This window comes from Lissotriton helveticus, chromosome 7 (genome assembly GCF_964261635.1).
Source record: "Lissotriton helveticus chromosome 7, aLisHel1.1, whole genome shotgun sequence".
Classification (NCBI taxonomy): Eukaryota; Metazoa; Chordata; class Amphibia; order Caudata; family Salamandridae; genus Lissotriton; species Lissotriton helveticus.
In genome coordinates this window covers 1,920,037,527-1,921,190,959 of record NC_136068.1, presented here as the reverse complement: position 1 = coordinate 1,921,190,959, position 1,153,433 = coordinate 1,920,037,527, and the positions used below count along the sequence as shown (strand labels likewise).

General features: G+C 47.1%; 4 protein-coding genes and 1 long non-coding RNA gene across 5 annotated transcripts; 2 read left to right on the top strand and 3 right to left on the bottom strand.

The window, feature by feature from the left end:
- Positions 1-87,687: 87,687 nt before the first annotated feature.
- Positions 87,688-88,078, bottom strand: LOC144767871 (uncharacterized). The gene is made up of 3 exons (XR_013598367.1): positions 87,983-88,078; positions 87,847-87,881; positions 87,688-87,740 (listed from the first exon to the last, which is right to left on the bottom strand). It is a non-coding gene; the product is annotated as an uncharacterized LOC144767871 (long non-coding RNA).
- A 2,104-nt stretch (positions 88,079-90,182) lies between these two features.
- LOC144769974 (butyrophilin subfamily 1 member A1-like) lies at positions 90,183-233,964 on the top strand. The gene is made up of 5 exons (XM_078654169.1): positions 90,183-90,327; positions 105,095-105,190; positions 179,906-180,037; positions 182,047-182,190; positions 233,447-233,964. Exons 1-5 carry the CDS (start codon positions 90,183-90,185, stop codon positions 233,962-233,964), a joined length of 1,035 nt encoding a protein of 344 aa, XP_078510295.1.
- Positions 233,965-235,327: 1,363 nt separating this feature from the next.
- On the top strand, positions 235,328-237,181 carry LOC144767870 (uncharacterized). The gene is made up of 2 exons (XM_078651228.1): positions 235,328-235,797; positions 236,072-237,181. Exons 1-2 carry the CDS (start codon positions 235,377-235,379, stop codon positions 237,052-237,054), a joined length of 1,404 nt encoding a protein of 467 aa, XP_078507354.1. The 5' UTR covers positions 235,328-235,376; the 3' UTR covers positions 237,055-237,181.
- Positions 237,182-309,619: 72,438 nt separating this feature from the next.
- LOC144769973 (endogenous retrovirus group 3 member 1 Env polyprotein-like) lies at positions 309,620-311,131 on the bottom strand. The gene has a single exon (XM_078654168.1). It carries the CDS (start codon positions 311,129-311,131, stop codon positions 309,620-309,622), a length of 1,512 nt encoding a protein of 503 aa, XP_078510294.1.
- Positions 311,132-631,376: 320,245 nt separating this feature from the next.
- Positions 631,377-1,120,768, bottom strand: LOC144769972 (protein FAM118A-like). Its single transcript, XM_078654167.1, has 10 exons — positions 1,120,711-1,120,768; positions 1,118,662-1,118,827; positions 986,470-986,722; positions 950,865-951,086; positions 916,788-916,916; positions 802,664-802,949; positions 789,647-789,673; positions 786,243-786,329; positions 635,597-635,659; positions 631,377-631,510 (listed from the first exon to the last, which is right to left on the bottom strand). Exons 1-10 carry the CDS (start codon positions 1,120,766-1,120,768, stop codon positions 631,377-631,379), a joined length of 1,425 nt encoding a protein of 474 aa, XP_078510293.1.
- Positions 1,120,769-1,153,433: the final 32,665 nt, after the last annotated feature.

Sequence of the window (1,153,433 nt, the reverse complement as noted above, 5' to 3'; positions counted from 1 at the left end):
GGAATCCAGGAAAACAGAAGCCCAGGAAGATCCTGATAAATATCCACACATACACTGTTAAGGAGACCATTTTACCAACTGCACTAAAGGAGGGAACACTGACATCTAATACCCTCTCTAACTCCTTTTCATTTAATATCAGGTCTGACATATGCCATAGTACAGCACAGAAGCAGTGGGAGATGGGCAAACGAATGGCGAAATTAAATAAACTAGGGGCTAGAGCTCAATTGAAGTTCCCTGCTTCTCTTCGTATTATGTGGAATAATCACACGTACTCTTTTCGCTCGGTAGAGGAGGCAGATGATCTTATTGAAAAAATCACGAAAGGAGAAGATGTGTGAGGGTGGTTTAAATCTGAAAATAAGAGAGACCCCAACAATCAGAGGGATCAGGGAAGGAAAAGGGGTAATGATCTTTTTGATGTTTGACCCGAGGGCCCGATGCTGATTAGGCTCATAGCCTAGATAGCAGGGAGGGTTCCCCTCAGGGTGGGTGGGATACTGGGGGGTTGGGAGGTTGGGAGGAGGGTGGGAGCACGGGTGGGGGAGCAGTGGGAAACAATTAAAAAAATTCCTCTATCTCAATCGCAATATCAGGTGGTCTGCTCTTGGTCATTGGTATCAGGTGTAGATAGTCCTCAATGGACACCTTTAATAGCTGAGTCCTTGCAGTGGGAGTCGGAGATCTAAAATTCCTTCCGTGGAATATAAATGGTTTGCGATGCCCCCGTAGACAGAAGTTAGCGATGATGAAATATCTAGTTAAGAGTCCAGCCCAAATATGTTTAATTCAGAAGACCCACTTGAGCCATACAGAGAGTCGCATATCGTTTGCTAGGTATCCATGGATAAAACACTTCTGTACCTCAGAACAGATAGTTCATTTTAAGGGAGTGGCTATTTTGATGAACCGGGGGCAGGCTGTACTATTAAATCATTTAAAACTGATCAAACTGGAAGATGGGTAATGGCTAAATTGGATTTCGGAAGATCAGCACTGATGGAATACTTTTAATGGGGGAGAAGCTGCACTTTTCAGCACTGGTGCAATACTTTTAATGGAATAAGGAGCAGTGGCCAGGGTCAGACTTAAGTTAGGATTTTTTCTTAAGTTTGTCTTAAGTCTGTCTTAAGTCTGTCTTAAGTCTGTCTTAAGTCTGTCTTAAGTCTGTCTTAAGTCTGTCTTAGGTCTGTCTTACGTCTGTCTTAAGTTTGCCTTAAGTCAAACTTAAGACAAAATCCTAACTTTACTACTACTAAATACCTTCTGTGAATACCAAAAGTATTAAGTTTAGGATTTTGTCTTAAGTTAATTCTGTGAATCGACCCCCTAAAGAAGAATCATTTCCTTGTTATTTACCGGCTATATTACAAATCAAATAAGGCTTTATTTCGATTGCAATATTACAATCATAAAAGCATAATTAAAATACAAAGATAATACATGTTTTTTCATCAGAAATTTAAGTGCAAAATCCATTAAAAGACTTTTCAGCACTTCAGGTATATTAAAAAAACGTCTAAAATTAGCCACCTCCTGAATCCTCAATTACTTTTTTTTTTTTGAAATTTTTTTTTATTGACAAACTGATAAGGAAGACATATCAATGTACATATAGTAAGAAAGCCATTGTTTACAAAATAAATGCAGCTCGCTCCCTAACGGAGACTTGTTTCAGTTCCCACTTGGAACACATTACAGCGTAATTCATTTAGTTCATACATAAAGCGAAAACAGTAAAAATAATATAGTTGTCTGCAGCAACAAAGTACCTATCCAACAGAAAAAGTTAAATAGCCACAGAGCTTTCAATAAAATTACCCCAAATTTTCTCAAATTTTTTTAGTGAACGATCTCCTCTAAGTTTTGCAAGCCCAAACTCCATGGAGTGAATTTCGTTGATTAGTGACCACCATTCCCAGATGTTAGGGGGTTTGGGGCAGATCCAAGCTCTAGCCAATATAAGTTTAGCACAAGATATGAGAATCATTATCAGAGCAGATTGGGGGAGGGAGACAGGATGTATATCAAGTAGTACTATTGGTACAGTAAGAGAGGGTAGAAAGATCTTCTTGATTTCCAAAGCTTTGAGTATTTCCCCCCAGAAATCCTTTAGAGTTGGGTAGGAGAACAACATATGTCCCAAATCTGCGGCGTAAGCGAGGCATTTGGGACATTTGGTACGATCGCCTTGGGTGTTATTAAGGGACCACTTGGAAATCTTTTCTGGTGTATAATATAACATACATGTTGTTCGAAACTGCTGCAACCTTAAGCTAGATGATCGTACAGAATTATTAATGTTAGATAGAGAGCATGATATTTGTTTGGGAGTTATATTTAGGCCGATTTTGCTACTTCATTTTTCGGCTAATTTTTGACAATCATCAATTTTGAAAGCGCCCAAGTATTTGTAAGCCTCACTTATCACTGATTTATTTTTTGTAGAATATAAACAATTCCAGATATCACAATCCAGTATGTTGTATATTTGATTCTTCCTTATTAGAAAGTCATGTATTTGTAAGTATTTAAATCTCATTGTTTCCGACAAATTATACAGAGTTTGGAGTGTGTGAAAATCTAAAAACCCTTGTGCGCCATATAGGTCTCCCAAAACATTAATTCCCTGAGCAGACCATCTAAGAACCATCCCATCGTTGAAAATCCCCGGGAGACCCGGGTTGCCCCATAACTGCAATTTCGGATGATAAAAGGAAGTATTGCAGTAGGCTAGAATATTAACCCATATCCTAACTATATCTTTGGCGGTCTTAAATTTCACCCTCTTGTAGTAGTTAGGGTCGTTAGCTTGGAGTAAAAACATGTTTGAATCAGATTTTAACATAAAAAAATGGGAAACAAAGTATCTTCATTATGTAACAAAGACCGGAGGCGCCTAATAAATGAAGACCAAAAGTACAGCTTAACATCGGGGAAGTTTCGACTGCCATTGTCTGAGCTATTTTTAAGGAGTTTCAGCGATTTTCTAGCTTTTTTATACCCCCAGATAAAGCTGCTAAATATTCCATCTAGCTGCTTAAAAAAAGAATTGTTTAGTGCTAGTGGAATGGAGCGAAAAAGGTATAAAAATGTAGGTAGTACCTTCATTTTAATGAGATTGATTCTACCAATTAAATTCAAAGGCAATCTGTGCCACTTGTTTAGCAATACGGTAGTATTGTAGTAGTAGTAGTAGATTTAATTAATTTGTTATAGTTAAGATTATTTATTTCTCGTATTTTAGATGTAATTTTGATACCTAGGTAGGTAGCGATTTTGCAGATCTCAGGGACTTTTACCGCTGGTGTATGATTAGCTATTATTTGTGTTTTGTTTATGTTTAACTTGTAGCCTGATACTTTGCCGAATTTACAAGCCTCAATGTTGATCCCTTGTAATGCCTTAATAATGTCAGGAGAATAAATGGCAATATCGTCGGCATATGTCGTAATTTTCAATACCTGTTCATTAGACTTGAAGGGAACAATTCTGCGTTGTGCTTGAAGAGAATGTAAAAATGGTTCTAGTGAGAGGGCTAGTAATGCACACGATGCCTGTGTCGCTGCTTGATTGTTCTCAAAGACAGTAAATCTGCTACCGATCTCATCTTTAAGTGCTAGAAGAATATATCAGCCACTGACCCTGGGCTAGAAGTAGAGGGATGTTGGAGTATTATTGCTTGTTGCGTTGGCTCCAAACAGAGACCCGGCTCACCATCCTGTGCCTCTAGGACACCAAAACGGTTTGATACAGAAACTGCAGAATGAACCAAGATCGGGGGCCACAAGAATCCTCAGGTAGTGCCACCGCTAAACTATCAGAAGCTGGGAGAATAGGGGCAGGTTGCATTACTGCCAGTGGTGATTTATTTTGAGATTGCTTCAATTCCATCCTTACAGTAGTATCAGTACAGGAGCCTTCCCTGCTGGGGATACAGACGGCCGGGGCGGTGAGCACTTCATAATATGACTTCAAAGAAGGTGGTATCTTTATCTTGGGGACCCTTAGTTTCTTCACTCGACCTCTGCCTCTACCCCCACCTTTTACAGACTCTGAAGAATGTGTTCTTCCTCCCTTCTTCTCTACCCTTTTTCCTTTACCTCCTTCACCTCCTCTCTTCTTTTGTGTGGTTGGCAGGGTTACAATTGTAGGAGGGGAAGTGTCTTGGGTATAGAAACCAATATCCGAGGGGAGCTGGGCAGTCCTAGTTCTAAGAGTGTATCTGCACATGTGTAATACAGATACACCTTCTGCTTGCAAGCCTTCTCCCCTCTCCATATAAAATGGAGCTCCCCTCCCTCCTCCTTTCCATGCAGCAGCAACAGTCTCTCTCTGCTGGTTTTGGAATCCACAGGGAAGGAGTCCATAAACAGCCTTACCTTCCCTTTCAGCTGTACCTACGGCATCTAGGACCAGTCCGCGCCCTCTACGCCCTACCTGGGGGGGTTTCTCCCCCTCTGTGTGCCGCCTGTTTACTAGAGCCACTGTCACATATTCTCCGGTGCTTGTTCTGCCTCCGGAACCGAACCAGGAAACAAGCGGTCCGATGCCACTCTCGGGCCACGCCATTCCAGCGGGAGCTCCAAGCACAAGCGGGTCTCCCCAGAGCCATGCACCAGATCTATGCGGTCTGACGTGATGAAATGGGAGCCTCCAAGGGACAGCGCAGGAAAGCGCAGTTTCAGATCGAGGAGGGGGTGGAGAGGAAAATAATCACATCATAATCATTGCCGGGGACCCCTCAGAGAGATCGGGAGCGCACCCGAGGACCGTCTGCCAGCAGCTGCTTAGCTGACGGCCACCATGTTCCCCAAACATAGACCTGAAACAAGAAATACAACGTGTGCATTGTGATCCTTATAAAAGGAATCCAGGAAAACAGAAGCCCAGGAAGATCCTGATAAATATCCACACATACACTGTTAAGGAGACCATTTTACCAACTGCACTAAAGGAGGGAACACTGACATCTAATACCCTCTCTAACTCCTTTTCATTTAATATCAGGTCTGACATATGCCATAGTACAGCACAGAAGCAGTGGGAGATGGGCAAACGAATGGCGAAATTAAATAAACTAGGGGCTAGAGCTCAATTGAAGTTCCCTGCTTCTCTTCGTATTATGTGGAATAATCACACGTACTCTTTTCGCTCGGTAGAGGAGGCAGATGATCTTATTGAAAAAAATCACGAAAGGAGAAGAGGTGTGAGGGTGGTTTAAATCTGAAAATAAGAGAGACCCCAACAATCAGAGGGATCAGGGAAGGAAAAGGGGTAATGATCTTTTTTTTTAATCTTTTTTTATGTTTGACCCGATGACGATTAGGCTCATAGCCTAGATAGCAGGGAGGGTTCCCCTGAGGGTGGGTGGGGTACTGGGGGGTTGGGAGGTTGGGAGGAGGGTGGGAGCACGGGTGGGGGAGCAGTGGGAAACAATTAAAAAATTCCTCTATCTCAATCGCAATATCAGGTGGTCTGCTCTTGGTCATTGGTATCAGGTGTAGATAGAACTCAATGGCCACCTTTAATAGCTGAGTCCTTGCAGTGGGAGTCGGAGATCTAAAATTCCTTCCGTGGAATATAAATGGTTTGAGATGCCCCCATAGAAAGAGGTTAGCGATGATGAAATATCTAGTTAAGACAGTCCCGCCCAAATATGTTTAATTCAGGAGACCCACTTGAGCCACACAGAGAGTCGCATAACGTTTGCTAGGTATCCATGTATAAAACACTTTTGTACCTCAGAACAGATAGTTCATTGTAAGGGAGTCGCTATTTTGATGAACCACGGGGCAGGCTGTACTATTAAATCATTTAAAACTGATCAAACTGGAAGATGGGTAATGGCTAGATTGGATTTCGGAGGATCAGCACTGATGGAATACTTTTAATGGGGGAGAAGCTGCACTTTTCAGCACTGGTGCAATCCTTTTAATGGAATAAGGAGCAGTGGCCAGGGTCAGACTTAAGTTAGGATTTTTTCTTAAGTTTGTCTTAAGTCTGTCTTAAGTCTGTCTTAAGTCTGTCTTAAGATTGTCTTAAGTCTGTCTTAAGTCTGTCTTAAGTTTGCCTTAAGTCAAACTTAAGTCGAAATCCTAACTTTATTACTACTAAATGCCTTCTGTGAATACCAAAATTAGTAAATTTAGGATTTTTTCTTAAGTTAGTTCTGTGAATCGACCCCCTAAAGAAGAATCATTTCCTTGTTATTTACCGGCTATATTACAAAATCAAATCAAATAAGGCTTTATTTCTATTGCAATATTACAATCATAAAAGCATTATTAAAATACAAAGATAATACATGTTTTTTCATCATAAATTTAAGTGCAAAATCCATTAAAAAACTTTTCAGCACTTCAGGTATATTAAAAATAATGAGGATAAAAAAATCAAGACGTCCAAAATTAGCCACCTCCTGAGTCCTCAATTACAATACTCTTTCTCTGATGGAGGACTTTTTTTTAAAAACATAGATATCCTCCACGCTACATGTTCGTTTTCTAAAAACTGGAGCTTAATAAAAGCCGGGCGACATTGTCTCAGACCCCAATTTTTTAAAATTGGAATTATCCGGATCTTCCTTAGCGCCATATAAAATTTACAAAATAAAGCTAAATGAAGTGAGGATTGAGTTGATTGCTTATCACATGGGCATGGGTGCAACTCACTTGCCCAGTCATTCATGTCAGGAAATGAGACAAGTCTATAAATAGTCCCTAATCTGAATCTTATTAATAAAAACTGTCAAAAACACCAGGAACAAATATTAAATATGGCTGCAAGCTAAAAGTGGTAAGAACCATCTGATGTTGCTGGACGCTGGGCTTAATAATTTCCAGGTGGAAAAGAGCATCTTTTCTAGGGCTTTTCCTGGAAATCAGAGTAATCGTACTCGAGTTGGTGAAATATTCAGGGTGGCCTAGGTCTTTTGAAAAATCTCTAACGAACTTGATCCATGGGATTTTTTGCGCACCATCCAGTGTCAAACTATCCTGTAATAAATCCCTTTTTAGGTGGGTCTCCTCCCTTGACCAAATCCTGTGCCAAAGAATGATTGGCTCTACTTTTATGAGATCTGATATATATGGGAGTCCAAACTTTGCATGACAAACATAGAAGGAGGTGCTCGAAGATGCAGACAGAATGTATTTTAAAAAAGTGTTCTCCACCAATTTAATTGAATGTGTGTCAGCAAAACCCCAGATCCCAGCTCCATAAGTAACAGTTGAGACACATTTCGCTATATTTATATATTTTCATAAGTTCCATTGGCGGTTTCCGTCCCAGTTTTTTTGCAAAGCTGGCAAGAGCAGACCGAGTTTAGATTTTTAGCAGCTACTGCTTGAGCCCAGGTGTCATTATGGCTAATAAGACACCTAGATATGATAAACTATTATTCAAGGCTAAAGGATTGCCCTCTACATATATATCCCTACACCTCTGTTTCCCACGGCCACATCTCATTATGAAGGTCTTTGAAATGTTAATTCTAAGATCTAGGTCCTTCATAAAGTTAAAGAAATTATTTACGGTCTTTTGAAGGCCAATCTTGGTATGGGACATTATCACGGCGTTGTCCGCGTATAAAAGGGTGGGATTGGACGATTACCTATTTGAGGGAAATCTTGAGTGTCCTTAAGGAGTGCCTGCCCTAACCCGTTAATATAAAGATTAAAAAGTAAGGGGTCCAGAACACAGCCTTGCCTGACCCCCCTCCTAATGGGAAAGGTGGCAGTCCGCTCCCCACCCAGGCCAAAACGAACCCATGACTTTTCTCCGTTGCAAAGGCGTTTAATAAAATTGATAATATTCATGTCAACCCCGATTGATTCTAAAATCTCCCAGAGCTTTGCATGCCTCACACAGTCAAAGGCAGCCGTAAAAACAACAAAAGCTTAAAACAGCTTGCCCTTTTTAGCCTTAATGTACTTCCCCATAAACATAGCTAAAATTAAGCTCTGCTCTACAGTCCCTAATCCTCACGGAATCCGTATTGAATGTCGGATAAAATGTGGGTATCCTCTGCCCAAAGCTGTGGACGTTCCAATTTTGTTTTTTAAATTTAAACTTTATTGTTTAGTTAATTAAAACCATAACAATTTGATGTATTTCGCGCACACATTATAAAAGTTTATAAATTATCATTTAAAAATGATTAAAAAAAACATTTTATAAGAACAAGAATTAAGAGTCAATGTTTATCCAGATTATTAACAGTTGGGATCTTTGTATTGTTTAAGATGTTTCTCAAATGCTTGCAAGAACTTCACCAACTTGCAATGCATTCGAGGGGCAGTTATATCCAAGCTTCCAATAATAGCAGATCTACATGTTCGTAGCTTCTTGATCTGAAAACTATGCTTTAAAAGGTATGAACGTTCCTTAGACAACTTCTTACAATGGCAAATTATGTGTATTAGATCTTCTTTGGGGCTACCACACAATCGACATGTTACAGCTACATGCTGTTTCCAAGCTGGTTCCTCTGCTAATGTCGGGAATTTGCCAAATCTCAATAACATCAGCTTTCTTTTAATGAAAATGGAATATGTTGTTTCCAGGTACACTGCTGGGGTTAGTGTTTTATAGCCGTTTATCACAGCCTAGGAGTGCGAGCGATGGGAAAAAATCTCTTTGTCCAATACCAATGAATGGAGTTTGGCCACTTTATTTAATGCCTGTTTTAGTGCAGCAAATGACAGATTTTTTTATCCCATAGGGTTTTTGAACAAGTCACCTCCAAAGCGTACGTGAGGAATTGATTTGCTTTGGATTTTTGGGGGGATTTGAGCTCTTGCCATAGGTATGTATTAAGGTTATTATTAGTTGCTTTTTGCTTGATCTGGTACCATATATAATCTGCCCAGAGTTTCGTTTATTATGCCAAATTCTAGTCGCATTTGGGCTGGCGACGCCATCTTGGGTAATCGTAAGAACTTCTTGTAAATGTTTGTTGTTAAGCTGTTAAGTAGGTCCATGTCCTTTCCATGCATTGCCTCACTTGCATAGGACAGTGTTGGAAGAACTTTGTTGGCCATCACAATTATTAAAGGTTTAAGTGATGGGCCTTCAAGTTTTTTTGTCAAAGTGCTTAGTCCAAATATCAGGGCACCCGCTCTTTGCGTCAGGTATTTCTTCTGTTCTTTAAAATCAAGCTTATCATCCCGATGGAAAACCAAATACTTGTATGCTGAGACTCTCTCTAGTGGTTTTCCTTTTAGCCAGATATTGCAATTAGACCCACGGCGATTGGTTATCAACATGGATTTGGTTTTTGAAACATTTAAAGCCAACTTATTTGCCAACAGGAATGTTGAGAGTTCTGTTACTAGTCTGGTTAAACCAACTTTCGTTAGGCTCATGAGTACTATATCATCGGCGTAGGCCAAGTGGGTCAGCTGTAGGTCGCCTAGTTTGGGTGGGTGCGTGTTATGATAAATAAACCAAGTAGATCTGGTAATATTTCCAAGTGGATTTATTCTTCAAAGGAAGACCTGAACATCTTCATGCCAGACACAGCTGGACCAACTGCTCACTGAAGCCACAGGCATGACATCATCTTAGAACCATCTAAGGCATCATGAGGATGCAACATTCTAATGAGAAAAACATTTGAGTAATGATAAAGTGATGAACCACATAACAATAATTATAACACATCTCCCCCCTTTATCAACACAACGAATATAAAAATAGCATGTATTAATCAAAGCATGAAACATAACAAATAAAGAAAAGAAAAATCAAGAAACATAAACATTCCAATAAGCAGGTAACCTTCTCTCACTTCCATCCCTCAAAATGCGTGAAGCACCAGTCCCATCTCCCTGCCTTGCAGGCATGGCATCACTAACAGATGCAATTGCCTCATCACAAAGCAAAGACTCTCCACCTTGTTTATTCGAAAATTTCCCATCCTTCATCAGCATCCATGGTGAACACTGTTCATTATCATACCTACCCTCCATTTTTCTCCATTTATCTTTTTGTACTACACCACCCTCCTCAATTCCACACTTGCCCATTGGTCAATCTAACCCAATTACCTCCAACAGCTTTCACTTTAAACGGTCCTCTGAACTTATTTACCAAATTGCAATAACCACCAGGTTTTACTTTTACCCAATCTCCAATTTGATAAAAACACTTCTCAATCACAGACTGTTTGTCACACGTTGAATCACCCTTTACAGATTGCTTACGCATCCATAAGGGAAACAGTTATGTGCCTGCCTCATACTTACCACCCCAAAACTCACCACCGTAGGGCACTAACCACCCTAAATACATCACGCTGGAGCACTTACTTCCCTAAAACAAACTGCACGGGATACTCACCACCCCAAAAACTGACCAGCATAGGGCACTCACCACCCTAAAACAAACTGCACGGGGTACTCACCACCCCCAAACTCACCACCGTAGGGTACTAACCACCCTAAATACACCGCACTGGGCACTACCTACCCTCAAACAAACTGCACGGGATACTCACCATCCGTAAAACACACCAGCATAGGGCACTCACCACCCTAAAACAAACTGCACAGGGTTCTCACCACCCCAAAACTCACCACCGTAGGGCACTAACCACCCTAAATACACCGCACTGGGGCACTAACTGCCCTAAAACAAACTCCACGGGATACTCACCACCCCAAAAACTCACCAGCATAGGGCACACACCACCCTAAAACAAACTGCACAGGGTACTCACCACCCCAAAACTCACCACCATAGGGCACTAACCTCCCTAAATACACCGCACTGGGGCACTTGCTACCCCACAAAATTATCACCATTCCCAAAACTAAACATAAACTGCACTGGGGCACTCACCAGCCCACAAACGTTTCCCTTTTCTTAATAGCTCCCTCAAACATTCTGTTTTTTGTGTCTTGGTTCAAATACACCACTAAACCTATCCAACACATCATCCAGATTGTCAGCATAACTTGCATTCACACTCATGACTGGACATTCCGCTGTGGGGTCTACTTTAATTCCCAAGTCAAATTGGTGCGGCCACCCTAAAATTGGTGGTCCTTCTTGTGCCACATAAACTTTCCCATGAGTTTCTCTTCCTTCAAACCTTATCTTTGCTTCCGTGCACCCTACCACGTTAATATCATTCCCTTGAATGTTCAGTTTCCTGGTGAGATCCGAGATGAAGAGATTAAATAGATGCGGGGCAAGGACACACCCCTGTTTAAGTCCAATTGATGTGAAGACTTTTCTCGACAACCGTGTGCCATCCCCTATTTTTACTTGCGACCAAGTACTGGAATAAAATAACAGCAAACCCCTTAAAATACTCTCCAGTATTGCCCACGCTCTCAATTTCGACCACAATAAGTTACGGTCCACACTGTCAAATGCGGCCTGAAGATCAATAAAACACAGGTTCAGGTCTCGTTTGCTGGTAATACACTTCTCCGCGATCATAGTGATGCACAGGATATTTGCCGTTGTACCTATCCCCTTCCTGAACCCTGTCTGATTAATGGGTATCAGATCTTTTTCACTTGACCAAGTGGGAAAGGTGGCAGTCCGCTCCCCACCCAGGCCAACACGAACCTGTGACTTTTCTCCGTGGCAAAGGCATTTAATAAAATGGATAATATTCATGTCAACCCCCATTGATTCTAAAATCTCCCAGAGCTTTGCATGCCTCACACAGTCAAAGGCAGCCGTAAAAACAACAAAAGCTTAAAACAGCTTTCCCCATTTTAGCCTTAGGGTACTTCCCCATAAACATAGCTAAAATTAGGCTCTGCTCTACAGTCCCTAATCCTCATGGAATCCGTATTGAATGTCGGATAAAATGTGGTTATCCTCTGCCCAAAGCTGTAGACGTTCCAATTTTTTGGGGAAATTTAAACTTTATTGTTTAGTTAATTAAAACCATAACAATTTGATGTATTTCACGCACACATTATAAAAGTTTATAAATTATCATTTAAAAATGATTAAAAAAACATTTTATAAGAACAAGAATTAAGAGTCAATGACCAAGTGACCAAATCATTTAAGAGAAGCGTTGCAAAGTATTTTGCCTCAACGTCCTGCAATGCTATTAGGCGATAGTTATTTGGATTTTATCTTTCACCACCTTTGTAGATTGGCGTAAATATGGATCCTTGCCAGATTTCGGGTACTCTGTTCCAGTTTTGCACATCCAAAAAACAGATGCGCCAGACAGGGTCCCCAAAATTCCGGAGCATGTTTGTAAGCTGCTTGCGGGATGCCATTCGGGCCTGGCGCCCCATTTGGTTTAGCTTTTTTGATCAGTTTAATGATCTCTTCCGCCGTATATTGTTTATTCCGAGGAACAGTGGTAGATACGTTACAGGGATTACTAGTCAAAGGTTGTCTCCCTTGTTCTTCTGTAGGGCACGTTTTATTTTGACTGTTTAGACAAAGAGCGTTACTCTGAGTTTTTGTCGAGATATCTGTAAATTTTGTAGCAAGAAACGATACCCACTCAGATTCCTGCACATTTGATGTGAGGGCGTTACAGGGTCTTGTTAGCTAGTTTATGGTTTGCCAAAATATATTAGTATTCTGGAGTTTTGAACAGAAAATTAATTTGGACCAAAAACTCTCATTAGTTGACCTTTTATGTTCCCAGACCTTATTTTTATATTCTTTTCTTTGTGTACGAAAGCTGGCCCATTGACTAGTACCACGGTCAGCCAGCTTTATCTTCCTTTGAGTTTTCTGAAGTTGTCTACGCAGGTCTTGTAGCTCTTTCGGATGTTTTTTTTGTGGTTCTTCTATACTGGATTTCATAACTGGCAACTTCATTTTTTGTTTTAGTTTTTGCAGAAAATGGGACCATGCTTGAATCGCATCTGTTGATGCATTCCCGATCTCGCTCAATGTGTCCTTCATTATAGTGAACCACTTGTGATCATTGGTGTTGGACCAATTTATGCGTTTCTGGTTAACAGAACTTAGCTGACCTTCTAACATGTATGACGGTTGCAGTCTTTCCTTATTGAGGTTGATTTTAGTGTGTTGCATTGCATGGTCACTCAACAGAGTAAACTCAATTTGAAAGCTGGTCACGAAGGGGATTATTGAAAGACTGACCATTGTAAAGTCCCAGGTGGATTGAGAGTGTGGACCATAGTATGTTTTACTGGGGGGTTGATCTTCAGGAAACCTCCCATTCAGTGCACGCAACCCAAGGAACTCCAGTTCAGTCACTAATTCGGTTGCTAGTCGATCCTTCCGTATTCCAAGACCACCTTGCATCTGTTGGGGAACACCCCAGTAGATGTTATCAGCTGATAATGTATCATCCTCTTCCGGTGTAGACGTTCCAAGATACTTCGACCCACAACCTTGGCCCTCAAATCCAATAATGAGATGGGCCTGTAGCAGGTGGGATCTTGGCGGTCCCCCTTCTTGAATATAGGAACAATAGTGGATTCCACCCAAGTTGGGGGAAACACGATCTGACAACTCGCATTAAATATTGGTGTAATTATGGGTGCTCACAAAGTAATATTGGACTTATGTAGGTCCACAGGAATCCCATTGGATCCCGAGGTTTTGCCACCTGCGCTTAAGAGTGCCCTGTTTACTTCGTCGATGGTAAAATGTAAAACCAGCGGATAGTTAATAATTCAGGGGATTTCACTATCATGGCCATTTGGCGTACATTGCCCATTATATATCCCTGAGAAGTGTTCAATCCACTGGTCCTCTGTAATAGCTACTTCGATGGTTGGACCCCGCCCGAAGACAAAAAAGCTTTTTTAACTGCTTTCCAAAAAGCTGAACTGTCATTCCTTTGGGAGGCTGTAACAAGCAGCTCCCAAGCTTATTTTCTTAAAGCATTCTTTCTTTCAGTGAGGGCCAGTTTATAGTTCTTTCTAGCCTGCCTGATTTTAGTGATATTCCTTGGAGTATTATGCAACTCCTATTTCAGGGTGGAATAGGCTCGAGAACAATTGGAATCAAACCACCTCTGGGGGGCAGTCTTTTTTCCACCTGGTTTGAGCGATATATCCCGTACCATACCTGCTATATCTTGGAATGAGGATAAAACAGTTTTGGGAGATGCCAGCTCATTCAGGTAGGTGTTAAAGGCTGATCTACACCTTGTAATTAGTTGTTTGTTTACTGTGTCAGGATCCAACAGTTTTCAGCGTAGGGTATCCATTAGCTTTATCAAGTTTTAGGCCAGCTCGATCCACGGCTACCACATGTTCATCCCTTCCCTGTCTTCTATCGGGGAGTTTTACCGATATGCATAAAGGAAAATGATCACTCAGTGAATTGGTGTCAACAGCAAAAGTGAGCAATCTTGATGCATACGCATTTGATAAAAATATGTAGTCTATTGTGGAGCAGAGGCCTCTGCCATTAAAGGTCTGTAGCATGGAGATAGGTCTAGGACATATTTCATTAGCAAGCCCTAGATCTAAATTAAACACAATTTCATTAAAGAGTTCCCCTGTATTTGAATGGCAAAAGTAGGTAAACATCGTTTAGAACGCGGTGTTTACACCGCAGTGCCTTTTTAACGCTGCCATTACAATGCAAGTCGTTACTACGACTTGCGCTGGATGGCGCTGTTGGGCAAGGAATGTTGTAATTTTATATTCCAACACCTTCCCTACTAGTTACGTGGACTGGTGTTGGAATATAAAATTATAAGATGCCAAAATCCGCGCCCTCCAACGCAAGTTGTTGTAACGACTTGCGTTGTAATGCCCGCGTTGTCAAGTACCACGATCTTTTAGATCACGTTGTACTGACATACATCCGCAAAAGTATGTATTACTTATGCGCTCTTCCACATTAAAACCGCAACCATATAATACTCATGGGTGCACAGGTTACAGTTAAAATCCCCACACATAATAAGCATTTTATCAGTACCATTTCCTTTACAAATAGTTCTTAGTTCATTACACAATGTTTTCACCATGTTAGAGACACTACCAAATGGAATATTAATATAAAAATTAACCACTATCGTGCAGAGTGAGGCAGTTGAATGCAATATTAACAATTGATAATAAGGGGACTCAGGGTAGGACTCATTTTTAACAAAGTTTAACTTATTTGATGAGTATATACAGAGCCCACCTTTGGCTCTGCTGTATGATCCCCCTATAGCATGAGTGTTAAATGTTCTAAAGCCATTCATATGTATTGGGTTCTGGAGCCACGTTTCCTGGAGGCAAATGATTTCATGTTTTGATATATAGGTAGACCATTGGGGGTTGCCAATCTTCGAACGTAGACCTGATAGATTCCAGGATACAAGGCCGCACCCGGCACTCGCATTAGCAGAGGGGGAATTTACTGTCACCAAATCAGGAGAATCATAGTGTTTGTGGAATGTCTGTTGCTCGACTGTGTGCTGTGAAACGGGGATTTCTGGTGGCAGGGTATGGGCCACATGGTGGAACCGGTATCCCCGGGCTAATCCCCGCGGATCTGGGGAGTGAGAGAAACCGAGGAAGAAGTCTAATCCCGAGGTAAACCCTCCTAAACCAGTAGTTCTTCCACTACACGTGCCATCGGGGTGTGGATTTTTGCTGCTCTGGTGGGATTTGGGGTCTACATACTTGCCTTGACATCCTATCTCCAAGATGCCCTACTTGCCTGTCTCAAGGTCTTGTACAGTTTCTCTCATGGGCCAGTCAGTCAATATCTTCCAGTGAGTTAAAAATGTCAAAATGATTACTAGTTGGAACTGCATATCTTGACTGATTGCCATGAGTGAACCCCTTCTCCTTGGGAGTATGCCGTGAGTATGCGCATGGTGGATAAAAGAACCCAAGGGTAGAATGGCGATCTTGTCTGGTCTGACAGGCCCTTTAACCGCCCTATCTAATATTAGCTGTACCAAATCCGTAGACCTAAATGTTAACACAACGCAATCCCCTTCGAGATGCTTTCTGGACTGGCCAACCCAACCTATTCCACGCGCCATCTTAAATTCTGAGCATAAGGGGCTGATATTGATCCCGGTCCTTACACTGAGAAAGTGGAGGGATTTATTCCTTAGAGATGACCAGAGTTCATTATAACTGGATGACACAGTAGGGATATTTGCCAACACCACGGTATACGGTGTTACTTCTGGGGGTAGATGTAAATTTATGGCTAACTTCTTGGGCGCCCTATGCACAAGAGACTGTCTCCTCGTGGAGGTTGATGGCTGGCCTCTCCCAGGTTGGATATCATTTTCACTGCCTACTGTATCCCTAGTCAGTCCCTGTGTGGATGCGACGTGTCGCTGTCTAGCACCACCCATATCTAAAGGTAACTCTCCGCTTCCTTCTCCACATTTCTCAATCCAGTCACCGAAAAATTGTGCCTAAGGGGAAAGCCGGGATTGAGATTAGGCTGACCCTTGTTGGTTCCACGACTCCCCGAATGATTACTTGTTAGTAAATCTTCACCCCCTCCCCCACCAGAATTATCTGATACAATTTTGGGGGGAGCCAGGATATTTTTTTCAAGGCTGGCTAGCCTGTCTTTGGTTTGGATACATTTTTGCATTAAGGGGTCTAATAAGGCGGAAAACATTGATTTTAATTCACATAAAAGATCCTCATTGATCGGGGTTTGTGATGACTCCCCCGTGGTCCCCTTTATCTGTACTGATATATTTCCTTGAGTCTGCTTGCTGTTAGATTGACAGACTTTTCAACCTGTATGTTTTGGTATGGGCTGAGTTTGTTTGTGACTACCCTGCCCTTTCCTTTTCTTGGTTGGTGGTGCAAGGGTGTGGGCATGCACTATCTTGGCCTTCCGACCTCTAGTTGAGACAGGTAACCTGTGCGTTGTCTCACTGCTCTCCGATTTCATCAATACCACTGACCCTAGGCCCGGGGCATCGAGTCGGTTTTAGGGATGGGAATTTTCCTCACCATTAGGTGATTGCAACATAACAAGGGGGGCATTGCGTGTCAGTGAGCACTGTGGATCGAGAGATAATACTTTTCTGTTAGTTCAAGTTCGTGGATTAAAACAGATTCAACCCTTAAAAGGAAAGCATCCAGGGTCCCCGCAACCCCCTGTCCTGTGGCAGCGTTAGACTTACTCATACCAGTGTCACGTGATTCAAAGTCCCCAAGTGGGTCAATGCAATATTTGTTACAGAACCTTGTCAATAAGACCCAACAGTAATTCTCCAGTCAGAATGAGGTACTGGGTTTTTAAGAACCGGCACAGAACCGGCAACCCAGCGGTGTCAGGGTACACCCAGAGACCTCGGGTTCTTCCTGATTCAGACCACAGAAACTCAGAGTCTTCTAGGTGAAGTCAAGGATCGATTTTATTGGCTGCAACCAAGGTAACAAGTGTCCTAGAAGTACAACACACGGGGAAGTATATTCTCAGGAGACTGCTCGAATTTACAAAGTCAGGCTTCTCTTCTTATACAGAATTTTAAGCTTCAGGCAAACATTCTTGGTTTTACAATAAATCATTAACATATTTAAATACAAAGAAAAAGCAGAGTCATGATGACATGTCCATATTTCACTTCGTTCTGCCTACAACAAATCACCCGGCAAGGCCCAACATTTCATCAGATATCGGTGGACCCCCAATAAAAACGGGCACCTCCCCACCCTAAAGCCAGTGAAGCAAAAGAGTAGAGACAGATGCGAGCAAGATACGGCAGGTGTGGGTGCGCTGAAATGGTTTTATGGCTTGTTGAGCCTTGATGCTATCTTGTTCGGCCACTGGGAGGGGAACTGACCTAACGAGCTCGGCCTGGTGCAATGGTTCCAACTTGCACAGGTCATAGGGAAGTCGATTAAGGTGTACGTGTCCTTGTGGAATCAAATTCAGCTGGATTAAGGCCTATGTAAAGGACAACACACAAGATGGCTGCCGTATATAAAATGGAAGCCAAGGGTTCTGAACGATAATGAAATCGTCACTCGAATACGCTGAAAATGCTTGTACGTGGTGTACTCGTCATTCTCGGTCTTTTGATACCAAATTCGTCATGTTTCGACGAAGTTTTATTTCTCGAGTCCAGAATGATTATTCGAGTCCAGAATTTTCAGAACTACAAGAATGATTTATTTATTTATTTATTTAAGTTTTGTATAGCGCTAGCTAGACCCGAAGGTATCAGAGCGCTTCACATCGAATACAAATAAGCATCAACAAGACAGGTAGGTCAAAGCAGGGTAGGGAGAACATGGGGAAGTAAAAGTCTATACAATATCAGCATGAGGGCACAACATGGCGGAGATCAAGGGAGAGTCATCTGGTTCTCTCTAGGACCATAGAGATAGTGAACTATCAAAGTCAGACGAGGGATTCTCGTTACGATCCAGCGCGCTCAAGAAAGAAGGCTTTGAGTAGTATCTTGAATTTCGGGAAGGAGGCGGTCATCCTGATGTGGGGGGGATGAAGTTCCATATCTTTGGAGCATTACCCGCAAAGGACCTGTTAGATGTTTTACGTTTCTGTGATTTCAGAGGAATGAGTAGTAGCGTGTTGGAGCTTCTGATGTTCCTAGACTGACCGGCTCTATTGAGTTTATTGGCCAGATATTCCGGTTTTCCTGTATGCAGAGCTTTGTGTGTGAGGCAAGCTGTGCAGAAGTTGGCTCGTAGGTTAATAGCAAGACATTTCAGATCCTTGAGAGCCGGGGTGATGTGCTCATATTTCTTAGTTCCCGTGACCATTCTTGCTGCTGCATTAAGGGTAGCAGTCAAAGGACCTAGATGGGATTTGGCTGTTCCAGTCAGAGAAGCAATGCCATAGTCAATCCTGGAGAGTACCAGTGCCTGAGTGGCCTGTTTCAGGTCTTTCAAGGGGAGGAAGGGTTTGAGTTTGTAGAGAAGTTTCAAGTTAACACCTTGGCTGCTGAGTTTTGATATTTATCATTATACATGACGAGTTCACCTTGTCATTAGCATCCAAGTGGTTAAGGAGAGCACTTTTGGCAGTTTTAGAGATGTGTTCTTTCATGTCCAGTTTTGGGTCCAGAGTGATCCCCAGTGATTTGGCGGAGGTTGTAGGAACAAGAGGAACATTGAGGGCGTTTAAGGCTTTGAGCCATTCAATTATTTGGGGATTTTCACTTTTGTTTGAGATGAGGAGCACTTCTGTCTTTTCTTCATTAAGTTTGAGGTGGTTGGATGAGAGCCAGTGTTAGACCTCTGTGAGTGTGTCATTATGGGCCTCATTATGATTGCGGATAATCCGCATACTCTGGGCCGGCGGAAGCCACCGCCGGCCCGGAGTATGCGGATTATCCGCCGCAGTGAAATAGAAGACCCACCGCCAGATCAGGATGGCGGTGGGAGTGCGGTTGGACCAGCGGCGGACGGCAGGTCCGTCCGCCGCTGATCCGCGGTGTGAGGAGGGCTATTTGGTGACGGTGTCTGCAAGACACCGTCAGCCAAATTAGGAATTGCACGAACACATGCTTTTCCGAGGCGGCTTTTCCGCTGTGGAAAAGCATGTGGACTTTGGCTTTTGGGGGCCCGTAGCGGGCCCCCAGGGTGTCGGGGGGTGGGGGGTGCACATGGGGGGTACCTATGGTACCCCCCAACATTTACATGCACAAAGCGGCAGGCACCACGCGGTGCCTGCCGCTTCGTGCATGTAAATGTAACACATGCAGTTTTAACATTGCGGCGGGTGCGGCTTCAAGCAGCACCCGCCGCAATGTTAAAACATACAGGATGTGACCACCAGGGTGGCGGTCACATCCTAATTTGCACGGAGGGACCGCCGCTGCCCCTGCGGACGGTCCCTCCACCTCTGGGGTGGCGGACGGACGCAAGTCCGTCCGCCATCCTAATCGGCCCCTTAGTCTGTGTATGTCTCCGATCGAAGTGGTTTCCAGGTAGAGTTGTGTGTCGTCCGCATAGAGGTGAAAGGGGATGTTGGAGGTCCTTAGAATTGTAGTGAGGGGCTCCATGTAGATGTTGAAAAGTTGTGGAGAGAGTACTGACCCCTGTGGGACTCCTCTAGTAATGGGGAGGGGGTCCGATTTGAAGCTTTTAATTTTGATTATTTGTGCGCTGTTGTTGAGAAAGGAGGCGAACCATTTGAGAACTGTCTTTTCCAAACCCGCTCTCTTCTGGAGGACATTGAGTAGTAGGTTGTGATCCACTGTGTCAAACGCTGCCGAGAGGTCTAAGAGGATAAGGAGGCTACATCGGTTGGAGTCGAGAGACATGTGTAGGTCATCCATCACATTGAGGATTGCGGTTTCTGTGCTGCAGCCCTTTCTGAACCCAGATTGGTGTGGGTCAAGAAGATTCAAGATCTCTAGGTGATGGGTTAGCTGAGACAGCACACATTTTTCCCAAATTTTCGATAAGAGCGGAAGGTTTGAAACTGGTCTGAAGTTGTTCATGACCATAGGGTCGAGGCCGTTTTTTTTTAGGAGTGGCGTGACTTGACCTAGTTTCAGGCAGTCAGGAATGGAGCCATCGCTCAAAGAGCTGTAGATGATCTTGGCCCAGGCTAGAGTAAGTTTCAGGTCTTTGGTCACTCTCGAGGGTAGCTGATCAAGGGAGTATGACGAGGGATTAGTGGTGGCAATGAGATCACTTATCGCTTCAATTTGGATGGGTTGAAAGGAAGACCAGCGAGTGGCTGCGGCTGTAGGTCTTGAGTGGGTAGAAGCAGTGGGGAGCAACTCTGTGAGGGCGGAGGGCATGTCGCTGAAAGATCGGTCAATTGTGGCAATTTTTTCGTTGAAGAAATTAGCAAAGTCATCGCACTGGGATTTGGACGCTGTTAAGTTGTCTGTCATAGGCATGGAAGTTTGGTTCCTGATGATATTGAAGAGTTCTTTGGAGTGGTTTTTAGCCTTGTCTAGAGCAGAGCAGAAGAAGGATGACTTTTTGTTCTTGATATGATTAAGGTAGGTTTTGTGAGCTGCCTTGAGTTGGTCCCGGTTGAGGGCATTGGGGTTGTTCCTCCATGATCTTTCCATGGAGTGGTGTGGCTCACTGGTTAGAGGCGGCAGACCCGAGAGCAGAGAACGGGCTGGGACCAGGGTTCGATTCCCGATGTGGCAGGGTCTTGGACCAGGATCAGCGGACTCGATAATTCTCGCCTCAGTGCCTACTCTATCCAGGGACCACACTCGGTAACTCTGGGCATTAAGCTTGCCTCATCTCCACAACGGCCCCTCACAAACGCCAGGGATGCCTGGTTTCACCTTGGAGACTCCCAGGAGGAACTATCTCACAGGGAAAGCCAGGATGGGTTCCCCAGCGGTCTATAGCGCTACGAGGCCTGCGGTGCGGGTAGCAGTGCGCTTTACAAGACACACTTTCATTTTCATTTCATTTCATTTCATGGCTCTTAGGAGTCTACGCTCATCGTTGATGTCAGTGGAGAACCAAGACCTGGAGGGAATGCTTCTGTTTTATTTTAGTTTTCTAGGTGCCAGCTGATCGGGGACGCACTCCAGGTTGGAATGATAGAGCGAGGTGAGTTCCGTGGTCGAGAGGAGCTCCGTCGAGATCGGGAGGAGTGAGCTAAGAGCATCTTCTAGCTTGTCAGGGGGGACTTTCGATATATTTCTGACCCACTTGGGGGAGGTTTGGGTGGGTGGGACGTAAAGAGCCGAGTGGTTGATATGAAAGAGGATGGCGTGGTGGTCAGACCAGTCCACTGGGATGATGTGGTCAATTGAAATTGTCTTTTTGTCCGCAATGATTGCATCCAAGATCACACCTCTATGGTGTGTTTCTTCTGAGCAGTGTTGGATCATATCGTGGTCTTGTAGAAGGGAGGTGAGAGATAGGATGAGCGGGTTATTGGTTTCATTCCATCTTAGGTTGAGGTCGCCCAGAATAATTCTGGAGTCACTGTTGAGAGCGGTTTGAGTGATCAGATCCGAAAGCTGATCGCCAAATTCAATAGCGTTGCCTGGAGGGTGGTAAAGGAGAAGGCATTGAAGTGGGCTGTGGTGGGGCGAATTGATGTTGACCGAAAGGCATTCAAAGGAGTTATAAAGGGAGGAGGGGGATTCAGTAATGGAGAGGTCACTTTTGTGGATAATTGCTATTCCGCCTCCTTTGTGTATGGGCCTGTCTTTGTGGATAAGTGAGAAGTTGGGAGGCACCAGCGTGTCCAAGATGGGAGGGGATAAGGTGTTCAGCCTGATTGATCAATAATGTAGCCATGCCCAGCCTCCTAGGGTCTCTGACGGGCTCGGACGGGCCCGACCTTTGCCCGGTTTTCCCCTGGGCACGACCCGGGCATGCCCGCGTGTGTCTCGCGCTCCGGGAGCCCTTGCGGTGCTTTGTGCGCCTCATGGCACATCTGGGGACCATCAATGGCGTGCGCGCCGCTGAGGCTGTCAGTAGTTGGAGTCCCCCCATCCGCTCGTCACTCAGCGGCATGTGCGGCAGGAGAGTATGAGATGTGTGGCAGTTGGACGTCCCAGCATGGCAGGCAACTGGCAAGTGGTTTTCCAGTTTGAGCTCCCGTGCTGCGGGAGACATTGGGGTGGTTTGAGCGCCTCCTTGCGCGTCTGAGGACCATCGAGGCATGCACGCCGCTAAGGCTGCCGGTAGTCCCAGTGAAGAAAGGAAGATCCCTTAGGGTAGATAATATCGTAGAGTAACCTCAATGGTCACACATCATACGTTAATACATACTTTGTCTAATATTCCACCCATCAGGCACATGCATCAAGCGATTTTGAAGTCGCTAAAATAGCGAATCGCAAAAAAAATCGCAATTGCAATCGCAATTTCAAGTGTTGAAATGCATCAACCTTAAATTTGCGAAAAAGTGTACATTTTCGCAAAATTAAGGAATCGCAAAAATATTCTGCGAAAACCATTGCGATTTCTAATTTGCGATTCTCAAATAAAGAATCGCAAATAAGGAATCGCAATAGAAATGCATGAAAAATCGCAATTAGCGATTTTCTTAAAAATCGCAAAATTGCAATCGCAATTTAAGAAGGGACACAACCAGGTGGTAAAAATGAGTGCAAATCAGAAACAGCTGAAGACCAACAGAAACTGATATAAACACACCCACAATGAGGTCCAGATTTCAAAATGGCTAGTCTGTACCTGATGACGAGGAGGATGAGGCTGCAAGCTGCTCAACAGAGAGGGAGGCAAATTAATGAGCGCATCTTCAGAGTCCGCATAACTTTGCTTGGACAGGAGGAGGACGAAATATATGATAAGTATAGGCTGAATGGCCAAATGATGCATGATTTAATCAATGAATTGGACCCCATCCTGCAACGACAGACTCATAGGACCAATGCAATTCCAACGCATGTCCAGATTTTATGTTGCCTACATCTACTGGCTTCAGGCACTTTTCAGGGAGTCATTGCAGTAGCAGGAGGTGTGTCGCAAAGTTTAATGTCACGAATATTGGCAGCTTTCCTTGATGCCATGATGGTCCGGATACACACACATAAGTTTCCCTACCACAGCCCATGAAATTGCTAAGACCAAGCAGGAGTTTTACCAAATTGCTGGCTTCCCCCAAGTACTGGGTTGTATTGATTGCACCCATGTGGCGATATGTCCCCCTGCAGCTCAGGAATATATGTATCGGAATAGGAAAAGTTATCTATCATTCCCTGAATATTCAGGATGTGTGTAATGCAAAAAACAACATAACGGACATTGTGTCACAATTTCCTGGCAGTGCACATGATTCCTATATCTTCAGGCAAAGTGGCATTCAGACCCGTCTAGCAAGGGGAGAGTTTGGAGAAGGACATTTGCTAGGTAATTATGTGCAATACATCATTCCATTCCTTGTACAAATGATAAAGTGAAACAACCACTGACAGCCTTTCATCCCTCACATGTAGGTGACAGCGCATACGCCTTGCGAAATTACCTGATGACACCATATCTCAATCCAGCCACTGCCGCACAAAGGAGATACAATGCAGCACATATCTCTACAAGAAACGTGATAGAGCGAACATTTGGGCCGATTTAGATGCCTTCATAAGACTGGAGGAACAATGAAATACAGTCCCGTCAAATGCTGCCAGATAGTGGCAGCATGTGCCATGCTGCACAACATAGCGACAAAGGGAGGTTTGGAAATGGAGCTGTCTGACAATGACTCGGAGGATGGAAACCAACAAGTGCAACACCACCATGCCCTACAAGGCACAGGCGCAGCAGAAGGGCGCAGGCGCAGATTGTTGATTACACAGAATTACTTCTGAGGTGAGTAATGATGACACAAACACATTACATGCAATGCAAAGTATACTTTATGTAAATGAATTGTGACCAGGGAACAGAAGCAAACTGCCAAAGTGACTAATGTCACAAGACTCATTGGAATAAAATAAATAAGTCCAAAAGTAAAATGAAATGTACTTGCGAGTCAGTGATTAGGTCACAGCGTGTCAATGGTTAAGTCACCATTTAAAGCAAAATTTCTGGATGGGAGACTAGCGTTTTTTCCCTCGAACACCCAGACGTCTGTCTGCGGCAGCATCTTCTTGCCTTTTGTTGGTAGTGGATGGGGGGGCGCTGCGAGTAGTGCGTCTCACTGCACTTGCAACAGGCACTGTTGTACTGCTAAGGCTTGAGGCACACTCACTACTTTCATCCTGTGCAGTCATGTTCACTCGGCTACCAGATGCATTCATCATCTCTATTGCATTTGTCACTTGATGTAGTGCTTTGGCAACATCTCCGCTCCAATGACACATTTCCGTCTGCATAGTCACTGATCTACGCGCCAGCAGTGTTGTGACCGTGGCCAGCCTATTGTTTGACTTTCCTTGATGTTTGAGCTGCTGCATCAGTTGGCGGTGCTGTCTGTTGCGCGATGCATGCCCCTCCTGCATGACCTTTGTCAGTTCCTGGACACTACTGGCCAGTACTGCAATGTTGCCTGGCATCTTAGCTATTTCCTCCTTCACTAACCGAGTGTTCTTGCCCTGCAGGCGATGTGAACGGAGCATCTGTCCCTCCAAGCCACCCCAGACCGGATTTGTCACCTCCACCTGCAGTGGTCTGCGTGCTCTGCGTCTTCTCCGTAGCGATCTACAATTGCCTCTCCGGATCTGTGTTGGTGTGGGATGTTGCGCTGAATCTTTGCCGTACGCTGACTGCAGGTGCAGTACTGACCTCATCATTGGACGCCATGGGACGCAGTGTTGGGACAGGTGACCTACGGGAATGAGGCACACGTGACTGGGTAGTTGGCAGAGCTGGTGTGTCCTCATGTTCTGATGCGCTGCTGTGGTGCATTTCCAGACCATCACTGTCCCCGGCCTCATTACGTTCTGCATCTGTGAGGTTAAACAGTGCAAAACTGCATCAATGTATGCTTGTGAGGTTATGTCACAGTTCACAAATAATAAATTTCATGTTCTTTTGGACATCTGCTACACTATTTCAAACCGTTTTTGGCATGTCTGTGTGGGTGTGTCATTGTAAGTACTTGGCCTGACTACAACTCCCATGATGCACTTCCATTAGTAATGTAATAGTAGTACATGCTTTACAGTGTGCGCTTACGCTGTGCTGAGCTGACATCCTGACTTCTGTACTTGGGGCAATTTAAACATGCATTCCTCTTACCTTCAGACGTCTGTGCAGCTACGGAGGTGTCCAGCTGCGTGACTCCAACAACAGCTTCAGGCTGGATGGTTGACTCCACCAATTCCTCCATGGGAGTGTTTCCAGTGTCTGGTGGTGTGACCCCTCCTGTCTTATGTGCCTCCTTCAAACGGTCTGCAATGCGCGCCTTGGCACGACTGCGCAAATCGTACCATCTCTTTTTCAGTTCCTCTGTGGTACGGTGAGTCACCCCAATGGCATTTACTCGATTCTGAATCCTGATCCATATCTTCCATTTTTCCTGCTCAGGTACCTTCAGTGAGGCTTTTCCAAACAGCTTGTCATTGCTGTGCACTACACCCTCAATTAGAGTTTCTAATTATTTTTCAGTGAATTAAATGTTTCTCTTCCTTGAACTTTGGCTGTCCTCTGCTTGATTTTCAGGTTCCATTTTGCAGTTCTTTGCAGGTGTACTCAGTCTCTCTCCCTCTCACTCTCCTCTGCTCCAAGAGCCAGCTCCCTCCTCCCCCTGAGCCTCAGCAATGAAAAGGAGGCTTGGACAGCACACTTCCTGGTTCTGATGTCATCAACATGCATCAATGTGCGACCTCGCAATTTGCGAATTCGCAAACACAAGAAATCGCAATATATTCTGCGAATTTTACCGATTTCTTAAAAAGTCACAAATTTCATGATGCATAGCGTTTTACGATTCCTTATTTGCGATTCCTTAAAAATCGCAAATAAGGAATCGCAAACTCATTCAATGATGCATGTACCTGATACTCTAATTGGACCATATATAATAGGGAAAGCTGCATAGACACTTTATATATAAAAACATATATCACATATATTTATTGTTTGTTTGTGCACAAAATATCACATTTATAAAAACAAATCAATTAATACTGTTTATGACACAAAAAATATTCCTAAAATTACAACCCATTAAAAAAGTTAATCACAATAAGCATGAAAACATCAAGAGTGAAACACCAAAAGTTAGACTGAAAGAAATTGGTCTTAACATTTTACACCTCCGTCATGACAGAATTGTACAAGCATGGAAATATGCCATATAAAATTAGCCTGCTTTCACCAATGCTCAATAACAGGATTGTGTATCAAAATGTAGCGTCGACGCGTTTCGATGTTTTTTTTTCTTATAAGTCCATCTTTATCAAGACCTCTATTGTGTGCACTCTGTTTTATATCGGACGATTTCATATAATCCCCTGCTTAAATAAACAAGCTCTCCCTGATAGCACCATATATCATCTGTTCGTAGGGAGAACCGCAAGGATCCCAGACTTGATAGGAGACCCCAGACTTGATGGGAGAACCGTTATATTAAAACTTGTCTTTTTAAAAATCACGGAAACCTCGATGGGGATAATCCAATCTTCAGGAAGGGATATCGCTATCCTATTATAGAGAGTCTATCTTAAACTCCAGACCTATACTTGTCATTCGCTCACGATCTAGGCACTTGTTAAAACCATCTGGGGCGCTTGGCGATTACTTGGAGTGCAGTATTTACTCTCAAAAGTCCCTTTTATAATTAGTATAAATAAAGTTCTCCCTGAGCACATCAATTATTACATACATCTGAGTACAAAAGTTTGTTGAGATTCCAAAATAAGTAAGTGCAAAGCAGTCCAATAATCTTCCTATCTTCAAAATGATTTCTTGTCTCACAGTAACTCTCCTTGAACATAAGAGTACAAATGTCAAATTTTTCATCCAAAAAGTAATCTATTCAATTCAAAGAAATGTTCTTCACAGTCTTTATTCAGTTCAAAGACAAATTCTTCACAGCCAACACGTGTTTCGTCTCGCACTGTATATATGCATCATTGACTTCGTCAGGGCTATTCTAGCACGATGTGTTCTAACCAGATCATGGTCTGTTGGTGGTCCTCTTCGTGGGAAACCTCCTTCAAAAACGCATTCCAGATATCAAAACCTGCAGGTCTGGAAGAGAGGGCAGGTGGTCGACCTCCCATTGTTGCTTTATAATAGGACAGCGCTCCTGGGATACTGTGCAAACCAAACACCGTCTCAAATTACCAGCAGACAGCCTTCGGATATAATTAGGGTCCGATATCCGCAATACTTTGACTGAACCGTCCGCACCCTCGGGTCCGCACCCTTGGGTAAAATTCCATCTCGGTGGTTGGAGCCCCCCCTCCGCCCGTCACTCAGCGGTATGTGAGGCAGGAGAGTATGAGGTGTGTGGCCGTTGGACGTCCAAGTGTGGCAGGCAAAAGGCAAGGGGTTTTCCAGTTTGAGCTCCCCCGCCAGGATAGCAAAGTTTGTCCCTCTCTCCAATCTCAAATGCCCAAGATGTGACCTTATATATGCTAACGATTTCCACATCTTCTATGAGTGTCCCAGACTCTTCGCCTTTTGGAAGGGAGTTGGGGAAGCCCTATATGGTATCTTCGGAGAAAAATATGTTTGAAGTGGAAAGATCCGTTGCCCCCCAAGTTCCAGGACTGGGTCAAAGCTGCCTCTATAATAGCTATAATATAATCGATAATGACAACTGTCTGAATATCTGGCAGGTCTTTATTGTGTGGGGTAAAGGTCTGGGTCTTGTGTAACACCTCATGGTCCTATGATTACACCAAGCCACCAATAAAGGGGCTGGTCTGGTTCTGGGTACTAGACTAAAAGAGAATGCAGTAGCCGTGGGGCGGATATCCAAGAATTACAGAAGCTTACTTGGTGAGATGAGGACAAAACAAAAAAAATAAAAAATGGAATGGGCTGAAAGGTAAATATTTATCTACTACTAGCGTGGCTAAAGGTCGTAGGTTTTAGCGACAATTCTAGATCGGTTTGCAGAGCTTTTAAAATAATCCAAATTTTCAACATATTCCAGCACCTCCACTAGAATTATAACTCTGCGACACAACATTCTGTTATGTATTTGTAAAGTGCCAAAAGCTGTGCTGGTGCATGGCAGGTGCATGGTAGCTGCATGGCAGGTGCATTGAAGGTGCCAGGCAGGTGCATGTAAGGTGCATGGCAGGTGCATGGAAGGTGCATGACAGCTGTATGGCAGGTGCATGTAAGGTGCATGGCAGGTGCATGGAAGGTGCATGACAGCTGTATGGCAGGTGCATGTAAGGTGCATGGCAGGTGCAAAGTAGGTGCATGGTAGGTGCATGGTAGGTGTATGGCAGGTGCATGTAAGGTGCATGGCAGGTGCATGGTAGGTGCATTGAAGGTGCATGGTAGGTGCATGGCTGGTGCACGGCGGGTGCATGGATGGTTCATGGCAGGTGCATGTCAGGTGCATGGTAGGTGCATTGAAGGTGCATGGCAGGTGCATGGTAGGTGCATGGTAGGTGCATGGTAGATGCATGGCAGGTGCATGGCAGGTGCATGGTAGGTGCATTAAAGGTGCATGGTAGGTGCATGTAAGGTGCATGGCAGGTGCATGGTAGGTGCATTGAAGGTGCATGGTAGGTGCATGGCCGGTGCACGGCGGGTGCATGGATGGTACATGGCAGGTGCATGTAAAGTGCATGGTAGGTGCACAGTAGGTGCAAGGTAGGTGCATGGCAGGTGCATGTCAGGTGCATGGTAGGTGCATGTAAGGTGCATGGCAGGTGCATGGTAGGTGCATTGAAGGTGCATGGTAGGTGCATGGCTGGTGCACGGTGGGTGCATGGATGGTTCATGGCAGGTGCATGTAAAGTGCATGGTAGGTGCACAGTAGGTGCAAGGTAGGTGCATGGCAGGTGCATGTCAGGTGCATGGTAGGTGCATGGCAGGTGCATGGTAGGTGCATTGAAGGTGCATGGTAGGTGCATGGCTGGTGCACGGCGGGTGCATGGATGGTTCATGGCAGGTGCATGGAAGGTGCATACAGGTGCATGGTAGGTGCAGTGTAGGTGCATAGAAGGTGATTGGTAGATGCATGGTATGCACATGATATGCTGCATGGTAGGTGCATGGTATTTGCATGACAGGTGCATGGAATTTGCATGACAGGTGCATGGTAATTGCATGGATGGTGTATGGTAGATGCATGGCAGGTGCATAGAAAATGCATAGAGTTACATGGTAGCTGCATGGAAGACGCATGTAGGTGCATGGTAGGAGCATGGCAAGTGCATGTAGGTGCATGATAGGTGCATGGCAAGTGCATGGCAAACGCATGGCGGGTGCATGGTAGGTGCATGGCAGGTGCATGGCAAGTGCATGGTAGGTGCACAGTAGGTGCATGGTAGGTGCATGGAAGGTGGAAGGCAGGTGCACGGAAGGTGCAAGGAAGGTGCAAGGCAGGCGCACGGAAGGTGCATGGCAGCTGCATGTAGGTGCATGAGGCTTTCACGTCAGGTGCAATACAGGTGCATGGTAGGTGCATGGCAGATGCAAGGCAGGTGCATGGCAAGTGCATGGTAGGTGCACGGCAGGTGCACGGAAGGCGCAAGGAAGGTGCAAGGCAGGCGCATGGAAGGTGCATGGCAGCTGCATGTAGGTGCATGATGCTTTCACGTCAGGTGCAATACAGGCGCATGGTAGGTGCTGGCCGGTGCATGGCAGATGCATGGCAGGTGGATGGTAGGAGCATGATAGGTGCCTAGTAGAACCTGTCAGTGGCCCAGGATTAATCAAGATAGTCCGAGAAATGAAAATGAAACCGTGTTTTATATCATCCATCATATTAGGAGATGTAGGGCCTCATTTACAAGAAATTAACCGAACACGGTGCCACAAGCCGGAAAGCACACTTCGTGCGTGTAGACTTGCTGCATTTCTTTTGTTAATAGAGCGCAGCTGCGGGGCAGATCATGTGTGCCTTTGTGAAATCGCCGTGCCCTTTTAACAAATGAAATGCAGCAAGTGGAGGATGCTGAACCTCCCTGCCGCTGAGCGCGCTTCACCCATCACACTGCACTCTCGAGGTGAGACAGATGCACGCGCATGCGCGCACCTTACAGGGCACAATGGTCACCACCCAACTCCTGTTCATATCTAGCATATTTAGCATTTAAAGCTGAAACCTTCGTTTCCGGAAAAGGGGGTTTGCATGGAGGAGGTCTCTCCTCCTTCTTTATCTTCACGTCAGACGATCTCTCTGTTTCCCATTTCGGCTGCATATACTCTCCTTGTCTGCGATCACACCGACCTCCTCTCCCATATTGTTGGTCAGACGAGTCCTGAGAGGAATAAGGAGAACCAGGATCAGGAATCTGATAGCTGTCAGATGTTTTTGTGCGATCACGAACATCATATCTCCCCTCAGAGGATTCTGGGGGCGGAGTACCTCTGTGCTGTCTCGGTTTTTGTTGCTATTTAGATTTGTTCCATGGTTTCTCAGGAAACTCACAGGCAGGTCTGGCATCCTTGTCAGAGTTAGGCTTGCCATGCGGTGGTACTGAAGGTCTGGTTCCCAAACTATTACATCCTAAAGACGTATATACATTACCAATAACGACAGGCAACTCACGTCCGTGGTCTGCTACTGCCACTGCAGCAAGTCGCTGGTGAATTGCCAAGGATGCTGCTTCACCTTTAACATTAGAAAGAATAATTTCGGAGATTACAGAAAAATTTCCCACTCGTTTCATCTCTAAATGGATGGCAGGACCTGCCCATTCTCATTCTGTATCTGTTTAAGGATGTTCGGTAGAATGGCCATTGAGGGTGTGCCATGACAAAGAGTGTACACTGTGGCAAATATAGTCCCTCAGGTGTTGCAGTCTGCTAGAGGGCGAACCAGGCCATTGGGTAAACATATGGTCAGCATACTGTGCCTGTCTTGTGGCCCCTTAAGTTGAAAAACAACTTCAAGTTGATCTATTGTTTGGGCAATCCAAAAGGGTATTATTTCACAATTTGCAGGCCCATAACTGAATTAACAATTACGGGACTGATGACATGACCGGCAGGCACCTGTGTTTGTCCCTGAAGGACAACCCTAGGGGCCCGATGTAGGTCGCCAATTACCGGTCGGTAATGGCCGATTTCGGCCGTTACTGACCGGTATTTGGGATTTGACATGTAGGTAGGCTTAATTTACAGAATATGTATATATACCGATTCGGTAAATACAGATGTAGGTGGCACTGAAAAAAGTGCCACAGGCCATTACCTATTCGTTATCTAGCCCTAGATGGTCTGTCCAGCAAGGCTTGTGAAATAAATTGTGTCATGCATCTATATGGATCAACAAGATCATTATATAAAGCATGAGATGCAATAAATTGATATGAATTAATTCCGGATTCGGGGTTTAACCCGCTCGTGCCGACCAGGTGGCCTCTTCAAGGGGCCATTTGATCAGTAGAGGAGTAACCCCTCGTGGGTAGAGAGAAATAACTCTCTAACAATGAGCACAAATGCTCTGGTCAGCACATTTTGCCCCAACCTGTTGCTGGATAATGCATATCCTTATAGAAGACCCCTCACTCACCAACCTGGTTGGTGACATGCTTCATCATCGGGGTCCCACCCCATAGGCCGAGTGCCTACAGGGTGTGCTGCGACACCTGATTACAGTGGAGCTGGTTTCGTTTTTTATGTGTTCAAGACTATCAAAATTGTGTTTAAACAGGGCCAACACTACTCACTTCAAGTATTTTATTCTTGAGTGCTTGAACCCTTAGTAAAATTAAAGTGTGGCACCTTTGCCTAATTAGGAAGGCTTTGGTGTCAAAAGTCGTATTAAAATATATAAAAATAGCGAAAGTGTGCTATGTGAATGTGAATATACAAAACTATTGTTTAAAAAGGTCTACATGTTTCAACCCATACATGGATTCAAGGGTTTTCGTCAGGACCGTGGTGATTTGAACTGGGTGGTCCGCCCACGCTAAGGAGCGTCCTGCCCTAGTTCAATTTAGAGACCATAAATAGTGATCTCGTGAAAAAAGGTGCGTTTTTCTCTTTTGAAAAAAACCTGTGAAAAGACAGGGAAACAAAGAACAGGAAGGGGTCACACACTGGGGTAGACAAATTGGATTATACCACATATAACACATATGTTCATGGTCAGTAGCACAATCGTAACATCCACGTGTGGAATCATGCCAGCATATCAATATCGTGAGTAGAACATATCTATTGCGTGGGTGGCAACAGAACTACAGTGATAAGTTGGCGGGTAGTGCCTTTCAATCGAAGGGCAGGCGCCAAAATGAGGGGTGTCGATATGGTTTTGGCGTCTGGAATATGTGAAAATCAGGGGTCGGTAAACGGGAGAGTGACCTATTAGCGTGCTGCGATGTGAACGGCTGCCAAACATTTGTGAGCAGTCGTGCAAAAAACCGTCTCAATTGCATGGAGGCGGCTAGTTTTTTAGTGCTTACGCTAAGAAGCGGAACTATCGCTTCATGGGCACCAGCGTTACCAAGTTGACAGGATTCCGTCTCCTGTAGGTAGAAAAACATGTATCTAGTGTCAGCTCTGTGGTCATTGAGCGCTGACAATCGAGTATTGCCTCAAGAGAAAATGCGGTCAATCATTACCGCATTACGATCCATCAAGTGTACTTACTTGTCGCTTCTGTTCATCAGACCGAAAAACCTACTTGGTTCTTGCTCGGCGTGCCCCGTGGAGTGTCTCCGGTACCTGAATGCTGCCGGTAATGTGAGCACTTCCTAGTTGGGCGTGGCCGAGTCACGTGTGTTGAGCACGTGATCTAGTGATAGCCACTCACGATGTTTTGGTAAACACTGTGAAAGGACTTGCCCAAATGAGTCATTGTGTACATCGCTATGGTAACGATGTGTTGAGATCTCGGGCGAACAGCGCTCATTTTGCTGAGGCATAATTCTAGGGTTTCTTTAGCGTTTGTGGGGTCACAAACACAGATTCAGATTGGGACATATTTACAAGGTATTATTTTACAGAGAATACTGAGAATACTATCAGGACAGAGAAAAGCGGGCAGGATTACCGCTTTTTTGAAAATGAATTAGATTAAATAAAACAGAAACGGGCACATAGTGATTCCGTGTGGTGGAGTCTGGATTCTGATGAACCCTCTTATGTCAACACATTATTCCACGGTATATTGTCGTTTAAACCGGTTTTATGCGTGGAAAGTCTGTAGACCCACCTCTGTTCCTTTTTAAATAAACGTTTGTTCAAGTTTGTACCAGGTTGCACTTGTTCAATTATTGTCCATTTAATGTCATCGGCAGTGTGACCTATGGACAAAAAATGTTCAGTGAGCTTTGTATTTGTCTTCCTGCACCTGATGGTGCTCCTGTGCTCTCCGATGCGTAGTTTTATCTTCCTACTGGTCATTCCTACATAATGTAGGTCACAGGGGCATGTCAATCTATAGATGACGTTCTCGCTATTGCAATTGGTCTGCCCTCTGATTGTCCACACTTTATTTGGTTCCAGCAGTAGTGTTTTTGTATTTGTGGTAAAGGGGCAAACACTGCAACTTCCGCATTTGTAGTGGCCAGTTACCTTCGGTAGACCCCATAGGTTTGTTTGTGTTTCTTTCCTTGGGTGTACCGCTAGGGGTCTGGTATTGACCACTGCATCCTTTATGCTTCGTGCCCTTTTAAAAGAAAATAAGGGTTTGTTCCATCTGAGGTTGCCTGTATTCAGAATGTTCCAGTGCTTTTTTATTATCCTTGACACATCATTGGATATTGTGTTATATGTTGTAACACACGTCAGGGGAATCTCTTCCGGTACCCTTTCTTTCGGTTCCAAAAGCGCTGTGCGAGGTTGATTACGAGCTCGCTTCTGGCTTTTCTGGAGGATTCTGTTTGGGTAACCTCGGTTTTGAAGTTTTTGAGAGAGATCATTGGTTTGTCTCTTGTAGTCTTCTAGTTCACTACAGTTCCTACGGATTCTAAGGTATTGCCCGTATGGTAAATTTTCGCGTAGGTGTCTGGGGTGGAAGCTTTCAAAACGGAGGAGGTTGTTTTTCGCAGTCGGTTTGTAATGGGTAATAGTAGTCAATTTCCCATCTTTTTTTGTGATTTTTACGTCTAGGAAGACCAGAGTGTCACTGTTTTTTTCATATGTGAACTTTAGATGATTGTCTCGGGTGTTTATCCAGTTGAAGAAAGAGGTTAGTGATTCCTCTGAGCCTTTCCAAATGGTTAGCACATCGTCGATGTACCTACGCCATATTAGGAGATTGGAGCTATAGGGGTTTGTATCACTGAGAATGTATTTCTCTTCAAAATCAAATACATACAAACCCGCTATGCTTGGAGCAAAAGAACTGCCCATGGATGTCCCACCCGTCTGTAGGAATATTTGGTCTTCAAACTCAAAATAATTCCTTTTCAGTGCTAGCCTCGCACACTCGAGGACAACATTTTTTGGTGTTCTTGATGTCCATGTTTCTTTCTCTAGAGCTCTTTCTAGTACTTCCAGTGTTGCATCCTGGGGGATGCTGGTGTACAAGCTCTCAATGTCAAAACTCACCAGGATGGTGTCATTATCCACGGTAAGTTGATCTAGAATTTGTAAAAGGCTCTTTGTGTCCTGTAGGTATGTGCTAGTTCTTTGCACCATGGCTTTGAAAAACACGTCGCAAAATTGCGACAGCGGTTCGAGGACTGATCCCAGACCAGAGACAATTGGCCTACCTGGCGGTGGTGTCCTGTTTTTATGTATTTTGGGGAGGGTATAGAAGTAGGGGATTTTCCCTTCACTGTTGCAAAGGAAATTTGCCTCCTGTTTAGATATAAAACCCTCGGTTTCTCCGTATTCCACTAGCGATGTTATCTCGCTTTTCAGATCTTCTGTTGGATCCACCGGTAATCTGCGATAGCTGTTGTCATCTGCTAGAAGTCGAAGACATTCGTTTTGATAAGCTGTGCGATCTTGCACAACAATTCCTCCACCTTTATCCGCAGGTTTTATCACAATGGTTTCACAATTCCGCAGAGTTTCGAGGGCGACCCTTTCCTGGTTGGTCAGATTCATGAATTGTTTCTTTGGTTTTGTATTCTCAATTTCATTGAATACCGCCTGCTCGAATGTGGAAATTTCCACAGGTATCAGGTGTGGCGGAGGGGTGAAAGTGGCTTTGTTCCTCAGACCTGTTTCATTAGGGTCTGGGTTCTCCTCAGTGATTGGTCTTTTTTCGAAGAAAGCTTTTAACCTGAGTTTTCTAAAGAAAGACGAGAGTTCGCAGTGAAGTCTGAATTTGTCCAGATTCGCTGTCGGTACAAATCCTAAGCCTTTATTCAGGACTGATTCTTTGTCTGTGCTCAGTGGTCTAGTTGCGAGGTTGGTTATCAGGTTCTCCGGTTGCTCGGTCCTGCCTGTTGTGGTCTGGGCTTGCTCTGGTTCGCACTCGGATCTTCCGGTGCCCAGTGTACATGAGCTCCCTGATTTTGATTTCTTCTTTTTCCCTTTCCCCTTCCGCCCCGGTATAAAAAAGGCGGTGTGTAGGGGTTTGGTTGGAAAAATGGCTGCTGAAATGGTGGTTGCCAGCCATACATTGGCATATTTTGTGGGTGGTAGTATGGATCAGGTGGTCCTTGCATTGGTACTGGTGCGTAGTGTGACCAATTCCCTTGACCTCTACCCCGTCCTCTCCCTCTTGGTTTGGAGTTGCTTCCTCCAGAATTCATACTTGAATTAGAGGTATTGCTTGAGGCATTACTGGAGGCATCTGAGTTGTCTTCTCCTTTAGATTGAGGGGTAAACTCTGAATCAGAGTATGGGTATGCCTTAGTATAGGAGAATTTCTTTAGATCTTTCTGGAACTTTTGCACTTTCTGCTGAGTCAAATTGTCTTTGTAGTCTGTCATTTCCTTGTTTAATTCATCAAGCTTTTTCTTAAAGCCTGTAATCGTAGTTTTCATATGACTTTCTGTCACCTGGATCTCTACTTGGATTTTTTCTGACAGTCTTAAGGCTGTCTTTAATATCAGTACTATCCAATCGTGCGTGCAGTGCCATGCTATGGCTGCCCAGTCTTTTCGAAAAGCTTCGTCTTCAAGGAAAATGCGGGGCGCGTTTGAAACCAATAGCCCTTTTGGTGCCATACTGTTACTCAAATATTCTTTTAGAATTGTCCCATGCAGGATAGTCCTGATTCTGTTTCTCTTCATCTCTGTAAGATTTTCCCAATCTTTTGTTGTTGAAATACTTTGTGCTATATTTGCATCTGCGAACGCAGATAGGTCACTCATGATCTCATCGACCTCTGCAGAGGTATATGATAGACCCTGGTTTTCGGCCATGTTGCCAAAGGGTTTGACCAATGTTGTGTGGTGTCTTATGTGTTTTATACAACTCTCGCAGCTGTGCGCTGCCTAAATCTTCGCAACAATGGAGAGAGAGAGGGATAATAATAATGACAGGCACTATGTGAGGTGGGAACTCCTGGTCCCCCAATTAATATGAAAAAACAATAGAGGAGTAACCCCTCGTGGGTAGAGAGAAATAACTCTCTAACAATGAGCACAAATGCTCTGGTCAGCACATTTTGCCCCAACCTGTTGCTGGATAATGCATATCCTTATAGAAGACCCCTCACTCACCAACCTGGTTGGTGACATGCTTCATCATCGGGGTCCCATCCCATAGGCCGAGTGCCTACAGGGTGTGCTGCGACACCTGATTACAGTGGAGCTGGTTTCGTTTTTTATGTGTTCAAGACTATCAAAATTGTGTTTAAAAAGGGCCAACACTACTCACTTCAAGTATTTTATTCTTGGGTGCTTGAACCCTTAGTAAAATTAAAGTGTGGCACCTTTGCCTAATTAGGAAGGCTTTGGTGTCAAAAGTCGTATTAAAATATATAAAAATAGCGAAAGTGTGCTATGTGAATGTGAATATACAAAACTATTGTTTAAAAAGGTCTACATGTTTCAACCCATACATGGATTCAAGGGTTTTCGTCAGGACCGTGGTGATTTGAACTGGGTGGTCCGCCCACGCTAAGGAGCGTCCTGCCCTAGTTCAATTTAGAGACCATAAATAGTGATCTCGTGAAAAAAGGTGCGTTTTTCTCTTTTGAAAAAAAACTGTGAAAAGACAGGGAAACAAAGAACAGGAAGGGGTCACACACTGGGGTAGACAAATTAGATTATACCACATATAACACATATGTTCATGGTCAGTAGCACAATCGTAACATCCACGTGTGGAATCATGCCAGCATATCAATATCGTGAGTAGAACATATCTATTGCGTGGGTGGCAACAGAACTACAGTTCAAATCGGATGTATGACGTTATAACGCATACTATTACTCCGCAGACCATTACAACGCGACTTTTACTCCGCATACCGTTACAACGCATAGCGCCTTGGGGCGCTGGATAGTGGTAAGTATAATTTTCTATTCCAACACCAGTCCCCGTGGACACTAGGGAAGGTGTTGGATAGAAAATTAAACTTATTCCCTATCCTACAGCGCCCCCCAGCGCAATGCGTTGTAACGGTATGCGGAGTAAAAGTCGCGTTGTAATGGTAGTGCGGAGTAAAAAATGCGTTGTAACAGGTGTATACCGTTCAAATCACCACGGTCCTGACGAAAACCCTTGAATCCATGTATGGGTTGAAACATGTAGACCTTTTTAAACAATAGTTTTGTATATTCACATTCACATAGCACACTTTCGCTATTTTTATATATTTTAATACGACTTTTGACAGCAAAGCCTTCCTAATTAGGCATGTATGGGTTGAAACATGTAGACCTTTTTAAACAATAGTTTTGTATATTCACATTCACATAGCACACTTTCGCTATTTTTATATATTTTATTACGACTTTTGACACCAAAGCCTTCCTAATTAGGCAAAGGTGCCACACTTTAATTTTACTAAGGGTTCAAGCACTCAAGAATAAAATACTTGAAGTGAGTAGTGTTGGCCCTTTTTAAACACAATTTTGATAGTCTTGAACACATAAAAAACGAAACCAGCTCCACTGTAATCAGGTGTCGCAGCACACCCTGTAGGCACTCGGCCTATGGGGTGGGACCCCGATGATGAAGCATGTCACCAACCAGGTTGGTGAGTGAGGGGTCTTCTATAAGGATATGCATTATCCAGCAACAGGTTGGGGCAAAATGTGCTGACCAGAGCATTTGTGCTCATTGTTAGAGAGCTATTTCTCTCTACCCACGAGGGGTTACTCCTCTATTGTTTTTTCATATTAATTGGGGGACCAGGAGTTCCCACCTCACATAGTGCCTGTCATTATTATTATCCCTCTCTCTCTCCATTGTTGCGAAGATTTAGGCAGCGCACAGCTGCGAGAGTTGTATAAAACACATAAGACACCACACAACATTGGTCAAACCCTTTGGCAACATGGCCGAAAACCAGGGTCTATCATATACCTCTGCAGAGGTCGATGAGATCATGAGTGACCTATCTGCGTTCGCAGATGCAAATATAGCACAAAGTATTTCAACAACAAAAGATTGGGAAAATCTTACAGAAATGAAGAGAAACAGAATCAGGACTATCCTGCATGGGACAATTCTAAAAGAATATTTGAGTAACAGTATGGCACCAAAAGGGCTATTGGTTTCAAACGCGCCCCGCATTTTCCTTGAAGACGAAGCTTTTCGAAAAGACTGGGCAGCCATAGCATGGCACTGCACGCACGATTGGATAGTACTGATATTAAAGACAGCCTTAAGACTGTCAGAAAAAATCCAAGTAGAGATCCAGGTGACAGAAAGTCATATGAAAACTACGATTACAGGCTTTAAGAAAAAGCTTGATGAATTAAACAAGGAAATGACAGACTACAAAGACAATTTGACTCAGCAGAAAGTGCAAAAGTTCCAGAAAGATCTAAAGAAATTCTCCTATACTAAGGCATACCCATACTCTGATTCAGAGTTTACCCCTCAATCTAAAGGAGAAGACAACTCAGATGCCTCCAGTAATGCCTCAAGCAATACCTCTAATTCAAGTATGAATTCTGGAGGAAGCAACTCCAAACCAAGAGGGAGAGGACGGGGTAGAGGTCAAGGGAATTGGTCACACTACGCACCAGTACCAATGCAAGGACCACCTGATCCATACTACCACCCACAAAATATGCCAATGTATGGCTGGCAACCACCATTTCAGCAGCCATTTTTCCAACCAAACCCCTACACACCGCCTTTTTTATACCGGGGCGGAAGGGGAAAGGGAAAAAGAAGAAATCAAAATCTGGGAGCTCATGTACACTGGGCACCGGAAGATCCGAGTGCGAACCAGAGCAAGCCCAGACCACAACAGGCAGGACCGAGCAACCGGAGAACCTGATAACCAACCTCGCAACTAGACCACTGAGCACAGACGAAGAATCAGTCCTGAATAAAGGCTTAGGATTTGTACCGACAGCGAATCTGGACAAATTCAGACTTCACTGCGAACTCTCGTCTTTCTTTAGAAAACTCAGGTTAAAAGCTTTCTTCGAAAAAAGACCAATCACTGAGGAGAACCCAGACCCTAATGAAACAGGTCTGAGGAACAAAGCCACTTTCACCCCTCCGCCACACCTGATACCTGTGGAAATTTCCACATTCGAGCAGGCGGTATTCAATGAAATTGAGAATACAAAACCAAAGAAACAATTCATGAATCTGACCAACCAGGAAAGGGTCGCCCTCGAAACTCTGCGGAATTGTGAAACCATTGTGATAAAACCTGCGGATAAAGGTGGAGGAATTGTTGTGCAAGATCGCACAGCTTATCAAAACGAATGTCTTCGACTTCTAGCAGATGACAACAGCTATCGCAGATTACCGGTGGATCCAACAGAAGATCTGAAAAGCGAGATAACATCGCTAGTGGAATACGGAGAAACCGAGGGTTTTATATCTAAACAGGAGGCAAATTTCCTTTGCAACAGTGAAGGGAAAATCCCCTACTTCTATACCCTCCCCAAAATACATAAAAACAGGACACCACCGCCAGGTAGGCCAATTGTCTCTGGTCTGGGATCAGTCCTCGAACCGCTGTCGCAATTTTGCGACGTGTTTTTCAAAGCCATGGTGCAAAGAACTAGCACATACCTACAGGACACAAAGAGCCTTTTACAAATTCTAGATCAACTTACCGTGGATAATGACACCATCCTGGTGAGTTTTGACATTGAGAGCTTGTACACCAGCATCCCCCAGGATGCAACACTGGAAGTACTAGAAAGAGCTCTAGAGAAAGAAACATGGACATCAAGAACACCAAAAAATGTTGTCCTCGAGTGTGCGAGGCTAGCACTGAAAAGGAATTATTTTGAGTTTGAAGGCCAAATATTCCTACAGACGGGTGGGACATCCATGGGCAGTTCTTTTGCTCCAAGCATAGCGGGTTTGTATGTATTTGATTTTGAAGAGAAATACATTCTCAGTGATCCAAACCCCTATAGCTCCAATCTCCTAATATGGCGTAGGTACATCGACGATGTGCTAACCATTTGGAAAGGCTCAGAGGAATCACTAACCTCTTTCTTCAACTGGATAAACACCCGAGACAATCATCTAAAGTTCACATATGAAAAAAACAGTGACACTCTGGTCTTCCTAGACGTAAAAATCACAAAAAAAGATGGGAAATTGACTACTATTACCCATTACAAACCGACTGCGAAAAACAACCTCCTCCGTTTTGAAAGCTTCCACCCCAGACCCCTACGCGAAAATTTACCATACGGGCAATACCTTAGAATCCGTAGGAACTGTAGTGAACTAGAAGACTACAAGAGACAAGCCAATGATCTCTCTCAAAAACTTCAAAACCGAGGCTACCCAAACAGAATCCTCCAGAAAAGCCAGAAGCGAGCTCGTAATCAACCTCGCACAGCGCTTTTGGAACCGAAAGAAAGGGTACCGGAAGAGATTCCCCTGACGTGTGTTACAACATATAACACAATATCCAATGATGTGTCAAGGATAATAAAAAAGCACTGGAACATTCTGAATACAGGCAACCTCAGATGGAACAAACCCTTATTTTCTTTTAAAAGGGCACGAAGCATAAAGGATGCAGTGGTCAATACCAGACCCCTAGCGGTACACCCAAGGAAAGAAACACAAACAAACCTATGGGGTCTACCGAAGGTAACTGGCCACTACAAATGCGGAAGTTGCAGTGTTTGCCCCTTTACCACAAATACAAAAACACTACTGCTGGAACCAAATAAAGTATGGACAATCAGAGGGCAGACCAATTGCAATAGCGAGAACGTCATCTATAGATTGACATGCCCCTGTGACCTACATTATGTAGGAATGACCAGTAGGAAGATAAAACTACGCATCGGAGAGCACAGGAGCACCATCAGGTGCAGGAAGACAAATACAAAGCTCACTGAACATTTTTTGTCCATAGGTCACACTGCCGATGACATTAAATGGACAATAATTGAACAAGTGCAACCTGGTACAAACTTGAACAAACGTTTATTTGAAAAGGAACAGAGGTGGGTCTACAGACTTTCCACGCATAAAACCGGTTTAAACGACAATATACCGTGGAATAATGTGTTGACATAAGAGGGTTCATCAGAATCCAGACTCCACCACACGGAATCACTATGTGCCCGTTTCTGTTTTATTTCATCTAATTCATTTTCAAAAAAGCGGTAATCCTGCCCGCTTTTCTCTGTCCTGATAGTATTCTCTGTAAAATAATACCTTGTAAATATGTCCCAATCTGAATCCGTGTTTGTGACCCCACAAACGCTAAAGAAACCCTAGAATTATGCCTCAGCAAAACGAGCGCTGTTCGCCCGAGATCTCAACACATCGTTACCATAGCGATGTACACAATGACTCATTTGGGCAAGTCCTTTCACAGTGTTTACCAAAACATTGTGAGTGGCTATCACTAGATCACGTGCTCAACACAAGTGACCCGGCCACGCCCAACTAGGAAGTGCTCACATTACCGGCAGCATTCAGGTACCGGAGACACTCCACGGGGCACGCCGAGCAAGAACCAAGTAGGTTTTTCGGTCTGATGAACAGAAGCGACAAGTAAGTACACTTGATGGATCGTAATGCGGTAATGATTGACCGCATTTTCTCTTGAGGCAATACTCGATTGTCAGCGCTCAATGACCACAGAGCTGACAATAGATACATGTTTTTCTACCTACAGGAGACGGCATCCTGTCAACTTGGTAACGCTGGTGCCCATGAAGCGATAGTTCCGCTTCTAAGCGTAAGCACTAAAAAACTAGCCGCCTCCATGCAATTGAGACGGTTTTTTGCACGACTGCTCACAAATGTTTGGCAGCCGTTCACATCGCAGCACGCTAATAGGTCACTCTCCCGTTTACCGACCCCTGATTTTCACATATTCCAGACGCCAAAACCATATCGACACCCCTCATTTTGGCGCCTGCCCTTCGATTGAAAGGCACTACCCGGCAACTTATCACTGTAGTTCTGTTGCCACCCACGCAATAGATATGTTCTACTCACGATATTGATATGCTGGCATGATTCCACACGTGGATGTTACGATTGTGCTACTGACCATGAACATATGTGTTATATGTGGTATAATCCAATTTGTCTACCCCAGTGTGTGACCCCTTCCTGTTCTTTGTTTCCCTGTCTTTTCACAGGTTTTTTTCAAAAGAGAAAAACGCACCTTTTTTCACGAGATCACTATTTATGGTCTCTAAATTGAACTAGGGCAGGACGCTCCTTAGCGTGGGCGGACCACCCAGTTCAAATCACCACGGTCCTGACGAAAACCCTTGAATCCATGTATGGGTTGAAACATGTAGACCTTTTTAAACAATAGTTTTGTATATTCACATTCACATAGCACACTTTCGCTATTTTTATATATTTTAATACGACTTTTGACACCAAAGCCTTCCTAATTAGGCAAAGGTGCCACACTAAGGGTTCAAGCACTCAAGAATAAAATACTTGAAGTGAGTAGTGTTGGCCCTTTTTAAACACAATTTTGATAGTCTTGAACACATAAAAAACGAAACCAGCTCCACTGTAATCAGGTGTCGCAGCACACCCTGTAGGCACTCGGCCTATGGGGTGGGACCCCGATGATGAAGCATGTCACCCACCAGGTTGGTGAGTGAGGGGTCTTCTATAAGGATATGCATTATCCAGCAACAGGTTGGGGCAAAATGTGCTGACCAGAGCATTTGTGCTCATTGTTAGAGAGTTATTTCTCTCTACCCACGAGGGGTTACTCCTCTATTGTTTTTTCATATTAATTGGGGGACCAGGAGTTCCCACCTCACATAGTGCCTGTCATTATTATTATTATCCCTCTCTCTCTCCATTGTTGCGAAGCCATTTGATCAGTACCAAGCACATGGAGAAGGGCACCATTAAACCAAGTCTGGTACTCCCATACCATAAGGGGAATCTCAGTAAGAGGTTACAGTCTTTATGCAGCCGGAGCTGGTGCTATTGTATATTCATAGAAAGTGTTATCATTAGCATCCACAGCTGGGAAAGTGACCCATGAATAAAAATCTTGACATAAATGTTGAGTCACCACTGGGTGTCAATTAACAGAAATAACTACAGGTTGAGACATAGTTAACAGAGAAAGGATTCACAGCGAAGCACTGCCAGGTTTTAAAAACCTTTCAATATTCAAGCTTTAAAAACTACCATAACTCAGTGCTACCTAATCGCTGTGGAGGTGAAATACCCAGCACCACGGACATCTCCGGGAAAAGGTCCTGGGGTATTGTGGGCAAGCAAAAGCACTACTCAGGGTTTCCGCAAGTAAGTACCAGACCAAATGTTGGCGGTGCCATGTTGCAGGGATTCTGCTCTGGAACATTACTATGCTTGCGACCATAGAACATTAGCATGTTGGGACTGAGTCACCATACTACCTCAGTGTTTCTGAGCCTGAGTCCGACTAGCTATAGTGCCTCACTTGCCCTCCTAACCTTACCAGAGAAACAAGGTAATTGCACCCTTAGAACACAACACTCTCGACTCTCTCAGGGATCACGGAAACAGGGCACACCCTTTCAATCTCTCACTCATACTCACCAACAATAAGATAGCAAGAAGAAACGAAGGAAGTTTAGAATATTTATTTAAACTATTGTGCTCTGAAATCCAGTATATATGACACAGTCAGTAAACAAATGCATACTAAAAATACTGTTAGCATAATAATCTAAATCATGAAAAGCACGGTCATTTTAGAGGACCGAGTAACCTAAAACCCCTCCCCTGCTAATGAAGCTAACAATCTCTGGGAGGACAGGCAGACCCAAGACCTTAGCATTCACAGATGGACGTTCTGCATCTCAGCAGATGCAGTGATCTTGTCTTGGAACTCCCTCTCCATGTGTTTTGTGGACTCCTGTGCTCATCTCTATGACAAGACATGTGTGTACATAAACAACAGCTGCATTCTCGTGTTATGACTAGGTGCCAGTGCCTGACCAGAGAGAATAACAAGGGACATCATTGTTTGATCTTATCTATGGTGTTCAGACTAAATCCCAGGAAAAGAACAGAATGCAAAAAGATATGCAGGTTCCATGCGAAAGGACAATGGGGCACAAAAGCAAGTTTGTTTACATAGTAACGTGTGCAAAGGAAAATGATGCCTACAACGTGCAGAGTTACGCTAACATAGGGAACACTACAGCATAATAAAACCTTATGTCTGGATGAGGAGTGATAAAACCCAATGTCTGGATGAGGAGTGACAAAAGCCCTTGTAATAACTGTACATATAATAATAAGAATGTCAGTAAATCTGATATCAATACCCACCATGTTACACGTGCACACACTCACAAACTTGTATCATTGCTGTCCGATTCATCTGAGATGTCCTCCCCATCAACTCTGAGTCAGAGATACGTGGTCAGACAGACCCGGTGACCCAAACCCAAGCCTACCCATTGCCAGGTCACAGGTGGGGTTACACTTAACCTGAAGACAAACGTGCACCCAGGGAAAACCCTGATTGATCCCACATATAGGTAGTCACACCACAAACAGGACCGAGGAGACTGACCCCAATAAAACCCGTTTGGCCAAAGGCTCGCGTTCCCAAAATACCACAAAGTTAGATGCCACATGTAGTCAAGAATACTCAGTCAATCAGGACACGACATGTACACTGCATGATCACGCGCTCACCACACCGGACATCTGGACACACACACACACTGGCCCACACTAGCTCTACCCAAAGCCGAGAGACATCTGTGCCCCCTTATCAGATGGTGTACTTGTTGTTTATGACTAAGAAGAATATAAGATTGTTTAATTTCACTCACAAAATATATATATATGTGCGACCAACACTTCTGTACTTCGAAATTGTCTTCAGACACGCCACTGTTGATACTCTCTCCTGCACCTGGGTTCAATTAAACCTTCATGTTCCTGTTTTGCCAAACGCCTCTTATCTTTTCATTTATTCTAAGTAAATCCATATCTAAGTAATATTTGACCATGTGTCTGTATTAATGAGATATATGTATATGGGTGACTGGGAGCCTGTGTCATATGTACATAAAATCATTTTTTTTTTTTGATGGGAGAAATTTAAAGTGCACAAAAAATGTTCTGCGTAAACGTTCAAAGGAATGGATAATTTTTCTGCACTTTAAATTTCTCCCACATATAACAAAATTTACAGTATTTTTTAGTTATACATATGACATAGGGCCCGATTCACAGAACTAACTTAGGACAAAATCCTAAACTTACTTCTTTTGGTATTCACAGAATGCACTTACTACTTTTGGTATTCACAGAATGCATTTACGACTACTAACTTTACGTCCTCACTCGGGCCGGAGCTTCCGGCCTAGAGGCGGAGCTTCCGGCCCGGAGGCGGAGCTTCCGGCCCAGAGGTGGGGATTCCGGCCAGTGGCAGAGATTTAGCCATGACCGAAATCTCCACCTCTGGGCCGGTAGCTCCACCTCTGGGCCAGAAGCTCCACCCCTGGGCAGGAAGCTCCGCCTCTGGGCCGGAATCTCCGGCCCGAGTGCAGACATAAAGTTAGTAGTCGTAAATCCATTCTGTGAATACCAAAAGTAGTAAGTGCATTCTGTGAATACCAAAAGTAGTAAGTGCATTCTGTGAATACCAAAAGTAGTAAGTGCATTCTGTGAATACCAAAAGTAGTAGGTGCATTCTGTGAATATCAAAAGTAGTAAGTTTAGGATTTTGTCTTAAGTTAATTCTGTGAATCTGGCCCAGTGTTCCTACTGGCTATTGGGGGCAAGAGGCCTGCTGTTTGCAAATGCAACACTTTGAAATGGGAGAACATATGAATGAAGAGTTAACTTAATCTTTAAGGTAACTTTTCATTTTCATTTACTCCAAGTTAAAAGCATTGAGAAACATCATTTTGTTCACACACTCCAATATTGAGTTGTCAAGAACTTTTATCTAAGAGTTAATTACCTCACTGCTTCAGTCTTCATTCCTGTGCCCCTCCCGGGGGCATGAATCTGAATGAGCTCTGCTCATGATCAGGCCCGGTTATCACTCCTGGTGGTAATAATGCAAAATAAACACAGCCTTCCTTTATCTTTAAATAAAAAATGTGACCCTGTGCGTATTTAAAAGTGAACTCAAGGCTGTGAGCTACTCTGAAAGCGTCCGGAGCTACTGGTCGCTCACCATCGACTGGTTGGAGACCCTTGAAATTGGTAGTGTCCACCAGATGACCAGATGCCTCTGGAATAAGAGGAAAGAGCTGGTCACCGGACAGTTTTATCAACATCCCTCATCCGTTCCCTAAATACAATGCAAAAAATCTGACTTTGGAATACTCTGCATTAACCCATTTATGTTGTGGCCGAAAAGACCACCTGAACAGTTGAAGACCAGCCCAAGAGAAGCCCCTTAATGTGGAAATAAATTGCATCTCAGAATGACATTTAGTTTTATGAGCTGCAACAATTCAAGATGAAAGGTAAGTTTATATTGTGCTGCAGCTTCAAGTGGATATGAATGAGTATACAAGATAAGAACAGGTGAGATAAACCAATTTAGATTAAAACAAGAAGCAGCCTCTGCTCAGACTAGACTAAATATCTGAGTAGCTGGTGGGGCCTGAGTCTGACAGAAGTGATTACACAGACACCTCACATCGCAGGTCTGCACACAGCATCGAAAGAGAAACTCAGAACTGCTCCCTCAATGGACCAGGAATCAATACAGACCCTCAAACTGATCTAGAAGGACAAAGAGCAAAGATTCAACACATCAATTTAGAAATGTGAGGTGCCAGGGCCCGATTCACAGAACTAACTTAAGACAAAAATCATAAACTTATTACCATTTTGGTATTCACAGAAGGCACTTACTCATTTCGGTATTCGCAGAAGTTAGGAGTCCTAACTTTAGGACTCCAAAATGCCTTCTGTGAATAGCGAAAGTCCTAAAGTTAGGATTTTTCTCGGTTTAGGAGTAGTAAAGTTAGGACTCCTAACTTTAGGACTCCTAAATACCATCTGTGAATAGGGAAAGTCTTAAAGTTAGGAGTTTTCTCAATTTAGGAGTCCTAAAGATAGGAGTCCTAACTTTACTACTACTAAACTAAGAAAAATCCTAACTTTAAGACTTTTAGTATTCACAGAAGGCATTTAGGAGTCCTAAAGTTGGGACTACAAACTTCTGTGAATACTAAAATGAGTAAGTGCCTTCTGTGAATACGAAAATGGTAGTGAGTTTAGGATTTTGTCTTAAGTTAGTTCTATGAATCGGGCCCTCAGAAACGAAAGGAACTGAATCAGATTTATGAAGTAAAAATGTAAAAGTACTTAATCAAGTCATTATTGTCAGTAATGAGCACAAGGGGACATGGGAGTGACTGACAGGTACAGAGGGCTGACTAACTTTAAGACTTCTAGGGCCAGATGTAGGTGGCCATTTACCGGCCGGTAACGGCCGATTTCGGCAGTTACCGACCGGTAAATGGGTTTTTGGGAGGTAGGGGGCCAATTGTACCGATTCTGTAAATTTACCGAATCGGTAAATTTACCGAATCAGTAAAATACCGATTCAGTATTTTTACCGATTCGGTAACTTCTAGATGTAGGTGGGACTCTTATGAGTCCCAAAGGCCTTTCAGATCCGGTATTTTACCACCCAATCCAATTGGGTGGTAAAATACCGAATCCAGGTGTGCTTGCACATGTGTGCATGCACACCTATGCCATGTGACAGACAGACATGCTCTTAGGGCATGTCTGTGTGCCACATGGCGCACATGCCTGTATTTGGGGTGCTCGAGGGTGTCAAAGTGACACCCCCTGCACCCTTGCTGGAATCGGTATTTACCGAATCTGTAAATACCGATTCGGTAATGCCCATTATATCCTATGGGCTTCAAGGCCCATAGGAATCAACGGGCATTACCGAATCGGTATTTACAGAATCGGTAAATACCGAATCTTAATGATTCATTATTTACCGAATCTGTAATACCTACATCCCCCCCCCCCTCTATTTTACCACTTCTTAAATACCGAATCGGTAAAATTCGGTATTTAAGAAGTGGTAAAATAAAATTACCTACATCTAGGCCCTAGTATTCACAGAAGGCATTTAGGAGTCCTAAAGTTAGGACTCCAAACTTCTGTGAATACTAAAATGAGTAAGTGCCTTCTGTGAATACCAAAATGAGTAAGGGCCAGATGTAGGAAAAGCCTATTTACCGATTCATAAGAAGGTATGAGATGTAGGAAGATTCGGTAATTGAATTACCGAATCTGTAAAAATCGGTATTTACCGAATCGGTAAATACCGATTCAGTATTCCCCATTAATTCCTATGGGCCTTGAAGCCCATAGGAATCAATGGGCAATACCGAATCGGTATTTACCGATTCGGTAAATACCGATTCGGTAAATACCGATTTTTGCAAGGGTGCAGGGGGTGTCACTTTGACACCCTCTGGCACCCCACAAATAGGCATGTACGCCATGTGGCACACAGACATGCCCTAAGGGCATGTCTGTCTGTCACATGGCTAGGTGTGCATGCACACATGTGCATTCACACCTGAATTCGGTATTTTACCACCCAATTGGATTGGGTGGTAAAATACCGAATTTGTAGGGCCTTTGGGACTCAGTAGAGTCCCACCTACAGCTGGGATTTACCGAATCGGTAAAAATACAGATTCGGTATTTTACAGAATCGGTAAATTTACAGCGTCGGTAAATTTACTGATTCTGTAAAATTATGCCCCTACATGCCAATTCTTAAATACCGGTCGGTAACGGCCGAAATCGGCCGTTACCGACGGTTATTTGGCTCCTACATCTGGCCCTGAGTGCCTTCTGTGAATACTAAAATGAGTAAGTGCCTTCTGTGAATACCAAAATGGTAATAAGTTTCGGATTTTGTCTTAAGTTAGTTCTGTGAATCGGGCCCTCAGAAACGAAAGGAACTGATCAGATTTATGAAGTAAAAATGTAAAAGTACTTAATCAAGTGATTATTGTCAGTAATGAGCACAAGGGGACATGGGAGTGACTGACATGTACAGAGGGCTGATGCAAGCCTGGGACAGGGGCAACCGACAGACGTGCTGCACCCGTGGGAAGACAGTGTGAGAATGCTTCACCCCAGATTATCGCAGCCCAGAGGCCGTGAACCTTGTCTGTGGGTGGGAAGTCTCTTATCAGAGGGCTGCTCACTGGAAGAGACGCCTCAGCATCAGAGCAGATAACCCTCGGCTCTCGAGAGTAGCACCGGATGCAATGAGCAGAGAGTTACTCCAAGCACAAGACAGCACATCTGATGGGAGGGATGAACTTTAGATCTCTTTGGCTGCCCCCCCCCCCCCGCCTCCAAGATGGTAAACAATAGTGAAAATTATTCTAATGTAGTTAGAAAGGAAAAAGCATGATTTAGGCTAGAGTAATGTAAGTATTCTTCACTGGTGGCAATTCATGAGGGGAAAATATAATTTTACTCCAAGACAGGAGGCTTTGTTATGTAGTCTCCCTTCTTACTACTTTAATGCAGCTGCACATATGTTCTAAGACACACTACATTTGCTACAATCCTGCTCCACTAGGCAAGGCGTGGACACAAAGAAAGGACAACATCAACTATGTATAGGAGCTGTCACCTATAGATTCCTCCTTTCTTGCTGCTTTTTGTGTGTTATGCGCTTTGTGTTAGTGTCTGTTGTGTTTTTTCTGACCCTGTGAAAGAGAATGCGAGTGTCTTCTCACTGTATTTGCATTAATTTCCTCCTTCTGTGATCAGAGACTTTGCATCCCTTGCCGGGGGCGTCTTTAAGGCGTCTTTAAGGCGTCTCTGATGCTGGGCGTCCACTCCAGACGCCTCTTTGCCTTGTAGATTCGTTTCTTCTTGGGTACATTGTACCCATGCGGCTGGAGGTCTTGCTACCTTGTTTCTCTCTCTCCTGAGCGCCCAGTTATGACCCCTTGTATCCAACACCTTGGTTGAGGCCCCTTTATCTGCTGTAGATGGTGGGACCTCAGCCCTCATCTTAGACCTTGCTGCTGCCCTGTCAATGGGGTCCTGAATATGGAATACGCGGCCATCTTCCCTGGTCCCCTGTATTATTCAGCTCTCAGAAGATAAAAGATAAAAACAACTACAAAGAGGTTTACCTCATTCAATGAAGATTCCTGTAGATCGGGAGGGTCGGCGTGAAGTGAGTGGGTGGGTGTCCCAAGCAGACTCCTGGAGCAGGTAAGATGTGTGTCCTAAATTTCCACATCTGGGTTTAGAATCCAGTGCAAGTCTCCGAGGATGGGGGACCAGTGAGACATCTTCTCGACTGGAGGAAGAGTCTCAAAGAAAGAGTCATCAATTGACTTAACCGCATGCGCGCTAGCGGTTTTCCCGCTGCGCGCTGCGATTTTGAAAATCCCGCGGTACGTGACAAGGTCAGCTCGTCATCCGCGTAGCGCAGGTTACGCCCATGACGAGCTGACCTTGTCATGAGCGCAGAAGGGGTTAAATAGAAGACAGGATAAAGTGTGCAGGTGTGGTAGAAATGGACAATCCTACTGAGGGGTCATGATAAACGCCTCCGGAGGAGTTCTGTCTCCCAAGAATATCTGCATATCGGTAATTCAGTAGGAACCACCCCTAGGGAGAGAGCCCTTTTCCTGATGCACGTTCACTAGCATATGAACATTTGAAATGGTGGTGTTAATATCAAAAGAAGCATCTTATACACGCCTCATGTGAGGAATTATACGCACTATATGAGGTTCATGTCTGGCAAATGTAAGTCTCCTTTTAGCCTTGTCTGTGCCTCATGTGACACTCCTATGAGTATCCTGGTGAACTCATGTGATCCTGTCGTGGACCTCATGTAATCCTCTTCTGCACCTCACGCTAGCCTCAAGTGAGTCTCATATTCACGACTTGTGAGCCGATGAAGCCCAGGATGGGTTGTGAACTTCCTGTGAACCTCATGTGAGCTGGGAGTGAGCATCATGAATGAAGCCCAGGATGAGTCGTGATCTTCCTGTGAACCTCATTTCAGCTGGGAGTGAGCCTCGTGAATGAAGCCCAGGATGAGTCGCGATCTTCCTGTGAACCTCATGAGACCTGGGAGTGAGCCTTGTGAATGAAGCCCAGGATGAGTCGTGATCTTCCTGTGAACCTCATTTCAGCTGGGAGTGAGCCTCATGAATGAAGCCCAGGATGAGTCGTGAACTTCCTGTGAGTTGGGAGTGAGCCTAATGATCAAAGCCCAGGATGAGTCATTAACTTGCTGTGAGCCTCATGTCAGCTGGGAGTGAGCATATGAATGAAGCCCAGGATGGGTCAAGAACTTGCTCTGAGCCTTATCGGAGCTGAGAGTGAGACTCATAAATGAAGATGAGGATGAGTCATGAACTTCCTGTGAGCCTCATGTTGCGTCCTTGGTCCCCTCATTAGAATTGCTTCTTGGCCTTACTTGAGCCTCATTAACACCTTCGATGAGCTCTGTGCACCCGCTGTTTGATCCTTGTGTGGGCCTCAAATGAGCTTTTTACAGAGCTCACATGTGCGGACCTCACTTGAGTCAGAGCGGAACTCATGTTAACTTTATGTGTGCTTTGTGTACACCTCATGTGAGCCTCGTGTATATGTCATGTGAGCCTTGTGTATACCTCATGGGAGCCTCGTGTATATGTTATGTGAGCCTCTTGTACACCTCAAGTGAGCCTCATGTATACGTCATGTGAGCCTCGTGCACACCTCATGCGAGCCTGGTGCATACGTCATATGAGCCTCGTGTACACCATACGTCATGTGAGCCTCGTGCATACGTCATGTGAGCCTCGTGTACACCTCATGTGAGCCTCATGAATGAATCCCAGGATGAGTTGTGAACTTGCTGTGAGCCTTATGCGAGCTGGAGTGAGCCTCATGAATGAAGCTTAGGATGAGTCATGAACTTGCTGTGAGCCTCATGTGAACCTCATGAATGAATCCAAGTATGAGTCATGAACTTCATGTGGGCCTCATGTGAGATGGGAGTGAGCCTCATGAATCAAGCCCAGGGTGAGTCTTGTACTTGCTGTGAGCCTCATAAGAGCTGGGAGTGAGCCTCATGAATGAAGTCCAGGATCAGTCGTGGACTTGCTGTGCGCTTCATATGAGATGGTAGTGAGTCTCTTGAATGAAGCCCAGGATAAGTTGTGAACTTCCTGTGAGCCTCATGTCAGCTGATAGTGAGCCTCATGAATGAAGCTCAGGATAGGTCGCAAACTTCCTGCGAGCCTAATGTCAGCTTGGAGTGAGCCTCATAAATGAAGCCCAGGACGAGTCGTAAACTTGCTCTGAGCCTCATGTGAGCTAGGAGTGAGACTCATGAATGAAGCCAAGGATGAGTTGTGAACTTCCTGGGAGCCTTCTGTGGCCTCCTTGGTCGCATCATAAGAATTGCTTCTTGGCCTTACTTGAGCCTGATTGGCACCTTAGATGAGCTCTGTGCACCCGCTGTTTGATCCTTGTGTGGACTTCAAATGAGCTTTTTACAGAGCTCACATGTGTGGACCTCACTTGAGTCAGAGCGGAACTCATGTTAACTTTGTGTGAGCCTTGTGTACACCTCATGTGAGCCTCATGTATACGTTTAACACAAATAGGGCCGCTCCCAGTATAGTGACCAAGGTTCTCAAGGGTTAAATTGTGAGTATGGGCATCTTACAAAATGTGAAGGACTGGTCTCACACACCACCAGGTGTCTTGCTTCATCATTGACCAGTCCTCGACCTCTAGAAGCTTGGTTTGATGGAGGGCGGGCATGCACCTGACGACAGGGATGCTCTTCTAAACTAAGTGGGGGCCCATGAAAGAGTGGGTGAAATAAAAAATGGATTAAGCCCCCCCGAGTGCCTTCCTCCTTTGAAATTTGGAGCCCCCCTTGAGCGTTTCCGGAGTGATGTGAAACACTGGCATAATCTGCCCCTGACCCTTTTGGGCAAGGCGGCCCTTTATAAAATCACGACACTCCCCTGACTGTTGTACATATTGGAGAATACTCCGTTTCCTGTCCCTCTAAAATATTTTAAGATGATAGATGCGTTAGTTTCGGGCCTGCTCTGGGGTAATAAGCGAGCGCGCATATCACGTAGCAAGTTAATTAGGAGTATGACGGGGGTGTCGCCCTTCCAGTTATCCAGCTGTATACTGGGCTGCCCACTTAAAAGTAATAAATCAATGGTTACACGCACCCCAAACGGAACCGGCATTCCAAGCAGACAGGTTTGAGTTGGGAGAAGCAGGAGTTATCTCCGCACTGTATGATAAAAGAAGCACCTCATCCCTCCTTGGTCCGACGGCACATACAGTGGGCCTTTGGTTTGAAGCGCAAGCCCGTCTTAAATGCAAGGACACTATTACTCAAATGACTCCGCTTTGGTCCACACGACGACTGGGCAGACTTCGCAATAGCCAGGGTTTCAGAGAGTGGGACCTGATAGGTATCTCCACGGTGGGGGACCTATGGAAAGGAGGAGCTGTAATAGTATTCGACCAGCTTCAAATCCAGTACGATTTAGCACCCACCGAGTAATTCAGGTATTTGCAAATTAGTCATGCCCTAGGGTCGGTCATCCCACCAGGTACGGCAGTACCTGAATCCACCCCTTTGGAAGACAGACTACTTACTGAACACATGCCCAAAAAGCGACCTCCCTCACATATCGCAAACTAGTTAATAATTTACTGGACCCAACACTGAAACTAAAGAGCAGTTGGTCTACTGATTTGGGAGATTTAGATGAGGCGGACTGGCAAACAGCACTATCCTCCCCGAGGGAAGTGGCTATACCCTCCAGACTCCGCCTCGTACAGCTGAAGATACTCCATCGAGTGTATTACAATAGGATCACCTTGCACACTATAGGGAGGGCCACACACTGTCTGTGCCTGAGAGGTTGTGGGGAGAAGGGAACATTCTTTCACACCATATGGCAATGCCCCCAGGTGGCAGCATATTGGGCCAAGGTCATGAGAACAATGTCGCAGGTGGTGAAGGAATCTGTAGTCCCAGAGCCAAGGCGCGGTCTACTGAACATCTGGGAGCCAAACGATCTTACCCAACCTGTCCAGGATTGGGTGACATTGGGTATAATGTACGCCAAACGAAATATATCCAAATATTGGTGATCTGGGGAGGTACCAGCACTTGTAGACTGGTGCAGAGATCTTGACGCAGCAATGTTGGCAGAGAGAGTGGTGTACCTGCGCCGGGGGTGTCCTCAGAAATGGGACGAAATTTGTGGTGCCTGGAATGAATAAAGAGGGTATCTGTGCGATCCACCAACGACAGATGGAGAGAGTGATTCGGATTAGGAGACGGGAAAGACTTGGAGGCTCGAGAGTTGTACCAACGGAAACAGATTTAGGCCATTTTTGTCTATTGCAAAATGTACTGACAATGTTATATAGAATGCTCTGCCATACCCAGTGTATGTACCCTTTATCTGTCTTGAGCCCTGCTATTGTTATTTATACCAATACAAATATTATTAAAAAAAACAAAAAAAATGGATTAAGCCCTAGGACAAAGACCTACATGCCCTTAGATACACCTAGATGTGCTCTCCTTTCCTCCCCGGTGGGGAGGAAAGGAGAGCACATCTAGGTGCACATCTAGGTGTATCTAAGGGCATGTAGGTCTTTGTCCTAGGGCTTAATCCATGTGCCATTCTACAGTGGAGTGTCACATAGGTCACCCCACAAAGTGGTATCTTCTAACCAAAAAGTCGGTAAGATTGGAGCCCCCTATATTCTAGGTCCTGATGAATGCCATGGACCCAACTGGGCCACACGGCAGAAACATGTCGACCTTATTCACCATGATGGGGGGGACAATCGAATCCCTATCACACCGTTCACCTGCTTTTAATACCATATAGCTGCCAGCCACATTAAAATTGACAATTGGTAACTATAATGGTTTTTAATTTCACCCACTCTTTCACAGGCCCCACTTAGTTTAAAAGTGCATCCCTGTCGTCAGGTATATGCCCGCCCTCTACCAAACCAAGTTTCTAGAGGGTGAGGACTGACCAATGAGGAAGCATGACACCTGGTGGTATGTGAGACCAGTCCTTCACATTTTGTGAGATGCCCACACTCACAATTTAACCCTTGAGCACCTTGGTCACTATACTGAGAGCGGCCCTATTTGTGTTAAACATTTGATGTTGAAGGCTGCCTGCTCCTAGCGCCCCGCGCATCTTGTTCCCTCCCCCTGGATTCTCCTGGAGGAGAATAAGCGTCGTATCTAAGTCATGTGAGCCTCGTGTACACCTCATGTGAGCCTTGTCTGCACCTCATTTGAGTTTTACGTACACCTCATATGAGTTTTGTGTACAACTCATGTGAGCCTTGTGTATACCTCATGTGAGTCTCATGTATACTTCATGTGAGCCTCGTGCATACCTCATGCGAGCCTCGTGTATACCTCAGGTGAGCCATGTGTGCACCTCATGTGAGCCTTGTGTATACCTCAAATGAGCCTTGTTTATAAGCCATTGAGCATCATGTACACCTCATGTGAGCCTTATGGATACCTCATATATTTGAACCTTGTGTACACCTTATGTGAGCCTTGTGTGCACCTCATGTGAGCCTCGTGCATAGCTCATGTGAGCCTCATGTACACCTCATGTGAGCCGCAAGTATACCTCGTGTGAGCCCCGTCTACACCGCATGTGAGAATCATGTACACCTCATGTGAGCCTCTTGTATACCTCATGTGAGCCTCGAGAACACCTCATATGAGACTCATGTACACCTCACGTGATCCTCGTGTACAGCTCATGTGAGCCTCATGTACATCTCATGTGAGCCACGTATACACCTCGTGAGCCTTGTGTAAGCTCATGTGAGCCTCATGTATACATCATTTGAGCCTTGTCTACACCTCATATGAACCTCAGGTACACCTCATGTGAGACTGTTGTACACATCATGTGAGCCTCGTATACACCTCATGTGAGCCTCATATATATGTATGCTATCCTGTTTTAGGTTGAAACCTATAATAACTGATAAAACCCCACAATCAGGGAAATAGCTAACCACCAGTGAAAACATATAAACACTGAAAAAACACCAGCACAACCACAAACTAAATGCCATTCAAAGAAAGCAAAATATCTGGTTTCATAAGAATTGTTCCCAATATGTACCATCACATTTACCCACAGAGAATGGGTAAAAAAAGCCTCTGATACATCAGCCCCCTTTTCTAGTGAGTCAGTGTTGATAGTAGGTGAATTGCCAAACATGCCCAGGCTTTAAACATTCATTGCAAAGTGTAGAGACAGGTATATGTGAAAAGAGTGCTGTCACCAAGCATGTGGAATAGTGATGTAAACATGACACCAGACGTTTGGAAAACATGGAATGCAGTGTCGCTTTGAATGCTGCTGCAAAAGTTCAATAAAGATTGGAGTGATATTGTTTGTATTTATTTGCAGTGATTCAGCAACATATATGAAAAGGTTATGTGATGACCTGTAAAAATCGATACCTGAGATGAAGTGCTTCCCTGTATGAGATCATTGCCACTTGCTAGATGGTATGCTGAAAGCATTTGCTTTCATCTGCTCCTGCTTCCACACCCTCCGCCTCCAACGTAAGATCTTCAAATGGATCCCCCTCGATCACAGAAAGACCGTCACTCACACCCTGGTGACCAGCAGACTTAACTATGGCAACGCACTCAATGCCAAAATAAACAAAAACCTCACACGCAAGCTACAGAACATCCAGAACGCTGCCGCAAGACTGGTCCTCAACCAGCCAGGACACTGCCACATCTCCCAGCACCTGCGCACACTCCACTGGCTCCTCATCGAAGCTAGAGTCACCTTCAAGATGCTCGCCCACACTCACAAGGCCCTCCACGACACCGGACCAGCATACCTGAACAGCCGACTCAAATTCCACGCAACCCAAAGGACCCTAGGATCAGCCCAGCTCTCCTACGCCGTGGTCCCCCGCACCAAAAAGACCAGATTAGGCAGCCGCTTCTTCTCCTTCCTCACAGCCAGAGCCTAGAACGCCCTCCTGCTCCACCTCAGACAGACAACATCTCTCTCCATCTTCACAAGTAACCTCAAAACCTGGTTCTTTGACAGACCCCCTCCTTGATGGACTGGAACCTGCGAAACTCCCCTCCCCCAGCGCCTTGAGACCCTTATGGGTGAGTAGTAGCACTTAACAAACGTGTCCTCATGTAACGTAACTGGTGCTATGTAAAGCGCTCTGATACCTGATTCAGTTCGGGTTTAATTCGCGCTATATAAAACTCTGCAAAAAAAAAAACGTGTGATTGATTTACAATCTTCAGAGTTACTGAAGAATGCTATTGACTTTTTAGTCCATGCAGGGGCACTGTTTTAAGATGCACCGGAACTAAAAACGCATATATTTCTCATTTTGGGCTTTGTGTGGCATCAAAGAGTCATCCCAACTGTGTAATTTAGCTGGTGGTTCTCAGTCCTAGAGGCTGTGAATGCCACATTATCCATGTGGCAACCATTTACAGAAATTTTGCTGAGCGATGATGCCAAATGCAAGAAATGAGAGGATCTTTGGTCACATATTGATAGTGATTTAAAAAAAATAGTACACTTTACTGCATTCTTAGATTTTTACAGGAATACTTGACTGCTGTAATGGACATCATAAAAAAAGCTAGACTCTGAAAACACCCTTGTGTACCAAATGCAGCATAATTGGTGTAGATGTGAAACATCTCCTTAAGAGTAGGCTGGGCAACAACTTTAGTGATTTTGTCACAGCAACATGCTCCATGTTAGCGTGCTTGCCACTTGGAATGCAAATAAATGTTGAGAAGCAATTCATGATATTTTATTTTACAATGTATGAGAAACGGCTTGCAATGATGCATAGACATGTCCCTTCCCCAATCATGGCATTTGAAGCCAATGAGCCGAACTGTGTTACTCTGCACAATTCTAAATCCTTTCTGTTGGACCCGGTCCTTTGGGCAGGTTCACCCCGTGACTTTTTGCTTTTTCCTAGCCTGTTTTTGGAACCTGGGTTGGTGATTTTTAGGCCTCTGCGCACTTTTGCACTGTGGTACAGTGTAAAGTGCGTGTGCTCTCTGGGTATGGATGGTGAGCGCCCTGCCCTCCCATAGGAATGAATGGGGAATATGTATGCCCATGGTAGATTCCTGATGCGGGGGGAGTGCAGGGGCGAGTTTGATATGTGTGAACTCGTGAGAGTGAATGCGGCATAATGGTATATGCGGCATGGCTGTATCTAGTCCAGAAGCGCCACTTTTAGAAGTTGGCATAATTGTGTAGTGAGTCTGCTAGCACGTGATTGGCTGATGGGCCTGGCCCTGGATGCCTGGGCCTGCTGGTAGATGGACTGTCTGGAGGAGGTGGGTCTGAGTCAGCCGTAGATGAAAGGCCCCCATCTGCTGTTAGGGAAGGGAGGAAAGAGCGTCTGGTGGAACCAGGCTGTGCCTGGCGGCCCACCCCTGATGGCTCCCCCTCCTGATAACCCACTGTCACCTCTGACCTGAGGCTGACAGGAGAGGGAAACCAGATACACCCAGGGCTTAGGGCTCGCTTACACAAAGACTTCAAAAGACTTCAAAGCCTTTTCTGTGTATAAGAAGGGGCTGTGTTCCCTTCCAATTTGTTCTTGTTTTCTGACTTGAATCTGCCAGGGGCGTGCTGCTGCTTGGGCTCAAGGGAATCCCTGAGTCCTGCCCAGCCCCTGGCCTCCTGATGGACTTTCCTGGATTCCTGGGGGACCCCTCTGCCGTGCCTGGGCTGATGGGGAGACTTAGCTTTGCCCCCCTGGGAAGCTCTGGGGCTTTGGCAGCATGAAGGAGCTGCATTTTTCTGTGGATAGCGCTGGAACCGTATTTCTAGCGCCTGGAGGCGCTGAGCTTCCCCCTGAGCGCTCTGCCTGTTTGCTAGCGCTATGGAGCGCTTGATTTCCCCCTAGCGCGTAGGAGCGCTTTATCCTTGGCCATAGCGCTTAGGAGCGCTTTATTGTGTTCTAGCGCTGGGGGGGCGCTTGGTGGGCTTTGGCCGGTGCCCCCCCGGCATTTGCCTCCCAGTCACCGCCGCCGCCCAGGCTTGGAAGCGCCTGCAGAACCGAAGGCGCCGCGCTCTCATTGGCTGAGAGAGCCGAGCCCCCTCACCAATGCCGCGACGGGATAGGCCCGTGCCGCGCAGCGTCATGGCCCCTGTCGGGCCGTGATTGGAGGAGGAGAGGAGACTCGTCATCGGGGCCGCGACGGGATTGGCCGGTCGAGGCGGCCCCGGGAAGCTGAGGAAGGCTGCGGAGCCGCGTGTGAGGAGAAGATGGCGGCCGTTGCGGGGCTCCCGTGGCCGAGAGGGAGCCCCGAGAGAAGGGGAAAGCCTGACTGCCTCATCGCCGGTCTCCCGTGGGGAGAGGGAGACCGGACTTGCTAGGAGGTGGCGAGAGTGAGCCGCCGCCCAGCAGAGAAGCCGCCGCCCGGAGGAGCCTGCCCAAGAAAGCCCGGTGAGTCGGGAGGGCTGGGGAGGGCTCCGTGCAGCTGCTGTTGGTGCCGGAGAGTGGCACCTGGGCGGGAGTGGAGGTAGGGCGGCCCCTTGTGTGGAGTCTCTTTTGTGGTGTACCTAGTATGTTGTCGCTGTTGTGCGCTGACGCAAATGCTTTACACATCGCCTCCGAGTTTAGCCTAGACTGCTCGTGCCAAGCTACCTAGAGGGTGAGCAGGGGTTATCTTGCCCTGACTGGAAGGGTGGTTTCGGCCTGGCTTTGGCGTCAGCCTTAGCCTACCTGAAATAGCCGGTTTCCAACACTTTCCGTAAAGGGGAATTTTTTCCGGACTTTCAAATATGCTGCTTCATTTTTGACCTGTTCAATAACTCTGAGGCCATATGCACCCAGTTCATTGCATTTGTTGCTGAACCTGTCCAAGAGAAGAACAATCTTCAGGTGCCAGTATTGGCATGGAAACTTATGTCAGTGGCCAGAGTTATCAAACTGTATACTGGGTGTAGGAAGGTGGAATCTGACTGCCTAGTTACTCCCACTTTTTTACTGGTGTTTTGCTGGCTTTTGACTAGTCTGACTGGGATCCTTCTATCAGGACCCCAGTTTATCTTCTTTCTCCCTAAATTGATTGCATTTACTTTAGGTGCACTCCAGATTGGATTCTGGGGTACCCTTATAAGTCCCTAGTATACGGTATCCTATGTACCCAGGGCATAGGTACCCCAGAGTCCTCACAGGGGCTGCAGCATGTATTGTGCCATCCCTGAGAGACCACTCAAACTGACACCACAGGTCTGCTACTGCAGCCTGTGTAAGGTGGTGCATGCACCCTTCACTTAGATCTAGGTTCACTATATCTACCTTATATCACTGCATATATAAACCTATCAATCACCCCTATGGCAGGCGTTATCAATCCTTAAGGCCAGGTGCTGGGTTATGTGTGAGAGGGTGCCCATGCATGAGCAGAGCCTCTCTGCAGCCTTCGTAATCTATCCTCCAGGGTTGTTAGTGATGCAGCCAAACCATATATACTTAAGTGCATTATAACCTTGCGGTAAATGCTAACTTTAAAACGGCTGCATGGAAACATGTCTTGTTTGGTGTCAAATACCTTGGAATTAAACCTCCACACCAGTAACTACTTCGCTCCTAGAGGGAGAAATATGACAACACTGGTACACCCGGGACGAGCTTTATAGAACCTGGCATCACAAATGGATGCTGCCAGCCACAGACACGAGTCTGCCCTCCTGCTGCTGAGTGGTGCTCGAACAGGGGAAGACTTGACAAATGGCTCCCTGCCACAGGGAGGTGTAACCACCTACCAGACAGGCTTTAGTGTATTGGGGCTGGGTGGGTGCACTCTGAGAGTGCTTTGATGTGTGCACTGGGGGCACATTTGGTGTCCCTGTGCATAGTCCAGTTCAAAACCGGTTGCAGGAGCCATTGGCTCCTGCTCTGGCGTGAAACTGGACAAAGGACATGGGTGTAACCACCACTCTGTCCTCACCCTCCCATAGGTGGGTCCCCAGAGTGTGTCCCACCCCTTGTTGGGTATAAAGTAGGAACCCCTGACTACAGGACTTTAGATTTACCTGGATGAAACTCTGCTACAGAAACCAAGTACTTCAACGATCTACACTACGCTGGATGACTGAAGATTCTCCCTTGGAGTAAAGGAGTTACTCCCTTGCAAAGCAGGCACCTTAAACGCATCTGACCGGTTTGCTTCTTCCAAGCTCCTGAGGACTCCAAAGATTTCTGCAACGCAGGAGGTGGGTTCCCAAGTGTCCCCGAGGTTGACTAGTGCTTCCAGCAATCCTGAGATCCGCAGCCCTCGTGGGGACCGTGCAACCCGTACCCCTGGGCACCGTGTCTATTTGCAGCAGCATATGCTTTTTGGCAATCCATGAGGCTGTACTTTGGACTACTTGTAGTCCTGACCCCGAACAGTAATTCCGCTAAAAATCTCTGGCCTACACTCTACGAGTGTTCCGTGGGCTGGTATTTTGTGATTCAGCTCGAGGTCCCTTCGCGTTCCCTGGTCTGTTGGCCTGTGGGTCCCTGTGAAGGCAACTTTAACTTTCAGTGGGCTTTCCTGGTTGCTCCAGACGTGCTCTGACTCTCCATCACTTGGAGAGTCTCTAGGACCTTGCTGGTCTTCACCGAAGCATCTTCCTCTGTCCATGTGGGATGCAGTTGCCAAGGTTTGTTGGTGTTCAATCCGAACACTAACCCCCCATCACTCAACTTCCTTCGTGGGACAGCTCACCTCCTGAATTTGGTCATCCTTGACGGCTCCTGGTCCCCTTGGCTGCAGAGTAAAGCTTCCCCTCTTCTCACCTGAAACACCCGACATCGGTGGGCATTCATCTATTGTGCCCCTGGCCACTGTGAAGTGACCCAGACTCTGTCCCCTCTGCTTTCAGGTTCTTCTCACCTCTGATCCAGGCTTGGATCACACCGGACACTTTTCATCTTCTCGGCAGCAGCACTTCTTCGCATCACACCATTGAAATTAACAAGCGTTTCCGACACCATTTGACACCTATGCACCCGGCTTCCTGGGTGAGGTAACATGAGTACTCCGGTGCTCACATGGGTGCTGGCCTTACAACCTTCTATGTTCCAAAGGGTTTGCTTGAAGTCCTCTCCTAAGTGTCCTTAATCTTTAAAATTCCAACTGCAACTTTCCCATAGGATTGTACGGATCTTGTGCATGTATTCTCACACTGCACACATCCTCCGTGGGTCCCCTGTGTCACTACCTTGGGTGGTTCCTTGGGGTCCCAGCAATTCTACGTGCTCTAGGCACTGTGTCTAGTCAATTCCTGGTTGTTATAAAACTTTCTTAGTATATGGTTTGGTCTCCCCCTGGGGCCCACTGTGTATTGTGCTATTTATTGTCGTTCTAGTGATTTAATATTGTGTACTTTGTGCTCTAATCTCATAAAGAGATTAGTAGAGTATGTTTAGTGATAAATACATATTTTTATAATAACACTTAGTGCTCTTGAGGGCGAGAATATCACTGGTGCCCCGCTGCTGTTCGCGCTGGTCGCGCACTATTTCCGCCTAGCTTATTTTTAAATAACTCCCGTTTTTTGGATTTCTGTTCGTTTTATTTTTTGCATTCTCCCCTGATTTTAAAGCGCTCCTGGCCCCTACCTTGCACTGTAATTCAGGAACAACCACCGCTGTTTGGCGGGTCCGGGCTACCGGGAGGCTGTGGGTTTCAGCGCCATCTTGGTTTGGGAGGAAGCGCGAGCGCCATCTTTGAGCGTCCAGGTCACCTGGGACGCCGAGACGACGCTATTTAGGGCGAGCTGACGGGAAGGTGAGCCTGCTTAGTGCTCTTGAGGGCGAGAATATCACTGGTGCCCCGCTGCTGTTCGCGCTGGTCGCGCACTATTTCCGCCTAGCTTATTTTTAAATAACTCCCGTTTTTTGGATTTCTGTTCGTTTTATTTTTTGCATTCTCCCCTGATTTTAAAGCGCTCCTGGCCCCTACCTTGCACTGTAATTCAGGAACAACCACCACTGTTTGGCGGGTCCGGGCTACCGGGAGGCTGTGGGTTTCAGCGCCATCTTGGTTTGGGAGGAAGCGCGAGCGCCATCTTGGAGCGTCCAGGTCACCTGGGACGCCGAGACGACGCTATTTAGGGTGAGCTGACGGGAAGGTGAGCCTGCTTAGTGCTCTTGAGGGCGAGAATATCACTGGTGCCCCGCTGCTGTTCGCGCTGGTCGCGCACTATTTCCGCCTAGCTTATTTTTAAATAACTCCAGTTTTTTGGATTTCTGTTCGTTTTATTTTTTGCATTCTCCCCTGATTTTAAAGCGCTCCTGGCCCCTACCTTGCACTGTAATTCAGGAACAACCACCGCTGTTTGGCGGGTCCGGGCTACCGGGAGGCTGTGGGTTTCAGCGCCATCTTGGTTTGGGAGGAAGCGCGAGCGCCATCTTTGAGCGTCCAGGTCACCTGGGACGCCGAGACGACGCTATTTAGGGCGAGCTGACGCGAAGGTGAGCCTGCTTAGTGCTCTTGAGGGCGAGAATATCACTGGTGCCCCGCTGCTGTTCGCGCTGGTCGCGCACTATTTCCGCCTAGCTTATTTTTAAATAACTCCCGTTTTTTGGATTTCTGTTCGTTTTATTTTTTGCATTCTCCCCTGATTTTAAAGCGCTCCTGGCCCCTACCTTGCACTGTAATTCAGGAACAACCACCGCTGTTTGGCGGGTCCGGGCTACCGGGAGGCTGTGGGTTTCAGCGCCATCTTGGTTTGGGAGGAAGCGCGAGCGCCATCTTTGAGCGTCCAGGTCACCTGGGACGCCGAGACGACGCTATTTAATGCTCGCTGGTCGAGCGCAGCTGTAACGCGCAGCGGAGCGCCCTCCCTGCGCCGGAGTCGCGCCAGAGTCCTGCCCGTCTGCGCTCGTCCGCGTTTCGGAGGCGGACGAGGCCGGACTCTGGCTCTTGGCTCCTACTGCCTGCTTGCTTAGAGGTCGTCTTCCTGTAGCTCTATGATGATTACGTATAGCGCTACTACCTTGTTTGCTTTGCGTCCCCCTCGCTCTGGCTGTCTGTCTCTTTTCCCCGGCGGTCGTCGACTAGGCAAGGGTTGCCTCGTGTGCAACTGGCACCCTTCATTATCATCTACACGGGTTCCATCTACCCCTCCTCAGTATTGTCACAGTGCGTTGCTTAACACTAGGTCCCTCCCTCGCCATACCTCGGACATATGGGATCTTCTCGCACATTCCAAGCTCTCTTGTTTATTTTTAACTGAGACTTGGTTGGGAGTGGGATCGGAACCCGACATTGCCAGCGCTGTTCCACCTAATTATTCCATCTTAAGGAGGGATAGAACGGAGGGAAGAGGCGGTGGGGTGGCTCTGATAGTGGACAAGGCCTTTGATTGCTCCTCCTTTGCAGTGGACAACATTGCCGGTTGTGAAGCCCTAGGTTTTACGCTCCACCTATCGGCTTCCCAGACCTGTACCGGAATTCTCCTCTATAGACCCCCTGGACCCATTCGGTCCTTTTTTGAGGATCTACAGTCGGCCTTATCAGTACCATGTATGCGTTCTGCGCATTGCTTGCTATTAGGCGATTTAAATTTGCACATGGACTGTTTAACTGATGCTGAAGCTGCCAAACTCCGTGATATCACGGCGATGTTAGGGCTAGCCCCTTTTATCCACAGCCCCACTCATGTGAAAGGCCACACATTAGATGTGATCTTTTCCTCCATGCCTATTGAGGTGTCCCCTCCACTCCCGATCCTCTGGTCAGATCATTATCTGATAAACTTTGCCTTAATGCTTGAATCTAGGCCTAGCCAAAGGGCTTTGAAGGAAGGGTCCCGGCAATCTAGAGCCTTCCACTTAGTGACAGCAGATATGCTCTCCGATGCTCTTGGCCAATTCCCGTGTCAATTGACAGGGGTTCTAGAGGCCGATTTAATCATGGTCCAGAATTGGATGCAGGCTAGATTCGAGGAGCTGGCACCATTGAGGTCTGCTAGAACAGCTCCTCATCTTAATTCTGCTCCTTGGTTCTCCTCCACTCTACGCACTATGCGACAAAACTGCAAACAGCTGGAAAGGCGTTGGCGGCGCAAGTATGATCCCGTGGAAAAAACGAAATACCGTGATGCGATAAAGTCTTACTTTAAACAGATTGCCATAGCTAAAAAGAACTATCTTGAGCAGAGAATTGACAAAGCCGATAATACGAGTCGGGAACTCTTTAGGATTGTGAAGGAGTTTGTCAATCCTGTTGTAGGTACTCCTGTCCACTCACACACAGAAGAATGGATTAAACAGCTTGCCGTCTTCTTTGTAGCCAAAATCGTAAAGATTCAGGACACTTTTCCATCTGTGGATTCCCGAACGGCTGACGCTGCTTCAGGGGGTAGGGCGACTTATTTAGCTCCCTCACAGGCTGATTCGGGGCCCTTACTCTCTGTCTTTCCCCAGCTGTCTTGTGAGACATCGCTTGAGCTGTTATCCCGGCTGCATTCTGGCTCGCCTCTGGATGCTTGTCCGGCGAAATGCTTGGGCAGGGTGGCCTCAGCGTTGAACAGCTTGCTGAACCCCCTGCTTAATCTATCATTGAGCTCAGGGGTGGTTCCACGACAATGGAAACACGCACTCATTCTGCCGCTGATTAAGAAGCCTCTGCTCGACCCCCTGCAATGGGCTAACTACAGACCGATCTCCCTCCTCCCTGCTCTGGCGAAGGTGTTGGAGAAACATGTTCAGCAGACTCTGACCACCTTTATTGAGAACAACAAACTGCTGCATGACTCCCAGTCTGGCTTTCGTGCGAATTACAGCACGGAGACAGCGCTGGTAGAGGTAACCGACGCCATCAGGGAGACGCTCGATCATGGGGGAAAGGCTATGTTGGTCATGTTGGACCTATCGGCGGCGTTCGACACCGTCCCACACGCAGGTCTCCTTTCAAGACTCTGGGAGATTGGGCTGCGTGGGACGGTGCTGGACTGGTTTCAATCTTTTCTTGCCGACCGCCGTCAGGTGATCTGGGCTCCGCCGTTCTCGGCCGAAATGCCTTCGCTGGAGGTGGGGGTGCCTCAAGGTTCTATCCTGAGCCCCACCATTTTTAATATATATATGGCCCCTCTAGCGGAGGTAGCGGAGGCATTTGGGGCCCGGGTCATCTCATACGCTGATGACACCCAGCTTTTGTTCACCTGCAGGAAGGGAGAGGTCTTCAACGGCGGCAGAATTAAGGACTGTCTGAGTGCAGTCTTCGCGTGGTTTCAGCGGCACAGCCTGAAATGCAACTCAGACAAGTCTGAGCTGCTTTTTTCGGCTGTGCCCCCGACCCGGGCTGGAAGACATGGTGGCCCCAGGACATGTTCCCCCCAGAGAAACCATCTTCTCAGGTAAAAAATCTTGGAGTGGTGGTTGACGAGGATCTTTCTTTCCGTCCACACATTCTGGGATTAACAGGGAAATGTTTCAGCATCCTCAAGATGCTTAGGAAATTCCTTCCTCTGCTTTCACTGCAGTATCATAGGAATGTAGTCCAGGCGCTTGTGGGATCCCGCCTGGACTATGCAAATGCACTTTTTGCAGGCCTACCTAAGTATCTGCTATCTAGACTGCAGATTGTCCAGAATTCGGCGGCCAGAGCCATTTATGGCCTGCCCAGGAGAGCCAGTGCTTCTGTGCTCCTGGCTAAGCTGCACTGGCTGCCAATCTCTGGGAGAATTAGATTTAAACTCCTCACTTTGGCGTTTAAAGCCCTTCATGCGACGGGACCTAACTATTTGAGGAAGCGAATTGCTTTCTATGTGCCACGGAGGTCGCTGCGGTCGGCGGACCTGGCCAAAATGGAGGTGCCTGTGGTCAAACGTGTCCGGATGGGAGGCCGTTCCTTTCAACACGTGACAGCATGTTTCTGGAACGAGCTCCCACTCTCTCTCCGGAAAGCGAATAACCTCCTGGCTTTCAGGAAGGAGTTGAAGACTTTGCTCTTCACCAAATAATCCGCTGTGACTGTAGTGTGTATGCCTGTGGTTTCTTGTTTCTCTGGGCATCTTTGCTAAAGCGCCGGGACACCCTTTTGGGGTAGCCGTGCGCTCAAAAAGTGCGGCCTAACATAACATAACACATTGTTTGTAGGAGAGTAGGGTCTGCTTCCTATGGTCACCCACACTTTTTGCAGTGATTCTCTGTTTTTTTTACTTTAATGTGGCTGTGGGCCTGCTAATCAGACCCACATCCCAGCTGTTCTCTCTCTAAATTGATACCATGCACTTTAGGTGCATACCCGATTGGTTACTGGGTCACCCTTGTGAACCCCTGTATAGTGTACCATAGGTACCCAGGCCATAGGTGCACCCTAGGCCTACCAGGGGCTGCAGCATGTATTGTGCCACCCCTGGTTTGCCTTCCAAACTGACACCACAGGTCTGTTCACACAGCTGGGTAAGGTGGTGTAATCACCCCTTACTTAGATATAGTATACCTATATCTACCTTTACATATAGACACATATACACCTATAAGCCACTCCTATGGTAGGCCTCGACAATCCTGGAGGCAGAGTGCTTGGTTTTATGGGAGAGGATGCCCTAGCATGATTTGAGCCCCTCTGCAGCTTTCGGAACCATCTCCTTATAGCTGTTCTATGATATAGCCATACCATATACTCCTAAGTGCATTATAATCCTCGCGGTTAATGTTAACTTTGGTTTGGCTTTATCAAAACATGTCGTGTAAGGTGTCAAACACTTTGGAATACTACCCCCCCCCCCCCCACCAATTCTGGCGGCGGGGGTAGCATTCCACCCTTCTAGAGGGTCAAGACATGTAAGTTACTGCTTTACCCGGTTAAAGTTAAACAGAGCTAAGCATCACAAAATGGATGCTGCTGCCACAGACACGAGTCTGACCTCCTGTTGCTGGGGGAAACTCCAGCAACGGTGGCCTGGACAATAGGTTTCCTGTCCAGGGAGGTGCCAGCACCTCCCCAGACAGGGGTTATGTGTATTGGGGCAGGGAGGGCTGCATTCAGTGAATGCATCTAGACACTGCCTGGGGCACACAAGGTGCTCCATGCATAGCCCTGTTCAAACCAGTTGCTGGGGCACTCCAGCCTCAGCTCTGGCGCGAACCTGGACAAAGGGAAAGGGGTGTAACCACCCCCTTCTCAGGTCCACCCATAGGAGGGACCTAGTCAGGTAGTCCAGCCCCCATCCTTAGTATAAGTATAGGAGCTGTGTCCCTGCGACTTTAGTTTATCCTGGAACAAAACTTTGATACAGAACTCTTGGACCTTCGACCTTCTATTCTGACTAGAAGACGGAAGACATCTCCCTTGTGGTCAAGGAGTGACCACCCTGTTTAAACAGGCACCAACAGCAACTTTGCCGGTCTGCAACCTTGAGGCTCCCGCCGGATCCCGAAGAGGCTTTGACTCAAGAACTGGACTTCCAGACTTCTCTGACCCCGACCCACATCCACAGCAAAGCTGAGACCCTTGGCGGACATGAGAGATTTGGGACTGGACATATTGGACCTCCTGTATTTTGCTACCTGCACTCCTTTTCTGAAGCCTCAGTAAGTTGTGCATTGGGATACGAGAAGCCCCAGCCCCGTTTAACCTGAAGCCCAGACCCAACACTCCGCGAGTGTCCCGTGGGCCCCGCCTTCACTTTTGTGCTCGATGCATCTTCCTGGCTACTGGCCCGCTGGCTAGTGAGTCCCCTGTCATCTTGAAACTACTTTGCTTTCCTGGTTGCTCCAGGCTTGCTTTAGCTTCCCTCCAAAGGAGAAGTGCCACAGACCTTGCTGGTCTGCAACAGAGCCAATCTTGACATCCTGCGTGGGATGCGGTTACCGAGGCTTGTTGGGTCCAATCTGGATACCGACGCTGCAGTCATCTAGATCCATAGTGGGACAGCTCAAATCCAGCTCCTGGTCATTGTCGATGCCTCCTGGACCTCGTGGCTGAAGAGACAAACTCACCCTACTTCACCTTAAAGCACCCGACATCGCCTGGTTCCTTCCTGGTTCCTTCCTGTTCACTAGCTGGTGACCCAGACTCTGTCCCCTCTGCTTTCAGGTACTTCACATCTCCGATCTACCCTTGGATCCTCCCGGACACTTTTCCTCTGATCGCCTGCAGCACTTCTTTGCAGCTCTCTATAGAAAACGACGACGAAACCCGACACGAAAAGACACCTGTGCACCCGGCTTTCCTGGGTGAGGTAACTTGAGTACTTCGGTGCTCCCGTGGGTATTGACTCTTCAAGTGTCCTAGTTTAAAAGTGTTCCATCCAAGTCCATCCGGAAGTGTCCTTAATCTTTAACTTTGTAACTTTTACGAACACCATAGAAAGTCAATGGGAACCCGCGCCTGTGTTTAGACACTGCATGCGGCTCCCGTGGGTCTCCTACTTCCTGACAACTGGTAGTTTAGTGTAGCCCCAGTGATTCTACAGGCCCTAGGCCGGCTTTCTAACTCTCACGTGGTACTTATACCACTTTCTTAATATATGGTTTGTGAGGCCCCAGGGCATAAAGTATACTGTGCAACTTACCGTATATCAACTGTGTGACTTGTATTGTATTTTTTTCTCTGACCTCATAAAGAGTGCAGAGGGGTTGTGTTTAGATTAAATACATATATATTTGATATATATCTTGTGTTGTGTCCTTTCATTTGGTATTCAAGGGATTATATATGGTAAAACAACTTGCTTAACTCACCTACAGAAGTCTTAGCCTAAGACTGCTGGTCCGTGCTACCACTAGGCGAGCTTTCTATAAGGTTGACTTTACAACCATCATCAATAAGGGTTAGATAGACTGGTGCAAGGTGCCCACTAGAACTAGTGGACATCATATGTCAGGCTAACTTCTCACATTGTTCTTCTTTCATTTGCTCATTCAGGAGGTTCTGATCTGGGAAAACAAGCTGCTTTACATTCCATCGAGACTTAGCCTGAAGGCTGCTCTCCATAGCTACAACTAGGATAGCTTTCAATAAAGGTTGTCTTTAACCTAATCATCAATAAGGGTTGTTTGGACTGGTGCAAGGTTCTCCCCAGAACTAGTGGACAGCATATTCCAGGATAACCCCTCACACTGGCTGTTTTGGCATCGCCCGTCTCAAGTGCCAATTTTGAGGGCCTTATCACAGAATAATTTTTACATGGAAAGAAAGAGAGTGTGCGCATGACCAAAGACTTACTGAAGAATTATTGTATGGTATACGACAAAAAGTTTGATTTGTAAAAATGTATTTGGACATTATATACACTGTATGTACACTGTCTATATACCATGCACTATCAGTGCAGAAATCAATGATAAAACAAAGCATTCTATAAACACTGTTTCTGTTGTTTTTAAAGGTGCAAAAATGTGTAACCACTGATAACCATTATTTTCTCAAGGTATTGAAATCACTTGAAAATACTGAAAAAACCCCATCAGAATGTACCAGAAATAGAAACTAAAAACAGGAAAGCCTATGTATATGTACCGCACCTACACACCTCTAGGTATTAGTTCGCTTTACAAATCCCAATTTCATTTCATTTCATTATGTCATGTGTACACCTCATGTGAGTCTCATGTATAGCTCATGTGAGCCTCATGTACACCTCACGTGAGCCTCGTATATACCTAATGTGAACCTTGAGTATACCTCATGTGAACCTTGTGTATACCTCATGTGAGACTTGTGTACTCCTCCTTTGAGTCTCAAGTACACCTCAAATGAGCTTTGTGTACACCTCATGTGAGCCTTGTGTATACCTCATGTGAGCCTCGTGGATACCTCATGTGAACCTTGTGTACACCTCATGTGAGCCTCGTATATACCTCAGGTGAGCCTCGTGTATACCTCATGTGAGCCTCGTGGATACCTCATGTGAGCCTCGTGTACACCTCATGTGAGCCTCGTGTATACCTCAGGTGAGCCTTGTGTATACCGCAAGTGAACCTCGTGTACACCTCATGTGAGCCTTGTGTATACTACATGTGAGCCTCGTGGATACCTCATGTGAGCCGTGTGTACACCTCATGTGAGCCTTGTGTATACCTCAGGTGAGCCTTGTGTATACCTCAGGTGAGCCTTGTGTACACCTCATGTGAGCCTCGTGTACACCTCATGTGAGCCTCGTGTACACCTCATGTGAGCATCGTGTACACCTCATGTGAGCATCGTGTATACCTCAGGTGAGCCTTGTGTATACCTCATGTGAACCTCGTGTACAGCTCATGTGAGCCTTGTGTATACCTCATGTGAGCCTCGTGGATACCTCATGTGAGCCTCGTGTACACCTCATGTGAGCCTCGTGTACACCTCATGTGAGCCTTGTGTATACCTCAGGTGAGCCTTGTGTATACCTCATGTGAACCTCGTGTACACCTCATGTGATCCTTGTGTAAACCTCATGTGAGCCTCGTGTACACCTCATGTGAGCCTTGTGTACACCTCATGTGAGCCTCGTGTACACCTCATGTGAGCCTCGTGTACACCTCAGGTGAGCCTCGTGTATACCTCAGGTGAGCCTCGTGGATACCTCATGTGAGCCTCGTGTACACCTAAGTGAGCCTCGTGTACACCTCATGTGAGCCTCGTGGATACCTCATGGGAGCCTCGTGGATACCTCATGTGAGCCTCGTGTATACCTCATGTGAACCTCGTGTACACCTCATGTGATCCTTGTGTATACAGTAACAATGAGCGGTAGGTGCACAGCACTAGTTAATTAGCGGTTGATAAAAAGTTTGATAAAAAGTTTATACAGGAGAGGGTGCACTCGAGGGTAGTGTGGCCGTGACACACCTTGAAATATCAGTGAGATAGTGTAAGCACAAGAATTGCATTTACATCCCCTCGTGGAGGCACTCCGAAACGTTCATAGAAATGACTCTGTGATTTTCCAAAAACTTAAGTTTATTCCAAAACTTGTTTTAAACACTTAGGAGTGAATTTTCTCCATTTTGTTAGTTAGTAGATATTCATATCATATCAATACGATGAACAACCATATTTCTCCAATGCATTTCGGGCTGCACGCCCTTTGTCAAGGAGAGGCTAAAAAGAAGGAAAAATAAGCCCGAATCAGGATGAGGGAATATAACGAAAAAATCATCATGGGCCGCTTAACATTTACTCTGTGCCGATCAAAAGGTGAAATGACGTGATGATCAGAAATAGCGTGATACAAAATGACCAGAGACGTGCATACTAAATGTGCATTGTTTTCCTGTCCAAACGCGACGAGCGCGTGTGAAAATTAACTATCAGATAAGGTCGTGATGGAGATGTGAACTCCCCTAACAGTTTCAAAGTGAGTTAACTACTTACTTGGTGATAGACGCCGTGGCGGTCAATACAGATAACGCGACGGTCTGAAGATGCAGTAAGATGCATCACGGGCTGAATACATAAGAGTGAACAACGAAAACGGACTAAAAAATTAAAAGGTGGTGGCCATCTTGGAGAGGGAAAAGAACGAAAGAAACTAAAAAGAGACTAAAGACGGGAAAAAAGGTATAATAACACAAAATTACACAATGAAATAGAGAGCAAGGCATAACAGTGAGTAATGGTGGATTACAGGTAACAACTGTATTCTACACGATCGTTAAGACCATGAGGCTTAAGGGTCTGAAGACGAAAAGTCCATTCAAGTTCTTTCTGTAAAAGTAGTTTACGATTGTCAACACCTTCTTTTCGTGGGACACATTCAAGAACAATGAACTGTAATTGTGCGATGGTGTGGTGGAATTCTTGAAAGTGTGTGGCAACATTAGATTTTTCCTGTTTGGTGCGTATGTTGGACTTATGTTCGTTGATGCGAACCTTGACTTTTCTTTCAGTCTTGCCAACATACAGTTTACCGCATGGGCATTTTAGGGCATAAATGAGATTTGTGGAGTCACAAGTTGCGTTTACTCGTAATCTGATAGAGGTCCCTTTCATCGGATGGTTAATTTGGTTCCCTCTTATTACGCAATTACAATTGTTACAGTTGTGGCATGGTTGAGTCCCCTTTGTATTTTTGTGGAGCTGTAGGTGGTGAGGAGAGGATTTCTTTGATATTCTTACCTCGTGTGTAGGCAAACAGTGGGAGGCTATCAAAAATGTTCCGGAAATCTGGTTCCAGTTGAAGAATGGGCCAATGATTTAAAATGATTTTTTTGAAACTGTTGGTGGCTGTTGAAAATTTGGAAACTAGAACCATGCGTTGAGTAGGAGGTTTAATGTTTTTTACTAGACTTTGCGGTCTAGTGACGTTGGTAACTCGTGTTTCAGCTTCATTGATGATTGTTTGGGGATATCCTCTATCAACAAAACGTTGGTGCATTTCCTTAATCCGATGAGTGTAGGGTTCTTGTTCTGAGACAATGCGTTTAATACGCAACATTTGTGAGTAGGGCAGGTGTTTTTTAAGAGACCCTTGGTGGAAACTTTGAAAATGGAGTGTATTATTGCGATCGGTAATTTTTTCGATGCAGATCAGTGATGATGGATTGGTTACAGATTTTAACCTGAACGTCCAGGAAAGGGATTTCTGTGCTACTTGTTGCCCATGAAAGGAAGATTCGTGGATCCTTGGTGTTGAGATCCGTAAGAGCTACAGTAAGTTCTTCTTCAGTGCTTGACCATATGAAAAAAAGGTCGTCTATGTATCTTACATACATTTTCAAATTGCCTTGAAATTTGGGATTATCATATATGTAGTTTTTTTCAAAGTTCTCCATATAGATGTTCGCGTACGTTGGAGCCGCGCAGTTCCCCATGGCCATTCCTGTGAGTTGAAGGAACCATTTGTCTTTGTCTTGAAAATAACTGTGGTAAAGTGTGTAGATCATCAGCTCCATTAAGAAAGTTTGCATTTGAGGGTTAATGTCGCTTTTGAGCAAGGCTTGTTCCACTGCTTCAATACCTCCCTGGTGGGGTATGGAGGTGTATAATGATCTGACGTCTGCAGTACATAAGATCAGTGATTCATCGTCCATGATTTCGACTAGAGAAAGCTTATTCAAAAATTCTGTGGTATCCTTTATGTAACTTTGAGCTTTGATGACTAAAGGTTGCAAATATCTGTCAAGATATTTTCCTGTTGTTTCATGAATGGATCCTTTAGTGGAAACGATTGGCCGAAAAGGTGGGTCATGGAGGTTTTTGTGAATTTTTGGACTCATGAAGATTTTAGGACATCTCGGGAATTCAGTGATAAGATATTGCTTGGTACGATCTTCAATTATCCCTGATTGGTGTGCCACATTAATGATATTTAATAATGAGTCTTGGAACTCTTTGGTTGGATTATTCTGCAGTTCCATGTAGGTGTCTGGATCTTGAATATGTTCGCTTAGACGTTGTTCGTACAAGGTTGAGTTCATTATCACGAGTGCTCCGCCCTTGTCGGCTTTTGCACAACGGATGTTAGGATTGTTGGCTAAAGTCTTTAAGGTGTCCAAGTCTTTCTGTGAGGTGTTCCGACGTTTCCTGAATTTATTGAAATTCATTTTAGTGAGGTCATTTTTGACAAGCTTCTCAAACAAATCAATGCTTTTGTGACTTTGAGGGGCTAAGTAGTTGCTAGATGGGCGTAGACCCCTAAGTTGATCACTTCTGGTGTCGATAGTGGGGGGTACAAAATTCTCGAAAAAGTGCCGTAACCTTAGTTTCCTGGTGAGCTTAAAGGTACTTACTTCCAGTTCGAGTAAGTTTGTGTGAGTGACTGGGACAAAAGAAGTGCCTTTCTCAAGGAGGTTCATTTGATGTTCAGAAACATGGGTGTCAGAGATGTTAATCACTAAGTTGGTTTTTTGGGCTTCGGATCTTTCTTTGTGACAGTGCTTCGTGTGTTCGGAGGGCTTCTTTCCAACTCTTTTCTTCTTGCTCCTCCGGGGTCTGTGATTGTGTCTGGGCCTAATCCTAAAAAATGAACAGCATTGGGTTGTTCTGTTTCAATGGTAGAAGAGGATGCCTGGTCATGAGAGGGTGGACGAGCCGTAGATGTCGTAGTGGATCTTTGTTGTGGTGGACGCTGCGATGTATCACTCCCTGAAGAGGAAGTATCTGTTTGAGTGTTATAAGGTTTGTTCCTTCTGCGTTGGGCGTATACATCGGCCCAAGTGTATACTTCATCCAGCTTGTAATCAAGCGTGTCCCTTCGGTACTTACGGATCTTACGTTCGTTGATCTCTCGGTGATGTTTGTCTAATATCGTTTTTATATCTTCCAATGTCGAGGTCAATTCTTCTGGTGTGGATAGGTCTCTTAGTTGACTATCGGTTTCTTTGATTTCTTGTTCAAGATCTTTCAAGATGCCGGCCAACTCCTCAACGATCAATAAGATTAGGTCAAGACTACATTTGTTTAATATTCCATTCCACTTGTCTTTGAAGTCCTTTGAATTTTTACAAAGTGACGGCTTGAGAGCTATACGGAGGCCACGTGGGATTCTGAGGGCTCTGTGGTACTTCAGTAACGTACTTGCATGTAGCTTTTGGTTAATATGGCGTTTTGATAAGTATATAAGTTGTCTCAGGCATTGCTCTCTATTACGGGAGGGTGTACTCGGGCTGATGTCTTCTTCAATCAAACCATAGATACGTTGGCGTTCATTGTCATCGTAAGCGAGGGTGTGAGCCCTTGCTTCGGTACTTCGTGAGATTTCTTCAAATTGCATGGTGTTAATGGGCGTGCTCCCTGCCAGTTAGCGGATAGTCGTGATTCACAGTAACAATGAGCGGTAGGTGCACAGCACTGGTTAATTAGCGGTTGATAAAAAGTTTATACAGGAGAGGGTGCACTCGAGGGTAGTGTGGCCGTCACACACCTTGAAATATCAGTGAGATAGTGTAAGCACAAGAATTGCATTTACATCCCCTCGTGGAGGCACTCTGAAATGTTCATAGAAATGACTCTGTGGTTTTCCAAAAACTTAAGTTTATTCCAAAACTTGTTTTAAACACTTAGGAGTGAATTTTCTCCATTTTGTTGGTTAGTAGATATTCATATCATATCAATACGATGAACAACCATATTTCTCCAATGCATTTCGGGCTGCACGCCCTTTGTCAAAGAGAGGCTAAAAAGAAGGAAAAATAAGCCCGAATCAGGATGAGGGAATATAACGAAAAAATCATCATGGGCCGCTTAACATTTACTCTGTGCCGATCAAAAGGTGAAATGACGTGATGATCAGAAATAGCGTGATACAAAATGACCAGAGACGTGCATACTAAATGTGCATTGTTTTCCTGTGCAAACGCGACGAGCGCGTGTGAAAATTAACTATCAGATAAGGTCGTGATGGAGATGTGAACTCCCCTAACAGTTTCAAAGTGAGTTAACTACTTACTTGGTGATAGACGGCGTGGCGGTCAATACAGATAACGCGACGGTCTGAAGATGCAGTAAGATGCATCACGGGCTGAATACATAAGAGTGAACAACGAAAACGGACTAAAAAATTAAAAGGTGGTGGCCATCTTGGAGAGGGAAAAGAACGAAAGAAACTAAAAAGAGACTAAAGACGGGAAAAAAGGTATAACAACACAAAATTACACAATGAAATAGAGAGCAAGGCATAACAGTGAGTAATGGTGGATTACAGGTAACAACTGTATTCTACACGATCGTTAAGACCATGAGGCTTAAGGGTCTGAAGACGAAAAGTCCATTCAAGTTCTTTCTGTAAAAGTAGTTTACGATTGTCAACACCTTTTTTTCGTGGGACACATTCAAGAACAATGAACTGTAGTTGTGCGATGGTGTGGTGGAATTCTTGAAAGTGTGTGGCAACATTAGATTTTTCCTGTTTGGTGCGTATGTTGGACTTATGTTCGTTGATGCGAACCTTGACTTTTCTTTCAGTCTTGCCAACATACAGTTTACCGCATGGGCATTTTAGGGCATAAATGAGATTTGTGGAGTCACAAGTTGCGTTTACTCGTAATCTGATAGAGGTCCCTTTCATCGGATGGTTTATTTGGTTCCCTCTTATTACGCAATTACAATTGTTACAGTTGTGGCATGGTTGAGTTCCTTTGTATTTTTGTGGAGCTGTAGGTGGTGAGGAGAGGATTTCTTTGATATTCTTACCTCGTGTGTAGGCAAACAGTGGGAGGCTATCAAAAATGTTCTGGAAATCTGGTTCCAGTTGAAGAATGGGCCAATGATTTTAAATGATTTTTTTGAAACTGTTGGTGGCTGTTGAAAATTTGGAAACTAGAACCATGCGTTGAGTAGGAGGTTTAATGTTTTTTACTAGACTTTGCGGTCTAGTGACGTTGGTAACTCGTGTTTCAGCTTCATTGATGATTGTTTGGGGATATCCTCTATCAAGAAAACGTTGGTGCATTTCCTTAATCCGATGAGTGTAGGTGTCTTGTTCTGAGACAATGCGTTTAATACGCAACATTTGTGAGTAGGGCAGGTGTTTTTTAAGAGACCCTTGGTGGAAACTTTGAAAATGGAGTGTATTATTGCGATCGGTAATTTTTCGATGCAGATCAGTGATGATGGATTGGTTACAGATTTTAACCTGAACGTCCAGGAAAGGGATTTCTGTGCTACTTGTTGCCCATGAAAGGAAGATTCGTGGATCCTTGGTGTTGAGATCCGTAAGAGCTACAGTAAGTTCTTCTTCAGTGCTTGACCATATGAAAAAAAGGTCGTCTAAGTATCTTACATACATTTTCAAATTGCCTTGAAATTTGGGATTATCATATATGTAGTTTTTTTCAAAGTTCTCCATATAGATGTTCGCGTACGTTGGAGCCGTGCAGTTCCCCATGGCCATTCCTGTGAGTTGAAGGAACCATTTGTCTTTGTCTTGAAAATAACTGTGGTAAAGTGTGTAGATCATCAGCTCCATTAAGAAAGTTTGCATTTGAGGGTTAATGTCGCTTTTGAGCAAGGCTTGTTCCACTGCTTCAATACCTCCCTGGTGGGGTATGGAGGTGTATAATGATCTGACGTCTGCAGTACATAAGATCAGTGATTCATCGTCCATGATTTCGACTAGAGAAAGCTTATTCAAAAATTCTGTGGTATCCTTTATGTAACTTTGAGCTTTGATGACTAAAGGTTGCAAATATCTGTCAAGATATTTTCCTGTTGTTTCATGAATGGATCCTTTAGTGGAAACATTTGGCCGAAAAGGTGGGTCATGGAGGTTTTTGTGAATTTTTGGACTCATGAAGATTTTAGGACATCTCGGGAATTCAGTGATAAGATATTTCTTGGTACGATCTTCAATTATCCCTGATTGGTGTGCCACATTAATGATATTTAATAATGAGTCTTGGAACTCTTTGGTTGGATTATTCTGCAGTTCCATGTAGGAGTCTGGATCTTGAATATGTTCGCTTAGACGTTGTTCGTACAAGGTTGAGTTCATTATCACGAGTGCTCCGCCCTTGTCGGCTTTTGCACAACGGATGTTAGGATTGTTGGCTAAAGTCTTTAAGGTGTCCAAGTCTTTCTGTGAGGTGTTCCGACGTTTCCTGAATTTATTGAAATTCATTTTAGTGAGGTCATTTTTGACAAGCTTCTCAAACAAATCAATGCTTTTGTGACTTTGAGGGGCTAAGTAGTTGCTAGATGGGCGTAGACCCCTAAGTTGATCACTTCTGGTGTCGATAGTGGGGGGTACAATATTCTCGAAAAAGTGCCGTAACCTTAGTTTCCTGGTGAGCTTAATGGTACTTACTTCCAGTTCGAGTAAGTTTGTGTGAGTGACTGGGACAAAAGAAGTGCCTTTCTCAAGGAGGTTCATTTGATGTTCAGAAACATGGGTGTCAGAGATGTTAATCACTAAGTTGGTTTTTTGGGCTTCGGATCTTTCTTTGTGACAGTGCTTCGTGTGTTCGGAGGGCTTCTTTCCAACTCTTTTCTTCTTGCTCCTCCGGGGTCTGTGATTGTGTCTGGGCCTAATCCTAAAAAATGAACAGCATTGGGTTGTTCTGTTTCAATGGTAGAAGAGGATGCCTGGTCATGAGAGGGTGGACGAGCCGTAGATGTCGTAGTGGATCTTTGTTGTGGTGGACGCTGCGATGTATCACTCCCTGAAGAGGAAGTATCTGTTTGAGTGTTATAAGGTTTGTTCCTTCTGCGTTGGGCGTATACATCGGCCCAAGTGTATACTTCATCCAGCTTGTAATCAAGCGTGTCCCTTCGGTACTTACGGATCTTACGTTCGTTGATCTCTCGGTGATGTTTGTCTAATATCGTTTTTATATCTTCCAATGTCGAGGTCAATTCTTCTGGTGTGGATAGGTCTCTTAGTTGACTATCGGTTTCTTTGATTTCTTGTTCAAGATCTTTCAAGATGCCGGCCAACTCCTCAACGATCAATAAGATTAGGTCAAGACTACATTTGTTTAATATTCCATTCCACTTGTCTTTGAAGTCCTTAGCCTCTCCTTGACAAAGGGCGTGCAGCCCGTAATGCATTGGAGAAATATGGTTGTTCATCGTATTGATATGATATGAATATCTACTAACTAACAAAATGGAGAAAATTCACTCCTAAGTGTTTAAAACAAGTTTTGGAATAAACTTAAGTTTTTGGAAAACCACAGAGTCATTTCTATGAACGTTTCGGAGTGCCTCCACGAGGGGATGTAAATGCAATTCTTGTGCTTACACTATCTCACTGATCCTTGTGTATACCTCATGTGAGCCTCGTGGACACCGCATGTGAACCTCGTGTACACCTCATGTGAGCCTTGTGGATACCTCATGTGAGCCTCGTGGATACCTCATGTGAGCCTCGTGTACACCTCATGTGAGCCTCGTGTACACCTCATGTGAGCCTCGTGGATACCTCAGGTGAGCCTCGTGTATACCTCAGGTGAGCCTTGTGTATACCTCATGTGAACCTCGTGTACACCTCATGCAAGCCTTGTGTATACCTCATGTGAGCCTCATGGATACCTCATGTGAGCCTCGTGTACACCTCATGTGAGCCTCGTGTACACCTCATGTGAGCCTCGTGTACACCTCATGTGAGCCTCGTGTACACCTCATGTGAGCCTCGTGTACACCTCATGTTAGCTTCATGTATACCTCAGGTGAGCCTCGTGTATACCTCAGGTGAGCCTCGTGTATACCTCAGGTGAGCCTCGTGGATACCTCATGTGAGCCTCGTGTATACCTCTTTACACATTATACAGAGACAATGAATCATACAAATATGTAAATCAGTCTACAGGGAATGTCACATAAGCCAATGAGGATTACAAGGTGTAGGAATCCCATGTCATCCATACTGGTGGGTGGGATATTTTAAGAAGGTTTGTCTAGGGAAACACAACCTTAAGATTTAACCCTATCAGTGCTGCTGTGGGCCGCTGAACGTTCGGAGCACTACCTGGCTGGTGCTGTGAACGTTCAACGGCTGACGCGGCCCCGCCCACTATCTAGAACGCCCGCACTGCGCCGAAATAAGTGCCGCAGTAAACGGGTTAAAGAGTATTCCATGGGGGTCCGCTTTACTGATAAAAATGTATATCTGACCAAACATACACATTTTACCAATATTAGAATAATGAAAGACTGAGGAAGTTCTAATCATATCACAAAACAGAAAACGCGAAGCTCTAACTATAACATTCATGTTTGAATGTAGCTCGCTGTCCTATGCTAGGATTGTAACTTCTGAACTGCAAGTAACACAAACATCTCTGTGACAAAGGCAGTAACTCACCGAGCTTCCACATAAAATCCAGTTTATCTGCATTTAAAAACTACTAACATACAAATGATTGCCTCCAGCAGGATCATTAATCACCAGCGTTATCTGGGCATTTTGTATTGTCTTATTGTTGTCCTGCATCAGCCATGATAATGATAAAAAAAACTGTTTAAATGAAGCGCACAAAGTATGTGTCCTGCTGGGGCGCTGCAGATTTTAAAAAGAAAAACAAATAGTAACACATTCTCTTACCTACTACTCCATTAGTCAAACTTTGTGTCACAGGCAGCCAGATGTGATAAGCAGCTGCAGGGGTCAGGAAAAGTGAATAGGAATAAACAAACTTATTTTCTCCTGTGCTGCACAGAAAAAGAAATATCCACACAGTAGCACTGTAGGCAAAGGTGACCGTTAACAAAGGAAGGATTTGTCGCCTTTGCCATGTGGAGATGAAGGGGTGAAAAAATAAACAAAGCCTTGTTAACTTTTAATGGTCTTTAACCCCTTAGCTGTGGCGGCTATTCTGCCGCAGCGCTAAGGGGGAGGCGGGGCCGCGCGGCGCTCCCGTACTCATGACGGAACCGCTCCGTCACGGCCCTCGGGTGAGCTGTGCTTGTGACGGAACGGTTCCGTCACGGCCCGCCCGCTCTTTAGAATGCTCAGCGCAGGCGCGGAATTTGTGCCGCGCAGGCGCGGAGAGCGGGCCGTGACGGAACCGTTCTGTCACCAGCACAGCCCACCTGAGGCTCTTGACGGAACGGTTCCGTCACGAGCACGCAAAGGGTTAAAGACCTGTGAAGTACTCGGGTGCGGCTGCGATAATCTCTAAAACTGTCTGTGTGTGTGCGCCCGGGAAGCTGTCTCAGCCCGGGCGCCTGCCTTCAAGCCCTCACTGTGGGGGCCAAGGCTCATGTTTAGGCCCACCCGCTAGAACCGGGCCTGATGATCATGAGGAGGATGCAGATCAACGTCCAATGGGATGAGGCATGAGGGTCGGGAAGGCATTGATGATAATGCGGAGGAGGATGCGGACCAATGCCAAAATCAACCCACAGTAGTGGGGGCACGCAGAAGAACTAACATTGTCCAGAAATTCACAGATGCAGGGGCGGCTCTAGGTTCATGGCGGCCCTGGGCAGGGGGCGTAGGCAGGGGGCCCCGGAAGAAGGGGTCCGGGTGGGGCGGACCGCGGAGGCCAGTGAAGAGGGGGGGGTCAGGGTGTTTGGAAGTGGAACAGAGTCGGATGCTGCCAAATGCTTGCATGGGGCCACCACACAAATATGTATCCATCCTCAGAGAATTATTATATTAAGGATATATATTGGCGTGGTGGCCCCTGGGGTTTGGTGGCCCTGTGCAGGTGCACAGCTTGCACATGCCTAAGGCCGCCCCTGACAGATGTATGAAAAAGCTTGATGGACACTGACATAATGTTTTTACTGAAGACTGTTAAAGAATGTAAACAAATTATTTCTCATTGCCTTTGTGGAAGCAATCTCAACTCACTGTCACTGTAAACATCAAGACGCACGTCTCACTTAAGAGTTTTTGGCCATCACAAAGGTATGTAGGTAGGTGTTGCAAACACCGCAGGACCCCTGTATGTGTGCATGACATCTACATGTGACATATGCATGTTTCTTGGAGCTACGTACATCAAACACAGCGAGCATTGTGGCACAGTGTGCACATGAAGTGAGTATGTGTCATGCTCAGTGTACAGACCATCATCTCATCTTACCACAATCTAAAGTGGTTGGCAATGTAAGGAGTGTGCAATGATGAAGTGTGTGTAGTACATCTAGCCATTTGTACTGCCTCGCACTCTGGAGGCCATTATAGTGAACTTATGTTCGATGAAGGTGGCAAGAGGCACATATGATGTGCATAGCCACACTTTGCAACCCATATAGTTACCACATGCTGCATCAATTTGTGTAAGCACAGAGAAAAATGAATGTGCCATCTAACAAAGCACATATAAATGTGGATTCCTTAACTGTGCTGGTACCGGATTGTTTACCTAGGCCAATGCCGGCACACTTGCCCCACTAGGCAAGGATGCAGATGTAAGCTGCATGGATGTATGTGACTGTTTTGATGTGTCTCAATCAGATGCAAACAATGCTGCCACTCATACAGTTCCATCTATGTGTGTTGTGCAGACACAAAGCCCAGCCAGCAGATGTGTGTGTCCCACATGAGATGGTGTATTTTGGGTACTTCTGTATTGTAAATGTTGTATTGTATATATTCGGCCTTGGCAAAGTTCACACAGTTCAAACTCTACGTAGTGACCAAAAAACTCTGCAGGGCTATGTGTGTAGGAGAGTAGGATCTGCTACTATGGTTACCCCCACTGTTTTCTGGTGTTTCACTGTTTTGCGACTTTAGTCTGACTGGGGCCCTGCTAACCAGGACCCCGGCCAACTGCTTCCTCTCTAAATTGATTGCATGTACTTTAGGTACACTCCAGATTGGTTACTGGGTTACCCTTGTGAGTCCCTAGTATATGGTACCTTAGGTACTAAGGGCATAGGTACCCCAGAGGCCTACCAGGGGCTGTAGCATGTGTTATGCCACCCCTGGGAAGCCTTCCAACCACGGGTCTGCTACTGCATCCTGGGTAAGGTGGTGTAAGCACCCCTTACTAAGATTTAGGTTACCTATATCTACCTTTAATCACTGACACACATAAACCTATAAGTCACTCCTATGGCAGGCCTTATCAATCCTGAAGGCAGAGTGCTTGTTTTTCTGTAAGAGGGTGCCCATGCAATAGCAGGACCCCTCTGCAGCTTTCGGAATCTATTGTCTGATGCTGTTCTGTGATGCAGCCAGACCATATTCTCTTAAGGGCATTATATCCTCGAAGTAAATGCTAACTTTGGAATGGCTGCATGGAAACATGTTGTGTTTGGTGTCAAACACCTCGGAATTCTACCCCCTCCCCCGCCAGTCCTGGCGGCAGGAGTAGAATTCCACCCTTCTAGAGGGAGAAGACATGTACACACTTACCTAACCGATAATAGTTAAAAGAGCCCTGGCATCACAAAATGGATGCCACAGCCACAGACACGGGTCTGACCTCCTGCTGCTGGACGAAACTCCAGCAGGGGAAGCCTGGACAATAGGTTTCCTGTCACAGGAAGGTGTAACCACCTCCCAGATAGGCTTTAGTGTATTGGGGTGGGTGGGTGCATTCATAGAATGCTTTTCAGACACTGCTGGGAGCACACCTGGTGTCCCTGTGCATACCCCAGTTCAAATTGGTTGCAGGGGCACTCAGGCCCTTCTCTGGTGCGAAACTGGACAAAGGGAAAGGGGTGCAACCACCCCCTCTCTGGAATCTCCAACAGGTGGGTCCCTAGAGTATGTCCAACCCCCTAACTTAGTATGAGTATGGGATCCCAGTCCTTAGGACTTCAGATTACACCCAGGACGAAACTCTGCAACATATATCCTGGAACTTCGACATTCTATTTCGACTAGAAGACGGAAGAATCTCCCTTGGGGTCAAGGAGTGACTCCTCATTTCAAACAGGCACCAAGAAGCATCTTGCCGGTCTGCATTTCCAAGGCTCCCGCCGGATCCCGACGGATTTGAGACTCAGGACACAGACTTCCAGACTTCTCAGAGGCCGACATGAGATCCCAGCAAAGCTGAGACCCGCTGCCCTTACGAGTGATGTGGAACCGGAACTCCTGGACACTGTGCACATTTGCAAGTTCACCCACTTCCCAAGCTTTCTTAAAGTTGTGCATTAGGCTACTTGTAATCCAAGCCCGAGCACCAATTGCACCAAAGATTGTGGGCCTACACTCCACCAGTGTCCCGTGGGCCCTCTTCTAGCATTTCTGCTTGAGGGTCCTTCGCAATCCCTGGTCCAATGACTGGTGGGTCCCCACGAAGGTAATTCTTCTGTTTCTTGGACTTTCCTGATTACTCCAGACGTGCCTTGACTCTCCTCGAAAGGGTGAGTCCCTCAGACCTTGCTGGTCTGCACCGAAGCCAATCTTTGCTTTCTGCGTGGGTTGCTGTTGCCAAGGCTTGTTGGGTCCAAATCAGATACGGACACCGCAGCACTCGACATCCTCTGTGGGACAACTCGAATCCAGCTCCTGGTTGTGGTCGATGCCTCCTGGTCCTCGTGACGGAGGAGTCAAGCTTTACCTCCTCAACTGAAATCACCCGACATCGGTGAGCATCTTCTCATCGCCTCCTTGCTCACTGGTTAGTAACCCAGACTCTGTGCCCTCTGCTTTCAGGTTCTTCACATCTCCGACCAACCCTTGAATCTACCCGAACACTTTCCACTTGGACGCCAGCAGCAGTTTGCTCCAAGTCCTCTTCTAAGTGTCCTTAATCTTTAAAATTCCAACTGTGACTTTCCCCATAGAAGTTAATGGTGATTCGCGGCTGTGTTTAGAATCTACCTTGAGTTGTTACTGGTGACCCCAGCAGTTCTAGGCCTTATATCTATGTCAGTCGTGGTTCTTATACCACTTTCTTAATATATGGTTTGGTACGCCCCTAGGGCTCAACGTATATTGTGCTAATTTACTGTGTGCTAAATAAGTTTACTTAAAGACACTAGAATGTTGGGCAGGGTTAATGTGTCCATGCATGATGTGTTCTTCCATTCTATGTTTGTGCTTTGTATGGGACTTGTGGTTCTGGTGAGCCATGTTCCTCTTTTCACTACAATTGCCTGTATACAAAGGTGACCCTGGACTGGTGCTGCATTTCACACATGGAAGGGAGAAATGTGAGGGATCTGGACTGAGCTGTGCCACTGTAACTTGGCAGCGTGACTTACACTTATGTGATGTTTAATGGTACATGACGCAGATTCCTACCTGTTGTCCTACACACAGTGCAGTGAAGTGCAGGGACATAGCCTCCAATGATTTGAGGGAGCGGATTCCAATTAATATAAACATCACAGGGTCAAAGTTTGTTGATTCCCAAATTTTCACTTTATTCAAGTATCAGTCACAAAATGACGACAGCTTCCATATTCAATTTAAAAATTTCAAGTAAATCCAGACTAATCAAAACATCAGACAGCCGACGCGTTTCGTCCGCTGACGGACATCATCAGGGCTGTTGGAAAGTAAATCAAAAAAGGAAAATATATTACATTATTGTGACCACAATCCACTTAATCACATTAATGACAATGTTCCATGGAAACTCTAATCAGTTAGACAAGTATTCAATTCCACCTGCCTACTTAACAATCTAATGTTTGTCAAAAAATACATTTAAATAAACATCAAAAGCACATTCACAGTACTCACAGAGTTTTCCAAAGTTATAATGCACCTAGCTTACAAAAGCTATTAACATATACAAATTTCTTTCCCAGTATAGATCAAAACCAAAATTATCAAACGCCTACCTTTCAATAACTATTTACAGATTCAGTTTTCTTTCCCAGTGCATATCAAACCAAATAGCGACAATACTCGAGATCTGTAATGAAATCATATTGATAAATATGGTACGTGTCACAAATTCTTATGATAGATTCAATCAATCTCCCAAAACCTCTTGTTTTTGTAGTTGTGATATTAAACCTTACTATAACTCATTACATTCCTTAGTGCATTCCACAAAAAGGGAAACTGTTAAATGCAAATAAATGTGCAAATGAAGCACCTATATTCTGATGAGATATTTATTTATTCCAGCTAAGAACCTGCACATTCTGATTGTTGTTAAAGCATCTATCTATTCCTTACCGCTCCATATGATCAACATGTAAGTCCCTGTACAACTCAATATTAGTCAAAAAGAATCTCACCTATATTATTAATTCAGTTCATGGTAGGACCTCAACTTCCCTTCCCTCCTTCAATGCATCTTATTCTGTTTTCTGGAAAAATACAGTTAGTAACTATTAACATTAACATTCTCATGTGCCAGGTACCTCAAGGTGTAACCACCCACAACTGCTTACCACTAAAACTATCCAAAGTTCCAATCAAGGCTTAACGTCTCTTCAGGTAACTCAAATCTTTCTCATGGTTTCTGTATCTGTAAAGAGGTATACAGACAAAAATATATTAAGTGTTCAGTGTCTTGAAGACATGCTCGTAATTTCACTGTTGCCATCGTGTTCAGACAGATTCCATAACCTCACCTGATCTCAACACATTCAACTCTTCCAAACAGGTTCTGTTGCAAACCAAAAAATATAAAAACATCTCAATTACTATCCATTCATTAAAGAAACTATCAAAACAATAGGTAAAAAATACAAATATGTCTTCCTTTACCTGAATCAAATATCTTCAAATATTTATGGCGGGAAGTCTCAGTCTGCAGCGACGGCCGGTCCTCTAGCCTACGTGCAATTCCTTCTCTCGAGTTCCCATTATTTAAACTGTATTTCGGCCAATCCCCAACTATTCCCTTTTCGCGCTCAATATTAAGTGAGGTTCCCGCTCTGGTTCGTGCCGACTTACTTCCGTTAAAAGTGCATACTCGCCGCCCATTCTTCTCAAGTGTTTCCGGTTCCCTATCTCAAACGTGTTCAAGCCAATCACCATCATTCTCCTTTCCCGCTCATACCAAAGCGCAGCGCCCTCTCTGGTCCGAGCCTGGTTGCTGAACGCTGAACGCGCGTTCTCGCCGCCTTTCCTGCTCTAGTATTTCCGGTTTCCTATCTGACCAATCAAATTGAGGGGCACGAGTTTCAATAGGTTGCCACACTAATCCGCCTCCTACAATTATTGCTCTGAATTTTCCTCATCGTGTACTCATATAGTATATCCGGTTAATCCAAAAACCTCATCGTATGCTTATCTAGTATATCCGGTTGGGTCAACCACCAATACAGACACTGATATACATTGATACTATCATAACGTATTCTATTTACCCGTGCCATAATTGTATTGCTATATTAGAGACTTTCCCGCTGACAACAATTATGTTCTCTCAAAAAAATTCAACAAAACCCGTTACCTCTCCTAAATTGTTCATTAAGTCCGCCATATTACATCAGCAGAAACTAAATAATTAAAGTGCAGTGATTCGAGGAATTCCCTATGGGGAGATGGTGAGGACCAGGAGAAACTGTAGCAAGGACACTGATTTTTTGTTGGAACTGGATGCCTTACAGAATAGGTTAACTCAGAGAGGGTATAATAAGCAAGATCTAAGTAGAGCATTGGGAGTAAATAGGAAATTGACGCTGACTCAGAAAACTAGAAATAAAGTATCTATGAGTCGTGTAGCCTTTGTTACCAAGTTTTGTGAGAACAGAGTAGATATATACAAGGCACTTAATAAAAACTGGAATCTTCTTAAGAGTGTCCCACAATTAGCATCATCGTTGGGGGAGCGGCCTGAAGTAATTTACAGGAGAAGCCCCACAGTGAAACAAATGATCACCAGCAGCTATTTAGACCCCATTAAGAAAACACAAGCGGATTGGCTATCTCAGACTCCTGCGGGTTTTTACACTTGCGGCTCTTGTAATATATGTGGATTAGGCATGAATAAGACTAAGAAATTCAGTTTTAATACTGATCAAGTGCACACAATCAAGGAATTTATTAACTGCAATAGTGAGGGTGTTGTATACGCCATTCTATGTGAATGTAACAAAGTATACATCGGGAGCACTCAAAGAAAACTCAAATTGAGAATACAGGAACATGTCAGATCAATACAGAACCTCTATTTTCCTGGCGAGGGTATAAGATGCTTTGACCACCCTGAAGAAGCCCATGTTTGGGCGAAACAAATTGGCTGTGTTCCTTTGAACCATCCAGCATTCTTAGAATAAAGACACACCAATGGCTACTAACAACAACGTGGACTCTTTTGTTATTCACTGGCACTTCTTTTTCTACTGTATATACTTGTTGCCTCTCATACCCCCTGTTTGAATGTTTTACTTTATGGTCATATGGCAGCTGGCCATTTGAGGTGGGCAACACTTTAAGGAATAGTGTCTAGACTAGGCGGTGCAATCCTACTTAAAACCCGGCTGCCTTCTCCATTAATACATGCATACATATGTAATGTAATGTATGTATACTTGTAAAGCGCACTGTTACCTCGTTATGTGGTGTCCTGGCGCTGTATACCGCTGGGGAACCCGTCCTGGCTTTCCCTGTGAGAGGGCACCCCCAAGGTGAAGCCAGGCATACCCGGCGCTGCTAGGGCCATTGTGGAGATTAAGCAAGCTATTGCCCAGAGTTGCAGAGTGGGAGCCATGGTTAGCGTAGGCACCTAGGCGAGAATTATCGAGTCCGCGGACATTGACCCAAGACCCTGCCGCGTCGGGAATTGAACCCTGGTCCCGGGCTGACCTCTGCTTCAGGGTCTGCCGCTTCTAACCAGTGAGCCACACTTCTCCATATATATATATACACACATACAAATATAAATACATAAATGTGATAAAGGTATTAAATAGATGAGGTTTCACACTTCACGCAATGAAAAATATAGTTTTCTACGGAAATGAAAAGTCAGCATGTTGTTTCCTCAAATGAGACTGATCAGCAGAAAAGGAATCAACAGCACAGATCTCCTGATGACAATCACCCTGGAAACACCCAGCAGCTTCAGCACATCTCACCGAGGGGGATCTCCGACTGTGACTGTGGTTAAAGAGGATCAATAGCTCACAAGAGCACCAGGTCACATGAGGCACGAGTGTGGATGATATGAGGCCAACAAGAGGCTGACATGAGGCCAACAAGAGGCTGACATGAGGCCAACAAGAGGCTGACATGAGGCCAACAAGAGGCTGACAAGAGGTTACCAAGAGGCTGAGATGAGACTCACACAGGGTCCATAGCAGCTGACACGAGGCCAACAAGATCCTGACATAAGCCTCACATGAGCCCCAGTGAGGATGATATGAGGCAAAAAAAGCTGATATGAACCTCACACGCTAGTATGAGGCGGACACAAGGCTGTAATGAGGCTTAAACAATGCTCCAGAGAGGCTAACATGGGACTCACATGAGGCATTAGTGAGGCTGACATGAAACTGGCATGAGGTTCACTCAAGCTTCCAGTGAGGTTGACATGAGGCTTTAATGTGACTGATGATGAGGCGGACACGAGGCTCTGGTGCCGTGGACATGAGGCTCACACGTGGCTGACAAGAGGCGTTCATGTGTTTAACAGAGGCCCACGTGACCTCACATGCAGCTCACTTGGGGCGTGTGGGACCTTTTTTCTGGGCCTTTGGCAGTTTGTCTTTTATTGGCAGTTTCTAGGATGCGTTCTCCATTGGTAACAGGATTGAGTAGCCAAGACTAGATAAGTTGCAGGTAGAGACAGAGGGTTTGGAAGTCACCTACAGTTACAACTTGGTTATGAACTTAATAAACTCACTGTCCAGACACAGCTGTACCTTAACAATCAGTCTTTTATTTACATCCAGTGAAGGTTCACACCTAAAACAAGGCAGATGTTAAAAGGCAGGCGATCCTGTCACCTTCAGATGCTGGGTATGACCATACATGTATTTATAGCGCTTTCACAGTAAAGCTCTGGATTGAACTAACATTAAGCACTACGGTCAGTGTCAGCCCCCCACCCCGGACTTGGGGATGTATGGGGTACAGCACCATTCTGCTGTTCTTGATTCTTGAAACAGGCTCCATTGTATTTTAACATTAATATAGTGTTTATTACCCTAAAGCGCTTGCCTACATGGGCAGCACAGGACACCATGTAGGGAGTGTGGATGGAAGGTGTTAGCTTCGTTTTGATGCTCTACAGGAAGTGTTTTCATGCAATGAGGGATGAACATTCAGGTGTGGTTATCATGTAAAGGGACACAGCCATTAGCAGCGTGATGGATGAAGAAGTGTGAGAGAGAGGCGCGCAGTCCATGAAGTGTGAGAGAGAGGCGCGCAGTCGATGAAGTGTGAGAGAGAGGCGCACAGTCGATGAAGTGTAAGAGAGAGGCACGCAGTCCATGAAGTGTAAGAGAGAGGCGTGCTGTCTATGAAGTGTGAGAGAGAGGCACGCAGTCGATGAAGTGTGAGAGAGAGGCGCCCAGTCGGTGAAGTGTGAGAGAGAGGCGCGCAGTCGATGAAGTGTAAGAGAGAGGCGCGCAGTCGGTGAAGTGTAAGAGAGAGGCACGCAGTCCATGAAGTGTAAGAGAGAGGCACGCAGTCCATGAAGTGTGAGAGAGAGGCGCGCAGTCCATGAAGTGTAAGAGAGAGGCGTGCTGTCTATGAAGTGTGAGAGAGAGGCGCGCAGTCCATGAAGTGTGAGAGAGAGGCGCGCAGTCGATGAAGTGTGAGAGAGAGGCGCACAGTCGATGAAGTGTAAGAGAGAGGCACGCAGTCCATGAAGTGTAAGAGAGAGGCGTGCTGTCTATGAAGTGTGAGAGAGAGGCACGCAGTCGATGAAGTGTGAGAGAGAGGCGCCCAGTCGGTGAAGTGTGAGAGAGAGGCGCGCAGTCGATGAAGTGTAAGAGAGAGGCGCGCAGTCGGTGAAGTGTAAGAGAGAGGCACGTAGTCCATGAAGTGTAAGAGAGAGGCACGCAGTCCATGAAGTGTGAGAGAGAGGCGCGCAGTCCATGAAGTGTAAGAGAGAGGCGTGCTGTCTATGAAGTGTGAGAGAGAGGCGCGCAGTCCATGAAGTGTAAGAGAGAGGCGCGCAGTCGATGAAGAGTGAGAGAGAGGCGCCCAGTCGGTGAAGTGTGAGAGAGAGGCGCGCAGTCGATGAAGTGTAAGAGAGAGGCACGCAGTCCATGAAGTGTAAGAGAGAGGCACGCAGTCCATGAAGTGTGAGAGAGAGGCGCGCAGTCCATGAAGTGTGAGAGAGAGGCGCTCAGTCGATGAAGTGTGAGAGAAAGGCGCACAGTCGATGAAGTGTGAGAGAGAGGCGCTCAGTCAATGAAGTGTAAGAGACAGGCGCGCAGTCAATGAAGTGTGAGAGAGAAGTGCTCAGTCGATGAAGTTTTAGAGAGAGGCACTCAGTCGATGAAGTGTGAGAGAGAGGCGCGCAGTCGATGAAGTGTGAGAGAGAGGAGCTCAGTCGATGAAGTGTGAGAGAGAGGCGCGCAGTCGATGAAGTGTGAGAGAGAGGCGCGCAGTCGATGAAGTGTAAGAGAGAGGCACGCAGTCGATGAAGTGTCACAGCATAGAGTTAGCTTGGACCTGCAGTGTTAGATTACGTTATAGTTCTCTGGTGGGCGGCGGCGTGTGGCAGATCTCTTCATTTATTTCTTGCCTGTTGAGTTGGTGAAGGGTGGTTTGTTGCTGTGCACTGGTACAGTACTGGGTGATTGACATGACCTGCAGTGGTTCTGTTTTAAGTAGTTTAGGAGGGTTGTGGACACAAGAGACTCATTATGCTGCAGGACCGCTGAGTGTTATAGGCCAAGTATTAGTGAGGGCCAGGAGGGGTATGACTATGTATGAATTTACTTCATAATATAATACACAGGTTAGACACAGGTCAACCCTTCACAGCTCACCAGGCATAGAATCCTATTTGAGGGTTTGTGTTCATCAGGAGAGTGGGCCGGTAGTGTTGTTGCACATCTGTGGACTGTAGTTGTAGTCGAAGGAGTGATTACTGTTTCAGATTCTATCTCGGGCTATGGAGCGGTGTAGATACCTTGGAAACCATGTGTTCACCTCTCTTCTGAACTGTGAATGCTCTGATGCTGCACATCTTACCTGGTAGTGAGCTGCGGAGCCTGGCAGCGTGTACTTGCCTTCTATGGATTTCTTATCGCAGACATTTATGATGATCCAGAATGCAACACTTAAGTACAGTTTGGAACTTTTGATTGTATTACTTGTAGTTTATTTCTGGGTGTAGTAAATCTTGGGAGGCTAAGATGATGATGTACATACAGTGCCTTGAACATTACTTTTCAAGCGCTATGCAGCCAGTGGAGTGCTTGCAAACTGATGTCATGTTTCCTTGGGTGAAGGTGGAGAAGGGGTCTTGAGGCCGCATTTTGGATTAGGTGTCATGTGTATTATGAAAGCGCGCTATCACCCGTGAGGGTATCCTGGTGCTGAGCAGGTGTGTGTGTCTAGCCCCGCCAATGGCAGGTTGTTTAATCTCCTGTGAGCATATCCTGGTGCTGAGCAGGTGTGTGTGCCTAGCTCTGCCTACAGTAGGTTGGTTAATCACCCGTGAGGGTATCCTGGTGCTGAGCAGGTGTGTGTGCCTAGCTCTGCCTACAGTAGGTTGGTTAATCACCCGTGAGGGTATCCTGGTGTTGAGCAGGTGTGTGTGCCTAGCTCTGCCTACAGTAGGTTGGTTAATCACCCGTGAGGGTATCCTGGTGCAGAGCAGGTGTGTGTGCCTAGCTCTGCCTACAGTAGGTTGGTTAATCACCCATGAGGGTATCCTGGTGCTGAGCAGGTGTGTGTGCCTAGCTCTTCCTACCGTAGGTTGGTTAATCACCCGTGAGGGTATCCTGGTGCTGAGCAGGTGTGTGTGCCTAGCTCTGCCTACAGTAGGTTGGTTAATCACCTGCGAGGGTATCCTGGCGCCGAGCAGGTGTGTGTGCCTAGATCTGCCTACAGTAGGTTGGTTGATCACCCGCGAGGGTATCCTGGTGCCGAGCAGGTGTGTGTGCCTAGCTCTGCCTACAGTAGGTTGGTTAATCACCCGTGAGGGTATCCTGGTGCCGAGCAGGTGTGTGTGCCTAGATCTGCCTACAGTAGGTTGGTTAATCACCCGTTAGGGTATCCTGGTGCTGAACAGGTGTGTGTGCTTAGATCGGCTTACAGTAGGTTGGTTAATCACCCGTGAGGGTATCCTGGTGCTGAGCAGGTGTGTGTGCCTAGCTCTGCCAACAGTAGGTTGGTTAATTACCCGCGAGGGTATACTGGTGCTGAGCAGGTGTCTGTGCCTAGATCTGCTTACAGTAGGTTGGTTAATCACCGGCAAGGGTATCCTGGTGCTGAGCAGGTGTGTGTGCCTAGCTCTGCCTACCGTAGGTTGGTTAATCAACAACCGGCAAGGGTATCCTGGTGCTGAGCAGGTGTGTGTGCCTAGCTCTGCCTACCGTAGGTTGGTTAATCACCTGTGAGGGTATCCTGGTGCTGAGCAGGTGTGCGTGCCTAGCCATGCCTAGAGTAGGTTGGTTAATCACCGGCAAGGGTATCCTGGTGCTGAGCAGGTGTGTGTGCCTAGCTCTGCCTACCGTAGGTTGGTTAATCACCGGCAAGGGTATCCTGGTGCTGAGCAGGTGTGTGTGCCTAGCTCTGCCTACCGTAGGTTTGTTAATCACCTGTGAGGGTATCCTGGTGCTGAGCAGTTGTGTGTGCCTAGCTCTGCCTACCGTAGGTTGGTTAATCACCTGTGAGGGTATCCTGGTGCTGTGCAGGTGTGTGTGTGCCTAGCTCTGCCTACAGTCGGTTGGTTAAATACCCGTGAGGGTATCCTGGTGCTGAGCAGGTGTGTGTGCCTAGCTCTGCCTACCGTAGGTTGGTTAATCACCTGTGAGTGTATCCTGGTGCTGAGCAGGTGTGTGTGCCTAGCCCTGCCTACCGTAGGTTGGTTAATCACCCATAAGGGTAACCTGGTCCTGAGCAAGTGAGTGTGCCTAGCTCTGCCTACCGTAGGTTGGTTAATCACCTGTGAGGGTATCCTGGTGCTGAGCAGGTGTGTGTGCCTAGCTCTGCCTACAGTCGGACGGTTAATCACCCATGAGGGTATCCTGGTGCTGAGCAGCTGTGTGTGCCTAGCTCTGCCTACCGTAGGTTGGGTAATCACCTGTGAGGGTATCCTGGCGCTGAGCAGGTGTGCGTGCCTAGCACTGCCTAGAGTAGGTTGGTTAATCACCCGTGAGGGTATCATGGTGCTGAGCAGGTGTGTGTGCCTAGCACTGCCTACCGTAGGTTGGTTAATCACCTGTGAGGGTATCCTGGTGCTCAGCAGGTGTGTGTGTCTAGCTCTGCCTACAGTAGTCTGGTTAATCACCCGTGAGGGTATCCTTGTGCTGAGCAGGTGTGTGTGCCTAGCTCTGCCTACAGCAGGTTGGTTAATCACCCATGAGGGTATCCTGGTGCTGAGCAGGTGTGTGTGCCTAGCTCTGCCTACAGTCGGTTGGTTAATCACCCGTGAGGGTATCCTGGTGCTGAGCAGGTGTGTGTGCCCACCTCTGCCTAGAGTAGGTTGGTTAATCACCCGCGAGGGTATCCTGGTGCTGAGCAGATGTGTGTGCCTAGCTCTGCCTACAGCGTTGTTTAAATGAAAAGTCAGGTCTTCAGCTTCTAGCAGAACTCAAGAAGCTAGGAGGAGGCTATGATGTGGAGTGGGAGGCTGTTCCACGCTTTAGGAGCGATATAAGAGGACACACATCCCCCTGTTCTACTTATGTGTATGTGTGGGATGTGTGTGAGTAGCAGTCCTAATGAGAGCAAGTCTGTGTGGATGGTGGAAAGAGATGTGATGGTTTAGGTGGTGGGTCATACGTTGTGCAGTGTCTTGAATGTATGAGTGAGGAGTTGGAAAAGTATTTATTGTATGATTGTGTTGGGTTGGAATGTTAAATGTCTGCTGTCCCTTCTCTGCTGCCTTAGATGTGGAACATTGGCATGAGACTATGATGTCAAATAGAACGCATGGAGCAGAGGATGGAGAGAACTGACAAGGCTGGTTATATGTTTCCTGCTGGGATCTATATACTGCAATAAACGTCCTGTGTACTACAAACTCGCGTGGACTCACTCACTACAAAATATGTCAACATGGGAGGGATTGGGCATGCTAAGTCAAGTTTGGGCATTTGGGCACTCTCAGAGTCAGACTCACAGGACACAGACACTGAAGACACTAACATGTGTGTCCTTAGCGTGGAGTGTGAATTGGACTCCGCAGTTTTGGGAGTACATGGTACAAGGAAGAAACCTAAATGTGAAATTAACATTGGTAGTATTTTATTCACTATTAGTGTTGATTCTGGTTCCTCGTATACTATAATTAATGAATCAGTATAGGATGAGAAATTTAAAACAGTGTGAGGTGAAAATCTGGAAGTTCCGGACATTTCTCCCAAGAGCTTCACAGGTGAATCGATTTCTTTAGTTGGTTACAGGGAATTGATGTTTCAGTTTAAGGATCGTAAAGCAGAATGCAAATTGTACGTTGCCAAGTCTGGTCCATCGGTATTAGGGCGGTGGGACCAGGGGGAATTAGGCATAATCTTCGATCCTAATACTCCGGATCCGGTACTTATAGCACAGAAGGAAAATGAAGGAGTTAGATGGAATTCTCAAGGAGTTTCAATCTGTCTTCTCTGTTGGGATGGAGAAACTTAAAGGTTTCCAACATCGCATTATTCTGAAAGAGAATGCCGTTCCATGCATTCACAGAGCTAGGAATATAACTATTTCCATCAGAGAGGATGTTTCAAAAAAATGTATACTTTGTTGGAGGCTGGGATCATAGAACCGATGGAATCCTCTGAATGGATTGCGCCTTTATGGTTATCTCAAGACTAGCCAATACAACACTTAGGATCGGCATAGATTTAAGAGATTTAAATACAAATATTCTCATTGACCAGTTCCCCTTACCGAGGATCAACAAACTACTTGCTTCTACCAAAGGTGCTCCGTGGTTATCTACTATTGGTCTTACATCGGCCTACCACCAAGTACCTTTACGTCCTGAAAGTAGAAGATTGACAGCCTTGACCACTCCTTTTGGATGTTTCCTGTTTGGAAGGATACCATTTGGGTTGGCGTCCGCCGCTGCGAGGTTTCAGAGGCTGATGTTCAAGATCTTTGGGAACCAGAAGAAAGTTGTGTTTTTCCAGGGTGACATTTTAATTATGGGGAAATCCAAGGAGGAACACAATATTATCCAGAGGAAAGTTTTGGATTTATTACAAGAGAATGGATTAACAGTGCAACTGACTAAGTGTAACTTTGCTAGTAATCCAGTCACATATTTGGGATATGAAGTGAGTGAAAGGGGTATGGAACTTAAAACATCATTAGTGGACGCGATCATGAATGCCCCCTTACACTCTAATAAAGATAAGGTGAGAGTTTTTGGGGGGATGGCAAAATATTATGCTAAGTATGTCATGCATTTCTCAAGCAAAGCATTCCGGTTGAGACAATTCCTTAAAGTCAAGTCAGAACTTATATGGTCTGAAGAGTGTAAAACTGCATGTCAGTTATTCAAGGATTGTATTTGCACTACCCCAGCCCTTTAGGGTTTTGATCCAACTTTAAGGAGCATAGTGACTAACGATGCCAGCTGCAAGGGTTTAGGTGCAGTTCTTACCCAGGTTGATGCTAAAGGAAATTAATTGGTCATTGAATTTGCTTCCTTTGCAATTACCCCAATGGAAGAAAGGTACTCAGTTATAGAAAAAGAGGTCCTTGCTTGCGTTTGGAACACTAACGAGCTTTCATTTGGGGTTCTAGGTTCACATTAAGAAGTGAACACAAGCCACTTATGAAAGTCTTAACCACAAAGGGATTTTTGAGAGCTTCCCCCAGGTTGGCACGTATATCAATAGGGTTATTAGATTTCAACTATGACATATGTTACGTAGCAGGGGTCAGTGTATGTGAAAACTAGGGCAACATCCACATCACTGCGTGCGAGATGGAATATTATCATCTCACCAGTCTCTGACTGATCGTCTACTTCTTCCTTTAGATGGTCCTAAATGCACATGGCCTATCTAAAATGTAGCGATTAAAATTAGATAAAAACACAACTATATCATAAATTGCCCTTGTTTTCACATACACTGGGTGTATTGGTTGTTTATTTGGGATCTTGAGCAGGTCTATAGTGAATGTTTTATATTTATATTTACAGATTATGGACCAGACTGCAGCTGGTTCCCTGGCTCTACATACATATTAAGTATCGTAATTTTATCATTTTGTTCACATTGGCAGCAGAGTGACATGATGTACGTCCTGACGAATGCCACAAAACTTTGGTCATCAAGGCAGAAACATGTTGACCTAGTCATATTGGGAATATCCATATCCCTATTTCTCACACTGTTGTTTAGTTCTATCCGCCTGGGACAAACAATAAATTCATTTGTCCTTTGAGGAGATAGTTTTAACTCACTATTTTGATTTTCTTTTGCACTCGGCCCCTCACTCATCTTAAAACACTGGATGAAAAAAACACCTCACGCTCCTCTCCTGTGAGAGAGTTGTAGCCCACACTGTGTACCTTGCGATCGCAGTGTGCAAGAAGGAACCCAATGATGAATCATGTCACCTCGGGTGAGTGAGGGTTCTCGTCTTTAAAAAAATAATTGCCGTTCCAATTTTCAACCTTTCTTATCATTTCTCATCTTACATTTAGGTATAGTTGGCACACCATCCGGGCATTTCTTGTGAGTATTATAGTTTAGCAGCGGTATCATGGATGACCTTATTGTGAGATTAAAGATATTTATCTTGCCAGGTCGAAATGGCAGTTTAACCCCTTCGCCGCCGGGCTAATTCCCCTCCTGTGCGGGGTGAGAGGGGCCGCGTGCGGCGACGCGGTGCTCGTGACGAACTCAGCTCGTCATGCTGCACAGCGGATCTGTGCTCATGACAAGCTCAGCTCGTCACAACTCCGCCCACTTAATGGAATGCCCCTCACAGGAGGGGAATTTTCCCTGCGTGGGCCGTCCGCGGCGGTTATGACGTGCTCAGCTCGTCATGAGCACAGCTCCACTGTGCCCCAGAGCTGAAGGAGTTAATCTGTACACATGGGCTTTTCAACGGCAATCCTGAGACATGGTTAGAATGCTACTTAAGTGGGGGGGCACAGGCAATGCTGCAGGCCCACTTGTGGCGTTTAATTTACAGTCCCTGGGCACCAGTAGTGCACTTTACTAGGGACGTTTAACTAAATTAAATATGATAATTGGGTATGAGCCAATATTACTATGTTTTGAGGAGAGAGCACATACACTTTAGCACTGGTTAGCGGTGGTAAAGTGCTCAGAGTCCTAAGGCCAACAAGAATGAAATCGGAACAAGTGGAGGAAGGAAAAGTTTTGGATTTATTACAAGAGAATGGATTAACAGTGCTACTGACTAAGTGTAACTTTGCTTGTAATCCAGTCACATATTTGGGATATGAAGTGAGTGAAAGGGGTATGGAACTTAAAACATCATTAGTGGACGCGATCATGAATGCCTCCTTACACTCTAATAAAGATAAGGTGAGAGTTTTTGGGGGGATGGCAAAAAAAAAAAAAAAAAAAAAAGTGGAGGAAGGCAAAAAGTAAGGGGTGACCCTGCAGAGAAGGCCATTTTCAAACAGGATAAGTTCAACCTGCTCAATAATGAAGATTTACCGAGAACCCTTGATGGGCTCAGCTATCACTGTCTGTTGTGGTTATTTACATAATACTCCCATACAATTTTCCAAATTAAGGGTAATGTTTATAAGAGTTTATCACCACAGGAAAGTCACTTTTCATAATGTTCCTATTGTGATAAATTCTTTGCCTTGTTTATAAGGCGGTGATAAGCCACTTAACGTGGCCTAATGTGTCCTTGTGAATAAGGCCCCCTTTCACGCAGCAAATAGCGGGAAAGGGCAATGGATGTTGTGTTGGGCGCTCCGTCAGGTGAGATGCTGTAATTCTTCCTATTCACTCTGGAGTTGAGGACAGTGTACCCTCGGGTGAGACACACCACACTGACACTCAATAGCAGCCAATTTACAAGTCCAATATTTTAAAACATGGTTCAGTTTGGTTATAACTCCTGGGAAAACAGGGCAGAGGGCACGAGATGGCCACAACGCCAGGTGTTTGGGATAGATTTGGTACATATGTTAGCAGACTGATCAGTACTTGGGAGATCAGTGATTATTTAGATTAAAAAATTAAATTGGGTGATATAATTGAGGTACCCTTCAGCTTATGCTACTAAAGCCAGAATCTGCAAAGCACACAGCTACCTCCGACAGAGGTCTCCAGGCTCTGGGGGCCGTCGGGAAGATTAAGCAAGCTATTGCCCAGAGTCACATGGTGCTGAGCTGATCTGCCGAACCGTGAAACCTGTGGTCCAGAGTCAGGCACCCTGGCCGCTACGCCACACCTCTACCACTACTAGGGGATCATAATGAAGTTGTGCCCTCTTATGCACAAGCATTTAAGTTTTTGGCAATGGCTGTACTGAAGCTGTGTTTAACAAGACCTTGGTTGGACCTTCCTCGCCCCTCATTTCAGCAATGGTTGGCACGAGTTCTAATGGTATATAACATGGAAACTGCAGTGTATGCGCGAAAAGGTAAAACAGCTCGAAAAAAAGGGCTGAGGGCATGGGCTCCTTTGAGGGGTTGGATTCTTTTGAGATCAGGAGGGGATTGGTTTTGCAATCGGGGATTGTATATGATGCTATGTTTTAGAGCTTGTATCTATTGTACTGTATTAATTGGTGAAATTCACGAGACACGTTCTGGATTAATAGCTTAACGTGTTTTAGTCCATCAGTAAGTATTGTTGTAAGGCACATGTCACTTTATGTCTTAATATGTATAGTATCTTTTATAATTGAGTCATATATGAATAAAGTATTTATTTATTTCATTATTTGCTGCTTTATGAAATTATGTATTTGTGTACTGTCTGCTTGTGTTTTAATTTTTTTTTAAATGTGTATTTTTTTAGAGCTTTTTAACATAAAATAAATGTATTTATATTTTTAACTATTTCAAATAATGTAGTGTAAATGTAGTTTATTCGGTCCCACCACTATATTCCATGGGAGGGAGTGTGTTCTGCACTCTCATCATTTCCCCCTCACACACAGATTTCACAAATGCCACCATCAGCTCTTTTTAAGTGCAGTTTCATGTGTCTGTGCCTGTTTTATAGATCCCTCTTAGAGGCTGCTCATCAGATGCGGCTCAGATCAGAGGACCTCTCACTGCCTCCAGCCCCTCTGAGGATCCTGAGCACTAGTGGAGGCTCCAAAGGCACCGAGGACGGATCACAGAATGGATCAAACTTCATCTACAGGTAATTCTGATGCAGTCTCAGGGAAGAGGTGAGTAAACCTAATATGAGGGCAATGGTTACTGATATGCAGTCTGGGCAGGGGAGCTGAAGCCCCCTCTCTTATCTAGTAGTGTTTCTCATGCAGTCTGGCCAGAGTAAATGAATTATATTCTACACAGGGTCATTGTAGGTCAATTTATGGATTCACACCTAATAGCAGCACACAACGCAGCAGACAAATGTGTTGCACTCTGTAGCACAGGGGGGAGTGAACAGCAGTGCAGGGTCATATGAGCTAAGATTGCCCTGCTGTTGTTGCACCTGAACTGGTGCTCTAATTAGGATGCCTTACACAACGCACAGCCTAGCACCATGGTGCAGGGGTGAGTTTGTGTTGTATATTGTAGGGTTTGTACAGGAAGCAGACCCTTCCAGTACAAATTCCTGTGCCTACACAAACTCTGAGGGATGGCACACATTGAACTAGTTCTGTGTCCTGCTACTCAAATGCAACCTGTAGCAGTTTTTGCAGAAATAAAAACATTTCCCCTTGTTAATGCTTGCTTCTAGGGAGCGTTAGTTTTATCCGCAAACACAAAATTGCGGGTGTTTGTGTTGATCCACCAAAGGAACACTCCGAGAACCCCCACTTGGTGCAAAGCGACACAAAATACATTTGGCACTGAGAAAAAGCTGTGCATGGTTGCACTTTGCATGGCTCTGCGTTGTTTAGTAAATGCAAAGTAACGCACGAAGGGTCTTGTGCTGCCTGGTGTTACTTTGCTTCATGTTGGAGTTACATGGGCTGAGCATGGGCGCTCCTGTGCATCCATCCATCCATGTATTTTGATGCAAATCCAGATGTACAAAGACTTGTAACCCTGGCTTTATACCAGAATGGTAAGCCTACTTGACAGAGGCATAACAGCTAAATATATCTTTATTTCTCATTGTTATTTCCTCTTTCTAAGTGTGCAACATCCTGCAGCACACATAGTAATATGAATATGCCTCTAAGGGTTGTTTTGTATCTGGGAGGTGTCCCTTGCGGCCCACATATGGTGTCTGTGCTGATGCTGAGAAGCACAGGGTGCACCAGCGTCAGAAGAGAGCAGAAATGCACCATATCCTTGTGAATGTTGAGCATATCTGCCCTTTCCCGCAATGAAAGTTGTGCTGCGTCAACAAATAGTAAATGTGCTCCATAGTTTTTAGTAGTGATCTGCACAAGTATCAATTCTACAATATTGTCTAACAAAATATTGACAATGTAGGCAGATGAGGGGTTAAAACAATAAATATATATTTCTTTATGCATGCTTCCCGTGATAATATGTTGGTAGCTGATGTCTTGTAGTAGATATATGTGCCGACCGATATCTCTGGACTCAATATTTTCATATAAACCACTGACAATCAGTGACTACACTTGACACTCAATGAGACACATTAAGTGCACATTGAGAGGCAATGTTCTGCACTGACACACACCGAGAGGCTATGGTCAGCACTGACACACACCGAGAGGCAATGGTCATCACTGACACACACCGAGAGGCAATGGTCAGCACTGACACATACTGAGAGGCAATGGTCAGCACTGACACATACCGAGAGGCTATGGTCAGCACTGACACACACCGAGAGGCAATGGTCAGCACTGACACATACCGAGAGGCTATGGTCAGCACTGACACACACCGAGAGGCAATGGTCAGCACTGACACACACCGAGAGGCAATGGTCAGCACTGACACATACTGAGAGGCAATGGTCAGCACTGACACATACCGAGAGGCTATGGTCAGCACTGACACACACCGAGAGGCAATGGTCAGCACTGACACATACCGAGAGGCTATGGTCAGCACTGACACACACCGAGAGGCAATGGTCAGCACTGACACACACCGAGAGGCAATGGTCAGCACTGACACACTGAGAGGCTATGGTCAGCACTGACACACACCAAGACTCTATGGTCAGCACTGACACACACCAAGACTCTATGGTCAGCACTGACACACACCGAGAGGCTCTGGTATGCACTGACTAACACCGAGAGGCTATGGGCAGCACTGACAGACACTGAGAGGCTAGGGTCAACGCTGACACACACCGTATGGTCTATGGTCAGCAGTGACACTGACCCGGATGCTGTGGTCAGCACTGACACACAACCAGAGGCTGTGGTCAGCAGACACACACCGAGATACTATGGTCAGCAGTGGCACACACCCAGAGGCTGTGGTCTGCACTACAACACACCCAGAGGCTATGGTCATCCCTTACATACACCGAGAGGTTATGGTCAGCATTGACACACACTGAGAGGCTATGGTCAGCACTGACACACACAGAGAGGCTATGGTCAGCACTGACACACACAGAGAGGCTATGATCAGCACTGACACACACTCAGAAGCTACGGTTAGCACTGACACACACCAATAGGCTGTGGTCAGCATTGACACACACCGAGAGTCTATGGTCCACACCAACATACACCCAAAAGCAATGGTCAGCAGTGACACAAACTGAGAGGCTATTGTGGGTAGTGACACAAACCGAGAGGCTATAGTCAGTACTGACGCACACCCAGAGGCTATGATCTGCAATGAAACACACCGAGAGGCTATAGTCAGCACTTTCATACACACAGAGGCTATGGTCAGCACTGACACACACCCAGAGGCTATGGCCAGCGCTGACACACACCCAGAGGCTATGGTCAGCACTTTCAACACACACAGAGGCTATGGTCAGCACTGACACACACCCAGAGGCTATGGTCAGCACTGACACACACCCAGAGGTTATGGTCAGTATTTACACACAGATATAAACAAACATTGTCCAACTTTGAAAAGTACCAAAATCTGTGGTCAGCCTCTGCACCAACTGAGATTCAGTGGAAAGACTTTGAACACATTCATAGACACAGTCTAGCTTTGCCAAAGCTTTGGTACACACACTGAGCCCGAGTCCACAAATGGTACATACAGTGAGTCGTGAAGGAGTCTCCACACTCTGGGCGGAATCTCCGTAATGAGAATTCTCATCGCAGAAATTCCACCCCAAGTGCAGAGACTCCTGCATGACCGCAGGGTCTCCGCTATGAATGCACTGTCCCTTTGTGAATCAGGCCTTTAGTGACCTTTCTTGGCACACACTGAGACTAAGTGACTAGGTTTGGCACATACTGAGACTTAGTGACCAGAGGCTCAATGACCCATCTTGGGACACACTGAGACTCAGTGACCAGTCTTGGCACACACAGAGACTAAGTGATCAGTCTTGGCAAACACATATAGTCATTGGAGTGACTCGGCACACATTAACTGAGGATATTACAAGTCGCCCTGTGATTTTGTAGTCCAGCTACAGGCAGGAGATCCACTCCCACATGTTAAGTTAACACAGGATTCTGTGATTTCCTCTCCAGGTGGCAGGGAGATCCCTCGTCTACGGAGGCAGGCGATAACACTGGGAGTGATGGTTGCAGTCAACGTATTCATAAACATCGTGCTCTACCGTCTGGGTAAGTAGTGTTGAGTTGACTTTCAGACACCATAAGACCCCCTCCCCCCGTGGCACGTGAAAGGGCCTCTCTGCCTCAGACATGATTGGAAAAACTACAGATGAAAAGAAATAGAGGCTCCTGATTTGATATTGTAACCACAGAATTACAGTGAGGAGGTGGTCGTCGGCCTCAGCCGTAATGTCTGATTCAAACTTGTGCCTTTAACACTCTTTAATATGTACATTTTGCTGGATGATGAAGATGGAGATGGTGATGATGATGAAGATGATGATAATTAAGTGTTTCAAGTGCTAACAGTTAGTGATGGATAATGATGATGATGCTGTTGATGGAGAGGATATTGATGGTAATTATGATGATGATGATGGTGTTGATGGAGATGATATTGACGGTGATTATGATGATGATGCTGATGATGGAGATAATGTTGATGGTGATTATGATGCTGATGATGATGCTGATGATGGGGATTTTATTGATGATGATTATGATGATGGTTATTATTATTATTATTAAGTGTTCTTAGTGTTGAGAGTGACATAAGGCTCCTGAAGGGGGTGCCCTGGTTAGTGATGGATGATAATATGTTAGAAAGTGTTACTGTGAAGAGCTGTTGCTGATGAAATGTGAAAGTGCTGAAAATACCTCCACTGACTCCAACTGACTGAAATAAGTGCAGTCGTTCATTAAATAATTCAACCAAGAAAACATTCTTTCAACTAAATTTGCTAAACAGCCAAAGGTTATGAAGTGTCACTCACGAAGTAGGGAAATACTTTTGTTGTGTGTCAAACAAGCCTGACCCACGCCCAGGAGGTTTGGGGTTCACTAACCCCAAGAAAACTTTGAGAAAACAACAACAAACTATTAATTACTCATCGTTAATACTGGAACTGCTGAGGGTACAGGTTTTTCACGGAGGTGAGGGCAAGAGTAAGCGAATAGGGTTTCAAAACTACAGATCAGGCACGTAGAATTAAGTGGGAGAAGATAATACTGGATGCTTTTCTTAGATAAGTTATATGTAGAAGGCGCGGAAGACATCGAACATTGTCTTGATAATTGCTCACAGGACAGCATGGTATTAGATCCCTACAGATCTAGTAAAGAGGATTGCCGACAATCTATTGGCCAATGGCAGAGCAGGAGATACTAAGGGGGAACAATGGTTTGACAGTGCATTCTCCAAGGCAGATAAATCCCTCGTGACCGCTTTGAAACAAAAACCCTCAGATGTGGGAAAGGTGAAAGCATGTAGGAGAGCCTATAAATTAGCAATCAAGCAAAGGAAAGAAGCTATAAGGGATCAGGCATGGGATGATTTAAGTCAGGCCAGTATATTGTTCAATAGATCCAAATTTGGGGAAGTTGTCAATAGTCCTTTCTTTGCAGACCAGCACTCCTTAAGAGTGGATTACACCATCCCCCTGATAAATGGGTCAATCACTTTGAAAAGATTTATAGAGAGGTGGATGTAAGAAATGAAATGAAATGATTCGTACTTGTAAAGCACACTTATACTCATGAGTGTCTTGGCGCTATACGCATACCGCTGTGGAACCCTTCCTGGCTTTTCCCTGTGAAATGCCCACTCCTGGACACCCCCAAGGTGAAGCCAGGCATTATTCGCGTTGTTGGTGCCGTTGTGGAGATTAAGCAAGCTATTGCCCAGAGTCGCAGTGTGGGACCCATGGTTAGAATAGGCACCGAGGCGAGAATGATCAGGTCCGAGGAAATTGACCCCAAGACCCGCCGAGGTGGGAATAGAACCCTGGTCCCAGGCCAGGCCTCAGCATCAGGGTCTGCCGCTCTAACCATTGAGCCACACTTCTCCACTGTAAGAGTGAAAGTTAATTCTTGGGAGCCTAGCGTAAATATGCGACCATTGATCTTTAGCGTAGACGAGGTTCTAAAAACCATTGTGGTCACAGCCAGGAGGAAAGCGCGAGGTCCTGATGGGGTTCCATTGGATCTTTATAAAGCCAATCTGGTGAGGTGGACCAAGATCCTGACCCGGGTTTTTAATGAAGCAGCTGTGAGGGGCTTGTTGCTCTCATGGTCCACTGCGGCCATCTTAGCAATTTTCAAAAAGGGAGCGAGGGACGACCCAGCCTGTTATAACACAAACTCCCTACTTGATTCATCTGCAAAATTTATGGGAAAGTTGATTTTGGAACCCCTAACATTATGGCTAGAAGGCTCTATTGTCAGTTCAGAACTGCAATATGGCTTTAGGAAAGGGAGAGGAACCCTAGACCAATGCATCAATTTGCTCTTGGCGATTGGTAAATATACAATAGCCAAAAGGGGACATTTGCACATGGCTTTTTTGGACTTGACGCCCGCATTTTACTGTGTAAATAGGTCCAAACTATGGCCTGTGCTACTAGATACGGGTTTGAACGCTGATCTGGTGGCTTACTTGCACTGGTCACACTCAAATCTGATTCAGAGATATAATGAAAATGGCTCACTTTCAGGATCCTGGGAGGTCAGGCGGGGGTAAAACAGGGATGCATCTTAGTCCCAGTTCTGTTCACCCTATACATTAATAACCTTGGGATGATCTCTCAACTGTGTAAAGATATACCCAGAGCAGGTCCCACACTTATCCCAGCTCTGCTACATGCTGACGATGCAGTGTTACTTTCCAGAAAGGCTGTGGGGCTACAAAGTATTTTAAATACTTGACCGGACTTTATGGTTTTACTTGATTTTTCTATTAATTTTTAGAAGTCACATACATATAATGGCGACAGGCAATACAAAGCTCGCCAAACGTAGGCTTTTTTGTAGGGAGGGAGAACTGACCAAGGTCTCCACATTCCCTTATTTGGGCATTCTGTTTGATGATAGGGGGTCTTGGGTGGCTCAAAGAGCCTTCAAAAAATATCTTGGCTAGTGCAGCAGGAGCCACTATGAATTTTGCTAGGAGATTGGGGGCCAAACCGTTACCCGCGCTATTGAAGGTTTATAGTGGTAAATGCATACCCATGGCCACATACGGCAGTGATGTTTGGGGCTATAAAGATGTTAGTGAACTTCAAGACTTTGAGAACAAATTCCTGTGCAGACTCCTGGCCTTACCGTAGGTCTATGGGTTTTGTGGACAAAAAAGAACACCTGTCCTCTACATGCCGTAATCTCCAATAATATTCCAGGGATTTTCTCTAGACTTACTTACCCCCTTGTACCCCGTCCTTCATGGTACATGAGTAACTTGGGCAGGGTTACATCTCTCATCTTATTGCTATGGCCCCAGTAACGCAATGGTTGAAAATTTGGTCCAACCCCAATAATACGTTGAATCAGTTTGTCCTAGAGGACTGTATGAAGCTTGATGGGGCTCTTGATATTCCATGGTCGGGTTACGTCTTAGAGCAGTTAACCCCTCCCAGGCTTATGACGGAACCGCTCCGTCATGCCCCTCGGGTGGGCTGTGCTGGTGACGGAGCGGTTCCGTCATGGCCATGACGGAACCGCTCCGTCTCAAGCACAGCCCACCCGAGGGCCATGACGGAGCAGTTCCGTCATAAGCGTCGGAGCGCCGCGTGGCCGCCCAACCCCCTTAGCGCTGCGGCGGAATTGCCGCCGCAGCGAAAGGGTTAAAGATTCGAGGGCGTTCCGAGATGTTTACACATCATAGGCTGATGCGCCCCAGGGAGCTGAGAGATAAAAAATCACTGTTCTTGGCCAGGAGGATGGCAGAAATGTAAACCAGGAAACTCACTAGGCCCACAATAAGGCAATATCTAATATTGAGTCCAGGGACTTTAAGACAGCCTCATTGGATGTATATGAAAAACCTGCATCATTACTTTCTTCTAACTAGGTTTAGGTTTAATTTTATTCTCTGGTGTTTATCTGCCCCTTGGGGTTTCTCTACGTCAGGTATTTTAAAGCCTTGTTCTTGTGATCATTTCTTGGAATAAGAGCCTAAACATTTTATCTTTATTTGTGACTTTTGCCGTAACTTGTGAAAAAATATATTCTTCCACTGTAATTTTGGTCCAGTGAAGCCAGCACTGATATACTTGCAAATGCTGTCTTCGCCTCTGATTTGCTTTGGAGTTTACAGTTTTTTAACAGACAAAGGAAAAAAACTTCCCAAAGCATTAATGTGCTACTTTTTCTTTCTGCTCTTTGATGATATTCATGGCCTTTTAAGAACAAGGGGCCCGATGTAGGTCGGTCGGTAACGGCCGAAAATCGGTATTTTCGGCCGTTACCGATCGGTATCGAGCCATCGGGATGTAGCAGTCCCAAAACCGGCCGAATCGTTGAATAAACCGAATCGGAAAAATTACCGATTCGGCAGAATACCGAATCGGAAATTACCCCGATTCGGCAAATATACCGATTCGGTAACAAACCGAATCGGTAAAAAATTGGGAATCAGAAAATCGCCGATTCGGTAGAATACCGAATCGGAAAAACACAGAATCGGAAAAAAAAACGAATCGGTGAATTGATCGATTCGGGAAAATTACCGATTCGGTATAAAACCGATTCTGTGTGAAAAACTGAAGATTGAGATGTAGGAAAGCTCTGCAATACCGATTTAGCATCAATTTCGGTTTTTAAGAATCGGTATTTACCATAGATTGGAATCAGGTGGTAACCAGGTGCAACCTATAAAAAAGGACCCAAAATGCATTTCTGCTTGCATCATGGCAGCTTTTTATGTCATAGCAAGACGGCTACGGCTACAGCAGGATGGAGAGAGGGAATGGCTGAGACAGGAGCAGGTGTATAGACAGCGGATCACCCTGGTCATGCTCACAGATGCAGAGATCCTACAGAGGTACAGGCTGGACCCAGAGACCATCTTAGAGCTCATTAGGGACCTCAAACCCCTGTTGCAGCACCCCACCCCAAGGCACACGCAATCCCAGTGCACGTGCACGTGCTATGCAGCCTACACCTGCTTGCGTCTGGCAGCTATCAAAGTGCAGTAGCTGCGGTAGGAGGGGTGAGCCAGAGCTGCCTGTCCCGGTTCTTCCACAAGTTCCTAGACGCCATGATACAAAGGATGGACCAATACATTTCCTTCCCTGCAACCCATGCAGAACTGGTACAGACAAAAGCAGACTTCTACCAGATGGCAAGATTCCCCCACATCATTGGCTGCATAGATGGCACACACATTCCGATTTGTCCCCCTGCTGACACGGAATACATATACCGTAATCGGAAGTCAACGCACACCATAAATGTGCAGGTGATTTGTAATGCCAAGTGTGTCATCACTGACCTGGTAGCAAAATTCCCAGGGAGTACCCATGACTCCTACATCTTTCAAAATAGCGGAATTTATGCACGGCTGACGGCAGGGTAATTCGGTGAAGGATACCTCCTAGGTAAGACACAGTGTCAGACCCCCATAACCTAAATAGCAGTGTGAAGTACATGTATGCATGTGAGTAATGTTACCCCTTTTTCTTCTAGGCGACAGTGCATATGCCCTCCGCTCATTCATTCTCACCCCCTACCTCAACCCCCCAACACCCAGCCAAAGGAGGTATAACCGTGCACACAAAAGCACAAGGAATGTAGTAGAACGGACCTTCGGCATCTGGAAAAGCAGGTTCAGATGCCTGCACAAGAGTGGAGGTGCTAGACAATATACCCCCATCACCTGCTGCAAGATGATTGCTGTCTGTGCAATGTTGCACAACCTTGCGGTCAAGAAGGGCACAGAGGTAGAGTTGTCTGACTACGAGGACCCCGACGATGACATTGCTGTGCCATTTACACAACCTGCTGGAGTGTCTACACCAAATGATGGCAGGTACAGACGTGAGGAGATAACAGACAACTATTTCTGAGTGAGTACAGATGCACAGACACGTTGTGTATGTCAAGAAATGCAAATTTTTATTTTCTGTATAACGTGACAGCACTGATGTGCAACAATAGAAATAATAACAACAAAATGTGGTCAGGAAATGTGCCGGGTTGCCTCACCCACAATGGCAGTCTCATTTCTTGCTGCGTTTTGCAGACCCACTGGGATGCGCCTCCCCCCCTTCTGCATATCCGGCTGCCTCTGCCGAGCGCCTGGTGCTCCGGCGCGGCTCGGACACTGCGCTGGCAGGACTGCTGCGGCTGCTGCTGTCCCCAGCCTCTGCCACGTCCAGGGCAGGATTCACAACAGTGTTAGAAATAATTAGTGCCTCCATGGCACTGGTGATGCGGGCCATGCCCCTGGTCACCTCAGCAGTGTTATTAGTGAGGCACTCCTCCATATTTGCCCCTCGGCGGCATAGCAGGGCTGTTGATGCTGCAAGCCTGTTAATGGCCCGGTTCTGTACTCGGGCATCCCTGCGCCGTATGTGCTCATGTTGGTCTAACTTTGCACACAGCTGTGTCATGGCAGTTGTCATTCTGCCCATACCTGTGGCTATTTCCCGGTTGGTTGCAACTAAGTCAACAATCCCCTTTGTCAACTCCCCCATCTGCAGGTTGTGCTGTCGCAATTGGCGGTGACAAGCAAGGATGGATTTGGCCTGCATCCGCTGTATCCGGACCATGCACCCCTCTAGCCCTTGGAAGACGCTGCCCTCCCGTGATGGAATAGCACTGCCACTGCTGGAAGTGCGTGGACGGCGGCGTTCGGTGTTGGTCTGCTGTATGGGCTGCTGTGCCACAGGTGTGACAGGTGTGGGATCTGGTGCCTGACCCGCAGCTCCCTCCATGATGGACAATGGGGCCACATTAATCCTCCTGGCTATAGCTGTGGCAGGTGCTGGCTGGGACCGTGTGGGTGTGTCCTCTGGGGAGAACTGGAGTGTTGGGGATTGCGACAATTGGGGGGAGTGGGGGAAAAAAGAGGGAATGTCCTGAGTCATCCTCAATTGCAGTCTCGCTGCTGTCCTCCACCTCCTGCGACTCAGCCATGCTGCTTGGCCCTGCCACCGCACTGTCTGCTGTTGCTGGTGCTGAGGCTTGTGCAGCTGCTGCTCCACTACCTGATGGTGGCCCTAGGAATAAAGTAGCATTTGTCAACTGAGTGGAAATGTCTTCCTGTCACTACAATAAATGCATTGCACATGTCAATTTCATTACTCAGATTATTTCTTAAGGTGCATTGCAGAGTCATGTGCACTGTAAAATGTTCCTACATTATCTGGCTACATTTCCCATCATGAATTGCACATTTATATTGCTAGCAGTACTGCACTGGGTTTTGGCTGTACATGGGGGCCAATGGGGAGGTGTCTGGTAGGGTGTGTCATGCTGTGCATGCTTCTTACCTTTAGCTTTGGCTCTGGCTGAGCTGTCCAGGCCCCCAACTCCGACCACACTCTCCCTCGCGATAGTTGTCGATACCAGTTCCTCCAGTTCAGTGAGGGGGGTCGCGGGGTTCCTGCCGCCACCAAAAATGGCCACTAAAGCGGCGAAAATTGCCTATTGATAATATGCCCCTTAGTCTGCTTGCCATTCTCTTATTGTTGGGAGCGGGCCCCCAGCCCGTCTAATTGCCACCAGGGGCTTGGCAAGAAGTAGACCAATGGCCAATAAGGGGCGCACTGCTTTCTCCACTTTCAGATCCCAACACAACAACGCCATCTTAGGGTCAGGCGCCAGGTCTTCGCTGATAATGATCCCTTGTTCCTGGAACACTGCACTCCAGAATGATTGAATCCCAGGATACTGCCAAGCTAGGTGCCAAAAGCCCCCTCATCCTTCCCACATCTTTGACAATTGGAATTCTCCGATAACCGTATTGAACCTGACGCTCAGGGGTACAGTAGGCTCTGTGCAGTAATTTAAAGTGGATGAACCTATGCCGTTAGGGGAGACGGACTGAGTGCGGGAGCAGCAGTATTGCCACTCTTTGTCGCTTAGTGGTGCCCCCAAGTCACGTTGCCATTCACTCCTGACTTTCAACACTTCCGTCCGACGGGTTTCCTGCAGACTAGTGTAGAAACTGGTGATCAATTTAGAGGGTTCACTATCTTTGATGAGAGTGGTAAGCATGCCCATGGCCTGCGGTTCCATCATATCAGTGCCCAAGAGGGCCTGCCAAGTGTGCCTAGTCTAGAAAAAATGAAACAGCGCTGTGCCTTGTCGCAGGGTTTCTGTTCTCACACAGAACTGTGCACAGAGGAGTGGACCTCGGCAAATTAGCGTGTCCCAAAACTTACCTTAGCAACCAACTCACCCCTTACCGAGCTAGCTACAGTGTCTCATTGGACATATCAAACTCCCAATGTTTAGACAAACCAGAACATGAACTTACAGTACCTCAGGGTACGTGGAACTCATGAACACTCTTTTGTTATATTATCATTACAAACCAGAACATGGAGTAAAGAAGACACATGTGCATTTGAAATGTTTATTTACTAATGCCGTCTTCTCAGGCGCAGTATCTTAGATAATACAAGTATACTTATTATCAGTATCAAAATTATCAGCATAGTTACTAAGACATAAAAAGCGAATGGTGACAGCATGTTAACATGCTGTAATGAATAAGAGTTAACAACACTTATATCTCACCCTCCCTAACACATATATTATATTATTAGCTAAGAAGGTCTCTTTGGGTTGTTTTAGGGCGGGCCCATACCTTAGTGTCCTAGCATGAAGGAATCACATCAGCATACACCAGCTCTCTCTGCATGTGCACCGCATCAAGTGTGTTCTATGTGCCTCGTGCAAAGCAATATCAATCCCGCCTGAAGCCAGAGTTGGCAACGGCCGCACTTGTGTTATGACTATGAAGGCGTGGAGATCAGACCTCATAACAATTCCATATCGTGTTGTCCCTGAAACTTCAGCACTCTTCGTGCAGACATAGTTTATTAAGCAAAGCTGATATCAGAGCAATAACATATTATTCTCACATAAACCACGGCAAACTACTAGGTTGAAAGCTAAGTCAACAATTAAGTGTCGTGTGCAGAAGTTGCAAGAAAGAAAAATGGCGTTTAAACCTCAAATGTACCTATGCTAACTTAACACGATATAAGGATATACAGGAGCTATATGACACCCCCCCATGATCCGAGAACGGACTAAATATGATAACAGAAGTGCCATCACATGAGAGCAGAACTCAACAGTAAACGAGCATGAGTCGAAACCAAACTTTAAAAAGTAATGCTAAAAAATAGCCCAAAAATATAACGTGGCTCAAGCCAATAGGCAAACGAAAACAAAAAGTTCTTGACAAATAAGTCAATAAAATCAATGAAATGCTATTAATCAGCACGTTAATCCGAAGCAGTGTCTATGACAAAACTGTATATGAAAAGTAAGTAGCAACAGCCTCCAATAGGAAGTCACTGTCCTCATCCGAAAACAGTTCAGCCATCCAATTTAAAAGATGAAAGGAACATACGTGTTCTTCCAGCACCGGATCCTCTATAACCATCAGAGGACAGCTCGGTGGGTTTTCAAGAAAACTCAGTTCCAAGAAATTCCGTGCTGCCGACAACACATCCCAGGGACCAATTAGTCCATGCGCCACTGCTAAGGCCATAATCCTCTCGTCAGAACAAACCAACTCGTGAGCAATGATAGGACTCATCAGTTGATTAAAATCGACGTCAGGAGAAACCGGTCCGCAGAGACACAAATCAATGGCCCACTGGAAATCACAGGTCAGGCAGTGAAAAACAGGTTGGACACAGGTGAAATAGGAGAATCGAAAAGATAATCCAAATGCCGTGCTCAAAGTCGCCAACGGCAGTGTGCCATAATATTCAAGCATGCGATTGCGGAACCGCGTCAGCAGCAGTTGCGCGTGGTCTTGCACAGGATGGGCATCCATATTTAAAAAGACAGAAAACCACCAGAGCGCCAGCCGCTAGTGCAAGTAAAAACGGGAACCCTCCAAACAAGGATGAAAAGATTGAATGGAAGAAAGCAGGGATGACTCCAAAAATTTTCTCAAAGGAAGTCACGAGACCACTGCTAACAACTTTAAAAAAATGTGATAGGCCCTTTGTGGAGGATGCGTTAAAGATAGTACGAACCATTGCTCCGAAATGCAAAGGCAAATCAGTATTTAATAGAGCCTGAACTTCTGTACGTGTGTTAGCAATGTGAAGCACGAAAGTTTCACGGGCCGAGCTCAAGGCCACCTCTTTCTGGGACAAAAGAGCTCTTATTCTTGCCATGCCGCTGAATTCTGCTCCCAAGGTTGGTATTCTTGGCCAGATGGAAGAATCTCTATGTTCATGTGTGGGAGGGTAAAGCACATTTCTACAGCAAATAACCCGCTCACTTACTGTAACTATGAAAGGGATACCTTTAATTAACCCACAACAGTCTTCATTATTGAGCATTAAATAACTTCCATTCCCTAATAATTTAAACGTGGGGATGATAGCAGGAACAGGCGTGCCCTGTAAAACGCAAGCCATATTCGGACTGTCCTTGTTGCATGAACCGTGTAACTGTATGTGTCGACACATTAAAGAATGATCTGGCGTCTCAGTACACTCCTCCCCATTCAGATAAACCTCCTGTTCATCCTTAAAACATCTGTACGTGTATGGGAGTGACCAGACTTCATGAAGGAAACCGCTACCCAAAGGTTCATAACGACCTATTGGCACATATTTCATACAATTTGAAAATTTATATAAAGCAAAAGGCAGTGTTATTAAACCGTGGATAAGCCACGTTGCAGCAGAGGCTTCAGCCACGGAAAAAGGCAAAGATTCCAACCTCTCAATATGTAACATAGAAAAGGAAGCATCACGCATTGAAAGCAAGCGTTGTTTCTCAGTCAAATTAAAAGGGGCAAATAAAGAAGAAACGTTCATGTAACCCCAGGGTACTTTACCCATTTTCAGAGTTTGAAGGGTCCACGCAAACTGCATGATTGACCGTAATTGATTCTGACCATGGTATAACACAGATATTTCATCATGCACAATATCGACAACTGACGACACAATATTATCCAATGTGTAAATTCTAGAGGAAAGCACATTAATGCTATTGTCAACAACTGCAAGCACTTTCTCAAGATTTGCCTGATCAATAGCCCTAAGGCGTGTAGCAGCCTCAATCTGTGATAGCTTCCAAATTTCATTGTAAACCCCATATAACCACCGTTTCGACCTGCCACTAGCCGGGCCTTTAATGAAATCATTCAAATCCACTTCTGCATTCAATTTGGAAAGGTGATTCTTTACCGCAGGTAAAGTTGAATGCTTCAGCCAATTGTGACACAACTTGCCTACGGAATACGAGGTGACAGTATGACCTAAGTCAAATCGGGGATCAGATCTAACAGTCTTAAAACCGTCAGTTAAATTTAAAAATCTACTTTGACAAGAATCTGCACTACGGTGCCAAAGCAGCCAACCCTTAGGATTCATACTGGAAATGTTAAAGGAGGAATTGAGAAGCAGAGTCTGTAATTCTCTAATTGACAATTGAGTAAAATTACTCCAACCATCATATTCCTCCAACTCCGGGAAAGACGGAGTGTTTAACCTTTTAGATGTAGCCAATCCAAAGCATGTGGTCTGGGAAATTGTTTCATTTAAAAACAACATATGATTCGGGATGAGACATGCACGGTGCAAAGCCTCAGTGCCTTGTACCTGCCAGGCCCTTGAACCCCAAACCGATTTAAGGTCTATTGTTTCCTTCCATAGGTCATAGCCTCCAGTAACCAATTGATCTAGAAAGGCCTTTGAATACAACAATTTAGTATCGGTAAGTCTAACCTTGGACAGTGGCTGTTTGTGAAATTTAAAATAAAAGGACTCGGGATTGGACTGGTTAAAGTCAGTGAAATAAGTATACTTTTTCAGAAATGTTTCTGAACTCCCTTGTTTAGGTGCTGGGCAATGTTCCCACTGAGTGAAATTAACAGTTTCCCTTCGGGATGACGTTTTGTGTAAGAAGTGATTGCCATAATGTTGGTAACAGAACAATTCACCATAATTAGCAGATTCTAAATATAAATCCTCAGCATCAAAAGCAGCATAGTATTTCAAATCAGAAAACAAACTTTCCACATCATTAACATCCCAATCATCAGAACGAATGTTTTGTTTCACCACATCCCCCATATTCACTCTAAGTACATTAGGAACATTAACGACTTCCGTTGGGCCATGAATCTGAAACCGAACTGCATCCCACACGATTCCATCCAGAACAGGCCATGCTGTGATGTTAACCAAAGTCAAGTCTCTTTTTAATCTGTGTGTAGAATGTGAAGAGGAAAGTGGGGCCAAAGTTCCATTCAAATGAGTAATGCATGTTCTTTCCTCGACATAATGTCCATTGATGATTCGAAAAAAATAAAACACAAAACCAACTGACATAAAAAGGTAAATCGAAACAAGGACTAGCCAAATGTAAGTCCAAGGTGGTATTAAAAAATGTTTTTTAAACAGGCTTGCATAAACTGCAACACGAGAGGGTTCCTTTGAGGTAAGAGAAACAGAGTCAAAAGAAAATCTGGATTCTGTGGCTAAACGTGCTTGCAGGTCAGGTATGGACAAATCAGTGGGATAGGCATAGTCTGTCTCATCAATGTTAGTTCCCGGTAAATTATTTAATAAAGGACTGGAAACAGCAGGTAATTCGATGGCCACTTCAGGTTCAATATTAGAAGCAGTGGGCATAATTGAATTTCTCACAATGGAAGGACAGGAAACAGCTGGTGTCATGCTAAGAAGAATCGGCCACTCTGTGTATCTTGACATTGTCAATAGAAATAAACCTGTTTTCTTTACGACCTGGAAGTGGTGGTAATATGACTGTTCTTGTGCCCTTCACTCCAAGCACTGGGACTGGAGCTCGATAGGAGGGACCAAACTCTTTCTTGTTGTCGATCTTCTCTCGAACCAGTTCTCCAACCTGGGGTAGCCAGCCAACTACCGGGATCTGCAACGCATCATCCGATGTGGAGGGCAAATGTTCCTTTGCAAGACTGTCTCTGGTCTTTTGTAGATTCTGTAAAACATTGCAATGTTCATCTGCGTCAAAGGAAGTGGCGCGAACCACTGAGTCTAGACCGTCAAGGTCAGGGACGTACATTTTGATGCCAAAGAGCATTTCGTATGGGGTCCGCCCACCCAGAGACCTTCTAGGGAGATTATTAAGAGCACGCTGCACGCCATAGAGATGAGCCAGCCAGTTTCTGCCAGTGCCTATAACTCGGGCTGTCAAAGATTGCTTTAAATCACGGTTCATTCGTTCTACTACACTATTACCCTCAGGTCTGTAGGGTGACGAAAACTTGACTTGGACCCCCATTGAAGTCATGGCATCCTTATACGCCTTAGAGGCGAAAGCCGGACCCTGATCCGAATGGAAGGTACCACAGGCAAAAATCCCTATAAAGATACGCAAATCTCTAATGACAGTCCGTGAATCAGCGCTGCGATGTGGCCATACCCACACAAAGCGTGTGCATGAGTCAACTGCTACTAAGATGTACTTATACGCAGTATCAGATGAAAAAGGACCGCAGTGATCTAAATAAACACAGCCTAGCGGTTTATTAGAAATGTACAACTGAGTCTGTGGCGGATGCGTAGCAGTTGAAGGTTTAATCTGCTGGCATATGTCACAAAGAAGGACATAATCACGCGTCTGTTTGTACAGTCCCCGCCACCAGAAACGTTGTTGTAATTGCGTTACAGTGGCCGAGACGCCCGCATGCGCAGACGCCACACCTTCATGAGCCGCTGTAATCAAGTCTGCTCTGCGATCCGAGTTGGGAATCAGCCGTTCCCCAACATCAGGAATTGTCACAAAAGGAACCTTTTCGGGACTTAAGTGGTATTTATACTTCGAAGGGAATCCCGCAGGATGTTTACTTCCCTTCTCAGAGCCAGCAATCGCTGCCAAGATGTCGCTATCAATCTTGGTTTTAGACCTAGTAACCGCTGCAACTAAGTATGTAGATACTGCTGATTTCGCTGCTTCATCAGCAAGCGAGTTGCCAACAGCGTGAACTCCTACGCGCTGATGACCGAGAGTATGAATAACAAAAACGAGTGGCAACTTAGCCTTAAGCTCTGCCACTCGAACCCAGATCATTTTATGTTTTATTGTGCTACCCTTTGAATCATGAAAATCATTTTGAATCCAAAAGAACAAGTTTTCATTGTAAGACTGGACACAGTAGTAAGAATCACTTACAATCAGAGTAGTAACACTTGGATCCGCGTACTCTAACGCTAGTAATAGAGCACGAAGCTCTGCCAATTGTGCGGTGCAATCGCCCAGGGGCATCGTGTGCACCTCCCTGGAAATGAACTCATCATTCAACATAGCACCGACCACAATGGCGCATGCGGAAACGTAGGCATGTTTAGAGCCATGCGCAACCTGCGCCGACCCATCAGTGTAAATGATGCAATGGAAGTCCTCCAAAGGTCGCATAGCCAGAGGAGCAGGATGAACGAATTCATACTGCAAGTACTCTTGCGACCGTAAGGAGGCGTCAAAAATAAACATGACATCCGTGGATGACAATGACGCAGCCCACTGAATCCACCGAGGGTGCAAAGCTTTCGAATTTGGTACACTGGCTTTCGTGACTGCCTCCAAATGAGGACAGGGTGTTACCACTAACATGCGTTTCCCCTGCGACAGTGCTCGTTCCTTAAGAATTGCCATCTGTACAGCAGTTAAAACCTTTTCCACTGTGGGAAACCGCAACTCAGCCGAAGTGTACAAGTGTGACTTGTAAGCAATAGGTACTGTGTCACCTTCATTAAAAGTGAGGTATGTGAAACCCACCGTCCCAGGAATTATTCTTATTACCAGGTTGGTGTGGTTATCACGAGTCAGTAAATATTTAGAAGCGAGCAGATCAGCCTGCAAGGATTGCAAAATGGCTGAATGCTCAGGCAGCCAGCATGATTTTGAGAAAGTTGGTTGTATCAAAGCATACAAAGGCTTGATACGCTGGGCATATTCCGGAATGTAAGTTCTGCCGAAATTCAAAAAGCCCAGCAAAGACTGTAATTTTTTCAGTGTTGTAGGAGCGCGCAATTGTGCGCATTTCTCCAAGAAGTGAGGAGCCAAACCTCTACCTTCATTGTTCAGCTCATAGCCGAGGAACAACACCGTGTGTTCTGCAATGTGCGATTTTGCAAAATTAAATTTGTAACCCATATCAGCAAAGGTACAAATGATGGAATTCACTCGACACAGATGCATCCAAATCTCTTCGTCTGTGAGATAAATGTCATCCACATAAGAACATGCATCGGGATCGATACCCTCCAATAGAGTGACTATTCTGGAGGTGAACACTCCAGGATTATTTTTGTAGCCCATAGGGAGTCGCCGGAAGCATTTTTGCACACCAGCGGACGTAAAACTTGTCCATTGGGAGCTAAAGCCATCCAGTCTGTGGGCATAAAAACCATTGGAAATGTCAAGCGTTGTCTTGAAACGCTTACGCACTAGACTATCCACTAACGCAGAGCCGTGAGTATTCTGTACTGCACAGTTACGGCAATGCGAGTTCAAATGCCGGTAATCCAATACCAAACGATATGATCCGTCAGGTTTGGTCACAGTAAAAAGGGGATTATTCATCGGTGACACACACGTTTCAATAACTCCCTGATATTCCAATTGTTCAAGGATTTCTGCGACGGCAGCTTTAGCTTCACGCCGTAGGGGATATTGAGGCTGAGGCTGTGGCTCAGACCGCAAAGGAATCTCGTGGCACGGGGACAATTTGTCCCAACCACATTGGTTGCGGTAGAGAGCCGGTGCAAGAGCCCGAGCCCACTCTTCTGCAAAATGCTGCGCATGCTCAGTCGAGACAGTGTGCGCGAAACTGGGTAGGATCACCTCCTCCCCTCGCGGCGCTGCGAGCACAAAAGGTGGGGGCCAGTCAGCCTCGGAAAGCAAAATGTCGTACGTAGACGAAAGGTTCTCCCAAAATACCCCTCTGACAGTACGCTGTATGTCACCTTCAATTAACAGGACAATTTCAAAAAGTCTTTCAGGGGGAGCTAATCTCGTATCGGCTGTTTCTATGACAACAAACACTTCAGTCGCTGTCACCTTCAGTAGTGGACGGAGCGCCTCTCTGACTATGGTAATCTCCGCCGCGCTGTCCAGCAAGGTCAGAGCCCACGTCAGATTCCGAAGCCGCGTTCTCACTATCTGTGGCATATCTATGCGCTGTTAAGGCTGCGACTTTCTTTTTCGCAAACTGCGGACGCTTAGGCGTAGAATCCTCCTGCTTCACTGCGCCGTCCGTCTGGCGGGACTGACCACGTCCTTGTTGGCCACCACGTCCACGTCCACCCCCTCCTCCAGTGGTCTTCGGGACCGATGTTTCCTGAAAGGAACGAGGAGAGCGTTGATCAGAACCCTGAAATCGATCAGGTGATTTAATCATCGCGCGATCGCGCAAATCATAAACTTTTTCTGTCGGCGCAGGTGCTTGTACTGCAGGAAAAGAATCCTGAGTCTGTGTATTCTGCTTCCCCTGTGTCTGTTTCTTAGGCCAATTTTGTTTTTTGGACTTGGGCTGGACATCTGTCACTGCAGATTGTCCCTGAGGTTGTTTTTTCTCCTTTACTGGAAAATATTTCAGACCTCTACTTGTGCGGCCAATTGTCTTATAAGCGGCCACCACAATCTTTGCCAACCGGCGGGGTTTGTCGGCATCGGGCAGAGCAGCCAAAGCATTCGACACCTGAAAGTTAACTGCATCTCCTTTAACATTGGAGAGAATGAGATCACATACAATCTCAAAAGAACCACACAGGCGCATACCCAATTCAACCGCTGCCTCAGGACCGTGATCATTCTGAACACGTCTAATGATGTCAGGCAGGGCAGTCATAGACGGGGTGCCGAAGCACCTTGTATAAACTGCCGCAAATGTTTTTCCCCAGCTTTCACAGTCAACAAGTTCAGGAGTTAAATCCTTCGGTAGAGTAATCGTTAACATTCTATGTTTATCAGCAGGAGTAGAATTCGGAAAAACCGCCTCCAGTTGATCAAACTTCTCTGCTAGCCAGAACGGGAAGTCATCGTTGTCAACCGGACGAGCACCAAAAACCGAATTAACCATCACCGGATTGAGACGCATCCCGCCTCGATCGCTGGGAACGGCCGCACCCACCTGGGGACCACCAGGCAGGTGGCGACCGATGTATTGCACTAATGCACGAATCACGGAAATGGAAACAACATGCAGCCTACGAATTTCCTGCAGGGTACAAGCGCCGTGATTCGGGTGCGGGGTAAAGCCACCCAACGCAGGCCAATTTGTACCTGGAATTGAGAGTGGACCTAACCTCGCTGCGGACAAAGAGTGGGGGAGGGCGCCATCAAACCAAACTCGATGCTGCCAATGATCAATAGGTATTTCCAATGCCCTGTACGGCGTATACTCAGCCGGGACATCCGAGGCGGTGTAGGAGTGGAACAAACCAGAAATAGCGTCCACAGCCGGAAACGTAACCCAAGAGTAAAACAACTCGTAAGGAAACGCCGGATCTGCACATACCACGAAAATCACAGCCATCCCATCTACTGGGACCTGGTACGTCTGAAGATGGTTGCGTACCGCTACGCGACTATGCTGCGCAATAGCCACCGCCGCCATGACAACACTGGAAACAAGAAAACACAAAGAATACTTTGTAGCACAACTGGGTAGTAATTCAAAGAAACCGTTTAAGAAAATATCAAGCTTGAATAAAACCTATTTCAAAAAATAGGTAGGTTTCACCGACACCCCGCTTTCCGGAAACGGAGGTGAAGGGGTTAAGGTATGAACGATAAACTACTCGAGTGTCATGATATAAGACCACCGAAAACGTTGGGCGCCATGTCGCAGGGTTTCTGTTCTCACACAGAACTGTGCACAGAGGAGTGGAACCTCGGCAAATTAGGGTGTCCCAAAACTTACCTTAGCAACCAACTCACCCCTTACCGAGCTAGCTACAGTGTCTCATTGGACATATCAAACTCCCAATGTTTAGACAAACCAGAACATGAACTTACAGTACCTCAGGGTACGTGGAACTCATGAACACTCTTTTGTTATATTATCATTACAAACCAGAACATGGAGTAAAGAAGACACATGTGCATTTGAAATGTTTATTTACTAATGCCGTCTTCTCAGGCGCAGTATCTTAGATAATACAAGTATACTTATTATCAGTATCAAAATTATCAGCATAGTTACTAAGACATAAAAAGCGAATGGTGACAGCATGTTAACATGCTGTAATGAATAAGAGTTAACAACACTTATATCTCACCCTCCCTAACACATATATTATATTATTAGCTAAGAAGGTCTCTTTGGGTTGTTTTAGGGCGGGCCCATACCTTAGTGTCCTAGCATGAAGGAATCACATCAGCATACACCAGCTCTCTCTGCATGTGCACCGCATCAAGTGTGTTCTATGTGCCTCGTGCAAAGCAATATCAATCCCGCCTGAAGCCAGAGTTGGCAAAGGCCGCACTTGTGTTATGACTATGAAGGCGTGGAGATCAGACCTCATAACAATTCCATATCGTGTTGTCCCTGAAACTTCAGCACTCTTCGTGCAGACATAGTTTATTAAGCAAAGCTGATATCAGAGCAATAACATATTATTCTCACATAAACCACGGCAAACTACTAGGTTGAAAGCTAAGTCAACAATTAAGTGTCGTGTGCAGAAGTTGCAAGAAAGAAAAATGGCGTTTAAACCTCAAATGTACCTATGCTAACTTAACACGATATAAGGATATACAGGAGCTATATGACAGCCTGATGGCTGCACGTCTGGGTTTTGTAGAGCCTCCCAGCTAACCAAAGTCCCATCCTTAAAGAAATCTCCCATTTTTGGATGCCTACAGTCCGCAGCGCCTGCCATGCCCCCCCATCTTGCCCCAGTGGGAACCCCAGGCACCCGTTTAATGGGAGCTCTGGTGAATACAGAAAAGCCTCTGCCTGCATGTGTAGCAATGTCTGCCATGCCTGGGCTGTGATGGCTAATGAATCAAAGATTTGTAGTCGCCCAGAGGCTTGTTGGAATAGCGTCTGTGGCAGGGTAAGTGGTTCAGCCGTGTTCCTCTCCCGGTACAAAAAGGGCGCGTCATGCGAGCCGTGCACCCAATAATGACTGAATATACTTTTTGCAGCTCTATAATGCTACTCCAGATCTGGGACACCCAACTCATAGGGCAAAGTGATGGAGTCCCACCGTATCCGGGGCTGTTTCCCCACCCAGGCTAGTTGGATTAGCTGTGTACGCAATTGCTTAAATACGGCGCGTGGCAGAAAAATTGGAATGTTTTGAAATAGAAAGAGAAAACACGGCAGGACCACCATTTTCATTATAGCTATTCTCCCAATTAACGACAGTGGGAGCCTAATCCATCTATCTACATCATCTATGAGTTTCTGTGCGGCCGTTCCGTATTCTTCCCGGATTACAACCACAGGGTCTGTGTGAAACTGGATACATAAATACTGCACTGCCTCAGTGGTCCATCACAATGGGAACTCCAAAGTCGGCTCTGCCATGGCAGTCGTGAGTGGGAAATATGAATGATTTGTTCCAGTTCATACACAACCCTGAATGCCCGTCGAATTGGACCATCTCGCGTAATATGGGGGACAGGTTTACTTCTGGATTGTGGATGTACAGCAGGGTGTCGTCCGCATAAGCAGATATGCCCAGCGTGTACCCTGGGAACCCCAACCCTCTATGAGCATGATATTTGCAGATAGCACAGGCCAATGACTCAGATACGTGGGAACAACGGGCATCCTTGCCTAGTGCCCTGCGTGATGTTAAATGAGTGTGAGACAGCATCTCCAGTCCTTACTCTGGCAGTGAGCGATGAGTATAACACCTACACTAGGAATATGAATATCTCCTTGACGCCAATCCTACGCAGCCCTGCGAACATGAACCACCACTCCACGGAGTCAAAAGCTTTCCCAGCATCGAGAAACACTGCCGCAGCCTTGATCTCTGTGTTCAATCTTTTCACCACTCCAAATAATGTCCTTAGATCTATGTTAAATTTCGGCTGGGGACAAAACCTGCTCATTCCAGGCGAATAACACCTGGCAATAACGGTGCCAGCATGTTGGCCAAAATTTGTGCATAGATTTTGGCATCTACATTAAGGAGAGATAACGGTCCATACGAGGAGCAGTGCTTAGGTTGTTTACCTGCCTTTAATAGCATGACAATAACAGCCTTGTGTAAGGAGAGGGGCATGAATCCTGATTCTGCCATCTCCTCATAAAGCAGTTTAAGATAGGGGATCAGTAGATCTTGAAACCTTTTGTAAAAAGTCACTGATAGCCCTTCTACCCCTGGAGCCTTCCCCGCCCCCATACTGTGCAGTGCATCCCTGATCTCATCTGATTCAAGGGGGGCCATCAGATGCTCCCTATTGTCCGTCACTCGCCACAGCCTTTTGATATAAGACAAGTATTCATCAAGGGCAACATCATCCGTCAGGATTTGTGATGTGTATAGTGCCTAATATTAGGAACAAAAATGGGCCCGATTTCCTCAGTTGTGTGTAGGGAGTGCCCGTCATTGTCCATCATGGCTACCATTTTGTCCAATTCTCTCTTGGGTCTCAATATCCCTGCTAATGTGGCTCCAGGTCTCTCCCGCTCCCCATAACAGTGTGCAGTTGTGTACTTCCGCACATGTTTGATGTCATTGTTTGCAGCGTCTTGAAATTCTGCCAGTTTTTGCTAAGATTGGGGGCAGTCTGAGTTCCGCCAGCCCCTGAGAGTGCCCTTTCTGTGTGTCCAATTTCCTTTTCCAAGGTCGCTAACCAGCCCCGAATAGAGCGCAGCACTCCTGTAAGCGAGGAAATCACCACCCCCCTTATGTACACTTTAAAAGTTTCCAAACCGTAGCAGATGTTGGGACCGAGTCTAAATTATTTGCAAAAAAGTCTTCTATTGCGGTAGTCAAACCTGCCTTAAAGACACTGTCTAATAAGGAATAGGACAGGAAACTCCAGGATATTCCCTATGTTGGACGACTGCCACCCCCAATATGCGGATGTTATTCCGCCTCAACCTCTTTTCAAGGTTTTCTGCCTTGGATTGAAGTGCTCGCTGAATGTTGTCTCTTTCTTTGTCTGTCCTTGAATCCGCTCTTACACTGTCCTCCATATCTGATATTCTTTGCTCCGCCGCGTTAAGCCTGTCACCATCTGTGTCGAGGCGCTCGGATATCCTGTCCATGCAGAATGACAATGCCTCGATGATGCGGTCTATTTTTGATAGTCTTTGTTGGATGGTGCGCACTGTTTGCTTGGGATCGGTGTCTGCTGCAGCGTCCTGGTCATCAGATGTGGCTTCGTGTTCAGTAGGGGTAGGTTCTCGCGATCTCGGGGTTTTGCGGAGTTTGAACTGGGATTTCGATTGGAGCTTGTCTGATTTCCCCATCGCTCCGTGGGCAGGTGCGTCGGGATCTAGCTCCGTAGTCCTCTGCGTCAGCGCAGCGCTTGCAGGGGACAAATGGAGCCAACGTGGCAGGATCCCAATGTGACCCAGGGGCGCCTGCACCACTAGCACTCCAACTCACGTCGCCCAGTCAAGTGTGTCCCACCGCGCAAGAAGCGCAAGTCAGCCCCCGGGGACCTGTGTGGCACTATTATGCGTCCTTGCTCAGGTCCAGAACTGTTCCACCGATGTGTGATTAGGCGCGAGAGGCTCTAAACCTCACTAACTTGTGCAGTGGTGATGTTATTGCTCCGTCGCTGCCGCACTAGGCCTTAGTCACTGGGTACCACCGGGACACTAGGGGCCACTAGTTTTATTTTGTCCACCCACTCCTGTCCTTGGCAGTCACATTCGTGAGGGTTCAATTCCTTTTCGTAACCGACCCGTCAGAGTACATTATTAGCGTCCCCCTTTCACTCTCCTCACCTTACTGGGCAGGCTGTTCTTGGCCGTGCACTTAGTGCCAACAGCGGCCCATACCCCAGCCTGCTCACAACAATTCCCCATAATAACAGACACCACACAATGTTTTGTTGGAGAAAGTTGTTGCAGCTTTATTATGCCAACATGTTGGGTTATCTTACGGGCGATCCAGGGTCAGGCCACCTCTCGCCACCTGCCCACCTGATGAGCCATAAACCCCTTGTGGTGTTAACCGTCATGTGGCACTAAGGGTGGCCGCCCTCTTAGGGGCCCCCTTCGGTGGCCCGGGGCAGCCTGGCAATCTCGGGACCTTTAGCTTAAGCGATTCCGCAGGCACAGCCACCCCAGGCCACATCTTCAGCTGGTTGAGATTTTGGAGGAGGGGTAGGCCACTTATGGGTCGGCAAGGCACCTCCGCTTACCGGCCTGTCTCTGTCCCTCCGGGAGGGAACCATGGCGCAAGCTCCACCTGGCTCCACCAATCGACGGATCAGGGCACACCATGCCTCCTGTGTCTCGGTGCACCTCTGCTTTCCCTGGTGCGATGGTGCGTCTTGATTCTCAGTGCCAGAGAGTCAAGTTGCGCACCTCGAACTTTCTCGGTCGACGTCTGGTGTACTTTCACGGCTACGCAGTGTAAAGGCCTCAAGCTCCTGCACTCCGCCTCGGTAGTCGCTTTTGAGAATGACTTCTAGACAGCTTCAATTACGGAGCCGCTGGGCTCCCCAGGCAGCCCCGTCGACAGTGAGTCAGCAACCCCACAGAAGAGGGCTGTAGGCGAAATTTATGCCGGGATTATGCCGGATCGTTGGTGGCGAACGGGAGAACTACCTCAACTCTCTGCCATCTTTGAGTCAGGCGAGCTCCACCCCCCAATTTCAACAACAGCTACTAGCATTTAATTACTATCCACATAATAAAAACAAACACCATACCACATATTTCCACTACACAACTTCACACCACACAATTCCACAACAAACAATTCCAATGCAACCCATCTCTACATCACACTTCCACCAAACTTATCATCTCTCTCCCACACACCCACCACCCCATCTCATGTCACAATTACACTACCCCCTCCCATCACTCACCCAAACTTCCTCTCTCCTCTTTATACTCCCTACTCACACATGCTATCTTCTTGTACCTCCTCATGCTGTGCATGAGTTCACCTCTCGCCTCCCTGTCCCATTGCTCCTCCGACTCGTCCTTCTCTCTCACACCTCTCTCTCTCTCTCTCTCTTTCTCTCTCTCTCTCTAATGCACTCTTCTTGCCTCTCTCGTATTGGTTCACTTTAGGTCTTCAAGCACACTTTCTTACCGTTGCTTTTTCAACATTTACATCCCTCAAACCCATACTCTATGTGTCTGTGGCCTGTTCTCCCCTTCTTTCTCCCTTTCTCACACACACTTTCGGCTCCTCTGTCTGGAGTTTATTCACCACTTTGTACACAAACTACCTATCCCTCTCTGTCTTCCTTTCTGTCTATTCTGTGCAGCTCTCACCCCTATCTATTCACCATGATACACAATTCCACTACAAAAATACACTCCACCCCCTTAATTGCACAACCAACAATTCCACAACTAACAATTCCACTCCAAACCACATACATCCACTCCACTCCACATGGAAAAAACATTTTCATTTACAATGCCAAAAGCTCTAACTCTCGCATATCCAAGACGTATTGCATTGCAAATACTTGTTTTATGTGTTATCACTTTGGCGGCCCACCTTTTTACCAACACTGTGTGTTTAATCATGGTGGCTCAGTGAACTAAAGCAGCGACTGCAGAGGCCGGTGTTTGACCTCATGGTCACAGGTTCAAATCCTGGTTGGTCCACTCAGCCTTTCATCCACCTGAGGTCGATAAAATGAGTACCATTGAGTTGGGTAACAATAAACATCTGTTATTCAGCGCCAGGACACCTACGGGTAATCGTGCGCTTTACAAGTACAGATGTTATGTTCTTTGTAAATACTCTTGTAAATCTTCAATCCTTATTTTAAATGTGGTATAAATGCATACCTTCTTTTGCAATTGTTCATGTTGTTTTCTTTTACGTTCATGTTTTGGTTTTTACATCTGCTATTTCACAGATACAGTCTCGATTTCTGACTAATTTTATTAAGTTTGCATTGTAATTAAAACCTGTTTTGGATACTCTTGCTACCAATTACCAAACAAACATAGAGCCAGTACCAGCAGAGTCCCTGGCTGCCTGACTCCCCAACGGGGAGTAACAATCCCCAAACTCCTCTCTTCTCACTTCCGGTGTGGATATATTCCTCGCTCTCTTCTCACTTCCGGTTTGATATATGCTGCTCTCTTCTCACTTCTGGTTTGGGTATATGCCCCGTTCTCTTATTACTTTCAGTTTGGGTATATGCCCCGTTCTCTTATTACTTTCAGTTTGGGTATATGCCCACTCTTTTCTCACTTCCGGCATGGGTGTAGGCCCACTCAGTGTTCACTTCCGGTTTGGGTATACGCCCGCTCTCTTCGCACTTCCGGTTTGGGTGTAGCCCCGCTCTCTCCCCTGTCAGGATGATTTAATTTCCTGAGGTACAGACTTTCAGTGTCCTACTTGTCTGAAGCTCAGAGACATCGGCCTGCCTGTACTTTACCCTCCAGTTGTGCATAAAATATGCACTGCTTTGGTTGGGGAATACGGGGAGTAGCACAGACCACTGACACCAGAATAGTGTGAAACGGGCTGATTTTATTGGAACAGGTGCACATCACAAGTAAAAGCCCTTGGCCTCATGCCGTACAAAACTATAACCTCACTGTACTAGATGTTACCTATGCTAAACTACCCGCACACCTAAGGTTCCCCTACACAACATTTTAAACCTGCATTTCAGTACCCCCTATGGTGACCTTTTAACATTTTAAACCTGCTTTCAGTACCCCCTACGGTGACCTTTTAACATTTTAAACCTGCATTTCAGTACCCCCTACTGTGACCTTTTAACCTTTCGCCTTTGAACATTAACCTTTCGACGGTTCACTTTTGAACTTTACCCTTTCACCTTTGACCTTCAAACTTTAACCTTTAAGACTATTAACCCGTATCTAAACTAACTTCCTAATGCACCTTAAAGATCCCACCTCGTGAACTTGTCTACCCGTTCCCTTTCATCCTGGATTGCCTCTGTCAACAACGAATAAACTTAGCTAACACATGCTAACTTGACTGCCAACCACCACCCAGAAAAAGAGGTAACTACCCCATTTTCTGCCCCCCAAAAAACCTATGGTACCTTCGGAGCCTTTGCAAGGGGAACCTGAACCTGACACAAATACGACTTCATGCAAAAAAAGAAAAAGCCAACCTCCTAAAGATTCCTCTGTGTCAAATTTTAAAGCCAACCCCATTGACTCTTTAAAAAGACGTCCTGTCTCCATTGATCCTTTCCCTGCTTTCCTATTGCCTCCATCCTCACAGCGCCACGCCACTCCCTGCGGAGCATAAACTCATTCCACCGAGCAAGCTGCTTGACCATTGGCGTAACTCGCCTGCAGGTCCTCCTACATTGATATCGACCGCTCTGGTTCTTGGTCATATACCAGTGTCTTGTCTGCATGTAGGGAGACCACATGCCGGGTCTCCCCAAGTTGTACCCCCCACGGATCCATCCGCCCTCGGAAGTTGGTCACCAAAGGTTCCATGGTGGCCGCAAAAAAGAGCGGGGAGAGGTGGCAACCCTGAGTGGTTCCTCGAGTCAGCTGCAATGATTTAGAGATTAGTCCCTCAGACCATACACGAGCGGTAGGGATAATACAGATCAACTGTACCCATTTGATCCAGAACCGCCGTAGAACCGACCACATATAGGACCAGTTAACAGAATCAAAGGCTTGCTCTATGTTGAGCAGTGCCATGACATAGTTGTACTCAAGGAGGCACAGAGCATGCCAGATATGTGCCAGGCGTTGCAGGTTATGAGTTGTGTTACGTATCAGTATATTCAGTGTGCATCAGGTGGGGCATATATGGCAGGAGACGAGCCACCAAGCGTCCTCTAAGTATTTACATGTCGAGGTTCACGAGTGAGATCGGTCTATACGAACTGGGTAACATGGGATCGCTGTCTGGTTTCTGGATCATAACTACTAATACCTCTGTCATGGAGACTGGAAGGGTCTGAGCTTTCCATGCTTCAGCATAGACCTACAAAAGGCAATCCACCAATTGGGGAGCAAACCATTGGTAGAACTAGGTCGGGAGGCCATCACTCCTAGGGTTCCTTACTGGTTTATGACACCTAATGGCCAACAACACCTCCTCCTTGGTAATCGGGGCTGTTGCCACCTTTAGGTCTAGCTGAAGGAGATCCAGAAGAAGTACTGGACCATTTCTGGTGACAGGGATGATTGTTTCCTGTATACCTTGGCCAAATACTTTGCCAAGCCCTCCACAATTGCCTGTTGTGTATATACCGGTTCCCCATTATAATCTTGTCTCTTCAATATGGGTGCTATGGCTGTTTCCAGCTTTACTAAATGGACAAGGAGAGCTCCGGTCTTATCTCCCTCCATATGTAGGCGCTGGCGGTAGGCCTTGTAGGTACATTTTTCCAGCCTCCTTCAGTTCTAAAAGAGAGCCTTACGGGCTGCACACCAATACGCCATGGCCTGAGTGCTCGTATGTAGCCTGGTCTCGAATCTACCTAACTCCTGTTCTCGGGTCTTAATGTCCTGTTCTAGTTTCAGTTTCACCCTGTAGGTTGTGTTAATACAGACTCCCAGAAGGACGACCTTCATGGCCTCCCATTCTATTGCTTGGTTTGAAGCCGACCCTCAATTCTCCTCAAAATAGTGTTTCAGCACCTCTGAGACTGCAGCCGCAAAAGAGGGTTCTAATAGCACCTCACAACTTAGGCACCATTAGGGCCATGCTGGGTGGTCTGGCATTCCTCTGAGACATAGTAGGACAGGGGAATGATATAATATGTACCTGGGCAGGAATATTATCCCCTCCACTTCCAGGGTGAATTCTGACGAGAGAAAGAAGTAGTCCAGTTGACTATTGGTGCCCATCGCCGGGGTCTGACATGAAAATGTTCCATGGGCAGGGTAACAATGCCTCTGCACGTCCCTTAAATGCATGCCATGCAAGAGGTCTTTCAGAGTTTCCGTAATTCAGGGCTTGGTACCTGCGTGCGGGGGATCTCGATCCAGGACTCGTCCATCACACAGTTCACATCACCCATCATGATGACTGCTGCACCCAAATAGGGTGCCACCGCTGCTAACAAGTCTAGGAAGAATGAGGGGCAGTCACTGTTGGGGGTGTACACATTAAGTATGCATAGTTCTCTTCCATCTAGTGTACCATGCAGTATAACATACCTCCTCTCCAGATCTAAATCATGATGTAAATATTTGAAGTGGGCCCCTGGTGCCACCCATATGAGTGCCCCTCATGCACAACCTGAATAAGAGTTGGTGTACAGCTGTCCCCTCCATCTCCTACGGATACAGGGCAGGGAATCCCCCCGATATGGGTCTCCAGCAAGCATGCTATTGCTATCCCATAGCCCCTCAAATAGGCCAACACACGTCTGCGTTTGTCAAATTGTGCTTTACCCCTGACATTCCATGAGATTAATTTTGTTACAGAGGAAGCCATGGATCAGAGCACTCCCCCGTGCCTTCATGCCCTCCCATCCTAACCTTGGCCCGTATGTCATACAATGGAAATCCCCCAGCAATGCCCTCTGAACAAGTCGACATGGGAGAAACTGAAACCAAGAAAACCTTCCCAAAACCAATATCTACTGAACAGTGCCAACATCCCCCCTCCCCCTGGGCAGGTTCACCAACCCCTTCATCTGCCAAGCACAGAGACCAAAGAATCGCATCCACCGACCCATTACCCTCACATCCCAAAATACAGCAACCATCCACATTTCCATAATCATCTAGTATACAGGTATGTGGTTCAACAACAAAAAAATGGTGTAAACCAGGTGCTGCTCTAGTGATTGGCCATCTGGTGGGGTGCCCAAGGCCTCTAGCGTCACACACGGTAACCAAATATTGTGAGGGAGACCCCTGCCAACAAGTGTAGGTGTGTGTGAGTGAGGACTCCCAGACGATTTGTAGTGAAGGATGAGCAGGAATCCAGGTGGTTGAAGAAGTATATGTATTCAAAGTAAGAAGGTACAAGATAGTAGTACATTCATTAAGTAAAGGAAATAAAAACCCCACCAGGAGCAGGATGGTACCAGCTCAGCCCTAACTCTCAACTGAAATCCTAGATCTCTGTAGCATTCTATTACATCATCATGATGTCAACATTCTACAGGGCTAGGCAGGAGACTATGGGGAAGGAAGTATGAAGTGCAGACACTACACGATCATTTTCAGAACAATGCCTTTCCCATGGATTTCAGGGAATTAACCATACAATATTCCATCCCAATGTTTACTTATCTGTCCCATTCAAGTGCGTTTGTGTAGTTCCTCCTTAGCCTTCCGACCCCCCAGGGAAACTTGTAGGCACCACCTGATCCGGTGTGGCCTCATCTGAGTCCGGGACCGTATCCGAAGCCCTGAACGTCCCATCCGTGCAGACTCGGATTCGTCCCGGACCCCCTCCACTGTTCCTGGGTCTCTGTCTTTATTGCCTCTTCCAACCATATCGGAGCCAGGAGGGTCCGTAGGTTGTTGGGATTCCTTTGAGGAAACAAAGCATGCGCCCGACCATCCCAGGGAGTCCGCCCTGTCCCTCACTTCTGTCACAGAGCCTTCCATTTATGTTCAGTTCACAGTTCGGCCGGGAAAAGGACCAGTCTCTTGACAGGTAAGAACGAGTTCCATTGATCTTGAACGAGTGTATAATCTGGAAATATTGAAATGGGGTTCACCCTCCAATCGCAACAGCCCCTTTGCGCGGGTGGCTTGTAGGATGGCATCGCGGTCACGGTGGGGACCAGCGGCCAGTGTGCTTTTTCAACGTTAAAAATATTAGACAACCTCCTGGGGGCCAGTACCTTTACAATCCAGTCCTTCAGGAAGAGCCCTGCTGAGGGACCTTCTGCTCTCTCTCTGGAAAGTCTGCAAATCGTAAATTGTTCCTGCGCGATCTAGCTTCAGAGTCCTTATCCCTGTCTTCAAGGTGCACTACCGTTTTGTGGAAAAGTAAATTTTGCCATGTTCTGTGTCCCTACGTGTCCCCCATCTTATGTTATGTGTGCATGATCAATATGCATATGTATTCCCCATGATCGATTAAAGACGCAATTACAGTTGTGTCCATCTCTAGTATGCCAGTTTCCAGTTCTCGTGAAAGCTACGAGTATTAGGCCTATGTAAAGCTACGTTGCCACGTTTCTCAGTGTGCACGTTATTTCATTGTAAAGTCCCCGTTTCTAGGCCTCAAAAGGGCCCGGACTCAGATTCAGCTCCTGTCTCCTGAACCCTCGCTGAGGAGCGATACAGCCCCCACCTGTATCCCTGACCCTTCACTTACTTCCTGCCTCACAGTGCCCGGCTCGGCCTGGCTCTGCCTGCCAGTCTGCCAAGAGTATGTTATGATTCCAGTTATCAGTCCAGCTCTCCTTCTCTGCATTCCTAAGCTACTGAATCGCATCAATAGTTTCCGTCATGGTCTAGCCTTTACGTCTCCATGAAAGAGAAATACTGTATTAATGGTCATTTAATATTCCTCAACATGCACTACATGTAGAATAATGCATGCACCAGTCTTAGAGTCTGTTAGCCTTTACCCTGATTACCAAAAAAGGGGACACTGTTCCTAATGCAGGGTGCAAAAAGTCACCATTGCATAAGGGTGCTAATGTCACCCATATATGAAAAAAAGGAAAGAAAAGGGGAGAAGAAACAGAATCCCTAGGTAAGGGGACCCACAGAAAACAGGGAAAACATTTTGTGTCCTCTGTTGCCCTCACACACCTCGAAAGGTGTCATGCTTCATCATCGGGCAGTTGCTCCTCGTAGGGCCGGCGCTGCAATCCCCTACGGGTCCCCCCGAAGGGTCTCTTTATCGGAGATCTTTTGTAGGACTGCCGGATGGTGCATGCGGGTGTGCGGGGAGGGTTGTGTGTGGTGGGTCAATAGGGTAATAAAATGCGTGCTAGTGTGAAGTGAAATTTATAATGGGTAACAATGCAGCAATTGTTCTAGTCATGTACCCTGAGCAGACTTAACTGCTAAATAAAATCTAGCCCCAGTGGCATACTATGCCTGGGTATAGAGACATAGGTCAACATGTTTCGCGCCTGCGTCGCCTTAAGGGTCGTTGGCGCTTCGTCAGGACCAGAATTAAAAGTTGTAAAGTGCACGTGATAAATGGATTAAAAATACCCTCATAATCGATCAGGGCGGGCAGTAACCTGTATGCCCAACATCTGGCTACAGCTGCATGTTTGTAACCGCTCCTGGTCAGTACCTAGGAAAGAACAAGATAGAATATACATTTAAATTAAATTTGAATTCAAATCAAATCCAAATTTGAGCACCAGGAACACCTTGATGCCACATCATGTGCCACCACTGTGTGCACATGCAAACATGAAATGATCAAAGATAACAGGCGCATGAGACACAAATTCACACCAGGAAAATATTGGGGTGTGGGGATGTTGTAGGACCCACTTGTAACCCTATATTCTGTAACAAGGTATCTCAAACACTCTATGTCATAGTGCTCTGCAAATCTTATCAAGGAGTCAGTGCCCTAGAGATGTATTGCCTTGAAACAAGCTCACCTCGTTATATTGAGGGGAACGAGCCGTTGGCGCCAGGCAATGGATTCACCCACAAAACCGGGCTGTGGAAATAACCAACCAACGGGAGTTAACAAACAGACACGGGACGCCCAATATCGAGCGCTCAAAAAGTCACGGTACCAGAGTCCCTATAAATGGATTTACTCACATCTTAGTATGGGTGCTGCCTCCTCCTCACCTACCCCATCATTGCGTCGGCCAGGGAAAGTCGTGGCGCTCCCTAGTAACCTTATAACCAGATCACAAGGGTCAGGTGTGCTGGGCGTCTACCCTATCCGGGACATCCTATTCGGTAAATTACGTCATTGCGCAAGCTTGGAAGCTCCAACGTACCGCGCATGTGCACAAACTCGAGTTAACTAATCCCCCACGCATGTGCAGTTTATATGCTCTTTTTGGTCGTGTACTCTTTCAAAAATACTTAAGCAAGCCGTACACTCAAATAATGTGGAAGCTCAACCCGGTAATCACAAACCAATGGTTCCATATAAAAATTAACTTAAAATGTTACTCGTGTTAAAAACCAAAGGTGCAATAGTAAGAGCTGCTCAAATGGGTGTGAGTCCCGCTTTACTGTGCGTCTACTCCGTGAGTGTGGTGGGCGTCCCAATTGTTAATGCTTGTAAAAAGGAATAAGAAAATTAATACTATACACTACATCGTGTCAAAGTAATCGGGTACAAAGGGCTAGAGTGGAAATGTCACTCACGGTGCAATTGTATCTCCTGCCTCACCCATATAATTTGGAAATCAAATACCCAAAAGGGTTGCCAAATGAACACAGATACGGTTTAAATTGGCAATCCATACTGGCTAAAAATTGGGTGTGTCCCATGCGCCTGTAGAAAGGAAAAACTAGACAAAGGGGATAGAATGGTCCCTCGGCCCGAAAGCCGTGCTTAAATTACTATACAAAAGGGAGAGGTGGGGGACCAAGGAGCTATTATAAGGTCCAGTGTCCATGCTCCTATTTTAAACTGATTACCAAAAAAGGGGACACTGTTCCTAATGCAGGGTGCAAAAAGTCTCCATTGCATAAGGGTGCTAATGTCACCCATATATGAAAAAAAGGAAAGAAAAGGGGAGAAGAAACAGAATCCCTAGGTAAGGGGACCCACAGAAAACAGGGAAAACATTTTGTGTCCTCTGTTGCCCTCACACACCTCGAAAGGTGTCATGCTTCATCATCGGGCAGTTGCTCCTCGTAGGGCCGGCGCTGCAATCCCCTACGGGTCCCCCCGAAGGGTCTCTTTATCGGAGATCTTTTGTAGGACTGCCGGATGGTGCATGCGGGTGTGCGGGGAGGGTTGTGTGTGGTGGGTCAATAGGGTAATAAAATGCGTGCTAGTGTGAAGTGAAATTTATAATGGGTAACAATGCAGCAATTGTTCTAGTCATGTACCCTGAGCAGACTTAACTGCTAAATAAAATCTAGCCCCAGTGGCATACTATGCCTGGGTATAGAGACATAGGTCAACATGTTTCGCGCCTGCGTCACCTTAAGGGTCGTTGGCGCTTCGTCAGGACCAGAATTAAAAGTTGTAAAGTGCACGTGATAAATGGATTAAAAATACCCTCATAATCGATCAGGGCGGGCAGTAACCTGTATGCCCAACATCTGGCTACAGCTGCATGTTTGTAACCGCTCCTGGTCAGTACCTAGGAAGACAAGCATGGTCTTCCCCACAGAACAGGGTTAGATCTAGAAAATGAAGTTTATAATTTGGGTAATTATTCTTCGAATTTCATGGTCCTGAATGTTCAGTCTGATCCTACTCCAGACTTACCTGCTATTTCAGTACTACCAGTCAAAGGCGAATTATGTGTCAGAAATAATGGTTCCGTACATGTAGGACACAGTGATTGTACTACTATTGTCAAGTATAGTGAAAGTGGGAAATCTATTTTCAAAGCTTCACGTCATTCTTATTTTGTTTGTGGTCAGACCGCATATGTTCGTCTGCCCCTCGATTGGGAGGGAACCTGTTACATTGCCTTCCTACTGCCACCAGTTTTTCTAGCCCCATCCGATTATCACAGAAATACACATCTAGTACATATTAGACATAGAAGGGAGATCGAGTCCCCGATTGTCGATCAAACTGAAACTGCTCTAGAACAGTATACAGATTTCAATAAAGGATTCTTCTTCTTCATAGGACCTGTCCAGAATAGTAAGTTAATACGTAGATTAACCAGAACCCTTGAAGCAGTAGTGAATGAGACTGCCTCTGCTCTAGGTAACTTAACCGAAGAGCAATCTGCTATGAGATTTGTCGTGCTCCAGAATCGTCTCGTTCTTGACGTCATACTGGCCGATAGAGGAGGAGCATGTAGAGTCATCGGATCTAGTTGCTGCATTTTCATTCCTAATAACGCGCCGTCTGTTTACTCAGCTATAACCAGACTTCATAAAATTGCCCATCAGTTACACCAGAATCCAGGCACCTGGACATGGTCCGGTTGGTTTTGGAGTATAATTTCTGCCTGGGGATGGAAAGTATTGTCCTTTCTAGGTATTGCAGTAGCGATCATATTCAGTTGCTGCCTCTGTATACAATGTGGCCCTGCGATTTGCGGCATTTGTGCTACCTCTTGTATTCCTAGTCCCAAGTCCCGTCCTAAATCCCGTTCCAAGAAAATTCGAGACGAGCAAATGATACTGTATGAAATGATAGATGGTATCATGAATATTGATGTTTCCTGATGGAAACGTAGTGACAAGGAGGGAATGTGGAAAAGTAAATTTTGCCATGTTCTGTGTCCCTACGTGTCCCCCATCTTATGTTATGTGTGCATGATCAATATGCATATGTATTCCCCATGATCGATTAAAGACGCAATTACAGTTGTGTCCATCTCTAGTATGCCAGTTTCCAGTTCTCGTGAAAGCTACGAGTATTAGGCCTATGTAAAGCTACGTTGCCACGTTTCTCAGTGTGCACGTTATTTCATTGTAAAGTCCCCGTTTCTAGGCCTCAAAAGGGCCCGGACTCAGATTCAGCTCCTGTCTCCTGAACCCTCGCTGAGGAGCGATACAGCCCCCACCTGTATCCCTGACCCTTCACTTACTTCCTGCCTCACAGTGCCCGGCTCGGCCTGGCTCTGCCTGCCAGTCTGCCAAGGGTATGTTATGATTCCAGTTATCAGTCCAGCTCTCCTTCTCTGCATTCCTAAGCTACTGAATCGCATCAATAGTTTCCGTCATGGTCTAGCCTTTACGTCTCCATGAAAGAGAAATACTGTATTAATGGTCATTTAATATTCCTCAACATGCACTACATGTAGAATAATGCATGCACCAGTCTTAGAGTCTGTTAGCCTTTACCCTGATAACTTTTGGATTCTATCAATTCTATCAACATGTTCTCCAAACATCAGATACTAGATAGTGTTTAGGTACATGTCGCTCTGACTCTCCAGACTTCAGTCTCTCCTTCTAGCGCAGAAGTCATAGCCCCCAGCTTCTCCTAGTAACACGTCATTTCCAGCTTACGCGCACCACTAGGTTAGAGGTCCCGGCTCCTTAGGTAGCCCCCTCCATGTTTCCGCCCCATTTATGACATATTCTGTTACGTTTACATCACATGTCTATGTATACGCCCTGTTCACGCCTCTTGTTACACCTACTTTCTTCCTTATCTTTCGCGACTGCTACAGGCCCTGGCCACTGCTACGCCTATTGTATTGAACATCATGTATTTTTGTTTAACTATATATGCTTGTGCACTGTTATTAAAAGTTGCTAGCCATCCCAGATCTTGCCCGTGCAGGTTGTCCTGTTCCTGTCCTTTATGCTGTATTAAACCTGCAGACTCCGACTACCTCGAATCTTGACTCTTATTTATTGAGCTATCTGTTATTATATATCCAGTCAAAAATAGAGGTATTATTTATTTATTTACCACATAATGGCGCCCGAACAGGGACTTGCCCTTTCCCCACGCGCCGGTGAAGCCACGCAAGCCCCCTGATCCTCTGCAGCCGTGACGGAACCATACCGTGCACGTGCAGATATTTCTGCTTCAAGTATCCCTCAGGCCCACGGAGGAGACGGAGGTTGCGGTCCAGCGTCCAGACAAGGCGGTGGAGGAACGCGGCGAGTCCCGACCAGAGCCCAAGCCGAGAGTCCAAGGTTCGAAGTATCCGGAGGCCCACCCGTAACAGAAGTCCGTCCGGCGTCGTAGCAGTCCAGTCCAGTCCGAGGCCTTCTGTTCTTGCTGCCCGGTGAGTACCGTTGCTGGGGTAGTATCTAGACAGGGTCAATTAATTTGTCTCTGGTCCGTGGGTTTGGGGTACACAGATCCAACACGAAGTGTCCACTTAGGTGGATGCGGGTCCTGACGTGTCTCTTTATGAGACCGGTAAGTTTCGTACTGTTTTAGCAGTGCATATAGTTTCTGTTCTAGTCTGTTCTGTTCTCGAGAAATTCATGTATTCTGTTTTCAGTATTCCAGGTAGTATTTTGTCAGAACTGTTATTTTAAATGTCATTCATGTATTTCAGTGTCGTGGTATGAAAGTGGTGTATCTTCAGTAATTATCGTGTTCATTGCGTATTGTATTGTGTCTAGACTCCAGCCCAGTCATGCCTTTGTTTTCCAAATTACGTCAGTTAAAAACTAGAAAAGGTCTGTTAGAAGAAGCAGTTCCTGTCCCGCCTAGGGACAGTCCAGGTCATTTTATGTATCAAAAGCATGGCATAAGTGCCATATTATATCTAGATTTATGGGTGGAGTACACCAAACAGTTAGAAGAAAAGTACAGATGGCCCGTATCGGGTACATGGGATGCCGAGTGCATCATGCGAGTAGAAGAAGTATTATGGAAAAAGAAAGCCAGACAGTCACAGAAAGATGCCATCGAGTTATGGCGCAAAGAATCTCATAAAAGAACCGAAAAAGAAATCAGAAAGTCAGAATTAAGTAGAGAATCCTCAGAAAGAGCCCAAGAAAGGGAATTAATCGAAATAGGTGAACGAGTTAAAACCGAACAGTCAGACAGACAGAGGAATGCCCTCATTAAGGGTATGTATCCTCTTCTTGCCGAGGGTTTGCCAAAAGCAACCCCGGAAGCATCCAGTAATTTTCCGCCACCCTTAGTTCCGACCAAGCTACGTCACAAACCGACCGCAGCTGGTGTTTTTCTCTCGTCCTATTTGGACGACACAGTCCCAGAATATGCAAATCCTGTTCAACCAGCTCCTGTAAATAATGTAATTCATGGTCTTCCAGCCACCGGGGCACCTGTTGCAGTACCTGTTACGGTACCCCCGGTCCAGCCCTTAGTACAGATTCCCGCCACATCAGTCACTCTGCCAGCACGAAGAGTATCAGTCGACGATTCCAGTATAGGGGCCGCGGGAGGAGGTCCTCCTGGTACCCCGCCGCCAAGTAGACTTCTAGGAGCAGTCGAGTTACATGAACGTGCGTTACAGCGTACGCCCAAATATCAGTCCATTGCAGAAATCAGACGAGTTCTTACTGAATGCTGTTATGATCCAGTCCCAGGCGAGGATAGTATATTCTATACTCCGTGCGTATAAGACAGGTGTCCGAGTATTTGGTCACCCTACCGAATATGAAAGAAGATCTAGACAGAATGTATCGATTCATTCGTACAGGACAAGATCCAGAAAGTATTGCTGAAGTCATGTCTCTCAGGAAATCCGAGATCCAGTTTATGCTATTAAAGTTTCTGATCAATTGTTTAATACGGGAACAAGATTCCCCGACTAAAGATCCGGTCGAAATGAAAGTTCTGACAAGGTGGAGTGATAATATAGCCGAGGGCAAGCACAAGACACTCAATAGTATAGAGAGTATGTACAAGAAAATTCGTAAAGAAATAATAAGGTTACACGAACAACGCAAAGAAGCTCTAGGAAGCGAGAAAGAAAATGACTCTTCTACTGAAGAGGTAGAGGACGAGAATACCGCCAGAATAGCGTATGTAGGTAAATCTAGATTTCCAGACTGACATTTACGCCTAGAACACAAGAAAGTCTTTCATCTTCCAGCACCGGAACAAGGTTCTCTAGAACAAGTATTTCAAGTTACCGATCGAATTCTGAAATCACGAATCGGTTATAGTGAATTAAGTACCATGCATGAACAAGAACTAGCCCGATCAGCAGTCCGATGGACTACTGATTCTACCACTTTTGCAGACGAAATAGTGGCACAAATGTTTCTGAAATTGCCCCCAGCCGAGCAGCGACTGGTGGGTATGTATATGATCCAACACCTCATTACACTGTATGAGGGTCAACATTCTGATCCAGGTCCGTTACATGATATCCTGAACGAGTTACTCCAGTATAGATGGAAAGGTTTAGGTACCGATTTAATTAGTGTCATTCTAGAACAGCGCCACAAATATAGAACGTTTCTGAACCCGCATTTTGTTCATGTCTCACCTCCAGAAAGTAAACCGTTTTACATAGATAGACAGCATCCGTTACGAGAAGTACACCCAGTTAGGACACAAGATGGTGAAATGCAACGAGTATTTGTTTACACCCCAGTTACCAAGATGGAACTCTTAGAGATGAAGAAATTAATTCCCTGTCACGACAAAGATCCAGCAGGGTTCCATCGAGAATTAAAAGACATGCTCCGTATGGGAGAATACACGTATCCAGATATTATTAAAATGCTAAAAGTCCTGTTGCCTGCGGGCATATATGAGAAACTCAAGGAAAAAGATTGGGAGGTGGGAGAGAAAAAGATCGATTGGACAGCTCTAGAAGCTGAAGATAAGATACGAGTACCAGGTACCGGTCTTGGAGATAAATGTAAAGAATTACCTGAACTGTTAATACAAGTTTTGCCTAGATTATTAGCCACTAAAAAGGAAGACTGGGATGCAATCTCAGCCTGTAAACAGAAACAAGACGAAGACACTAGTGATTTTTATTCTAGATTTGAGAAATGTTTTATAATAAACAGTGGTTTGAAGACGAGTAGCGAGTCATACCCTCATCTTTTTGTTACTAAACTAGTCGAGAATTCAAGTCCACAAGTTAAGAATAGAGTTTTGAAAGTCGAAAGTACATGGCAAGCTAGTACCCCGTCCCAGATGTTACAGATGCTCCAGTATCACCAGAATAGAATCAGAGAAGAGCAAGAACACGAGAGAAGACGTATGAAAGACACGAAAATGAAAGTACTAGTTGCACAATCTGTTCCTCAAGACAGTCAGAAGAGGGGTCCGAATCAAGCCAGTCATCCTGCAGCTCCCGTCAAAGGGACATGCAATTATTGTAAACAGCCAGGTCATTTTATAAACGAGTGTGCAGTTCTGAAACACAATATAGCCACTGGTAAAACTAAAGAAAGACCACGTCCGCCTAGACAAGAACAAGTTTCACAGACTTCTCAGCCACAGAATGCACAACAGACAGTTCCAGCACCGCAGCCTATCGCTGCAACACAGCATGTTACACAGCAGATGTACCAGTATGCCCAGACAGAGTATCCAGAGTATCAAGCGTATTCATGAAACAGCCTAGAGAGGGAGGTAGGCTTGCCTCTCATCGAGATTCCTGTAGATCAAGAAGGTCCCTATGTCCATAGTCAAGTATTAGGGAAAGACAGAAAGTTTCTGATTGATACAGGGGCAAGTAGGACTACTATTAGTCACGACGAGGTTCCAGGGGCTCCGCTCTCAGGCTCTAGAAATGTTTCCCTTGGATTTTCAGGAAAGCCTATTGTAAACGAGATATCAAAGCCAGTTACTCTAGAAGTAGGTCCATTGTCCCGAACTACTGATCTATTGCTTACGAAGTCATGTCCAGAAAATTTGTTAGGTATTAAGACACTGAAAGAAATAGGTGCAGTTATTTGCTGTTCCCCAGAGGGGATACGTTTGTTTTTACGTGACTTCAAGGGTCACTATGTATTACGAGATTTTGATCCGAGATTGTCTAATGTTCCGCAGCATCTATGGGCGCAAGGTCCAACTGATGTTGGTTTCATGCAAATCACACCTCATCGTGTGACTCTCAAGCAAGGTATAGTCTTGCCACGAATCAGACAGTACAGATTGCCACCTGAGGCTGTAGCAGCCTTATCCAAAATTATTGACGAGCTTATGGCTCAAGGAGTAGTTGTAGAAACTGACTCTAATGTATGTAATTCTCCTATCATTCCAGTCATGAAACGTACTGATCCAAATGCACCCCCGGTATATCGATTAGTGATTGACCTTCGAGAACTCAATAAATGTATTATCCCCCAGTATCCGGTTGTTCCAGATATCTCATCTCTATTGACAGCCATTGATTCTGAGGCAATATTTTTTACAGTAATCGACCTCAAGAATGCATTTTTCAGTGTCCCCATTCATCCAGACAGCCAGTACCTTTTCGGTTTTTGTTTAAATGGAAGGAGCTATAAATTCACACGAGCTCCTCAAGGTTTCACAGAAAGTCCTAGTATTTACAGTCAAGCACTTAAGAGACAACTAGACAATATTCACATGCCAGCTGACACTGCCCTGCTCCAGTATGTCGATGATCTACTGATCACTGCCCGTTCTGAACGTGCTTGCGAGCGAGCGTCACTTACAGTTCTGTATTTCCTAGCCGAGATGGGGCACAAGGTGTCCCCTTCAAAACTTCAATTCTGTGTCCAGCAAGTGATCTACTTAGGCCACTTACTGTCCAAGTGGGGTAGGCAGTTGACACCCGATCGTATCCAGTTAATAGCGAGTCTTCCTCAGCCCAAGACACAGAAAGAGGTACGTGCTTTTATCGGCCTTACTTCTTATTGCAGACAATGGATTCCTCAGTATGCATTTCTAGCCAAGCCACTGATACAGTTAACGACACAGGAGGCAGCTGTATCGACTGTCCTCCCTTGGACATCTGAACATACACTTAGTTTCAATGAGTTAAAGAAAGCTTTATGCCAAGCTCCTGTTCTAGCTACACCGAACTACAGTAAGCCTTTTACACTTTTTGTCACAGAACGTGATGGTACAGCATTATCTGTTCTCACACAAGATCAAGCAGGACAATACAAGCCCTGTGCTTATTTTTCGAGTACACTAGATCCTGTAGCCCAGGCTCTGCCTGCGTGCCTCAAGTCAGTTGCAGCCACAGCTCTAGCTATCAGACAAAGTGATTCCATAGTATTAGGACACTCCCTGACAGTACAAGTTCCACACTCTGTGGAAGTTCTTTTAAACCGAACACAGACTCAGCACTTGACAATTGCACGTTTGACAGGTTATGAACTGACACTGTTCCAGCCACACATAGAAATCAGACGCTGCAACGTTCTAAATCCTGCTACACTGTTACCGTCAGTTACTTTAAATCCTGCCACACATGACTGTGTGGAAGTTGTTAACACTATGACAAAGCCAAGACAAGACCTGACAGATATTCCATTACCAGATCCCGACCTGACACTTTATGTGGATGGTTCATGTATGAGAACCAGTACAGGAGAACTAGTAGCCGCGTATGCAGTGACTACTGACACTGAAGTTATTGAAACACACCGTATTGACACCCTGTCTGCTCAAGCAGCAGAGCTAGTCGCTCTGACACAAGCCTGCATACATGCCAAGAACCTGAAAGTTAATATTTACACAGATTCACGCTACGCATTCGGAGTTGTACACGACTTCGGAGTGCTCTGGCAGGAGAGAGGTTTCATGACTTCTCATGGAACCAAGATTCAGCATGGTCTCCTTATTCAAGCTCTGTTAGATGCAATACATTTACCGACATCTATCGCTATCATGAAATGCAAAGCACATACGAAAGTTACAGACATTATTTCTCAAGGAAATGATCTAGCAGATCGAACAGCCAAGCTTACAGCACAGACTCCAGACATACCAGTTAACAAGACACCGACATCCACTCCAGATCAGACTACTTGTATGACAGTTAAGGACCCTACTCAAGATGTCATAGATATCCAGTTACATGCTACTCCTGAAGAAATCAAGAAATGGTCCGAACAAGGAGGGGTCCAGACAGATCAGGGATGGTTGACGAAGGGTAGAGCCACATGGTTTCTCCCCGACTCAATGGTTCAAGTCATTATCAATACCGCACATAGTCCAGCACACTTAGGAGAAAAAGCCATGTTAGACAGTATCCAGAACATTTGGTTTAACAAGCATTTACGAGCTGCAGCCCAGCAGAAAGTCCGTACCTGTATGATATGTTGCCAGTTCAATCCAGGTAAAAGTGTCCCGGTGGAACAAGGTGGATTCCAGCCCCCTGACCACCCTTTTGAAGTCCTCCAGATGGATTATATTCAGATGGAGCGATGTCGAGGTTTCAAGTATGTCCTTGTAGTTGTATGCGCTTTGTCCAGGTGGACAGAAGCATATCCAGTCCCAGATTACACAGCCGCGACCACTGCCAAGCAGTTGGTTCGTGAATATTTCCCCCGTTATGGACTCCCTAGGGTCGTGTATTCTGATAACGGCCAGCCATTCTCATCCGAACTAATGAAGCACGTGTCCCTGTTGTCAGGGTACCAGTGGAAGTTCCATTGTGTACGCCACCCAGAAGCAGCCGGTCTCGTAGAGAGACATAATCAAACCTTGAAAATCCGCATTGCCAAAATCTGTCAAGAAAAAGGTGTAGACTGGTTAGTTGCCTTGCCAGTCGCTTTATTTTATATGCGCATGGTCGCACATTCCAGATCAGGTCTTTCCCCTTATGAGGTCGTATTCGGCCGCCCCACGAACGTGTGGGGTACACCCAGACCCCGAAGTATTACAGATGTTTCCAGTAATATGCTGACAGATTACCTAGCTTCCTTGATGTCTGCCCTACACTCTTGTCGTTCACAGGTTGCCGCTGCATTTCCCGACAATACTGAAGTCAAGCCACACGAGATCCTTCCCGGCACCTTGGTCCTCGTCCGCAATTTTGATCGTTCAAGTCCGCTGGAGCCTCGCTGGAAGGAGCCGAAGTTAGTCCTTCTAACCACCCGCACAGCCGTGAAGTTGGAAGGCAGGAAAGGCTGGGTGCATCTGTCGCATGTTAAGAGATTTCACGGACTAAGACCTAAACAGCTCAAAGACACTTCTATAGACACTTTCAAGTCTGAACATTTGCCTATTATCAAGGACTGTCCCGCAATTGACTTTGCCTCAAATCCTCCCCTGTTAGAGAAAACTCCGCAACAGGAGTATAAGCAGAAGCTCCGGTCTAGTAAAATAAGTCAGCCAGTTTAATTGTCTAAGTCCTCCCCTAGGTGAAACGGTTAGACAGGTATCTGACATGTATGAAATAGACCCCCATAGTGAGAGAGTTAGTCAAAACTCAATCCGATGTATCGTTTTTCTAAGTTTTATATTGTTTTTAAGCTTAATGGTTACCTGCACGAGTTATGCATTTCATTTATGTTTTCCAATTTCTCATGTAAATAAGTTTTCTAATGCTACAGTAGAGCACACGTTTAGTGATCTGCCTCCTCACGAACTATCCTATCGTCTTGCTATGCGCAACAATACCTTTATCCGTATGTTACATTATTCACACCAGACCAGCAATGCCACTAATTGTTGGGTGTGTGGTCGACTCCCCCCTTTCCAGACACCGAAGGGAGTTCTGCCACTCTTTCCTTATCCGTTTTCACATAATGGCTCATGTGGAGCCTGGTCCATGTTAACATCATCTTCAAATGATATGTCCCTTTTGAATAGTACATGTTTTCCAGACAAGCAAGGTCTTCCCCACAGAACAGGGTTAGATCTAGAAAATGAAGTTTATAATTTGGGTAATTATTCTTCGAATTTCATGGTCCTGAATGTTCAGTCTGATCCTACTCCAGACTTACCTGCTATTTCAGTACTACCAGTCAAAGGCGAATTATGTGTCAGAAATAATGGTTCCGTACATGTAGGACACAGTGATTGTACTACTATTGTCAAGTATAGTGAAAGTGGGAAATCTATTTTCAAAGCTTCACGTCATTCTTATTTTGTTTGTGGTCAGACCGCATATGTTCGTCTGCCCCTCGATTGGGAGGGAACCTGTTACATTGCCTTCCTACTGCCACCAGTTTTTCTAGCCCCATCCGATTATCACAGAAATACACATCTAGTACATATTAGACATAGAAGGGAGATCGAGTCCCCGATTGTCGATCAAACTGAAACTGCTCTAGAACAGTATACAGATTTCAATAAAGGATTCTTCTTCTTCATAGGACCTGTCCAGAATAGTAAGTTAATACGTAGATTAACCAGAACCCTTGAAGCAGTAGTGAATGAGACTGCCTCTGCTCTAGGTAACTTAACCGAAGAGCAATCTGCTATGAGATTTGTCGTGCTCCAGAATCGTCTCGTTCTTGACGTCATACTGGCCGATAGAGGAGGAGCATGTAGAGTCATCGGATCTAGTTGCTGCATTTTCATTCCTAATAACGCGCCGTCTGTTTACTCAGCTATAACCAGACTTCATAAAATTGCCCATCAGTTACACCAGAATCCAGGCACCTGGACATGGTCCGGTTGGTTTTGGAGTATAATTTCTGCCTGGGGATGGAAAGTATTGTCCTTTCTAGGTATTGCAGTAGCGATCATATTCAGTTGCTGCCTCTGTATACAATGTGGCCCTGCGATTTGCGGCATTTGTGCTACCTCTTGTATTCCTAGTCCCAAGTCCCGTCCTAAATCCCGTTCCAAGAAAATTCGAGACGAGCAAATGATACTGTATGAAATGATAGATGGTATCATGAATATTGATGTTTCCTGATGGAAACGTAGTGACAAGGAGGGAATGTGGAAAAGTAAATTTTGCCATGTTCTGTGTCCCTACGTGTCCCCCATCTTATGTTATGTGTGCATGATCAATATGCATATGTATTCCCCATGATCGATTAAAGACGCAATTACAGTTGTGTCCATCTCTAGTATGCCAGTTTCCAGTTCTCGTGAAAGCTACGAGTATTAGGCCTATGTAAAGCTACGTTGCCACGTTTCTCAGTGTGCACGTTATTTCATTGTAAAGTCCCCGTTTCTAGGCCTCAAAAGGGCCCGGACTCAGATTCAGCTCCTGTCTCCTGAACCCTCGCTGAGGAGCGATACAGCCCCCACCTGTATCCCTGACCCTTCACTTACTTCCTGCCTCACAGTGCCCGGCTCGGCCTGGCTCTGCCTGCCAGTCTGCCAAGGGTATGTTATGATTCCAGTTATCAGTCCAGCTCTCCTTCTCTGCATTCCTAAGCTACTGAATCGCATCAATAGTTTCCGTCATGGTCTAGCCTTTACGTCTCCATGAAAGAGAAATACTGTATTAATGGTCATTTAATATTCCTCAACATGCACTACATGTAGAATAATGCATGCACCAGTCTTAGAGTCTGTTAGCCTTTACCCTGATAACTTTTGGATTCTATCAATTCTATCAACATGTTCTCCAAACATCAGATACTAGATAGTGTTTAGGTACATGTCGCTCTGACTCTCCAGACTTCAGTCTCTCCTTCTAGCGCAGAAGTCATAGCCCCCAGCTTCTCCTAGTAACACGTCATTTCCAGCTTACGCGCACCACTAGGTTAGAGGTCCCGGCTCCTTAGGTAGCCCCCTCCATGTTTCCGCCCCATTTATGACATATTCTGTTACGTTTACATCACATGTCTATGTATACGCCCTGTTCACGCCTCTTGTTACACCTACTTTCTTCCTTATCTTTCGCGACTGCTACAGGCCCTGCCCACTGCTACGCCTATTGTATTGAACATCATGTATTTTTGTTTAACTATATATGCTTGTGCACTGTTATTAAAAGTTGCTAGCCATCCCAGATCTTGCCCGTGCAGGTTGTCCTGTTCCTGTCCTTTATGCTGTATTAAACCTGCAGACTCCGACTACCTCGAATCTTGACTCTTATTTATTGAGCTATCTGTTATTATATATCCAGTCAAAAATAGAGGTATTATTTATTTATTTACCACAGTTTTCTTGAAGCGCAAGGACAGTGTCTCGGAGTGGGTGACTCTCAGTCTGCAGCGTATCCACACTGTGCTCAGTGGAGGTCACCCTCTCGGAGACCTTACAGAGGTCACATTTTCACAGATTGACCAGTTCGGGTACGGAGTCTATCCTGTGCACCATGTCTTCTCGGGTATTCTGGATCGCCGCCAGTATGTCTTGTAGTGGGGGGGGGGCTGCCGATGTGGCCCCTGTCTCCCCCCCATCTTGGTCCTTCAGCGTGGTCTTCGAAGGCCCAGGATCTGGGGTAGGGGTTGTGCATAATTCAGGATTTTATTGATTTATTCTGGCCTACCCCCTTTGTTCTTCACTATTTAGTTCCTTCAGCCAGGGCCTGGTCCCGGACACCATAGCACACAAGAGACACCGCTACCCCAAGCAGGGTCCACTCAGGTTAGGTCCCGTATCTCCTCCTTGCATGTGAACCTCTAAGGTCCATAGGCCTCAGCCGTGTTGGTTTTTGTTCTCAAGCTCGTCAGCTGGTAACAGTCGCGTCCCTGTTCAGATGAGCACCTCCTCCCTCACAAAGGCCCTTCCAAAGGCAGTCGTGGCATGCTATTCCTTCAGGGCCCACTGCAACACACCAGTCGTAGCACTCCAGTCATACTCATTATCGGGGGTGGTAGGCCGCTCCGCTGGGCTACAGCCCTCTTGGTGGTGCGGGCCACTGATTCCCGCCCCAGGATCCTGTCTCATGTCGGGTCTTTAGGAGGCCCACCCCTCCATCCACTTTACTCGCATAGGGCCTCCACCAGTTTAAGATTGCTTATTTTCCTGTTCGTCTGGCTATGGACCCTTGTGCAACCCACCAACAGCCGTTTGGAGGGTCAGGCCCGCTCGCTTCTGCTCCTGGCTACACAATGCCCCTCCAGTCCGGCTCTCATAGGGCTGGGAACACTATCTGTCCCCTAATCTAGGGTGCCCGGAATTAGCTCACAGCGAGCCTGGTCTCACCAGTTCAACGTAGCTGATCCAGGTCTTCCTGATTGGAGAGCCCGCCGAACAGCGCACTACTCGTGACATCTCCTCACACCAAACGTTGGCCGTCAGCCCCCCTCTGGTGTGTAATGGAACCAAGATTCCTGCAGGAACATCTACATCGGGTGTTCGGGTCCTCCTTTAGTCCTCAGCTGGAACATCAAGGCGGAAGAGCACTGTCAGTCTGCCCTCTTCTCTGCAGCTACCCCAGCGCCAGTAGCTGGCCCCCAGCTGTTTCTCAGCTCACTGTTGCCCCAGGACACCTCGCAGGAGTACCCCAATCGGGCTTTTAGAGTTATATACGTCTCAGGGCTTCCTCAAGCAGTCCCCTTTGCGGCTACCAAGAGTGCGCAGCCACTTCACCGGGCCTCGATTGCTTCGGCTCATCGCATGTGTTTGGGTGATCGGTTTCAGTATCATAGAGCACAGGACAAGCCCACATGAAATCTAGGCAGTATTACCTCAGTTTTGGGGTATTATCGCCTCTTGGGGCTTCAGGATGTTGCCACATTGAGGGCTTGTATGTGGGAGCGCTGGCAGACGAGTCTTCACGGCCAGGTTGCTAGGCTACGCCGCCCAGGAGGTTTGGTAGGTGTGGTAGATATCTAGGATAGGTCAGGTGTTCTAGGTTAGGTATCATGGATATGGAAGGATAGGTATTGTAGGTTGGGTGTGGTAGATTTCTAGGGTAGGTCAGGTGTTCTAGGTTAGGTATCATGGATATGGAAGGATAGGTATTGTAGGTTGGGTGTGGTACATATCTAGGGTAGGTCAGGTGTTCTAGGTTAGGTATCATGGATATGGAAGGATAGGTATTGTAGGTTGGGTGTGGTAGATATCTAGGATAGGTCAGGTGTTCTAGGTTAGGTATCATGGATATGGAAGGATAGGTATTGTAGGTTGGGTGTGGTAGATATCTAGGGTAGGTCAGGTGTTCTAGGTTAGGTATCATGGATATGGAAGGATAGGTATTGTAGGTTGGGTGTGGTAGATATCTAGGGTAGGTCAGGTGTTCTAGGTTAGGTATCATGGATATGGAAGGATAGGTATTGTAGGTTGGGTGTGGTAGATATCTAGGGTAGGTCAGGTGTTCTAGGTTAGGTATCATGGATATGGAAGGATAGGTATTGTGGGTTGGGTGTGGTAGATATCTAGGGTAGGTCAGGTGTTCTAGGTTAGGTATCATGGATATGGAAGGATAGGTATTGTAGGTTGGGTATGGTAGCTATCTAGGGTAGGTCAGGTGTTCTAGGTTAGGTATCATGGATATGGAAGGATAGGTATTGTAGGTTGGGTGTGGTAGATATCTAGGGTAGGTCAGGTGTTCTAGGTTAGGTATCATGGATATGGAAGGATAGGTATTGTAGGTTGGGTGTGGTAGATATCTAGGGTAGGTCAGGTGTTCTAGGTTAGGTATCATGGATATGGAAGGATAGGTATTGTAGGTTGGGTGTGGTAGGTAGGTGGGTGGGTGTGGTGGTACTGTTGATCTGCATCTGGAGAGGGTTAGCTTTAAGGCATGGTAGTGAGGAGGTCTGATGGCTTTAGAAAGTTGGTTGATTAGATGGGGGAGATTATGCTTGCCAAATGAGCCAATGGTTAAAAGGGTTGACCCAAAACCTTTCTGAAGATGATGTGTTCTGTTGGGTGTGTTGGGTTTTTTCTATGAGGTGCAGTCTGTGGTGGTGATGCGAGGTCTTGCTGAACAGCTAAAGATGCATGGAGAGCAAGATGTGCCTTCAAAGAAGAGTGTTATAAAAAGGAAAAAGAACATGAAGTTGTGAGTGGTGGAAAAGCACAGTCGAACCTTTGACATAGGGCAAGTATTTCAGTGAATTATTTTCGCGGAGGGATGTATTTATGGGGATTGGCCCGTTCTGCAGTGCAAAAAGTCACATTGATGTGCTCCACCGAGTGACAGGGAAAGGGAAGGAATGCGCTGAATGTAAAAGAATACGGCATATTCCTGCCTTCTCCCCTGTGGTGGTGCCATTTTGGCTGCCTAGCTCCATTCAGGGATCCTTGCACAATGGTGCAAGTGTGCCTGTGCCGCATTTAGGACTGTTTGTTGTACAGGACGGGGCACCTATCTGCACAAAAACAATCCTGAGAGGCGTATTACTCTATCTATGTAGTATCGAAGAGAAATAAGGATATTTCTTCTTGTAGTGATGCTCCTGGCAGGTGTATATTTTTGGCGTTGTCTGACGTTTACCAGTTATGGTAAATCTTGGAATGTGTCAAAAACCACGAGAGTGGCGTGGGAACATCCCTCAACCCCCATGGAAAGCCTTTCCAGGGCAGAGTAACGCAACACAGCAATTTGCCCTGCATTACTTTATGCGTGGCTTCATAAACATGACTTAAAGTTTGCGTTGTGTATGTACCAAGTTGTGTGATGCCGGCACAATGCAAACTGGGTCATAAATATGGCCCTGAATTTTAAAGAAAGCCTATCTGGTCACGTTTTTAACATGTAAACAAAAGAGTCATAAATCCAACAACAGCAAAGTAACACAAATCAATGTGCAAGGACGATTACTGCGGTGTCATAATGACAGGCAAACAGATTCAAACGTCAAGCACCTAAGAAGGGTAAATTCAATCCTGGTTTGTGGACCGATGTTTTAGGAAATTCCATTTGCGCAGACAACCGCGAGATACCTTTTATGTGCAGCCTATGAGCAGATTGTGGCTGATGCAAGCCTTGGAAGCCTGAACCTCTCTTAGCGATGATCAGTTGTTTTTCACTGTGGCCACGAGAACCCTTTTATTTTCCATCACTTAGATGTTCATCAGGGGCCGTGTTACAGTTACTGCCCTTTGCAAAGCAAATTCTAGACCTATTACTGACAGCAGCAGGGAAAATGGTCATAGCGAATGTAGGAAGGTGGATAGCTGACTATATGGTTACCCCAACTTTTTGCCTAGTGTTTTGCTGGTTTTCGACTTAGTTGGCCTGGGATCCTGCTATTCAGGGCCCCAGGCTATCTGCTTTCTCTATAAAATGGACTCCATGTACTTTAGGTACATACCAAATTGAGTATTGGGTCACCTCTGTGAGCCCCTGTATAGTGTACCATAGGTACCCAGGGCATAGGTGCATCCAAGGCCTACCAGGGGCTGCAGCATGTATTATGCCACCCCTGGCTGGCCATCCAAACTGACACCACAGGCTGATCACTCAGCTTGGGTAAGGTGGTGTAATCACCCCTTACTTAGATATAGTATATCTATATCTACCATATATACAGACACATATGCACCTATAAGTCACTCCTATGGTAGGCCTCGACAATCCTGGAGTGCTTGGTTTTATGTGAGAGGGTGCTCTAGCATGAGCTGAGCCCCTCTGCAGCTTTCGGAACCATCTCCTTCTAGATGTTCTATGATATAGCCATACCATATACCCTTAAGTGCATTATAATCCTCGCAGTTAATGCTAACTTTGGTTTGGCTTTATCGAAACATGTCGTGTAAGGTGTCAAACACTTTGGAATACTACCCCCTTACCAGTTCTGGGGGCGGGGTAGCATTACACCCTTCTAGAGGGAGAAGACATGTAGTTACTGCTTTACCCGGTTATGGTTAAACAGAGCCCCAGCATCACAAAATGGATGCTGCTGCCACAGACACAAGTCTGCACGAAACTCCGGCAGGGGAGGCCTGGACAAAAGGTTTCCTGTCCAGGGAGGTGCCAGCACCTCCCCAGACAGGCAGATGTGTATTGGGACAGGGAGGGCTGCAGCAACAGATGCTGTTTGAGACACTGCCTGGGGCACACAAGGTGCTCCATGCATAGCCCGGTTCAAACCAGTTGCTGGGGCACTCCAGCCCCGGCTCTGGCGCGAAACTGGACAAAGGGAAAGGGGTGTAACCACTCCCTTTCCAGGTCCACCCAAAGGAGGGACCTAGCAGGTAATCCAGCCCCTTTTCTTAGTATACGTATAGGAGCTGTGTCCCTAGGACTTTAGATTATCCTGGAACGAAACTCTGATACAGAACTCTTGGACCTTCAACATTCAATTTCGACTAGAAGATGGAAGACATCTCCCTTGTGGTCAAGCAGTGACCACCCTGTGCAAACAGGCACCATCAGTAACTTGCCAGTCTGCTTTGTCGACGCTCCCGATGGAACCCAAAGACTCAGCAACACAGGAACTGGACTTCCCCACTTCTGAGATTTTGACCCACATCCACAGCAAAGCTGAGACCCGTGGCGGACACGAGGGACGTGGGACTGGACACCCTGGACATCCTGCATTTTGCTAACAGCATCTACTCCTGAGGTAACTCAAAGTTGTGCATTGGAGTACAAGAAGTCCCAGACCCGAGGACCATTTGCACTGAAGCTCAGCCCTCCACACTCCACGAGTGCTGCATGGAGCCTGCTCTTGCATTTCAGCTCAACGCATCTTCCTGGTTGCTAGCCCGTTGGCTAGTTGGCCCAATGAAGACTTTCTTTTGAATTTACACTGCTGGCCCAATTGCTCCAGGCTTGCTCCAGCTTCTCTCCAAGGGAGAAGCACCCCAGACCTTGCTGGTCTGACTCAAAGCCAATCTTCACTTCCTGCGTGTGTTGCATTTGCCAAGGCTTGTTGGGTCCCATCCGGATACCGACACCGCAGTCAACTAGATCCTTTGTGGGACAGCTCGAATCCAGCTCCTGGTCATTGTCGACACCTCCTGGTCCTCGTGGCTGCAGAGACAAGCTTCACCTCTTCACCTGAGATCATCGCGACATAGCCTGGTTCCTTCCTGGTACCTTCCTGGTCACTGGCTAGTGACCCAGACTCTGTCCCCTCTGCTTTCAGGTTCTTCAGTTTTTCTATCCACCTTTGGATCCATGCGATCACTCTTCCTCAGCACTTCTTTGCAGATCTCCACTGAAAGCATTGACGAAACCCGACCCCAAAAGACACCTGTGCACCCGGCTTCCCTGGGTGAGGTAACACGAGTACTCCGGTGCTCCCGTGGGTATTGACACTCCAAGTGTCCTAGTCTAAAGGGGTTTGTAGTAGTTCATCCGGAAGTGCCCTTTATCAGTAACTTTGTGACTTTTACGTTCTCCATTGTAAGTCAATGGTAACTCGCGACTGTGTTCACACACTGCACGCGTCTCCCGTAGGCCTCCTACTTCCTAACCTTTGTTGTTTAGTGTAGCCCCAGCGATTCCCTAGGCCCTAGGCCTACTTACTATGTCTGTTGTGGTTCTTATACCACTTTCTTAGTATATGGTTTGTGAGGCCCCTAGGGAAAAACTGTATTTGTGCAACTTATCGTGTGCTAATTGAGTAACTTGTGATGTACTTCGACCTCTGACCTCATAAAGAGTGCAGAGGGCTTGTTTTAGAAATAAATACATATATATTTGATATATACCTTGTGTGGTGTCCTTTCATTTGGTTCTCAAGGGATTATAATTGGTAAAACAACTGGGCTCACATGGATGTATGACGTTATAACGCATACTATTACTCCGCAGACCATTACAACGCGACTTTTACTCCGCATACCGTTACAACGCATAGCGCCTTGGGGCGCTGGATAGTGGTAAGTATAATTTACTATTCTAACTCCAGTCCCCGTGGACCCTAGGGAAGGTGTTGGATAGTAAATTATACTTATTCCCTATCCTAGAGCGCCCCCCAGCGCAATGCGTTGTAATGGTATGCGGAGTAAAAGTCGCGTTGTAATGGTAGTGCGGAGTAAAAGATGCGTTGTAACGGGTGTATACCGGCTCACATGCTTTCTGAAGTTTTAGCCTAAGACAGCTGGTCCATGCTACCACTAAGATAGCTTGTCTATAAGGTTGACTTTACAACCACCATCAATAAGGGTCGTTTAGACTGGTGCAAGGTGCCCACTAGAATACTGGATATCATATGCCAGGCTAACTTCTCACATTGGTGTGCAGCGGATGGGATAAGAGCTTGCTGTTGTTTTACCATATAATCTTAAGATATCATTTGAAAGATCACATTAAGGTACCTGTAGGTACATATAAATCAAGTTCTTATAATACTTTAAGTTCTACTGAACTTAGTTGTTGTAGAAGAAAGGGCTTAGCACACCCTGACTACAACTCTAGAGAGGTTCTAGTAGATAACATTTAGTGTAGGTAGGTGCACACACCACACCTCACTAGAAGATGTCCTTGGATGCAGGGCTTAGTGGGCCTCTGCCAGAAGCTGACCCTCTCAGGGGACCTTCTAAATATGGCACATTTACTTTTCATGAGTTGAGAAGTTTGTGTTCAGTCAGAAGACTGAGACAAGGACAAAGCCCAACCTCTAAGAACCTGATAGATATATTAGTGGAATGTGATGTAGATAAGGCATCCAACCCAGATCCATCAGACAGTACAGAGGAGGACCATCCCTCAACAGATGATCCCATTGATGAAAATCAAGGGGATGCTGATGATGATGTGGATGCTAACCAGGTAGAAGTCAGGGAACTGAACCAGGTTAACCTAGACCTGCATGGGGCTGAGCATGGAAGAATCCAAGCCAGACCCCCAAGTAGGTCTAACACTGAGCACAGAAGAAGGAGATCACTCTCCAGTGGCTCTGAACACTCTGATGACTCAGTAGGGTCCCATGCCTCAGCTCTGGCAGGAATGTCTTCACCCCAGAGAAGAGAGCATAAGGCTAGGATGAGGGAATCCAAGCCTTGAATCAAGAGGCACGAAGTTGCCCTTGCAAAAGAGACCCTGGCTCTTGAAAGAGAGACAAAATTGTGTGGACTAGAGTCCACTGGTGGCAGCATAATTCCTAAAGATAGGAAAAGGTCTTATGACCATAGAAACCTAAGTAAGATTGTCTGTCCCTACAAGAGTGGGGATGACATCCACAAGTGGATAACTGCTTTGGAGAGGGCCTGCAAAGTACAGCAGGTACCCCAGAGTCAGTGGGCAGCAATCTTATGGCTCTCCTTTTCAGATAAAGGGAGAGACAAGCTCCTCACAGTTAGTGATGAGGATGCTGACAACTACACTGTCCTGAAAAGTTCTCTAATAGATGGGTTTGGTGTAACCACTGAGCAGTATAGGTTGCTGTTCAGAGACACCCAGAAGACACAGACTCAGGACTGGACTGATTTTGTAGATTGTGCTACTAAGGCTGTGGAGGGCTGGTTACTGGGCAGCAAAGTACATGACTATGCAGGATTGTATAATTTGATTATGAGGGAGCAGATCCTTAATAATTGTCAAAAACAGCTTCTACACCAGCACCTGGTGGACTCTGATCTGACCTCTCTCCAAGAATTGGGTAAGAAGGCAGACAAATGGGTCAGAACCAAAGTTAGGCCTAAAAATCAGGGAGGTGACCAGAAGAAAGATTCTACCAAACCTCAAGAGAAAGGTGGGGATAAATCTAAAGAGAAATCCAAAACAGGGCCCCAAAAATCCTCTGAGGGGGATGGGTCCCAAACTCCTTCCTCTACTGTCAAGAAACCTTACTGCCATATATGTAAGGTACCTGGCCACTGGAAAACTGACAGCAGTTGCCCAAAAGCCAGCAATAAGGAAAATATTCCTCCAAGTACTACTCCAACACCTCCTGTTACTACTAGCAGTAAACCCCCAGGTGGTGGGCATGTATGTGCGCCACATGTACACCCATGCATATTTCAGGGGTGCAACAGGGTGTCCTTCGGACACCCCTGCACCCTTGAAATTATTCTCAATTTGCGATTAGCAAATTGCGAATCGCAAATTGAGAATAACTTCTCATTCATTGCTATGGGCCTCCTGGCCCATAGAAATGACTGGGAAAGTATTCCTTAATTGCGAATTCGCAATTTGCGAATTTGCAATTAAGGAATATCAAGAAATCGCTAAAAAATAGCAATTTTCTTGATACATACCAATTAGCGATTCTGAAATAGCGATTTCTTAAAAATCGCTATTACAGAATCGGTAATTGGTACCTTGATACATATGGCGCTAGGTGAGGGTCAGTCTCCTCAGGGAACTGACCCTACCCCTTGTGAAGGAACTGCCACAGAGGTAGCCAGGCCTGGCCTAACAGAGCCCCTGATGTCAGTGGACCCTTACAAGGTGGAACCCAGTCTGGAGCAGGTAACCTGCCCCTCTCTACCCTGCCTCAGTCAGCCCAGGTCTGTAGAGGTCAAGGAGACCAATGGACCCCAAAGGGCCCCCTGTCCAGAGGAACCCCCCCATCAGCAGATTAGGGGCACCCAGTCTAGCAGCCCTAGCCAGGTGATAATTCCTCAACCCTCTGAGGGTTCTCCCTTACCCTTGGGTAGGACTAGGAACCTCCCCCAGATGGACTCTGTTGGGCACAGGCAAACCTGGGACCCAGTGGCCCCAAACCTGACCTGTCCCTCCAGTGGTCCAACCAGAGGGACTCATCCTGCAGCTGTAGGCAGCCAGAGGTTGACCCTGAGAGCACAGTGCAACTCAGTCATGGAAAGAAAGGCATACATGGTGGCTAGTGATTGGAGGAAGCTGAGCCCAACATTAGTGGAGCCTCACTTCAGTACTCCATCCCAACACCAGCCTTTTACTTTGCCAAAACACACCACAGGTAGAGATGCCCTTTGGTGGAGACACTCCGACACCCTTAGGGTGAGGGATTGCTTAGTGGACCATGAGACAGGGGGTAACCATGCTAGTGCAGGTACTTCCTTATATGGTCACTTAGGCAAACTAGGCTTACCTGGACAAGGATAGCCTTATCTCCTTTCGTTTGGGGGGGGGGGGGTTGTGTAGGAAGGTGGATATCTGACTATATGGGTATCCCAACTTTTTGCCTAGTGTTTTGCTGGCTTTTGACTTAGTTGGCCTGGGATCCTGCTATTCAGGGGCCCAGGCTATCTGCTTTCTCTATAAAATGGACTCCATGTACTTTAGGTACATACCAAAGTGGGTATTGGGTCACCTCTGTGAGCCCCTGTATAGTGTACCATAGGTACCCAGGGCATAGGTGCATCCAAGGCCTACCAGGGGCTGCAGCATGTATTATGCCACCCCTGTCTGGCCATCCAAACTGACACCATGGGCTGATCACTCAGCTTGCGTAAGGTGGTGTAATCACCCCTTACTTAGATATAGTATATCTATATCTACTATATATATAGACACATATGCACCTATAAGTCACTCCTATGGTAGGCCTCGACAATCCTGGAGGCAGAGTGCTTGGTTTTATGTGAGAGGGTGCCCTAGCATGAGTTGAGCCCCTCTGCAGCTTTCGGAACCATATCCTTATAGCTGTTCTATTATATAGCCATACCATATACTCTTAAGTGCATTATAATCCTCGCGGTTAATGCTAACTTTGGTTTAGCTTTATCGAAACATGTCGTGTAAGGTGTCAAACACTTTGGAATACTACCCCTCCCCCCCCCCCGTTCTGGTGGCAGGGGTAGCATTCCACCCTTCTAGAGGGAGAAGACATGTAGTTACTGCTTTACCCGGTTAAAATTAAACAGAGCCCCAGCATCACAAAATGGATGCTGCTGCCACAGACACAAGTCTGACCTCCTGCTGCTGGACGAAACTCTGGCAGGGGAGGCCTGGACAAAAGGTTTCCTATCTGGGGAGGTGCCAGCACCTCCCCAGACAGGCAGATGTGTATAGGGACAGGGAGTGCTGCAGCAACAGATGCTGTTTGAGACACTGCCTGGGGCACACAAGGTGCTCCATACATAGCCTGGTTCAAACCAGTTGCTGGGGCACTCCATCCCCGGTCTGGCGCGAAACTGGACAAAGGGAAAGGGGTGTAACCACCCCCTTTCCAGGTCCACCCATAGGAGGGACCTAGCAGGTAATCCAACCCCTTTTATAAGTATAGGAGCTGTGTCCCTAGTACTTTAGATTATCCTGGAACGAAACTCTGATACAGAACTCTTGGACCTTCAACATTCTATTTCGACTAGAAGACGGAAGACATCTCCCTTGTGGTCAAGGAGTACAAACAGGCACCATCCAATCGAATCCAATCCTCAAGGCCATAAAAGATGCAGTAAAAACATACAGACATGAAATCATTTCATTTGCAGGAGATATGTACATGGACATTAAAACACTAATTACATTATAAAATAAAACATGTATTTACAGTATGATTTGTAGTACTGATGCATCCCTCTATTTCAATATTCAGGTTTTAATAGGTAGTAATTTCCGCCTGATTGTCCACATGGCTAGTAGGTACTTAGAAACTGCAAATACAATAAAACTTAACGTGCTGGTCTTTAAAATTCTAAAAGAATATAAACAACTTTTAAAACCAAGGTTTCTACAGAGTGGTGCCAACCAATACTTCCTAGGTCTGCTATAAGCGGGGCAGAAGAAAAGCACATGCATTTCATTCTCCTCAGAACTCCCGCTGCAACCTGGGCACAATTTATCCTCTGTAGCAGACCATTTACTTGTAAAAACTTTTAAGGGCAGGGTACCATACCTCCACTGAATAAAAAGTTTTCTTGCACTGATAGGAAAGACAATGTCCATAAAGTCCTCAAACATATAAGAACTTTTGCAAATCAGAAATTGTTCAGTTAGGGCACTCACAGCCGTACTTAAGCTTTTATCCTTAAAAACCCTTGTTAGTGTTTTACGTGAAATCTCGGAACAGGCCCTTTCTGGATCCTCCCACATATCAGCCAGGCCCACTCTCAAAAATTCACGTTTAACAAAGGCCAACCAAGGTATTTTATGCTAATTGGCAAGGCTCAATACTTGCTTCAATTCTTGCCTATAATACGACAGTTCCTCGGTTGACCACAGCCTGTGCCAAAACCTGAGTGGCTTCAGCTTTAGCTTGTCTCCTATAGATAAAAGTCTCAGATCTAATCTTAGGAGGAGAAGAGGGGTGCCTTGTGGTAACGCTAACAACCGTCTAAGAAAGTTTGTTTCCACTTTAGTGAATTCAATTCTGCCGCTATGCCCCCACAACTCTCCACCATATAGAGCTGCTGCTCTGGCTTGGGTTTTGTACATTTCCAGTGCTGGACTAACTGGCTTAAAGGTTGAGGAGTTTGAGACCTTCAGAATGCCTCCCACCAGTTGCGTAAGCTTCATGTGGGCTTTTACTTGCTGCGTCTCCCAGGAAAGATTTTCATGTAAGGTTACTCCCAGGTATTGGAACGTCATGACCCTTTCCAGCCTTGCCGACCCTAGAGTTGGATTTGGTCGGGTAGATGCCGAGGGGTTAAGTATCATAAACGTTGTTTTGTCGGCACTTATCTCAAGGCCATGATTTCTACAGAATTCCCAAAACCCATCCAATGTCCGTTGGATCCCCATTGGGGATTTGGAGAGCAGAAGGGTATCATCGGCAAACATAATTGCCGGGACCCTTCTGCCTGCCAACCTTGGGGCATCATTATTTGGGACACTGTCAAGATGTGAAATAACACAGTTGACAAAGAGGCAAAACAGGGTCGGCGCTAAGACACAACCCTGACTCACCCCCCTGCCAACGGGAAACCTGGAGGACAATGCCCCATCCCTTCCACATCTGACCTGGGCAAAGTTGCCATCGTGGAGCCTCATCAGTATATCTAGTATTTGGGGCGGCACACCCAATTCCTTGAGAACCCCCCATAATTTCTTCCGCGGCAGCAGATCGAAAGCGGACTTGAGGTCCACAAACACCATGTAGAGGCTGCCACCCTCAATCTTTGCCGTCTTCCAATAAAGGAGGATAAGGCGAAATATCTGGTCCATGGTGGATGTGTTCCTTCTGAATCCTGCCTGGAAGGGACTTAGGATCTCGTGGTCCTCCATCCAACCCTGGAGGTGATCCAGCACAAGGCGAGCAAAGAGTTTCTGGGGGACATCAATTAAACTGATCGGCCTGTAGTTGACTGGGAGCAGGGGAGAACCTTTCTTGAAAATCTGCACTATCTCTGCTCCCAGCCAAGTACAGGGGATCTCCATGCCCGCTAAGATCGCATTAAATATAATTAGCAGGTAGGGGGCCCAGATCTCAGGTTGGTGCCTAAATAGGTCGCCAGGGAGTTTGTCAAGGCCAGGGGCCTTCCCCAAAGCAAGTCGCCCTGTTGCATTTAGTACTCCCCCAGCGTAAACTCCAGTGGGTCATGTTGTTCGACTGGAGTTAGGAAACCCGCCTCAATAGATACAATTGGTCCGTCACTATATAGTGCTTTGAAGTGGGCTTCCCATACTGAGGCAGCAATATTTGGTTCCACGGCCTCTCTCAGGTCCCCCGTGCCTGTTGTTACTAGGCACCAAAACCTGCATGCATCTCTGGCATCCAGGGCTGATGATAAATTGTGCCATCTATCCCAGTCCCATTCGCTCCTTGCATGGACCATTGTTTCTTTATACTGCCTCCTAAGCTCATGCATTTTGTGTTTATTGGAGCCAGACTTAACCGCTGAGATCAACTCAGCCTTGGCCTTTCTACAGGCAGAGTTATACCAGGCTGTCGTTAGTGTCCTTTTTTTCCTAGGCTTAGACACCGGGTTAAAAACATCTCCCAATCCGCGGAGTAAGTCTGCATGAATGTGCCCTAGTTTCTCATTAAAATCTCATGGTTTGGATTGGTTAATTAAAATGTCCACCTCGATGAGTCGGGGGAGGGCCAAATCGTAGATTTTCGCTATAATATCTGGGGAGTTCACTAATTTCCCCCATTTTACCCTTCGCCTATTATTTGATAGTAATAACGTCCCCGTGGCCAAGTCATTCGATTCTGGGGAGACACTTTCCGATGGCCCCGGGAAGACTATTTCTAAATGAAGGGCATTATGGTCACTATCAGCCCTTGTAATTACACTGAAATCAAGAACCTTGGGCCACATACTTGTCTCCACAAAAACATAATCTAAGCGTGATTCCTGACCCTTTTTATTGAAAGTGCACCTCGAAGGGCTGTCGGACGGTGTCCGCCCGTTGTAGGCCCTCAGTCCATTGTACAGGGTAAGAGACATGATCTGAATCGCCAAGGGAGACCATGATTTTGGGCTGGGCGATTGGCACGGTGGAATCCCCCAAAAGTCATCCTCTCCCATGAGAGCACCCTCCTTTGGTCCCAGAAGCGGCTCGAAGCGGCAAATAACATCTCCGGCCACTATAAGCTTGCAGTCACCTGGCAATGACCTTAAAAAGTGAGATAATTCATCTATGGTGGGGGATTCTAAGGTCAGGCTAACTGGGCATGAATATACGTTTACACCGCCAATTTGTAGGCATTGGGCCACTTCAGCAGTATGCACTGTACATCATCCGAGTACGTAAGAATATTCTCTGCGATACAGCCCAAATGGGTTGCCACCCAAATTGCAAGGCCGCCAGATAGCCGTCCCTTCCCCCCCCACCTGGCCGAGACATAAAAGGTATCAAAGCCCTCCTGTGGTATTCCCCCCTGGCCCAAGTCTCTTGGAAAAGACAGATGTCATGGTTATCCACAAGGGAACTCCACTCTAGGCAGTTAATTTTATTTGCTAAACCTGCAACATTCCAAGATAATAAAGTCATCCTCTTTAGGACTTGAGTGACCATAACCCCCTTATGTGCTTCCTCTTTATGATTTAACTTGGTGGAGAGCACCCCTTCTGGAGGGACTGGTCCAGCCTGATCCTCCAGATCCCGTACCTGGACAGGTCCTGCGGTGTCTACATTAGGGTCGATCTGAGCACTAGAGGAACCATTCTGCACCATCTCTATGGCCCTACCTTCTCCCACTTCATTGCCAGATTGAATCACCTTTTCTTCGCCCTTCCCAATGCGGTGCAGTCAATCTACCGCATCTAAACCTGTGAACCTATTCTGCAGCGTTGGGTAGCTCTGCCCAAACATATGATCGCACCTAGCCCTTTCTGGTCTGAACCCCCGTTGGTTTTTCACTAGGGACCATCCACCTGTCCTTTCTTGATAATTAGCTGGTGGATAGAAAAATGATAAAGGATAGGGCCGGATTGTTGAACTAGTGCTGTTATTACTCCAGTTACAAATATGCTCCACAGTACGTGGATCTCTGAAATTGTCCAGGATGCAGTCTCCTGCAATAGTCTTAGGGCTACGTCCCACCCATGGGGCCCTACGCACCATCATTAGTTCACTAGTAACATGGGAGGGTAGGGGTCTATTTGTATTTAGCCAGTGAGAGACTTTACTTTTTAGGGACCGATATGATTCCTTTTCCGTGTTGTTTAGCTCAGGAATACCAGTCAGAACCACCAGGTATGGACTGGATTCCGGAGGTAGATCAATATTTGGAACCGCCCTAAGTGCTCTAGGTGCTTCCAATGATAAAGACTGCCCACTCTCCATTTGGTTAACCACTCCAGAGGGACTACATTTACTTGGGTTTGCATGAGTGTTGGCGCCAGGGACTGAGTTTTGAACCAAGGGTACATTATTAGTATTGCTAACATTATCAGTCTCGGTTGGCGTGAGCGATTTATGCACCGAAACCCCCCAAGCACCTGGTGCTTGCTGCTACATTTCCCGGATCTGGTATCTTAGCTTTACTTTTTGACATAGAACCCCTTGAGGCCTGTTCAATTTGGGTAAGCCTCTGCTCAATACACCCTAGCCTAACTTCTAAAGGTCCAAGTAGGGTTTTGAGTAAATCTCCTATTTTAGTTATTACACAGTCATCAGCCACCTTGGTGCCCACAACAATCTGGTCCGCAGCCCGAGAACATTGCTCCGCATCTGGTTGATTCAGTAAGTCAACTCCCTGGACAGTCGGGACAGCCCCGGCACAGCCCCCGCTGTCCACGGGTAATATAACTCTATCAGACACAGGTTTAGCTCGCTTTGATTTCCTTCTGCCGGCCAGAGATGTAACTGCGCGCTTCCTTTTCGAGGTAGCCCCCTTCTTACTACGACCCCGCACATAGGTGGGAGATTTTTCAGGGAGGTCGGCCAAGTCTGAAATATCCACGGACCCAGAAGTATCCAAAGCTAGAGAAGTGTTCAAAGGTTGCAGAGGGGAAGATGACAAGGAATGTTCCTCCACAAGGAGCACCGGCAGGGTGTGGATAACAGCCATGACTAACGCTCCCGGTAATTGTTCGCGATCTGGAGTGCGAGCATTAGCAAATTCGCCCATGGAGGAGCGTTTCGCCATGGCAAAATCTTGCGATACACGCCGCTCCATCAAGATTATCCCTTGGTCGATCACCGAGTTTGCCCTTGTTATAAAGTTATCCAGGGTACCTGTGATATTGCCCCTAGCAGCCATGGTTTTATTCCTCAAATCCCGTCCCGCCATACTTTATCTAAGCAGCACACAGTCCAGCACCCAGGTAGATTCCCACAAAGGAGCACAGTTCAAGATGTTTCTCATTCAGATGCTCACCTGGAATTGTAGGCGAAGGAGGGATGGCCTGGCCCGGTCTCAAGCGGTCTTGAACGGTCTGCAACGGGCCCGCCCTTGGCCCAGGCTTCGCCCAGCGCGCGCCCGCGCGCGTTCCGCGTAGCAGAGGGTATGCGTAGAAGAGGGGGCGGGAAGAGCACACACCGTTGCACCCACGGGCTGCTGGCCCTCGCAGTCCCGCAGTCCTCGCAGTCCCGCTAGGTGTTGAGTGAGCCCCTTGTCCTTCTGCCGAGCGGCTTTCTTAAACACCAAGACCTCCACGGACCCCCTTCTCAGGGTTTTCTCTCATAGCTCCACACTGTTCTCCGCTCCCTGGTCCCCACTGCCGCTGTGACACGAACTGCCTCTGCCGCCGCGGCCGTTTTTTTTCTTCCTCTTTTGTGCAAACTCCGCAGCCTAGCTCTCCAGCTCTTCAACCTCTGACTCCTGTTTTACTTTGAGGGCAGGCGCTACAGGGAAGAGGTGTGGCGCCGCGGCCAGGGTGACCGACTCCGGAATCTGGGGATCACGGTTCGATCCCCGGCACCGGCATCAGATTAGCCCAGCACCATGTGACTCTGGGCAATAGCTTGCTTAATCTTCCCGACGGCCCCCAGCGCCTAGAGACCCTTACGGGTGATTGTGCGCTTTACAAATGTGGATTATTATTATTATTATTACAGGGGGGGAGCTGCAGGCGGGTTGAATTGCAACTTAGATTAACCTTGTTTAGCTAGATTAGGTTGGTATTCCTTTTAGTGGCAGTCAAGGGCCGCAGTCAAGGGCGGCGAGGGATGACAAAAGAGCGCAAAAATGCACTCTCTCCGGTTTTTCCAACTCACCGACTTGCTAGCAGCTTGGATTCGCTCATAGCAAAGATGCCGTGAGGTGGGGGAAGGCGGGGCTGTGGGCAAGTGAATCATGGACAGACTCACTCCTCCGGCCCACCTCGCTCTCGCTCACGCTGCTTGCAGCCGCGGTGCGTCCATTGGGGCGTAGGGGCGTAGCTCCACCAGCCCGCTTGGACCCGTGGCTGACGTAAAATAATTAAAATAAATGTTTTTACTCACTGTGTGTATTTTTAAATAAATTAGCATGACAGAAACGGGAGTGCGCAGGGGGGGGGGGCGGGCTGGTGTGGTGTGGTGATTGGCAGTGAGTCGACGAGTCTCCAAGTTGTTTTCTCGCATGTATGCTTCGGGCAGCAACTTGCCCGAGCATGCGCATGAAAGTCCCCAGGGCCTCACATAATCCATTAGCTAGTAAGGGGGGTGCAGGTTTATTCGTGCGGCAGCCCCTGGCAGCAATAGGGCGACAGGGCGAGCAGTTAGTGTGCCCTCTAAGCCAATCCTGGCGCTGAATGCAGCGCCAGGATTGGCCGGTCACCGCGCAGCACAGCAGGGGCAATCCATATTGGATGCCGAGCGTGGGTGGCTCAGCCGCCCTGCACAATGGCCAATCACTGTCTCTGACTTAATGTAGTCATGCAGTGATTGGCCATTTGCGGCGCTCGGCGCTGCAGTGTCGTTGGATCCGGTTCACTCGCCTCGTGGTGTGTGGAGTGGAGACAGTGCCTTTGATTGCCTGACGCCGCCGCCTGTTGCCTTTCTTTCTGGAGTCTGGACCCGACTCGTGACAGTCACCATACTTCTTCTTCTATAGTGTGTGAGTACAGCTCTCTGCCTTCCTTTTGTCTCCTATCCTGTACGGACACAGTTCATTTGTCTATTTTGTAAAATAACTACCTCCGAGTTCACCCCCACGTGAATGGATTTTATTTGTCTTTTGGGCGAGTTTCCTAAAGTCAGACTTCCCTACGTGGGCCAGACCTCGGATTATCAGGAAACCCCACAATTTAACTCGAACACTTCACATACTTCTGGCTTCAGCAGCTCCCCCAGCCAAGCCATCCCCATGCACAACGCCGACAGCTGATATATGATAGTAATTGTATACATTTGACGTAGTTAAAAATAAAACCAAATACTGTAATTAGTTTTGTCGGTGGCTCTCCTGCTGTGTGCCGCGTGCGTTAACTCGAGGCTCTCCCGGAAAGACTGGCTCCCTGTGCTGGGGGTGGCTGGGGAAGCAAGCAAGGGAGACCAGGCCTCGCTGCACACCCAGCTCTACTCGAGCATTCCGCCGGACCTGCAGTGTTGGTGAGCGTGAGGATGTGCCTGGCGGTGTCTGGGGGAATCTGGCACTATGTAGAGGTGCCTCGGGACACTCAGGTGAGTGAGGGAGAGCCCGGGGAAAGGCTAGAGTTACATTTACAGAGTGAGAAATGGAGCAAAGAAGATTGCCAGCTAATATTTAGATCAGCTGTCGATGCAAAAAGGTAATCACTAGCGTATACAACGCGGGAAATCACTAGCTATTTTGGTGTTATGAAATGGTTGTCCAATGCAGCGTTTTTTATCACCACTCATCCGCATAAGGGGACTTTTGCTTCTTGGATGTAGTCCCAAGTATGGCAGACTCCATGTTTTTTTTTTTTTTGCAGGTTTATATATCGCAAACTCGACCCGAAAGTATTGGAGCGCTTTACATGAGCACCAGTTACGTTACACAAGGACACATTAATTATTTGGTAGGTGCTCTTAGCCTCTTTAGTGCAGTCATGGGTCTTGTTAATCTAGCAGGAAATCTAGTTCCTATTTTAGAGTTGGAGCCTTCATTGCTTCAGCTCCCTCATGGGTATGTTGGTTGTTCTTAGACCAGTATAGTGTCATATAGAACAGCATCATGAAAGGAAGCCTGACTCTCCCGGCATGCCCGCTACTCTAGGGGAGGCAGCCAGCTCTACCACACTTCAGAAGATGGAGCTGGGCGCCTCCAGTGAGGGCCCGCAGTCCTGAAGCTGGACTGCTTGCATGACATATTCTAGTCTCTGTTGCACACTCTCAGCATCCTTCCGATGTTATTATATGAGCCAGAGAAGGCAACGATGGAGTGAGAAACCCCACTTTGTGTCGCAAAGGCTTACTCCACAACAGAAAAGTCTGGCTCAGACTACGGGAGTCCCTAGAACACTGCTCAGCCCCAGCGCAGTGGAAAGATCACCCTATGATGTCATGGGTACAATGGCAGGGACCAGGCAATTTGGAGGCACTACAACCCAGATGTACTTGATAGAATGTAGGCCCAGCTCCAAGGAGCAGTGGCCTGCTTTACACAGAACATTAAATTGAAGCAGGCGCATCTTAAGCATGAGGTGGTGTACGCAGGAGGGCAGTGTGTGTCTGAGTGATCCCAGAATACAGAAAAAGAAAGTTCTGTGTAAGAGGATTGGAAATGGACATCAGTTTTTTCTCTGCCAGAAGCAGGTCACATTCATTTGCTGCATCTATAGAAAGACGCACACTTTAACTCTTCCGGTTATTTACATACTGAAGAGAGTTGGCTGTCTATTAAACATCCTACCATTCCTCTCACTTATTCCCAACAAACGGAATTCCTCACCCTTGACAAATATTTACTTAAAACACAGACACCCACTGCACCTCTGTAATTTTGTACACTGGAGGGCAATCAACAAGACAAGATTGTATCAACGAGTCGTAGAGTGTCCTCCCTACAGACGTTAGAGAGCATCCCTCAAATCATACTCAATTATTTGCCCACAAAAAAAATTAAGGATTCTTACTATACAGGATGTACCCACAATCCCGCTCCACGTTAATCCACTTAGGCAAAATATCTACGCATCCACACTTCCAGTATTCAGACACGTGCTCACTCAGATAGCTCTATTCTGAAATCAAACCAAAATTACATCCACGGATCTCTCTCCTACAAAATGCCACTCAAACAAATCTACAGGTGGGCCAATAGCTACAGATGTTCTCACAGAAATCCTCATACACATGCACACTGATGGCCCTGTGCACTTGGTCCTATCTCACTCCGTCACTCGCTATAAGGCTATTTGTGTATTATCGTATGAAGAGCATATTTTCAAATGTCATATTGTAGAAAGTTGAATGCTAAATATTAAGTCAAATTTTGTGCCAGTGGAATTTGGCCCTGTCATCCTCTTAGACCTCATGCTAATCCACTCTGTCCTGCACTGCTCCCCCTCTTCTTTGTTCCACAAATATGTTCTTCATCAACCTCACCCCTCATTCAAGCCTTTTTTTATAAAATTTTTTGTAGAGTTTTATATAGCGCGAACTAGACTCAAGCCATCAGATATCAGAGCGCTTTACATTAGCACCAGTTTTGTTAAAGATGGACACATTCATTCTTTTGTTAGACACGGGGAGATTAAGTGATTTGCCCAGAATCACAGGATGTTGAGTGTCGTGGCCAAGACTCGAACTTGGTTCCCTAGGTCCGAGGTCGGCTGCTCTAGCCTCAAGGCTACATCCTCTCCCCAGCCTGCCTTATTTTGCAGAATTAAAATTCTAAGAGTGCACCTTTGTGATGTTGCAGTGTTTAAGTTTGCCAGCATGCAAAGATTATTGACTACTGAAACCTATGGCTTGTTTGGTTTTTCTCTTAATAAATTGTGCTTTTCACTGCATCTCTTTTCATCCTGGCCAACTTTATGAAACTGATGATGTTTTAAAAGAATCATTCCAGAAGCGGCATAAATGAAGTTGAACAACTTTGAACAATTGAGCACCTTCTGGGGGTTGGAGATTTTTCTGTGCCCAGGATAGTCCTATCAAATTCTCTGCCTCACCACTTTGAAGACTTATATATATATATACATATATATATATATGGCACTCCCCTAAGCATTCTGGTATGCTGGATCAGAAAGTAGTTTTGATGGCTTTGGATACGGTCTTAATGTTGGAATCTGTGTTCAGAGATGTGGTGCACCATATAGGTTACTCTGTAGGAACTTTGTCATAGGTACTGACTTACAGTCCTTCCTAATGTTTTTAGAACTGTGCGTTGAGCTACATTTGCACTTACAAACTATGCCTTTAGACCCGCATAGGGCTCGCATGATCTTCATTGACACCCTGTCTGTGTGTCCTTCAAGCATGAACGTCTGACCATGTCTAGGTGATTGGGTGCTCCAGGCCCTGAAACTGCAGCTGGCTCAGCTTAGCATCCTGACAGTTTTGGAAACTTTCTACAACCTGTTTGTTTGTAGGCAACTCAAGCAGACACCACTTCATTTGAGTTTGCATTGAACACTAACCAGGGTGTGGCGTCCCATCCTCCACTGAGGATGCAAGCCATCAAAAAAAGGTGGTGCTCACAGGCCCACTTCAGGGTCATGGTGTGAAAAGCACTGAGGCTAATGATCTTATGGAGTTTCCACTTAATAGGTTCAAAAAGAGATGCTGATCAGCCCCTCACAGTCTTCGTCGTTCAGTGAGGTGAGCCTCGGAGATGGGTATTTGCTGAGAGCCCATGCAGAACCCATAGTGACTCCTTGTGTGAGGAAAAAAGATAGCAATGCTTGAGCTTTAGTCTTTATTTTAATCTGCCATTAAATACCTATAATTGTTTGCAGATAATCTTGGTGAAAATACAAGCTATTGTTTAACTGACTTGAGAGGCAGCATTATTGTCTTCACTCTGTCATCTTGGGACAGGGGTTTGGGACAGACCTTTGCACCAAGTAATTTTGTTTGTTGACCATCTTTTGCCAGAAAGTGAACATTAAGGTGCATAGAAGCAGCCAACTCTGTCCAGAGCCACAAATGTCATTGTGGATTTTAAAGACACATTTTAAGCTCCAAGAGGCAGTATGGTTCGTGCATTTAACAAGCGGGGACCATGGCAATAGGAGGCGAACAATGGCATATAGCTGAACATTTTTACATATCCCGGTCATTACCCAAAGATGTCAGAGTGCTTTATGATAAAGTAGGTTTCATTACAAGTGAAATAAAGTTACAATAATTATAACTGTGCCATTGAATGTCTTGCCTGGTTTCATCTGATTTCTGGTTTTCACGTTCCTGACAATGTTGGGCCACATTACCCCGGCATGGATTTTAAGCTTTATTCTAATGTTTATTTAGGCAATAATGGTGATGTTACAAAACTGGTGCTCATGTATAAGCAGCTACCTATGTTATGCCATCTATTAATGTAATAACTGCACTTTCACAATTGCTTAATTAACCTTCCTGCTTTCTCAAATTTGCTTGAAAATGCACGATTTTTCTTCTTTTTTTCAAAATTTTCTTGGGGGGGGTAACCCCCCCATACCCCCCTTTTGGGGTTCGGGCTCGCTCGCTGCGCGAGCTCGCTACGGTGCGGTATGCTAATTACTTTGCGCCCCACCACTTTAAAATCTCACCCACCGCCCCAGGCTGCTTGCTCCTCTAGCCGCTCCTCGCAGGGCACCCGAGCCATCAGACACCAGGTGCCAGGTGTCAGGTGCTGGGTGCCGCTCTGGTTAGTGCTCGGAGCTCGGGGCTCGGATTCTTTGTCTTGGCTCAGGCCGCACTGAAAGCAATGACACCCCCGAAGCCCACAAGTCAGGAAAGCAGCAAAGCAGTAGAGGGAATGAAATACATCCAGGGTCCCAAGCCGTTACTCAAATTTTCCGGGACCGGCAGCAACCAAACAGAAGCAGAAGCCGGAGCTAAAAACAAAGTCACTAATGCCACCAGTAACGCTGAAACCATTGAGGAATTCGAGTCCTCAACGCTCCCCATTAATCAGCCAAAAATGCTGAAAAAAAAGGCTGGAGCGAGAAGGGAGCAGCCTGCCACGCGGAGCTTCAGCGTCTCCACACCTAATTCTATTCTCCACGACTATGGAAGTGCCTTCACAGGCACCATCAGTAACTTGCCGGTCTGCTTTGTCGACGCTCCCGACGGAACCCGAAGACTCAGCAACACAGGAACTGGACTTCCAGACTTCTCTGACTCCGACCCACATCCACAGCAAAGCAGAGACCTGTGGCGGACAGGAGAGACGTGGGACCGGACACCCTGGACATCCTGCATTTTGCTAACAGCATCAACTCCTGAGGTAACTCAAAGTTGTGCATTGGGGTACGAAAAGCCCCAGACCTGAGCACCATTTGCACCGAAGCTCAGCCCTCCACACTCAATGATTGCCACGTGGGGCCTGCTCTTGCATTTCAGCTTGACGCGTCTTCCCGGTTGCTAGCCGGTTGGCTAGTTGGCCCTCTGAAGACTTTCTTTTGAATTTACACTGCTGGCCTGGTTGCTCCAGGCATGCTCCAGCTCCTCTTCACTTCCTGCATGGGTTGCGTTTGCCAAGGCTTGCTGGGTCCAATCCGGATACCGATGCCGCAATCAACTACATCCTTTGTGGGACAGCTCGAATCCAGCTCCTGGTCATCGTCGACACCTCCTGGTCCTCGTGGCTGCAGAGACAAGCTTTACCTCTTCACCTGAGATCATCGCGACATCGCCTGGTTCCTTCCTGGTCACTGGCTAGTGACCCAGACTCTGTCCCCTCTGCTTTCAGGTTCTTCAGTTCTTTGATCCACCTTTGGATCCATGCGATCACTCTTCCTCTGGTCGCCTGCAGCACTTCGTTGCAGGTCTCCATTGAATGCATCGACGAAACCCGACCCCAAAAGACACCTATGCACCCGGCTTCCCTGGGTGAGGTAACACGAGTACTCCGGTGCTCCCGTGGGTATTGACACTCCAAGTGTCCTAGTCTAAAGGGGTTTGTTGTAGTCCATCTGGAAGTGCACTTTATCAGTAACTTTGTGACTTTTACGTTCTCCACTGTAAGTCAATGGTAACTCGCAACTGTGTTCACACACTGCACGCGTCTCCCATGGGCTTCCTACTTCCTAACCTTTGGTTGTTTAGTATAGCCCCAGCGATTCCCTGGGCCCTAGGCCTACTTACTATTTCTGTCGTGGTTCTTAAACCAGTTTCTTAGTATATGGTTTGTGAGGCCCCTAGGGCAAAACTGTATTTGTGCAACTTATCGTATGCTAATTGAGTAACTTGTGATGTACTTCAATCTCTGACCTCATAAAGAGTCCAGAGGGGTTGTGTTAGAAATACATACATATATATTTGATATATACCTTGTGTGGTGTCCTTTCATTTGGTATTCAAGGGATTATAATTGGTAAAACAACTGGCTTCACATGTTCTCTGAAGTTTTAGCCTAAGACTGCTGGTCATGCTACCACTAGGATAGCTGATCTACAAGGTTGACTTTACAACCACCATCATAAGGGTCGTTTAGACTGGTGCAAGGTGCCCACTAGAATAGTGGACATCATATGCCAGGCTAACTTCTCACAGTGAACTGGAAGGACACAAGTAAGACAGCTTACAAAGGCTGGATCAACTGAATCACGCAACTTAGAGGAGCGGACAACATTGCACTACAGAGCTCGACAATGGAAACCGGCCTCCAGAGGGATGTGGAGACCTAGACTCTTATGAACCTCCATGAAACTGCTAGGCCACCAAGACAACTGTATCTACTTGGGCCCAAACAGTTGCATCCAATTGTAGCCCTGTCGGGCCTGCATGCGAGCTCAAACATCTTCACAGAATGTCAGATGTAATTAATAAGGAATGTATCTCTCTCAGTGCCTGTCCCCTAGCTCTTTTTTCACCCCTTGCTTTTCTGCCCTTTCCTGCCTGCCTTTCTCTCGTTTCTCAAAAATAATGCCATGTGGGGAAAGCTATATAAACACCGATGTATAAACGGCAATTATTCAACCTATGCTAACCCTGTAACAGCTGTTGCAAATGTTTTCTGTATAAAATATAAAATAAAAAAAATAAAAAAAGTTAGTGCCCTTTGGGCACAATGGGTGGCTAAAGGCACTCAATTCCTGCACATGTGGGTTACTTTGGTATTATAGAAGGGGCCATAGATACCTGTGTGGCAAAGCATATTCTATGCCAGCGTCATCCCTAGGGGGCGTGCCCTCATTTCCATGGAGGTGTGTTCCAATGCAAAGGTGGAAACACCGCAGGGACTACTCACAAAGGTAAGATAGAATTTCAGTAATTCACACATGTAATTGATTCTTACACTTTTTAGTAACTGCACTTGGATTTTGAGAATAGCAAAAAGTAGTAAAGCTATTAAAAAGTGTAAGAGTAAATATATGTGTAAGTAACTCAAAAGTGCAAGTTACCTTTGTGAATAGCACCTGGAGACACTAGGCTGTTAGCAGTGACGAAAGGCTTGTGTTGTGCTATGAAACCCCTGTTGCTACCCCACACAATCATATAATATTCACTGATGTCAGGTTTCAATCTCAGTTGAACCTAAAGCTTGAAAAGTATACAATATGAACGTACAGGGCTATTCACGAAGGAAACTTACACTTTTGAGTAATTTATATGTGGAATTTACTCTTACATATTTTTATGCTTTAGAATTTTTGGCTAGTCACAAAATCCGAGTGTAAGTCACTCAAGCGTGAAAGTAAAGTAGACTTGTAAATTACTCAAAAGTGTTAAATATTTTTGTGAATAGCCCCTTTCGTGTCAGTGCGCGTGCCATATTGCAGATGTGGTTGCGGAGGCAAAGGAGCCGTCAGACGGCACGCTGAATGTGAGTCACAAAGAGGTGATGCGCAGTCAGCAACCCCTGAAACGCGGAATGGGAATTCTAGGACATCCCCTCAGGGTCGCCACCCGCCCAATGAATGGCGGGCAAGCGGCTATAGGAAAGGCCTGCCCTGGGAGCAGCACGGGGCATATTACCAAGCAGTAGCGATAATTATCGCTATTGCTTGGTTAGAGACAAAAATTTACCGCTGAGGTGCGGCGATTTTTATCGCAGATAAACCTTGGTATTACCAAGGTTTATCGCAAATGCAATAAAAAACGGCCACAATGCATGAATATCGCTGAAAAGTCAGCGATATTCATGCATTACCGAGCTAATGCTCTTAGCCATGTTATCCACCTCCCATTGGATAGCATGGCTAACAACTGCTCAGGGCAGGTGTTAGCTTTTGGAGATATTCGCGCTTAGCGCGAATATCTCCAAAAGTTGGTAATAGGAGATAGCGATGTTAGCGACTGTTTCCAGTCGCTAACATCTTGGCACGCCCACTTTGCATGTCATTAGTGATAAATATCACTGACATGCAAAGTGGGGCCCAAGATGGTCGCTATCTCCTACTAGCTGTCGCTAACTGGTATTAGCGACAGCTAGGTAATAGGGAGATAATTTTATCTCTGCTTTCTTGGCTTTTAAAGCCAAAAAAGCGGAGATAAACCCCCTTGATAATATGCCCCCACACCTTCTATAATAGGACGCACACGGGCACAGTGCACCCTACATTTAATACGAGCCCAGAATGTCAATGAGCCCAGTTGTTTTTTAGACACTTCTGATCTTCAGGAAAGAGGGTTACACATTTCACAAATTCACAAAGGTTTCCAAGTGTACTCCTAGAAAATGTTTTGTCAATTTTGGATTCTGACCATGGAAAGGCAGTTCACCTTGACGGACAGGGCAATCACGTCAGCACCACATAGGACGGGTGGTGTAATGCCTTTCCTCTGGAAACATCCTTAACAATGCAACTTTTACTCCGCACTACCATTACGACGCAGCTATTACAACGCAAGTCGTTACAACGACTTGAGCTGGAGGGCGCTGTAGGATAGGGAATAGTTTAATTTTCTATCCAACACCTTCCTACTATCCACGGGGACTGGAGTTGGAATAGAAAATTAAACTATTCCACTATCCAGCGCCCCCCAACGCAAGTCGTTGTAACGACTTGCGTTGTAAAAACTGCGTTGTAATGGCATGCGGAGTAAAAGCATGCGTTGTGATGACATACAACCCCTTTCCTCCAACAGCCCCTGCTCTGTTGGGCCTTCAGAGGAACTTTTTGTCAATGGAGCCAAGAGGAAACTTTACAGTCCACCTGTCTCTAAATGAGTCTGGCGTACTGAGGGCCATGTTTATGACTCCCGTTGAATCACGCTTGTACCACGCAACGTGATACATACACGCTGCAACTGAAAAATGAGTTTAACCCCTTTGCTGCGGGGGTTATTCCCCCGCTGTGCTGGGGGGGAGGGGGGCGCGCACGGCGCCCGCATGCTCATGACGAGCTGAGCTCGTCACAGGTGCATTACCTGCCGTGGAGCGCTCAGTACAGCTCTCCCCGCATGCGAGCGTTCCACATGACGAGCTGAGCTCGTCATGAGCCTGGGAGGGGTTAATGAAGTTATTCAAGGCTGCTTCGCGTGGCCCTGAGTGGCTTCCTAAATCTCGACTAAAGCAAAGCAGCGCAAATCACAGTGTTGCCTTACTCTGCGCTAGCGAGGCGTTATGCGGGTCCTCTGCGCAACTCCCATGGTTTTTACTCCAGGAGTGGAGTGAAGGGGAGAAATATCTGTATTTCTCCTCATTACTTCCTCTTTCTATGTGTGCGGCATTCTGCAGCTCACATAGATAGAGCTCTATGCCTCCCAGGATTGTTTTTGTGCAGGAAGGTGCCCCTTCCTGCACAAACACAATCCTGCATGCAACTCAGGCACCCTGGCACCATGGTGCAAGGTTGCCCGGGTTGGCGCTAGAGCAGGGACAAAGGCAGGAATGCGCTGCATTCTTTTAAATACGGGGCATTCCTGCCCTTTCACTGTCGCGCAGCACAGTGCCTCGCCGCGCCTCACTGCGTGACAAATCTCGTAAATATGCCCCTGAGTGTTCGACAGACAGGCTCTTCCCTCATGTTTGCGACAAGGTCCACTGTCCACAAACTCTACCCCAGGCCCTGTGTGCGTTGGAGCCGGACTTTGCTCCCTGAACTCAACACCAACAAACACTTTACACCTCACTGAGGAGCAGAGAAAGGAGCTACATTCAGAGATGCATTGAAGGGTCTGGTAATGAATAAGAAAGACTCGGTATTGATCGCGCATTGAAGCTAAACATGTCTAACACCTTCTACTGCACTACTCGAGGGTGGAAAGGGCTGAAGTACTTCTTGGTTATTGTCAGTGAAATAAATCAAAGCCCTGCAATTTGTACTGAAAAATAAATTCACCTCTCTCTCTCTCTTTCCCACTGTCTCTCTCCCTCACCCTTATAATCTCCCTCTCCCTCCCTCTCTTCCTCTCTCTCTCCCTCTCTCTCTCTCCCCCTCACTCTCTCCCTCTCCCTCATTCTCTTCCTCTCTCCTCCTCTTTCTCTCTCTCTCTCCCTCTCTCTCTCTCCCTCACTCCCTCTCTCTCTCCCTCTCTCCTTCCCTCTCTCTCTTCCTCCCTCCCTCCCTCTCTCTTCCTCTCCCTCTCTCTCTCTCTCTCCCGCTCTCTCTCCTGCTCCCTCTCTATCTCTCCCTCACTCCCTCTCTCCCTCTCTCTCTCCCTCTCTCCTTCCCTCTCTCTCTTCCTCTCTCCCTCCCTCTCTCTTCCTCTCTTCCTCTCCCTCTCTCTCTCTCTCTCTCCCGCTCTCTCTCCCTCTCTCTCCCTCACCCTCTCCCACTCCGTCATTTTCTTCCTCTTTCTCTCCCTCTCTCACTCTCCCGCTCCCTCTCTCTACCTCTCCCTCATTCTCTTCCTCATCCTCTCTCCTCTTTCTCTCTATCCTCGCTCTCCCTCTCCCTCTCCTGCTCTCTCTCTCTCCCTCCCCCTCTCTCCCTCTCTGTCTCCTTTTCTCTCTCCCCCTCCCGCTCTCTCCTCACCATCTCTCCACCTCTCCCTCCATCTTCCTTCCCCTCTCCATTACCACTTTCTCTCTCTTTCCCTCCCCTTACTTTCCCTCTATCTCTCTCTCTCACCTTCCTACCCCTCTCCTTCCCTCTCCATCTCTCTCCCTCCCTCTCTCCCTCCCTTTCTCTCTCTCTCTCCCTCTCCCTTTCTCTCTCCCTCTTCCTCGTTCTCTTCATCTTCCTCTCATTACCTCTCTCTCCCACTCCCTCCCCTCTCTCTCCCTTTCTCCTTCCCTCTCTCTCTCCCTCTCCTTCTCCCTCGTTCTCGTCCTCTCTCTATCTCTCTCTCTCTCTTTCTCACTCGCTTGGTCTCTCTCTCTCTCCCTCCTCCTTTACCATCTCCTCTCCTTCTCTTTTCCCACTCTCTCCCTCTCTCTCTCTTCCTCCCGCTTTCCCTCTCCCCACACCCCTCCTCCCTCTACCTCCCACTCTCTCCCTCTCTCTCCCTCCTCCTTTCCCTCTCCCCCTCTCTCTTCCTCTCTATCTCTCTCCCTCTCCCTAACCTCCCCCTCCCTCTCCCTGATTCTCCCTCTCTCCCTCCGCTCTCTCTCCCCTTCTATCTCTCCCTCTAACCCTCTCTCTCACCTCCTCTCTCTCCCTCTTTCTTCCTCTCCCTCCCCTTTCACTCACTCTCTCCCTCCTCCTCTCATTCTCCCACTCTTCTTCTCTCTCTCCTCTCCCTCTCCTTCTCCCAATCCCTCCCTCCTCCATCTCTCTCCTCTCTACCTCCCTATCTCTCTCTCTTCCTCTCTCCCCTCTCCATCCCCTCTGTCTCCCCTCTCCCTCTCTCCCCCTCTCTCTCCCCCCTCTTTCTCTCTCTCTTCCTCTCCCTCTTTCTCCCTCTCTCCCTCTCTCTCTCTTTCTCTCTCTCTCTCTTCCTCTCCATCTCTCTCCCTCTTCCTCCCTCTCTCTCTCCCCCTCCCCCTCTCTCCCTCTCACTCTCTCTCCCCCTCCCCCCCTCTCTCTCCCCCCCTCTCTTTCTCTCTCTCCCTCAATCCTCTCTCTCTTCCTCAATCTTCCTCTCCCTCTTTATCTCTCCCCCTCATTCTCTCTCTCTCTCTCTCCCTCTCCCCCTCTCTCTCCCCCCTCTTTCTCGCTCCCTCTCCCTCTTTCTCTCTCCCCCTCTATCGCTCACTCTCTCCCCTTCTCCCTCCCTCTCCTCTCTCTCCTGCCCCCCCTGCAGTGGAGAGAGCAGTCTTCTACAGCCCCAGGGTGCAGAGCTCTGCTGGTCTCCAAGACGAGGCTGGAGAATGTCCAGGGTCTTCCCAGAATCCTCCGCGCTCTCTTCTGAAAACCTCTCTGTGCCTCCGTCCAGGTAAACACCCTTTCGTCTCTTTTTTCAGCATGTTGAGGTACATGGCTTCATGTCAGATGTGCATAGTACCAGCATGGCCTGGACTGGCCTCCATGTGTGTGAGGGTTCAGCCATGTTGGTGACGTCACTCGGGGACAGGAGATGCTGAAAGTGAGAGCCGGGGTTGTAGACGCAGGGATGACGCAGTCTGGGGTAGTAGTGGTAAATGCAAGCTTCTTACTACTACCGAGTGCTTCTACTTGAACATATCTGCCTCACACCTGTGGTGTAGCAAGGATGCCAAGAGCTCTGAAGCAGCTACAGTTGTAGTGCAGAGGGCCCCTCACAGCCCTGGGCCCCAGTGCCACTGCACCTGCTTCTCGCTTGGTCAATCAATCACTCATCCATTTGTTTAGCCCACTACTCACCCATGAGGGTCTCAAGGCGCTGAAGGTGAGGGTGGAGGGGCATTGGGGTGGGGGGCAGAGGGGGGTAACAGCTACTGCTCGAACAGCCAGGTCTTGAGATGTCTCCTGAGGGTCAGCGGATCCTGGGTCTGACGCAGATGGGTGGGGCGGGTGTTCCACGTCTTGGCGGCGAGGTAGGAAAAGGATCTGCTGACAGTGGTAGTTCTGTGTATGTGTGGGACGGAGGCGAGGGCGAGGTTAGCGGAGCGTTGCTGGCGATTCGGGGTGTAGAAGGTGAGACGCTTGTTGAGGTATGCTGGTCCGGCGTTGTGGAGTGCTTTGTGAGCGTGTGTGAGGAGCTTGAAGGTGATCCTCTTGTAGGTTCGCCCCTGCCTCACACCCTTCCACCTCTCACTCTGACATGTAAATATGTTCCTAATGGATGTATGACGATACGACTCGTTGTATTCCAGCGTGGGATGTTACATTGCGGTCTTGACAACGAAAGTCGTTACATCGACTTGCACTGGAGGGCGCTGGGCTTAGGGACAGTGTGAATTACTATTCCAACTCCAGTCTACGTACAGTAGGAAAGGTGTTGGAAACAGTAATTTACACTATTCCTTAGTCTAGAGCGCCTTCCAGTGCAAGTTGATGTAACGACTTGCGTAGTCAAAACCACGATGTAACATACCGCGTTGTAATGGATGCTTGGTAAAGGATGTTTCCCGCATGTCATGTTGTAGTGTACTACACTCTTCAGGCTCACATCACTCACAGTTCGGGGCCTTGGTGCCACCGCACCTGCTGCACCCTTGGTAGGTACGCCCCTGCCTCACACCCTTCCACCTCACACTCTCACATGTAAACATGTTCCTAGCATGTCATGTTGTGTTGTACTAGACTGCTCACATCCCTCACAGTGCTTCATCCCCTCGTCTGTGGTACCGCCACCGCTGCTAATGCTCTTGTGTTACTGTGGTCAGTACTTCTATCTACAGCTGTGCAAAGACACAAAACACAGAGAGGGTTGTGTGTCAGCGTGTCATTGACAAAAATAATGTCTGACTTTAAAATTCTCTTCCTCTTCTTTACTCATTTCTCTATCTCCCTCTCTTTCTCTCTCCTCTCATCTTTGTTTCTCTATTACTTTTTTCCTTTCTGTTTCTCCTTCCTCCCTCCCTCCATCCCTCTGTACCCGTCTCTCCCTCCTTCTCTGTATACCTGTCTTTCCCTCCTCTTTTGATTTCTCTGTACCTGGCTCTCCCTTGTCCCTCCCTCCATCTCTCTGCTCCTTCCTGACTCCATCTCTCTGTACCTGTCTCTCCCTCCTCCCACCCTCCTCCCTCCCTCCATCTCTCTGTACTTGTCTCTCCCTCCTTTCTGACTCTATCTTTCTGTACCTGTCTCTCCCTCCTTCCTGACTCTATCTCTCTGTACTTGTCTCTCCCTCCTCCCACCCTCCTCCCTCCCTCCATCTCTCTGTACCTGTCTCTCCCTCCTTTCTGACTCTATCTCTCTGTACCTGTCTCTCCCTCCTTTCTGACTCTATCTCTCTGTACCTGTCTCTCCCTCCTTTCTGACTCTATCTTTCTGTACCTGTCTCTCCCTCCTCTGTCCCAGTTTCCCAGGACAATCTTCATGACAGACAAGGTCGTCTCCCTGGACAGAGCTGCCCCAGGGTGAGGAATGAGCCTGGAACAGAAGATTCCTCTTCAAGGAGAGATTTACAGCCTCATCTGAGAGAGACTCTGTGTCTCCACAGAGGTGGGAACATTTTACTCTGTACTTTTATATACCCCCATTTGATTTTTTAATCCAAATACATATGGTTCTGGACATTTACAATTTAATTACAAGACTTGTACAGAGCAGTGTGTGTTATGAATGTGTGTTTTGCAGGGCACTACTTCACATATATTGAAAAACTCCTATGCTCTTGAACAGATCAGAATAAAAACTCTGAAAATAATTAAAGTTTTCTAGTGCAAACTCCATTTGAGAGAATGCAGCCTTGTTATTCCAAGGAGACAGTGAAAGGGGGAGGCAGAGCACAGGGAGGGGGTGTGAGATGCAGTGGAGAGAGGGGGTGGGTTTACCTGGTGCTTTGACAATAGAAATATGGCCCTAACTATAACTGCCCAGTGACTACTGGGATATACATCTATATAAAATAAAATTATTTATATTTGGGAAAAAAACAAAGGTTAAAATGTAATTATAGTCAGGTGAACATTTCAGTGTCAACATAACATTTTGAACTGAGATTCACCAGTTACAGTAGAGCGAACTATAGCTTGCACCCCTGCCCTGCTCTGCTTATGGCCTCACATATGACATCACTCATGACATGTTCTATGACATCACTTATGACATCTCAAATGACATAAACAATTATGGCATTATATCTATGAAAGTAAGTGCAAAATACCTCAAAATAATATGCAGAATCATTAATGCCATCATACAAACAATCCCTACGGGCGAAGCTTTTGTTATTTGCAACATTAACCCCATTCCATACACTTCATGGGTAGCCGAGTTCATGTTGAGTATGAGCCCCAGATAAAAGGGTAACGTATCATGCACACGGTGTTCAATCTGTGTACAACTGTTTAGGGAAAACTAAGTTCCTGCACATAATTTGATTTGTACATTTGTAAAGCGCACGATTGCCCTGGGGCGTCTTGACACTACAGACAGGTGGGTCAAGTAAGGTTGCCAGAATGGTGTGCAGATCCTATTAGTTGGAAAAGAGCCAGGTTTTCAGCGCCTTTCTGAAAGATAGAGTGGGGCTGCTCTTTATGGTGACCAGGAGTAGGTTCCAAGTCTTGATTGCCCCTAATAGGAAGCTTCTTCCGCTCCAGCGTGCTTTCTTAAACCTTGGTGTTTGCAGAAGTTTGCTGTGTGCAGATTTTAGATTTCTAGACAGTGCATGCTATTTCAGATGAGTCCTGAGGCCCGGCGCCCTGTAGTGCTTTACAGGCAAGGGATTTAAACGTAATCCTCTCGTACACTGGGAGCCAGTAGAAGGCTCTTAATCTTGGGGAAACTGGCTCAAACCTGGGGATATCCAATACTAATCTGGCTGCCGCATTTTGCAGGCTCTGCAACCTTTATAGACGCTGAGATTGGATCCCCATGTACAGGGCGTTGCCGTAGTCCAACCTGGACAAGGCTAGTGCTGTAACCAGAGTTTTTAGGGATTCAGGTGGGATGAATGGCCGAATTTTCCTGATCATTTTTAGGATGAACCAAATGGTTGAGGAAAGGCTATTGATCTGACTGTTGAATGTCAGTTTAACATCGAAGATGAATCCTAGATTTTTTAACTTAGGCACTGAGACTAGGCTGTTGCCCAAACTGTCAGGCCACCATCTCGAAGACCAAAAAGAAGAATCAGAGCCCAGCAGCAAGACCTCAGACTTTCAGCCGTTCAATTTTAGACAGTTAAACTGCATCCACAGGTTAACCTGTGTCATGTGGCTATTGAAACGGTCCGCTGTCTCATCCAAGTTCCTTGAGACTGACACCACCAACTGGGTGTCATCAGCGTAAGAGACCACTGAGAACCCAAACTCCCTGATGATTTCCGCCATAGGGGTCACGTATACATTGAAAAGTGTGGAGCTTAACGAGGAACCCTGTGGCACACCACGGGGAAGTTTGAAAGGCTCGGAAGCAAAGACTCCGGTTTCCACTGAGAAAATCCTATTGGCAAGAAAGGATTACAGTAGCTTGAGGGCGGTGCCTCTGATACCCAACTCAGAAATCCTACTGGCTAATATATCATGGTTCACAGTGTTGAAGGCTGCAGATAGATCTAATAAAATCAAGACGCCTTACCCCCTGTGTCTATTATTGCTCTTAGTTCCTCTGCAGCCATGACCAGAGCTGTCTCACTCCAAACCCATATTGGCTGTCCATATAGATAGTTACTCGAACTCCATCTGCGATGGTACAGGCATGTGTCAGAGCAATAATTTCAGCCACCTGAGCAGTATATACTCTGTTCAAACAGGCAGCTTCAGCCACTCCCAAAATGGTACATACAGCAAAAGCTGCTCTCAGATACCCTTTATTGTCTCTTAGGCACGAACCGTCAACAAAAAGGATCAAATCAGATTCAGGTAACGGTTCATCGACAATGTCAGATCTGGGTTTTGTAGATAGTTCAGTAACATCCAGACAGTCATGCTCTTCACAATCTTCTCCTTCCTCTTGTGGAAGAGGCAACAATGTAGTGGGATTTAAGGTAGTACAGCATTTTAGAGTAACATTTTCAGAAGCCAATATAACTTGCTCATACTTTGTAAGTCTGTTATTCGTTAAATGCTGTGTCTTTGTTCTTGTCATTAACTGTTCTACTGAATGTGGTACATACACCACAAGCGGGTGACCCATTACTATGCTTTCACATCTCTCAATGCTGACACCTGTTGCAGCAACTGATTTGAGACATCCGGGCAACGCAGAAGCTACCTAATGTAGTGGAAAAATAAGCCACTGGTTTACGGGCACCTTCATGTGTCTGTACAAGGACCGCTAATGCACATCTTTCTCTCTCACAGCAGAAGAGCGAAAACGCTTTATTGTAATCTGGAATTCCCAGATCTGGAGCGGGACAATAGGCTCTCTCTCAGCACAAGGAAGGCTCTCAAGTAGTCATCATCCCATGGTACCAGATCACTAATGTCCTTTCAAGTCAACCTCAAAAGTGGCTTTGCTTGCAAGGAAAAGTTTGGGATCCACTGTCGAGAATAGCCGACCATTCCCCAAAACATGCGGACTTATTTCCGTGTTTTCTTGAGCTTCCATTTGTAGAATTGTCTCTATGCGATCATGTGACACCCTCTGTTTTCCCTTTCCAATTCGGTGACCCACATACTGCACTTGTTTGGAGACACCTTGTGTCCATTCTCTGCTAAATGGTTCAGCAAAGACACTGTGTCAATCCTGCAAGCATCCTCAGTCTCTGACGTGAACAAAAGGTTGTCGATATATTGAACCAGGACTGAGCTTTGGGGCATTACCAGCCCGTCAAGATTCTTTTTCAAACATTGGCTAAATATATAGGGACTTTCTGTATACCCTTGAAGGATCCTACACCATGTTAATACACGGTCGTCCATTCTAAACGCAAAAATATATTGGCTATCTTCAGGCAATGGTATGGAGAAAAACGCCTGACACAAATCGATGACTGTAAACAATTCGGCCTCACATGGTATCTGAAATAGTACAACAGCTGGTTTCGGTATCAGAGGACAACATTGGATCACGATTTCATTGACCCTGCGCAAATCCTGCACTATTCTGATCTTGCTGCTAGGCTTCTGTAGTCCCATTATAGGTGAATTACAGGGACCTTGTGCAATCATGGACTCAATTACAGGTCTTATCCCAGGCATAGTTTCTGGAGTCAATATATACTGCGAGGTTCGTGGGAATGCAGCATATGGTTTGACCTGTATCTTAACAGGTTCAACCCCACAAATCAATCCAATCTCCTCACCCGTGAAATCCCACACCTTCGGAGTAACTGAATCTCTCAAGTCATATGGTAGATCTTCTATTGTGAGAACCACAAACAGTTCTGCACAGAAGCTCATTTTGGCCATTTTAAAATTAGCATCGTCATCATAAGTTTGTAACTCCACACCCCTCGGAGTGCAAGATATGGTACAGTTTAGCTTACACAAAAGATATCGTCCCAATAGACAGACTGGGCTGGAATCACACACCACAAATTGGTGTTTATCCTGGAAGGGTTTGATTCTCACAGGTCACTCATTTGTTAACGGATTTGTTATTTTCAAATTGGTTACTACCTCCACTTGGATCGATTTTCCTGACAGGGATAAATCTGGGACCACTTTTATTCTTACTGTGGAGCGCGCAGCTCCAGTGTCTAACAAGAATCTACTAAAGGGCCACTTTGATCCACTTCCAGGGCAGCACCCAAAGTGCACTCTCCCTGCACCCCCCTCAGGCACTCCTGAGGACCTTGTATTTCATCTAATCTGTCTTTTATCACAAAGTAAGGCATCTGACGATATGTCTGATTACTCATGGGTGTTCTCGGAGGCTGTGGTATCTGCATTTGGGACTCACAACCCCCATACATGGATCTGGGTCTTGTCACAGTATTCACACCTTCTGACATTTGTCCCTCTCCTTCATATTACAATTGATTTGCTGGATTCAATTGACGCTCGCGCATCCAGTGCCCTATTTTGTGACAATAGTGGCAGGCTGTGACACGTTTTAGATTTGTCACCTACTCAGCTCCCTTTCCGGCATCTGCACCCCTTCCACTGCCCTGTCCAGGTTGAAATACAGTATGTTGGTTCATTCCTCTACCACTTCCTCTTCTTAGACCCATCGCTCCTCCAACCCCTTGCACCCAGTCAAGCATTTTGGCATTTCTCAACTGTACCAACATTCATTTTTCCTTTATTTTCTTTTGTGCTGCCTCTACCTGTTCACTGCAGTATTTTGCATAACGCAAAATTTCATTGACAGATTTATTCTGCCAACATATCAAGTGGTGCTGTATCATCAAACTGATATCAGATCTCAATCCTAACACAAATTTAGAAATACACTGTCCCATATCATTTGGCTCAATGGTATCCAATCCACTATGTTGTTTAAATGCAACTAAAAGTCTCTCATAATATTCATGTACTGATTCCTTAGGATCTTGAGTAGTATGATCAATTTTAAGTCAATCGACAGTCTGCGGGGCCACTTTAGACTGCAACTATGTAATCGCTTGTTCATATTTCTTCATCACCTCAGCTGAAGGACCATTAGTCACAGCATCTCTAGCCGGTTCCACAGTAGGCCTAACAACGGAAACCTTACATGCCGTCCATAAATCGTCTGGAACCACTATATTGCACAAGGTATTCAAATCAATCCATAACACCTTCGAAATCTTAACAAACCGATCAATCTGTTTATACCAGTTGGTAGGCTTCTCCCTCAGCTGAGAAAAATCATTAGTGAATGCTGCCAAATCACCCCTGCTCCATGGCACATGTAGATACCCCCATTCTGTACTTCTCTCAGAGGATAATTTCCTGCTGCTCCCATCCCTCCACTTGGAGGTGGAGTATCTCCTATCATTTTCTTGGCACTTTTGGACTATCTTTCTTCCCATTTATCTAATTCTCTCTATGGTCGCATTGTTATGATCAAATCTCTAATTTGTGCCTTTAATCCTGTTGTTCGCTTTTCCTCTAAATCTTGATCAGTATAATTCAATCTGCAGATCCCCTGCATCAATTTCGTCTTGGTCCAATCCATCTCATACCGTCTTGCCAACTGTACCAATGCTTCATGAGCTCGCTTTGCCTTTTTAGTGACATCCTTAGCTACTAATAGCAACTCGCTTGGATCATATGTTTCAATCCTGTCCAATGGCAGATTCCCTTCTATCACTTCATCTATTTCAACTTTCAATGTGACCACATCTAACAATGGTGCTTTCATTTCCACTTGTATGGTTCTTTGACCCTTCTCACTTCCTGTTTCTTCCCTGTCGCAACTTTGTGCCCTCCTTGGACCTGCACTCTCCTCCATTCTCAACGCTGGACGACTTTCTCTCTGACAACTTCAACTTCTCCAATGGTTACCTTCACATAAATCCTGTGATTCAAATAGTACTCTAGGTGTGTCTCTCGTTTCATCTCCAGTTCTTCCTTTGACATCATTGACTCACTCACTGGTGGAACCCACATTCTAATGTCTGACCTAGAATTTGCCAAAGCTCCTGTTCGTATTCGTTCTGATCCACTGTCCATCCTTGATGGATCAGCAGTGGCTGGCAATGGAGTACTAGCTTCCACTTGCATCTGAGCCATACCTGTTCCACTCACTGTAAGACTGCCTCCTGACATAGTCTCTTCCCCTTCTCTGGTCTGCTGTTGACTTTCACTTGCTCTCTCATTTGGGTTATAGATCGAGACCACAGGTCCAATTGTAACTGGTTCAGTAGAGAGTCTGGTAACTGCATGGAGCATGCACTTCCATTGTGCTCAGGATCTGCATATCCTTGCCCTCCAGACCCCCCTTTAATTCTTAGTCCCACTGTCATTCTCCCTCTTACTCCTGTTGTCTGCTCCTCTGAACCCATTCGACTCACTCCTAAAGCTTCTCCAGGTTGCTGCGTTCTCTCCAGCTCCGATCTGGAGTCATATGGTGGAGTACGTTCTGCTAACAATCTCTCTAGAAAGCTATCATCTGTATCACTGTCCTCCCCCGTCTTACTCTGTCCTTCAGACCTCCTTTTAACAACCTGAATGGATTTAAGCATTCTCCCTCTATGATGTCTACTCTCCACTTCTTCAATTGTGCATCCCACCTGGAATCCTGATATGCCTTCATTGCCGTTTTCTTCTTACCTGTGAAGCTACTCTTCTTTTTGCCATTGCTGCTCTCATCCATGCATCTAATGCTTCAAATTGCATTGGTCTAGGCGGAGGTTTCAGAGAAGACATTACTCCTCTCAGCTGGTACAGCACATCCATTCGAAAAGACCCATAAAGAGGGAAAGCCAAATCTCCCTCCTTCTCTGTGCTTTTATGTCAATTTTGCAGCCACACTATAGTATTTAGTCCTACATTAGTTGCCATGTAATGTGCCGGGGCATCCGCCGGTGGAGCGTCTTCTCCCACCCGAGTTACCAACCCTGTGTCGCCTCTACACAAATCATGCAACACCTTAAAACATCTCATTGTGAAAATCAATTATTTGCAATCCAGAATTCAATATTCAACTTCGGACTAGTCCCAGAACTCCCTCCTTGCAGCGGCTCACCCTCCTTTACAATTTCACTTCGTACACAGGCTCACACATTCGTACACAAGTAACTGTATAACCCAAAGTTACTAACCAAGTAACTGCTTCCTACTACAGCCACAATAACTTACAGTCACATACACAAGTAATTGTCCGTCCACTAAAAGATCGATAGAACACTCTTACAAGAACATCCACTGTGACCCCGACCTGCGTTGGTCACCCACTCGCCGTAGCCCAACCCCGGTACCTGAGGCATTCCACCGCGATGTTACCCCTACATTCACATGTTCCCTATCACAAGTGGATCGCTGATAGCGCTTCATGACACCCACAATATTTGATCAGACAATCACATATACAAACTTATCCCGGGATCTTGGAATTCTCTTGAGTCCGCTCACCAAACTTCTTGATCTGCACATGTCCAGACGAGTAAACCAATTAACCGACAATCACTCGACTTTCATTCCAACTTCGCAAGACATCACACAATGAATTCATCACCGCAATCTAGCACACCACACAGTTTCATACTCAAGCTTCCACTGTTTCCGCTGCACCATCAGCATCCGCTCTCCTCCATCAATCTTCTTTTTCCGCCGTCGTCTTCTCCATGTCCAGAGCCCAATTTTCCTCCGTTTTTACTCGAAAACCCTCATTCTCCCCTCAATGTAGAGGCTAATCATCCTCTGCTACCATTTCATTACGCCAAATGTAGTCTGTTAGAAATGGGATTTCTGGTTGGCTAAGACTTGCATCAAAGCCGGGCAGAAACCACCACTCTAGTCAGGGCAAGGAAGTCACCCGCCAAAGATAACCCCTGCTCACCCCCTTGGTAGCTTGGCACGAGCAGTCAGGCTTATCCCGGAGGCAATGTGTAAAGCATTTGCGCACGCACCCAGCAGCAACACCCAAGGCCCACCACAAAGGAAACTCCACACAAGGTTATATATAAAAATAGCCTTTGTATTACACCAAACACATTAGATAATAAACACACAATTTACACTGTGCCACTGGCACGGGCGGAATTTACAGGGGGTTATGTACATAGGACAGGGCCACATGGACCCCTGTCAGGAATAAGCACTTGGTAGAACTAGCACTTTGTAGGAATAGCACTTAGAACATAGGATAATTGTAGCATCAAATAGCAAATGTAGCACACAACCAGTAACCACTGGTAGAAGGTAAGTACATCCTACGCAATCCTAACCACCTTAGGCATATATCACGCAGGGAACCAGGAACTCTCTAGCATAACTATACTAGGTAAAACAACCTCCTTGGCATAAACCATATCTAGAGTCCTCAAGACAGGGTGCGCAAAACATACCACACACAGTACATTTCCTAACACCCAAAAGAATCAGAACATAAAACAGCATAGCACATAAATCACATTAGGGTCCAAAATCACAACGAGGTCCAGGTTGCGCCACTGCGCCAAAACCTAAACTAGCAGCTGCCCACTACTTGCTGGGCAGCTGAGGACAAGAACAGGGCCTAAACGCTGAAGCTGGCACTAAGTGCTGAGCAGCTGGGGAAGGCCAAGGTAGGGATGAAGGAGTGCGACTCACTCCTAGATGCAAAGTACATGTCCCTAGAAAGAAGAACCTAAACGTAGCAGTTGCCCACTACTTGCTGGGCAGCTGGAGACAAACTGCGGCATGGGCTCTCACTGGCCCTAGGACAAAGGCTGTGCCAAATGCTGGAGCCATCTGGCCCTGGAACCAACTGTACACCTTGGAGCCTTCTAGCCTCTGGGGAAAATAATGTGCATTTTGGAGCCCTCCAGGCTCTAAACAATGATGGGGGAGTGGGAGCCACCTAGGCTCTAGAAGAAAACATGCCCCCTGTCGTTGGAGCCACGGGGCTCAGCACGGGCTCCTTTGGCCCTTTAAATCAATAATGTGCCCCGGGAGCCATCTAGGCTCTTAAAATAATGAGGGCTTCGTGGGGCCTTCGGGATCGGTAAAGGACTAGTAGAACGTTGGGGCGGCCTACTGCCATCCGGGGCCGCCCTAAATGCCCCCTGCCACTGTGCACACTGTTGGAGCGGACCGCTCAGCACACAGGGCCTCTCGGACTCTGAAAACGGACATTGCCCCCCATCGAGGAGCGGTGTGGGGTGAAATGCGGCCATGTCCACGGGGTCCCTCCGGACCCTTTAACCAATTGTGGGCCCCTTCGTTGGAGCGGCCCCCTATCAGGCGGGGGCCGCTCAAAAACTAATGCGGCCGTGCTCCTCCCATGCCCAGCCCTCACTTAACGGGCTCCTGCATCGGGGGGGGCTTCTCTCCTCGCTGTCCCCGCTTCACTCGCGGCACCGAGGCTCACTTTTCACTACGGGAACCCCGGAGGGTACAAAGAGAAGGTGCTGCCTCCACCGGCCGCCTCCATTCACCCGGGCGGCTTCTCCTTCTCGGGCAGGCGGCGGGCAGCCTCTTTGGTCTCCCTCTCCACACGGGAGACCGGCAAGGCACACAAAGGCTTTCCCCAGGCAGGGGGAAGCGGAACAAAGGGTCACCAGGCCCCGCCCACCTCCACTACTTCTGGGTCGCGGTAGGCAGCGGCCTGGCAACGTTTCAACAAGCAGCTCGGGGCTGCGGCGGTGATTCCTCGGCGGCAAGAGGGGTAGGCTCCCTCGCAATAAAAAGTAAATAGCGGGGTGGGCACCCATACAATAAATAAATAAGTTCCAAGAGCGCAAATGAGGGGTAGGCTCCCTCCGAATTGGTCGATAAAGCAGGGTGGGCTCCTGCTATTGAAAATATAAAAACACTAGCAGGACAGAGAGCAGCTTCAAGCTGCAAAGCTCAAATAAAGCTCTCCCAGAGGGGGACAAAGCGCAGGGAGAGCTAGGGGCGTTGATAATACAAAGCCAGCACACCCAAGGTGCTGGGGCAGCCCCCAGAAACTCTTCAAGGTCCTGGAAATACTCCAGCAAGGCAGAAGGGTCCAAAATAAATCCTCCAGTATCCAGGGCATCCAGGGGCTGGGCAGGGCCCAGGGAGGCAAGCCTTTCCCTGTGCCCCAGAAGCAGCATGCCCCTGGTAGATTCAAGTAGGAACACAAGAACATTTAACATGAGGTCACAGCCTTTTTATACACCAAATCCCTGTGTCTCTAGGGTGCAGGGTGGGGGAAAACCAGACGCAGCTGGTTCTGGAGCACTTTGTTTTGCTCAGCCCCTCTCCCTATTCACAGGACAGGCTGGGGTCATCAATCGCACCACAGGGGGCGGAGCCAGCATTGTGGAGGGAAAGCCCAGCCCTATTCAGGTCCCAGGTGCACTCCTCCCACCCATCTGGCTGTCAATCTCTCTATTCACCACCGGGGCAGACCATCCTGACTTCTGGTGCCAGGCACAACAGCCAGCTCCAGCCAATCACAAGCCAGACAGTGAATTCACATTTACTGAACAGGCAGGCCAACTTCTAGAAGTGGCACTTCCACACTAGACACATGAATGCCGCACACATCACTGTGCAGCATTCAATCTCACGAGTTCGCACATACCAAACTCGAGCCTGCACTCCCCATACATCAGGAACTACCATAGACACACATATCCCCCATGCATTTCTATGGGAGGGCTGGCCAATCTCACACACGCACTCAGAGAGCACACGCACTTTACACTGCGCCACAGTGCTAAAGTGCGCAAAGACCAGAAATCACTATAATGGTGTAACATTAAAAGGCAAAAAGTTCAGGGGTGAACCTGCCAGAAGGGCCAAGTCCAACATAGTCTTTGCCTTCCCTTCCAAATTTAGCACTGATGGTCTTTTATTTGCCTGCTAAAAGTGGTTAAGGGGAGTAAACACTTCAAATTATACTTACAATTTAGTCATGGTTCAAAGACCACAGACTCCGAATTCCAATTTATGGATTTTATTATAGGGCCACAAATAATTGGATGTAAACACATTTGAGAATCAGCGAATATAGGTACATAGAAACCAATACAGAGCCAAACCTACGAATATAATTAATTCGGCATAGAAGGCATAATGTAAAATGCTCCAAAATCAAAATGCAACACAGAATTGAGGCACAATCTAAATCTTTTTCATTAGGAAGGAAAGCATAGGTTATCTTTCCCTACATTACTTTCATTGAGGTTCCTGGCTATTTCCACTATATCATTTCCCAAAGGATTTCAGCACCTGTAGACTTCCTAAGAAGTACTCACGTCGAATGGGTCAAAATAGCTTAAGGCTATGGAGCTCGCTCTTAAGATGCTTCTTCTCCTCCAAAAATGTAGAAGTCTGATTTTCTGTCCCTGCGCATCTTACAAAAAGGCCAAATTCAGCCCCCCCTAAATGTATCACATGACAAATTGTTCCACTTGCAATATTCCCCAGTAGCTTTCCATGGACTCTTTATTACGTTTTTCTTGTCTTTCAGTGGCCTTGAGGTGCAGATGGGTCAGGCATGGAAGGCATCCTCCCTTCTCGCCTCTCAGTTTCTTCAAATACATTCCGGTAATCTCCTTAAACTAAGAATAACGAAATTCTTACACCTGCTGTGGGATGAGAACATACTGCTGTGGCACACAAAAGGAATTAATTTAATTATTTCTATAGCAACTAAGGATTTTAAACCGACAACAACCTGCAGTTCTGAACCTACAATGCAGGTAACTTAAACAACATATAGGTCGACCGTGTGAGGGACGTGGGAATCTCGGGCCTTGCCTTAAGCTGGATTAGCTCCTCTCTGGAAAACCGCTCTCAGGCGGTCTGCACTGCCCAGTTTACTGCCCCTAGAGTTAAAACCTCATGTGGAGTCCCCCAGGGCTCTTCTCTTTCTTCCCTGTTGTTCAATCTTTACCTCCTCCCTCTTGTCCGAGCCTTGAAGGAGCGCAAAGTCTGCACCTTCAATTATGCAGACGACTTCCAACTCATTTTTTCCATCAGTAACTCCCAGGAATCAATTTATGCTTTTCAATCCACCATGCTGTTCATCAGTGAATGGATGAACAAGAATCACCTAAAACTTAACCCGGACAAGACAGAGTTAGTCTAAACAGGTGGTAATGCTAGGGGACCCCACTTTTGGCCTAGGGAGCTGGGCCAGCCCCCTGTCTCTTCTAGCTCGGCTAAAAGTCTTGGAGTGGGCATTAGTCAGGACCTCACTTTGAAATCCCAGATCAACTCGGTGATTTCCACCTGTTTTTTTCAACTTCGTAAAATAAAAAAGATTTGTAGATTCCTCCCCATGATGCCCGTATTTAGGGGATCATCGCCATGGTCATGTCCCATGTCGATTATGCCAACTCATTATACTTCTGCAACCCTCTTTTTCTTTCCAAACATTTGCAAATAATACAAAATCAGGCTGCTCGCCTGATTGTTCATCTTCCCAGGCGTCAGCACATCACCCCTCTTCTGAAGAGTTTACATTTGCTTCCGGTTGCTCAGCGGTGTGCTTTTAAGATTGGATGCCTTATCTCCAAGTCACGTCATGGCAGGAGTCCGACATTTGTTAACAACATGCTCATCAAATATGTTCCTACTCGGAATCTCCGCTCAGCCCATACAAATGTATTACTTACCACTCATTTCAGATTAAAGCGCACTGGTGGTGCCAGGTTTTCTACCCTGGCTCCCACTTTCTGGAATTCTCTCCCTTCTGAAATCCGCTTTTGCACTAATCTTCTTGGCTTTAGAAGTCTCTTAAAGACTGGGCTCTTCCGACAGACCCTCTGAACCATTTTCTAGAGCTTGGATTTTAATCAGATTAGCGCCATGAAACCTCCCCGGTGTATGTGCGTTTTTAAAATTCTTTTTAACATAACATAACATTGATATGAATATAATGTCATCCTACACATTATATATACAGGAATGATAGTGTCTCTAACACATATTAATCCTACTTAAAGGCGCTCATTATTATTCTAAGCTTAGAATGTTGAATAAATGCATTTGATAAACATAATTCACTGCAAACGATAAAAAGACATGTGAGTGCGTTGAATCATGAGTATAATGCACCCATACAATTTAGAGTGCTGTAAGCGCTCTATCATCACCATGAGAGACAGCTCCATGCTCTGAAAGAACCCCAGCAGCTCCCTCTGCTGTGATGTTATAATGCAGTGACGTCACCTCGCGAGCTGCCTTCATTCCAGTAACTATTCAATCTTCTTGGGGCTTCACGGCAGAAGCTGCTCTTTTGAAGAGATACCACACTGAGCCCTCCTCTCTGGAGTGGCACCGACAGGAGCTGCCTTCACTCTACACTTCTGTGTTGGAACAGAACCCTTCGTGCAGATGCGCACTTACCCAAACTGTGTGACCCTCGGCATAACTTGGAACCCAGCCAGCGTATCAGCAAAAGCTGGGCGTGTTTGGAAAGAGTCCTTCCCAGTAATAAATGCTATGATAATATATGGGTATACATAGACAAATACTCTATTTTCTTATATATGACCTGAACAATATTATCCTGTCCCTTCTGATTAAGACAGATATCTCTTGAAAAGTCGAATTTCTTTCCAGGGAGCGATATTATTAATATTTCGACAGAGCATTAACTTTAAAGCAGGAGACACTGCTGTGCTGTTAATTTATTGCATAACTGCCGTGTTTCTGTAAAGTGGAAAGGCTCCTGCCTTTCATGAAGCTTGAAATGGGAAAGTCTAGGAAATATATGCAGTTTAATTCCATTTTCTTGCTGTTTTGATATCAGCTGTTCAGAACTTCACTTAACTGCTGGACGTGTTACACCTGAGACTTGTGGTTGTTTTAAATCCCAAAAGTCCTAAAACACCCGGGAGCGTCGGAAAGGTTGTGTTTGCTGAAAGCGAGTCTGCTTCCTCTGGGGTTACAAGTGCTGGTTGTACGGGGGAGGGGAGTTGCCCCCTCCTTCCAGGTCACAAGCAGTTACAGAATAAACACTCGGCCTCGCAAAGTCATTTGCATATCACTATGACCATTCTGTACAAGGCCTCTTAGCTCCAGTGATAGTGATGTAACAGAGAGAGACACTGGAGGAAAGACTACTCTCAGGAGTCAAAAGTCCTGTACAAAGAGTCAGTGGCCTCATACAAATATCTCATTATAGAAGCCAAGAAAATGTATTATTGTCACAAAATTGAATCTGCACAAAATTCCAACAAATGTCTATACGAAACCACCAAACAGCTTGCCGGCTCTTCTGTTGATCTTACTCCCCCCCCCGTCTCAAATGATCTGTGATGCTTTATCTAAGTTTTTCTTTAGCAAGGTTGACGACATCTCTCGAATCTTTGCAAATACTACCATTAGCTCCCACGACGCCTTTGTTCAGCTAGATGGACCTGCTTTTCACCAGTTCAGTGACGTTACAGGCCCACAGGTACTAGACACTATATCCTCCATTAAATCAGGGTCGGCTTTGGACCCGTGCCCGTTGAAGGTTATGCGGCCCATCATGGATGTAGTTTTTACATCCATAACAGAGATTTGTAATTCCATGTTCTCTACGGGTATCTTTCCGGATATCCTCAAGAGAACAATTATAAAACCTCTCCTTAAGAAACCCACCCTAGATAAAGAAGAACTTAAAAGTTATCGGCCTATTGCCAGCTTGCCACTACTGGCGAAAATAGTGGAAAAAACCATGAATACCCAACTCTCCTTCTTTATCGAGGAGAATAAAAAGCTGGATGACTCGCAGTTTGGCTTTCGCCGATATCATGGAACTGAGACCGCTCTGGTCAAAGCGGCAGATGATATTAGATCCATCCGGGATGCAGGAGGTTCGGCCATCCTGATCCTACTGGACCTATCGGCAGCCTTCGACACGGTCGACCATGTTATCCTGGTCGACCGTGTCGAGAAAATGGGCATCCGAGGCAATGCCAAAAATCTTATTGCCTCTTTCCTGGCTAATAGGACCCAGATTGTCACCGTGGGACCTTTTGAATCCTCTCCCTTGTCATTACCTTGTGGAGTTCCTCAGGGCTCATCCCTCAGTCCGACACTCTTTAATATTTATGTGTCGGACCTTGCCAAAGTCATCAGGGCACATGGGATGAGCCTGACGTCCTACGCTGATGATACCCAATTGGTCCTAGCGGTCAAGAACGATGGGCCACAAAGAGCCAACATGCTTACTCAGGGCATGCAGGCAATTAGCAGTTGGATGGCCCACAACTGCTTGAAACTAAATTCTGAGAAATCTGAAGTGGTAGTTTTCGGCAATCTCTCCCCAGAGTGGTCCTCTTCATGGTGGCCCTCGTCTATGGGCCAGCCTCCAGACCCGGTTGACAAGGTCAGGAACCTGGGTGTCATGTTTGACAACCGTTTGAATTTCTTACCTCATGCCAACCAGATCTCTTCCTCTGCCTTTTACAAACTTCGGCTCATTAAGAAAATTAAGCCCTTTCTGCCTGAACATCTTGCTAAAACCTTGGTGAGCGCTCTGGTCCTCTCCACCCTAGATTATTGTAACGCCTTGTTTCTAGGTGCTCAGGAGAGAGTGCTTGCCAAAATGCAGGCTATTCAGAACGCAGCGGCAAGGCTACTAGGGCGTATTCCGAAATTTCAACCGGTCTCACCAACCATAAGACAACTTCACTGGCTCCCGGTGAAAAACAGGATAAAGTTTAAGGCATTGTGCTTGATATACAAGGCCTTACATAACGCTGGACCAGCGTTCTTCACCCAGAACTTAATCCCCTACTGTCCGTCTAGAACACTGCGATCCTCTAGCTCCCTTGATCTGGTGGTCCCCCGCACTAGAACTGTTGTAGGAGAGTAGGGTCTGCAATCCTATGATCACCCAGATTTTTTGCTTTTTGCTGCACTGGTTTACGACTTTCCCTGGCTGTGGGCCTGCTAATCAGACCCACAGCCTAGCTGTTCTCTCTATCCAAATTGTACTCAGGTACTGAATTGGCACTGGGCCCTCTCCAAGTCCCTGTACCCAGGGCTGAGGTGCACCCAGAAGTCTCCCAGGGGCTGAAGCATGTATTGTGCCACCCCTGGATTGACTAACTAAAACTGACACAACTGGCTGCACGACAGCTGGGGCAAGGTGGTGTACTCACCCTTTGCTTTAGATATAGTATACCTATATCTAACCCTAAAATGGACACACAGATCTCCTATCAGTCACTCCTATGGCAGGCCTTAACAATCCTGAAGGCAGAGTGCTTGGAATCGTGTGAGATGGTGCTCTAGCATGAGCTGAGCCTGTCTGCGGCTTTCGGGATCCATCCCTTAGCCGTTTCCATGATATCGCATACCATATACTCTTAAGTGCATTATAATCCTCGCGGTTATGTGCCAACTCTGGTATCGCTTTATCAAAACATGTCGAGTGAGGTGTCATACGAATTGGAATACTAACCCCTCGCCAATTCTGGCGACGGGGTTAGCATTCCACCCTTCTAGAGGGACACGACATGCCTGTAACCTATAACCCGGTTAAAAGTCAGACAGAGCCTTAGCATCCACAAAATGGATGCTGCCACCGAGACACAAGTCTGCCCTCCTGCTGCTGGGAGTCCTCCCAGAGCAGGAGATAAGGACAAAGGGTTTCCTGCCAGGGGCGGTGCCAGCACCGTCCCAGACAGGGTTTTGTGTATTGTAGGTAGGCAGGGCTTTAGAGGAAGGTGACTGCACGTGGCACCCCGGTGCTCACTGTGCATAGGCTGGCTGGAACCAGTTCCAGGGTCACTCCAGACCCTGTGCTGGGGAAAAGCCCGCCAAGGAAGTGGGTGTAACCACCCCCCTCCTGGTCCCACCCATAGGGCAGGACCTAGTCGCGTGCCAGCCCCCTTTTCCCAGATAAAGGTAGAGACTGGCCCCCTTCCAAATCAGATCATCTTTGGAATCAAGATACCACTTTCCACGAAAGGACTTCACGATTTCTTCCTCAAGATTCTCCCTTGTGGCTAAGGAGTAGTCACCCTGCATCCGCAGGCACCATCTAAGAACACTGCGGTCTGCTGCACGTCCTTCCTCCGGAATCCGACTGCCCAGCTCGACGAGACCCGGCTTCCCTGGCACCTCTGACCTCTACCCACCTCTACAGCACAGCTGAGAACCGTGGGTGCGACGAGACCTCGAGGGACCGGCCATCGCCAAGACTGCACGACTTCTGCACAGCAAGCCCACCGAGTAATTTCCTGGTGAGTGCTTTGGGGTCCGAGAAGCCCCCACCCTGAGCAGCTCCAGCACCGAAGAGCAGCCCCCCAGCATCTCCACGATCTGCGTGGGGCCCTTCTGCTTTTTACTGCTCACCGCGTTGTTTGGCTACTAGCCCGCTGGCTTGTGGCCTTCCTGACGACGCCCGACGACATTTCTGCTGCTGGTCTGGTTGCTCCAGACTGGCCCTTGCCCCCTCCCAGAAGAGGAGCACCCTGGACCCTCCTGGTCCACTCAAGACGCCATTTTGAGTCCACCGCGTGGGCTTGAATTAGCCAAGGCTTGTTGCCCAATCCTGGGTAACTTCGACGCCAACGACTTCATCCTTCGTGGGACAGCTCGCACCTCCATCCTGGTCGCCGACAACGCCTCCTGGTCCGAGAGACTGCAGAGCCCAGCAGCGCCCACTCACCTGACTGCGGTGACTTCGCCCGGTGCCATCCTGGTGCCCACTTAATCACTGGCTAGTGATTCAAGAACTTGGTCCCCTCTGCTTTCAGGTTTTCTTCTTCCTTGATCCAGGCTTGGATCCATCGAACTTTCCTTCACTGGTCGCCTGCCAGCAACTTCTTCCTTCCAGGCTCCTGGTCCGGCAACGAGATCCCCGACGTCTTTTCAGACCTATGCAGCTGCAGCCCCTGGGCTAGGTAACTTCGGCACTCCGGTGTCCCAGCATAGCCTCACTATCCAAGGGTCAGGATCCACTGTCGTTTTCTCCCTACCAGGTCGGGTTCGCCCGTGAACACTAACTTTGTGAATTCTAGCTTCCATAGACTTTGTCCCGCATCCCGCGTGAGAGTGCACACTCTGCACCCGAGTCCCCTGGGCCTCCTAGTAATAATCTAACGATTCCCTAGTCCAGTCCTAGCGATTCCAAAGCCTATTAGAACTGTTACTTACCTGCTAGTAATTCGCATTCCACTTTTAGTGTATATGGTTTTTCGTGCCCCTCGGGCATTTGTGTAACGTGCTAACTTAAAAGTATTTTCATAAGAGTTTTGTTGTGTGCCTAGCACCCTGTCCTCATAAAGAGTACAGGGTTGTTGTGATTCTAATAAATACACTGTTTATTTTCATAACACTGGTGTGGTGTCCTTTCACTGGGTGTTCAAGGGGTAATGTGATGGTAAAACAGCTGGCTTAACACGCCCTCTAGAGTCTTAGCCTTAGACTGCTCGTATCCATGCTACTAGGATAGCTGGTCTATAAGGTTGACTTACAACCAATCATCAATAAGGGTTGTTTGGACTGATATATAGTGATCACTAGAATAGTGAACACTGCACATCAGGCCAACTTCTCACAACTGTCAACTGGGGTGACAGACGATTTCTGGTGGCTGCACCAAGACTGTGGAACACACTCCCTCAATCGATAAGGACCAGCTCCTCCCTCTGGTCTTTCCGAAAAAGCGTTAAAACCTGGCTTTTTAACATCTGATGTCCCCTTGCAGTTTTTTAGCGTCTTTATGGGAAAAACATATCAGTTATCTAGCGCCGAGATGCCTAAGGGCCTTTGTTTCGCGCTTTACAAGTGTTATAATAAATAAATAAATAAATATTGCACTCCTGGGAGTTTCCAAATCCATCCTCTCTCTCCCAGGGTAATCCTCCATGCTGCGGCCACTTCAGCCCACTAGGAAAAGAACTGCCCTGTGTTACTCACACCCACTGCTCCTTGTGCAGCTGTCACTCACACACTCCCTGCTCCTCACACAGATGTCACTCACACACTCACTGCTCCTTGTGCAGCTGTCACTCACACACTCACTGCTCCTCGCACAGGTGTCACTCACACACTCACTGCTCCTCGCACAGGTGTCACTCACACACTCACTGCTCCTCGCACAGCTGTCACTCACACACTCACTGCTCTTCGTACAGCTGTCACTCACACACTCACTGCTCTTCGTACAGCTGTCACTCACACACCCACTGCTCCTCGTGCAGCTGTCACTCACACAGTCACTTCTCCTCACACAGGTGTCACTCACACACTCACTGCTCCTCGCACAGCTGTCACTCACACACTCACTGCTCCTCGCACAGCTGTCACTCACACACCTGTCACTCACACACTCACTGCTCTTCGTACAGCTGTCACTCACACACTCACTGCTCCTCGTGCAGGTGTCACTCACACACTCACTGCTCCTCGCACAGGTGTCACTCACACACTCACTGCTCCTCGCGCAGGTGTCACTCACACACTCACTGCTCTTCGTACAGCTGTCACTCACACACTCACTGCTCTTCGTACAGCTGTCACTCACACACCCACTGCTCCTCGTGCAGCTGTCACTCACACAGTCACTTCTCCTCACACAGGTGTCACTCACACACTCACTGCTCTTCACACAGGTGTCACTCATACCCAGTGCTCCTCATGAAGCTGTCACTCACACACTCACTGCTCCTCACACAGATGTCACTCACACACTCACTGCTCCTTGTGCAGGACTCACTCACACACTCACTGCTACTTGTGCAGGACTCACTCACACACTCACTGCTCCTTGTGCAGGACTCACTCACACACCCACTGCTCCTTGTGCAGGACTCACTCACACACCCACTGCTCCTTGTGCAGTGTCACTCACACACTCCCTGCTCCTTGTGCAGGACTTAATCACACACCCACTGCTCCTCATACAGTGTCACTCACACACTCACTGCTCCTTAAGCAGGAGTCACTTACACACTCACTGCTGCTCATGCAGGTGTCACTCACACACTCACTGCTCCTTGTGCAGGACTCACTCACACACCCACTGCTCCTTGTGCAGCTGTCATTCACACACCCACTGATCCTTGTACAGGTGTCACTCACACACCCACTACTCCTCTTGCAGGAGTCACTCACTGCTCCTCGAGCAAGTGTTACTGACACACTCACTGCTCCTCATGCAGGTGTCACTCACACAACCACTGCTCCTTGTGCAGGTGACACTCACACACCCACTGCTCCTCATATAGTGTAACTCACACAACCACTGCTCCTCGTGCAGGTGTCACTTACACACCCACTGCTCCTCGTACAGTGTCACTCACACACTCACTGCTCCTTGAGCAGGATTCACTTACACACTCACTGCTCCTCATGTAGGTGTCACTTACACACGCACTGCTCCTCGTGCAGCTGTCACTCACACACTCACTTCTCCTCACACAGGTGTCACTCACACACTCACTGCTCCTCACACAGGTGTCACTCATACCCAGTGCTCCTCGTGAAGTTGTCACTCACACACTCACTGCTCCTCACACAGGTGTCACTCACACACTCACTGCTCCTTGTGCAGGACTCACTCACACACCCACTGATCCTTTTACAGGTGTCACTCACACACCCGCTACTCCTCGTGCAGGAGTCACTCACTGCTCCTCGAGCAGGTGTTACTGACACACTCACTGCTCCTCATGCAGGTGTCACTCACACACCTACTGCTCCTTGTGCAGGTGTCACTCACACACTCACTGCTCCTCATGCAGGTGTCACTTACACACCCAATGCACCTCATGCAGGTTTCACTCACACATCCACTGCAGCTCGTGCAGGTGTCACTCACACACCCACTGCTCCTCATGTAGTGTAACTCACACACCCACTGCTACTCATGCAAGTGTCACTCACACACCCACTGCTCCTTGTGCAGGTGTCACTCACACACTCACTGCTCCTCATGCAGGTGTCACTTACACACCCACTGCACCTCATGCAGGTGTCACTCACACATCCGCTGCAGCTCGTGCAGGTGTCACTCACACACCCACAGCTCCTCATGTAGTGTAACTCACACACCCACTGCTACTCATGCAAGTATCACTCACACACCCACTGCTCCTTGTGCAGGTGTCACTCACACACTCACGGCTCCTCATGCAGGTGTCACTTACACACCCACTGCTCCTCATGCAGGTGTCACTCACACACCCACTGCTCCTCATGTAGTGTAACTCACACACCCACTGCTCCTCATGCAAGTCGTCTCACTCACACACCCACTGCAGCTCGTTCAGGTGTCACTCACACACCCACTGCTCCTCATGCAGGTGTTACTCACACACCCACTGCTCCTCACGCAGTCACCCACACCCACTGCTCCTCATGCGGGTGTCCCTCACAAACCCACTGCTCCTCATGCAGTCACCCACACCCACTGCTCCTCATGCAGGGTGTCACTCACACCCACTGCTCCTCGTGCAAGTGTTACTCACACACCCACTGCTCCTCATGCAGTGTCACTTACACCCACTGCTCCTTGTGCAAGTGTTAATCACACTCCAACTGCTCCTTTGCAGTGTCACTCACACACCCACTGCTCCATGTTCAGTGTCACCCACACCCATTGCTCCTCATGCAAGTGTTACTCAACTCACACGCCCACTGCTCCTTGTGCAGTTTCACTCACGCCCACTGCTCTTCATGCAGATGTCACTCACACCCACTGTTCCTCATGCAGGTGTTACTCACACCCACTACTCCTCATACAGGTGTCACTAACACACCCACTGATCCTCATGCAGGTGTCACTAACACACCTTAGGTGGGGAGGGCATTAGCACCTTAGGTGGAGAGAGCATCAGTACCTTAGGTGGAGAGAGCATCTGCACCTTAGGTAGAGAGAGCATCAGCATCAGGGGTGGAGAGAGCATCCGCACCTGGGATGGAGGGAGCATCAGCACCAGGGGTGGAGGGAGCATCAGTACCTTAGGTGGAGAGAACATCAGCACCTGGGATGGAGGGAGCATCAGCACCAGGGTTGGAGGGAGCATCATCACCTTAGGTGAAGGTAGCATCCGTACCTGGGGTGGAGGGAGCATTAGCGCCGGGGATGTAGGGAGCATCATCACCTTAGGTGGAGGTAGCATCAGCACCTGGGGCGGAGGGAGCATCAGCACCTGGGGTGGAGGGAGCATCAGCACCTGGGATGGAGGGAGCATCAGCACCTTAGGTGGAGGGAGCATCATCTCCTGGGGTGGAGGTAGCATCAGCACCTAGGATGGAGGGAGCATCAGCACCTGGGATGGAGGGAGCATCAGCACCTGGGGTGGAGGGAGCATCAGCACCTGGGATGGAGGAAGCATGATCACCTTAGGTGGGGAGAGCATCAGCACCTGGGATGGAGAGAGCATCAGCACCTGGGATGGAGGGAGCATCAGCACCTGGGATGGAGAGAGCATCAGCACCTGGGATGGAGGTAGCATCAGCATCAGGGGTGGAGGGAGCATCATCTCCTGGGGTGGATGGAGCATCAGCACCTGGGATGGATGGAGCATGATCACCTTAGGTGGAGGGAGCATCAGCACCTTAGGTGGAGGGAGCATCATCTCCTGGGGTGGAGGAAGCATGATCACCTTAGGTGGGGAGAGCATCCGCACCTTAGGTGGAGAGAGCATCAGTACCTTAGGTGGAGAGAGCTTCCACACCTGTGATGGAGGGAGCATCAACACCAGGAGTGGAGAGAGCATCAGCACCTGGGATGGAGGTAGCATCAGCACCAGGGTTGGAGGGAGCATCAGCACCAGGGGTGGAGAGAGCATCAGCACCTGGGATGGAGGGAGCATCAGCACCAGGGGTGAATCAGAAGATTCAGAGGGGGAAGGAATCATCCACTCCTTGGCTAGAGGGCCCAGTAGCAGCTGTGGTGGAGAGTACATCAGCTTCTTTAGTGGTGGGAATACCCACAACCAGGGTGACGAGTGATTGAAGGCCAGGGGTGGAGAGAATTTAACCATAGAGTAGAATGTGTAGCAACATGTCTGAAGCGGGGACCATCAGCATATCTTCAGCCCTCAGGGTGGAGGGCTCATCCATGCCAGGGTTCGGTGGCACATCAGTGTCAAGGTCTGAGGGCTCACCAGGGCCAGATACAGAGGTCACATCAAGACGTGGGATGGAGGGGACATTGCTTCCAGGGATGGAGGGTGAACCAGTAGAAGGGTTGGAGGGCACATCAGTGCATTCTTGTGATTGTGGGTGGGGCAGTGACTTCTGTGATGTCACAAAGTGTGTCATTATCTCCCTCTCTCTGCAGTGGTGGGGGCTCTGAGGAGAACAGTGACTTGTCTAAGGTCATACAGTGTGTCATTACCTCTGCTCTCTGCAGTGCGGGGGTCTGAGGGTGGACAGTGACTTGTGTGAGATCACACAGTGTGTCATTACCTCTGCTCTCTGCAGTGCGGGGGTCTGAGGGTGGACAGTGACTTGTGTGAGATCACACAGTGTGATCTCACACAGTCTGACTGTGACTTGTCTGAGGTCACACAGTGTGTCAGTAACTATCTCTCCTCTCTGCAGCGCTGGAGTCTCTGGGCGGGACAGTGACTTGTCTGAGGTCACACAGTGTGTCATTACCTCTCCTCTCTCTGCAGTGCTGGGGTCTGAGGGTGGACAGTGATAGTCTGAGGTCACACAGTGTGTCATTACCTCTCCTCTCTGCAGTGCTGGGGTCTGAGGGTGGACAGTGACTTGTCTGAGGTCACACAGTGTGTCATTACCTCTCCTCTCTGCAGTGCTGGGGTCTGAGGGTGGACAGTGACTTGTCTGAGGTCACACAGTGTGCCATTAACTCTCTCCTCTCGCTGCAGTGCGGGGGTCTCTGTATGGAAAGTACTAAGCAAAAATGCTGGGACCCCCTCTAAAGCGATTACTTTCAGGTCAGGGAGAAGAGGGGAAAGAACAGCAAACACTATGGAACAACTCCCTTGTGACCTACTTATTTTCTTTCGGGATTTAACCTCTAATTATAGACATGGGCACAACCAAACTACATTGACAAAATCATTTAACTTTCTCATTATTTTTTTATTTAAATTATTTTTTCATTTAGCATTTCTTTTCATATAATTATTTTCAGCTTACAAATGTCATCAAAAATGACATTATTGTCATCAGTGAATCAAAATACAAAATTCATTATTCACATGCTAATACATTTGTTACCAGGTAGAGAACTAATACAAACACACCACTCACTCACTCATACCTCATACACATTCACAACTTAGTATATCTGTGCAATTTAACATGTTTTGTTGATTTTCTGTCTACTGCCCAATACAAAGGCACTACAGTCAGTGGGATTTTACAAGGACTGGGTCTCTGTATGGGACAGTACTTGTCTGACGTCACACAGTGTGTCAGTAACTCTCTCTCCTCTTTCTGCAGTGCTGGGGTCTGAGGGTAGACAGTGATAGGCTGAAATCACACAGTGTGTCAGTAACTCTCTCTCCTCTCTGCAGTGAGGGGCGGCTCTAGGCTCATGGTGGTCCTGGGTAGGGAATGTAGGTACGGAGCCCCAGAAGAGGGGGTCAGGGCGGGGCGGAGCACGGAGGCCAGTGAAGAGGGGGGGGGTCAGGGTGTTTGGAAGGATTAGTTACTTACCTGTAATCCTAGTTCTCTTCCAGGGGATACTCATTAAAGTCATAAGCACTGAATTATCTCCGCCCATGAGTGGGAACCCGGAACACATAAACAATATACATATATATGTGTAAATATATCAAAAAGTACAAAGTACTAAACTATTTATACACATATACATGTATAATAACCATAATATGCAGCCTATACATAGGCTAATAAAGCCAAACTTACACACGTTCTGAAGCATGAAAATATGCTGTATATAAATGCAATAAACAGGCATGAGCCTAAAATGCATTTCATTTTTTTTTAAAATCTTTTTTATTATTAGCAAGTACATAGAGCATTAACATGCATACATGTCCACATATGTTAGCTTGTCATGGATCCAGATGATACATGCATGCATTGGCTCAGACCATATAAAGAAACATAGCGAAATCGTTTTTTAATTTTTACCAAACCGACAAACCCAGTTCACAACCGATCCCACCCCCCACCCTCATGAAATCCCACCCGACACTCTCTCAATTAGCACAGAAATGAAATATCGAGAAAAAAGGGGGGGTCAATCCCAGTATAGTAATACACAGTATAAGTCGAACGCACAGATATGGTAGAGTAATATGAGTGATGGGCCGGGGTCCCCCGTACCCCATCGTAGTGTACCGTAGACTGTGTCCGTGCATGGGAGCGTGCAGCAGGGCCTAGCAATGCCAGAAGTGTTTATTCACTCGCATCACCCTCATCCTCGCCATTTCCAGTCTCAAATGCCCCCAACATGGCAGACCAATCCAGTGAAATCGGAGTTTTCCGGAGACCCTTCCGCTCCTCCCTCTGAAGTGCTTCACCCTCCGCCTTGCCCCAGCGTACTACCTCCGCCCGCCACAGGTCAGGGTTAGGTGGTTTGGACGACTTCCATCTGATCGTGATAGCGCGCTTTGCCAGCAACAAGGCCAGATCCGAGAAGTGCGCTGCCACGGTCCTAGCGCGTGTTGATGGCCCCAGCCCAAGCAGTGTACGTTCCAGTGTAGGGGGTCCGTGCAGAATACCAGCCTGTTCTAGGGAGTCATGGACAGTGGCCCAGAAATGGCCTAGTTTAGGGCACTGCCACAGCATATGTACCAGTGATGCGTCGTCTGCATCACATCGGGGGCAGTCGCTCTTGGTTGCAGGGAACATCACATGGAGGCGGTGTGGTGTCAGGTAGGCTCTATGAAGTAACATCAGTTGAATGAACTTGTATTTGGGGTTCCTAGCTACCTTTTTTGGGAACTGAAGTATGCGGTTCCACTCTGTGTCCCTCAGTGGCCTCCCCACGTCCGCCTCCCATGCCGCCCGCAGTGGTGTCAGTGTAAGTGCCCTCCCTGTTCTTATGCCAGCCGTGAGCCATCTGGTCAGATGACCACCCGTTCCCATGAGGTAGAGCATGGCGACGAGAGGGTTCGTAACCGGCTCCCGCCCTTCCGGCGACCATATGCGTGTAATATAATGGCGGAGACCGGCGTGTAGGAGAAAGGAGCCGTTGGGGACGCCCTGCTTAGTCCTGAAATCCTCGAAGGATAACAAGTGCCCCTCTGCAAACAGGTCACCCACTTGTGTGACACCTGCGTCACGCCAGGGCTCCAGTAAGGACGCCGTGAGTGTGCCCAAGCCCAGAGGTATGCCCATCAGAGGGACTGTGGGGGCATAAGGTGTCCCGGGGGACGTGTACTTTAACGCCTTCCGCCAGTACGTTATTGCCAGCTTGAGCAGCGGTGGGGCGTTTCTAGGTAGGTCCGAGCCAGGCAGGAGCAAGATGTGCACTTTCCCCTTAGCATGGTCGTCCTGTGAAGCATTAATCTCATGTAGATTACGGCCCGCCACCCAGTAAGCGAGCCATTGCAGCTGACACGCATAATTATACGCTCTGAAGTCCGGCAAGCCCATGCCTCCGGAGTCGGAGGGGAGCTGTAACTTGGCCAGGCCTATGCGCCTGCAGCCAGGACCCCACACAAGTTCGGTAAGGAGGGAGTCGAGGGTCCTAAACGTCACCGCCGGGATCTGGAATGGCAGATTGGTGAAGTAGTAGATGAGACGGGGGAGCATCACCATCTTTGATATAGCCACCCTGCCAGGTATCGAGAGCGGTAATGTTAGCCAGAACTGAATTTGCGATTTCAGCGTTCTGATGGCCCTCCCCAGATTGCCGTCCACCATCATGCTCGCTTCTCTGTATATCTGTATCCCAAGGTATCGGAAGGTGGTTACCGCCATCTGGAATGTATGAGGGGCAAAAAACAGGGGGGCCGACCCGTCCGTTGCCGCAAAGGTGAACCCATAGGACTTAGATTCACTGATAGTGAGGCCAGAGATCTCTCTGAAATCCTCAAAGATCCTGGAAACTGGACTCAAGTCGCCTCTTATGTCGCGAAAAAATAATATAATATCATCCGCATCCGCAGATACAATGTGTTCTGTACCGTGCCGTCGTATGCCATAGTTGGGGGCCAGCAACCTAAGTCTACAGAGCAACGGTTCCAGGGCAAGGACGAAGAGGAGAGGGGAGAGCGGGCAGCCCTGCCTGGTGCCTCTTGCTATGGCTATGGGGCCTGAAATTTGGTGGGAGGTGCGCACTCTGGCCGTGGGGATGGTATACAGTAATCTGACCCAAGCGATAAATTCAGATGGTATCCCGAAGTTCGATAGGGTGGTGAACATATAGTCCCACCGCAGTGAATCGAACGCTTGTTTTAAGTCCAGAGATATGCAACCTTCGGAGGCCATGTCCACATTACCTCTGAGCATGAGCTGGGTTAAGCGCCTGAGGTTCATGGCCGTATTACGGCCCGTTACAAAACCACATTGATCGGGGTGGACCAGTTGTGGGACATATTGAACGAGCCTCGACGCTAGCACCTTGCTTAATATTTTTGAATCAGTATTGAGAAGGGACAGTGGTCTGTAATCGGCCATCTGCAGACCATCTTTGGCCGGTTTCAGGAGGGACGTGATCAACGCTTGCATGGATGATTGTGGTAGAGAGGATGTACGTAGGGCCTCTAAATAGACAGTGTGTAACCGTGGTGCCAGGACGTCTATATATGTCGCATAGAATTCGGCTGGCAGGCCATCTGTGCCGGGGGTCTTTCCCTTTGGAAGGGCTCGTATCGCCTGTCTAATTTCCGCCACTGAAATAGTACGCTTCAAGTCTTTGCTCTGGCTGGCAGTAAGTTGCGGGAGGTCCAGACCCCCTATGAAGGCCGTAAGTGCTGGTTCCGATAAGGGCTGTGGGGGACCGTACAGCAAGGAGTAATAATCCTTGAAAGCCGTGTTAATCCCGATTTGGGTGATAGCCGGGTGACCAGAGTGGTCCAGGACCCTCAGAATGGGATGGCTTATCGGAGAGTCCCGTAGGAGGCGGGCTAGTAGTGTACCGGCTCGGTCTGCCTGTGTATGTTGCCTATTCGTGTACTCCCTATAGTCTATAAGCCGCAGATCTTCCAGGTGTTCCGCGTGTCTAATATGTGCCTCTTGTAGTGGTGTAAAGGGAGCATTGGTGCCTGCTGCCTCATTCTCTAGGGACGCGAGTGTGCCCTCCACCTCTGTCAGTTGGCTGATCACCTCCCGTCTCCTCCCCACCCTATTGGTCATAGCAGCCCCCCTAAGACAGACTTTGAAAGTGTCCCATTCTATCTGCCTGGAGCTGGCCGTGTTCTCATTCGTGGCGAAGTAGGTGTCAATAGTGTCGGACAGGGAGGAGCGGAAGACCGAATCCTCGAGGAGATCAGGAGATAGTCTCCAGGTCGGGATGGGAGCCAGCCTCCTACCCCACTGCCATGTAATTTCCACGGGATTGTGGTCCGACAGAGTTTTCCCCATGTGCTGTGTCCGGACAATCAGTGCCAGAAGGGAACGGGAGCAGAAAACATGGTCAATTCTGGTGTGTAGCTGATGGGGGGGGAGAAAAAGGTGTATTCCCTTTCCAGGGGGTGTATGCTGCGCCATACGTCTGCCAACTCCCAACCCTCAGCCCAACTCGCAAGCGCATCTGTCTGTTTCCTGCTCTCATTAGCCTGTAAGGGGGGATGTGATCTATCGAGCCGAACATCAAGTACAGCATTGAAATCGCCCCCAATGATCCAGCGAAGATCAGCCCAACCCGCCAGTACCTCGTTGACAGTTAACAAAAATTCCGACTGGTTTACATTAGGTGAGTACACACATCCAATGACAACCGCCTCCCCATCCAACAGTCCCTGGACAAACACATAGCGACCCTCCTTATCAATCCGTTGTTCCAGCATCTGAAAGGGAAGAGAGCCACGGAGCCAAATCGCAGCCCCCCGTGAGAATGCAGAATAAGAGGTAGAAAAAAACTGCCCTCTCCATTTCTTGCGCAGTTTCACCGCTTCAGCAGCGTTTAAATGTGTCTCTTGCAAGCAAGCAATCTGTGTTCCCCTGCGGTTGAGCTGCGCAAGGATTCGGTGTCGCTTGTATACTGATCCCATGCCACGCACGTTCCAGGTACACAACTGGTAATCGTTAAGATGTCCCACTACCATTTGTGCGGAGCGGCAAAGTGAATCTACTGGGTGGCCCCACACGACCTGTCATGCTAGTAAATGAGAGTGTCTCGTAAACATGTAACCCCTGAACAAAAGGGTCCCTGAGCCAACGTACCCAGGAGCCAAACCATGGTGCCCAACGTGGGCACAAGTCAGTCAAGTTCGTGTGCATACCGGGGGTGGTAAGCCTCCGTCGGAGTTCACTGAACGGACTGCGTGGGTTCGGTAGCCCACAATATAATGGGCCCCCACACATACAACCCACCATATGTGAATGAGGGGATTAGCCATACTTTACCACCCATAGAGGATCAGTCGTGTCGTGGCTCAAAATTCCGCAGCCATCTGGGCCGTGATCTTCGGGAAGAGCTGCAAGCTATCAACTGAGCCAGAAACCTCAGTGCGGGTGTCGGTGGTATCGGTGAGTCTGTCTCAGGGTGCTCCCGCGTCGTGGGCGGCCAGCGCCTCCTCAGTGAGGCGTTGTTGCGGGGATGTCGATGAGTGGTCCACTGTTTGGTGACCAAGGGGATGCACCGCAGTCGATGTCCCGTGGGAGGAATGGTGACCGGGGCTGCGAGCATCGTCTCGTCGGCCTGGCGAGTTCCTGTGGTTGTCACTGCGGTGGTCTGCGAGAGGGTCCTGTGATGCTGGCGGGGTCAGAGTGACCTCCATCCACTCCGCTGCCTCCTCAGGCGAGTCGAAAAAGTGGGACCTGTTGTTATGTAGGATTTTGAGCCGAGCAGGGAACAAAAGTGCATATTTCATGTTTCTGTCCCGCAAATTGCGTTTCACCCCCAGGAAGGTGGACCTGGCCCTCTGCACAGTGGGAGTGAAGTCAGGGTAGACCGATATGTTCTTATCCTCGAAGCGTATTGGTGTTTCCTCCCTGGCCGCTCGTAGGACCGTGTCTCGGTCTCGGAAATGGAGGAGACGAGCGATCAGGGGGCGAGGGGGTGCCCCTGGTTGCGGGGGCGTCGCTGGCACTCTGTGGGCTCGCTCCACACTGTAGAGGGCGGTGAGTTCCCTTTGGCCCACCAGCTTCCGCAGCCAATCCTCCACGAACCGCGTGGGGTCCCTCCCTTCGCTTCTCTCCGGAATGCCCAGGATGCGGACGTTGTTGCGGCGGGCCCGCACTTCAGCATCATCCACTCGATCCCATAGTCGCTTCAGCTGTTTCTCCACGTTTTCCAATTTCGAGGAGTGTTCCGTCTGCTGCGGGATTAGGTCATCCAGCGCGATTTTTTGCTCCGCCACTCGGTCCGCCAGTTTGTTATGGTCAGCCTTTAGTAGAGACAGTCCCGTCGCCATGGTGTCCATGCGCGATTCCAGCGCTTCTCGCGTTGCGCGAATTTCATTTAGGATCAGATCCAGCTTAGCGTCTTGCGACCCCTTACCGGTCGGCGGGATAATGTCCATGTTGGAGGAGGCCAGTGGGTCGTCAGAGCCCGTGGACTGCGCGTCCGTCTGAGCGCCCTGGGCCCGGGGTTTGTCCCTGTGTTTGTCCATGGATCTCGTTAGCAGGGTGGCGCTGTAGTGGGTGCAGCTGTCCGCTGCAGTCCCTCCGAGCTTGCGGCGGTGATTGCGGGAGGACCACCACGTGTTGGGCTGAAGCAGTACAGGTCACAGCGTTGTAGTAACGCAGGATGGGTCTGTGTACCTCCGGCGTCTTCTCAGGCGGGTCTGATCCCGGGCCCTCAGAGTCAGTGGCGAGGAAGAGGTGGTGGGGTCCAGGCCAATGCAGAGCTCGCCTTATCTGCTGGGTGCGCGGCCAAGGTCGGGGCTGCAGCGCTGCGAAATGGCGCCAAAGCGCGGTGTGTACTCCCTCACCTTAGACCCCTATGTCCGAGGGCCGTGTGTCGCCTGTGCGTGTGTCCCTGCTCAATGTATTCAGGTCCTCCAGCCGGTGACTCGGGGGGAGGCAGGACGAGAGTGCCTGGTCTCGAAGGTCTCGCTCAAGCCCTCGGGCGATGGCAAGATGGCGCCAGGATGCCTGTAACAGTCCGTGCAGGACGAGGCCAGGCTCTTGGCAGAGGCAGCAGACTGCATACACTGCCCACTCCTTGATTCTTGTCCCCGCAGCGGTATGCCTGAGTCCCGCCAGCTCCGCGGGCGGGCAGGGGGGACAGCCCGGTAACGGTCCCGTGCTCCGCAAGTCCCCGCAGCAGGGCGGCCGGCCAGTGGTGGATCAGCCGGTCGGGAAGGCAGCAGTATCCCGGTCAGGGTGGGGCACTACACGCGCACCGCCGTACCGGTCGGCGATTCAGTGGAAATCGAAGCCCGGGTCCCGACCGGACCGCGAAGGAGGTATGGGGTAGGCCGGCTTGGCCAAGCACTCGAGGCCGGGGTTCCACTCCGGTCCACAGGCCGCAACAGGCTCCGTCGTCGGATCTCGGCGATGGAGCGGGCCAAAAGGGAGCAAGGCGCACCGCTGCACGCCGCTCGCCCCCGGAGACAATCTGAGCAGAAATCAGGTGGGGTGCAGGCAGGGAGATGCAGGATAATTAGCTTATATGTAGGGCTCAGGACGGAGCTGGGGAACTACACGTCCACCATCGACGGCTCCAGGCCACGCCCCCAGCCTAAAATGCATTTCATAACCATGAAAACCTTTTATTTTCATCAAAGAACCTGTTGTAAACAGTTATTAGCCTAAAAGGCTGCATATGAAAAACTATCTGTGTACAGAAAATCAGACTGGCACCCTGCCTTTAAGGCCCCAGAGAATCTGCACACTTTGCCTTTAAGGCCTCCAGGAGAACTCTGTTCCCATCATGCACCACAGGTGACAGTTAGGTCACTGAGATGGTACTAGTTCTATGGCTTTCTTCTTCAGAAGGATGTTCGCTTCCTGTTGTAAACGCTTTACATTCCACTGTAACATCTTTAGAGGACGCATGACAGGGGGTGGCTTCTTGAATCTCAAAAGGTACCCGTTCTGAATAATACCCACCACCCATCTGTCCTTTGTGATCTGTTTCCACTCGTCCAGAAAACACACAATACTTCCTCCAACCGGAGTGGCACACGGCTGTGGAGGAAGCCTCCGTTCATTGTTTTTGAGGCTGTTTGGTAGCCGATGACTGCTGCCTATTTCCATTGCCTCTGCCTCGCCCAGGTCGCCGCTGTTGGAATTGCGACCTCTGTTGGTTCTGGCCTTGGTTTTGCGAGGACCAATTCGTTTGTTGGCTCCTCTGCTGGAAAGATCGCTTGTCAAAGGGGGCCGAAAATTACCCCGACGTTTAAATTCTTTCTTCTTTTCAAGACCCACGGCCTTAAGAGTGTCCAACTCCACTTTCATCTTGGACATGTCATCGTGAGATCCAAACAGAGTCGAACGATTAAAGGGTAAATTCACTATTTTCCTCTGGGCCTCAGGCTTCAGCCCAGTAAGGCGAAGCCAAGCTGAACACCTAACACAAACACCATGTGCATAGCCATGCGCTGACAGACCCGCCGAATCAGCAGCTGCGCTAATGCTCTGGTTAGTCACCAGTCTGCCTTCTTCCACAATTTCCAGGAAATCTTTTTGATCTTCCTTAGGGAGTCTATCTGTAAAACGAGACACCGAGTCCCAGAGCAGACGATCATAGCGGCACAGTAAGGCTGCCGCACTGGCCACTCTCATTACTGACCCCGAGGTGTTACACATTCTTCGTCCCAAGGAATCCATACTCTTGCTATCCTTTTCAGGTGGAGCAGAAGAGGTAGATGCTGCAGAATGCGCTTTTCTGACTGCCGCCACAATAAGAGAGCCTGGAGGTGGGTCAGAGCGCAAAAATAGTGGATCTTCTTCTGGAGCCTTGTACTTTTTTGCAATCCTAGACGGGCCTGAACCCACCGTGGCCGGAGTCAAGAATGTTCTTATTGCTTGTTCTATCAAACCGGGCACTAGAGGCAGAAGAGGCCTGCCAGTCGTCTTGTGATGCAGGGTTTCAAAGATGACTGACGTTGCCACTTGGGGAACTGCCATCTTGATGTTGAACTTATTCGCCCCACGACATAGTACATCATTAAATGTGCTCAAATCATCTACAGGAGACACTCTGGAAGGCGGAGTAGATGATATAGTGGGAGAATAGTCTCTATATGAAGATCTTGAAGAAGATGAAGATGACGTAGAAGATGGTGAAGGGGTTCTACGCCGTCTCTGAGGAGTTGCCGATCGCTGCCTCCTACGCTCCCTTGAACGTAATCTCTCTCTCACTAGGAATTTCGAGCATGATCTTCTATGCAGCTCCGTCTGAGGGACCGGAGCCCTCATCCCTATCAAGCCTGCATCTGGACGCATCTTCCAATGTCTCAGGCTTTCTAGCCACCTTGGTGACATGTTAAGAGGCCGTTCTGCACGCTCAGGAGAAGCCTCAGGTGAAACCTGCACAACATGCAGCCCTGCCGAGGACTTGGAGGCTCTGGAGACTACACTGTGCTCAGGGTTCGATGAGCCAGATGGAGTCCGTTGTCTGGGCACCAATTGTCTGTCATCTGACACCTGCCCTGAGGTAGAGCCAGAATGCGCCACCACAGATGAGTCCTGGTGCACTGTCTCTTGACCCGCCGCAGACCTGTCGTCTTGCTGACTCTGCGGTGAGGAAGCCACTAAAAGTTGTGGGCTTATTTCTGACCTCGACAAAGACCTAAGTGAGGTCCAAGAGGCTGGTCTTGATAGTTTTGAAACCGACCTTTCATCAGGTGGGGGAGACCTAGACTCTGCTCCATGCTTCGAGCCCGAAGCAAATTTCGACGTCGACCTACGTCGCGATGGAGACCTAGACCTTCTCACTTTAGGTCTCGACGTCGAATCTTTCTTCGACGCCGATCTTCCTCTCGACGTCGACCTTTTCCTCGACGACGACGTACGTCTCTCCTTCGACGTCGATCGATAACTCTCTCTCAACGTCGACACTGGATCCTTCGATGTCGACACTCGCTCCTTCGACATCGGACGTCTCTCTTCCCTCGACATCGATCTCTTACAATCATTCGACGTCGAACCTTGCGCCCCCGCGTCGTCCTTACTGCAATCCACACCAGATGTCTCGACGTCGAGAAAGATTTCGACGGTGACTGTCGAGACGCTGAACCTTGCCTCACCGGCGAAGTCCTCGACATCGATGGAGCCCTCTTCGACGCCGACAATGGTGACGGCGATCTGGATTTCGACGTTGAGCGCACCTTTTTTGACGGCGACGCTCCCTGGAGTCGATTTTTCTTAGTTCTACCTTCAGCAGAAGCTGTTCTTCGACGTTTGTGTTGAGAAGATGGCTTAGCAGATGATAACAAACTCTTGGACCCCTCTCACCACGGCTTTCTCTCTCCAGAAGGCCCAGCAACCTCATTTTCTCCCTTTCTCGCAAAGTCCTACTAGAAAGGTTGAGGCAGTGATAACAATCTTCTACCTTATGAGAAGCTGGAAGACAAACCACACAAACAGAGTGTGGGTCCGTCTTTGACATCTTCTTCCCACAGGAAGGACATTTGTAAAATAAAGGTGGCATTCTGACTAAAAAATCACCAACAGTTTAGTCAGAAACAGGTATAAAAACACCACCACAGTAGTAAATTGTCAAAAAAGACAAGAAAAAACCAACTTCTGACAGAAAAACTGCCAAAATTAGCAGAGCTCAAGTTCCAGGTTCCTCACAGAACAAGCCGGAAAAAAGAACTGACCTAACTGTCACCTGTGGTGCATGATGGGAACAGAGTTCTCCTGGAGGCCTTAAAGGCAAAGTGTGCAGATTCTCTGGGGCCTTAAAGGGAGGGTGCCAGTCTGATGTTCTGTACACAGATAGTTTTTCATATGCAGCCTTTTAGGCTAATAACTGTTTACAACAGGTTCTTTGATGAAAATAAAAGGTTTTCATGGTTATGAAATGCATTTTAGGCTCATGCCTGTTTATTGCATTTATATACAGCATATTTTCATGCTTCAGAACGTGTGTAAGTTTGGCTTTATTAGCCTATGTATATATGTTAGGCTGCATATTATGGTTATTATACATGTATATGTGTATAATTAGTTTAGTACTTTGTACTTTTTGATATATTTACACATATATATATGTATATTGTTTATGTGTTCCGGGTTACCGCTCATGGGCGGAGATAATTCAGTGCTTATGACTATTAATGAGTATCCCCTGGAAGAGAAGTGGAGGCTACCAAATCCCTGCCAGGGGCCGCCACCCAAATATGTATCCATCCTCAGAGGATTATCATATTAAGGATATATAGTGGCGTGGTGGCCCCTGGGGTTTGGTGGCCCTGTGCAGGTGCACAGCTTGCACATGCCTATGGCCGCCCCTGCTGCAGTGCTGGGGTCTCTGTGCGGGATAGTGACTTGTCTGATATCACACAGTGTGTCATTTACTCTCTCTGCAGTACTGAGGTCTGAGGGTGGACAGTGATAGTCTGAGATCACACAGTGTGTCAGTAACTCTCTCTCCTCTCTGCAGTGCTGGGGTCTCAGTGCGAGACAGTGACTTATCTGAGATCACACAGTGTGTCAGTAACTCTCTCTCTTCTCTCTGCAGTGCTGGGGTCTCTGGGCAGGACAGTGAATTGTCTGAGGTCACACAGTGTGTCATTAACTCTCTCTCCTCTGTCTGCAGTGCTGGGGTCTCTGGGTAGGACAGTGACTTGTCTGAGGTCACACAGTGTGTCAGTAACTCTCTCTCCTCTCTCTGCAGTGCTGGGGTCTCTGCGCGGGACGGGGACTTGTCTGAGGTCACACAGTGTGTATTTAACTCTCTCCTCTGTCTGCAGTGCTGGGGTCTCTGGGTAGGACAGTGACTTGTCTGAGGTCACACAGTGTGTCATTAACTCTCTCTTCTCTCTGCAGCGCTGGGTGGGACAGGGATTTGTCTGTGGTCACACAGTGTGTCATTAACTCTCTTCTCTCTGCAGTGCTGGGGTCTCTGGGTGGGACGGTGACTTGTCTGAGGTCTCACAGTGTGTCATTAACTCTCCTCTCTCTGCAGTGCTGGGGTCTCTGGGTAGGAAAGTGACGTGTCTGAGGTCACACAGTGTGCCATTAACTCTCCTCTCTCTGCAGCCCTGGGGTCTCTGGGTGGGACAGTGTCTTGTCTGAAGTCACACAGTGTGTCATTAACTCTCTCTCTGCTCTCTGCAGTGCTGGGGTCTGTGGGTGGGACAGTGACTTGTCTGAGGTCAAACAGTGTGTCATTAACTCTCTTTCCTCTCTGCAGTGCTGGGGTCTCTGGGTGGGACAGTGACTTGTCTGAGATCACACAGTGTGTCATTAACTCTCTCTCCTCTCTCTGCAGTGCTGGGGTCTCTGGGTGGGACAGTGACTTGTCTGAGGTCACACAGTGTGTCATTAACTCTCTCTCCACTCTCTGCAGTGCTGGGGTCTGTGGGTGGGACAGTGACTTGTCTGAGGTCACACAGTGTGTCATTAACTCTCTCTCCTCTCTCTGCAGTGCTGGGGTCTCTGGGTGGGACAGTGACTTGTCTGAGGTCACACAGTGTGTCATTAGCTCTCTCTCTCTCTCTTCAGCGCTGGGGTCTCTGGCTGGGACAGTGACTTGTCTGAGGTCACACAGTGTGTCATTAACTCTCTCTCTCTCTCTCTGCAGGGCTGGGGTCTCTGGGTGGGACAGTGACTTGTCTGAGGTCACACAGTGTGTCATTAACTCTCTCTCCTCTCTCTGCAGTGCTGGGGTCTCTGGGTGGGACAGTGACTTGTCTGAGGTCCCACAGTGTGTCATCAACTCTCTCTTCTCTCTCTGCAGCGCTGGGTTCTGTGGGTGGGACAGTGACTTGCCTGAGGTCACAAAGTGTGTCATTAACTCTCTCTCCTCTCTCTGCAGTGCTGGGGTCTCTGGGCGGGACAGTGACTTGTCTGAGGTCACACAGTGTGTCATCAACTCTCTCTTCTCTCTCTGCAGCGCTGGGTTCTGTGGGTGGGACAGTGACTTGCCTGAGGTCACACAGTGTGTCATCAACTCTCTCTTCTCTCTCTGCAGCGCTGGGTTCTGTGGGTGGGACAGTGACTTGCCTGAGGTCACACAGTGTGTCATTAACTCTCTTCTCTCTGCAGTGCTGGGGTCTGTGGGCTGGGCAGTGATATGCCTGAGGTCACAGAGTGTGTCATTAACTCTCTCTCCTCTCTCTGCAGTACTGGGGTCTCTGGGTAGGACAGTGACTTGTCTGAGGTCACACAGTGTGTCATTAACTCTCTCTCCGCTCTCTGCAGTGCTGGGGCCTCTGGGTAGGACAGTGACTTGTCTGAGGTCACACAGTGTGTCATTAACTCTCTCTCCTCTCCTCTGCAGTGCTGGGGTCTCTGGGTGGGAGAGTGACTTGTCTGAGGTCACACAGTGTGTTATTAACTCTCTCTCCTCTCCTCTGCAGGGCTGGGGTCTCTGGGTGGGACGGTGACTTGTCTGAGGTCACACAGTGTGTCATTAACTCTCTCTCCTCTCCCTGCAGTGCTGGGGTCTCTGGGTGGGACAGTGACTTGTCGGAGGTCACACAGTGTGTCATTAACTCTCTCTCCTCTCTCTGCAGTGCTGGGGTCTCTGGGTAGGACAGTGACTTGTCTGAGGTCACACAGTGTGTCATTAACTCTCTCTCCTCTCCTCTGCAGGGCTGGGGTCTCTGGGTGGGACAGTGACTTGTCTGAAGTCACACAGTGTGTCATTAACTCTCTCTTTTCTCTGCAGTGCTGGGGTCTGTGGGTGGGAGAGTGACTTGTCGGAGGTCACACAGTGTGTCATTAACTCTCTCTCCTCTCTCTGCAGCGATGGGGTCTCTGGGTGGGACAGTGACTTGTCTGAGGTCATACAGTGTGTCATTAACTCTCTCTCCTCTCCTCTGCAGGGCTGGGGTCTCTGGGTGGGACAGTGACTTGTCGGAGGTCACACAGTGTGTCATTAACTCTCTCTCCTCTCTCTGCAGCGATGGGGTCTCTGGGTGGGACAGTGACTTGTCTGAGGTCATACAGTGTGTCATTAACTCTCTCTCCTCTTTCTGCAGTGCTGGGGTCTCTGGGTGGGACAGTGACTTGTCGGAGGTCACACAGTGTGTCATTAACTCTCTCTCCTCTCTCTGCAGTGCTGGGGTCTCTGGGTGGGACAGTGACTTGTCTGAGGTCACACATTGTGTCATTAACTCTCTCTCCTCTCTCTGCAGTGCTGGGGCCTCTGAGTGGGACAGTGACTTGTCTGAGGTCACACAGTGTGTCATTAGCTCTCTCTCTCTCTCTTCAGCGCTGGGGTCTCTGGCTGGGACAGTGACTTGTCTGAGGTCACACAGTGTGTCATTAACTCTCTCTCCTCTCTCTGCAGGGCTGGGGTCTCTGGCTGGGACAGTGACTTGTCTGAGGTCACACAGTGTGTCATTAACTCTCTCTCTCTCTCTCTGCAGGGCTGGGGTCTCTGGCTGGGACAGTGACTTGTCTGAGGTCAAACAGTGTGTCATTAACTCTCTTTCCTCTCTGCAGTGCTGGGGTCTCTGGGTGGGACAGTGACTTGTCTGAGGTCAAACAGTGTGTCATTAACTCTCTTTCCTCTCTGCAGTGCTGGGGTCTCTGGGTGGGACAGTGACTTGTCTGAGGTCAAACAGTGTGTCATTAACTCTCTTTCCTCTCTGCAGTGCTGGGGTCTCTGGGTGGGACAGTGACTTGTCTGAGGTCAAACAGTGTGTGTTGGACTTTGGCCCTTAGGGCAGGTTCACCCCTAGACTTTTTGCGTGAAATGGTGACCTGGCAATGGTGATTTTTGGGATTCTGCGCACTTTCACTGTGTCCCAGTGGAAAGTGCGTGCGCACTCTGAGTGCATGTGCTGAGCTAGGCCTGCCCGCCCATAGGAATGCATGGGGAATGTATGTGTCCCTGGTAGTTCCTGATGCGTGGGGTGTACAGGCTTGAGTCTGGTATGTGTGAACTCGTGTGAGTGAATGCTGCGCAACGGTGTATGCAGCATGTATGTGTCTAGTAGAGAAGCGCCATTTCTAGACATGGCTGTACGTGTGCTGTGAGGGTGCTGGCGTGTGATTGGCTGGAGCTGGCTGGCATGCCAGGCTCCAGGAAGTCTGGATGGGTCTGCCCGGTGGTGAGTGGGAGATCTGCATGAGTAATGTGTGGGAGGAGTGTACCTGTGTCCTGGATGGGCTGGGTTTTCCCCACACAATGCTGGCTCCGCCCCCCTGTGGAGAGTCTAATGACCCAAGCCCTGCCAGTGAATAGAATGGGTGGTTGGGCCATCAGAGTACTCAAGAACCAGCTGCGACTGGTTCCGCCCCCACTCTGCACCCTCAGACAAAGGGAAATGGTGTATAAAAATGGGGCTGTGTCCCCACAGAAGTTGTTCTCTTCCAGGATCCTGAGGGGGCTGTTGCTGCTGTCGCTGGGCCAGAGGACCGCCACTTGGGGTGTCTCCCTGCCTGGAGACCCAGTGAGCTGGCTCTGGGCCCAGCCTTGCCCCCCTGCCTTGCTGAAGGACTCTGCTGGACCTTTATTTTACTTATAGCGCCTGGGAGCGCTCTATTTTGGTCCTCTAGCGCTTGGGAGCGCTTGATGTTGTTCTAGCGCTTGAGAGCGCTGTATTTTGCATCTAGCGCAGGGAGCGCTTTAAATTGCCTTTTAGCGCTGAGGAGCGCTTTGTCCGCCCAAGCGAGTGCCACCTCGCTTTTATTTGTGAATTCCCGGGAGGCTACCCCGGATTGCGGCAAAAAGAAGTTCCCCTCGGCCTCAGCAGCGCGACCAGGAGCCTGGGGGGCTCGTCTGCAGGGCCGCGCTGCCATTGGCTGTCTCGCCAGCCTATCAAGCTTTAGCCTGGCCGGAGTGTTGCCCGGCAACGAGAGAAGCGTCCTCGAGGACGTCGGGGAAAATGGCGGCCTAATCGCGGCTGGGGCGCCGGCCGCACGTACTGCCCAGGAGGAAGAAGGAGCCCAGCGTCTTGTCCTCGGCGAGGCTCTCGAGGGTGAGAGAGCCCCGCCCGCGGCCCGGTAAGGAGGAGAGCCAAGCTCCGGACGAGGAAGGAGACTGCCAGCGTCCCCGCAGCCTACGCAGAGAGTGAGCCGGTGAGTGATTCGAGGGAGAGGGGGCGTCGGTGCCCGCCCCTCCCCTCCAGCGCGGGATGCCTGGGTGTAGAGAGGCCCGCGGGGCCTCTCCAGATACTGAGTCCCCCGAGAGGGGCTCCCCGACCCTGCCCCAGTAGGAAGGAGCCGGAGAGGCTCCAGAGACAGCCCCCTTTGGCTTGCAGAGCCCAGAGAGGCTCCTGGGCCAAAGTGAATCTCGAGTCCCCAGGGAGGGGACTCCGACGCTCCGAGGGCATAATTTGTTCATTTGAGCCCTGAGAGGCTCCAAGTGCCCACATTGGGTTGCGAGCCCAGAGAGGCTCGTGGGGGCATTTCGTTGTGCAGAGCCCCGAGGCTCAGTGGCAGCCCACAGTGTTTTGTTGAGAGCCCTGTGAGAGGCTCTAGGCGCGCCAAGTGTTCCTGGGTCCCCCGTGAGAGACCCCACAGCCCAGTGGGGCTGCACCTTTGCTTTGAGAGCCCAGAGAGGCTCTAGGGGGGCACATCTTTGTCCTGGGGCACCGAGGCTCCCACGTGTGTTTTGCCCCGCCATCTTCACAGCTGCCCAGCACTTTGTGGGCAGCTGCCACGTATAGGCCCTGACGTTGGGACACATGGACAGTCACAGGTGGTGACTTGTGAGATTGGCGCAATTCATATTGTTTTTACACCTCTGAATGAATGTCATGCATTGCATCATGTGTATGTTCTTACACCCCTACAGGTATTGTGATACATAGGTGGTTGTTTTCTCCCTAGTACAGGTGGTGCTAGTGAGGTCCTGTTACCAGTAGATACTGGTTGTGTGCTATTTTGTGCTAAAGTACATTTATATTTTACCTTCTAAGTGCTATTTCTGAAAGTGCTACTTCTGATTCCTGACAGTGGTCCAGGCGGCCCTGTCTTGTACATATCCCCTGTAAATTCTGCCCGTGCCTCTGGCACATTGTAAAGTGTGTGTTTTATCTAATGTGTTTTGGTGTAATACAAAGGCTATTTTTTATATAACCTTGTGTGGAGTTTCCTTTGTGGTGGGCCTTTGGTTGTTGTTGCTGGGGTGCGTGCGCAAATACTTAGCCTACATCGCCTCCAAGTTTAGCCTTGCTGCTCGCGCCACGTTACCTAGAGGGTGAGTAGGGGTTATCTTGGCGTGTAACTCCCTTGCCCTGACTTGGGTGTGGTGGTCTCTGACTGACTTTGGCGAAAGCCCTGGCCAGCCGGGGATCCCATTTCCAACATTGGCGGCAAGCGGTGGGATAAGGATTTGTGTTTGCGTTGTACCTTGGTAGCAGCTGGCTGCACCACAAAACTCTGCATTTTAGATGACCACATTTTAGGGGATTGTTGTTTTTGGAAGTTTCATATTTTCTTCTCCTGAAGGTATCATTGTGCAATTGTGTCCAGTACATTTGTCCCCCTACCCTGCGCCCAGAGTCGGTACCTGTGTCACTTGTGGTCAGGTTGAGGAATCAGGGGTGGTAGAAACTGCCTTACCAGTCCGAGGGGAGGGTTGTGTGTGGATGAATGGTGTGTGGCACTAGGCAAGTGAGTGTGAGTTCTCTGGGGTAGAGAGCTTGCTGATACCTTTGTGAATTGTGTACTCCTGTGTTAGCTCAGACCCCTAGGTTCCCTGTGTGATCTCTTCTCTAGAACGTCTGCCAGAATGGAGCAGGTTTTTGATTTCAATGATCTAGCCACATACGGTGTGTGGGAGCTGAGAAAGTTCTGTGAAGAGAGAGGCATAGGGGCGGATCAGTCAGGATGGTATGCACTTAGGAGATGCATGGTCAAATGGCAAGAGGATCAATGGGATCTTGAGCGCAGTGAGGAAAGGGCCCGGGCCCCACACCAGGAGGGTGGTGGGTCTGTGGGGAGCCCTGAAGATTCAGAAGAGGAGGAAGAAGATGACAGCACCTGGATGCCAGTAGAGAGTGAGGACCCCATAGATAGGGAGTCCCTTGCTGGGTCCAGTGTAGGAGGCAGCGCCTCATCCCTTTCCCTGTCCCCAGAGGAGCTGGAAGATAGAAGGAGAGAAAGGGAGCACCAGCTGGCTTTAGAGAGGCTCAGGTTGGAGCATGCCCAGGCTATGGCGCAGCTGGAGCTTAGGAAGCAACAGCTAGAGACTGAGATGGTCTTAGCGCAGGAAAGGATAGAGGAGGCTGAGAGGGCCTCCACCAGAGGCAAAGTAGCTCTGGAGGATAGACTATCCCCTGCGCGCAGTTTTAATTTTCTGGATTCCCCAGGGAGGGCTGAGTCCAGTGGTGGCAGCTGTTTAGACTTCAGTGCAGAAAGTCCCCTACCCCGTGCCCAACGTATGGTCCCTTGTTCCCAAGAGGAGGAGTTAAGGTTAAAGTTCAGGGGCAGTAGGAAACCGCCTCAACAGAAGTGGGTTTTTTTTGTGGATGACTGTTCTGATGCAATGTGGGATTGGCTGGAGGCTAGCTCGGATGATGAGAGAGACGGAGTACTGAATATGTTTCTCAAAGAGCAGTTGCTCAATGTTGTTTGTCCAGAGTTGCGCCAGCACCTGTTGAAGTCTGAATCCCTTAGTCCAAGTGAGCTTGCAGATGAAGCAGACCGCTGGGAGAGTGCTAAAGGTTCTCTAGAGTCATTAGGGAGTGACTCCAAAAGTAGTGGTTCAGGTATCTTCCAGCCCAGCGTGGTGGAGGAGGCTCAGTGTAGCCCAGCTAGGTCCCAGGATAGCGAGGAGGGTGTAGGGGCTCACTGCCTGGCTCAGTGGAGCAGGAGTGAGGGGGAGACCGAGGTTCCCCGGACGCCCGAAGCCCTGCCTCAGGACTTGGATGGTTTCTGTAGGGAACACCAGGTTGGGGACCTAGGCTGTCCTGTTAGTCCACTTGAGGAAGATCTCCTAGTGAGTAGAGGACCTGGAGCGTCTGTAACCAGAGCTCCTATGGTTCTAGAGTCTGGCAGTACCGCTCCGGTAGGGAGGGTACAGGAGTCCAGAGTGAGGAGTGATTGGGGGAGTTCCCCAGTGGAAGGACCAGTGGGTCAGGGACTACCCAGTTGGGCTAGGTTCCCGTGTAGTGACCATGGTAACACCACTTCTGGTCTGGGGGATCGTCACGCACTGTCAGGTGGACAGAGGGCGGGAGATCTGCGCCAGACAGACAGTCACACAACATATGTCTCATTTGTTAGCCTCAGGGGGATGGAGTGTAAGTCCCCAGAAGTCCTGGAGTGCCAGGCAATTGTTCCACCGAAGGTTTTAGACCAGAGGTTGGAAGGCCAGGTTCAGGATCAGCCTGACCTGAAGGGTAGGATGACTGTAACCAGTGTCCTGACCGGTTCTTCTTCCAGAGGAACTTCTCCTGGTGGGAGAGGGCAGACCTCTGGAAGGGGGTGCAGAGGGTGGGAGAGCCCCCCTCTGACCCCGGTGCAACCTGAGTGGATAAGCCCTGGGTTGGAATGGCGTTCTAGGTGTACCCCTCGCCGGAGGAGGAGGAACCCTAGGAGAAGAGGTAAGGGGAGGAGAGCCTTCCCTGAGACTCCTGGTCCGCCTGAGGTTGTAGGCCCTAGGCTGGAGAACCAGTGGCAGTCTAGTCCTGTCTTGCAGACAGGAAGAGTGGAAAATGGCCGTTATGTGCCAGGGGTTACTGCCCCCCGCTCTGCGAATTGGCAAGGACCAGTGGCACCTGGGTGGCCCAGGGCCTGGTCCTGGCCGCGGACAACTTGGGAGTACCAGTGGGGTAGCCCAGTTGGTCCAGACAGTGTGTTGAGAAGGAATCCCATGGGTTCACCGTGGCGTAGAACAGGAGGGTGTCCCTGCAGTTGCGGGCCTGCGTCCGTGTTCTATCGCCCCAAGCAGGGAAGTCCATCACGGTGGTGATTGGTCTCCCCTGCGTTTTGGCTGGAAGGGGGTTATGTTGGACTTTGGCCCTTAGGGCAGGTTCACCCCTAGACTTTTTGCGTGAAATGGTGACCTGGCAATGGTGATTTTTGGGATTCTGCGCACTTTCACTGTGTCCCAGTGGAAAGTGCGTGCGCACTCTGAGTGCATGTGCTGAGCTAGGCCTGCCCGCCCATAGGAATGCATGGGGAATGTATGTGTCCCTGGTAGTTCCTGATGCGTGGGGTGTACAGGCTTGAGTCTGGTATGTGTGAACTCGTGTGAGTGAATGCTGCGCAACGGTGTATGCAGCATGTATGTGTCTAGTAGAGAAGCGCCATTTCTAGACATGGCTGTACGTGTGCTGTGAGGGTGCTGGCGTGTGATTGGCTGGAGCTGGCTGGCATGCCAGGCTCCAGGAAGTCTGGATGGGTCTGCCCGGTGGTGAGTGGGAGATCTGCATGAGTAATGTGTGGGAGGAGTGTACCTGTGTCCTGGATGGGCTGGGTTTTCCCCACACAATGCTGGCTCCGCCCCCCTGTGGAGAGTCTAATGACCCAAGCCCTGCCAGTGAATAGAATGGGTGGTTGGGCCATCAGAGTACTCAAGAACCAGCTGCGACTGGTTCCGCCCCCACTCTGCACCCTCAGACAAAGGGAAATGGTGTATAAAAATGGGGCTGTGTCCCCACAGAAGTTGTTCTCTTCCAGGATCCTGAGGGGGCTGTTGCTGCTGTCGCTGGGCCAGAGGACCGCCACTTGGGGTGTCTCCCTGCCTGGAGACCCAGTGAGCTGGCTCTGGGCCCAGCCTTGCCCCCCTGCCTTGCTGAAGGACTCTGCTGGACCTTTATTTTACTTATAGCGCCTGGGAGCGCTCTATTTTGGTCCTCTAGCGCTTGGGAGCGCTTGATGTTGTTCTAGCGCTTGAGAGCGCTGTATTTTGCATCTAGCGCAGGGAGCGCTTTAAATTGCCTTTTAGCGCTGAGGAGCGCTTTGTCCGCCCAAGCGAGTGCCAGCTCGCTTTTATTTGTGAATTCCCGGGAGGCTACCCCGGATTGCGGCAAAAAGAAGTTCCCCTCGGCCTCAGCAGCGCGACCAGGAGCCTGGGGGGCTCGTCTGCAGGGCCGCGCTGCCATTGGCTGTCTCGCCAGCCTATCAAGCTTTAGCCTGGCCGGAGTGTTGCCCGGCAACGAGAGAAGCGTCCTCGAGGACGTCGGGGAAAATGGCGGCCTAATCGCGGCTGGGGCGCCGGCCGCACGTACTGCCCAGGAGGAAGAAGGAGCCCAGCGTCTTGTCCTCGGCGAGGCTCTCGAGGGTGAGAGAGCCCCGCCCGCGGCCCGGTAAGGAGGAGAGCCAAGCTCCGGACGAGGAAGGAGACTGCCAGCGTCCCCGCAGCCTACGGAGAGACTGAGCCGGTGAGTGATTCGAGGGAGAGGGGGTGTCGGTGCCCGCCCCTCCCCTCCAGCGCGGGGTGCCTGGGTGTAGAGAGGCCCGCGGGGCCTCTCCAGATACTGAGTCCCCCGAGAGGGGCTCCCCGACCCTGCCCCAGTAGGAAGGAGCCGGAGAGGCTCCAGAGACAGCCCCCTTTGGCTTGCAGAGCCCAGAGAGGCTCCTGGGCCAAAGTGAATCTCGAGTCCCCAGGGAGGGGACTCCGACGCTCCGAGGGCATAATTTGTTCATTTGAGCCCTGAGAGGCTCCAAGTGCCCACATTGGGTTGCGAGCCCAGAGAGGCTCGTGGGGGCATTTCGTTGTGCAGAGCCCCGAGGCTCAGTGGCAGCCCACAGTGTTTTGTTGAGAGCCCTGTGAGAGGCTCTAGGTGCGCCAAGTGTTCCTGGGTCCCCCGTGAGAGACCCCACAGCCCAGTGGGGCTGCACCTTTGCTTTGAGAGCCCAGAGAGGCTCTAGGGGGGCACATCTTTGTCCTGGGGCACCGAGGCTCCCACGTGTGTTTTGCCCCGCCATCTTCACAGCTGCCCAGCACTTTGTGGGCAGCTGCCACGTTTAGGCCCTGACGTTGGGACACATGGACAGTCACAGGTGGTGACTTGTGAGATTGGCGCAATTGATATTGTTTTTACACCTCTGAATGAATGTCATGCATTGCATCATGTGTATGTTCTTACACCCCTACAGGTATTGTGATACATAGGTGGTTGTTTTCTCCCTAGTACAGGTGGTGCTAGTGAGGTCCTGTTACCAGTAGATACTGGTTGTGTGCTATTTTGTGCTAAAGTACATTTATATTTTACCTTCTAAGTGCTATTTCTGAAAGTGCTACTTCTGATTCCTGACAGTGGTCCAGGCGGCCCTGTCTTGTACATATCCCCTGTAAATTCTGCCCGTGCCTCTGGCACATTGTAAAGTGTGTGTTTTATCTAATGTGTTTTGGTGTAATACAAAGGCTATTTTTTATATAACCTTGTGTGGAGTTTCCTTTGTGGTGGGCCTTTGGTTGTTGTTGCTGGGGTGCGTGCGCAAATACTTAGCCTACATCGCCTCCAAGTTTAGCCTTGCTGCTCGCGCCACGTTACCTAGAGGGTGAGTAGGGGTTATCTTGGCGTGTAACTCCCTTGCCCTGACTTGGGTGTGGTGGTCTCTGACTGACTTTGGCGAAAGCCCTGGCCAGCCGGGGATCCCATTTCCAACAGTGTGTCATTAACTCTCTTTCCTCTCTGCAGTGCTGGGGTCTCTGGGTGGGACAGTGACTTGTCTGAGATCACACAGTGTGTCATTAACTCTCTCTCCTCTCTCTGCAGTGCTGGGGTCTCTGGGTGGGACAGTGACTTGTCTGAGGTCACACAGTGTGTCATTAACTCTCTCTCCGCTCTCTGCAGTGCTGGGGTCTGTGGGTGGGACAGTGACTTGTCTGAGGTCACACAGTGTGTCATTAACTCTCTCTCCTCTCTCTGCAGTGCTGGGGTCTCTGGGTGGGACAGTGACTTGTCTGAGGTCACACAGTGTGTCATTAGCTCTCTCTCTCTCTCTTCAGCGCTGGGGTCTCTGGCTGGGACAGTGACTTGTCTGAGGTCACACAGTGTGTCATTAACTCTCTCTCTCTCTCTCTGCAGGGCTGGGGTCTCTGGGTGGGACAGTGACTTGTCTGAGGTCACACAGTGTGTCATTAACTCTCTCTCCTCTCTCTGCAGTGCTGGGGTCTCTGGGTGGGACAGTGACTTGTCTGAGGTCACACAGTGTGTCATCAACTCTCTCTTCTCTCTCTGCAGCGCTGGGTTCTGTGGGTGGGACAGTGACTTGCCTGAGGTCACAAAGTGTGTCATTAACTCTCTCTCCTCTCTCTGCAGTGATGGGGTCTCTGGGCGGGACAGTGACTTGTCTGAGGTCACACAGTGTGTCATCAACTCTCTCTTCTCTCTCTGCAGCGCTGGGTTCTGTGGGTGGGACAGTGACTTGCCTGAGGTCACACAGTGTGTCATCAACTCTCTCTTCTCTCTCTGCAGCGCTGGGTTCTGTGGGTGGGACAGTGACTTGCCTGAGGTCACACAGTGTGTCATTAACTCTCTTCTCTCTGCAGTGCTGGGGTCTGTGGGCTGGGCAGTGATATGCCTGAGGTCACAGAGTGTGTCATTAACTCTCTCTCCTCTCTCTGCAGTGCTGGGGTCTCTGGGTAGGACAGTGACTTGTCTGAGGTCACACAGTGTGTCATTAACTCTCTCTCCGCTCTCTGCAGTGCTGGGGCCTCTGGGTAGGACAGTGACTTGTCTGAGGTCACACAGTGTGTCATTAACTCTCTCTCCTCTCCTCTGCAGTGCTGGGGTCTCTGGGTGGGAGAGTGACTTGTCTGAGGTCACACAGTGTGTTATTAACTCTCTCTCCTCTCCTCTGCAGGGCTGGGGTCTCTGGGTGGGACGGTGACTTGTCTGAGGTCACACAGTGTGTCATTAACTCTCTCTCCTCTCCCTGCAGTGCTGGGGTCTCTGGGTGGGACAGTGACTTGTCGGAGGTCACACAGTGTGTCATTAACTCTCTCTCCTCTCTCTGCAGTGCTGGGGTCTCTGGGTAGGACAGTGACTTGTCTGAGGTCACACAGTGTGTCATTAACTCTCTCTCCTCTCCTCTGCAGGGCTGGGGTCTCTGGGTGGGACAGTGACTTGTCTGAAGTCACACAGTGTGTCATTAACTCTCTCTTTTCTCTGCAGTGCTGGGGTCTGTGGGTGGGAGAGTGACTTGTCGGAGGTCACACAGTGTGTCATTAACTCTCTCTCCTCTCTCTGCAGCGATGGGGTCTCTGGGTGGGACAGTGACTTGTCTGAGGTCATACAGTGTGTCATTAACTCTCTCTCCTCTCCTCTGCAGGGCTGGGGTCTCTGGGTGGGACAGTGACTTGTCGGAGGTCACACAGTGTGTCATTAACTCTCTCTCCTCTCTCTGCAGCGATGGGGTCTCTGGGTGGGACAGTGACTTGTCTGAGGTCATACAGTGTGTCATTAACTCTCTCTCCTCTTTCTGCAGTGCTGGGGTCTCTGGGTGGGACAGTGACTTGTCGGAGGTCACACAGTGTGTCATTAACTCTCTCTCCTCTCTCTGCAGTGCTGGGGTCTCTGGGTGGGACAGTGACTTGTCTGAGGTCACACAGTGTGTCATTAACTCTCTCTCCTCTCTCTGCAGTGCTGGGGCCTCTGAGTGGGACAGTGACTTGTCTGAGGTCACACAGTGTGTCATTAGCTCTCTCTCTCTCTCTTCAGCGCTGGGGTCTCTGGCTGGGACAGTGACTTGTCTGAGGTCACACAGTGTGTCATTAACTCTCTCTCCTCTCTCTGCAGGGCTGGGGTCTCTGGCTGGGACAGTGACTTGTCTGAGGTCACACAGTGTGTCATTAACTCTCTCTCTCTCTCTCTGCAGGGCTGGGGTCTCTGGCTGGGACAGTGACTTGTCTGAGGTCAAACAGTGTGTCATTAACTCTCTTTCCTCTCTGCAGTGCTGGGGTCTCTGGGTGGGACAGTGACTTGTCTGAGGTCAAACAGTGTGTCATTAACTCTCTTTCCTCTCTGCAGTGCTGGGGTCTCTGGGTGGGACAGTGACTTGTCTGAGGTCAAACAGTGTGTCATTAACTCTCTTTCCTCTCTGCAGTGCTGGGGTCTCTGGGTGGGACAGTGACTTGTCTGAGGTCAAACAGTGTGTCATTAACTCTCTTTCCTCTCTGCAGTGCTGGGGTCTCTGGGTGGGACAGTGACTTGTCTGAGATCACACAGTGTGTCATTAACTCTCTCTCCTCTCTCTGCAGTGCTGGGGTCTCTGGGTGGGACAGTGACTTGTCTGAGGTCACACAGTGTGTCATTAGCTCTCTCTCTCTCTCTTCAGCGCTGGGGTCTCTGGCTGGGACAGTGACTTGTCTGAGGTCACACAGTGTGTCATTAACTCTCTCTCTCTCTCTCTGCAGGGCTGGGGTCTCTGGGTGGGACAGTGACTTGTCTGAGGTCACACAGTGTGTCATTAACTCTCTCTCCTCTCTCTGCAGTGCTGGGGTCTCTGGGTGGGACAGTGACTTGTCTGAGGTCACACAGTGTGTCATTAACTCTCTCTCCTCTCTCTGCAGTGCTGGGGTCTCTGGGTGGGACAGTGACTTGTCTGAGGTCACACAGTGTGTCATCAACTCTCTCTTCTCTCTCTGCAGCGCTGGGTTCTGTGGGTGGGACAGTGACTTGCCTGAGGTCACACAGTGTGTCATTAACTCTCTCTCCTCTCTCTGCAGTGCTGGGGTCTCTGGGCGGGACAGTGACTTGTCTGAGGTCACACAGTGTGTCATCAACTCTCTCTTCTCTCTCTGCAGCGCTGGGTTCTGTGGGTGGGACAGTGACTTGCCTGAGGTCACACAGTGTGTCATCAACTCTCTCTTCTCTCTCTGCAGCGCTGGGTTCTGTGGGTGGGACAGTGACTTGCCTGAGGTCACACAGTGTGTCATTAACTCTCTTCTCTCTGCAGTGCTGGGGTCTGTGGGCTGGGCAGTGATATGCCTGAGGTCACAGAGTGTGTCATTAACTCTCTCTCCTCTCTCTGCAGTGCTGGGGTCTCTGGGTAGGACAGTGACTTGTCTGAGGTCACACAGTGTGTCATTAACTCTCTCTCCTCTCCTCTGCAGGGCTGGGGTCTCTGGGTGGGACGGTGACTTGTCTGAGGTCACACAGTGTGTCATTAACTCTCTCTCCTCTCCCTGCAGTGCTGGGGTCTCTGGGTGGGACAGTGACTTGTCGGAGGTCACACAGTGTGTCATTAACTCTCTCTCCTCTCTCTGCAGTGCTGGGGTCTCTGGGTAGGACAGTGACTTGTATGAGGTCACACAGTGTGTCATTAACTCTCTCTCCTCTCCTCTGCAGGGCTGGGGTCTCTGGGTGGGACAGTGACTTGTCTGAGGTCACACAGTGTGTCATTAACTCTCTCTTTTCTCTGCAGTGCTGGGGTCTGTGGGTGGGAGAGTGACTTGTCGGAGGTCACACAGTGTGTCATTAACTCTCTCTCCTCTCTCTGCAGCGATGGGGTCTCTGGGTGGGACAGTGACTTGTCTGAGGTCATACAGTGTGTCATTAACTCTCTCTCCTCTCCTCTGCAGGGCTGGGGTCTCTGGGTGGGACAGTGCCTTGTCTGAGGTCACACAGTGTGTCATTAACTCTCTCTCCTCTCTCTGCAGTGCTGGGGTCTCTGGGTGGGACAGTGACTTGTCTGAGGTCACACAGTGTGTCATTAACTCTCTCTCCTCTCTCTGCAGTGCTGGGGCCTCTGAGTGGGACAGTAACTTGTCTGAGGTCACACAGTGTGTCATTAGCTCTCTCTCTCTCTCTTCAGCGCTGGGGTCTCTGGCTGGGACAGTGACTTGTCTGAGGTCACACAGTGTGTCATTAACTCTCTCTCCTCTCTCTGCAGTGCTGGGGCCTCTGAGTGGGACAGTGACTTGTCTGAGGTCACACAGTGTGTCATTAGCTCTCTCTCTCTCTCTTCAGCGCTGGGGTCTCTGGCTGGGACAGTGACTTGTCTGAGATCACACAGTGTGTCATTAACTCTCTCTCCTCTCTCTGCAGTGCTTGGGTCTCTGGCTGGGACAGTGACTTGTCTGAGGTCAAACAGTGTGTCATTAACTCTCTCTCCTCTCTCTGCAGCGATGGGGTCTCTGGCTGGGACAGTGACTTGTCTGAGATCACACAGTGTGTCATTAACTCTCTCTCCTCTCTCTGCAGTGCTTGGGTCTCTGGCTGGGACAGTGACTTGTCTGAGGTCACACAGTGTGTCATTAACTCTCTCTGCTCTCTCTGCAGCGCTGGTGACTCTGGATCCAGACACAGTTCATCAAGACCTGATCCTGTCTGAGGACGGAAGACGTGTGACAGGGACAGACAAACCGCAGCGCCGGCCGTATACCTCCAAGAGATTCCATTTCTCTAGCTGTGTGCTGGGGCGGGAGAGGTTTACCTCAGGGAGGCATTACTGGGAGGTGCAGCTGCTGGAGGGGGGGGAGGGGTGGTGGGGTTATGTGGGGCTCGCAGGAGAGCTTCTGGAAGGGGGGGTGGGTGCCGGAGAGCTCCCTGGGGGCAGGGGGTGGTCTCTGCTGCTGAAAGATGGTGGTCGGGACTGGACTCTCTTCTTCTGTCCAACCCTCCTGTCCCCCGGTCCACCCCCCAAGAACCTGGGGGTGTACCTGGACTACGAGGGGGGTTGGCTGTCCTTCTACAACGCAGACACCTGGGAGCAACTCTGCACCTGCAATGGAACCTTCGTCGGGGGGCTGCACCCCTACTTCTGGGTCGGGCCAGGGATAGACCTGCGTCTGGTGTAAGAGAGCAGCTCCCAGACCCCGCACCCCAACCAGGGCAATAACAGGGCAGCGAGAGACACCCCCTCCCCCCACCACCCCAACTCTTCGATTCCCTGCGTCTCCTGGTATCGAATCCCCTCTGGACTGGGGGCTGCACCCCAATTTCATCCACTGGCCATAGACAGACCTGTCCCTCCCCCGTCCCCCGGGGCCTCCGCCCCTCCTTCCCTCCACTGATAGACCTCCTGGGGAGGGGGTGGGGGGGTGTAACGCCGCACTGTTATTCGACAACACCCTGTAGATGCCCGAGGGATGGAGGGCAGGAGATGTCCCCGAGGGAGGGGGGAGAGGGAGATGTCCCTGAGAGGGAGCGGACGATGTCCCTAAGGGAGGGGGGGAGGGCGATGTCCAAGGGGCGGGGGAGCGGGTGATGTCCCTAAGGGAGGGGCGAGAGGGAGTTGTCCAAGGGGGGGGGGAGCAGGAGATGTCCCTAAGGGAGGGGGGAGAGGGAGATGTCCGAGTGGAGTGGGGAGCAGGAGATGTCCCTGAGGGAGGGGGGAGAGTGAATGAATGAATGAGGGATGACTTGTAATGGGCAGACTTAACCCAAGGGCATCGAGGCGCAGGCAACATACAGACATATATTAACAGGCAGCTTATACCACAGAATTTAGTAAACCTGGGAGAAAAGCCAGGTCTTCAGAAGTTTACAGAAGATCGCAAGAGATGGTTGGCTGGAAAGTTCAAGGGGGAGCGAGTTCCATAATTTAGGTGCCAGGGTGGAGAAGGCTTTTCCTCCCCATCTCGCCCTTCTGAATCTAGGGACAGTGAGCAAATTTCTGGAGGACGAGCGAAGCGTTCTGTTGGGGGTATAGAGGCTAATTAGGGACTTGGGGCCCGATGTAGGTAAAACGCATTTACCGATTTTAAAATACCGATCCGTACCGAATCGGTATTTCAAAATCGGAAAATGATATGTAGGAAATAATCATCGGAAAAATACCGAATCGGTAGCATTCGGTATCGAGAGTCGATACGTACCGATTCGCCAACTACCGAATCGGTATAGGCCGGGTCGGACAAGTCCGAATCGGAAAAAAAAAAATGCGGAACCAACCGAATCGGTAAACGCCGATTCGGAATAATAAATACGCCCCATGGGCCGAAAGGCCAATAGGAAGGCATTATACATTCCGAATCGGTATTTACCGAACACATTCGGAAAATACCGAATCGGAAAATACCGATTCGGAGAATGCCGTTTTGCCGAGCTGGTTGAGTGACACTGAAGACATCAGCCAATGAGCTGTAAGCACCCTCCCCCACAGGGTGTGGCAACCCAGGCAGGTGCAACTCATTAGAACATTCTGGAAAGCTGCATGAGTTGAGCAGACACAGAGAGAGCAGCATTGTGAGCAGGATCCCTGAGAGACATGGACACCAGCACAGAGAGCCAGAAGGCAGGGCGGAAGCGCAATCCTAAATTCAGCACCATGGAGCTACAAACTTTGGTGGAGGAGGTGGTGAGGGTGCACACCCAGCTATATGGCAGGCAGTCCCTGACTGTCCCGGAGAGCACCAAGAGGAGGCTGTGGCTCGACATCGGGGAGAAAGTCAATGCAGTTGGTGTCACCCACAGGAGCCTAGACGACCTCAAGAAGAGGTTTTATGACATCCGTGGCGTGACCAAGCGCAAACTGGCCGACCTGCACAAGCAGGCTGGACTCACTGGAGGAGGAACAAACCGTGCGCCACCCCTCACTCAGCTGGAGGAACTAGTGGCGACGACCATCGAGAGGGCCAGTGTCGTGGGCATTGGGGACCTGGATAGCTCATCCCGAGCTACAGCTACAGGTAAGAAGCATGCGCAACTTGACACACCATACCAGACACCTCCCCTACAGACCCAATGCACAGCCAAACCCCAGGCCAGTACAGCTAGCAACAGACATGAGCAATGCATCGTGCTAAATGTACTCAGCAAAAGTTACCAATAATGCCACAGCAGAAGCATGAGATAAATAACTGTAATACAGCATCAACGTGTTTGTAATGAGATGTGCAATGCTTTAATAGTTGTGACTGGAACACATTAGCACCCACTTGACAAATGCTTCTTTGTACCTAGGGGCACCATCAGGCGGGGGAGCAGCATCAGCTCCAGCACCAACAGCCAGTGCGGCAGTGGCAAGCACCAGTGCAGCAGCACAGGAGGAGGAGGACAACAGCTGTGCCCTGGCAAATGAGGAGGACACAGGACATTCCCTCACAACTCCACACTCCCCCCGACTGTCTCAGTCTCAGTCGCCCTCATTGGTATTCTCCCCGGACAACACACCACCACAGAGCCACCCTGCACCTGCCACTTCCCCGGCCCGGAGGAGAATAGTGGCTCCATTAGTCATCATGGAGGGGGCAGCGGGTCAGGCTCCTGCACAAGACCCCGTGACACCAGCGACACCAGAGCACACACAGCAGGGCAGCAGGATTCCACGTAGGCCACGTGCTACCAGCAGCCCAATACCAGCACCGGGAGGCAGCGTCTTCGCAGGGCTGGAGACCAGCATGGTCACAATTCAGAGGATGCAGGCGAAATCCATCCTGGCCTGCCATCGCCAGTTGCGCCTGCACAACCTGCAGATGGGTGAGATGACACAGGGCTTCAAGACCTTCGTTGACAGCAACAAGGACATAGCAACATCAATTGGCCGAATGACCACTGCCATCACCCAGCTCTGCACCAGGTTGGATGACCATGAGCTGAGTCGTCGCAGGGATGCAAGAGTCACGAACAGGTCACTCACCCGCCTTGCGGCTGCGACTGCCCAGTCATGCCAACGTGGGGCAAACATGGAGGCCAGCCTCACACAGTCCATGTCCGAGGTCACTAGGGGCATGGGCCGTATAACAACAGCCATGGAGACACTACTCATCTCCAACACCGCAGTGAATCCCGTCCTGGGCGAGGCTGGGGACAGCAGCAGCCGCAGCAGCCCGGCCAGCACTGCGTCAGAGCCGCGCCGGAGCACCAGACGCTCAGCTGAGGCTGCAGGGCATTCTGAAGGGGGTGAGGTTCATCCCAGTGGGCCTGCTAAGCGCAGCAAAAAATAGGACTGCCACTGCGGGTGAGGCAACCCGGACATTGGACATTCCTACCCCTTGTTGTTTAACTTTTCTTTTGTTGCACATCAGTGCAGTAACGTTGATGCAACATTATTAAATTTAATTTCTGAACACATACATTGACCTGTTTGTGCATCTGTACTCACTCAGAAATAGTTGTCTGTGATCTCCTGACGCCTGTATCTGCCGTCAGATGGTGCAGAGACTCCAGCAGGTAGTGGTAGTGGGACAGCATTGTCATCATCAGGGTCCTCGTAGTCGGATAACTCTACCTCAGTGCCTTTCCTGACTGCAAGGTTGTGCAACATTGCACACACAGCAATAATCTTGCAGCAGGTGATGGGGGTGTATTGTCTTGCACCTCCGCTCTTGTGCAGACATCTGAACCTGCTCTTCCAGATGCCAAAGGTCCTTTCCACTACGTTCCTCGTGCTTTTGTGTGCACGGTTGTACCTCCTTTGGCTGGGTGTTGAGGGGTTGAGGTAAGGTGTGAGAATGAACGAGCGTAGGGCATATGCACTGTCGCCTGGAAGGAGAAGGGGTAACATTACTCACATGCATACATGTATTACACACTGCAATTTTGGTAATGGGGGTCTGACACTGTGTCTTACCTAGGAGGTATCCTTCGCCAAATTCCCCTGCCATCAGCCGTGCATAAATCCCGCTACTCTGGAAGATATAGGAGTCATGGGTACTCCCCGGAAACTTTGCAACCAGGTCAGTGATCACACACTTGGCATTGCATATCACTTGCACATTTATGGTGTGCCGTGACTTCCGATTGCGGTATACGTATTCGGTGTCAGCAGGGGGGCAAATCGGTATGTGTGTGCCATCTATGCAGCCAATGATGTGGGGGAATCTTGCCATCTGATAGAATTCAGCTTTTGTCTGTGCCAGTTCTGCATGGGTGGAAGGGAAGGAGATGTAGTGGGCCATCCTCTGGATCATGGCATCAAGGAACTTGTGGAAGAACCTTGACAGGCTGCTCTGGGTCACCCCTCCTGCCACAGCAACTACACTTTGATAGCTGCCAGACGCCAGAAGATGTAGGCAGCATAGCACCTGCACCTGCACAGGGATTGCATGTGCCCTTGGGGTGGGGTGCTGCAACAGGGGTTGGAGGTCCCTGATGAGGTCTCTGATGGTGTCTGCCTCCAGCCTGTACCTCTGTAGGATCTCTGGATCTGTCAGCATGCACAGGGTCACCCTCTGCCTGTACACCTGCTCCTGTCTCAGCCATTCCCTCTCACCTTCCTGCTGTAGCCGTAGCCGTCTAGCTATGACATAGAAAGCTGCCATGTTGCAAGTAGAACTGCATTTTGGGTCTTTTTTTATAGGTTGCACCTGGTTACCACCTGATTCAAATCCATGGTAATTTCCGAGTCAGAAATACCGATTTTAGAGCAAAATCGGTATTTCTGTGCTTACCTACATCTCAATCTTAGGGTTTTCGCATGGAATCGGATTTTCACCGATTCGGAATATATACCAAATCGGCGATTTTACCGATTCGGAAAGTCACCGAGTCGGTCGGATTCCGAATCGGGAAAAATTAGTAATCGGAATAAATCTCCGATTCGGTAGATTACCTAATCGGAGATTTTTTCCGATTCCTACATTTTTCCGATTCGGAATCCGACCGACTCGGTGATTTTCCGAATCGGTAAAATCGCCGATTTCGCAGGATTTCGGCCTCCTACATCCCGTTGTCTGTATTCCGATCGGTAACGGCCGAAAATACCGATTTTCGGCCGTTACCGACCGACCTACATCGGGCCCCTAATCCCTTCAGGGCCAGATCCAAAGACTGCCCTGTGAGCCAGACAGAGAAGTTTAAAAGAAATCCTGGCCTGAATCGGCAGCCAGTGGAGATCTTTCCTGGCCTTTGTTGCCGACGAACGCCTAGGGAGGTTTAAGACCATCCTGGCTGCAGCATTCTAAACTACCTGGAGGCGCTGCAGTGATTTCTTGTTTATGCCCGCGTATAACACGTTACAATAATCAAGCCTGGAGACGACCAGGGCAACAGTTGATTGTCTGTGGGCATCAGGTGACAGATAAGGGGCAATCTTTTTTAACGTCCTAATGATAGCACAACATGTGGACACTGTTCTGTTGACCTGAAGGTCAAATGAGAGGGCTGGGTCTATAAGTACTCCCAGATTCCTGGCCGAGAAGGTTGGCTGGGGGCAGTCCCGTAAGGAAGCAGGCCACCAGTCCCCAGACCACAAGTCATGGCTCCCTCCAAAGACCAAGACTTCCGTCTTTTCTCCGTTCAACTTGAGGTAGTTGCGAATCATCCATTGCGCAACTGCCTCCATGCAGGTTCGAAATTTGAGGGCGGAGTCCTTTATTGACCCGGTGGTGGAGACGATGATCTGGGTATCGTCGGCATACGACAAAACCTGGTAACCAAAAGATCGTACAATTTCGGCAAGTGGGGTCACGTAGATGTTAAACAATAGCGGGCTCAAAGCAGAGCCCTGCGGGACCCCACATTGCACGGCCTGAGATGGTGACAAAAATTTGCCCAGAGAGGAAGATGTCCCTGAGGGAGGAGGGAGAGGGAGATGGCCTTGAGGGAGGGGGGAAAGGGAGATGTCCGAGGGGAGGGAGGTGAGGGAGATGTCCCAGGGGAGGGGGAGCAGGAGATGTCCCCGAGGGGTAACAGGAGATGTCCCTAAGGGAGAGGGGAGTGGGAGATGTCCCTGAGGGAGGGGGGAAGGGAGATGTGCCCAAGGGAAGGGGGAGCGGGAGACGTCCCTGAGGGAGGGGGGGAGGGAGATGTTCCCGAGGGAGGGGGGAGAGGGAGATGTCCCCAAGGGAGGGGGGAGTGGGAGATGTCCCTGAGGGAGGAGGGAGTGGGAGATGTCCTTAGGGAGGAGGGAGTGGGAGATGTCCCCGAGGGAGGGGGGGGTGGGAGATGTCCCTGAGGGAGGGGAGAAGGGAGATGTTCCCGAGGGAGGGGGGAGAGGGAGATGTCCCTGAGGGAGGGGGGAGAGGGAGATGTCCCTGAGGGAGGGGGGAAGGGAGATGTTCCCGAGGGAGGGGGGAGAGGGAGATGTCCCCGAGGGAGGGGGGAGAGGGAGATGTCCCCGAGGGAGGGGGGAGTGGGAGATGTCCCAGGGGAGGGAGAGATGCCCCCGGGGGCATCAGTCTGTGAATAAAAGACATCACGAAGCTGAATTATTCATTGAATAGACTGAGTCGTCTCTTTATTGCTGCTCATGAGCACTCTACAGATGGAAGCTGCAGCCCCCCCAGAACAGGCGCCCCCTTTCTTCAGCATCAGGGAGATCCCGACCTGCTCTTAGCATGGAGGGGTAGGTGGGCATTTGGCAGAGGGTGGGTTGGTGTTTGGGGAGGGTGGGTTGGCGGCGGAGTGAAGTTGGTTTACATGAGGAGTGAATGGGGTGGGGGTAGTGGGACGGCCAGCACAGAAACACCAGAATACAAACAAGCATTGGCAAAGCGATTAGGTTTCCGCCAAGTTTCCTGGGTTTGTCAATATTTTTTTTAATTTATTTTTTTACACATTGCTGATGCTGTGCAAGATTAGGAAAAAGCTTTGGCAAAGTTGATAGGTTTGGTCTGGAGGGGTGGGAGGCAGGATGGCTTGACTTTGCCAATGCTTTTCTTTAGATAGCGCTTACTGTTTGGTGTCGCTTTAAACAACATATGTCACGGCCACCCAGCACCTAACTCAGTTGTACTTATTTTCCAATCTCTGCATCCGCCTGAGAGAGTGAGTCTAAACAAGCATCTTCGCTGCCCTCATTAATGGGACTGATCACCTTTCGTGGGGTGTTTACCACAACTGACGCCGGCGGACATGTGACAACCACCCGTGATGATGGGCGATGTAGAGACAGTGCTAGGTGTTGAAGCGAGCTGGTAGATTAGCGTTTCAAACAAAAAACCAACATCCTTGAGACGCTGCAAAGCAGAACGTCTTGCTCACAGAACGTCATACGAAATAAGGCTGCACTGTCCGCGTTATTTTAATGAATGATAATGTGGTGATGGGGACTACCGCATTAAACTGCGTAAATCTTACGCCTGATGCGTGGTACTTGGCAGGGCTTCGTGTCCTTCAGTGGAATCATTTCAAGGACTTTCCTAAGCCTTTCTCATAGCTGCTTTCTAATATTTACATTTCATAACTGTTTGTATGGTTTGTACTAACCCAGAAGAAACACAAACCCAATGGAGCATAGGGGCGAATATACAGCTCACACTATGAGGGCAGATCTCAACAACGCGCAGCTAACCCACCAAGCTATCTGACCACGAAAGAAAATAAACTAAGATTTGGCCCCTGAAAAAAGTCAGAGGCGCCCCCTATCGCCGCTTGGTACGTGCGCTTATGGCATGTCGTTACCATAGAGCTCCTTACAGCGCGAATACAAGCACGCGATACCCGTTTCACTGCAGTTTGGCAGCCCTTAATTAAGTATCTCTGTAAGGTGGAGCACGCCCGATACCTGTCTGCCAAGCTTAGAGCACTGCGCCTTTTTAAAGATGCTATCCTTCCGACTGACCCTGGCAAGATGCTCCTGCAATAGGCCCAACCCAGCGCGCGCTCTTCGTGTATGGAGTATAACGTCCCTCACTGCCTGGATCAATGGCCCCGGCTATCCCCCCCTCCTCCTGCCCACCCACAAGATCTCCTTAGCTTATACTATTTAAGTGCTGATGTTCACTCGCTGTCTGTCTTCCTTCTCTTTCTTTCGTTCGTTTCCTTCCTCTCTGGGCCTCGCGCCCTTGTTGCAGTATTAATGGGTTTGTCTTTCAAGGGTCCTGTGAAGCACCAGAGCTCATCAGTATTGCCTGTTAATGTTTACCACGCGGCCGGCCCGTCACGGGTTGTAGGCGACATGCTGTGTTTAAACTCCTACATTATCGCTCCTTTTTAATGATGTGTTACGCGGCCGGCCCTACATAGGGTTGTGGGCACAACGCTGTGTGCTTCTGACCTGATGTTCTGTTCTTACCACAAAAACAAACAGATTTGAAGTTAAAAGATTTGGCTCCTCACAACAGACAACAAAGTGGTCTTAAAAAAAAAAACATGTAATGTGCACCTCCAAAAACATTCAGATGCAACAGTATTTTAACACTTAAGGTTTGTGGGAAGCACAAATCAGATTGTTTTTAGGTCTCGCCTAGGCAGACCGCGTGCACTGTCTCTTCAAGACATGCTGTATTCAGGATATTGTATTGTATAGTAATTGCCTTTATATAGCGCTTACTACCCCTGACGAGGCATCGAATCGCATTTTCGGTGAGTAGCACGCTACTCCGGAACCCAAGAAGGTTTACTGTTGAATTAGCATAGTGCAATATGAAAGTAATTTGAGTGATGGATAGGTTAGTCTCTTATTTGGATTCAGAAGGATAGAGGAGGGATAGAAGAGGGAAAAATGTTTGCATTTATATAACGCTTGTTACCCCTGATTGGGTGTTGAAGAACTTTTTTAGGTCTCGCGACCTATCGATGCGCGCATGCGCATCGAGCGGAGCGAGAATTCAAGTGGCGAAAACATCATGAAACCACCAGCTTTTTGCTGGCGTTTTCATGAAGTTCATGTGAACCACGTGTTCAAACATGAAAGCGCATAAGCCTCCTTCCATTTGCCGCACAGCACATCAAAGGGCTTCGCCCAGCGTGCGCTCTGCGGCTTCTCGGCTTCTCCTCCCCTAATTACGCCCACAGCCTTCCTTGCATTTCTCCTCCCCCTCCCCAGCAAGCTTCCCCCAGGCCGTGCTTGTTATTACCGCCTCCAAGCACCATTTTCTTAAACTGCTTTCTCCTGCAAGCTGTTGCAGGCAGGACACTTTTCCCCCAAGCTTGTATTTTTTTTTCATGCACGGCACACTCAGCTGAAATAATGGCGGCAGCGCCTTCGTTTATTTTATTTGTGGCTCGCTGAAATCAGCCACACGTCTTTATTTTTTCATACGTCTTTACTTTCAGCAGTAACAATGGTGGCTGCGCAGCTTGCCAAACTCTTTGCCGCTCCCTCAAGTGAAGCCTGCTTTATGGATGTCACGATACAACTTTTTAATATGCTCCGTTCCTTCCCATAACCCCTCCCCCATCGTCCGCGCTTCATAGTTCGTGAAGCACAGCCAAGCAGCCCGGCACTGATGAGATGATGGCAGGAGATAGCAATGAGGGGGATTTCAGGTGTAACTTTAATGTCAATTGCAGAAGCTCGTACCAGCCCTGCGTCGATGAATTTTAGTTATTGAATCATGGGAGTGAAAAAAATTAAGAAGGTTCACAGAAACTTTTATTTTTAAACACAACCAAAAATATTTTACCCACATATGCACTGATGCAGATACTCCATTTTAATTTCGTATTATTCATGTCATATTTATTTTTTCAGTTACTGCACTTCACCCATTTTGATCGCTGATTATATTTTTATTATTACAATATGGACACATGCATTAAATGTTGTTACTGTCATTATTCTAACGCATGGGTGGAAAGGAAATTTAATGCAATCTTTCATTGGTGTGAATAACACGTGTGCAGTATTTTCAGGCACTTATGATGGCGCTGCACGTCACCGAGGGACTGAAACGACTTGAGGTGGATTTTCCTGCTTAAATAACAAGCATTGGCATTGCCAATAGGTCTCGCTTGTGGGACCTTATAAGTATTTAGTTTTGCAGCACAATATCCGATTATGCAACAAGGATATTGTGCTGCAAAACGAAATACTTATAAGGTCCCACAAGCGAGACCTATTGGCAATGCCAATGCTTGTTTTACGAGTAGCACGCTACCCCGGAACCCATAAAGGATTAGTGGTGAATTAGTATAGTGAAATATGAAAGTAATTTGAGTGGTGTATATTAGTCAGTTATTTGGATTGAGAATGATAGCGGAGGGATAGAAGAGGGAAAACAAGGTTTGCATTTATATGGTGCTTGTTTACACCTAATGGGGTGTTGAACCACTTTCTTGGTGAGTAGCACGCTACTCTGGAACCCATAAGGATTAGTGTTCAATTAGTATAGTGAAATATGAAAGTAATTTGAGTTGTGGATGAAATGTTAGTCGGTTATTTGGATTAAGAAGCACCACGAGACAACAACTGACAATTTTATCATCGGGTGGACATGGCACGTCTGCAAGGCTGAAGACCTAGAGATGAACTTTGTAGTATCCTAGTATCCTGTCTATGTTTATGTATGCCATTTTCCACCACATGCTCAGCCAGTGGAATGTTACTGTGATGATGTATTACAGAATGTTGAGAGTCTGTGAAGAAAAGCCACAGTTGAGAATGGGCTGAGCAGCATGCTTGCTGCTCCTGGTGGGGCTAGTTCAGGACCTGTACTGGACTTATCTATTTGATCTACATATCCTGTAACCAACTTCAATTAATCATCCTGAACTACATCAACCTGTCTGGACTTGATTACCACAACTTTATGGCGACGAGAATGGGATGCAAACACACACGTGCATAGTACAATGGATATTTTTTAGGTCTCGCGACCTATCAATGCGCATGCGCATTGAGCGGAGCGCGAATTCAAGTGCTCAAAATACTCGTGAAACCACGGGGTTTTCCATGCGGTTTTCTTCGAGTTCACGTGGACACAGGCACGCGCTTTTGGGCCATAAACGTTCCCCCTCCCCAGCCAGCTTCCCCCAGGCCGTAGCAGCACTCCTCCCACACCTTTGAAGTGAAGCTTAGCTTCACTTCATAGGCCCCTGCTGCTTCACACCCTCATCCCGCTCGGCCCCCTCCCCTGCCCGCCGTGTCGCATTTCTTGTTAGAGCACGTAGGCTATCAAGCTGTTTACGTTTCTCGGGATGGCGTCCGTTCCCCTTGTAAATTGTCGTCAGAGATTTCGGACGTCAGCAGCTGCTCCTTTAAAACATAGGTTCACTTGTAAACCTCTCATGGATCCTTGATCAGTTTATCTTGGACCCACAGCTAAAGGCTTTCCATTTTGGCGCGCAATTGCTCAACAGCTAGCCTCCTTACAGCTAGCTGCATTTAAACTGCCTGCCGGCCAAACTTCTTTTTGGGAATATCCCGTACAGTAATCGCCGCTCTCCCGTAGCATTTACCCAAACAAATACAACAAGGCTTCATCATATTTAAGGTGGAAACTGGCTCATTCAGCCCATTGGAAGTATGACGGAGCGTGTCTACAAACATAAAACGTGTTGCCGCGTTGGCCTGCTTTGGTGTTAATCTCCCACCCCCCTCCTCTCCATCCCTCCACCCCACCCCCCGCATTTGATTCTCTCTCTGTTGCCACACGCATTAGTAGGCAGCCCACCCCCCCCCCCTCCCTCTCCCTCTCCATAACAACAATTGGTTCAAATATGCTCTCTCAATGTTTCAAGCTTTATTACAAATGTCACAAAAAGATGTTAATATTTCACTTCTGTTCATGGATTTTCGTCACAATAAAATACACTGAACATAATCTTCACAAAAGTCATTTACAAAAGTTTAAGCTATTGCCATTATAAATTACAATCACTTTTATTTAAGTATTATTTAAAAAAAATAAAAGCCATTGTTATTTGTAATATCAATACATCTAAGTCACGTAAATACAACACATATTGCAGTACAAATGCTATAGGTGTCACATTTGCGAAAGTTAAAACTATTGCCATTGTCAATGACAAAGCTATTAATTTCGCTATTTTCAAAAACCAACACATTAATAAAAAAATTGCCATTTATAAGACCAATAGCTCAAACTTTCCTAATGCGAGACCTATTGCATTGCAAATGCTTGTTTTTGTGGCTGCTTATGCATATGTAATTAACTAGTCTTTGTTCATAAGCTCCCATTTCTAATTTACTGTGTCTGGGGCTGTTTATAAGTTCATATATGACTGAGATTGTTTTAGCCTGTTGGTTGCAAATGTTCTACTTTTGAACTTATGTGTCAAGCTTACTATTCTCAGTACTTTTATGGTTACACATCTACATTTAATGTTACATCCTTTACACGTGGGACTGTGTCACGGGTTTAGATGCCCATTTATTTAGTAAGCATAGTTATCTTGTTAGTGGACTTGCTTACGTTGTAAAACTACAAAGATACCACAATGTGTGGCATTTTTCCTAAGTTTATTACAGGTTTTCTTGTGATTCTCGGGTGAAAATTCGCTCACCGGGGATGTTATAGAAAGTTTCAGTTTTTCTCCATTTTTAAACTTCATAGGATTGTATAGTGGTTTTGTTGGGCTCAACATTGTACGTGCATGGACTCTAGGCACACACCGCTAAGAGTTACTTATTTTTGTTTACATACGCATTCTACATTTTATTCTTTTTTACATAGATGTAACAATGGGTTCTAGACCCATTTGTTGACATATGTACATGGACTCTAGGTACACGCCATCAAGAGTTCATTATTTCTGTTTTACGGCGACCCTAGGTACACACCGTCAAGATCATTATTTCAGTTTATATGCATGCAATCTTCATGTTAGTCATCCCTACATAGGGATAGCAATGGGTTCTAGTTCCATTTGCTCACAATACACTTGATCTTTTTTTTCTTTACGGTTTCAGGGCATTAATGCATGGGTGTTAGTCCCTCTGCATTATTTAACCATCTCTATCCTTAGGGACTGGTTAAGGGTTACTACCCATTTGAAGTTGTTTTTACAAGGGCTGTTATTTCATGGGTTTTAGTCCCGTTCGTAATAGTTTTGACACCTTTTCCTCTTGGTAGGGGTTGTTCTTGGGTTATAGTCCTCCCATTTTCACATACGTTGGGTACGTCTTTACTCTTATTTAGAGTGTGTCTCATGGGTTCCAGTCCCATTTGACTCAACGTTATGTATTTTATTCTTATTACATTATCAATTTTGGATTGCAATGCTATGTTTATGTTATATTATCCCAGTTGACAGAGGAGGAGGAGTAGGTTTCACATCTGCGTGATGGTTACAAATATAGTGTAGTTTTGTTGACCCCGTGATCACTTAGTTGAGGTACACAAAGCAAAGCAGTAAGCGCCCACACCACCACACATGTCCGGGGGGGTGGGATCCGGGGGGGGGGGAGAGCTGGAGAGTACGACAGAGAAGTATTGTTAATGATGTCTCCAGGGTTAGTTCTAGTTTGTTTGATGGGATTTTGGGAGGAGAAAAGAAAAGCGGATGCAGGAATCCTTTTGTTAACCAGATAAGGTTTTATTACTGTGAAACATGCACTCATGCTGGGACTTTGGAAATTGCCGCCCGACCCTTGGGTTGTGGGCTGAATGGCTGTGTAATTCAACTAGAACTGTCTCACAGATATCAAACTCTGATTACAAAGTTGTTGACTGGTATAAATGTGTAACAGTATATCTGCAATAAAAATATATTTAAAAAAAAATGTTTGTTATATTACAATGTTCATTTTATAATAGGGAAGTATGAGTGATCTTATTGTATTTTCATCTCATCTCTGTTTTCTCGCTTTTTCTGCTCTCCTTGTAGTCTTTCCTCTTTTTCATCCGTGTATTCTTGTTTCTTGTTGTTCGTTTGTTTTTCTGTCTTCTCCGTCTTTCCATTATCGGTGTGCGTCTTTTGGGTTTTTTCTTCTTCTTCTGGTTGCTCTTCCTTCACCACGTTGTGTCTGTCTGGATGTAGTCAAATGTTTTGTTGTGTTGTGCTATGCTTTGCCTCCTCGCATGTCTGCCTGGCCAGCAGGTCTGTTTTGGGGTAGTGATTGATGCTTTCACATCTATTCTTTTTCTCTTTGTTTTCTTTCACTGTGTATTTTCATCCTTTTCTGTTTTATTTATATAAGGGAGGATAGGTTGCATTTATCTGTTTCTTCATCTATTGCTTCTGTTTACTCCTTGTTGTTCTTTTCTTTGCATCTTTAATTCCTATTCTCCTTTTCTCTTTCATGGTAATAATTGTTCTGTCATTTTTCAAAGCTACTAATTATATATATGGACATAGCTATTTGAATGTACTCAGGGTACTGTCTTGCATGCAATGCATTATAGGTAGGGTTGTTTTACCATCTTCAAAGTTTATAATGCTCACTAGGGACATCAGTACTGCACTTAGACATACAATGCTGGTTCCTGGCTCACTACGCAACCATTAGTAGAGCACTAGGTCTCGCATTACAGAAAGTATGAGATATTGGTGTTGTATTATTATTTGCAACACCAATACCTCAAACTATCAGTAATGTGAGGCCTATTGCATTGCAAATGCTTGTTAAATGTTATGACCTTTTTCTATTTTCTTGTGATGTCACATGCAAATTGAAGGGGCCTCACATCTTCCCATTTGCCCAGGTCCCCAAAAATCATATGACTGGCCCTGGTCACAGATCAATAGAGTAAAGTTCTTCACACTGAGCTGCGCCCCCTGCTGGCTCCTCCTGGAACAGTCACAAGACATGAAGTAAGTGACCCGATTAGGGTCACCCGGGTCACTCTCGTCCTCCTCTAGCCTTCCAAGAATGAAGAGTCGATGACGCAGTAGAGAATACAAGCAAACTAGTTTATTCACAAAATGCACTGCAGTGGAGTCCAATCAGATGATGGTTGATGAATGACTCACTTTTACTAGCATAAAGTTACATTATATATGTTGCAGAGTCCACAAAAACCCGCCTACCATGGAAAAACACTGGTAGGTGTCGTAATACAATGAGGGTACAGAACATAAGTCTCGATTCTGCAGCCTGGTACAAGCAATCTACATTTCAAGGTTGTCTGGCCTATCATCCCCTCTAGACAGGTGGGAGAAGGCCTTGATCTAAGAGGAAAGACATGCGCTAACAAGCTTACATGGGCTTTGAAGAAACAAAACTTACTAAGGACCATTACTCATAAATGAGCGAGATACAGTTTCAAGTATGCAAGTAACAGTTTTGATTGCATCAGAACATGGCGTAGTCTCTAACTAAAATGGCGGCATAGATGTCAACCTAACTGGCGTGACATCTGTATCACCTCATTACATCTTACACACAATACATAAATATAATGTATTAGCCATATAAATGCTAACATAATATGAAGTAAAACACGAGTGAAAAGTAAAACTATGTGTCAATTCTATCAGACTCTCCTTTTAGCATTTATTAGCTAAATCATCTTTATTTGTGCTATCAGGTAAGGGTCTTTACAATTCTAATAACTAAGAGAAACTTTATTGGATAAACAATAATGTGGTCAAATATTATTACGTATAGTAATAAAGCTCACTGAAAAAGAGTTGTGGTAGTAATCATCAGCAACACGAGTAACATAAGAAACAGAATCGGCAAGGGAAGTACTTGATCCAAAAACTCCCTCTCCCAACTGCATGATGGTAGCACGCTCTTGTTGAAGCTTTATTTTAGTATTGGTATCATGAATCAAACTTGTCTGGGGTGTAAGATAGGTGGCACAATATGAACAACATAAAGGAAGACACTGTATCGGGGCACAGCAGCAAATTAGGATAACAACGAAATATATCACTTTCTCTAAGATCCAGCCCCAACCACCAAACAAGGACCAACTCCAGTTGCCGCTCTCCATACCCTTAACGTTCTCCAAAATGTCTAAAATATGTTGGGTAATATTTTTTCCATATTCGTGATGCCAACCACACACTGATCCCCTATGATTGCGCATGCTCCACCATTCTTAGCTAGAATAAAATCAACAGCATACCTTGTTAGTTCGGAGTATATGCGCATACTTTCTAACTGAGTGGACATATCTCACAAAGCTGCTACTGTCGAATTGGATACAATCTGTAATATACACCCAAAGTACTCTCCAACACGTTCACCTCTAACTATAGCAGTACCACCAAATGTGCTAATGGAAAAAAGGATGTACCCAAAAGTAATACACTGCTATAATTATTAACTTCCAAATCTGTAACTCCTTTGCAGAATTCCTTGGTCAATGTTCTTTTTACCCATCTTACATTTAGTTTACTATGCCTGCAAGATAACCTAGGAGGGTAACACCATTCCCAAAGCTATGTCCTCCATACCATTGTACATATTAGAATATGTGCCATTGGATAAAAAACAGAAACCGGGGTGTGCATAGAGTGGACCTTGGTAATCCAATGGAGCATCTTCAGTGCTCATTCCTTTTATAAAAGGGTCATACTTTTTGCCTAAATGTAGGACATTTTTTTATACTAATTCTCCAGAACAGTTAAGATACAAATAAGAATCAGTACTATTTAATTCAGGACAACACACAGGATATTCCTGCCTGTTGAGTGACAGTCACATCTTGGTAATGCGAACCTGTCAGTGTGTTATTCCCTAAACTAAAGTATAGATCACCACCATACATTTCGGGATATCCTGTACCGCTTGTTTTTCTATAATATAGACAAGGTCCAGGGTATCCCAAACCAAATTCACATTTTAGCTCTACAAAGGTGGGGGAGGAACATATGTGTAATTTACTAGTGATAGGGGATAAGCTGTCCATAAACTTGTAAAAGAATCAGTAGGATAACAAGCTTTGTTATCCCCAAAGAATTTTCAGTGGGTATCCAGAAAAACATGCGAACAGCTGAACCCGCATTCACGCCCGGACGGACCGGCATTACTGCGAGCCAGAAATCGGTATCCCTGAGAGCTTTCAAATCAACAAATCCCTGGCGTCTTGTTTATGCCGGTCACCTACTTTCCGAGGTCTGTTAACAGCCTACATCCATCGAGACTACAGCATTTTCGATCTACTTGTGTCTTCAAGAGGGCTGACCTTTTAAAAGTTTATCCTGCCTAGAGACTTTGCCCACGAAGCTGCGTTCTGTTTATATCATCTGATGCAGACAAAGCCACATTGCCTGGGGCGTGTTTATGAAGATTCCTGCTTTATTGAGCACCTCCACCTAGAAGAACGCAATCCTTACTAACATCGTTGTCTAAAGTGTGTCAGCCTATTCAGTGTCACCCCCTTATATGAGAGTGGCTGCTGTTCCGATTTCTTGTCGCCCCTGCCTGTTTCCCATCGTATACATGCCCTGATGAAGGTGCGGCCGTAGATCGGGCCTAGCACTGAAACGCGCGTTGGCGTGGTTACATTCTGCCCTGCCATTACCATCGCTTTCCTCCCCAGCTAGTCGCTGAGTGGACGTTGCAGGGCAACTTCAGTGTATTAGTGTACGATGTGTACTGAAGTACTGTGGAATGTATGAATAGAATATGAATGTTGGAATGTGTGATGAGAGTGTAGTAGAATGTGTTTGTGATGAAGAATGAAAAATGAATGGGAGATTTGGGGCGTCCTATTTAATTCTATGTAATTGAATTATTGTTATTTATGTATAATTATGTTTGTGTGTACCATTTGAGAAAAATGCATATAAATATAAAATAAAATGATATATTTTTGTACCTTGTGTCCGAATCACAGTGAGTGGCCCTGATCGATAGTGAGCTCAAAGTTGTGTTTATTGAACAATATTTTTGGACTCTACAAGAGCCTTTAATCTAAATATATAGGGCAGACTTACGTCTCTTGATTTCTGATACCCTTTCCCCTGCTGGTCTGCCCTACATCTGATTCAGGGGGCCCCTACTTATATTAGGTATCCAGAAAAACATTACTGTGCATAGTGCGCTTCTGACGATCTGAGTGAACCACTTGATACAAGACACATGATGATGTAACCCCAGAGCACTCCATTACCCAGAACAGCCCCCTCCCCACAAAAGGAACAGTAACATAACTACAACCCAAAAGTTCTTTTCCTGAGCAACCATTCAAAACCAACCTGCCTGGGCGTAGAACAACAAGACCTTGTTCATCTGCTGCAAGAGGGCGACCAAAAAGATACATTTTTCTATGATTATATTCACAGATTAAAGTGTCAAAGAAAAGAAATGACTTAAGATGGAGCAATGCGTGGGGAAGGGCACAAAAACAGAAACATTAGGAGAAGAGACACCAAAAAAAGGGTCAAGAATAAGGGTCCGTTCTAAGCTTCCCTGGCAGGTTTCTATCGTCCAATCCTCGGTGGTGCTATTGACCACGCATCGGTGGAGCCACACCCTTGCAGTTCGTCGACAATTGTTCACTTTTCTCAGGATAGGGCACTCTCCCTCCTTGGAAGATACCCTCAACTTATCCTGTCCTGCATCACAGGCAGTGCACCAATCTTCTGATCCCTAATCTAGCAGGAAGATGCAAAAACAAGGGACCTTTTAACTTGTCTTATGCAATGAAGTCCATCCTTAACTACACTCACTTTTCTTTTGGCGCACTACCTTTCCGTCGAGGACACAAATTCTACCTGTCCTTTTCAGGCACTATCTCATGTCGAAGTAGAATCTGAAATTCAGGAGACGTTGAGGACTGGAACTCAGGTTCTGGGGATCAGATAAGATGGAACCCTGGGCAGCCCTTATTTCCAAGGGAACTGCTTCATTTAACACAGCACCATTTTCTGCCTCTGTTGCATCCAAACCAATTGTGCATCCGAGAACAAAAGGAATTGCGGAACTCTTTCAGTTTTGTGGTCTCCGATGCCCTCTCTCACCCAGGCGTCTTAGGGCACGGGCAGAGGCACTCTCTTACAGTGAGAGGCATGCACCCAGTTCTTCCGACCTTCCACTCTCACCACCGTCCAAATGGTGATGAGGACCAAGTAAGGGCCCTTCCATCTTGGCTCCAAGCCGTCCTTTCTTTGAAAGCTTCAAATTAGTGTATAGTCACCATGCTGAATCGTGTGCACAGACCCCTCAGGTACTGGAGGTAGCGCCTTGTGTATCTGTTGGTGAATAGAATGCAAGCTTTTAGTAAGTTCATATAAATAGTCAACCAGCAAAGGGTACTCAATATCCGAATATCTCCTTGGTCTAGGGACACCCCACAAATTCGCCGGACGACCAAAAACTACCTGATAAGGAGATAATCCGGTCCTGGAATGGGCAGTCATTCTAGTGCACAGCAAAGCAAGGGGTAATGCATCTGGCCATTGCAACCCAGTACTCTCCTTCACCTTTGCCAACTTTAACTTAAGAGTACCATGTTACTTATCAACTACCTGCTGACTGAGGGTGATTAGCTGCATGAACCCTTTGCCGATTATGCAAACCATTGCATATCAGCTGGATCAATTTGGCGTTGAAGTGACTTCCATTGTCACTCCATATCAAGCAGGGGAAAGCCGTAACGGGAAAAACTCCATAATAAGGGCCTTTGCCTTTGCAATGCCGGTGTTTTCTTTTGTGGGGTAAGCCTCAATCCACTCGCTAAGAGCACAAACTACCACTAGCACGTATTTCAAATTGTTAACCTGTGGCAAATCTATATAGTCTATTTGGAGTACTTCAAAGGGGAAGGAGGGAAGTGCAAAATTACCAGAGGGTGTAGGGGTACCCTTCTCAGGTTTGTGTCTAAGACAGATCATACAGTATTTCACTGTGAGTAGCAACCTTTGGAATATTGTAATTGTCCCACACACGATCTAGCAGTTTGCAAATACCCTTAGCACTAATATGAGCTGGACCATGTGCCATAGTAACCACGGGAAGTACATATGCATTTTGTAACATCCAGCTCTGTTTCTCGGACTGGACATTCCAACAACCCTCATCATCTAGACGCCCTGTTTTCTCCTACCATACTGCCAACTCCTCCACTGTTGCTTCACTCTGAATCTCCTTGACATTGGCTAGTGTGTCCTCAAACACCCCCTTCTTGGGCACCCACCTAGCTAGGCCCTCCAAAAACATTTTGGTATGGCTGTCTCCTTAGCTATCTGATCTGCAAATGCATTTCCTTTTCCAACATCATCAGTAATTGTTTTATGGGCACTGCAGTTTACTATTGCCAATCGTTTGGGAAGAGTCAAAGCTGTCAGAAGCCTCTCTATCGAAGCACCGTGTTGAATTTTGGTCCTGTGTGATCTCAAGAATCCTCTCTCTGCCCATAGACGTCCAAAATTATGGGCCACCCCGAAGGCATCCTGGCAGTCAGTGTAAATATTGACAGTCAGTCCGTCACATAACTCACATGCCTGCAAAAGGGCCACCAGCTCCGCAGCATGTGCTGATTGATAAGGAACACATGGCATCTCAAATACAGTGCGCAGCGTGGTAATAGCATACCCGGCTGTAGTAGTGCCATCTGACAATTTAAAACAAGAGCCATCGACATATAGTTCGCCTTGTGGATAAGATGATGGAACATCAGTCAGGTCTACCCGTCCCTTCGTCAGTGCAAAACAAACAATCAAGGAGGTCCGTGACCCCTTCTTCCGAGGGGAGGGGTAGTAAAATGGCTGTATTCAGTGTGGCATATCTTTTGATAGTAATATGAGGTGAAAACAGGGTCAGTTCATATCCAGACAGACAAGCACTGGTAAGGTGCTGTGTCTTTGTTTTATTCAAAAGTACATCCACAGCATGCAGTACCATTACTGTGAGATCATGATTGAGAACATGCCCTGCCGATTGTCGAATAGAGACCGCCGCAGCTGCCATGGCTCTTAAACAGCTCCGGAGGGCTCTGGCGACAGGGTCAACTATAGCAGAAAAATAAGCACACGGCCTCTGCCTACCTCCAAAGGCTTGTGTTTACACAGAGAGTGCACATCCAGCCACTTCGTTGTCATTGTACCTCGTCACACAGACTGCTTAGCCATGCAGCGAACACACATCCTACGTGCTCCGCTGATTCTATCGGTTACCAAGGAATCATTTATCCATACCCCTAGCGGACATCACCTCCGCGACTGGCCCGCTTCCTCATCTGTTACGATCAGTGACCTTTTTCCGAGTTCCGCGTTTGACCTTGCTCTTCCATTGCTCATTGCATCGACATTGCGAGTTCTTCCCTCACAGAGAACCTGGCTGGGTCTCTGTTAGATTTGGGGGTCTCTGGTTGGCACAGGTAGGTACTTGTGACAAGCAGGGATCCTCTCCTCTAGTCAGGGAAAGGGGGCTTACACTTCTCAAATAACCCCTGCTCACCCTCAAGGTAGCGTGGCGAGAGCAGCCAAGGCCTTACTTCAGAGGTGTTGTAAGTTAAGCAGTTGTGACCACGTACAGTAACCCAGTGACAACACTACAAATGGACACCACACAGGTTTTATATAAAAAATAAGTAGACTTTATATAGAGTTACCACAAGACCATAAACGACAAAAATACACACTATGATTACTTTAAGATGGTAGATTTAAGCTTAGTTCAGTTCATTTCTTAAATGCGACACTCTGCGTCAATGTACCTTAAGTTGCGTTGCGCTTCCACGACAAGCAACGTCGCAGCGATGGGAAATGCGGCAAAGTTCAGGTGCAAAGAAATAAAGACGTGAAGATCTTCCAGATAAGGCACGCTTCTCTGGTGTGGAAAAGTAAATTTTGCCATGTTGTATGTGCCTACGTGTTCCCCACCTTATGTTATATGTGCATGATCGATATGCATGTATTCCCCTCTGATCGATTAAAGATGCAATTATAGTTGTGTCCATCTCTAGTATGCCAGTTTCTAGTCTTCGTGAAAGCAACGAATATCAGGCCTATGTAAACCTACGTTGCCACATTTTACAGTATGCACGTTAATTCATTGAATTGTCCCCGTTTCTAGGCCTCAAAAGGGCCCGGCCTCAGATTCAGCTCCTGTCTCCTGAACCCTCTCCGAGGAGCGATACAGCCCCCACCTGCATCCCTGACCCTTCACTTACTTCATGCCACGCAGTGCCCGGCCCGGCCTGGCTCTGCCTCCCAGTCTGTCAAGAGTATGTTATGTTTCTAGTTATCAGTCCAACCCTCCTTCTCTGCATTCCTAAGCTACTGAATCGCATCAGTAGTTTCCGTCATGGTCTAGCCTTTATGTCTCCATGTAAGAGAAATACTGTATTAATATTCATAGAATATTCCTCGCACACACAATACATGTAGAATTATGCATGCACCAGTCTTAGAGTCTATTAGCCTTTGCCCTGATAACTTTTGGATTCTATCAACATGTACTATAAACACCAGATACTAGATATGCCTAGGTACATGTCGCTCTGACACTCCAGACTTTAGTCTCCTCTTCTAGCGCAGAAGCCATAGCCCCCAGTTCTCCCTGGTAACACGTCATTGCCAGTTTGCGCGCACTACTAGGTTAGAGGTCCCAGCTGCTCAGGTAGCCCCCTCCATGTTTCCGCCCCATTTATGACATATTCTGTTACGTTTACATCACATGTCTATGTATACGCCCTGTACACGCCTTCTTGTTAAATCATTTTGCCCTTATCTTTCGCGACTGCTACGAACCCCGCCTACTGCTACGCCTACTGTATTGCATGTAATGTATTTGTTTAACTATAAATATTGTGCACTGTTATTAAAAGTTATCCCTTATCCCTTATGCTCCCAGATCCTGCCCCCGGCAGCTGCCATCCCATTCCCATGCAGGCTGTCCTGTTCCTGTCCTTTATGTCTGATTAAAGCCTGTAGACTCCAGCTACCTCGAATCTTGACTCTTATTTATTGAGCTACCTGTTTATTGATTAATTCCGAAAAATAGATCCGGTAATAATTTATTTATTTACCACATAATGGTGCCCGAATAGGGACTTGCCCTTTCCCCACGCGCCGGAGAAGCCACGCAGGCCCCCTGACCCTCTGCAGCCGTGACGGAACCATACCGTGCACGTGCAGATATTTCTGCTTCAAGTATCCCTCAGGCCCACGGAGGAGACGGAGGTTGCGGTCCAGCATCCAGACGAGGCGGTGGAGGAACGCGGCGAGTCCCGACCAGAGCCCAAGCCGAGAGTCCAAGGTCCGAGGTATCCGGAGGCCCACCTGTAACTGAAGTCCGAAGTTCGTCCGTCCGTCGTCGTAGCAGTCCAGTCCAGTCCGAGGCCTTCCGTTCTTGCTGCCCGGTGAGTACCGTTGCTGGGGTAGTATCTAGACAGGGTCAATTAATTTGTCTCTGGTCCGTGGGTTTGGGTACGCAAATCCAACACGAAGTGTTCACTTAGGTGGACGCGGGTCCTGACGTGTCTCTTTATGGGACCGGTAAGTTTCGTGCTGTTTTAGCAGTACATCTAGTCATTCTAGTAAGTTCCGTTCTCGAGAAATTCATGTGTTCTGATTTCAGTATTTCAGGTAGTATTCTGTCCGAACTGTTATTTTAAATGTTATTTCAATGTGTTTTCAATGTCGTGGTATGAATGATTTGTTTTTTCAGTTATTATTGTGTTTATCGTGTAGTGTATTGTGTCCAAACTCCAGCCTAAGTTATGCCTCTGTTCTCGAAGTTACGTCAGTTAAAAACTAGAAAAGGTCTGCTAGAGGAAGCAGTTCCTGTCCCGCCTAGGGACAGTCCAGGTCATTTTATGTATCATAAGCATGGCATAAGTGCCATATTGTATCTTGACTTATGGGTGGAGTACACCAAAGAATTAGAAGAAAAGTATAGATGGCCCGTATCAAGTACGTGGGATGCCGAGTGCATCATGCGAGTAGAAGAAGCATTATGGAAAAAGAAAGCCAGACAGTCCCAGAAAGATGCCCTCGAGTTATGGCGCAAAGAATCTCATAGAAGAACTGAAAAAGAAATCAGAAAATCAGAATTGAGTAGAGAATCCTCAGAAAGAGCCCAAGAAAGGGAGTTAATCGAAGTAGGTGAACGAGTTAAAGCCGAACAGTCAGACAGACAGAGAAATGCCCTTATTAAGGGTATGTATCCTCTTCTTGCCGAGGGCTTGCCAAAAGCAACCCCGGAAGTACCATGTAATTTTCCGCCGCCATTAGTTCCGATTAAGCTACGTCACAAACCGACCGCAGCTGATATTTTTCTCTCGTCCTACTTGGACGACACAGTCCCGGAATATGCAAATCCTGCTCCGCCAGCTCCTGTAAATAATGTAATTCCTGTTCTTCCAGCCACCGGGGCACCTGTTACAGCACCTGTTACCGTACCCCCGGTCCAGCCCACAGTACAAGTACCCGCTACATCAGTCACTCTGCCAGCCCGTACGATACCCGTCGACGATTCCAGTTTAGGAGCCGCGGGGGGGGGGAAGTCCTCCTTGTACCCCGCCGCAACACAAACGTCCGTCATTTCTCGAGTTACATGAACGTGCGTTACAGCGTACGCCCAAACCCCAGTCCGTTGCAGATATCAAGCGAACTCTTACCGAATGCCGTTATGATCCAGTCCCAGGTGATAATGATATGGTCATATATTCATTACGTGACCGAATATTTGGACACCCTACCGAATATGAAAGAAGATCTAGACAGAATATATCGTTTCATCCGTACAGGAGACGATCCAGAAAGTATTGGCGAAGTCATGTCTCAAAGGAAAGCTGAGACCCAGCTCATGCTATTAAAGTTTCTAATTAATTGTTTAATAAGGGAACAAGATTATCCGACTAAAGATCCGACCGAAATGAGAGTTCTGACAAAGTGGAGTGATCATATAGCCGAGGGAAGACACAAGACACTAAGTAGTATAGAGAGTATGTACAAGAAAATTCGTAAGGAAATAATAAGGTTACACGAGAAACGCAAAGCAGCACAAGTAAGCGAGAAAGAAGACGCCTCTGATACTGAAGAGGTAGACGACGAGAATACCGCCAGAATAGCGTATGTAGGTAGAACTAGACTTCCCGACCGACATTCACGTCTAGAACACAACAAAGTTCTCTCTCTTCCAGCACCAGAACAAGGTTCTCTAGAGCAAGTATTTCAAGCTACCGATCACATTCTGAAATCACGAATCGGTTATAGTGAACTTAGTACCATGCATGAACAAGAACTAGCCCGATCAGCGGTCCGATGGACTACTGATTCTACCATTTTTCCAGACGAAATAGTGGCACAAATGTTTCTGAAATTGCCCCCAGCCGAGCAGCGACTGGTGGGTATGTATATGATCCAGCACCTCATTACACTGTATGAGGGTCAGCATTCTGATCCAGGTCCGTTACATGATGTTCTGAACGAGTTACTGCAGTATAAATGGAGAGGTTTAGGTACCGATTTAATTAGTATCATTCTAGAACAGCGCCACACATATAGAACATTTCTGAATCCGCATTTTGTTCATGTCTCACCCCCAGAAAGTAAATCATTCTACATAGATAGACAGCATCCGTTACGAGAAGTACACCCAGTTAGGACAGCGGGTGGTGAAATGCAACGAGTATTTGTTTACACTCCTATCACTCTTAGAGATGAAGAAATTAATTCCCTGTCACGACAAAGATCCAGCAGGGTTCCATAGAGAATTAAAAGACATGCTCCGTATGGGAGAATACACGTATCCAGATATAATTAAAATGCTAAAATGCTAAAGGTCCTGTTGCCCGCAGGGGTATATGAAAAACTCAAGGAAAAAGAATGGGAGGTGGGAGAGAAAAAGATTGATTGGACAGCTCTCGAAGCTGAAGATAAAATACGAGTACCAGGTACCGGTCTTGGGGACAAATGCAAAGAATTGCCCGAGTTATTGATACAAGTTTTGCCAAGGTTACTAGCCACGAAAAAGGAAGATTGGGATGCAATCTCAGCATGTAAACAGAAACAGGATGAAGACACTAGTGATTTTTATTCTAGATTTGAAAAATGTTTTATTATCAACAGTGGTCTGAAGACAAGTAGCGAGTCGTACCCTCATCTTTTTGTTACTAAACTAGCCGAGAATTCAAGTCCACAAGTTAAAAATCGAGTTTTGAAAGTCGAAAGTACCTGGCAAGCTAGTACCCCGTCACAAATGCTCCAGATGCTCCAGTATCACCAGAACAGAATCAGGGAAGAGCAAGAACACGAAAGGAGACGTATGAAAGACACGAAAATGAAAGTATTAGTTGCACAATCTGTTCCACAAGACAGTCAGAAGAGGGGTCCGAATCAAGCCAGTCATCCTGCAGCTCCCGTTAAAGGGACATGCAATTATTGTAAACAGCCAGGTCATTTTATAAACGAGTGTGCAGTTCTGAAACACAACATAGCAACTGGTAAGACTAAAGAAAGACCACGTCCGCCTAGACAAGAACAAGTTTCACAGACTTCTCAGTCACCACAGAATGCACAACAGACAGTTCCAGCACCGCATCCTATAGCTGCAACACAGCATGTTACACAACAGATGTACCAGTATGCCCAGTCAGAGTATCCAGAGTATCAACAGTATTCATGAAACAGCCTAGAGAGGGAGGTAGGCTTGCCTCTCATCGAGATACCTGTAGATCAAGAGGGTCCCTATGTACACAGTCAAGTATTAGGGAAAGACAGAAAGTTTCTGATTGATACAGGGGCAAGTAGGACTACTATCAGTCATGACGAGGTTCCAGGGGCTCCGCTCTCAGGCTCTAGAAATGTTTCCCTTGGATTTTCAGGAAAGCCGATTGTTAACGAGATTTCAAAACCAGTTTCCCTAGAAGTTGGTCCATTGTCCCGAACTACTGATTTGTTACTTACGAAATCATGTCCAGAAAATTTGTTAGGCATTAAAACACTGAAAGAATTAGGTGCAGTTATTTGCTGCTCCCCAGAAGGAATCCGATTGTTTTTGCGTGACTTTAAAGGTCACTATGTATTACGTGATTTTGATCCAAGATTACTGAATGTTCCGCAGCATTTATGGGCGCAAGGTCCAACTGATGTTGGTTATATGCAAATCACACCCCATCGTGTGACTCTCAAACAAGGTATAGTTTTGCCACGAATCAGACAGTACAGATTGCCACCTGAGGCTGTAGCAGCCTTATCCAAAATTATTGACGAGCTCATTGCTCAAGGAGTGGTTGTAGAAACTGACTCCAATGTATGTAATTCTCCTATCATTCCAGTCATGAAACGTACTGATCCAAATGCACCTCCAGTATATCGATTAGTGATTGACCTTCGAGAACTTAATAAATGTATCATACCCCAGTATCCAGTAGTCCCAGATATTTCATCCCTCTTGACAGCCATTGATTCTGAAGCTACGTTTTTCACCGTTATCGACCTCAAGAATGCATTTTTCAGTGTCCCCATTCATCCAGACAGCCAGTACCTTTTCGGTTTTTGTTTAAATGGAAGGAGCTATAAATTCACACAAGCTCCTCAAGGTTTCACAGAAAGTCCTAGTATTTACAGTCAAGCACTTAAAAGACAACTAGACAATATTCACATGCCAACTGATACTGCCCTGCTCCAGTATGTCGATGATCTACTGATCACAGCCCGTTCTGAAAGTGACTGCGAGCGAGCGTCACTTACAGTTCTGTATTTCCTAGCCGAGATGGGGCACAAGGTGTCCCCTTCGAAGCTTCAATTCTGTGTCCAGCAAGTGATCGACTTAGGCCACTTACTGTCCAAGTGGGGTAGGCAGTTGACACCAGACCGTATCCAGTTAATAGCGAGTCTTCCTCAGCCCAAGACACAGAAGGAGGTACGAGCTTTTATTGGCCTCACTTCTTATTGCAGACAATGGATTCCTCAGTATGCATTTCTAGCCAAGCCACTGATACAGTTAACGACACAGGAGGCAGCCGTATCGACTGTTCTCCCTTGGACCCAGGAACATACACTTGTTTTTAATGAATTAAAGAAAGCCTTATGCCAAGCACCTGTTCTAGCTACACCGAACTACAGTAAGCCTTTTACACTTTTTGTCACAGAACGTGATGGTACTGCATTATCTGTTCACACACAAGATCAAGCAGGACAGTACAAGCCCTGTGCTTATTTTTCGAGCACATTAGATCCAGTAGCCCAGGCTTTGCCTGCGTGCCTCAAGTCAGTTGCAGCCACAGCTCTAGCTATCAGACAAAGTGATTCCATAGTATTAGGACACTCCCTAACAGTACAAGTTCCACACTCCGTGGAAGTTCTTTTAAACCGAACACAGACTCAGCACTTGACAATTGCACGTTTAACAGGTTATGAACTGACACTGTTCCAGCCACACATAGAAATCAGACGCTGCAACATTCTAAATCCTGCTACACTGTTACCGTCAGTTACTTCAAATCCTGCCACACATGACTGTGTGGAAGTTATTAACACCATGACAAAGCCAAGACAAGACCTGACAGACATTCCATTACCTAATCCCGACCTGACACTTTATGTGGATGGTTCATGTATGAGAACTAGTACAGGAGAACTAGTAGCCGCATATGCAGTGACTACTGACACCGAAGTTATAGAAACACACCGTATTGACACCCTGTCTGCTCAAGCAGCAGAGCTAGTTGCTCTGACCCAAGCCTGCATACGTGCTAAAAACCTGAAAGTAAACATATATACAGATTCACGTTATGCATTCGGAGTTGTACACGACTTCGGAGTGCTCTGGCAGGAGAGAGGTTTCATGACTTCTCATGGAACCAAGATTCAGCATGGTCTCCTCATTCAAGCTCTGTTAGATGCAATACATTTACCGACAGCTATCGCTATCATGAAGTGCAAGGCACATACGAAAGTTACTGACATCATTTCCCAAGGTAACGATCTAGCAGATCGAACAGCCAAGCTTACAGCTCAGACTCCAGACATTCCAGTTAACACGACACAGACATTCACTCCAGATCAGACTACTTGTATGACAGTTAAGGACCCTACACAAGATGTCATAGATATACAGTTACATGCTACTCCCGAAGAAATCAAGAAATGGTCCGAACAAGGAGGGGTCCAGACAGATCAAGGATGGGTGACGAAGGGAAAAGCCACATGGTTTCTCCCCGACTCTATGGTTCAAGTCATTATTAATACCGCACATAGTCCTGCACATCTAGGAGAAAAAGCCATGTTAGACAGTATTCAAAACCTTTGGTTCAACAAGCATTTACGAGCTGCAGCCAAGCAGAAAGTCCGTACTTGTATGATATGTTGCCAGTTCAATCCAGGTAAAAGTGTCCCGGTGGAACAAGGTGGATTCCAACCTCCTGACCACCCTTTTGAAGTCCTCCAGATGGATTATATTCTGATGGAGCGATGTCGAGGTTTCAAGTATGTCCTCGTAGTTGTATGCGCTTTGTCCAGGTGGACAGAAGCATATCCAGTTCCAGATTACACAGCCGCGACCACTGCCAGGCAGTTGGTTCGTGAATTCTTTCCCCGCTATGGACTCCCTAGGGTCGTGTATTCTGATAACGGCCAGCCATTCTCATCTGAGTTAATGAAACATGTTTCCCTTTTGTTAGGGTACCAGTGGAAGTTCCATTGTGTGCGCCATCCTGAAGCAGCCGGTCTCGTAGAGAGACATAATCAGACCCTGAAAATCCGTATTGCCAAGACATGTAAAGAGAAAGGTGTAGACTGGCTAGTTGCCCTGCCAGTTGCATTATTTTATATGCGAATGGTTGCACATTCCAGATCAGGTCTGTCCCCTTATGAGGTCGTATTCGGCCGCCCCCCCAAACATGTGGGGTACACCTAGACCCCGCAGTATTACAGATGTTTCCAGTAATATGCTGACAGATTACCTAGCTTCCTTGATGTCTGCCCTACACTCTTGTCGTTCACAGGTTGCCGCTGCATTTCCAGACAATACTGAAGTGAAACCGCATGAGGTCATTCCAGGCGACCTAGTCCTCGTCAGGAACTTTGATCGTTCAAGTCCGCTGGAGCCCCGTTGGAAGGAGCCACGACTAGTCCTTCTGACCACCCGCACGGCCGTGAAGTTGGAGGGCCGCAAGGGGTGGGTCCATCTGTCCCACATCAAGAAATTCCATGGAATTCGTAAAAAGAACATTTTTAAAGACTGCCTGAAACCAGACTCTGAAATTGATTCGGAACTGAAAGTTCCTCTGTTAGAGAAAACTCGGCAGCAGGAGTATAAAGCAAAGTTGAGGTCTAGCAAAATAAGTCAGCCAGTTTAATTGTCTAAGTCCCTCTCGGGTGAAACGGTTAGACAGGTTTCTGACATGTATGAGATAGACCCCCATAGTGAGAGAGTTAGTCAAAACTCTATGCGATGTATCATCATTCTAAGTTTCTTATTGTTTCTAAGTTTAATGGTTACCTGCACAAGTTATGCATTACATTTATGTTTCCCAATTTCTCATGTAAATAAGTTTTCTAATACTACAGTAGAGCACACATTTAGTGATCTGCCTCCTCACGAGCTATCCTATCGTCTTGCTATGAGAAATAATACATTTATAAGAATGTTACACTATTCACACCAGACCAGCAATGCCACTAATTGTTGGGTGTGTGGTCGACTCCCCCCTTTCCAGACACCGAAGGGAGTTCTGCCACTCTTTCCTTATCCGTTTTCACATAATGGTTCGTGTGGAGCATGGTCCACGTTAACGTCATCCTCCAATGATATATCCCTTCTGAATAGAACATGTTTTCCAGACAAGCAAGGTCTCCCCCATAGAACAGGGTTAGATCTAGAAAATGAAGTATATGATTTAGGTAATTATTCTTCGAATTTTATGGTCCTGAATGTTCAGTCCGATACTACTCCAGACTTACCTGCTATTTCAGTACTACCAGTCAAAGGCGAATTATGTGTCCGAAAGAATGGTTCCGCACATGTAGGACATAGTGATTGTACTACTACTGTCGAGTATAGTGACAGTGGGAAATCTATTTTCAAAGCTTCACGTCATTCTTATTTTGTTTGTGGTCAGACCGCATATGTTCGTCTGCCCCTCGATTGGGATGGAACATGTTACATTGCCTTCCTACTGCCACCAGTTTTTCTAGCCCCATCAGATTATCACAGAAACACACATCTAGTACACGTCAGACCTAGAAGGGAGATCGAGTCCCCAATTGTCGATCAAACTGAAACTACTCTAGAACAGTATCAAGACTTTAATAAAGGTTTCTTCTTCTTTATAGGACCTGTCCAGAATAGTAAGTTAATCCGTAGGCTAACCAGAACCCTTGAAGCAGTAGTGAATGAGACTACTTCTGCTCTAGGTAACTTAACTGAATCTGCAATCTGCTATGAGGTTTGTCGTGCTCCAAAATCGTCTCGTTCTTGACGTCATACTGGCCGATAGAGGAGGAGCATGTAGAGTCATCGGATCTAGTTGCTGCATTTTCATTCCTAATAACGCGCCGTCTGTTTATTCAGCTATAACCAGACTTCATAAAATTGCCCATCAGTTACACCAGAATCCAGGCACCTGGACATGGTCCGGTTGGCTCTGGAGTATCATATCTGCCTGGGGATGGAAAGTATTGTCATTTCTAGGTATTGCAGTAACGATCATATTCAGTTGCTGCCTCTGTATACAATGTGGCCCTGCGATTTGCGGCATGTGTGCTACCTCTTGTATTCCTAGTCCAAAATCCCGTTCCAAGACAATTCGAGACGAGCAAATGATACTATATGAAATGATAGATGGTATCATGAATATTGATGTTTCCTGATGGAAACGTAGGGCACAAGGAGGGAATGTGGAAAAGTAAATTTTTCCATGTTGTATGTGCCTACGTGTTCCCCACCTTATGTTATATGTGCATGATCGATATGCATGTATTCCCCTCTGATCGATTAAAGATGCAATTATAGTTGTGTCCATCTCTAGTATGCCAGTTTCTAGTCTTCGTGAAAGCAACGAATATCAGGCCTATGTAAACCTACGTTGCCACATTTTACAGTATGCACGTTAATTCATCGAATTGTCCCCGTTTCTAGGCCTCAAAAGGGCCCGGACTCAGATTCAGCTCCTGTCTCCTGAACCCTCTCCGAGGAGCGATACAGCCCCCACCTGCATCCCTGACCCTTCACTTACTTCATGCCACGCAGTGCCCGGCCCGGCCTGGCTCTGCCTCCCAGTCTGTCAAGAGTATGTTATGTTTCTAGTTATCAGTCCAACCCTCCTTCTCTGCATTCCTAAGCTACTGAATCGCATCAGTAGTTTCCGTCATGGTCTAGCCTTTATGTCTCCATGTAAGAGAAATACTGTATTAATATTCATAGAATATTCCTCGCACACACAATACATGTAGAATTATGCATGCACCAGTCTTAGAGTCTATTAGCCTTTGCCCTGATAACTTTTGGATTCTATCAACATGTACTATAAACACCAGATACTAGATATGCCTAGGTACATGTCGCTCTGACACTCCAGACTTTAGTCTCCTCTTCTAGCGCAGAAGCCATAGCCCCCAGTTCTCCCTGGTAACACGTCATTGCCAGTTTGCGCGCACCACTAGGTTAGAGGTCCCAGCTGCTCAGGTAGCCCCCTCCATGTTTCCGCCCCATTTATGACATATTCTGTTACGTTTACATCACATGTCTATGTATACGCCCTGTACACGCCTTCTTGTTACATCATTTTGCCCTTATCTTTCGCGACTGCTACGAACCCCGCCTACTGCTACGCCTACTGTATTGCATGTAATGTATTTGTTTAACTATAAATATTGTGCACTGTTATTAAAAGTTATCCCTTATCCCTTATGCTCCCAGATCCTGCCCCCGGCAGCTGCCATCCCATTCCCATGCAGGCTGTCCTGTTCCTGTCCTTTATGTCTGATTAAAGCCTGTAGACTCCAGCTACCTCGAATCTTGACTCTTATTTATTGAGCTACCTGTTTATTGATTAATTCCGAAAAATAGATCCGGTAATAATTTATTTATTTACCACACTGGGATGCAAGAAACTCTCGGTTTGATGCGTGGACGGCAGCGGCGACACCCTTACGATGCGACGGCAACAGCTCCAGCGGCGACGCTCTTCTCCACGATGCTTGAAGCTTCCGCTCAATGCAACAACTACAGTGATGACATCCAAGATGCGACGGCAGCAGCTCCGACGGCGGCGCGCTTCTCGCGGATGCGAGGTGCTCTTGGTCGATGCGGTGCAATGCGACAGTTCCAGCGGCGATACCCTCCTTCTTCGGAGTTGCGACGGCAGGCACAGCGACGGCGACGCGCTCTGACCTCGTTGCGAGATTCTTCTCCGGATGCGGTGCAGTGCGACAAACACAGCGGCGACACCCTTCTTCTTCGGAGTTGCGACGGCAGCAGTTCTGAAGCACTCTGTTTACCAGACTTCTCCCTTCCTTTCATAGTGCAGGGCAGAAACATCAGACGCCCCACAGGAGGTGGAGCCAGCATTGTGGAAGGCAAGTACAGTGTTGGAGCACTGTGTTGACAGTACTCTTTCTCTTCTTTCAGTGTGCAGGGCAGAGACATCAGCCGCTCCCCATGGGGGGGAGCCAGCATTGTGGAAGGCAGGCACAGCCCTATTCAGAGTTCAGGTGCACTCCTCCCTCCCATCAAGATGCAGATCTCTCTATTCACCACTGGGTGACTCAGCCTGTCTCCTGGAATTCCCCAGCCCTGTCACTCAGAGAAACCAGACATAGAAATACACAAACTAGCAGAGGCAGGTTTGAATGGTTAGACAAGCAAAGACCTACTTTCTAAAAGTGGTAGAAAGAGGTTCAAATTTTCATTTTCTTTATTTGTAGATCCATAAAATCAGAGTTGGTAAGAAACAGCCGACACGTGTTTCATCAGTACTAACAATCAGTACTATGACTTTTCCAAGGCTATAAAAAGAAATTGGCTCGGCGCATGTACCCTGGAGTCATTGAATACGACAGAAACAGTAGGACTCAGGAATCATAAATAGCAATCGAACAGTCCATATGATCCTATAGAGTGACTCCGTATACTGTAGTGTGGGAATAGGCAAAATAAAATACCATCTCAAGCTCAGACGACAGTAAAAGAAACCCGTCAAAAATGAGAGGTGTGTCCAAAACAATATTTGTTTGATCCTCCCTGTGTGGGGTTTATGGATAATAATCCACACTCTATCAAGTAGAAGAATCCTGAGTCAGGGTAGTATAGGCCAATAAAGCACAATGCACACGTAACTGCAGGCCGGCCTTGTTATCATGTGAGGCTATCCGTGACAATATCGCCTCTATACTTCTTCCAGGCAAGGCTGCAGCAGCCTGTAGTTACGTGTGCATTGTGCTTTATTAGCCTATACTACCCTGACTCAGGATTCTCCTACTTGATAGAGTGTGGATTATTATCCAGAAACCCCACACAGGGAGGATCAAACAAATATTGTTTTGGACACACCTCTCATTTTTGACGGGTTTCTTTTACTGTCGTCTGAGCTTGAGATGGTATTTTAATTTGCCTATTCCCACACTACAGTATACGGAGTCACTCTATAGGATCATATGGACTGTTCGATTGCTATTTATGATTCCTGAGTCCTACTGTTTCTGTCATATTCAATGACACCAGGGTACATGCACCGAGCCAATTTCTTTTTATAGCCTTGAAAAAGTCATAGTACTGATTGTTAGTACTGACGAAACACGTGTCGGCTGTTTCTTACCAACTCTGATTTTATGGATCTACGAATAAAGAAAATGAAAATTTGAACCTCTTTCTGCTCCTTTGTCTTGTCCAAAGATTGAAACCATAGGATACATACAGCTCAAATATTGTGGACACTACAAGACCTATTAGTCTTTTTTTGTATATGAGCTCCAGGATTGTGCTCTCTTTGACCTTCTCTCTTTAATTGTACATTTGTCAATCTTTTGATTGTCAGCGGTCCCTCTTGGTAGTGGGGGATAGTGGTCTATGTAGCACTCCGTCTTTATAAACTAAAGATTTTTGACTTATCCAGTATTGTTGTTCATCCCACTATTGCTTGTGTATGTGCGGTCTTTTCCAATTTGGATACACCACTACTGTTCTCTTTATTTCTTTCTAAAAGTGGTATTTGCAAACACAGAATATTAAAATAAACTTCACTAAAAGATGTATTTTATTATTCTGAGTTCAGGCATATTTAACTCGAATTTCTACCATGTTCTCTGAGCCTGTTAGGATTATAAAATGTAACAATTCTAACAGCCCATTCTGGCCTTTGGAGAACAGGTAGCCTTGCAATAGTGAAAAACGAAAATGGCTGTATTTCACTATTAGGACATGCCACACACATCAGGGCTTGTCCTACCTTATACTTACAATGCACCCTGCCCGTGGGCCTATCATAGGGGTGACTGATATGAAGAAAAGGGAAGGTTTAGGGACTGGGAAGTGGGTGCACTTGCCCAGTCAGCATGACAGTACCAGACTGCACGCCGGCTCTGCAATGGCAGACCTTAGACACACTTTACAAGGCTGCTTCTGTGGGTGGCACAACCAGTGCTGCAGGCCCACCGGCAGCATTTGGATTACACGCCCTGGCACACTCAGTGCACTAGACTAGGGTCTGACAAGTAAACCAAATATCTAAACATGGAACCACTGATTCATACATCAATTTACAATAGGGAGCACTTGCACTGTGGCACTGAATAGCAGTGTCACAGTGATCAAAGCATCTTAACACCAGCAAAAACACATGAGGCAACAGCAAAAATGGAAGGGAGACCCACGCCAATAGTGCCAGGTCTAACAGTCTCTCTGTGAATATTGTTTCCCTTACCCTACATGTGGTTGGCACCTTCTCACTTGAACTACGCGGTTAAGATAACAGAGTCTCCAAGCATCATAGGTCCTGATGAGACCCCACATCCAATAAGAGGGTCGAAACGTCGTTGACAACTTTTGATGAAAACAAAGCATTGTTACAGCTTTTATTACTGTGAAAATTACTGCTTACTTTGAAGAAATCATTCTAATGGTCGTTTTTAGTGAAAAACATACATGAAACCTTGTAAATAATGTCACATTTTGTCACTTAAATTGCTGGGTTCATGATACACTTGGGACACTTCTATCTAAAGGCAATTTTTGTATATAATAGTTGATATACTGTGTGAATAATACATATGCTTATAACAAAATCTTCATTGTAATTGGTCTCCCTTTCTTTGACATCTACGCTAACCCTATTTATCCTGACTGCGCACTAGTATATGTATTGACATATGTTACTAGCCCACAGGAACCACTGTTTTCTGTTACACTTCATGTACACACAGCACAAAAAGCTTCTTGTAATCCGGCGTGCCAAGCACAGGTGTAGAGCAAAGCACAACTTTTAATTGTTCAAAAGCATGCTGACATTCATGCGTCCAGGGCAAGGGTTCATACACATCTTTAGTGGTTAGATAAAGCAAATGCTGTATTAGTAAACAGTAAGCAGGTATCCAGTGCAGACAATACGAGATGATGCCTATGAACGCACGCACATCCCTTTGAGTCTCAGGAATGGGCATCTTAACAATAGCAGCAACTCGTTCAGGTGTTAGCCTCCGACCCTCCTTCAAAAGCAGGTGACCTAAATTGGTGACCTGCTGTAATATTGCAATTTAGAAAGGGACATTTTTCTGTCCATTTCTCACTAAAAGTATTAACATATTTACAGTGGCATCCCGACAACCCTCTTCGATGTCAGAGGCTATCAAAACGTCCTCTACATATTGCAATAATACATTACCTGGGGGGCGAGAGAGAGAGACTCCTAGTGACCTTTCAAAGCCTGAATATATATACTAGGACTTTCTGAATACCACTGAGGAAGCTTTTTCCCGCTAACGCAAAACTGAATAGATATCGGCTATCAGGGTGGACAAGAATGCTAAAGAAAGCATTTTTCAAATCGATCACAGAGAAATATTTTGCTGAAGAAGGGATCATTGTGAGAAGGACTGTTATATCAGGAACCACCAGAAACTGGGGAATGACTATTTTACTAACTTCCCGTAAATCAATTACTAACCGATAAACATCAGAGTGTGCATCAGAGGGATCCACAAGAGCCTTTTTAAAGCTAGGAAGAATGGGGCTATTACACACATTCGCTACTGTCTCCACTACCACCCCAAACTTAATCAAATGCTGTATAATCCGCATTAGAGCCTGTTCCCCAGCTTGCAATATTTTGTATTGAGAAATACAAGGAAGCACAGCCCTATCCTTGATCTTGAAAGAAACGGGTGGCTTCTGTAACATCCCAACATCAATGTCCCCTGTCGCCCACAAAGAAGATGGGACATCCTGAAACTCAACAGGAAGTGGAGCGTCCTTTGCAAAACACTGTCTCGCGCCTTCCACATTAGGTCCAAAAGTCATATAAACACTGTCTAGGGAGCAATAGTAGCACATAACTTCTTTAACAAATACAATTCTAATACATTTTCACCACAATTTAATGTCAACAAAAACGGAGAATCTACCGTAAAAGGACCAACAGTCAAAGCTAAAGGTTTGGAGATGGGGCTCACAACCAGTACACCTGACAGAGATATTATTGCGGCCAGACAGGGCGGCCCCAGGGACCAGTGAATGAGAGACAGAACAACTATTCATTGCACCTGTATCCACCAAACATTTCTGCATCGAACCATGTAGGTCTGCTGATCTACAGGAATCTGGACTGGTCCCTTACCCTGTCCCTTGCTGTCCTAGGTATAGGACATCCCTGTAACTTCATCAATATCATAATCATCATGGTAATACTGTCTTCCTCGGGGATCGTCAAAATAATTCTGATCAGACCGACCCCTTGAGGTTGCATCCCCTTGAGCCTCATTTCAGCTACCGGCACCACAACCCCTTCCATTCTCACCCCTTCCTCTCGCTGCTGCAACCTTCTATAACAATTCTGGGCACTCACTTCGCCAATGCCCCTCCTTTTTACAATACGCACACTGATTCAGCCCAAGGGCACACAATCTCCACTGGCACCTCATGACCTCTGAGCCGGACCAGTACCCAAACCCCTTCTAGATCCCCCTGCAACCTGCTGTAACAACACCTTCGTCTTTCAAATCCTTACTCTTTTTCTCCACTTTGTCCTTCTCCTCATTTTCTCAATGTTCATAATATTGGGCCATGCTCAATATCACTATAGGGGAGGAAGTGGTCCATGTACTCTCAGAGGTTGCAGCCGCTGCAATCTCAGGAAGTACATTTGTAACAAACCTGTTAACAAAGAAACACACCACACCTTTCACTGACAAATCCTGTCCACTAAAATCCCCAAACACCGCTTCAAACCGAGTAAATAAAATCAGACACGCTCTCTTCTTTCTTCTGGCGACATGCCATCAACTTATCCCAATCTACTCACTGAGTGGAATAGGAGAATGCATGTAAGTAATAATACGATTTGGTAAAGTCAATTTTTCAGTACTAGGTTTATCGCCAGGCTTCCGTTCCTTATCCCACACCTTAATCCCGTCCTATGTAACACCCAATTCCACTCTGTGATCCTGTGTATGCACCTGTCTCCATATATCTACCAGCCCTAACAGCCTAAAAAATATCTGCAAGCGTCATAACTGACGAGGAGGCAGCCTCTGTTAATTCTTCATAGTATGCAGTAGGATTTTTCCGGGATCCGGTAAATGACTCTTAAGGGCAAGTACCTCACTTCTCTTCCACGGGGTATAAACCCACTGCTCCTGGAAGTGAGCCTCTAATCGCTGCTGAGTAACAACATTTTCTGCAGTACGCTGCTCTGGAATTTCAGGGTGGTAAATGGGATGCACTTCCCTCATTGGGAACTGGGATACTGGAATCGGAGTGCTATGATATAATTTTGCCTAATAACTGAGTAATGTCCCAACGTTACTGTGAACTTCCGCAGGAGCCATATCAGCAGAACATACACGATCTCGAATATCATAAACAATTTGCAGAGCTTTACCTCCAATACACGGTTCCCACAGACCAATCAATGAATTCAGCATGTGCTGAAGGGCATGTTGTTGCACAAACGGATCAAAATCCTTCTTCACGCTCCATATATCCTCCAAACCATAAATCACATTCTGAGCCCACTGTGCTGCCTGAATTGCAACCATCCTTTTCTCTTCTTCACCCACATCAGATCGAATCATTGTCCGCTCTAATTGCTCCCGAGTACTGCCCAATTTCCTCCATCCGACCCTTGCCCTGGCGGCCAACACTACTCAATACTGTGAGTGACATGGTCAGGGGGAACGTAACAGATGCAGACGCAGGTGACAGTGTCAACAATGGCTGTGTGGTAGGTGTAAAAGAAGGAGGCGAAACGGAAACAGAAGCAGCTGACACTATGGGGGTACCCGTAGTCACTGTACTCATAATGTGCGAAACCAAGGGAAAAACAGATAAGGCCGGAGCCGAAGCTGTTGAGGCTGCAGAGGGATCAGGGGAAGACGAGGGAACAGTGGCAGACTGAGACGGCGGAACAACAGGATATATTCTCTGTGGGGCATAGGGGTGGGGGGCGAGTTTCCAACAAGTCCTCCACGAAAGGATCCTCTTCTTCTCGAACAACATAGGACCTATCACACTGTAATCGAAATTTCCTATCTGCACACTCAATATCCTTCCCTTTTCTTTCCTTATCATAAGCTACCGCTTTCTGCACCAACGTTTGCATTGCCTTCTTCCTAGACTCCTTTTCAGCACGTATACACCTCTGCTTAGCTTCCTTTTGCCATGCCTGCAAAGTATCAAACATCGACTGCCGACTTCTTCTAACAAATAGTTTATCCTGTAAGTAATGACATTTTTGTTCATCAAAGGTACCATCCCGTGGTCAATACTAAAGCTCAGAATTGTCCCTCGTATACTTGTGCCACAATGTGGAAAATTGCATGGGGAAAACAAGTTTTGGGCCCCCCTTTTTTCTCAGCACCCGCTTTACGAATCACCCCACGACTTTCAGGATAGGAGCGGAGCGGAAGGCCCCACCAGTTTTGAAAATTTTGCGAAGATTTGTCAACCGGCGCCAAAGTTATTCCAAATAGAATGTTGCGGATTTCCTATTGAAATTGCGTCCTAACTATAACTACCTACTGGCGACCGCCAGTAAGTAATATATATATATATATTTTTTTTTCAGAACAAGATTTTATTGTTTTTGGAGTAAGATTGCATGACAACCACAGTACTCCGAACACCGGAGGAACTGTGAGCAGAAGATCAAAATCAGTCGAATTGAACAGTATTATTAGAAAACACCCACCCCTCCTGCCCCGTAAGAACTACCCCCAACCGGATCCCACCCTAGCCCTGTTCACGATGTCCACACAAGTACAAGCAAAACAGACATTTTGGAAGTGGTGATGCACTCTACCCCTCACCCACATTTACCCGGTTCTCAAAACTATTGTTCATCAGCGACATCCCGCTGTATTGGCGGCTCCAGCCACAGTCCCCTGTACTCCGCCCATCTCTTCCATATTTTGTAGTGCTTTCTGGGGCAGCCTCGGGCCTCATACACTGGACGTTCCAACCCCATACAATAATCTAATCCCTGCTTCCATACCTCTATCGGCGGAGCCCTAGGGTCCTTCCAGGCGCGGGCCACATCCCTCTTGTCTACCGTAAGGCCTAGAAGTAGTAAGTGTCGTTTGTAGATGTTACCACCCACTTGTTCCAAGACATGGAGAAGGCCCAGCTGCGATGTACGGGGGAGCCTCCATCCCAACACTTCATCCAAGCAGTCCCACACACGCGTCCAGAACCTCTCCAATGCCCCACAGGACCATACCGTATGTAGGAATGTGCCCACCTCCCGACCACATCTCAGACAGTCGGGGGAGGCAATCAAACCAGCCCGCCACAATCTCTCTCTAGTGTAATAAGCTCTGTGTAAGTATTTAAATTGGATGAAGCACAATCGTATAGCGATGGCCGCCTCTCTCGGGGCAGCGAGGGCCTCCCTCCAACCCTCTTCATCTAAGTCTCCCACGTCTCTCTCCCAGATGGTCCGCAGTTTGTCCAGAGAGGGGGAGCAGTGGGTGACCAGTGATTGGTAAATGCGGGATATCTTCTTATCCTCCAGTTCCCCCATAAATAGCTTAGCTTCCAGTGGACTGAACTCCGGTAGGGAGTCTAGGCCCTCCAACGCAGGGGAAATGGCATGTCGGAACTGCAAGTATTTGAAAAATAGAGTTTGAGGCATGTCATATTCGTATCTCAGGTCCTGAAATGATTTAAGGGTCGTGCCCTTCATAACATGGCCCAGCGCCGAGATCCCTATCATGTCCCAGCCGCGGAACCCCTGCAAGTCAGCCAAAGCCGGCAAGCGGCCATTGCGCCACAACAAGGTCTCCTCAGTTAGCCTGTTCCACCATCCAATGCGGCTAATCGCTCGTCGCCAGATGTGAAAGACCACTTGGGTAACCACTGGGAGCCTCTTCCTCTTCCTGCCGAATACAATAATGTGTGTATGGTGTCTGGTTCCATCAAAAATCTCTCTAGGGCATATGCCGGGTCGCCCCGATCTCCATACCACCACTCATTTAATACTAACAAGTGAGATGCTTGATAATAGGATAACGCTAGGCCGCCGCAATATGTAGAGAGGAAACAGGTGCGGAGTGCCACACGTACAGTGCCCCCCGCCCAAAGGAAGCGGCCAAGTGCCGAATTAACCTGGCGAAACCACTGTGGCGAGATAGGGTAGGGGTGGTTCTGCAGCTGATAGAGCAGGCGAGGGAGGGCCACCATTTTGAAAATGGCCGAGCGGCCATATATGTTCAAGGGCATACGGGACCATGTTTTCATGTCAGACCGGACTCAGTCCCAGACCGGAACGACGTTGCGTTCCCACGAGACTCCAGGCATGTCTGTCATGAATACCCCGAGGTACTTAAGACCCCCGGTCGCCCCCTGCAGAGCCGATGCCCAGCCACCTAGTTCCGTACTTCTCCCCAGGGTCCAACAAGTGGATTTCCGCTGTAGGAAGGGGGAGTCTCTGGTTGGCGCAGTGCAGCACTGGCGACAAACAGGGCCTCTCTCTTCCTCGTCAGGGCTGAGGGTTACCTCTAAGAACAACCTCTGCTTACCCTCTAGGTAGTGTGGCGCAAGCAGTCTAGGCTAATCTCTGGGGCACATAGGGTTAAACATTTGCAATATCATACCACCACAACCAACCCACCACACAATGACACCAAACTGTTTTGTAGTAAAAAATATATTCTCTTTATATATTTTTAAAATCAGGCTTGTAAATACAGTTTGTTACTTTAAAGGATTGCGAGGTTCCAGTTACTCTTATTTATGTTGCCACAGTTCTTTTTAGTAATGTACAAGTCTTTATATGCACTTCTGAATGTTTTCTCACTTCCTTGTAGTTCAAAAATGGAGATTTCTCTGTTAAGGCGCTTTTGTTATAAATCTCCTAATTTCACAGTTCTCTCAGTGTTCTTTCCTTTCAAAGAGAAAGCCTCTCTCTGTTCTGGGGCTTTGGGACCCTCCTCGGCCTTCGGAGCGCCTTGCAGCGCCTCTCCTGCCTTTAAGGGTGAAACTGACTCGGCCCCTACCAACTCTCACGCATCTCGCGGTAGGCTTGGAATGGACACCAGAGAGGGCCTCGAAGAAACCCTGGGCCTTTTCCAGAGGTGGGGGCTGAGCTGCGGAGCAGAGCAGCAAGCAGGCGATGAGAGGAGCCTCTGGGGCCAAGGCACCTTCAGGAATGCTTTCTTTCAGGACTTGTCAGTGCAGAGGGGTCCCTTCTGACAGCGGAGGATCTCCGGGAGGCAAGGCACCCTTCACAGTGCGGTGCGGCCTCTCCTGGGGGGGCAGAGCAAGGCAGGGCATACAATTGGGAGCACACAGCGCGGGCTAATATGCTGCTTGCTTAGCACACAATACCTTCGTGTCCTTTTCAGCTTCGGTGCGGCCGATGCCAGGCAGACGTCCCTGTTGTGGTGCCTTCCAGGAGGGTGACATGGCACGGAGACCACAGGAGCACTAACCTCGAGGTTGGCGGTGTTCAGGGGACACAGGCTTACAGGCAGGGGCTGCGTCTTGGGTTCGCCTGGAGAGGGGTGCAGCGGATTGCGAGGGTCTCTGCAGGGCTCTTTCCTCCCGATGGGCACACGTACTGAAGTCCGTCTCCTCTTCACTTTCCACAGCGCGGGGGCAGCAGAAGGTGGTGATCGGACCGGACAGGTCCTCTGCTTTGCGTTGTCTCTTCCGGTCGGGGAGGCAGTCACGGGGCTTTGCGCGCTGCGACGGCAGGAAATTACGGTGCTTGGCAGGACAGGGGTTAGCACAGGTCCTTTAGGGCGGTGATGCAGAGTCGACAATACACAGCAGCTGTTCCTCTTCCAGACGGGGGTAGCGCCCACTGTTCCTGGGGCGCTGGTCAGGGGGCAAGTTCAGCAGCAAGCCCTTGGAGATCTTTCAGCAGAGTTTGGCACAAGTTGAATAAAAGCAAAGTCTTTCCGTCTTTCTTCTCCTGCTCTCCTTCAGCAGCAAGGCACCCACCACAGGCCAGTCTCTTGGGGTCAGAGTCAGTACTTCTCCATGCAGCTTCCAGGGTCCTTCTCTTCAGGCAGAGCTTCTTCTTTGCGCAAACTGGATCTAATTTACAAGGAGCAGGGCTCCTTCTTTTATACCCAGTTTCTTTTGTTCTAGCAAGCCAGGGGGGCCTCTGCATAACTGCTCCAGTCTCTGAGTACTTGTTGTGGGTACTTCTGGCTTCTGTATTCAGTGTGAGTGCAGGCACATCAGCCGCTCCCCAGGGGGGCGGAGCCGGCATTGTGAGGGCAGGAGTGGCCTGAGCACTTTGTTGACAAGCTTCGGTCCTTCCTGGGCCAGGTGCAGGCTGAGTCATCAGTCGCTCCCCAGGAGGGCGGAGCCAGCATTGTGGAGGCAGAGCACAGCCTGATGCATCATTCAGGGGAAACTCCCACCACCCACTAAGGTGTCATCTGGCTATTCACTACCTGTCAACTCCCAGCCCTGTCACTCACACACACCAGACAGTCAGATCCACATCCAAGCAGAGGCGGGCTGAAATGGTTAGGCAAGCAAATGCTAACTTTCTAAAAGTAGCATTTGCAAACACAGGATATTAAAATAAACTTTACTAAAAGAAGTATTTTATTATTCTGAGTTCAGGCATACTAAACATGAATTTCTACCATGTTCCTTGAGCCTGCTGGGATTATAGAGTGTAATAATTCCAGCAGCCCATCTGGCCTAGAAGGGAACAGGTAGCCTTACAATAGTGAAAAACGACTTTGGTAGTAATTCACTATTAGAACATGCCACACACATCAGGGCATGTTCTACCTTACACTACAATGCACCCTGCCCTCAGGCCTACCATAGGGGTGACTAATATGAAGTTAAGGGAAGGTTCAGGGGCTGGCAAGTGTGTGCACTTGCCCAGCTAGCATGACAGTACCAGACTGCACGCAGGTTCTGCAATGGCAGACCCTAGACACATTTTAAGGCTGCTTCTGTGGGTGGCGCAACCAGCGCTGCAGGCCCACTAGCAGTATTGGCATTCACAAGCCCTGGCACTCCTGGTGCACTTTACTAGGGACTAACAGTAAATCCAATGAACCAATCATGGACATCAATCACATGTACACTTTACAACAGGGAGAGCATATGCACTTTAGCACTGGTCAGCAGTGGCAAAGTGCCCAGAGTCATTAAACCAACAAAAACAGGTCAGAGAGAGTATTGGAGGAAGGCAAAAAGTTTAGGGATGACCCTGCTAAGAGGCCCAGGTCCAACATCCGCACATTAAGATGGAGCCCCGAGACCTCTCCAAATACCCGCATAATTTCAAGGACTCTCGGTCCCGACCTATTAAGGTCCGTGAGAAAGAAAAGCACATCATCTGCAAAGAGCGCGATCCTGTCAGATGGCCCCGCCTCCCATTCAAAGCCCTTCATCTGTGCATCTATGCGTACCCACGCCGCTAAAGGTTCCATGGCAAGGGCGAACAAGTACGGTGAGAGGGGGCACCCCTGTCGGGTGCCCCGTCCAATAGGAAAGGTGTCCTGACGCTTTCAGCAGCGGTCACTCCCCAGGCTCCCTGCTCTGATCCTGGCATCGCTTGGCTCCCTGACAGACTCCTGACATCGCTAGACTGCTAATTTGATAAGTAGTGCCTTGTTGAGTGCTGTGCACGTGCGCGCTATTGTGCGACTAGCCCTGCCAAGTTGCATATTTAGTAATATCAGCTGCGCTCGCCGTGTTGCGCATAGACATCAGTGTGTGACTTTTAATTAGTATTTGAAGCGCTTGTGAGAACTGTGATTTGAAGATTTGCAGCGCTTTACATTGTAGTTGCAGAAGCTGCTTGATTGTTGCCCAGCCTCTCTGCAGTCTCGTTCCTGGGACTGCTACGGCCATTTTGCTGTTGTTTTTGCCCTGCAGACCCTCCCCTTCACCTCGCACCCGCCTCCCAGCTGACCCTCCCTCGCCCCTCCCCCTCCATTTCCACTTATGACAGATGCACTTTCGCGCAGCGGCCGCGCCGAAGGTGCGCCAAAGGTAAGCCCGTCTGCGCCCGTCCGCGCCAGGACCGCGCCCAGCGCCAGACCCCCTGGTCCCCGCCGCTCCCAACCCTCTAGAGCCACATATAATGCCGCTACCCTCCTCGCCCTTAACCCCGGACGCACCCCACGATGCTGCGAAGCTTCCCCAGGACGTACCCACGGCCCATTCGCCTGCCTCTCCTGCAAGTTCAACTGCTTCAGGAACCTCACCAAACCCACTTCATCCACACACAGCCCCGAACTCAACAGCCTGAAATGCATCCTACTGAACACGCGCTCGGTCCACAGACATGCAACAGAACTCTGGGACCTAATCGACACTGCGTCACCTGACATCGCCTTCCTTACTGAAACATGGATGAACGCATCCTCTGCCCCCGACATCGCCATAGCCATACCGGACAATTACAAGATCATTCGAAAAGACCGCACCAATAAAAAAACTGGAGGAGGCATCGCCATCGTCCACAGAAACACCATCAAAATCACAACCAGCTCTGACGACAATCTTGCAACCGCCGAACATCTCCACTTTCAGATCCACACCGACCCCAGGTCCACCCTTAGAGGCACCCTCATTTACAGGCCTCCTGGCACCCGTTCTCAATTCAGCGACGACATCACAGACTTCGTCAGCCCACACGCCCTCGCCTCCGAGAACTACATTCTTCTAGGAGACCTCAACTACCACCTTGAAAACATACTCGACAACAACACCACCACCCTTCTGGACAACCTGTCCAACCTCGGACTCAAACAACTTGTTGACACCCCCACTCACACAGCCGGACACACGCTCGACCCTATCTTCCCCTCCAGCAAGCACATCTCCTTCGATCGCACTACAGCTCTCCACTGGACGGATCACAGCTGTGTCCACTTCAGCTACAAAACCACCCTATCCCACAACCGTCCACAACCCATTCCCCGGAGAAAATGGAATAAAATCACCACCGACCAACTCCTCACATCACTCAACCAAAACCCTCCCACCCTAACAATGGACCCAGACCAAGCGGCCACCAACCTCAGGCAATGGATTACCCACAGTGCGAACGAACTAGCACCCCTGAAAAAGCACCAGTTGAAATCATCCAGCTAAAAGGCTCCCTGGTTCAATGATGACCTTAAAATATCCAAGAAAACATGCCGCACCCTGGAGAAGAATTGGAGAAAAGAACCAACCCCAGACAACATGGCCTCCCTCAAAACAGCCACCCGCAAACACCACCAACTGATTCGATCCGCCAAGAAATCAGCATTCAAGGACCGTCTCGACAACAATTCTCATAACAGCAAGGAACTCTTCAATATCGTCAAAGAATTCACTAACCCCTCCGCAGCATCCAACGACATCACTAACTCCCAAGACCTCTGCGATGCGCTATCCACCTTCTTCTACAACAAAATTGCCGACATCCACAACAGCTTCAAGAATACTCCCAGTGACCACCCCGCCCCACCCCCTTCAGACCCCCCCCCCTCCAACTAACAACCTCAGCTCCTGGAACCCAATCACCACTGAAGACACCATTCGCCTCATGAACTCAATCCACTCTGGCTCGCCTTCGGACCCCTGTCCCCACTACATCTTCAACAAAGCTGACTCCATCATCGCTCCCCAACTCCGCGATGTCATCAACTGCTCTTTCAACTCTGCCACCTTTCCAGTAATCTGGAAACACGCCGAACTCAGCGCCCTTCTGAAAAAACCCACAGCAGACCCCTCTGAACTGAAAAACTACCGACCCATATCCCTCCTCCCTTTCCCGGCCAAAGTCATCGAGAAGGCCGTCAACAGCCAACTCGCCGCCTTCCTTGAAGCCAACAACTCCCTGGATCCCTCACAGAACGGCTTTCGAGCCAAACACAGCACCGAAACCGCCCTCATTGCGGCGACCGACGACATCCGAGCACTCCTAGACAACGGAGAAACTGTGGCCCTCATTCTACTCGACCTCTCCGCCGCCTGCGAACACTGTCTGTCACAGCACCCTCATACAACGCCTCAACAACATCGGCATACAAGGAAAAGCCTTGGACTGGATCATCTCTTTCCTAGCTGGGAGAACCCAGAAAGTCCGACTCCCCCCATTCTACTCAAAGCCCACCGAAGTCATCTGCGGCGTACCTCAAGGTTCCTCACTCAGTCCCACCCTCTTCAACGTCTACATGAGTCCTCTCGCCTCCATCGCACGTCAACACAACCTCAACATCATCTCCTACGCCGACGACACCCAGCTAATCCTTTCCCTCACCAAAGACCCCAACACCGCCAAAACCAATCTTCACGAAGGTATGAAAGAAGTAGCCGAATGGATGAAACAAAGCCGCCTAAAACTCAACTCAGACAAAACGGAGGTGCTCATCCTAGGATCCTCCCCCTCAGCTTGGGACGACTCTTGGTGGCCTTACGCTTTGGGATCAGCACCCACACCCACAGACCACGCACGTAACCTTGGCTTCATTCTAGACTCCTCTCTCTCAATGTCCAGACAAGTCAACGCCGTTTCGTCCTCCTGCTTCAACGTCCTTCGCATTCTCAAAAAGATCTTCCGCTGCATCCCCCTCGAGACAAGAAAGACTGTCACCCATGCACTGGTCACGAGCCGACTAGACTATGGCAACACACTTTACGCCGGAATCACAACAAAACTGCAGAAAAAGCTCCAGCGTATCCAAAACGCATCAGCGAGACTCATATTAGACATCCCGCGCCAAGAGCACATCACCGGACACCTAAAAAACCTCCACTGGCTTCCCGTCAATAAGAGAATTACCTTCCGCCTTCTTACCCACGCACACAAGGCCCTTTACAATCTGGGACCCGAATGCCTCAACACCCGACTATCCTTCTACATTCCCACCCGCCAACTAAGATCATCCAACCAAGCCCTCGCCGCAGTCCCGCGCATCCGAAAAACCACCATGGGTGGCAGATCATTCTCCTTCCTGGCTGCCAAGACCTGGAACTCACTCCCCACCCACCTCCGCCTCACTCAGAACCACATCTCCTTCAGAAAAGAACTGAAAACCTGGCTATTCGACAAATAGTGAACCCCTCCCTCTAGCGCCTTGAGACCCTCTGGGTGAGTAGTGCGCTATATAAATGCACGAACTTGAACTTGTCCGAGACCGCGCCGGCCACTCTCACAGACGCCGTCAAGTCCGTATACAGCAGCCGTATATAGGAGAGGAAGTGGGGTCCAAGATTCAGGCGAGGCAGAAGAGCGTGTAGGTAAACCCAGCTCAGCGAGTCAAAGGCTCTATCTATATCAGCCAATAAAAGCGCCGGCGGAGTCCCGGTGGCTCGCATCATTTCTAATGCCACTTGGGCCCGTCTAATGTTGTGCCTTGTAGCTCTGTGTGGCATAAAACCGGCCTGGTCCGAATGGACCAGGGTAGTGATGAGCGGGAGGAGACGATTGGCGAGGGCCTTGGCCAGTATCTTCGCTTCGATATTTAGGAGTGAGATAGGGCGATACGATTCATGACGTTCGGGGGGTCTCCCTGGCTTGCAGAGACCACTATCTCAGCGTGCCTCCAGTCCCTCGGGAGATGACCCGACTCCCTTGCAGCGTCCAACGCCTTCTTATAATGTGCCCCTAACTGGAGATGGTATTTCCGAAAAAAACTCGCACGGGAACCCGTTGGGCCCTTGGGCCTTCCCTACGTTCAATTCTCCAAGGGCCTTCCCTAATTCTTCCGCGGACAGTGGAAGCTCGAGACGACTGCGCTCCTCATCGGAGATCCCCCGTGGCGGGAGATCCGCAAGAAATTTATCTATGGCATCCACTGGGAGGGATTCCTTAGGGACATATTGCGCCGCATAATAGCGCGCAAAGCTGTCTGCGATGACCCCTGGATCCGACAAAGAATCTCCGGCCTCATCTCTGAGCGCCGGCAGCGTCTGTGCTTGAAATGTGCCCTGGCAGAGTCTGTACAACGTCGTGCTGGACTTATCCCCCCATTGGTAGATTCTGCTCTGTGTAGCAAGCCACATCTGACGTGACTCATCTAGGTGGAGGGATGCAGAGTCCCGCTGTGCCTGCAGCAGCCGTCGTACATCCTCCTCCTCACCCGTCTCCGTGCATTGTTCCTCCAGAGCGCGGACCCGATCCGCCACCCTCTCCAGGCCCTCTCTACGGGCCTTCGCGCACCAGGCTATATCCACTCCTCGGAGTGTGGGCTTCAGAGCCTCCCAGAGGGTCACGTCATCCAACCCCGACCTCTCGTTATCATTCCAGTAGTGAGCTATGGCCTCCCGCATATGGGACTGGTAGTCGTTCTGTTGCAGGTGCCAAGTAGAGAGGCGCCATCGAAATGGCTGCCGCCTCTTATCCAGAAGTAAATTAAGTACAATGGGGGAATGGTCAGAGAGCCCGCGCGATAGTATAGCCGTAGATTCCACCCTCCCTATCCTGGTGCAGGGAACGAACAGGTAATCTAATCTGGAGAAGGATTTATATACCGCGGAAACATAAGTGTATTCCCGACTATGCGTATGTTGATAACGCCATGCGTCCGTCCAGCCCATGCCCCTCACCATAGCATTCCACCTTGTAGGGGTAGTAACCGTCAGTCCACCACCCGGTCTGTAGCGATCTATGTTGCCGTCCATAACATCGTTCCAGTCACCCCCAATCACAGCCAGCACGTCCGGTATCTCGGCCCAGACGGTGAACAGTTTCTCCACAAGTGGCCCTTGCAGCGGGGGAGGAGCATACACACTTCCAAAGACCACTGGCTCACCACCAATCATTCCCCTAACAAACACATACCTACCCTGGGCATCTACCCATTGAGTGGAGTGGACATAAGACACCCTGCGGTGAATCAGTACTGCCACTCCTCGGGATCACCTGACAAAACCGGCGTGAAACACCTGCTGATATCCATTGCGATGCAAACTAAGGGTCTTGGTACCTAGGAGGTGAGTCTCTTGCAACAGCAGGACATCTGCCTTCTCTCTTTTCCCCTGTCGCAGTACAGCGCCCCTTTTAATTTTGTCCAACATGCCCCTGACATTCCAGCTCACTATTCGCAGCGCTGCCCTGGGGAGCTCCAAAGCATGACCTCTAGCCGCCATCAACCGGGTAGAATTCTAGTCGCCTGGGTGTAGGGAACTGCATCTGTATATGTATCCTTAATAGAACCTGATGGACCATCGTGCTGTAAAGAGCTACCCCTGTGTTCCCCAAACTCTGGTGCCCCCCCGCCCCCCGGCCCCAAACCAATCCCCAACCCAAGTCCCAAAGTTCTGACCTCCCCCCTCCCCTATACCTCAGCAACGTTGAAGTATCTTTCGCGGTGCAGGAGCGCTCCAACCCCCAACGGGAGGTCGGAGGCCACCCACTCCAATGGATCCCCATAAACCACTCCCTCAACCCCCAACTAACCCCCTAGGGGGGCAAGCAACGCCTGCGGAAAACCGAGCCGCTGTTACCCTGAGGCAGATGTCCGCCTTGCAGTCGGCCCCCCCCACCCTTCCCCATCCCGCATCACATGAGTAATAGTCTAAGCCTGTAGCACAGTATTATGGTGCTCCTACAAAGCTGTCGTCGTTGCCGGCGGGGCAGCTGGTATCCGCCCGCAGTTCCACACCGCTGCATAATTCCAAAGAGGTAGCCCATCGCCATTCACGGATCCACTGTCTGAGTGTCCGGAGGGTCGACCTCCTCTGCATCTCCCTTCTTGGCGGGGGACCTTCTGGTGGAGCGGGACCTCCAGTTGCTCCTACTACGAGAGCGTCGGTGGGTCCGCCACGGCGCCGTCGACGAGGACGAATCAGAGTACCGAGCCGGCGTGGTGTGCGGCCGAGCTCTTACTGTCTCATCAGTCCATGCAAAGACTTCCTCCGGAGAATTAAAGAACAGAGTACGTGACTGATACACCACCCGCAGACGGGCCGGATAAAGTAAGGCATACTGGATTTTGAGGCTCCTCAGGCGAGCCTTGGCCGCTGTGAAGGATTGCCGCTGTCGCTGCACCAGCCTTGTATAATCCGGAAATATCAGAATCCGCTGATTATCACACATGAGGGGTTCCTTCAGACAGGCTTGTCGCAGGATGGTGTCCCGATCATGGTAATTAAGCAGTTTGGCTATCACCGGTCGTGGGCGCTCCCCAAACCGGCGGCTTTGGAGCAAGCGCTCTGTGTGCCCGCTCGATGACAAAACAGCGAGAGAGGGACGCCGGTGACAGCCAGCCCTCCAGCCACTGAGTGAGAAAGGCCTCCATATTCCTCTTTTCGCAATCCTCCGGAAATCCAACGAACCGTAGGTTATTGTGCCAAGCCCGCCCTTCGTCGTCTTCTGCCCGGAGCGCCAGGCCCTTCTGAATCCCTTCCATGCTAGCCACTTTCTTTTTTAGTATTGCAACATCGTCCTCCACTCCGGTGATCCTCGCCTCGGCCTCAGTTATGCGGGCTACTGTGTTTCGCAAGTCTTGGCGCAATAGAGTAACATCCGCCCCAACGGCCCCTATCTTGGCGTCTAAGGTATCTCTAGACTGGATGATCGCCGCCAGGAGCGCTGCATTGTCGGGTCCCTGGGGCGGAGGACCCCCAGAGGCCCCGGCCGTCCCACCCGAGCCGGTGAATTTGTCAAGGGTGCCCTGTTTCGAGGCACCGCCGCCACTCCCGCCTCTGGTCATGATCCGTATCTGGTGGGGTCCCTCTTGTGGGGAGTCCCGCTAGTGGACCCCGGGGCTCTACTACCTCGACCCCGGGGGGCCGCCCTCGTCAGCCGTCCACCCGTGGGCCCACCAGCTACTCCCCCTGCAGGTCACCGGGCCCAAACTGCCAGACGGTCGACAACACGCGCCTCGTGGCGTGTCAGACTGAGCAGCCGCCCTCAGTGTCCGTTCCGTGGACCTTGACGCTTCCCTAGTGTGCGCCAAAGAAGCATGCAGCTCCACCAACCTCTGGGCAGGATATGGCCACGCAGTCCCTGGGCCCCTGGGTCACCCCAAGTGCCCGGTGCAGTTTGTCTATGGCCGAAGAGGGGGTCGAAAGGGGGTCACTCGTCCTGTAGCCTGCACTTAACGGCGTTCCCAACGCCCAAGGATCACTGCGCCACTGCCAGGGGCCCCCCCCCCGGAGCTCACCGCGGCCCGATCCAACCGCCGAGTCCCAGGCGCCTCCAAGCCAAAATGGACGCCGACCGGTGCCCCTCACCTCACAAGCAGCCCACTCGCACCCAGGAGAGCCTGTCCGCCGCGGTCCGAGCCAACCGCCGGGTTCTCAACGTCGGCCCCTCTGCACCACCGCCTCACAGGGCCGCCACCGTGCACCCCAGCGCACACTCACCGCCGGGGTCGCGTCGCCGGGATCAGGGGTCCTTCAGGATCTCCAGCCGATCAGTGCCCCGCCGGTCATGGCCAGTCAGCGGCCTCCCCGGCCTCTCGGCGCAGCGTCGGGGCCGACGAGCCGCCCCGCCAGGGCTCCTCCACCAGTGTCACCACCCCGTGCTGGGCGGGCGGCTCCCGCTGCTGCGCCAGTCCGCCTGGCGTCGGCCGCCACGCTCCTTCGGGTGCCTCCAAACTCGAGGTACCGGTGCCACTCCTCGATTTAGGCCGCTCCGCCTCCGGGAGCGATTTTGCACAATCGGTGCATCCGATGCGGCGCAAAGGGATGTATGACGTTACAACGCACACTTTTACAACGCATACCTTTACAACGCATTTTTTAAACCGCAAGATCCATTACAACGCATACCATTACAACGCATACCATTACAACGAATTCTTAGAAACTACCTTTACAACGCATTCCACTACAACGCATACTACATTTACAACGCATACCATTACAACGCATTACATTACATTGCATATAAGGTAAGTGTTGGATAGTGTAGGGGTTAAAATTACTATTCTAACTCCAGGGGGTGCAACAGTAGGGAAAGTGTTGGACAGTGTAGGGGTTAAAATTACTATTCTAACTCCAGGGGGTGCAACAGTAGGGTAAGTGTTGGATAGTAAGTTTTGCGTTGTAATAGTATGCGTTGTAATGACTGCGTTGTAATGGTATGCGTTGTAGTGTCATGCGTTGTAATGACTGCGTTGTAAATACATGCGTTGTAATAGATTTTGCGTTGTAAAAGTTTCGTTGTAATGGTAGTGCGTTGTAAAAATTGCGTTGTAAACGTTGTATACCGGCGCAAAATCGCCCTGCAGCTGCCGGACACCTTCCGCTACTCCCCCCTGCTGCGGGACATGCACGGGTGAGGGGGAGGCAGGATAATCTGACGGAAAATGAAGCGGTGGGACGGAGCTCTCTCAAGCCGCGTCCGCCATGATGGCTGCCTTAGCCACGCCCTCCATATATATTTTAATGTGGTTTATTTCGACTTCTGGGAAAACCTTTCTGTTAGAGAACATGCATATATAAAATGTCAGAGGGATGGGCGGAAATAGAAACGAGGAGGCCGTATGGAGGAAATATTGTGACTTTATTACAGGAAAGTATAAATCCCTAGGCAGCAAAAGAGTGGTGTTCTTCTGTCACACCAGCACAATAATCCCAACACAGGATTGACCGGTTCCAAAGAAGGCCACGTAAGTCTGTTAGTCACAGGGGTTCTCGTCACTTCGGCCATTCTCTGGTCAGGTCCCAAGTTTATCTCCAAAAAAAAGAAAACAAGAAAGCAAAAAGCAGCGGTCAGTGTTCAGGCTCTACTTGATATACAGAGCTTCCACCACACCTCATGAGGGACTGGCCAATGGGTTGAGTGCAAAGAACGAGATCAGAAAAAGAGAGGGGGAAAAAACTTACAATGGAAGTAAGGACACCTGGCTGATACTCCCAACAATTTTACAGGGACGTCCCCCACTTTATACTGCATCAGTCTGGTGTGCATAGGATTGCTTTTGGCCACACAATTGGGGCATCAAGGGGGGCTCTGGGAAGTTATCAGACAAAAGATCCTCATTTTCTGACCCTCTCCCTCCTGTGTTCCCTCTGCCCAGGCTACGTACCGCCTTCTGCCGCAACTCTCCGGAGTTGCAGCGGCTCACGCGTGTCCTCTGGGATCCACCAGTCTTTGGTCCACTCCTCGGGATTATCCGGGTCTCTGTCAGCCTCTTCGCCGACTTTGTGTCCTCGAGGTCTTCCGGTACGCTGGTGCTGCCTCTTCTCTCTCCGTCATCCCGGCACAGAGGATCTTGACACGGCTTCCTCCTCTCTTATCGCCCAATCCCCAGTGTTCTCTCGTGCTCCTGATTGGTCGTTCTGGATTTCCGTTCCGCCCCTCCTCGGAGGGCGTGCTACCAGGTCGATTTCACCTTGCTGTGTAGGGTAGGTAAAGTCCTTTGTTACTGTTGGTGACTCCTCCCTAGGTTCACTGTCTTCGTCCTGTCTATGACAGTAAGGGACCAATAAGGGGGGGGCAGAGGTGATAACGGGAGTGGCGCTGGCTTCCAGGGGTACCTCCTCACATAAAACCCCAAGCCTTATTCTAAAAAGAGAGTATTTGCATTTTGTAAAGTGAAACCCTTTTCTAGGTATTGTTGTGTTTTATGTCTCCTGCTCCGCTGTGTTTGAGCCACCGTGTGAAACCATAAATGGGGCCGGTGCTTCAGCCGACAAAGGATCCAGGACTGTAAGGAACATCCAAAACAAACCACGATTGGGACATCGGCTTCACCTGGCGATGGCTCCAGGACTGTAAGGAACATATAGAACAAAGATGAATGGGACCGTGGCTTCAGGTGACAGTGGCTCCAGGGCTGTAAGAAGCATCCACAGCAACCCATAAATGGGACCGTAACTTCACCCGATGATGGCTCCAGGACTGTAAAGAGCATCCACAGCAAACAAAGAATGGGACAGCAGCTTCACCTGACAAAGGCTCAAGGACTATAAGAAGCATCCACCACAAACAATGAATGGGACAGTGGCTTCAACCAACAATGACTCTAGAACTGTAAGGAGCATTCACAACAAACCATGAATGAGACAGCGCCAATAACCAACAATATCTCTACAACTGTAAGAAGCATTGACAGGAAAGCATGAATGGTCAACAATGGCTACAGGACTGTAAGGAACATCCCCAGCAAATCATGAATGAGACCAGGGCTCAGCCGACAATTGCTCCAGGACTGTAAGGAACATCTACAGCAAACATAAATGGGACTGCAGCTTCCGCTGACAATGTTTTCAGGACTGTAAAGAACATCCACAACAAACCTTGACTGGGACAGCGGCTTCAGCCAACAATTACTTGAGGACTGTAAGGAGTGTCCATAGCAAACCATGAAAAGGACAGTGGCTTCAGGACTGTAAGGAGCATCCACAGCAAACCATGAATGGGACTGTAACTTCACCTGACAAAGGCTCATGGACTATAAGAAGCATCCACCACAAACCATGAATGGGACGGTGGCTTCAGCCGACAATGGTTTGCAGACAGTAAGGAGCATCCACAGCAAACCATGACTAGGAAAGTGGCTTCAGTTGGCAATGCCTCCAGGACTGTAAGTAGTGTCCACATGAAACCCCGAATGGAACAGCGGCTTCAGCCGACAGTGGCTCCAGGGCTGTATGGAGCTTCCATAGTAAACCATTAATGGGACTGCAGCTTCAGCCGACAGTGGCTCCAGGACTCTAAGTTGCATCCACAGCAAACCATGATTGGGTCCGCAGCTTCAGTCCACAATTGTTCCAGGACTGCAAGGAGCTTCCAAAGCAAACCATAAAGGGGCTGCACTTTCAGCCGACAAAGGATCCAGGACTGTAGGGAACATCCAAAACAAACCATGATTAGGACATCGGCTTCACCGGGCGATGGTTCCAGGACTGTAAGGAGCATCCACAGCAAACCATGAATGGGACAGCCGCTTCACCTGACAAAGGCTTGAGGACTATGAGGAGCATCCACAACAAACAATGAATGGGACATTGGCTTCAGCCAACAATGGCTCCAGGACTGTAAGGAGCATTCTCAACAAACCATGAATGAGACAGCACCAATAACCAACAATGGCCCTACAACTGTAAGGAGCATCAACAGGAAAGCATGAATGGTTGGCAATGGATGCAGGACTGTAAGGAGCATCCACAGGAATCCATGAATGTGACAGCCACTTCAGCCCTAAATGGCTCCAGGACTGTAAGGAGCATCGACAGCAAACCATGAATGGGACTGTGCCTTCAGCCAACAATGGCTTCAGGATTGTAAGGAGCATCCAAAAAAACATGAATGGGACCTTGGCTTCAGCAGGCAATTGCTCCAGGACTGCAAGGAACATACATAGGAACATAAATGGTACAGCAGCTTCAGCTGACAATGGCTCAAGGACTGTAAGGAGCATCCACAGCAAACCATTAAAGTGACCCTAGCTTCACCTGACAATGGCTCGAGAACTGTAAGGAGTGTCCACTGCAAACCATGAATGGGACGGCAGCTTTAGTTGACAATGCTTCTATGATTTTAAGGAGCATCCACAGGAATCCATGAATGGGACTGCGGCTTCAGCCGAAAATGTCTCTAGGTCTTTGATCTTCTGATAAAGACACCAAAACCCTACTATCAGATTTAGAGTCGTTGGGACTCACTCCACTGGTCTCTAAGAGCACCCATGAAGCAGGCCACACCCTTGATGGGGTGTTTTCCAACGTTAAAAACATCGAGATAAAAGAAGTCTTACCCCTTGTTTGGTCAGACCATCACGCAGTAGGATTTGAAATCCCCCTCGATTGTCCACCACTTGCAACCACCGCGACACACGCCACAACCATGTTTAAATCATGGAAAAATCTCGATAGTCAACAGCTCATGGAACTCTTGTCCTACTCACAATTTGGGGTTCCAGAGGATCCTAACATAGCCTCTAAAGCATACACCCACTGGCTGTCTAACACCACAACTAAGCTACTCCTGAGGCTTGAGCCGGGAGGATCGTTTTTTAAACCCACAGTACCTTTGGTTTTTAATCTTTTTCCCTGTGTGTCCTTTCCCTCCCCCCAGCACTGAGCTAATAGCACATAGACTGGTATCCCAGTAGTGATTTTAATAATAGCGCATTGTTTACCTACTCAGCGCCGTCCTAGGCAAAGACGAATGTTCTTTTAATTCAATTGAATCTCAGTGGAGAGACACTTACTCGCCTGCTCTGGGGGTGTGGTCAGTTCTATGACCGGCATCAGTGGGGTCTAGGCAAGTATTGAAGTCAGGCAGTGGCCATCTTAGTGAGGGCTCGCGCTGCACGTCGCACTACCGAGGGCATTTATTCATACGTCCATGGCTCCGCGCAGCGGACGCGCATTGCGAGAGCGCCGTTCGCGCGCCGGAGTCAAGCCAGAGTCCTGCCCGTCTGCGCCCGTCCGTGACCAGACGGGGCACGGGGCAGGACATCATGGCCCTACTGATCTACATCGGTTTACTGATAGGATGATTGATCAGCCAAGAACTCATTACTTGAGAACTACCCTTCTAGAACTGGGTAAGACCTCTACTAAATCTTGTCAACATACTATTGACCCTATGATGATCCCATCTAATTGCAAGTTATGTGACTATTCATTTCCCACTTTTCCCACTTGTGATACCCCCGAGCCCAAACTAAAAATGATGCTGCTTAACTGTAGATCCATGATTAAACACAAAACGGAAATACGAGATCTACTGCACAAACAAGATTTTGATGTAATGTTTCTTACTGAAACATGGTTAGAAGAATCTTCATCCCCCGATATCTTAGAGATAATACCCCCTAACTACAGTTTGCTTAGAATTGATAGGTCTAAACAACGCGGTGGAGGACTTGCATTAATTTGCAAAAAGGAATTGGAATGCACTCTCACGAACAAAGCCATCATTCATAGTGAATGTGGGACTTTCTCCATAAAACTGACCCCGACGATGACCGTTACTGGTCTGCTTATATATCGTCCTCCTGGCAATGCAACCCTTTTTTCCGGCCAACTAATAGAAATAGCCACTCAGCTAGCTATAAAGCATAATAACTTTATGATTCTAGGGGACCTGAATCTTCATTTTGAAGATAATAACGTTAAAGAGGCCAAAATACTCAAAACAGCATTGCATGCGTTGGGAATAACATTGCTATCAAGCAACCCCACACATCAACATGGCCACTTACTCGATCCTGTGTTTGCCACCTGGGAAGGAATTGAAATATCCCCCCCGGTCCCTATAATCTGGTCAGACCATTACATAATCACTTTTAACATCCCAATTAACATCACTAAGATTGCTCCTAATAAACTTTTGTTTTCTAAGCGCCGTAACTGGAAAGACTACACCCCTGAACGCTTGATCAGCGAATTAAAAAAACACCCTCCGCCCTCAGGACATTCCCTGCGAGACGCTTGGAACAACTATGAATTATGGTTGAGCAAGGCATTAGATGAAATTGCCCCGTGGACCTCGAAGCCCCCAGTTAGGAGAACTAAGTCAGAACCTTGGTACACGGAAAAACTTAAAATCGCTAAGTCACACTGCAAAGCGACAGAACGCAAGTGGAGAAAAAGCTACTCTCCTGAATTTAAGGAAATTTATAAAGTGGAACTAAAATCTTATCAGAAATTGCTAAGAGAGGAAAAAAGTGCTTTTTTTCAAATTAGAATTGAAGAGGCCACCAATCCTACAAAAGAATTATTCCGCATTTATAAGGAACTCACAGATACAACATGTCTTGATACTCAGGATACTTACTCCAATGACATATGCGAAGAAATAGCTGACTTCTTTGTCGAAAAGGTGGAGAAAATTCACGCTACCTTTCCCAAATCCTCTACATCAGGTAAAGAGACAAGGTCTAGAAACCCCCCCACTCAAAAGACTACCCTTACTAAATTTACCACACCTGACAATAAAGATCTGGCCATTATCATCAATAGTATCCACTCAGGTTCCCCCAATGATGTGTGTCCTCTAGCAAAAAGTAAAGACATTATGGAAAAGTGTCTTATTGACCAATTAAGAAACATGATAAGCCTTTCCTTTAAAGAATGTTATGTTCCTGAGGCTTGGAAAACAGCACAAGTTATTCCTCTAAAAAAAAAAACGAATATCTCTGTTATCCAATTCCAAAATCTCAGGCCTATCTCCCTCCTGCCACAATGTGCCAAGATTATTGAAAAAATAGTCAATAAACAACTTATGGCTTTTTTAGAATCAGTAGATGTTCTCCACCCGACACAATCAGGTTTTAGACCTGGCAATTCCACGGAATCAGCTGTTTTATATTCCACGGAATGCATTCGCAAGATGGTGGACGAGGGAGAGACAGCAGCGTTGGTCATGTTAGACTTAAGCGCAGCTTTTGACACTGTGCTACATGCCACGCTGCTGTCCCGACTTTCGGATATAGGAGTGAAGGAACATGCTCTGGCTTGGTTCAAGTCTTTCCTCACCAAAAGATCGTTCCGGATACATTGCCCACCCTTCAAATCATCCTCTCGGGACGTGAGCTATGGGGTTCCACAGGGCTCTAGTTTGAGCCCTACCTTATTCAACATCTATATGGAGCCCCTGGCTCGCGTCATAGAGGACTTTGGGGTGGGCATTGTTAGTTACGCGGACGACACCCAGCTTATGTTTAAGCTTACCCCAGACAGTGAGAAATCTGCCATCAATTTCTCTGGCTGCATGGCTGCCGTCGCCACATGGATGGATAACAACTGCCTCCGTTTAAATGGAGACAAAACGGAGGTGTTGGTGGTTGGGAACAAAACCTCAATATGGTCCCAGGCATGGTGGCCGGCAGCTTTGGGTGACTTTCCCCGCCCCGTAGAGAAGGTTAAAAATCTAGGGATTATGATTGACTCTGATCTTTCAGGAAAATCTCAAGTTAACAAAACAATAGGTAAATGCATTGGCACGCTAAAAATCCTGAGAAAAATTATTGATCTCATCCCGACAGAAACAAGAAAAACGATTGTACACGCGCTTATAACGCCTCATTTGGACTACGGAAACGTTCTCCTATTAGGCGTGAACCAAAAGCAGTTACATCAGTTACAATGTATTCAAAATGCTGCCGCCCGCATGGTACTGGGTCTTCCTAAAAGAACGTCTTCCAAAGCGGTACTGGCCAAACTTCACTGGCTCCCTGTTAGGGAAAGAATTAGATTTAAAAGCCTTTGCTATGCCCACAAGATTGCCCATAACAAGGGACCCATCTATCTAAGAAAGCTTCTCACCATCCATTGTCCGATCAGAGATCTTAGATCCTCAGGAATGACACAATTCATGCTCCCTCGTATTCACAGAGCCAAAATGGGGGGTCGCTCCTTCCGATACCTTGGAGTAAAACACTGGAATGCCCTCCCCGTCCATTTGCGCATGGAACCCTCAGAAACCCTTTTCAGAGCCAGATTAAAAACCTATCTTTTCCCTCAATAATTCTGCCCTTCCCCTTTTCCGTCCTTTCCCTCTGTTAGTTTAGTCTGCAGACAGCGCGGGGATACACTGTTTGTGCAGCCAGGCGCTTTAGAAATGTTTTTATTATTATTATTATTATTAGTGCCCACCAAATCACTATCGAAAAATCGAAGTTCCCCATCAGCCCCCTAGTTTACCAGTGCTCTCAGAGATCAAAAGCAGAAATGTAGAAACCAGGAAAGACAATGGAGAAAGACATACTCCACCGAAGAGAAACTGCTTTATAAAAATGAACTTATGAAATACAAAACCATGATTATCCAAGAAAAGAGCCTATACTATTCTACCCAGATAGAACGGGCTAAAAACTCTAATAACCAACTTTTTCAAGTTGTGACCAAACTTTCACAACAACCATCACAAACTATCCCCTTACCCTCGCAAGCTTTTTGCAATAAACTAGCTAACTATTTTTATGATAAAGTCAACAATATCTATATTAACTTCTCGCATCACAGAAATGAGCTTCCCACCTTTCAACACAATGACGACACTGAGCCCATTTTCATGCAGTTTCAAAAGGTCAATGCACCCCAAGTCACGAATATCATGGCCACTATTAAATCAGGCTCAGCGAATGACCCTTGCCCACCCGCGATCCTTACCCCAGTCGCCAAAATCATAGCCCCCGTACTTACAGAAATATATAACTCAATGTTTTGCACTGGTATCTATCCTACCATTTGGAAAAACACCCTTCTTAAACCCCTCCTAAAAAAACTTTATTTGGACCCTAAGGACACCAACAATTACAGACCCATCGCCAGTCTGCCTTTTGCGGCCAAAATAGCAGAAAAACTAATGAACACCCAAATTTCCCAGTATATTGAAGATCACTACTTACTAGATGACACCCAATTTGGCTTTCGCAAGAGCCATAGCACCGAGACAGCCCTGATCAAGGCTTCAGATGAAATAGGAACCATCATTGACCAAGGAGGGACGGCAGTTCTCCTTCTGCTGGATTTATCAGCCGCATTTGACACGGTCGATCATAACATCCTGATCGACCGTGCCACCACTATGGGCATCCAGGACAAAGCTAGAGACATGCTGCTCTCCTTTCTCTCCAACTGTACCCAGACGGTCATGTTGGGCCACTTCCACTCTGCCCAAATTACGTCACTATGCGGCGTCCCTCAGGGCTCATCCCTAAGTCTGATGCTTTTTAATATCTATGTATCGGACTTAGACAGAGTCATCAAGTCGCATGGGATGAGCCTAACATCTTATGCAGACGATACCCAGCTGGTACTGGCGATAAAAAACAATGGAGAGAGGATAGCAGCCAACTTCCAGCGCAGCATGTTGGCCATCAGTAATTGGATGGCCAATAACTGCCTTAAACTTAACTCCGACAAAATGGAGGTGAGGATCTTTGGCAAGCTCGACACGACTTGGTCAAACTCTTGGTGGCCCTCAGATCTTGGTCCCCTACCCAACCCTGTTATCAAGGTTAGAAACCTTGGAATTATTTATGACGATAAACTGACATTCGCTTCTCATGCGAACACAATCGTTTCTGCCTCCTTCTACAAACTCAAAACCATCAAAAAAATTCTCCCGTATCTCCCCCCCCCAATTCAGGAAGAACGCTGGTCACTGCTTTTGTGATGTCATCTCTGGACTATTGCAATGGGCTCTTTATTAATGCTCAACAAAAAGTTATTCGGAAACTGCAATCCGTGCAGAACGCCGCTGCCAGAATGCTGTCAGGAACCCCGAAGTTCAAACCGATTGCTCAAGTAATCAAAGGCTACCACTGGCTCGCGGTGAAGGACCGAATACAGTTTAAGGCACTGTGCATTGCCTATAAAGCCTTTTGTAATCAAGGACCACACTTTCTCCTAAACTCTCTAGCCTTTCATGTCCCAAACAGACCACTACACTCTTCTAATGCATATCTGCTGTCCGTGACAAGGACCAAAACCGCCTCCTGGGGCGATTGTCGTTTTGTTGTCTCCACATCCAAGCTATGGAACTCTCTCGATATGGAGATCAGATCCTGCCAAACCCTGGGGGCTTTCAGAAGAAAAATAAAAACTTGGCTGTTCAATCAATAAACTCTCTCCTCCACTGCCACGTCCACAGCGCCGAGACGCCCCTGGGCATTTGCGCGCATTACAAGTTCATAAATAAATAACTAAATAAATAAATAAATAAGGAGCATCCACAGCAAACCCTGAATGAGACCGGGGCTCAGTCGACAACTGCTCCAGGACTGTAAGGAATGTCCACCGCAAACATGAATGGGACAGCAGCTTCAGCCAACAATTACTCGAGGACTCTAAGGAGCGTCCACGGCAAACCATGAATGTGACAGCGAGTTCAGTAAACAATCACTACAGGACTCTAGGAAGCATCCACAGAAAACCTTGAATGGGACCTTGGCTTCGGCCAACAATGGCTACAAGACTCTAAGGAGCATCCACTGCAAACAATGAATAGGATAGGTACTTCAGAAGACAAGGGCTCCAGGACTGTAAGGAGCATCAAGAGCAAACCAAGAAGGACAGCTGCTTCAGTCGACATTGGCTCCAAGACTGTAAGGAGCATCAACAACAAACCATAATTGGGACTACAGCTTCAGCTGACAATGGCTCCAGGACTGTAAGGAGCATCCACAGCAAACCATGAATGAGACCCTGGCTACACCTGACAATGGCTCTAGGAATGTAAGGAGCATCCACAACAAGCAATGATTAGGACGGCAGCTTCAGCCAACAAAAGCTTGTGGACTGTAAGGAGCATCAACAGGAAACGTTGAATGGGTCTGCGGCTTCAGTTGATAATGGCTCCAGAATTGTCAGACACATCCACAACAAACCATGAATATGACGGCAGCTCCACCCTAAGATGGCTCCTGGACTTTAAGAAGCATCCACATCAAACCATGATTGTGACAGAGGGTTCACCCAACAATGGCTCCAGGACTGTAGGAAGCATCCACAGAAAACCATGAATGTAACAGCGGCTGTAAGAGAGTAGGATCTGCTTCTTATAGTTACCCCCACTTTTTTCCGATGTTTTACTGTTTTTCGACTTTAGTCTGGCTGGGACCCTCCTATCCAGGGCCCCAGCCTAGCAGCTTCCTATCTAAAATGATTGCATGTACTTTAGGTACACCACAGATTGGATTCAGGGGGTACCCTTATGTAAGTCCCTAGTATATGGTATCCTATATACCCAGAGCATAGGCACCCTATAAGCTCTCATGAGCTGGAGCATGTATTATGCCACCACTGAGAGACTACTCAAAATGACATCACAGGTCTGCTACAGCAGCCTGTGTAAGGTGGTGTTGTCAGGACTGAGCAGGTTTGCCCTCAACACACACACCAGGTTCCCATCTTTAGATTCAGAAAAGGCTATTCAGTGTTACATTCTCCGTGGGGTTGGACACAGAGGCTTGCCAGGTCCTTTTGCCGACATTTCCCATCAGAGTAGGACACTCAACTCTTCTTCCCTGTTGCCATGTTTTGCCTGTAGTTAGCGTTCTAGCCTTTTCCTGTTCCCCAGCTGACAGCGGTTTGGGGGTGCGCGAGCAATTTGAAGGCTTTGCACTTCAACCGTCGCGCTGACTGAGAAGCAGCCTTTTCTTCAGTCTGCGTCCCTATTTAGTTTAGCCGTCCCTTCGCTCGCTATTCAGCATTTCTAGCGAGGAAGGTTCCGGACCAGTTTCCTGCATCCTGTGTGCTTCGGCGTGTCTGTCCGAAGTTGTTTGACACTTCCCTCGCATTCTTGAGTCTTTAGTGAGGAAGTCTCCGACCCAGGAAAAGGTAGCAGTTAACCTTCTCCTCTCTCTTTTTTCCAGTCAGCGAGAGAGTCTGGGTAAGAGCTGAATTTTCATTTATTATTCTCCAGAGACTGAAGCCTCCTTGTATGTCAGTTATTCATGACATAAGCGTAATTTTTGTTCCTGGTGTTCTGGGTTCAGGACGTCATTACTAAAGACATTTCATTGCTCACAATAAGCAAGTTACCAGTTTACCTTCACCGCCTTGAGTAACTATAGAACTTTAGGTGAAGTGGGCAGTATTCTTCACCAGTTGCCAGCATTTGAATAAAGAACAAGTAAATATAAATATATATATATATCTGTGCTTACCACCACATGTGAATTCATCCTTCATCTTGGCTATTTATAAGGAGCAACAGTGAGCAGAGGAGTCTACCTTTTTTCATTTCCAAATTCTCTCTGCTACAAGTTCTTTATTCAACTTTAGAGAGAGGCTAACTCCCGCACACATTCAGGTAGGAAAAGGTCTTGGGGAGTTTAAGGTAGAAACAGTCTTAGGATAGTTTTCTTATTGTTGCCTTGCTTTACAGGAAGTCTACTACAAGAAGGAAGCCGAAGACTCCAGTGTGTGGGCAGTCTCTCTTGTTTGTCGTCCCATTCCCCTTTGCCCCGTGTCTCAGTGTCCAGCCTTGACTGGGTCCTAGGGTTTAGGGGAATTGGGAGCTAGCATCTCATCTCCTTTGCTGTATCGTTCCTGCGGAGCCTCAATTCAGGTACTGCTTCTGACAGGTGTATGCACCCCTTACCTAGATATAGGTTCCCTATATTTACCTTCTATCACTACACATATAAACCTATCAGTCACCCCTATGGCAGGCCTTATCAATCCTGAAGGCAGGGTGCTGGGTTTTGTGTGAGAGGGTGCCCATTCATGAGCAGGGCCCCTCTGCAGCCTTCGGAATCTATTCTCCGGGGTTGTTCTGATGCAGCAAACCATATACTCTGAAGTGCATTATAACCTTGCGGTAAATGCTATCTTTGAGATGGCTGCAAGGAAACATGTCGTGTTTGGTATACAACACCTTGGAATCATACCTCCCTGCCAGTCCTGGCGGGGGAGGTATGATTCCACCCTCCTAGAGGGAGAAATATGACTACACCGGTACACCCGGTACCAACTTAACAGAACCCTGGCATCACAAAATGGATGCTGCCAGCCATAGACACGTCTGCCCTCCTGCTGCTGGACTATACTCCAGCAGGGGAGGCTGGACAATAGGTTTCCTGTCACAGGGAGGTGTAACCACCTCCCAGACAGACTTTAGTGTATTGGGACTGGGTGGGTGCACACCAAGAGTGCTTTGATGTCTGCAATGGGGGCACATTTGGTGTCTCTGTGCATAGTCCAGCTCAAACTGGTTGCAGGGGCACTCAGCCCCTGCTCTGGTGCGAAACTGGACAAAGGACATGTATGTAGCCACCCCTCTGTCCTGACCCTCTCATAGGTGGGTCCCCAGATTTTGTCACACCCCTTCCTTGGGTATAAAGAAGGAACCCCTGATTACAGGACTTTAGATTTACCTGGACAAAACTCTGCTACAGAATCCCAGAACTTCAACTATCTACACTTCATTGGATGACCAAAGAACAGGGCAGGCACCAAAGAGGCATCTGTGCGGTTTGCAACTAAGCAGCCCCTGAAGGACTCCGAAGACTTTGCAACACAGGAGGTGGGTTTCCAAGCTTCCCCAAGGCCGATCCGTGCTCTCAGCAAACCCGAGATCCAAAGCCCTCGTGGGGTCATACAACCCGAACACCTGGACACCGTGCACATTTGCAGCAGCATATGCTTCTTGGCGATCCCGGAGGCTGTGCTTTGGCCTACTTGTAGTCCAGACCCCGGGCAGTGATTCCACTGAAGATTACTGGCCTACTCTCCACGAGTGACCCGTGGGCTGGTATTTAGTGATTCCTCTCGAAGTCCCTTCGCAATGCCTTGTCCGTCGACTTGTGGGTCCCTGAGAAGGGTACTGTAACTTTAAATGGGCTTACCTGGTTGCTCCAGACTTGCCCTGACTCTCCATTGCTTGGGGAGTAACCAGGGCCTTGCTGGTCCACACCAAAGCCTTTTTACTCTCACCAAGTGGGTTGCTGTTGCCAAGGCTTGTTGGTTTCCGATCCTGACACGGACCCCCCAGCACTCGACATACTTCGTGGTACAGCTCGCCTGCGGACTCTGGTCTTCCTCGACTTCTCCTGGTCCCAGTGGCAGCAGAGTCAAGCTTCACCTCATCGCACCTGAAACACCCGACATTGGTGGGCATTGGTCTACCGTGCCCCTGGTCACCATGAAGTGACCCAGACTCTGTCTCCTCTGCTTTCAGGTTCTTCGCAGCTCCGATTCAGGCTTGAATCACACCGGACACTTTTCCTTTCCACGGCAGCAGCACTTTGCAGCAACTTGCCACTGAAGACAGAGACGATTCCGGACATCATTTGACACCTGTGCACCTGGCTTCCCTGGGTGAGGTTACACGAGTACTTCGGTGCTCACATGGGTGCTGGCCTTAGAACCTTTTAAGTCTAAAAAGGTTTGCTCTTAGTCCTCTCCTAAGTGACACTAATCTTTAAAATTCTAAACGCGATGTTCCCATAGGATTATACAGAGCTCGCGGCTGTCTTCTCACACTGCACCCGTCCCCCGTGGGTCCTGTGTCACTACCGTGGGCGGTTCCTTGGGGTCCCAGCGATTCTACGTGCTCTAGGCATTGTGTCTAGTCAAGTCGTGGTTCTTATGCCACTTTCTTAATACATAGTTTGGTCTCCCCCTGGGGCCCATTTTATATTGTGCTATTTTCTTGTGTTCTAGTGTGTTGATATTGTGGATCTTGCTCTCTAATCTCATAAAGAGGTCAGCAGAGGGTGTTTAGTAATAAATACATATATTTTATATATACCTTGTGTGGCTCTCCTTTCATTTGATCATTCAAGAGGTGATAATCTGGTTAACCAAGCTGCTTTACACTCCTTCAAGGCTTAGCCTGAAGGCTGCTCTCCATCGCTACCACTAGGATAGATTTCAATAAAGGTTGTCTTAATCCTATTCATCAATAAGGGTTGTTTGGACTGGTGCAAGGTACCCACTATAACTAGTGGGCAGCATATACCAGGGCAACTTCTCACAGACAGTTTAAGCACATTTTTTATTAAGTTAGAGCATTTTCAACTATCTCCATTGGCTCCACCTCCCCGGCTTAATGCACATGTTACTAAACTTCGGTAACGATATATCTGTAAGAAACATTAGTAGTGATGGATTCCTTATTTTAAAATTACCCCCAGGCGTCAGACTGGATCCGGAAAGTTTTTCGTCTGCAGTAACCCTGCACGTTATTGGCGCCGGGATAACGTCGCCGGAGCTACTTAGATGCACCCACACGCGCTGACGTCAGTTCTGTACACGACTTTCCGCGCTAGGAACGCAGAGCCATGCAAGAAACTTACCACTGGTGCCATGAATCTAGGGCCCTGAAATGTATAACCTTAACCCTAGAAATTGGTTCGCAGAACAGGGAGGATGTGTGTGGCGGTAAGGAATTAATCACTACTAATGTTTCTTACAGATATATCAATACCAAAGGTAAGTAACTTGTGCATCTGAAAGAAACACGTAGTGATAGATTCTTTACCTTAGAATAGATACCCCAGCAATGCCTACTACAGTGGTGGGTCTGTGAACCAAGATCACACCAGAAAGTCCTGGAGAACAGAACGGCCAAAGAAGCCATCTCTCCGGACTTGGCTGTCCAGGCAGAAGTGATTGGGAAACGTGTGCAGCGAGACCCACGTTGCTGCCTGACATATGTCATGCAAGGGAACTACCCATCCCAGAGCCGTAGTGGCTGCCGTCACCCTGGTAGAGTGGGTGCGCAACCCCACCGGAGGCTCCTTTTTAGCCAAGGAGTAACAAGCCTTTACGCACAGAACGACTCACCAAGAGATGGTCCGCTTGTGCAGAGCCCAACCTTTCTTGGCGCACACTTAGCCAACAAAGAGCTGGTCATACACCCGGAACTGTATGACACGTAGCCAACATAGAGCTGGTCATACACTCGGAACTGTTGTGTGCGGTCCAGGTAGAAAGAGAGCACACGTTTTGGGTCCAGGCGGTGGAGCCTTTTCCTCTTTTGAGGGATGTGGAGGCGGAAAGAAGGTGGGCAAAGTGATGGTCTGCCCGATGTGAAAGGCAGTGACAACCTTTGTCCGGATGGACAGAGAGAAAAGGAGGCTTAGAAGAGAGAGCCTGGAGCTCACTCACCCTTCTGGCAGAGGTGATGAAACCAGGAAAGCAGTCTTTAGAGGGAGGAGACGAAGAGGGCAATTGTGAAGTGGCTCAAAGGGAGCACACATCAGAAAAGTAAAAACTAGATTCAAGTGCCACTGAGGCATCACGAAAGGAACAGGAGGAAACGTGCGTGATGCCTTTCAAGAATCTATTTACAACAACAGACTTGAAAAGGGAAGGCTGATCTGGAAACCTTCTAAAGGCGGAAATGGCCGAAAGATAGCCCTTGATAGTGACCAGAGCAGAGCCCTACTGAGCCAAAGAGAAAAGAAAAAGAACCTCTGAAAGAGGGGCAGAAAGGGGATCCACAGCCTTTGCTGTGCACCATGCCACAAACGTATTCCACCTGCAGGCGTATACCGTCTTAGTGGAGGGACGCCTGCCTGCCAAGATAACATTACAGACTTCGGGAGGCAGGTAGAAAGACGTCAACTGCCACCACTCAATCTCCACGCAAGGAGGTGGAGACTGGACAGGTTTGGGTGGAAGACCGTCCCCTGCTGCTGAGACAGAAGATCCTCCCGAAGAGGCAGACGAATCGGAGGATCGATGCTCATACTGAGTAGCTCGGGATACCATACTCTTCGAGCCAAGTCCGGAGCCACAAGGATGACTTGGGCCCGGTCTCGCCTGATCTTCTTCAGCACTCTGGGCAGAAGTGGTATAGGCGGAAAGGCATATAACAGACCGCAACTCCACTTGCGACGAAAAGCGTCGCCGAGCGAGTGCCGCCTTGGATATTCCAACGCGCAGAAGTGAAGGCATTGCGCGTTCTCTTCGGTAGCGAATAGATCTAACCAAGGCTCTCCCCATTGCTGAAAGAGACCTTGTGCCAAGTCCGAGTTCAGATGCCATCCGAGAACCTGCCAGGTGTTGAACCACCAGGGACATGCCCTGATGTTCCAGCCAAGCCCAGAGGCGCAGATCCTCTTGGAAAAGGGGTCACGACCCCACCCGCCCTGTTTGTTGCACTACCACATGGCGGTGGTGTTGTCGGTGAACACCTACACTACTCTCCCCATGACAGTAGGAAGGAATGCCTTCAGTGCAAGTCGGATTGCCCGAAGCTCCTGAAGGTTGATGTGGAGCTTGGACTACGCCGGAGACCAGAGGCCTCTGATCTCCGCCTCCCCCATGTGGCCGCCCCATCCCAGAAGGGACGCTTCCGTCACAACTGTATGTTCTCGTTGGGGAAGGGAGAGGGATCTGCCACTGACCCAATTGCGATTTGTGAGCCACCACTGTAATTGCTGTGCACTGCCCTCCGATGATCAGACAGGTTGCCCTGGTGCTGTGCCCACTGGAACTTCAGTTGCCACTGCAGAGCCCGCATATTCCATCTGGCATGATCTACCAGCAGGATGCAGGAGGCCATCAGACCCTGTAGTCGAAGGGTCATCCTGACCGAAACCCGGGACAGAGGCTGAAAGATCGGAATCATAGCCTGAATGTCCCGGACTCGCTGCTCCGGAGGATAAACCCGAAACTGCGCCTAGTTCAGAACCGCTCCGATAAAAAGGAGCTTCTGTGAGGGAATCGGGTGCGACTTCGGCACGTTGATGGAGAACCCCAGAAAATGCAGGAGGTCAGCCGTAGTCTGGAGGTGGGAGACAACTGCCTGGGGTGAGCTCCCCTTCAACAGCCAGTCGTCAAGATAGGGAAAGACTGTAACCCCTGATCTGCGCAGATGAGCTGCGACTACCGCCATCACTTTCGTGAACACCCGAGGGGCGCTGGTAAGGCCAAAGGGGAGCATGGTGAACTGAAAATGCTTGTGGCCTACCGTGAATCGCAGATAGAGCCTTTGGGCAGGCAGGACGGGAATATGGAAATAGGCGTCCTGCAAGTCCAACACCACCATCCAGTCTTGCGGGTCTACGGCAGACAAGACCTGAGCAAGTGCGAGCATCTTGAACTTCTACTTTTGGAGGAAGCGATTGACGTTTTGAAGGTCTAAGATAGGACGCAGGCCCTTGTCCTTCTTTGGAACCAGAAAGTAGTGGGAATAACAACCACAACCTATTTCTGGCGTAGGAACGCGCTTCATGTCCAATTGGCCAAGAGGGCCGCAACTTCCTGCTGGAGAAGCGCCAAGTGATCCCCCGACATACGGTGGTACTAAGTTGGCAAGGCTGGAGGGGTTGTCTCGAAGGGGAGGGAGGAGCCCCTTTGGACAATTTGCAGCACCCACTTGTCCGAAGTGATGTTGCGCCAGTGGTGGAGATGATGGCATATTTGCCCACCCACTGGTGTCAGATGGGCCTGAAAGGTCGGACTAGGAAGGCTTTGAAATGGATGCTGAGGTTGTGGAAGTGCACTGAGTGAGAAGTTGGCCTGGTATATGATGTTCACTATTCTAGTGAACACCTTGCACCAGTCCAATCAACCCTTATGGTGATGGTTGTCAAGTCAAGTCAAGTCAAGTCAAGAGATTTATATAGCGTGCTACATACCCAGAGGGTCTCAAGGCGCTTGAAGAAGGGTGGGGAATTACTTGTCGAATATCCACGTTTTAAGTTGCTTTCTGAATGCTAGGTGGTTCTGAGTAAGACGAAGGTGAGTGGGAAGTGAGTTCCAGGTTTTAGCTGCCAGGTAGGAGAAGGATCTACCTCCCATGGTGGTTTTGTTGATGCGAGGTACAGTGGCAAGGGCTTGGTTGGAGGATCGTAGCTGGCGGGAGGGGGTGTAGAAGGACAGTCGTGTGTTGAGGCATTCGGGTCCAATTTCGTAAAGTGCTTTGTGTGCGTGGGTTAGGAGGCGGAAAGTGATCCTCTTATTGACGGGGAGCCAGTGGAGGTTTTTCAGGTGACCAGAGATGTGTTCTTTACGCGGGATGTCTAATATGAGCCTGGCTGAAGCGTTCTGGATGCGTTGGAGTTTTTTCTGTAGTTTTGCGGTGGTACCGGCGTATAGGGTGTTTCCGTAGTCCAGGCGGCTCGTGACCAGTGCGTGGGTGACCGTTTTTCTAGTTTCGGTGGGGATCCAGCGAAATGTTTTTTTGAGCATACGAAGAATGTTGAAGCGAGATGAAGAAACGGCGTTGACTTGTCTGTTCATGGAGAGAGAGGAGTCCAGGATGACGCCCAGGTTCCGTGCGTGGTCCGTCGGGATGGGTGCTTTTCCAAGGGCCTCTGGCCACCAAGAGTCATCCCAGGCGGAGGGGGAGGTGCCTAGGATGAGGACTTCTGTTTTGTCTGAGTTCAGTTTCAGACGGCTGTGCTTCATCCATTCGGCTACTTCTTTCATTCCTTCATGCAGGTTGGTTTTGGCAGTGTTAGGGTCTCTGGTGAGTGATAGGATCAGTTGAGTGTCATCGGCGTAGGAGATGATGTTGAGGTTGTGTTGGCGTGCGATGACGTCGAGGGGGCTCATGTATACGTTGAAGAGGGTGGGGCTGAGTGAAGAACCATGTGGTACGCCGCAGATGACTTCAGTGGCCTCTGACTTGAATGGTGGAAGGCGGACTCTCTGGGTTCTTCCGGTGAGGAACGAGGTGATCCATTCCAGTGCTTTTCCTTGGATTCTGATGTTTCTGAGGCGCTGTAAAAGGGTGCTATGACAGACTGTGTCGAAGGCTGCGGAGAGGTCGAGGAGGATGAGGGCGACTGTGTCTCCATTGTCCAGTAGAGTTCGAATGTCGTCTGTTGCTGCGATGAGGGCGGTTTCAGTGCTGTGTTTGGCTCGGAAGCCGGACTGTGAGGAGTCGAGGGATTTGTTGGTTTCGAGGAAGGCAGCGAGCTGGTTGTTGACCGCTTTCTCGATGACTTTGGCCGGGAATGGAAGGAGCGAGATAGGGTGGTAATTTTTGAGTTCGGTGGGGTCAGCTGTGGGTTTCTTCAGGAGGGCGCTGAGTTCGGCATGTTTCCAACTTTCCGGGAAGGTTGCGGAGTTGAGGGAGCAGTTGATGACGTCTCGGAGGTGCGGTGCTATAATGGAGTCTGCTTTGTTAAAGATGTGGTGAGGGCATGGGTCTGTGGGGGATCCTGAGTGGATAGAGTTCATCAGACGGATGGTGTCCTCAGTGGAGATTGGGTTCCAGTCATTGAGGATGTTCAAGGGGGGTGGGGGTCCTGCAGAGGGTTGGGTGGGTTGGTCTTCGGGTCGGCTGTCGAAGCTGTTGTGGATTTCTGCAATTTTGTTGTGGAAGAATGAGGCTAGTGAGTCGCAGAGGGCTTGAGAGGGGGAGATGTCGTTGGAGTTGGCTGAGGGGTTGGTAAACTCTTTGACGATGTTGAATAATTCCTTGCTGTTGTGGGCGTTGTTATCTAGTCGGTCTTTGAATGCGGCTTTCTTGGCAGACCGGATAAGTTGGTGGTGTATGCGGGTGGCGTTTTTGAAGGCGTCCTTGGTGCTGGTGTTTGGGTCTTTTTTCCAGGCTTTCTCAAGGGAGCGACAGAGTTTCTTGGATTTCTTAAGATCATCGTTGAACCAGGAGGCCTTCTTGCTGCCTAGTTTGATATGTCGTTTTTTCAGTGGTGCTAGGATGTCGGCGCTGTTGGATAACCATTGGGTGAGGTTAGTGGCTGCTTGGTCGGGGTTTGAGGAGTGGGTAGGGGGGTAGGGGGGTTTTAAAGAAGCGATGAGGAGATCTGGTCGATGGTGATGGTGATTTTGTTCCAGTTTCTACGCAGAGTGGGTTGAGGATGGTTGTTGGTAGGGGTCTTGTTGTAGGTAAAGTGAACGCAGCTGTGGTCCGTCCAATGGAGAGTTGTGGTGTGGCTGAAGGAGACATGTTTGCTGGGGGATGTCCAGAGTGAGTCGGGCGGAGGCGTTTTGGATGCGTTGGAGTCTTTTCTGTAGCTTGGCTGTGGTGCCGGCAGTGAGGGTGTTTCCGTAGTCCAGTTGGCTGGTGACGAGTGCCTGGGTGACCGTCTTCCTGGTTTCGGTCGGGATCCATCGGAAGATCTTGCAGAGCATGCGTAGGGTGAGAAAGCATGATGAGGAGACGGCGTTGACTTGTCTGGTCATCGAGAGGGAGGAGTCCAGGTTGAAGCCCAGGTTGCGTGCGTGGTCTGTTGGCTTGGGGGTGGTGCCCAGGGCGGGGGGCCACCAGGAGTCGTCCCAGGCGGAGGGCGATGGTCCCAGGATGAGGACTTCTGTCTTGTCCGAGTTCAGTTTCAGGTGGCTGTTCTTCAGACGTCTCTCATCCCATTCGTGTAGGCTGGTTCTGGCGGTGTCGGGGTCTCTGGTGAGGGAGAGGATCAGCTGGGAGTCGTCCGCGTAGGAGATGATGTTGAGGTTGTGTTGGCGTGCGATGGCTGCAAGAGGTCTCATGTAGACGTTGAAGAGGGTGGGGCTGAGTGATGATCCTTGCGGTACGCCGCAGATGACTTCGGTGGCCTCGGATCGAAACGGGGGGAGGCGGACTCTCTGTGTTCTTCCGGCGAGGAACGAGATGATCCACTCCAGTGCCTTCTCTTGGATGCCGATGTTGCTGAGGCGTTGAACTAGGGTGCGGTGGCAGACAGTGTCGAACGCTGCAGAGAGGTCCAGGAGGATGAGTGCCACTGTTTCCCGTTGTCGATCAGGGCTCGGATGTCGTCGGTGGCTGCGATGAGGGCGGTCTCGGTGCGGTGGTGGGCTCTGGAACCGGACTGCGAGGGGTCGAGGGATCCGTTCGTCTCGAGGAAGGCGACTGAAGTACAGGGTTTTTCGGAACCCAGCGGTGCTAGCGAGAACACCCTAAGACTTCGAGTTCTTCCTGTTTCAGACTACAGAAACACAGAGTCTTCTAGGTGAAGTCAAATATCGAATTTATTGGCTGCAGCCAGTAACAGGTATCCTAGAAGTACAACACGGTGTATATTCTCAGGAGACTGCTCAAACTTACAAAGCCAGCCTTCTCTTTTATACAAAATATTATGCTTTAGGTCAACATTCCTTATTTTACAGTTGATCATTCACATATTTTCACTACAAAGAAAAAGCAGAGTCATGATGACAAGCCCATATTTCAGTTTGTCCAGCCCACAATCAATTACCCAATGTTATACACAAAGGGTTAAACCCAATATAGTCAAGGGACCTGGGTATTTTAGTGGTATATAAGGAAGGGGTCCCGGACAAAACAACAAAATTCACAATTTTAAATAACTCTTTTCAACAAGACAGATAAATCAATGCAAAAAGATTTATTTCAAATTTTGCATTTTAACCACTCATTGGTTGCGTTTCCTCAATAACACAATACAAAAAATTTTTTCTTATCTATGTGCTCACATACAGAACAGGGCTCCCGGACAAAACAACAAAATTCACAATTTTAAATAACTCTTTTCAACAAGACAGATAAATCAATGCAAAAAGATTTATTTCAAATTTTGCATTTTAACCACTCATTGGTCACAATCAATTACCCGGCAAGGCCCAGTATTTTCATCAGATATCGACGGACCCCCAATAAAAACGGGCACCTCCTCCTCGTAAAGCAGGTCATAAAGAAAGAAACAGGGACAGGTGTGTGTTAGATTAGGCATGGTTCGTGTGCGATGAAAGGTTTATGATATGTTGTGCCTTGATACTAGTCTCATTCGGCCACTGGGAGAGGAACTGACTGAACAGGTTTGGCTTCAGGCAGTGGAGTCAGCTTGTCCAGGTCACACAGAAGTCAGCAAAGGTGTACGTGTCCTTCAGACTCGTTTTTGGCTTTAGTCACTAGCCTATGTGAGGGCAACTCACAAAATGGCTGCCGTACACAAAATGGAACCCGAGGGTTCAGGACGGAATCTCGGTTTTCAGGGTGGTCTCGTGACTCGAATACGACGAAAATACTTGTGCATAGTATACTCGTCATTCTCGGTCTATTGATACTAAAATCGTCAAGATACGACGATGTCTATGACACGGGTCAGAATTTTCAGTACCACAGACTCTCCTTTTGCCCTTACATAGGCAATTAACCTATACTCATGCTAGTCTGAGTCCAGGTCTATATTCGTAAAGTCATTGAGATGTTGCTGTAGCATCATCCTATTACTTAGTTCATCCCTTGATACAGGTTTCCTTACACATGGTGTAGCACAGAGGCCACATAATACAGGAGAACACTGTACGCACAGACAGAACAGGAAAAGAATGGCTAGGATCATACCAATGATCATCAGAATTTTCCATCCCCAGGCGGATATCAGTTCCCAGAACCACCCCATCAATGACCAATCTCCTTTATCCACGTGAATAGAGTCGGAGATCTTGTGCAGTTTGGAAAGGGCCTGGTACACGGTTGGAGCGTTATCTGGAATGAAAACACAGCAACTCGATTGGATCACTTTACATACCCCACCTCGGTCTGCAAGTATGACGTCTAACGCAACCCTGTTCTGAAGGGTCATAAGGCGATCCGACAGGAGCTCAGCAGTCAAGTTACTAAGGGCACCGGCAGTTCCAACTACGGTGGATTCAACCACCCTCCTCAATTGTCTAATGTTCCTGCTGTTAACCATGGGTCCCCAGAACGGCAGAAAACCCTTCACAAAATCTCCAAATTCTTGTCCTGCAGTGTCTTCTTTACTGAGGACACCTCTAACTATCCTTTTCTTATGGTAATCTGCCGCAGCTGTGTAGGTGGGAGGCAACAGGAACGAAACAAAACATGTGCCCGAAAAGTCAGGGGGCAACCATGTATATGCTCTATCATGGCAGATGAAATAGGTACCCTTAGCTGCTAGGAACGAAGGGGAAGTCTGTGACGCAAAAACATACATTTCAGTGCAGGTACTCTTCCCTAACTGAGCTCTGGGATTCTTGCCATTACCTTGCAGACATAGGTGACCCTGATGGGGTACAATCCAAATCGGGGAGGATCTCTTAGCTTGCTGTTTTTCATTCAGAGTAACTCCATATCCGGTCACGTTCCATCCAATGTATGCTAGTGTCTCATCTCTCGGGATAGTCTCATAGGAAGTATCTTCCCTAATCATATCTACTATACCCTTAACTAGAGCACTATTTTTAGGATTATCTTTCACAGAACGTAGGGGGTAGACTTCATGTGCGTAAATGAACATTGTCCTGTATGCCCACATAGAACCATTATGGCTAAAAGGCAGGACCAGATAGGGGATACCTTTGTCCGTTGTATGAGGCATAAGACCACACACCCAACAGTTAGTTGTGTTCATTACTAATTGGTGTTGGTGCAAAAGCTGAACGAAGAAGTTATTAATATACTCTAATCTCCTAACAGACTCATGTTCAGAAAAAGGGTGGAAAGAATGCGAGGAAACAGTAGGAGGAGGTATGGGCTGTGTAGTGGGTGCAAATGTCACTCGAAAAGAATATAAAACATATCCTATTAAAAACATCATTACACTGAACAACATAAAAATGCACAATATCAAAAAACGTTTCTTGGTCATCATTCCGCAAATTTTAGCCTTAAAGTTCATCTGTTTGGCAGGTCTCTCCATCTCGAAAAACTCCATCCTCTCTAATTGCTGCTCACGGTGGTAGGGTGTTCTATGCTAAGGAATTCTTCTGTCGGTCCAGGGCAACTCCCTTAGACCAACCAGAACCGTCAACCTAACGTCTTCGGCTGCACCCCAAAGACTTGGGCAACCGCGACCCTACAGCTGAACCCGGATGGCGGTTCGAAAAAAACAAAAATAAGAAAGTTTCTCAGATGAGAGAGCTGCACTTTTCGAGAATAGCAAGGGAAAGAAAAAATATTTTATTAGTCCATAGTTCTCGGCCTCAAATTATAACGGCTTTTTCCAGGTACTGTCTGGTTCTGGAATAAGAGTTCAGGTTCGGTAGTGTCCAATCGATATGACGGTGGCACAGCTTCTTGCAGAAGATTGTCACTTTCTTGTTCAGAAATTGTTCCTTTTACACGTGCATCGCTAAAAGGCAGAAAACGAGGCACAGTTTCAGTCTCTGAGTCAGCGACACCCTCCTGGACCCACCGGTCGTACGGCAGATCCAGTTCTTTTTCCCTTCCACTCGAACGGCTGATCTTGTTGAGAGAAGGACTGGATGGGGGCCGGTCCAGCGGGGCTGGTCATTCTTTGTTCGCTGGAAATTCTTGACCAGCACCCAGGATCGATCGGATGTCCTGGAGCTTCAGAGACCTGAGGCAGAGTATCGTGAACCTGTTGGTGTAAAACACGCAATTTAGCCGTCAATTCGTACAAATAATCAAGCAGTACAGGGTGTTCGATCTCACTGAATTTTGTCGGCCTTGGCACTCCCCATATGTTGGCCGGACGGCCGAACACGATTTCATACGGACTAAGTTCCACTTGCGAATGCACAGTCATTCTTGTTGATAGGAGTGCTAAAGGCAGAGCGTCAGGCCATTTAAGACCAGAGCTTGCTTGAATTTTGGCCAATTTTAGTTTCAATGTGCCATTGTAACATTCTACTAGTCCAGCTGATTGGGGGTGATTTGCAGCGTGGAATTTCTGTTGGATGCCTAGCCCTTCACATACTTTCTTCATCACTCGACCCACAAATTCATTCCCATTGTCACTCCAGACCATTCTTGGCAAACCAAATCTAGGGAAGAATTCTTTGACAAGGGCTTTAGCTGTGGATAAGGCAGTGTTGTCTTTCAGGGGATATGCTTCTACCCATCTCGAAAAGGCACAAACAACAACGAGTACGTATTTCAAATTGTTGCACCTTTCCATGTGGATAAAAACTAGCTGCAAAACCTCGAACGGATACGTAGGAGGCGTAAAATGACCAGCTGGAGTTGGGGTTCCCCTACCAAGATTGTATTTCAGACACACCATGCAATTCTTGACCACATTTTCTGCACACTTAGGAATTCCAGCATTTTGCCATACTGGAGCCAACAACTTACAAATCCCTTTCACATTGATATGAGCCATTCCATGAGCTATTGTAACCACTGCAAGCACATATGCATCGGGTAGCAACCATCGCTGATGCTCTGACAATTCAACCCAACAACCATTCGCATCCAATTTACCCTTACTTTCTCTCCACACACTCAACTCTTTCTCTGTAGCTTCAGCTTGAATAGACTTCACACTCTCTATCGTATCTTCACATATTCCAACATCACCAACCCATCTTGCAGGGCCTGCAACATACATTCGACTCATCACATCCCTTGCTGTTTCTTTTGCGACTTCGTCAGCAAATGCATTGCCACGACCAACATCATCTATAACCTTCTTGTCTGCACTACATTTCACAATCGGAACTTGCAACGGCAGGGTAAGTGACTCAAGAAGCTCATTCACCAACTGACCATGCTGTATCTTAGCTCCATGCAAAGTCAGAAAACCACGTTCTTTCCACAATCGTCCAAAACTGTGAGCCACACCAAATGCATACTGGCTGTCGGTATATATGGTCACTTTCATTCCTTTCGACAACACACACGCTCTCGTAAGTGCAATCAACTCTGTTGCTTGAGCTGAATTATGTGGGATACGTGCAGCTTCAACAATCGTATGCAAAGTCGTAACAGCATATGCCGCAGTCGTATCTCCATTCGGAAGCTTGAAGCATGAACCATCCATCCATAAGGTACCATCACACTTCGCAAGAGGAGTGTCTTTTAGGTCTACTCTCCCTTTCGTTTCTTCCTCTGTCCTTAGAAAACAATCATGCTGTTCAGAAGCATCTGTCTCTGCTACAATCGGCAACAACGTAGCTGGATTCAACGTGTTGCATCTCTTTATGTGCACATGACTTGCTAACAGTGTCAACTCGTAATCTGACAATCGAGCACTAGTTAAGTGCTGTGTCTTGGTCCTGTTTAACAACGTGTCTACTTCATGTGGAACCATCACAATCAATGTACTATTCATCACTAAACCAGCAGACTGTCGAATGGAAACAGCTGCTGCGGCTCTCAGACAACTCGGCAATGCTTTAGCTACCGGATCCAAAGTCGACGAAAAATACGTGCATGGACGCTGCTTGTCTCCAAACAACTGTGTCAACACTGACAATGCACAACCTTCTTTCTCATGGACATACAATGTAAAGGGCTTACTGTAGTCGGGGGTACCCAACACAGGAGCCGAACATAATGCATCACGCAATTCAGAAAAACTTTTCTGACACTCTTCAGACCAGGGAACGGGATTTGGTGTATCTTTACAAGTTAATGCCACCAAAGGTTTGGCCAACAAAGAAAAATTCGGTATCCATTGTCTGCATATGATGTAATACCTAGGAAAGCACGTACTTCTCTCTGTGTCCTTGGCGCACTCAATTTCGCAATTGCCTGAATTCTTTCTGGGGTCAGTTTCCTTCCCTCCTTCGATAAGAGATGACCTAAGTAGGTCACTTCTTGTCGACAATATTGCAATTTTGAAAGAGACACTTTGTGGTGCAAATCAGACAAATGACGCAACAACGACAACGTGGCTTCTTTACAAATCTCCTCAGTATCTGCAGCAACTGGCAAATCGTCAACGTACTGAATAAGTGTAGCGCCATCAGGTAAAACAATCGTATCAAGCTGTGTCTTTAAAGCTTGACTATATATCGATGGGCTTTCACAGTAGCCCTGGGGAGCGCGTTTGAAGCGGAAACTTCGGCCTCCTAAACTGAAGCCGAAAATATCCCTACTCTCCTCGGCAATCGGGATGCTGAAGAAAGCATTCTTCAAGTCAATCACCGAAAACCAAGTGGCAGAAGCTGGAATCATAGTCAATAGGGCAGTGATATCAGGAACGACTGGAAATTGTGGCACAACAATCTTGTTCACCTCTCTAAGATCAATTACAAATCTGTAAACAGGTGGCTGAGAAGGATCAGTACGCTTCAGAACAGGCAGAACAAGACTATTGCAAACGTTACCTCTTGTCTCTTCGATTACATCTTTTTCAATCAAGTCGTAAATGATCGCTAATAACGCCTTTTCGCCTTCACTAGAAATCTTGTATTGGGGCATGCGTGACATTTTAACATTGGCTTTCAATGTCACAACATATGGCGGTATTTCCAAAAGACCCACATCATTAGGACCAGTAGCCCAAAGAATATCAGGAAGAAATGTCAATTCTGTCGGAAGTTTATCCTTCGACAAATACATTGGGGAGACCACTTTCTTACCCAGTGTAAGTTGTACTCCGGAAGGAGAACAGTACAAAGTCGCATACAATCTTTTCAACAGATCCAATCCCAACAGGTTTTCACCACAACCTGTTGTCAGAATAAGGGGTGCTTCGAATTCAAAAGGTCCAACAGAAAGGGACATAGGACTAGAAATCGGATTCCTAACCGGGGCGCCAAAAAAACCTACTGAAACATTCATTTCGCCAGACAAAGGTGCGCCAGTGAGTTTGGAGTGCATAATAGAACTCTTTGTAGCACCAGTATCCAACAGAAAAGGCTCTGACACACCTGATGTAATCACCTCAACATAAGGTCCATTCTGATCTACTGGAACTGAAACAACTCCCTCTCTTTGTCTATGGCTGTCCTACCAATCATTACCTTCCATATTTTCATCTTCTGCATAGTAGTCATCAGCATAGTACTGAGCCGTCCTACCAGATGCATTATGCTGCTGATCAAAGCTATTCATTGAATTTTGAGGCGGAAAGGAACGCGCGTTCTGGGGGAAATTTCCACGTCCTCTACCTCTAGGAGCTTGTGAGACACCTTGACCTCTTGCACCGGAGGCACCATTCATACGCTGTAACAAAATAGGACAATTATACTTGAAATTACCCTCTTCTTTACAATATGAACACTGATTGGGACCTACAGGGACACTTGGTTGAGAAAACTCGACCCTTTGCAAGTTTCTCTGATACTGTAGGGGTTGCTGATAGTTATTCTGGCCACCACATGGTGGATACGCCTGCTGTAAAAGGACCTTCGTCTTTAACTCTTTAGTTTTCTTGTCCGCCCTATCCTTCTCATCTTTATCTCGATTTTCATAATACTGTGCAGTAGCCAATATCTGTGCTGAAGAGGAAACGGCCCAAGAACTTTCTGAATCCTTTAACTTCTTACACAACTCGGGAAGCAAATTGTGCACAAATTTGTCAACGAACAACCGTTGACCACCTTCTGTACTCATATCTTGACCACTGTGGTCGACAAACGTCTCTTCAAACCTAGTGAAGAAGTCAGACACTGTTTCATCTTTCTTCTGCTTACACGCAGACAATTTGTCCCAATTCACACGCATAGCAGGCATTAAAGTCTTCATGTAATTAATAATCCTACCAGGGAGGTCTGCTACTAATGGCTCGGGTTTAGCACCACCAACTTGTCGGTCATCTGCAGCACTAATATTAGCCCATGTGTCACCTAACTCCTGATCATGATCTGCATGACGAATCTTTCCCCATAAAGGCTGTGGAACAACATTTCCAAACAACATGTCTATATCAGCTAAATTCATAATGCAAGAGCCTGCGGTCTGTGACAATTCCTTGTAATACCCTGCAGGATTTTTACGGGGATCAGGCAATGTCTGTTTAAGAGCCAAAACTTCGGCTTGCTTCCATGGAACATGTACCCAAACACGCTGAAAATGTGGCGGAATGGCTGGATTAGCAGTTGGGTCCCCTTCTCTCCATTGTGGGGGAACTTCTCTCATGGGATATTGTCTCACCTTCTTTCTAACAGAAAAATCAGGCTCGAACAACTGCTGGGAAATAGCTTCGCTCCTAAACGATAACAATGTCGCAACCGCTTTCTCAAAATCAGAACCTACAATCGTGCCCTTCGCAAACTCGAACCGTACACGGCACAACTCAGGCGGGTTGGATTCCAAATCATTGTCCTCCAATTCCTCACAAAGAAAAACACACATTTTCTCAAAAACATATCTCTGTTTCGGTGCTTCCCATTGTCGGAAGACATCCATAACAGACTCTAACTCATACCTTGTGGCATCAGTAACCCATTTACGCGCCATGCGGTCAAACATTTCTCTTTCTCGAGAGTCAGGCAGTTGACTACGCAATTGTTTACGCTCCGATTCAGGGGTCACGCCAGATGACCCAAAGAGAGGAAATATAAGACTAGCAACGGTGTCAGTCATTCTCTGTCGAACAGAAGAAGTCGACAAGACGGGAGATAAAGCAGACTGAGAAACGGTCCACGTAGGAACAGTAGCAGAGGTAGTAAGAACAGGTGGAGAAGTTACAGAAGCTGAAGGCGGAACAGGTAGCGGAGCAGGTAGCATAGTTAGTGGCCCTTGAGAAGGCTGGGCCAGAGCAGTAGGAGCCAACTGAAGAGGTGCTGGTGGTTGTGGGGGAGCAGGAGGCACAACAACCGGGGGTTGCACAACTAGCGGTTGCGGAGGTGCTGTAGCACTCTGCGCAGAAGGGGGTGGCAAATGAGACATTAAAGGATCTTTCTCAAGTTCTTTTGCTGCATCTTGCTGAAGAAGCAGCAAAGCAGGGTAGCATTTATCGATTACCATTTTACGCTGCCTGTGCAACTGCTCACTCATCTGTTCTTCGTTATCTTTAAACTGTATAGCAGCTTGCATTATCGAGATACCCTTTTCTCTCTTATTTTTCTTCGCTAATTTAATTTCCTTCTGTTTGGCTTCCTTTCGCCATAGGCAGAAAGAGTCAAACATCGCCGGCCGGGCTTTCTTCTTAAAAAGTTTAACCTCTAGATTATCCAGAACTTCCGTGTCAAAGCTACCATATTGGGGCCATTTTAAAACACCATCCTTTCTGGTGTATCGGATCCATACTTCATTGTATGTGATGGGGCCTACTCCATGTTTCACATACAATTCATAGGTTGGAGTTCCAATCGGAGGAATCGGACACGAGTCCTCCAATCGGGAATCCCTATTACAACCAAGACAAAACAAATTTCCAAGTCTGCTAAGACCAGGCATCTTCGCTCTCTAGTCTAGCCTCAAACTTCAAAGGATTATCGAATACTATATTCTCGTGAATACACGAGTCCCTCGGCTTTGGTACTTGCAAGTTCCAAATCAAAGATCCCAAGGGGATACCCAAACTAAGAACCAAACTAAGGACTGGGAGACGCTCCACTTATACTTAACTGAGGTATCGATGACGTCACCAGAAGACTCGTCTATCGTTTCGCTCTACCAATCATCAAGGGTCCAAAACAGGGCGATAGTCAGGGCAGCAGTCCTTCGTAGCCGTCGGGAAGCGGGGAACCTCGCAGCAAAGACTTTCGGACCACGTCGACATACAGGGGTCGATGAAGTGGTTGGCCTTCCTCCAGAATTTCACACGAAGGTCCTCACGAACCTCTGGCTTGGACCGGTACCGCTGAAATCGCTCCACGTTGGGCGCCAACTGAAGTACTGGGTTTTTCGGAACCCAGCGGTGCCAGGGAGAACACCCTAAGACTTCGAGTTCTTCCTGTTTCAGACTACAGAAACACAGAGTCTTCTAGGTGAAGTCAAAGATCGAATTTATTGGCTGCAGCCAGTAACAGGTATCCTAGAAGTACAACACGGTGTATATTTTCAGGAGACTGCTCAAACTTACAAAGCCAGCCTTCTCTTTTATACAAAATATTATGCTTTAGGCCAACATTCCTTATTTTACAGTTGATCATTCACATATTTTCACTACAAAGAAAAAGCAGAGTCATGATGACAAGCCCATATTTCAGTTTGTCCAGCCCACAATCAATTACCCGGCAAGGCCCAGTATTTTCATCAGATATCGACGGACCCCCAATAAAAACGGGCACCTCCTCCTCGTAAAGCAGGTCATAAAGAAAGAAACAGGGACAGGTGTGTGTTAGATTAGGCATGGTTCGTGTGCGATGAAAAGTTTATGATATGTTGTGCCTTGATACTAATCTCATTCGGCCACTGGGAGAGGAACTGACCGAACAGGTTTGGCTTCAGGCAGTGGAGTCAGCTTGTCCAGGTCACACAGAAGTCAACAAAGGTGTACGTGTCCTTCAGACTCGTTTTTGCCTTTAGTCACTAGCCTATGTGAGGGCAACTCACAAAATGGCTGCCGTACACAAAATGGAACCCGAGGGTTCAGGGCGGAATCTCGGTTTTCAGGGTGGTCTCGTGACTCGAATACGACGAAAATACTCGTGCATAGTATACTCGTCATTCTCGGTCTATTGATACTAAAATCGTCAAGATAAGACGATGTCTATGACACGGGTCAGAATTTTCAGTACCACACGGCAAGCTGTCTGTTGACGATCTTCTCGATGACTTTAGCAGGAAAAGGGAGGAGCGAGATGGGGCGGAAGTTCTTGAGGTCGGTGGGGTCCGCTGTTGGTTTCTTCAGTAGGGCGCTGAGCTCGGCGTGCTTCCAGCTCTCCGGGAAGGTGGCGGTGTTGAAGGAGGTGTTGATGATGTTCCGGAGTTGGGGTGCGACGGTGGAGTCGGGTTTGTTGAAGACGTGGTGGGGGCAAGGGTCGGTTGGAGATCCGGAGTGGATGGTGTTCATCGTGCGGGCTGTGTCTTCGGTGGTCACCGTGGTCCAGGTGCGGAGGGTGGCGGTGGTTCGACGGTTGGGTGCGTGGATGGCGCGCCAAAGCTGTTGTGGATGTCGGCGATCTTGCGGTGGAAGAACGAGGCGAGGGAGTCGCAGAGATCTTGTGAAGGAGTGATGTCGTTGTTGCCGGTGCTGGGGTTGGAGAACTCCTTGACGATGCTGAAGAGTTCCTTGCTGTCGTGGGCGTTGTAGTGGCTGAAGGTGATGTGCTTGCTGGATGAGAAGACGGGATCAAGCATGTGGCCGGCGTAGTGGGTGGGAGTGTTGACCAGTTGCTTGAGTCCGAGGTTGGTGAGGTTGTCCAGCAGGGCGGCGGTGTTGCGGTCCTTGTTGTTCTCCAGGTGGAAGTTGAGGTCCCCTAGGAGGATGTAGTCGGCGGAGGGGAGGGCGTGCGGGCTGATGAAGTCTGTGATGTCTTCGCTGAATTGTGTGCGTGGTCCCGGGGGTCTGTAGACGAGGGTGCCTCTGAGGGTCGTCTTTGGGTCGGTGTGTATCTGGAAGTGGAGGTGCTCGGCGGCGGCGAAGGTGTCGTTGGAGTCGGTCGTGATGCGGATGGTGTTCTTGTGGACGATGGCGATGCCTCCTCCGGTCTGGTTGACGCGGTCCCTCCTGATGATCTTGTACCCGTCCGGGATGGCGATGTCGGGGGCTGAGGAGACGTTCATCCAGGTTTCCGTGAGGAAGGCGATGTCTGGTGATGTTGTGTCGAGGAGGTTCCAGAGTTCCACGGCGTGTCTGTGGACGGAGCGGGTGTTGAGCAGGATGCATTTGAGGTGGTTGCTGCTGGTGCTTGGCTTGGAGGGTGAGGTGCCGGTTCGGAGGCAGGTGAACTTGCAGGTTTTGCAGGTGAAGGGTCCGTGGGTGCGTTTCGGGGTGGCCCGGCAGCAAGCGGGGTTCTGGCCGGCATTGAGTGCCTTGAGGGCGGCGGCGTCGTAGGTCCTTCGGGTCGTCTTGCATCGGCGGGGGCCAGGGGTCCTGGCACTGGGCTTGCCTTTGGCGCACCTTCGGCGCACAATCGGCGCGCCCGCTGCGCGTGGGCTTCATAAGTAAGGAGCCTGGAGGGCGGGTCAGCTGGGTGGCGGGAGCGGGGCGGCTAATGGGCTGGCGGGGGGCGGACCGCAGGGAGGCAGCGGCGGGAAAGTCTTGTGCAGGCGGGCGGCTCAGCGGCGGCAGGCAGGCAGTCAGGCAGGCAGAAGCAGGCAGTGGTCGCTCTCCAGTGGTGTCCGCGGTCCCCTTAAGTAAGGAGCCGGGAGGGCGGGTCAGCTGGGTGGCGGGAGTGGGGCGGCGAATGGGCTGGCGGGGGGCGGGGCCGCAGGGAGGCAGCGGCGGGAAAGTCTTGTGCAGGCGGGCGGCTCAGCGGCGGCTGGGTCGCTCGGGAGGCGGCAGGCAGTCAGGCAGGCAGGCAGGAGCAGGCTGAAGCGGCGTCAGCAGGAACAGGAGGGGGTGACCAGGCCTTGTCACAGGCGCAGTGGTCGCGGCAGCAGCATCCATTTTGTGATGCTGGGGCTCTGGTTAATTTTAACCGGGTACAGTAGTTTCAACATGTCTTCTCCCTCTAGAAGGGTGGAATGCTACCCCAGTTGCCAGAATTGGCGAGGGGGTAGTATTCCAAAGCGTATGACACCTTACACGACATGTTTGGATAAAGCCAAACCAAAGTTAGCATTAACCGCGAAGATTATAATGCACTTAAGAGTATATGGTAGGCAATATCATAGAACAGTTATATGGACATGGTTGAGAAAGCTGCAGACAGGCTCAGCTAATGCTAGAGCACCATCTCACACATAACCAAGCACTCTGCCTCCAGGATTGGTAAGGCCTGCCATAGGAGTGACTTATAGGTTACTATGTGTCTATATATAAGGTAGATATAGGGATACTACACCTAAGCAAGGGGTGATTACACGACCTTGCCCCAGCTGAGTGTTCAGCCAGTTGTGTCAATTTAGGTGGCCAGCCAGGGGTGGCATAATATATGCTGCAGCCCCTGGTAGGCCTTGGATGCACCTATGCCCTGGGTACCTATAGTACACTGTACAGGGCCTCACAAGGTGACCCAATTCCCAATTGGAGATGTACCTAAGGTACATAGAGTCCATTTTACAGTGAGAGCAGATAGCCTGGGACCCTGATTAGCAGGTTCCCAGGCCAACTAAGTCATAACCAGCTAAACACTAGGCAAAAAATCTGGGGTAACCATAGTCAAGTCAAGTCAAGTCAAGTCAAAATTTATATAGCGCACTACATACCCATAGGGTCTCAAGGCGCTTGAGGAAGGGGGGGGGGAGGTTTACTTATCGAATATCCATGTTTTAAGTTGTTTTCTGAAAGCTAGGTGGTTTTGAGTAAGACGGAGGTGGATGGGAAGGGAATTCCAGGTCTTGGCCGCTAAGTAGGAGAAGGATCTTCCTCCCATGGTGGCTTTGCGGATGCGCGGAACAGCGGCGAGGGCTTGGTTGGACGAACGCAGCTTGCGGGTGGGGGTGTAAAAGGAAAGGCGCGTGGTGAGGCAATCAGGTCCAAGTTCGTATAGGGCTTTGTGTGCGTGGGTGAGGAGACGGAAACGTTATTCTCTTGTTGACGGGGAGCCAGTGAAGGTCTTTCAGGTGAGCAGAAATGTGGTCTGTGCGGGGGATGTCTAGTATGAGTCTGGCTGAAGCATTTTGAATGCGTTGGAGTTTTTTCTGTAGTTTCGCGGTGGAACCGGCGTAAAGGGTGTTTCCGTAGTCCAGACGGCTTGTAACCAGTGCTTGGGTGACCGTTTTTCTTGTTTCGGTGGGGATCCAGCGAAATGTTTTTTTTGAGCATGCGTAGAATGTTGAAGCATGAAGAAGAGACGGCGTTGACTTGTCTGGTCATCGAGAGTGAGGAGTCCAGGATGATGCCTAGGTTCCGTGCGTGGTCCGTCGGTGTGGGGGCTTTTCCTAGGGCCGTTGGCCACCAAGAGTCGTCCCAGGCGGAAGGGGATGAGCCTAGGATGAGGACTTCCGTTTTGTCCGAGTTCAGTTTTAGACGGCTGTGCTTCATCCACTCGGCTACTTCTTTCATCCCTTCGTGTAGGTTGTTTTTGGCGATGGTTGGGTCTTTGGTGAGTGAAAGGATCAGCTGAGTGTCATCAGTGTAGGAGATGATGTTGAGGTTGTGTTGACGTGCGATGGTTGCGAGAGGGCTCATGTAGACGTTGAAGAGGGTGGGGCTGAGTGATGATCCTTGGGGGACGCCGCAGATGACTTCGGTGGCCTCTGACTTAAAAGGGGGGAGGCGGACTCTCTGAGTTCTTCCAGCGAGGAATGAAATGATCCAGTCCAATGCTTTTCCTTGAATTCCGATGTTTCTGAGGCGTTGTATAAGGGTGCTATGGCAGACTGTGTCGAAGGCCGCGGAGAGGTCAAGGAGGATAAGGGCGACTGTGTCTCCGTTGTCCAATAGTGTTCGAATGTTGTCTGTTGCTGCGATGAGGGCGGTCTCGGTGCTGTGCTTGGCTCGGAAGCCAGACTGTGAGGAGTCGAGTGATTTGTTAGTTTCGAGGAAGGTGGCGAGCTGATTGTTAATGGCTTTCTCAATGACTTTGGCAGGGAATGGGAGGAGCGAGATGGGGCGGTAGTTTTTGAGTTCGTTGGGGTCAGCTGTGGGTTTCTTCAGAAGGGCGCTGAGTTCGGCGTGTTTCCAGCTATCTGGGAATGTGGTGGAGTTAAGGGAGTAGTTGATGACATCTCTAGTCTCTAGTCAGGTATCCACCTTCCTACAGACTGACCCGCCGACTGGCCACTAGAACAGCCTCCGCGGTTCCCACGTCCGCAACCACGCTGTGGTTGTTGCTGCTGTGGTCGGTGGATCTGCGAAAGCTGTGGGGCGCCCCTTCCGTAGCCACAAAAGGAACAAAAAGCAGAAGGCGGAGGAGGCCGAGCGGCCAACAGGCCCAAGGACTTGGCCGTATCCCGGGAGTCCTTGAAGCGCTCCAATGCAGTATCTGCCTTATGGCCAAAAAGGCGAATGCCATCAAAAGGGCATGTCCATCAGAGTGTTCTGGACATTCCTTGAGAAGCCAGTTGTCCTCAACCAGTCATGGTGCCGAAGCGCCACCGTAGTGGAAATCGACCTGCCCACTGAGTCAGCGGTGGCCAGCCCACAACGTATGGTGAACTTTGCTGCGTCTCTCCCGGCTGCAATCACCTGGGAAAGAACTACCTGGACCTCCTGCGGGCAGTTAGGCAGCACCTGCACAACCATGTCCCACAGAGAGTGGGTATGACGGCCCAAGAGGCATGCGGTGTTCACCGACCGCAGCCCTAAGCTGGCAGATGAAAACAGTTTCTTACCAAACTGATCCAGCTTCTTGGATTCCCCTTTCCGGAGGTGTGGTAGGGAACGCGCTCTGGGAGGTAGAGGCTTGGACAACCAAGCTCTCTGGGTGGGGTGTTGGGTAAGGAAGAGGGGGTCGCTCAGAGCCAGGCAATGGCGTTGGGCCACGTTCCTATCCACAGGAGCCCCTGTGTTGGGCCTGGACCAGGTGCCCAAAAGAACGTCAGATAGTGCTTCATTAAAGGGCAGCAAAGGCTCCGAAGAAGTAGCCGCCGGTTGAAGTACTTCTGTCAGGAGGTTAGTCCTGACGGCTACCGTAGGGAGTTCGAGACGGAGAGCCTCGTCAGCCCTAAGCAACACCACTGCATAAATGGCTCCCTCCTCCATAGCCACGATCGAAGGAGACAGCATGCCCAGTCCTGATCATAAGCACAGTCCTGTGCTAGAGGGTCCTCAGACCCCTCCCAGTCCTCCCCTTCCTCTGAAGTATGTGGAATATATAAGGAAGAGAGACATAGGGCACAAAAGGGCCCATCAGCGTCGGTATCGGGATACATCGATACGGAACCGTGTCAAGGTCGGGGCTGAACCTGGGGACGACGTAGTCCAGAGGAGCGGGCAATGTCAGAAGCGGTGCCGGGGAGATCGGTGCCGATGGAGGTGTCACTAGGTCAACCAGCGCCGATCAGGATCCGATCCCGGATCCTTGGGGGGCCTGCGGCGCCGGACCTGCCGGCGACACCGGGGTCGGAGCCGCTAGAGATGGCAAAGCAGGAACCCCAGTCGGGTCCGCGGGGCCCGCAGGCGCACCAGCGGGGCAGGACGGGCCAAAGAGTCAGGCCATGGTAGCAAGAAACTCTCGCACCTGAGCAGGCGTCGCTCTCCCACCTGGGAAGGGGGGGTAGACTGGGGGCAACGTCGCAGGATCAGCGGGGTGGCACCACCCGCACCCTCAACCGCTTTGCGCAACGGGAAGTCGAAGAGCAATGATGCTTCTTCAAATTCTTCTTGGAATGCTACGACTTACCTGAACCCGAGTGCAAAGACTTAGATCCAGAAGAATGATGGTGACGACTCCGCGACCGGTCCCTTGACCTCCCACGGGACCTTAAGCGGCGCGGAGCCGAATGCCGGACTTCAAGCAACTTTCGGGACTGCTCCTGCAAAGTCTTCGGCGCCATGGCCTGGCAGTCAGGGCACGACTTGGGGTCGTGGTCGCGCCCCAGGCAGTAGAGACACACGCGGTGTGGGTCCGTCACTGACATCATGCCGTGACAGTCCCCACAGTTCTTCAACCGGGGCATCCCTACAACACCAGGAGTCGATCGACTCGAAAAGATGAGGTAAAAGGCCTAAAGAAACTCAGTCCAAAAGTGACTGGGGGGTAATTGTTCTTCCCAGATCTGCGGTTGCTGGAGCGGAAAAAGAAAGAACTGAAGTCAGCGTGCATGGGCGCGTCTAAGTAGCTCCGGCGACATCATCCCGGCACCAACGACGCACGCGGAGGCGCACGACGACGCCTACCTACGCGCAGAGGTACTGCTGACGAAAAACTTTCCGGATCCAGTCTGATGCCTAGGGGTAATTCTAAGGTAAGGAATCTATCACTGCGTGTTTCTTTCCGATGCACTGTACAGTCTGATATGTGATCTAAAAAGCACTTCATATGGCAAAACCTGAGCATCTGACCTCTACACTCAAAGTAACTGATGGAATGCACATAACTATGAGCATATTTCATGTCAGGCAACAAATCCAAGTATCTTTCAAAGAACACACATTTCAACAGGGTTTCTCAGCATACAATTAAAGATTTTGGAATTACCTTTCTTTGCACATTAGACATTCTTATTCATTGGTGCAGTTCAAGGAGGACATGAAAATTCACCTATGCACATTATTTCTAACATCCTTGACCATATCCCTTTCCCCACTGTCTCTCTGAAAAATTGATTTCTCAAGCATTCTTTGCTCTTCTATAATATGTCACCCTGATCAGGGGAATTTTGTCTATGGCTCCTCCATGACCAGGACTAATAAAATGTACATGAAGAGAAGACTTTTCTTTAGAGCAAGATCCGCATTTATACGGGCTTCTTTCCTGAGGAATATTTTCTAGAAGAAGCCTTTGTGAAACAATATAGCCGGTGATGGCACGGGCAGATATGTCACTCTTGGCCGAGGTTCTGAATTTTAGGGAGCTGAGAGAAATACCCATGGGGATGTTGTATTTGATTATCTGGAGCCTCTGCTGTCTGCCGTTCCACTTCTGGGTGATGTTTAGACTGCCCTCCTCTTCATCCTTTGTTTTTTTGGAACCATAAAACATTGCATGCTTTGATGTTGAAACAGTTCTCAGAATTGACTGAGTTCTCAGCATATACACTGAGCTGCTCTTGCAGACAAGGCTCTCGGTGGTTGATCCCTGTCAATGTAGCAGCTCTCACAGGAGAGGAAGACAGATGGGGAAAAGATCATGGTGCTTAAGGGTCAGCTGGCAGGGCCCTTAATGCCAAATGACTCAATTTCAAGAGGAAGTGGAGATAATGGTGATGGCATTATTTCTCTTAGCTGTCTCATACTGTGAATATATATATATATATATATATATATATATATATATATATATATATATATATACTCCAACTCCAGTTTCCAAATCAGAAATGGACCTCCCTGCAATGCACTGCATCTCCTCACACCCTAGTGTAACCTTTGATATACCCACTCTAAAATACAGACTACCTGTTAGGATTGGGGGTCTCTGATTGGCACAGGTAGGTACTTGTGACAAGCAGGGACTCTCTCCTCTAGTCAGCGTAAGGGAATTACCCTCTTAAAATAACCCCTGCTCTAGGCGGCGTGGCGCGAGCAGTCAAGGCTAGTTCAGAGGCGATGTAAGTTAAGCAGTTATGACCACATACAGTAACCCAATGACAACACTACAAATGGACACCACACAGGTTTTATATCAAAAATGGTTATCTTTTATATAAGAGATCTAGCACAAGACCAAATAACGACAAAAATGCCCACAATACTGTCAGCAATCAAGAGTTCTTGTTAAGAATGTGTAGTTTATAGTTCTGTGCGCTTCGCACCCTCTGTACGGCTCTCCCGGTGATGAAAAATTCCCAACAGAGTCAAACAGGCGCAGCGGACACTCCAATCCGATGCGCACACCAATGCAGTGCGAGTTGTTCACAGTATCTTAGTTTGTTGTGTCCGGCACGGACGGGGCGATGAAAAACAAAAGCGTTGCACGCAGCAATGTCCTTCTTTCACAGTTCGAGCTACGGCTCGTGGGCGTGCTCGATGCGAGCCTGCCAAATCCAAAGTCACGTTGTTCGAGGGGACGGTGCCTTGTGCGGTGCGATCGAGTTACATTGCGGCGTACGAGCTGCACCTTGAGAGCGGGCGCCTTTCAGGCTTCAAGCGTGGTACGAGGCGGGCGGTACGAGGCGGATGTACGAAGCGTACCCCAGCCTCTCGACGCGGTTGCAGCTACCAGCGACAGAGAGCGCGGTGGATCAGTGCGGCTCGAAGGGGGGCGAATCGGTGTGCGGTGCGGGGTCCTCCTTTCACGGTGCGAGCTACGTCTCGTTGGGGGCACAGAGTCGAGTTGTTTGAGTCGGACGGCTTGGCACGGGCTTCCTTGAGTACGAATGGATCCTACGAGGCGCACACAGCTTCCTGCTTCGGTGCTACGGGGAAAACAGCGTTTCCAGCAGCTCTCTTCAAGGCGGGTGAAGTCCACTGGTCCTGGGACTTCGTTCAGGGGGCAAGCTCACTCACAAGCCCTTGGAGATCTCTAAACACAAGTTAAAAGTAAAGTCTTTGAATTCTTTCTCCTCTCCTTCAGCAGCAAGGCAACCACTGCAGGCCAATACCCCAGGTCAGGGACAGTATTCCTCCTTCAGCTTTCCCAGTTCCTTCTCTTCGGGCAGAGGTTTCTTCTTGTCAAAGCAGGATCTAATTTCTTGGGAGCAGGGTCCCAATACTTATACCCCTAAATCCTTTGTTCCTCTGGGGTAGAGGGGCCTGTGCCCAGCCAAAACCAGTTCTTGAGCACTTTGTTGACATGACTCTGTCTTTTCATTCAGGGAGCAGGCTGGAGACCTCAGACACTCCGCAGGAGGAGGAGCCAGCATTGTGGTGGAGAGGCACAGTAACAAAAAGTGGACGGGAGACCCACGCCAAGGTGCCAGGTCTAACACTGCCATTTTCGAAACCATAGACACACCAGTACCAGCTACTAAATGTCAATCAATCAGGGGTTTATAAAGCGCGCTACTCACCAGTGAGGGTCTCAAGGCACTGGGGGGGGAGACTCCAGATAAGTCAAAGAGCTAGGTCTTGAGGTCCTTCCTGAACCTGTGCTGGGAGCGTCTGATGTTCACAGGGAGCTCGTTCCAGGTTTTTGCTGCGATGTAGGAGAAGGCTCTCCCACCGGTTCTGTGTCTGAGGATGCGGGGGACCTATGCCAGGCCAAGGTCGGCGGCGCGGAGGTTCCTCTTGGGTACGTGGAAGGATACTCTCTCGTTGAAGTATTTGGGTAGGCGTGGTGAGGAGTCTGAAGGTGACCTTCTCTACGGGGAGCCAGTGGAGGCCTCGTAGGTGTTGGGTCATGTGCTCATGGTGCAGTGTCCCGAGGACGAGTCTGGCTGCGGCGTTCTGGATGGTCTGGAGTCTATGCAGGAGAGTTTTGTTGATTCCAGCTCAGAGGGCGTTGCCGTAGTCCAGTCTGCTGGTAATGAGTGCATTGCATGGGTGACGGTCCGTCTGTAGTAGGAGGGGATCCATTTGAAGGTCTTGCGGAGGATGCGAAGGGAGTAGAAACTCGTGGAGATGACGGCGATCATCTGGCGGGTCATGGAGAGGGAGGAGTCGAGGATGTTGCAGAGGTTCCGAGCGTGGTCTGTAGGGATGGGTGGACTCCCGAGGGCTGAGGGCTACCAGGTGTTGTCCCAGGTGGAGGTGCAGGGACCGAGGATGAGGAGCTCGGTCTTCTCTGAGTTTATCTTCAGGCAGCTGTCCTTCATCCAGTCTGCCACATTTTTCATGCCTTCCTGGAAACAGAGTCTGGTGCCTTCGGGATTCTTCGTGAGCGAGAGGATGAGCTGGGTGTCGTCAGCGTAGGAAGCGTAGGAAACTATGCTGAGCCCGTGCTGTCTGACAATGGCGGCGACGGGCCATGTAGATGTTGAAGAGCGTGGGGTCGAGTGCCGATCCCTGGGGTACTCCGGGGTTGATATCTGTGGGTGCAGAGAGGAAGGGAGGGAGTAGGATCCTCTGTGTTCTGCCAGAGAGGAAGGATTGGATCTAGTCGAGGGCAGTTCCTTGAATTTCCGCGTCGTGCAATCTGTCTGCGAGAGTGTAATATGAAACAGAGTTGAAGGCTGCGGAGAGGTCTAGAAGGATGAGGGCCATGGTGGTCCCTGGTCGAATAGCATGCGGATGTCGTCAGTGGCGGCGAGGAGGGCGGTCTCGGTACTGTGGATGCTGCGTAATCCAGACTGGGAGTCTTCCAGGATGGAGTTCTCTTCTATGAAGGTGGTCAGCTGGGTGTTTACGAGTCTCCTGGAGACTTTGGCCACAAAGGGGAGGAGAGAGATGGACCGGTAGTTTTTCAGGTCCGTTGGGGCGGCTGATGGTTTCTTGAGGAGGGGTTTTACTTCCTCCTGTTTCCAGTCGTCTGGGCAGATGCCGGATCTGAGGGAGGTGTTGATGGTGCATCCTAGGTCAGGGGCAATGACTGTGGCGGCCCTGTGGAATATGTGTGGTGAGCAGGGGTACGTAGGGGCTCCAGAGTGTTTTTTTTTTATAGTCGCAGTGATGTGTTCGATCGGTCGTGGGATCCCAGGAAGTGAGGGCCGGCTTATCGGCCCTGGTGGTTAGGGGGGGAGGTGCTCGTCGTTGGTTCGCTGAAATGGTCGTAGAGGCCCTTGATCTTCAGATGGAAGTATGTGCTGAGCTTGTTGCAGAGTTCCTAGGAAGGTGTGACGTCCGTGGCTTCGCAGGTGGGCTTTGCGAGCTGCTGTATGAGGTTGAACAGTTCCTTGGTGTTGGTCGGGACCTTGTCTCTTATGAGCTGGTGGTACTCCTTCAGGGCGCTCTTGTGGTCGTCACAGGCTTCTGTAGTTTTCAGGTTTTGCCAGGTTTTCTCTAGGCGTCTGCAGGAGTGTCTGGCTTCTTGAAGTTCTGTGGTGAACCAGGCGGCTTTCTGCAGGCATTGTTTGGCGGGGTGGCAGAGGGGTGAGAGCTTGTCGGCGCATCGTGCGGTCCAGCGATGGAATTCCTTGGCTCCGAAGTTGGTGTGGCGCTGGGGGGGGGGGTGGTCTTGGCGGAGGGTGGTGTTTAGGAGTTCCTCTGTGACCTTGTTCCAGTTCCTTTGTGGCAGGTGTAGGGTGGGTTTGGGTGCGGTGGATGTGTTGAAGGTGAAGTGGACGCAATGGTGGTCGGTCCAGAGGGGCTGGGCGGTGTGGCAGAAGCGGATGTTAGTTCCTCCTGCGAAGATGGGTTGGAGGGTGTGGCCCACTCTGAGGGTGGGCGTGTTGTCGATCTGTTTCAACCCTAGGATGGCAAGGTTGTCGAGGAGAGCAGTGAAGCTAGGGTCGTTGCCGTTGTCGAGGTGGAAGTTCAAGTCACTGAGTAGAATGTAGTCCCTGGAGGTGATGGCATTGGGTGCGGCGAGCTTGGTGATGGTAGCCATGTGGTGGATGCGAGGTCCTGGCGGTCTGTAGATGAGGGTGTCGCGTAGCGTGGTCCTGAGGTTTGTCTGGATCTGGAAGTGGAAGTGTTCTGTGTTGGAGTGGGGATCACTCCTGCTGGATGTGGCAAGGCGGAGGGGGGTCTTGTGTGCAATGGCAAGTCCTCCTTGGCGATCCTTTTCAGGGACGGCAGTGGGGAGGTCGGGACCGGAGGTGGCGTTGGTCCAGGTTTCCGTGAAGAAGGCGACGTCAGGAGAGAGGGTGTCGAGCAGGTCCCAGATCTTAATGGCGTGTCGGTGCTGGGAACACACGTTGAGCAGGATGCAATTCAGGGTTTTGGTGGTGTGTGCGTCGGGCGTTCCTTCAGCGGTTGCAGGGGCTCTGTCGATGGTGAAGAATTTGCGGCAGGGTCCGCACGAGAACTGCCCGTGTGTGTTGGTCGGTGAAGATTAAGCACAGTTGGCATGTCTTCCAGAGTTGAGTGTGTGGAGGGTGGTTGAATCATAGCAAGAGGCCTCGGAGAACCAGGGGTCCTTGCGCTGGCGGGCTTGCCTCAGGCGCGCCTTTGGCCCAACCGCCATTATGTAGGGGAGGGACAAGTAGCTGGGAGGCGTGAGCGGGGTGATCAGTAGGAGGGGTCACGGGTGGATGCGGCAGTGGGAAACTGCGGGAAGAGTAAGGCAGTGAAAAAAGAAATTAAACACAATCATTCAGAATAAGCAGAGAAAAATTAAACAGTCAAGCAGAGGCAGCGTGAGGGTAAAACAGTGAAAAACAAGCAGTTCGTCAGAGGCAGCAGAGAAATTAAACACAGTCAGGCAGAGGCAGCGTGGGGGTAAAACAGTAAAAAATAAACACAGTTCGTCAGAGGCAGCACTCACTGATTCCTAGGTCTATACAACATCCACTCATTCACCCATACAGTCACTCATCAATACAGCACTATCATATGCACTCATATACCTATACAGACACTCACACACTGCGACTCATCCATAGTTACTCACACAACTAGTCAGTTCTGTAAAGAATCAATCACACTGTAATTTACTCACCTATACAGTTATACATACACCACCTCACTTATTCATACAGATACTAACACATACTTATTCTCTTATGCAATCACTGATACAAGCACACACTCATCCACACAGCCACTCTCACAATCACTCACACTCACATAGTCATTTATATACTCCAACACTCACATATACTGCTTTTAACCCCTTCGCTGCCAGGCCTTTTCCCCCTCCTGTGCCATGCCTTTTTTTGGCTATTTGGGGTAGTGCGCGCTGAGGCCCCTGTAACTTTTTGACCACATAAGGTATCCACGCCAAATTTGCGTCCTTTTCTTCCAACATCATGGGAATTCTAAAGGTACTCAGGGTTTGTGGATTCCCCTAGAGGGGTCACAGAAATAAGCCAAAATACAGCAACATTTAGTTTTTTTGGTGAAAAATGGGAAAAACGGGTTGCAAATGAAAGCGTCTGGGTTTTTCCCTGCAAATGTTATCAAAAAAGGGTTTGTGGGGCTGAAATCACCATACTCTCAGCTCTTAGGGGATACCAGACTTTTGTCTGAAATCCAACATTTTCTACACAGTTTTGGCATTTTTCCGGGACATAGCCTATTTTTGCTATTTTTTGTGCTTCCAACCTCCTTCCAGTTAATGGTAGAAATGGGTACAAAAGCAATAATGGAGCCTGGAAATCTATACATTTTAGAGAAGTAGACAAAATTCTGAATTCAGCAAGGGGTCATTTGTGTAGACCCATCAAGGTTTCTTTATAGAAACGAACAGTTAAATATAGGATAAATTGAAAATTAGTTGAAAAAAACAGCCTTTTGTGTCAACGTTTTCACCTGTAACTCTTTCTAATTATGACAGCTCTTTGAAAGCAATATACCGTTACATCCGCTGGACGTTACTGGTTGTGGTGATATATAGGACTTTTAGGTTCACCAAGAACCCGACGAACCCAGAGCCAAAAACTGAGCAGCAATTTGCAATGGTTTTTTATTATGTACAGAGTATATAGTAATTATTCTGGAAAAATGTGTACATGGAAAAATCGGTATGAAAGACACCTATGTATTACTGAAATGGGAACACAATATAGAGTTTAGAAACAGTAGATATTTGCACTTTTCCGAAATTGGGAATACTCATACTAGCATGAGAATAATCGGTCATTTTTTAAAATGACTTCTTTTTTACACAATGTCTTTCATTTTGCAGAAATACATCGAAAGTCAATAGGTAATAACAGTTGCTTTACAAATCTGAATTACCCTAAGTCTCCCGATAAAAATGGCACCTCACTTGTGTGGGTAGGCATAGTGCCCACAACAGGAAATGGCTCAAAACCCTACGTGAACACACCACATTTTCACAATGAAAAATTACCCTTTTTTAGCAAAGTGCCTAGCTGTAGTTTTTAAACCCTAGCTCTGCGGGCACCCAGGGAAACCTGACAAACCTATACATTTTTGAAAACTAGACACCCAGGGGTATCCAGGATAGGGTGACTTGACTGCCTCTCACCAGGTTCTATTACCCAGAATTCCTTGCAAACCTAAACGTTTGTAAAAAAAAGAAATTTCCTCACATTTCTGTGGTGTAAAGTTCTGGAATTTGTGTGGATCCACAAATTTCCACCCACCCCGCGTTCCCCAAACTCTTCCGAGAAATATGGTACCTCACTTGTGTGGGTCAGCCTAGTGCCCGTGACAGGAAACAGTGTAAAACGCAACGTGGACACACCTCAATTTTGTAGTGAAAAATGACCCTCTTTTGGCAAAGTACTTAGCTGTAGTTTTTGAACTGCCGGCACCAAGGGAAACCTAGCAAACCTATACATTTTTTAAAACTAGACACCCAGGGAAATCCAGGATGGGGTGACTTGACTGTCTCCCACCAGGTTCTGTTACCCAGAATCCCTTGCAAACCTAAAAAGTTGCCAAAAAAACACATTTCCCCCACATTTCTGTAGTGGAAAGTTCTGGAATCTGGGTGAATACACACATTTCCACCTACCCCGCGTTACCTGAAGTCTTCTGAGAAAAATGGTACCTCACTTGTGTGGATCGGCCTAGTGCCCGCGACAGGAAACGTCACAAAACGCAACGTGGACACACCTCAATTTCGCAGTGAAAAATGACCCTTTTTTGGCAAAGTGCCTAGCTGCCGTTTTTTAACCATAGCTCTGCCGGCACCTAGGGAAACTTAGCAAACCTATACATTTCTGAAAACTAGACACCCAGGGGAATCCATGATGGGGTGACTTCACTGCCTCCCACCAGGTTCTGTTACCCAGAATCCCATGCAAACCTAAAAAATTGCCAAAAGAAACAAATTTTCCCCACATTTCTGTGGTGGAAAGTTCTGGAATCTGCGTGGATCTTCAAATTTCCACCCACACTGCGTTCCCCAAAGTCTTTAGAGAAAAATGGTACCTCACTTGTGTGGGTCGGCCTAGTGCCCGCGACAAGAAACGGCGCAAGACGCAACATGGAAACACTTCAATATCATTTGTGAAAAATGACCCTTTTTTGGCAAAGTGCCTGGCTGTAGTTTTTGAACAATAGCTCTGCCGGCATCTAGGGGAACCTAGCAAACCTATACATTTTTTAAATCTAGACACCCAGGGGAATCTATGATGGGGTGACTTCACTGCCTCCCACAGGTTCTGTTACCCAGAATCCCTTGCAAACCTAAAACATTGCCAAAAAAGACTGGAATTTCTCCGGGGGAGCGGGGGTATTGTCATGCCCATTTTGGGCAGCCCCTACCCCACACTAATAAAACAAAAAAATCCATGGTTTCTAGTGGGCTTTCTGAGCCCCCGGGGGCGGAAGATTGGGGGCTACAGCTCCCATCTGCCTCCCGGGGGGCAGAAAGACTGTCATTTTTGTGGGGGGGGAGGAGGGCATTGGCGTGCCCACACCCTAAAAACAATTGTGCAAAAAAAATCCCTGGTGGATAGTGGGCTTTCTGCACCTCTGGGGGGGCAGAAAGGCTGTAATGGTGGTGGGGGGTGGGGACATTGGGGTGCCCATTTTGGGCAGCCCCCACCCTAAAAACAAATGCGCAAAAAAAATCCCTGGCGTCAAGTGGGCTTTCTTCCCTCCCCGGGAGCAGATTCGGGGCTACTGTCCCCATCTGCCCCCCAAAGGCTATAATGGTTGTGGGGGGTTGGCGGCATTTGCATGCCAATTTTGGGAAGCCTTCAACCTAAAACAAATTGTGCAAAAAAATCCCTGGCGGCAAGTGGGCTTTCTGACCCCCCCCCCCCGAAGGGGCAGATGAGGGGCCAATGCCGCATATGCCCCCCAGGGGGGACAGAAAGGGTGTAATGGTGGCGGGTGGGTGGGGGCATTGGCGTGCCCGTTTTGGGCAGCCTCCACCCAAAGAAAGCTTCTAAAAACAAATCCCTGGTGTTTAGTGGGCTTTCTGCCACCCCGATGGGGCAGATTAGCGGCTCATTTCAGTTTCGGTTTCACTGAAATGACGTCAGCGCGACGTGCGCGCCGATCGTCATTTCAGGGAAACCGGGTGGGGGGCCTCGGGAGCTGGGGAAGCTCATCCCCAGCTCCCGAGGCTATTTTGGCAAAAAGGGAATCCCTCTGGTGCCCCCACCAGAGGGATTTCCATGGGGATGTTCCATGACGAGCTGGACTAGTCATGGGCACAGGAGCACTGTGTCACATGACGAGTCCAGCTCGTCATGGGCATACAAGGGGTTAACATTTATAGTTACTGACAAATGTATCATTGAGCCATCCATTCACTCACCAACACAGCCATACACACTCATCACCCATATAGCCCTTCACAGATGCACTCTTGAACCCATACTTCCAGTTAATCACCCACTCACGCATCTATGCACAGTCACCCACCCCCCACCCACCCACTCAGGCACCCATACAGATACTCAGACAACCAATCAATAACTCATATAGACACTCATGTAGCTACAGACCAACTTATACCCATGCAACCGCTTACACAGCAACTGACAGACTGATACAGACATTCACACAGTTTAGACACTAACCCATGATTCAGTAAGACACGTTTAATCACTTGCTTATACAGTCAGTCACGCAGCTACTAAATCATCCATTCAGATACTCATATACCCACTCTTTCTTCAATAAACCTTGGCGCATATATATATATATATATATATATATATATATATTTATATATATATATATATCGCTGCTTGTGCCCCGCCGCTGCGCCAGCTATCAATGATCAGCCAACTCCAACAAGGACACGGAAGACCCAGAGTGCAGGTGAGTTTTTTTATTTTATCGCACACCACGCCAGGATAACGTTTCGCCCTACACAGAGGGCTTGGTCACATGGCGCAACGAAAAAAGTTGCGTGAATTTAAAGTGCTGGTGCGGCATCAGCGTCCTTACTGATTGGTTGTTACTTAAATAGACAGATTGAAAACACACTTGTAAACACTGTTTCAATACATGTGCAAATAACCGGAGCAAGGTATGGCAATAAAGTGCAAATGCTTTCACTATTCCTGTATAAATACACATTCTATATCCGGCACATTAAAAAAAGAAGCTGAAAAGATAAAGCGGACAGCTATATTAAATCACTGTACACGTGGTGATTAACCAAAGTATACTAATGCGACATAATTCATATATTTACAAGTTGTGCAAAAGGGCATTAACTTCTGTTAATGCGGTTTGGCTCCCAAGTAGTCACTGCATAAATGCAACAGCCAATGTATGTCCAGCATGAAGGTCCGCAAAACTTCTAATTAAAATGTATACATTAATTCATATATGTACATCTATATACAACGAATATTTTACATACATTTATCAATGATTACCATTAGGGTTTGAACTGGTAATTTAGTGCCGGATAGACATGTAGGGCCGAGAGTTAAACATACCCTTTCAAAAATCTTTCATACCCTGCTAAAGGTGTTAAATCAATCTTTGCCTAAGACGTCGAAATACAAGCACCAGAATAAACATATATATATATATATATATATATATATATATATATATATAATATAAAACATATTGAAAATTTACAGAAGCACACAGTCACTGGATGATATCATCAGTGATGTCAATGACCATGTCATGAATGATGTAATATGTGACGTCATTAACAGTGCATTGCGGGGGCGCGAGTTATGGTTAGCTTAACTAACTATAACGGCCGAATTTCACTGGTTTTGTAAGAGTGAAATGTCCAACTAACTATAACGTTCCTAAAACCTGTCATTTTTTGAGTGAATTTCAAAGGTTTTCTATATGCTAATTTCTAACTATAACGTCCCTGAAACCTGTTTTTTCAGTGAATTTCAAAGGTTTTTTAAATGCTAATCTCTAACTATAACGTCACTGAAACCTATGTTTTTTTTGTGAATTTCAAAGGTTTTTCAAATGCGAATTACTAACTATGCCTACAGAGGTAGGACATGTGCAGAAAGAGGAAGAAAGGTGCAGAAAGAAGCAAGAGAAATGCAGAAAGAGGCAACAGACGTCCAGAAAGACAAAGAAAGGTGCATAAAGAAGCAAGAGATATGCAGAAAGAACCAACTGAGGTGCTGAAAGAGGCCTTGTTGCAAAGTCATCCTGTGCCCCCAACTTTTTGCTGACTGGTACTGGTGGTAACTGACTCTGACTAACCAGGCCTGGAGCCAGTGCTATGCTAAAAAACACTTGGAATACAGTGAAAACACCTCTATGCACTAGGGTACACTATGGGTTGGGGTACCCCTGTGATTGGCATGAACACCACTGTATGGCCCTAGTATATAATAGGGCAGGGGGATTCGAAAGACCACTAAGTCAGAGGTGCAGAAAGATGCTTCCTTAAGTAGTAGTCACGTTTGCAGAGTGGTGGAGAAAGGGTGCTGGACCTCCGACCAGTGCTCATGAATTCAGCTGCGTAGGACTTACAGGAAGTACCAGGAGGGCTTCTTGGCCCCAAAGTCCCTCAGGAGAAAATTGGACTGCATCCCTCATCCCACAGTCTGCCAGGAGGCGCGTTTGCATAGGGGTGGAGAAAAAGTGGCATGGCCCCCGAAGACGTCTTAGCAATCCCACTGGGTGGGACTTACTAGAGGTAACAAGAGGGATAGTTAGCCCCCAAGGACATCCCTGGGGGCCAACTATCCCTCCTATTACATCCAGTAAGTCCTACACAGCAGGATTGCTAAATTCTTATAGCAGGATATGCCCCGTTTGCCCACCGCTGTGCAAACACGCTCCATGGCGCGCTCTTGAATGGGGATTGAAGTCCCTTTCGCTGCTGGGGGTCCTTCAGGGGCCAACTAGCCTACCTCTTACCTCCAGTAAGCCCCACACAGTGGGATTGCTGAGAGCTGGACATAGGCCATGGCCCGTCCTCCACCACTCAGCAGACGCCCCTCCTGGCGCACAGCAGCAAAATGAGTTGTGCATTGATACTGCTGTGAACATTGGTACAGTGGAGCTTCTGGGCTGCTTAAAGGGTGAGTGTTAAATTAATTTTTTCATAAGGGCAACCCCTGAAGGCACAATTTACTGCTTTCTAATATCTTTCTTGGGGACATTTCAAGGGTTTTTTAGCCAAATAGTCCTATAGTGCTTTGGTTTAATTCTAATTGATCTCGTAGTGTGAAATAGTAGTAATATAATAACCTTTAAAGATAAAATAGTCCCACACACAGGGAGAGATGCCACACTGTTTATGAATATCAAAGATCCAAGGAAGGAAAAACAAAAGCGCCTTGCGGTTAACAGCACGTGCCCCCAACGTTTGGTAATTCCCTGAGCTTTTATAGGTATTCCGCATGGAAATTTGTGTGTACTGAATTTAGTGATTCACAAATAAAGTAAGCTACTTCAGAATGCTTATTTCACAGTGTCTACTAATAGAGCAGGTGATCTAATTGTGAGACAGGCTCATTAGTAACCAACAGAGGGGGTTTAAATAAATTCACATGGTTTGTAATATTTCTGTTCAAATGGCTTCTGTGTATTGTTCCTATTAAGTTTGTTCCAGCCTACTCTTCATCCTGATTGGGACACATCCGACCCAAAAATAATGTGCTTCCATGAGGAAAATGTAAAAAGGGGCAGGATGGTTGAACGATTTTCCAAAGTCATCAAGACCTCCATGATGCACACGGCCTTTAAAATAAACAGTGAATTGAGCTGAATACAATACTCCAACTAATGGAGCCATGTGCCATAAAACATTCGATCAAAGAAACAAAACAACCTCAAAAGACAGACTACACTTCTCATTTAGTGGCAACATTCATTTTTATTTTCACGTTTTTCAAACACAACTATTGTCTTTGCTATGAGTTCGATATATATCTCATATATTCATGGTGCATGTTAATATGCTGGCACAGAACATGGGATAGTATAGAACACATTACACATCTGCAATTAATAGTAGAGTTAAATCTAACACAATATTTATTCCTTGTCAGCCATGTAGCACATCAGGTCCACAACACGTTGGCTGTAAGCATATTCATTATCATACCTACAAGAAGACAGAAGTTGAAATTAATCATGAAACCTTTTTTAACCCAAATAGTACGATCAGTCAAGAAAACATCCTGCCGTAAGAGACCGCCCAACAGGATTGACAGTTAACATCAAGTGTCATGGATGAAAAGGTCTGCAATGACATCTCAAGTGTAAATTAACTGCTGACAGAGTTCTGTGATTATTGCTACTGACTTTTTTTATTAAAGGCAACGAGGGCCTGATTCACAGAGGTAAACTTACACATTTGTGTAAGATTACGATTGCTTGCTAATCACAAAGGGATTTACAAGTAGTATCTTTAAAAAGTGTAGATTTTACAGAGACCTATCTTTCTGCTTAAGTGTAGATGTTTGCCTTTCTTCAGTAAGGCCTTCAAAAAGACTTACGATAAGAAGATTAGGCAGCCTATAAGGAAGGCTACAATGGCCAAATTCTTCAGATTGTACTTAACCCCTTCGATGCTCATGATGGAATGGTTCCATCATGAGTATCGCTGCCCCAGTGCTCATAACAGAACCATTCCGTCATGAGGAATGGGGCAGGAAATCCCTCTGCTGCAGACAGAAGAGGGATATCCTTCTTTCCCCCAAAGCCTCGGGAGCTTGGGAAGAGTTTCCCCAGCTCCCCAGGCCCCCTCCCTGGTTTCTGCGCAATGACGATCAGCGCACATGTCGCGCTGTCGTCATTGCACAGAAACAGAAACTGAAATGTTTCCCTTTCTATGTGCTTAGGGGGCCCAAAAAAATCCCTGGCGACTAGTGTGCTTTTTGCCCCCCCACCTGGGGTGCAGATTGGGGGCTAATGCTCCCATCTGCCCCCCACAGGGGCAGAAAACCTACTAGACGGCAGGAATTTTTTTGGGCAAATTTTCTTTTTTTTTTAAGTTTGAGTTTATTAAAGAAAAAAGAAAAAAAAAAGAAGTGAAGGAAAGGGAGGAAAAAAAGGGGGATACAATCATTATAAATATCACATAACAAGGATAAGTAATTCAATAAAAACTCTCATAAAAATTTTTTTTTAACAAGCATGAAGATTTCATGAACATAACTTACGGATATGAGTGAAAAATACAATAAAATACAGTAGAACGTAAAATCCCAAAACAATAAAGGCGTTAGGGAAATAAGAAAATCATGGTGGCTTGCGCACCTCAACTGCATTAGGATCTGGAGAGGCATGCACTGGAAAAAGGAGGAGAGGTATGTTACCAAGGGGAGCCAAAGCAGGTCTCGCTTGACTGCTAGGGCAATGGGGGATACATAATTGGTATCAAGGCGATGATGAATGCAGACTGCATTCCACCAAGATTGATAGGAGACAGATGCAGCTTGTTTCCAATTAGAAGTAATGGTATAGAAAGCCACAGCAATTAAAAGGTCAAGTAGTAAATAGTGAGAGGGAGATTGTGAAAGTGTCGGAGATAGAGAACCTAGAAAAACTTGTGAAGGGGAAAAAGGGATTTGGAAGTTGAATATCTTTTGTATTTGCTTCCAAACTTGGTGCCAGAACTTGGAAATAGGAGGACATTCGAACAACATGTGTTTTAGATCTGCAACAGGACAGGAGCATGACCAACAAATAGGGGAAGAGTCTGGTGAAAAACTGGATAAAGTAAGTGGAGTACATAAAGTTCTGTTATAAATGAAATATAAAGTTTGGGTAGTATTAGCAGCTCTAGAGGTCTTATGAAGCTTAGCCCAGATTTTGTCCCAAAAAAGCACTGGCCAATCCTGAGAGAGATCCAACTCCCATGCGTTCTCGGTCTTAGATTTTAGTCTGTCAATGGTGTAGCGAAAAGAATTATAAAAAGCGGAGGCAGAAGGACAGGTCTCCAATAGAAGAGAGGTAGCTTTATGACCCAAAGGAATATCGATAGATGGTGGTAAGGAGCGAAGATATAGGATCAGGACTGGAAGAAGGGCATTGTATTGGGAACGAGCAGAGGAGGGCAATAGAAAAGAGGATTGAAGGTCTTGGAATGAGAGAGGAATACATGAGAGATCAGTTGAGATCCAACACAATCCTCGAGAATACCATGTTTTCCAAAATGGTGCGATTTCGAATTTTGAAATGAGAATTGTGCCAAATCGGCTGCTCATGAATGAAAAGGAGAGAGGGGTAAGAAGAGATTAAGTAAGGTAGGAGAAGAGTACGTGAGTGAGAAATAACAGGAGTACGAAGACGAGCTAAAGAAGATGTGAAGGACAAGAATTCGCGAAAAGTAAAGGGAGAAAGAAAGGAAGACTCCATACTTAACCAGACGGGGGGGATAATGAGGGAGGTCAGAAGAGAGCCAACGGGCTGATTGTTTCAAAGAGAAAGCCCAATGGTATTCTCTGAAATCCGGAAAGCGTACCCCAGACTGGGCCTTATCTTTACGTAAGGAAGCCAGAGCTATCCGAGACCGTTTGCCATTCCATTAGAATTTCAGCAACAAGGAATCAATTTGTTTAAATAAGGAAACTGGAATGTGCAGAGGAAGCATGGAAAGGAGATAAAGAAGAAGAGGGGATAGCATCAGTTTTATAGAGTTGAGCCGACCCCACCAGGAGAAAAAGAGTGGATTCCAACGTTGAATAGCCGTGTCCATTTTCTTGGAGATATAGTCAAAGTTAAGTTTGAGAGTGTCAGATATGAGAGGAGCAAACCAGACACCCAGATATTTGATCTTAGACGGTTGCCATGAGAAGCCCGTTTGAGAAAAAAGATGCTTTTGACAAAGAAGATTGAGAGGTAGGATTTCGCATTTATTAGCGTTTAAACGATAACCAGAGACCGCGGAAAAAGAAGATACCTGCTGGAGAAAGGAGGGAATAGAGGAAATAGGATCGGAGCAGTAAAAAAAGAATATCGTCAGCATAGACCGAGAGTTTAACCTGATGAGAACCGAAATTGAAACCAGAAATATTCACATCAAGACGTATTTTAGTAAGGAAAGGCTCCAAGGCTAACACAAAATGTAAGGGGGACAGAGGACAACCCTGTCGCACTCGCCTGTGTAAAGAGAAGTAATCCGAAGTCATCCCATTGATAAAAATGGAAGCTTGAGGATTAGAATAGAGTAGGGAAATAATAGAAATGAAGTTGGGAGAAAAGCCGATCCAACGCCAGGCCTGAAACATAAAATCCCATCCAATCCGATCAAAGGCTTTCTCCGCGTCTAAAGAGATAGCCGCGAAGGGGAGAGTCAAAGAAGAAGCCTTGCTTAGTATGTTAAAGAAAACACAGGAATTATCGGATGAGAGACGACCCTTGACAAAACCCGATTGTCCCGGACCGATTAAATCGGGTAAGAGGGGATCCATGCGTAACGCCAAAATTTTAGCTAAAATTTTATAATCCGTATTGACCAGGGAAATTGGTCTGTAATTTTTGCATAATGAGTGGTCCTTATCATCTTTGGGGATTAGGCAGATTAAAGCTTGTTGGAAGGAACCACTGGAAGAACCCGCTGAAAGAAACGATTGGAATAAGAGTAGAAGTTTAGGAAGAAGTAGAGAGGCGAAGTGACTATAAAATTCGACAGTGAAACCGTCAGGACCTGGAGACTTACTGTGATGTAATTTAGAGACAGCATGAGAAATTTCTGAAAGGGAGATATCCCGATCTAGGGAAGTAAAATCCACGTGACAAGCCGGAGGTGAGGGAAGCGACTGAAAGTATGAAAGAAGATCCGCAGTCTCTGGGACTCGTTCAGGGGTGTAGAGATTGTCGTAGAATTTGACAAGCTCAGAAAGAATGTCCTTGTCCTTAAAACAAGATTCCCCTGTAGAGGTCTTAATGGATTCAATCTTTGTACGTTCTTTTCTTATCTTCAAGTAGTTGGCTAGAAGATTCCCCATTTTGTTTTTCCCCCCATAATACCTGGAATTACACTTTAACAAGAGATTAGAGGCAGCATCAGTTGTGAACTTATTAAAGGAAATTTTTGCATCAATAAGCCGTTTCAGAAATATCTCGGACTTAGAAGTGTGATAGTAAACAGAATCAAAAGACGTGGCGCTGCCCTATATATTTGGGTTAAAGGCTCATATAGAGTCCAAACATTTTATTAAAAATATCAATGAACAATACTCTGAGCTCACTTTTCAAATAGGGGCCATTCAAAAAAGGTTCAAACACAGAATACTTAAATACATCTTTTTATTTTCATATATGGTTCTCAATCAAATAATTTTTTTATACAAAATTTGCGATGATTAAATCACATAAAATTTCATGACGCGCCCCATGTATCCCATTCATTCTTCCATCCTCATCCTATCAATCTTCTACACTTTCATTACCCATACAAACACTCATACTTTCTTTATACATCCAGAAAAAATCATACAATAATACACTGGAATTATCCTGCAACATCAACTCAGTGCATCGCTGGGAAGAAGGTTGGTGGTAGTGGCAGGATCGAATATCAACACGCCAACGCGCGTTTCAGTGTTTGGCCCGGTCTATGGCCGCACCTTTTCAGGGCATGTATACTGTGGGACACAGGCAGGGACTACCACAATTCAAAGAAATGGCCACTCTCAAAGAGAGCGGTCGCCGGAAACACAGTCGCCGAGACCAGGGTCTGGTGCACAAGGTGGTTCTTTTAATTCGACAAACAACTGATTTCCTCAAGTTAGTGGAGTTCGAAGGGTTAAATCTAGTAATTAAAGGACATTATAGAGCGTGACCAGCTAGCTCCAGCATGATCTCCTGGGATGAACTTGTTTTCATTCTTAACTATTTTTAGTTTTATTTCGCCTTTCCTTTTTTTGCAGAACAATGTTTATGGAACGTCTGGTTTTTAGAGCAGTAATCCGGGCTGCAGTCGGTATAGTACTCCAAGGCAGTCACAGCTGGATAAATAACGGCATACCGACGACGCTTCAGAGAAGGTCTCTCATCGGTTTCAGGTTTTCTCTCATTAACGAAGCGTCAGTCCCCGGGCGTCTTATCAGCTGCAAACAATGGGGCTAGTAGATTCCCCATTTTCTTTTTCCCCCCATAATACCTGTAATTACACTTTAACAAGAGATTAGAGGCAGCATCAGTTGTGAACTTATTAAAGGAAATTTTTGCATCAATAAGCCGTTTCAGAAATATCTCGGACTTAGAAGTGTGATAGGCAAGCTCCAAAGTTTTAATATTAGCTAGAATCTTTCCAGACTCGGCTTCTCGAAATTTCTTCAGTCGAGCTACAAAATTGATAATAATACCCCTAGAGGCTGCTTTCAAAGAATCCTAAACTGTAACAAAAGAGGAATCAGGGGTGTGATTAAGAAGAAAAAATTCAGCGGCAAAGGCGGTAAATGCAGAACAAAAAGTAGGTTCCAAAAGTAAAGCATTGTTGAAACGCCATCTGCCCGAGTGAGGGGAGAATGGAAGGAGGTCAAGGTCCACAAGAACCGGAGCATGGTCAGAGAGTAGGATGGAGCCAATTTCAGAGCGAATACCGTGTTGGGAAAGGGATTTACTAAGGAAGATATGGTCAATGCGGGACTGGGACTGATGTGGAGGGGAGAAAAAACTGTACTCTCTAAGATCAGGGTTACATAATCTCCAGATATCAACCAAAGCATTATTTTGAAAAGTATTAACAAATTGTGAGTGAATCTTGGATGGAACAAATTTAACATTGGAATGACGATCAAGGAAGGGGTCAACAACTTGGTTACAATCTCCCCCAAAGAGTATGTAATCTCCAGGAAGGGAGGACAGCTTAGTTGAAATAGTGGGCCAAAATGATCTGTCAATCCCAGTTGGTGCGTACACTTTGAAAAAAGTTATGGGAATATTATCTATAAGCAGAGTAACAATAACCCATCTACCATTAACATCACATTGGTGAGAAGAAATGCGTTACTTACCTGTAACAGCAGTTATCCAGTATTGGTATCTTTCATAGATTCACATGCCTGAATCATTCCCCGTCGTCGGGGTGGGAGTCCCCGGTAAATAATTATAGTAATGTCACATGGACATATACTTAGTACTAGGCCAGAGGCCTCACATTAGTAGCCTATCTAGGTCCTTATGTAAAAAGGACCAAACTTTGGCCAGTAGCCAATCAGCCCTTATCACCCTCCTCACCTTCCTGGAAGGAGCCCTTGTCCCTCAGATTTTCGTAAGCACCGTGCCAAGTAGTACCTACTGAGAAGACTTAGGTGAGCCCTTCCAGGGGAGGCGGGTGGGTTGCATGTGAATCTATGAAAGATACCAATACTGGATAACTGCTGTTACAGGTAAGTAACGCATTTCTTATCCAGTATTATGGGTATCTTTCATAGATTCACATGCCTGAATCAGAATAGCAAGCAATAATGAGCACATTTCGCAAATACCTCTTGAAAGGCATAATAATCTTATCATGAGTTGATACACAGTTTACATGATACTCACAATCTGATAAGAAATGTGCGATAAATTACCTGGAAGGTGGGATGAGAGGAAGAAGGCTCACCTCTAATGAAATAGATTGTATTGTATTGTATTGTATTGTGATTTGTATAGCGCGATTGCTGCCCAGTGGGCGTCCAAGCGCTGAAGCATGAAGACAGAGCTGGGGGGTAGCAGAGCTGGGGGGTAGCGGAGACTGAGATTTAAGTGGGCCTGGCAAACAGATAGGTTTTCAGTTGTTTGCGGAATGAGAGTAAGTTAGGATTGGACCGGATTTGTAGTGGGAGTGAGTTCCACATCTTAGAGATGTTTAAGGAGAACATCCTTCCTCCGGTCTTGGCTCTCCTTACTCTTGGGACTACGGCCAGGAAGGCCTCCGTGGACCGAAGGTTTCTATTAGGATGGTATTGGGTGACCAGTTTGTTAATGATCGCTGGACCTGACTTCCAGAAAGCCCGGTGGGCAATACATAGTGCCTTGAATGCCACTCTCTGTCTCACTGGGAGCCAGTGTAGACTGCTCAGTGCGGGTTTAGCAGACTGCGTCCTTGGAATCTGTAGCAGGGCGCGGGCTGCGCAGTTCTGTACCACCTGTAGTTTTCGCAGGGTCGTCTCAGGGGCCCCAACATACAGGGCGTTGTTTGAGTCCAGCCGGGACTGAATCAGGCCCTGAACTGCCACTTGTTTGGCTTCCATTGGGAGGAGGGGGAGGACTTTCCTTAGTGTTCTAAGTAAGCCAAAACAGATGGCGGATAGTTTAGTAGCCTGGGTGGAGAAGGAGAGGTTTTTATCCAGCCATACTCCTAGGCTCTTTACGCTTTCTTTGGGAGTGGGAGGGGTGCCCAGGCACCCAGGCCACAGGGAGGGAAGTGAAGTGGGTAATGCGGGGCCTAAGAGCATGAGCTCGCTTTTATCTCCATTAAGTTTTAGGGAGGAGCATGTCATCCACTTTTTAATGTCCTCTAGGCAGTTCATCAGACTTCCTGAGGTATGACCGGCGCCTTCTTGAGTCAATGAAACCACTAGCTGGGTATCGTCAGCATATGAAACAATTTTTATACCCAAAGGTTCGATGAGCCCAGCCAATGGTTTCATATAGACATTGAAGAGCGCAGGGCTCAATGAAGAGCCCTGCGGTACCCCACAGTTCAGGGGTTTTCTGGCTGATATTGTGCCCCCGTCAAAGATCTGGAAGGATCTATTGTGCAGGAATGAATCAAGCCATCTTAGAGCATCGCCTCCGATGTTGCGCAGACGGTTCAGCAAGGTGGCATGGCTGACCGTGTCGAAGGCCGCACTTAGATCAAGGAGGATCACTGCCACTGATCCTCCCTGGTCTAGTATCCTTCGGGACTCTTCGGTGACTGCCAGCAAGGCGGTTTCAGTACCATGTTTGGGCCTGAATCCTGTCTGGGATGGGTTAAGGAGTGCATGGCTTTCCAGAAATTGTGTCAGCTGAGTATTTATGTACTTCTCCAGCACCTTACTTACCCAGGGAAGTAGTGAGATTGGGCGGTAACTGGAGTGATCTTCTGGGTTGAGAGTGGGTTTTTTCAGCAGAGCCCGTACCATAGCTCTCTTCCATCCAGTGGGTACTGTGCAGGAGGATATGGATGAGTTGAGGAGTTCCAGCACCACGGGAAGAATGGCTTGGTTTGCCTGGAGCAGTATTTCTGGTGGGGCAGGGTTAAGGGGAGAGCCAGATTTAACTTGGCGTGCCAGTTGTTGCAGTGTCCCCAGGTTTAGTGGGGGGAAGTGGTCCAGAATTGGCTGTCCTGGGGAGGGGGAGTTACTTGGAGAAGTCTGATTGGGTGTTACTGAGTTGTTGGATGCTGCCGGGAAGGAGGAATAGATCTGAGTGACTTTATTATGGAAGAAGTCTGCGAGTTCATTGCATTGTTCTGGCGTTTTCGGGACAGGGGGGGCAGTATTGACGGTGATGCATTTTTTGACCAGGTGGAAAATTTCCTTAGGTTTTGATTTTGCTGCCAATATTTGGTCCGCGAAGTAGGAGGCCTGGGTCGCCCTAACCCCATTTCTGTAGGCCTTAATAGCCTCTTTGTATTGGGATTTTTTCCCCGGGAGAAAATCTAGTCGCCAGGCTCTCTCTTTTTTCCTGCAAAGGCGTTTTAGGTCTCTCAGGGAATCTGAAAACCATGGAGCAGATTTGTGCGACCTCTTAGGGATGGATTTCCGTAGAGGGAGGATCGTGTCCAGTGACTCCCTGATCCAACCCTCATAGTGGCGCCGCGGCCAGGGCGACTGACTCCGGAATCTGGGGATCACGGTTCGATCCCCGGCTCCGGCGGCAGGTTAGCCCAGCACCATGTGACTCTGGGCAATAGCTCGCTTAATCTTCCCGACGGCCCCCAGCGCCTAGAGACCCTTATGGGTGATTGTGCGCTTTACAAATGTGGACTTTTAGTTGCTATTTGCTTGGTTGGGGTTTGTGCAGGGAGGTGGGCGAGAGCATTCTAGGTTAGTTGTCCATGACTCTATGGGAAGTTTTTCCAGTTTCTCTTGGTTATGGGGTGGGGAGTAGGTGAAGGAGGCTTGGTGGTAGACCAGGTGAGTGGGACTAGAAAGTGGTCTGACCATGGGAGGCAAGTGGGTTGCCCGACCATTACCTTGGTGCAGTTGCTAAAGATTGGGTCAAGTAAGTTCCCCTTTTCATGGGTGGGGGATCTAACCAACTGGATCAGCTGTAAGGCTGCTAGGTCCTCTGTTAGTTCCCTGGCAACAAGGTCTGTAGGGGAGTTAAAATGTAAGTTGAGATCGCCTAGAACCGTATAGTTGGCCGAGGTTAAAAGTCGATTAGCAATGATGTCTGGGAGAGATCTGTGGAACAGCTTTCCTGGGTCTGGGGGGGCGATATATCAGAGTGCCAGAGAAGGAGCTGTTCGCGGTGAAGTCTATGCTGAATGCTAGGCTCTCGCACTCAGGAATAGCTTCGGTAGTGGTACGGCAGCAGTACTTATCTTTTAGAATGATAGCCAGGCCTCCACCTCTCCCCTTAGTCCGGTCTAGTCTGTGGATTTGAAACCCGGGGGGTAGGGCTGAGACTATGTCTGGCTTTGAATGAGACATGAGCCATGTCTCGGTCAGAAAAATAGCGTCTGGGTTGTATTTTTCTAGTAATAGAAATATTTGTGTGCTGTGCCGAGGAAGGGATCGACAGTTTAACAGGTACATATGGTATTCCTGGGACGTGGCTGGCGACTCAATGGTGTCAAAGGAGTGTTTGCAGCCAGGGCATTGAATGGGAAGTTCAGCTGGGAAGAAGGAAAGCGGGCATTGCGCAGTAGTAGAGGGCCTTATCTTTTTTATGGCAGCCGAGCTGTAGGTCTTGACCAGGGTGGGGTGGGGGGCAGGGGTCGTGGCCCCTGGTCCCGTCTGGTCGCGGACGGGCCCAGACAGGCTTGCCTTTGGCGCGCCCTAGGCGCACCGCCGGCGCGCCCGCTGCGCCCGTCCGCTGCGCCTCCGGAAGCAGCACATTCTTAAATGTCGTAGGCGGGGGGGGGGGGTGTGGCCTAACTCAGTGGGCGTTGCCCGTGGGGTCACGGCGGCTGTCCTCACCCCGCCTCAGCGCCTGACTCGGCTGCGCGGGGGGTCAGTCACCAAGGGAGCAATAGGTAGGATTTTTGGGGATCACAGGTTATCACAGTCACAAAAATGTTAAAAGTAGTCTTTAAAATTGCATCAATCACAGTTATCACACTCACAATATTTTAAAAGTAGTCTTTAAAATAGCGTTTTCTTGCTCTCGGCTTTCCGCCTCAAGAGCTCTGTCTCTTAACAAGCGCTGAACGAAAAGCGCGCGTATTTGCAGCGAGGGCGGGGGGGTGTGACCTAACTCAGTGGGCGTTGCCCGTGGGGTCACGGCGGCTGTCCTCAACCCGCCTCAGCGCCTGACTCGGCTGCGCGGGGGGTCAGTCACCAAGGGAGCAATAGGTAGGATTTTTGAGGATCACAGGTTATCACAGTCACAAAAATTTTAAAAGTAGTCTTTAAAATTGCATCAATCACAGTTATCACACTCACAATATTTTAAAAGTAGTCTTTAAAATAGCGTTTTCTTGCTCTCGGCTTTCCGCCTCAAGAGCTCTGTCTCTTAACAAGTGCTGAACGAAAAGCGCGCGTATTTGTAGCGAGGGCGGGGGGGTGTGACCTAACTCAGTGGGCGTTGCCCGTGGGGTCACGGCGGCTGTCCTCAACCCGCCTCAGCGCCTGACTCGGCTGCGCGGGGGGTCAGTCACCAAGGGAGCAATAGGTAGGATTTTTGGGGATCACAGGTTATCACAGTCACAAAAATTTTAAAAGTAGTCTTTAAAATTGCATCAATCACAGTTATCACACTCACAATATTTTAAAAGTAGTCTTTAAAATAGCATTTTCTTGCTCTCGGCTTTCCGCCTCAAGAGCTCTGTCTCTTAACAAGCGCTGAACGAAAAGCGCGCGTTTTTGTAGCGAGGGCGGGGGGGTGTGACCTAACTCAGTGGGCGTTGCCCGTGGGGTCACGGCAGCTGTCCTCAACCCGCCTCAGCGCCTGACTCGGCTGCGCGGGGGGTCAGTCACCAAGGGAGCAATAGGTAGGATTTCTGGGGATCACAGGTTATCACAGTCACAAAAATTTTAAAAGTAGTCTTTAAAATTGCATCAATCACAGTTATCACACTCACAATATTTTAAAAGTAGTCTTTAAAATAGCGTTTTCTTGCTCTCGGCTTTCCGCCTCAAGAGCTCTGTCTCTTAACAAGCGCTGAACGAAAAGCGCGCGTATTTGTAGCGAGGGTGGGGGGGGGGTGACCTAACTCAGTGGGCGTTGCCCGTGGGTGACGTAGGACCGCCTGTCCTACTGCTGCATCCTTCATAAGTTCAGAATCCAAGCAGTAGTGCTTGGTGAACGTATGTGGCGTCTTCCATGTCGCCGCTCTGCAGATGTCGACAATGGGTACCCCAGCAAAGAGCGCCATGGAGGTGGCTACCGCTCTAGTGGAGTGTGCTCGAACCTTTGAAGGCAGAGGATGGCCCGCCTGTTGGTGACAGAATGCGATGGCCGCTGAAATCCATCTGGAAATGCTCTGTTTTGTCAATGCTAGGCCTTTCCTGGGCCTGCTAAATGCAACAAACAATTGGTTGGACTTCCGAAATTGCTCCGTCCTGTGTATGTAGAATTTGAGACATCGCTTGAGGTCCAATGAGTGTAGAGATCTTTCAGCCGCGGATGATGGATTCGGGAAGAAAGATCTCAGGACAATAGGTTCATTGAGATGGAAAGAGGACGGAACCTTTGGTATAAATTTAGGATTAGTCCGTAGAATGACCCTGTCGTTCTTGAACTGGATGAAAGGGTCTTGCACAGAAAAAGCCTGAAGTTCACTCACTCTCCTTGCTGACGTGAGCGCCAGTAATAGAGCCGTTTTCCAGGACAAATATTTAAGATCTGTTTTGTGAATTGGCTCGAACGGGTGTTTCATTAGCTGAGCTAGTACCACATTTAGTTGCCATGTAGGTGGTGACGCTCGCATTGGAGGAAAAGTTCTGAATAATCCCTTCAGAAACTGCTTGACCAGTCTGTTGGTCCATAGTGAAGCTCCACACGAAGAACGTCTGAACCTGGATATGGCCGCCAGGTGGACTTTTATTGAAGCATGTGCCAGCCCTGAATTGGCTAGGTGGAGCAAATAGGGCAGAATTTGTGCTGGAGTAGAAGTGAACGGATGTAATTTCTGAGCCCTACACCACAAACAGAACCTTTTCCACTTAAGGGAATACGTCTTATTAGTACTTTTAGCCCGGGCCCGGGCTAGAACGACTCTGCATTCCTGCGGAAGATCTAAATTCTGGAACTCTCTGAACTCAGGAGCCAAGCCGATAAATTGAGAGATGTTGGATCCGGATGTTGGACTTGTCCCTGGTTCATTGTGAGGAGATGTGGGCATGTCCTGAATAGAATTGGAGGTTCCAGCGATAGAAGGTGTAGTTCTGTATACCAGTGCTGGCGCGGCCACGCTGGGGCTATCAGGATCATGGTACAACTCTCTGCTTTCAATTTCCGGAGAACCCTGGGGATCAGGAGAAACGGTGGAAAAGCGTAAGCAAAGACTTTGTACCATGTTATCGAAAAGGCATTCCCTAGGGACCTTTTCTGGGGAAGCCAGCTTGCGTAGTGTTGGCATTTCGCATTCGCTTCTGTCGCAAAGAGATCCAGGTGAGGCTTGCCCCAACGGGAGAACACTGAGTCGAGCGTCTTCTGGTCGAGCTCCCACTCGTGGCAAATTGAGCGCTGTCTGCTTAGCGAGTCTGCCAGGGTGTTGTCTACTCCTGGGACATACTCTGCCCGCAGAGAAATATTGTGCTGGAGCAGCCAGATCCAAATTTGCTGAGATTCTCGAGACAACGTCCTGGATCGAGTACCTCCCTGTTTGTTTAGGTAGTGCATTGTGGTGGTGTTGTCCGTCCTCACAAGCACTGGGAAGTTCCTGATTCCAGGGTAGAAATGCTCGAAGTGCCAAGCGCACTGCTCGTAACTCAAGCAAATTGATGTGGAGTTGTCTTTCTGCCACTGACCGTGTACTTGCAATTCCCGAAGGAACGCCCCCCATCCTTTCAGTGACGCGTCTGTGGTTATCACATAAGGGGAGACTGGGAGTAGAAAAGGTAGGCCCTTGTTCAAGTTGTCGCCCAGAAGCCACCATATCAGAGCCTTCTTCATGACCTGAGTGATCTTGATCCAGTCGTCGAAGGATCCTGTACTTTGGATCCACTGATTTGTTAAAGCTTCCTGTAGAGGTCGCATGTGGAGGCGACAGTGCGGAATGAGAAATATGTTGGAAGACATCATTCCTAGCAACGACTTGAAGAGTCGAACCTTGACTCTCTTTTTGGTCTGAATTTGGACGGCCAGGGTCTTCAGCTTGACCTGACGTTCCCTGGAAGGGAAGGCTTTCTCCTGTTGTGTATCCAACGTTGCTCCTAGGAAATTGAGACGTTGTGACGGTCGTAGATTTGACTTTTCCTGGTTGAGCGTTAGGCCTAGGTTCTCGAAGAGATGAAGGCAGGCTGTAGAGGACTTGGCCACACCTGTCCGAGTAGGAGCTTTGACAAGCCAGTCGTCCAGGTAGGGAAAGACTTGGTGATGATGCTGGCGAAGGTATGCCGCTACTGGAGACAGACACTTTGTAAAGATGCGTGGAGCTGACTTCAGGCCGAATGGTAATACTCTGAACTGGTAGTGCCTGCCTGCTACTGCAAACCTCAAGAATTGTCGATGCCTCTTGTGAATGAGGATATAAAAATAGGCATCCTGGAGGTCTAGGGATACCATATAGTCTTTTGAATTGAGTAGGTGTAATACCTCCTGGAGGGTAACCATACGGAAAGACTGCTTCTTGAGGTATTTGTTTAGGTTTCTCAAATCCAGTATTGGTCTCCACTGCTTCTTCTCCTTTTTTCTGATCGGGAATAGAATCCTCTCCCCTTCTGTTCCCGAGGAACTCTTTCCACTGCTCCTTTCTGGAGCATTAGTGAGAGTTCCTGTTGAAGTATGTTTAGATTTTTGTGCTGTACAGGACATGGTGGATTCGGAGGAGGATGTTCCACAAATTCCAAAGTGTGTCCGAAACGGACTAACTGCAACACCCAACGATCTGTTGTAATTTGCTTCCAATTGTGAAGGAAGTTGGTAATTTTTCCTCCAACTACGAATTGTGGAGAAGAGGTGGAGACAGTCCTGCCTTAGACAGTGACAACAGGTAAGGTAGAACACCTTCAGGGTGTACTGTTAGCGGGTGTAAGTTTTGACTGTCACACCAGTGACAGAAACGAGTCCATTTAGCTGCATATGTTTTGTTGGTTGACATAGCTCTGGCTTGTGACAGAATATGTCTGCATTCTTGAGGAATGTTTAAGTCTTGGAATTCCCGCTCATGAGGTTCCATGCGGACAATTTTAGCGATTGTAGATCCGGATGCAGAATCTGACCGTCTTTCATGGAAATGAGGTTCTGGAATGTCGGAAACTGAAGTTTGTTTCCCTTTGACATCTGTAGCAGGTCTGAATACCATGCCTGCCTCGGCCAGGCTGGTGCTATCAGTATGACATGACACGGTTCCAATCTTATTTTGTGAAGTATTCGCGGTATCAGAGGGAACGGAGGAAACGCATAGGCAAACATTTCCGTCCAATCCATGTGGCATGCGTTTCCCCTGGAATCTTGCTGAGGGTACCTGGACGCAAATTGGACACACTTTGAATTGTCCCTGGTTGCGAACAAGTCTAATGTGGGAGTGCCCCACCTTTGAAACAGTCTGCGAAGCTGAGCGTCGTGCAGCTCCCATTCGTGCCTCACATTCGGTGTGCGACTCAGAGCATCTGCCCGTGTGTTTAGGATGCCCTGTATATGTTGCACTTGAATTGAAATGCCGTGGATTATCAGCCACTTCCAGATTCTTTGCGCCAACATCGACAGTTGTTTGGATTTTGTTCCACCCTGCTTTAGCAGATAAAACATAGTCGTGGTGCTGTCCGTTTCAATAAGCACCGGTGCGTGCCGTATCCTGGGCAGGAAGGCTTGAAGCCCCAGAAACACAGCTTTGAGTTCTAACATGTTTATGTGAAGCTGTGCCTCCCAGTCTGACCAGAGGCCCTGAATCTCCAGCTCCTGAAGATGTGCACCCCATCCTAGCAAGGAGGCGTCCGTCGTCATCACGTAATTGTGATTCTGAGGAACAAAGGTTAAGCCCTGATCCAAGTTCTTCTGTGCTTTCCACCATGACATGGCCACCTTCATACGGTTCGTGATGGTAATGCGATCCTCGAAGGTTCCTTTGGACTGAACCCATTGCTCGTCCAGTTGTTCCTGCAAAGGTCTCATTCGAAGACGGCAATTTGGTACCAGTGGGATGCAAGAAGATATCATCCCCAACATGGATTTGTACATTCTCACAGAAGTGAACCTTTTTGACTGAAGGGTCGTGGCAAGACCCATTATCTTTGTCATCCGTTCTTTGGAAGGATAGGCTTTCACTGTCTTGGTGCATATCCACGCTCCTAAGAAGTGAATGCCCTGGGCCGGAGTCAGCGAGGACTTCTCCAAGTTGGTCCTTAGTCCCAAGCGTCGAAACAGTCGAATGCAGCAGTGGAGAGACCTTGCTGTTTCTCTGAATGATGGACCTGTCACTAGCCAGTCGTCCAGATATGGATAAATGTAATGCCCTTGCAATCTTAAATGGGCTGCCACCGGTGCCATGCATTTGGTGAACACCCTCGGGCCGATTTGAGTCCGAATGGAAGGACCTTGAATTGAAAGTGGCGACTCTCCACGGTGAATCTTAAATATCTTCTGTGTTTCCAATGAATTGGAATATGGAAGTACGCATCCATGAGATCCAAGGACGCCATGTAGTCTTGCTCCTTTAACATTTGCAGGATCTCTTGCAATGATAGCATTCTGAAGGGAATCTTCTTTATGTATTGATTCAGATCCCTCAAATCCAATACCTGTCTCCATTTCAGGGTTTGTTTCTTCTTGATGAGGAAGAAATGCGAGTAGAAGCCTTTCCCTCTGAGATGTTGCGGTACTTCTTCTATGGCTCCCTTTTGCAGAAGCGAGTGGACCTCCCTCTGCAATTCCTGACGATGTTGAGAGAGTCTGAGCACCGGGGGATGATCCGGTGGCATTTCTACAAATTCCAGGGTATGACCCCTGCTGATGACATCTAAAACCCATTTGTCCGATGTTATGGAGGTCCAGTTGTTGAAGTATTGAGACAGATAGTGGTCGTTTTCCGGGATCTGCATTGTGGGGAGCGCCAGCCTGCAATCATTGACGTCTGTTAGACTGTTGATTCTTCCCTCTGGTGCCAGCCTTGCCCCTAGATTGCTGCTGGTAAGAGGAGTTGTAGGGCTTGAACTGGGTGTTTGAATTGTATTGCCGATAATTCTGTTGGTTATACGGCTGATATCTGTTGGACTGATATGAGGATCTCTGATTGAATTGACCTCTTGTACCTCTTTTACGAAAGGACTGAAACCGTCCTTGTTGAAGAGATCCGAGCGCTCTAGCAGTATCCGTGTCAGATTTGATGCCTTGTAGCGCCTCGTCGATATGTTTCCCAAATAAATTTTCGCCATCAAACGGCATATCCACAATCTTCGCTTGCACCTCCGGACGAAAAGAGGTTGCCTTAAGCCAGCCTTGTCTGCGAAGCGAAACTGCCCCAGCCATTTGCCTGAAAGCCATAGATGAAACGTCCATGGCGATGTCAATAGATTCAGCCGCAGACTTTGCACCGTCTTTGAGGATGGCCGCCGCTTCCTCTTTCCTATCCTCCGGTAGCGCAGACAGTATGGGTGCCAGATCTGACCACATTTGCCTGTTGAAACGGCTAATAAGGGCCATAGCATTGGCTGCCTTAATAGTAGAGGCTGCCTTGACCGCAAACCTCTTACCGGCACCATCCATTCTTCTTCCTTCTTTGTCTGGTGGCACCAAGGAAGTAGCCACTGGGTTTTTTTAATTTCTCTGCGCCGCCTGCGTCACAACTGACTCCGGTCTGGGGTGTCCTATTAGACAGGCTGCAGCAGACTCTGGCGCTCTGTACTTCTTTTCAATCCTTGGAACGGAAACCGCTATGGAAGCCGGTGTCTTTAAAATGTTTAGGCCCTCTTCCCAAACATGAGGGATAATTGGAATTGATCGAGCTAATTTCCTGGCATCGTCCTTGAAATCATACAAGAAACAGTCTGTTTCTTTAACTTCCATATCTAATTTAAATCTCTTCGCCGCCTTTTCCATGATGTCATGGAACCCTCCGATGTCTTGAGGAGGGGAGGTGGATGGCAGTGGGTCAGGTGACGGGGCCGATGGCAAGATGTATTCATTCCATTCCTGCCCGAAGCATCATGAACAAGTTCCCCTTCTTCAGGTTGTTCATCCTCGTCGGATTCCGTTAGATCGTCTCTTATTGTAACCACTGGCGGTGATCTCACCCCCTGCTCTTGAGTGGCAGCTTTTGTCTTTGATGGCTGCGCCGAATGTAGGAAGGTGGCTACCACTCAGCTGGGGTAAGGTGGTGTAATCACCCCTTGCTTAGGTATAGTATACCTATATCTAAACCTATATCTGGACACATATAAACCTGTGAGCCACTCCTATGGAAGGCCTCATCAATCCTGGAGGCAGAGTGCTTGGTTTTATGTGAGATGGAGCTCTAGCATGAGCTGAGCCTGTCTGCAGCCATCGGGAACAACTCCCTAAGCTGTTTCAGGACAAGGCCATACCATATACTCTTAAGTGCCTTATAATCCTCGCGGTTATATAGCAACTTTGGATTGGCTTTATCAAAACATGTCGTGTAAGGTGTCATACGATTTGGAATACTATCCCCTCGCCAGTTCTGGCGACGGGGATAGCATTCCACCCCTCTAGAGACAAGAGTCTGACCCCCTGCAGCTGACCGAAACTCAGCCAAATGGGGCCTGGACAAAGGGTTTCCTGCCGCAGGGGGGTGTTACCACCCTCCAGACAGGAGATAGTGGATTGTAGCAGGGAGGTTTGAAAGAAACCAGACACTGCTTGGGGCGCACAAGGCTGCCCCTTGCATAATCCGGCCAAACCGGTTCTGGGGCACTCCAGCCCTCGTGCCAGGGCGGCCTGGATCAAAGGAAAGGGGTGTATCCACCCCCTTCCTGGGTCCCACCCATAGGAGGGGACCTAGCAGGTAATCCAGCCCCCCAGATTCGAATAAGAGTGGGAGCAGTGCCAAGACACTTCAGATTATCCTGATGAAACATAAGAAACGAAACTCTGGACCCTTCGACATCCTACTCGACGTAGAAGCCCGAAGAATCTCCCTTGTGGTCAAGGAGTGACCACCCTGTGCAAACAGGCACCATCCAGCCATCGACGTCTGCTTTGTCGCAGTTCCCGCCGGAACTCGAGCGACAGAGATTGACGAGATCAAGCTTGCCTGCCTTCCAACAGCCCGATCCACAGTCCCTGCAGAGCTGAGACCCGTGGAGGCGACCGGAAGCGTGGGGCACGCCATCTTGAATTGACCACGAGACGCTGACCGTGCAGCCCACGAGTGACCCTCGAAGCTGTACACCGGGGTTTGAGAAGCCCCAACCCTGAGCCACTCTTGCACCGAAGTTCAGCCCTCCACACTCGACGAGTGCTGCGTGGGGCCCTTCTGCTCCATTTGGCTCAACGCGTTGGCCCGGTCACTTGCCAGCCGGCTAGTGGCCCCTGTGCCAACGAACTTTGAAATTCGACCTGTGAATCTGGTTGCTCCAGATCTGCACCAGCTCCCCTGAAAAGGAGCCCCCACTCTGACCCTCCTGGTTCGAGTGAGAAGCAATCTCCCGGTTCCGCGTGGATTGCTTTTGCCAAGTGTTGTTTGCTCCAATCTTGAAGCCGACAGCGCCGACGGCGAGAGCCTGCGTGGGACAGATCGTGACCCGCTCCTGGACGTCGCAGATGCCCCAGAGCCCACGTGACAGCGGAGAGAAGCTCCTCGACGACCACCTGATTGCGCCCGACATTGCCTGGTTCCGTCCTGGTTCCACCCTGGTCACTGCTGAGTGACCCAGACTCTGTCCCCTCTGCTTTCAGGTACTTTCGACTTGAGTCCACCCTTGGACTCCACCGGACACTTCTCTTTCACCCCGCCTGCAGGCCTTTCAGCTTCAAGCACCAAGAGCCTGCGTGACGAAACCCGACTCAACTTCGACCCTGTGCACCCGCTTCCTGTGGGTGAGGTAACTTTGCTCCGCCGGTGTTCCCACACTGGTACACATCTCTAGGGTCTGTGTCTTAAGTTTTGTTCCTCTAGGTTCAGCGGAAGTGTCCTTAAACTTTAACTTTACAACTTTTACGCACCATTGGTTAACATTGGTGCAAGCGTGCGCTTTCTGCACTGCACCCGAATCCCGCGGGATTTTCCCGACTTCAGCACTGCTTGTCCTGATTGCTCCCAGCGATTCCCTAGGCCCTAGGCCTAACCACTGTTCGATTGGTATCTCTTATACCACTTGTTTAGTATATGGTTTGAGTGTCCCCCCGCCCTCATCCATAATTGTGCAACTTTGTATGTTTAAACTGTGCTTTTGATTTAACGCTTGTGCCCCTGTATTCATAAAGAATACTGGGGATTGTTTTTAGTAATAAATACATATATTTTTATAATATATACTTGTGTGGTGTCCTTTCATTTGATATTACAGGATTGTATGTGGTAAAACAGCTCGCTTAACACGACCTCTTAAGTTAAGCCTTTAGGCTGCTTAGTCCATGCTACCCCTAGGATAGCTTGTCTAATAAGGTTGACTTACAACCAGACACCATAAGGGATTGTTTGGTCTGATATTAGGTGGTTCCAGAATTGGAAACATCACCTATCAGGCCAACTTCTCACACCGAAGCTACCGGTGTAGCTGATTGAGGGGCGTTTGCCTCCGGGAAACGACGGTAGTAGTCGTTTATCATGAATCTGAGGTCAGATACAAGAGACACCGGTATAGACATTGTCTCCTGTCGTACCTCCTCTCGCGATTCTTCTTGTTGCTCCTCCTCTTCATTATATTCACCTGTGTCTTGGAAAGACTCATATCTGGAAGATTGAGGTCTGTCCTTGAAGGAAAATACCTCTTCTTCGTCTGTGTCTTGGCTCTTTATTTGAAGCTGTGAAGGACTGTAAGCGGCACCTGAGGACTCCTCTCCATCTGAGTCTTGTTCCAACAAAGAAGATGGTGGAAGAGGTGAAATCTTCGTCCATGATGTGAATTCCGCCGATTTTCTGATAGTCGCCGAACCCGTGGATGACTGAAAAGACCGGATAGAAATCATAGTCTTCGACTGTGGTGACTTGAAAGCTTTTGCTGTTGTCAGTATGATCTTCGTCGACGGTGCCGTCGTCGACGGGTCCACCTTCGACGAGGCCCCCGTCGACATCCTCGTCGTCGAACCTTTCGTCGACGATGTCGTCGTCGACGGTCTCTTCGTCGACGGGGTAATCTTACTCGTCGACGTTGTTGTCGTCGACGCTGCTTTAGATCCCGTCATCGACGAAGCCGTCGTCGACGAAGTCGTCGTCGACGGTGAAGTGTCGACGGAGCTGAAGGCTTTTCCACAGATTTTGAAGCAAAAGCTAGGGAACTGGTCGGTGGAGCAGACCCTGTCCCTTTCTGAACTGACAGCTTCTTCAGAGGAGTAATAGGGAGAGATGACATTGCCTTATCTTTAGATTTACTCTTCTTAGGCTCCACTTTCTCCTCAGAAATAGAGGCCTTTCTCTTCTTAGGTGTCAGTTTAGAAGATTCCTCCCCAGAATCTGAGTCTGATATGGCCTTCTTCTTCTGAAGCCATAACAGCCATAACAGCAAGCGAGCCTCTCTGTCTCTAAGAGTTTTGACAGAAAAGGTTCTACAGTATTTACAATCCTTAGCCACATGCTTAGGATGAAGACAGTATAGGCAGTCCTTATGAGGGTCTTCGGAGTAAAGCCTGGCCTTCCCACAGGATCTGCATGGCCTGAACAGCCTCTTTTTAGAGCTTTCAGCCATATTGAGAAATACAGGCACACACAATACCTTAATCCAGAAGTCAGGATTTAAGAAGCAAAAGGTCAATAGTTCACTCAGGAACAGTAAACTGAGCAGAGCTCAGGGAGACTCCTTTCTCACACGAAGGCGGTTGGAAATCTGAGGCAGGAAGCTTCTGCTGGGGAGTGTGAGGGCAGGGCAGCAATGCTGATTGGCTGACTTTTGGACCAAATAATGAGATGGTCTGGTTACCAAATGCTACAGTCCCTATGGGATTTTCTATGCAGTTTTTCTTCTCTATGATACTGCTTTGGTCATTCTGTTACCGTGAGACACATGACGACGGGGAAGATACAAGCATGTGAATCTATGAAAGATGTAATACTGGAGAATAGATAGCTGTGCTGGAATCTTTGTCTTTTGAGTCTCTCTGTCAAGGTGTACATTCCATCTAAGAATAACCTACCAAATGTAGATATTATTGTTAACCCACGGGAGTACATGGTGATGTCTCTCTTGTGAATTCCAAGAATTTATTTTATCCACAATGTCCTGCAAACTTAAAAATGTCTGTCACATTTTCCATGTACTATTGTGCCAAAAATATCACGCTGCAGAATTGAACACGTAATTATGTCAAAGCAATTTGGTTTTGCAAGGGAGGTCACCTGGGTTTTTGGCCCGTGCTCGGCGGCCTTCTAGGGAAATTTACCAAGCCCATACATTTCTGAAAATTAGACACCCAGGGGCTTAGAAGGAGGTATGGCTTGCGTGGATCCCCCAATGTTCCCTTACCCAGAATCCCTTGCAAACCTCAATTTTAGCGGAATAAATCCGTTTTTTCACACATTTTTGTGTGGGAAAGTGTGGCATCACCGGGCTCACACAATAAACTCTGTATTTTCTATTCCAGTTTCTGTGCCATCTTCTTCCTATTGGTCTGAGGAAGGGCACAAAACGTTTTGAGGCAACATCAACATTGCCTATCAAAAAATGTTTTGGGCCCTTGCCTGTCGCGGGTACTTGCGCCTCCCACACAAGTGAGGCACCATTTTTATCGGGAGACCTGGGGGAACGCTGGGTGGTAAGAAATTTGTGTGAGCCCATTGATACCTCACTTTCCCACACAAAAATGTGTGAAAAAAAGATTTTTTTCAGCTAAAATAGAGCTTTGCAAGGGATTCTGGGTAAGGGAACGTTGGGGGATCCACGCAAGCCATACCTCCTTGGAAGCCCACGGTTGTATCTACTTCTCAGAAATGTGTGGGTTTGCTATGTTTCCCTAGGTGCCGGAACAGTTAGTGTTCACAAACTACAGCTAGGCACTTTGCCAGAAAAGGGTCATTTTTCACTGTGAAATTGAGGTATGACCACGTTGCGTTTTGCACCGTTTCCTGTCAAGGGCACTAGGCCGACCCACACAAGTGAGGTACCATTTTTCTCAGAAGACTTTGGGGAACGCGGGGTGGAATTTGTGGAAACACGCAGATTCCAGAACTTTCCACCACAGAAATGTGGGGAAAATATGTTCTTTTTTGGTCCGTTTTTTAGGTTTGCAAGGGATTCTGGGTAACAGAACCTGGTGGGAGGCACTCACGTCACCCCATCCACCCCATCCTGGATTACCCTGGGTGTCTACTTTTCAAAAATTTAAAGGTTTGCTAGGTTTCCATAGGTCCCGGCAGAGCTAGGGTTAAAAAACTACATCTAGGAACTTTGCAAAAAAGGGTCATTTTTCACTGCGAAATTGAGGTGTGACCACCTTGCGTTTTGCGCCGTTCCCTGTCACAGGAACTAGGCCGACCCACACAAGTGAAGTACCATTTTTCTCGGAACACTTTGGGGAACACAGTGTGGGTGGAAATTTCTGGATCCACGCACATTCCAGAACTTTCCACCACTGAAATGTGGGGAAAATGTGTTTTTATTTACAATTATTTAGGTTTGCAAGGTATTCTGGGTAATAGAACCTGGTGAGGGGCAGTCAAGTCACCCCATCCTAGATTCCCAGGGTGTCTAGTTTTCAAAAATGCATGGGTTTGCTAGGTTTCCCTTGGTGCCGGCAGAGCTACGGTTCAAAAACGACAGTTACACACTCCGCAAAAAAAAGGTAAATTTTCATTGTGAAAATGTGGGGTGTTCACGTTGGGTTTTGAGCCCTTTCCGGTCGTGGACACTATGCCTACTCACACAAGTGAGGTACCATTTGTATCGGGAGACTTAGGGTAATTCAGATTTGTAAAGCAACTGTTATTACCTATTGAGTAGTTTTGATGCATTTCTGCCTTCCAAATGAAAGACATTGTGTAAAAAATAAGTCATTTTGAAAAATGACCAATAATTCTCATGCTAGTATGAGTATTCCCAATTTTGAAAATGTGCAAATATGTACTGTTTCTAAACTCTATAACTTGTACCCATTTCAGAAATACATAGGTGTCTTTCATACCGATTTTTCCATGTATACATTTTCACACAATAATTGCTATATACCCAGTATATAATAAAAAGCCATTGCAAATTGCTGCTCAGTTTTTAGGTTTCGCCTGGCGATCCGCTGCGTAGCAGCGTTCGCGCAGGCGAAATCTTTTGAGAATAGTATGTGTGCTTTGTCCCGCCTCTGTCTTCCATTGGCTAGCTCCATAAATGGAGGCTAGCCATTGGAAGAGAGAGGCGTCCATCATTGTGCGAGGCGATTCGTGGGCGTTCCGTACATTTTTTCCCTCTCCACCCCTTTTAAAACGTCAATGCGGTGGTGGGCGGTTCCTATTTTTTTTTTTTGGTCGCCTTCTTTTGGTCAGTTACCAAAAGTATTCTCCAGGAGTGGGCTGCGAAATTGAAGTTGCCAGGAAGGAGTTTATATTTGCGATCAGGTAAGCAGCATTTTGTTTGTAATTTTTGTTTCCCTTTGTACGTTTACCCCGTCTCATGTCGTCTCTTTGTTTTTTTACGTATTTGCGTGTCTCGTTACTGTACCCCGTCTCATGTCGTCTGTGCCCGTTCCCCCCCCCCCCCCCGCTGTCCGTGGCTCTTTGGTTTTTTACGTCTTTGCGTGTCTCGTTGCTGTACCCCGTCTCATGTCATCTGTGCCCCTTCCCGCCCCCCCTCCCCCGCTGTCCGTGTGCCCGCGCTTCTTCAATCATACAAACATGAGGCAAGACCACGTCGCGCTCAGGGGAATGCCGAGGCAGCGCTGGCTGAGGGAGTGCAGTGCACGCGCCGCCGCTGGCCCTCTTCGCGGGCTCTTCCTGGTTGTGAGTTTCACTACTTGTTTTAGGAAAAAAAATGGGAGTCTCACCCTCCCAGCTGCTTCCATAGGTTGAAAGGTATGATGGCTGGTGCCTGGCACTGGCTGGAGAGCTCTCAATATGGCCGTCACACTGTAGTTTGCAGTGTCCCCATTAGATGACACGCGAGTATGGTGTTTGGATGTAAAACTTATCTTTTCAGAAGTCCTGCATAGCCCACAGTCTGCTGACTAAAAGCAATCCGGGCAAAAGTTCGTGAAAGAAGTTCTGTACCTTTTAAATTATATTTGCTTTTCACCTAGTCCCATAATGTATTTGTGCCAGGCCAGCCAATCGATAATCAGAACGAGCGTGTCAAGCCATTTACTTGAGACCACAAATATGCACCGCTCAACTAAATGTTTTCTGCTGTGGTCATCTTTTCAGGAACTTTGATTGTTATTTTTTCCTGTGCCTCATGAAATTTTAGACTTCATTTGCGCTGACATCACCTCGGATGAATTTAAGCGGGACGTCATTTGACGAGGAGCATCTCTTTAGACATCACTTTAGCTGTTTTAGGAAGAGGCGATTGTGAAAATGACTACAAAATGTGAAGCACTGCGCTCTGTGGTTTTGCCTCACATCGTTGATATGGTGGGCATGGAAAGACGTGTATTGATTTTCTCATTTTCTGAAGGTTTTCATTAACGTTGCAATAAAAATACATTTGACAATTTGACTTTGCATGTATTTCCGGCCGGTTAGGAGCTGGCTGCATGTCACCTGGACGACCTGTTGTTTCCACGAAGTGCACGACCAGTTGGTTCCAGTCCTTCTCTTTCTGGTTGCAAAATCATCGCATTCTGGGAGTTGTAGTTCTGTTTAGTTAAATTTAATAAAAACAATACAGACGCCAGAAAAGACAATTTGTTGATGGGAATTCCAATACGGGGTTATGTCCCAGTGAGATGGCTTCACTTGTTAACCCGTCACTTACACTGGCGTGACTGAGGTTACCCGCCCTGGTGAGGAAGTACTTTACCTGAAATATGTTTGACATCTGTGTGGCTGATTCGAGAGTTCCTTTTCTCCAGCCCATCTCCGAAGGCTGCATGTTGTGTCTCACCTCTTATAAGTAGGGCAGGTTTTAACTTCACGTGAGTTAGGCATCCCTGATTTGGTTATCATTTTTGCATACACCCGAAGACAAGAAGTAACCTTGCTCCCAGCCAGGTGTAAAGAGATTTTATTGTAGTGGATATTTTAGTAATGTTATATAATAAACGATTATTCATTCATAAAGCGATTTTTTAAAATAATTTGCCTCATCTCACCCTACTTTCCTGATTGTTGATCCACACTATCGTAGCACGGGATTGCCAGTAATGCTATACTGCGTGTTTGCTCTTCCAGGTTCACACCCAATAGCAATTTCAGGGTGGTATGAAATCCTATCGTTTTAATTCACTACTCTTTATATGCAACTTTTTGTGAGTAAGTAACAGTTCCTTGAGATTTGTTTTACCGCATAATGCACCATAGCGATGACCTCGGTTCCACAAGTTCACGTGGTGTATTTTACTTTGCATATTAATACGCTAATGTTGTGTAAAGGAAGGCAGGTCTTCGCAGCTGCATGAAGCTATTGGCATTGTAAATGACAATGCCATTTTTGCTTCTGTTGAAGATAGCACCCCATCTACATGGGGCGAATCCATTATTTTGCCGATTTTCAAGAAGGGAGATAGAGGAGAGGCTAAGAACTACCGCCCCATCTCCCTTCTTGATTCTTCACTAAAAATAATGAGCAGGGTCCTATTATTATGCTTGGAGGAGTGGGCTAAAGCTAACAGTATCCTTGCGGATTCACAATATGGATTCCGCAAGGGCCTTGGCACTATCGAGCAGTGCATCAATTTAGATTTAATCATTGGTAAATACACGAAAGCCAAGCAGGGTTCTTTATTTCTCTGCTTCGCAGATCTTACCAGTGCTTTTGATCTGGTGGATCACGCCTTAATATGGTCCACATTGCTTGAAATGGGAGCCCCTGCTGCAATTATATACTTCCTCGCCAGACTATATAACAAGTTGTCAGCCCAGATTCGTTTTGGCCCAGCGGGGGAATGTACTAAGAAGATTAAGGTCAAATCCGGAATCAGGCAAGGTTGTGTTTTAGCCCTGTTACTTTTCGCCCTTTTTATAAACGCTATGGACTCCGTTTTGAAGAAGGTTCAAGCTGATGCCTCCCAAAGTAGAGGGCCAAGCAATTCCGGTACTGCTTTACGCAGACGACACTGTCTTGCTTTCCAGAACACATGTTGGTCTGCAGAAATTAATGAATTGCTTCTTTGATTTTATAAAGGGGAGGAAACTCAAAATTAATAATTCTAAAACTTTTATTATGGCATGCGGGAAAAGGGTGAATAAGCTTAGACCGTTCCAGTTCAGGGACCATACAACGGTTGTATGACGATCCATCGGGAACACTGCCATCGCGCGGCTTCACATCGCGGCAATTTCACCGGAACGGTATTTACACCGGCCGTTTTTTCACCGCACGTCGTTGCGACGCCAATGCGGGCCTGTAATTGGATCGCGTGTCACATCGGCGTCCATACATCGCGCGACATGACAGCGCGATGTTTGAGGCCACACTTTTAAAAATCATCTCAGCCAATGGGTTGGTGGGGGTTTGGGGGTATATATGGTCCTTGTTAGACGGGGACCCGGAGGGTCGGCCGGATACCGAGGGAGGGATCCCCGAGGGGGACCGTCTCCGGCGATCGTACAGACAAGTACCCTCCCTCCCCACAAACAGGCACCACACCAAGTCGAGTTCAAGGCTTTATATAAGGTTCTTAAGGCAAGGATATCAGCGATACAGGATAACTTGGACCCGGGGGTCCTCTCACTTCTAGTCTCTGTAGGGAAAGGGGGTAGCGGGACAGTCTTGGTACCGGATCGGTACAGGTTGTGGTCAAAGGCGAGCTCACAATCCTCGAGCTGGAGTGTCTGTGGATCGGGCCGCGGCGGCGCCAGCAGGCCAAGATGATAGTCTCTCAAAGCAGAGGGCCGCGGCAGCGCCAGCAGGCCAAGACGATGGTTTCACGAGGCAGAGGGCCGCGGCAGCGCCAGCAGGCCAAGACGATGGTTTCACGAGGCAGAGGGCCGCGGCAGCGCCAGCAGGCCAAGACGATGGTTTCACGAGGCAGAGGGCCGCGGCAGCGCCAGCAGGCCAAGACGATGGTTTCACGAGGCAGAGGGCCGCGGCAGCGCCAGCAGGCCAAGACGATGGTTTCACGAGGCAGAGGGCCGCGGCAGCGCCAGCAGGCCAAGTCACGGATGAGTTCTTCTCGGGTCTCTCGACTCCAGGATACAACTGCCTTCCTGGTCTGGCCCTGCCCCAGTTATAGGTCTGGTCCCCTTTGATGTCCGGACCCTCGCGCCTGGGGGCCGGGAGGTCCGGGATGAGGGAGTCCAGACACCCAGCAGGGGGGTGGAGCCAGCGCCCAGGCGGCCTGGGGGTGATCGACACCTGGCGGAGGAGAGCCGTTGACGATTCCTTCTCCCATTGACTCGCCAAGTGGTCACTCTGCCTCCTGGGGGGAGGTTGGTGCCTCGATGTCGGGGCCGGCCGGGCCCGGGGTTAGGGTCGAGTTGAGGCCACGCGGCCTCGTGCTGCCGTGCCCCAAGATGGCGGCCGGGTCGATGTCGTAGGGTAGATGGTGACCCGGGCCAGCTGGGTCCGGAGCTGGTGTCTTGTAGTGGGGGGATTGCCGGGTACTTCGGGTGGTCGTTTGTGGACTCTGGCTGGGGATGCAGGGAGAGCCAGGGTCCTGGTCCCATTGCGGGGAGGGGGGGCAGCCCGACCATGCGGCCTGTCCAACATGCGTCCCCCCCAGCTGAAGGCGGGGAGAGTCAGCCATCTTCCTGGGGACTCTCCTCGCTGAGGCGGAAAAAGCGTGACAGGCCGTCGGCGTTGGCGTGGTCCTGGCCTGGACGATGTTCCACCGTGAAGTCCATCCCCTGCAGGGAGATGGACCAGCGCAACAGCTTCGGGTTCTCCCCCCGCATTTGCATCAGCCATTGCAGGGGTCGGTGGTCTGTTTGCACCCGGAAGTGGGTGCCGAAGAGGTATGGCCGGAGCTTCTTGAGTGCCCAGACTACGGCGAAGGCCTCCCTCTCAATGGTGCTCCAGCGCTGTTCTCTGGGCAAGAGGCGTCTGCTGATGAAGACCACCGGATGGTCGACCCCTTCGGTGTTGAGTTGGGAGAGGACGGCCCCCACACCATGATCGGAGGCGTCCGTCTGCACAATGAATTCCCGGCTGTAGTCGGGAGCCTGGAGCACGGGGGCCGTGCACATGGCGGTCTTTAGCTTCTCGAAGGCTGATTGGCAGTCCGGGGTCCAGTTGACGGTTTTGGGGCTCTTTTTGGAGGTGAGCTCTGTGAGGGGCCCCACGATGCTACCATAGTCCTTCACGAACCGCCGGTAGTATCCGGTGAGCCCCAGGAAGGCCCGGACCTCCGTTTGGCTCGTAGGGGGTTGCCAGGCCTGGATGGCAGCAATCTTGAGTTGGAGAGGGGCCACCAGCCCGCTTCCCACTTGGTGTCCCAGGTAGGTCACGGACCCTTGGCCAACTTGGCACTTGCTGGCCTTGATGGTGAGCCCGGCTTGCTGGAGGGCGTGTAGAACCTCCCGCAGGTGGCGGAGGTGGTCGGTCCACTGGTGGCTGTACACGGCAATGTCGTCCAGGTAGGCGGCGCTGAAGTCTTCCAGGCCCGCCAGTACCTGGTTTACCAGCCGTTGGAACGTTGCCGGGGCGTTTTTCATGCCGAAGGGCATGACTTTAAAGTGGTAGTGCCCGTCTGGGGTAGAGAAGGCGGATCGTTCTTGGGCCCTAGAGGTGAGGCCGATCTGCCAGTAGCCCGCTGTTAGGTCGAAGATGCTCAGGTAGCGGGCGGCCCCCATCCGGTCAGTTAGCTCGTCTGCCCGGGGGATGGGATGAGCGTCGGTCCGGGTAACTGCATTCAGCCCTCGATAGTCCACGCAGAACCGGAGCTCAGGGGCAACGCCCGGGGCAGCTGCCTTGGGAACCAGGACAACTGGGCTCGCCCAGGGACTGTCGGAGGGTTCGATCACGCCTAGGGTCAGCATCTTGGACACCTCGGTCTGGATGCAGGCTCGTACCCGGTCTGGTACGCGGTATGCTCGGTGTCGAATAGGAGGGCTGTCCCCGGTGTCTACATCGTGGAGGCACCAGGGGGTGACTCCGGGGGTGAGGGAGAACAGGGAGGCGAACTGCCTCAGGAGTGTTTGGCAGTCTTGGCGTTGCTCCGGGGACAGGGCCTCGGAGAGCTGGACCCCTTCCACTGAGCCATCCCGTTCGAGGACCCTCAGTAAGTCCGGAAGGGGTTCGGAGTCTTCTTCCGTCCCATTATCGGTAGCCATCAGGAGGCTGAGTTCGGATCGCACAAAATGGGGTTTGAGCCTGTTGGCATGGAGGACCCGTAGGGGGTTCCGGGCAGTCTCCATGTCGATTAAATAGGTGACGGGCCCCTTGCGTTCGATTACCTTGAAGGGCCCGGACCATCTGTCTTGGAGGGCACAGGGCTCAACCGGGGACATCACCCAGACCTGTTGTCCAGGTTCGAACTCAATGGAGGACGTGTGCTGATCGTACCACCTTTTCATGTCCTCCTGACTGGCCTCGAGGTTGGCTTTGGCGGTGTCTCGGAACCGCCGGGTCTGGTTGCGGAGAGCCAGGAGATACCGGTAGATGTCCGGGGGAGTTTTCTGGGGAGGCTGCTCCCAACCTTCCTTGACTAGGCTGAGGGGGCCCCGGACGGGGTGCCCGTACAGTAGTTCAAAGGGGCTGAAGCCGAGGGACTTCTGCGGGACCTCCCGATAGGCAAACAGGAGGCATGGAAGCAGTACGTCCCACTGGCGTCGAAGGGGTTCTTCTAAACCCATAATCATCCCCTTGAGGGTGCGGTTGAATCTCTCGACCAGTCCGTTTCCTTGCGGGTGATAAGGGGTCGTGAATTTGTAGGTGACCCCGCATTGTTGCCAGAGGGACTTCATATATCTGGAGATAAAGTTCGTGCCCCTGTCACTGACGACCTCCCGGGGGAACCCCACCCGGGAGAAGATCCCCATCAGGGCCCGGCCCACCACGGGGGCCGTCACAGTCCGAAGAGGGATGGCCTCGGGATAGCGGGTGGCGTGGTCCACAAGCACCAGGATGAACCGGTGTCCTTGGGCTGTTCGGGGGTCGAGGGGCCCCACAATGTCTATTCCCACTCGTTCAAACGGGGTGGTGACGACAGGAAAGGGTTGTAATGGTGCTTTGATTTTTCGGCCACTTTTTCCGCTGGCCTGGCAGGTGGGGCAGGCCTTGCAGTGGTTGGCGACATCCTTCCGCATGTGGGGCCAGAAAAAATGGGTCACCAGGCGGTCGTAGGTTTTATCCTGCCCCAGGTGTCCGGCAAGGGGGACATCGTGGGCTAAGTTCAGGAGGAAGTCTCGGAAGCGAAGGGGCACCACCAGCACCCGACTGGCCCCTAGTTCTGCAATTTTCTGCTCGCTGTAGAGTAGGTCTTGGTCCCAGTAGATCCAGTGGGCCCCCGAGGTATCCCCGGTGCTCTGGGCCAGGGCTTGCTGCCGGAGTCCTTCGAGAGAAGGACAGGTTTTTTGCTCGGCCCGGAATTGTTCCTGCGTGGGGCCTCCCTCCTGCCGCCATTGTGCCAGGTCAGGGACGTCCCGAAGCTGGTCGGGTCCTTCTTCGGTTTGGGTCAAGGGAATGGCTTCTGGGGCGGCCTCCTCTGGGATGAGCGCGGGAGGAGGTTCTGGCCACTCGGGCTCTTCTGGGCGGGGGACCGCGCGGGCGGTCATGGACCGGGTCGTGACGCAGACCCATTCGGGGAGGCCAAGCATCCCCAGGTGCTCCCTCCGTTCGACAGCTGCCCAGGGAGAGCTTTCAAGGTCGTTTCCTAGGAGGCAGTCCACGGGGGCATCATCGCGGACAGTTACTTTTAACATCCCTGTTACTCCTCCCCACTCGAAGGGGACGCAGGCCATGTGGCATAGGCTTTCGGAGTTGTCGGCTGATCGAACAGGGCAAAGAATGTTCGGCAAGATTTGGTCTGGGGTGACGAGGTGGCGTCGGACCGCCGTTACACTGGCCCCGGTGTCGCGGAGGGCTTCCGCCCGGCGGCCATTGATGCTGACCCATTGACCGTACTTCTGTGTGTTGGCGGGAAGGGGGGCCCGCGGAATCATGTCTCTCTCCCCTAAGCAGACCAGTGCCATGGCGGCGGGTGCCCATTCAGAAGGATCGGTCTCGTACTCCTCTTGGTCTTCCGGGATTATTTCTTCCCCTAGGGCCGCCGCTGCAACTTGGCGGGGAGTAGCGTTCGGATTCTTTGGGCAGTTGGGATCACTGGCGTAGTGGCCGGGTCGCTGGCACCTGTGGCACGTAATGTTGGCCCGGAAACCGGCCCGGACGGCAGGGCTTCCCCGGCCAACCGGGGTCGAGGGGTTTCTGGGGGGTGACGAGGGGCCGGGGTCTCTCCCCCGACCCTGACTTCCTCCTCCCCCTCGGGGGCGATACGGTCTGGATACTTCGCTGGGTGTGCTCCGGCCAACTCGGGTGCTTTCCCACCGGTCGGCTTCGGCGGCGAGTTGTCGAGGGTCGGTTAGCTTGCTGTCCAGGAGGTGTTGCCGGAGCTCCACGAAGCAGTTGTTCGACAGGTGTTCCCATACGATAAGGTCAAAGAGTTGTTCGTAGGTGGTTACTTTGTTGCCCTTGATCCACCCCTCGAAGGCTCGGCTAAAAAAGTTCACGTACTCCACCCAAGTTGTACCCGGAATCCGTTTGCAGTCGCGGAACCGTTGGCGGTACATCTCAGGGGTGAGCCCGTATCGAGTGAGGAGGGCGGCCTTCATGTGGTCGTAGGAGGTCATCAGCTGGTCCGGGAGTTGCAGCAGGGCGTCCCGCCCTTCGTTGACAAACCTCCCCCATAATCCGGCTCCCCAATCGCTTCGGGGAATCCGGTGGGAGGTCATTGCCACCTCATAGGCTTTAAACCACTGCTGGATATCATCGTTCTTGTGGTATTCCCGGATGACATCTTTGGGGATGTGAACCTTGGGTTCGGTCGAGGCAGACGGGGTCGGTCGTTCGGGGAGCCCGAGGTCTTTATTCTGTTTCTGGATCTCCAGTGCTTTGAGATTGCGCTCATGTTCGTACTCTAGTCTCTTTTCCTCTAGCTCCCTCTGTCTTTGCTTGTCTTCCCGCTCTTCCCTGAGCCGTAAGTGTTCCAGGGTTATTTTTTGTTCTGCCAGCTTGAGTTCCCCATCCAAGCGAAGTCGGGCAAGTTCTAATTCGTGGAGTCGGGTTTTTTCTCTTTCTCGGATCTCTTCCAGGGAGAGATCCGCTCTTTCTTTAGTTGGTGCGGGGCTCGTTTCGGTTGTTTGTGTTCGGGGTACGGCCGTACCCGTTTCTGCCCAAGCTTCTAGGGCTCGTTTGAAGTCTTCCTTTGTGCTAAGACCTGTGGTTGGAAGTCCAAGTTCTATGCAATATTGCTTCAGTTCCCGGTGGTTGTAGTCTTCCAATTTTTCCATCTGAAATTTTTCCGTTGTTCCGCTCTCTATTGACATGGTTGTTGTGTGTGGTGGGGCGAGTGACTTTCTGTACGATTATGCGTAGGTTCGGATCCCGTCGCTGGCCACCAATGTTAGACGGGGACCCGGAGGGTCGGCCGGATACCGAGGGAGGGATCCCCGAGGGGGACCGTCTCCGGCGATCGTACAGACAAGTACCCTCCCTCCCCACAAACAGGCACCACACCAAGTCGAGTTCAAGGCTTTATATAAGGTTCTTAAGGCAAGGATATCAGCGATACAGGATAACTTGGACCCGGGGGTCCTCTCACTTCTAGTCTCTGTAGGGAAAGGGGGTAGCGGGACAGTCTTGGTACCGGATCGGTACAGGTTGTGGTCAAAGGCGAGCTCACAATCCTCGAGCTGGAGTGTCTGTGGATCGGGCCGCGGCGGCGCCAGCAGGCCAAGATGATAGTCTCTCAAAGCAGAGGGCCGCGGCAGCGCCAGCAGGCCAAGACGATGGTTTCACGAGGCAGAGGGCCGCGGCAGCGCCAGCAGGCCAAGACGATGGTTTCACGAGGCAGAGGGCCGCGGCAGCGCCAGCAGGCCAAGACGATGGTTTCACGAGGCAGAGGGCCGCGGCAGCGCCAGCAGGCCAAGACGATGGTTTCACGAGGCAGAGGGCCGCGGCAGCGCCAGCAGGCCAAGACGATGGTTTCACGAGGCAGAGGGCCGCGGCAGCGCCAGCAGGCCAAGTCACGGATGAGTTCTTCTCGGGTCTCTCGACTCCAGGATACAACTGCCTTCCTGGTCTGGCCCTGCCCCAGTTATAGGTCTGGTCCCCTTTGATGTCCGGACCCTCGCGCCTGGGGGCCGGGATGAGGGAGTCCAGACACCCAGCAGGGGGGTGGAGCCAGCGCCCAGGCGGCCTGGGGGTGATCGACACCTGGCGGAGGAGAGCCGTTGACGATTCCTTCTCCCATTGACTCGCCAAGTGGTCACTCTGCCTCCTGGGGGGAGGTTGGTGCCTCGATGTCGGGGCCGGCCGGGCCCGGGGTTAGGGTCGAGTTGAGGCCACGCGGCCTCGTGCTGCCGTGCCCCAAGATGGCGGCCGGGTCGATGTCGTAGGGTAGATGGTGACCCGGGCCAGCTGGGTCCGGAGCTGGTGTCTTGTAGTGGGGGGATTGCCGGGTACTTCGGGTGGTCGTTTGTGGACTCTGGCTGGGGATGCAGGGAGAGCCAGGGTCCTGGTCCCATTGCGGGGAGGGGGGGCAGCCCGACCATGCGGCCTGTCCAACAGTCCTGCTCACAGTGTCTGCAGCATTTGTGACTGTGTCGTGACCCTGTGCCTGTGTTGTGACTTTGAATTCGGTAAGTGTCCACTGTTGCCCTTGTATTTTGTGGCGTTCTGCCCTCTGTTTTTCATCGGTTTTTGTGCTGTTGTGCCCTCTGTTGCCCTCGTATTTCGTGTCCTTCTGCCATCTGTTCCCCTGGTTTTTGCGTGTCCTTCTGCCATCTGTTCCCCTCGTTTTTCGTGCTCTTGTGCCTAGTGTAAAGGAACCAGAGCACCAAAATTAGGCTTCTCAAAATGAAAGGGAAATTTAAACAACTTCACGCGCACCATACAGTGTACTATGCCATCTTTAAGCTCAACCAAAGTGCCTGTTGCTATCCACAGTAAACAACATGTTAGACCGCAGCATTAGACTGCAGCCACAGGCACGCAACTATAAGGAAACTCCAGGGGCCTCATTTATGAAAAGTGACGCATCGCTGCGTGAAAACAGCGATGCGTCACTTTTCACTGCGCTCTCCCTGCGACATGATTGATGCGTCATATTTATAATATGACGCATCATGTCGCAAGGAGTTACAGATACGTCAGTATTTCTGACGTATCTGTAGGCACAAAAGTGACGCATTGCTGGAGTGTGTCACAAAAGTGACGCAACTCCAGCAATGCTTCCTTTCACACAGGGAAAGCCCCATGTGAAAGGGCTTGCGTCAGTCTTACGCCTGCTGTGAGGCAGGCGCAAGATTTTGACGCAACAGTGTCCTAAAAGTGACGCAGTGAAATCTCATAGATTTCACTGCGTCACTATTACAAGGCTTTTTGCGGGTAAACGCCCCCTCTGCATACATTATACCTGACGCAGGTATAATGTAACGCAGGGGTTTACAAAGTGACGCATCTGCATAGATGCGTCACTTTGTAAATAGTGCGCATCAGGAGGCAAGTTTTACGCCGCCGATGCGTCACAAAAAGTGACACATCGGAAGCGCAAAACTCACGCAAGGCCTCATAAATGAGGCCCCAGATGTATGTGGATGATACTCCGGTCCGGTAGAATGGAAGCCGTGCATTTCATGGAGTAGGGTTAAATAGGCAGTAAATAGCTCAGGGCCCCATTTATACAGCCTCTGATAAGCCAATACGTAGCACTTCCTACCAATCACACAAAGATGCTTGGGTATATAGCAATGCCGAAGCTCACCCGTACGTCCCAATAGGTGCCCTACATCAGAGTCAAACAAGATATGTGAGGGGTCAGCTCTGTTTTCCTCGTTTTTTGTGCTGGGTGCCCTCTGTTGCCCTCGTATTTCGTGTCCTTCTGCACTGTTTTCATCGTTTTTAGTGCTGTTGTGCCCTCTGTTGCCCTCGTATTTCGTGTCCTTCTGCCATCTGTTCCCCTCGTTTTTCGTAATCTTGTGCCCTCTGTTGCCCTTGTATTTCGTTGCCTTCTCCATCGTTGTAGCGTGCCCTTCTGCCCTTTGTTTTCCTAGTTTTCCGTGCTCTTGTGCCCTCTGTTGCAAGTGCTGCAAGAGGACACTCATCACACAGGATGAATGTGATGGCCTAGTGTAAAGGAACCAGAGCCCCAAAATTAGGCTTCTCAAAATGAAAGGGACATTTAAACCACTTCCCAATATTTCTGACCTTTAGTTGCCTCTTCAAGTCCCCATCATCTCGTCCAGAGTCATCATATTTAACTTCACGCGCACCATACTGTGTACTATGCCATCTTTAAGCTCAACCGAGAACGCACAAGTGCCTGTTGCTATCCACAGTAAACAACATGGTCAAACCCCCCCAAAAAACGCTCACAAAAAAGCTCACGAGCTAATAAAAATAAATGGGAAACAGACATGCATCCATCTATACACCCATCCATGCATACACCCATGCATCCATCCATCCGCCATGCATTCATCCACCCATCCATGCATCCATCAATACACCCATACACATATGATTTGGCACCTGCTTCTTACATATTTAGAGGCTGAGCAATTTCTTGTCGACACATCTCATGTCGACACTTCTCATTAATATTAATTAATATTCACCTGTCTCTTATCAATACTTACATCTGCGCCATTATAACATATCTTGTAATATCACTGTAACTACATAAAAAGTAAATATAGCGCTGAACTTGTAAGTGTGGCGACTTGATAGGAGGCTCGAACCTTGGCTAACAGCACTAAAGTCGGCAGAGCTAGCCGTCAGACCACACGTCCTGCTGTCATGATATCGTCGTTATTGAAATATTGGCACGTGCTTCTTGGCACCTGTTTCTTCTTAAATCTTGCACACCTTTCATGAAATCATCGTCGTCCTTCTGCCCATCCATTCACCACCCATCGTTTCAGTGTATATATGTTATCCCGTTTCACCCCTCCATGTTAGGCCGTTTCCGTGTATATCTGTTATTTCTGTATGAAAAACCCACTTTCTTCTTTTTTTCACTTTATACATGTTATTTTTATGAAAAGCCCACTTTCTTCTTTCTTTCATCGTTACCCCGTTTCACCCATCCATGTTAGGCCGTTTCCTTGTCTACATGTTATTTTTATGCAAAGCCCACTTTCTTCTTTCTTTCATTTTCCGTGTGTTGTAATGGCATTTTAACATCGCATGCCTTGTAATTGCATGCGATGTTAATGCCATCGCGCCGTTGTTGCATGCGCACTAAAAGGCTTCGATGCGAACGACCATGCGATGTATATACATCGATGTAATTGGTGTTTCCCCCATACAATTGAAGTGGTGGACAAATTCAGCTATTTAGGAATTACTTTTAGCAACAGTGGCACGTGGGTTCCTGAGATTCTTAATGTTAAGGCCAAGATGGGTAAGGGGGCCTCAGGGGTTTTTAGATTTGCTTCGAAATTAGGCAGTCGTCGTCTACCTGACATGCTAACTGTTTATCGACATAGATGCGCTTCAGTGGCACTCTACGGTTCAGGTGTCTGGGGACATTGCCAACAAGGGGATTTGCAAGTTGCTGAAAATGTGTGTTTAAAGAGGCTCCTTTGTCTTCCAACGTCGGCTTCTAATGTGCTGGTACACAATGAAGTGGGGCTGGAACATTTGACTGACTTAACTGGATTGAGGCCCCTTATGGCCTGGAGGTCAATCTGGGCCAAAGATGAAACTCGCTTTACTCGGAGTATAATAAAAGACTATCTCCGTTTGGATAAATTTAATCAGATCCCTTGGCTCAAATATGTTTTGACTTCTTACAAAGATGTGTTTGATTTGGATGTTTCCAAGGATCCTGTAAGTGCCACTAACATCTCCAAACAGGAGCTCAAACGCGTCTTTTTGGGGGATAAATCTAAACTGCGCGGAGAAGCTTGTAGCCAGTTTACCTCCCACCTATTCTATAATTCTAACAATCCGGTTGGTCCTGGCTTTTCAAAGTATCCAACGTTTATTAATAAACAATCTCACCAGTTTGTTCTTACCAGGCTGAGACTTGGTATTGTTCATAATTTGGTGGCATTCCCCCAGATGAAAAAACATACATCAAATCACTGCCCCATGTGACGGAACCTCTAAACAGAGCACGCTGCACTTTTTGTTAATATGCCCCTTGTACTTGCATCTCCGTATAACTTATCTTAAACCCCTTTTTAAGAAATACTCTGTGACCACTGTTACAAATGCTATGAGACTTTTATTTGCACTTGATGTCCCGGATGTCTGCTTTTATACTGCGACTTTTATTTTAAAAGCAGTGTCCCACAGAAAAAGCTTGGAATTCTAATCTTGCCCCCTCCTGTATCAATTGCTGCTAAGCCAATCACATCTCCCCTCTGTATTGTAGTGAATCATGTATTTTATTTTAACTGTTTTAACAAATCTTATTGGATTGTATGTAATATATTGTGCGCTTTTATGATTGTTTTTTGAATAAATCGAATAAAGCATTCAAATCAAATCGAATCGACAATGCCATTTATTTATCTGTTTTCAAAACCAACACATAAATAAAGAGTTTGTCATTTACAATGCCAATAGCTCTAACTTTTCCGAAGGCGAAACCATTGCATTGTAAATGCTTGTTGACTCTGGGTTCGTCTGGTTCTTGGTGAACCTACAAGTCCTACATATCCCCACAACCAGGAAGGTCCAGCGGATGTAACTGTATATTGCTTCCGAAGAGCTGTCATTATTACAAGAAGTTACAGGTGAAAACTTTGACACAAAAGGCTGTTTTTGTCAACTAATTTTCAATTTTTCCAATATTTAACTGTTAGTTTCTATAAAGAAACCTTGATGGAGCTACACAAATAACCCCTTTCTGAATTCAGAATGTTGTCTACTTTTCTAAAATGTATAGCTTTCCAGGATCCATTATTGCTTTCACACTCATTTTTACCATTAACTGGAAGGAGGCCGAAAGCACTAAAATAGCAAAAATAGGCTATGTCCCAAAAAAATGCCAAAACTGTGTACAAAATGTTGGTTTTCTGACAAAAGACTGTCATTCCCTAAAAGCTGGGAACATGGTGATTTCAGCCCCACAAACCCTTTTTTGATAACATTTGCAGGGAAAAACCCAGACACTTTCATTTGTAGCCCATTTTTCCAATTTTTCTGAAAAAAAACCTTTTGCTGTATTTTGGCTAATTTCTGGGACCCCTCCAAGGGAATCCACAAACCATGGGTACCTTTAGAATCCCCATTATGTTGGAAGAAAAGGACGCAAAATTGGGCTGGATACCTTATGTGGTCAAAAAGTTACAGAGGCCTACGCACACATTACCCCAAATAGCCAAAAAAAGGCTTAGCACAGGAGGGGAAAAGGCCTAGCAGCGAAGGGGTTAATTTCACAGAAGAATAATGGGATGTGTAGGATGGAACTTACAATGTGTCACTTTCTAGTTCAGAAGGATGGTTATTATGGCCCAATGATACCAATGGATGCAATGCCTGTTTTTTTAACTCTTCCAAGGGTTAAAGCAAGCAGGCCATGCCCCGGTATATTCAGTCACAACACTCAGGTGTAGTTACTACCAATAGCGTTTGAACACTGTGCCAGCAAAGGCTAGAAAATTCCATATTAACAGAAATTAAACACCATTTATTTCTCCTTTCAGATAATATGGATTTCCAAGATTTTTTATTGTGCCCTAGATTTCCTTGTTCTGAACATTTTACTATATGCTTACAATGACATTTTGAAAAATTCTCAACAATAAGCTGTTGAATGGTTACATCAAATTGATAAGGATAATCTAGAAAAAGCTATGGCAGTTGTACATAATGGGATGACCAAATTGTCAACATGTATTTATTCATTGAATAATGTTTCATCTGCATTTGATATCATACAAAATAGCATGTCTATGCTTCAACATGGCCAAAGTCAGTTAGTTGATTTTACAATTTAGTTGGACATTGCAAGTTTTGAAATCAAATGGAGTGCCATGAAAATATTTAAATGCAAATGAATTACTTTGCCTTATAATTTTACATGTATGAAGAAAATTATTGCAAGGAAGGAAGCAACCTACACTGTGCATAATATAGAACGTTAAAAAATATTGCCTTTCACGGTTGCTGAAACACTATGCCATCAGCCTTATCCACTGCTTCATTTCTCTCCCTATTTTAAAGTTTAATTTCACATCATGCCTTAAATATTTTCCAGTAGTCGGGGCGTGGCCAAGATGGCGGTGTGAGCGGACGCGACTCGCTGAGCTCCCGCCGCCGAACGCCGTTACACAGCTACTAAAGCATTCTTCTGGGCACCGAGGGACCGCGCTGGGTCTCTGGATCAGTTTCCGACTTGCAGCGGACATTAATGAGGCGAGCTGCGACCCAGGAGTGCGAGATTTGGACCGTGGCGAGGTCTGGACGGCGCGGCCTGTGAGGCCCTGAGACGCACGGAGCAGCGAGAGTGAGGCCGAGAGGGGCGGAGCCACCAGGCCGCCACGGAGACTTCCCTGACGGGCTACGTTTAGCCTGACCCGCGCGACTGGGAGCGAGGCTGCCTGCGGCTCTCCAGAGGAGGCATCTGCGGACCTGCCGGGTGAACACACCGGCACACCGGAGGTCCCCGAGCTGCGTGGTGGGCCAAGAGAGGACGGCGGAGACGATCGAGGCTGCGCCGGCTGGGCCTGGGACGTGGCCTGAGGTGAGGAGGAGGGGGAGGCAGTGACGAGCCCTCGCCGCCACGGACTGTGGCCCTGGTGGGCAACGAGTGGCTGACCACAGCGCCGAGCCCCCCCCCCCTGCAACGGTCTGCCGCTTCTGCGGTCCCCCCTGGAACTGGAGGTGCTACACAAGCAGAGCACCGCCATTTTGGGACAGGGAGGTCGGAAACAGAGATCTGCACCAGCGGGGAGCACCCTTTGCCGCGCCGGACCGGCGATTACTCGCCTCCACCAACACCACACATCTGCCCCCCCCCCACACAACGGAGGGCCCGAGTAGGAATCCCCTAATACTGCTGCTCTTGTCACTGGCGGGGAGTAGAGGTCCCACCCCACGCTGCGCAGCAGAGCCAGGACAGCGACGGGGTGTGGGGACCTCGATGTGAAACTGCTATTGAAGTGGCCCCCGGTGTGAGCAGCTGCGATCGGGCCCAGGAGTGGCGGCTGCGGTGTGGTGCCCTGAGGACTGGCATATTGTGATACCACCCAGCCCAGCGACTGCTTCCCCACGCGGACTACATCGCCTGGGGTAGCGCCCAACGCACTTTCTGGGGGGGGCACACAGTCGATCAGATCCAGCCAGCAGGAGTACTTGGAGCCGCGGAGTCCGGCGGCGGAGCGAGGGAGGCGGCCGTTTAGCACTGGTCGGTCTGGTCCTGGACTACAGGTGCTAGGGCGAGCTTCTGGACTGGTACACGCTGGGCGGCGCTGCGGACTGTCTGGGGCAGTATGGCGAATGGTAGGGTGCAGAAAGACAGGACCATAAAGGACTTACTTTCGCCCGTCTCCACGGCAGGGGGAAAAAACGGAACCTCGCGGCGCTGAAAACACTGCGGCGTCTGCCAAGTCAACGGACGGCGCTCCGGGCCCCAGCTCCCGAAGCAATGACGAGCCGGTCACAAGATCGTTCTTGGAATCACTATTTGGGGGCCTACGGGAGGATCTCCAGCTTCTTAAGACTGAACTGAAGGGAGAGATTCGGGAGCTGAGGCGAGACACGGACGCCATCGGGGAGCGAGTTGCGGATCTGGAGTCGAAGACTGACGCCCGGGATGTCGAGATGGAAGCGCTCCAGCAGGAAATTATCCGCATTCATGACCAGCAAGTTGATCTACAATCCCACGTGGAAGACTTGGAAAACAGGTCCCGAAGGCATAACATTCGAATTAGAGGAGTGAAATCCATCCCGGACACAGCGGATCTCTTCAAGTTCACGCAAGGCCTTTTCAACCACATCTTGGGCCGCTCTGCTGACTCCATTATCGCTCTAGATAGAGCGCATCGAGCTGGGCCGCCTAGAGCCTCGGGCGCCTTGCCAGCGGACATTCTGGTCTGCGTCCAGGACTATCGCACCAAGGAGGAGATTCTCAACAAGGCGCGACAGCTGGGCTCCGTCACCTATGGCGATCATTCGCCGACACTCTATCAGGACCTGGCGGCCATCACCCTGGAAAAGCGCAGGACGTTCCGACCGGTTACTGCTGAACTGCGACGCCTCGGAGTCACGTACAGCTGGGGTCACCCGTTCAGGATTGTCTTTAAAATGAACAATAAAGTGCACCAGATTCGATCTCTTGCTGAAGCCTGCCGGCTGTTAGACATTGAGGAACCTGAACCTGCGGGGGACATGCGAACGGAGAACAACTCAGAGATAGGCGCCGCGGGGCAATGGCGTCAGCAGAAACGGCGGCGCAGACCGCGTCGCCCTCCCCAAGAGGAGATACAGGAAGGACAGCAGGCGGCGGTCGAGGCAGCGGCAAAGGAACTAGCGGAATCGGCTGCTGAGTGACTGATGAGCTGCCCTTAATTGGCTTTGGCGGTCGGCGGCGGGGGGCGGCTTTAAGAAACTGGACACGTACCCCTCTCTTCTCCATGACCCTAATCCTTTTGAGCGTTGTGCACATGGGAAAATTCTACTGGTTGCTGGGGGGGGGGTTGGGCGGGATGGGATTCTGCATGGCCAAATTGGGGTGGGTCTGCTGTGGGAGGCGGGGGGACTGTTGGGGTTTGTTCTTAAAAGGCGGTTGATTTTGGGTTTGACTACCGAGTGGTTGCTCTCCGAAAATTGGGGTAGGTCCATATGGGCTGAACTAGGCCAGTGTTTATTGTGTCGCCGGACAGCTATTGCTCCTGGGGTCCGACAGTCACCGCTACAGGGCAGCCTTGTCGCACATCTTATCCATTATGGCGGGAACTGAGGAACATACATTACGAACCGAAGCGGCGAGAGCCCCACTGCGAGCATTGACATGGAACATCAGGGGCCTCAATGACTATAGGAAGCTGAGAAAGGTCCTTAGTTACCTGCGCAGGCATAATATAGACCTCGCTCTCCTCCAGGAGACTCACTTACCTCTCGCTAGCAGAATGTTACAACACAAGGGGTTGATAGGGAATAGTATTGCTGCGGGCTTCACCACACACTCGAGAGGGACGCTGATATGGGTGAACCCTCGCTCCAAACTCACATTACAATCACTGGAGTCGGACCCGGTGGGGACATATGTCATTTGCAGGGGCAGGGGGCGAGGACACGATATGCTGCTTGTGAATCTCTACGGGCCCAATTATGATTCGCCTGAGTTCTACACTGAATTGGCCAGGAGATGCAAAATGTATGACTGTGAGAGTGTGCTCTGGGGTGGGGACTTTAACCTGGTTTTCAATCCGGACCTAGACAGGTCCGATGGACCGAGCAGGAGCCCGTCGGCGGCTGCCACGGCTCTCCGCACTGAGATGGTGCACCTGGATCTCTTGGATGTGTGGCGCAGTAGACATCACTCCAGAGGGGGGTACACACACTATTCAGCATATCACGCACTGCACACTAGAATAGATTACTGGCTTGTCTCACAGCGGCTATCCAATCACATTAGGGACTGTCTCATACTACCACGCACCCTGTCTGATCACTCTCCCCTCCTCCTGCTCCTGGAATCGCCGGTACGCGGAATCCCCCCCTTTACGTGGCGCTTCCCCCCGTACTCGTTGCTGGACGAGGTGTTCCGTGGGGAGCTGGCGGAGGAAATTGAAAACTTTTTTGTGGCAAATACGGGCTCTGTGGAAAGTTTTCAGACGCTGTGGGAAGCCTTTAAGGTCTTCATACGCGGGGTAGCCATGGCCAAACACTCCGGTGTATTGAAATCTATTAGGCAGCGGCTAACACATTTGGAAGGTCAGCTGAAGGACCTTGAAGAGAGACACCAGGCGGAGCCGGAGGGTGACGCACTGGACCAGGTAAAACAACTGTTGAAGGAATATCACTCGGAGGCAGATAGAGAGGTACAGCATATGGGCAAATATGCCACAGCACGTGTGTATGGCGAAGGTGAACGCCCAGGTTCACTCCTGGCGAAAATGATCAAACATGAGCGCCGGCCCCTGCTGATTGGTGAGTTGGTGTCGAGCACGGGAGAGACCCTCACAGATGAGGAACAGATAGTGGGGGAATTCAGGCGGTACTACTCCGCTTTATATGAATCCAAATCAACGGGGCTGGACGGGGCGATAGATGACTACTTGAGTTATATACAAATGCCACACCTATCTGACGCGCAGAGAGAATTCCTGATGATGCCCATCCAGAGGGAGGAAATAGTTGAGGCATTAGATAGTATGAAGGCGGGCAGTGCGCCGGGCGCTGACGGACTCACTGTCGGCTTTTACAAATCGTTTAAAGATCTGCTGGTCCCCTACCTCTCAGCATTATTCGATGACATATGTGTGGAAGGGTCCATGCCCCCGACGATGCGCGAGGCACTCATTGTGACGATACTCAAACCGGAGAAACCTCCCACGGACTGCGGATCGTACAGGCCCCTCTCTTTGATTAACGTGGACGCTAAGCTGTATGCGAAGGTGCTAGCTACGCGTCTTGCTCTTCTCGCCCCTGCACTGGTGGCCCCGGAACAGGCAGGTTTTATCCCATCTAGGAACCTCACATACAACATTCGTACAGTCCTGGGGACGATGCAGCACGTGAAGCCGGAGAACAAGGCATTAGCAATATTCCTGGATATGGAGAAAGCCTTCGATTCAGTAGAGTGGCCTTTCATGTCCAGGGTACTCAGGAAACTGGGACTAGGTGAGCCTTTTTTACAAATGATAGGCGCTCTGTACTACAAGCCGAGGGCCAGGCTACGAATAGGTGATATAGTCACTGAGGCGTTTGGGATTGGCAGGGGCACGAGACAGGGCTGCCCGCTCTCCCCATTGTTATACGCTCTAGTGGCGGAGCCCCTAGCGTGTGCACTCCGGGAGTACCACAGTCATGAAGGTATTAACTTCCCCACGTACAGGATATGCATATCCACGTACGCCGACGACACGCTTTTGTATGTCAGGGACCCGGAGATTAACCTTGCGCCGGTGCTCCGGGAGGTAGTGCAATTTGGAGCCCTATCTGGACTCAAGGTTAACTGGTCGAAGTCGGTGGCGTTCCCGCTGACACCGGTGACAAAGGAATTTGTCATGGACTACCCACTGCAGTGGTCGGAGGATCCGGTCAGGTATTTAGGCATCAGACTACACCCGGACCCGGAGGTATTGATCAGAGAAAATTATGGAGTGGCTTACATGAAACTCGTTGACGACGTGGACAGATGGTGCAGGCTACCGCTGTCCCTGGCGGGTCGTATTGCGCTCATGAAAATGCTGGTGCTTCCGAGGTTCCTGTTTCTCTTTTGCAACCTCCCGGTGGTGCTCTCAAAGGCGTTCTTTACAACGCTGATCCAGACCCTCACGAGGCTGGCATGGGGTGGTAAGCAGCCGAGGGTTAAGTGGCAAATCCTGACCCTCCCATATGACCAGGGCGGCCTAGGGGCCCCAGACGTGGAACTTTACTACAGGGTTGCGCAAGCAATGCACCTGCACACTTGGATTCATGGTGATGGTAACATTCCACATGTGAAACTGGAGACGCTCTTCACGAGTCCCCTCCATCCAGCGTCTACGGTGTTCGAACCTGCCGCGCGGCGGATTGGCACCCTGGACTCTATAGCGAGTACGAATCACGCATGGCATTCTCTGGTGAGACGCAGTGACTGTGCGCTACTGTATTCACCCTTGGTCCCGATTGAGTGGGCCTTATGGCTTCCACCCCTGAGAGAACGGGGGGTTGCGCGCGCCCTCAATCAGCTAGGTATATTCAAGCTGGGGGACATGTTCAGAGACGGGAAGGTGGTCACCTGGGAACAGGTGGATTCACCCCAGATCACTACGACACTGCTTCATCGTTTCAGCCTACATAGAGTCCGGGCAGCGCTACAGGTGCAGCTGGGGCCGGCTATGGAGGAGCCAGCAGAATTGCCAGAACTAACGTACGTCATCAAAACACAGTCGAGTGGCAAGATGATAACGCGTCTGTACAGAATTGGGCAGTGTCACAGGAAGCAGGAACCTTCGAAGGCCCGCCAGGCGTGGCAGCGAGACTTACAGGTAGAAATCAGTGACGAGATGTGGCAATACTGCTGTCAGAATACGAAACGAGTGTCGCTGAATGCACGGCATAGGCTCGTTCAGTTTACATTTTTACAAAGAGTGTATTACACCCCGGAACGCTTACACAGGTATGGGCTCCGGCAGTCACCGGAATGTGAGCGCTGCAGGGCGCCAGTGGCTGACTTCCTGCACTTGGCCTGGAATTGCCCTGGGATAAATGCCTTCTGGAAGTCTTCCTGGAGATGGGGCGGATACTAGAGATGGGGCTCCCGGTAGATCCGGCACTAGCTCTGCGGGGCATACCAGACCTTTGCCCCCAGCTACACGTCGTCTGGCTGGCATGGGGCTACTTCTGGCAAGAAGAACGATAGCAATGCATTGGATGCGCGGCCCACTTCCGACCAAACAAGAATGGGAAAGGGCTCTGTTGTATAGTTGTACGCAATCCCAACTGTATTGCGAGTTACTGCCGCCAATGAGCAGACCGCGGAACTTCTGGGACCAGTACCTGACGTATGTCTCATATAGGAGCGCCACGGGGGAGGATTTGGAGGTGATGGAGGAGCAGCAGGATCGGGGGGGAGACACCGGGGACTAGGCTAGCTCGGGTCTGAAGGTGGCATAGTGAGGGTGGAGCGCCAGGGGAACACAGACGTCAGAGTACTAGGACACATAGGACCATACATGTGGGATCCATCAGGTCGAGAGCATCGAGTGACTGATTGAGTGGTGGTGTGAGGTGGGGGTGTGAGGACTAGGCTGAGGCGAGCGACACGTACACTTGGAAAGGCGGTAGCACATGGGGAGAGGCACACCGGTAGTTGGGTGGGGGGGAAGGGAAGTTATGGGCAAGTTGGGTTAGGGGAGTTTGACACTGACCAAGTAGCTGGGAGCATGCACTGAAAGCGACTACCAATGCAGCATTAGAGAAAATGGACGCTGGACCACTACAATGCTGGAGGGTGTTGATATGGGACACTAGCTTCACTGCACTAACCTGCCGACCTGGATCTGCACCCCGGGTGCCTGGAATGGGCGACGCCGGTACCAATATTAGCATAATTTCTGGACCATTGGTATAGAAAATGATATAGATGTGATGCTGGATTGCTGCCGGCCCCAGGGTTGTAGGCGAAAGCTGTGTGCATGTATGGAAAGTGAATAAAGTTTAAAAAAAAAATATATATATATATATTTTCCAGTAGTCAGATATGAGGAAATAGGTGCGCATTTTTCACATGAAGCTTGGTCACTCCCTTTTTAGTAAAGATGCATACACAAGTGTAGGAGAGTAGGGTCTGCTATCCTATGGTCACCCCAAATTTTTGCTTTTTGCTTCACTGGTTTTCGACTACTGAGGCTGTGGGCCTGCTGATCAGACCCCCAGCCTGCTGTTCTCTCACTAAATTACTGACACATGTGCTATAGGCACATACCAATTGGAAATGGACTCCTTGTCAGCCCCTGTAGAATGCACTATAGGTGCAGAGGGCATAGGGGCCACCAAGGCCTACCAGGGGCTGCAGCATATCTTTTGCCACCCCTGGCTGGTTCTTAAATTGACACAACTGGCTGATCACTCAGCTGGGGTAAGGTGGTGTAAACACCCCTTGCTTAGATATAGTATACCTATATCAAAACCTATATCTGGACACATGTAAACCTGTGAGCCACTCCTATAGAAGGCCTCATCAATCCTGGAGGCTGAGTGCGTGGTTTTATGTGAGATGGAGCTCTAGCATGAGCTGAGCCTGTCTGCAGCTGTCGGGAACGAATCCCTAAGCTGTTTCAGGATAATGCCATACCATATACTTTTAAGTGCCTTATAATCCTCGCGGTTAAATAGCAACTTTGGTTTGGCTTTATCAAAACATGTCGTGTAAGGTGTCATACGATTTGGAATACCATCCCCTCGCCAGTTCTGGCGACGGGGATGGCATTCCACCCCTCTAGAGGGGTAAGACATGTTACTTTACTTTAATGCGGTTGATTTCTCCAAAGACCTTAAGATCCACAAAATGGATGCCTCTGCCACAGACAAATGTCTGGACCCCTGCAGTCGACCGAAACTCGACCAAATGGGTCCTGGACAAAGGGTTTCCTGTCACAGGAGGGTGTCACCGCCCTCCAGACAGGAGATAGTGTATTGTAGCAGGGAGGTTTGAAAGAAACCAGACACTGCTTGGGGCGCACAAGGCTGCCCCTTGCATAATCCGGCCAAACCGGTTCTGGGGCACTCCAGCCCTCGTGCCAGGGCGGCCTGGATCAAAGGAAGGGGGTGTATCCACCCACTTCCTGGGTCCCACCCATAGGAGGGGACCTAGCAGGTAATCACGCCCCCCAGATTCGAATAAGAGTGGGAGCAGTGCCAATGCACATCAGATTTCCTGGAAGAAACATTTGAAACGAAATTCTGGACCCTTCGCCCTCCCTCTCAACGTGGAAGCCCGAAGAATCTCCCTTGTGGTCAAGGAGTGACCACCCTGCAGCAGCAGGCACCATCCAGCCCTCGACGTCTACTTAGTTGCAGTTCCCGCCGGAACTCGAGCGACTGAGATCGACGAGATCAAGCCTGCCTGCCTTCTAACAGCCCGATCCACAGTCCCTGCAAAGCTGAGACCCGTGGAGGCGACCGGAAGCGTGGGGCACGCCATCTTGAATTGACCACGAGACGCTGACCGTGCAGCCCACGAGTGATCCTCGAAGCTGTGCACCGGGGTTTGAGAAGCCCCCACCCTGAGCTGCTCCTGAGCCGAAGTTCAGCCCTCCACACTCGACGAGTGCTGCGTGGGGCCCTTTGGCTCTATTTGGCTCAACGCGTTGGCCCGGTCACTTGCCAGCTGGCTAGTGGTCCCTGTGCCGACGAACTACCTAAGAAGACTCGTGAATCTGGTTGCTCCAGATCGACACCAGCTCCCCTGAAAAGGAGCCCCGACTCTGACCTTCCTGGTCCGAGTGAGAAGCAATCTTCCGATCCCGCGTGGATTGCTCTTGCCAAGGCTTGTTTGCTCCAAACTTGAAGCCGACTGCACCGACGGTGAGAGCCTGCGTGGGACAGATCGTGACCTGCTCCTGGACGTCGCAGATGCCCCAGAGCCCACGTGACAGCGGAGAGAAGCTCCTCGACGACCACCTGATTGCGCCCGACATTGCCTGGTTCCGTCCTGGTTCCACCCTGGTCACTGCTGAGTGACCCAGACTCTGTCCCCTCTGCTTTCAGGTACTCTACAACTTGAGTCCACCCTTGGACTCCACCGGACACTTCATCTTTAACCCGCCTGCAGCCCTTTCAGCTTCAAGCACCAAGAGCCTGCGAGTCAAAACCTGACGCCACTTCGACCCTGTGCACCCACTTCCTGTGGGTGAGGTAACTTTGCTCCGCCGGTGTTCCCACACTGGTGCACACCTCTAGGGTCTGTGTGTTAAGTTTTGTTCCTCTAAGTTCAGCGGAAGTGTCCTTTAACTTTAACTTTTACAACTTTTACGCACCATTGGTTAACATTGGTGCGTGCGTGCGCTTTCCGCACATCTCCCGAATCCCGAGGGCCATTCCCGACTTCAGCATTGCTTGTCCTGACTGCTCCCAGCGATTCCCTAGGCCCTAGGCCTAACCACTGCTCGAGTGGCATCTCTTATACCACTTGTTTAGTATATGGTTTGAGTGGCCCCCTGCCCTCATCCATAATTGTGCAACTTTGTATGTTTAAACAGTGCTTTTGATTTAACGCTTGTGCCCCTTTATTCATAAAGAATACTGGGGATTGTTTTTAGTAATAAACACATATATTTTTATAATATATACTTGTGTGGTGTCCTTTCATTTGGTATTACAGGATTGTATGTGGTAAAACAGCTCGCTTAACACGACCTCTTAAGTTAAGCCTTTAGCCTGCTTAGTCCATGCTACCCCTAGGATAGCTTGTCTAATAAGGTTGACTTACAACCAGACACCATAAGGGATTGTTTGGTCAGGTAGTAGGTGGTTCCAGAATTGGAAACATCCCCTACCAGGCCAACTTCTCACATTGGTGAGCAGCGGTGCGGATTTGAGCTTGCTGTTGTTTTACCATTGCAATCTTTATATCAAATTGAAAGATCACATCAAGTACCTCTAGGTACATATAAATCAAAAGCTTAGCATATTAAGTTCTACTGAACTTAGTAGTTGTAGATTAAAGGGATTAGCACACCCTGACTACAACTCACTAGCAAGGTACAGTAGGAAAACACTTAGTGTAGGTAAGTGCACCACTTACACCTCACTAGTAACCATGTCTGACACAGGAAAAGCCTCAGGGTCTAATCCTGTGACAGTTGACCCTACCCAGGCAACTTTTGGATATGACAAGTTAACCCGCAGAGACTTGATTGCCTTGTGCAAAGCAAGAGGGTTAAAAAGGGGCAGAAGCCCCACCTGCCTAATCCTGGTAGAAATCCTAGAACAGGATGACTTAGACAAGGCGAAGCAAGCTTCCCTAGAAACAGGAAATGGAGGGAACCCCCCTGTAACTGATCCCCCTGAAGAGGAGGATGATGATGACTTAGATGAGGACTCAGATGTTGAGGACTTAGAAGTTCAGGAACAGGGTAGCCAGGTTCCAGTTGCCAGGCTTAGCCAGGCCAACTTGGACCTACTGGGGAATGGAGAGGGCCAGCACCTCCCCAGAACCCACCATGTTATTCTCCCAGGCAACAGAAGAGTGAGATCTCCCTCAGGGGACTCTCATATTTCTAGTGCCTCCAGAGAATCAGAGAGAGGCATGACTGCTTCTCAGAAAGCTGAGCATAGGGCTAGGATGAGGGCTGTCAGACTCCAGATAGAGAGAGAGGAGGTAGCCCTGAGTCAAGCTAAGCTTACCTTAGCTCAAGCTAAACTTGCCTTGGCAAGAGAGCAGAAATTAAGTGGCTTAGATGTCACTGGTGGCAGCAATTTTCCAAGAGAAAAAGACAGGGCCTATGACAATAGAAACCTGACTAAAATTGTGGCCCCCTTCAAAGAAGGGGATGACATCCACAAATGGATGACTGCTCTTGAGAGAGCCTGCATGGTACAGCAGGTTCCTGAGGAACAGTGGGCTGCAATTTTGTGGTACTCCTTTTCTGAGAAAGGGAGGGACAGGCTCCTCACAGTTAGACCTGAGGATGCCAAAAACTACTCTGTTTTGAAGAGTGCTCTTATTGAAGGGTATGGCCTAACCACTGAGCAATACAGGTTGTTGTTCAGAGACACCCAAAAAGCACAGACTCAAGACTGGACTGATTTCGTTGAGTGTGCCACTAAGGCTTTGGAGGGTTGGTTGCAGGGAAGTAAAGTTTCAGACTATACAGGATTGTACAATCTTATGATGAGAGAACAGATCCTTAATAACTGTACAAACCAGCTGTTGCATCAATACCTTATTGACTCTGATATGACCTCTCCCCAAGAATTGGGAAAGAAGGCAGACAAATGGGTCAGAACAAGGATTAAGCAGAAACCCCAGAACCAAGGTGGTGACCAGAAGAAAACAGACCAGAAGGGTGGTAACCAGAATCAGAAAGATAAAGAAAAAGACCAGAAGTCTTCAGGCCCCCAAACTAATAGTAGGGAGGGTGGTTCCCAAAATGGTAACAAGAAGAAGAAGAACAAAGGTCCAAAGACACCTTGGTGTAATACCTGCAAATCAGTTTCACACTGGGGCAGTGAGTGCACCAAGGCAAATCCAGTTCCCACCACTACAGCTCCTAAAGCAACTGCAACCCCAAGTACAGTAAGCAGTGGTGGAACACAGTCCAAGGGTGTAGCTGGGTTGACCCTGGGTATTGAAGTAGGATCTGGCCTAGTCAGAATCCCTACACAGGCAGTTCTCCTGTATGATGTGGACATTGAGTTGCCCACTGCAGTAAGCCCCACTAACCTGGGCAAATACAGGCAGACTCCCTTAATTAATGAGAAACTGGCTCAAGCATACAGGGACACATGTGCCAGTGTCACAATGGTGACACCTGACTTTGTGGACCCTGGACAGATTGTACTAGGAGAGAGCTACCTAGTAACCAACGCCAGCAACTCCACTACCTCCCATAGTGTGGCAGTTGTGAACTTCTCCTGGGGAGGGGTTGATGGCCTAAAGAAAGTTGTGGTGAGTGCAGACCTACCAGTAGACTGTCTGTTAGGCAATGACCTTGAAAGCTCAGCATGGTCAGAAGTGGAGTACAGGACTCATGCAGAAATGCTAGGGATTTCAGAGCATGTCCTTGCCATGACAAGGGCTCAGGCTAAGAAGTGCCTTCCTGAACCAGTGGTGGATCTTGAGACAATAGACCAGCCACAACCCAAGAGAAGGAGCAAGAGAGGAAAGGCCCAGCCTTCCACCTTGCCCCAGGTTGAGGATCAAGTTTCAGAGGAAACTGATTCTGCAGTCCAAGAGGAGACTGTCTCTGAGGAGCTTGAACCTGATCAGGTTGAGTTTCTGGGGACAGGGGGACCCTCAAGGGCAGACCTGAGGCAGGCTCAGTTAGATTGCCCTTCCCTTGAACCCCTCAGACAGCAGGCTGCTGCTGAGGCTACTGGGGATGCCCAAGGTACCCATACTGTGTATTGGGATGATGGACTCCTTTACTCAGAGGCTAGAGACCCCAAGCCTGGCATGACCAGGAGGTTGGTTATACCTCTGCAGTTTAGGGGGTTCCTTCTTACTTTGGCCCATGATATTCCCCTTGCAGGACACTTAGGCCAGAACAAGACGTGGGACAGGCTTGTCTCACACTTTCACTGGCCTCACATGTCAGAGAATGTCAAGGAGTTTTGTCGCTCCTGTGTCACTTGCCAAGCCAGTGGTAAGTCAGGTGGCACAACAAAGGCCCCCCTAATACCACTACCTGTGGTGGGGGTCCCCTTTGAGAGAGTTGGAATTGATATTGTGGGTCCAATGGACCCCCAAACCGCATCTGGGAACAGATTCATACTGGTGGTAGTGGATCATGCCACCAGGTATCCAGAGGCTATTCCCCTAAGGACCACCACAGCACCTGTGGTGGCAAAGGCCCTCATTGCAGTTTTCTCAAGAGTGGGCTTTCCTAAGGAGGTACTATCAGATAGGGGCACCAATTTTATGTCCAGCTATCTGAAAGCAATGTGGAAGGAATGTGGAGTAAACTATAAGTTTACCACCCCATATCATCCACAGTGCAATGGGCTTGTGGAGAGATTTAACAAGACCCTTAAAGGCATGATAAAAGGATTACCAGAGAAGCTCAGGCGGAAATGGGACATTCTTTTACCCTGCCTGCTCTTTGCTTACAGAGAGGTCCCACAGAAGGGGGTTGGCTACAGCCCTTTTGAACTTTTGTTTGGCCACCCTGTGAGAGGTCCATTGTGTTTGGTGAAAGAAGGATGGGAGTTACCTCTCAAACAACCCAAACTAGACATAGTGGACTATGTACTTGGTCTCCGCTCCAGGATGGCTGAGTACATGGAAAGAGCATCCAAAAACCTGGAGGCCAGCCAAGAATTACAGAAAGCTTGGCATGACCAAAAGGCTGTGCTGGTAGAGTTCCAACCAGGACAGAAGGTATGGGTACTGGAGCCAGTGGCTCCAGCAGCACTCCAAGACAAATGGAGTGGACCCTATCCTATTATTGCAAAGAAGGGGGAAGTCACCTACTTGGTGGACTTTGGAACACCCAGGAGCCCTCACAGGGTAATCCATGTGAATCGCTTGAAAGCATTTGTGGACAGGGAGTACATGAGCTTGCTCATGGCCACAGATGGGGAACAGGAGGAAGAGAGTGACCCTCTCCCAGACCTGCTTTCTCAGAACCCTGATGATGGTTCAGTTGATGGAGTAGCCTTGGCAGGCAGCCTCACTGACCAGCAACAGATGGACTGCAGACAAGTTTTGCAGGCCCACAGGCATTTGTTTTCACTCACACCCAGCCAGACTGACTGGTGTACCCATGTTGTGGACACTGGTGACAGTCTGCCTGTCAAGAATAAGATCTACAGGCAACCTGATCATGTCAGGGATTGCATCAAGGCTGAGGTGCAAAAGATGTTAGAGCTTGGAGTGATTGAGCCATCAGAGAGCCCATGGGCCAGCCCAGTAGTCCTGGTGACAAAACCTCATACCCAAGATGGAAAGAGAGAAATGAGGTTTTGCGTGGATTACAGGGGTCTCAATGCTGTCACTAGGACAGATGCTCACCCCATTCCAAGAGCAGATGAGCTCATTGACAGATTGGCTTCTGCCAAGTTTCTGAGCACATTCGATCTGACAGCTGGCTACTGGCAAATCAGACTAGCTGAGGAGTCAAAAGCCAAAACAGCATTCTCTACCCCTAGTGGACATTATCAGTTTGTGGTAATGCCCTTTGGTTTGAAGAATGCACCTGCCACTTTCCAAAGGTTGGTGAACCAAGTCCTTACTGGGTTGGATGACTTTTGTGCAGCTTATCTGGATGATATTGCTGTCTTTAGCTCCACCTGGGAGGATCACCTGATCCACCTGAAGAGAGTTTTGGAGGCCCTGCAGAAGGCAGGCCTAACTATCAAGGCCACTAAGTGCCAGATAGGGCAGAGTAAGGTTGTATACCTGGGCCATCTAGTAGGTGGAGGCCAGGTTCAGCCACTGGAGAGCAAAATCCAGGCCATACAGGACTGGGCTCCTCCAGTTACCCAGACACAAGTCAGAGCCTTCTTGGGCCTGACTGGGTATTACAGGAAGTTTGTGAAGAACTATGGGTCTATAGTGACACCATTAAATGACTTGACATCCAAGAAGATGCCAAAAAAGGTTCAGTGGACAGTTAGCTGTCAGAAGGCATTTGAAGACCTGAAGAAGGCCATGTGCTCTGCACCTATCCTAAAGAGTCCTGACTACTCCAAACAGTTCATTGTACAGACAGACGTTCTGAGTTGGGGGTGGGAGCTGTGCTCTCACAACTTAATCAAGATGGTCAAGACCAGCCAATTGCTTTCATTAGCAGGAGGCTGACCCCAAGAGAAAAACGTTGGTCAGCCATTGAGAGGGAGGCCTTTGCTGTGGTTTGGGCATTAAAGAAGTTGAGGTCCTACTTGTTTGGAACTCACTTCCTGGTGCAAACAGACCATAAGCCCCTCTTGTGGCTTAATCAGATGAAGGGTGAAAATCCCAAACTGCTCAGGTGGTCCATTTCCCTACAGGGGATGGACTTTACAGTGGAGCACCGCCCAGGGACTGACCATGGTAATGCAGATGGTCTCTCCAGGTACTTCCACTTAGAACATGAAGACTTATCTGGTCAAGGTTAGTTTAATGTCCCTGCGTTTGGGGGGGGGGTTGTGTAGGAGAGTAGGGTCTGCTATCCTATGGTCACCCCAAATTTTTGCTTTTTGCTTCACTGGTTTTCGACTACTGAGGCTGTGGGCCTGCTGATCAGACCCCCAGCCTGCTGTTCTCTCACTAAATTACTGACACATGTGCTATAGGCACATACCAATTGGAAATGGACTCCTTGTCAGCCCCTGTAGAATGCACTATAGGTGCACAGGGCATAGGGGCCACCAAGGCCTACCAGGGGCTGCAGCATATCTTTTGCCACCCCTGGCTGGTTCTTAAATTTACACAACTGGCTGATCACTCAGCTGGGGTAAGGTGGTGTAAACACCCCTTGCTTAGATATAGTATACCTATATCAAAACCTATATCTGGACACATGTAAACCTGTGAGCCACTCCTATAGAAGGCCTCATCAATCCTGGAGGCTGAGTGCGTGGTTTTATGTGAGATGGAGCTCTAGCATGAGCTGAGCCTGTCTGCAGCTGTCGGGAACGAATCCCTAAGCTGTTTCAGGATAATGCCATACCATATACTTTTAAGTGCCTTATAATCCTCGCGGTTAAATAGCAACTTTGGTTTGGCTTTATCAAAACATGTCGTGTAAGGTGTCATACGATTTGGAATACCATCCCCTCGCCAGTTCTGGCGACGGGGATGGCATTCCACCCCTCTAGAGGGGTAAGACATGATACTTTACTTTAATGCGGTTGATTTCTCCAAAGACCTTAAGATCCACAAAATGGATGCCTCTGCCACAGACAAATGTCTGGACCCCTGCAGTCGACCGAAACTCGACCAAATGGGTCCTGGACAAAGGGTTTCCTGTCACAGGAGGGTGTCACCGCCCTCCAGACAGGAGATAGTGTATTGTAGCAGGGAGGTTTGAAAGAAACCAGACACTGCTTGGGGCGCACAAGGCTGCCCCTTGCATAATCCGGCCAAACCGGTTCTGGGGCACTCCAGCCCTCGTGCCAGGGCGGCCTGGATCAAAGGAAGGGGGTGTATCCACCCACTTCCTGGGTCCCACCCATAGGAGGGGACCTAGCAGGTAATCACGACCCCCGGATTCGAATAAGAGTGGGAGCAGTGCCAATGCACATCAGATTTCCTGGAAGAAACATTTGAAACGAAATTCTGGACCCTTCGCCCTCCATCTCAACGTGGAAGCCCGAAGAATCTCCCTTGTGGTCAAGGAGTGACCACCCTGCAGCAGCAGGCACCATCCAGCCCTCGACGTCTACTTAGTTGCAGTTCCCGCCGGAACTCGAGCGACTGAGATCGACGAGATCAAGCCTGCCTGCCTTCTAACAGCCCGATCCACAGTCCCTGCAAAGCTGAGACCCGTGGAGGCGACCGGAAGCGTGGGGCACGCCATCTTGAATTGACCACGAGACGCTGACCGTGCAGCCCACGAGTGATCCTCGAAGCTGTGCACCGGGGTTTGAGAAGCCCCCACCCTGAGCTGCTCCTGAGCCGAAGTTCAGCCCTCCACACTCGACGAGTGCTGCGTGGGGCCCTTTGGCTCTACGCGTTGGCCCGGTCACTTGCCAGCTGGCTAGTGGCCCCTGTGCCGACGAACTACCTAAGAAGACTCGTGAATCTGGTTGCTCCAGATCCACACCAGCTCCCCTGAAAAGGAGCCCCGACTCTGACCTTCCTGGTCCGAGTGAGAAGCAATCTTCCGATCCCGCGTGGATTGCTCTTGCCAAGGCTTGTTTGCTCCAAACTTGAAGCCGACTGCACCGACGGTGAGAGCCTGCGTGGGACAGATCGTGACATGCTCCTGGACGTCGCAGATGCCCCAGAGCCCACGTGACAGCGGAGAGAAGCTCCTCGACGACCACCTGATTGCGCCCGACATTGCCTGGTTCCGTCCTGGTTCCACCCTGGTCACTGCTGAGTGACCCAGACTCTGTCCCCTCTGCTTTCAGGTACTCTACAACTTGAGTCCACCCTTGGACTCCACCGGACACTTCATCTTTAACCCGCCTGCAGCCCTTTCAGCTTCAAGCATCAAGAGCCTGCGAGTCAAAACCCGACGCCACTTCGACCCTGTGCACCCACTTCCTGTGGGTGAGGTAACTTTGCTCCGCCGGTGTTCCCACACTGGTGCACACCTCTAGGGTCTGTGTGTTAAGTTTTGTTCCTCTAAGTTCAGCGGAAGTGTCCTTTAACTTTAACTTTACAACTTTTACGCACCATTGGTTAACATTGGTGCGTGCGTGCGCTTTCCGCACATCTCCCGAATCCCGAGGGCCATTCCCGACTTCAGCATTGCTTGTCCTGACTGCTCCCAGCGATTCCCTAGGCCCTAGGCCTAACCACTGCTCGAGTGGCATCTCTTATACCACTTGTTTAGTATATGGTTTGAGTGGCCCCCTGCCCTCATCCATAATTGTGCAACTTTGTATGTTTAACAGTGCTTTTGATTTAACGCTTGTGCCCCTTTATTCATAAAGAATACTGGGGATAGTTTTTAGTAATAAACACATATATTTTTATAATATATACTTGTGTGGTGTCCTTTCATTTGGTATTACAGGATTGTATGTGGTAAAACAGCTCGCTTAACACGACCTCTTAAGTTAAGCCTTTAGGCTGCTTAGTCCATGCTACCCCTAGGATAGCTTGTCTAATAAGGTTGACTTACAACCAGACACCATAAGGGATTGTTTGGTCAGGTAGTAGGTGGTTCCAGAATTGGAAACATCCCCTACCAGGCCAACTACTCACAACAAGTACGAAGGTGTTTGTTAGTTTGCATGAATGTGGTACTTCTTTGGGTCACCCTTTAGTTTGTAGAGAGATAACACTTCATGATGTCTGTATTGCGTTCATGATTAACTTTCAATCAATCAGGAAGTTTGAAGTGCGCTACTCACGCGTGAGGGTCTCAAGGCGCTGGGGACAGGGAGGGCTGCAGCTTTGGATCAGCCGAAGAGCCAGGTCTTGAGTCACTTACCGAAGGTGTGCGGAGTAGGGGAGCGTCTGATGCTGACTGGAAGCTTGTTCTAGGCTTTGGCTGTGATGTAGGAGAAGGCTCTTCCACCCGCTCTGATTCTGCGGATGTGCAGGGTTTGTGCCAGGGCGAGGTCGGCGGAGCGGAGGTTCCTTGTGGGTGAGTGAAGGGAGACTCTTTTGTTGAAGTATTTGGGTCCGCTGTTGTGGAGGGATTTGTAGGCGTGGGTGAGTAGCTTGAATGTTACTCTCTTCTTGACGGGGAGCCAGTGGAGGTCTTGCAGGTGTTGGATGATGAGCTCATATTGTGAGATGCCGAGGACGAGTCTGGCGGCGGTGTTCTGGGTGGTCTGGAGTTTGCATTGAAGGTATTTGTTGATTCCAGTATAGAGGACATTTCCGTAGTCGTCTGCTTGTTATGAGTGCGTAGGTGATGGTCTTTCTGGCTTCAGGGGGGATCCACTTGAAGGTCTTGCGGATGATGCAGATGGTGTTGAAGCAAGTTGAGGGCACGGCGTTGATGTGCCGGGTCATGGTGAGGGAGGAGTCGAGTATGATGCCGAGGTTTCAGGTGTGGTCTGTGGGGGAAGGTGGGGGTGCCGAGTGCGGCGGGTCACAAAGAGAGTTGTCCCACGCCACGGGGGAGGGTTCGAGGACTAGGACTTCTGACTTCTCCGAGCAGAGTTTCAGACAGCTGCTTCTCATCCAAGCTGCAACGTCTATCATTCCTTTGTGGAAACTGAGTCTGTTGGTTTTGGGGTGCTTTGTGAGGGAGGGGATGAGCTGGGTGTCGTTTATTTGTAGGATAAATTGCTGAGTCTGTGATGTCTGTATTGTATTGTATTGTATTTAATTATTTATAACGCGCAACTGTCACCCTACGGGTATCCTGGCGCCAACAGGAAATAGTCGGATGGAAACAACAATACACTGGCTGTCATGTCATTCAAAAACAGCCGCCTGAACTGTTAGATTGACTCAAGAAAATTAAACTTTGCCGAACAGCCATGTTTTAAGGCTCTTTATGAACCCCAACAAGGTGTCCATTTGCCTGATATTCTGGGGGAGCTCGTTCCACAGCCTAGATGCAGAAGTGCAGAAAGCTCTGCCTCCCGTCCTCGATCTCCTGATCCTGGTAGTTGCTGCCAAACCCAGGCTAGAGGAACGCAGGGACCTTGTAGGCTTATACCAGGTGAGCCTTTCCTGTAGGGGAATAGGTCCCATGTTGTGCAGGGCTCTATACACAATACATAGGGACTTAAAAGCAACTCTGCTCCTGATTGGCAGCCAATGTAAATCTCTAAGCGCCAACGTAGTGAAGGGGCTACGAGGACTATTGAGAGCCAGCTTAGCCGCTATAGCCTGGACCCTCTGGAGCCCCTGTAAGATGTATAAGGGGGCCCCTAGATATAGAGAGTTACAATAGTCCAGTCTGGCCAGGATCACACTCCTGACCACTAACGGTCTAGACTCATCAGGCAGAAGGGGCAGAATCTGTCTGAGCGCTTTCAGCAATCCAAAACAGACACTAATGGTTTTATTGGTCTGCGAGGTCATTTGGAGATCTGCATCAAACAGTACCCCTAAGTTACGCACGGTCTTCACTGGGATGCAAGGATCAGCTCCCGGCGCAAGCCTGATCTCGTAGGAAGGTTGGTGACTTAGTTTGGCTGACGAACAATAGACCACCTCCGTCTTCCCTTCGTTAAATTGGAGGGAGTTTATTTTCAGCCACCTGGAGACCCTGCTCATGCAGTCCTAAAAGGTCTCCATGGTCACTGCCTGTCTTCCTTCTAGGGAGAACACCAATTGGGTGTCATCGGCGTAGTTTATCAAATCAATTCCATAGGATTTGATCATAGGGATCAGAGGCTGCAAATAAAGATTAAAAAGAATAGGGCTGATCGAGGAGCCCTGAGGAACTCCATGACAGACCTTAGACTTGGGGGATGAGAAGGGTGCTAAGGTCACCACCTGTTGTCTGTCTGTCAGGTAGGATTGTATCCACCTCAGGGCCTTGCCCTTAACCCCCACTTTTTCCAGTCTACTTAACAGAACCGCATGGCTAACCGTATCGAATGCGGCCGACATGTCCAGCAGCACCAGGACTGAGGAATGGCCATTGTCGGCTCGCATTCGAAGGGTGTCCAGCATGGTTGCCAATGCAGTTTCTGTTCCGTGGCCTGGGCGGAAGCCAAATTGGTCCCTGTCCAATAAGCCATTGTCTTCCAGATATCCTGACAGGGACTTGCTAACCACCTTTTCCACTATTTTTATCGGGTAGGGCAGGAGGGATATGGGCCTGAAGTGCGCCGGGATAGTAGGGTCCAGCGAAGGCTTTTTAAGCAGGGGGGTAACCACTGCCTGCTTCCATGCTTCCGGCACTATGCCTTCCTCAAGGGATTGGCGACAGATCCGATGCATCCAAGGAAACAGCTCTGGCCCATATTCCTTCCAGATCCTGTGCGGGAGGGGGTCTAAAGGCGACCCTGATGCCACATTATGGGCCAAACTAGAAAAGAGCTCCTCTGTAAGAGGGGTGAAATCTTCCAATGATGACAATATTGGTAGAGATTCCTCTTCTTCTATCTGTGCCACTGCATCTGACGATGGCGGCGAGGGGGGCATGCAGATGTCGAAGAGCATGGGACTGAGCGATGATCCTTTTGGTACTCCGCAGTTGATCTCTGTGGTTCGGAGAGGATAAGCGGGAGTCTGATCCTTTGAGTTCTGCCAGCGAGGAAGGAGCGGGGCAAGTTGAAGGTCGTTCCCGGTATCCCGGCGTCGTGGATTATGGCTGCGGTGGGAAACGGTGTCAAAAGCTGCGGAGAGGTCAAGTAAGATGAAGGTTGTGGTGTGGCCTTGGTCGAGGAACGTTCAGATGTCTTCTGTGGCGGTGAGGAGAGCGGTCTTGGTGCTGTGGTTGCTGCAGAATCCGGATTGGGAGGGGTCGAAGATGGAGCTCTCTTCAAAGAAGATTGTCAGCTGGGAGTTGACGATCTTGCTGACTTTGGCAGCGAATGGAAGGGAACTTTGCTTGTTATTTGAAGGGTGCTCCCATACCATTGAGAAAGTGTGAATTGTTGGTACTTTGAACTGGCAACTACTTACTTTTAAATGATCAGAATTGCTGAGCAATGAAGCCATGTGTCTCTTTTGTAGTCACTGTTTGCAAGGCTGTGACTTGCTGTATGAATATCTTACACATTCTTTTGGATAAGTCACTTTGTGCCCTAAGTCACTTTTGGGGAAGTCACTTTGTGGTTTGGAAGCTAACTTCGACAAATTGAGCCAGCTGACAGCCTTACTGTTTCAATAAGATGTGGCTTTAACATCTGCCAGGACCCTTTTGATTTCCAAGCGGATCGTTCAATTGCCACAGAATTTTGGTGAATTGGTACACTGTACTTTCAATGCTTCTAACAGAAAACAGCTGGTGGGAAGGACTGGAAGGGAAAGGAAGTGCAAAGCCTATGAGAATTAGCTGGAGCATCTAGTGCATTGTTATAGTCTCCTAATTGGTGAAGTGGGAAATGACCGCATCCCCAAATAAGCTGTGTTCCTAGTTGACTGGGATATGAGCCCTGGTCAAGCAATTACTACAATCCTAGTCAGGGTAAGGCACAAGCACACCATAAATGAACCTGTGCTCACCCTTTGGTAGCTTGTCCCTGAGCAGCTAGGCTTAACTTTAGAAGCAATTTGTAAAGTATTTGTACAACACTTCAAAAGCTAAATCAGTGAAAACACCACACAAAAAGATTCCACACCAAGATAGAAAAGTAGACCTTAATTTAATAAATAAAACAAGACTAAAACAACAAAACTACAATAAGTAGAACTTGAGGTATTGGATTGCAAAGAGTTTTAAGAGAAATAGCGCCTAGAAGCAAAAACCACTATTTGGGAATATCTGGTCACACTGGACGGGGCCTTCACAGGGTGAGGGTGGCCTCTTTTTAGGTCGAGCTAGAGAAAGCATGCGAAGCATGTATCTAGCTCGACAACTATAGCTGCCCGTCTCCTGGGAATCTGAGACAGGGGTCGGGCACGAGCGTCGACTTCACCTCGTGGGGGCGCACGTCCAGCCCGGCGCCGTGCACATCCCCTGCCTCAGATTCCCACCTAAACACGCAGGCAGGCACACACACAGACGCAGGCACATACAAGCGCACGTGCGCACACCCACACGCACCCCCCACGGGCTCACGCGCACACACACACCCAGCCACGCACGAACACCCCTCCCCTCACGGGCTCATGCGCACACACACACACACAAACACATTCCCCCCCCCCTCACCGGGCTCTTTCCGCGTCGTCCGTGTCCCTCTCTCCCTCGGCAGCCATTGGGTCTGTCTCGTCATCGGAGCTCCACAGCGCTGGTCTTCACCCGGCCCCCTCCTGGCACTCGGGACTTAAGCTGCCGGACTTCGTTCTCTACAGCAAGGAGTGCACATGCGCGGCCAGCCCCCGCCCTCTCACTCTCAGCTTTCATTTTTTTTTTTGTTGTTGCCAGAAATACGTATATTTCAGCGCTGTACATGAATATGCAAAGTGTTCCTTTGACTGCAACAAAGTGCACTTTTTACCCGGCCCATTAAATATAGACGTGTGCGGAAGGTTAAGTGCATCGTTTTGTGTCTTTCTCGCTGCTGTTTTGTAAAAGTTAACAATGATTTCACCCATTGACTCCGAATTTAACCTGGCTGTGCAGGCGCTGATTGTGGGTCTGTACTTCCTGTTCGTGTACGGGGTAAGCCATGGATGCGCGGGTGGGCGAAGAGGGTTGTGCGGCAATATTGTCTCACCTGGCAGGCTGCAGTAATTACTAGAAAAGCGTCACATGGGTAAATGGCCCAGGTTACCGTTGGCACACTTGATCGACGTCCCTGCTGTTGTAAACAAGGCGTCTAGGGCATTGGGGCTGGCGTACAGAAATTTCCTTTCAGCCCATAGAACAATCCCATCCATAGGGGTGGTTGTTTTGCACTGTATCACAAGGCCCCTCCCGCTGACTCAGCTTCTCTATTATTCATTTCTTTATTGCCGCCATTCTTGTACTTCTTGTTTCTACAATGGCAGCTAGGGACTAGTATTTTTTTTCTATTTCCCTAAGTATGGCGGCGCAGAGCCCGGATGCACGTGGGCTTGAGGCAAGGCACGTACAGCATCCTATGCGTGCACTAGACGTGGGCGAGTCTGAAAGGTGGCTCTGGCTCGGCTCGAGGTCCTGTTGGAACCTCGAGCACACGAGGAGCCGAGCTTTCATGTGGCTTCTGCCTGCAACCCTCCGTCTACTCAGGATGTGGCACTCCAGCCAGAGCTGCCGACTTTACAACTGGGGAAACGGGGTCTACTCTCGGACTGGTTCAACATCCTGGGATTCTGGGCAAATCACTTAGGGCCAGATGTAGGAGCCCTAATACCGGTCGGAAACGGCCGATTTCGGCCGTTTCTGACCGGTATTAGGGCTTTTCAGATGTAGGGGGCTGATAATTACAGAATCGGTTTATTTACCGAATCGGTAAAATTACCGATTCGGTAAATTACCGAATCGGTAAATTACCGAATCGGTAAATATACCAATTCTGTAATTCCAAATGTAGGTGGCACAGTTTACAGTGCCACAGGCCCTTAAGAGTCGGTACAATCCTATTGTGTGGTAAAATACCGAATTCAGGTGTGCAATGTGACACACAGACATGCCCTTAGGGCATGTATGTGTGCCACATGTCACACAGGCCTGTACTTGGGGTGCTAGAGGGTGTCAAAGTGAAACCCCCTGCACCCTTGCAGGATTCGGTATTTACCGATTCGGTAAATACCAAATCGGTATTGTACATTGATTCCTATGAGCTTCAAGGCCCATAGGAATCAATGGGCAATACCGATACGGTATTTACCGAATCAGTAAATACCGCATCTTATAGATTCGGTATTCCTGATTTCGGAATTACCTACATCTGCCCCCTTCCCATTTACAGACTCTTAAATACAGAATCGGTAAAATTCGGTATTTAAGAGTCTGTAAATGGGAATTACCTACATCTAGCCCTTAATCTCCCCGTGCTATAATACAATGAGTGTAACCTGTTGTAATGTTGTAATGTAAACAGTGCTCATGTAAAGAGTCGAGCTGCTGAAAAATGCACTAAGAGGTAGAAACTCGACAGAAACCACTAGCACTTCAATTTTTTCCTTATTTAATTTAAGTGAGTTGCTGCTCATCCACTTGCCAACAGTCATCATGCAATACATTATACTAACAGAGGAGGGGATTAAAGTTATTGTATTGTTTACAAAACAGTTTCTTAAATGCTGATTACATTATAACTCATATGGAGTACTGCGATAATTGTATAAACCAGAATGGAAATATAAAAAATAAAAATGTAAACTATGAAATCCTAGTGGCAGGGTCTACAAGAGGTGTCAGTTCTGTATTTGATTCTGGGTGAGGTAGAAGACCTGCAGCCTCTTGAGCTGTCCAATGCTTAATTTGTGCCAGTGCTTGCAGGATTTTGGGCATCGTCTGGGGCAAATTAAGCACTGCCTACGCTTAGTATTTCCACTGACTGCAAGCTCAAAGAGAAAAGAGCACTGAGGCACGGTAAATATATCAACAAATAGGAAGATGCGATCTAATGGGTACAGGGACCGTCTGAGCTGTGTTCTGTCCCTCTGCCCTGCACAGCAGTGGGCATTGCCATATAAACTGCTGTTTGTGCCCTCGCAGTATACAAACACTGGACATTTGATCACCCAATGCGTCTTTTGTAAGATCTAACAAGGTGGCACGATGCGCCCAGGGTCCCAGGCTTTGGAATACTCTGAACCAAGCCTGAAAAGATGCCCAAGTACATAGATGCCATGCAAGTGATTATTAGGAAACATTCAGCCACTTAGCGCTTACCTGCTTCTGCCCCTTAGCCCCATTGCAGCCGATTAGACGCTGCCGGGGGTGTGACTCGTTTTTGGCGCCCGCCATCTTGGGGGTGAATTGTGCGAGCGGTCTAGTGCTCGGCCCCTCCCGCACCCACAACTATAAAAGCCTGCACTTCCACCCGCACTGCTGATTAAGAGCGTGCGTGTTGATTGTCCTGAGGCGTTAAGCCGGGACTGGTATGTTGTGATAGCAAATTTCGCCGTATTTTAAAGCTCACTGCATTAGTTTTGTTTTTGCACTGAACTGTGTCTTTTTAGCCTATGATTATTAGGAAACATTCAGCCACTTAGCGCTTACCTGCTTCTGCCCCTTAGCCCCATCGCAGCCGATTAGACGCTGCCGGGGGTGTGACTCGTTTTTGGCGCCCGCCATCTTGGGGGTGAATTGTGTGAGCGGTCTAGTGCTTGGCCCCTCCCGCACCCACAACTATAAAATGGCCCCCCCTTACAGGGAGCGCAGCGGACGGGCGCAGCAGGCGCGCCCACTGCGCGCCCAAGGCGCGCCAAAGGCAAGCCCGTCTGCGCCAGACCGGGCCCAGGGTCCAGTAATGCTGCTCAAACACTATCATATTCACCAAATTCCCTAAAAAAATTACAAACTTGGCCTCTGTTACTTTCCCCTGGTGTGGTGCAACGGATTAATTCCGCTGGTATTGCTCGCAGGACCCCCATCGTCTTTGAGAGCCCCAAGCACGGTGCAGGGCCTGCAAGGAGCGTGACAAACTTTCGGGTGCTGTATCTGAACACACGTTCTTTGGTAAAACACCACTTAGACATCTTTATCCTCCTCACCACAGAAACCCCTGATATATTGTTACTCACAGAGACTTGGCTTACCACCAATTCCCATCCCGACATTCTTGCGGCCCTTCCTCCTGATTATTACATCCTCCACGTCGACCGCCTCTCAGGCCACTCAGGGGGCGGGGTGGCAGCCATCATATCGAAACAAATCAAATGTATTTGTTCTGTGTCCTTAGTCCTTCCAGAGGTGGATAACCTTGTCATTAGTTTAGAAACAGAGGCTGGTGCAATCCCATTCTTACTCTTGTACCGGCCCCCTCACCCTATGCCTTCGTTCCCTATCTCCTTAGTTGAACAGATAACCAATCTATTAATTCATCAACCAAGAATTGCCCTCTTTGGAGACTTTAATTACTGGTTTAATGATAAGAAAGCTGGCTCTCATGCAACAGAATTATTCGAAGCCTTAACCAGCCTTGATTTTGCCCAACAAATCTTTGTGCCCACTCACACCAAAGGTCACATTCTGGACCATATCTGGACTCACGAATTAGCACTTTCCTGTCCAGTTGTCTCCCCCTGTATCTGGTCAGATTATCACCTAATTAACACCACCATCACTGTCAGTGGCAGGGTCCAGGCCCCGATCCTGGCGGCTCATCTCGCAAATGGAACTCTTACGATGCTCAAGGCTTTCTTGCCGCCCTAGCTAAGACCTGTCCGACCACCGACATTAATGCTAGTATCGAGGTAATAGAAAAAGACATTAGGGAATGGTTAAAGACGGCCAGCGATCAGTTTGCCCCTCTTGCTAAATTTCCACACACCAGACATAGCCATTCACATAGATGGTTTTCCAGTGCTCTTAAGGAACAGAAATTGAAGGTGCGTCAGCTTGAACGAATCTGGAGACGCAATTACACAGACTCTGACTTCGACTTTTCGAACTCCCTCTACCATGGTCTCCCCCTGTCGCTCCTCCGCCGTCTTCAAATTGTGCAGAATCAGGCTGCCAGACTCATCCATAAAACCCCAAAATGGGAATCAGCTAAATCACTCCTACGAAAACTCCACTGGCTACCAGTTGGGCAAAGGGCGGCTTTCAAGATCGGCTGCATGACTTTTAAGGTCCTTCACTGCACTAGCCCTGACTTTCATAAGACTCTGATCTTGCCACACCGTCCTGTGCGCAACCTTCGCTCGGCGCATCTCAACCTGCTGGTCACCCCCAAAATAAAACTCAAAAAATGCGGTGGCCGCAGGTTTGCCTATTTGGTCCCTAAATTCTGGAACGCTCTCCCCCTCTCAGTTAAATCCAGTGGCTCCCTACTGAATTTTAGGAAACTCCTGAAAACTCGGCTCTTCACCCAATCTGGTTAGCCCTCCCTCTACAACTTCCGCACTCTTTTTCTCAGCGCCAGGAAACTTATGGTGTCAGTGCTCTCTACAAATTCCACTTAAGATAAGATAAGATAAGATGCCAAGTTTCTCAATCAATGTGTGACCAGTCAGCCCTGTACTTTTTTTCTTGGAGTTATTGTACTTGTAGTCCTGGTTTTATACTGGGTTTACTAAGACTACAAGTTCCAGAATTCTAAGAAAAATACAAGACTGCCCTAAATAGTCACGCATGGACCCGGAAATTAGGCTGCTATTCAAGTACCTGAGTTTCACGTGAAAAACAAAACCCACCGCCCCTCCCCCCAACCCACCTCATGGAGACAATACCACCACTGAATTCTAGTCAACTGTGCCCCATAAAAGTAGCATCCACAAACATTACAAAGCATATATGGTAATAAAGAGTAGTTTCTCAGTTGCTGAATGTTACATTTTTAGATAAACATATTTATATCTGGGCCGATATGTGTTTGTAGGGAAGCCGGTGGGTTGGTTCTTTGGAGGGTTAAATTCTTGGGCAGTTTGAGACCAGTCCAATTAAAACAAGCATTTGCAATGCAATAGGTCTCGCATTTGCGAGAGTTTAAGCTATTAGCATTGCAAATGACAATGCCTTTTATTTGTTTTATAAACCAAAACATAAATAAGACATTGTTAATTACAATGCCAAAAGCTCAAACTTACGTAAATGCGAGACCTATTGCATTGCAAATGCTTGTTCAGTTTGAGCTGGGCCCAACTGTAGTGCGGTCCTCTTGGACACACTTTGGTTCTCTGTTTTAGTTTTACATTTTAGCAGACTTTGTTTTAGGTATATTCATTTTCCATGCTTTACTACTGAGAAGACGCTGTACATGCCGCTTGATTTTACAACGCCTTTCCTGTGACATAACCATTACAAGGCTAAGAACAGTACAAGATATCCTAGTGCTTGCGTTGCCGGTTATGAGATAGCTTCTAATATCTAATATCTAGAGACATCAATGTATCAGAGCTGTATCCATAACACAATTGTTTTATTATATAAACAGTGCACTATCCCTTTACATATCCACTCCAGCCACGATAGTCCTGAAATGCATGCTGTTTTTGACATGCAACTCTGCTTACGCTGATCTTTCACCCTGTGAAGAGAGCTTGCCAATCCAACTTCAGACCAAGTGATCCAGATATGGGGTCTCAGGCAAACCTAAGAGATCGGGCAGAAGGTACACCCACTATCCTCTCATAGTAGGGGTAATGAAAAGTAGCTATACATATATATGCCAAGATCCTCGCTTCAGCTTCCTTTCTCGAACAAAACGAGTGTAGACCCAGGTTTGGTACTAGTTATTGTTTATTTGTTCAGCACACCATCAAGTCGCCATGACGCGTTTAGGCAGATCCCTGCCTTGATCACATGACCCATATATATATATATATATATATATATATATATATATATATATATATATTAAACTAAAAACTGTGCGCCGCACTCAGGAACTGTAAATGTATTCGTTTATTTAGCAAACTCCACAGAAAATCAGTCTGTCACACCGACACGTTTCGGGCTTGCGCCCTTTCTCACGGTGGGCGGCACTACTTTCGTTTCTGCTTAAAAGGCTTTGCATCACATACTACTTCCCTTTGACTTCTGGGACTTGTAGTCAGTATATTTTTACTTAAAGCAGAAAGACACCTTTTGCGACAGTTATGTATATAAATTCAAAGTTGAATTTTCTTACACATTATTTTACACCAATTGCGCTCACTACTTATTTTGTATGCATATACATTAAAGGTACAATACCTAATTACAGTTAATACGTGAGTTTCTATGAGTGCAATGGAATAGCTTGCCTATTCATCACATTTCTTTATGTAAGATATTATATTTAGGGTATAGTACCCCTAATTTCTTCTCTTGTATACAATCTCGTGTGGCCATCATCCTCTCCGGGCCGAATCTACCCCCCACATAGCGTGGATGGCACTGTGCTAATCCTATGCTTAAAGACTTTGATAGAAAAACAGACATTTAAGGTGAGCAAATCTAGAATGTCGCTGGTGTTGAGAGTGCTCTAACAGGAGCTGCTTTCCACCAAAACTTGAGAACTACCCAGAGTTCTCTCCTTCTTTTTTGCATATATATATTTTTTTTTTTTACACAAGGAATGCGGCACACAGAGTTCTGGGTAATTCACGAGGGTTTATTACTCCAGCTCAGACCAACGCGTTTCAGCCTATATAAAAAACTGCCATGGTTGGACTATTAATTCTTTTCACTATGTTCATAATGCTGGCTACATTGCTATGTTTTATCTGCCTAATAATCACAGCTCATTCTTTCTATGCAAGATTACGACAGAATCAATAAATGTCCTGAAATCTTTATTCGTATCTTTCCTTGTACTTACCATGGGCATGCATAAGCAAACAACGAAAGGGGTAAGATGTGTTTACTCAATTCCCTTGGGGATCAGTGTCATTTTCGAGGTTGTCAAAAACAGAAAGGTTAGGGGTTCGGGTGAGGCGCTGTGAGCTAGCTAAGAATTGAGCCAAGTCTCTGTTGGTGCAGATGTACTCAGTCCCTACATTCTGAAATCCTGCTAATCCCAATACGCAGTCCCACCTTTTCTAGTGGGAACAGTATAACACAACACACATGCCTCATTTTCAGGTATATCTCTGCACATATTTACTCTGAGACAATTTATACAGGCCCTCTACTTGCACCCATGCAGGGTGACAGAGCGCCATACAACATCCAAATCCTTTAACAGGGCAAGGGATAATCCAAGAGTGCAAGTCTATACATAGGACATGTTTCACAGAGCAATGACAGTTACAAGTGTAGAAGTTGTGTATCATCCATTCTGGTAGGTATTACATGTTAAGAGTTTCTGTTCAGGAGAAACAGAGTCAGGATTTATAACTTGTGGCCAGGGCCAGATGTGCAAAGGCATTTTGCTGTTGCAAAGTCAGTATGCCGCCTCAAATGGCTTTTGTTATGTGCTAAACCCATTTTGTGATTTAGGAACAGTTCCCTAAGTCTTCAAATAGGCTTAGAAACCCATAATGAATTGTATTTGGAAGGGACCTGTTTAGTGTGTCCCTTTTCCCAATAGTTTTCTTTTTTCTGGAGTTTTATGTAGCGTGGACTCGACCTGAAGGTATCAGAGCGCTTTACATGAGCATCAGTTGCATTACAGACAAACATTAATTTTTTGGGGCAGGGAGATTAAGTGATTTGTCCAGAATTACAGGATGTTGAGGGTCCCTGCGAGACTTAAACCCAGCTCCCCAGCTTGGAGGTCGATTGCTCTAGCCATTAGGCCACATCCTAAAGTTAAGACATACATCCATGTTTTGCAATTGAAATAGAGATGATAAACATTGAAATGTTGCTGGAACCTCAAAGGAGAAGGTAATCCAATCGCAATTGGGAAGGGGACCCCTTTTCCTTTGAGGATATTAAGTAAAATTTTACAGAGAAGGCAATGGTCGCACACAGGAAAAAAATGATTTTTAAATGTCGCAGTTTCTTTTAGGGGAAACAGGTTGCACTAAAATAAAAAAAATGTAAACGATATAAAAGGCGATCACAGTCCTAGGGCCCGATTCTGATGCGGTTTGGAAAGCTTCCCGGCCAAATGGGTTTGCGAATGGTTTCCGACCGAATCGGATGGGGAGACTCCAAACGACGGAGTACGATGCATCCAGATATGCTTTGGTTGGACTCCCATTGACTTCAATGAAAGCCTTTGTTTCTACTGAATGCGTAGGCTCCCATTGAAGAAAGGGATGGCTGGGGAAAATCAGGCTCCCTGCGGCAGGCACCCACTGGTGCCTGCCACACTGTGCATGGCTGGTAAGGGGGGACCCACAGGTATCCCGACGGGCCCAATTGGGAAGGCTCCGGGTGCAGGGTGGCCCACTAAGGGCCTCCAAAGTATGGGTTCAACTGCCAATTAGAGTTGGACAGCACGATTCAGAAAGGTTGTCCAAATACAGCATCGTACTCAGTCGTTTGGAAACGCGGCCTGTAGAGACGGACTTTGGTGTAGTCCTTAGCAACTTGGAAAAATCTAATATTGAAAACAAAGAGTTTCTTGCAGTTTGCATTCCACTTCCGGATACATGTTAATAACACAGTGTGCTTTATTAAAAGGTTTGCGAGCTATAGGCTACACAAGAATCTGAGCTAAAATGCATAATCCCTGAATAAATTTCAGAAAATACAAATCAGTGAACTGCATGGTACATGTTGCGGTTTGCATCAGGTACATTAGTAATCTATGCTGGTTTATAATCAAAGCTGTGATTCAACTATGAACAGATCTGTCCAGCAAGCGTATTGACCACCAAAGTTATCTTACCCTTATAATTATAACCATGGAATTGCTGGATACACAAGGATCTCAGAAGTAGGTAGCTTAACATAAAACATAACAGGACACAGCCCAAAAAGCACATAATGACAGACACGGAACAATCACAATTCAACGTTATTGGTATAATGCAAAATTATGACACCCCTGTAGTGTCCTGCTAGGACACAGTCTAGTTGTTTTCTATGTAACCCTACACTAAACACCCACCCACCACAGACGTCACTGGGTCAGGTGACGCTGTCAATAAAAGAGCCAGAGCGCACGTGCTCGTGGCCAGATCTGCTATCCCCTAACTGGTGTCCGTGTGTCTCATTCCTTACACCATGTGGGCCTAAGGCCCAACACTACATTGGCGACGAGGTCGGAGCCGTGCCCTAGCGTGCAACGGCCGAAAATCAGGGGGAAAAGAAGGAGAATGCTGCCGAGTGAGGAGCAACCCCCCCTACAGCAAGAGATGAGTAGCAGTGGCCCGCGGGGCGTGCACTGAACCCCGGGCCGAGAATACGAGGCAGGAGGTGACCGGGAGCCCATTCCGCACCTCCCGTGCCCAGCGTGTGTGCCCCCCCCTGCCTGGAGGCGAAGAAAGAGCCGTGCAGAGCCCACCTGCATCGGCCGCCACCACTCGGCGAAACCTCCGCGGAGCCCACCTGCGTGGAGGAGAAAAGGCCCGTCGGCCGAAGGTGAGCGGAGGGGGCCACGAATGCCAGGAGCGACCCCTTCTTATACTGCACAACTGCGGTGCCCACCCGCATGGCCTGCGTGCAACGCGGCCGAAAATAAACTCCGAATAAGGCGGGGCCAGCGGAGCTCACCCGCGGCCTGCCTGCCGTGTCCCCCGCCGTGTGCATGAAGTACGGCGAGGGTGAATAAACATTAACTGTGCCCCCAAACAGTGAGAGCACTGCCAGACATTGTCCCCACAATACAGCAAGACTCGCGGAGCCCACCCGCGGCCTGCCTGCAGCGCCCCCTCCCCCGCCGCGTGTGTGAAGTGCGGCGGAGGAGTGAAAGACTGTGCTGAAGAGCGCCCGCAGCGTGAGGGGAGCTGCCAGGCGCTTAATAGCCGAAGCGGAGCCCACCCGCGGTCAACCACAAGTGCCCATGTGAATACTGCCAGAGCACCCCCAGTGAAGTGCGGCCGACCCTCCCCCGCCCGGCACAGCGTGTGAACGGAGCGGCTGCTGCGAGCGGCGAGGAGAGCAGTGAGGGATGTCAGCTTCGGGCAAGAAGGAGAGCCCGTAGGGAAGCGGACCGTAGAGTGGGCAGTGACGGAAGCAAGAGCTGGAGTAGCGTCTGCCCCAGGCCTTAGGGTGGAAATAGGCAGCCCGCCTTGCGATCCAGTGCCCATAAGTGTATGTATGCCCGTAAAAGCGGCAAAGATGACCAGCGAGTGCACCCCCTCCCCTACGGACTGTATGCGGCCAGGAGGAAAAACACGGGGAGGTCCGCAACATGTGGTGAGCTGCCGGGCATAAATATGCAAAGCGGAGCCCTCCCGTAGCAGCGTCAACACGAACCCCACTCACACACACTGCCTAGAAAATATACTACATCCAGTTTAGTGGGGCGTCGAGATACGTGTGGTACCGCAGCCCCAACTAAAAGATAACAGAAACGCTTACCAGGGTCCAGAAACGAGGCCCGCAGCAAGAGTGAAGCTCCTAGGGCCGATCAGAGCCCTGCCGGGAATCAGGAGGAGCAGCAGTGCCATCTGGTGGCCGTTTCGCGCTACTGCTGGGAGAAACAGTATTTTAGGCTCAGCACACGCCTAACACAGGAAAACGGGATTGCTGCAGCCTACGGCAAACATGTACAAAAGAAAGTTTGTGTGACCTGCAGGTACAGACGGAACACTGTAGCACAAGACGGTCTCTGTACAGCCAGTAAGGGAAGGACACCGATCACCAAGAGAAAGAAAATAAAGAAGCAGCAACCAGATTCTACCCCATTGCACTCACAGGGAGTCTTACCTTGTTCTGACAGTGTACAGAGCCTGACAACAGAAAAGGGGCAACACTAAGTTAGCCCAGTGGAGACTGCCAAGCAGGACAGACTGCCAAAGAAGGAAAGTAGAAGCACAGCAGTGCACCAAGAAAACAAGCACTGCAAAACACAAGCTAAATCTGCAGCAGCAAGGGGCAACAGACTGAGTAACGCCCCAAGGAAAGCATCCAATCTCACGCAGCAAGTAAGTGCGCAACCACGCAGAAGACACCCACACACACCAGCGAGGAGTCTGCAGATGCCACTTCCAGCGTGACGTGGGAAAGAGGCATGAACGCCTCACTAAGCATCCAAGCACTGACAGAACATCTGGCGGAAACGACTGCCAAGCACTGGGAGAACGTCCAGGGAAAACGAATGCCGAGGTCAAACGACGGAGAGAGCAGCGACGTCTTGTGGCCACAGGTGTTCACCGCAGCATCAACCACTCCCGCCAACGGTCCAAAGCAGCAAGTCCCTGACAACCGCCAAGCAGCAAGTACCCAACGTCTCGCAACAGGCGTCCAAGAACTCCACACCCGCACGCCAGGACCGCGCAGCACTGCGCCGGAATGTGCCAGGAATCAGGAGCGCCAGAGTGACGCTGCACAGCGACACGCCAACGCCACGGGACTGCACACAAAGGTCCCCAACAGAGACAGCGATGTCTCGCAGCAACCGGAGCGCCATCGTCAGCACGCATGGCACCATGCACCAGAGTTGCACCAGGAGCGGTGACGCATCCCTCCTCCGTGCAGACAAAAGCGCGCCAACGCCAAAACACCGTGACGGTGAATAGCGACCACAAAGAAAATAGCACAGCATGACAACTCATGCCCAAGATGAAAACCGACCACCCAGTCTGGTCACCAAGGAAAGAAAAGCAACAACAGAGAAGAGACGACGACAGGTCTAGTCACCAAGCCAAGTGAAGACAGTGTCCTACCACATGGACAAGACCAAGGGGACGACATGTAGAGGGCCCGCTACATGGAGAAGCCTGGTTAGCACGAGCAAACAAGAAAGAAGACTTGACCGCGTCTAGGAAGAGAACGAAGAGGAAGAATGGAGTAACACAACATCACTCCACAGAGGAGGAGAGAGAACCAAAGCACACAGAAACATCGGTGCTGTCCAAGGAGCATCGCAACAGTCAGCACATAGGAACATCGGTGCTGGCCAAGGAACATCGCAACATCCGCGTGGATCCCAGTAATCCCTACAACCTGCATTCGAAGAGACCAACCACTGATGAACTGCATGGGTGCCCCGTGAACCTGAAGCTTACCGAAGCAGAGCATACCCGAGCACTAGACAATCCACCCTTGTGGACTACACAAGACTCGACTGTGGCCATGTCCGAAGTTCGGCAGCGACCCGTACAGCCCACGCGATCAAGTGGCAGTCCAGGGGACAAGGGCCTCAGCCGCATATCCTGTGAGAGAGGAATCCGGATGGGAGAGGTGCAGCAGCGGCAGCTCCACGACAGGCAACAGGAAGCATGGAGGCCCCAGGTAATCACCTGGCACCGAGAAACGGTCGGTTGAAGACACTGAACCCATGTCCTAACGGCAAGACCATCCTGGCGGATGACATCAACACCCCCGAGGACATCATGAGAGACTTGGCGGTGAGTCCGTTGGCAGTTCGGCAGCGACGCCTTTGCGCGGCTCATGCGAAGCCCGCACGGCCCACCCGGTCCCGTCGTGTCCGGCAAAAGGGTCCTCCCAGCGTCTCTAGTGAGAGAAGAGTCCAAGCAGGAGAGGCCAGTCTTCGAGGCTCCAGTGAGAGAGGAGTCTGGCAAGGAAGGCAAGTCGGAAGTTACTTGGCCGGACGGAGATGTGAAGGCATCAAGATCAGCAAATCCAAAGAAAGACCTCTCGTGCCATAATCGTCTCCTACAACCAACAAGCGTGGTCATCCACTGGACTAGGAACACCTGTGAGACCCCTCAAGGGTCACACCCTTTCTGCTCCCAAAGTGAGAACACTGTATATAAGCGTCAACACAGCAAGACAAGGATGATCTGAAGTACACCGCCGAGGTGAAGCTCATCTGACTGACTTTGTAGTCCTGGAACTTTCAACATTCTCCCAGCTGATCGCCTGAAGAAGATCTGTTGGGGCTATCAACTGTTATTGTTCTGTTTTCTTACAGGTTGGACATTCGCCTTTCTTTTCCTTAAAGTTTGGGAGGAATGTAGTGTCCTGCTAGGACACAGTCTAGTTGTTTTCTATGTAACCCTACACTAAACACCCACCCACCACAGACGTCACTGGGTCAGGTGACGCTGTCAATAAAAAAGCCAGAGCGCACGTGCTCGTGGCCAGATCTGCTATCCCTAACTGGTGTCCGTGTGTCTCATTTCCTATACCATGTGGGCCTAAGGCCCAACACTACAACCCCCTCTGAGAAAGTGAAGAGGGGCTCTAGGGTCGCATTTCTCACATACCCATTGCAATAGGTTGAATGGGCCCCATGCAAAGCAGAGGTCTTCACTGGGTCTCGGTAACATAGATCTTACTGCAATAAAGCAGCACAAAACAAGAACACAGCACAACAAAAGTGTGACATTACACTACTTCCGAAATCTGGTTTCCATAAGAGGGTGGTAAAAGCTGTGCGCCCCAAACGCAGCCAGCCTCAGTAATAACCCAGTCCATGAACTAGCACCAGCAAATAATGTTTCTGCACCGGCGAAAGAAACTCGTAATTTAAACAGTGTCACGAAGCTCGACAGCCCCCCACACAGGCGCTGGTGCAGTGCCACACCAAGAGGCTCGTTTTAGGTAAAATAACCCGCTAAGTGCAGCGCGGTGGCACAGGGTGGCCCACAGTGCGGCTCCGCACGAGCGCTCTAACGGACAAACCCTGAGGTGCGAAGGGACGCGGCCGCCTCACCTGCTCCCGGCCTCGCTGCGCGCCAAATCTGACACACGGCGCCGCCGCGGAGGGGAGCGCATGCGCAGCAGAGGCCCGCGCGCACTGCCACGCGACCTCCAGCCGGGAGCGACTAAGAGGCGCCCTGTGGAAGTCGCGCGGGGCTCCCTCAAGAGCGCGCACGGAGTGGCCCCTCCCCCTTCCCTTACGGAGGCGGAGACAGAGAGCCCACGGACACCGCTGCCAGTGCGGTGTGAGGGGACGGCCAGCAGGGGGCGCTTCCGCCGCTGCCTCGAGCGCGGAGTGCGGCGGTCACCAGCAGGGGCTGCAGGAGACCCCGCAGAAGTACCGTTGCCACAAATAATCGGTAATGAATGCCTTTAACTTTACCTTTGTCTTTTTTTTTTAGTATTCATTGACCTGGTTTGAACCCAACACATGAAATTGGATTCAGGGAAAAGTACAAAACTTAAAATGTTGAGGTTTACATCGGTACAGCTCCCAAGACGACCAATTTCCTGTCATATTTTAGGATCACTCCACAGGAGTAACTACAACTGTCAAAATGAGGGTAAGGCAGCCTTCCAGTTCTGCCAAGTGTATCACGCATCAGGCGTGACGCTAACGCATTTCAGTGAGGTGATCCGCATCACCGCACTGAAATGCATTGTCACGCATTTGCAAGGAGTCTGAGTGCCAGGGAAGCGTTGCCTAAAACGATAATATCATGGAGTGTGTGGTAGCTGGCAGAGCGCCGCCTGTGGCGTCACACGTGCTGCTCCTCCCAGCTTGGTGCTCGTACCGTAGCTGAGCTAAAGCTGCTACCATGTATAATCCTAATTATGTCCACACAGCTCTCAGCCAGCATGACGTCAGCAGTGCGCAAAGGCTCCCTAGGTCGGCGTCGCAGGCAAGGCCCAGTCAGATTAAGCCAATCCTTGCGACGAGGGGGTAAAGTCTGTCGTCACGTCCTGCTGCGGAAGGCGGGGAGATTGTTTTGGAAGGGACTGAGCTGCGAGGGGCGGCTGTTTATTGGTGAACTGGCGCCGGCGCCGCACTCATGGCGCTCGCAGAACTTCCTTCTGCTCATCCCGAGCGCCGTTAAAAATCGCCATGTGGAATAACGATTGCCAAGCGTCCTCAGGTCACGGAGCAGTGACCGATCTAGCATCGGCCGCCCAGGAGGCTTCTGTCACTGGCCTGCAGACTCACTGAGGATGGTGGGGCGCGCTATCCTGGGACTCAGCTGCACTGGCAGCATATTTCAAACAGTTCAGTCAACCACCCATGATACTGTTGCTGAGACTTCGGGGCGGCAGCATTCACATGGCATTGCGTCATGATGTAGCCGATAATCACCCAGTTCTTGTGTCTGATTACTGACAACCTGTAGGCAGATAGTCGGGCAGCAAATATGTTTCTATATTTTGTTGCAGCTGAGTGCCCACACCGCTGCCTGCGCCCGGTCCGCCAGTTTAATTGGTGCCACACTGCCAGCCTCTTCAACATTCATTCACTTGGTGACCAGAGCTATCCCAGAGGCTGCAGGGCCATTAAGTTGACCCGCAGGCACATCCTGGTGTGTGCCAGCATGCTGCAGGACTCTGTACCGGCCAGCTTGCCTCTCTCAGGTCTGTGTGATTATTGTGTTATATTTACATATAATAATGATTTACAGCGTGAGCCTGAGCCTCAGTCTGTAGGTGGTGGCGCCCCGGCGGGCTGGGCTCAGCTGATACTCCACTGTATTGATTGATATTACCAGTTGAAATCCGCGGTGGCGCATCTCAGCTGGTAGTTTGGGTGGACAGTTTTGTTGTCGGCAGAACGGACCCTTTAGTTTTCTTTATTGTGTGACAAACTTCTGGGTCTTTCTGGTGATTAAATTATGTAACCTAGGGGCATTGTACGAGAAGGCTAATTCAGTTGCAGCAAATGTTGGAACACATGATTGCCTTTGTTATATGTTCATGAATTTGCCATCTGGGACACGTTGAGGAGTTTCTCGTACTGCAAGTTTTCCATTTGCATGGCCTTGACTGGTTTCACTGGTTAACTACTGAAGCTGGGTTTTTATCTTGCATATTAATCAAAACTTCACAGACAAGCACAAAAATACTAGTTACTACTTTAATTTACTTGCAAGGAAGAATCACTAGTTTGGCAGTAGAAAGTCACTTATACACACACTGAAAGCACAAGAATGTCACACATAAGCAGTCTGAAAACTTGCCACCTATGCTTGTCATAAGAATTAAACACTCACTGCAGTGTTTAATTGGTTTATTGTCTGTCCAGTCAGGTGCTGCTCACTACAGACTAGTAAGTGCTAATAGTACCTTCTCAAATCCTTATTTTATTTACTTTTACTTTTAGCTCGTCATGGTCTTGAGCCAAAGTAAACCTGGCTCTAGGTTAGTGCCCTTCCGTTTCTGGCGCTTTGCGTAGTTTTAAGATATTCTTAGTATTTCTCGTTGCTCAAATGGGTCTCATTTCTGACATTTATGTTTCCCTTACCTTTGTTTTCATTGCTTGATATTGCTTGTGAGAAAGTGTCACTCATAGGCGTTGAATGTCACTCATAATTACACTGAAATTATGAAAATGTCACACATAAGCAATCTGAAACCTTGGCAGCTATGCTTTGCCCAGCAACATAAAGTGACATTAAAGACTAGTGTAGCTATGATATGTTGTCATTCATGTTTGAAGTGTTCTTGTTGAAAAAAGGGGGAAGTGCTGATGACAGAAACTTCATGGCCGGGAGACAAATGGATGAGACTCCACTTTTAAGCAGGGGCGTAACACAGGCCATCGCAGCCCCCGCGGTGCTGGGGACCCCAAGCTCCAGGGGGCCCCTCAGCACAGCTCTCTGGTGCAGAGCTCCTGATTGAGCCCAGAGGGGGGGCCCTCGAGTTTTGTTACGCCAGTGCTTTTAAAGATATTTGGGACATTCTGTGATTGGAAACGTATCCCACTTTGTGAATGTATTTTAACGTCAATAACCCATATTAAACACGTGTATCCATTGGTTAAATTAAATAACTTAATAAGCTGTAACCCGTTAGTGAAATGTGAAACAAATTCTAAAAATGAGGATATTTTGCTCTTTCTGCAACACTGCTGACTCCGCCCACTGACCCAGTCGACGGGTTATTCTCGCCAGGGCCGGACTTGGAACCGAAACCGGACCTGGCAAACTGCTCGGCTGCTCCTTGGGGGGAAGAGGGGGTGTGGCCGAGCAGTTTGCTAGGGCCGGTTTTGGACCATTTTGTTACAGGGGGCGGATATTGCCGCTGGGTAACAAAAACAGCCCCCCAGGGGCCTAAAACCAGCCCCCACACATGCGGCCCACCGGGGAAACGTCCGGTGCCTGCTGCTGCCAGTCCGGCCCTGATTCTCACCCTCTGATACTCTGCCCATAGTTCTCCTACTTTTTTTCTCCCACTTCGACCACTGTGTGTAGGGAGGGAGGAAAACCTAAAAAAAATGCCAAATGCTGTTAATTTTGTCTGAAAAGTGAGGTAGTGTGCTGGTCCGTAGCGGCCGCGAGGTACACAGATACATGCCGGGGTCTCCATCAAACTGAAGGCAGAGGCCAAGTACACCCAGAGGCCAGGCTTCCAGGCCGCTCATGCTGACACTTATGTGGTTCCTGCAGGCTTGCAAGTGACAATCTACCGTCGAGTGCCACTTTCTCACAAGTACATCAAAGCCATGACCAGTATTTGGGTGCCTCTCAGTGAGTTTTCTATTACTTGGGATGCCTAAGGCTTAGTGGCCTCCGGAGTGCCTCCATCACCATAGTTGTCAAGCTTCCGGAGTGCTCTAGCGTGACACTTCTATGGTTTCCGCAGGCGTGCCAGTGACATTCTGCCGTCAACCGGTTGGCACTTCAAGTGACACTTTCTCACCAGTACATCAAAGTAATCACCAGTATTTGGATGCCTCTCAGTGACTTTCTGTTACTAGGGATGCAGAAGGGTTATTGGCCTCCGGAGTGCCTCCATCACCATAGCTGTCAAGCTTCCAGACTTCTCGAGGGTGACACTTCTATAGTTTCGGTCGGCGTGCAAGTGACATTCTACTGTCAAACGTTTGGCACTTTGAGTGACACTTTCTCATAAGTACATCAAAGCCATGACCAGTATTTGGGTTCCTCTCAGTGGCTTTTCTGTTACTAGGGATGCAGAAGGGTTAGTGGCCTCCGGAGTGCCTCCGTCACTCCTGTTCACCCCTCACCATAGCTGTCAAGCTTCCAGATTGCTTATGTGTGACATTTCCATGATTTCAGTGCACGTATGAGTGACACTAAACTGCCAAATGTGCAACACTTAGAGTGGCATTTTCTTGCACGTAAAACCAAGCAATGAAGAGCATCGGAAGAGACAAATATCAGAAATGACACACTTTTGATCAATGAGGAGTTCCAAAAATATTTTGAATCTGCTGTAAAATGCCAGAAAAGGAAGGTTAACTTGCGTTTTAATGAACACTAAATGTCTCCACGTTAGTAGCAGCCTGTTTTATAGTTTTTATAATACAATTTTAAAGCAATGTGCATATTCATAGTGTTTTAGTTACAGGCTGGGACCTCATAGCACTACAAAACAGAAATCACTATTTCCCAATGCACCAAGCCGGAGTCAATTCTGTTTCTCTCTGGTTACACACAAAATCTCTCCAGTGATTGCATTAACCAACTGAAGCAATAAAGTAGATTCCTGCCTTTAGGTGACCCTAAGCAAAAGACACACAGTTTATGGACGGAATGCAGATCAAATCAAAACATTCACCCCCAGTCAAGAGATCTGGGGTAAATCCATCATTCTTTTGCTCACCATGCCACCCTAGTTTAGACCTGGCCTTAAGCAAATCAGCCCTGACCCCGTGCCTCATGGGAACAATGCAACCCGAACTGCCAAGCCAGGTCCTCCCTGGACCGGAAAAAAGCATTCTAGGACCAGTTTTGGAGTTTCACCCCATATCAGGCAGGATAGCTTGAATTAAGTGGCACGGTGAGCCCGTAACCCATATCTGGGCATACCCGGCACACTTAGAGCAAGAAAGCAAAAGAAACACAGTTGATGGATGGAATGCAGAACAAATCAAAACATTCACCCCAGTCAAGAGATCTGGGTAAAATCCATCATACTTTTGCTCACCATGCCACCCCAGTTTAGACCTGGCCATATGCAAATCAGTCTTGACCCTGTGCCTCATGGGAACAGTCCAACCCGAATTGCCAAGCCAGGTCCTCCCTGGACCGGAAACAAGCATCCTAGGACCTGTTTTGGGGTTTCACCCCTCATCAGCCAGGATAGCTTGAATCCAGTGGCACAGTGAGACCAGGACCTACATCTGGGCATGCCCGACGCACTAGAGGTGAGATAGCAAAAGACACACAGTTGATGGATGGCATGCAGAACAAATCAAAACATTCACCCCAGTCAAGAGACCTCAGCAGCCCCTAAGCATTGATGCACTTCTTGCATTATTCATAGACCTCTTCTTTTTACACCAGTATGTCCCCTCCACCCATCTTTTATTCTGTAGGTGGGGCCGATGGAATCATTCTGATGCTCTGTTTGTGTGTGATCCTCACAGCTCTATGGAGATTAACCCCTTCCATGCTTATGACAGAACGGTTCCGTCATGAGCGACGGTTGAGCTGTGCTCATGACAGAACCGTTCCGTCATCGTTCCATTGGCTCAATGGAACGTTCAGCACAGCGCAGGAATCTGCGCCGCGCTGAAGCGGTTAATGCACACCATACTTTATACATAGTATATGTTTTGGTACCCACAGTGTAACCACCAAGGTGCCCACTCTAACCCACATAGACGACCAGCCTGTTTATTCTACAGCTAGAACAGACTGTATATTCCTGCTGCTCAGCACAGGTTATTTCTCCCCCAGGTGCCACCCCCTGCTCCCACACATCTTTCCAAAAATTACACAAACTATAGGTGCTAGATGATAATTCATTATCACCAGGAAACACAACTAAGCATTAAGTATATGCCATATTGACTATAACTGAGAGTGGGAGTGGGGTTGAGCAAGGATAGGTTTTAACCTGTTCCCTACTCGTTGGCAAAGTACATTTGTTGGCTGCACGCACCTCCTGTCCTACATCAAGAAGTCCAGATACCACATTGCAGTGAAATATTGTCTTTAAATGTTACAAAAAGAAGCGGTGTTTAAAGAGATGGTGAGCGCTCATGTAAAATGTACACTTAATTATTCTGTTTCTGAACAATTTCCACCCACACAGTACATCCGTGCTCACAGAAAGGGAGAGTAAACACCCAATCCCTCCAAAAGCTCAACGCAAAGTTGAAAACACTATTCACAGTTTTCTGTTGCACAGGCTAAAAAACATTCAAAAAGAGTACATTCAATTAAACATATAAAGACACATGAAATGTATATTCGTCTCTTTGTCTTTAATCCGTTTATTCTTTTTCTTTCTCTTCCACTCCCTTGTGCCAACACGTCGTAAAAGTGACCTGCAAAGTGCACAAATCACATAGAAAAAGTACTCGGCATTGAATAAATCTTTCTAGAAACATAAGGGTTAAAATGATGATTCAATCACAAAAGCATTCCTGATAAATTGTTATAAAGCGTCATTGCAAACCACATGGATTAAAAATGTGCATATGCGTTATTATCCACAGAAGACACGTATATTTTAGGGAAGTGTTACACTCATGTTACACCTTAAATAATTGTCTGTTTTTGACGAAGCCCCACATTTGAATAGATGCAGGAGGCAGTGTGTGCGCCGGTCTCAGAAAGAACATGGCGTCTGTCTTGTTCTCAGGGCACAGACTGGCAGTGTGAAAACTAGTTGCGTTCTGCAACATATATTTTCATTTTCCTTAACTGCGTTTACATTCAATTTAACTTGACAAAGTGTTTGTTTATTTCTTTTTTCTGCTGTTTTAGATAGGACAAACATTACCCATCAAAGGTATATAGTTACTAACATTTGTGCTCGTGTAGTGAGTGTAACGCTGTTTTTGTCGGGCTCTCGTGGGTTGCTATTATGTGTAGTAATTTGTGGTTTTATTGTTTGCATTTTCTGTGTTTGTGTTTGTTTGCAGAAAAGAATCCCTTTTCTGAAGATTTACTTCCTACACACCAGACAACTGTGGATGGTAGGACGTATGGTACCCTGTTTGACCTTTTCACTTTAATATATATTGTTTTGCAGTAGTGTATCTGAGCGGTCCTGACGAAAGCCTATGGAATAAATAGTCCTATTAGGGCTGAAACATGTAGACCCCTTTTGTCCAACTATTAACAGTTATTAATTCAAACTGTTTGCACCTGCTTTTAACCATTGACACCACAATGCTCCTCTAATAAAGTTTTCTTCAACATTGTGGTAGCCAATTTAAGAATCACTTTTTCCTCTTTTTTCACATTTTTTTTTCACTGCAAAACCAGTAACCCACCACTATATACACACTTTCTTGGTATGATCCATCACTGAAGGAGTTGGATTAAGGTGACACACGATTACAATCAGTGAGTCACCTATATCTGGACCACCATCCTTCCCAAATCCCAGATGATGAAGCTCTGCCATTGGGTGGGCTGATGGGATTCATTTCATTCTCACTTGCAACACAACCAGATTCACCACAGACATTTTCTCTTTTTCATGTGTTCACGTACCAATAGACCAGTGGTATTTCTTTTGTTGTGATATATAGTAATTGGGCTGCACATTGTGCAATTGAGCATCCACACAAAAATACAGGAAACCTACCTCCTTCAGAGTTCTGTACAATGCATTTTGAAACAAGGGGTCAATCATATACCGACTGCAGAAGCAGTCAGTCACATTTATCATTATTACAAAGGTAAGGGTAGTTTAAGGTGTGAAAGACTATGTGGTTGGACTAAGGAGCGACGTGAGTAAGTAAAAGAGATAGGTGTCCAATGTACAGAGAAGAGAGACTGTTGTGGGTTAGGTTGGGTTCCAAGTTTCTGAAGTTAATTGATATGTGCAATATGTCCACCCTGGGTTGTGTGGTATTCATTAAGTGAGTAGGATATGGAGAAAAGGGTATGTAGGAGTCTCCTAATGTTTAATAGTGTAAATCAAGTGATTTATGCCTCCATCATTCGATCAGAATTGAACTTGTCATGCTCACTAAATATATCTTCTCATGTAGTGTCTCCTGCGTGTGCTTCACTCAATATCCAGTCAGTCCATAAATGAAACCCTCCCCCACCCGAATTCAGTTTGCCTAAATAAAGCTGCTTTAGCCTATCTGCATAATACTTACTTTAGCAGGCACCTGTCCTGCTAAAGATCATTTTCTTCAGGTCCAGAGATCAGAAATGCAAATAAAGACCTCAGATCACTAGCAAAGTCTACTACTACTTTATCCAGCCTGACCTGATGCTATAGCAACCATCCCAGCCTCCTACCACAGCATTTCGACCATTCTACTACTTATGCATCCAATACGGCCTCCTGCCACTACATCTAGTCCAGACTGCTGCCTTTACATTAAGTCGACTGCGATGCCACAAGATCTCTCTCAACTGTCTTGAAGAAGCGGATATTTTATGATACTACATGCCTTTGCTATAAGACCTGTAGTTTTCTTTAATCTACTTAAAGAATTGCCACCAGCAGGAGTGCACAAAATGGCCACACGTTCCATTTTGTGTTAGCCAGCTGCAACTTGTAAAGCAACGCAAGGCTTTCCGAGAATATGCGTGCCAGCTTTCAGCTAGCTATTGCAAAACCTCACATTTCACAATAGTGTAGACATGACCTGCCCGGTCACATCCGTGCCATGTCCACATATACCAGAGGCACATATTTCACCTTTATGGAAAAACCCAAATCTACCTTAAAAGAGTATCACGCCAGAATTGTCCTTCACTGATTGGTCCAGCAGGATATAGTCTGATCTATGTTACGTATGTTGTGATGCCCATCCTGTAGGGCTTGTATCTATAAAATGCCTCTGCACTGTCATACCAATCGTGCACTCAGTAAGCTTTGCTGAGGTCTCCGTGCCGCCCGTTTATTTGCATTCTGATTGCATTCTGATTGGGTTCCCAATAAATCTTGCAAACTTGTGTGCTGAGAGAGAATTGTTTATTTCAGTGTTGTCATTTATCCTTTATTTTTCAGCTTCACCCTTTGGTGGAGAATGCGGGCCCATCACAACTGACTGGCTCCATTGACGGACACTGGTGATTGGACTCTTCGGCACCCTTCTGAGGGAGGGGATCTGAGGTTATAACGTTCTGTTTGTTTATCTCTCCCCGATCTCTCTGGTTGCTGGAAGGGTCGGTCCCAGTCGATGGTCTGTTTGTTGCCTCTCTGTTGTCTTTGGGGTGATCCTGCTCTTTTCACTCTCAGCACGCTTGTGTTGTTTCTGCCTCTGTACTGGCTCTTGTTCTTGGCTTTCTATGTCTGGGCCAGTGTGCTTGTGTCCTGGGGATATTTACACTGCCTGTCCGGACTCCATGTCTTTCGTGGTCCCATTTCTGATCACTTTCTTCCTTCTCCTGGTATTGGCTCTGGTGATTTATTTTTGTTTCTGTCATCATGCTGCCTAGGAGGTAACTCCTGTTTAGCCATTTCTCTCGCTCCCTGCGCTATTGACATTTCTCCGTTTCTGGGCCACGGCCGTGTGTTCACCTCTGTCATTGCTACCTGGAGTCCGCTGCCTTTTCTCACATACATTTTTGTCCTGTAGGGTCTGGCCTTGGTCTCCTACGTTGCCTGGCTGGTGACGGCGAGTTTCTGCAGGATTCCTGGCCGGCAGTAACTCTTTGGTGATTTCGGTATCGGAAGGCCCTTGGACTACCATTGAGGGCGAAGTTCTGCACCCTTTCCTCGCCAGCAGAGAGTCACCTGCCGCTGGGAGTGGAGGACACCCTTGCCAGACCGTTCCCATTGGTTGCAGCGGACGTCGGTATGCTCTGACAGACTGGACGGAGCCCGGTGAGTACACTTGGGGGTGGATTTTCATCCTCCGGTATTGGGTTGTAGCAGTTGGCCCCTCGTTGTTGAGCTGTGGCACTTTTTCGCTCCCCTGTGGGTGGTAGCAGGTAGTCTCCCCGTTTTAGGGTGTGGCAGTTTTTGCTCCCCAGATTGGCAGATTGTGTTTGTGACTGTTAGGTATCGCGATACGGGTGGCCGGGTTGGCTGCCAGATTTTGTTTTCTACTGTGTATTTGTCAATTGTAGTTTTGTTTGTTCTCATGAGCTCTGATCTGGGTCCAGCACTATCGCCTACGCGCCGCTGGCCTCATATCTGGGCATTTATGAGGAACGCTCCGGGCGCTTCTGGCTCTTTGGCTAACGCCCGTCGCCCTGCCTGGGTTCCGCCTCCGCCCTCCCCAAGGAGACATCCTTCTGGGCGCCAGTGCGGTTCTGGGTTCGTGCCTCGGGATTCTTCTCGGCATGAAGATGGGGGTGTGACGCTGGGTGCACCGGTATTTCTTTTCTCAATCATTGTAGGTTTCATTGCATTCTTTTATTGTGTTCTTGTGATGTGCTTGGCTTATTTAGTGGCCACATACTGTTAGGTATGTGGAGTTTTTTCACTTGGTGTCAGATTCTAAATTTCCTTTGCCATCTTATTCATTTATTCTGGGTATTAGAACGTTACTTGACGGAGATCTGATAAAAGACCTTTACCTCACACACTCATTTACCAACTTTGCCAAATAAGTACTTCCGTCCATAATACTCTCTGGCATCTAAAAAGGGACTAGCTGTAAAGATCGATTAATGTGCACTTCTCTAAATTTCCAAAACTAAAAAGAATTTCTGTTATTCCCCTCACTCCTTTGGGATTAAGTACAGCAGACCCACACGCATTCTCAGCACAGAGGGTTTTTTCTACAGCGATGCCGCGTAGGATCCCCAGAATTTGTCCTAGATGTTTTATGTCATTGTCTGAACTGTAAGAAGCAATTCACAACTCTTGCTCTATTGTTGGATGTGGGCACCCTGTGGCACAGCCACAGACAGGGTCTCTTTTCCTATCTTACTTATTTCACGTGCCATCAAGGCTCAACAATCAACCGGGATCTGGCTTCTTTCTTCCTCGTGAAAAAGCTTTGGTGAATTGGCATCAAGTGACCTGTTGGGGTGACTGGCGGATGGCTTTCTTGTTGCTCTCTTGCAAATACTGATGTGGCTGAAATGTATATGAGGTATTTTTGTCAACCTACTGTATCGCATGTTACCGTCTTGTAGTCCACCCTGCAACCCATCTGTCTGGTATATATGAACAGTTATTTGTGAGGCGTTTAGGACTAGCTGCTGCACTACACACAACTCAACCATGGGAAACAGCAATAGTAAAACAAATTTAGATACAGCTCAGCCAGCCCCACCCAAGACCTCACCTGCCTATATCGTGGGTTTAAAAAGAGGCTTAAACTCAATTATGTACACCCACAAATGGCACGACCTCACATCTAAAAACCCGGACCTGCAGTTCCCATGTAATGGCACATACGACATGGCAAAATTATCATATTTACGCCAGATGTTGCATTTGAAGGGAAAGGCGGTCAGAGGGGTCGAATGGGAAGCTTTCTATAGCTGGAACTGTGTGTTGAGTGATATGCGTTCAACCAACGCAGTCAAATCAAAAGTCCACAGTGAAATAATGGAGATTAAGAAGAGGGTATTACAGGCAAAACTGGAGGGCAATTGGAGAAAACATCAGTTAGACGTAGTGGGCGTGTTCCCATGTGTTCCAGTTAAAGAAGAAATGAAGGTAGAGGGTGAGGCAGGGGTGGAGGACCAACTCCTAGAAGATATTATCTTGGGGTGCTTGGGATGCGATTCACCGCTGCCTGCATCTGAGCCAGAACACACTGAGCTAACTCCCGAGGAGCGGGAGGCAGCAGTAACCTTTGTACACAGAGCGCTGAAAGATAAGGTTGCGAGATTGGAATTGGACGCTGTCCAAGACCTGGGTTCTCTGAAACTAATGAGGGACACAGCGGTCCAAGCAGCCACAGAATACAACGATAAGAAACACAACATTCTAAAAGAAACAGGTTAAAATACCTAAATTAATTGACAGACAGTGGCAGCAATTATTTGAGGATAAATCACAGGATGACTCACTCAGACATTCACAGTGGCATTCACTAATATGGGATGCATTTAAATGTGTCCACTGCACAGACCACGACATTTCGACTTTAGAGCAATGTTTGACAGATATAGAGTCAGCTCCAGAGAACAAAAGACGAGGCAGTATCGGGGGGAGGAGTGGGAGGCGCCTCCCCATCCAATCCAAATTCACCAAAATTGATGCTAAAGAGCGATTCTTTAAATTGTCATGCACTACTGCAACGGCTCATTGAGGGCTCCCTAACAGTGGACTCCTTTATACAAACACAGAGTAGAGTAGAAAGTATGTAGAAAAAACGTTGTCCTTAGCACGGGCAGAGTTAATGAACAAAGCACCCCAAGCTCATTTGGCATTTACTGAACAAACTAACACCCAGACAGCCACAGGTAGCAACATCCCACTACCAGCACAATAAGACTGGGAAGTAGGGAAGTTTGGATTTACAGACTCAGATTTAATAACATGGGGGAAATCTAAGTTGCAGGACACGCTTAAATATGCGGTAGACAAATTGCAACAATGGAAACAGTTAATACACACATGTGCAGTGATCAATGTAGCCCAGACCCTGGCTCATTGCACCACCGCAGCCAACACAACAGAAGTTCCATCGCTTATCATGCCCCTAAGGGAAATACCGCCACCACCTGGCAGTGCGCCAAATGATTTAGCATATGTTTATGTCTCATGGTCCAGGCAGGACATTAATTGTTTTACTAAGGACTTCCCCAGGCTTAGAGAGGAACCACGGAAATAGTATGAAGAATTAGGAAGAATGGCTGCCCTGGGAGGATTACTATGGAGAGATCTGGACACATTGTTTAATATAATTATCCCAAAGGACCTTTGGGAAGAATGTAAAAGGAAGGTTGGGTGGCCAGATGTGGAGCCAAAGAGGGGCAAGGGCGGGATGCCAGGTCCAGAAATAGATGATTTATACATGAAAGTGGTAGAACATTTGAAAGAGAAGGTACCGGAAGATAGGGTTGATTGGAATAAGATTACGAGTACTAAGCAAGAGAAGGATGAAAGTGTGAATACATACTTTGACCGCCTCCTGCAAGCATATAGGCAGAACAGTGGATTGAAAAACCCTATGGGGATGCGATGCCGGCCCTGGTAACCACATTTGTACAAGGTCTCACACCACCTATCAAAACACACTTGCAAACTTCTTTTGCCTATTGGCAGCAAGAGCCAATAGAGAAAGTGTTGGCGGCAGCTAAGTACTGCTCAGATTTTCAGTCTAGTGCGCTGGCAATGGAGACAGAAAAATTAAAGAAAGAAAAGGTGAGGTTAATGGTAGCACAAGAACGATTTTACCACAATAACAGAGGGAGGGAAAGGAGCAGAGGGGGGCACGAGGCGCAGGAAGACAACAGAACAGTAGAACACCTGCCTTACCTCGCAGATTAGCCTTTATTTTTCAGCTTCAACAGTCTGACCCAAGATGTTGACTGTCTTGCTGTCACACATCTAAACCAGCCTGTGGCAATGACCTTGATCCTGGGCTGCTTCTATAAGTTCGAGCCCACACACCATCAAATGAATCCACTATGCTACTAAAACTTTCAGCTGAGCCAGCAAGTAAAGCGCGGGTGCCGCGATTATACCAAAGGTAAAGAAATAGAAAAAAACATCTATTTCTTTATTTCTGGTATAATCGCGGCACCCGCGCTTTACTTATAACATTAAAAGTAAAGCGCGGGTTCCGCGATTATACCAAAGGTAAAGAAATAGATTTTTTTCTATTGCTTTACTTTTGGTATAATTGCGGCACCCGCGCTTTATTTTTAATGTTATAAGTAAAGCGCGGGTGCCACGATTATATCAAAAGTAAAGGAATAGAAAAAAACATCTATTTCTTTACTTTTGGTATAATCGCGGCACCGGCGCTTTACTTTTAACATTAAAAGTAAAGCGCGGGTGCCGCGATTATACCAAAGGTAAAGAAATAGATTTTTTTTCTATTTCTTTACTTGTGGGATAATCGGGGCACCCACGCTTTACATTTAATGTTATAAGTAAAGTGCAGCTATTATACCAAAAGTAAAGGAATAGGGAAAAAAAGCATTTGCAATGCAATAGGTCTCGCATTACTAAATGTTTGAGTTATTGGCATTGCATTATTATTAGCAACGCTAATAGCTCAAACTTTTACTAATGCGAGGCTTATTGCATCGCAAATGCTTGTTTTTTTAAAGAATGTGGCATAGTGAGCAAAAGAATGATGGATTTAGCCAAGATCTCTTGACTGGGGGTGAATGTTTTGATTTGTTCTGCATTCCGTCCATCAACTGTGTTTGTTTTGCTTTCTTGCCCTACGTGCGCCGGGTATGCCCAGATGTGGGTCCCTTGCTCTCCACGCCACTGGAATCAAGCTATCCTGGCTGATGAGGGGTGAAACCCCAAAACCGGTCCTAGGATGCTTGTTTCCAGTCCAGAGAGATCCTGGCCTGGCAGTTCGGGCTGGACTGTTCCCATTGGGCGCAGGGTCAAGACTGATTTGCATATGGCTCGGTCCAAACTGGAATGGCATGGTGAGCAAAAAAAACAATGGGTGCCGTAGCCTTCATAGGTCTTCCTTGGTCACAGTGCTCTTGGTACCCTTTTTTTTTTAAGCAGACTTTATTGAGTTTCAAGGTCAACAAGGGGACCCCCTTTCGGTAAACTGTTACACACCACACATCAATTTGCCGCAATACTCTTTACTCACCAGTCAGATGAACAAGGAGGAAGTGTATTCAATATAAAAATAAGAACAAAGAAATAAAAATGTACAAATGTATTCAGATATCTTTAAAAGCAATAAAAATGATATATAACACTGACAACAGATTCTCTATACTTTTCCTGATGCAAGCAGAAAAACAAGATGACATACAGAGGTAGTAGCAATGTTAATTATTCAAACAAAATTCATTACAGATAGCATTTCACAATATTAAAAACAAAACAACAGTTGGGAATGTACTAAGGAAAAATCAATTCCTATTCAAAAGGAGAAACTACAGTAGTCAGAACATAGATCAATTATAAGTTTCCAATTGTCATTCAAATCATTATACATTATAATTGTCTCTTTGGACTTAGCGTAGTTTCTTTTATTGAGTTTCATACAAAGAATATAGGCCGTGGTATCTCGCCCCGGCTAATCGTACAGTTCAACAAGTTACTTGGAACAAAAGAAGAGCAAAACAGGACCCATAAGGCGGCAGTTCAGTGGGAGTTTAAGGTGCCCCGCTGGCTAACCGGCTCTGCATCAGTTTTGCTCTTGGTACCCATGGTACCTTTTACAAGGGGCTTACCTGTGGCCATGGATGTGCCAGTTGTGGATACAAAGGTACAATTTTGGGAAAGAACACAGGCCCTGGAACTTGATTGGCAGGGTCCCAGGGCACATCAAGTCAGCTTGCATCAGATGTCAGGCACACATGGGGGGTAACCATGCAAAGAAGGAGCCCTTTCCAACAATCATTACAATCTTTATAATGTTACAGCTAAATTATGATGTCACTTAATCTGCACTATAAATAAAGGAAAAAAGTAATAATTTCTTCAAAACAGAAAGAACAAAATATAGCTCCCATTTGCTTTAATCCCATTTCATGAGTTTGATACATGCATCCACATATGTTGCATGTGCACCTATTACTTTTGGGCACAGAGGTCCAGAAAATAACAAGCATTGGCAAGCAAAGCCAATTAGGGAGCAGTTTACACTCTGGTGCAACCTTCAAACTTTTTTGTTATAAAAACCAAACACTAAACAAAATATGGCTTCACTGGAAAGACTTAGTAGGGGAGCACTTGACGCCAGAGATACCCCCTTATTGCTAAATCTCAGATATGGGGATACAAATGATTTGGATTATCTATGCCGTCACACTTGACTAAATTATTGTGATCTAGAGAGAATGAAAGAGTAGCATTGTTTATTAGTGCCCTTACCAGATAATGTTTGTTGTGGGTGAGAAAAGTACATGCCACGTAAAAAAAAATGTAGTTAACTTTTTTGCTTTTGCATGAGTAACATTCTGATGACAGCATATAATACTGCAGAAATTATATGAATTATTATTCTCATAATTTAGATGGAAGAGTAGCTATCCCATTTCCCTTGTAGCTCTGCACCCTTAGAGTTTCCCTTGTTTGCATTTAGATCTGATGCATTATGAAAGTAATTTACGTCTTGCGAATTGTTTTGTGAGGAGTTTAATTCATGACCCAAAGATGCAATATGTGGGGGAATATCTGCCAGAGACAGTGGGACGCCTTCAAGTGCCATGGGTTTTTTCTGCTCCAATGAAAGGAGTTGGCTGATATGTATAAGACACAGTAAGGAAAGGAAAGGACAGCGCTTGCTCTGTACTTGGGAAATCTGTTGTAACTAATATAAACTTTAAAAGGGGCTTACATCCTGCCCTTACTTTTCATTTGTTCGCGTGCTTGGCACTTACTTTCCCTCCATTTCTCTTGGTTGTACTATTTCCTGTTGCTCTTAGTGTGCTCTTCCTTAGTGTCCTGTGGCCCAAGCTCTCTCTTTCATCCACGTAACTTATTTTTTGACTTTCTAAGTGTGCTCTGCCGACGGCTGTAAATCATGTCCTTATCTTGTTTGTATTTTAGTTTGCTGGTTTCACTTTTCCTGCAGTTCCTCAACCATCGCCCTCCTTGTGTGATGTTTAATCACACCCCCCCTCCCTTGTCTTACTTTAATCATTTCCCAAACTCTTCCGGGTGTCGCTGCCCCCGCCTTCCTCCCGTGTGTTGTTTCATCCCGTCACCCGCTCTCTTGTTACGCTGCATGAGTTCGTCCCAACACCTCTCCTCCCTTGTGTGTTGTGTGTCCGGCCGTTAAACTTTAGCTCTTTCAGCTCCCAGAAGAACAACTCTCATTATTTAAACACTCCAAATCCTTACATTTACTCCAAACGTAAATATAAGGGAGTACATTTCCTTTTTGCGGCACGATGCTAGCAGTCATACTTTGCCATTGGGTGGCTCCTTTCAGCTAATAAGAGAACTTCAGGCACCAGTGGGAGGAGAGGTTTCATTTTCCTGATTGCATGTGGCTTGCCTTCCACTTCTGCCTGCTGCCACAGCAAATCTCAAGCAATTCCGAAAAGCCTTGTACTATTGTTCCTTCAAATTAGACCTGTCTTCTCTAAATAATTATCGTTCAGTTTTATACTTGTTATGTTTTTTTGCCTGTCGGGGATAAATGTCAATGTAGATCACAGATGGCACCACATAAGTATTAAAAACAAACATTAATCGAATCAAGCCCTAGCAAGTGCAGCCACTTAATATGGCATTTAGTGTGGGCACCAAAGCTGAAGACCGATTTTGTGCTAAGATTTCCAGGGGTGTCAAAATCACAAAAACAACTCGCCACCTTACAAGTGCTGTGAAGAGTGGCCATGTTTTTTAAGTTTCCTGTCCCCGTGAATGTAAGTTATGAGCGAGATGCCGCCTAACGATTTCTCCAAACATCCCCATAATGAATTGACTTTGCCTGCCATTGAGGATTGCTCTTGGGCGTTTGTTTCGTGCTATCTCTGCTTGCTCCCCTAGGCACGCCAGCTGGTGTGAGCGGTTCCGCAGTCGGCGGACAACCAACTCGCTCCCAGTCTGGTATTGTCCAGGTTGAGGACTTTGGCGTGTGCATAGCGGAAGGAGCCTACCGGGGGACTGCGAGGCCCAGCATTCTCCATTCCGCACAGCTGGTGCCTCTTCCCCCGGCGGCCACGCCCCCCGACTCCAGTCTTCATTACCTTTCGCGACACCCGCTGCGCGGGTGCCTCTCACTGATAGACTTTGCCTGCCATTGAGGATTGCTCTTGGGCGTTTGTTTCGTGCTATCTCTGCTTGCTCCCCGAGGCACGCCAGCTGGTGTGAGCGGTTCCGCAGTCGGCGGACAACCAACTCGCTCCCAGTCTGGTATTGTCCAGGTTGAGGACTTTGGCGTGTGCATAGCGGAAGGAGTCTACCGGGGGACTGCGAGGCCCAGCATTCTCCATTCCGCACAGCTGGTGCCTCTTCCCCCGGCGGCCACGCCCCCTGATTCCGGGTACTTCACTGGCGTAAGCTCCACCGCGACGCGGGACGCGCGCGGGACGGAGCGCGGGGCGAAGACCGGGCAAAGAGCGGGCCGTTTGAGGCCGTTGGAGACCGGACTGGGCTACTCCCCTTGGCCTTTATTTTGTTATTGCAAATTCACCTCTCTGAGGCGCCTGCAGAGCATAAGGTGCTATGTCCACGCGTGAGTATAGAAGCAGGGCAGCCAAAGGGAAGTTGCAAAATGGGACACTTGATGATTTTATTACCAGGACTAACTCCGCCATAGATATGGAGATTAATAAAATGCAGCATAGGGTCTCCATTGAACTCGATGCAGCTAGAAGGTTATCCCAGGAGCTGACTATGGCCAAAAAGTCCTCTTTAGGTCATTTTGCTCTTGCCAAAACACTTGAACGCTCAATGGGCCCAGCTCCTATTCTGACGCACGCAGTTATCCATCAGCCAGCAGCCGCATCTTTTCCAGCCCCAGCATCGATGGTGGGGTCTCCACGTTCATCCCCCCCATCCTTAGTCCATCAGTGGGTGGGGTGGCTAGGGTTGAGGGGGACCCTCCGGAGACGGTACCTATTGTTAAGTGTAAGGTAATGAGCGGGAGGATTTCCCTTACCCCCCAAAAGGGCGCCATTCACAAACGAAAGCGTAATAACACATCTGCCTATTCTAGGAAAAAGGCTAAGGTTGCAAAGGCTCAGCTCTTTACGGGGACAAAGCTCTTTACGGGGACAAAGCTTAATGTTAAGGGGGAGGGTTGCTCCCCTCCCCAGTCACCCCTTCATGCACTACCTCATGTATCCCACGCATCCCTTCCTATGGGAAATAATTGCCCCTCTGCATTAGAATTTAGTTTAGCAAAATCGGTGGGGGAATTTGACAATCTTGCAATAGAAAGCGAGAATGGTGGGGTACCACTCTGCACGATAGAAGGGAAGGATGTGGAATTTTTGACGATTGTCTGGGAAACGTTAAAAAAACTCTCAACCCCCTTGGAAGTTAGACTCTGACGAATAGAAAAACAGCTGCTTGTGACAGAAAAAAGCATTCTAACTTTAGCCACCCTAAGCATACCCGAAAATAAACCAACTAGCTCACTAGTCGCTACTCTTATTCCATCAGTACCTGCTGTCATTCCACCAGCAGCTCCGGTGATTATTCCCATTCCGAAACCTCGGCATAAGGTCATTACAAGCACTTCCGTTAATAGAGTAGCGGAGGGTGCAAACCAGCTGCCGGCTCAAGCTGCACCAGCCCCAAAAGCCATGGCAGTCCCGAGGGCCAAAGACCATAATACTTACCACTCCAGTCCACAGAGAATAAAATCTAATAAAAATCATTATAGGGGCTATGTTGATCTTCCCCCAGATGTAAGACCTTATGTAGTTGTGTTAACGGGGGTGCCGGAAATTCCATACCAACAGCAGGAAGACTTTGGGTCATTAAAAAATAAGGTAATTCATTGGTTTAATGTAAATAGGCCGCTACCCAATCACCTGAGAAGCAAAATTCTTATGGTGCGACGGGTTCCTTGGATAGGTACCTCGCACAAATCTATCACAGGTGATTGCGTTATTGTTTCTTTTGAAGACCCCAATACTGCACACCATATTTTATCATGGAACAATCATGGAGTAAACTCGCCCATAACACCTAGACCCCTAACTTATTTTTATCCCCCGCGTTCACACCCTAATACGGGGGGAAACTGGATTCCGGCGAGAAACTGTGTACAGGGTGGGCTATCCAACTACTGCCAAGATATACATGGCGGGTGGAATGGGGCACCCACTCATAATAGATTTGGGTGCCTTGAGGATGTGGATTGACTTTCCCATAGGGCTTTTGACACACCGTCCTTAGCAGATTCATACTGTTCTTTGTCTTGCCCTTCACCGCGCTCTGCCTCTCGACCATTACAATGTCTCCCTGGAAACTGCAATCTAACTACAGGAGAGACTAGGCATACAGAGGGGGATGTTGTTGAATATCGAGCGGGTGGTACACTCCCTGAGCCAATAATTGATAAAATTATCCACCTAGATCCAGGTGGTCAAAACACTAAGGATAACCCCCTTCCTAAGGTGCCGTATGTAATATGCTCGCTGCCAACAGAGGGTTTGCCCTGCCCTAAGTACAGCCAGTGCAGGGCAAGCGGGTGCATCTCTGTATCTAATACCAATGATAAGGCGGGGGCTCTCGGCGTAGTGTCCATACTTTCTTGGAACGTTGCCGGGCTGGCCAACAAATTAGATTCCCCGGATTGGGCGGAACTCATTGAGGAACATGACATATGCTTGTTCCAGGAAACGTGGGCCAGGGAAAAACAGTGCCGCACAGGGTACGCTTCTTTTAACATTCCGGCCAAATGGGGGGGGGGGGAGGGACGACCGTCTGGTGGCCTGTTGATTTGGGTAGGTTCCCACCTCGGTTGCAGGGCGAAAAACCTTGAAACCAACTCAGCGGACTTCCAGTGCGTTGTTTTGGAGTGGGCATCTGGTGCGAGTATGGCATTGATAAATGTATACTCAAGACCGGTTGGGATAACAGGTACTTCGGGGACAATTGAGGATCTAGCTTTGTTCCTCGACTCTGCCACCCTCTGTCCTTCACTTGTAGTTGGGGGGGGACTTTAATATCCAGTACGAGCCCCTCCCGGATTTTCTGGAAGGGGTAACTAGCGAAGAGGATGACCTTTGGGAGATATCTACCCTGCCCTGTAAAGTCATGGTCACCTCTAGTCACCCAAATAACATCTTTTACTTTATCCCACTCACTGAGGGCCTGTAATGGGCGGTTCAAGGGAGATATTCCACCTAAGCCCACCTTTAATAGAGCAGGTCAGGAGTCACGGATAGATTATATCCTGGTTTCAACGAAGGATTGGGCTAAAGTGACGGACTTTGGGATAGTCACAAGGACTGATAGTGACCACAATGTATTATCGCTGAGGTTCGCGGTCCAGGGAATGCCCACTACTACCCAAGAAGAAAATCTAGCATTTCCTGCTGGGTTAGTTGCAACTAGCCACAGACGTAGAATTAGATGGCCAAAACTCCTGGAGAATCCCTATGATATCCAGAGGTTATACGCGATTGTGGTGCTTGCCCTTGAAAAAGGTGTGGATCTCATCCCCCAGTTATCCACCACTGTTGAGCTTACTGTGCTTGGGGACATTCACTCTGAGCTCTGTTCTAACCTAGCAGAAGTACTGAACCCTGTGGCTAAGACGAAAAAGGCCAAGGGGAGAAGAGTCTCATGGTTCAATGCTTCTTGCAGGAGAGCAAAGGCCGATCTTTTGGAGTCCCTCAAAATTCGGGAAACCCCCAGTATGATCAGGGAAAAGCGGTTGGCCTACAAGCTTCTCCTTCGCAATGCCAAAATGGAATGGGACCATGACAACTGGTCTGAAATGACGGCTGCCCTCGCACTACGAGATGCCCGGAAATTTTGGCAGATCGTCGAGCATGGTTCTGCTGAACCCATTGCGGCGGTAGACGCAAATATTGCATCTGCTGTCTGGGTGGACCATTTTAAAACCAGGTACAGCGCGGCCGATTTGGACCAACTGGGGAACCTACCCGAAGTAGCAATGGTCCAACCCACTGAACGTATATCCCCTATGGATGGGTTTACTCTGGAGGAGCTCATTACGGCGATCATGGGCCTTGGTGCTGAAAAGGTGCCAGGCTTAGACAAGCTCCCCGGTGACCTCTTCAGGCACGAAGTTAAGATCTGGGCCCCGTATCTTATGGTGTTGTTCAATGCGATCTTGAATGGCATGACGATCCCCCCAACTTGGCTGGGGGCAGAGATAGTGCCCATATTTAAGAGGGGCTCGCCTCTGCTCCCAGCCAACTACAGGCCAATAAGCCTGATAGACGTTTCCCAGAAGCTTTTTACTAGGCTAATTCTGGATCGTCTGTCGGATTGGATGACGGAACATGACATTCTGAGCCCATACCAAGCAGGGTTCAGAAGGAAGGTCTCCTCCATAGACCAGGTCTTTCGGGTGGCCCTTATTTTCTGGAAAACGGTACAGTTGGAGGGTGGCAGCCTCTATACTGTATTCGTGGACCTAAGGGCGGCCTTCGACCTGGTTCCCCGCAGAAAACTCTGGGAGGTGCTGGCCAAATTGGGGGTCCCTAAGGGCTTGTTGGAGATGATTATCCGTCTCCACACTGCCAATTTTGCACAGGTAAGGTGTGGTAAGGAGGGGGCCCTATCGAACAGGCTCCCCGTTGGCAGGGGGGTAAGGCAGGGCTGTGTGCTTGCACCGACCCTGTTCTGCCTCTACGTCAACGGGGTAATCTCCCACCTGAATGGGGTTGATAACTCTGACGCTCCTAAGCTGGCAGGCAGCAGGGTGCCGGCGATTATGTTCGCTGACGACACCCTGCTGCTTTCAAAGTCTCCGATGGGGATCCAGCGTGTTCTTAATGGTTTTGTGGATTTTTGCAGGGAACATGGTTTAGAAATTAACACTCTAAAGACCAAATTTATGGTCTTCAATCCCCCACCAAAATTCCGCTCTAGCCCCCACATTGGGCCAAGTAGACTAGAAAGGGTGTGAACCTTCGAGTACCTTGGAGTCACGTTAAGCGAGAAAATGTCCTGGTGCCCACACCAAGAGAAAGCACTACTCAAATTGGTACAGTACTCGGGTGGGATTATGAAGCTCGTGGGAAAAAATAGGTCACCCATCCAACCCGTTGGTCCACCTCTCCAGATTTACAGGGCACAGGCAAGGGGGGCTGCCATGTACGGTAGTGAGCTCTGGGGCCATGCAGTCTCTCCAGACCTGGTGAAAGAGGAGAACAAGTTCATCAGGCGGGTGGTAGCACTTCCCCCCAGCACGCCTCTTGTCCCATTAAGGTTAGATTTGGGGATGACACCTCTCGATGAAGATCTGGCATTGCGTCCCTTGGTTTATTGGCGTAGATTGTGGGCGGTCCCAGAACTGATTAGTTATAGGCAGGGGCTCCAGGAGGTGCTTGCTATGCCTAATGCAGGGAAAATCAAATGGCTTAAATTCATTAAAACTGAGTTGGAGGGTCTAGGCCTACTGACCCTCTGGTCTGACCCCTTATCCACCTGTCCATTCAATTCCAAAAAGAGGCTGGCAAAGGTTTACTACGACAGCAAAATAGCGGCGCTCTGTCGTCGACCAAACCTTGGGACACTCACGGAGTCATTTTTACGTATCAAGGACATCTACAGCTTTGAACCAGCCTTGGACAAATTATATCCTGTTTTACTCAGGAAACTCTACTTGCAATGGAGGCACGGGACACTCCCACTTCGAGCCCTTACTAGCAAGTGGAGCGAACCCGCCGTTAGCTTATGCCCGGCTTGCAGAGTGGCCAATGAATCTGAGCTGCACATAATTTTTTTCTGCCCGGCTTATAGCGCGACTCGTAAGAAATGGATTGTTCCTGTATGCAGGAATTTGGGGTTTGCGGAGTGTCTGGCCGCATTCAGAGTGCTTAAAACTGACCTGACGGACGACATTGTTTTTGCCGTGGCTAAATACCTAGGTTCAATGTGGTCTCTGATAAGTCAATGCCTCAAGGCCGGTCTCTGAACTTTACCGTAGTAAAACTGTGATACCAATGAATTACTCGTATGGACTCCGCTGGATGTCGCAATGTTTTAACGTTTTAATGTTTTAATAATTTTTAATTAAATGCTTCTTGAATATCTTTTATGGTGATAAATTACCGAAATAAAGATTTATGAAATGAAAATATATCAAAAAAGAGGCATGTCAGTTACTGAAAAAATAAGTACAACTGAACCCTGCTGTTTATCAGCAAGGCAAAGCTGCCTACAAATCCACTAGTACCATAGATTTAGCCCCTTTTATTGCAGGCGACGAGGTGTTCAGCGCCTAGAGACGCTCACTCCTAGCGGCGCTATGTAAATGTTCTGTGTACTTACTTTTGAGCAATGACTGCCATGCACAATGGTAGATTTTGAAATAAAATAACAGCAAGTAATGATATTGTATCAAAATGAACTGCATGATTTAACCTTCGCAGGACATGTAGCACCTTCTACCTGCCCCCGTGGTCTTGTCCACACCTACCTGCCCCCTCCCGCTATTTGGTTTTTATGCCCTCCTGCCTCTTCCTCACCTTTCACACTCCCCTCATGTTCCATGCCTGTCTCGCCATCCCCCATTACCTCCTTGTCCGTCTTCTTCACCACAGTAACTACCAGTGAGCATTCTGCTCCTACCGAAACTACAAGTACAAAGTTACATACTAGTCTCCCTCCAATATGGCCCCCAGTGACAACAACCAATCACAGAAAAGGACACAAAAGCCAGAGCACAACCTGTTTTTTTGTTTCTGCACTACTCCGAGTGCTGTTCCTGTTCCGGATGTTCAGGTAGGTGGGGGCGGAGGTCCTGCTCTAGCGGACTCTTGGCCCCATGAATGGAAGGGGGGATGTTGTGTTACTTGTCTCCCCCCTTTCTTTTTACCCATAATTGGGTACTTCCTCCGAAGTCCTGCATTAGCGGACTCTTGGTTGTTCATTGGTGTTGGATTGTACTCATTGTTCTGCCGAGTCCTGGTCTAGTGGACTCGGCGGGTCTTTAGTGTGTCTTCGTAGTCCTTACTGCTGGGCTCTCTGTGGGTTTAGGAGGAACGCCTGGATCTCCGCATGGCTCCTTCCTCCCCCTGCCTCTTATCTGCTTCCGCGGGATGGAGGCTTGAGTCCTTCTGTGCTGATCGTCGGCCTGTGGGGGCGTGGCTTCCTGCCGGCACCTTGTGGGTGGTGCGTTGAGACGCCGCATTATGCAGGGGCTCATTTACTTGGTGTACGCGCTAGAGGTGTGCCGATGGCCCGCCTGATGTGTTTTTTCACTGGTTGCCATGGCATTAGTACGCTTTTTAAGTGTCCTTGCTTGCTGTAATGGATTTTTCAGGCATTTTTGTTGTGGCAAAGTTGGAGGATGGTGCTGTGTTGCCTTCTACTCACGCTGGTGAGTCTTCTGGGTCGGCGGACTTGGTCCCTTCCCTGTCTATCATCCAGCAGATGATTAATACTGCTGTGGCTACCGCTTTGCGTGACAGGGAGTCTGTTTCTCCCTCTAAAAAAGCTAAGTGTGACCCTGGTCCCTCCCAGGACTCTGATGGAGAGGAGGATGTAGAACTTGAGGGTCGTTTTGTGCAGGGGTTGGATCTTAAGGATGTTCTTCAGCACATTCGCACCAACATCTTGTTTCCTGAGTCTGATATTAATGTGGAAGACATGGATTTCTTTTCACAATATCAAAAGAAGGAGCCGGAGTCGTTGCCTCTCCACTCCTCCGTATTGAAGGTGTTGTAGTCAGAATGGAAGGATGTGAATTAAAGTAACTTTCCTAGATATCTGGCCAATAGATATCCATTGCATGACGTTGCGGTTAAGTCGAAGGCCTCTTTTAAGGTGGCTTCTTTGATGGCTGGCATGTCCTTTCTGGGCGTTATTATTTCTAAGGATGCTTCCCCGGCAGATCCGGTTAATAAAAAAGGTGGATGCGGCGATGAAACACACTTTTTCCGCTGCCAATTTTTCCATTCGGGCTGCTACCTATTCCTCCTATACCATCCAGTCTTTGTTGAAAGACTTTCAGTCATTGGCTGAGTTGTTGGACCATGGCGAGGACGTTTCTCCCACGCTCGCACTGATGGAACAGCAGGTGCGTCTGCTTTCTGGCATTTCCTTTGATTCTTAGGAGGCAGCGGCTTCTACTGCTGTGTCTTCTGTGGCTGCTCATCGCCAGTTGTGGTTGCGGTCTTGGAAGGCTGATGCTGCACACAAGGGTTTACTCATGAAAACCCTTTTTTCTGTAGTTAAGCTGTTTGGTGCTCCCTTGGAAGATATAGTCAAAAAAAGGGCTCCGGAGAGAGCGGGACGTTCACGCTTTTTTGGGGCTTGGAGGGCTTTTGGTCCTGCTCGTCAAGGACTAGCTCCTCAGCCCTTTCGTGGAAGGGGGCGTGGCCGGGGTACTCCTTCCTCTTACAAATCCCGGTTCCCTGCCTCCTCTTCCTCCTCTTCTGCACCCTCCAAGTCATGACGGGTGTTAGCACTGGGGGTCTCTAGTTGGCAGAGGTAGGTACCACTGTTCTAATAGGGACCCTTGCTTCTAGTCAGGGTAAGGAGGAAACCTCTGAGATAACACCTGCTCACCCCCTTGGTAGCTTGGCACGAGCAGTCAAGGCTGCTCACCCCCTTGGTAGCTTGGCACGAGCAGTCAAGGCTTATCAAAGGCAGTGTGTAAAGTATTTGTACCAAAACTCACAGTAACACAGTGAAAACACCACAAAGTGACTCCACAACATTTTAGAAAAATAAAGGTATTTAATCTAAACTACACAAGACCAAAACAACAAAAATCATACACAGTTCAAGAATATGATTGCAAAAGAGTTCTTAATGTTAGCTACAAAATAACCCACAGTTGCGTCACGTTTTAGCCACAGTACCTTTGTTAGCGATAAAAAGTTCCAAGCACAGAAGGTGTAGCGGTGGAAAACAAGTGATGCGTTGCTCCTGAGACCCTGGGGAGGCGTTAGCGACAGCCCCGCTGCAGCACCGGCGTGTAGCGACAAATCCGGTCTGTATGGGGAGGAAGGCGATGACTTGTATGGATTCCGATGCGTAGGGTCCGTAGGAAGTTTTCTCCCTGCAAAGGCACGATTAGATGATTCTCGGGGGCTGCGACGATCTCCGGGGCGACGATGCGCGGTCTAGCGGCGATCTTCCTCTCGCAGCTCCTCGATGCGATGGCTCTGCGAAGATTCTCGCAGTGACGTGATGCGGTGATCTCACCCAGCAGCGACAGGCTCTGCGACGATGTTCGCAGCGGCAAAAATCTTCTAGCTAACGAAGGGTGGGACGTCTTTGGGCAGCAGCGATAGGCGCTGCGATGATCTTGGTCTTCGTAGCGGCGTGAATTTTCTTGCTCGGCCGGGATTGCGATAAATTTTCTGTAGCAAAGTCTCTCAAATCTTGGTTTCCAGCTTCCCAACACAGGTACAACTTCCAGAGGGATGTATGTCATTACCACGCATGCTTTTACAACGCATGCCTTTACCACGCAACTTTCACAACGCAAGTCGTTACAACGACTTGCGTTGGGGGGTGCTGGATAGTGAATAGTTTAATTTACTATTCCAACTCCAGTCCCCGTGGATAGTAAGGAAGGTTTTGGATAGTAAATTAACTATTCCCTATCCTAGAGCGCCCCCCAGCGCAAGTCTTTGTAACGGCTTGCGTTGTAAAAGTTGCGTGGTAAAGGTACTGCGTTGTAAAAGTTGCGTTGTAAATGCTGTTCCCCCTTCCAGAGGCACCACACATGGGCCAAGCACTCCAGGAAGGACAGAACTCTCTCAATAAAGTTCAGGAAAGCTGGGGGTGAAGTCCTTTTTGTTCCTGGGACTTCATAACAGGGAGCCATCTCTTCTCAGGCCCCTGGAGATTCCTTCAAGCAAGGGGACACAGCACAAAGCAAAGTCCTTCCCCTCTCCTTGGCAGCAAAGCAACAGCAGGTCAGTCCAGCAGAGCAACAGCAGGACAGTCTTCCTTCTTCAGTTTCAGCGTTCTCCTTGGCAGAGGTTCCTTCTTGATTCCAGGATGATGTAATTTTCTGTAGTCAGGGGTCCTATACTTATACCCCTAAAAGTCTTTGTTCTCTTTGTGCAAGTGGGCCCTGACCCGGTCTGAACCAGTTCTGGGTGTTTCCTGAGTACTTTGTTTTCCTGGCTTCTCCTTTCCTTTCAGAGTGAGGGGCAGGGTCATCAGCTGCCAAGCAGGAGGTGGAGCCAGCATTTTGAAAGACAGGCACAGCCCTATTCAGGCCCAGGTGCTATCCCGTCCCACCACTCAAGATGCAGATGCAGTCATTCAGCCTAGGCTGACTCAGCCAGCCTCCTGGGGAATCCCCAGCCCCAGTCACTCTCAAACCAGACAGTCAATTCACAAACAGGCCAAGGCACACAGAAAGGTCAGAAAAGAGAACAGCAACTTTCTAAAAGTGCTATTCTCAAACGGAGGAGTTAAAAACCACCTTTCCTAAAAGATGTCATTAAATTCTGAGTTAAAGGATACCAGACTTTTATGTCCTAGCTTGCTCCTATGGGAAGATATGCTGGTAGCCACTGTAGCCAGCATCCCCCATGATAGCCTATGGCGCAAGATAGCCTTACAATAGTGAAAAACGAAAATGGCTGTAATTCACTATCAGAGCATGTCACCTGCACAAGTACGTGCTCTACCTTTCACATACACTGCACCCTGCCCAAGGGGGTACCTTGGGCCTTCCATATGGGTGACCAATGTGCACAGAAAGGGAAGGGTTAGGCCCGGTCAGTGGAGACACTGACCAGGAGGACATGGCAGTTCACAGACTGCACACAGGCACTGTGGTGGCAGGCCTGAGACACCATTTTAGGGCTATTCATGTGGGTGGCACAATCAGTGCTGCAGGCCCACTAGTCAGTGCACTTTAATAGGGACTTCTTGGTGATACAAATATGCCAATCATGTATATCCAATTATAATACAATTTCCACAGGGAGCACTTACACTCCGACACTGATCAGCAGTAGTGGAGTGTCCAAAGCATCTAAACCAGCAAAAACGAAATCCAGCACAGCATTAAAAATACAGGAGGTAGAGGCAAAAAGATAGAGGGAAACCACGCCAAGGATGCCAGGTCTAACAATGGGGTTGCTCCAGGAGTGGGTCCTGTGGAGGGTCGGCTGTCTCTCTTTTTGGCCAGCCTGTGTTGGATCAATGAGTTCTTCAGGTGGTATCGGAAGGTTTTCACCTTGGTTTCATCCAGACCCCTCCCCCCCCAGACTGTTTTTGGGTCACGCCTTGCCCCAGGGACTCTCTGAAAAAGGTGGCTCTGTTGGAAGGCATCCGTTGTCTTGTGGAAAAAAGTGCTGTCATTCTCCGGTACCGGTGAATCGGAAGGGGCTGGGAGTGTACTCTAGTCTCTTCCTGGTGGAGAATCACACCGGGGACCTCCGACCTGTGTTGGATCAGAAGTGGTTGAATTGGTTCATTCCTCTCATGAAATTCAAGATGGTGTCCTTTCAGGTGATCCTCCCTCTGATCCCTCAGGGGATTTTCTGGGTTCCATCGACCTGCAGAATGCTTAACTCCATGTACCGGTCCATCTTGACTCTCAGATGTTTCTCAGATTCTCAGTATGGGTCAACATTTTCAATTCAAGGTATTGCTGTTTGGCCTGTGTTCCTCCCCTCGGGTCTTGACTAAAGCTCTGGCCCCTCTGATGGGTCATTTGCATGGGAGGGGTATTAAGATATTTCCTTACCTGGATGATTTGTTGATTTCTGCATCTTCTTTTTCTAAGGCGGAGCGCCATGTCCAGGAGGCTTGGGGGGCCCTGGAGGGTCACGGATTGCTGGTGAATCAGTAGTCCTGCCTGGTTCCTTCTCAGGATCTGACGTACATTGGGACTCAGTTGGGGTTGGTGTTCCTGCCTCCTGCACAGAAATTAACTCTCATATGAGAGGTTTGGTCCCTGTTGTCAGGGACTTGTCCTCCTTTGATGTCTGCCTTGTTGGTGGTTCCGTGGGCTCATATTCACATGTATCCTGTGGTAAACCATCTTTTGTCTCATTGGAGCCCCTGTGGTCAGGATTTCAATCAGAGGGTTCGGTTCCTGTGTCGGACCGGGTGAGGGAGGATCTGGGTTGGTTGTTGAACGACGATCATCTGTCCCGGGGTCGTCTGTTTCTGATTGTTCCCTCTCGAGTGGTCACTACGGATGCAAGGTGGTTGGGCTGCGGGGCTACTCTGGACGATTCTTCAGTGCAGGGCGAGTGGTCGCAGGATCTGATGTCTTGTTCCTCCATTTACAGGGAACTGAAGGCAGTTCAGTTGGGTCTCTTAGCTTTCTCCGCCCTGCTGGAAGGTCACCATGTTCAAGTCTGGACGGACAACCAGGTGGTCATGTCATACATCAATCATCAGGGGGGTTGCAGAGTTAGTTGCCTCAGTCACCTGATTTGTTCTTGGGCGGAGTCAAACTTGGCGTCCCTGTCGGCGATTTATCTCCCGGGATGGGAGAATGTCGTGGCAGACTGTCTGCACCGGGTCTTTCCCTCCATGGGGACTTTGTCTCTGACCCAGTTGATCTTTCTTACGTTGCAGAGGATGTTTGGGTGTCCGGTGGTGGACTTGTTTGCATCTCCGGAAAATGCCAAGATCCATTGTTTCTGCACGGTTATGCCTTGTCCAGCTGCATGGAAAGTGGATGTGTTGTCCTTCCTGTGGCAGAGGGGTTTGTTCTATGCTTTTTTCACCGGTTCCCCTGATTCCGGCAGAGTTGCAGAAGATCAAGAAGGAGAGGGCGTTAGTTCTTCTGGTGGTCCTGGGTTGGTGCCGCCGCCCTTGGTTCCCTCTCTTGTTGGAGTGGGCAGTGCGTCCGGGTTGGACGTTACCGTTCGATCTGTCTCCTTTGATGGGACCTCTGGTTCCTCTTCCAGTGTTCAGGTCCATGGTTCTGCAGGCGTGGCTCTTGAAAGGAATTCCCTGATCCAGAGTGGTTGTTCTGTGGAGGTTGCAGGTCTTATCCAGCAGTCCAGGTGCCCCTCCACTTTGAAGTCCTACGCTAAGCATTGGCACAACTTTGCTGATTGGTGTCTTTACCAGGGTTCGTCGGTTGAGTCTTTGGATCCGGCTCGGGTACTGGATTTTTTGAAGGAGGGTTTTGATTTGGGCTTGTCCCTGTCTACCCTCCGTGCTCAGTGGGCTGCCATTCGGGCTTTTAATGGTCTCCCTCTCGTGTCTGTGGAGCCTTTGGTGGCTCGTCTTTTTAAATCTCTGGCTTTTCAACGTCCTCGTCTGGTGTTGTCTCCTCCCCGGGGGACCTTCCGTTGGTGTTGCGGGCCTTGCGTGGGTTCCGTTTGAGCCTTTGGAGTCGCTGGACTTGAAGTTTTTGACACTCAAGGTGGTGCTTTTGGTGGCGATTGCCTCTGCCAGAAGTGTTTGGGAGTTGAGGACTTTCCTGCCGTCTGCTCCTTCTTTGCAAATTTTGGAGAATAGGATGGTTTTACGGGTTTATCCTACTTTTGTCCCGAAAGTTGCGTCTTTCTTCCATCGCTCTGCAGAGGTGGTCCTCCCTGTCTTCTTTCCAGTTCTTCCTCGGAGGAGAAATCTCTGTTGCAGCTTTTAGATATTAAGCGTGCTTTGGTGATTTATTGGTCTGGCTCGGCAGGGCCTGAAGCTGTCTCTTTCCACTCTCAGTCGCTGGATTAAGGAGCCTATTCTTTTGGCATATGATGTCCAGTCTGTGGTTCCCTCTCATCCTTTTCTGGGGTGTTCTACTCGATCTGTGACAGTTTTGTGGGCCTCCTTTAAGGGTGTTTCCATGGAGGATATTTGCAGAGCAACCACTTGGTCTTCTCCTCATTCCTTCATGTTTCATTACCGGCTTGAGATTGGGGGCGGCAGTAATAATTATTTATTGTGTGATTACTTAAAATCTTACAATGTGACATAGAACATCTACTGTATTGTAAAACCTCTAAAAACAAGATTAAAAAAATGCAACATAAAATTCGGAACCAGTTACAATAAAATATACCAAAAGTGTAAACATGGTTTCATACTGTGCAAAAGTTTTCTTAATTATAATCCCCCAGTTTTGCTTTTACTCTTAATAAAAACTTAACAAAAGCAGAATTCATACTTATATCATTAGAATGCAAACACCTTATCAAAGCTTGCCTATATGTCCTTATGTCTCGCACATTAAAACATGTTTTAAATATAGTTTTTCTTTCAATTTGGAGTGCAGGGCAAATACATAACAAATGGACAATATTCTCCTCTCCGGTTTTACACAATCTGCATACTGTATCCCCCTCCGACTTCATCCATGGGGAAGATGACTAAGTCCAGGGAGTACACCAAATCTTGCTTTTATAAAGATTTGTTTACTTTTTAATGTCCATGGTATTCTAAATAGGCTTGAATCTGCTATTTTGTAAACCCATTAATTATTGGCCATGCATGTTTTCTTTTTGCCAATATATCTTTATCTCGTACGATTGATAGATGATTTGTTGTTCTGTTAATTGCCTTTTTGAACGATTCCTTGTTTATTGTATTGTTCCAGATTGGCATGACAGGAAATTCTTCCAACGCTATTTTTAGATAATTCCAGGCTTGTGATTTTCTGTTGTTATTTATTTCTTGCCATTGTAACAGAGACAATTGGTTGTCTTGATCATTTTTTATCCTGTTCCTTGCTTTGTTAAATTGTCCCTTTCGTGCGTACAACTGGTTATTTAGACCAAACTTCATCCTTATTTGTGCGGGTGATGCATTATTTGGTAGATGAAAAAGGGATTTAAAATTTTTTGAGACTGCATTATTTATAGTCACAGTATCTTTCACGGTTAATGCCTCACTACCATATGTAAGAGTGGGGAGGAGTTTTGCCGATATAACCTTTAAAAGGGGACGATAAGTAAGATTTCATAGTGATTTATGCATTTGCCTTCCTTTGTATATCCAATTTTTGTGGGTGAACGTTTCCTTTTTCATCGAATAATACTCCCAAGTACCTGTATGTTTCAACCTGTTCTAATTGGATATCCTCCATAAACCATTTGGATTTATGTTTTAATCTTACATTTTTAGTGATAACCATAACTTTAGTCTTGGTTTCATTTATCACCATTCCGTTTTCTTTTGAGTATGAGGATATTCGATTTATTAGGCGTTTTAGTCCCACTTTTGTTTGGCTTAAAAGGATGACATCATCTCCATATAGCAGATTGTAGTTTTTTTGGCAGGCTAGTTTTGGTGAATGTGCCCTTATTTCATCCAAGGTCTCCATTAAATCTGCTGGAAACAAGTTAAAAAGTAAGGGGCCCTTTACGCATCCCGGCTTAAGACCTGCTGTTGTTATTATTTCCTTTGTTAGTGTGTGGCCATCTAATACAACAAACCGAACCGGGGGTCTAGGAAGACAATATTATGACGGGCTACCCTTAGCTTCTCTATGGTAAGTTAGTACCCAAGTTACCAGGAACGCCCAAGATGTGGAACTCATAGGAGAAAGAGAACGCTAAAGTGATAAGTGGTAAGATCCAAGCTCATATGTCTGTATTGCCATCAACTTAACCTTGTGATCAGTATTATCATTTGGTCATCCAGCTAAGGTAATGGTATGTCTCTTGATCATCGAGACGTGCTACCATTCCAACAATGGTAAGCTGGATCAAACCCACAGTCACTTGGAAATAACAAATGAGCAACTGACTAATTGAACGCCAAAGGAATGATGAAGTGCAGTACAATAACACAAAAAGTGTGTGGTGAGTTAAAATAGAGTAGTGTGTCTGAACATAATGCACATTTTATTGAAATATAGACACATCCCCTAATTAAACCCAGAACAGTGCAAAAGGCAGTATAAACAAATGACTGCCAGAAAGGGCCAACATGTTTCTGCCAAACGGGCGAATAGTCCCTCGGCTTTCGTCAGGGCCTCTGCTCTCAAAGATTGCTACTGCATACAAACGTGTTGAATGAAATCTAAATGTGAAAAATCAATCAATTGTAGGTTGGAATAAATACAACCTGTTTTGTACAAATCCTCCAAGTCAATGAATGCAGATGGCATCCAGCTTGACCGGGGACTGGACCTCACCTCACCTGGACCGTGCTCAGGATATAGAGGCCCCGCTCTGTCCGTCGTTGCCTCAAACCTTTCCTGAGTCTTGGGGGAGCCATTCCCCCTCCGCACTCTGACCCATGTTTTGCTGTACAAAAGTTGGATAAGTTTTAGCAATTGATCTGGAATATTTTTTTTCCATAGGAGGCATATTTGGAAACAATTGAAAGCAGATCTAAAATCTACAAAGCATAAGTACAGCAGCTGTTTCTTTAAAATTGATTTGTCAATTAAAACTGATAAAGATAATATATTTGTTGTTGTTCCAAGTCCCTTAACAAACCCAGTCTGATTCTGAGGTAATACCTTGCTATCCATTGCCCATTCAGTAAGATTTATAAGTTAGATCCCTGCTAACAACTTAGCATCTGTGTCTTGTAATGTTATGAGCTGGTAATTTTCAGGGTGTGCACAGTATCCTTTTTTATAAACAGGGGATATTAACGACCCTCTCCAGGATTCTGGTATAGTTCCTGTCTGTACTATTTCTTCAAACACTTCCGTAAGGTATTCTGACCATAAATCCTCTCTGTTTAGTAATTGGGGGTGGGGCTTCTGTTGCCTTTGCCTCTTCGATCCAGGACTCTGTGGTTGCTTGAGATGTGTTTCCCTCTCCATTGTTATCCATAAATGTTGTTTTGTACTGCCTTCCATGTGTGGGCTGTGTTTCCTTTCCATGAAGCTGATATTGCTTTGGTATCGGCTCACTGGTAATCACTATGATGAGAAAGACGGACGAGGAGGTAATGCCCCGGTTACTTACCAGTAATCTTCATTACTCCGACTGCTAGTCTTCCTTGCCACAGCATAGTTTCCCCTCCATCCCGGTCCTCTGTTGTGGCTTCATGTCTACGGCATCGTTTACAGGTCGTGCTCAGGCTTTTGTGTCCTTTTATGTAATTGGTTGTTGCCACAGGGGGCCATAATGGAGGGAGAGGGAGACTAGTATGTCATTTTTTACTTGGAGTTTCTGTAGGAGCAGAATGCTAACTGGTAATTACTGTGGCGAGGAAGACTAGGACTCAGAGTAATGAAGATTACCGGTAAGTAACCGGGGGCAATCCACCCGCTGTTCACCACCCCATGCCCCCCCTGGCCCCTTCCTTCAGCCACAAAACAAGAGAGTGAGAACTCCGTGGAGATCGCTTCTCTAACATCTTCTCCTTCTTAGGAGCCTTGTCTGCGGTTCAGAAGCGGCATGCATACCGGTGCAATACTACTTGCTCAGTCAGTGGCATAACTAAGGTCCGCATCCCCCGCATAGTGGGGGCCCCAAGCTCCTGGGCCCCTCTTAGCACAGTACCCTCCTGTGAGAACTCCTAAGTGAGTCTCCTGGGGGCCCCTTTCTTGTACTTTGCAGGGGGCCCCCTCAAGTTTTCTTACGCCACTGTACTTACCGTTCGATTTTTCCACTTGTAAGGCCTTTGAACAAGAGCTTACCCATTGTCTTCAGACTGGGGAATGAGAGGGGATAGCCAGAGGGCTTCATCAATGTGATAGGAATGGCTAGTGTCAGTTCAGTCACCAGTACTTACGGAAACTGCTGTATTTTGTCAATGCTGTTGTGTACTTTATTGTATCAAGCCCATACAGAGGAGAGTAAGGGGATATTACATGAAGGTGCAGTACTCAGCAGAGCAAGAAGACTGGGGGTCTTGGTGTCTACGTTTGTGGCCGCCCTCAGTGCCCGCCTTACTATTTAACTCAGGGCAAGTACAGGCAGCCATGATGCAGTTTTCAGCTCTTCCTACTACTACATCAACACAGTAGTCGGTGGCTCAGAGGGATGGAACGGGAATAGGATTATATGCATGAGAGAGAAAGGGGAAGCATATGGTTGCAAACGCAGGTCGCACCTGTATAAGATTAGATTCTTTAGACATATGGGTTATTGGTCACGCACAGCAGAGACAGTCCAGGTGAGTCAGAGATAGCCTGAAATTCACGTAAGCATCCTTTACCCATTCATCTGCCTTATGAGGGCTTGGAAACTTTGATCCGAAAATGTGACATACAAATACCTGGTTTAGAAATTGCACTAGAACTCGGCCTTGGACCTGCAGGTCAGAGACAGATCCCTCAACATGTGCATTAACCTGAGGACATTTCAGACGACAGCTGAATGTTTCTGTTTCTCGCACAGTTAAAACTTGCACTAGTTTGTCTGTCAAATGATGTGTATCTGAATACTAATATGTTTAACATCATATCGTACCGCAGTAACCAGTTAAAGTACACCTGTGGGCACTGCTTGTCTGATATCCAATAAACACAGTGGTGGTGACAAAGTGTAGACCGAGCTTTGCCGTTGGCTCGAGAGATGGGGTTTTCTGCATATATAACACAAGAATTTTGTAATAGAAAGCATTTCTAATTTTAGACACTTGCTTCCACTTTGGTGAGTTCTCAAGTAAATGTCACGGAGAGGTGGGTAAGAGAGTGGAGATGGAATTGTTAGAACCATCTGTGATGATTTATCTGGAGTCCAACAGCTGGTTATTATTAGGTATTCGCAGAGGCAGAAAGACGAAATTCAACAAATCTAAGAAAAATTGGTATCACTTACTTCAACTTACTCTCAACACTGGTAGTTTATTTATCTGACACTTGATTGGTGGAGGGGTGACGTCAGAAAAATGAGGCTAACTGAAAGGAGAGGGCAATGGCAGTTTAAGTTTAATTAAACAATAGTATGGTTTTAGAGTGCTTAATCTAATATAACTCATTCTTCATCAACACAAATTATGCATCTGTTGTATCAGAATATATACTATCAAGCGCTCTTATGTCTTTGTAGATTATTTCTGTGCTGCAAAAATATTGAAAAACAAATAAATATAAACACATATTACTGAGGACAGGATGGGGCCATATGTAGGTAAATCAAGATTACCGAATCCATAATACCGAATTTTACCGATTCGGTATTAAGGATTCTGTAAACGCGATGTACATAAAAAATCGTTAAACATTACCGATACGTTAAAATTCGGAAATAAATACCAAATGTGAACGAATCGGTAAAAAAATTAAATACCGAAATACAAATACCGATTCGGAGTTACAAAATACATTACCGAATCGGTAAATACCGATTCGGTAATTCAAAAATTCGTAAATCGTTGAATCAGCCAATCCTGAAACACCCAATTACCTCCCAAACAGGAAGTGGCCACACCCAGGCAGCTGCACAGGACCTGGAGCTCACCTGGAGCTCACTGTGAGGCAGGCAGGCAGGCAGGTGAGCTGAGGAGCCAGCAGCTTCACAGCTACAAGCAAGTAGAACCAAACAAGAGAACCAAACAAGAGAACAAGCATTGGAAATGGCAAGCCAGGACGGGGAGAAGGAGGGAAGTGACAGGAAAAGAAAACTGAAGTTCAGTGAAGTTCAGTGACAAGGAGCTGGAGGTACTGATACAGGATGTCAGCCAAGACCATCACAAGCTGTTCAAGTTCAAGTTCGGGTATTTGTATAGCGCACTACTCACCCAGAGGGTCTCAAGGCGCTTGGGTAAGGGGTTCATTATTTGTCGAATAGCCAGGTTTTAAGATCTTTTCTGAAGGAAATGTGGTTTTGAGTAAGGCGGAGGTGAGTGGGGAGTGAGTTCCAGGTCTTGGCAGCAAGGAAGGAGAAGGATCTGCCACCCATGGTGGATTTTCGGATGCGCGGGACAGCGGCGAGGGCTTAATTGGACGATCTAAGTTGGCGGGTGGGTTCGTAGAAGGACAGTCGAGTGTTGAGGCATTCGGGTCCTAGATTGTAGAGGGACTTGTGTGCGTGGGTGAGGAGGCGGAATGTAATTCTTTTGTTGACGGGAAGCCAGTGGAGGTCTTTTAGGTGTCCGGTGATGTGATCTTGGCGAGGGATGTCTAATATGAGTCTCGCTGATGCGTTTTGGATGCGTTGGAGTTTTTTCTGTAATTTTGCTGTGATTCCGGCATATAGTGTGTTACCATAATCCAGTCGACTTGTGACCATTGCGTGGGTGACAGTCTTTCTTGTCTCGAGGGGGATCCAACGGAAGATCTTTTTGAGAATGCGAAGAACGTTGAAGCAGGAGGATGAGACTGCGTTGACTTGTCTGGACATCGAGAGAGAGGAGTCAAGGATGAAGCCAAGGTTACGTGCATGGTCTGTGGGTGTGGGTGCTGTGCCCAGAGCGGGAGGCCACCAAGAGTCGTCCCAGGCAGAGGGGGAAGATCCTAGGATGAGCACCTCCGTTTTGTCTGAGTTGAGTTTTAGGCGGCTTTGTTTCATCCATTCGGCTACTTCTTTCATGCCTTTGTGAAGATTGGTTTTGGCGGTGTTAGGGTCTTTGGTGAGGGAAAGGATTAGCTGGGTGTCGTCGGCGTAAGAGATGATGTTAAGGTTGTGTTGGCGCGCGATGGAGGCGAGTGGGCTCATGTAAACGTTGAAGAGGGTGGGACTGAGTGACGATCCTTGTGGTACGCCACAGATGACTTCAGTGGCCTCAGAGCTGAATGGGGAAGTCGGACTCTTTGAGTTCTCCCAGTGAGGAATGAGGTGATCCAGTCCAAGGCTTTTCCATGTATTCCGATGTTGCTGAGGCGTTGAATAAGGGTGCTGTGGCAGACTGTGTCGAAAGCGGCGGAGAGGTCGAGTAGAATGAGGGCCACTGTTTCACCGTTGTCCAGTAGTGTTCGGATGTCGTCAGTTGCTGCAATGAGGGCGGTTTCGGTGCTGTGTTTGGCTCAAAACCCGGATTGAGATGGATCGAGGGAGTTGTTGGATTCAAGGAAGGCGGCGAGCTGGTTGTTGACGGCTTTCTCTATGACTTTGGCCGGGAATGGGAGGAGGGATATGGGTCGGTAATTTTTGAGTTCAGAGGGGTCTGCTGTGGGTTTCTTCAAAAGGGCGCTGAGTTCGGCGTGTTTCCAGCTTTCCGGGAAGGTGGCAGAGTTGAACGAGCAGTTGATGACATCGCGGAGCTGGGGTGCGATGATGGAGTCCGCTTTGTTAAAGATGTGGTGGGGGCAGGGGTCAGTTGGCGAGCCAGAGTGGATGGAATTCATTAGGCGGATGGTTTCTTCAGTGGTGATTGGGTTCCAGGCGGTGAGGTTGTTAGTTGGCGGAGTAGGATCTGAGGGGGGTGGGGAGGGTTGAACGCCGGGAGTATTCTCGAAGCTGTTGTGGATGTCGGCGATTTTGTTGTAGAAGAAGGAGGATAACGCATCGCAGAGGTCTTGGGAGGGAGTGATGTCGTTAGATGCTGCAGTGGGGTTGGTGAATTCTTTGACAATGTTGAAAAGTTCCTTGCTGTTGTGAGTGTTGTTGTCGAGACGGTCCTTGAGTGCTGATTTCTTGGCGGATCGAATCAGTTGGTGGTGTTTGCGGGTGGCTGCCTTGAGGGTGGACATGTTGTCGGTGGTTGAGTTTTTTCTCCATGCTTTCTCCAGGGTGCGGCATAGCTTCTTTGATTTTTTAAGGTCATCATTGAACCAGGGAGCCTTTTTGCTGGCTGATTTGATCTGGTGTTTTTTCAGGGGTGCTAATTCGTCAGCACTGTGGGTGATCCATTGCTTGAGCTTGGTGGCCGCTTGGTTTGGGTCCGATGAGAAGGTGGGAGGGTTTTTGTTGAGTGATGTGAGGAGTTGGTCGGAGGTGATTTTGTTCCAGTTTCTCCGAGGAATAGGTTGTGGGCGGTTGTGGGTCAAGGTGGTTTTGTAGCTGAAGTGAACACAGCTGTGGTCCGTCCAGTGGAGAGCTGTGGTGTGATCGAAGGAGATGTGCTTGCAGGAGGTGAAGATAGGGTCGAGCGTGTGTCCGGCTACATGGGTGGGGGTGTCAACAAGTTGTTTGAGTCCGAGATTGGCCAGGTTATCCAGAAGGGTGGTGGTGTTGCTGTCGTGTTTGTTTTCAAGGTGGTAGTTGAAGTCTCCTAGAAGAATGTAGTTCTCGGAGGCGAGGGCATGTGGGCTGACGAAGTCGGTGATGTTATCGCTGAATTGACTGCGGGTACCTGGAGGCCTGTAGATGAGGGTGCCTCTAAGTGTGGTCCTAGGGTCGGTGTGGATCTGAAAGTGGAGATGTTCGGCGTTTGCAAGATTATCATCGGAGCTGGTTGTGATTTTGATGGTATTCTTATGGATGATGGCGATGCCTCCTCCTGATTGATTGATGCGGTCTTTACGGGTAATCTTGTAAGCGTCCGGTATGGCTATAGCGATGTCGGGTGCTGATGTTGTGTTCATCCATGTTTCTGTAAGGAAGGCGATGTCCGGTGACGCAGTGTCGAGTAGGTCCCAGAGTTCCGTTGCGTGTCTGTGGACTGAGCGGGTATTGAGCAGGATGCACTTCAGGCGGTTAGAGTCGGAGCTGTGTGTGGAGGAAGTGGATTTGGTGAGGGTCCTGAGGCAGTTGAACTTGCAGGAGAGGCAGGCGAATGGGCCGTGGATACGTCCTGGGGAGGCTTCGCAGCATTGTGGTGCGCGTCCGGGGTTGAGGGTTAGGAGAGTTGCGGCATCATATGTGACTCTGGCGGGCAGGGAATGGCGGGGACCAAGGGGTCTGGCGCTGGGTGCGGGCCAGGCGCGGACGGGCGCAGACGGGCTTACCTTTGGCGCACCTTTGGCGCGACTGGGGCGCGATCGCTGCGCGTGACCGCTGCGCGTCAAAGCATCTGTCATATGTGGATAGTGGAGGGGAGGGGCGAGGGAGGGTCAGCTGGGAGGCGGGGAGCGGGGTGGATATCCGGTCCGGGGGGCACAACAACAGAGATGAGAACAAACAAAATGGCAGCACGCCAAGAGCCAAGAGCCAAGCAGGGTTCTAGTCAATATCGCAGGCAGCGCGGCACAGTAATGGAAGAATCTAAATTAATCGCACTTGGGCAGTCCAGCGCTCCTGATGCAAAAAACACGAGCAGTCAATTAATTCTTAACTAAGCGCTGAGCCAATCCTGCGCTACGATTCGAAATGGTCAATTAATTAAATAATTTTAGTGGTGGATGTGCAATCTCGCACTGCGACTGAGATGCGCTGGTAAATTAGACAGTGGCAACGAGGGAGCAAGCAGCAGACTGGCGCTATGATACCAAATGAGCCAGGCAGACCGGGGAGCAGCGTCTGGAGCGACCGCTTCTGTGAGGCACAGGACGGTCACAGCGCTACGCAGCTAGAGCGGGGCTTGAAGTATCAGTGGGAGGGTCAGCTGGGAGGCGGGGAGCGGGGTGGATATCTGGTCCGGGGGGCACAACAACAGAGATGAGAACAAACAAAATGGCAGCACGCCAAGAGCCAAGCAGGGTTCTAGTCAATATCGCAGGCAGCGCGGCACAGTAATGGAAGAATCTAAATTAATCGCACTTGGGCAGTCCAGCGCTCCTGATGCAAAAAACACGAGCAGTCAATTAATTCTTAACTAAGCGCTGAGCCAATCCTGCGCTACGATTCGAAATGGTCAATTAATTAAATAATTTTAGTGGTGGATGTGCAATCTCGCACTGCGACTGAGATGCGCTGGAGGACGCTGTTTGGAGCCCAGTCCCACCAAGTGCCAGAGTCACAGAAGTGGCAAATCTGGAGTGGCATTCGGGACAAAATCAATGCCATAGGTGTGACCCAGCGCACCATAGAGGACATCCGGAAGAGGTGGTATGACCTCAGGAAGACAGCAAAACTGAGGATGGCAGAGAGACAGAAGCAGGCCAACAAAACAGGTGGTGGAAAGAATCGAGCCCCAGCACCAACACCACTGGAACAGATGGTGGAGTCCACCATCCAGCCGGAGAGTGTGAGTGGCGTGGGAGACGCAGACAGCTCCGCCAGAGCAGCAAGAAAACAAGGTAAGAAGCATGCCCAGCATGCTGTGCTACCCCCTGCCCAACCCCAATCCCCATAGTGGCATAAGGGCTTCCACTCCACTCCATGTCTTACTGAGTACCTTCAATGCATGATGGGTGTTGTAGTCAGAGTGAACTTATGTATAGGACAGTCAGGCTAGCAAACACAATAGCATGGTAAAGTAATTGGCTACGTCAGGAAAATCACTGTGCTCTGTAGGCATGCTGTTTAATGTAATTCCATTGCAGACAGAGCAGTGAGCACATCTACATTTGTGTCATTACAGGCGAGTCATCTCGCAGTGCAGCAGAGGGCAGCAGAGCTAAGTCAGCCAGGCCAGAGGGGAGGTGTTAGACCTGTCTGCTTCTGGGAAGACTCTAACCATCATGATTTATTTTTGTCCCCCTTAGCCTCCCAGAGTTTCTATTTTTATTTTTACATATGTCCATCAGGGAATTTTTTAATGCTGTCAGGGGGCTAGGTGTTCCTTGGCGATGACGCCATTTTTCCCTCATAACCTGTGAGGCCTAGTCAGCCCCCTTGAAAATCTAGGGATCTCCAGAAACCTAAGATGGTGTCCACCAACTGCCATAACGGACACTACTGGAGGACAGGTCCATAGGATAACATTAGGGAACTTTCTAGAATTGACTAGAGACTTCTGCAGGTCTCAGGCCACCCTATATAAGGCCAGTGACCAGCAGCCATTTGGTGCTGATCCAAGTGTGGAGGAGTGAGGCAGTGGTGAGAGGAGGTGGACGCACTGGGAGCAGCTAGTTTGTCTTTGAGGCAGACAGTCACTACAGAGAGACGTTCCCCCTTCAACCTCTGACCAATCCCTCCCCAAACATCAACTGCTGAGAATCAGAATAAGCTACGTGTGAAGGAAGACCCTTCTAAGACTGAGCCCCAACGAATCCTGACAGGTCACTCTGAGTAGAGGGTTTCCCTAATTGCCAATGCCCAGCGCTGCACCTACCAGCGTGGGGGAACAGCTGTGAGCCCCGTGACGTGGCTGGAGTTCCTTGTCGTGCCCTGGTGAAGTCGTGGGTCTGTGGAGCCATAAACCTCCTGAGGAGCGAGGGCGCTGCTGGAGAACATCCTTCCCCTGGAGCCGGTGAGGGAAGTGACTGAGGGAGAGCAGCGGCGCTGCTCCGATCGTCTGCGGGACCCCGGGGGCACCGGCCGCGTCAATATCACCCCAAGGCTTGGAGAGTGCAGAGGCGCTTCCGCGCATGCCCGGAGCACGTCCGCTCCTGAAGGCAAGAGGGGTAGCGTAACCGAGCAGGTCCAGGCGAGTAGCGTCCTTCCTGTGAGCGGCCGCCGGAGGAGGCGGGAGAAGAGCGAGCGCTTCCGCGCATGCCCGGTGAGGAAGTGTTTGGCCTGAGGAGAGGCGCCGAGGGAGCGTCTCCGGATCGTCGAGTGGACCGCCGCGCAGAGGGCGTTGCTTGAGGACATCCTTCCCGGTGAGGAGCAGAAAGGAGGCCAAAGCGTGGCTTCGTCTTTACCCTCCCCGCTCGAGTGTCACGGAAAGAAGCTGACGCGAGCAGGAAGGGGGGAATTGTGATCATCGTCATTCCACCGCCCCAGCCCCGAGCAAGCAGCTGGCTCGGCGGGAGGAAGAGACAGTGAGATCTTGAAACCAGAGGGAGCCTTAAGGCAGCGGTGACGCGTGGGGACTGGGACAACATCGTCCCCACGCTAAAGTAAGGAGTAGGGAATAGGGGCCCCTGGGAAGTTCTGAGAACTGGGGGTAACTTTGCTCTGATTAATAATCTCAGCTGTGGAAAGGAGGAATAAGAGCATATTACAGAATTTAAAGTCAATTAAGGCTGAGGTCTAGTTTTATATATCAGGGTATTTTCAGAATTGAATGCAGAGTGGTGATGCTGGAGACTGATGCAATGTCTTATTGAAAATAGCTACTGAAACAGGCTAATATCACTGCAAGTGGCACACTGAATCTCTAATGTGAATTTACCCTTCTGTAACCAGTGATTAAAGGAGTAGACTGGTAGAGTTAACTATAAGCAATTTCCAAATGCAATGTACCTTTGATTCTTATTTACTGACTAGGAAAAGTATTAGATGTCACTTGAGAGCTATGAGAAAAGTGTAAATTATTTGTGTACTGCTTATATTTAAAACAAGAACCAGAAAGTATATTATTTTTATAAAAGGTACTGGTATTTTCCTAAGTCTGGTGTTGTGTCTTTTATTTTAGTGGTTCATCACTGAGTTACTGTGAGTGGGTCTTGTAAGCACTTAACCAACGCCTTGAGTTTAGCTGTAACCACTACTGTGCCAGGCTACCATATGTAGACTTGGATACCCTAGGTCCAACATAATTGGTGTTTCAGCGGTGGGATCACGGATTTGTGCTTACACTCACTTAGTAGTAACGCAGTGCCAACCACGGGACCCCACCTGGAGTTTTCTCCCTGCGGCCCTCCTAATTTATATTTTTGATTTTTCTAAATTTACTTCTGGTGGTGGGTGGAGGTTAACCTCAGGTCACTTCGTGGTTTTCTCCTGTGAGTAATTTTATACCATGGCAAAGCTGGAGGTGAATCTTAAAGAGCTGGAAGCCAATACTGTGGCCCAACTCAGGGATTGGTGTCAGCAGAACGGGGTATTTTTTAATAAAGGTGCCAAGAAAGGAGAGTTGCTGACAAGCATAAGGGCATGGTTAGAAGCTCGTCTAAGGGAGGAACCAGAAACGGAAGTGGGTGATGGGGACACTGTTACTGAGGCTGCATTGCTGAACCAAATGGGGAGAGGGAATCTTCTGACAGGTCCCAGGCTACCTTCAAGGGCAAGCAGCAGCGTTTCAGACAGGGGCTTAACCGAAGCCGAGCTGGAAGATAGGAGGGAGGAGAGGAGGTTGAAAATAGAACTAGCCAGGATGGACATGGAAAGGGAGGATAGGAGGTTGGCGCATGAGCGAACCATCAAAGAGATGGATTTACAAGCCCTAAACCGAGGATCCCCCAAATCAGAGAATGGTGGCAGCGATACCCAGACCAACATCAAAGAACCTAGACCGTACCTACCAAAAGATATTATGGCTTGTTATGTACCCAGTGACGACATTGCTAAGTGGCTAGCCGCCTACGAGGTCTCGCTAAGGGCCCATGGGATTCTGGAAGTCCACTGGGGAGGTGGGTTATACAAATACATGCCCCCCACTGGCAGGGATACTTTGTTGGCTCTTGACCAGAGTGAACAGACCTACTATCCGGCTATGAAATCAGCGCTGCTCAAGAAGTTTGGGTTGACCCCTGAGAAATATAGGCAAAAGTTCCAGGGCAGCTACAAGCTGGGCACGCAAAACTGGGTAGATTTCTTGGACTACTCCAGGAAGGCCCTGGAGGGTTGGGTAAGAGGCAGCGAAGTAGGAGACTATGAGGGACTATATGACCTCATACTCAAGGAACACCTACTCGAGAAGTGTCTTCCCGAACTAAGACAGCATCTGGTGGACAGCAAGCTGACCAGCCCCAGGAAGCTTGCTGAGGAGGCGGACATCTGGGTTAGTACCCGGGTGTCGACTAAGGGGACTGGAGGGAATTCCCAGAAGCAAGGACAGGGCGCCCCCCAGAGGAAAGAGGGAGGGGAAACTAAGAGGGAGTTCTCAAAAGGGCCACAAAATACTTCGCAAGGAAGGGGCAGAGGATTCATCCCCAAGAGTAACCCCCCTCGCAACCCTACCCCTGGCCAAAGCCAGCAGCCAAGGGTTGTTCATTGTTTTGAGTGTGGTGGTGTGGGACACTATAAAGGAGATGTGAGATGCCCAAAAAGACCACCCCCTCCCACTGGAGGAAAAGCCCCGGGAATCACTAGTGTAGTGCTCGGGGAGGAGATACCTTTGGTTAATGGAGGGGAGCGGGCGGGTGTCACCTTAGTGTCCCTGGGAGATAAGGAGATGGTTCCCAAGACCCAGCTGCCCTCTAATACTACTAAGTATGAGCAGTGGGTCACCATCAATGGCCGTAGAGGGGAGGCTCTGAGAGACACAGGAGCCAGCATGACTATGGTAAGGAGTCAGCTGGTGTCTCCAGAGCAGGTCATCCCAGATGTACTCCATCCCGCCGTAATGGCTGACGGCAGATTGGGCCACTACCCTGTGGCTGAGGTTCCCTTTGAGTGGGGAGGGGTTGCAGGTCCACTTCGAGTTGCCGTAAGCCCTGCCGTGCCTGTTGACTGCCTGTTAGGGAATGATATGGAGCACAATGCTTGGAGGAGGGTGGAGTACCAGACTCACTCTGAGATGCTGGGACCCCCTGACTGGACTTGTGTCAGCACAAGGTCCGCGACTGCCCGAAGGGGGAGTTCATTGACGCTGGAGCCTGGAACAATGGCCCAGCCGGCTGCCAGAGAGGAGAAGGACAGGAGGCCGGAGGACCCTGCCTCGACATCTCCACCTCGTGAGACAGCTGGACCACCTGCGGAGGTGGATCTGGAGTCCACCGGGGAGAATGTTGCTTCCCTGGAAAACCTACCCATCCCAACTGAATGGCATGTGGAGGGAGGTCCTTCCCGGGAAGAGTTCTGCAAAGCTCAGAAAGAGTGTCCTACTCTCGAGGGGCTGCGGCAACAGGCCAACGCCCAGGCAGCGGGAAACATTGAAGGGAGCTACCAGATTTACTGGGAGGATGGACTCCTCTACAGTGAACCCAAGGCACCTGGCCACGGTTCAGCCAGAGCCTTGGTGGTCCCTCAATGCTTTAGAGCCTTTCTACTGGAACTGGCTCATGAGATACCATTGGCAGGACACCTAGGACAGGACAAGACCTTTGCCCGGCTTGTCCCCCATTTCTACTGGCCTCGAATGAAAGTGGCGTCGGATACATATTGTCGGACGTGTGTGTCTTGCCAAGCCAGTGGGAAAACTGGGGTGAAGCTAAAAGCTCCCCTGGAACCACTACCTGTCGTTAGCACCCCCTTTGAGAGGGTGGGCATCGACATTGTAGGGCCATTGGATCCACCAACTTCAGCTGGACACCGGTTCATACTGGTTTTGGTGGATCATGCCACCCGGTACCCAGAGGCAATACCTCTGAGGACCATCACTGCACCTGCAGTGGCAAGGGCCCTGATGGGGATCTTCACCAGAGTGGGTTTCCCCAAGGAGGTCATTTCCGACAGGGGGACTAACTTCCTTTCAGCATACATGCGGGCCATGTGGAAGGAGTGCGGCGTTACCTATCGGTTTACCACTCCCTATCACCCACAAACCAATGGTCTTGTGGAAAGGTTTAACAAAACCTTGAAAGGTATGATACGGAGTCTACCTGAGAGCCTACGGAGGAAATGGGACATCCTCCTACCCTGTCTCTTGTTTTCCTACAGGGAAGTGCCACAGAAGGGAGTGGGCTTCAGCCCCTTCGAACTTTTGTACGGGCACCCTGTAAGGGGACCTCTCAGCCTGGTGAAAGACGGATGGGAACAGACTCCCAGGAAGCTTCCCCAGGACGTGGTGAGCTACATGCTGGCCTTCCGGAGCCAAATGGCTAAGTTGTGGAAGCAGGCTTCAGACAACTTGGAGGCCAGCCAAGCAGTTATGAAAGAGTGGTATGACCACAACGCTCACCCAGTGGAACTGGAGCCTGGACAGAAAGTGTGGGTAATGGAACCTGGAGAGCTAAATGCCCTCCAGGACCGTTGGACAGGCCCCTTTGAGGTTTTGGAGAAAAAGGGGAAGTCTACCTATTTGGTGGATCTTAAGACCCCGAGGCAGCCCCTCAGGGTGCTGCATGCCAATCGTCTCAAGCCACATCATGAGAGGCCCGAGGTTGTCTTAATGCTGGTGACCGATGGAGCAGAGGAAGAAGAAAGTGAACCTCTCCCTGATCTTCTCTCGTACAAAGAAAAAGATGGATCAGTGGAGGGAGTGATTCTCTCGCCATCCCTGACTTCTGAACAGCAAAGTGATTGCCGCCAGATCCTGGAGCAATTTTCTCCCCTGTTCTCCCTTGTCCCAGGTAGGACCCACCTGTGTACCCATGACGTGGACACAGGAGACAGCCCACCTGTGAAATCTAAAATCTACCGGCTGTCGGACAAGGTGAAGGCCAACATCAAAAGTGAAGTCGCCAAGATGCTGGAGCTAGGGGTGATTGAACCTTCTGGTAGCCCTTGGTCTAGCCCGGTGGTTTTGGTACCAAAAGCTGCCCCACCAGGCACCACACCTGAATTGAGATTCTGTGTGGACTACCGAGGCTTGAACTCAGTGACTAAAACTGATGCACATCCTATCCCACGGGCGGATGAGCTTATTGACCGGCTGGGAGCTGCTCAATACTTAAGTACCTTTGACCTAACTTCAGGGTACTGGCAGATTTCCCTTACCGAGGAGGCGAAGGAAAGGTCAGCCTTCTCTACACCTGAGGGACACTAACAATTTCGTGTGATGCCCTTTGGGCTCAAGAATGCCCCTGCCACTTTTCAGCGGCTGGTGAACAGGGTCCTTTCGGGAATGGAAGCTTTTTCTGCTGCATACCTGGACGACATTGCTGTCTTCAGTAGCAGCTGGGAGGACCATTTGCAGCACCTGCAAGCTGTTCTTCATGCCCTGCAACAGGCTGGCTTGACCATCAAGGCCAGCAAGTGTCAGATCGGACAAGGGTCGGTGGTGTACCTAGGTCACTTGGTGGGCAGAGGGACGGTGCAGCCCCTCCAGGCAAAGATTGAGACCATCATCGCCTGGGAGCCCCCCAAGACTCAAACAGAGGTCCGAGCCTTCCTGGGCCTCACTGGATACTACCGTCGCTTCGTGAAGGGGTATGGCACTATTGTGGCACCCCTCACTGAACTTACTTCCAAGAAGCAACCCCGACGGGTAGTCTGGACGGAGGCTTGCCAGCGAGCCTTCATGACCTTGAAACAAGCATTGTGTTCCGCTCCCATTCTCAAGGCCCCTGATTTTGCTAGAGAATTCATTGTCCAAACAGATGCGTCAGAACATGGCATTGGGGCAGTGTTATCGCAGCTAAATGATGAGGGCTTGGATCAACCCGTGGTCTTCCTGTCCAGGAGACTACTCCCCAGGGAAAGGAGGTGGAGTACAATTGAGAGAGAAGCCTTTGCGGTGGTTTGGGCTCTGAAGAAGCTGCGACCCTACCTGTTTGGTTCGCACTTCCTAGTTCAGACTGACCATCGCCCCCTTCGTTGGCTGATGCAAATGAAGGGGGAGAATCCCAAGTTGCTAAGGTGGTCCATCTCCCTACAGGGAATGGACTTTAGGGTGGAACACCGACCTGGGGCAGACCATGCCAACGCAGACGGTCTATCCAGGTATTTCCGCCTTAGTGATGAGGACTCCCAAGGGGTTGGGTAGTTCTCCCCACTTTCAGCTGGGGGGGACGCGTGTTAGACCTGTCTGCTTCTGGGAAGACTCTAACCATCATGATTTATTTTTGTCCCCCTTAGCCTCCCAGAGTTTCTATTTTTATTTTTACATATGTCCATCAGGGAATTTTTTAATGCTGTCAGGGGGCTAGGTGTTCCTTGGCGATGACGCCATTTTTCCCTCATAACCTGTGAGGCCTAGTCAGCCCCCTTGAAAATCTAGGGATCTCCAGAAACCTAAGATGGTGTCCACCAACTGCCATAACGGACACTACTGGAGGACAGGTCCATAGGATAACATTAGGGAACTTTCTAGAATTGACTAGAGACTTCTGCAGGTCTCAGGCCACCCTATATAAGGCCAGTGACCAGCAGCCATTTGGTGCTGATCCAAGTGTGGAGGAGTGAGGCAGTGGTGAGAGGAGGTGGACGCACTGGGAGCAGCTAGTTTGTCTTTGAGGCAGACAGTCACTACAGAGAGACGTTCCCCCTTCAACCTCTGACCAATCCCTCCCCAAACATCAACTGCTGAGAATCAGAATAAGCTACGTGTGAAGGAAGACCCTTCTAAGACTGAGCCCCAACGAATCCTGACAGGTCACTCTGAGTAGAGGGTTTCCCTAATTGCCAATGCCCAGCGCTGCACCTACCAGCGTGGGGGAACAGCTGTGAGCCCCGTGACGTGGCTGGAGTTCCTTGTCGTGCCCTGGTGAAGTCGTGGGTCTGTGGAGCCATAAACCTCCTGAGGAGCGAGGGCGCTGCTGGAGAACATCCTTCCCCTGGAGCCGGTGAGGGAAGTGACTGAGGGAGAGCAGCGGCGCTGCTCCGATCGTCTGCGGGACCCCGGGGGCACCGGCCGCGTCAATATCACCCCAAGGCTTGGAGAGTGCAGAGGCGCTTCCGCGCATGCCCGGAGCACGTCCGCTCCTGAAGGCAAGAGGGGTAGCGTAACCGAGCAGGTCCAGGCGAGTAGCGTCCTTCCTGTGAGCGGCCGCCGGAGGAGGCGGGAGAAGAGCGAGCGCTTCCGCGCATGCCCGGTGAGGAAGTGTTTGGCCTGAGGAGAGGCGCCGAGGGAGCGTCTCCGGATCGTCGAGTGGACCGCCGCGCAGAGGGCGTTGCTTGAGGACATCCTTCCCGGTGAGGAGCAGAAAGGAGGCCAAAGCGTGGCTTCGTCTTTACCCTCCCCGCTCGAGTGTCACGGAAAGAAGCTGACGCGAGTAGGAAGGGGGGAATTGTGATCATCGTCATTCCACCGCCCCAGCCCCGAGCAAGCAGCTGGCTCGGCGGGAGGAAGAGACAGTGAGATCTTGAAACCAGAGGGAGCCTTAAGGCAGCGGTGACGCGTGGGGACTGGGACAACATCGTCCCCACGCTAAAGTAAGGAGTAGGGAATAGGGGCCCCTGGGAAGTTCTGAGAACTGGGGGTAACTTTGCTCTGATTAATAATCTCAGCTGTGGAAAGGAGGAATAAGAGCATATTACAGAATTTAAAGTCAATTAAGGCTGAGGTCTAGTTTTATATATCAGGGTATTTTCAGAATTGAATGCAGAGTGGTGATGCTGGAGACTGATGCAATGTCTTATTGAAAATAGCTACTGAAACAGGCTAATATCACTGCAAGTGGCACACTGAATCTCTAATGTGAATTTACCCTTCTGTAACCAGTGATTAAAGGAGTAGACTGGTAGAGTTAACTATAAGCAATTTCCAAATGCAATGTACCTTTGATTCTTATTTACTGACTAGGAAAAGTATTAGATGTCACTTGAGAGCTATGAGAAAAGTGTAAATTATTTGTGTACTGCTTATATTTAAAACAAGAACCAGAAAGTATATTATTTTTATACAAGGTACTGGTATTTTCCTAAGTTTGGTGTTGTGTCTTTTATTTTAGTGGTTCATCACTGAGTTACTGTGAGTGGGTCTTGTAAGCACTTAACCAACGCCTTGAGTTTAGCTGTAACCACTACTGTGCCAGGCTACCATATGTAGACTTGGATACCCTAGGTCCAACAGGCTAGCAAACACAATAGCATGGTAAAGTAATTGGCTACGTCAGGAAAATCACTGTGCTCTGTAGGCATGCTGTTTAATGTAATTCCATTGCAGACAGAGCAGTGAGCACATCTACATTTGTGTCATTACAGGCGAGTCATCTCGCAGTGCAGCAGAGGGCAGCAGAGCTAAGTCAGCCAGGCCAGAGGGGAGGCAACAAGAGGATGACAGCATGCCTGCAGGGACCACAAGCACGGCGCCATCACAGCTATCAAATCCTCCACCACAGCCATCACCACAGCGCCAGGGAAGGCCGCAATCACCTCTCACCCAGTCCCCACTGCGACGATCACCAACACCACCACCACCACAGTCAGGCAGGAGGCATGCCGTGGCCAACCTCCAGCAGATGGAGGAGTCGTCAGTGGAGGGCACAGTGGGCGAACAAAGTCCAATACATGAGAGATCCAACAGGGAGAGGGCTGGTACTACATCCGAGGGCACCCACAGTTCATCCCGACGCCGCAGGGCAAGGCCAGACAGTCCAGAAGCATCCGAGCAGGGTGACAGTGTGTTTGCTGGACTGGAAGGCAACATGCTGAAGGTCCAGCGCCTGCAATGGAGGGAAATGAAGTCAATGCACTGGGAGGTGGCACACATCAACAAGCATATGCACAGGATGGAGAAGGGCATCAGTGCTATGGGAGAGAACTTGTGTGCGGGAATGGAGAGAGTTGCTACCTCTGTGGACAACCTCTGCAGCCAGCTTGAGCAGGACCGTCTTGGCAGGCGCAGGGAGAGGCAGAGGCTCCAGGCCTATACCAAGTCGGTGAACCGGCTGGCCACTGCAACATCACTGATGTGTCGCAGGTCCATCGCCATGCAGGAGGAGATGGCGCATTGCAGCAGGGATGAGGCCAGGGGGATGGTGTCTATGACCTTAGTTTTAGAACTTATGCAGAATGCTAAGGCGGCAACAATGGAAGGGGGGGGACAGTGAGGAGGCTACCAGCCGTGGTAGCATTACGCCCTCACCCACCGAGTGCAGGAGGCGTAGTGAACGCCACGGGGCTGCACAAGAACAGTCCAACACACCAGATAGTGTTGCTGGGGAACGTGCACGTGCAGCGCGTGGACGCAGGAAGTAGAGACCTATGCCTGTTGCCATACATGAGATGGGTGATGTAACCCATGTCCGATTGGACATTGATCACAATACTGGAGGTGTGCTTAATAAACACCTTAACATGTAACTGTTACTGGCTCTGTGTTGTTACTCACTCAGAAATAGTTTGACGTAATCTCTGCCCGTCTCTGTCTCCCATCATGTTCATTTGCAACACCAGCTGCGCAGGGCTCTGGCTGAGGGTTGTCATCGTCCTCGTCCTCTGAGTCAGTTAGTTCCACTGCTGTTCCTTTTTTTGTGGCCAGATTGTGTAGCATTGCACATGTAGCAATTATCTTGCAACATTTGATGGGGCTGTACAGACGTGCACTTCCAGTTTTGTGGAGGCAATGGAATCTGCTTTTGAGCAATCCAAATGTGCGCTCCACCACGTTGCGTGTGCTCCTATGTGCCACATTGTATCTCCTCTCCCTTGGGGTGGTTGGGTTGAGATATGGTGTGAGTAGATAAGGCCGGAGGGCATATGCGCTGTCACCTATGTACAGAAGAATGTGCCATTAATTTGTGTGACCAACAGCTTGCGCCAGGGTGTACATCAGGGTGTGTCACATTGACTTACCTAGTAGGTATCCGTCGCCAAATTCACCAGCAAGCAGACGTGTATGGATGCCACTGTTCCGGAATGTACAAGTCGTGGCTACTCCCGGGGAATTTGGCCACGATGTCAGTTATAATGCTCTTGGCATTACATATCACCTGCACATTGATGGAGTGGGTGTATTTGCGGTTTCTGTAGATGTATTCACTTGCTGCAGGTGGGCAGATGGGTATATGGGTCCCATCGATGCAGCCAATTACGTGTGGGAACTGCGCAAGTTGGTAGAACTCCAGCTTGGTCCTCTGCAGCTCCGCCTGTGTACTGGGGAAGGAAATGTAATGTTCCATTCTGTCCATCATGGCATCCAGGAAGGTGTTGAAGAAACAGGATAGACAGCTCTGTGACACACCACCCACTGCGGCTATCACACCCTGGAAACTTCCTGATGCAAGGAGGTGCAGGCATCAGAGTACCTGGACATGGGTGGGGATTACGTGGGCCCTTGGTGTCTGATGCTCCAGATAGGGTTTTAGGTCCCGCATTAGGTCAAGGATGGTGTCTGGGTGAAGTCTGTACCTTTCATGGATTTCAGGTTCAGTCAATTGGAACAGAGTGATGCGTAGTCTGTACACCTGCTCTTCCCGTCTCCAGATCCTCACTCCTGCTGCTCTCAAGCGTAGCCGCCTTGCAATGAGGTAGAGGCCCGCCATTGAGTTCACACTGTTGCATCTTGGGGCTGTATTTATGCACTGCACCAGATTACCACCTGCTCTGGAAAAGTGGTAAATACCGAATCGTTATTACCGAATTTGGTCATATTCGGTAATAACGAGGTTTGCTACATCGCATTTTTGGGGTTTTTACCGAATGGTTATTTCCAATTCGGTATTCATTGTTCCGGTATTTTCCGATCGGTAAATAAGGAATCGGTCATTATTTACAGATTCGTTATTACCGATGCCATTCGGTAATACGTACATCTCAAATGGCTAAATACCGGTCGGTAACGCCGAAAACGACCCGTTTTCGGTTTTACCGACCGGTATTTGGCCACCTACATATGGCCCGATATGGTTGGTGAACGTTGTCTCAATGGTTAGAGCGGCAGACCCTGATGCAGAGGACCGGCCCGAGACCAGGGTTCAATTCCCGCCTCAGCGGGTCTTGGGCTCAATTTCCTCTGACCTGATAATTCTCGCTTCGGTGCCTATTCTAATCATGGGTCCCACTCTGCAACTCTGGGTAATAGCTTGCTTAATCTCCACAACGGCCCCAACAGCGCTGGGATGCCTGGCTTCACCTTGGGGGTGCCCAGGAGTGGGCATTTCACAGGGAAAAGCCAGGAAGGGTTCCACAGCGGTATGCGTACAGCGCCAAGACGCCTCAGGGTATAAGTGCGCTATACAAGTACGAATTCATTCATTAATTCATTCATACATATTCTTTTATTTCTGGACTCTGCCCTTTACCTAATCTCCCCATGTTAGCCAGCATGTACTGTATGTTGGCTGCTGAACTCTCATACGCTGCAGATTTCTACAGCAAAATTACCGTTGCACAGATTACCTCCCACCACTTAAATCGGCAAAGCACCAAAACATATTTTTACGGAGTTTCTTTTACTTATATTGCACAACTGCTTACCAAGCTAAAATTTACAACAAAAAAGTATTATTAGTCGCATAAGTGAAACCTATTGCATTTGCGAATGCTTGTTTTGTGTAGTCACCCCTAACGTTTTTGGAATGATGCTGCTGGCAAGGTTTATATCAACAGGCACGTAAATATGTTCTTTCTTGTGACATTTGTCAACAAATTAAGCCTTCTACTGTTGCACGTCCACCACATACTCAACTTTACATTTCAAAACAACTGTTTGGTTTTATTTATCTTGATCACTGCAGTCCTTTGACATCTGGCACTGCTTTAAAAAATATCTTAGTTGAAGATTCCTTTGGGTTTAGTCGCAACGTAGTGCTGACACTCGAACTGTCATAAAAGATTTGCGTGTCTTCCCAGGGACATTTGCCTGTGGCACCTTCCATTCTGACCAAGGTCCTGCGTTTGCCTCTAAGGCTTACTGAGATGCTCCTAACAGCCTCTGGATATGAGGAACATATGTGCTTGTTCGATCTACTCAACTGAATGGCTTTCCACTTTTCCTGCAACATTTTTGTCTCCGATGATTAATTATGTATGGCTGGCTTTTTGAATATCCGATTGGCATAAATAAAAACTTGCAATCACATTTTGGGAGGCTTCATGACTATCCTAATTGGAATACCATTGAGATGCTTTGCCTCTGATTACCTTTGATTTTTGTCTTAGCACATGGCTAAAACCTGGACAGAGGGGAGGGTGTCATGTGGCCCTTAGGGACATTGTCATCTTCACTAATTTAGCATGAGCATGTTGCAGCCTGCCTGCTGCTTTGTGCGTGTTACTACACGTTTTTATTTTTGCAATATATTCTATGGCTGCTTTTGCATGAGAACTCATCGTTGTGTTCACTCTACATGATCCTGGGATTTTGTCTGAACATTATGTGCAAAGTGGAACAACAATGCCCCTTGTTCTTTTGCTCTTGCCGGACCTTAGCCCTTAGACAAAACATACCAATGCAGCTGTTGTTTGGACAATGTACTTTGGTTTATAGTGGGGTACACAAATAGGTAGTACACACTTGGAGAGGGGTCTTTCCAGGGAGAAGAGCAAGGACGTACCTATGATGTAGAGCTACCATCTATAGACGAAGGTATGGGGTCTGCTGACAAAGCCCAGAGATCTTCCACCATATAATAATACTGCTCAGTAGCAAGGGGAGGGAGGTTAGGCTCTGTTTGTCTTTCCATGATGACATCTCCCTTCATGATTTATGGACTAGCTGCTATGCCGACTATATTTGTAGTATGCATTTTCCTGCTTGTAGTGGCACGTATACTGCATGTTAGGGGATGTTAGTTAAATTAAATATTTTAAACTGTTTCATGTCTCTGTCAGATCTTACTGTGGACAAGTACAAGAGTGTGAGTGAAAGGGTGTGTCTTGTTACCACGATTCCTGAGAGATCTGGGAGTGTTGTGTTCTGGGGTGTCTAATTTGTTTCTCTGTGAGTGAGTAGGAGAGCAAGTGAAACACAATAGCAATCGTTCCTGGACTGGTGGGTATTAAGGTGGTAGGAAGACCTAGTCCCTATACACTAAGTTCCTATAATCCTGCGCACAGTTCTGTGTTTTTGCAGACTCCCTGCAACAGTAATTAATGATACTGACAAGCATCACTCCAGGGCCTCTCTCCCACATGAGTCTGGGACCTGGCCCCAACAACACAGTCGTGTGGTGCATGCCTGCCTAGTGTTGCCCTGGACGGGCCTTCAGAAAAACAAAACATATTGCTAGCCTATGTGGGGCCCATTCCATCCCACTCCCTGCAAAAACTAACTGGAGAGCACCATCTCAGGACTCGGGCCTCTCTCTGTGACGCCACCCTGCCCAAAACCAAAGATGAGAGAAGTCCCAAGAACTTCACGAACACTTTAATCACGGATGATCTACCTATGCCTCCTTGGCCCATGATCTTGGCCAGTGCACCCACTGTCTTAGGGTGCGTGACTCTGGCGTCGGCGACTCTGCTCGGCTGCATGCAGCAGGGCAATCATTTTGGTTTGCAGCCCAGCAGGCTGTTGGCTGTCCTCAGCGAGGTCCATGTGCTTCTACTGTTGATTAGCTGTGTGCAGGAATCCACCCTGCCACCTGTTTCAAATGCCCAAGACAAAAGCGGACTTCTCCACAACGCGAGGCAAGCAGAAAGATACTCTAATGAAAGGCTCCACACACTGCAATAGCTGCTAGGTGGCGGCAGGCAGTAATTGGAAGAAGGGAGGGAGGGCAAAAGAAAACTGAGTGTGGGTGAAGAAACCGCTGGAATTATCGTTAGCATAAGCTGAAGCCATTTTGTTTGTAGCATACGTTTTAGTTAGCCATGTGCTTCTTCCGTCCTCACTGTTGCCTGCTTTTCTATTTCACTTGAGTCATCAACTATAGTTAACTCCTTCAGTACTGAGCCAGAGCACTGTGCATGCTCAAAAAGGCCTGTACCTGCTAGAATGCACCTGTCTTAGATTGTAACTGTCAGGCTGTTTTAACTGAAGTAAGCAGAAATGTCTCCCCTCCCACTTTGCTAACCAAGCAATATTTGTATGCCCATGTTAGTCAATAACTAATCCTTTATGTGCCAGTACCTCCCCTTTGAGTCTCCATGCTGACTATGCAAAAAATGTATATAAAAGGCCCCTGGGCTCTGTATTCTATGGACTACCTCATACTGTGCCCTAGGGTGTTGTATAGATGTAGTCCCACTCATGTGAGGTTAATAAATGTATTTTCTTGATATTACAGCTTCCGCGCCAATCTCTTCTTTGTTGGTTTAAGTACCAGTGGACAGATAAGGGTGAACCCCTGCACCGGTGGGCCCTAAAAAGGCTCATTGCCACATGGGAAACAATTACAGGGCATTGCAACAGCTCGACTCTTAGAACCCCTATAGAGCATGTCTTTAGAAGGAGGCCGCAATTGTGACTGAGGGCTTTGCAGACCGGCTATCCCATCACATTGTCTACAGAGCACCTTGTCTTCCAAACTCTGAATCAGGCCTTTGGGTATTTGTCTGCTCCTGATCTGTTAATATTGTTTCAAATCTCCTTGGAACTACCAACATTTTGCAGATTGAGGAAGTTTTTTTTGGTTCGTCTCAAAAGAGCTCTGGGTGTCACTGCCATCATAATGCAAGTACATCAAATAGATCTAATCTGAATACTGGAAGAGAAGGTGTCACTTGGGCTCTGATTGGTGTTGGATTTTCACTTGCAGTTGACAAGAAAGACCTAGTTACACTAAATGATGCACCATTGCAATATGCCATTTTGCATTTCATTTAAGCTGCAGTGAATGTCTTTATACCTTGTGAAAAGTGTCCCTTAGTTACTGTGTGTGGTTCAGGCAGTGACCATTGGGTTTAGTATTAGTAAGAACTGTTAATAAAAAAAAATATATGCTTATAAAACACATACATCTACATGTAGGGTTTTTTGACAGTGCTCTTAACCCATTGGACTGTTGCGTTATCATTAATCATTTTTTTACGCACATAACAGTATACATCCTGGGGTAATGGATCAGCCCTCTTCTGCCATTTGCTCCCTTCTTTGTGGGTGATGGCATCCTGCTGCCCTAGCAAAAGGACCACGTTCCATGCCAGAGACTCATGGCCAATGGGTTGTTTAAAAATATAATGATAGTAATTTTAGCATTTGTTTTTCCTTTGTGAGGGCTTGGCAGATCCCCAAACACTGCTTCTGGAACATCAATGCGCTTGCAGTATGCTGCATACCGTACTGACACTAAAGTATTGTATTGTATGTATTGAAGAATCTGACGATGCAAGAGGAAGGTAAGAATAACTGGTTTATTGGTCATCCACTCTCAGAATCGATCACAGAGATCTCAACATTCTAACTCTAACTCCAGGTTCTGCCAACTCCGTAATGGGGAGAGGGGTGGGTGGAATGTACCAAGGGAAGGAAGAGTAGAAGGATTACAACACATCTCCTTACCCAGGGAAGAAATAAAAAGGAAAAGGGAAGAATGATGAAAAGCAGGAATGGTACTATTAAACAGGTACAAGGGAGAAGCATTGCAAGTACAGTCAGGTAAATGGTGCAATTCTATCCCCACTCCAAGTTTGTCCATTTTCTAATCGCACTACATTTCTCCCAGTGCTCTTAACATTCTGTGGAGAGAATAATTTACTTTGTCCAGTCTGTACATGAGAGGGTTTCTTCACCACAACTGAATTGTTAGCCTTGAGGTTTAGATCTTTCACCCCATACTTCTGATCATACCATTTTTTGTAGCTGGTTTGATGCCTTTTAACTTTCTGTTGACTGTCCCAATTGTTGATCACTACAGGCTTTCCCCCATCTAACCAGAGAGGATTCAATTCAGTACCTGGTTCTCTCCCTCTGAGAGCCACAAATGGAGAAACTCCACTGGTGAGATTAGGAGTTGTATGGTAAGCCCAAAGGCACTCCCTAAGGGAGTCCCCTAAATTGAACCCATTGGTGATTGCCAGTTGAATGTGATCCTTGATCATGCAGTTTTTTCTTTCTGCTAAGCCATTGGCCTTGGGGCAATATAGAGCAGTTTTCTCATGCTTAATGTTTAGGTTCTGAATGAAATCCTTCATTTCTTCAGAGGTGAACTGCACCTCATTGTCAGTTACAAGGATCGCAGGTATCCCTTCAAAGGAGAAGACAGATTTCAGGAACGAGATGAGATTTTTGGTAGTCGTGGTAGAAGTGAATCTGGCATTGACCCAGTGTAAGGTGTAATCAATAAGCACAAACATAAATCTTTACTGGGCTTCTAATGCATCCATAGGGCCGATTATATCCATAGCAAGCTTTGTCCATGGTTTTACCGGTACTTCAATGGGAGAAAGGGGAACTTTGTGTAATGTTTTAGATTTGTCGCTTCTCGCACAACTAATGCATTCCTTGACCTTCGCTTCCACCATCGAGTCCAATTTCGGGAACCAAAAATTATTTCTTATTTTAGTTTTGGTAAAACTTCTACCTAAATGTCCTTCGTGGGCCAGGTCTATTATTTTTCCTCTAATCGTAGAGGGAGGAACTGCTTTATTGTTGCGATAGACTTAGTCATCTATGATGGTAAGTTCATGTCTTACTTCCCAGAACTCCTTTATCTCTTCCGGTAATTCGCTGCATTTTTCGGGCCAACCATTGATGATTAAATTTTTTAGAGTAGACATGTTGGAGTCTTCCTTCATTCCTTCATCCCAGTCTTCTTTACTGATGGAAGGAAGTTGAACTGTTAGAATAGGGGTATCCAACAGTTCTTCTTGTTGGTTATTTGAAAGAGGAGATCTGGATAAATAGTCTGCCACTACATTGTTTTGCCCTGGAAGGTATTCAATTTTAAAGCAATAATTCTCTAAGCCAAGAACCCATTTTGCAATCCTAGGGGAATAACAATGAGATTGTTTGGATGAAAAAATATGGTAGAGAGACAAAATATTAAAATTAAAATATCGACATACAATAATATCGATGTTTTAATTTCGATGGTATAGAATATCGGTGTGCAAAATATCGATAGACAGAATATCGTTTTTAAGGTATGTATGTTACTAATATCGAAAATTACTAATATCGAAATTTTGTTTAGTGTTATGTATTTTATTATGTTGTTTATATGTTTGTTAAATATGTTTTTTAATGTATGTTTTGAAATTAGTAATTTTGTTTACATTTTGCGTTTTAGTATCAGAGCGGGTTGTGGGTTTATAGGGAAATAGGGTGGGAAGTAATGTGATAATAATTAATTAATTACATTTTTTTAATATTTATAATTAATAATTAATTGGTAATTAATTATTATTAATTAGTTAATTGAATTAATTAGAGTTAATGTAGTAGTATTTACTATTTTTTATTAATTAATAATTAATTGGTAGTAAATTACATTAATTAGAGTTAATGTGCTAATATATTTAATTTTTAGTTATTGTTAATTAATATTTAATTGGTAATTAATTATTATTAAGTGAATAAATGATGTGATTTATTTATGTGTAGTGGGATGTGTGTTTATAGGGGAATAGGGTGTGTTATAATTAAATTAAATTAATTAAATAGATTGTATTTATTTATTGGTATTTATTGTTAATTAATTGGTAATTAATATGTGTTAATTAGTTCATTTATAATTACATCAATTTAATAATATTAATTTTTATTAATTGATTAATTGATATTTATATTAATTGTGTTTTTTTGTATGTGTAGTGTGTTGTGTGTTAAAGGGGGAGTAGTGCGGGAAGTAGTTTTTACCTCCATCCTATCCAACGCTTTCCCTACTGTTGCACTCTCTGGAGTGGGAATAGTAATTTGTACCGCTACGCTATCCAACACTTTCCCTACTGTTGCACCCTCTGGACTGGGAATCGTAATTTTTACCCCTACGCTATCCAACACCTTCCCTACTGTTGCACCCTCTGGACTGGGAATAGTAATTTTTACCCCTACGCTATCCAACACTTTCCCTACTGTTGCACCCTCTGGAGTGGGAATAGTAATTTTTACCCCTACTCTATCCAATGCTTTCCCTACTGTTGCACTCTCTGGAGTGGGAATAGTAATTTTTACCCCTACGCTATCCAACGCTTTCCCTACTGTTGCACTCTCTGGAGTGGGAATAGTAATTGTTACCCCTAAGCTATCCAACGCTTTTCCTACTGTTGCACCCTCTGGAGTGGGAATAGTAATTTTTACCCCTACGTTATCCAACGCTTTCCCTACTGTTGCACCCTCTGGAGTGGGAATAGTAATTTTCACCCCTACGCTATCCAACGCTTTCCCTACTGTTGCACTCTCTGGAGTGGGAATAGTAATTTTTACCCCTACGCTATCCTACACTTTCCCTACTGTTGCACCCTTTGGAGTGGGAATAGTAATTGTTACCCCTACGCTATCCAACGCTTTCCCTACTGTTGCACTCTCTGGAGTGGGAATAGTAATTTTTACCCCTACGCTATCCAACGCTTTCCCTACTGTTGCACTCTCTGGAGTGGGTATAGTAATTTTTACCCCTACGCTATCCAACGCTTTTCCTACTGTCGCAATATGTGGAGTAAGTATATATATTAATTTATATGTAGAGTTTTAAATTTATTTTAAATGTATATGTATTAGTTATTATTTTTTAAATATGTTTTAATGTTTATATTTAATATTTGTAAAATTGTATGTATTTTTAAATTATTTTTACATTATTATTAATACATTTAAAAAAACTATATATTTAATTTCGATATTTTTGTACTACAATATTTTTTTCTCAATATTTTTGTACTTACCTTTATGAAGATATAACTCCGATATTTTTGATGTCGATATTTTTGTGTCGATAATTTTGTATGTAGATATTCTGTCTGTCGATATTATGTCAGTGATCCAAAAAATATATGTTAAGGGTTTGTGGTCAGTTCGGACTGTGAGTTTCGGTCTTCAAAGGAAGAATTTAAAGTGGTTGATAGCCCAGTAGCATGCTAGGGCTTCTCTTTCGATTACGGAATAATTATGTTCGGATAGGTTTAAAGTGCGAGAGGCAAAAGCTATGATAGTCTCTGCATCATCTCCTTTTTGTGATAAACTGGCTCCTAGTCCTTTGTTTGAAGCGTCTGTGCTTAATATGGTTTTCTTTTGGCAGTCATACGGGCCAAAGGCAGGAGATTCAATGATTTTCTATTTCAATTTGTTTACAGCCATGCTGTGTTTTTCCTCCCATTTAAATTCTTGCTTGGCCTTCAAGAGATCACGTAAATTTTCACATTTCTCAGAAAACAACGGAATGAACTTAGCCACATATTCAATTAGGCCCAAAAAGGACTTGAGATCTTCCTTACAAGTAGGAAAAGGAGCATCCTTTACTGCTTGTATTAAGCTGTGTTTTGATCTGATCCCATTTTGAGAAATTTCATGTCCCAGGTAGTCAACTTCTTTAACTTTTATTTTATATTTCTCACGTTTCACAGTCAATCCAGCTTCAGACAGCCTGGAACATACTTCTCTGAATACCGAGTCATGCTCTTCTTTGGAGGCAACGTAAACTAAGACATAGTCTTGGAAGCACATACTGTTGTGAATGCCATTAAGAATTTGCTGCATAATTTTTTGAAAAACAGCAGCAGCCGATACGAGGCCGAATGGCATCCGTCTGAACATGTATGTGCCGAAAGGGGTCGAGAATGCAGTTAAGGGTCTGGACTCCGGGTGAAGTTCTACTTGGGAATACGCCATGGAAAGATCAATAACCGAGAAGAATTTAGCTTTTCCCATCGTGCTTATCATTTCATTCATATTGGGAAGGGGAAACCTATCGACCCAAATATTTTCATTAAGGCTGCGCAAGTCAATGCAGAGGCGGATGCCTTCACCATTGGCCTTAGAAGCGATAACGATGGGTTGGATCCCACGCTCACCAAATACACTTTACCTTTAGTTGATCTCCCCTGAAAGTTTATATACGCTTCAAACATCCCCACTAGGGGAATGGGGTCCTTAGTGTACTCTTGAGGAAAGATGTCAGGTTTATTTATCATTGTGCTTTGCTCTCCCCAGGTTCTTTTGAAGTCTTTCACGTTAAGAAAAGTAAAAGGGGAACATGAGTCCGCGAACATCTCTATGGATTTGTCATTGATAAGTATTTTGCATTTGGGGTAATCATGCAAAGAACCATCACATGTACTTTTCACTTGAAAGATGAACTTGAGTTGTTCATCACTATCGACTGAGACAGCTTTAACTTGGCCACTATCTTTATCTCTGCATACTCTGGCAAGATGTCCTCTCTTGTTGCATATCTTGCAAAGGGCGCTACGTGCGGTGCAGAATGGGGAGTTGGCTAAATGGTTGTTGCTACCACATCTGCAGCATTTGAGGCTTGAAAACTCCCTTGAAGGTTTATTTGATGGTTCTCCGTTGTGTTTGACTTTCAAAACATTACTGCTAGGTTTGCTAGATTCATCAATCTCAACAGAGGCTACTACCTCCTCCGTCACTTTCATTTCTTTCATACATTTGTCCGTATGTTCAATTGACTGGGCTATTGCGATAGCTTCTTCTAAGGTAGGATTCTTTGACAATAATTCGTTCTTGCCCTGAGCACGCTTGAAAAATGTGTGGCGCTCTAGGACAACTATTATTTTGTCCCCAAAATGGTTACCTAACTTCATTAGAGTCATTTCATATGCATCAAGTTCTTCATCTTCTTCTAATTCTGTTTCTGTTAAGATTTCATATACTTTAGGACCATAAACCCCCAGGTTATGTAAGAGAATGTTCCCCCCATAGCAATTAAATAAGACTCAAAGAGTTTAGTCCATTCCTTCCAGTGGATTTCTGGTTCCCCACAATCGTTTAAAAATGAGGGAGGTTGACATATTCCTGGTGTGCCCATGATAGAATTGCAGAAGGATAGAGAACCAGGGAGGAGGTGGAGACTAAGGTTGGGGGAGGAGGGAACCGGGAGACTGCTGGTAAAAGAGGGGGATAGAAAAAGTTACTAAACTCTTTTGATCAGGGAAATGAGAAGATAAGGTGAAATCACAAACAGGAGGCTGGGGAGTATGTTCCCCTGGTCTAGAGAAAAATAAGATATCAAAAATATGAGAGTTTTTGTGAGGAAGATGCAGGCACACATCAGCAAAGGTAGCAGGATTAAGCCCAGTCTAATATTAAAAGGAGCGATGCGGTGCTGAATACAGTCTAATCTTGCAAAGGAGCGATGCGGCGCTGAGAACCTCGTGATAAATATAGTATCAAGAGGTCAGGAGAAGCATGAGTAAGAATGCAAAAAATATGAGTCACAGTCTAATTTATTGAAGTGTAGAGGAGATGCGGCGCCGGTAACATCATAATAAAGGAAGAGTCTCACCGTATAAATTGGAATACGCCACCGAGCACCTCACCGCATACTTGAAACGGTGTACTTGAAGTCCTTAACAGCCCTGAAGGATGAACTGTCAAACTGGCAGAGGTGCGTTGAGTATTCGTCCTGGAGTAGCCTCCCAGTATACACGTCAGGACCGGGCAGAGTGGCTGGGGCGCCGGGAAGAGACAGTGGGGGCAGGAACAGCCTGGAATAGACTGAGCTGGGGGCTCGCTGCAGGTCACGCTGTAAACTTGAAAGAAAGGCTCCGCGATCCGACGGCTCTTCTTCAGACTTGAACTGGCGCGAAGGTTCGACCTCCAATGCCCGCAGCGCTAATAGAGAAGGAGGCTGCAGAGCGCAGGTAGGCTGAGGTGAACTTGAACTGGCGCGAAGGTTCGACCTCAGTGCCCGCAGCGCCAATGGAGAAGGAGGTTGCAGAGCGCCGGCTGGCTGAGGCGACTAAGATTCTAGGGAGTGCACACACTCCTACCTTCACGCGGCTCCCAGGCAAGGCTCGCTCCTCATGGACTGGCGATGGTCCGGTGACTGGAGCGGAGAGGTCGCACCACTAGATCCGTAGAGGAAAGGTGCAGCAGGGCACCCGCCGAGAGGAAGGTGGAACCACACAGGATTCCCGCTGGCAGGCCAAGTTGTTCAGTAGACTCCAAAGGGCAAAGCCGATAAGCTCGCTCAGGAAACAGCAGTATAGGAAAGAAAAGGGCACGCAGGTTCAGTCCACAAAGGCAAGGCACCACCTGACAGCAGACAGCAGCGCCAAGGAGTCACTGGAGCACCACACAGGACCAGCAGGAACACGCCACCAGTCTTTCACTAGGAGATAATAAAAAGGGGAGATGACCAATCTGCCCCCTGCGCAGGATTGTCGCCAGTATTGTAAGTATTGAAGAATCTGACGAGGCAAGATGAAGGTAAGAATAACTGGTTTATTGGTCATCCACTCTCCAGCAGAAGGGTCTTGAGGAGGCCGGGACACACCTGCAGCCGCGAGTGAAACGGCAACGCGACCTCCCACCAGGTGTTCTCCCAGTTCCCCCGTATTTGGGGACTACATTGCCCAGCAGCCCCGGGTCCTGGCGCGCTCGTGACGCTACCGCTGCGCCTGGAGGTGCTTAAAGATCGTGGAGCACCGAGCTTGCACTGGGGGACACTCATCAGCAGAAGGGTCTTGAGGAGGCCAGGACACGCGACTCTCATTAACCTGCAGCCGCGAGTGAAACGGCAACGCGACCTCCCACCAGGTGTTCTCCCGGTTCCCCCGTGTTTGGGGACTACATTGCCCAGCAGCCCCGGGTCCTAGCGCGCTCGTGACTCTACCGCTGCGCCTGGAGGCGCTTAAGACCGCGGACCACCTCCCGCCCCGCGGGACGCGCGCGGGCGGCGCCGGGCTGAGCCCAGTCAGAGGGCGGACCATCTGTGGCCATCAGGGGCTAGAAGAGGCTGGGCTGGGCCTATCCTCCTTCACCTGTGATGGGTAAGAGAAAGCAACAGATGTCCGGGGTACAGGAGGGCAAAAATGCTAAGGTCACCAGGAGAACTGACTCGATAATATCCTATTTGACTTCTGCTGTTGGGATTCTCAGTAAAGAAATAGCTAATGCGGAAATCAAACTAGGATTGGGTTCTGCTGATAGTGATCGAGATAAAAATGACTCAGCAAGACTCCTGGACCACCATTAGAGCCAAATATTGTTATCGTTAAACCATCGTTAGTTCCTGCCTCCAATCCTACCCCCTCTGTTGCTGAGGTTGTACCGAAGGAGCATAGTGACGAAACTGAGGATACACCTTTGCAAACGCAAGCGCATACGCGTAGGCGGGCTAAGATACCCCACAAAAGACTTTTTAAAACTATTGTACCTGTACGCTCTGACACTATTAGCAGGCACCTTGTGGCTCAAGTGGTGGAGGAATTGTTTACTGCAAGATTGGAGCCTGCCTTAATAGCTATTGGCAAAGATATTGTAGATACACTAAATAAGTGTGTGGTGGGTTTGTTAAAAAAATGTGAAAATATTGATCAATTTATCACTCAGCAGAGAGCCAATAATTGTACCCCTATCCAGACAAAGGTTTCCCAAGGAGATAATCTGAGGGTGGCAAACCCACAAAAGGCTTCACATGTTTTAAGTGTAGCCAAGGGAGTTACTCTTAATCATACAGTATGTAGCCAATCTGGCTCGGCAAATAATGTAAAAGAAGAGATCACACATCGTGGAGCAAATAACATTAAGACCATAGTCCCGCTTCACGCAAGACAGGGGAATACGCATGGTTCTATCTTGGATTTACCACCAGCAGCGGCACCATTTGTAGCTGTCTCCACGGGGGTCCCCCCAGTGGAGGAAGACGCTTACGAATCCACATATGACCTTATGAGGATAGCTGGGCGCTGGTGTGAAGAGCACAGTAGTGGGGGCTTAGATGTCTCTAAAGCCATTATTATGGCAAGAAGAATTGCATGGATTGGGCGTCGCCCGAAACATATTACTGGGGATTGCGTGGTGGTGAATTTTAATTCACGCTCAGTAGCGGATAGATTATTCTGGGACGCCTCAGATTTAGAAAATACAGGCATAAGACCGGTCCCTTTAGGTTATTTTTACCCGCCATCTAGGCCCCCCCCCCATATTCCCCCCAAAGTAATCCCCTTGTGGATTCTCAATATGGTCACCCCCCACACAGACCCACCAGAAGTGATTCCCATATCCGGCACAGGGAAGTGAGAGGGACGATACAAAGGTCGAATATAGTTCCCCCTGCCTTAATTGTTGCTAGATCTCCCCCGCCTCAGGTAGATATGGATATAGGGCTCTCAAATTGTTTTTTCCCAGCTGTCACATCTGGATCAAAATGATTGACATGAAGTGCCGATGCAATGCCAGGGGGATACAGAGGAGGGTGTTAAATCTATGGCATCCTGTAAATTCCTCAGCTGGAACGTGGCAGGGGTCAGATCTAAGATACAAGATGAGCTCTGGGTGAAGTTTGTAAAGCTTCACAGTATCATAGCCCTTCAGGAAACGTGGAATGTTAGAACTAGGTTTAATATGGATGGGTTCTCAAGCTTTGCCGTCCCGGCGGTGGGAGGGCAACTAGGTAGACCGAAGGGAGGTTTACTTTTCCTAATCGCACTGAATCTTAAAGGTGTGTTCAGAAAGTTGGAATTAGAAACCCCCAACATTCTGATACGTGAGTGGAGTTGTGTAAACTCACAAAAGTATCTTTTAATACATTTTTATAATTCCATAGCCGGTTCATATTGTAATGAAAATATAGGCATTTTGGATACATTTTTGTCAGTATATAGACTTAATCAAAACACCGCATTCGAGTTGATCTTAATGGGAGATTTTAATATACACCCATGCAACTGGGAGTGTAATATGAGTGAGCCCTGTGGTCCACCAAGGGCAGTGGTTCACCACTTTGAGCACAGTTCCCAGGGCGAGGCCCTTGAAGAATTCTTAGCAACTATGAATTTATTTGAACCAGGTGGCCAGGAAGGGCTGGAAAGAGTCCCCACATTTGTAGGACGAGGGTCCTATACAATTATTGATTATATTTTCATTTCATCTGGGATATTAGGCAAGGTGCGAGGGTACAGGACGGAACTCTTAACATTTAGTGATCACAACCCAATTATATTGGTAATGGATGTGGGGGGCTGGAGCAGCTCAAATGAGTTGGTAAGGGGGGGATGGAAATGTTGGTTACATCAGATCAAGGAAGAAGGATCAAATGGGACAGAGTCGTACCGGCGGTTTTTCTGGAGGAACTGGCTATAGAGACCGATATAAATTTGAAGGTCTGCCTAGATAGCACGGCTCCCAGCTCAGAGATCATTGGGGCATATGAAGAAATTTGTGGACAGATTGCTAAGAAGTTAGAGCTAGAGTCCAAAAGAATCCAGAAAAAGGAGTATAAATGGTTTGATAGCAGCTGTACAAAGGCACATGGAGCCCTGATACAAGCCCTAAAATCTAAACCTAGGGATAGGATCTTGGTTGCAAATGCCCGTAAATCATACAAACTAGCCATAGCTGCGCGGAAAAATCACCTCATGGAGGAAGCGTGGGAGAATCTCCTCGCTACCGAGGTGCTGCGTGACAGCAAGAAATTTTGGACCATTATAAACCAACCTTTTCTCTCCGGTCAAGATAACGCTGATATGGACTGCATCATCCCTGATGAAGGGTGGGTTAATCATTTTAGCGAAAGTTATGGCGGTGTACATATGGATTTATTTATTTATTTATTTATTTATTTATAAGTTTATATAGCGCTAGAATCACTCCTACAGGAGTATCTCTGCGCTTTTGACCAGGGATCAGCAGCATATTAACAGTGAGGGGATGAGTTAGACTTCATTTTTAAAAAGAGCTGTTTTTAAAAGTTTGCGGAAAGTCAGATGTTCTTTACATTGCCTTAAGGCCAAAGGTAACTTGTTCCACAACTTAGGGCCAGTAACAGACAAGGCTCTGCCTCCATGTCTTACTTTTTTTATGTGGGGGACCACCAGAAGGAGATTACTACTAGATCTAAGAGACCGTACTGGAGCATAAGGAATAAATTTCCGTTCCAGATAGATAGGTCCCTCTGAGTTTAGACATTTGTGGATCAAACAACATATTTTAAATTTGACCCTCTGTCGTATTGGAAGCCAGTGTAGGCGGTTCAGGAGAGGTTTAGAAGCAGTTCTCGGAGGGGCATTCAGAACTAGGCGAGCCGCCGTGTTCTGGATCACCTGCAGCTTATCCAACACACCCTCATTGGCTGATAAAAGTAAACCGTTACAGTAGTCAATCCGGCTGAGGATCAACGCTTGAACAAGCGTTTTCCTTACTGCGTCGGGTAAAAGCGGGAAGACCTTACGGAGAAGTCCAATGGTGTGGAAGCAGATCCCTGATATGTAATTGGTGTGCTGTTTAAATGACAGGTCATGATCGAGTCTGACTCCCAGATTCTTCACAACCTGTTTAGGTTCAGGGACTGCTCCAAGCTCCGACGGCCACCATTCGGGAGTCCAGAGTATTTTCGCGTCTCCAAATAACATGATCTCAGTCTTGGTGACATTGCATTGGAGGTAGTTGGTAGCCATCCATTTTGCCACCTCTTTCATGCCTGTCAAAAAGGAGTTTCTGACCTCAGTGGTGAGAGTTTTGAAGGGGAACAGGAGCTGTGTGTCATCAGCGTAAGATATGGGAATAAAGCCATATCTACGCAAAACTCCTGCCAGGGGTGCCACATAGATATTAAAGAGAGTAGGGCTCAAGCATGAGCCCTGTGGCACCCCTTTAGATATCTCTGTTTCCACTGAGCGGTATGCACCCATGGTGACTCTCTGGGTGCGGCCGGTCAGAAAACTCTTTAGCCAGTCAAGAGCCTTGTTCTGGATGCCAGCGTTCGACAACCGTTGCGTCAGGATGGTATGAGACACGGTGTCGAACGCTGCTGATAGGTCTAATAGCACCAGGATGACTGAAAGGCCCTTGTCCTGGTAGGCATGGAGATCATCAGTAACAGACAAGAGAGTGGATTCTGTACTGTACTTGGGGCGGAAACCCGATTGGGATTCATCCAGGGCTTTTACCAGTTCCACATGTGCTGATAGGTGGTGGTTAACATGTTTCTCTATAATTTTTCCCACAAAAGGTAGCAGGGAAATGGGCCTAAGATTCGTCAGGTCAGACCACAATAGGGCAGTATTCTTCCTTATGGGTCTGACAAGCGCCCTTTTCCAATTTTTGGGGACAGCACCTGAGATGAGTGAAATATTTACCAGTTCACAGATCGTTGGACATAGAAGTTCATTAAGTGTGGGCATTAGTTTGGCAGGTATAGTATCCTCAGGACTGCCGCTTTTAATTTGTTTAAAAAGATCCGATGTTCCTTTCAAGGATATCGGGGGAAAGACATCCAGGGAATGTGTAGCAGGTGTGCATTCTACAGGATCAAGGGGAGATTCTGTAGTGGTCAATGAGGCTTGGTTGGTCAAGATAATTTTTTCATAAATTGTGTTGATCTTATTAGTGAAGAAACATGAAGTGTCTTCACACAGTTGTTGAGAAGTCATATCAGGGGCTTCGCAAGCTTGAGGTTTGACAAAAGTCTGTAAGATCTGAAAGAGAACTCTTGGAGAGTTTCCGGCCTCTTGTATTTGGGATGCAATGTAAGATTTCCTAGCACCACGGATTTCTTTGTGATATGAAGATAGAGCACACCAATATTTTTCCTTATCCTCCACAAGATGCGAGGTTCTCCATCTCTTTTCCAATTTTCTAGCCCCTTGTTTCAAGGTTCTCAAGTGATCAGAAAACCAAACTTCATGTTTTTTCCCAGGCCTAGATTTAAAAGTCTTTACAGGAGCAATTTTGTCGATGACTTTCCTAGTTTCTCCTTCGAATTTAGCAAGGGCAGTATCAATATTGTCAGAAGGTAGAAAGCTAGGAGGGATGAATTTCTCTCCAAAAGTAGAAGGGGTGACTTTATGCCACTGTCTCCGGGTACCGGGCAGGGTGTTAGAGTGGGACAGATTGGGTGCCTGAAGAGGGGTGGTAAATTCCACAATGAAGTGGTCAGTCCAGGTCACCTGAGTGGCGGGTGGGCATGATGCAAGCTGGACATTAGCGAACACTAAATCCAAAGTGTGGCCTGCTCGATGAGTAGGTCCACTATTTCTCAATGTTAGACCCAGAGCGGATAGATCTGTTAATAGTGTTTGCGCCTCATTACAATCTGAAATTTCAGCGTGAACGTTAAAATCCCCAACTAAAATGAACTCCCTGTCATTAATGATGTAAGGAGCCAATAGTTCGAGTAAAATATTAGTAAAATTCCTGTAAGGACCTGGGGGCCTATAAACGAAGGCGCCTCTATAGTGTCCTTTAGGAGATACCTGAATTTTAAAAATCATTATTTTGATTTCCGCGGAACTAAGTTCCTCTAAGATAGTGACTCTCAGATCTTCTTTGTAAATCACCGCGATTCCACCACCAATTTTGATCGGGCGGTCTAATCTCAGTATTTTATAGCTGCAAGGGATAGCGAGAGTTATATCCGGGGTGCAGTGTGGTTTAAGCCACGTTTCTGTCAGATAACACACTTCCGGTTGGTAAGAAGATATCATATCCCAAACTTCAGTGGTATGCTTAGAAAGGGATCTGACATTACACAGGATATTTTTCCTCCCCGGCGAAGGGGTATTAATAACTGGCATAGGCATAGTTGCCTTGATACAAGGGTTATACATATTGATAGGCCTAGTCCCTTCAGTAGAAAATTGGGATTGACAAATCCGACATGAAAATGGGCCTTCTACCTGTATCTGGCACATGCAGGCAGCGCCTAATGGTCGTAAGTTCTTTAGGCAGCGCAGTGTCTTGGGGGAGTATGTTATATGTCTTGGAAGATTATGTAATAATAAACCAGGATCAGCCATGGCCCGTTCTGGCGCGGACGGGCGCAGACGGGCAGGTCTTTGGCTTGTCTTCGGCGCGTCCGAAGGCGCCCCCCTGCGCGCAACCGCTGCGCACTTTGACCGACGAGTGGCTAAGTAGCCCCTGTGCCCTAAAGGCTAGAGCGCTAACCGCTCGAGTCAACAGCAGGGAGCAGGAAGTGTAATGCTCAGGCTCGTACCTGCCCCGCCCTCCGCTCAACGGATGCACTGGCTAACCATAACATGGCACCTGATTGTGCAGGTGTAGGAACATTAACATTTCTGGCTAGCGAGGTAGAGAAAGCTATAAAAGAAATGTCGAAAAAAAAGTCACCGGAACCTGACGGGGTACCAGCAGACCTTTATTGTTCCCATCCGGGCTTCTGGGCAAAGATCCTAACCAACGTTTTTAATGCTTCCAGTACAGTGGGATTCCCGGCATCCTGGTCTTAATCTATTATAGTCCCAATTTTTAAAAAAGGGGACAGAGGTGACCCGGCTTGCTACAGGCCAATCTCCCTCCTGGACTCTGCAGTGAAAATTCTTGGCAGAGTGATTCTATATAGGTTGAGGGATTGGCTTGAGGGCAAGGGGGTCCTCTCCAATTTACAATATGGTTCTAGAGAACAAAGGGGCACCCTTGACCAATGCTTAAACTTACACCTTCTCATTAACAAGTACAATCGAGCAAAGGAGGGCCATTTCTATATGGGTTTTATGGACCTCCCGTCCGCATTCGACCTAGTCAACCAATCGAAATTGTGGGATATCCTACTTAATATAGGACTGGACCCCCCACTTGTTAATTTTTTAAGTGACTTGCATAGGGAACTTCTATCTGCAGTCAGGGTGACCAGAGAAGGTCGGTGTACCAATCATTTTAATTCCAGAAGGGGAGTCAGACAGGGTTGTAGCCTGGCCCCTCTTCTGTTTACAATATACATTAACGCCCTGGAGAAATCACTGGGGGTAGTTACACCGGATGTGCCGCGTATAGGGGATTCGGTTATTCCGGTCCTCCTATACGCGGACGATGCGGTTTTACTCTTACGTGCTGGTATGGTCTTCAGAGGCTGCTGGATAATTTCGGTGGCTTTATGGATACTTTAGATTTAAAAGTAAATGCTAAAAAATCGCATGTTATGGTGGCAGGGTCTAGCAGGAGGAAGGTCGACAAAATCGTTTACATGTAATGTCCTGTACTATCAAGAGTCCCAGTTTTTACTTACCTTGGGGTCCTTTTTGATGAAAAAGGTACCTGGGGACCCCAACACAAGTTGAAAAGCAATACTGTAACTAGGTGAACAGCGGCTCTTTTGGGGTTTTGTAAGCGGCTTGGAGGGAGACCAATGGAGGCAATACTAAAGATATATAAATCCAAATGTGTGGCCATTGCGTCCTATGGTGCTTCTTTATGGGGCTACACGCCAACATCTCAGATACAAGTGGTAGAAAATAGGTTCCTCAGATCCCTACTGTCAGTTCCCCAATCGACCCCTACCTATTCCCTACACACTGAACTTGGCCTGGGGTATATTTCAGATTCTTTAAAACTGGCACCATTGATCGCTTGGGCAAATATATGGCTTAATGATGAACTTACTTTAAATCACTTAATACTGGGGGATTGTCTTAAATTGGATATGGTAAGCAGGATTCCCTGGCTGATGTACGTTCGAGCGGCGTGCATCAAACTAGGACGTCCTGAACTGTTTTTATTTCCTGACCATATAACTAAAAAAGACATAAGCTGGATCAAGCATAGCTATCGGAACATTCTAGAAGTGGAGCGGGAAAACCGGGAGTTAGAAAAACCATGTGTCAAAGCCAATTATTTGCTGACAACTTCACCGAATATGGAACCATACCTAAAAATTGTTACAAAGCCATTTCACCGCTACTTGTTGATTAGGTTCCAGCTTAATTTGATACACCTAACTCTGGGGGATTACCCCTCTTGGGGAAAACCAGAATTGGGAAAACCATGTGCCTGTGATAACTTTTCGCAACAAGACTCCATGCACTTCATAATGTCCTGTGACTTTTATTCTGAGCCACGCAAGAAATTTTTATTCCCATTGCTGAGAGAGAAAGGCTTTGTTCAAGAAAGGCCGGCCCTGATGTACCTACAAATGCTTATGAGTACGCGAGATATTTATAGCGTGGCCAGCTTTTTGGTGGCCGCAGTAAGGCTTAAAAACAGAAGGGGAGTACATGTAAGCCAACTGTGATTGTATATATTAAATTGATATTAATGCCTTTTTTATCACCGATAAGATTGCATATGGATTTTAACTTCTGTATCTGTAGGGATTTTAGGTAAATCTGTTTTTTTGTGATACAGAGTGTTTTAAAATTGTTTTAAAATGTTTTAAAATGTGTTATAAATGTTTTAAATTGTCTTTTATGATTTTAATTAATCGAATAAAGTGTTTTGACTGACTGGTCATCCACTCTCAGAATCGATCACAGAGGTCTCAACATTCTAACTCTAACTCCAGGTTCTACCAACTTCGGAATGGGGAGAGGGGTGGATGGAATGTACCAAGGGAAGGAAGAGGAGAAGGATTACAACACAAAGGGACTTCAAAACCATTTAAAGATAGCGACCAGGTGGCAGTCTCTGAATGTTTTCTGTTACAATTTTATAAAAGTTTTCAGAGACGGACACGTAAATGAAGTCGCATGCATGACCATTCTTGAGTTGTTTTTGTAAAACTTTTTACAAAAACGATTTCAAAATGGCTGCTTGTGCATGCAATGAAAGCTGTCTTTCAATGGTTTTCCCAATAAAATGTAACAATTAAAGGTTACAAAGAAAACAAGCTTTGCAAATGTAACAGGATTGCAGCCAATGCCAGTGTATTGGCGTTGTCTTATTAGGTCAAGCCTTTCAGCGCACATGCGCTGTCGCAAGACCTGCTGTAATCAATAAAACAACTCTATTCCCACCTCCTGCTTACCATTGGTTAATTCCACCGTCACTCTTCTTTGAGCCTCCTGTCTAATTCCCGCAGCCAATACCTCACTCCCTTTCAAGGCTGAGGCGCACTGGTAAAGTACAATAAACCTACACTTGTCTTCTATATCTCCTATTTGGGTATTTGGGACACCCTTTTTTTTTTTTTATTGATGCTTTCGGCCCGTTGCTGCATGTTTTGCCATCCGCTTCCGGCGCTGCTTGTTTTGCCATCCGTTTCAATGCATGTACTACCATTTCTTCTTTGCCAGGCCCTCAAAAAATAAAAATCACATTTGCTTCCTGTTCATTTTTTACGAAAGTCTTTAGTACGTTTATTATCCATAGTCTAGTGCTTTATGAACCGTACTTCGTCATTTGCTTAAAACCAGTGACTGTGGCATAGTATTTTTAGTCATACTGAAAGAGATTTGAAATGGATTGTGTTGTCCGTCATCAATCCCCATCTAAAAAGCAGTGATTTTGAATTCGAATGCAATTTGGCATAAAATGAAGTGAATCTCGTTATGCTTTTTAACACAACCATTAAATGACTTAATGGAATGTCTGAACCTCTGAATCTGATATGTAAAAACTACCATTTTGCCTCTTTTGAGTGCCTTAAAGTATTCCAATGCGAACTGTGCTGACTCTTTTTCAAAAGACTACATATGCCATCAACCTCCACGCATGGCATCATCACGTTAGAAACCAGCCTTGCTCAACAGAGACTCCATCAGACTCCATGGATCTGTGAGTTGAATCAATATATCACTACACAGTGTTGCGGTGTTGAAGTTTTTGAAAACCTCAAAGGTAGGAACCCTGCTGCAGAACTGAATTTTGCCATACAGAACAGATTTTTATCACATATGGTCGCACATCAGATTCTCTTCTTTCTAGGAACTTCATAATGTGGTCCTCGCCAGCCTTGCATGCTCAGCTATCTCAAATATGTATAAAGTGCAAGTTAAACAACTTGTAACCTCATCACGTGTAAGATAAAACAATGTTGATTGTTCCCAACAGCTGCATAAAGCCACACTGTTTACCATTCGGGTGTTTGTGTTTTTAACGTTCTCTTTGGGCTGTATCTGGAATACTCCATCAATCAATCAATAGATTTGTAAAGCGCGCTGCTCACCCGCTAGGGTCTCAAGGCACTGGGGGGGTGGGGAGTCGCTACTGCTCGAACAGCCAGGTCTTGAGTTGCTTCCTGAAGAAGAGATGATCCTGCGTCAGCCGTAGGTGGGTGGGGAGGAAGTTCCATGTCTTGGCCGCCAGGTAGGAGAAGGATCTTCCTCCGGCGGTGGATCTGCGAATTCGTGGGACGGTGGCGAGGGCGAGGCTGGCGGATCGGAGCTGGCGGGTGGGTGTGTAGAATGCGAGGCGGCTGTTGAGGTATTTGGGGCCCGTGTCGTGGAGAGCCTTGTGTGCATGGGTGAGGAGTCTGAACGTGATCCTCTTGCTGACAGGGAGCCAGTGCAGGTCTCTCAGGTGGTCAGAGATATGCCCGTGACGGGGGATGTCCAGGAAAATGATATTTTGCCTGACCAAAAAAAATGTCCACTACATACACCCTATGTTACATTCATGTGCATGGCACCCATGCATATTTCTCGTAGTGGCCTGAATCACTAGGCTTCTGCAAACATGTCCTGCAAGTCAAGTCATCAAAGTCTCCCAAACGTTAAGCTAAAATAAAGGCCCATGTATTTTGCATTCTGCATTGTGCATTTTAAATAAATATCGTACTGAGCCCTTTATTTTATTGTGGTTGAACCACTTTCTGAACTTCTGCCAAGACAGTGTTATGAATAACAGTTATCTGTTTTGCTGTACAGAGTGGCATCCCAGCCCAGTGAGGAAATGTAAACAGAACCCGTTCGCGACAGATAAGGCCTAGCTCTCTGTCTCAGCCCCCATGCAATGAACGGAGAAATATATGCTTTTCTGATTCTTAGTCGTGAACAACCTTTTGCTTCAGACAATACATCCCCTATCATATCAGATTGTACAAGATGTGCTTTTCGCCCTGACACAAGAGATGTCTCTGCTAGGTCGAAAGTCAGCTCTCTTCCCAGTTACACGTCAGTTGCACGCCATGCTCAAAGTTGCACAATTAGGGCAGAGTTCCAGCTGGTCATGCAAACTCCTCCCCTAAGTACCCACCCACCTATGACATCTACCTATCATCTACCTATGACTCATCAAGTGTACGCCCACATGCTCTAATCTCTTTCTTTCTTGCTCGGCCTGGAGCGCTCCTCCCTATGTACAAGGAGAAAATTGTATATATGCTGTTCATTGTTATTGAATGTTAGATTACTCTTCCTGAACCTCAGTGGTGATGGAACATATTCTCCCTTTGACTCGAGTTATTGGAATAAAGCCCATTTTAACTTGGACATCACGGATTCTGTCTCTCATTTGATGCATGATATTTGGTTAATGCCTAGAAATTCTGCCAGGGTAATATTTTATTTACCACAAGTCGTGCATGACAGTGAATTTTGTCATTAAAGCATACACACATTCCTTCCACAAACATGCTGTAAAGTGGTCACAAGACACTGGGAGCAGACTTACCCTTGTGTGCCTGGTGTTCTGTTTGCTTAAAAAATGCTTTATTACAGCCTTGCTTCTCCCACCCTATCAGGCCTTTCCTTTGTGTAGGCCCTTGAAGCCCCATGCTTCCCAAAATCCCTTATTGCTCTTCCACCCACTAGTCCCTCCCTGGCTATAGGCTCCTCGGGCTTTGACTGCAGTCCACCATTCCTGCACCAGATGGCACCCCAGTCCCTCACTGTTGGGTTCTTTGAATAAATAAAGAAAGAAAATATTGCCAGAATTGTAAATTAAGTTAATTGTACCAATGCTCAAGAGATAAGGTATTTATTGTATTTTCAGGTCGGTAAAACTAACGCAAACAAAGCCCTGGTTCTGCTCTGCAACTTGTGCTTTGCCAAAAGCTCACACCATGAACTATGTGTGCTTCTTTGTATGCTGCAGAAATAGCGTTTAGTTAAGAAATGAGAGCCTATGTGCTATAGGTGGTGATTAATGCTCATTTTAAATATTTTCCAGTGTTCTGTGCCCAGCTGCCTCTCTAAAGAAGTCATGGTGTGGTTCAGATCATATAGCATCCCTACACTCAGAACGTGCTGTAATATATAACATTCATCTGTGCCTACTACTGGTAAGCTTCCACTGGTGTGCTGAATGAAGGGTTTGGTCTTGGAACATTTTTTTTTGTTCATGTTGAACGTGTGTGTTTTGTTTGCAGCTCCTCCTTGCCTAGGGCTGAAATTCAATAGAAGTTTGTGTGTTTCCAACATTTATAGGTGGAAGCAACGTGTTTAAAATTTCTAAATTTGTATGCAATGAAAGGCTGACTTTTTTGGGAATTATGTTTCATCATTTTTAAACTTAGTAACACCATCCACACAAATACACTCCAAACCATGCCACATAATTTCAATGTTTTTGTAACCCGAAGAAGTTAGGTCCATCAGGGTGTGGGGTAGGCTGGACCCTTTTTTTAAACACAAAACCACAGAAATGTGCCTACACCACCCTTGTTTCAATACAATTCAATTTATAGAGGCCAAACTCTGACTCTTGTAGTTTGACCAGGAATCTTTTATTTTATACCATTCATTTTTTACTTTTTCTTTCAAAACCTTTTTTCTTTTTTAAGTGGCAAAAAAGGGAATGACTGTACATTTATATATTTACACTACTGTACATTACAACTTATATACATTCAAAAAACAATACACATATACATTAAAGTTGATTCCTAACATCATACATCCAAAAGAAAATTTCTCAAACGAAGACAACACATCATAAGTTCATATACAATTGATTTCAATAAATGAGAGACAAAGTCACAAAGGAAGAGGAGTATACCTAAAAATGATGCAGCTTAATCACTATTTTTCATATACAAACACTTTCACACACTTCACATTAAACTCTACTCTTTGGTAGAGTTTAATGTGAAGTGCACAGTAAGAAGCCAGCTGCACTCGGAGTGGAATTTAACAATAGAAGCTTTTGAGACTAAGGAAAGCACTATACAAAGCTTCTTGCCTCATAAATATTTGGTAGATAGAAGTAGTCTAAAATATCTAGGTGTAACTATAATGAAGAAGAGCATCACATTTTTTAATAAAAACTTTATTGTTTTTCATATTATGTAGACAAAAGAAAAAGGCCCTGATGAGAATCCAGGAACTGGTTTCCTGGCTTTGAAACGCGTCGGCAGACTAGAGGAGTCAATAGCCAAATATAGCTTAAAACAACATCAGTTTGTATATGAAAAATGGTGATTGAGCTGCATCATATTTAGGTATACTCCTCGTCCTTTGTGACTTTGTCTCTCATTTATTGAAATCAATTGTATATGAACTTATGATGTGTTGTCTTCGTTTGAGAAATTTTCTTTTGGATGTATGATGTTAGGAATCAACTTTAATGTATATGTGTATTGTTTTTTTCAATGTATATAAGTTGTAATGTACAGTAGTGTAAATATATAAATGTACAGTCATTCCCTTTTTTGCCACTTAAAAAAGAAAAAAGGTTTTGAAAGAAAAAGTAAAAAATGAATGGTATAAAATAAAAAATACCTGGTCAAACTACAAGAGTCAGAGTTTGGCCTCTATAAATTGAATTGTATTAAAACAAGGGTGGTGTAGGCACATTTCTAAATAATCAATGACATTTATAAAGCGCGCTACATACCCGTAGGGTCTCAAGGCGCTGGGGGGGGGGGGGGAAGGGGAAGCCGCTACTGCTCGAACAGCCAGGTCTTCAGCTTCTTCCTGAAGGAGAGGTGGTCTTGGGTCAGGCGCAGGTCGGTCGGGAGGGAGTTCCAGGTCTTGGCGGCCAGGTAGGAGAAGGACCTTCCTCCTGTGGTCGCTCTTCGGATGCGGGGGACGGCGGCGAGGGCGTGGTTGGCTGATCGGAGGTGGCGTTTGGGAGCGTAGAAGTTGACTCGGCTGTTGAGGTAGCTCGGGCCTTGGTCGTGTAGGGCTTTGTGTGCGTGGGTGAGGAGGCGGAGGGTGATTCTTTTGTTGACGGGGAGCCAGTGAAGGTCCCTCAGATGTCCGGAGATGTGGCTGGTTCGTGGGATGTCGAGGATGAGTCTGGCTGAGGCGTTCTGGATCCGCTGGAGTCTCTTCTGGAGCTTGGCGGTGGTGCCGGCGTAGAGGGCGTTGCCGTAGTCCAGTCGGCTGGTGACGAGGGCCTGGGTGACGGTCTTCCTGGTCTCGGTGGGGATCCACCAGAAGATCTTCCGTAGCATGCGTAGGATGTTGAAGCATGCCGAGGAGACGTTGTTGACTTGCCTGGTCATGGAGAGGGAGGAGTCCAGGGTGAAGCCCAGGTTGCGTGCATGGTCTGTCGGTTTGGGTGCGGTGCCCAGGGCGGGAGGCCACCAGGAGTCGTCCCAGGCGGAAGGAGAGGAGCCCAGGATGAGGACTTCCGTCTTGTCCGAGTTCAGTTTCAGGCGGCTGGTCGTCATCCACTCGGCAACCTCTTTCATCCCTTCGTGCAGGTTGGCTCTGGCGGCGGCGGGGTCGTTGGTCAAGGAGAGGATCAGCTGGGTGTCGTCGGCGTAGGAGATTATGTTGAGGTTGTGTTTGCGTACGATGGCCGCGAGGGGGCTCATGTAGACGTTGAAGAGGGTGGGGCTCAGAGATGATCCTTGGGGGACGCCGCAGATGACTTCGGAGGCCTCTGACTTGTACGGTGGTAGGCGGACTCTCTGTGTTCTCCCGTCGAGGAAGGAGATGATCCATTCCAGCGCCTTGTCCTGGATTCCGACGTAGCTGAGGCGCCGTACTAGGGTGCGGTGGCAGACCGTGTCGAAAGCCGCGGAGAGGTCCAGGAGGATGAGGGCCGCTGTTTCTCCGTTGTCCATCAGGGCTCGGATGTCATCGGTGGCGGCGATGAGGGCGGTCTCGGTGCTGTGGTTGGCTCTGAAGCCGGACTGTGAGGGGTCGAGGGATCCGTTCGTCTCGAGGAAGGCGGCCATCTGCTTGTTGACGGTCTTCTCGATGACTTTGGCTGGAAACGGGAGGAGCGAGATGGGGCGGTAATTCTTGAGGTCGGTGGGGTCCGCTGTTGGTTTCTTGAGCAGAGCGCTGAGTTCGGCGTGTTTCCAGCTTTCGGGGAAGATGGTGGTGTCGAAGGATGTGTTGATGATGTCTCGCAGGTGGGGTGCGATGACGGCGTCGGCCTTGTTGAAGACGTGGTGAGGGCAGGGGTCGGTCGGTGATCCGGAGTGGATGGAGTTCATCGTGCGGATGGTGTCTTCGGTGCTGATCGGGGTCCAGGCGTGGAGGGTGGTGGTGGGGGGAGGTTGTTCGGTCGTGGTGTGCGTAGGTTGGTTGTTGAAGCTGTTGTGTATATCCGCGATCTTGTTGTGGAAGTATGAAGCCAGGGAGTTGCAGAGGTCTTGTGATGGGGTGATGTCGTTGTTTCCTGCGCTGGGGTTGGAGAGCTCTTTGACGATGTTGAAGAGTTCCTTGCAGTTGTGTGCGTTGTTGTCCAACCGGTCCTTGAATGCTGTTTTCTTGGCGGCGCGGATCAGCTGGTGGTGTTTCCGGGTGGCAAGTTTGTAGGAGGTCCTGTTGTCCGGTGTCGGTTCCCTTTTCCAGACTTTCTCGAGGGCTCGGCAGTTCTTCTTGGAGCTCTTGAGTTCGTCGGTGAACCATGGGGCTTTCTTGCTGCCGGGTCTGCTGGGCGGGGTCCTCAGTGGGGCGAGTTCGTCCGCGCAGTTGCTGATCCACTTCGTGAGGTTGTCGGCGGCCTGGCTGGGATTCGCTGAGCTGGCAGGAGGGTGCTGGCTCAGGGAGGTGGCGAGCTGGTCTGCTGTGATCTTGTTCCAGCTTCTGCGGGCGGCCTGTTGGTGGTGGTGGAGGGTCGTTGTTTTCTTGAAGGTGAAGTGGACGCAGCTGTGGTCCGTCCATTGAAGCTCTGTGGCGTGGCTGAAGTCGATGTCCTTGCTGGATGAGAAGACAGCGTCGAGTGTGTGTCCGGCGAGGTGGGTGGGGGTGGACACCAGTTGCTTGAGTCCCAGGTTGGCGAGGTTGTCGAGCAGGGTGCTGGTGTTGCGGTCGTTGTTGTTCTCCAGATGGAAGTTGAGGTCTCCCAGGAGGATGTAGTCAGCGGAGGGGAGGGCATGCGGGCTGACGAAGTCGGCGATGTCCTCGCTGAATTGTGTGCGTGGGCCAGGGGGTCGGTAGATCAGAGTGCCTCTGAGGGTGGTGTTCGGGTTGGTGTGGATCTGGAAATGCAGGTGTTCGGCGCTGGTCAGGGAGTTGTCGGTGCTGGTCGTGAGACGGATGGTGTTCCTGTGGATGATGGCGATGCCTCCTCCCATCTGGTTGGCGTTTCGGTCCCTCCGGACGATCTTGTAGCCTTCTGGGATGGCGATGGCGATGTCGGGAGCTGAAGAGGCGTTCATCCAGGTCTCCGTGAGGAAGGCAACGTCTGGAGCTGTGGTGTCGAGGAGGTTCCAGAGTTCGATGGCGTGTCTGTGGACGGAGCGGGTGTTGAGCAGGATGCACTTGAGGTGGGTGCTGCTGGTGTTCGGCTTGGCGGGTGCTGGTGCGAGGCTGGTCCGGGTGCAGGTGAACTTGCAGGCGTGGCAGCTGAAGGGTCCGTGGGTTCGTCGTGGAGAGGCTTGATGGCAATCTGGGAGTCGGCCGGTGTTGAGTGCGGTGAGGGTGGCGGCGGAGTACGTCAGGCGGGTCGGTCGGGGTCTTCGGGGGCCAGGGGTCCTGGCGCTGGTCGCGATCCGGTCGCGGACGGGCGCGGACGGGCTTACCTTTGGCGCGCCTTCGGCGCACAATCGGCGCGCCCGCTGCGCGTGACCGCTGCGCGTTCGCACGGTCGCCATTTAAGGCGAAGTGCGCGGGTGGGCGGAGCAGCTGGGAGGCGGGAGCGGGGAGGGTACAGAATAGAAAAAGGGGCGGGGCAAAGCGGCGGTGGCGGGAAGGGAGGGCGGAGGGCGGCGAGGTAGGCGGGCAGCAAGGAAGGAAACCACAACACGGGGGAAGTAACAAGTTAAACAGAACGGGCACAATATATCAGCAAAACAAGGAAAACAAGGAAAGAAAAGTTATAAAACAGGCACAAATGTTAGGCAAGACAAAGGCAAAAACAGCCGCAGCGGCGCCCGCCGGCAATCGGCCGAACGAGGCAGCAGCGACACAGGGGCAGGCAAGGGGCACACGCAGCAGCTGGTGGCCGTGCGGCGCGGGGGTGTCCCACAAGTGGGTCACACTCACCTGCGTCGCACGGTCGCCATTTAAGGCCAAGTGCGCGGGTGGGCGGAGCAGCTGGGAGGCGGGAGCGGGGAGGGTACAGAATAGAAAAAGGGGCGGGGCAAAGCGGCGGTGGCGGGAAGGGAGGGCGGAGGGCGGCGAGGTAGGCGGGCAGCAAGGAAGGAAACCACAACACGGGGGAAGTAACAAGTTAAACAGAACGGGCACAATATATCAGCAAAACAAGGAAAACAAGGAAAGAAAAGTTATAAAACAGGCACAAATGTTAGGCAAGACAAAGGCAAAAACAGCCGCAGCGGCGCCCGCCGGCAATCGGCCGAACGAGGCAGCAGCGACACAGGGGCAGGCAAGGGGCACACGCAGCAGCTGGTGGCCGTGCGGCGCGGGGGTGTCCCACAAGTGGGTCACACTCACCTGCGTCGCACGGTCGCCATTTAAGGCCAAGTGCGCGGGTGGGCGGAGCAGCTGGGAGGCGGGAGCGGGGAGGGTACAGAATAGAAAAAGGGGCGGGGCAAAGCGGCGGTGGCGGGAAGGGAGGGCGGAGGGCGGCGAGGTAGGCGGGCAGCAAGGAAGGAAACCACAACACGGGGGAAGTAACAAGTTAAACAGAACGGGCACAATATATCAGCAAAACAAGGAAAGAAAAGTTATAAAACAGGCACAAATGTTAGGCAAGACAAAGGCAAAAACAGCCGCAGCGGCGCCCGCCGGCAATCGGCCGAACGAGGCAGCAGCGACACAGGGGCAGGCAAGGGGCACACGCAGCAGCTGGTGGCCGTGCGGCGCGGGGGTGTCCCACAAGTGGGTCACACTCACCTGCGTCGCACGGTCGCCATTTAAGGCCAAGTGCGCGGGTGGGCGGAGCAGCTGGGAGGCGGGAGCCACATTTCTGTGGTTTTGTACATAATTTCAATGAGCATAATTTCACTCAACGCCACACACTCCCACGCAACATAATTTAACTCTTCACATTTCCATTCCACCCAACATAATTCTACAACAAAGCACATAATTCCACTCAGCAACAATTCCAGAACACACCACATTCATCCAATTCATACCACAAACATCCACATAATGCCACAAAATTCAACAGCACACCACGTATTTAATCTCCACTACATATCCCTCCACAACACAATATACCATGAAACATATTTACACTGCATGACACGCAGTCCCTCTCCACATAATTCCTGTACACTCAATACCTTATAATTACTATCCACATAATTCCACTGCACACCATGACACATAAAAGAAGGGAGATTGAATGTACAACGTATTAAACCTACCGTTAGAGAATATATTGAAGGGCCATTGCAGGTTGAGGGGATATCCCCCTATCTGGACTTTGTGACAATCCCACAGGACAAGTTTATTTTGCTAAGGTTTCGGCTCAATTATATCCCTTGCATGTTGGGCCACCCTGCTGGTATCTTTTCTTCGAACGATCTCCCATGGTGCCCATGTGATGACACTTCACGAAAGTCTGATTTGCTCATCTTTTTTTTCTGTAAATTTTATTGTAACCAACGGAAAAGGTTTTTAATTCCTCTTTTACGTAAGCAAAATTTTAGACAATGTCGTTTGGCCCTGTATTTTTAACGTATGATGCCTGATCCGCTAACCTGTTACAATGTTGCCTCTTTTTTACGTGTATGTCTCAAATCCAGGAAATCATTTATTGACTGATACTGATGAGTTGCTTCTTTTTACATTTTTAACAGTGATTTATACATGCTTTTATGATTAACTTATATTAATCGAATGAAGTAATTTTGATGATGATGACACATAATTCCATTACACAAATCGACTCCACACCACACAATTCCACCACTAACGTTGTCATTTACCACACCAACAGCTCTAACTCTCACAAATATGACACTTATTGCATTGTAAATACTTGTTTTTGTAATGGCAGATCACGTAGCAATCCAGGTTCTCCATCTGCCTTTTTGGATAAGGGAAATATGCATCTGGTGCTCCTTAGCCCATGACGGCTGCTGTTGCGCACTGGACCTTCACTGGGCTTTTGCAACTGCTAATAGACTTGCTTCACTCCTCCCCTTGCGACATGTTTAGACCGGGGCTAGCAGTTGTCATTGTGGGTAGCAGTCCGTGCTTTAGAGTAGCATGCCATGATTTTGTTTTTTTTAATGGTCTTGTACAAGGTGCCTCAGGGTTTTCCCTTACTTTCTTGTAAAAAGGAAGGACTGGACATGGCATGTTTTTAGTTTTTAATCAGGCTGTCTGGTCCCTGCTTTTAAAAAGAAAATGCACTGCCTCCCCTGATGCCAGTGCTTGCGTTTGTAAGCTCATCCTTAACGTACTGAGTACCTTGTTTTTTTCATACTGAACTGTATAAGACTTACTCTGCTTTAAGATGTAGCTTTGACTTGGCACTGATGTTACAGAGCATATTTGCTATCACACTGTATCTCCGTTCAAAACACAGTATAACCTTGTCTGTCACTGATGTTTCCCAGTAACATCTCACTGCCACAGGATGTGGAGGAAAGGTATCAGAGGACACAAGACTTCAATTTTCAAAGAAGTCTTGGCAACTGTCCATCAAGATAGAAGTAAATGAACATGTTACTTACATCTAGTGGCGCTCTTTATGGTGTATACTTTTCACAGCCACATATTCTTTGCCTAGTGAATAGTCCCCCAGGCATCAGACTGGATCAAGAAACGTAAAATTGCTCCTACGTGCTGGTAGTTGGTGTTGTGCGCCTCCCAGGCATGCTGAAGTCCGTTACTTTCGAAGGCTTGTCCACAACCTCAGATTCAGGACCCTATGGAATTGGCTCAACCAGTGTTCACATCTGTAATTTAGGACCATTCTAGATGAACAAAGAGTCCCTCTGCAGAATGGGGAGGAGGGAGGGTAGGTGAGAAAACTGCTGTTAGGTGGAGTATCTACCAGAAAGAGCATTACTGATCTGATGGACATTTCTAACCGCAGATTCTTCACCTTGTAAAAAGATACCAAAGCAGTACCACCAAGATTGTGAGTTTGTGGAATTGCTCAAACCGAAAAGTCCTGCTGGACTGAACGGGCAAAATGCCCATTTCGACCGATACATGATACATAAATGTGTGCAGTGATGCCCACGTAGCAGCCTGACAGATATTCAGGACAGGCACTCAGCATCCTAGTGCAGTAGTAGCAGTTTTGCCACAGGTTTTATGAACCCTTAATCCTTCAGATGGCAGCTTATTAAGTAGTGCATGGCAGATTTGTACACAGAGTACTATCCACCTAGAAATTATTCTTTTCTGTACTGCTTTGCCCTTCTTTGTTCCTGAAAAACCCAAAGAGTTGATTGTCCACCCAATGGTCATTGTTTCAGTTAATGTACAGCTTAAGCCTCTCTAGGGGTTCAAACAATGGCATATCTACCCTTTAGAGGAGTGAAGCAGGGCAAAGAAAGTCAGAAGGGTGATAGCCTGCCTGACATGGAAAGGTGCTACTACCTTTGGAAGAATTGTAGCTTGTGTTTTCAACACCTGTCTGTCTGGAAAGAATGTCATGCTAGGTGGCCTAACCAAAAGTGCCTGCAGCTCACCCATGTGAAGAGATGATGTTATTGTAACCAGAAAGACCATTTACAGGGTCAAGAGACCTAGTGGACTGTGCTTTGGTTTAAACTGGGTGCACATTAGAAAAGTGAGAAACAGATTCAAATCCCACTGTGGCATCACAAAGGGCTTTGGTGGAAACATATGTTTTAAACCTTTGGGAAATCTGATAACAATAGGTGTTTAAACTAAGATCGCTGATCTAGCAACCTCAAAAAAACCAAAAGAGCAGACCGATAACCATTAACAGTGCCCAACACAAGTCCTTATTGGCCAACAACAAAACGACAACACTCCAGACATTTTAGTTTGTAGTGGATCATTCTGACGGTTATAACACCAAGCCAAAAACCTGACTCAGCGGGTGGTGTAAACCGGTTTTGACTGCCAAAATAACATCAACGACTTTGGGAGGAAGATAGAAAACTCGCTTCTGCTGCTCAGTCTCTATGCATGGAGTTGCAGAGGCTGGAGGACTAGGTCTGTTCCACAGGGCCCCTGCCCCATTGCTGCAACAGTAAGTCATCCAGAGGCGGGAGCTTCATTTGAGGAAAAAGGCTCAGGCCCAGACGTTCTGGATACCACACCATCCCGGCTCAAGCAGGAGCTTTAGGATGACTTGGCCTGGTCAGTCTTGATCATCTTCAGTAGTCTATCCAAGAGGGGTAGAGGCGAAAAAGCACACATAAGTCCAAGCTCCACTCTAGGTGAAATCCATCTCAGAGAGAGGCTTCTTGGGAACTCTCGCATGCAAAAATGCTGACATGTGCAATCTGAGCGGTAGAGAAAAGACTGATCTCAGATTCTCCCTATTGCTGATAAATGCCCTGCTCTACCTTCAGGTATAACTGACATTTTCAATTGGGTTCATCCACACTGGTGTTTAGAGATCCTGACTGGTGGTTTACAGCCAGAGAAATGCCATGGTGAGTCAGCCACTTGCCGAGATGCAGCGCCTTCTTGCATGGAGCCAAGGCCCCACTCTTCCCTGCATGTCGCAATACCACATGGCAGTAGCACTGTCTGTGAGAACCTGTTCTAGCCTCCACTTGATGGATGGTAGGAAGACTTTCAAAACCAAGCAGATTGCTGCACCTCCAACATATTTATGTGGAGGCGGGTTTGCACCGGAGACTAGAATCCTCTGACCTCTATCTCTCCCAGAAGGCCTCACCAGCCCAATAGTGATGCTTCCCTCCCCAATATCAGCTCTAGGTGGGGTAAGGAGAGGCACTGGGCCAATCAAGATATACCAGTGCAGATATTTTACAGTCGCCTCCAAAACCGAGAAGGCACCCAGACGGTTCCTCATGTGCTGTACCCCCTGGGACTTCAGTTCCCACTACAGAGCCCTCATCGCATATCGCATTTGGTGTGGTTTATTAGCAGGCTGCAGAATGCCAATAGCCCTAGCAGCCTCAATGCCAATAGTCCAAGCAGCCTCAGCGCCATACTCACTGAGATATTTGACCCTCCTTGCTACAGGTTGGGGGCTCTTTGAAAAGGACTAACTAAAGTGGTGTTGTGGTTGTGGTTGCCAGAGAGGTGGGGGACTGGGCTGGATGTTGACTCTGATATCCTGAATGTTGTCTTTATGAGCCACGGCCTCAGCTACAAAATGGCTAGGAAGGATGTTGTTGTGCCGGTGGTAGGATCTAACACAGGGGATACTGGAAACTCCTGGCATAGTTGGTTATTGGTTCTCTGGACACTTCCAATGCTATCTCAAATTCAACTGTTTCTAAACAATACAATTGTGCACGATTGGCTGGCCTTCTGTCCAAAGACCTTCACATGTTAAACGATAAATAGGGTCTCAATCTACACTAACCGGTGTGGCCAAGCATATACCCAAAATAAATGTAGACTGTATTCAAATTCAAATTGTTGACTTTTATTCTATAGTTGCATTATTTTTACACAATTAGTGACATTTTAATTCAATACATTAAGTGATGTGTGCACGTTTTTGTTGCATGGTGTATTACATTAACCATCTTCACTGTTGCGTTGCAAAAAGCCCCAATGCATTCTGAACTATTTGTCCTTCATCTAGGGAAATGTTGATCACATAATTATGAAATACGCAATAATTGATGGGAGTAATGCTTGCAATAAGTCTGACTGACCACTGGCAATAGCTCGGGGTAGCTCTCCAAACCATCTTACTTTTACTCAGCATGCCACTTCAGTTTGATCTCAGCCATATGCAAATCAGTCTTGACCCTGCTCCTAATGGGAACTGTTAAGCCCGAACTGCCAAGCCAGTTCCTCCTTGAACCGGAACACAAGCAACCTAGGTTCAGCTTCGCCCTAGTTATGGGCTCATCAGCCGGGTACAGCTTGGCTCAAGAGCTTCCTCCTGGGATTCCAAAAGTTGTCAGCCCAGAGGCCTGTGATACCTGCAAGAATCGTTCTGCCTAAATTGCTATAGTACTTAACATACATAATTTGCCAGGCCTTCTGTTCAGGGAGACACTCCGTTTTATGGGGGTCTATCAAGGACGCATGGTGCCCCAAATAGTGGTAGGTTTATCACTAGTGGTAATCCAACTTACAATAGGTTTGAGGTGCTAGCAAATATAGATTAACGTATCATGGTGGAGGCTGGCTTCATTAATGGGTTTGTAGGAGAAATAGGGAGTCTGAAAGATGGGGCAGGGAAGACATTAATAAGGGGTCTCAGGCCTATGGAGGGTCCTGGGATACACAGGAACATTTTGGGGTACTTGGCTGGAATGTAGCCTGGATAAGATCCCTGGTGGACCAAGACCAGGGTGTTGCTTATTAAAAGTCCTGTGGGATAATGTGTCTTCATGAGACATGGGGAGCTCATTTATAGATGGGTTCATGGCATTCCGGTTTAATTTGGTCGCCTCTTTACATGGTAGGCTTAAAGAGGGCCTTGCAATGTTCTTGAGCCTAGCGCTGGGTTGTGATATGAAGGTAGTGGCTTCTGACTCTAGGAATGTATTGGGGGTTCTTTTATCTTTTCCTCATAGGGTTATAGTTCTTGTTGTTAACATTCATAACTCTCCATCTTCTACAGCTAAGATGGAAGATGAGCTAAGGAACTTTTGGGATGGGACCCTACTAGCTTGCAACTTTTTGAATATTAATATAGTAGTAGGTGATTTTAATATACATCCTTGCGCCTCATGTAGTTCCAACCGGAGAGTATCTATTCAATTAATGGCCGCGGAACGGACTCACTGAACTCACACTCATCAGGGTGACGCTTTAAATGAGTTGCTTGTGGAATTTGATCTTATCAATCTCTTGACCAAGGAAGCCTATAATTCCCTTGATTTAGTCCCTACATTTAAGGGCAGAGGCAGTAATTCAACAATTGATTTTATTTTTGAGTGTGTTTGTCTTGGCCTTTCTCTTACTAAGTTTAGGGTTGAGTGGAATGTTATTAGCAATCATAACCCTCTTGCAGCCAAATTCGCTTGGCATGATTTCCAGGTAAAGTAGCATACTAATACATACAAGGAAATCCTTCTTCCCAAGGAACAAGGGAGGCAAATAGGTTGGGGGTAAGATCCTCCCTGAAGACCTCCTGAAGAATTTACTTAAGAGAGGTAGATTGGACTTTGAAGTGTGTCTGCAAGATGATGCCCCTGGTCAAGCCATAGTGGATTCCTTCTCTAACATTTTTATAGAGGTGAAAAGTGAATAGACGGTGAGGAAGTCTAATAAATCTAATCAATCTGTCCACTGCTGCCCAAAATGGTTCGATGAGTATCGTACCAAGGCACACACAGTTTTAAAGCTGGCCCTGCAACAGAAACCGAGGTCTAGAGAATCTGTCAAGGAGGCTAGAAGGCTTTATTTGCAAGCACGCAGGAATAGAATAAGTGCACTTAAAAGAGAAGCCTGGAAAGATCTTAAGAGATAGCTCAGCTTTCTGGCAAGTTGTTAACCAGCCGCTGTTTAATGAAGTGGCGCTTCCAGACTTGGGTCAGACCATTTTAGCCAACAAATGGTTAGACCATTTCTCATCTATTTATGCAAGTGGTGAGTTTTGGGTATCTGAGCCAAAATTACATTTGACTTTGGCTGAGGTGCAGGCAGGAATAATGGGCAAGTCAGCTGGAAAAGCGCCTGCCCGGACGGGGTGCCAGGGGACCTCTTCAATCATGTATTGACCTGCGGGCTCCTATAATCACTTTACACCTTAACATCAAGGCACAAGGTTTGATTCCGACCTCGTGGAAGAAATCAGTCATTATTCCCATTTTCAAAAAGGGAAACCGAGCAGACCCAGCATGCTATCGACTGATTTCGTTGAGTAGACACTGAAGTGAAAGCACTGGGCCGCATCTTGCTTAATCTTTTTTTGTGGACTGGGCCAATAGTAAAGAAATACTGACCGAAATCCAATATGGTTTTAGAAAGGGCCGTGGCACAGTGGAACAAAACCTGAACCTGTACCTATAAATACCCAAACACACAGCTGCTAAAGGAGAGAGCCTTCCTCTGGCCTTCATGGACCTCAGCACAGCTTTTGATACTGTGGTTAGAGCAACATTGTGAGCTGTGCTGAGGGACATGGTGGGGGATGAGGCTCTCATGGCCTTTTTGCATGATTTGCACACGGGGCTGGACGCCTCAATTAGATACGGTCCTTCTGGTGAATGCACAACGCACTTTCAGGCATGGAAAGGGATCAAGCAGGGCTGAATACTGGCCCAATGCTTTTTATACTTTACATTAACCGACAAAACCAGTGTTTTTAAAAGGCCCCGGTATAGATGTTCCGAAGGCAGGATCTAAAGTGGTCCCGGCTCTGCTCAACGCGGAAGATTCTGTGTTAATGCCGCGTACAGCTAATAGATTCCAGTTTCTGTTAAAGAGATTTTATGATTTTATGAATTCTTTGGGGTTAAAAATAATTATTCTAAATCTTATTCAATATTATTGTATAGGTCTGAAAAAAGTAAAATCTCAGGAATATCATATTAAGAACCATCCTATCGCTAAAGTAAATAATTTCTGCTATCTTTTTTTTTTTTAAATATCTTTATTAGCATTTTCAGTGCAAACTAATAGAACAGGCATGTCATTATTCTTCCACAGTTCCAAACCCAGAACCCCCCCACCGCCCCCCAGCAACCCAAATCTCTGCTCACAAATGAATAACACAGTCAATATGGATTCCACAGTAGTCCCGCAGGCCAAAAATGCAATATGGCAACCTTCAATCCAAGACCCTCGTGTCCCCCACATCCTTAGCACAGCAACGTTCTCAGAGACCGCCATCCAGCCCATGATATTGGCGCCATTTCCCTCATACTCTCCCAAATTTTTTGGGGCATCCCCGTGCTTTAGAAGTGACCCTCTCTGCGGCCATATACAAGTGCAGGCCACCGCGCCAGTCCCCTAGCCGCGGGCAGTCTGGGGCTCCCCACTTCCTGGCCACATCCCTCTTGGCCACCACTAAGGCCAGCGCTAGGAAAATCAATTGTGGGGGATGCTCACATCAACATCATTTGTCAATCCTAATAGGACCAACTTAGGGTCGGGCTGAATAGTAGTCTCCAGTACCGCTCCCAATTCACGGAGCACTTCACCCCAGAAAACCTGGATGTTCGGGCATGACCAGATAGTGTGGAAAAAGTCTCCCATCTCAAACCCTCATCGCAAACAACAGGGGTCAGACACCCTCTCAGTTTTATGTAATCTCACCCTGTCAAAATATGTCCTGTGGAGCACCTTGAATTGTATCAATCGTAAGCGAGATTTAATCGCTACTTCACGTGGATGCATTAATACCGTTCCCCAATCTACCTCATCCATATCCCCCACATCTCTCTCCCAAACCTCCCGCAATTTCACTAGCCCATTAGGCATATTATTCATTAACGTCCTGTATGTGAGGGAGACCGCCTTATGCGGGATCTGTTCCTGTAGGAGGCGACCCTCTAGCAGGGCATATTCCGAAAGTTGGCCCTCCAACACCGACTCTGCTCTCCTTGCATGTCTCAGTTGTGCATACCTAAAAGCCTGTGTGGGACCCAGACCATACTCCCTCCTCAGCTCTGCAAACGATTGTAGCTTTCCCCTCTTCATCACGTCTCCCAGGGTAGTGATACCTATTGCATCCCAGGCCCCAAAGCCCCTCAGTTTATTCAGTTCCTTGAGCCAAGCACACTTCCACAGGGGAGTCTGACGAGTAGGTTTGCCCTGCCATCCTGTAGCCCTCGTTGCCTTAGCCCACACCCCCAGAGAGACCCGTGTCCCTACCCCTGCCCCCATACAAGTAGTGCATAAATGTACGTGTGTCCATCGAATGCCGTTCCAGGGCATAAGTGGGGTGATGTGCATGTATCCATTCGTTTATTGGGGTCAAATGTTCTGACCAATAGTAGGCTTCTAGGTTGGGCAGAGATATACCTCCATCGTATTTATGCCTCTGCAAGGTAGACAATGCTACTCGGGGCTGCTTCCCCAGCCCCAGAAAGGCACGCACTTCCGCGTGCACATCCCGGAAAACCTGTCTCCGGAGGGGGAAATATTCATTCTGGAGGGCATATACAAATTTTGGTAAAGTAATCATTTTGAACATGGCCGCTCGGCCCAGGAGCGTCAGCGGGAGCAGCCTCCACCGTGCAGAGTCGGCCAAAAAGCTGGTCAACACTCTCTTAATATTCTTAATATAGGAAAGGGCACCGTCTGTGGTCACAAATATCCCTAAATACTTAAAGCCCTCCCTTGTCGTCTGGGGCTTCTTCGGAAGGGCAGGCCAGCCCTCTCTGTCCCTGGAATCATAAAGGACTGATTTGTGCCAGTTTATCTGATATCCCGCCCGGGCTCCATATCTAGCCAGCTCCGCGAACAGCGCTGGGATCGTAGTTTCCGGATGTGTAATGTAAAGAAGGATATAATCCGCATACAGGGATATTTTCTCATGTGTGTCGCTCCCCCTACCCAGGCGAAACCCAGTGATCCCCTCATTTTGGCGAATTGCACAAGCGAGTACTTCTATGGTCAGGGCAAACAATAGAGGGGATAAAGGGCATCCCTGCCTAGTGCCTTGTCTAACCGGAAAGTCCGTAGACAATACTCCATTTACCCCTGACTCGTGCTCTGGGGTCCGTGTACAGCAGACTCACCCATTTCCTAAACTTTGATCCAAACCCAAACCTAATTAAAACCCTCTGCAGGAAGGGCCAGTGTACGGCGTCAAAAGCCTTTCCGGCGTCAAGGGACAGGAAAAAGTGGGGGTCCTCGCGGTCACAAACCTCCAGTAGCCAATTGTGCGTCCGTCTGAGATTATAACGAGTTTCCCTATCCGGGAGGAAGCCCGTCTGGTCCAAGTGAACCAGCCCGGAGATAACACCCCGGAGGCGAAGAGCCAAGAGCGTCGCAAGGAGCTTGACCTCCACATTCAGTAGGGAGATGGGCCTATAGGACGCGCAGTCCTCTGGAGATCTGCCTTATTTATAGATAGGGACAATCGTGGCTTGGCGGAGGTCCAATGGTAATTACCCTCCTCCACAGCGTCTTCGAACAGGCCCAGCAGGTGACGGGCCAGCAGGTCTGCCGTCTTCTTGAAGAATTCCGCCGGGAAGCCATTGGGACCCAGAGATTTCCCCACCCGAAGCTTTGACAGCGCCTCTCTGACCTCCTCTGTTGTAAAGTCCGCTTCCAGGCTACCTTGGCCCGCTTACGCAAATTCCGGGAGGTCTATAGGGGACATATACTGCAGCGCATCCTCTACCGACCCCAATGCTCTGGCCTCATAGAAGGCACCATAATAGTCCGCGAAGGCCGCAGCTATCCGGTCGTCCGCCTGCACCCAATTTCCCAGGCCATCCTGCACTCTCTCTGCCCACTGTGCATCCTGTTCCTTCCTGGTAAGCCACGCTAACAGCCTACCAGACTTGTCCCCGACATCATACAGGCAATGCAACGTCGCCAGGGCCTGCGCCTTCGCCTCGCCCGTCACCAGGTGCCTATACTGGCATTGCGTATCCAACAATTGTCGAAGGATACCTGAGTCGCCCCTGGAGCGGTATTGGCAATCCAGCGCCCGGATCCGCTCCTCAAGCGCAGTCACCTCTTCTTCTGCTTTCCTCCTCTCACCTGCCATCATATTCTGAGCCCTGTCCCGCAGAACCGCCTTAAGTGCTTCCCAAAGCATCACCCGGGACTGCACCGAGCCTTCGTTTTCGGCTAAGTACACCTTCACGTCAGCCCGAAGGCCACGGACGATGTCCATATTTTGGAGATCCCAGGCCGCCAACCTCCACGTATGCAACTGCGGCTTCCCTCGGCCTTCCCCAATATCGGCTAAGAGAGGGGAGTGGTCCGATATGCCCCTCGCTTGGTAGTCTATCTTGTCTGTGACTTGCAGCATCCCCCTAGCCATGAAGATATAATCCAACCTGGAGTAGACCCTGTGTGCCCCAGAAAAGAAGGAGAACTCCGACGCCTCTGGGTGTCGCGACCTCCACACATCCATGAGGCTCAGCGTTGCTATTGTCCTCGCTAGCAGTGTAGTAGTCGGTGGTCTGATCCCCCCTGCCGTCCTGTCCCTAACAGGGTCCATAACATCATTGAAATCTCCCCCTACGACTTGGATTGTGTCAGACGTTGCAAATAGGATATCCGCCACAGCTTTCAATGTGCCTGCTTGCAATTTGGGTGGGGCGTAGACCGAAAGGAGCAAGTAGTCTCTCCTCCTCTAGCGCCCACTCACCCCCACGTATGTCCCCTGTGGGTCCACCCATATCTGTGTAATGTGGAACGGAGGCTGCTTCCGGAAGAGGACTGCCACCCCCCTAGAGCCCGAAGTGAAACCTGCATGTGCCAGCGTATGGTATTGCCCTCTAGCAAGGAAATTACAGTGAGTGCCCTGGAGGTGAGTTTCTTGCAATAGAATCGCATCTGCTTTCAGTCTCTTAATGTAATTATTTACTAATCCCCTCTTTATCTTGCTGCCTAGTCCATTAACGTTCCACGTTAAAATCTTCAGCCTTCCGGGGGGTGGGTCTTCCCTAAGCGGAACTATCATCATCCCATCTCATCAAACTGTGTGCGGTGTCCCAAAGAAGCAATGGTGTGAGCCCATAGAGTCAGTACCTCCGGAGTGACATGACATGCAAAACATAGTTCCGCCCTCAAACTCCCCTCCCTCCCAGAGAGACTACAAATCAGACCCTCTCCCCACCTAACTCCCCAAAACTGGAAACGACTCCCCCCCCTTCCCCACTCCCCCCACCCACCTCCTCCCCCCGTCGGTCCCATTCCGGCCTAGTGGCACAAAAGGACTTGCCAGGAGGAAAGGGTCTGTCGCCCACCCTCAAAAACCCCCTTTAGAACTCCAACCCCAAAGAAAACTTGGAGCCCCGAATCCCCTTCTCAATTAGTCACTAACACCAATAGACAATGTTCTGTCCAAAACAAAGCATCAAAGGGATAAGAAAAAATGCAGGGAGGGGTATGCTAACTTGCGTGTAGTCCGGTCTCAAGCCTGCATCAGCCATGTCCCAGAAGTTCCCACTTCACGAATGTGAGTCTTGGGGATCGCCTGGGGATGCAGTGGCCCCTCCGCCCACTTCCTTCTCCAGCTCATTGATTGCCACCACAAGGGGATGCAGCGACGGAGTCCATGCCTCCTCGTCATCAGAGGAGCGTCCACATGTATCTTCCTGCCCCTCAGACCTTGTATACCGCGCCAGACAGCTGTATCTGGAGCCATTGTGCTCACTCCGTACCGGTGAAGACGAGTTCCTCCGGATCCTTCGGTTTGAGTTATGTGCTGGATAGGGAGTCGACTGCTGCCTTCTGGCGCCACAGGATCCCCTGGGCCTCTGAGATCTCTGCTGCCTCCACTGTGCCCCCTCCGCCGGCCTACTCGGCCCAGCCTCTCCCCTGACCTCCAGGTCTCGTCGCAGTGGGCGCTCCTCCAGCCACTGCCAGGCGTCGTCCGGATGAGTAAAGAAGTGCGACTTTCCCTGGAAAATAACTTTCAACTTCGCAGGGAAGAGGAGCATATATTGCAGCCGTAAGTCTCTGAGTCTAGCTTTTACTTGGTCGAAGGAGCGCCGTTGTTTCTGGACCTCTTGACTGTAGTACGGAAAGATCATGATGGACACATTTTCTAGTCTGATCTCCCCACGTCTACGGGCCTCTCTCAAAATTGTGTAGCGGTCCGCAAAGTTAAAAAAATGGGCTATCACGGGCCTCGGTCGGGCCCCCTCCGGTGGTTTTGCGAGTAATGCGCGATGCGACCTCTCTATGATGAAGCAATTAGAGAAGCGCGCCGTCGAGAAGGTTTTCAGGAGCCACGCGTGTAGAAAGGCCTCCATGTTGTTCCCTTCGATTCCTTCCCTAAAGCCCACAAAGCGAAGGTTGTTGCAGCGGGCCCTGTTTTCCACATCGTCCACTTTCCACTGGAGGCTTTTATGAGAGGCCTGAAGTTCCGCCACATCCTTCTTGAGCCCTTGGATGACATCCTCTGCTTCCCCCAGCCTAGTCTCAGCAGTAGTCACTCTCTCTGTCAGATTTCAGAAGTCCTGCCGCAATAGCGTCACCTCTGAGCCCACCTCTCCAATTTTGACCTCAAGGGCTGCTCGTTAGGCCTGAATGTCATCTTGAAGCTTGGATGGCCCCCATTAGGAAAGCCGTGTCTGAGCGTGGGGGGCGGCGTCCGACTCCGCTGCGGGTGGGCCCGTTGCATACCTATCCAAGGTCCCTTGCTTCGGAGTCCGAGCCGGTGCTTCCCTCTTCCCCATCCTGGGTAGCTGTGGGGGGGGCACTGTCCACCGCCCTGCAAAGCCGCAAGCACCGGCCTCTCAACTCGGGCCGCCCAACACACCTCCACTTCTGGCCCCCTCCGCTGGTGCAAGTTCAATGGCCACCTCCGGGCCTCCCAGTCGCTACCTCCGTCTACACAGAGCCCAGCATGCCCCTCCACAGTCCCCCGGCCAGGCCTCCAGTGAACGTCTCCCCGTCAGGGCGCAGGTACTTTCTGCTATCTTGGCATTTTAATAGATCACAAATTGCTCTGGGCCCCCCTGATGAGGGCACATGTTCAATCCTTTAACAGGGTAGGGCACAGCATAGATGCTTTTGCTAGACACTTAGGGCATATTCACCTGAGGCCTATGTTTACATCTTTACAAAGACAAATGCACTCCTATAGTGTCATATAGGTCAGATATATGGGGTTATAAACCTTGTCCCCAGATACAAATTGCCAAAAATAAATTCTTCAGAAGAATATTACGGTTACCCCAGAGTGTCCTTTCAGAGATCATACACGAGGAATTGGGTGTAGGTTTATAGGAGATTATTTTATTTTCAAATCCGCCCTATACTTTTTTGGTTTTCAGTTTCGTTAAAATGTGATCTCCAGCTAAACAGGACAATTTTAAGGGATTGCTTGAGCCTAGATCATTGACGTATACCTTGGCTGAAGTATATATAAAAATCACTCTGGGTGAGTTGGGTAAACCTCATCTTTATGGTGATCCTGAGTTGATTTGTAAAGCTGACATCGCTTGGGCTAATTTAGGCATGAAGAAAGGGCCAGAGTTTCATTGTCCACATTTTTATGTAATCATTATACCCTGGTGAAACTTTCAAGCAATTTAGAGCGATATAATTAACATTGGACATGCCAGTTCAGCATAGAAGATATTAACTTATTTTCTTTTGAATTTGTTCCCACACCTTTTAGTGGGTGGTATAAGTTATCTGACCCTCCGACCTGTACATGTGATGGGATAGCTGTCCAAGACACTTTGCACAGTACCTTTGTTTGCCTGAAGTAGGCAAGATTACCACATAAGTATATACTTCCTCTCTTTTGACGTTTACATTGTAAACAAGCAGGACTAGCATTATTGTATTTTTTTAGAGAACTCCAATGTTTGTTGCCACTTGTCATGGTTTTTATCAAGGGTGTTTCACGCCCATTCTGGAATGTGAGTGTTTTAAAGCCTTTGTTTTAAGTTATGCTTTTATGATGTATTTGATGTATATAATCTGTTTGAAAGTACTCTTGTGATTTGTTATATCAAACTGAATACAATTAACTGATGATGATGAACATACATAATCAATCGCATAAACTTTCTGAAAGCAATCTTAATATCCATGACACTGAAGCACAAGTGATGCATTAAAAAGCTGCAGCTTCCTTGTTTATTTCAAAGATGGCAGCCCCCTCCAGTTTCATCTGCAAAATAAGAAAACAACACTTTGCATTACATATTTGTTGTACACATTTGTGCTATATTCACAAGTAACAGGATGCAGTAAAAGCCTAGTTCAGCACTTTTTTTCCAGCCCCAAATATTTGAAAATATATACACCCCAGAGCCTAACTATGCATCACAAGTGTGTACACAAGAGAGTTCTAAACCTCAGACAATAGTTCAAAGTCCAACACTTTGACTTGTTCAATCAGACAAGCAGTACATAATGGTAGTACAGTAATGAATAAAAACTGTGAGGATCTCTTCAACCATGTGGTCTTGACTGTGTCCCATTTGTCCTGGAATGGTCTTATTCCTTCCCACGTTGACCATCACCAGAGCTGCCCTGAGTAACTGACCCCTCAGCGACATATTCTGCATCAACTCTAACTTCAATTAACCAAATCAATTGTACTTTGGTGCCTTATGCACAAGTAGGCACACTCATGCTAAAAACACACCCACCCACTTGCTCAAAAACACTAGCTAAAACAAGCTCATACCCACAGTCTCTTTGCAGACTCAAATTGTGTCCACTGCTTACTGCAGTGCCTGGCTACTCTTCTGGTCTCCTAAACGTATGCAGCCCATACAATGAGAGCAATTAGACGATACTTGAGTCTGAACTCAAAGGCAATGTCCTCCCTAAACTAGATGACCAGCATACCAAGACCGGATTTGCCCTTATTTTTAGGGCTCATTAGTCGGTAAAGCTTAGTTCCAGTAGCACGATATGTACATGCCCTACATCTGGGCATACCTGTCAAAAGAATTATGGATAGAGTGCTTGATTTAATTTCAGCCACTGGTAATTATTCAGGCCGCATCCCAGTACGTCGTTATTTTGCACTCTATGCAACCTTAGTTTGGAGCCAGACACATACAATCAGTCTTGACCCTGCTCAATTGGGTACCATGCAAACGATGCCACTGGTAGTGGCTTAGCTGGGAGAGGGTACTGTCCTGGCCGGCACTCTTTTTGGGAGCAGTGGAGGTGAGCAAGTCATCTTGTCGACTACCACCCCTTTCCCCAGAACAAGTCATCTGTTCATTCCTCAAACTCCCCACCCCCTGCTCTTACCTACCTGCCCTGTGCAGCAACCTCAGGGACCACCTTTGTCTAGCTATGCCATTGCCATGGAACCAAGCTATGGTGAGCCCTAATAAGGGGGAAAACAGTATGGCGTTGCTTGTGATCCGTTTCAGGGACCATGCCTGGAAGTTTGGGCTAGACTGTTTAAAGGTGAACATGCAAGCCTCTCCAAGGGTCCTTATTTACATGGACATGAATCAGGGTTGACTTTCTTGCTGCTTTGTTTGCTCTGTACATAAAGCTGTACGTGCAGCAGATAAGAGGAAATGAAGAGTAGAAAGAGTAGCCACAGTGAAAATGGCAGTGCTTCCTTATCATTTACAGAAATTAAGTATATGCCCCAAAATATCACTATATCAAGTCCAGAAAGAGTGCAACAGCTTAATTGGGAAGGTCTAGACTAGCTTACAAAGTGTCAATCGTACAAGAGATGGGGCTTGGGTAACCTACATTTTCTGAAATACAACCAAGCAGTCCAGCTGAGGTTTCTCCTGAAGTGGTTGCGGAGTGACATGGACTAACAGTGGTGCTTCAGTGATCACGCTTGTTGTGTAGATACCTACGGGTGATCCCATAGACCTGGAGTGAGCAAAGGCAGAAGGTGTTATGCCTTTTGCTTAGTACTAGGTCAAATTTGAGGGTTCCGAATGAAATAGGTGGTTATGTTATGTTATATTCCATTTATTAAGTGTGCTATTACCAAGCGTCTCGATAGCATCAACTGTGTAAGCAGCAACCTAACTAAAGGTCAACCTTAAAATTGTATTAGGAAGAAAATTCCTGAAGAAAAAGCCACATTTTAAGCTGATGACAGATGGTAGCGGATACAGCGGATCTCCTGTTTTTGGTGTACACAACCCTGGGATTATTAGATTAGTTGCAGGAGATCGCAATGGCCTGCTAGGAATATATCTTTGAAAACATCTGCTAATAAAAGCTGGTGGCTCATTCATTAATGTCTCATGAATAATACAAAGTGCTTTGAACTGAACCAGCTGCTTGATAGGAAACCAATACAATAGATGAAGCAATGACTTGGCTCGTGAGTATATAGTACCCCTAAATTAAGTTGAATATCTTGTAGTTTATGCAACAAGTGTTAGGACAGTCCCAAAGAGGAAATTAGCATAATCAATGTCCAATCCGAACAGGCCCCTAACTGCAGTATGCTTACTATCTGAAGAATGATATCTATTATGGGGTAACCCTGTATTCCTCAGAACCTGGGCTCCATATGATATATTAAAAGGATGGCTCTGTCGGATTAACTTTATATATAAGAAGAAAACATATCCATGTTTTCTTCACACAACATCCTGTGTCAAGCGTCCACTAGACTTAGGGGACGGCCTTCTGGGCTCAACTTCGATCGCTCAAATCGATTAAATGTTCAAACAAAAGTTATAATCCAAAGATAATCAATCCATATTCAAGATGTAAACATCAGGTTTTATTTGAGTTGTGCATTAATGTAGTAAATCCAATAAATTGTGTTTACTCTTCCTTCATGAACGTTACAACAATTTTAAGTAGCATTCCCAATGCATTCCGTGCACACTCGTGCACTTCTTCAGGGCAAGATCTGAAAAGAAATATAGCTGAATGAGTGTCCACGCCCTAAAAAAACGTGGTTTATAAAGCATAAGTGAACGGTCAGGTTGCTGCTTCAAACTGAAGCGTGAATTAATGTGCAAGCGGTTTCATGCGGATCGTGAATTAGATTTGTGCCTAGATTCAGCGTACGTTGTAAAGCAACTGTCGGTTTTCGAGTCGTGGTGAAAACAAATAAGGTGGTGTTAACAGTATTTGCAACTTAAACTAAAGGATTCAAAATCAGTCGGGTGAACAGTGATTCGTGCGCTATGAGATTACCCAGAGTAGGTGAATATGTGGACAAACTCGTGGTGCGAGTGAAACGCGGAGTTTAAAAAACCAGGTAGCCCTTGCGGCTTAGTGTACGTCGGTAAAACCATCATAAAAATAAAAATACGTGTATCCGAGCATAAAAGCAACATCAGAACAAACAACTTGAAATCGACAGTGGCACTTTATTTCAATGAACGACATCATAACATATCACAATTGAAATTGACTATCCTAGAAGTCATTGAAAAAACAGCCGGGAGAGACAATAACAAAACCTTGTTGCAGAGAGAGAACAATTGGATTTATCTACTTGATTCAATGAAACCTAATGGACTCAACAACCGCCTGGAATTCGCTTGCTACCTGTGAACCAGATTGACCTTAATACGTTGTATCGCACTAACTTCCACACCATTGTTACATCATGTTATACACCACACCCATATTCATTATTGATTTAGCATCAATCATTACATTTTTCAACTGAGACCTTTAGTTCCATTTATATTCACGACATTACACCATTACATTTAACACATTTTGATGTTGTTTGAACCCTTTCCGGTAACCATGCACACACGGTCACTATACTAGTTGAATCCACTAGCATGATTATGATTATTGTTATATTATTCACCTGATAGCCCTCTAGGGGGCGATTACTCATATGCAAGTCTGAAGTTTGCAAGTTACAGTTATCCAACCTGACACAGTTCTCGAAGATTTAAGTTTCTCTGATGTCATACGTCTGAAATGTACCACTGCAAAATGCGCTAATCCGAGCGCCTGGGAAATTAAGTCCATTCTCTATCTTTATCGCGCACGCCACACGTTCGTAACTCTTTATTAATATTTAAATGCTGAGTTCACTAACAAACACCATTCATCGTTTGATACACTGATTGGTAGGTAAGACGAACAATGGTTTCCTGAAAATTAGTTTAAACTTTGATTCACTCGTGCCTCGAGCGTGGTCACCATGTTTACCGTCCTGCTTAAATCGCACATACTTGTTTTCACAGACGTACCGAAATTGGTTTTTTAAACTCCGCGTTTCACTCACACCACAAGTTCGTCCACATATTCACCTACTCTGGGTAATCTCATAACCTCCATGCACACAAATCACTGTTCACCTGACTGATTTAGAATCCTTTAGTTTAAGTTGCAAATACTGTTAACACCACCTTATTTGTTTTCACCACGACTCGAAAACCGACAGTTGCTTTACAACGTACGCTGAATCTAGGCACAAATCTAATTCACGATCCGCATGAAACCGCTTGCATATTAATTCACGCCTAAGTTTGAAGCAGCAACCTGACCATTCACTTATGCTTTATAAACCAATTTTGTTAGGGTGTGGACCCTCATTCAGCTATATTTCCTTTCAGATCTTCCCCTGAAGAAGTGCACGAGTGTGCACGAAATGCATTGGGAATGCTACTTAAAATTGTTGTATCGTTCACTAAGGAAGAGTAAACAATTTATTTGATTTACTACATTAATGCACGACTCAAATAAAACCTGATGTTTACATCTTGAATATGGATTGATTATCTTTGGATTATAACTTTTGTTTGAACATTTAATCGCATTTGAGCGATCGAAGTTAAGCCCACAGGGCCGTCCCCTAAGTCTAGTGGACGCTTGACAAAGGATTTTGAATAACACTCCGAGGATCAGAGAGTGAGACCTCTGAGGCTCATCACAAACTTCGCAACATTCTCTTACAAACCCAGCCTGTTCGCAGCCAACTATTGAACATTTCTTCACACAACACAAACAAGTGAAAAGTCAGAAATAGCAAAATATGACAAGAATATATCAAACTTATTTCTATTGTTTACAATAATATTAAAGAAGGTGCTCCGTGGTTGTCCAAAAGTGCTTGTGCATGGTCCATAGATACATGAGCTGTTTAAACAATTGTTTAACAGAGAAGCCTGGTCAAAAGCAAAGTTCATTGGAGTCTCTACAGTTGAGACTGTCCCATTGGTTTACAAAGCTGTTGGCCCATACGTAATGTTATGATACAGCCATGCATTAGGATTCCGTCCTAGGAATGAGCATCTGTCCTTCGATCAAGCTACCATTTCTGAGGATCTTCTATTGCAGCATATCTTCTGCCTAGGCTACCTAAGAGTGACATAGATGTGTCAAACCCAGCTTGGAGGTCTTGTGCCTGATTCACAGAACTAACTTAAGACAAAATCCTAAACTTACTACCATTTTGGTATTCACAGAAGGCACTTACTCATTTTGGTATTCACAGAAGGCACTTACTCATTTTGGTATCCACATAAGGCACTTAATTAATTGATGAGTAAGTGCCTTATGTGACTACCAAAATGAGTAACTTACTCGTTTTGACTAACTTACTCATTTTGGTATTCACAGAAGGCACTTACTCATTGATGAGGAAGTGCCTTCTGTGAATACCAAAATGAGTAAGTGCCTTTTGTGAATACCAAAATGGTAGTAAGTTTAGGATTTTTTCTTATGTTAGTTCTGTAAATCGGGCCTCTTGTGTGTATGCCTCACCTCGTCTTAGTTTAGATCTACTTAACAATGGTGAACGGGACTGCGAGTGACCCTGGGACTTCAAGCAGGAATAATCACTCTTCTTGTCTTCAGTGACATAGTGCTTGGATTGCCGATCCCTTATGGCCAATGCATCAAAGGTAAACGTGGATTTGTGACCAATAGCTACATCTGCCAGTTGCAGCACGATCTAAAACCTTTAGTCCTCAGGTGAGACATACCTAGAAAATTCTAGAATTAGGTTGAGAGGAAGAAACCCCACCAAGTGCCAAAATTGGGAGTGAAGCTTCGGATCTGCTTTGAAGGGCGAGGAAAAATAGGAAATTATGTCAGCGCTTATGGGTGGCGCCTATATGTGGCTTGGTGTCGTCCTATCTGGGGGCGGTGCTGAGTTGAGACAGAGACTGACAGCACCACCTATCAGCAGACGTTTATGGATCTACTCGGGTGCCTGTGAGGTTTTAAGAGGTGAGGAATCAGCAGTTAGAAGTATCCATCAGAAGTAGATTTACTCTTATTTTTTGTAATAATCTAACCCACACTGTGATACAGTGGCTAGTGTGGATATGTTTAGAAGTCACACTTCTTCATAAAGAGACCTCTACATAGAACACCTGACTCAGTATGCACCAAGGTTTATGGGCAACCTAATAAAAGCATGTTCCGACAACATGCTTGCCTAATTTACTAGTTGCATTCTTGTATAGATGTGCGCGCTAGTGAGAACGCTGAGCTGTCAAATCTCGCTGTGTGTAACTCGCGCTTTTAGATTGCTCTTTTTGTTTTAATACTTTTTAAAATCTTGTATCTTGCACAGTTCTACCTACCTGCTCAATCTCTTACGCCCTTTCTGGTTGCCGCACGCTCCCCCGTCCACCGCGGGTTTGTCCCGTTTGCTGTGGAGGGAGCGGCAGGAGGTTTTTCACTTCTGGGCTAGAGGTGGGGGAGACAGACTATAAAATCAAATGCACACAGCTTTGCACAGCGCATGCGTGCAGCGGGCTCGCCAAAGGCAAGCCCGTCCGCGGTCGGACGGGGCCTGGTGCCAGAACCCCTGCTCCAAATTTTAATGACCAGAGAACCTATTCTCCTAAATCACTTTATGCACTCCGGCCTAAACCGAGTCCCAGTTGCTCACCCCTTGTTCTTGATTCAGCTATTTTGAATCATTGCTGTTGGGGCTACACCTTTTTGACACTGTTCCCCTAGGGAATCCAAGTGTGTAGCAAACATAATATAACGACTACTCTGGCGAATAAAAATGCTGCTCCCAGAACGGAATTTGTCTTTTTTGGTGTTAATTGTAGATCACTCCCCAAGCATAAGGGAGATATTCATGACCTTTTGATGGACTCACAACCTGACGCCATCTTCCTAACGGAAACTTGGCTAAATGAGTGCTCGGGACCTGATATTGCTATTGCTTGTCCTCCTAACTACACGAGTCTTGGTAAGAACCGTGCAGATAAACTTGGAGGGGGCATTGCAATAATTTGTAAAACGTCCTATACTTGTTATGCTTCAGGGACTGTGAAGCCAGTTTGTTCAAACTTTCACTCTCCCCTAATTTCACCCTTTCAGGGACCCATATCTATCGTCCTCTGGGACTGGCTGGGGCATGGGCGGCTGCACTCCCAGACCTTATTACCCCTCTATTATTGGAAGCCACTAATTTTATGATTTTAGGTGACCTCAACTTACATTTGAATGATGCCACCTGTACTACTAGCTCTACGCTCATTGCGGATTTAGCTACAATGAATGTTTCTTTACACAACTATGGCCCCACCCACAAGGCAGGACACCTATTAGACCCAATCTTTTCCAACTTAACCACTATCTCGTGCCAGACTGCCAACCCTATTCCCTGGTCTGACCATTGTTTGGTGGATTTCAAGGTGAAACAGGAAATACGGCATGACAATTCCTCTACCACCTCGGGTGCTAGGAATTGGCGAAACTGAAAAAAGCTAGATGTTGACTGTTTAAATCTCCATCTCAACAACGCCATGCCTGCTACTTTTCTAGATCATGTAGATAATGCTGATTCTATTCATAACTGGCTGTCATCATCGATTAATGCATATCTCCCGTTGTCCAACAAGAAGTTGGATCACCATCGCCCTCCTAAATCTATGTATAAATCAGCTTTAAATGGCTATCATGCACTGTGTAATGCTGCTCATGCTGAACACGCTAATCATACAATTTTACTGTCACAAAACTGCCCTAAAACTTTGTTAAAGTGGTAAGAGAACTGTCGGGTGCTGCTTGTCAACTAGAACCACCGGGACTTGACTCTAAACATTGGGAAGACAGGCTGAATTTTTTGCCGACAAAATTAAAAAATTATACTCAGAATTCAGTAATATTACTACAAATGAGGAGTCGCAACCTAAGAATCGTGCATACTCAGAATTCAGTAATACTACTACAAATGAGGATTTGCAACCTAAGAATCATGCTCTACAATGTAATGGCACCCCCTTGTCTCTATCACAGGAGGATTCTTATGACAGACGAGACAATTTGCTCGATATATGGTCACCTCTCGACATTTCTTCCTTTTGTTGTATTCTAGCCAGCATTAAATCTGGTTCTCCTAAGGATCCTGTTCCCACCTCTGTGTTGCAAAAGCTGGAATTACCTATACTTAGTGTCATTATGGAACTCCTTAACGCTTTGTTATGCAAAGCAAAGGTGCCAGCGGCCTGGAAACATGCTATGGTCCTTCCCTTGCTAAAAAACGCCATCTCTGATCCAGAGGTTTTATCTAACTTTCGTCCTATTTCCCTACTTCCAGTTTTCTCCAAAATTCTGGAAAAACACATTAACCTTCAGCTGACGAAGTTTGTTGAGTCACAGAAAATTCTACACCCTTCTCAATCAGAGTTTAGAGCAGGCTTTTCCACGGAATCCACGCTTCTGAGAGTTACAGAAATGATTCGCCAACATGTCGACATAGGAGACACTGGCACACATTTTATTGGTCTTGAGTGCTGCGTTTGATCCTGTATCCCATACATCTATCTTTTTTACAAATTTTACTTTTGAAGGGCATTGTTGGCCAAGCACTTAAATGGCTTTCCAGATTTTTGTCTAACAGGACCTTTCAGGTCTCTTCTTCAATTGCTAGATCTCAGTCCTATGCTTCTCCGTATGGAGTCCCTCAGGGCTCTAAACTCAGCCCATTTCTCTTTAACACCTATGTTAGCCCCTTGGCTACGATAGCAGAGCTAACAATTTATGCGGATGACACCCAGCAGATTTTTTCTCTCTCTTCCAAAGAGACTTCGAAGGCACAAAGACACAAACTCCCTAGTCTACAACATGGCAGGTCACCGCCTAAAACCAGAAGGATTGAACTCGTACTCAATAATTTACCCTACCAGTATGTCTAAAAATTCTTCCAAATCCTTTAAACAAAACATTCTCAGAACTAACCCCGAAACTTTAATTCTGGAACCATCTGCCAACTCAAAAAAAGGCGTGTTCATTAATGACTTTATTTTCTTTACAAATCGAATGGCCAGATGGAAAAACACAATAAGCAACTTACTAAAAATTCAGGAATCAAAGAATATTCCCTATGGAACTAAGTTACTAAGTTACTCATTACGCCATCTAGAAAACTGCGAGCAACATTAAATATTACATGCTATAAAAATGGCACATTGCTCATTCAAGCTGCCAACAGTGATCTGGAACGCTTTGAGAAATTCTTCTCTATATTAAAAAATCAGGTCATCAGCAGTTCCACCTCTAGAAGACCTAATCCACATACAAATCCTCAAGCTATGGTCCCTCATGAGAACCTACCGGATACGATGGAAATAGGCAGGGAAAGTGTCTTACAACAGTCTAGGCAAGTTATTTCATCTGGTCGTACTAACATCAATGAAGAACCCCAACCCTCATACCAGGTAACCACAAATTCGCAATCTAGTGCAATTGGTAACGAAGGTAGACTAGCTAACATAAACCCTAGGGTCGAGCTCCAAATATCATCCCAGGAAGACGATTTCGCAAATGATAGCGAAACTGGACCAACTAGGACTCTAGAACCCCAACAGTCAGCTACTACCTTAGCAGTAAAAGACACGTCCCCTAACGAGGAGCCCCAACAATCGTATCAAGAAGCTAGCAAGGCTAAAGGTAGGGTCAACAATACAAAACGTTCAATAGTCTTTTCTCCATCCAACTCTCCCCTTGAGTCTGGCTCTCATCCTAACCCAAACACTGATTTTGACCCTCAAATGGGAACGAACAGATGGGTAGATAGATCGCTAGTAGATCAGGATAGAGGAAGGGACACGCAGGGTGACATCACAGGGAGCTCCAATGGCTAACCAAGAATCACCTGAAACTAAACCCTCAGAAAACCGAATTCCTACTGATTTCACCGCAGAAAAGCAAATTAAAGAGAGCGTAATGGGTCAACCTTATCACTGCTCTAAATTGTTCGCCAAAGATTGTCGACTCTACCAAATCACTGGGAATTACTCTAGATAAAAACCTGAACATGTCAGCACATATCAATACAATGGCAAAAAACGCCCGGTTCCATTTAAGCTACTTGCGAAAACTTAAACCTTTCCTAAACAAAACAGACCTTAAAACTGCAGTTCAGGCTCTGGTCATCTCAAGGATCGAATACGGATGCACTACCCTGGTTGGGCTCCCCAAAATCACAACAGCCCCTTTGAAAGCCTGTCTTAATGCAGCCACAAGGCTGAATGTGGCATCAAAATGTTTTTACCATATCTCCCCTCACCTGAAAATGCTAAACTGGCTGCCTTTCGAAGCAAGAATTCGATTCAAGTTGGCATGCATCACCCATAATGCAATCCATCACAAAACTCCAGGTTACCTGGCTCAGAAACGTACTCTTTCCGGAGTGAACCGACCCTCCAGGAGCAAAACAGACTTACTTCTGAAACTGGCTCGCTTCCGCAGGAAAAGGCTTATGACCGAGCATTCTCAGGAGCTGCACCGAGAATTTGGAATGCACTCCCACCAAACCTCAGAAGAATCACATCCATCGCAACCTTCAAAAAGGAAGCAAAATCATACTATATGAGCAAATTTCTCCCATAAGACTGATTGGACGACTGCTTGTCTATAAACTGCTCACTTGTCTATAAACTGCTCACTTGCATTCATTGCTCCGCTATCCGTGGTTTGGTACAAAGTTTATCTTGTTATTTAGCGGTGCCTTGGTCATTTAACTACTAACTGGATATATGTTTATATGCTATTCTGAAGTGTGGAACAGTAATGACTGGTTTTGCCCTCTAATGTTCTGGTTTTATCCACTAATGTACTCGTTTTGCTGAAACACTACTGTAAAGCGCTCTGATACCCTACACTGGGTCATGTTTTCGCGCTATAGAAAACACTAAATAAATAAATAAATAAATCATCCCTCCAGCTGGGGCTAAAAAAAGATAGCTGACTGGATGCACGCAAAAAAGTTGAAATTAAATGGCGGGAAAATGGACCTCCTCATTTTCGGCGGAAACAAAACTCTCTGGGGCCCCCAACATTGGCCTCTTCAAATGGGTGATCTTCCCATCCCCTCACAATCAGCTTGCAACCTCTGCGTAGTCATTGACGACCAGCTTTCTATGAAGCAGCAAGTAGTTAAGGTCGCCTCTACCTGCTTTACTATTTTAAAATGAATCAGAAAAATTCTCTGGATGCTTCCCCCCTCCACACAAAAAACTGTCAGCCAGGCCTTGATCGTGTCCAGATTGGACTCCGGCATCGTGCTGTATCTGGGTGCAAGTAAGGAGGTTCTTCGAAAGCTGCAAGTGGTCCAGAATTCTGCGGTCAGACTTCTATGCCAACGACCAGGTTACAAAGGTTTGTTTTTCATATGGCAATGTTTTCACTCGCACATACAAAACACCTGATTAGCACAAAATAGGATGTACATATATCGTTCAGTTAATATTAACATTCACCTCGCTTTGAAACTAAAACAAATGTAACTCTCCACCAATCTGTATTGCCATGATCACCCTTGTTCCCCTCATATATCCCAGTCTTTCAAAGGTTACCCGTTCAAGCATTTTCACAGGGTCGAGTTAGAACGGAAGAGCGTGGCAGCTCTCAATGACATTTTCATAAGCCTTGCTTACAACACACGTTGATTTTTAGAGGCTACATTGTACTTTCAGGTCTGGTAGTTGGAGTCTATTCGTACAATGGTGGAAAGGGGTTACTTTATTTAAAGAGGTAACCATACAGGATAAAACTTGAAATGGAGTATTTCACCTGTAATGTTGCAAAAACATTTGTCTCAAAGAAAATAGGGCTGCCCTCCTTTGATGGTCTATTCCTACATATGTACTGATATTTTATATAGGGCGAAGTTAGCTGTGAGGCAAGGGTGCGCTGCACGTTTACATGAGGGGTTGGGAGGCAATCTACAAAATGGTGTATATCAAGTGGGCTTTACACAAATACATTTTACACATTACATGTCACATCTCTAGGCACAGGTAGATGAAGTGATTTGCCTAGAATAACACATTGTGAGTATAGTGCTAAGATTTGAAACCGGGTTCCGAGATTCCAAAGGCAGCCCCTCTAGTCCCTAAGCCACATCTCTTCCCACTTCCTAAGTCTTAGAGAGTTGCCTTTCCTGGTAAGATCGGTGAACCGTGTGCTTTTACCGGGTGGGGACAAAATCTGGGTGTTGAGATTGATCTGGGCAGTCAATGAGGGGTCGCTTGACCAGAGTCTGCGGTCCATGACTGCAGAGTAATGTATTAAAAGAACAGAGGTACAGACTGCCGCATCCAAGACTGACCCAGTTACAGTATCAGGACTACACCTCCCACAATTCCCATGTGTCAAAATCCTTTACAGGGGCATGTTTTTCTCTGGAATGGAGTTTAGGACATGGCATACAGCACTCCATTGCGGCCAAAATGCTTTTGGAGACAATGACGTAGCGAAGCCAGTCCTTGAACATTTTAACATTGCTTGAGAGCAAATTGGTACTATAGAGCTATAGTGATGCAACAGCTTTGGCACTGTAGGTATACTGACCTCGCAAAATAATTGTGCTAAGCAAATTGTGTTGCCTTTGCAATACCCTATTTTTTCAAAAATACTTTCTTAGTTAACACATACCAGTCCAGTTCGAAAGTTTCTGCTCGCGTTTAGAGCAGTGTTCCCCTACACATTTGGTACTCTGAAGTACCCTTGAGTATATTCTGGATATTTTTGTACTCTCAACAGAAACAAGCATTTGCAATGCAATAGGTCTCGTATTTGCGAGAGTTTGAGCTATTTTTATTGTAAATGACATTGCCTTTTATTTATGTTTTGGTTTTTGAAATATAAATAAAAGCCATTGTCTTTTACAATGCCAATAGGTCATACTCTCGTAAATGCGAGACCTATTGCATTGCAAATGCTTGTTCGCGTTGTAGTGCGTGTCCTTATCCCCGGGAAACCTCCAGGTAGCTGTGCGCCATATAAATAAAAAAAAATAATAATAATATAGATACACTAAATGCATTGGCATTACCAGGCAGCCCTCTCTTGGTATGTTGGAGAGTAAAAGCATGTATCTCGATGCACCATTCTTGAAGCCCATGCATGCATGGTATTGAGAGGTACAAATTGTAACGGTTTAAATGTATATGAATCTTCTAGAGAAGGGGGATGCATTGGAGTTGACATAGGTGTGAGTCCTGTACTTGTAAATGGGAGGACTTATGCTTCAGGGACTGTGAAGCCAGTTTATTCAAACTTTCACTCTCCCCTAATTTCACCCTTTCAGGGCAGTGTCTAGAGAAAGGGTTAAATTTGAGCCGAAATATGCATGGTCTTGAAAGGTACAGTAGGTTAAAGGTGTAAATCTGCATGCATCAGCTAGAGAAGGGGGCTTATTGGCACCGACACAGGCATGGTTCTGAAAGGTACAAAAGTTTAAGACGTATGACCCTGCATGCACATTCTAGTGCAAAGGATTGACAGTACCACCAGAGGATACAAAGGTTCAGAAGTTTTAGGATGTGAGGAGATACATTTTTCATATACCTTTCTTTTTGTATCAACAATTGGGAATTTGTTTTTAGAACTGCTTAAAGCACACTAAAGCCTTAGCATTTGTGTCTATCTGTAGTTTCAGCTGGACAGTCTGTTCTTTCATCCATTTGACTGCATGGAGAAATACTGTAAAATAAAAACCGAAATAAATATGTGGAATTTAGCATGACATGTTACAAACAACCAGGGGGCGCAGCTGTGTTTTGTTGATATGTCAGTTTACACTTAGGGCCTGATTCAGATCTGAGCGGACGATGACTGATATCCCATCTGCCGAAATATAAATCCTATTATATCCAATAGGATTTATATTTCGGCGGGCGGGATATCTGTCACCGTTGTGATGGAGCAACCAATCCGCCGAGATCTAAATCAGGCCTTTTGATTATTTTTAGGTCTCGCCTAGGCAGCGCTGTCTCGTTGAGACATGCAGTATACACTTTAGTGTATATAAGCCCAGCCCACTCTCCACCCATCTCCACCCATCATTTTCATTGGCTGGTGTCTTAAATGGTGCCTTTAGATTGGTTGTAGGCTTGGTAGTCCCTCCTTATGATGGACATGTCTTCATTTGTGTCCTTCACAGCTATTGGCCCCTTTACTGCACAGACTACTTTCTTCCTATGCCTTCTCACAACCCCATTGTCAATGCTTGTTTATTTTGTCTCCCCCAACAATGCTTGTTTTATTTGTCTCTCCCCACGCTCATCTGAGATCTCTGTTTAATTATTTATGATTAATACAGCGCAAGCTTCACTTTGATTTTATTGATGATTAATACAAGCCCACACCGTGGACCTTCTTTTAATTATTTATAAGTAATACAGCCCAAGCCAGGTTTGAACTCTGCTCTCCAGCTCCAAAGTCGGCAGCTTTATATGTTACGCCACCTCTCCTCGCTTCAAGACAAGCCAGTTAAAGGGGTTTATCTTTGATTCCATTGCGTGCACTTCACAGTGCCCCTGGTGCACAAGCAGGGACCTACTAGAGTGCTTCTCTATCAGAATGCACTTTGCGGTTCCCCGGGGCACAAGCAAGCATCCACTTCAGCATGTCTAAGCAAGCATGTGATGAGTGGATGTGTGTGTGCGTGCGTGGCACGCGAGGCTGCAGGAGTAGGCAACCCAGGATGTTTTACTTTCTGCTGCCCGGGGGTCAGACACCAGAGCCGGGAGCCCTGACGTCAGCCATCAATGAGGGAGATGCGGGGGCAGTAAGTAGGGAGGGGAATGCACAAGTGAGTTTAAGGTGCATTTTAAGGAGGCGCCCGCAATACATTTTGTTAATACACAATCTTGTTCTTCCTACTCTACACTTGACCCTTTTACCTCAGGAAAAACGTGCCAGAACAAACCATCAATTCAACGAGTATATGTTTCCACACGTGTATATTAGAAAAACACCTTTGTTCCCCTGCCTCTCCCCATTCCCTCCCGTAGTCCATAACTTTTTACACCACAACCACCCCCTCCCATTCAACCCTTTTTTATGCCCGTACTTCCGTGTAAAATGCAATAGGGCTCGCGTAAATACGAGCCCTATTGCATTTTCAATGCTTATTTTAAAATGCGCATTAACATGCGTACAATGCTTTACATCGTTCCTACGCATGCGCGCCACATGAACACTTTGGGGCAGATTTACAAGCCCCTTGTGCCTCTTTTACGCCGACATTGTGTCACTTTTGTGACGCAGGGGATGCACAAAAGAGGCGCCATGCTGCGTGTTATTTACAACGTGACGCATCTAGGGAGATGCATCACGTTGTAAAGCCCTGCGCCAGAAGTAGGTGTTCCGGAGTGGGGGGGGGGGGAGTTCCGGCGCAGGAACGCCTCCTAAAAGTGGCTGAGTGAAATCTACAAGATTTCACTCAGTCACTTTTAGGGCCATGCTGCGTCAAAACCCTGCGCCTGGATTGACACAGCATTACAAAGATAGGGCACCCCTGAGCCTTGCTGGAGGTGCGTCGCGCTTGAGACGCGACTGCAGCCATGCATCACCTTTACGGCACAGATGCGTCACGCATCTGTCCGTTTTTGCCCCATGGTGTGCCACATTGTAAATGCGGCGCATCCATGGTGGCGAAGGCGTGGCACACGATAACTGGCGCATCCCATCTGATATGCAGGGATGCGCCAGTTATTGTAAATCTGCCTCTAAGTGACCATGAACACAGATAGAAAGTAATAAAGGGAGGAGTTGATCGGGGGGGGCTGGAAAGGGATCAAAAGAGGTAAGGGTGGTGTCGATAAGGTGGAACGTGCTTTATACGTCTCTGGCTGTGAAAAAAGTTTCAATCTAGCGTGTCTGTAGTCCAGCAAAACTAGTGACTGCTGTAGTGATTTATTCTCTTGATATCAACCTGCCGGTGCTTGAACTGCGCAATAAATGGAATTGCTTTTAAACGGTGGCGTGTGCGTGGCTTGCAGGGCAGTGATGACGGTACGTGCGCTGTGAGTGACTCGAACACAGAAGGGAAGCGAAGGGAAATCGCAGCAAATGTAGGATGCGAGCGGGTCCAGAACTGCGCCGGACTATGCTCCGAGTGCAGGCCAGGCAGGGTGGAGATAGGGCCACTCACTGACCTAGACTCACCATCCCTGTCAGGGCCACCCCTGGCATGAGGTCTGGCACGGACTCTCACAAGAGACAGTGAGGAAGCGCTGAGGAATTCCGTTCCAGACAATTAAGGGAGTGACAGGCCTCAGCAGGCTGGGGTCCCGCATCGAGCAGTATCCTCTCCACTCTAGTGTAGATACCAGGCGGGGAGCGGCGGGCAGGCCCACTCCTCCCAGCACCGGTGCACACCGCAGACATAGCACCAGGCCTTGTGGCACAAAAAGCTTCGAATACAAGAAAGAGCGGGGACTCTGACTTACGCGAGTTGGTGGAACGCCACAGTAAATGTTTGCTGTATTCCTTTCGTTTGCTTTTGCGGAAACACTCGAACATTGAGATTGACTCCGTTGCACGCTCCATGATTTACACAGGACCTGTTCCCCTCCCAAGACTCAGACGGGCCATGATCCTTCGGCTCGTATTCCCGGCCCTTGACAGACTGACCGCCTATGACTTTCAGTCATTTCGCCAATAACAATATCTGGAGTTATTATAGACCGACACCTTGTCAGCACTCTAACAAACAAGACAACCAGTCCTGATGATGATCCCAATTGAAGTGGATCGAAACGCCGTCGACTCTACAGCACAATACTAGGCGCATCTACAACTGTGGCTCTCAAAATACATTTAAAAATTGAAGACTTTTTGTTACAGTGGTTTTCCCTTCACTGTACTTGAGCCACTCACTGTATATTATCAGCACCATTGTCACTGTGCGCCGTCCACGCTGTCACCCTTTCACCTGCGTCGTCACGTTCTTCACTTACACGTGCCTGAGCACCAAGTGTTTTATGGTTGTCACACAAATTGCTTTATACAGTGCTGCTTTAACTGTATCCACCCAACCATAAGAAACTTTTCAATATAAGATGATGTACAATCTTTAACCCCTTCGGCGCTGATGACGAGCTGAGCTCGTCATCAGTTGCGCCGCTCGCACGCTGATGACGAGCTGAGCTCGTCATGTAACGCGGCTTTTAGAAAAAAGCTGCGTAGCGCGAAAATCGCCGCAGCGCGCATGCGGTTAAACAATTGAATATTGGTCTCCTTATTTTCCTTGTGTTGTAATGCTTTGTGCATGCGTACTTAATTGCCTTAGATGATTACCTGTTCGGACATTGTTTATTTTTCTACCTTCCTAACCCAGTCCCGACGAGGTCCATGGGTCACACTCCTGTAACTTTTTACTTGTATGTGAAAGGGGCGGAGAGTTAAAGATTTTCCTAATTGAGAGCAATCTAACATTTTAGAGACAAGAGCTTGGCATTTTCCCCACAGGGAGGTTTTAAAGTCAGTAGTGTAGCGAGTTTACCATGGGCCATGGTGCAAGCAATAAAATGGCCCTGACTGCAATATAGCCATATAGTTGCGTATCATAAATAAGCACCATATATGGCATTGTTGTATATAACATTGGAAATGCTTAAGATCTGACATAAAGATACTCTGAAACAACTAAAACGAGTCTCTTTGAAGTTGTTAAGGGCAGTGAAGGGTGGTACTGTTAGAACAGTAGATGTTTCAGCACCCAGGCTAATGTGCTGCATAGCTAAATACATATAATGTCCCAAAGGCGAGACCGATTGCATTGCAAATGCTTGTTTAAATTTGCCGGCGTATAGAGTGTCGGTTTTCTTTTACTGGTGAGAACCTAGATGCACCCTCTAGAGAAGGAATTTCATGGAACAGACACATGCAAGGAATGAGAAAGCTGCAAAGTTTATGTTTATGATTATAAGAAATACTTATAATACATTTACCATCATCAGCCTGGCAGAATGCTTTTGGTGAATCTTTCACACTTTTTCGTTTGGTATCTGTTGAGCCAGCCCCTACAAGAGAAATAATGAAATATAATAATTATGGGAAGAGATGTGAAAATCTGCAGCTGCTTTAATTGAAGTATGGCGTTTATATATTTTACCCACACAAATTGGTTCTGTTAGTGTCATGTGCTCTGCTGTGATTCCTAGTAAAAACCCCTGGCCAAAGTTACTGGAACCATGGGCTCAAGAGTGTGAAGCCACTGGTTTTGAGTAGCATTCAGAGGGCAGAGTTGCTATGATTACGTACGTTAATCCCCATTACTCTTAGTCCTACTCGTCCTCGACCCAGTCATCACTCATGAGGTATTCCACACACGACAGGAAACAAAACAGGAAACGCTTTCTGACTCCACCCACCCTCCTCTCAGGTGCTATAATACACCCCACCACCAGAAACAAATCCTGATGTACCAAGCACCAAAGGCCTGGAAAGGGAGGGCGGGCGGGTCGTATGACTGGGTCGAGGACGAGTAGGACTAAGAGTAATGGGGATTACCGTACGTAATCATAGCATTACCTCTACGTCCCTCGTCCTCGACCCAGTCATCACTCATGAGGCATACCAAAGCAACCCCACAAAGGCCTTTGGCACACCACAAACAGAAACAGAACAGAGACCAAGGAGTGCAGCAAGACACAGTTTATTAACAAAACAGAAATAAACAGAATCAAACAGATGGGGGGATCCCCACAGCTTGCAACACACCAGAACCAAAATTAGGGCGGCCAGACAGAGCACAATTCAAACGATAATGTCGCACAAAAGTGGACTCGGACGCCCAGGTACCCGCCCTACAGATCTCCTCAAGGGGAACCCCATGGAAGGCAGCCCAGGAAGCAGACACACCCCTGGTAGATCTCGCCTGAACCCCAGACGGGCAAGGCAAACCAGAGCCCTGGTAAGCCAACAAGATCACAGCCTTGATCCAGCGACCCAAAGTAAGACGAGAGGCAGCCTTACCCCTACCAGCCAAACCAAAGGTCACGAAGAGGGAGTCAGAAGACCGAAACCCAGCAGAACGATCAACATAAACAGACAACGCCCTTCTCACATCCAAAGAATGAAGCAAGACATCAGAAGGAGAGGAAGGAGAAGGACAGAGAGAAGGAAGAACCAACTCCTGGGAGGAATGGAAACGGGAACGAATTTTTGGCATAAAACCGGGGTCCAAGGAAAGGACCACAGCGTCGTCCAGAAACCTCAAAAAGGGGGGAGAACAACGCAAAGCCGTAAGCTCCCCCAACCTCCGAGCAGATGTAACAGCCACCAAAAAAGTAACTTTGAAAGACAGGAATTTCAACTCCACCGACTCCAAAGGCTCAAAGGGAGGGGACTGCAAGGCACCCAGAACCAAAGAGAGATCCCAAGGAGGAACCGGTGAGCGGACAGAAGGAGCAGAAAGAGAGAAACTCCTAAACAGACGGGAAACCAGCAACCCGTCCGAAGGAAGAAGAGAAGCCGGATCACGAAAGGCCCGAATAGCAGCCCACTGACCCTTCAAAGTGGACAAAGCATAGTGTTTTTGAAAACCCTCCAAAAAAAACTGCAGAATAGAAGAAACACCACAAGAAGTAGGAGACAGATCCAGGGCAACACACCAAGAAGAAAAAGAAGCCCAGTGTTTCGAGTAGGAGGACAGAGTGGACTTCCGACGAGACGCCTGCATCACAGTGATGAGGTGGTCGGGCAGACCCCGGACTCCAAGAGACAACCGTTCAACCTCCAGACCGCCAAGGTGAGAGGAACCAACAGGGAGGGAGACGGGGAACACAGCGGAGAGGGGTAGCGGGGCAGGATCCACGGAGGGCCCACCGCCAGACCCAGAAGCAGAGGAAACCAGGAGCGGCGAGGCCAATAAGGAAGAACAGCCACCACCTGAGCCCCCACCCGACGAACCTTCAGCAGGAAAGCAGGGATCAGAGGAAAGGGGGGGAATGCATAGAGGAACCAAGGAGGCCAAAGGACAGTCAAGGCATCCACCCCCCAAGCCCCCGACTCCGGGGTCCTGGAACAGAACAGGGGAAGCAATGCATCGGACCGGGAGGCAAACAGGTCCAGAACCGGAGTCCCGAACCTCCGGCAGAGCAACCGGAAAATCCGAGGGGCCAGGCACAGGGAGAGAGAGGACGGGAACTTCCGACTCAAGGAATCGGCAACCACGTTGTCCACACCCCGAATGTGCACAGCAGAGAGAGCCACCAGATGACACTCGGCCCAACTCGCAATTGCACAGGCCACCAAATTCAGGGAGAGGCAGCGGGTACTGCCCTGGTGGTTGATGTAGGCCACAGTCACAGTGTTGTCCGACCTCACCAACACGTTGCACCCCAGAAGACGATCCTTGAGAAGGCGGAGAGCCCTCTCCACCGCAGACAGCTCCCTCCAATTGGAAGAACGGTGCGACTCCGAAGGAAGCCAACGCGCCTGCACCGACCAACGACCCAGAGTCGCACCCCAACCGAAAGCGCTGGCATCCGTCGTCAACACCAAGGGAGCCGGAGGATGGAACCACATGCCCCTCGACAGATTCGAAGAGTCCAGCCACCACTGGAGAGCAGACACCAACTCCGGAGTCACAGGCACAGGAATCGAGAAGTCCTGGACAGGAAAGGAGACCCAACTCTGAACATGCCACAACAGAGGTCGAAGATGAGCCCTGGCCCAGGGCACCATGAACACGGTGGCAGACATGTGGCCCTGAACCACCAGCCACTGCAGCAGAGGAGCTGAAGCCCGGGAAAGCAACCTCCTCAACAGCAACTGAAGACGTAGAATCCTGGACTCCGGGAGAAAAACCATGCCCAGAACTGAGTCGAACACGGCCCCAATGAAAGTCCTCCGAGTGGCAGGCTCCAGGTGACTCTTCGGCAGATTGACCAGGAACCCATGATCCTCGAGCGTACGCATGGTCAAGGAAAGGTGGCGAGACATGACCCCTGGAGAAGGAGCCTGCAGCAGCCAGTCGTCCAAGTAAGGAAAAACGGACACCCCCAGGAGATGGAGATGAGCCACCAAGGGAGCCGCCACCTTGGTGAACACCCTGGGGGCGGACCGGAGACCAAAGGGGAGGACGCAAAACTGCCAGTGACGACCCTCCAGGCAGAAGCGCAGGAACCGCTGATCCTCCAACGCCATCGGAACATGAAGGTATGCATCCTGGAGATCCAGAGAGGTGAACACCCAGCCCTCCTGGATCAAAGGGATCACCCTCTGCAAAGTATCCATTTTGAAAGTGATCTTGCGCACAAACAAGTTCAGGGCCCGAAGATTGATGACAACACGGAAACCCCCCGTGATCTTCGGGACCACAAAGACAACCGAATAAGTCCCCAGGCCACGTTCCAGGGGGGGGACCGGGACAATCGCCAGTTTGTCGAACAGGACCTGAACACCCTCCAACAATCCCAGACGACGAGACGGGTCCGAAGGCAATGGGGTCACCACAACACCCGAGGGAGGTGGGGGAGACAGGAACTCTATCCGGTAACCCCTGGACACAACATCCAGTACCCACTGGTCGGAGGTCGTCAACAACCAAGCAGGGAGGAACAGCCGCAGTCTCCCACCAACCGCGGGCCGACCACCAGCGAGATCGGGCACCGGTGCGGCGTAGTCAGGAACGAGGAGCGCCAGACCCACCATCCGGCTGGGGCTTCTTCTGGAACCTCCGAGGAAAGGACCCACGAGCACCACGCTGGCCCCTAAACGAGGACTGCTGAAACCTGGAAGGCTGGCGAAAGGACCTCGCATTAGAAAAGGAGGATCCCTTATGAGAAGGGGCAGGACGGAAGGACAAAGAATGCTTCCTCTCCTTGAAAACCTTATGGAGCTTGTCCTCCAGTGCGTCCCCAAAAAGAAGAGTACCTGAAAATGGCAACCGCAAGGCCATAGAACGCTGCGCCGCATCCGTCTTCCAACCCCGCAGCAACAAGTTCCGACGGGCAGCCACAGAGGAACCACAAGACAGAGCAGAAGCCCGGACTGAGTCAAAGGCAATGTCTGAAAGGAACTCCGATTGACGTTCCATAGACTCCAGCAACTCCGGACAAGTGCCCCCCTCCTGCATAGTAGAAAACAAAGTCTTGAAGTCAGCCAACAAAGACTGCGCAACATAAGCACCATAAACACCCGACCGAAGAGCCAGGTGAGAGCCAGCATAGGACTTCTTTAGAGCAGAGTCAATTTTCTTATCCACTCCATCCTACAGGATATTATCATCAGCCATGGAAGGCCGACCCACCAGGGAAGCAACAATAGAGTCCACCTGCACCGAATCAGGCAGGGCAACCTCCGAATCCTGCAAAGGATACAGTTTCGACATGAACCTGGGCAAAGAAATATGGTCCGGGTCTTTCCACTCCTTAAGAAGGACATCCATAACAAAGGGGTGGATGGGCATGGAAGAAGACACCGGCCTCCGAAACTGCGGTAGAACAGCATCCTGGGAGGTACTGGCCACAGAAACCTCAGGGAAGCCCATATTCTCCCGAACATGACCAAGAATATCAGGCAACAGCTCCTTCGAAACGTACTTGCCCTGCAGATCCACCGCACCCAAAGCGGACTCATCAGAGGAAGCAGAGGAGGAGATATCAGAATAAAGGTGAGCAGGGGACTCCGAGCGACCCCCAGCACCCTTTTTTGAAGCCTGGAGCTCGGACAGCGTCTCCAAAATCAGCAGCTTCAGCCTCTTCGAGTCACCCAGACCAGCACTCCGACCAGCAGGGGCAGAATCACCACTGTCGGAAGAGGATGACCCAACAGGAGAGACATGCTTTCTCTTCCTATGGTGTTTCCCCATAATGAACAGCAAATACACAGCAAACCAGCAAAGCAACACAGCAACTCTCACAAGTGGTACAGAAGAAAGAAAACGAAATCCCGCCATAAATAGGAGGAAAACACTCACCCCACAGCTGCAGCCCCTCGGAAACCGAGGAAGTAGAAGGAGGCGGCAGAAAAAAAAAAAAACGAGCCATCCAGGAGCACCGACGAAGGAAAACACCCCGAGTCACCAATGCGGAAAGGAGACGATGACGACATCGCAAGGACCCGTGCAGCCAATCCAGGAAGGAAGCCAGGGAACCCGGAGCCCACCCGGGTGCCCGCGCAAGCAAAAATGAGGCTCCGAGGACGAGAACGGTATCCTGCGTCCAGCCCCTACAACGAGGCTTCAATCACAGGAAGAAACGGCCCCCGCGAAGGGAGGGGCGGAACCGGAGCCAGGAGGTGAGCGCGCCCCGCCCAAAAGGACCGGAGAACGCGGGCAGCCAGTCCGCCACCAACCGTCCAGGAAAGCGAGTGCTCCACCACATGGCCCACACCCCAGTGACCGGCAAAGGGCAGGGCGCGAGGGCAACAGCCCAAACGAGCGCGGACACAAGGAAGAGTCCAGGATCCAGGGGTAAAACCACGGGGACCCGAGAAGCCCCGCAACCCAGGGTCCCCGCCAGGAGCGAAGTGCAGGAAGCCCAGCAGCCTGCCTCCAAAAAGGTCCCACGTAGGTCCATGAGCACCCCCAGGGCCCAGCAAAGGAGGAACACCACAGGACAACCGAAGCAGGTAAGTGCCCGGCACTCACCCAAGCGTCACCCATCAGCATCCAACCGACAGGAAACAAAACAGGATTTGTTTCTGGTGGTGGGGTGTATTATAGCACCTGAGAGGAGGGTGGGTGGAGTCAGAAAGCGTTTCCTGTTTTGTTTCCTGTCGTGTGTGGAATACCTCATGAGTGATGACTGGGTCGAGGACGAGGGACGTAGAGGTAATGCTGGAGTCCAGAGCTCAGCTGGCACAGCTGCTGGTGGGGTCTAGGGTCCAGAGCACCGAGCACCGAGCTATGATGTTGCTTGAGGGGTGTCATTGGACATGAGGAGTTGACATAAGATATTCTGATATGTTTAAAGGGGTAATTGCAAACTTGGTGGGTGAACTGATCAGAAAAAATGAACCTCAAACATTGTTTGCTCTTTTACTGTATTTATTGTTTAGTATGGGATCTCTCCATCTTGGTCAATAAAAGGTAAATAATTGGTAAATAAGTGGAGTCGATGCTCAACACACCAGAATGAGAAGTTTGATTGATGTGTTTCTCAGAAAATGATGTGGTTCCTGTTCTTTACTTTCCTGTTGTATCCTTGGAATTTCGAAAAATGTGGAGTTTATTTAATATAAAGGACAAATTTACCACAAATATACAGATATCGTCTCACTGTCTGTTGTCTAACATAACAACATCATGAGTATGATAGTGTGGTTTCTATGTCCATCATTTTTTAAAGTGTTTTTTAGGGGGAGAAGGGCACGTGTAAATAGGGGCTGTGACAAAGACAGTGTAGTCGAAAAATTCTTTGCAGTTGAAAATAGAAGCCACTGAAGAACATCCTTGAGTGTGAACATTTGAGTTCCTGATATTTGGAAACTCTGTTTATAGCTACATTTAGAACGGAGCTTGCATCCATTAACCTGCAGTAGCGCCTGGAGGTGGAAGAGACCGGTATATGCAAGAACTGGAGTAGCTGTGAGAGATCATTTTTCTGCCTCCACTACAATTGCCACTCGTCTTGTAGCAGATGTCAGTGACCCTGAAGGTGGAACTCATGCCAAAATGCTTGTAGTATCACCAAAGGAAAGTCATCAGGCACTTGCGGGCATTTGTGACTCCTTTATTGCTGCTCTATCTTAAACAAACACGTTTCGGCTCTTTAACCACGTCAGTGGTTTATAAATAATAATCTCCATTCATTCCTTTTGTTCTAGATTTTACTCTGGCAGAAGTTGAATTAGCCCTAATGGCTAGTAGCGGGGGAAAGGCGCCAGGGCCAGATGGGGTCCCAGTCGACCTCTATAAATTTACTGATCCTGCTTAGAGTTCTGGGGGCAACGTGTAAAGTCGGACTGTTAGACTCATGGTCACTCTCCATCCTTGTACCTATTTTTAAAAAGGGAGATCGACAGAGTCCTTCTTGTTACCGCCCTATCTCGTTATTAGACCCTCTTGGAAAGGTTGTTGAGCGCATTTTATTAGAACGCTTCCAACACTGGGCGGATGACAATAAAACATCGGATCTCCAATACGGATTCAGGGATGGTATGGGCACCACTGAGCAAGTCTTAAACTTAACTTTAATCATGGGTAAATACGTAAGCGCAAAAGATGGGAAGCTCCATATGGCTTACGTAGATTTAACATCTACCTTCGACTGCGCAAGCCATTCAAAACTATGGGGTATTTTAACAGAAATGGGGGTTGACCTTTCTTTAATCAGTTTTCTTCATGAAATGTATGCCAACGCAACGGCTAGAGTGTGATTTGGAACAGGAGGAGAGCTGACTGCGCCGCTTAGGGTCGAGCGGGGTGTCAGGCAGGGTTGTCTCCTGGCCCCCTTTCTTTTTACCCTTTATACCAACAGTCTAGAAAAAGCCATGTTGGAGGGGTGCTAGGACCTACCCTTACTTTATAATCGCCCAATACCCACTCTTCTCTACGCGTACGATGCCGTGATTATCGCCCGCACTCCTCTGGAACTCCAACGCTCACTAAATAATTACTCTGCCTTTATGTCTAATCTTGCTTTAAAAATCAATATTAAAAAACTTTTATAATGAGCTCAGGAGTTAAAATCAAGAAAAGGAGAGACATTTTTATTGATAATTCCAGGGTGGAGAATACAATTACATACCCCTATCTTGGAATTTTAATTGATGAAAAAGGCACCTGGAGAAAAGCTATAGAAGCTAGAAAACTCTTGTTTTTAAGGTCAACCATGGCGTTAGTGAATTTTACACAGAGATTAGGAAAAAGATCTCCGGTTGAGATGATCTGCATAAACCAGGCAAAATGTATTAGTACTGCCACGCATGGAGCAGGCGTGTGGGGCTAACCACAGGTGGAAGTTCTTCAAAAAGTGGAGAACAGCTTATTAAGGTTTCTCCTTCCTGTTCCGCAAGGCACTACGACCTTTGGTTGCCATATAGAATTAGGTTTACCTTACATTTCTGATACCATCAAGATGCAGCCAATTCTGTTATGGCACCGAATTTGGTCATCATCCAAATTAATTTTTACCCAAAGTCTGCTGAAGGATTGCCTTGCACTTGATAATTCCACCAAGATTGACTGGATTCGCTATGTGAAGAAGTTTCTGTATGATCTGGGTCTGGAAAAATACTATCACAATCCTCCACAAATAGCAGAAGTGCCAAGAAAAGCTTTAAAAACTCTATGCTTGAGTCATCTAGCAGACCTGCGTCTGGCCTCTGAAGCCAATAAAACCTCGGCTCAACATTCTTTGATGATTCAGTCGACAATGGCCATTCAGCCCTACTTAACATGGAATTTGTCTGGTTATGACAGGTTTTTGTTGACCCATTTTAGGTTCAACATTTTTCATCGACTGGTTACCTTTCCAAAAACCAATGACTGGTTCAATCTTTTATCCCCTAGTCCCTGTGATGACATTTCAACTCAATCCCCAAGACACTTAACTCTCTTCTGTAAATTCTATTTTGATCCTAGAAAACGCTGGTTAGTTCCAATTTAAAAAAGTCTAGGTTTACGCCAATGTCGGCCCGCCGTAATAGTTCTCCAACTCATGGAATCTGATTGTATGGCACTGAATATTGTAAAAATTTTAACATTTTGTATTCAACACAGGAGTAATCTTTAACTGATGTATTTTTAATTCTGACCTGTTGATTTTTTCCCTTAGGTTTTTCTAGAACAAAATGAGTACCTTATGTCATTTAAAAATCCTGGAATGAAATATTTTTAATATATGTATTAACTGTCACAAATGTAACTAATTTATATGTATGTACTTTAATGGTTTTCTCCTAACTGAAACCGAATAAAGTAATGTTTGATTTGATTTGATTTAAATAACACTCTTTCTATGTCAAAGCAGACCTCTAACTACTAACGGCGACCGCCACTAGGCATAGTGGTGAAATAAAGTTTCTTTTGGAAGAACAGCGTTCTGTGCATGGTGGATTCTGACTGAAGCAAGACAGGAGGTGATTTATATATATTGGCATAAGTAGTTATAGGTCTGCTTTCCATAGAAAGAGTGTTTTTTTGGTTTTGGTGAAAACTTTGGCCCCATTTGACGAATCTTAACAAAACTTTCTAATAACAAAGCGCATCCAACTCAGCTGCTTACAGGAAAGTTTCGGAATGATCCATCAAGTGGAGGCTGAGAAAAAAGAAAAAGTTCCCAAAAACTGCTGAACGAAATTACTCCAAATTTGGAAGCAAGCTAGATTTTGGTCTGCAGAATGTGCTTTGTGGGATTTGGTGGAAATCCGCGCAGTAGTTTTTGAGAAATTAAGGGTAAAAAATAAAATGATTGTATATCAGGATGGTTGAGTCCGCGAGGAGATCCTCTTGCGGGAGCGCCAATTTAAAAATGTAACATTCTGATTGGCCTAGGCAGCTTTATTTCCCTTGGACCATCTGATTGTTTGCCATCAACATGAGAAAAATGTTACTAGCGGCTATTAAAAGACTCGGGGACTTGGTCCCCTATCCTCAAAAAAATTTAATATATAGTATAACAGGGCAGGGTAGGGAATATCCAGACCACATAGGTCGAATGAATGTGACCCGGGGCCCAAAAAAAGAAACCTGTAAAAAATGGCACAATCCGCGGGATTGTGAAAAAAAATGACATCTGGGCCACATTTAAATAATTTATGCCCCAGGGAGCCCCCCCGGGCTGAATTCATAAAGGGGAGGAGGGTTTTGTGGCCTTTGTCTCCAAAGGCCCCGGAGATCCTACCCCAAGGCCTACATTTGTTTATACAGCGTGTTAGGTGGGCCTTGTGGTCCCCCTCCCCATGCCTCCTAAGGACCCTGGGAACCCACCCCTGGCACCCAAAATTGTTTATAAGGGGAGAGGGGCCATGCATCCCCCCTACCTGAGCCCACATATGCCCTGGGGAGCCCACCCCAGGGGTTGACATTTTGGAATATAGTGAGGAAAGCAGCTTGGCTTCCCTGCCCAAGCCATTTAGGGCCCCTTGAAGCCCACCCCTCCGGCCGGTTTTTGAAGGGGGCCGTTAATGGCCCCAGGGACCCCGTCCAGGGGTCTGGCTCAGTAGCTGTGTCCCCGGGAGCCCACACCCAGGACTTAATGGTTTCCCTGCCTACACTGGCAGGAAAACTTGTGTTTGCTCTAACTTGGTGGGAGCGTTTTTGAATTTCCCACCAATGGGAGCATGGTGCAGCGGTCCCGTACCTGCAATTAGGATACTACCGTGGCGGTGGCATCCTCTATTCCCAGCATTGTGGTGGGCGGTGCTCACAGCACCGCCCGCCACAATGCTGGGAATGCACTGTGTGCATTGTTATGCACAAGGTGACAGGCACCTGGTCCATGACAATGTAGGGTATACCATAGGCACCCCCCCCCCATGTGCACCCCCCACCCCAACAATGACCTGGGGACCCACAACAGGCCAAGCAAAACCAAAGGGGATGATGGATGGAGTGTTGAACATTGCAAGCACTCACCCCCAGTCAACTGATCTGGGTTTACTCCATCATCAATCTTTAGCTCACTCTGCCACCCCAGTTCAGACATGGCCATATGCAAATCAGTCTGACCCTGTGCCTCATGGGAACAGTCCAGCCCAAACTGCCAAGCCATGTCTTCCTTGGACCAGAAACAAGCATCCTGGGACCGGTTTCTGGCTAATCAGCCGTCATCAGCCAGGCTTGCTTGAGTCCTTTGGTAAAGTGAGCAAGGGGCCCAAGTCTGGGCATACCCTGCCAACTTAGGGCAAACAAAGTAAAATCAAAGGGGATGATGTTATGTTATGTTATGATAATAATTTTGTAAGCGCAACAGCTGCCCCAGCAAAGAGGCGTCCCGGCGCTGCTAGATCAAGAGGTACTGAACAGCTAAAAGCTAGCCGACCGTGGTCGTACAAACCTATGATGAAGGGAACAAGAAGGTTTTGATGGCTTTCCGGAAGGCAAGCAAATTTTCCATTCCACGGATGCCGACCGGCAAGGAGTTCCAGAGCTTGGCTGCCAAAACCCGAAAAGAACGGCCGCCAATGTGGCAGAGTTTAGTCCGAGGCACAACCACTTGGTGTTGTCCTAATGAACGCAGACTACGCTGAGGAACATATGGAGTCAGGAGAGGACGCAGGAGATCTGGAATCCCGAATTTAAGGATCTTAAACGCCAAGCAGAGAGCTTTGAACTGGATTCGGGAAATAATCGGAAGCCAGTGCAGCTTTCTGATCGTAGTTCTGGCCGAACACCTACGAGGAAGTCCTACCAGGGTCTTTGCTGCCAAGTTTTGAACTCGCTGGAGTCGCGCTATCTCAGCTTTATTTGCGCCCAGGATCAGCACACTGGCGTAGTCCAGGCGTGATAGAACAGTGGCTTGGACAATAAGCTGGCGCACTTTAGAGTCAAAGAACTTCAGAATAGGATGAAGACCTCGTAACAGACCCACACAAGTAGCTGCCACTCTCTTAGAGTGAGTCTGAAAGCTAAGCGAGGAGTCCATCCAGACTCCCAAGTTCTTGACTAATGACTTAGACGCTGGCATAATGCCCAGCGAAGTCGGCCACCATTGCTCATTCCAGAGGGTGATGTTCTTCCCTACAAGCAGAACCTCTGTTTTGCCTGCATTAAGCTGTAGGCAATTATCGGTCATCCATTGGGCTACTGCTGCCATCCCGTCTCTGAACCTCGTGGCTGATGTCGATGACCCTTCTGCTAAGGTGATAACCAGCTGAGTATCGTCAGCATATGATACCAACGTGAGGTCCCACTCTTTTGCCACTGCCGCAAGTGGCTGCACATAAAGATTAAATAGAGACGGGCTGAGTGCAGAACCTTGTGGGACTCACTGGCCTATGTGATGGGGCTGGGAAAGATGTGGTGGTGCCGATACCCGGAAAGATCTATCCTTCAGGAATGATCGAAACCATTCTAACGCGAGTCCATTGATCCCAATTGCCTCCAGACGATATAACAAGATGTCATGAGATAGCGTGTCAAAGGCAGCGCTGAGATCTAACAGAATCAGCGCTGCACTCTGACCGACGTCAAGAATCATCCGGAGGTGTTCGGTCGTGGTCAATAGGGCAGACTCTGTGCTGTGGCCAGGCCTGAATCCATTTTGAGATGGGTCCAGAATGCCATTAAGATGCATGAATTGAGAAAGCACATTATTCACGTAGGCCTCAGCGATCTTGGCCACCCATGGGAGAAGGGAGATTGGCCTAAAGTTTTCCGATTTTGACGGATCCAGAGTGGGCTTTTTAATGATAGGGGATACCCATGCCTGCTTCCAGGCCATAGGAACCCTGGCCCTGGAAAAGGACAGGTTGAGTATGAAGCCCAGAGGCTGCTGGAAAAACGTCAGGGACTCAATAAATTATGCCGGCCTCATAGGGTCCGATGGAGATCCAGATTTCACTCTCTTACAAAGTTTAACAAACTCTTCACTCTTGATCTCTGGTATAGTTATCAGAGTAGCACCCTCAACTTTGGTATTGGTTGGAGAGTATATGCCTGGGGAATGTTGCGAGAATGATTTATACATTTTTTGCACCTTATCTACAAAGAAAGTAGCAAGGTCTTCGCACTGCTGTGCGGACGTAATGCTGGAAGCAATAGTTCTATTGCTCTGTAATTCCTGGACAATTTTAAAAATACATTTGGTGGGGTTAGAGCTCGCTTTGATTTCTTCCGCGTAAAATGTGGCACGCGCGGAACAAATCGCTTTGTGATAAAGCTTCAGTTTAGCCAGATAGGTCACTTTGTCCCCATCTTTATACTTCCTTCTCCATGCCCGCTCTGCTCTCTTGCATTCTTTTCTCATAGATCTCAAGGCATCATTATACCAAGGGTTAGAGGTAGATCTACTCCCCTTAGTCCATTTAGCCGGAATAAGGGTGTCCAGTCCCCCCACAATCCAATCGTGGAAGGTAGTGTATGCCATATCAGGATCCACCATGTCCTCACAGGGAAACGTCCCCAGGGCGGCATGGAAGTCCTTCAGTTTGAGTTTATGCCATGGTCTCTTAAAGACCCGATTCACCCCATCCACCTTGAATGGCTCAGTGACCTCCACAGTGGCTTTAACCAGATAGTGGTCCGTCCACCCCATGGGTTTGGGCACTTTTGTGTTTACTACCGGGATATTGGAAAACAGTGGATCCAGTATGTGCCCTGCCGAGTGCGTAGCGACTTCAATTAAAGAGTCAAGCTGTAAGGCCGCTAGATCTGCCAACAGATTCCGGATGGTCGAATCGTGAGTCTGATCAAAGTGGAGATTTAGATCCCCTAGAATCGTGAAATTAGCAGATCCCACTACCAAGGAGCTAGCCACCTCTAGCATGAACTCAATAAACTTAGAAGCAGGTCCCGGCGGACGATAAATATATAGTCCTGAAAGAGTAAAATGCGGGCTAATTACAATCCTGAAGCGGGCACATTCACAACTCCAAATATCTTCCTTGATAAAGGAACACGGGTATTGTTTTTTATAAATTACCGCAATGCCACCGCCCCTTGAGTCCCTATTTACAGACATTATCAGATAGCCTTCCGGGAGAGTGAGGTTAGGTAGACAGATCATATCATCGTGCAGCCAGGTTTCACACAGGAAAAAAACATCTGGGGATTCTTCCACAATAAGTGTCTGTATCTCCAAGTAATGCCTAGCAAGCGATCTTACGATCAGTTGGAGGACAGTAAGCTGTACTTGTTTTCCAGACACAGGAACTTGTCCCACCAGACCGGGTCTATCGGCAGCGAAATTGCAAGTATTGCATTTCAGAGCTGTTTCGCCTAGTTGAGCCGGCAGCTCCCCGCACATCTGGCCACATGAATTCAATGTTAGCAATGCCTCTTTGTCATAGTAGCGGGGCTCCCGCAGACCTCGACCAGGGGTACTGGCGAGTGGCGATATCCTGGCGATGACGGGCGCAGACGGGCTTGCCTTTGGCGCGCCGCCGGCGCGCCCGCTGCGCCGTCGGGGAATGGTGATCATTTATAGGAAGAGGGTGGGAGGCAGCCAGCAACTAGAGCGCTACCCCTGCCGTCCCCCCAAGATGACGTCCACCCCTCTCTCGGACGAGCACCTGATCGGCTGTGCGGGGAGTAGGGTTCAAGGATGAAGTAGGGACAATAAGTGCAATTTTCTGTATTTTTAAAAAGCAGACCAACAATAGTACACACAATATTTTAAAAATAATTCAGTTGCGTAGCAGCACACTATTTAAAAAAGAAACGCGATTTGTAAAGGAAGATTTCCCACTAGCCTAGCAGCCCCCGGCTTCCCGCCTCAGGGGTAAACAGCACACTAGATCTGTGCAGCTGCGCTACTTCGCGGTTTAAATATTCCAGGAGGGCAGGAGGCAGCCAGCAACTAGAGCGCTACCCCTGCCATCCCCCAAGATGGCGTCTACCCCTCTCTCGCACCAGCACCTGATCGGCTGTGCGGGGAGTAGGGTTCAAGGATGAGGTAGGGACAATAAGTAAAGTGCAATTTTTGGTATTTTTAAAAAGCAGACCAACAATAGTACACTCAATATTTTTAAAATAATTCAGTCATGTAGCAGCACACTATTAAAAAAAAAGAAATGCGATTTGTAAAGGAAGATTTTCCACTAGCCTTGCAGCCCCCGGCTTTCCGCCTCAGGGGTAAACAGCACACTAGATGGACGGAGCGTTGAACATTTCAAGCACTCAACCCAGTCAACTGGTCTGGGTTTAATCCATCATCATTCTTTAGCTCACTCCGCCACCCCAGTTCAGACATGGTCATATGCAAATAAGTCTGACCCTGTGCCTCATGGGAACAGTCCAGCTTGAACTGCCAAGCCATGTCTTCCCTGGACCAGAAACAAGCATCCTGGGACTGGTTTCTGGCTAATCAGCCGTCATCAGCCAGACTAGCTTGAATCCTTTGGCAAAGTGAGCAAGGGAACCACATTTGGGCATACCCTGCCAACTGGCCCCCGACAGCAATATCCACATGCCTTTCCGTGGCTGATTCCCGCACCCATGCTAATATGTATGGCGGTGTCTAGCAGACACCGCCACCACATCTAGCCCTTTTCCGCCTGGTCTGCTGGTCGACCGGTGGAAAACCGGCAGACGGTCTTTCCGTCCGCTCCGGTCCCCCGCCATACTAATATGGCGGGGGGAAATGGGTGGCGGGCGGAGGAAAATGTAGGGATGATTGCCACCGCCATGCAGGCGGTGGCGATCCGCCCTACATCGTATTCAGCCCCCAAGTCTTTGAAAATGCTACCGCCCGCAGGGAGCAGACTTTTGATCTGTCTCCCTGACGGCCCTGTAGCAGGCAGGGAAACAGATCAATATATTGGTCCAGCCAGAAGGGAGCAACATTAGGAGCTTCTTCCTGCAGGCAGGAGAAATGCTGACTTCCGCTGTATGTGAGGAGCCAGCTGGGGTTGCGGGGGCATTGGAGCTCCCCTCGCATCCCCCAACAAGAGTATTGTGGCTGCTTTGGGTGGGCACCAGGGCCCACACCTTTAAATGTGAGGGCCCCAGGGCTGGATGAATGATTTATTAATTAAGTGCACAGCTATTCAATGAGTGTCCCGACACTACGGCAGAAACCATACTGTGAGCAGACCTATAGCCTAAACAGATGGGTCTTCAGGTCTTTTTTGGAAATCCGCTTTATCTGTAAGGGTTCTTAGATGCCGTAGAAGTTGCTTCCACCGCTTCACCACCAGTACCATGAAGGAGGGACCCCTCCCGACGCTTCCTTCTAAAACGAGGGACAGAAATCAGCCGTGCATTCATGGAGGGCAGGGCCATATCCGGGCAATAGTCAGTGAACCTCTTGTTCAGATATATGGGTACAGTATTGTAAAAGGCGTGATACGTCATTGTTAAGACTTTGAGCGTCACTCTCTTTCGGACTGGCAGCCAGTGCAATTATTCCCAAACGTGGGACACAGACAAGTGTTTTGGCAATTTGCACAGCATTTGGATTGCTGTATTCTGCACCATCTGCAAGCGGTCCAAGAGTTGGGGTCCCCGAGGCTGGAGTCATCCCGGGGAGGGGAGCTAATGCCTCCCTCCTCTTGAAATTCACTCCGGGCTCCCCTCACCATTGTTTAAAGGAGTGGGCCAGGGGAATGGGGTCCCCAGGGCCTAACGAAGCTCGAAGAGAGGGCCACGCACAATAAAATAAAGCCATGGGCGATAGTGTTCCCAGTGCCTAATGAGGCCCGCCACTTTGGGAAAAAATAATACTGTGGGGGATGAGGTCCCCAGGTCCAGACCCTGTGGCCAGCCCCCCACTGCGCACGGCGTAAGGCAGTCAGGAGTGTGGTGTTGGCTGCATGTGGGGGGGGGGTCCGTTGCCGGACCTGGCTGCAGGCCTGGCGTTGTGACCAACCCCCTGCCATGCATGACCAAAGGTCCTGTGCAATGTGGAATTGGCGACCATTACAAAGGTTGGCCATGTGGCGAACCCCCCACTGTGCACTGACGAAAGCTGTGCGCAGCTCAGGTTGGCTGCTGCTGGCTGATGAGGGGTGATATCGCGAAACCGGTCCTAGGATGTTTGTTTCCGGTCCAGGGAGGACCTGGCTTGGCAATTCGGGCTGCACTGATCCAATGAGAAGCAGGGTTAAGACTGATTTGCATATGGCTGGGCCCAAACTGGGTGGCGGAGTGAGCAAAAGAACGATGGATTTAACCCAAATCTCTTGACTGGGGGTGGATGTTTGATGCAGTCAGCATTCCATCCATCATTTGTTGCTGCAGAACTTGCTTGTGGAAGGCATAAGAGTTTGAGGTACAGCTCCATCCGCTATATAGACAAGAAATATTATCATCTAGAGACAAGAAAATAGGGATCCAATGACAGATATCAGTATGGTGACCAGATGACCGCATGTTACCAAGGACACATTGCTCTTGTTGTAGGTTTCCATTCAGGATCGAATCTGCGGCATTCTGAGAATTGGAGTCCAGGTTCACTTGATTTACACCAACAAAAAAGCCCAGGACTAAAGCATTGTATCCCTACTTACATGGAGTCATCAAACTATCTTAGGTATCAGAAGTAACAGGAACGGTCTGTTACCCAGTAGAGGTCTTAAAACATACCTAGACCCACCCGAGGAAGCAGGCCTAGTGTGTGGCAGAGTGGGAGAAAGTGGTATAACATCGCACAAACGCCTTTTAGGGAGAAAAGCAGCTATCACGACCCTAGCAAAAGGATGATCGAGTGCAGGCAAAGCCCCTCCCACACAAACACAGCTGCGGTGTTGTTTCTACTGCATGTCTCCTGTTGTGGGCAATTTTAATTGAGTCTCTTGGCGCTGTTTAGGAACGCAGTATTTACATGCGAGTCAAGAATTACTGAAAGCACCATTAGCATGAGCAAACTACAAAGACTGATGCAGTTCACCTAGGGCCCGATGTAGATAAATGGCATTTACCGATTCGTAAATACCGAATTTTACCGATTCGGTATTTACAAATCGGTAAATGCTATGTAGGTATTTTTTCCGATTTCATTACCGAATCTGTAACATTCGGTAATTACCTGGAGGCCCATAGGAACCAATGTCAATTACCGAATCGGTAAATACCGATTCGGTAAAATTACCGAATTTACAAGGGGACAGGGTGGCACTTTGACACCCTGTTGCACCCCTGATTCAGGCTTGTGTGCCATGTGACACACATACATGCCCTCAGGGCATGTATGTGTGCCACATGGCACAGGTGCATGTACACAGGAATTCGTTATTTACCATCAAATATTATTTGATGGTAAATAACGAATTTCTAAGGCCCTGTGGCACTGTTTTCAGTGCCACCTACATTTCAAATTACCGATTCGGTAAATTTACAGAATCGGTAAATACCGATTCTGTAAATTTACCGAATCGGTAATTTTTTAGCCCCCTACATCTGAAAATCCAAATACCGGTCGGTAACGGCCGAAATCGGCCGTTACCGACCGGTATTTGCCATCCTACATCTGCCCCTAGTCCATGATATGCCTATAATATTTCTGCGGTCATCACATTTTAAGTATGCTGTGCACATTGCAGATAATAGCATTTTTTAACATATTTCTGTGGATTGTACAATTTAAGATAACTAATCAAGTGTATTCATATCACAGCAATGTAGAATACCTCCAAGGGGTGCTTGTGATATGCAATAAGATTCTGACTGCATGTCACAGAAAAAGAGAATAATGAAACAGAATTAATGCTGGATCAATAAACACCATACCAGGACAGTCATTTGTGTTTCTTGCAACACGAAGATGTTATTCCCGCCACTAGCTGACTTTGTGGTAAGGTACACTGGTAGGAATTAACGGTCTAAGGGCCATATGTATGAAGGTACTGATTTGCGATTCTGAAATAGCGATTTTTAAGAAATCGCTATTTCAGAATCGCAAAGTAGTATGTATGTACAAATTCCCTTTTTTTTGGCGAATTCTTAGTATTCCTTAATTGCGATTAGCAAATTGCGAATCGCAATTAAGGAATACTTTCCCATTTATTTCTATGGGCCAGGAGGCCCATAGGAATGAATGGGAAATTATTCTCAATTTCGCAAATTGAGAATAATTTCAAGGGCGAAGGGTGTCCAAAGGACACCCTGTTGCACCCCTGAAATTTGCATGGGTGCACATGTGGCGCACATACATTCCTTAAAGGCATGTATGTGCGTCACATGGCACTTTGAAAAATGCTGAAATGAGAATTTTTCAAGGAAATCGCAACTTACCACCAACTAGAAGTTGGTGGTAATTTGCGATTCCTTAAAGGCATTTTGCAATTTTTTTTGGCTTCATACATTGCAGTTAAGGAATCGCAAAATGTGCGATTCCTTAAATGCAATTGCAAAATAAGGAATTGCAAATTTTGCGATTCCTTATTTTGCACTAGATTATACTTCATACATATCATATTGCTAATTTGCATTCGCAAAGGCCGAAATTCTGCGAATTTTGGCCTTTGTGAAAGCGAATTTGCTTCATACATATGGCCCTTTGATCGGGGAGAGAATGTGGCCTAACGGCTAGGGCAGTCGACATCAGAGCTGGGGAACCAGGTTCGCGTCTCGGTAGGGATGCTTAACATTCTGTGATTCTGGGCAAATCACTTAATCTCCCCGTGCCTAACAAAAATAAATGTGTCCGTCTCTAACGTAACTGGTGCTCATGTAAAGCGTTAGTTTGCGCGATATAAAACTACACACAAAAAATAATAGCCAAGGAAAGTCTTGGCGGCAGACTGTTTGGTAGAATAAGTGGCGGTCTGCAAGGAATCCAGCAGCAGACACGCTGCCCCAGTGGTAGTTGGGATAAAAGTAACCAGCAGACTGCATAGGCTCCGTCACGTGGTTTGTCTGCGCAGACTACAATTGTAGGCTTCAGTGTGCTTGATGGAGCTCGACTGGTGCAAATGAATAAACTGGAATAATAGTTTGCCAGACTGACGTCCCTCAAGTACTGTCATGACAATCTGCTCACTTTCAAAGAGGCAGAATGGAGTGGAGGGCTGCAGCCACTGAATTACCCGACAAACAGGTGTCCTCTTGGAACCGGAGTATGGTGGATGGCATCATAGGAAGTACAGCACAGTCACCATCAGCACTTACAAATAATTTTCAAAGATCAAGATTACCTCTGGAGTTGTGGGCACTGTAAAAGCTCTGAAATGCATGACCTGTCCTGACGAATTAAAAGGATTGTAGTGCAAATCGTACAATTCAATGCAATAATGATTGAAATGATCTCGATCACTCCTGTGACCCTCTCCTGCACCGTCCCAAGCTCAGCCTGAGCAGTCAGTCAGCAGAGCTGTAAAAGGCTCAGAGTCAGCAGTGACAGGACGCACTAAAGTAATGAAATATAGTAGAATAAAGTACCTGTGTTGCAGGGATTCTGCACAAACACAGAACTATGCGCATGATTATAGGACCTTGGTGTATAGGGACTGGGTCTTCCTACCACCTTAGTGCCAGTGAGCCCAGGACTGACTAGCCATAGTGTCTCACATGCTATCCTACTCACTCACAGAGAAACAAATGATTAGACACCCTAGAACACAACACTCCCAGATCTCCCCTTTTCGCACTCTTGTACTTGTCTATAATAAGATCTGAAAGAGACACACAACAGTTTAAAATATTTATTTTAGCTAACGTGCTTTACCATGCAGTATACGTGCCACAACAAGCAGCAAAATGCATAGTATAAATATAGTCAGCATAGCACCTAGTCCGTAAATCATGAACGGAGATGTCATCATGGAAAGACAATAGAGCCTAACCTCCCACTCCTTGCTAACAAGCAGTATTATTATATATTAGAAGATCTCTGGGCTTTGTCAGCAGACCCCATACCTAAGGCTATAGACAGTAGATCTACATCATAGGTGCTGTCTCGCTGTCTTGCTCTTCTCCCTGGAAAGGTCCCTCTCCAAGTGTGTGCTACCTATTGGCGTATTCTAATAAAACCAAAGTACATTTATCCAAACAACAGCTGCATCGCTATGTTTTGTCTAAGGGCTGGCCAGAATGAAATAACAAAGGGCATTGTTGTTCGACCTTGCACATAATGTTCAGTCAACATCCCAGGAACATGCAGAAAGTGAACACAGCGATGAGTTCTTCTGTGAAAGCAAAAACAACAGGTGATGGACAGAATGCAGAACATTGTCATACATTCACCCCAGTACAGATATCTGGGCTTAAATCCATCGTTTTTTTGTACTCCACACCACTCCAGGTCAGACATGGCCATATGCAAATCAGCCTTGACCCTATGCCTCATGGGAACAGTCCAGCCCGAACTGCCAAGCCCCACGGTACCGGCCACAGGAGAGAGCAGCAGAGCCGGCCCGAAGTCCTGTCGGAGGCCCGGTGAGTGGGTCCGATGTGGAGGCAGCCTAGGTGGACGTTGGGAGTCCCCCAGGGGTGGGGGAAGCTCCCTGCACACATCGTGGTGCCCCTTGAGGCACCAAACCGGATTCCCTTTTTGCTTGCCAAGCCAAGCCATGTCTTTTCTGGACCGGAATCAAGCATCCTAGGACCGGTTTCTGGCTTCTACATTCTTTCTATCACCTGTTGTTTTTGCATTTGTCACCCCGAGTGGGATGGGTATGCTCAGACGTGAGTCCCATGCTCTCCACACCACTGGAGTCAAGCTATCCTGGCTGAAGACGGCTGATAGCCAGAAACCGGTCCTAGGATGCTTGATTCCGGTCCAGGAAAGACATGGCTTGGCAGTTCGGGCTGGACTGTTCCCATGAGACACAGGGTCAAGGTTGATTTGCATATGGCTATGTCTGAACTGGGGTGGTGTGGGGTCCAAACAAACGATGGATTTAGGCCCAGATCTCTGTACTGGGGTGAATGTATGACATTGTTCTGCATTCTGTCCATCAACTGTTGTTTTTGCTCCTGTGAAAGCAGCCATAGAAAATATTGCAAAAATAAAGACGTGTAGTAACGTGTGCAAAGCAGAAGGCAGGCTGCAACCTTCTCATGCTAACTTAGTGAAGACAACAATGTCCCTATGGGCCACGTGACACCTGAGACTAGTGACAGTCTGGCAGAGAGAGTGAGTCACGGTACAGGCCAGCATCAGGAGGCTCGGCAGGCATCAAGCTCTCTCCGGCAGCCCCAGTCCAGACTTGAGCAGGCACCCAATGGCAGCACAACAGTTAGGGGTGTGAGGAGCAGTGGCAGGCTCCAGCCAAACCTTAAGACATATGTCATAACTACCGCCTGCTCTTGTGCCGTGGGCAGCCTGGCTCAGCAACGGTATTGGGAAAATCACGGGACACATTGTTGCAGTGAGTCTCTGTGATGCCCTCATGTCTTGTGAATCATATGCTGTGGTGATTTGAGCCAGAGAGCACAGTTGAGCCACCCCCGCTCCCGGGCCTACAGCAGTAAGAGTCTGTCAGTTATCCAACACTCTGCGGCTGAGAGAGCAGCACGGACCGTGCTCAACTTTCCTCACTGCTAATAGCAGCAATCTGACTTCACAGCTTTAGGAGGAGCTATAAATGCATGACTTTGCATTTCAGTGCGGTGATGCGGACCATCGCACTGAAATTCGTTAGTCTAACCTCTGAGGTGTGGTATTTGGCAGAGCTGGCAGAGGTAACTATATCTTGCGCCCCCACCATGCACTACTCATGACCTCACATATGGCATAACTATGACATGTTCTATGACATGATTTATGACATCTCAAAACATCATCCAAGCTTCTTTTGTACACATTTCTGTTTAGACAGGTATACTATTAGAATTATGAAAGTAACTGAAAAATAGCTCAGAGTAATATTCAGCATCTATACTGCTATCATACATACAACCCTCATTGGTAATGCAAGCTTGTGTCATTTGCAACATTGACCCTATGCCATACACTTCATAGGTAGATAAGTTCATGTTGACTATAAACTACAGATGAAAGGGTTGCCTACTCTGCTCACGGTGTTCAATCTGTATAAAACAAAGTTTCTCCAGATTCTCAAGCCCTATTACATAACTAAAGCCCTACTAAGGACCCTCTTTACCTGTATCAAACTCATGACAGTCACTGAATCTACATTAACAGTGTTTACTCTATGGAGAGAGTTTACTCTGTACCACACTGTTTGCAGACAGCTAAGCTCTCATGAGAAATGCACCACAGAGTATTAAAAGAATCTTCTAAGTACATTGTACACTCTATGCAAAACTTATCTGAAGAGCAATTATTTACTTAAAGTAACCAAGGTCTGAAGGTGCTAAAGTTCATCCTACCTGCGGCCTTCATACTGTGGTGAAAACTTTACAGATAACCCATCTTCTGAAGCAAAACAAGCACATTTACATAGGTTTGTACCTGGTGCACACAGTGTTTTGGATTGAGTAGAAATTGTCATGCTGAGACGATTCTGTCTAATAACTTAAGGCTGCTTACAATACTTAGTATGTAGTACGTAGAATCTTTGTCCTGCTGAAAACTTTTTCTGCAGTACCAAAATACTTGTGTCAAACATAATGAACACAAGTCAACTGTCACCTGCACACAGAGTTACTCTTTAATACAAAGATTTATACTGTATTCAGTACCTCTACACAACTATGATGCATTAGAAGCACATGCGTTTTGTAAACACTTCCACCCATTAGCTGGATACAAGCTGTATAAAATTAGGTAGAAAAGTAATATGGTAGCTACCCACCACTATGTAAACTATGAAACAAACTAACACACTCATTGGATGATGTCATCAATGATATCAATTGAGATGCCATCAGTGATGTCATAGAATATGTCATGAGTGATATCATATGTGAGGTCATAAGCAGTGGGTGGTGGGGCGCAAATTCTAGTTAGCTTTGCTACCTGTAACTTGTGAATTTCTGTGTTTTTTTAGTTCAAAACGTTAAAGTTGTCCCTGACAAATTCACCTAACTATAACATTACTTTAACATTTGGTTTTTTCAATGAATTTCTAAGTTTTTTTCACACCTAACTATAATGTTAATTTAATCTTTGTTTTGTCAAAGACCCGTGAGCAAGGCGGTTTCCGCCGAAACGCGTAGGATAATTTTTCTTGGCCCACATACTATTTGAATAAAATCCTTATTTCATCGTGATTTTGGATTGATATCATTTCTCTGGCATGAGTGCACTCACGTATTTTTTGCACGCTTGGTGAACAATCATATATACATATTCATTTGAGATGTCATCAGTGGTGTCACTGACCATGTCATGAGTGATGTAATATGTGACGTCATCAGCAGTGTATTGCGGGGGCGCGAGTTATAGTTAGCTCAGCTAACTATAACGGCCGAATTTCTCTGGTTTTGTATGAGTGAAATGTCAGCCTAACTATAATTTTCCTGTAAGCTTTGTTTTTTTTTTTCAAGATTTTCTAAGGTTTTTTAAATGCTAATTCCTAACTATAATGTCCCTGTAGCCATTGTTTTTTTAGTGAATTTCTGAGGTTTTTCTAACTAACAGTCACGTTTGCAGAGTGACGGAGAAAAGGAGCTGGTTCTCCAACCAACTCTCAGCAATTCCGCTGCGTATGACTTACAGGAGCTACCAGGATGGCTTCTTGGCCCCCAAGGTCCCTCTGGAGTAAAATGGACTTCATCCCCCAACCCGTAGGGCACCAGGAGGCACGTTTGCAGAGTGGTGGAGAAAGGTGGGTGTGGCCTCTGAAGACCTCTTAGCAATCCCCCTGTGTTGGACTTACTGGAGGTAACAAGAAGGGTAGTTTCCCCAAGGACGTCCTTGTGGACTAACTACCCCTCCTGTTACCTCCAGTAAGTCCCACACATTAGGATTGCTCCGCCAGTCTGCAAACGCGCCTCCTGGCGCGCTCTTAGTTGGGGGATAAAGTCCCCTTTGCTGCTGGGGGGGGGGCTTTAGGAGCCAACTAGCCTACCGGTTACTTCCAGTAAGCCCCACGCAGTAGGATTACTGAGAGGTAAACGCAGGCCATGCCCCCTTTTTTCCACCACTCTTCAAACGCCTCTTGGCGTGCTCTTGGTTGGGGGATGAAGTCCCCTTGCCTCTTGAGGGTCCCTGGAGGCCAACTAGCCCTCCTGTTACCTCTAGTAAGCCCCACACAGCTGGATTGCTAAGAGGTGGTCAGAGGCCACGCCCCCTTTTCCCCCCACTCTGGAAATGTGCCTCCTGGCACACTGCTGCTTGGGGGATGAAGTCCACTTTAGTCCTGTGGCCCTCAGGACGCACGGGGAACATCATTGCCCCACCAGCAATGTGCTGAAAAATGAGTTTGCAGAGTGGTGGGTAAAGGGGCGTGGCTTCTAACCACCTCTCAGCAATACCCCTATGTGGGGCTTTACTGGAGGTAGCAGGTGGGCAAGTAAGCCCCTAAGGAACCCTCAGGACCGAAGGGAACTTCGTCCCCGAACCAAGAGCACGCCAAGAGGCGCGTTTGCAGAGTTGTGGAGAAACGGGGTAGGGCCTTGGTGAGTTGCCTGCTTCTAGTTAAAAAAAAAAAATTTAGGAAAGGAGGCTGTGTAGGCCCCCATCCCTTGATCGTTTTAGGTCCCGAGGAACCCATCCCACGGGGCCTGATCCATTTTTAAAAAATAATTGAGAAAAAAAAAGGAGGGGGACGATGTGGCCCCCTCCCGGGCCATTATCAACCCCAGGGACACCATCTTCCGGGGCCAGAGCATTTAATTTTAATATTTTTTAAATTTTTTGTTTGAAGGTGGGGGCCATGCAGCCCTCCTCCCCAGGCCGATTTCAGCCCAGGTCCCATCTCCTGGGACCTGACCATTTTTTTTTGTTTTAAATAAAAAAAGAGAGGGGGGCCATTTTAGGCCCGGGGACCCCATGTCCCGGAGCATGGCCAGATGGTCGGGGACCGCAGGGGGAGCCTGAAGGCCCCACCTCCTGTGGAGCCGGCATTGCTTTTTACCTCCAGCGAGCTGCTGACAAGCAGCTCCCAAGGGGTGAAAAGCAAAGTGCTCCACTGTGAACAAGTGAGAGCAGTGCTCCTACCATACCATAGCAAACTGCAATGTCCTAGGGTGGGGACGTTGCTTGAGCCAGCCCTGGTGGGTGGCGGTCCCCAGGGCCATGTATGGCTCCAGGAGGGGGGCTGCTTGGACCCCTCAAACCTTTGAAAGTAGCCCCGGGGAGTTGGTATTCTCTGGGGCTATGTGGGGGCTTGAGCCCCCCCCCCACACTTTATATTGAAATATAGCCCAAAGAAGGTGGTAGTCCCCGGGGCTCCAAGGGGGGCTGGAGCCCCCCACGCATATTTTAAATTTAGCCCCAGGGAGGTAGTGTCCTTCTAAAAAAGAGAGGGGGGCCATTTTAGGCCCGGGGACCCCATGTCCCAGAGCAAGGCCAGATGGTCGGGGACTGCAGGGGGAGCCTGAAGGCCCCACCTCCTGTGGAGCCGGCATTGCTTTTTACCTCCAGGGAGATGCTGACAAGCAGCTCCCAGTGAGTGAAAAGCAAAGTGCTCCACTGTGAACTATTGAAATATAGCCCAAGGAAGGTGGCAGTCCCCGGGGCTCCAAGGGGAGCTGGAGCCCCACACGCATATTTTGAGTTTAGCCCCAGGGAGGTAGTGTCCCCGGGGCTGCCGGGGCCTGTGTGCCCCCCCCCACTCCCCACATTTAATATACATAGCCCCTGGGAGGTGGCGGACCCTGGGGCTGCGTGGGGGCAGCGTTCTTTTCTAAAAATATAGCCCCGGGGAGGTGGTGGTCCCCGGGGCTGCTGGGGGGCCTCGTAGCCCGCCCACATTAAATAGATAAACCCGGGGAGGTGGCGGTCCCCCCCATGTATTTTAATCAATGCCCCTGGGACCTGGCCAACCCAGGGGCCTAATTAAACGAAGCACAGAAGCCTACGCTTCGTTTTGTAAAAAATGTTGCAGCCGGATTCACAGATCCAACTCGAATCCTGCCTGGAAAAAAAATGCTTTGGGGACCCTCTGAGCAGGCCTAGGAGGTCAGGATGTTTATACCCTGCCCCCTTTTCTTGATTAATAACCTTTTTTACCTTTTATCTTGTGACTCGGTTCAACCGAGTACAAGATGGCTGCCAACATTTCCTAGTTTGAAGTGTTGGCAGACAGTCAGATCTCAGGCACGAGGGTTCGCGGATATTCTTTGGCCATATTTGTATATCTGAGAAATGTTCAAATTTCTCAGGAACTACTGAACGGATTTACACCATTTATCAAAAATCGTGCACTTTGGACCAAGAGCTACATTTTTGCCAAATTTGCTGTAACTCCGTTCAGCAGTTCGGGCTGTAGCTGCATCAACAGTTTCCTATGGAAATTAACACATGGAGAAAACATTATATATATATATATATATATATATATATATCCATATCCATATCCATATCCATATCCATACTAATATTATAAAGAGAGAGCCCAAACCTTTGAGGCGGGTAATCTCAGTAACCACAGCACCAATCACAACACCCAATACAACGTTGGAAAGGGCAGTATCAGCAGACGGACATAGGCTATGCAGACGGCCACCATTTTTTTGTTTTTTTTTGCAGAGTTTTATATAGTGCGAACTTGACCCGAACTGAATCAGGTATCAGAGCGCTTTACATAGCACCAGTTACGTTGCATGAGGACACACATTCATTTTTGTTAGGCACGGGGAGATTAAGTGATTTGCCCAGAATCACAGGATGTTTGGCGTCGTTACTAAGACTCGAACCCAGATCCCCGGGTCCGAGGTCGAGCGCGTTAGCCGTTAGGCCAACTCCTCTATACATTTAAAAGGTAAAAGAACCATGCCAGCAAAGTAGTCCCTTGTGGGCGTGTCTGCGGTGGGCTGGGGGCGTGACTAATGCTGGGGGCTTGTGGTACGGCCATCACATCGTGGGCTATGGGCGTGTGCTGGGGGCGTGACAAGCGCTGGGGGCATGTGTCCGCCCTTCATGCCATGTGAGTCGTACATACGCGCGCCAATTACGTTGCTGTGCAGCATCAAGGGGCATGCTGGGGGCGTGAGAAACGCTGGGGGCGTGTGTCTGGCCTTCATGCCATGTGAACGCAATTGCGCCGCACCAAGGGGCACGCTGGGGGCGTGAGAAACGCTGGGGGCGTGTGCTACGTTCCGCCCTTCATGCCATGTGGGTCGTACATTAATCAGAAGATTGTCTGCTGGGGGTGTGACAAACGCGTTCACCTGGAGGCCTGGTAAGTAACGTTACTGCAGCCTCTCCTGCGCGCTGTTACTGAACTCTCTCATTCAACGAAATTACACGGGCCTGCTACCATCAACCAGGGCTCTAGCCGGGCTCAGGCGGCAGATCAGTACACTAATTACTCGCGCCTGATAACATCAACCAGGGCTGCAGCTGGGCCTCAAGCGGGGGAACACGCGCCTGCTAACATCAAACAGGCTTGCATCTGGGCCTCAAGCGGGGGAACGCGCAAATGAGCGTATCTGCGGGGACAATTACTTCTGCCTCTCCTACTCGCTGTCACTCAACTCTCTCATTAAACAGATTTACCTGCGGCTGATAACTCTCTCATTCAACGACATTATACGCGCCTGCTAACATCAACCAGGGCTGTAGCCGGGCTCAGGCGGCGGATCACTACACCAATTACACGCGCCTGCTAACATCAACTAGGGCTGCAGCTGGGCCTTCTCCGTCCCTATTCTAATGAAACAAAAAATGTTGTCTACCGTGAGATTTTAAATTAAATTGCCCTTGCCAAATACACACATTCTATTTCATACCCGGACAACGTCGGGACGGGCTGCTAGTATATATATATATATATATATATATATGCAGAGAAACTCCTGACCGCCATATACAAGGCGGGCGAAAATGCAGGTGCGGACCTCTTCGAAACTCCTTTCAATCACGGACCACCACACGAGATGAAGGTGCAAGCAGTGTAGCTCATTTATTTAGGCATAATGAGACAAGTGTCTTCCTTGACGCGTTTCACTCCACAAAGGAGCTTGGTCACATGATGTGCCCCAGCAGACATTGCGTTTTTAAAGTGCATTAAAAGCCCAACCAGCTGTAAAAAATAAGCTGTCCGGCAACAAACCATAAGCAGTGAACATAGACAACAGACTGTGGCAAAGCAACATGTATTCAATGATTGCAAAATTTTCTTTTTAAGGAAAAAAAAAGAAATTGTTTTTTTATAAACATGATTTATACATATCCAGCTAAAGTGCAAATTTGACATGAACATTTAAAAATTAATCATAATGATGAAATTTTAGATTGCACATGCAAGGATCAGACCACTCCCAAAATTGAACAGTAGAAATTACACAAGTGCCCGAACTTTGGCCCGATAAACACAGTTAATAAATCAATTCAGTTTGAAGACACATAGAGCTTTGACATGTCATAGTCAAAAAGATGTAAATAGACAGTGTCTCATGACACATGTGTCCATATGGAATGCCAGTGCAAATACCAAAGGACACATGACCAAGAGTGCCTGAAAATGTGTACAAATAAAGTGCTAGTGCAAATATCAAGGGACACAATTCCAGAAAAAGGGCATAAAGTCCATATACAAAAGTGCCAGTGCATCTATCAAAGGACATATTGAAAGAGAGCCTAAATATGTGACCATATAAAATGCCAATGCATATACTCAAAGACAATTTGCAGAGAGGGCCTGGATAAATACATATCAAGTTAAGAATAATCATACGAGTAAAAAACCTGGTAATACAAAGATTATAAAGTTTCGCCAGAGTAATAATCTAAAGTGCAAAAGTGCTGTATAGTAATGTCATAATGTGCAAAAAAGCAAAAATTGTCATAATGAGTAGCAGCCAAGCGGAGACTCCTGGACTATAAACCTCCAATTGGTACAATTTATATAGAAACAGAAAAAACTAAAAAAATGAATTTATATACATCTGAAAAAAACGACAAAACATGAGAACTGGCAAGTAATTAAACCAAATGGGGTCAAGTGCAAGTTTATAAAGATGAAATCTAAACATTACCTATCAGGAAGACAAACTGCACAGAGATGTGAACAGTTGTTATAGAAAATTATGGAGGTCCTCATTCATATTGAGTCCATTAGGGACTCTGGTGTCGAGTGATAACATAAAATGGTTTTCCTTCTGTCTGAGTAACCTATCACGGTTCCCGCCCCGTCCGGGGTTAGGGACTGAACCCAAGACAGTGTATTCCAAGTCCTTAAGTTTGTTATTGTGCATGGACTTGAAGTGCCTGGCCACCGGATAATTGCTGTCTGAGTTAACGATGGCCCTTACGTGTTGCAAAATGCGTTTGTAAACGTTGAGCTTCGTGCTGCCAATATACTCAAGATCGCAAGTACATTTAAGTTTGTAAATAACATGGGCGCTAGAGGGCGCGCACACGGAATGGCCACCTAACAGTGAGGCTCCCGTTCCCTGGAGAACTTATCCTTCATTAATCCTACCCTACTGGAGGCAGGTGTCCCCAAATGCAACTGCTTCGGTGAAATATACGGACATCTACACTCGGTCCAACTTGTGGATCGCTAGGTGCAACTGGGACCGAGAAAGTGACCCTGCTTGAGTCCCCCGGCGGAGCCACTGGAGCTGGCGAGACGCGAGGATCGGGTTACTGCTGCTAGGCGAGGCCGGGGATTGCCACGAGGCGGCGGGCCCTGGCCGTTGGCCTCGACTGCGGAGATCGTACTATCTGACACTGTCGGTGTGGCGATTGACCCCCTCCCCTGCCTACTGAGGGACCACTTCAAAAACTACTGGGGACCACCCCGGAGCCCTGGCGCCTGGCAGCATATGGCTTCTGGATTTGCCAGCCTTGGCGCCGCTAGTACACACGCACGTACTTTGTCCAGGCGGTCGGAGAAGGGCGCTCTGTGAGAGATCCAGCGCTAGACACGAGGGGTGCTGGGATTCCCCGTGGTCGTCGCTGTGGGCTGGGACTGCTGCCGAGTGACACGCCTTTCCCGAATTGCTCCCTGCTGTCAGCACGAAGGTACGGTGCGCTTCTGGGGGTAGAGAGACGGCCACTGTGGACATCTGTGTGGAGCCCGCTAATGACGACCGCTGCTGGGTGCTGTGAGTGTCGGTAAAGCCAGGAGGTGGTTCCTGATCCCTTCGACTCTTTGAAGTGACTGGTATTCGAATTATTCCCTCGTCGGAGGAACACCTGCTGCACCAGTACGTTTGTAAGTCCCCTGATCCCACAGTGGCATATCGAGATTGGCCTGCACAGTGCTGGCGGAGACGTGGAAGGGGCTGCAGAGGCGACTGCTGCCTGCCGCTGGCTTCTGCAAAGACCTGCTCCATTGCCCCGCGGTACCGCTACCGTCCGGAACTGCGGAACGGCTAGCTGCGTCTAGTCACTACTAACATAGAGGAGTCTGCTGCTGATACCCTAAGTGCACACGGGGGCTCCAACAGTCTACAGTGCACGACCGCGTTTGACTAACCTATGGTTCGAACAGCGCATATTGATAAGAGGCAGGCTACAGACTAGATTGACTCAACCTTGCTTTTGGCGGAGGCCTGTGAGGAGTCCTTGCTGCACGTGCCTTCTCCGATACCTACACCCTGACTGGGCAGCACTTTGCGTGGCTTGCACATTTGTTGCGGATTAACAGCACAAGAGGGCACGAGCTGCAGATCTGTTGTAATACCTCGCTTAAGGGCGAGCCAAAAGGTATTGTGACCCCCCATTTGGATAGAGGAGGTGCACTCTTGTACCGCTGGACCCCAAGGTGGCGGGCAGTGAAAGGCGCAGAGGCACGATGGTGCAACCAGACAATCGCCAACCGAAAAAAACTTTCGAAGCCGCGAAGAAAGGGTCGAAGACGACGCCGGAGGAACCGAGGCCTAGTGGAGCAGGTGTTACCGATACAGACTCTCCTCCTGAGAAGCTAGACAAGCACCGTCTATTGCAGGAGATGCGACAAAGTTTTGCCACGGTGGTGGAGACAGTGGACAGGATGTCCTCCAGGATGGACGCTCTTGTGCATAAAGTAGATCAACATGAGGAGCGGATAACGGCGACAGAACAATGTATCTCAGACAATGATGATATCACCGCGTCACATACAACTCAACTTGCCCGCATGGACAACCTACTATGGATTATAGCGGCCAAACATGAGGATTTGGAAGCCCATAGCAGACGCAACAACATTCGTGTTACGGGCATTCCGGAGTCCACGGACAGGGGCAGGATGGAGCTATACGTGGAGAAACTCCTCAGGGCGTCGGTGGGAGAGGATGCCTTCTCACCTCAATTCATTGTCGAAAAGGCGCATAGATCGCTGGCCCCCGTACCTAAGCCCGGAACACCGCCACGACCTATCATCGCTCGCCTGCTGAACTATCGTGATCGGGACGTTGCACTGAGAGCAGCCCGCACTAAGCAGAACCTGAACTACAATGGTATCACCTTTTCTATCTATCCTGATTTCACTCCTCTAGTGCAGGAGGAGAGACGCAAATTCCTGAATGTCAAAAAGAAACTGCGCGAAGCCCAAATAGACTATGCATTGCTCTACCCAGCGAAGTTGCAGATAACGCACCAAGGTAAGCAGCAATTCTTCACGAACCCGCAAAAAGTGGAGGATTACTTGAAGGCCGTCAGGAAAGCACAGAGGGGTGGTCAGGGCAGGAATGCCGAACACGAGGACGACCCGCCGATAGCGGATGACGACAACTGATGCAGAGTGCCTCCAACAGAATAGAACACTTAGATCCTGTTCTGGATGGCTGGACCTTGAGAACATTGTGTCCGACGGCTCGGACACCACACTGAACTTAGGGACATTTGAACTCGTCCAGTGGTAAAGTATTACAGGGACCACTATCCCGCCTTGGCCTCCACCGACGGTGGTACAGAACAGGAGGCTAACGGGGGGAGAAGTGGTTGTGAGCTCTTGATGTTGTCTCCCCTACGGGTATACCCCAACTACAAGTTGTAGATGCTGCGGGGGGTGGGGCAGGGAGGGAACGGGTGGCTGCTGGCATGATTGGGATGCAGTAGTGGGAGGGGAGAAGAGTATTGTTGAGAGGGGGTTTTTGCTTTACAGGGGGGGAGTGCAGTTGTTTGGAATTTGTGGTATTATGCATCACCTGAGAAGAGATGTTACTACAGATACTACTATGGCATGTTGCAATTCTATAATGTTTTTTAGCTTATGGCGGGGTCAGGGTCCGATGCGCAACTGAGCTGTATGTCATGGAATATCAGGGGCCTTAACAATGCCAAAAAATGTCAAAATGTGATTGCATACTTGGACCGTCACCAAGTTCAGATTGCCATGTTGCAGGAGACGCACATATCACCGCAGACACGCACCACATTCGCAAGCAAATGGGCAAACGCCCGAGTTTTTTCATCCTACTCCACTTACGCAAGAGGGGTGGCTATCCTGATTAGGCGCACCGTGCCATTTCAAGTGTGTGGTGAATTATCAGATGTGGAGGGCCGCTTTGCTAAGATGTGGGGACGCCTAGGCCGCGACACCATTACATTAGTGAACTGTTATGCACCTAATGTAGATATGGCAGTTTTTTTTACCACATTGTGGGGCAAAATCCTGGACGTGGGGTCCCGGCATGTTATCTGGGGGGGTGACTTCAACTTAGCGCTGGTACCTCACCTGGATAGGGCAGACGGAGTGACGCATTACAAGCCTAGATCCAGGGAGGCCCTGGTGGGTGTGATCTCGGAAGGTAATTTGGTAGACAGCTGGCGATACCTACACCCTTTCCGGAAAGAGGGCACACACTTTACGTCACTGACAGCCACATGGGCGCGGCTGGACTATTTTTTTTAATGTCTAGAGAGATTAATGCGGGGGTGACCAGGGTGGCACATTTACCGAGGACATACTCTGACCATAGTCCGGTCCTGGTACACCTACAGGTGCCTGGATGGGACAACCTCCGACCACACTGGAGGCTACAACCTGCGGCCCTGTTAGACATAGTGTTCCGCACTGAACTTGGCGAGGAGTTTACTGCTTTCTTCCCTCGAAACAAGGGGTCTGTGGACTCGGTCAAACACATTTGGGAGGCATTCAAGGTTACGATCAGAGGGTACTGCATATCGAAAAGCTTTGGAGTGCTACGCGACATTTAACGCACAATCTGCACACTTGATAGCGAACTGAAAGACTTGGAAGCTCGGATGGTAGCGGGAGATAATACTGAAACACATGCAGAGTTTAGGGATAAATTGACACGATACGAGGAGGAAGCAGTCAGAGAAGCCAAGTTTAAGGGGAAATACTGGCAGGCAAGAAATTACTGTGAGGGAGACAGACCTGGCAAGGCCCTGGCAGTGTTAAGACGTACCCCGCACACTCATAATACAATCCTAGAGGTCGTAGATGTACAGGGACTAACAGTCAGAGACACAGATGACATATTGACCGTTTTCATGTCTCATTATCATGCGTTTTATACCACGGCCACGACCACTGATGTGTCGTATGATGACTTCCTTGGTGACGTAGCTCTTTGCTGGCTCAGTGACGTGGATAGGGCCTTCCTCGCCGCCCCTTTTGAATTGGGCGAAATCAGAGATGCCATTATGTCACTCAAAAATCGTAAAGCACCCGGCCGAGTTCTATAAAGCATATATAGACATCATTGCCCCTGTCCTCCGTGAGGTCTTCGAAGAATCTTTGGCTGACGGGGTCCTTCCCTGCTCAATGCGTGAAGTCGTGATTACATCACTCCTGAAACCTGGCAAGAGCCCCAGCGCCTGTGACTCCTATCGCCTGCTTTCACTCTTAAATTGTGATGTTAAAATACTGGCAAAGGTGCTAGCCACCAGACTGTCCCTCCTTATGACCCGGATTGTATTACCTGACCAGTCTGGATTTGTCCCTAGTCGATCCACCTCCCATAACCTACGTACATTGTTCTCCCTGATCTGCACAGTGCACCCTGATCTTCCAGTCGCAGCGTTTTTTTTAATGCCACTAAGGCCTTCGATTCTGTCGAATGGTCGTACTTATTTGCCGTCCTGACACGTATGGGATTCCCTAAATTATTTATCTCCTGGGTCCAGTTGCTGTATACGCAACCATCAGCGAAAGTATTGATTAATGGACGCCTCTCTCCCTCTATTGCGATCACAAGAGGCACCCGACACAGATGCCTGCTATCCCCTCTCCTTTTTGCGATAACCGTTGAACCACCCGCTTGCAGACTACGTCAGTTGCACCGAGAGGGTGCAGTTCGCTGTTTCCAGCATCAGATTGATGTGTCGTTATATGGAGACGACATGACGCTATTTGTCAAAGATCCGTTACATAACTTAAATCCCCTGCTGAGGGAATTTGTTGTCTTTGGCAGACTGTCTGGAGTGCATATCAACTGGGCTAAGTCACAATTCTACCCCCTTACGGATGCTGTTGCTGAATTCCCACTTGACTTTCCTTTAGAATGGTGTCGTTCGGACTTATGTTACCTTGGTATCCAAATCGCTCGTGATAAAGACGAAACATTGCGGCTAAACTACGGTGTGGCGATCACGAAACTTACCGCATCGATCGACCGCTGGATCTCCCTCCCCCTGTCCATGTCGGGGAGGGCGTCGCTTATCAAAATGGTGGTGCTACCCCGCTTTCTGTACCTTTTTCTTAATATCCCTTACTACCCGGGTGCGTTCTTTTTTAAGACATTGAAGACGGAACTGTGTCGATTATTCGGGGGGGTAAACACCCACGATTGCGGTGGTCGACGCTGATTCAACCATATGATAGGGGGGGCTTCGATTTACCCGATTTCAAAGCTTACTATTTATGTGCGCAGGCGCATTACGCCTATCTCTGGATGATCCCCACTCCTTATATGCCTCAACTGGCCGTCGAGGACTGGATCGCGAATCCCCTTCCTCTCAATGGGCTCATACATTGTCCAGTGACGTCCATAGAAACACCATATACCACTGTTACGTGCACTATAGATGCCTGGCGTCGCCTGGCTACGATGCTGGGGTGCACCCTACCGTATTCTCCTCGGCTACCTCTGGCATACCACCCTAAGCTTGAACTCCTACAGGAGCATGGCTTCCAGTTGCTCTGTCGGCGCCTACGAGTAACCTGTTGGGACAACCTCTTCTCCAATGGTCAATTCCACCCCGCAGATCTGTTTTTTAAATCTCACAACCCTACTCCACTTGATTTGTTCTATTACATGCGACTGGGCCAAGGGATGAAGGAGATTCTGCCTGACGTTCCCAATGAACCTGAGGTCCTCCCTCCATTACATTTCATGTTATGCTCACAAGACGGCTCGCATTTGGTGTCGGGCATGTACCGCCACATCAAGGCGTCCAGCCTGGGACCGGAGAACCCGGCCCGATTACACTGGACTGCTGACCTGGCAACGGAGGTCACTGATGAACAGTGGCTTTATTGCTGTAACCTTACGGCTAGGATATCGGCCAGCAGTAGGCTCAAGATGATCCACTACAAGTTCTTGCAACGGTTGTACTATACGCCGGTCAAAAAATACAAGTTCCGCTTGTCTAGTGATGATAGATGTGAGCGCTGTCAACCAGAACATGCTGGTTTCCTACATTTGGCCTTGGAATGCACCTTCATTCATGCCTATTGGCAACATGTGCATGTTGCCCTCGAATCTATGGTCGGAGAATCAATAAACCCAGATCCATTACTGATGCTTCTGGGGTACACACCACGTATCCCTAAGACTTGTAGGAAATTCTTAGATATTGCTCTGCTTCTTGCAAACCGGCACGTTGCGTGTAGATGGGGTCGTGGCAGGGCCCCAAAGTTTAAAGAATGGCTGGCAGACATGACCCATTGTCAGGACCAGTACATAATTTTTGCTGAAACGCTTCCGATCTCCAGCAGGCCTAGTGACATCTGGGGTCCTCTTATCACTTATATGCTAGCTCAGGGGAATGAGGATGATGGTTCAGATGGAAGCAGGACTCGGACTGGCGGGGATGGACATGTGGAATCTGTATGAATTGTTATGTGAAACTACCAGTAGATAGTCTATAATTATGTAAATTTGCTGCATATGTGATTGTATGGATGATCATCTAGCATAACATATCACTGTTCACTGTTATTTTGCATGGAAGACTAGCTGCCACCCTCCAGATACTTTCGTAATAAGCTGGAGTGTGATACTCTTGTGATGCACTATGGCCGTGGGACACTGTCCCTGATTGACATGCACTGTATTTATCCCGATGCCCTTCCCCCAATATGTGATGCTGTTACCTTGCCGTGAACTGTCTGAGTTGTGTGAATCAGGTGTTGCTACTTTATACCACAATACCAACCTTTGTTTTGTTTTGTATTGAAAATCCAAAAAATAAAGTTTATAAAAGTTTGTAAATAACATATTCTGACCTGCATGTCAGATATTCTTGTATTGCTATCTTTTCCTCACTAAATGCTGTTCTGTAATGGGTACCATTTTTCGTAAAAGTGCAAGCATGGCATGACATACACCTAAAGAAACCCATTTTGCATAACCACGATTTCTTAAGTGGGACGTCATTGATCTGTCGAGGGCATCCCGCTTTGAAGGGGCCCTGTGATTGCTGGTTGACTGGGCATGATGGGACCTAAAATGTTGTCAGTCATAATGATAGGCCATTCGGAGCAAATAAATACGGCGAATGGCTCTCTCTTGGGTACAGAAAGTCGTTATAAGGCGAACTGGACACTCTGACTTATGGTCAATTGCTGAATTGACCGTAGGTTCCAGTAATTCATCTCTAGGTCTGCTTTTGGCCTTAAGTAGAGTTTGATCTAAGATCTTCCTTTTACAGCCTCTTTTGAGAAATCTTTGAACGGCTTCAGCAAGACAGGCATTAGCAGTTACATCACTACTGCATAACCAACGGATACGAATAAATTCTCTGTAAGGAATGTTGATAGTGTGAATAGGATGGGCACTTTGGGCATGAAGGATAGAATTGCCCGCTGTTGATTTTCTATACAGCTTAGTTTGTAAAGCACCTGCCTCAATATACAATTGAACATCCAAAAATTCAGCCGAACTGTCACTAATTGAAGCTGTGAATGTAAATCATTAGTGTTGATGTCATTAACAAAAGCCAATGCTTCATCATGCAACCCCCTCCAAACAATGCAAACGTCATCAATATAACGCCAATAGTGGACAATGTGCCTCAACCAGTGGTGATGGGCGTCTCCGATTACGTGCTCCTCCCATCAGCCAACATGCAAGCATGAATAGCTGGCGGAAAAGCACAAACCCATTGCCACCCCGCGCAACTGCTGGAAGATTTCATTTTGAAATTGGAAGAAATTGGTTTGAAGACAGATCTCAATCATTTCTATTAGCATTCTGTTATGATCTCTCAAAGTGACATCACGGCTATTTAAAAAATATTCAGTAGCCTTAATACCATGCCGATGATTGATGCTGGTATATAGAGATTCTATATCCATAACAACAAATAAATAGTCAGAACACCAGTTTACACTCTTGATTTTGATCAAAAAGTCAGATAGGAAGGTAGACTTGTCACATGCAGTTGAAGAAAGAAATCGACATACTTGGAAAGGTTTTCATTCATGCTTCCTTGTGCTGAGATTATTGGACAACCAGGGACTGGGGTAACCAACTTGTTGACTTTTGGTAGGAAATAAAGGATCGGAGTAATTGGATGTTCCACACTCAAAAATTTCGATTCCTCTTTTGTTAAAAGTCCATTTCTCTGCCAATTGTGAATTTTCCTGCGTGTTGTTTCTTCACATTTGCGCATCATGATTTTAATAGATTTGATGTAGCAGGACGAGTCTGATAAATGTCTTTCAGCCTCAGTCAAATAGTCAAGTCTTGACCATAAGACCGTATTTCCCCCTTTGTCCGAGCTTTTAATGATAATGTTGTGGTTACTCTGCAATTTTTTGACCAGTCGATGATGTTGTAATCGACCGTCTTAGAATTATTCATAACTCTTCTGTTTAGATCTTTTAATTCCACAATAATTCTGTCACTGAAGACATCTACCGCGTCCTTTGACATTAACGGTAGAAAAGTGGATTTGGAGCGAAACGGGCTTTGTGTGGATTGTTTAACGTTGACAACTTGACTGACCATAGAAGCATTCTGTGAATCGTTATCAAAAGCCAGATTATAGAGGTTCTGAACGTCTGGGATATCTCTAACTTGCATTGGAATGATGGAACTGTCATCCGATACTCTAATAGGAGCTTTCTTTTAAAAGGTATTTAATTGAAAATATTTAATGAGCTTAATTTTGCGAATGAACTTAAAAACATCAATGTGAGTCTGATTATATGAAAAACGATTTTTAGGGTAAAAAGTAAGCCCCAAAGATAGAAGTTGCTCCTCTGCTTTAGAAAGTATAACATCAGTCAGGTTAACAACAGTATTTTCTATTGACGCTGTTATCTTCCAATTCCTCCCCGCATTGCCTCGCTCTATACCTCTGTTTGTATTTGCGCCTCCTGTCGCGCCTTCGCCTGTTGATGGATTCCCTTGCTTTTGCTGAGGTTTGCGGGGGCGCAAGGAGTACCTCCGGTCCTTGCTCACAAAATGTAATTCATCCACCAAAGAGAAATTGACCATTCCTGCGGAGCTAGGTAATGATGGTCCCGGTCTGTTATCATCCGAGTCGCTGTTAGAGGTTAATGAGGCTGAATCAACATCGCCTTCAGCAGAGGAAATTGCACTAGCGGCTTTAGTTGGATTACTTGCTTTTTTATTGCCTGTAGGTGCTTGACGCTTGTAATTGTCATATTTCCTGGCGAATGTGAAGATTCTACCAGTGGTGTAATCATTCTGGTCGTGGGCAAATTTAAATATTTTACGCTCTTTGATTGTTTCTTCATGCTTTTTGATTCGTGCCTCAATCTCCGGTCGATTTCAATCAGAAGTGCCTCACGGTCTGACTCAACATACTTTATCAAGATGTGAATCATGTTCATGGAAGCTTGAAGATTATTTTCAGCCCACTCCTGTAGCATTTGGGGGTTAGGATTTTCATACGTGGGCACAATTAGTACACGCAAACCAATCCGCACGCGGTTTGCGTCTATATTTTTCCAGTGATTTCTTTTCCTACCATTTTGAAAGTTCATTACGTAACAGCTTTTCAAGGGTTCTCAGTAATGATTTAGCATCGCTGTTATCACTGGCCATTTTGGTGGCGCGTGGTTTGTCTACAACCACCGGGAGGTTGTCGAACAGTGCCTCCGCTGCTGACTCTTTGTTGCGGAGCGCGTCAGTGGAAATCATGTTGCCTTATAAGAATAGCTCACGGTGTTCAAAATATGCCGTGCAACTGCTATATGTGGTCCAGTAATGAGGTAAGGAGAAAATCCTGTAACCCGCCAATATCCCTTTAAGAATATAAAGTCGCCAATACGAGCATGCCTTACCGGAATCGGCGCTGGGGCTCCCGTCGGTCAGCTGACCGACCCGATTCCACGCCAGCGGGCACCACTCAAACAACGGCGATAATTCTCACGAACAAGGCGGGGCATATCAAGGAGCAAAACTCTTCCGAGTTGAAGTAGCAATACACGAAAGCGTAGACGGCTGTGCTAACGAAGTGCCTCAGGAAACGGGAGGGTCCACAAAACCGGAAACAGCCAATTACGATGAACAAATGCAGAGAAACTCCTGACCGCCAAATACAAGGCGGGCGAAAATGCATGTGCGGACCTCTTCAAAACTCCTCTCAATCACGAACTACCACACGAGATGAAGGTGCAAGCAGTGTAGCTCATTTATTTAGGCATAATGAGACAAGTGTCTTCCTTGACGCGTTTCACTCCACGAAGGAGCTTGGTCACATGACGCGCCCCCGCAGACATTGCATTTTTCAAGTGCATTAAAAGCCCAACCAGCTGTAAAAATTAAGCTGGCCGGCAACAAACCGTAAGCAGTAAACATACACAACAGACTGTGGCAAAGTAACATGTATTCAATGATTGCAACATTTTCTTTTTAAGTGCAAATTTGACATGAAAATGTAAAAATTATTCATAATGATGAAATTTTAGATTGCACATGCAAGGATCAGATCACTCCCAAAATTAAACAGTTAAATTATGACAAGTGCCCGAACTTCGGCCCGATAAACACAGTTAATAAATCAATTCAGTTTGAAGACACATAGAGCTTTGACATGTCATAGTCAAAAAGATGTAAATAGACAGTGTCTCATGACACATGTGTCCATATATATATAAGTCAAAACAAAGGTTGCCCCTTGGTTGTCCCCATGGAAAGAGCCGCTCAGCAGTTAAGTGTAATCTTGACACTTATTGTGAAAGCTGCAGCATCGTGTCTGAAAAAGGGCATTCAAAATATCAAACAAGTCCAATCGCCAACGCGTTTCGTGCGCTGTGCGCACTTCTTCAAAGGTGGACTCTTGAAATGGTGCCAAGCAGTCCACGGCACCTGAGCTACTTATGACACTCGCTTCGATGTGCGGGGACAGCTCGCGCTGTCTTCTGGTCAATTGAGTGCCCTGGCAAGTGAAATTGGCCAGTCCTGCCGCGGAAGGAGCCCCACTGTGCCACACGGTCCAGGCTGGCGTCAACCTACGCTAGCTGGAGGAGCAGGTGAGAGCAGAGTGGAAGTTTTGCAGTGCAGCCTCCCAGAAGAAAAGCCTGCATCAACCCGCTGTTGATTTTACTGAAATATGACAGCGCATTAGCAATTTCACTTGAATTTGATCTTACCCAGGATAACATTGGTTTTGCTGAGGTATTTTTTCTGTTTCTATATGTAACATGATTAAACCTGACCATGAAGTTACACTTTATAAGTTTTGCACTATTTCCGGGGTGTCATGTGATCAAGGCTGCTGCCACGCAGCCGAAACACGTCATGCTGGCAAAGAAATAAAGAATAATGCACTGAATAACCAATTTGGAAAACGCACTTTTGTGGTCTGTACCTGATATTGATGGAGGCTCTGGTGGTTCAGGACTCTTGATGATATATATATATGTCCCGCTGTTGGATTTTCCACAATAGTGCATGCTGAGTATAGCAGTCTTTAACATAGGACTACAGCAAAGCAACCAGTTGGGACAAGCTTCACTCCCGCCAATGGGAGAGCCAATATGATATTTAAAGGAGGGAGGTGGGACATCCCTGAGCTACCGGCATCTAAAGAAGGCGAGTGATGCCAAAATGCATCGTGCCAAACAGCTGTGATTAAAATGGTCTCCCAGAAATTCCCCGCTGTGTTCTCTTGATTGCCCAGGAGTGAAGTGGCCATTTTGGAAATATATATATATATATATATATATATATGTGCACTTTTACCAGCTGTACCTTTGAAATAAAGAACCTGTAACTGATCCAGTGGTCCGTCTCCTGGTTAACGCTTCGCCGGTCCGTGTGGTGGAGTGGAAGTGGCGTGGAGGAGTTTTCGTGCATATATATATATATATATATATATATTTATATATATAAATATATATATATATATATATATATATATATATATATATTTAAAGAACACAAGAGTCACCGCCGCCCCACCACTCGCCCTGGGTGCTATCTTCGCGGTGGTGAGCGGCAATGTATTCATCCACAGTGGCACACTTAAAGCCACAAAGAGACGCACTCGGGGGTTTGTTCTTGCTGTTATTCTTTATTGTGAGTACCCCCTCCCCATCCGCACCGACAGACTGACTAAAGAATAACAGCAAGAACAAACCTGCAAGTGCCTCTCTTTGTGGCTTTAAGCGTGCCACTGTGGACGAATATATATATACACACGGGCACACACACACACACACATATATATATATATATATATATATATTCACAGTAACAAAAAAAGGTTACAGGGACGTTATAGTTAGGCTGAGATTTCACTTGTACAAAACCATAGAAATTCAGCAGTTATGGTTACCTTAGATAACTACAACTTACGCCCCTACAATACACTTCTTATGACAACACATATTACATCACTCATGACATTGTCAGTAACATCACTGATGATATCACTTCTGACATCTCAAATGATATCACTGATGACATCATTCACAGAGCCACTCCCATAAAAATGCATTAGCCCCCCGAGGTAGTGGTCCCTGGGGCACGTGGGTCCATGAGGCCCCCCAATTTGTTTTTTAGCTTCCTCCTTTCTTATTTGTAGTGCCTGCCCCTGGAGGTGGTGGTCCCCAAGGCCGAGATTTTTAAAAGAAGATGGCCCCCAGGAAGGTGGTGGTCTCCGGATCCATGAGGCCACCCAATTTGTTTTTGGAATGTGGCCCCAGGGATGAGGTTGTCCTCTGGGCTGGGGGGGTCAGAGAGGCCACCACATTTTAAATAAATAAGCCCTGGGGAGGTGGTGGTCACTGGGACATTAATAAGTACTGAAAGGGGGTCCCGTTTGCCCCCCCCTTTATTATTAAAATGGCCAGGGACCTGGTCCACCCAGGGACTGATTACTAACAAAGCGCGGTAGCCCTCGCTTAGTTTTCTAAAACAATTTCAAAGGGAGCTGTGGATCTAGTGTGACTCGAGCTGAAATTTAAAACAAAGAATGCTTTTTAGCCCTGCGGGGTTCCTGTGGGACCTCCCCCCCACCAGATACCTAGGGGGGTCAGAGTAGTTCTACCCTGCCCCTTTTTCTTTTTTTAATGATTTTTCTGGGGCTTGACTCCAGCCAAGTCTCAAGATGGCAGCCAACACTTCCTCCTTTGAAATGTTGCCAGCCAATCACATCTCAGCATGAGATCAGGAGGGATCGCGGATCCTTCGCATCCCTATATATACAATTGGTATTTTCCTTTATATTTCTATAACTACTGAACAGATTTAATCCAATTTGAAAAAGGTCACTTTCTGGACCAACAGCTACCTGGCTGCCAAATTCAGTGTAATTCCGTTCAGGTGTTCGGGCCATAGCTGTGTCTAAAATCTTTTTTTCATTTTGGGCCTCCCTCTTTTTCTCGGCCCCCACTTTATGTATCACTACGAAACTTTCAAGACAGGAGCAGGAGTGAGCATCATACTAGTTCTGAAAATGTTCTGCAGATTCCTCAAACAACGCCAAAGTTATTGGCAAATGAAAAAACACTCATCCAAGTGAAACTATATCCTAACTATATCTACCTACTGGTGACTACCAGTAGGTCATATATTTATATATATATATATATATATATATATACATTTGAGGTGAGCAGATCTAGAGTGCTCTATCCACATGTACTGCAATATCCTGCAATAGAAAATATTTGAAGTAGACACTTAAAAGAAAATCCCATATGGATTTTAAATTAAATAGAATTATTGAAACAATTAAAAAATATAATCAATGGTAAGGAACTTTAATGAAAATAAAACATACTTATGGATTTATTTAAAAATATTTTATTGACCTTTTTAAATATGAAAATGTATATTTATTAAGCAATTAAAATACTGTTAATTCTACACAACACTTAACAACATGATAAAAAATTATAATAGTTTTACTTTAGGTGGGATTTTTTTATTAAACTTCTGTAAAAATAATTGTATTTTACATTTTATATAATCAAAATAATGAAATGTGTAAATTAAAACTGACTTAATACTATTGAAACTCTTACTGAATTATTCAAAATTATAAATACTTATGTAAAATGAATGAAAATTAATATTCAGTATAAAAAATGTGTTCACATTTTCTTGAAACTTCAATAAACATTTCCTATACTTTATCACAGGGACACAGGGAGACCCTCACCGTGGTGGCGGACATCTCTGCCTATGTGGAAAAGTTACAAGTAGCCATAATTTAGGCTGCACCCCATGAATACAGGGACTCAGGACATGTAAGTCTACATTTCCGAGTAACTCTGCACTTGTAAATGGTGACCAGCCCAAAGAAGTAAAGTTAGTCAAAAGTATACGTTTTCCTTAGTGAATAGGCCCAAACATTTATAAACCATACTAATATATTTTATATATTTAATTATTTTATAAACCTTTAATTTGATGAGATATTGTGCTGTAAAATTTTATTTGATTAGTTCTAGGTTAATAAGTATTATTTTAAATTAATTTACAGTTTTATTTTACTTTCAGATTTTTAAACCATTGTTACCAAGACTTATTAAAGTTTATTATTTTTATGTGCACATTTGTATGAGGATTTCTCCTCCCTGGTGGCAGAGATCTCTATCTACTTGTGAAAAGGGACTAGTAGTAACTTTGCTACTAGTCACTCGTAAATTCTGTGATAGATGTCTCCGCCATAAGCTGACGGGTTGGAGACATGTATGTGTTCCCTTAGGTGAAAATCTGCATCCCGAAATCGTGAAAAGTGAAAAGGTGTAAACGTACACCTAAGTGCAAGTGTAAATTTATACATTAGTAAATCTACACATTTAAATTTTACCTTTGTGAACAGGATCCTTAAGTTGGCACTTTAAAACTATTGATCCCCGCCCCAGTTAATATCCCAGGGTCACATTTTATGTTTGGTCTAGAATACTAGAGAAAACTGTTTCACTTCCATATGTAAATCTCATTTCAGTCCCCAATAATCCCAGAATCTGGGCACTCTTTCATATTGCATGTCCTTTTTAAAAAAGGTGAACATGATTGACCCTGCCAACTTTTCCTTAGTTGTTCTATTAGATATTGATGTCCGAACGTACTCCAAGATTCTTTTTGATGAATTAAAAAATAGGTGGAACAAACAAAATCCATTCCTTCTTTCAAACTATCTCGAGGCAGAGAAGCTGAACACCTGACAACTTTGTCGTCCTGTCTTTAATGGCACCCCTAAGTCAAGAGCAGGTCTTCTTGATGCCAAATGTACGGTTTCTTGTTGCGTAGGAACAGCCTGCTATCTCTGGGAGCAGCCCAGATGCCAGAATTATGCTGAAAGTCTAGAATTGCTCCAGAAAATAAGATCCAACAAACAGGAAGGGAAAATCTGGAGACTAGAAAAAACGTTCCAGGTGGCAGGGCAAACAGTAGGGCCAAGAGCATGAAAACAAGATGAAAACTGGAGACGGTGGAGGTACCACAAATCCAGCTGTAAGAAATCAAGAAAGAACTGAAACACGACTGGATTCAAATGGACCTACCTTTTATAACACCAAACAGAGGAGACAATTCTAGTGTGGGTTCGGCCATCTTAGATTAGGAACAGGAGTAAAAAATATATTAGAAATAAATGTATAAAAGCTATAATTTGTAATACAACTATACAAAATTATTTCAAACATATTTGTCTGGCACTAATAGCGTATTATATCATGATTTTCATCCCTGCATTGACTAGGTGGAACTGAGCACTAAGATGGTCACCACTGAGGATGCCGGCCCGGAATGGAAGGAGTCTCAGCACGGGCTGGAACCCACAATAAGAAGAGGTTGCCCAGCAGGGGACATAGATGGAGGCTTCTGTGTGGGACTCAGATGGAATAATCCACCCATTTTCAATATTTGCATCAAAATACTCTCGGAAAGCTTGTAATTCAGAAGGAGATCAGAAGAAAATGTGCTCATCAGGAATTATATATAGCCTCAGTAAGGATTACAATGGCGCAATCAAAAGGTCGATGAAGAGTTAACTCTTTAGTGTTTGATTCTTGGAAAACAATAAGGTACTCATGATATATTTCTAAGATTTAAGGAATGTTGGCCTTCCAGTAGTATAAAGGAGTACAATGAGAAACACAAAACGTTGGTCCCAAGACCAAGGTTTTGGTAGACTAGTTTACATACGAATTTTGCTGCACTAGCCAATTGATGCCTAGGAAGAGGGGTAACGAGTAGAGGAAATCGAATCAAAAGTGGTCTTCTCGTAATGGGCAGCAATTCATAAAGACAAGATTTAAGGCCAGAAGCCACTAAGGTACCCTTAACAGCTTTAGCCATAACTGGATCTTCCTTCTTTTGGACTTGAATCTGATGTTTGAAGGCCTGTTGAATAACCATGTACACATATGAAGCCCCGCAGTTCACAAGTGCTGGAGCTGAGAGACTTTGAGATAACATCTGAAGTTCTCCTTGCTGCAGGACAAAACCAGAGGATTTTGATGGTGGAAGCAGGTGGTACCTGACTAACATTCACCTCTGTTTCCTGCAGTAGTGCTGAGCTTCCTAGTTTCCTGATTCATTGGTGGACAACTAGGAACTTTCTCACCACAGTACAAACAGAGTCATCTTGTCCTTGCTTGCTCAGTCAAACGGCCCTTAGTACACTTGAATAGGTTCTTTTTCAGGGTTAAATGGTTTGGAAGGACTTTGATGAATTTTGGATTTGATTAATTTTGAAATTGAACATGTTTCCGACGTTCTGAATGTCTTTCTTGAAAGTGACTAACGGTGTGGATCATTAACTGAATTAAATCTTTTAGAGATGCTGTTCTAACAACCCTAACAAGTTCATTCTTGAAGTTACCCTTAAGAACTTTAGTTTATGTGTCCAAAAGTGGACTTGCTTCAGTTACTGGTGGCACACCCCATGCTAAGGCCTTTTTAGTTGTATTGCTCACAATAAATCCCACCTTAAATAGATCCATGGCATAAATATGGGGTTTAAATTTTAAATGGACTTGACAAGTGTCTAAGGAAGTCTTTAACTTCCTAGGACTTCCGTCCAATTTTAATTCAGTCAAACCACCCAGAGGAGGATCCTGCAGCCTTGATGAAGTACAGCAGGTAAAGTGATGCAAGGATGTGTATTCAGTAGTCAGGCTTTGGTTGGACATGAAGAGTAAATTGTTTACAGCAGTTAATAATTCCTGAACTTGATCCATTCTTGAATTTTTTTTGTGGCACTGAAAACTGTCAAGAGCAGGTCTTCTTGATGTCGCGTGTAGGGTCTTCTTGGTACGTTACAATGGCCTGCTATCTCCGGGAACAGGCCCAGATGTCAGAATAAAACTGGCAGTCCAGAATTACACCAGAAGATAATATCCAGCAGAAAGGGAAAACAAATTTGAAACCGGAAAAACCTTCTAGCTGGCAGGCCAAGCAGCAGGGCAAAAAGCAGGAAAACAAGATGACAACTGAAGGAGGAGGATGTTCCGAAAATCCAGCTGCGAGCAATCAAGCAAGAACAATTGAGAGGCAAATTGACTCAAATGGAGCCTACTTTACAGGATGTGTGGTAATTCAAGTGTAGGTTTGGCCATCTTGGACAGGAAACATTAGTAAAAACTACAGGTAAGGGCATTATCCTTACACATCAAGTAGTCCTTCCACTAGATGTGCTTTTTATTTGTGTGCTGTACTGATTCAGTTGCTTTGATGGGATGGAATGCTCCATCCTGTGGAATAAGTGGCATCGTTCGGAATGCGTGCCACCTTGAAAGAAGCATCACTTCACCACTTCACTTTATTCAGACACCTGTGTCAGAGTAAGGTAGACATTGGGCCTCACGTCTCAAAACATATATATCTTGAGTTATATATATATATATATATATATATAAATATATATATATTACCTACTGGCAGTGCCCAGTAGGTAGTTATAGTTAGGACCTAGTTACCATAGGAAAATTGCAACATTCTATTCCCAATAACTTTGGCGCCGATGGACGAATCTTGGCAAAATGTTCAAAACTTGTGGCATGCTCCGGCCAGCTCCTATCTTGAAAGGTTCGGGGTGATTCGTCAAGGGGGGGCCTAGAAAAAAGGGGGGGGTCCCAAAAACGGGTTTTCCCCATGTAATTCCCCGTAGGAAACTTTTGACACGGCTACAGCCCGAAGTGCTGAACGGAATTACACCAAATTTGGCAAAAAGGTAGCCCTTGGTTCAGAAAGAGCTCTTTTTGTTAAATGGTGTAAATTCGTTCAGTAGTTGCTGAGAAAATCAAAATTAATAAAATGTATATATCTAGAGGCGTGCAGGATCCGCGCACAATCCCGATCACGAGCTGCATGCTAATTGGCTATCAACACTCCAAACCAGGAAGTGTTGGCAGCCATCTTGTGCCTCGGTAGAACCGAGGCACAAGAAAAGAGAAAAACAAACGCGCAAAACACGAAAAGGGAGCAGGGAAGAAACACCCTGACCACCAAATCGCAGGATACGCATAGGATCCGCGGATCCAGCCGCGAAAAAAAAAAAAGAAACGCGGGCTCCCGTGCTTCGTTAATATTTAGCCCACCTGGCGGGCCGGGGCAATCTTTATATTGTAATGAAATTGGGGGCCCAAAGGGGCCCCGGGGACCGCCACCCCCGGGGCTTTTCATACATATTTGCGGGGAGGCTCCCAGCCCCGGGAACCCCCACCCCCCGGGGCTTGTGAATTAAATGGGTGGGAGGGCTCAAAGGCCCCCCAGGCCCCGGAGACCGCCACCCCCAGGGCTTTTCTAAAATATTTGTGGGGCCCGCCTCCCCCAATATAAAAAAAAATGAATGCCCAGCCCTGGGGGATGGGGTCCCCGGGGCCATAAATGGCCTAAGGAGGGGGGCCATGCAGCCCCCCTCCAATATTTAACTAAAATTAATAAAATAGCCATGCCTCGGGGGATGGGGTCCCTGGGGCCGATTATGGCCTCGGGAGGGGGGCCGCCTCCTTCCAATTTTTAATAAAAAAATACATGAAATTGGGGTCAGCAATAAATTAGGAAAAGAAGGGGGGCCACACAGCCCCTCTTCTTAAAAAATAAAAAGACCGGCATCACGCCGGAGTCTCCGCCCCATCCCTGCAGCACTCTGCAAACGCGCCTCCTGTCGCATTTGCAGATGGGGAACGAATTCCCCTTGAATACTGGGGGTCCCTGGGGGGCAACTAGCCCACCAGGAATCTCCAGTATGCGCCAGGGAGCTGCATTGCAGAGAGGTGTTCTGAGGCCACGCCCTTTTTTTACACCTCTCTGCAATGCAGCTCTGCGGCTTAATGGAGGTACCTGGTGGGCTAGTTGCACCCCGGGGACCCTCAGGATTCAAGGGGAGTTAATCCCCCAACTTAAAACGCGCCACGGGGCGCTTTTGCACAGTGGTGAAGTGAGGGGGCGTGGCCTGAGGTGACATGTGTATAAACAAGCCCTGTGGCGCGTTTTAAGTTGGGGAATTAATTCCTCTTCTATCCTGAGGGTCCCTGGGGGCCAACTAGCCCACCAGGTACCTCCAGTAAGCGCCACGGAGCTGCGTTGCAGAGTGTTGTAAAAAGGGGCGTGGTCTCTGAACACCTCTCTGCAACGCAGCTTTCTGGCGCATACTGGAGATGTCATCAGTAATGTCATGAGTGATGTCACTCACCATGTCATGAGTGATGTAATATGTGACGTCATCAGCAGTGCATGGCGGGCGCGCAAGTTATAGTTAGCTGAACTAACTATAACAGGGGAATTTCTATGGTTTTGTACGAGTGAAATGTCTAACCATAACGCCCCTGAAACCTCTGGTTTTTTTCAGTGAATTTCTAAGGTTTTTTAAATGCTAATTTCTAACTATAAACGTGCCTGAAACCTATGTTTTTTTCAGTGAATATGTACGCACACACACACACACACAAAAAAGGTAAATCCCCACCAAGCTTGCAGAGCAGGTTATGGGGTCACAGACACCACTGTCTGCTGAAAAAAAGATTTATTTAAATAATGATGGCAGGATGACACGTTTCGCCCACCTCACTGGGCTTGTTCACATAACGAGGTGCATTTCAAATGTGACTTTTAAAGTGCAATACACACCATGTGATAAGAAACAGACATAGGTATGAAAAGCAGACCTTACATGGTCATTTAAATTCAATAGATATAAATATATAGAAGAATTTGCATCTTAAGTTAAAATTTTGCATGTGATGTTTTTAAATATTGCATGATTCAACAAGAAAAATATTGAGATTATTTTTTCCACAGTAACTTCTCAAGGAAGATATATGTAGTAATTTGAGGAATTGTAAATCAGGTATATTTATTATGAGACCCCTATGCATGCTTGAATGCTGTGTTGTATGTGTCTTAACTTGGATGCTAATGACAAGGGTAACTCGTCATGGAGTGCCCATTCATTTCAATGGAAATTACATACCATCGTTGGAAATGGCTTAGCATCCAAGTGGTTAGATTCAGGGTGTCATTTTATGTTGCAGAACACTAGCTGCTCTTATTGCGAAGCACATTATCTCATCTATTTCTGTATTGATGCACAAATGCATATAGTTCCTGAGTATAGGTAGTGCCTCTCTTATATTGAGGAACATTTTAAGTGCTGAGTGCTGGTAAAATGAATCAAGTTTAAAATGATGCCCTGTCAATCCTCAATTTGATGTAAAATCTAAGTTGATTAAATGAATATGCGTCTTAACTAACATCATAATGAGGCCAGTCTGTATTATAATGGTATAGCCTGTGTGCTTGTAGTGCTAGAGTCACTCTTGTGGTCTGACACCCTGTGATGACCTTTGACTACAATTATTTTAATTGACTTTGCTATGTTATTTTACCCTAGCCTGAATGTACGACGTCCTGCATATGCCTTGTTTCTCCTAACGGTTTCTTTCTTGTAATCTTGCATTCTTTCAATAGGAGCTGGCATAGAGTAGAACAGCCTTGCCAAGAACAGAACGTGTGGGATGTGCATTTGAAAGCATGGGAGAGAGAGAGAGAGAGAGAGAGAGGTGTGGCATGTGCTTTTTAGTCTCGAAGTGCAGTGTTATGAGCAGTGGTGCACAAATGTGCACTGTGTTGTACATTGAGAGGTGAAGTATGTGATGCTATAAGCAGTGGTGCACAAACATGCACTGTGTTGTACATTGAGAGATAAAGTATTATTCATTTCTTACTATTGGATTTGACATGGCCTCATGTCATCCTGAATTCTGACTCTACCTGGCTTGAGCTTTATCTGCGCGCACAGCCACGCTTGCAAATTATTTGGATTAATCCCGTTCAAGGGTTGTTTTTGTGAGAGATTGTTTAATGTACCCTGGAAGGCTTTTGTGAGCTTCGTCAAGATAAAGGCTGAAACATGTGAGAATGTAGAGTGAGACTTGAATCTTCTAGTGTGTGTTTTGAGACTATAAAGCTGAGGATTGTTGACAGCTGAGTTGGGAGCTCACTTACAGAGTTGACGTACTGCTGTAAGACGACCTGAGTCCTGGTCGAGAGTCCAAGTTAGCTGTGACCGGGCCCCCCCTCCCGCGTAAATTGGCAAGGATGTCGAGTGAACATTTGGGTGAGGTGACTTGTTTCTGACTAGTGTCATTGTGATGTGTGTTTCCAGTGGCTGTGGTCATTTGAGTTTTTTTTAGCTTTGATTAGTGCCATTGTGATGTGTGGGAAGTGGCTTTGAGTGAGGTCCACATCCAAAGTAATCATTTGATGTATTCAGTGTGTATATCTTTCTGATTATTCTTTTGAGGACGTTCGGTATATTCACTTGAGCCTTATCTCATATTATTTGCTGCTTTTTATTCATTAGTATTATCCATGCATTTAACTGTTGCATCTATCAAGTGTATTATTATTATTGCTTGCATATAAATATATATATCTATGTGTATTTGAATATGATTCATTTTGGCATTTGGAAAAACCTTTCTGTTCGATAGCATTGTGTAAAATAAAACCCCAAGCCTTATTCTAAAAAGAGAATCTTTGCATTTTGTAAAATAAAAACCCTTTTCTAGGTGGTGTTGTATTTTATGTCTCCTTCTCCGTCGTGTTTTGAGCCACCGTGTGGGAGAATCTGAAAGGTGAAGTAAGACAGTGCTCCTGCATGGGAGTGACAGAGTACGAAAAATAAAAGTGCATAAAGTAAACCATAAAGTGCAAAATCAAAAATCTCGTGTGGCAACGGGCCATGGAAGGGTAGCAGCAATTCGATTCTCGGGTTGAGAGCCTAGTCTGAAATAAGACTCCCTAATTAGCGGTAATATGCTAATAAAATACTGATGGACCAGTTTCTTATAAGAATCACGTATCATCCAGGGAATAAGGAGTAAAACATGAGGTAGATGTAAAAAGGAGAAGGAATATATATATAAGGAGCCTCTAGTCCTGATGTTAAAGTAAGGTTATATACTGCTGCATTAAGAAATACATTTATAGTCACTGAGCCAAAATTGATAAACATTAAGCCAGTGCTGGGCTCCGCATATTTAAAGATTATTATGTAACTCCTCCCCATTGTTGAGTGGGGGTTCGTGTATCAAGCTCCAGAATGAATTTGGGCTCCAACCCCAATAGGAGTTTCTCTCTGTTTCCTCCTCTCCTGAGTGGGGGGATCGCTCCTATGACAAAGTACCTCAGGCTGCTCAGACCTTTGTTGTGTACAGTTTTAAAATACCTGGCCACTGGATAAGACATGTCGGAATTCACAATGGCCCTAAGGTGTTGCAGAATGCGCACATGAACTTGCAGTTTGGTACTGCCAACGTACTGTAAGCAGCAGGCATAAGTTAAAACATATACTGCAAATTCCGTACGGTAGTCGTATACCCCTTTGAGTTGGTTGCAAGTTGGACCATATATGGAGGAGTATTCAGTCGTACCAATGCCGAACTCGCACAATCGGCAAGTACATTTATAGAACCCATTTTTCAGAGCTAACCAAGGTTTTTTGGTATTACGGTTCCCGAATGGCAATTCTGAACTGCTTCTGGCCAAATAGTTTTGCATGGACTTGGTTTTTCTAAAGGTCAAAGATGGTTCAAGTGGCATAAGATCCCCTAAAATGGTATCCGTTCTAATAATGGACCAGCTGGAGTTAATGATAGTTCCTATTTGTTTATGTTGATTCCTGTAAGTTTTTATAAGTCTATTTTCCTGACTTTGTGACTTGACAATCTTCCCTATGTTCCTTTGCCTAGGAGGTCTAGCATCATTAGTGTAGGGTGTGTTTTCTCATGGTGTTTTGTTGGCTTTCTCTAAGGCTGTTTGTATAACCTGTTTACCATAGCCCCTTTTGGTGAATCTGTTAGTGGCTTCTCTAACACAGTCCTCAAATGACAGATCAGTGCTACAGATTCTCCAGAGTCTGCGAAACTCCCCATAAGGGATGCACTTTATCAAATGGTCGGGGTGGAAACTCGAGGCATGCAGTATATATATATATATATATATTATCCTTTCACTGAAAAAAACAAAGGTTACAGGGACGTTATAGTTAGGCTCAGATTTCACTCATACAAAACCAGTGAAATTCAGCAGTTATAGCTGAGCTAACTATAACGTGTGCCCCTCAATGCACAGCTTATGACCTCACATATTTACAACACTCAAGACATGGTCAGTGACATCACTGATGACATCATCCAGTGACTGTGAGTGTTTCTAAAACAGTTATGAGTGTTAAATATATATACCAAGGTGTATTGGTGAGTCAGTGGGTGTTTGAGCGCCTGTGCGGATGATTCAGTGGGTGCATGACTGACTGTATAAGTGAGTGATTAGGTGTCTCACTGAATGTATGGGTAAGTGATTGATTGTGTGAATGTCTATATCAGTCAGTTGTCATCTAAATGGCTGTATGGGTGTGTGAGTAGGTATGTGACTGGCTGTATGGGTAAGTGATTGGTTGTCTGAGTACCTGTATGATTAACTGAGTATTTGGGTGGGTGAGGGTGTATGTGACTGCCTGTATGGATGAGTGATTGGATGAGTCAGTGGCTGTATGGGTTAGTAAGTGTGTGTGTGAGTGGCTGTATGGGTGAGTGTGTGTATGGCTATCTGGGTGAGTGAATGGATGTGTCAGGGGTATATGGGTGAGTAACTGGGTGTGTGAAAGGCAGTGTAGGTGAATAATGGGGTATCTGAGTGACTGTATGGGTGAGTGAATGTGAGAGTGTGTGCTTATGTCAGTGACTGTATAGGTGAGTGAGTACATGTTAGTATCTGTATGAGTAAGTGAGTGGGTGTGTGTGTATCTGTATGAGTGATTAAGTGGCTGTGTGATTAAGTGGGTGAGTGGTTTGGTGTGTGAGTAGCTGGTATGGGTCTGTGAATGGTTGTGTGGGAGTGGGTGTATGAAAGGTTCCATAGGGGTGTGCAGGGATGCGTCAGTGATTTTGTGGATGATATCCTTAGTAATGTCAACAGTGATGTCATTTGGGATGTCGTCAGTGATGTCACATACCATGTCATGAGTGATGTAACATGTGAGGTCATAAGCAGTGCATTGCGGGGGCGTGAGTTATAGAATTTCACTGAATTTTGTACGAAATCTGAAAAGGGAAATCTGAGCCTAACTATAACATCCCTGTAACCCTTGGTTTTTTCAATGAATCTTAAGTTTTTTTAATTCTCCTTCTTAACTATAATGAACCCTGTAACCTTTGGGTTTTTATAAGTGAATTTCTAAGATTTTTCAAAGTCTAATTTCTAACTATAACATCCTTATAACTGTCATAAGCCACCTACTACCTGGATCCCAGATGATTCTAATGGGGCAGCAAGGCTAGTTTCCAAATCCTCCCGAGACTTGCCCTGGACTTACAGGCGGAGACACTGCTCCTGTGGCAAATCCCAGGGGGAAGGAATTGAGATGGATAGATCGTGTAGGGTCAAAGATGCTGTGACTTGTCTCCTCAACATCAACACTGCAGCAGGCATTCACACCATTCTGATGAATGGTACCAGCAGATATAGTACCTTTAGTTATGTTGTTGTTTTGTTTTCATTTAGATTATCTGTCCAGGCTCCTTGATCAAAATATTCAAAACTGTAGTGAGCATGATTTCAGCATCAAACCCACAAGCAAATGTGGATGGGGTTAGCTTCACTCAAGTCCTCCCCGGCAGAGCCCTGCCAACAGAATGTACAAATTGAAAAAAACACGGGTTACATTTGTTTGCAGCACGATGTTGCGACTGAGCTCACCTCGTAGTAAAATCAAGTCTGTTAATGCACCTATTAGCAATCATGCTGTAGGGGACTTACTGGAAGTAACAAGAATGCTTTTAGGCCCCCAAGGACCTTTAGCCCCTATGGGGACTTCATCCCCCAACCAGCAATGCACCAGGAGGCGCGTTTGCAGGGTGGTGGAGAAAGGGGCGTGGCCTCCGAAGACCTTGCCGCAATCCCGCTGTGTGGTACTTAGTGGAGATAACAGGATAGCTTGTTGGCCCCCAGGGGGACTTCATTCCCCAACCAGCAGTGCGCAAAGAAGTGCAGTTGCAGAGTGGTAGAGAAAGGGGGCGTGGCCTCCCAATACCTCTCAGCAGTCCAACTGTGTGGGGCTTACTTGAGGTAACAAGGGGCTTGTAGGCCCCCAAGGACCCTCAGCACCCAAGGGGACTTCATCCCCCAACCAGCAGTGTGCCAGGAGGTGCATATGCCCCCAGGTGGAGAAAGGGGCATGGCCTCCGAAGACCTCTCAGCAGTCACAGTCTGAGGGACTTAGTGGAGATAATAGGAGGGCTTGTTGGCCCCCAAGGACCATTAGCAACTGAGGGGATTTCATCTTCCGACCAGGAGGCTTGTTTGCAGAGTGGTGGTGAAAGGGGGCGGGTCTCCAGCGACTTGCTGTTTTTTTATGTCTTTTTTAATGTATTCGGGTTGGGGGCCGCATGGCTCCCTTCCATGGGCCAGTTTTGGCCCAGGGGACCCATTCCCTGGGGCAGGCCTATTTTGAATGTGGGTGGAGGGCCTACCCGGCCCCCCCTCTTTTGCCGATTTTTCCCCCGGGACCCCATCCCCCAGGGCCAGCCATTAAAAAAAAAAAATCTAATTATTGTGTGGCCCCCCTCCCCTGGCTGATTTCGGCCCTGGGGACCCCATCCTCGGATCCTGGCCTTGATGCCTTCGGGTTTTAGTTGCGCGGTATAAATTTTATTTCATTTCATTTCATTTCTCCGTTGGTGACCGCGAGGGGAGCATGAAGGCCCCTGGGGTCCCTGCCGGTTCCCTGCCTCCTGCAGAAGCCGGCATTGCTTTGAGACCCAGGGACCTGCTAAACATGCAGCTCCTTGCATCTCAAAGCAAAATGTCTGTTTCCCTGCTCGTGGACAGCAGGTAGGGAAACAGACACATTTTTTCTACTCTCGCTTACTGAAAGCAGAGCATTTGCTGTGGCTTGTCAGGAAACTCCCTGCAAACGTCAATGTCCTGGGGAGGGCACCCCGGGACATTGCTGGAGCAGGCCTTGAGAGCTGGCGGTCCTAAAGACATCTATGGCTTCAGGAGGGGAGCCACTTGGCCCCACTCCTATGTTTACTTTAGCCCCAGGGGGGTGATAGTCCCCAGGGCCAGGGCTCCATGATGAACCCCCTTCATTATTTTGTGATATTTGCCCCGGGAGGTGGCAGTCTCAGGGGCAACGGGGGAGCACGGCCCCCACACTTTATTACTTTAAAGCCCCAGAGAGGTGGCGGTCCCTGGGGCTGTGGGTGTTCCGTGCTGCATCCCCACACTGTATTACATTAATGCCCCAGGAATGTAGCGTGACCCTGCACTGTATTACCTTGAAGCCCCGGGGAGGTGGCGGCCTCCGGGTCTGTGTTGGGGCCCGCGCGGCCCCCCAGATTCGTGAAACTTAAAGCCCTGGGGAGGTGTCGGTCCCCGGGGCAGCAGGGTAGGCCGTATGAGCCTCCCCTGACTTTTATGCATTATAAGGAGGTGGTGGCCCCCAGGGCATCAAAGAGTTCCGGGGGGGTGCATCCCCTCTTTATTACAATGCCCCTGGGAACTGGCCCACCCGAGGGCCGATCAGAAACGAAGCGTGGGAGCCTGAGCTTAATTTTGTGGCTTTTGTAAATTTTTGACAGGGTCTGTGGATCACACCGAATGTTTAAAAAAAAAGTGATTTTTAGGCCCAGCAAGGTCCCTGTAGGACCCACCAAGGGGACTAGGGGGTAAGGGTATTCCTACCCTGTCCCTTTTTCTTTTCTTTTACATTTTTTGTGGGACTCCGCTTCACATTGAGTCCCAAGATGGTTGCCAACACTTCCTGGTTGAAGTGTTGGCAGCCAATCAAATTTCAGTAGCATTTCAGTATGATTTTGGGCTACCAGATATCTATATTTTTTTAACTTAAATATCTTTGAAACTACTGAACGGATTTTCACCGTGCAATTCCCTTCAGCTGTTCGGGCTGTAGCCATGTTCAAAAAATGAAAACCTTCCCTTGGGTTCTTTCATTCTTTTTCCTTTTTCTTTCTTTAGTTTTGAGGGAATTTGAGCGTGCTCAAATTTGGTGAATTTGGTGTAGTTCATCATGTAATACAATGTCTTAGTTGCTGAAAAAGTATAAATATTTTATTGTCTTTGTATGGTCCACTTAATGTTCGGAATGTGTATTGTAATGATATTATGAATTAACATACGTTTGAAATGAAATATTTAATATAAAAAGAAATAAAATATGTACTAATAAATGATTTTTTTTTTCAATCACTGAGTGTCGCGTGTGATTGTTGGAATTGATTTAGTGAATCTCTATCAGTATTGGCATTGTTTGTGGTGTATGGATCAATTGATGGCACACATATTGCCTTAGTGGCAAAAAACAAGTCTAATGCAATCTTAAAGTCTTCAGTTCAATCACCATGCAAGTTGTCTTAGTACAACATATGTACACCTAAAGTGTGTGTTTGTCTTTCACAGGGTCCACTCATGTTCCCTTTGTACTTCGCAACAGCAGCATATAACTGCAAATGTCAAAACTTTGAAATGTCCACATGGAGAAGGCATATAAAAGAACCTAAAAGAGATCAAAACAAAATGAAAAATTCAAATTACATTACCAAATCGACACATTACAAACGACTCATTTTGAGGACACATTTGTAAAAAAAAATAAAAAAATTATCAATGTGAATAAATACAGTAGTCAATGTGTCAAAACTTAGATCAACAAACATCTTTGGCCTGGATTTTCCTTAACTTGCCCTTTCTAAAAAATGTCTAGCACAGACTTTTATACTCATGAGATTAAAAGTTGTTTTAACATTTAATAATAATATGTGTGTGTTTTTACATATGGCTTCTGTGTATCACATATATATATATATATATATATACACACACACACACACACACACATATATATATATATATATATATATATGTATATATATATATATATATATATATCAACGACCACTCTTCCGTCCTTTCGGCTGTTACCTCGAAAACACCAGAGCATGGACCACAATTTGGTGCGGAATCAGCGTTTATTGCTCTTCTCATGCACAGCCATGACACGTTTCGATCCCTGAGGGCCTTGATCACATATATACACTTACACTCACGGGAAGAAGTTGTCACTAACATCTTGACGTAAGTTTATACCTTCATTTTCACCACTATCATCTTCATTTGGCGTTTCAACATTCTCACACAGTAGCTCATCATGTCAGCTTTCCCTGCAATATATGGGATGTTCCATTGCAGGGCTACGTTGTGTAACATGCAGCATGTCAAGGTGATTCTGAACACATTATTGGGGGAGTAGAGGAGGGCTCCACCAATCTTAATGAGCCTGAGCCTCATTGAAGAAACTTCCCCTGGCACTGTTGGATGATTCTTCAGCAGGGCTAACAACCATAGTTGGTTAAGATAAGCTGAGTCTCCTATATGAGAAAAATATGAGCAAATTATTTAAGTACTATTTTTGAATATTAAATTTGAATTTTAACAAACATATTGACAGATAGTACATATCAACAAGCCAGGCCCTCTCAAGTCCAAGTTCTGACATTTTCAGGGGTATGGTGCTGTTCCGTAGTACAAAAGAATCATGTGTTGATTTCGGAAAATGAACACATACGCTTGTGAAGTACAAGTCTGGTAAGCACATTATTTTCACATTGATTGAATGGAGGTTTTTATGTGTGGTAGACTTGTTCTCTGTTGTGTGGTGGCGTCAAGGCAATATGTGTGTCATCAGTTGCTCCAACCACATGTGGTAGCCTACCCAAAGCATACAAATCTACTTTCACATTGACAACATCCTCATTTGGTGGACCTGCATGAAGCTGTTGATGTGTCTCATCATTGAAGAAAGATCTTCTTGTAGCACCCCACTGGAGGTTTGCCGTGGCATTCTCCCAGATACTGCAACAAAGTATTTAAATGCTCCTGCGGCCAGAAAATGGAGTACTGACATTATTTTTAATGTTGGTGTTAGTGCTGTGGGATTCCTATTGTGAGGCAGAAGATCTGGCTCCAGCTAATGGCATAAATCAACAATTGTTTGCCTATTTAAACTGAATTATTTTATTATATCCCATTCTTCAATGGTGGCAAGTTCTGGAAGTGGTCTCCTTACTTGAGTCGGTGGGCTACTCATGCTCCCCGGGTTCATACTCCTGCATTTCAAAGTAAAAAAATTGTTATACATTTTTGTGAACATCTTTTTTTTTTAAAACACATTTCATTTAGTTTAAAAAAAATTGACTTAATTGAACACAACATTAAATATATATATTTTTAAATACATTTGTTACATGTCTATTTTTTGGGGGAAGTCATTTTTTTTAAATAAAAAATGCCATCAACGGAAGAGTAAATAAAACTGCACAACTAGCACATTTAACCACAGCAACGCACTACATAATACTTTTTTTTTCAAAACAAATGAATAACATTAGTAAACAAACAAGCCACCATTTTGAGTGGTGGTGACACACTTAACATTCACAAATGAGGGGGCCGATTCACAAAGATAATCTAAGCCAAAAGTCTAACTGTACGACTTTTGGTATTCACAGAAGTCACTTACGACTTTTGGTATTCACAGAACTAATTTCCGACTCGTATCTTTACGTTGGCACTCGGGACTCTGCAGCCGGATTGGAATCTCCGCAGCAGGGCCGGAACCTCCACACTCGGGCAGGATGGTGATTGTCTCAATGCTAAACACCTGTGTAAGTGCTTACCATCGCCCCTGCTTGACCAGATGAAGTCAATTGACACCACCTGCAAGACCTGCACTACAAACCGTACAAAAGCAGCACACAAACAAGGACCAGTTTGTCCACATAGAGTTCCTGCTTGCCTGATCTGCGCATTACTTCAGGAAAATGCTACACCAGAGGAGTAAGAAAAATTGTTCAGCGGAGGAAACCACCATGACCTTGGAGTTTATTGAGAGACACCACAAACGGCACCATGGTTTTCCCCCTTACAGCACCGGGGGCACACAGAAGGCAGCCCTATGGCAGAATTTAGCCACTGCAGTCACAGAATTGGGGGAGGATGTCCACACTGTCATTTACATAAAGAAGTGGCAGGACGAGAAGAGGCGGGTAAAGGAGAAGTACGCCAGGATTGAGGTGGCCAGAATTCTCCTAGATGTGCGATCCGGACCCCGCCTCCATCTCACCACACTATAGGAAGATGTCCTCAACACCATACACCCCCACATGCTCCATGGGCTGCCAGTGAGTGATGTCCCCAATGTGGTACCAGGTAAATGTGATGTCAAGAACATGGATATGAAATGTCTGTCTCCGTTGCACCACAATTGTGCCTAGGAAAGTTGTCCCAAGTATGTACAAAAAGCAAAGTGAATTGGAGTCTTGTGTGTGTCCTTCTGTACATTGCATCAAAAGTCCCAGAATACTTTGATATGGAAATAGCAAATCCCATTCCCACTATCAAAAACGTGTGCCCATCAGTGCAGGCGTATATACCTAACACTGGTAAATAGCAATAGACAAAGGTCCCCTTCCACTTAGCCAACCGTTGCTGGGGCAGGTAAGAGCGGGGGCGGTACAGGGGGAGGAATTGACAGACAACATAATAGGAAAAATAAAATATAAAGAATAATCAAAACCACTTACCTTACGCTCTCCACATTCACATTGCAGAGCACAAGGAGAGTGATTTTCTTTTTTTAAATTGATTTTCTCTATTTTGTTGTCTGTCTAATCCCCACCCCCTCCCTTGAATGCCCCTTCCACCTCACTGCTCCTACCTGCACCGGCTGCGGCTGCACTTAACATTACCGTTCGCATGTTGATGCAGTGATGACATTTTTGAGACGTTGCACATGTACATTTTTGCTTTGCTGAATTTTCTCTGTTCTTTTCCATTGACACATTCAGCCCGAGTACAGTCTTCCACTGTAGCAGATTTGTTACACTGGCCAAAATGTGTAAGGATACCCCCCTCCACCCAGCAAGGTGCCTCAACATCCAAAACCCATGATTGCCTGTCCTCAGCATAGCACTAACCACCACAGCTGTCAAACACCCCAACACGGATATCACTCCCTCACAGTCCTCGCATCCAGGACAGATGTGGTGGTTCCCCTACACACTCCACCTTATACAGTGCATCCCAGGCATTCTCTCCACCAACTGAGGGAGGTACCACATGCAACCCTCCCCCCAGTGGATCTGTTGGTCTTATCAATGGCCGTACCATGCGGAGGGGGCTAGCAGATAGTCCTGGTGGCCAGTGGGAGGAGGACTTCTTCCAACAGCAGGCTGATGTGAGACAGGACATTCACGCCATGGGGGCTACCCTGTCAGACATGTCTGTGGCTCTGCAGGATATGTGGCAATTCCCTCAGGTGGTTGACAGACTGACCCAGATGTTGGACAGGATGGATAGATCTCGGCAAGGCAGGTCCATGAAGATCAATGATATTATATCCATCCATAGCGAAGAGAGTGCAAGACAGCATGGATTGGCCATGAAGGGGATGGTGGGCATGCTGAAACGTATCCAAAGTCTCCCTGGAAGGTCAACTCAGGGAGGAGAGCCACCACATCTCTATGCAGCACATCACCCACCACACCTGTACCGCAAACAGCACAGGCCAGCAGCAAGAGTACACATCCACCAACTGTCCAGGCACTCCCCCCACATGCACATCCACCTCCCCCTGTCCAGGCTCTCCACCCACCTGCACACCCACCACCACCCCCTGTCCAGGCACTCCCCCACCTGCATATCCACCACCTCCCCCTGTCCAGGCACTCCCCCACCTGCACATCCACCACCACCCCCTGGCCAGGCACTTCCACCAACTGGACAGAAACCATCAGCCCCTGTCCAGGAACTTCCCTCTGTACAGGCAGATGCACCACACCAACCTGCACCTCAGCAACAACACAAATGCACTTACAGAGATCCTCACCACCAACTTTGCAAAGTCAAAAGCAGGATCCCTCTTGATCACAGGAAAAAATATCCTGAGTGAATATGTTCAAATAAAAGCTAAATGTCCTCAAATGTCAAGACTAAGTTGCATAATATGTACTCATGGCCAAATGTTTACCCTTGTGGTGGCCTAGATATGTGAGAATGAATGTGTGTGAGTGACACATGTAAAAGTGTAACCCCATCAATGCAACAAGATATCAGGTGCAGAGAAAATAACTACTCCTAAGGTATATGTCCATACTTCGAACACAACATTTACAATGAAGTTAACAAGATAGAGAACGTTTGATTCTAAATTTGAATTTATGTAAATTAAGATGTATTTGAGAAAAAATACATCTGTCCGTTTGGAAAGCCGAAAGAAAAGCAAAAAATGCTCTTTAAACAAAATGGACTAGGGGCATGGACAATATAAATAAAACACATCAGAAAGCATCACAGGAACCAGTCTATGTACAAGGGGCAATGTAAGTAAATGTCCAAAACAAAGTCACAGTTCAAAAAGTCAACTGTCCTGGTCATCCTCAATTTTCACAATGTTCAAATTCTCCAAATCCGATGCAGGCTCCTGGCCGTCCGGTGCAGGATCAGACACCACACGGGGTTGGAACACATGAAGATTATGGGGGAAACCGTGTGGGGCAACGTACAGGGTAAAACATTGAGGGTGGTTTGGGAGGGACGTTGTGCTAGGATAGACAACATGGCTGCATCCTAGGAAGTGACACTGGCAGTGAGGGTGGCGGTAGATCTTACAAGTGCCTCGCATCATACGTACCCCATCACAGACCTGAAGCATGATGTAAGAGGACATGGCTGACCCTCATATGCCCCCATAATTTCCCCGGATTCAGCCACAGGAGTTACAATACAGGGATGGGTTTGGGTTGAACATGAGGGGTGTGGTGTCTCGGGGTCAGAGCCTAGGTTAGGGTCTTCCTGGCAACCACTTGGAGGGAGACTAGTGGCAGGGGATGCAGCTAGAGACCCCAATGGAATGGTAGCCTATAGAGTCAGGTAGGGGCTGATGGCAGCTCCAGGTTGTGGTGTGGCCTGCCCCGTGAAACCCTCACCAAAAGAAAGTTGTGAGTAGTGAGGGGGAGAATTGATCTCCTCCCCGCTCCAGCCAGAGGTATACAGTTCTCCCCCCCCTACAATGTCCTCAGCCTCCACCCGGTCCATAGCATTGAGGTGTGGACTTGCTCAGTCCGGGTGGGTGAAATTCCCCTGCCTTCTAATAAAGGCCGCTCCTCCTCTTCAGTTGTGGAGAGAGGTTCCGCCCGCTGGTTCCCCAACGATGTCCTGCTCTGACCTGGGTCCTGGTCCTGGTACTCTTGGCCAACTGGGCACACTGAAATGGAAGACAAATCATAATATAGTGGTTGTACATGTCAGAACGACACACATAACTACATGAAGCAAGGGCAGACTTTGTTCTCCTCTGATCACGCTAAGCAAATATGAGTGACTTGAAGCCTAAAGTACGTGTATGTTCTTACTTGAAATTTGATGGTTTACACTTCTGTACTGACCAACGCTCACCTTCTGCATTTTTGTAATTTGTGTTTCCTGTTATTGCTACATAGGCATCTTCCAATGCCAGTCTACAAAAAGAGATCGGAGACAATCTGGATGGTATTGGAATGGTCCTTTGATATGGAGTCTCTGCACTCTTACAGTTTCTAACAAAAGTCATCTGCTGGATAGCATTGTATGAGAAAACACAAATGCAGATTTGGGTGTTTATATCCAAATGTGGATTGGGATATTAGCTTTGCTAAGTGGGGAGTCTAACATTTTGATATTCCCTCACAACAGCAGAGAGTCTAGAGCCACATTTTGCGTTCAAAGAGTGCTCAGGTAGTGTTGTACCCGAGTGAACAGTTGTAGATAGTTGTTACAGCTACTTTGACTGGACAAACTTCATACAATCCACTGTTGGGAAGACATGTGTATGTGGACCCACTTAGAGAAGTTGGTATCACTTAAGAGTGAGGCAAGGATCTCAAAGTCTGTCTTAACTCCATGATGATCTGTCTTAATCAGAACCCAATCTCACCAAAGGCAATGCAAGTCACAGCATCCTACACCCATAGTCCTCTCATCCACACACTGGACAGTGCCTGGCCCATTCCTCACCCAATGCACACATCAGTTATAAGGCCCTTGCTTCACTGGTAATGGTGCTGGCAGTGCAATTATATATACAAATGCACCTGTGTGACTCTAGTTCCCCCAATGGCATACAAAAAGTACTGCTCCCATAATGCACTCTGCTCAGTGCATTCTATGTTCTACAGCGAGCCTTTGGCCTTATGATGACTGCTGTATTGGCACTGAATAGGTAAATGGAGGCATGGGACACCTGATGGTATAGCTTTGTCATCCCTCACATCATACTTTCAGACATGTATTGCAGTTAATTCACTTACCATCCCTCTGCTGCTCATGTTCCTCCAGCTGAGCAAGGAGGGAGGACCAGGCTGCCCTCAGGATCCTCCTGTATAGGGGGGACAGGCGGGCCAGTGCACTTGGTGCTGGGAGGACTGGCCTAAGATTTCCTGGGCCTTGATCCTTGCCCAGCGTTTTAGGTCCTCCCAGCACTTACAGCATGCCCTGCCCCGACGGGCATAGACGCCCACTGCACTGCAGTGCTCCCCAAGGGTGGACCAGAGTCTGCCGTGTGCTGCATTGCTCAACTGGTACTCCGGCCTCCCAAACAGCTGAGGGAATATTTCTAGCACCTCCTCTCCTAGGATATCCAATTCCCTTTCAGTGAAAGAGGGTGCTTTCTCTTCAAGTTCCTCAGCCATGTTGGAGGCACTTGGGTTGTACTGAGCAGCAGGATGGCAGCGGATCTGATCTGTGACACAGAATGGACAGAAAATTGCTGCCAGCAACTTGCTGTGATGTATTTCCCGCGTACCACTTCCTATATGTCATTTCCTTTATGAACAGATGTATTTGGGCCAGTTTCCGAAATCTCCTGTCCGAATGTGGAGCCTGCGCTCCTTATGACATGCCGGAGATTTCGGAAATTGGCCGGACCCCAATCTGTTCATACAGGAAATGACATGTGGAAAGTGGTAGGCAGGAAATATTTTCTGTTTATTCTGAGCCACCCTCTGTCACAGATCATATCCTCTGCCATCCTGCTGCTCTGTAACGAAGATTCAAAAAATGACACATAAAAGGAACATTAAAGACATGAGATAAAAGGTAGAACAGACCATTAAATTATGTTTGGGCAAGGAAAAGGGTGTGGTCAGACATCACATCCCAGAAGAGTTTGCTCCCTTGCATTATTGTACTTGTAGTCCATATTTTGCGCTCAGCTCAAAAGTTGACTGTAGTGTTACGGTAAATTCAGGGGAAGCAGTGGTGTGAATCCCAGACACATAGGGCCTAATTCACAAAGCTCATCATCACTCATGGTGGGGGCCCCTCAGTTGTGGGTAAGTCGCTTCATTTGGGGACAAATACTCTACAATGCAATAGTTAGGCCCCTTTGTGAATCAGGCACCCATTGTCAAAAGGTCCTGGGAGGTCTCACACATGCACATACATTTAATCTTCTGAGGCAATGGATTCATTAGAGACATTGACAACACTGATTGCTAACATCTGCATATGACCTATTGCATGGCCAATCTTTTGACTCCTGTCAACAGCTGTGGTTTACATACATTGAGTGTGGCTTGCAAAGTAGTCTCAGGATGGAATTATTTGTACTGAGTCGTAAATATCCAGCTTTCATCATTGACAACAGACTGCAAACCACATTTTATCTGTAACACAACAGGTTGCTCAGATGAAAAAAGTGCCAACTAGCTGATCACATACTTGCATACCTTGCCCTCTGTTCTGAGCAATGGCCCTGTTGCCTGGATTCAGACCTAGATCGATAGGTATGTGTAAACTAGCTATTTTGTGCAAGACACAACAGGCTAATATGATCTTGCACACAGCGTCAGGGCCGTACATCACCACCCCCATACGGTCAAGACATCTGAATCACGACTTCAGGAGACCACAAGTGCGCTCTATAATGGCTCTAGTTCGTATGTGTGCCCTATTGTACGTACGCTGAGGTACAGTGGCTTCACGTCTGTATGTGTGAGGAGTTGAGGGGAGAGTTCATACCCAGCAATAGGTCACTTGCTTACATGTCCCTCTTGCAGCTGTACAGAACATGTACAGAACATGATCTATACTTTAATACATGCAGTGTCTGTTGAGGATGTGTATGTGGCATGATGAATCTTCTTGTAAAATGGTTGTTTATGTGAAATGGCATTCATAAATTACATTTATACATATCCCACATGTCTTGTGCTTGGTATTAACCCAGTAGCTGCATGTTGCCAAATTCTCTGCAGCCATCCGCAGGGCAATAGGTGACCTGTGGAATAAAAAAGCTGTCATAGGTACTGCCTGGAAACACTGCATGCACGTCAATGAATCTACCACTGGCATCATAGACACTCTGCACATCAATGGAATGTGATCAGAGTCCGTTGCAGAAGATGTGTGCAAATCGGTGGGGTGGCTGAAGTGCCACATGGGTACAATCAATTGCACCCAGCACACTTGGGAAGCGAGAAATGAGGTAGAAATCCCTTACTACCCTTTGTCTCCTGTCCAGTATATAGGGCATTCGTATGTGGAGAGGGGCTCTCGTATTGATGCAGCTCAGTACCTGATGCAAGCAATGCTACTGGCTTACCTGAGAGATGCCCACACGGTCATTGAAGATCCTCTGGAACGACCAAGTAGCAAAAAAATGGAGAGCAACAAGGACCTTGAGATAAGCTGGGATGCATGGGAGCTACATGTCACAGAGTCAAGTTCCTGCTCCTACTCACAAACCATCTCCAAGATGACATCAGAGGGGAAACTGTATCTGGACCTGATGTCTTACCTGGACATCCCAAATAGGTTAATCCTTTGTCTTAAAATCCTCTTTTCTCTAGTCCTCATCCTCGTCCACCTCAGCTCTTCTTGCCACATGGCACAGGGCAGAGAAACAAAAACATTCAGCAACATGTTGGAAGGTTTGTATGTGTTAGCTCTGCTTTTATGTTTGCTGCAGGGCTGGGATTGGCTGTTGGACTGCAGTGTTGCAGCTGGAGCAGGGTGGGGGGATGGTAAACACATACACAAGTGTTTGGCAATGAAGACAATGACCATCCGGCCCAGGTGCGGAAATTCCGTCCCGAGTGTGGACGTACAGACACAAGTCGGAAATGACTTCTGTGAATACCAAAAGTCATAAAGTTAGACTTTTGGCTCAGATTACCTTTGTGAATCGGCCCCACAGTATTTCACAATCTAAAATGGCGGACTCTTGACCTCGCCGTCAGGACATTTCCAATTAGATGGAAGTCAGAGGAAGTTGACTGGGTACTGGGTGTGAAACTCCACGAGGAGCACAGCCATAGGCTAACATGTGTGAAAGCAACGTACGAAAGCCAATGGATGTGTCTGTCTACATTGACTATCTCCCATGTCGTGGTGTAGATGTATGAGGTGTTTAAAAAAAGCTCATTTGCCTCCTAACAGTGCAACCAACATCTCCTCAACTATTGCTGCTGTTTCCGATCTCTGAGAGGCACTGTCTAAGATGGAGGCTAAAACACAAGCAATCCTCTATGGGCTTTACAAATGACAGGGCAAACTATATAGCCCAACCATGGCACTGATTGGGAGAGTCATGAAATCCAAATTGCCAGCGGTGGCAGGCTACACTCAGCAAGCATTTCCAGGGAAAATGGAGACAGCACTGGAAAAGGTGCAGTGTCAGTGCTACAAAAGAATGTTTGGACTTCCTGAGTTCACCCTTAACTGTCTGATCAGGCTTGAGTTTGGTCTGGTTCAGAAAAAGTATGAATTCATATGTATTCAGGCAAAATACTGGTAAAAGTTCCTGAAAGCCTGGACAGGATCATTTGAAGATGTACTTAAAGCAATATTTTACTCAATCCCTGGATAAATTACATTCTAGATCCTGTGGCGAAACTGAATTGGTCACTGGAGGAAGTAAACTAAGTAACAATAAAAAATGCCCTAATTCAGCTATCAAGGGAAGTAAACATGGCTAGGTATAAGGGCAATGGAGGGCTGCATCATATGAAGCAAATATCATTCACCCATATTTGAACAATGCCCTGGGAAAGAAATGCCTGAAAGATATTCAATGGGTCCAGATAGTGCAACTTTGAATTAAGGAATTAAATTCAGAATGGACCTCCCTAATGAACATTTTTAAAAGCAGTCTGTGTAACTAGAGAGTGGAGTTCTTGGTACATCTAGTATGCTGCTTCCCTGCCCTGCTCCAACAACTCCTGATGCTTTTAAAACCAATGTTCTTAAGGTTTGGGTCAGACATGTGCAGAGGCAGTCTTATGGCTCCTGACCTGTACAGTGCCCTCGGAGCTGGCCAAATTCGGCAAACTACATGCGAGTGACCCGAATGAAGCTGAGCAATGCTGTAGGCTCCGATAAGCATCAGTAAAGATCAAAGATGTGAAATTGGATTAGGCTACCTGGTAGAGACAATTGTAAATTGCCATGATTGAGCAGGACAGTTTTTGGCCCCGATAAGTGGGATGGAAGATACAGCATTGTAACGAAGCTGGTAAGCTTATGAGAGCAATCTGAACTTAGTAGTTCAATGGTGCATTTGGCAATAGAAAATCCTAAGTAACTAGCGCCAGTGACATGTCGTCCCCAGAACAAATTACAGACCTATTTTGCGCAGCATTCTTCCTATTTTATCATGGTGGAACAGGGCGGCCACAGCTAAGCGGACCTACTGAACAGTTGTAAATAGCTTGTTGGTATATTTTACACAGATGCATTGTTCATAAAGGTGGGGATGACGTGTTTACAGGTTAGTCAAATTATATAGCAATTACCCGTTTTATGCTAGGTCCACCTGTAAGGGGAAAGTCACAGGTTGGATCTCAATGCTGTGATTCTATTCAAAGGCACTGGAGTGGAGCTCTGACACTTAAGCAAAAATATGAAGAACAAGCATTTTATATGTTAGGATCAATTTTATGTATGGGGGGGCTCTCCTAGCGGGTATTCTATTCGACAGATGATTAAGATGTTCTGGATGGTTCCCTCCCTTCTGCTTTGAATTTTCTTAATAGTAGAATTTTAAGGTTAAGAGATGTCATACGTGTGAATTTGCAATGGTTTTAAGTAATTATGCAATAAATGATTTAATTCATTCATATATTCGAGATCTGGAAACCATCGCCAAGAAGGAGCTGGGGGTCTATAAGCAGCGCAGTATTCACTGCAGGAAGCAATGGGAGGACCTATGACTCTGGATCTAGAAGTCAGCAAAAGTCCAGCTCGACCAGTCCTCCCAACATGCAAAGCGTGTGTGCTGTACTCTGGCCTCCCTAATAGCCCACGTACTTGCGGTGGCTTATTCCCAGCCTGATGGGCAGTTGAGACCCCTTGCTGCATCAGCATCAAGGGGTTATGTTTTTGTATTCTTTTTTTATTTTATATAACTATTTATGGTTACAGCAACAAATTATTGCATCAACATAAAGGTTGACACATGCCCAACACATGGGAAGATTTCTTGCAGGTGTACGTTATGCATCAGGTGTACAATGATACATTTGTATATTAATTTGTGGAAAATCGTACCAACATTTTTAAGATCACTTCCAAAGGACTGTTCTTAGCAGACACATGCCTATCTAAGAGAAATTATACATGAGTTTGTTTGATGTTATAAGGGACAGTTGTACCAAACAGGCCAAACTTTTTAATTGTGTTTGGTGTGATGCTCCGTCACAATTGTGAAGGATGTTATGTTATCCCTATTAAAGGTGACATAGCATAAACTATTATGATACAGTGGATGTTCAAACATCACAACTGTTTGTAAGTATTATAAAAAAAATAGTGAACATGTGAGCCGAAATGACTAAACAACATAAGATTGAATGGCTAAATTTTTGATTTAAAACATATTTCAAAGTTTTTTAAAATTATAAATACAATTTCATTTATGCTAAAAGTGACAGATTTGCATAATGTCTTACTCTTTCACAAATGTGCATGTACGCCAGTCTGTTTAAAAAAAAAATGAATTTGATAGGCATACATTTAAAAAAAAAAAAAAGACAGGAATGTTATCACATTGGTGACATAGTAACACATATCCAAAACATTATTTGTATGTCCTTTGTTAGGACCGGTGATATATCATTAATGAACAAAGATAGAATTTTTAAAGGGACTTTTGCAGATGGAATGTTACATCACAGCTGGAAAACTCGAAATCAGGCACAAGAAATTACTCATTGGGAAATTTTAGAAATGTATTAAGGTTTAATCTTTTTCACTTTGTAACGTTAATTTTTAAAAATATTTTCAAAAACATATGAAACTATTTAAAATGTAATCTAATGTACACATTTTTGTCTAAACCAACTTTTTTTAATTTCACAATGCTACAACAAACTAAAAATAAATGTTTTAGCTCAGTTCCAAAGTGGATTTGAATTGTATCAAGCCCTATGTAATGTGTAATGTAATAACTTATGCTGTAAAAGTAATTTGAAACTACCAAAATATAATCATAAGGAAATATATAGGGCGTGATATATTAATATGAAACTTATGTACGGAGAGGATGTGGCCTAATGGCTAAGGCGGTCGATCACAAATCTGGGGAACTAGGTTTGAACCTCAGCAACGACGCTTAACATCCTGTGATTCTGAGAAAATCAGTTATTCTCACCGTGCCTATAACAAATGAATGTGTCCTTGTGTAATGTAACTGGTGCTCATGAAAAGCGCTCTGATACCTGATACGTTAGGGTCAAGTTTGCGCTATATTAAACTCCAGAAGAAGAAAAAGAATTCATAAAATTACTTTCTACATTTGAAAAATAAATTTTACCATGGTGAAATGCCCAAATGAAACACTATCCCAGTTTAAACAAATAGTGGTACAACATTACAGTAAATATTGACACATAGTGGTTCATGTTTTAATAATTTTAAATGAAAAAAATCAGCTTTTGCCGTGTAAACACAATGCAGAAAGGGATTTTTGCTTTATATTACTTTTTGTGACATAAATTCACTATTCAAAACAACTCTTCACAACCATTCAGAGGGGCTAAACATTTCCTGGAGAGAATCGAAAAGGGTTAAGAGAAATGATCAAAAATAATATATGAGCAATAATGGGAAATTACAAAACTGCGCCCAAATGTTTTCTCAAGATTCTCTACAAGCAGGAGATTATGATAAAAAAATTAAAGTTTAAAAGCCTTGAAGCAGGTGAAATATGAAAACTTGGAAAATGTTTTGGGAAAATAATTCATGATCAGTTATACTTACACAAATTCAATAAAACTATTGTATATGTCGTTACAGCACCTTCAAGAGCAAGCGAAGGGGACCTTGGCCCAGAATCGGGGAAGCAGCTGGCCACTGTGTTTCGGCTGCTGAAACATCTGTCACCAGTGGACACAGTGGCATGGAGGGTGAAGGAACTGGAACAGAGGCCACTACCTTGTCATCATCTTCGGAGGCCTCCACAAGTAACCAGTCCCTAGTGGTGGTGGACCTTACAGGAACTGTACCAACCTCATCCTTGTCAACCCCCCTCCCATTTGACCAAACCTGGTCCCATTCGACACAGGCACCTCACCCCCTGCCCGTCAGCCCGGCTGCACTGAGTGAGGAGGCTGTTGACCTCTTACACATCATCTCTGTAGGCCAGACTGAGATAGTGAATGGCATACAGGGCCTTAGATGCAAAATGCAACAAATGTTTGCATTTCTGGATGCCTTTTACAGTTCAATGTCTGGCATGCATAAATCGCTTGCAAAAATATCTTGCTCACTCACCTCAGCCTCCCAACTAGCCCAATCGTCTGCCCCAAATCAGGTCCCTTCCTCAACCCAAATCCCAACTCCCAACCAATTCCCAAGCACACTCACTTCTTTACAGGCACCCACACCAACAGACACAAGCAGCACAATCACAAACACATGCACAAATAAACAAAAACACACAAAGAAACAAACACTCGACATACTCGCACTATTAACACTACAGCAACAGACACCACAGCCACCACCACACCTACGACCACCACAGCCCCCACCACACCCACAAGCACATAGGTCACCACCACAACCATTACTACACCCACAACCACCAGCACACCAACAAGCACCACAATCACCACCACACCCACATGCCCCACCACAACCACTTCAACAGCAGTCATTCAAACCAACACACTCACACAAAAGCACACCTACACACAAAACACTGACCAAAGCCAAACACACACTCACCAGAATACCAAACAGCCAAACCTCACACATTCAAACATACACAACATATGCCAGACCCACATGCAACTGTCAACCATACAAACACATGCACCAAAACCATACCAACCACCTTAACAGCACACTCTTCCAAACTAACGCTCACACAAAAGCTCACCTACACACAAAACATCACCAACCAAAACCAAACACACACCGTAACCTGAATAACAGACACCTGCCAAAAATACACATCCAAATATAAACAACATACATCAGACCTACATGCAACTGCCAAACACACACATATCACCCACTCTAGCTCCCTCTACCTCCAAAGCCTAATCCTCTCTCAACCCTCCTACCTTTACTCCCCCTCCCGAATTCACATCTTAGCTGTCCTTAACCACTGTCAAATCTAAACCTACCCCTCCCCGGAGAGATCCTGAGGTGCCTGCTGTGTGCCCTATAGATGTCCCTTCCCAAGGAGGTTACCCTTTGGCAGTATGTATAGGAGGCAAGTTATGGGCAAAACAACCACAGCCTGTTGTCATGGGAAAGCCTTTTGCTCTCCTTTTATGTTTTGCATTGACTAAAATATTTATGACAGAAGTACCTCATTTATTAATAAAAAGATTTTAAATTCACAAAGTTTGTACTAACATTGTTTTTCATACTTTGATTCACAAAAATGTTATTGATAAAAATGTGAATAACATATTTTAAGTTGTAATTATAACAAGAAATATAATAGGTTTTTTAAATGTCTTATTTGTAAAGTCCATACACTAATAAAAAATTATTGTGATAGACATAAACATTTTGGTGTAAGCATTCATCATGATAATGGACACCTACACCAAAGAAAAACAATTGAAATCCTCGTTTTTAAGTGTTAATACAGGTGTGCTTATTTAAAATTAATAAGTGAATAAATAATAAACACATATGCATTACACTTTACAAAAAATAAGATAATTTAAATTTAATAAAATACAGAATATTTACTAGAAAAGGAGAAATGTTACAGAAATAAATAAAATAATGTCAGTTTAGCACTAACATTGATTTTAGATATATTTTTAAGAAAAACTTTTTACTTTGACCAGTGCAATTACTAATTATATTAAATTACAATTATTAATAAAATGTATAATGCATATGTTTATAATGTTATAGTGTATGAATATATTATGGATTTTGTTTTGTCATCTTTTGTGTAAGTGACGATTATCATGAAGGAAGCTTGCACCAATTTTGACAATAATAACATTTATTTAGTACAGGTTTTTTCCTTAAAATGTCTTAAATGACAAAATTACACATATAGGCATTAAACATTGGAAGATTATGCCTTGTAAGAGAGATTTCAAAATGCACGAGTCCAGAGTTAATGCAAACGGACAATTCAAACAGAAACAAGTAAAAAAAAAGTGGTCAAGTAGCAGCAGCAAAGGAAGGACTTAGACAGTCAGGTTCATGTTGGAAACGGAAGTGGAAAAAGAAAAAAAGGTAAGTTTCTACCTTATAAACCTTTGACACCGCCAACTCAGGTGTTGAGGTTTACCCGCCATAGTTACATCAGCTGGAAGGCACATTTTGATTGGCCCCGCAGAAATATTGGCTGGACTGCCTCTTTCAGCCACTTCTGCCTATGTAGCCATCAACAGGGGAGGAAAATTCTGACGGAGACAGCGGCACTTGGACAGACTATCATCTACAGACCCACCAGCTTCTAAATTGAGCGGGTGGACCTCCTATTAGGCAGACGGAGAAACAGATGGGAAATGAACGGCTGGCCCACATCCAGCAAGCTCCAAATCAGGACGTCTGACTAAGCTGATAACTAGAGAAGATGGACGAAACAATACAAAGAACTGGAGACATTGGAACCATTTCTTTACTCCCTAAAACTGTCTACTGTGGATACATCACAAGCTAGAGAATCTCATTGTAATTTGCATCAGATGCGGAATTGTCTTGCACAAACATTTTTGCAGATGAGAAGGGTTGACTTGAAGATTTGCTCGCTAGTGAGCTTCAGGAGCTAGACTTAAAAATCAACAGACCCAAGCTCTGAGAGACAAATCCTGATCATCCCTTAAGTTATCATGATCGCCCAGAGTATTGGTTCAGTTAGGCATGCCTGCTGGAGATGATGTTTCTTAACAGTGGTATGGGATTCTAATCATACCTGGTAGTGTCTGTTTTTACTGGTTACAGTGGTTTGAAGTGTCTCTAATTGATCTTTATTTTCCTTCCTGGAATTGTGTAGAATAGTTAACCTGTCAATGATCAAAGATTTCTAATGGTAAACATTGAAACTTGATTACATTTTAGGATTAGGTCAAGGAAAACCTTGAACAAGTCAATAAGGGAAATGGGGAACTGATTTGAATATTCATTAGACTGGGTGATAAGTCTATTCAATCAAACATAACTTTATTTCAGCAGAGCTATAAAAGTTTGCAATAAAATACAATAAATATACAATTAAAAATACAGCTCAATATAGGTGAAAACATGTCACAAATAACTGCATAATATCTCTTATAAACATCAACTGTCAAAAATGCTCACATGCAATTAGCATAAATAATATAAAACCAGGTTCCGATTGGAGGCATATTTATTATAAAAACGTAATAATTTAATGGCAGTTCTTCTTTTCGCCCACATCAAACCCAAAGATTTTGCTACTTCACAGACATATAATATAGAGGAACCCGTTCTCAGTAACCTTAAACCAATGTTGTTAGGCCACATATAGGCCCCCAAAACGTTCTTATCTTAGCTGGAATGTGATAAGTACCCCACTTTATGTAAATGTTCCATAGCCCAGATTTCTTGGGATAGGCATATATCATAGTTATCAAAAAATTAATTCCAATGGAGGTGCATCACTTCGGCCCTAAGACTAGCCACATTCCAAGAAACCACCAAGGTCAGAGATGGCAGAGAAATTTTTGGGAACAATCTGGAAGATGAAAATTACTTTTGAGCTCCTTACTTAAGCTACAAGGAACTTCAGAGGCTGAGGGGTCATTACCACTACGGACAGAACCAGATAAGCCTAGCTTATCGTGTTGGGATTTAACAGACAAGCTAAGTGTGTTTGAGCTAACCGTGTTACGGTGGGTCTTATCGAGGCTTGAAGGGGAACAGCCGAGGCAGCCAATCTGTGTAGGTGAAGGTGAACCAAAAATTGAAGCACAGCTGCCCCTAAATCCAGAGGCTTGAGCGATACTAATCAACTCACACTTGGGGAGCGAATTCAGTGCACTATGGGAATACCCTGTACTGTTGATACATGCTAGAGCTCAAGGTGTACACATACTACTTGGAAAAATATTGGATGGATGTACATTTATTCCACCAAGTTTTATACTAAATACACAACTAAGATAAGAGTGCTCAACACCTCAATCACTGTGCACTGCCCTGGTCGAAGGTGCAATGCTGCACAATTTCTATATGGGTTCACTGCTGTACGAGGCAAAGGTCACAGGACGCTTATATAACAACACACAAGGCAGACCTAAATTACAATATATGCCTTTAATTTTTTTCTTACTTGACACTTTGACATAGCTTTCATTCTATATGTATATATTGTAGAACAATAATGCATAAACTAAAGTCTGTACTCCACTTACACCTAGCCTACTGTGACATAGGACCAGCCTTCAAAATCAGTAAAGTCCAATGGTGCTAGGATAAGGGATAAGACACCCTACCAAAGCTATATCACCTCAACAATACATTGATTATCATCATCAATCACTTTATTTCAATTCAGGGAACCATAAAAGCACAATATAAAACGAAAGAGTCACATAATACATACAGAGGTATGAACATAGTTCATTTCAGTGCTTACTATAGCAGATTAAGACTGAATTACGTTGATTCGGGAGCAGTTACAGTTTGATAAGCCTCCCTTCTACCTCTGATACCAGGCAGCAAAAAACTCATTTAGAATCCAGAAATTGAGTCAAACAGGGGTCCGCCATGCTCTCCAGATAGTTATAATGAGACTTCAGGTTCTAAGTAAAATCCATAAAGCATTTGTGTAATTGACGCTTAAATATCCAGTCATTTATCATACAATCATTACATTGTCCTTATAAAATCAATTTGGGGTAGTCTCTCTATACATAAAAGTTCATATTTGAATTTCTGGAAAGTGCATTTCTGATTGTATTTCATGAATGTTATATATTAGAGATATTGAATAAGCGGCATATTTTGAGTTTTCAGAGAGTGTGTTTCTTGTTATATTTCATGAGGGTTAAAAAGAACATTGACCTAGCAACATCTTTCCACTTACTTGGGCTATATTATAGGGAAAGGTAAGGTCAAATTGGCAGCAACATTTTGAACTTATATGTGTAAGATCAAATGTGGCGCTATACACAATAATTCATGATTTAGGTTTTTGGGGAAAGCGTCTCTTGCTATGTTTCATAAACCCTATATTTGTAATGAGTTAATATCAGCCTTTCAAAGTTATTGTGGCACTTAATTGAACTATATACTAGAATAATATAGTATCAGACTGAAAAAGCCTTTATATTAGCACTTGCTAAGCTAAACTAGAACCCACGGAGATTCTTTTTGTTGTAGTCTGGTTAGTATTTTTTTCAATACACTGATTAATGTTAATGGCTTAACTCACTTCATTAAAAGAAAAAAAGTACTGACCTATTTAAAGGCTCTACACCCAGACCTTGTGTTAATAAAAGAAACAATATTTTACCTTAGAGAGAGTGAAAAGCTCAGGATGGACTGGTTGAGAAGGGTCTATCATGCCAGCAAAGTAGTAACTTAAGACAATACAGGAACAACTAGTGTGGCTTACCGACAGTGAGTCGTAGCCATCCTAATAAGAAAAGTCCTCCTAATCCCAGTCTTGCAAAAGTGGTCAGATCCAAACAGACATTTTATATGAATTAAGGTTAATATGCAAGCTCAAATGTTAGTTATGGGATCGGTATATGACCAAGTGGGAGACTTTCTTTCAAGGAATTTGCAACATTCTATGACCTAAGGGGCAATCTAAAACAATATACTTGTTGTGAAACCTGGTACTCGGCACTCAGTTTGACAAGCCAGACCACCTTTCTGTTGGATACACCAGAGAGAGAAAACTATAGAGGGCTTAATGAATGACCACTCCATGTTCAACCCCTAGGGAATAATGCACCCTAGAGAACCAGATTACACATGTTCATTCTGTACTCATGAAACATGTTCCCATATTGATTATTCCTTTACATCTGCCCCATTACTGAACACCTCACTGATACATTAACAATACCAAATAGCATCTTCGATCATGACACCATCCATATTAGTCTAGAATTAGTTTAGAATTACTAAACCCACCACAGGGAAGATAGAGAATGAATACATCATACTATCAACAAGAGAGCACTCATTTAAAATCTCAGTTATGCATGTATTTAGAAGAAGATGAGAGCACAGTGTCATCAACATAAGTACTGTGGGAAAAAGCTAAGGCATCTTTGAGGAGAGAGATTATCAAGATACAGCTCTAAAAAAAAGGCAAAGCGCTGGCTCCTCGAAGCAATTTGAACAAAATATGCAGACACCTACACAGCAATACACACAAATACCCTCAAAGGAGATACTGCACCTAATTAGGACAAAATATTATTTGAATAAATCATTTACAACTGTATAGGAACATACCCTACTTTGCATTACGCAAAGACATTATGAAAGGGGGTTGAAGATGGACAGCTTAGTCAAATGGGAGCCGCCTAATCCGTCAGGACGTACCTTGCTGTCCCTGCCATTGGAGAGCTATTAATCTGCACTTTGGGGGATATTCGCGCTGGAAGCAGAGCACAGCGCCATTCACGGTTGTCAGTCCCCCTCGCCGCCGCTCATTGAGATCGAGTGGCCGCCGAGTGGGGGGACTACAACCCCCACAATCCCTGCGCTGCCCCGCCCACCAACCAGCACTTCCGTGCCCGGAGGCACAAAACACAGCTGCTCCCTCGGTGGAGCGGGAGCCGCCTAATCCGTCAGGACGTACCTTGCTGTCCCTGCCGTTGGAGAACTATTAATCTGCACTTTGGGGGATATTCGCGCTGGAAGCAGAGCGCAGCGCCATTCACGGTTGTCAGTCCCCCTCTCCGCCGCTCATTGAGATCGAGTGGCCGCCTAGTGGGGGGATTACAACCCCCACAATCCCTGCTCTGCCCCGCCCACCAACCAGCACTTCCGTGCCCGGAGGCACAAAACACAGCTGCTCCCTCAGTGGAGCGGGAACCGCCTAATCCGTCAGGACGTACCTTGCTGTCCCTGCCATTGGAGAGCTATTAATCTGCACTTTGGGGGATATTCGTGCTGAAAGCAGAGCGCAGCGCCATTCACGGTTGTCAGTCCCCCTCGCCGCCGCTCATTGAGATCGAGTTGCCGCCGAGTGGGGGGACTACAACCCCCACAATCCCTGCGCTGCCCCGCCCACCAACCAGCACTTCCGTGCCCGGAGGCACAAAACACAGGTGCTTCCTCCACGTCGCGGGACGTGCCGGGCAAAGCCCGGGCAAAGGGCGGGCCCGTCTAAGACCGGACAAGGCCGGGTCGGGCCACCCCCCTTATATCCACTACACGGCCTACCCTTGTGAGTACTCTGCTTATGTACATTATTGTGGTTTTGGGATTTCTGCAATGCCTCCTAAGGACGCTAAGGGGAGAGTGGATACTGCCAACTTTACAGGAGCCATGGACCAGTTCATAACAAGGATGAACTGTGTCGTTGATGAAGGGATCACTATAATGGAGCGACGTGTCTCCCAGGAACTGGCTATTGCTAGAAGGTCTTCAATGGGACACATTGCGAATGTGCGGACTCCTGTTAATTTATGTGCTAATGGTGGTATAGGTGCTTCACCTATTCTAGAACTCCCCATTCCACAGCTCCCCTCTTGTGACTTATCACAGGCTTCCCCTGATAGTCCGTCCACGGCCTCAGAATCGTTGTTGTTATCCCCCCAAAAGTTGCCTATTGTGCCCAATGTAGTTAAGGTACACAACACCAGACAACTCCGTGGGAGAGACCCGGGGGCAATTCCAAAAAACAAGCAAGGTCTGACAAATAATATTGGTGGGAAGAAAAAGAAAGCCCCAAAAAACATGAAAGAAATTCCAACTACTCTGGAGCAGCCCGTTGTGGGCGACTCTGCAAACCCTGCCCCGGGCTTAGTAGATCCTTTACTGCCTTGTAGGGTGCACCAGGTGACAGGTGGTCCGCCCAATCAAGACGCCAGGGAAAGGGTGATGGAGGCTGAGTCAAATGTCATCTATGAGACCCTTAGAGTTCTCATAGCTCCATTAGAGGACAGACTGAGTAAGATTGAGGTCCACTTAAAAAGGATTGAGCGTGACTTCAAGGGAATTATAGAACCCCCTTTAAGGAATGTTACTACCATGGCTACTAAGTCACCAGCCAAAACCTGTGGAAAAAAGGCTCTGAACGTCCAGAAGGATGCAGTAGTCTTAAACACAGTCCATAGGGTCCCACCTGCACCTGTACCTTCAGTTGTACCTCCTATCAAGGACACAGCATCTGCTAATATAATTAGATCACAAAAGCACAATATACCACAGGACAGCATAGGTGGTGAGGTTCCAACTGCCCATTTTAACAAAGGGAAAAATATCTTAAATTTACCCCCGGAGGTCTGTCCTCTTGTGGTAATTTTAGCTGGTGTACCAGAGTTGGGAAAACACGAGGTGGAAACCCCCACAAGATTGCGGAATAGGGGTGTACACTGGTTAAACATGAACAGACCACTGCCCCCTCACCTTGCTGGCAAAATACTTATGATTCGGAGGGTACCATGGGTCGGCCAGTTAGCCAAAAACATAAGGGGCGACTGTATCTTGATCAACTTTAATAACCCTAGAATTGTTGAGAATATTTGTAATTGGAGATACCCCAGCGCAGGTGCGACCATTCACTCCCTCCCACTGACCTATTTTTACCCCCCAGGCCATTTTACCTCACAGGCAGATGGTTGGACATTGGTACAGCTGAACAGGAGGGGACCAACTCAGGGGGGATGGCTTATGCCCCCTCTTCACCTGGACCCTATTCCCAATCATAATCGCTTTGATTGTTTGGAGGCTGTTGATTGACTTGATGATGGAGCAAGAGCATTGATTAGTCCCCCTTCCCCTTTGGGTAGTTGTTCCCCCCACCCTTCTGTATCACCACAGCCCTTGGGTCCTGAGCCTTCAAATTTAGCCCTGGAACCTACAAGGATCACTAATATCATTACCAGTCAGGATTTATGTCAAACTTCATGTGTCCCAACCACTGGTAATGTTCACATCAATAACCTTAAACTTGTTTCGTGGAATGTGGCAGGTCTGCGAAACAAGCTCTCACTACCGGATTGGAATAGTTTCATTGACGGGCATGACATAAGTTTGTTTCAGGAGACATGGTGCCTTGAACCTTTATACAAGCAGGGATTTTCTTGTTTTTATGTACCTGCTACCACGGTTGGGCGAGGTCGTCCCTGTGGAGGGCTTATGGCATGGGTAAGGGTTAACCTTAAACTCAAGATTACTCACCACACTTGTTCATCTTTGGATGTTATGAGACTTTCCATTAGGGGTATGAATGGTATTTCCACTTGGGAACTCTTCAATGTATATGCTAGAGGCACCCAAGGGGGGGCCAAATCCTCCATTATTGCTATTTTATCTGATTTGCTTAAATTGTGTTCTCCTGATTCCTTAGTTCTGGTTACTGGGGACCTTAATTGCTCGTTTGAGCCTTTAGCAGTAGATGACATTCTTGGAGTGTATGAAGACGATGCCCGATGGGGCATTACGTCCCTCACGCTCACGCCCGTGAGGAGATGGTCACCAGTTGTCATCCAATTGAACGCCCTAATGGTTGAATCAGGACTAAGAGCGCTAAGTGGTCGCACCATCTCCGATGCTCAGGGGGCAAATACATATAACAGAGTATCGTGCGAAAGCAGAATTGATTATATAATGGTGGACAGGAGAGCGTGGAAGTCAGTGGTGGATATGGTCATTATACCATCAGTTGAGAGCGACCATAACTTTTTGTCTCTCACATTGGTGGATCTTTGGCAGAGAAAGGAGGGTACCCCCCCAAATACTGTGAGATTAACAACAAAGAGAGTTGTATCATCTAATTGCAACAGATTCCTCAAGTGGCCTAAGTTTAGCATGGATGAAACAAGATTAAGTGCACTGGATGGAATCCTTAGTGAACAGTCTCTAAGGCTTTCTGCAGTATGTAATGGCGCGGCTGGGCCTGTGGAGGCAGAAACTATTTATACTGCTACTATAGATCAGATTGGCAAACTGTTCGTAGTCCCAGGTAAAAAGAGCCCGTTAAATGTTTGAAATGGTTTGGTAGTAACTGCAGAATGATGAAAAATAACTTGATTCTCGCTATTAAATCCGGCAACTCAGTTGCTGTTCGGTTGGCCAGATTGCACTATAGACAAGCCATAGCAACAGCTAAAAGGGAGTGGGAAGAATCCCACTGGGAAAGCCTCAGAGCTGCAAGTAAAGCAAAGAATGGTGAGCTATTCTGGGCCCTAGTCAGAAGATCTAACGGCTGTGACCCGGACCAAATCCCCAACCATATTACAGATAACGAATGGTTTGAACACTTTAGGAAACTCTACGGGGGTGCTGAGCTGCCCGGAGCTCCAGGGCATTTGTGCGGTGCTTTGGTTATTGACTCTGGACAGGCTCCCCACAATAGAGTTGACAAGAAAGAGGTACTGGATGCAATAGCTAAGATTGTACCTGCTAAAGCCCCAGGGCAGGATGGTGTGCCGGGCGACCTTTTTAAAGCCTATTCCGAAGGTTGGGCCTCTGTTGGAAGGCTCACCTGTCCCGAATTCATGGAAGGCGGCCAAAGTAATCCCCATCGATAAGAAGGGCCTCAGGGGGGACCCTGCCAACTATCGCCCAATTAGTCTTATAGATGCGGGGCAGAAATTGGTTGGCAGGGTACTCTTGGAGAGGATCCTTTCCTGGGCTGATGAGAACAACATCATCTCACCCTTCCAGGCGGGCTTTAGGGCGTGCACAAGCACGATAGATCAGGCATTTAGGTTGGTACTCTTACACTGGAAGGTGGTTACCATTGGTAAAGGCGGTCTTTACTTGGCATTTATTGACCTGAAGACCGCCTTCGACCTAGTCCCCCGAGACCGCCTATGGCTGATCCTGGAGGAGATGGGGATTCCCTTACCCATTTTGAATCTCCTAGCATGCATGCATGACGGCACTTATGCCCGTATTAGATGGGGATCACAGGAGCAAAAAAATGACAAAATCCCTGTGAATCGAGGGGTACGCCAGGGCTGCGTACTAGCCCCTACACTTTTCACGCTATTTGTGAATGGTGTAGTCTCTTTTTTACTCGAAATTAATGCAGATGCCCCGGCCTTGGCGGGTGATAAAGTCCCTGCACTTCTCTTTGCGGACGATACGCTATTGGTATCCAAAACTCCCGCAGGCTTGCAGAAGCTGTTGGACCGTTTCTGTCTGTTTTGTAAACTCAGGGGCCTAGTTATAAATACATCGAAAACCAAGCTCCTTTATTTTAACCCGAGCAGATCATCCAGATCCACCCTCTCCCTGGATGGGGTGCCTTTGGAACGCGTAAAAGAATTCGACTACTTGGGAATTAGAATCTCGGACAAATTGAAATGGCAGCCACATATTGACAAAATGGCACTAAGCCATAAAAGGGTAGTTGGAGTACTAGGGAGGGAACACCGTGCATCAACCACCAAGCCCATTGCTCCTGCTTTGGATATCTACGCTGCAAAAGCTGTAGGTTGCGCCCTTTATGGCGCAGAGCTCTGGGGCTTTGATTGTGTTGATGCCCTAGTTACTGCAGAGAATACGTTTTTTAGGGAGCTGGTATCGCTCCCGAGGGGTACTCCCACCAAACCACTCTTGAGTGACCTGGGTCGCCGCTCTATTAAAGATCTAGCCACTCTACGCCCTCTTCTATTTTGGGCCCGGCTATGGCGGACCCCGGAGCTCTCAAGGTATGTAGATGGTTTAAGAGAAGTCATGAACCTGCATGGAGCCCATAAAATTAGCTGGATAACAAATATAAAGAGGCTCCTGCTAGCAACGGGACTCCAAACTGATTGGGAGCCTGGGATATCACTATCTAAGGCCGAAATCAAGCGAGCGTATTGGACATGGGTTGATGATCAAGAGCAGAGGGACCCAAATCTAGGTAGGCTGACTGAGGCATTTCGACAGCATAAACTAAAGCCTCGCCTAGAGATATACTTAGATTTTATTAAGAAACCTAGAGATAGATCCCTTTTCATCCAGTTCAGGTTGGGAACACTCCCCCTTCGTGACCATACCTGTAAGTGGAAGCCCCCGCATCAAACCTCTCCTGACTGCCCAATCTGTGAAGGTGTCATTGAAAATATCTCTCATTTCTTTTTTGTGTGCCCAGCCTATGTAAAACCCAGACAGAAATGGCTCAAACCTGTGTGCCGGTTGCTTGGAACCAGGGACCACTCTGCTGCACTCAGAATACTTAAGGCTGATGCTAGCACAACCTTAGTGTGTGGGGTGGCCAAATTCCTTAGTTGGGCTTGGGTGATTAGGCTGAAGGCTACCAGATTATTCAAGCTTTAGCCGAATCTCTTTTTATATGTTTAAATCTTCACAAAGCTGCTAAAGTTTAATACATTTTTAATTATTTATTGTAATATAAATGGTTTTTTATCACTAATCTTTTTAAAATGCTTTGTTAATGAATTGTGATGTTATCTTTTATGTGCTTTTATGATATTCTGTATATCGAAATAAAGCTTTGATGATATGACAAATGGAAGCTCAATATATGATTCCAGCACCCAGAGAAACAAGAACACACAATTACACGTCCCACTGAAATAATTCTTTAAGGGGCTGTACTCATCAGCTACTGATACCAAGAGGAAAAAAGACAAAGTCTTTTTACCCATTTGAATCCCTGGACTATCCAAAGAGCAAGTTCACCAAATGGAAAGTGACATTTTAAAATTAGAACTTGGTAAAGCAATAGATGATTTACCCTAGAGTAGAGACCCGGTATTAGATGGTTTGCCATCTCAACTTTACAAAACAGGCACACACTGATCCCACCCCCTACACAAATTGTTTAATAGGATAATTACAACCCAGGATCCTTTTAACCTGGCCAAAATATTGTTGATCCGAAAACCTGAGAAAGGCCCTTATGTGCGGGTCATAGGCCAATATTGCTAATTAATGTGGATAGAAATATAATGTGTTTCAAATACTGGCCAACCTTTCTTAGTACATCCAACACAAGTGGTCTTTGTGCACTTCTGTGGCCCATTTGAGAACACTATCACATATTTTGTGGCTGGCATGGAATAATAATGGTGTGGCGGTGTCTTTGACTGTGAAAAAGGATTTGATAGAGTAGAATGGGGTATCTCTTTAGACAAGTATCAAAAAGAGTGGGGGTAGGTAGTATCGCATGGGGGTCTCTTTGGAAACAAAATGTGGGACCCTCAACAGCTACTTTTGATGAATAGCATGTTATACCCACAGACGTACTAGTAACCAATTGCATCATCATCGGGTCTACCCTCCACCAGGAGGGGGTCTCTTAAGACAAAGAGACAACATGGGATCCGTTAAAACGAGGTAGTGATCTAAAATTACCTCCTGTTCCAAAGCAAAAGGAATTTATTAAAATATGTGTAGGGGTTAGGTTATAAAAGAGAAAATGTGTTTTGTTTAAGAGTTTTATATAGCGCTGGCAAGACCCGGGGGTATTAGAGCACTAACATCAGTACATGCTCAACAAATAACAAGTATAGACTGAACACTTAAATCGAAACAGGAAAGGGCAAGGGTTGAACATGATGGCGGAGAAAAATAGCAGGGAAGGGGTACAAGGAGATCATGTCTTTATGGGTGATTAGTTTCCTGCTAGTTGAGAAGTTGGATTAGGAGGAGATCCTTTAGCTGTCTTTTGAATTCAAGTACTTGAATGGAGTTCCAAATTTTAGAGGCATTGCTCGGAAAGCAGAGTGACTGGGTTTTGAGGGCTTTCGGCAGAGTGAGGAGTAGAATGTTAAGAGGTTCTTAGGTTACTTGTTTGGCCTGCCTTTTGAGTTTTGAGTCGAGGTAAACTGGTGTCCCAGTGTGAAGGGCTTTGTGAGTTAGGCAGGACGTTCTAAAAATACAGTGAGTTTCAATTGGAAGCCTGTTCAGTTCTTTCAGGGCCGGGGAGATGTGGTTGTAGTTTTTGATTCCTGTGTCCATTCTGGCTGCAGCATTGAGGGTGGTTTGAAGGGGAGCGAGGTGGGATTTTGTAGTACCTGTGAGGGTGGCATTACAATATTCTAATCTAGGCAACACCAACGCTTGCGTGACAAATTTAAGATCGTTCGACAGTAGGTAGGGTTTGATTTTGTTCAGAGGTTTGAGATTGCAAAAGACCCTCTTTGCACTGTTCTACAGGAACAAGTTACTTACCTTTGGTAACAATGTATCTGGTAGTGACATAGTCCAGCCCAGATTCCTTAACTTGTGAATTCTTCCCAGGTGTCACACTGGATCCGGAAATGTTTTTTTATTTTTCTCAGTACCTCTGCACTCCCTTAATCCTATACCAGGAGGAAAGAGTGGATCTCCTTTGACCATATACCAAGAGGAAAGGGCGGAAGAGAACTCCATATAAGGTCAAAGAGACCAGATCAGTTGATCTGGAGAACCCCACCTCAACAGAAGCAGAATAAGCAAAAGGGGAAGCCCACTGCCACACCAAAGGTCATAGAGTCAGGAAGTAAGTGAACTAAAACCCCACGAGCAGACCTAAAGGTCATTCGCAGAGCAGGGAGGATAGAAGGGGCGTTAAGGAACTGCAGCTAGACTATGGGGCACATGCATCAATGTTGCTTTTGCGATTCCTTAATTGCTATTATTAAGGAATCACAAATACTGAATTTCAAAGGCCTTTGCATGTACGAATCGCTATCAAATTAGCGATTCCCAAACATTCCTTAATTGCGAGTCGCAAATTGCGAGTCCCAATTACGGAATGCCTTACTATTCATTCCTATGGGCCAACAGGCCCATAGGAATGAATGGGAAATTGCATGCGCATTTGTGAGGACCCAATAAGTACTCGTAAATTGCGCATGCACTTTCAAGGGTGTCAAAAGGACACCCTGTTGCGCCCCTGAAATCGATCTGTGCACACATGTTGCGCACACACATGCCCCAAGGGCATGTGCCTGTATAACCTAGAACTTTCAAAAATGCGATTTCTTAAATTGCGAGAGCCTTACATTTTGATGCATCGCAGAAGCCCTTTTTGCGGGCGCAAACTGCCGATTTTAGCGCATTGCACCGTTTGCGCTCGCAAAAAAGGTTGATGCATGTGCCTGTATGTCTCTACCAGATACATTGTTACCAAAGGCCACAGATTCCTTAACCCGTTGGCTGCTGCCGACGGCAGCACTACCTCGCTGGTGCTGTCGTTGGACAATGGCCGGCGCGACCGCGCCCGTTTTTTAAAACGGCCGCACTGCCGCAAAAAAGCGGAAGCAGCCAACGGGTTAACTTGTGAATTAGATACCATAGCCATAATGTCTAGGAGGAGGGTCTGCGAGCCAATCCAACAAAAGGTCCAGGAGGACTGGCTGACCGAGATTAAGATCGGCCACAGCTCAGTGGGAAAGGATAAGGAAGAGAGAGAGAGATAGAGCTCTCTTCTAAAGGTGTTAATGACCACAACAAAAAGGCAAGCAAGGAATATGCACCAAGAGTAAGGAGCATGTTTCCTCAGGCATAGAAGTACTGAAGTACAGACGCCCGTTGTAACCCAACCCCAAGAAAGATAGGCATGGATCTAAATAATGAAAAATATAATTGGCCCCACTGTCGCGTGGGTACATGACCACTAGAAAGGGCAGAGGAGTCTGCAATATGTATAATAGAGGACTGAGTCACCAGACCGACTAACCAGAGCATGGCATCAATCTAGGTGAAAGAACGTGGCCACTAGAGGAGCCAAGCAAACCTCTAAGTGGAAAGAAGAAACTAAGATATGAACAAAAAGTGCTAATGGAATTTAGTTTCCATCTCCAGGTAGAAAAGAGATACAGCAGTAGCACAGGGCACTGCCTCTGAGCTACAGTGCCTGGCCCAAGAAGAGGATCAGGCAATTCCTGCAAGGAAAATCCGAGTCTCGGAAAAAAAGTGGGAAGGGGACAACATTCTACACAAAATCACTTCCCAACAGTCAGGATGTAGTATGTGAATTCCGAGTACACTAACAATGGGTGTGAAAGAACGCATGAGGCAGGAGACAGCCATGACAACGCGGGCTTTACACCGCACTGCCATTACGACACTGCCATCACAACGCAAGTCGTTACAACGACTTGCGCTGGATGGCGCTAGATACTAAGGAATAGTAGATTTACTATTCCAACTCCTTCCCTACTGTTGCATCGGCTGGAGTTGGAATAGTAAATCATACTATTCCAAAATCCAGTGCCTACAGCGCAAGTCGTTGTAACGACTTGCGTTGTAATGGATGCGTCGTAAAGGCAGCGCGGTGTAAAAGCCCGCGTTGTCATGACGTACATCCCATGAGGCTCCAGCCCTGAACAGAGCAATAGAAGAAGGGTCACCAGACCCAAACCCCCTTAACCCAAGCAGGGTAAGGCCCGAGACAAACAAGGCAGAGATGAAACGGAGAAGGAGTCCTAACATGGATAATGCTTCATTCTGTGTCTTTCTCTCCCTTTTCTCTTTTTCCCCTCACAATTTCATTTTTGTTGTTTTTTTTTAGACTGAAAGGGTGGACACCGCGCTGCTGAAAGACCCGCGTCACAAAACAAATATCAAAAACTGGACACTGTTGTAGCAATACACCCATGCAGGTAATGAATGCCGCAGTCAAAAAATATACGGCAGCACTCTAGGCACACCAACAACACCCCGAGCACCAGCCATAGAAGTGGAAAAAGAGATAGGGGGCAAAACAAACGCTCCAAAAACCAAGTGAGGCCTGAGCACAAGACAACATTGCCTGCTTGTACGTACTTCCCAAGGCGAAAAGCATGAAAGATTGTGCTTGCTCAAAAGTGGGTACCAATCATTAGACCCAGACAACAAGAAGGTATGACTGAGTATGCCAGAATCACCTAATGGAATATCTGATTTTTCCAGAATCACGGAATATCCAGAAGAGACACTCCCACAAGACAAATGAGGGAGCAATCCCCATCGTACGGGCAACCAAGGAATATAATATACATAAAGAACATAGGTTCATCAAAGGACCACTCAACAGCTGTGAGACAAGGAGACCACATCACAGAGCGGCCGACAGGCAAGGAGAAGAGGTCATCCAATGACTGTGAGGGAAGGATCGCAGGTCACACAATGACCATGGGGTGGTGCGGAAGGAAAAAAGGAAAAACTATGTTCTACAATCAAAAGCCAACCACACCGACCCTGCCGAGCGTCCGCAGCGGTGAGGACAGTAAAAACCGGGGGTATGCCATACCTTCCCCAACATCAGAGAATTAGGGCCCCTGGCTTGGACAGGCATGTACTACCAGAGGCACATGGCGGCACTCTTGAATACCAAGCTTAGGAACAAGAACTCTCATGAAACTCGCCAATCCTACCTCTAGCCAGAAGTGGAGACATATTCAACACTGGTTTACACGACCAAATCCACAAGGTGGAAACAGTCATCCAGGGCAAAATTATCTACCCTATGTAATACGTAAAAAACCTCTGCAGAAAACATTTTGCCACTGTAACAATCGCAGGATAGAAGAGAACAACTCCAAGGAGTGCAGAGCAAAAACTGCATACCATTGATACGTGATAGAACGCCCCAGGGGGGATAAGAGGCTTCCAAAGTAACTGAACCGGGAAACAAGGTTTCCAACGCAATAACAGGGCAGGATAACAAGTCCTGAGCCACAGACCAGGAACAGAAAAAAGGGCAAAAAGGCTGAGTGGCGGAGTCTTCCGGCACTGTGTAAATAGGTGTAAATAGGTATTGACGGGGCAACCGACGTCACGTCAGATTCGACCGACGTCACAAGTTGAAGGTCCCGAAGGACAGAGCACCAACACCTCTCTGTATTCGAGACTGGTTCTGCCAGGGCAAGCCCTTTGGTGATGAACAGTTACTGCACCTATGACCTCCTTGGGGCCGGCAGGCGAGACGAGGGCCCAAAGACAAGATGAAGAGCCTTGTAGTACTCCTTCATCTGGTTCCAGGTGGCCCAGGCCACAGGAAAAAGTGGGGCCACAGGAGCAACCCCGGAGCAGAAGTAGAAGAGTCACCACGATCCACCAGCAAGTCAAAGGAGCCACAGAGGCTCGGGACTTCGATCTTCTATGACACCACTTACCACGAGAGGAAAACGGAGACTGGGAACACTGCTGTTGACCACAGGGAGAAGAGCGGCTCTCACGGCAACGACCCCTGTCTCGGGAGGATGACCAACATCTCGAGGAGCTGGAGGTCTGTGTTAACCGCGCTGACAGAAGTTTCATGCGCTACTCCGACAGAGCCTTTGGCTTCAACCGCTGGCAGGAGTCACACTCGTCAGTGTTGTGGTGTTCGCCCAGGCACCACATACAGATAGAATGTGGGTCCGTACCAACATTTGGCAAGCACAGGACTTAAACCAGAAGGCATAGGAATTTAGCACACTTTCATACGTCACAGTGGGCTGAAAACGGCTGGAGTTACGCTACTTTGGATCCATGTGCAGCCAAGGAAAAGAAGAAACAGACATCTGAGCACCTGAGGTGATTTAGTTGGCTCCACTGACGTCATATCCGGAGCCGACGTCGTACGGAGCCATGCGGTGCCGCCCCCTCCGCACACAGATACTGCTGAGAAGAAAAGAATAATAGTTTCTGGATCCAGTCTGAAGCCTGGGGAGAATTCACAAGTTAAGGAATCTGCGTCTAGATATCTCTATCAGATATTATCTTTCATGGTCAGTTTGTTGTCAAGTGTGATTCCTGGAGATTTGGTAAAGTCAACTAGGATAGCTTTCAGTTAAAAGCATCAATGGAGTTTAGCCATTCTTGCATCTGTGGGGACTGTCTGTCTTTGATATGAGGATCATTTCAGTCTTATCTTGGATGAGTTTTAGGTGGCTGTGGGCTAGCCAGTGTTGGACTTCTTTAAAGATGGCATTTAACTGGTGTATGTCGTCAAGTGAGGAGATTTCCATGTAGAGCTGGGTGTCATCTGTTTATAGATGGAAGGGGATGATTGCTTATTTGAGAATGACTGTGAGGGGCTCCATGTAGATATTGAACAGTGTGGGCGAGAGGACCGAGACTTGGGGGACACCACAGGTGATTGCTGTTGTGTCCGAGGTCAGGTTGTTTATTTTATGTGTTGAGATCGGTTTTGTTGAAAGCATGTGAACCAGCGTAGGACCACCCCTTCCGCGCCATACCTTTTTTGGAGGGATTTCAAGAGAAGCTTGTGGTCGACCATGTTGAAGGCCGCCGAAAGGTCTAGGAGGATGAGAAGGCAGCATCTGTCTGTATATACACAAAAAGGAGCACAAGAGGGAATTATTAATCAGGTTGTCCTCCACTCATTAAATCATAATACACAAAACCTGATTATCCAAGAACACCAAATCTTTTCAAAGACACCAGGGGCATCTTAACATTATCTCTGCCCAAAGGTTGGCTTCATAAAAATGTCAGTCACATCCGGATGCTAGTGTTCAATTTTTCCTGTTTGTCAATACCCAAACGGCATTTCCTCTTGTGAGTGTGACCAAGAAGAAAAACGGTGTGAGAGCTCAGAAAGTACCTCACGTAAGCATCACCAAGGGAGCTGCTGGTTGGTACTCACCAGTTTGCTCACGCTATTTTCATTAGTAACTTTCATGACCACGTAGAAAGAAAAATAGTGTCCCCATTTTTAAAGTTGAAGAAAAAGAAAGAAATACCATGTGTGAAAAAGCACAGTAAGTGATTGTGTCATTTTGCTCCAACTGGACCCCGTAGTGAGAAAAGAGAAAGAAGCAAACTGCTTCTCCAAGCTAGAATGAGTCGTGACTCACTCGCAGATATACATCATTGAATGCTGTGAGCACACTCAGATTCAAAGAACGGCATGTATTCGATCATTTCAACTAGGAAAGGCCGACATGCTTCATTGCCAATTACTTGCGGCAATTTCATCAGGGCTCAGGACCATTCTTCACCTCACTGGTACTTCAAGCATAACCTATGGTGATTGAAAAACGATAAAAGAGATATGGTGCCAACCATTGAAACACATTAAAATTGTTAACTGGTAACATTGCCCAGAAGTTAACACATGCAAATCTGAGGTGATGATATATTTACCAGGTAGTTGCTATCAAAGTTCATACTAGCAACACACCACCGGGGGGGTGCTCACAATGTTTTAGCTACGCATCCCCTGCAGGTAATCACAGTCGCCGCCTGTCAACTTGTGGGTATATATACACATATATTAATAGATATGTGCTAGTCCAATCTCCTGGATGTTACCCTAATTTCTCACTTTATTCGAGATCGCTCATCCATACATCTAACCTGTTCGGTAGAATCATGGATCTTTACAACCTAACAGAACCGTCATTTATGCGCTATAGTACTAAGTGTGTTTGATGTTGTTTGTATCTCGCGAGTGCCCCCGCTTGACATATCATAACACGCTACCATACTCCCCCCGAACCAGCAGTTTCACGTAATTGCTCATGACAATTGCTGGGCATTCTCACAACCCCCTGTCATGCTCTCATACTCTTACCGTGCTGAGGGACGTCTCAGGCTTGCACTCATTCTGGTCACCCAGAGCCTTCGCACGCTCCTTCAAGAGCGAGTCCTAGAAGTGCTACAGCAGTCCCGTCCGGTGACCTTATTCAAGCTCCTCCCCATTGTGTGAAGCCGGCCTCACTCACCCGTGGGCGCCATATTGGAACGGTGCTGTCTACACGCAATCTGTACTAGAATAATAGCGTTTTTATATTGGCACCTATGCTGTATTGGAGAATTAGATATTCCTTATATTTACACAGGCATTTATCAATTGAAAGAATTTCAAAGGAAGCAGGTATACTCGCTACCCTGAGTTATGTAACTATGCTGTAGCACATAGGCCCAGTCAAATGGCAGTGCACTGGAACCCACTGCACTTCGCATACAGGGGGGAGAGCAAAAGAATATTAGCGCTTATTGTGCTGGCACCTACTCTATATTGAAGAAATTGCTATTCCTTAATTTTCAAGGGCATTTTTCAGTTGAAAGTATTTGGAAAAGTATTTTAAAAAGAGACAAGTGTACCCACTACCCTGAATTGTGTGACTATGCTGTAGTGTATAGGTCCAGTCAAATGGCAATGCACTGGAACCCACTGCATCCTCAAGGCACGGAAACTGGACACACAACTGGTTCGGCCCTATCAGGGGCAGACCTGAAAATGACAGTGCTTTAGAGAATAGTGAGAGACACATACAGCGTTTAAGGCATACTGGCTAGGAAGGAGGGATGTTGGATTTTTTCTGAGAAGGTGGACCAAATGGGCCTAAACGACTGTATTGATTGGAACAAAGTGAGCAGATAGTGCATCTGAGGTGGGTGAGACATGATATTACATCCCACTACATTTGCAGTACTGTCTGGAGGAACATTTTTTAGAAATCTAGGGATCCACTAAGGCATATAACAAATGGGGTCATGGTTGCCATTTTTTATAATTGGTAGAGTAATATCTTCTTCGTTAGAGAACCCCATAATTGTATAATGTTGCTGTCCCCCCTGTCTGCCAAGTGCAGTGGGTTCCAGTGCATCGTCATTTGACCGGACCTATCCACTACAGCATAGTCACACAACCCAGGGTAGTAGGTAAACTATTTGTCTCGTTTTGAAATACTTTCAACTGAAAAATACACATGTAAATATATGGATTAGCAATTTCTTCATTATTGCGCAGGTGCCAGCACAATAAGCGCTATTATTCTTTTGCTCTCCCCCCTAATGCGAAGTGCAGTGGGTTCCAGAGCACTGTCATTTAACTGGACCTATGCACTACAGCGAGGTTACATAACTCTGGGTAGCGAGTATACCTGCCTTTTTTTAAATTCTTTCAGTTGATAAATGCCCATGTAAATACAAGGAATAGCTATATCTTCAATACAGCGTACGTGCCAATATAAAAACGCTATTATTCTAGTACAGATTGCGTGTAGACAGCACCCTTCCAATATGGCGCTCGCGGGTGAGCGAGGCCAGCTGCACACAATGGGGAGGAGCTTGAATGAGGTCACCGGGCAGGGGAGTGTAGCACTACAGGGATGCGCTTTTGAAGGAGTGCGCGAACACTATGGGTGACTAGAATGAATGTAATCCAGAGACGTCCCTGAGAATGGTAAGAGTATGAGAGAATGACTGGGGGCTGTGAGGATGGCCGGCGATTGTTATGAGCAATTACACAAAACTGATGGTTCGGGGGGAGTATGGCCGAGTGTTATGCTATGTCGAGTGGGGGCACTCGCAACATACAAACAACATCAAACACAGTTAGTATTATAGTGCAGAAATGATTGTTCTGTTAGGTTGTAGAGATCCATGATTCTATTGAACAGGTTAGATGTACAGTGGACGATCTCGAATAAAGTGAGAAATTGGGGTAACATCCAGGAGATTGGACTAGCACATATCTATTAATATATGTGTATATATACACCCACAGGTTGATGGGCGGCAACTGTGATTACCTGCAGGGGATGCATGGCTAGGAAGTTGTGAGCACCCCTCGGTTGTGTGTTGCTGGTATGAACTTTGATAGCAACCACCTGGTAAATATATTATCACCTCAGATTTGCATGTGTTACCTTAAGAGCAATGTTACCAGTTAACAATTTTAATGTGTTTTCAATGGTTGGCACCATCTCTCTTTTATCATGTGTCAATCACCATAGGCTATACTTAAAGTACCAGTGAGGTGAAGACTGGTCCCCGAGCACTGATGAAATTGCCGCAAGTAATTGGTAATGAAACATGTCGGCCTTTCCTAATGGAAATGGTATAATACATGCCGTTCTTTTAATCTGAGTGTGCTCACGTCATTCAATGAAGTATGTATAGATAGCGGGGAGTGAGTCACAACTCATCTTAGCTTGGAGAAGCAATTTTCTTCTTTCTCTTCTCTCACTGCGGGGTCCAGTTGGTGCAGAATGACATAAGCACTTACTGTGCTTTCTCGCACACGTTATTTCTGTCTTTTTCTTCACTTTTTCAAAATTAGGACACTTGTCTTTTTTTCTTCAAGGTCATGAAAGTAACCAATGATGATAGCGTGAGCAAACTGGTAAGTACAAACCAGCAGCTCCCTTGGTGATGCTTCTGTGAGGTACTTTCTGACCTCTCACACATTTTTTCTTCTTGGTCACACGCACAAGAGGAAATGCTGTTTGGTGTACTGACAAATAGTTAAAATTGAACACTTGGATCAGGATGTGACAGACATTTTTGTGAAGCCTACCTTGGGGCAGAGATAATGTTAAGCTGCCCCTGGTGTCCTTGTAAAGATTTGGTGTTCTTGCGTAATCCGGTTTTGTGTATTATGAACATCTGTCTGTATCCAGGGATTTGTGGAGGTCACCTATGATGTTCAGAATAGCTGATTCTGTGCTGTAACCTTTTCTGAAGCGCCAATGATGAGGATCCAGGAGATCACATCTCTCTCGAGTTTTGTCTAGGAAGGGGAGATTGGCGACAGGTCTGAAGTTATTGAGGTAATTTGGTCTGCACCTGGTTTTTTGAGCAGTTGCCTGACTTGACCGAGTTTGAGGCAGTTTGGCATCACCCCAGTCCTCAGGGAGCTATTCATAATCTTTGTCCAGAGGGGTGTTAGGGCGAGATTGAGCTCTTTTGCCAGGAATGCTGGGAGGGGTTCCGCGAGGTGGGAGAAGGGTTTAGAAGCGCTCAACAAAGCAAGTAACTCCGCCTTTGAGAGTGGGTTGAACACCTTCCAGCTTTTAGGAGATTTGTGAGGCCCTCAGATAAGGTTGCTCCTGTTAATGTCCTGAAGAGTGATCTTTGGTAGTGAGGCTGTGAAGGGAGAAGGGAGGTTTTTATTTTCCTTTCGGAAAGGGGGTTCGCTTTGGGTGACTTGGTGTTATCTTCAAGGAACAGCTCAATCTTTGTGATTTTGTCATTCAACAAATTAGCGAAGTTGTCACATCATCCTTTGGCGATCTGAGTTTTTGGGGAAAGGCATACAGGTTTTTGTTTGATGATAATAAAAATGTATTTGGGGTGGTTTGTGGTTTTGTTAAGAACGTTGCGGAAGAAGGTGGCTTTTTCAAACATGATGTGTTTTTTGTACTTTCTCTGTTCACTCCTGAGTTGTTCCAGTTGGGCTGTGGATGGAGTTGTTCGCCAGAGTCTGTCTGCCGCTCTAAGCTTTCTCCTTTCAGTATTCAGGTGTTTATTGAACCATGATCTTGAGGGTGTGTGTATCACTCTCTTCAGAGGGGCTACTTTGTCCAATATAGAGTGAGCAGTGTGTGATCAGATCTGCTAGCTGTTCGCCGAAGCAGCATACGTTACATGGTGGGTGGTAAAGAAGGTGACAGTTTATAGTCATGTTGTCTTTTATTCTTATGGGGTGCTGAGATCCTCCAATGTGTTGTAGGGGAGGGTGTCTGTTTCACCCACGTTGATGTTGTTCTTGTGGATAGTGGCAATCCCTTCACTGTGTCTTTCTTGATGATTAAAAACCCCGGTGGGATTAGCATGTCCATAATCGGGTAAAAAGATTAATTTAGCCATGTTTCTGTGATGAATGATATGTCAATGTCGTAGTTCAGGATGGTTTGTGCTACTTCTTTTGCATGTGTGGTTGCCAATCTGCAGTTTATGAGCATGCATTTGTTTTCTTTGCAATTCTTGGGGGAAGGAAGTCAGAGGATGTTGATCAGGTGTGCTGTTTCTCATTGTTGTGGGATTTCTTTCTAGCCCTGTAATAACCTGAATCTTAGAGGAGGTGTTTAATCTTGGAGGTTCTGGGTTATATGATTTAGCTAGCTCCTACACCTTGCTCAGAGACATCGTAGCACTCCTTCTAAGAAGCCTCTAAACTTTATGTTGAGAGGTTTTGTGGTCCAGATATGTGACTGTTTCTTGATACCTCTTAGGAGTTGTTGAGCTGAGCTGGTATTCTGGGCTGGGCTAGTAGGTGTGTTGGTCAGCGAGCAGACCAAGTTATGTGAGCGAGCAGTGGTGGTGTGTGCCGGTAGGCTCTCAGTCACACCATGTTCGGTATGGGTTGGGGTGAGGGCAAGGTGAGTTGGGAGGGATGGATTTAAGTTGGTGGTGGGACTCTTGCATGTTTCATAATATGCACTGTCCTTACAAGGAGAGTGACTAGGGGGGTTAGGAGTTTGAGACAGTAAAATGTTGTTCTTTAGAGTGGGGAAAATGGATTCAAAAGTGTGTAGGTTTGGCATCACTGGCTTGTATCATGATAGTTCCATTTTGAAAATGTACCTTTGAACGTAGGTGAGTTTGAGATTGTCATTTTCTGTTTGTTAGGATGTTGATGGTTTTGATTATGTGAAGGTGTTTTTTTGGGATAGTGTTCCGTTTCGCAGGACACGTAGTGTAAAAGATGAGATCCCTTCTCTTTATGCCTTTGGATGCATTGTAGTATAGATCTACAATGAGTAATATGGGGTGTTATTTCCTAAAATGATGTTGAAACTTCTTAGCCACTGTGGTGGAGAGATTGGGGGGATAGTGATGGAGAAGGAGTTTGGACAATGAGGATTTAGGGGGAGGGTAGTGCAGGGGTGGGATTCACTGTGGAATCCTGCATCATATATCCTTATGAGAGGAGTTCGTAGTTCGGTATGAGTAGAGTCAGGCGGATTTCCTAATTTCTCTCTTATGCGCGTCCGAAGACTCAGTGTGGAAGGTGACACGAAACCTTCAATTGGCGTTGCTGAGCAGGCCACTCTAAAAGAGGGAAGTGAAGAAAGCTCTTTGATACTGTCTTTTAGTGTCATTGGGGTGTGGAGTTGCAATAGTAGTGCAGTTAGGTAGAGTTGAACTAGCGCTTGCCTATTCCAGGATGACTTCCGAGCTGGTGGTGAGTGGGGAGCTTGGGTTCAGGAAGTCCCCTTTCTATTCCCGTGGTATGCTGAGAGGTCAGGGAGGGTCAGCATCCTCTTCCAGCTCCTTTTATTCAGTTTGTCTGGGATGAGACCTCATTCCAAAATGGCCACCACATTGCTGTATATTGAAGGGGCAGGGATCATGCAGTACCCTTTCCATTGGAATGTAGTGGTTGAGGAGGGACTGCGATATTTTTCTGTTTCCTTTGTCTGGGAGACGAGGAGCATCCATGGCTCCCTTGCCCTTTTTTATCTGTCGATGAGTGATAGGCAGGACCCGGGGTTGATAGGGAGGAAATGGGATTGGGGTCCCCAAAATGGAGGGCCTGGTTTCCCAGTATAAAGAAGCACTCAGAGGAAGAAGCGGATTCCTCCCTTCCCCTGAAGGAGAAATTCGCCCCAGCAGGGGAAAAGGTGCTTCCCCGTGGAGGCATAGTGCAGGAGGTAGAAGGACTGACCTACCGGTGCTCGTTGTGGGTTGTCCCTATGTGCAGTGGCAATAGGTTGTTCAGGCCATGTTGTTGGTTCAGAGAGCCTGCGAAGATGTCACTAGGGCACTTCAGGAATCACTGAAAAAGAGCCTGGTGCAGTGGGGGACCGTCCAAGCTAGGCAGGTGGAGGGTTACCAGGCCGTATTACGTGCCCGAGATCCTGTGAAGACACAGTCACAAGCATTGCTGGCGCAAAGGAAATTGCTACAAGGGGACTGATGTAGCAGGGACTAGTCAGGCGACACATGTTGTGGACTGCTGAGAGCAAAGGGGCAGCGGATGCAGCGGGCTTACCGCAAACACTGTCTCCACCTACTACTACGGCATGGCCTTCCCTGGGGTCAAGGTGCCTCTGGCTGGAAGAGGTCCTCTTAGGCCCACATCAGCGGGTTCCAGTAACTGTCCTGTGGTATGACAGGCACCTCTGCTGACTGGTGACTAGGGACCAGGCTGTATGGGTGCATCAGGGCCAACAGCCTGCGTGGACGTGCTGTGCAGGCAGTTGCTCTAAGTCTCTCACAGTATCAAACTGGGCAGGTAACTCACCATCATCAATAGTTACCAAGTTACTGTTCATTTTCTCGATTCCCACAAGGGGGCTCGGTGGCAGAGCTTCAGGGAGGATTTACGCCGATGGCGAACCCTGGCCCTAGTGAAATGTAAGGTGTCCTTCACATCAACATACATATCTGGTCAAAATGTTTCAGCCTACTTGCACCCATATGGGGCGATGGCTTTCGTTAGGACCATTAGATTGAATGGATCCCTGTTCTGTTCCATTTGGGACACTATCCCCTGGCTTGGAATGTATCAGGTATGTTGGAGAAGACACTGTTCTACTCATATTGTGTTATCGGTAGGACCCCATTGGTTGCAGGGGGAGGTGGACTGGCTGTCCTCTCTTAGTGCAGATTCTCCATACTGGTTCAGTCCCCCCATCCTGAATAATCTATGGGTCCCCAGTGATGCGTTCAGCAGATCCCATCTGACTGACACTGAATTAAGTGGAAGGACCATTGTCTCTCACCTGTGCGCGGGTGTGGGGTGACCTCCTGATGATATGTTTGGCTGGTGCAGTAAGTCGGGGTTGCTGGAGGTGACAATGCTAAAAGAAAGAAGAAAAGAATATAAGATAGTATCCGTTCTGGATTTTTCTATTACTTCATGTACTTCTCATTCAAAGCACTGATGCCCTGTGGATCAAAGGATGCAGAGGAGGGTAGATGATTCCCACCTGCAGGCAGGACGTATAAGCTACATATCATGGTGGCAGCAGGAAGTAAGAGCAGTGGTTTATATAGGGAAGAAGTGTGGAACAGAAACCTGCAATTCACTCCATGTTGAAGGAGTCTGATATGTTCCCAGCTGCTGATGGTATCCGAGAAAGGGCTGTGACCTAATCATTTAGTAAGCTGGTACTGTTATTATTTTCATGCACCTGGGACAGTCCATCCTGCCCCCCAGTGTGCAGTGCCAGCACAATTCATACTCCTATCATGAGTGTGAGGGGCTGTGCTGAATAAGTGCTGCCTGACACCTCTGTACAACGTGCCCACAGGCATATACAAAACTTCAGCCAGAGATAGCAGGTATGCCTATTACCTGATACTTTGCCACTGACGTCCCAGAAGACCTTACCACTGGTATCTGGGAACCGAATGGGGGATGTGTCTGTGTTGGGTTTTCCCCTGAACTTAATTGGGACAGAGCTGAGGACAAAAGAGCATGTGACATTGAATCTTATGGTATTATTGGGGTATAAATGAAGGGTTAATGTACTTTTTGTAGAGATTTACACGTATCCTCAAGTTGTCTGGTTGCAATCAAATTCATGTAGTTTAGAGAGATTAAAAGAGCTACTACACAAATGTGTGTTTAATCGGTAAGTCACAGTTTCAAACCCCAGTATTTGTTGCTCAGGGATTAATGAACTTGCTGAAGAGATCTTTGAGGTCACCAGCTCTAACCTAACCGAGTACTCAAAATATTATAGCTCATGAGCCTAAGGACTCACCAAGTGGGCTTTGGATGCATGGGATGGTGGGTGCAGGGCCTGGCTGGAATGTTTGCCTTCTAATATAATTCATTGCAGCAATAAGGATTTCTGATTTCCTAAAGATCTCCCCTTCAGTTAGAGCCTTTGGAAAGTTGCCATCCCTAAAAGCCTACAGATGCTCTGTTTTGTATTTGTGTTGTTGGTAGACGACCTATTCTTTCTATACTGATGTCACTGATAATGCCATTGGTGAGAGGATATGTTATGTCATCAGAAGTGCCACCGGTGATGTGTCATCAGAAATGCCACAGGTGATAGGTCATCAGAAATGCCACAGGTGATGTCATTTGTGATATCATGTGTGAGATCATAATCAGTGCATTGGGGATGAAGTATGGTTTCCACAGATAACCAGAACTCGTTAATTTCTGTGGGTTGGTTTTAGGTTGTGTTTTTTAACCTTAGTGACGTAAATGTAAATGTAAATGTCATGGTACTTATAGAGCGCACTGTCACCTCTTCGGCTTCCTGGCGCTGATACTCATACCGCTGTGGAACCCCTCCAGGTTTTCCCTGTGAAGTGTCCACTCCTGGGCACCCCCAAGGTGAAGCCAGGCATCCTTAGCGCTGTTGGGGCCGGTGTGGAGGCTAAGCAAGCTATTGCCCAGAGTTGCAGCGTGGGGCCCGTGATTAGAATAGGCACCGAGGCGAGAATTAACAGGTCTGAGGAAATTGAGCCCGAGACCCCGCCGAGGTGGGAATCGAACCCTGGTCCCTGGCCAGAACTCTGCATTAGGGTGTGCCGCTCTAACCATTGAGCCACACTCCTCCACACATATATACATACATAATAAATATGATACATAACGAGTAAACAGTGTCCTGAGATGACACTACAGGACCATATCACATTGCCCATTATGTATATTTTATATTACATGTTTGATTTGAGGGATTTAGCTTGAAAAATTGTTGTCTTCAAAGTGTAGTTAACAGTGGGTACTACTTGGAATTAGAATGCTTAGGTTGTGTTTATCTCTCATAAATATTTTGTTAATAAAACAATAATTAATGTTGAGGGCCAGTGGATTTATGTGATTCTATGACTGCAGCATTTACCACATAATTGTGGATTTAAAGCATTTGCCTTATAATATTCCACATAGTTTGCAGATTTCACAAAACAAAACACACAAAACAAAAACATAGCTCTCATGGATGAAAATAATACTGCTGGAGAATGTGCTGCATACTGTGAATTTGTTGCTGCACCATTTAGGTGATATTGATGCATTATCCCAGTCAACCTGACCATGTTAAAGCTCTACCAAGGGATTTAGGGGCTGTCAATTTGACAATTAAAACTATATTTCACAGGGAACTGTGAAAAATGTTCCATACTTCATTGTTCCTTGTGAAATAGGGGCATTCATACCACTGAATTATTTGCAATAACAGGGACCTTCCGTAAGATCTGTGGTCCTAGATCTGGGTTTGTGGATGCCACGGAAGGCCCATCACAGCTCCATGAAGTTTGCAGCCCTTGGCCATATGGTTTATCGTGAAATAACTAAGCCAGACTTTGGGACATCTGGAACCGCACCAGGGACCGCGACGCAGCCCAACGGTCCACATCCCGAGTCAAAATAAGTCGTTTATTTAACCTTTTTTTTTTCCTTCGAAGGGGGGCCCTTCGGAACTAAAGACAATTAAACAGCTTGTCATTTACCATATTTCAAACATTTCTGATACTGGATATGCACTGACCAGGCCACAATTAGGCTTTATCAGCTACCCTGGTTTCTGTTAGGTTCACATTCAGGCACTTATCCCCTAAGGATCATAAAATTTGATGTGGTGAATCCAGGGAGCTGAAATCTATGATTCTGTCCCCTCCCCTCCAATACTCCCCCTGCCCCCCGCAACCCCCTGGTTCCCCTGCCCCACATGTTTGTGATTTTACGTTTTTCCCTAGGAATAGGGAATATGTGCTCGGACCCAGTAATAGTGGGTCTTTCTCCAAGCAATTTTCCCCAATTTGGGGGGAAACCGCTGACATTTTCCACCTGCTCTGAGCAGGCAGAAAGTGTCTGCAGGAAGATGGTTAGGGAAGTAACGATGCAAGGAAGGATTGTGCCTGCCCAGGGAGAGCATTTTCTGCTCTGCCTGTACCGTTGCTGGGGTCGGATGGGGGGCCGGGCTGTGATGCTGCCCACATCCCATGCCCTAGCAGCAGTATAGACAGACTTGGAGTCTCTAGGCCAGGAATGATCAGGCCCAGAGTTTGCAGAGCTGATCATTCCACCCTGGTAAGACTTAGAAATGAGGGATGCAGAATTTTCTCCAGAACTATTGCTCCAGGTTAATTACTGTAACATGTAATGAGGGCCTAATTGGAGTGATCTTTCTGCTTTAAATTTTAAGAATGACCTTGGTTGTTTTCAATATCTATCTTGGAGATGATAATCATGCCATACTGGGAGTAAGCAGTGGCTCTTGATCCAATAGTGATATCTGTGCTAGTACTGCTTGTGTTGTCAGTTTTATGAGGACCCATTTAGAGAAACACCCAAACTGGATCTCACACTCAGATGTTTGTTTAGATGTACAGGTGCTATTGGCGTTTGTATTAGTGTTAGCGCTTGCTTCCGTTTGGTAATTCAGTGCATATTGGTTACAAGCAGCTCTTGAAGGAGTAATGATGTGGGTAAAACATATGCAACATCTCTTTGCTCATGTTATTCCCAGTTACTTACCACCAAGGCCATAATCAGGTGGAACCAATACATCAATACCCGGCACCAATATTATTTCCACCTTTCATTACGTCATGGTATCTAAAAGACCCATGTAGGGTAGATGAACGTCTTTGGGGAATCTTGTCGAATCTTACAGTACGCTTCTCAGAACAGTAAACACTATCTTTACTAGGTGCTCCTTGTGAAACACTTTATAAGACTTAACTTCCACAAAATAAGTATCTTTTCTTAAAATTGTTACCTGATTAGAAAGAATTTTCACTTGAAAAACAAAGGCGAAAAGTGTACTATATGAAAATTAGGGAAAATACACCTGCATCTAAGAAAGTTATTCATCAAGGCAAGGATATCTCTGTTACTACCCTAGCAAACGTGTTAAAAATGGATGCAGACTGTAGACCACTGCTCTATTTCAAATTAAAAGGGATACATTTACCATCATCACCCTGGGAGCATTTCTTTGACGGGTCTTTCGTGATCTTTCGTTTACTCTCTGCCCCTGAAAAGTAGAGAAATTTTTTTAATAAATCTGTATACATTCTGGAAAACTCATTTTCGGTCAAAACAATCTAATGGTCAAACTGGGCATAGGTAATAAGGCCTGAGAATCGGGTTATTAGATAACCCAATTCTCAGGCTTTATTACATAGTTAACATAAAAGTCCTGAAAAATATTTACCTAGGAGACTTCAAAAGTTTCATATAACGGTATATTCAAAACTCAGAACAGCATTTCAACTGCCCAACAGGACATGACGCACACACTTTAAACATTGATTTGCTGGACCATGCAAGAGTCTCTGATGTTAGAGAGATTCCAGGCTCAGCCCTGGTCTGGCTGTCCTCCTTCCTCAGGGACCGCACCCAAGCGGTGCGCCTGGGTGATTTCTCGGCGGACCCATGGCAGGTACAATGCGGGGTTCCTCAGGGCTCCTCCCTTTCCCCACTTTTATTTAATCTGTACATTGCCCCCCTCATTTTTGCCCTTCAGCAAATGGAGGTCACCGTCTATAACTATGCGGACGACCTCCAGCTTATTTTTTCTCTGTCACCATCACCTGAGTCGATGGCCAACTTTCAATCTATTATGATCTTCATCCGGGACTGGATGAACTACAACCACCTGAAATTGAATCCAGACAAAACCGAGCTGGTTTTGACAGGTGGTTGCTCCAGTCCCTGGACCCCCCTTTTCTGGCCCTCCTCCCTAGGTCCCTCTCCCTCTCCTTCTTCCTCTTTGAAAACGCTCGGGATCAAGCTGAACGATCAACTCACCCTGCACGCCCAGGTTAGTTCAGTGGTGTCCTCTTCTTTTCTTGCACTTCGCACTATCCGTAAGGTCTCCCGTTTTTTTTCTTTCTCTGCCCCAAAACTCATTGTCCTGACAATGGTTATCTCGCGCTTAGACTATGGCAACGCCCTATACTGTGGCATGCCCGCATACAGTATGCGGCGACTACAGCTGGTCCAAAACCAGGCTGCCCGCCTAGTCTACAATCTGGCCAAATTTCATCACGTCACCCCGCTCCTCAAGTCCCTGCACTGGCTCCCCATCCGAGAACGATCCCAGTTCAAGATGGGTTGTATCACTTTTCAGGCCCGGGTCGGTTCCGCCCCTGCATTTGTTTCTTCTGAAATCAAAGCCTATGCCCCCGCCTGGGAACTGCGCTCATCTTCCCAACGTCTGCTGTCAGTTCCCCGCTTCAGGCGCAAAAAGTGGGGGGGCTCAAAATTCTCCACACTCGCCCCTACCTTCTGGAACTTGCTACCGGCTCACCTCAGATCTTCCACGCAATACTCTCACTTTCGAAAGGCGTTAAAAACCCATCTCTTTCTACAAGCCTTCCCACTATAAACCACTTTACTCCTTCTTGACCTCTCCGGGTCTCGGAGGTTCAGTACATCATAGCGCCATGAAACCGCCAGGTGAACGTGCGCTCTATAAATAACTTAAACTCAAACTCCAACACCTCACAAGCAAATTAACAATGACTTAACTGGTCTTTTCGTATCAACTTTATCCACATCTTTGCTCTTGTGAGACTTGGAGCTTGCAGCTCTAAAAAATTCAAATCCTATCCCTTATCATACATCAGCTTAAGCAGAAGACTGGTGAGAAAACTCAAGAAAAAATAGCATATCATAAACCAATCGTCCTAACAACCTACAACCACCAAAATCATGAAATATGAATACTTCAATAACCAGGTATTAGTACTGCTCAAAATCCAAAATATTTTAGCAGCACTGCTGAGACCAACAAGCAGAGTGGATCAAAGAGTGTGCTCCCACAGCAGGTGAAACCATCCTCAAACTAAGGCACATGTCCTGCCCAACTAAATTGAGCGCGTTTTTCCACTGTTGACAAAACCTAAAGCTGATCCAAAATATTTTTAGAATTGGTCTATATAAAGTTACCTTCCCAGGGCACACACCAGAGATGGTGGAGTTGCAGAGTATATTGTGTACTACAATCTCTTATGCAACTATTCATCATCAATCAGCTATGAAACAGGCTTTTGGCCAAGATGCTGTACAGAAACCCACCACAGATAGGGCTGTGCTCCTCCTAGTTTTGAACGTTTTGTCACATGCATTTGACACTGTTGATCACAGCACCCTTCTTCACTATCAGAGCACACATTTTCTAAGGGAGCCCATATACTACCTTCTTGAAAGTCTCCTCTGTCTGAATCTTTTCTAGCCAATGGCATGCAGCTGAATCATAAATTCCTCAAGATTCAATGAAGTCACCTACCATTAATCTTTATAAGACGTCACCAAACCCTTACTGGCACCAGACAATGACGTAGCCATCCATCAATGTGCAGTAGGCACTTCAGATACATTGCATTTGAGCTCATTCCTCAAAATGCTTGAAATACGGATACTTTCTCAATTAAACTAAATCCAAGGAAGACAGAGTTTCTTCTACTACAGTCAGGCAAGGCAGCAATATTAAAGGCTGGCAAGGAAAATACAATCCTTTATGCATCACCTAAGCTAGTTCATTCTGACATATCACTAAAATTCTCTTCCAGGGGATCCTCATCAATAGTCATAAGCATTAGAATATTCCCGCCCATGCGCGGGACCCCGGAAACAATATATTATATGTGCCCCACATATATATAGACATATATATATAAATATATATATATATATAAAAATAAGCAATTGCAGCCAAATAAAACAATAGAGCTGGAATATGCAGTGAAGAATTTCCACAATACAGTGTATTTTGCATTAGAAACATGAGAAACAACACCAATGCTTGTTTAGAAACTGTTTTAATGCTTAGAAAACAGTAGAAATTCTCATAACACACTGTAAGCATATACAGCTCCCAGGCTGCATTGCAAAATCCCAGTCTAAAAAGACTGAAAAGCTAACCTGTAGCTGAATGTACTAAAACTGACGCTGTGCCTTTAAGGCACCTCAGCCCCTAGCTTCCCATCATGCCTCAGGGGTTACAGTTAGGTCAGTTGTTCTTTCCGGCTCCTTCAGGAAGGACCCTGGATACTCAGCTCCACATTTTTCTGCCTTTTTCAGTCAGAAAATCTTCAAAAGAACAATTTTTTGATTTACTTTGACTTTTCACATCAGAGTCAAGTAAATAACTGCTTAGCAGTCAATTTTTTGTGAGGTTTTCCTTTCAGGATGCCCTCATTATTTGATGATTGCCCTTCTTGTGGCCACAAGAAGGCAAAAACGGACTCTCATGAGGTCTGTATTTTATGCTTGCCAGAGGATCATGATCCTAAAGACTGTTCTCATTGTAAAAATCTGTCTGACAGAACTCTTAAAGACAGAGAGAGGAACAGGCTCTATGGTCTGGCCCAGAGATCCATGAGAGGAAGATCTGCAGAGAGGAAGAGTTCAAAGAGACCCAGAACTCCCTCCAAAGGCAAGTCAGAGCGTCCATCAACCTCAGCACCGGGCTCGGCGCTGAAAAAACGACATCTGATGGACAGTTCGAGAGAAAAAGCTCCGTCGAGATCGGCGTCGATGAGGAAATCGTCGTCGAAAAAAGGTTCGCCGTCGTCGAAGAAAGCTCCGCCGTCGTCAACTAGGCGACGATCGGCGTCGAGAGAAGCCACGAGATCGCCGTCGACGAGAGGTTCGACGTCAAGACATAAGTCAACTCCGCCGCCGTCAACCAGGCGACGGTCGGCGTCGAGAGACAGATCACACTCGCCGTCGTCATGACGTCGACAGGCTTCGAAGAGTGTGACACCTCCGCCGACGTCTCCACGGAGGCGCTCGGTGTCGAGGAGCAAGAGCCCCCTCGGACGATCGTCGTCGAGGAAGGGATCATCGAAGGCACGTCGGCGCTCGTCGTCGAGGATGTCCGATCCTCCGCCGTCGCCACATGCCAGGTCGATGACATCTCCGTCGCCGACAGATCAACGTCGGCCGACGTCGAGAGCTCCGTCGACGGCAGGGCTATGCCGTTCGACGTCGAGACCTCCGTCGACGGCAGGACAACGCCGTTCGGCGTCGAGGGAGAAGACTCCGCCGTCGGTGCATCATCGCCGATCGACGTCGAGGGACCGCAGATCATCGTCAAAGCATTCAACGCCGAAGGTTATCACCCCGTCGACGCCGCAGAGGCGTTCGACGTCGAGGGAAAGGCTTTTGAGACGTCCTCCAACACCGGTGAGACGGAGATCTCCTTCGGTGCCTTTGACAGTCCTAGTGACACAATCTGCTTCACTCCATTCCTCCTCAAGTGCCTCGGGTTCAACGGGGTCATCTTCTAGGAGTAGGAGTCCGGTTCAGAAGAATCCCCAGCGGGGTTACACTTCACATATAAGACTCTCGCCAAGATGGTATGCTCCTTTGAGTAATTGGAAGGATTCTAAGGCACCAGAGAGACTTCAAAGGTACTTGAGTCCAGTCCACGGGTCTCCTCTTCAGCAAGCAGAAGAGGCAGATGGACAGAGTCCTGCCATTCACCGATCACGCTCACGAGAGAGAAGAGCGGACAGGTCGCATGCCCCTAGGGTCTCCCGATCGCCAAGGAGGGAGCAACCCAAATCTCGAACACCGAGAAAGGAGGTACGGACTGAGAGATCGAGATCTCCAGTACATCAGAGGGTATCACGTTCTCCTCGAAGGGAGGAACGACCTAGGAGATCACCGGTGAGGAAGGAACATTTTCACCACAGGAGAAGAAGAACTCCATCATCCTCCCCTCCATCTTCGCCTAGATCTTCTAAAGGGGACTACTCTCCGACGCTGGCAGACAGCCCTCGCTCAAGAGCTTCCCCTCTTGACGACGTCAACACGTATCTGGACGTTTTGCAAAGGGGTGCTCACAAGCTGAATATAGAAATGACCACTCCAGATGTGTCCACTACTGTGATTTTTGAGACTCTTCATCACAAATCATATACACGGCCGTTGCTCCCATTAGTTCCAGGAATAATGGACCCAATCAAAGAGGTTTTCCTCACGCCAGCAATGATCAGGGCAGTACCGGCACGTATCCAGAAAAAATATAGGCCGGCTGACTCAGATCCTATCTTTGTTAAAGGTGAGCCTGCGGCGGACTCAGTTATTGTAGCCTCAGCTAGGAAGAATCACACAGTCGCTCCTTCTTCATCAGTTCCTCCTGACAAAGACAGCAAGACGCAAGATTCTTGGGGACGCAAGGTATGCAGCACAGCAGCTTCATCTCTGAAAGTCTCTAGTGCATCAGCCCTTCTGGGAAGGTACGATAGAGCCCTATGGGACTCCATGGAACGATTCAAAGGGAAATTGCCCAAGGAGGACCAGAAGGACTTTGAGGAGACCGTGACGGAGGGCTGTTTGGTGGCAAACCAAATGATTCGTTCATCAGCAGATAACGCCCTTCTAGCTGGACATAACTACTCACATGGGATATGTGCGAGGAGATCCTCTTGGCTGCGTTTAACTGGGCTCAAACCAGATGCCCAGCAGCGCATCCTCAATCTGCCTTTTTCCGGATCTTCACTCTTCGGGGAGCATGCCGATCAGGAAATGGCCCGTATGAAGACTGAGTTAGACACAGTAAAGGCAGTAGGTCTGGAAAAACAGAAAGCATCATTCAAACGACGCTTCAAGACCAACAAGAACCGGGGAGGCCAACAGAGGGTTCAAACCCCTCAATGGTCTCAAAACAAGCCGCAAGGAAAGCCACAATACAGAGGAGGAAGGTCAAGCAGAGGTAGAGGCGGACATCATCAGTCCTCTACCACACCTAGAGGAGGCAAGGCCTGAGCAGTGGCTTCCTCTGACGCCGTTACCCACTCCAGTGGGAGGAAGTGCTGCACAACATCTGGCAGAGTGGGTCAGCATCACGAAAGATCGGTGGGTGCTGAATATACTGCGCAATGGATATGCGCTACGTTTCAGGAAGAAACCACAACCGGCTCCTCCAAAAAAGTCTCGCTCGTACCAACTAGAGCTCCTCAAAAAGGAAGTGAGCGCCCTCTTAAAGAAAAACGCAATCGAAGAGGTACCCCTATCCCAAAGGGGGAAAGGAGTGTACTCAAGATATTTCCTTGTCCCCAAAAAAGACCAAGAAGGCAAATTCAGACCAATTTTGGATCTTCGACTCCTCAACAAAGTGGTGGTCAAAGAGAAGTTTCGCATGTTGGCACTCCACCAAATATGTCCTCATCTACGGATCGGAGATTGGATGTGTTCGGTGGATTTACAAGACGCGTACTTCCACATTCCTATTACACCAGGTCATCGAAAGTACTTGAGGTTCCTGGTAGGGTCCAAGCATTACCAGTTCAAAGTGCTTCCTTTCGGACTCAAATCCGCACCAAGGGTCTTCACCAAGTGCATGGCAGTGGTAGCGGCGTGTCTACACAAAAAAGGTCTCTTTGTGTACCCATATCTAGACGACTGGCTCCTGAAGAGTCCGTCCCCTCGTCAAGCCACCAAAGACTGTCACCTGTGTCTCCAACAACTACACAGGCTCGGCCTCCACGTGAACACAGAAAAATCAGTCCTGCAGCCCACGCAAACTATCCACTATCTGGGTGCAGTTCTAGACACAAAGTTAGGAAGAGCGTTTCCTTCGCAGGAGAGACTGTCTTCCATGGGGCAAAAATGCAAAAAGTTACTTCAGTTTCCTCGTCCAAAGGTGCGAGAAGTAGCGTCTCTTTTGGGCTCCATGGCGTCCTGCATCTTCCTAATACCGAACGCCAGGTTGAGGATGCGGCCTCTACAAGAGTCTGTGGAGGATCAGTGGGACCAAGCGACGGGAGATTGGGAGGACCGAATCATCCTGTCTCAATCATCACTGACCTCAATAAAGTGGTGGACTCGCCCTCGGAATGTCCTGCAGGGAGTCCCTTTTCAGCAACCTCTTCCTTCGCTGTCTGTGGTAACGGACGCATCTCTAAAAGGCTGGGGTGCTCACATGGGTCATCTTCAGATTCAGGGTCGCTGGTCGACCAACCTTCAGACATACCACATCAACATGCTGGAGCTTCGAGCAGTTCATCTGGCGCTCAAAGCGTTCTTTCCAGCAATATCAACGGACAAAATCCTGGTTCAGACGGACAACACTACAACTATGTTCTATCTGAACAAGCAGGGAGGAACTCGATCTCGCCCTCTGTCTCTGGAGGCCCAGACAATCTGGCACTGGCTTCTGGCTCGGGGACTGTCGGTGGTGGCAGTGCACCTTCCAGGCGAGCTAAACACAAAAGCGGACGCACTCAGCAGGCACTTCGAAGATCAGCCAGACTGGGTGCTACACGACGAAGTAGTCGAAGAACTCTTCCGTTGCTGGGGTCGTCCAGACATAGACTTATTTGCGGACGACGAAAACGCCAAATGCCACGCCTTCGCGTCCAGGTTCCACCGGCCAGGGACGCAAGGGAACGCTCTCCTGCTGGAGTGGACAGGAATGTTCGCTTATGCTTTTCCCCCTCTGGCACTGATTCCGAAGGTGGTGGCCAAGCTCATCAGATCGAGCATGGACATGATCCTAATTGCTCCGGATTGGCCGCGACAATGGTGGTATCCAGACCTGTTACATCTGTCGCTGTGTCCACACAGACGTCTTCCGTGCAGGCCAGACCTGCTGAGCAAGATGAACGGGAGGATCCTGCATCCCAACCTCCCGTCGCTGAACCTGACTGCATGGCTCCTGAGGTCTTGCAATATGGACACTTAAATCTGCCTCCGGAATGTATGAATATTTTAAGAGAGGCAAAGAGACCTTCCACAAGGGCGTCTTATGCGTTCAAGTGGAAACGTTTTTTCATTTGGTGTAAGGACCATGGCTTTGATCCCACCAAAGGACAAGAAGAGGTAGTTCTTCCATACCTCCTATACTTAGCGACATCAGGGTTGAAATACGCTTCTATTAGGGTTCATCTATCCGCCATAGTAGCGTACAGAAAATCACCTGCACAAACATCGTTTTTTCAAGTCCCAGTGGTGAAAGATTTCCTTCAGGGATTAAAGAAGGTCTATCCCCCTGTGAGAAATCCTTCTCCTCCCTGGGAGTTGAACCTGGTTCTCTCCAGGCTGATGTCTACACCGTTTGAGCCTATACACAAGGCCTCCTTGCAGCATCTCACTTGGAAGGCGGCCTTCTTGGTGGCAATAACCTCTGCGCGCAGGGTTAGCGAGATACAAGCACTCTGCACCAAGGAACCTTACACTGTGTTTCACCACAACAGAGTAGTAATGAGGGCTCACCCATCTTTTCTTCCAAAGGTGGTATCGGATTTTCATATAAATCAAACGATTACCCTTCCTTCGTTCTTTCCTAACCCATCGACCCCAGCTGAGAGGTCGTTGCACTCGTTAGATCTTAAACGGGTGCTAAAGTTTTACCTAGAAAAAACTAGGGACACCAGAAAGACAGACCAACTCTTTGTCAATTATGGTGCTATGAGGACCGGGTTTGCAGCAGCCAAAAGATCCGTCTCCAGATGGATTGTCTCTTGTATCAAACTAGCATACCAGCTGGCTGGCAAACCTTTGTTGCAATCACCCAAAGCTCATTCCACTAGAGGGAAAGCAGCCACAATAGCTTTTTTGCATGACATTCCTATGTCAGAAATATGCAAGGCTGCGACATGGAAATCAGTCCATACCTTTACAAGGCATTATTGCCTAGAGTCTGATTCCAGAGCGGATTCTCAAGTAGGGCAAGCCTCCTTGAGAAACCTATTTGGGTAAAATAAGGCCTATTTTGGGCCTACGGATATGATTGTTATCTGTTGATTCCTTTGCCCGCAGGGATGAGGTGAGGCTCGCTACTCTATTCTAATGCTTATGACTATTGATGAGGATCCCCTGGAAGAGAAGGATTAGTTACTTACCTGTAATCCTAGTTCTCTTCCAGGGGTATCCTCATCAAAGTCATAAGCAACCCTCCCGCCTCCCCGGGCAAAGGACTTTGTTTATTACATAGGAGATGGTTTTTAACCTGTTATTACCATGGTTTGGTTTTCAGTCTCCGAAAAGAACAACTGACCTAACTGTAACCCCTGAGGCATGATGGGAAGCTAGGGGCTGAGGTGCCTTAAAGGCACAGCGTCAGTTTTAGTACATTCAGCTACAGGTTAGCTTTTCAGTCTTTTTAGACTGGGATTTTGCAATGCAGCCTGGGAGCTGTATATGCTTACAGTGTGTTATGAGAATTTCTACTGTTTTCTAAGCATTAAAACAGTTTTCTAACAAGCATTGGTGTTGTTTCTCATGTTTCTAATGCAAAATACACTGTATTGTGGAAATTCTTCACTGCATATTCCAGCTCTATTGTTTTATTTGGCTGCAATTGCTTATTTTTATATATATATATATTTATATATATATGTCTATATATATGTGGGGCACATATAATATATTGTTTCCGGGGTCCCGTGCATGGGCGGGAATATTCTAATGCTTATGACTTTGATGAGGATACCCCTGGAAGAGAACTAGGATTACAGGTAAGTAACTAATCCTTCTCCGTCACCAGGTCATTCCACATGTAGTCCTATTTAACAAACAACTCAAAAATGGTGCTCTTCTAACTCTGTTCACTGAATAGACTAAAGCCAGCTATCCAACATAAGGATTTCCATCAATATCTTCTTCCATGTGGCTATCCCATCAAGGTACAGGAGATACAATCATAGCCGAGTTGTTTGGGGCAGAGGAGTTTACAGAACACACCAACCCTGAGCAAGTTGCCTTGGTTCCATCTTGAAGCAAGTGTAGCATTCAGGACCCCATGGTTCACTCGTAAATCTGGCCCAACCTACCCTCCTGCAAGAAAACCAACTGTTTCAACTGGGTCTTACATAACAAGGAGCTAAGTCTCATTTATTACTGGAAACACCAAGAACACTGAATGCAAAAACTGCACCAGGCATTTTCTTGTTTGTCTCTTAGACTTTGTAATAGACTAAAGAATGCCGTTAGTATCCCCATCCCTCCTTACGTCGAGATACACCTGGAAACCCCATTTGTTCAAGGAAAACCTAACTCCTGGAAGCCTTTAAGATACCCTGAATCGTCCCCTGATGCTCAGGAAGATAATTGTTGCCCACTGGCCTGTACTATATTAAATTGGATTTATATGTGATGTCCCAGAACTTCCCCATAGCTTATATGTTACATTTGTTGACATGGCATTTGTGATGTATTAATTAGCTGTGATGCACTGGAACAAAGATGTTTGTGGTGTACATGGCTCCAGATTTTTGGAGTTCAGTTATGGTCTAAAAATACCTATATAAATAATTACAATCTTCTATAAAATGCAATGACTGTCTTTTTTAGACATACTAAAGATTTGCTCAATATGCTTGTTGTGATGTTTGCTTCCATGATATCATCATTCCTTCTGGCAGCCTGTAACAAAGATACCTACAGGGGTCTCATGGCTACACTGGACTAATGGCAGCTGCTTCTCTTTCATGAACTGCTTTTCCACACAAATAAAAATAATTTAGACAACATTTGAGATGTGTGCTAGTTTCCACAAGGCTCTTTTTGTGTTGCCTCCCCTCTGAACCTGTGATCATCAAATCTCTGTATTTCTGTTTTATATCTGAGATTGCATTGAGGATCAACTGACTCTGGTTAATCAAACTATGCCGATACACTTGGACTAATCCCATCACACAAACGGTTTATTTGCTAGCAAATTAAATAATATGAAAAAGAGCCCTCCTGGTCGCGGAATTTAGCACCAGTGAAGCTTTGTTTGGGAAGAGTCAGCCCATGCAAGCCTCTCAATTCCAGGTCAGTCGGTGGATTCTGAGACAGCAGCGGGAATAATTGGACAGACAAGCAAAAAATGTAGATCCTGAAGGCATAGGAGAAGCCATGGAAGAATGCGAAGGGTTTCCATAGAACCCATGGGTGAAGAAAAGGCCAGTGAAGACCAAAGACGAGTCCCAGTGATGATAAGGTCATCAAGGAAGCTGAATGAAAGCGCACTGGCAACTCTAGGGCAACAACCCAACACAGAGGGTAGATGGAAGATAGAAGTCTATGGTGGAGCAAAGTAGGCCTAGGTGCTGCTAAACAAGTGTGATGCACTAGACACCTGTTGATTTGGAAGGCTGCCTTTTAATGTGGTGCTTAACAAAGGTCCTGAATCACTATGCCAACGTCACCAATGCCACAAAAAAAACTGGATCATCCTGACCAGTAGGTACTGTGATATAGAAGGCTTGATTTCAGTAAAATCACTGCCTCTCCTTATTACATTACACCGGGGGATCCATGAAAGTTATTGGTGGTTAAAATTAGCCCCCTATTATTCGATCAACTCCTGTCCTATTTTCCCAGCCTAGGACATCCATGTGATATCTGTTGGCATCCGCTGGTCTGGTTTTGGAGAAGCTACAGTTTAAACTTGCACCTCCATAGACACACCACTTCTTTCAGTTGACCTGGAAAGCGGTGGTGAGCAAGATTAGGCACTAGAGAACATGCATCCCTTTTCCTACTGCAAATTCCTTTGTGGATTGCTTACCTATTGGGGCCCATCTACAAATCCAAGATGGGTCAGTTTTTGGGCTGTCAGCATTGCTTATTTATTTAGTCAGATTTTTACAGAGTGCTTACTAGGCACAAGAGTATAAGAGTGCTTTACCATCGAGTGCAAAACAAACTAAAATAGAACAGAAAGAAAGAAAAAAGTACAAAAACAAGTTAAGGGTAGCAAACTGAGGGGAGAAAGATATCAGAGACCTCAAGCTCAAAAGGGTTCCAGATGACAATAGATATGTAAACCGAGAGAGGATGTACATGTTCCAAAGAATTCTAGCTATAGTCAAACAGTGACCTGTTGCATAACAACAGCTGAAAAATTTCACTCAGAAGTTAGGTGGGAAAACTACAAATAAATAGGCAGCAGACCATAGAAGAGTGCTGCACCTCACTGTTATCTCCCACAGTTGTATGGGGATATGTATATTATACTGTTGTGCACTCCTTGTAGACACTCTCTGCCCAATAAATACCACCATAGGATTGGGAAAACTGATCAACATAAAAGTCAGAGGTGCACCACGTTTGTAATGTCCATATAAATTGAAAGGATACGCACAAGATTCCAGAGTCCATAAGAAATCTTCACTTTATTTTTGCTTCATATGTTAATAGAAAAAGCCAGCCAACTCTTTTTGTCCACATGAAAATGGACATCTTCAGGGCACATGGTAATTAGGAATTGTATCCTACAATCCAATTGGTAAGGTTTTAAGTTTGTATATAATGACCATCAGGGATAAGTATAAACGGTCCTGAAATAATCCACCCAAGAGGTAAGAGAGGAGGAAAAAATCATGAGATGACTGGCATCTCGTCCATAATGTGGTTCCTTGGACCTGTATGTCCTATATTCCAAAACAATATGAGCAAAAGGGCATGTCTGCCCCTCGTCCAACACTGCAATTGGTGCAGGTTGATGGAAGCCGTTCCACTGCTCCCGGTTCCTGGGACGCGTTAATCGTGGGAGGCTCCCGTGTCCCTGGGATTTTTCCTCCTCTTTTCCCTCTTGGTTGACTTATTTCAGGAACTTCTATATGTATCCCTGATGGCTAATATATACAAGCTTAGAACCTTACCAATTGTATTGTAGGATACAATTCCTTATTACTCTGGGCCCTGAAGAAGTCCATGCCCGATTCACAAAAGTAATCTGAGACAAAATCCTAACTTTACAACTTTCGGTATGCTCAAACGGCATTTAGGAGTAGTAAAGTTAGGATTCCTAACTTTACTACTCCTAAACTGAGACAAAATCCTAACTTTATGACTTTTGGTATGACTTTTCGTGTGCGTGCCAGGAGCGACCCCTATACGAGGCCCGGGGTTGCCCTCAAAAACACGAAAGATTATAGGGCAAATTGTGTGTGTATCATGGACTGCTTTTTCAAAGCTATAATGTGACTGGGGAATTGTCGGCGCCCCTGGATTGGACAAAATGGAATGTTATTTCACAAATGTACTTGTATGTGGATGCAGCAGTGTAATGGAAAAATGAAATAAAAATGTGTCTCTTAAAAAAAAAAATCCAAACAGAAACTTTCACCTGCCTGTAATACTCATGTTTTTTAATCAAATCATTACAGGGAAAATGCGCTGAAAATGAGGTTTTCTCACCATTTTTCCATAGTTTCCTTTAGTTTTTAATCAAACATCCTTACTCTTCAATATACTCTCAATTTTCTAGTTAAATCTACTAAGACAACCTTAGTTTCTGTGAGAATTGTGCAGTCAAATGCAGCAATTGATCAACACCGTTTGGAAAACTCTCCACATCAAAATACACTTGTAGCAAACTTGGCTCGCTTGCTTCTGTGGGTCATATTTTTGTTCAGTAAATATGCCCCACCATTTCTAAAGTTCACCAGCCTTCACAGATGTTTTGTGAAGGCTCTATGAATGTCTCAGTAGTGATAAAGCACTGCTTGGTGCTTGTCAGAAAGAAGGTGTGTTTAGAGAGCGTTAAAATTCAGACTTTAGGCCTTATTAGATCTTGGCAGAGGGTAATACTCCATCACAAACGTGACGGATATCCCGTCCGCTGTATTACGATCTCATTATATCCTATGGAGATCGTGATATGGCAGACATGATATCCGTCTCGTTTGTGATGGAGTATTTTATCCGCCAATATCTAAATAAGGTCCACAGTCTCAATATTGGGATATAGTTTAACAGTGAAAGTCAACATAGAGGAAGATTATGAGACCACTGAGTGTCTCATTGGGATTGCAGTGCATTGTACTGATCTGTACAGAGGTACATGGCAAAAACCATATTTGTTCCAGAGGCACCTTGCTGGCATATGGGACAGACTGGTGCTGCTCAACTCCCTGTCTCTAACTACCTTCATCTATCTTTCTCAATAATTAGCTCTCTGTGTCTCTTTATGTCTATATCTGTCTATATTTATCTATCTCTAGGTTCTCTAGCTGTCTGTCTCTATTTCTATTCGTCTCTGTGTTGATCTAGCCATCTCTAATGTATCCCAAAAATTCAGCACTAGTCAAGTCAAGTCAAGTCAAATAATTTATATAGCGCGCTACATACCCAGAGGGTCTCAAGGCGCTTGAAGAAGGGTGGGGAATTACTTGTCGAATATCCAAGTTTTAAGTTGCTTTCTGAATGCTAGGTGGTTCTGAGTGAGGCGAAGGTGCATGGGAAGTGAGTTCCAGGTTTTAGCCGCCAGGTAGGAGAAGGATCTTCCTCCCATGGTGGTTTTGTTGATGCGAGGTACAGCGGCAAGGGCTTGGTTGGAAGAGCGTAGCTGGCGGGAGGGGGTGTAGAAGGAAAGTCGTGTGTTGAGGCATTCGGGTCCAAGTTCGTAAAGTGCTTTGTGTGCGTGGGTTAGGAGGCGGAATGTTATCCTCTTATTGACGGGGAGCCAGTGGAGGTCTTTCAGGTGATCAGAAATGTGGTCTTTACGTGGAATGTCTAGTATGAGTCTGGCTGATGCGTTCTGGATGCGTTGGAGTTTTTTCTGAAGTTTTGCGGTGGTACCGGCGTATAGGGTGTTTCCGTAGTCCAGGCGGCTTGTAACCAGTGCGTGGGTGACTGTTTTTCTAGTTTCGGTGGGGATCCAGCGAAATGTTTTTTTGAGCATGCGAAGAATGTTGAAGCAAGATGATGAAACGGCGTTGACTTGTCTGGTCATCGAGAGTGAGGAGTCCAGGATGACGCCCAGGTTCCGTGCGTGGTCCGTCGGGATGGGTGCTCAAAAGATCAACAAGATCAAAAAAAAGATATGCAAATTTGTAAAACCGAGTCGCTCCTCTAAAAGCTAATTCTGACTCTAAAGCTCAAAAACTAGAAAAACAAAAATCCCTCAAGGCAGTCATCCTAAATTGCGTGGAATGCAGCATCAGGTCTTCGCTCTTTTAGTTGGCCAGGACAGTGCATTATTGGAGATGCAGTGCTTTTGACATTTGAATGGCAAATAACACTGATAATTGACAAAAGCTTCTCAAGGACTATTCCATGGGCTTTCTAGTTGTTTACAGCCAGACCCCCGGGCCCTGACTGGATAAAGCCTTTGATCCGGTAAATCTTGCATGGAGTCAGTGAAGTTCTTTTAGATGGACTTGTAATCTTTATTTATCAACTGAGAATTGTTAGTGAAGATCTGCTTCCCTATAGTTTTCTAATGGTTCGTATTGGCTGATTACATCAATAACAAGGTGATGGATGGAATGCCTGAATTAATCTCAGCCACTGGCAATAGCTCAGGCCGCATCCCAGTTCATCGTTTTTTACCCACCATGCCACCTCAGTTTGGATACAGCCATATGCAGGGTCCAAACAGAGAACTTTGATTCTGCCCAATGGGGACAGTCCACCAAGACCTGCCAAGCCAGGATTTCCCTGAACTGGAGTACAAGCAACCTAAAAAAAGGTTTGGCCCTTATTATGAGCTCTTCAACCATGCACAGCTTGATTCCAGTGGCACAGTGAGCATGGGACCCATTTCTGGGCATACCCTTCACACTCAGGGTGTCAACTGCAACAACAACGAGATGATTGATGGAATGCTTGAGATAATCTCAGCCACTAGCAATCGCTCAGTGCACTGGGTAAAGCAATACCAAAGGGAATGATGGACGGAGCGTTGAGCAAATCAAACACTTACCCCCAGTCAACTGATCTGGGTTTAATCCATCATCATTCTTTAGTTCACTCCACCACCCCAGTTCAGACATGGCCATATGCAAATCAGTCTGACCCTGTGCCTCATGGGAACAGTCCAGCCCGAACTGCCAAGCCATGTCTTCCCTGGACAGGAAACAAGCATCCTGGGAACGGTTTCTGGTTAATCAGCCATCATCAGCCAGGCTTGCTTGAATCCAGTGGCAAAGTGAGCAAGGGACCCACATCTGGGCATATACCCTGCCAACTTGGGGCGAACAAAGCGATACCAAAGGGGATGATGGACGGAGCGTTTGAGCAATCAAACACTCACCCCCAGTCAACTGATCTGGGTTTAATCCATACGGATTAAAAGAAGAGTGTGTTGGATGGGCTGTAAAATGTGATTTATGAGCTATGGTTTTGGGCTCCAGTGGTATAAGAGTAGAAAACTTACCATCCGCGCCTCGTAGGAGGCATCTCTGCTTTGTCAAATGTCCAATAATATAGTTTAAACGCCTTGTTGGCCTTTCTTTTAAGGGCGGTAAAGCTGATGTTTTTTTCCCATGTTTTGGACAAGTTTAAATTGGTTAGTGCTTGCTGGACAACTGTTGGCCAGGAATGTTTGTATATGGACTGGTTCTCTATTTCTGATGAGCACAGAGCAGTAAGTGAATCAGGTATAGCCTACCTGAGCTTCCAACATAATTTGAAGATGACGCTCATCCTTGCCGGGGCTTGATGCAATTAACCAAACTCTAGTCTCACCTGTGCTTGTGGGATGTGTTGCGGCAGAGCCCCTCTCGGAGACATCTGTCTGGTGGCTTGTCATTCTGTGTTTAAAGTGCCTAAATTGTAAATTATGGCCATTGCTTTTGGCAAGCAGCAGCGGGTAACCTTAAATTCAGTTTGCGCACATCACGCCAAGGGTTGGTTATTCTTCATTTACGAAGCAGTTTCCAAAGGTGAATGAGGTAAGAAAGGGCTCCGTTAGTTTGACATGTTCAGTGTTTTCTCGGCGTTTCATTTTTTTATTCCACTTCCCTTCCCCAAATCCTCCCGAGGTGTCGACGATGTTGTTTGTTCATTGTTTAGGATTTCTAGCAAAATGCTAATCAAAGGAAGTTTTTAAAACACAGCATCCCTCGCACCTTGCAGAGGTGTACTGAAGTGAGTTGTTGCGTTCCCTGTCGGCCACCTTCTCGCAGCGGAGGACAGAGATCCGATCAGTGGTCGAAGTGGGGAATAAAAAGTAGGGGAACTGTGGGTGGAGAATCAGGGGCGGGAATAACCGAAGATTGGATCAGTGGGTGGAGTCAGGGGTGTGGCTAGAAATCGCAAACCATACCAATTTTTAGTATGTTTAGCCTTTTTTACTGACGTACACGAAGGGATGAAAGAAGTAGCCGAGTGGATGAAGAACAGCCATTTAAAACTCAACTCAGACAAGACGGAAGTCCTCATGCTGGGACCATCTTCCTCCGCCTGGGAAGACTCCTGGTGGCCCCCCGCCCTGGGCAGCGCACCCAAACCAACGGACCACACACGCAACCTGGGCTTCATCCTGGACTCCTCCCTCTCGATGACCAGACAAGTCAACGCCGTCTCGTCCTCGTGCTTCAACATCCTACGCATGCTCCGGAAGATCTTCCGATGGATCCCCACCGAAACCAGGAAGACGGTCACACAGGCACTCGTCACCAGCCGACTGGACTACGGAAACACCCTCTACACCGGAACCACAGCCAAACTACAGAAGAGACTCCAACGCATCCAGAACGCCTCCGCACGACTCATCCTGGACATCCCCCGTCACAGCCACATCTCCGGACACCTGAGAGACCTGCACTGGCTCCCCGTCAACAAGAGAATCACGTTCCGACTCCTCACCCACGCACACAAGGCCCTCCACTGTGGTTCTGAAAATCTGGATTCATATAATTATACTGGACTCGAGAAATAAAACTTCGTCGAAATATGACGAATTTGGTATCAAAAGACCGAGAATGACGAGTACATCATGTACATGTATTTTCGGCGTGTTCGAGTGACGATTTCACCTCGAAATCGGCATTTACATTCTGAACCCTTGGCTCCCATTTATATATTGCCCTTTACATAGGCCTTAATCCAGTTGAATTTGATTCCACAAGGACACATACTCCTTAATCGACTTTTCCCTGACCTCAGTACAAGTTAGAACCATTGCCCCACCCGAACTCGTTAGGTCAGTTCCCTCCCAGTGGCCGAGCAAGATAGCATCTAGGCTCAACCAGCCATAAAACCATTTCAGCGCGCACACCTGCCATATCTCGCTCACATCTTTCTCCACTCCTTTGCTTCACTTACTTTATGGTGGGGAGGTGCCCGTTTTTATTAGGGGTCCAGTGATATCTGATGAAATGTTGGGCCTTGCCAAATGATTTGTTGTCGGCAGCACGAAGTGAAATATGGACATGTCATCATGACTCTGCTTTTTCTTTGAACCAGAATATGTTAACTATTTACTTTACAACCAAGAATGTTTTGCCCAAGGCCCAAAACTGTGTATAAGAAGAGAAGCCTGACTTCATGAAAGTGTGCAGTCTCCTGAGAACATACCCGTATTGTACTTCTAGGACACCTGTTACCTTGGTTGCAGCCAATAAACTAATCTTTGACTTCACCTAGAAGACTCTGAAGTTTCTGTAGGTCTGGATCAGGAGAACCCGAGGTCTCTGGGTGTTGATTCCCTGGCACCGCTGGGTTACCGGTTCTGTGCCGGTTCTTAAAAACCCAGTACCTCAGTTGGCGCCCAACGTTTGGGGCGATTCCAGTGGTACCAGTCAGCCTGAAGATCGTGAGGAGCTTTGTGTGAAAATTCCGGAGGACGGCCAACCACCTCATCGACCCCTGCATGTCGACGTGGTCCGAAGGTCTTTGCTGCGAGGTTCCCCGCTTCCCGACGGCTACAAGGACTGCTGCCCTGGCTATCGCCCTGATTTGGACCCTTGAAGTTTTTGGTAGAGCGAAACACTGAGACGAGTCTTCTGGTGACGTCATCGAGATATTTTCAGTTAAGTATAAGTGGAGCGTCTCCCAGTCCTTAGTTGGACTTACTTTGTGGTATCTTTGGGATACAAAAGGTTTTGTATTGGTACTTGCAAGCACCATAACCGAAGGACTCGTGTATTCACGAGAAATATCGTAATCGATAATCCTTTGAAGTTTGGAACTAGACTAGAGAGCGAGGATGCCTAGTCTTAGACTTGGGAATTTATTTTGTCTTGGTGGTAATAATAGGAACTCCCGATTGGAGGACTCATGTCCGGTTCCTCCAGTTGGAACTCCGACTTACGAACTGTATGTAAAACATGGGGTAGGCCCCATCACCTACAACGAAGTATGGATTAAATACACTAGGAGAGATGGTGTTCTAAAATGGCCCCAATATGGTAGTTTTGATTCTGAAATCTTAGACAACCTTGAAGTTAAACTCTTCAAAAAGAAAGCCCGGCCGGCGATGTTTGACTCTTTCCGCTTATGGCGTAAAGAAGCCAAACAAAAAGAAATTAAATTAGCTAAGAAAAATAAGAGAGAAGGGGGACTTTCAGTAATGCAAGCTGCTATGCAGTTTAAAGATAATGAAGAAGAGCAGATGAATGAGCAGTTGCACAGGCAACGTAAAATGGCAATAGATAAGTGTTATCCAGTTTTGCCGTCTCTACAGCAAAAGGCAGCAAAAGAGCGTGAAAAAGACCCATTAATGTCACATTTGCTAAATTCACCACCCCCCTATGCGCAGAATGCCACAGCACCCCCGCAACCTTTAGTTGCACAAGCTGCGCCTCCTGCTCCTCAACAGCACCCACCAGCTGTTCTTCAGCTGGCTCCTACTTCTTCAGTGCAGCCTCCTCCAGGCCCACCGACCACTTCTGTTTCACCTGTGTTTTCTACGATTTTGCCTACTGTACTTTTTACATCTCCTAATGCTCCCTCTACGATTCTGCCTAGTACCACCTCTATTTTCCCTGATACCTCTTCTGCTATCTCTACCCCCGCCTTATCTCACCCCGTTTTTCCATCTGTTTGTCCTTCAGTTTCACCTTCCATTCGGCAGAAAATGGCCAGCACTGTTACTAATCTTCTTTTACCTCTTTTCGGGTCGCCTGCTACGACCCCTAACATAGGAAGAAGACAGTTGCGAAGTCAACTGCCTGATTATCAAGAGAGAGATTCCCTGAATAGTTTAGCTCGGAAATGGGTCATGGACACTGCAAAATATGATGTACAGTCTGTCATGGAAGTCTTCCATCAATGGGAAGCAGCGACACAGAGATATGTTTTCGAACAAATGTGTGTTTTTTTTGGCGAGGATTTAGAAGATAATGATCAAGACTGCATCCCACAAGAGATGTGTCGTGTACGGTTTAAGTTTGGAGAGGGTATGATTGTAGGTCCCGATGTGGAAAAAGCAGTTGAAATGTTGTTATCATATCGGAGTAAGGGAAACAGTTCAGGGTCACCATCTGAATCTAATACATCCAGTAGGAAAAAGGCACGACAATACCCTATGAGAGAAGTTCCCCCACAGTGGAGAGAGGGTGACGCGACTGCTGTCCCACCTATTCTGCCACACTTCCAGCGTGTATGGGTACATGTCCCATGGAAGCGAGCTGAAGTTTTAGCACTCAAACAAACATTACCAGATCCGCGTAAAAATCCTGCAGGGTACTATAAAGAATTGTCACAAACTGCTGGGTCATGTATAATGAATTTAGCCGATATCGATATGCTATTTGGGAATGTCGTTCCACAGCCTTTATGGGGTAAAATTCGTCATGTAGATCATGACCAGGAATTAGGTGACACGTGGGCTAATATTACTGCTGCAGATGCCCGCCAAGTTGGTGGTGCCAAGCCTGAGCCTTTGATAGCAGAACTCCCTGGTAGAATAGTAGATTACATGAAAACGATAATGCCTGCAATACGCGTAAATTGGGATAAGTTGTCTGCATGCAAGCAAAAGAAAGAAGAAACCGTTTCAGATTTCTTCACCAGATTTGAAGAAACATTTGTTGACCACAGCGGTCAAGATATGACCACGGATGGTGGTCAGAGATTATTTGTTGACAAATTCGTGCACAATCTGCTTCCAGAATTGTGTAGAAAATTAAAAGATTCAGAAAGTTCTTGGGCAGTCTCATCTTCAGCGCAGATATTAGCTACTGCACAATACTACGAGAATAGAGACAAAGATGAGAAAGATAAAGTAGAAAAGAAAACTAGAGAACTCAAAACGAAGGTTTTGCTACAGCAAGCCTATCCGCCACGTGGCGGTGGTAATCAACATAATAATGGCCAGAATCACTACCAGAATACTTTTCAGCAGCCTCAACAGTATCAGAGAAACTCGCAAAGATTTGATTACACTCAACCCCGTGTAGGTCCCAACCAGTGTTTATATTGCAAACAAGAGGGTCATTACAAGTATAATTGTCCTGCCCTGTCACATCGTGCAAATGGAGTTTCTGGTGTTAGAGGTCGTGGCAGTCAGCAAGCGCCTAGAGGTAGAGGGCGTGGAAACGCCATTCAGGACACACGTCCCCTTCCACCACAAAACTCTATGAACAGGTTCAATCAGCAAAATAACGTATCTGACAGGACCGCTCAATACTATGTTGAAGATTATTACACAGAAAATGAGCAGTGGGAGAATGATGATTGCTAGGACAGCCATAGACAAAGAGAGGGAGTTGTTTCAGTTCCAGTAGATCAGAGTGGACCTTACGTTGAGGTGATTACATCAGGTGTGTCAGAACCTTTTCTGTTGGATACTGGTGCTACAAAGAGTTCTATTATGCACTCCAAACTCCCTGGCGCACCTTTGTCTGGCGAAATGAACGTTTCTGTAGGTTTTTCTGGCGCCCCAGTTAGAAATCCGATTTCTGACCCTTTGTCTCTTTCTGTTGGTCCTCGTGAATTCGAAGCACCCCTTATTCTGACAACAGGTTGTGGTGAAAATTTGCTAGGATTAGATTTGCTAAAAAGATTGTATGCGACTTTTTATTGTTCTCCTTCAGGAGTACAACTCACTTTAGGTAAGAAAGTGGTTTCTCCCATGTATTTGTCGAGAGATGCACTTCCAGCAGAATTAGCACTTCTCCCAGATATTCTTTGGGCTACTGCTCCTAATGATGTAGGTCTTTTAGAAATTCCACCACATGTTGTAACATTGAAGTCGAATGTTAAAATGCCACGAATTCCCCAATACAGAATATCTAATGAGGGTGAAAAAGCTTTGCGAGCGATTGTTTACGAATTGATTGAAAAGGATGTGATTGAGGAAACACGAGGCAATGTTTGCAATAGTCCTGTTCTGCCTGTTTTAAAACGAACTGACCCTTCTCAGCCACCTGTGTACAGATTCGTGATTGATCTTCGAGAAGTAAATAAAATAGTCGTGCCACAATTCCCAGTTGTGCCCGACATTACCACATTATTGACTATGATTCCAGCTTCTGCTTCGTGGTTTTCAGTGATTGACCTAAAGAATGCTTTCTTCAGCATCCCGATTGCTGAGGAGAGCAGGGATATTTTTTCCTTTAGTTTAGGAGGTCGAAGCTTCCGCTTTAAACGCGCTCCTCAAGGCTACTGTGAAAGCCCCTCAATATACAGTCAAGCTCTGAAAACACAGCTTGACACGATTGTTTTGCCAAAAGGTGCCACTCTTGTACAGTATGTGGACGATTTGCTCATTGCTGCAGATAATGAGAACATTTGTAAACAGGCCACATTGACATTATTGCGTCATCTGTGTGATCTGCATCACAAGGTGTCACTTTCCAAGCTTCAATATTGCCGACAAGAAGTGACCTACTTAGGTCACCTCTTATCGAAGGAGGGAAGGAAACGACCCCAGAAAGAATTCAGGCAATAGCGAAATTGAGTGTGCCAAGAACACAGAGAGAAGTGCGTGCTTTCTTGGGCATTACATCGTACTGTAGACAGTGGATTCCAAATTTTTCGTTATTGGCCAAACCCTTGGTGGCATTAACGTGTAAAAATACACCCAATCCCATTCCTTGGTCTGAAGAGTGTCAGAAAAGTTTTCTCGAATTACGCACAGCATTATGTTCGGCTCCTGTGTTAGGTACCCCCAACTACAGTAAGCCTTTCACATTGTATGTCCACGAGAAGGAGGGCTGTGCATTGTCTGTGCTGACTCAGTTATTCGGAGATAGACAGCGGCCATGCGCCTATTTGTCGTCACCCTTGGATCCGGTAGCACGAGCATTGCCAAGTTGTTTAAGGGCCACAGCAGCAGCAGCTGTTTCTATTCGACAGTCTGCTGGTCTAGTAATGAATAATACACTAATCGTGATGGTCCCGCATGCAGTAGACACATTGTTAAATAGGACCAAGACACAGCACCTAACTAGTGCTCGACTGTCCAGTTACGAATTGACACTGCTAGCGAGCCATGTGCATATAAAAAGGTGCAGTACTTTGAATTTAGCCACGTTGTTACCAATTACAGAGGAATCGGATGCTTTAGAACAGCACGATTGTTTCCTCACAACAGAGGAAGAGACAAAAGGGAGAGTGGATTTATTTGACACTCCTCTTGCTGAATGTGATGGTACATTATGGGTGGATGGTTCATGCTTTAAGCTCCCAAATGGGAATGTGACTACAGCATATGCTGTCACAACTTTGCACACAGTCGTTGAAACTGCACGAATACCACATGGTTCAGCTCAAGCCGCAGAACTAGTCGCACTTACGAGAGCATGTGTGTTGTCTAAAGGAATGAGAGTGACTGTCTACACTGATAGTCAGTATGCGTTTGGAGTGGCTCACAGCTTTGGACGATTGTGGAGAGAACGTGGATTCCTGACTTCGCATGGAACTAAGATTCAGCATGGTCAGTTGGTAAATGAGCTTCTTGAATCACTGACCTTGCCCCTGCAAATGGCGATTGTGAAATGTAGTGCTCACAAGAAGGTGACTGATGATGTTGGTCGTGGAAATACATTTGCTGATGAGACCGCTAAGGAAACTGCAAAGAATGTGATGAGCCGAATGTATGTTGCAGGCCCTGAAAGATGGACTGGTAAGGTTGGAATATGTGAGGACACGATAGAAAGTGTGAAGTCCATCCAAGCTGAGGCCACAGAGAAAGAGTTAAGCACGTGGAGAGAGAGTACAGGAAGAATGGATGCAAATGGTTGTTGGGTTGAATTGACAGAGCATCAGAGATGGTTGTTACCCGATGCATATGTGCTTGTAGTGGTTACAATGGCTCATGGAATGGCTCATATCAGCGCGAAAGGGATTTGCGAGTTGTTGGCCCCAGTGTGGAAGAATTCAGGGATTCCCAAGTGTGCAGAGAATGTTGTCAAGAATTGCATGGTATGTCTGAAGCACAATCCTGGTAGGGGAACCCCAACTCCAGCTGGTCATTTTGCACCTCCTACGTATCCGTTCGAGGTTTTGCAGCTAGATTTCATACATATGGAGAGGTGCAACAACTTAAAATACGTGCTCGTTGTTGTTTGTGCCTTCTCAAGATGGGTAGAAGCCTATCCCCTAAAAGACAATACTGCCTTGTCCACAGCCAAAGCCCTTGTAAAAGAGTACCTCCCCAGGTTCGGAATGCCTAGAATGGTCTGGTCTGACAACGGAAGTGAATTTGTGGGTTGTGTGATGAAAAGAGTGTGTGAAGGGCTAGGCATTAGGCAGAAGTTCCACGCTGCAAATTACCCCCAATCAGCTGGATTAGTAGAATGTTACAATGGCACGCTTAAACTTAAATTGGCCAAAATCCAAGCGAGCACAGGTCTTAAATGGCCTGACGCTCTACCCTTAGCACTCCTATCCACCAGAATGACTGTGCATTCGCGAGTGAAACTCAGCCCCTACGAAATCGTCTTTGGCCGGCCAGCCAACATATGGGGAGTGCCTAGGCCCACGAAGTTCAGCGAGCTGCAACATCCTATTTTGCTTGATTACTTGTATGAATTGACGGCTAAATTGCGTGTTTTGCATCAACAGGTCCACAACACCCTGCCTCCGATCTCTGAGATTCCAGGTCACTCCATTGTCCCTGGATCCTGGATTCTCATAAAGAACTTTCAAAGGACAAAGAACGACCAGCCCAGGTGGACCGGGCCGCACCTCGTCCTTCTTTCCACGAGGTCAGCTGTTCGAGTGGAGGGGAAGGCCAATTGGATCCACGAAGTCCATTGCAAGAGAATCCCTTCACCTCCGCCACATGACCAATGGGTCCAGTAAGGTGGCACTGACTCAGAGCTCTCAACTGATGACCATGTAAAAGAAACTAACCCTGAAAGTGAAAGCGAAAACATTTTTCAAGAAACTGTGCCACCACCAGAACAATTGAACTCTTTGGAACCTGAACTCCTGTTTCAGGACCAGACAGTACCGGGAAAAAGACGCTACAATTTGCGACCGAGAAAAACAGACTAATAAAAGTGATTCCTTTTTATGATCTGAGACCAAGACCTTTGGACTAATAAACGTATCTTTTCCCCTAAATACTATTTTTGAAAGTGCAGATCTCCCATTTAGGAAACTTGCTTATTTTTTGTTTTTCGAACCGCCATCCGGGTTCCGCTGCTAGGGCCGCGATTGGTTAAAGTCTTCGGAAGTGCAGCCAACGACGTTAGGCCGGTGGTTCTGGTCGGTCCAAGGGAGTTGCCCTAGACTGACAGAAGCACTCCTTAGCAGAAACAACCTCCTCGTCGCGGGCAGCACCTTAGAGAGGATGGAGTTTCCTGATGTGGAGAGACCTGCCAAACAAATGAACTTTAAGCAGAGACTATGTAACACGATGACAAAGAAAAGTTTTATAATATTGTGTATTTTTTTGCTATCCAGCGTAATGATCTTTTTGATAAATTATGTGTTATTTTCTTTCCATGTAACATTTGCGCCCACTGCATCACCCATACCTCCTCCTACTGTTTCCTCTCATTCTTTCCACCCTCTGCCTGACCACGAATCCAATAGAAGGTTAGAATTCATTAATAACTCCTTCGTTCAGTTATTACACCAACACCAACTTGTAATGAACACAACTAACTGTTGGGTGTGTGGTCTCATGCCTCACACAACGGATAAAGGTATCCCCTATTTGGTCCTGCCATTTAGTCACAATGGTTCAGTATGGGCATAAAGGACAATGTTCATATATGCACGAGAAATCCAACCCCTACGTTCTGTAAAAGACAACCTCAAGACTAGCGCCCTAGTCAAAGGTATAGTTGACATGATCAAGGAAGTAACTTCTTACGAAGACACTCCGGATGATGAGATAGTTGCATATGTAGGTTGGAACGTGACCGGATATGGCACTACATTAAGTGAGAAACAGCAAGCCAAAAGATCGTCCCATATCTGGATCGTACCCCATCAAGGTCACCTGTGTCTGCAAGATATTGGCAAGAATCCCAGAGCTCAGCTAGGGAAGAGTGTCTGTACAGAAACGTATGTTTTTGGATCTCAGACTTCCCCTGCGTTTCTAGCCGCTAAGGGTACTTATTTCATCTGCCATGATAGAGCCTATACATGGTTGCCCCCTGACTTCTCGGGCTCATGTTTTGTTTCATTCCTGTTGCCTCCCACCTACACAGCAGCGGCGGATTACCATCGGAAAAGGGTAGTTAGAGGTGTTTTGAGTAAAGAAGACACTGCAGGTCAAGAATTTGGGGACTTTGCAAAGGGTTTTCTGCCGTTCTGGGGATCCATGGCTAACAGCAGAAACATAAGACAATTAACAAGGGTAGTTGAATCCACCGTGATTGAAACTGCTGGTGCCCTTAGTAACCTGACTGCTGAGCTCCAGTCGGATCGACTTATGACCCTTCAGAACCGGGTCGCTTTGGATGCAATACTTGCGGACCGAGGTGGAGTATGCAAATTGATCCAGTCTAGTTGTTGCATTTTCATCCCAGATAATTCTCCAACAGTGTACAGGGCCATCTCCAAACTGCATAAGATTTCCGAATCTATTCATGTGGATAAAGGAGATTGGTCGTTAATGGGATGGTTCTGGGAACTGATATCTGCCTGGGGATGGAAAATTCTGATAGTCATTGGGATGGTCTTAGCCATTCTTTTTCTGTTCTGTCTATGCATACAGTGTGCTCCTGCAATATGTGGCCTCTGTGTTACATCATGTGTAAGGAAGCCTGTGTCAAGAGATGAACTAAGTACTAGAATAATGTTACAGCAACATCTCAATGACTTTAGGAATATAGATCTGGACTCAGACTAACATGAGGATAGATTAATTGCCTATGTAAGGGCAAAAGGAGGGTTTGTGGTTCTGAAAATCTGGATTCATATAATTATACTGGACTCGAGAAATAAAACTTCGTCGAAATATGACGAATTTGGTATCAAAAGACCGAGAATGACGAGTACATCATGTACATGTATTTTCGGCGTGTTCGAGTGACGATTTCACCTCGAAATCGTCATTTACATTCTGAACCCTTGGCTCCCATTTATATATTGCCATTTACATAGGCCTTAATCCAGTTGAATTTGATTCCACAAGGACACATACTCCTTAATCGACTTTTCCCTGACCTCAGTACAAGTTAGAACCATTGCCCCACCCGAACTCGTTAGGTCAGTTCCCTCCCAGTGGCCGAGCAAGATAGCATCTAGGCTCAACCAGCCATAAAACCATTTCAGCGCGCACACCTGCCATATCTCGCTCACATCTTTCTCCACTCCTTTGCTTCACTTACTTTATGGTGGGGAGGTGCCCGTTTTTATTAGGGGTCCAGTGATATCTGATGAAATGTTGGGCCTTGCCAAATGATTTGTTGTCGGCAGCACGAAGTGAAATATGGACATGTCATCATGACTCTGCTTTTTCTTTGAACCAGAATATGTTAACTATTTACTTTACAACCAAGAATGTTTTGCCCAAGGCCCAAAACTGTGTATAAGAAGAGAAGCCTGACTTCATGAAAGTGTGCAGTCTCCTGAGAACATACCCGTATTGTACTTCTAGGACACTTGTTACCTTGGTTGCAGCCAATAAACTAATCTTTGACTTCACCTAGAAGACTCTGAAGTTTCTGTAGGTCTGGATCAGGAGAACCCGAGGTCTCTGGGTGTTGATTCCCTGGCACCTCTGGGTTACCGGTTCTGTGCCGGTTCTTAAAAACCCAGTACCTCACCACGACCTGGGCCCCAGGTACCTCAACAACCGCCTGACCTTCTACACTCCCACCCGCCAGCTTCGTTCGACCAGCCATGCCCTCGCCGCCGTTCCACGCATCCGAAGAGCCACCATGGGAGGAAGATCCTTCTCCTACCTGGCAGCCAAGACATGGAACTCCCTCCCCATCCACCTCCGTCAGACCCAAGACCACCTCTCCTTCAGGAAGCAACTCAAGACCTGGCTGTTCGAGCAGTAGCAGACCCCCCTCCCCCAAGCGCCTTGAGACCCTCCGGGTGAGTAGCGCGCTATATAAATTTCTTGATTGATTGATTAGTTACAGCTTATAACGTTATTTAATTCAAACAAGGGATAAACATGTTTATTTGAGGTTTAATTCAGGAAAAAGCAAATACTCATAGGGAATACAGGTTTATGTAAAGCGTGCGAAATATAAGCAGGAACAATGGCACGGGTGCAAATTCAGGATTGTGAGTGTAAAAATTCAGGACAAGGGGTCAAAATTCAGCACACAAATTCGGGACAACAGGTATGCTTTGCAGACACATCAGTGAATGTCATGCAATAGTATCTAAATAAATAGGCAAGGAACATAAGTACAAGTCACTTCTACCCCGTCACTGCTCCTTCCCTGTCATTTCGCCTGCCCGGTCTCCGCTCCTGCCCGGTCACCGCTCCTGTCCAGTCAGCACTCCTGCCCCATCACCACTCCTGCCCCATCACCTCTCCTGTCCCATCACTTCTCCTGCCCCTATCCGTTCACTGCCCCTATCCGTTCACTGCCCCATCCATTCACTGTCCCTATCCATTCACTGCCCCTATCCATTCACTGCCCCTATCCATTCACTGCTGCCCCTATCCGTTCACCGCCCCTATCCGTTCACTGCCCCTATCCGTTCACTGCCCCTATCCGTTCACTGCCCCTATCCGTTCACTGCCCCTATCCGTTCACTGCCCCCATCCATCCACTGCCCTATCCATTCACTGCCCTATCCATTCACTACCCCTATCCATTCACTGCCCTATCCATTTACTGCCCCTATCCATTTACTGCCCCTATCCATTCACTGCCCCTATCCATTCACTGCCCCCCCATCCATTCACTGCTGCCCCTATCCATTCACTGCCCCTATCCGTTCACTGCCCCTATCCGTTCACTGCCCCTATCTGTTCACTGCCCCTATCCGTTCACTGCCCCTATCCATTCACTGCCCCTATCCGTTCACTGCCCCTACCATTCACTGCCCTATCCATTCACTGCCGCTATCTATTCACTGCCCCTATCCATTCACTGCCCTTATCCGTTTACTGCCCTTATCCGTTCACTGCCCTTATCCGTTCACTGCCCTTATCCGTTCACTGCCCTTATCCGTTCACTGCCCTTATCCGTTGACTGCCCCTATCCGTTCACTGCCCCTATCCGTTCACAGCCCCTATCCGCTCACTGCCCCTATCCATTCACTGTCCCTATCCATTCACTGCCCCTATCCGTTCACTGCCCCTATCCGTTCACTGCCCCTATCCGTTCACTGCCCCTATCTGTTCACTGCCCCTATCCGTTCACTGCCCCTATCCGTTCACTGCCCCTATCTGTTCACTGTCCCTATCCGTTCACTGCCCCTATCCGTTCACTGCCCTATCCATTCACTGCCCCTATCCATTCACTGCCCCTATCCATTCACTGCCCCTATCCATTCACTGCCCCTATCCATTCACTGCCTCTATCCATTCACTGCCCTATCCGTTCAATGACCCTATCCGTTCACTGCCCCTATCCGTTCACTGCCCCTATCCGTTCACTGCCCCTATCCGTTCACTGCCCCTATCCATTCAATGCCCCTATCCGTTCACTGCCCTTATCCATTCACTGCCCCTATCCGTTCACTGCCCTTATCTGTTCACTGCCCCTATCCATTCACTGCCCTATCCATTCACTGCCCCTATCCATTCACTGCCCCTATCCATTCACTGCCCCTATCCGTTCACTGCCCTTATCTGTTCACTGCCCTATCCATTCACTGCCCCTATCCATTCACTGCCCCTATCCGTTCACTGCCCCTATCCGTTCACTGCCCTTATCTGTTCACTGCCCCTATCCATTCACTGCCCTATCCATTCACTGCCCTATCCATTCACTGCCCCTATCCATTCACTGCCCCTATCCATTCACTGCCCCTATCCATTCACTGCCCCTATCTGTTCACTGCCCCTATCCGTTCACTGCCCCTATCCGTTCACTGCCCCTATCTGTTCACTGCCCCTATCCGTTCACTGCCCCTATCCGTTCACTGCCCCTATCCGTTCACTGCCCCTATCTGTTCACTGCCCCTATCCGTTCACTGCCCCTATCCGTTCACTGCCCCTATCCGTTCACTGCCCCTATCCGTTCACTGCCCCTATCCGTTCACTGCCCCCATCCATCCACTGCCCTATCCATTCACTGCCCTATCCATTCACTACCCCTATCCATTCACTGCCCTATCCATTCACTGCCCCTATCCATTTACTGCCCCTATCCATTTACTGCCCCTATCCATTCACTGCCCCTATCCATTCACTGCTGCCCCATCCATTCACTGCTGCCCCTATCCATTCACTGCCCCTATCCGTTCACTGCCCCTATCCGTTCACTGCCCCTATCTGTTCACTGCCCCTATCCGTTCACTGCCCCTATCCATTCACTGCCCCTATCCGTTCACTGCCCCTACCATTCACTGCCCTATCCATTCACTGCCGCTATCTATTCACTGCCCCTATCCATTCACTGCCCTTATCCGTTTACTGCCCTTATCCGTTCACTGCCCTTATCCGTTCACTGCCCTTATCCGTTCACTGCCCTTATCCGTTCACTGCCCCCATCCATCCACTGCCCTATCCATTCACTGCCCTATCCATTCACTACCCCTATCCATTCACTGCCCTATCCATTCACTGCCCCTATCCATTTACTGCCCCTATCCATTTACTGCCCCTATCCATTCACTGCCCCTATCCATTCACTGCTGCCCCATCCATTCACTGCTGCCCCTATCCATTCACTGCCCCTATCCGTTCACTGCCCCTATCCGTTCACTGCCCCTATCTGTTCACTGCCCCTATCCGTTCACTGCCCCTATCCGTTCACTGCCCCTATCCGTTCACTGCCCCTACCATTCACTGCCCTATCCATTCACTGCCGCTATCTATTCACTGCCCCTATCCATTCACTGCCCTTATCCGTTTACTGCCCTTATCCGTTCACTGCCCTTATCCGTTCACTGCCCTTATCCGTTCACTGCCCTTATCCGTTCACTGCCCTTATCTGTTCACTGCCCCTATCCGTTCACTGCCCCTATCCGTTCACAGCCCCTATCCGCTCACTGCCCCTATCCATTCACTGTCCCTATCCATTCACTGCCCCTATCCGTTCACTGCCCCTATCCGTTCACTGCCCCTATCCGTTCACTGCCCCTATCTGTTCACTGCCCCTATCCGTTCACTGCCCCTATCCGTTCACTGCCCCTATCCGTTCACTCTCCCTATCCGTTCACTGCCCCTATCCGTTCACTGCCCTATCCATTCACTGCCCCTATCCATTCACTGCCCCTATACATTCACTGCCCCTATCCATTCACTGCCCCTATCCATTCACTGCCTCTATCCATTCACTGCCCTATCCGTTCAATGACCCTATCCGTTCACTGCCCCTATCCGTTCACTGCCCCTATCCGTTCACTGCCCCTATCCATTCACTGCCCCTATCCATTCACTGCCCCTATCCGTTCACTGCCCTTATCCATTCACTGCCCCTATCCGTTCACTGCCCTTATCTGTTCACTGCCCCTATCCATTCACTGCCCTATCCATTCACTGCCCCTATCCATTCACTGCCCCTATCCGTTCACTGCCCTTATCTGTTCACTGCCCTATCCATTCACTGCCCCTATCCATTCACTGCCCCTATCCGTTCACTGCCCCTATCTGTTCACTGCCCTTATCTGTTCACTGCCCCTATCCATTCACTGCCCTATCCATTCACTGCCCCTATCCATTCACTGCCCCTATCCATTCACTGCCCCTATCTGTTCACTGCCCCTATCCGTTCACTGCCCCTATCCATTCACTGCCCCTATCTGTTCACTGCCCCTATCCGTTCACTGCCCCTATCCATTCACTGCCCCTATCCGTTCACTGCCCTTATCCATTCACTGCCCCTATCCGTTCACTGCCCTTATCTGTTCACTGCCCCTATCCATTCACTGCCCTATCCATTCACTGCCCCTATCCATTCACTGCCCCTATCCATTCACTGCCCCTATCCATTCACTGCCCTATCCATTCACTGCCCCTATCCATTCACTGCCCCTATCTGTTCACTGCCCCTATCTGTTCACTGCCCCTATCCGTTCACTGCCCCTATCCATTCACTGCCCCTATCTGTTCACTGCCCCTATCCGTTCACTGCCCCTATCCATTCACTGCCCCTATCCGTTCACTGCCCTTATCCATTCACTGCCCCTATCCGTTCACTGCCCTTATCTGTTCACTGCCCCTATCCATTCACTGCCCCTATCTGTTCAATGCCCCTATCTGTTCACTGCCCCTATCCGTTCACTGCCCCTATCCATTCACTGCCCCTATCTGTTCACTGCCCCTATCCGTTCACTGCCCCTATCCGTTCACTGCCCCTATCCATTCACTGCCCCTATCCATTCACTGCCCCTATCCGTTCACTGCCCCTATCTGTTCACTGCCCCTATCTGTTCACTGCCCCTATCCATTCACTGCCCTATCCATTCACTGCCCCTATCCGTTCACTGCCCCTATCCGTTCACTGCCCCTATCAATTCACTGCCCTATCCATTCACTGCCCCTATCCATTCACTGCCCCTATCCGTTCACTGCCCCTATCCGTTCACTGCCCTTATCTGTTCACTGCCCCTATCCGTTCACTGCCCTATCCATTCACTGCCCTATCCATTCACTGCCCCTATCCATTCACTGCCCCTATCCGTTCACTGCCCCTATCTGTTCACTGCCCCTATCCGTTCACTGCCCCTATCCATTCACTGCCCCTATCCGTTCACTGCCCCTATCCGTTCACTGCCCCTATCCGTTCACTGCCCCTATCCATTCACTGCCCCTATCCATTCACTGCCCCTATCCGTTCACTGCCCCTATCCATTCACTGCCCCTATCCGTTCACTGCCCCTATCCGTTCACTGCCCCTATCAATTCACTGCCCTATCCATTCACTGCCCCTATCCGTTCACTGCCCCTATCCATTCACTGCCCCTATCTGTTCACTGCCCCTATCCATTCACTGCCCCTATCCATTCACTGCCCCTATCCGTTCACTGCCCCTATCTGTTCACTGCCCCTATCCGTTCACTGCCCCTATCCATTCACTGCCCCTATCCATTCACTGCCCCTATCCATTCACTGTCCTATCTGTTCACTGCCCCTATCCATTCACTGCCCCTATCCATTCACTGCCCCTATCTGTTCACTGCCCCTATCCGTTCACTGCCCCTATCCGTTCACTGCCCCTATCCATTCACTGCCCCTATCCATTCACTGCCCCTATCCGTTCACTGCCCCTATCCATTCACTGCCCCTATCCGTTCACTGCCCCTATCCGTTCACTGCCCCTATCAATTCACTGCCCTATCCATTCACTGCCCCTATCCATTCACTGCCCCTATCCATTCACTGCCCCTATCTGTTCACTGCCCCTATCCGTTCACTGCCCCTATCCATTCACTGCCCCTATCTGTTCACTGCCCCTATCCGTTCACTGCCCCTATCCGTTCACTGCCCCTATCCGTTCACTGCCCCTATCAATTCACTGCCCTATTCATTCACTGCCCTTATCTGTTCACTGTCCCTATCCGTTCACTGCCCTATCCATTCACTGCCCCTATCCATTCACTGCCCTATCCGTTCACTGCCCTATCCATTCACTGCCCCTATCCATTCACTGCCCCTATCCATTCACTGCCCTATCCATTCACTTCCCCTACCCATTCACTGCTCCTGTCTGTTCACCACTCCTGCCCGGTTACCGCTCCTGCACATGCCTAATCACCGCTCCTGCACCATCACTTTTCCTGCCCGTCACCTCTCCTGCCCCGTCACCTCTCCCGTCCCATCACCTCTACTAACGGGACAGCAAGTAAACAACATTCATGTATGTAAGTAACTTGGTCAGCGCGCAAATGATTCCCTGAGCACGGGTCTTTACAGGCAGGGGTTTCCACGAAAATTCATGCCTTTAGAGCACATTCACTCCAGAGAACATTCACGCAAAATCACAATCGCTTCAAACCACCACAACTTGCTGTAGAAAACTGGGAACCTCCGAGATACTCGGTCAAAACGAACTCTTGGTCACCTTTTCTGGTTCAGAGCAATAAATGTCCAGTTCATTGCAGACTAGAACATTCCCCAACACCCCAAACAATTTTGTCCTGCAAAATACGGGTATATCCACAAATGCCGCATTCAGAGCTGTCTGTTAAAAATGACAGGCCCTGAATAAGCAAAAGTACACAAAGCATCAAGTCGATAAGCAAGTATCACGACAAAACACCAAGAGACTAACATCACATTACAGAACAGGCCAGGAATGTTAAATTAGCCGCTGTGCAGGAAAACCTCGAATTATTGTCTGGAAAAAACTATAGAGTATGCTGAAGCCACGGTGTGGCTGTGGATCTACAGTTTCTGGCCCTGGTTGCTTCATGACATTCACAGGAATGGACATCTTCAAGGAGCTGGACAAATGAGTATCAAGTTTAAACTAGATCAGTTGGCATGGACATTAAGGCCTAAAAACACAAGTCACAGTTTTTCATGCGTTTGTTTTCCTCACAAACTTCTTACAAAGACATCTTACCACCTTAACCAAAAAATAATCATGCAGGTTTCGCAGAGTTGGTGGCAAGTTCCCAACAGTCCTCTGTCTAGGGAAAGCTCCTCTATAATCACCAACTCAGCATGATATGCTAAAGGCAGAGGGCGGCGCATTGTCATTCGAAAGGGTTAATTAGCCTCAATCAGCCTCAATCGGAATGACAATGGGCCGCCCTCGGTCTGTGTGAGCTCAGGGAGGAGCTGCTGCAGCCTCTCGAGTTCAACAGAGAAGTGCGAGCAGCCCCTGGAAGATGAAAGAATAATCGTTTTGTAAGTTGGACTATTCTTGCCGTCCCGGGACGATTTTTTGAATGACAGAAGTAGGGGAACGGACTGAAAGAATTTTTAAAAGTAGGGGCACGCCGTGCCCTCCCGATCCCGCCCACTTCTACCACTGGATCCGATGCAGTGCTGTTCCAGACACCCCCGCCCTTCATTCTACCACTTTGCAGTGTACCGTACAGTAGAGGTGAGATTTGGTTTCTCATGGGCCAGTTTTCCTTCCGGTCATAATGTGCCACAAAATACACTGTAGACTCTGGTTCTGTGACATTAGGCATTGCATTGCGTGAGTGCACGGACCTGGTGCTTCTCTCCTGCTCCGTCTTTCTCTTGGACGTGTGCAGGGAGGGCGGTTCGTCACCGCCCCGTGCTGGAGTCTCTCGTGGTGGCCGATCCTACGGTCTCGCTCAGGCAGCGGCCTTGAAGTTAAGACCGTATTGGGAGGGGGAGGACGCGATGTTAGGATCGCGTACCTTCCTCGCATCAATAAAAGCTTACTATTGAAAATGTTTAGCACGTTTCCTCTTCCCAGGTCACCGTGTCCGTAGCAGTGGGAGACAGTATGTCTCTCCGGGATACTCCGCTGATCTTTAGGCAGACTGGCATGGCTCACAAAAATATATATTATTTTTGCATTTATCACAGCTTCATAACGACTCTTTCTTTTGGCAAAGGAACCGCTGGTCCAACATAGCAAACAAAGTTGGTCAAAAGTGTAACACGTACCTGGTTCGAGCCTCCCTGTGAACAGCAGCTGGAGATGTGAGTTACACAACCACACACATACACACAACCACACACCCACACACACACACAACAACGCCCACAGCCACAGCCACACACTCACACAACAACCACACACACAACCACCCACAACCACACACACAACCCCACACACAACCACACACACAACCACACACACAACCACACACACACACAACCACACGCACAACCACACACAGCCACTCATTCAACCACACACACACACACACACCACACACACACACAAACAACCACACACACAACCACATACATAACCACACACAACCACACATACAACCACGCACACAACCACACACACAACCACACCGTCAGTGCACACCTTCACCAGGCACAGAGACCACCAGCCGTCAGTGCACATTTCCACCATTCACACACCACCAGACGTCAGTGCACGCTTTCACCAGGCACACACACACCACCAGCCATCAGTGCACGCTTTCACCAGGCACACACACACAACTAGCCGTCTGTGAACGCTTTCACCAGGCACACACACACCACCAGCCATCAGTGCACGCTTTCACCAGGCACACACACACAACCAGCCGTCAGTGAATGCTTTTACCAAGCACACACCACCAGCCGTCAGTGCACACTTCCACCTGGCACACACACCACCAGCCATCAGTGCACAATTTCTACAGGCACACACACCACCAGCCATCAGTGCACACATCAATTGTTAACGCATCCACAATTAACTATTGTAGCAATCGCAGTATGGCGCACTTTACTTTGAAACATATTCATCTAAAGCGCACCATGCCACCATTGCTACAAAAATAAATACACATTTTTATGTCCTAGAATTTATAGACTTTTGTTGCAATTGATGTTGCAATATTTAGCAATGCCAATAGCTCAAACTTAATTAATGCAAGACCAATTGCATTGCAAATGCTTGTTTAACATGATGTGGGCTTAGCGTATATTAGTTGTTTTTCTATCGAGGCTGCAGTACCTTAGTTTTTGCTTACCGAGAAGCCAGGGACCGTTAGTGTTGGTTTGTGGTCTCCGTGGGCTGCAGTCTCTCGCACTGGCCGCGTGAGTGCATGGACCTGGTGCTTCTCTCCTGCTCCGTCTCTGTCTTGGTCGTGTGCAGGGAGGGCGGTTCGTCACCTCCCCATGCTGGAATCTCGCGTGGTGGCCGATCCTACGGTCTCAATCAGGCAGCGGCCTTGAAGTTAAGACCGTATTGGGAGGGGGAGGATGCGATGTTAGGATTGCGTACCTTCCTCGCATCAATAAAAGCTTACTATTGAAAATGTTTAGCAGGTCTGACCTTCTTGTGAATGTACAGGAGTAAGCATTCAAAGATTTACGTAACTCATGCACATGAACAAAAAGGAAGGACTAACTTCTTTGTGATTACAAGGGTCATTTTAGGAGATTGGGTAGAGTCCAATTGTAGGAGAGTAGGGTCTGCAATCCTATGATCACCCAGATTTTTGCTTTTTGCTGCACTGGTTTACGACTTTCCCTGGCTGTGGGCCTGCTAATCAGACCCACAGCCTAGCTGTTCTCTCTATCCAAATTGTACTCAGGTACTGAATTGGCACTGGGCCCTCTCCAAGTCCCTGTACCCAGGGCTGAGGTGCACCCAGAAGTCTCCCAGGGGCTGAAGCATGTATTATGCCACCCCTGGATTGACTAACTAAAACTGACACAACTGGCTGCACGACAGCTGGGGCAAGGTGGTGTACTCACCCTTTGCTTTAGATATAGTATACCTATATCTAACCCTAACAATGGACACACAGATCTCCTATCAGTCACTCCTATGGCAGGCCTTAACAATCCTGAAGGCAGAGTGCTTGGAATCGTGTGAGATGGTGCTCTAGCATGAGCTGAGCCTGTCTGCGGCTTTCGGGATCCATCCCTTAGCCGTTTCCATGATATCGCATACCATATACTCTTAAGTGCATTATAATCCTCGCGGTTATGTGCCAACTCTGGTATCGCTTTATCAAAACATGTCGAGTAAGGTGTCATACGAATTGGAATACTAACCCCTCGCCAATTCTGGCGACGGGGTTAGCATTCCACCCTTCTAGAGGGACACGACATGCCTGTAACCTATAACCCGGTTAAAAGTCAGACAGAGCCTTAGCATCCACAAAATGGATGCTGCCACCGAGACACAAGTCTGCCCTCCTGCTGCTGGGAGTCCTCCCAGAGCAGGAGATAAGGACAAAGGGTTTCCTGCCAGGGGCGGTGCCAGCACCGTCCCAGACAGGGTTTTGTGTATTGTAGGTAGGCAGGGCTTTAGAGGAAGGTGACTGCACGTGGCACCCCGGTGCTCACTGTGCATAGGCTGGCTGGAACCAGTTCCAGGGTCACTCCAGACCCTGTGCTGGGGAAAAGCCCGCCAAGGAAGTGGGTGTAACCACCCCCCTCCTAGTCCCACCCATAGGGCAGGACTTAGTCGCGTGCCAGCCCCTTTTTACAGGATAAAGGTAGAGACTGGCCCCCTTCCAAATCAGATCATCTTTGAATCCTGAAACTACTTTCTGCGAAAGGAACTCAAGACTTCTTCCTAAGATTTCTCCCTTGTGACTAAGGAGTAGTCACCCTGCACCCGCAGGCACCATCTAAGAACACTGCGGTCTGCTGCAAGTCTCTCCTCCGGATCAAGACTGCCCAGCTCGACGAGAACCGGCTTCCCTGGCACCTCTGACCTCTACCTGCATCATCAGTCACGCTGAGATTCGTGGGTGTGACGAGACCTCGAGGGACCGGCCATCTTCAAGACTGCACGACTTCTTTCCAGCAAGCCCGCCGAGTAATTTCCTGGTGAGTGCTTTGGGGTCCGAGAAGCCCCGACCCTGAGCAGCTCCAGCACCGAAGTGCAGCCTCCCAGCATCTCCACGATCTGCGTGGGGCCCTTCTGCTTTTTGCTGCTCACCGCGTTGTTTGGCTACTAGCCCGCTGGCTTGTGGCCTTCTGAACGACGCCCAACGACATTTCTGCTGCTGGTCTGGTTGCTCCAGACTGGCCCTTGCTCCCTTCCAGAAGAGGAGCACCCTGGACCCTCCTGGTCCACTCAAGACGCCATTTTGAGTCCACCGCGTGGGCTTGAATTAGCCAAGGCTTGTTGCCCACTCCTGGGTAACTTCGACGCCGACGACTTCAACCTTCGTGGGACAGCTCGCACCTCCATCCTGGTCGCCGACAACGCCTCCTGGTCCGAGAGACTGCAGAGCCCAGCAGCGCCCACTCACCTGACTGCGGTGACTTCGCCCGGTGCCATCCTGGTGCCCACTTAATCACTGGCTAGTGATTCAAGAACTTGGTCCCCTCTGCTTTCAGGTTTCTTCTTCCTTGATCCAGGCTTGGATCCATCGAACTTTTCTTCACTGGTCGCCTGCCAGCAACTTCTTCCTTCCAGGCTCCTGGTCCGGCAACGAGATCCCCGACGTCTTTTCAGACCTATACAGCTGCAGCCCCTGGGCTAGGTAACTTCGGCACTCCGGTGTCCCAGCATAGCCTCACTATCCAAGGGTCAGGATCCACTGTCGTTTTCTCCCTACCAGGTCGGGTTCGCCCGTGAACACTAACTTTGTGAATTCTAGCTTCCATAGACTTTGTCCCGCATCCCGCGTGAGAGTGCACACTCTGCACCCGAGTCCCCTGGGCCTCCTAGTAGTAATCTAACGATTCCCTAGTCCAGTCCTAGCGATTCCAAAGCCTATTAGAACTGTTACTTACCTGCTAGTAATTCGCATTCCACTTTTAGCGTATATGGTTTTTCGTGCCCCTCGGGCATTTGTGTAACGTGCTAACTTAAAAGTATTTTCGTAAGAGTTTTGTTGTGTGCTTAGCTCCCTGTCTCATAAAGAGCCAGGGTAGTCTTGTTATAAATAAATACACTGTTTATTTTCATAACAACTTGTGTGGTGTCCTTTCACTGGGTGTTCATGGGGTAATGTGATGGTAAAACAGCTGGCTTAACACGCCCTCTAGAGTCTTAGCCTTAGACTGCTCGTATCCATGCTACTAGGATAGCTGGTCTATAAGGTTGACTTACAACCAATCATCAATAAGGGTTGTTTGGACTGATATATAGTGATCACTAGAATAGTGAGCACTGCACATCAGGCCAACTTCTCACACCAATCTCTTTTCATTGCAATGTGTCGATCAGGAATGACGTTTTTGGTGACAGTTGATTTGAATTGAAGACAGTAGCGGCACAGTTGAACTTTTGACAGTTGAGAGATAATTTGCTTTGCGTTGGTGCTTCATTGAGAGAGGTTGGCTTGAGAGTGTTTTTTCTTTTAGTCAATGTAATTGTTTAGTATATTTTAGGATGTGTGAGGAGAAATCAGTTATATGGATCTCAGTTTGATGAGAAACTTAAGATAGCTATGGAGAAAATGTCTGAGGACTTGAGTTTGCATATGAGAGAAAAATAAAGGCTCTAATGGCTTATTCCAAGGCAGTTTCTGAGGAAAAAAGGGTTTGGTCAGCTGGGGAGACTTCCAATTCTAGGAAGGTGGGATAGGTGGCCAAAAAGAGAAAACATCTAACAGATGATTTTGCGAATGCAAAGAGACGTTAATCTGCAATAGCAGACCAGGATGCCAATGTGAGCTCACAAGTGGGGCAGAGAAAAGGTCCCAAGAGAATGAGCAGTGTGAAAGATGCAAGGAAGAACCTGCACACTGATTTTTTTTATGGGATGAGTCCTCAGCTAGCGCCGAAATAGAGATTAGTTGCTCCTCAGAATTTGATTCTGATGATTCTGGAAGTGAGGAAGGAGTTCAAGGGAGAAAGAAGAAAGAGAATATTTTGGACACTTCAGTAGATTTTTTTTGTTTGACCCCTTTTTAATTAGGCATCCTCTGTCCCCAGAGTGGTCGCCAATTGAGCATGTGGTAGAGTACATGAACTATTGGATCAGAAAACAAATACCTAAAGAGATAAGGATCAGATCGAGATCTGAATGTCCTCGTTCTATTTTAGAGGATAAGGTGATGGTGACCCCTGAATTGGATCCTAAGATTCTAGCATTCACTGGCAAAGGAGGTCAAGATCCAAGGACGAGTTTGGACAAGGGCCTTCGGATGTGCCAGGATCGGCTCTTAGATTTTTGGGCCCGTAAGCAAACATTGGTATAAGTAGCTCATGGGAATAAGGATGTGGTGGATACAGATGAGTTACGTCAATGGGTTCCACAGGCGATTTACCTACTGGGCAATGCAAGTACTGCACTATCTGTAAAGCACAGAAAGAGCATTTTGTTTAAAATTGACCCGAAATTGGTAGATGTAGCCAATAACTAGGCTGGTCCAGCGGCAAAAGGTTTGTTATTTTGAGACGACTTTATCAAGTCTATGTCCAAGTTTGTGGGGGCATATTCTTTGATACAAAAATCTAAAATAGATATTAAGAGGGTCTTCAGTGACCGTGTTTTTGGATGGGCTGGGAGATTAAGGGTTCGATTTCTAAGCCAAAAACGGGGAATTACAAGGTCGTCCTTTTCCCGTTGATATGACTCCTCACAAGGACATGGTGTTTGGAAGTCAACTAATTTCTACCCTCAGAGACAGTATTTTAGGTGTCGTAGAGGACGAAGTGAACGTCGGTTCAGAGGACCTTGTAAGGACAGGCCTTACTTCTATCCAAGTAAAGTTGGGTGGCAGACTTGTCCAATATGATCACAATCTGTTTCAGGTAACAAGGGATCCTTGGGTTTTGGAGACAGTACAGGGGTATCACATCGACTTCATAGACAAACCAACTCAAGGTTGGTTACCAGGCGTATTTCGGTTCAGTTTAGAACAAGCACAACTGTTAGACAAAGAGGTATTGGAACTGAAGGAGAAAGAAGCAATAGTGGAGAGTTTCAAAGGAGAGAAAGGCTTTATAAGCAATATCTTCTTCGTGGAAAAGAAGGACAAGGGTGTGTGTCTAGCCATACATTTTATAAGGCTAAACTATTGGGTAGTATACCATAATTTCAAAATGGAGGGTATGCACATATTGAGGGACATTTTGCAAACAGGAGATTGGTTGACTCGTTTCGACTTAAAAGACGCTTACTTGATGATTCTAGTTTGGGAATCACATCAGAGATTTCTGAGGTTCAGGTGGGGTGGAAAGTACTTAAAATGTGTATGTCTTCCTTTTAGTGTTTCGTCCGCCCTTTGGTGTTTTACGAAATTATTAAGTCCAGTGGTTTCTTTCTTGAGAGAAAGAGGGGTGAGATTGATTATTTACCTGGAGAATATATTGATCATGACTCAGTGCAGAATTCAGGTTTAGGAATACATGAGGATGACAGTCAGGTTACTGGAAACTTTGGGTTTTGTTGTCAAGAGAGAGAAATCTTGTTTGACGCCGAGACAGGAAACTCAGTTTTTGGGTTTTCTGGTAAACACGATCGAAGGAGTATTGAAACTACCAAAGGAAAAGGTGAAAAGGATAAGGAAAGAGTTAAAGAGACCATTTCTTCAAGGGAAAATATCATTGAGAACGTTGGCTCCAATGGTAGGTCTTTTGTCTTCTACGATTCAGGCTATTTTTCCAGGACCTTTGAATTATCGGGCTTTGCAGAGGTTAAAGGCTATGTATTTGAAAAGTGGTTTGAGGTATTCTCAGGAGGTTTCACTTACAGAGGAGGCGAAGGAGGAACTAAATTGGGGGATGTTGAACATGGAAGCGTGAAATGGACATGCACATTTTTGGGAAAATCCGGAGTTGGTGATAGATTCGGATGCAAGCTTAGCTGGTTGGGGTACATGTTGTCGTGGTGTTTCAGTATGCGGTCGGTGGACAGACGATGAAAAATTATTGCATATAAATTGCATGGAATTGTTGGCAGGTTATTTTGCAATAAAGTGTTTCACTCAGAACAAGGTTTAGTGTTTGATGCTGTTACAGATGGACAACATGTCAGCAGTACAGTATGTAAACAAACTAGCAGGTCCAAAATCAAAGGATTTGGTGGGTCTGGCGAAAGTGTTTTGAGAGTATTGTCTGAAGAGGAGAGTGTGTGTACAAGCGGAGCATATCCTAGGGATGAGCAATGTGGTGGCAGACTGGTTCTCTTGAAATTACGGAGATTCAAGTGATTGGATGCTGGAAAGTCGGGTATTTTTACAGGTGGAAAGGTTTTGGGGTCCCTTTGGTGTGGATCTGTTTGCAAACAGACTAAATACCCAGAAGAACAGGTTTTTCAGCTGGTGACCTGATCCTGAAACAGCAGGGATCAATGCAATGCATTTTGTCATGTTTGGACGGGTCTCAGTTCGTATGTGTTCCCACCGTTTTCAATGATTGCTCGGGTGACCATGATGGTTTGACGCTGGAAGGAAACTACAGTGTTGATAACTTCTCTTTGGAGGGCCCAGGTGTGGTATCTGATTTTGTTGGAAATGTCTGTGGATTTTCCTGTTCTGTTACCATGGTTCCCGAATCTACTGAGGCCGACAGGGGAAGAGCACAATTTAATTGTAACAGAACAAATGAGGTTGGTGGCATGGAAAATTTCAGGAGAGTCTGGGAAGTCCCAGGGCTTTCACAAGCAGCTTCAGATCTTATTAAAGAATCCTGGGCTCCAGCTGCAAGGAAAATGTATATATTGGCTTGGCAGAAATGGGTTTGCTGGTGAATGGAGAGGGAGTTGAATCCCATTTCAGTATCCACAGTGGAAGTGGAGAATTATTTGACAGAGGGATTTGTAGAAGGCTTGCGTTAAAGAACAATAAATGTGTATAGATCTGTAATTTCTACTGGTCATGAGTTGGTGAACATTTTATCAGTGGGACAGGATGTGGCGGTTTGCAGGTTAATGCAAAGTGTTAGGATTGCTAAACTTCCAGTGGAAGGTATAAATCAGTTTGGGACGTTTCAAAGGTGTTAGAGTTCATATTAAGTTGAGAAAGAAACAAGTTGTTGTCTTTAAAAGACCTGTCTTTCAAGTTCACAATGTTATTGTGTTTGGTGTCATTCAGGAGGGTGTCTGATGTGAAAGCACTTGATATATCCAGTAGGATTTTTACACCTGAGGGTGTGTGTTTTCATTTGACTAAAATAACAAAAACCAATTCAGTTTCTATTTTGTATCCATATTTTGACGAAAAGGATAAACTGTGTGTAGTGGAGTGTGTGAAAGACTATGAGAAGAGAACAGCGGAGTTCAGACCCTGTGAGGTGAATGAGTTGCTTATTTTTTCGTCACCCACATTGGCTAAGTGGGTGAGAGAGGTGATGTGCATTGCGTGTGTGAACATGAGTATGTTTGGTGCACATTCAGTGAGGAGTGCAGGTGCATCTAAGGCATATATGTTGGGAGGATCTTTGCAAGACATTCTGCGTTGTGCTTATTGGTCAAATGATGAAACTTTTAGAAAATTTTATTTCAAACCAGTAGAAAGTATGGCAAGTTGTCTGTTGGAAAAGCTTTAAACTTGCATGATGTTAGCCTCCGGGTTTTGACATAAAATATAGATTTTCCACAGCCAAGTGGGCAGAAAATCTTGATTTTATTAAAGACACGGAGGCTAATATTATCCATCCCGGAACCCAAGCCTGTTTAATTGTGGTCTTTTTTACTTCTTATAGCTCATGGTCCATCTTAAAGGCTGTCAAGGACAACAGATGCAAGCACAGCAGGGATCGTTTCACATTGATTTCTTAGTTGAGATTTCTTTATATGTATGAAACTTGAATTCTAGTTCAATTATGGAGTTAATTCAGTCAGTTGCAGTCGCTAAGAAGAAGGCTGTGTGTTAGGTGTACTATGGTTTTATTCAGATGTATTCTGTATTCTTTGACGTTGCTGCCGGAATGGTGACATTAAAGGTGTTATGCATAATGAAGCCAGGAAACAGGTACGTGACAGGCGAAGAGGCTGAGCGAAGGGGAGGAGTCTTTAAATAAGACAACTTGGGAGGAGGAGCCAGGCGTTGAGCATGATGGCCGCTTAGGACCTCGGCTCCGCGTGGCTAGCCCCCCAGCTTGGTGATCCTGGTTATTATCCTGAGTCTTGAGAGCACCCCATGCTTCTTAAGACGCCCCGGACGACTCGGTTGCTGCTCCGGTCCCGCTGTGGGGTCGGGGGCCGGGGCTTTTTCAAGTTGAAGTTGCGGCCTGCGACACTGAAGGGTCCGGGGACTCGAGTGATAAGTGTGGCCGGGGTGCAGTGAATAAATAATGGTGTTGCGGACTAGAAGTGCCCGGACCGGTCCGTGAGGGGAGAAAGTGGGCAAGACGTCGCGCTGCAGAGCACCGCCTGCTGACTGCGGTGTTCGGGATCCTGAGTGTGTCTCCGGTCCCGCTGCGGTGCCGGGGACCGCAGACAACCAGGCTGCGAGCGCCCCGGAGGGTGCAGGGAAACCGGGAGCGGCGTGACTGGTGAAAGCCTCCCGGTGAGTTAACTGCAGGCTCGCGGTCGAGAATATCCGGGCCGGTCCGTGGGAAACTCCTGACTCCTGATGGGGGGCTGCTTTGCTGTGATTTACCTGTCTCCTCGCAGTTGGAGCTGCACCTGAGTGCCGCGCTTCAGGGCACAAACTTGAGTGAAGTCCCAGGCATCAGGTACGGACATGCGGGACATGTGACCCTCCTGCTGCCGGCATTTATGTACTGAATGGCATAGGCACTACTGCAGCTCAGGAGGCCCACATTTATAGCACCCTTGGACGAGATTTGCCTGGCTGTCTGTTGGGGAACCCCCTCCCCTGCCTTCCTTACTGAATGAGCTAAATCTGGGAGCATCAGTGCTACCAAGGAGGGGCAGTGGTGGCCCTGGTCTGTACAGAGGTGTTCGAGGGGTGCGAGGACTGCCTGTCTTTATTTCTGGAGCTCCGTGTGGTCTACTTGTTCTGGCTGCTACATCGCCTAGTGGAAGCAGCACCGGGTGACCCCGTGACTCCCCGGTCAGCGCGCCCTTCAGAGAGGCGAGTATTGATGGGACATTTCACTTGGCTGTCGCTGCTGCCCCAAGGCTGATCGTTAACGTGGTCTTGACCCACTTGGGCGCTGTTTTAGAGGTGGTCCCCGTGGCCTGCTCCCGGGCTGCGGCCTGTCTTCATCTGTGGGGGATCTCGTCTGGCTTGGTCGGCCTTGGGCGGCGATTTCATAAAATTGGGAGAGTGGGTCTGCTGGAGGTGTCTGACCGGACTTGCGTCCCATGAGTCTCTGGGGGGCCAGAGTGAAGACTCCCACCACAGTGTGGCTGACATGGCGGCCAGGGGAGAGCCTGACAGGCCTGTGCCCCGATCCTCCAGGGGTCCTAAGCAGGTCCAATCCAACAAATTGGACTGGTACACTATGCCCAAAGGATCGCCAGCTGAGGCAAAAAGGTCCCAGGTGGCAAGTGGAGACGCCTCAAATGCGCAGACGGAATTAACGCTATCAGATGTGATGGCAGCTATCGAAGGAGTCCGGGCGTCACTGGGGCAGAAGATGGAGTCGCTCGACAGAAAACTTGACACGGTCACAATTGAAGTCAACCTTATCCGGGCGGACCTCACTAAAGCAAATGAGAAGGTTAAATCTTTGGATGTCAAGACTGCCAGCCTGATGGACGATGTGTCGCAGCTCCAGCAGGAGGTACGTGATCTTAAAGCATCCCGGGCCTTGGCGGACAGGAAGCTGGACAAGTTTGAGGGAAGGGCCAGACGGAACAATGTACGTATCCTTGTGGTCCCTGAAAAAGCAGAGAATCCTGCCCCGGATCTGTTTGTCGAGGACATTATTCTCAACTATCTTAAGCCCAAGGGACTGGGGAGATTCTTCACGGTCGAGCGAGCACATAGAGTGCCTGGGGGCAGGCCTAAGCCCTGTGCTCCCCCCCCGTCCGATGATTGCGAGGGTTCTGAACTTCAGAGACCGTGATGCAATACTGCAGGCAGCCCGCACAGGGGTTCCCCTTCAATATGAGAATGCCTCGCTCTCCTTTTTTCCAGACTTCACACAACTCGTGCAGAAACGGCGCCAAAGCTTCCTCCCGGTCAAGAAGAAGCTGAGAGACAAGGGCTTGCGATATGGAATGATGTTCCCGGCAAGATTGAGAGTGGAAGCAAGGGGGAAAACCTGGTTCTTTGATAATCCCGAGGTGGTGGCAGATTGGATAGATTGCTTCCACTTAGCGGAGTCAGAAAGACACAATCGCGAGGGAGAAGGTGATCAGCTAGAGGCCGAGTGACGACGGAGGGTGAGATCGGGGCAATGAGACAATGGACCATCGAGGGGCTGTCCCCGCTGTGGTTTTGTGATATAGATACGGGGCTGTGGGGGGCGGGAGGGTGACTCTGGAATGCCGGATTGTTGTTTGAAGCTGAGCTGGGGGGTGGGGCGTACCACATTGATCCTCCTCCCCGTTGCTATATTTAGTTAGAGTGTTGAGTTTGGGAGTGGGGCGACATGCACACTGCCAGTTGGGGATTGGCGCAAGCCATAAGCAGGGGTGCAGGGAGGGAGGGGGGGGTCCAGGGTTGGTTAATTTTCCTTGCTTAAAGAAGGCCCAGTTAGGGGGCTTGTTGTGTTTTTCTTTTCATTTCTTGCATCAGGTGTCGATTTTGCAGTCAGAAGCTAAGGGTTTTAAGCTAGAATGTCAATGGTTTGAGAGACAAGATAAAGAGAAGTATGGCAAATCAACTAATTAGACGGCATTCTCCAGAAGTTGTATTGCTGCAGGAGACGCATCTTGTTGGGAATCGGTGCATGGCCCTCCATAAAGAGGGCTACAAACTTGTGGCACACGCTGGATTTACATCAGGATCTAGAGGTGTGGGTATCCTTACAAAGAATTCCTTTCCATTGGAGGTTCGGGCTACTTGGGTGGACCAACGAGGCAGGTATGTGGGTATCTCGGGGCAGCTAGGAGATAAGACCACGACCTTCTTGTCAATATATGTACCACCAGGCCTTCAATTCGATACTTTGAGGGATTTAAGTACCATTTTTCTAACTCTGCCCCTTGGCCTTTTGGTGCTGGGGGAGATTTCAATGCAGTGCTCGACGAGGAAGTGGATAGACACCCGGCACGTGTTCATACGTCATCACAGAGGTGGCTCCCTAGTTTCCTTGAGACTCTTGGATTGGTCAATAGCTGGAGGGTACGTAACCCGACCCAGAAATATTTTACACATGTTTCCGCCGCACACAACAGCATGTCCAGGTTAGACTACATCTTGGTACCGGCTGCTGAGGTGGGCTTAGTCAGGGAGGCGAGGTACCTAGGTAGAGGCATCATGGATCATTCTCCGATGTGGCTGCAGGTTGTTCGGGCAACCGACGGTGGGTAGGGTGGCCCCGATTAATGCATGGCATCTGAAAGACCCAGACATCAAAAAGGAGATACACCGAGTCTCGGACAGCTATTTTCGCAAAAATGTGGGCATAGTTGACTCATCTCAGTCACTGTGGGAGGCGTATAAAGTGGTGCTACGGGGTGAGGTGCTCTCCTTGACAGCGGGTAAAAAGAAGAAACGCCAGGCGGAGGTGAACAGGGTAGAGGCGGAAGTTATGAGTTTAGAAAAGAGCGTTGCCGAGTCTGCTGCTCAGGAGGACCTCCACCAGCTGAAGTTAAGACAAGAGGAATATAATAGCCTCTCTAGGGAACGAGTGATTACTAATAATCAGTGTTGGAAATGGGATCCCCGGCTGGCCAGGGCTTTCGCCAAAGTCAGTCAGAGACCACCACACCCAAGTCAGGGCAAGGGAGTTACACGCCAAGATAACCCCTACTCACCCTCTAGGTAACGTGGCGCGAGCAGCAAGGCTAAACTTGGAGGCGATGTAGGCTAAGTATTTGCGCACGCACCCCAGCAACAACAACCAAAGGCCCACCACAAAGGAAACTCCACACAAGGTTATATAAAAATAGCCTTTGTATTACACCAAAACACATTAGATAAAACACACACTTCACAATGTGCCAGAGGCACGGGCAGAATTTACAAGGGATTATTTACAAGACAGGGCCACCTGGACCACTGTCAGGAATCAGAAGTAGCACTTTCAGAAATAGCACTTTTGCATGTAAAATATTTAGCACAAAATAGCACACAACCAGTATCTACTGGTAACCAGGATCTCACTAGCACCACCTGTACTAGGGAGAAAACAACCACCTATGTATTACCATACCTGTAGGGGTGTAAGAGGAAAACACATGATGCAATGCATAACATTCATTCAGAGGTGTAAAGAGGAAAACACATGATGCATCACAATACATTCAGAGGTGTACAGAAATAACATTGCGCAAAACTTAGATCAGTCACCACCTGTGACAGTCCCTGTGTCCCAATGTCAGGGCCTAAACGTAGCAGTTGCCCACAAAGTGCTGGGCAACTGGTGCAGGGAAAGTTTGGGCAACGTTGGAGCCTCTCTGGCTCAAGAACCACCACTGTGGCACTGTGGGGCCTCTCTGGGCTCCTGGACAAGAAATGGGGCTTCAGAGCCTCTCAGGGCTCTCCAAACGAATATGGGCACCAGAGCCTCTCTCAGGCGTTTCCTTCCAGAACCATTGGGCCCCAGGAGCCTCTCTGGGCTCCTCAACAAATACACTGTGGGCTGCCACTGAGCCTCGGGGCTCTGCACAACGAAATGCCCCCACGAGCCTCTCTGGGCTCGCAACACAATGTGGGCACTTGGAGCCTCTCAGGGCTCAAATGAACATGCCCCCCCTGAAGCCCTCGTGGCTTCACAACACACAAATGCTGCCTCTTCGATGGAGCCCCCCTCCTGGGGACTCGAAGCAGCTATGGCCCCCAAGAGCCTCTGTGGCTCTGCGAACAAATGTGGGGCCGTGGAACGCGGGGTCACTGAAGATGCCCCTGGAGCCTCGTGGCTCCAAAACTAAGTCAGCGCCAGCAAGTGGGGGGGGGGGGGGGGTGCGGGCACCGGCAATGTGCCCCGACGCCTCCCCCTCTTTGCAAGGTAGCCCGGGGCCCTCCACTCACCGGGTCTATGGCGGGGCTCCTCTAGCTCTGCTCCCGTCGGGCGGGGAACTCCTCTTTCGTGCTCCGCCCGGGGCACACGTCCAGGCTCCTCGGCGGGACACCCCGGGGCTCTCTCTCTCTCCCTCGGGAGCCCCGGACGGCCGCTTCCTGCTTCTGGCTGCGGGGGCGGGACTTCCGCTCCTTCTTCCAGGGCCGCGCAGCGATTGGCCGGCCTGGGAGCTCCTTCCGGGTCGTCGCAGGCAGCGCGGCGGCCTGACTCAGGCACCGCAGGCGGGGGTTGAATTCCCCGAGGAGTGGGCTCCCTCGAGGGAAGGAATGCACGGGCAACAGCGGCAATCTGGGGGCAATGCCGGGTGGGCACCGGCTGTGAACGTGCGGCAATGAGCGGGGTGGCACCCGCGCCGCTTGGCACAAAAACACGGCAATTTACAGCGTGGGCAGCCGCAAGAGTAAAGCGCTCCCAGCGCTAGGAGGACAGGAAAAGCGCCCCCAGGCGCTATGGGGACAAAGGTAAAGCGCTCTCAGCGCTAGAAATCAGAGACAGCGCTCCCAGCGCTATCAGGAATCAATAAAGCGCTTCCAGGCGCTAGAGGCTCCAAAAACACAGCAAGAGCCTTTTAAGAAATGCAGCACGCAGTGGGGGCAGGGCTGGGCCCAGAGCCAGCACACTGGGTCTCCAGGCAGGGAGACACTCCAAGTGGCGGTCCTCTGGCCCAGCGACAGCAGCAGCAGCCCCCTCAGGATCCTGGAAGAGAACAACTTCAGTGGGGACACAGCCCCATTTTTATACAGTGCATTCCTTTGTTCAAGGGTGCAGAGTGGGGGCGGAACCAGTCGCAGCTGGTTCTTGAGTACTCTGTTTACCTCAACCACCCTCTCTATTCACTGGCAGGGCTTGGGTCATTAGACACACCACAGGGGGGCGGAGCCAGCATTGTGTGGGGAAAACCCAGCCCATCCAGGACACAGGTACACTCCTCCCACACATCACTCATGCTAATCTCCCACTCACCACCGGGCAGACCCATCCAGACTTCCTGGAGCCTGGCATGCCAGCCAGCTCCAGCCAATCACACGCCAGCACCCTCACAGCACACGTACAGCCATGTCTAGAAATGGCGCTTCGCTACTAGACACATACATGCTGCATACACCGTTGCGCAGCATTCACTCACACGAGTTCACACATACCAGACTCAAGCCTGTACACCCCACGCATCAGGAACTACCAGGGACACATACATTCCCCATGCATTCCTATGGGCGGGCAGGCCTAGCTCAGCACATGCACTCAGAGTGCGCACGCACTTTCCACTGGGACACAGTGAAAGTGCGCAGAATCCCTAAAATCACCATTGCCAGGTCACCATTTCAAGCAAAAAGTCTCGGGGTGAACCTGCCCTAAGGGCCAAAGTCCAACATAACCCCCTTCCAGCCAAAACGCAGGGGGAGACCAATCACCACCGTGATGGACTTCCCTGCTTGGGGCGATAGAACACGGACGCGGGCCCACAACTGCAGGGACACCCTCCTGTTCTACGCCACGGTGAACCCATGGGATTCCTTCTAAACACACTGTCTGGACCAACTGGGCTACCCCACTGGTACTCCCAAGTTGTCCGCGGCCACGACCAGGCCCTGGGCCACCCAGGTGCCACTGGTCCATGCCAATTCGCAGAGCGGGGGGTAGTAACCCCTGGCACATAGGAGCCATTTTCCACTCTTCCTGTCTGCAAGACAGGACTAGACTGCCACTGGTACTCCAGCCTAGGGCCTACAACCTCAGGCGGACCAGGAGTCTCAGGGAAGGCTCTCCTCCCCCTACCTCTTCTCCTAGGGTTCCTCCTCCCTCTGCGAGGGGTACCCCTAGAACGCCATTCTAACCCAGGGCTTATCCACTCAGGTTGCACCGGGGTCAGAGGTGGGCTCTCCCACCCTCTGCACCCCCTTCCAGAGGTCTGCCCTCTCCCACCTGGAGAAGTTCCTCTGGAAGAAGAACCGGTCAGGACACTGGTTACAGTCATCCTACCCTTCAGGTCAGGCTGATCCTGAACCTGGCCTCCCAACCTCTGGTCTAGAACCTTCGGTGGAACAATTGCCTGGCACTCCAGGACTTCTGGGGATTCACACGCAATCCCCCTGAGGCTGACACATGGCCCATGTGTCGTGTGACTGTCTGTCTGGTGCAGATCTCCCGCTCCCTGTCCACCTGACAGTGCGCGAAGATCCCCCAGACCAGAAGTGGTGTCACCATGGTCACTACACGGGAACCTAGCCCAACTGGGTAGTCCCTGACCCACTGGTCCAGCCACTGGGGAACTCCCCCAATCACTCCTCACTCTGGACTCCTGTACCCTCCCTACCGGAGCGGTACTGCCAGACTCTAGAACCACAGGAGCTCTGGTTACAGACACTCCAGGTCCTCTACTCACTAGGAGATCCTCCTCAAATGGGCTAACAGGACAGCCTAGGTCCCCAACCTGGTGTTCCCTCAAGAAACCACCCAGGTTCTGAGACAGGGCTTCGGGCCTCTGGGGGCTCTCAGCCACCCACTGACTCCTGCTCCACTGAGCCAGGCAGTCAGCCCCTACACCCTTCTCACTATACTGGGACCTAGCTGGGCTACACTGAGCCTCTTCCACCACGCTGGGCTGGAAGATCCCTGACCCACTACTTTTGGAGTCACTCACCAATGACTCTACAGAACCTCTGGTCCCTTCCCAGCGGTCTGCTTCCTCTGCCAGCTCACATGGTTCAGACAATCCACACCCTAACAGGTGTTGGCGCAACCCTGGTGAACAACAACTGAGCAACTGCTCTCTGAGTAACATATCGAACAATAGGTCCCAATCACATTTCGTGGGCTCCCGTACCCAATCACACAGGGCTTCACAACAGTCATCCTCAAAGTCTTCCCAAGACTGATGAGACGGTTTCCTAAGGTTCCTAAACCTCAACCTATTCTCCTCCTCTGGGGAAACAGGAACCATACTCTGGGAACTGGGACTTTCTAGACTGAGATTTAAATAGCTGCCACCACTGGACCCAACCCTCCCTGGGGGATCCAGACACTCAACACTGCGCGCAGGGGATAGTCTACCCTCCAGAGCTACTTTGCCTCTGGTGGCGGCCCTCTCAGCCTCCTCTATCCTGTCCTGCGCTAAGACCCTCTCGGTCTCCAGCTGTTGCTTCTTAACCTCCAGCTGTTGCTTTCTAATGCCCAGCTGTGCCATAGCCTGGGCATGCTCCAACCTGAGCCTCTCTAAAGCCAGCTGGTGCTCCCTTTCTCTCCTCCTATCTTCCAGCTCCTCTGGGGACAGGGAAAGGGATGAGGCGCTGCCTCCTAAACTGGACCCAGCAAGGGACTCCCTATCTATGGGGTCCTCACTATCTGCTGGCGTCCCTGTGCTATCATCTTCCTCCTCCTCAGACTCTTCAGGGCTCCCCTCTGACCCACCACCCTCATGGTGTGAGACCCGGGCCCTCTCCGCACTGTGCTCACGCTCCCAGTCATCCTTCTGCCATTGGATCAGGTTACCCCTAAGTTGGGACTGGGTGTCTGACTCATTCACTGCAATGTCTCTCTCTTCGCAAAACTCTCTCAGTTCATGCAAAAACAGACCCCAGACATTAAAAGCAGACTCCATCTTGGCAAGATGATCACAGACACGTGCAACACAGGGGACTGAACAATCTGAAGTAAGAGGACACAATTCCAAAACTTCAACAATCTCCTTATCAAAGAGAACTCATACTCATGCGTCCAGGAAAACACACCATTCATCCACACACACCCTCCCCTCGGATCGGTAAGGCAGTTTCTACCACCCCTGACTTCTCAACCTGACCAAAAGCGACACAGGTACCAAACTCTGGAAGCAGGGCGGGGGACAAATGTACTGAACACAATCAAATGACACTCTTCAGGAGAAGAAAATAATGAAACTTCCAAAACAATACAATCCCCTAAAAATGTGGTCATCTAAATGCAGAGCTTTGTGGTATGGCCAGTTACTACTAAGGTACAACGCAAACACAAATCCTTATCCCGCCGCTTGCCGCCAATGTTGGAAATGGGATCCCCGGCTGGCCAGGGCTTTCGCCAAAGTCAGTCAGAGACCACCACACCCAAGTCAGGGCAAGGGAGTTACACGCCAAGATAACCCCTACTCACCCTCTAGGTAACGTGGCGCGAGCAGCAAGGCTAAACTTGGAGGCGATGTAGGCTAAGTATTTGCGCACGCACCCCAGCAACAACAACCAAAGGCCCACCACAAAGGAAACTCCACACAAGGTTATATAAAAATAGCCTTTGTATTACACCAAAACACATTAGATAAAACACACACTTCACAATGTGCCAGAGGCACGGGCAGAATTTACAAGGGATTATTTACAAGACAGGGCCACCTGGACCACTGTCAGGAATCAGAAGTAGCACTTTCAGAAATAGCACTTTTGCATGTAAAATATTTAGCACAAAATAGCACACAACCAGTATCTACTGGTAACCAGGATCTCACTAGCACCACCTGTACTAGGGAGAAAACAACCACCTATGTATTACCATACCTGTAGGGGTGTAAGAGGAAAACACATGATGCAATGCATAACATTCATTCAGAGGTGTAAAGAGGAAAACACATGATGCATCACAATACATTCAGAGGTGTACAGAAATAACATTGCGCAAAACTTAGATCAGTCACCACCTGTGACAGTCCCTGTGTCCCAATGTCAGGGCCTAAACGTAGCAGTTGCCCACAAAGTGCTGGGCAACTGGTGCAGGGAAAGTTTGGGCAACGTTGGAGCCTCTCTGGCTCAAGAACCACCACTGTGGCACTGTGGGGCCTCTCTGGGCTCCTGGACAAGAAATGGGGCTTCAGAGCCTCTCAGGGCTCTCCAAACGAATATGGGCACCAGAGCCTCTCTCAGGCGTTTCCTTCCAGAACCATTGGGCCCCAGGAGCCTCTCTGGGCTCCTCAACAAATACACTGTGGGCTGCCACTGAGCCTCGGGGCTCTGCACAACGAAATGCCCCCACGAGCCTCTCTGGGCTCGCAACACAATGTGGGCACTTGGAGCCTCTCAGGGCTCAAATGAACATGCCCCCCCTGAAGCCCTCGTGGCTTCACAACACACAAATGCTGCCTCTTCGATGGAGCCCCCCTCCTGGGGACTCGAAGCAGCTATGGCCCCCAAGAGCCTCTGTGGCTCTGCGAACAAATGTGGGGCCGTGGAACGCGGGGTCACTGAAGATGCCCCTGGAGCCTCGTGGCTCCAAAACTAAGTCAGCGCCAGCAAGTGGGGGGGGGGGGGGGGGGCGCGGGCACCGGCAATGTGCCCCGACGCCTCCCCCTCTTTGCAAGGTAGCCCGGGGCCCTCCCCTCACCGGGTCTATGGCGGGGCTCCTCTAGCTCTGCTCCCGTCGGGCGGGGAACTCCTCTTTCGTGCTCCGCCCGGGGCACACGTCCAGGCTCCTCGGCGGGACACCCCGGGGCTCTCTCTCTCTCCCTCGGGAGCCCCGGACGGCCGCTTCCTGCTTCTGGCTGCGGGGGCGGGACTTCCGCTCCTTCTTCCAGGGCCGCGCAGCGATTGGCCGGCCTGGGAGCTCCTTCCGGGTCGTCGCAGGCAGCGCGGCGGCCTGACTCAGGCACCGCAGGCGGGGGTTGAATTCCCCGAGGAGTGGGCTCCCTCGAGGGAAGGAATGCACGGGCAACAGCGGCAATCTGGGGGCAATGCCGGGTGGGCACCGGCTGTGAACGTGCGGCAATGAGCGGGGTGGCACCCGCGCCGCTTGGCACAAAAACACGGCAATTTACAGCGTGGGCAGCCGCAAGAGTAAAGCGCTCCCAGCGCTAGGAGGACAGGAAAAGCGCCCCCAGGCGCTATGGGGACAAAGGTAAAGCGCTCTCAGCGCTAGAAATCAGAGACAGCGCTCCCAGCGCTATCAGGAATCAATAAAGCGCTTCCAGGCGCTAGAGGCTCCAAAAACACAGCAAGAGCCTTTTAAGAAATGCAGCACGCGGTGGGGGCAGGGCTGGGCCCAGAGCCAGCACACTGGGTCTCCAGGCAGGGAGACACTCCAAGTGGCGGTCCTCTGGCCCAGCGACAGCAGCAGCAGCCCCCTCAGGATCCTGGAAGAGAACAACTTCAGTGGGGACACAGCCCCATTTTTATACAGTGCATTCCTTTGTTCAAGGGTGCAGAGTGGGGGCGGAACCAGTCGCAGCTGGTTCTTGAGTACTCTGTTTACCTCAACCACCCTCTCTATTCACTGGCAGGGCTTGGGTCATTAGACACACCACAGGGGGGCGGAGCCAGCATTGTGTGGGGAAAACCCAGCCCATCCAGGACACAGGTACACTCCTCCCACACATCACTCATGCTAATCTCCCACTCACCACCGGGCAGACCCATCCAGACTTCCTGGAGCCTGGCATGCCAGCCAGCTCCAGCCAATCACACGCCAGCACCCTCACAGCACACGTACAGCCATGTCTAGAAATGGCGCTTCGCTACTAGACACATACATGCTGCATACACCGTTGCGCAGCATTCACTCACACGAGTTCACACATACCAGACTCAAGCCTGTACACCCCACGCATCAGGAACTACCAGGGACACATACATTCCCCATGCATTCCTATGGGCGGGCAGGCCTAGCTCAGCACATGCACTCAGAGTGCGCACGCACTTTCCACTGGGACACAGTGAAAGTGCGCAGAATCCCTAAAATCACCATTGCCAGGTCACCATTTCAAGCAAAAAGTCTCGGGGTGAACCTGCCCTAAGGGCCAAAGTCCAACAATCAGGCCGTGCAAAGTCGTATATATGAGCTTGGGGACAAGGCAGGTAAACTGATCGCATGGTTGGAACGAGGGGAGCGGGCCTCTAGGTTGGTGCCCGAGCTAGAGGGGTCGGGATCTGACAGAATCACAGACCCGCAGGCGGTAGCGGATGCATTTTCTGCATATCTCGGGGACGTGTATGCCTCAGCGGGCGGTTATACAGAGGCCGAAAATGGCGAGATGATTAAAGATATTGGCATGCCGAGCCTATCGGAGGATGATAGGAAATACCTAGACTCCTCTTTCACAGATGATGAAGTAGCGCAGGCGATTCGAGGTATTAAATCAGGGAAGGCAACGGGCCCTAATGGGATACCAATAGAACTATATAAATTGAATGCTCATAAAGTTGCTCCGCATGTTCGAGCCATGTTTCTGGAGAGTAGGGAACTGGGTCAGCTTCCATATGACCAACGAGTTGCAAACATTGTGGTCATATATAAGACAGGCAAGCCTAGGACATCTCCGTCCTCGTATAGGCCTATCTCGCTGCTCAATGCAGAGCCTAAGATTTTGGCGAAGTTGCTTGCTACCAGGTTGGTCAAGGTCATCACAACCCTGGTACATCCCGACCAGTCTGGCTTCATGCCGCGTCGCAACACGGCCCTGGATCTGCGGAGGCTGCATGGGATCCTCGGTGGTTCCCGAAAGATATTAGAACCGGCGGTTTTGGTTTCCTTGGATGCCACTATGGCATTTGATAGGGTCGAAGGGCCCTATTTATTTGCAGTATTGGTCACGTTCGGCTTTGGCCCGGAGTTTATCGGGTGGGTTTGACTGCTGTATGCCGCTCCTTTGGCTGGAGTGATCGTAAACAATTGTAAGTCAGGAGATTTCTCCCTCGGGAAGGGGCACTAGACAGGGATGCCCGTTGTCCCCACTTCTCTTCGCACTGGCGTTGGAGCCTCTGGCGGCATGGGTTCGGTGGGACTGGTCTATACGTGGCTTGCGGTGGACACCAGAATGGGAGGACAAGATTTCGCTCTACGCGGATAATATCTTGCTTTACCTCACCAACCCCACGGCGTCCCTGAGCAACTTTCTGGATGTATTGGCTAAATTTGGTAGATACTCCGGGTTTGCTATCAACTGGTCAAAGTCGGTGTTGTTTGTTTTGTCGGGAGAGCCGCCTGTAATCCCACAGTCGTGCCCAATAAAGATTGAGAAGGTGGGGTTTAAATATTTGGGCATATATATATCCCTAAACCTGAAAGTGAGATATGCCAATAATCTGGAACCCCCGCTGCAGCGGTTTAGGAAGGATGTGGAGCGTTGGAAAGCTCTCCCCCAATCTTTGCTTGGTAGGGCGGTGTTGTTTAAGATGATGGCATTGCCTCGGTTCTTATACATACTCCAAAACACATTAGACCCGGTGCTCCTATCATATTTTAAGGAAATTGAAATACTTCAGAGGCAGCTCCTCTGGGATGGTAGACCCCGCATAGCGTTTGTCAAGCTAACCCTCCCGTGGTACGATGGAGGTATAGGTCTCCCAGATTTGAGGAAGTATTATTGGGCCTCCCACCTAGCGGTTTATGGACCCCCTGGACACCCAGGGTATGCTATGGATCGTGGGCAGGCGCCAGGGGCAGATATCATCAAAGCCCTGTGTGCCAGACCCGGGAGGTTCCCACTGATGGGCCCGACAGCGCACGCTGTGCAAGTTTGGCATTCAGCTACCAGAAGTGTGGGATGGGAGGGCAGATTGACACTGGCCACCCCCCTGTTAGGTCGGAGAAACTTGGGAGCCTGTGGAGGTCTAAAGGGTTCTAGAAATGGGACCTTATAGGAATCAGTCAGATTAAGGATGTGTGGGGGAGGGATGGCGTACATACATTTGAAACCTTAAAACAACAGTACAGCTTGAATGACAACGAACATTTCCGATACCGACAGGTTATACATGCCCTTCTGGCTCACATACCCAGAGGTGCGGGATTCCCGGAGGCTTCTCCTCTTGAAGACCAGGTGTTGGATGGCCACATCCCTGAAAAAACTATCTCCTTAATATATAAAAAGCTGATAAACAATATGGAGGACCTGTTGGGGAGTATCAGAACAGCGTGGGAGGCGGATGGATTGGTGCTGGATGACGAGGACTGGGTAGAGGCTGTCTCTTTCCCTAAAGTAGTAGCGATTCAGATCAGACTCCGCTTAGTGCAGCTTAAGATCTTACATAGAACTTACATCAAGGGGCCTAGATTACTACATATGGGACGGGTGGAAAGCGGAGACTGTAGGAGAGGCTGTGGAGAGCTTGGCACTTTCATACATATCCTGTGGCACTGTGGAGAGATACAAACCTACTGGGCAAGGATACATGACGATATTACAGAAGTAATGGGAGAGGAGGTGAACCCGAGGTGCGGAGATGTATACTTAATGTTTGGGAGCCCACGGATTTGAATGCGTATCAGAAGCAGTGGGTGTCATTGGCAAATATGGTGGCGAAACGAAATATCGCTCAGTTGTGGGGAGCTAGTCGGTCACCCCAGATTCTTAAATGGACCCAGGACCTAGATTGGTGCATGTTTAGGGAGAGAGCTGTGTATGTGGCCAGGGGTTGTCCGGAAAAATGGGAGAAGATTTGGGGGGCCTGGATTAGTCACCTTGGTGACCTATGTACACCCCCCGATGCGGAACAGGGAAGCGGAGAAACGGGCGTCCCCGTGATCCCCAATTTTATATATATATTGTTCGTTATGATTCTGTACGTAAGACAAGCTGAGCCTCACGATGAAGTTAAATATTGTACACCTGATGCTAATGTTTCTTTGTTTTTTGTTAATTAAAAAAAAAAAAATAAGACAACTTGTCTTTGTTCTGCACGTGAGTGCTAATTGCACTGCTTTAGAACATTCACAAAAGTTGCATTCTAATTGTTGGTAACAAGGAACAGGTGCAGATAATTAACTTGATGAGGCAGCCTTCTAGAAGGTATTTTAGAATGTTCACAACGGTTGCGTTATAATTGTTTATAGCAAGGAACAGGTGCAGATGGTTAATTTGATGAGGCTGTTTTCTAGAAGGTACCTGAGAATGTTCACAATGGTCGTGTTCTAATTATTTTGTAACAAGGAACAGGTGCCTATGGTTAACTTGATGAGGACTGTCTTCTGGAAGGTTGACGCTGAGGTAATCTATGCTGGTTGATTGATACTTATTCTGGTGGATTTTCTGGATGTTTCTGTGGCACCTGAAACCTGACCGTGCTTATGCATGGAAACACATTTGTATAAGCTAGTAAGACTTTTCAAACAAACCAGGGAATACCAGCTGCAGCTAGTTATTACCAACAGCATGTAATATGGTCAAAAGTCAAGGTACAAGATGTTGTTCATTCATAAGTGTTGGGAGAAATGATAGTAATCATGCCGGCATATTTTTGTGATAGTCAAGAGAGGTGGGCTGTGGCAAGAATCCTGACAATGCCTCAGCGTGGACCCTACTTCTGTCTGCTTGTTATTACCATGAGGCACTCTGATGCCATTTGGGGCCTGGCTAACACATTGCAAAACCTCATAAACAATAAGCGAAGTTGTGTATGAGTGGGTGTGTGTGTGTGGGTGGGTGTGTGGTAGGTATGTCTAAGCTAACTAGTCCTGTTACTGTTTTATATGTATGGAGTTAAGACTGAGGAAAGGGATGAGCTGTTGAGATGGCAACACTTTTCAAACTACATAGCTTTGATGCTGTATTCTTTACAAGAGGGTACTATGGGTTTTATCTAATGTATTCTGTTGGTGTAGGGGAGAGTAAGTTGGTGCTATATAAATTTGGACTTGTCAGTCCTGTTGGTTGTTTGGGGTAGCATATAACATATTGACGCTATGCTTGAAATATGTAAGAAAGACTAATGTGTTCTGTTGGGTGAGTTTGTGGCATTTCAGGAGTTGTACGGAGCTGATGGTAGATTAAAGCAGGGCATATCAGCACTGTTAAATGTATCTATTGTCTGTCTTAGATGCTCTACTGGACAACGGAAGATTCTCTGATATAAAAATCATACATTAAAAAATAGAAGCCTTCTAATTACATATACATAGGTTACATAGCAGCCATTTAAGTAATTTGTCATGTTACGAGACGTGTCATACAATGAAAAGGTAGATAAAGTAATGCTCTGGTGGCATTTTTAAAGATATTATTGCCTCAGCAGTGCAGAGCATCAAGAACCTTGAAGGTCCTTTAGACCAGTCCCTTGCACAGCGCATGCCTAGAATCAATATCAGAGTTGGTGAGTAAGGGCAGGTGGGCTGGAGAAGAACAAGTTACATACATTCAGTAACGGTGTTTGTGGTTGGTCTTGTATGTAACAGCATATTACTCAACTTTAGACTATCCACAGGCGCCAGACTGAACCTAGACAATTTCAACAGCCGTGCCTGCACGCTGGGGAGTTATGCGGCTGTGCACAGGCTTTGTGCCAGCCCATAAATGAATGGTTGCAGCCGGGTGTAAGCACTGAAATCTGTTTCCTATTTCTTTCCATTTCCTCACCCTCAGATGCAGAGCATAGTACATTTCTTGGTGACAGCTTGCTGATCTTTTAACTTGGGATATTTTTAAATGTTAAAGAGGCCACTCCACAGAACAAAGAGATGGAAGGTCAGTGAGGAATGCCTTTAGAATGACTAACACAAAGGTAAGTAAATTGTTCTTCTGATGGATACTTCTAACTTCAGATTGTTCACAATTACAATAGATACCATAACAGCAACTCCCAATGGTGTAGCATCTGGGGAGTGGACTCAGACCAAAAAGTCCTGCAGGACTAAGGGAGCTAAATGACCTTCTCGCCAGTACTGGCTGTCTTGGTGGCAGTGCTTCTTGAATACATGCACTGATTGGAGCCTGGCAGATGCAAAGAAAAGACTCCCCTTGGGCCAGTTCTATTGTGGCAGTCATGGTCCTGGTGGAATGAGATCTCAGTCCCTTTGGAGGATTCTTTGGGGCCAGTGCATAACAGATAGTAATACAGAGGAGAATCCACCTTGGCAGGGTCCTCTTTTGCACCACCTTGTTCTTTTTTGCAGCTGAGAAACGGATGAAGAGTTGATCTTTTATCTGATGATATTTTGTCTGTTCAATTTAAAAGCTCAATCGTCGCAAGGCAATGGAGCTGCTCCTTCTTTTTTGAGAGATTAGGGGAAGCAAAGAATTAATGCAAGGCAACTCGCTGGCCAACATGTAAGGGCGGCACAACCTTAGATAGGAAAGCAGCCTAGTTCCTCAACACCAACATGACTGGAAAGAAAGTACTGTATGGTGGTTGTACCTAAAACACCTGCAGTTCACTCACACATGTGTTGATATGATGGCTTTAAAGAAGACTGCTCTCAGTGCCAAGAGCCTTGGAAAGTTTGACCACAAAGGAATTCAAGTCATGGACACCACACCAGGCAATGAACTTTCCCAGCGGCCAGGATAGATCAACCATGTAGAAGGGCACCTGATAGCAAACCTAACATCCTGGGTTGGCAATTCAAATGCACTTAACTGCTGTTGTTCAATCTCCATGCATAGAGGTGTACACAGTAAAGTTTCAGATGCAAGATACTGCTCTGCTGTGGAGGCCCCTCCAAAGTGAAACCTGAATCAGAGGGCAAATGATCAGGCTTAGAACCTTTGGGATCCATAGTCTTCTGGCCAAGTCTGGGACAATCAAGATGACTTGAGCCCGATTTTCCCTGAACTTATTGAGAATCCAAGGAAGGACAGGTATTGGTGGGAAAGTGTACAGGAGTCCAAAACTCCATCCTGGCTAGAGTATCTCCCCTAACAAGCACGTTAGCGGAAACTCCAGCAAGCACAATTGCTGACACTCCGTATTTCAGCCAGTGGTGAACAGATCTAGCCAGGGATCCCCAAGTGTTCAAAGACACCATGCATCACCTTGAGATGGAGATGCCTCTCATGATCTGCGAGATAAGTTTGTCCATTCTGGCTCTCAAAGATCCTGCAAGGTGGCTGGTGACCAGGAAACTGTTCTGTTGTTCCAGTCACCTCCATAGGCGAAGAAACTAGGATCTCCCTTAGGCCCTGCTTGTTGCAGTCCCACATGGTGGTGATGTTGTCCATGAAAGTCTGCACCAGTCTTTCTTCGCTGGACGGCACGAAGGCCTAGAGGGCAAAGAGAATCGTACTAAAGCTTCAGCAGGGTGACGTGGAGAAGGCTCTGTGCAGGAGACCAGAGTCCTCTGATCTCCACAACCTCTAGGTGCTGCCTCACAATGCAGTAGCAAACCACCTGTCACAAAAGTGAGCTCTTGGTAGGAAAGAAGAGTGGCCTTCCATAGGCCAGGTTGGTGTCAATCAATCAATCAAAACCACTTTATTCGATTATTAAAAATCATAAAAGTATACTATACAAATTGTAGTTTCTTTGAAAATAGTATCAAAGCACAAAATTCCATTAAAAACGGTTAAAAAAAACAAATTCATGGTAAAAATCAGTTGATCACTATCGGTAGACTTGTAATGACTGGTTTGTCAACTCCTGTTGGGCTGCCTGTCTAATCATCCTACACCTAATAGACGCGACAAGAAAACTTGCAACACCAAACATGGTTACAGGGGATTCCATTAATTGTAAAAACAGCAATGCGGGTTTAGCCTGTATAAAAGCCTTCTCTTTCAGTACTGGAAAAATAAACCTTTTTCTAGCTTCATAGTACAGAGGACAAAAAAACATAAAATGCATAGTATCTTGGGGGACAAATCATCACATTTACAAGGAGCCGCATCCTCAGGCCTACTCCATCCCTGTGGGTCACTTAATACCAAATGAATCTGGTTGAAACAAAATTTTGTCAATAGCCATCTGTGAAAAGGGATCGTAACGATGGAAAGTTACGATTGCATGGCTAGAGACGAAATTAGCACAAAGTGAACCCTAACTGTAGATTTACTTAACTCTTCTGATTCCCGCTCTATCTCGCTAAGCTTAATGTAATTTACTTTAACCCATTTAAGATCAGCTTTACATAGACCTTCAGGATTGGAGAAAATCTCTGGCCGCCCCATTTCCTTGTTGACGTTTTAATATAGGACAGCCACTGGATTTCCTTCATTTTATCTAATTTCATGCAATCCTTCAGAATCTTGTGATTCAGAGTAAGATTCAGATTCAACCAGATTCTAATCCATAACAGGATTGGGGCCATTTTTATTGTATCTATTATATAGCCTGTCCCCAACTCAAGGTGGACCGAATGGGTCGCTGTCGATTGTGGAAGGCCGAGGAGGGCACGTAGAAATGTATTTTCTTATCTTTGGATGGAGTCGGATTTAGTGTATCGCCATATTGCAGCCCCATACCTAGCAATTGATATGGTTTTTGCTTTATATATAGCTAGGATAGCCTCGCACGGTTTTCCCCCCAGTCTTTTGGCGAAACCTAATATTGCAGCTGAGGAGCTTCTCACAGCATTTACCTTACTCCTGCGTCATCCTTATTGACGCTCTCAGGTCTCTGTGTAACTTGGCCAAGAAATATACAAGGGGCCGGTCAAGTCCTAGGTCCAACAGCATGGTCCACAGCCTCGATCTATTAACTAGATCGAAGGCCGTGGACAGGTCCATAAAACCCAGAAAAATTTAACCCTTAGCAGCCTTCGTGTATTTAGATACAATTAAGTGTAAGTTAAGACATTGGTCCTCCGTCCCCCTCCCAGATCTAAAGCCATACTGGGCATTGGTTAGGATATTTTTCTCCGTCGCCCAGTCTGTTATTTTAGCTAGAATGACCTTCCCTAAGATTTTAATAGAGGAATCTAGTAAAGATATAGGCCTATAACATCTGGGGTCTCCCCTTTGGCCCTTCTTAAACACGGGGATTGTCAGGTTTCAAGACTTGCGCCTGCATTGTTTTACGAACCAGGTACAACCATGCATGGAACGGGAGTGAATTGACCGGGAAACTACAACTCCCAGACTCCTCGGCAGAGGGGAGGTGATATCTGTACTGCTGACACGCATCCTGTTGCATGTAATTCGTTTCGTGCCTTGTTCCTTGCCAGCTGGCAGAGGAGCACCTTTCCCTCGTATCATCCAGGTTTTCAACAATTGGAGCTAACCGGTGGTGTTCGTTCCTGTTCCGAGGTAGGAGTGGGAAATTGAGACAGTGGACAAGTTTTCTCGGAGCGCGTGGTGTCCTACCACGTTGCCGTTAGGGGAAGAGCTTGTCTTTGTGCTTTTCGTAAGCGGAGCGCTGTAGTGTCCGCTACGCGTTGCCGTTTTTCCTTCATTTAAAGGGAAGAGAAGTCATCTTCCGGAGGCATAGTATTATTATTTACGGATTCAACTCGATAACGGAGTTTTCACTGGCGGAGCGCAGTAGTGGTCTCAACTTGTGGTAAATAAATAAATAATACCCTATTTTTGACTAGACTTATAGCATAACAGATAGCTCAATAAATAAGAGTCAAGATTCGAGGTAGTAGGAGTTTCTGCAGGTTTATTACAGCATAAGGACAGGATCAGGACAACCTGCATGGGAATAGGATGACAGGGCCCAGCAGGAGAAAAGAGGCCCAGCAGGACAACTGGGGCCCAGCAGGGGAAAAGAGGCCCAGCAGGACAACTGGGGCCCAGCAGCTGCTGGGGCTAGGTCTGGGATGAGCGCGCTAACATTTAATAACAACATTGACTTATATACATAGCGCAAACACATAGCATTACATTGCAGTAGGCGTAACAGTAGGTGGAGTAGGAGGCGTGACGCGTAGCAGTCGCGAGAGATAACAGTAAAAGTGGGTGTAACTGGGAGTATACATAGATATGTGGTGCAAACGTAACAGGGTATGTCATGAATGGGCGGAAACTTTGGAGGGGGCTACCTAAGGAGCCGGGACCTCTAACCTAATGGTGCGCGAAAACTGGCAATGACGTGTTACTAGGAGAAGCTGGGGGCTACGAACTCTGTGCTAGGAGCAGAGACTAAAGTCTGGAGGGTCGGAGCGACATGTACCTAAACCCTATCTGGTATCTAATGTTTAGGGAACATGTTGATATAAACTAGAAGTCATGAGGGGAAAAGCTAACTTGATTCTAAGACTGGACCATGCATTATTCTACATGTAGTGCGTGAAGAATATTAAATGACCATTAAATACAGTATTTCTCTAACGTGGAGACGAGAAGGCTAGACAATGACGGAAACTATTGATACAGTTCAGTAGCTTAGGAATGCAGAGGAGGAGGACTGAACTGATAGCTGGAACTATAACATACTTTTGGCAGACTCAGAGGCAGAGCCGGGGTGCACCGGGCACTGCAAGGCAGGAAGTAAGTGAAGGGTCGAGGATACAGGTGGGGGCTGTATCGCTCCTCAGCGAGGCTTTCAGGAGACAGGAGCTGAATCTGTGGTCCGGGCCCTTTTGAGGCCTGGAAACGGGGACTTTATAATTGAATAACGTGCACACTGAGAAACGTGGCAACATTACTTACATAGGTCTGATATTCGTAGTATTCACGAGGACTGGAAACTAACATATTAGAGGTGGACACAACTGTAATTGCGTCTTTAATCAGAAATGGGGGATAACATATGCATATTGATCATGCACACATAACACATGATGGATGAGGCGTAGGGACACAGAACATGGCAAAATTTACTTTTCCACATTCCCTCCTTGTCACTACGTTTCCATCAGGAAACATCAATATTCATGATACCGTCTATCATTTCATACAGTACCATTTGCTCGTCTCGAATTGTCTTGGAGCGGGATTTAGAACGGGGCTTGAGACTGGGAATACAAGAGGTAGCACACATGCTGCAAATCGCAGGGCCACATTGTATACAGAGGCAGCAGCTAAATATGATCGCTACTGCAATACCTAAAAAGGACAGGACTTTCCAACCCCATGCGGAAATTATATTCCAGAACCAACCGGACCATGTCCAGGTGCCTAGATCTTGGTGTAACAGATGGGCAATTTTATGGAGTCTGGTTATAGCTGAATAAACAGACGGCGCGTTATTAGGAATGAAAATACAACAACTGGATCCGAGAATTCTACAGGACCCGCCCCTATCGGCCAGTATGACGTCAAGGACGAGACGATTCTGTAAAACGACAATTCTCATAAAGGATTGCTCTTCAGTTAAGTTACCTAGAGCGGAGGTAGTCTCATCTACTACTGCTTCAAGGGTTCTTGTTAACCTACGGATGAGCTTACTATTTACAACTGTACCTAAGTAAGGGAAAACACCTTTATCTATATCAATGAATTGCTCTGCGGCAGTTTCAGTATAATCGACAATCGGGAGATTTCTCTTGTGTCTAGTGTGTACTAAGAAAGAATTCCTATGATAGTCAGGTGGGGCTAGGAAAACAGGTGGCAGTAGGAAAGCAATGTAACAGGTTCCCTCCCAATCGAGGGGCAGACGGACATATGCAGTTTGACCACAAATAAAATAAGAATGACGTGAAGCTTTGAAAATAGATTTCCCACTGTCACTATACTGGATAACAGTAGTACATTCACTATGACCTATATGTACAGAACCATAACTACGGACACATAATTCGCCTTTGACTGGTAGTACTGAAATAGCGGGTGAGTCTGGAGTAGTATCAGACTGAACATTCAGAACCATGAAATTCGACGAATAATTTCCTAAATTATATACTTCATTTTCTAAATCTAAACCTGTTCTGTGGGGGAAACCTTGCTTGTCTGGGAAACATGTACTGTTAAGAAAAGACATATCTGTTGAGGATGACGTTAACGTGGACCATGCTCCACACGAACCATTGTGTGAGAATGGATAAGGAAAGAGTGGCAGAACTCCCTTCGGTGTCTGAAAAGGGGGGAGTCGACCACACACCCAACAATTTGTGGCATTGCTGGTCTGGTGTGAATAATGTAACATACGGATAAATGTGTTATTACGCATAGCGAGGCGGTATGCATATTCGTGAGGAGGCAGATCACTAAACGTGTGCTCTACTGTAGCATGAGCAGACATATTTACATGAGGAACTGAAAAACACAGATAGAAAGCATAGCTGGTGCAGGAAATCATTATGCTGATGAATAATATGAAACTCAGAAAAACGATACATCTGATTGAGCTTTGACTGACTCTCTCACTATGGGGGTCTATTTTATACATGTCAGAAACAGTCTAACCGTTTGACCTAGGGGAGGACTTATACAATCAAACTGGCTGACTTATTAGACCTGAGCTTTAACTTATACTCCTGTTGCGGGGTTTTCTCTAACAAGGGAGGGGTTGTAATAAAGTCTGGTGCGGGACAGTCCTTTAAGACAATGTTCTGGCAATCCTTCGAATCCTGGGAAATGTTCTTGGGAATGCTTTTGAAGACTGGTTTCGGTCCTTTGAAAAGTTTTACATGAGAAAGGTGGACCCACCCCTTCCTGCCTTCCAACTTGACGGCAGTTCGGGTGGTCAAGAGGACCTGACGTGGCTCCTTCCAACGTGGTTCCAGTGGACTTGATCTGTCGAAATTTCTGATCATCACTAGGGACCCTGGAACGATCTCGTGCGGTGCCACCTCGGTATTGTCTGGAAATGCGGCGGCAACCTGTGAACGACATGAGTTGAGGGCAGACATCAAGGAAGCTAGGTAATCTGTCAACATATTACATGAAACATCGGTAATACTTCGGGGTCTAGGAGTACCCCACATGTTAGGGGGGCGGCCGAAAACGACCTCATACGGGGACAGACCTGATCTGGAATGTGCGACCATACGCATATAAAACAGAGCGACTGGCAAAGCTACTAACCAGTCCACACCCTTGTCTTTACAGACTTTTGCTATACGGATTTTCAGAGTCTGATTATGCCTTTCGACTAGTCCAGCTGCTTCTGGATGGCGTACACAATGGAACTTCCACTGGTACCCTAACAAAAGGGAAACGTGTTTCATGAGTTCAGATGAGAATGGCTGGCCGTTATCAGAATATACGACTCTAGGGAGTCCATATCTAGGGAAGAATTCACGAACCAACTGCTTGGCAGTGGTCGCGGCTGTGTAATCTGGGACTGGATATGCTTCTGTCCATCTGGACAAGGCGCATACAACTACAAGAACATACTTGAAACCTCGACATCGCTCCATTTGAATATAATCCATCTGGAGGACCTCAAAAGGGTGGTCAGGGGGCTGGAAACCACCTTGTTCCACCGGGACACTTTTACCTGGATTAAACTGACAACATATCATACAGGTACGGACTTTCTGCTTGGCTGCAGCTCGTAAATGCTTGTTGAACCAAATGGTCTGGATACTGTCTAACATAGCTTTTTCTCCTAAATGTGCTGGACTATGTGCGGTATTGATAATGACTTGAACCATAGAATCGGGGAGAAACCATGTGGCTCTACCCTTCGTTAACCATCCCTGATCTGTCTGGACCCCTCCTTGTACAGACCATTTCTTGATTTCATCAGGAGTAGCATGTAACTGGATATCTATGACATCTCGAGTAGGGTCCTTAACTGTCATGCATGTAATCGGATCTGGAGTATGTGTCATATTAACTGGAATGTCTGGAGTCTGTGCTGTAAGCTTGGCTGTGCGGTCTGCTAAATCATTACCTTGGGAAATAATGTCAGTGACTTTCGTATGTGCTTTGCACTTCATGATAGCAATAGATGTCGGTAAATGTATGGCATCTAACAGGGCTTGAATAAGGAGACCATGCTGAATCTTGGTTCCATGAGAAGTCATAAAACCTCTCTCCTGCCAGAGCACTCCGAAGTCGTGTACAACTCCGAATGCGTAACGTGAATCTGTGTAAACATTAACTTTCAGGTTTTTGGCATGTATACAGGCTTGTGTCAGAGCGACTAGCTCTGCTGCTTGAGCGGACAGAGTATCAATACGATGTGTTTCAATAACTTCAGTGTCAGTAGTCACTGCATACGCGGCGACTAGTTCTCCTGTACTAGTTCTCATACATGAACCATCCACATAAAGTGTCAGGTCAGGATCTGGTAACGGAATGTCTGTCAGGTCTTGTCTTGGCTTTGTCGTAATGTTAACTACTTCCACACAATCATGTGTGTCTGGATTTGAACTAACTGATGGTAACAGTGTAGCAGGATTCAGGACGTTGCAGCGTCTAATTTCTATGTGCGGCTGGAACAGTGTCAATTCATAACCTGTTAAACGTGCAATTGTCAAGTGCTGAGTTTGTGTTCGGTTTAAAAGAACTTCTACTGAATGTGGGACTTGTACTGTCAGGGAATGTCCTAAAACTATAGAATCACTTTGTCTGATAGCTAGTGCTGTGGCTGCAACTGACTTGAGGCACGCAGGCAACGCCTGGGCGACTGGATCTAATGTGCTCGAAAAATAAGCACAGGGCTTGTATTGACCTGCTTGATCTTGTGTGAGGACAGATAATGCTGTACCTTCGCGTTCAGTAACGAAAAGTGTAAAAGGCTTACTGTAGTTCGGTGTAGCTAGAACTGGAGCTTGACATAGGGCTTTCTTTAACTCGTTAAAACTAAGTGTATGGTCAGATGTCCAAGGGAGGACAGTCGATACGGCTGCCGCCTGTGTCGTTAACTGTATCAGTGGCTTGGCTAGAAATGCATACTGGGGAATCCATTGTCTACAATAAGAAGTAAGGCCGATAAAGGCACGTACCTCCTTCTGGGTTCTGGGCTGGGGAAGACTCGCTATTAACTGGATACGGTCGGGTGTCAACTGCCTACCCCTCTTGGACAGCAAGTGTCCTAAGTATACCACTTGCTGGACACAGAATTGAAGCTTCGAAGGTGACACCTTGTGCCCCATCTCGGCTAGAAAATACAGAACTGTAAGTGATGCTCGCTCGCAAGCACGTTCAGAACGGGCTGTGATCAGTAGATCATCGACATACTGGAGCAGGGCAGTGTCAGTTGGCATGTGAATGTTGTCTAGTTGTCTCTTGAGTGCTTGACTGTAAATACTAGGGCTTTCTGTGAAACCTTGAGGAGCGCGTGTAAACATATAGCTCCTTCCATTTAAACAGAATCCGAAAAGAAACTGGCTATCTGGATGAATTGGAACACTAAAAAATGCATTCTTGAGATCAATAACAGTGAAAAACATGGCTTCGGAATCAATGGCTGTTAACAGGGAAGAAATGTCTGGGACAACTGGGTACTGAGGAATAATACATTTATTAAGCTCTCGTAAATCAATCACTAATCGATATACTGGGGGTGCATTTGGATCAGTACGTTTCATGACTGGAATGATCGGAGAATTGCATACATTGGAGTCAGTTTCTACAACTACTCCTTGAGCCATGAGCTCGTCAATAATTTTGGATAAGGCTGCTACAGCCTCAGGTGGCAATCTGTACTGTCTGATTCGTGGTAACACTACACCTGGTTTGAGAGTCACACGATAGGGTGTGATTTGCATGTAACCTACATCAGTTGGACCTTGCGCCCATAAATGCTGCGGAACATTAGACAATCTTGAATCAAAATCTCGTAATACATAGTGACCCTTAAAGTCACGTAGGAACAGACGTATTCCCTCTGGGGAACAGCAAATAACTGCACCTAATTCTTTCAGTGTCTTAATACCTAATAGATTTTCTGGACATGACTTAGTAAGTAACAGATCAGTAGTACGGGACAATGGACCTACTTCTAGAGTAACTGGCTTAGATATTTCATTAACTATGGGTTTTCCTGAAAATCCAAGGGAAACATTTCTTGAGCCTGAGAGCGGAGCCCCTGGAACTTCGGCGTGACTAATCGTGGTCCTACTTGCCCCTGTATCGATCAAAAACTTTCTGTCTTTCCCTAATACTTGACTGTGAACATAGGGACCTTCTTGGTCTACAGGTATCTCGATGAGAGGCAAGCCTACCTCCCTCTCTAGGCTGTTTCATGAATATGACTGGTACTCTGGATACTCAGACTGTGCATACTGGTACATCTGCGATGTAACGTGCTGTGTTGCAGCGATAGGCTGCGGTACGGTAACTGTCTGTGGTGCATTCTGTGACTGGGGAGTCTGTGAAACTTGTTCTTGTCTCGGCGGACGTGGTCTTTCTTTAGTCTTACCAGTAGCTATGTTGTGTTTCAGAACTGCACACTCGTTTATAAAATGACCTGGCTGTTTACAATAATTGCAGTTCCCTTTAACGGGAGCCGCAGGATGACTGGCTTGATTCGGACCTCTCTTCTGACTGTCTTGAGGAATAGACTGTGCAACTAGCACTTTCATTTTCGTGTCTTTCATACGTTTTCTTTCGTGTTCTTGCTCTTCTCTAATTCTGTTCTGGTGATACTGAAGCATCTGGAGCATCTGGGACGGAGTATTTGCTTGCCAGGTGCTTTCGACTTTCAAAACTCGGTTTTTAATTTGTGGACTTGAATTCTCGACTAATTTGGTAACGAAAAGATGAGGGTATGACTCACTACTTGTCTTGAGACCACTGTTAATACTGAAACATTTCTCAAATCTAGAATAAAAATCACTAATGTCTTCATCTTGTTTCTGTTTACAGGCTGAGATTGCATCCCAGTCTTCTTTCCTAGTTGTCAATAATCTGGGTAAAACTTGAATCAATAATTCTGGTAATTCTTTACATTTATCTCCAAGACCGGTACCTGGTACTCGTGCCTTGTCTTCAGCTTCTAGAGCGGTCCAATCGATCTTTTTCTCTCCCACCTCCCATTCTTTTTCTTTTAACTTTTCATACACCCCTGCGGGTAGCAGGACCTTTAACATTTTAATGATGTCTGGGTAAGTGTATTCTCCCATACGGAGCATGTCTTTTAATTCTCTATGGAACCCCGCTGGATCTTTGTCATGACAGGGGATTAATTTCTTCATTTCAAGAAGTTCCATCTTTGATATCGGAGTGTATACAAACACTCGTTGCATTACGCCACCCGCCCCTTGGACTGGGTGGACTTCTCGTAGCGGATTCTGTCTGTCTATGTAGAATGGTTTACTTTCCGGGGGTGAGACATGAACAAAATGCGGGTTCAGAAACGTTCTATACTTGTGGCGCTGTTCTAGAATGACACTAATTAAATCGGTACCTAGACCTCTCCATCTATACTGGAGTAACTCGTTCAGGATATCATGTAACGGGCCTGGATCAGAATGTTGACCCTCATACAGGGTAATGAGGTGCTGGATCATATACATACCCACCAGTCGTTGCTCGGCTGGGGGCAGTTTCAGAAACATTTGTGCCACTATTTCGTCTGGAAAAGTGGTAGAATCAGTAATCCATCGGACTGCTGATCGGGCTAGTTCTTGTTCGTGCATGGTACTTAATTCGCTATAACCGACTCGTGATTTCAGAATGTGATCGGTAGCTTGAAATACTTGTTCTAAAGAGCCTCGTTCTGGTGCTGGATGATGAAAAATAGACTTAGGTTCTGGACGTAAATGGCGATCTGGAAATCTGGATTTTCCTACATACGCTATTCTGGCGGGATTCTCGTCTTCCTCTTCAGGATCAGAGACACTTTCTTTCTCGCTTACTTGTGCTGCTTTACGCTGTTCGTGTAACCTTATTATTTCTTTACGAATTTTCTTGTACATACTTTCCATGGCACTAATGGTCTTGTGCTTACCCTCGGCTATATTATCACTCCACCTTGTCAGGATTCTCATTTCGGCGGGATCTTTAGACGGGTAATCTTGTTCTCTTATTAGACAATTGATCAGGAACTTTAATACCATGAGCTGAATCTCGGCTTTCCTTTGAGACATAATCTCGCCAATACTTTCCGGATCATCCCCTGTACGGATGAAACGATATATTCTGTCTAGATCTTCTTTCATATTTGGTAAGGTGACTAGATACTCGGTCACCCTTCTTACACGTACGGAATATAAAACCATATTATACTCGCCTGGGACTGTGTCATAGACGCATTCGGCAAGGGCTTGTCTGATTTCTGTAACAGACTTATTACTTTTAGGAGTACGCTGTGATGCTTGAGCATGTAATTCGAGTGCTGATAAACGTTTGTGTGGCGGCGGGGTTTGAGGAGGACCTCCTCCTGCGGCCCCTAGACTGGAATCGTCGACTGACATTCTTCGTGCTTGCAGGGTCGGTAATTGTAACGTGGGCTGAACTTGTATGACAGGCTGACCCGGGGGTACCGTAACAGGTACTCCGGTGTCTGGAGGAACGGGAAGTGCCTGATTTACAGGGACAGGCGGGGCGCGAACTGGATTTGCATATTCAGGAACTGTGTCGTCCAAATAGGACGAAATAAAAATATCAGCTGCGGTCGGTTTGTGACGCAGCTTGGTCGGAACTAATGGTGGCGGGAAATTACTGGGTGCCTCTGGGGTCGCTTTTGGCAAGCCTTCGGCAAGGAGAGGATACATACCCTTAATAAGGGCATGCCTCTGTCTGTCTGACTGTTCGACTTTGACTTGTTCACCTATCTCGATTAATTCTCTTTCTTGGGCTCGTTCTTGGGATTCTCTACTTAACTCTGACTTTCTGACTTCCTTTTCCGTTCTTCTATGCGCTTCCTTACGCCATAACTCGATGGCATCTTTCTGTGACTGTCTGGCTTTCTTTTTCCATAATGCTTCTTCTACTCGCATGATACATTCGGCATCCCATGTACCCGATACGGGCCATCTATACTTTTCTTCTAACTGTTTGGTATACTCTACCCATAAATCTAGATACAATATGGCGCTTATGCCATGTTTCTGATACATAAAGTGACCTGGACTGTCCCTAGGCGGAACAGGAACTGCTGCTTCCAGCAGACCCTTTCTAGTTTTTAACTGACGTAACTTGGAAAAGAGCGGCATTCTAAACTTGAATCGGAACACAATACAATACACGAAAAACAATAACAATTGGGAAAACAATTCAGGCATACCACGACATTGGAAATACATTAAACAATATCATATCATAACAGTTCGAACAGAATACTACCTGAAAATACTGAAAACAGAAACAGAACAGAATTCTCGAGAACGGAACAGACTAGAGTTACTGGATGCACTGCTGTAACAGTACGGAACATACCGGTCCCATAAAGGAACGCATCAAGACCCGTATCCACCTAGGTGAACACTTCGTTTGTGGGCTTGGGTACCACCAACCCACGGACCAGGAGTCAATTTAGACTGACCCTGTCTAGACACTACCCCAGCAATGGTACTCACCGGGCAGCACGGAACGGAAGGCCTCGGACGGGACTGGACTACGACGGACTTCGGACTTCGGACTTCGGACTTCAGTTACAGGTGGGCCTCCGGATACCTCGGACCTTGGACTCTCGGCTTGGGCTCTGGTCGGGACTCGCCGCGTTCCTCCACCGTCTCGTTCGGATGCTGGACCGCCTCCTCCGTCTCCTCCGTGGGCCTGAGGGATACTTGAAGCAGAAATATCTGCACTTGGCCAGTATGGTTCCGTCACGACTGCAGAGGGTCAGGGGGTCGGCGTGGCTTCACCGACGCGTGGGGAAAGGGCAAGTCCCTGTTCGGGCGCCATTATGTGGTAAATAAATAAATAATACCCTATTTTTGACTAGACTTATAGCATAACAGATAGCTCAATAAATAAGAGTCAAGATTCGAGGTAGTAGGAGTTTCTGCAGGTTTATTACAGCATAAGGACAGGATCAGGACAACCTGCATGGGAATAGGATGACAGGGCCCAGCAGGAGAAAAGAGGCCCAGCAGGACAACTGGGGCCCAGCAGGGGAAAAGAGGCCCAGCAGGACAACTGGGGCCCAGCAGCTGCTGGGGCTAGGTCTGGGATGAGCGCGCTAACATTTAATAACAACATTGACTTATATACATAGCGCAAACACATAGCATTACATTGCAGTAGGCGTAACAGTAGGTGGAGTAGGAGGCGTGACGCGTAGCAGTCGCGAGAGATAACAGTAAAAGTGGGTGTAACTGGGAGTATACATAGATATGTGGTGCAAACGTAACAGGGTATGTCATGAATGGGCGGAAACTTTGGAGGGGGCTACCTAAGGAGCCGGGACCTCTAACCTAATGGTGCGCGAAAACTGGCAATGACGTGTTACTAGGAGAAGCTGGGGGCTACGAACTCTGTGCTAGGAGCAGAGACTAAAGTCTGGAGGGTCGGAGCGACATGTACCTAAACCCTATCTGGTATCTAATGTTTAGGGAACATGTTGATATAAACTAGAAGTCATGAGGGGAAAAGCTAACTTGATTCTAAGACTGGACCATGCATTATTCTACATGTAGTGCGTGAAGAATATTAAATGACCATTAAATACAGTATTTCTCTAACGTGGAGACGAGAAGGCTAGACAATGACGGAAACTATTGATACAGTTCAGTAGCTTAGGAATGCAGAGGAGGAGGACTGAACTGATAGCTGGAACTATAACATACTTTTGGCAGACTCAGAGGCAGAGCCGGGGTGCACCGGGCACTGCAAGGCAGGAAGTAAGTGAAGGGTCGAGGATACAGGTGGGGGCTGTATCGCTCCTCAGCGAGGCTTTCAGGAGACAGGAGCTGAATCTGTGGTCCGGGCCCTTTTGAGGCCTGGAAACGGGGACTTTATAATTGAATAACGTGCACACTGAGAAACGTGGCAACATTACTTACATAGGTCTGATATTCGTAGTATTCACGAGGACTGGAAACTAACATATTAGAGGTGGACACAACTGTAATTGCGTCTTTAATCAGAAATGGGGGATAACATATGCATATTGATCATGCACACATAACACATGATGGATGAGGCGTAGGGACACAGAACATGGCAAAATTTACTTTTCCACAAACTACGCACTGCCGTGCGGTGATCTTTATTTCTACACTTGGTGTCACACGTGGAGAGCAATTTAGTGCCTGGAGTTTCCGGGGATCTTGGTTCTCCATATGGGTTACGGAATTGTGTAACTATGCATTTACTCATGGTTTCTTTTCCATGACAGAGCAGAGTGTTGTGGTTCTTGCTCCCTACACACTACCGTATCTGTAAGATCTTGGGCATCATATTTATTTAACCTTTATTCACTTTCACGACATAACCAAAGGGAACATTGACCGGAGTGATCATTCTATTATTTTCCTCATCAGAGCCCATTATTGCATGGCATCCTCACACTATAGTCATGGTAGGCTGAATGGTGGTAGATGTTATTATTCATGTTTAGACCCTATGCTTATACTGTATGATCATAGCGGGTTGTCTTTGTTTCATTTAGACGCACTACAGTCAAGGCTGAAGGTGAATGAGGAGGATCTTTTCTGGATATTGTTTCCTTTATTTTTCAGGTACTAGAGATTCTTTAGTGAGACCATTTGAGAGTAGCCAATGTAGATGGAATTGTTCTAAGTGCATGTTCTTTGTCGTTACAGGTTACTCCCTTTCCCTGCGGTCCCTTCCCTTTCCCTCCCTTGTTCTTTTTTCCCCCTCGCCTAATGGCTCAAATACTCTGTGTATTACAAGTAGAGTGTTTGTGACGTTGGGAGGTGGACCATTATATACTACAACCGGATCCTGCGGAGCTAAATCTGACAGGGATTATAATTGAGCGGGACCATGATTTCGGGAACCCTGTGGCGGCCGATGTATTAAAAACATTTGTCAGTATCTTTGCCCAATATTTGGGATTAGCCTTATACATATCAGAGGGCACACCGTCAGGGCCTGGCGCCTTACGCCCTGCCGTTCCCTCTATTGCTTTCTCAACCTCCGCTATATTAAAACTAATGGATATCAATGGGGGATCAGAAAGGTTTCCAACTTAATATTACTCCCATAGATTTTTTCAAAATGGCTTAACCAGACCTCCTCTGAGATGTTAGCTTCTAATACAGAGTTCTGGGTACCAGTGAACAAAGGATTATTTACAATTGCCCAAAACTTGGAACTGTCTTTCATGGTTGCTTTTTCCATTAATGCTGCCCATGCATCTTGTTTGATTTCTTTTTTCCGCGCCAGAACTGTTAATGAGTACTCTTTCCTAAGCTGTGCTACCAGCCTTTTATCCCTCGGAGTCTTATTAACAGCCTTTTTAGGTCTCGGCCTAGAGACGCGCGAAGCGCGTTCTCGGCAGAGAACTATTGTTATCATGTCAGCCGGCAAAAAGGACACAAGAGCTGGGCACGCGCCCAGCATTCCTAATGGGAGAGGGAGCGACAAGTGCTGGCCACGCGCGGATTCAGTCACGCGCACGCTCACGGCGCCTGCGTCCCCGCCGCGCGCCGATCACTGCTCTCTTCCTGGCCGGCATCGAGAAGTTTCGCAACGCAGTGAGGGCACTGAGAGGTAGGTGCTTGTTTATTTTAACTTTGAAACTGAGCACGGCGCCGCTTCACGGACACCGCGCTCAGTTTATTTATATATTTCTTAACTTTAACACGGAGCGCAGCGCAGCGCCTGCTTCAAGGACACCGTGCTCAGTGTTAAAGTTAAAACATATATTTAAAAAAACGAGCGCGGTGTCCGTGAAGCAGCGCCGCTCTCAGATTTAAACGTAATGCTTGCTCTCTCCCCCCCCCCCCCCGCAGTATAGGAGTTATTCTGAATGACATACAGACTCGCTGTAGTGTCGTCAGGAGTACAATTGAAGGACGCGAGTTGCATATTTCAGCCCTCATCCTATGTCCCCCGGGGGAAGGTGATGGGGGCTTGAGAAGAAGAGCCCACTCGTCACCTTCGACAAAACTGTTTACATTTTCTGTGCCCTTTTGTCTGTCCTACCGGGCTCAGCGGGCTGGTGCATGGCTCCTGGTCCCCGAGGGGCGGGGCGGTGGTGGGAAGTGCGTTAAAAGATCCGTTTCTGCTGAGCTCCTAGGGTGTCCCACATCCCGTCTAGGAGCGTGCCGCCGGGCCAGTGCTTGTTTTCAGTGTGCTTGCTCTTAGTGTGACACTGCTGAGGGATTCCGTGCGCTGTCTCGAGTGTGACACTGCTGAGGGATTCCGTGCGCTGTCTCAGAGTGTGACACTATTGCTGATTTTTTTTCAGTGCTCGACCTCTTAGTGTGACACTACCGAGGTATTCAGTGTTCTGTCTCTGCATGAGACACCACTGAGGTATTTAGTGCTGTGCCTCCAAGTGACACCCCTGAGGTATTCAGTGTTCTCTCCCTGAGCGTGACACCATTGCTGATTTTTTAGGTGCGCTGGCTCTTAGTGTGCCACTGCTGAGGTATTCAGTGCGCTGGCTCGAGTGTGACACTGCCGATATATTCAGTGCTCTGCCTCTAAATGACACCACTGAGGTATTCAGTGCGCCGCCTCTGACTGGGACACTGCTGCTGAGGTATTCAGTGCGCTGGCTCGAGTGTGACACTGCAGATATATTCAGTGCTCTGCCTGTAAATGACACCATTGAGGTATTCAGTGCGCCGCCTCTGACAGGGACACTGCTGAGGGATTCAGTGCGCTGTCGCTGCGTGCGACATCGCCGAGTAAAGCAATGTGTGGGCTCTGCATGTGACACGCTGAGGTATTTATTCACTGATCTGGCTAGGAGTCTGAAACCACCGAGGTGTGACACCGCTAAGGTATTTAGTTATACGCCTCGAGTGACAGTGCTGATGTATTCAGTGCGTTGTCACAGAGTGTGACAGCGCTGAGGAATACAGTGCTCCGGCTCAGAGTGTGACACTACTGAGGTACTCAGTGCGCCATTGTTGAGCCTTGAACCACAGAAGTATTCAGTGCGCTAGCTCCAAATGTGCCTGCTGGGATTATTCAGTGTGCCGTCCGAGTGTGACATTGCTGAGGTATTCAGTGCGCCAGTTCTGAGTTTGAAACCAATGAGCTATTCCGTTCTCTGCCCCAGAGTGTTACTACTGAGGCATTCACTGCGCTGGCTCAGATTGTGACTCCTGAGGCATTCAGTGCACCAGCACTGGGTCTGACACCACTGAGATATTCAGTTCTCCAGTATTAGGGGTGTCTTTCATAGATTCACATGCCTGAATCATTCCCCGTCGTCGGAGTAGGAGTCCCACGGTATATAAAAAAGCAATAATATGCCATAAAATATATAGCAAATATCAGAAATACCAAACCAGGAAGTAAGTAGCACCAGCTACAGTAGAAAAAACTTCCCCACTCGTGACTATCTTAGTCATTATGTGTTAGTCCAAACTGCAGCCAATCAGGCGACAGCACCCACCAGAATGTTCTCACCAGAGGCTCAGGCTCTCAGATTTTCTACCGCACGTCGTGTGAAGGGAGTCTCCCTGTGCTCTGCTCAGTTTTTCTTCAAGACTAGTATTTTCTTCAAGACTTTTCAAATGTCTACTTCTAAATCACTGTTTAGGTCCTGTGATTCTTGTGGAAAACTTAGGTTATTCAAAGAAGATCCCCACAAGAAATGTTTATATTGCCTTTATCCTGACCATAAGGCAAAGGAGTGCAAGATCTGCCGGACCTTTCCCCCTAAGACCATCAGGGACAGAGAAGGACGACTGCTGTTGTCGCTTAATAGACTAAAAGACAAGGGACGACCCTTTGTCTGACGTAGGAAGCATTGCCTCTGGTTCTTCTCGTATTTCCAGTAAGAGGAAGGCTGGAGCTGAAGTTTCATCTCCCAGGGCGAAAGTGGCAAAAGAGGCCCAACCTTCTCTGGATTCTTCTGGACCTAGTGTTTCAAAGAAGCTTCTTCCATCTGTTAGGATGGATAGTGCGTCCGCTAAGAAGTCTGGGAAATCTACAGTTCCCAAGAAATCTTCGCAGTCTATGCCTCCTCAGTTGCCACCTTTGACAATGTCAACGTCAAAAAAGGAGAGTGTTTCCTCTCATGTGGCTACGTCTACCACCTGCACTATGACTTTCTCATCTTCTCAACCAGCTCTAGTGATGTCTTCAGCTTCTTCTCCTACGCTGGTTCATGTTCAGATAATGCCTATCTCGTCGTCGAAGATAATCCCGTCGACGACGGCTAAGGTACCGTCGACGAGTTCCTCATCTACTATCCTAGTGTCGACGGGCGGTTCCCCGTCGACGATGAAAATGGTGCCGTCGACGATGCTCTCGTCGACGAAGCTCTCGTCGACGGCGTTACCGTCGACGACGAAATCCTTGTCGACGGCTAAATCCACGTCGACGAAGCTACCGTCGACGACCCCGTCGCCGAAGTTACCGTCGACGACCCCGTCGACAAAGTTACCGTCGACGACCTCGTCGACGAAGATTTCATCCAGACAGTCGTCGGCGACGAAGATAGATCAACCGTCGACGATGGTTCTGTCGACGAAGAAAAAGGTTCCGCATCAAGAGACAGATTCGTCGATGACGGAGGTGCATCCGTAGACGCCACCATTGTCAAGCTGCACTGCTTTACAAGTCTGGTCAGCAAAGCCATCTGGAATACCGTTGCCCTCACCTGCAACTACAGCTACGCTGTTAAAGACACGGGCTGATAATGAGGTCATCCCTTCTACGCTTGTAGTGCCAGAGAAACTTTTGGATTCTGATGAAGAGGGTTCTTATGAGGATTAGAATTTTGGAGTGGCCAGAAGTCCGTCTGACCTCCGGATTAAGATTCAGGACGGTGATACGGAAGAAGATATACAAGAAACAGAGCCTTTGTCACAGGAGAACAGGCCCGCTTCCGGCATGCCAATGCCTGAGGAATTATTTTGCAATTTGCAATTCATGCTCAGCGACTACTATAGGCGTTTTCCGCCTTCAGAGTCAGGTGATTCTCGGTTATCTACGCCAAGACCTAAAACAGCGACGCCGCTTTCAAAGCAGACACAGACAGTTGGATCTGAGCCACTGGAACAAGGACGTACAGCATTGCCTATTTCTGAAGTCATAGCTCCTCAAACAGGGGATGATGAGTACTCTGATAATGAGGAGCAGGAGGAAGGAGAATTGGATAATAAGTCGGAATCATCGGAGTATGAGGATTACAATGCAAACACACCCTCTCCGGCAGAACCTACAACATCTGAGTCACCTCCTGTGGACATTGCCTCATTCCACAAGATCATGGATAGGGCAACAAAGAGGTTCTTGATACCTATGGAGTCGAAACAAGATGAATGCTTCTTATATGACTTCAAGTCTTCGCAACAGAAACAGAGTTGGACCATTCCAATCATTGAGTTCATATTGAAGGAAGGACTGAAGATCATGTCCAAACCTAACTCTTTACCAGCAGTGCTCCCGAGAGTCGATAAAAAATATAGGGCGCCTACTTCAGCTCCAGCATGCCTCATTGGGCAAGCGAAAGCAGACTCTGTGGTAGCACAGGCAGCGCAAAAGAGATCTTCTAATCCATCAGCTCAGGTTTCTGTGCCGCCAGACAAAGACGGGAAACGTCTTGATTCAATCTGGAAAAAAGTTTCTACAATTGCAGCTACGACTATTAAAGTCGCAAACTCTCTAGCCATATTAGGGAGATACGAGAGGCAGATGTGGTCGGACATCTTGCCGTATGTGGACAAACTTCCTGAGCCAGATCGAGCGGAAGCAAAGAAAATCCTTCAAGAAGGAGAGTGCGTCTCATCTGAGATGATTGATGCTGCAGTGGACGTTGCTGCCACAGGTTTTCGCCAGCTAACAGGGGCAGCTGTTCTCAGGAGACAAGGATGGTTGAGGGCAACATCTTTTAGACAGGAGGTCCAAACAAAGATTATAGATATGGCTTATGATGGAGAGCATTTATTTGGAAAACATGTAGACGATGCGCTGGAAGCCATCAAGAAGGATACGGATACAGCACGTTCGCTGGGCACACTACAATACAGGAGGTCTTCCTTTCGTGGTACAAGAGGAAGAGGGAATTTCTCTAATAGAGGAAACTATAACCAACAGCGCTCCTATACTTCCACCCAGGGAAACCAAAGATACCAGCCATATCGTCAACAGACTTACGGACAAAGAAGGGGAAATTTTTCTCAGTCTAGAGGAAAATCCAATTATCGTGGAAGAGACAGTAAAAAGTGAGAGACGCATCCTGCCGCCACTTTGCCCCAACCCGAACCAAATTGGAGGAAAAATATCCCAAAATTACTTAAATTGGTCCAAGATTACCACGGACAAATGGGTTTTAGATGTGGTGGCCAGAGGTCACATTTTGGAATTCGTAAAAACTCCTCCAAATTTTCCCCCAAGAGGATCTCCTCCAACACATCTCAAGGAGCTGTTTGCCCAGATCAATATTATGATTCGAAAAGGAGCAATAGAGAAGGTTCCTCATCATCAAAAAGGGAAAGGTTTTTACTCAAGATTTTTCCTTATTCGCAAGAAGTCGGGGGAACGGCGACCCATCCTCGACCTGCGTGCCCTCAACAAATTTCTCAAAAAACTGTCATTCAGGATGTTAACACTGCAAGAAATCCTCCATTTTCTTTCGGCGGGAGAGTTTATGGCAACACTCGACCTTCAAGACGCATACTTCCATGTTCCAATTTTTCCCAGGCACCGGAAGTTTCTAAGGTTCAGAGTGGCTGGCAGGGACTTCCAATTCAGGGTTCTTCCCTTTGGACTACGCTCAGCCCCCAGAGTGTTCACAAAGATGCTGGCCCCGGTGGCAGCCCACCTTCGATTGCAGTCAATACAGATATATCCGTATCTAGACAATTGCCTTATCAAGGCCAGTTCTTTCAACATGGCAAAAACTCACATTCAAAAGATTCTGTCACTGATGCAAGACCTGGGTTTCACAGTGAACTTCCAGAAATCACGCCTAACGCCAGCAAAGAGAAAGACTTTCTTGGGAGCGACATTAGACACCAAGCTCGCCCAAGTATTTATCTCAAAGGAGAGACAGGAAAAGATACAACGGCTGGCTGCTGCACTGTTGTTAAAAAGCTGCGTTTCAGTGCGCATGTTCAAGTCCTTCATGGGAATGATTTCTTCCTGCATTCTTCTCACCCCCAATTGTCGTCTTCGGATGAGGCCCCTGCAGGAGGAGCTCAGTCACCAGTGGATTCAGGTGTCAGGATCCTTCGAGGATATCATAAACATAACACCACGAATGCGAGAAGCGATTCAATGGTGGAGCCAAGGTTGCAACATACAAGTGGGATGCTCTTTCCTCACGGAAGTGCCCAGGTTCATAGTAACAACAGACGCGTCAATGACAGGATGGGGTGCACACCTCCAGGGCATGACGGTCAGCGGCAAATGGGACAAAATCCAAATGAAATGGCACATAAACAGGCTCGAATTGCACGCCATCTTTCTAGCCCTGAAATCCTTTCAGGCGACCCTAGAAGGTGCCACAGTCTTGATCTGGACGGACAACACCACCTGCATGCATTATCTAAACAAGCAGAGGGTCACGAGATCAGCCCGGCTGTCGCACCAGGCACAAGAGATTTGGAATTGGGCCCTGACTCACGATATCCATCTGTCAGCTGTCCATGTCCCGGGAATCGCGAATGTGTTAGCGGACTCTCTCAGCAGATCCGCAGGTTGCACCCACGAGTGGGAACTACATCAACCATCTCTAGACCGCATCTTTCAGACATGGGGGCATCCGGATCTGGACTTGTTTGCGACGCATCAGAACCGGAAATGCCCATACTTTGCAAGCTGGGTTCCCCACAAGGACTCATGCGGGGATGCCCTTTCGATGAGTTGGTATCAAATATTCGCTTACGCTTTTCCACCGATACCACTGATCCCGAAAGTCCTCAAGAAGATGAAGAAGCAACCATGCCGGTTGATCCTGATTGCTCCACGATGGCCCAGACAATACTGGTTCACCGAGCTGCTCCTTCTCTCGGAATGCAATCCGATCCAACTTCCTCGCATTCCGAATCTTCTCTCTACCCACAAGGGCAAAGTGTATCATCCGGACCCGAACTCGCTGAAATTGTCGGCTTGGCTCCTCAGCACATGGAATTTGCACACTTAAACATTCTGCAGGATTGCCAGGAGGTGCTGGCGAAGGCCAGAGCTCCATCTACGATCAAAACCTACAGACTTAAGTGGAGGCGTTTCTGTGCATGGTGCCAGTCTAGAGCAAATTCTACCATTCTTTTTGCACTTGGCCAGATTGGGTTTGGCACATTCTACTCTTAAGGTCTTCCTGGCTGCCATTTCTAGATATCGTCAAGATGGATCGAATTCTTTGTATTCTGTACGGATTATACAACAATTTTTCAAAGGATTGTTTCATATGTTTCCGCCTGTGCGGAAACCTCCTCCTACATGGCATCTAAATGTCGTACTAACTCAGCTCATGCGTCACCCTTTCGAGCCGATCCATAAGGTGGACCTGAAATTTGTGGCATGGAAAGTGTCGCTGTTACTAGCTTTAACATCTGCTAGAAGGGTTAGCGATATTCAGGCTTTCACATCTAGATCACCTTTCATCCAATTTACCACTGACTCGGTAGTACTACGTACTAATCCAAGGTACATGCCAAAAGTGCCTTTGGATTTTCATTTAAATGAGCCGGTTGTCCTCAAGACTTTCTTTCCAGCCCCGCAGTCTCCAGCTGAACGAACACTGCATTCGCTGGATATTAGGAGATGCCTCAAATTTTACCTATCAAGAACATCTACCATCCGCAAGACGGACCAGCTGTTCGTGGCTTATGGACGGCAGCGCCAGGGCTGTGCAGTTTCAAAACAGACCATTGCTAGATGGGTCTCCTCTACAATTGGACTTTGTCATCAACAAGCCGGTAGGCCCTTACAGGCCTTGCCAAGAGCGCATTCTACAAGGGCGGTTAGCTCTTCCATTGCCCTTTTTGCTGGTGTGCTGCTTCAACAGATCTGCAGAGCTGCTACGTGGTCTAGCAGGCACACTTTTACTAGGCATTACTGTCTAGATTCAGCAGACGATGCAGATGCTTCGGTTGGAAGAGCAGTGCTGCGTAATCTTTTCAAATAAGGTGAGCCTCTGTTTCCACCTCCTCTTTTATGCTATTTAGACGTTTTGTCAGATGTTGATGATTTTTGTTTTACATGTATACTGTATATATATATATATATATATATATATATATATATATATATATATATATGCCCCTCTGACGTCTACGAGCATTATGTTGGGAGTATTGCTTACTATTCTGATTCAGGCATGTGAATCTATGAAAGACACCCCTAATACTGGAGAAGAACAATAGTTACTTATCTGTAAACAGGTGGTTCTCCAGTATTGGTGTCTTTCATAGATTCACATGCAACCCGCCCACCTCCCCCCAGAGACTCACTCGGACATTTTGGGGTTTCACTCCTGTGCGAGAAAATCTGAGAGCCTGAGCCTCTGGGGAGAACATTCTGGTGGGTGCTGTCGTCTGATTTGCTGCAGTTTGGACTAACACATAATGACTAAGATAGTCACGAGTGGGGAAGTTTTTTCTACTGTAGCTGGTGCTACTTACTTCCTGGTTTGGTATTTCTGATATTTGCTATATATTTTATGGCATATTATTGCTTTTTTATATACCGTGGGACTCCTACTCCGACGACGGGGAATGATTCAGGCATGTGAATCTATGAAAGACACCAATACTGGAGAACCACCTGTTTACAGGTAAGTAACTATTGTTCTTATCTGCCCCTGGGTGCGACTGCTGAGGTGGAGGAGTGTGGCCCACTGATTAGAGCGGCAGACCCTGATGCAGAGGTCTGGCCTGGGACCAGGGTTCAATTCCCGACGCGGCAGGGTCCTGAGCTCAAAAATGTCCTTGGACTCGATTATTCTCGCCTCGGTGCCTATTCTAATCATGGGGTCCCGCGCTGCAACTCTGGGCAATAGTTGCTTAATCTCCACTACGGCGGCCCACCCGCTGCGGGATGCCTGGCTTTCACCCTGGGGATACCCAGTAGGGGTTATCTCACAGGGAAAAACCAGGACGGGTTCCCAAGGCAAGCGCCTTGATGCCTTCGGGTGATACGTGCGCTATATAAGTCGCAATACATTTACATTTACATTTATTCAATGTGTTGGCTCAGAGTCTGACGCCACTGAGCTATTCAGTGCTCTGCTTCCGAGTGTGACTGCTGGGATAGTCAGTGCGCCGCTACTCGTAGTGTGATTGCCGAGGTATTCAGTGAGCTACCTCTAAGCGTGACTGCTGAGTGTGATAACCTGCCTCGGAGCGCAGACCTGTTTGCGGGCACTGCAAGAGAATATATCGGAGTTTGTTATTGAACTTTCCGCCTGTAAAAGTCTTCATATTGGTCGCCCCGGATTGGCCCAAGAAGGGTGTGGTACACGGACCTTCTCCACCTCTCCTCTCACCCGCCGCTCCGTCTCCCTCACAGGGCAGACCTCGTCTCTCAGATGGAGGGGCAGGTTCTACACCCCCACCTCCAGACATTACACCTTGTATATTTGTTTATAATTAAAGATAAAATATATAAATATATATTCTGATAGATACATCTGCCGTGTGGATTCCTCACCTTGTGAATATCCCCCTTGCGTCAGCAACATTCGGAATTTTTCTTCGTAGCACGCCGGCATGGACGACGTCACAGGAGTACGGCATCGCGCGCGACTCCGTCTGAGGTCACCGACTCCTTATTAGACCCACGTCGGCGTGATGACGTCAGTTCCCTTTTTTCCGCGTCGTCAACGCTAACGGGTTCTGGGATCTTCTGCGATACTTTGTATCTTCTACTGTTATAGTATTACTATTTCATCTTTGTTTACTCCTTCTTCGTCGAGAATGTCATCGAGGAAGACAGGATTTAAGCAATGTGGATCTTGCGCTCGTATGATGTCGATCACCGATCCTCATAGCGATTGCTTATGGTGTCTTGGATCGGACCACGATGTTAAAAACTGTCGATCATGCTTCAAGATGAATCCTAAGGCGTTACGTGAACGTGAAGCAAAACTTCTTCTTGCGAAGGTAAAGGGAAGAGAGACTGGGAGATCTTCGAGGTCGACGTCGAGACGCTCGAAGTCGAGACAGAAGTCGCGTTCGAAGTCGAGATCGAGGTTGGCTTCGAGGTCAAGGTCCAGAGCGAGGTCAATCAATCAATCAATCAATCATGCCATTTGTATAGCGCACTACTCACCCGGGGGGGTCTCAAGGCGCTTGGGGGGAGGGGTATGCTACTGCTCGAACAGCCAGGTCTTGAGTTGTTTCCTGAAGGCGAGATGGTCCTGGGTCAGTCGAAGGTGGATGGGGAGGGAGTTCCAAGTCTTGGCAGCCAGGTAAGAGAAGGATCTTCCTCCGGCGGTGGCTCTTCGGATGCGTGGTACGGCTGCGAGGGCGAGGCTGGTGGACCGTAGCTGGCGGGTGGGCGTGTAGAAGGTCAGGCGGTCGTTGAGGTACTTGGGGCCCAGGTCGTGGAGAGACTTGTGTGCGTGGGTGAGGAGCCGGAACGTGATCCTCTTGTCGACGGGGAGCCAGTGCAGGTTCCTCAGGTGGCTGGAGATGTGGCTGCGTCGGGGGACATCCAGGATGAGTCGGGCGGAGACGTTCTGGATGCGCTGGAGTCTTTTCTGTAGCTTGGCTGTGGTTCCGGCGTAGAGGGCGTTTCGGTAGTCCAGTCGGCTGGTGACGAGTGCCTGGGTGACAGTCTTCCTGGTCTCGGTCGGGATCCAGCGGAAGATCTTGCGAAGCATACGCAGGGTGTTGAAGCACGATGAGGAGACGGCGTTGACTTGTCTGGTCATCGAGAGGGAGGGGTCCAGAATGAAGCCCAGGTTGCGTGCATGGTCGGTTGGCTTGGGTGCGGTGCCCAGGGCTGGGGGCCACCAGGAGTCGTCCCAGGCGGAGGGCGAAGATCCCAGGATGAGGACTTCCGTCTTGTCCGAGTTCAGTTTCAGGCGGCTGTCCTTCATCCACTCGGCGACGTCTTTCATCCCTTCGTGTAGGCAGGTTCTGGCGGTGTCGGGGTCTCTGGTGAGGGAGAGGATCAGCTGGGTGTCGTCGGCGTAAGAGATGATGTTGAGGTTGTGCTGGCGTGCGATGGCTGCGAGAGGTTTCATGTAGATGTTGAAGAGGGTGGTGCTGAGTGAAGATCCTTGCGGGACGCCGCAGATGACTTCGGTGGCCTCGGAGCAAAACGGGGGGAGGCGGACTCTTTGTGTTCTTTCGGCGAGGAACGAGATGATCCACTCCAGTGCCTTCTCTTGGATACCGATGTTGCTGAGGCGCTGGACTAGGGTGCGGTGGCATACCGTTTCGAACGCAGCGGAGAGGTCTAGGAGGATGAGGGCCACTGTTTCCCCCTTGTCGAGCAGGGTCCGGATGTCGTCGGTGGCTGCGATGAGGGCGGTCTCGGTGCTGTGGTTGGCTCTGAAGCCGGACTGCGAGGGGTCGAGGGATCCGTTCGTCTCGAGGAAGGCGGTCAGCTGTCTGTTGACGATCTTCTCGATGACTTTAGCAGGAAAAGGGAGGAGCGAGATGGGGCGGAAGTTTTTGAGATCGGTGGGGTCCGCTGTAGGTTTCTTCAGGAGGGCGCTGATTTCGGCGTGTTTCCAGCTCTCCGGGAAGGTGGCGGTGTTGAAGGAGGCGTTGATGATGTTCCGGAGTTGGGGTGCGATGGTGGAGTCGGCCTTGTTGAAGACGTGGTGTGGGCAGGGGTCGGTCGGTGATCCGGAGTGGATGGTGTTCATCGTGCGGGCTGTGTCTTCGGTGGTCACCGTGGTCCAGGTGCGAAGGGTGGCGGTGGGGGGCGTTGGTTCGACGGTTGGGTGCGTGGTTGGGGCGCCGAAGCTGTTGTGGATGTCGGCGATCTTGCGGTGGAAGAACGAGGCGAGGAAGTCGCAGAGGTCTTGTGACTGAGTGATGTCGTTGGTGCCGGTGCTGGGGTTGGAGAACTCCTTGACGATAGTGAAGAGCTCTTTGCTGTCGTGGGCGTTGTTGTCCAGTCGTTCCTTCAGGGATTTCTTCTTGGTGGTGCGGATGAGCTGGTGGTGCTTGCGGGTAGCGTGTTTGAGGGCGGTCATGTTGTCCGTGGTCCGGTTGAGGAGCCAGGCTTTCTCGAGGGTGCGGCAGGTCTTCTTGGAGTCCTTGAGGTCGTCGGTGAACCAGGATGCCTTCTTGCTTCTGGGTCTGCTGGGAGGGTTCTTTAGTGGTGCGAGGTCGTCGGCGCAGGCGGTCAGCCACTGTGTGAAGTTGCTGGCTGCTTCGTTGGGGTCCGTTGTGTTGGCGGGTGGGCTCTGGCTGAGGGAGGTGGTGAGCTGGTCTGCGGTGATCTTGCTCCAATTCCTGTGAGGTACCTGTTGCGGGTGGTGGTGGGTTGTGGATCTTTTGAAGCTGAAGTGGACGCAGCTGTGGTCGGTCCAGTGGAGTCCGGTGGCGTGGCTGAAGGTGATGTACTTGCTGGAAGAGAAGACGGGATCAAGCGTGTGGCCGGCGTAGTGGGTGGGGGTGTTGACCAGTTGCTTGAGTCCGAGGTTGGCAAGGTTTTCCAGCAGGGCGGTGGTGTTGCGGTCCTTGTTGTTCTCCAGGTGGAAGTTGAGGTCCCCGAGGAGGATGTAGTCAGTGGAGGGGAGGGCGTGCGGGCTGATGAAGTCTGTGATGTCTTCGCTGAATTGTGTGCGTGGTCCCGGGGGTCTGTAGACGAGGGTGCCTCTGAGGGTCGTCTTAGGGTCGGTGTGAATCTGGAAGTGGAGATGTTCGGCTGCGGCGAAGGAGTCGTTGGCGTCGGTCGTGATGCGGATGGTGTTCCTGTGGACGATGGCGATGCCACCTCCGGTCTGGTTGATGCGGTCGCTCCAGAGAGATATCGAGGTCTGGATTCAAGTCGGCTTCGGGTCATGCTTCGAGCTCCTCAAAGAGGAAACACAAGAGGAGAAAACACAGTTCCAGACATCATTCTGGGAAAGAGTCTTCGGATTCGAAGAAGAAGTCTCGTAAACATCACAAGGACTTCGTATCTCCTTCTCCCTTACAGTCTATCGGAGGTTCCCCGGTTCCAGAGCAAGAACCGGGTCCGGTGTCACACCATTCTTCGGAGCATGAAGATGAAGAGGAAGTTCCTCGAGCTCCGACTCCGGTAGAAGCCCCTGTAGATCAAGAGGGTCAGAAAATACCGATGTCGGAACATCCTCCTACAGAACATCCAGTAGGTTCGTATCCTCCCTTTCCTGGTCCAGGGTAGGACCCCTCGCATTTCCTTAATGCGATGTTTGGAGTTTATTCGAGAGCAATGTACCCCACTGGTACGCCGGCTGGTCCCATGGGTCCATTGTCTTTCAACTTGGCCATTCCTCAAAGTTATGCTCCAGCTCCTTTTATGCCGTTTATGCCGGCGCCTTACACACCTTGGCTCGGTACGGCTCCACCGAGGTCTTCGACTCCGCATACGGCTTCGCCGACTCCAGATCGACCTCGTAATTTGGATCGAGGTACCAGGCCGGCCCGTGGGTCTCGTCCTCCATCTGTCCCGGCTCCTCGTTCGACGTCGGATCCGGCTCCGTCGGAGTCGTTACCGGATCCATCGACTTCGGTTCGTGTGGAGTGGTCGAGACGCAGAGCTCAGCGTCTCTTGGAGGAAAAGAGATGTGAAGATTCTGATGTTGAAGAAGGTGAACTTTTAGATCAAGGTGACTGTTTTGAAGACCTACATAGTGCTAGTGGTCTGGAACTCTCTCCTGAGTGGGGTTTACCATCTGTTTCTGATGCACCATCTAAGGACGTGGCACCCTACCATGTTGTTATTAGAAAGGCTGCAGATCTACTCAATCTGACCTTACCTACTGTTGAGTATAAACCTAACATCCTCACAGAGGTTTTACACTCTCCTTCTTCTATTATAGAGCCTACACTTCCATTTACTGAGGCTTTAACTGATCCGATAATGGAGGTCTGGAAGAGACCGTTGACTGCTCCTGCTGTTTCAAGGTCTGTGGCAAGACGCTACAGGGTGGCACCTGGTGACCCCGAGTTTCTCTCTTCACATCCTTCACCAGAGAGTCTTGTGGTACAGGCCGCTTGTTCCAACAGGTCTGCAGGTTCTTTTCCTCAGGTGCCAGCAGACAAGGACTCTAAAAAGTTGGATCAGTCTGCAAAGAAGATTTTCTCCTCAGGTAGCATGGCCCTAAAATCTACTAATGCTACTTGCCTTTTGGGGAGATATGTTCATGCGTTGATGGACTCTGTGAAGCAGTTGTCATCTAAGCTTCCAGAGGATGACAGAAAAAACTTTAATGAAGTGGTCTCTGATACTCAAGCTGCAGCCCGCTTGGTAATTCAGAGTGGGATGGACACAGCAGACTCTGTTGCCAGGATTATGGGCTCTACTGTTGCCACCAGAAGGGCAGCATGGCTGAAATCCTCCGATTTCTCTGCAGATGAACAATCCACGTTGTTGGACTTGCCTTTTGATGGGACAGGCCTTTTTGGGAAGAAGGCGGATGTGGCTTTGGAGAGATTCAAAGATAGCCGTGCTACTGCAAGATCTTTGGGTCTCCAGACAAGAGTTTCTACCACTAAGAAGTTTAGAGGGTTTGGTAGATCCTCCTTTCGTCCCTTCAGACAAGGTCAGCAACAACAGCAGCAGCAGCAGAACCCTCTGTACAAGTCTTATAGAGGTAGACAGAAGGGTCGTGGACGTGGTCGTCAGCTCTCCTCTTCCTCTACTTCCTCCAATAATACCCAACCCCCACCTACATCAGCAAAGCAGCCCTAGATCCACCATTCTGGGTCATGTGGGTCCGGTAGGGGGTCGGCTTACTCATTTTCTACGGATTGGGAATCGGTTACATCGGATCTTTGGGTTCTCAATCTCGTAGAAAATGGGTATGCACTTCCTTTTCAGGAGTTCCCTCCCAATTACCCTCTTGCCAAGGTTATTGTTCGGAGGACCATCTTCTTCTCCTGCAGGAAGAAGTCCTGGCACTATTCAGAAAGGGTGCGATAGAGGTGGTTCCAGAGCAGGAAAGGGGTCAGGGGTGCTACTCCCGGTATTTCCTGATACCCAAGAAGGATGGCAGACTTCGGCCAATCCTGGAGCTCAGGATTTTGAACCTCTATCTCAAACAGGAGAAGTTCAAAATGCTCACACTTGCACAGGTTCTTCAAGTGCTGATGGAAGAAGACTGGATGGTGTCGATCGACTTGCAGGATGCGTATTTTCACATCCCAATCCTGAAGTCGCACAGGAAGTATCTCCGTTTTACGGTGGGGTCGCAACACTACCAGTTTGCGGTCCTTCCTTTTGGGCTTACCACTGCGCCTCGAGTTTTCACCAAGGTGATGGCAGTGGTGGCTGCGCATCTCAGGAGGTCGGGAATACCTGTATTCAAAAGAATATCCAACCCTTGCGTCAGCAACATTCGGAATTTTTCTTCGTAGCACGCCGGCGTGCACGACGTCACAGGAGCACGGCATCGCGCGCGACTCCATCTGACGTCACCGACTCCTTATTAGACCCACGTCGGCGTGATGACGTCAGTTCCGCCCTTTTTTCCGTGCCTTCGAGGCACCCGGACAGACCAACGACAGCAAATATGCATATATACAATGTACACAGTACATACAAACTAAAACAGCACACAGTGCATAGCAAAGGCATCAAAACCCAAAATATATACAAACAATAAAACCAGGTATAGCAGAGTGGACAACGGGGAGGCGGACAGGCAGATATTGTATCTACCAGAAAAAGCGTTACCGAAGGTAAGTAACTTGTTCTTCTGATAGATACATCTGCCGTGTGGATTCCTCACCTTGTGAATATCCCCCTTGCGTCAGCAACATTCGGAATTTTTCTTCGTAGCACGCCGGCGTGGACGACGTCACAGGAGCACGGCATCGCGCGTGACTCCGTCTGACGTCACCGACTCCTTATTAGACCCACGTCGGCGTGATGACGTCAGTTCCCTTTTTTCCGCGTCGTCGACGCTAACGGTTTCTGGGATCTTCTGCGATACTTTGTATCTTCTACTGGTTATAGTATTACTATTTCATCTTTGTTTACTCCTTCGTCGAGAATGTCGTCGAGGAAGACAGGATTTAAGCAATGTGGATCTTGCGCTCGTATGATTTAGATCACCGATCCTCATAGCGATTGCTTATGGTGTCTTGGATCGGACCACGATGTTAAAAACTGTCGATCATGCTTCAAGATGAATCCTAAGGCGTTACGTGAACGTGAAGCAAAACTTCTTCTTGCGAAGGTAAAGGGAAGAGAGACTGGGAGATCTTCGAGGTCGACGTCGAGACGCTCGAAGTCGAGACAGAAGTCGCATTCGAAGTCGAGATCGAGGTCGGCTTCGAGGTCAAGGTCCAGAGCGAGGTCGAGGTCCAGAGAGAGATCGAGATCTGGATCCAAGTCGGCTTTGGGTCATGCTTCGAGCTCCTCAAAGAGGAAACACAAGAGGAGAAAACACAGTTCCAGACATCATTCTGGGAAAGAGTCTTCGGATTCGAAGAAGAAGTCTCGTAAACATCACAAGGACTTCGTATCTCCTTCTCCCTTACAGTCTATTGGAGGTTCCCCGGTTCCAGAGCAAGAACCGGATCCGGTGTCACACCATTCTTCGGAGCATGAAGATGAAGAGGAAGTTCCTCGAGCTCCGACTCTGGTAGAAGCCCCTGTAGATCAAGAGGGTCAGAATATACCGATGTCGGAACATCCTCCTACAGAACATCCAGTAGGTTCGTATCCTCCCTTTCCTGGTCCAGGGCAGGACCCCTCGCATTTCCTTAATGCGATGTTTGGAGTTTATTCGAGAGCAATGTACCCCACTGGTGCGCCGGCGGGTCCCATGGGCCCATTGTCTTTCAACTTGGGCATTCCTCAAAGTTATGCTCCAGCTCCTTTTATGCCGTTTATGCCGGCGCCTTACACACCTTGGCTCGGTACGGCTCCACCGAGGTCTTCGACTCCGCATACGGCTTCGCCGACTCCGGATCGACCTCGTAATTTGGATCGAGGTACCACGCCGGCCCGTGAGTCTCGTCCTCCATCTGCCCCGGCTCCTCGTTCGACGTCGGATCCGGCTCCGTCGGAGTCGTTACCGGATCCATCGACTTCGGTTCGTGTGGAGTGGTCGAGACGCAGAGCTCAGCGTCTCTTGGAGGAAAAGAGATGTGAAGATTCTGAATGTTGAAGAAGGTGAACTTTTAGATCAAGGTGACTGTTTTGAAGACCTACATAGTGCTAGTGGTCTGGAACTCTCTCCTGAGTGGGGTTTACCATCTGTTTCTGATGCACCATCTAAGGACGTGGCACCCTACCATGTTGTTATTAGAAAGGCTGCAGATCTACTCAATCTGACCTTACCTACTGTTGAGTATAAACCTAACATCCTCACAGAGGTTTTACACTCTCCTTCTTCTATTATAGAGCCTACACTTCCATTTACTGAGGCTTTAACTGATCCGATAATGGAGGTCTGGAAGAGACCGTTGACTGCTCCTGCTGTTTCAAGGTCTGTGGCAAGACGCTACAGGGTGGCACCTGGTGACCCCGAGTTTCTCTCTTCACATCCTTCACCAGAGAGTCTTGTGGTACAGGCCGCTTGTTCCAACAGGTCTGCAGGTTCTTTTCCTCAGGTGCCAGCAGACAAGGACTCTAAAAAGTTGGATCAGTCTGCAAAGAAGATTTTCTCCTCAGGTAGCATGGCCCTAAAATCTACTAATGCTACTTGCCTTTTGGGGAGATATGTTCATGCGTTGATGGACTCTGTGAAGCAGTTGTCATCTAAGCTTCCAGAGGATGACAGAAAAAACTTTATTGAAGTGGTCTCTGATACTCAAGCTGCAGCCCACTTGGTAATTCAGAGTGGGATGGACACAGCAGACTCTGTTGCCAGGATTATGGGCTCTACTGTTGCCACCAGAAGGGCAGCATGGCTGAAATCCTCCGATTTCTCTGCAGATGTACAATCCACGTTGTTGGACTTGCCTTTTGATGGGACAGGCCTTTTTGGGAAGAAGGCGGATGTGGCTTTGGAGAGATTCAAAGATAGCCGTGCTACTGCAAGATCTTTGGGTCTCCAGACAAGAGGTTCTACCACTAAGAAGTTTAGAGGGTTTGGTAGATCCTCCTTTCGTCCCTTCAGACAAGGTCAGCAACAACAGCAGCAGCAGCAGAACCCTCTGTACAAGTCTTATAGAGGTAGACAGAAGGGTCGTGGACGTGGTCGTCAGCTCTCCTCTTCCTCTACTCCTTCCAATAATACCCAACCCCCACCTACATCAGCAAAGCAGCCCTAGATCCACCATTCTGGGTCATGTGGGTCCGGTAGGGGGTCGGCATACTCATTTTCTACGGGATTGGGAATCGGTTACATCGGATCTTTGGGTTCTCAATCTCGTAGAAAATGGGTATGCACTTCCTTTTCAGGAGTTCCCTCCCAATTACCCTCCTTGCCAAGGTTATTGTTCGGAGGACCATCTTCTTCTCCTGCAGGAAGAAGTCCTGGCACTATTCAGAAAGGGTGCGATAGAGGTGGTTCCAGAGCAGGAAAGGGGTCAGGGGTGCTACTCCCGGTATTTCCTGATACCCAAGAAGGATGGCAGACTTCGGCCAATCCTGGCCTCAGGATTTTGAACCTCTATCTCAAACAGGAGAAGTTCAAAATGCTCACACTTGCACAGGTTCTTCAAGCGCTGATGGAAGAAGACTGGATGGTGTCGATCGACTTGCAGGATGCGTATTTTCACATCCCAATCCTGAAGTCGCACAGGAAGTATCTCCGTTTTACGGTGGGGTCGCAACACTACCAGTTTGCGGTCCTTCCTTTTGGGCTTACTACTGCGCCTCGAGTTTTCACCAAGGTGATGGCAGTGGTGGCTGCGCATCTCAGGAGGTCGGGAATACCTGTATTCCCGTATCTGGACGACTGGCTGATCAAGGCGGTGTCGCCAGAGAAGGTGCTCCATCATCTGCAAGAGACAACTCAGTTGTTGCACAGGTTGGGTTTTTCGATAAATGTACCCAAGTCTCACCTGGTGCCCTCCCAGCGCAACCTGTTCATAGGTGCGGTACTGGACACTACTGTATGTCGTGCATTCCCTCCACCTCAAAGGATTCACAACATACAGGAAATGATTCCTTTATTCTACAATGGAGCGGTTGTTCCAGTCTTGAAGGTCCTTCGTCTGCTCGGTCTGATGGCTTCTTGCATTCTGTTGGTCAACCATGCACGCTGGCACATGAGGGCACTCCAGTGGTGCCTCCGCAGGCAGTGGTATCAGCACAGCGGAGATCTCAGGGAGTCAGTGAGGATCTCCAGAGAAACTGCAGCGGATCTGTCTTGGTGGGGCGTGGAAGGCAATCTGTCTCAAGGAAAGCCTTTTTAACTTCCTCCATCGGTGGCCACAGTGATAACGGATGCATCCACTCTAGGGTGGGGTACTCATCTGGGGGACCTGGAGGTCAAGGGGCTTTGGTCTCCAGAGGAAAGGTTGCTTCATATCAACCTTCTAGAATTGCGGGCGATACGTTTAGCGCTCAAGGCCTTCCTCCCTTCCCTTCGCGGTCAGTCAGTTCAAGTCCTGACGGACAACACGACCGCGATGTGGTACGTCAACAAGCAGGGAGGGGTAGGGTCGCAGTGTCTCTGCAGAGAGGCTCTGCGTCTCTGGTCCTGGGTTCAGGATCATCAGATTTGTCTGATGGCAAATCATCTGGCCGGAGTTCTGAACGTTCGTGCAGACGGTCTCAGTCGGCAGTTCTCTGCCGACCACGAGTGGAGGCTTCACCCGGAGGTGGTTCACGACATCTTTCAGATGTGGGGGACTCCTCGGGTGGACCTGTTCGCCACTCGCGAGAATGCTCACTGCCTGTCATTCTGCAGTCTCCAGTTTCTGATGCAAGGAGCCTTGGGGGACGCGTTTCAGCTGAGTTGGAAAAATCATCTCCTTTACGCGTTTCCTCCCATACCCTTGATTCCTCTGGTTCTGAGGAATATTCACCAGGCCCAAGTTATATTGGTCGCCCCGCATTGGCCAAGAAGGGTGTGGTACACGGACCTTCTCCACCTCTCCTCTCACCCGCCGCTCCGTCTCCCTCACAGGGCAGACCTCCTCTCTCAGATGGAGGGGCAGGTTCTACACCCCCACCTCCAGACATTACACCTTCATGCCTGGAGATTGAACGGGGCAACTTGAATTCTTTTTCTCTCCCTCACGATGTGGTGAATGTCATTCTTTCTGCCAGGCGTGACTCCACTAAGTCCATTTATTCGTATAGGTGGTCTAAATTTGTCTCTTGGTGTAGGGAGAGAGATGTTGACCCTTTGAAGGCTCATTTGTCTGACATTTTGCCGTTTGCTCTTTCTTTGGCGCAGCAAGGATTTGCTGTTGCCACGGTCAAGGGGTATCTTTCGGCTTTGTCGGCTTTTCTTTGTTTGCCGGATCAGCCTTCTCTTTTTAAGTCTCCAGTGGTTTTAAGATTTTTTAAGGGACTCACTAATAGATTCCCTCCTACTCCTTTTGTTATTCCTCATTGGGATTTAAATCTTGTGTTAACCTATTTGATGGGTTCCCCCTTTGAACCCTTACACAAGTGTCCCATGTGGCTTTTGTCTTTCAAGACGGTCTTCTTAGTAGCAATCACCTCGGCAAGGAGGGTGAGTGAGCTTCAGGCTCTTAGTTCCAAACCCCCATTTCTGACCATTAATGCTGAAAGACTGGTTCTTAGGACCAGGGCTGCTTTTCTTCCTAAGGTGGTAACTCCCTTCCATCTAGGACAATCCATTACCCTTCTGTAGGAGAGTAGGGTCTGCAATCCTATGATCACCCAGATTTTTGCTTTTTGCTGCACTGGTTTACGACTTTCCCTGGCTGTGGGCCTGCTAATCAGACCCACAGCCTAGCTGTTCTCTCTATCCAAATTGTACTCAGGTACTGAATTGGCACTGGGCCCTCTCTAAGTCCCTGTACCCAGGGCTGAGGTACCCAGAAGTCTCCCAGGGGCTGAAGCATGTATTATGCCACCCCTGGGCTGACTATCTAAACTGACACAACTGGCTGCACGACAGCTGGGGCAAGGTGGTGTACTCACCCCTTGCTTTAGATATAGTATACCTATATCTAACCCTAAAATGGACACACAGATCTCCTATCAGTCACTCCTATGGCAGGCCTTAACAATCCTGAAGGCAGAGTGCTTGGAATCGTGTGAGATGGTGCTCTGGCATGAGCTGAGCCTGTCTGCGGCTTTCGGGATCCATCCCTTAGCCGTTTCCATGATATCGCATACCATATACTCTTAAGGGCATTATAATCCTCGCGGTTAGATGCCAACTCTGGTATCGCTTTATCAAAACATGTCGAGTAAGGTGTCATACGAATTGGAATACTAACCCCTCGCCAATTCTGGCGACGGGGTTAGCATTCCACCCTTCTAGAGGGACACGACATGTATGTAACCCCTAACCCCGGTTAAAATCAGACAGAGCCTTAGCATCCACAAAATGGATGCTGCCACCGAGACACAAGTCTGCCCTCCTGCTGCTGGGAGTCCTCCCAGAGCAGGAGATAAGGACAAAGGGTTTCCTGCCAGGGGCGGTGCCAGCACCGTCCCAGACAGGGTTTGTGTATTGTAGGTAGGCAGGGCTTCAGAGGAAGGTGACTGCACGTGGCACCCCGGTGCTCACTGTGCATAGGCTGGCTGGAACCAGTTCCAGGGTCACTCCAGACCCTGTGCTGGGGAAAAGCCCGCCAAGGAAGTGGGTGTAACCACCCCCCTCCTAGTCCCACCCCTAGGGCAGGACTTAGTCGCGTGCCAGCCCCTTTTTACAGGATAAAGGTAGGAACTGGCCCCCTTCCAAATCAGATCATCTTTGAATCCTGAAACTACTTTCCACGAAAGGAACTCAAGACTTCTTCCTAAGATTTCTCCCTTGTGACTAAGGAGTAGTCACCCTGCATCCGCAGGCACCATCTAAAGAACACTGCGGTCTGCTGCAAGTCTCTCCTCCGGAATCCGACTGCCCAGCTCGACGAGAACCGGCTTCCCTGGCACCTCTGACCTCTACCCACCTCTACAGCCCAGCTGAGAACCGTGGGTGCGACGAGACCTCGAGGGACCGGCCATCTGCAAGACTGCACGACTTCTGCACAGCAAGCCCGCCGAGTAATTTCCTGGTGAGTGCTTTGGGGTCCGAGAAGCCCCGACCCTGAGCAGCTCCAGCACCGAAGTGCAGCCTCCCAGCATCTCCACGATCTGCGTGGGGCCCTTCTGCTTTTTGCTGCTCACCGCGTTGTTTGGCTACTAGCCCGCTGGCTTGTGGCCTTCTGAACGACGCCCGACGACATTTCTGTTGCTAGTCTGGTTGCTCCAGACTGGCCCTTGCTCCCTTCCCGAAGAGGAGCACCCCGGACCCTCCTGGTCCACTCAAGATGCCATTTTGAGTCCACCGCGTGGGCTTGAATTAGCCAAGGCTTGTTGCCCAATCCTGGGTAACTTCGACGCCGACAGCTTCATCCATCGTGGGACAGCTCGCCTCTCCATCCTGGTCGCCGACAACGCCTCCTGGTCCGTGAGATCTGCAGAGCCAGCGTCGCCCACTCACCTAGTCGAGGTGACTGCCATCCGGTGCCCTCCTGGTGCCCACTGACTACTGGCTAGTAGTCACGAACTTGGTCCCCTCTGCTTTCAGGTGTCATCCATCTTCCAGATCCAGGCTTGGATCACTTCGAACTATCTTCACTGGTCGCCTGCCAGCATCTTTCTTCCAGGCTCCTGGTCCGGCAACGAGGATTCCCGACGTCTTTTGAGACCTATGCAGCTGCAGCCCCTGGGCTAGGTAACTTCGGCATTTCGGTGCCCCAGCATAGCCTCACTATCCAAGGGTCAGGATCCACTGTCGTTTTCTTCCTACCAGGTCGGGTTCGCCCGTAAACACTAACTTTAACTTTACTAGCTTCCATAGACTTTGTCCCGCATCCCGCGTGAGAGTGCACACTCTGCACCCGAGTCCCCTAGGTCTCCTAGAAGTAATCTAACGATTCTACAGTCAAGTCCTAGTGATTCCAAAGCCTATTAGTACTGTACTTACCTGCTAGTAATTTCGCATTCCACTTTTAAAGTATATGGTTTTTCGTGCCCCTCGGGCATTTGTGTATAACGTGCTAACTTAAGTATTTTCATAAGAGTTTTGTTGTGTGCTTAGCACCCTGTCCTCATAAAGAGTACAGGGTTGTTGTGATTCTAATAAATACATTGTTTATTTTCATAACACTTGTGTGGTGTCCTTTCACTGGGTGTTCAAGGGGTAATGTGATGGTAAAACAGCTGGCTTAACACGCCCTCTAGAGTCTTAGCCTTAGACTGCTCGTATCCATGCTACTAGGATAGCTGGTCTATAAGGTTGACTTACAACCAATCATCAATAAGGGTTGTTTGGACTGATATATAGTGATCACTAGAATAGTGAACACTGCACATCAGGCCAACTTCTCACATTGGTGAGCAGCGGTTGGGATTTGAGCTTGCTGTTATTTTACCACACATGCCCTAAGAATATCTTGTGAAAGATCACATAAGTACTAAAGGTACATATAACTTAGCTTAGAATACTCTGAGTTCTACTGAACCAGCTGTTGTAGCTCCTAGGGCCTAGCACACCCTAAACTACAACTCTAGCAAGGGATCAGTAGGCAAACATATAGTGTAGGTAAGTGCACCACTTACACCTCACTAGAAAAGCATGTCTACCCAGGGAGATTCTACTGAGACTCCCCTGGTCAGTGTTGACCCTCCACAGGTCACTTCAAGATATGCAGCTCTCAGTTTCCAGGAGATGAGACAGATCTGTGTCTCCAGAAAACTGAAGCAGGGGTCTAACCCCACCATTCCCTTTCTGATAGGTCTCTTAGAGACATATGATGCCAGAAAGCTTTCTCAGTTACATGAGAACATGCCAGCCTTAGAGGGAACCTCTGGGGATCCAGACCTCCCCAACACTGCTACTGCAGTTGAGGAGGAGGAGGATCAGGAGGAACTCTCTGGGGATGAGGTAGACAAAGGTCTTGAAGTAGTCAGAAGATTAACCAGGGCCAACTTAGACTTACTTGGGCTAGGATCTGGGAGACCCCCAGTACTAACCCGAAGTGGGCCTAACCTTGGAGTTAGGAGAGATAGATCTCTTTCTAGGGACTCCAATAGATCTCTGCACTCTAATGCCTCTTCTCAGGGGAGAAGGAATCCTCCACAGAGGAGATTTACTTCCCCTCAGAGAAGGGAGCTTGAAGCTAGGATGAGACAAGCTGAACTGAGGATTGAAAGGGAAGAAATTGCCCTGGCCAAAGAGAAGCTTGCCCTGGCAAGAGAGCAGCAGATGAGTGGGTTAGCTCCCACTGGTGGCAGCAATCTCCCAAGAGATAGAGAGAAGGGTTTAGATACTAAACACCTGACTAAGATAGTGCCCCCCTTTAAGCAAGGGGATGATATCCAGAAATGGATGGCTGCTCTGGAGAGGGCCTGCACTGTGCAGTGCATTCCCCAGAGTCAGTGGGCAGCTATACTGTGGCTCTCCTTTGATGGTAAAGGTAGAGATAAGCTCCTCACTACAAGAGTAGAGGATGCTAACAATTACCAGGTCCTGAAGAATACACTGGTTGATGGGTTTGGTTTAACCACTGAGCAGTACAGGTTGCTGTTCAGAGACACCCAGAAAACTCTGGTTGCTGGGTAGCAAGGTTACAGATTACACAGGATTGTATAATCTAATGATGAGAGAACAAATTTTAAACAATTGTCAGAACCAGTTGTTGCACCAGCACCTTGTTGATTCAGATCTGACCTCTCCCCAAGAATTGGGAAAGAAGGCAGACAAATGGGTCAGGACAAGGATCAAGCAGAACCAGAACCAGAACCAGGGTGGTCAGAAGAAAGCAGACCAGAAGGGTAATGTTAAGAATGAGCAAAATGACCAGAAGTCTTCACCAGGTCCCCAACAAACCAAAGAGAGTGGGGGTCAGGCTTCCCAGAAGAAGAAGACTCAAGAAGGCCAGTCGAAAAGGTGGTGCCAGTACTGTAAAAGTAAATCTCACTGGTTTAGTGAGTGCACCAAAAGAGGAGGACAAACTCCTGCCACTACAGCCCCTAAGGCAACTGCACCCCCTAGTACAGTCAGTAGTGGTAGTGTACCTCCCAAGGCATTAGTTGGGTTAACCTTGGGTACTGAGGGGTCTGACAACTTAGTTGGCACACTCACTCAGGCTGTCCTTGTCTGTACAGGGGATATGGATATGTCCCCTGAAATAAGTCCCAATACTTTGGGCAAATACAGGCAGACACCTTTGATAAATGGCAAAATGGCTCAGGCCTATAGGGACACTTGTGCCAGTGTCACCATGGTGACACCTAACTTTGTGGACCCTGGACAGATCATGCCAGGTACTGATTTCCTGGTGACCAATGCCAGCAATGTCACTACTAGTCATAGTGTGGCAATTGTGGCTTTCTCCTGGGGTGGAGTGAAGGGACAAAAGAAAGTTGTAGTCAGTTCAGACCTCCCAGTTGATTGTTTGTTGGGCAATGATTTGGAGTCATCACAATGGTCAGAGGTGGAGCAGAGGACTCACATGGAAATGTTAGGCTTGCCAGCACATGTGCTTGCTGTGACTAGGTCACAGGCCAGAAGATGCCCCACTGAACAGGTGCTGGATCCTGAAATGATGGACCAGACACCTTCCAAGAAGAAGAGCAGTAAGGGTAAGGCTTTGCCTTCCCCCTTGCCCCAGGTTGAGGATCAAGTCTCTGAGGAGGCTGATCTGGAAGAGCTGAGGGAAACTGAGCCTAAAGAGCTTGAACTTGATCAAGTTGAGTTTCTGGGCTCAGGGGGACCCTCCAGAGCAGACCTGGGGAAGGCACAGTTAGACTGCCCTTCCCTTGAACCCCTCAGACAGCAGGCTGCTGCTGAGGCTGCAGGGAATGCCACAGGTGCCCACAGGGTATACTGGGAAGATGGACTCCTGTACTCTGAGTCAAGAGACCCCAAGCCTGGTGCAACCAGGAGGCTGGTCATCCCCTTGTCTCTGAGAGGTTTCCTTCTCACCTTGGCCCATGAGATTCCCCTTGCAGGTCACTTAGGTCAGACAAAGACTTGGGACAGGCTTGTCTCACACTTTCACTGGCCCCATATGAATGAGAATACCAAGGAGTTTTGTCGCTCCTGTGTCACTTGCCAAGCCAGTGGTAAGTCAGGTGGCACAACAAAGGCCCCCCTCATACCACTACCTGTGGTGGGGGTTCCCTTTGAAAGAGTGGGGATTGACATTGTTGGTCCAATGGAACCCCAGACAGCATCAGGGCACAAGTTTATACTGGTGGTAGTGGATCATGCCACCAGGTATCCTGAAGCTATTCCACTTAGGACCACTACAGCACCTGTAGTGGCAAGGGCCCTAGTTGGAGTGTTCTCCAGAGTGGGCTTCCCTAAGGAGGTTGTTTCTGACAGAGGTACAAACTTCATGTCAGGATATCTGACTGCAATGTGGAAGGAGTGTGGTGTGAACTACAAGTTTACCACACCCTACCACCCACAATGCAATGGGCTTGTTGAGAGATTCAACAGGACCCTCAAAGGGATGATTCATGGGCTACCTGAAACTCTTAGGAGAAGATGGGATGTCCTGATCCCCTGCCTCTTGTTTGCTTACAGAGAGGTCCCACAGAAGGGGGTTGGCTACAGCCCTTTTGAGCTTCTGTATGGGCATCCTGTAAGAGGACCCCTGTGTGTGGTGAAGGAAGGATGGGAGAGACCTCTCAAAAAGCCTGCAACCAACATAGTGGACTATGTACTTGGTCTCCGCTCCAGGATGGCTGAGTACATGGAAAAGGCATCTAAAAACCTTGAGGCCAGCCAGGAACTTCAAAAAGCTTGGCATGACCAAAAGGCTGTTCTGACTGTGTACCAGCCAGGACAGAAGGTGTGGGTGCTGGAGCCAGTGGCCCCAGCAGCTCTGAAAGACAAATGGTCTGGGCCCCACACCATCATTGAGCAAAAGGGAGAGGTTACCTACTTGGTGGACCTTGGAACTCCCAGGAGCCCTCTCAGAGTGCTCCATGTTAACAGGCTCAAGGCATATGTTGACAGGAAGGACATGAGCTTGCTCATGGCCACAGATGAGGGACAGGAGGAAGAGAGTGACCCTCTCCCAGACCTGCTCACTCAGAATCCTGATGATGGATCAGTTGATGGTGTTGTCTTTTGTGGCAGCCTCACTGAACATCAGCAACAGGATTGCAGGCAAGTTCTGCAATCCTACAGACATATGTTCTCTCTGACACCCAGCCAAACTGATTGGTGTACCCATGATGTTGACACTGGAGACAGTCTGCCTGTCAAGAGTAAAATCTACAGACAGCCTGATCATGTTAGAGACTGCATCAAAACTGAAGTGCAGAAAATGTTGGAGCTGAGAGTCATTGAGCCCTCAGATAGCCCTTGGGCTAGCCCAGTAGTTCTAGTGCCAAAGCCTCACACCCAGGGTGGTAAGAAAGAGATGAGGTTTTGCGTAGACTACAGAGGCCTCAATGCAGTCACTAAGACTGATGCCCACCCAATACCAAGAGCAGATGAACTTATAGATAAATTGGCTTCTGCCAACTTCTTAAGTACATTTGATTTGACAGCTGGGTATTGGCAAATCAGGTTAGCTGAGGAGGCCAAACCCAAGACAGCATTTTCTACCCCTGGAGGGCATTATCAATTTGTGGTAATGCCTTTTGGACTGAAAAATGCACCTGCCACCTTCCAAAGGTTGGTGAATCAAGTCCTCACTGGGCTGGATGATTTCTGTGCAGCATATCTAGACGATATTGCTGTCTTTAGCTCCACCTGGGAGGATCACCTGGTCCACCTGAGGAAAGTGTTAGAGGCCCTGCAAAAGGCAGGCCTCACTATCAAGGCCACAAAGTGCCAGATAGGGCAGACACAGGTTGTATACCTGGGCCACCTTGTAGGTGGAGGCCAGGTTCAGCCACTGGAGAGTAAGATACAGGCCATCAAGGACTGGACTCCTCCAATCACTCAGACTCAGGTTCGAGCTTTCTTGGGCCTGACTGGGTACTATAGGAAGTTTGTCAGAAATTATGGGTCCATAGTGACCCCTCTTAATGACCTGACAAGCAAAAAGATGCCAAAGAAAGTTCAGTGGACAGCAAGCTGTCAGAAAGCATTCAATGACCTAAAGCAGGCCATGTGCACAGCACCTATCCTAAAGAGTCCAGATTACTCCAAGCCATTCATTGTCCAAACAGATGCTTCTGAGTTGGGTGTGGGGGCTGTTCTGTCTCAACTGAATTTTGATGGTAATGATCAGCCTATTGCTTTCATTAGTAGGAGGTTGACACCCAGAGAGAAAAATTGGTCAGCTATTGAGAGGGAGGCCTTTGCTGTGGTCTGGGCCCTGAAGAAGCTGAGGGCCTACTTGTTTGGCACTCACTTCACCATTCAGACAGACCATAAGCCCCTCTTGTGGCTAAATCAGATGAAGGGTGAAAACCCCAAACTGCTTAGGTGGTCCATTTCCCTACAGGGGATGGATTTTACAGTGGAGCATAGACCTGGTACTGATCACAGCAATGCTGATGGGCTCTCCAGGTATTTCCACTTAGAGCAAGAAGACTCACCTGGTCAAGGTTAGTTTATTGTCCCAAAGTTTGGGGGGGGGGTCATGTAGGAGAGTAGGGTCTGCAATCCTATGATCACCCAGATTTTTGCTTTTTGCTGCACTGGTTTACGACTTTCCCTGGCTGTGGGCCTGCTAATCAGACCCACAGCCTAGCTGTTCTCTCTATCCAAATTGTACTCAGGTACTGAATTGGCACTGGGCCCTCTCTAAGTCCCTGTACCCAGGGCTGAGGTACCCAGAAGTCTCCCAGGGGCTGAAGCATGTATTATGCCACCCCTGGGCTGACTATCTAAACTGACACAACTGGCTGCACGACAGCTGGGGCAAGGTGGTGTACTCACCCCTTGCTTTAGATATAGTATACCTATATCTAACCCTAAAATGGACACACAGATCTCCTATCAGTCACTCCTATGGCAGGCCTTAACAATCCTGAAGGCAGAGTGCTTGGAATCGTGTGAGATGGTGCTCTGGCATGAGCTGAGCCTGTCTGCGGCTTTCGGGATCCATCCCTTAGCCGTTTCCATGATATCGCATACCATATACTCTTAAGGGCATTATAATCCTCGCGGTTAGATGCCAACTCTGGTATCGCTTTATCAAAACATGTCGAGTAAGGTGTCATACGAATTGGAATACTAACCCCTCGCCAATTCTGGCGACGGGGTTAGCATTCCACCCTTCTAGAGGGACACGACATGTATGTAACCCCTAACCCCGGTTAAAATCAGACAGAGCCTTAGCATCCACAAAATGGATGCTGCCACCGAGACACAAGTCTGCCCTCCTGCTGCTGGGAGTCCTCCCAGAGCAGGAGATAAGGACAAAGGGTTTCCTGCCAGGGGCGGTGCCAGCACCGTTCCAGACAGGGTTTGTGTATTGTAGGTAGGCAGGGCTTCAGAGGAAGGTGACTGCACGTGGCACCCCGGTGCTCACTGTGCATAGGCTGGCTGGAACCAGTTCCAGGGTGTGAGAAGTTGGCCTGATGTGCAGTGTTCACTATTCTAGTGATCACTATATATCAGTCCAAACAACCCTTATTGATGATTGGTTGTAAGTCAACCTTATAGACCAGCTATCCTAGTAGCATGGATACGAGCAGTCTAAGGCTAAGACTCTAGAGGGCGTGTTAAGCCAGCTGTTTTACCATCACATTACCCCTTGAACACCCAGTGAAAGGACACCACACAAGTTGTTATGAAAATAAACAGTGTATTTATTTATAACAAGACTACCCTGGCTCTTTATGAGACAGGGAGCTAAGCACACAACAAAACTCTTACGAAAATACTTAAGTTAGCACGTTATACACAAATGCCCGAGGGGCACGAAAAACCATATACTTTAAAAGTGGAATGCGAATTACTAGCAGGTAAGTAACAGTTCTAATAGGCTTTGGAATCGCTAGGACTGGACTAGGGAATCGTTAGATTACTACTAGGAGGCCCAGGGGACTCGGGTGCAGAGTGTGCACTCTCACGCGGGATGCGGGACAAAGTCTATGGAAGCTAGAACTCACAAAGTTAGTGTTCACGGGCGAACCCGACCTGGTAGGGAGAAAACGACAGTGGATCCTGACCCTTGGATAGTGAGGCTATGCTGGGACACCGAAGTGCCGAAGTTACCTAGCCCAGGGGCTGCAGCTGCATAGGTCTGAAAAGACGTCGGGGATCTCGTTGCCGGACCAGGAGCCTGGAAGGAAGAAGTTGCTGGCAGGCGACCAGTGAAGAAAAGTTCGATGGATCCAAGCCTGGATCAAGGAAGAAGAAAACCTGAAAGCAGAGGGGACCAAGTTCTTGAATCACTAGCCAGTGATTAAGTGGGCACCAGGATGGCACCGGGCGAAGTCACCGCAGTCAGGTGAGTGGGCGCTGCTGGGCTCTGCAGTCTCTCGGACCAGGAGGCGTTGTCGGCGACCAGGATGGAGGTGCGAGCTGTCCCACGAAGGTTCTTGCTGTCGACGTCGCTGGACCCAGGATTGGGCAACAAGTCTTGGCAAATGCAAGGCCCACGCGGTGGACCTAAAATGGCATCTTGGGTGGACCAGGAGGGTCCAGGGTACTTCTCCGATGGAGGGAAGCAAGGGCCAGTCTGGAGCAACCAGACCAGCAGCAGAAATGTCGTCGGGCGTCGTCAGGAAGGCCACAAGCCAGCGGGCTAGTAGCCAAACAACGCGGTGAGCAGTAAAAAGCAGAAGGGCCCCACGCAGATCGTGGAGATGCTGGGGGGCTGCTCTTCGGTGCTGGAGCTGCTCAGGGTGGGGGCTTCTCGGACCCCAAAGCACTCACCAGGAATTCACTCGGCGGGCTTGCTGGAAAGAAGTCGTGCAGTCTTGCAGATGGCCGGTCCCTTGAGGTCTCGTCGCACCCACGGTTCTCAGCTGGGCTGTAGAGGTGGGTAGAGGTCAGAGGTGCCAGGGAAGCCGGTTCTCGTCGAGCTGGGCAGTCGGATTCCGGAGGAAGGACTTGCAGCAGACCGCAGTGTTCTTAGATGGTGCCTGCGGATGCAGGGTGACTACTCCTTAGTCACAAGGGAGAAATCTTAGGAAGAAGTCTTGAGTTCCTTTCGCAGAAAGTAGTTTCAGGATTCAAAGATGATCTAATTTGGAAGGGGGCCAGTCTCTACCTTTATCCTGTAAAAAGGGGCTGGCACGCGACTAAGTCCTGCCCTATGGGTGGGACTAGGAGGGGGGTGGTTACACCCACTTCCTTGGCGGGCTTTTCCCCAGCACAGGGTCTGGAGTGACCCTGGAACTGGTTCCAGCCAGCCTATGCACAGTGAGCACCGGGGTGCCACGTGCAGTCACCTTCCTCTAAAGCCCTGCCTACCTACAATACACAAAACCCTGTCTGGGACGGTGCTGGCACCGCCCCTGGCAGGAAACCCTTTGTCCTTATCTCCCGCTCTGGGAGGACTCCCAGCAGCAGGAGGGCAGACTTGTGTCTCGGTGGCAGCATCCATTTTGTGGATGCTAAGGCTCTGTCTGACTTTTAACCGGGTTATAGGTTACATGTATGTCGTGTCCCTCTAGAAGGGTGGAATGCTAACCCCGTCGCCAGAATTGGCGAAGGGTTAGTATTCCAATTCGTATGACACCTTACTCGACATGTTTTTATAAAGCGATACCAGAGTTGGCATTTAACCGCGAGGATTATAATGCACTTAAGAGTATATGGTATGCGATATCATGGAAACGGCTAAGGGATGGGTCCCGAAAGCCGCAGACAGGCTCAGCTCATGCCAGAGCACCATCTCACACGATTCCAAGCACTCTGCCTTCAGGATTGTTAAGGCCTGCCATAGGAGTGACTGATAGGAGATCTGTGTGTCCATTTTAGGGTTAGATATAGGTATACTATATCTAAAGCAAAGGGTGAGTACACCACCTTGCCCCAGCTGTCGTGCAGCCAGTTGTGTCAGTTTTAGTTAGTCAATCCAGGGGTGGCACAATAAATGCTTCAGCCCCTGGGAGACTTCTGGGTGCACCTCAGCCCTGGGTACAGGGACTTGGAGAGGGCCCAGTGCCAATTCAGTACCTGAGTACAATTTGGATAGAGAGAACAGCTAGGCTGTGGGTCTGATTAGCAGGCCCACAGCCAGGGAAAGTCGTAAACCAGTGCAGCAAAAAGCAAAAATCTGGGTGATCATAGGATTGCAGACCCTACTCTCCTACATGACCCCCCCCCCCAAACTTTGGGACAATAAACTAACCTTGACCAGGTGAGTCTTCTTGCTCTAAGTGGAAATACCTGGAGAGCCCATCAGCATTGCTGTGATCAGTCCCAGGTCTATGCTCCACTGTAAAATCCATCCCCTGTAGGGAAATGGACCACCTAAGCAGTTTGGGGTTTTCACCCTTCATCTGATTTAGCCACAAGAGGGGCTTATGGTCTGTCTGAATGGTGAAGTGAGTGCCAAACAAGTAGGCCCTCAGCTTCTTCAGGGCCCAGACCACAGCAAAGGCCTCCCTCTCAATAGCTGACCAATTTTTCTCTCTGGGTGTCAACCTTCTACTAATGAAAGCAATAGGCTGATCATTACCATCAAAATTCAGTTGAGACAGAACAGCTCCCACCCCCAACTCAGAAGCATCTGTTTGGACAATGAATGGCTTGGAGTAATCTGGACTCTTGAGGATAGGTGCTGTGCACATGGCCTGCTTTAGGTCATTGAATGCTTTCTGACAGCTTGCTGTCCACTGAACTTTCTTTGGCATCTTCTTGCTTGTCAGGTCATTAAGGGGGGTCACTATGGACCCATAATTTCTGACAAACTTCCTATAGTACCCAGTCAGGCCCAAGAAAGCTCGAACCTGAGTCTGGGTGATTGGAGGAGTCCAGTCCTTGATGGCCTGTATCTTACTCTCCAGTGGCTGAACCTGGCCTCCACCTACAAGGTGGCCCAGGTATACAACCTGTGTCTGCCCTATCTGGCACTTTGTGGCCTTGATAGTGAGGCCTGCCTTTTGCAGGGCCTCTAACACTTTCCTCAGGTGGACCAGGTGATCCTCCCAGGTGGAGCTAAAGACAGCAATATCGTCCAGATATGCTGCACAGAAGTCATCCAGCCCAGTGAGGACTTGATTCACCAACCTTTGGAAGGTGGCAGGTGCATTTTTCAGTCCAAAGGGCATTACCACAAATTGATAATGCCCTCCAGGGGTAGAAAATGCTGTCTTGGGTTTGGCTTCCTCAGCTAACCTGATTTGCCAATACCCAGCTGTCAAATCAAATGTGCTTAAGAAGTTGGCAGAAGCCAATCTATCTATAAGCTCATCTGCTCTTGGTATTGGGTGGGCATCAGTCTTAGTGACTGCATTGAGGCCTCTGTAGTCTACGCAAAACCTCATCTCTCTCTTACCACCCTGGGTGTGAGGCTTTGGCACTAGAACTACTGGGCTAGCCCAAGGGCTATCTGAGGGCTCAATGACTCCCAGTTCCAACATTTTCTGCACTTCAGTTTTGATGCAGTCTCTAACATGATCAGGCTGTCTGTAGATTTTACTCTTGACAGGCAGACTGTCTCCAGTGTCAACATCATGGGTACACCAATCAGTTTGGCTAGGTGTCAGAGAGAACATATGTCTGAAGGATTGCAGAACTTGCCTGCAATCCTGTTGCTGATGTTCAGTGAGGCTGCCACAAAAGACAACACCATCAACTGACCCATCATCAGGATTCTGAGTGAGCAGGTCGGGGAGAGGGTCACTCTCTTCCTCCTGTCCCTCATCTGTGGCCATGAGCAAGCTCATGTCCTTCCTGTCAACATATGCCTTGAGCCTGTTAACATGGAGCACTCTGAGAGGGCTCCTGGGAGTTCCAAGGTCCACCAAGTAGGTAACCTCTCCCTTTTGCTCAATGATGGTGTGGGGCCCAGACCATTTGTCTTTCAGAGCTGCTGGGGCCACTGGCTCCAGCACCCACACCTTCTGTCCTGGCTGGTACACAGTCAGTACAGCCTTTTGGTCATGCCAAGCTTTTTGAAGTTCCTGGCTGGCCTCAAGGTTTTTAGATGCCTTTTCCATATACTCAGCCATCCTGGAGCGGAGACCAAGTACATAGTCCACTATGTTGGTTGCAGGCTTTTTGAGAGGTCTCTCCCATCCTTCCTTCACCAAACACAGGGGTCCTCTTACAGGATGCCCATACAGAAGCTCAAAAGGGCTGTAGCCAACCCCCTTCTGTGGGACCTCTCTGTAAGCAAACAAGAGGCAGGGGATCAGGACATCCCATCTTCTCCTAAGAGGTTCAGGTAGTCCATGAATCATCCCTTTCAGGGTCCTGTTGAATCTCTCAACAAGCCCATTGCATTGTGGATGATAGGGTGTGGTGAACTTGTAGTTCACACCACACTCTTTCCACATGGCAGTCAGATATCCTGACATGAAGTTTGTACCTCTGTCAGAAACGACCTCCTTAGGGAAACCCACTCTGGAGAACACTCCAACTAGGGCTCTTGCCACTACAGGGGCTGTAGTGGTCCTAAGGGGAATAGCCTCAGGATACCTGGTGGCAAGGTCCACCACCACCAGTATAAACTTGTGTCCTGATGCTGTCTGGGGTTCCATTGGACCAACAATGTCAATCCCCACTCTTTCAAAGGGAACCCCCACCACAGGTAGTGGTATGAGGGGGGCCTTTGTTGTGCCACCTGACTTACCACTGGCTTGGCAAGTGACACATGAGCGACAAAACTCCTTGGTATTCTCATTCATATGGGGCCAGTGAAAGTGTGAGACAAGCCTGTCCCAAGTCTTTGTCTGACCTAAATGACCTGCAAGGGGAATCTCATGGGCCAAGGTGAGAAGGAAACCTCTCAGAGACAAGGGGATGACCAGCCTCCTGGTTGCACCAGGCTTGGGGTCTCTTGACTCAGAGTACAGGAGTCCATCTTCCCAGTATACCCTGTGGGCACCTGTGGCATTCCCTGCAGCCTCAGCAGCAGCCTGCTGTCTGAGGGGTTCAAGGGAAGGGCAGCTCAACTGTTCCTTCCCCAGGTCTGCTCTGGAGGGTCCCCCTGAGCCCAGAAACTCAACTTGATCAAGTTCAAGCTCTTTAGGCTCAGTTTCCCTCAGCTCTTCTAGATCAGCCTCCTCAGAGACTTGATCCTCAACCTGGGGCAAGGGGGAAGGCAAAGCCTTACCCTTACTGCTCTTCTTCTTGGAAGGTGTCTGGTCCATAATTTCAGGATCCAGCACCTGTTCAGTGGGGCATCTTCTGGCCTGTGACCTAGTCACAGCAAGCACATGTGCTGGCAAGCCTAACATCTCCATGTGAGTCCTCTGCTCCACTTCTGACCATTGTGATGACTCCAAATCATTGCCCAACAAACAATCAACTGGGAGGTCTGAACTGACTACAACTTTCTTTTGTCCCTTCACTCCACCCCAGGAGAAAGCCACAATTGCCACACTATGACTAGTAGTGACATTGCTGGCATTGGTCACCAGGAAATCAGTACCTGGCATGATCTGTCCAGGGTCCACAAAGTTAGGTGTCACCATGGTGACACTGGCACAAGTGTCCCTATAGGCCTGAGCCATTTTGCCATTTATCAAAGGTGTCTGCCTGTATTTGCCCAAAGTATTGGGACTTATTTCAGGGGACATATCCATATCCCCTGTACAGACAAGGACAGCCTGAGTGAGTGTGCCAACTAAGTTGTCAGACCCCTCAGTACCCAAGGTTAACCCAACTAATGCCTTGGGAGGGACACTACCACTACTGACTGTACTAGGGGGTGCAGTTGCTTTAGGAGCTGTAGTGGCAGGAGTTTGTCCTCCTCTTTTGGTGCACTCACTAAACCAGTGAGATTTACTTTTGCAGTACTGGCACCACCTTTTTGACTGGCCTTCTTGAGTCTTCTTCTTCTGGGAAGCCTGACCCCCACCCTCTTTGGTTTGTTGGGGACCTGGTGAAGACTTCTGGTCATTTTGCTCATTCTTAACATTACCCTTCTGGTCTGCTTTCTTCTGACCACCCTGGTTCTGGTTCTGGTTCTGCTTGATCCTTGTCCTGACCCATTTGTCTGCCTTCTTTCCCAATTCTTGGGGAGAGGTCAGATCTGAATCAACAAGGTGCTGGTGCAGCAACTGGTTCTGACAATTGTTCAAAATTTGTTCTCTCATCATTAGATTATACAATCCTGTGTAATCTGTAACCTTGCTACCCAGCAACCAGCCCTCCAAAGCCTTAGTGGCACAATCCACAAAATCAGACCAGTCCTGAGACTGAGTTTTCTGGGTGTCTCTGAACAGCAACCTGTACTGCTCAGTGGTTAAACCAAACCCATCAACCAGTGTATTCTTCAGGACCTGGTAATTGTTAGCATCCTCCACTCTTGTAGTGAGGAGCTTATCTCTACCTTTACCATCAAAGGAGAGCCACAGTATAGCTGCCCACTGACTCTGGGGAATGCACTGCACAGTGCAGGCCCTCTCCAGAGCAGCCATCCATTTCTGGATATCATCCCCTTGCTTAAAGGGGGGCACTATTTTAGTCAGGTGTTTAGTATCTAAACCCTTCTCTCTATCTCTTGGGAGATTGCTGCCACCAGTGGGTGCTAACCCACTTATCTGCTGCTCTCTAGCAAAGGCAAGCTTCTCTTTGGCCAGGGCAAGTTCTTCCCTTTCAATCCTCAGTTCAGCTTGTCTCATCCTAGCTTCATGCTCCCTTCTCTGAGGGGAAGTGAATCTCCTCTGTGGAGGATTCCTTCTCCCCTGAGAAGAGGCATTAGAGTGCAGAGATCTATTGGAGTCCCTAGAAAGAGATCTATCTCTCCTAACTCCAAGGTTAGGCCCACTTCGGGTTAGTACTGGGGGTCCCCCAGATCCTAGCCCAAGTAAGTCTAAGTTGGTCCTAGTTAGCCTTCTGACTACCTCAAGACCTTTGTCTACCTCATCCCCAGAGAGTTACTCTTGATCCCCCTCCTCAACTGCTGAATCAGTGTTGGGGAGGTCTGGATCCCCAGAGGTTCCCTCTAAGGCTGGCATGTTCTCATGTAACTGAGAAAGCTTTCTGGCATCATATGTCTCTAAGAGACCTATCAGAAAGGGAGTGGTGGGGTTAGACCCCTGCTTCAGTTTCCTGGAGACACAGATTTGTCTCATCTCCTGGAAACTGAAAGCTGCATATCTTGAAGTGACCTGTGGAGGGTCAACACTGACCAGGGGAGTCTCAGCAGAGTCCCCCTGAGTCGACATGCTTTTCTAGTGAGGTGTAAGTGGTGCACTTACCTACACTATATGTTTGCCTACTGATCCCTTGCTAGAGTTGTAGTTTAGGGTGTGCTAGGCCCTAGGAGCTACAACAGCTGGTTCAGTAGAACTCAGAGTATTCTAAGCTAAGTTATATGTACCTTTAGTACTTATGTGATCTTTCACCAGATATTCTTAGGGCATGTGTGGTAAAACAACAGCAAGCTCAAATCCCACCGCTGCCACCAATGTGAGAAGTTGGCCTGATGTGCAGTGTTCACTATTCTAGTGATCACTATATATCAGTCCAAACAACCCTTATTGATGATTGGTTGTAAGTCAACCTTATAGACCAGCTATCCTAGTAGCATGGATACGAGCAGTCTAAGGCTAAGACTCTAGAGGGCGTGTTAAGCCAGCTGTTTTACCATCACATTACCCCTTGAACACCCAGTGAAAGGACACCACACAAGTTGTTATGAAAATAAACAGTGTATTTATTTATAACAAGACTACCCTGGCTCTTTATGAGACAGGGAGCTAAGCACACAACAAAACTCTTACGAAAATACTTAAGTTAGCACGTTATACACAAATGCCCGAGGGGCACGAAAAACCATATACTTTAAAAGTGGAATGCGAATTACTAGCAGGTAAGTAACAGTTCTAATAGGCTTTGGAATCGCTAGGACTGGACTAGGGAATCGTTAGATTACTACTAGGAGGCCCAGGGGACTCGGGTGCAGAGTGTGCACTCTCACGCGGGATGCGGGACAAAGTCTATGGAAGCTAGAATTCACAAAGTTAGTGTTCACGGGCGAACCCGACCTGGTAGGGAGAAAACGACAGTGGATCCTGACCCTTGGATAGTGAGGCTATGCTGGGACACCGAAGTGCCGAAGTTACCTAGCCCAGGGGCTGCAGCTGCATAGGTCTGAAAAGACGTCGGGGATCTCGTTGCCGGACCAGGAGCCTGGAAGGAAGAAGTTGCTGGCAGGCGACCAGTGAAGAAAAGTTCGATGGATCCAAGCCTGGATCAAGGAAGAAGAAAACCTGAAAGCAGAGGGGACCAAGTTCTTGAATCACTAGCCAGTGATTAAGTGGGCACCAGGATGGCACCGGGCGAAGTCACCGCAGTCAGGTGAGTGGGCGCTGCTGGGCTCTGCAGTCTCTCGGACCAGGAGGCGTTGTCGGCGACCAGGATGGAGGTGCGAGCTGTCCCACGAAGGTTCTTGCTGTCGACGTCGCTGGACCCAGGATTGGGCAACAAGTCTTGGCAAATGCAAGGCCCACGCGGTGGACCTAAAATGGCGTCTTGGGTGGACCAGGAGGGTCCAGGGTACTTCTCCGATGGAGGGAAGCAAGGGCCAGTCTGGAGCAACCAGACCAGCAGCAGAAATGTCGTCGGGCGTCGTCAGGAAGGCCACAAGCCAGCGGGCTAGTAGCCAAACAACGCGGTGAGCAGTAAAAAGCAGAAGGGCCCCACGCAGATCGTGGAGATGCTGGGGGGCTGCTCTTCGGTGCTGGAGCTGCTCAGGGTGGGGGCTTCTCGGACCCCAAAGCACTCACCAGGAATTCACTCGGCGGGCTTGCTGGAAAGAAGTCGTGCAGTCTTGCAGATGGCCGGTCCCTTGAGGTCTCGTCGCACCCACGGTTCTCAGCTGGGCTGTAGAGGTGGGTAGAGGTCAGAGGTGCCAGGGAAGCCGGTTCTCGTCGAGCTGGGCAGTCGGATTCCGGAGGAAGGACTTGCAGCAGACCGCAGTGTTCTTAGATGGTGCCTGCGGATGCAGGGTGACTACTCCTTAGTCACAAGGGAGAAATCTTAGGAAGAAGTCTTGAGTTCCTTTCGCAGAAAGTAGTTTCAGGATTCAAAGATGATCTAATTTGGAAGGGGGCCAGTCTCTACCTTTATCCTGTAAAAAGGGGCTGGCACGCGACTAAGTCCTGCCCTATGGGTGGGACTAGGAGGGGGGTGGTTACACCCACTTCCTTGGCGGGCTTTTCCCCAGCACAGGGTCTGGAGTGACCCTGGAACTGGTTCCAGCCAGCCTATGCACAGTGAGCACCGGGGTGCCACGTGCAGTCACCTTCCTCTAAAGCCCTGCCTACCTACAATACACAAAACCCTGTCTGGGACGGTGCTGGCACCGCCCCTGGCAGGAAACCCTTTGTCCTTATCTCCCGCTCTGGGAGGACTCCCAGCAGCAGGAGGGCAGACTTGTGTCTCGGTGGCAGCATCCATTTTGTGGATGCTAAGGCTCTGTCTGACTTTTAACCGGGTTATAGGTTACATGTATGTCGTGTCCCTCTAGAAGGGTGGAATGCTAACCCCGTCGCCAGAATTGGCGAGGGGTTAGTATTCCAATTCGTATGACACCTTACTCGACATGTTTTGATAAAGCGATACCAGAGTTGGCATTTAACCGCGAGGATTATAATGCACTTAAGAGTATATGGTATGCGATATCATGGAAACGGCTAAGGGATGGGTCCCGAAAGCCGCAGACAGGCTCAGCTCATGCCAGAGCACCATCTCACACGATTCCAAGCACTCTGCCTTCAGGATTGTTAAGGCCTGCCATAGGAGTGACTGATAGGAGATCTGTGTGTCCATTTTAGGGTTAGATATAGGTATACTATATCTAAAGCAAAGGGTGAGTACACCACCTTGCCCCAGCTGTCGTGCAGCCAGTTGTGTCAGTTTTAGTTAGTCAATCCAGGGGTGGCACAATACATGCTTCAGCCCCTGGGAGACTTCTGGGTGCACCTCAGCCCTGGGTACAGGGACTTGGAGAGGGCCCAGTGCCAATTCAGTACCTGAGTACAATTTGGATAGAGAGAACAGCTAGGCTGTGGGTCTGATTAGCAGGCCCACAGCCAGGGAAAGTCGTAAACCAGTGCAGCAAAAAGCAAAAATCTGGGTGATCATAGGATTGCAGACCCTACTCTCCTACACAGGGTCACTCCAGACCCTGTGCTGGGGAAAAGCCCGCCAAGGAAGTGGGTGTAACCACCCCCCTCCTAGTCCCACCCATAGGGCAGGACTTAGTCGCGTGCCAGCCCCTTTTTACAGGATAAAGGTAGAGACTGGCCCCCTTCCAAATCAGATCATCTTTGAATCCTGAAACTACTTTCCACGAAAGGAACTCAAGACTTCTTCCTAAGATTTCTCCCTTGTGACTAAGGAGTAGTCACCCTGCATCCGCAGGCACCATCTAAAGAACACTGCGGTCTGCTGCAAGTCTCTCCTCCGGAATCCGACTGCCCAGCTCGACGAGAACCGGCTTCCCTGGCACCTCTGACCTCTACCCACCTCTACAGCCCAGCTGAGAACCGTGGGTGCGACGAGACCTCGAGGGACCGGCCATCTGCAAGACTGCACGACTTCTGCACAGCAAGCCCGCCGAGTAATTTCCTGGTGAGTGCTTTGGGGTCCGAGAAGCCCCGACCCTGAGCAGCTCCAGCACCGAAGTGCAGCCTCCCAGCATCTCCACGATCTGCGTGGGGCCCTTCTGCTTTTTGCTGCTCACCGCGTTGTTTGGCTACTAGCCCGCTGGCTTGTGGCCTTCTGAACGACGCCCGACGACATTTCTGTTGCTAGTCTGGTTGCTCCAGACTGGCCCTTGCTCCCTTCCCGAAGAGGAGCACCCCGGACCCTCCTGGTCCACTCAAGACGCCATTTTGAGTCCACCGCGTGGGCTTGAATTAGCCAAGGCTTGTTGCCCAATCCTGGGTAACTTCGACGCCGACAGCTTCATCCATCGTGGGACAGCTCGCCTCTCCATCCTGGTCGCCGACAACGCCTCCTGGTCCGTGAGATCTGCAGAGCCAGCGTCGCCCACTCACCTAGTCGAGGTGACTGCCATCCGGTGCCCTCCTGGTGCCCACTGACTACTGGCTAGTAGTCACGAACTTGGTCCCCTCTGCTTTCAGGTGTCATCCATCTTACAGATCCAGGCTTGGATCACTTCGAACTATCTTCACTGGTCGCCTGCCAGCATCTTTCTTCCAGGCTCCTGGTCCGGCAACGAGGATTCCCGACGTCTTTTGAGACCTATGCAGCTGCAGCCCCTGGGCTAGGTAACTTCGGCATTTCGGTGCCCCAGCATAGCCTCACTATCCAAGGGTCAGGATCCACTGTCGTTTTCTTCCTACCAGGTCGGGTTCGCCCGTAAACACTAACTTTAACTTTACTAGCTTCCATAGACTTTGTCCCGCATCCCGCGTGAGAGTGCACACTCTGCACCCGAGTCCCCTAGGTCTCCTAGATGTAATCTAACGATTCTATAGTCAAGTCCTAGTGATTCCAAAGCCTATTAGTACTGTACTTACCTGCTAGTAATTTCGCATTCCACTTTTAAAGTATATGGTTTTTCGTGCCCCTCGGGCATTTGTGTATAACGTGCTAACTTAAGTATTTTCATAAGAGTTTTGTTGTGTGCTTAGCACCCTGTCCTCATAAAGAGTACAGGGTTGTTGTGATTCTAATAAATACATTGTTTATTTTCATAACACTTGTGTGGTGTCCTTTCACTGGGTGTTCAAGGGGTAATGTGATGGTAAAACAGCTGGCTTAACACGCCCTCTAGAGTCTTAGCCTTAGACTGCTCGTATCCATGCTACTAGGATAGCTGGTCTATAAGGTTGACTTACAACCAATCATCAATAAGGGTTGTTTGGACTGATATATAGTGATCACTAGAATAGTGAACACTGCACATCAGGCCAACTTCTCACACCTTCCTACCTTCTATCCTCCCCCTCACCCTTCCAAGGAGGAGGAGAGACTTCACCGTTTGGACCCTAAGAGGGCGGTGTCTTTTTATCTGGACAGAACTAAAGACTTCCGGATGGATGACCAGCTGTTTGTTGGTTTTGCTGGCTGCAAGAAAGGCAGAGCGGTGCACAAGCGCACACTTTTCAGGTGGATAATCCTGTGCATCAAGATTTGCTACTCCTTGGCGGGTAAGGACCCTCCTGAGGGTATTAGAGCACATTCAACTAGAGCAAAGTCTGCAACATCTGCTTTGTCTAGAGGGGTTCCTGTCGAGGACATGTGCAGGGCTGCGACTTGGGCCTCCCTCCACACTTTCGCGAAGCATTACTGCTTGGATTCCGAGGTGAGGAGGGACGGCCGCTTCGCGCGCTCTGTTCTCCAAGATTTCCTGGTATAGCAGAGTGGTCACCCTCCACCGGGAGTGGGGACTGCTGTGGGACTCTATTCACAAGGTGAGGAATCCACACGGCAGATGTATCTATCAGAAGAACAAGTTACTTACCTTCAGTAACGCTTTTTCTGGTAGATACAATATCTGCCTGTGGATTCCTCACATGCCCACCCGCCTCCCCGTTGTCTACTCTGCTCTACCTGGTTATATTGTTTGTATATATTTTGGGTTTTGATGCCTTTGCTATGCGCTGTGTGCTGTTTTGGTTTGTATGTACTGTGTACATTGTATATATGCATATTTGCTGTCGTTGGTCCGTCCGGGTGCCTCGAAGGCACGGAAAAAAGGGCGGAACTGACGTCATCACGCGACGTGGGTCTAATAAGGAGTCGGTGACGTCAGACGAAGTCGCGCGCGATGCCGTGCTCCTGTGACGTCGTCCACGCCGGCGTGCTACGAAGAAAAATTCCGAATGTTGCTGACGCAAGGGGGATATTCTTTATTATTATTTTATATATAGAGCGAGGTCGAGGTCCAGAGAGAGATCGAGGTCTGAATCCAAGTCGGCTTCGGGTCATGCTTCGAGCTCCTCAAAGAGGAAACACAAGAGGAGAAAACACAGTTCAGGACATCATTCTGGGAAAGAGTCTTCGGATTCGAAGAAGAAGTCTCGTACACATCACAAGGACTTCGTATCTCCTTCTCCCTTACAGTCTATCGGAGGTTCCCCGGTTCCAGAGCAAGCTTTTTCTGGTAGATACAATATCTGCCTGTGGATTATATACAATTATTATTTATTTATTTATTTTTGCTCTTTTTTCCGTGCCTTCGAGGCACCCGGGCGGACCAACGACAGCAAATATGCATATATACAATGTACACAGTACATACAAACATAAAAAAAAACATAAAAAAATATATAGAATATATATATATAAATTATAATATATTAAAAATAATCCAGTGGTCATAATACATCATCCCCCCCCATAATAACTGCTATTTGTTTGGATACGGTGCGGAGGCGTGTGGCCCCAGGGTTGTGCAGAGAAACACATATTAAAGCAAGGTGTGGGGGAAGTGGGAAACTGATCAAGTTGTTTAGGATGAGAAAATGTGCCTTCAGCTCTGTCACAGGGAGGGGCAGTGCTTCCATTCACAAAGGTGTTTAGGCTCTAAGGGTCTCATTCTGAGGCAGGCAAGAATAGAATAATTCTGCTCAACCTGGCAGTGGTTTTCTATAACTGCGGAACTCAGTGTTAAAGAACAGTAGATGTTTCAGCACCCAGGCTAATGTGCTGCATGGCTAAATACACATAAGGTCCCAAAGGCGAGACCGATTGCATTGCAAATGCTTGTCTCTGCTGGAAATGCCTCGAGTGCTTTTGGTTTTACTAGTCCTCTATTTAGATGTATTTAGCTCTTATTGCAATCTCTAAAAGTGTTTACAAGCTACTGTACCAATTCCATTTATTGCTTGCTTTTTTCATACAGGTTCATGGGAGGTGGAGGAGAGAGTTGCAGTCTCATTGCTGAAGGTCTCAGCACAGCCTTGCAGCTCTTTGATGATTTCAAGAAGATGAGAGAGCAGATGTGAGTCTTTCAAAGAGGAAACTAGAGTTTAACTTTAAAACTTTCAGCATTGCAAAATCTTTGCTCTTCATTGTAATCCGTGTCGGTGAAAGTTACCCGCTTTCCCTTCCTCGGTTTCAGGTCTTTCCCTTCTGAAAGAACAGACCTCTGAGAGCATGGAGTGTATGCATAGTTCATGCTCTTTTGCCCCTCTCAGATTATATCTATCACTTTTCCTCCTACCCTAGATATTGCTCTTCCAACAGTTTCATTTCCTCCAAATGTTTCCCGTTGTGTTGTGTTTAAGGTTTTGATACCTCTGCACTTTGCTTTTCAGAGGACAGACTCACAAAGTGTGCATACTGATCTGCAACTCCCCTCCCTACCTGTTACCAGCTGTGGAGAGCACAACATACTGTGGCTACACGACTGAGAACCTGGTACAGAAGATCGGAGAGGTGAGAATGGAATGCCATCAGCTCCTATTCTGCTGCTTTCTGACACAAAAAACATTGTTTAAGAATAAAATATAGTTCAGTCCTTCAGAAACCCGAAACGCAATCTTGGACTGAGCATTTCATAGGAAAACTTGACAAAAACCGTGCCTTAGCAGAAGATCCAGCTTTAGCACAGACACATTCCCAGATCAGACTTAATAGCTTAGTCTTTAAAATGGTCAAACAGCAGCCATTGTAGAGTTATTTGAAAGAATCCAGATTGCAAGTCTATTCAATTATTACATGATAGCAAATGAGCAGTCTACTGCTCTCTTCCATTGAAGCGTTTGTACAGAGAGTTGGAGCCCTTCTCTACTCACTGCTTGACAGTGAGTAGAAAAAGGCGCTCTTAGCATCTGGAAGCTGTGTTTGTAGCATTTTCCTGTTGGGTTCGCACATAGGTGGTCTTTGGGGCCTACTGCTGTGCGCATGTGTTATGGTAGAAGATACTCTTGAGCATATGGCTTCTAAACGTCTGCACTGTTTTAGAAGGCTTATACATAGCCTTGTGCTTCTCCTAATATATTCCCTGAACTACCACCATCAACAAATTAAATATATCTGAGGCTGCAGAGAAGGTATAAAGCTGCTAAATCAGACCCAACTTTCCTCAAGAAGGATCCACTGGTGGACTTCTACCTGGAGCTGTATCCCCTTCTATTTACCAGATGAGGCAAGTAGACAGATCATTCAGTTGGCTGAAAACATGGGGGAATCCTGCACACAACATTAAAAGTAACTGGCTCTACGCTTCTGATGGGTTGTTGTGACTGTCAAGTGAGAGAATAAAATATGCTGAAGACTTCCGCATAGAAGAGACTCTAGACTTTTTGGAACTTACAAATAAAGGTGGGCTGGTATGAAATAAATGTGTCTGCATCGTGCCTGTTGCAGCAGGCGTGACAACATATGACTAATGTAGTACATATATGCTCTGTTTCAAATATTCAAAGATTTCAGATTGTTTTTTGAGTCTATATATCAAACATTCATAGCTTATTTTCATAATTTCTTGAAACTACTTTTCCTGGGTCAGTACTACAGGCGTCTTCCATCTCCTTATGATACAGAGCTTTACAACAGCTGAGGATGTTGCAAAGCGTCTACACTAATGGTTGTTAATTCCATGGACTTCACACAAATCATGGAGCAGAGCTAGGAGAGCTGAAACTTGAAAGGCAAACCATAACAACCCTGCATTGAGTTGTGTTTCTCACCAGCATGATAGAGCTGGACAGGCCAGTAAATATGCATATAGTCGCAGTCCTGTTTTTGGTAATTCAAGTTTAGGCCGAAACCTTTACAGAATAGTATGTGGCGTGTTCAATGCCAGTTGTGCAGTGTCTTGAAATAGATACATTTCAGCCTCGCTTCAGTGAACATTTTGTCATGTGAATGCAGGAAGTCCACCCAGCCATCATCTCACAACTGGGTCAACAGCTTTTCTTACCAGTGAAACTTAAGGGAGCTGACCATTGGGGTGGAGAATAATACATCGTTAACGGTACCAAATAACCCTGAAATTACCCCATTGAAGCACACCCGAAGTATGGAGGTATGCACTAATCATAGACCGGATGAACTAGTCAAGCCAATCCACAGTGTACAAGTTGGTTGTGTTTCTGTTGTTCTGTAGTCTCCAATCCATATTCTGTGCAGTTCCTGAATCATTTAATCCGACCATCATGGAGCAAGTCTGAAATTGAGAAACTGCTTCAGACCATTGTCACCAATATAAAGGTTTCTCACCCATTAGGAACGTCCCATTTCCCTAGATACATGCAGATTTTTAGCTGTTTGGGAACAGATTTGCCGGCCTAAGCAATAGAGTCTGGGAAAGTATATAGAGTCTCAGCAGTCCTCTGGTGGTGGGGGCACTGTACAAAAGACTAGCGTCAGATTTTGGGAAAAATGTCTTTCGATCTCTGTCCACAGTGGTCATTGTTCACAATTCACAATTGTGAGGCAGGCAACTGATGTGTTAGGATCATAAGATACTAGGATGATGTGTGCTGCATTGCCCATGATGTTGCATTGACATGCAGCTTTGCAAACTTAAGCATCGACCCAGAAGAAAATGTTAAACAGAGACTCAGGCTCTGCTGTAAGTTCCATAAGGAATGTAGGCACATTTAGAAGGATCCAGCCCAAAAAAATCTTTTGGAGCCTCAGGGCTATGGTCCTCTTTATAGCCTTGTCTCTACCCCATAATGATAAATGTAAAGATGACGAATGCAGAAAAAAAAGGAATATTTTCAGAAGCAGTGGGCAAATGTTGACTTGCACCATGTTACGTAGACCTTGGTTGACCAACACATCGGCTATTTAGGATGTTGTGGAAACTACCTGAATCTTAGGTCTCAAAGTGTTGCTTTCTCATGAGCATATCCTCATTCTTGGGCTGGTTAATCTAGTATGCTGAAAAGGCTGCAAATTTAGAAATGTTGATTCGGTTTGACATGGAATAACCAGAGCGCCATCTCTTTATAGCAGGTTTATTTGAGATCTTATAAGTGAATCAAATTCATGCCTTATTGCTTCAGCACCAGGTTTGATCACAAGTATAAATCGGAGGTTAAGTAGAAGGCTTTCCTGTTGGGTCCCCATTTTCCGACAGAACAGGCTTGACATTTATCCTTGACAGTTAATCTGGGCTATAGGTCCCGCATTAAAGCCAGCAAAGCTTGGACACAAATTTGGACCCTGTTCTGGCCCTTTAGTTCTAAAGAAATAAAACCCCATACACATAATCAAAGGTTCCTTTGCATTTATTGAGAGGGGCACTGTAGACTCACATTCATTAGGTCGGGCATTCAAGACCACTTGTATATACTTTAGTATATACTTATATGTATACTTATATGTATATGTACTTTGTGGGCTCTGGAGATCAGACTTAGGACTTGTCTGCTTCCGCATAGGTTTTTGTTTCTGTTCAACTGCCTCTATTTAACTGTCTTGATAGAAAGCTACCAGCAGAGGTCAGTAAAATACAAGTTTTGCTTTCTGCTAAGGGACTTTCTTTTTTAGATTTTTCTGGCAAACGCCTCTATTTAACCCTCTTGATAGAAAATGACCAGCAGAGGTCAGTAAAATACCGGTATCACTTTAGCATTCTCTAGATTCCAGTCCATAGAAATTGTCTTCCACGAGCACCCGTAGCCAATATTTTATTCAAATCTTGTCTTTTCAGTGATATGACCACCGAAAGCCCTGATTTTATATTTAATAACATAGCTTTGGACTTTACCATTTCCTGCTGAAAGGCAATATTTCTCTCCTTGTGTTCCCATACCTGGCATGTCACGCAGTTTGGTGCTTACTTTCCGACCATGTTAAAGAACAGTATATGTTTCAGCACCCAGGCTAATGTGCTGCATAGCTAAAAACATATAAGGTCCCAAAGGCGAGACCGTTTGCATTGCAAATGCTTGTTGAGTAAGTTGTGGGCTTTAGTGCATTTATGATAGAACCAACCTAAGGCAGGATTAGTTTTAACTCGGGTGTTAATTGTGAGTTCTTTAGCCACTTGCAGGCAAATGGCTTCATATGAAGCTATTACATCCCCCCCATAATTGAGGGGGTCTGCACATGTATTTAGTTCCGGGCCAACCTTTGTTGTAATGGTGTGAAAAAAATCTTCGGGAGAGACCTTACTCCATTTTAATCTCCTCCCTTGATTTTTGGCTTTTACATCAGCTGTAACTTGTAACGAAGCTGTTTTGTTCAGGAGGGAAAAGCCATTATCCAGTTTGATTACTACCGGGTTGTGATCGCTAAAGGAAGAGTGTATAGCATTATAAAAAATTACATGACTTAAAAGTCCTGGGGATAAGAATATGTAGTCTATTATAGATTCACAGTCCCTAGCTCTGAACGTAGGAAGACAGTTACTTTTATCAGAAAACCCCACCTCAAACAGGTCATTATTAGACAAAAGTGCCTCCAATGCTTCCCTCTTGGAGCTGTGTTCAAAGTGTTGAGGGGTTGTGAAATCAGGTCCATCGCTATCTTTATATTGACAATTTAGACTACATAAATGTACATTAAAATCACCCAACGGGATATAATGAACAAAAGTGGTTTGGTTTTTCTTATAAGTTGTTAAAAAATTTGACAGCGAATGGAGATGCTCGTTTGAGGACTCCCCTTGCACTGAATTATAGCAATTAATGAGAACTAGTTTACTATTGTTTGCCAAACTTACTTCTAGTATTAAATAATTAGGGGAAGTGCAGTCAACCTTTTTAACTTTTCCTGTTATGTTTACTGAAACCAGAAACATAAGTCCCCCTCTGTCTCTCCCTGCTGACGAACTCAAGGCAGGTACATAGTAAGATGTAAAACCATTAATCCAGAAATCACAAACCTTGTCCCAGGTCTCTTGAAGTGCAACAATGTCGTACTGTTTCACAAAATTTAGCCAGACATTATCATCCCTTTTGGACCGCAAACCAGCAATATTCCAACTTATCATTTTTACCTTTTCCCCCACACCCTCAGTGATGCTTGCAGACTTAGGTTGGGTATTATTATGACTCATTTTTACTTGTGCGGGTTCCATATATCCCAAGTCAGCCAATCTCTCCCCTCCCTGTCCCTCAGAGTCCTCTTGTCAGTCACACGCCTCTAGGCCAGAGAGTAAATCAAATCTATTTTGTGTCACAACATTTGGCCCATCCCTGCAGTGATTGTCCACATTACAGAATTGTGATACTATAAGGGCCCGAGGCTCAGTAGGAGTAAATGATCTAAATCTCCCGAGATTAGGAGGAGATTTGATTAAATGCGTGTAAAAATAACCAAGTGGACGCACACAAACACTGTTTTCGTCGTAGACCAGAGAGGCTGCCCTTAACAAAACTGTAGCAACATGTTGGGGGTGTTTAAAATTAACAATTATACAATCCCCAGTACACGTCTTTCTGGACGGGCCAATCCAGTTTGCCCTTCTAGTGGACAATATTTGATCGGAATATTTTGTTGGGAAGCCACATCTCCTATTCAGCCATGACACTGTTTTATTTTTTAGTGATTCATGTGATTCCTCATGGGACTGGACAGGGTAATGATCAGGAGGCGGGACATTGGTTAGGACAACCACATGGGGTGCACAGTCAGGGGGAAGGTTTATAAAGCGGCTTTTTTTTACCTGTCTACAACCTGATGTGCCATCTGGGCCTAAGGAAGACTGTTTTGTTGGGCAGGTTATTGGTGGAGGATCAGGAGAAGCAGATTCAGTTACAGTTGTTTGCTGGCCTAGTTGCTGCAGGTTGTCATTACTAATTCCCTGCCCCATTCCAGCAGGACCCTTTGTGACAACCTTGGCTCTTTCAACCAAGGCCAGGTGTGTTGCTAACAGACCACCTAGCCTCTTTACTTCTGAGGTGACAGTATCCAATTTGAGCACTAGGGGTTTAATAAACTCTTCTATCTTAGCCTCTATCTTAGCTTCTATAGAGCAGACCAGTGATGCAAATTGCTCTGGGTTTATGTTAACACTGGCTGCACTATTTCCTTCCTGTAGATCGGTTCCAGCAGCAGAGCCGTTTTGGACTAGTTGGGAGGTTTCTCCTCTTTTTTTACTCTCTCTCTTGAGACCCTATTGACTTGGGAGAGGCAGCCCTTATACTGAGCCCACTGGAATCTAAGGTTCCATTGCAGGTATCATACGTGCCACCTGTCTTTGTGAATGAGGAGGTTACATGAGGTCAAGACCCAAGACAGCTCAGAGCCATCCTCACCAAGACCCAGGAATGATCACAAAACAAAAGGGTCATACCCTGAATGTTCCAAGCTCACTGCAGTGGAGGAAAGGCCACTATGTCCAGAATTGTCTCAATGAATGAAAGTCTTTATTTGGGACTCAGGCTGGACTTCGGCTCATCGCTGGTGAAACCCAATAATGTCAGGAGTTCAGCCATTACCCAGAGGTGCCCATAACTGACTGCGGTGAGCCCACTTTTAGCAACTAGCCATCAAAGCAATATGTGTACTACCGACCTCCAAGGGAGGCCTGCAACCACCGCTATCCCTTTTGTGAGTACCGAGGGGTCATAATAAGCACAGAAGAAATCATAGCAAATTAAAAGTGTTCCAGAGCCACCTTAAACTGCAAGCAACACCTGTGGCACTCAAGGATGGATATATGGAAATACACATCCTTCAAGTCCAGTTACTCCATTTAATCTTGAGCGGACAGGATCTGAAGCAGCATGAGATTTTGAATTTTCCATCTGCAAAAGCGAATTCAACTTGTGAATCTCAGGATATACCCGATGGCCCCAATGGCCAAGGAAGAAGCATGACCAGCATCCCTTGCCACTTGATGGTAAACCTGGAGAGTAAAATGTTTACCTCCTGCATGAGGATTGTTTAGTGTTCCTCTGAAATGTGTTCTGGTGTTGGAGGAAGTTGAGTTGGGCAGGAAATGAAAATCAGGGTGTAGACCTGTTTTTAATGACCTGTAAGACTCATCTGTCCAAGGTGATGGATCTCCTTCAGGGGGAGGGGTGCCATATCCTGACCTGACATGAGAGAAGGAGGACAAACTAGAGGTTTGAATACTGCTGCAGCAGGGGAGAGTCACTTGAAGATAGTTGGCCTGCTGCCTCATGCGGTGTCTGTAAGTGCTGTGTCCACAGCCCAAAAGGATTGGACTGGTTAGTGTAGTTACCACTGGCAGGGAAGGCTGAGGCATGCCTATAGGGTAGCCCCTGGAATAGTCTCTGAACTTTATAAATTGAGGGGAATAGTCCGGGTGCAGGATTATTGTGATACTGCGCCTGTCCAAGCTAATGGAAATATGTTTGTTAGAAGGCTCTTGTCTGTTCCGACATCTCTGCCCTCATTCCTCTGTCATATGGAATTAGGCTTGTCAAACAATGAAGACTGTATTAAGCTGGCTCCTCTTAAGCTGTGGCATTTGATGTGGGCCAAAGATGAAACTGCCTTAGACCAGGAAATAAATGAAGATTCTCCAGTATTACATCTTTCATAGATTCACATGCTTGTATCTTCCCCGTCGTCATGGTGGGAGTCTCACGGTAACAGAATGACCAAGCAGTATCATAGAGAAGAAAAACTGCATAGAAAATCCCCATAGGGGCTGTATTATTTGGTAACCAGACCATATCTTTGTTTGGACCAAAACCCAGCCAATCAGCATTGCTGCCCTGCCCTCACACTCCCCAGCAGAAGCTTCCTGCCTCAGATTTCCAACCGCCTTCGTGTGATAAGGAGTCTCCCTGAGCTCTGCTCAGTTTTCTTTCTGTTCCTGAGTGAACTTTTGACCCTTTGGAATCTTGTTTCCTGTCTACTACATTGAGGTATTGTGTGTACTTATTTCTCTTATAATGGCTGACGGCTCTAAAAAGAGGATGTTCAGGCCATGCAGGTCCTGTGGGAAGGCCAGACTTTTCTCTGAGGACCCACATGAGGACTGCCTTTACTGTCTCTACCCTAAACACCTGGTGAAAGACTGTAAGCTTTGTAGAAAATTTTCTGACAAAACTAAAAGAGACAGAGAGGCTAGACTACTGTTATGGCTTCAGAAAAAGAAGGCCACATCAGGCTCAGATTCTGAGGGGGAATCTTCTCATTCAACTCCCAAGAAAAGAAAGGCTTCTGTTTCTGTGGAGAGAGTGGAGTCTAAAAAGAGTAAGCCTAAGGAGAAAGTAACCTCATCTCTTCCTATTACTCCTGTGGTGAAACAGTCCAGTCTTAAGGAACCTGGGTCTGCACCCTCTACCAGCTCGCTGGCTTCTGCTTCAAGGCCTGTGGTGAAGACTTCTGCTCCGTCGACGACGACTTCGTCGACGACTATGGCTTCGTCGACGATAAGGTCTAAAGCTACGTCGACGACTGCGACGTCTACGCTTACAACATCGACGAGTAAAATCTCAATGTCGACGAACAGGCCGTCGACGACGACCACGACGACTCCGTCGACGACAGGTTCGACGTCGAAGATGTCGACGGGGGCCCCGTCGACGAAGGTCCCGTCGACGAAGGTCCCGTCGATGAAGGTCCCGTCGACGAAGGTCCCGTCGACGATGGTTCCGTCGACGAAGGTCCCGTCGACGAAGGTCCCGTCGACGATGGTTCCGTCGACGATAGTTCCGTCGACGATGGTTCCGTCGACGAAAGTCCCGTCGACGATGGTTCCGTCGACGAAAGTCCCGTCGACGACGGTTCCGTCGACGAAAATCGTGCTATCGTCCGCAAAAGCATTCAAATCACCGCAGTCGAAGACCATGATCTCGATCCGGTCTTTTCAGTCTACAAGAGGTTCATCTACCATCAGTGAAGCTGCAGAGTTCACCTCATGGACAAAGATTTCACCTTTGCCGCCGTCCTCATTGCTAGAGCAGGACTCAGATGGCGAGGAGTCCTCAGGTGCCGCCTACAGTCCTTCTCAGCTGCAGATAAAGAGCCAAGACACGGATGAAGAGGAGGTTTATTCCTTCAAGGACAGACCACAATCTTCCAGATATGAGTCATTTCAGGAATCTGGTGATTACGATGAAGAAGAGGAGGAGCAGCATGAGGACTCGAGGGAGGAAGATCATCAGGAGACGATGTCTATACCCCTCAACCTTGTCTCTGATCTTAGGTTGATGTTGAACGACTACTACCGTCGCTTCCCAGAGGCGAATTCCTCGCAACCAGCTAGGCAGACGCCTTCCTCTCAGACACCTGAAGCACCTGCTCACCAAGAACAGGGGGTGAGATCGCCGCAGGTTGTTACTATAAGGGACGACCTAACAGAATCCGACGAGGATGAGCAGCCCGAAGAGGGAGAACTCGTTCAGGATGCTTCGGGACAGGAATGGGACGAATACATTTTACCATCGACTGCATCGCCTGAACCACTCAAATCTACCTCCCCTCCTCAAGATATCGGAGGTTTTCATGATCTCATGGAAAGGGCGGCCAAAAGATTCAATCTGGATGTGGAGGTACAACAGACGGATTGTTTCTTGTATGACTTCAAAGATGAAAACAAGAGGTCGCTTCGCTCTATTCCAATTATCCCTCACATCTGGGAGGAGGGACTGAAGATTTTGAAAACACCTGCGTCTATAGCGGTTTCAGTTCCCCGCATTGACAAGAAATACAGAGCCCCAGAGTCCACAAAAGCCTGCCTCATTGGGCACCCCAGGCCTGAATCAGTTGTGACGCAGGCGGCACAAAGAAATTCTAAGAACCCGGTGGCTACTTCCCTAGTGCCACCTGACAAGGAGGGAAGGAGAATGGATGGGGCAGGTAAGAGGTTTGCGGTCATGGCTGCCTCTACCATTAAAGCGGCAAATGCTATGGCACTGCTTGGGCGATACAACAGGCAAATGTGGTCTGATATTGCACCCATACTTTCTGCTCTCCCAGAGGATAGAAAGGAGGAAGCGGCAGCCATACTTAAGGAAGGATCTAAATCTGCTGCCGAATCTATCGACATCGCCATGGATGTTTCGTCCATGGCCTTCAGGCAGATGGCTGGAGCGGTTTCGCTTCGCAGACAGGGCTGGCTCAAGGCGACGTCTTTTCGTCCAGAGGTTCAGGCGAAAATCGTTGATATGCCTTTTGACGGTGAAAACTTATTTGGAAAGCATATTGATGAGGCGTTGCAAGGCATAAAGTCGGACACGGATACAGCTCGAGCGCTGGGATCGCTTCAGCAAGGAAGGTTTCAGTCCTTTCGGAAGAGAGGTTCAAGAGGTCAATTTAATCAAAGATCCTCTTTTCAATCCAACCGATATCAGCCGTATAATCAGCAAGGATATCGACAGTATAACACTAACAACCAATTCAGGTCCTCCAACTCCTCTTACCAACAACAGTCCAGAGGCAAATCTAACGCCAGGGGGAAACCTCAGCAGTCTAATAGACGTCAATGATTTCAGGCCGGCGCTCCCCACACAACGGATCCACGACAAAGACCACTATCTGTCTCAATTTTACAACAACTGGATGTCCATTACATCGGACAAATGGGTTTTAGATGTCATAAGCAGGGGCCACATTCTGGAATTTGTGGAAATACCTCCGGATCAACCCCCAGTACTCAGGCTCAACAAACATCGCCAGGAAATGCAGATGGAAGTTCTCTCGCTTCTGCAAAAGGGAGCCATAGAGGAAGTGCCGCAACATCTCAGAGGGAGAGGCTTTTACTCGCATTTCTTCCTCATCAAAAATAAACATACCCGGAAATGGAGACAGGTATTGGACTTAAGGGATCTAAATCGATACATAAAAAAGATACCCTTCAGAATGTTATCGTTACAAGAAATTCTTCTACTGATAAAAGAAAACGACTACATGGCCTCCTTAGATCTCATGGATGCGTACTTCCATATTCCAATTCTTCGGAAGCACAGGAAGTATCTCAGATTTGTCGTGGAGAGTCGCCACTTCCAGTTCAAGGTCCTGCCATTCGGACTCAAGTCAGCCCCAAGGGTATTCACCAAATGCATGGCCCCGGTGGCAGCCCATTTACGACTGCAAGGGCATTACGTTTACCCATATCTGGACGACTGGCTGGTGACAGGTCCATCTTTCAGGGATGCAGCAACATCTCTTCAGAGCTGCATCCGGCTGTTTCAGCGATTGGGCCTGAAGACCAACTTAGAGAAATCCTCGCTGACTCCGGCCAAGGGCATCCAGTTCCTGGGGGCATGGATATGCACCAGTGCAGGGAAAGCCTACCCTTCCGAAGAACGAATGGGAAAGATCATGAGGCTAACGGCAGCTCTTCAAGCAAAAAGGTCCACTTCAGTGAGGATATACAAATCCATGTTGGGGATGATGTCATCCTGCATCCCACTGGTGCCAAACTGTCGGCTTCGAATGAGGCCTTTGCAGGAACAACTGGACGAGCAGTGGGTCCAGGCCAAAGGTACCTTCGAGGATCGCATTACCATCACGAGCCATATGAAGGTGGCAATGTCATGGTGGAAGATTCGAAAGAACCTGGATCAAGGCTTGAGCTTCATTCCTCTAGATCACGACTTCGTGATGACAACGGACACTTCGCTGAAAGGATGGGGTGCGCATCTTCAGGAGCTGGAAATTCAGGGCCTTTGGTCAGACTGGGAAGCCCAGCTTCACATAAACATGTTGGAGCTCAAAGCGGTGTTCCTAGGCCTTCAAGCATTTCTTTCCAGAATACGCCAATCGTCAGTACTGATCCAAACGGACAGCACCACTACCATGTTTTACCTGCTAAAGCAGGGCGGAACGAGATCCAAACAACTGTCGGCATTGGCGCAAAGAATCTGGAAATGGCTCATAACCAACGGAATTTCAATTCAGGTTCAGCATATCCAGGGAGTCCTCAACACACGGGCGGACGCCCTGAGCCGTACTACCAAGGCGACACACGAGTGGGAACTACACCACACTCAGATTCGCGTCCTGTTTCAAAGGTGGGGCACTCCCACATTAGATTTGTTCGCAACGCAAAACAACTCAAAGTGCGTTCAATTTGCGTCCAGATACCATCAACAGGGCTCCAAGGGAAATGCATTCCACATGGATTGGACAGGAAGGTTTGCATACGCGTTCCCTCCCTTCCCGTTGATACCGCGGATACTGCGCAAGATGAGATTGGAACCGTGCCGGATCATATTGATAGCACCAGCCTGGCCGAGACAGGCGTGGTTTTCAGACCTACTTCTTTTGTCGAGGGGCGACAAAATCCAGCTCCCGACATTTCAAGACCTCATCTCCATGAAAGAAGGGCAAATTCTGCATCCGAATCTGCAATCTCTAAAATTGTCAGCATGGAACCTCACGAGCGGGAGTTTCAAAATCTAGATATTTCGCAAGAATGCAGACATGTTCTCTCACAAGCTAGAGCTGTATCAACAAACAAAACATATGCAGCGAAATGGTCCCGTTTTTGCCATTGGTGCAGCAGACAAAACTTGCATCCGTTTGAAGTACAACCTGAAGGTATCCTTCCTTACCTGCTGTCGCTATCTAAGGCAGGTCTGTCGCATGCCTCGGTCAAGGTACACTTGGCAGCAATATCGCGCTTCCGGCGGAAGCCAAATGAACCATCTCTCTGGTCCTCCAGAATAATAAAGGAGTTTATCAAGGGACTTTTTAGGGTTTATCCACCCATCCAACGCCCTCCTGTGCCGTGGCACCTAAACACAGTACTATCGCAGCTTATGAGGCCTCCTTTCGAGCCTATTCACAAGTCAGATTTGCAGTTCCTGTCGTGGAAAACGGCCCTCCTTCTCGCCTTAACATCAGCAAGGAGGGTTAGTGAAATCCAGGCCTTTTCAGTGGAGGAACCCTTCTTACAATTTCGTCAAGACAGGGTTATACTAAGGACAAATCCTACCTTTATTCCCAAGGTGGCAACATCTTTTCACCTCAATGAACCCATTATTTTGCCTACTTTTTTCAGCAATCCTTCATCGGAGGCAGAAAGAGCCTTACACTCTCTAGACATTTCCAGATGCCTAAAGTTCTACATTGAAAGGACAAAAACGTTCCGCAGGTCCAAGCAATTGTTCATTGCTTTTGAAGGGCAAAGGAAGGGCCTTCCTTTGTCAAGACTGAGTATTGCCAGATGGATCTCCTCAGCTATCCTGAAATGTCATGAAAAAGCGGGGAAGCCGCTAGATTCTAAGGTACATGCACATTCCACAAGGAAGATGGCAACTTCGATGGCCTTGTTTGCAGGAGTGGCGCTGCCTGACATCTGCAGAGCAGCAACGTGGAAGAGCGTGCACTCATTTACGTGACACTACTGTCTGGACACTGCGTGGAAAGAGGACACGGCAGTGGGACAAGCTGTTCTGAAACGTCTTTTTCAGTAAGGTATGACATAATGGCATGATTTGTTGTCTATGCAATACTTTGATTTATGTGTCAACATGCATTTATCGTATTTCTTATATACTGATGTGTATTGTTATACCTTTGTCTTACGGCAGAGCTTCCTTTTTAGTTCTGTCCTGGAAACGCTACAACTTTGGTGAGCACTGCTTACTACTCTGATACAAGCATGTGAATCTATGAAAGATGTAATACTGGAGAAGGAATTAGTTACTTACCTGTACACTATAGTTCTCCAGTATTATCTTTCATAGATTCACATGCGCCCGCCCACCTCCCCGTTTCTCAGGCAGATCCTGTTTCTCGGTATTTATCCATGTCTCTCACTCGGGGACGGAAATCTGAGGCAGGAAGCTTCTGCTGGGGAGTGTGAGGGCAGGGCAGCAATGCTGATTGGCTGGCTTTTGGTCCAAACAAAGATATGGTCTGGTTACCAAATAATACAGCCCCTATGGGGATTTTCTATGCAGTTTTTCTTCTCTATGATACTGCTTGGTCATTCTGTTACCGTGAGACTCCCACCATGACGACGGGGAAGATACAAGCATGTGAATCTATGAAAGATAATACTGGAGAACTATAGTGTACAGGTAAGTAACTAATTCCTTGTTTACAGTTAGAATCTGTTATAGTCTTGTTTTAAGGAAAACAATTTAACTTGGTATACTCAATGAATTTTAGTTTCAAATGAGATACACAGCTTTGCATACCACTGTTTCTTATGCTTACATGTTTTTTTTTACTGAATAAAGCTTTTTTAGACTGACTGACTGAGAGGGAATTGTTTTGCTTTACCAAATAGCCCCAAAGAGTGCACAGTGATTTGGCTGTCTCCTAAGCAAATCGCAGTCAGTCGCATCCAGAACCTCACGGATCACATACTCCGCTGCACCCTGTCCATCATGAATTATCTGAGGCGGAGAAGCTTCAAGGTCCTCAGGAACCACCAGCAAAATCTGGCCATGTCTCACAGAGCATGCGTGTATGTGCCCAGAAAACAGGCTAAATTAATGGATCTAAATACTAGAAAACAGGCTAAAATAATGGATCTAAATACTCGGATAGTGGACAAAAACATTATTTTACCAAAAGCATTAATCCTTTTGGAATCCCTATCTGGAGGAGTTGTTGGGAATGAATTAGGATTGACCTTGCTAGCTGAGACCTGCACAGTAAGGCTCACCCGTGTAGGGTGCTTAGTCAGGAAGCCCGGGTCACCAGGCGCAGCCCTATATCTTCGGGCTACTGGCTAACTGACAGGCGGGTAAGAGGACCATGGAGCTGTCAAGGCATAAGTGAGGGTTGTATGACGGAACCCTGCATGCATTTACCCAGCATGCCTTTACAACGCAGTCACTATCCCGACTGTGATGTTAATATGCATTAGCAGGATAGTGGCAGCTCCTGCAATCCATTTGGTGCTCCGGTCAGCTCGCAACTATTTTTTAACCTGTTTTAACATTGTGCTATTTTAACTATTCACTGTCTGGAGACTATTGTTGAAATGTCTGTGTTCTCTGCCCTCACCTTGCATGCCCCGTTCTGTTGCGGCTTTCTGGTGCCGTTTGCGCAGAGGGTAGTGCATTTTACCCACACTTCCGGTTCCCGGTCCTGGGCTGGAGTTGGCGCTCTAGCTGGGGGAGGGTACTGTCTACTTAAGGTGCATGCCTACTAGGACGCGCAGTGGGCGCGTCGCTGGCGCGCCTAAGGCAAGCCCGTCTGCGCACGTCCGCGCCCAGGATGCGACCAGCGCCAGCCACTATGCCCGTTTTCCGAAAAAGCTGCTGGGGGCTCGCAAGTGCTATAGTGGGGATGATTTACTGGGCTTAAATAAGCTAAAGAATAAGTGCGACAGCCATTGGGATGTCCTCGATAATCTGGCCAGGAAGTGTGGCAAGTGTAAATTTAGTTTCAACGCTGCCTTAGATGCTGAAGTTCCCCGGATTACCCCCATTTTAACAGCTGGGAGGGGGTCCGCTTTCAGGCGGCGCTTATTAACTCCCGCTCACTTGTTAAGCATTGCCCAGATCTTTTTGAACTTCTTTCCGAGGACCAGTACGATCTCCTGTTTGTGACGGAGACCTGGTTTAATGAATCTTCCGCCCCTATGGTAGAGTTTGCCGTCCCCAGAGGGTTTAAAATTACGAGGGTGGATAGGAAAGTAGGTAGGGGTGGAGGCTTAGCAGTGGTGTTTAGAGACTCTTGGACTTCGGTCCATTAAGTCTCTCCAGGAATTGAGGGGGGTGAAATACTGGATTTTTCTATCTCTATGACCCCGCACTTCACTCTAGGCGGTACGCTTGTATATAGACCCCCTGGCTCCTCTGGAGCTTTTCTGAAAGCTCTCGATGAGATTATTGTTCCTAGGGCTGTACGCTTCTGTAGCTTCCTACTATTGGGGGATTTCAACATACATTTTGACTGCCCGTTAGGGGCGGATACAATAGAATTGAAGGATTCTCTGAAAATGGCACAACTCACCCAATGGACTAATTCCCCCACGCATATTGGGGGGCATATCCTCGACCTGGTGTGTTCCAACTTTCCTTTATCTATCATTCATCCTCTTCAAGTACCCTGGTCAGACCATTTCCTGATTCAGTTCTCTTGGTCCATTGTCAAACCTTTATTCTCTACAAAGCCTTCTCAAAGCAGACCCTCCCAGAGGATAGATGCTTCTGTTTTTGGCAGGGTCCTGTCTAACTCTCGGCCCACTGCCAATGGTACTCTGGACGGAGCCTTAGAGAGTTTTACCAACTGGATTTCCCAGGCGGTAGAGTCTGTTACCCCTCCCCTCCCTAGTATGCGCGCTAGAAATGCACCATCCAAACCTTGGTATTCCAACAATCTTAGAGAACTAAAACACTCATGTGAAAAACTTGAACGTTGCTGGAGGTTAAATTACTGCCCATTGGCGAAAGTAGCATTAAGAAAGGCTCAGAGGGGGTACTATGCAGCTATCAAGGAGGCAAAATGCCATTTCTTTGCGGAGCGCATTGCTGGCTCCAGAAATAATTCAAAGGAAATATTTGCCATTGTACAGAATTTCCTCAATCCCAGTGCGGAGTGGACGGACCTGCCTGTCTCGGCAGAGTGGTGTGAGAAACTGTCAGGCTTTTTTATTGATAAAATACAGGCAATAGAGGATTCCTTAGGATCTGATTGCACAGGGCAGGCTGAATTCCATATCTCGAGCCTGCCAGTTCCCTCTCTGCTAGCTCCCCCACTAATGGATTTCCAGCCGATTACCTTGAAGGATTCTCTATCCATCCTTTTATCCCTTAAATCTGGGTCTCCTACTGATCCGTGTCCTGCTAGGTTGCTTGCAGGGGTTGCAGAGGTAGTTAATCCGGAGGTGAATGCCATTATAAATTTATCACTTCAGATTGGCATTGTCCCTCGGGTATGGAAGGAGGCTAAACTTATATCCCTCCTGAAGAAGCCTTCCCTAGACCCAGACACACTTACCAGCTATCGCCCTATTTCTCTTTTTCCGGTGGTGGCCAAGATATGCGAGAAAGCAGCCTTTAGGCAGTTATCCACTTTTGTTGAGTCGTCTGGTGCTCTTCATCCGGTTTCAATCCGGATTTAGGGCATCATATAGCACTGAGACCGCTCTTGTGGAAATATCAGAAGCTATAAGGGAATGTTTGGACGGGGGCGGCAGAGCGGCCCTGATTCTATTGGACCTCTCTGCCGCCTTCGACACGGTCCCTCATCAACAACTTCTTTCCAGGCTCTCTCACATTGGTGTGTCTGGCCGGGTCTGGAAGTGGCTTAAATCCTTCCTAGAAGATCGTACACAGCAGGTCTGAATGCCACCTTTCTCCTCTACCCCCCGGAAAGTGACTACTGGTGTTCCGCAGGGCTCAACTTTGAGCCCCTTGCTCTTTAACATTTATATCACACCTCTGATCTTTCTCGCAGAGGAGCTGGGAGCAAAAGTCATAGCTTATGCTGATGACACCCAGCTCCTCTTCACTTGGAAGGAAAGAGAGGTGTCCCCCACAGCAGCCCAGTGTTGCCTTGCGGCTGTCTTCGGATGGCTGGCTCGGGCACAGCTGAAGTGCAATGAGGGCAAGTCTGAGGTTCTCCTTTATGGTTCCTTCCCTCCGTCCTTTAGGGAGACTCTGTGGCCTCCAGAGTAGCCCCAGCCTAAGTCATCTGGCAACCCTACAAAAAATCTGGGGATCTGGTTTGGGGAGGATCTCAGATTTATCGCTCAAATAAAGCGACTGGCGGGGGCGTGCTTCGGTATCCTAAAATTTCTTATGAAGTTCTTCCCTCTGCTACCCAGGTCAGCTAGGGAAATGGTGACTCGGGCACTTATCCTGTCCCACATTGACTATGCTAATGGTCTGTATATTGGACTCCCTGGGTATCAGTCAAAAAAACTAAAAGTAATACAGAATGCGGCAGACAGGGTTCTGCTTCAGATCCCTGGGCGCGCAGGCATGAAACGGCATCTACGGGACTTGCATTGGCTGCCTGTGGTCCATCGAGTCCAGTTCAAGGCCCTCACTCTGGCTCATAGAGCCTTGCATGGTCTAGGCCCGGTCTACCTCCAGAGGCGGTTTTCCTTTTATGCTCCTCGCAAAAATCTACGCTCTGCTACTCAGCGCCTGATTGCCGTTCCCCGCTTTCGTAGGGTTCGACTAGGGGGTAGTTCCCTTTCTCTTAAGGCTGGGGAGGCCTGGAATTCTCTTCCTCTAGAGCTGCGTAATATTCAGGATACCATGCTATTTAAGAAACAGTTGAAGACCTTCCTCTTCAATCAATTCACCTAATTTCGCTGCTTTGCTGTTATGTTTACCAACCGCGCCGGGACACTCTTGAGTATCCGTGCGCGATACAAATTTCTAATAACATAACATAACATACTTCACCACGCAAGTCGTTACAACTTGCTTTAGGGGGTGCTGGAGTTTGGAATAGTATAAATTACTATTCCCATCGGTGAGGGCGTAATTAAATGGTGACATTGGTCCTGGATGGTCAATTTCTGCTAGAATGTTCATTTTTGTCAATTCAGTTAAAATATCTTTATTTCAGCCACCAGGGTCACAAATGTGCAAAAGCAGATAAAATACATGATAAATGGATAAAATAGTACGATTAAGCACAAAGAAAGTTCATAATTTGTATGAAATAAAAGCCAGGATTGATCGTTAAAACAATAAAATGTTATACTGGCACATACAAAATACAATTGCACACAGAGATGAAAAAGTGCAGGAACTGTTATACAGAAGTGAAAAGTGAATGTGCAACACAAAAACCAGCATAGTGCTAAAGGAGAGGGGGTTCCTGCTTCTGAGTATCCACATGGCACCCAAGAACTTGGCTACAGGAATGGTATAAATTAACAACAATTGGTTCTCAATATACCAAGAGCAACAGAATGGCTGCCCACACACTTAAAAGCCTGCAGGTAGGAGCTAACCAAGGTCTGCAGGGGACTTAAGCGGGACAGACAAAGAGAACATGCAGGACACTCTACAGAGGAAATACACGCAGGGCAAACGTCAGTCACCCAACAGGACCATTTTGAGATAAAATCTCTTAGCGGTAAAGCGCCAACTCTGAACTGGAAGTATAGCTTCCTATCCACGGTGACAGTCACCTGATCCCAAAACAGCTCGTACCCACAGAGAAACTTAAAATCAAGAAATTCATTAGACAGCTTAGAGGAATCAGCCTTCCCAGACTCATTGGTTGTTGTAATTGCCCAGAAGCGCTGCTTCAATGAGTCCTTAGATGGGAAACAGGTGATAGCTGGATGTTCCCATAATTCGGGCAGCCCAAGGGAATAAAGCGACTCTTTGATTTTCAAAAGCCAGGGGACTTTGAAAAATTGATTAGCTTCCATTACGTCCTGAAGGGCTATGACATATTAATGAGCTCTGGGGTAGTCCATAAGCGCCTCTAGTACAAAAGAGGGCATAATCTAACTTTGCTTGCCAACTCTCTTACTCCCAGATCCAGAAAGAGCAGCTATAAAAGGGTGCTAGGGGGGAGAGAGGCAAGGTGTCACAGGAAATATTTTTCTGTGTTGGTTAAAACCTCAATGTTGGCAAATGCCCAGCGCTAGGCCCTATATGCGTTGATCTCATAACTGCCGAGCGCAGGTGAAAAGCGTTTAGTATAAGATGCACAATACACCTTAAGTATTGTCCCAATATCTATTTGAGCTTCAAGGACGCATTGTTGACATGAGGTTTCTAAGACATACAACCGCTAAACATGACGCCCAAGTAAGTGCAAGAGTCCATCGAGACCGCGAGCGGGAAAAAACTTGTCAAAGCGAGTATGGAGTTTCTGTAGCCCACTCTGTATCTTGGATTTCAGCAACGTGTTTTTGGCAAATAGAAGAATCAGAGTTTTGACCCTGGCCAGCAATGGAGTGTCCCCTTCGAAAAGGCATAATTTTGTGCATTTAAAGAGAAAAGAGTGTGGGAACCAGTACACAGCCCCAATGAGCACCTCTAAGGACTGGAATCCTAATGGTCAACTGACCCGGTTTCCACCACCTAATGTGTGCAATATTGCACGCATGTAGGCGTATTACAACTGACAAAACGTTCAGGGGCATTTTCATATCAATGAGCAACCAAGTCGAAAGTAGATTTTAAGTCGAAAAAGGTAATAAATATAAAGGTTGTCCTTGCTGAAAACAACGGTCCCCCAGTAGGTCAATAAAAACGGAAGGCCTGATCAGTAGTGGAGACTTTCATCCGAAAGCCCGCTTGGTAGGGGCTAAGTTTGTCTATCTAGAGTATCCAGTCCTAAATTTTGGAGAGCACGCAACGGCAAAAGCCTTTTTGAGGACAGTCAATTAAACTAATAGGTTTATAATTACTTGTTTGAGACTTGCCTCCTTTTTTATGGATGGGTAATACTGCAGCCCCTTCCAAGAATCATGGTTGGGAGCCCCCTCAGCAATGGCGTTGAGTAATGGATAGTATTTAGCGGGCCAAACCTTCAGATCAGATAGGAAAGCATCAGCCGGGACTCCATCCAACCCTGCGGCCCTTCCCCTACTGACAGCTGATAAAGATTGAACAACGTCAGGGATTTCAAATAGTGGCATAGAAGAGATAGAGCAAAGAAGAGCCAGAGTGATGTGACATTTAGCAGATCTGCAGATTATAAGTTATTAAATTAATCGACCCAGTCAGAGGAAGCAACATTATTTGTAGGTTCCAATGCAAAAGTAGTGCAACCACGATAAACAAGTTGTCAAAATCGGGTAGGGTCTCTATCATCACAAGCATCCTTAAGGGTACTCCACCTCTGCTCGTCTCAGTTCTTTTTAGCATGAGTAATAGTCATCTTGTACTCTTTCCTGGCCATTAGGATGCGAGTCATAATCTTAGTTTTGATTGCTCTAACTAGGGAGCGATTAAGCTGACGCCATTCTTTGTTATACCACAGGCAATTCTTAGATATTCTTAGATGTTCCTCTCTTTTTGGAAGTATCAGGAACAGTGAGATATGTCAAAATATGATCAAAAAAGGCTTTGTGGATAGAAATCAATTAATTAGGAGCAATAAGTTGGCCACCCTCAATTTATGCCAAAACGTCATTAAGGTCAAGGTCAATCAAATATCAGGGGATCTATCAATTGGTTCCACTTTAAGCAGAACTTATAGGAGGTCAATGCAATGTCCCTGGTGAAAAAGGTCGAACCAGGGGTGGAAAGGATATTTGCATAGAGGGGCTCATATGTTGTATTGAAATCTCCCGCCAAAATGAGATATTGTAGGGCAGTGCGCTGTTTAAGGTAGCTCTCTAGGGCTTGGAGGGTGCACACCTCCTCTACTCCCTCTGATATAGACATTAATAATGACTATCCTAGGCTTTGTCCCGCAGATGAGCTCAATGGCCAGAATGTCAGGTTGGTCAGTATTAAGTTAATGTATTTGATAGTTAAGTGAGACTCTAACTCACATAACTAGGCCACCAGAGACTCTACCCCTCTGGATAGGAATTGGAGAAATAAAGAAGTTAACATAACAAGGCTTGAAACGGCGCATCTTGAAATTAGCAAATGTCATGATCTTTCATAAAAGCATTACAGTCAGGCAATGCTAGCTTGGACCTCAGACAACCCGCGTTCCAGGAAACACGGAACAACTTACTGGGTTCCGGTTTTGCAGATACTCACTTGATATACTGGGCTGAGATATCTTGTTTGCAATGTGCGAAACAGCATTGGTGGAAGAATGAGGATTAAAAGAGATCAGGATAGTGGTGTTAAGCACATCGGTGGTCAGGGAGCTTTAGTTGGATTTAGGCAAGACATCAGGGAGGCGAGGACAGTTCGATCAGCCCACTTGCTTATGACAGATGGAATTGACAAAAAATTGTTGTCAAAGGCACCGTCAAGTTAGAACACACACAAGTTGCCCGCTAAGTCAATCAGTTTCATTGAGAGATGAGGAGTGGCTGTCCATTGCCAAACTAGGATTCGTATCTGCATGGTGGACTAGCCTAGAGTACTTAAGTTGGATGTTAGAGTGGCTAGGCAAACAAGACCTAGCATCAAGGGCCAACAGATTGTTAACCAAGTCCATATTGCTAAAGGTTAATTCGACCATGTCATATTTTGAGTTGGCATTTACTAATCTTTTGGCTCTAATGATGTTGTTGCGGATGACTGAGTGACATCCCCTAGCCTGCAGGATCCAATGGATCGACCACGGCCCATTATCGTGTGAATTCTTATCTACCGAGACTGTTATCTCATCCTTAAGCAGGCCAGAATAAAAGGAGAACTTTTATTTGGATCCCATTGTATCATGGTGTTCCCGGACTATACCCTGACTATACTAGACTGGTCCAACAGCAATGATAATCCTTCCAGGCGGCCAAGGCTTGTCTCTGAGACTTGAAGATTACATACATGTTCCAGTTCCCAGCCAGACTACGAGTAATTTATAAGTCCTGCACCATGTTCTTTGATACGCCAGAAGACGTCTTTAACTGGACAGATGAAATAAAACACCTGAAACCTCATACTCCACCACATCACGCCTCAGACTCATCATCTGGAGAATCCAGCCGTATCTGGAAAAACCAGAAAGACAAACGAAGACACCGGTCCATACCTAATTGGCGCTCCAAGGCCCGGGACGAAGAACGAAAAAGGGCTCCCGCCGCGGAGGCTTCTGACCCTCACAAATGATCAATTCTGTTTACCAAGGGAATGGATGTTGAGACTGAACTTATTTTCTGGAATTGCAGTTTCATGCTACTACACAAGGGCAGGTACACAGAGTGATTTACTAAAACCCTCCACAGTGACACTGCAATGCAGTGGTGTTTGGAGATCCATTGGTTGGGCTCCATGTTGATCCCCTGTTGGGGTCGATGGGGCTCTCCATCCACGAAAGATGCTTCAATCATTATGAGGTATTGGGGTGGGGAGGTTTTAGGGGGTTTAAGTTGGTTATTCTGACTCGCTGCATAGTCATTGGACAATGCTCCTCTGTCTCACTGAGACACCACCTATGGTCGCTACATAACATATGTATTTGTAAAGCGCACGTTCACCCGCCCCGCATAGTGATGCCGGCACAGATTGGTGAGGCCTTATCGGGTCAGGTACATGTTGTAAGCTGGAAAGTTAGAAGCATGTTAAATAAAGTTAAGCGAGGAGCGATACTCCGCTAGGCAAAGTGGTCAAAAGCAGAAATATTGCTACTGCAAGAGACGCACCTCATGGGCACCTAGAGTTCCTGTCTGGCCCGGTTTGGCTATGCACATGTCTTCCATGCAGGATTTGTAAGGAGTTCACAGGGAATAGCAATCCAAATACACAGCAGACTACCATTTACATTTACTCACTCGTGGGTAAACCCACAGGGAAGATACATTCTGGTCACGTGGTTCTGTCATGGAAAAACATAGTGATTTGCAGCTTCTGCGCCCCTCACCCCTCTGCCAAAGTTTTATTGATCACCTAATGTCAAGTCAAGTCAAGTCAATAAATTTATATAGCGCGCTACATACCCAGAGGGTCTCAAGGCGCTTGAAGAAGGATGGGGAATTACTTGTCAAATAACCACGTTTTAAGTTGCTTTCTGAATGCTAGGTGGTTCTGAGTAAGGCGAAGGTGAGTGGGGAGAGAGTTCCAGGTTTTAGCTGCCAGGTAGGAGAAGGATCTACCTCCCATGGTGGTTTTGTTGATGCGAGGTACAGTGGCAAGGGCTTGGTTGGAGGATCGTAGCTGGCGGGGGGGGGAGTAGAAGGACAGTCGTGTGTTGAGGCATTCGGGTCCGATTTCGTAGAGTGCTTTGTGTGCGTGGGTAAGGAGCCGGAAAGTGATCCTCTTATTGACGGGGAGCCAGTGGAGGTTTTTCAGGTGACCAGAGATGTGTTCTTTACGCGGGATGTCTAATATGAGCCTGGCTGAAGCGTTCTGGATGCGTTGGAGTTTTTTCTGGAGTTTTGCGGTGGTACCGGCGTAGAGGGTGTTTCCGTAGTCCAGTCGGCTCGTGACCAGAGAGTGTGTGACTGTTTTTCTAGTTTCGGTGGGGATCCAGCAAAATGTTTTTTTGAGCATGCGAAGAATGTTAAAGCAAGATGAAGAAACGGCGTTGACTTGTCTGTTCATCGAGAGTGAGGAATCCAGGATGACGCCCAGGTTCCGTGCGTGGTCCGTCGGGATGGGTGCTTTTCCAAGGGCCACTGGCCACCAGGAGTCATCCCAGGCGGAGGGGGAGGTGCCTAGGATGAGGACTTCTGTTTTGTCTGAGTTCAGTTTCAGACGGCTGTGCTTCATCCATTCTGCTACTTCTTTCATTCCTTCATGCAGGTTGGTTTTGGCAGTGTTAGGGTCTCTGGTGAGTGATAGGATCAGTTGAGTGTTGTCGGCGTAGGAGATGATGTTGAGGTTGTGTTGGCGTGCGATGACCGCGAGGGGGCTCATGTATACGTTGAAGAGGGTGGGGCTGAGTGAAGATCCTTGTGGGACGCCGCAGAAGACTTCAGTGGCTTCTGACTTGAATGGTGGAAGGCGGACTTTCTGGGTTCTTCCGGTGAGGAACGAGGTGATCCATTCCAGTGCTTTTCCTTGGATTCCGACGTTTCTGAGGCGTTGTAGAAGAGTGCTATGGCAGACCGTATCGAAGGCAGCGGAGAGGTCGAGGAGGATGAGGGCGACAGTGTCTCCATTATCCATTAGAGTTTGAATGTCGTCTGTTGCTGCGATGAGGGCGGTTTCAGTGCTGTGCTTGGCTCGGAAGCCGGATTGTGAGGAGTCGAGGGATTTGTTGGTTTCGAGGAATGCTGCGAGTTGGTTGTTGACCGCTTTCTCGATGACTTTGGCCGGGAAAGGAAGGAGTGAGATAGGGCGGTAGTTTTTGAGTTCGGTGGGGTCAGCTGTGGGTTTTTTCAGGAGGGCGCTGAGTTTGGCATGTTTCCAGCTTTCCGGGAAGGTTGCGGAGTTGAGGGAGCAGTTGATGACGTCTCGGAGGTGCGGTGCTATGATGGAGTCTGCTTTGTTAAAGATGTGGTGAGGGCATGGGTCTGTGGGGGATCCTGAGTGGATGGAGTTCATCAGACGGATGGTGTCCTCAGTGGAGATTGGCTTCCAGTCATTGAGGATGTTCAGGGGGGGTGGGGGTCCTGCGGGGGGCTGGGTGGGTTGGTCTTTGGGTCGGTTGTCGAAGCTGTTGTGGATGTCTGCAATTTTGTTGTGGAAGAATGAGGCTAGGGAGTCGCAGAGGGCTTGAGAGGGGGTGATGTCGTTGGAGTTGGCTGAGGGGTTGGTAAATTCCTTGACGATGTTGAATAATTCCTTGCTGTTGTGGGCGTTGTTATCTAGTCGGTCCTTGAAAGCGGCTTTCTTGGCATTCCGGATCAGTTGGTGGTGTATGCGGGTGGCGTTTTTGAAGGCGTCCTTGGTGCTGGTGGTTGGGTCTTTTTTCCAGGCCTTCTCAAGGGAGCGACAGAGTTTCTTGGATTTCTTAAGATCATCGTTGAACCAGGAGGCCTTCTTGCTGCCTAGTTTGATTTGTCGTTTTTTCAGTGGTGCTAGGATGTCAGCGCTGTTGGATAACCATTGGGTGAGGTTGGTGGCTGCTTGGTCTGGGTTTGAGGAGTGGGCTGGGGGGTTTTGAAGAAGCGATGAGGAGATCTGGTCGATGGTGATTTTGTTCCAGTTTCTTTGCAAAGTGGGTTGGGGGTGGTTGTTGGATGTGGGCTTGTTGTAGGTAAAGTGAACGCAGCTGTGGTCAGTCCAAAGGAGAGCTGTGGTGTGGCTGAAGGAGACATGTTTGCTGGAGGTGAAGATAGGGTCGAGTGTGTGACCTGCGATGTGGGTGGGGGTAGTGACAAGTTGTTTAAGTCCGAGGTTGGCGAGGTTGTCCAAAAGGGAGGTGGTGTTGCGGTCGTTATTCTTTTCAAGGTGAAAGTTGAGGTCTCCCAAAAGGATGTAATCCTCGGAGGGGAGCGCGTGTGGAGTGATGAAGTCTGTGATGTCTTCACTAAATTGTGTGCGGGGTCCTGGTGGCCTGTAAAGGAGGGTGCCTCTGAGTGTGGTCTTGGGGTCGATGTGGATCTGGAAGTGAAGGTGTTCAGAGTTGGCGAGATTGACGTCTGAGCTGGTTGAGATGCGGATGGATTTCTTATGGACGATAGCGATGCCTCCTCCTGTGTGGCCGGTACGGTCCTTGCGAATGATCTTATAGCCTTCCGGAATGGCAATGGTGATGTCTGGGGCAGATGTGGCGTTCATCCATGTTTCTGTTAGGAAGGCGATGTCCGGAGAGATGGTGTCTAGTAGATTCCAGAGGTCAATGGCGTGCCTGTGGACCGAGCGGGTGTTGAGCAGGATGCATTGTAGGTGGTTGGGGTTGGATATCTGTTGTGTGTTCGTAGATGAGGAGTTGTTCTTGGTGCCGTCGAACTTGCAGGAGATGCAGGAAAAGGGTCCATGGGTGTGTCCAGGAGCGGCTAGGACGCAGTTGGGGGAACGGCCGGGGTTAAGGGCTAGGAGGGTGGTGGCATCGTAAGTAATGTGGGAGGGGTGGACATTACGAGGACCAGGGGCTCTGGCGCTGGGCGCGGTCCAGGCGCGGACGGGCGTAGACGGGCTTACCTTTGGCGCACCTTCGGCGCAACTGGGGCGCGAACGCTGCGCGTGAACGCTGCGCGCAAATGTATCTGTCATATGTGGATGGGAAGGGGGGAGGGGCATGGGAGGGTCAGCAGGGAGGCGGGAGCGGGGAGGAGCCACGGGCTGGGAGTGGAGGCAACAACAACAACAAAAATGGCCTCTTAATGAAGAAACGAAACGGGGCACAGCCGAGATCGTCAATCACAGTTAAATACTTAACACAGTTCAAAATAGCAGTCTCATGCACAGAGCAGCGCTAACGGAACCAAAAACGAGCAGCCTCTACACTAATTATGCAATTTCTGAGTGTCTGGCGAAGAGAAGTGAAAGTAAGTTAATCGTAGGTAGGGCACTCAAAAGCGCTTAGCTGAAACAATACCAGGCGCAGAGGGGGAGCACTCGCAACACGGGTCCAGCAGGGTATCAGGCAGCACTGAGGTAGGCAAGCTGGCAGCAGGCGTGGGAGCGTGTGTGAGCGACCGCTTCGGGACAAGCCCAGGTGGTCACAATAGATGCCTGGGTGCTCTTACCCGAGGTTCTCCCGGCTATGTGCTCTTACCCGAGGTTCTCCCGGCTATGGGAGGAGATTGGAATGATGTAATAAACATATCCAGCAACTGATGGCGATCCTCTAGGGCTAAAGAGAATCCATGCGGATTGCGGCTGAAATCACTAATTGATTTGGGTCGATATTTGGAGGGTTCATCACCCACATGATGCAGGATATACTTATTACTCTGCGGCCCACGATTCGTACTCCATGATAGTTTGCATCTTCATCCCAGACCGTTATACCCAGAGAATACTAGTCGCCACAATCTTGCCCCAGAGGATTTTGGACCTCTTTCTGATTGCAGTATAGCTGTTGATCAGCCCCCATTTCGATGGAGACTCTCTCCATGGCGCCTACAGTACCAGGCCTATAGAACCCACATTCATAACGCACTGACAGACTACCTTGCCCTTAACACTGAGACAGCCTCTTCTCCTGAAATATTATGGGAGGCCATGAAACCCACCATTCAAGGAGTAGACATCAGTTATTGCATTGTGCAATGTAAGCACCGTAAACGTAGCCTACTACAACTAGATGCCTGATGTTGTCAGTGGCAGTGATCAGGGTGGTTTAAGTGCTATGGTTGATGCAGAATTCGGATTAGGAGGAGTCCAGAAGAATGTTGTTCTGCTGGAGTTCCTTGAGTTGGAGGTTGAAGGCCTTTTCAAGGACTTTGGTGGGAGAGAGGAGCAGAGAGATGGGATGGTAGTTCTTGAGTTTGGTGGGGCTTGAGAAGGGTTTTGACTTCTGCATGTTTCCATTCTCCGGGGAAGGTGACATAAACTATTTTTGTGTTATGATACGGTGTTACTATCTTACAAGAGTGTTAAAATTATTCTTTTATCTATAGTTCTGATGCTATTGGTATGTCATCACTGATCAGTAATTTTTTAATTAAACTTAGGAAAATTGCTTTGGCTCCTTCTTATAATTATTACGATTTTGCATTTATATTCCCTTCAATTCAGATTCTCAAGCAAGCAATACAATGATGCTCATTCAGTCCGATTGTTCAACCATTGGATATCTGTTGTTCCTTTAGTCTATTCTCAGTGCCGTTCGGCATGGTATTACATGTCCAGTGTACCTATTGTCCTTACTGTAAATTCAGGTAGTGATCTTAGATTCATTGTCACGTGGTGCACTTTCCCCAAATAAAAGCAATGCCTCAATATCAGCACAGCAGGAAAGCTGCTTGCTACTGAGGGACCCTATAAGTTTAATGATAGGAAAACAACCACCCCGAAAAGATTCATATGCAAATATCATTAGCGCACGCACAATAAACCTTGAAAGCAAAATACATGAAGTCTTGAAAAAGCTCGCCTCACCAACTCCCCAAAAAACAAGGCAATTGTGGGACAAAATACATTTTGGTTGTATAGTGAGACCTGAAGTGAAAGCACTGACATTTTACATTTTTGAAATTATGGTAAACAACAAAAGAAAGAGACCGACCATTAACAATTTGAAATTTGTAAAGGCCAGTTGAAGCACAGTCATGTATAAAACAGGATCCCAGAAATCATGCATTGTATAAAATAGGATATCCAAAGCTGGGCAACACCATAAGGAAACAAAGATTATGTTTTAAAGTAGCAACAATGGAAAATATGAATGGATAAGAACTAATTGCCTATCTTCACTGACAACAAGCTAAAACGCCAAGAATAAGTATAGTCTTGAAGAATTAGTATCATTGTAATTTATACCTGAAACGTTCAATTGAATTGGCAGAAGCAGACCAATTCTTACACTGAGATTAAGGAGGTTTTTTAAAATAAACCTACAACCCCAAAGGAATTAATCACTGGTGTCACTACTCCAGTAATACTGCAAACTTTAAAAAGAAAGACCATCCTTTTTCAAGATATCACCGCAATGTGTTAGTACTCAAAAAATGAAAAGCTATAATAAATTTGTACACCAAGGATAGCCAATGTAAAAGACATGCTTGAGTCTAGAGGGAAATGTGCCTTTTCAGTAGATGGACCACCAGATTTCGAATAAAATGTAAAACTGTCAAACTTCAGAAAGGTTCTCTATATGCACCTTAAGGCACTTCCCATTGCTCTACTCAGGTCAGTGATATTACATGAACTGTGCATCTATCATACATTCATGATTTTAATTAATCTTTTTACCTTCTTCAGATTGTCTCTGCTTCTTTAAGGGTTCACATTCACATTTTTTAGTTATCTTCCTTTTTGCACATTCTGGTCGACAGACTCCTAAAAAAGGGAAAATATATTTATGGGTTTTAAGAAATGCTTTAATTAAAACCTATCATGTAACTATAGTATAAGGCATAACATGTTGGATGCTACTTGCGACGCCCTGTTCACCTTCCCACCAGTCCTCATTGCTCTCTTTTGGTGGCTATGATATTAATACTGCAAAGATCAATGATTTGGGTTGGCTCTTCCCATGGACAAACAAGGTACTCAAGGTACAGTATAATTGGTATCATACGCAACTCTGTGATTTGTAAACAGTCATGTCAAGGCTGTAATCTACAGGTCACAGCATTATGACCACAACTAAATAGAGAAGATCTTCTTCAATGGATGTACACGTTATCGAGGCGGTGAAGGGCTGCTACATTTCTATAAAGATATACATCCTTGCCATTAAATTTTAAGATGTTTTACTTTCCTCAGAAAAGGGCGGAGCGTAGTAATACCATATGAACCCATTTGTGAAAGATTTTTATCAGTCGAGAACAAACTGGAAACAAGGTTTAAAATAAGCCCTAACTATAGACCAGGAATAGCTTGTCATTGCAAAGTTTCCTCCTTGTAGGAGAATCAGATGTACAATTCTCTTCTACCGGGGCATAATATTTGACCAAGCAAATGTCTTGTAAACCTCAGGTGAACAAACTCACATCCTGAAGTGTTCCTTGCCTCAAATCGTGGAGAAAGAGGATTCCCCTTTTGAGCTCAAAGGGGTCACTAAAGCAATCATCTCTCCTCCATTCGTTTATAGCAAATTGTTTGATCTGAGCCTCACTTAGTAAATGCTGGCTAAACAGAAAACTTTCAAAACACTACTGCCAGTCTTGTACTGGGCCAATCACACAATATCAATATGTTGGTATGAATCTCCAATATTCTGGTTGAAGTACGGATGTTTTAAAACAATGTAAATAGGTTGCAAAATACAATTTTTTTCGATGGAGATTAAGGCTAATGTTTTAGCACTGCTAGTTTTTTACTATTACCGTGGGACTTCCACCATGACGACGGGAAAGATTCAAGCATGTGAATCTATAAAAGATACAATACTGGAGAAACAATAAAAAAAACTGGCCAATGAATGAAGATCGCTGAAAGCCCCTATACACCAGTATATTATAATATAAATTTTGCAAAATCAAAAGGTCGTGGTGCATGCCTGACTTAAAAATGTCATCCATGCATTTTGAGACAATCAGGAACACTAACATTTATTATTATAACACCCTGCTTTGGGGAGCTGGGGCAGTCTTTGGAAAAGTGAAAAAGTGAAGGCAGACCAGCAGATTAGTGGCAGGGAGAACTATTCATTAGTCTTTTTTCAGCAAAGTGGCTTTCACCATGAATCTGAGAGCTACTACAGTGAACAATAATAGCTGATACACCTGAAACCCTAAATTTGGTGGGCTGGCAGCAGCTGGAGCAGTGCAGGCAGTGCCTCTGCTGTTCAAGTCAGAAACCTTTAAGTGGGTTGTGATTTGTGGGTCACTTCGCATTAGGGAAGAAAAGTCTCAGGTTGTTTTGAATGGCATTGGCTAGCTTGAAGGCTGTTGGGTTTAAGTTTCCTTGTGGTTTACAATGTTTTTTTCCAGGCAATCTAGATACTTTGTTTCTGCAATTGGTACCTGCATTTCAGTTCTTGTGGATATCCTAGACACTGTAATAATTTTCTGGAAGAGCATTTGGGGAAAATGGAGTTGAAATACAGAGAAGGATTCTACGTATATGGTGTCATATTTAGAGGAATAAAACTCTGATCGTTTAGAGCCATGTTTGAATCACAGCTACTTGAAGGAGTAGAAGAAATATATTAATTGTTGAACATTATTGGATCCTTTTATATTTAAGGGCCAATTTCGATGTTGGGTGGAAAGCCTCCTCCCAACAGTCAGAAGCTCCTCACATGTGTATGAGTCCTTCCAACCAACTCGTCTGTTTACATTCCGACCACCTGATTGCGATGTTCACGGTTGGGATGCAAACCACACGGTCATTCCGAATCAGTTCCGACCGACTCGCAGAGTATTTATTGTGGTTGCAACCTCATTGTACACCCCTATGGACAGAGTTTCCACCCTCACGATTACGATGCCGATTTCCAACAGTCTTTCTGTGTCGGCCTGTCTGACACAAAAAGGCTGTCAGAAAGTGACTTTGGGGGCCACTGGGATCGCTCCCTAGGCCCTGCGGCCTACAGTTGATGTCTGAAGGGGTACCTAAGGGACCCCTTAGTAAAACCTGCACTGTGTGGCAGACACAATGGGGTACTTGCGACAGGGTGCAGGGTTTACCGCAAACACATCATTTTCTCATAGGAGCCTGTGATACGGCCGGTTGTCGGGTCGAACATGAGCTCCCATAGGAAACAATGGGACTCCGACCATCCGGCAGTCATAACTGCCAACCGCAAGTCGGTCGGTCCGGATTCCGAGTTGGTGTCGGAGTAAGCACCAGATGTCCGTTTTGACTGTGGGCATCCACTGTGACCCACACACTGATGCTCAGCAGAGCGATGAGTAGAAGTGACACTATCCAGTGTCTCTGTTTTCTCTTTTAGCACAATCCCCTTTCAAAATCTCTAGAGTTATCTTACATATTACAATTGTGAGTAGCTACATGTGGATGTGGAAAAATGTGAAAGCATACATCGCTTCTGCTGGATCCGGATTAAGAGGTTAGTGCTTCCTGACAAAATGAGGGCTGTGATCATTACCTTCAGCATGAACTGGTGGTAACCTCGCTCCAAAAACTGAAAACCTGTCAGTGTACAGGACCACTGTTGGTTACTCGCCATACATGTGCAGGAAAGCTTAAAACAAATCTAATGCCCCAGATTATAAATGAGGTAGTTTATTGAACACATTGGCAAATAAACTGCTATTTAAAACTCACGTCTATATGACACAGCAAGTGCTTTCAGTATGACTGTGTGAGTTCTAATTTAATGATATACTTCCGTTTCATAGACGGTCAACTATTTTTATCAATTTCCAGCAAAAAAAGTCTGAAGTAATTTTGTCCCTATGTCTGAAAAACAATACTTACTGCAAACTCCAAAGACTTCACTTTTCAGGCAAAGTAGTGCATTTTGGGGAAATTCGTAGTTTTTGGTTTAGCTAATCAGATCAGAAATAAAAGGGCAGCATTGCTAATACATTTTTTACCCAGCATCGAAATCGGTGGCCCCCTTAGTGCTGGGTTGCAGGAGCAGCACAATACATTCAGGACAGCACTGTTGACACAACACACTTGTCAATAAAAATATCCTTCTTCAGTAGCCATAATTCACATGAGAAAAACAGTAAACTTACCAAGAGCGTTACTCCCGCCAGTAGCGTCTAAAAGGGAAGAACAGGGACAGATTGTTAGGTGGATGACGACCAGTTTGGTTACTCTGTCAATATTATTTTAAAGACTATGGGGGTCATTAGGATGGCGGATTTCCCGCATACTCCGGGCCGGCGGAAGCCACCGCCGGCCCGGAGTATGCGGGGAAATCCGCCGAGGAGGCCTGAAAGACCCACCGCCAAATCAGGATGGCTGGTGGGTCTCCCAATCCGTCCGCCGCTTTTCCGCCGCGGTCGGAAGGCGACCACGGCGGAAAAGCAATAACATGGCTGGCGGTGTCTATCAGACACCGCCAGCCATATTAGGATGCAGGGTGAGTCATGCTTTTCCGCGGCGGCTTTTCCGCCGTGGAAAAGCATACGGACAGTCACTTTGGGGGCCCGTTGCGGGCCCCCTGGGTGAAGGTTGCGTGGGGGGTGCACATGGGGGGTGCCTATGGTACCCCCCTGCCCTTGCGTGCACGAAGCGGCAGGCACCGCGCGGTGCCTGCCGCTTTGTGCATGCAAATGCACACCTTTCGTTTTTTGCACTGCGGCGGATGCTGCTTCAAGCAGCATCCGCCGCAATGTAAAACATACAGGATGTGACCGCCAGGGTGGCGGTCACATCCTAATTGCTATGGAGGGACCGCCGCTGCCCATGCGGACGGTCCCTCCAACTCAGGGGTGGCGGACGGACGCAAGTCCGTCCGCCATCCTAATCGGCCCCATAGTATGGAATACTATTTCACAAATGAAAGGAGCCAAGTATCTATCTCATTGTTCACCCCCTAGTAATAAGATAACAGCATCATTATTAGCTCGATGCTTCGCTATGCTAAGGGACACTCAATCTGCGCATACACGTAACAAACATTTTTGGAACCAACAAGAACAATTAAAAAAGTTGCCTTTGATATATGCTGACTGTGCTTTGTAGGTCATCAATGAATGACACATTTCCAAAACTCAGTAGTGTGAAAAAGATAACTTATTTGTTCGTTTTACAAACCCCAGGCAACCCCGCCGGATGTTACATTGAAGTGGGCTGCATGCTCTAGACCTGGTAAATATAAAGTGGACGAGGTGGCTCCAGAGGGTAAGTCTGTGTCGAGATCAGTAGATGCTGAGGATATACCAAGGGGGTTTGTGGTTGTACGAAGAGGCCATAAGTTTCTCTCATCGATGCTGGTATACATTCAAAGTTGTTAAATCTTGACAAGTTTTATTTTAATTTTTTTATTTGTGTCATTTGTAAAGTGCATGTATCACCTCAACCGCGGTATCTCCGCGCTGTAACAGCCCTTGGCCATCAAAACAGGAGGATCAGAATAGTGCGCCATAGTTTTCCCCCCAACCTAGCCTGTTTAATGCGAGGCATAAGAAGAAGGTCTTTGGATCCTGAGTGAAGTGATTTGAGGGGGTATATCGGACCAGTTTGTTAGCAATATACATTGGTCCCAAGTTGTTAAGGGCTTTGAAGACCATACAGCAGATTTTAAAACTGATCTTTTTACGAATAGGGAGCCAGTGTAGTTTGCGGAGAAGGGGAAGTGAAGCTTTTCTGGCGGGGGGGTGTTGGTCACTAATCTCTCTGCCGTGTTCTGGACCACTTGCAGTCTGTTTAAGGAGGATTCCTTGGCTGAAATGAACAGCACATTGCAGTAGTCCAGGCGACTAGTGATCAGTGCTTGTATCAGAGTTTTTCGTGTGGACAGCGGGAGTAGGGGGAAGACTTTGCGAAGTAGACTTAGTGTGTGTAAACAGGCTCTGGCGGTAGAAGTAGCATGTTCCTCCTGGTCAATTTGAACCCCTAGGTTCTTTACCACTTGTTTTGGGGACGGGCCAGACCCAGTTCTCCTGGCCACCAATTAGGGGACCACTTTATTACTGCTTCTTTAAATAACATGATTTCTGTCTTCTCAGTGTTCAACTGAAGGAAGTTGTTACTCATCCTGTCCGTAATGTTTTTCATTCCCTCTGAAAAGGTAATCTAATTCTGGTGTTATTTTTATCAAAAGAAAGAAGCAGTTGTGTGTTTTCGGCACAGGAGATTGGTATGAACCCTGAGTTTCTTAGTAAGTTTGCAAGCACCAAGGTTTCTGTGTACATAGTTATCAATATCTGTGCAACCCAGCTACACCATCTCATGCAGGAAGAGCCAAAGGTGGCCTAGCCATTTTGATTTCTGTAAAACATAACTGGTCTTTCTTCCAAAGTGATTAATTCTATGTCTCATTTTCAGCTGGTATTATTGCTGATTCCTAATTCATTTTATTAGAACATTAGAATGCTGAGCACTCCATTGAAGACAATGCAGTTCTCCGGGCTTTTAACGGCCAGTAGGCTCCAACATTCCAATGTTTAACACAAGCCTCACAGAGCCCAAGGGGATTTCAACCCCCTCAGGCTCCAAGAAGACTACTTTGTTTTACAAATTAGAACATTCTGCCCTCTAGGGTCGTAATGTTCTAATAGCCTTAGAGCCCTCCGTAGTGGGCTCTTCCGGCCATTAAAGGCCCGCTCCCTTATTAAAGACCCTCGCCTTTGGTCGGGCTTAAACGTTGAAGCGGGCCGTTAATGGCTGGTAGAGCCCGCCATGGCTGACTCTAAGGCTACTTTAGTTAATTTTTATAGTAATATGTTTGATACACGTGTTCCTACTGTAGTAGAAGACCTTGAGGCCAGTATAAGGAAATCTGAAGATGGTCATATAAAGGAGGCCTCAGTAAATTGGGTGGGGAATTTTAATATACGATTATGTGAGAACAGCAAATTATTAATTTGTGGTTTTAAGGTGAGGGAGGGGATAGTTGCGCTACATTTTTAGCATTTCCCTTATGGGAAGGCTCTAAATAGGATTTTAGTGTAGAAGGAGTAGGAGTGTTTTAGTAAAGACCTTTTCAGGACTTTCTGATAGTTGGGGTTTAACTGGTTTCCCACCCAAGCTGTCTCTGCCCAATTCTTCATAGGATTTTTCAATTATTCTGGCTAGTTCTTGTGGTTGTTCAGTTACATCAAATTCCCTTAACTTCTGGTGGATCGCCACAGATGCTGCTACATCTTTAATATCTTTAATATAAGCTAATATTATTGTTGAGACCTGTTTGAAATCTTTCAGTAATTTCATACCAAGATGTAAAGCAGGCTCTGCCCCATATTCATTTTGAATCTGTTGCAGGACGTCTGGTATTACCGCCATAGACGGAACACCATGTGTTCTAGTGTAAATTGCAGCAAGTGTCGCAGTCCTCCAGATATTGTGCGATCACCATTGGTAAACAGATTGTTAAAATTCTGTGTTTCTCATGAGGGGTAGTATGAAGAAATACTGCTTCGATTTGAGTGATTATTTGAGCTAACCAGAATGGAATTTGTTCCTGTTTTGCGGGTAATTTACCAACAACTGTATGTAAAGTCTGTGGTGTAATTTTATTTGTGTTCCCCTGGTGAGTCCGCATGACATATTGAACCAATTGTCTATAGATTTTGATTAGCTCTTTGAGTTGAGCTTGTAGATCCACATCTGACATTTCATTAATTTCAGGATGTGGTGTGTAGCTGGCTAGAACCGGCCATGTTGCTCCTGGTCTACCTAGTGGACCGAGCCTGGTAATGTGATTTGTATGTTTTAGGGCGCCCTTAAACCTGAGCGCATGCTCTTGGTATGTTAGTGGAATCTCAATGTCCTCGAACGGAGTGTATTCCGTTGGTGGTTCATCTTCTTTGTGGAAGTGAAACAGATTTGTTATTGGATTTGCTTCAGGGAAGACTATCCATGAATAGAATACCTCTGTCTGGTGATATTCATGTGCCTCTATCACATAAACTATCCTACCACCTCTTGATGTTAGGCCATGTTACATACGTTTTTATAGTGACGGCTTTCCTTAAATTTACAGGAATGCCTATAGCATCCTCATCGGTTTCTTGGAAACCTGAAAAGTTAAGAGCTGGTCTAGCGTTTTCACCTGCAGCCCAAGCCGAGTTGTTGTCCCCGTTTTTGGTCATTGTGAAATGAAAATTGCAGAGCAAGTTTCAAGAAACAAAGATAAGGTGCACAATATTTTGGAACACTGTATCCTTCAACGTTGAACAAACCAAAAACTAATACATAGGATTTTCGTCCTACTCAGCTATGGCAGATATTATCCCTTTACCCACTCCAGACGTCCATTGGAGTATTACGGAAAAGGGGTCTCTGAGAAAAGCACAACTGAGTTACTTTAGTATCCAGCGTTAAATAAGAGCTCTACCAAACGTTGGGCGCCATTTAGTGTAGTTCCTATATTCCCAATAGGCTCTGCACATTGGAATAATATATCCTATAGATTTGACGTAGGAGTTAGGTCAGTAGGTCTCTATCGAATATACTAAACTTAATTGTGAGTGCCAGCTAGCTCAGAGGTCACTAGAAACTTTCTCGAATTCACAAGAAGGGATTAGTTTCTGACAACCACATAAACATAACAACTTTGTTTCCCTAGGACTGGAATAACTATCTTCATAGTCGTGGAAACAATAGATAAGTATTTCACTCAGTCAATTGTGCATGCTTCGTTTCTACAGAGTTGCAGAGAAATAGAGAGGCAGGTGTTTTCAATAAAAGGTTTATTGAACAGTCTTTCTCATGCAAGAGAGGTGAACTGCTACAATTGTTAGGCAGACTGCAAAGTATAATGCATACAGCGAGGATAGTATTATAAAATGATACTGTAAGAGCATTGTATGGTTTCTAAGCCATATAAAAATACATACATACATAACACAGGCTAAAATACTCAACTGGTGCTTCTAAAATACGCCTACCCCAATGTACCTAACCTAGGTCTAGTACGTGGGAAGAAGTAAGTATGGTCTTTTGCATAGTTTTAGTTTTGACAAGAATGTACCAAAGGTTTCTCTAGGTTCTAATCAGCTCCATACCTTAGAAGGAAAGAGGTCTGGTATCTCTGTTTCGGGACTCAATTTCACTACACCCCGCAAGGGGAGTCAGAAACACTGGAGCTGGATTTCTCAGCAGAGGAGGGCAGCTTCCTGATCAGTGCGTCATCTGGAGAGTCGGCTTCCTTCGGCACTTGCTGTAGCGAGCTGCGTCGGGTAAGTAGGTCGTCGAACCGTACCGAACCACCGTGCTTTGCCTTAGCAGGTGAAGGTATATTTGTACCTCAAAGGTGTTTTGGAATGCCATGTTTGACGTAAAGTCGGGCATATGAACGTCATGAATGAACCCCTGGGGAATAGATGTTCATTGTAAAACTAACTGAGTTCTTGGAGAAATCAATATTCAAGCAAGGGGAAGTCCCTAACAGCTTAAGCTGGTTTTCCAAGGAATCGTTGTGACGTTTGGTGAACGGATGGAAGTAGCCATGCCTGTATTTAGGTTGCATGGGCTAAGCCTAAATAAGGTCTTGATTTGTATGCCTATATAAGGGCAACGTGATTTGTACCTATATAAGGGCATGAATCGGGAAATTCCATTCGGAATCTAAAACGACATACAACAGCAGGGTTTGACAAGAGCAGGTGTTGTCTAAAGTAAGGTTTACTTGAAGCAGGGTTTGACAAGAGCAGGGTTTGGTTGAAGCAGGGTTTGACAAGATAAGGATTTGTCTGAAGTAGGGCTTGCCTGAAGCAGGGTTTGACAAGAGCAGTCTAAAGTAAGGTTTACTTGAAGAAGGGCTTGACAAGAGCAGGGTTTGGTTGAATTACGGTTTGACAAGAGCAGGGTTTGGTTGGAGCAGGGTTTGACAAGAGCAGGGTTTGTCTGAAGTAGGGATTGTCTGAAGCAGGGTTTGTCTAAAGTAAGGTTTACTTGAAGCAGGGTTTGACAAGAGCAGGGTTTGAAAAGAGCAGGGTTTGGTTGAAGCAGAGTTTTGACAAAAGCAGGGTTTGGTTTTTATTTATTTAAAGTGTTTTATATAGCGCTGGCTAGACCCTGAGGTATCAGAGCGCTTTACATGAGAATCAACAATGTAACAGAAAAAGTTCAACAATTACACAATAAAACCCAAAAAAAGAATAGGCAATAAAATTAGGAGAGGGGAGAAAGGAGAGAGAGAGGTAGTGGAGGGTGCAGGGGAGGTGAGAAAGGGAGGATAGGGGAAGAGACAATATGGAGAGACGAAAAGAGATCTGTCTAAGGACCGACAGGGTAAGGTGAAGACCAAGGAGAGAATCCACGACCCATCGCACCTATTGCTAAACCAGGTAGTTCCATCAAACATCAGACAAAAAAAGGTTCAGTCTTAATACATTGAGAGAAGGGAGAAGGAGAGACATAAAAAGAGGGAGGATGCGGGAGGAGACAGCAGGAGGGACGAAAGGAAGTGCAACAATGTGGTTTAACAGTATAACAGAAAAAGATCAACAATTACACCTTACAACAAACAGTCAGCAATACGTTAGGAGAGGAGAGAAAGGAGAGAGAAAAGAAGTGGGGGGTAGGTGAGGTGAGAAAGTGAGGATAAGGGAAGAGACAACCGTAGAGACGAGAGGAAGTCTGTCTAAAGACCGACTGGGTAGGTGACAACCAAGGAGGGAATCCACGGTCCGTCTCCCCGTCTCCCCTATAGCTAAACCAGGTAGCTCCATCGGGCATCAGACAAAGTAGTTCGGTCTCAGGTGTCGAGGGAAGAGGTTCACAGAAAAACAGGATGGGAGAGAGATACCGCAGAAAGACGGTCGAGGGGAAGTCCCAAAACCCATCTCCTCTATAGCTATCAGGTAGCTCCATCGGGCTTTGGCCAAATAGCTAGGTCTCAATAAGGAACAATTTAAGGAACATGGATGGCAAAATAAATAGAGCGTAGAAGGGAGGGGACAGGGAAGGTGAGAAAGGGAGGATAGGGGAAGAGACAACAAGGAGAGACGAAATGAAAAACTGTGTGAAGGCCAACTGGGTAGGTGACGACCAAGGAGGGAGTTCAAGGCCCATCTCCCCTATAGCTAAACCAGGTTGCTCCATCGGGCAGCAGACAGAAAAGTTCAGTCTCAATACATTGAGAGAGGAGAGAAGTAGAGATAATAAATAGAGGGGGGGAGCGGGAAGAGACGACAGGAGAGACGAAAGGAAGTCTGGCTAAAGACCGACTGGGTAGGTGACGTCCAAGGAGGGAATCCCCGACCTTTCTCCCCTATAGCTAAACCGGGTAGCTCCATCGGGCATCAAACAGAATAGCTAGCTCTCAAATGACGCGGGAAAATTCACAGGTAAACAGGGTGGGGACTAGGGCCAGGACAGGTAAGGGCAGAAATCAGTAGCAGGAAAGTGGAGAGGAGTAGAGCGGGGAGGGATAGGGGGTTTGTAGTTCAGTAAAAGTTACATGATTATAGACAGTTACTGGATGTCTTGGCTGAGGTCCTTCCGAAGATTTGTGCTAAAGTCCCTAAACATGCTCAGAGAAACGTCTTTAGTCAGGGCCATGTTGTCAGCTACCTCTGCAGGGTTCGGCGAGGGGCGCTTGTACTCCGGTGCAAAAAAGTTTGAGAACATTGTTGGGTGTTTTGCTGGATGTCTTCTTAGGACTTGGTCTTCTAGGTCTCTAATGGTGGTGGTGTAGGACCTATCCGGCATTCAAAGGTTGAAGGCAGTGCAATGATCTCTGAGTATAGTGATGAATTGTAGGCCCACCGTGAGATGTAGGTAGGCAGCGGGCCCAAGGAAACTGTCAATGGGTAATAGGAACTGGGGATCGGAAACCTGCAGTCAGAATCAATCAATCAGCGAATTTGTATAGCGCGCTACTCACCCGCTAGGGTCTCAAGGCGCTGGGGGGAGGGGGAGTTGCTACTGCTCGAACAGCCAGGTCTTGAGTTGTTTCCTGAAGGAGAGATGGTCCTGGGGCCGTAGGTGGGTGGGGAGGGAGTTCCATATCTTGGCCGCCAGGTAGGAGAAGGATCTTCCTCCGGCGGTTGTTCTGCAAATTCGTGGGACGGTGGCGAGGGCGAGGCTGGCGGAACGAACCTGGCGCGTGGGTGTGTAGAATGTCAGGCGGCTGTTGAGGTATTTGGGGCCCATGTCGTGGAGAGCCTTGTGTGCGTGGGTGAGGAGTCTGAACGTGATCCTCTTGCTGACGGGGAACCAGTGCAGGTCTCTCAGATGGGCAGAGATGTGGCTGTGACGGGGGATGTCCAGGATGAGTCGTGCCGAAGCGTTCTGTATGCGTTGGAGTCTTTTCTGGAGTTTGGCTGTGGTGCCAGCGTAGAGGGTGTTCCCGTAGTCCAGTCGGCTGGTGACGAGGGCCTGGGTGACCGTCTTCCTGGTTTCGGTGGGAGTCCACCGGAAGATCTTTCGAAGCATGCGCAGGGTGTTGAAACAAGATGACGAGAAGGCGTTGACTTGTTTGGTCATTGTGAGGGAGGAGTCCAGGATGAAGCCCAGGTTGCGTGCATGGTCCGTTGGCTTGGGGGCGGTGCCCAGGGCAGGGGGCCACCAGGAGTCGTCCCAGGCCGAGGGGGATGGTCCCAGGATGAGGACTTCCGTCTTGTCTGAGTTCAGTTTCAGATGACTGAGCTTCATCCATTCTGCGACGTCTTTCATTCCTTCCTGGAGGCTGGCTCTGGCGGTGGTGGGGTCGTAAGTGAGGGAGAGGATCAGCTGGGTGTCGTCAGCGTAGGAGATGATGTTTAGGTTGTGTTGGTGTGCGATGGCTGCGAGGGGGCTCATGTAGACGTTGAAGAGGGTGGGGCTGAGCGAGGAACCTTGCGGGACGCCACAGATGACTTCGGTGGCTTCGGATCGGAACGGGGGGAGGCGGACTCTCTGGGTTCCTCCGGTGAGGAACGAGATGTTCCACTCCAGGGCCGTTCCTTGGATTCCGGTGTTGCTGAGGCGCTGTATTAGGGTGCGGTGGCATACGGTATCGAAGGCTGCTGAGAGGTCCAGGAGGATGAGGGCAGCTGCTTCCCCGTTGTCGAGCAGGGACCTGATGTCGTCGGTGGCTGCGATGAGGGCGGTCTCGGTGCTGTGGTTTGCTCGGAAACCGGACTGTGAGGGGTTGAGGGATCCGTTTGTCTCGAGGAAGGCGGAGAGTTGTTTGTTGACGGTCTTCTCGATGACTTTGGCAGGAAAAGGGAGGAGCGAGATGGGGCGGAAGTTCTTGTGGTCCGTGGGGTCCGCGGTGGGTTTCTTCAGGAGGGCGCTGAGTTCGGCATGTTTCCAGCTCTCCGGGAAGGTGGCGAATGCGAAGGAGCTGTTAATGATGTCCCGGAGATGGGGTGCGATGATGGAGTCGGCTTTGTTGAAGATGTAGTGTGGACAGGGGTCGGTCGGGGAGCAGGAGTGGATGGTGTTCATCGTGCGGGTGGTGTCTTCGGTGCTGACCGGGGTCCAGGTGCAGAGGGTGGTGGTGGGGGGCGCTGGTTCACTGGTTGGGTGCGTGGTTTGTGCGCCGAAGCTGTTGTGGATGTCGGCGATCTTGCGGTGAAAGAACGAGGCGAGTGAGTCGCAGAGGTCTTGCGAGGGTGTGATGTCGTTGTTGCAGGCGCTGGGGTTGGAGAGCTCTTTAACAATGCAGAAGAGTTCTTTGCTGTTGTGGGTTTTGTTGTCCAGTCGTTCTTTGAATGTTGTCCTTTTAGTTGTGCGGATCAGCTGGTGGTGTTTTCGGATGGCGTTCTTGAGGGCTGTCATGTATTCTGTTGTCTGGTCGTGGCGCCAGGCTTTCTCGAGGGTGCGGCAGGAATTCTTGGAGTTTTTGAGGTCGTTGGTGAACCACGAGGTTTTCTTGCTGCCGGGTCTGCTGGGAGGGTTCTTCAATAGTGCGAGTTTATCGGCGCAGTTGGTGAGCCACTGAGTGAGATTGCGGGCTGATTCGTTGGGGTCCCTAGAGTTGGTGGGAGGGTGCTGGCTGAGGGAGGCGGTGAGTTGGTCGGTGGTGATCTTGGTCCAGCTTCTGCGGGGTACCTGTTGCGGGTGGTGGTGGGTTGTGGTTCTCCTTAAGTTGAAGTGGACGCAGCTGTGATCTGTCCAGTGAAGTCCGGTGGAGTGGCTGAAGGAGATGTGCTTGCTGGATGAGAAGATGGGGTCTAGCGTGTGGCCGGCGTAGTGGGTGGGGGTGTCCACCAGTTGCTTGAGTCCGAGGTTGGCGAGGTTGTCCAGCAGGGTGGTGGTGTTGCTGTCATTGTTGTTCTCCAGGTGGAAATTGAGGTCCCCTAGGAGGATGTAGTCTGAGGAGGTTAGGGCGTGCTGGCTGACGAAGTCTGCGATGGCTTCCCTGAATTGTGTGCGTGGTCCCGGTGGTCTGTAGATGAGAGTGCCTCTGAGGGTGGTCTTGGGGTCGCTGTGTATCTGGAAGTGAAGGTGCTCGGCGGCGGTGAGGGTGTCGTCGAAGTTGGTCGTGATTCGGATGGTGTTTTTGTGGACGATTGCGATGCCTCCTCCGGTCTGGTTGACGCGGTCCTTCCGGGTGATCTTGTTGCCATCCGGGGTGGCTATGGCGATGTGGGGGGCTTAGGAGGCGTTCATCCAGGTTTCCGTGAGGAAGGCGACATCCGGTGCTGTTGTGTCGAGTAGGTTTCAGAGTTCGACGGTGTGCCTGTGGACGGAGCGGATTTTGAGCAGGATGCCCTCGAGATGGTTGTTGCTGGTGCTAGGCTTGGCGGGTCCCGGGAAGGGTCGGAGGCAGGCGAATTTGCAGGTTTGGCAGGTGAAGGGTCCGTGGGTCCGTTTCGGGGTGGCTCGGTAGCAGGCGGGGTTCCGGCCGGCGTGGAGTGCGTGGAGGGTGGCAGCGTCGTAAGTTCGTCGGGTGGGCAGGTCTTTGTGAGGGCCAGGGGTCCTGGCGCTGGGCACGGTCCAGGCGGGACGGGCGCAAAAGGGCTCGCCGCGCGCCCGCTGCGCGCGTCCGCTGCGTGATCGCCGCACGGACTCCATATGAGGCCAAGTGGGAGGGAGGAGCAGCTGGGAGGGGGGAGCGGAGTGGCCAATGGGCGGTGGGTACAGAAAGAAAAGGGTGCGGGGCTGCGAGGGAACAGCGGCGGGAAGCGGGGAGCGGGGGGGCACACCAGAGGGCAGGGGTACAACAACTACGAGGGAAAAAACAGAAATACCTAACAAACAGACAAAAATGCACAAATTAGTTTACAAGTGTGGGCAACAGCGGAGATATGGAGAAGGTAGCGGCAGGGGGACACACCAGAGGGCAGGAATACAATAACTACGAGGAAAACAGAAATACCTAAAAAACAGACAAAAATGCACAAATTAGGTCACAAGAATGTCAGCTGCTCTGAAAGCTTGTGGATGTAGCTCTTCTTTGCCCCCAGGCCGCTCAGGAGCATCGAGGGCAGCAGAAGGCAGTGGGCCCCAGGAGGGCCTCTAATCAAGGCAGCAATCTATGCACGGGCACCAGGGAGACCCGCGCCGCAGCAGCCGGGGCCTGAAGCAAGGCCCAAACCCACCTCCGCTGCCCGGGCCTTGGCCGCGCCCCAGCCCCACTCACCAGCGGGCGTCCGGGATCGCAACGCGCAGGGTTTGACAAGAACAGGGTTTGACAAGAGCCGGGTTTGGTTGAAGCAGGGTTTGATATGAGCAGGGTTTGCCAAGAGCAGGGTTTGGTTGAAGCAGGGTTTGCCAAGAGCAGGGTTTGGTTGAAGCAGGGTTTGAGAAGAGCAGGGTTTGGTTGAAGCAGGGTTTGACAAGAGCAGGGTTTGGTTGAAGCAGGGTTTGACAAGAGCAGGGTTTGGTTGAAGCAGGGTTTGACAAGAGCAGGGGTTGACAAGAGCAGGGTTTGACAAGAGCGGGGTTTGGTTGAAGCAGGGTTTGACAAGAGCAGGGTTTGACAAGAGCAGGGTTTGACAAGAGCAGGGTTTGACAAGAGCTGGGTTTGCCAAGAGCAGGGTTTGACAAGAGCTGGGTTTGCCAAGAGCAGGGTTTGACAAGAGCTGGGTTTGACAAGAGCAGGGTTTGTCTGAAGTAGGGTTTGACAAGAGCAGGGTTTGACAAGAGCAGGGTTTGACAAGAGCTGGGTTTGGTTGAAGCAGGGTTTGACAAGAGCAGGGTTTGACAAGAGCTGGGTTTGGTTGAAGCAGGGTTTGACAAGAGCAGGGTTTGACAAGAGCTGGGTTTGCCAAGAGCAGGGTTTGACAAGAGCTGGGTTTGCCAAGAGCAGGGTTTGACAAGAGCTGGGTTTGACAAGAGCAGGGTTTGTCTGAAGTAGGGTTTGACAAGAGCAGGGTTTGATTGAAGCAGGGTTTGACAAGAGCAGGATTTGAAAAGAGCAGGGTTTGGTTGAAGCAGGGTTTGACAAGAGCAGGGTTTGTCTGAAGTAGGGTTTGACAAGAGCAGGGTTTGACAAGAGCGGGGTTTGATTGAAGCAGGGTTTGACAAGAGCAGGGTTTGACTGAAGCAGGGTTTGACAAGAGCAGGGTTTGGTTGAAGCAGGGTTTGACAAGAGCAGGGTTTGGTTGAAGCAGGGTTTGACAAGAGCAGGGTTTGACAAGAGCTGGGTTTGTCTGAAGTAGGGTTTGCCAAGAGCAGGGTTTGGTTGAAGCAGGGTTTGCCAAGAGCAGGGTTTGCCAAGAGCGGGGTTTGCCAAGAGCAGGGTTTGACAAGAGCAGGGTTTGACAAGAGCAGGGTTTGTCTGAAGTAGGGTTTGACAAGAGCAGGGTTTGTCTGAAGTAGGGTTTGACAAGAGCAGGGTTTGTCTGAAGTAGGGTTTGACAAGAGCAGGGTTTGTCTGAAGTAGGGTTTGACAAGAGCAGGGTTTGACAAGAGCAGGGTTTGGTTGAAGCAGGGTTTGCCAAGAGCAGGGTTTGACAAGAGCAGGGTTTGACAAGAGCAGGGTTTGACAAGAGCAGGGTTTGACAAGAGCAGGGTTTGGTTGAAGCAGGGTTTGACAAGAGCAGGGTTTGTCTGAAGTAGGGTTTGACAAGAGCAGGGTTTGTCTGAAGTAGGGCTTGCCTGAAGCAGGGTTTGCCAAGTTTGTTCCTACTCACATGTGATGCGTGAACAAAGCATACTACATCTAACTAACATGGAAAGCAAGGTTTAGGTATATAACTTACCTGATCTCCTCTCTTCGGAAATTAAAGAAAAGACGCTTTTGAGATACTGTGGGAATTGCATGCAGCTGTCTCCATAAGATATCACTTTGATTCCAAGAAGAAGCATGTCTTTCTGCAGTTTAAAAAAGTAGTCGTCGTCTTTCTTGAGGACCAACATGTAGTGCTCCGACTCATGGCTCTTCTCGACGCTATGCCAAAAGAGGGCCTGGAAGATCTGGTCGCGAAGAGATTCCCCACAGCCAAGAAACACAAACGATTTTTTGTAGTACAACGTGTGCAGTGCATCCTGTCATAAAGGAAAAGTGTGTTAGTAAAGAGCTGAGGGCTAAAGAATTTGCACGTGTCAGATACCCTATTTGTTTGGACAATCAAGATGTCATGAAAATGTAAATACATACAACAAACATTTACCCAAGCAATCCAATACATCAAACTGCTGTCTGTTTTCAAATCATTTCAATATTGTCTTAAACTTTGTTCATAAAAAACAGAACGTGGTAGGTTTTTTTGTTTTTTATCTCCTGTAATTGCACACGTACTTGTTCATACAGTGTTTTGCCTTCCTTGAACCTCAGCTGCACCCCATGTGAACAGGAGTCTCTTAGAGGTGGAGCGGGAGCCTGGAATGGTGGGGCTCAACACAGAAGGAGACTGAGTAGGAGGGAGGGGAGGCAAGGACAAACCTTTCTAACCTTAATTTATTTGCTGGCGAAAAAGGTGCTATCTTGTCCACTAGTCACAGCTGATTCGTTTTAAAAAAAGATTTTAAAATGTGTGCTGGATGATTTTTGTCTGAGAATGATGGATTGAATGCTCACAAGAAACGCGGGACAAAAGCACCAGATTGGTTAGACATGATCAGACCCACAGCAGGGTAGAGGGATTGGATGATCAAGAGTTGCAAAGGAAGCCTTGGAGGAAGGTGGGTCTACACACAGCTCTAAATATCAAGGCTTGGCTGAAGGTGGGTCTACACGCTGCTCTAAATATCAAGCCTTGACAGAAGGTGGGTCTACACGCTGCTCTAAATATCAAGGCTTGGCGGAAGGTGGGTCTACACGCTGCTCTAAATATCAAGCCTTGACGGAAGGTGGGTCTACACGCTGCTCTAAATATCAAGCCTTGACGGAAGGTGGGTCTACACGCTGCTCTAAATATCAAGCCTTGACGGAAGGTGGGTCTACACGCTGCTCTAAATATCAAGCCTTGACGGAAGGTGGGTCTACACGCTGCTCTAAATATCAAGCCTTGACGGAAGGTGGGTCTACACGCTGCTCTAAATATCAAGGCTTGGCGGAAGGTGGGTCTACACGCTGCTCTAAATATCAAGGCTTGGCTGAAGGTGGGTCTACACGCTGCTCTAAATATCAAGCCTTGACAGAAGGTGGGTCTACACGCTGCTCTAAATATCAAGGCTTGGCGGAAGGTGGGTCTACATGCTGCTCTAAATATCAAGCCTTGACGGAAGGTGGGTCTACACGCTGCTCTAAATATCAAGCCTTGACGGAAGGTGGGTCTACACGCTGCTCTAAATATCAAGCCTTGACGGAAGGTGGGTCTACACGCTGCTCTAAATATCAAGCCTTGACGGAAGGTGGGTCTACACGCTGCTCTAAATATCAAGGCTTGGCGGAAGGTGGGTCTACATGCTGCTCTAAATATCAAGCCTGGACGGAAGGTGGGTCTACACGCTGCTCTAAATATCAAGCCTTGACGGAAGGTGGGTCTACACGCTGCTCTAAATATCAAGCCTTGACGGAAGGTGGGTCTACACGCTGCTCTAAATATCAAGCCTTGACGGAAGGTGGGTCTACACGCTGCTCTAAATATCAAGGCTTGGCGGAAGGTGGGTCTGAACGCTGCTCTAAATATCGATGCTTGGAGGAAGGTGGGTCTACATGCTTCTCTAAATATCAAGGCTTGGCGGAGGGTGGGTCTACATGCTGCTCTAAATATCAAGGCTTGGCGGAAGGTGGGTCTGAACGCTGCTCTAAATATCGATGCTTGGAGGAAGGTGGGTCTACATGCTGCTCTAAATATCGATGCTTGGAGGAAGGTGGGTCTACATGCTGCTCTAAATATCGATGCTTGGAGGAAGGTGGGTCTACATGCTGCTCTAAATATCGAGGCTTGGCGGAAGGTGGGTCTACATGCTGCTCTAAATATCAAGGCTTGGAGGAAGGTGGGTCTACACGCCGCTTTAAATATTAAGGCTTGGCGCAAGGTGGGTCTACACGCCGCTCTAAATATCGAGGCTTGGCGCAAGGTGAGTTTACACGTCCCTCTAAATATCAAGGCTTGGTGCAAGGTGGGTCTACACGCCGCTCTAAATATCAAGGCTTGGCGCAAAGTGGGTCTACACGCCGCTCTAAACATCAAGGCTTGGCGCAAGGTGAGTCTACACGCCGCTCTAAACATCAAGGCTTGGCGGAAGGTGGGTCTACATGCCACTCTAAACATCAAAGTTTGGCGGGTGGTGGGTCTACACGCCGCTCTAAATATCAAGGCTTGGTGCAAGGTGGGTCTACACGCCGCTCTAAACATCAAGGCTTGGCGGAAGGTGGGTCTACATGCCACTCTAAACATCAAAGTTTGGCGGGTGGTGGGTCTACATGCCGCTCTAAATATCAAGTCTTGGCGCAAGGTGTGTGTGTGTGGGCGTGTGTGTGTGTGTGTGCATGGGTGCATGCGCGCTGGAGGCATCTCTTTGAAGTGTAAGTGGGGCAGAGCACAGCTCTACCCACAGCCATCCTAGAAGGATAGCCCATTCTGCCAACACCTAGTGTCCCTTTGTCTCATTGTTTGGGAGGAATACACAAAGCGAGACAGCAAAACCATTCACAGTCTCATGCCACAGGATACAGGTAGCAGGCACAAAACGGTTAGGACAAGTAAATGCCAACTTTTTTAAAGTTGTATTTTCAGAATGAAAAGGGGCATGAACTTCCTTAGGTTTAAGGAGTAAGAGGATCCTCGGGACTTAAAGCTATTCACCGGCTCACACTAATTGTGGCTGACCAGACAAACTGCCAAGAAATATTACCCAAGGATTCTGCTTGAGAGATTGAACAACTGGTCATTGGAGTTCCAGTGGTCAGAGCAGTTCTTGCATTCTTGCAAGGATACCTCAGGCTCAAGGTCAAGACAATGACTGATCATGCTAAAACAGTATCAAGCTCAGTATCCTTGTCTGGGCCAACACAATAACCCTCAGTAGCAAACAAGGGATCTGAAAGACCATGTCCACGCTCTTGTGTAGTTTCAGTGGCTCAGACTTGAAGCAGATGTTACAAGCTGCTGCCAGTCAAGCGCTGGGATGCCCAAGGGTAACCACGCGCGATACAAAACTCATTAATAATAATAATGCAATGTGTGCTGTTCGTCAGGCAAGTCAACATGAAAGTTCCCTTGGCTATGTGTTCAGTGTGATAAGTATTCCCTGGTAAAATGTGTCAGTTGATTTCCTTACCCTCCTTTGTCAAGGTTAATGTGAAAGATCTTGCTAATGAAGTGAACATTTTGTTCAAACCACAACTCTGCTAACCAATTTAGGGAAAGCGGAGAAAGCCTTTAGTCACTTGGTGCTAAGGAAGTGCTGGGCACTTCCTTAGAACTGCTTCCCAGGTGTTCAGCATGTCCTAGCACCCACCCGAGGAAGAAGTGCTGTCAAATCTTCTACCACATCCCTTCACTGGGGATGATATAGGAAGCGCTTGTGCTGCCATCTACAAGCCCTCTCCCAGCGAGACTGTGACGTCGGCGCGCGCACGGCATGCTGATCTTATGAGTACCCGTTGGGGACACAACGAGAGCCATTTGCTTCCAGCGTGTCAAACAAGGAGGACTGTTGTTTTGCAAGATCTCTTGCTGGGGCAATCCGGTGGCAAGTGTCACAGCAGGGGGAAAAAAACGTTTTTCCTTTCCACTAGTGTCGCTCTTGTGTGGGTGCCTGCTGTATGATCGCGTGTTTGGCTGTGTTCGAGCAGCAGGAATGCACCCACTGGACCACCAGGGATTTCCTGTGCCTTTGGGGTAGGTGTGGCAGCCTTCTTCAGCACCTCATGAAACTTACTGCAAGTGTAGGTAACCAATGTCACAAAGAAAAAGTATACAAAACCAGTGGCTGGACTGGTGAACGACTCAGTCAGGGATCCACTGGGCAGCACTGCCTGCAGTAGTCAGGCAACTAACCCCATGTAAACCTTGGCGCAAAGCTCAAGGAAACGCCGAGTCCTTTTGGAGCCGATATCTGACGGCGTGCTGTGAGCCGTGGTGGGGATTAAAAGAAATGAGTTATCAAGTTTAGATCTCCATCCAAGAGTGAGAGAACACACATTACTAAGAAGTCCTGCGACTGAATGGAAATAAGACATGATGATAACACTGTGCAAGCAGATGGCACGCTCTAACGAGACCCCGTGGAACTATGGGACCAGCTCAGGAGTCACAGATGGAGAGCATAGCCACGGAGGAAGACTGACAGGGAAGACAAACTAACAAGATGATACAAACAACAAAGGGCAAGAAATCAGGGTGACTGTGGGGAACTGGACAAGGGAAGAAAATACAAAGGTGAAAGCACGAGTAAAGCCGGGTGCAAGTGGCCAGGAGTCACAGCAACTGCTGTTGTCATAACAAAAATATCATGGATGGCCAATGGTTGCAAAAGAGTTTAAGACATAGGAAGAGACAGGGATCTCTGTTGTAGCAGAACAATGCTCTATATTTGCCTCATTTAGAACAGCAATAACAAGTCAAGGAAAAGTGCCATGATTCACATACTGCAGAGCAATTAAAGCAAAGAAAGACATTTTTGGTGGTCAAATATGTCGAAATCAACAATATATCAGTTAAGATTCAGTGTGTACTCAGGCAAAACAATGGGAAAATTACAGCGCCTTACTGTACCCTCACAACCTTAGTCAAGAATTTCTATGAATTTTATATTTTAAGTCACCATGCCACAAAGGTTTACCACATTGTTAGTAGTTGTGGAATATTTCATCAATATAGGGCATTTTATCTCCTGTAATGTATTCCAAACTATTGTTGAAGTGTTTCACATTTTTCTTAATAATGGCTTTCAATTTCACGGATTACCAGACATTATTATTTCTTATTGAAGGGCGCAATCCATTGCACATGTCTGAAAAGGATTAATTAAGGTGACAGGAATCAAACATTTTTCATCAAAAACCTACAACCCATACATTGACGGACCGTCCAAAAGATTGACCCAAGCAACAGAACAATATCTTCACTATTTCTCAATGGAGCTCTAGGATGAATGGAAAAATTGTATCTCCCAGGCTGAGTCTGCATCCAACAACTCTACACTCTTCCATTGGAGGGAACCTCTCCTTTCTATTGCTCTTCTGGTTTCCATCCTTAAACATATTTTAAAGACAAAGGCAACATATGTATTGTATTGTATTGTATTATAATTGCTTTTATATAGCGCTTACTACCCCTGACGAGGCGTCAAAGCACTTTTTCGGCGAGTAGCACGCTACTCCGGGACCCATAGAGGATTAGTGTTGAATTAGTATAGTGAAACATGCAAGTACATTTTAAGTGGTGGATAGGTTAGTCATTTATTTGGATTTGGAATGATAGCAGAAGGATAGAGGAGGACAAAGGTTTGTATTTATATAGCGCTTGTCGACGCACGCTATTCAGGAAGCCTACAAAGGATTAGTGGTGAATTAATATGGTGAAATATGAAGTGGTGGATTTTATTCAGTTGCTTGGAGTGAGAAGGATAGCTGAGGGATAAAAGGGGAAGAAAGATTTACATTCATATAGCACTTGCTACCCCTGATGGGTGTTGAAACGCTTTTCTGGCGAGTAGCAGGCCACTCCGGAACCCATAAAGGATTAGTGTTGAAAATGAGTATAGTAAAAAAATATGAAGTAATTTGAGTAGTGGATATGTTATTCAGTTATTTGGGTAGTATATTAGTATAGTTTAATATGGAATTTGAGAAGTGAACATGTTAGTCTGTTAATTTCGATTGAAAAGGATAGTGGAGAGATAAAAGAGTGAAAGATTTTTTATTATTATTTTTTATTTTTCTTAGGTCTTAGCAACAGGAGGAGGCTTTTGGATGAGTAAAAATGAGTTTTGGATGGGAGGACTCAGAAGAAAGATTTTAGAAAGGTTTGTTTTAGGGGATTGGTATAGTAAAAGAGGTGTCAGATGATACAAGGAGGGGTAGAGTAGGAGAGAGTCTAGAAAGGGTTATTTTGGCAATCTTAGTAGTGGTATGGGGTTTGGGATAAATGAGAGAGTGGATGTAGAGGATATATTGATACATGTATAGGATGAGAGATAGGATAGTGCATTGGAAGGAGTAGTAGAAGAAGTTTGAGATGAGTCAGAAGGTTGGGCTAGAAGATATATTGAGCGAAGTATAGGCTGAGAATAGGCTAGTGCATTGGAAATGCTAAATTAGAAGAAAGTGATAAATATGTAGATCCATAATTACATTGAAAGTATATAGATACATAAAGGAGGTAAGTATATGTAGATTAAAGATATTAATAGAGTCACAGGATGAGAAATAGGGTAGTGCATTGGATATGCTTTTTCAGGAGAAAAGTAACAGACACACAGATCCAAGTACATGGAAGGTACATAGATGCACAATGGAAGTATGTACATGTAGACCAAAGATGATTTTTATTTATTTATTATTATTATTATTTTTTCTCTCAACAACATAATTATTTTACATGTTTATACAACGTAATACACAAAGATAGGTACATATCTACAGCTGGAAAAAAATGCTTGTATACAGAGGGATATGCTGTAAATTTCTGTTTGTGTATGGTGCTTATGTGGGGAAGAGCCAAATCTTGAGTAGTTTTCTGAAGATAAGGTGGTTGTGGGTGGACCTTATGTTGGGGGGTAAAGAGTTCCATAGTTTGGTTGCTTGAACAGAGAAGGATGTGCCACCCATGGTTTTTTTCTTGTATGGTGGGATTTTGAGGCGAGATGCTCCTTTAGAGCGGAGGTTCCTTTGTTGAATGTGTTTGGTGATTTTATTCCTGATGAAGAGCGGTCCCATTCCATGTATTGCTTTGTGGGTGATACAAAGCAACTTGAACGTGGATCTTCTGGCAACCGGTGACCAATGCAGGACTTTCAAGGCAGGGGAGATGTGGTCTCGCGGTTTGATATGCAAGAGTAGTCTGGCAGCCGAGTTCTGAATCCGTTGTAGTCTTTTCATAGTCGTTAAAGGTGATCCGTGGTAGAGGCTATTGGCGTAATTGAGTTTGGACAGAACAAGAGAGATGGTAGCTTGGACCTTGTGTGGAAATTCCAAATGAGGGAAAATTCGTCACAGCGTTTTTATAGTGGCAAAGCTTGATATTGCTAGTTTATCCACTTGGGCATTCATCGACAGCTTGGAGTCCATGGTCATTCCGAGGTTTCTTACTTCCTTCGATACTTTAGGCAGTGATCCCAGTTCATCAGGCCATGCGGCAAGCGGGTTGTAATGTCTCCAATCGCCACACGTGAATATTTCAGTTTTTGAAGCATTCAATTTGAGATGGCTCCAGGTCATCCACTGATCCACGACTCTGAGACACCTGAAAATTGGTGATTTTCCAATGTCTTTGGGGCATTCCAGTTGAAGGAGTATTTGCGTGTCATCTGCATAGTTATAGCACGTGAGGTGAAATTTATTGATCAGTACTGATAATGACTTCATTTAGATGTTGAAAAGCATAGGCGAGATGATAGAACCTTGAGGGACCCCTGCTTTTGTGGAGTATGGTTTGGACGAGAAAGGTGGGGTATGGATGACATTAGTTCTGTTTCGAAGGTAGGACGCTATCCAGTCTAAAGCAGTTACCTCTATACCGGCTTCATAGAGTCTTTGTTTCAGAGTGTCATGGTCAACTGTGTCAAAGGCAGCTGAGAGGTTCAAGAGGAGTAGCGCAGCAACCCCGTTGCGGTCAACTGTATTCTTTAGGTCATCCCAGATGGCAAGGAGGGCAGATTCAGTGCCTCTTCCCGGACGGAATCCTGTTTGGAAGTCTGAAAGTATGTCATTCTCTTCAATGAATTATGACATCTGGGCGAACGCTGCTCTTTCTATCAGTTTGCCCAGGAACGGTCCATTTGTAATGGTTCTGTAGTTGTCAGGGTTCAGCGGGTCCAAGTTTGTTTTCTTCAGTAAAGGGCGTATGTATGACTTTTTGAGTTCTTCTGGAAATATTCCAGTAGTTAAGGAATCATTGATGATTCTTCTTACTGGAGTGGCAGCATAGGTTGTTAAAAGAATTGTCTTGAAAGTCTGTGAACCGTATCCTTTTTTTTCTTAGTAGAAATTCATAAAGCATACCAGGGTTGTAACACAGGCCCCCGCAGACCACGCGGTGCGGGGGGCCCCTAGCTCAAAGGGGCCCCTCGGCACTGAACTCTGGCAGAGAGAGCTACTGATTGAGCCCCGAGGAGGGCCCCCTAAGTACCGTGAAGGGAGGCCCCCTCACTTTTCGTTACGCCAGTGAAGCATACAGCATATACAATTCCTCTTCACGATTATGAAGTAATAAAGAACAATCACATGCACTCACAGTTAGCTGTCCACTCATGCAGATATGATCTCTGCTTACTCCTTATCCATAGAAATAAGTTCAGTTTACCCCTCACACATACACACTTACACTTTACCCCCACTCACACAAACTGAACTCACTATCCACTCATGCAAATAAGATATCCTCTTACTCCTTATCCATACAAATAAGTACAGTTTACCCCTCACACATAAACATATACACTGTACCCCTCTCACACATAAACACAGCTCACTGCCCACTCACAGACTCAAAGTTCATACCCCTGATGAATATACATTCAGAGCTCACGGCCCACTCATACAAATATGTTCATAGTTTACCCCTCAATCATAACTACAGTTAAGTCCCACTCATACACAAACTCTCACATTTCACCCTACACTTATACTACTATGTGCACTTACAGTTCCGCACTTACACAAATAAAATATACTCACAGTTCGTCACTCCCTCCTACATTTCACAGAACTGCAGTTTCCTCTCATACATATGCAACCAGTATTCCCCTGAGTTATACAAATGAAATGTACTTGAAATTCACTCCTTACTCATACACATACAGTACGAGTTCACACCCACTTATAACAAGCATTTGCAATGCAATAGGTCTCGCATTATAAAAGTTTGAGCTATTGGCATTGCTAATAATAATGCAACACCAGTAGCGCTAACCTTTAGTGGAGTAGTGTGGCTCACTGGTTAGAGGCGGCAGGCCTGAGAGCAGAAGTCAGCCTGGGACCAGGCTTCAATTCCCGACGCTGCAGGGTTGTGGACCTTGGTCAGCGGACTCGATAATTCTCGCTTCGGTGCTTACTCTAATCAGGGGTTCCACTCGGCAACTCTGGGCATTAGCTTGCCTAATCTCCACAACGGCCCCACCAATTCCGGGGATGCCTGGCTCCACCTTGGGGACTCCCAGCTAGGGACCATCCCACAGGGAAAGCCAGGACGGGTTCCCCAGAGTTATACAGCGCCGGGACGCCCCGTTGCTGGGGCAGCTGTGCGCTTTACAAGTATACTACATTTACATTTACATTTACATTCAGTAATGCGAGACCTATTGCATTGCAAACGTTTTTTTTGTTGCTTTTTTATATAGCGCAAACTTGACCCAAAGGCGTGCATTTATGTTGTATTGAGTTCAGTGCAATCATGTGGTATGTTATTTTGTGGCACGGAGTGGTATTATGCGGAGTGTATTTATGTTGCATTAAGTAGAGAGTAATTATGTGACGTTGAATTATGTAGAATTGAGTGGTATGTGGAGTGTATGTATGTTGCATTGAATACAGTAATTATGTGACGTGTAGTTATGTGGTACTGAGTGGTATTATGTTGAGTGCAGTTTTGTTGCATTGAGTAGAGTGTAAATATGTGGAGTATAATTCTGTGGTACTGACTGGTATTATGTGGAGTGTATTTATGTTGCACTGAGTAGAGTGTAATTCTCCAGTATTCAATCTTTCATAGATTCACATGCTTGTATCTTCCCCGTCGTCATGGTGGGAGTCTCCCGGTATATAATAACCATAGCAGTAGAAGAAAAAACTGCCTGGAAGCCATAGAGTAGTGAAACCACTAGGTAACCTCTCCTCCTCATTATGTGGCCCAAACTACAGCCAATCAGCAGCCAGCACCAGCCTACACCATTCCCAGCAGAGCCACCATACCTCAGATTTCCAACCGCCTTCGTGTGAGAAGGAGTCTCCCTGAGCTCTGCTCAGCTTATTCTCTCTTCACTGAACTTTTGACCTTTCACAGTTGGAAGTCAGGTACTGTTCTTCATTATCAAACTTGATTTCTTTCAATATGGCTGAAAACCCCAAGAAGAGCCTTTTCAGAGCTTGCAGGTCCTGTGGCAAGGCCAGACTGTATTCTGAAGATCCTCACAAGGAATGCTTGTACTGTTTGTACCCTAAGCATATTCCTAAGGACTGCAAATATTGCCGCACCTTCTCTGCTAAAACACTGAAGGATAGAGAAGCGCGCCTCTTGTTATGGCTTCAGAAAAGGAAAACTCATGACTCGGAGTCTGAGGGAGAAGCCAAGGGACACACCTCTAAGAAATTGAAAAGAGGGTCCTCTGAGGAAAAGGGTGAGGTGAAGAAACAAAAATCAGGAAGATCTAAGGAAGGTGAACCTTCTACTTCACTCCCTCCAACTCCTCTCAAGCCTTCCTCAGAAAAGAAGGCTCCGTCGTCGCTTCCGTCGACGAAATCTACTGAAATTTCAGTCAGACCGTCGACGAGGCCGTCGACGACCTCGACGACGACCGTCTCGTCAACGACGACGACGACGACAATCTCGACGACGACAGCTTCGTCGACGACGATGACGACGACGACTCCGTCGACGGTGAGTGCCAGACCTTCGTCGACGGCAAGATCTTCGTCGACGAGTATCCCGCCGACGATGCGAATGATTGTCCCGTCGACGGCCCCGTCGACGGCCCCGTCGACGATGAAAAAATCGTTGGCGATGCCATCTCCAACAAGAATAACATCAACATATATTTCTATAAAGAGCATTGCTCCGTCGACGGGAGCGTTGACGAGCAAAAAAGGTGAATTTTCTACGCCCAAAATTTCACCCTTGCTGCCCTCTACCATTCTGGACTGTCAGGAATCAGAGGAGGAAGGTTCTTGTGGTGTTGCTTACAGTCCTTCGCAACTCCATATTAAACATCAGGATTCCGAGGAGGAAGACCACCAGGAGGCACAGGAACACTTCTCTTTTACGGAGCGGCCGGTCAAAGGCCAGATGAGATACGAGTCATTTCACCAGGCCTACCACTATGATGAGGAAGAAGAGGTGGATACGCCTGTGCGGGAAGAGGCCATGTCGGTGCCTATTTCTTTAATATCGGACCTTAGAAGCATGATTGATAGTTATTATCGTCGCTTTCCTGAAGATAATGCTCCTGCGGCCACTGGAAAAATCTCTCAACCTGCAAAGGAAATACCACTGGCTCAGCCGCCGCCTCCTCCTCTTCAGAAGGAGATCCAAAACGTTATTACAATTCGTGATGACTTAAATGATTCCGATCAGGATGATCAAGAGGAGGAAGGGGAACTTCCTCAGGATGAGGAAGTTGGAGATGAGTGGGATCAATATATTGCTCCAACGTCCCCGGCTTCACCTTTGCCTCAGTCAAGTTCTCCTCCAGAGGACATAGCAAGCTTTCATGATTTGATGGGAAAAGCGGCAAAGAGATTTAAGCTGGATATGCCAATCAAGGAAAGCGAATGCTTCCTTTATGATTTCAAGGAGTCCTCCAGGAAGTCGGTAAGAGCCATTCCTATTATTGAACATATATGGGATGAAGGGCTCAAACTAATGAAGAATCCTGCATCAGTCCCAGCATCCATACCCAAGCTGGACAAAAAGTATCGTGTTGTAGAGAAGGCTCCAGCATGTCTTATTGGTCATCCTCGGCCGGACTCAGTTGTAACTCAAGCAGCGCAAAAGCACTCCAAGAACCCTATGGCAACATGTCTGGTGCCCCCCGATAAGGAGGGCAAGAAGATGGACGGCATAGGTAAACGTTTTGCAGTCATGGCAGCAGCTTCTATCAAGGCTACCAACGCGATGGCCCTTCTGAGCCGATTCAATAGACAGATGTGGTCTGACATCGCTCCGTTACTGTCGCACCTTCCGGAGGACAAGAAAGAGGAGGCGACTACCATCCTGCAGGATGGGGCTAGAGCGGCGTCGGAGTCCATAGACGTGGCAATGGACATAGTGTCTATAGCTTTCCGCCAGATGGCAGGGGCGGTAACCCTACGGAGACAAGGATGGCTCAAGGCTACGTCTTTTCGGCCGGAAGTCCAGGCTAAAATATTGGACATGCCATTCGATGGCGAAAGCCTCTTTGGTAAACAGATTGATGAAACGTTACAAGGGATAAAAGCAGATACTGATACTGCTAGATCCTTGGGATCTTTACAGCAAGGTCGTTATCAGTCCTTTCGTGGACGAGGATCCAGAGGACGCTTTCAACAGCAACGTTCCTCTTACCAATCAAATCGGTACCAACCTTACAACCAACAGGGATACCGCCAATACTCCTCCAACCAGCAATACCGGTCCTCGAACTCTTCTTTCCAACAACAAGGAAGAAGAAGGTCCGCCGCCAGAGGGAAACAAGACTCTGGTCGCAGACAGTGATATTTATCAGGCGCCTCCAATTCCTCTTCAGATCGACCAGTTCCACTACCTCTCTCAGTTTCTTCCGCATTGGCAGTCCATAACATCGGACAGATGGGTATTAGACATCATTACACAGGGTCACACCCTGGAATTTTCGCAAAGGCCTCCAGATCGTCCTCCTCTCTGCAGAGTTCATCAACATATGGCAGCTCTCAAAGCAGAGATCTCATCACTCATTCTGAAAGGAGCGATAGAGGAAGTCCCATCAGACCAGCGAGGAACAGGGTTTTATTCACACTTCTTCCTTATAAGGAAAAAGCAATCATCAAAATGGAGGCAGGTACTGGATCTCAGAGATCTGAACACATACATAAAGAAAATTTCTTTCCGTATGCTGTCCTTGCAGGAAATTCTTCTACTGCTCCGCAAGGGAGACTACATGGTCTCTCTAGACCTGTTGGACGCATACTTCCACATTCCGATACACAAAAAACACAAGAAGTATCTGCGATTCATGGTGGCGGGGCGCCATTACCAGTTCAGAGTTTTGCCTTTCGGCCTGAAGTTTGCCCCCAGAATATTCACAAAATGCATGGCTCCAATAGCGGCGCATTTAAGACAACAAAGTCTCCAGGTGTTTCCATATCTGGACGACTGGTTAATAAAAGGACCATCGTTTCAGGCAACACAGAGATCCCTTCGGAGGTGCACAGATCTCTTCCACAAATTAGGCCTTCGGATAAACAAAGAAAAATCATGTTTTCTTCCGACTTGTACTCTGCAATTCCTAGGAGCAATCTTGAAAACTCAGGAAATGAAAGCTTACCCATCAGAAGAACGGGTAACAAAAATCTTGAATCTGACTGCATCTCTAGCAACAAAAAAGTTCACTTCCATCAGAATATTCAAGTCATTACTGGGAATGATGTCCTCTTGTATCCCATTGATTCCCAATTGCCGTTTACAGATGAGACCGTTGCAAGAAGCCCTGGACAAACAATGGGTCCAAGCCCTGGGTTCCTTCGAAGACAAGCTGGTCATAACCCATCAGATCAAATGTGCAATGTCATGGTGGGGTATCAGGAGCAACCTAACAAAGGGCCTGGTATTCGAAACTCAATCTCCAAGCTACGTCATGACATCAGATGCTTCATTACGAGGTTGGGGGGCACATCTACAAGACCTAGAGGTTCAAGGCCTTTGGTCTCCTCAGGAGACAACACTTCACATCAATCTCTTGGAATTGAAAGCTGTCTTCCTGGGTCTTCAGGCATTCCTTCCCAGGATCCAAGGTTCATCGGTCTTAGTGCGAACGGACAGCACGACAACAATGTTTTACCTGCGCAAGCAAGGTGGAACGAGATCAAAACCTCTGTCGATTCAGGCACAAAGAATCTGGAAATGGCTGCTGTGTCAAAACATATCGCTGCAAGTGGAACATGTTCCAGGAGTAGACAACTCAAAAGCGGATCTGTTAAGCAGGTCATCCGACATTTGCCACGAATGGGAACTATGTCGAATCCAGCTGAATCGGATTTTCAATGTGTGGGGCAAGCCAAGTCTGGACCTGTTTGCAACTCGAGACAACAAGAAGTGCAGACATTATGCCAGCAGGTTCCCCCAACAGGGCTCGAGAGGGAATGCTCTTCACCTCCGATGGACAGGGATATTTGCTTATGCCTTCCCTCCCTTTCCCCTAATTCCCTTATTATTGAGGAAAATGAGATCAGAACCTTGCCAAATAATACTGATAGCCCCAGCCTGGCCGAGGCAGTTTTGGTATACAGAGCTTCTCCAGTTGTCGGTGGAGCCAAGAATTCAGCTACCACCAACCAGGGATTTGATTTCCATGAACAAAGGCCAAGTACTTCATCCGCAATTGACATCTCTAAAATTGTCGGCTTGGAACCTTTTGAGCACGAGTTCCAGTCATTAAATATCACCCCGGAATGTCGTGAAATCTTGCAAAGTTCCGCAGCGCTGTCTACCAACAAAACATATTCCGCTAAATGGAAGCGATTCTGTATTTGGGGCCTTGCTCATGCAGTACATCCTTTGACGTCTTCTCCAGAGCAAATTCTTCCTTATTTATTGCATTTAGCCAGATCAGGGCTTGCGCACTCGTCTATTAAAGTCCATTTGGCAGCAATATCTAGATACAGAAGATCTCCAGGATGTCCATCTTTGTGGTCTAACAGACTGATCAAGGAGTTTTTAAAAGGACTATTCAGAAGGTTCCCTCCAATTAAGCGTCCTCCACCCACATGGCAACTTAACACAGTCTTGTCACAACTTATGAAAGCTCCGTTCGAGCCTATCCACAAATCTGAACTGCAATTTCTGTCATGGAAAGTTGCATTACTGCTGGCGCTCACATCAGCCAGAAGGGTTAGCGAGATCCAAGCTTTTTCTATACAGGATCCCTTCATACAATTCAGGCCAGATAAGGTGATGCTAAGAACTAATCCGAAGTTTGTACCTAAAATACCTTCGTCTTTTCATCTAAACGAACCAGTGATCCTACCTACATATTTTAAAAATCCTTCTACAGCGGCTGAGAAAGCTCTCCATACTTTGGACATTGGCAGATGCCTAAAGTTCTACATTGAAAAGACTAAAAGCTTTCGCAAATCAAACCAACTGTTTGTCTCCTACTCGGGGCCCAGAAAAGGTCTGGCCCTGTCACGTTCCTCCATCTCCAGATGGATTGCATCCGCCATTGTTTTTTGTCAGGAGAAAGCAGGAAGGCCTCTCGACATGAAAGTCCGTGCCCACGATACAAGGAAGATGGCGACGTCTTCTGCATTGCTAGCAGGAGTATCACTTCCAGACATATGCAGAGCAGCGACTTGGTCGAATGTGCATACATTCACGAAACATTACTGTCTGGACACGGAATGGAAAACAGATGCGGCAGTGGGACAGGCAGTTCTACGACATCTTTTTAAATAAGGTACATGTTTATGAATGTTATTCAAATGTTTTTTCTATATAATGTGGTTTTTCCATATGTGCTAATATCTGAAATAGCAAAGTTTTATTGTTAGTATTTTCTTTTTCTGAAAGGAATTTATGGCACGCAGCCCCGAGAAAAGAAAGGGGTCTAGCCTAGAAACGCTCTAACTACAAATACTGCTATCTACTCTGATACAAGCATGTGAATCTATGAAAGATTGAATACTGGAGAAAGAACTAGTTACTTACCTGTACACTATGGTTCTCCAGTATTATCTTTCATAGATTCACATGCGCCCTCCCGCCTCCCCGTTTCCTTTAGGCAGACCACCTTTTTATCTCTGGTTTCCTGCATAGCTCACTCTTGGGCGGTAGGAAATCTGAGGTATGGTGGCTCTGCTGGGAATGGTGTAGGCTGGTGCTGGCTGCTGATTGGCTGTAGTTTGGGCCACATAATGAGGAGGAGAGGTTACCTAGTGGTTTCACTACTCTATGGCTTCCAGGCAGTTTTTTCTTCTACTGCTATGGTTATTATATACCGGGAGACTCCCACCATGACGACGGGGAAGATACAAGCATGTGAATCTATGAAAGATAATACTGGAGAACCATAGTGTACAGGTAAGTAACTAGTTCTTTATGTGGCTTGTAATTGTGTGGCACTGAGTGGTATCAGGGGTCTATTTATGTTGCATTGAGTAGAGTGTAAATATGTGGTATGTAATCATGTGGCACTGAGTGGTATTATGTGGAGTGTGTGTTGCATTTAGTAGAGTGTAATTATGTGGTGTGTTATTACGTGTCACAGAGTGGAATTCGAGAGTGAAAGGGAAGAGGGATAAAGAGAGAGAGGGAGGGAGAGAACGAGAGCTAGACAGAGAAAGAGAGAGCGGGGGAGACAGAGAGAGAGTTAGAAAGAGTGAAAGAGAGAGAGGGAGCGAGAGAGTGCGAAAGAGAGAGGGAGAGAGAGATAGAAACAGGGGGGAGAGAGAGAGGAGAGATAAAGAGAGTGAGCGGGAGGGAAAGAGAGAAAGAGAAAAGAGTGAAAGAGTGAGAGAGAGGGAGCAAGAGAGAGTGGGAGAGACTTAGAAAGAGAGAGAGATAGAGAGGGGGAGGAGAGAAAGAGATAGAGGGAGAGAGAGAGAGAGAAAGAAAGAGGGAGGGAGAGAGAGAGAGAGAAAGAGAGAGGAGAGGAGAGAGAAAGGGAAAGAGTGAGAAAGAGACAGAGAAGGGAGAGACCGGTAGACTGTCTGGGCCGTATGCCTTTCCCCATGCCATCTTTTTCAGCTGTACCCGGACCTCATCCTCCATTATCTCGGCTTTTAAGGCCCTCTTTTGATCATCATTTAAACTAGGGAGTTCAATCTTCCCCAACCAGGCCTCTATGTTCTACTTCCCCGGCGCAATTTCGTCTTCATATAGCTGACACATATACCTACAAGCTTCCATGCCTTTTGTTGAGTTGGTATCTAGTAGGGCACCTGTTTCGTCATCTCTTAGACTCCTTATTAAATTTCTAGATTTATCTGATTTGGCTTTCCAAGCCAGAAGCGAGCCTCTCTTCTCTCCATATGCACAATGTTGTAACTTACTAACCCTCCTTCTATCCAATAGCCTCTTATCTAGGACTTCTTGACTTTCCGCTTGGAGCTGTTCTAACTCTTTACTCAACAAAGAGACTTTACTGGAGCCCTCCGATGATGCCTTTTGGAGATCCTGTTCCTTATATTTAATCTTTTTGGAGAGTTCCTCCTCTTGCTGTTTAATATCTCGCCTCTTTTCCACCATTATAGACCTATAGCTCTCAGATACGCTTTAAAAGCGTCCCAGATGACTTGGATGTTTGCTGATCCCATATTGGCTTGGAAAAAAACCGAAGCCTCGTCCCTTATACTTAATACCACTATTTCATTTAGCAGAATAGTCCTATCTAAATTCCACCTTTTCATACCAGTCTTACTGTAATGCCTAAAAGACAAAAACACAGATGAATGATCTGAGAGGATGGCAGGAAGATGTTTAACTTCTTTGACCGCTGTTAGTACTTCCGATTTACCAGAAAATAGTCAATAAGGGAGTGATGGCCATATTTTGTACTGTAAAAGGTGAAATCTTTTGTCTCCCCCATCCTCCTTCTCCAGATATCTACCAAATTAAGCTCCTGAATGATGGTCTTAAGCACCGCCGATGTTTTGGGTGGACTATCATATTTAACCTTGGAGGTTCTTTCGATATTCTTATTTTGTACTATATTAAAATCGCCTCTGATGATAACCGGAGCACTAGCCAGTATTAAGCATGCTTTAAGCTTAATTAATTAACAACAAGGGGTGGTGATGGACAGAGTCTCTGAATTAAGCAGAAAACTCTCACCCAGTCAAGAGATCAGGGCTAGATCCAACACCGTTTTTTAGCTCACTGCATCATCCCAGTTTCAGAACCTGGCTGTATGCAAATTAGTCTGTTCCTGTCCCAGTGCATGATGGGAACAGGGCAAACCAAACTACAAAGCCAATTCTTACACTGGAAAGGAAACAAGCTACCGGGGACCGGTTTCTGGCATTTCAGCCTCTTCGGCCCGGCTTGCTTGAATCCTGATGGTGCAGTGAGCAAGGGACTCATGTCTGAGCATACCCTTCCACGCAAGCCGGGCCGAAGACGGCTGTAATGCCAGAAACCGGTCCCCGGAAGCTTGTTTCCTTCCCAGTGTAAGAATTGGCTTTTGTAGTCTGGTCTGCCCTGTTCCCATGATGCACTGGGCCAGGGACAGACTAATTTGCATACAGCCAGGTTCTGAAACTGGGATGGTGCAATGAGCTAAAAAACGGTGTTGGATCTAGCCCTGATCTCTTGACTGGGTGAGAGTACTCTGCTTAATTCAGAGACTCTGTCCATCGCCACCCCTTGTTGTAAATAATTAAGCTTAATTAAGGCATCTGGGACATCATCGTTCGGACCATAATAGTTGGCGCAGACTATTGGCATCCCTTGTATCCTTAGATTGGCCACCAAACATCTCCCAGGAGGAGTCTGTCTGATAGCTTTCTAACTTGATGCCTTGAATACTTCGTATAATGACTGCCAGCCCTCTTGTACTGCCTCTTTGGTCCGAACAGGATACATCCTGAGCCCAGATCAATTTATTAAATGCGGCAACACACACTTGCCCTTTCCTAAGTGAGTTTCCTGAAGCAGAATAAGACTAGCCTCGCTATTCTTAAGGAATTCGGAAACCAAAGCCAACTTCTTCCTGGATCTCAGACCATTCACGTTCCAGGATGTCGGACCTGGCACCATTGGCATGGGTCTCCCTTCCATTTTTGCTGTTGCCTCATGTATTTTTGCTGGTGTTAGATGCTTTGGGCACTGTGCCACTGCTGTCCAGTGCCGCAGTGCAAGTGCTCCCTATTGTAAATTGATATATTAAGCAGGAGTTCCATGTTTGGCTATTTGGTTTACTTGTCAGACCCTAGTACAGTGCACTGAGTGTGCCCAGGGCGTGTAAATCCAAATGCTGCTGGTGGGCCTGCAGCACTGGTTGTGCCACCCACAGAAGCAGCCTTGTAAAATGTGTCTAAGGTCTGCCATTGCAGAGCCTGCATGCAGTCTGGTACTGTCATGCTGACTGGGCAAGTGCACCCACTTGCCAGTCCCTAAACCTTCCCTTTTCTTCATATCAGCCACCCCTATGGTAGTCCCAAGGGCAGGGTGCATTGTAAATATATGGTAGGACAAGCCCTGGTGTGTGTGGCATGTCCTAATAGTGAATTACAGCCATTTTCGTTTTTCACTATTGCAAGGCTACCTGTTCACCCTAGGCTAGAATGGGATGTTAGATTATTACATTCTTATAATCCTAACTGACTCAGAGAACATGGTGGAAATTCGAGTTTAGTAGGCCTGAACTCTGAATGATAAAACACATCTTTTAGTAAAGTTGTTTTTAACATTCTGTGTTTGAAAATACCACTTTTAGAAAGTAGGCATTTTCTTGCCTAACCTTTCAAGCCTGCCTCTGCTAGGTTGTGTATTCCTTGTCGGGAGTTTGTGAGTGACAGGGCTGGGGGATTCCAAGAGACGGGATGAGTCAGCCCAGTGGTGAATAGAGAGATCTGCTTCTAGATGGGAGGGAGGAGTTGCACCTGAACCTTGAATAGGGCTGTGCCTGCCTTTCAGAATGCTGGCTCTCTCTCCTGGGTAGCGGCTGATGTCGCTGCTCTGCACACTGAAAGAAGAGAAGGAGTCCTGTCAATAAAGTGCTCTAGGGCTGTACTTGCCTTCCACAATGCTGGCTCCACCTCCTGTGGGGCGTCTGATATTTCTGCCCCGCACTGTGAAAGGAAAGGAGAAGTCTAGTAAACAGAGTGCTTCAGAAATGGTTTGGACTGGGCAAGGAGCTGGAAGCACGACTCAACGAAAACTAAGCGTGTCGCTGCTGCTGCCGTCGCACTTCTGAACAACGGTGTCGACCGCTGGAGTTGTCGCACTGCACCGCATCGAGAGAAGCATCTCGCAATGAAGAGGGAGAGTGTCGCCGTCGCACTTCTGAACAAGGGTGTCGCCGCTGGAGTTGTCGCACTGCACCACATCGTGAGAAGAGTCTCGCAACGAGGTCGAAGCATGTCGCTGTTGCTGCCGTCGCACTTCTGAACAAGGGTGTCGCCACTGGAACTGTCGCATTGCACAGCACCGAGGAAAGCGCCTGGCATCCCCCGAGATGTGCGCCGCCGTTGGAGCTGCTGCCGTCGCATTTCTGAACAAGGATGTCGGCGCTGTAGTTGTCATATCGTGCGGAAGCTTCACGCAAACGTGGGAGAAGAGTGTCGCAGCTGAAGCTGTTGCCGTCGCACTTCTGAACAAGGGTGTCGTTGCTGCAGTCCATGCATCAAAACTAGAACTTCTCGCATCCCCGGAGAAGCGTGCCGCATCTGGAAGATCTTCAAGTCTTTATTTCTTTGCACCTGAACTTTGCCGCATTTCCCTCGCTGCGACATTGCTTGTCGTTGAAGCGCAACACATCGTAAGGTATATTGACGCAAAGTGTTGCATCTTACGAACTGAACTAAACTAAGCTAAAACTACCTCTTAAAGTAATAGTATGGTGTATTTTTGTTGTTTATGGTCTTGTGGTAAATCTATATAAAGTATACTTATTTTTTATATAAACCTTGGGGGTTGTCCATTTGTAGTGTTGGCACTGGGTTACTATATGTGGTCACAAATGCTTTACACACTCCCTCTGAGATAAGCCTGTTTGCTCGTGCCAAGCTACCAAGGGGGTGAGCAGGGGTTATTTTAGGCGTGTAATCCCCTTATCCTGACTAGAGGCAAGGGTCCCTATTTGTCACAAGTACCTATCTGTGCCAACTAGAGACCCCCAGATCTAAAACAGGATATGAAATTAACCAGGTTTTTACTCATTTCTATGGTATGGTTCACCCTCCAAAAAGACCACGTTAACCTTAACCTATATTCGTAACCCACTCCCACTCCCTCTCTAAAAAGAATCAGAACAACACTAATTTTGACTAGAATCACACTAACATATGACAGAATAAGGATTTTTTTTTTCTTTTTTTCGGTATGCTACCTCCACCCCGTGCACCCCACCACCCACCCAACTTGGGGAACGCTCCTTCCTATCCCTAGGTGAAGAAGATTTGCCTTTCGGGATCCCCCGAGTTAAAGAATGGAGAATCCAAACCGAACCAAAATATTAAGAGAAGGGGTAACCAAGACTCATACATAAGATATATCCTCTAACTCCATATTTGTGCCTTTTTTCTGAGCCTTCCATCTGTGTCAGCAGGAAGTCCACCTCTTCTGGATCTCCAATCGTGTACATTTTTACTCTTCCACATAATCTTCAGCATTGCAGGGAATTTCATCTGTAGCTGGGCCCCCTTACTGTGTAAGTCTATCATTCTTGTGCCCAGCTCCCACTGCCTCTGGCTGTTCTCTTAAACATATCGGATCTGATTTGATAACCGAGGTCTCCAAACTTCAAGAAACGATCCTTCAGGGCACGCCCCAGCACTAATTCCTTGACCGAGAAAGATAGAACATTTATCAGTATCTTCCTTGAGGTTTTCCTCCCAGGGTGTAACCTAAATGTGTCTCTGTGCACCCTTTGTATCTCTCTGTCCCAATCATTATCCGACCTATCTTGAAGTAGACCTCCCAGCAACTCACACTCAAAAACTTTGACATCGTCTTTTTCAGAATTTTCAGGAATATTGAAGAGCCGGATATTATTGTACTGGCTTGCAGTTCAAGCCTCTCCCAGTCCTCTTGAAACAGCTTATTTTGGATTTGAGCCCCACAATTTCACTGGTGTTTACAGCCGTCGCCGCTGACAATTACTTCACCTCACCTAAGGCTGCGGTCCGTTGGGCTATCCCATCTATTTTCTGTTCAAGTATCCCACATTTTTCTTGAATGTCCTTCTGATTAAAGTCAGAAGTCTCACATTTAACCAAGATATCTTGTCTCAAAGTATAGAGCAAATCAGCCAGCTGGTTTTCTGAGGAGGACTTTTCCTGCGGACTATGATCCGACCCCGAACTCTCACCATTACTCTGGCTCCGACTGTTACCTTCAATACCCTACCCGTTATGTCATTCTGAATTACTTGCATATGGAGTATAATTTCTTCTCAGTTTTCTGGGTTTTCTGCTAGTGGGGAGAAGCGGTTTTTCCAGCTGCAGTGGCTCAGCCTGGGGTGGTTGTTCCACAGCCTTACTTTCCACCCCCTCTGCGGAACCTGCAACCTGCCCCATGATTTTGAAGTAAGACCTAAGGGAGGGGGGTTTTAGGAATAGAACGCGTCTCCCTGGGCCCACACCTCTTAGATCTCTCAGTCCCTCTGGTTGCGTTTTTTAATAGGGGTTACTGCTTGAGGCTTTCTAACTGCAGGGACCTTTGTTCTTATAACAACACCTTTTTTGTCAGGCCCAGAACTTAGGAGGTACCGGTTCCTACCCAGCGGCAATTGCGCCTCCCTAACGGCAGCAGAAATCCATGTAGCCTTCTTCTCCCCTATGTGAGCTTGGATTGTGAATCCCCTACCTCTACCACCTTTCAACTCCTCATTCAATAAATTAGCATAGATGGGGGAATCTTGGGAGGAGAGGTTGTTTTCCACCCACCCCCACTTTATCTTCACCTTCGTGCTGTATCTTGGTTGCTGTAGACAAATCTCTTCAGGGAGGCATAAGACCAATCCTTTTTGATTTATTACCTGCTCCCGGCAATCTGAATCTGCTCCTCTCCCAGGGTACACAGCCAAAGTTACATGCCCAGAAGAGGCAGCGCAGGCTCTGCTCCTCTTGAGCCCGATCCACGCCGCCACGGCCCGGGATCTCCGGAGAAACACCGCCGCCTAGCACCAACTCCCCTGAAGGGCGGGGTAACCTCCGTAGCTATATCTGTGCTCATATGCTGACAGGGGAGAAAACTCTTGAATTACTCACTAATATACTTTGCCACAACTTCGTAGCACGTTGTTACCCATTACCAAAAGCTTTGCATTGTAGGATTCTCCACTCCACCGCTCATGAGCTCTCGCGACCGGTGTCAACCAGCCGCCATGTTCCCTGACCACGTGACCTCCCAAATCACGGAGTCCGCAAAGAAGCCTTTGTCCTCAGCTCTGCAGCAGTTCTTGATCCAGATTGAAAAAGAGGTACACAGGCTGACTGAAGTCTGCCTAGTAATGGCATCATTCAGTGGTCCTGGGATTCAGACAAACCTGCCAGATCAATGCAGATCACGCCTGACTTGTGGCAGCCCCGGCTGTTCTAGTATTGCATGAATGCACAGCCACAAAGGACCCTTTTCTCAGACATGTTGCAACCCTTACTTCTCCAATGTGGAATGCTTCATTACTCAGGGTGAGAAAGGGGCCAGTTGGAGAGAGCTGAACCCAGAGGGGCAATTTCAGGGCAAACGTTGCCAGTTTATGAAGTTAAAGCTGCACCTCGCTATATGCCTTATTTCTCTCCCTTTCCCCTTCTGGTCCTTGTCTGTCTATATTTCTCTCTCTTTCTCTAGACATACATTTCTGTACTACAGGGTAGTCAGCTATCTCTGCTTGTTCAGGCTATAATATTTCGTTTGCGGAAGAAATTGCAGGCATCCACCTTGTCACGTGGGTCAAGGGGACATTGTCGTCTTCACTAAGTTAGCCTGATCTCTGTAAACTGCAAGCGGCTTTGTGCACGTTACTACATGGCTTTATTTTTGCAAATACTTTGTTTGTACTTTTCACATGGGAACTGTCTGCTGAGTTTACTCTCTGCCAGTTTCTGGGATTTAGTCTGAACATTGTGAGCAAGGTCGATAAACGATGCCCCTTGTTATTCTGTTCTGGTCAGGCCCTAGCACCTAGACAAAACATCCCAATGCAGCTGTTGTTTGGAAGTCATACTTTGGTATTATGGGGATACTTGCAGAAGGACACACACTTGGAGAGGGAACTTTCAAGGGAGAAGAGCGAGACCGCACCTATGATGTAGAACTGCCATCTATAGTCTGAGGTATGGAGTCTACAGACAAAACCCAGAGAACTTCAAATATATAATAATACAGCTTCTAAGCAAGAGGAGGGAGATTAGGCTAAATTGTCTTTTTCATGAGGACATCTTGTTTCATGATTTTTGGCCTAGCTGCTTTGCTGACAGTATTTGTATTATGCATTTTCCTTCATGTTGTGGCATGTATAATGCATGTTAGAGCACCATAGTTAAAATCATTATTTTAAACTAGTTTGTGTCTCTGTCGGATCTTATTGTGGACAAGATCAAGAGTGCGAACGAAAGGGTGTGTCTTGCGACCGCGAGTCCTGAGAGATTTGGGAGTTTTGTGTTCTGGGGTGTCTATTCACTTGTTTCTCTGTGAGTGAATAGGAGGACAAGTGAGACTCTATAGCTAGTCAATCCTGGGCTCATGGGTACTAAGGTGGTAATATGACTCAGTCCCTACGCACTAAAGTCTCATAATCCTACTTATAGTTCTGTTCTTGGGCTGAATCCCTGCAACTTGGCGCCGCCAACTTTAGGTTTGGTACTTATTCACAAGACCCCTGAGTAGTGCTTGTGCTTATCCACAATACCAGCTCACGGGTTTACGGAGACGTCCGTGGTGAGGGCGATTAGCCTCCTATATTTGTAGGGTATACCTATTGCTATAGGATTTTCAAGCTTGAAGGTTTTCTGACCACGTTTTGCTTGATATTTTTAGTTTACATATCAGATATGGCACAACCGGTCATTATTGCGGCTCCTAACCACCGGGCGGTTACAGCTTTGTTGAATCAACACAGAGTCCCTATAGGGGAGCTAATATTACTTTTGTGGTTGGAGCCGATCCTGCATACCGCTTTGAAATAATCTATTCTTGGGTTACTTTTCCTGTGGTGAATGCGAATGATAATTTGTATCATACTTACTCCGCCTCTGCTCCACCAGCAGCTTATAGGCCATATGCATTAATTGAAGTTCCGTTGACACCCTGGGAGCATACCATTTGGTTTAATGGCGCTCTTCCTCACCCTGTTTCTTTTGTTCTAATGTGCCCCTTGTCTGTCGAAGGGGCCACTTGGCCTGTTTTCACAGGCTTTACACCACATCCAAATTATCTTAATGTTACTGTTGCAGAGCTATGTATACTTTATACACAATTAGTTAATTTGCACATATGCGTCACACAGTTTATGTAACATGCACTGTAGTCAGCTCCCGCCAGAGCTGCTGCACGGATACCAGGTCAGGCAGGTCGACATTTGATTAGTCCCGTCATAATTAACTCAGTGATCGGTAAACATCCTCAAAATCGTGATGACTTGCCATATTAGCTTACACAGAAATTTGAGCAACTTGAAGCTGTTTTTTCCCCATTCTTCTCCAGTTGAGAAAGATAAAAGCCTTACAGTGAATTTGCCGAGTCGTCTCATTCCTCCTTTAGCAGACTGCCCAACCTGGGGGACAGTTTTCCTTTGGTATATACACTGTGCTTTGGTACTCCCTCCATGAGCGTTCCACCGAGTGTTCTGAAGAAGGGACGGGATGAACACAGGGGTGGTTCAGCCCTGGATTTTGGGGATAAAGTTAGTGGGCATGTTCCCTGTTTTCTCCGACATGATTCTGGCCAACGGTGGCAGACGTTGATCGGGAACAACAGTTAATATTGCGGAAGTGTATTCATCCTTGGGTCTCAATATTTTTGGGGTTAGATCATTCACACAGGCAGGGTTGCCCAGTCTGTCCCAAAAAGGCTTGGAATAAAAATATGCGGCAGCAATAACAGAAGCCCAGTTCTCGTGCAGGTTCCCCTCCACCTGAAGCTTCTGAACGTAGATATGATTTGCGTGACCGCTCTAAAATTAAGACACATGAGAGGTTCCAGGTTCCTGATCCTCATTCTCCTTGTTCCTTTCAGGAATCTTCGGATCAACAGCTCGGCGGAGGAGAGCGGCAGGATCGCAGACAAGGCGAGTTCCTGCAAGGAGACATAAACCGCAGCACCAGTTTGATGTGAAAGTCAAACAGAAGGGACCATGTCAATACCGAGCCCCATTTCAGAAGAAAAAAGTTGCCGCTTTGACTGCAAATTATGCCACAGATGGTGAGAACCCTGCTCCTCGACAGGAGTTGGGTGGTAACCCTCCACAGCAGTGCGGCGGAGGTTACCATAGTGCGGCAGACACTCCACCAGCATCTGGAGATGAAAGCAACAGGCACTTTCATTACTGTGGAAACAGCTGATACTCGAGTTGCCCCTTTATCAAATAGGCTTCCAAATTGAAGGTGATATTAAATGCATTATTAAGGCAGTCTTTTGGGATAACCTTACCTCTTATGATATTTTGTTGGTGGAGATTGATTGGCCTCCCCCAGTTGTACTTGCTTCCTCTAAAGGGGATGATAATACCCTCCTGTGTTTTTCACAATCTGTATCAGAGGAGCCTAAACTTGCTTATGCGTTGGAGTGGCACTAGCCCTTGTTACAGCATTATATCGAAATCAGGCTGGTTGGGACAGGGACTCATTGAAACATGTAATTCCTTTACGCTCTACACAACAGCCCCAATCACAAAATCCATTTAAACATGAAGCTATACGTCCGTTGGTAAAATTCTTACCCAGTTGGAATATCAGGGTGTAATTGAAACCTTTGTTTCATCAATGAATAATCCTCCTTTCTGCTATTGAAACTGGAAGTGTACTATTGTATACTTTTGGATTACAGACTTTTAAACAGTCATGTTTGTACCTTTGTGGTGCAGAACACCCATAGCTCTGCGTTAATTAACAACATTGGTAAAAAAATATATAAATCGACTTTGAATATTTCCAATCGAATTTTCAGTCACACTTTGGCTCTTGAAAGCTGAGACTTGACTGCATTCAGCATGCTAGGCAATCAGAAAAGATATGCAAGATTGCCTATGGGATATAAAAATAGCCCAGGTGTATTTGCGGCATGCATTGTGTCAATTTTGCATGATATTGACCCTGATGCCAACTTGTACGTCAATGACATTTACTTGACAGATGATGATTTAAATCTGCATATTGTGCGTGTGGACTGCATTATCACACACTTTGCTGACGTGGGTTACAAATTCAATTTTGTTAAATCACATACTGCCTAATTGGCTGTCCTTTTCCTTGGTTATGAACTTAGTAATGAAGGTAGGGGGTTGACCCCCCACTTTCTGGAGAAATGTGCTCAATTGCAACCTCCATCTAAACTTAAAAACTTGCAATCTTTGCTAGGTTTTCAAAATTTTGGAAGGACTTGCATTCCTGATTATGCCTAGCTTAACAAACCGCTTTAGGCATTGATACAACCTTAGTTTTCTACTTCCATTTGGCTTCCGGAACATCCAGCAATTCTTCGGTCTTTGCGGTCTGATCTGCTTGCGACCCACTTCTTGGTAACAAGAGACAATACTACAAATTCGGTCATACGGATTGTACCAGGGTCGTTAGGTTTTACCGATGTGACTTTCAATGAGGGGGACACAGTCCCCATTGCTTATAAATTACATTTGTATACTTCGACAGAGTTGCAATTTTTTGACTGCAGTACAGATGGCGATTCTGAAAGCACGCTCTCTGGCTCAAGGAAAACACATTTTCAAGGTCTCGTCAGTGCCTGCTTTGGAAGTTGTCACGAAGGTGAGTGTTCCAAATTCTAAGGCTTTACATCAACGTTGGATACAATGGGCTAGTCAGCATTTCCCAAACTGTGGTCTGCGGACCCCCAGGGGTCGGTTAGACATTCCCAGGGGTCCGCAGGACTCGAGTGCCTGTCGTAGTGAAAAATTAAACGCCCATGCGTCCTCACAGTACACAAGAGCTGTGACACAGAAGGCAGAAGGGCACAAAAAAACGAGTGGAACAGAGGGCAGAAGGGCACAAAAAACGAGGGGAAAATGAGTGGAACAGAGGGCAGAAAGGCACAAAAAATGAGTGGAACAGAGGGCAGAAGTGCATAAAAAAACAAGTGAAACAGAGGGCAGAAGGGCACAAAAAACTAGGGGAAATCGAGTGGAACAGGGCAGAAAGGCACACAAAACGAGTGGAACAGAGGGCAGACAGGCACAAAAAATTAGTGGAACAGAGGGCAGACAGGCATAAAAAACGAGTGGAACAGAGGGCAGAAAGGCACAAAAAACAAGGGGAAATCGAGTGGCATAGAGGGCAGAAAAGCACAAAAACTGAGGGAAAACCGAGTGGAACAAAGGGGAGAAAGGCACAAAAAAAGAGTGGAACAGAGGGCAGAAAGGCACCAAAAATGAGTGGAACAGAGGGCAGAAAGGCACAAAAAACTAGGGAAAAACGAGGAACAGAGGACAGAAAGGCACCAAAAATGAGTGGAACTGAGGGCAGAAAGTCACAAAAAACGAGAGAAAAACTAGTGGAACAGAAGCCAAAAGAGTCACAAAAATGAGGGAAAAACGAGTGGCACAGAGGGCAGACGGGCACAAAAAACGAATGGCACAGAGGCAAAATTCAGAATACAGAAATCTAGGGGCAGCTAAGAACAGAAGGCAGAACGGGCAGAGAGGCACGGGGCAGCGAGGGGAACAGAAGGGAAAACCGGGCAGAGACACGGGGCAGCGAGGGGTACAGAAGAAAAGACCGGGCAGAGAGAGCACGGGGACAGCGAGGGGAACAGAGGGAAGAAAAAGGGGCACGGACCAAGTAAAGGCAGCGGGGGAAGACAGACAACAGCAGTCACAGACACAACAATGAAAATACAGGCAATACGATAAAAGCAATAAAACGTTGAAAGGCACATGTGTATAGGTTACCGGTACTTGGCAGGCAGGTAAAAATAGATGCAGCCAGAATCAGCAGTAGGATTTTCGTACTGCTGTCTGATTGCTCACTTTCCACAAGCCCTTGGGTACCACTAAATAACACACTGCTGTATGTATACATGTCCATGCCAATAGACCCAATTCATGCTGTCTCCCTCTTGAAATTGCCTCTGCTTCAAAAGGCGTTTTTAAAAAGAAATGTAAATTTTACAAATTGCTTGATTAGTGATTCAGTGGGGGTCCTCAGGAGTCAAAAGTTTGGGAACCACTGGGCTAGTTCATTGACATCGGCTGACATCAATTTCATGTTTGACCCTTCTTTGCATATGCAGGAGTTTTTACAATATTGCTTCCTCTTGATCAGTACAAATACATTATTTACACTGATGGTTCTGCACAGCCAGCTGTTGATTCTAAGCATTCTTATTCAGCAGCCTGCACAATTGTAGCAGACACGATTGTAGATGGAGATTTTAAATCTTCCTTGGTGCACACACAATCCCTTGGTGATTATACAGCTCAATTAGCTTAGTTACGTGTTTTAGTTTTGGCTCTAAAATTCGATGATCCTTAAGTCCCTACTCTAGTAGTGGGAATTCCTTTTGCTGTGTACAATCCGACAATGACAACTTGTTCTTCTGGTCGCAAAATGATTGTCGTGATTCTAAAGGTAGCGCGATAAGGCATAGAACGCTTTGGGTCCTAATGGCAGCTAAAGGAATCCTTGCCGCTCACACATGTTATTCATACATTAGGACATCAGCGAGTGGGAGCACACACTGTTGTTAATTCGTTGGCTGATGAGGTAGCCGAATCTGCAGTAGCCACTTGTTCAGTAGAAGCAGTCAGAAGGTCTATGACTAAAATTGATGATGATATTCTAGCGGCTATTGCTGCGACGAAGGAGGGAACGAGTTACCCCAAGGTTTTCCTTCATGTTATGCATACCACTTGATGTTTGATCAAATTCCATTTGCAACTATACCATCCGTTGGGGATTGGCTGATTTTGGTGGCGTTTATATCAGCAAGCGTGTAAATATTTTTTTTCTTGTGACATTTGTCAGCAAATTAAATCTTCTACTGTTACACGCCCACGACATACTCAACTTTACATTTCGAATCAACCATTTGGCTTTCTTTATCTTGATCACTGCAGTCCTTTGACTCCTGACAATGCTTTTAAATATATCTATAGTGTATTCTTGCACTTGAGTCCTTCGGGTTTGGCAGCAGCGCACTGCAGACGCTCAAACTTTTATAAAAGATTTGCTTGTCTTTGTAGGAACCTTTTCTGGTGGCACCTTCCATTCAGACAAAGGTCCAGCTTTTGCCTCTAAGACTTACCATGATGCAATGAAATATCTGCGGGTGCAGGTGCAATTCTCGTCTCCATAATGACCCGAGGGTAATTGGGTTGTGGAGCGGATGAACCGTTACTTAAAGACATTTTTAACAGCTAGAGTATTAGGTACTGGCAGAGGTTGGCTGACTCATCTTGGAGTCGAATGTGCACTTAATAATCTCCCTAGAAGATCTCTGGGTGGGTGGGCCCCATAAGGGTGGAGAAGCGTGGCTCAGTGGTTAGAGGCGGCAGACCCGGAAGCTGAGATCGGCCGTGGACCAGGGTTCGATTCCCCGCCTCGGCGGGTCTCGGGCTCAAAAATTCCACGGACTCGCCAATTCTCGCTCCGGTGCCTACTCGACTCACAGGGTCACACTCTGCGACTCTGGGCAATAGCTTGCTTAATCTCCACTACGGCCCCTCGCGGCGGGATGCCTGGCTTTCACCTTGTGGACACCCTGCCGGGGTATCTCACAGGGGAATACCAGGACGGGTTCCCTAAGCAAGCGCTTAGATACCGTGTCGGTGATTTGCGCTATATAAATACATGTACATTTACATTTACATTTACAAGGGATGCTCTTTGGCATTAAAATGTTTGTCCAAGACCTTGAAGGGCTAGGGCTAGATGTTGTGGCGGCAGCCGCAACATTTTTTTTTTCTTTTTTTTTTTAGCAATGAGGTCTGCGCCACCGGCGGGACTCTCCAATACCAGTGTAAGCAGAGGGAAGGAATCAGGTTCAGTCTGGTATGTTAGAAAGGAAGCGCGCAGTGCAGACTTCATGCGGCTCAGTAGAAATCTCATCATGAATCTGCAATCTGTGAACCTAGCGTCTTTGTCTAACAAGAACACATGTCCCCCTGGGAATTGATCACCCACCTTTGTGATGTCTAGTGTAGTCAATGTATTCTGCAGTAGTCTCTGCCCCGTAATTGGGAACCATCTGCATTGGGTAAGGGCAAAGTAGAGGAGTAGATTCACGCCCAAGCAGTTGTGGACACCGTTTGTATGTCATGTTTGTCACGTGGAAAGCCCGTGGGAGGTACCTAGCATAATTTGTCAGGGAGTACTAGGTCTGCCTCTGGTCTTAAAAAGGGAATGTGTGCATCAGGGTGAAACCAAGCGAACACGTAATGACACTGCACAACCAAGTAATAGAGATGGAAGTCCGGCACGTTGAACCCTCCCCTGTTGTATGGCAATGTCATTGTAGTCCAGCTAACGCGCGATCTCCTCCCACCCCACACCAGACTGGTCAGAAGTGTCTGCAAGGTGCGGAATAATCCTTCATACAGGGGGATCGGGATGTTATTAAAAAGGTATAAAAATGTGTGGAGCACCACCATTTTTAAAATGGCTACTCATCCAGCCAACGACAAAGGCAACCTCAGCCATCATTCGACTTGTTCCTCCAACTTCTGAAAAGTTTGCCCATAGTTCAGTCTTATGATCTGAGTGGTGTCCAGATGTATACGTATGCCAAGATACTTTACCGAATCCTGGCACCACTCTAGGGGGAACTCACATTCCCATTGGGTAGTGCTTGTTGTGAGCGGGAATATATTCGATTTGTGCCAATCTATGCTAAGCCCTGAATATCAGCCAAAGTGAATGATTTCACGGATAAGCGGGAACAGGTTAATGTGTGGCTCTCGGACGTAAAGAATGGTGTTGTCGGTGTATAAAGAAGCAAGTGAGGGACCGGTCTTGAACTGTAGTCCCCTATGTAAATAGCGTTCCTGTAGATGTCTGACCAAAGGGTCCATGGCTAGGATGAACAGCAGTGGGGACAGGTGGCAGCCCTGTCTGGTCCCGCGATACAGCCTAAATGGCCTGGACAGAGTACCGTTCAGGCGAAGTCACGCCGATGGCTGACTATATGACAAAGATACCATAGAGATAAAGCCATAAGGCAGGCCCATGCGTTGCATCACCTCCAATAGAAAAGGCCACTCCAAGGAGTCAAACGCCTTTTCAACGTCTAAGAGTACCGCAGCCGCCGGGATCTCGGGCTGTATTCTGTGCAGTAAGGCAAACAACGTGCGGAGATTCAGGGGCGTGGAGCACCGGAGAACGAAACCAGACTGCATCGCTGAAATGATATATTCCATTAGTTGTGAAAGTTTATTGGCTAATATTTTGGCTAGGATTTTGTAATCCACTTTCAGCAGCGACAGAGGTCTATATGAATCGCACTGTTTGTGGTCTTTGCCGAGTTTTGGCAGGAGTATGATTACTGCCTCCCACAACGTGGGGGGAAGAACCTGCTTCTCTAGTGCCTCAGCATAAACTTCAAATAATTGAGGGGCCAATATGTCCTTAAATTCCTTATAAAAGTCCCCAGTGAAGCCATCCAGCCCCGGGGCAGAGGAACCACGTAATGCATCTATGACTAATTCAACATCTGTAACTGAAATGGGTTCTGCCATAAAATAATGCTTATACTTCTCCAGGAACACCAGCCCAACCTCATCTAAATAGGCAGTCTGGGCCGCTCGATCATGGTCAGCCTGCGAAGAGTATAGCGTGGTGTAATAGTCTAAGAACTCATCACGAATGGCCAAGGTGTTTGATAGCATGCCTCCGGATGCCGCATGTAATTCAGTAATGTAGGACTTGTTGCAAGGAGGTCTCAGCATTTGTGACAGCACTCTACCCGGACGTTCGCCCTCGCCATACCTGCGCGCCGTCTCGTATTTACCCATGTACAGTATCTCCCAGTCTGCCGTGTCCCTGCATTCTGCCAGTAGAGCGAGTCTTTCTGCTTGGTATTTTGGATTAGGGAGGGAGGAGAGACACGCATCTAGCCCGGAAATATCTTGTTCAATGCGGGTCAATGTGTTGCAGAGATCCCGGAGCACTCTGGACTGTTTAGATATGCACACTCCCCTAATGACAGCTTTGAAACCCTCCCAAAGAACAGCTGCTCAAAATTATCCTCTATTGCCTCACGTACTTCAGCCTTAAACACTTCATCCAGGAGGGCTCTACTGGGCAACCTCCACTGCATTTCATATCCCTCTGGACGTGGGATCAGTAGGTGCAGGGTCACAGGGGAGTGATCCGAATATGTGCTGGGGAGAGTGTCAAGGGAACCGAACCAGTCCACAATGCAAGGAGAAATGAGCCAATAATCAATCCGGGACCATGTGCCATGGGGGCCTGAGAAATTAGTGTAATTTGTGAGTGTGGGGTCGCGCTGTCGCCAGACGTCTAACAGTGAGTAGCTTGCGCCAAGCGCCTTAAGGGCCCTCCTCGCTCGAGGTTTAGCATCTGGAGCGTTAGAGGAACTATCCAGCATAGGGTCTAATAATAAATTGAGGTCCACCCTAGAAGTAACGCCTGTGGGTCATGTTTCGCAATCTGGGCATTCAAGTCATGAAAAAAGTCTGGGTCATCATTGTTAGGGGTATATACATTCACCAGGGTAACTTTATGGCCATATAGGGATCCTGTGACTATCACAAATCTACCTGCCGGGTCAGTAAGACGTCAGTAAGAGTGAAGGGTATTCTCTTGTGCAGCAGTATAGCTGTGCCTCTAGCATAATTACTATAATTGGCAAAATACCTATGTGTGCCCCAGCTGGCGCCAAATTGAGCAGAATCTGTGGGGGGTAAGTGTGTCTCCTGCTATTATGTCAACTTTGTGTCGTAGAAGGTAGTGGATTACCTGGCACCAGTGTTCGAGAATAGGTCCGCGCTGGCGTCAGAGCCACTATGATATGGGGAAGCAAGCGCACTCCCCGACGAGTTATGTGTGCTACGTAGCTTGTGCATGCGGCAGAATTCCTGAGCCTCCATAGGGGTGTCGAATATTCTTGATCTGCCGCCCGCGTCCACTTTCGATCTCGCCGGGTACAGCATGCCATATTTAAGTCCAAGATTTCGCAGCGTAGCCTTAACCCCCAAGATTTTACGTCGCGCCTCCTGCACCATTGGAGTGAAGTCAGGGAAGAATGCCAGTTTGGACACCTGCCATTCAATTGTGCCTCGTTCCTGTGCCATTCGGAGTGCTGTGTCCCGATCTCTAAAATTCAATAGGCGCGCTATGATGGGTCAGTACCTGTGAGCCGGCTCGACAACAAAGCTAGGTGTGAATGCTTTGCTGCCAAACAAATCTGCAAGTAGCTTCTCCACAAAGAGGTCCATTCGGCCAGTTGACGTCTCTGGAACCCCCATTATGCGAATGTAGTTGCGACTTCCACGCTCTTCCAAATCCTCGTTCCTTATAGCCACTTCCTTGAGTAGACGCTCTGCCCTCTCCAACCGCTTCCGTGATTGTGTTTCCTCATCTTCCAGGTCTGAAACTTGCGCTTCTGCCACGTCCAGGCGTCTATCGTGGCCTTGCTCCTTGGCGCCCAATGCTGCGATTGTCTGGTCTAGGGAGTCAAAGCGGGCGTCTAGTGCCTTAAAACCAGCTTTTATTTCCAATAACAAGGATGCAGCGGAGGCCTCAGGGGCCTCAGGTGGCGCCGCGGCCGTGCCCTTTTCAGCCATGCTTGCACTTTGTGATGTCATGCTGTCGCCTATCGGTTCAAAAGACAGGGTAGGCTCTTTAGGTTCCCTGCGTCCCATACCGTGGATGAAGAGTGGTGGAACGCGTAAAAAAAAGAGAGGGGGGGCAGGAGCGAGGCAGCGATGTGTTGCACCCAGAACACAATGGTAACGTTTATCAGTGCAGGTTTCAGGCCCCACAGTGCAGAGGACCAGAACGCAACCAATGCGGAGGTTGGCTACTGATGTAATGTCACAAATAATGCCAAGCGGGAAGGACCTCACTGCACCCTGATGGACCGGAGGCTGCTGCTGCAGGAGAGAATGTCACAGGGCAGGCGGGGGGCAATGGAGGGAGTCACTTGAGCTGGTGGTGGAGCTGCACACTGTTGGAGGCCCCAGATGATTCTCCCAGGCAGGAGTACAGCAATTAAGCATTGCTGGAGGGGCCATTGTTTCTCAGAGCCTGCGTGAGCCGCGCACACCTTCCAGGCGCCCCAGGGAGTTCTCGCATGTCAATTAGGCCTCCATCTGATGTCGGGTGGCTGCCAAGCGCGCTCCCATACTCAACTCTGCTGCAGCCGCCACAGCGCCAGGCCAGCGCCCGACCCCCAGCAGACAAGGACGGAGGGCCCTATTCCCACACAGCCACAGGGCACTATATCAACGGGGCAAGGCGGCCAGCCCAGCCACCGCAGCGAACCAGGTACAGCAAGTGGAGCAGAGGGGAAGCGCCACAGCTGTGGGCCCGACTCACCCGTCCCGCAGAGTCGTGGCCAGCAGAGATCCCAGGCCGCGCTGGATGGAGCTCGTACGCCGCGCCCAGAGACGCCAATTCCCTCAGGGCCGGCCTGGCCCACACTACCTCCGGCATGGCAGATCTCAGCCGCTGTAGTGCGCCGGCACCCAACCTTCATTCAGGTCATTGCCTGCTGCTTCGCCTCCGCCATCAGGTACGCCAGTGTAAAAGGCTGGATGGTGTATTAGGTGGGGGAAATTGTGTTTAGGCCGCCCGTTCGCCGGAGCTTCTCTCGCTGGCGGCCATCTTCGCTGCCAGCTCGGCCATGCCCCGGCAGCCGCAACGTTTGACATAGATAACCATTATGCTATGTTACAGGATCTACAATAGAATATGTCAAGTTACACCATATGGCAAATACTCCATAGTATGCCTACAAGCATTCCCTGATGGGATGTTTCACTTCGTCCAGTGACTTCTGTCTCCCCAACAACCCCGTGACAACAGGAAATGAAGATGAAGACCTCAATTGATTTGTTAACTGTTTTACTGTCCACATCTACCGTTGTGGCAAATGAGAATGCCACCCCACCAGGCACAATTATAGTTGACATTCCTGGAAATACAATCAATTAATTTTCCCATAGAGAGAAGCCCCCATTATTTAGTCTAGGTTCCAGTGGTTACTTTGTGGACGGAGATAACTTTTCTTCTGCTTCATTGTCTTAATCTTCCTCTGAGGCAGAGCCCCTAAAACGTGTTTGTGCTTTCATCTCCTGGTTTAAAAGGAACTTACCTTGTTCCCCCTTGGACCATACATCTGGCTGGTGCTCGCAATGGTGTTTCTCTTCTTGTGGATTGGTTTCATGACAGTTTGTTTTTTGCTATTAAATGGCTATTATTTGCCTCAACGCTCTGCTGTAGACTTGGTGGATGGCTTTTTGGCCCCACACACTTTGTGTCAATAATGAAGGGTACGCTGTTCCCCAGGGTGATAAAGTGAATGAACCAAGCAATGGGTGAAGGCCCCAACAAAGGAGGAAAGGGAGGGGAATCCTCCCTTTTGGAATTAAAACCCTCACACACCCAGCAAACTAGGTGTCATGCTTCATCATATGGGTTTGCTCCTCGTCAGGCCGGCGGTGCAATGCCTGACGGGCACCCATAGAGGGGCTCTTTACTAGAGACCTTTTGTTCCTGCCGTTGGTGCGGTGGGTGTGAGGGCCCCAACTGAGGGTGTAGACGTAGGGAGAAAGTGAATTAAAAAAGGTTAGATTATCCACTAGGTAAATTTAATAGTGTGGTAATCTACCTTGTTAAAATAAGTGAGGAGAGAGTGCTCACTGGTGCAGTGATCCAGGAAAGTATGCTCTACTTAATGGTCAACATCTTTCATGCTATTTGTTCACAAGGATACAGTGCAATTCATCAGGACCTATAAGGAGTAACTATCTACACGCTGTGGATGGTGAGTATTCTACCTACCACAGGATACTGGGGGGCAGGCAGGGGGATGCATCTCTACTACGTACGGGTAGGTCCTCTGGCCGTGTCCGTTCGGTGGACAGGGTACCTACATTGAAGGTGCCCAGCACGGGAGAAGACCCCCTGCCTGCCCCCCGTATCCTGTGGTAGGTAGAATCGTCACCATCCACAGCGTGTAGATAGTTACTCCTTATAGGTCCTGATGAATTACACTGTATCCTTGTGAAAAAATAGCATGAAACATGTCGACCATTAAGTAGAACATACTCTCCTGGATCATTGCACCAGTGAGCACTCTCTCCTCACTTATGTTAACAAGGTAGATTACCACACTATTAAATTTACCTTGTGGATAATCTAACCTTTTTTAATTCACTTTCTCCCTACGTCTACACCCTCCACAGCGTGTAGATAGTTACTCCTTATAGGTCCTGATGAATTGCACTGTTTCCTTGTGAACAAATAGCATGAAACATGTAGACTATTAAGCAGACCATTAAGTAGAGGTTATGATTATTGGAAGGACACGATTGATGTAAAATGAATATGGGGTACCAAAGATTGGCAAGTGCAGGGAACTGAAACATAACATCATGCGTGCTTATTTCAATCTCAGCTGATATTTTTGAATCAGACTGATTAACAAACTACATGTTTGGTATGGCCACTGCTAAAAATTGGAATACACCCTCAGTTCCGTCTTTGGCTGCCTATGACATATGGCAGGCACATACCAACCATACACTTGACAAATTTAATAAAATGTTTCAAAATAGTACTCTTAACACAACCAATATTGATCCTTTGGGTTGGTTAGTGTGACCCACTAATACAAATGCTTGTCAGTTACGCTTTTCTAATGCCTCCAGAGGGTTTACGCTTAGTAGACCTGATCCTCGTTTTCCTCATTCCCATACAGTTAATACATATTCAGTAGGTAAATTGTGTCAACAATGCTTAGAACATAACATTAGAGACCCTAGCTTGCTGGATCCGCAAAGATCCTATAATTCGGGGACTGAGATGGGCAGAGGGCTGGGAAGACCGCATCTCTTTATATGCAGATGACATCCTGCTATACATGGCCCCGCCAGAGAGATCCCTGCATAGGGTTCTTAATATATTCACCAATTTTGGTACCTATTCCAGATATGCAATTAATTGGACAAAATCAGTAATATTTGTATTGAATGGCAACCCTCCTGCCCTCCCCAAGCTCTACTAAGCTTCCAACTTGCTGCCACCAACTTGCTGCCGCCGCTGCAGCGACTAAGGCACGACGTGCAGCACTGGAAGGCGCTGCCGTTATCATTATTGGGCAGAGCAATGCTCTTCAACATGATGCCACTGCCTCGTTTCTTATACATCCTCCATAAATCACTTGACATCTTCCCCCGTCCTATTTTGCAGCAGTGGAAAGTACACAGAGAGCGCTGCTCTGGGGAAATAGTCCACCACGAATATCATTCTCGGAATTGGTACAAAGGTAGCATGACGGGGGAATTGGGCTGCCAAATATTTAACAAAACCTACTGGGTGGCACAATTAGCTGCCATTAACCATTGTATTTATCGACCTCAGAATGATCCAGGCTATGCTATGGATAGGTGGCTTTTGCCAGGGAGTAATTACACACCGGCAAAAGCCACCTGTGGGTCTGGAACTGTATTCCAGACCCACAAAGCTAGGGCTATAAAGCACTACGTATCACTCAATACAGGTGTGGCATATGGTACAGAGGAGCATGGGATGGTCCAAGACCATAACCCTGGCCTCCCTGCTATGGGACTCGGAATAACTGGGATCCCTTTGGAGATCATGAGGTTTCGACAAATGGGACACCATGGGGATTTCCCAGGTTGGAGATCTCTGGACAAAAGGGGACGTACTGCCCTTTGCGGCATTGCAGTGAGAACATGAACTAGCAGAGACCGAGAGATTCAGGTAATTTGCAGGTGCGGCATGCCTTGAAAGCAGTGATCCCGGTGGGAGTGACCCCTCCGGAGGCCTCTCCTCTTGAGGATAGACTCCTGGATGGATATATGCCATGCAAGGGAAATTCCCTGACTCATTCAAAATTGATTAACAACTCGCCCGATCCCCACCCGCAGCTCTGGGAAAAGTGGGAGCGAGACTTGTCGGAGTTAGAGGAGGAAGAGTGACGGGAGGCATTGGCATGGGAGGTAGCGATATTGTCAAAACTGAAATGAGTGCAACTGAAAATATTACATAGAATCTATCTTACATGGCCGCTTCGGTCAAGATGGGATAAAGAGAAGACCCTAACTGTAGAAGGCAATGTGGCCGGGAGGGTACATTCATGCACATTACATGGGAATGTCCGTGTATCAGTGGGTACTGGAGTGCTGTTGTCTGATGCATGGGGGAAGTATTGGGAGAACATCTGGAACCAGAGCCTAAACGGTGTTTGGTAATTGTGTGGGAACCAAGAGACTTGGGAAATGGAGAGAGAACGTGGGTGGCTCTGGGGGAGATGCTCGCCAAAAGAAACATAGCAAGGAAATGGGGGACGAAAGACGTACCGACAGGGAAGGAATGGAAAAAATATATGGACTGGTGTATGTTCAGGGAGAAAACAGTCTATGTGTCCAGGGGGTGCCTGAAAAAGTGGATGTAAGTAGGGGGTAAATGTAATGCTTAAAGGGGAGATATATGTATGCCGCCCAGATTGCAGGTCCTTGCCTTTTGTGTTCCGTTGTCAACGGGCGGATAAGGAAGTCTTCCTTACGTGGGAGGATTGTGATTCTATAGTAGGACACTCCCTAGTCTGTAAACAAGTGAAAATGCACAGTGCTTGGAACATTTTGGCCCCTAATTGGGCTTGTTTTTAAAAAGGGACACCAGTCCCGGCTATTATTCACACACTTACTCTGCTTTCTAACGGCAATTATCTTATCCTAAATAGCCACAACTGCTGCGGCTTACGGACAGGCATCCAGTATATAGTAACAGTTTCACAACGTGTTACATGTTGCAGCAATGTTCTCTTTCCACCCCTACACAGGATTGTAGATAGTTCGCTGTGGCCTTCCATTCAAACTTTGAAAACAGATTTCAATAAACTAAGCAGACTCAAAGGGCTATTGTTTCAACAAGAAGTCGCGCTCACTTCAGCTCGTGAGACCTTGGAATTGAAGGTGGCGAGAACATCAAGTGAAATTCAGTCACTGCTGAACACGAATCTCCCACTACATTTTGGAGAATTAATGCACCAAATCTTTAATGCCTCTGATACAGAGGGCCTAGCTCACCTTTTTAAATTTGTGGGATCTGGCCTCATTACCTCCTTTTGGAGTAATCATAGCTTTCATTCATTTTATTTTTTCCAGTGCCTTTTTCCAGTGCCTTCGGTGGGTTTCTCTTGCTGCTCCTTTTGGTTTGCACTGTGCTTGTATGGCTGCTTGCAATTGCAGCTGTACTGTGAATGGATGCAGCAACTTTTTGGTTTGATGCCATTGGAAGCTCTTAACATTGATTATTGTCTGACCTTCCATTATGCCTACTTCACCTGCATGCAACCTGTGTTCTATTGACTCAGTGCCCTTTGAATGGGCCCTGGATGTCTGCCATTCCAATACATCACACGCTGCCCTGGATTATGTACTGTTGATGGGTCAGTTGATGGCCCATGACCAGGACTGTCCTATGGGTAGGCGCTTTGTGTTGTTGTAAAGCATTTTAGGACCCTAGTGTATTTTTCCCGATTCGTGACCTTATATAGGTATAAATCACCATGTCCTTATATAGGCATAAAAATCATAACCATATTTAGACATAGCTCGTGCAGTCCAAACTTCCACTAGTTCCGAAAATCGCTTTCTTGGAAAACTCAGCTTCAGCAAGAACTCATGGAGTTTTCAAAGAACTTAGACTCTTTGATAACGTTATTATGTCCACCTTAACGTCAAACTCGGCACCTTCAAGGTATAAATATGCCCACACTTGCCCTAGCAAACACACAGTGGTTTGGAGCAGTTCGACTATCTACTTGCCCGACGCAGCCCGCCACAGCAAGTGCCGAAGGAAGACGACCCTCCATCAGACGCACTGAGAGAGACGCTGTCTTTTCTCTTGCAGAGAAATCCAGCTCCAGTGTTTCCAAGCTCCCCTTGCGGGGTTGTTGGGAAATCGAGTCCTGAGACAGAGAGATACCAGACCTCCTTCATTCTAAACCAAGGTACGGAGCTATTTAGACCCTAAGAGAAATCTTGGATAGATTCTTGGCAAAAGAATACTAAACTTATGCTACACCACACTTACTTCTTCCCTCGTACTAGACTTAGGTTAGTAAATTCCCACCCAATTGCTTCTCTCCTGTATGCGGACAACGCCGTCCTCATGTCTCGTACTCAAATAGGACTACAAAGGGCCCTTTGTTTTTAGACACGTTTTATGGCCAGTCTTGGACTAAAATTGAATGCAAGAAAAAGCTTTGTGATGTCATGTGGTTACAGTAGAAAGAAGACCAGAAGCTTCCAGGCGGGGGGAAACAAGGTGGAGGTTACCCCCCCCCCCGCATTCAGTTATCTGGGAGTGCTTTTTGATAAATCTGGCTCTTGGTTACCAGCCATTAAGGCCAGGCCCCTACTCTTTATGAAATCCATCGCAGCACTTTTTAATTTCTCTATAAAACTGGAGAAAAAGACACCAGATATTTTACTAAAAATATATTGCGCACAGTACTGCAATTTACGGGGTAGGTATCTGGGGTTTCCAAGACGGTAGTATAATTCAACGCATTGAAAATTCCTTCTTGAGATCTCTGTTAAGTGTCCCAAATAGTACCCCTGTTTTTAATTGCCACTCAGAAATGGAGGTGACATACATCTCTGATCTGATCAAGGCACAACCAGTACTGTTATGGCACAGAATTTGGACCACCAAGAATGCAAGACTAAACAGAGAAATAATTAAGGACTCAATGGGACTGGATAAGTCTGGTAAAATACCATGGTTAAAATATGTGGGAAGTTTCATGCAGGATATTGGCCACCCAGAATACTACACCAAGCCTGACTGCATGAATCTTATAAAACGTAAAGATTTTTAAAAAATGGTCATGTCGCACCTAGAAAGAATTAGATTAGCATCTGGGCTAAATAAACCAATGGTGATTAGCCACCACCTGACCCTGACAACTGTATTCATACACCCCTACTTGCTGTGTGTCCAGGGTGGATATCACAGATATGTTTTGACAAGATTTACGTTCGGGATCTTACATAATTTAACCTCATATCCAACTGTAAATGATTGGTCAAGAGTATTATGTAAATGTCCCTGCGACAACGTATCCAGACAAAGTACAATGCATGTAGTTTTATTTTGTAAATTATATAACAAAGAGAGGAGAAGATGGCTAACACCCCTATTAAAGCAGGGTGGATGGAGACAATGTCGCCCTGCCTTTTTATATTTACAGATGCTTGAAAATGATCACTATATTGGGTGTATGGTGGGGTTCCTAAAGAATGTTATGAGGACTAGAAAAGCTGTCAACAACTGAATCATGGGACATATGCTCAGAATAACAGGTCATATGGAAGAATGAAATTACCCCGATTTTAAGTCTAACTTTTTAAAATGATTGCTGCTTATATCTAAATATGTTTATGTATAGAATGAAAATGTATTATTGGATTATGTGTATGCTTTTATGATTTTAACTCTTCAAAATCGAATAAAGCTCATTTTGATTTGATTGAGGTTAGGTACATCGGGGTAGGCGTATTTTAGAAGCACCAGTGAGTACTTTTAGTCTTTACTTATGTATGTATCTTATGGCTGTGAGGAAGGGCCCGTCCCCATGCATGAGACAGGACGGAAAGCTAACAGCCCGCAATGGATACCTTACCAAAGTATGCCAGAGGACGACGATGGGGTCATTTCCTCCGTGTTAACCCGCAACTCTTCCCTCCTCACCAAGACTGCCAGCAGTGACCCGGATGTAGCAGGCTCTTGGAAGGGCAGGACCAACTACAGCAGTAGCCAATCAGGACCCTTCTGTCAAGAACAGCGGCTGCCTGAAAAGTGCGAAGCCACCAGACTGGCCTGTTCTGCGTTGGAGACCCCGGAAGAAGATCGCTGCGCGAGTCTGGAGGTGCCGGGAGGAGACGCTGACGCGGAGACCGGAGAACGCCGAGAAAAGGAAGAAGAAAGCTGGAGTGAAGAGTGGTGGAGCCCGAAGGACGAGCATGCCGCCATGACTCAGGAGAGTTGTGGCTAGTGCGGTACGTGGCGGGCAGGGGCCTAGGGAAGGGAAGTGCTCTGCATGATTTAAACTTACATCGGGCTGAGAAGGGAGGGCTTTGCATGCTCTGATTGTACCTGCCGCCTATGTTGTAAGGTTCCTTATAAGCATCTCCTTTTGTTGCTAACCGACCTCAGCAGCAAGACGCCTAGTTTTCTATATTCTTGTATACTTTACGGTACCTTGCTACCCCACGCCACATTACTCAACCCTATCCTGTTGCCTCATTTTCCTTATTTCCCTCCGCTAGGGACACTCCAAAAAGGACGCCCTAAGAACTCACGATCTTGTTTTTCCTTATTTAAGTCACCGCATTACTACCTTCTACCTCACGTGGGTCTGGTGACGGTAACCCCTCCCTAGTGTAGGTAGATACTGACGCCACTTTTCTCTGTTCCGAGGTACACCCAGGTCCGGGCCGCCCACATTCAGAAGAAAAGAATGAACAGAAGGAACACCTGCGGAAGAACATTTTCCCGACCCATCCTGAAGCTCATTTCTGTTGACCATTGAAGTTACTTGTATGCCTTCTTATAATAAACACCTTCAATATTCACCCCATCCGGCCTCCTCGCTTCTGCTTCCGACCATCCCTCCGACATTTGGTGTCAGAAGTGGGATCGGAAGCCATGAAGACCGTCCTTAAGAAAATGGCAGAAGGACATAATCGACTAGAAAAAATTATGGAGCGTTTTTTGGAAACTGCGGAGACAGACAGGGAAGCCTTACATAAAACAATTAATGGACAGAGTCAATCCCAGGAGACAGCTATAGGAAAACTGGCAGACACCTTGGGACAATCTCGCGGATATACTGCCCCTCCATCTATAGTAGTCCAGAAATATGTACCAGGAGAAGACCCTGATTTTTTTTTGTCTAATTTTGAAAGAGTGGCCCGAGCCGCTCAATGGCCCGAAGACAGGTGGGGTCAGTACCTGGGCCCTCTACTGAGTGGGGACTTCCAGGCGGCATACCAAGCGGCAAATCCCCTGGGTCTGACTCCCTATGCAGACATTAAACTATGTGTTTTAGAAAGAATGGGCATCGGTGAAGAAACTTATCGGTTGTGTCTCCGCCACATTAAAGAAGGACCCCAGGAGAACCCCCGGGCCCTGTGTAATCGCATTAAAGACGCCACAGACCGCTGGCTAAAACCCTTGACAGCTTCCAAGGAAGCCATTTTAGAAAAAATATACTTAGAGCAGTTTCTCACCTCTTTGCACCCACCCATTCAGAAGTGGGTACGCCAACATACTGACTTAACCCTGGAAAGAGCTGTGGAAGTAGCCTCTGCATATTTTAGGGCCCAAGAATTACAAAAAGGAAAGGACGAAGGCATTTAGAAAACAACCTCCCATCCGCCAGTCAGACCATCATGATCCGTCATGTTCCCTAAGAAACCTGATGCAGTAACCCTTGTTCCACATCCACTCCCAGTAGCACCGAGACCTACAGCTCCCTTAGCACCACAATGTTACCACTGTGGGGCCTTTGGGCATATAGCCAGGGTTTGTCCCCAAAAAGAAGAGCCAATGGAGGTTGGATATACAAGAACTCTATATGGTGGGCCGGTAGAGGAATATGGCTCCTTCCATAGACAAATAGCAGTGAGTGGAGAACCTAGAGAAGCCCTCGTAGATCCCGGAAGTAAACAGACTTTAATCAGGCCACAAATAGTCCCTGGGGAGGCGTCTCTTTCTTCTGGAGTAGTAAATATCCAATGTATCCATGGTGATAACAAATTGTATCCTATGACAGATTTGGACATACAGCATCAACCTGACCAAAGGCCGGTCAAAATGAGAGGGGGTCTTCTTCCCCAATTACCAGAACCTATGATATTGGGAACCGACTATCCCCATTTCAATCAACTCTTAATGGGGAGAAGGGCCGCTACAATAGATTGGAGAGAAGAAGCCCCTTATTTTTTAGAACCCCAGGTCGAAGGGGAACCGGGCAAAGACAGGAAAAGTAAGAGACAACGGAAACAGGAAAAACAAAAAGGAAAACCAGTCCTAACTACAAACCCTGCTACTCCCTTATGGGAACATGACCAGAGTTTCCGCGCGGCACAAAGGGAAGACAGCACTCTACAAGAAGCCTGGAGACAAGCCAATGAGCAGGAAGACACCCTTCAAGTAGGTCCACAATTTTTTTATCAACAAAAGACTGCTATATAGGAAAGGGAGCAAAACACAACCCTCACAGCTTCTGGTTCCCGGTCCTTTCAGGGATCGAGTGTTGTATTTAGCCCACAGTCATTTACTAGGGGGCCATTTTGGGGGGGGAGAAAACGGAAAAGGCCATACTAGAAAGGTTTTATTATTGGCCCGGTATTCACCATCAAGTCAGGAAATACTCATGCTGAGATGCCTGCTACGGAGTTCCACGCCTCCTAGTAGCCGGCCGTGACCTGGGATCCAAGGACCCGCCCCCAGGAATGGCGGAACGGACTCGGACAGTGTCAGACGCGAGGCTGAACTAGAATAGCCGCGTTTTCTCCTTTCCTTTGCCGCTGTGTCGTCTCCCGCGATTGAAGGCGGATAGACCCGGTGGGGGCATTTTGATGGATGGAGCAAAGTGAAAAGGATTTTTTAGCGAGCTTACAGCGTCGGTGTGTCACGCTGCGGAGGGTGCTCACTGACTTCTGAGATGAGACTGCCGCAGCTTGTCTCATTTTCTCTGCCCCACGAGTAGCGGAACGTTGATGCAGACGTAGGACACAAGCCGGATGGGCTGCTAATCTTTCCGCATTCTCGTGTACCGACTGGTTTGGTGCTGTGCAATGGGCTGCAGAAGATAAACTGCTGGGGTTGGTTCGGTGCTCCGCCTCGGAGATATTTCAGCTCGAGTTAAAGTGCTCCAAAATCACTGGGGGCAGTGAGTAGCAGCTTTTCCAAATGGCTTTTTTACACTTGCACTGTCAATACAGTTGCCGGCACTCCTGAATTGCTCTGTTTGGGTAAAATCAGAACATTGGCGACAGATCAGCAAGTCCCAGCTTTTCATCATCACCGAGATTCCGCATCAAGATATTTTCGTGAGTTGGACCTTAATATATATATTTTCTGAATTGTTTAATCCTGTTGGGAAAGGTACAGAAGTTTTCAGGAGCACAGGGGAGAAAGAGCAGTTTATAAAAAAAATTAAAAAAGGGGCTATAATGGGCAAATCGCAGAAGGAGCTGAATAAACCAGAATTGGCTCCTCGTTTGAACACTAAAACACGCCTCGCCCAAGCTAGGAAATCTGCTCAAAAAGCAGCCAAAAATAAAGATAAAGACAGAAATAAAGAGAAAAACAAAGATGAGAATTCCGCAGAAGATACTCTTCCTGAATCTTCCGATGACGATGGGCATCTTTCATCCTCCTCTTTAAATGGCACAGAGCCTAAGAAATTAGCCACGGCCACCTTAAATAAATCTCTATCCCCCAAGTCAGCATCACGGATGGTTACTTCTCCTCCAATAGTCTCAGAGTCTGCATCTCCCAACTTAGAAGGGAAGAATATGAATGGATCTGGCGGTATGGGAAGTAAGGAAAGGAAGGATTATCCTCTTTTCGCAAAAAAAAACACTCCAAAATCGTCCATCCATCAGGAGGGGCCAGTTTCTATTGTGTCATTGAAGGACACTGGTTCATATGTTTCATCTTTGACGCGACCCCTTGATCAGAGTCTTGAGTCTCTACTCTCATCCCCAGTACAATCTTTGCAAACTGTGTCAGATGAGTTGATAGCCAAGGGGTCATCGGGCCAGATCTCCACTCAAAACCTGAGAATGCAAGAGAGTGCTCAGATACCAACAGAAGAGGAGGCCCAACTGAACAGCAACAAAAGTCCAAAAGTTATGAACATAGATCCTGAGGTGGACGAAACAAATCTATCTGGGACAGAAGTTAGATTCCAAATGGATATCTGCGAGATGCTGAATCTAATTCTGGACGAAATACGCGAGATAAAGCAAAACCAACAAGTAGAGATAGCTACTCTTCATTCCAGAATGGATAAATTTGAGGAATTGATGTTGGCATTTCCCAATAGACTGCAGGAGGCGGAGACTACGATCTCAGTCCTTGAAGATAAGGTGAACTTGGTTATGGATGAAACCAGGGAGTCAGCCGAGAAGAAGGCCGCGCTGGAGCACAAACTTGAAGAACTTGAAAACCACTCGAGAAGGTTGAATCTAAGAGTAGTAGGGGTTCCGGAGGGAGTGGAGGGCTCCGACACTATCCAGTGGGTCTCCTCCTTTTTCATCAAGAAGTTCTCCCCGAGTTTGAGGGAGATTTGACAATTACAAGGGCTCATCGGGTTCCAGCGCAACGTTTCGTAAATTCCTCATTTCCTAGAACGATACTCCTAAATTTTGCTGATTTTAGGATTAAAGAAAAGATTTTGTCCAAGGCCTATCAACAACAGCAGTTCCCAGTATCAGAGACAGTAAAATGTAGGGTTTTCCCAGATATGACTGCGGTGGCTGCAAAAAGGCGCAAGAAGTTTGTTAAGATCCTACATTTGTTTAAGGCCAATGGCGCCCAAGCATCGATTGCTCAGCAATCAAAATTGAAGGTTTTGGTCAAAGGGAAGTTCTATATGTTCTCTGACATTGAAGATGCACAATCTCTCCTTAAAGAGATCTCTTCTGGGTCTAATGTTTGAAAATGGGGTAAAAATGTTTTTTCTTACAGGTATGCCTGATCGAACCAAACAATTTGAAATGAAGGGGGCGGTCCAGGGTTAACGGGTCGCACTAGGGTGTAGCAAGAAGACACCCAAAGAAGAAAGAAGAGGGAGGAATGTGGCCTGCGTGGAAGGGGAGGGGGGCTCCCCATTCAGGGGGAGGGGAAGGGTGGGGGTGGGCAAATGCAGTAAAAAGGAACAAGTGCAGTAGGTTTTATAGTTTGATTTTTATCATTGGTTGGTACGGAATATGTAGAAGAATTTACAAGCTTCTAGATGAAATATAGTACATGCGGTATCCTGTCCATAAATGCAAATGGTTTGCTTAATAAGCAGAAATATGGAGCCTTACTGAAATGGGTAATAACTTTTAATCCACAGGTGGTCTTTTTCCAGGAGACGCATCTGAAGACGAATACCCCGAAGTTGTTTTTGCCGAGATATTTTTCTCATGGGTTCTTCTCCTCAGCAGGGACTGCCCAAAGGGGAGTTGCGGTTTATTTTGCAAGAAACCTTCCCTGGGAAATCCTTCAGGTTCAAAGAGATTCTAGAGGTAGATGGCTTTGGGTTGTAGCAAAGCTGTTGGGGAAAATATTTAATTTTGTGAACTACTATGGCCCCATCCTCAATGATATTTCAGGCTTGTTGGAAATTAGTGAGGTTCTAAGGGGCACCCCAGGGCAAATTATATTAGGAGGAGACTTCAATTATATCCAGGATTTGAGGAAGGACACTTCTAACAAGAACAAAAAGCAATTAAAACCTAAGACAAAATGTATATTTGAAGCACTTCTATCAGAATACCAATTGCGGGATTCTTGGCGCTCTTGGAATGTTGATAGGGAGGCATATACATGCTTTTCTGGCAGGTTTCAATCAGCATCCAGAATAGATTTTTTTCTGACTTCTAGATCACTTCAAATCGTTGGAACTTTGATAGGATGTAACCCTTTTTCAGATCATGGGAGGGTCGAAGTTGAGTTTATGATAGGAGGAATGGAAGGGGAGCGACCCAGGTGGCAGCTGGATCGCACCCTTCTCCAGAACAAGGATTGGGTTTCAGGGTTCAAAGAGTGGGTGATCGAATTTTTTTTGGTGAACAAAAATTCAGCCAAACTTTTTTCTGTATGGGGTGCTTTTAAAGCAGCAGCTCGGGGTCAGATCATTGCGTTTTCCAGCAACAAGGCAAATGATCGAAAGCGCAAAATATCCGCTCTTCAGAGTACTGCCGAGAGGAATGTGCTTTAAAACTTAACCAACAGCTGAATCAATGGGATCAGGCTAAAGCTCTTTTAAGGGATTTTTTCACCTTGGAAGAGATAAATAATTCAAAGGCCTTCCAGCAAAGGGTCTACGAAGAGAGTCAATTGGCTGGGAAGCTTTTGGCTAATTCTATTAGAAAGAAACAAGAGTCATCCGTCATCTTAAAAATCCGAGATCCTCAAGGTGGAGTAGAAACTCAGAGTGAAGGAATTGCTAAAATATTCCTGGATCATTATGAGAGAATTTACTCCACAGAATATCAGGTCGAGGATACAATGATTCAGGAATATTTTGCTAACCTAGAAATTCCCAAAATCTCCGATTTCCGAAGTAATCAAATCGGGGGTGAAATAAGCTCTACTGAAATTCACGATAGCATAAAGGCAACATCGGGAGCAAAAGCTTCCGGACAGGATGGGTTCCCTATCGAATTTTATAAGGTGTTCACCAAGGAACTTGAAGAACCTCTTAAAAATGTATTTAACCACATTAGATTAGGTGGAAAGGTCCCTCCGGAATTCAAAGAATCTACAATTATTAGCTTCGTTAAAAAAGATAAAAATCCAGAAGATGTGAATTCTTATAGACCGATCAGCCTTCTGAGCTCTGATTACAAGTTACTGATGAAAATCTGGGCGCAAAGATTTGTATTAGCAGCTCAGGAGGTAAAACATCACGATCAGACGGGTTTTATTGCGGGTCGGTATACGGCAGCTAATACAGAATTTCTGATACAGGCTCTAGATTATTTTAACATAAATTTGACAGCTGCGTGTATTTTAATGATTGATGCAGAAAAGGCTTTCGATCTAGTTAATTGGTCTGCACTTTTTTTCTCTCTAGGTCATTTTGGATTCCCTGTTTCAATTATACAAATGATAAATAATATCTATGAAGGGGCATCAGCCCAGATAATTATCAATGCTAAACAAGCTGGGAAGATTAAAATAAATCGGGGAACAAGGCAAGGTTGCCCATTATCCCCCTTGCTTTTTACTTTTTTTATTGAACCTTTAGTAGCAAAAATAAGGAATAATATTGCTATTTTACCCCCCATCGCCGGGATGTCTAAGTTAAAATTGTTCTCCGACGATATTATCCTTTATTTGGCTCCTGAAAAAGAAAACATCATACGTCTTATGAAGGAGCTCAAGGATTATGAAAAGATAGGGGGGTATAAGGTTAATGAAAAAAAAACGGAAGTTTTGGCATTAAACACGAGCATAGATTTTCTTCCGATTTATCTTCAGCCTCAAGCAGTAACAAGCATTTGCAATGCAATAGGGCTCGCATTAGTAAAGTTTGAGGGATTATTATTGTAAATGACAAAGTTTTTTTTTTTTTTTTAACTTGTGGAAAATTCTAACTTTGGCATTTACAATGCTAATAGTGTTAGTTAGTGGAAATGTGACACCTTCTGTTTGGACTTGAGCACACATTGCTTCCTATTAAAGATGGCAGTAAATGCACTGTTTTTTATTTAGCTATCTTTGAACAGTACACCTAAGGCTGCAAAAACTTGCACTTATGGTTGAGCGCTACGTTCGCGCGTTTCCTGCCTTTTCATATTTTTGAAGTGGTTTCTGTTCACTGAAACCATATCCTGTTTGCGAGTATACAGGGCAGCTTCCTTTCCCTAGTTTTTCGAATACCTTAATTTATGTTGAAGTACAGTACTTGAACGTATTTGTGATATCGTTTTGTACTTTTTATCTTTAGGCTGACTACTGGCATGCTCTCACATCTTAAGTGCCAAAATTGCGAGCAATAATAAAAAGTGGCGTTGCGTGGGTGAGAGTGAAGCTGCATGGGTGAGTAGCGCTTCATGGGTGAGTGTGGCGCTGCATGGCTGAGTAGAGCTGCTTGGGTGAGATTGGCGTTGCGTGGCTGAGTGGACTTGCGTGGGTGAGTGGACTTGCGTGGGTGTGATTTGCGCTGCTTAGGTGAGAATTGGGCTGCATGGGTGAGAGTTGCGCTGTATGAGTTGCATTGCGTGAGTGAGTGGCGTTTTGTGAATGAGCGGCGTTGCGTGGCTGAGTGGCGTTGCGTGGGTGGGTGGCGTTGCGTGGGTGAGAGTGAAGCTGCATGGGTGACTAGCGCTTCATGGGTGAGTGTGGCGCTGCGTGGGTGAGTAGAGCTGCGTGGGTGAGATTGGCGTTGCATGGATGAGTGGTGTTGCGTGGGTAACTGGGCTTGCGTGGGTGTGATTTGCACTGCGTAGGTGAGAATTGGGCTGCGTGGGTGAGAGTTGCGCTGTATGAGTTGCGTTGCGTGAGTGAGTGGAGTTTTGTGAATGAGTGGCGTTGCGTGGGTGAGTGGCGTTGCATGTGTGAGTGGCATTGCGTGGGTGAGTGGGGTTGCAAATTTGCATGTGTGTGTGATTGTTGAAGAGTACACGGATATGCTGGGGTGCAGCTGGAGGGAGTACACAGACATGCTTGTGGTTAAGAGTGGCACTGAGTGGCGTTGCGTGGGTGATTGGCGTTGCGTGGGTGAGAGTGAAGTTGCATGGGTGAGTAGCGCTTCATGGGTGAGTGTGGCGCTGCGTGGGTGAGTAGAGCTGCGTGGGTGAGATTGACGTTGCGTGGCTGAGTGGCGTTGCGTAGGTGATTGGACTTACGTGGGTGTAATTTGCGCTGCGCAGGTGAGAATTGTGCTGCGTGGGTGAGTTGCGCTGTATGAGTTGCATTGCGTGAGTGAGTGTCGTTTTGTGAATGAGTGGCGTTGCGTGGCTGAGTGGCGTTGCCTGGGTGAGTGGGGTTGCTAATTTGCATGTGTGTGTGATTATTAATATTAGCCGTTTTTGAACAAGAAATACTTTATTTAGGTGCTTGAAGCAAATGGAGGACAAAGAACTAACTGTGACTTTCGAGGTGCATTTCATTAGTGCGCACTGTGGTTACAGCAGAGCCGGGAAGCGAGGCAGGGCCTGCGGCCCTGAATAAGTGACGGGAGTCCAGTAGCATGTGATTACAGCAGAGCCGGGAAGCGAGGCAATAAAAGGGTGCACGGATTAAGCGAGGCAGGGCCTGCGGCCCTGAATAAGTGACGGGCGTCCAGTAGCATGTGGTTACAGCAGAGCCGGGAAGCGAGGCAGGGCCTGCGGCCCTGAATAAGTGACGGCGGGGGGCGGGGCAGCGGAAGCCTTTGATCGTAGCTTCAATTGTGGATGTGGCAGCGAAGCCTTTGATGTGCCAAATGCTGCTGGCAGGGGGAAGGATTGTGCAAGCTCGTCCACGGGGAGCTTGTCACGTGATTCTATTTCTCGTGAACTGTTGGGAATCCGGCTTGAAGAGAGCCAATCAGCTGCCTGAATAGAGCCTTTGGGGAAAGAAGCAGATCAGCGACATAAGGGCTCACCCCTGTTTTCTATTTCTGCGAAATAGAAATGGGGCGAGCCCTAAAAAGGGACCCGATTAGATACTTAGGTATTTATGTGACCGGAGAATATGAAAAACTCTTTGCCTTGAACTATATTAAAATGAATAATAAAATAAGGAATCTGCTAGATCAATGGTGTTTGCTCCCATTGTCATTAATTGGTAGAGTGTCACTAGTCAAAATGATTGTATTGCCATTGCTTATATTTTTGTTTAGCAATATTCCAATTAAAGTTAATATTGCTTTTTTTAATGAACTCGAATCCATGTTGAGAGGTTTTATCTGGAACAAAAAGGCCTCAAGAGTCAAGCTTTCGGTGGTCCAACTTGCGGTTGATCAAGGTGGTTTGGCTCTCCCCCCTTTTTTAGACATATTATGAAGCAGCCTTTTTTGATATTGTGGCAGGATTATTAAGGATTAGACAGACAAGAGATCACTTCTTTTTAGGAAAAATGATACAGGAAGCAGGTTCTCAAATTCCTATCTTTTTAAAAACTGCTAAGCTCCCTAAAAACTCAAGATATAAGACGTTAAAAGTGTATACAGCGAGACTACTGCTCCTTTTTAAAAAACAAGGCTCTGATGGCTCTATGTATTTGAGCTTGTCTGAATGTGTCAAAATGGGTCTGAAGATTGGGAACTTTCCGGGTTTAGGGAATTAAGACATCTGTTTGTACAAACTAAGGTCATTAGCTGGCAGGAGATTTTAAATAGAATGAATAATTCCAGGCGACTTATGTTTTTAGAGTATTTACAAATGGTCTATTTTATTAGGAAAGAGATAGGTAGCTTGTTCATCTCTCCCACTGCCTTGATATCAGCTTTGTACGGGGATAAAAATAAAGGTATAGGATTTTGGTACAAAAAGCTCTACTTTGCTAATTCTTCTCCTGTAATTGATAGGCATCTAGAGAAAATAAGCCTCTCGACACAGTGTGTTCTTACAGTAAAGGATTGGGAGCTATTGTGCCATTTATGCAATAAAGCACTTCGGGCAGCTAATTACAAAAGAATGTCTTTTTTATCGCGTTGGCTCGCGTATTATACCCCGGAGGCCCTGGAGAGAATGTTCCCGGAAGTTGTGAATAAGTGTTTTAGATGTAAAGCTATGGGTCAGAGAGGATGGTGTCATATCTTCTTCTCCTGCCCGAAGTTGGAATCTTTTTGGAAGGGGATATTCGCAGGTATGGAGTTGGTAACTGGGAAAGTATTCTTGCCAGAAGCAGAGGCGGCCCTGTTTGGCATATGTGAAGAGAGGAGCAGGTTTGACAAAACAGAAGAAGTATTTATTTTTATTTCTTGTGTAGTTGCACGGTCCTTAATCCTTCAAAACTGGAAATCAGTGGTGATTCCAACACAGATACAATGGTTCAATAAAATTAGAAGAACATGTAATTTCGAAAGAGCTTATGCAGGTAGGGTGGGAGCCATTGCAAGATTTGAAAGAAATTGGAAATATTTTGAGAATCTGGAATTGTTGAAAGGAAGATTATAAGGATGGAGAGGGTAATGTGAACTTCTTGTACTTTTTTTGTAATATTGCTGCTTTATAATAGCTGTTTTTGCACTTTATTGCACTAAGCACTTTAAAATTGCACTATATTGGATTTTATCTGCTTTGGCTGTTGCACTTTATTGCAGTTTTTGCACTTATATGCAGTGATATTTTGCACAAGGACTTTGTAAGTTTTTATAACGGTCTCTTTTCCCTCTAAATCCTCTGTTTTTATTCCAGTTTTATCTCTTGTAAATTGTCTGAAAATTGTCTGACTGTTAAAAACCAGATATGTATAATGTCTTTGTTTTTTTAATTCTGTACCAATGATTTCATGATTTCCTACTGCCTTGTTAAAAAAAAAAAAGTCAGGAAATACTGTAGGGAATGTGCTGTATGTCAGAAAACCAGTCTGTCACTTCCTCCTAAAGCACCCCTGAGACCCTGAGACCCTTACCCATCATTGACGTCCCTTTTTCCAGGGTTGGTCTTCTTCCGCCCAGTAGTGGATGTCGGTATGTACTAGTCTTAGCAGACTATGCAACCAGATTCCCCGAAGCTGTAGCCTTGGGACAACCCAACACTACACAAATTGTTAAAGCTATGATCAACATCTTCGCTAGAGTAGGATTTCCAAAAGAATTCCTGACTGATCAGGGCACGCCCTTTACTTCCAGACTCATGAAGGAAGTATGTCAGCAGTTACACATTAAACAGATTCGCACCGCTGCCTATAATCCGCAAACGGATGGATTAGTAGAACGGTACAACTCCACTCTAAAGACAACCTTAAAGAAATTACTAAACCTGGAAGCACGTAAACGGAAGGACATGCTTCCTTTAGCCTTCTTTGCCCTCTTTGCTATTCGATGTCATCATCAAAAAAGTTTAAGGTATTCCCCTTTTGAACTATTATATGGCAGACCTCCCCGTACTCTTATAGACATGGCAAGGGAGGAATGGGAAGAAGAAACCGATAATACAAAATTCCTATTGGACTATGTCTCCAGTTTAAAGTCCCATTTAAACCAAGTACGTGAGATTGTTCGCAATAACCTTGAGCAATCTCAAATCAGACAGAAAAATCAATATGACAAAACAACTAAAGAACGATCACTCAATATAGGTGATCGAGTCTTATGGTTACGTCCCTCTTCTGAACATAAACTGCTCAGTCAGTGGCAGGGACCATTTAAGGTGGTAGAAAAAGTCACCCCAGTCACCTACAAATTAGAGCTAGATTCCCAAAAGAAAACCACTCAGATAATCCTGAACTGGCTGACAACTTAAAAAGGGAGCTAAGAGAGACTCTTGTTCCCCTACAAAAGGTATTTTCCCTCACTCCAGGGAGAACAACCCTGATAGAACATGAAATCCATACTCCACCAAGTAAAAAAGTCAGATTAAATCCGTACAGGGTCCCCGAAGCACGGAGAACAGCCATAGAGGAAGAGATACAGCAAATGTTACATATGGACATCATTGAGCCCTCTAAAAGTGAATGGTGTTCCCCCATTGTCCTAGTGCCGAAGCCAGACGGGTCGATACGCTTCTGTATTGACTTCAGAGAAGTGAATAAAATATCTCAATTTGACGCGTACCCCATCCCGCGCGTCGATGAAATGGTCGAAAGACTTGGTGAAGCCCAATACATCAGTACTCTTGATCTTTGTAAAGGGTATTGGCAGGTGCCACTAAGACCTCAGGATAGGGAGAAAACTGTGTTTCGTACGCCAAAAGGGTTGTGTCATTTTAAGATCTTGCCCTTTGGCTTGCATGGGGCTCCCGCGACCTTCCAAAGGTTGATGAATGAGATCTTATGTCCCCATCAGCAGTATGCTGCTGCTTATTTGGATGACATCATAATTTACAGCAACTCATGGGAGGAACACCTGCAACATCTATCTCAGGTCATCCTATCACTACACCGTGCAGGACTGACCATCAACCCGGCCAAAAGTCATCTAGCATCCCAATCAGTAAAATACTTAGGATTCCTTTTAGGGGGAGGTTGCATAAGACCACAAACAGAAGAAGTTGCAGCTATAAATCAGGTTCCGTTTCCGAAAAACGAGAAAGATCTCCGAGCCTTTCTAGGTCTCCTTGGTTATTATCGGAGATTCATCCCACATTTTTCAGACACAGCCTCTCCCCTAACTAACCTATTAATAAAAAAACAGTCAGGCTGAAAGAAGTTTGAGAAACCCTTCCCCCTTAGAACTAGGGGCGTTTCACCAGCTGAAACAGGCTATTACATCTCAACCAGTTCTTGTCAATCCCAATTATGAGAAACCTTTCATGTTACAAACAGATGCCTCGAACCATGGTATCGGTGCTGTATTGTCCCAAGAAGGGGACAATGGGGAAGAACATCCCATCCTCTTCATCAGTCGAAAACTCTTTCCCCGGGAGACAAAATATGCTGTAATTGGAAAAGAGGCCTTAGCCATCAAGTGGGCTGTAGAGGCTCTTAGATATTATCTGGAAGGACGAGAATTTCACTTATATACAGACCACGCCCCTCTTGAGTGGCTTTCCAGAAACAAAGGACATAACCCAAGAATCTTGAGATGTTTCCTGGCATTACAGCCCTACAAATATACTGTACATCATAGAAAGGGGAAAGACCATGCAAATGCGGATTTTATGTCCAGATATCCATGTGAATTGTTTCTTGTAAACAAGAAAGATAGGGAAGGGGGATGTGAGGACGGGCTCGTCCCCATGCATGAGACAGGACGGAAAGCTAACAACCCGCAATGGATATCTTACCAAAGTATGCCAGAGGACGACGACGGGGTCATTTCCTCCCTGTTAACCCGCGACTCTTCCCTCCTCACACAGTCTGCCAGCAGTGACCCGGCTGTTGCATGCTCTTGGAAGGGCGGGACCAACTACAGCAGTAGCCAATCAGGACCCTTCTGTCAAGAACAGCGGCCGCCTGAAAAGCGCGAAGCCACCAGACTGGCCTGTCCTGCGTTGGAGACCCCGGAAGAAGATCGCTGCGCGAGTCTGGAGGTGCCGGGAGGAGACGCTGACGCGGAGACCAGAGAACGCCGAGAAGAGGAAGAAGAAAGCTGGAGTGAAGAATGGTGGAGCCCGGAGGACGAGCAAGCCGCCACGACTCAGGAGAGTTGTGGCTAGTGCGGTACGTGGCGGCCAGGGGTCTAGGGAAGGGGAGGGCTCTGCATGATTTAAACTTACATCGGGCTGAGAAGGGAGGGCTTTGCATGCTCTGATTGTACCTGCCGCCAATGTTGTAAGGTTCCTTATAAGCATCTCCTTTTGTTGCTAACCGACCTCAGCAGCAAGACGCCTAGTTTTCTATATTCTTGTATATTTACGGTACCTTGCTACCCCACGCCACATTACTCAACCCTATCTTGTTGCCTCATTTCCTTATTTCCCTCCGCTAGGACACTCCAAATAGGAGGCCCTAAGAACTCACAATCTTGTTTTTCCTTATGTAAGTCAGCGCATTACTGCCTTCTACCTCACATGGGTCTGGTGACGGTAACCCCTCCCTAGTGTAGGTAGATACTGACGCCACTTTCCTCTGTTCCGACGTACACCCAGGTCCGGGCCGCCCACTTCCCTTTTGAAAGCCGTAATAGGTTTCAAAGAAGCCGACCAACTGAAACCCGTCATAGGTTTCACCCGACATTCAGAAGAAAAGAAGGAACGGAAGGAACACCTGTGGAAGAACATTTTCCCGACCCATCCTGAAGCTCATTTCTGTTGACCATTGAAGTTACTTGTATACCTTCTTATAATAAACACCTTCAATATTCACCCCATCCGGCCTCCTTGTTTCTGCTTCCGACCATCCCTCCGACAATGGCTTAGAAACCATACCATGCTTTTACAGTATTATTTTATAATACTCTTCTTGCTGTACACATTATACTTTACAGCCAGTATTACGATTGAAGCAGTTCATTTCTTCTGCATGGGAAAGAAGACTGTTCAATAAGTATCTTTTATTGAAAATGCCCGTCTCAAGTTCTTTTAGTTTTTGGCGGATTGCCACGGATGCTGCTTCACCTTTAATATTAGCTAATATTATAGCTGAGACCTATTTGAAATCCTTCAGTAACTTCATACCGAGATTTAAAGCAGGCTCTGCCCTGTATTCATTTTGAATCTGTTTCAGGACGTCTGGTATCACCGCCATAGACGGAACACCATGTGTTTTTGTGTAGATTGCAGCAAAGACTGTACCCCAAGTGTCACAGTCCTCCAGGTGTGGTGCGATCCCCACTGGTAAACAGATTGTTAGAATCCTGTGTTTCTCATGAGGTGTACCATCTGGAAATACTGCCTCGATCTGAGTAATTTTTTGAGCTAACCAGAATGGAATTGGTTCCCTTTTTGTGGGTCATTTACCAATGACTGATTGTATAGTCTGTGGTGTAATTTTGTTTGTGTTCACCTGATGAGGGGTGTGCTGTGGAATCCTTATAGCAGGTTGGACTGTTAGAGTCCACATGACATATTGTACCAATTGTCTATGTATTTTAATTAATTGTTTTAGCTGCGCTAATAGTTCTACATATGTCATTCTTTCAATATCAGGATATTGTGTATAGCTTGCTAATACCGGCCATGTTGCTCCTGGTCTACCTAGTGGACCGAGCCTGGTAATGTGATTTTGATGTTGTAGGACGCCTTTAAACCTGAGCTGATGCTCTTGGTATGTTAAGGGAATTTCAATGTCCTCGAAAGGAACGTATTCCACTGGAGGTTCCTCTATCTCATAGAAGTGGAACACATGTGTTGTTGGATTTGCTTCTGGGAAGATAATCCATGAATAGAATACCTCTGTTTGCCGATATTCATGTGCCTCTATGACAAATATAACCCTACCATCAGTATATAGGCCATTTTCTATAAGCTTTATAGCTATTGTTTTCCTTAAATTTTCCAGGATCATTATACCATCCGGGTCATTTTGTTGGAAACCTGTAATGTCTAAACCCGGTCTGGCTGCAGTTCCTGCTGCACCACCGCTCTCGGTGTCGCTATTCGACAAATTGTTGAAAGTTTTGCAGAGCAAGTTTCAAGGAAAACAAAAAAAGGTGCAAAATATTTTTGGAACACTGTATCCTTCAACGTTGAAACAAACCAAAAACAAATAAATAGGATTTTCCATCCTACTTAGTTATGGTGGATATTTTATCCTTTAACCCACTCCAGACGTCTATTGGAGTATTTTACGGGTAAAAGGAGTTTCTGTGAAAAGCACGACTGAGTTACTCTATTATCTAGCGTTAAATTAGTGCCTTACCAAACATTGGGCGCCATGTAGTGTAGTTCCTATGTTCCCAATAGGCTCTGCGCATTGGAATAATATATCCTATAGATTTGACATAGGACTTATGTCTACTAGGTCTCTATCGAATATATTAGACTTAATTGTTAGTGCCAGCTAGCTCAGAGGTCACTAGAAACTTTCTCGAATAAACAAGAAGAGATTAGTTTCTGACAACCGCATAAACATGACAACTTTGTTTCCCCAAGACAAAACGTATCTTCAGAGTCCTGGAAACAATAGATATATATTTTACTTAGTCATTCGTGCATGCTTTGTTTCATCAGAGGTGCAGAGAAATAGAGAAAATCGTCAACAAACAACTGACCCGCTTCATCGAGGATAACCATATCCTGGACCCGTCCCAGTCCGGGTTTCGCAGCAACCACAGCACCGAGACCGCCCTCATCGCCGCCACGGACAACATCAGGGCTCTGCTTGACAATGGAGAGACAGCAGCCCTCATCCTCCAGGACCTGTCAGCCGCCTTCGACACGGTCTGCCACCACACACTACGCTCATGCCTACACGACGCAGGGATCCAAGAGAAGGCCCTGGACTGGACAATATCCTTCCTCTCCGGCAGAAATTAGAACGTTCGCCTCCCCCTTCCGCTCCACGGCCACCGAAATCATCTGCGGCATACCCCAGGGCTCTTCCCTCAGCCCGATGCTGTTCAACATCTACATGGCACCCCTCGCCCAAGTCGCCCGACAGCATGACCTCAACATCATCTCCTATGTCGACGACACCCAGCTGATCATATCCCTCACCAAAGACACGCCAAGACCAACCTCCACAAAGGAATGAAGGCAGTCGTGGAATGGATGAGGAACAGCAGACTGAAGCTGAACTCGGACAAGACGGAGGTCCTCATCCTCGGCTCCACCCCCTCAGCCTGGGATGACTTCTGGTGGCCTGCAACCCTAGGAACAGCCCGACACCCACCGACCATGCACGCAACCTAGGGGTCATCCTCGACTCCACCCTCTCCATGACAAAACAGGTCAACGCCGTCTCCTCATCCTGCTTCAACACCCTCCGAATGCTCCGCAGGATCTTCAAGTGGATCCCCACCAAGACAAGAAGAACAGTCACCCAAGCCCTCGTCACCAGCAGGCTGGACTACGGAAACGCCATCTATGCAGGAACGTCGGCCAAGCTCCTGAGGCGAATGCAACGCATCCAGAACTCGTCAGCGCATCTGATCCTCGACATACCCTGCCGCAGCCACATCACACCACACCTGAGAGACCTGCACTGGCTCCCCGTCAACAAGAGGATAACCTTCAAGCTCCTCATTCACGCACACAAATCTCTCCACAAGACCGGCCAACATACCTCAACACTCGACTCAACTTCTACACCCCCACGCGCCAGCTCCGCTCCGCCAGCCTCGCCCTCGCCACAGTCCCCCGCATCCGAAGAGCGACCACCGGTGCCAAATTCTTCTCCCAATTCGCCGCCAAGACCTGGAACACTCTCCCCACCAACCTACGTCAGACCCAGGACCTACTGGCCGCCAGGAGACTCCTCAAGACCTGGCTCTTCGATCATTAGCGCCTTGATCACTAGCGCCTTGAGACCCTCACGGGTGTGTATTGCGCTCTACAAGTGTTATGATTGATTGTTTGATTGATTGATTGATTGATTGATGTAACTGAGTAACCATATGAACTGGCCAGAATAATTGAAAAACCCTGTGAGGTGTGGAAAAGTAAATTTTGCCATGTTCTGTGTCCCTACGCCTCATCCATCATATGTTATGTGTGCATGACCAATATGCATATGTTATTCCCCATGTCCGATTAATGACGCAATTACAGTTGTGTCCACCTCTGGTATGTCAGTTTCCAGTCCTCGTGAATACTACGAATATCAGGCCTATGTAAAGCTACGTTGCCACGTTTCCCAGTGTACACGTTATTCCATTATAAAGTCCCCGTTTCCAGGCCTCAAAAGGGCCCGGACATCAGATTCAGCTCCTGTCTCCTGAAAGCCTCGCTGAGGAGCGATACAGCCCCCACCTGTATCCTCGACCCTTCACTTACTTCCTGCCTCGCAGTGCCCGGTGCAGCTTGGCTCTGCCTCTGAGTCTGCCAAGAGTGTGTTATGATTCCAGCTATCAGTTCAGTCCTTCTTCTCTGCATTCCTAAGCTACTGAACTGCATCAATAGTTTCCGTCATTGTCTAGCCTATTCGGCTCCACGTTAGAGAAATACTGTATTAATGGTCATTTAATATTCTTCATCACGCCCTACATGTAGAATAATGCATGGTCCAGTCTTAGAATCAAGTTAGCTTTTCCCCTCATGACTTCTAGTTTATATCAACATGTTCCCTAAACATAAGATACCAGATAGGGTTTAGGTACATGTCGCTCCGACCCTCCAGACTCTAGTCTCTGCTCCTAGCACAGAGTTCGTAGCCCCCAGCTTCTCCTAGTAACACGTCATTGCCAGTTTACGCGCACCATTAGATTAGAGGTCCCGGCTCCTTAGGTAGCCCCCTCCAATGTTTCCGCCCATTCATGACATATTCTGTTACGTTTGCATCACATGTCTATGTATACTCCCAGTTACACCTACTTTTACTGTTATCTCTCGCGACTGCTACGCGTCACGCCTTCTGCTCCACCCACTGCTACGCCTACTGCAATGTAATGCTATGTGTTTGCGCTATGTATATAAGTTGATGTATTGTTATTAAAAGTTAGAGCGCGCTCATCCCAGATCAAGCCCCGGCAGCTGCTGGGCCCCAGTTGTCCTGCTGGGCCCCAGTTGTCCTGCTGGGCCCCAGTTGTCCTGCTGGGCCCTGTCACCTCTGTTCCTATGCAGGTTGTCCTGATCCTGTCCTTATGCTGTAATAAACCTGCAGAAACTCCTACTACCTCGAATCTTGACTCTTATTTTATTGAGCTATCTGTTATTCATTCATTCATCCAAAAATAGATCCGGTATTATTTATTTATATACCACATAATGGCGCCCGAATAGGGACTTGCCCTTTCCCCACGCGTCGGTGAAGCCACGCCGACCCCCTGACCCTCTGCAGTCGTGACGGAACTCTTCTGCGCAGTGGCAGATATTTCTGCTCAAGTATCCCTCAGGCCCACGGAGGAGACGGAGGAGGCGGTCCAGCATCCGAACGAGACGGTGGAGGAACGCGGCGAGTCCCGACCAGAGCCCAAGCCAAGAGTCCAAGGTCCGAGGTATCCGGAGGCCCACCTGTAACTGAAGTCCGAAGTTCGTCATAGCAGTCCAGTCCCGTCCGAGGCCTTCCGTTCCGTGCTGCCCGGTGAGTACCATTGCTGGGGTAGTATCTAGACAGGACCAATCTAAATTGACTCCTGGTCCGTGGGTTGGTGGTGCCCAGACTCACAAACGAAGTGTTCACCTAGGTGGATACGGGTCTTGATGCGTCCCTTTATGGGACCGGTATGTTCCGTACTGTTATAGCAGTGCATCCAGTAACTCTAGTCTGTTCCGTTCTCGAGAAATTCTGTTCTGTTTCTGTTCTCAGTATTTTCAGGTAATATTCTGTTCGAACTGTTATTTATAATGTTTTTTATGTATTTTAATGTCGTGGTATGAATGAGAAATAAGTATTGTAATCATTGTGTATTGTATTGTGTCTAGATTACAGTTCAGTCATGCCTATATTTTGCAAGTTACGTCAGTTAAAAACTAGAAAGGGTTTATTAGAAGAAGCAGTTCCTGTCCCGCCCAGGGACAGTCCAGGTCATTTTATGTATCAGAAACATGGCATAAGCGCCATAATGTATCTAGATTTATGGGTAGAGTATACCAAACAGTTAGAAGAAAAGTATAGATGGCCCGTATCGGGTACATGGGATGCCGAATGTATCATGCGAGTAGAAGCATTATGGAAAAAGAAAGCCAGACAGTCACAGAAAGATGCCATCGAGTTATGGCGTAAGGAAGCTCATAGAAGAACCGAGAAAGAAGTCAGAAAGTCAGAGTTAAGTAGAGAATCCCAAGAACGAGCCCAAGAAAGAGAATTAATCGAGATAGGTGAACAAGTCAAAGCCGAACAGTCAGACAGACAGAGGCATGCCCTCATTAAGGGTATGTATCCTCTTCTTGCCGAAGGTGTGCCGAAAGCGACCCCAGAGGCATCCAGTAATTTCCCGCCACCATTAGTTCCGACCAAGCTACGTCACAAACCGACCGCAGCTGATATTTTTATTTCGTCCTACCTGGACGACACAGTCCCCGAATATGCAAATCCTGTTCGCGCTCCGCCAGTCCCTGTAAATCAGGCACTTCCCGCTCTTCCAGACACCGGAGTACCTGCTACGGTACCCCCGGTCCAGCCAGTATTTCAACTTCCCGCTCCGCCACGAAGAATGTCAGTCGACGATTCTAGTCTAGGGGCCGCAGGAGGAGGTCCTCCTCAAACCCCGCCGCCACACAAGCGTTCAACATTACTCGAATTACATGCTCAAGCGTTACAGCGCACGCCCAAACATCAGTCTGTTACAGAAATCAGGCAAACCCTTAACGAATGTGTCTATGATCCAGTTCCAGGCGAATATAATATGGTTTTATATTCCTTACGTGTAAGAAGAGTGACCGAGTATCTAGTCACCTTGCCGAATATGAAAGAAGATCTAGACAGAATATATCGTTTCATCCGTACAGGGGATGATCCAGAAAGTATTGGCGAGATTATGTCTCAAAGGAAAGCCGAGATTCAGCTCATGATATTAAAGTTCCTGATCAATTGTCTAATAAGAGAACAAGATTACCCGTCTAAAGATTCTGCCGAAATGAGAATCCTGACAAGGTGGAGTGATAATATAGCCGAGGGTAAGCACAAGACCGTCGGTGCCATGGAGAGTATGTACAAGAAAATTCGTAAAGAAATAATAAGGTTACACGAACAGCGTAAAGCAGCACAAGTAAGCGAGAAAGAAAGTATCTCTGATCCTGAAGAGGAAGAGAACGAGAATCCCGCCAGAATAGCGTATGTAGGAAAATCTAGATTTCCAGATCGCCATTTACGTCTAGAACACAAGTCTATTTTGCATCATCCAGCACCAGAACAAGGTTCTCTAGAACAAGTATTTCAAGCTACCGATCACATTCTGAAATCACGAATCGGTTATAGTGAGTTAAGTACTATGCATGAACAAGAACTAGCCCGATCAGCAGTCCGATGGATTACTGATTCTACCACTTTTCCAGACGAAATAGTGGCACAAATATTTCTGAAATTGCCCCCAGCCGAGCAACGACTGGTGGGTATGTATATGATCCAGCACCTCATTACTCTGTATGAGGGTCAACATTCTGATCCAGGTCCGTTACACGATGTCCTGAACGAGTTACTCCAGTATAGATGGAGAGGTCTAGGTACCGATTTAATTAGTGTCATTCTAGAACAGCGCCACAAATATAGAACGTTCCTGAACCCGCATTTTGTTCATGTCTCACCCCCAGAAAGTAAATCATTTTACATAGACAGACAGAATCCGTTACGAGAAGTCCACCCAGTCCAAGGGGCGGGTGGCGTAATGCAACGAGTGTTTGTATACACTCCGATTTCAAAGATGGAACTTCTTGAAATGAAGAAATTAATTCCCTGTCATGACAAAGATCCAGCGGGGTTCCATAGAGAATTAAAAGACATGCTCCGTATGGGAGAATACACTTACCCAGATATCATTAAAATGTTAAAGGTTCTGCTGCCCGCAGGGGTATATGAAAAGTTAAAGGAAAAAGAATGGGAGGTGGGAGAGAAAAAGATCGATTGGGCAGCTCTAGAAGCTGAAGACAAGGCACGAGTACCAGGTACCGGTCTTGGAGATAAATGTAAAGATTTACCAGAATTATTGATTCAAGTTTTACCTAGATTATTGACAACGAGAAAAGAAGACTGGGATGCAATCTCAGCCTGTAAACAGAAACAAGATGAAGATATTAGTGATTTTTATTCTAGATTTGAAAAATGTTTCAGTATCAACAGTGGTCTCAAGACAAGTAGTGAGTCATACCCTCATCTTTTCGTTACTAAATTAGTCGAGAATTCAAGCCCACAAATTAAAAACCGAGTTTTGAAAGTCGAAAGCACCTGGCAAGCAAATACTCCGTCCCAGATGCTCCAGATGCTCCAGTATCACCAGAATAGAATCAGGGAAGAGCAAGAACACGAGAGAAAACGTATGAAAGATACGAAAATGAAAGTGCTAGTTGCACAATCTGTTCCTCAAGACAGTCAGAAGAGGGGTCCGAATCAAGCCAGTCATCCTGCAGCTCCCGTTAAAGGGAACTGCAATTATTGTAAACAGCCAGGTCATTTTATAAATGAGTGTGCAGTTCTGAAACATAACATAGCTACTGGTAAGACTAAAGAAAGACCACGTCCGCCGAGACAAGAACAAGTTTCACAGACTTCTCAGCCACAGAATGCACAACAGACAGTTCCCGCACCGCAGCCTATTGCTGCAACACAGCACGTTACATCGCAGATGTACCAGTATGCACAGTCCGAGTATCCAGAGTACCAGTCATATTCATGAAACAGCCTAGAGAGGGAGGTAGGCTTGCCTCTCATCGAGATACCTGTAGATCAAGAAGGTCCCTATGTTCACAGTCAAGTATTAGGGAAAGACAGAAAGTTTTTGATCGATACAGGGGCAAGTAGGACCACAATTAGTCACGCCGAAGTTCCAGGGGCTCCGCTCTCAGGCTCAAGAAATGTTTCCCTTGGATTTTCAGGAAAACCAATAGTTAACGAGATATCAAAGCCAGTTACTCTAGAAGTAGGTCCATTGTCCCGCACTACTGATCTGTTACTTACTAAGTCATGTCCAGAAAATCTGTTAGGTATTAAGACACTGAAAGAATTAGGTGCAGTCATATGCTGTTCCCCAGAGGGAATACGATTGTTCCTACGTGACTTCAAGGGTCACTATGTATTACGAGATTTTGATTCAAGATTGTCTAATGTTCCACAGCATTTATGGGCGCAAGGTCCAACTGATGTAGGTTACATGCAAATCACACCCCATCGTGTGACTCTCAAACCAGGTGTAGTGTTACCCCGAATCAGACAGTACAGATTGCCACCTGAGGCTGTAGCAGCCTTATCCAAAATTATTGACGAGCTCATGGCTCAAGGAGTAGTTGTAGAAACTGACTCCAATGTATGCAATTCTCCGATCATTCCAGTCATGAAACGTACTGATCCAAATGCACCCCCAGTATATCGATTAGTGATTGATTTACGAGAGCTTAATAAATGTATTATTCCGCAGTACCCAGTTGTTCCAGACATCTCTTCCCTGTTAACAGCCATTGATTCCGAAGCCATGTTCTTCACTGTCATAGACCTCAAGAATGCATTTTTCAGTGTTCCCATTCATCCAGACAGCCAGTTTCTTTTCGGATTTTGTTTAAATGGAAGGAGCTATATGTTCACACGCGCTCCTCAAGGTTTCACAGAAAGTCCTAGTATTTACAGTCAAGCACTCAAGAGACAACTAGACAACATTCACATGCCAACTGACACTGCCCTACTCCAGTATGTCGATGATCTACTGATCACAGCCCGTTCTGAACGTGACTGCGAGCGAGCATCCCTTACAGTCTTGTATTTTCTAGCCGAGATGGGGCACAAGGTGTCACCTTCGAAGCTTCAATTCTGTGTCCAGCAAGTGGTATACTTAGGACACTTGCTGTCCAAGAGGGGTAGGCAGTTGACACCCGACCGTATCCAGTTAATAGCGAGTCTTCCCCAGCCCAGAACCCAGAAGGAGGTACGTGCCTTTATCGGCCTTACTTCTTATTGTAGACAATGGATTCCTCAGTATGCATTTCTAGCCAAACCACTGATACAGTTAACGACACAGGAGGCAGCCGTATCGACTGTCCTCCCTTGGACATCTGACCATACACTTAGTTTCAACGAGTTAAAGAAAGCTTTATGCCAAGCTCCAGTTCTAGCTACACCGAACTACAGTAAGCCTTTTACACTTTTCGTTACTGAACGCGAAGGTACAGCATTATCTGTTCTCACACAAGACCAAGCAGGACAATACAAGCCCTGTGCTTATTTTTCGAGCACATTAGATCCAGTCGCCCAGGCGTTGCCTGCGTGCCTCAAGTCAGTTGCAGCCACAGCACTAGCTATCAGACAAAGTGATTCCATAGTTTTAGGACACTCCCTGACAGTACAAGTTCCACATTCAGTGGAAGTTCTTTTAAACCGAACACAAACTCAGCACTTGACAATTGCACGTTTAACAGGTTATGAATTGACACTGTTCCAGCCACACATAGAAATCAGACGCTGCAACGTCCTGAATCCTGCTACACTGTTACCATCAGTTAATTCAAATCCAGACCCACATGATTGTGTGGAAGTAGTTAACATTACGACAAAGCCAAGACAAGACCTGACAGACATTCCGTTACCAGATCCCGACCTGACACTTTATGTGGATGGTTCATGTATGAGAACTAGTACAGGAGAACTAGTCGCAGCATATGCAGTGACTACTGACACCGAAGTTATTGAAACACACCGTATTGATACCCTGTCCGCTCAAGCAGCAGAGCTAGTCGCTCTGACACAAGCCTGTATACATGCCAAGAACCTGAAAGTTAATGTTTATACAGATTCACGTTACGCATTCGGAGTTGTACACGACTTCGGAGTGCTCTGGCAGGAGAGAGGTTTCATGACTTCTCATGGAACCAAGATTCAGCATGGTCTCCTTATTCAAGCTCTGTTAGACGCCATACATTTACCGACATCCATTGCTATCATTAAATGCAAAGCACATACGAAAGTTACTGACATTATTTCCCAAGGTAATGATCTAGCAGACCGCACAGCCAAGCTTACAGCACAGACTCCAGACATTCCAGTTAACATGACACATATTCCGGATCCGATTACATGCATGACAGTTAAGGACCCTACACAAGATGTCATAGATATCCAGTTACATGCTACTCCCGACGAAATCAAGAAATGGTCTGAACAAGGAGGGGTCCAGACAGATCAAGGATGGTTAACGAAGGGTAGAGCCACATGGTTTCTCCCCGATTCTATGGTTCAAGTCATTATCAATACCGCACATAGTCCAGCACATTTAGGAGAAAAAGCTATGTTAGACAGTATCCAGAACATTTGGTTCAACAAGCATTTACGAGCTGCAGCCAAGCAGAAAGTCCGTACCTGTATGATATGTTGTCAGTTTAATCCAGGTAAAAGTGTCCCGGTGGAACAAGGTGGTTTCCAGCCTCCTGACCACCCTTTTGAGGTCCTCCAGATGGATTATATTCAGATGGAGCGATGTCGAGGTTTCAAGTATGTCCTTGTAGTTGTATGCGCTTTGTCCAGGTGGACAGAAGCATATCCAGTCCCAGATTACACAGCCGCGACCACTGCCAAACAGTTGGTTCGTGAATTTTTCCCTAGGTATGGACTCCCTAGAGTCGTATATTCTGATAACGGTCAGCCATTCTCCTCAGAGTTAATGAAGCATGTTTCCCTGTTGTTAGGGTACCAGTGGAAGTTCCATTGTGTACGCCATCCTGAAGCAGCCGGTCTGGTCGAGAGACATAATCAGACTCTGAAAATCCGCATTGCCAAAGTTTGTAAAGAAAAAGGTGTGGACTGGCTAGTAGCTCTGCCAGTCGCCTTGTTTTATATGCGCATGGTCGCACATTCCAGATCAGGTCTGTCCCCGTATGAGGTCGTATTCGGCCGCCCCCCTAATATGTGGGGTACTCCTAGACCCCGAAGTATTACCGATGTTTCATGTAATATGCTGACAGATTACCTAGCTTCCTTGATGTCTGCCCTCAACTCATGTCGTTCACAGGTTGCTGCCGCCTTTCCAGACAATACCAAGGTGGCACCGCACGAGATCGTTCCAGGCTCCTTGGTGATGATCAGAAATTTTGACAGATCAAGTCCGCTGGAACCACGTTGGAAGGAGCCACGTCAGGTCCTCCTGACCACCCGTACTGCCGTCAAGTTGGAAGGCAGAAAAGGATGGATCCACCTTTCTCATATTAAACTTTTTAAAGGATTGAAATCTGTTTCTAAAAACATTTCCCAGGATTCGAAAGATTGCCAGAACATTGTTTTAAAGGACTGTCCCGCACAAGACATTATTACAACCCCTCCCTTGTTAGAGAAAACTCCGCAACAGGAGTATAAGTTAAAGCTCAGGTCTAATAAAATAAGTCAGTCAGTTTGATTGTATAAGTCCTCCCCTAGGTGAAACGGTTAGACTGTTTCTGACATGTATAAAATAGACCCCCATAGTGAGAGAGTCAGTAATAACTCAATTCAATGTATCGTTTTTCTGAGTTTCGTATTATTCATCAGCATAATGATTTCCTGCACCAGCTATGCGTTCTATCTGTATTTTCCAGTTCCTCATGTAAATATGTCTGCTAATGCTACAGTAGAGCACACGTTTAGTGATCTGCCTCCTCACGAATATTCATACCGCCTCGCTATGCGCAACAACACATTTATCCGTATGTTACATTACTCACACCAGACCAGCAATGCCACTAATTGTTGGGTGTGTGGTCGACTCCCCCCTTTCCAGACACCGAAGGGAGTTCTGCCACTGTTTCCTTATCCATTCTCACATAATGGTTCGTGTGGAGCATGGTCCACGTTAACGTCATCCTTAACAGATATGTCTTTTCTTAACAGTACATGTTTCCCAGACAAGCAAGGTCTCCTCCACAGAACAGGTTTAGATCTAGAAAATGAAGTGTATAATTTAGGTAATTATTCGTCGAATTTCATGGTTCTGAATGTTCAGTCTGATACTACTCCAGACTTACCTGCTATTTCAGTACTACCAGTCAAAGGCGAATTATGTGTCCGTAGTTATGGTTCCATACATGTAGGTCATAGTGAATGTACTACTGTTATCCAGTATAGTGACAGTGGGAAATCTGTTTTTAAAGCTTCACGTCATTCTTATTTTATTTGTGGTCAGACCGCATATGTCCGTCTGCCCCTCGATTGGGAGGGAACCTGTTACATTGCCTTCCTACTGCCACCTGTTTTCCTAGCCCCATCTGATTATCACAGAAACACACATCTAGTACACATTAGACATAGAAGGGAGTCCCCAATTGTCGATTATACTGAAACTACTCTAGAACAGTATACAGATTTCAATAAAGGTTTCTTCTTCTTTGTAGGACCTGTCCAGAATAGTAAACTGATCCGTAGGTTAACAAGAACCCTTGAAGCTGTAGTAAATGAGACTGCCTCTGCTCTAGGTAACCTAACCGAAGAACAATCTGCTATGAGATTTGTCGTTTTGCAAAATCGTCTCGTCCTTGACGTCATACTGGCCGATAGGGGCGGGGCCTGTAGAGTCATCGGATCTAGTTGCTGCATTTTCATTCCAAATAACGCGCCGTCTGTTTATTCAGCTATAACCAGACTCCATAAAATTGCCCATCTGTTACACCAAGATCCAGGCACCTGGACATGGTCCGGTTGGTTCTGGAATATAATTTCCGCATGGGGATGGAAAGTCCTGTCCTTTCTAGGTATTGCAGTAACGATCATATTTAGCTGCTGCCTCTGTATACAATGTGGCCCTGCGATTTGCGGCATTTGTGCTACCTCTTGTATTCCTAGTCCCAAGCCCCGTTCTAAATCCCGTTCCAAGACAATTCGAGACGAGCAAATGGTACTGTATGAAATGATAGATGGTATCATGAAAATTGATGTTTCCTGATGGAAACGTAGTGACAAGGAGGGAATGTGGAAAAGTAAATTTTGCCATGTTCTGTGTCCCTACGCCTCATCCATCATATGTTATGTGTGCATGACCAATATGCATATGTTATTCCCCATGTCCGATTAATGACGCAATTACAGTTGTGTCCACCTCTGGTATGTCAGTTTCCAGTCCTCGTGAATACTACGAATATCAGGCCTATGTAAAGCTACGTTGCCACGTTTCCCAGTGTACACGTTATTCCATTATAAAGTCCCCGTTTCCAGGCCTCAAAAGGGCCCGGACATCAGATTCAGCTCCTGTCTCCTGAAAGCCTCGCTGAGGAGCGATACAGCCCCCACCTGTATCCTCGACCCTTCACTTACTTCCTGCCTCGCAGTGCCCGGTGCAGCTTGGCTCTGCCTCTGAGTCTGCCAAGAGTGTGTTATGATTCCAGCTATCAGTTCAGTCCTTCTTCTCTGCATTCCTAAGCTACTGAACTGCATCAATAGTTTCCGTCATTGTCTAGCCTATTCGGCTCCACGTTAGAGAAATACTGTATTAATGGTCATTTAATATTCTTCATCACGCCCTACATGTAGAATAATGCATGGTCCAGTCTTAGAATCAAGTTAGCTTTTCCCCTCATGACTTCTAGTTTATATCAACATGTTCCCTAAACATAAGATACCAGATAGGGTTTAGGTACATGTCGCTCCGACCCTCCAGACTCTAGTCTCTGCTCCTAGCACAGAGTTCGTAGCCCCCAGCTTCTCCTAGTAACACGTCATTGCCAGTTTACGCGCACCATTAGATTAGAGGTCCCGGCTCCTTAGGTAGCCCCCTCCAATGTTTCCGCCCATTCATGACATATTCTGTTACGTTTGCATCACATGTCTATGTATACTCCCAGTTACACCTACTTTTACTGTTATCTCTCGCGACTGCTACGCGTCACGCCTTCTGCTCCACCCACTGCTACGCCTACTGCAATGTAATGCTATGTGTTTGCGCTATGTATATAAGTTGATGTATTGTTATTAAAAGTTAGAGCGCGCTCATCCCAGATCAAGCCCCGGCAGCTGCTGGGCCCCAGTTGTCCTGCTGGGCCCCAGTTGTCCTGCTGGGCCCCAGTTGTCCTGCTGGGCCCTGTCACCTCTGTTCCTATGCAGGTTGTCCTGATCCTGTCCATATGCTGTAATAAACCTGCAGAAACTCCTACTACCTCGAATCTTGACTCTTATTTTATTGAGCTATCTGTTATTCATTCATTCATCCAAAAATAGATCCGGTATTATTTATTTATATACCACAGAGGAACTAGGTAGAGATAGTTTGGGTGGGAAACCAGTAAAGCCCGAACTAACAGAAAATCCTGAAAAAGTTTTTATTAAAAACAATCTCACTACTCCTAAAAAGAAGTGGGAATATACTAAACAGACACGTCCTAAAGAGAAGCGTTCCCAATCCAGAGGTAGGTCTCCTCAAAAGAGCACTCCGAAAAAAGATATGATCTCAGAAATGGGGATAATTTGAGAAAACCTGATAGGTATCAAGATACTGATACACGTTCCTCTCATACCTTTCTGACTTCCTTGCAGAAATCCGAAAGAAGAGGACGATCAGAACACAAAGACAAGCGTGTGAAGTCCAAAGAGGATCAACACGTTCCAAAAAATAAGAAAACTCAATTCACCAAGAAGAAGGTAGCAAGTCTAAAAATCAGACATGCCGAGGATCTTGAGGACACAACTCAAGAACGGGGAGTGGGCCCAGACAATGCTGGACAGCGCAGCAGAAGTCACCATAACTCGCAGGAACCTGAAGGATTATCTGGAGACAGTGCACTTGAATGAGTACATTCAAGTTGAAACTGCCGATACCAGGGTTAGCGTACCCCATAAGTTATATGAAGTAACACTCCGGATAGAGGAGGACATAACTAGAAAAATATGAGCACTTTTTTGGGAGAAGCTCTCTAAGGGTTATGACATTCTTCTAGCTGAAATAGACTGGCCACCTGAATTTGTCAGGGAGTGCTCACATGGCGAAGACATCATTATGCCAGCCTTCTCCAATCATATTCCTATTCATAAAAAATACATCTATGCCAGAAAATGGGCTGTGGCCCAAGACTCCAGCACAGCATTATATAAAAATCATGTGGGATGGGATGAGGACTCTCCTCACCATAAGATCCAGTTAAAAAATCAACCTACTGCTCAGAGGCAGTATCCAGTTAAGCAAGAAGCTAAAAAACGGGTCAGGGAGATCCTAGATCAACTTGAATACCAAGGGGTGATTAAAACATGCACCTCGTCAATGAACAATCCTTTGTTTCCTGTCTCAAAACCAGAAAATACATATCGTCTAGTTTTGGACTACAGACATTTAAACTCCTGTTGCAAATCTTTTGCAGTACAAAATGCACACAGTGCAGCACTGAGGAATAACATTGTGCGCAAAAAATATAAAACAACATTAGATATTTCAAACGGTTTCTTCTGTCAAAATATCGCACCTGAAAGCAGGTATTTGACCGCTTTCTCAATTATGGGGACACACTGTCACTTCTGTCGTCTCCCCCAGGGATTCAAGAATAGTCCAGAGTTGTTTTCAGCCAGAGTAACAGAGTTACTACAAACGTATGATGATGAGGCATTATCTTATGTCGATGATATCTATCTTACCCGCAATGACTTGGATAGACACTTGAACAGAGTGAAAACCATAATAGTTAGTTTCGCATCTGAAGGGTACAAATTCAATTTCAAGAAATTATGAATTGCCCACCTCAATGTCCTATTTTTAGGATACAAACTTTCAAGTGAAGGCAAAAGCCTGGCAGCAAACTTTTTAGAGAAATGTGCGCTGCTAAAACCTCCAAAAACACTGAAAAACCTACAGTCAGTTCTAGGATTCCTGAATTTCGGAAGAACATTCTAAACTACGCAGAAAGGGTTAAACGTATCTACAGATTAATCAAACCTGATTTCAAATCAACTAATTGGACTCAAAAACACACAGAAATTTTGCGTTCAGTGCAAACAGACATGTTTGCAACAACACATTTACAGACACGTGTAAACGAACGCAACCTTGTAATCTGAATCATCCCAAGGAGATGCGGATTCACATACCTAACCTTTAATGAAGGTGAAAAGGTACCTATAGCTTACAAATTACACTGGTACACAGAAGCTGAAATGAAATTCACTTCTACAGAGAAAATTCTGACAGCGGTTCAAACTGCAGTAGCAAAAGAGAGAGCTCTCGCACAGGGAAAACGCATAAAAGTTGTTACGCCTGTACCTGCCTTGTGGCAGTGACAAAAGCAAGCATTCCAAATGCAAAAGCTTTTTACATCCGAGATGGATACAATGGGTTAATTCTCTTGCTGCAACAGACGTTGAATACGTTTTTGATCCCTACTTGAAAACTCAAGAATTTCTCCAATACGAACAAGAATGTCCTCTGCCCACTGAGATTCTGCCTCTAGAACATTACGGATGTATAATTTATACAGATGGATCAGCACAGCCCGCCATTCGGGGTAAACAAGCTTATAGTGCTGCGTGCGCGATTGTTAAAGGTCGCTGGCGCGAAGGTAAATTCAAACCTATGTTCACAAAAACTCAATCGCTCGGAGACTGCACAGCTTAGCGTGCTGAACTACAGGCTTTCAAGATGGTGCTTGAAAATACCGATCACGAATTCCCCACACTCATAGTGTGCGATTCGTATTACTGCGTCCAGTCTTACAATGAATACTTGCTGAACTGGGTTCAAAACAGTTTCAAAGATGCAAAAGGGGCCACAATCAAGCATAAATTGCTTTGGGAACAAGTAGTTCTATTACAGAAAGAACTACAAAAGACTCACGTGATTCATACACTGAGTCATCAGCGTGATGGCGTTCACGTTGCAGGGAATTCATTGGCTGATGAAGCCGCGAAGGCAGCTGTGCAAACGGCTTCCGTAGCTGCAATCACTCGTTCAAAAACAAAAATAGATAGCGAAATAATGCAGGCTGTCACCGCTTCCATCAAAGACAGCGGTAAAACATTACCAAAAGGCTTTCCACTCAAGTACTCATATATATAACTGCTGCAAATAATGTTCATTTTGCTCGAATCCCTGGAGTAGGGGATTGGGGGATAGGGTAATTCCAAACATGGAACATAGATTAGGACTAATTTTAGCAGCACATGAAGGGCTTGCCTCTGCACACGCAGGTCTTTCCGCCATAGCGTCATTATTAAGGCAGAGATACTGGTGGCCGCGCATGAGGAAACAGACCAGAAACTATGTTTTGGAATGTGAAATCTGCCAGAAAATGAAAGTTTCAACAGTGAAACGCCCGGCGCAGACGCCCCTTCTAATTTCAGATAAACCATTAGCATGTGTTTACCTGGACCACTGTGGTCCCTTTCAGAGGGATGGCAACTATAAATAAATCATGGTCACAGTGGATTCCTGCACAAGATTCATTTGGATGTGGCCTCAGTGCTCGGCTGACACCCGAACTGTTATAAAAGATTTGCGAGTCTTTATCGGCATATACGCAATCGGCACGCTACATTCTGACCAGGGTCCTGCGTTTAGCTCTCGAGCTTACAAAGAGGCCATGGCCAGCTTGGGCGTTGCATTGCGATTTTCGAGTCCATTCCATCCTGAGGGAAATTCTGTAATGGAAAGAAAAAACTGTGACATAAAGCAATCTATAACAGCTAGGGTATTAGGCTCGGGTGACGGGTGGGTCAAACATCTAATAAGTGTCCAACGTAGTCTTAATAACCTGCCAAGAAATTCTCTGGGTGGTATCAATCCATATGAAATCCTTTTTGGTACTAGAATGATAGTCGAATACCTCGATCTTCATACTTCAGTGGTAGAATAAAAACCCTTTGATATCAAAGACCGTTTGGCTGTTTTGTAGGACTTAAATGAAACACGAAGAAGTCTAAGCAACACATTACAGAAGCCAACGACCACTGAAGAAAAAACACTTGTCCCAGCAAGGTCTGTCTGGAGTCCAAAGATTGGGGATCTGGTCAGAGAAAAAATAGCGGATAAGAAGGAATTTGGGCCTTCTTACAGAAAACCAATATCTGTGCTAGCAATCCACATATCAAGAACAGTGTTACTGCCACCCCTTGCTGGAAGAAAGTAGAACCGGTCCGTATCCATCGACCTGGTAAAACCACATCATGTGGCCGATAATAAGTAGTAGGCCCAGTGGACACCAAAGATGTAGCAGAAGACCAAATATTGCTACTATACAAGAGGTTCAAACTGAGAGACTCATCACCTTTGAAGAATCTACAGTGAGAAAAGAAGGACTATGCAACAAAGCCATGAAACTAGTGCCTCTTGAAACCCAAATAACAGATCGTCAAGGCACTCCTGTCTACAATGATGTAGCATCTGACTATACTAATATGTGAAAGGAACAAGACACTCCAGTGATTTCAAATAATCCGGATGCAATACCAACAATTGGCAGATCTGCCTCTGGCTATTTCATCAACTTTGATACCTTTTCTGAGGATCCCAGTGAGCCCGAAACAACACCAGCAAATAAAAGTTTCAAGGAACAAGTAACAGAACTTTTTTACCAGCTTGAGAATACATATCTGGTTTCACCATGGGTTGAATTTTGGATTGTGTTAGGTGTTCTTTTTCTCCTACTAGGGCTCATTCTCGTTTTAAGTTTGGGAAAGCTGATAGATGGACAATATAGTAAAATGGACACAGCAAGTAAGAACATCAACTTGCTCCTGAAATCATCTCATCGTGAACAAAGAGACCTGTCATCAGTAAACATCACAGCCGTTTCTCTACCTACATGGGACAGAACTGATTATGACATTTATGGTCTGGTAGAGCTGTTGAAAATTTCACACCAATTTAAGGTTTCCTTGAGTTATTTTGTTTCACCCAGCACATTTTCTGAAGATTGGGACTTTGAGACTGTTAATAACATGATGGCAGACATAGAAATGTCAGCAAAATTTACAAAACATGAATACTTAGAAGGTTCATCAGATTATGAACAAATGTATTGTTTTAATCATTATGGTCACCATTATTTGCACAAATCTGCAAATCCTAGATTTTTTTTTACTTATAATCAATTGGAACATTGTCCGACGCCACCAAAGGGTAGCTCAAAAACATTTTATGAAAAATGTCCATACTTCTCAGGTTTCAATGTCACGAATCCAGAAACATTCTATTTTAAGAATGTTAATAAGACAGGAATGAAAAGTATGTTGACCAATACAAAACAAATTTATTCAGCAGCCTTTTATGCTCAATTGTCCACATTAGGTTTTGACTTTTGGAAAGACAACATTGAGACAAAAACTGTCTGGGGCACAAAAGACTGGCGGGTGCAAGGTTTAGAAGCCTTATTCAGAGCCTGCATCTTACCAGAACAAATAATGTTTTTAAATAAAACTGTTTAACATACATCTTGTCTTGGCCTGGCTAAGATAAAAGACTTAAACAAACCGTCCATACCTAAACCCACACCTGATAGTAATGACACTACAGATGAGGAGGTAGATGTAAACTACATATTACACCAAAACAGAACTAATCCTGATTGGAAAAAATGGTTAATCTGGCCCACAGACACGAATAACTGTCAAGATAGATTCCTGAACAAGACACAAGGGTTTACAGTAACTAGGCCAGATTCAAGATATGTCCAGAGGCAATATCCAGGGATAATAACAACTTACAGTGTAAGAAAACTGTGCCTTGAGTGGCTACAAAAATCTGCACTCCCAGATATAAAACAACACTTAACTTTACTTAAAGATGGCGTTGATTTAAGAGACTTCTTACAAGGACCTCGCAAACCACGTCATAAACGTTTCATATACGCCGGTATTTACGCTGCTTATAATGAAGCCTGGAAAGTCACACAAATGGAAACTGCAGAACGAATACGAGAAATTGATCGTATTAATTTAGAGAAAGCACTCTCTGTAGTTGACAATGGGTTAACCACTCATCCAGAATGTATTCTTTGGATAGCATTGTATCCTCTGCCATAGACATAATGGAACAGGACATGCTCATGTTACAACATAGACAGTCACAATTGCGTTCTATAATGCTGCTAGGTTGGACGTTGCAAAATCTTTGTTCAGGCTATGTGCCATGGCGTCTAATCAACACCACGTCATTGTTTACTGGATTTAACCTTACAGATAAACAAATCTCTTTGGCACAGAGGGGAGCAGACTATACGGTGCTGAGCATAGAAAAACTGGAAAGATTACCATTAACTGTTTCTGAGAAACCAGCCATTGAATGGATAATACATCGCACCATCACAATATCAGTGACGATTTTCCAGTTTCAGTATTGCTTAAAACACATATCAGCAGGCCTGTATGAAAGGTTGGGTAAAGAATACATAAAGTCGACCTGGGATTTAGCATACACACACAAATGTTGGAGTGGGGAAAAGGGGGTATTTCTTAGTGGTAAAAATTGCAAACCAACACTGAGCGGTACACTTCTATGTCAGGGTATTAATTTACACCGAGCCTGTGATGGTCCTTCAACCAACTTATCCTGCCACCTGCAGGGTTCCCCGGCAGCAGTGATAGATCCAATTTTTAGGCAGCTTTCCAACGGGAGCTACATAATGTTGAATGATCACAGCTGTTGTGGAGTGATGCCAGGAATAGCCTATCTTGTTAGTGTGTCAGCCAGGGTCACTTGTTGTATGCAAGTATTGTTTCCTAAAACTAAGACAGACGGGGAGTCGCCGCTATGGCCTTCTTTGAACATCTCTTCTATACGAATTGATACTTTAAGCAGAATAAAAGCCATTCTTTTACAAAAATGGTGCCACTGACCTCATCCAGAGAGACGTATGATCTGCAAGTTGCAAGGTCCTCTACGGAGATACATGCCTTATTATCAACAAACTGCCCCATACATTTTGCAGAAATGTTAGGTCATATCTTAAACATGTCTGATAACAGTGGTATTGTACATATATTTAAGACGATTTTTTCGGGACTGTAAGCACCCTTTGAAGCAGTCCTAGGCATTTTTCCAATTTCGTGCACTCTGTGTTCGGCGGGCTGCCTCTCGTCTTGAGACTCGTAGCAGGGATACTATTTTTGTTCCTTCTGTTCCGTTATGGCAAGTCCAGTCACCAGCGATACCCAGATTACCATGGAGAACACTCTTCTGGCAATGCAGTATCGTGAGCGCATAACACAGATTCTTGGCTTGACTCGTTTGACAGATCTGAATACCACGTGGTTCCTGTCGTTCAGACCAATCTGGCAAGATTGCATCTTGCCTGTTCTACGATGCCTGCTTTGTTGGATATTTGTCTGACACTTCCATCAGCACTGCCAACGGATGTTGACGCTTTGCTTGGTTCGGTAACGGCTCATGCATTGTTTTGTCCCCAAAGGCTACCAATTCTGATGACTGCATTCATTGAGATCTCACCAGCAATATCAGCTGAGGGTGAGATACGTGGACCAACAGGCACACAGGTACCATCTACTGCGAACATTGCTAATGCGACTGACACTGACAGTGATGCTTCTCATCTCTGTACGATTGATCTACTTAATGAAGTGGTTGAACTTTCACCTACTGTGGTAGACCACTTCTTTGCCAGCCTAGAAGATTTAATTTTTTCTCCTGACACAGAGAATAACTTTTGAAATTAGCACACAGCGTTCTATGAACTCTGAATTCGACCTTCGCTTTTTTCAAAACAAAACTTCTAACTTTGGAACTCTATTTTTCTACGATATGATTTGACTTTTTTCAAAAATTGAACTTTTTTTGGGGCACAAAGTAATCTGCTTAAAGTAGCACTATTCTTAGAGAACAAGAATTCTTTGAATATTTCCTATAAACAATATTGATCCTAACAGCAAACCAATTCAGTTTATATATTCTGCTATGGGATGGTCTCGACTTTTCTTCTGTAACTAAGAGCCATTTCATAAATGTAATTTTGTGATTCATTTGGTTAGCAGTGCCAATATCATATTATATGCTTACAAATATATCATTGCTTTTAAATGCGTACTGTACAAATGCTCATTTTATGTGTACAACCATTTCAAATGCATTTTATGTATTTTTGGGTGGGATTGTAAACACATGCTTTAGATATGTTTTAGTGCTTACAATTTAGAAATGTCAAACGTAATAAAGTGGAGTGGGTGTTGTATAGCATTTTAGGAACCTTATGTAATTTTCCCAATTCATGGCCTTATATAGGTGTAAATCACCATGTCCTTATATAGGCATAGAAATCATAACCATATTTAAATATAGCTTGCGCAATTCAAATATGGCATGGCTACTTCCACTAGTTCCAAAAATCCACAACGATTTCTTGGAAAACTCGGCTTCAGCAGTTAGGGACTTCCCCTTGCTTGAATATTGATTTGTCCAAGAACTCATGGAGTTTTTAAAGAACTTAGACTCTTTGATGACGTTATTATGTCTACCTTTACATCAAACTCGGCACCTTCAAGGTATAAATATGCTCACACTTGCCCAAGCAAACATACTTGGAGCAGTTCGACTATCTACTTGCTCGACGCAGCCCGCTACAGCAAGTGCCGAAGGAAGCCGACCCTCCAGCAGACGCACAGAGAGACGCTGGCTTTTCTCTTGCCGAGAAATCCAGCTCCAGTGTTTCCAAGCTCCTCTGGCGGGGTGTTTTCGGAAATCGAGTCCTGAGACAGAGAGATACCAGTCTAAACCAAGGTACGGAGCTGATTAGACCCTAAGAGAAATCTTGGATAGATTATTGGCAAAAGAATACTAAACTTATGCTACACCACACTTACTTCTTCCCTCGTACTAGACTTAGGTGAGGTACATCAGGGTAGGCGTATTTTAGAAGCCCCAGTTGAGTACTTTTAGTCTTTATTTATTCATGTATGTATTTTATGGCTTAGAAACCATACCATGCTTTTACAGTATTTTTTATAATACTCTTCTTGCTGTACGCATTATACTTTACAGCCAGTATTACGATTGTAGCAGTTCATTTCTTCTGCATGAGAAAGAAGACTGTGCAATAAATACCTTTTATTGAAAACGCCCGTCTCTCTATTTCTCTGCACCTCTGATGAAACGAAGCATGCACGAATGACTGAGTAAAATATCTATCTATTGTCTCCACGACTCTGAAGATATGTTTTATCTTGGGGAAACAAAGTTGTCATGTTTATGCGGTTGTCAGAAACTAATCCCTTCTTGTTTATTTGAGAACGTTTCTAGTGACCTCTGAGCTAGCTGGCACTAACAATTAAGTCTAATATATTCGATAGAGACCTAGTAGACATAAGTCCTACGTCAAATCTATAGGATATATTATTCCAATGCACAGAGCCTATTGGAAATATAGGAACTACACTACAGTATGATCCTACACATGGAGCGTCGGCTGGCTTGAGTACCTGTGCTTGTGCACAGAGTCTCTCGGATCAGAGTTTCATTGAATTTAATGCAGGTTGCCCTGAAATGCTCCTGACAGCTTCTTGATATAAGGAGCATGTCTGCTTATTCGAAGTACTTAATTGGATGGCGTACCTCTTTTTCAATGAAAGGTTCTGACGATCTGTTAGAGCTCATGGCATTCCACTTTTACCGTGATATGTTTGAATCCGAGGATCCACTGTGAAGAACCTTTGGGAAGCATCACAAAGGCCTTTTTCTTCTCTATACTAGTGCTGAATTGTATTGCTTTTTCTTTATACACCATCCATTCGCCTCGGAACATTTACAACTATTTGGTCTTTAAGCATCCCGCTTTGGCTCTCTGCTTACCTATGAGTTCTGTTTACCTAGGAGCTACTGACCATGGCCCATGGGGACATTCTTGTCTTCACTAAGTTAGCATGAGCTCTGCAGACTGCAAGCGGCTTTGCGCACGTTAAATACATGGCTTTATTTTTGCAAAGACTTTGTCACACCTCCACGGTGTGACAAAGTCACGGGTCTTGTTGAGGTTGACCGTGAACAAAACCCGTGGAGGTTGAAACACGTTGGTGGTGGTAAAGGGTGAAAATGTGCACGCCTGCAGATGAATTGTCTAAAGATTGACAAAACTCCTGGTGTGCCGTGATTTCTTATGGAAGCTTTTGGTGTGGAATTTTTATTTATAATATAAATATCTATATATATACTCACACACATGTACACCCTTTCTATGTAGTTATTTATCTATATATTTATTACTTTGCCCCTACTGTAGAAGAAATATACACATATATATATATCTGTATATATACAGGAGGCGGAGCATGCTCGAGACCAAGATGGCTGCTTGAGTCTCGAGCTCCATAACATCGGCACATTATCCTTATCCGGCAGCTCACCGCTCACCTCAACTAGATTTGTGCATCGGACCGCGGTTGCACTGCACGGAGCTCACCCCGAACTCCCGCGCCCCAGTACTCATATAGAATTGGCCGTGACTCTCTGGCTGTCCACAAGGCCGCAGATCCCCGGGCTCGATTTCAGCGGGGGCGGAGCTATGTTTGGATTAGTGTGGCGGCGGATCGCGGTCTCTGGACAGCTCCCAAGTCCGGGGAGCCTGGTAACAGCAGCGACTCGCAAGGGGCAGCCCCACCATCAGCTGTACAGAAGGGCGCCCAGGGTGGAAGAAAAGGAAGGAAGCGTGATGTCAGGCATGAGTTTCCCGGAGCCGCAAACAGCGCGGTGACCCCACGAGGACTGGGCCGCTGGAGCCCGGCGGGGGATGAAGGTGGCAGGGACAGTGTGAACATCCACCGTGAGGGCCGCAGACCGTAGTGCAGCACTGCCAGGGTGAGTAGTGCCCCGCGGCTGCGAGGAGCTTGTTTTCAGTGTGTGGGCGGTGATTCCAAGCTCACAGACAGCAAGAGGGGGCCGAGATCCGCAGGCAGGCACCGCACGGCAAAGATCAAAGGGGAAAGCGAGGAGCGGTAGAACACAATGCACAGGGGCGCACTCCCGGCCCAGCTAGCCTCTGGGGGTATTTGATTGTGACGCCAATCCACTCCTGAAGTGTGGACACTGAATTGAAGACGCCTCTGGAGGGTGCAGTAGTGGTCTAGTACATCCCCAGGTCAGTTCATCATAAGGTATTGTGGGCAGAGCCGAAGCAGCATTGAGGAGGACAGCTGCAGAGAGGCATTGGGGACAGGAGCGTGTGCTGGCATTGTGGGTGGAGCTGAAGCAGCATTGAGGAGGACAGCTGCAGAGAGGCATTGGGGGCAGGAGCGTGTGCTGGCATCGAGGTAAGAGGTGTGACGGGGCAGTATAACTTGGCAAGACGGAGGTCGGCAGGGTGGCAGTCTGCCGGCCGGCGGAAGTACTCAAAGCGACATTCACAGCTCCCCATTGCTGGAACTAACGCGCCAGGGCAAAGAGGCGTTCCCCAGGATAGAGGATTGCGACGTCGTACACAGCCCCTGAAGTGGCAGAACTCTGCTCGGTCTCTATTGGGCAGCCCTCTACAGGGGCACTGAACATAGCCCTAGTGAGACGCTCTGACCTGGAGAAGGAGTTGGGACGGACGGACGGATAGGACGCAATCCAAGCTCACATTTGAGCAAAAGCCTTCTAAGTCGCATGACACAGCGACTGAAGAGGCCCATAGGTCTTCTGAACCTATGGAAGACGAACCGGACATTCAAGGCCTGCTGCTGTCTATGGAAAAAAGTCTACAAGGCGGCATTACCTTCTTGGGCACAAGAATTGACGCCCTTTCATATAGGATGGACAGGATGGGAGAAAGGCTGGATAAACATGCTGAGAGGCTGGACATGTCTGAACGGAGGCTCATGGAGGTGGAGGAGGCGCAGACCACTATAGACACTGACCATAAACAGCTTGGGAGGGTCATCCGTGTACTTCAAGACAAAGGACTGGACTTGGAGGCTCGCTCGAGACGCTGTAACCTACGTATCACGGGCCTGCCGGAAACGACACAAACTGGCAATATGGAGCACTTTGTCGAGAAGCTACGGGTGAACCTTCCGGGTGCAGAAATATTCTCTAGTAGAGAGAGCGCACCGCTCCCTGGGACCCTGACCGGTTCCTGGTGCCCCGCCGCACCCAATCATATCATAGCACAGCTGTTAAATTACTGGGACAGAGATGCTGCATTGCTGACGGCGAGGGAAAAACGAGAGTTGACATACGAGGGATCATCCATATTTATTTATTTATTCATTTATGGGATTTTTAATGCGCAACTACTACCCTGAGGTGTCTAGGCGCAGTGAGATACTCTAAAATACAATAGTCAGGACACGATCTTATTGATTGAAGAGCCAGGTCTTCAAAGCCTTGCGGAAGCCAATGAGGGTTGGCGCAGTTTTAATGTCTGAGGGGAGTGAGTTCCACAATATGGGAGTTGCTACCAAAAATCGTCTGTCGCCCCATGTAGCCGTTCTTGTACGGGGTACAGACAGTAGACAGCTTGCTGCTGATCTTAAATTCTTTTTAGGAATATACACCTGAAATGCCTCCTTTAAGAACTTCGGTCCAGTCTGATGGATAGCCTTATAGGCGATGCAAAGGGCTTTGAATTTGATCCTGCTCTCCACTCTTAGCCAGTGGAGATGGCGTATGGCTGCCGAAGTGGAGTGGCGCCTGGGAATGTTGAGCAGGATCCGTGCTGCCATATTTTGGACAGATTGAAGCTTATTCAGGATGCATTTATGCGTGTTGAAAAAGAGAGCATTTCCATAATCAAGCTTGGAAAACACTAAGGTGGTAATCAGTGTTTTTCCTGCTGATGCTGGTAAATACGGCAGGAGTTTTTTTATCTTTTTCAGCATGAAGAATGCAACTGAAACCACCTTGTTAACATGATATCCAAACGATAGCTTGTTATCAAAGATCACTCCCAGATTCCTGACCTTGGTAGCTGGGACCGGGGGAGGGCCCATCTGACTGGGCCACCATATCGGGGACCACTCTGGGGAAATATTACCAAAGGTCATGACCTCAGTTTTCTCTGCATTAAGTTTTAAGCAGTTACTGTGCATCCATGATTGTACATCCAGTAACCCCTCCTGAAGCTTAACTACTACCACTGGGCCGTTCTTATGCACCGCCAGCACAAGCTGGGTGTCGTCTGCGTAGGTGGTTAAACGCATCCCATGATATTTGATGACCCTCGCCAAGTCTGCGACATAAATGTTGAAAAGCGTAGGACTTAACGAGGATCCTTGAGGGACCCCACAAGGCAGTTCAGAAGTCGATGAGTAATGGTTACCCAGTTTGACTGCCTGCTTACGGTTAGCTAAAAAAGAAGCTATAAGATCTTTGGCCAGATGGTTAATCCCAAGGGCTGCGACACGGTCGACCAAGATGACGTGGTCGACCGTGTCAAAGGCCGCCGACAGGTCCAACAGAATAAGCACTGCCGCTTCTCCCGAATCCATGATGTCTCTGATTTCATCGGAGGCCTTTATCAGTGCTGTCTCAGTTCCGTGTCCCCTCCGGAACCCGAACTGAGTATCATCCAAGAGTTTGTTTTGCTCAACAAACTCTGATAGCTGTTGGTTCATAATGGCCTCTACGATTTTAGCCGGGAAGGGAAGGCAAGCAATAGGTCTGTAGTTGGCCGTAATGGTGGGGTCTAGAGAAGGCTTCTTAAGCAAAGGTTTGACAATGGCCTTCTTCCAGGTCTCAGGGTAGACACCGGTTTTGAAGATGGAATTACAAATATCGGTGAGCGGCTGAGTGATGGTATTATGTAGTTGATTCATTATGGTAGGAGGACATGGATCAAGCGGAGAGCCGGATTTGATCTTAGCAACAAGCGTGCTGACCTGATCTTCAGTGACTGACTGAAACTGAGCGAGGAAAGGGTGAGTAGGCACTAGATGAGTGAATGGATCAATGGTTCTTCCCACCGGTTCTTTGGAAAAAGTGGAATAGATATCCATCACCTTAGTGGTGAAGAATGTAGCCAGTGAACTACAAAGTTCCTGCGAATTCTCAATTACGGGTCCAGCCGGAGGATTAGAGAGAGAACTCACCACTTGAAACAGCCTCCTGGCTGAATTCTGTGCTTGCTCAATTTGACCAGTAAAAAAGAGATTCTTTTGCGTAATGACAGCTTTCTTATATATCGGCAACGCATTTTTATAGACTTGCTATATCACTTTACCCGGATTTTACAGCTTGAGGTCAGGAGGCCCATAGACAATTTATACCTATGAAAAAACAGCTGCGCGAACTAGGCCTGGACTACGCCATGCTGTGTCCGGCCAAACTTCGGGTGAATAAACAAGGGCGCTCTCACATCTTCACTGATCCCAAGGCATTACAGAAGATGATGAGAGACTGGGTGAAAAAACAGCAACAAAGCCCAGAACGACAGCTCCTAGACGGGGCGGCTGGAGGCCCTCTGGAGGAGCAGGACTGAGACTCTTTTCTTCACATTTAACCGATAAGTATTGCGGGGGTTGAGGGGGGATGCAGGGGGCTCTGTGGGGAATGTGTATATTGCTGAGACAAGACTGTGACCGGTGATCCTTCATATACATGTAGCCGAGCTGTGGTCATCTGCGGAGGTCTGGTATGCGACGCCGGGGAGACCTCGGGTATCCTATTTAGGCAGCAACATAGGGCTCCGGGGCTGCGCTTTAGGAGACAGGACACCGGTTTGGGAAATGGGCCTGATTGCGGCAGGGATCTGGGGCACCAGGTCCGTGGAATGCTGTATAGCAAGAGCTGCGGCGCTACAAGCCGGTGTGTGGAGGTCGGGACGAAAGAATGCTTGTGATTGATAGATAGTGGTAAACAAAGGGACCTCTGCCTGGAAGTGACAAACACTACTATTGGTATTTGAAGTTGGGTGGGGTACTGGGTCCGGGGGTACGTTTTAAAGGGATGCTGCGCGACTGAGTTGTGGGTGGTTTGCTGTGGGAGGGGGGAGGGTGGGGCAGGGTAGGGGTAATGTTGTTTTTGAGTTTGGTGATGTCAACTGAGTTGTTGTATAATGCACGTTACATATGCAATATACACTTGCCGACACTCGCTATGATACTAAGGAGACACAATGGCTACGACTAGCAGGGCTGTTGCCCTGAGAGCTAATGATTCTCTCAGGGTACTGTCGTGGAATGTGAGGGGTCTAAATGACTATCGCAAACTGCGCAAGGTGCTGAGCTACTTACATAGACATACTGTGGATGTCGCATTACTCCAAGAAACTCACGTACCACTACATAGCCCAATGATGCGCAACAGGGGACTCTCTGGTCGCATCAACGCCCCAGGATTTACCACTCATGCCAGAGGGGTTATGACATGGGTTAATCCCAAATCTGACATTGCAATGCAGCAGTTAGCGGCGGACCCAGAAGGCCGTTTTGTGGTCTCCGTGATGTTTTCCCCCTTGCTAGCTCCTGGACCCAGTCTTCAAAGGTGAGCTGGCAGAAGCTATAGACACATATTTTGCCACTAATATCGGCTCGGTGGATAGCTTCCAGACGGTATGGGAAGCTTTCAAAGTGTACATTCGGGCTGTGGCCATGGCTAAGCATTCGGGGGTACTCCGCTCCATACGACAAAGGTTGTTGACCTTAGAGAAGACATATGGGGAACTGGAGTCTCGTCAGTTGATGGGGGATGGCGAGGAAAGTACAGGGGAAATGAAGAAATTATTGGCGGAGTATCAGGAAGCGGCGGATAGTGAGGTGAAACACATGGGTAAATATGCCACTGCACGCATATATGGAGAAGGAGATAGGCCAGGGTCAGTGTTAGCCCACATGTTGAGAGCCAAAAGCAATACAACTCTGATTACCGAAATCCGATCGGAAGGGGGCGAAATGCTCACAGAAGAAGAGGACATTGCAAATAGGTTCAAACACTACTACTCGGAACTGTAAGCTCGTCGGATATGGACGACAAAATCCTAGACTACCTGGAACACATCCAGTTGCCCTTCTTGTCTAACACGCATACAGAGTTCTTAATGCTCCCCATTGAAAAGGATGAGATTGCGGAGGCTCTTGCAGGAATGTGGTCGACCAGCGCCCCTGGGGCTCATGGCCTTACAGTAGGCTTTTAGTAGGCCTTTATTGAGATATTGCTGCCCCACATCTCAACACTATTTGATAATTTGTGTGAGTCGGGCAAAATGCCACACTCTTTGAGAGAAGCGATAATAGTGGCTATCCCCAAAGCGGGTAAGTCGTCTGGGGAGTGCGGTTCTTACCGGACGCTTTCGCTGCTGAATGTCGACACTAAGCTCCCCAGCTGGTTCCAGCGAAATAAGCTGTAAAATGTGTAGATATTTTGGGCAAGTGACCTCCCTCATTTCTTTGGAGAGGAGCTGCAGAAATGGGCCCCATAGCTTCGCGTATTCTGCCCCCTTCCCATCCATGCTAAGTGAAAGCCGCTCCATTGTGAGAATATGCCAAAGTCTCCGCATCCAGTCGCGTGCATCAGGTGCAGCCGAGGAACCCCATTGTGTGAGAAGAACCTGTCGCGCTGCCAGCAAAGCTAACGCAATCTGTCCCCTCAGCGAGCGCAATGGGAAAGATTTGGGGTGGGGGAGTGCGAGCAGTGTGTGTTCAGGGGCCCAGGGCAGTGCGATTTGGACGGCTTCATCAATGTCGTCCAGAATCTTAGTCCAATAGCGCACCAGTTTCGGGCAGTGCCATATCAGGTGCACTAGAGTACCAGAAGAGCCACACCCCCGCCAGCAGAGGCCTGATGCAGTTCTATCCCAGGACTTAATGCGCGCTGGTGTATAGTACCAATAAGCGACTATCTTATAGGCAGATTCCGCACCCGCGGTATTAGAGGCCGTGTGGTGAGCGCGATAAAAAATGTGTTCCCATTCTTTGGTCGTCAAAGGACGCCCCAGTTCAGTCTCCCACCGAACCTGCGCCTTCATGCGCTGCTTCGTAGGGCGCTTAAGGATCATTGTGTAAAGTTCAGATATGAGTTTACGGTCATCTTTTTTGCAAATGAGCCATTTTTCGAAGGTGGGCAAGGGACGGGACATCAGGGCGACATTGCCAGGCTAGATCACCCAGTGCGCCAGCTGCGAGTAATGATAAGCGTCTGACTCCGGTAAGTTAAAATATTCCTAGCGTAACCGGGAGAAGGGGATCAAGCCATCTTGCCCACTCTCTTACAGCCTTCCTCCCTCCAACGGTGAAAGACGGGGGACACGCGCCCCGGCAGAAACTCAGGGTTATCCACAATAGGGATTATAGGGGAGGGAAACGTAGTCCAACCCCTGCGCAGTGCTAGCTGGTCCCACACCTTGAGAGTCGGTGAAGTTAGAGGCGACAAGTAGAGGCACAATGCTCTGCTTGCGCGGAATCATGAGTTCCCGCCAAATATTGCAGCCAGCCACTGTCTGATCCATAAAACTCCAGTGCTTGCTGGACAAAGGTCTATTCCACTCTGTGACCCAGCGGAGACAGGTCGCCTGATAATAAGCACTCAAAAGAGGGAAGCCCATCTCTCCCACCGTCCTCGGCGCAGTGATAAGTGGTAGTGCGAGCCTCGGCCTCTTGTTGCTCCGCAAGAATTTATTAAGGATCCCCGGCAGCTTCTGGAGGACGCCCGGTGGTGGGCTCAATGGGAGCATCTGAAACAGGTAAAGGATACGCGGCAGCACAGTCATCTTTACCGCCGTTAACCTCCCATACCAGGCCAAATTGAGACGAGACCAGTCAGAGAGCGCTTTGGCAGTTTGGTCTACCAATAGCCTATAATTGAGGGAGATTGTTCTTGCAATGGTGGAAGTCAGCCGAATACCCAGATATGTAATATCGGAGTTCACCCACTGAAAGGCAAAATCTTGTTGGAGATCCCGGACCTCAGTTTCAGGGATGGAGACATTAAGAATTTGCGACTTCGAAAAATTCACTTTAAACCCTACCACCTTTCCGAACTCCAGAAGTTCCATCGCTAGATACCGTAAGGTTGTGTCAGCGATAGAATAACGTTCGCTGCATACAGACTAATTTTGTGGGTGTCAGCGCCAAATTTAATTCCCGCTATTTCCGGATTTGAACGAATGCTTTGGGCAAAAGGCTCCATATAGAGCGCGAAGAGCAACATGGAAAAGGGGCACCCTTGCCGCGTCCCCCTGGGGATGGGGAAAAGGGCAGAGCGACACCCGTTAACTCTCACCGCTGCCTTAGGCGCCGCATAGAGACATTGAACCCATCGGACAAAATTTTTCACAAAACCATAGGCCCGCAAGACTGTGAAGAGATAGTCCCAGTCCACCCGGCAAAGGCCTTCTCTGCGTCAATGGAAAAGAGAAAGGCCTGCATTTGAGAGCGGTGGACAAGGTCTATGAGGTGAAGGATCCGTTTAGTGTTATCCCCCCCCTGCCGCGTCAGAATAAATCTGGACTGGATCAATGATATCATCCATCAGAGGGCTAAGCCGCGCTGCTAGCATGCTCGCGAAGAGTTTCGCATCGATGTTTAAAAGGGAAATCGGCCGATAGGAGGCACAGTCTTTCGGATCTTTCCCAGGCTTGTGAATGACTGTAATCGCTACCTTTGATATGGAGGGGGTTACCCCCCCGGTATCAAGGAAAGAGTTGAAGAGACGTGTTAAAAAAGGAGCTAGCTCCACACAATAAGTTTTAAAAAACAGAGCTGAGAAGCCGTCCAGCCCCAGAGATTTGGCGAGCTTTAAACGTGCTATTGCTGAGATGACCTCCTCTATGCGGGTTGCAGCATTCAAATTGTCGGCCAACGATTTAACCAGCGGCTGAATGTTACAAGACTCGAGGTACCCCACCTTCCCGTCCGCGCTTGTCGCCCCCCCACTATATAGGCATTGATAGAAGTGGTGAAAGCAATCTACAATAATGGCACCCGTAGTGTTCTCAACCGCCTGCGAATCTCTAATAGACTGAACAGCCGCGAGCTGCGTCTGTGCACGAAGTCTGTCGGCCAGCATCCTCCCCACCCTTATCCCCACTAAGGTAAAATGTATGCCGCAAGCGCAAGAGGGCATGCTCCGCCCTATCTAAGTCCAAGTCTTTTAGCATGCGCCGTTTTGTCTCCAATTCCCTCCTGACTCGTGGAGCCCCGTCCATTTATGCACTGCTTCTAAGGCTCCCACCTCCCCTTCTAATTCCACCCGTTTGGATTTGCGTAGTCGCGCAAATGACGCTGCCTGCGCAATGAACCCACCCCTTACCACTAATTTCAAGGCTTCCCACACCCCCGCTAAGGATGTACCCTCCTGGTAATTTTCTATAAGGTAATTGGTAATAACATCCGGTATCCGGGTAATGACCGATTCCGAGTGAAGCAGGGAGTCACAGAGGCGCCACCCAGGGGGCGGTGGGCGTCCGCCGCAAAAGGTAATCTGAACCGAGATGAGGGCATGGTCTGAGAGGAAGCGCGGGGTAATATTTGATGCAGATAAGTAGGGTAGAAGAGAAGTTGTGGCTAAAAAGTGGTCAAGGCGGGCATACGTTTTGTGTGCTGCGGAGTAATAAGTGTAATCGTTTTCAGTATGGAGTTGGACACGCCACACATCACACAATCCACCATCAAGCAGCCATTGCCGACCCCCCTGAGATAGCGCACCTGCCTGATGCGAACGTTGCTCAGACCTGTCCATCCCAGGATCCATCACCACATTCAGATGTCCCCCACCAGGATCGAAGCATCTGGAGATGTCAGAACCTCGGCGAGTGCCACCTGCAGAAAGGATTCTTGTTGTTCATTCGGGGCATATAGCAACCCTAGTGTGACCTGCGTGTCTCCACCTGCGTGTCTCCCCATTTGACCCGGACCGCCAAGAACCTACCCTTAACCTCAGCCACCTGGGAAAGCACTTTACAGTGCGCACGCGCGCTAAAAAGGATTGCTACCCCATTTTTTTCTTAGCCGGGCCTGAGGAACACAGTTGCAATGGGAAGCGCTTATCCCTCATCCGCTTAGTACCCTTAAGGATAAGATGGGTCTCCTGGAGCAGACACACATCGCTCTCTGCGTTCTCCAAGAGGGAAAGGATGGCCGAGCGCTTGACCAGGCTATTTAAACCCCTGATATTCAAACTCACAACTTTTAAATCTCTACCCATAGCACCCAGTGGAGAAGTGACAGCTAACCCGTCGCCCAGAGGCAGGGAAGGGGCAAGAAAACAGTGACCATGGACCATATATCTGCCATACCCATCAGAGAACTGATGCGGAGCCACCAAAACCACCCCAAAACCCCAACAAAACCCATTTCCCTAAATCATATTGCAGGAGCGCACAACAAAGAGCAAGAATCAAAGGCTTTGACCAAGGACAACAGTCTGTTGTGTGTGTCAAACAAGAAGGGGAACGAGGCACCATTCTGAACATCACAATGCACCTGTTACAGGGCAAATCCACCATACAGGAGTTGAGGGATGATACTACTTTTCAACAGAACAGTTCCCTCCTACGGCGCCGAAACAAGAGCTCACCCAGTGCCATTCAAAGTAGCTCAAGGGACGTCATTGTTATCAGTCACCTGTGCCACAGATGTAACCGCCGCTTCTCTCTCCATCAGGCTAGTGGTCAGATCTGGTTTTGAAGGCTGGGGAGACCTACCGACCCGCTGCCAGTCAGTAGAGCGTCTGCGCTGCCTCAAGGGGGATTCCGCTGGCCCCGGCTGGGAAGACGGCTTCTCCAACCCCAGGGCAACATATGCGGCGGACAGAGAGCGGATCTGCAGAAGCTTGCCCTGGTGTTTGAAGATAAATCGGAATGGGTGGCCCCATGAGTAGGGGATGCCGTTCTCACGCAGATGATTGGTAATGGGCTTAAATGTTCTTTGCTTGACAAGTGTGGAGGCCGGTAGATCCTGGAAGAGCGCCAGTTGATGGTCCTGGAATTGCACAGGGTTGAGGTCGCGGGCTTTGCGAAGGATTTTCTCCTTAAGCTGGAAGTCATGTACACACATCAGAATGTCTGGTGGGGAGCTTTAGCACCTCTCGGTAAGCCAACCCGGTGGGCCCTATCCAGCTGTATTTCTAGGTCCTCTCCTTCTCCCAGGATCTGCCGGAAGAGTCCACAGACATACCCACGAAGGTCGTCACCTTCTCCTTTCCATGGCACTGCGCGGAATCTAATGTTGTTATGCCGTGACCGGTTTTCGAGGTCCTCAGCGTGGGCTTGGAGATACAGGTTTTGTTCCGTAAGGCGAATAACGTCCTGCTGGAGCTGGTGGAGGTTATCCTCCCAACCCAGGTCATGCTCCTTCAAAGTTGCCACCCGCTCGCCAATGGCATCTACATCTCGCCGTACCTCTCTTAAAGTCGGAGGAGAGCTGAGTGCGAAGCTCCAAGATATCTTCTTTGATTGCTGAGAATAACTCAAGCAGGCTTTGGTCAACGGCATGTCATTATACACTGGCTGCAGCGATTTGGCATCTGCGTAAGAAGTGGACTGCCCCGTCGGTTTCTGCAAGAGATCTTTCAAAGGCTTATCCTTCCTGTTTCTGGAAGAAGACATGGCGGCTAAGGCAAAGGCCTGTACGCCGAGGTGTGGGGCTCAGACAAAAGCGGTAGCAGCCCACCAGGGGCTCAGACCCAGAGTCATGGCAAAGTAGAAAGATACTAAAGTTCAATAGCAGTCGATCCACTTGATGGTCAAGACATAGGCGAGCCTGATCCCTCTTTGCAATATGAGGCACACAGTCTGGGCGAGGGAGGCGCCCCCACACCCCCACCGCTCTCAGGACCTTCACCGTCAAGGCCCCACCACGTGCTCTGCACAGGTATTCCTGCTCGGGGGGGGGAGGCGCCCATCCACAACCAACTGCCGCTCCTCACCGCACTGTCAGGGCACAGGGCACCACATTCGGTCTCGGCCCCTCCAGTAGCACAAAGCACAGTTCAGAGCAGGGCCCCACCGCCCGTCGACTCACAAGCCGAAGTTAGGCCCCCTGCACCCAGCAGCAAAAGACCCACAGGCCCCAGTCCCTCAGTTAGGCCCACAAAGCGGTTCCACGGGGAGCTGCCCCCCACTGCTGCTGCTCCTCAAGTTACACCGTTGCAAGGGACCGTCTCAGCGTGGGCCCCACACCAGGCACTACTGGGCGGGGGAGGCACACAAGCTGCCACAATCCACAGTGCAAGCTCCTGGCCCGCAAAGTGCCAGGCCCATCCTCCACCCCCGTCAGCACTCCTCCACACCACGCTGGCCGAGCAAGAACTCCAGGGGGCAGGACAGCAAAACACTGGACCACTAGGCCTAAGAAGGCCTCTTCCCGCCGACCCGTGGGCCGATAGTAGGCCCTGCCTCCACCTCAGCCCAGAATCAGCACTGACACAAATCCGCAGAGGTCGTGGATGGCCGCACAGAGGGGGGGCGCCCCCACCCGCCGACGCAGCACAGCCTCTCCACCACCTACAACCATATGCGGCCTCAGCCGCAGGTACCGCCAGTCCGGCAGCAATCAACCGCCACCAGGAGCTGCACTAGGTCTCTCCGTGCAGTGCTGCAGGGCACGGGGATCACGCGCCCACAACTGCTCAACACAGTTCCTCCAACCCCCAGCGGGCAAGAGCACACCGTCCGTCGATGTACGGACTGAGACTCACAGCTCAAGGACCGCTGCCCTCGCTCACCTGCTGTTCCTGCGCTCGGCCCTCTCCGCCCCTCTGCCCGGCTCCTCAACACAGCTGAGCCCCGAACATGGCAGACTCACTCAGCGATGGGGCAAAGGCCAGCAGCCGCTTGTCCAGGAAGCGCAGTATTCGTGCGGGGGGCGCCGGCTCCATATGCCATCAGATCGCACTTGTCCCCAGCCCCTGGAGACCCAGGCCGCTCCCCGCCTCATGTCTTACAAAATGGCGGCGAGAGAAGCGACCCCTCAATCTCTGCACTCCGGGCCGTTCAGCAGGGCAGATGCTCGGTGTAGGAGAGTGGGGTCTGCAATCCTATGGTCACCCCAGATTTTTGCTTTTTGCTTCACTGGTTTATGACTTTCCCTGGCTGTGGGCCTGCTAATCAGACCCACAGCCTAGCTGTTCTCTCTCTAAATTGACAACCATGTACTTTAGGTGCATTTACCAATTGGTACTGGGCCACCTTATCAGTCTCTGTACCCAGGGCATAGGTGTACCCAGGGCCTACCAGGGGCTGAAGCATGTATTATGCCACCCCTGGCTGGCCATCTAAATCTGACACAACTGGCTGCATGACAGCTGGGGCAAGGTGGTGTAAACACTCTTTGCTGTAGATATAGTATACCTATATCTAACACTAAAATGGACACATATATTCCTATCATATTCCTATCAGTCACTCCTATGGAAGGCCTTATCAATCCTGAAGGCAGAGTGCTTGGAATTATGTGAGATGGTGCTCTGGCATGAGCTGAGCCCGTTTGCAGCTTGCGGAACCAAGTCCTAATAGCTGTTCCATGATAACGCTATACCATATACTCTTAAGTGCATTATCAACCTCGCGGTTAAATGCTAACTCTGGTATAACATTATCAAAACATGTCGAGTAAGGTGTCATACGATTTGGAATACTACCCCCTCGCCAATTCTGGTGACGGGGGTAGCATTCCACCCTTCTAGAGGGACACGCCATGTATGTAACTGTGAACCCCGGTTAAAGTTAACTCGAGCCTCAGCATCACAAAATGGATGCTGCCACCACAGACACAAGTCTGACCTCCTGCTGCTGGGAGTCCTTCCAGCGAGGATGGCTTGGACAAAGGGTTTCCTGCCTTGGGAGGTGCTAGCACCACCCCAGACAGGATTTTGTGTATTGAGGTAGGGAGGCCTGAAAGGAATGAGACATGCCTGGGGCACACAAGGTGCCCTGTGCATACACCGGTTCAAATCAGTTGCTGGGGCATCCCTGCCCCAGCTCTGGCGGGAAACCGGACAAAGGATAGGGGGTGTAGCCACCCCCCTTCCTGGTCCCACCCAGGGGAGGGACCTAGTCAGTAGTGCAGCCCCCTTTAGGAGAATAAAGGTAGGAGCTGGTCCCATTCCAAATTAGATTATCCTGAACTATTCAACAAGAAGAAACTCTGGCCTTCGACGTTCTGCTCCACAGAAGACTGAAGAATCTCCCTTGTGGACAAGGAGTGTCCACCCTGCAACCGCAGGCACCATCAAGCGTCCAGCGGTTTCACTTTGTCGTCTTCCCTCGAGGATCAGAGCCCGACGAGACCCGTATTCCCAGACCTCTCCGACCTCAACTCACATCTGCAGCAAAGCTGAGACCCGTGGGTGCGACGAGACACGTGGGACCGGCCATCTTGAACGAACCTGCACTTCGCTTCCAGCACGACTCCGGAGGTAAACTCAACCAAGTGCTTTGGGGACTGAGAAGCCCCAACCCCGAGCAGCCCCTGCACCGAAGATCAGCCCTCCAGCATCCACGAGATCTGTGTGGGGCCCTTCTGCTTTGTTGCTGCTCGACGCGTTGTCTGGTCGTTTGCCGGCTGGCTAGTGGCCTCCCAGACGACGAACCTTTGAATCTTTGCTGCTGGTCCGGTTGCTCCAGACTGGCCCTTGCTCCCTTCCAAAAGAGGGGCACCGCGGACTCTCCTAGTCCGCACCAGACGTCTTTTCCCTTCACCGCGTGGGTTGCCTCTGCCAAGGCCTGTTGAGTCCAATCCCGGATCCGACACCGCCGACAGCGAGAGCCTGCGTGGGACAGCTCGTGCTTCCATCCTGGTCGTCGAAGACACCTCCTGGTCCACGTGGCTGCAGAGTCAAGCGTCCACTCTTCACCTGATCGCGCCGACGACATCTGGTTCCTTCCTGGTTCCACTCCAGTCACTGGCTAGTGACTGTGAACATTGTCCCCTCTGCTTTCAGGTCTTCTTCTTCAACAATCCACCCTTGGATTGCACCGGACATCTTCCTCCTGGTCGCCTGCAGCATCTTTTCTTTCAGGCTCCATTGACTTCAACGCGAGAACCCGACGCAATTTGACACCTATGCACCCGCGGCCCGTGGGTGAGGTAACAAGAGTATTTTGGTGCTCAAGGGTAGTTTAACTGTCCTAGTGTCCAGTTCCACAGTCGTTTTAGTCCTACCTAGTCAGGGTTGTCCGTACTCACCTTTTTCTTGAACTGTACTGTCCATAGACGTTGTTACGCATCTCGCGTGTGAGTTCACACTCTGCACACGCGTTCCGTGGGCCTCCTATTACTTACCTGAAGTTAGTGTAGCGTGGTCCCATCGATCCTACAGCCTCTGGATAGCTCCATTCCTTTTATCGACTCTCACATTCCACTTACTTAGTATATGGTTTGTCGTGCCCCTAGGGCACCATTGTAATTTTGTGCAACTTGTAGTATTTTTCGTAAGAGATTGTCATGTGCTTAGCCCTCTGACCTCATAAAGAGTTCAGAGGTGTTGTTATTAATAAACATACTGTTTATTTTCATAATAACCTGTGTGGTGTCCTTTCATCTGGTATTCAAGGGGTTATATTGTGGTGAAACAGCTGGCTTCACATGCCAAAAGAGTTTAGCCTACCTAAGACTGCTTTGTCCATGCTACCATTAGGATAGCTGGTCTATAAGGTTGACTTACAACCAATCATCATAAGGGTTGTTTGGACTGATACAAGGTGAACACTAGAACTAGTGAGCATCATATATCAGGCCAACTTCTCACATTGGTGTGCAGCGGTTGGGATTTGAGCTTGCTGTTGTTTTTACCACATATAATCTTGAAATATCATTTGAAAGATCACATAAGGTACCTAGGTACATATAAAAAGCTTAGAAATACTCTGAGTTCTACTGAACCAGCTGTTGTAGTAGAAAGGGCCTAGCATACCCTGACTACAACTCTTAGCAAGGGATCAGTAGGAAAACCCATAGTGTAGGTAAGTGCACCACTTACACCTCACTAGAAAGCATGTCTACCACAGGAGAGACCTCAGTGACTCCCCTTGTGGTTAGTGACCCTCCACGGGTCCTTTCCAGATATGCAGCTCTCAGTTTCCAGGAGATGAGACAATTGTGTACCTCCAGGAAATTGAAACAGTGTTCTAACCCTACCACTCCTTTTCTGTTAGGTCTCTTAGAGACATATGAGGCCAGAAGGGCTGCCAACACAGACCCCTCTAATCCAGATAGGAGCATGCCAGCCTTAGAAGGTACTCTTGGAGATCCAGACCTCCCTGAAACAGAGAATGTAGAAGAGGAGGAGGAAGAAGAAGAACCATCTGATGATGAGACAGACAATGGTTATGTGATAGTCAGCAGACTCACAAGGGCCAACTTAGACCTACATAGGGAAGGATCTGGGGGACCCCCAGTACTGACCCTGAGCAGGCCTAACCATGGAGTTAGAAGAGATAGGTCTCATTCTAGGGACTCCATTAGATCTGTGCACTCTCGTGCCTCTCATGCATCTGCTCAGAGGAGGATGACTTCCCCTCAGAGGAGAGAGCATGAGGCAAAGATGAAGGAAGCTAATCTGAGGATCCAGAGGGAAGAACTTGCCCTGGCCAAAGAGAAGCTTGCCTTTGCTAGGGAGCAACAGTTGAGTGGGGTAGTCCCCACTGGTGGCAGCACTATCCCTAGGGATAGAGACGGGAGTTTTGATAATAGACACCTGAGTAAAATAGTGCCCTCCTATAAGACAGGAGATGATATCCACAAGTGGATAAATGCTTTGGAGAGAGCCTGCAAAGTACAGCAGGTACCCCAGAGTCAGTGGGCAGCTATATTGTGGCTCTCCTTTGAAGGTAAAGGTAGAGACAAGCTCCTCACTGTTAGAGATGAGGATGCAAATGATTACCAAGTCTTGAAAACTGCTCTGATTGATGGGTTTGGCTTAACCACTGAACAGTACAGGTTGATGTTCAGGGATACCCAGAAAACTCAGGCTCAAGATTGGACTGACTTTGTGGATTGTGCCACTAAGGCTCTGGAGGGCTGGTTACTGGGAAGTAAAGTTACTGATTACACAGGATTGTATAATCTAATCATGAGAGAGTAAATCTTAAATAATTGTCAGAACGAGTTGTTGCATCAGCACTTGATTGACTCAGATCTGACCTCTCCCCAAGAATTGGGAAAGAAGGCAGACAGATGGGTCAGGACAAGGGTCAAGCAGCAGAACCAGAACCAGGGTGGTGGCCAGAAGAAAGCAGACCAGAAGGGTAATGAGAATAAGCAAAATGACCAGAAGTCTTCAACAGGGCCCCAACAATCTGAGGAGGGTGGGTCCCAAACTTCCCAAAAGAAGAAGAATGATGGTCCTAAGAAACCATGGTGCCAATACTGTAAAAGTAAGACTCACTGGTTTAGTGAGTGCACCAAGAAAGGCCAAACTCCTACCACTACTGTCCCTAAGACACCTGCACCCCCTAGTACAGTTAGTAGTGGTAGTGTACCTCCCAAGGCTATAGTTGGGTTAACCCTGGGAACTGAGGTGGGTTCTGACTTAGTCAAAATTCCTACTCAGGCAGTTCTTGTTTGTACTGGGGACATGGATATGACCCCTACTGTAAGTCCTAGTACTCTGGGCAAATACAGACAAACGCCTTTAATCAATGGAAAAATGGCTCAGGCCTACAGGGGCACATGTGCCAGTGTCACTATGGTGACACCAACATTTGTGGACCCTGACCAGATCATGCTAGGTTCAGATTACCTAGTGACCAATGCTAGAAATGTCACTACCAATCACAGTATGGCAGTTGTTAATTTTTCCTGGGGAGGGGTAACTGGCCTCAAACGGGTTGTAGTTAGTTCAGACCTCCCAGTAGATTGTCTTTTGGGCAATGATTTGGAATCCTCACTGTGGTCAGATGTGGAGTACAGGACTCATGTAGAAATGCTAGGTCTCTCCTCACATGTCCTTGCTGTTACTAGGTCACAGGCCAAGAAATGCCCAGCTGAACAAGTGCTGGATCCTGGAAGAATGGACCAGACACTACCCAAGAGAAGGAATGGTAGGGTTAAGGCAGAGCCTTCCCCCCTGCCTCAGGTTGAGGATCAGCCCTCTCAGGAGGCTGACCCAGAGACCCCAGAAGGAACTGTCCTAGAAGAGCTTGAACCTGATCAGGTTGAGTTTCTTGGGCCAGGGGGACCTTCCAGGGTAGACTTGAGGCAGGCCCAATTAGACTGTTCCTCTCTTGAACCCCTCAGACAGCAGGCTGCTGCTGAGGCTGCAGGGAATGCTACAGGTGCCCATAAAGTATATTGGGAAGATGGACTCCTATACTCTGAGGCAAGAGACCCCAAGCCTGGTGCTACCAGGAGGCTGGTCATCCCCTTGTCTCTTAGAGGTTTCCTTCTCACCTTAGCCCATGAGATTCCCCTTGCAGGTCACTTAGGCCAGAACAAGACTTGGGACAGGCTTGCCCCACACTTTCACTGGCCTCACATGTCTGAAGACACTAAAGAGTTTTGTCGCTCATGTATCACCTGCCAAGCCAGTGGCAAATCAGGTGGCACAACAAAGGCCCCCCTTATACCACTACCTGTGGTGGGGGTACCCTTTGAAAGAGTGGGGATAGACATTGTTGGACCAATGGACCCCCCAACAGCATCTGGGCACAGATTTATACTGGTGGTAGTGGATCATGCCACCAGGTTCCCAGAAACTATTCCCCTTAGGACCACTACAGCTCCTGTTGTGGCCAGGGCCCTACTTGGAGTTTTCTCCAGAGTGGGGTTTCCTAAGGAGGTTGTCTCTGACAGAGGTGCAAACTTCATGTCAGGATACTTGACTGCTATGTGGAAGGAGTGTGGTGTAAATTATAAATTCACCACACCCTATCACCCACAATGCAATGGGCTTGTTGAGAGATTCAACAAGACCCTCAAAGGGATGATAAAGGGGTTACCTGAAAAGCTCAGGCGAAGATGGGACATCCTTTTACCCTGCCTCCTGTTTGCTTACAGAGAGGTCCCACAGAAGGGGGTTGGTTACAGCCCTTTTGAGCTTCTGTTTGGGCATCCTGTAAGAGGACCCCTATGTCTTGTGAAGGAAGGATGGGAGTTACCTCTCAAAAAGTCTAAGCTTGACATAGTGGACTATGTACTTGGTCTCCGCTCCAGGATGGCAGAGTACATGGAGAAGGCATCTAAAAACCTTGAGGCCAGCCAAGAACTCCAAAAAGCTGGGCATGACCAAAAGGCTGTCCTAACTGTGTACCATGCAGGACAGAAGGTGTGGGCGTTGGAGCCAGTGGCCCCAGCAGCTCTCCAAGACAAATGGTCTGAACCCCATACCATCATTGAGCAAAAGGGAGAAGTCACCTACTTGGTGGACATGGGAACTCCCAGGAGCCCCCACAGGGTGCTTCATGTGAATAGGTTCAAGGCATTTGTCAACAGGGAGGACATGGGCTTGCTCATGGCCACAGATGAGGGGCAGGAGGAAGAGAGTGACCCTCTCCCAGACCTGCTCACTCAGAACCCTGATGATGGGTCAGTAGATGGTGTAGTCTTTTCTGACAGACTCTCTGCCCATCAACAAGAGGATTGTAAACAGGTTCTTCAATCCTTCAGGCAAATGTTTTCACTGACCCCCAGTCAGACAAACTGGTGCACCCATGAGGTGGACACTGGTGACAGTCTGCCTGTCAAGAGTAAAATCTACAGGCAACCTGACCACGTCAGGGACTGCATAAAGAAAGAAGTTCAAAAGATGTTGGAATTGGGAGTCATTGAACCCTCAAAGAGCCCTTGGGCTAGTCCTGTAGTTCTAGTGCCTAAATCTTACACCCAGGATGGTAAGAGAGAGATGAGGTTTTGTGTAGACTACAGGGGTCTCAATGCTGTCACTAAGACAGATGCCCATCCAATACCTAGGGCAGATGAACTGATAGACAAGTTGGCTTCTGCAACTTTCTTAAGTACATTTGACCTAACAGCTGGTTATTGGCAGATCAGGTTAGCTGAGGATGCCAAGGCCAAAACAGCATTTTCTACCCCAGGAGGTCATTACCAGTTTGTGGTGATGCCCTTTGGTTTGAAAAATGCACCTGCCACTTTTCAAAGGTTGGTGAACCAAGTTCTCACTGGGTTGGATGACTTCTGTGCAGCATATCTAGATGATATTGCCGTCTTTAGCTCCACCTGGGAGGATCACCTGATCCACCTGAGGAAAGTTTTGGAGGCCCTGCAAAAGGCAGGCCTCACTATCAAGGCTACTAAGTGCCAGATAGGGCAGAGTCAGGTTGTGTACCTGGGCCACCTTGTGGGTGGAGGCCAGGTTCAACCATTGGAGAGCAAGATACAGGCCATAAAGGACTGGGCTCCTCCAACCACCCAGACACAGGTCAGAGCTTTCTTGGGCCTGTCTGGTTACTATAGGAAGTTTGTCAAAAATGATGGGTCCATTATGACACCACTTAATGACTTGACAAGCAAGAAAATGCCAAAGAAAGTTCAGTGGACAGTTAGCTGTCAGAAGGCATTTGATGACCTAAAGCAGGCCATGTGTACTGCACCTATTCTCAAGAGTCCTGACTACTCCAAAAACTTCATTGTCCAAACAGATGCATCTGAGTTGGGTGTGGGAGCTGTTCTTTCTCAACTGAATATTGATGGTCATGACCAGCCCATTGCTTTTATAAGCAGAAGGCTGACCCCTAGAGAGAAACGTTGGTCAGCTATTGAGAGGGAGGCCTTTGCTGTGGTGTGGGCCCTGAAGAAGTTGAGGCCATACTTGTTTGGAACTCACTTCAAGATTCAGACCGACCATAAGCCCCTCTTATGGCTAAATCAGATGAAGGGTGAAAACCCCAAACTTCTTAGGTGGTCCATTTCCCTACAGGGGATGGACTTTACAGTGGAGCACAGACCAGGGACTGACCATGGCAATGCAGATGGTCTCTCCAGGTATTTCCACTTAGAACAGGAAGACTCACCTGGTCAAGGTTAGTTTAATGTCCCTAAGTTTGGGGGGGTTATGTAGGAGAGTGGGGTCTGCAATCCTATGGTCACCCTAGATTTTTGCTTTTTGCTTCACTGGTTTACGACTTTCCCTGGCTGTGGGCCTGCTAATCAGACCCACAGCCTAGCTGTTCTCTCTCTAAATTGACAACCATGTACTTTAGGTGCATTTACCAATTGGTACTGGGCCACCTTATCAGTCTCTGTACCCAGGGCATAGGTTTACCCAGGGCCTACCAGGGGCTGAAGCATGTATTATGCCACCCCTGGCTGGCCATCTAAATCTGACACAACTGGCTGCATGACAGCTGGGGCAAGGTGGTGTAAACACCCTTTGCTGTAGATATAGTATACCTATATCTAACCCTAAAATGGACACATATATTCCTATCAGTCACTCCTATGGAAGGCCTTATCAATCCTGAAGGCAGAGTGCTTGGAATTATGTGAGATGGTGCTCTGGCATGAGCTGAGCCCGTTTGCAGCTTGCGGAACCAAGTCCTAATAGCTGTTCCATGATAACGCTATACCATATACTCTTAAGTGCATTATCAACCTCGCGGTTAAATGCTAACTCTGGTATAACATTATCAAAACATGTCGAGTAAGGTGTCATACGATTTGGAATACTACCCCCTCGCCAATTCTGGCGACGGGGGTAGCATTCCACCCTTCTAGAGGAACACGACATGTATGTAACTGTGAACCCCGGTTAAAGTTAACTCGAGCCTCAGCATCACAAAATGGATGCTGCCACCACAGACACAAGTCTGACCTCCTGCTGCTGGGAGTCCTTCCAGCGAGGATGGCTTGGACAAAGGGTTTCCTGCCTTGGGAGGTGCTAGCACCACCCCAGACAGGATTTTGTGCATTGAGGTAGGGAGGCCTGAAAGGAATGAGACATGCCTGGGGCACACAAGGTGCCCTGTGCATACACCGGTTCAAACCAGTTGCTGGGGCATCCCTGCCCCAGCTCTGGCGGGAAACCGGACAAAGGATAGGGGGTGTAGCCACCCCCCTTCCTGGTCCCACCCAGGGGAGGGATCTAGTCAGTAGTGCAGCCCCCTTTAGGAGAATAAAGGTAGGAGCTGGTCCCATTCCAAATGAGATTATCCTGAACTATTCAACAAGAAGAAACTCTGGCCTTCGACGTTCTGCTCCACAGAAGACTGAAGAATCTCCATTGTGGACAAGGAGTGTCCACCCTGCAACCGCAGGCACCAACAAGCGTCCAGCGGCTTCACTTTGTCATCTTCCCTCGAGGATCCAGACTTCAGAGCCCGACGAGACCCGGATTCCCAGACCTCTCCGACCTCAACTCACATCTGCAGCAAAGCTGAGACCCGTGGGTGCGACGAGACACGTGGGACCGGCCATCTTGAACGAACCTGCACTTCGCTTCCAGCACGACTCCCGAGGTAACCTCGACCAAGTGCTTTGGGGACTGAGAAGCCCCAACCCCGAGCAGCCCCTGCACCGAAGATCAGCCCTCCAGCATCCACGAGATCTGCGTGGGGCCCTTCTGCTTTGTTGCTGCTCGACGTGTTGTCTGGTCACTTGCCGGCTGGCTAGTGGCCTCCCAGACGATGAACCTTTGAATCTTTGCTGCTGGTCTGGTTGCTCCAGACTGGCCCTTGCTCCCTTCCAAAAGAGGGGCACCCCGGACTCTCTCACTCAACAAGCTTTATTCGAATTTAGTAGAAAAAAATTCATAAAAGCATACAGGGTAAAAACACAATAAAAGCAGAAGTCAATTATGTTCAATACAAAGACATTATCTATACAAAGTTAACAACAATTCAACTACTAATAAAATCATTTTTAGAATTCATCGTAAACAAACCCTAGCAGCTTTATTACAAGGGGGCAGGTATCTAGACCTGGGGTAAAAGTCATGCAGTTCCCATGTACTGATTGGGCCATCTTCCAAATATGACTGCCAACTTCGGAGATGTTGAATGACTCGAGGGTCCCTAAAGTTGACCAAAACCAGGTCTCCCGGTATGTCCTTCGGGATAGATCCCAACCACCCTACCCTTCTAACGTTTAAGATAGTTCCATCAATGTTAGGTGGTAAGGGTCTATTCTTTGTCAACCAGAAAGACACCTTGTTTGCCAGGTCTGCTGGTCTTTCAATTTTGCTATTAGTGAGCTCGGGCACGCCCGAGAGGATGGACACCGAGGGTGCTGCCTCCGGCGGTAGATCTATATGTTTAACCCTTCTGTGAGTGTTACCATGAAATTGGGACTTCCCCTTTTTTGGCCTGAGTGGTTTAAAATACCTGTCTCTGGGTGCAAAATGCTGGGTTAATGGGGGGTTTGATGTGACTAATGTTTTAGATGTTTTGGGAGCAAGTGCGTGAGTATGTACGATATTACTTTGTACTGGGAGAATTGGGATATCGGTAGTAACTAGAGTCTCATCTTGATTTTTCCCTTCCATTCTTTTAATGATTGTTAGGTTCGCCCTGGTGGATTCCTCCAAGGAGCAGAGCTTTTTCCCTATAGCCTCGATTCTTTTTTCCAATGGGGAAATTAAGGCCTTGACCAGGAGTTCAATCTGGGCCAGCAGTTCAGATGAAGTAGTGGTTGTAGTCGGCTCCAGGTTTGAACATACCTCAGATGTTTTAGGGTTGTTCTTAGTGCCTAAAACGAGGCTTTGATGCAATCTCTGTATTTTAGCTACTTTTCCCCTCTGTTTAGTCCCTTTGCGCTTTCTGTTTGGATAATAATAATAATAATAATAATAGGATGCCTGAACGTTTACTGGTCGTTGTGTAATGTCTGTAGGTGTTGAAAAAGAAGGAGTACCAGAGTGGCTTGAGTTTAGTTCAAAAGTGGTAATAGATTGGGGGCTGGTATTTCGCAAAGCGCCTGCAGAAGCATTAGTTAAGTCATTCCCGTTATCAACATTAGTATACGCAGTTTTGCAAAGCAAATTTAGTTCATCCAGAAAAGAAAAATTGTTTTGTTTGTGTTTGGTCTTGTGGCTCCATAACTGAGAGGTTGTTGGATGCGGATTCTATACAGAGACTCTTTTCTACTCTTTCTATACCGCATTCGATGGCCGATGTGGTCCTAATTAAATAATTGTCCAATGTCCCTTTCTGTGGCCCCCCCTGGGGGTTGTTATTCGTGCGAAGCCCTTTGTCAGTCATATTATAGGTAACTTTGTGGGAAAAAATGTATGACAGGGGGCTAAGCTAAAGCGCACATGCACCAATAGTCTGACAACGGGGAGGTAAAAGGATAGTTCAGTTAGGGATACCAAAGGAAGTATGATGACAGTCGCTTAGATGAAAGAATTAGTTTATAGCACCTCTTTTTTACCTTGAGCAAGCGGCGAAAATCGAAAGGGGGTGGCCCGTCCCGTCCTCCTCTGGCCTCCGAGGGCCACAGAGGGCCCGCCCTTTGCCCGGGCTTCGCCCGGCGCTGTCCGCGCGTGTCCCGCGGGGCGGGAGGCAGTCCGGTGCTTTGTAGCCCCTCCGGTCGCTGGTGGTGGCGTGTGGAGTGCGCCGCGGGTCCCGGGGCACCTGTGGCTTGTAGTTTCTTGCGGCCGTTTCCCTCTCGGCGCGAAAGTGGACCCGCTGTCCCCCGACAGCAAAGAGAATGCTCCGCCCGCTAAGCCGTTTCCCTCACGGCTGGACACAGTCACTAGACCTCAGGTAGGTCCTCCTAGTCCGCACCAGACGTCTTTTCCCTTCACCGCGTGGGTTGCCTCTGCCAAGGCCTGTTGAGTCCAATCCCGGATCCGACACCGCCGATAGCGAGAGCCTGCGTGGGACAGCTCGTGCTTCCATCCTGGTCGTCGAAGACACCTCCTGGTCCACGTGGCTGCAGAGTCAAGCGTCCACTCTTCACCTGATCGCGACGACGACATCTGGTTCCTTCCTGGTTCCACTCCAGTCACTGGCTAGTGACTGTGAACATTGTCCCCTCTGCTTTCAGGTCTTCTTCTTCAACAATCCACCCTTGGATTGCACCGGACATCTTCCTCCTGGTCGCCTGCAGCATCTTTTCTTTCAGGCTCCATTGACTTCAACGCGAGAACCCGACGCACTTTGACACCTAAGCACCCGCGGCCCGTGGGTGAGGTAACAAGAGCATTTCGGTGCTCAAGGGTAGTTTAACTGTCCTAGTGTCCAGTTCCATAGTCGTTTTACTCCTACCTAGTCAGGGTTGTCCGTACTCACCTTTTTCTTGAACTGTACTGTCCATAGACTTTGTTACGCATCTCGCGTGTGAGTTCACACTCTGCACGCGCGTTCCGTGGGCCTCCTATTACTTACCTGAAGTTAGTGTAGCGTGGTGCCATCGATCCTACAGCCTCTGGACAGCTCCATTCCTTTTATCGACTCTCACATTCCACTTACTTAGTATATGGTTTGTCGTGCCCCTAGGGCACCATTGTAATTTTGTGCAACTTGTAATATTTTTCGTAAGAGATTGTCATGTGCTTAGCCCTCTGACCTCATAAAGAGTTCAGAGGTGTTGTTATTAATAAACATACTGTTTATTTTCATAATAACCTGTTTGGTGTCCTTTCATCTGGTATTCAAGGGGTTATATTGTGGTGAAACAGCTGGCTTCACATGCCAAAAGAGTTTAGCCTAAGACTGCTTTGTCCATGCTACCATTAGGATAGCTGGTCTATAAGGTTGACTTACAACCAATCACCATAAGGGTTTTTTGGACTGATACAAGGTGATCACTAGAACTAGTGAGCATCATATATCAGGCCAACTTCTCACATTGGTGTGCAGCGGTTGGGATTTAAGCTTGCTGTTGTTTTTACCACATATAATCTTGAAATATCATTTGAAAGATCACATAAGGTACCTAGGTACATATAACAAGCTTAGAAATACTCTGAGTTCTACTGAACCAGCTGTTGTAGTAGAAAGGGCCTAGCACACCCTGACTACAACTCTTAGCAAGGGATCAGTAGGAAAACCCATAGTGTAGGTAAGTGCACCACTTACACCTCACTAGAAAGCATGTCTACCACAGGAGAGACCTCAGTGACTCCCCTTGTGGTTAGTGACCCTCCACAGGTCCTTTCCAGATATGCAGCTCTCAGTTTCCAGGAGATGAGACAATTGTGTACCTCCAGGAAATTGAAACAGGGTTCTAACCCTACCACTCCTTTTCTGTTAGGTCTCTTAGAGACATATGATGCCAGAAGGGCTGCCAACACAGACCCCTCTAATCCAGATAGGAGCATGCCAGCCTTAGAAGGTACTCTTGGAGATCCAGACCTCCCTGAAACAGAGAATGTAGAAGAGGAGGAGGAAGAAGAAGAACCATCTGATGATGAGACAGACAATGGTTCTGTGATAGTCAGCAGACTCACAAGGGCCAACTTAGACCTACATAGGGAAGGATCTGGGGGACCCCCAGTACTGACCCTGAGCAGGCCTAACCATGGAGTTAGAAGAGATAGGTCTCATTCTAGGGACTCCATTAGATCTGTGCACTCTCGTGCCTCTCATGCATCTGCTCAGAGGAGGATGACTTCCCCTCAGAGGAGAGAGCATGAGGCAAAGATGAAGGAAGCTAATCTGAGGATCCAGAGGGAAGAACTTGCCCTGGCCAAAGAGAAGCTTGCCTTTGCTAGGGAGCAACAGTTGAGTGGGGTAGTCCCCACTGGTGGCAGCACTATCCCTAGGGATAGAGACGGGAGTTTTGATAATAGACACCTGAGTTAAATAGTGCCCTCCTATAAGACAGGAGATGATATCCACAAGTGGATAAATGCTTTGGAGAGAGCCTGCAAAGTACAGCAGGTACCCCAGAGTCAGTGGGCAGCTATATTGTGGCTCTCCTTTGAAACAGAGAATGTAAAAGAGGAGGAGGAAGAAGAAGAACCATCTGGGGATGAGGCAGACAATGGTTCTGTGATAGTCAGCAGACTCACAAGGGCAAACTTCACATGCCAAAAGAGTTTAGCCTAAGACTGCTTTGTCCATGCTACCATTAGGATAGCTGGACTATAAGGTTGACTTACAACCAATCACCATAAGGGTTGTTTGGACTGATACAAGGTGATCACTAGAACTAGTGAGCATCATATATCAGGCCAACTTCTCACACTCGGCCAGCTAGCCCCTCATCTATGTTGCACCAGCTGCCGATTCGCCCCAGAGCAGTAAACAATTCCGCAGAGCCAATGCCTCCGATGGCAGCACCCCGCCACCAGGCTTGCCGGGCTGCAGCAAGGCCGGGGCCGGGCGGCTCGAGTAGGCACAGAAGATCGCCGCCAATCGCCGAAATATGCCCTCCGTCGGTGAGAAGGGGTCAGCGGGAGTGGCCACGCGCACTGTCCAGCGCAGATGGGCACCAGGAGGGCAGATATTTAATGCTAAGTGTAGTCGGCGCCGGAGGGACAGAGAAACACGTCCTACTCCGCCGCCATTTTGGCCACGCCTCCTCTTGCGATATTCTTAGATATGGAAAAGGCTTTCAACTCGGTGGAGTGGCCTTTTATGCAGCAGGTGTTGACCAGAATGGGACTTGGCACAGTCTTCTTACAAATGATTGGAGTGTTGTACAATGCCCCAATGGCTCGAATAGGGCTGGGAAATCTAGTCACTGGCTCCTTTGCTATCTCCAGGGGAACCAGGCAGGGATTCCCCTTGTCACCGACATTGTACGCACTAATTGCTGAACCCTTGGCATGTGCGCTTCGAAAGTATCACGGCCATAGAGGCGTACAATTCCCTACCTAGAACATAATAGTATCTACGTACGGTGACGACACACTGCTATATGTGAGAGATCCGGACAATAACCTCTCTCCGGTCCTAAGAGAGGAAGTGCACTTTGGAGCGCTCTCTGGGTTAAGGGTCAACTGGTCAAAGTCCATAGCCTTTCCGCTCACTCCGGCCACTACGCAATTTGAGATGGAGTACCCTCTGCAATGGTCTGATGACTCAGTCAGGTACCTGGGCATCAGGCTCCACACAGACTCGGAAATTGTGTTCCGAAAGAACTACGGCACTGCTGTGGCTAAACTAGAAGATGACATCGAAACTTGGATTGGTTTGCCACTGTCTCTAATTGGCAGGGTCTCTATAATGAAAATGGGGGTGTTGCCCAGGTTTTTATTCCTGTTTGTAAATGTCCCGATAATGTTACCATGCTCCTTCTTCGTCAGACCTAATAAATCATTGACGAGGCTAGCTTGGGCGGGTAAACAGGCGCAGGTACAATGGCGAGTGCTTACCCTGTCATACCATCTGGGAGGTCTTGCCGCTCCCGACCTGGAGTTATATTTCAGAGTGGCACAGGGAGCGCAGGCACACAGTTGGATCCATAGCGTGGATGACATACCGTACATACGACTTGAAAAGCTATTCACAGACCCTCTACCACTCCCAGCGTTATTCTTGAGCCGGTAGACAGCAGGACGGGTATACTGGACTCTCTCAATGCAACAAGGCACGCATAGAACAGCCTGCTGCAACAGGAAGGGGGGCACTGCTATACTCTCCGGAAATGCCCATAAATTGGATGGTCTGGCTCGCCCCATGTAGAGACGGAGGGGTCACACGCGCTTTACAGGCATTAGACATACATAAAGCAGGCGATCTATGTTCTGGTGGTGTTGCAAAGACGTGGGACGAGGCTGCGGTCACTACTACGGCTCCCACATTGCTGCAACTCTTCCAGTTTCATAGAGTGCGTGGGGCGCTGAATCAACAATTAGGGGATGACATAAACGAACCCCCAGAGGTACAAAAATTGACATATCTAAGTCCCCTCTCAAAACTGTCTCCAACATATATTATTTATTAGAAACAATACTAGACACTCTGAACACCTCCTTTGAGCAATCCACGGTTCCCACACTATGGAAACATGCAAAGGTGAACCCGCTACTAAAAAAGCCAATGGCGAATCCCGAAATCTTATCAAATTACAAACCTATCTCACTCCTACCAGTATTTTCAAAAATACTTGAAAGACACGTCCACTCAGTCCTGACTCAATTTACTGAAGAAAATAATCTCCTTCACCCCTCTCAATCAGGCTTCCGGGCTGGTTTTTCGACAGAAACAGCACTGCTGGGAGTCACAGAAAAGATCCGGAAACTCCTTGACGAGGGTCAAACGGTAGCCCTCACTTTATTAGACCTCAGTGCGCCCTTTGACACCTTATCACACAAAAGGTTGCTAACCACTCTGGAAAGCACTGGGATATGTGGGGAAGCATTGAAGTGGATTAGTTCCTTTTTAGAAAACCAGACCTTTCAAATTATATCATCCTCAGCATGCTCAGGTAACTTCGCCTCACCCCACGGAGTACCCCAAGGCTCAATTCTGAGCCCATTGTTTTTTAATCTGTACGTCAAACCGCTGGCAAACCTAGCAGATAAAGCAAATCTAACTCTTATGACCTACGCGGACGTCTCACAAATCATTTTCTCCCTTTCAGAATCTAGTACACTACCTCCCTCACTTCTCAAACAAGGCCTCAGTGACATATTCAACTGGATGACGAGTAACCAGTTGAAATTAAACGGAGACAAGACGGAGGTCCTTCTATTGGGAAAACAAAATGATTTGTGGAATGCCTCCCACAGGCCTACCCAGATGGGAAATCTCCCTACACCGACCACCCAAGTTCGTAATCTGGGAGTTATGGTGGACAGCACTCTTTCCATGAAGCTACAGGCGGTCAAAGTGGTGGCTCTTTGTTTCACCATTTTGAAATGGCTCAGGAAAATCCTCTGGATGCTGCCCATCTCCACCCAAAAGACCGTAGTCAATGCCCTCATTACATCTCGGCTTGACTACGGAAATATCCTTTACCTCAGTGCAAACAAAGCAGTTGTGCGGAGATTACAGATGGTCCAAAACTCGGCGGCCAGATTGCTGTGTAGAGTCCCAAAAACCGCCAGTATCTCGGTCCATCTACGAGATCTACATTGGCTCAGGGTCGAGAACCGTATCAAGTTCAAAGCCCTGAGCTATATGTTCAGAATAAAAGCGGGTACAGCGCCTAAATATCTACAAGCACTAGTCCATCCTTACATACCTAAACGCAACCTACGATCCCAATCTGCAGCAAATTTCTGTGTACCTAGATTTAAGCTGGCAAGAATGGATGGGAGATCCTTTTCATATTTGGGTCCATCACTTTGGAATACGCTACCTCCCCATATTCGAAAGGAGGAAAGCTACTCAAAGTTCCGAAAAAATATCAAAACCTGGTAGTTCGAACAATAATATCCCCTAACAGCACAGTTTGCCTCAGTCAGTGAGTGCACTCTCCTCACAGAGCTCCAGGGCATGGAAGCAGCAATCAATCAGCATTTGTAGACCACAGCAGGTCACCCCTGGAGATATCTGGGCGCTGGAGTGTGAGGTCTCCATCCAAAAGCCAGTTGGTGAGGAAACACCGGGAAGAGGGAAGGAACAAGCAGAAAAATACAAAACAGAGGGCAAAAAAGCAAGCGAGCAGAAAAGGCAAAACAGCAGTAAAACAAGCAGAAAGAAGGCAAAACAGGGGGCAGAACAACGAGCGGAAAAGGCAAAACAGCAGAAAAGGGCAAAATAGAGGGTAGAAAAACAAGAAGAAAAGGCATAACAGAGGGTGAGAAAAATGAGCAGTAAAGGCAAAACAGCAAGAAATGAGCAGAAGAAACACAAACAGAGGACAGCAGATAGACAGGCAGCAGAGTGTAGCGGACTTCGGGCAAACTGGACACAAGAGCTGTCGCAGGGGGAGCTGGCACGGGGACCTGCTCAATGAGGTTGCGCTGGCTGTGCTCTCCATTAGGTAGGTACTTGGGGGGGAGGGTGGGGCGCTGGGTGGAAATTTGAAACGGCGAGAAGGAAAACGGCAGGAAGAGGGACGAAACAAGCAGACAAAGGCAAAACAGAAGGCAGAAAAATGAGTAGAAAAGGCAAAACGGCAGAAAAACAAACAAAATAGGTAAAACAGAACAGAAAAAGGGCAAAACAGAGGGCATACAAATGAGCAAAACATAGGGCAGAAAAACAAGTAGAAAAGGCTGAACAGAGGACAGACAAATTAGCAGAAAAGGAAAACTGCATGAAACTAGCAGAGGAGGCATAGAAGGCAGCAAGTAGACAGGTAGGAAAGAGTTGAGGACAGAAGGCAAGCTAGACAGGAGAACTGTTGCAGGGGGAGCTGGCACGAGGACCTGCTCAATGGGGTTGCGCTGCGGCCTCCATTAAGTAGGTCCTGGCAGTAGGATGGGGTGCTGGGTGGCATGAGGAGGGAAATGGCAGGAACAAACGAACAGAAACTGCAAAATAGAGGGCAGAAACACAAGCAGAAAAGGCAAAACAGAGGGCTGAAAAATGAGCACAAAAACAATAACAGATGACAGAAAAACTACCAGAAATGGCAAAACAGAGGGCAGCAGATAAAGGCAAAACAGAGGACAGAAAAACTACCAGAAAGGGTAAAAAAGAGCAAGAAATTAGCAGAGGAGGCACAAAAAGGGTGAGAAAAATGATCCGAAAAGGCAAAACAGAGCTAGAAGCGGGAAAAACAGAGGGGAGAAACATTAGCAGAGATGGCAAAACGGAGGGCAGAAAAATTAGATAACAACATGCAAATCAGAGTGCAGAGCAGGAAAACAATCAGGAAAAGCAAAGAAAGGGCAGAAAAACAAGCAGAAAAGGCAAAACAGAGAGCAGAAAAACAAGCAGAAAAGGCAAAATGGAGTGCACAAAAACGAGCAGGAAAAGCAAAACAGGGGGCAACAAAACTAGAAGAAAAGTCAAAATAGAGCAAGAGACGAGCAGAGGAAGGACAAAAAGAGGGCAGCAGGTAGACAGGCAGCAGTGGGTAGGGACTGTGAGCAAGATGGACAGGAGAACTGTCACGGGGGAGCTGGCACGAGGACCTGCTCCAGCAAAGGACATTATTCGATGATAAGGAGGAACCCAACAGTTTAAATGGTACCCAAGGGATCAAAAAGCCAAAGCGTATTAATCAATAAAGGTATTAAAAAAAGAACATACCACCAAATCCGGGTTGTGGAGTAGCTCCTTATATTCGTTTGTATCCCATAAAATTCCACTTGGATCGGAATACTTGCCATGTAAATGAAGGATGCCATACCTTCTGTGACCCTTTGACCAATGAAGAACCTGCAGGTTAAATAAACAGGCAGGTAAATAGTTGGTCCACACTGTTGATGGTTACAAACAATCACATCAACATAACTATAAGTAAAGCAGGCAAAAAGGGTGTGTGTGTAGGTGTGTATGTGTGTGTATGTATGTGTGTGTGTGTGTGTGTGTGTAGGTGTGTGTGTGTAGGTGTGTGTGTGTTGGTGTGTGTGTGTGTGCGTAGGTGTGTGTGTGTAGGTGGGTATGTGTGTGTGAAGGTGTGTGTGTGTGTAGGCGTTTATGTGTGTGTGTGTAGATGTGTGTGTGTAGGTGGGTATGTGTGTGTATGTATGTGTGTGTGTGTGTGTGTGTGTAGGTGTGTGTGTGTAGGTGTGTGTGTGTTGGTGTGTGTGCGTAGGTGTGTGTGTGTAGGTGGGTGTGTGTGTGAAGTTGTGTGTGTGTTGGCGTTTATGTGTGTGTGTGTAGATGTGTGTGTGTAGGTGGGTATGTGTGTGTGTAGGTGTGTGTGTGTGTAGGCGTTTATGTGTGTGTGTGTGTGTGCATGTGTGTGTGTGTGTGTGTGTGTGCATGCTTGTGTGTTGAGGATAGCAGTGACTGTACATTCGATGCAAGACATACTGACACTGTCCTGCTGCACTGTTGCCTCTGTGTATGTGATTGCCTGTAGCATCCATTAACTGACCAGACATGTTTTAACACTTGCTTCACAGAACCAGTCGAGATGACGAACACACACCAAACACTGCTGTTTGTATTCTCTGAGCTAGCCCTGTGTTGTGTCAAAATGAAATGTGTACAGACTGTCAGGGCTGGTATGATTTCGGTGCAGGCACTTGTCATTGTGCAGTGTTAGTCCAAGGAGGGTACTTCTAGAAGGTACACACTTCTGGCCCAGTCAGGGAGGAGGTGTGGTGCAGCGGCCAGAGCGGCTGAATCCGGAACACATGGGGTCCTGGTTTGATCCCCGGCGTCGGGAGGGGGAGGGGGGCAGGTTAGCCCAGCACCATGTGACTCTGGGCAATAGCTCGCTTAATCTTCCCGACGGCCCCCAGCGCCGGGACACCTCACCTGTCCAAATGCAGGTTATTAATATCATTACAGTCCCTACCACCCATCGCAGGGCCTGGTACCAGTTTGATGCCAACTGCCGATATTAATCACACTGTGCTGCCCAAAATACGTATCTGGGAGTGTGGCAGCAACAACCTTTAGACGTTTTATGAATAAAGTAATTTAAGGCAGCCAGCTACAAGACAGACTGAGTCACAAATGTGTGTTTTCTACCATAAACGTATATTTGGAGCACAATGGCTGGATTTACGCATCTTACGGATTCAGAAAAGGATACCTAGCTGTGTAGTTACACTGCCTCCTACATAATTTCACTGCAAAACTGAGTAAGTAACTAAACATACCACTGTAGAATGGCACTGCCCCTAGAGTCCCATCATTTTACCCCTACAGAATGGTCCTCACGGGCAGCATCAGGCTGCACCCACAATGGAGGTCCTCTAGCTTTCCTCGAAGGGCACTCCTATTACGATCCATCTTTCAGAAGGAAGGTTAGAACTTCTTTGTTATTGTAGCACAATCTTTTCAGCCAAGTCATGCAGTTTGGTCATCTACTGGCAGGGTCTGCAGAACAGCAGGCTGCTGTAAGGGGAATAACCCCGGCGCTGTGGGGTTGTAGTGGTGAGTGATAACAGCATGCAACAGTGATGAAGGAAGCAGGGCTGGAAGAGCCGGCTCCTGTAGAGGGCACCTTTTTATGGTAGGGCTCGACAGGGCAACTTTCGCTAGTCAATTATGTGAGTATCACTAAAGAGGTGCTTTGGCCCCTCCCACATGTTGGGAGCCTGGAGTACATGTTTTCCGGCTGACCCGGCCCCCGCAGTGGCCACCCTAAAAGGGCGGCCCTTTAATGCCATTTGGGTACCAACACACCCCTCACTAGTTGTTGTTGGGCTCCTGTTAGGAGTCCGCTCGCTGTGGCGCTCTAAGGGCATCACCCATGGTGCACCGAGGTGGGAGAGGGTATATATGCTTCCCCCGCCCCTCCTGGCGTTCTCTGTTGCACCAACCACGCCATCTCCCACCCCACCTCTTACCCGGCGTGCAGACTGGTGGACAGGGTACTTTGAATGTTTTCTTTTGTGTTGCAGGCGGAGTTACAGGGTGATCTGGAAGCAGATGGGTACAGTAAGGGTACCTCTGCGCGGCACAATAGGGGTGCCAGAGTCAAAGACCAGGAGCCTCAGGGCAGGTTCCTGGAAAACTGCGACGGCACCACGTTAGTCCTTCGGGCGGTGGGGGGCCTGACTAACCGGCGGTTTGCCCTACTACACTCGGCCCTGAAAAGGGCGTGAGTAATAAGGGACCAATGTGTCACGTTATCCGAAGGAGGATCACCAAAAGGTGTAGCACTGACTGGGTGGCTCACAGAGCTGGCTCATCAGCTTCAGAAAGAACACTACTCACCACCTCTCGCAACAGGTTCCCCGCAGGAACTGGAACAAGATCACCACCGACCAGCTCACCGCATCACTGAACCAGAACCCTCCCGCCAGATCATCGGACCCCAACCAAGCGGCCCACAACCTCGCACAATGGATCACCAACTGCGCCGACGACCTCGCACCCCTGAAAACCCGTCCCACCAGGCCCGGAAGCCAGAAAGCCCCGTGGTTCAACAACGACCTCAAGAACTCCAAGAAGAACTGCCGCACCCTTGAGAAATCCTGGTGAAAGAACCCGACCACAGACAACATGACCGCCCTCAAGCACGCCACCCGCAAACACCACCAGCTGATCCACACCACCAAGAAGACAGCATTCAAGGAACGTCTAGACAACAACGCACACAACAGCAAGGAGCTCTTCAGCATCGTCAAAGAGCTCTCCAACCCCAGCGCCGGAAACAACGACATCACTCCCTCACAAGACCTCTGCGACTCACTTGCCACGTTCTTCCACAACAAGATCGCAGACATACACAACAGCTTTGGCGAACAGACCACGCACCCAACCATAGAACCAACGCTCCCCACCACCACCCTCCGCGACTGGACCCCAGTCAACACCGAAGACACCATCCGGACGATGAACACCATCCACTCCGGATCACCAACCGACCCATGCCCTCACCACGTCTTCAACAAGGCAGACTCCGTCATCGCACCCCAACTCCGGGACATCATCAACTGCTCCTTCAACACCGCCACCTTCCCGGAGAGCTGGAAGCACGCCGAACTCAGCGCCCTCCTGAAGAAACCATCGGCAGACCCCACCGACCTCAAGAACTACCGCCCCATCTCGCTGCTCCCGTTTCCTGCCAAAGTCATTGAGAAGACCGTCAACAAACAGCTGGCCGCCTCCTCGAGATGAACAGATCCCTCGACCACTCACAGTCCGGCTTCCGAGCCAATCACAGCACCGAGACCGCCCTCATCGCAGCCACTGACGACATCCGAACCCTGCTCGACAACAGGAAAACAGCGGCCCCCATCCTCCTGGACCTCTCCGCAGCGTTCGATACTGTCTGCCACCGCATCCTAGTTCAATGCCTCAGCAACGTCGGAATCCAAGAGAAGGCCCTGGAGTGGATCATCTCGTTCCTCGCCGGAAGACCCCAGAGAGTCCGCCTCCCCCCGTTCAGATCTGAGGCCACCGAAGTCATCTACGGCGTACCACAAGGTTCATCACTCAGCCCCACCCTCTTCAACGTGTACATGAGCCCCCTCGTAGCCATCGCACGCCAACACAGCCTCAACATCATCTCCTACGCCGACGACACCCAGCTGATCCTCTCCCTCACCAACGACCCCGCCACCGCCAGAACTAACCTACACGAAGGGATGAAAGAAGTAGCCGAGTGGATGAAGAACAGCCGCCTGAAACTGAACTCAGACAAGACGGAAGTCCTCATCCTTGGGTCAACACCATCCGCCTGGGACGACTCCTGGTGGCCCCCGGCCCTAGGCTGCGCACCCAAACCAACGGATCACGCACGCAACTTGGGCTTCATCCTGGACTCCTCTCTGTCGATGACCAGACAAGTCAACGCCGTCTCATCTTCATGCTTCAACATCCTACGCATGCTCCGAAAGATCTTCAGATGGATCCCCACCGAAACCAGGAAGACGGTCACCCAGGCACTGTCACCAGCCGACTAGACTACGGAAACACCCTCTACACCGGAACCACAGCCAAACTGCAGATAAGACTCCAACGCATCCAGAACGCCTCCACACGACTCATCCTGGACATCCCCCGCCACAGCCTCATCTCCAGACACCTGAGAGACCTGCATTGGCTCCCCGTCAGCAAAAGAATCACGTTCCGCCTCCTCACCCACGCACACAAAGCACTCCACGACCTGGGCCCCAGGTACCTCAACAACCGCGTGACCTTCTACACTCCCACCCGCCAACTACAATCGACCAACCACGCCCTGTCGCACGCATCTGAAGATCCACCACGGGAGGAAGATCCTTCTCCTACCTGGCAGCCAAGACCTGGAATTCCCTCCCCATCCACCTCCGCCTCACCCAAGACCAACTGAAGACCTGGCTGTTCGAGCAGTAGCGGACCCCCCCCCCCCCCCCCCCCCACCCCCCCAGCGCCTTGAGACCCTCCGGGTGAGTAGCGCGCTATACAAATTTCTTGATTGATTGATTGATCAGGCGGGCGGGCAGCATAGGTTGGTACAGCTGCCTGCCCTTGGATCGCCCGTAAAGTAACCCACCATATTGCATACTTTTGTATGGAATAAACCTGCAGCAATATTTTCCCATAATAAAAGTTGTCTTGTGTATTTATTTATTCATGCATGCTCACACTCTGGATGTGGGAAGTTGCTGATAATGGCACTATGAATGGGTAGAAGTTGTGCGCTTCCACAAAAACAGTGCCTGCCCTCCATGCAGCTGTACTCCTTTTGTTTATTTAGCCAGCTGCCTAAGCTTGAACTTTCAGGGGCACACACATGACATTGAAATGCTATTAATGTAATTGGATAACAAGATAATTTATTTTGTTTATCTCTGGCAGCAGCATAGATGGGAGGAGGGCAGTGATAAACTTACATTGATTTGTAGGTCTGGCTTGAGAGTGCAACTGTCGCCAGACCTTTTACCCGACACCAATATTACTCACCAGTTCTTTGCTTCTACACAATACATATTTATACCCATCGTATTTACTTACAATATTATTTCAAAGCCAGACCTACTGGTCTTGCCAACGCTTGTTCTTCATGTTCGTCTTGTCACACAAAGTAATCTGCGAAGTTAGACCGTGCACAGGAAAATGCTAGGATATTTTTCACTTTTTTCTGGTCGCAGAGTAGTATTACATGATAAGATACTTTCTCCTTATGCAACATGCTGAAATGTGCTTAAGAAAAGATATGTTTTTTTTTTATTAAGGTGTACTTTCTGTACCAACATGAAGCAGACAGAATAGTTTGTTGTATCCTTAATAATAAGTGACATATTCATTTACTTGTATCTTAATGACATGCAGAATATTAGCTTCCTTTTTGTAGCCTGCAATATTTTGAAAGTAAATTTTTTTATTTTTTTATTTTTTGGGAGATTCTACAACGTAACATCAAAGATAACATCATATTGGTAACGTTAACAAAGCACGGGCATACAGACTGGACTGAGGCGTTATTAACATATATTAGACATTCATACACTTTCTATACAGATGCATAATCTCACCTTTGGCCAGTTTTGACTCTTATTAGTGTCAACACATACTGACAAACAATGTTGAAAGGTCGCCCAGATATCCCTGGGTGCGTGATGGTTCTGGACTCAGTAGGTGGTGGACTTCTAGCTGATCAGTGTGAATGTGTTGGAAGGGCGCCGCGATGTCCCTGGGTGCGTGATGGTTTTGGAAGGAGTACGTGGTGGACTTCCAGCTGATCACTATGAATGTGTTGGAAGGGTGCCCAGATGTCCCTGGGTGCGTGATGGTTCTGGACGGAGTAGGTGGTGGACTTCTAGCTGATCACAGTGAATGTGTTGGAAGGGCGCTCCAATGTCCCTGGGTGTGGGATGGTTCTGGAAGGAGTAGGTGGTGGACTTCTAGCTGATCACAGTGAATGTGTTAGAAGGATGCCCAGATGTCCCTGGGTGCGAGATGGATCTGGAAGTAGTAGGCGGTGGACTTCTAGCTGATCACTATGAATGTGTTGGGAAGGCGTCCACAGGGTGTGTGATGTTTCTGGACGAAGTAGATGGTGGACTTCTAGCTGATCACTATCAATGTGTTGGAAGGGCGCCCCGATGTCCCTGGGTGCGAGATGGTTCTGGAAGGAGTAGGTGGTGGACTTCTAGCTGATCACTATGAATGTGTTGAAAAGGTGGCCAGTTGTCCCTGGGTGTGTGATGGTTCTGGAAGAAGTAGGTGGTGGACTTCTAGCTGATCACATGAATGTGTTGAAAGGGCGCCCCGATGTTCCTGGGTGCGTGATGGTTCTGGACGGATTAGGTGGTGGACTTCTAGCTGATCACTGTGAATGTTTTGGAAGGGCATCAGATGTCCCTGGGTGCGTGATGGTTCTGGAAGGAGTAGGTGGTGGACTTCTAGCTGATCACTATGAATGTGTTGGAAGGGCGGCCAGATGTCCCTGGGTGTGTGATGGTTCTGGACGGAGTAGGTAATGGACTTCTAGCTCTTCACTATGAAGGGCACTCCGATGTCCCTGGGTGCGTGATGGTTCTGGACGGAGTAGGTGGTGGACTTCTAGCTGATCACTATGAATGTGTTGGCAGGGCGCCCCGATGTCCCTGGGTGCGAGATGGTTCTGGAAGGAGTAGGTGGTGGACTTCTAGCTGATCACAATGAATGTGTTGGAAAGGCGGCCAGATGTCCCTGGGTGCGTGATGTTTCTGGACGGAGTAGGTGGTGGACTTCTAGCTGATCACTATGAATGTGTTGGAAGGGCGCCCCGATGTCCCTGGGTGCGAGATGGTTCTGGAAGGAGTAGGTGGTGGACTTCTAGCTGATCACTATGAATGTGTTGGAAAGGCGGCCAGATGTCCCTGGGTGTGTGATGGTTCTGGACGGAGTAGGTAATGGACTTCTAGCTCTTCACTATGAATGTGTTGGAAGGACTAGGTGGTGGACTTGTAGCTGATCACATGAATGTGTTGGAAGGGCGCCCCGATGTTCCTGGGTGCGTGATGGTTCTGGAAGGAGTAGGTGGTGGACTTCCAGCTGATCACTGTGAATGTTTTGGAAGGGCATCAGATGTCCCTGGGTGCGTGATGGTTCTGGAAGCAGTAGGTGGTGGACTTCTAGCTGATCACTATGAATGTGTTGGAAGGGCGCCCGATGTCCCTGGGTGCGTGATGGTTCTGGAAGTAGTACGTGGTGGACTTCCAGCTGATCACTGTGAATGTGTTGGAAGGGTGCCCAGATGTCCCTGGGTGCGTGATGGTTCTGGATGTAGTAGGTAATGGACTTCTAGCTGATCACTGTGATTGTGTTGGAAAGGCGGCCAGATGTACCTGGGTGTGTGATGGTTCTGGACGGAGTAGGTGGTGGACTTCTAGCTGATCACTATGAATGTGTTGGAAGGGCACCCCGATGTCCCTGGGTGCATGATGGTTCTGGAAGGAGTAGGTGGTGGACTTCTAGCTGATCACTATGAATGTATTGGAAGGGCGTCCCATTGTCCCTGGGTGCGTGAGGGTTCTGGAAGGAGTAGGTGGTGGACTTCTAGCTGATAACAGTGAATGTGTTGGAAGGGCACTCCAATGTCCCTGGGTGTGGGATGGTTCTGGAAGGAGTAGGTGGTGGACTTCTAGCTGATCACAGTGAATGTGTTGGAAGGATGCCCAGATGTCCCTGGGTGCGAGATGGATCTGAAAGGAGTAGGCGGTGGACTTCTAGCTGATCACTATGAATGTGTTGGGAAGGCGTCCACAGGGTGTGTGATGTTTCTGGACGAAGTAGGTTGTGGACTTCTAGCTGATCACTATCAATGTGTTGGAAGGGCGCCCCGATGTCCCTGGGTGCGAGATGGTTCTGGTAGGAGTAGGTGGGGGACTTCTAGCTGATCACTATGAATGTGTTGGAAAGGCGGCCAGTTGTCCCTGGGTGTGTGATGGTTCTGGACGGAGTAGGTTGTGGACTTCTAGCTGTTCACTATGAATGTGTTGGAAGGGCGCCCCAATGCCCCTGGGTGCGTGATAGTTCTGGAAGAAGTAGGTGGTGGACTTCTAGCTGATCACATGAATGTGTTGAAAGGGCGCCCGATGTTCCTGGGTGCGTGATGGTTCTGGACGGATTAGGTGGTGGACTTCTAGCTGATCACTGTGAATGTTTTGGAAGGGCATCAGATGTCCCTAGGTGCGTGATGGTTCTGGAAGGAGTAGGTGGTGGACTTCTAGCTGATCACTATGAATGTGTTGGAAGGGCACTCCGATGTCCCTGGGTGCGTGATGGTTCTGGACGGAGTAGGTGGTGGACTTCTAGCTGATCAGTGTGAATGTGTTGGAAGGGCGCCGCGATGTCCCTGGGTGTGTGATGGTTCTGGAAGGAGTACGTGGTGGACTTCTAGCTGATCACTATGAATGTGTTGGAAGAGCGCCCGATGTCCCTGGCTGCGTGATGGTTCTGGAAGGAGTAGGTGGTGGACTTCTAGCTGATCACTGTGAATGTTTCGGAAGGGCGCCCGATGTCTCTGGGTGCGTGATGGTTCTGGAAGGAGTACAACGTGGACTTCCAGCTGATCAATGTGAATGTGTTGGAAGGGTGCCCAGATGTCCCTGGGTGCGAGATGGATCTGGAAGGAGTAGGTGGTAGACTTCTACTGATCACTGTGAATGTGTTGGAAAAGCGGCCAGATGTCCCTGGGTGTGTGATGTTTCTGGACGGAGTAGGTAGTGGACTTCTAGATGTTCACTATGAATGTGTTGGAAGGGCACCCCAATGCCCCTGGGTGCGTGATAGTTCTGGAAGAAGTAGGTGGTGGACTTCTAGCTGATCACATGAATGTGTTGAAAGGGCGCCCCGATGTTCCTGGGTGCGTGATGGTTCTGGAAGGAGTACAACGTGGACTTCCAGCTGATCAATGTGAATGTGTTGGAAGGGTGCCCAGATGTCCCTGGGTGCGAGATGGATCTGGAAGGAGTAGGTGGTAGACTTCTAGCTGATCACTGTGAATGTGTTGGAAAGGCGGCCAGATATCCCTGGGTGTGTGATGTTTCTGGACGGAGTAGGTGGTGGACTTCTAGCTGATCACTATGAATGTGTTGGCAGGGCGCCCCGATGTCCCTGGGTGCGAGATGGTTCTGGAAGGAGTAGGTGGTGGACAATGAATGTGTTGGAAAGGCGGCCAGATGTCCCTGGGTGTGTGATGTTTCTGGACGGAGTAGGTGGTGGACTTCTAGCTGATCACTATGAATGTGTTGGAAGGGCGCCCCGATGTCCCTGGGTGCGAGATGGTTCTGGAAGGAGTAGGTGGTGGACTTCTAGCTGATCACTATGAATGTGTTGGAAAGGCGGCCAGATGTCCCTGGGTGTGTGATGGTGCTGGACTGAGTAGGTAATGGACTTCTAGCTCTTCACTATGAATGTGTTGGAAGGGCGCCCCAATGCCCCTGGGTGCGTGATAGTTCTGGAAGGACTAGGTGGTGGACTTCTAGCTGATCACATGAATGTGTTGGAAGGGCGCCCCGATGTTCCTGGGTGCATGATGGTTCTGGAAGGAGTAGGTGGTGGACTTCCAGCTGATCACTGTGAATGTTTTGGAAGGGCATCAGATGTCCCTGGGTGCGTGATGGTTCTGGAAGCAGTAGGTGGTGGACTTCTAGCTGATCACTATGAATGTGTTGGAACGGCGCCCGATGTCCCTTGGTGCGTGATGGTTCTGGAAGTAGTACGTGGTGGACTTCCAGCTGATCACTGTGAATGTGTTGGAAGGGTGCCCAGATGTCCCTGGGTGCGTGATGGTTCTGGAAGTAGTAGGTGGTGGACTTCTAGCTGATCACTGTGAATGTGTTGGAAAGGCGGCCAGATGTACCTGGGTGTGTGATGGTTCTGGACGGAGTAGGTGGTGGACTTCTAGCTGATCACTATGAATGTGTTGGAAGGGCACCCCGATGTCCCTGGGTGCATGATGGTTCTGGAAGGAGTAGGTGGTGGACTTCTAGCTGATCACTATGAATGTATTGGAAGGGCGTCCCATTGTCCCTGGGTGCGTGATGGTTCTGGAAGGAGTAGGTGGTGGACTTCTAGCTGATCACAGTGAATGTGTTGAAAGGGCGCTCCAATGTCCCTGGGTGTGGGATGGTTCTGGAAGGAGTAGGTGGTGGACTTCTAGCTGATCACAGTGAATGTGTTGGAAGGATGCCCAGATGTCCCTGGGTGCGAGATGGATCTGGAAGGAGTAGGCGGTGGACTTCTAGCTGATCACTATGAATGTGTTGGGAAGGCGTCCACAGGGTGTGTGATGTTTCTGGACGAAGTAGGTGGTGGACTTCTAGCTGATCACTATGAATGTGTTGGAAGGGCGCTCCAATGTCCCTGGGTGCGAGATGGTTCTGGAAGGAGTAGGTGGTGGACTTCTAGCTGATCACTATGAATGTGTTGGAAAGGCGGCCAGTTGTCCCTGGGTGTGTGATGGTTCTGGATGGAGTAGGTAGTGGACTTCTAGCTGTTCACTATGAATGTGTTGGAAGGGCGCCCCAATGCCCCTGGGTGCGTGATAGTTCTGGAAGAAGTAGGTGGTGGACTTCTAGCTGATCACTATGAATGTGTTGGAAGGGCACTCCGATGTCCCTGGGTGCGTGATGGTTCTGGACGGAGTAGGTGGTGGACTTCTAGCTGATCACTATGAATGTGTTGGAAGGGCACTCCGATGTCCCTGGGTGCGTGATGGTTCTGGACGGAGTAGGTGGTGGACTTCTAGCTGATCAGTGTGAATGTGTTGGAAGGGGGCCGCGATGTCTCTGGGTGCGTGATGGTTCTGGAAGGAGTACAACGTGGATTTCCTGCTGATCAATGTGAATGTGTTGGAAGGGTGCCCAGATGTCCCTGGGTGCGAGATGGATCTGGAAGGAGTAGGTGGTAGACTTCTAGCTGATCACTGTGAATGTGCTGGAAAGGCGGCCAGATGTCCCTGGGTGTGTGATGTTTCTGGATGGAGTAGGTAGTGGACTTCTAGCTGTTCACTATGAATGTGTTGGAAGGGCGCCCCAATGCCCCTGGGTGCGTGATAGTTCTGGAAGAAGTAGGTGGTGGACTTCTAGCTGATCACATGAATGTGTTGAAAGGGCGCCCGATGTTCCTGGGTGCGTGATGGTTCTGGACGGAGTAGGTGGTGGACTTCTAGCTGATCACTGTGAATGTTTTGGAAGGGCATCAGATGTCCCTGGGTGCGTGATGGTTCTGGAAGGAGTAGGTGGTGGACTTCTAGCTGATCACTATGAATGTGTTGGAAGGGCACTCCGATGTCCCTGGGTGCGTGATGGTTCTGGACGGAGTAGGTGGTGGACTTCTAGCTGATCAGTGTGAATGTGTTGGAAGGGCGCCGCGATGTCCCTGGGTGTGTGATGGTTCTGGAAGGAGTACGTGGTGGACTTCTAGCTGATCACTATGAATGTGTTGGAAGAGCGCCCCGATGTCCCTGGGTGCGTGATGGTTCTGGAAGGAGTAGGTGGTGGACTTCTAGCTGATCACTGTGAATGTTTCGGAAGGGCGCCCGATGTTCCTGGGTGCGTGATGGTTCTGGAAGGAGTACAACGTGGACTTCCAGCTGATCAATGTGAATGTGTTGGAAGGGTGCCCAGATGTCCCTGGGTGCGAGATGGATCTGGAAGGAGTAGGTGGTAGACTTCTAGCTGATCACTGTGAATGTGTTGGAAAGGCGGCCAGATGTCCCTGGGTGTGTGATGTTTCTGGACGGAGTAGGTGGTGGACTTCTAGCTGATCACTATGAATGTGTTGGCAGGGCGCCCCGATGTCCCTGGGTGCGAGATGGTTCTGGAAGGAGTAGGTGGTGGACTTCTAGCTGATCACAATGAATGTGTTGGAAAGGCGGCCAGATGTCCCTGGGTGTCATGCCTGTCGTATGCGAGGGGAATAATGCTATGCGCAATAGGTGAGCAGTGTCCGTATTACAGCTGACACGGTGGTTGGCAATGGTTGGCAATTGAAGTTACATGGGTTGGTGCACATGCGCAGAATGCACGCATGCGCAACAGTCCGATAAACAGAATATAACCCGTCCCGTATAATCCGGAAGTGCTTCGCGTTAGCTAGGCTGTTCCAGTTTTCGTTCCGGGTCACGGGTTTGGTGTTGGCGTCCGAGGAGTTAGCGTGCCGGCTTGGTGTCTCGGTGATTCCTGTGTGCGGGCGGTTAGTACTTGTTCAAAATCCCTAGCGATTCGAAACGGCTTGTTTCGGGATCGTGTATCATATAGTTTATTTACGCTTCCTGATTTATTGTCTATTTTGGACTGGTCTGCCACAGTAGAGAACTATACTGTGGCGGTTTATGATTTTCTTTGAGAGTGGACATTGATTTCTTTGCTGAGTCCGGAGTTTTGCTTGATAAACTTATGGTTCAAGGTATAGCAGATTTCAATAGAGAATTGTGGTGAGTGGTAGGACAGTATCAGTCTTTTTCTTTATGTATGAATCATAGAGCATTGCCTCATTCGATTATTTTACATTTAGACGCTTGGTGTGCTGAAACATTCAGGACAGTCACATGAGGTTCTCCTGGATAATTCTGGCTATTTGGTTCGAGTGGTTTCCCACAATATAGAAGGTACCCTTAGTTATATTTCCATACCAACATAGACCCACACATACCAAAAACAAGGGGGGGTTGGTTTTCACGTTTCCCCATTTTGTCTTCCTATATAGATCCAGGTGTTGCAGACAAATTCTTTCTACACAGACCACAGAAGACAGAGGAAGCTTGTTTCTTTTCCCTTCCTACCCTTGTTTTGTTCCCCTGTGTTCCCCTTAGTTACAACTTGGGATTCAGTGTATACTCCTGTGTTCCGAGGGGTGACAGGGGGAATCAGGGTGTTTAGCGGCGAGAATCCATGACACTTCCCAGACAAAGGTGCGTGCATTACACTGGGTGTGTGATGTTTCTGGACGGAGTAGGTGGTGGACTTCTAGCTGATCACTATGAATGTGTTGGAAGGGCGCCCCGATATCCCTGGGTGTGTGATGGTTCTGGACGGAGTAGGTAATGGACTTCTAGCTCTTCACTATGAATGTGTTGGAAGGGCGCCCCAATGCCCATGGGTGCGTGATAGTTCTGGACGGAGTAGGTGGTGGACTTCTAGCTGATCACTGTGAATGTTTTGGAAGGGCATCAGATGTCCCTGGGTGCGTGATGGTTCTGGAAGGAGTAGGTGGTGGACTTCTAGCTGATCACTATGAATGTTTTGGAAGGGCACTCCGATGTCCCTGGGTGCGTGATGGTTCTGGACGGAGTAGGTGGTGGACTTCTAGCTGATCACTATGAATGTGTTGGCAGGGCGCCCCGATGTCCCTGGGTGCGAGATGGTTCTGGAAGGAGTAGGTGGTGGACTTCTAGCTGATCACAATGAATGTGTTGGAAAGGCGGCCAGATGTCCCTGGGTGCGTGATGTTTCTGGACGGAGTAGGTGGTGGACTTCTAGCTGATCACTATGAATGTGTTGGAAGGGCGCCCCGATGTCCCTGGGTGCGAGATGGTTCTGGAAGGAGTAGGTGGTGGACTTCTAGCTGATCACTATGAATGTGTTGGAAAGGCGGCCAGATGTCCCTGGGTGTGTGATGGTTCTGGACGGAGTAGGTAATGGACTTCTAGCTCTTCACTATGAATGTGTTGGAAGGACTAGGTGGTGGACTTGTAGCTGATCACATGAATGTGTTGGAAGGGCGCCCCGATGTTCCTGGGTGCGTGATGGTTCTGGAAGGAGTAGGTGGTGGACTTCCAGCTGATCACTGTGAATGTTTTGGAAGGGCATCAGATGTCCCTGGGTGCGTGATGGTTCTGGAAGCAGTAGGTGGTGGACTTCTAGCTGATCACTATGAATGTGTTGGAAGGGCGCCCGATGTCCCTGGGTGCGTGATGGTTCTGGAAGTAGTACGTGGTGGACTTCCAGCTGATCACTGTGAATGTGTTGGAAGGGTGCCCAGATGTCCCTGGGTGCGTGATGGTTCTGGATGTAGTAGGTAATGGACTTCTAGCTGATCACTGTGATTGTGTTGGAAAGGCGGCCAGATGTACCTGGGTGTGTGATGGTTCTGGACGGAGTAGGTGGTGGACTTCTAGCTGATCACTATGAATGTGTTGGAAGGGCACCCCGATGTCCCTGGGTGCATGATGGTTCTGGAAGGAGTAGGTGGTGGACTTCTAGCTGATCACTATGAATGTATTGGAAGGGCGTCCCATTGTCCCTGGGTGCGTGAGGGTTCTGGAAGGAGTAGGTGGTGGACTTCTAGCTGATAACAGTGAATGTGTTGGAAGGGCACTCCAATGTCCCTGGGTGTGGGATGGTTCTGGAAGGAGTAGGTGGTGGACTTCTAGCTGATCACAGTGAATGTGTTGGAAGGATGCCCAGATGTCCCTGGGTGCGAGATGGATCTGAAAGGAGTAGGCGGTGGACTTCTAGCTGATCACTATGAATGTGTTGGGAAGGCGTCCACAGGGTGTGTGATGTTTCTGGACGAAGTAGGTTGTGGACTTCTAGCTGATCACTATCAATGTGTTGGAAGGGCGCCCCGATGTCCCTGGGTGCGAGATGGTTCTGGTAGGAGTAGGTGGGGGACTTCTAGCTGATCACTATGAATGTGTTGGAAAGGCGGCCAGTTGTCCCTGGGTGTGTGATGGTTCTGGACGGAGTAGGTTGTGGACTTCTAGCTGTTCACTATGAATGTGTTGGAAGGGCGCCCCAATGCCCCTGGGTGCGTGATAGTTCTGGAAGAAGTAGGTGGTGGACTTCTAGCTGATCACATGAATGTGTTGAAAGGGCGCCCGATGTTCCTGGGTGCGTGATGGTTCTGGACGGATTAGGTGGTGGACTTCTAGCTGATCACTGTGAATGTTTTGGAAGGGCATCAGATGTCCCTAGGTGCGTGATGGTTCTGGAAGGAGTAGGTGGTGGACTTCTAGCTGATCACTATGAATGTGTTGGAAGGGCACTCCGATGTCCCTGGGTGCGTGATGGTTCTGGACGGAGTAGGTGGTGGACTTCTAGCTGATCAGTGTGAATGTGTTGGAAGGGCGCCGCGATGTCCCTGGGTGTGTGATGGTTCTGGAAGGAGTACGTGGTGGACTTCTAGCTGATCACTATGAATGTGTTGGAAGAGCGCCCGATGTCCCTGGCTGCGTGATGGTTCTGGAAGGAGTAGGTGGTGGACTTCTAGCTGATCACTGTGAATGTTTCGGAAGGGCGCCCGATGTCTCTGGGTGCGTGATGGTTCTGGAAGGAGTACAACGTGGACTTCCAGCTGATCAATGTGAATGTGTTGGAAGGGTGCCCAGATGTCCCTGGGTGCGAGATGGATCTGGAAGGAGTAGGTGGTAGACTTCTACTGATCACTGTGAATGTGTTGGAAAAGCGGCCAGATGTCCCTGGGTGTGTGATGTTTCTGGACGGAGTAGGTAGTGGACTTCTAGATGTTCACTATGAATGTGTTGGAAGGGCACCCCAATGCCCCTGGGTGCGTGATAGTTCTGGAAGAAGTAGGTGGTGGACTTCTAGCTGATCACATGAATGTGTTGAAAGGGCGCCCCGATGTTCCTGGGTGCGTGATGGTTCTGGAAGGAGTACAACGTGGACTTCCAGCTGATCAATGTGAATGTGTTGGAAGGGTGCCCAGATGTCCCTGGGTGCGAGATGGATCTGGAAGGAGTAGGTGGTAGACTTCTAGCTGATCACTGTGAATGTGTTGGAAAGGCGGCCAGATATCCCTGGGTGTGTGATGTTTCTGGACGGAGTAGGTGGTGGACTTCTAGCTGATCACTATGAATGTGTTGGCAGGGCGCCCCGATGTCCCTGGGTGCGAGATGGTTCTGGAAGGAGTAGGTGGTGGACAATGAATGTGTTGGAAAGGCGGCCAGATGTCCCTGGGTGTGTGATGTTTCTGGACGGAGTAGGTGGTGGACTTCTAGCTGATCACTATGAATGTGTTGGAAGGGCGCCCCGATGTCCCTGGGTGCGAGATGGTTCTGGAAGGAGTAGGTGGTGGACTTCTAGCTGATCACTATGAATGTGTTGGAAAGGCGGCCAGATGTCCCTGGGTGTGTGATGGTGCTGGACTGAGTAGGTAATGGACTTCTAGCTCTTCACTATGAATGTGTTGGAAGGGCGCCCCAATGCCCCTGGGTGCGTGATAGTTCTGGAAGGACTAGGTGGTGGACTTCTAGCTGATCACATGAATGTGTTGGAAGGGCGCCCCGATGTTCCTGGGTGCATGATGGTTCTGGAAGGAGTAGGTGGTGGACTTCCAGCTGATCACTGTGAATGTTTTGGAAGGGCATCAGATGTCCCTGGGTGCGTGATGGTTCTGGAAGCAGTAGGTGGTGGACTTCTAGCTGATCACTATGAATGTGTTGGAACGGCGCCCGATGTCCCTTGGTGCGTGATGGTTCTGGAAGTAGTACGTGGTGGACTTCCAGCTGATCACTGTGAATGTGTTGGAAGGGTGCCCAGATGTCCCTGGGTGCGTGATGGTTCTGGAAGTAGTAGGTGGTGGACTTCTAGCTGATCACTGTGAATGTGTTGGAAAGGCGGCCAGATGTACCTGGGTGTGTGATGGTTCTGGACGGAGTAGGTGGTGGACTTCTAGCTGATCACTATGAATGTGTTGGAAGGGCACCCCGATGTCCCTGGGTGCATGATGGTTCTGGAAGGAGTAGGTGGTGGACTTCTAGCTGATCACTATGAATGTATTGGAAGGGCGTCCCATTGTCCCTGGGTGCGTGATGGTTCTGGAAGGAGTAGGTGGTGGACTTCTAGCTGATCACAGTGAATGTGTTGAAAGGGCGCTCCAATGTCCCTGGGTGTGGGATGGTTCTGGAAGGAGTAGGTGGTGGACTTCTAGCTGATCACAGTGAATGTGTTGGAAGGATGCCCAGATGTCCCTGGGTGCGAGATGGATCTGGAAGGAGTAGGCGGTGGACTTCTAGCTGATCACTATGAATGTGTTGGGAAGGCGTCCACAGGGTGTGTGATGTTTCTGGACGAAGTAGGTGGTGGACTTCTAGCTGATCACTATGAATGTGTTGGAAGGGCGCTCCAATGTCCCTGGGTGCGAGATGGTTCTGGAAGGAGTAGGTGGTGGACTTCTAGCTGATCACTATGAATGTGTTGGAAAGGCGGCCAGTTGTCCCTGGGTGTGTGATCGTTCTGGATGGAGTAGGTAGTGGACTTCTAGCTGTTCACTATGAATGTGTTGGAAGGGCGCCCCAATGCCCCTGGGTGCGTGATAGTTCTGGAAGAAGTAGGTGGTGGACTTCTAGCTGATCACTATGAATGTGTTGGAAGGGCACTCCGATGTCCCTGGGTGCGTGATGGTTCTGGACGGAGTAGGTGGTGGACTTCTAGCTGATCACTATGAATGTGTTGGAAGGGCACTCCGATGTCCCTGGGTGCGTGATGGTTCTGGACGGAGTAGGTGGTGGACTTCTAGCTGATCAGTGTGAATGTGTTGGAAGGGGGCCGCGATGTCTCTGGGTGCGTGATGGTTCTGGAAGGAGTACAACGTGGATTTCCTGCTGATCAATGTGAATGTGTTGGAAGGGTGCCCAGATGTCCCTGGGTGCGAGATGGATCTGGAAGGAGTAGGTGGTAGACTTCTAGCTGATCACTGTGAATGTGCTGGAAAGGCGGCCAGATGTCCCTGGGTGTGTGATGTTTCTGGATGGAGTAGGTAGTGGACTTCTAGCTGTTCACTATGAATGTGTTGGAAGGGCGCCCCAATGCCCCTGGGTGCGTGATAGTTCTGGAAGAAGTAGGTGGTGGACTTCTAGCTGATCACATGAATGTGTTGAAAGGGCGCCCGATGTTCCTGGGTGCGTGATGGTTCTGGACGGAGTAGGTGGTGGACTTCTAGCTGATCACTGTGAATGTTTTGGAAGGGCATCAGATGTCCCTGGGTGCGTGATGGTTCTGGAAGGAGTAGGTGGTGGACTTCTAGCTGATCACTATGAATGTGTTGGAAGGGCACTCCGATGTCCCTGGGTGCGTGATGGTTCTGGACGGAGTAGGTGGTGGACTTCTAGCTGATCAGTGTGAATGTGTTGGAAGGGCGCCGCGATGTCCCTGGGTGTGTGATGGTTCTGGAAGGAGTACGTGGTGGACTTCTAGCTGATCACTATGAATGTGTTGGAAGAGCGCCCCGATGTCCCTGGGTGCGTGATGGTTCTGGAAGGAGTAGGTGGTGGACTTCTAGCTGATCACTGTGAATGTTTCGGAAGGGCGCCCGATGTTCCTGGGTGCGTGATGGTTCTGGAAGGAGTACAACGTGGACTTCCAGCTGATCAATGTGAATGTGTTGGAAGGGTGCCCAGATGTCCCTGGGTGCGAGATGGATCTGGAAGGAGTAGGTGGTAGACTTCTAGCTGATCACTGTGAATGTGTTGGAAAGGCGGCCAGATGTCCCTGGGTGTGTGATGTTTCTGGACGGAGTAGGTGGTGGACTTCTAGCTGATCACTATGAATGTGTTGGCAGGGCGCCCCGATGTCCCTGGGTGCGAGATGGTTCTGGAAGGAGTAGGTGGTGGACTTCTAGCTGATCACAATGAATGTGTTGGAAAGGCGGCCAGATGTCCCTGGGTGTCATGCCTGTCGTATGCGAGGGGAATAATGCTATGCGCAATAGGTGAGCAGTGTCCGTATTACAGCTGACACGGTGGTTGGCAATGGTTGGCAATTGAAGTTACATGGGTTGGTGCACATGCGCAGAATGCACGCATGCGCAACAGTCCGATAAACAGAATATAACCCGTCCCGTATAATCCGGAAGTGCTTCGCGTTAGCTAGGCTGTTCCAGTTTTCGTTCCGGGTCACGGGTTTGGTGTTGGCGTCCGAGGAGTTAGCGTGCCGGCTTGGTGTCTCGGTGATTCCTGTGTGCGGGCGGTTAGTACTTGTTCAAAATCCCTAGCGATTCGAAACGGCTTGTTTCGGGATCGTGTATCATATAGTTTATTTACGCTTCCTGATTTATTGTCTATTTTGGACTGGTCTGCCACAGTAGAGAACTATACTGTGGCGGTTTATGATTTTCTTTGAGAGTGGACATTGATTTCTTTGCTGAGTCCGGAGTTTTGCTTGATAAACTTATGGTTCAAGGTATAGCAGATTTCAATAGAGAATTGTGGTGAGTGGTAGGACAGTATCAGTCTTTTTCTTTATGTATGAATCATAGAGCATTGCCTCATTCGATTATTTTACATTTAGACGCTTGGTGTGCTGAAACATTCAGGACAGTCACATGAGGTTCTCCTGGATAATTCTGGCTATTTGGTTCGAGTGGTTTCCCACAATATAGAAGGTACCCTTAGTTATATTTCCATACCAACATAGACCCACACATACCAAAAACAAGGGGGGGTTGGTTTTCACGTTTCCCCATTTTGTCTTCCTATATAGATCCAGGTGTTGCAGACAAATTCTTTCTACACAGACCACAGAAGACAGAGGAAGCTTGTTTCTTTTCCCTTCCTACCCTTGTTTTGTTCCCCTGTGTTCCCCTTAGTTACAACTTGGGATTCAGTGTATACTCCTGTGTTCCGAGGGGTGACAGGGGGAATCAGGGTGTTTAGCGGCGAGAATCCATGACACTTCCCAGACAAAGGTGCGTGCATTACACTGGGTGTGTGATGTTTCTGGACGGAGTAGGTGGTGGACTTCTAGCTGATCACTATGAATGTGTTGGAAGGGCGCCCCGATATCCCTGGGTGTGTGATGGTTCTGGACGGAGTAGGTAATGGACTTCTAGCTCTTCACTATGAATGTGTTGGAAGGGCGCCCCAATGCCCATGGGTGCGTGATAGTTCTGGACGGAGTAGGTGGTGGACTTCTAGCTGATCACTATGAATGTGTTGGAAGGGCACTCCGATGTCCCTGGGTGCGTGATGGTTCTGGACGGAGTAGGTGGTGGACTTCTAGCTGATCACTATGAATGTGTTGGAAGGGCACTCCGATGTCCCTGGGTGCGTGATGGTTCTGGACGGAGTAGGTGGTGGACTTCTAGCTGATCAGTGTGAATGTGTTGGAAAGGGGCCGCGATGTCTCTGGGTGCGTGATGGTTCTGGAAGGAGTACAACGTGGATTTCCTGCTGATCAATGTGAATGTGTTGGAAGGGTGCCCAGATGTCCCTGGGTGCGAGATGGATCTGGAAGGAGTAGGTGGTAGACTTCTAGCTGATCACTGTGAATGTGCTGGAAAGGCGGCCAGATGTCCCTGGGTGTGTGATGTTTCTGGATGGAGTAGGTAGTGGACTTCTAGCTGTTCACTATGAATGTGTTGGAAGGGCGCCCCAATGCCCCTGGGTGCGTGATAGTTCTGGAAGAAGTAGGTGGTGGACTTCTAGCTGATCACATGAATGTGTTGAAAGGGCGCCCGATGTTCCTGGGTGCGTGATGGTTCTGGACGGAGTAGGTGGTGGACTTCTAGCTGATCACTGTGAATGTTTTGGAAGGGCATCAGATGTCCCTGGGTGCGTGATGGTTCTGGAAGGAGTAGGTGGTGGACTTCTAGCTGATCACTATGAATGTGTTGGAAGGGCACTCCGATGTCCCTGGGTGCGTGATGGTTCTGGACGGAGTAGGTGGTGGACTTCTAGCTGATCAGTGTGAATGTGTTGGAAGGGCGCCGCGATGTCCCTGGGTGTGTGATGGTTCTGGAAGGAGTACGTGGTGGACTTCTAGCTGATCACTATGAATGTGTTGGAAGAGCGCCCCGATGTCCCTGGGTGCGTGATGGTTCTGGAAGGAGTAGGTGGTGGACTTCTAGCTGATCACTGTGAATGTTTCGGAAGGGCGCCCGATGTTCCTGGGTGCGTGATGGTTCTGGAAGGAGTACAACGTGGACTTCCAGCTGATCAATGTGAATGTGTTGGAAGGGTGCCCAGATGTCCCTGGGTGCGAGATGGATCTGGAAGGAGTAGGTGGTAGACTTCTAGCTGATCACTGTGAATGTGTTGGAAAGGCGGCCAGATGTCCCTGGGTGTGTGATGTTTCTGGACGGAGTAGGTGGTGGACTTCTAGCTGATCACTATGAATGTGTTGGCAGGGCGCCCCGATGTCCCTGGGTGCGAGATGGTTCTGGAAGGAGTAGGTGGTGGACTTCTAGCTGATCACAATGAATGTGTTGGAAAGGCGGCCAGATGTCCCTGGGTGTCATGCCTGTCGTATGCGAGGGGAATAATGCTATGCGCAATAGGTGAGCAGTGTCCGTATTACAGCTGACACGGTGGTTGGCAATGGTTGGCAATTGAAGTTACATGGGTTGGTGCACATGCGCAGAATGCACGCATGCGCAACAGTCCGATAAACAGAATATAACCCGTCCCGTATAATCCGGAAGTGCTTCGCGTTAGCTAGGCTGTTCCAGTTTTCGTTCCGGGTCACGGGTTTGGTGTTGGCGTCCGAGGAGTTAGCGTGCCGGCTTGGTGTCTCGGTGATTCCTGTGTGCGGGCGGTTAGTACTTGTTCAAAATCCCTAGCGATTCGAAACGGCTTGTTTCGGGATCGTGTATCATATAGTTTATTTACGCTTCCTGATTTATTGTCTATTTTGGACTGGTCTGCCACAGTAGAGAACTATACTGTGGCGGTTTATGATTTTCTTTGAGAGTGGACATTGATTTCTTTGCTGAGTCCGGAGTTTTGCTTGATAAACTTATGGTTCAAGGTATAGCAGATTTCAATAGAGAATTGTGGTGAGTGGTAGGACAGTATCAGTCTTTTTCTTTATGTATGAATCATAGAGCATTGCCTCATTCGATTATTTTACATTTAGACGCTTGGTGTGCTGAAACATTCAGGACAGTCACATGAGGTTCTCCTGGATAATTCTGGCTATTTGGTTCGAGTGGTTTCCCACAATATAGAAGGTACCCTTAGTTATATTTCCATACCAACATAGACCCACACATACCAAAAACAAGGGGGGGTTGGTTTTCACGTTTCCCCATTTTGTCTTCCTATATAGATCCAGGTGTTGCAGACAAATTCTTTCTACACAGACCACAGAAGACAGAGGAAGCTTGTTTCTTTTCCCTTCCTACCCTTGTTTTGTTCCCCTGTGTTCCCCTTAGTTACAACTTGGGATTCAGTGTATACTCCTGTGTTCCGAGGGGTGACAGGGGGAATCAGGGTGTTTAGCGGCGAGAATCCATGACACTTCCCAGACAAAGGTGCGTGCATTACACTGGGTGTGTGATGTTTCTGGACGGAGTAGGTGGTGGACTTCTAGCTGATCACTATGAATGTGTTGGAAGGGCGCCCCGATATCCCTGGGTGTGTGATGGTTCTGGACGGAGTAGGTAATGGACTTCTAGCTCTTCACTATGAATGTGTTGGAAGGGCGCCCCAATGCCCATGGGTGCGTGATAGTTCTGGACGGAGTAGGTGGTGGACTTCTAGCTGATCACTGTGAATGTTTTGGAAGGGCATCAGATGTCCCTGGGTGCGTGATGGTTCTGGAAGGAGTAGGTGGTGGACTTCTAGCTGATCACTATGAATGTTTTGGAAGGGCACTCCGATGTCCCTGGGTGCGTGATGGTTCTGGACGGAGTAGGTGGTGGACTTCTAGCTGATCAGTGTGAATGTGTTGGAAGGGCGCCGCGATGTCCCTGGGTGTGTGATGGTTCTGGAAGGAGTACGTGGTGGACTTCTAGCTGATCACTATGAATGTGTTGGAAGAGCGCCCCGATGTCCCTGGGTGCGTGATGGTTCTGGAAGGAGTAGGTGGTGGACTTCTAGCTGATCACTGTGAATGTTTCGGAAGGGCGCCCGATGTTCCTGGGTGTGTGATGGTTCTGGAAGGAGTACAACGTGGACTTCCAGCTGATCAATGTGAATGTGTTGGAAGGGTGCCCAGATGTCCCTGGGTGCGAGATGGATCTGGAAGGAGTAGGTGGTAGACTTCTAGCTGATCACTGTGAATGTGTTGGAAAGGCGGCCAGATGTCCCTGGGTGTGTGATGTTTCTGGACGGAGTAGGTGGTGGACTTCTAGCTGATCACTATGAATGTGTTGGCAGGGCGCCCCGATGTCCCTGGGTGCGAGATGGTTCTGGAAGGAGTAGGTGGTGGACTTCTAGCTGATCACAATGAATGTGTTGGAAAGGTGGCCAGATGTCCCTGGGTGTCATGCCTGTCGTATGCGAGGGGAATAATGCTATGCGCAATAGGTGAGCAGTGTCCGTATTACAGCTGACACGGTGGTTGGCAATGGTTGGCAATTGAAGTTACATGGGTTGGTGCACATGCGCAGTATGCACGCATGCGCAAAAGTCCGAGAAACAGAATATAACCCGCCCCGTATAATCCGGAAGTGCTTCGCGTTAGCTAGGCTGTTCCAGTTTTCGTTCCGGGTCACGGGTTTGGTGTTGGCGTCCGAGGAGTTAGCGTGCCGGCTTGGTGTCTCGGTGATTCCTGTGTGCGGGCGGTTAGTACTTGTTCAAAATCCCTAGCGATTCGAAACGGCTTGTTTCGGGATCGTGTATCATATAGTTTATTTACGCTTCCTGATTTATTGTCTATTTTGGACTGGTCTGCCACAGTAGAGAACTATACTGTGGCGGTTTATGATTTTCTTTGAGAGTGGACATTGATTTCTTTGCTGAGTCCGGAGTTTTGCTTGATAAACTTATGGTTCAAGGTATAGCAGATTTCAATAGAGAATTGTGGTGAGTGGTAGGACAGTATCAGTCTTTTTCTTTATGTATGAATCATAGAGCATTGCCTCATTCGATTATTTTACATTTAGACGCTTGGTGTGCTGAAACATTCAGGACAGTCACATGAGGTTCTCCTGGATAATTCTGGCTATTTGGTTCGAGTGGTTTCCCACAATATAGAAGGTACCCTTAGTTATATTTCCATACCAACATAGACCCACACATACCAAAAACAAGGGGGGGTTGGGTTTCACGTTTCCCCATTTTGTCTTCCTATATAGATCCAGGTGTTGCAGACAAATTCTTTCTACACAGACCACAGAAGACAGAGGAAGCTTGTTTCTTTTCCCTTCCTACCCTTGTTTTGTTCCCCTGTGTTCCCCTTAGTTACAACTTGGGATTCAGTGTATACTCCTGTGTTCCGAGGGGTGACAGGGGGAATCAGGGTGTTTAGCGGCGAGAATCCAGGACACTTCCCAGACAAAGGTGCGTGCATTACACTGGGTGTGTGATGTTTCTGGACGGAGTAGGTGGTGGACTTCTAGCTGATCACTATGAATGTGTTGGAAGGGCGCCCCGATATCCCTGGGTGCGAGATGGTTCTGGAAGGAGTAGGTGGTGGACTACTAGCTGATCACTATGAATGTGTTGGAAAGGCGGCCAGATGTCCCTGGGTGTGTGATGGTTCTTGACGGAGTAGGTAATGGACTTCTAGCTCTTCACTATGAATGTGTAGGAAGGGCGCCCCAATCCCCATGGGTGCGTGATAGTTCTGGAAGGAGTAGGTGATGACTTCTAGCTGATCACATGAATGTGTTGGAAGGGCGCCCCGATGTTCCTGGGTGCGTGATGGTTCTGGAAGGAGTAGGTGGTGGACTTCCAGCTGATCACTGTGAATGTTTTGGAAGGGCATCAGCTGTCCCTGGGTGCGTGATGGTTCTGGAAGCAGTAGGTGGTGGACTTCTAGCTGATCACTATGAATGTGTTGGAAGGGCGCCTGATGTCCCTGGGTGTGTGATGGTCTTGGACGGAGTAGGTGGTGGACTTCTAGCTGATCACTATGAATGTGTTGGAAGGGCACCCCGATGTCCCTGGGTGCGTGATGGTTCTGGAAGGAGTAGGTTGTGGACTTCTAGCTGATCACTATGAATGGGATCTATGATGTTACAACGCGTTATTTTACAACGCGTTCCGTTACAACGCAGATTTTACAACGCGGGATCCATTACAACGGATGTCATTACAATGCATGGCATTACATCGCAGGTGCTATTACAACGCATGGCATTACATCGTAAATATAGGTAAGTTGACTTTTTTTTTAAAATGTTATTTAGTTTATTGTAATTACATTTTTTTAAATAATTTAATTAAAAGACATTTAAAAATTGTCATTAATTTAATTTAATAAAATAATATCTATTTAATAAATGTAAATATAATAAAAATTGTAATTAATTTAATTTAATTAAAAAATGTAATTAATGTAAAATAATTAATTTAATTTATTAAATATATTTCATTTAATTTAAAAATGGTAAATATAATTTAATTATCCCTAAAGCCAAACCCTGCCCTAAAACCTAAAAACACCCCTGTACCCCAAAACCCAAACCTTATCCTAAAACCTAAAAACACCCCTGTACCCCAAAACCCAAACCCTGCCCTGAAACCTAAAAACACCCCTGTACCCCAAAACCCAAACCCTGCCCTGAAACCTAAAAACACCCCTGTACCCCAAAACCCAAACCCTGCCCTGAAACCTAAAAACACCCCTGTATCCCAAAACCCAAACCCTACCCTGAAACCTAAAAACACCCCTGTACCCCAAAACCCAAACCCTGCCCTGAAACCTAAAAACACCCCTGTACCCCAAAACCCAAACCCTGCCCTGAAACCTAAAAACACCCCTGTATCCCAAAACCCAAACCCTACCCTGAAACCTAAAAACACCCCTGTACCCCAAAACCCAAACCCTGCCCTGAAACCTAAAAACACCCCTGTACCCCAAAACCCAAACCCTGCCCTGAAACCTAAAAACACCCCTGTACCCCAAAACCCAAACCCTGCCCTGAAACCTAAAAACACCCCTGTACCCCAAAACCCAAACCCTGCCCTGAAACCTAAAAACACCCCTGTACCCCAAAACCCAAACCCTGCCCTGAAACCTAAAAACACCCCTGTACCCCAAAACCCAAACCCTGCCTTGAAACCTAAAAACACCCCTGTACCCCAAAACCCAAACCCTGCCCTGAAACCTAAAAACACCCCTGTATCCCAAAACCCAAACCCTGCCCTGAAACCTAAAAACACCCCTGTACCCCAAAACCCAAACCCTGCCCTGAAACCTAAAAACACCCCTGTACCCCAAAACCCAAACCCTGCCCTGAAACCTAAAAACACCCCTGTACCCCAAAACCCAAACCCTGCCCTGAAACCTAAAAACACCCCTGTACCCCAAAACCCAAACCCTGCCCTGAAACCTAAAAACACCCCTGTACCCCAAAACCCAAACCCTGCCTTGAAACCTAAAAACACCCCTGTACCCCAAAACCCAAACCCTGCCCTGAAACCTAAAAACACCCCTGTATCCCAAAACCCAAACCCTACCCTGAAACCTAAAAACACCCCTGTACCCCAAAACCCAAACCCTACCCTGAAAACTAAAAACACCCCTGTACCCCAAAACCCAAACCCTGCCCTGAAACCTAAAAACACCCCTGTACCCCAAAACCCAAACCCTACCTTGAAACCTAAAAACACCCTGTACCCCCAAACACCTATACATATACTCCTATACTCATATTTATTTAAAAAATTACTTAAAATAATAAATATTAATTTATAATACTTAAAATAATAAATATTAATTTATAATATTTAAAAACATAAATAAATATTTTTATTTATTTTTATTTATAATTAATATTAATTAAATCATTTATATAATATTAAATAAAATTAAAATAAATTATATACTTACCAATACTTACGATGTAATGGTATGCGTTGTAATAGTATCTGCGATGTAATGCCATGCGTTGTAATGCCATGCGTTGTAATGGATCCTGCGTTGTAATAGCTGCGTTGTAACAGCATTACGACGTAAAAGTTGCGTTGTAAGTGATACACACCCTATGAATGTATTGGAAGGGCGCCCCATTGTCCCTGGGTGCGTGATGGTTCTGGAAGGAGTAAGTGGTGGACTTCTAGCTGATCATAGTGAATGTGTTGGAAGGGCGCCCCAATGTCCCTGGGTGTGTGATGGTTCTGGAAGGAGTAGGTGGTGGACTTCTAGCTGATCACTGTGAATGTGTTGGAAGGGCGCCCTGATGTCCCTGGGTGTGTGATGGTTCTGGAAGGAGTAGGTGGTGAACTTCTAGCTGATCACTGTGAATGTGTTGGAAGGGCGCCCCGATGTCCCTGGGTGTGTGATGGTCCTGGAAGGAGTAGGTGGTGGACTTCTAGCTGATCACTATGAATGTGTTAGAAGAGCACCCCGATGTCCCTGGGTGCCTGATGGTTCTGGAAGGAGTAGGTGGTGGACTTCTAGCTGATCACTGTGAATGTCTTGGAAGGGCGCCCGATGTCTCTGGGTGCGAGATGGTTCTGGAAGGAGTACAAGGTGGACTTCCAGCTGATCAATGTGAATGTGTTGGAAGGTTGCCCAGATGTCCCTGGGTGCGGGATGCATCTGGAAGGAGTAGGTGGTGGACTTCTAGCTGATCACTATGAATGTGTTGGAAGGGCGCCCCAATGGCCCTGGGTGCGTAATAGTTCTGGAAGGAGTAGGTGGTGGACTTCTAGCTGATCACATGAATGTGTTGGGAGGGCGCCCTGATGTTCCTGGGTGCGTGATGGTTCTGGAAGGAGTAGGTGGTGGACTTCTAGCTGATCACTATGAATGTGTTGGAAGGGCACTCCGATGTCCCTGGGTGCGTGATGGTTCTGGTCGGAGTAGGTGGTGGACTTCTAGCTGATCACTGTGAATGTTTCGGAAGGGCGCCCGATGTCTCTGGGTGCGTGATGGTTCTGGAAGGAGTACAACGTGGACTTCCAGCTGATCAATGTGAATGTGTTGGAAGGGTGCCCAGATGTCCCTGGGTGCGAGATGGATCTGGAAGGAGAAGGTGGTAGACTTCTAGCTGATCACTGTGAATGTGTTGGAAAGGCGGCCAGATGTCCCTGGGTGTGTGATGTTTCTGGACAGAGTAGGTGGTGGACTTCTAGCTGATCACTATGAATGTGTTGGCAGGGCGCCCGATGTCCCTTGGTGCGAGATGGTTGTGGAATGAGTAGGTGGTGGACTTCTAGCTGATCACAATGAATGTGTTGGAAAGGCGGCCAGATGTCCCTGGGTGTGTGATGTTTCTGGACGGAGTAGGTGGTGGACTTCTAGCTGATCACTATGAATGTGTTGGAAGGGCGCCCCGATGTCCCTGGGTGCGAGATGGTTCTGGAAGGAGTAGGTGGTGGACTTCTAGCTGATCACTATGAATGTGTTGGAAAGGCGGCCAGATGTCCCTGGGTGTGTGATGGTTCTGGACGGAGTAGGTAATGGACTTCTAGCTCTTCACTATGAATGTGTTGGAAGGGCGCCCCAATGCCCCTGGGTGCGTGATAGTTCTGGAAGGAGTAGGTGGTGGACTTCTAGCTGATCACATGAATGTGTTGGGAGGGCGCCCCGATGTTCCTGGGTGCGTGATGGTTCTGGAAGGAGTAGGTGGTGGACTTCTAGCTGATCACTATGAATGTGTTGGAAGGGCCCCCGATGTCCCTGGGTGCATGATGGTTCTGGAAGCAGTAGGTGGTGGACTTCTAGCTGATCACTATGAATGTGTTGGAAGGGCCCCCGATGTCCCTGGGTGCGTGATGGTTCTGGAAGTAGTACGTGGTGGACTTCCAGCTGATCCCTGTGAATGTGTTGGAAGGGTGCCCAGATATCCCTGGGTGCGTGATGGTTCTGGAAGTAGTAGGTGGTGGACTTCTTGCTGATCACTGTGAATGTGTTAGAAAGGCGGCCAGATGTCCCTGGGTGTGTGATGGTTCTGGACGGAGTAGGTGGTGGACTTCTAGCTGATCACTGTGAATGTTTTGGAAGGGCATCAGATTGTCCCTGGGTGCGTGATGGTTCTGGAAGCAGTAGGTGGTGAACTTCTAGCTGATCACTATGAATGTGTTGGAAGGGCCCCCGATGTCCCTGGGTGCGTGATGGTTCTGGAAGTAGTACGTGGTGGACTTCCAGCTGATCCCTGTGAATGTGTTGGAAGGGTGCCCAGATGTCCCTGGGTGCGTGATGGTTCTGGAAGTAGTAGGTGGTGGACTTCTTGCTGATCACTGTGAATGTGTTGGAAAGGCGGCCAGATGTCCCTGGGTGTGTGATGGTTCTGGACGGAGTAGGTGGTGGACTTCTAGCTGATCACTATGAATGTGTTGGAAGGGCACCCCGATGTCCCTGGGTGCGTGATGGCTCTGGAAGGAGTAGGTTGTGGACTTCTAGCTGATCACTATGAATGTATCGGAAGGGCGCCCCATTGTCCCTGGGTGCGTGATGGATCTGGAAGGAGTAGGTGGTGGACTTCTAGCTGATCATAGTGAATGTGTTGGAAGGGCGCCCCAATGTCCCTGGGTGTGTGATGGTTCTGGAAGGAGTAGGTGGTGGACTTCTAGCTGATCACTGTGAATGTGTTGGAAGGGCACCCTGATGTCCCTGGGTGTGTGATGGTTCTGGAAGGAGTAGGTGGTGGACTTCTAGCTGATCACTATGAATGTGTTGGAAGGGCGCCCCGATGTCCCTGGGTGTGTGATGGTTCTGGAAGGAGTAGGTGGTGGACTTCTAGCTGATCACTATGAATGTGTTAGAAGAGCACCCCGATGTCCCTGGGTGCGTGATGGTTCTGGAAGGAGTAGGTGGTGGACTTCTAGCTGATCACTGTGAATGTCTTGGAATGGCGCCCGATGTCTCTGGGTGCGAGATGGTTCTGGAAGGAGTACAAGGTGGACTTCCAGCTGATCAATGTGAATGTGTTGGAAGGTTGTCCAGATGTCCCTGGGTGCGAGATGCATCTGGAAGGAGTAGGTGGTGGACTTCTAGCTGATCACTATGAATGTGTTGGAAGGGCGCCCCAATGCCCCTGGGTGTGTGATGTTTCTGGACGGAGTAGGTGGTGGACTTCTAGCTGATCACTATGAATGTGTTGGAAGGGTGCCCCGATGTTCCTGGGTGCGAGATGGTTCTGGAAGGAGTAGGTGGTGGACTTCTAGCTGATCACTATGAATGTGTTGGAAAGGCGGCCAGATGTCCCTGGGTGTGTGATGGTTCTGGACGGAGTAGGTGGTGGACTTCCAGCTGATCACTATGAATATGTTGGAAGGGCGCCCCGATGTCCTTGGGTGCGTGATGGTTCTGGACGGAGTAGGTGGTGGACTTCTAGCTGAACACTGGGAATATGTTGGAAGGGCGGCCAGATGTCCCTGGGTGCGTCATGGTTCTGGAAGGAGTACGTGGTGGACTTCCAGCTGATCACTGTGAATGTGTTGGAAGGGTGCCTGATGTCCCTGGGTGCGTGATGGTTCTGGAAGGAGTACGTGGTGGACTTCCAGCTGATCACTATGAATGTGTTGGAAGGGCGCCCAGATGTCCCTGGGTGCTGATGGTTCTGGACGGAGTCGGTGGTTGACTTCTAGCTGATCACTATGAATGCGTTGGAAGGGCACCCAGATGTCCCTGGGTGCGTGATGGTTCTCGAAGGAGTAGGTGGTAGATTCCAGTGGCTCACTAGGAATTGTAATTTCTTCAGCTAGTGTGTCATTTTGGCGTCTGACCTTGGCCCAATGTTTGACTACCAGGCATGAATTTCGGATTGTGTATTGGATATTCTGTACCCACCCCAAAATTACCACTCAGGTTGATCTCTGAAAAGTGGGGTCTGTTATCTTCCAAGTAGTTTCTATCACTTGAACCCAAAACACCTGGATCGTGGCGCACTCCCAGGAAAGATGTAGAGATCCGGCTGCTTCTATCCCTCAGCATGAGGCAGGTCCTAGCTCCCATGTGTAGTGCCAATGGAGAGTAGAATACTTAGTGAATTGATCTAAAGTGGATCAAGCGCAGTCTTCTGCTGGGTCGTATTTCGCCTGTTTGAGGTCAGCGGTACGTCTCTGAGGGGGGTTCTCCAAGTCTGAGTCCCAGCCTACTCTGGCAAGACACACCATCGCGGGCAGCGTTCCTTCAAAGTTGCAATATAGGGTAATGATGAGCTTCTTAGAGTTATCTGCTAGCATGATTGACATAAATGGTTTGAACCTGCCACATTCCTGAGGAAAATCTGAGGCAATATGTCGATTTGTTAATTTAAATCTATGATACAGACAGCTGTCCAGTGGGGTCAACATAGCACGAGATTGGAAAGCGTGTGAGGGGATGAAGGTTTTATTTTCCTAAAGATCCCCTTGTTTTTTAACGCCAAGGTTTTGTAATTGCATAAGTGCAGAGGACATGGCGAATAGCGGGTGGTGCAGTAGAGGAGCAACGGGTACCTATGTTAGTTTAAGTTGTGCTTTTGGTTTGAGATTATGCCAAGTTCACAGAGCTGATTTCTGAGTGTGATGCGGCCATTTGGCCCCACAGTAGCATGCAAGTGGTCAGTCACACATTCTTCCACTGATGGTTTGGAAAAAATTGTTGGGGATGAAACCAATAATGTGCAAGGTGCACCTTTGCACTTAGGTAATACAGCTCCATATTTGGGACAGCAAAGCTTTCCTGGCAATATGGCAAGGGCATTGTTTTACAGGCGTCGCCCGGCTCATTGTCCGCCCAGGGGGATGTAATGAGCAGAGATGTCAGTGTTTTAAAGACGTTTTTGCTTGGGCAATGGGATTGTTTACAAAATAAGAGTGAAATGTGGGCAGAATGACCACTTTCTAAGCTCAATAAGGCCACCCAATGAGAGTGAATATGTCAGCCATCTGGATATTTATTATTCAAGACTTCTGATTGCCCTGCTGTGGTAAAGCTTGATAACTTCAGCAGGGTTGGGGCTTATCCAAGCACCTAAAAATGTTATAGAAGAATCACACCACTTGAGGGGGTCTGTTTTATGAGTGTTTTGCACTAGTGTGAAAATCGCTGATTTGCAAGGATTTTGGAGTGTTTAAGAAGCACTCCTGGAGCACTCCTTTACGTACTCTTAGATGACTGGGAATTATGAGAAAATTTAGATTAAGTTTAATTGGCCCAAATGCACTCTAACTGAATTAAATGAAAGTCTGCAACGTCTCAGTTTAGTAATAAGGTTTTATGAAATTTGCCCAACATGAGTTTGAATATATTGCCCTGTCTTAAATTTTATGTAAATTGTTAAAAATTTTAATCTGTAATCAACGATTTTACAATTTTTTGGTATAATATGATAGCATGCTCTTATGGTTTTAAAACAAACCGAATAAAGTACTTTGACTGACATCTCGAATGGAAATAAAATTGGAATATTCAGGAAATATTCATATACATTTAGTACTAATAGAAAGTAGTTTGCCTTCTTTGCATTTCTCTTAACAGGAAGTTGGATGTTTGGTGAGCAATGCACAAAGCCTTCCAAAGAGTATTTCTGTACTACTACTTCCCTTCCCACACTCATAAATACTTTTGTGAATCAGTCCCCTAGATGCCAGCACCAGGAATCCCGGTGACTCCTGATATCTCTGCATAGATTTCCACCAGCTAAGAGTTAAGACACCTTGTAATGGGGAATAACTGTGTGGACACAAAATAACTATTCTGAATTCTGCAGTATTCCCCAGATGCATCAAGCATCCCTTTTGCGATTCCTTATTAGCGAAAAATAAGGAATCGCTAAAGGAATAGCAAAATGGTATGCCAGAAGAAATCACTTTAAAAATAGCGATTTCTTAAAATTCCTTAATTGCGATTCGCAAATTGCGAGTCGCAATTAAGGAATACCTCCCCATTCATTCCTATGGGCCTAGAGGTTGTACTTCATGGTAATTTACGTGCCCTATTAGCGAAATCGCTATTTTTTAAACTTTAATGGATTGAATTTAGGAATCTCAATTTGAGATTCCTTAAATGCAAGTAATCGCAATTTAGCGAATTCTCAATTTGCGATTTTTGCATTTGGGATGTTGCATCCCAATGCAAAAATACCGATCACAAAGGGGCAGACTCTGAGTATCTGCCCCTTTGCGAGCAGTTTTTAGCTTCATGCATCTGGGCTATATTCTGTATTCTGAGGTGTTTGAGACTCTCATCTCCCAGCTGCTTCAAGCTGGTGGTCAAGAGAGCGGTGGTTTCCATGTGTGGCGGATGAGGAGCAAGAGGGGACCCTTGGTGTTCTGAGACCTACTTTGCAGACACTACTTATTAATGTAGACTGCGGAGCCTGGACCACGTGTTTCCTAGAAGGTGCTCACATCACAGCCAATGACCAACAAGCAAGAGTTCGCTCTGCCAATCCCAGGCCGCAGCACTGTTCCTGCACTAACAGGCACTTAATTACTAGAGGATTCTGACTCCGCTCACTACACCTCCCATAATTACGGAAAGAAGAGCCCCTAAGTACAATAGTAACAGACATGGATGCCACTCTGACATAATGGGTGGTCTGTAAATACAGGAGACAGGTGGTCACTCCATCCCCGGTTGAGCAAGCTCCTGTGGTCGACTGGTCAACACTGGGTGTCTGTCAGTTCCAGGATACTCCTGGCTTGTTTATACAGAAAGCTCAAAATACTTTTGAACAGAAGCTTGGATGTACCTAGCCATGAACTGATGTCCACACCGAGCCAATCCCAGATGCTGGCTGATATAGTTTCTTTTTTTGTTTTCCTCCAAGTTGCTATAATATTAGGTTATTTGACCATTTGGAGAAAGCAACCGCATGTGTACTGCACCCCTTACATTATTATGCATTTTAAGATAATGACTCTAGGACACAATTTGAGATGCCAGTTACTTCACTCAAGGCATAATTGGCCAAAATTCGTAATGTGTGCTGCTGGAATGAAAACTTTGGCCAACCATAGGGAAAACACAATAAAAACACTTTTCGAAATGGCCCTACCTTAGGGATATCCTGCATGTCCAGCGATTCCATGTGTCTTCCCAAGCGGTAACCACAGGTCTCCAGGAAGGTGTCGTAGTTTGTGGTGATCACCATGGCGCCTTTCTCGATGAGAATCAGGATGGACTCCAAGACGGTCGGATTAGTAACGCACTGCTCCAGGTTGTCGAAAATCCTCAGTAAACAGTCCCGGTAAAAGGTAGGCCCAGGTTCACCAGAGAGCTAGCAGGGAAAAGAACAACGGGTTAAAGTATGCCTTTGGCAATGGAGTAGAAACACACAACCTGCAATGTAATCCGTTCAGTGATCAAGCAGTGGAGATTACTTGTAACTGGGCGCAGAGAGAGCTTGAGTCCATGCAAAGAGATTACTCTGGCTGCCTTGCCAAACATGGGATCAGCCCGCCAGCCCTCGATTACAATCCAGGCATCAGCAGATTACAAAAAGTACCGGCTGGATTACTAAAGTCTAATGAGTTTTTACTCAAAAGAAATATTTAAAATAACACAAAAGTCTCAGGTTTTCCAGATCCTGTTGGGAGTGACAAGGTGGCCGGATATTCGAAAACCTTCTACCTAAACTGCTCAAGAGATTCTGATAGTATTCGGCATACGCTTTGCTTGTCCGAAGACTGCACAGTATCAACCAAAGACCCTCTGCACACCAAGTGGGGTGTTTGCTTATTGATGGAGCCCACCGTGGAAGCAGTGAGCCTTGCCAGAGTACAGACACTAATCTAGGTGGACACAGATATTTTCAGCTCACAGGAGGTTTCAGAAGCTACTGCAATGAGAAGAGAAGCATTTATTATTGGGTTTTTATATATATATATATATATATATATATATATATATATATATATATATATATATATATATATATTTCACACACACAAGGTCGCCCCAATGAAAGGAAGCCAGCCGGCAGATACGTGTTTCATCTTTTATTGGGAACAACTTGCCAACAGGTAGCAGCGTAGAAAGAGCATCAGCATGCAGATTCAGCCAAACGCGTTTCGGGAATCTCGTTCCCTTCCTCAATGGCTTTCCAACTGCCTTTGCAAGACTGTATTCTCCGCACTTATTAAGTTCCAGGGTCCCGCCCCAGTGGGCGTCGCCGACAAGGCATTGTGGTTCCTGTAGTGCGAAAGAGTAATCTCCAGTGAGTCAGTCTTGTAGGGCAAAATTAAACTCAAAGTAAAACCCATGTGGGTCGATGCACGGTCCCGTGTTGCACCCTGTCCTGCTTTTCAATTGTCCCCAGTGAAACTGCCTCCTACAATGTGCTGGCATCATTTGGTGTCAGCGTAGTCCCGCTCACCAGCGGTGGCCCTCCTTTCGCGGCTTGGACTAAGCCGCTCAAAATTTCACACACACAAGGTCGCCCCAATGAAAGGAAGCCAGCCGGCAGATACGTGTTTCATCTTTTATTGGGAACAACTTGCCAACAGGTAGCAGCGTAGAAAGAGCATCAGCATGCAGATTCAGCCAAACGCGTTTCGGGAATCTCGTTCCCTTCCTCAATGGCTTTCCAACTGCCTTTGCAAGACTGTATTCTCCGCACTTATTAAGTTCCAGGGTCCCGCCCCAGTGGGCGTCGCCGACAAGGACCACAATGCATTGCGCCTAATCTGGCATGGTACACGCCCACTGGGGCAGAGCTACAATAAATTCAAACGTGCACAATACAGCAGCTGTTGTCTCTTTGTCGAATGGCTCATGAACAAGAACGGTAGTTTGAAACGCGTTGAGCCGCGAAGGGTGATGGAAGTGAGAAGCAGCCTGCACTGTTCTCCGCAGCATCAGAGGGTAATCTTCATTGTTGGCCGTTCTTACTGGGGCAACCTTGTGTGAGAATATGATAGCGGCCTGCCCGGTCGCAAGAACGGCTCGCCACCGGCGGTGGATCTGCGGCGCCTAGAAACCTGGGTGCCGGTTCAGAATTGAAGGCTCAAGCTGCAGGATGTATCAAAACAGTGCATCCCGTGTTTTTTAACTTTCGTTAGCCCACTGGGGTTTTTTAATGACATTATTTGGGGACTACAGCAGCATCCACTTGGACTGTTATTGTGGAATACTACATGGACCACAGTGCATTGCGCCTAATCTGGCATGGTACACGCCCACTGGGGCAGAGCTACAATAAATTCAAACGTGCACAATACAGCAGCTGTTGTCTCTTTGTCGAATGGCTCGTGAACAAGAACGGTAGTTTGAAACGCGTTGAGCCGCGAAGGGTGATGGAAGTGAGAAGCAGCCTGCACTGTTCTCCGCAGCATCAGAGGGTAACCTTCATTGTTGGCCGTTCTTACTGGGGCAACCTTGTGTGAGAATATGATAGCGGCCTGCCCGGTCGCAAGAACGGCTCGCCAACGGCGGTGGATCTGCGGCGCCTAGAAACCTGGGTGCCGGTTCAGAATTGAAGGCTCAAGCTGCAGGATGTAATAAAACAGTGCATCCCGTGTTTTTTAACTTTCGTCAGCCCACTGGGGTTTTTTAATGACATTATTTGGGGACTAAAGCAGCATCCACTTGGACTGTTATTGTGGAATACTACATGGACCACAGTGCATTGCGCCTAATCTGGCATGGTACACGCCCACTGGGGCAGAGCTACAATAAATTCAAACGTGCACAATACAGCAGCTGTTGTCTCTTTGTCGAATGGCTCGTGAACAAGAACGGTAGTTTGAAACGCGTTGAGCCGCGAAGGGTGATGGAAGTGAGAAGCAGCCTGCACTGTTCTCCGCAGCATCAGAGGGTAACCTTCATTGTTGGCCGTTCTTACTGGGGCAACCTTGTGTGAGAATATGATAGCGGCCTGCCCGGTCGCAAGAACGGCTCGCCAACGGCGGTGGATCTGCGGCGCCTAGAAACCTGGGTGCCGGTTCAGAATTGAAGGCTCAAGCTGCAGGATGTATCAAAACAGTGCATCCCGTGTTTTTTAACTTTCGTCAGCCCACTGGGGTTTTTTAATGACATTATTTGGGGACTACAGCAGCATCCACTTGGACTGTTATTGTGGAATACTACATGGACCACAGTGCATTGCGCCTAATCTGGCATGGTACACGCCCACTGGGGCAGAGCTACAATAAATTCAAACGTGCACAATACAGCAGCTGTTGTCTCTTTGTCGAATGGCTCGTGAACAAGAACGGTAGTTTGAAACGCGTTGAGCCGCGAAGGGTGATGGAAGTGAGAAGCAGCCTGCACTGTTCTCCGCAGCATCAGAGGGTAACCTTCATTGTTGGCCGTTCTTACTGGGGCAACCTTGTGTGAGAATATGATAGCGGCCTGCCCGGTCGCAAGAACGGCTCGCCACCGGCGGTGGATCTGCGGCGCCTAGAAACCTGGGTGCCGGTTCAGAATTGAAGGCTCAAGCTGCAGGATGTATCAAAACAGTGCATCCCGTGTTTTTTAACTTTCGTCAGCCCACTGGGGTTTTTTAATGACATTATTTGGGGACTACAGCAGCATCCACTTGGACTGTTATTGTGGAATACTACATGGACCACAGTGCATTGCGCCTAATCTGGCATGGTACACGCCCACTGGGGCAGAGCTACAATAAATTCAAACGTGCACAATACAGCAGCTGTTGTCTCTTTGTCGAATGGCTCGTGAACAAGAACGGTAGTTTGAAACGCGTTGAGCCGCGAAGGGTGATGGAAGTGAGAAGCAGCCTGCACTGTTCTCCGCAGCATCAGAGGGTAACCTTCATTGTTGGCCGTTCTTACTGGGGCAACCTTGTGTGAGAATATATATATATATATATATATATATATATATATATATATATATATATATATATATATATATGTACTTTATTGTTGGTTAATTAAAACCCTTACAATATAAAAACACCAGCACCATATTCTTAAAAAAAAAAGCACTGTAAAATTGTAAAAAGGTACAAAATTAACCTTTTACTTAAAACTCTGCAGAGCTTCTTGGCAGATAGTGATTGACTCGGATACCAGGTTGGGGTGCAGCAGATTGATGGTGGTTGGAAAGCAATTACCTGACCCTGGGATGGGGTGCCGCGCTGCCATAATGAGGAGTGGTTGGGAGCGCCAATGACTTCCAGTAGTTTTTGCGCCTTGGTGACAAGTTTTGTTAACCCGATATTCAGCTTCGTGTTGTCCGGGTTTAAGGCTGCTATTACGACTTGGCGGCATTTTAGATCTGTCACTGTCATTAAAACTCTTGAGCAGAGAATATTTTAATTCTCACCCCTTGGGACCTGAACTGATCTCTATGGAGCCCGTAGACTTATAGTCCAGGTTGTCCACTGAAGGTTAATGACAGTGGAGGCCAGTGGGTGGATTCCCTCTACTACAGACCTACACCTAGTCTATGATGAATATGGATTGCCATTGATAACTTTGGTAAGGGGTAGATCCTGTGTGCATGGGTTCTGGATTGATTGGTTCCATGAGTCTATTTACTATTAAATTGCCCTTTAATTTCAGCTTTAAGACACAGCAAGGAAATGGAGTTTAGGTCCTCAATGGGGGTTAGCTGAGTGGGAGATCCACTGTACGCCTGTGCTTCGCCACCCAATTTACAAATGGGAGATTCACTGGTTTACCACCTGTGAAGCCTCACCTGGTCAGATTTTCCCAGTCTGTGACATGCCATGCATGTGGTGGATATGGGCAGGGAAAATATAAAATAGATCCTAGATGCAAAGCTAAAACTTCCTGCGTTTCTGGCCATTTGTTTTTTGTTCCGCAAAAACAACCTCCTGCTTTGAGAATGTTTTTTCTAAACATTAAAGTGTGCCAAACAGGCGTTTCACACATAGGGCCCACTCAGCAAACATGCAGAGCTGTGAGTCGAGTCACTGCAGCACCAACAGCAAGTGATCTCCAAACAGGATCGCTGGTCCTCCGCAAGGCTGACTCCACTACAGCCAACGACTATAGACATTATGATGGTGGATGGTGGACCCTCGATTGTGTTGTTATTGGCCTTCTCTGGGCACACATATACAGACCCTCCAACACGATAGTGGCGTTGCCTAGCCGCTGGGAATTTGGCAGCCATCACTCAATATGTTTATTGATTTTCCCATCAATTTCTATCTTGCTTTTTCCATTAACCTTATCTTTGGTTATCTATGATAGCTCACGTATACTAGCTTCAAGCTCCAAAAGTATTTTATGGTGTTCAATGGAAACACAATGGAAGGCATCCCACCCACTGATATGACTCTGGGACACTGATGTTATGTTATGTTATGTTACACATATTTTTATTGCGCACAGCTGCCCCAGCTAAGGGGCGTCCTGGCGCATGGCAGGAAAGTATGCAACACCTCCAGAGAACACAACAGATGGGGAACAGTGTCATTCAGTTATCACTGATAATATGAGATTGGCATTCTACTCCAGCACTGGAACATTCATAGATTCACATGTTTTAATCGTTCACCCTTGTCGTGCTGGGAATACCCAGTAACATGAAAAAGCTTGGTAAGCAATGCTAAAATGGCAATACACCCAACATCACTGTTTACTTAGTAGCAGGTCTACCTTATTTGAAACAACTCAAACTTCAGGCAACGAGGTGGAAGTGCCAAGCACGAATGGTCAGATTTGTACTGCAGGTTGTTGTGGATACATCTTCACATCTTATTCCTTTTCCTTAGACTTCAGCCTTCCCTAACTTCTGCTTTCAGCTAAACGTTAGTTGTTGAAAAGGTTTAAAAACAGGACTAGGAACAGCCTGCACAAATAGTTGTGTAACAAGTCTAGTAATACAAAATTCCTGTCGGAAGTACCATACGAATCGTTCTCAACAATGGTACCCCCATAGATGAAAATACTGCTGTCGACGACCATCCTGTCGATGGTCATCTGGCTAGCTAAGTCCCTCATCAATGCTTACTAAGAAGACACCACCGATGGTTGTACTAGTGTAACCCTCGTCAACAGCAATTGCCATAGCTATAGCCAAATTGACGACGACAACAACCATTTCGACTACACCGTCAATGACAGTCCACTTAAGGACTCCTTTGACTTTAGAAATGTCTTTTTGATTTTGATTTTAAAATATTTATAAAGCGCAACATTCACCTGGCGGTTTCTTGGCGCTGTGAAGGGAGGGTACCAGAGGAAAAAGATGACAACCACAAACCTTAAGAAAGTGGAAGCAGTTTTACAGAGAGAAAGCCAGTTTAAAAAGAAAAGTTTTAAGGTCTTTCCGGAAGGGAAGATAATGCGTGGCCGATCTTAGATGGTCGGGGAGAGAGTTCCAGAAGGTGGGTGCCAAGGTAGAAAAATTGGCCCCTTCCCACTTTTTGCGCTTATAGCGAGGGACCAGCAGGAGTGACTGTGACGACGAGCGCAGCTCTCTGGTGGGGGTGTACTCCCTGATCAAGGAGGAGATGAAGGCGGGAGCCGAACCCCGTCGTGCCTGGAAGCCCATACAACCGATTTTAAATAGGGCTCGCTCCCTGACAGGCAGCCAGTGAAGTGCCTTCAATAAAGGGGTTGAGTGGTGGGAACGTGATAGGCCATAAACTAATCGAGCCGCCTGGTTTTGGACCAGCTGGAGTTTCCGCAGACTGCCGTTGTAGAGGGCATTCGCGTAGTCCAGCCGGTGTATCACCAAGGCGGACATGATCAGCTTAAGTGCCAGGGGAGAAAAAAAGCGTGAGACAGTGCGGATAGTACGAAGGGTGAGGAAGCAGGAAGAAACAACAGAACTAATCTGTGAGTGAAGGGTAAGATGATTATTAAGTTTAACACCTAAAGTCTTAGCTGAGGAAGAAGGAGTGGGGGGGGGCCCAAAAGAAAAAGGCCAAAATAAAGAGTTCCAGGGACTGGAACAACCACCCGTGAGAACCAGCTCGGTCTTGTCAGGGTTCAGCTTCAGGTGGTTGAAGTTCAACCAGTCCCTGATAAAAATCATAACAGACTGGAAATTGGAAATAGAATGAGGAGAAGAAGATAGATTAAAGATGAGCTGGAGGTCATCCGCATAGTTATAAATGGTGACCTCCAGCTGCTGGAGAGCAAAAATCAAAGGATAGATATAGAGGTTAAACAGAAGAGGGGAAAGAGAAGAACCCTGGGGAACACCACATGTGACCCTCAGTGGGGCGGCCGAGAAGTCCCCCAACCGAACCGCCTGGGTGCGGTCCCTCAGGAAGGAGGAAAGCCAGACCAGGGCCGAGCACCCGACTCCCGCCGCTCCGACACGTGACAACAAGATGGAATGGTCCACCGTGTCAAAAGCGGCGGGGAGATCGAGGAGCACCAAGGCCTGATGTTGGTTTTGGTCCATGCCCTCCCTGAGGTTATCCAGGACCGACACCACTACGGACTCGGTAGAGTGCTAGGCCGGAAGCCTGCCTGACGGGATGCTAGGCCCCCATTCTCCTCAACAAAGGAGCTGAGTACCGCGGTTACGTGGCGCTCTAGCACTTTACCCAAATAGGGCAACAGTGAGATGGGGCGGTAATTGGCAGGGGCAGAAGGATCAGCCCCGGGCTTCTTAAGGATAGGCACTATGGTGGCGGATTTGAGAGCTGGAATCACGACCCCCTGGGCAAGGGAACTGTTCAAAAGTGTAAGAGGGGGCTGGGTGCAAACAGAGTAAATCTGTCTGAGAATGCGAGCCGGGCAGATGTCAGCAGGAGAGCCTGACTTGACTTTGGGGAGTATAGCCAGGAACGCATCTTCAGTAAGAGGAGGAATCGAGGTGAGAAAAGACTGGGCAGTCGGGGGAAGGGGATCAACAAAGGAAGGGGAGGGAGGGGGGATATTAGATTTAATATTACTAATTTTATTCAAAAAATAGGAATTCAGGGAGTCACATAAAAACTGGGTGGGAGGGGGTTTAAGGGTAGCCCTGTCCGAAAAAGCCAGGTCGTGGACAGTGGCGAAAATGTCCCTGGGTTTATTCTCCGCAGCCAAAATCTTTGCGGAGAAATAAGCTGTTTTTGCACCAAGTATAGCTCTCTTGTACTCTCCCAAAAGGGTGGTATATTGGATTTTCAGTATGGGACAGTAGTCCCTTCTCCACTTCCTCTCAGACCTCCGAAGGGTCAGCTTTTTCTCCTTTAAATCCTCACTGAACCACCGGTTGGCCTCATTGGGACGTCTGACCGATATCCGCCGTAGGGGAGCTACCGAATCGCAACCTCCGGCGAGCCAGATGTTAATGGAGGCGGCTTGAGATGATGAAGACAAGCCAGCCAGGTTGGGCGAGGAATTCAGGAGGGAGGATGATAGTGACGGGAGATCAACACGACTCCAATTGCGTGCCCAGATGTTTTTGGCAAGCGGGACTTTTCCTACAGGGCTAAGGTGAAGGGAAAAGGTACTTAGGAAGTGATCCGACCAAGGACAAGGGGAGACAGACAGCGATAAAACAGAACAGTTGAGGGACCAGACCTGGTCCAACACGTGTCCGTGAATATGCGTGGGGACTTGCACATGAGAGACAAAGTTCAAGCAGCATCCACTTGGACTGTTATTGTGGAATACTACATGGACCACAGTGCATTGCGCCTAATCTGGCATGGTACACGCCCACTGGGGCAGAGCTACAATAAAATCAAACGTGCACAATACATCAGCTGTTGTCTCTTTGTCGAATGGCTCGTGAACAAGAACGGTAGTTTGAAACGCGTTGAGCCGCGAAGGGTGATGGAAGTGAGAAGCAGCCTGCACTGTTCTCCGCAGCATCAGAGGGTAACCTTCATTGTTGGCCGTTCTTACTGGGGCAACCTTGTGTGAGAATATATATATATATATATATATATATATATATATATATATATATATATATATATATATATATATATATATATATATATATATGTATATATATATATATATGTACTTTATTGTTGGTTAATTAAAACCCTTACAATATAAAAACACCAGCACCATATTCTTAAAAAAAAAAGCACTGTAAAATTGCAAAAAGGTACAAAATTAACCTTTTACTTAAAACTCTGCAGAGCTTCTTGGCAGATAGTGATTGACTCGGATACCAGGTTGGGGTGCAGCAGATTGATGGTGGTTGGAAAGCAATTACCTGACCCTGGTATGGGGTGCCGCGCTGCCATAATGAGGAGTGGTTGGGAGCGCCAATGACTTCCAGTAGTTTTTGCGCCTTGGTGACAAGTTTTGTTAACCCGATATTCAGCTTCGTGTTGTCCGGGTTTAAGGCTGCTATTACGACTTGGCGGCATTTTAGATCTGTCACTGTCATTAAAACTCTTGAGCAGAGAATATTTTAATTCTCACCCCTTGGGACCTGAACTGATCTCTATGGAGCCCGTAGACTTATAGTCCAGGTTGTCCACTGAAGGTTAATGACAGTGGAGGCCAGTGGGTGGATTCCCTCTACTACAGACCTACACCTAGTCTATGATGAATATGGATTGCCATTGATAACTTTGGTAAGGGGTAGATCCTGTGTGCATGGGTTCTGGATTGATTGGTTCCATGAGTCTATTTACTATTAAATTGCCCTTTAATTTCAGCTTTAAGACACAGCAAGGAAATGGAGTTTAGGTCCTCAATGGGGGTTAGCTGAGTGGGAGATCCACTGTACGCCTGTGCTTCGCCACCCAATTTACAAATGGGAGATTCACTGGTTTACCACCTGTTATGCCTCATCTGGTCAGATTTTCCCAGTCTGTGACATGCCATGCATGTGGTGGATATGGGCAGGGAAAATATAAAATAGATCCTAGATGCAAAGTTAAAACTTCCTGCGTTTCTGGCCATTTGTTTTTTGTTCCGCAAAAACAACCTCCTGCTTTGAGAATGTTTTTTCTAAACATTAAAGTGTGCCAAACAGGCGTTTCACACATAGGGCCCACTCAGCAAACATGCAGAGCTGTGAGTCGAGTCACTGCAGCACCAACAGCAAGTGATCTCCAAACAGAATCACTGGTCCTCCGCAAGGCTGACTCCACTACAGCCAACGACTATAGACATTATGATGGTGGATGGTGGACCCTCGATTGTGTTGTTATTGGCCTTCTCTGGGCACACATATACAGACCCTCCAACACGATAGTGGCGTTGCCTAGCCGCTGGGAATTTGGCAGCCATCACTCAATATGTTTATTGATTTTCCCATCAATTTCTATCTTGCTTTTTCCATTAACCTTATCTTTGGTTATCTATGATAGCTCACGTATACTAGCTTCAAGCTCCAAAAGTATTTTATGGTGTTCAATGGAAACACAATGGAAGGCATCCCACCCACTGATATGACTCTGGGACACTGATGTTATGTTATGTTATGTTACACATATTTTTATTGCGCACAGCTGCCCTAGCTAAGGGGCGTCCTGGCGCATGGCAGGAAAGTATGCAACACCTCCAGAGAACACAACAGATGGGGAACAGTGTCATTCAGTTATCACTGATAATATGAGATTGGCATTCTACTCCAGCACTGGAACATTCATAGATTCACATGTTTTAATCGTTCACCCTTGTCGTGCTGGGAATACCCAGTAACATGAAAAAGCTTGGTAAGCAATGCTAAAATGGCAATACACCCAACATCACTGTTTACTTAGTAGCAGGTCTACCTTATTTGAAACAACTCAAACTTCAGGCAACGAGGTGGAAGTGCCAAGCACGAATGGTCAGATTTGTACTGCAGGTTGTTGTGGATACATCTTCACATCTTATTCCTTTTCCTTAGACTTCAGCCTTCCCTAACTTCTGCTTTCAGCTAAACGTTAGTTGTTGAAAAGGTTTAAAAACAGGACTAGGAACAGCCTGCACAAATAGTTGTGTAACAAGTCTAGTAATACAAAATTCCTGTCGGAAGTACCATACGAATCGTTCTCAACAATGGTACCCCCATAGATGAAAATACTGCTGTCGACGACCATCCTGTCGATGGTCACCTGGCTAGCTAAGTCCCTCATCAATGCTTACTAAGAAGACACCACCGATGGTTGTACTAGTGTAACCCTCGTCAACAGCAATTGCCATAGCTATAGCCAAATTGACGACGACAACAACCATTTCGACTACACCGTCAATGACAGTCCACTTAAGGACTCCTTTGACTTTAGAAATGTCTTTTTGATTTTGATTTTAAAATATTTATAAAGCGCAACATTCACCTGGCGGTTTCTTGGCGCTGTGAAGGGAGGGTACCAGAGGAAAAAGATGACAACCACAAACCTTAAGAAAGTGGAAGCAGTTTTACAGAGAGAAAGCCTGTTTAAAAAGAAAAGTTTTAAGGTCTTTCCGGAAGGGAAGATAATGCGTGGCCGATCTTAGATGGTCGGGGAGAGAGTTCCAGAAGGTGGGTGCCAAGGTAGAAAAATTGGCCCCTTCCCACTTTTTGCGCTTATAGCGAGGGACCAGCAGGAGTGACTGTGACGACGAGCGCAGCTCTCTGGTGGGGGTGTACTCCCTGATCAAGGAGGAGATGAAGGCGGGACCCGAACCCCGTCGTGCCTAGAAGCCCATACAACCGATTTTAAATAGGGCTCGCTCCCTGACAGGCAGCCAGTGAAGTGCCTTCAATAAAGGGGTTGAGTGGTGGGAACGTGATAGGCCATAAACTAATCGAGCCGCCTGGTTTTGGACCAGCTGGAGTTTCCGCAGACTGTACGCCGTAATGCCGTTGTAGAGGGCATTCGCGTAGTCCAGCCGGTGTATCACCAAGGCGGACATGATCAGCTTAAGTGCCAGGGGAGAAAAAAAGCGTGAGACAGTGTGGATAGTACGAAGGGTGAGGAAGCAGGAAGAAACAACAGAACTAATCTGTGAGTGAAGGGTAAGATGATTATTAAGTTTAACACCTAAAGTCTTAGCTGAGGAAGAAGGAGTGGGGGGGGGCCCAAAAGAAAAAGGCCAAAATAAAGAGTTCCAGGGACTGGAACAACCACCCGTGAGAACCAGCTCGGTCTTGTCAGGGTTCAGCTTCAGGTGGTTGAAGTTCAACCAGTCCCTGATAAAAATCATAACAGACTGGAAATTGGAAATAGAATGAGGAGAAGAAGATAGATTAAAGATGAGCTGGAGGTCATCCGCATAGTTATAAATGGTGACCTCCAGCTGCTGGAGAGCAAAAATCAAAGGATAGATATAGAGGTTAAACAGAAGAGGGGAAAGAGAAGAACCCTGGGGAACACCACACGTGACCCTCAGTGGGGCGGCCGAGAAGTCCCCCAACCGAACCGCCTGGGTGCGGTCCCTCAGGAAGGAGGAAAGCCAGACCAGGGCCGAGCACCCGACTCCCGCCGCTCCGACACGTGACAACAAGATGGAATGGTCCACCGTGTCAAAAGCGGCGGGGAGATCGAGGAGCACCAAGGCCTGATGTTGGTTTTGGTCCATGCCCTCCCTGAGGTTATTCAGGACCGACACCACTACGGACTCGGTAGAGTGCTAGGCCGGAAGCCTGCCTGACGGGATGCTAGGCCCCCATTCTCCTCAACAAAGGAGCTGAGTACCGCGGTTACGTGGCGCTCTAGCACTTTACCCAAATAGGGCAACAGTGAGATGGGGCGGTAATTGGCAGGGGCAGAAGGATCAGCCCCGGGCTTCTTAAGGATAGGCACTATGGTGGCGGATTTGAGAGCTGGAATCACGACCCCCTGGGCAAGGGAACTGTTCAAAAGTGTAAGAGGGGGCTGGGTGCAAACAGAGTAAATCTGTCTGAGAATGCGAGCCGGGCAGATGTCAGCAGGAGAGCCTGACTTGACTTTGGGGAGTATAGCCAGGAACGCATCTTCAGTAAGAGGAGGAATCGAGGTGAGAAAAGACTGGGCAGTCGGGGGAAGGGGATCAACAAAGGAAGGGGAGGGAGGGGGGATATTAGATTTAATATTACTAATTTTATTCAAAAAATAGGAATTCAGGGAGTCACATAAAAACTGGGTGGGAGGGGGTTTCAGGGTAGCCCTGTCCGAAAAAGCCAGGTCGTGGACAGTGGCGAAAATGTCCCTGGGTTTATTCTCCGCAGCCAAAATCTTTGCGGAGAAATAAGCTGTTTTTGCACCAAGTATAGCTCTCTTGTACTCTCCCAAAAGGGTGGTATATTGGATTTTCAGTATGGGACAGTAGTCCCTTCTCCACTTCCTCTCAGACCTCCGAAGGGTCAGCTTTTTCTCCTTTAAATCCTCACTGAACCACCGGTTGGCCTCATTGGGACGTCTGACCGATATCCGCCGTAGGGGAGCTACCGAATCGCAACCTCCGGCGAGCCAGATGTTAATGGAGGCGGCTTGAGATGATGAAGACAAGCCAGCCAGGTTGGGCGAGGAATTCAGGAGGGAGGATGATAGTGACGGGAGATCAACACGACTCCAATTGCGTGCCCAGATGTTTTTGGCAAGCGGGACTTTTCCTACAGGGCTAAGGTGAAGGGAAAAGGTAATTAGGAAGTGATCCGACCAAGGACAAGGGGAGACAGACAGCGATAAAACAGAACAGTTGAGGGACCAGACCTGGTCCAACACGTGTCCGTGAATATGCGTGGGGACTTGCACATGAGAGACAAAGTTCAAGGCCTGAAGTGATTCTGAGAACTGTTTAGAGGAAGTACACTCATGGGGATCAGTAGGCCAATAATTAAAGTCCCCTAACACAAGGACCGAGGCATGGTTGACCACCAGGGTGGCCAAGAGGTCCTGGAGGGCTGGCAGAAACAAGGGCGAAAACTGAGGTGGACGATACATCAATAAGCAAGTGAGCGGGGGGGGAAAGTGGGTGAGCGAATAACAAGATAATCAGTGGACACGATGGGGGATGAGGGAAGAAGTTGAAAATGTAATTCTGACCGGGCAATGAGAGCCACAATGCCCCCTGCCTTGCCAGCCGGGCGGTCTGCGCGGAGGGCAACATAGGAGGGGGGGAGAGCAGCAAGGAGGGAGGGCAGGGAAGACTCGCAAAACCAAGTCTCGGTTAAAAATAACATGTCGGGTTTATGTGTATCAAGTAAAACAAACAGCTCCTGATAGTGCCTAACCGCCGACCTAGTATTAAGTAAGAAAATAGATATAGGGCGGGGTGATGGTGAGCTAGAGTCGCTTGACAACTGAATCGTGCGGTGCAGGGGGGGGAGAGGAGAAAGGGGGACTGTGGAGTAGGCAGGGGGACACAGACCGAGGGAGGCAATGTAGTTGATGGTAGAGTCAGCCAACGGCCAGCACCCCTGAATTGCCAATAATTCCTCAGAAGAATATGTGATGAATTGGGCATAAGGACGCACCCCCAGCCCCGTCTGGCCGCGGACGGGCGCAGACGGGCTTACCTTATGCTTACCTTAGGCTTACCTTCGGCGCGCCACCGGCGCGCCCGCAGCGCTCCCAGAAGCACATTGCTTTTTATGTGCTTTCCCACCCGAACACTGGACCGCTAACTCCGGCCAGGCTCGTGGGACACCCCACCCCAAGATGGCGGCTCGCCCTCCCCTCTTGGCCCTGAGGCCGGCTGTAATCCACGAGGGAGGGCAGTGGAGGCGCGGGGAAGTGGCGGCACCCTGCACAACAAAAAACGGGTTAGTGCAGACAAGGTAGTGCAATTTAAAACATTAAAATGCAGTGGCGAATATTTATATAACACACTCCCAAAGCGCAGCTTACAACTTGCTCTTGGTACCGGGAACCTCCAAGCAAACCCCAGGCGCTGCCACCAGCCTTTTTCAACCTTAACTTTTTCTACATTCTCTGTTAAATGTTTCCACTCAGCCTCCAGTGCTTGTTGACTTGGAGGAGGAAGCTGACATCAGTAACCAGGCACCAGTATCCAACACAGCATATAATACTCCCAGCTGGATGTACACTATTTATGTGCATATGAAGAGAAGGACTATAAGGAGGTCCATTCGCAGCAGGAATATGATTGCGAACACCAAACTTTTGCAGCTTGAGGGCTATCCACTGGTGCTAATGCTTCGGCTGCTAATGATGCAGCTATGGATGTGACAGGAGCACCGGTACTGCGCAGGCAGGAATGGCTCCAATCTATGTCGTTCTACTTGTAGTTGTAGATGAAAATCATAGATATGCTCTTCAATAGACATTGTTAAAAATAATTTTGAATATACTTTGCAACATATCAAAAAGTAACTGAAACGTACAACTCCCTACGGTGCAGACGGACCAACTCCAGGCAGTGTTGGATCTATGGAGAAGGTTTTGCCCAATACAAAGTCCAAGTAAGATCTAACTACTTGGAAAGATGAAAGGTATATAACCGGGGCTACTCCTCCAGTGGAGGTCAAAGCTAAGGCTATGGCAAAGCGACACAAAAAAGAAAGGGAATATGGCTTTCCCATACTACCCTCTCCACCAGCTGTCCTAAGTACATTCGGTTGATGAAGAACTTTAAGTTTTGCTCTCTCTTGGAAGGTGATTACTACAGATTTCTGGGTGTTTCAGACAGTACAATTAATCAGGCCACACTCTGGAATTCATTCAAAAACCACCTTCTCATTCTCCCAGAAAGGAACATCATGTACACTTGTGGGAGCTACAACAACACATTTTTCTCCTCCTTCTAAAGGAAGCCATTTAGAAAGTCCCCAGATCCCAAAAGTGTCTGGTCTCTTTTTACATCAGGTTCCTTCTGGCCAAGTTTAAGTCAGGATAATGGAGGCCAATACTGGACCAATGAAGCTTTAACAAATTCTTGAAAAGCCGTCCTTTCAAATGATTACCTTTCAAGAAGTCCTTCTGATGCTTCAGAACAGGGAATATCTTACCTCGAGGATGCATATTTCCACATCCCAATACACCAAATCACAGGCAGTATCTCTGATTTTCAAAGGCAGGTCAGCACTTCCATTCGGACTGGAATCAGCATCCAGAATTTACTCAACTGCCTGGTGTCAGTACCTACTTTCCTAAGTAAGCAGGGAAGCCAAGTATATGCCCATACTGGGGCTATAGGTTCATATAACCTCCACCAGAGGAAGAGGCTTGTCCCGCCACAGCCGCTTGTGTTAGCATTTTCCCAAAGTAGGACAGAATAGAAGTGTATAAAAGTCAGCCATTCAGTCAGTCATGATACTCCAATTTCTGGGAGCCATCTTAGATACTCAGTTGGAAAATGCTTTCCCATTGGTAGTTTTTTTACTCAAATACTCAGATCCCATTAGAACTTTTACATCCCTGCAGGGCCTAAAGTCGTCTCAGATAAGGCAAGAGCTAGTTCAACAATGGAAAGAAGCAACAGGTGAATTGCACAACACAATGTTGGTAACCAAAGGAATCAAGCAGACTTTATAACAGTGGAGATTCTCAACAAATCCCAGCACTGTCCTTCCATACTGACCCTTAACAGACAGAATAACAAGGAAGAAAGAACAGAAGCATCGCTGAAAGGATGGGGTTGGGGGGCAGACATGCACGGATCATCAATTCGAGGTAACTGGTCTGAGAAAACATCTCGTACAAACATACTGCAAAACTACCAATCTGTATTCAGATCACCCTGCAGCATGGAGATTGCTCCCTTACACACCATGCCCTCAAATGAAAATGACCCCTGCCTCATGATACTGCTGGACCTGTCTGCTGCCTTCAATATAGTCACCCACACCCTCATACGCATTCTGGAGTCTTAAATGGTATACACGAGCAATTTCTTTCACCTTTTCTCCTCCTACCTTTCTAACCAACACAAGTTTGGTCAGACGTGCACCTCCTGTCGTTTTCAGGCTCTACATGGGCCTGCATCTTGCTCTACTCACAGACAACAGTATCACGATTCACCAATATGCCAATTATAAACAGCTCTATTTAAAAGTCTCCTCTGTTTCAGACATTCAATGCCTCAAACACTCCCTGTACATCATCCAGACCTTGATGTCCAGTGCCTACCTGATGCTTACTCCAACCAAGATAGTACAAATAGTCTCAATGGCATGAACCTTGAAGTCTTTGAACAGCAACTTTCTCTGAATGCCAAGTCAACTGGGCTCACCTCAGACACCATCTTCAACCTCAAGGAACACATTGCCAAGAAAACAGAGGGCCGGGTATCAGCTCTATCTTCTAAAGAGAGTGAAATTGATTATTTTAGAAAGCGACTTCAGAAGTGCTGTTCAATCCCTAATACTCGAACATTTGAATGGTAGCAAAGCTCTGGTCCATGGTCTCTCAGACTCAATAGTTACACCCCTTAAGGGCATCATACATGTCTTAGCACATCTAATCCAGGGCCTAAAGAAATATCATATCTCTCCTTTCTTAACTCTTTCCGTGCTGATGACTGAACCGCTCCGTCATCAGCCGCGGTGGCGCTGTGCTGATGACGGAGCGGTGCCATCATGGCCCGCCTGACGCGCATGCGCGGCGCTGATTTCGCGCATGCGCGGCGCGTTCTATTAAGCGGGTGGGGCCATGACGGAACCACTCCGTCATGAGCACAGCTCAGCCGCGGCTGGTGACGGTGCGGTTCCGTCACCAGCATGGGCCCGCCGCGTGGCCCCCTTAGCGCTGCGGCGGAATAGCCACCTCAGCGTTGTGGTTAATGTAACTTCATTAGCTCCCCTTTGCCAGCCAGCACCATCTTCATGACTAGCTAGATAATTTATAATGCTAACACAATCAACACCCCCATATCCCTTGTAGACAAACTCAGCATCTCTGCTGGTTTGCAGCTTACCCTCATCCAGGATACCATCAGAATTCAGACTAAGAATTGTAAAAACAGAAAAACAAGGCAGCAGAACTTTTCCGCCCATGCACCCTGAATCTGGATTCATAAGGACCTCCCCAGGTTGCTCCGAGTTAGGCGAGCATTGAAGACTCACCTCTTTAAAGAACACTACATCACAATAAATTAACTGCCAATAACGAAGCTATCTCTCCGATCAATGTTGATTTTATGCCTGTCTTTGACCCTGTACCGCCCTTTGGCTAGGCTCGCCCTATAGAAACACCAACTTACATAAATACATACATACTGGAGGTACAAGCCACCAGACTGGGTCTGTAGGTGTTCCTTCCATGGTTGTAAGGTCAGGCTGTCCTGATGAGGCCAGCCAATACAACCTTAATATATTACATCCAGAAACAAGGAAGAATGAATTACTGTTCTCTGTTTCAAGAGGCATAGATACTCTGGGATTGGGCCATCAGCATCGACAACGAAGTGGCCTCTGCAGTGGCCTGAGCTGCCAAAATGACTGACCAATTGGAGACGCTTAGTGGTGCCCTTTCAGTCTGTCGTGAGCGGTAGCGCCATCAGGAGCAAGTGCAATTCATCTTTCAGCAATAAGGCCAGTGAGCATCAGACTGGTTTGCTACCCAGGAGCAAGTAATGGCGGCACTACGCTAGCAGGTTCTGGCAACCCGGGGTCCAGGGGCAGTACCTTTTTGATGAGATGGTCAAGCATCTTCTCTTACGCCTTTCCGCATTATCCCGTCATTCGCTGGATGCTGTGGAAGGAGTAAATGGATCACTCTTCACTGATAGCCCCTTCATGGTCTCGTCAGTGCTGGTACAGGAAGGTACTGAGACTGTGGCAGCCGTGCGCTTTACAAGTACAACGCATTTACATTTACATTGCCTGCTAACCCGCCAGTTCAACTCAAGAATCGTCCCTGGCTCCTTTCCAGGCACAATGGAAGCAGTCTCCATCATTACTCCAAGTCGCTCAACATGACAACATGGTTCGTGTTTGCTTAGAATTCAGCCATCTGGATATTCTGGTAGCTGCAGGGATTTTTTGGCCCAGGTACGAACACCAGCTAAAACAAAAACCTCCAGTGCTAACTGGAAGCATTCATGCACTTGGTAAAAAGACAAATGCTTCAATTCAATACTAGTGCAGCCCCACAAGGTGCTACCTTGCGCCCGTCACCCTTCCTGAAGTGGTCTCAAATAGGTCTTTGTCAGGGCACATATGACTACAGTCTCCAGATTTCAAAGAACTAAAAACCCTCCCTCCTTTCTGTTCTCCCAGAGGCTAACTAAACAATTTATGAAAGGACTTTTTGGGGTTTGCCTCCAGTAGGGAATCCTCCACTGCCATGGGGATTAAATACTGTACTGAGACAACTTATCCTTACCTCTTGAGCCCATCCATTGGGCACACCCAAAATTGACCTAAGGCAGATGGTACTGTTGCTCTGATCTCAGCAAGAAGGGTTGGAAAGTTGTAGGTATTCAAAATAAGGGATATACACCTTTGGCTTACCAAAGACAAGTTCATCTTGTGCCCAAATCTGAAATTGATGCTTAAAGTCTCCCTGGCTTTTCATTACAATTTACTTGTCTCTTTCAATAATTTCTTCCTAATTAATCCACTTCAAAGGAAAAATCCTTGCACTCTTTAGATGCCTGCAGGTGCATCGGGTTTACACATACAAAAATAGGGACTTGTGTATGTCAGACCAATTGTTTCTAGCCTTTGGCCAACCAGGCAGGGGCTGCCCCTTATCAAAGCAAGATTATGCACATCAGCTGTCAGCCTTCATCCCCTTCAGTCACATCCAAGGAAAGAGTCCACTCAATAACAGAGTGTGAGCACGTTCCACCAGAAATATGGTGTCAACAGCTGAGTTCGATGGTGGAAAGCCTTTACGGGATATTTACCACGTGTACATGTGGAATCACTGTCACCAAGCACTAATGCCAGGATGTGAATGCAGCAGCCGACCCATCATTGGGCCAAACATTAATTATTTCAATAAGGTGAGCCTTAGTGCCTTGTTCAAGGTGTAATGTACTGCCTGCTATTCTGATTGAAGCATGTGAATCTATGAAAGATTTAATGCTGGAAAAGAAGCTAGTTCCTTACCTGTAACTCCTATACCCCAGCATTGGTATCTTTCACAGAGGCATCTGCGACCCTCCGTCCTCGCTGGTCAGAGGTTCACTTTTATAACTTCACACTTGTGCTTTGAAATCAGAACTATGGTAACGTCTAGGGGAGATAGAGAACTACGCACTTCTACCTCACTGGTCCAAGTTTGGGTTATTTCAAATGAGGTGGATGTGCTACTAAACTCACTGCTGTTGGGCCTGTAGAGTATAGACATTTGAACACTTTGTTCTGCTATTTCAAATTATAGGAGCTTCCAAGATTGCAGACTGTTAATGATTAAAGGATGTCAATCAATGAAAGGTACAAGCGCTGAAGAACTGGAGTTACAGGTAGGTAACAAATTTCATATTAAGCGCAATGAAATGGGAAGGAATCTTGTTTATTGTAGAAACAAGATGCTCCATTGCTCTCCTGCTGGAGCTATATCTCACCAACTGACACAGAAAAATGAAAAGGGATTGGGTACTAGATGTGTTGTATTTAAATGCAACTTGCTGCAAGGATGGTTAGTCTGCATTGTTTAACAGAGAGAGTAGAGGATGTGGTCTGACAGCTAGATTGCCGACTTTGGTGTTGGAAACCAAGGTTCGAGCCTTGGGGTCGGTGTCGCGTCCGCATCCTGTGACTCTGGGCAAATCACTTTGGGGCAGATTTGCAAGCCCCATGCGCCACCGGTGCATCACGTTACGTGACGCACCAGTGGCGCAGCCTGCTAAGGGATATTTACAAGCACAGGTAAAGTCACCCTGCGTGACTTAACCTGAGCTTGTAAATATCGCCCTGTTCACGCAACACTTTGCGTGTTAGGGGCGGGTAATGGGTGTTGCTGTGGGTGTTCCCAATCAAGACCCATGTCTACTGATGCATTTCCAGATTTACGAGAAATCGTAATCCTGGAAATGCGTCAGTTTGCTGAGCCACCATAGGGGTGGTGTAGTCAAGTGAAACGAGGAGAAATGTTTTAATTTCTCCTTGTTATTTCCTCTTTCAATGCAGGCTGCATTCTACAACACTCTACAGCATTGAAAGAGGAAAATATCTGCAGTGATTGCTTTTGTGCAGGAAGGGGCCCCTTCCTTCACAAAAGCAATCTCCCCATGGCGTAGGCATCCTTGCACCATGATGCAAGGGTGCTTGCGCCGGCGTATGGCAGCTGTTTCTGCGCCAGCGCAGGGGAGAGCACAGGAATGCGACATATTATTGTAGATATGTCGCATTCCTGTGCTCTGAAAGTGCCGCAGCGTGACGCAGCCAAAGGGCTTGCGGTGCCCCGCTGCGGCACTTTCTTGCATATCTGCCCCTTAATCTCTCCGTGCATGAATGTGTCCTTGTGTAACGTAACCGGTGCTCATGTAAAGCGCTCCAATACCCTTGGGTCGAGTTTGCGCAATATAAATCTGCATTAAACTAAAAAACGCGAACCGTGAGTTAGCATGTACGAAATGAATTGAATGCAGAGGTTAAACGAGATTCTGGTGATCAGAGAATACTATAATAGTGTGGTGTATCACATGCCCCTAAAACAATCAGAGGATAAGAATAATAGTGTGGTGTATCACATGCCCCTAAAACAATCAAAGGATAAGAATAATAGTGTGGTGTATCACCTGCCCCTAAAACAATCAGAGGATAAGAATAATAGTGTGGTGTATCACATGCCCCTAGAACAATCGGAGGATAAGAATAATAGTGTGGTGTATCACATTCCCCTAAAACAATCAAAGGATAAGAATAATAGTGTGGTGTATCACATGCCCCTAAAACAACCGGAGGTTTAGAATAATAGTGTGGTGTATCACATGCCCCTAAAACAATCGGAGGATAAGAATAATAGTGTGGTGTATCGCATGCCCCTAAAGCAATCAGAGGATAAGAACAATATTATGGTGTATCGCATGCCCCTAAAACAATCAGAGGATAAGAATAATAGTGTGGTGTATCACCTGCCCCTAAAACAATCGGAGGATAAGAATAATAGTGTGGTGTATCACATGCCCCTAAAACAATCGGAGGATAAGAATAATAGTGTGGTGTACCGCATGCCCCTAAAACAATCAGAGGATAAGAATAATAGTGTGGTGTATCGCATGCCCCTAAAACAATCAGAGGATAAGAATAATAGTGTGGTGTATCACCTGCCCCTAAAACAATCGGAGGATAAGAATAATAGTGTGGTGTATCACATGCCCCTAAAACAATCTGAGGATAATAATAATAGTGTGGTGTATCACATGCCCCTAAAACAATTGGAGGATAAGAATAATAGTGTGGTGTACCGCATGCCCCTAAAACAATCAGAGGATAAGAATAATAGTGTGGTGTATCGCATGCCCCTAAAACAATCAGAGGATAAGAATAATAGTGTGGTGTATCGCATGCCCCTAGAACAATCAGAGGATAAGAATAATAGTGTGGTGTATCACATGCATCTAAAACAATCGGAGGATAAGAATAATAGTGTGGTGTATCGCATGCCCCTAAAACAATCAGAGAATAAGAATAATAGTGTGCTGTATCACCTGCCCCTAAAACAATCAGAGGATAAGAATAGTGTGGTGTATCACATGCCCCTAAAACAATCAGCCTCATAATAGATAATAATCATTTAAATGTCAGTTCCTGGTTTGGAGGTCTTACTGTTGGAGGTGACTGCAATCTTCCCTTATACTGTTTGTTGGGGACAAGGCACTGGGAAGACTTACCATTGATAAGTACCAAAAAGCCTTTAAAGAAGTGATTAAAACTAATATCATTGTTTGTGCCTGGCACATGTTATATATGTCCAGGTCTTTTAAGAGTGTGCCCTCTACATCAAAGTGTAACATTCCTATTCAAGGCTTGGCTACATTTTTATAGGCACATCATGGATTAAATCTATTATATATGTCAACAGAGGGCTGACTACAGGACCTTACTATGCCCCAGAAAGCTGACCCTTGACTTAATGGAGGTGAGAAGAAGACCCCATGAGGCGGAGACGGCACATTTCTATTGAAGTACACTTCCATTATAAAAGGAATAATTCAATAAATATTTGTAAACTCAATTAAGCTGGTAAAATGTCATTTTTTATAAAGTGGAATTCATTTTCGGTTGCTCTAGAAGGGTAGTCACTGCCTATGTAGTGAATAAAAAGAAAGGAAAAGAAAGAAAGAAAATAAAATAAATGAAAAAAGAGAAGGAAATAAAGTAAATAAAGGCATGTGAAATTGACGAAAGTCTGACAAAATGTCGAAACACAAAATATCGACATACAAAAATATCACAACAAAAATACCGATGTCAACAATATCGACATCCTATCTCCAACAATGCAAGTACAAAAATATCGAAAAAATAATATTGATGTCATAAATATCGTTATTAAAGAATATCGGGTTTTTTTAACTTAAAAAAATATGTAAAATAAATTAAATAATACTTATAAATATAATAAACATAGGTAAACATATTTTTTAATATTTAAAAGTAATAATCAATATACATATTTTAATTTAAAAAGTATTTAAACATATACATATAATACATAATATATACTTATTTAATAATAACTTTTAATACTTATTTTATTAACTTATAAATAATTAAAAATATTATAAATTACAAATTCATTCATACATATAAAATAATAATATAAATACAAATTAAATAAAAATGTAAAACAAATTTTAAAAAAGTAAGGAGAATGTTGGATAGCATAGGGGTAAAAAATAGTATTCCAACTCCAGAGAGTGCAACAGTAGGGAAAGTGTTGGATAGCATAGGGGTAAAAAGTACTATTCCAACTCCAGTGAGTGCAACAGTAGGGAAAGTGTTGGATAGCGTAAGGGTAAAAATTACTATTCCAACTCCAGAGAGTGCAACAGTAGGGAAAGTGTTGGATAGCATAGGGGTAGAAATTACTATTCCAACTCCAGAGAGTGCAACAGTAGGGAAAGTGTTGGATAGAGTAGGGGTAAAAATTACTATACCCATTCCAGTGAGTGCAAAAGTAGGGAAAGTGTTGTATAGCGTAGGGGTAAAAATTACTATTTCAACTCCAGTGAGTGCAACAGTAGGGAAAGTGATGGATAGCGTAAGGGTAAAAATTACTATTCCAACTCCAGAGAGTGCAACAGTAGGGAAAGGGTTGGATAGCGTTGGGGTGAAAATTATTATTCCAACTCCAGTGAGTGCAACAGTAGGGAAAGTGTTGGATAGCGTAGAAGTTAAAAACAACATACTTGAAAATAATTAAAATATTAAAAAATATCAATTAATTAATTATTAAATAACTATAAACTATTTAAAAATAACAAAAAAGAGTTAAAAACATAATTACCAATGAATAATTAATTAACAATAAATTAATAATAAATACCAATAAATACAAATTAATATTAATTAACAATTAAAAAATATTAAACATAACAAGAACATATTAATTATAAAAAATAATTACCAATTAACAAATATTGAACAATTAAATAATGTATACCAAAAAAATCATTATTACAATTAATTACCTATTAAAATTATGTATTAATATATTCACAAAAATGTCAATATATAATATTTTATCATATTTAATTAACAATTATTGATTAAACAACAATCAATTAATATTCATACACAAAAAATAATTTTGGATAATTAACAATTAATAATTATTGTGCAATACATTAATTATCAATACCCCACAATTAATTTAATAATTACTTAATTAAATTCCAATTACTTCCAACACTATTCCTCTATAAACACACAACACACTCAAATAATAAAATAGCCCACTTAACTTAATTATCAATTAATCAATTAATAAAAATGAATTACTAATTAATAAAAATTAATTACCAATTAATAAACGCGCCAGGACACTTGAGTAGCATTGCGCGATACAAATCTATATATAACATATAACATACAACATAACGTAAAAAGAAATTATTAATTAATTGCGTTTAAATTACTTCCCACCCTATTCCCCTATAAACCCACAACCCACTACAGAACTTAAACACTAAAATCAATTAAATGTATTTATAATTAATAAAAATGAATAATTAATTTACTATAATTAAATTACTTCCCACCCTATAAACCCACAACCCACTACTGTACTAAAACACAAAATTTAAATATACATACAAAATTATTAATAAAATACATGAAAATAATACATATATCGATATTAGTAACATTGATATATTTGATATCGATATTACTAACTTTGATATTAAAAGCATCGATATTATTTACCTTAAGGTCGATATTCTGTCCATTGAAATTATAAACATCGATATTTTGTACCATTGAAATTAAAACATTGATATTATTGTATATCAATATTTTAATTTAGATATTTTGGCTACTCACCGAAATTGACTTCAGTTAGTATGCTTAAGCCATTGCAGCCAATTAAGCATTGTCTGTTGTTTAAGGCAACTTTTGTCAGGCCTTCAATGCCAATTTTTCTTTCTTAGGTACCTAGTGAGTGTGTGTTAGTGCACTCATGGGAGCATATCTATCAATAAAATGGTGAAGCGTGTCGTAAAGCCAAGAAGACTAACAACACGCTCTGTCCCTTTAGAAATGCAGGGCTGCACCATATTTACTAGAATATGGTGCAGCCTGCGTTCCCCTTGCACTGGCTCTGAATTTAGCCACCTAGCGTCAATGCTGGCACCCTTGCAGCATAGTGCAAGGGTGCCTGCGTTGAGGGGAATATTGTTTATGTGCAGGAAGGTGTCCCTTCCTGCACATAAATAGTCTTTGCATGATTTTTTTTCACTTCTATGTGTGCTGCTTAATGCAGCACACATAGAAGTTACAAAATGTAATTTGTTTTTAAAGATTGTTTATGTGCAGGAAAGGTCACTTTCCTGTACATAAACAACCAATGGCCTTTTGCTGTTTCTATGTGTGCTGGCCACTCAGCACACACGGAAACAGCAAACACGAGGAGAAATAAAGCATTTCTCCTTGTTTCGCCTGTTTAAGACCAGGTTTTCCCTGGTCCTAATTTGGTGCTGCCGCCTATTTAAGCTGCCCTTGTAAATACGGGGCAGCGTCAAAATCAATGGATGTTGCGGTGGAACGCCCACCCTAATACCCATTGCCCTCCCCTTTCACACTAAGTACAGAGTGAAATTGTGCCTTATTTACAAGGCAGACGTGGCTTAACACTGCCTTGTAAATAAGGCGAAGCACATATCGCCATGGGAACGTCACTAAAAGCGACGTTCCTGTGGCGATAGGGGCTTGTAAATATGCCCCATGGTGTCTTTAGCTAAACTGCTGTAGTTGTAGGTGTTCTGTATCTGATCCAGCGTCACGAGGGATGACGCTTGTCTGCTTTCTTGAGTGCAGGATACAACATATTAACTACCTCTCTGCATGAAAACTGGGGCCTAAGGACTGAAATAACTGGTTCCTCCAATATTTAATAATTTCACTCAGGGACCCTCACGTAGGCCTGAGACAGATATGGGTACCTCAAGATGAGTCTGGCTAGTATTTGGTACAGATTATGAAGTGCATATTGGTACTGTTTAAAGCACCATTGTAGGAAAGTGCCTCTTTTGATATGGTCAGCCCCCACTTTTCACCTGATGTCTGATGGGATTTTGAACTGTAAGTGAACTGGGTCCCTGTTAGCCAGGTTCTTATGCCAGATCTCTTTTCCAAACACTGTACCATGATTGGGACAACTTCAGTTACCTCTGTAAGTCCCTAGTAAATGGCACCCCTGATACCTAGGGCATGGGTACTGAAAAAGGTCCTTTGGGGCTGCAGCACTGGGTGTGCCACCCCAGGGACCCTTTCCATGGCTATTCACTCTGCCATTCCAGGCGGCTTGTCTTGGTGCAGAGAAATCCGAATAGTCAACATGGCACACAGCCCTGTTTGCCATGCCTCCCATACACTGCATGGTATATAGATAAGTTACCCTCCCGCAGCCTTCAGCCCTAAGTATAGCTGCACCATATCCTATGTGTGGGCATATTCACTTGAGCAGATATGCCCCTAAAAAGTCCAGTCTATTCTGAGATGTTGTAAGTGCACAGAGAAGCCATAGAGAGTACATGGGCTGGATACTTGTCAACATGAGTTTCATAGCTCCGTGATGGCTTCGCTGTTTGGCTCTAAATATCTTGTTTTAATAAATCCTCACTGATGCCAGTGTGAGATTTATTAATAAAGTCACATAGAAGACCCTTTTAGAGGGTCTCCTGAAAATCTACCAAGCACTGGTGTGGGTCCTGATTTGTTTTTCCCTGCCTGCTACTACCAGACATTATCCTGACCTCATGGGGTGAGAGCCAGCGATCTCAGGGGAATGTGCTTCTCACTTCCTTCAGGATAGGATGGCCTTCCTGGGCAAGAAGTTTCAAAGGCAATGCCGCCTTTGAAATCCAACCCAAGCTCCCTTTCCTGCTCCACTTTTGGTAGGACAATTAGTTAGATTAGGAGGAGGGTCCCCTCTTAGCCTACACCATCCCTAGGGTAGGGCAAGCAATGTGAACCCCTCTCCTGAAATTCCACTATCTTGAGGGGAAACATCATTTACCACGAAGGCATTACCACTACTAACGTTTACCACGTGACACTTACCACGCAGGGTGCCTTCCACGCAGGGTGCCTTCCACGACGTCTTTACCACGGGCTGGGGGGGAGACGTGGTATTCCTTCGAGTCGTTCTGCGTGGGCTTGGGGGGCAGAGGGGGGCTGGGGGGGTCTCCCCCCCCAAAAATAACAAGCGGGGGGCAGAGGGGGGCTGGGGGGGTCTCCCCCCCACAAAATAACAAGCAGTTAACTTTAAAAAAAAAAACGAACATAATTTTAAAAGAAAAAGGAAAGAGCCTCCCCCAAAGACGTGCCGTGTACGTCAAAAAAACAGTCCTTTTTTTATTTTGGTATACGTGTTTTGACGCTTGTTTCAATGGAGGATGGAAGTAAGGGCTCGTAGAGAAAGACGTGCAGGTAAGACGTTTCTAGGCGTAGTAAAATCCTACGTTGTTAATACCAGCGTGGTAAAGCCACTTGCGATGTAAAATTCGCGTGGTAAAGCCATGCGTGGTAATTGAAATCGTGGTATAATCATATATTCTATCTTGAGATGGTGAAAAAACCTAGGCAAGGGTAGTGCCTCTTTCCACAGAAAGTGGTCACTAGAGGGTGTAGACACCTTAAAGGTAGCTAGCCTATTGGCTACAACATGTCACCCTTTGTAACGCCCTAAAATCAGTATTTAGGTGGCACCCCGAAGATCTGAACATTGGATTCGACGGACAAGGAAGACCAGGAAAAAGAAGACCTACTGCTCAAGAACTGAAGCCCTTCTGCAGAAGAAAAAGGCGCCACAGCCTGCCTACTGCTCCCATATACAATTCCTGCTGCTGTTTCTTCCTGAAACCAGAAAGGACTCCAAGAACCCCGGACCACCTCCAGCCTTCGGGAAATCGCACTGAAGCTCCCTTGGAGTGAAGATATCCCTCCCCTGCTCACAGCAGTCACCAATCCAGTGAAGTCCAGTATGTTGACGTGCTGCTCCTCGACAACCTCGTTGCAGCACCGAAGCAAGAAAGGGAACAACAGCTCCGGACAGTTAGATCTTCCTCCTCACCAAGTTTGGAGGCAGCAAGAAGCATGTGGCCTGCTAATCAAACTATGCAAGAGGGGTGGCTGTGATCCTCTACAGGGGATTAAGCTGGCACATGCTCTCTGTGCTTTGCGATCCGCATGGGACGATATATCCAGCGGGCTGGATTTTTGCAGGGTCGCCCACTGATATTGGTTTTGGTGTACGGTCCAAACACAGATGTCCCCATTTTTTTTGCTGAGGTTTGGTGACTGATGGGCACCATGGTAACCAGCGCAATACTGTTTGGTGGGGACTTTAATGTGATACTAGATGCCAATGCAGTTAGATCCAGTGCGACAGGCTGACCGCATCCGCAATCTGCAGCTCAATTACAAACAATCATTACTGATAAAAATCTAACTGATGTCTAGCGAGCACATCACTTGCATGATATGGGGGACATGCATCAATTCTTCCCATAACATGTGGTCTAGAATAGATTTCTGGCTTGCTTCCAAGAAAATCGTTTTATAGATTCTCAAGGTCAGACTCCTAGCTCGGACATTGTCTGAACACACCCCGTGTTTTTAGAGATGCACCCACCTGATGCTGATCCGTGGGCCTTTTCCTGGAAGCTCCCCTCTGGCACTTTGTGTGAGCAGGTTTTTCGCCTCAAGGTTAGGGAAGTAATCATTGAATACTTTACCCTGTCCCCATCCAATCTTTAGGAGGCCTTCTAGGTGGTTATAAGTGGGGGTTGTAACAACAAGCAGGCTGGGACATTGAAGATGATTTAGGCGACCCTGTCTCACCTAGAGGCAGATATCCATGCCCTAGAATTTCAGTACTGTGACTCTGGTGAGCCAGACTTGCTCGCATGCATCCTCGACATGCCTTCCAAATATACGGAAGAGACTCTTTGTGAGACTAATTACTTGAGCAAGGGGACCAGGCAAACCGTTACAGGGAAGGGGAATTGCTGGGCAGGACCTTGGCAAGGATGTTGTGCAAGCCTTGGGCGAGCGACTATATAGTCAAATTGCGGGATGTCCACCACAATATACGGGTTGGGACTGAGGCTGTCCAACACACCATGATTGATTTCAATTACTACTTGTATACTTCTTCTCAACGCTCCCCTCTCCCGGATATGATCTTCTGCCTGGATTCAGTGCATCTCCTTTGGTTGGAAGAGGGTCACTGCCTTTTCCTGAATGAGTCCTTCACAATAGAAGAGACTGTCCAGGTTATATGTGGGCTGCCCAGAGATAAGGTCTCCGGCCTTGATGCACTTACGCAGCCTTTTACAAGGAGTTTGCACCTTTGCTAGGCCCCCATCTTCTGCATATCTATGAGGAGTCTGTGCGCACGGGTGTCCTACGTCCCTCCTTGCGGTAAGTTCTTATATTGAGCATCCTTAAGCCTGACAAGGACCCTACACACTGTGAGTCTTATAGACAGCTCTCTATGATAAATATTGAGAGTAAGATACTAGCAAAATGTATTGCCCTATGCCTCTTACCTCTGCCTTCAAGGCCTTTGATTCGCTTGAATATCCTGATCTTTTCTGCCTCCTTGAGTGGTTTGGTGAGAGTTGCAAATTCATTCACTTAATCTGACTGCTCTATACCTTACCTGTTGCACATTTGCGGATTAATGGCACGATCTCACCTCCCTTCGCGATTTCTCGAGTTACACTTCAGGGATGCTGGCTCTTCCCTATTCTCTTTGCGGTGACAATGGAGCAGCTAGCGGCCCGCTTGAGACAGCACCACTCGCATCGTAGGCTAGCTTTCCAACCTAGGTGTGTTCTTGTCTCCATGTATGTGAATTATGTCACCCTGTATGAAACCCATCTGAAAATCTGGACTTGCTCCTTACAGAGTTTATTTGGTTTGGGGGCATAGCAGGCATCACTATTGACTGGACAAAGTCCATTTTACTACCGTTATTGATGCCATGCAAACCTATGCTTCCAACTTTCCCCTGACGTGGGCCGCCGATTCTGTCTATACCAGGAGATATGGTTCAACCATAAGACGGAGGAACTGTGGCACGACAATTATGGCAGGCTGATGATGTGGCTTAAAAAGCATGTGGCAACATTGTCGAAGTTGCCCTTATCCGTAACTGGTAGATTGGCTATCGCCAAAATGATCATACATCCTTAATTTTGTATCTCTTTATTAACCTACCTCTTCCCCTTCTGACCTGCTTTCATCGACAGTTGCGGGCCCACCTTGTTTGGCTGGCTTGGGCTGGTAAGCAGCCTTGTGTATCATGGGAAATTCTCACATTTCCATTAGCACAGGGTGGTCTTGGTGCACCCGATATGGATCCTATTTTTTAGTGCCCAGGCACACTTTACACATTTTTGGCGGAACCCAAACCAGTTTCAGTCTCATTCGTCTCCCGAGGCAGATCATATGGCTCTGTGTCCACTTTGAAAATACTAAGAAACCTCTGAACTGACCTTTCTAATTTATCCAGTCGGTGTAACTCAATGTATATTTAGCAAGAATACTGCACACATATCTAATAATCAGCAAAGGACTTCCTTTCTCGGATGGCTCGGAACCCCATTTTTTTAAGGCGATATAAAAAATTCTAAGGAGGCGTGCATCGTACTGGAACTACGCTCGGCACTCACAGACAAACAATTCCTCCTTGGATATATAACTTGAAAGTACAAGGTTTACTTAACTGCATCCCAGGATAAACCAACATTGCTAGAGCCTAAAGAGTTCCCAAAATAGCCATGCACCACCTTATAACTAGCTGAAACAGCCACCGTCCTGTTCCAATTTGGGCCATCCCTGATTACAATTACCAGAGAAAATCATCAGACAGAGTATATATGTGAAGAGCCCCCAGTTCTTATAGTATGCCTCTGTGTCGGCCCAGATGAAGGTGGTAAAATTTTATCTCCACTGAAACGTACGCAGGCCATCTACAAACACCTGTGAACTCCACCAAGGAGGACCATCAAAATAAGGATTGACAACCATAAATACATACAGGATTGTTACCATGTAAATAGGACATACATTGTCATATTGAGTCCTCATATCTCAGCTGTTTCATGCTTTTTAACAATTTTGCACAGTGTGAGAATGTGTGTGCATGAGAAGGATGAATGGTGAGATAGTTTCTGAATGAATGGATAATATTGACATTGTTTAGTTTTTAATTATTGTTCTATGGGGGCACATGATTCTTTTTTGACTGTCGAAATAATGAATTGTAATTTACTGTTATATCTTCCAATAACAAAAAAAATATAAAAAATACCAAATAGATTTTTTGAATCCATGAAAAATGAAATAATCATAAATTAAAATGATGAATAAAATAGAAGTCTAATGAAAACCTAGTGTTTGCTGATTATTAGATATGTGTGCAGTATCCTTGCTAAATATACATTGAGTTACACGGACTGGATAAATTAGAAAGGTCAGTTCAGAGGTTTCTTCGTATTTTTAGTATGTTCGCCTTCCCCCTCCTCTAGACCTAAAAGTACGTTGGGGGTACCTTAGCTTCGATATATCTGTGTCCGCTACGGACTGCGATCTATGGCCTCTCTCACAGGGTGTGTTGACACTCTGATATGTACGTTCTTGGTGTAGAATGAGATTGGAGCACCTATTCGTCCCTTTAGCACTGATTCTTGGACACCCACAGCTCTCTGTGACATCTGAGGCTGGTGGGCAGGTGCATCTGCATTGACTGCAGCTTACCTCCTTTATAATTGCAGACTTTGATGGCACCTTTGTTACCTATCTACAGGTATTTCAGGAACCTCTGGCTTCCCTTCTGGATAACCACAGGCTAGGTTCTCACAATCCATTGATTATGGGTTATAGTGCTAATATTACCTATTACCAACTCTGAGAGTCTATGCGCATCCTCCATGCCACTTTTCCTGCGGTCCCCGGTATTCATGGTGCTCGAAGAAATGCTCGCTAATTCCTCGCTGTGCAGACTCATTATGCGCATTTATGCGAGCATGCAGCGGACAGCTCCGATCCGGGTAGCCTCTTCCTGGCAGATGTAGTCGGACGATATTAATGTGGCAATTAGCGAGGAACAGTGGTCCTTTTGTTGCACTCAATCTCAGGCTCTCTCTTCCAAATATAGGCTGCGCTTAATTCATTTCAATTTCTTACACAGATTCTACCACACACTGGCGGGGCTGCGACAGATGGGCTTGGTAGAGGTCTGTGCTGCACCTCTCCATGCATGGACCTCTTGCATTTGGCTTCCTCCACGACTGCCTTGCTGGCAACCGTTTTTGACTAACTAATGCCTTCCCTTAACTGATTCAGTCGGAGCGTTGAATTCAGACGCCCCCAGATGGTGAGATGCAGATTTCACTCAGTGGCAATGCTGCTGGGTACTCTCTGTTCTATTCTCTCCTTCTTGTTCTTCTCTTTCCCTTTCTTCTTTCTCTTTCCCCCTTTCTTTATCCTTATGGATTTAATTGGAATTCTGGATATTGCTGATTATAATGCTTTTGGCTTATGTAACGCACCTGCATAAAAAAAATTGAATTTGTATGACTGTTGCTATATGTACTAAAAACAATTAAAAATATTTTTTACAAAAAGTTTGGAGGAACTAGGACCTACTGGAGCCGCGGCATACCAATACCCGGGATACCGGACTCCTAATGGTAAACACTGAGAAGAAGAGTCCACTCCGGAAGCACGAGAAGTAAGCACCAGTCGAGGGACATTGAGACACCTGAGACCCACATCCTGAGTGGCCCAGCTGTCACGAGATCACCTCTCCAAGTTGCCTGCTCCTGACCGCGGGGACCTCAAGATGCACGATGCCTGCCTGATTTGTTCGCTCAGCACCCGGCCCCAGCACCGACCAACTTATTTATTTATTTATAGTCTTGTAACGCGCGAGAATCAGCCCCGAAGGGGTATCTCCGCGCGTGACTGGCCTTGCTCTTGTGGTTCCAAGACCACAGCACCTCTGATCTCGGCTGACCTGGGATTCTCCCAAACTTCTCCTGCTGGAACTTTCGACCTGGTTCCGACATTGACCTAAAATGGGAAAGTGAACTTTGAAAGCATTGCCTGCATTTATATGTATTTTTCTGCTTTTACCCCATTGTTTCCTATGGTGCCTAATTGCGCATAGAAGTGATATATTTATTAAACTTTGCAAAATAGTATCTCCGAAAGTACTTACCCAGGATCTGTGTTTATAGTCTTAAACATTATATAAAAATCAATATTTTTTTCCAAATTAGTCTCAGATTTATTCTTGAGTGTGTGTCTGATAAGCCTTTCTGCTTGCCCACACTATCACAAAAAGAAAGTGAGTATTATCTACTTTTACCTCTACCTGCCTTTTGGGGATGTCTCACACTTTCTACATAGTGTACTTCATTTTAGTTCACTGCACAGAGCGACGGTTTACTACAAATATTTTAAATGACTGTGAACTCTTAAGGTTGGCCTCCGAGCGACTATTGGTTTCGCTGTCGGTGAAGAGCTGGCCTCACCGGAGCTTCGCGTTGGCAATCACCGGGGGAGGCAGACCTTTGGCACAAACTGGTTGTTTGTGGTCAAGAGGAGCACAAACTTCTGGAATTTTACTTTTTCTCTTTAGGAGGAGCTCTCACTGATGCCAGCCAAGTGTCCAGGACCTTGGGGGCACCTCTTGGGGATCAGGACATACTCCAAGACAGGCCAGCAGCAGGACTCAGACAGGTCCAGGCAGGTCCAGTTGCAGCTGGTTCCTTGTAGCTCAGACAGGAGGTAAGCCAGCCGACCCTGGAATCACTCTGGGTAACCTGGGGGCAAGGCAAGCAGGTTCAGCCTTCCTTCTTTGGACTGCAGGACAGTCCTTCAAGCAGTAGTGCAATCCTTGGGCAGCAGGGCAGTCCTTCGTCTGAATCTTCCACAGGTCCAGGAGTGTTTTCATGAGTAGTTCTGAAGGTCCAATATTTATACCTAGTGCCAGCCTTTGTACGGGGGGTACCCTGACCTACCCCCAACACTGATTCTGAAAAGTACTTTCCCTTCTCCTGATCAAAACTCTAAACTGTATCGGTTGACAAAAGCACAGCATGTCAGGTTCCTTTTTTTTAGTGCTGTAGGCAAAGTCCTTTGAGGTGTAAGTAGGACTGGGTGCAGCCCCTCTCTATTCATCCTGCCAGGATGGCCCATCCAGCCAACACCTAAGTCCCCTTTGTGTCACTATCTGGAAGTAATACACAAACCCCAACAGCAGAGCCATTCACAGTCATGTGACCCAAGACACTGGCTGAAGCCACAGTTGCTTGGGACAAGAAAATGTCTACTTTCTAAAAGCTTCAGAATTCCAACTCAAAAGAGGATTTTAAATGACAATTAATTTTAGTGTAAACAGCATATCTCCAGCTGCTCCCAGTCTAAAGTTAGCACTTACTAAATGTAATAAGATAATCCTGTGTGAGTCATGAGGAGATATAGGCCTCACAACAACGAAAAAAGTCTTTAGGAGTTTTTCACTGTCAGGACATGGAACGTACCTATGTACTACTTTTCAAATACCAGGCACTCTGCCTTATGAGCATTTAGCGCCTGCCGTATGGGTGACTTATGCGTATTAAAAAGGCATGTTTAGATCTGGCAAAAGGTTTATTTTCCCAGGTCAAAAAGCCGGTAAAAAACTGCACTACATGCTGCCGTAGCAGGCATGAGACATGTTTTAAAAGGCTACTTTAGTAGGTGGCAAATTAGGCTGATGCCCACTTGTAGCATTTAATTTACAGGCCCTGGGTACGTGCAGTAGCATATACCAGGAACTTACAAGAAAATTAAATGTACCGATCAGGTGTAGGCCCATTTTACCATGTTTGAGGAGAGAGCACAGGTGCTGGTTAGCAGTAGTAAAGTGTACAGCATCCTAAAGCCAACACAAACAAATGAAGGCAAGAGGAGGCGTGAAGGTTAATGTTTTGGAGAATATCAAACTAAGGTCTAGCTGGAAGTCACCCTTTTGATATGGCAATAGTTGAGAAATGTGCGAGCCAGTATAGGCAGCTGCCTTAGGGTGCCATCATAAATGGCCAGAAGGTGGCACCAGACTGAAACGAATGACTTGAAATGTCCTTGCTATCTGGAAAAAAGGAAGAACTTAAAATGCAGGAAATAATTTTGCCGGCCGACCTATGAAATTCTTGCACCAGAGATGCTACTATGAATATTTATGGGGTACATTATCTCTTCATGCAAACACAAAGACTCACCGGTGACATTTCTCGGATGAGATCATGCGCAACAACGAACAAGTCCCTCTCTTTCTTCACTTTAGTGCGGAATGACAAGATGGTTGAAGGGTGCACAACTTGCAGCTCTTCGGCAGCATCGAGGACAGCCAATAGAAAGCACCGGAATGAATTTAATGCCTCAATATCAGGAGCTGCTGCTGAGCTTACACCAGTGCCAACGACCAAAACGATGTCTTGCGGATTTTTAATTGTAAGGCTTCTTAAAATATTCCTGCAATTAAAGTATTCCTGCATTAAATACAGTTTTGTTAGAATACAAATATTTGTAAAAAACAAACAAACAACACAATTTCAAATGTATCATTGATATGAAGTGCAAAATGAGAACACATATTTCTATCATCAATAGCAACCCAAGAAGGCTCTGCTTGAGCCGATACATGTTGGGTCAGTTTCCCCATTATTTAATAAATTGACTTGATCATTTCACCATATGTTGTAGTGTAGTTCCTATAGTCCCAATAGGCTCTGCGCATTGGAATAATATATTCAGTAGTGTAGACGTAGGACTGAGGTTATCTAGGTCTTTACTGACTATATTAGACTTACGTTTTTTGCCAGCTAGCTCAGAGTTCACTAGAAACTTTCTCGAATAGGCAAGGAGGAGTTTAACCTCCCTGGATAGACAAGAAGGGATTTAGTTTCTGACAACCATAAAACATGACAACTTTGCTCTCCCTGAATAAGAGTATATCTCTAGAGTCGTGTGAAAACAAAAGACAGCTATTTCACTCAGTCAAAGGTGCGTACTTAGTTTCACCAGATTGCAGAGAAAAAGAGAGACGGGCGTTTTCAATAAAAGGTGTTATTTATTGAGCAGTCTCTTTCCTCATACAAGAGAAATGAATTGCTACAATTGCAATACTTATAGTTAAGTACAGTGCATACAGTAAAAGCAGGATTATGAAATAATACTGTAAAAGCATTGATATGGTTTCTTAGCCATATGATACTTTAAAATGGATAAAATAGATACATACATATATACATTGACTAATCGTACTCAACTGGTGCTTCTAACTACGCCTACCCCGGTGTACCTGATCTAAGCCTAATACATGGGAGGGAGTAAGTAAGTAGCAGTTTAAGTTAAGTTTGGGTTGCCAAGAATCTCACTCAAGAATTCTCTGTAAGGGTTTAGTCAGTTCAGTACCTGGGTATTAGAAGGCAGGAGGGCTGGTATCTCTCTCTCAGGACTCGGTATCTCAGTCACCCGCAAGGGTAGGCTGGAAACGCCGGAGGCTGGATTTCTCGGCAAGAGAAAAGACAGCGTCTTTCTCAGCGCGTCAAAAGGGAGGGGCAGCGTCCGTGGGCTCTCGCATCAGCTGGGCTCTTCGGAAGTAGTAGCTGCTCTGCTCCAGGATTACCACCGTGTGTTTGCTTAAGGCAGCGTCGGTATATTTATACCTGAAAGGTGCCGGGTTTGACGTAAGGCTGGACATAAGACGTCAATAAAGATGTCACTAAGAACTGGTCGTTTTTACAGTGCTTTACAGGAGTTCTCGGACGAAATCAAAACAATAGCAGCGGGGATTTCCCAGGTTGCTGGAGGCTTGGATTTGTTTAAGAACTCGGTGTGCTTTCTAGGGGGCTGGAGGAATAGGCTTGCTTAATGTGACAGCATGCGCTATGACCGAATTATGAAAAGGGTTTCTGTGCCGTTGCAGGGATATTATTGATTTATAACCGGACAAGGGCAAAGAATAGGATATTGATTCAGGTACCTAGATAAAACACACTACAATGTAAGCAGTCTTCAAAGGTTTCTACTTACGCCAGAACGGGACTTCTACCCACTTGGGAATTATGTTTAGCTGACATTTTAAAGCAAGGAGAAGCCACCCCACATGGGGAAGAATCCAGCGTACTACAATGCCCAGGATGCAATAGTGTATGGCCACACCCACTTGCGACGGCAATTGACTATTAAGTGAGCGCATGAACAGTGCTTCCTCTTGCCTTCTAGCAACACCACAGAGGAAGGGACTTTGAACATCCCGAAACGCGTCTGGCGTAAGAAGAAACCTTTGAAGACTGCTTTTGAATTGTTTCCTGCTTGCAAGATGTGCCTATCATTTCCGTGTGGCTTCACTCCATTTAGGCTTCCCTGTGTGGTGGATATATATATAAATATCTGTATCAAATGTCGAGACTCATGACTACCAGCAGATGGGCCAGGGCTCATTGCGGACATACTAATAATCTGCATACAAATTACTCAGTCTTACTTCCTCTATTCTGGGGGACAGAAAACACGAGCCACCCCAACCTGTTGCAGCTGCAATAATGTATTCTTTGCAGCAGAGTTTCTCTGCTACACAGAACAAACTATTGAAGCAGCAACTGCTTGGAGTGGCTTGTGTTTTCTGTCCCTCGGAACGGAGGAAGAAAGACTGAGTAATTGGTAGGCAGATTATTGGTATGTCTGCACATGAGTATATATATTATAAATATAAAAAATGTATTTATTTATATATATATATATATATATATATATGTATATATATATATATATATTTTAACTCAGTCTTTCTTCCTCTCTTTCTATACACACACACACACACACACACATTGGAATTTAATAAAATATCTACTTTTCCATGGGACGGTTTGCTTCATAAATCTACTTGTCTTGTAAAAAAATCCACTTGGCCGTTTAGGGCCATGTAGTGCGGTGCAAGTTATGGCAATAATCTCATTATTGAAGCCTCTCTGATTTTGTCAGAGCTAATATACAGGGTCCAATTACGATGTTGTTTGGAAAGCCTCCGGATTGGATTTGTATTACAGAATCGTACACATTTCCCAACGACCAATTACGCTGCCTTGAAACTGTTCGGGCAGTTGGAATCGGTTTCGAAAGGCATTCAGACAGCCTCAGTGTTTTGGAGCTGAATCGTACAGTTCTATGGCCACAGTTTCCGAATGAGCGATTACGATGACCAATTCAGAAAGCTGTTCCAAATGGGTCTGCCCAAAATGAAACACCTGTCGCAATATGTCTTTGGGGGCCCGTGGGCCCCCCTTTATCTGGATTTGTCCGATTGGAGCCAGTGGGGCTACCCAAGGTACCTCTCTTCGCAACCATGCACAATGTGGGAGGCGCCATGTGGTGCCTGCCACAGGGTGCAAGGTTTTCCCCAAACCATCCCTGGTGCCAGTAGGTATCTACAGTTAGGACCTACTTTTCATAGGAAAAGTGTTTTGACTTGCTTATGACTTTGGCGCCATTTGATGGATCTTCACAAAATTTTCCCAAAACACTGCCTCACTTTGTCTAGTTGTGCATGGAAAGTTTCGGGTTATTCGTCAAGTGGGGGCCAAGACAAACGGAAGGTAAAACAAAAAGTGTGTTTGCAATGTTAAGTCCAATAGAGATGTTAGACACGAATACAGCCCGAACCGCTCAATGGAATTATACCAAATTTTGCAGAAAGCTAGATCTTGGTCCAGAAAATTGGTTCTTTGTGATCTGTTGTTAATCCGTTCAGTTGTTTTTGAGATAATAAAGAAAAAAGAAATGTAGATACCTAGGGATTCAGAGTCTCGGGGAATCGTCGAGGCCACCCGCCACCAGCAAAATCCACAATTGGCTGGTTGCAACCTTAGTAGAAAGTTGCGGCCACCATTTTAGATATAGGGGAACGGTCCCCAGTTGGTAATGAAGTGGGGCCAGGATAGAGGTACTCTAACGTAATGGGTGCAATATAGGGGTCTATGAGGGAACCTCTGATTGTTTAGAAAATACTCCAAAAAAATACACACACAGTCTTACACACTCATACACCCTCTGACAGACTCACTGAGACACTGTCACATCCATTCATAAACCCACTGAGGCACTGAACACCCACTCACACACTCAGATACTCTTACACCCACTCACAGACCCACTGAGACACTCATACCCACTCACTGATACACTCACACACCCATTGGTAGACTCAATTAGACCCTCTCACACCCACTCACAGACCCACTTAGACACTCACACACCCACTCAGACACTTTTACACACATACACAGATCCACTCAGAAACTCTTACACGCACTAACAGTCCCACTCAGAAACTCATACACTCACTCACAGAACCACTCGGATACTTACACAACCACTCAGACAACCACTCACACATACATTCACAGACCCACTCAGACACTCTCACACCCATTGACAGGCTCATTCAGACACTCATACACCCACTTACCAATCCACTTGAACACTCACACCCAATGATAGACTCACTTAGACCCTATCACACCCACAGGCAGACCAACTCAGACTCCTATTCGCCCACTCACAGACTTTCTCAGGGACTCTCACACTTACTCACAGACCCTATCACACCCACACACAGACCCACACACCCACCCAGTCACAGACCCACCCAGACATTCACACACCCACTCACAGACCAACACCGGCACACAAACATCTACTTCCCAAACCATACAGCGACACAGACCCACAGAACCAATTACCCACCCATACAGCCAGTCACACACTTACAAAAATGCTCACACACCCACTCACAGACCCATTTAGCCATTCACACACCCACGCACTAACCTAAACAGCCACTCACAAACCCACTCTCAAAGGTTACAGGTTACGGTTATGAAATATAATTTTAAAAACTTTCGACATTCACAAAAAGAAACCAAAGGTATAGGAATGTTATAGTTAGGCTCAGATTTGACACACACAAAACCATAGAAATTCAGCATTTATAGTTACCTAACGGTCCTAACCTAACTATAACTTACACCCCGCTATGCACTTGTAGGAAAGTGGCTCTATATATACTGGACCAAAGTAAGGTACAGTGTGTATAGAGTCCCCAGTCCCCAGAGGTTCGGCAGAGGCTAAAGTTAGATATAACCTTACTCTCTAAAGTGGTAGCTTGGGCGAGCAGTAAGGCAGTACCAGAGGACAGTGTAAAGCATTTGTTGTACACACTCAGTCAGCAAATGGTCTCACACACTCAAGAACTGAACTCTAGGCCAATTGTTTTGTATCAAAAGATATAGTTGTTGTATTTTAGAACCAACAAGGAATCAAAATATACTTTCTCAGGATGAGTTACTTTAGTTAAATACTTTTTAAATAGGCAATAGACTTTTTGAATGCAATAGTTACAGTTTGTTGCAATAGGCAACACAATTTCAAGCACAATGCAACATTGAGCTCAATGGGAATTTCTAGTTAAATGCAATTAGTTACTTTGTAGATTACTTCTCTAACCTCAAGACTGGATCCTAGAATAAGTCCTGGGACATGTCCTGTAAACAGTTAAGTAAAAGCATTTTGGTTACAGTAGTGATCTTTAAGAAATATTATTGTATTTTAAAAGTTGACAGAAACTTTTCTAGGTGAAATTACCAATGTTAACCTACGGAAGGAAATTCAATTTGTAGGTAAAGTATGTTCACGTTACTTTTGTAAGCCAGTGCTGGACTCCTAGGTTCAGCACTGGGACCTCTATCTAAAACAGGTAAGTAATTTTGTTTTGGTAGTTGGTACGATTCTTAAAGAATATTTGTAGTTTGCAAATATCAACACTTAGAAGAAATTTCACAGAAAAACAGTCAATGGTTTCCTATGGAAGAAAATTCAATTTGCAGGTGAGTAAATCGGAATTCGTTGTCCGGCTGATTTTAGGTGAATATTTGGAAGTTTCCAAACTCCACACTTAGAAGAATTTTCGAGAGAAACCAGTCAACGTACCCTATGGAAGGAAAATGAGTTATCTGCTTTTAGGTAAGCACTTAACTGGCAGAGTTTAGGTTCTGGGCATAGACTCAGGGGTTCCCCAGGGTCAGGTAGGTACAGTTGGTACACCCTCAGTGGCACAGGGATAGCTGGGTGCAGAGGTAGTTAGGCTCAATGTTATCCAATGAGAGACAGGGGGCCTTCGGTTGGTGGCTGCTGGCAAGCAGGCCACGTGGCTGTGGGAGCTGGGCTCCTGTTCACTTGCTCAGGGCAAATGGAAAAGTAGGTTAGGGCCAAGGTTGCACTACCAAGGGCATTCAGGCGGCTGGGTGCAGGGTGCTTTTTAACCGTCTGGCGCTCAATGTTATTCAATGGAGATCTTGGAAAGTGGAAAAAGGCTGCAGGCTCGGGGACGGAGATTCTTCTGGAGCGACCAACACTTCCAGAGGTAAGTTGGGGTATTGGAGGATAGGTAGGCACACAGGAGTTGGGCACAGGGGGCCGTGGGGCGCCAGGTGCAGGGGTGTCTTTTGACATCGGGAAATCTCACCCTCAGCTTGTCGCGGTGGGAGGGGTCCCTGGTTGTGAGGCTGCAGGCGTCGTCTGGTTCGTCGAGGAAGGTCTTTGGGAACTGGACTTCAGGTTCCAGTCGCCGGGGGGACACCCTCGTGGTCTTTGCTCACTCAGGCACAGGCCAGGCTAGGCGGGTGCAGAGTGTGCTGGATTTGCGGTTCCTGGCTGGCTCCAGGGGTATTGCTGTTTGAGCAGTACCACTGCTCATGGGAGTCCTAATCTTTAAGAGGGTCAAGGCAGGCAGGTCCTCCAGGGTTTTCAAGGTTGCTGCACGCAGGAGTCGCTGGGATTTAGCAGGAGCAGGTTCAAGGATCGAAAGGTCTGTAGGGCTGGGGCCGTCCTCTTGTTAGCAGCTGCAAGGCGGGTCTTCTTCTTGATCTTCTTTCTTGTTTTTGAATCAGAATCTGAGGAAGGAATCTTCAGGGTGCCCCTAAATACTAAATTTAGGGGCGTTGCAGGTAGGGTGAGGGCAGGGACCAATGGGTCCCTGTCCTGGGGTGGGTACATCCCCTATCCTGCTCCTCTCCTGTGGGAGGGGGCAGGTACCTAGCTGTGAGTGGGTAAGGCTCCCCATCCTCAAGATGGCGGTAGCCCGGGTCGTGCTTCACCTCGCCTCTCCCACCTGAGGGGTGAAGTTGGCACAGGCTGGGACCCCCCCTTCCCTGATGTAGGGTTTCCCGCAAGTCTTCCCGCCAGAGTGGGTTTCAGAACTGGTGGGGGCAAGTTGTTGAGTACAGCAAGTGGCCTGGAGAAGCTCACAAAGGCAGCATGCCTTTGAAGCTTCCCCCTGCCCATCCTGGGGGAGGAGACCTAGCACCTCGTCCAGGATGTGCATTGTTGCAGGCCCAGGAGAGCAGGGAGCTCTCCACCCAGGGCTCCAGCAACATGTCTGCTGCGTGGCAGCCTAGGCAGCCTCTCAGACAAGACTTGGATTGTAGGTTAGGTTTCAGGGGGCATCTCTAAGATGCCCTTTGTAGTGAATTTTACATTAAATCCCACACTGGCATCTGTGTGGGTTTAATGTGCTGAGAAGTTTGATATCAAATGTGTCAGTCTTCAGTGTAGCAATTATGGTGCTGTGGAGTTCGTAATGACAACCTCCAAGCACCATATACTCTTAATGGCATCACTGCACTTACAGTGGCCCAGGGTACTGTAGGGGCACAGTGCTCATGCACCTGTGCCCACACCACTAAAAAAAAAAAAAAAAAATGTACATTGATACTTGTATAGCGCACTACTCACCCGCAAGGGTCTCAAGGCGCTTGTACGAATACCGCTGTGGAACCCATCCTGGCTTTCCCTGTGAGGTGTCCACTCCTGGGCACCCCCAAGGTGGAGGCCAGGCATCCTTAGCGTTGTGAGGGCCGTTGTGGAGATTAAGCAAGCTATTGCCCAGAGTTGCAGAGTGGGACCCATGATTGGAATAGGCACCGAGGCAAGAATGATCAGGTCCGTGGAATTTTGAGCCCAAGACCCGCCGAGGCGGGGAATTGAACCCTGGTCCCGGACTAGACCTCTGCATCAGGGTCTGCTGTTCTAACCATTGAGTCACACGTCTCCACTGGCATAGGGCACCCAGCTAGAGGGGTGACTGATGTATGCCAGGGCAGTGGGTTTGTGGGCATGGCACACAGGGATGTGGGCACCTGATTGGCAGGAGCCCAGGGCACACTTAGTCAAAGCACATCAGCAATTCAGCAAAAAAATGGGGGCATACCATGCAAGAGTGATGGCATTTTCTCACACACTGCTTAGGACCTCACATATTATATCACTTCTGACATGGTCAGTGACATCACTCATGACATCTGAAATGACATCACGTATGGAATCATCCAGAGAACCACTGACACATCCACTCACATACCCACACAACCACTCAAACCCACTCACACACCCATACAACCACTCACTCACATACCCATTCACTCATCCATAGAGCAACTCACACACCCACTCACTCAACCATACACCTACTCACTCAGTCACTCACTCACCCATACAGTCACTCACACGCCTACTTATTCATCCATATAGCCACTCGCACACCCACTCAGGTTTCAGGTTTTAATGTCTTTATTTCGATGATAAAATCATAAAAGACAAATTTTAACAATCATTTAAAACAATTTCATTGTCCCTACATAAAACAGAGAATATTATAAAATAGTTACATCTATATATAATCAACGATCTAGACTCTATTTAGAATCCACAGTTTAAAAAGTTATTAAACCTTTGTTAGAAGTGAACAAGACATTAAGTTTTAACAATTCTTAGAAATTAAGTTTAACAATTCTTAAAAATATATTTGGCATTTGCTGAAAAGTACTATGCAATTTACACACTTTTATTTAATCATGTGGCGGTTGAATTCCTTCTTGCCCTAATTACCCATGCCCAGCCTAAATATTTGGCCAAACATGTCACAGTGAAATCAGTTGTATTAGTTTTTAAGGCCCATATTGCATCCGAGGATTTTTTGCATTTCATGCGTTTAAAAATGGGTTTTAGCCATTTTAGACGGGGTTCTCTATATTGGGGGCAGGCGAACAGAAAATGGCCCTCTGTTTCCTTACTCCCGGGGCAGTAACTACAAAGATTGGTAGTATTGTTGCACCAGGATGAGGTAAAGGAATTAAGGGGTAAGGAGCCCACCCGAAATTGGTGGAACAATTTTCTGTCCAGTGGCCTGGAGATAAGATCCCAATATATCTCACGAGCCGGATCCAATTTGAATCTTAAAAAACGCCCCGTTAAATCATCAAAGCTTGATGCATGTGCCAACGAGTGACGAGTTGAGGCCCAAAATAAACTCTTAAATTCCTTTTTCGGGGGGAAATTGTTAATACTTGGCGAGACCCACAGATGGCTAAGACCCATATCACAAAGGCTCTTTTTCACCGATTGAAGCCAGGGTATTCGCTCTGAGCGCCCAATTGCCTTCACCTCAGTTAGCTCCTTTGCAAAGAGTGCCAACTCCTCCGTAGTCCACAAACGCCTCCAGGTGGACACTACTCTATACTTTGCCATGTCTGTTATTGGAAGGCAACCCATGTCATGACAAAGAGGGGTTAGTGGAGTTGATTGGGGAAGCCCCACTAGGTTGCGAAGAAACCTACACTGGGTTTTATACAAGCTTGAGAGATCCATAAAACCCCATAGCTCAGCCCCATAGAGTGTTGCAGCATTAATTTTAACATCATAAATTTGTAATGCAGGGGCAACCCTTTTGGTGATAGATTTATTTTGCTCTCGCAGGAGACAGCCAGTCAATTGGGCCAATTTTAACTGCTGAGTCTCTATTTGTGGCTTCCAAGACAAACGGTAATCCAGAGTGACCCCCAGATACGTCATCGTGTCAACTTGATCCAGGTTAACCCCGTTAAGTTGAACACTACTGCGTATTGGTTTTTTCCTGGAGAAAACCATAAATGTAGTTTTCCCTACATTTATTTGGAGGTCATTTTGGTGACAGAATTCCTCAAAGTGATTTAGAGCCCTCTGCAGACCCCCCCTCGTCCTTGATAAGAGGAGGGTGTCGTCCGCAAAGATCAGCATTGGGAATTTAGTCCCCGCCAGGGACGGTGCATCCGTGTTGATAGACCCGAAGAATTTCACTACCTGGTCTATGAAGAGTAAGAATAGGGTGGGTGCGAGAACGCACCCCTGACGGACTCCTCGTGATACTCGGAATGGGTCCGTAACTTGCCCTTGTGCCCCCCATCTAACCCTAGCGAAATTATCTTTGTGTAGTCTAATAATAATTTCCACTAATTCCCCCGGCATTCCTAGGTCCCTTAATACCCGCCATAATTTTTCCCTCGGCACCAAATCAAAAGCCGATTTCAGGTCTATAAAAGCAGCAAAAATTGTACCACCGCCGAGTGTGACAGTCTTCCAAAAAATCATACAAAACCTCAAGACCTGGTCAATGGTACTTATACCAGATCTGAAGCCCGCCTGTAATGGGGACAATATTCCTTCAAGCTCCATCCACCCAAGAACCCTCACCAAAATCATTCGAGCAAACACTTTTTGAAAGCAGTCAATTAAGCTGATTGGGCGGTAGTTCCCAGGGTTTGATCTATCGCCCTTTTTGTGTATGGGGAGGATCTCCGCCCCTTTCCAGGTCTTGGGGATGCGAGCACCTCCTGCTATGGTATTGGCTATACTAGTTAAGTAAGGTACCCAAAGGCCTATATTTGCTTTGAATAGGTCTGCCGGAATTTGGTCCAAACCAGGTGCCTTCCCCCTCTTTGTTAACCCTAATGCATACTCCACTTCTGCTTCAGTAAAAGACAGGGTCGTAGTGCTGGGAATTGTTACCATCAGCATAGAAGGTCTGGATGAGGAGTCTACGGCTACTGGGCAAAATTGGGTAGAGTAATATTTAATCCAGTCTTCCGGGCATACATGGTTAGACGGAGTACGAAACTCACCATCCTTTCCACTTTTGACTATATCCCAGAATTTAGTCTGGTCATTTGATTTACTGGCGTCTAGAAGATCCGCCCAGAACTCATCTTCCCATTCCTTTTTAGCCACCCATTGCACCTTTTTATACCTTTTCCTGGCCTCTTTAACTGCACCAGAATCTCTAGATTTAACTTGCTCAATGAGATATCTATGGGCCTCTCTACATTCTCTATTGTACCATTTTGCTCTTAGGGAATTCGAGTGCCCACTGTTTGACTTACATGGCTTTGATAAAATAATTTTAAGTTCAGAAAAACATTTGTCATGTAAGCCCATCATCTTATTTAGTTCGCCCTGACCCCGCTCAACTGCAACGGTCCTCATGTTGTTTAAGGCGTTTGTCACCACATTTTCAATGTCGGCCTGTATCGTTACATCATTTGAAATTAGTGACCACTTCACTCTCCTCCGATCATTTGCCAAGGTTACAACCCCAAGCCCCCTTGGATCAGGCTCCCCTAATCTTATCTGATCAAACATTTTAAATTTCAGGGACAGGGGGTTATGGTCACTTTCTGGGCGTACTATGATTTCCATGTCATCAATTACACTCCAATATTCCATTTTTATAAAGATGTAATCAATCCGACTTTTCCTCACACCATTGTCAAAAGTGGGTTTAGCTTCAGTGTCCGATTTGGTGCGTCCATTCACTGCCCTTAGTCCCCAAGTAAGACAAAAAGCTGTCCAGTTCAGGGCGGCATCCGTTGCTTTGACTGGAATTTTGTTGGAAAGTTCGGGGATCATCCATGTGGCGTCTTCCTCAAACCCCCAGTTATCCTCCGGCAGATACAATGGCTCAATCGTACAATTGATATCCCCTGCTATAATGATTAGTGAGGCTTTATTCCAGCCCATTAATAGCGTGTCTAAAGCACCAATCAACTTGGGGCTTCGGCCGCCAGGGAGGCCTCTGGAATATATATTAATAATAAGCATGTCCTGCCCCCCTGCTTTGCTCAGCCTAATAGCCAATATGTCAGGATTGTCTATATACAATTCGGCAGCTGAAAAACACCAGGCCTGTTTTACCCATGTGGTTAATCCCCCAGACGCCCGCCCCTTTGTACCTTTTATTGCAGGTTTAGAAAAGTTTAAGTATCCAGCCATATAAAATGGAGCTGTAGCCCACGTCTCCTGCAACAATACGACCTCATAGTTGCCTATAAACCCCAACCAATCCTCCGATTCCAAGCGTGACTTGGCTCCAGCAACATTCCAAGACACCATATATGAGTTTAGTGGATCTATCTCTGCATGGTTGTTACTGACAGGGATAGAGGAATGGGGGCTCAGTGGATCAGTATCTGTTGGTCCAATTTCTTCTATATTAGAAGTGGTAATATTAGTCCCCACAAGCTCCCTCTGCTTCCTGGGATTATGGGACGTGAACAGTTGCTCCTTTGCTAGTTGTTGGATGTGGGTGGGAGGGGTGTACACTCCTTCGACTTCCACTGATACTAAGTTAGGTAACTGGGTCGTTGCACGTAGTCAGTCCACCCATTCTAGGTCTGACAGTGCCTCAAATTGGTTGTGAAGGGGAGGATAATATTGGGGGTAGTGTGTTGCGGGCTCTCGGGGTCTTCCCCCTTTAACTTTCCATGGGTTGTGGCCCATATAATTAGTTTGATGTATATGGGGGTAGAAGTAGCCAAGGTGTAAGGTCTGAACGTCACCCAGACGGGCGAATCTGGCTTTCCTCTGGATTCTGTCTACTACCCAGTGATCTCTGAATGAAACTAAAATACAGTCCCCTTCCAAATCTTTTTCGCCCTTTCCTACCCATTCTACTCTCCTTACATAAAGGATTTCGGTAGGGGATGACGGGGGAAGTGGGCGATGTTTATTCAGCCAGAATGTGACCTTATTTCGCAAATCCATTTGAGATTCTTTAGAACCCTCTCTAAGGGGGGCCACTCCTGTTAGTACAATAGTATATTGTGACGCTTCTGGGGGCAGATTAACTCTCAATGGGTTTCGTGTGATTCTATTATTAGTCCTCTTATTCCTGTCTGTATATGGGGTTTTATTATCCCTTCCCAATGCAGGAGTGTATACCGGGGTGTTTTTTTGCTGATTTGATGCACCATTCTCTCGATCTTTTTTTCCCTGAGCAATATTGGCTGCCAATGGATGTTTGGCCTTCGGTGTTTCTTTGGCCGGGACTCTACTAGCAGGTGGTATTTTTACCCCCGTTTGTTGTTTCTTGTTTGTATTAGTAGTTGGTGTCACCACCGGATTGATTTTGGTTATCCCCGTATTTACAGTTGTTCCCCCAGTTGGATTTGGGCCCCTCAACTTTATACCAGTAGGTATTAGATTTTGTAGGAGGTCCATATTAATATTAATAGCTGCTTCTAAGACATCTATTTTAGCGGACATTATCCTAGTATTCTCTATAACCGGAAGCAATAAAGATTTAACCATTGCTTCCATTTTTGCCAACAGGGCATCATCACTGCTAAAACAGGTTGGACAAGTGTTTGACGACCCAGAGTGGGCCAGTGATGGGCAGTACACTAATGGGGGTCCTTGAGTAGACTGGGAGTGGGAGGAGCTATTTGCGTGATCTAATTTAATTTGTTTCTGCATCATGACCCCCTGTGGACTTGAAACATGTTTTCTTTTTCGTGAAGCCTGCTTGGGAATTACAGGTAGCGGGACGGGGGTACTGGGTAGGGTAAGGACATGTACTTGCGGGTTTCCTGGCGAAGTACACTTATCATTCTCACTAAGTAGGCTATCCCCATCTGTACTAGTCAAACTATAGTCAGGGTTCAGATCCGTATTTTCTTGTGACCTAGGTGTTATTGCTTCGACCCCATCCTCATGGACTATTATGTCAGCGTTTGATGTAGAAATGCAGTTAAACGCTGCATTGGTTAGTGGGCTTTTAGCACAGGCCAGAGCACCTAGTGAGGAGCGTTTCCCAGTAACTAGGTCCAGGGACAATCTATGCTCAACCTGTTCAATTTCTTTTTCTAGTATTCCTGTGGCTCTGGTAATAAAAGCATCTAGGGGGCCTGAAACAACACCCTGTGAAGTTTGAATATGCACCAGTCGTTGTTTACCAGATCTCAGGGCCATTTTTATGTGCAGGTGTTAGAGCCTCTGGGTACAGTTTGTCAAAGGTATCTAGATATAAATATGAAATTTAAATGGACCAGGGCTCTTGGCCCAACCCAACCTCGTCCGGCCCCGGACGGCCACAGACGGTCCCGCCCTTGTCCCGGGCTTCTCCCGGCGCACTCCCGCGCGCTCCCGCGCAGCGGGAAAGACTACTCCTCTTAAAGAAGCACAAGGGTGACCGAGGGGGCGTGTCCGGCAGGGAGAGGAGCCCAGCTGACAACGGGCGCGCGGGGACTCCTGGGAGTTTGAGTCCACCCGCTCTACCCTCGCAGCCCTGCCGGTGTCCAAACGAAGCCCCTAGCGAGTATCCCACAGCCGCCTGAGTCCGCGAAGCGGGACCCGCGCAGCGGGTCCGGCGAGCAGGAACGGCTCAGCAGGCTGGATTCAGATGATGCAAAGTTCCGTGGCGAGGCAAGGATTCCCGGTGAGGTTTTCCACTCCTGTGCGGGCTGGAGGCGCTTAAATGTTGTTAGGTTGGGGGCGTGTCCGGCAGGGAGAGGAGCCCAGCTGACAACGGGCGCGCGGGGACTCCTGGGAGTTTGAGTCCACCCGCTCTACCCTCGCAGCCCTGCCGGTGTCCAAACGAAGCCCCTAGCGAGTATCCCACAGCCGCCTGAGTCCGCGAAGCGGGACCCGCGCAGCGGGTCCGGCGAGCAGGAACGGCTCAGCAGGCTGGATTCAGATGATGCAAAGTTCCGTGGCGAGGCAAGGATTCCCGGTGAGGTTTTCCACTCCTGTGCGGGCTGGAGGCGCTTAAATGTTGTTAGGTTGGGGGCGTGTCCGGCAGGGAGAGGAGCCCAGCTGACAACGGGCGCGCGGGGACTCCTGGGAGTTTGAGTCCACCCGCTCTACCCTCGCAGCCCTGCCGGTGTCCAAACGAAGCCCCTAGCGAGTATCCCACAGCCGCCTGAGACCGCGAAGCGGGACCCGCGCAGCGGGTCCGGCGAGCAGGAACGGCTCAGCAGGCTGGATTCAGATGATGCAAAGTTCCGTGGCGAGGCAAGGATTCCCGGTGAGGTTTTCCACTCCTGTGCGGGCTGGAGGCGCTTAAATGTTGTTAGGTTGGGGGCGTGTCCGGCAGGGAGAGGAGCCCAGCTGACAACGGGCGCGCGGGGACTCCTGGGAGTTTGAGTCCACCCGCTCTACCCTCGCAGCCCTGCCGGTGTCCAAACGAAGCCCCTAGCGAGTATCCCACACCCGCCGGCGAGCAGGAACGGCTCAGCAGGCTGGATTCAGATGATGCAAAGTTCCGTGGCGAGGCAAGGATTCCCGGTGAGGTTTTCCACTCCTGTGCGGGCTGGAGGCGCTTAAATGTTGTTAGGTTGGGGGCGTGTCCGGCAGGGAGAGCAGCCCAGCTGACAACGGGCGCGCGGGGACTCCTGGGAGTTTGAGTCCACCCGCTCTACCCTCGCAGCCCTGCCGGTGTCCAAACGAAGCCCCTAGCGAGTATCCCACAGCCGCCTGAGTCCGCGAAGCGGGACCCGCGCAGCGGGTCCGGCGAGCAGGAACGGCTCAGCAGGCTGGATTCAGATGATGCAAAGTTCCGTGGCGAGGCAAGGATTCCCGGTGAGGTTTTCCACACCCACTCACTCACCCATGAAGCCATTCAACAGAGCTACTCACACAACCACGTACATACTTATTCACACATCCATACACGCACTCCTATATCTACTCACTCACCTATATAGTCCCTCACACCGACACTCTGTCAAATAAAGCCACTCACACACCCACTCAGTTACCCATATACTCACTCAATTCAATTCAATTCAAAAGACCTTTATTCGAATTTCATAAAATCCATAAAAGTACAACAATAAAAACAAACAGTACCATTTCATAAATAAATCAATTTACAGTGATCATAATCAAAAAATTTTGTTACAGCTCTCATAGGTCACATTTTTAGGGATTTTCCATCATTTTGCGTACGCGAGATATCAGTCTCAAAAAAGTGCTTGTGCGAAAAGTTAGTTCATCTGTATCCAGTGAAAGCAACATTAAATAAGACTCCCCTAAAGAGAGAGGTCTTCTTTTTCTAAAATATGGAGTTAAAAACCAGTTGATATACTTTAAATACAATTTGCAGAAAAATAGGAAGTGCAAATCATTCTGTGTACTTGTACCGTCGCACGGACATGGGTTATAGTGTGCTGTATGATAATAACCCAAAGGGAAACCCAATAAAAATTTCACAGAGCCCGCCCTAAGGCGTAATAACAATGATCTTTCCCAGTTGGTCATGGGGAGAGTGAGATAGGATGGAAGTGGTTGTCTACACAATTCATTCCCCATGTATGTCGCAACGGTGGATTTAAGTGTTTCCCTTCCCATTCTTTCTGAGTTATAAAATGCATATAGAGCTTGTTTGACCTCGTTCTTATCTTTAGACTCGATCCTAAGTGGATCGGAGAAAAGATCTCCCCTACCCATAGCATGCAATGTCTCTGAAACTCCCGCGAGCCAGGGGATAGCTAAGCCCTGTTCGCATTTAAGACAGTCTTTTATAATATCCTTTGTTAGGACAGCTGAATTGTTCCTCCAGATCCTAATCCAGAATAGAGCTGGTCTAGTTCTGATAAAATCACAAGTATAAGGTAGGTTTAATTCCTTATGACAAATGAACTCAGAGGATGAGATTGGGGCGCCCAGCATTCTTCTACAGAACCGGTTTTCCTCTCGTTGAATGCTAGGACTTGTCCCTGACCCCAAACCTCTGCCCCATATGTTGCTACAGGTACACACTGTAGCTTAAACATTTTTAAAATAGCTCTAGTGGCGCCTATTTTCTTTGGGCGTGACAAGCTCAAAATAGAATTGGTGGCTTTCGAGAACTTGCCCGTGGCGTGGGCCAAATGCCCATTCCATGAGCCGTTCGCAGCGAAAACCAACCCTAAGTATGGGAATGTGTTCACAGATTCTAATTTATCTGTCCCTACATGTATAGTGTTGAGCTTCCGCTTCCCAGGCCCACATGCCATAATAAAAGATTTTTTTAAATTCACACGCAGGTCTAAGCCCTCCATATATTGAACAAAAGTTTTGATAAGTAAGCGGAGGGCATTAGGTGTGCGGCTCATAAGAACCGCATCATCTGCGTATAGTAAAACTGGTAATGGTTGTCCCTGGATAATTGGCACATCTGTAGTCACTTGTTTTAGGGATTTAGCTAGGCCATCGATATAAATGATAAAAAGCAGGGGTGCTAAAACGCACCCCTGTATTACCCCCCTACATATTTAATAGGTCCTGATACTTCCCCACCTGTCCCGATCCTGACCTGTGCCTTAAGGTCAGTATGGAGATAGGCCAAGAAATTAACAAGAGCTTCGTCCAGTCCGTAGTCCAAAAGGATGGACCATAGTTTGGATCTGTTGACTAGATCGAAGGCGGATGAAAGATCCATGAATGCAAGGTAAATAGGGGACGATCAAGCGATGTTAACTTCAAATTCAAACATTGCTCCACCGTGCCCACCTTGCTCCTGAATCCCATCTGACAGGGGTCCAATAAGTCACTATCTTCTGTCCACTCCAAAATCCTGTTATAAAGGACTCGCCCCAGGATTTTTAAAGTGTTGTCCAAAAGTGAAATAGGACGATAATTGACCGGATCTGATCTATCGCCCTTTTTTAAGATTGGAACTATGGTGCTCGTGGACCAAGTATCGTGGGCACAGAGGGCAGACTATTAAAAACATTAAGAAGAATCGGTGCCCATAGATCCGGACTAAACTTAATAACATCTAAAGGGAGTCCATCCGGACCAGGAGCCTTGTTGCCAAGGCTCTGACTGATGGCTACTTCTACCTCATGGAGACCAAACTGTAGGCAACACAGTTGACCAGGAACAAAGCTTGTTGTTGGAGCATATATTATGGAAAAATGGGCCTCCCAAACACTGCTGGTTATAATACAGCTAATTACATTTAGTTGTTTGCCCATGTCTCGCATTTTCCTGATGGCAGTCCAGAAGGGACCACTGCTCTTCTGGTTTGCACTTCCAACCAGTGACTCCCACTGCTCCGTCAGTAATGCAGCTTTCCGTTCAGCTATTTTAAGTTTGTAATATTTCCTAGCCGCCTGTACCTCTGTTGTGCATCTGGGCTTATTAGTTAGTGCCTTACGCAATGCCCTGTTTGCCAATGAACTGGCGGAGTCAAACCACCTCGGGTCTTTCTCTTTCTTTGGCAATGGGACCTATAAACAGGTTTTTATAACAAGACATAATTTGCCAAAGTCCGCGATTATCCTGAGGGGATTCCCATCAGAGGATAAACAGGAGGAGATTAGGTGGGGATGTTCCTTTTTCACATTTTCTAATATGGTCCCACTATCAACTCCCCTCCATTTTAATCCCAGGCCATCTCCCGAGGGTGTAATGTCCCTAGCGCCATTTAAATTAGCATATACTGGGTTAGGCCCTAGATGCAAGGTGACTATAAGAGGATTGTGGTTTCCAAATTATGTTTCCAACACTGTGGACTTTGTTATTCGGTCTATTAAGTGGGGGGATATGAAAATAAAATCAATGGTTGAGGAGCAATCTCTGCCTCTAAACGTAGGGGCACAATGAATGCTAGAAGTGTAACCTTCATTCAAGGCGTTACCGAGGATGTGCTCAGTTAGCATATTTTCTAATTCGATGCCCCTTCGTTCTGCTTGATCTAGGTTTTTTCCCTCAGACCGATAGTTCTTTGAAATTTTCGCATTAAAATCCCCCCCCAATGAGGATCCCTATCTCCTCCTCTATATCTGAATTTAATTCCAGATTCCGTAAAATCTTAGAGAGCGCTACAAAATTCACTCACCCATGAAGCCTTTCAACAGAGCTACTCACACACCCACACAACCACTTACATACTTATTCACAGTTCTTTTTCACTAACGGAGGCACATAGGATTTCACAGCGGGCCATCAGCGAGACACCAGCGGAACAAGCCCTTACCTCGCCGCACCCGCTCCGCGGGTACCGCAGCGTCCTGGTGTGTGCGTGGAGCATCCAAAGGGGAGGTCCTGCGAGGCGAGGTAGGTGAGAGGCTCGGCGGGGCTGCGAGCGTGCAGGGAACTCCAAGAACCAGGAGTCCCTGCCAGACCGTGTACCAGCATCCGGTCCGCTCTCCCTGCCGGCCCGCCCCTCGCCTCCCTCTGGTCATTTAAGGCACTTTTCTACTCCCCTCCCTGGGACACAGTTCTTTTTCACTAACGGAGGCACATCGGATTTCACAGCGGGCCATCAGCGAGACACCAGCGGAACAAGCCCTTACCTCGCCGCACCCGCTCCGCGGGTGCCGCAGCGTCCTGGTGTGTGCGTGGAGCATCCAAAGGGGAGTTCCTGCGAGGCGAGGTAGGTGAGAGGCTCGGCGGGGCTGCGAGCGTGCAGGGAACTCCAAGAACCAGGAGTCCCTGCCAGACCGTGTACCAGCATCCGGTCCGCTCTCCCTGCCGGCCCGCCCCTCGCCTCCCTCTGGTCATTTAAGGCACTTTTCTACTCCCCTCCCTGGGACACAGTTCTTTTTCACTAACGGAGGCACATCGGATTTCACAGCGGGCCATCAGCGAGACACCAGCGGAACAAGCCCTTACCTCGCCGCACCCGCTCCGCGGGTGCCGCAGCGTCCTGGTGTGTGCGTGGAGCATCCAAAGGGGAGGTCCTGCGTGGCGAGGTAGGTGAGAGGCTCGGCGGGGCTGCGAGCGTGCAGGGAACTCCAAGAACCAGGATTCCCTGCCAGACCGTGTACCAGCATCCGGTCCGCTCTCCCTGCCGGCCCGCCCCTCGCCTCCCTCTGGTCATTTAAGGCACTTTTCTACTCCCCTCCCTGGGACACAGTTATTTTTCACTAACGGAGGCACATCGGATTTCACAGCGGGCCATCAGCGAGACACCAGCGGAACAAGCCCTTACCTCGCCGCACCCGCTCCGCGGGTGCCGCAGCGTCCTGGTGTGTGCGTGGAGCATCCAAAGGGGAGGTCCTGCGAGGCGAGGTAGGTGAGAGGCTCGGCGGGGCTGCGAGCGTGCAGGGAACTCCAAGAACCAGGAGTCCCTGCCAGACCGTGTACCAGCATCCGGTCCGCTCTCCATGCCGGCCCGCCCCTCGCCTCCCTCTGGTCATTTAAGGCACTTTTCTACTCCCCTCCCTGGGACACAGTTCTTTTTCACTAACGGAGGCACATCGGATTTCACAGCGGGCCATCAGCGAGACACCAGCGGAACAAGCCCGTACCTCGCCGCACCCGCTCCGCGGGTGCCGCAGCGTCCTGGTGTGTGCTGGAGCATCCAAAGGGGAGGTCCTGCGAGGCGAGGTAGGTGAGAGGCCCGGCGGGGCTGCGAGCGTGCAGGGAACTCCAAGAACCAGGAGTCCCTGCCAGACCGTGTACCAGCATCCGGTCCGCTCTCCCTGCCGGCCCGCCCCTCGCCTCCCACTGGTCATTTAAGGCACTTTTCTACTCCCCTCCCTGGGACACAGTTCTTTTTCACTAACGGAGGCACATCGGATTTCACAGCGGGCCATCAGCGAGACACCAGCGGAACAAGCCCTTACCTCGCCGCACCCGCTCCGCGGGTTCCGCAGCGTCCTGGTGTGTGCGTGGAGCATCCAAAGGGGAGGTCCTGCGAGGCGAGGTAGGTGAGAGGCTCGGCGGGGCTGCGAGCGTGCAGGGAACTCCAAGAACCAGGAGTCCCTGCCAGACCGTGTACCAGCATCCGGTCCGCTCTCCCTGCCGGCCCGCCCCTCGCCTCCCTCTGGTCATTTAAGGCACTTTTCTACTCCCCTCCCTGGGACACAGTTCTTTTTCACTAACGGAGGCACATCGGATTTCACAGCGGGCCATCAGCGAGACACCAGCGGAACAAGCCCTTACCTCGCGCGCCCGCTCCGCGGGTGCCGCAGCGTCCTGGTGTGTGCGTGGAGCATCCAAAGGGGAGGTCCTGCGAGGCGAGGTAGGTGAGAGGCTCGGCGGGGCTGCGAGCGTGCAGGGAACTCCAAGAACCAGGAGTCCCTGCCAGACCGTGTACCAGCATCCGGTCCGCTCTCCCTGCCGGCCCGCCCCTCGCCTCCCTCTGGTCATTTAAGGCACTTTTCTACTCCCCTCCCTGGGACACAGTTCTTTTTCACTAACGGAGGCACATCGGATTTCACAGCGGGCCATCAGCGAGACACCAGCGGAACAAGCCCTTACCTCGCCGCACCCGCTCCGCGGGTGCCGCAGCGTCCTGGTGTGTGCGTGGAGCATCCAAAGGGGAGGTCCTGCGAGGCGAGGTAGGTGAGAGGCTCGGCGGGGCTGCGAGCGTGCAGGGAACTCCAAGAACCAGGAGTCCCTGCCAGACCGTGTACCAGCATCCGGTCCGCTCTCCCTGCCGGCCCGCCCCTCGCCTCCCTCTGGTCATTTAAGGCACTTTTCTACTCCCCTCCCTGGGACACAGTTCTTTTTCACTAACGGAGGCACATCGGATTTCACAGCGGGCCATCAGCGAGACACCAGCGGAACAAGCCCTTACCTCGCCGCACCCGCTCCGCGGGTGCCGCAGCGTCCTGGTGTGTGCGTGGAGCATCCAAAGGGGAGGTCCTGCGAGGCGAGGTAGGTGAGAGGCTCGGCGGGGCTGCGAGCGTGCAGGGAACTCCAAGAACCAGGAGTCCCTGCCAGACCGTGTACCAGCATCCGGTCCGCTCTCCCTGCCGGCCCGCCCCCTCGCCTAACCCGCCCCCTATATCATAACCTCAAACTCCCGCAGCGCGGGACGCAGCTCGGGCGAAGACCGGGCTAAGAGCGGGCCGTTTGAGGCCGTTCGAGGTCTGAAGAGGACTGGACTGGCCCACCCTCTTTCGCCCATCTCTCATCACTGACTAATTGGGTTTTAATTCGTCATCTTTTGCATTGTATTTGGAGGTTTACCCCGGTCCCTGTTTCTGCCTCACTATGTGTACTAGGTTAACTCGTAGTAAGGCTGTTAAGGGAGGCTCATTAATTAGTGGTCCAATGGATGATTTCATCACTCGTACTAATCTTGCGATTGACCAAGAAATTTCCAAATTGCAGACTCGTGTCTCCCTAGAATTGGCCGCCGCAAGAAGACTATCGGAGGTGATTGCAATCTCAAAAAAATCTTCATTGGGCCACATAGCTTCTGCTGTTACCCCGGAGCGACCCGCCCCTTCTAGTTCTCTAGTCTTGCAGGCAGAAGTCCATCAGGTTCCGATTTCACAACCCCCTTTTCCAGCCCCAGGGCCAGTTGTTGACGACGCAGGTGCTCTGAATTCACCTGTGTTAACTTCCATGCAGAATGTCAGTTTTAATTTTTCCAACCCGGCATCCTTAAACTTACACAAAGGCAAACATGATGCCAGCCCTAACTTCCCTGCCCCGGTAATTTTTGGCTCATCTAAGATCAATACTAGCAAGGGCAACCTACCCAAAAGGAAAAGGATTTCCCGGTATACTTACTATCGTAAGAAGGCAAGAGTTGCGGTGGTCCAGAAATCGAAATTGCCCAGCTTACTACTACCTAATGTAACAGAAGGGACCATTCTCAGGGAACAGCCACATCGAGAGGGGGCCATTGAGGGGTCAGATCCTGCTTCTACTACTAATATTGCTCAGGATGGGGGCACACATGGTGAGGGTCGGGAAGGGCAGGATGGGGAATTTATAGGTATAGTTTGGGAAACATTGAAGAAACTTCTTTCCCCCCTTGCTCTCAGACTCTCATGCATCGAAAACAGCTTGCTGGAGATGGAAATAAGCATTATCGCTCTGGCTACTCTTGGCTTGAGAAGTCTTGAAAACCAGGGTTTCGGTGTAGAGGACCCAGTACCACAAGCATCACATCCCCCTCCCCCCATACCAGCGCCTGGACGCCCGGTTCCTAAGCCACGAACCCTGGGTGTGAACCAAGTTACTGCTATTCCTAAATCTAAGGTTCCCGTCCGTCCCTCCCCCCAACCATCCTTAAAGCCTATTATAGGCCCTCTTCCTAGACTTCCCCCTAGTGAAGTTCGCCCCCAACACTCTCGGGCCCCTCCTGTTAAGAATAATTTTAGAGGGGGCTACATCGATCTTCCCCCAGAGGCCAATGATTATGTGGTTGTTTTGACGGGCGTCTCCCAGATCGAAAACGGTCACTACGAGAACTACTGGTCCCTGAAGAATAAGACAATGCATTGGCTCAATGCGAACCGCCCAATTCCTAATGGTCGGAAGAGCAGAGTCCTGATGGTGCGTCGTGTCCCCTGGGTGGGCCCTACAAAGAAAACCGTGGTTGGGGACTGCATAGTGGTGACCTTTGAGGACACACTTACAGCACACCACATTTGCTCCTGCCCCACCTCTGAAGGTTCTCGTGTCATACCCAGGCCTTTGTCTTTCTTCTATCCGCCACTCCCCATAAACACACGGAAAAATGATTGGGCCTTAGTGCAGCGTCACGCATGGAGGAGCCACCCCACTATTTATCAAGATCCTCTTGCGTGCTGGAGTGGCCTTTCTACCTCGAACAGGTTTGGTTGCCTTGAGGAGGTAGATTGACTTGCAAGGCAACCTAACACTGATGTATTGGCAAAGGCCTCCCTACCCCTGGTCCGAGGGCCCATTGATAATCTCCCTTCATTGTCTGAACAGAGTCTTACTACATACCCAGTTCTGGAAGAAATTCTAGACGCACCATCTATAGAGGAGGGATTGCCCACTCCGATTTCCCTAGAATCCCATGTTGCAATACACTTGCTGGTCCCACCGCCTATGACCCCCTTGCTACCCATGCAGATCTCTTTCACAGATGAGAATTCAACTGGTGCTATAAGGGCTCCCAACCAACAGCAGGCCACGTTTCCCCAAAGGTTACCCATAGCGGCTGTAGGGCCGGTCACCCCTGCACGCACTCCGGCTGGTGTTGATAAATCGCCAAGGCTTCCTATCCCAGGTGACCCTCTGATAAAAATTTTAAGTTGGAATGTGGCAGGACTTGCCCGTAACTTCGACATCCCTGAGTGGAATGTTTTTTTGGACTCCTATAACATCTGTCTTTTGCAAGAAACCTGGTGCCTTGAACCCAGGCACAGAGTGGGATTTACATCCTACTTTGTCCCAGCATCTCAACCTCTAGGTTGCAAGGGTCGCCCGTCCGGCGGCCTTTTAATATGGGTCAGCATCGCACTTGGTCTAAGCGTAAGCCAAAAGTTCACTCATTCCCCAGACCTGCAGAGGATATCCATACGCTGCCAAGGGGGAAGGAAGCTAGAGGTTTTTAATCTCTATTTAAGGGGGGCTAGGGGTGGGGCATCATCGCTTTCTGCCACAGGGCTAAATGGTGAATTAAGTGCTTGTAGCACTGACTCCTATGTCCTCCTTGCAGGTGATTTTAATTGTTGTTTTGAGCCACTCGCGAGGGAGGACATTCTTGACTCATGGGATGAGGACACAAGGAGAGGCATCCCTATTCTGACTCTTGATCCAATTCGCAAATGGTCCCAGAGTGCGATAGACATCAACGCACTCTGTATGGAACACGATCTGAGACCAACCAATGGTCGATCTAAATCCGACCCTATGGGTGTCCATACCTATAATAGAATCGGACACACTTCCAGAATAGATTACACTATGTTGAACTACAACCTGTGGCCATTCCTGCAAGACATGGAAGTCATACCATCCTGTGATAGTGACCACAACCCCCTATCCTTAACCCTCATCCCGCCTTGGTATGTCAGGAAGCCAGATAAGTCTGCCCACTTGTGGAAAACATCTCAGAAGTTGTTCCCTCCAACTGTGGCAGGCGCTTGAAATGGGCCAAAGCAGCAATGGATGAGGAAAGGATGGCACAAGCAGGGTCCATAATGTCAGCGGTGGGTTTACGCCTAGATGAACCGGGAATCAACACTGCAGATGTCATAACGATATTTACAGAAACTACTGCTGCTGTTAGTGATTTGTTTTTTATTCCCCATACCAGTGTGAGGGTCACAGCGAAAGGCCTTTCCAAGTCAAGATAAGACAATGCATTGGCTCAATGCGAACCGCCCAATTCCTAATGGTCGGAAGAGCAGAGTCCTGATGGTGCGTCGTGTCCCCTGGGTGGGCCCTACAAAGAAAACCGTGGTTGGGGACTGCATAGTGGTGACCTTTGAGGACACACTTACAGCACACCACATTTGCTCCTGCCCCACCTCTGAAGGTTCTCGTGTCATACCCAGGCCTTTGTCTTTCTTCTATCCGCCACTCCCCATAAACACACGGAAAAATGATTGGTCCTTAGTGCAGCGTCACGCATGGAGGAGCCACCCCACTATTTATCAAGATCCTCTTGCGTGCTGGAGTGGCCTTTCTACCTCGAACAGGTTTGGTTGCCTTGAGGAGGTAGATTGACTTGCAAGGCAACCTAACACTGATGTATTGGCAAAGGCCTCCCTACCCCTGGTCCGAGGGCCCATTGATAATCTCCCTTCATTGTCTGAACAGAGTCTTACTACATACCCAGTTCTGGAAGAAATTCTAGACGCACCATCTATAGAGGAGGGATTGCCCACTCCGATTTCCCTAGAATCCCATGTTGCAATACACTTGCTGGTCCCACCGCCTATGACCCCCTTGCTACCCATGCAGATCTCTTTCACAGATGAGAATTCAACTGGTGCTATAAGGGCTCCCAACCAACAGCAGGCCACGTTTCCCCAAAGGTTACCCATAGCGGCTGTAGGGCCGGTCACCCCTGCACGCACTCCGGCTGGTGTTGATAAATCGCCAAGGCTTCCTATCCCAGGTGACCCTCTGATAAAAATTTTAAGTTGGAATGTGGCAGGACTTGCCCGTAACTTCGACATCCCTGAGTGGAATGTTTTTTTGGACTCCTATAACATCTGTCTTTTGCAAGAAACCTGGTGCCTTGAACCCAGGCACAGAGTGGGATTTACATCCTACTTTGTCCCAGCATCTCAACCTCTAGGTTGCAAGGGTCGCCCGTCCGGCGGCCTTTTAATATGGGTCAGCATCGCACTTGGTCTAAGCGTAAGCCAAAAGTTCACTCATTCCCCAGACCTGCAGAGGATATCCATACGCTGCCAAGGGGGAAGGAAGCTAGAGGTTTTTAATCTCTATTTAAGGGGGGCTAGGGGTGGGGCATCATCGCTTTCTGCCACAGGGCTAAATGGTGAATTAAGTGCTTGTAGCACTGACTCCTATGTCCTCCTTGCAGGTGATTTTAATTGTTGTTTTGAGCCACTCGCGAGGGAGGACATTCTTGACTCATGGGATGAGGACACAAGGAGAGGCATCCCTATTCTGACTCTTGATCCAATTCGCAAATGGTCCCAGAGTGCGATAGACATCAACGCACTCTGTATGGAACACGATCTGAGACCAACCAATGGTCGATCTAAATCCGACCCTATGGGTGTCCATACCTATAATAGAATCGGACACACTTCCAGAATAGATTACACTATGTTGAACTACAACCTGTGGCCATTCCTGCAAGACATGGAAGTCATACCATCCTGTGATAGTGACCACAACCCCCTATCCTTAACCCTCATCCCGCCTTGGTATGTCAGGAAGCCAGATAAGTCTGCCCACTTGTGGAAAACATCTCATGAAGTTGTTCCCTCCAACTGTGGCAGGCGCTTGAAATGGGCCAAAGCAGCAATGGATGAGGAAAGGATGGCACAAGCAGGGTCCATAATGTCAGCGGTGGGTTTACGCCTAGATGAACCGGGAATCAACACTGCAGATGTCATAACGATATTTACAGAAACTACTGCTGCTGTTAGTGATTTGTTTTTTATTCCCCATACCAGTGTGAGGGTCACAGCGAAAGGCCTTTCCAAGTCAAGAGACAAGTGGTATTCAACTGAATGTCGGGCTGCTAAGGGGGCGCTCATTTCCGCAGTGAAGACCAAGGACACAGCCAACGTTAGATCTGCGAGGCAATCTTATAAGAAAACTATGGCAATGGCCAAGGAGGCACATGATTACAAATTTTGGAGGGAACTATCCGAGGCGAGCTCTATGAAAGACTCCAAGGGGTTTTGGGATTTATTGAGAGCTAGGAACAAGCCCATTGATCTTCAACTTACCTGTAACATTCCTGGTGACGTTTGGTTTGTTCATTTTTCCAAGCTTTACTCTATCCCATTGGGTGAACCTCAATTAAGCATGGGTCCCTTGGTCAGTCCCCCAGCCATAGCCACTACCACAACTAATGACTGTCCCTTTAGTGTTAAGGAAGTTGAATGGGCGATTAAGTGCATTGTAACCAATAAGGCTGCAGGCCCAGATGGAATTCCGGGTGACTTGTTGAAGTTATACCCACTAATGTGGAGTAGATTAATTGCTTCACTCCTGAATGCAGCTGTCCTGGGAGCCCCTCTCCCTGACTCCTGGCGGGGCGCAGAGGTCGTCCCTATTTTTAAGAAGGGCAGTCGGGACGACCCAGCAAATTATCGCCCAATTAGCCTGCTTGACTCAACCCAAAAAGTTACGGGCAAAGTGGTATTGGGTAGGATCTTGCAGTGGGTGGAGGACAATCAGGTTCTGTCAGATTTCCAGGCGGGTTTTAGATCAGGGACAGGCACAATTGAGCAGACATTCCGCTTTTTAATGTTATACTGGAAAGTGGTGGTACTGGGAGGAGGCAGCTTGTATCTAGTCTTTATAGACTTGCGAACTGCTTTCGATCTGGTCCCGCGGGCTCAGTTGTGGAAAGTCCTGGATGGGTTGGGCATACCCCCTTATTTATTGGCCTTGCTTATTAAGTTTCATGAAAGCAATTTTGCCCAGATCAGATGGGGTCTCCAGGGAGAAAAAACATCTCGTATCCCTGTAGATAGGGGCGTTCGCCAGGGTTGTGTGCTGGCCCCCACTCTGTTCTCGCTTTATGTGAACGGAGTGGTGGAGCATCTCCTTCAGGAACCATCTGACGCACCTTCCCTGGCGGGTAGGAAGATACCAACGCTCCTATTTGCTGATGACACCCTTCTGATCCCTAAATCTCCATCGGGCATCCAAAAGTTGCTTTCTAGATTCAAGGGCTTCTGCGATAACAGGGGCCTTTCCATAAATATAAGCAAGACCAAATTCCTTGTCATTAACCCCCCTAGGAAATCTGTCTTCCCCCCTGCTCTGGACCTTGTTCCACTCGAAAGAGTCAAAGAGTTTGACTACTTGGGTATAAGACTCTGCGACACTATGAGTTGGAAGGCACACCATCATAAGGTGTTTCTGACCCATAAAAGGGTTGCAGGGGCTTTGCTCAAAGAACAACGTGCCTCATCTATTAAACCTATTGGGGCACTTCTGGACATCTATAGGGCAAGGGTGGTGAGTGCAGCTTTGTATGGCGCGGAACTGTGGGGTGTTCAGAGAGTTGACTGTCTAACTTGCCTCGAAAACAACTTCCATAAAGATCTCATGAAGTTACCCCACAGTACCCCTACACTCCCCCTCCTGCTTGATGCAGGCACACACCCTATAGGTGAGCAAGCTAGGCTTCGTCCCCTTCTACTGTGGGCAAGGATATGGAATGTTCCAGAATTGTGTAGCTATGCCGACGCCCTACGAGAACTCCTATCCTCTCCGAGCTGGCATAAAGTTATTTGGCTCAAGGAGGTTAAGCGTCTCCTTCATGAATTGGGTCTAGGCGATGCATGGGTTAATAAAACAGCTCCTCCTAAGCAAACGTTAAAGAAGGTCTATTGGTTGTGGGCGGCTAATGTGAGAAGGTGCAACCCTAACCTTTGCAAATCGGCTGCTCAGTTTCTTTTAATTAAGGAGCTCCCACTTAGAGAACCTTACCTGGACCTGATCCACAACCCTGGAGATAGATCATTGTATTTTAAATTCAGGGTGGGAGTCCTGCCTGTGGGGCTGTTTACTTCCACTTGGAAACCACCATTGCAAACTATACCATATTGCCCCTTTTGTGTCTCAAAGGTAGAGTCTATCGCCCATTTGCTGTTCGAGTGCTATGCGTATGCGGCCCCCAGGTCGAGATGGCTCAAGCCACTATGTAAGAGCTTGGGTACCAGATCACATTTGGTAGCCCTACGCATTCTATGTTCTGATGCCAGACCCTTTTTAGCCTGTTGTATGGCAAAATTCTTGGGTTGGGTTTGGCGAATAAGGTCTGCAAAGATGCTATTAATTCAGTAGAGTCCCTTTTTTGTATGAGTTTTATGATCTGGCTAATAACCTGCCTTTGCAAAGCTATGCCTATTTGTAGCTTCTTGATTTTTTGTATTGCCAATTTGTTTCCGAAGCTTCTTTTTTAATACCAAATGTTAAATGTTTTTACCAAATTGTTATACTGTAATGCAATGCTTTTATGATATGTTTTTATATCGAAATAAAGCAATACAACAACAACAACAACTTATTCACACATCCATACACGCACTCCTATATCTACTCACTCACCTATATAGTCCCTCACACCGACACTCTGTCAAATAAAGCCACTCACACACCCACTCAGTTAACCATATACTCACTCACTCATACAGCCAATCACATACCCACTAACACACCCATACAGTCACTCAGACATCCACTCACTCACCAATACAGCCACTCACACATCTGTTTATTTACCCATACAGCTACTAACACACCCACATATTCACCCATGCAGTCACTCACAAACGCATACAGCCACTCAGACATGAACTCACACACAGAAACACAGTCACATAGCCACTCACCTAATATATGTTAGAAATAGTATCAATCATTAGTTGTACGCAAAATATACTAATTTAACTTTTGTAGTACCTTAATTTATATGATTAACACTCATAAATACTTAGAAAACACTCACAATCACTGGATGATGTCATCAGTGATGTCATTTGAGATGTCATCACTGATGTTACTGACCACGTCATGAGAGATGGATATTATTATTAAAATATGTCTTTGATCCCAGTAGAAGAGATGTCCGCGCCGAGTTAGGCCCATGTAACAAAGCTTCACATTTTCTTACATTGTCCTATTTTCTGCACAATAACATTATTGCTGTGACCTTTTGCACATATTCGTGTGTGTCACAATGTTGGATTCCTTTCTCTAAAGCTAATTCTGTTTACACATATGGCTTTGCACAACACTATCACGATGCCTCGAACACCGAGTACAAGGCCTTTATGCACGATGTACAAATGTAATTGTATCTTCATTCCACGGGCGACAGGACTTTCTACATATCCATAACATTGCTAATCTGTACGTACATCCCAAGGATATTTTTTATTATATAAGCATCTCAGAGGATTAGTGGATGAGGAGGCGCTTCAGCTGACATTGAGGGTCCATGTATTCTGTGTCTTCGCATGACAGCTACCTGACATCTCCAGAAGGGCTGTCCAATTTGTGACCAAGATTGGGTCCTACATTCTCTCCCACCAGGTAATGGGGTTGGATCATCTCAAGGGGGGATTCTTGGCTGTACACCAACACACACTCTAGACATGCACAGAGTAGGGATTGCATAGTCGGAGTATGACTGATTACTACCTTGTATTATGTGCCTGCATATATATACTGTCCTAGCACCATGGTGGAACTGTATCTGCTATTTACTCTTCAGGTGCTTGTAATCACCTTCATCTGCTTTTGTCTACTGATTATCGCAGCTCTTGTATTCTATACAAGAATAACGTTGGTTCAATAAATATATTGAAAAAGTCCCAGTGTGTATTTTCTGTATACTCTGAGAAAGAGTAAGCATGGGTGACAAGTGGAAAGGTTTTGGATCTGTTACCATGATTCCTGAGGGGTCGGGGTTGTCATGTTCAGTGGTTGCCAGAAACCATTTGGACCCTGGATGGGTTAGGGGGGCTTATAGTGGCACTGTAAGCTAGCTGGTCTCTAGGCCAACATATCCTGCGGGAATGTCCGGAATCCGTCTAGGTACCTCGCCCAAAGTTTATGTTATCCAACAAACGTGCAGATCCTGCAGATTAGTAGGAACTACACAACATGGTGCCGCCAATGTTGGTTGGGTTCTTATATTACGGATAAACCTGAGTAGTTTATTTGTGCCTTCTCGGAGACTCCTATTCATCTTAATTAAACCGGAGCTGCCCATGGTGATAGGGATAACTACTCAGCTGAGGCAGATTTCCCTATTGGCTCTAAGTTTTTCAAGCTTGTAGAATAAAACGTCCCACATCATGCTAACCCTATCTCCATAAATGTGTTTATTTCTATTATGTTTGGGGACGAAGCAGACAACAGACTAAACATTGCAGAGAACTGCAGACATGCGGTTACTCTAAAATGACTACATTATGGTGTCCCGGCAACGGGTGGAGATGTTACCTTCATGGTTAAGGCAAACGAAGCATTCAGAACAGAACTATTCTATTCCTGAGTCAAATTCCCAGTGCAAATGCCCGTACACAAATGTTTCATACCTAAACTGAAAATGAAACACCAGAGGAATACACTTAATATGAAGAATTAGAGATTCCTCTCACTTACCAAGAGCATATAAATTGACTTAAAGGCGTCCTCTCATGCACTACAGATAATGTAGGACTCGTCCACTCCGAAAAGAAGGAGCAACATGGCCGGTCTTAGCTGCATACACACCAAATCCTAACACTGCAAATTTAACTGTGGCAGAAATGTGTACACTATACAGAGATTTAGTAAACATTTACAGATATATTCCAAAATTCATAATGCGAACACTTAGTTTACCCTGCGTAGACTGCTCATGCTGAACAACCACAATCAGCTACCATGGGTATCAGTCCACAAGCACTGAATGCAGTTATGGGAAAGATTCCCACCAGTCTGGAGCAAATTCCGTTCTGGATAGCACAAAAAACTAGCTAGCTTGATGCAATATTTTCCCATCTGGGCCTAAAGGAAAAGCACAGAATACTGACTATTTGCCTGCCAATGGGGATGGCTCCCTGATTAAAGAATGCGCAACTTGGGGTACAGTCTTTGCTGCAGTTTACACCAGAATACATGATATCCCTTCAATGGTTGTCTTGCTTAAGGTATTGAAACAGGTACAGAACGAGAGCGAGACAGCACCTGGCCAGAACTTGAGGAGGAAACTGATGGACAATTTTGCCATAGTATCAGCCATTATGTTAAGCAACATAAAAGGGGAGGCAGCACGATTGACCATACACCAATACCTGAGGAAATTCACTCCTGTTCAGCAGGAGTGGGAATTGCCTAATATTATCAAAGAAGCATAGCCAGACCCGGAAAACCACAAATTTAGAGCAAGCACCCAATTCTTCAAAGAAGACATTCCAATTCTTCAAAGAAGAAATTGGACAATAAAGAAAAACTTAAAAACAAGACAATCACAGGGTTGATCTCAACAGGAAACCACTGAGAAGAAATATTATTATAGAAACCATGATAACATTAGGAAGCCTGAGAGTATCAGGCTACTAATACAAGTTCTTCTCGTCCTTTTCAGGAGTCACCCGATGCACGTTAGGAGAGAAGTGGATGGGCAGAGTGCTGATCAGAAGAGATTGTGAAACCAAAGAAGGAATCACAACGCTCATCAGACTACATCATTAAAAAGAAAGACAAACCAATTACTAAACTTCAATTCAAAAACAAGAAAGTAGCTGGGATTAAAATAAGGGATACCCAGACTCCTGAGGACTCTGTTTCTCAAGAGAACTGACAATTCTAGACAGCTCAGCAGACGTCACAATAAGATTAGCGGAACCTGATGGATTATCTGGCAGCAGTAGGGCAGAGTGAACATACCATGGTGGAAATACCTGGTTCTAGGGTAAATGTTCCCTATCGTATATACGAAATAACGCTCCAGTTGGAAGGGGACATAGGAACATCAAAGCTCTCTTTTGGGAGAACCCAACATATGGTTATGATATTCTTTTGGCTGAAAGAGACTGGCCAATTGAGTTTGTAATGGAATTCTGAAGGGGGTAAACAATAGGTGGTTCACTGATGGAATATCGAACACTCAAATATCGTGTGGACAGAATATTGTGTCAAAAATAGAGGACAAGAATATTGAGTAGGTAAGTGCAAATAGATAGGTATAAATGTACTATTCTTAACTTTAGATCTATGCACCTTGAAGATATATATATATATATATATATATATATATATATATATATATATATATATATATATATATCGTCAAAGTATATATATATATATATTACCTACTGGCGGTCGCCAGTAGGTATATATAGTTAGGATTTTTTCTCTATGGGATTTTTGAAAATTCTATGTCTAATAACTTTGGCGTTTGTGGACGGAATTGGCTGAAATTGTCAGGAAAATGGAACATTTTGTTTTCTGAGCAGCCCCTGAAAATTTGGGGGGGTTTCGTCAAGGGGGGGCCGAGAAAAAAGGGGGGTCCCAAAACGTGTTTTTAACATTGAGTTTCCCATAGGGCGGTTGGCCTCACTTTTAGCCCGAACGGCTGAATGGATTTGCACGAAACTTGGCAAAATTGTAGGGACTGGTAGCCCGATGTGCCTTTGCTAGGTCTCAATATATGTGCTTCAGTGGATTTTGAGAAATTAACGTTCAAAAAAAGATATATATCTGTAACAGCGTACCGGGCAGCGCTCCGGAGCTTTGTGAAGCGAAGCTGATTGGTTCTCCGGCGTCTGTGAACATTCCAAACAGTCCGTAGCGGCCGCCATCTTGTCTCTCGGTAGGATCGAGAGACAAGAGGAGGCCAAAGCGAAGGGGCAAATGACCATAAGGGGGCATAGTAGATCCTCGCTGACCCCCTAGGTTTGATGTGGAGGTTTTAAAAGGGCCCCGTGGGGCAAAAAAAATAAATAATAATAATAATCGAACGGCTGAATGGATTTGCACGAAACTTGGCAAAATATTAGGGACTGGTAGCCCGATGTGCCTTTGCTAGGTCTCAATATATGTGCTCCAGTGGATTTTGAGAAATTAACGTTCAAAAAAAGATATATATCTGTAACAGCGCTCCGCTTCGCGTACTTTTCGCGTTACGGAGCTTTGCGAAGCTGATTGGTTCTCCGGCGTCTGTAAACATTCCAAACAGTCCGTAGCGGCCGCCATCTTGTCTCTCGGTAGGATCGAGAGACAAGAGGAGGCCAAAGCGAAGGGGCAAATGACCATAAGGGGGCATAGTAGATCCTTTCTGACCTCTTAGGTTTGATGTACCATTTTGCCAAGTTTGGTGTAATTCCGTTCAGCCATTCAGGCTGTAGACGTATGTAAATGTCCTATGGAAAATTGCATGGGGAAAACACATTTGAAAGTGTTGAAATTTAGAACCAATTAAAATGTTACTTTGGTTTTGTATTTGTGTGTGATGAAAGTTAATTGGTTATGTATATATCTCAAATGAGAGGAAACCACAGCCATTTTGTGATACTACTGTCTGAGGTACATTTGTGAGGAATTTTTGGTGGTGAATTTCTGGTGTTTGATTTACACAGTACTAACACTTCTCCTACTTTTAAAAAGGTGAGTTGTTAATTTGTAAGGGGAACTATGTTGTACACTTGAAGATAATTTGAAAAATGTTTTCTGTTATTTATTTGCAGTCCTTCTGTTATACTAAATACTTGATAAAGTTAGTTTTATATTATGTATTACTAAAAACGATAAATGAAAGTGATTATTTTTTTCTGCAATTTACAGCAAGCAATTTCAAAATAAAATGGCTCACAATGAAGAGACCGTGGCAATTTCTTTTGAATTGTCCACTACATTGATTGAAATTGACAGCACCAATAATGAAATATTGTCACAAGGAGGAGATGACTTGAATGATTCCACTACATTGATTGAAATTGACAGCACCAATAATGAAATATTGTCACAAGGAGGAGATGACTTGAATGATTTTTTGGATCAATCTGTTGATGGCGAATTTATCGAATGTTTGGAGACCATAGAGTTACAAGAATCATCATTGCAGACTTTTAATGAGGAGATTCCAGATGAGATGATTGAAGAGGAAATTACTGATGAGGACATGTTACTAGTTCTTTCAAATTTAGAAAATTCAGAAGAATAAATTTATATTTAGAAATCAAAAATTGTTTCAGACATTATTCATTTTTATTTTTAATTTATGAGGTTGTAGCGAAGTGATTGTAGTATAAAATGAGACTTATAGTATAGAGTGCAACATTTTTATGTTACATGGTAAGTTTACTCATATTTACTGCCCTTCTCCCACTATATTATCTCCAATGTGTATTTGACATTTCTTCTTCATCTCCGGCCTCCTTTCTCTCACTGTGTGTCTCTGATGCATCTTATCGCTGCTATTTTGTGTAATTACAGAAGAGAGTAAAATAAAATAGTTCGGAACGTGAAAAGGGGGCAAAGTAGAGTACCCCTCACCCCCTAGGCCTTCTCAGGCGGTCCCAAAAGGATCAGTTTCTGCTTTCCTGAGAGATTATGGTATGAGTTCCATATACCACAATAATTTGCATTACAACATGTAAGATATATATCTCCTATTACCAACTTTTGGAGATATTCGCGCTAAGCGCGAATATCTCCAAAAACTAACACCTGCCCTGAGCAGTTCTTATCCAATGGGAGGTGGATAACATGGCAAGAGCATTAGCTCGGTAATGCATGAATATCGCTGAGTTTTCAGCGATATTAATGCATTGAGGTCGTTTTTTATCGCATTTGCGATAAACCTTGATAATAGCAAGGTTTATCTTCGATAATTTCTGACGATGCTTAGCAGTAAAAAATTCGTTGGTAAGCATCGTTAGCGATAAATATCGCTTAACTTTGGTAATATGCACCAACGTCTGTTAACGTTCGATTCGAAGGAAATGAGGAAGTGTTGAAAAACATTGTTTGCGCCATCTTGCCTTTTTTGAAATGCCACACTTTTGTCGTGCACGGCAGCCATTTTAGATGCCTTGACCAGACCCACTCTCTGCACGCTGTCGATTCGTAGCATGGCTCCCCACCCTCGCAAGCATCTTCCCCAGGCACTGGTCACCCCCGCTCTCTGTGTTATGCATGGGCAATAAACCTCTCCCCATCTGCGCTGCTCTTCCCTGAGAATCACACTCTGTGCCCGCCCGACACCTCCCTTTCGCCCTATTCACTACCGCACCCTCTGACACTCCTCTTCCTCTGTGTCCGATTGTCCAGGCTATCAGCTAGCCCTGCAGATGTAGTTTATGGCCCCAGCTGTAAAGAATCACGCCTCTTCAAAGGAGTTATAGTAGATCAAGGCCCACACCCGATGAGATCCGTCACACCACACGTGTTCCTACTATCTGAAAACCATCCTGTATTGTGATTGGGGATGGGACCGAGCCTGAAGCGGAAGATTCCAGGGATGACTCTTTGTACATCAAAGTTTTTACATTTATGTGTCACATTAAAAATATATAGCACTCCAACAAAGTAGTAGGATTATAAAACTTTAATAACTTATAAATATATACAACAAAACAAAAACAGTAAAAACATTTAAACAACGAAGAGACCGTGGCAATTTCTTTTGAATTATCCAATACATTTATTGAAATTGACAGCACCAATAATGAAATTTTCTCACAAGGAGGAGATGACTTGAATGATTTTTTTGATCAATCTCTTGATGGCGAATTTATCGAATGTTTGGAGACCATAGAGTTACAAGAATCATCATTGCAGACTTTTCATGAGGAAATTCCTGATGAGGACATGTTACTAGTTCTTTCAAATTATGAAAATTCAGAAGATGTTGCCTGGGGGTGGGTCGTCAGTAGCAGTCTGTTGTGCGAATAGTTCCAAGGCAGCAGAACGCGCTGAAATCTAGATGGCACAAAGGTGATGTCTAGTAAGTTGCCGCCCAGCAAATAACGGCGTGGGGCGCCGCGGGGGTGAGTGAGTCCAGTAGGCACCACAGGTATTCTTACCGGCATTGCAGAATTACTGCTGGGGACAATGCCTGTGCTGTAGCAGGGTCACAGCAGAAACAAAAAGGATTCTGTTGAAGATGTTGTTGGTTTTCAATTTGAAAACAGTTCTGGTGTCAACTGCTATGCTAATGTAGTGGTTAATGTTTTGTTTTCTCTAGAAAATGTAAAAGAGGGGGAGGCAGTCCAAAGTTCTGGTAAAAGGGCAAAGGAAAGGATCGGTGGTTTGAACTATCAGTCAAAAAGGGGAGGGGGTGCAACAATTTTTCCTACCGGGTCACAGTGTGCTTTCGCCGGAACTGAGGTTTGCAGGATTCTAGTAATTCAAAGTGAGGCTGGCGCCAGCATGGGAGCGCCGACGTCCCGCGGATACAGTTTCGTCACTCCACGGGCGATCATGGCAGTCATTCCCCATCGGGGGTGTCTGCGGGGGTCGGAGACTCCCGCGGCTCCTCTAGAATCTTCAAGGTCGTGGAGGACTACTGTGGTGGAGTCAACCAGTGACCGGGCCATTTCTTTATGCTGGGCCCGCTCTTGCCACGTCGATCGCCATTTTGAGAGTTCGGTAGCTACTGGCGATCGCGGGGTCAAATGAGCGGACGGGCTCCACCCTGCCGGGCGAGACGTTGCAGCATCGCCACAGTGGAAGAACCCTTTTCCGGGCGCCTGGAGCGCTGAGGGTGCAGGTGGGAAGCCTCCACTGGGGAGGCGGGAGAGGCCTGTTCGCACCGTCTCTCCCTCCCAGTGCACCCCACGGCGTCTCGCTTGAGATTTGTTATGGCCGGACCAGGCGATGAGGACGAGAGGGGGGGGGGGGGGGGGTCGGAGGCATGTGCAAGACATCCCCCCCCAGTGTTGTCGCAGCCATTATTCAAGAAAGAAGAAGTGTCCCGTCCGTCTTCGGGCCGGGCTTCCGGTGGATGTCGGCCGGATGCCCCTTGCTCTGGCCCCATGAACGGGTTCCTTGGTTTATCGGCTGCAGCCGGATCCCATCGGCCCCGGCCGTTGGTGGCCGGACTGGTAGAGAATGTGGCGGGACTACCTGAAACTGTCAAGGGCCACCGCGGCCGGACTGGGAGAGAGAGGGGAGGGTCGAGGACACGGACATTCCCCCCCCTGCAACTCTCCAGCGTTGTCAATCCCCCTGGCCGGGTCCCGCTGGCCTCGGCCTCGGCCTCTCCTCCGGCTACACCCTACGTGATGATCTCCGAGGCGTGACAGCAGGAACCGCCTTATATGTGTTGCTTCCGGCTGGGCGTAGCCGAAAACCTGTTGCCCTTTGGAAGTTTCTAGAATTTGAGATGTCATCAGTGATGTCATCAGTGATGTCACTGACCATGTCATGAATGATGTAATATGTGACATCATCAGCAGTGGATTGCGGGTGCGCGATATATAGTTAGTGCAACTAACTATATATGGAATTTCATTGGTTTTATGTCAATAAAATGTCCAGCTAACTATATATGGTCTCTAACCTATGGTTTTTTCAGTGAATTTTCAAGGTTTTGTAAATGCTAATTCCTAACTATATATGGTCTATAACCTATGGTTTTTTCAGTGAATTTTCAAGGTTTTGTAAATGCTAATTCCTAACTATATATGGTCTATAACCTATGGTTTTTTCAGTGAATATATATATATATATATATATATATATATATATATATATATATATATATATATATATATATATATATATGTGTGTGTAGTTATATATAGTAAAACTTTACTTACCCATAAGGAATGACCTACAAGATATTCTTGTCCTCAATATTTTTGACACGATATTCTGTCCCACGATATGTTTTTTTCTGATATTTTGTCCACACACCTAGTAATTTTACCAGCTTTTGCGACCACTGTCCAGAATCAGTAAAAGATTATGGGCGGATGTCTGATTCAGGAAAACATTCCAGTACGCTGATTTCAAGGTGAAAATTCTTTATATGAAGGTGGCTTGGGAATTTTGTGTAGGTTTAGTAACAGGTGTAATTACATTTCTCTCGAAGACACTCTGTTGGGATTTTGCCCGAGACTTATAAATCGACTTAGGATCTCTGTACGTTTCAATTCTAGAAGACTCGTAAGCACAATTGATTACCAGAAACGCCCTGAAGAAGCTCCAGGCCGGACAGCCACGTGTTGGCTGTTTTTCACCCATTACTAAACCTACACAAAATTCCAAAACCACCTTCATATAAAGAATTTTCACCTTAAAATCAGCCTCCTGGAATTTTTTCCTGAATCAAGAACTATCATATACACTTGTCCAGACATCCTTTTCTATAACCACATACATAAATGCATTCTTATTTATAATGCCAATAGCTCAAACTCTCGCAAATGTGATATATATTGCATTGCCCTGATAAAGCAGATACCTTATATACATTAAAATGTACTGTAAAAACAAATGTTATGAGCTACAAGAGACAGAGAGAATATGCGAAAACAAAGAAATAGCATTTTGTTTTTATGTACAATTTGTTTTGTTGTAATAACAGGTAAGATTTTAAAGGGTGCGCGTATCAAGAGGGAGAGAGAGGACTAGAAAGCTAGTCCGCGTCCCCGTGGTTTATATGTGTTATCAAAAGAGACTAGCTTAAATATGACCAATATTGTTAGGACTCTGATTAGATTTGTCATGGGCACCTCGTTGGTGAGTTCATGAAGCCCTCACCCACCAACCTGGTTGGTGGCATGCTTCATCATCGGGCCCACCCAGTGACACCTAATGTGTCCTGGGTGTGCTGCGACGCCTGATTACAGCGGAGCTGGTATTTTACTGAGAGTGCAGTGTGAGGTGTAAAATGAATAACTGGCCCCCCGTCAGCGGTTAAAATAAGGCTTGGGGATGTTTAAGGGAGGCGAGTTACTACCTCCTACATCCATCAGTTGGTCGACATGTTTCAGCCAGTGCCTTAAACTAAATTTGGCTTTCCTCAGGACCTTTTTAAAATAGAGTGTAGTGCAGGTTAAAAAGGAGTGTAATCCAGGCTATGTGTTACACTCACTAAGGTGTTTCTCTAAGTGTGAGAGGGGGATTCCCTTCTCATATATGCCTGTACCGACAACATTTAATCACAATAATGGTACCACCAGTGCCGTTACACTTTTGCCGACTGTAGTCTACCCACTGAGCACTGTAGATTCTGTGAAGTGGGTGACATGGTGAGAAAAAAAGATTAAACCAGGTGACACAATATCATTATAAAATAAACCAGTAGTCCCTAAACCTAACATATGAACAGTTGTAGAGTAATAAAACTGTAGTTGGTCAGTGCACCTTCCGATAAAACGGAAGTGATGTATCGGGAGCACCAACCAATAGAAGGCCCGGAAATCAAAGTAATTCATAAATTAACCAATTGCAAGCAACAGGTGGGATTACACTCGCAATACTGTGTACAGCAGGTCTTTCAGATAGCGCATGTGCGCTGCCTAGGCTCGACCTAAATAAGATAAACACAGCCTGTGAGGTAAAGTCATATTGTCAAAATTCACGCACAGTAAAAATGCATTGGAAATGACAAAATTTGAAAGCATAGTCATACAGGCAAGTAAGTCAATTAACATTTCAAAAGGTCAATGGTCCAGAGGAGCAATCACATATATTTTTGAAAGGTTCAAGGGATGTCCATTAAAGGCATAAGAAGGTAATAGATGTTAATAGGAACAAACTTCAAAGCATATGTTGTTGCCCCTGCAGTGGATGTAGATTTATAAATCCAATATTAATGCACACATCGTCAACAATGCCCAAATAACCAACCAGGAATACAGTAATAGTCACAGAAAAATGCAAAATTCAGGAGTGGAAAACAGAATAAAGATTACATATAGTAGTTATAGCAGGACCAACACTGTGTATAAGAAAGCGTAGAGGAAATAAGGTAATTGTAGGAACACGTACGGGCATCGGTATCATAAAGTAGATCTAATCCCGTATCCCATAAAGTATTGGCATGAATAAAGGCATATTAATGAATTGAAGGTAACAAATTCACAGCAAAATGTAAGTCAAAAATACATACCATGTACAGTCGATATAGTAATGTGTATTACCAAAAAGTAAATTTATGTGCTTCCCATATGAGTACGCTTTCTATTTTTGTCATTTCCAATGCATTTTTACCTCGCGTGAATTTTGACAATATGACTTTACCTCACTGGCTGTGTTTATCTTTTTTTCTCTTGTACACACATGGGTATTGTAGTAACCATCGATTGGCATTCTCTCCAAATCCCGTTTTATTACTATTCTACCAAACTTGAAAAGCCCTAGGAATACCCACCAGTAGGGGTGAATCACGTGTTGGCTGTGTTCTTAGAATCCTTGATTCTGACTTTAAAGAATCACATTGGTGTTTTGGCTGACCACAGGAAATAAAGACAAAACTAAAATACAACTTGTGATACTGTCAATCTCTTCTATTGGGATCTAAGAAATATTTTAAAAATAACATCAATTTGTCCTTACCTTTACGCATACATTAGGACCCAATGGGTTAGGGGGTCTCCCATTTACGAAGGACAATTGGAAACACAGATATACTCATTAACTAAGGATGGGTTATAACAAGGAACTCTTACCCTTTTCCAATTTGACATGTCATAAGAGATGTAAAATGTGAGGTCATAAGCTGTGCATTGCTGCAGAGTAAGTTATAGATAACTAGGGTAACTATAAATGTTGAATGTCTAAGGTTTTGTGCATGTGAAATATGAGCCGAATTATAATGTCCCTGTAACCTTTGTTTTTTTCAGTGAATATATATTCAATTAAAAAAACAAAGGGTAAAGTATCAAAATCAATAAGCATCTGAAATTCAACAGTTATAGTTCACTGATCTAACTATAACTTGAGCATATAGCTTATGACCTCACATATTACATCCCTCATGTCATGTAAATACCATCATTGCTCATTACTTCAGCATGTTCTTCAGGAAAGGCTTTAAATTTGAAAGCTCCTATTCCATCAGAATGGCATTCACGAGTGTCTCACTTTTGTCTTGACTACAAAACGTTAGTGATTTAGCTGCTCATTAGGGGCCAGATGTAGGTCGGTCGGTAACAGCCGAAAATCGGTTTTTTCGGCCGTTACCGACCGGTATTGAAGAATTGGTACGTAGGGGCTTATTTTTACAGAATCTGTAAATTTACCGATCAGTAAATTTACCAATTCTGTAAAATACCGAATCGGTATTTTTTACCGATTCGGTAACTTTGAGATGTAGGTGGGACTCTTCTGAGTCCCACAAGCCTTACCGAATCGGTATTTTACCATCAAATCCAATTTGATGGTAAAATACTGATTCGGGTGTGCATGCACATGTGTGCATGCACACCTCTGCCATATGACAGGCAGACCTGCCCTTGGGGCATGTATGCCTGCCACATGGCATCCGAGCCTGTTTTGGGGGGGGCCGGAGGATGTCAAAGTGACACCCCCTGCACCCTTGTGAAATTCGGTATTTACCGATTCGGTAAATACCGAATCGGTAATGCCCATTCATTCCTATGGGCTTCAAAGCCCATAGGAATGAATGGGCATTACCGATCGGTATTTACCGAATCGGTAAATACCGATTTTTCTCCGATTCGGTATTCCAGCACATCTGGAATACCTACATACCCACCCCTCAGATTTACCGATTCTTAATTACCGAATCTGTAAAATTCGGTAATTAAGAATCGGTAAATCAATCCTACCTACATCTGGACCTAGATCTCTGCTGTAAAGCTGCCATTAATCACTAAGGAGTTAACTGACGGGCTGCTGCTGGTTATGAAAAATACATGTTTCAGTCTAAATGTCGGAATGTTTTACTGAAATGGATGAAGAATATATTTGAGCACTCATAGAAAATGTGTCCTAATTTTTGCTTTTTAGTAAGCCTGGGCGGTGAACTCTGCTTTGCAGAGAGTTTCACACTCCGCGTTACACGGAGCTCGCAGAGTTCTGAAAAACTCTGCCCCACATAGACAAGGTAAAGCACACAAAACACATGGGCCCCTATGGGGGGGGTCCAAACCATATACTAAGAAAATGGAATGCGAGGTGAGTACCAAACCAAGACCACCACCCAAGGAACTAGGGACCACGAGGAGCAAGTAACCGCCACAGGTAAGTAACCAAGTGCTGCCAGGCGCCAGTGTGCAGAGGCGATACCTTCGGTCAATGTTCATAGAATATCGTGGAGAAGTCGTGGTTGGGGTTTTACAGTTTCAGCACCCTTCCCAGAGGAAACCCTTTGGAACCAGGGAGGTTGGAGAACACACCCATCCATGGATACCCAGAGAAACAGGATACCCACACTGTAGAGCCTGTAAGCATAGGAGCGAAGTGGTGCCGGAACCTCCCGTTATTTTCAATGGGGAACATTGGATTTCCAGCTGCTACAGAGTCCCGTGGACCAGGTCAGTGGAACCTAGATGTGGCTTCTGGATGAGGAGTACCTGCAAAGAGAGGGGAATGAGTCCAAACCACCTAGAGGTGTCCAGGAGGAGCAGGAGCATAATGCAAGCGTTCGTGGGCTCCCAGTGTCACTCTTTTGGGTGGTTCCTTGGGGTCCCAGCAATTCTACGTGCTCTAGGCACTGTGTCTAGTGTGGTCGTCGTTGTTATTCAATTTTTTTTATTATATGGTTCGGTCTCCCCCTGTAGCCCACTGTGTATTGTGCTATTTACTGTCCTATTAATTAAGTATTGTGTGCCTTGTGCTCTAATCTCGTATAGAGGTTAGAAGAGAGTGTTTAGCAATAAATACATATATTTTATATATCTATTGTGTGGTTCTCCTTTCATTTGGTTGTTTAGGAGGTTCTGATCTGGTACAACAAGCTGCTGTATATTCCTTTGAGACTTAGCTTGAAGGCTGCTCTCCACAGCTACCACTAGGATAGCGTTCTATAAAGGTTGTCTTTAACCTAATAATCAATAAGGGTTGTTTGGACTGGTACAGGGTGCCCACTTTAATTAGTGGACAGCATATACCAGGCCAACTTCTCACACTGGAGAAGCAGGGTGGATGTCGCTCTTGTAGCTGCGTGATGCTGGAGGCTGGGGCTTCTTGGAGCTTGAAGATCTTTGGTCAGGAGAAACAACAAGCCTTGGCATTGGCAAACAGAGACAGTGCACAAGGATGCTGTTCCGGTTGGCTGGAGAGAGATTTCAGTCTCCCAAGTTGGAGGGAAGACTGGCCAGGTCTCTGGAGAGTCAACAGCCCATCACCTGTGTTGTACAGTAATGAAGTGTTCCTGAAACGGCAGGATCCACAAGCAGAGGAGTGACTTCATCATATCTTGATGCATGCAGAGTCATTGAGGTTTCTGAAGAATGCATGCCACAGAGTTTGCAGAACTTGGAAATGCACAGAGATGAAGTTCCAGTAGGAGCCTTCCTACCAGAAGCAGTCTTTGTCTTGGTTCTTAGCACGGTATGTGGGGCAGAGTTTTTCAGGACTCTGCGAGCTCCGCGTAACGCGGAGCATGGAAAAGTCTGCAAACTCTGTGAGCGGTTAAGTTTCCAACAGCAAAAGAGTCCTTAGACAAATCTGCAGGCAAAGCCGGTCGGTTCTTGAAGACTGTCTGGACGAGTCTGAGGATTCACCCTCAGGGGAGCTCTTAAGTAACCGAGAAAGGGGGTAGGGCTACTTCTGTGGTGATCCACCTAACAGGGAGGGTTCAGGGACGCTACTCCGGTGGACTGACCAGTTAGATGTTCCCAGAGGCCACTGCGCATCTAAGATTCAAGATTGCAGAATCAAGTGGCAAGCTGGCAGAGCTCTGGGCAACTTCCAGGGAAGGAGCTGGAAAGGGGGGTGGTCCCTGCCCTGTCCTTTGTGTAGTTTCATGCTAGAGCAGAAACCAAGGGTTCCTGCATTGGAGAAAACTGGTTTATGCAAGGAGGGCACCATCTGTGCCCTTCAAATAAGTCTTGAGGTGTTCGGAAGGACCCCCACCCTAGCCTAAGACACCTATTTCCAAAGAAGAGATGACTACACCTTTCGTCTACAGGTAATCATTTGTTCTGCTTCTCCTGTCTAAGTTAACCTCACCAGCAGGAGAGCAGAACAGTGTCTGGGTTCGGCGGCGGCAGTGGCTTGCACGCAGTCCCTGCAAGGCTACACAGGTACACATGGGGGGTTCTCTAAGGAGCCCCCCAGTACATTGTATTTTGCAACTAACATTGGAATCAGTGCAGTTGCATGATTCCAACATGTTTAATACCAAAAATGACCGGGTTCAGTGAAGTCATGATGTAGCTGAACATCTTAACATTGCCAGTGTTCACTACATACCTTAAAATGGCTTCCCTACACTTACAAAGCCAGAGAATGGACCCCAGGGCAGAAAGATCCCACTTTTCTACATAAACCCCTCCCAAATGAAAGCAGATAAGACTAACCATGCCCAGCTGTGTCTTTATTTTTTAAGTTGAAATATCTGGAAGGTTCATCTGAGTTGGCATGGTTACTTCCAGGTCTATGTTCCACCAAATAGTCCATTCCCTTTAAACTACCTTCATCTGTTTGAGCCATAGAAGGGGCTTGTGGTCTACCTGAACAATGAAGTGAGTAGCAAACAGGTATGGCCTCAGATTTTCCAAGGCCTAGACCACCGCAAAGACCTCCCTTTCTATAGCTGACCAACGATTCTCTCTGGGATCTCTTCTGCTGATAAAAGCTCCTGGTTGATCCTGACCCTCTTCATTGAGTTGTAATAACACTGCCCCAAATCCGATCTCAGAGGCATCTGTCTGAACAATAAATTATTTGGAGTAATCAGGTCTCTGCAGAATGGGAGCTGAGCAAATGGCCTTCTTTATTGCATTAAAGGCCTCTTGACAGCTAACTGCCCAATTCACCATCTTAGGTATCTTCTCAGAGGTGAGATAATTGAAGGGGATCAAAATGGACCCATACCCCTTAAAAAATCTTCTGTAGTACCCCGTCAAGCCCAGAAAAGCTCTGTCCTGAGTCTGGGTAGTGGGAGCAACCCAGTTCATAATTGTTTGGATTTTGCTCTCTACCTACCAGGTTGCCCAAGTATATAACTTTTCTCTGCCATAGCTGGCCCTTACTGGCCTTGATAGTCAGGTCTGCCTTTTGCATAGCCTTAAGTACACTCCTCAGGTGGACCAAGTAAACCTGCCAGGTGAATCCAAAGACAACAATATCATCTAGATATGCTTCACTAAAGCCTTCGAGACTAGTCAGAACGTGATCCACCAACTTCTACAATGTGGCAGGTGCATGTTTCAAACCAAAGGACTTTACTGTGAATTGATAGTGCCCATCAATGGTTGAAAATGCAGTTTTGAGTTTGACAGCATCTGAGAGCCTGATTTTCCAATAGCCTGCAATTAGGTCAAAGGTGCTGAGACACTACAAGGTGCACCCTTAACGGATGTCCAAACAGAAGTTCAAATGCACTGTAACCCACTCCCTTCTGTGGAACCTCACTGTAGGCAAAAAGAAGACAAGGTAATAGGACATCCCATCTCCTCCTGAGCTTGCCAGATAATCCCATAATCCTAACTTTGGGGTTTTTTGTTAAATCTTTCAACTAACCCATTGCACTGTAGATGGGAAGGTGTGATACATTTGTAATTTACTCCACACTTTTTCCACTACATAGCTTTCAGGTAGTCAGACATGAGGTTTGCACCTCTGTCTGACACCACCTACTTAGGAAAACCCTCTCTAGAAAAGATTCTAAAGTTGGCTTTGACCACTACAGGAGCTGTAGTGGTCCTAAGGGGAATAACTTCTGGGTATCTGGTGGCATGGTCCATCACCCCCAGGATATAACTGTTCTCAGAGGCTGTTGGAGGGTCTAGGGGACCACAATTGCAATCCCAACCCTCTCAAAGGAAACCCCAACCATTGGCAGTGGGATTAAGGGGGCATTTGTAGTGCCCCCAGACTTACCAATAGCTTTGCAGGTGGCACTGGAGCGACAAAACTCCTTAGTGTTTTTAGACAGGTGAGACCAGTGGAAGTGTAGAACAAGCCTGTCCCAAGTTTTGCTTTGCCCCAGATGTCTAGCAAGGGGAATTTCATGTGCCAGGGTTAAGAGGAATTCCTTACATGTCTGAGGAGCAACCATGCTTGGGGTGCCTAGTCTCAGAATAAAGTAATCCATCTTCCCAGTAAATCCTATGGGATCCACTGACATCCCCTGCCTCTTCTGCAACAGATTCCTGTCTGAGGATTTCTGCTCTAGGCTCAGTTCCTCCATGGAAGGTGCTCCTGCCCTCAAAAGCTCTGCCGTGTCAGGCCCAAGCTCCTCTGGGGCTGTTTCCTCACAAGGGGCAGAGATCTTCTTCCTGAGAAGACTAATACTCACTTGAAGTTGGGAAGAGGATAATTTCTTACCCTTTCTAACTCTCTTCTTAGTGGCATTCTGGGCCATTATTTAAGGCTCAACTGCTTCTTGATTTGCCTCTTTCTTGACCAGTGCTCTAGTTGCCACACAAAACACAGTCAGCACTACCAAGTATGGCTGCATGAGTCCTTAACTACACTTCAACCCATGCTAAAGTCTCCAAATCATTGCCTATTAGAAACTCTACAGGAATATTTGAGGATACCACAACCTTTGTAGGGCTAGTAACTCCTCCCCCAGCTAAGGTTAACCCCTGACATGGGGTGGCACTGATATTATCAGTGTTGGTTAATTGGTAAGTGTGCCCAAGTAAGATCTGCTCAGGTGACACCAGTTTTTCAGCCACCACAGTGATACTGGCACTTGCATGCCTGTAAGCTTCTGGTTCAATACCATTAATGAGGAGATGCTGCCTGTATTTCCTCATATTAGGAAAACAGGCAGCCAAAGTGGCATGATCAGTGCCACCCTCTGATATCAGGACAGCCTCAGTGGTCACTCTGACTAGGCCAGAGCCTTCTGCAGTACCCAAGATGAACCCAGCTACACCCTTGGAGTTAGTCCTGCTACTAGTGCTACTGCTAAGGCACTGGGAGAAGTAGTAGCAGTATTGATACCTTTCTTAGGACATACAACATCAGATGCCATATGTCCCTTAGTTTTACAAGCAAAACACCAAGGTTTCTTCTTCTTATTGTTATTATTAGAGGAAGAGGAGGATTTGGACCCACCCCCAGAAGATGATGTTTGTGGGCCTGAAGAATACTTTCTTGATATCTTTAGGGTGCTCCCCATCTTTCTCTTGAGACTTAGAATTATTTTTCGTCTGGTAACCCCGACTATGAAAGTTATTGCTCACCCTGGCGCAAACCCACTTTTCTGCCTTCTTTCCCAATTCTTGGAGAGAGGTAAGATCAGAGTCCACCAGGTATTGGTGCTGTTTTTCAGACACACAGTTATTAAGGATGTGCTCTCTCATGATCAAATTGTGCAGCCCTTTACAGTCCTGTATATTACTACCATGTTACCAGCCTTCCAGCACCTTAATTGCACAGTCTATAAAATCAACCGAGCCTTGTGAAGTGGCTTTCTTAGTATCCCTAATCAACGCCCAGACTTGGTTCTCCCACTTCCAAAAACTTTATTCTGCTGTTGTAGGCCCACTTAATGACTCTTTTAAACTCCCACCCTTTACTCTAGTTCGTGACTTGGAACTTTTTTCTGCTTTGGATGTAACAAAGCAGATCAAAACCTTGGTTCCTTTGAAAGCAGCTGGTCCGGATGGCCTACCAGGCGATATCCTCCGCGCTTACCCGGAAGAATGGGGGGTACTAATCTCTGCACTCCTCAACGCAATTATGGGGGGAGGCCCTGTGCCTGACTCCTGGAGAGGTGCGGAGGTGGTCCCCATTTACAAAAAGGGCAGCCGGGACTTACCCGGGAACTATAGGCCCATAAGCCTAATAGACTCAAGCCAGAAATTGGCGGGGAAAGCCATCTTGGGGAGGATCACCCAATGGGTGGACGACAATCATATCCTGTCCGATATGCAAGCTGGGTTCCGTTCAGGTACAGGAACTATAGAACAGATCTTCAGGCTCTTGTTATTATACTGGAAGGTGGTGGTGCTGGGCAAAGGCAGTCTTTACTTGGCCTTTATTGACCTTAAGACTGCCTTTGACCTGGTACCAAGGGAGAAACTTTGGAGGGTGCTTCACGGTTTAGGGATGCCCCCGTACATACTAAACCTCCTTATCAACCTGCACACCAACACCTATGCCCAGGTTAGATGGGGGCTGAATGGGGAAAAGACCGATAAGATCAGGGTCGAGAGGGGAGTAAGGCAGGGCTGTGTTTTGGCCCCTACCTTATTCTCCCTCTATATTAACGGGGTGGTAGATCACCTACTGGGCGAACCATCAGACGCTCCCATCTTGGGAGGAGTAAAAATTCCAACCCTGTTGTTCGCCGACGACACCCTCCTCATCTCTAAAACCCCCCAAGGTCTCCAGACACTGCTGAACCGCTTCCAGGACTTCTGTACCACCAAGGGCCTTGTTATCAACGTAGACAAGACTAAGTACCTAGTTATGCATCCACCGCGCAAACTTGGCCCCCCTCCAATTCTGAACTCTATACCTCTAGAAAGAGTGGCAGAATTCGATTACCTGGGAATCCGACTGAATGATGCGATGAGCTGGACTGCCCACATTGAGAAAATGACATTGGCCCATAAAAGGGTGGGGGGTGCCCTTCTTAAGGAGTTTAACAACTCTACAAAACATTGTGTTGCCCCCCTACTTGAGATCTATAAAGCACGTGCGGTCCCTGCGTCACTTTATGGAGCGGAACTGTGGGGCTTGGGCAAAGTTGACTCACTGAGCAAGGCCGAAAATAAATTCATCAAGGATCTCCTTGCCATTCCATCAAGCAGCCCGACCATCCCAGTGCTCATGGACACTGGCTGCAAAGCCATAAGGGATCAGGCTCGGCTTCGACCCCTTCTGCTCTGGGCACGTTTATGGAGGGTTCCGGAGCTACAATCTTATGCCAATGGCTTGGCAGAGGTGATGCACTCTGATGGTTGGCGCAGCATCAAATGGCTGAAGGATATAAAACACCTTTTAGGGGAATTAGGTTTGGACTCTTGCTGGCATAGTCACTCCGCCCCTCCAAAGGAGACCCTAAAAAAACTTTTTTGGGAGTGGATCAGTGTGAAGCGCTTGAGAAGTCAGCAGCACTGCAAAACCACCGCAGCTTTCCTGCTGTTCAAAGACGCTGCCATGTACGAGCCATACATGGACATAATATCAGTTGCTATGGACAGGTCCTTGTATATTAAATTTCGGTTAGGAACCTTACCCTTGGCCGACCTTTGCTCGAGGTGGAATAAAGCCCAGCCCACATCATGCTTCTGTGCTCTTTGCCATGATAAGCCAGAGACGGTGCCACATTTCCTCTTCGAATGCCCGGACTATGGTCGCCCCAGATCACGTTGGCTTGGTCCCATCTGCAGAGAACTGGGGACTCGTCAGCACTCCGTTGCACTCCGGATTCTTTTAACCAATACAGCCCCTCCCATTGTTTGTGCTGTTGCTAAGTTTTTAAAATGGGCTTGGTTGATTAGACTTAGAAGACTGTCCACATCAATTTAATCCTTTTTTATCTAATTTATGCTGACCTAACGTGTTTTTAATTCTTACACTATATGTACAGTCTTACTTTTTTTCGACATGCTGTTTTTATCTTTTGTACTGCTTTTATGATATGTGCATATCGAAATAAAGCAATCAATCAATCAATCAAGTATCCCTAATCTTAATTCTGTATTCCTCACTGGTAAGCTCCAACCCTTCAATGAGTGCCTTGTTCAAGATCTGGTGGTTGTCTGCATCCTCCTCTCTAACTGTTAAAAGTTTGTCTATGCCTTTGTCTGCAAAGGAGATCCACAGGTTATCTGACTTCTGCTTCTGGGGGATCTCTTGGACTTTACAGGCCCGCTTCAGTGCAGTAAATCACTTGTGGATGTCATCCCCAGTTTTGTAAGAAGGGATTATCCTGCTAAGATTCCTAGTGTCAAAGTGTTCCTCCCTGACTCTGGAGTCTCTTGTGCTACCACCATGGTGTTATATAACAGTTCTCTCTATACTTCTAGGGAGTCCCTATCAAGGGCCAGCTGCTCCCTCATCAATTTGAGCTTGGGGTTTACCCTCTATCTAAAGCTTTCCCCTCTATGTAGGTGTTGATGGACCCAGCATGTGATGCTGAGGAGAGTGAGAATGAGGAGGACCTGTTCCTCCTAGGAATACTCTTTAACAACCCAGGGGGAGAGAAAATGGGCCTACTGCTGTGGCCTCCCTCTGTACCATCAATACCTCCCTCTACAGGTATAGGGTTGTCCATACGCGTCTCTTCTGACTCCTCATGGCCATGTCCAGAGACAGAGCCAGCAGTACTAAGTACCACTTGCTCTTGTCCTTCAGGGTCATCCTTCCTAACAAGGCATCCCTCATCTAAGTACCTTCCAGGATTTTGGAGGTCATCTTGACAAACAATCAATCAATCAATCAATTAATCAAGAAATTTGTATAGCGCACTACTCACCCGGAGGGTCTCAAAGCGCTTGGGGGAGAGGGGTCTGCTACTGCTCGAATAGCCAGGTCTTGAGTTGCTTCCTGAAGGAGAGGTGGTCCTGGGTAAGACGGAGGTGGATGGGGAGGGAGTTCCTGGTCTTGGCAGCCAGGTAGGAGAAGGATCTCCCTCCCATGGTGGCTCTTCGAATGCGGGGAACGGCGGCGAGGGCGTGGCTGGTCGATCGTAGCTGGCGGGTAGGAGTGTAGAAGGTCAGGCGGCTGTTGAGGTACCTGGGGCCCAGGTCGTGGAGGGCCTTGTGTGCGTGGGTGAGGAGACGGAACGTGATTCTCTTGCTGGCGGGGAGCCAGTGCAGGTCTCTCAGGTGTCTGGAGATGTGGCTGTGTCGGGGGATGTCCAGGATGAGTCGTGCGGAGGCGTTCTGGATGCGTTGGAGTCTTTTCTGCCGTTTGGCTGTGGTTCCGGTGTAGAGGGTGTTCCCGTAGTCCAGTCGGCTGGTGACGAGTGCCTGGGTGACCGTCTTCCTGGTTTCGGTGGGGATCCAGCGGAAGGTCTTTCGGAGCATTCGTAGGATGTTGAAACACGATGATGAGACGGCGGTGACTTGTCTGGTCATAGAGAGGGAGTATCTTCAACAGATAAGCCCTTGTAGGAATATGACCGCTCTTGAGATTTCTAGTCTTATACAGACCCCTAAGTTCCTGGAACCCAAGGGCGCTGTATCCATACACCTGAGTCTGGCTAGATTCCCCAATAGTAGAAAAGCTACTAGTATAGTGCAAGTATATCTGCCCTACCTAGTACTGTAAACTTCCCAGGGATTGGAGAAAGGGCTATGCTAGACCCTTGACACCCAACCCAAAAGTTTAGCAAACAACACTGCCTATCCAGAATAGTGTATTCCCCAGTTAGTAGTGGTTTCTTGTGGAAACTTCACTGATAACAAAGTGGTAAAGCAATGAAAGTCTTCATCCCGTCCGCTGTACCACCAGCGTAGGAGGCTGGCTCCGTATATGGTGTACACCTATTGGTGAAGCACTGTGTACTGAGTCCAGGCAACCCTTAGTGATAGTGGAAGTGGTCCCTGATAAACAAATCTCTCAAGGGGTAGCTCGGGAGAGCAGCTAAGGCTTATTCAGGAGGGTGTACTGTGGCTACATTACCACACAGTCAGTCAGTGAATCTTACACACAAGCAAGAACTACACCAGCGTTAGAAACATACTTTGTATTCATTATATACTAATACTAAAACTACTTTGGTATATTTTCTACTCGTAGAATATCAATACACCATAAAATATACTTCAAACCAGGTAAGTAAAGCACATAAAACACAAGGGACCCTATTGGGCGGGGGGGGAGGGGGGAACCATACGCTAAGAAAATAGAATGTGAAGTGAATACCAAACCCAGACTACCACCCAAGGAACTAGGGACCAGGGGGACAGGGGGAGCACGGAACCACCACAGGTAAGTAACTAAGTGTTGCTAGGCACCGGTGTGCAGAGGTGATACCCTAGGTCCGTGTTCATAGGATAACGTGGGAGAGTAGGGGTTGGAGTTTTAATATATAATTTCAGGACCCTTCCCAGAGGACCCAGAGGAAACCCTTTGGAACCCGAGAGGTAGGAGGACACCCCACCCGTGCATACCCAGAGAACCTGCACCTACACCAGGGAGCCCGGATTCATATGTGCAAAGTGATGTCGGAACTGCCCGTTGTCGTCAACGGGGAACCTTGGATGTCCAGCTGCTACAGAATTTCGTGGACAAGGTCGGTGGAACCTAGATGTTGATTCCAGATGAGGCGTACCTACAAAGAGAGGGGACAGAGTCCAAACCACTTGGAGGTGCCCAGGAGGAGCTGAAGTATGATTCCAGCTTTTGTCGGAGGTGTTTTAATGTAGCATTGAGGTCTTGAAGCTGCAGCTGTGGAGCCCAGGTGATGTTGCAGAGGCACAGGGGACTTCCATGAGATGTCCTGCGTCAGTTGATGAGATGCAGGAAGGTTAGTGGCCAGCAGGACTACCAACAAGCATTGGCAAACGCAATAGACATGTTGCACAAAGAAATGCTTAGTTGTAGACCAGTAAGGTCTGAGGGACTTACCCAGCTAAGGTACATCAGGGCCAGCCCTCAACAAGCAGGAGAGCCAGTAGGAATTTGTGGAGACCCCATGAGGACCCTCTGGTAGCAGGCACAGGGAGTCGCAGGGAGGCCTCGGCAGCACACAGAAGATGGATGCCCACGTCGCTGGAGAAGCAGGGAGGACGTCACTCTTGGAACTGTGTAATGCGACCTGGGACTTCTTGGAGCTCTCAGATCTTCGGTCAGGAGAGACAACAAGCCTTGGCAATGGCAAACAGACGTGATGCACAGGGATGCAGTTCTGTTCCCAAGTTGCAGGGAAGACTAGTCAGGCCTCCGGAGAGCCAGAAATCCACCACCTGTGTTGTAGAGCCGAGAGGTGTCTGTGGGACAGCAGGATCCACAAATCAGTTGTGTTTCTGGTCCAGGGAAGACCTTGCCTGGCAGTGCGGGCTGGACTGTTTGCATGTGGAACAGGGTCAAGACTGATTTGCATATGGCTGGGTCCAAACATAGGGGGTGTAATGAGCAAAAGAACAATGGATTAAACCCAGATCTGTGACTGGGGTTGAGTGGTTGAAAAGTTTTAGCACTCCATCCATCATATTGTTGTGTTTGCTATGCTCGCTCTAAGTTTGCAGGGTATGCCTAGACGTTGGTCCCTTGCTCACTTTGCCACTGGATTCAAGATAGCCTGGCTGATGAGGGGTGTTACCCCGAAACCATACTCAGGATGCTTGTTTCCAGTCCAGGGAAGACCTGGCTTGGCAGTTCGGGTAGGACTGTTCCCATGAGTCACAGGGTCAAGACTGATTTGCATATAGCTGGGTCTGAACTGGGGTGGCGAAGTGAGCTAAAGAACGATAATGGATTCAATCCAGATCGGTGACTAGGGGTGAGTGTCTGAAAAGTTTCAGCTCTCCATCCATCATCTCCTTGTGTTCCCTTTATTTTATAGCCTCTGGCCACAGCTGGACAAAGGATCTGGAACCTGTACATCGGGGCAGTGAGATACCAAGCTTCCCAAGACCATACACAATTAGCTCATTCTGGTCAGGAAAAACGTTTCTGTGTGTTAAACATGGAATACTATCCCATAAACTTAGAAAGTCCGAAGAGCTCATAGCATGTATGAGAGCTGAGTTTAAACTTTATTTATAGGACACATGAATAAAAAAAGACTGTTCAGCTGAGGTAATTCATGTGTTGTGGACAGGAGCACCTACTTATAGGCAGAACTGTCCCATGGGAGAATGCAGTACGAAACCTTGGCGAATCACTCAGCTGTGACGTAGTGTGACATTTATCTATTTATTTGAAAAGTTTTATAAAGTGCGAACAAGACCCGTACAGGTATCAGAGCGCTGTACAAAGGAGCAAAAGCATAAAGGGACATGTAAGGTACCAGAAAAGCAACAAAAGTCATAAGGAGCACGTGAAAAAACAGAATAACAATGTTGAACCAAGGTAGCAACCCATCTTGTGGGACATGTAAAGTTCCAGAAGCGCAACTAATTTCATAGGGCACATGAAAAGACAAAAATTAGAACTTTTGATCAAAAGTATCAAAGAGTGTCAACAGGAAATAGAAGTAAGTTAGACATGGAGGAAAAATACTCAGTCATCACAGGGCCTTGAGCGGGCACGGTCAACACTGAGTCCTGATTTCACTGAAGGAATCAAGAAGGAACACACCCACTGCTGTGCAGTCACTTGTATGAGCCAAGGAGGACTAGAGTCCCTTCCACCAAATTGACTGGTGTGTGAAAGGTTAGAAAGCCAGGATTGGTGCTACTGGTAGAGGAGGGACTGGTGATCATCAACAAGATAAAAAACAAACAGATATGTTTAGAACAACTGTTGTTGGCTGTCCTTAATCTTAAGCCTAGCAGGGATTTGTTCAAAATGCGTTATTGTAGCCCCTGATGTGTGACATTTGTCAGGGCTGGGATATATGACTTGGTGCTATGTTTGCCCCCACGGTTGCCAGGGTGAAGCTGGGTCGACAGCTGCTCACATATCAGTGATGTCATAGAACATGTAATGAGTGATGTAACATGTGATGTCATGAGCTGCACATGGCAGGGCACACGTTATAGTTAGCTTTGCTAACTATAACTGGTGAATTTCTGTGGTTTTTTGAGTTGAAATTTTTAATGTTGTAACTGACATATTCACCTAACTATAACATTACTTTAACCTATGTTTTTTTTCAGTGAATTTCTAAGGTTTTCTCAAAACAAAAAAAGATATTTTTATCACACCAAACTAAAATGTTACTTTCACCTTTGCTTTCATACAGTACATTTCTAGTTTCTTTAACATAAAGTAATATTTTGTTAACTTACATAAAAGCCAACCCCGTGTTGCACAGACTATGCCCGTGCTTAGCAGGGGGTTGTCCACATACGGTAACTCCAACCCCACACTGCGCACGGTCTTTGGCTGTGCACAGTAGGGGGCTAATAACAGGGCCTGTGGCCAACCCACCCAGAGACAGACAACACCCTCCCCATAGGCATCCAACATCCCGCTGCACGCAGCCTTTCGTTAAGCGTGGTGTGGGTTTTACCGCATGTCCTGACTTGCAGCCAGGCTGTGCGTCCAACTTCCCAAAGGCAGCGCGCCCCCTAGCCACCCTCCTGAGCCTTCATAGGCCCCAGGGACATCAGCCCCCGGGGCATTTTTTGTTTAAAAAGGGAGGACTGCATGGCACCCTTCTCTGAGCCTTATCAGCCACCAGGAACTCCTTCCCCGAAGGCAAAAAGCAGATTTACACCAAATCACAAAAGCATAATCTGCAGACCAAGATCTCGCTTCAAATGAAATTTGGTGTAAATGAGTTCAGTAGATTTTGTTTCAGCCCTGCCTAAAGTCGTCTCCAGTGGGTCCTTGGGGGACAACTACCTTTTGTGTTACCTCCAGTAAGACCCTCACCCCGGGATTGCTGAGAGGTTTTCAGAGGTCTCTCTCCCTTTCTCCCTCCTGGCCTGCTACTGGTTGGGGGAAGAGGTCCACTTTAGTCCTGAGGCCCTCATGAGGCGAAGGGACTTTATTCTCCAACCAGCAAAGTGCCAGGAGGCGGAATTGCAGAGTGGTGGAGAAATTAAGCAAGGACTCCAAAGACCTCTTAGCAATCCCTCTGTGTGGGATTTCCTGGAGGTATTAGGAGGACCTGTTGGCCCCAAAGGACCCTCTGGATCCAAAGGGACTTAGGGGCATATTACCAAAGGCCTTATCGCCGCTTTAGCTAACGCCTGCCCAGAGCTGTTCTTAGCCACGTAATCCAATGGTAGGTGGATTACATGGCTAAGAGCATTTGCTCGGAAATGCATGAATATCGCTGACTTTACAGCGATATTCATGCATTTCAGCCAATTTTTATCGCTTAGGAGATAAACCTTGATAATAGCAAAGCTCCTAAGCGATAAAAATCGGCGGAGCTCGGTGATATTAATGTTGCCGCTAAACCAACATAGCGATAATTATCGCTAGTTGTTGGTAATATGCCCCTTAATCCCTCAACTGGCAGTGTGTCATTTTCGGCCCGGGGACCCCATTCCCTGGGGCACGGACTTTTTTTTTTTGTTGCAATTTAGAGGGAAGGGGGCTGATTTCAGCCCCAAGGACCCCATCCCCTGGGGCTTAGCCTATATATATATATATATATATATATATATATATATATATATATATATATATATATATATATATTTTTATATATATATTACCTACTGGCGGTCGCCAGTAGGTAGTTATAGTTAGGATCTACTTTCCATAGGAAATCCGCAACATTCTATTGGGAATAACTGTGGCGCCGGTGGACGAATCTTCGCGAATTTCTCAAAGAAGATGGCGCGCTCCGCTCTGCTCCTTCCCTGAAAATTTGGGGGAATTCGTCAAGCGGGGGCCGAGATAAAAGGGGAGTCCCAAAACGTGTTTTCCCCATGTTAATTTCCATAGGGCGGTTGGACTCACTTTTAGCCCGAACGGCTGAATGGATTTCCACCAAACTTGGCAAAATTGTAGGGACTGGTAGCCCGATGTGCCTTTGCTATGTCTCAAGATATCTGCTCCAGTGGATTTTGAGTAATTTAGGTTCAAAAAAATATATATATCTATAAGCGCGCCCCGGTACGCGCACCGGGGCGTGTACCAGCGCGCTACGTGAGTTCGCGAGCGGAAAGCTGATTGGCTCTCGGGTGTCGGTCAACATTCCAAACAGTCCGGAGCGGCCGCCATCTTGTGTCTCGTAGGATCGAGACACAAGAGGTGGCAAAAACAAAGAGGGAAATGACCAAAAGGGGGCAGGGTAGACCCCTCCTGACTCCATAGGTTTGATGTGGGGGCCATAAAAGGGATTCGCGGGGCAAAAAAAAAAAAAAAACGATTTTCGCGGGGGGAGCGCCCGGTACGCGCACTGCAGAGCGCACCGGGGAGCATACCGGGGAGCGTACCATGGGGAAAACCCAGTGAAACAGTAAAATAATAATTTAACCCACTGCTCTTTTCTTACCCTTCCACACCCCTGTTCCTTTACTACATTTTCTTCGCATATCCACATTCCCCTTCTTTCAGTCCCCCTAGTTCACTTTCCTTCTCATCTCGTCCCTTTCTGTGCTTTCTCACTCATTTTCTTCTCGTTTATCAATGCACTCCACTTCACTTACTCTTTTTCATTTTTTTAAGAACACAGCACTTTGATGAGAATTGGAGGTAGTTCTAAAAAGAACTTTTTTTTTCTTCCTTTTTTTCTTTTTTTAGAACAAAAACAAAAACAAACAGTGAATGGGAAACTGCTCAACAGGAGCAAAAAAACAAAACAAAATTAGGGCTGGGAACGGCAGCGATGGTTATCAAATGCTCGAACCATGAGCAGAACACTTTGTTCCCCATAGCAAAGTAACTTATCGCAATATCTGCATTTAATAACACCTTTATTAAAAGCAGGCTGGATGTTGGGAATCTGTTCTTAGGATTGCTCCCCCCCTGATGCAGTTTGTCCTTCGGTTGAAGTAGAGGCCCCATCACTGGGAGCCTCTCGTGCCAGAGCCCTGACACTCTCCCGGGCAAAGTTCTGGGGGTGCCTCCTCTCGACATGTCAAATCATCGTCGAGTTTCCAAATGAATACTTCTTTCTGGGGTCACCCCGTGACAGGACAGTTTTACAAATCCTGCACTCCACCTTTGGAGCATTTACTTTTTTCTGATCAGGTGGAATGGAAAAAAACTTCCATATGAAGTGTTCTTTTATTTTCGGCTGAGGAACCTCTTGATCCAGAAATCCCTCTGACTCATCTTCACTGCTGGATGCTCTGAAAGCCATGGTAATGCAAGATATTAATTCAGCAAAGAGCCGACAGCAAAAAGAGAAGTCTTGCAGTCACAAAAGTGAAAGAAGAAGTGAAGGAAATGGGTGGGGATTTCATTCCTTCTAAAAAAACTGTTAGCAACCAATGACGTTTACGTTGCGCGATCGTATGCGCTCGGGCGCTTCCGGGTGCGCTTACTCCGTGCGTCATAAGACGCATCTCACGACTACGCGATACGTCACGATGATGTTCTCGTTCGCGGCAATAGCGCTAACAGGACGCTCACCGGTACGCGCACCGGGGCGCGCCGTAATACTGCGCTTACCCGTGCGTTCACCGGTACGCGCACCGGGAGCGCACCAAGGCAAAAAAAAAAGGGAAAAATATACATTAAAAAAATAGTATTACATAAATATCCAATATAAAATTCATTATAAAAAATATTATATTTCATAGCTATAGAAATTAGCTATTAAAAAACCTATGAAATTCACTGAAAAAAACATAGGTTTGAGGCCCTATATATAGTTAGGAATTAGCATTTACAAAACCTATGAAATTCACTGAAAAAACCATAGGTTTCACACCATTTATAGTTAGGAATTAGCATTTTAAAAAACCTATTAAATTCACTGAAAAAACCATAGGTTTCACACCAGTTATAGTTAGCTGGAAATTTTACTCGCATAAAACCATTGAAATTCCCACGTTATAGTTAGTTGGACTCACTATAACTTGCGCGTGCAGTGCACTGCTGATGACGTCACATATTACATCACTCATGACATGGTCAGTGACATCACTCATGACATCACTGATGACACCATCCTTGTGACAGAGTGACAGACCTCCTTTCACTGTAATGTAACCCTTGAAACACATATTCAATAATAGAAACTAAAATTTTCAAAAAAATTGAGATACCCATATAAGTTACAACAACCAATTCAATAATTCCACCATCTATATACACATCCACTCATTCACCAACAGTTCTATATAGTCACTCATACATATACTCACTCATCATATGTAGTGATACACCTATACATCCTGTTACACACCGACAGTCATCCAAAAGATACTCTCACACATATTCACACATGCAAATAAACTATTGAACATCCATTTATTTGCATATACAGCTATACACACACTACCACCTTACTTCTAAGGAAACTTACACATACTTACTCTCTTAAACAATCACTTATAGAAACACATACTTATTTAAACAGGAACTCTTACAATCTCTTACTCTCACATGTACTCACTTATATACATCAATATTCACATATACTAGATTAAAACATATGTAGTTACTGATAAAGACACTAGTGAAACAGTCATTCACTCACTAACACACACATATACACACTCATCCACCCATACAGTCCTGCACATATGCTGTCTTCAAAACACATACAAAGTAAGAGTCAGTCATTCATGCATCTATGTGCTAAGTAATACCCCCAACCAAACCATACAAACACTCATACTGATACTAAAAAAAACATCTAATAACCCATATGCATACACATATAGCTACTCACCAACCCATGCAGCCACTTATACACAAAGTGAAACACTAATACATATATTTAAATATTTAAACATTACTCACTAATATATGTATTCACTAAGATACACTTAATAAGCCAGTTAACCAATCAATTTTTTTTTTAAAAAACATCCATTTAGACACTTTTTTAAACATTTATTCTTCCATCAACTTTTACATATACATATATAAAACATATTTATTTTTCAGAAAGACACACATTCACTTCATGGTGTCATCAGTGATGTCATGAGTGATGTCACTGACCATGTCATGAGTGATGTAATATGTGACGTCATCAGCAGTGCACTGCACGCGCAAGTTATAGTGAGTCCAACTAACTATAACGTGGGAATTTCAATGGTTTTATGCGAGTAAAATTTCCAGCTAACTATAACTGGTGTGAAACCTATGGTTTTTTCAGTGAATATATATATATATATATATATATATATATATATATATACATACATACATACATACATACATACATACATATTACCTACTGGCGATAGCCAGTAGGTATATATAGTTAGGATTGTTTTCCATAGGGAAATCGCAACATTGTATTGGGAATAACTTTGGAGCCGGTTGAGGACATCAGCCCCCGGGGCATTTTTTGTTTAAAAAGGGAAGACTGCATGGCACCCTTCTCTGAGCCTTATCAGCCACCAGGAACTCCTTCCCCGAAGGCAAAAAGCAGATTTACACCAAATCACAAAAGCATAATCTGCAGACCAAGATCTCGCTTCAAATGAAATTTGGTGTAAATGAGTTCAGTAGATTTTGTTTCAGCCCTGCCTAAAGTCGTCTCCAGTGGGTCCTTGGGGGACAACTACCTTTTGTGTTACCTCCAGTAAGACCCTCACCCCGGGATTGCTGAGAGGTTTTCAGAGGTCTCTCTCCCTTTCTCCCTCCTGGCCCGCTACTGGTTGGGGGAAGAGGTCCACTTTAGTCCTGAGGCCCTCATGAGGCGAAGGGACTTTATTCTCCAACCAGCAAAGTGCCAGGAGGCGGAATTGCAGAGTGGTGGAGAAATTAAGCAAGGACTCCAAAGACCTCTTAGCAATCCCTCTGTGTGGGATTTCCTGGAGGTATTAGGAGGACCTGTTGGCCCCAAAGGACCCTCTGGATCCAAAGGGACTTAGGGGCATATTACCAAAGGCCTTATCGCCGCTTTAGCTAACGCCTGCCCAGAGCTGTTCTTAGCCACGTAATCCAATGGTAGGTGGATTACATGGCTAAGAGCATTTGCTCGGAAATGCATGAATATCGCTGACTTTACAGCGATATTCATGCATTTCAGCCAATTTTTATCGCTTAGGAGATAAACCTTGATAATAGCAAAGCTCCTAAGCGATAAAAATCGGCGGAGCTCGGTGATATCAATGTTGCCGCTAAACCAACATAGCGATAATTATCGCTAGTTGTTGGTAATATGCCCCTTAATCCCTCAACTGGCAGTGTGTCATTTTCGGCCCGGGGACCCCATTCCCTGGGGCACGGACTTTTTTTTTTTTTGCAATTTAGAGGGAAGGGGGCTGATTTCAGCCCCAAGGACCCCATCCCCTGGGGCTTAGCCTATATATATATATATATATATATATATATATATATATATATATATATATATATATATATATATATATATATATTTTTATATATATATTACCTACTGGCGGTCGCCAGTAGGTAGTTATAGTTAGGATCTACTTTCCATAGGAAATCCGCAACATTCTATTGGGAATAACTGTGGCGCCGGTGGACGAATCTTCGCGAATTTCTCAAAGAAGATGGCGCGCTCCGCTCTGCTCCTTCCCTGAAAATTTGGGGGAATTCGTCAAGCGGGGGCCGAGATAAAAGGGGAGTCCCAAAACGTGTTTTCCCCATGTTAATTTCCATAGGGCGGTTGGACTCACTTTTAGCCCGAACGGCTGAATGGATTTCCACCAAACTTGGCAAAATTGTAGGGACTGGTAGCCCGATGTGCCTTTGCTATGTCTCAAGATATCTGCTCCAGTGGATTTTGAGTAATTTAGGTTCAAAAAAATATATATATCTATAAGCGCGCCCCGGTACGCGCACCGGGGCGTGTACCAGCGCGCTACGTGAGTTCGCGAGCGGAAAGCTGATTGGCTCTCGGGTGTCGGTCAACATTCCAAACAGTCCGGAGCGGCCGCCATCTTGTGTCTCGTAGGATCGAGACACAAGAGGTGGCAAAAACAAAGAGGGAAATGACCAAAAGGGGGCAGGGTAGACCCCTCCTGACTCCATAGGTTTGATGTGGGGGCCATAAAAGGGATTCGCGGGGCAAAAAAAAAAAAAAAACGATTTTCGCGGGGGGAGCGCCCGGTACGCGCACTGCAGAGCGCACCGGGGAGCATACCGGGGAGCGTACCATGGGGAAAACCCAGTGAAACAGTAAAATAATAATTTAACCCACTGCTCTTTTCTTACCCTTCCACACCCCTGTTCCTTTACTACATTTTCTTCGCATATCCACATTCCCCTTCTTTCAGTCCCCCTAGTTCACTTTCCTTCTCATCTCGTCCCTTTCTGTGCTTTCTCACTCATTTTCTTCTCGTTTATCAATGCACTCCACTTCACTTACTCTTTTTCATTTTTTTAAGAACACAGCACTTTGATGAGAATTGGAGGTAGTTCTAAAAAGAACTTTTTTTTTCTTCCTTTTTTTCTTTTTTTAGAACAAAAACAAAAACAAACAGTGAATGGGAAACTGCTCAACAGGAGCAAAAAAACAAAACAAAATTAGGGCTGGGAACGGCAGCGATGGTTATCAAATGCTCGAACCATGAGCAGAACACTTTGTTCCCCATAGCAAAGTAACTTATCGCAATATCTGCATTTAATAACACCTTTATTAAAAGCAGGCTGGATGTTGGGAATCTGTTCTTAGGATTGCTCCCCCCCTGATGCAGTTTGTCCTTCGGTTGAAGTAGAGGCCCCATCACTGGGAGCCTCTCGTGCCAGAGCCCTGACACTCTCCCGGGCAAAGTTCTGGGGGTGCCTCCTCTCGACATGTCGAATCATCGTCGAGTTTCCAAATGAATACTTCTTTCTGGGGTCACCCCGTGACAGGACAGTTTTACAAATCCTGCACTCCACCTTTGGAGCATTTACTTTTTTCTGATCAGGTGGAATGGAAAAAAACTTCCATATGAAGTGTTCTTTTATTTTCGGCTGAGGAACCTCTTGATCCAGAAATCCCTCTGACTCATCTTCACTGCTGGATGCTCTGAAAGCCATGGTAATGCAAGATATTAATTCAGCAAAGAGCCGACAGCAAAAAGAGAAGTCTTGCAGTCACAAAAGTGAAAGAAGAAGTGAAGGAAATGGGTGGGGATTTCATTCCTTCTAAAAAAACTGTTAGCAACCAATGACGTTTACGTTGCGCGATCGTATGCGCTCGGGCGCTTCCGGGTGCGCTTACTCCGTGCGTCATAAGACGCATCTCACGACTACGCGATACGTCACGATGATGTTCTCGTTCGCGGCAATAGCGCTAACAGGACGCTCACCGGTACGCGCACCGGGGCGCGCCGTAATACTGCGCTTACCCGTGCGTTCACCGGTACGCGCACCGGGAGCGCACCAAGGCAAAAAAAAAAGGGAAAAATATACATTAAAAAAATAGTATTACATAAATATCCAATATAAAATTCATTATAAAAAATATTATATTTCATAGCTATAGAAATTAGCTATTAAAAAACCTATGAAATTCACTGAAAAAAACATAGGTTTGAGGCCCTATATATAGTTAGGAATTAGCATTTACAAAACCTATGAAATTCACTGAAAAAACCATAGGTTTCACACCATTTATAGTTAGGAATTAGCATTTTAAAAAACCTATTAAATTCACTGAAAAAACCATAGGTTTCACACCAGTTATAGTTAGCTGGAAATTTTACTCGCATAAAACCATTGAAATTCCCACGTTATAGTTAGTTGGACTCACTATAACTTGCGCGTGCAGTGCACTGCTGATGACGTCACATATTACATCACTCATGACATGGTCAGTGACATCACTCATGACATCACTGATGACACCATCCTTGTGACAGAGTGACAGACCTCCTTTCACTGTAATGTAACCCTTGAAACACATATTCAATAATAGAAACTAAAATTTTCAAAAAAATTGAGATACCCATATAAGTTACAACAACCAATTCAATAATTCCACCATCTATATACACATCCACTCATTCACCAACAGTTCTATATAGTCACTCATACATATACTCACTCATCATATGTAGTGATACACCTATACATCCTGTTACACACCGACAGTCATCCAAAAGATACTCTCACACATATTCACACATGCAAATAAACTATTGAACATCCATTTATTTGCATATACAGCTATACACACACTACCACCTTACTTCTAAGGAAACTTACACATACTTACTCTCTTAAACAATCACTTATAGAAACACATACTTATTTAAACAGGAACTCTTACAATCTCTTACTCTCACATGTACTCACTTATATACATCAATATTCACATATACTAGATTAAAACATATGTAGTTACTGATAAAGACACTAGTGAAACAGTCATTCACTCACTAACACACACATATACACACTCATCCACCCATACAGTCCTGCACATATGCTGTCTTCAAAACACATACAAAGTAAGAGTCAGTCATTCATGCATCTATGTGCTAAGTAATACCCCCAACCAAACCATACAAACACTCATACTGATACTAAAAAAAACATCTAATAACCCATATGCATACACATATAGCTACTCACCAACCCATGCAGCCACTTATACACAAAGTGAAACACTAATACATATATTTAAATATTTAAACATTACTCACTAATATATGTATTCACTAAGATACACTTAATAAGCCAGTTAACCAATCAATTTTTTTTTTAAAAAACATCCATTTAGACACTTTTTTAAACATTTATTCTTCCATCAACTTTTACATATACATATATAAAACATATTTATTTTTCAGAAAGACACACATTCACTTCATGGTGTCATCAGTGATGTCATGAGTGATGTCACTGACCATGTCATGAGTGATGTAATATGTGACGTCATCAGCAGTGCACTGCACGCGCAAGTTATAGTGAGTCCAACTAACTATAACGTGGGAATTTCAATGGTTTTATGCGAGTAAAATTTCCAGCTAACTATAACTGGTGTGAAACCTATGGTTTTTTCAGTGAATATATATATATATATATATATATATATATATATATACATACATACATACATACATACATACATACATATTACCTACTGGCGATAGCCAGTAGGTATATATAGTTAGGATTGTTTTCCATAGGGAAATCGCAACATTGTATTGGGAATAACTTTGGAGCCGGTTGAGGACATCAGCCCCCGGGGCATTTTTTGTTTAAAAAGGGAAGACTGCATGGCACCCTTCTCTGAGCCTTATCAGCCACCAGGAACTCCTTCCCCGAAGGCAAAAAGCAGATTTACACCAAATCACAAAAGCATAATCTGCAGACCAAGATCTCGCTTCAAATGAAATTTGGTGTAAATGAGTTCAGTAGATTTTGTTTCAGCCCTGCCTAAAGTCGTCTCCAGTGGGTCCTTGGGGGACAACTACCTTTTGTGTTACCTCCAGTAAGACCCTCACCCCGGGATTGCTGAGAGGTTTTCAGAGGTCTCTCTCCCTTTCTCCCTCCTGGCCCGCTACTGGTTGGGGGAAGAGGTCCACTTTAGTCCTGAGGCCCTCATGAGGCGAAGGGACTTTATTCTCCAACCAGCAAAGTGCCAGGAGGCGGAATTGCAGAGTGGTGGAGAAATTAAGCAAGGACTCCAAAGACCTCTTAGCAATCCCTCTGTGTGGGATTTCCTGGAGGTATTAGGAGGACCTGTTGGCCCCAAAGGACCCTCTGGATCCAAAGGGACTTAGGGGCATATTACCAAAGGCCTTATCGCCGCTTTAGCTAACGCCTGCCCAGAGCTGTTCTTAGCCACGTAATCCAATGGTAGGTGGATTACATGGCTAAGAGCATTTGCTCGGAAATGCATGAATATCGCTGACTTTACAGCGATATTCATGCATTTCAGCCAATTTTTATCGCTTAGGAGATAAACCTTGATAATAGCAAAGCTCCTAAGCGATAAAAATCGGCGGAGCTCGGTGATATCAATGTTGCCGCTAAACCAACATAGCGATAATTATCGCTAGTTGTTGGTAATATGCCCCTTAATCCCTCAACTGGCAGTGTGTCATTTTCGGCCCGGGGACCCCATTCCCTGGGGCACGGACTTTTTTTTTTTTTGCAATTTAGAGGGAAGGGGGCTGATTTCAGCCCCAAGGACCCCATCCCCTGGGGCTTAGCCTATATATATATATATATATATATATATATATATATATATATATATTTTTATATATATATATATATATATATATATATATATATTACCTACTGGCGGTCGCCAGTAGGTAGTTATAGTTATGATCTACTTTCCATAGGAAATCCGCAACATTCTATTGGGAATAACTGTGGCGCCGGTGGACGAATCTTCGCGAATTTCTCAAAGAAGATGGCCCGCTCCGCTCTGCTCCTTCCCTGAAAATTTGGGGGAATTCGTCAAGCGGGTGCCGAGATAAAAGGGGAGTCCCAAAACGTGTTTTCCCCATGTTAATTTCCATAGGGCGGTTGGACTCACTTTTAGCCCGAACGGCTGAATGGATTTCCACCAAACTTGGCAAAATTGTAGGGACTGGTAGCCCGATGTGCCTTTGCTATGTCTCAAGATATCTGCTCCAGTGGATTTTGAGTAATTTAGGTTCAGAAAAATATATATATCTATAAGCGCGCCCCGGTACGCGCACCGGGGCGTGTACCAGCGCGCTACGTGAGTTCGCGAGCAGAAAGCTGATTGGCTCTCGGGTGTCGGTCAACATTCCAAACAGTCCGGAGCGGCCGCCATCTTGTGTCTCGTAGGATCGAGACACAAGAGGTGGCAAAAACAAAGAGGGAAATGACCAAAAGGGGGCAGGGTAGACCCCTCCTGACTCCATAGGTTTGATGTGGGGGCCATAAAAGGGATTCGCGGGGCAAAAAAAAAAAAAAATCGATTTTCGCGGGGGGAGCACCCGGTACGCGCACTGCAGAGCGCACCGGGGAGCGTACCGGGGAGCGTACCATGGGGAAAACCCAGTGAAACAGTAAAATAATAATTTAACCCACTGCTCTTTTCTTACCCTTCCACACCCCTGTTCCTTTACTACATTTTCTTCGCATATCCACATTCCCCTTCTTTCAGTCCCCCTAGTTCACTTTCCTTCTCATCTCGTCCCTTTCTGTGCTTTCTCACTCATTTTCTTCTCGTTTATCAATGCACTCCACTTCACTTACTCTTTTTCATTTTTTTAAGAACACAGCACTTTGATGAGAATTGGAGGTAGTTCTAAAAAGAACTTTTTTTTTCTTCCTTTTTTTCTTTTTTTAGAACAAAAACAAAAACAAACAGTGAATGGGAAACTGCTCAACAGGAGCAAAAAAACAAAACAAAATTAGGGCTGGGAACGGCAGCGATGGTTATCAAATGCTCGAACCATGAGCAGAACACTTTGTTCCCCATAGCAAAGTAACTTATCGCAATATCTGCATTTAATAACACCTTTATTAAAAGCAGGCTGGATGTTGGGAATCTGTTCTTAGGATTGCTCCCCCCCTGATGCAGTTTGTCCTTCGGTTGAAGTAGAGGCCCCATCACTGGGAGCCTCTCGTGCCAGAGCCCTGACACTCTCCCGGGCAAAGTTCTGGGGGTGCCTCCTCTCGACATGTCGAATCATCGTCGAGTTTCCAAATGAATACTTCTTTCTGGGGTCACCCCGTGACAGGACAGTTTTACAAATCCTGCACTCCACCTTTGGAGCATTTACTTTTTTCTGATCAGGTGGAATGGAAAAAAACTTCCATATGAAGTGTTCTTTTATTTTCGGCTGAGGAACCTCTTGATCCAGAAATCCCTCTGACTCATCTTCACTGCTGGATGCTCTGAAAGCCATGGTAATGCAAGATATTAATTCAGCAAAGAGCCGACAGCAAAAAGAGAAGTCTTGCAGTCACAAAAGTGAAAGAAGAAGTGAAGGAAATGGGTGGGCATTTCATTCCTTCTAAAAAAACTGTTAGCAACCAATGACGTTTACGTTGCGCGATCGTATGCGCTCGGGCGCTTCCGGGTGCGCTTACTCCGTGCGTCATAAGACGCATCTCACGACTACGCGATACGTCACGATGATGTTCTCGTTCGCGGCAATAGCGCTAACAGGACGCTCACCGGTACGCGCACCGGGGCGCGCCGTAATACTGCGCTTACCCGTGCGTTCACCGGTACGCGCACCGGGAGCGCACCAAGGCAAAAAAAAAAGGGAAAAATATACATTAAAAAAATAGTATTACATAAATATCCAATATAAAATTCATTATAAAAAATATTATATTTCATAGCTATAGAAATTAGCTATTAAAAAACCTATGAAATTCACTGAAAAAAACATAGGTTTGAGGCCCTATATATAGTTAGGAATTAGCATTTACAAAACCTATGAAATTCACTGAAAAAACCATAGGTTTCACACCATTTATAGTTAGGAATTAGCATTTTAAAAAACCTATTAAATTCACTGAAAAAACCATAGGTTTCACACCAGTTATAGTTAGCTGGAAATTTTACTCGCATAAAACCATTGAAATTCCCACGTTATAGTTAGTTGGACTCACTATAACTTGCGCGTGCAGTGCACTGCTGATGACGTCACATATTACATCACTCATGACATGGTCAGTGACATCACTCATGACATCACTGATGACACCATCCTTGTGACAGAGTGACAGACCTCCTTTCACTGTAATGTAACCCTTGAAACACATATACAATAATAGAAACTAAAATTTTCAAAAAAATGGAGATACCCATATAAGTTACAACAACCAATTCAATAATTCCACCATCTATATACACATCCACTCATTCACCAACAGTTCTATATAGTCACTCATACATATACTCACTCATCATATGTAGTGATACACCTATACATCCTGTTACACACCGACAGTCATCCAAAAGATACTCTCACACATACTCACACATGCAAATAAACTATTGAACATCCATTTATTTGCATATACAGCTATACACACACTACCACCTTACTTCTAAGGAAACTTACACATACTTACTCTCTTAAACAATCACTTATAGAAACACATACTTATTTAAACAGGAACTCTTACAATCTCTTACTCTCACATGTACTCACTTATATACATCAATATTCACATATACTAGATTAAAACATATGTAGTTACTGATAAAGACACTAGTGAAACAGTCATTCACTCACTAACACACACATATACACACTCATCCACCCATACAGTCCTGCACATATGCTGTCTTCAAAACACATACAAAGTAAGAGTCAGTCATTCATGCATCTATGTGCTAAGTAATACCCCCAACCAAACCATACAAACACTCATACTGATACTAAAAAAAACATCTAATAACCCATATGCATACACATATAGCTACTCACCAACCCATGCAGCCACTTATACACAAAGTGAAACACTAATACATATATTTAAATATTTAAACATTACTCACTAATATATGTATTCACTAAGATACACTTAATAAGCCAGTTAACCAATCAATTTTTTTTTTTTAAAACATCCATTTAGACACTTTTTTAAACATTTATTCTTCCATCAACTTTTACATATACATATATAAAACATATTTATTTTTCAGAAAGACACACATTCACTTCATGGTGTCATCAGTGATGTCATGAGTGATGTCACTGACCATGTCATGAGTGATGTAATATGTGACGTCATCAGCAGTGCACTGCACGCGCAAGTTATAGTGAGTCCAACTAACTATAACGTGGGAATTTCAATGGTTTTATGCGAGTAAAATTTCCAGCTAACTATAACTGGTGTGAAACCTATGGTTTTTTCAGTGAATATATATATATATATATATATATATATATATATACATACATACATACATACATACATACATACATACATATTACCTACTGGCGATAGCCAGTAGGTATATATAGTTAGGATTGTTTTCCATAGGGAAATCGCAACATTGTATTGGGAATAACTTTGGAGCCGGTTGAGGACATCAGCCCCCGGGGCATTTTTTGTTTAAAAAGGGAGGACTGCATGGCACCCTTCTCTGAGCCTTATCAGCCACCAGGAACTCCTTCCCCGAAGGCAAAAAGCAGATTTACACCAAATCACAAAAGCATAATCTGCAGACCAAGATCTCGCTTCAAATGAAATTTGGTGTAAATGAGTTCAGTAGATTTTGTTTCAGCCCTGCCTAAAGTCGTCTCCAGTGGGTCCTTGGGGGACAACTACCTTTTGTGTTACCTCCAGTAAGACCCTCACCCCGGGATTGCTGAGAGGTTTTCAGAGGTCTCTCTCCCTTTCTCCCTCCTGGCCCGCTACTGGTTGGGGGAAGAGGTCCACTTTAGTCCTGAGGCCCTCATGAGGCGAAGGGACTTTATTCTCCAACCAGCAAAGTGCCAGGAGGCGGAATTGCAGAGTGGTGGAGAAATTAAGCAAGGACTCCAAAGACCTCTTAGCAATCCCTCTGTGTGGGATTTCCTGGAGGTATTAGGAGGACCTGTTGGCCCCAAAGGACCCTCTGGATCCAAAGGGACTTAGGGGCATATTACCAAAGGCCTTATCGCCGCTTTAGCTAACGCCTGCCCAGAGCTGTTCTTAGCCACGTAATCCAATGGTAGGTGGATTACATGGCTAAGAGCATTTGCTCGGAAATGCATGAATATCGCTGACTTTACAGCGATATTCATGCATTTCAGCCAATTTTTATCGCTTAGGAGATAAACCTTGATAATAGCAAAGCTCCTGAGCGATAAAAATCGGCGGAGCTCGGTGATATCAATGTTGCCGCTAAACCAACATAGCGATAATTATCGCTAGTTGTTGGTAATATGCCCCTTAATCCCTCAACTGGCAGTGTGTCATTTTCGGCCCGGGGACCCCATTCCCTGGGGCACGGACTTTTTTTTTTTTTGCAATTTAGAGGGAAGGGGGCTGATTTCAGCCCCAAGGACCCCATCCCCTGGGGCTTAGCCTATATATATATATATATATATATATATATATATATATATATATATATATTTTTATATATATATATATATATATATATATTACCTACTGGCGGTCGCCAGTAGGTAGTTATAGTTATGATCTACTTTCCATAGGAAATCCGCAACATTCTATTGGGAATAACTGTGGCGCCGGTGGACGAATCTTCGCGAATTTCTCAAAGAAGATGGCCCGCTCCGCTCTGCTCCTTCCCTGAAAATTTGGGGGAATTCGTCAAGCGGGTGCCGAGATAAAAGGGGAGTCCCAAAACGTGTTTTCCCCATGTTAATTTCCATAGGGCGGTTGGACTCACTTTTAGCCCGAACGGCTGAATGGATTTCCACCAAACTTGGCAAAATTGTAGGGACTGGTAGCCCGATGTGCCTTTGCTATGTCTCAAGATATCTGCTCCAGTGGATTTTGAGTAATTTAGGTTCAAAAAAATATATATATCTATAAGCGCGCCCCGGTACGCGCACCGGGGCGTGTACCAGCGCGCTACGTGAGTTCGCGAGCAGAAAGCTGATTGGCTCTCGGGTGTCGGTCAACATTCCAAACAGTCCGGAGCGGCCGCCATCTTGTGTCTCGTAGGATCGAGACACAAGAGGTGGCAAAAACAAAGAGGGAAATGACCAAAAGGGGGCAGGGTAGACCCCTCCTGACTCCATAGGTTTGATGTGGGGGCCATAAAAGGGATTCGCGGGGCAAAAAAAAAAAACATCGATTTTCGCGGGGGGAGCGCCCGGTACGCGCACTGCAGAGCGCACCGGGGAGCGTACCGGGGAGCGTACCATGGGGAAAACCCAGTGAAACAGTAAAATAATAATTTAACCCACTGCTCTTTTTTTACCCTTCCACACCCCTGTTCCTTTACTACATTTTCTTCGCATATCCACATTCCCCTTCTTTCAGTCCCCCTAGTTCACTTTCCTTCTCATCTCGTCCCTTTCTGTGCTTTCTCACTCATTTTCTTCTCGTTTATCAATGCACTCCACTTCACTTACTCTTTTTCATTTTTTTAAGAACACAGCACTTTGATGAGAATTGGAGGTAGTTCTAAAAAGAACTTTTTTTTTCTTCCTTTTTTTCTTTTTTTAGAACAAAAACAAAAACAAACAGTGAATGGGAAACTGCTCAACAGGAGCAAAAAAACAAAACAAAATTAGGGCTGGGAACGGCAGCGATGGTTATCAAATGCTCGAACCATGAGCAGAACACTTTGTTCCCCATAGCAAAGTAACTTATCGCAATATCTGCATTTAATAACACCTTTATTAAAAGCAGGCTGGATGTTGGGAATCTGTTCTTAGGATTGCTCCCCCCCTGATGCAGTTTGTCCTTCGGTTGAAGTAGAGGCCCCATCACTGGGAGCCTCTCGTGCCAGAGCCCTGACACTCTCCCGGGCAAAGTTCTGGGGGTGCCTCCTCTCGACATGTCGAATCATCGTCGAGTTTCCAAATGAATACTTCTTTCTGGGGTCACCCCGTGACAGGACAGTTTTACAAATCCTGCACTCCACCTTTGGAGCATTTACTTTTTTCTGATCAGGTGGAATGGAAAAAAACTTCCATATGAAGTGTTCTTTTATTTTCGGCTGAGGAACCTCTTGATCCAGAAATCCCTCTGACTCATCTTCACTGCTGGATGCTCTGAAAGCCACGGTAATGCAAGATATTAATTCAGCAAAGAGCCGACAGCAAAAAGAGAAGTCTTGCAGTCACAAAAGTGAAAGAAGAAGTGAAGGAAATGGGTGGGCATTTCATTCCTTCTAAAAAAACTGTTAGCAACCAATGACGTTTACGTTGCGCGATCGTATGCGCTCGGGCGCTTCCGGGTGCGCTTACTCCGTGCGTCATAAGACGCATCTCACGACTACGCGATACGTCACGATGATGTTCTCGTTCGCGGCAATAGCGCTAACAGGACGCTCACCGGTACGCGCACCGGGGCGCGCCGTAATACTGCGCTTACCCGTGCGTTCACCGGTACGCGCACCGGGAGCGCACCAAGGCAAAAAAAAAAGGGAAAAATATACATTAAAAAAATAGTATTACATAAATATCCAATATAAAATTCATTATAAAAAATATTATATTTCATAGCTATAGAAATTAGCTATTAAAAAACCTATGAAATTCACTGAAAAAAACATAGGTTTGAGGCCCTATATATAGTTAGGAATTAGCATTTACAAAACCTATGAAATTCACTGAAAAAACCATAGGTTTCACACCATTTATAGTTAGGAATTAGCATTTTAAAAAACCTATTAAATTCACTGAAAAAACCATAGGTTTCACACCAGTTATAGTTAGCTGGAAATTTTACTCGCATAAAACCATTGAAATTCCCACGTTATAGTTAGTTGGACTCACTATAACTTGCGCGTGCAGTGCACTGCTGATGACGTCACATATTACATCACTCATGACATGGTCAGTGACATCACTCATGACATCACTGATGACACCATCCTTGTGACAGAGTGACAGACCTCCTTTCACTGTAATGTAACCCTTGAAACACATATACAATAATAGAAACTAAAATTTTCAAAAAAATGGAGATACCCATATAAGTTACAACAACCAATTCAATAATTCCACCATCTATATACACATCCACTCATTCACCAACAGTTCTATATAGTCACTCATACATATACTCACTCATCATATGTAGTGATACACCTATACATCCTGTTACACACCGACAGTCATCCAAAAGATACTCTCACACATACTCACACATGCAAATAAACTATTGAACATCCATTTATTTGCATATACAGCTATACACACACTACCACCTTACTTCTAAGGAAACTTACACATACTTACTCTCTTAAACAATCACTTATAGAAACACATACTTATTTAAACAGGAACTCTTACAATCTCTTACTCTCACATGTACTCACTTATATACATCAATATTCACATATACTAGATTAAAACATATGTAGTTACTGATAAATACACTAGTGAAACAGTCATTCACTCACTAACACACACATATACACACTCATCCACCCATACAGTCCTGCACATATGCTGTCTTCAAAACACATACAAAGTAAGAGTCAGTCATTCATGCATCTATGTGCTAAGTAATACCCCCAACCAAACCATACAAACACTCATACTGATACTAAAAAAAACATCTAATAACCCATATGCATACACATATAGCTACTCACCAACCCATGCAGCCACTTATACACAAAGTGAAACACTAATACATATATTTAAATATTTAAACATTACTCACTAATATATGTATTCACTAAGCTACACTTAATAAGCCAGTTAACCAATCAATTTTTTTTTTTTAAAACATCCATTTAGACACTTTTTTAAACATTTATTCTTCCATCAACTTTTACATATACATATATAAAACATATTTATTTTTCAGAAAGACACACATTCACTTCATGGTGTCATCAGTGATGTCATGAGTGATGTCACTGACCATGTCATGAGTGATGTAATATGTGACGTCATCAGCAGTGCACTGCACGCGCAAGTTATAGTGAGTCCAACTAACTATAACGTGGGAATTTCAATGGTTTTATGCGAGTAAAATTTCCAGCTAACTATAACTGGTGTGAATCCTATGGTTTTTTCAGTGAATATATATATATATATATATATATATATATATATATATATATATATATATATATATATATATATATATACATACATACATACATACATACATACATACATACATATTACCTACTGGCGATAGCCAGTAGGTATATATAGTTAGGATTGTTTTCCATAGGGAAATCGCAACATTGTATTGGGAATAACTTTGGAGCCGGTTGAGGACATCAGCCCCCGGGGCATTTTTTGTTTAAAAAGGGAGGACTGCATGGCACCCTTCTCTGAGCCTTATCAGCCACCAGGAACTCCTTCCCCGAAGGCAAAAAGCAGATTTACACCAAATCACAAAAGCATAATCTGCCGACCAAGATCTCGCTTCAAATGAAATTTGGTGTAAATGAGTTCAGTAGATTTTGTTTCAGCCCTGCCTAAAGTCGTCTCCAGTGGGTCCTTGGGGGACAACTACCTTTTGTGTTACCTCCAGTAAGACCCTCACCCCGGGATTGCTGAGAGGTTTTCAGAGGTCTCTCTCCCTTTCTCCCTCCTGGCCCGCTACTGGTTGGGGGAAGAGGTCCACTTTAGTCCTGAGGCCCTCATGAGGCGAAGGGACTTTATTCTCCAACCAGCAAAGTGCCAGGAGGCGGAATTGCAGAGTGGTGGAGAAATTAAGCAAGGACTCCAAAGACCTCTTAGCAATCCCTCTGTGTGGGATTTCCTGGAGGTATTAGGAGGACCTGTTGGCCCCCAAGGACCCTCTGGATCCAAAGGGACTTAGGGGCATATTACCAAAGGCCTTATCGCCGCTTTAGCGGGAATTTTTCCCGCTAAAGCGGCGATAATTGTATCGCCCTACTACCTAGCTGTCGCTAACACCAGTTAGCGACAGCTAGTAGGAGATAGCGGGCATTTAGGTACCCACTTTGCATGTCAGCGATAATTATCGCTAATGACATGCAAAGTGGGCGTGCCAAGATGTTTGCGACTGGAAACAGTCGCTAACATCTCTATCTCCTATTACCAACTTTTGGAAATAATCGCGCTAAGCGCGTTTGTCTCCAAAAGCTAACGCCTGCCCAGAGCTGTTCTTAGCCACGTAATCCAATGGTAGGTGGATTACATGGCTAAGAGCATTTGCTCGGAAATGCATGAATATCGCTGACTTTACAGCGATATTCATGCATTTCGGCCAATTTTTATCGCTTAGGAGATAAACCTTGATAATAGCAAAGCTCCTAAGCGATAAAAATCGGCGGAGCTCGGTGATATTAATGTTGCCGCTAAACCAACATAGCGATAATTATCGCTAGTTGTTGGTAATATGCCCCTTAATCCCCCAACTGGCAGTGTGTCATTTTCGGCCCGGGGACCCCATCCCCTGGGGCACGGACTTTTTTTTTTTTTTGCAATTTAGAGGGAAGGGGGCTGATTTCAGCCCCAAGGACCCCATCCCCTGGGGCTTAGCATATATATATATATATATATATATATATATATATATATATATATATTACCTACTGGCGGTTAGAGTTATAGTTAGGATTTTTTTCCTATGGGATTTTTGAAAATTCTATGTCAAATAACTTTGGCGTTTGTGGACGGAATTGGCTGAAATTTTCAGGAAAATGGCACATTTTGTTTCTGAGCAGCCCCTGAAAATTGGGGGGGGGGTTCGTCCAGGGGGGGTCGAGAAAAAAAGGGGGTCCCAAAACGTGTTTTTAACATTGAGTTTTCCATAGGGCGGTTGGCCTCACTTTTAGCCCGAACGGCTGAATTGATTTGCACGAAACTTGGCAAAATTGTAGGGACTGGTAGCCCGATGTGCCTTTTGTAGGTCTCAATATATGTGCTACAGTGGATTTTGAGAAATTAACGTTTAAAAAAAGATATATATCTGTAACAGCGGACCAGGCAGCGCTCCAGTACGCGTACTTTTCGCGCAACGGAGCTTTGTGAAGCGAAGCTGATTGGTTCTCCGGCGTCTGTAAACATTCCAAACAGTCCGTAGCGGCCGCCATCTTGTCTCTCGGTAGGATGGAGAGACAAGAGGAGGCCAAAGCGAAGGGGCAAATGACCATAAGGGGGCATAGTAGATCCTCGCTGACCCCCTAGGTTTGATGTGGAGGTTTTAAAAGGGCCCCGCGGGGCAAAAAAAATAAATAATAATAATAATCGAACGGCTGAATGGATTTGCACGAAACTTGGTAAAATATTAGGGACTGGTAGCCCGATGTGCCTTTGCTAGGTCTCAATATATGTGCTCCAGTGGATTTTGAGAAATTAACGTTCAAAAAAAGATATATATCTGTAACAGCGCTCCGCTTCGCGTAACGGAGGTTTGCGAAGCTGATTGGTCATTCTGTCACTGGGCTATAGTTGGGCTACATCTGGCTGATATTTGGGCTACATTTGTTTTTTTTGTCTCTGGCGGCCATCTTTGGGCTACATTGGGCTACATTGGGCTTCATTGGGCTACATTTGGGCTCCAACATATATATAGGCCAATGTAGCCCAATATATATTTTTCAAAGTTAATTTTAGTAAAAACCACTGGAGCATATATCTTGAGACATAGCAAAGGCACATCGGGCTACCAGTCCCTACAATTTTGCCAAGTTTCGTGGAAATCCATTCAGCCGTTCGAGCTAAAAGTGAGTCCAACCGCCCTATGGAAATGAAGGAAATGAATGGGTAATTTGTAATTAGCAAATAGCTCATCGCAAACTAGGAATGGTAAAGAATCGCTATTTATTCCTTAAAGTTCGCTATTTAGGAAATGCAAAAAACTTTGATGATACATATGGCGGTTCATCTCTAACAAGATAAGAAGCATAGGGATAGATTTATGATGACTGGCGCATCACCAGGGATGTGTTAGTCATTCTGTGCCGCTGTTCCGTCACCTATGGTGTGCTGCATTTACAATGCGGCGCATCATGGGGCAAAAACAGCACAGATGCGTGATGTATCTGTGCCGTAAAGGTGGCGCATTGCTGGAGTTGTATCGCAAGTGTGATGAAGCTCCAGCAAGGGTCGGGGGTGCCCCTGTCGCAGGGTTTCTGTTCTCACACAGAACTGTGGACAGAGGATTGGAACCTCGGCGAATTAGGGTGCCCCAAAACTCACCTTAGTAATCAAAAACCCCTTAGCAAGCTAGGTACAGTGTCACATTGGATATAACAAACTCTCAATGTTTAGACAATCCAGAATATGAACTTATAGTACCTCAGGATACGTGGAACTCATGAACAGTCGGTCGTTATATATTTCTTAGAAACCAGAACATGGAGTTAAGAAGAACACATGTGTATTTGAAATGTTTATTTACTAATGCCGTCTTCTCAGGCGTAGTATCTTAGATAATACAAGTACACATATTATCAGTAGCAAAATTACCAGCATAGTTACTAGTACATAAAAAGCGAATGGTGACAGTATGTTAACATGCTGTAAATGAATAAGAGTTAGCAACACTTATAAGCAGCCACGGGCCGTGGAGGGAGTTACGGTGGGGCAGGGAGGCGGGGAGGGGGAGGGGCAGGGTGGAGAGGGCTCCACCCTGCCCCTCCCCCTCCCCGCCTCCCTGCCCCACCGTAACTCCCTCCACGGCCCGCGGCTGCTTATATCTCACCCTCCCTAATACACATATTATATTATTTGCTAAGAAGGTCTGTTTGTGTTGGTTTAGGGCGTGCCCATACTTTAGTGTCTTAGATTTGAAGGAATCACATCAGCATACACCAGCTCTCTCTTCATGTGAACCGCATCAACTGTTGTGTATGTGTGTTCGGCAAAGCAATATAAAACCCGCCTCATGCCCAGAATTGGCAGAAGCTGCACTTATGTTATGAGTATGAAGTCGTGGAGATCAGACCTCATAACAATTCTGTATCGTGTTGTTCTTGAAACTTCAGCACTCGCTGTACAGATATAGTTTAACAAGCAAAGCAGATAGTAGAGCAATAACATATTATTCTCATGTAAACCACGATGAACTACTAGGTTGAAAGCTAAAGCAACAACTAAGTGTCGTGTGCAGAAGTTGCAAAAAAGGAAAAATGGCGTTTAAACCGGTAATGAGCCCATGCTAACTTAACACGGTGTAAAGATATCCAGGACCTAGATGACACCTCCCCATGATCCGGAAACGAACTGAATAAGATAATAGAAGTGCCATTTCATGAGAGCAGATTGCAACTTTATATGTGGACGGTCCGCAAGGTAAAACATTAAAAACTAGGAAAATTTAATGCTAAAGAAAAATAAAACAGCCAAGTACTTTATCGAGTCTTAAGCCAATAGGCAAGCTAAATAATAAAAACTTGACAAATAAGTCAATGAATTGTCAATGAAATGCTAGTACTCAGCATATCAAACATGAAAAAGGTCTATGACATAACTGTGTATGCAAAATAAGCTGCAACAGCCTCCAATAGGAAGTCACCGTCTTCATCCGAAAAGAGTTCAGCCATCCAATTTAAAAGCGGAAAAGAACATACGTGCTCTCCCAGCACCGGATCCTCTATCACCATCAGAGGACAGCTCGGTGGGTTTTCAAGAAAGCTCTGTTCCAAGAAAGACTGTGTTGCCGCCAGTAAATTCCAGGGACCAATTAGTCCATGCACCAATGCCACAGCCATAATCCTTTCGCCAGGACAAACCAACTCGTGAGTAATGATAGGAGTCATCAGCTGATTAAAGTCGACGTCAGGAGAAACCGGTCCGCAGAGACACAAATCAATGGCCCAATCGAAATCACAGGTCAGGCAGTGAAATACAGGCTGGACACAGGTGAAGTAGGAGAATCGAAAAGATAATCCATATGCCGTGCTTAATATCGCCAACGGCATTGTGCCATAATATTCTAGCATGCGATTGCGGAACAGTGTCAGCAGCTGCAGGGCGGGAGCTTGCACAGGAGGGACATCCATATTTAAAAATGTAAAAAAGCACAAGAGCGTCCGCTGGTAATGCAAGTAAAAATGGGAATCCACGAAGCACAGTGGAAAAAATAGAATGAAAGAAAGCAGGGATGACTCCAAAGATTTTCTCAAATGAAGTCACGAGACCACTGGTAACAACTTTTAAAAAGTGCGCCAGGGCCTTTGTGGAGGACGCGTTAAAGATAGTCCGAACCATCTTGCTGAAATGGAAAGGCGAATCAGTATTGAAAAGGGTCTGCACCTCTGTACGGGTGTTCGCTATGTGAAGCACGAAAGTTTCACGGGCCGAACTCAAGGCCACCTCTCTCTGAGACAAAAGAGCTCTTATTCTTGCCATGCCGTTGAAATCTGCTCCCAAGGTTGGTATTTGTGGCCAGATTGAAAACTCCCTATGTTCATGTGTAGGAGGAAATAGAATATTTCTGCAGCAAATAACCCGTTCACTTACTGTTACGATAAAAGGAATACTTTTAATTAACCCAGAACAATCTTCATTATTGAGCATCAAATAACTACCATTTTCCAACAACTTGAACGTGGGGATGATAGCAGGAACTGGCGTGCCTTGCAACACGCAAGCCATATTTGGTCGGTGTTTGTTGCATGAACCGTGTAACTGTATGTGCCTACACATTAGTGAATGATCTGGCGTCTCAGTGCATTCCTCTCCATTCAGATAAACTTCTTGATCATCTTTGAAACATCTGTATGTGTATGGAAGCGACCAGACCTCATGAAGAAAAGCACTACCTAAAGGTTCATAACGACCTATTGGTATATATTTCATACAATTTGAAAACTTATATAAAGCAAAAGGCAGCGTTATTAAACCGTGGATAAGGCACGTTGCCAAAAATACCCGCAATCCTCTGCTGATGATGTCACTGAGCATGTCATGAATGATGTAATATGTGACATCATCAGCAGTGGATTACGGGTAATAGTATCTCTAGTTTACTCCCCTATAGCTGTCTTTCTTTTAACATAAGTGTCTGTTTCCTTCCCTTATACTTACTGTTCTTTTTTTTAAAAAAAATTTTTGGTTCACTTCCGGTTCGCGTACAGGCGAGCGAACTGGGAAGCGAACTACGAGAAATAGAGGTTGGCACAGTTCCAAATATTGTACCAATTTTTTAATAACGGGGAGGTAGTTCTGAAAAGAACTTTTTTTTTAATTGTTTTTGTTGTTTTATATTTTTTTAATTATTTTTCTGAACATTTTTTTACTTTTTTTGAATTTTTCTGAACAGTTTTATATTTTTGGGGGTTTTTCTTGGAGGGGGCAATGAAAACGATTCATTGTAAAGGGCTCAACAGGAGCAACAAAACAAAAAAAAGTATTTATTATTTGGGGCGTTTCGTACAAACTTGCATATGATAGTCAATAGCTCTGTTGATCAGAGTGATGCTTCTTTCTCCGTAGCAAATGAATCCACTGCAATATACGCAGACTTGTTTTACTTCATGAAATCTCGTTTGTATATTTGGCACCATCTCCCTGCCCTCTGGTCCCGTTACTTCCGGTACAACAGATCTTCTGGCCATAATAGGGAGATTATCTAGGTCGTTACGAAACTGTGCAGCACTGTAGTTGTTAGGATGCCACCTAGTCATATGGCGATGCATTGTGTAGTTTCCGAAACTGTATTTTTTGTCGGTCCCTCTGGACAGTCTATCTTGACATATAAGGCAAGTTACGTATCTTGCATTTACTTTTTTCTGACCTTTGGGAATTTTAAAAAATTGCCAAATGAAGTTTTCTTTCCGGTGAGACGTCCTGGGCTCCTCAGGCAAAAAGTGCCTCTCTTCGTGCTCGTCGTCCTGTTCCTCTTCTTCCTCTTCTTGCTGAATTATAACTTGAGCAGGTGGTCCACTCTTCCTTGGATGTGGTGGAGGTGGTGGGGAAGCACCAGCTGAAGCTACTAAAGAAGCCATTGCTCACTGGTAACAAAGGGTCTTTCTCTCACAATGATGAAAGTCAGAGTGAGGAAAGAAGGAGGGATTTTCATCATTTGGGAAAAACAATAGTTCTCAACCAATGAAAAGTGTTCATTTTAGATTATATGACCTAGTCTTACATCATTAGGAAACCAAAAGTGAAATGAACCAATGAAAAGTGTTATTACCAAGTCCTGCTGTGTTTACGTTAAGCGCTTTGCAGGGCCTCCCGGTTTGCTTCCAGAAACCTGTGCTTTGCGACTCGGTAAGCGTACCAGTTCGCTAACGTAGCACGTCATATGACGTATCACGCGACAACGCGAAACGTCATGCGGACGGGAGGCGTCACGATGTTGTTTTCTAACGCGGCAGTTGCGGTAAAGAAACGTCTACCGGCTCGCGGTCTATTTCGCGGCATCAAGGTCAGCTAACGGGAAGCTTCCCGATTCGCGAAGCGGGAACGAAGAAAAAAAAATATTTAAAAAAAAAATTATTAATAAACATATAAAATATATTTTTGGATTTAAAGAAGAATACATTTTACAGCTACAGATATTAGCTGTTAAAAAACCAATGAAATTCACTGAAAAAACCATAGGTTATAGACCATATATAGTTAGGAATTAGCATTTACAAAACCTTGAAAATTCACTGAAAAAACCATAGGTTATAGACCATATATAGTTAGGAATTAGCATTTAGAAAACCTTATTTTACTCACACAAAACCATTGAAATTCCATATATAGTTAGTTGCACTAACTATATATCGCGCACCCGCAATCCACTGCTGATGATGTCACATATTACATCATTCATGACATGGTCAGTGACATCACTGATGACATCACTGATGACATCTCAAATGACATCACTGATGACATCACTGATGACATCTCAAATGACATCACTGATGACATCATGACACACCAATACCAGTTACTACATACGCACTCACTGATTCCTACGTCTACACACACATTCACTCATTCACCCATACAATCACTCATACATACAGTCACTCATTATTACAACACTATCATATGCACTCATACACCTATGCAGACAGTCACACACTGCCACTCATCCATGGAGTTACTCACACACCAAGTCAGTCGTGTAAAGAATCAATCACACTTCCATTTCTTCATCTATACAGTCAAACACAGAACACCATACTTCAGTGACATCACTGATGACATCACTAATGACATCTGAAATGACATCACTGATGACATCTCAAATGACATCACTGATGACATCATGACACACCAATACCAGTTACTACATACGCACTCACTGATTCGTACGTCTACACACACATTCACTCATTCACCCATACAATTACTCATACATACAGTCAGTTATTATTAGAACACTATCATATGCACTCATACACCTAGTCAGTCCTGTGAAGAATCAATCACACTTCGATTTCCTCATCTATAGTTAAACACAGAACACCATACTTTTCACACATATACTAACACATACTTACTCTCTTATACAATCACTGATACAAGTACACATTGATATGCACAGCGTCACACACCTCCCAGCCAGCCACACACACACTCAGTCTTCCATCCATCCAGTCATTCTTCAATATGTAAAACGTATTTAAACTTTACAAAAACACACAGACACTAGATGATGTCATCAGTGATGTCATCAGTGATGTCACTGACCATGTCATGAATGATGTAATATGTGACATCATCAGCAGTGGATTGCGGGTGCGCGATATATAGTTAGTGCAACTAACTATATATGGAATTTCAATGGTTTTGTGTGAGTAAAATAAGGTTTTCTAAATGCTAATTCCTAACTATATATGGTCTATAACCTATGGTTTTTTCAGTGAATTTTCAAGGTTTTGTAAATGCTAATTCCTAACTATATATGGTCTATAACCTATGGTTTTTTCAGTGAATATATATATATATATATATATTACCTACTGGCGGTCGCCAGTAGGTAGTTATAGTTAGGATCTACTTTCCATAGGAAATCCGCAACATTCTATTGGGAATAACTGTGGCGCCGGTGGACGAATCTTCGCGAATTTCTCAAAGAAGATGGCCCGCTCCGCTCTGCTCCTTCCCTGAAAATTTGGGGGAATTCGTCAAGCGGGGGCCGAGATAAAAGGGGAGTCCCAAAACGTGTTTTCCCCATGTTAATTTCCATAGGGCGGTTGGACTCACTTTTAGCCCGAACGGCTGAATGGATTTCCACCAAACTTGGCAAAATTGTAGGGACTGGTAGCCCGATGTGCCTTTGCTATGTCTCAAGATATCTGCTCCAGTGGATTTTGAGTAATTTAGGTTCAAAAAAATATATATATCTATAAGCGCGCCCCGGTACGCGCACCGGGGCGTGTACCAGCGCGCTACGTGAGTTCGCGAGCGGAAAGCTGATTGGCTCTCGGGTGTCGGTCAACATTCCAAACAGTCCGGAGCGGCCGCCATCTTGTGTCTCGTAGGATCGAGACACAAGAGGTGGCAAAAACAAAGGGGGAAATGACCAAAAGGGGGCAGGGTAGACCCCCCCTGACCCCATAGGTTTGATGTGGGGGCCATAAAAGGGCTTCGCGGGGCAAAAAAAAAAAAATCGATTTCCGCGGGGGGAGCGCCCGGTACGCGCACTGCAGAGCGCACCGGGGAGCGTACCGGGGAGCGTACCATGGGGTAAACCCAGTGAAACAGTAAAATAATAATTTAACCCACTGCTCTTTTCTTACCCTTCCACACCCCTGTTCCTTTACTACATTTTCTTCGCATATCCACATTCCCCTTCTTTCAGTCCCCCTAGTTCACTTTCCTTCTCATCCCGTCCCTTTCTGTGCTTTCTCACTCATTTTCTTCTCGTTTATCAATGCACTCCACTTCACTTACTCTTTTTCATTTTTTTAAGAACACAGCACTTTGATGAGAATTGGAGGTAGTTCTAAAAAGAACTTTTTTTTTCTTCCTTTTTTTCTTTTTTTAGAACAAAAACAAAAACAAACAGTGAATGGGAAACTGCTCAACAGGAGCAAAAAAACAAAACAAAATTAGGGCTGGGAACGGCAGCGATGGTTATCAAATGCTCGAACCATGAGCAGAACACTTTGTTCCCCATAGGAAAGTAACTTATCGCAATATCTGCATTTAATAACGCTTTTATTAAAAGCAGGCTGGATGTTGGGAACCTGTTCTTGTGATTGCTCCCCACCTGATGCAGTTTGTCCTTCGGTTGAAGTAGAGGCCCCATCCCTGGGAGCCTCTCGTGCCAGAGCCCTGACACTCTCCCGGGCAAAGTTCTGGGGGTGCCTCCTCTCGACATGTCGAATCATCGTCGAGTTTCCAAATGAATACTTCTTTCTGGGGTCACCCCGTGACAGGACAGTTTTACAAATCCTGCACTCCACCTTTGGAGCATTTACTTTTTTCTGATCAGGTGGAATGGAAAAAAACTTCCATATGAAGTGTTCTTTTATTTTCGGCTGAGGAACCTCTTGATCCAGAAATCCCTCTGACTCATCTTCACTGCTGTATGCTCTGAAAGCCATGGTAATGCAAGATATTAATTCAGCAAAGAGCCGACAGCAAAAAGAGAAGTCTTGCAGTCACAAAAGTGAAAGAAGAAGTGAAGGAAATGGGTGGGGATTTCATTCCTTCTAAAAAAAACTGTTAGCAACCAATGACGTTTACGTTGCGCGATCGTATGCGCTCGGGCGCTTCCGGGTGCGCTGACGCCGTGCGTCATAAGACGCATCTCACGACTACGCGATACGTCACGATGATGTTCTCGTTCGCGGCAATAGCGCTAACGGGACGCTCACCGGTACGCGCACCGGGGCGCGCCGTAATACTGCGCTTACCCGTGCGTTCACCGGTATGCGCACCGGGAGCGCACCAAGGCAAAAAAAAAAGGGAAAAATATACATTAAAAAATAGTATTACATAAATATACAATATAAAATTCATTATAAAAAATATTATATTTCATAGCTATAGAAATTAGCTATTAAAAAACCTATGAAATTCACTGAAAAAAACATAGGTTTGAGGCCCTATATATAGTTAGGAATTAGCATTTACAAAACCTATGAAATTCACTGAAAAAACCATAGGTTTCACACCATTTATAGTTAGGAATTAGCATTTTAAAAAACCTATTAAATTCACTGAAAAAACCATAGGTTTCACACCAGTTATAGTTAGCTGGAAATTTTACTCGCATAAAACCATTGAAATTCCCACGTTATAGTTAGTTGGACTCACTATAACTTGCTCGTGCAGTGCACTGCTGATGACGTCACATATTACATCACTCATGACATGGTCAGTGACATCACTCATGACATCACTGATGACACCATCCTTGTGACAGAGTGACAGACCTCCTTTCACTGTAATGTAACCCTTGAAACACATATTCAATAATAGAAACTAAAATTTTCAAAAAAATGGAGATACCCATATAAGTTACAACAACCAATTCAATAATTCCACCATCTATATACACATCCACTCATTCACCAACAGTTCTATATAGTCAATCATACATATACTCACTCATCATATGTAGTGATACACCTATACATCCTGTTACACACCGACAGTCATCCAAAAGATACTCTCACACATACTCACACATGCAAATAAACTATTGAACATCCATTTATTTGCATATACAGCTATACACACACTACCACCTTACTTCTAAGGAAACTTACACATACTTACTCTCTTAAACAATCACTTATAGAAACACATACTTATTTAAACAGGAACTCTTACAATCTCTTACTCTCACATGTACTCACTTATATACATCAATATTCACATATACTAGATTAAAACATATGTAGTTACTGATAAAGACACTAGTGAAACAGTCATTCACTCACTAACACACACATATACACACTCATCCACCCATACAGTCCTGCACATATGCTGTCTTCAAAACACATACAAAGTAAGAGTCAGTCATTCATGCATCTATGTGCTAAGTAATACCCCCAACCAAACCATACAAACACTCATACTGATACTAAAAAAAACATCTAATAACCCATATGCATACACATATAGCTACTCACCAACCCATGCAGCCACTTATACACAAAGTGAAACACTAATACATATATTTAAATATTTAAACATTACTCACTAATATATGTATTCACTAAGATACACTTAATAAGCCAGTTAACCAATCAATTTTTTTTTTAAAAACATCCATTTAGACACTTTTTTAAACATTTATTCTTCCATCAACTTTTACATATACATATATAAAACATATTTATTTTTCAGAGAGACACACATTCACTTCATGGTGTCATCAGTGATGTCATGAGTGATGTCACTGACCATGTCATGAGTGATGTAATATGTGACGTCATCAGCAGTGCACTGCACGCGCAAGTTATAGTGAGTCCAACTAACTATAACGTGGGAATTTCAATGGTTTTATGCGAGTAAAATTTCCAGCTAACTATAACTGGTGTGAAACCTATGGGTTTTTCAGTGAATATATATATATATATATATATATATATATATATATATATATATACATACATACATACATACATACATACATACATACATACATACATACATACATATTACCTACTGGCGATAGCCAGTAGGTATATATAGTTAGGATTGTTTTCCATAGGGAAATCGCAACATTGTATTGGGAATAACTTTGGCGCCGGTTGAGGAATCTTCCTGAAATTTTCCTTAACTTTGCCTCGCGGCGCTCCTGTCCTTCCCTGAAAGTTTGGGGGGGATTCGTCAAGCGGGGGCCGAGATAAAAGGGGGGTCCCAAAACGTGTTTTCCCCATGTTAATTTCCATAGGGCGGTTTGACTCACTTTTAGCCCGAACGGCTGAATGGTTTTCCACCAAACTTGGCAAAATTGTAGGGACTGGTAGCCTGATGTGCCTTTGCTATGTCTCAAGATATGTGCTCCAGTGTTTTTTACGAAAATTAACTTTGAAAAAATATATATTGGGCTACATTGGGCTATATATATGTTAGAGCCCAAATGTAGCCCAATGTAGCCCAAAGATGGCCACCAGAGACAAAAAAAAACAAATGTAGCCCAAATATCAGCCAGATGTAGCCCAACTATAGCCCAATGACAGAATGTCCCAGAGTGTTCTAAAGAACAACTAGAGCGCTAACAGTCTTACTTATGACAAAAGTATGGCACACCTGAAGTCATCTTGATTGGAATAAAGTGTTAACACTTAAAACATTTAATTTGCAAAGGAACAAAATGAGGGGGTTCATTTTGCCATAGAAATTATGATTAGTACTGAAGAAAGAAAAATTAGGGCACATTTTGAGTGACTTCTCAAATCCTCTTATATTTCATTAAAAAAATTCTGATATGCAGTCTCCCAAGATGGCCACCAGAGACAAAAGAGCCTGTGCTTAAAAACTCTGTTAGCAAAGCAGGCATTTGAGATTTAAAAAACGTTTTAATATATAAAAACGTTATCCGCTAATAGAATTAGCATTTAAAAAACCTTGCGAATTCAATGAAAAAACCATAGGTTTCAGGCCTTATATAGTTAGGAATTAGCATTTAAAAAACCTTTGAAATTCACTGAAAAAACCATAGGTTTCAGGCCTTATATAGTTAGGAATTAGCATTTAAAAAAACCTTGCAAATTCACTGAAAAAACCATAGGTTTCAGGCCTTATTTGAGATGTCATCAGTGATGTCACTGACCATGTCATGCATGATCTAATATGTGACATCATCAGCAGTGGATTGCGGGTGCGCGAAATATAGTTAGTACAACTAACTATATAGGAGCAATTTCAATGGTTTTGTATGAGTAAAATGTCCAGCTAACTATAACACCACTAAAACTTATAGTTTTTTGAGTGAATTTCACAGGTTTTTTAAAAGTAATTCCTAACTATATAACTCCTGAAACCTATGGTTTTTTCAGTGAATTTCAAAGGTTTTTTAAATGCTAATTCCTAACTATATAAGGCCTGAAACCTATGGTTTTTTCAGTGAAAATATATATATATATATATATATATATATATATATATATATATATATATATATATTTTTTTTTTTATTTTTTTTTATTTTTTTTTAAATAATGGGAGGGGGCTGTGTGGGCCTTTTTATTTATATTATTTTTTTAAATAATGGGAGGGTTCTAGAAGCTTGGGGGTCAAGGTGTTTCTATCCTGCCCCCTTTTCTTTTTTCTTACTCTTTTTCTGAGACTCGGTTGAACTGAGTCACAAGATGGCTCCTAACACTTCCTGGTTGAAGTGTTGGCAGGCAATCAGAGCAGTGCATATCCCTGCATAAGCTTGTCTTTGTTCAAAAAGGCTTCGCGACCAGAGATATCAATATAATTTTTGGCTTACATTTCTCAAAAACCACTGAACAGATTTACACCAAATAGGCAAAAGGCACTTCATTGATACACCATCTACCTCCCTGCCAAATCTGGTGCAAGTCTGTTCAGCGGTTCGGGCTGTAGCTGTGGCTAAAGGGCCTTATGGAAATTAACATTACATTTGCATCCTTATTTTGCGCCCCAAATTCTCGGTCCCCACTGCATGGATCACCCCCAATTTTGTTATGACTACCAGAACGTGCCTTGACACTTTTTGGGGAAAATTTCATGAAGATTGATCAAATGATGCCAAAGTCATAGGCAACTCAAAGAATGCTTTTCCTATGGAAACTAGGTCCTAACTATACCTACCTACTAGCGACCACCATCAGGATGGACATATACGTGTCATTAATTCATACCTCCAATCAATTGCAATGTTTCTTTGAGCCCTCCTGTGAGCCTCAGATCAGTTGCCCAGTTTCCAACTACAAAAATCCTCCTTTCTGTTCTCGAAACTGGGCAACTAATCTGAGGCCCACCGGAGGGCTCAATCAAACAATGCAATTGATTAGGGGTATGAATTAATGACAAAGGACACGGACCCCACCGATGGGAAATATTCAGCACTACGTTTCCCAACACGCAATTCACTGGAGAGTGCCTGCTGGTAATGTACTGATTTAAACGTAGCATTCCATGTTTTTGTTTTCCCCTTCCCTATGATTAAGGTGTAGCTGCACCCAATCGCGTCAGGGACATTTAAATAATTGGAGATGTTGGGACGGTTTCGTAAATAAAGGCTCTGCAGAACCATCCTCCTTTTGAGTGCTTCCTTAAGCTCAGGGGCTATCTATTTGATCCGCAGCATCCCTTACAGGGAGATGTTGCGCATCAGACGCATCTGTAGTACTGCCTATGAGTGCACACAGGCCCAACTCGAAAGCAAGGACAGATTTTTAGCTAGGGGCTACTCGGCAAGTATGCTAGACACAGCCATCAACAAAGCCAACTTGATACCTCGCCAGTCAGCACTAGGCCAGAGTTCAGTCAAACTGCCCGGTACACCTTGCTTAACATCAGATCAACCTAGATTGATAACTATGTACAGTCGGCAACACAAACAATTGCGCAGGATCATTCACAAGAATTGGCCGATTGTACAGGGGGATCCTGTTATTGGTGGCATAGTACCTAAAACCCCTGAAATCACATTTCGCAGAGCTTGTTCCATGAGCGACATGCTCATTAAGAGTTGTCCGGAGGTCTGCACCAATAGTTCCTGGTTGCAAACTACCAAAGGGTTAATCAAATGTGCTTCCTGTAAAGCCTGCAAGCTGGGCAGGAATAAAACGTCATATATTACTCAGTTTAGTGACGTACCAGTGCCCATATCTAAGAAATTGAGATGCAAATTTGAGTTCGCTGAGTATGTGCTGGAGTGTACGTGTGGCCTTCAATATGTTGGTAGTACCAAATTGCAGGTTCACAAACGTATATTCCAGCACATGCGGACCATCAGCAACCATGATGAGGCCTATCTGGTTGCTAGGCATTTCAAGGAGGCACATGGGAGTAGTCTGTTTTTTTTTGTAGTTGACATGGTTCCACCACTGCGCCGCGGGGAAGACCGCGAGGCGCTGCTCAGGAAACTTGAAACAAAGTATATCCTTGAGTTTGATTCCAAGACACCAAATGGATTAAACTCAAGTGAAGATATGTATACCTGCTTATGAATTACTTCCTTCAACAATTCAGGGTCCTCATTTTATGTAGCCATATTTTTGTATAACAGCTTTTTGTCATTTAAGATCTGATCTCCGTACTTAGAGAGTCGGCTGAACGTGAGAAGATTTTTAGGTATTTTTGTATTTTACACTTGTTACACGATGGTTGGTCTTTTTGACCCACTTGCGCTTCACTCTTCTCCTTTTTTTAGGGCAACTGACACACATTTTTATTGACAGAATTAAGGGCAGATTGGACATATTTTTCCTCCGTGTACCGTATTTCGCCCAAATGGGCTGTATTCACTCGATTCTATGCACACAATAGAATACCAGCAATCCAACCTAGGGGCCTATTACGATTGCAGTTTTTCCGCATCCTCCGGGCCGGCGGAAGCCACCGCCGGCCCGGAGGATGTGGAAAAGCCGCAGCGGACCCACCAAAGACCCACCGCCACCTTACGATGGGTGGCGGTCATATTCTAATTGCACAGGAGGGAACTCCGCAGGCCATGCGGAGGTTCCCTCCTCCTCTATGGTCGCGGACGGACTCAAGTCCGTCCGCGATCATAATGGGCCCCTAAGTGAGCAGGTATATTGGAGCAAAGGCATTCAGACGAACTGGCAATTATGAATGGCTATGTTAATTTGAGATGTAATTTGCATTGCTTATTACTTCTTATAGGCTATTGACACTGGGAAGGGACCAACTAGTGGCTTGTCTGGCACAGTTGATAATACGTTTTATTCTACACCTCCATTTGCACATGGTTGGGATACTTCACTAAGAGAAGTAGTATTAAATGACATCCAAACTTACAGAAAGGTGTATGTGGATACATAGACACTATTAGGTGACTGTATCACAGACAACCCAGGCACAAGAGAGCGGTTCCAGTAGCTAGTTAGCATGTAATTTTTCTTCTAGCTACATAGATGGGAAGGGTAGATTCCTACTGCTTTCTTGAGTGACATTGCTCTCAGTTGCTATACGCTGCAATCAATATGCACGGAATATAATTATGTTTCCATCAGAATGGGGTGTATATGGACATTACTCTACAATCATATATCATGTGTCTGACATATGTTGGTGCTGTAAATACTGCAGGTTTTGCACAGCCTTTGCGCATTTTGCACGTCTATTTGTAATTTGCATTTTGTCATGTTTTTCGCAGCATCAGTTGCACAGCTGTGGCGTAATTTGCACATGTATTTACAATTTTGCACTATTACATGTATTTGCACTCTTTCCTGGTTTTTTTATTGTCCAAAGTGAAAAAACGGATTTTTAAAAAGTATTTTAAACTATGATTGAATGTCTGTTTACTATGTCCATTGGCCCGTAGGTCACATGTTAGGCACTATGGCAGTTTAAATGTATGGGCTTTTCTAAATAGCGCCATGTGATCAAGTTCTCACTTGGCCCGAAACGCGTCATGGCGGTGCACGCACACTGATGGAATAAAACCTTTACATATCTTCTACCTGGGTCCGTTTTCGTTTGTCCTGGATTTGGGATGTGAAGACGAAGTTCTTGTTATATTGCCAGGAGAACACCATTTTCTCATTCATTTCTAAAGTGTAAAGGTGACATTTCTCCTAATCTGCACATTATTGTGTGAATGACTTATTTATTAATGTATTCATTTAAATTTATTTTTCGGTTTTGTTAGTGTTACAAACTTAGGTGGTACACAGGTATCAACACATCACAGCAAGAAAATGGCATTCAATATTTGATACATCACATGGCGATATTAATAAAGGACATATATATTCAGTCATATAATATGGGTCCGATATTCAGGGCCACCAGTACCTGGCTGTCATATAGGCGGTATACTGAGCTTATTTACAGTGTTCAAAAGACTGCTTGCTTTTTTATTCGGGTCTGAAAAGACAATCCAACATGGACGGGTGACAGTAATGTTCAGTGCGCGCCAACATGGCGTTTGGAGTCTCTTTTGTCAAATAGTCTCTTTGGCTTCGTCCCAATTATCAACCATTCGCAGCTGGGAATCCCCCCAATTCATTTCTCTCTGCGGCTCTTGCCATTCTTCACATCTACTGGTGCACATAGATTCAGACCGGTAACTATCCCGATGTGTGTGGTGAGCTCGCCCCACCCGGGGAGTCTGTGTGGTGTTGTGCTAGGTAGCACTTCATTGGGGCCCATATGTCATTAGGTCTGGAGGTTATCGGCAATAGCTCTGCATATGTCGCAAGTTGTTCCTGACAATATGTAAGGTCACCTATCTAGTCCTTGAATTTGGGTGCCCGCCCTCTGCCCCATCGACATGCCACTCGTCTTTTAGCCATAAGAAGCGCCATCGCAACAAACTTTCGATGTGCGGCCTGGAATGGTTTGACATAGCCCAGAAGCGCCAACAGTGGGGAGGGCAGAATGTCAGTATCAATCATCATGGACAGAGCAGTAAAAACTTGTAGCCAGTACGCATGTACTCCTTCACATGCCCACGCTAGGTGCAAGAAGTCGGCTCCAGGAGCATTGCATCTATCACAGGTGTCTGATGTTCGTAAGTGATATCTGTGCAACCGCGCTGGTGTGTAATATAACCTATGCAAAAATGTATAATGAATTATTCTAAACCGGCTACTAGAGGATAGGCGCTCCGTTTGTTGCGAACAAAAATCCCACTGCTCATCCGTCAAGTCTATTCCCAATTCCTGATTCCATTGTACCCGTGCTGCTGGAGCCGGCCATGCACTCAGTGTATGTGTCGTGTTATAGATTGTCGACACCAGTTTTTTGGTCGTTGCAGCATGCAGAATTCGCTGTAATGGCGCAAAATGCTGGGGTTCATTAGGGAAGTCAGGCGTAACCGACCTAATCCCTTGATGCTGGCGAATATAGAGGAAAGTATCAAGAGGAGAATGCTGCACTCCAAGAAATAAGTGGGGAATCATCTAATAGCTGTACCTTGCCTGAGAGTACCTGCCAAAGCTTTATTCTTCGCCTGCTGAGCTCCGTTACCCCGAGGGAGGACAAGTGCTGGTGCCCCGCTCTCCCCTCGCCGCTGTATTGCCATCAACAGCCGCCGAGTAGGGGAGAGCGAGAGGTGAAATAAACTACCTTGCCCAGCAGCCCTTGGGTGACACCGGAAATCGTAGCCCGTAGCTGCGCGCCAGGCGGCGCTTTAAAACAGGCTCCACATCCGCGTCGCGGGACGCGAGCGGGACGCCGGGCAAAGCCCGGGCCAAGGGCGGGCCCGTCCTAGCCCGTCACAGATCGGAGGAGACTGGGCTGGGGCTCTTCTCTAACTATTAACACAAGGTACATTTCCAATAAAGGCCCTACATGCTGACTAGAAGGGGATTCAATAGTACTTCTGCTGTATAGCCCATAGTTAATTGAAATTTTGCCAAGCACCCTGTTTATTCACACACAATGTCACCGAGGGGCTCTAGAAGTAAGACGCTCAAAAAAATGGCAAAGTCCGTAGGTCCAATTGACCAATTTATCTCCAAAGTCAACCAAACTATAGACCAAACTGTTATGTTGATAGACCGGCGAGTTTCTTACGAACTTGACCAAGCAAGACGCTCATCAATGGGATTATTGGCTCAAGCACAAACCCCAATCACACAATCTATAAATACGTGTATATATTCATGCCATTCCCAATTTAGTTGACCTCTCAGTAAGCTCACTGTCGTCGGAATCGCAACTGACTCAGGATCTTGAGCAAACTCCTGATATCTTTGCGAGCCGCAGTTAGTGGCAAACGATTCCATACAGAGCGAATCAAGGGGGTTAAGGGAGGGTGCAATCCCGAAACACTTGCATTACAAGGAAATAATTCCTAAAAACCAAGATAACAAAAATACTGTGACTTCTGAATCTTCAAAACATAATTCACACCCAAAAAAATCTCGTGAGTCTAATATAACTAACGAGCTAAGTCAGGATAACAACAAATCTACTGAAACAACAGAAGCTAATAGAAATATTAATCCTGACGTTGTCGTGCTCGACGACCATCCAAACGCAGCTAATTCTAATAAAACTCATATAGATAATCTAGTTTCATCCCCAGCTAAAAGTAATAAAAAAGCTGACCCACAACACACCCTGGCGAAACAGATAGCTGAAATAGTTAAATATCATTTACAACCAATTCAAAAAAGCCTTGAAATCATCGAGAAGCAAGTAGCAATACTAGTTGCTATCTCGAAAAAATCTACAAATTCAGGAAATCAGGGGGTTGCCAAACTTGGGTGGATCTAAGCCCACAGTTAACAACGTAAAGTCCACTAAAAATTTAGGACAATCATCTAACAATAATACGACCGCAACAAATATTCCACCTGCTAGGTCAGTAGATCTTGCGAAAAACTCAAATAATTCACCCGCCACAGTAAAAACTAAGACTCCCCAAGAACCCCCTAAAAGAGTTCCAGATTCACAAAATCCGCTCCCAAAAATTGCTCCCCCAAGACCACTTGTAACAACAACCCCCCATTATGAACAACCCCAGAAGCATAACACCAAGCCAGAACGTACAACGAAGAGATGGCCCAAACCAGTAAACCTCCCACCGGAGGCCGCCCCCTTTGTAGTTATTTTAACTGGAGTTCCAGAAGTAAGTAACGACATAGACGAACCAACTTGGTCTTTACTAAATAAAACTCGTCATTGGCTGAATATCAATAGACCAAATCAGCACAATCATGTTACTAAAATCACTACAGTAAGAAGAGCCTCATGGATAGGACACCAACCAAAAACTATCCCGGGCGACTGCATAATAGTTAATCTTGAGAACCCGCGTGCAGTGGATTATATCTGCTCCTGGGACTCACCAGGTAGTAGCAGAGGAATAAATGTAAAGCGACTATCATATTTCTACCCCCGTCAAGGTCATCACTCCGAGGGCCCTAATTGGTCCTCAAACTGGTCTTGGAACCAGCCTGACCAAGGACAAAGAGGCTGGAGCCAGGGAGACTGGGGTTATGGTAATAATCAAAGGGGCTGGTCCCAGGGAGAATGGGGGCATGAAAACAAAGATCGGGGTGATTGGAACATCTATGGCAGGAGAGCCCAACAATTACCATACAGGGAACCATGGGGTGGAATACCAACTTTCAATAGCTATAGCTGCTTAGAGATGGTCGATTGACCACCACCCCAGAAGCTCGTCACTACTTCTTTGTTCGATAACAGAATTCTACACAATAAATTAGCTGAGTATCCCGAAAAGATTATATCTAACAAGGTCCCCGTAACATCAATTAACTGGTCACACGAACCAACTGTGACGACAAACACTGAAAAAATGGCAGACCGTACACAAGAGCAGCAACGCCCTCTTAAGGTCCCTACCAGTCCTTTTTTCTCACCACAAATTGGCTCAGAGGCGCAGGAAAGCGTCCTAAACCTGACACCCGAGTCTCAATTGAGTCAACCTGAAGAAATCAGTGCCCAGAGCATGACAGTCATTGCAACTGGTGACAACCCTGACAAAAGGTTTTTATTCTGGAATGTGGCGGGGTTAGTCACAAAATATATAGAAAAAAGCTTTCTTAGCCTGGTAAACTCGAACGACGTAATTTGCCTTCAGGAGACGTGGCTTAATGACCCAATTCACTTTCTGGGCTACAAAACATATTTCTCCCAAGCCATATGATCCAATTCAGGCAGAAGTAAGGGAGGCCTAATAACATACATTTCCAATCTCTGGCCCTGTCGTGAAATAATTTCCATAATGTTAGGTCAGAATTTTCAGATCATTAACATACGTGGAACCAGACATGTGGTCTACACCATCATCAATTTCTTTAATAACATGAGTTCGACAGAATTGACTAAGGCCTTAAACGAAATTCTCCACTTAATAAATGATCTTAAACTAAAACACGCAAAGGATTTCCATACAGTAATTTGGGGAGGAGACTTTAATCTCCACTTATGTAACAGAAGTGATACCCCCAATTGCGGGATCATAGATGAAGAAGGAAATACCCTAACTCATTTTATTCACACCATAGAGGGCAGCAATATACAGGTTACGATGACCGATTTAGACATAGGGTTTGCTAATATGATAAAAACCCCCATAACTGAATTTACTCCAACTTTTCACGGCAGAGGTTGCAAAACCCTAATAGACTATATTTTAGTATCCATAAATAAAGCAGAAAACATCAAGACCTTTGAAGTGCTTGACAATGCACTTAGTGATCATTCTCCCATCAGAATGACGTTCCAGGAACCCAAACACCAGAACAAGCTAGACAGGGTGCACTCTAGCCTACTACAACAGCAAGTACTAACACTGGATAGATTAAACGGCTACACTTTAAAATGGGGCAAAATAGACCAGGAAACTGTAAACACAAGAATAATTAAAACATGCAGAAATGAAATAGATAGGTGCTTAGATCCCTCCACAACCCCAAATGAAATCCTGACTATTTTCACCGACATCGTGGAAAATATAAGAAAAGAATTAACTAAGCCCCATACACAAAACAGGACCACAAGAAAAGGATGGTTCACTACTGAATGCACAAAGGCCTATTCTAACTTAAAGAAGGCCCTAGCCAAAAAAGATAGAGACAGAGATGAGGTGATTAAATTAAGGAAGATCTATACACTTGCAATTCGAAAAAGAAAAAAAGACCTCCAAGCAAACTTATGGACTGAACTACAGAAAAGCAGCATTCGAAAAGACAGTGCTGCCTTTTGGCAGATAGTGAAAACTCCCTTCTTAACAGAAAAGAATGATGCCCCCTCACTAGATGTTGCCATAAACGCCGGGGACTGGGTGCAACATTTCTCAGGGGTTTTCAGTAAGGACAAATCTACAGACTTAGATAATTTGAACCCCCCTCCGTTGGTGAAATATCCACTAGCTATCCATTTCACAATTAATGAAACGATGAAGGCCATAAAAATCGCGAAATCAGGTAAGGCACCTGGTCCAGACTCGGTCCCTATGGACCTTTACAAATATTTACCTGATCTCTGGTGCCCACTGCTCACTAAAGTATTAAACGCGGCGAAGGAGATTGGTCTCCCTGAATCCTGGTCCACTTCGATACTCGTCCCAATTTTTAAGAAGGGTAACAGAGATAGCCCCTCATGTTACCGTCCCATCTCCCTCCTGGATTCGATCGGAAAAATGGCAGGCCGCATACTTCTTGATCGGCTCCAGGAGTGGTCTTTAGAAAACGGGGCAATCTCGGACCTACAATATGGGTTCAGGACGGGACTGAGTACAGTAGACCAGGTCTTAAATTTAACACTACTGGCCGGAAAGTACGTAGACGCAAAAAGATCTTCTCTACATATGGTCTACGTCGACCTCAGAACAGCTTTCAACTGTGTTGAACACTCGAAACTATGGTCTATAATGCTACAAATGGGGATTGACCCACCAATAGTTGATTTCCTTCGTGAACTATACACCGGAGCCACAGGAAAGGTGAGATTTGGGACTGATGGTCAGCTAACTGAGAGCTTTTTAATACAGAAGGGGGTCAGACAAGGGTGTGTGCTGGCCCCCTTCCTATTCACGCTCTACACCAATGGGCTAGAGGCTGCAATGTTAAAGGATGTAAAAGATCTCCCAGCAGTCGGTCGTCGGAACATTCCAGCATTATTATATGCCGACGATACGGTAATCCTCGCCCGTACCCCAGTCCAGCTCCAACGGGTATTGAACAACTATTGCTCCTTTATGACTAGTTTGAGCTTAAAAGTCAATATAAAGAAAACATACGTGATGCACGCTGGCACAAAGGGGAAAAAACCAATGAAAATCTACGTGGACAATTTACCCCTCGAAAAAACAGATACGTACCCTTACCTAGGTATCATTATCGATGAGGCATTCAAATGGAAGGAAGCCATCAACTCCCGTAAACTGGCCTTCATAAGAACTGTCGGTGCATTAAAGGTTTTCTCCCTTCGACTCGGTAAAAGACCTCCGACCGAGATGATAACAATATACAACGCTAAATGCCTCAGTACAGCAACCTTTGGTGCAGGGGTTTGGGGCGGGGCAAACGTAGATCAACTTCAAAAAGTTGAAAATTCTTTCCTAAGATTTCTATTGGCCGTACCGAAAAGCACAACTACATATGGGTGCCATCTTGAGCTTGGCATGGACTATATTTCTGATAACATCAAAATTCAACCGATCATGCTGTGGAGTAGGATCTGGGCAACGGACCAATGCCAGCTTACAAGAACAATAATTCTGGATTGTATGAAACTTGAGAACACAAGAAACATAAGATGGTTGGTTTATGTGAGAACATTCCTTACAGACATTGGATATGTGAGATTTTTTGACGATCCCTTATCGGTAACAGACATATCAAAAAAAGAACTAAAAACACTCTGTCTGTCACACCTATCTCAATTGCGGTTGCTGAGTGAAATAGGGAAACCATCAGTCCAGCAATGTCTATTAACTCAGTCTGTCCCCACTATCCAACCTTATCTTCAGTATAATCTAACCCAATATGAAAGATACCTCCTCACCCGTTTCAGGTTTAATTTATATCATTACATGGTTTTATTCCCTAACCAAAATGACTGGTCATATAATGTTTCTGTTTGTCCTTGTGATTTAACGTCTTTACAGTCCACAATTCATGTTCTCTTTTTTTGTAAATTTTATATACCATTACGTAGGCGGTGGATAATACCACTATTAAAGGTCCTAAAGATCCGTAGATGTCGCCCAGCCTATCTGGTATTACAGCTATTGGAAAACAACCTGATGGCAAAATCCATCGCACAGTTTCTATAGGCATCGAATGAACCTTTGAACAGTGACTGAACAGTCCTTCCGAAAAAAAACGGACTGACAAAAAATGTTTTTATAACGTGTTTTGAAATTTGAAAAACCGTGTATTTTTATAATTTTTATCGTGTTTTTATGTACTTTTATGGCTTTCAAATATAACGGAAACCGAATAAAGATGTTTTGAATTTGAAGTGGTCAATTGTGCGGAAGGTTCCCTCATGGTATAGGTCACCCCATGTGCTGACCTGTATGCGTTCAGCTAATTTGCAACAGAGGTATTTCAGGGTGATATGTTAAGGGCAAGAGAGGTGAGTATATCAGAGAGGTATCAAGTCTTGTGCTCAGTTGCTCCAGGCATTGCACGTGCTAGCTACTGTCGTCGGTGTCCTGTCCCTCCCAGGGGAGGGGGGGCATACAGTGCACCTTCAATAGGTACCAGGTGAGACAGCCAATGCTCCGCAGCCACCTGAGGCATATAACGGGGCTGGTGCACCCAGTAGTAAAGATAGTGTGCCTGGGCGCTATAATAATACAATTCGAAATCTGGGACACCAAAGCCCCCTTGTATATAAGACCTGGTGAGAACCGCCCACTTGAGTCGTGGAGTCTTACCCCCCCACACCAATCGAGACAGCTCCGACCGCAATTGTTGGAAGAAGTATCTCCCAGGGTGGAAGGGAATATTTAGGTGCAAATATAATAACTGTGGTAATATCACCATTTTTATTAAAGATGTTCTGCCTGCCATGGACAATGGCAGAGTGATCCATCGTGTGATGGTGTCCGAGATGCGGACCATGGTCGTCACATAGTTGAGCCGCATTAATTCATCTCTGTCTTTAGAGATACGCATCCCTAGATATTTAAGCTCGTCATCACACCAAGTTATTGGGTAATCCATGGGGAACTTAGTGGTCGCAGCAGTGAGAGGGAATAAGTAAGACTTGCTCCAGTTTATCTGAACTCCTGAGAGTCTGCCAAATCCTATAAATTCTCTGAGGACAGGGTTCAAATGTTGGCGGGGGTTACGGATATAGAGCTTGATGTCATCCACGTACAGTGATATCAGAATTTGTCTCATATTGCATTGCAGTGCCTTTTCCTTATGATGTTGACGCAATTTCGCCGCAAGGGGTTCTACGGCAATCCCAAAAAGTAGGGGCGACAACGGGCAGCCTTGTCTCGTGCCTCGCTTGATGGGTATTTCCTGGGACATTTTCCCATTGATGATTACTTTGGCTATGGGTGAGTCATAAAGCAGTTTGATCCAGGATAAGAAAATAGGCGGGAACCCCATTCGTGCCATCACTGCAAAGATATAGTCCCATCCTAGAGAGTCAAATGATTTGGTAGCATCAAGAAATATGGCTGCCATGGGTAAGTCTTCAGAGACGTTATTCAGGACTGTGAAAAAAGTTCTCAAGTTATGGGGTGTTGCCCTGCCTGGGACAAAACCTGATTGATCGGGCAAAATCAAGTTGTTGAGAAGGAGATTGAGGCGCGTGGCAATCATTTTTGCTAGAATTTTAACATCACAATTAAGCAATGATAGAGGCCTGTAGGAGTCACAATTCGGTGGTGGCTTTCCTGGTTTAAGCTGTGAAGTGATGAGGGCCACTCTCATAGAAGGCGGTACGTGTCATGATTGAGTCTCGTACTTCGTCGTACTTCGTCGAGCTCGAACGGGAGGCTCACGAATTTCCGTTGCGTATCGCTCAGCCAGCCCAAAGATACATCATCTAAATAGAAAATAATAAAAGTCGAGGTCATCAGTTCTAGTTGTGGCATATAGTTTAGTGTAATGTGCAACGAAAGTATTCAATATGTGTGCTGTATCTCTACATACTACGCCATCCAGGCCCTCGACCTCCAGCACTACATTTGTGTGCCGCATCATTATAATCATTGAGGCTAACACCTTGCCAGGCCTCCCACCTTCGCCATATCGGCGGGCCATCCAAAACCACCCTCTAAATTTGGATTCTCTGTTGGCTTCGTCCATGTATTCTGTTAATTTTTCCCGTATAGACGCCTGGGTCGCTCCCTCATGGTTCACGGCCAGAGTCGTCTCTAACGCCTTAAGCTCTTATTCGAGAATGGTCAAAATAGTCAGTATACTCTTAAGCACCCCAGATCCCTTCACAATGCAAATCCCTCTCAGAGTGACCTTGAAGGCCTCCCATATGGTCTCAACGTCTGCTACTGTGCCTTTATTGCGGTCAAAAAATTCTAGAACTTCCTCCCTTAGTTCCTCCTGAAAGACAGTGTCTAGCAGCATAGTGGGTTGCAAACGCCAGTAAGAACCTGATGGCTCCATGTCTTCCGAGTTTAGAGTAAGTCGCACTGGTGCATGGTCCGAGTATGTCCTGGCAAGATGTGTTACGTCTGAAATCGCAGGGCACAAGTCTTGTGATAAGAATATGTAGTCTAAGCATGCCCAAGACGCCGCATACGCAGTGTAATGGGTACCCTCACGTGCAGTACTGTGAAGGTGCCTCCAGGTATCAACCAGGTTGTGTTCCATGAGTGTTTCATGTAGTGTAGCAAGTGCTTTCATATAATGGTGAGGACTCTGGTGTGACCAATCCACTGATGGGGTATGCGATAGATTAAAATCCCCCCCCCCCACAGTATGTGTGCAGGGCCAGTATCTACAACTCTAGCCCAGAGTTCCGTATAGAATTGAGGGTCATCTGTATTTGGACCTTAGCAACATATTAATGTGATTGTCGTGTGTCCTAATCTGCCCCATACTATACAATATCTCCCGTTTGTGTCACATCTATCCCCTATCAGGGTAAACGGTGTGCCTTTTTTAATAAGGATCGCAGTGCCTCTCGCGTATGTTGAATAAGAAGAAAAAATCCTGCAGTCCGCCCATCTATTGGCAAATGTGCTATTGGTCAGGGGTTTGAAATGTATCTCTTGTAATAGAGCAATATGTATGTTGTGTCTGTCTAGATACGACAACACGTGACACCTCTTGCGTTGGTCCCCCAGCCCTCTCACGTTCCACGATATGATGTTCAGCTTATTCACCGCCATGCACAGTGTAAGTCATAGCTTGCACTCTTATCGGACAGCCCCATTGGACATCGGATCCACGCCCAGTCACATAGCAAGCATCTCTGTGCCCATGATACCTAGCAGCCCGCCATAACAATGATAGGTCAAGCCCATTCATGTCAAAAGCTAAATTCCTGTGTGTGTTTCCGGAATGTACCACGTACCAACAAACCAACCCCACAGCCCTCCCCAACAACCACCCCGGCCCTCCCATTTACAGTCAATAGGTATCCATATAATCCTATATGCCTCCCTGAACTTTTTCAATACCCATCCCCCTCCCACTGAAGCAACCCCTACTTGCCAGAATAGTCTACCCACCCCTCTCCCTTCCACCCCAACATGAGCATCATCAACACCCAGATGCCACAGTAAAACATAGGGGAATACCCGTAGGGGGGCATCACTAGAGAGTTGCACAGCCACGTCACCCCCTCCGAGCCCCGGAACATGTACGACCTCTGGGCTTTAGCGGAGGAGGGGGAAGTGGTGCCCGGAATACGTTACCATCAAGTCAACTGTGAGTGTCCGTGGCTTTCTATCCTGGAAGTGTCCCCAGTCTCAGTTCTTTGCCATTCTGCTCAGCAAGTGCCACCGTTTAAGCTTATTCATCTTCCTCCTGTGCATTATCTCGGAGTGCTGGGTCCCGTTCATTCAACCCTCGCTGCGACCACTTCAGTGTCCGCAAATAGTCCTCCACTTGCTGCGGGTTTGTAAAGAAGCGTTGCTTCCCTTGATGTGTTACTCAAAGTTGAGCAGGATACAACAGTGCGTAGTCAATCTGTGCCGTTCGTAGTTTCTTTTTGACGTCAAGGAACTTACGCCGTTCTTCTTGTACAAGAGGAGTGAAGTCTGGGAAGATCGAAAAGGATACTCCTTCATAGACCAGGTGAGGCTTCATGCGTGCCGCGCGCAGGGCCACGTCGCGATCACGGTAGTTTAATAATCGCGCAATTATGGGTCTCAGTGGAGCCCCTGGTTTTGGTCGCGGACCGAGTGATCGATGGGCTCTCTCTACTATGAATTGGGCGGAAAACGCATCAGATCCTATGGAGGCCATGAGTAACTTTTCTATGTAGTCCTCCATGCATCCCGTGTTCGCGGACTCTGGTACGCCTGTCACGCGAATGTTGTTCTGCCTGCTGCGGGCCTCCAAATCCTCATTCTTGGCGGCAATCACCCGGAGCAGATTGTCCATCCGTGCTAGTTGAGTCGTGTGAGTGGCGGTGGTGTCATCGTTATCTGAGATACGCCTTTCGGTTTCCTTGATCCTCTCTTCGTGCTGGTCTACCTTGTGCGCTATTGCGTCCATCCTAGATGACATCCGGTCCACTTTATCCACCACGGTAGCAAAGCCCTGTCACATTTCCTGTAGTATCTGTCGCACATCTAGTTCCGTGGATGGCACTTCCGCATTGGAGGAGTTCTCATCCGCTAGATTGGGTTTGGGACCTTTCTTTGCCGTTTCAAAGTTCAGCTTAGGCTGGCGCGTGTCAGGCTTTCCCATTTTGCTGCTGAGGATATGGGACAACAAGTGGAGCACCTGCACCTCTGTGGTTATGGTGGTGCTCTTATTTCACTATTTAAGCAATCCTCCCAGGTCTCAGTTGTGTTACAACGCACTGTTCGTAGGGCTCCCCACTCCGTCAAGTTTTATTAGGTAGCCTTCAGGTATATATGGCAGTGTGTACTCCAGTCTCTCGCTCACTCCTCAGAGTAGTCGGGGTAAGTATCCAGAACCAGCTGTTGCCGCAGTACCAGTTTTCCCGCTTTTTCCTTCCTCTGTCCGTTTATTTTTTGGGGGGATGTTTGTGCTCTCCCCTGCTTCTGGCACGGTGTCCCCCCACGACTAGTGGAAGGGCTAGTACTCGCCTGCTGCTTGTAGACCTGCCCTGCTCAGCGCTAATACTGGTGTAGCAGCTCGCCACGTTCCTCCAGCCAGATTTTGCACACAAAGCACCAGCGCTTTATTCAGGCGCTTCTAGGTGCCGAGCCAGGGTCCAGATTATGCATCATCACGGGTGCAGGGCAGCGCCGTGTCACACTGGGCCCACCGCAGTCCGGGCCGCGGCTACGGTCGCGGCACGATCATTCAGCGGCCCAGGGGTCGTCGCAGATTACCTCCTTAAGGTTGCGCAGAGGTGCGTCGAGAGGATTGTTCTGCTCCGCGCAGTCAGCTGTGGGGTGCAGGGATCGAGGTCGAGCCACTGGTGGTTCTCCTTCAGAGCGCCGTCTTTTCCAGTCAGGGCCTACAGCCCTCGTGGTAGGCCTCGGGCTTTCCTGCCACCAGCCGCCGTTTGTAGCTCCAGTGCCAGCACTGGCCCTGGGGAAGCTGCTGAGTAGAATTTCTCCGTCAGGCGGGGTCAGATCGGCCTCAAACTTTCACTGAGTCTGGGGAACAGCTTAATCTGTGGTTATGCGCCGTTACAGCCAGACATCTTACCAGTTAACTAGGATAAATGCAGGATTCGTTATCCAGGCAGCGGGAGCCTCACCAGATGGCGGCCATTCCGCTTGTGCGCCCTCTAGCGCCCCCCAGGAATTCGTGAATGACTTAGGATGGAAAAGCAAAAATGGCCAAATCAATAATGGTAATTGACAGAATATCACACTGTGCTATGTACATATATGGCTAATACCATGTCTTTGTTCACTTGAAATATTTTTTAAACAGGCTTTAAACAAATCTGGGATAAAAGGGGTTGAATGCTTGAAGTTAGTGAAAATCCCACAGAGGAATCATCGTGACTATAGAGAAAGTTGTCCCCATGTCTAATGCAATATGTGAGGCTGTGAACAGTGTTATTGTGTGTCGATCGGTAATAAATATCAAACGGGTAACTTAATTTCACCCCTATACCACCCATATCATACAGTTATATACCTTACACCCCTAAACCACCTGTATCATAGTTATAGACCTTGCACCCCTATACCACCCTATCATACAGTTATAGACCTTGCACCTCTATACCACCCAAATCATACAGTTATAGACCTTGCACCCCTATACCACCCAAATCATACAGTTATAGACCTTGCACCCCTACACCACCCGTATCATACAGTTATAGACCTTGCACCCCTGTACCACCCATATCATACAGTTATAGACCTTGCACCCCTATACCACCCACATCATACAGTTATAGACCTTGCACCCCTATACCACCCAAATCATACAGTGTGATGAGTGGGAATGTAAGCGGTCCCACTCATCAGCTAGGACACCTGCTCGATCCTATATTCGTTAACTGGGGGGAAGTAGAAGCTATGACTCCTATCCCCATCCCCTGGTCGGATCATCACCTAGTACCTTTCTCTATATGAATTCCTGGAGGCAGATCTCCGCAGCCAACGGCATTGTATCATCTTAGGCGGAGATGGGCTACCTTCTCCCAGTCTAAATTTTGCGGAGAGCTGACTAAAGGAGGGAGCCCTGGGGGGGATGATGCAGACACGGCTAACACTTATCTCTGTAAGCGTATCAACGAGGCGCTAGACTGTACAGCTCCTCTTTTAAAAGCCAAATCTGGTGGCCGTGTTCAAAAAACTGCCCCATGGTTTAATGACGAATTACGAGTCATGAAAGCCACATTGAAGAGAGTCGAAAGACAATAGCGTAGGGCTCTTTCTAAAGATACTAGAGACGCCTACTTGACTAAGAGACGACTTTACCATGGCTTAATTAGAAAGTCCAAAGCAGCATATTACACGACCAGTATTAGTGAAGCTGGTAATTCGAGGAAAGAGCTGTTTTTGCTCTACAAAACTCTTTCGAGTGGTAAAACAGCCACTGTCCCAGATGACTGCTCGCCTGAATCCTGCGATAGGATCGCAGCTTTTTTTGCTGAAAAGATATCTCAAATTTATTCGGCATTTCCGATTCAACCCATTAATGGAACAGAATTTGTGGAAAGCCCAAGGGAATGGGGGGATAGACATAGATTGACCAACTTTGTCACCCCGCCTCCAGAAGATCTCCTAAAAATCTGCAGATCTGTGAAGTCGGGATCTCCACGGGACCCTACCACACCAAAACGCCTAGCGAATAGCCTAGTGGTATTGGAACCTTACATTAGACATCTATTGGACATGTCTTTTAGCACCAAGACCGTGCCCAAAGACTGGAAAAAGGCGGTGGTCCTACCACTTAGGAAGAAACCTACTATGAGTTTTGACAAATTAGAGAACCTACGGCCAATCTCCCTTCTACCCTACTTGGCCAAAGTGGCTGAAAAAACGGTCAATCTACAATTGATGGATTTCGTGGAAAAGACTGCCTTATTACACGATACTCAATTTGGCTTCCGTCCCCGCCATTCAACGGAATCTGCGCTCCTGAGGGCGGTGGAGACCCTACGTCAGGGGGTGGATGAGGGTCATACTATGGCCCTCATCCTATTGGACCTGAGTGCAGCATTCGACACTGTAGCTCATACCACCTTGCTACAGTGTCTGAATAGCGGAGGAATATCTGGAGCTGCACTCCAATGGATCCAATCCTTCGTGACTGGGAGAAGCTTCCAGGTCCGCCAGGGTGACCACTACTCCAGAGACATAGGATTGGGCCAGGGCGTTCCCGAGGGATCGTCCCTGAGCCCCACCCTTTTTAATCTTTATGTCTCCCCAGTGGCTCCGATAGCTATGGGTCATGTGCTGCAAATTGTGTCCTACGCCGATGACACGCAGCTGGTTATCTCCCTTTCGCGTGCACCCGACCTTGCTATGGACAGCTTCAGGGCTTGCATGCAAGATCTTGCAACCTGGATGTCCACCAATTGCCTTAAATTAAATGGCAACAAGACCGAGGTGCTCGTAGTGGGAGGGAACCCATCTGTCTGGTCGTCGGCGTGGTGGCCCCCATGCCTAGGTGAGGCTCCAATACCTCGGCAGGAACTCAGAAACCTTGGGGTCTGGCTTGATGCTGACCTGTCTTTTGGACCCCAGATAGACCGGGTGGCGGGTGTCTGTTTCAGCGTTTTAAAAAGCCTAAGGAAGGTCCTAGTCCTCCTTCCTATGTCAGCCCGTAGAGCGCTGGTGCATGCCCTTGTCACATCGCGTCTCGACTATGGCAACCTACTGTATTTGGGAGCAACCTGTAAGGCAATAAATCGCCTTCAGGTGTTACAGAATGCTGTAGCCCGCCTCATATTAAAATTCCCTAAAAGATCGGACTCCAAAGCTGCCCTTCAGACTCTCCACTGGTTGCCAGTAAGGAGCAGATTTGAATTTAAATCCCTCTGTACCTGTTACCGTATCCTTCCTGGGAAGGCGCCAGCACCACTCCAGAACCTAGTCACCAGGTATGTACCATCACGCGCCTTGCACTCCTCACATGGAGGCCTAGTAAAGGTCCCTAGGGTGAGAAGGGCCCGCATGGGAGGAAGATCCTTTCGCTACCTGGTGGCGAAGAGCTGGAATGCTCTTCCTCTTAATCTTTGCCTGGATCCATCCGAATCTAGCTTTCGGAGGAAACTAAAAAAATACTTATTTTCAAGATAACCGGGCCCACTCCTCTCTTCTGCCCCTGAGTTTTTCAGTTCAGCGCGTGGACACGCTTTTCAGCGTAACCAAGCGCTTTATAAACTTCCCTTATATATAGACCTTGCACCCCCTATACCACCCAAATCATACAGTTATACAACTTGCAACCTTATACCACCCTATCATATAGTTATAGACCTTGCACCCCTATACCACCCTATCATACAGTTATAGACCTTGCACCCCCATACCACCCTATCATACAGTTATAGACCTTGCACCCCTACACCACCCAAATCATACAGTCATAGACCTTGCACCCCCATACCACCCTATCGTACAGTTATAGACTTTGTACCCCCATACCACCCATATCATACAGTTATAGACCTTGCACCCCAATACCACCCATATCATACAGTTATAAACCTTGCACCCCCACACAACCCATATCATACAGTTATAGACCTTTCACCCTGACACCCCCCGTATCATACAGTTATAGACAGTACACCCTTATACCACCTATATCATACAGTTATAGACCTTGCACTCCTATACCACCCATATCATACATTTATATACCTTGCACCCCTATACCAACCATATCATACAGCTATAGACCTTGCACCCCTATACCACCAGCATCACACAGTTATAGACATTGCACCCCTATACCACCCGTATCATACAGTTATAGACCTTGCACCCCGATACCACCCATATCAAACAGTTATGGACCTTGCACCCCTATGCCACCCATATCATACACTTATAGACCTTGCACCCCTATACCACCCATATCATACAGTTATAGACATTGCACCCCTATACCACCCATATCATACAGTTATAGACCTTGCACCCCGATACCACCCATATCAAACAGTTATGGACCTTGCACCCCTATGCCACCCATATCATACACTTATAGACCTTGCACCCCTATACCACCCATATCATATAGTTATAGACCTTGCACCCCAACACCACCGGCATCATACAGTTATAGATCTAGCACCCCTATACCACCCATATCATATAGTTATAGACCTTGCACCCCAACACCACCGGCATCATACAGTTATAGATCTAGCACCCCTATACCACCTATATCATGCAGTTATAGACATTGCACTTCGATACCACCCGTATCATACAGTTATAGACCTTGCACCCCAACACCACCCGTATCATACAGTTATAGACCTTGCACCTCTATACCACCCGTATCATACAGTTATAGACCTTGCACACCGACACCATCTGTATCATACAGTTAGACATGCACCCTTATACCACCCATATCATACAGTTATAGATCTTGCACCCTTATACCACCCATATTATACAGTTAGACATTGCACCCCTATACCACCCATATCATACAGTTATAGACCATGCGCCCCTATACCATCCGTATCATACATTTAAAGACCTTGCACCTCTATACCACCAATATCATACAGTTAGACATTGCACCCCTATACCACCCATATCATACAGTTATAAACCTTGCACCCTTATACCACCTATATAATATATTTAAAGACCTTGCACCCCTATACCACCCATATCATACAGTTAGACATTGCACCCCTATGCCACCCATATCATACAGTTATAGACCTTACACCCCTAAACCACCTGTATCATACAGTTATATACCTTGCACCCCTATACCACCCTATCAAACAGTTATAGACCTTGCACCCCTATACCACCCAAATCATACAGTTATAGACCTTGCACCCCTGTACCACCCATATCATACAGTTATAGACCTTGTACCCCTATACCACCCAAATCATACAGTTATAGACCTTGCACCCCTATACCACTCAAATCATACAGTTATAGACCTTGCACCCCTATACCACCCTATCATACAGTTATTGACCTTGCACCCCTATACCACCCTATCATACAGTCATGGACCTTGCACCCCTATACCACCCTATCATACAGGTATAGACCTTGCACCCCGACACCACCCAAATCACACAGTTATAGACCTTGCACCCCTATACCACCCTATCATACAGTTATAAACCTTGCACCCCTACACCACCCGTATCATCCAGTTTTAGACCTTGCACCCCTGTACCACCCGTATCATACAGTTATAGACCTTGTACCCCTATACCACCCAAATCATACAGTTATAGACCTTGCACCCCTATACCACTCAAATCATACAGTTATAGACCTTGCACCCCTATACCACCCTATCATACAGTTATTGACCTTGCACCCCTATACCACCCTATCATACAGTCATGGACCTTGCACCCCTATACCACCCTATCATACAGGTATAGACCTTGCACCCCGACACCACCCAAATCACACAGTTATAGACCTTGCACCCCTATACCACCCTATCATACAGTTATAAACCTTGCACCCCTACACAACCCATATCATACAGTTATAGACCTTTCACCCTGACACTACCCGTATCATACAGTTATAGACATTACACCCTTATACCACCCATATCATACAGTTATAGACCTTGCACCCCTATACCACCCATATCATACAGTTATAGACCTTGCACCCCTATACCAACCATATCAAACAGTTATAGACCTTGCACCCGAGACCACCAGCATCACACAGTTATAGGCAATGCACTCCTATACCATCCATATCATACAGTTATAGACATTGCACCCCTATACCACCCATATCATACAGTTATAGACCTTGCACCCTGACACCACCCATATTATACAGTTAGATATTGCACCCCTATACCACCCATATCATATAGTCATAGACCATGCGCCGCTATACCACCCGTATCATACATTTAAAGACCTTGCACCCCTATACCACCAGTATCATACAGTTAGACATTGCACCCCTATACCACCCATATCATACAGTTATAGACCTTCCATCCCGACACCACCCATATCATACAGTTAGACATTGCACCCCTATACCACCCATATCATACAGTTATAGACCATGCGCCCCTATACCATCTGTATCATACATTTAAAGACCTTGCACCCCTATACCACCCATATCATACAGTTAGACATTGCACCCCTATACCACCCATATCATACAGTCATAGACCATGCGCCGCTATACCACCCGTATCATAAATTTAAAGACCTTGCACCCCTATACCACCAGTATCATACAGTTAGACATTGCACCCCTATACCACCCATATCATACAGTTATAGACCTTGCACCCCTATACCACCCATATCATATATTTAAAGACCTTGCACTTCTATACCACCCATATAATAAATACAGTTAGACATTGCACCCCATACCACCCATATCATACAGTTATAGACCTTGCACCCCTATACCACCCATATCATACAGTTATAGACATTGCACCCCAACACCACCAATATCAAACAGTTATGGACCTTGCACCCCTATGCCACCCATATCATACACTTATAGACCTTGCACCCCTATACCACCCATATCATATAGTTATAGACCTTGCACCCCAACACCACCCGTATCATACAGTTATAGACCTTGCACCCCTATACCACCCGTATCATACAGTTATATACCTTGCACACCACCACCACCCGTATCATACAGTTATAGACCTTGCACCCCAACACCACCCGTATCATACAGTTAGACATGCACCCCTATACCACCCGTATCATACAGTTATAGACCTTGCATCCCTATACCACCCGTATCATACAGTTATATACCTTGCACACCGCCACCACCCGTATCATACAATTAATAGACCTTGCACCCCAACACCACCCGTATCATACAGTTAGACATGCACCCCTATACAAGCCATATCATACAGTTATAGACCTTCCACCCCTATACCACCCGTATCATACAGTTATAGACCTTGCACCCCAACACCACCCGTATCATACAGTTAGACATGCACCCCTATACCACCCATATCATACATTTATAGACCTTCCACCCCTATACCAACCATATCATACAGTTATAGACCTTGAACCCCTACAAGACCCATATCATACGGTTATAGACCTTTCACCCTGACACCACCCGTATCATACAGTTATAGACATTACACCCTTATACCACCCATATCATACATTTATAGACCTTGCACTCCTATACTACACATATCATACAGTTATAGACCTTGCACTCCTATACCACCCAGATCATACATTTATATACCTTGCACCCCTATACCACCCATATCATACAGTTATAGACCTTTCACCCCTATACCACCCATATCATACAGTTATTGACCTTGCACCCCGACACCACCAGCATCATACAGTTATAGACATTACACCCCTATACCACCCATATCATACAGTTATAGACATTGCACCCCTATACCACCCATATCATACAGTTATAGACTGTGCACCCCTATACCATCCGTATCATACATTTAAAGACCTTGCACCCCTGTACCACCGATATCATACAGTTGCACATTGCACCCCTATACCACCCATATCATACAGTTATAGACCTTGCACCCCTATACCACCCATATATAGACCTTGCACCCCTATAGCACCCATATCATTCAGTTATAGACCTTGCACCCCGACACCACCCATATCATACAGTTAGACATTGCACACCTATACCACCCATATCATACAGTTATAGACCTTGCACCCCTATACCACCCATATCATATATTGAAAGATCTTGCACCCCTATACCACCCATAAAATAAATACAGTTAGACATTGCACCCCTTTACCACCCATATCATACAGTTATAGACCTTGCACCCCGACACCACCCATATCATACAGTTAGACATTGCACACCTATACCACCCATATCATACAGTTATAGACCTTGCACCCCTATACCACCCATATCATATATTGAAAGATCTTGCACCCCTATACCACCCATATAATAAATACAGTTAGACATTGCACCCCTATACCACCCATATCATACAGTTATAGACTTTGCAACCCTATACCACCCATATCATACAGTTATAGACATTGCACCCCTATACCACCCTTATCAAACAGTTATGGACCTTGCTCCCCTATACCACCCATATCATACACTTATAGACCTTGCACCCCTATACCACCCTTATCATATAGTTATAGACCTTGCACCCCAACACCACCGGCATCATACAGTTATAGACCTTGCACCCCTATACCACCCTATTATGCAGTTATAGACATTGCAAATCGATACCACCCATATCATATAGTTATAGACCTTGCACCTCAACACCACCGGCATCATACAGTTATAGACCTTGCACCCCTATACCACCCGTGTCATACAGTTATAGACGTTGCACCCCGACACCACCCGTATCATACAGTTAGACATGCACCCCTGTACCACTCATATCATACAGTTATAGACCTTGCACCCCTATACCACCCATATATAGACCTTGCACCCCTATACCACCCATATCATACAGTTAGAGACATTGCAACACTATACCACCCATATCATAGAGTTATAAACCTTGCACCCCTATACCACCCATATCATATAGTTATAGACCTTGCACCCCAACACCTCCAGCATCATACAATTATGTACCTTGCACCCCTATACCATCCATATCATACAGGTATAGACCTTGCACCCCTATACCACCCATATCATACAGTTATAGACCTTGCACCCCGACACCACGAAAATCATACAGTTAGACCTTACACCCCTATACCACCCATATCATACAGTTATAGACCTTGCACCCCTTTACCACCGGTATCATACAGTTATAGACCTTGCACTCCTATACTACACATATCATACAGTTATAGACCTTGCACTCCTATACCACCCAGATCATACATTTATATACCTTGCACCCCTATACCACCCATATCATACAGTTATAGACCTTTCACCCCTATACCACCCATATCATACAGTTATTGACCTTGCACCCCGACACCACCAGCATCATACAGTTATAGACATTACACCCCTATACCACCCATATCATACAGTTATAGACATTGCACCCCTATACCACCCATATCATACAGTTATAGACTGTGCGCCCCTATACCATCCGTATCATACATTTAAAGACCTTGCACCCCTGTACCACCGATATCATACAGTTGCACATTGCACCCCTATACCACCCATATCATACAGTTATAGACCTTGCACCCCTATACCACCCATATATAGACCTTGCACCCCTATACCACCCATATCATAGTTATCGACCTTGCACTCCTTTACCACCCATATCATTCAGTTATAGACATTGCACCCCTTTACCACCCATATCATACAGTTATAGACCTTGCACCCCGACACCACCCATATCATACAGTTAGACATTGCACACCTATACCACCCATATCATACAGTTATAGACCTTGCACCCCTATACCACCCATATCATATATTGAAAGATCTTGCACCCCTATACCACCCATATAATAAATACAGTTAGACATTGCACCCCTATACCACCCATATCATACAGTTATAGACCTTGCAACCCTATACCACCCATATCATACAGTTATAGACATTGCACCCCTATACCACCCTTATCAAACAGTTATGGACCTTGCTCCCCTATACCACCCATATCATACACTTATAGACCTTGCATCCCTATACCACCCATATCATATAGTTATAGACCTTGCACCCCAACACCACCGGCATCATACAGTTATAGACCTTGCACCCCTATACCACCCATATTATGCAGTTATAGACATTGCAAATCGATACCACCCATATCATATAGTTATAGACCTTGCACCCCAACACCACCGGCATCATACAGTTATAGACCTTGCACCCCTATACCACCCGTGTCATACAGTTATAGACGTTGCACCCCGACACCACCCGTATCATACAGTTAGACATGCACCCCTGTACCACTCATATCATACAGTTATAGACCTTGCACCCCTATACCACCCATATATAGACCTTGCACCCCTATACCACCCATATCATACAGTTAGAGACATTGCAACACTATACCACCCATATCATAGAGTTATAAACCTTGCACCCCTATACCACCCATATCATATAGTTATAGACCTTGCACCCCAACACCTCCAGCATCATACAATTATGTACCTTGTTGCACCCCTATACCATCCATATCATACAGGTATAGACCTTGCACCCCTATACCACCCATATCATACAGTTATAGACCTTGCACCCCGACACCACGAATATCATACAGTTAGACCTTACACCCCTATACCACCCATATCATACAGTTATAGACCTTGCACCCCTTTACCACCGGTATCATACAGTTATAAACCTTGCACCCCTATACCACCCTATCATACAGTTATAGACCTTGCACCCCTATACCACCCTATCATACAGTTATAGACCTTGCACCCCTATACCACTCATATAATACAGTTATAGACCTTGCACTCCTATACCACCCATATTATACAGTTAGATATTGCACCCCTATACCACCCATATCATACAGTCATAGACCATGCACCGCTATACCACCCGTATCATACATTTAAAGACCTTGCACCCCTATACCACCAGTATCATACAGTTAGACATTGCACCCCTATACCACCCATATCATACAGTTATAGACCATGCGCCCCTATACCATCCGTATCATACATTTAAAGACCTTGCACCCCTATACCACCCATATCATACAGTTAGACATTGCACCCCTATACCACCCATATCATACAGTCATAGACCATGCGCCGCTATACCACCCGTATCATACATTTAAAGACCTTGCACCCCTATACCACCAGTATCATACAGTTAGACATTGCACCCCTATACCACCCATATCATACAGTTATAGACCTTGCACCCCTATACCACCCATATCATATATTTAAAGACCTTGCACTTCTATACCACCCATATAATAAATACAGTTAGACATTGCACCCCCATACCACCCATATCATACAGTTATAGACCTTGCACCCCTATACCACCCATATCATACAGTTATAGACATTGCACCCCAACACCACCAATATCAAACAGTTATGGACCTTGCACCCCTATGTCACCCATATCATACACTTATAGACCTTGCACCCCTATACCACCCATATCATATAGTTATAGACCTTGCACCCCAACACCACCCGTATCATACAGTTATAGACCTTGCACCCCTATACCACCCGTATCATACAGTTATATACCTTGCACACCGCCACCACCCGTATCATACAGTTATAGACCTTGCACCCCAACACCACCCGTATCATACAGTTAGACATGCACTCCTATACCACCCGTATCATACAGTTATAGACCTTGCATCCCTATACCACCCGTATCATACAGTTATATACCTTGCACACCGCCACCACCCGTATCATACAGTTATAGACCTTGCACCCCAACACCACCCGTATCATACAGTTAGACATGCACCCCTATACCACCCATATCATACAGTTATAGACCTTCCACCCCTATACCACCCGTATCATACAGTTATAGACCTTGCACCCCAACATCACCCGTATCATACAGTTAGACATGCACCCCTATACCACCCATATCATACAGTTATAGACCTTCCACCCCTATACCAACCATATCATACAGTTATAGACCTTGAACCCCTACAAGACCCATATCATACGGTTATAGACCTTTCACCCTGACACCACCCGTATCATACAGTTATAGACATTACACCCTTATACCACCCATATCATACATTTATAGACCTTGCACTCCTATACTACACATATCATACAGTTATAGACCTTGCACTCCTATACCACCCAGATCATGCATTTATATACCTTGCACCCCTATACCACCCATATCATACAGTTATAGACCTTTCACCCCTATACCACCCATATCATACAGTTATTGACCTTGCACCCCGACACCACCAGCATCATGCAGTTATAGACATTACACCCCTATACCACCCATATCATACAGTTATAGACTGTGCGCCCCTATACCATCCGTATCATACATTTAAAGACCTTGCACCCCTGTACCACCGATATCATACAGTTGCACATTGCACCCCTATACCACCCATATCATACAGTTATAGACCTTGCACCCCTATACCACCCATATATAGACCTTGCACCCCTATACCACCCATATCATAGTTATAGACCTTGCACTCCTTTACCAACCATATCATTCAGTTATAGACATTGCACCCCTTTACCACCCATATCATACAGTTATAGACCTTGCACCCCTATACCACCCATATCATACAGTTATAGACCTTGCAACCCTATACCACCCATATCATACAGTTATAGACATTGCACCCCTATACCACCCTTATCAAACAGTTATGGACCTTGCTCCCCTATACCACCCATATCATACACTTATAGACCTTGCACCCCTATACCACCCATATCATATAGTTATAGACCTTGCACCCCAACACCACCGGCATCATACAGTTATAGACCTTGCACCCCTATACCACCCATATTATGCAGTTATAGACATTGCAAATCGATACCACCCATATCATATAGTTATAGACCTTGCACCCCAACACCGCCGGCATCATACAGTTATAGACCTTGCACCCCTATACCACCCGTGTCATACAGTTATAGACGTTGCACCCCGACACCACCCGTATCATACAGTTAGACATGCACCCCTGTACCACTCATATCATACAGTTATAGACCTTGCACCCCTATGCCACCCATATATACACCTTGCACCCCTATACCACCCATATCATACAGTTAGAGACATTGCAACGCTATACCACCCATATCATAGAGTTATAAACCTTGCACCCCTATACCACCCATATCATATAGTTATAGACCTTGCACCCCAACACCTCCAGCATCATACAATTATGTACCTTGCACCCCTATACCATCCATATCATACAGTTATAGACCTTGCACCCCTATACCACCCATATCATACAGTTATAGACCTTGCACCCCGACACCACGAATATCATACAGTTAGACTTTACACCCCTATACCACCCATATCATACAGTTATAGACCTTGCACCCCTTTACCACCGGTATCATACAGTTATAAACCTTGCACCCCTATACCACCCTATCATACAGTTATAGACCTTGCACCCCTATACCACCCTATCATACAGTTATAGACCTTGCACCCCTATACCACTCATATCATACAGTTATAGGCCTTGCACTCCTATACCACCCATATCATACAGTTATAGACTTTGTACCCCGACACCACGAATATCATACAGTTAGACCTTGTTAATCTGTTAATCTTTATTTGTTAAGCGCACGTACACCAGGTTGGTTTCTTGGCACTGTTCTAAGGTAATTTAGGCTGAGATGAAAGGGGAACCAGCTTGAGTAGACTGAGATGTTAACAGTATGCCTGCTTGAATAGCCAAGTTTTTAGTAGTTTACGAAACCGCATGAGGTATGTACATGCTCTGGCTTCAAGAAGTAAGTAGTTCCACAATTTAGGGCCTAAGGTGGCAAGTCTTGATCCTCCAGCACGTTTTAGTCTGAAGGGAGGTATGACCAGAAGGTGCAGATGGCCAGATCGCAGGTTGCGAGCGGGAGTGTATTTGTTTATCAGGTTATCGATGAATTTAGGGTTTTTATTGTTCAGGGATTTGAAGATGATACATCCCACTTTGAAGGCGCATCTCTGGATTATAGGGAGCCAGTGTAGCTTCTTCAGCAAAGGAGTGGTATGTTTGCGCCTATTTGCTTGGACGACCAGCCTGGCCCCCTGATTTTAAATCATTTGAAGGCAGTTAACGAGGTAGGTCGGGATGCCAAAGTATAGAGAATTGGCGTAATCGATGTGGGATATTACCATCGCAAGAACTGCCTGGATCTTTGCTTCCTGGCTAAGGAATCTACAAATTTTCCTTATTTTTCTTAGCTGGAAGCAGCAAGTGGAGACCACGGCTCCAATTTGTTTATTCATGGTAAGATCACTGTTTATTATTACCCCCAGGGTTTTGCCAGAGGTAGAAGGGGTGGTGGATTGTCCCAGATCTTTGGGCCAGAAAAGGGGGCTCATGGGGTTCGTTAGGCCACCTGTGAGGATGACCTCCGTTTTATCCGGGTTCAGTTTAAGATGGTTGCTGTTCATCCAGTCCCAGATGAACAGCATTGTTATCTGGAATTCGTGAACAGTAGTGTAATGGTATCCAGGCAGGTTCTGCAGGAGCGTCAGGAATCCGAAGATAATTCCACAGCCTTCCCCTACGGCCTTCCGACTCTATCAAACACTAGAGTATCGAGAGGCTCGTCAGGGGAAAACAGGGAGACAAAACAAGAAAGGTTGGGAAGGAACAAAAGAAAACTTGACTGTAATCTTCTGCGTGATTGGGTAACCCACTGTAAGGAATTCAGGAGGACGTAGGGCTGAAAGAAATATACACGTTATTTAACAACAGCTTCTAATATACATAAGTCTCTATGTTTCTCTATCTTGACATTACATACCACCAATGTTTGTCTGAGCCTCAGGACAGGTGTATAGGAGGTGTAGGAATTCGTCTTGAGCTACAACTAGAGTGATGGAACAAAAATGAATGACAACTCTCTTCTGACAATGAACATGTACTATAGGCTCCTAAGCAAAAAACTCTCACTTGGTTTGATGCACAAGACTGTCCATCGGATGTGGTAATCAACAGTACCCTTGACAATACTCCAATGCCAACACCAATACAGTACAATGGAAACCTACAGAACAAAACACATATATGAGAATCACTAAGTGTCAAATGCCTTGAATAAACAAATAGGCAGCGCACAGCGCTGTTACCGTGATTCCTTGAAGAACAGGTGAAATCTTGCACCCCAACCGGAGTCCACGCAAGTATCCCCAAATACAGATGGGAGCTGGCCCAGATAATGGATGTTGAAGGGGCTAGCTGTAATGCAGTCAAGTAAGGAAAGGAAGGGACAATTAAAGTGGTCTTGCCGAATGGCGGAGATCAAGCCCAGCCTATTGGCGTACACTATGAAAAAACCTAAATACCTAAAAAGAGGGAGACACACATGCCACCCGGCCGGACGGCGGAGAACCAAGCCCGGCCGTCGGGCGGAGAACCAAGCCCGGCCGTCGGGCGGAGCAGCGGAGGGAGGGAGAAAGAAGGCAGGGAAGCACTTGCTCGGCCGGACGGCGGAGAACAAGCCCGGCCGTCTGGCGGAGCAGCAGACAAGAGGTGGAGGAGTGCAGGTATGTGTAGCCCGGCCGGACGGCGGAGTCTAAGCCCGGCCGTCGGGCGGAGCAACAGACGGGAGAGTGGGAGCAGAGCATCAGTGCCCGGCCGGACGACGGAGACTAAGCCCGGCCGTCGGGCGGAGCAGCAAAAAGGGAAAAAACAAGTCACCGGGCTCCAACAGAATGTCTAAGAGGGAGCCGAGTAACAAGCGTCCAGAACATGAAGGACAGAAACTTCCTTCTAAAGAACACCAGGCGGAATAAGGCAAAACCGGAAGTCAGGCACCAGGAACAGGACGGAAATGGACAACGGAGCTAGACGCGAGAACGTAAAGCGTCGCTCCCAGGGCTCACTGCAGATTTATAGTGGTCTTGTCTTAAAGGGACGGTACATTGTAATTCTCGGGAATGATTCTCGGGGCATGACAGTACACTCCCCCCACAATTCCCTTCCCCTAATTTGGGTTTGTCTGGATGCTTCTGATGGAATAACCGTATCAGACGAGGTGCATGAACATTTGACACAGGTTCCCATGTCCGCTCTTCTATTCCATAACCCTTCCAATGGATCAAATATTGAAGGTTGCTTCCTACTTTACGGGAATCTAGTATTGCCTCCACTTCATACTCCTCCGAGTCTTGGAGGATTACAGGAGCAGGTCTTTGGGGCAATCTGGTACCCGTTTCAACCGGCTTCAACAGCGAAACATGGAACACGGGGTGGATCTTGAATGAAGGGGGAAGGTCCAATTTCATGGCCACAGAATTGATCATCTTCACCACCTTATAGGGGCCAATGTACTTGGGGTTAAACTTGCGTGGACCTCCCAGAGCTATGTATTTCGTGGAGAGCCAAACCTCATCACCTGGCGTGTAAATGGGTTCTAACCTCCTGTGTAAGTTTGCCCCTTCAGTGTACCTCACCTTTGCCATCTCAAGGCAGTCTAATGCATCCATCTGTACTTTATGTAGTCTCTCCAATCTGTCAGAGGCAGCGGGAGTGGACCAATCAGTAGGGGTCCCTGAAGGTAACAACTTGGGGTGATACCCATAAGAACAAAAGAATGGGGTGGTGTTGGTAGATGAGTGTGGACTGTTGTTGTACGAGATCTCAGCTAGCCATACAAACTCATCCCAATCCTTCAGGGAGTGCAATACCTGATTACGTATGTATTGTTAAAAAAACTGGTTAACCCTTTCTGTTTGTCCGTCTGTCTGGGGGTGATGGCTTGAGGATAATCTGACCTCGATCTGGAGCAAAGAACATAAACACTTCCAGAAACATGACACAAATTGGGCACCTCTGTCAGAAACCAGGACGGAAGGGAACCCATGGAGTCGGATTATCTGTTGCATAAATACAGAAGCCAATTCTCCTGCTGTGGGCAACCCCTGTAAAGGCACGAAATGGGCCATCTTCGTGAACAGATCAACCACTACTAACAAGGTGTTGTTTTTTATCTTAGTGAGGGGCAACTCCACTATGAAATCAAGAGACACGGTATGCCAAGGACCAGGAGGGGAGGCTAGCGGCATGAGTAGGCCCACGGGATTAAGACGTGATACCTTAGTCTGAGCTCAAACGTGACAAGTCTGTACATAGGATTCTATATCTTTGAGCATTTCAGGCCACCAAAACCGGTCTCTCAAAGCCTTGGTAGTCTTCTTGATTCCTGGATGGCCTGCTATAGGATGAGAGTGATACCATTGCATAGCCTGTTCCTGTAACTCTTTAGAGGGTAGAACCACTCCCCCCTGGACACAAGCCAATCCTCCCCTTACAGACACTTCCCGAGAACCCACCAAGGATGTCACGTCCACTGCGGCCTGACTGCTCTGCACTTGAGCTAGAAAATCATCTTCAGTCGACATTCCTCCTATGACATTAGGTCTGGGGATGATGTAAGGTAGCTCTACTGCCTCTGTGGGGGAATCAAAACCTAACCGTGATAGAGCATCTGCCTTGCCATTTCTTCTTCCTGGTCTGTATTGGACGGTGAAGTCATACTCGCTGAAGAATTGTGGCCATCGCAATTGTCTCATAGAAAGAGCCTTGGCGGATTTAATGTATTGCAGGTTGCGGTAATCCATATATACCACCGCCGGATACCTGGCCCCCAGTAAATATTGCCTCCATTCTTCAAAAGCCTTTTTAATGGCTAGAAGTTCCTTATCACCCACTGCATAGTTGTATTCAGCAGGGGTGAACTTATGCGAATAATAGGCTACTGGATGGCACTCGCCAGATTTCGAATCAATTTGGGACAGTACTCCTCCCACTGCCACTTGCGATGCATCCACCTCCACCACAAAGGGAAAGGCTGGATCAGGATGTCGCAGGACAGGGGCACTGGTGAAGGCCTTCTTCAGAAGACGGAAAGAGTCCTCAGCCTCCGGGGACCACACAAAAGGAACTCCTTTCCTCAACAAAGCCGTGATGGGCGCCACAAGGGTAGAAAAGTTTCGAATAAACCGTCTATAAAAATTAGCCAGACCCAAAAAACTTTGAATATCTCTCACTGTACGAGGGGCTGGCCATGCCAATACTGCTTCCACCTTGGTGGAATCCATTCGAAGACCCCAAGGAGAAATGACATACCCCAAAAAGGGAACTTCTTGTGTGTGGAAGGTGCATTTCTCTAACTTGCAATACAAGCGATTTTCCAGCAACCGTTCTAATACATTGCGTACATGCTGTACATGTACCACCATTGAAGGTGAAAAAATCAAAAGATCATCTATGTAGGCAATGACATATAAGTCCAGCATATCTTTTAACACTTCATTTATAAAAAACTGAAATGCTGCAGGAGCATTGCAAAGCCCAAAGGGCATCACGAGATACTCGAAAAGACCGAATTTGGTACAAAAAGCGGTCTTCCATTCATCCCCTTCCTTGACCCTCACAAGATGGTATGCGCCACGTAAGTCTAGCTTGGTGAAGAATTGGGCATTGCGGATTTGGTCAAGGAGAGAGGCGATCAGGGGTAGTGGATATCTATTCTTTATTGTGACATCGTTCAGCTTCCTGTAGTCGATACAACAATGAAGACCCCCTTCCCTCTTGGGGATGAAAAAGAGAGATGACGAGGCTTTTCAAGCATGGTATCCAGATATTCTCGTAAATACGCGTTCTCTTTTTCTGTGAGAGCGTACACCCTGCTACACGGAATTCTGGCCCCTGTTTCTAGGTCAATACGACAGTCATAAACCCTATGAGGAGGGAGAATTTCAGCTTCTTTAACATCAAAGACTGTCTGCAAGTCGTGATAGCAGGATGGTAGTTCAGGATCACCCTCTTTGCTTGAAAGATTAGAGGGTACTTTGTCAACTGAGGCTCCTACCGCTTGTGCCCCTGTATCTTGGGGAAAAGTTATCAAAGAGGTTTCCCAGTTTATATCAGGATTTTGGGATCTCAACCACGGAATACCCAAGAGCACCGGGAATTGCGGAGAACAGATAAGATCAAACCGTATTTCTTCATGATGTTCTGGTTCTATAGTCATGTGTAGGAATGAGGTATGATGTGTTACAGGACCTGATACAAGTGAGCTGCCATCTATAGTGGTAACATGACTGGCTATCTCTTTCTTAGTGTAGGGTATCATGCTTTCTTTGGCCCACTCCTCATCCATATAATTCCCTGATGCACCGGAATCCACCATCACTAACACATGTAAACCCTGCACTCCGTGGGACAAAAATGCTGACACATAGAGGTGATTTGTGGGAGAGCGTTTGTAATCTGAGGAAGAGACTGTCAATCCAGACCTACCCGGAATCCTTGTTTCACAGGATTCCAGGCTTCTTAGTTTCCCGAATACTTAGGATGTGTGGGTTTAACAGGACAATCCTTCAAAAAGTGACCCGCCTTCCCACAATAGAAACAAAGTCTAAGTGTTCGTCTTCTCTGTCTTTCCTCTGGTGTAAGGGGTCCCCTCACTATACCTATCTGCATAGGCTCACTCTCATCACTGGTCTTTTCTACTACACTCTTCTTTTCTCTGAGAGGCAGATATCTTGCTTCATGTTTATCCCTCTCTTTCTTTCTTTCCTGGATGCGATGATCTATTTTTACCACCAAGTCAATCAGATCAGTCCAGGCAGTCGGTAAATCTACTATCTGTGAGAGAGCATCCTTTAAGTCTTCTCTTAAGCGCCTGTAAAACATGGTACTGCGTTTTTCTTCTGGCCAGTTGGATTCTACTACTAGCCTACGAAAGGAGGTAATATAGGCTACAAGATCTTGGTTACCCTGCTTCAGACTCAATAATTCCGTATCAGACGAATGGGTATAGACATGTCTGTCGAATATTTTACGGAACTCCCTCCTGAAAGCGGTGTAGCTATGTAAAAGCGGATCATCTCGGTCAACCAACGGTATGGCCCAATCAGCAGCCGCCCCACTGAGATAGGAAATCACAAAGGCCACCTTTGCCTGCTCAGATGGAAAACAATTAGCTTTACAGGAAAAATGAAGCTGACACTGACTAAGAAAAGCGGCACACCGTGCTGCGTCTCCTGCATATCTTTCAGGGGGTGCTAGAGGTAGGGAAGGAGGTGTGGTGACCTGAACTACTGATATACCCCCCCCCGTAGCCCCAGCTGCTTGTTGTCGTTGTAAGGTGTCTACCCTAGATATTAACGCCTGGGTCTCAACCTGCATGTTCCCTAACATACTAGCTACATCAGATAGGGAAACGGCTTCCAGATCCATGACGCTCAGGCAGAACAAACCACGTGGGCTTTACGTTCTGTAATGGTATCCAGGCAGGTTCTGCAGGAGCGTCAGGAATCCGAAGATAATTCCACAGCCTTCCCCTACGGCCTTCCGACTCTATCAAACACTAGAGTATCGAGAGGCTCGTCAGGGGAAAACAGGGAGTCAAAACAAGAAAGGTTGGGAAGGAACAAAAGAAAACTTGACTGTAATCTTCTGCGTGATTGGGTAACCCACTGTAAGGAATTCAGGAGGACGTAGGGCTGAAAGAAATATACACGTTATTTAACAACAGCTTCTAATATACATAAGTCTCTATGTTTCTCTATCTTAACATTACATACCACCAATGTGTCTGAGCCTCAGGACAGGTGTATAGGAGGTGTAGGAATTCGTCTTGAGCTACAACTAGAGTGATGGAACAAAAATGAATGACAACTCTCTTCTGACAATGAACATGTACTCTAGGCTCCTAAGCAAAAAACTCTCACTTGGTTTGATGCACAAGACTGTCCATCGGATGTGGTAATCAACAGTACCCTTGACAATACTCCAGTGCCAACACCAATACAGTACAATGGAAACCTACAGAACAAAACACATATATGAGAATCACTAAGTGTCAAATGCCTTGAAAAAACAAATAGGCAGCGCACAGCGCTGTTACCGTGATTCCTTGAAGAACAGGTGAAATCTTGCACCCCAACCGGAGTGCACGCAAGTATCCCCAAATACAGATGGGAGCTGGCCCAGATAATGGATGTTGAAGCGGCTAGCTGTAATGCAGTCAAGTAAGGAAGGGAAGGGACAATTAAAGTGGTCTTGCCGAATGGCGGAGATCAAGCCCAGCCTATTGGCGTACACTATGAAAAAACCTAAATACCTAAAAAGAGGGAGACACACATGCCACCCGGCCGGACGGCGGAGAACCAAGCCCGGCCGTCGGGCGGAGCAGCGGAGGGAAGGAGAAAGAAGGCAGGGAAGCACTTGCTCGGCCGGACGGCGGAGAACAAGCCCGGCCGTCTGGCGGAGCAGCAGACAAGAGGTGGAGGAGTGCAGGTATGTGTAGCCCGGCCGGACGGCGGAGTCTAAGCCCGGCCGTTGGGGGGAGCAACAGACGGGAGAGTGGGAGCAGAGCAACAGTGCCCGTCCCTACGACGGAGACTAAGCCCGGCTGTCGGGCGGAGCAGCAAAAAGGGAAAAAAACGAGTCACCGGGCTCCAACAGAATGTCTAAGAGGGAACCGAGTAACAAGCGTCCAGAACATGAAGGACAGAAACTTCCTTCTAAAGAACACCAGGCGGAATAAGGCAAAACCGGAAGTCAGGCACCAGGAACAGGACGGAAATGGACAACGGAGCTAGACGCGAGAACCTAAAGCGTCGCTCCCAGGGCTCACTGCAGATTTATAGTGGTCTTGTCTTAAAGGGACGGTACATTGTAATTCTCGGGGCATGACAAGTAGTGGGCGAGTTGTTGATTGGGAAGATTAACTGAAAATCGTCAGCGTAGTTAATGGTTTGAATTTTCCTTTCCTTAAGTGCATGAATGAGTGGGAGAAGGGTTAGGTTGAATAAGTGGGGGGAAAGGGAAGAGCCTTGGGGAACGCCACATGTGTTTTTAATCTTGGAGGTAGTGAAGTTTCCCAAACGGACCGCTTGATAGCGGTTGTTTAGGAAGGAGCTTATCCATTTGAGAGCTAGTCCTTGGATTCCTGCGTCCTTGACGCGGTCGACCAAGATGTTGTGGTCGACCGTGTCAAACGCGGCGGAGAGATCAAGAAGCACGAGTGCTTGGGGGGACCCTCCATCCGCTTTTGCGCGTAGGTGGTCCAAGACTGATAGTACAACAGATTCCGTGGAATGCGCAGGGCGAAACCCTGCCTGGTGAGTGTCCAGGTCGTCTGGTTGTTCCAGGAAGGCCGACAAGTTTTTGGCTACGTGGGCATCAAGCAGTTTGGCCATGTAGGGAAGCAACAATATGGGTCGGTAATTGGCCAAGGTCCCGGGGTCTGCTCCTGACTTTTTCAGGAGAGGGATGACAGATGCCTCTTTAAAGGTGTTGGGAACATAGCCTTGGGACAGTGAGATGTTTAGTAAGGTCATGGGAGGGTCTGGGCAGGCTGTAAAAGCTTCCTTTAGGATCCAAGGGGGGCAGCAATCTTTCGGGGAGCCAGATTTGACCTTCATCATGAGATCAGTGAAAGCTTCTTGGTCTATCCTAGGGAAGTGTTCAAGCCTTTGTATGTTTTTAGGTTTTGCTTAATATGTGGGTTTTGCACATAGGGGTATACTCGTTTTGATATTTTTAATTTTGTCCACAAAGAAGTTGTTTAGGGAGTCACAAAGGGCTTGTGAGGGTATGATTTTTTGGGTTACTCTGTCAGGGTTAGAGAGTTTGTTGATTATTGAGAATATATCCTTTGATCGATTTGTCAAGGTAAGGATTTTTTGTGAAAAAAGAATCAGTTTTTGCCGCCAGGATTGTTTTTTTGTAGGTTATGAGAGGGGTTAGGTAGGTGTTTTTATCGTCTAGTGAATAGTTATTTCTCCATTTCCTTTCTGCTTGTCGTAGCGCCAGTTTTACTTTTTTTAGATCAGTGGAGAACCACTTATGTGCATCATGGCGGCGGTCCCGTTGTTTTTTCTTAAGCAGGGCATGTTCATTGCTGGCGTTGGAGAGCCATTCCTCGATGGAGGCGTGGGTGACAGGGATTGTTTTAGTCAAGGTTTCAAAAAATTGGCCTTCGTTTTTGGTGTTCCAGCTCCTGTAGTAACCGGGGTCTGATTGGGGGATTTTAAGTTTAGCTAGGTTGTTTATTGAGAATTTAATGAGATGATGGTCCGAACAGATGCAGGGGGTCACCTCTAGATCAGTTATGTTCAAATTTGAAGTCCACATCTGATCTAATATATGTCCCTTGATGTGGGTCGCGGAGGTGATGTGCTGGCCAAGATTAAGCCCCATCAGTAGGTTGGTTAACTCTGCCGCGTGAGGGCCGCCTGCTTGGTCATTGACCCAGTAGTTGAGATCCCCTATGAGTAGAGTTTTTGAGTGGTTGGTTATGAGGTGAGTCATCTGTTCACCTAGGTAATGTGGAAATTGTGGCATGTTTTGTGGTGAACGATGAAGTATGACACATATAAGGGGAGCCGAATCGGACTCCAGTTTTATCACTAGGTTCTCCACTAGTGGCAGGTCTAGTGGGGCAAGTGCTGTGAATTTTAGATCTCTGTGTATAATGGCTGCCACCCCCCCTCCGGTTTTTCCCTGTTGGCGGTTGGCTTGAAGGATGTAATAGTTGCTTAGTAGTGCCGCTAGGACATCGGAGGAGGAGTCCTGTGTTAACCAGGTTTCTGTTAGCAGTAGGATGTCTGGTTCATCGGTTGAGAGTAAATTGTGTATTTCTACTTGGTGCATGACCAGGGAGCGGGTATTGAGGTAAGTTACTGTGAGGGGGTTTCCTTCGTTTTTTGCTTTAAGGTTAAAGTTTTTATTTTGATGTATATCCTTATTAAGTTCGGGGAATGAGGATCTTGGTACTATTATGCCGTTTGTAATTCTGTTAGCAGTAGGATGTCTGGTTCATCGGTTGAGAGTAAATTGTGTATTTCTACTTGGTGCATGACCAGGGAGCGGGTATTGAGGTAAGTTACTGTGAGGGGGTTTCCTTCGTTTTTTGCTTTAAGGTTAAAGTTTTTATTTTGATGTATATCCTTATTAAGTTCGGGGAATGAGGATCTTGGTACTATTAAGCCGTTTGTAATTATTTTTGCCCGGCAGCGTTGGTCAATTTCTAGTTTCTTGGAGTGAAGGGATTTCAGTTCGGTAATGGAGTAGGTGGTAATTTGGGCATGGTGGCTCGCCCCTTGCCCCTTTCGGTCACGGACGGGCGCAGACGGGCTTGCCTTTGGCGCGCCGAATGCGCACCTGATGCGCGCGTCCGCTGCGCGTCTGCTGGCACATTGGTCTGATATAGTGCGAGGCGCGGGTGCCTGGCTCCGCCCTTCCGCCCACCGGAAGTGTCTAGCGATTTGTTAGCTGCTTCCAGGATGCCCTCCACTCAATCGGCACACTGCCGTGGTGGACCGGGGCTAGGAATTTGGCAGACACAGGGAGAAATAAGTGACAGATACGTTTTAGAAAAGGAAAGCCTAATCGTTCCCTTTTTAAAAACAGGTGGAATAAAAAGCTGAGCCTAGTCGCTCTAAGTATCCGTATCCAGAGTTAAAACCGCAGTGTGCAAAGTACAAATGGCTGAGTTAAAAGATAAGCGGCAGATATTTCAGGTTTGTTTCAAGCAGCAGCCGTACCAGAAGAATACACCACCCATATCATACAGTTATAAACCTTGCACCCCTTTACCACCCTATCATACAGTTATAGACCTTGCACCCCTATACCACCCTATCATACAGTTATAGACCTTGCACCCCTATACCACCCTATCATACATTTATATACCTTGCACCCCTATACCACCCATATCATACAGTTATAGACCTTGCACCCTATACCACCCTATCATACAGTTATAGACCGTGCACCCCGAAACCACCCATATCATAGTTATAGAACTTGCACCCCGACACCACCCATATCATAGTTATAGACCTTGCACCCCTATACCACCCATATCATAGGTATAGAACTTGCACCCCTATACCACCCATATCATAGTTATAGAACTTGCACCCCGACACCACCCGTATCATAGTTATAGACCTTGCACCCAGACACCACCCATATCATAGTTATAGAACTTGCACCCCGACACCACCCATATCATAGTTATAGACCTTGCACCCCTATACCACCCTATCATACAGTTATAGACCTTGGACCCCGACACCACCCATAACATAGTTATAGACCTTGCACCCCTATACCACCCTATCATACAGTTATAGACCTTTCACCCCGACACCACCCATGACATAGTTATAGACCTTGCACCCCTATACCACCCTATCATACAGTTATAGACCTTGCAACCCTATACCACCCTATCATACAGTTATAGACCTTGCACCCCGACACCACCCATAACATAGTTATAGACCTTGAACCCCTATACCACCCTATCATACAGTTATAGACCTTGCACCCCAACACCACCCATAACATAGTTATAGACCTTGCACCCCTATATCACCCTATCATACAGTTATAGACCTTGCACCCCGACATCACCCGTATCATACAGTTATAGACATTGCACCCCTATACCACCCTATCATACAGTTATAGACCTTGCACCCCGACACCACCCGTATCATAGTTATAGACCTTGCACCCCTATACCACCCTATCATACAGTTATAGACCTTGCACCCCGACACCACCAGTATCATAGTTATAGACCTTGCACCCCTATACCACCCATCATACAGTTATAGACCTTGCACCCCGACATCACCCATAACATAGTTATAGACATTGCACCCCTATACCACCCTATCATACAGTTATAGACCTTGCACCCCGACACCACCCGTATCATAGTTATAGACCTTGCACCCCTATACCACCCATCATACAGTTATAGACCTTGCACCTCTATACCACCCTATCATACAGTTATAGACCTTGCACCCCGACACCACCCGTACCATAGTCATAGACCTTGCACCCCTATACCACCCTATCATACAGTTATAGACCTTGCACCCCGACACCACCCGTATCATAGTCATAGACCTTGCACCCCTATACCACCCTATCATACAGGTATAGACCTTGCACCCCGACACCACCCGTATCATACAGTTATAGACCTTGCACCCCGACACCACCCGTATCATACAGTTATAGACCTTGCACCCCGACACCACCCGTATCACACAGTTATAGACCTTGCACCCCAACACCACCCGTATCATACAGTTATAGACCTTGCACCCCGACACCACCCGTATCATATAGTTATAGACCTTGCACCCCGATACCACCCGTATCATATAGTTAAAGACCTTGCACCCCGATACCACCCGTAGTATACAGTTATACACCTTGCACCCCGACACCACCCGTATCATACAGTTATAGACCTTGCACCCCTGTACCACCCTATCATACAGTTATAGACCTTGCACCCAGACACCACCCGTATCATACAGTTATAGACCTTGCACCCCGACACCACCCGTATCATACAGTTATAGACCTTGCACCCCGGCACCACCCGTATCATAGTTATAGACCTTGCACCCCAACACCACCCATATCATAGTTATAGACCTTGCACCCCTATACCACCCATATCATAGTTATAGACCTTGCACCCCTATACCACCCATATCATAGTTATAGACCTTGCACCCCGACACCACCCGTATCATACAGTTATACACCTTGCACCCCGACACCACCCGTATCATACAGTTATAGACCTTGCACCCCTATACCACCCAAATCATGCAGTTATAGACATTGTACTTCGATACCACCCGTATCATACAGTTATAGACCTTGCACCCCTATACCACCCATATCATACAGTTATAGACCTTGCACCCCAACACCACCCGTATCATACAGTTATAGACCTTGCACCCCGACACCACCCGTATCATAGTTATAGACCTTGCACCCCAACACCACCCATATCATAGTTATAGACCTTGCACCCCTATACCACACTATCATACAGTTAAAAGACATTGTCATGTACAATACTTACACATTGTGGTATATACAGATACACTGTTAGGCTAGTTAAAAGCATGAATAAAATGAAATAAAAATATATAATACACCCTGCTGTATAGTGACATGACAAAGGAACCCTGACCCCACAGATCCTCACATTTCACATCACAGGTCACTGGAGAGCACACTCTGCACCCTCCACTTCGATACTGACCTGCAGTCCGTAGATTGATCGGTGGACACATGTCGGTTTCGACAGCGTTTGCTTGAATCTCTCTCGGGGGTTGAACATCGCTTCTGTTGGCTGGTTTCGTGCACACACCCTCTGGGGAAAGAAAGCAGAGCATCAGAAAATGAGCTGGAGTCATGCAAAGCACAAGCTGTACCGAGGGCACGGACAGTGAGAGCAGGGGGGATCAAACTGCACTGTCCATGTGCACCGACGTACTCTGTCCCGTCCTACTGCACCATACAGGAGCAGCAGAGTCTACCCACTTCAAGTGCACTCTCCATGTCCACTGACGCACTCTGTCCAATTCTACTGCACCATACAAGATCTGCAGATTCTACCCACTTCAAGTGCACTGTCCATGTGCACCGACGCACTCTGTCCAGTCCTACTGCACCATACAAGACCAGCAGATTCTACCCACTTCAAGTGCACTGTCTATATGCACCGACGCATTCTGTCCAGTCCTACTGCACCATACAAGACCAGCAGATTCTACCCACTTCAAGTGCACTGTCCATGTAAATGTAAATGTAAATGTATTTCGATTTATATAGCGCACGAATCACCCAGGGGTCTCAAGGCGCTTGCTTAGGGAACCCGTCCTAGTATTCCCCTGTGAGATACCCCGGCAGGGTATTCACAAGGTGAAAGCCAGGCATCCCGCCGCGAGGTGCACCGACGCACTCTGTTCAGTTCTACTGCACCATACAAGATCAGCAGATTCTATCAAGTTCAAGCGTACTGTCCTAATGCAGCAAACGCACTCTTTCAATTTCTACTGCACCATGCAGGAGCAGCAGACTCTACTCAGTGAAACCCACTTTGCCCAGCTATAACACACTGTACAAAAGCAGCAGATTGTACTGAGTTCAAGTGTACTGTCCATCTCTGCATCTAGGAAAACCTCTCACAGCCTAAGACTTTCAGTTGTCCCCTCAACAGCCCTCAATGCAAAATTAACCATCTCCATCTTTAACCATGGGATTATTTCATACAGGCTTCTGACCACAACTTCGAACTATTCAATAATTTCTTCCCTATCATCAAACAGGAGGTAACTAAAAACAAGACAGCTCCCTCTCCAGACCACCCCAGATCTTCACTCGAACAGCCCCAGGTTGTCTCCGCCCACAGCTCTGCCACCACTGACAGTCCTCCCCCTTCACCACCACGCTCCACCACACCTATCAGACCACACTATACCATCTTAGCCACTCCTGAAGATGTAGATACAACCCCTTCTACCCACTCCAGTCCATGCGCTCTCAACAATTCCAGTAGGGCCATAGAGCGACTCAATGAAAAAAGTATATCCACTACCTCCTCCCCACACACTAGGCCAGAGTATAAACGCAAATACCCCTCCATGCATACCTCTCCCCTCCTATTTTTCACATCAACAATAGTCAGGAAAAACACACACCTCAGTACACTATGCGCCAAACCCCATCCTCCTGTTACTACGCCGAGATTGAGTCTAGAGTGGGGGAAATTACACAGGTACTACAACAACTCAAATCTGACCTACAGAAGCTAACCAGCATCTCTACTGAGCAAGCCTACAACAGGTGGCCCTCAGAAATAACCTGTGAGTAATAGATAGATCCTCCCTGATAAATTCCTACACCATTCTGACCTGCCATTACACTCTTACATCTCCCAGACACCCCAGCGCACAAGATGGAGATCCATTCCCTTACACAAAGCCTCCTCGAGAACGGCCAGGACCAAGGTCTCTCTATCAGACAATGACATCCAAGCCATTCTCTGCACGTAAAAGAATGCATACCATGACCTGCCACATAGCCTAAATCCCATCTTAACTATTGTCTGGGACCCACACAGAGAACAGAGACCAAACACCAGAGAGGTAAACAAGGCCAACCTCAAACCAGTACCCATCACACAGAAAACCTCACCGAACAACAAACACCACCTGAAATGCATACTCTTAAATTGTAGATCGGCCTGGAAACACGCAGCTGACGTGACAGACCTGGGAGTCCCTCAAGGTTCTTCCTTATCACCTACCCTCTTCAATCCATTCATGGAACGCTTGACCGAAATTCTGAAACTCTCCAATGTTCATTACTACATGTTTGCGAATGATACCCTAAAAAAAATCATCCCCGGAAGATATCCGTCTACTCAACACAACTTTGCAAGAAACCCACAAGTGGCTGTCAAATGGCACTTTGCACTTGCACTTTCATAATGTTTTATTATATCAGATTTTTTTAATGAATTATTTTAATGTATTTGCAATATCATATTATTGTAATCTCTTTACTATAGCTTTTTTTATGTCAGTTACTATATAATGTACAATAAAGTGTTTATTTCATGTACTTTATATGTTATTGAAACATAGCGAAATAAAGAATCTTTGAATGACTGACTGACCACTGATTTTTGCAGTGTAAACATTTGCTCTTTACACAGCCCATACTGCTTCTGAAATGTAATGGCTTTTGCAAACTCAGGGTCTGATTTAGAGCTCTGAGGACGAGTTACTCCGTCACAAAGGTGGTGGATATCCTGTGTGCCGTATTACAAGTGCTGCTGGCTTTATGTACTTGTTATATGGTGGACGGGCTATCCATCATGTTTGTGACGAAGTAACCCATCAGTCGATCTCTAAATAAGTCCTTCAGTTTGTCACTCATGAGGACCAGCTTTACATCTATTTTTGGAAACCATTCCTGACTTGTGTAGTTGTGTTCAAGCATGTTTGGTGGAGCATCAACCACTTTTCGAATTTTGGGTGTGCTGTCTTCATTTTTGTTTAGTTGACGTGATTAATATCAACATAAGCAGTAACACACCCTACCTTAGTGACTGTCAGGTGTTAAGTGCCAATACTCACCCGTAAGGGTCTCTGGCGCTGGGAGTGTGGGGGGGTTTGCAGGTTCCAGTCCATCAAGAACGGGGTCTGTCGAAGAGCCAGGTTTTGAGGTTTCTTGGAAGATGGGGAGCGATGTTATCTGTCTGAGGTGGAGCTGAAGGTCGTTCCAGGCACTGGTCGTGTGGAAGGAGAAGGAGCGGCCTCCTGATCTAGTCTTTCTGGTGCGGGGGACCACAGCGTAGGAGAGCTGGGCTGATCGTAGTGTCCTTTGGAGTGCGTGGAATTTGAGTCGGCTGTTCAGGTATGCTGGTCCGGTGTCATGGAGGGCCTTGTGAGCATGGGTTAGCATCTTGAAGGTGACTCAAGCTTTGATGGGGAGCCAGTGGAGTGTGCGCCGGTGCTGGGAGATGTGGCAGTGGCTTGGCAGGTTGAGGACCGGTCTTGCGGCGGCATCAAAGCCACAAGGCTGCTATTGCTTTCTATAAAGGAGAGCTGCCTGCGAGTGGGAGGGCACATTGGTCTCTGTGCTTCCACAAACTTCAGCCTCCTCATATGAGAACCATGCCTCAACCGTGAACTTGTTTCAGACTCTTCTTTTGAATATTGCTCTGGAACAATAACTTGTGCCTCCTGTCAGTCTCTGGGAACTGATTAACCGATCAAAGAGCCTCCAGTATTTTGCAATGCAATGCAATTGGCCCTCATGGAGGCCGCTTCCTTCGAGGCATGACTGGCCTTGACAGCTGTACCTCAACTGATGTGTATGGGACTGCCAGTTTTACCCTCTGGTGTCACTCCATGAATCAATTCACACTCTGCAGCTGCACCGTTGACTCAGCATTTGATGCCATATTGATGTGTGGCATCTACAGCTTCAATCTTTAGCCACATTCTGGCACCACCATCATCTGCAGTTCAGGAGTACCTGTATCACTGCAACTACCTCAAACAAAAAAAAAGACAACCAGTAGCTCCTGCTCCTGCTGCTGAGCCACATTTTTCAGTCGACTGACCCAGGAACATCTCTCCTTCAGGAAGCACCTCAAGACCTGGCTCTTCGAGCTGTAGCGAGTGCGCCTTAGGCTTTTACCTACCGTTGCCATTTACAGATGCAAATTTATTTGTATACATATATATATCACTAGAATTGCTGCGCTATCAGTCCAGTCATGACGCATGCTTTGCGTTTTCTGCTGAGGTGCCAGACTGTTAAATTTCATTTATTTATGTATTAGTGTGCACATTTCTCCATTATAAATGTGTTTCATGTAGTATGAATCGGGTATCCCTATCACATAGCTTTTGCTGTATTATATGTTGATAGTGCACCAATTGCTCATGTATCAGTAGTAATTATAAAAGCTGATTTCAGTGAATGTGCAACAGAATTCATGTGCTAATTCTTGCATTTTACATCATTAATCATACGGTCTAGCCTTTCCATAATAGCCAGAAATTAGCATTTATGTCTGTTATAGACACATCAGATCCATGGGAGATTTTTAATATTGCAAGTTTTTTTGTCGCAGCTGTTAGACTTAGGAAAAAACGGTACCCTATGATCAATATTTAAAGAGGATCCACTGTGCCTACATGTTTATCATTTTTATAGTTAATATGCTGGCATTTTTAACTGTTACCTTTTTTTATTGGGGTGCTTTACCACTTCATATGAACTACTGGATGCCAGGTCTTTTAGGTGATTTAATGAAATTTGTCCTTGTAATATATTTCTTTTTAGGACGCCCATATTCATCAATGATTTGTATTTCAGGTGTTTTTGTGATGTAGTGTACGTTGATATATGTATTGTACTTTTATGGTTTCTATTAACCAAATAAAGTGGTTTTGATGATGACGACACATCAGAGGGGCAACATCTTCAACTTTCCTTGGCAATTTCATAGGAGACTGTGACCTTCTTCAAACACAATAGTTGATTGAAAACAATGTTGTTGTCCATCCAAGGTTTATGTGTCAGAGGCCACCTAAAAACTTAGATGGGCACTTTAAAAAAAAAACTTTACTGATGCTTAACACCTTAACCGCAGCGGCAATTCCGCCGCTGTGCAGGCGTTCCATTAAATGGGCGGGCCGCAGTATCTCGCTCCCTCAAGTGCTCCCTCAGAGGTTATCATATATCTCTGGGACTGGATGTGGGGGACTGTAATTCTGAAAATATTTCGCTATTAGTCTCACAGTACATCATACTCTTGATCCATTTCTCCAAGGTGGCTCCCTGTTTGATGCCCCAGTATAAAGCAATTTCTCTCTCCGCTAGAAGCATTTATTTATTTTAGGAGTTTTGTATAGCACCAGCTGGTCCCGAGGGTATCAGAGCGCTTCACACCATGTACAATTATGAGCATTATAGGCATATATACAATACACATATTATAGTAGAACATGAGGGTTCGGGCTGGAAAAAGATCGGACAAAGGAGCAAACGTGCTAGGAGGAAGTAGGGTGTCGATCAATCAAGACGAGCATCCACGAGGTTTCTTTGTTCAAGCAAGATGGGTGACTCAAAAGTTTTCTAGATCTGTGTCAACTGACCAAAAGTTGCAGTAAGGTGTAGAACCGTTTCAGGTGTATCCTCTGCTCTTATCGTTTCGCTCGAGAGAGATCTAGGAAAAGGACTTTGAGTAGGTCCTTGAATTTAGGGAAGAAAGGTATCGTTCTGATGTGGTAGGGGGATGACGTTCCAGATTTTTGGGGCATTTCCAGCGAAAGATTTAGTTGCGGTTTTATGCTTACGAGTTTTCAGTGTGATGAGTAGTAGAGTGTTGGAACTCCTGAGGTTCCTGGACTGGCTAGCTCTTTTGAGTTTGGTGGCCAGGTATTCTGGTTTGCCTGTGTGCAGGGCTTTATGTGTGAGGCAGGCAGATCTGAAGCTGGCTCGCAATTCAATTGGGAGCCATTTAAGTTCCCTGAGTGTGGGATAGATGTGCTCAAATTTCTTAGTTCCTGTGACCATTCTTGTTGCAGCATTGAAGGTTGTTTTCAGGGGGACTATGTGTGAATTTGCTGTCCCGGTCAGGGCTGCGATTCCATAGTCAATTCTGGAGAGCACTAGTGCTTGAGTGGCTCGTTGAAGGTCCTTCGGGGGAAGGAAGGGTTTTATTTTGTATAGTAGTTTCAAGTTGAGAAAAGCGCTCTTGGCGGATCTTGTAATGTGAATTTTCATGTCCAATTTAGGGTCTTGGGTGATACCTAGAGAGTCCGCCACGGTGAGGGTTTTCATCTCTGTTGGAGATGAGGAGTACTTCTGTTTTCTCTTGATTGAGTTTTAGGTGGTTGATTGTGAGCCAGTGTTGAACCTCTTTGAGCGTGACATTTAGTCTATGGATGTCGTCAATCGAGGTGGTTTCCAGATATAGCGGTGTGTCATCCACATATAGGTGGAGGGGATTTTAGAATTCCTGAGTAGTGTGGTAAGGGGTTCCATGTACATATTAAAAAGTTGAGGGGAGAGTACTGACCCTTGTGGGACACCTCTATTGACGAGGTGGGGGTCGGACTCAGTTTTTAATTTTTATTCTCGAGAGTGGTTGTGGAGAAAGGAGAAGAAGTAGTGGAGGACTGACTTTTCAAGACCAGCTCTTTCTTGTAGGACCTTGAGGAGCAGAGTGTGATCGACTGTATCCAAAGCGGCCGATAATTCTAGGAGGATGAGAAGGCAGCATTGGTCTGAGTCAAGTGACTTGAATAGATTGTCTATGACATTGAGGATTGCAGTTTCGGTGCTGCAGCCCTTTCTGAAGCCCAATTGATGGGGGTCTAGGAGCTTGATGAGGAGTACACATCTTTCCAGGATTTTGGACAGAAGAGGTAAGTGCAATACAGGTCTAAAGTTGTTCATATCCTCAGTGTCTAGCCCTGGTTTTTTAGGTCTCGCCCTGGAATTAGCATCCAAAGGATGCGTCCAGGGTTGGAGACGTATAGTTAGCTGTCTCGAGGGTAGGACGGACGAGAAGGTGCACGAGTTTGTCCAGGCTGGATTGGTGTGCGCGAACGCGCACGTTCCGTCCTGCGCCGCCCTCCCATACTCCCAGCCTACCGCGCATGCATGCACACAGACAGACACAGACACACACACACACACGCGCGCGCACTCGCACTTACACTTACACAGACACGCAGGCACCCAGACAGGCAACCCCCTCCTCCTCCTCCCCCACAGTCACACACGCATACACACAGACTCCAAGACACACGCACGCTCACACACATACACAGGCTGCCGCCGCGCGCGCGCCCACACATGCCCCCCTCCCGCCCTCGCAGGCCAGCCACAAAGCGAAGCCCCACTCACCGGCAGCAGGACTCTTCCTCCATTCTTCGGTACCGGGGCGCAGGGTAGGCTCCTGCCTGCTCCGGTGCTGCAACCAATCGCGGCTCTTCCGGCTCTTCCGTGGGAGGCGGGGTAGGCTCCCGCCCTCCTACTTCCTGTTTCCGGTTGTCGCGCCGGCCTGCCTGACTTCCTGGTCGCAGGCCGGCAAAGTGACGGCGGTGATTTGCGTTATTTATATTTTAAGTTAGTTATGCATTTTTATATAGCGCGGACTTTACCCGAAGGCACGCGGGGTGAATAATTTACTATGCAGATACAAAGAGATAACTACAGTGCAGTTCAACAGGCAAAGTTTCCAGCTGCAGCGACTGTTTTTTCCGGAGCAAACAAGAACTCATGGAGACCTCTGGAAAAGTAAGCATATAACTAACTTTCAACTGCAAAAAGATAAAATACTTAAAACTAGACTTGTATGTTTGTCTTTATATAAAGAAAACACTTTTAATAATCGAATGCGATTGCGAGGTTGCTAGAGTCCACTTATGCACGGGTAGAACTTCGTGCACAGAGCACTCACTGATACTGATTGTGCGAGTTTGAACTCGTTAGTCAGCTGTGTAATTGCCTTCGGCAGAGTTTGCTTAGTCCTGTATGCCCTAATGACAAGCTCTGCTGGACGTTATGCCTCACTCACTAAATGCTCTGTGATAATCTCACCCTGTCTTCACTCTTCAGCCTCAACTTTGGCTTCTCAAACGTGACCAGAAACAAACACCACGTCACTTCAGCGGAGCGCGCAGTTATAGCAGAAAAAAAACATTCACTCACTGTTGTTTGATGAAATTCACAGTGGCGTAACCGTTCACAGAAAACGGTAACTTTTTGGATGACATTCGCAACAATCGTGTAACCGCTCACAGAATATACTGTAACGGTTTTATAGAAACATATATCCGTCGGTGGCAGGGACTATAACCTTGAGGTATATATCGACTATGATTCAATGCGCTATATCTGTAAAATGTACAAATTACACACAGCGTTATAAACACCCACCCACAACCTGACTCACACTGATTCCTACAGACGATCCAGGTCACTGTAGGTGCTATTGCATAATATGCTGGGTGAAAAGAAAACTACAGAAAACCCACCATTCTGGAAAGGCTAATGCTCTTGGGAAAGTAAATTACGTTAAAAGTGAAATGTAAACAGAAGCGACCTCGCTGACATAGGCTGTGTGTATTATTGGGACAGCCTTTTAACGATGTGTTGTCCCCAGTAAAGCTTAGGAAAGAATATAGGATCCCATAGTGCCCCGCGCCTCTTTAACTACAGCTACGGAGGGACCCGCCCCACCCAAAGCCCTGCTGGTTGCTGTTTCATTTTACGTGGACTACAACTGTGAAGCAAACGGAAAATAAACTGGAACCTGTTAACTCCGTCTACAGACGAGATCGTAGCGCGGTTCAGGTTCTGCATGGCGAAGTGTGCTCTTATGCATTTCTGCAGCAATGCCCACTTGATTAGTGTAAAGTCAAGGGGCCGAGGCCACATACTTTGGCAATGAGGACACTGTACTTATGGTAACTGGAACTGGCCCTGAGCACCTGCACTCAGGCCCCTTCATTAACTGCCACGTCACTCGTGTTTCCTGTGCTGGATGGGTGTGGGTGACACGAGCTTTTTCAGGCTGGATTCGTGTGCGCGAACACGCACGTTCCGTCCTGCGCCGCCCTCCCATACTCCCAGCCTAACGCGCATGCATGCATGCACACAGACAGACACACACACACACACACACACACACGCGCGCACTCGCACTTACACTTACACAGACACGCAGGCACCCAGACAGGCAACCCCCTCCTCCTCCTCCCCCACAGTTACACACGCATACACACAGACTCCAAGACACACGCACACACGCACGCTCACACACATACACAGCCCAGAAGTATTTTATTCACAGTAGCTCATTTCCCCATCCCATTATAATACTTATCACGGCTCAAAAACACAGCTTTAATGATATCACATTCTCTGAGAACTTTTGGGGGATTGCGCCTTAAGCACTATTTTATAGCCTTGCTGCTTTCACATGCATCCTTTCTGCTGCAGATTGCCCTCACAACTTCTATTGTGAACAACAGAATCTGCACTTACTCTTCCAAGTCACATTACTTGAATGATTTAAGGCAATACATTCAGGTTACATTATAATTTGTAGGTGTTGGTTTCAAATGCTCTTTCTGGCAGCATCTTCCAGTTCTATGTTAGTAAATATGATTTGAAACGCTTCAGAGGGTCTTGTCCAACCATTATGTATTTAACAATTTTATTCAGTTTCAAAAGCTGCTATTTACAATAGTTCGATTTCACTTTTCATTAAAAACAATCTTACTGCGGCTAATACAGATCATGCGTACTCTGCATAATTTTAAGAGGTGTGCCAGCGTAAAGTACTCAAACAACAATGACGTCTGTCTTATAAATGTCACAAAAAAATGTTAATATTTCACTTCTGTTCTTGGGGTTTCGTGAAAATACAACACATATTGCATTACAAATGCTATAGGTGTCACATTTGTGAAAGTTAAAACTATTGGCATTGTAAATGACAAAGCTATTCATTTAGCTATTTTCACAACCAACACATAAATAAAAAAAATGTAATTTACAATACCAATGGCTCAAACTTTCCTAATGCGAGACCTATTGCATTGCAAATGCTTGTTCTATAGTGGCGTGACTTGGCCTACTTTGAGGCAGTCTGGTACGATTCCAGAGCTCAGTGAGCTGTTAATGATCTTGCACCATAGTGGGGCTAAGATGAGCTTCCGGTCTTTGGCCAGGCTCTGGGGAAGCTGATCTCGGGTGTGTGATGAGGGTTTAGCATTGGAGATTAGATTGACTATCTCTGCTTACTGAATGGGGATGGAGGAGGACCAGTGTTTTGGGGGTTCACCTAGGTGCTATCCTTAGTTTCCGATGCCTTGATCTCGGTGAGGGGGGAGAGATTTGGGCCAAGAGAGAGATCGATCTTGGCGAGTGCCATCGCCACAAATCTACATGATGCTTTAGGAATACGGGTGAAATGTTCCAGTAGTTTCACCAGTGGGGAAGGTGCTAGTTGCAAATTTGTCATTTGTGCAAGTTCTGCAAAGATGCTGTTCCAATATGAAGTAATCCTATCGCAGGTCCAGGACATGTGCACAAAGTGTGTGTGACATTTTGGGCAGTGCAAAAAAAGGGCAGGGTCTGTATGAGTCATCAGTGCTGGTGCAGGAATTTGTAGTGTAATAGCTTATGCTGGTGATTACAAGACACCAATTTGGTTTGACTGCAGCATTCTAACCAGACCTTATCTGTAAGTGGGGGCCCCAGATCTGCCTCCCACGCAGGTCTCAATCTGATGGCATGTGCTAGTGTAAGTGCTAAGCATGCACTGTACAACCTAGATATGAGGCGGTCTCCATTAGTGTCTGTGATAAACAGTGTGAGTGGTGTGCAACTGTCCGGCTTTATCGGGTATGTTGGTAGTCTGTCCCTGAGGGCTGCCTGGAGCCGAGCCAGGACAAAGTGATCAATGTAGGGGGCATTCTGGAAATGAGAGTCCGCTGTTCGGAGAATGCGTGGCCATTGGGAAAGAGATTCCCGAACGTGTGTAGCGCATGTCGTTAGAGGGTACGTTGCACTAGCAGTTCCAATGTAATGGGTAGCCATGGATTAGCTATCAACTGAAGTGCAGATGAGAATATTGTTGTCCCACCTGTCTTTCTTAATAATCTTGTCCATACCCAGCAGGTACTGGAAACAGTTTGAACATCCCGTGGCCGTCCAGCGGTCAGGAGGGCCTCAATTGACGTGGGGGCTATTAGATCCTTCTAAGATCTACACTGGCTTGGCATAAGGAATACAGGCATCCAGATGGTACCAGTTGGCCTAACGGCTAGGGCGTTTGTCCTCGGACCTGGGGGAACTGGGTTTGAGTCTCGGTAATGATGCTAAAAAAAAAACATCCTGTGATTCTGGGCAAATCACTTAATCTCCCCATGCCTAACAAAAATGAATGTGTGTCCTCATGTAACGTAACTGGTGCTATGTAAAGTGCTCTGATACCCGATTCTGGTCTAGTTCGTGCTCTATATAAAACAAAAACGAAAAAAACAAAAAAAAAACTACACTGCGCAACTAAGTAGCAAAGATGTATATCCGTAACGGTAAATCCCCCATGTTCATATGGGAGGACGAAGGAGCTCCAGCTGATGCAAGGCTGTTTAACCCCTCCAAATGAGACTTGTCAAAATTGTGCAGATTTGAGGGAGCAAAGCATTTGTTAAGGGAATGGGAATGGGGTTGAACAAATAGAGGACCTGGGGCAAGACCACCATTTTAATAATGGCTATGCTCCCTGCTATGGACAGCAGGAGACAAATCCACCTCTCCACCCTGGCGCCAAGCTGGTCTATCACTGGGCCGTAGTTCAGCCACAGAATCTGTTCTCTGTCACTGTGTAGATATATCTCTAAGTATTTCACTTCTGCCTCACACCAGGCCACTGGGAACTCGCCACATTTCTGGTCCTGCACCTCCATCAGTGTAATAATCTCCGATTTTTTCCAGTTTATATGTAGCCCGAGAGAGACCCAAAATGATCCATCTCAGTCAAGAGTGGTGGGTGCCTCACTTATAGCACAATGTCGTCTGCATAAAGGGTCACTGGTAAAGGGCCGGTCTTAACCTGCAACTCCCGATGAGAGTGGTTTCTCTGGAGATGTCGCACTAGAGGATCCATCGCTATTATAAAAAGAAGTAGCGATAGTGGGCATTGCTTTTAGTCCCGTTATATATGATAGGCTCCGTGGCCACAGCAGCTGAGCCATCGTGCCCCCCGACCACTCCTCCTCTCCAAACCTACAGGTTCTGCCACATTTCCCCAAAAAATGGGCCTCCCTGTCCACTGCTTCTTGATAATTGGCCAATAGGGCAGCTTGTTTATTCAAATAATTGGGGTTTTGCCTGATGGCAGTGCACGATCTAAAGCCGACAGTTCATTCTCCAACCGGGATAATTTGTGCCGCAGGTCTCTCAGTATTCCAGTTTGTTTAGAGATACAGACCCCTCTGGTGTACCCCTTGAAGGCCTCCCACAGGGTGGCCTGCGGTGAGACCAAAATCTCATTAAGATCAAAGTATTCAATAATTGCTGTGCGTAGCTTCGTCCGAAATACAGCGTCTTGCAGGGCCATGTGGAGTAATTTCCACTGCTGCTCGATCCCTCCTGCCCCAGGAACATGCATAGTCAGGACAACTGGCGAGTGATCCGACAATGTACGGAAGAGGTGTCTGATGTCGAAGACCCATAGAATAAGAGTGCTCGATAAGAGCCAGTAGTCTAAAGGCGTCGACATATCATGCTGCATTGACTGATGAGTGTATGCTGCTACCTGGGGGCGCTGTTGTCGCCAGGCATCTAGCAGTGCATATGCATTGCAAAGAGCCTGTAGTATCTTTAGTGAACGCGGACTATTGACAGGGGTCTTGGCAGTACTGTCAAGATTTGGATCTAGCAGAATGCTAAGATCATTTCCATTAAAACGTGGTCTCTGTCGACTAAGTCCATTTGGGACTGTAGGCGCTGATAAAAGGTGGGGTCATCTACATTCGGGGAGTATACGTTGAGGAGCAGGACTCGATATCCCACTAGGTGGCCTGTGACCAGTAGATACCTCCCCTCAGTATCAGTGATTGTGGACGTGTGCTTGAAGAGTAGGGTCTTGCATATCAGTATGGAAATCCCTCACGAGTTGCAGCTATAGTTGGAGAAAAAGCGATGCATTCCCCCTAAGTGTGTTTCCCACAGGAACACAATATCAACCATGTGTTGCTGGATGTACTACAGCACCTGTATGCACTTACGTGAGCTGTTTAGACCCCTCACGTTCCAGGTAATAAATGTCACATCAACATATGCTCTAATGTCAACCTGATGTGCCAGAGAGTGTGATTGTCATACAATGTAGCTTGCAACCAGAGGAACAATGATTGGTGAATCCGAGAGTGTGAAAGAAGAAAACCCCACTTAGAAAAACAGTTGCTACAGTTCCCATCCGCCTCCCCCTCTCATACTTGGTAGCTGCCTGCCCAGTACATCCCTCCAGAATTACTTACCCAACTTCAAAACTCCCATAAGCCATAAACGGCTACAAAATGGGATACATGTGAACATCACGGGAGTGGCAACGCCACGTCGATCCCCCTCATCTTGTAAGGTATAGAGTATAACAAGTGTCTCATAGTTGCATCCCATTGACATCTCCCAACACCAACTAATAGACAAAATAAAAGGCAGTATGATTGATTATTGAGGAACCACCAGGGTAGAGACGTAGTTATGTGTAGTCCCAAGTTGCACCAGAGAGAAAGAGGTCCACACTAGCACTAGAGTGGACATTAGGCGGCGAGGTCCTGGGGGAATTCCCTCTGGCGGTCTGTTGTTTCTCAGAGACTTGCCTGTAGAAAGCTTGGACAACTGTGAGGTTGTCGAAGATGCGTTGCTTACCATTTACATCGACTTTGAGGCAGACCAGGTAGAGCACACTGTATCTAAGGCCCAGATTCGGTAGTGTGGCCTTCACCCAGGTGTATTTACGCCTGGTCTTCTGGACAAGTACCGTAAAGTCCGGTAATATGAACAGTGCTGAGCCCTGCCAGGTTAATGGGCGTTTTTCCCATGCCAGTCTTAAAACGGTGTCTCGGTCCCTGAAATTCAATAGCCTAGCAATTATAGGCCTGTGAGGACATCCAAAGTTGGGCTGCGGTCCGAGCGACCGGTGTGCACACTCAACAACAAACGTAGCCACGAAGGGTTCCCCACCAAACAAGTCGGCCAGCAGTTGTTCAACAAAGTGGTCCAGCCGCCCAGGGTATGTGGACTTGGAAAAACCCATTATATGTATGGTATGTAGTCAAAGTTCAAAGTTCAAAAGACCTTTATTCGAATTTCATAAAATTCATAAAAGTACCACAATATCGTTACAAGTCATTACAAGTGTACATTATACAACATTTTTACAATTAATAAAATATATCTAGATTAAAAAAATCTCATACAGTTCAGCTCCAATAAGACTAATTTCTGGTTTCATGGGGTTTCCATTGTTTTACGCACTCGTGTGCTCAGTCTCAAAAAAGTGCTAGTGCAAAAGATTAGTTCATCAGAATCCAAAGAAACTAACATTCTGTAAGACTCATTTAATGAGAGTGGTCTATATTTCTTAAAATAGGGAGTTAAAAGCCATTTGATATATTTAAGATAAAATTTACAAAAGAATAGAAAATGCAGATCATCCTGTGAGCTGACACCATCACAGGGACATGAATTAAAGTCAATACTGTGGCGATGTCCCAATGGAAAAGACAACAAAAATGTCACTGTACCCGCTCTTAGACGGAACAAAAGTGATCTCTCCCAGCTAGTCATAGGTAGAGTGAGATACGGCGGGAGAGGTTGTCTACACAGTTCATTCCCTAGGTATTTTGCAACAGTTGATTTCTGGGATTCTCTGCCGGTTCGTTCAATATTGTAAAGTGCATAAAGTGCATTTTTAACCTCGACCTTATCCTTAAGTTCAATTACAGTAGGGTCGGTAAATAAAGTGCCCCTGTCCACTGAGCTCAGCGTTTTCGAAACTTCTGTGAGCCATGGAATCGCCATCCCATGATCGCAATTTAAACAGTCTTTTATAATATTTTGTGTAAGGGAGGCAGCATCATTCCTCCAGACTCTAATCCAAAAGAGTGCTGGTCTGGCTCTAATAAAATCACTGATATATGGCAGGTTTAATTCACTGTGACAGATAAAATCAGAGGATGAAATCGGGGCACCCAATAATTTCCTGCAAAAACGACTTTCCTCCTGTTGTATACATTGGTTGCTTCCTGACCCCCAGACCTCCGCTCCATATGAGGCAACAGGTAAGCACTGTAATTTAAAAAAAAATTAAATGGCTTTAGTTGCACCGATTTTCTTTGGGCGAGGGAGACTCATTACAGAATTGATGGCTTTCGAGAACTTGCTTGTGGCGTGGGCTAAATGCCCACTCCACGAGCCGTTCGCAGCGAAAGCCAATCCTAAATAAGGAAATATAGGAACAGATTCGAGTTTATCTGTACCTATCTGTATAGTGTTGAGCTTCCTTTTGCCAGGGCCACAAGACATAATAAAAGATTTTTTTAAATTAACCCGCAAATCTAGACCCTCCATAAAATGTACAAAACTATGGATAAGGAGGCGAAGGGCATTAGGTGTGCGGGCCATAAGCACCGCATCATCTGCGTATAAAAGTGCTGGTAGGGGTTTCCCTAAAATTGTCGGGACATCCGTAGTGACTTTTTTCAGGCAGTTGGATAAGCCATTAATGTAAATGATAAACAACAGGGGTGCTAAAACGCACCCCTGTCTCACCCCCCTGCCTATATCAATGGGTCCTGAAACTTCACCACCAATCCCTATTCTGACACGTGCTTTCAGGTCAGTAAGGAGGTAGGCGAGGAACCTGACTAGAGTGTTATCTAGCCCATTATCTGATAGGATTTTCCAGAGTTTGGATCTATTCACTAGATCGAAAGCGGATGAAAGATCCATAAAGGCAAGGTAGGTGGGGGATGATCGGGCAATGCTGTACTTATCAATTATTAATTTCAAGTTCAGACATTGCTCCTCTGTTCCTACCCCACTCCGGGAAACCCATCTGACATGGGTCCAATAGGTCTATATCTACGGCCCATTCAAGCACTCTATTGTAAATTATGCGTCCCAAAATTTTCAAGGTATTGTCCAAAAGGGAGATGGGGCAGTAATTGGCTGGTTCCGACCTATCTCCCTTTTTAAAAATTGGGACGATAATACTAGTTGCCCATGTCACCGGCATAGCCGCTAACGGCAGACTGTTAAAAACATTAAGCAGAATAGGAGCCCATAAATCAATGTTGTGTTTAATAATATCTATGGGCAGGCCATCAGGGCCAGGCGCCTTGTTTCCAAGGCTCTCTTTTATAGCTATTACAACTTCATGAACTTCAATCTGTAGACCAGCCTGATTTCCTAAATTAAAGTTAAAGTTAGAAGTGGGTTGCTCCTCTGGTGAGGCAGCGTAAATTTTGGAGAAATGAGTCTCCCATGCGTTGCTGGTTATGTTGCAACTAATTGGGGAAAGCTTCTTGCCCATTTCTCTTGTTTTTCGAACGGCGCACCAGAAAGGACCACTGCCACCCAAATTTGCACTGATCACCAGCGATTCCCACTGTTCTGAAAGTAGTGATGCCTTTCTTTCTGCTAATTTGGTTTTGTACTGTTTCCTGGCTAACTGGATGGTCATTTTGCACCTAGGATTGGCATTAAGTGCCTTTCTTATTTCCTTGTTAGCCAAGGAGCAAACTGAGTCAAACCACCTTGGGTCTTTGCCTTCCTTGGGTAGTGGAACCAATAAAAGTGTTTTTATAACAGAGCACAGCACTTCAAAATCTGCAATTATTTTGTCATGGTTAGCATTCATTGACAGACAAGAATTAAACAGATATGAATGTGAGGTTTGCACACTATCCAGAATTGCCCCACAGTCAGCCCCCCTCCACTTTAATCGTAAACCATCAATTGATGGTGTGATATCCCTCGCACCATTCAATTTCATAAAAACTGGACTAGGTGCAAGGTTCAGGGTGATTGTAAGTGGGTTATGGTCACTAAATGTTGTCACCATCACTGTAGACTTTACTATACAATCTAAAAAGTGTGGTGACATAAATATATAGTCAATGGTGGAGCTGCTGTCCCTACTTATGAACGTGGGGGCATGGGGGATGCTGGGACTGTGACCTATTCTCATGGCATCGTCAAGGGCAAATTCAGTTAATATATTGCCTAATTCAATGCCCCTGCGTTCCGCTTGATCGTGATAGATCCTATCCTCAATCCAATTTCTCTTTGTAAGTTTTGCATTAAAGTCGCCCCCAATTAAAAATCCTGACTCTGTATCAGTTAATACGCTACATTCCAATTTTCTTAAAACTTTTGACAGGGCCAGAAAATTCTTGTTCGGTACATGATAAAAATCATTATTATAAAAATGTATTAAATAAATCTTGGTCTTTGACTTTAACTTGTATTCAAGAATTTGAATATTCGGATTATCGCTAGACAGATCCCTAATTGAACCACCAGCCAAGATCTTAATCCCGATAAACAGGCCACCCACTGCTCGTCCAAAACTAGGTTTGGGTGATGTTATACTGAAGCAGTGGTAACCCTCAATATGAGTGTTTCCAACAGCCCATGTCTCCTGGAACATAAGGATATCCATACCATCAATTATCTCAGCCCATGCGGGGATTGAAAGCTTAGGTTCCAGCCCTGCCACATTCCAGCTGAGAATTGATAGGCCATGGGCACTCCGATGTTTAGTGGGCTTACTCCCAACGCTCAACAATATGTCCCTGTTAGTATTAACTACAACAGGTGGAATACTATTAACATTCATATCAGTCACTGGGTTATTTAAACTGTTCGGGTTTGTACATTCTTCAACCAATAGTGGGTGCCCCTCATGTCTGTTATTTAGATCTTCACTATTGGTGATACTCTCAACCGCTTTAACCAGTCAATCCTGATCATCTAAATTGGAGAAGTATTCAAACCGGTTATGAGTAGGTATGTTAAATAGCGACCTAGTATCATTTGTTGGTATGGGTTGGTTGAAAGCCAGTCTCGGGTATGACCTTTCCCTATAATCATAGAGGGGCATGATAGGGAATTGTGGGTAGTGCGGGGAGAAAACTGACATTGGGGCTTGATGACGCCAAGTGTGGCCGTTCAAATGATTAAAATCTTGGTTCTGAGAGAAAAGTGGGGATTTAATTCTAGCTCCGAAATTCAGGTCTTGGTGCGGGATGGGAAAGTTATTTGACATGGTTTGTTTGTGGGGTATCAGATGTCTGTAAAAGTAGCCTAATGGGAGAAGAGTCATGTTGAATTCCCATGGTGAGGGTAATGGGGCGCTAGCCAATGTTTTTTCCGCCCACTGGGGGTTTTTAGAATTTATTGTAATACAATCCCCTTCGAACTTTTTCTTTAGTGGGCCTATCCAGCCTACTCTCTGAACATGGATAATCTCCCTTGCCCCTTCTGTGGGTAGATTGCAATTTGCAATTAACCAATGAAGGGTTTTATTTTTAAGGGATATAGGGCTCTCCTCTTGATCCTTCCTTAATTTTGGAGTATTAACTAGGACCAACACGTATGCCCCACACTCCGGTGGTAAATTGATACGTGGTGGGATCTGCCTAGTAGTTTTTTGAGGGAGCTGAGCCATAAGACGATCATTAGAGGAATCCTGCGACTGAGTTGCAGGAATCCTCTTGGGTTGTTCGATATTTTGGTTCTTCCTTGGCTCTGATACTGCATTAGTAGGACTGGGATTGACTAGTGGCTGGTTACTACTAATCCCTTTGGCCGGGGCCTGCAGGGGTTTGGGTAATGTTGGTATCCCTTGGGGGTTTTTAGTTTTAGTGCATGCGGGTTTAAGGGAACTTAGTGTAGCTCCTACACTGCTATTATGGGCACCCTCTCAGGGGATATTCTTAATAGAGGTACTTAGTTCGTCTATTTGTTTTTCAATACGTGTGAGCCTACTTTCTAAAGGTGACAAATAGATACTGAGTAATTCACCCATCCTTTCCATCAAGCGATCATTTAGGAGGTTGTCATCAGATTTGCCATCCATGCCAGTCACTCCTTCTTGATGCTCCTCAATGGCCACCTCAATTACTTCCTCAGTAGTCTTCTTAGACCTGCTCGTACTTAAATGTGGATTGGGGTTGGGATTGGCACCTTTCCCAACCTTCTGCTATGGTTTCCAGCCTTAGACATGCATGGCTTTAATGGAGGTTGGCCTTGTTTTTGTTGATGTTTTTGGACGGCACCCTCCCGCCTACCTCTTTGTTGCCTTGTATTGGCTACTACTGTTTCGTCTGGGGTAGGATTAATAGACAGGTTGGGAGTTTTTTCCAAGTCCGTGCTCGTGTCTATGTCCGAGTCTATCAATGAGATTGATGCAGATAGATTGACCTCACTTGATATAGTATGGTTTGCCCTGTTCCCATCATGCACTGGGACAGGAACAGACTAATTTGCATATAGCCAAGTTCTGAGCTGGGATGGTGCAGTGAGCTAAAAAATGGTGATGGATCAAGCCCTGATCTTTGGACTGGGTAAGAGTGGTCTGCCTAATTCAGACACTCTGTTCATCACCACCCCCTTTTCTGAATCATTTTGTCCACCATAAGCGTGGAAGGGTATACTCAGATGTGAGTCCCTTGCTCATTGCACCATCAGGATTCAAGCAAGCCGGGCCGACGACGCCTGAAATGGCAGAAACCGGTCCCCGGAAGCTTGTTTCCTTCCCAGTATGAGAATTGGCTTGGTAGTTTGGTTTGCCCTGTTCCCATCATGCACTGGGACAGGAACAGACTAATTTGCATATAGCCAAGTTCTGAGCTGGGATGGTGCAGTGAGCTAAGAAATGGTGATGGATCAAGCCCTGATCTTTGGACTGGGTAAGAGTGGTCTGCTTAATTCAGGCACTCTGTTCATCACCACCCCCTTTTCTGAATCATTTTGTCCACCATAAGCGTGGAAGGGTATACTCAGATGTGAGTCCCTTGCTCATTGCACCATCAGGATTCAAGCAAGCCGGGCCGACGACGCCTGAAATGGCAGAAACCGGTCCCCGGAAGCTTGTTTCCTTCCCAGTATAAGAATTGGCTTGGTAGTTTGGTTTGCCCTGTTCCCATCATGCACTGGGACAGGAACAGACTAATTTGCATATAGCCAAGTTCTGAGCTGGGATGGTGCAGTGAGCTAAAAAATGGTGATGGATCAAGCCCTGATCTTTGGACTGGGTAAGAGTGGCTCGCTTAATTCAGACACTCAGTTCATCACCACCCCCTTTTCTGAATCATTTTGTCCACCATAAGCGTGGAAGGGTATACTCAGATGTGAGTCCCTTGCTCATTGCACCATCAGGATTCAAGCAAGCCGGGCCGACGACGCCTGAAATGGCAGAAACCGGTCCCCGGAAGCTTGTTTCCTTCCCAGTATAAGAATTGGCTTGGTAGTTTGGTTTGCCCTGTTCCCATCATGCACTGGGACAGGAACAGACTAATTTGCATATAGCCAAGTTCTGAGCTGGGATGGTGCAGTGAGCTAAAAAATGGTGATGGATCAAGCCCTGATCTTTGGACTGGGTAAGAGTGGTCTGCTTAATTTCAGGCACTCTGTTCATCACCACCCCCTTTTCTGAATCATTTTGCCCACCATAAGCGTGGAAGGGTATACTCAGATGTGAGTCCCTTGCTCATTGCACCATCAGGATTCAAGCAAGCCGGGCCGACGACGCCTGAAATGGCAGAAACCGGTCCCCGGAAGCTTGTTTCCTTCCCAGTATAAGAATTGGCTTGGTAGTTTGGTTTGCCCTGTTCCCATCATGCACTGGGACAGGAACAGACTAATTTGCATATAGCCAAGTTCTGAGCTGGGATGGTGCAGTGAGCTAAAAAATGGTGATGGATCAAGCCCTGATCTTTGGACTGGGTAAGAGTGGTCTGCTTAATTCAGGCACTCTGTTCATCACCACCCCCTTTTCTGAATCATTTTGTCCACCATAAGCGTGGAAGGGTATACTCAGATGTGAGTCCCTTGCTCATTGCACCATCAGGATTCAAGCAAGCCGGGCCGACGACGCCTGAAATGGCAGAAACCGGTCCCCGGAAGCTTGTTTCCTTCCCAGTATAAGAATTGGCTTGGTAGTTTGGTTTGCCCTGTTCCCATCATGCACTGGGACAGGAACAGACTAATTTGCATATAGCCAAGTTCTGAGCTGGGATGGTGCAGTGAGCTAAAAAATGGTGATGGATCAAGCCCTGATCTTTGGACTGGGTAAGAGTGGTCTGCTTAATTCAGGCACTCTGTTCATCACCACCCCCTTTTCTGAATCATTTTGTCCACCATAAGCGTGGAAGGGTATACTCAGATGTGAGTCCCTTGCTCATTGCACCATCAGGATTCAAGCAAGCCGGGCCGACGACGCCTGAAATGGCAGAAACCGGTCCCCGGAAACTTGTTTCCTTCCCAGTATAAGAATTGGCTTGGTAGTTTGGTTTGCCTGTTCCCATCATGCACTGGGACAGGAACAGACTAATTTGCATATAGCCAAGTTCTGAGCTGGGATGGTGCAGTGAGCTAAAAAATGGTGATGGATCAAGCCCTGATCTTTGGACTGGGTAAGAGTGGTCTGCTTAATTCAGGCACTCTGTTCATCACCACCCCCTTTTCTGAATCATTTTGTCCACCATAAGCGTGGAAGGGTATACTCAGATGTGAGTCCCTTGCTCATTGCACCATCAGGATTCAAGCAAGCCGGGCCGACGACGCCTGAAATGGCAGAAACCGGTCCCCGGAAGCTTGTTTCCTTCCCAGTATAAGAATTGGCTTGGTAGTTTGGTTTGCCCTGTTCCCATCATGCACTGGGACAGGAACAGACTAATTTGCATATAGCCAAGTTCTGAGCTGGGATGGTGCAGTGAGCTAAAAAATGGTGATGGATCAAGCCCTGATCTTTGGACTGGGTAAGAGTGGTCTGCTTAATTCAGGCACTCTGTTCATCACCACCCCCTTTTCTGAATCATTTTGTCCACCATAAGCGTGGAAGGGTATACTCAGATGTGAGTCCCTTGCTCATTGCACCATCAGGATTCAAGCAAGCCGGGCCAACGACGCCTGAAATGGCAGAAACCGGTCCCCGGAAGCTTGTTTCCTTCCCAGTATAAGAATTGGATTGGTAGTTTGGTTTGCCCTGTTCCCATCATGCACTGGGACAGGAACAGACTAATTTGCATATAGCCAAGTTCTGAGCTGGGATGGTGCAGTGAGCTAAAAAATGGTGATGGATCAAGCCCTGATCTTTGGACTGGGTAAGAGTGGTCTGCTTAATTCAGGCACTCTGTTCATCACCACTCCCTTTTCTGAATCATTTTGTCCACCATAAGCGTGGAAGGGTATACTCAGATGTGAGTCCCTTGCTCATTGCACCATCAGGATTCAAGCAAGCCGGGCCGACGACGCCTGAAATGGCAGAAACCGGTCCGCGGAAGCTTGTTTCCTTCCCAGTATAAGAATTGGCTTGGTAATTTGGTTTGCCCTGTTCCCATCATGCACTGGGACAGGAACAGACTAATTTGCATATAGCCAAGTTCTGAGCTGGGATGGTGCAGTGAGCTAAAAAATGGTGATGGATCAAGCCCTGATCTTTGGACTGGGTAAGAGTGGTCTGCTTAATTCAGGCACTCTGTTCATCACCACCCCCTTTTCTGAATCATTTTGTCCACCATAAGCGTGGAAGGGTATACTCAGATGTGAGTCCCTTGCTCATTGCACCATCAGGATTCAAGCAAGCTGGGCCGACGATGCCTGAAATGGCAGAAACCGGTCCCCGGAAGCTTGTTTCCTTCCCAGTATAAGAATTGGCTTGGTAGTTTGGTTTGCCCTGTTCCCATCATGCACTGGGACAGGAACAGACTAATTTGCATATAGCCAAGTTCTGAGCTGGGATGGTGCAGTGAGCTAAAAAATGGTGATGGATCAAGCCCTGATCTTTGGACTGGGTAAGAGTGGTCTGCTTAATTCAGGCACTCTGTTCATCACCACCCCCTTTTCTGAATCATTTTGTCCACCATAAGCGTGGAAGGGTATACTCAGATGTGAGTCCCTTGCTCATTGCACCATCAGGATTCAAGCAAGCTGGGCCGACGCCGCCTGAAATGGCAGAAACCGGTCCCCGGAAGCTTGTTTCCTTCCCAGTATAAGAATTGGCTTGGTAGTTTGGTTTGCCCTGTTCCCATCATGCACTGGGACAGGAACAGACTAATTTGCATATAGCCAAATTCTGAGCTGGGATGGTGCAGTGAGCTAAAAAATGATGATGGATCAATCCCTGATCTTTGGACTGGGTAAGAGTGGTCTGCTTAATTCAGGCACTCTGTTCATCACCACCCCCCTTTCTGAATCATAGTATGGATGTCAGCGCGTGCATCAATTAGGGGTCTCGCGTCACTAGGTTTGGCCTGGAGTGGTGTAGTTGCCGATGCGATAAGACCAAGGGATGAACGTCTGGCTTGGGCTAGATCTTGTGAGACCCTGCGTTCCAGAAGTAAAATACCCTGGTCTATGGCATCATTGGCTCTGATTATAAAATTATCTATAGGGCCAGTCACTAGTGCTCCCCCAGCTGAGGTTTTACTTCGTGTGCCCCTCGGAGACATGGTACGGAAATACTAATACAATAATCAGTTTGACACAAATAATAATAAGTCCCGTCAACAGATCAATGGAAAAGACGGGTAGGTATGATGGGTATTATCAGCATGGACAGTATATACCAAAGTCCATCCTCTTGTGTCAAGAGACACGCAGTTCCGAAACAATAATGTACCTTGTTTGGTGATGTTTAGAGGGGTGCAGCCACCCGACCTCCTCAGGCCTCTGAGGGCCACAGAGGGGCCCGCCCTTTGCCCGGGCTTAGCCCGGCGTCCCGCCCGCGTCCCGCGAGGCGGATGCTCTGGCGTCTTTATGCGCCTCCTGGCGCTCCTGTGCCGTCACTGAAGGCGCGCCGCCGCAGAGGCTGCCGGGATTCGCAGTCCCGGGGCGGCAGCGCCGATGGCGATGATGTGGCTGTGGCGCTCCGGCTCCGGCGCACTTGTCCCGCTCAATGTGACTCTTGGCGGTGGACTCGGCAGCAGAGTGGCAGGAAGAGTGTCCCCCCAACAGGCCAGGTCAGTTCCCCCCGCTCGCCGGTGCTCTGGCATCTTTATGCGCCTCCTGGCGCTCCTGTGCCGTCACTGAAGGCGCGCCGCCGCAGAGGCTGCCGGGATTCGCAGTCCCGGGGCGGCAGCGCCGATGGCGATGATGTGGCTGTGGCGCTCCGGCTCCGGCGCACTTGTCCCGCTCAATGTGACTCTTGGCGGTGGACTCGGCAGCAAAGTGGCAGGAAGAGTGTCCCCCCAACAGGCCAGGTCAGTTCAGTATGGTATGTAGTCTACTCCTGGCCTCTGAGTCTTCATTCTTCATGGCAATCGTCTTCACCAATTTCTCCATCCTGTCCAATTTCCTGGCATCTAGGCTGCACCATCTTCAAGGTCTGTTATTCTGCCTTTGGCTGTATCCAGACGGGCATCTTTGAGTTCCCAGAATTTCCAGTCTCTTGTCAAGGGCATTGAATCTTCCATCTAGTGCCTTGAAGCCTGATCGCAGTTCTCCCATCAACACTTCTGTGTCCGAGGGAGGGCCTCCTCACATGGCTCCTGGCGTCGCCTTGTCTGCCATATCTCGTTTCTGTGTCACACCTTGGTTTTAAACTGTGTCAAATGGTAGTCAGCGCTGCTTAGGGTCTTTGCATACCATTCCAACTAGGGGCCTGATTCTGATGCGGGTTGGAAAGCTTTCCCACCTAGGGCCTGATTCTAATGCGGTTAGGAAGGCCTCCTAATGGCATTTGCTCCTTCCAAATCGGATCGGGAACGACCCAGGGCCCAGTTATGATGTGGTTAGGAACATATGCTCCCATTCAAGTCAATGTGAGTCCAACCAAATCGTATCGGGAAGCATCCGGATGCATTGTACTCCGTCGGTCGGACTGTCCCGATCCGAGTGGGTTGGAAACAATTTCCAACCCGATTCAGTCGGGAAGCATTTCCAACCTGCATCAGAATCAGCCCCTTAGTGTGTTTGATTGTCCCAGTCCCTCAGTGTCCAGGTCTGTATGGGGATGTGCCCATTTTTCCCCGCAGCTCAAGTGGCCCCTCAGTTCGACAGCGGGCCTCCCACTACCGCAAAAGCCGACCAACTTCCAGTTCACGTTCCCAGGGGGCCACACAGGTTTCAGTGTGCAACCCCTCATCCAGCACAATGGGCAGCAGGGTAGAGCCCCAGAGGCTCCCGCAGGGCCCAGTTATTTTCTCCTCACCGTAGCCGGTCGGGCCGGGCTGTTGTGGCTGCATACAGTTCCACCGTGACGCTGGCGGCATCTCAGTCCTACCCCGGCAGTTAGCAGATGCCTCTAGGGCTCACCGGGAGGTGCAGCAGGCAGGACGATCAGGAGCGCAGCCAAGTTCAGATGGGTGTAGGGATATGCAGCAAAGGGAGAAGGCAGTGGGACCTGGCATGGCCCTGTGACTGAGCCCCAGGCTCACCCTCAGACTGTGTCACCACGGGGCCTCTAGGGAGCACACCCAGGCCACCCTTACCTCTGCGCCTGGGGCGGATCCAGCCGAAGCCCCTCAACCCAGCTCCACCGCTGCTCCAAGCCTGCCATCGAGGCTTCACAGGTGGCCGCAGCCACTCAGCTCATCGCTTCGCTCTGCAGCCCGGTTCTTCGGAAGTCTGCATGCCAATGGCTGAAGTGGGGTGGTACACTCAGTCTAGTGCCCCGTGCCTACAGGTGCTGTGGGATGTATGACGTTACAACGCATATTTTTACAACGTCTACCTTTACCACGCAATTTTTACAACGCAGGATCCATTACAACGAAGTACCATTACAACGCATGTATTTACAACGCAGGTACCTTTACAACGCATACCATTACAACGTAAGTATTGGTAAGTATATAATATTTTTTTTTATGTAAATTAATTAAAATTAATATAATTTAATTTAATTTAAATTAATTTAAGTTAATTAATTTAATTTAATGTAATTTAATTTAATTAATTTAACTTAATGTAATTTAAATTTAATTTTACTTAATTTTTACCCTGTACCCCTTTACCCAAAAACCCAAACCTGACCCTGAACCCTAAAAATACCCCTTTACCCAAAAACCCAAACCTTACCCTGAACCCTAAAAATACCCCTTTACCCAAAAACCCAAAACTGACCCTGAGGTGTGGCGCCGCGGCCAGGGCGACTGACGCTGGAATCTGGGGACCACGGTTCGATCCCCGGCTCCGGCGGCAGGTTAGCCCAGCACCATGCGACTCTGGGCAATAGCTTGCTTAATCTTCCCAACGGCCCCCCAGCGCCTAGAGACCCTTACGGGTGATTGTGCGCTTTACAAATGTGGACTTTACTTTACTTTACCCAAAAACCCAAAACTGACCCTGAACCCTAAAAATACCCCTTTACCCAAAAACCCCAAACTGACCCTGAACCCTAAAAATACCCCTTTACCCAAAAACCCAAAACTGACCCTGAACCCTAATAATACCCCTTTACCCAAAAACCCAAAACTGACCCTGAACCCTAAAAATACCCCTTTACCCAAAAACCCAAAACTGACCCTGAACCCTAAAAATACCCCTTTACCCAAAAACCCAAAACTGACCCTGAACCCTAATAATACCCCTTTACCCAAAAACCCAAAACTGACCCTGAACCCTAAAAATACCCCTTTACCCAAAAACCCAAAACTGACCCTGAACCCTAAAAATAGCCCTTTACCCAAAAAACCCAAAACTGACCCTGAACCCTAAAAATACCCCTTTACCCAAAAACCCAAAACTGACCCTGAACCCTAAAAATACCCCTTTACCCAAAAACCCAAAACTGACCCTGAACCCTAAAAATACTCCTTTACCCAAAAACCCAAAACTGACCCTGAACCCTAAAAATACCCCTTTACCCAAAAACCCAAAACTGACCCTGAACCCTAAAAATACCCTTTACCCAAAAACCCGAAACTGACCCTGAACCCTAAAAATACCCCTTTACCCAAAAACCCAAAACTGACCCTGAACCCTAAAAATAGCCCTTTACCCAAAAAACCCAAAACTGACCCTGAACCCTAAAAATACCCCTTTACCCAAAAACCCAAAACTGACCCTGAACCCTAAAAATACCCCTTTACCCAAAAACCCAAACCTAACCCTGAACCCTAAAAATACCCCTTTACCCAAAAACCCAAACCTATAATATTTTTAATAAAATTATATACTTACCAATACTTAGGTTGTAATGGTATGTGTTGTAAAAGTATATGCGTTGTAAATACATGCGTTGTAATGGTATTCGTTGTAATGGATCCTGCGTTGTAAAAATTGCGTGGTAAAGGTATGTCGTTGTAAAAGTTGCGTGGTAAAGGTTGTATACCGGTGCTGTGCTGCTCCCGAGAGCCCTCGGGGGAGGGGTGCCACCGCCTCTTCGTCCGAGCACCCCAAGGCTCTGCCACGTTTCTTGGTCTGTCCAGAGTCCGGCCCCGTTCTCATCAGAAAGCCCCAAAGGCCCTCCAACAGCATTCCTCCGCCTCCAGCACCCCCAAAGTCTTGGGGCATCTGACAGTGTGTTAGGCAAGTCGAATGCAGCCATGTAGCCTGGATGGGCTTGGAGGTGCGGAGATGTCGACGGAGCCTCAGGTCTGTACGTCCATTACCGTCAGCAGCCTGGCCCCGCCCCCTTAGATGGACACTATAGTGCTAAATGGTTTAGCAGTGGGCTGAAATACGAGGGCTTTATTCAAAGACTGGGTGTCATTATTCAATGCTTTGATTTAATGAACACCATCAATTATTTTTCATATATTGTTTATTAGCATGCTTTATTGCCACTATCATGTTTACTTTTATAGCTACATTTATACATATAACCCACAATACATTAGGTCATTAATTTCAATAAAGCCTTTTAAATATAAAGTGTGGATTCTTGTCTGTCCTCACCCCTAGGGAAAATAATCTTTGCAATTCACTAATATAAATGATCCTGTAGTCTCATGGGACTGATCGATACCACACACACCATCCTCCAGTAAAGCTTGGGAGGTTGCTGGGTGACATTCCTCCTGATTTCCAGGGTAGGGTTAGAAAGTTGGCTAAGAAAGTGTTGGATTTCAAAAATTGGGCCTTATTTGCTGATAAACCGGCCAACATGTATAATTTCCTTTTAGAGCCCAATTTTTGTAAAAACACAAAATTGTGCCACATTTTTACTTTTTTTCTCATATCCCTCAGGAGGGAACCACACACCGAGGGAACCTTTAAAATCTCCAACATGTGGGTAAAAAAGTTATGAAGGCGCATGAACTACACACATGCCCCCCTTAAATTGAAAAGTGGTATCTTCCGTTACCCTGCCCCCCACTAGAAACACTGTCACTAATGGGGGATCGATGGGAGAATAAGGATAGATCACATTCCCCAGATCAACCCACTGTGGTATTCACCAAGCACTGTTACAACCTTTTGTTTGTTGCAAAACATTTTGCCGAATTCTTGAACATGAGTTTTTTCTTAACAAATGTTCCATTATGATATTATATTTCATAAGCAAAGTGTGAGCTCAGTAATTGGAGAGAGCAAAGTAAGAACAGACAGTGAAGAATACATTTTACAGAAAAGAACAAGGAACACTGGATTTTAGTTGAAGTTCGTTTGAAGTCTAAGATACCCATTGGCTACACCCACCATCTTTCTGCTTAAAAGTCAACATTATGGTAAAGTGTATACGAAATGGATTAACAAAATACCATCCCCATCAAGCCAGAACATGACACTGACTCATCCAGGACAACATATTATGCTTTTAGGGGGAACAAAATATTATCTAAGCCAATCATAAGAGGAAATACTAAAAACAGGCTATAACTTCACTAGAGCTCATCAAAGGAGCAGAGCTCAGTCCAAACCACCAAGGCACCCAACACAAGTGAAACCAAACTTTGATCAATATTTAGATCCTGGCTGACGATCTGCCACTGGGGCACGGTCATGTCCTCCACCACCCTAGAGGCAGACAGACCACCCTTTTTGAGATCCCCAACTATGAAGGGGACTGGTTCCCTCTAAAGCAGGAAGCATTTGCCTAGCAGGAACCAGGCCGTAAGCGCTCGCTTGGCAAATATTTTTGTGTTGTGAAAATAAACACCCAAGGAAGTTTTCTTTTCTCAGTACAAAAGCCAAATGTCTCTAACAGGGGTTGTTCCCTGTATGTGGGGGCCATTTTCTTTTTTACTGGCCTGTGTCTTCCATGACTCGCATGGCAGACATGGACAGGGAAAAAGGTGGGACAACTGTCTTTGTGGCCTGGTGGCTGAGTGGTAGACAAGCTGTCCGGTCAGAGGGTCTAGCCTTTGCTGCTGTTAACCTGGTGCTTCCCCTGAAAGTAGGGTAACTGCAGAGTTTGGCAGGGTGGTAGAACTACCAATTTGCAGTGGTTCTCCCACTCTACAAACTCTAAACATGGCACCTAGGGGTTGACTGCCTCTGCCCGACTGATCGTCAACGTCCCCCGCCGCTGCCACATCACCTCCCACCTGAGAGACCTACACTGGCTCCCCGTCGACAAGAGGATCACCTTCAAGCTCCTCACCCACGCATACAAAGCACTCCACAACACTGGACCAGCCTACCTGAACAGCAGACTCAGCTTCTACACCCCCACCCGCCAGCTCCGCTCCGCCAGCCTCGCCCTCGCCGCTGTCCCCCGCATCCAACGAACAACATCCGGCGGCAGATCCTTCTCCTACCTCGCGGCCAAGACCTGGAACAACCTCCCTACCCACATACGGCAGACCCAAGATCTACTCGCCTTCAGAAGACTCCTCAAGACCTGGTTCTTCGAGCAGTAGCGGCACCCCCTCCCCTCAGCGCCTTGAGACCCTCACGGGTAAGTAGCGCGCTTTTCAAGTACTCTGATTGATCGATTGATTGATTGACTGATGCCACAAAACCCCTGCTATGCAGAGGAATTGCTGAATCTGCTGGATAACCCAAAAGTATAATGGATACATTTAATGCTTCCAAAAACTGAACAAATTTAAGTTACCACCCAATTCTAAAATGGGCCCAAACTTTTCCAGTTCTGATGAATTCAAAGTCCGTCCAGTACTTGATATTAAGCCCCTTGTGACAGCTCTTGCCCTCTTCTACAAGTGTGCGACCACCTGAATGACTGGACAGATAGCTTTCACATAGGAGCTCAATCTTACAATGAAAAGGGCCAACATGGTCTCTGACACTGTGCTTTCTTGGTCTGAACCATCTAAGTATACACCATGTAGAATGGCATGCTTACTGAAGACCATGCTAGTGCTTGGCTGGTTCTTGGTCTCCAGACACAGAGGAAATGAATATTTGAACAAGTCAAGTGTTGGGCAGAGAATGAAGAACCAACTATGCCCGAGTCCTTTCCCTTAAAGCCTGACAAATGCAGAATGTTCAAGCTGATCAACTCCTTAGGGAAAAGCAGAGGATGGTAAACAAAAAGACAGCCACATTTTCTGCCTTCTGAACTCAGCCCATTAACAAGGTTCTGTAGCTGTGTGCAATAGCAACAAGAATGTATCACAGTGCGTAAAACCACCTTTATAGTGGCTATATAAGTTATATCAGTGCACATATCATATTTACCTTGACTCATTTGCCAAGTCCATCAGTCAGTTCTCTAGAAAGAAAAAGAAAAGGTCACTTTGGTTAGTAAGTATATGTGTCATTGAATTACAGATACTTTTCTATGGCAAATAAGGTTCATTGGCCCATCCACTATTCTTCTGACCTTGTGCCTGTTGCATTGTGGTTACTTAGAGCCAGTTGTAGGGTTGAATAATGTTCATTATGTATGCTGTATTGTGACACGCACATTTATTCCCGGCAACAATTGTTTGACTTCATTACTTGACAATCCTACCTAGCACTATAACTCCGACTATTCTTCCTGGTTCATTGCTATGTATTAAGTTAGGCCACATCTGCACAGAGCTTATGCCAGAGCCCTGCAGCTATTTATATATTAAAATTGTTCCACAAACCACAGCAATATGAGGCGCTTGCCCATTAAAAGGGGAGTTTTGCAAAAGCTTTCAGGGTCCTTTGGCATGAAAGGTCTTGAGTGGTCTGGGTAGTCCAAAGTGTCACTGCATACTTCATGCCTACAGCCTGGCTCAACCGCTACAATGAAAGCCCTGGGGGCGGGCCAAGATGGGGAAGGAGGGACTTGTGTCAGTGTCTCCTCTGCATGGGCCCACAGAAAGAAAGCAGAAAGGAGAGAAGCTGGAGGCGTCCTACTTGGTAGAAGGTCTGGTAGGAGGCAGACAACCAGCAGAGGTGGTCGGTTCTCTAAAGATACTGAAGCGGAGACCTGCAAATGTGGCGTGCACCCCAGTTAAAATGGCGGCCACCATGGTCACAGCGTGAGCACTAAAAGTGATGCCCTGAAGGCTCCAGTGACCCAGCACATCTCAAGAGCTGCTTGTAGGCCAAAGACACTGGAAAGCGGGTCTCGCCAGAAATAAATATAGATCGTACTTGTTGGATCTGGGGTCTCTAGTTGGCAATGGTATTCACCTTTATCCAAATAGGGACCCTTACTTCTAAGATGGGATAAGGGGATTACACTCCTTAATAACCCCTGCTCACCCCCTTGGTAGCTTGGCACCAGCAGGCAGGCTTATCTCAGAGGCAGTGCGTTAAGAATTTGTGAATATACACAGTAATACAGGGAAAAACTACAGATGGACACAACACAGGTTTTACAAAAATAAGTATTTTTTATATAGACTTAACACAAGACCACAAACGACAAAAATCCACAATACTACACTTAAGATTACTTAAAAGATGATTAAAGTCTCTTAGTTCAAGTTGTTGGTAAATGCAACAAAGTTCTCAACAAAGTACCTGGATGCGTAACGCAAAGTAAACAAAAGGCTCGCAAAAGCGGAGATGTGTCGGTTCTGTGACCCAGGGGAATGGTTGCGTCCTGCCTCAATGCTTGCACAGAGTAGGGGACTCGTCGTGAGCCTTACCGGTGCGGAGGTGATGTGTAGATTCTCGGCCTGCGGGCCCGTTGCGGTGCGCAAGTTGGCGCATTGATGCAATGTGACGAACCGGTTGTGATGCGAGAAGATGGCGCCCTTGATGCGGCAATGCGATGACGCCCTGGCAGCCTTGCGACGACTCTGTACTTTGGAGCCGCGACAGGCCCTGCCACACGCTTCTCCGGTGATGTGATGGCGACTCTCTCGATGGCGTCAATCTTCCCCTGTGATACGACAGCAGACAGCTTCGATGAACACACGCTTCCAGGGAAATGCGACGAAGGCTCGCTTCTCCGGCATTGCTACGATTCCAACTGCGGTGGCGACACGCTTCTTCTCGATGCGTTGCGCTTCCAGCTCCCAGCGGCACGCAAGTGACTGGAGTCAGAATTCCCAGCAAGGAAATTCAGGAGGGAGCTGGAGGTGAAGTCTTTTATCCCTGAGATTTCAGCAGGAGGCAAGCACAGTTCAAGCCCTTGGAAAATATTCTGTAGATGAAAGTCCTTACAAATTTCCTTCTCCTTTCCCTTTGCAATGAAGCAACCACTGCAGGCCAACCCAGCAAACAGCACACTGGCAGAGGGGCAGACCAAACTCCTGCAGCTTCCTTTGTTCTTCTCCTTGGCAGAGAGGTTTCTTGCCCAGAAGTGATCTAATTTCTTGGAATCAGGGTCCCAATATTTATACCCCAAAATCCTTTGTTCTCTGAAGGTAGAGAGGCCTCTGCCTAGTCCAAACCAGTTCCTGAGAACTTTGTTTACATGACTCTCTTCTTCCTTTCACTGTGCAGGGCAGAGGCATCAGCCGCCCCACAGGAGGTGGAACCAACACAGGGGAGGGAAGATACAGCTCTGGAGCACTCTGTTGACATGATTCCTCCTCTCCTTTCACAGTGCAGGGCAAAGACATCAGACAAGCCACAGGGGGTGGAACCAGCATTGTAGAGGGAAGGCCCAGCCCTATTCAGGTCCCAGGCGCAACTCCTCCCTCCCATCTAGATGCAGATCTCTCTATTCACCACTGGGCTGCCCCAGCCTGTCTCCTGGAATCCCCCAGCCCTGTCACTCACAAACCCAGACAAGGAATACACAACCCAGCAGAGGCAGGCTCAAATAGTTAGGCAAGCAAATATCTGCTTTCTAAAAGTGGTATTTGCAAACACAGAATGTTAAAATAAACTTCACTAAAAGAGGTATTTTATTATTCTGAGTTCAGGCATACTAAATTCGAATTTCGACGATGTTCCCTGAGTTAGTTAGGATTATAAGAATGTAATAATCTAACTGCCCATTCTGGCCTATGAGAACAGGTAGCCTTCAACAGTGAAAAACGAAAATGTCTGTAATTCACTATTAGGACATGCTACACACATCAGAGCATGTCCTACCTCATACTTACAATGCTCCCTGCCCTTGGGCCTACAATAGGGGTGTCTAATATGAAGCAAAGGGAAGGTTTAGGTACTGGCAAGTGGGTGCACTTGGCCAAGTTGACATGGCAGTGCTAGACTGCACATAGGCCTTGCAATGGCAGGCCTGAGACACACTTTACAAGCTGCTTCTGTGGGTGGCACAACCAGTGCTGCAAGCCCACCAGCAGCATTTGATTTACAAGCCCTGGGCACACATGGTGCACTGTACTAGGGGCTGACAGATAAATCAAATAACCCAATCATGGAATCCAATTAGTATATCAATTTAACATAAGGAGCACTTGCACTGTGGCACTGATTAGCAGTGGCACCGTGCCCAAAGCATAAATACAGAAAAAATATATCAAAAACAGAGGAGGCAATCCGTCAAAAATGGAAGGGAGACTTACGCCAATGATGCCAGGTCTAAAACGTGTCCCCTCCAGCTGAAATGTAGGGAGAACTACCCTTCCCCTAGGGAGTTCTCTTCACTAAGGCGGAAAAATCTGGACAGACCATCAGCATTGGCCTGTTCTGTACCAGGGCGGTGTTCCACCGTAAAGTCCATAGCATGTAGGGGGATGGACAACCTCAACAGCTTTGGGTTCTCACCCCTCATCTGCATCAGCCATCTGAGGGGCCTGTGGTCGGTCTGAACCCGGAAGTGAGTCCCAAACAAATATGGTCTCAACTTCTTCAGCGCCCAGACCACAGCAAATGCCTCACGCTCAATTGCACTCCACCTCTGTTCCCATGGAAGTAACCTCCTACGGATGAAGGCTACAGGTTGGTCTAGGCCCTCTTCATTAATCTGTGATAGAACAGCCCCACACCATGCTCTGAAGCATCTGTCTGAACAATGAATTCTTTTGAGAAGTTGGGCGCCTGAAGCCCGGGTGCTGTGCACATGGCAGTATTCGGGGCGTCAAAAGCCTTATGACAGGTGTCAGTCCAGTTAACTTTCTTGGGCTGCTTACTGGAAGTCAGCTCAGTCAAGGGTGCAACAATGTTGCCATACCCCTTGACAAACCACCTGTAGTACCCCTTGAGTCCTAAAAAGGCTCTCACCTGTGTCTGAGTCTTTGGGGGTTCCCATGCCAGGATGGTATCAATCTTTTTTTTTTTTAAATCTTTTTATTATTATAACACAAGAGGAAAAATATACATATCGGGTGTCATTAAACGAAATACAACACAGCTGTGGACGGGCAAATGAAGTGAAGAAGTACTGTACAGTCAGAATCAGCAGAGAAATCAATACCAGCGTAAAGCAGAAGTAAAACAATTAGATAGCAGTGACCGCAGGCACCCCCCCACAGCACCCGCCCACCCGGAGTACAGGAT

Excerpts from the sequence above, each read along its gene's own strand:
- LOC144769974 (XM_078654169.1), top strand. The coding sequence starts at position 90,183 with ATGAAAAGTCAGCATGTTGTTTCCTCAAATGAGACTGATCAGCAGAAA. Across the intron at positions 90,328-105,094 it reads GATCTCCGACTGTGACTGTG|GTGGCAGGGAGATCCCTCGT; the intron begins GTTAAAGAGGAT and ends TTTCCTCTCCAG. Across the intron at positions 182,191-233,446 it reads GACTCTGTGTCTCCACAGAG|CGCTGGTGACTCTGGATCCA; the intron begins GTGGGAACATTT and ends CTCTCTCTGCAG.
- LOC144767870 (XM_078651228.1), top strand. The coding sequence starts at position 235,377 with ATGGACACCAGCACAGAGAGCCAGAAGGCAGGGCGGAAGCGCAATCCT. Across the intron at positions 235,798-236,071 it reads ATCCCGAGCTACAGCTACAG|GGGCACCATCAGGCGGGGGA; the intron begins GTAAGAAGCATG and ends CTTTGTACCTAG.
- LOC144769973 (XM_078654168.1), bottom strand. The coding sequence starts at position 311,131 with ATGGAGTTTTTCGAGATGGAGAGACCTGCCAAACAGATGAACTTTAAG.
- LOC144769972 (XM_078654167.1), bottom strand. The coding sequence starts at position 1,120,768 with ATGAACATTGGAGAGTTTCAGAATTTCGGTCAAGCGTTCCATGAATGG. Across the intron at positions 916,917-950,864 it reads ACATGCAGGATATCCCTAAG|GTTCTTCATTGGTCAAAGGG; the intron begins GTAGGGCCATTT and ends TTTAACCTGCAG. Across the intron at positions 789,674-802,663 it reads TTCCGAAGAGAGGAGATCAG|ACGCTACTGGCGGGAGTAAC; the intron begins GTAAGTTATATA and ends CTTCCCTTTTAG.